This window comes from Lonchura striata, chromosome 2 (genome assembly GCF_046129695.1).
Source record: "Lonchura striata isolate bLonStr1 chromosome 2, bLonStr1.mat, whole genome shotgun sequence".
Classification (NCBI taxonomy): Eukaryota; Metazoa; Chordata; class Aves; order Passeriformes; family Estrildidae; genus Lonchura; species Lonchura striata.
In genome coordinates, this window is record NC_134604.1 from 52,896,646 (window position 1) to 54,050,078 (window position 1,153,433).

General features: G+C 35.3%; 1 protein-coding gene and 2 long non-coding RNA genes across 11 annotated transcripts; 2 read left to right on the forward strand and 1 right to left on the reverse strand.

Moving 5' to 3' along the window:
• Positions 1 to 52,636: 52,636 nt before the first annotated feature.
• Positions 52,637 to 60,055, forward strand: LOC110475074 (uncharacterized). Its single transcript, XR_002466206.2, has 3 exons — positions 52,637 to 52,665; positions 53,372 to 53,567; positions 59,939 to 60,055. It is a non-coding gene; the product is annotated as an uncharacterized LOC110475074 (long non-coding RNA).
• A 104,937-nt stretch (positions 60,056 to 164,992) lies between these two features.
• PCDH9 (protocadherin 9) lies at positions 164,993 to 837,813 on the forward strand. 9 transcript variants are annotated; one of them, XM_031504809.2, is made up of 6 exons: positions 164,993 to 165,008; positions 165,177 to 165,613; positions 166,815 to 169,984; positions 458,489 to 458,554; positions 599,892 to 600,093; positions 830,969 to 837,813. In XM_031504809.2, the coding sequence occupies exons 3-6, from the start codon at positions 166,949 to 166,951 to the stop codon at positions 831,340 to 831,342; spliced, it is 3,678 nt and encodes a 1,225-aa protein (XP_031360669.1). In that variant the 5' UTR covers positions 164,993 to 165,008; positions 165,177 to 165,613; positions 166,815 to 166,948; the 3' UTR covers positions 831,343 to 837,813. The 9 variants fall into 9 exon arrangements, with proteins under 9 accessions (XP_031360669.1, XP_031360667.1, XP_077637495.1 ...); XM_031504807.2 differs by lacking the exon at positions 164,993 to 165,008 and having other exon boundaries at positions 165,043 to 165,613; XM_077781369.1 differs by lacking the exon at positions 164,993 to 165,008 and having other exon boundaries at positions 165,043 to 165,613; positions 600,018 to 600,093.
• Positions 356,884 to 357,923, reverse strand: LOC144245904 (uncharacterized). The gene is made up of 2 exons (XR_013339474.1): positions 357,432 to 357,923; positions 356,884 to 357,280 (listed from the first exon to the last, which is right to left on the reverse strand). It is a non-coding gene; the product is annotated as an uncharacterized LOC144245904 (long non-coding RNA).
• Positions 837,814 to 1,153,433: the final 315,620 nt, after the last annotated feature.

The window sequence follows — 1,153,433 nt, forward strand, 5'->3', positions numbered from 1 at the left end:
TAAGAAATAATCCATAATCCATATATGTAATTAATGTATTTATATTCCAGACAGTAACAGCTTTCACTTAAAGCAAATGTAAAGTTTCAAGCACGATGTTATTAAAAGCAGCCTGGCCAAAAGGTAAATGGTACAGCTTGAGTTTGTCTACACCTCCACTCCAGCACGAAACCTTAGGGAGTTATGTGAGATAGCATACCTTATTTCATTTTGAAATGCCAAGGGAAAAAAAAAAATTGTGAAAAGGTGATTTTTCAAGATTAAATATAAAACTTTGATAAAAACAATTTCATAACAACAAGGGTTGTTAATCTAAGTCTGTCTAAGGTGTTAGAAAAACTATTCTATAGGTATTATTCTCACATAATTTCTTTTCACCCATTTTCACACACCTTTGTGCAAGCTCAGTACTCACCAAATGCTATCATTTTGAAGAAATTGAGTTAATTGCTTAGGAAAGAGAGTACTAGGTAAAGACACGACTCTATTCATCAAAATTTAAAAAAAAAAAAGTAAACAAAATGCAGAAGGCTGCCACTTCTGGATCACTTAACATTACTGTTATTACAAGTATAAAGATACAATACTAAAACAAGAAAAAGGCCGTGGTTTTTCCAAGTTAGTTGGTTAACATCAATGAGTGCTAGCAGGGGATTGAGTCTGTAGACATGGTCAACCAGTAATGCAGAGGGCACACAGAACGACATGTCTGGCATGGTGATATCCCCTGGTCAGAAGCTATCAAACAGTAATTATGGCAACCATGACAAGCAGCAGGAGAATAAATCAAACCCTACCAGCAACATGTAGATGGTGATAACCCCTATGGATTCTTGCACAGATGTTTTCTGGCAAGTCATCAGATGAACCCTTCTATAGAAGCCACTAATATTTCCTAGTCTTTCACTCAGCTTGAAACACTCCACTGAACAACAAAAATTTGGTAGAGTTACAAGCTCTACCAAAAGTAAGAGTAGAAATCCTAAAAAAACTGGCAGTACTATCATGCTCACATATGACCCAAATGTTCACAGGCATTCCTACATCCAAACTCTTCCATTTTATAAAATTTTATGCCACGTTTTCCTAACAAAGTAACTATATATATATAAATCCCCATTGAAAACCAGAAATTTAGCTTCATTTCTTTTGATTCTGCTGTTTTTGCTCAGTTCTGAACATGCATATGTGGAACAAGTGAAGTAAATTATCCAGAGCAAATAGAGGCTTGCAATTAGAATCAGTTTCTCTTTTTCAGTAAGTCTGTTGATTCCAGAAGCATATATTATCTAATACTCCAAATGAGTAATATGAACCAGGCAGGAGTACATCCTGTCTTCAGACAGCTAGACTTTACATGATATCTGTATTTGATGTCTATATCTGAGCTTATTGTCCAGATTTCAGTTATTGACAATAATGAGAAAAGGTGCAGTTAGAGGCAGTAACACAATTCATTTTAAAATAGGCATATAAAATTACTAATTTGAGCTGATCCCAGGAGAATTCTGTTACTCTTCACAAATGATAAAGAGACCTTGGTTCATCTGCACTAACGACATGGCCTGTATAAAAGGTTTATAAAATAATTTGTGGTAAATCATGCTCTAAATTGGGATTGTTTTATTTTCTCCCATTAGTAAAATAACAAGTTGTCCTTCAATCTACAAAGAGCCACTGCTCTTCTCTCACTTTTAACAAGACGTCTTTCCAAACAAACTTTTCACTGCTTTTATTTTTAATAAAATATTACTCATTCAAAAGGCAACATCTAATTTTAGACATTAACACATTGGAGTGAGTCCAAAGGAGGGTCACAAAGACAATCAGAGGGATGGAACAGCTCTCCTATAAGGAAAGGCTAAGATAATTTGGATTGTTCACCGTGGACAACAGAAGGCTTCAAGGTGACCTAATTGTAGCCTTCCAGCACCTTAAGGGAGCCCACAGAAAAGATGGGGAAGGACGTTTTTATATGGCCAAGTAGTGACAGGACAAGGGGGAATGGCTCCAAATTGGACAGGAGTAGGTTTACATTAGATATTAGGAAAAAAATATTTTCTATGAGGGTGGTGAGGCACTGGCACAGATTGCCCAAAAAATGGAATGCCCCATCCCTGGAGTTGTTCAAGTCCAAGTTTAATGCAGCTCTGAGCAACCTAATATAGTGCAAAGTGTACCTGGCAGAGGCATTAGAATGATCTGTAAGGCCCCTTCCAACCCAAGCCGTTCTATTATGTTCTCAATCTTTCCCATCTTAATTTTTCAGGTCATATATTACTAGCTTGTGTTTTCCTTCTTAAAGGAGTAGTTCTGCTCCATTTTTTTATCACTTCCACAGAATATTTACTTTGTTTCTTCAAGTTCATTCAGTGCGAAAAATAAATTTACAGTTAAGTGCTTTTTCATCCAAATGCAGAAATTTAACATAGCCAGCTGTTTGCTAGCTAATCACCCAGAACAGCTGATCTTAGTTTAGTTAGATATTTTCTAAACTTTTATACTACTTTCTAGTTTCTAAACTATCTACTAGTCTTTGCCACAAAAAACAGTAGTACAAATTCGTCTGAACTGTATGCTAATATCTGCTTTAATGGAGACAGAAATACCTTAGGATTTCATTACTATTATCTCTTCAGTTCCCTCCCTGTACAAAATAGCACTGCTACAGGGAAGGTAAAAGATGCTTTCTATCTTCTCTCTACTGTACTTCTTTCAAGAACAGAGGAAAGACAGATATCTGTCACAAGGCATTATTTGGCTGGTTGAAAATATCAGAGGCTGTTTTCAGTTTGCATTTAGGAGAATCCAAAGTTTTTGGGACTTTAAAAAGTAGAAGTCAGGAAGACGTCAGCATTTCAAGAGTTTTTATTGCAATTTTGTTTCCTGTAAGAAACAAGAAGATTTCAAATAGTACTGCAATGTCCACAAGTAGAGCATTAAATAAACCCAGCAGACTAATTCTTCATTAAAGACTTAACTATGTTTTCTGTAACTATTGGTGGTCAACAGGATACTAAAACAAACATCAGAAATATGAGATATGCCTCATCTCTTTTTTTACAACATTATGAGTAAAATGGCATACAATAAACTGATATAATTTACTTGAACTATGATAATGCCCAACATAAGTGATCATCCTATTACAATTAAAACTAGACACACAATTCATGAAGTATATTTTAAATGTATCAAAATTTTCTAACTGTTAGAACTTTAACCCAAACTAAATAGAAAATTTTCAACAAATCAACTGTTTCTCCTGGAATGCTGTAGTAATCTATGCTTTTCCCAGTGGTAGTCTACTATTTTTGAATTGTATTGAGAAAAGAAACAACCAAAAATATTGCAAGAGACATGTAAGATTGACAAAAGTATCCATAAATTTTAAAGAACAGGAAATATAAACCAGAAAGTCACACTGATAGAATCCCATCTACCTTTTCAAAGTTGGAACATACCATCTTCCAAATCATCAGGGTGAATTACACATTAAAATGCCTATGTCATTGTACTATGCTGTGTAGTCACTCTTGGATAATCTGCTATTCTTTACCATGCCAAACACAACATGACATCAATGATCATCTCTTTCAAAGCAGTTGTAATATTTGTTTTGTGATGTGTTAATTTCTGATCACTACAAGAATCATTGTACCATCTCATTTCAAAACTTGTAAGTATTTGGATAATTGTTTTGCAGTTTTTCTTATTGATACATAATGACACATCACATATACACCGTGAGTAGTGTGGCTTCTGGGGTTAGCAAATTTTTATATACATAAATATTTATACATATAACTTCTTCTCAAGTTACTAGGCAACGGCTATACTAGATTAATCCTGTTCATGAGATAAGTCACTGCACAACATGAAATGCTTGTTGATAAGCATCTTCCTTTCAGTCCTTCCCATTGTAATGAGAGGCTTTGTCCTTAAGAGATAGTTGGAGTTCTTCTGACTGAACTATACTTGTTTCAGTATTGTATAACCAGTATTTGGCAGCAATGTTTCTGATATGGGCTGCAATGATGGCAACAGTGTGCATGTAATTATTACAAACTATTAATGCAATTGTTTAAAACTGCAAAGGTTTAGCAATTTCCACAACAACAGCAACTGTTGTGTCAGCATTGTGACCTCGAAACCAGACCAGCCGCGAGTTGTGTGGCAAAATGAAATAGGGACAGGAACGACTGACATATCCAAAAAAGAACTTTAAGAAATGGAGCCAAAATTACAGAGGAGAAAAGCCGCACATGGTATGGGGGTGATTTCAAAAGACATTGAGGTCAGGCAAATACAACAGTATATAGGGAACAATCTGAGGGCAGGGGACCAATGAACAGGGAGAACCACAAACACAACCATATATGTAAAACACAACCAACCAACCATCAATGAGAGCTCAAAGCATAACCTTATTGTAACAACCTTATCTACATAACAACTCCCATGATCCAATTCTTACCCTAATTTATGCTGGTGTTGCCACTTCTAACATCTGGTTTCACATCGCCTTAAATCTATGCCTTCTGCATAGGCAGTTCAGGCAAGCCCATTGTCCATCCCAACCAGCTCCACTCCCACAAGCAACAAAACAAAAATCCGTACTGTGCACAATTATTCCTTTAATGGCTAGTGTTGGAATCAAACATTCATATAAATTGGGACACCTAGGAAATTGATTCTTCCACAGCAAATGACTGAATTTTCCGTGTTTGTCAAGAAAGAGGGCATGAGTTTGAAAGTTTTGCAGAAGAATATTTTATTCATCTAATTTAGAAATCTGATTAAGGAATACTTATTTTCATTCTATAACATTAAATAATCATTTTATCTTCTCAGAAGATAAGATGCAGGAAATACTTCATTGCATTAGTGAACTTGATCTTTTACAATTTAGAATGCATTCTTTTTGTTGCACACTGGGATGAGTATCAATAACTTCTTTAATTTTTGAGTTGACATAACTTTTAAAATACAGTAGATTAGGGAAAAACTAGAATAAATGCCGCTAAATTCTAAAATATAAAGAAGTTCTCTTTAAATAGTAGGACAGATATATAATAATTACCTAATATAATATTTGGGTTTTTTTCATTAAAGAAACCCCATATTTTTTGTGGCTCATTTAGCAAAACAGTAAAAACCCACATATATGTTTCAAGTGCATTAGTTACAGATAATGATTAATTCTACTGGTCTACATTAGAAGAGTTTTGTAATGACAACATTAAAAGTAGAAGCCAAGTGACATTACATTTCTAGATATTTCAATTATCTGAGTGGATAATTCTTTGAAAGAAGTTTGAACAATGATATAAGCAATATTTTATTCTATGAGGTGCCCTAGTTTAAGGCCTGATAATGTCTTTCATCAATACACACAACTGCACACTAGCAGCTCCAGTGGGACCAGAAGGAATAGATAGCTTTGCTTGTAATGTTATAAGTAATGTTGCACATCAGCTATGTTGTAATTCACAGGGGATGAAAAATGTTGATAATATGCCTCTTAAATCACACTTCTTCTGATAGCCTGAAAAAGTAAAATCCCTATATTTGGAAAAGACCTTTAAGATCATGAAGTTGAACCATCAACCTAGCATATTCACCATGAAACCATGTCCTCAAGTATACACATTTTTTTTAAACACTATCAGGGATAGTGACTTCACTATTCCCCTGGGAAGTCTGGCCCAATGGTTTTAGAACCCTTTCTGTGAAATTTTCCTCATGCATAATCTAAACCTCCCCTGACATAGCTGGGGGCCATTTCCTCTCATCTTGTCACTTCTTACCTGGGAGAAGGGACTAACATCCACCTGATTACAATCTCCTTCCAAGTAGTTTTAGAAAGTAATGTTTCCCTGAGCCTCCTTTTCCCCATGCTAAACAACACCAGCTCCCTCATTCAACTTGTGCTCCAGACCCTTAAGCAGCTATGTTGTCCTTCTCTGGACTTCCTCTAGTTCCCTCAGTAAATTTCTTGCAGTTAGAGACCCAAAATCGAACACAGGACTTGAGATGTGGCCTCATCAGTGTCAAGTTCAGATGGACCATCCCTTCCCTGGTCCTGCTGGTCACTTTATTGCTGATCCAGGACAGGATGCCATTGGCCTTCTTGGCCACCTGGGCACTGTTGGCTCATGTTCAGCCAGCTATCAATCAACACCTCCAAAACAAATAAATTCATGAGGAGGTTGGTGTTATTTCATGTACTATGATGTACATGATGCTTACAAAATGCATTTCTTATCATTGTATCCGCAATGAACTTATAAATGCAGTTTCTGACATTAAAACATTTATTAAGAAAATTTTAAAAATAATAAAAATGTTTTTAAGAAACTCGAACAGTATTCCTAACTGTTATCCCCAACAATATTCCTGTTGCTTGTTTTCTTTATGAAGCTTAGAAAAGGGAAAAGATAAAGAAAAATTAGGACAAAAACTCCATCAAAAATAATAGAAATACAGAAATTGATTAGCAAAAGTTTTTCAAAATAATCTGAAGTCCTTTAAATGAGCATCAGGTCAAACTGGTCTTCTCTGTTGGATCTGAAATGCGGGCAAGTCCTTTGTTTCTTTTTCTAATACTAAAGTAAGAACATTCAACCAAAGGGATATAAGAAGATGCAGAATATAGTGGTTTTATTTTTTTCATTATTTGCTATAGACTTTGTCACTCATTCATTATCACTTACATTTAAATAATCTGTCCTTCACACTTAAATATTTTTTTGTATTTATGTATACTAGGCACAAGTTTATATTTTTGTTGACTGCTTCCTCAGATAGAAGATTGCATAGATTATCTGTTCCAGCTTTAGTTTGCATCCAAATTAATGTCACATCTGTAACAAAATGGTTTGCTCCCCTGTTGTCAAACACTGTAGGGCCAAGGTTAGCAAATTAGTTAGAATTAGCATATAGACCTTCTGGCAGGAAAAGAAAGCTTTCTACTTGGAGCTGGGCACTCAGCTGGATCTGTCAACTCTAAGCTGCCACTGGCCTCATTATCTCATTTGTCTTAGTTAGTCTAAATTGGCAGTTATGTCTTCATGGCAAATGTTTGTTTTTACAAATGAGCAATGAAGCAGTAAGTAGAAGACATAAAATGAGGATGAAGAATGAGTCAAAAGCTTATGGATAAGAATTAAGGTCCAGTCTAACATGGTGACACTGTTGTAGGTGTTTAGTACAGGCCGCCTGATCAGGAAGAGGAAGTTGAGGCTGCCTAAAGACTTCTGGAAGCAGCCTCATGCTCCCAGGCACTGGCTCTAATGGGGAATTTTACCTTAGTACTACTGGAAAGACAAATACAGCTAAGCACACACAGCCAGGAGGTACATCCAGAGCACTGACTATAAGCTTTGATGCAGCCAGTGAAGAAGCCAATGAGGATAGGCATGTGGTACTAACAAAAAAAGACAGACTGGTTTGGGATATGAAGTCTAGGAGCAGCCTTGCCTGCTGGGAGCTCAGGATCATGGATGGAGGAAGTAGGGGAATACATAGCACCACTTCAGGAGAGAAAACTTTGACCTTGTCAAGGACCTACGTGGTGGTATCCCATTAATTAGGACTCTAGAAGGTAAGCATGTCCAAGAGAGTTGGTTAATACTCAAACATCACTTCCTCCAAGCTCAGTATTAGTGCATTCCCATGAGTAAGAAGTCAAGCAAAAGCACAGGAACCTTGCATGGATGAGCAGAGAAATTCTGGCAAAATTATAACAGAACAATAAAGTTTATGGACTATGGAAGAAGGGAATGGACACTTGGAAGAAATACAGGAATATTATCAGAATGTGCAAAAGAAAAAGGAAAAGTCATGCATGACCAATCTGGTAGTCTTCTATGATGGCATGACTAGCTGGGTAGATGAGAGATGTGTTGTCTACCTGTACTTCAGCAAGGCTTTAGACACTGTCACCCATAATATCCTATATTAATACCATAATATCGATAGGCAAACTCAGGAAGTGTAGGTTAGGTGAACAGTGAGGTGGATTGAGAACTGGGTGAATGGAAGAGTTCAGAGTGTCATGATCATTCAGATCATTCAGATCATTCAGCGTGACAGAGAGTCTAGTTGGGGGCATGTAGCAAACAGTGCTTCCCAAGGCCTCAGCCTAGTTCAGTTTATCAGTAACCTGGATCAAGGGACAGGGTATATCCTCAGCATGCTTAGACAGGTAGGAGAGTTGGGCAGAGAGAAACTTAATGAAGTACAACAACATCATGTGCAAGATCCTGCATCTGGGAAAAAATAACCCCCTGGACTAGTGTAAACTGGGGGCCAACCTTCTGGAAAGCAGTTCTGTGGAGAAGGACCTGGAGATCCTAGTGAACAACAAGCAGTTCATGAGCCAGCAGTGTTCCCTTGTGGCCAAGAAGGCCAACAGAATCCTGGGATACGTTAGGAAGAGCATTGCCAGCAGGTCGAGGCTGCCCTTTACTCATCCCTGGTGGCACTGCATCTTTAGTACTGTGTTCAGTTCTATCCTCAGCTCAGGAAGGATAAGGAACTACTGGAGAGGGTCCAACAGAGGGCTCCAAAGATGATTAGAGGACTGGAGCACCTGTCTTGTAAGGAAATGCTGAAAGAGCTTGGCTTGTTTAGCCTGGAGAAGGTATGATTGAGAGGGGACCTTATCAATGCATACAAATGTCTTAAGGGTGAGTGTGTTAAGAGGATGGGGCTGGACTCCTCTCAATGGTTCTTCTCAGTGCCAAGACAAAAGTCAATGGGCACAAACTTGGCCACAGGAAATTACCTCTGAATATGAAGGAAAACTTTTTTACTGTGAGAGCAACAGAGCACTGGAACAGGCTGCCCAGATGTGTTGGGGAATTTCCTTCTCTAAAGATATTCTGAAACAACCTGCACTAGCTATTCTCCAAACAACTCTTCCAGCCCTAGACATTATGGGATTGCAAGGCCCCCCAGACAGCTCACTAAAAGACTTACAGACGCTTCTGTACTCTGGGTAAGGCACACAAGAGAAATACCAACTAAATATTCTCAAGAGGCCAAGATTACTTTATGCTGGCAAACTACAGAAAATCAAGAAACTTTGGCAAACAGTTTAGTAAATGTCCAATCAGCATAAAACACTCCTCAGAGCAATAACTTGGCCCATTCAACTTAGCAAAAATTTAAACCTGTTTGATGGTTTACTTTAAACACATCGAATGTTAAGTTACTCAAAATGTTCCAAGAATAGGGAATTAGAAGACAGAAAAGATTTAGAAAAACACACACACCCCCACACACCCCACACACCCCACTCCTAGGTTCCAGCAGTTTTCAGGAATTCCAAGAAGAGGTAGAGTCAAGACATATTCTTACCTCATGGTCAGCCTTAAATACCTCTGGGCCTTCCTGGGCCCTCCCCCCAGGAGGGACTTCTAATCATTCGGCCACTCAGGAGCAGGTTTAGGCCAGAGTGGAGCTCTGCCTCCGATGTGCCAAGGATTCAGTGAATGGCTCTGCAGGACTGGGAGGCAGGCTGTAGTGGGGGTGTGAGGTAGCTCAGTGATCAAGGCCTGACTTTCCCCCTCCCACACACAGAGGCATCCTAGAATGTTTTGAAACACCAATCCTTCCAGGCTCTGGCAGTGATGATGGTTCTGTTACTTTTCCCTAAATTTTAATTGAAGAATGCTATAGCTTGTGACTGGCTCCTCTGATTTTAATTCTCAGGCAGTTTTAAAAGCTATCCTTCTCTTTTCTGACTCAACAGATGTACTATAAAGTTATGGAAAGAGAGGTTATGAAACTAATATTAAATAAATTTCTCTGCTTTCTCTTTTGATTTTTTGGGTTTTTTAAATAACATCAACATGTCTTACATTGAAATGTTTTAGAAAGCATAACTAGATCATCAAAAAAACATTGCCACAGTCATGATGATGTATGTATACCCCATTTAACAGCACTGACCAGATTAGGCAGCCAGGAAGGTTATACATCTTATTAAATAACATCATATTGCACTCTGGGCCACAAAATGACAATGATAGAATTTTCCAGTTAATCAGCATAGAAAGGCATTGCACAAAAAAGAGCTATAAAAGTTATATAATATGCTTTTATGCTTAGTGATATCTGGCACTGCAATCTAACTTCCAGTCATGTTCTGAAAGTGACATTTCTAAAGCATATTTTAAGTACTAAGAAAAAATTCCCGGCATAAAAGAAGTCATTCCTTCCACCCCCCCCACCCCCCTTTCTAATTTTTTTGCACTACTCTATTCAGAATAATGGGGAAGTTATATACTTTGAAGGGTGTTTGGCCCCATAGTATCTAGACAACTGTGCAAGAACAAGTGAAAATTATCATGCAAAACAGAACTTATTAACCACATTTTTCTGAAATATATAACAATGTTAGAGTATTTTTCCAATGGCACAAAGTTAAGTGCAAAGGAAATAAGTTACTTACCTTCTATAAAATACTTCTATGACTTTATTGTCTTTCACTTAAGAAATGCTCTACTGCCTAAGATCTGAATTGCAGTGAAGATCTGATTGCTGTGAATCAAGTTTAGCTCTGGTTTTCATCCAGTGACTGTATAATATAAAGCAAGAACTGTGCCTGCAGTGCATAGTTACCCTTTCCAAGCAGAGTAGTCTTAAGTATGCTGATGAATGAGACCGTGGCTTTCATTCCCATCACAGAGCTATGAAATTCATCACTGCATAACTGGAAGATCTGTCGGCAAGGAGAATCTTATTCTAGTTCAGCCCTCAGGCCCATTTATAGTATACTTCTTTTGAAACTGAAAAGATCTTCCTGTGAGTGTTTATTATACATTTCTTACATATTGCATCTACAACTTCCTTTGATGAAAAACTCAATCCCATTAAGATTTAGTAGGCATGATACCAGGTCATCTATCTGTTTAGGTCTGTGTGCTTCTATAATGCACATATAGTTTGTCTAGTTTATAAATAAAACTGAGGTTCAGGCTAACAGATCCACAACTGTTTACACAGCCATTTTGGACATGTGCAGAGGGATAAAAATTAATGTATCATCAATTAATAAGTTTGAAGGGAGGAAATATGATCATCTAGAAACCAGAGGAGAAGAAGGACAAAATTATGTTTTACCTTGTCTAGTTGACATATAAAATGTTTTGGATTCTCTGAAAACTGCTTACAAATGAAGTGTCCTGGATAATTTCTTTAATATTTATTTGATGATAATAATTCCTTCATGTTATTGAGATGTAATTTATTTAATGGATTCATTCTATTATTTAGAAACTCTAGTTTACTGTATTACGTAGGGCAGCTTCCTAGAATGATATGCATAGTGTATTACCAGATTATGTAATCCAATATTATGTTTCTTCTAAAATAATTGAATTGTTAATAAGAATTATATGAAATTTAAGACACTTGAACATTTTTGCTACAGAGAAAAGTTAAACTTGTAAACTTGAAGTTCAGACAATGAAACATTTTATCATTTTTTAAAGGATTATTAGTATATAATTAAAGCTTTTTGAATTTAATGTCTCTAATTTAATATGTGTTTATTTAAAAGATATCTGAATGAGTGTGACATTTAAAGAAAAATGTTTAATTAAAATAATAGACTTGACTATGCTACTTTCAAACACCAATGTTTTTAGCAAAACAAACCTTGAGTTGTTCCACAACTCAGGGAAAGGTATCATCTGATGATTTGTTACAGGAAAGACTGATTAAAATTAGGCCAAAATAAGTGTTTGACATTAATTAACCTGTTTTATGAAGTTATTATCTAATAACATGTTCATTATGACTTGCACTGCCCGACTTCTGATCTCTGACCTAATTTTTTAGAAGCAGCACAGTTCTTGCAGGATACAGCTTTAGAGCCATTTTGCAGAAATATAGAAGAATGCACAAGCTTAAGGGCATTTGTAATTAATATTCCCTTAGAAAACCTGTATTTTTCCAACTCCATCTTCATTGACCTAGAACCTTCTCAAGTGGAATCTATTGTTTATTCTAACTACAGGACATTTTAAAAAAAATTAAAAGACTGAAACTGTTAGAAAGACAGGAATGGAATACAACATTCAGAGCCAAAGTTATGTAAAACAAGCAGCTCTGTGATTAAGGAGCATCAGTTGGAAAAGAAGGCAACAGTCTCATAAGAGGGGAAAGCTCATGAAGAAACTAGAAATTGATAAGGTATTTATGGTGCACTGATTTTTTTCAATATACAAGCCTTACAAATATCACAAGCCTTACGAAAATCACAAAAGCATGGAACAAAGAGAGCTCCTGAAATACAACCAAGTAAGCAGAGAATGAAAGAACTACCAGGAAGATAGATCAATAGTGCAGCAGTGCGTGCTCACAGCCTTGAAGGCCAACTGCATCCTGAACTGCATCAAAAGAAACGTGTCTGTCAGGTCAAGGGAGGTGATTCTCAAGAGGACAGAGTAGAGGTGAGGGTATCAAGACAAGAATGATGTGGATCTGTTAGAGAAGGGCTACAAAGGTGATCAGAGGAATGGAGCAGCTCTCCTAAAAAAGAGGTAGAGAGACATGGGGTTGTTCAGCATGGAGAAGAGGTGGTTTATGGTGACATAACTGAAACCTTACAGAACCTGAAGGGACATACATGAAGGATGGAGAGACATCATTTAAAACCCCAGGTAGTGACAGGACAAGAAGAGATAGCCTTAAACTGAGACTTAGTTTAGATTAGGTATCAGGATAAAGATGGCAAAGCACTGTAACATGTGACCCAGAGAAGTTGTGGTTGCCCCATCCCTGAAAGTGTTAAAGGCCAGGTTAGGTAGGGCTCTGAGATACATCACCTAATAAATGGCATCCCTGCTAATGGCAGAGAGTTCACATCTGGGCCAAACAGGGATGAAGCTGGGAAAGGCCTAACCTGCTTGAAGTTGAATCTGGTAAAGGGCAACATGAAGGCTTTCTAAATGTCTATTACTAGCAAGAGGAGGACTAGGAAAAATGTGATAATACTATTCTGTGAAGAACTTAGTGATAAAGCATAAAGAAAAAAATGATGTATTCATTATCTCTGTATCTCAGTCTTTTCTGGTAATATAAGGGTTCAGGATTCTCAGGTCCATGAGTCCTGTGGGAAAGTCTAAAGGTAAAAAGACCCTCAGGGGAAGAGTTTAGGGAACATTTTAAAACAAAATGAACATGCACAAGTCAATAGGATCTGATGGGCTGCACTCATGAGTGCCGAGGGAGCTATTTTATGCCATTGCAAGGTCAGTCTTGATTATCTTTAAAAGGTTATGGGAAATGAAAGAGGATCCTAAGGATGGGAGAAATGCAAATGCCACATCTATCTTCAAGAAAGACAAGAGGGAAGTCTTGCTTAGAGTCTAGAGTACAACAGACCAGTCAGCCTCACACTGTTCCCTGAGAAGGAGATCGAGAAAACAATCCCAGAAACAGATTTCAGGCACATGAAGGTTAAGAAGATGACTGGGAGGAGTCAGCATGGATTCACAAAGTCAAAATAACATAACCAATCAGATTGACTTCTTATGATCAGATGAATGGTTTGATGGATATGAAGAGAGCAGTGGTGCTTATCTCTATTTTATTTGAGCTCTTGACCCTTACTCATAATAGCCTAGAAGACAAGCTGGCAAAGTATGGGCTAGATACACAGAGAGTGAAGTGGATTGAAAACTGTCAGAGGTGCTGGGCCTAAGGGGTTGTAAGTAGAGGTGCAAAGTCCAGCCTGAACGGACTCACTAGTGGTCTACTCAGGCCTCAATGCTGAGTTAATATTGCTTAAGAAATTCCTTAATAATGGGGAAGATGAGACAGAATGTACCCATGGCAATTTTATGGACAATACAAAGTGCGGGGGACTAGCTGATACAGCAGATGGTTTTGCTGTCATTCAGAGGGACCTGGACAAGCTGGTTGAAAAGAATTTTATGAAGTTCAACAAAGGCAAAAAATTCTTTCTCCTGGGAGGTATAGCTCCATCCACCAGTAAATGATGGGGGAGAAAAATATTAAAACCTGCTTCCCAGGAAAGGATCTGAGCATCCTGGAGGACACCAAGCTGATCATGAGTAAATAATGTGCCCTTGTAGGAAAGAAAGCCCCCTCTGAGAGCACTTCCAAAAATAAGCTCTTTGCGATGTGAACATCCATAAAGAAAAATCTGACATTGAAAGAGTGTCATCACTTTATTTCACATAAAGGAAGGAAATAGGAATTCAATAACAAATACTTGCAGTCAGTAGCAGATGCTTTAAACTGATATCAGAAAGCTGGAATGACCTATATCCTACTTTCCAATATTTTAAGTTATTATGTCTCTAGGTCTCTCTTTTCCCACTCTCAGCTCAGAACCTTATTTCCTTGATAGCAATAAAAATTGGAATTTGTACCCTTAGAAAATGTAGGTTTGAATCTTAAAGAAATTCTGTTAATCAGAGCAGAAAAGCTAGCTGAAATGAAGGTTTCTATTGCAAATTTCAAACCCAGGTCCTGCTACTTTTATTGTTCTTCCACTATCATTTAGACAATGCCTACAGTTTTTAATGTTTTAGTGTTTCAGTCATTTCAGAAAATCTCATAATTTTGAGAGATTTTGCTTCTTCAACAAGCTCTGAAATATTTATCTACTTATTTTCAATTTTTTTCTCCATTTATGTATAAAGAATGATGTCACTGAACATAGTGATTGAAAAAATAGTTTGAGGTATAATATTATGTTGGGCTTTGCCAATGGTCACTGGTATGTGAGCAGTTAGTGCCTAAAGGCCCCCCAGAGCTGCATAATTATTAAAGTAGTGTGGAAAAGCTGAGTTTGCTGTGGTCACTCTATTCACACCCTCTGTGTTTTTTTTAGTAAAGTTTTGCATTTCCACACAAAAAAGGTTGTTAAAAATAAAACAGCAATGTGCGTGACTCATGCTTGAGGACAATAACATGTTAGATTCAAACTCCAAAAGTCACCTTCTATATTTGATATTCTATATTCTATATTTGATATTCTTGTTCTTATTTCAGTTTGTGATAGTCTAGAAAGACAGGCTTTAGGTATTAGATCAGGTGGGGTCGGGGAGGGGGATTGGGTTTGGGTTGTTTTTTCTTCTTTATAGTGCTGTGCAGCTCTATTTGTGCTTGAAAGAACCAAAGTTACAGACATGACTCTATCCCTTTTATTATTCATATTATGACCTTATAATGATGCAGGAATTGACTGAACTTCTCTTAGAGAGGAGGCATTAGTTCTCCAATATCTAGCAAATGTTAAGTACTCATATAGAAGGTGTCATTTATGTTGTCTTCATCTTCTGGTGTATTTAATGTCAAGAGGGTACAACACTTCTAGATTAAGAGATCTTCAAGTCTTATACAATGATTTACTTATCATTGCTGATATGGGACTTAAGTCTGAAACCAAAACCACAAGCACAAGAACAACAGAGCAGAAGATTAAAATTTCCACTTTTTAAACATCCCTTCTAGTAGGAGCTTCTCCAGTGCCCATTAATTCTTTATACAAATTCTTGAGCAACTAATTGGGAAATTCTTAAATTCTTTGCTCCTAGCAGTGTCTCTTCTTAACTCTCTTACAAGAGGCCTACAGAATACAAGTTTACAATCTGTCTAAATTACTAGGTTTTCTTTTTAATCCTATAGATGTTCTCATTGGTGACAAATTGCTTTCTAAATCCTGTCAAGCTCCTGGCCTTGATGATAATAATAATCCTCATTACACAAAGTTCCTTTTTCTATGTAGTCAGATACAGTTCAGTTTAAGGAGATGTCACACTCTGTGTGTGTATGTATTTGCATATATTATTATTACTACTTTAATTTGGCAATAAGGTTGCAAACAGAATGGAACCTTTGCTTTAACCTTTCCATAAGAGTGAACTATTGCAGTGCCTTGACAACAGCCTACAAGAAAGATGTAGAGGGACTTTGTATAGGAACATGTAGCTTTAATGGCTTTAAACAGAAAGTGAGTAGGTTTAGGTTATTTACCTAAGAAATTATTTACGATGAGGATCACAAGACACTGAAATAGGTTGCCCAGGGGAGATGTGGATGCTCCACTCCTGAAAGGGCTCAAGGCTAGATGGAACTCTGGTCTAGTGAAAGTTGTCCCTGTACACGGCAGAGGGAATGGAAACTAGGCAACCTTAAAGATCCCTTCCAATCCAAACCATTCTATGATTCTACTTCAAAAAAACCAATGAACGAAAGGTTTGCTTTTACACTCTCTGGACATATCTGTAAAAGATCAGCATAAATAAAATAAAACTACTCATACAGATTCCGTTCAAGGTGCCTCTGAAAGAAAAAAACAACCTAGAAGTCTGGAAGCTGATATTATGTATCTCTGTAACAAGTTCTTCAGGAAAAATGCTCATTTTGCAATGATTTTTTTTCTTTTCAACAGAAAATTTTCTACGAGATGAAACTCAATGAGGTCCCTTCCAACCAAACCAATATATGACTACTTTTCAGTTAACTAAACATATTGAAAGCCTGAGACTCTGTGTTCATACAAACCTTTCTACACAATTCAGTCATTAACATCTACTAATTTGTCTATACCTAATAAACAATATACTAGAGGCTCCTTAATGTTTAAAACCAAGATAGATTATAAAATGAAGTTTTATCTCTTCATGAGCTAAAATATCTCATCATGATCTCATGACAAGAAGTATCTCACTTCTCCTCTGAGTCCAGAGAAATCAATGGAAATTAACACAAAATTAATTATTAATTTTGGTAAGCCATGAAGGAATCATGTATTAAAAAAAAACTACCTGACTAACCTTTCAGTGCTGTAAGTTTTTGTATGACAGATAATTTTGTTGATCAGTTATAAATTGTTTTACAAAGCAACTGTCTGTGAAAGTGCTTGTCATGAATTACAATTTAAGGTAGCAGTAAGCATTCTCAGCCTTATAGTTTCAAATTGAGTGCTTCCTATGTTTTAAATCAGTTTTGAAACAAAGCATACTTAAGAAACAAGGAGTTGCAATATGTGCTCTAACTTCACTGAAATTATTTAAATCTATGCTTTGAAAGTACAAGATTTCTTCAAAATAGCAGTTGAGAAGATATTTCGGATTTCATACTGAATGAATTTTGATGATAACTTAAAAATGTCTATTCAATATCATCACTGAATTTTTAGATTAGAAAACTCAAACTTCTGCTACTTTGAAATTCTAGTATGAAAGGTCAGATACTCAGAGATGTCTATATACATATATCCTTGAATTCCTGAATCACTTCTTATATGAAAAGCCAGGCCTGAATATCTGGTTCAGTGATATTGGAGAAGCTTGCATTATCCATTCTAGTGCTAGGCAACAGTAGTCCTCTGTCTACTGACTCCTTTACTATCACTAAATTGTTTCTGTACTAGTTCTCTCTAAATTGCATCTTTTTGCTCATAAACCTTTATGACTACTGAGCTCTCTGAATATGTTCTCAGACTACATCATCAAGATGGGGTCAGCTTGCTTCTGCTTTACTAAAGAACAAACCAATACAGAAGCTTAATCTAGCTACAAATTATACTGGTACTCTTTTCCTTTTGAGCTTTCTCTACATAGTGAGTTGCTTAAGTTCTCCTTTTCCCAATGGGTTGGGTGCATAAAATCTTAAAGGGATATAACATCTCAAAAGCAAATAATCAGCTGTTTTAGGCCAGGGTAGCCTTCCACACTCATCTTTGATGTTGGAAAATAACATCTTCTTCTACCAACTTTTAACTACATAATTGTAATTTCACATCTATTAAATGTAATAGCTTGTAATATATGCAAAGGGGTTTTTGCCATGACAATGGAATTTTTCATCCATCTGTAGTACCCCCACTATATCTTTTTATGTGCGTTATTTGTGGACAATTATCTCAGAGTCTTACAGTATCACATCTCTAGGTGGGGTGAAATCTGTCTCATTTAGTTCTCCACATTTTGTATACATTTTTTTCCTACAGAAAATACCATATTTCCTATAGAAAGATACTTTTCCACATGGAGATATTAAATGAGCAGCTACGTCTGAGTACCACAGATGTATAATTATATTTAGATATCAAAATTTATACATCTGGGTGGGTTTTAGTTAATGGATACTAGAAAACTACAGATAAACAAAAATAACTGTCTATTTTTGGGTGAAATTAATTGCTTTCTAAACTGCTTTCACTAGTTATTGCTAGATCATCACTGACTGTAATGATGACATAAACACATAAATGTATGTATAATTGTGCGCTGAAACAACTAAATTTAATTAACTGCAATCCACATCTACAATCTACAATTTGGAAGCTGAACTCAATATCCAAGTGCAAGGAAAAGTTCCTTAAGAATGCAATTCAACCCTTTCAATGTTTAGATGTACACAGTAAGCTAGCAGCTCAAATACTTGTCAATAACCCACAGAAAGTTTAGATTCTACATGGATATGAAAAGCAAACCAAGATTCATATTTGCCTCCACAGTCAGTGCTGGCAATTTTTGTTGATGGTGCTTATACTGACAAGAAATCAGAAAAAGTAAAAACTGAAGACTGAAACTGTTGCTGCATTAGTGCTAAAGAAAAATAATATAAATCATAATGTAAAACTGCCCAAACCTAATGTAGTTCACTTAAAATCCTCTTTCATTCTACAAAGTTTATAACATCCTATTTTGATCACAGTTCTTTTCCCAGAATGTTTTATGTTTAGAACATCTTACACAGGCTTTGCCCTAATTACTTAAAATAGTTTTCCCATAGTAATGTGAAGATTTCAATTTTACACCTACTGGATTTAAAAGCCACAACCACAGGCTGTCTATGTGTGATTAGTTCCTCAAACTGAATTTTAAATCAGTTTAAAACAGGTTTAGTAATTTATTTTAACTGGTTGTTTGTTTGGGATTATTTTTAAATTTTGGTTTTTACTTGTTACTCCTCTTAGTGTTTCAAATACCAATTTTAAGTAATTTTTATGTACTGTTTAGTTTGGCCTCTTCCAGAATTTAACTGGCATATATATGCCAAAAACCAATTTGTGCAGTTAGAAACTTTTCTGTAATATTTTACATTAATGTGTTGTAAAATTATTTAAAGCATTATAATTTCCTGTTCTGATCAGAGGAAACTGAGGTACCACTACCTAAAACAGACATTTACAATCACTAAATGAATGGCAGATATAGCATGACAACTCTTGTTTTCAGTCCAAAAATAAAGATTTTTTATTGAGTAACAAAAGTTCTTATCTCATGGGATTGAAATGTCTGCGCCATGTTTCCTTATAAACACTTTCTTCTTCATTGCTTCCTCTAAATCTATTCTTTCCAGTTCTGCTATTAAAATTAATTAATCTTGTCAATTCTCTCTCTCTAGACACTCAAAGTGATGTGGCAATTTCCTGTTCACAACCCTAGAAATGCCTGACACTCCATCTCCTGAACCTGATGTTTCAGGTGCTGTAAATGCTGATCCCTACCTCTCAGCCTAGGCTTATTTTTCTGAAAATTAAAAGAAATAATTACATATAATACCTATTCACCCATTGTCTTTCAGCACTCCATTACTACAAAAGATCCTTCACATCTGCAGATGCTTTCTGTCTCCACCTACTTTAAACTGTATCTCACATGGATATGGATGCCTACAGTGTAGCTATTTTCATGAATTCAAAAACATCACCTTGACTTTTTCCTCTGTCCAAGATGATCTGGTACCATAACCAACCTTCATTTGAGACACAGACACATGGGTCCTCCATGCCACAGGATCTGGCACAATTTGCCCAGGGAATTTGGAGATGACTCATCAGTGGAAATAAATGTTGAAGACCATTTGTTGAGCAACCTGGTCTAGTGGGTGGCATCCCTGCCCATGGAAGAGGGGTTGGAACTAGATGATCTTTAACATCTCTTCCAACAAAAATCATAATTCTATGATTCTACGAGCTACAGGAAACCCATGGCCTCTGCAGCAGGTGCTGGCAGCCAGGCTTCTGGCCTCTACAGACTCCCCAGAAGCAGTGGCCTCTGTAGGAAACTGAACTGAACACAGTCAATCTCCTCTTCCTCTCTTCCACTTCTGTAGATGTCTCACAAACTATGTTTGGTGAATATGCACACTCTTGTGCATGCCTTTCCTCTTTTTCCAAGTAGCCGAGCTCCAGATTTTCCTGCTCAGCCTCAAAATGAAAATATCTCTTCTTCTTACAATCTTTGCTGAGAATTGACTTCTTTTTGACAATTTAGATGTCATAAATACATCCACTAAAGGAATATAAAGCTAGAAGTAAAGGAAGATATAAAACTACGTACATACCCATATCATACATCATATTTAAGATACATTAGCTTTAGAAAAAATTCCATGATCACATACTCTCAATTTTGTCTCTTTTGTCACTATCCTTCAATTTGCATCTGATTATGCCAAATCAAGAACATAAAATCATTGGGGATTTTGGAAGTTAAAGTCTTTACCCTTGAAACTGATCAACTGTATGTGGCACCAAAGAACAAAACCAAGCTCAATTTTAATGATTCTTTGCATTGTAAAAACTGTGCAAACTCTTGAACCACCAGACCAAGAGTCATACACCAACTTAATGATAGACATTCTAGTCATGGCACTAAGAACATCCTCTCTCTACTTTTTCTGTTATGTGTGCCCATTCATTCCAAGTAATACTCATATTCATGCACAAACCCTTCAGCAGCAGCAACAACAGCAGTGTAGGTGATCACAATAGTGACACTTCTAATACTAGTCCCTTCTTTGGTATTTTTTTGTCTCTTTTTTTTTTTTTTTTTCTCTTTTTGTGTCTTGAGGGTTCTCTTGACAGACACTAAAGAGAGACACTACAGAAACACATTTTTACAAAAGGTTGTCTTTTGAGGCATTTCATTGCATTGTTAATTCAGTTAATTTCAACTAAAAATCTTAAAAACATTGCTCTATAGAAACCACAGTTTTGACCTCAAAATACTGAAGTACCGCTGTTAGTTTGTTTTTTTTGGGATTTTTTAATATTTATTTTTTCCATTTAGAATTTCTGTACAGCTTATCAATGGGAGAAAAATGAAATATATATCAATGTTCCATTTCTGATTTCTGGACCTGCTGAAGTCTATGGCAAAATCCTAAATGTCACACATTAAATTAAGATGAAACACATAAAATTAAGGTATTACTATATTTTTCTTTGTTTCAAGGAAATGCGTCAATGTTAGGCATATGGTTTCTTTCATAAGAGAGCCATTTACAGAAATTTTCTAAAGGGAGATGCCACAATCCTTCTCCCACTCCTGATACAACAGATTTTTCATTATTGTCTGTACTCAGCAGTATTTAATTTCACAATTATTTTTAGCTTCACAATTATATTAGCTTTTAATGTGATACTATTTTAAAAATGGATGATAGAAATATTAAAAATTAGGTATATAGTAGAGCTCTTATCATTAATGTGGTTGCTTAAATATAGAAATGTTTCAGTTTGAGATTTCCCCAGAAACATGTCTAGCCTCTGTCTGCCACTTCAATGGATTATGGATCTTTCATAGGTACTCTGCTGTATCTGTTAGCTCCATGGAGTTATCTCATGCATTTGGGATTCTCTCAGGTGGAACCAAAATGCCTACGTCTGGATAAGTGAGTCACAGACAGAATTCTGTGCCAGATAAACTACATTTCTAATTGGAGACCCAAGCTTTCATACAAGAATACAAACACCCTCCCTGACAAAAAAACCCACAGTGGGCTTGAGGGCATTGTCTGAATGCCTCTTGAACTGTCTTGAAGCTATGACCACTTCCCTAGGGAACCTGTTTCATTGGCCAGCCACGAGACTGGACCAGATGGAACATCTTTTTTCTGAAATATAAACCTTCCTGACATAGCTTCATGCCATTCCTGTGAGAAAACTTCCTGCCACTGGTCACCAGAAAGAAGACATGGGTGCTTGATCTTTTGCTTTCTCTTGTGAGAATGTTGTGGATAGGTACAAGGTCTCCCCTCAGCCTGCTCTTTTCCAAACTGAACAGACCAAATTATCTCAGACTGGCTTATCTTCTAGACCCTTTACTATCTTTGTAACCCTCCTTTGGACACTCTCTGATAGCTTTGTATATGTTTATATTGTGCTGTCCAAAACTGCCCCCAGTACTTGAAGTGAGGCCACCCCAGTGCAGAGCAGAGCAGGACAATCCCCTCCCTTGCCCGGCTGGTGATGCACTGCCTGATGCACCCCATGGCATGGTTGGTCTTCCTGGCTGCCAAGGCACTGCTGACTTATGTTCAACATGTTGTCAGCTAGCACCCCCAGCTCCCTTTCCTCAGTGCTGGTCTCCAGTGTCTCATTCCCCAGTCTGTACATATATCCATTTTATTATCATTAATGCAACTTGATTTAGCTACTCACACTCAGCAGCCCTGGGTACTGGCACAGAGCATTTGAGTCATCCTCAGGGCATCAAAGGCAGCCAGGTTTTGGTAGATTCAACATAGAGCTTGCAAAAATCAATACCCTTCTAGTATAGTAGATAGAGGCAAGGTAAGATACCCAAGGACATGTCCATTTGCCCTAGAAAATTATGAATTGACTAATGACTTGATCCCTACATTTACAATACTGTAAATGGCAACCTAAGCATCTATAGTGGGCTTCAGTTGACAAATACAGGTATTGGATCTCATGGAACACATTCATCTGGTTCAGATGGAGATCAGAAGGAACACATAGAAAACCTAGAAAATCTTCATTCATTTGTATCATCATCTATAATCTAAATAGGATGCTCAGCAGTGCTAAAATGACACAATATGCCTATAGCAGTCAACCAAAACTTTCAGCTTTCTACCCATGGGGAATCACTCAAACAGAGAGTAGAATGGTCTAAATAAAGATATCTAATACTACTTTAGATTAACTGTGCTATAGCTACTAGCAACGGACACAGCTGAAGCTAGAGCAGGGCATCTCCTTTCACTTCCTTGCAGATTTGGATCCTCTTAGCTATGAGTCATTTTTTGTGGAACCAAATCCTGCCCCTATACATAAAAACCTCTTTCTTAATGCAAAGGTATCACATAATCCTATAATTACTGGTTTGAAAATCAGCTTGTTCTCTTTAGTCCCAGACTTCAAAATAAATTTATGCTAAGCTGACCTGAGGCGACGTAGGCATCTATAATTTTATTTTTGCCCCCTACTCCATCAGTCAGTATAGATGGATGCCTGATTTAAGAAGACTAAATCTCCACTCATGTAGATATAGTTTTTAAGCATTTGCAATTGATTTTCTACACAATGAACACAAGATCTTTGCCTTACTCAAGAAAATTTTATCATATGTTCCTGGAGATATCTCACCAACTACAGTGAATCACTAAACTGATATGTTGAGTTGAGTTTAATGGCAGTCTGGAATACCTATTCTTCAGTAATGACTACTAAAACAGATAAGATGATTAATGCAAATGTAGATACTGCAACACAAATGTCTAAGTTATCTTACATGCATTCCACTTCGGATTCCTTTCTTTTCCCTTTTGCTCTCCACAGTGAATTATATCACATATTCATTAGCTTCTGACATTGTTCCTGCTCATTTTCTTTTATAAAACCCAAAATTTATTGCTTTTCTTTCAAGTTACTTTTATTAAATTTTTATACTACTTTGCTTCCTAATCACACTCCTAATTTATTTTGTAAATTTCCAAGTTATGCAGTGATATTTTAAAAAGCAATCCCAGAAACTTTCTAATTAAAATATCTTTGCATGGAAGGGTTTAATCTTTTAAAGAGCGGATATTATACTTGCTACTGTCTCTTTGATCAGTTCTAAAATATGTGATGCTCATTCTGAGTTGATCAGTAATTTCTGACTCTTGCAAAGAATTCTTTTATTAATTTTAAAACTTTTGGGATTTGTATTACACCAAACTATTTGTGAGAGGTCTGTAATCTTGATGGAAATTATTTAACTCACAGAACTTGTATAGACTTGATTGCCTTATCTAACACAATTTTGAATTTTGGGAAAGAGAGAAGGCTATTTTAAACAACTCAGTTCCATGAGGGAACAATTTTTCAGTAGTTAGAGGACAGGAAAGAAGGTAAATGTTGTCTCTGTGGAAAGATTGACTCTGGTTTCTGTCTCAAAGACTACATACCTCCTTTATTATGTGGTGAGCTGACCCTGGTTCTATTGTTCCACCTCCTCAATCTGACAGGGGAGAAAAATATGACAAAATGCTCCGTGGGCTGAAATAAGGACAGGGAGATCATTCAGCATTTATGACCACAAGCGAAACAGACTCTGCTTGGGGAAATCAATTTGATTACCAATCAAATCAGAGGAGTGTAATGAGAAATAAAACCACATTTTAAAACATTCTAACCCATCCCTTACTTCTTTCTAATTTTCTGCCTGCCTCCCCCAGCCACTCTGAGGGACAGGAAACAGGTTCCAGTCAGTTCACCACATCTCTGCTGCTGCTTCCTCTTCAGGGAGTGGACTCCTTATGCTCTTCCCCACCATGGGCTTTTGTTCCCCTAGGGGTACACAGGTCTCTCCAGGAGCCTGCTCCAGAGTTGCTATATGGAGTCATGGCTTTCTTCAGACATCCAATGGCTCCAGCATGGTGTCTTTAACACAGGGTGTGGGTGGATCTCTGCTGCCCTGTGGACCTTCCTCCAGGGGCTGCAGAGGTGCAGCTGACTCACCATGGTCTGCACTGCAGGCTGCAGGGGAATCTCTGACTGGTGCTGGAACACCTCCCCTTCCTTCACTGACTGAAGCTGGTGTCTGCAGAGTTGTTTCTCTCACATATTTTCACTCCTCTCCTGTAGTCACTGTTTTGTAACACAGTAGTTCTTCTTCTTTCTTAGCTCTGTTTTCCCAGAGGTTGCTATCACAGCCACTGATGGGCTTGGCTTTGGACAGCAGGTCTGTCTTAGTGTCATCTGGCATGGGTTCTATCAGTCACAGGGAAAGGTTCTGCCATCACCTCACAAAAGCTACCCCTGCGGCCTGATACCAAAACCTTACCACATAAACCCAATATGACTTCGTATGCTAGTTACCTACTAGTTACCTACATAGTTACTGAGTCAGCTGCTCTGCTCGTGCAACCTCTCTGTATGAGCTCCTGTGAAATCTGCTCTCCACTGAGAGGATGTCAACCTGTAATCAGCGTCTCTCAAAGTTCTTGCATTCTGGAAGGTCTGGGGCCAAAGCTACCCCAGAAGAGCAGTTTGCAAAAAAATATAGCTGAAGGCTCTAAAGCAGTTATCACACAACCCTATTTGCCTGCAATTTTGACAAAAACATTGTTTTAAGTCTGCCTTGGATCTACATGAATTTACTCAACTTAATAGAGTTCTCATCTAAATTAACAGACATATGTTGGCCTAAAGAGGGTTAAAAAAGCAAGTTTTTGATCCTTTCATACTAGTTATATATTGTGGTCAATCTCTAGCAGCACTTTGTAACAAAAACTGTTCAAAGTTTTCCTGGGGCAAAGTGATATATAAGAAATTTTCATTCTTAAAAGCCCACTTTCTTTTTCTTTTCTCCCCCCATGCTTGTTAATGGAAGTGAATAAAAATGGGTCTACTTTTCTTTAGAAAATTTTAATAGAATCATAAATTTTATTTCCTTTTGTAAGAAGGTGGTAAATAGACAATATGATTTGTAATTCTCCACGCAATTTTCTACTGTTTGGTTTAGATAAATATTAAAATTAGGTTATTTGCAAATCCTTTACTTACTGATGGTATTAGCAACTGCCTCTATTACTGTATTTATACTCCATTGACCTTTTAGAATCTCAGCCCTAAAACTCTATTGCTGTGTTCTCATCAGATTACATGTCTGGGGCTCTGGGATGATTTATCAGTTAGAAATTATTTGACTGGTATGCCTGATTATAATATATTTCCCTGATGGATCTTCCATAAAACCTATAACAGGCATAGAACGAGGTCACAGGAATGTTATTCAACTTAAAGTTTCCATTCTAAATTTCATAATCTCTGCAATCTGGCTTCATCTACATCATATTCACAGAAAGAGAAAAGCAATGACCCTAACAACAAGAATGCAAATTTAATACTTGCCCCTTATACATGTAGCCTTTTTCAAAATAATAAAGGAAAACTGCCTCAAATTACAAAAGAATCAAGCATAATATATATGCATTGTGAATGCTCATGCAAAGAGAAAATAGGAAGGATGCTTTATATAATAGAACTTAAAAACATGAAGGAATCCTTTATAATCCTTTATAGTCAGATTATAATCCTTTATAATCAGATAGTAGGAAAACTTCAAAAATATTAGAGCAGTTATAACTTTTTCTGCATTCTTCCTCTCTTCTGAGATGGGGGTAGAGAAATAGAATAATCAACAGCACAGTAAAACAATGTCTGTGTTAAGTTAGTAGAAAGAAGTTCTATCTTACAGAAGAAGATACAACCTGTATCAGCATAGCTAACTACGAATTCCATAGAATCATAGACTGTCCTGATCTGGAAAGGCTCCACAAGGATCATCAAGTCAACTCCTGAACCTGCACAGAACAACAGCAAGAATCACACCATGTGCGAGAGAACTTACTTCTTTTTACTCACTTTTAATTTTCTGCAATAGATATATATGTAAGTGAACATATGGTACTATTTCTGAAAAATACATATATGTAACCTCTTTCATGTCTGTATGTATGGCAAGACCTGTGAAACAAATATCCTGTTTCCTTGTAAATTGTTCCACTGTATCCAAAGGGATATATTTGGCCTGTACAGAACCTGCAACAACTGCTAACAAAATTAGAGTTCAGGAAAATCTGGATTCACTCAGTGTTCACTAACAGTCAGTCAGGACTCCTGACATGCAGAAGAGCTGTAAGGGTCACACTGGAACACAGGAACTATGGCATATTCACCTCATCAGCTTTAGAAGGGAGTTTCTCTTTATAGTAATAGCAATATGTCAAAGGTATTTGTGATCTGTTTCAAAGGTTCTCCAAACTGATGAAATGGATGCATGACAGATATAGTAATTAAAAACAATAAATGAAATACATTTGATAAATTTAAGAAAAGTGTTTGTGCCATGTTCCAAATCTAAGATCTGTCATCAAGATCATCCACCAAGGAGATTTCATCACAATAAAATGGAGCTGGCCACATGCATTCAGTAAGCAGAAGTATTACTATGTTAATTTTAATCTTTAGCATGTGTAGCTTTCAATTATCAAGCTATATGTTGCTGTGCATGCCTTCAGCTTAGAACAAAAATACAATTTAAATCTCTGACTGCCTTTTATAAAATTTACAATACCCTCGTGACCTTTTCATCCATAGATGGAGAAATAACACACAGCATATTTGTAGTTATCACTAATTCCCCAAAACTGCCACTTTATAACAAATAAAATATTTTCTATTTCTAAACACAAAGATGGTAAACACTCTTCAAAAATAAAAAATAGAACTGTATTAAGTAGGTATACTATGCATTCTCTGTGTATTTACTGAAATATGGCATTACTTCATATCAAATTCAACTGAATTGCAATCTACCTGAGGTAGTGTGAAGAGACTTTCCCAGTGTATAACGTCACTATGAGTAAGGAAAGAGTGGTGAGATTTATTTCAGAGAACAGTAAGCAGTTTACTTTGGGTCATAAGTAAGTTGGTGTTCTAGTTCCTTTAAAACAAAACTGGATCTGTGATAAAACTAAGGACTTTATTCTAGACTCTGAGCACAACTGGTCAAGTGGAATCACCATAGAAGTTAGAGTGAAGCAATACTGTCTGCAATTTACTCTTACATATTCAGTATTTAAAGGGTTGCTCTCTGAAGCACCTGATATATAATTAGAACCAAGCCCTTAATTAACCCTTCTTTATGCATTTAAGAAAATAACAATTATTACAGACTTGTTTCATTGCAATAAATGGCAAAAATGCCCAGAGAAATGTCATATAATGTATGTTCTCTGAATTAGTGTTCACCCAGTCATTCAAGTGCCACTTACCGTGTCAACAGCACCATTCGTTGCCAACATGTTGGCTTTTTTCCTCTTTGAGTTTTACAGGAACCTTCTAGTAGTGAGCAATTTTTAGGTTGGTAATCTACATAACTGACTGGAATGAAACAAGACAGGAGTAGTGTTAAAGTTGTGACCCTTGAGAGCTCAACATCGCTTCTTTAAAACCCCAAAACCAAGTCTGAATTCCCATTTAGATGCTTCGTTGGATACAGAATTAAACAGGACACTGAATTAAAATCTGCACTGTTCAAAAGTCTAATGTTAATTCACCAAAATAAATGGCAAAATTACAATTCTTTCAAGACCATTTTTGGACCAGATCCAAGGAGCATAATTTTCCCCTCTTACAAAGAAGCAGCTCTTCATGAAGCAGCCAGTTCCTGAGCTCCCATGAAAGCTCTGAACGAGTAAAATGTTACCTGTGTGTGTATATGTATATATATATATGTATATATTGCTGAGTCATGGTCAATTTGTTGTCTACCAGCATACCCACATCCAGATTTTGTATATCTGACCATATTTCAAAATATAATAATGTTTTGGGTTTCTGTCAGACACAGATTTTTCAGAAAAGTCTTATCTGAATGAAATATCTGAAAAGTTCTTAATTTTAATTTCAGATGGAATTTAATAAATTACAGCAACAGGCAGATGCCTCCTCTTTCAGGCTGTGAGCAGTTCCAAAACTCATGAATTTCATATATTTGAATGAGTAATGATATCACCAAGGATGTAACCAGTCTGTCTTGCATGAGACATATCTGAATCTGTTGTTTTGAGTAGTCAAAACAGGGCTATTTAGGCACACCAGTGTGATCTACTGAAAGTAATAATGAGGTAGATGTCTAGTTAGTAAAGGTCAAGTAAGGATATGTCATGAACAAGGACAGAATAATTGGCAACCCCCAATGGTTAAACATCCTGGGGTTTATTTAAGAACCAAGAAGATTAGAGCTTTTACTCCAGTCTTACTCCTTCACTTCCTCACTTAGTCGCTCCCCTTCAGCCATATGTTCAATAGGTCTTGACATGCTTTTCCTGCAAGGGCATCTCTACTGGTCCAGGAATGTTGGGCAGAAATTCATGCTGGTTCTTGCCATGCTCACAGTGAGCAGCCTCATGTATTACCTCTCAAAGTCCCAGGCCATCCCCTGGCATTTATCTGTACACAGTACTTGGATTTCCATGGTCTTTACCCATGTCCAAGACTTTTCCTTCAATCAAGATATTTACCCATTTTGAGAGAATACTTCTTCCTGAATCTCAATAGTCAGTGTACAGAGGCACAATACATGATCATCTTCCTGATTTGCAGTTCTGTCTTATGTCACTTGTCAGCTGGAGGATTCAGGACATGCTGCTTTTGTTCAGTTAAAGTTTTATCAGTATTTTCAGACACCCAGTTATCTGCCATGTTAGCATTCACACTTTAAGCTGTTTTTTCATAAGAAATATGATATATTATTTTCTAAAAACTGTATTTCACTATGCAAGTACTTTTTGAGTATTCATAGTGTTTACAATCACTTTTTTACCTATGCCAGATGATGTAGCTATATACTCATAACAAGATAGTTAATCAAAGTGAAAGCCATTAACTCATTTCAGTATTTAATAACCAAATAAAAATTTACTAAGCAAAGCAGCAATTATAATTTAAAAACAGCATAGAAATTAAAAAAAAAATTAAAACAAGTAAGTTACTTAATTTCAAAGAAATGGTTACATCTGGAATTCAAGACTGAGGTTATAACTTGGTCTGAATTTCTTAACCTTTTCATAAGAGCCCTTCAGGGCACTATTCTAACAATAATCATGAAGGATTCTCTATACTAAAAGGTATAACCCAGATCACGTATTCAGATTCAAGGGTTATAAAGGAATGGTTTGTGATAGAACAAATGTCATCTTAACACCTATATATAAATTTAAGTGCCATCATGCCATATTTACTAGACATTACAAAATGTTGCACAAAAATTGAATTTTACAAGATTCTATGTTACTAGAAATTGTTCCATGGAACTGCTCCATGTTCTGGACAGAAAGCAATATAACTTTGTATTTTAAGATCTTTCTAAGTCTTTTATTTTGACACATTCTAGCACCCTAAATACTGTGAAAGCCAAGACCTCTGAAAACACAAGACATTATATTGCTTATTGGTCTGAGGGTGAAAAATCCTGCCTGCAGAAAACACTGGTACTCCATGAAAGCAATGCTGAAAACAAGGGTTGGAAGGCTGACAGAGGGATGGTTAATTTGCCTGATGAGGCTCAGCACAGGTCAAATAGACTTTTGTGTACTCAGTCATCATAATATCCCTGAGACAGACAGGCATTTCTCTGGCTGGCTTATATTGATCTGGGGACAGCTAATGGAGAATTTGTATTGTTCAGCATAGAACTGGATGTGATTTTTCCATCTCATGATCATGTATTGGAAATGACTAGGATGTTTTTAGTTGCAAGGTTACCTAAAGCATCCAGCCAACACCAGGAAAGTTTAGGGAAACCACTTTGTTTCTATATTCTATACCTTGAATAACCTGAGAATTCAGTATTCTTGTTTCTTTGGTAACAAATATATAGTCAGAGTCATAGTTGTATGATCTAAATATACAGAATTGGCAATGCAGAGGTCTGATAATCTTCAGTGTGTGGATGAAAGCACCTGTTAGATACTAGCAAGGCGTCTTTACAGAAAACAATAAAAGTTGTACTGTTGCAGCATTTTTTTTGCAATTCAAATTTCTCTTTTCAAGAGGTAGTTTACCTGATGCAGATTTCAACTGAAATTAATTAGTACTGTAAACCAAATTGATTTTGAGTTTTTAGGCATGTGCTACAAATATTTCACACTTTCAAATGATGGATATTTTTAGTGAATTATTATAATGAATTGTTGATTATTACTACCACAAGCCAGATAAAATTAGTTTAGAACTGTTCATCATTTATCAGTCAGAATTGCTAGTTCTTATAGCATTACATTTCCATCTACCAATCTTTGACTTATATTAGCCCTTGGATATATATGCTGATGGCATGAATGTGTACAGCCCCTCTGCAGAATTATTTTTTTCTTCTCAGAACACTTTATTAACCTACTGAGAAAGTAAATTCTACACTGAGAGTTGATAATGAGAGAGAAATATTTCAAGACAGATATTTATGTTGGAGTCTTCATTTACTCAGTTATATAAATGCATAATTTATCTCTCATTCTTGCTATCAAGAGATACATTTTACGTTGCAATTTTCAAGATCTAATTGTTGACAAAGTATTTTAAAATCACTTGTTTTCTTCTTCCTCTCTTTCTTCAGATTTGGTGGTTTTGGATTTAAGAATTAGGAGGTGAAAACCACTGGGTGACAGAGTCAGCTTTGCCAAATACCTTCAGCTTTGAGGGGCACCTTCACCATTGAAGACTGGAATAAAACTCAGTTCATAAGTACAAAAGTGAATGGATGAGATCAAAGAAAATAAGAAGCTTACATCTTAGACAAACCAAATTAATAAAGAGATTTAACTGTGTTATATTTTCATACTACTTATTTTTCACTGCTTCCTTATTTCAATATATATTTGCTTGGCCCCTATGGAAGGACAGTTATTTTTATGCTTTCTTCCACTTTCTGATTAATGGATATTGCACGGAGAACAAAAACACCAGGATAAAAACCTAAACAACACACAATGAAAGGTTTTTTTAGGTTAATTTCTGTGCAATAACATATGGATTATAAAAACAATAGCAGCACAAACCATTAAGAGGGCTATCTTGGAAGCAGTGGTCAAAAAGCAGACTCACAAATTTAATATTACATAAAAAAACACAGCAAATTTAGAATTGTATTTTGGTGGAAGAAAAATAAAGAGAGAGAGAAAGAAAAAATATTTCAAAGCTGAATGCAGCAAAGTGAGAATCAGTGATTATTAGTGTTTAAATTAAGGGCATGATTTAAATGCTTAGTTAGATCTGATCTTAAAAACCTAAATTCATCTAAGTTTGAGTTCTTAAGTGACACAAATTGTTTTATATGGGAATTCTGAGAAAGGAGCTGTAACTAAAGAATGGATTGGTTCATGAGTAAATAAGTTTTAACCTCTAAAAGTGAACTAGAATAGTAAATCACAGATTGTTCACTTTCCACATAAAATTATTTCCACACTAGACCTTCATACAAGACATGATATGAGCTCACAATATCACAATTTTTTATGGTGGTTGCCAAACCCAGAGCTCTAAAAGGACCAAATCAGAAAAAATCTATATAAAAGAAACAAATTGGTTTGCAAGAAGCTCTTTAAAATAAAAAAAATAGTAATTATTAATAATTAATACTTTTTTCATTATTTTTCTCTAAATTTCTTATTTTTAATTGTTCGGTGGACAATAAATATGAACAATTTAAGCCTGCAGATTGCTTTACATACCTACTTAAAATTTTCTGTACATGTCTAGTCATCACCATCACATGCTATTATTTCTACTCTTGATATATCTGACTGCAAAAAGAGTAGTAGGGAAGAGCAAACAACAAATAACAAGTACATATGTCCATGTGTGAATGTCTTTCTTCTCATATGATCAGGTATCTACAGAAAAAAATTGTATTCTCTAAGCATCCCTACAAGAAAAATGTGTTTCTGTAAATATTTAATGTGTGAAAAAAAGAAAAAAAAAGAAAAAAAAAGCAGGTTGGAAACAGTTAAGTAAACATCCATCTGGATTTAGAAAAATATTTGTAAACATTATACTAATACATTTCTCCATATTTCTTTACATACATAGCTTTCCTTTTATGCTTTCTAAAATGCATTCAAAAATAAAATGTAGGAACCAGGGAACTTTTAAACTAATTTTGTAATTTTATTTGCCTTATTCTATATATGAAATAGAGTTAATAAGGGAGTTTCAATTATTTTTGTTTTCATTCATTAATATTATGTTTTTAAAACCTGTAGCAAGTACAGTATTACCATTGCATTTTCTGATTGTTATTTTATGTGATATGGAAAGTAATCAGCTATCCAATTTTTGTTGAAAATCGCAAAAAGACTGTCATATAAGATATAAGAAAGCAATTTCCTGAATTCATTGACCTTTCAATTGATATCATAACACAGCATAATCACTAGGCATTTAAATTAGCAATGTAACTCAACGTAGACGGATAACTGTGAAATCTCAAGGGCTTGTTGCCTGAACAAGACCACAGCACTGTAGCTAAAAGGGTAAATGTGCTTCATGCTTAGGGATGACCTTTAAGTCCCACAGCTGCCTATCATACATCTTGTTAATCTGCCCTGTTGTTGGGTTCATCTGCTTATTTTATCCTTCTTTTTTTTGTAGAAGTTTAGTTTTCAGTCAGGTCTGATACTTCTGCCAACAGAAGTGTGCAACAAAGGTCTATATGCTTTATTTTGTCTTAATCTTCACAGACATCTGCCTGAGGAAAATATTTGAACACTGAAAAACAGATTTACTCTTAAAATCTTTGTCTTTTAAATGAAAAATAAAATATAAGGGGAGTTTCATATTGCTTTTCCTTTGACACATATATTTGATTATAGTTTGATTAGAATCATCTGGCATGATTTTATCTTTCTTGATTAAACATCCAGCCTAACTTTTATACTCAGTATAGTCATCAGAGAGGAACTGGCAACTTTTTCTGGATATTCTAGTAGCTAATCAAAGATGAGGTAAAAGAATGTCTGCATAAAGATCTGTCTCTATTTCTGTACTGAGGATAAAGAGTAGCAGCCTCTCTCTCTCTCTGACAGCAGGCAGAAGAACTCAAAGGCAAGCAAGGAGAAGAATTCCAGGACAAGCTTTTAGGAGAGGTCACTGTTGAGATAAGAATTCAAAGTCTACAGAATTTTGTTTATTCACCATGCCTCAATTATAGCCTTTCTGGGGACATGAAAGTGTAGATGCATGGTTTCCTTTGCTTGAACTCACAAAATTAGAAGTTTGCAGTTTGTGAGCCTTTGAAATTATATATACATGTGTACAGAGACTGGACCCACCTAAGTAGGATCACAGTTCAACATAAGTCATGTCCCATTAACATAGGGGAGATTATTTAATGAAAAATAAAATTAAGCCAAAACAAAAGTCAACTAAACAGCTGACTTCCTTAACCTGTGTTTTAGTCCATGAGGTCAAATTCCATAACCACTGACTGGAATAACTCTGGAAGGAGTTGCTTGATGAAAGACTGGAAAATTTTGATTCATTGATGTCTGACAGTGGTGTTTGAAATGTGTTTGGGATTACTTGCCTTAGAGGCCAAGTACCATACCATTGAAAACCCTTGCCACTGACAAGAAAGATGCTAAGGACTGGTTTCAAAAAGCAGTTGAACAAACATTCTTATCTTATAAGTCACCTCTACTGGATGTTCACAGCTATACTATTGCTCCAGTTAAATTTATACCATTATTCTTTCTTTCTGCAGAGTGAATTCTGGTAATCTAAAACCTATTCACTCAGTATTACCTGCTGGTTAGCTGAAGACCCCAACAAGTTTGTGGTGTAATAAAGTAACATCCCTAATCAGCTGACAATATGTGATACTTGGTAGCCTAAACAGCAGTACCAAAATGTTTCTCTTCCTGGAGAAACAGAAGTTAATTGATAAAATTCAAGTTAGTTTTTATTTTAACTGGGGAAAGGACTACAGTTTTCTGTACACAAATCACTCTGTTCTTTTAATCTACTTTTTTTTTCCTCTCTGACATATAAACTTTTCTAAAATAAGCAGTAATTTTCAGGGTTTATAACATTCATTATCCCCTCTGCTTATCTTGTGTAGCAGGCTTGTGCCTTTTAAAAGGACATTTTTCTTCTTGTATTGCTGTTTACTTCTCACACAGTATTTTTACAGAGAAAATGTCACATTGTAAAGTGTCCAGGTAACCTCCATGCAATGTTTTTTTTAACCACAACTTTATTTTACAAAAGGGCTTTTTAACAGCAAACCCAGATCAAAGCACTGCAGGGTTTGGAGACAAAACAACAGTTCCACAGTAAAGAAAAATCAATGATCTTTCAAATAAATCAAGATTAAATCAAATCAAGACAGTTTAACAGAGGATTTTAAAGCCAAACAGTGACTTGGCTTACCTGATAGCCAACCACAGGTACAATAGATCAGATGAATATAAAGCCAGTAGTAAATGCCTATATCCTCTCCAATGTCCTGTTATAAACAAATAAAAAGACATTGAGTTAGTTCCTGACACTGTTATTGGCAAGTATTTGTTCCACAGGATGTCTTTCAGTGGGGCAGAACTAAAATTAGATGCTATTTTATATAAGATGGCAAAAATTGACTTTTATCATCAATCAGCTATATCATTTCAAGTAACTGTGAAGTACTGAAAGTCAATAAACATATTGGAGATATCAATTAATTATTAGAATGTCTAAATTGAAATTCAGTAAGCTGTTTCAAGCAGGCCTTAATTACTTCCTTTTGCACAGAACACATGCTAGATAGATTTTTAGAATAGTATGTGTCATTAAACACTGTATTTATTTATCAGTCCTAGTGGGGTGAGAGGTTTATAGCACATAGTCAGCAGTAGAAGGAAAAATATTTGACTTGAACTTATACATTTGTTCTTATACTGTAAGTGATTTTGGCATTTATAAACTGGTTCTTGCCCTGGGCTTGCTAAATCTCAGCTAAATGCCAAGCTAGTCATCAGCCATCCATTTTCCTTTCATCCAAGTGCTCTGCCCAGTGCAGAACCTGACACATTAGAAATTGTGCTGATATTCTGCATACATGCACAGTCTCAGTTTATTGTTTCAGTTGCCAGTTAAGCCTGGCTAATTTTGCATAAAATAGCACATCTGACTTACCAATTCAGTCATAAAATATAAAGTGATGATCATAGCTGATCATCATTAGTAGGCAGCTAGCTAATAGCAACAAAATATAAAGATCAAAATCTTTGATAGCAGTTCATACTTTATGATCCATCTTGGAGGAGTCTAATATTTTAAATAATCTTATTCAGGATTTATGTCACAAGAAGGAAAAAAAGAGATATGGCCACATTTCACTACTAAATATTAGTCAAATTCACCCAGTAAATTCACCAGACTTCCTAAAAAGTGTCAAACAATAAAAAATATCTGAATATCTTTAGTTACACAAAAATGTAGCACCAAATGTGGGATATACCTCATTTAGCTTTATTAACATAAAGCTGAGACATCAAACTTTGAGCTAGATAGACATCCACTGTATGCTCAGTATCTTCCTATAGCAAGGAAGAGATTTTAGATACTTGATTTTAGCATTTTTAGAATGTGGGTAAGAAGAGTCCCACTCCTCATTGTGAAATGTTAAAAATATAAGTATTTTTATCTGCTACTGATATTAATATATTTAGGAAGAATTTACATCTAACTCACTGGAAGGTAACATCTACAGTCACATCTCAAAGTTTTGCTTTAGAGTCACCTTTGTGTTTCATGGGTCTAGAAAACATGCAAGTTTTTTGTGACATGGACCTTTTCATTTTTCCCAGCTGGATGCTGATTTCTATAAAACAAATTAAGATAATTTTAAATTAATTTCTTTTCATTCATCTCTATGAATGAAAATAAATTAATTGAAATCACTTCATCTTGTTAGTATCTTAACAAAAGTTGAACAGAGACAATTTGATTGTGTATCAGACAGGATGGGTCTTACTTTCATATTTTTGCAGTTAGTTTAATATTTTGAATTTTCACAAATCCATGTATGTTCTTATTGACTCTTACACTGCCTTTACAATGATTTGCTATGTAAGTAGTGGCAACTTCAGGAGGACAAAAATCCTAAACTTCTTGCAGAAAATACAGCATATTTGTCCCAAAACTTTTACTATCTGGTGTTTTTTTTCAGTTCAATTTTCCAATGCAGATCATCTTCAAAACAGCTGCACTAATAGTCAATACTACATGCCAGGTCCTATTTTCTGATCCATAGAACACATTAAATCACTTTTACTTGCTAGTTTGCCAATTAGCTTTTTCCACTGGATGAGTTTTCTTCATCAATTAAAATTATTGGTGATCATCTAAAGTAATTTCCCTAGTTCATTGCCACTATTTCTGTGCCACTATTAAAGCTAGTACATTACGCCTTTACCAGCTGCCTTTTACCTGTCTACTGATCTAAACAGACTGATGCTGATATTTAAATTACAGTGATGGATCTCAGACGTGCTCAGTGAGAAATTGAGGTCTACTCAGAATTTACCTTTTTTGTTTCCTTTATTTGGATACACAGTATCATAGAATGGGTTGGGTTGGAAGGGATCTCAAAGATCATCTAGTTCCAAACCCCTGCCATGGACAGGAACACTTTTCACTAGACCAGGTTTCTCAGAGCCCCAGATAACCTGCTTTTGAACTCTTAGAGGAATGTGAATGGAGTTTCATCCACAACTTTTCTGGGCAACCTGTTCCTTTGCCTCATCACCCTCAGTACAGATTTTTTTTTCATGTGCCTTAACAAAATTGCCAGGAGGATCACCTCCATGATCCCTTTTCAGGGAAACTTGTGGATACAGAGAAAGAACTAGAATACATTCTAGTCTAGATGGGTGGAAAAACAAGTGCATAACAGAGTACATTTGCTCAACACTACAGACAACAATTCTGGCTCAAAACTGAGTAATTTTATCCAAAACTTCTAAGAAGTTAGAGACAGTTTTTCTTTCCTTTCCTGGGCTTCAAACCTGCTTTAAAAAAGAGAAAACTGCCATTGACCAAGGCACCCTTTTCTAATATACCTAGTTTCTAGTCATTTAGAGAAACATTGGGAGGTGGGGGGTGAACATGGTGATTTTTTCAATTGACCATTTCATTTATCCACACCTGAAGTTGCTATTATTGCTTGCAAATTGTATTTGAATGATTTGAAAGTAATTTCTTTGATATAAACCCAAAAATATTCCCAGTACCAGCTTTTCTTTTCATTAGGAAAGCATTAATTTTAGAAGCATTACTAGAAGTTTCTAATGTTAACACTCATCAATAATCTGATTAAATTTAAAACATGTATACAGTAATTTATGAAAAATCTTATAATAAAAATCCTACTTAAATGAAGTATTTTACCTTGTTATGCAAAGATTAAAGTTTCCCTTTCTTCCTTTCTCCCTCTTTTACATTTTATGCTATTCAATGGCATAGGAAACATGCAGCAAAAATCAAGGCATTTCCCACCTTTTCCAATGAGTGCTGCTACTTTGCTCTTTTCCTTCTACAAAATTCCAAAATTTCTAAAGGTAAAACAGCAATATGAAAATATACAAAATAACTTTAACCTGAAAAACACTTTTCCATTATACATATTGTTAAAAGCACAACCAAGACTTTAGAATATAAAAAAAACTCAGTATATCTGAAGCCTTGTAAAATGTCATTTTTCCCTCATTTAAATGAAAAAAAAAATTAAAGCACTGTAGTTCCAAACTTCTATTACAGAAAAGAAATGGAGATGCTAAACTTTCTACATATTTGTAGGTCTAATTGTAGTGACACATCATCACATTCTCAGATCTGGAAATTCATTTAGACAGCTGTTGCAATTAAAGACCCTGTAACATAATGACAAAGATCTCCAGAGAGTTTTCTTTATCAGTGTCAAAGCAGATAGTCTACTTGTGAACATATACATAGATATATATATATGTATATATAGGAAATTAATATATATAAAATAATACATATGTAAGTCAGAAGTCTATAAATATCTGGTTCAGCAAGACAGAGTTCATCCTGAAACTTAATAATATGGTTTAGAAAAGACATTTACTTATGTAATGTAATTATCTAGGACAATGGAAACGTTTTAAAAGAAGTCATGTAGACAGTTTTTAGGAATTTGATCACAGCTTTAGACTGTAGCAGCTAAGCCCATGTGGTGGGTTGACTTTGGCTGGATGCTTGGTGTCCCTTAAGCTACTCCATCACTCCCACTCCTCACCTGGACAAGCATTAAAATACAAGAGTCTAATTGGTCAAGATTAGGGCAGGGAGGGATAACTCAGCAATTACTATCATGAGCAAAACCGACTTAAAGTAGGGAAATTAATTTAATTTATTACTAATCAAAAGTCAGAGTAGGGTAATCAGAAATCAAATCAAATCACACACCGTCTTTCCACCTCTCTCTTATTCATGGGCCCAACTTAACTCAGGATTTCTCTACATCCTTCCCACCACAGAGGCACAGGGGGATGGGGTCTGGGCATTGTGGCCAGTTCATCACATGTCTCTGCCATGTCTCTTCCACGGGAGACAGTTCTTTATTATTTTGTCCAATGTAAGTCATTCTCATGGGCTGCAGTTTTTCGTAAACTGTTCTGGCGTGGGTCCCTTCCATGGGGTGTTGTCCTTCAGGAACAAACTGCTTCAGTGTGGATTCTTGGTAGGGATGAGTCCTTCCAGTGAAACTGCTCCAATATAGGCTCCTCTCTCCACAGGGCACAGATCCTGCCAGCAGCCTGCTCCATGGGGTCCTAGTCTCCATTGGGTGCATCCACCTGCTCCAGTGTGGAGCCCTTCATGAACTGGAGGGGGACAGTCTGCCTCTCCATGGTCTTCACCATGAGCTGGGCAATCTCTGTTCTGGTGCCTGGATCACCTCCTTCCCCTGCTCCTTCACTGACCTTGGTGTCAGGACAGTTTCTCTCACCTACTCTCACTCCTCACCTTTGACTGGAGCTGTGAACAAGATTTTCTTCCCCTTCTTATCTATGTTATCACAGAAGTGCTACTGCTATGGCTGATTGGCTCAGTTTTGGCCAGCAGTTCTATTGGTCATAGAGAAAGCTTCTGGAATATTCTAAAAGAAGTCACACCTGTAAGTCCCATTGCTATCAAACTCAAACCCATATCAAACTCATAATACATCACATTACTTCAGAGCAGAATAATTTTCTTCCATTTTTCTGAACAGAAAAATAAACAGACAGATAAATAAATGCCCTTATTTTTTGTTGCAACTGAGCACCAAAGATATAATATGATGCCACTGGAAGCCTTGAATGTGAGTTCTTAGATTGTTACACAGGCCCTGCACCTCACTAAAAAGGATGCATAAACACTAAGTCACTCAAAAACATAGACCTAAAAAGTTATGTGTCTGATGAGTAGTGAAATACATTCAAAAGCTGAATTATGTCCTTCCTTTCTACTTATATTGAATGAGATCTGAATTTCACAGCAGACAACCTGGTAATAAAATTGTAATAAAACATAAAAATGGTTTTGTCAGATCCCTCTCACATCAACTTCCACGGCTCAGAAAAGAATACATTTTTATTCATGTCAGACAAGGATCTAAAATTTAAAATTCCTTCAGGAGCTTAGGGACTTAAGTGATGATTTTAGACATGAGCAAATGATCACTGTTTCTCTTACAGTTCAGGATATACTCATACCATATTTTTATGCCATGGTTTTTGTCATATCCACATGCCATATTCTTAACATTAATTTAGTAAAGTGGTTTGTGACTTCATTTTCATTTTAGGCTGAATTATTAGTTCTTCATAGAATCATAGAATACTTTTGGTTGGAAGGAAACATTAAATGTCAGCTAGTTCAACTTCCCCTGCAATAGTCTGGGACATCTTCAACTAGATCAAGTTTTTCAAAACCTGCCCAATATGATCTTGAATGTTTCCACATTTTTAGTCATTAATATCTTACATCCTATTTTTCCCTGCAATTCCCTCATCCTTAGGATGAATGTAATGTAAACGATATCAAAGAAAGGAATAATGTCTTTTTTATTGATCAGCTCAATTTTTCAGCACATAAATAGGATTAATCTTTTCCAGGATGATAAAAATTAGCTCAAGATTTTCAATAATTGCAAAGAGGAAATAAAAATGAGAGCTGAAACATTTTCACACCATGACAAACTTTATTGCATATATTTAGGATAGTCTAAGAATACTTCAATTTGTTAGGTTGTCATATCATGTTGCACATTCCCAAAATGTAAGTATCAGCAGCTGCCTGTTTCGTTGCCCTGTAAAAATTCTGTATTTGACTAGTTCATGATGTAGACCATTCAGTCTTCATATATTTTTTAAATGGAAGCTGGTTTAGAGATCATGTCTTAGAATATATTGTGAAGCTACTCTGGGAATGGAGAGTCTGGTCCTAATATCACAGAACAATTTAAAAACTACATATACTTTGATGACTCCCAGTCTAAGGCAAATTTTGACTATCCTTAGCACTTTGCATCCATCTGTCCTAGAGACTTTAAAAAACATAAATATGAGAAATACTTTTGACAAGAAAGAACATCAAGGCACAAAAAAAAGGAAACAAGCACTAATAACTAATGGGCTAAATCCAGATGTCCAAATCCTATCCTAGAGAAGAAACCCCATATGTGTTAAAAAAAAAAAAAAAAAAAAAAAAAAAAAAGCATGTAATATCTCTCAGTACTGAATAAAAAGAAGCAGATATGCTGAACAATTTTAATGCCTGTTTTACAATGAAATTAATCATGTCCTAATCTCCATTGACTATATCAACCAGATTTTATTGACTATGAAGAATGATCTGCATAAAAAGCTCAGATAGACACATCTAAACTCTGTACTTTGTGACACAAATCCCACCTAAACATTTGGAAATTGTGCAAGGCATTAAACACTTTTAGCTTCATTCCTTTTTTCTGAGAAAAATTAATGAAAGTAATTGTAAAACTTCTCTTGTTTTCTTGAAAACTTTATATCCTTGTATCTTCTAGGGGCTTTCTGTTTGAAGGTGATTGGTTGGGGGTTTTGGGTTTTTTAATTTTTTACCAGGAAATTAACAACCTAAGAAAACTTAGAGGAAAAGAGGATAGTATAGCAAGACAGTTTTTGATCTTTCAGTAGTGAGTTGACATATTTTTCACTTAAGCCACTTATAAAATTATTTTATCTTGCCAGATAGCTATAACAACAAATAATTTTATAATTACTGCTACTTGCTCCTCTTTTTACGTGCTTCATTCCTCTTATATATTTCCATATATGCAAATATCAGCCTATAATTTCTCTCTGCACCATGAAACTAATATCCTGTGATGGAATGCTAATTTAATTGAACTTACTTTGAAGCGGATGTTGAGCTGTCATTTCAAACAAAGTTTCAATAAATCTTGTCTAAATACTGTGTAGTTTTTTAAAGAATAGTCTTTGCAAGCTCAGAAACCTCTCCTTTAATACATTTTGATAAGTTTAGACATCACAAGAGAACTCTTTGTTGCAAACTCTTATTCAAATGGAAGTTGTCATGCTTTAGTTCGGTGTTTCCAAGGATATGAGAGTTATAAAGAGTCAATATCCATCTGCTACTGAGATTGATGACTAAATTAAAAGCTTATATTTCAGAACTAATTATTGTACAAGTTATTTGCAATTAGGCCTCTACAAAACACTAATTAAAAAACCACAAAAAAACAAATTCCCACAAATTGGACTCCTATTATGTGTGCTGCCAGATGCATTACTTCTATACTGAAATTCCCATTTCTAACAGTTAGACCCAAAAACTCCCTAGGAAGATTTTGCATCATGCTGCCTCATAATGGTTGAGACCCCCTGTCCTGGTAGAGTTTTCTAGGACCAATTGTCTAGCTTTATCATTAAAGTATATCTGACTGACAGCACCATCTATTCATGAGTCTTGGAAAGGTCAACACAATGCATTTGGAACACATATTTGCAACTGAACTTCTGCTTGAAAGGTGAATTAAAATAATGGAACTGTAAATAAGGGGTTGCAACAGAATATAAATGAGAAAGAAACTCTGAAAGACTTATGACAAGGTTCTTTAGTAGGACAGGAAAATTACTTGTATCTAAGGATATTATAAAAAAATAATTTTAATTTTTCCTGACTAAATCAAGCTTCTAAAACGTGATGTTTATCTTTCCAACTTTTCTGGCATAGCAACCATGAAATGTCTATCCTCTACAACTCCTATAATTACAAAATTTTCGATATTCTCTGTTCTTGCCTAAAATAGAAAAAAAACTGTAAGTATAAGAGACTGTTTCTTTCCCAAAGAATAAGAAAGACATTTTCAAAATACACAGACTTCATAACTGAAAGACTACCATGCTGAAGTTGAAAGTTTCCACAATAAAGAACAATAATTTGCACAGCAATCAAAGGAGAGAACAATCTGAAATACTGGTAGATTGCAGATATATCCAGGATAAAGAGCCAACCTTGATCCTCTAGCAACTGGATGAGGAGAAAATAAAATTAACAAATTTGTGGGGTTGTTTTTGTCTGTGACCAAAGAAACACTGTAGCAATGAGCTGGAAGTAGACTCCCAAGAAAGATGGAGTAAATAGGAGAAAATAAAAAATAAACCCAGAAATGTGCATTAACATCACTATCGTATAGAGGCTAATGTGTTCTAGGCTCCAAAATTGCAGTAATGCAAAAAGACAACTTTCAAACTCACTGGCACAGAATCCTGAGTGTCAAGACAAGGGGAACAGGACTTCCGATACCTCCTATGAAAACAGAATAGCAAGCTGCTTATCCTCAATTCATCTGCAATATGAATTAGCCCTGACACCTTAAATCTGTGATCAAAGGGGGTATGTGAACCAAAGTTAGTAGTGGTATAGTTGAACCAAGTACAAGCAAATCTAAATATATCCCCCAGGAGTTTACTGAAAAAAAAATACAGAATATAAACTAATAGTTTCCAGCTCTAAATATTCTGAAACCCCACAAATCTTTATTACATGTGGAAAAGATTTATCATGTGAACATTAAAATGTTGATGCCTTGAATGGCCATTTTAATTGATCATTATTTAATTTTCACTGATTATTATTGACTGAAAAAACAAATGAATACTTGAGTTCTAGAAACAATACATTACATTATGTTATGTTGCGTTACATTTTCTGTATTTATTTTATCATATTATTTGACACAATTATGTCTTTGGATGTGTGGATCTTTTACATTATCTGCACTAACATATACATACAAAAGATTTTGCTCTTGTCTGTTGAAAACTATTCTTGAAATACCAAATATTTCTATTATTTCAATGCTTCAATCACCAAAGCCTAACAAAGTTGAGTTTAATTACTTTTCTATATTCTTCTTAAATTAATAAGAATATATTAAATTAAATTAAATTCAAGTCTACTCAAACTTGAGGGGAGCACAGTTAATGCTTCAAGTTAGTTAATGCTTCAGGGGAGAACAGATTTGGATTACTCTAAGTCCAGATGGAATCTGAATTTCATATATTCATATACTTCTCATTAGCACACAAAATATTGACATTACCTTACACTAACATAAAGAGATAAACTTTTCTAGAATACAGCTGACTGCAGATCAGAAGGTTTCAGCTGTTTCTAAACTGCACTGAATACACATCTTGCATCCTATGGACCCAGTGCCTTCACTTTTCATACAATTACTCTTTTGTCAGCTCTGTCCTTTCCAAAAATCCAGTTCATTCTAATTGCAGCTTCCACTAAAATGAAAACCACCAGCTGCTCCCTTCCCCCTACTCCCTCTGGTGAGACAGACATAAGGCAGAGGTAAAAACAATATATGCAAACAGCAGAGAAATAAGAAAGCAAACAGTAACAGCATCATTATTAATACCAAAAATCTACAAAACTAGGGTGATTTCCATGCAAAATGCTCACTGACCTACCTGGTACCATGCGACACTGAAGATAATTGACAAAATGGCAGCAGACCCTTTGCGTGCCACCTTTCCCTTCCTGAACATAATCCATGCCCCCTCCTCCCCAGAAGTGAGAATCCCTCATTCCACCCCATGTCAGTTATGCAATCTAGAATTGCATATCTAGAATTGCAATCTAGAATTGCCCGCACCAGGCTCTGACTCCTCACAGCTGCTGTGAAGAAATGAACTCCGTCCCGCTGAGAACCAGGAAACACCCTCACAGTTAAAAACTGTTTGTTGATGTTCAGAGGGAGCCTCCTGTGCTTCATTTTGTGATACAATATAAAAATACTAGATCAGCTAGAAAGTAGAATTTGGACAATGTGTACTTTTGTAGGGAAACAAAGTTGCAGCATATACACATGTAGTTCATTTTACCAAAGGATTTCTGAGTAACCTTGTGAATGACAATGCAGTCCACTGAAAAATTATAGCAGCTCTCCATCTGTTTAATTTAGGTTATGATAAATGGCATACTGTTTGGATTTCTCTGCAACTAGAAGAGATGAGGTTCAAAATCAAGCTGGATATCTGTCTGCTCTTTCAGTAATTTCACAGTAGGGTTATCAGAGACTATTCTGTCTAGACTAATTGAATGAAAGTTCATTGTTATTGGGAAAAGGTATCTGTGAAATAATGTTTAATTTCAACCAAGAAGACAAATTGCTGTGTGTCCTACACTTGACATAATTACAGTAACCCCTCTAGAGAAAGTAGGCAATATATGGGAATAATCAGTTAATTGTGATATGTGATATGTTATCCTGCAAAGCGTAATATAACAGGAACTATATGAAAGTTATTTGAGAACTGTGATGCCATTCCTCACCAGCTGCAGGATTACATAGCAAAATAAAGTCATAGCTCACTGAAAACAAACATTTTTAGTCTTGGGAATGACAGAGTTCTACAGATTACTTTTTTTCATAACATTACATCAATATTTAAAAACCATTATTATATTTTATGAAAGCCTAGAACATACAGTCTACTCACATCTTTAATGAGTTAACATCAATTCAGGTATCAACAATCTGAAAACATGATACCTTCGAAGAAAGTACATTTACGAGAAGTATCGATTCAGCACCTATTGCAATAAGGGTAGATTGAACATCCTAGGCTATTTCTAAACCAGAATTATATGAGGTTTTTTACACTTAGAAGTAAAACCATTTTGAAGGATTTGAAGAAATCTCTTTCCACCTTTATTAAAACCTTTGCTTAGAAGCGTCAATACCTATTTTCATACAATGGTTGGACTTTAACCCATCAACAACCAGTAGTTTGAATAACCTTTATAATCACTATCTAAAATGGATTTTATGTTAGGTATCTCTTCATTGTAAGAAGATAGCTTCCAATGCTTTCACTTTCCATAGTTAGATGAGGATATTTATGGGTATCAAGAAAAAAGAATGCATATTTTTTTAATGTCATTTTCAGATTTTTAAAAACATCTGAAATGCTAATAGGAAGGAATTTTCACAGGAATATACCTCATCTTGAAATTACTGGTTCCAAGCACTAAACAAATATACAAAGAAGTGCAAAGTAATACGGTTCTATTATTTGTCTCCATTCTTCATATTTCTGTGAACTTTATATAAAGAAGATCCTTGATCTTGATTGCAACAGAGCCCAAGAACTGAAGAAAGATTTTCTACAGGAGCTAACAGTTATGACATATAGAATGTGCAATATTTCAGGAAAATTCCAATCTGCTCAATTAGGGCAGGTCATACGGCATTGCTAAAGCTGCTGGAAGGAACAGTAGCACAAAAGATGTTTCACAGTCTCAAAATCAGATTACTTCATTACTTAAACTTGGCCAAGAAATAACAAAAACTTACTGCCAAATGCAGCAGCAATCATGGGCGCACATCTGCATCTTATTCAAATCTCAATTAGATCTGTGTAAATTAAAATAACTTGATCAAGATAATTGCATTTAGAGCAATTTAAAAACAATGTGAAGTTAGAATTAGGCCAATCACTTAAAAATATTAGAATATATTTAGGAGTATATCTTGTATAGAGTTTTTCTACTCCTCTTGACTATTTTCCTAAATCCCAAAGATATTTTTGTGTAATTTTTTATTAAATTCCAAGTCATGCTATAGTCTAGATTAAATTAATTTTTTTTCAAGCTCTGCAGTTCTAAACCAGCTGGGAGACAACATATGTTTGATTGCTCCTTTGAAACAAATTTTAGTATTTCATGGCTCAAAATTATATAAATATTAATTCAACCTATATGAGACATGCTAGAGGTCAGGTAAAGACAAATGCACAAGCTAACAATAAACAATTTACTTAATTTCACCTGAAAACATGTGCTTATATTACACTTATGCTTTAACCATCACTTGAATTATACCCATTCAAAAAACTGCTCTAAATGAGTAAAAAGTGTAGGCAAGTTCACACCATTTCCCAGCTCTACATAGCCAATATAGTCACAGCAGCTTCTAAAACCTGGGAGAAATTATTCAGTGGTCCATATTTCAAATTATCTATGCTTTTTGGTAAAGAGTTATTTTTTATAATTAGATTAGATTATAACAAGATTGACTAGTCTCTCTGGTAACTGGAGACCCCTACTAAAAACTCTGCATACCTTCAGAGAGTGCATCAACCATCCTTGTAGTTATCCACTAATGTTTCTGTGTCCTTTCAAGTGATTAGTCTTTCAACAGGTGCACACAGACTATATTCCAATGCAAAAAAAATGTATTTCTTATCTTTCACTCCTTAACTTAACTCTCTAAATCAGTTAAACAATCAATTAGTTTATTATTGAATTGGAACTACAGTAACAGTTGCAGTACAGTTAACTCTGAATTGTAGTAAAATACCTTACAAAGGCTATGTCTCATCTCTCAGGGTGGGGATTACAAAGACAGGGATTTTTTTTTTGTGCGTAATACTCCATAAATGATTCTGGCCATTGTTTAGTATTTCAGAAATAGAGAAAGAGTTTTTAAAAGCATGCTATTTTCTTTTAAAAATATACGGTTAGTACCTAGCTCTAGGAAGACCAATTCTGTTTTTCTAATATGAATTAAAAAGCAGCCATGTGGCTTCCATTCAAGCTTTACCAATTGATTTTTATCTTTTCTGAGGTTAAATTGCTTGCTATAATTAATGCTACCCCCAGGTAGCTGTAACTTTTACAAATAATATTCAGCATGTGATAATAGGTCTCACTGGCCATGACAGCAGCATGGGGTCACATTAATACAGAATAAATGGTCTTGAAAAAAAATTCAGTATTAAATTTATCTTTTCAGCTCTTTTCTCTTACAAATAACCCCATAGTAGAAATAGGAGAAAAGAAAAACCCTATCAAATCCAGATAAAGTTTGTCATCTCCCAAATGTCTTGAATTGCCAAAGTGCTATTCATACATATTCTTATCTTTATTTGAATGGATCAGGTTTCATCTTTCAAATGCTGTAAATTCATAATAAGGTTTTTGAATGCAGTATTCAAAGTGCTTCCTGGAGTACACCATATTAAAATGGCTGCTTGTACAGCCAAAATATCTCTTCCACTGTCTTCTTGGTTTCAATTCTATCTCAGTATTCTTTAAAATCCATCTCATACCTCATCACATCTCATTTCATCTCATCTCAGGCACAACAATACAAGATTAATAATATTAACTTTTAATTTGTTCTTTTTACTTTATCTGAAAATACAAAGCTGGGTAAAGAATCTTGTTTTCTTCCCAGTTACAATGTAAATTGAAGAGCTAGTGGATGTGTAGACAGAGTTTTTGAGTAGTTGTAGAGGTTTTCCCAAGCCAAAAAGCAGAACACGATACATACCCAGTATATCTAACATCTCTCAAGTACACAGATGATGTCTATGAGTCACTATTGAAAGCTGTCATTTAAACCACTCAAATTTTACTCCAGAGACAGCTAGCTCTCTCAGAACACTGAGAACACAGGAGTAAGAGAGCATGAGTGTAATTTGTACAGTCAATGGACCAATGCCCTGGAGAAAAAACTGACCATATGAACATGCTAATGTTTTAATACTTTGTCATCATGCTTATCACTAACTTGGAATTTAGAACAGTGTTTAAGATACCGATATAAGCAAAGTTAGTGACCAAATTAGAATGAGAAATCTGATAGGTCTCATGAGGTTTCAGTTACTTTGGCTAATTGATGAGAAAATTTGTAACTCTTCTGAAGGCTGAATGGCTGTACAATCATCTCTCCCAGGAACTGAAAAAATTCCCATGTCTCCTCCAAGTGCAAGATGCAGGTAACATCTTTGTTTTCTCTAACAGAAATACACAGAAATTTGAATGTTTTTCTAGATATAAGTGTGAATATAACATAGTATTCATAAATATTTTACTGCTGGAGCATGAAAGAGAAAATCCATAATACTTGAAAAATTCAGATACAAGATATCTATGACAAAACCACCTACACAGCATAATCTACAGACCAAGTTAAGATCTCATATCTCATTTCCAGCCTTCAATACATCTACATAACCTCATTTCCCACATCAGAGTTTTATCTCCATTATGTTCTCAAGGGTGTTGAAAGAACAGCTTCTTAATCTAACCTAGTACTCCTAAATCACTTATTTCAAAATTAGCAGCAGCACTGCTTATTAAATAGTTATGTTCTACTGTGTAAGTAGGATTTTGCACTGTTGATAGTCACTGTACACCCACAAAAAGTGGGACATTTAAGCATAGCAGCCATGTAGGCATCATTTCAACAATGACTCATGCCACTGCTCTGGCGTTCTGACCTCACTGTGCCTCCCTAGATCAAGTTTGGCATTATGACACTGATATCTTAAGCACTAACAGCCCTCTTGAGACCAATTGAGGAAGCTTGAGATGATCTCAGAATATTAAACATCCACATTTTGAATAGCTTCTGATTCATGAGGATGATACTTCCAACAGTCAAGCATTCTCCTCCAAATGGAGCTCTGAGTCTCAGAGGTGGTTAACAAGTGAAAAAGGAGCGTAGAACCCAGAAACCTTGAGACTGCTTTGTGTGACACTTGGCCTAGTTAATGTTAGTGAATATGTTATGGGTCAATAGAGCAGTCACTCAAAAATTCACAATGATCTGGTTTTGTATTCTTCCCATTAGGATAGGACTGCTTTCTTAGCTTATTCTTACAAAAGAAAAAAGAAAAAAAAAAAGAAAAAGGGGACACTTAGTATCTTATTCATTGCACTGGTAGAGACAGACAATGTCAGTTTTTCCAGCTTTGTCCTACACACTGTGAGTCCTTAACCAAAATGAAAGCTGCAGTATAATTGCCCAAGTACTAATAATGAACACATTACAATTAAAATACAGAAGTTAAAGCTGGATAAAACCAAGAAATCTGATTGTGGTTTGGAGAAATAAAAAGCTACGGAATAAAGAGGAGAAGATTGAAAATATTTTGTCTCAGAATTGGATATTCAACTGATTTTCAATGTTATGTTAAATCATAGATAAATTCTTCAGTACTCTGCTGTGAAATATTCTTAGTTCATGGTCTTTAAACATTCCAAGAGGTTATTACAGCCCCTTTTCCATGTTAGCTCTCTAAAACTTTATCTTATCACAGTAATAAACTAAAGCTCAGTTTTAAGTGCTCCTCTGGGAATAAATGCCTGAAAGGATTATTGTGGGTTTTGAAGGCAATGATCTCTTGGCCATCTATTTGAATCCAATTTGTCAAAGTAATAGCAATAAACTGTTACCATCCAATGAATATTTAATGGAATAAATAAAATAAAATGTATATTATTATTTTTGATTAATGTTTTGCATCTGATTCTCCTTGATTCTTGAAGAAATTTATATTTCTATATTGTCATTTACATGCAAATACATTTTAAAGATAGGTCTATTACTTTCTAAATCAGGCTATTTTAGAAGCAATTAAGGCAAAGAGAGTGTGATACACCAAAGGAAAATATGTATGTTATTTTCTTTATACACCTGTGTTTATAAAAAAGTTCTGAATGCTCTACAACTGAGTAGTAAAGGTGTAATGAACTCTTCCCTCTCCTCAAAAATCTATGAAATAGCTGATAGGTTATAGGAAAAAGCCTTGTGACAGAATAAGAGAGAAAAAAAAAGACAATTCCTTAAACTCTTTTCACACCTCTTCATCCAGCTGAAAAATAATCTTAAATTAAACCATTGAATATGCTTAGTATGTAAGCCATAAATAATTGAGGGTCCAGTCTTGAAGAGGCTGTGTTTTGAGGATCAAATATTCCAGGTATTATATCACTGTCCTTTCTAAACCATATGATTCAAAAGCATAGATGAATAACTAGACAAGCAGTTAATCCATCTATTTATGGCTTTGACTGGGACAGTTAGCAGACATCCCCAAAGAAACACAGTAATTATTGACCTGACTCTTCTCAGTATGGAATTTCAATAACACTGACTGAGGTGATGAATAAAATCACCTGTCTATAAGGTTTAAAGCTATACTTCTGGAACATGGCTGGTGTTCAAAAAAATGACTGTGTCACAAAACAAAGCCAGTAAATGTGGTTCTCAGAAATCTGAATAGATCAATGGTTTTGAGATATTTCAGATTAGCTGAATCCCAATATCACTACCTAGCCCCATTTAGTAGTTTATGTAAATAAACAAGAGTTTATTTAAAATAAACAAGGATTTTCTTATACTGGCCACAGTGCTGCTGTACTCAGCCTTATTAACTCTCATGTTTAAATTATAACACACAAAGAATGTTCATAATTAAGCAGCAATTTCATCTTAGCTACTGTCATTGTGTGCAATTTTATCCTGCACAGAAATGTGTGTTAGAGTAAGACAACTTTCATACTGAATCATTATGTTTATTTAGAGAGGCTGTTCTCCATATGATAACAGTTGCTCATTTCAGAGATCAGAAATTAAATATATGTCTGTTTCTACTACCTGGGAAATCACCTACTACAGAAAAAATTCTTGTAAAAAGAAAAATGTTTATTTTGAAAAAAAGGTAACTATAGGACAACAACTAAAAAAAGTATTTTTTATGAAATTCTGTTATTGTCTGGTAGTATATAATATTCCCATATACTAATATATTCTATTTTCTTCAAATGAGGGAAATACTAGCTACACATTTGATACAACCAACTGGGAATTGAGTTTGGTTATTTCCTTTGAGGAAATACCATTAAATACTTCCACTGAAGAGCTTTTCTGTCAAGAATTTCCAGCTAAGAGGTCTTTGAAATAGATTTTTTGTTTTTCTTAATCAAATATACAATCCATATATATTGAAAGCAAATGTTTTGACTTTTTAATGTATAAAACAGAAGGATATTTTCTGTCATTTGATATTTATAGGTAGTTCCTGTAACTACAATAATCATGCCATGGAATTTAAAATTAAAAAAAATAAAACTGAATTCTTCCCTTTTCACTTTTCAGTGATTTTTCAATTTCTTATACAACCAAGAAAAAAAAAAAAAAAGAAATTTCAAAAAGCCCTCAAAACCCAGCAGAGCTTTAGTATCTTTTCTTTAAAAATGTCAAAGAATTATATTTTTTTATTTTAGAGACAGGAATGAAAACTAAGTTGACAGATATTGCCACTATAACATGTCTTCTATAGTCATCTCAAGTGAATGCTTATCATTCACACTTTTATAGTTCTAACATAGCTCAACATATGGTAAGATATTGTGACACACTTGCATGACTCATAAGTCAGGGTTCTGACATGTAAAACAGGAATCAAAGATCACAATTCTCTTCAAGAAACACAGGGTACAAGGTAAGATGTTTTTTAAAATTTATTTCATTTTCCTAGGCAATTTGATTCTAACAAAGTTATTCACAAACTGCCATTTAGTTTACCATTGCACCCTTTTTTATAACAAAAACTCTGACAAGTCTCAGTATTTCTTATTTTTTCTCAGGCAGAAGAAGACACTTCATCACTCATAACCTGCATGCAGCTAACTTTTTATTTCAATGCAGCTGTTTAAGGACAAATATAAAATGATTTTGCTAAGCTTTCGTAAACGTCCTAGGTCTCCTGGTTTCACAAGAAGAAATTATTTAGAGTCATGAGTTTTGTAACTCAAGACTGAATCCTAAATATCTTTAAAGATATATATTTTATACCTCATAATTGCATTCATTTAGCCTTGAAAATGGTGAATTTTTGTTTACAAATCACAAGAAGCTAAGTTTTTCAGCAGAATGCTTTACTTAGTGTATGAGCTTTGGCTGTTGGGACCCAATATGAGTCTCAGCAGAAAGGAAAATATAATCCAGCTATATAAACCAGTTATGGTTTCTCACAACAACATTTTAAGTTATGTAATATTAACTAGTAACCAATGACATTAAAATTTTTAAAATCCTTTCTTTTACAAGACACATAGTTCAAAAATACTGAATGCTGTATCATCATTATTAAGGATCTGACTGATATTTTCTTGTCAAAAAGGACAATAAAAGTGTTTAACTTCCAGGTGGGCAAGTTTTGGACTGCTTAGGAGACTGGTGAGAGAGTCCCTTGGGAAGAAATGCTGAAGAGCAAAGTAGCCTGGGAAGGCTGGACAATTGTCAAGAAGGAAATATTAAAGGGGCAAGAGTAGGCCATCACCTTGTGCCAAAAGATGAGCCAATGGAGAAGACCAACCTGGCTGGAACTCGGGGGAAAAAAAGGTACATTTATGACCTTCAGAAGAAGAGGCAGGCAGCTCAGGATGATTACAATAATATTATGAGGTTATAGAGGGAGAAAATTGAAAGGGCCAAAGCTCAAATAAGAATTAATCTGGCAACATCTATAAAAGACTGTAAAAAAATTTCTACAAATAGATTAGTAGCAAAAGGAGGGCAAAGAAGAATCTCCATCCTTTATTGGGAGTGTGGAAAAAGACAGTGATAAGGGATGAGGAAAAAGTTTTCTTTGACTTGGTCTTTAATAGTAACACTAGTTGCTCTCCAGCTGCCCTGCTTCCTGAGCAGGAAAACAGGAACATGAGGACAACGAAGCTCCCATAATCAAAGGGGAAATGGTCAATGACCAGCTGATGATTTTGCTTAATATCTTGACTTTCTCTTAATGAATGAATTCTACTTTTTCAGGCAATAAGATATATCAAGGTGATCTGAAAAACACCTTGAAAAATATGCAACTATTTACCTGAAAGTTAAAAACAAAGATTACAAATCAGTATTTTAAATGGAACCTTACTGTATTTTTTGTGTGCCTGTGACCAAAAATCCTGAAAGAAAAACAAGTATTGTACAAGGAGTTTTCTAGGTTTTTCAGAGGGTTGTCATGCTTTTTAAAAAATAGTTCAATATTGTTCCAGAAATTGGATCTAGAAATACAGAATCTGTCCGATCTGTACATTTAGCATAGAAATCTGTACATCTGTAGTGGAAGGTATTTGTCAACACAATTAGAAATTCAGGAATGAATCACAGAAAGGGTCAGCAAGCAGCTCACAGTCAATTTGAGCTACCAAATTCCCCCTAGAATTAAAGATTTTCCTACCTAACTCTAAGAACAGATTTATCTTCTTTATATGAACACAACAGAATGTAGTTGTTTAAATAATCCATGGCATTTAGAACAACTATGATGAAACACAAGCTTTTTACCATGCATGTGTTACTATGAATAAGGCAGTGCAGTCCAAACAGAAATTCAGGTGTATTGTAAAAAATTACCAGGCAACTAACCTGCCACCAGAAAAGCTGCAAAGATACATTTACTAGAATACAGCCAACACATATCATTTTTTTGTTTATCAGAACTGTTCTAAATGGCTAAAGTTCATTATTGAACAATTACTTATTGCTATAAAATAGTATAAATAAATAAAATTTAAAATTTATTTTATCACTGTACATTTTTCATTAGAATTTGTATATCATCTTTGTTGGGGAAATTTGCACTGTAGTACTCCAATTTTCTATCTTAATTTCTTCCCAGGTATATTTTGAATAACAAAAGCTTAATTTTTTTCCTTGCCTGTTTTTGTTTGTTTGTTTTTGTTTTTGTTTTGTTTTGTTTTTGGGGGGTTGGTTTTTTTTTGTTTTTTGTTTGTTTGTTTGTTTTTTGTTTTGTTTTGTTTAGATTAAATCCAGAAGCTATACTTCTCTTCAAGTCTGGCTGGAGTCCCTGGCCACTTTACTGACACTTTTCAGAACAAAATATCTGTGCAAAAATTATCTATATCTATGCAATAAAATAAATCTGCTGCATTTCCCAGTGCAGTCAGAGGAAATGGCACTTTTCAAGAAACCATACAGTATGCACAAACATGAGCTCTAATTTTATATGGTCATATGCCAGAACTAGGATAGTAAATCAAATAACCTGGCATCAGCCAGCTCTCAAAAATTGTTTGTCACTGCAGTTAAATGAAAAAATAAATTTCTAGGTATTTTCTTTCTTGAGCCATCTATAAGCACAAGTACCTAGCCTTCTTATTCATTTTTCCATGATTTTTCATTTTTCTTATGGTTTAACAATAATAAAATACATCAAGTTATTATACATTTCCTCTTCAATCTCTAATATCAATATTAAAACAAAATGTCCTCTTTAAACTCTATTTTAGAGTATGGTGAGCTTTTCCAGAATTTTCCTCTGTGCTATCTGCATATTCAGTAGTATTTTTTTTTCATTGTTTTTCATTTATGTTGAAGTCAAATGAGAGACTAGGTATAACCTAATCATTAGTGGTACTGTCCTTGTAAAAATAAAAAAAAGAGACAATTTTCCCATATACTGGCACATATATTTATACAAACATATAATTAGGTTTTTGTACAAAATAATCTGGTTAAGACCCAAATAATTATCCTGTCTCATTCTTGTTACTTATGGATCTCTTTAACAATACTAATTTTATTTCATGCACCACAGTGCCTTTTGTATCACTCAAATTAGTACAGTTCCTACATAGCTTTTATCCATTCTCTCATTGCTATAATAATTTAGGAACAGGTCTTCTAAATCAATGATAGTTTATCCTCTTGGTAAATAAGGCACATTATTACTTGCAATCTCTAATGGTCATAATAATTTCTTGATTTTTTTCCAAAATGTGATGAGTTGGCTTTGTTCTCTGCTATGCAGCTCTCTGAATGTACTCTAGTTTTTAATTTCCCATATCTTTCTATTTTAATATCATTCTTCATAGTACATTCTCCAACAGTTTGAAAATCCTATCCATTTTCCATCACATTCAGTTTTTTAGGTAATTTCCTTTGCTTAGCAAATTCTTCTTGTTTTGTTATCTTGAATTTGTTTTCGGTAGAGTTCTTTTAATGTTTGTTTGTCCTATTTTTAAATTTTCCTTCTATTTCTATTTTATAATAGGGGATTCCAATTACTCCCCCAAATTGCAATAAGAGATCTCATTCATAGATGCATTACAAATGTCTCTCTGCTTTTCTTTTAATAAACTCTATTAAAAGCACCTTTCCATCTATTTTACATGAAGCTAAGTACCTCTCATATCTTTAATAGTTATAGAGTTAGTCTCCTCTGCTTGAATTAACTGAGCAGTATTAAAATCAGGTAATGCTTCAGAAATAGCTGCTTTAGAAATATGACTGCCTCTAAATGTCTTCTTTTCTGCTGCCACCCATTTATTACACATTTCAAGTGAATTTTAAATCTTCAACATTTCCAAATACTTTTGAGTCTAGTGAAATGTTTCAAGACTCCAGTCTTCTTTTCCAGTTCTTATTTTTTCTTGCTTTTGATGCTGTGAATTGCTCTATAATCAATGAAGAAAAAGTGTCTAAGAATAGTAGGGTACTTTGAGACTCACCAGATTTCAAACTGATCAGCACTGTGAAGGATGGGCCATTGCATCTTATAATGTTTATTTGACAATTAGTTCAAGATTACATGCATTTTGAATAAGAGTGAAAAGGGGGAGCTTGGGAAATAGCATCCTGACAGCCTCACTTCTGTGACTGGGAACAAAACCTCCTGGAGTCTATGCTAAGGCACAAGGTTATGATTCGAGACAATCAGCGTGTTTTACCAAGGACAAGCCCTGCCTGACCAACCCAGTGGCCTTTAATCATGGAGTGACCACACCAGTGAACAAGGCTTTGGAGGGACCTATGCAGGTTTTCAGTGGTTTAAGGGGGCTTATAAGCAAGATAGGGACAAATTTTTTCTCATGTCCTGTCACACTAGAATAAGGGGTAACAGTTTTAAACTAAAAGAAGGCAGATTTAGACAAGATGTAAGAAAGAGTTTGTTTTTTGTTTTTTTTTTACAGTAGCTGTTGTCAAACACCAGAACAGATTATCCACAGACATTAGAGTTGTCCCATTCCTGGAAACATTTAAAGTCAATTTGAACAGCACTTTGAAAAACATGTTCTAGTTGAATGTCCATGTTTATTGCAAGAACCTTTTAAAGGCTCCTTCCAGCCCAGCTAGTATAAGACTAAATAGTCTTCCATGGAATCTTAATTTAGGCATGTTGTTAAACAACTACCTCACCAAAATTTTAGGTAATTTGCCCCATGGAGGTAATTCAGTTTATCTAACATAAAGGTATTTGTTGAGTCAAAGGAGGAACTCCTCTGAAGACAAGCAGACAGCCATACAGTCCATCCAGATAAGGCAGCTGCCTTTTTTTTTATATTCAATATATGTTCTGATTTTGGCTGGAGAAGAGTAGTTAATTTTCTTCAGAGTATTTATTATAGGCTTGTGTTTTGGATTTGTGTTGAAAACCGTTGATAATGGACCTTCTTGTTATTGCTGAGCAAGGCTTACACAGAGCCAAGGCCTTTTCTGCTTCTTTCACCACCCCACCAGTGAAGCGGCTGGAGGTACACACAAAGTGTGGAGAAGACATAGACCTCAACTGATCAAAGGAATATTCCAGATGATATGGCATCATGCTCAACAGATAAAGATGGGGAAAGAAGATGAAAGAGAAGAATGCTCAGAGCCCTGCTTTCCTGGAGATGGATGGACACCTGCCTGGCCATTTGAAACAGTGAATTCATTTCTTGCTTTGCTTTGCTTGAGCACATGGCTTGTATTTTACCTATTAAGATTAACCCAGGATTTTTCTCACTTTCAGTCTTCTGATCCTCTCCCTAATCCTGCTAGTAAGTAAGTGTGTGGAGTTGAGCTGCCAGCTGAGGTTAAAGCATGACAATGTGTATGAAATCTTCAAATTATATCTTTTCAAAAAGAAACTCAGAAACTCAGTTAATTAGATCAACTATCTACCTATTTTTACTACAGGAAAATTACAGGAAATTTGCACCTCAACCTTCTTGGAACTCAGTCCATATAATCCTCTTCAATACAAGAGTGGAGAAAAGCACTTTTTGCCTAATAATCTACTATATTATGCATTCATTTATAGAGGTTCTTCTAAGACTTAATAATTTCCATTAAGTCAAAAGTGGGCAACCACAATTGCATAGAGTTTTGTCCTACTTACTTTTTGTTAACATCAGGCCACAGTTCAGTCCTGTGTGTATACACCACAAGACCAACCAGAGGAGACAGCCTGATTAATAGTACATACAGAGGAATCCTAATTATTCAGGACTCATAGTTCCAAATTTGCTTACAGAACCCCTTTTTCTTTTTAAATAGCCATCTAACTAGTTTGATATTAAATTTTAAAATTAGAGAAAAATTGTCCATCTCAGGAAAAAAATCACATCTCAAACATGTTGGCAAACAAAAATAAGTACATAAAACATTTTCAGAATAATAAAAATTAGGTACTTGAGTAGATGTCCAATGAATTCAAGTACTTATTGTTTAAGTAGTTGCTGAAAACAGTTGAACTATGCTTCTCCTCATAATTTAAGTGGCATGTAGGGACACCAGAGTCTATGTCTACCAATGTCAGGTAAATATTCTGTTTCAACTTCTCTTCTTTTCTTGACTTTTCAAATTTCCTACAACAATCTGTTAAATACAGTTTATGATAAAGAATTTTTAAGATATTTTTTGCACAAGATACCTTTTTTATCATTAAATAGCCTCAGTGTTCCTGTGTTTTGAGGTAGTGACTTTTTATAATTTTATAAAACTTACTTTAAATTATGATTTTTCCATTATTCTCATCATGCTTATCATGCTTCAGCACACGTAATGCATATTGTACTCTCCAGTCTTCAGTAATAGGATGTATTTTACAAGTCACAGTATGCTTTGCTGCAAGACTTATTTACTACTACTCCTCTGTATACTGTATGCAGGTCTATAGCACTAAAATTAACATATGTAATATGAAAACCTCTACTGCAGATAAGATCACATTGTCTGTCACTCAAATATTGATTTGAGTGAAATTGGTAAAAGTTAATAAAAATCCCCTTTTGTTGCCAACCAACCAATCAATCAGCCAACCAACTTAAACATTCTCTTAACTTTGGAAGATTTGGAAGGAAGCATCAAATGATTCAGGGGCTAACATTACTGTCTTTCTCACTTTTTGTGACATCTGCTGAATTTGACTATCTGCAAGTCATAACACTTTTTACCACTTTTGCATAATGTTTTTGGAACAATATGAAGCATCATTAGTGTATTTCAGTTCCAAATGTTATTGTCTCATGTTGCTTTATTACCATAATAAACTTGTGAATCATAGTAACTAACACAGTAGGTCTCCCGCAGTGAATTCATTTTCATATCCTCTTTTGTTATCATAAATGTGATACAGAAAATTGTAAAGTCAGCAGTTCTATGCAGCTTATTAATAAAGCACATTACAGGAATGCATTAAAGCCTCAACAGCTGTATTATAATGAAACACTCAACTTATAATTACAATTATGCTAACACTTAATAATAATTTGGCCTCTGTGTCTGTAACCCATTTGCTCAATAGGAGATTGGGTCTTGTCAGAAGTATCCATTCCCTCAGCAGGTGACCTGGTTGCAAACATAACAGAGTTTAAACAGAGCATGAAGTTAGTAATGGCATAAAAAGGGCAGATCTGCAGGTGGGGTTACCATCTGTGAGTTGGAAAACGTGAAATAATGAGCTATATGGGCTTCTTTCTTCGCAGAGATCAGCTATCCAAGGGTGAAAAGAGGAGAAACAAAGATAATGGATGAGAGAGAAAACTAAGTAGACAGATGAAGAAATTACCTGACCTTCCATACACAGCTTTCTACCATTAACAATACATAGGACTACAATGTCAAGAATAAACAAGTATTTATATGTGTCCCAGTAATACTACCACATTTCTTCTGAAATGGAAAATTATTCTGAGAGTACTAGGAAATTATTTTTGAAGTCAAACTTTCTCTTCAAGGACAACAGCAGGGATCTTGGAGATAGGTAAACAATTGTCCATTACAGCTTCTTGGTTTCCAACAGGAAAAAGTATTGATACACTGTAACCTTAATCAGGAAACAGCAGCAGAAGTCAACCCACAAAGATATCCTTACAGTGTAGAGATGGAGCTGAGCGGTCTGGAAATGTTTCCAGTTGGTAAGAGATTATTTACAAGAAAACAGCACTTCTCTATGAAAATGAGTACTTTGCATCCAGGAAATTAAAGGAACAGACACAACCCAAGTTAGTACGCATTGTTATTACCATTCCTACCAAATTCCAGACACAGAGGTGATGCATCATGAGATGAAGTTGCCATTCCTATTGCTGTACAAGCCCATAATCTAGATCCAGGCTGCATCTGCTTTGAGATTCAGAATGGGGAGATAAAGAAGATTCCTACTTCCAGGAGGATTGCCTTTACATGGAATTATCCTTCCCCAGCATTGCAGACAGGCTTACTGTGTTCATATTGTGCAGAAATATATACATTGTGAACTCTTTCAGGCAAGGTGTAGAAATAATGACTACAGATATCTTCCTGTACTTGATTCTACAATGACTCTGACCTCTTCAACGAAGGTCTTTCATACCTTGTGGAAGAGCAACTGAAAGTTACTGGAGCCTTATCAACTCCTGGTCTATTATTAGTTAGACAAAAATGTCCCTTCCATATTCTTCCTCCAAGGTATAATATAGTCAGGTGGATTTATGCCTTCTCAGTATGGGTACATGGCATAGGAAGAGGAGCCTACCTCAAGCGGAATGTATCCTTTGCAGAATCTTCTATTGCAGCTATTGGCAGGACGGAAATGGAAAAATTCAGCTCAGCCTGAAATACTGGTGAATCTCTGACTAACAAAAGGAAAAGCTGACATCTTGCTCTAATTAAAAACAAACAAACAAACAAACAAAAAAACCCAAACAGAAACAATTAAGAAGGTGTTTTCTGCTCCTTCCTTTGAATTTTTCTTGGAAAAATTTAGGACGATGAAACTGGTTTAGAGCAGATCTAGAAGAGCATGAGAAACCAATGTGGGAGGTCAGGAGATTTGAAGTATTTAATTTGAAATAAATAGAAGTTTCTCACTGAAACAGCATTAAGTGTATAACTAAAAGTCAGGATTGTGGTCTGGAGATGCAGAAATAAAACAAATAAAACTAGTCATCTGCTCATATATCTACGTTCAGTTAGAATGAATGGTCCTTTTATCCCTCTTCTTGGGAATGTTTATACAACTAGATTAAACCAATCCATGTACTTCTGTCTAGGAGTACATGAAACTTAATCTCCCTCCAAGCAAAATGTGGAAAGCTTATATAAGAGTTAAAGTCTAGAGTCGAGCTCGCATTCCAACGCTCTAGGAGATGAAAAATGCATAAAAAGTGGCCTTCAGATACTGTAAGGACAGAAATGGAACCAAACAAACACATATTGATTACTATCTCTTTATTTCAAAGAGTTCCTGAATTAAATAATCTGAATATCCTATTTTCAGTCCATGTTGACATAAAAGGAGTGATGTAACACTGCAAGAGTATCAGCTTCTAGTGAATATTCAGAGCTAGAGGGATCTGGGCTCTTTATTTAGTGAAGCAACTTAGGCACCTTTAAAAGATAAATCTATACTCCTACACGATGTTCCCACCTAGAGCTAGAGTTGTGAAGACACAGTTGGTGATCCTTTAGAATTACTCCTAAATGCTGTTCAATTAAACCCACAGTATGCCTTTCTTAGGATATATGAATATCATGATCCAAAAAAGAATGTTGGTGATATGTTTCTTTGATGGAAGTTTTGAGTCTATCAAAAATTGCTGTCAAGTATTTTAATTTTTTAAGGGGTTGATGTAGCATAAGTGTCACACGCCCATGTTTCTTTTAATAGAAAATATTTATATGAAACAATCAGTGTAATGTTAAAGAGTAAAATAAATCAGCATATTTTAGAGAACATGAATGTTTATTGTGCTCTAGTTTGCTCATAGGAGAAGAACCTAGGGAAATAACCTTTTCAACAGTTCTTTGAAAAGAGGTATCAGGACTCACTTCATGAAAAACTTTTACTTCTTAGAAGTTTGAACTTCATTTTATTACCCTAAATGGTCTTCATTTTATTACCTCTGATTCTTAAACCATCAGAGACATTTGTATTAAAAATTAACTAGTAGACTGATTTCAGGTATTCTTTAGCCCTAAAAAAACTCCTGTCTTTGCAAAGACAGTTTTGTCTTTGTCCCACCTGCTTGGGTGAAGCTTGTCATATTTTAATCAATCTTTTAGGTTGAAAAAGACCTCTAAGATCATCAAGTCCAACTGTAAACCTAACTGTGTGAAGTCCATGACTAAAGTGCCATATTCCTAAGTGCCAGTTCCTGAGTGCCATATCTAAAGACCTTTTAAACCACTTCTCTGGGGAGTCTCTTCCAATGCTTGGTAACCCTCTCAGTGAAAAAATGTTTCATAATATTTCATTTCAAACCTTCCTTGCAATAACTTGCAGCCATTCCATCTCATCCTACCACTTATTACCTAGCAGAAGAGGCCAATCCCCACCTGGCTACAACCTCCTTTCAGGTAGTTGTAAGGAGTAATAAAGTCACTCCTGAGCCTCCTTTTCTGCAGGCTAAACAACTAGAGCCCCATCACAGCTTCTCAGAGGGCTTGGGGTGGTCAAAACCACACAAAGTAGTGGAGATGGCAATGTAAGAATGCATAGTAGAGAAGAACAGTTGCCTTCTTTGACCAGCCAGCTATAATGTCCTTAAGGCCCCCAGGTCATAGTTGGGCCCTTTTTTCTGATCAGCTGTTGACAGGGATTCAGCTTCCCAGCAACCCAATCCACCCAGGTCTCTTTCTGCAAGGCTTTTCTCCAGCTTCTTGTCTCCCAGTTTGTACATTTAACCAGAATTACCCCACCCCAGGTGGAGAATCCAGCACTTGCTCTTGTTAAATTTCATACATTTGACAATTGCACAGCTCTCTAGTCTGTCCAGACCTCTCAGTAAAACCCTCAAACTCCTCCTAGTTTTTTGCTATCACCAGCAAACTTACTCAATATGCATATGATTCCTTCACCAGGTCTTTTATGAAAAAAATTAAAGAGGACTGGCCCTAAAATTGGGTTCTGGGGGACCCCACTGGTGATGGGTTGCCAGCCTAACATAACCACATTTACTAGAATGCTTTGAGACCAACCCATCAGTCAAAGGTTCACCCAATGTATGATGGACTTGCCTAACTGGATGTTGGACATTTTGTCCAGAAGGACACTGTGACAGACAATATATGTGACAGACATTGATGCACGTAACATTGAAACATATTATTGACATATATGCTCTAAATTTTCTTCAGCTTGAGTATTTTCACTCATGAATTAGCGAATGATGGGAATAGATTTGGGTAGGATTACATTAAATGGTACTTGCCTGTCATAAAAATGTTTTCCATTGAACATAATAATTTATCTTCAGGTTTGAATTATTAGTCCTGGGCCTGATTTACCAAAGCTGTAAGTGAATTGTATTCTTTTGATTTTCATGTACTGGGGAAACCTACTTGCAAATTTGTACAACACTATATGAGTTGATTTATGGATTTATGAATATTATTAGAATAATTCACTAAGTTGTTAGATTTAGTCTGGCTTTCTTTATATAAAACATTTCTTTGAAGTGTGACAGTGTTCAGTTTTGATTCTTCACTCAGTAGATATAGCATTCAAGAAAATGTTTTCTTATTAGCTAGACTGCTTCACTCAGGGTGTTGTAATTCCTTAGCAGAACTCTCAGCGTTACTACATCATTGTTCATACATTATTATTGATTATACAATTTAGGGTCAGTACAAGGCCCTTATGTTTTAAATCTTAAACATACATTGCCAAGCATTTCACTGTTATGATTCACATTTCTGTAATATGGTCAACTGCTCTCTATTACCTGAGTCCATCAAAACTCAATATTTTTTATCCAGAATTAGTAATGGGTTCTTCTGCCATTGCTTGAAGAAATGAAAAATTTTTAGCCCCAGAGATAGATTGTAGAATATCTGTAATAATATTCTTAAAGGCCTCCTTTGATCATCACTTTATGATAGTTAAATATATTGTAAAAATTAACTAATACAAGTAAAAGAGTTTATGTATTCCACCATGCAGCTTTAATAAGGAAAATTAAAATAGGTTCTAGGGAAAGTATATTAAAAATTCCACTGAATTTTAGGTTAAAACAACTTGTTACTCTATTTTTTTAAGAATTATGTGTCACCAGTGTCCTCATATTGTGTAGAGATTTTAACCAGAGTCATCCAAACATGGTCTGCTTAACTTTTGGAATAATACCTTACTCAGTACTCAAAAAGATATGAATATGTAAGCATATTAAAAAATAGTATTTTAAATTGATGAGTCACAAAATCATTTTTAAAAATGTGTCATTGTCCTTAATTTTTTCCACCTTTTTAAGTTATACTTTCTTGAAGAATATCACTGTTATTCTGATGTGACTAGAGACATCACAGTATTTTCCTCCTAGCAATTGTTGAAGGGGTAGCTCTCATTTGTTTCTTCCTTTCACAGCTTGGAACAAAAGGTGAGTAACCAATAAAAGCTAAGTTAGAAATTAATGTACACATGTAAAATAATATAGCATATTATAGCTACATTGCTTCAATATGTACTACACTATCAGACTGTTTAGTTTCTTGTATTATACAGAAAGTGTCACCATATAAAAGAAAGGATTTGGGAAAAACTGTGAAGCAGTATGTAAATAAATATAATTTCCTTCCATACATCTTACAAATGCAAAGATGTGACTCAGAAATAAATTCCAGTCACAAGGAGACAACCAATGATCTCAGATGAAAGATGAGCTATAAGTGATCAACATTCTTTATAAAATATATTCTAACCAGCAATATTTGATTACAGTTTGAAGGAATTATAGAGTATATGAATTACCTTTACTTCATATATTTCAAAAATAAAATCTTTCCAATAGGAATTTCTATTGTAATTTTAGTGAATTTAAATTGAAGCTTCATTTACAATATGAAAATCATATTTTTACACTATATTTTATAACTGTAATGATTCTTAGCTTTCTCATAATTTCTGAATAGTAAAACACATTATTTTAAGATTATTAGTAGCAATAATATATCAGTATATCAGAATTATTAACTAAAGCATATATATTATACAAGCTTCACTTTCATGAATTCGGTATTAAAATACTGTCTTACAGAGAAGATAGCGCCTTAAAAAAATTATGCTTTGATTGGTTAAGAGTTTTTTATAACATATTTTTAACTTTACATAAATTGTAACTTATTCAAAAGACTTCAACTAAAGATATCAAACCATGCCACATTCCAATAGCATCACATACACATTTTGCAAAATATTCTCTACAATATTATAAGTTAAAGTACAATAAACATATTAACAATATCCCAGAATTTATATTAAAAAATGTTGTGATTTCATAATTATAGGAGTGATCACTATTCAAGATTTTCTGCATAGTGAGTGAAAATAGAAACCCTAAAATTTGATAGACCTTGTAATCACTTAACCAAAAATGCACTGATTTTTCAAGCATCACAGGTTTCTCTTAAAATTCAGTGGAAGCATAGGTAAACTTCTAATAGCATTACATGATATGAATATATTACAATTATTAAATTAACAGCATCTCAAGATTCAAAATTGAGGTTTTCTACTTCAGTGACTGTATGAAACCTAATAAAATATGCATATCTAACTATATAATCCTAAAGGGTAATTTAATGCTACTACAATAAAGTTACTTAATCTCTTTTTTTGAGTTTTGCAAATTTTCAGGAAAGAACTTCAGAAATCTGTCTTTTAAGTAGATTTAGCATTGTAAAAAATGAACAGGTTAATAACAATTCTGTCTGTGATATGCTTTTTAAAGTTGCTTGTTTGGCTCCCAGTAAGCTGTTCTCACAACCTCTTAATCTTTGTATTTTTATTAAAATTGTAACCAGCAGAAACTAAATGCACATAAATTGTTATTTATAGCAATTTCATATTTATTCTTCAACCTAATCAATGAGTACTAAAACTGGAAGTGGCAAAGCAAGTTTGCACTTCTTTATCCTTCAAAAACACAAACAGTAAATCATAACCACACATATTTTTGCTGTTATATATTGTAAAGGTTATGTTTATACTATGAGCTGTGAATTAGATTAATGAGTTTTCTCAGCACCATAAACCTCCTCCACCAAAACAGGAACTAAATTGCAATAAATCACTGTTTATGTTCACATATTTATGGGACAGAAAAGATTTAGAGCTCTTCTACTTGGAAAACTGCCCCCAACACAAGAAGAAAAAAATTACAGCTTCTGTATTGTAAGGTGGATGAACAGGGGCAAAAGCATGAACATTGTTTTCGTTTCACTATAATAATGTCAGCAATTTATTAAAAGCAAGTGCTAAAGCAAAGCCTTTTTGCCAATGCTTCAGCCAAAGTGACAACACGCCATACAAATACATTTTTAAATAACAATATATATTTTCTCCTTTTGTGGCACTGAATATCACAACTATTAAATTACACATATTTCTACATTATTATTGAAATGAATATATTTTGTCAAAAAATATTAATGATGGAATGGTACAAGAAAACTCTATATACTGCATGGATTAAAAATTCTTTCAATGAACTTGAACAGCATTATTTGCTTCTACACATTTACATTGGTGCTTTCAGATTACTGTGGTTGTGATTTCTAAATGTATTCCTCATAGGAAAGTACCATACTTTCTGCATTTTCCATATTTTGTTTAATCAGTCTTTCATTCTACATTTTATTCCATCAACTACCCATAATATTTTCTATTATCTGCACAAGATAAAAATTAAGGAGGTCCTAATAAGTTTGTTAAGAAGGTTTTTTTCTTGATGTTTTTTAACTATCTGGTCTTAAAAAAAAAAAAGGCATTTGTTTTCAAGGAAAAGTTATGCAAGTATACCTACTTTCCAATGTTTATTGTAATATTTTCTATTTATGGAGAAAACTCCTAAAATTATAACACGAATGTTTTGTAGAGCTACTACTTTGTTTTCTTCCAACAGCTTCAAAAAGGGAAGCAGTGTTCTCTTCCCTTCTCAGGCATTAAGTTGTGAGCAACTTAAGTCATCCCTTCAACTTATTGCAGACAAGTCAACAACACAACAAAGAAGAGGGACATTCTTTTCAACTCCATGCATTGTTAAGCTGTGGAACTGATTTTTATAGAATGTAGCAGATGGCAAAATCTTATATGAACCACAAAAGTCATCAAATAAGTTCAAAAAAGAAAGACAGGCATGAATTGCAAGATTTGTTAAAGGAAGTGATATTTTGCGCTTCCTACACCACAGCTTTGTGTTCCAACACTCTTCCTGATAGCATCTATTATCTGCTATCAAGAAAGTATTAAATTGCATGGTGCTTAACGTACTTCTTATAGCTCTTAATCATTGAATGGTTTCTTATTTCACATTCTTATGCAATGTGGTGCCTTCACTCATTCCCAGGAACCTATTTGCTGTCATCTCATCTGAGAAATGGTAAAATAGTGGAAGTTACTGAGTCTTTTCTATAAGTAGAAAAATGAATGCAAGATCTTCCCCAGAAATAATATTACTAATTTTAAATTTAAGTGATTGGTTAATAAAAAGTAATGTCTTGAAGGAAAAGGTTTGAATTTATATGTAGAAGGTAGCACACAAAGGCACATGACACTGCAAAGGTGGATTTAATTTTCAAAACTTTGAGCACCACTGTCTGCATAGAAACATATTATTTCAGGTTTATAGTTTATTGATTCAGGTTTATAGTTTCTTAGGAACCAGACATGACTTCTAACAAAAAAAAAAAAAAATCCCAAACCATACAAATATACATTTTTTAAGAGAAAAGTAAATCTCGTGCCTAATGCAGTACATTTGTATTGCTCTTCTTTCTCTCTTGAACCCCCTCAGCAATTTTATGCATCATACTTTAGTTATTTCAGAATATTGAAAAATGACACTTATGGCCAATGAAGAAAGACCTCCTAATAATGAGTCAATCTGATTTCTGCTGATTGTATATGTCAGGATGCTATGTTCTTCAATTGCTTATTCCTTTTCACTGATTGTAAAAGGAGAATACACTCACTTTGTCAGATACAGTTCTCCTCACTGTGGCAGTCTGCATGTAGCCCTCCTGAGGAACAGTAATTCTTTAATACAAAATGAAGAAGAGTTTTAACATGTGGAGAGCTGAAATTAATGGCATCTACTCTAAAAGCAGAATAGTACGTCATGTAGTCTCAGTCAGTGTGAAATTAGCAACAAAATATAAAACAAATCAAAAAGGAAAAATCTCCAGTTAAATCACCAATCCCAAATGTTCTTGCTCAGACTACTAACTCAGAGTAGTGTCTAGTAAAGATAAATTAATGGATTCAGAAAATGTCAGATATAAGACTCTAGTGAGATTTAATTCCTTAGCTATACTAAAGTAACTTAATTGCAATATGCAGCTATTACATTCATCACCCATATTTGAGGGAAAAAAAGGTTAATGTTTAAACTCTGTACATCTCAAGAAGCAGCAGGAACAGAAGAATTTTCTGTTCAATAATTAATGGCTCTGGATCATTCTAAAGGATTGACACTTTCTATAAGTTTTTAAATCAATCTTTTCCTTGGAGAACATACAATAATAGAATAAATTGAGTTAGAAGGGATGCACAGGGATCATCGAGTCCAGCTCCTGGCCCTGCAAAAAATCACACCATGTGGCCAAGACCATTGTCCAAACACTTCTTGAGATTGGCTTGGTGAGACCAGTGCAGACCAGAACAGGACAATCCCCTCCCTTGCCCGGCTGTGCCCAATGACCTCCAGGACAGGGCTGGCCCTCCTGGCTGCCAGGCACTGCTGACCCATGTTCAACCCACCATGAACTCCCATGTTAAAAAGCCATATACACATCTTGCAGGGAGGGGCAAGCTTATGGAGCCTTGTTTGTAATAGGTAGACAGCCCTTCTTCAGCAGGCACAATCCTTGCATTTTAAATCTGCTTGACATTGACAACAATCTGTCACAGAAATCATGATTTCTATTCTACACTTAGTGTTCCCATGCAGTGAACAATGAACATGTTTCAAAGGCACGTTTTATCAACATAAATGACAAATTCTGGAAACATCTAACTCCTTATGCCTTAATTAAGGTTCTTAGTCATCTGGGTAAGCAATTACTAATCTCTGAAGTTTTTCTCTAAAAGAGTTAATTGCCCAGAATCTCTGAGGTTTTTAGCATATAAAGGCTTGCAAGTGTATCCATCATATTAAAAGCAAAATTTTTGGAATATTTATAGACTAGTCAAATTTCCAAGACATGCTGGATTTTTTTCTCCTGAAGTGAGCAATTGGTTATTGCATTCTCTGTCCACAGAAGAAGCTTTGAGTAGCCTGGGTTTTCCAATTTTTTTCAAGTTCTTAAGTGTATTGCAGAGGACTGCTGACCCGATTTCTAATAGTTTAGTTAAATAAAATATAAAAAATCCAGTGTCACTCTGTACTGGCTAGTTTTGTGAAAAAGTTTTGCTCTTTCTCCATGTAAAATACAAATATCATTTTTATTATATAGCAAAAGAGAAAAGCAGTTTCTTCATGATACAGAAAATCAATAAAAATAAAAACAAAAAATACAAGAGTTCAGATTATTGTCTCAAATTCCACTAAGTTTTAGAACATCTCTCAATGCATTGTTTTACTTTGTTTGCTGTTAGGTACATTTAGTAAATTTACATTAGACTAGCTCCACCATAAGAAAGCCTCATTTCACACAGTGAAGATCACATATATAAGCACTAAAATAAGAGTCATTTAAGTTCCATAGTAACCAGAATAATATTTTTAGAAGCAGACATAGAGATTTGTGTAGCTGATAAAACTTCTGTTGTTACAACATAGGATGATGACACTATTTTTCTTATTTTTCTACCCTTTTAAAAGCATTATGTTCAGAAAGCACTTTTAATTCATTTCTCATGAAGAAATAAGGAATTTTACAATTTTACAAAGAGAAAACTTTCTTCTGTAATGATTTCTAATTTTGCACATATATCCCAATAGCTATCTGGAGAATGTGGTTGTTTTTAGATAATGGAAAAATCATATACAATTCAAATTGTATGTCAGGTGGTCTCACCAGACAACTCAGGTATTACACTAAAGCCTACATGTTAAGTGACCTATTTTATTATGATTTATGGGCAATCATTTGTGACTTTCTGTATCTGAATTGTAATATAGTAAGGTACTCACGGACAAATAGCAGTCAGAGGATATGTGCACATATGAAACAAGAATTTCCATCTAAGTAGCAGTGATCATTCTCTACCTATCTTTTATTAGGCAGAAAAATATAAGAAAACCATGTAAGGTACTTTTCAGAGAAGTGAAATTCTTTATAAAATTATTGATTTGTGATATTTTATTAGATGTATAAAAAGGAAAGTTCCTTTTCTATTTTTCCAATTGTGCTCATAATTATTTATTATGTGGTTATTTAGTGCTGCTAAGTCATGCATTATATTGAATTTAATTATAATACCTGTTTCTGAAATAAGTAAAAATGTAAATAAACAGATAAGAATGTGGAACAATTAGAATCAGTATGGCAAAACCAGGTTCAAGTCATTCATTAGAGGTTTTAATTATATTAAATGTCCTTAGAAGAATGTAGTATTCACACCACAATAATCTTTGTGAATGCTAGAGGAGGGAAATAGTTTACAAAGTATATAGTATTAAAAGGTAATCATGATTGCCACAGTGTTACAGTCATATTTGTCCAAGTGAGGAGTTATGTGACATTGTTACCAACAGGGCTTTTCAGTGTAATCTACTCCTATACCTTCATTTTCTTCTAGGAAAACTTTTGGAAGCAGCAACATTTAGGGCCTATGTAAAATGTCCTATGAGATCTTATTTCAACTGTTATTTTTGCTGTCATACCAGATATAATGACCAGGTGATCACTATTTTGCTATTTGGAATTATCTGAGTCACCTAACAACTTGACAGAAAGATTTTTGACATGACTTCTGCAAGCTAAAGGATTCTTTCTCTCAAAATTTCTTTCCATAGCTAAGGCTTTCTAGCTAAGTCTTTCTGAATTGCCTGTTTTCCCTTAGGTTTCTCTCTTCAGGGTTATTGTGTTATTTTATTTATCCTAGATTTCTTCTGTACAAAGAATGGTCAGACTGTAACAAGCATGATTAATTTACTCTCATTATTAACTTCCTATAGACTTCTTAACTTATAATAACTATCTAGAAGATTAGACTCCTCATCTAGGCTACTTGAGATCTCTCAGAAAGCAAAGGTAAATAAGCATATAAATAAAGAGACTTATCCCCTCTTAAAGTAGAGGCCTAAGTTGGATGAAAGATCACCTACATGACCTTCCCCCCATTAATGAGCTGCAGTGGAACCACAGAGAGACACAGCTTACCATAAACATCCTGGAATTTTCTGTGGAATGCTGTTTGTACACTTCAGCATTCTAGTCCAACAAGATTTTTGTAACTATAAACCTAAACCAAGGATTAACCTGGTCTTGCTCTGGAATTCTTTATGCTTGGATAGAGATACTGCTTTACTTTCATCAGGAAGTAACACACTATTTTTTTTCTGTTGTGCAGACAGGGCTGGATTTTTTTAAATGTGACTCTGTTCAGTACAGCAAAACCACCCAATAACACAGGTATAATCCATGCTTCCCAACCTGACAGCTGACAAATTCTGGAAGCTCAATTCTTGTTAACTAGTAACCTTTCTGTTTCCCTGGAAGATGCAGTGACAGTACAATGAGGATTATAAAATTCTTCACATTATTTAGCACAGATTTTGTTCTCCCACAGAGACCACAAATGCCATGAATAATACAGATGCTAGATTTGGCATTTCAAGTATTTTGCCCCTGGTTTTTGTTAGCTGTGGGACTCACGTTATTTTACATAAGGAGCTCAGGCAACACAGCAACAGACAAAGAGTACGAAAGAATTAATCATACTACCCCTCCAGACTTAAGTTACGAATGGCACTAAAGAGACAGAAAATACCTATGTGAAAGGAGAATCTTAATTGTGACCTAGTTGGTTTTATTAGAGTTAATTAGGTCAGTGGAGCTGGCCTAATTTTTTAATTAATAAATTGATTCCAAAGGAATATGTGAAAATATTGTCAGACTTTAATAATACAGGGAGGGTAATTACATTGCAGATATTACAGAAACAGTTTTTAGCAACTTATTTTTCATTTGAATAACTTGGCTCTTATATAACAGTTTTAAACTATGCTGTACTGTAGCTACAGTGTAGGTGGTACTTCTTAAAAAGTTTAGATAAATATATACTAGAAAGTATGTCTTTTTTTTTTCTCTCCCAGATTCTCTAGTCTGTATTATTTAGGAAAAATTCATAACCATTTTTTCCCATTCCTATTTCCATTTCCTATGCATTTCCAAATAGAAAATACAGATAATTTTAGCAACCTGAAGACATCAAAATTGTGGGTAAATTTCCCATTTTTTTTCTAATAATGGTTCTTACATTTAGCATGGTTATTCTTTATACACATTTTCTCTGCTATTATTAAATTATATGTTTTTTCTTTTTTTTTATTCCCTTAGAGAAGATAAAGAATTCCTAATAGTTAGAGGAAATTTTAATTGGTTTTGAATATTATAAATAAATCAGCAAGTTTCTTCCCTGAAAAAAAATAGACCTGATGAAATGTTTTATATTCCCAAAGAAATTCTAAACTCATTTAAGTTAAACTACCAATGAGATTAAACACATATTTTTTTATATGCCGCACTGTTTGAAAATTAGATATAAAGAAACTAACATATGGAAAGAGCATTTGAAAACATGGATGAGACTGGTCATATTATACCATATTATTGGATTACTCTGAGGAAATTTTGAAAAATGAGAATGACTGAATAATAAGAAATCACCTTTTATTAGCAATAGATATGAAATCAATTTGTTCCTGGCTTCAACTGAGTCATCACTGCTCAGTCTTGTAAGCTCCATTGCAAGTTCTTACACAGCATAGAAAAGATGACAATTTATTATGTGGTCTTCCTTCACAGAAGAAACTGTACAGCTATGATTCTACATTGCTTTATACAGGCTCATAATCTGGGAACACCAAATCCATAGGCTTTTGATCTTGATATCTCAAATCCCCATCACATAGAACTTCAAATTCTGGAATTTTATAAAGTTCAAAATCTATTACTTATAGGTATAAATTTAATGTTTTCTGTTATTGAATGTAAATATAGATTACATTCAATCCAATACTAGTTAGAAATGTCTAATTTCTGTATCTCCTAGATTTGCCCTGAACCCTACCTCTGGAGGGCTATCTTCAGAAAACTATAAGACATTTTGTCTGTGATATTTTTTTCAAGGCAGAGTCCAGAAACCAGGAGTACTAAATTTACAGATAAATTAACTTGTACTCATAATCTTTCTTGGCACACTCAGTCTGCTAACAACTGACATATGTAGTACGTTAGGTATTTTTTTAAATAATTCTTTTTAACAATAATGAACCAAGAACTCTAAGTATATCATAGAGTATGATACACTGCACAAAGCACTGTGTTTCAAGTTAGGAGAGAAAGGCTATATCATAGGCTGGCTGTTATCATACACAGAATGTTAAGGTCACTTCATTACTCTGTTTCTTTGTCCTCTTGTTTATAAACTGGAACTTGTCTATATAAAGGAGACTCATTTATGTATGAATTTGCCACATTATTTCTAAACTGACTGTGATTATAATTGTCAGCCATTAGCATTAATGCAAGTATTAAGTTCCTAGATATTAAAATTTACCTATGAATATATGATTACAAAAAGAAAATAAAAACCAGGTGAACCAAATTAGGTTTACACTTTTTTTACTTTATATAAACATGAGCTGATAATATAGGTTTAATGATATTGATGCTGATCTAAGATTTTTCTGGTATCTTAATAATTTTAATTCTTCCTTAATATTTCCTGAGTTAGGGAAATATTTGTATATTAATTTGGGACCCTAGTGAAGAACGAAGAATAATTTCCAGGATCAGGGCATGCTCTAGTCTGTGCCCATAAATGCCTTTTCAGTTCTTCAGATTATCCTCCTAACAGTCAAAAATGTCATGATATATGCTCTTTTATTTATGTAAACAACAAAGTTCTCATTTTCTTCCCACAAGGTTTATCAGCTCACACTATACAAAAACCCAGGAAATTTTTTGCAATAATCTCAAAAAGAATAACTTTTGCATATTTGTCTGCATATACTGAACTAATCTGGCTACAAATTTGACTATTAGGAAAAAGCTGAACAGTATATACTTATGGTATGTTACAGTGCTGTCATATAGAATACTAACAAGAGAAGAAAGCCAGGGTTATTATGAGGCAATAATGTGAAATTTTTGATAAAGAGAAATCTCACAAATTAGCCAAAGTTGTCCTTCCCAACCATGAATCAAATCTCCAGAAACCTGCAGTAGCTGAGCCAATAAGAAGGCCAGTAAGTTGTAGTACATGTTGGGAAAGGGCATACAGAGCACAAAATCAGCAATCCTTTTTCTAGATAGTTGTGGGGTTAATTGGTATAGGAAAAGTTTAGAAATTATGGGGAAAAAATATTAGTGTTCATAGATGTTAAATGTTGGGTTTTTTTTCTTTTGCTTCCTTTCTTTTATATTCCATGAAGCTTTGGTGAACCAGTAATTAGGATTTTCTTTACAGGTGGAGTTTTTACCAGTCACAATCAACTACTAACATCAATGTGAAGGAGTTCACAAATGTCAAAATCTGTCATGCCAGTGGTTTTAGTATGACTAAGAAATATCATCTCAGTACAGAGATCCAGCCTGCAACTTCTGGAATGGTACAGTGCTATCCTGACAGGAATAAAGTGAAAAAAAATCTTTCTTAAAGGAGAAGGCACTTTAAAGGAGCTCTAAAGTTGTACCTGTAGGAGAACTGAAATGTGCTAATGGTAATTTCCTTTCTAGTACCACCTGAAATAGTACACTTGTCCCTGCCGTGCTGAACAGTAAATGCCAAAATGACACTTTTCAGTCCTTGACAAAAACCTCTGCCTTGAGCCAGTTTGCTGAACAATGGACCTAGGAGATCAGCAGCAATAAGAAGCTTAAAAACAACAGTGAGGAACTGAATTTCTTCTTGTGCTGTTCTTTGACTCTTTTCACATCTCTTTGACAAGATGCACATATTTTAAAAATACACAGATAATTTCAAAGTCATGCAAAGACTCCAACTCACTTCAATACCAAAGAAATCTCTCTCACCAGTAAGAACATGAGTCTCCTGATACAGAACAATGGTATTGTCCTCTAAGAAAATATTTTTACTATTCTCAGTGACAAGACAATTTAAAACACACACAAGTGTACACAAGAGTTCTAATTGCCATATTTGTCAACAAATAATAAAAAATCTTTATCTTAAATATACAGAATCAAGGAAAGAAATAAAACCCCCTGAACAGTATGAATAAAATTCAAATTGAAAATCACTACTGCTTTTTAAAATGAAACTGCCCATCTTCATGTTAGACTTAACTTGCTCTGACATTCTTTTTGCACTTTGCAGAGTAAAAATTATTAAGGATTACTTTATTCTTAGAACAATATATACCACAAATGAAACATCAAAAGAATAGCCCTCTGCAGCAGATCACATTGTAATGATTGCAAATACATTGCTACATTCTAAGATTTTTATATGTATATCTTCATTTTACAGGCAAGGTTGATAATGACTGTGCATATAATATATTTTATTTGGATTTGTAGCAAGCCTTTGATCAAGTTTTACATGACAGGCCTCAGCTTAAAACTACAAGCTTCAGAGATCCAGATTAAGAAACAGAAAAGTAAAAAGAGCTAGCTAGAAAATAGACTAGTGATTGTGTGGTGGGAAAAAAACACCAAAACTTACAGGGGTTTAATGTAGGTCAGTGCTCACATCCTGAAGTGTTAACCTTTGCAGAATGTGTGAGGTAAGTAACAACACCTAACTAGCTGCCTGTAAATGTAAGGGTGACACAGAATGAACAGAGAGGTGGATGGCACAACCCACACTGGAGAGTGGGGGTGGTGGGGTACACCCTCTTCAGGAGGCATGGACATCTGTTCTCAGGAATGATTTGAGTGGCCCAGGCCCACTGCTACACACAGGAGTGACAGCAAATACATTGGGCAGTCTCAGTTTTTGACTGAACACTATCTCTATGAAAAGTTACTATCTCCATATGTGCTTGAAATACTTGCTTTCCTGCTCATGTTCTCACGAGCTGCATCCTTCACAAGATCTTTAGTGGTGCCCCATATGCTCTGCTGTAAGGATAGGTAAGAAGTATACATTAATCACTGAATTCTCTCTGCAAGAATATCTTTCAATGAGCTGGATAAAATATTTTCATTTATGGCACAGAAAAGAAGTGATGCCAAAATCTGCAACCCTTTAAAGTTGTTTATAATTGTTCTATAGCAATAAAACAGTTTAAATTGTACCTGTAGGAGAACTGAAAAAGTTCCAAGTTTTTCACTTTTGTGCATTGTTTCAATATAATTATTAACTTTATAAATCCAAATGTAGAAATGTAAATAAAAGCAGATTGATTTTAAAAAGGTTTAGAATTCATTGGTTTCACTTGTGGGTACCTAGTTCTTAGGAAAAAAAAATAATTCTAGTCTAATACTTATGTGCTAATCAAAAAGCAGCTTTAGATTAAAAATTTGTTCTATATCTCATATGTGCATTATATACTAAATGTTCATAATTTTGTTTTGTCCTACAACACTCCTGAAAACTTTCTTTCCAATAGCAGAATTTGCCTCCATTACTTCCCTGAAATTAACTGTTACAAATAGAACAGAACTGAATATAAAAGAATAGGCTGGAAAAGACCTTTAAGATCGTTAAGTTTAAGATCATCGAGTTTAACCATAAACCAAACACTGTGAAGTCCACCAATAAACCGTGTCCTCAAACACCATTTCTGCACATCTTTTAAATTCCTTCAGGGGTGATGACTCAACCACTTACCCAGGCAGCCCATTCCACTGTTTGACAACCCTTTCAGTGAAGCATATTTTTTCTACTACCCAATCTACAGCTTTCATGATGCAAGTGAAGACCATTTCCTCTTCTCCTGTTGCTTTCTACATGTGAGAACAAACCAACTCCCTCTTTACAACCTCCTTTCACATAGTGTTAGGGACCATTAAGGTCTCCCCTGAGCCTTTTCCTTGCTAAACAACCCCAGCTTCCTCAGCTGCTCTTCATAAGGCCCTTCATAAACTCTGTTATCCTTCCCTGGACATGACCCACGACCTCAATGACTTTCTGCAGTCAGGGGCCCAGAACAGAACACAGGATTCAAAGTGCAGCCTGACCAGTGCTGAGTACAACAGGACGATCACTGGCCTGGTCCTGCTGGCCACACTATTGTTGATACGGGCCAGGACGCCACTTGCCTTCTTGGCTACCTGGGCACAGATTGACTCATGCTCAGCCAGCTGTTAACCAAGAGCCCCAGGTCTTTTTGCACTAGGCAGCTTTCCAGTCACTTCCAAGCTTGTAGTGCTGCATGGTGTTGTTGTGACCAAGGTGCAGGACCTCATAAAATTTGAATTGGTGCATCAGTCCATCCTGTCCACATCCCTCTATAGAGTTTTTGCTAGTCCATCCAGACTTGTGCATTCAGCAGGTCTCTGAACATTTTTTCGTGGATTATGAGACTTCATTCTGCTCCCCATCTCTGTCTTCTAGCTCAGGGGCCTGGTTATCCAGAGAAAAGCTGATTTTAGTATTAAAGACTGAGGCAAAGAAATCATTAAGTACATCAGCCTTCTCCTTATCCTTTGACACGATGTTTCACCATGCATCCAACAAAATATGGAGATTTCCCTTAGCTCTCCTTTTGCTACTAATATATATAAAGATTTTTTATTGTATCTTATAGCAGTAGCCAGGTTAGATTCTATACACTACTCCTTCTACCTCTTTTACCTGGTTGTGTGGTCTGTAACAGAATTCCACCATGATATTTGCCTTGTTGGCCTTCTCTCTGATTCTCACCCATACACACTCAATGCCATTGTCACCATCATTAAGCTCTAGACAGTCAAAATTCTCCCTAACCTACACAGCTGCCCCATCACCTCTCCTTTCTTGCCTGTCCATTCTGATGAGTTTCTAGCCGTCCATTCTAGCACTCCTGTTGTGCAAGTTGTCCCACCATGTTTCATTGATGGCTACTGTATTGTCATATTTCACTGACAATGGCTTCAAGATCTTTCAACGAACCCTGCTAGCTCCTGTGCAAAGATCCTTTTCCCCCTTCAACACAGGTTTATCCTACCTGTTACCAGCAGACCAAATGTCCTGTAAACTGTCTCATAATCAGAAAAACAGGGGCTGCAGGATGGCAAGTCTGTCTCACCATGGTCTTCACTGTAGGCTGTAGGGGAATCTCTTCTCCTGCACCTGGAGCAGCTCCCTTGCCTTCTCACATGTTGGCACCTGCAGATTACTAATCTCAGTTTTTCCCTCATTCCCATTTATGTTCTGCCCTTTTTAAAACATGCTTTGCCTAGGGTACCACCACCTTGGCTGTGAGGCTCTGCTGTGCCTTGCAGTGGATAATTTTGGGAGCTAGCTGAAACCACCTGTGCTCCTCACACAGGCCTCCCTTCAGACCATGAAAATCAGCACCTGGAGACCTTCACTTGATGCTCATTTATTGCTAGTGCAAAACACATTGGCACATCAGCGATGATGAGGGAGTTGAGGAGACTGAGTAGTGGTCAGAATCCAAATTTATTGTCGTCTACATACGCTTATATACTCTTCTAGGCAGGCTATTAAGTTTTTACTACAATGATTGGGTTAATCATCACATAAATAAACTTATATGTTTTGCAACATCTCTTTCTTGCAGAAGTTGATTCAATCTTCCTGTCAGCCAGTCTTAATTCAATCCTCAAAACTTTGTTTATTCTTGCCAAGGCATCCTAATTATCAGATCTCTTATGCTGATCACATCCAAAGTGCATCATAAGCATTGTAATCCAACATAATTGTGAAGCTTTATGTTGATTGTGTGCACATGCACTTTGTACAATAAATGTATGTAAAGTAAACATGAACTTTGCCTGTGAGATACAGTGATGGTTTTAAATGTGTAAAGTTCTCAGATACTTCATGGACCAGAATAAGAGGTAGAAAAGAGTAAATACTACCCTTCTCACTTGAATTTTTCTTGTCAAAATGCATTCAGCTCCTCATACTGAACACCATTAATAGTTCTCCTTTTCAACAGCTGCTTATGATTTTGATTATTCATTAAAGTAGGAATATTTAAACCTTTTATTTTTTAATCCGAACTATTCTGCATGTTTATTCAAATTGTCATAGTTTTCATCCAAATGGCATCATGTCATATTGACATTCATTCACCAATATTTCCTCTGTATATGATGAAAAATTCTATATTAATTGCTTTTCACTCTATCAGTTTTTCATACTGTAAGTTATCAGTCTTTGCCTTTGAAAACTGATCATACTTAACAATTTAGTATACTTTTCTTCTTTGTTATTTTATATGTTCTTTTCAATTAATTATCAGCCAAAACTGCACTGTTCCCTTGCATTTCTCAAATGCCTCTGGGTAAATCTCTCTCTGCCTTACAATACTAGCTCTTTATGCAAGGGATATATTACAGTTTCTCAGACAGAATATCTGCAATTCTACCAAGATTAATTATTTTATATATGTTTTCTTAGAAATTATTTTAGAATATAATAATTTGGCTTTCTTTTAATCATGGAGCAGATGCTTTCACCTCAGAATTTCCACATGATCAATGTCCTCAATGCTCTTAAAATAAAAGGAACAGCAGTAGACAGAATATGAAAATTAGCTCACTTAGACCCAGAGCCTGCGCTTATGTTGTTTTACACAAACCTGAAGCATTTTAATCGTTCATTACATAGCTGATGCTGCCCAGTCTGCTCAAAAAAAAAAACAAACAAACAAACAAACAAACAAAAAAAAACCCCTGCAGAATGCTTAATAGCACAGGCAACAGAATGCTGTTCTATTTGTACAAATACAATAATTGAAGAAAGAAATTTTTCAAAAGAAAAACACTGAGAGAACATTGTAGAGATATTTTATTAAACCTCTCCTACTCAGTAGGATAAACTGTATTTTTTTATCAAACCCAGCAGAAATTATTAAACTTGTTAGGGAAGAAAAATAATTACAGTCACTAGCCACCTGAGCTTTTTTGACAGAAGATCCCTCTGTTAAAACTGCAGGGGTCAGAAAGAATTGAGAAGGATTAAAAACCAAGAAAACAGAAGAAAATGGAGGGAGGAGAAGGAAATAAGCAATTTAACCATCAGAGTAAATGTAATTCTGAGAAAGGACTACAGAGATTTTGGAGTATAATGCATGAAGAAAACAAGTTTAACTAAGCTAGGAAATTTTGTCTTGTAATTTCATTTTTACACTATTCATCAAGTCCATATTTTGCATGGCTTTTTGGAAACATAGACATTACCTAAAGAAAGCATTGCATCCTTTCAATGTGTTCTTCTTCTAGCTATATGAACCTTCAACATCTCACAGCTTTCAATGTCTCATGTAAAAAGAGACAATATTATAATAAAAAAAAAAACAAAGTTATTAATGATACATTATGGCTAATTTTGATTCTGCAAAGAAATCACATGACAAATCTGTCTTGCAGCCTTCATTTGGACTTTCATTGGTTCCCTTCCCCATATTTACAAATATTAATTCAAAGAGACCAACAAGATAATTTTAACATTTATTCAGGGACAGCAAAAAAAAGAGCTCAAGTATAGACACATATAAACAGTAGAATGTTTTTTAATCCCAATCTGTAGAAAGTGAGGGACAACTAAAACTTTAAATCAGAGCACAAGAAGTTTTCAGAAACTTTTCCATGCATCTAAGCCTCTGACAAATGTTACTCTGTCTTGCTGTCAATCTTGAAACCAATCGGGGGGCTTCCTGAATTATGGAAAGCTCTGCATCATCTCCTCTGAATCCCTAGGAAAGTCTTTTTTCCCCTCGCCTTAAGAAGCAGTAATGCGTCTGTTCCCTGCTTTACTGAGATATCAGTTTAGAAGAACTGAATTCTTCCCTCAGGAGCTGCCACTTGGTCTCTTTTTTTTGGCCTCTGTCGCCCTGTCCCTCACTGCAGGTCCTCACCCTGATGGGCAGGTGCCTAAGTGGACTGGGAGCAGGCAGAAAGCACCAGATCCTCCAAATATTTCCATATGATCCAGAGTGCAGGAATGTTACTTTCTGTGGTCTTGCCCCATGTTTTTGGAAGAAACAGTCCATGAATAAATCAGATATGTCCAGTTACAACCACATAATTACATATTTTCATGGATATATTTCTAGAAATAATGCATGACATTGAAGATTTGTGAAAAGCACCAAAGAAACAGTTTTGTCCATTTATTTCAGAAGATGTGGTTAGGCCACTGTGATCAAGGCATTTTGTGCTCACAAACCAGAGTTCATTAGCAGTACATTACATTGAATCTTCCTTTTTTTATACTTTCCCAATTTCCCTTTACAAAAATTATAGAATTTTGAGGCTAATGATGGATGCAGCACAGCACAATCATTATTCACTGAAGTCTGTTTCAGCAAAGAGGTTCCTACATGCAAACCCACAGTAGTGAGTCATGGATGATGGGAAAAATACAGAGGAAAAGCTATTTTGTTTTTCATATTCAGCCTAATTACTGGTATATAATGAGGTGGCAGACTCACTGAGTACCAAGTGTACCTGCAGAGAACAGAGTCCATTTTCAAAATTTGTCTCAGTTTAGTGAAGTTTATGAAGCTGAGAACAAGATGACAGAAGTAATAGCTTTGAGAAGAGAAGCACAAGTTTGGAATTCTTTTTCTTTAAAAAATCATTATGGTAAAAAATATTTGAAAAAAAAATCTGAATATTTTTAAGTACATATTTGATAAATATTAAAAGCCCAAATAAACAAACAAACCAAAATAAAACAAAAAAACTTAATTCTGGCTACATGCTTCCCTTATGAATTTGTTACATTCAGGTTACAGAATACTTGAATTCCCACCAACAGCAGAAAAATCATTGTTATGGGCAAAAAGAATGCATGGTATATGCAAAGCTGAGAATTGATTCTCAGTCTCTTTAACAGTGTAATCAAAGAACTATTACTCCAGTTGCATTGATTCTAACATTTCTAGGTCAAATCAGATGCAGGTAGAATGATGTATACACCAGCTCTATAGAATTTACACTTCTTTTGGCACTATGCTCAGCCTTCTACTTCTCTGCATCCTGTTGTCAATGGCTTCAGTTCTTGGTGGTTTTAGGTATTAAATAGTCAGTATACCAGTGATGAAGGACGTATGGTGGTAGGTATAGTTTCTTCCTCCTCACTCTAGGATTCACTCAGGTTCATTTTTTGTGCTTATATTGTCACATTCCACATCTTCCTTTCACCTGCAGGTGCACCATACATCTGAATTTATTGTATATGCTGTGATTTATACCTAATGAATACTTACTTTTTTTTTTTTTCTTTTGTCTACAACTGTTTTCCCCCTCACCATCTCCCAAGGCTGTGTTCCTTTAAGGACCAGTAGCTGAATGCTGGTGAGTATCTTAAGGATGCTGGGGTCTGCTGTCACCTGGTGCCTGCATTTTCCAGACCTCCGTGATCACTCTGTGTCTCCATTTGCACCTGTTCTAGGTTTGCAGCCTGTCACAGGCGATAGCAATAATGTTCTTACTGGGTTACAATGCTAGACATTTGTGATACAGGAATTTCTGATCCAATTTCACATTGAGCAAAAATGTACTTTCTCACAGAAATAGTGCAGTACTTTGTCTGAAAAAGAAATATTGAACTGTTTTGACAGTGATTAAATAATATATTGACATTTCCAATTTCAACATATTTTTCTTCTAGTTGACTCTGCTAGCCCAATATTTTCAATGGGAAATTTTAAGCTTTTAATAGAGAATTAAAAGAATTTTTGCCAAGGAAATCCCATAGATTGTCAAATAAACCTCCCAAAAGTGACTGCTAGATTGTATTTCCTGATAATATTATTTTTTGTTATTGATTTAGATCCTCAAAGTGTAATATTTTATGCTAAATAATTTACTGAGAGTTTCTAAGTTACCATTGTTATGAATTCTTTTACTTCGTTATACTTAGTACCACATTTATTGTCCATGGTGTGAATTTTAAAATACAAAATTAATTTATAAAACCTCAGCAGCTGAACAACAAATATTGTATGTTTTATTCGATACTTTTGTTTTATATGGTCTTTATGCTAATGTCCTTTTATTGAACATGACTACTCTTCAAGACACAAAAGTAATTTAGTCTAACTATGATGATTCCAACAGAATTAATTAAAGTGGTCACATTCCCTACTGTGGTTAGACAATGATTTTGAGCACCAGAGTGGTACTGTATATTGATACTTGTTGTGTAAACTGAAGTTAATTTTAAAAGTTTCAAGATAAAACAAAATAATCCTTCATATTTTCTAAATCACCTATAATATTATTTCAACAGCTCTACACTATGCTTTCAAAAATGGATGCACTTCCTGAGATTTTTTTTTTATCACTTTGCCATGGTGATAAAGAAAATCTTCAAGATTACAATCCTTGGTTCAGAATATTAGAGAGACTCTGAAATAAGAAAGTCAATGCTTATTAGGCAAAGAGCTGACAGAAAAGAGAGGAAAATCAAGAAAATAAAGATAAGGGAAACAACAGGAGGTTGCTTGTTGAGCCTAGTGACCTTATTTGCTGCTCGTATTATGCTAAAATTGTGCCAATCACAGAAAAAGAGAGAAAAAAATTCCTTTAAAATTCAGTTTTTCAGCACAGTGGTTGGATATTATTTATTGGATTTTGTTTCCTGCATCTATTCTCAACATTTTACTTTTTTCCCTCAGGGTAATACTTTAAAATGCAACTTGTTGTAAGCTAAAATGGAAAAACCTCACCTGATTATACATGGGTAAGTTATTGTTACTGACATGCATGCAAGCTGCTAACTAGTGCTGTGTGACCTTCATCCAGCCTGCATTATTTCCTTGACAAGCAGCACCAAAATTACTGGGTAAGAGTGAAATACAGCCTTGAATTTGTCTCGGAGCTTATTAAATATTTAATAAGTAATAAGGATCCATCAAAAGATGGACTTTCCCTTACCTGTGACAGCTGAAGGCAAGAATTGTTTTACAGCTTGGCCTGAAAAGTGATTCTCTATGAAAATGACACAAGCATAAGAGGCAGGAAAGCAGAAAAACACTGTTGTTAGCATTTAAACATAGAGTAGTCTATGAATAGCTGACTTATTTGCTTTTATTATTATGGGGCCCCAGGAACTAGGAACTATGATTGCAGACACAGTTTTCTGCATTTATCTATGTGTACGAATTGTATAGTACGAGTTGAGTAACATGGAAAGCTTTAATCCAGTTTCAGCTGAAATTTCATCTTTTCTGCTTCTGCTATCAACTCCTTAGATACCATAATTGCTGGGGTGTTTTAGTGCTGTTACTTGAATGTAATTAAGAAGTAAAATGTATCTTATTGCTACTTTTGATGAAACACGCATACCTACATTCAGCATTGCTTGTAAATATCCTTTTCCTAAATAAGAAATGTCTTCCTTATATCTATTCTGAATCTGTCCTCTATTAGTTTAAAAATGCTATCCCATGTCCTTTTGCAGCAGGCCTCATTAAAAATCCATTCCCAAAGAAGTCTGTATTTTGGTGAATAGGCTAAACTTGATTTCTTTCACATAATTTCTTCTATTGTATAAGTCTAGATTATCATTTCTAAGAGCTACTTATCACTTTTGTAGCATTGAAAATTGTTCCTTTAAATATTTTTGGTTGGATGGAAGAAGAAATGAGAGCTCCTAATAAATTACTAACTTCAAAGTGGTCTGAAGTAGAGAAATGAGAGGCTGAAAACTCTCTGTGCTGAAAGATCCATGAAAATGGAGAAGATACCCAGGTGAATTAGTGCTTCACCCCAGGTCTCTGAGCAACAAGCATCAGTGCAGGACAAAAGGAAGAAATCTTATGTTGTATCATCACAGCCCCCACTGCATGTGTTACCTTTTTTCCTTCTTCTCATTAAATTAGATAAGGGCTTCTTTAATAAGCAAGAAATTTTAGAACTCTGGCATTCTCTATATAATTAAGCACGTGGGAGACAGGGTTTCAAACTGTGAAATAAATACAGTGTAATAAAATTTTTTGATGTCATAACTCTTGAGAGATGAAAGAAAACATTTAGCTCTGAAAAGTGCTAAGAATTGATCAAGTACTAGAAAAGGGTCTGAGAGATTCTTGAATTAAAATTAGCCCTTAAAAAAACACCTAGAAATTATTCAAGCAGAATTATATTTTAATCAATAATTCAATGTATAGGAAGTATAGAAATATTCTGACTGAAAATCCTAATGTAATACAAGAAAAAGCATTCAATATCAACTGTATGCAGAGTTCAGAGCTCAGGAATACCAACAGTATATCAATTTTATCCAAATGTATACAGGCTAAGAAAATTTGCATTAAAAAAAAAGTAAAAAATTGAAACAGCCAATTGGATCTTTTTGCAGGCAGCTACAGTAAGCCCTAGGATGATAAAAGAACAGCTGCAGTACCCCTAGTACAGATGAATGTTTCGTCAAAGCACTGGAAAATTTAATATTAGTAAACTATCACAGTAAGGCAACAGTAGAATTTCCTTAGTTAAAATGAAACAAATATGCACAACTATTTTTATAGCTGAAACAGAATCAATAATAAAATGCAACTAATGAAAAGTAAAATGTAAAAATTCCAAACTTCCAATGGTGTGCTTATTGCAATTAAGTTTATATATAAGGAAGATGAAAATTAGGAAAGCTTTTACAAGCTTAGTTAAAAAAAAAAAAGGATGTTGTTGGGCTAAAAATGCACCTAGCGAGACAAAACTAATTACTGATTTTCATATCTGGGACTGTAAATCTTGTATTTTAAATACATATATTCCAGAATCATATGCCTTGCTAAAGGGACATTGGGTCCAAAGGAGTATTAGAGTTATAAAGGCAATCCTAATCATCTGTTTTGTGAGGCTGGTGGAGACAGAAGCTGAGAAAACATAAATATCACAGTATACATCTGATCACATAATTCTCTCCAGCTGCTAGGCACTCTGCCTCAAGACTAAAACAGGAATTCCATACTGCTTCTGGAATCCAGAACCCAGAATAGACCTCTTTTCAGAACTAATCAGAATTAAGAAGACAAAATGCAGAAACAAATAATATCCACTGATATGAGTACTCAACTAAGGAGTTTACTCTCTCTGCCTACTAACTTTTGTTAACTCTCTTGATTAGTTAGCAGGTAAAATAGGCTCTGGTATTTTAAGTTGACCAGAGCGGTTTTTTTTTGTTTGTCTGTTTGTTTTGATTTTGTTTGGGTGTTTTTTCTGAAATGTATTATAGAGACCAAAAAAATCATTAACTGGAAGAAATGGGGAGGTATCAGTAACTTTCAACAAGGGATACAGTGGCCATTTTTTACCATCACAGAAAAAAACCCAAAAAAACCCAACAACAACAACAAAAAAAAAAACCTCAATCTTCCCCTTTGCCTTGGAGAAGGATTGAGAACAGACTGTCAGTTATGCATGCCCCCAAATCTTTATTAAGAGCTCCCAGAGTTCAGTAAATATCCACCACCTACTTATGGCTCCCTTTGGTCTTCAATGGACCCTGAGCCTTTCACAGTGTGTGATATTCACTGGGTTAGCTACACACACAACAAAAGTACATGAGCACCATGTTGTAATTTTAGTGTCTAGCAACTATATAGTGTCTAGTTACTTTATAGATTACTTTCCAGTTAAATAAGGAATGCTTCCTGTCTTTGGCAGAGGTTTTCAGATGTCTCTGTGGTATTTATAATGAAGGCAGAGAGATCCAATGATCTGATGAACTTTTGCACCTTTCAAGTTGAAAAAGTGAATTTAGATGTCTCCAAGCGTAAAAAGGTTTGGGCAGCTCCAGGTATTGATGATTAGAGTGCATACCAGGGATAAGTTCATTTTGTCTTACATGACCTAGATTGTTCTCAGACAGACATTGCCCATAATTGATATCAGTGTGATTGATAACTAGCTTAGCAAGGTCCTAATAGACACAAGGAAATAAGGAATGCCTCAGCAATATTTAGACTTTTATCTTAAAATGTTTAACTGTCAATCTTGACAAGATTATGGAAAAAAAAATTGTGCTCTATCATGGATTATGCCTCATACCGTTTTTCCTTCTGCTAAAATATAATGTTCTGTATAACTGTTAGTCCTGTGTAAAAAAGAAATGAACATTTTCTATGAAGGGTCTTAATTATGTATTTCTTAGAAAAGCAGGGAATTTAGTATGGTGTCTGTTGTTTACTTACCCAGCAGTGAACAGTAAGAAAAATAGAAAATAGTAATGAGTGCAAGATATTTAAGGATGTCTCAGTGGGGTAAAGAGATGTTTTCTCAGTCATTCTATCTCAAAGCCAAAACTGACTCATCAGGCATGAATTATATCTAAGTTAGGGAGACTGAGACCTAGATCATCAGTAAAATCTAGACATAAGACATCTACTGATTTTAACAAGAGTTACATTCTTGGGATTTGGGTTACTCAACATACCCATAATTACATAAAAAATCATGTTCACACATAGATCTTTTGCATAAAAAACCCATGTCCTATACATTGAGTCTGGCCTCAAAATTAACTTCATGCCTTTAAAAACAAAATTAACCATTTATCTTTATACCAGTTTCTGCTGAAGAAACCAAGATATGAGACAGATTGCAACAGAACTATCCATTGCAGCCTTCATTCCATCATAGGACAATTACATACCTGCAAAAAAGGAGGAGAATCTCACTGCAAAAAAAAGGAGACCATGATGAACAGGCATTTTTTTAACTGGTTGCATCTTCATGGTTATCCCCTGATTAAGGTGTCAACAGACAGCTGGCAACGTAAAGCTATATCAACACAATTTTGTCAATATGATTTATGGGAAGAAAAAAATTTATTTTAAGCTCCTATTCCCTATGCCAAATTTAGTAAAAATGTGTCTGAATAGATATTACATTTCATACAAAACATGAATTACATTGCATTAAAAAAGATTTCAGTAAACTGAACATTTTACTTATGTATTTCTGTGAATATAAATGTAAGAAAAGCAGCATTATCCTCTTTGGTGCTATTTTTACCTCCCAAACCGGCATCTTTCTATGCCAAGAATGAAGATGTTGCTTGTTTTTCTCTCCTTGTTTTAACTATGTACCAAGGACAATCTTTGTTAGAGAAGCAGGTGTGGTGTAAAGAATAACTGATGAATTCAGGAGGAAGGATTCATTGTGTACTTCCAATAAAAGGAACTTTCTTATTCAGTCTTTCAGGACCTGATCCAAGTCTCATTGAAGTCAGCTTGATTCTCTGCTCTGATTATTCAATACAGAATCATCAGAGACAAAGTAAACAAGACTTGTCCTAATAAGTTCCATAGGAGCTACAATCCTGCCTAAGGAAATCAATATGACTCCCGTATCTGGTTGTACATCACTGTACCCATTGTGCAATGAGTACTTTCACCCTCCGGATTTAGACACTGAGAGCACTTATTTCATCTAGTCATCAGTGCACCAGTTCTCAAACTCCTTGTGTTCCAAGAAATCCCAAATACAGCTGAACTTCACAGACTGCAGTCTTCTAGCGTCTTCTGTACCCTCTAGAATCTTTGAGATCCTATCAGTTTTGTATCTCACAGAAAATGCAGAATTTCAGCTGAGTCAGAAACATGAGCTCCAGATAGGCACCAGTATTTAATTCCATGAGCTATAGACTACTTAGGATTATTACTTCTCATTCCCCATTTATGCTGTGCTTGGCAACATAACATAAACCAGTGAGTAAATGTGATGAGTTGACTCTGTCCAGCAACCAAGCTCCCACTCTGTCCTTCATTCAACCTCCCTTTTGTGGGATGTGGAAAGGATCAGTAAGACATACACGAGAAAAAATCATGGGTCCAGAAAAATGGCCACTTTATATGTGAAAGGGGAGAAGGGGAAGAGCAAGGGAAGTATTTATGTACTACTGCTACCCGCAGAAGTGTTTTATCTGTTGTTTTAAGAGTATGGCCGTGGATGATCTGTGTTGATATTCAGATTGCACATTTTGTGGAAGAAAATTTTGGTTTTAATAGAAGAAATAAGGATATGTATCTATAAAGAACCAACTGAACAAGAATGACTGTTCATATTTTTTTCCCTCATTTTGAGCATATGTGAACGATCCAGCAACAGTAATTCTTAATTCTTGTATAGGTAATTACTGCTTAAATAAGTTAATCAGCTTTCTTACCTTCTAAAAGGATGCATGAGTAAAAGGCAATTTTTGACACTAACACCTTGACATGAGGAATAATGTAAAGTGACTGATGGAACAACATAAATAGCAATAAGCCACTAAGAAGATTCCCTCTTGAGTTCTTGCAAATATGATTTCAGATCAACCGCAGTTTCATTTCTCCAGCTACACTTTTTAGGCAGTACAAAAACTTCTGAATTAGAATTTCTACATCTTTGACAGCTAGTGATGCTATATGCTGTCTTTTGCTGCTAATTATCCAGCATAATTTTCCTGGAATTTTTGTTGCTACTTAAAACTTCTTATCAAATTACTGTTTCCAGCTACATTTCTGTTATTCTTGGGTATTGCATAGCAGTAAAAAAAACCAAAACCATTCACAACATTTACATACAGTAAATTTTACAGGTGATTATTTGAAAGTCCGTGGCCCTATCACGAAAGAGCTGATTGCTGCTGTGCTTTACCTTGACTGTGTGTGCACTTGACTCTGAGGGTCACCACCAAGCTGCAGCTGGCACAGCTGGCAGCAGCACACCTGCTAAGCAGAGCAGACTAATGAGAATATCTCACACCAGCACACTTTTTTTATGGTGGATAATATAGTTCTTCAGCAGAGGAAAAGTCCTTGTCCCCATCTGCAAAGTCCAAACTCTGCATGGGTCTGCCACAAGGCTGCTCACTGCTTGCCCTGAAATGACAGCTGCAGTTAGAAAACAGCATTACATAGTGGAACTCTGTATTTATTTATTTATTTTTATTTGCCATCCAAATACTCTTTTTCAAACTTTTTTATGTTTTTTAATAGAATTCTAAAATATAGGCAGTGAAATCAAAGCTAAAACTGTATGTCTATTGCTATTGTGCCTTCATATGTATGTACAGAATATTATGAACATGCACCTTAGGTAGCAGGTATACATCTGGTCATCATAAATTATGAAAACAGTCAGTCAATATTTGCTCACCTTCAAGCAAAGAAAGATAGAATGGTTAAAAATTATATGTCTCCAGCAGCTTTTTCCATGTCAGTTGTTGATCAGCTCTCAAGAGCTATACACTGGCAAAGTTATACCATCTAAAGTATCATATTGGAGAAAATGTGCTCTTCTAAAGACTCTGTATATTGTGTATAGATATATTTTACTGGCAAACACTTTATTAAATATGTATTGAATAAAATGTGTACAGATTTTTCATTTTCTAACAAACAACTACTTGTTAGTATTTTAGTCTCTTAAGAAAATATACAATGGATCTGTGTGAATTAGGTTAAAGAGTGCTAGGAGTGTGATTGCATGATTTAAAAAAAATTCAAAACAAAACAAAAAAGCTTTTCCAATTATTTCCAATTATTTTTTTCACATTAGGACAACCTTGGTATTAGTTGTTTGCATAGGTGTTGTGTATGTACCCTATTGTATATAATGTTAGTCCTGCATTTAGACTCTTATTAACTTACAAACACTGCTCATGTTGAATTGAGAATTAACTAGCAGGACAACTCATAATGTTTATGGAAAATAAGACAACTTTACTACTTATGTATTATGAATCATAACTCTAGAAAGAGTAAATATAATGATTGCATAAATAAGGCTACCCAATATTTCCTTTTACATGATTCACCCTAATTAAACAGGCTTTTAGTGTTAATTGCCCAATATTTTACTTTCAGATTGATTAGGACACTGTTTTCATGAAAACTCTGGAATTTTGCCCATATCAGCTTCAGTTCTCTTTGTCTTTCTTTTATACTTTTTCAGCATAAGAAAACTCTGAAGCCATCTTACTAACAGAAATCAAAGGTTCATACATTTGGACTGCTTTTTTCCTCCTAAATGCTCTGTAAAGAGCAGGGGAAAAGTTACAGATTTGGAAGATTCTTATTAACATAAACTAGCTGGCCATTATTAAGTTTAGACATTATTGAATGTCAGTATCTAAAGTGATACTCTGAAATAACTTTGATGCCATTCAACTTCTTAAATTGATAAAAAATATGTAAGTGCTATAAAGCTGCTGACTAGTTATTCAATAAGTTAGGTATTTATTTAAAAGTAATACTTTCCATATATCTTTGTAGTCTAACTGAACTTATTTGAAATTTAAATATATATATATATATTTAAGGCTTTTGCCCCACAAAATAATTTCAGTTCTAGCATTAAAGAGAAAGCTTTAAATTGGATAACTTGTAAATAACTACTCCAAACTTCTTTAGAAAAAAAGAAAAAAATATCTCATGTATCTTGGAGTTCATGGAGCTCTATGTTGCCTCAGGCCTTCTCCCTAACATTTAAGAATAGTTAATAGCTTGGTATAACATTTCAAGATACTTCTTATATTTTGTTGTACTTGTTGAAGAAAATATAGTTCTTGTATCTATAGTATTTCATAAAGGTGTTTTCAGTCATTGGGAAAATATTACGTGGCTGTTACCACACTTTTATTTATTAAATTTTAAGACCTTGGATGCAGATTTCTGAAGCTACTACATTGATAAGTTATTTAAATTACTTCATCATTTCAGTTGAACTACCTGAATAGCTAGTCAGAAAAATAAAATTTAAGTTACGTTACAACCAAAGTTTTTACACATTTTTAATATATCGCACAGAAATATAATTTCCTGCCAAAGCTCTTTGCCAGAAGATGAAGCTTATTCATTTATTGAAACAGCATCAATAGCTGCCTTAAGTGAGGGAATTGGGAGAAACCCTGTGAACCAATGCCTCCTTGCACAAACCCAGAGGAAGACAATAATTTTTTAATTCTTCAGTTCTTCATTCTCCTCTTTCTCATTTCTTGATTACATCTGAGACTCAGGCACATAGAGGGCACAAAGTACCTTTGATCAGGCCCAGCTAGAGAGTATGGGGATAAAACTGTAGGGCTTGCACTGGACATGAATTCCATCAGCATAATATAGTGAAAAACAAAGCAGAGAAAAATACTCGTAACACCGTGATTCCTATATCATCAGAAAAATTAAATTAGGAATGGAAAGTATTTCGAGGAAACCCAAAGACTTCCACTAAATTTAGTATTTGTAGAAATGTTTTCCAAACTAGTAACGAACTGTGATCCTGAAATCTTTAGTAACATTAAGTTTTATTTGTAATTCAAGCTTTCTCACCTCCCTGTAAGACAGTCTAAAAGGTTTTTTTGTACCTGAAAAAGGAACTTTTAAAAGGTGTCCATGCTACAGTTAATTGAAGCTAAAAATAACTATCTTTTGTTTCTTTTGTATACATGGGTTGTTCTTGCTCTGCTCTTTAGAAAAAAAATAAATTTGAAAATTAAAATGAATAATTAACAATGTCTTGTCCCTTATTCCATTATAGAAAAGGTTTTATTTCCCAAAAAAAGAGAACATAAGCTGCTTAAACAAAACAGAATCTAGCTAGACAATTTTGAGTTGTAGGCCACGCACAATTTCAGCCCGAGTTAGTTCTGCTTATATTCTTTCTATAAATGCAACCTAAGAAAACAAAAGATTTTCAAGTCCTCCACCAAGGGCTACAAGGTAATAAAAATAAAACCACAGGTCAGGTGCTTCAAGATACTGCTTTATAGTACCTGATACAAAAATGTACATGAACGTAGGAGCTCAGTGCTTTGAAAGCCAAGGTCAACACAAGGTATACAGCTTTCAGCAGCAGTTTCAGAGAGGCTGAGTTGTAAAATAGTGATTGTCAGAGGGAGAAAATGAAAATCCAGACCTCACTTTGCTTCATCTTGCTGCATTCAGAAGGTGCACATGAAGTGTCTGGGCCCTTTTCAGCTTTAACCATACTTCAGGCTCCTTCCACCCACCTGTGGCCTCTGCAGTAACAAGACTTCTGCTCTGCTTACTCTGCTGATAGCAGAAAACATTCTCCTGGCTATGGGCAAATGGTGTTAAGGAAAAATCTGTGCAGTACAGAAATCAATAGCAGAGCTTTTCATCGACTATAATGAAGCTAGATTTCATGATGCAAACCAAAATTCCTACACTTCAGATTGCTGCAGTTCTTTTCATCAGCATTCAGAAGCTGAAAAGATTTATCCAATGACACATTTAATTTTTAATTACTTATGATGGAAAATGCTTAAATAAAAAGTCCATGTATGGCAAAAAGAAAAAAATGGGAAACTTATTTATGAAATTAAATCTCTGTGTCTACTATTTGTAGACTATCTTACTGGAAAAACAGTGAAATAGTTAGAACTTTTTAAAATGTATTAATACATGTATAATAAATTTCAAATCAGATTGAGGACATGAAGATACAACTCTCTTGTTCTTTCATGCTGTGAGCATCTGGAAGAGACATAAAATAAACAGATGAAATTGCAACCATCACTAAAATTTATCTCTTCCCTTTCTTTATGTCCTGAAGTGATTAATGCTAAGCATCCCACACTACTTCAGTCTTTAGAATAAAAGTCAGAAATTCTCATATTTATTGCTTAATTGATGGTGAGATAAATAAAGTATTCTCTTTATTTAAATGCATTTTAGCTAATTAATCTGATCTCTTTGACAAAGAAACAGTAGAACAGTACTGGTAAACTAGTATTTAGGACTGTTTAGAAACTGATTTCCTTCCTTCCTTCCTTCCTTCCTTCCTTCCTGCCTGCCTCCCTAGCATAGTCCAATATTTTATTAACAATAAAAATTTAAATCTAAACTGAAATACAAATGTTTGAAATGAACAGTCAAAACACTCCAGACCATATAAAATAGTGTTTCAAGTACTTTATTTTTAAAAATGTTGTTATTTCTTGCATTTATTAATGCACATACCAGAAAATACTTTTAAGTATATTAGTTTATATTAACATACTATCTAATCTTAAATCACTGTTTTTATTGTTTTATCATTAGTGATTAGGCACTATGAATTTTTTTTCATAATGCATTTAAACTTATGACCATTCAATTTTAAAATATTTAGGCCAAATTTGTTTGAAAAAAATTAAATAGAATATTGCACGGGGCTTGTCTTGATTCTGGGCCTGGCCCAAGACTTAGGATATTTCCAGCAACAGGATGTCTTATCAGCTGGTTCTATCAGATCAAACTCAGATACTTGGTTTGAATTGGCTACTCCAGACTCTCTTTGTAGTCAACAGAAAAAAATCCCCAAAAAACTTTAGACTGTGATTTATGTGAGCCCACATTCAGGTGATGTGATCTCTGCCTAAGGAGTCAAACTCTAAGTTTCTTTGCCTATAGTTCACTGATATTCCAGATGCAGATGTGCAGACATTAAAGATGAACTCTCCTGGCTCATAGGAATCATAGCTTCAATCCACCTTCCTTTATTCAGGATATCAAAACAATCAATGTAGTACCAAAGCCATAGGCCTTCGTTACCTTATTAGAAAGGGCAATGACCTTCACACTCATGACCCATGTGTGAAGTGGTGAAGCAGTGCAGCACAGCAGGAAATACCTTGCCTTGAATATTGTGAAGCTCTGAAGACAGATTTCTATTTTCTAATAAACTCCCAGATTTTTAGAGCACTGACTACAGACGCAGCACACACTGGAGTACACAACTGTGCAAGTGCTGCAGAAAGTATGTCTTTTATACGCTGCTTCCCTTGGCTTCAAGGTAGACCAGGATAGAAAAGCCCACCTCTTATTTCTCTATGGAATGAATACAAATCCTCAAAAAAGGACACCCTAATTTGTGAACAGCTTGCCTCATGTTTAAGGTAATTTCTAGCTCAGTACTAGGAAGTCAGTGAATGGTAGATAAAAATTATTTCATTTTTTTTTCTTTTTTTTGGTGGAGGGATATAATATATAATACTTAGACCTGATTGAAAATAAGACTGATTTCAATGTGCAAATAACAAACAAGAAAATTTAGGGGGGATAGTAAAATGTCAAATAGTTACACACATTACCAATCCAATAGCTGCAAAGATCTTAAGCACATCTTCTAATCTAGCCAAGTATTTTATTTTAGCTTTCCACATTTATAGTAACAAACACCTTTCACTCAAAGCCTAAGTAATCTTAGACCTTAATAGCTTTTCCCTGCAACATGAATCACACTTTCCTTTACTCATCCCCAGTAATGGAAATGTGAATTTGAATTATTGGAATAAGAAAATTATAGGTACTTTATGTTTGTTGTAGTCTTGTTTTTATGATTTTGAAAGAAGATGTCCATAATTTGTATCCCTGGTAACAGGGACTGCACAGCCATTTGTTAAATCTGACCCAACAAATGGCTTGTTCCTCTGGATTTTAGTTGGAGGGAAGAAAACAACAAAAAAATAATATTAACTCATCATTTGGGAATTTCATTCTTGTTGTTATTGTTAATCAAGTAGCATTAGAGAATTAAATATTACAAAATTATTTCAATAAATAACCACTTCTGGCAGAGCTATCATAAAGGGGAAAAAATCCTTTAAATAATGTCCTTAAATAAATCCTTAAATAATGGATAATAACACCAAAAATTACCAGCCATTGAAGAACACACTTGATTTCATTACATGCCTAATCAACATGTATTCAGATTGTTATCTAAGAGTTGGTTAAACATTTACTTACAATTGCAGCAAACACAGACCTTACAGTGAGAGTAACTGCATAAAACCTGAAAAAATTCTACAAATATCCCAATTCTTTGTGAAAGATGTGGATCATGACTCTGCTCCTTCTGAAGTAAACAGAAATCAAAGTTCTTTAAAGCTTGTAAGAAGTGCCTTGTAACTTTCTAGCATCTTGTCCTCAATTAGCATCAGTTTACAGCTGAAACATTGGTCTGTTAATTTAAATTGATTTGATGTGATGGAGCAGACTGTGTTCTAAATGCTTTTTCCTAAATCACACTCAATTAAATAAAAAGCTTGTGATGTGTTGATGGGATATCAGTGCCCACAAGCTGTAGGGTTTGGCTGTATTATATAAATGTTTCTTTTTTAAAACCAGTCACTCTCTGTACTTCTCAGTGATATATCATTTGAAATCCACTGTTGAAAGCATACGTATCCCCTGAAACACTCCCACTTTAATGACTACATTCCATTAACAACCTTTTTTCCCAAGCATGTTGTGTCTGTGAATCTAGTGTACCTTTTACCCATTACATGCCTTCAGACATCCAATTTCACTGACATTTCACACAAAATAGTGAATTTCACCCTCATACTCTATTTACCAGGTGTTTCTTCAGCGCATAAATAAAATATTCAATTACCTAAGCAACTGTCACATCACTGAATTTTGCTAGTCAGAAGAGAATGCACGAACCTGTGCACAACTTTTTTTGGGGGGGAGGGTTGTTTGTTTGTTTGTTTGTTTTGTCATGTAAATGCCCTCTTCTGATATACAGACATGTCAAGATTTCACTTGCCCTCTGTCAGGTCTGGACTGAATGTGGATTCCATACGTTTCTATATCTAACACTAGCTAATGGCTGATCATAAATTCCAGGCAACTTTCTTGGATAAACTTTTTTAGTGCACAATCAAGATAGATCCTCTTTATGTAATGGAACACCATATGGTGCTTCTGATAACATTGTAAAACCTGTGCATGAGACTCCTTGAGACACAGCCGGCTAGAAAAATTTGACTTGGAAATTTTTGAAAAAATTTTCTGCGCTGCAGTGTAGTCGGATTTCCTCATGGCAACATTCAGGCACAATGAACAGGGAAAGGAAGAACCACTGACTCAGCTGTACAATTTCTCAAATATGCATATACACTTTTACATTTCAGTATTAAAGCACAAACGTACCTAAAATTCAACATCCCAGAGAGCATTTACCATTCCTGTTCCTTTCACAAGAGAGTGAACTCAGGATTTAGGCTGTGTCTTCGAGACTCACAACCCTCTGCCCTGGCTGAACTGTCTATCTGGCTACTGAACGAGAAACTTCCCAGTTTGCTTCAAAAGCTTTCCCCTTTTAAAACTGTCTGTGGTTCTTTCAATCCCCTGTGCTTATGTTGCAAATTTCCCAGCTCTGACATGAACATGCACCCTTTCTGCTTCTGGGCAGAGTTGTTCAAAGTCAATGGCCCTGCTGCTAGCAAGCACATTGATCCACTGGTGTAGAGCCATTAGGTGTTGATGGCCCTTGATTGCTCTGTCAAAGCTTACCAGCTACAGTCTCTCCTCTACATGCCAACTTCCTGCTTTAAAATGAATGCTTTAAGCTGCACTTAATAGCTGCACTGAATGCTTTAAGCTGCACTTACCTTCAAAATGAAGTGTGAAACACAACAGCCTATTCGAAAAACACAAATGGGAATTATACATTGACAACGACATAACCCCAAAACATCACTACTTTTGTCGTGAGTTAAAAGAATGTCAATTACTCTTTTCCAGCAATTTAGACTCAAAAATCTAACGAAGGAAATGAAAAAAGCAGAGTTTGAAAGAATACCACAAGTGTAAGTATGGAACAGAGAAGTCATCTCTGAGAAAATGCATGGGTAATAATTCTCTGACTTCATAGCAAAAAGGCCAAATTCTTACTAGGGCAGACTAAAATGATGAGCTATATGAATCTCAAGTGCTGTCAATCATGTGTCTGAACTATCCTAAAGAGTCAAGTTTTATATGAGACTTTTCAATGAGCTCAGTTTGACTCACTCTTTGGCACAGTGCATGCAATTACTGATGATTTGCACACTAAATCGATGAAAATTCCCATAATAAATTATTGACTTATTTAATCCCATTTCACCCAGACAGGCATATAATTAATCACAGTTTTGCAAAACCATGAACCTGTTAAAATCCAAATATGTATGTAATTAACAATGCTTCTCAGATTAGCTTTAATCTGCTGACTAATAACATGAAGATTGATATTCACACTCAAACAGCCCCTCTATCCATTGAAAGCATAGATGTATATTGAAACAGCAAATGGGTTTAATATTCTAGCCTCTAAATAGATGCCAGATGCTCTGCTGGTGTCACCTGGTAGAGGTCTATTGAAGGAAATGTCAATTTAAACCAGCTGGTCTATGTGACTACATGTGTAGGTGAAAGTGAATTTCTATGATTTGTATACAGAGTTTTTTGTTCCACTTACTTGATCCTTCTTAAATGATAGCAAAATAGAGTTAGCTGCATATGTTGTTTTAGTTTATAAGCAAAATGTATAGCCTGATGTTGCCTTTATATTTGTTAAAAGAGTTGCATTTCCAAACAATACCCAGAAAGAGCAGTTACATGCCTAGGAAAAGAAAGAGCAGTTTTCAACTGAGTTAAAAAGGCAAGGAAAAAGAAGCAAAAAGAAAAAAAAGAAAATGTTGCAGAGAAGAGTCCAGGAAACTCTAGAGGAAATAAAACTTGAGAGCAGAAAATTCGATGCAAAAAGAATTTCAGTAATGAGCAAATGCAGTTACAATGAGCTTCAATCTCAGGTGTTTCCATACACGGAGTTCTTTTCTGTGCTTCCAAAAATAACATAAATATATACAATAGATCAGTCTATCCCAGTCTGAGTTATATATGAGTTTTGGTAAACAGATTTGCAGTTGTTTTCAAGCGGCTTTTATGTCTTATTTTGATATGCAAATAACAGAGGCTCAAATGTTAAATCACCTACCAAATAACAACACAATCTTATTTTATTCTACCTTTCTAAACATTCTTTTCTGGTTTTTTTTTTTTTTTTCTAAAGGCAAAAAAAGCTCTTCCATTCAGATTGGAAACAGGACTCCAAACTAGGCTATGTAAACTAATGTGCGCATTCTGAGATTAAACCATGTAAAATATTGAAACACTTTAAAAAATATATATACAGTTTTTTCAAAAACCAGAAATGTTTTCACAAAGGTATAATTATAAATAGGAAAAAAATATACAACCTAGTGACCTAAACATTGTCAATTTTACTGAGACTTGTCCTTGCTCAGATTCTGAAGGAGCTGAGTCCCCAGTAGAATTTTTCTTCTCCTTGTTTTTAAGATAGTATTTACATATACATGCAGAGATTTATGATAATGCATTTGCAAGTGTTGTGGCCAGCCAGAAACAGTGAAGAAAATATATCTGTTACTTACTTATATAAAGAAATGCTTATAAGTAGAGAATGCCTATGCCAGAGTGTGAGAAACAACCCCGAAATAGGAATTGAGTGTACAGTGAAAAAGCTTTCACTGCATAGTATCAGCTGAAGTTGGGCTGCTGGGACAAACTCATCTAAAATATTCTCAATATCACCCTCAATGAATGGGTCCACCAAGAGAGGCAATAGAAGTTTCCAAGAAGTTACGAAGAACTGACAGCACAGTCACAGGACAATGAGCTTATGATTACATACACATTTCTCATGTATATGCATACATATATATATATGTATGTATGAAGAATATGTCTCTGTGTGTGTATACATATGTGCACATGTGTGCGTGTGTGTGTATACATATACATATACATATACATATACATATACATATACATATACGTATTCTCCTGTGACTCTATATACTTAACAAAGTATATCACAAGAGTGTATGCCAACAAATCATGTTCCCACATTTATTTTGTTCTTTCTTTTCTAAATGAGCACCAGACAACACATTCTGCCCAAAATAACTTCTATTCCAGTAACTAGGCAAGAGAGGTAGACCAGTGATTAATTATGTCACATTTTGCCAGTAATCAGTGCCTATGACATCAAGGTTTCCTTCTTATCTCTCAGTAGTGCACATACCCCAGCTTGCTAATAATTGGTGAATAGTAAGGGCTTTGCTTTATGAGTAAGGCTTTTGCTTTTGAGCAGAGGCACAAACAAAGTCAGAGGCAGTATTATATTGGAAATAATTAGCCATGGTAGAATAATACTTGTATAAACAAATTAAAACAAGCAAGGTCCAGTCACCTCTGACAAAGATCCTAGGACATAATTGAAAGCACTTAGCAAACCAGCTGTTTAGAGAGAAAAGGAAGACTAATATTTTATTCAGTTAAAATCAGCAGATGTACTTCAAGGGGCAGAAAGCAGACCTGGAATTTGACTCAGCCGCACCCTGGTTTCATGACTGTTGTGGTATAGATCTCTGTGGCCACAAACAGACAAACTTACTATTCACAGAGCTGCACTGGGATTATGGTATCTGCTTGAAATTTTTGTGGGTACTTTATAGACTATTCCAATACTGAAACTGCAAAGCAAGTTGAAGGTCTGTGCATTAAAATTTTATGAAAGTGGATCAAAAAGATTATTTTAAAAGTTCTTCTGGGAAATGTTTATTTGTACGTTCAACATTACAATATAAATTACTGTAAGTGAGTTAAAGATATTAAACAAAGAGAATACCAAATGCCCCAAAATAATTCATTTTCCCATGTCATCCTGTTCAAGAGTCATAACTCCTTTTATTTTTTTAAGTGCTTTAGTTCTCAACTAGTGTACTATTGCATAACACAGGCCCACTTTTCTGTCAAAAATAATCACTGACTTCAATGGAGCTTACCAAAATTAGATCATCAGTGTCCAGAGTAGAAACAACCTCAGAGATCATAAGTTTGTTGGAACTTTTTTGTAAAACCAATGTTTTTCTGCAATTGCAATTCTGAAGAACTGCAGACTTCCCCATGAAGGAACTAAAAAGGTAAAATCTGCTGCTGGAGCACAACTCTGACAAGTACATACAAGGGGGCATTTTTTCTGTTACTGAGCTATTATGTCTACCATACTTTGGACAACATAAAGTAGTCCATCATGCCTGTAGCTTTGCTCAGCTTGTGGTTTATAATGTTCTCTGTGGTAGTCATTACACAGCCTGCAGCCACTAACAGTTGCTGAACATGCTTTTGAAGCTCAGTCTAGAAGTCTGGCTTGCTCTCTAACAGACATTGAAAACGAGTCAGCTCATTTATTTAGAAGACATAGATATACCTAGAGTGCTACATATGTAGGTTTTCTTGAGATTTTCTTAGAAACAGCCTATCTATTTCAGAATAAATTATATGCACTTAGCTGGAGGGACATTGTGGATCAAGCTCAGGGAAAAATGAGATGTTGGCAGAGGAGAGGCAGAGAAACTTTTTTTACAAAGAGTTTTATAAAGTTTAACTGGGGGAAAGTACGTAACCCAGCATCATAAAATATTGAAACAAGAGCATGTAATTAGGAAAATGATTTTATGAGATGTAATTAGATCTGTTTGATGTGAAAACTGGATGAGTAATCATTTCCTGTATGCAAATACTTAGTACACATGTATTTCAACTATAAGGTCTAAGGATTGCATACAATGTCTGAAATATATATTAATGACACAAATCTTCTAAATGGCTGTTCAGATATTACTGAGGGAGTAAATTCTATGGAAGGGAGTTGCCATTTTTCACAGCATTTTAGGGAGTGCAGATGTGGTATAATGACTGAGGAGCTGCTATTCATGGGAGTGTTTTTTAAATGCACTGTACTAGAATGCTTTTACATTTTACTGCTTCACTGGACTGAGGTAAAAAATTATATGCACCTTTAAGAGATGGCATTATTTGTAACTGAGTGTATAAACTTAAGGAAATCAGAAACAAAATAAAACAATGATCTATTTCATAGAACCGCAGAATAATGGGTTGGGTTGGAAGGGACCTTAGATTATCTAAATCCAGCTCCCTGCCATGGGTAGGAACACTTTTTACTAGACTGGGTTGCCCAGAGCCCCATCCAACCTGGCCTTGAATGCCTCCACCAGTGGGTCATCCACAATTTGCCTGGGCAACTTGTCCCAGTGCTCCAACATCTTCTGAATAAAGAAGTTCTTGCTAATATCTAATCTAAACCTATTCTCTTTCAGACTGAAGCCATTCCCCCTTGTCCTGTCACTTCACACCTCTGTTAAAACTCTCTCTTCATTGTTCCCATAGGCTCCCTTCAGGAATGCCACATTTCAGTCACCTTGGAGCCTTCTCTTCTCCCGACTGAAGAATCACAATTCTCTTAGCCTTTCCTCATATTAGGGATACTCCATTCCAGCTAATCATTTTATCCCTCTTAGTCATCACCTCTAAACAGCTAATTTTTGTAAGAGCAGTTAGGTCTGCACAGAAATATTTTCTGGTCATTAGGCCAACATCAGTGATGTCCTCTGTTCCAAAATTAAACTCTCTGCTGTGGGAATACCTGCTAATCCCTTATAAAGTTTCTTCTTCTTGGAGTATAGATTGTGTTTTTATTCAAGGCACAGTGACTTTTGCCACTACTAATGTTATATGCCTACTTTAAGACATATATGATAATGTGTGTTTCATAAATATATATATATTTAAAGAGGTATATAATTAAAAAAAGGATCACCAATCACTTTTCCAGATACAGAAAACAAGACAATGGTATTTAATTTTTCCATTTGTTATTAAAAATACTGTGTCTCTTTCTTAAACTTTTCATAAAAATTAGCATATATTTATTGATAGAATTACAACTTTTAAATTAGGAACAGCAAGATATATTCTGGAGAATCCACATTTTTATGGACTACTTTATATGCATCCTCTTGATACAACTGCATGGGATTAAGTTCTCAGACACACATTCTATTTGTACAGAAACATTTGTAAGTATATTGAGAAGGAAATTCTGCATCTCTAAAAGCAAATAAATGAGACAATAAATGACCTACAAGCATCAACTACTGAGTTGGTAATCGAATCTTGAAAGTCTTGAAAGAGAATTATGGGACTGAATATTAAATACTCGACATTAGTTTCTTTTCTCCCAGAGAGAATATGACTTTCCTGTGCAAAACATTCAGATTATACTTTGAGTCCTGTGCTCTCAGCCCTTTAAATTGTTTAAGACTTTAAAATTTAATCAAGGGATTTCTTAATGGAGGCGAATGAAGAGTAACATCACAAATACATTTGACAAAAGGGTAACAAATTTCTACTTAATTATTTACAATGGCCTTATACTGCTACTTAGAGAAACAAAGTAGTCAGGCTCCTGAGCATCAGATCCAGTAGTCTGGAAGGACAAGGACATCAATTCGTCCTCACATCATGCAAACAGTTTTCAAGATTGCATCTTGTTGATCTTGATGAAATTACAAGTCTAGGATCTGATGCAGCATGCCAGTAATTTATGATCACAGGTCACTGCAAGCTGAATGCTTTCAGGGCACATCAAACCTACTTGTCATTTGCATGCAACTCATTTTGTCACCTAAGAGATTTTTTATATCAGGCCACTGGGCAGGCATTTGCAGTTCTGGAAGGCCTGAATTTAAAAAAAAACATGACCTCTTTTCATCCATCACCACAATAAAAAAAATCAATGCAAAATGTAATATTAAAGCAATTAACCTATTATCTTCAGGTCAGGTATTTGTTATTTTGCCATTTACAGAATGACAAACTCTCCCACTTGGCTGCTGATATTTGGACTGGGCCAGCTGTCTGTTCTTTCTAAATGCTCTTTCAGTTGATTACATGACTATGAAGTGCCCTTCTTTCCAACCACTTGGGATTACTCCTATTTAACTCTATAGCTGAGCAATTTTCCCTATATTGCCTATTCAGGGAAAAAGAAAAAGGCAGATTCTGTAGCTGTTATGTAATATTTTTCTCACCTTTCAACATTTTGAACATGTTTCTTTACTTTTTTTTTTTTTTAGAGAAATCTTTCTCACTTCTAATGTACTAGGTGGAAAAAAAGTAAGTTATTTGATGTTATTTCTAATGCTATGCCACTCACAGGAACCACAGGGCTCCTATAAGAATAGTAACAATTTAGAAAAGCAAGGTAGTATTTCTCAAGGTATTTCAGAATTAAAGCCTACATGATAGAAGTATACCAAGCTTCATACAGACTCACTGGAGGAAGTTTCAATATTTGAATCCTTCTGATTATGGGAGATGAGAGTTGGGTAGTGAGGGGTTGCAACATGAATATAATTTATTAGCACTAACTGAGGAGTCTTCACTCTATGTCTGTCCTAGTCATCCTCAATTTCTTTGCAAACAGCTCTAAGAGGGAACTTATCTCACCCAATGACACCTAAGATAAATCAGGAAAAAAAAAAGCCTCCTGAGAGTTCTAATTTCTGTCTAATGACAATGGAGAGAGCTAAGATAATTCATTCAGCTTTAGACACAGAACTTATGGTTCTCTGAAATTATACAGAATGAATCCTGCATTGGGCATATTTTTACTCTAGGTGCAGACTGCCAACTGGGTTAAACTCGTGCTGTGGCATAGTTAGTGCACAGTTTCTGTGTATCACAATGCACTCCACCTAATTACCATGCTGCAGAAGCCTTGCTTCAGGTCTAGAGCATAACAATGGAAATGTTAACTTGATTACATAAAAGCATGCTACACAATTTTAAAAAGTATTATGCCTGTACTGCCTTTAAACTATGCAAAGCAGTTTAAGCCAGACCCAGTCCAAAGGAGTTAACTTGGAATTGTCTCTATTGATGATACCCACAACAGGGTAACTACACACAAGACTAGTGCAGTAGGATTCCCATCTTAGTAGTAAATCCAAAGATTAAACCTGCGGCCGTTTGGGGTCTTGCCCATATGGACAGACTCCTAGACTGCCTGGGAGATTGGTAAGAGGTCTCCAAACCTTGGAGATTAAATTGGTGATTAAAAATGAGGGATGGGCACAGTTTGGTGACCCAAAAATGAAGATTTATTAATATGAAAATAACAAACTGCATGAAGGTGAACAGGGTACAAAGAGGTGCACCAAAAGGGCCAAGGGCCAGGGTGAACACAACTTATGTAAGACAGGATAGAGGGGGAGTTTGAGGGTCCAATAGGAAAGAGGGATTAGGAATATGTAAAATTTTGCAGCACTTTCAAACCAATTCTACAGAGAACAGAGAAATTTCTGGAGGTGGTTAATATACAAGCCCAGGCGATGTTGGGAGTGAACCATTGTCTTCACCATAGCTTGCCACCCTGATTCTCTTCTGAGTTTACATTCTGTTGGAGAACTTTCCCACACAATTTCTATAAACAACATATTGTTTTGCATTCCTTTATGGGGGTGGAGAAACTTGATGTACTAGTGGTTTGTCCAATGTCTTTGGAGAGGTGGCCCATTCACTCTCCAAACCAATCTCACCTTTGGAAAAGTATAAAAGGTGGAGTCGCAGAAATGAACTTTCTTCTTTACCTTGCAAATAGCAGGTGCCTCACGTCGTGCTTTCATGTGTCCTATAGTGACAATAACTGAAGTGAGTTTTCCCATATCCTTATGCTTCAGTCTTGACAACTTTATTTCACCTCAACACAAACCTAAGTGCTTATAAAGAAAATTGATTTGCATCTCTCTTGTGATTTCATTGGGCATATCTCGTGGTCCACAGAGTTTGAAACAGAACAGACCAATCACACACATAAATACATGTTTAGGAATAAACTAAATAAAGTTTCAACTTGACCATATTTGGGCCATATTTAGGCCCATTTATAAATATATATTCATCTTTGTTTTGATTTTTTTTTTTTTTTTTTTTCATTTGGATATTGTGCACAGCTTGAACTTTAAAGGAAGTGACATAGATATATAATTTCCTTCTTTGCTGGTATACCACGTTGTACTTTGGACAGCCTTGTCCCGTGGCCTTATGCTTTACTCATTTTACCTCATCAGCCTTCATGTTTCAGGTACTATAATTGGACAAATATCTCTCCACCTTTTGTTATTCCATGTATTAAGACAAACAGCTCAACCAAACTCCCTGTCATGACATCCTGTCATCAATTCACACAAAACAGAGGGGGAATAAACACCTCTCCTTCTCTACTGCTACCAAAACTGTCATACAGAATTATAAACCAGGTAATATAATTTTCTCCAAAACATTTTCTACATCATTCATGGGAGATGAAGGTGAAAAAAGCATCCAAGTGTGTATTTGTCACTTATAGGAAAAATCTGAATTGGTCAAAAGTGTAACGTTTTTTCCTTGTTCATATATTTTCTGAGAAAAATACCAAGGAAGCTTGGATAAAGAAGTCAGTTCTAACCTCCAGCAAATGCAGGTAGGTATTGCAAGAAAAATAAAACATTTCTCTGTGTTCTGTTTTTCTATAATATAAGCCTATCAAGGTTTGAGCAACAGTACCAATTAAACTAACCATAAAATCTTGACATTTAGTGTTGAGACAGATAATAAGGGAACACAAGTAAAACCTATCAGGGGAATAGGGAAACTGAAGGTGAGTCATCACATCTGGAAAGATCTGTTGATTCTGTATGAGACTCAAAGGATAAATTACATGCAGACTGTAAAAACATAAATTTATAACAGAAACAGCAACTTGGGTGTTGCAGTGCCACACATCTGTTTTATATATTTCTGAATAATTTAGTAATGCATTTTAAAATTAGAATAAGTTGCAAAGGGCCATTAATATTGTATAGAGCATTGCTGAATTACATGGTATCAAAATTACATCTATTATAGAGTGTTTCTTCCAGTAATGGTCACCTATGTTTATACATAGTCACTACTTTTCTTAATTGTAAATATGTTAGTGAGGTTCAGGAGACTGAAATCAACAGATGTTATATAGTATATAGCTCTTCCAGATGGCAAACACTCCTGCTTTAATAGGCTAAATCAGCCTTTTTTCATCATCAATATCTAAACCATCACTATAAAACTGTTGTTTTTTTTCTTGCAACTATTAAGTTGCAAAAAAATATAGTAAATTTTTCAATGCACCTTCAGAAAGATAATGAACACTGAAGATGTAATTGTTTAAATTTCTACTTGATTATGGTACACATTGGATTTTCTCTGAAGTTCCTCAGGAAAAGCTTTGAAAAGTGTGAAAATTATTGCTGTTGAAGATAAATCTTTCTGTATCTGACCAAGTGTCAACATCTTTACCTTTTAAAATGCCAGGCTTCTATGTTCTCATGAGACAAGGCTTTCTGAAACAGTGAGTGGAGAATAAAACTCTTTGTTGTTAGAATGTAGAACGTTTTATACAGTATATTATTTTCTACTAGTGCAATATACAGTATTATTCTATAAGGTTGACATTGCTCAGTCATTCTTGCTATCACTTATACTGAATAAAAATATTTTCTCATATTCTTTCAGTGAATGCTGTCTTCATAATGGAACATATGTACTGAAGACTGTTTCAAGATGCTGACAGACTCTTAAATCAGCTTTTTAAAAGTAATAAAAGTTTTTTTCATCTGACCCCTTTGATTCATCCTTGGCACATCATTGTTGCAAAAAGCTATTTTCTTTCCTGAAGCCTAATTACAGAGATTTAAGTATCTGCATTCCCAAATCAAACCCATATTCATTTTTCCTTCAATATTACTGTCAGTCTCAGCACAGCTGTGAAATATAACATCCCAGCCTGTTGCAGTAATGAAGCAAAGAGCTTTATTTATTTATTTTAGAGTTTAAATAATAGCAAAAATTATATTCAAGAATTGTGTTTCTTGGTTGATATTAAGATACCTTCTATATTTAGTCACCTGGTGACGCCTTGAACTATTTCTTGCTTCTCTAAAGCTCACTGAATCAAGTTGACTTTGCAGGCTTCCAGATAGATACTTAGAATGGATGCACACTGTTTTTTTCTCCCACTCCTGCCTCAAAACACAAGGTCATATCTCCACTCTCTGTCCCTTGATGAGTACTCTCCAGCTGAAATCTGTTATGTAGCCATCTGTTTATTAAGTATCAACATTCTGCAAAATGCATCTGTAAAAGAATCTAATTTTTTAGAAATAACAACTAACACTTTAGAAAAACAATTTCCATTTTCTGCACACCAGATGACAGTGAATTCCCTCTACCTTCTGCCTATTTTGACCTTACTTACTGAGCAAGCATTGATATTTTCCTTTGAACTTTCTTCAGTGAAGAGTGAATGTTCCTCTGTTTCATGTATTTTGTGTGTGCTTCAAAGTCCTTGATGATACAATTATTTTGGTAATGCACACAAGACTTTCTAAAAGATGTTTTCTTGCTCATGTCTGTGAGTGAATGCATACTGAGTATAAATAATTAAATAATCACAGTGCTAACGAAGGTCCAAATTTTGAAAACTGAAATGTCATCTTTAATGCATTGAAAAGGTTCTTCACTGATATAAGAGGGGCAAAAGGAAGAAATGAAACAATTTTTCTTTTTGATATAAATTTTCTGAGATTTAATGATTACAATTATAGGAGCTCCTCCGTCTATTTGTTACTAGTCTGATATTTATATGTGTGTGTATAAATACATTAATGTAGGAAGAACTGATGATTACAGGGGACAAACACAAGACCATGTATTCAGCATTTAAATTCTTGGGCAAGTTCCTTCAAGCATTCCTGCCTGGCGTTCTGAAGGTCTGAGTATGCTGGTTCACTGGTGCTCCTCCACAGACATCTTTGTATGCAAGTAGATAGGCACTGTGCATTTTGACAGTGGCAAAAGGTGGAAGAAGAAAGATGGTGGTCTTTTAAAAGGAAGGATGGAGGGACTCAGGCATGATTCTGGTGCAGACAAGAATTTTAGCAGTAACTTCCTCTAACAGCACAGATGCTACCAAGGTCCCTGGAGCATCTTGCAATTCCAAGCTCAGAGCCTGTTACTAATAACAATGCTGACAGAAAGAGGCAAGGATGGTGAGGTCTTTGTGTGATTGCCAGCAACCGGGTTTATTGACAGACAGGAACTGGATGTGAAGCCAAAAGGCATTCAGAGAGGAAGACAAGTGAGCTGAGGGCACAGGGTTTTTCTATGGAGTGGAGCTGAAGAGCAGGGTCCAATAGATACAGGGGGAAATGGTGCAGAGGCAGGACTAGGGGATAGGGTGAGCCAACAGAGCAACAGAGGTGAAAGAATGCACCAAAATGGGGCCAATGGAAGCAAGGGAGAAGAGAATATTCCAGGGTTAATCATATATGGGGAGATACGGGCTGAATTAGGGTAATCAAACCAATGGGCCAATAGAATATCATCACCTTACATAAATCTGCATGTGTTTGCAAAGATCTGTGGGAGAGGCATCTTTGTCACCCTACCTCAGGGGATTGTGATTAGACTTGAAGCCAGTCTTCATTGGGATTGAAACACTAATTGTAGACTTCTGGTGTTCCACAACTTATAAGACTAGCTATAAAAAACAGATGGAGAAGAGTATTATCACAGTGCACTTGCTATCCATTATACTGTGTATTTCAATTTTTTTAACACATTATTAAGAATCACTGCAGCCTACTACAATTTGAAAATCTCAAATCTTAAGCCAGGGGAGAGGTAGTAACTTGAAAATATATTATTAACCTTATAGCCAGAGCATCTGGTTGATAGAGAAAAATAGGCATCTATTGTAAGACAGGTTTTTAAGATTGGAAGTATTGTTAACTTCAAGTCAGGACCATAAGAATAGCCAACCATGGAAGAATTAAATGCACAAGGTGTTGCACTGTGAGCCATATTTATAGCTAATACAGCAAAGTAATTACCATGGCATGTAAATTACAGAGAATCATAAGTCTTTCTTAAGTGTATCAGCGTGCAGGTAAGTTATCTGAATAGGCTGTTGAGCTATTCTGAGTCATTCTAGCTAAGCCTAGCTGATTGAGAGAAAAGGTGGATGCTGCAGATACTACAATCTTATGTCCCTTATTGTTCAGGATGATTGTCGCTAATCCACAATTCAGTGTCATAATGCCTTTGAATACTTCCTACAGGCAGCATGATGTAGTCATGTAAACATATATATAGTCATATAAACATATATAAAAATATGTATCATATGAATAATACAATTATTTTGCATTAAAGCACCATAATCTTTATACAAATTATTAAAAAGTCAACATTTTGGCAACCCATATCACTTTTCGTTGATTCTAAATTGAAAGTCTCAGAAACAAAATGTGATTTTCACTTAGATTATTCACATAGTCAAGGCATGACATTCTGAAAGGCACCACTTCGTGGTCTATGTTTTATAGAAAAAATTGAAAAAACATGTATGAGAAAACCAGGGAGAAGTGAAAATTGCTTAAAAATCTACATGCACAGATTATTTTCCTGTGCAAAAAATACAGTAAAGCTCCATTGAATACTACACTGATTGGCCTTAATGTTAAGGCAAACTCTTTAATGTTAAGTGCTAAATGGAAAAAGCATCAGTAATGTGTGTACTGTTTTTTATTTAGTACAGGTCCATAGCCTTCAATACAATTCAAAGCTGTATTTGCTGCTTCTAGATTTGAATTAGTCTCTCAATCTTCCTGCAATGGAAAACTACCAGCTGTGACCATCAGTAATTCCTCTCTTTTTTTGTCATAACAAAACATGTAGTGCCATATCCAAAGATAAATTAATCTGGTGGGTTCAGAAATGGGAGTCAGCAAAATTAAAGAAAGAATGAATTACCTAAGAGCAGAACAACAAGGCTGAGAAAAGACTCATGCTGAGAGTGCTGTGGCATGCATAGATGTACAATATAATGAGTATAACAAAAATAATTGCTGTACTTCCAGCCAAAGAGATTCCAAAATGTCTGTTCTCAAAATATAAATGAAAATGGCATCCTAAAATTTCCAAACATTTTTTTTTCTGGCAAGTTTAAGTATCTGTTATTATTAAAATTACCTCAAATTCTAGCATTCTTTTTGTTCCATTAAGTGCAATAGATATAAATGCATTATATTTAAGAAACATTTTTTACACATCTGTCTTTGTCACCACCTCAAATTCAATACAACTTGAGAGATAATGTCTGTATAGACAGAAATTATCAAAAATTATTTCCATGACATAAAGATCTATAATGTCTTATAGTAACTGGAAATCTACTGTATTTTTGAACAGAAGGATCCCTATTGACATTGAAGAAAACAAAAGATCTACAATTTTATAGACTGACAGTTGATATCTCGATGCCATTAAGGGTGTGAAAATAAGATGAAAACCTCATGAGGACTTAAAAAAACAAAAAAGTATTGAAATATAAACCAGAAAATTAATGAAATCCAAGGACTAATAAATCTGTACTACCCTAGGAATAGTAGTATGGTGCCTCAATTAAAAAAACAAACAAACAAAAAAACAACAACAAAAAAAAAAAAAACTGAAAAAACCCAACTAGTTTTGTTCAGTTGTTCACAAGTAGTACACATACTGACTAGCAATGCTCAGCTACTACAGAGACACCATCAGAGGTGCCACTGTGTAGATATTTAAAGAGAAAATTGCACAGGCTCCAACATATCTTAGAAAAATTGAGTAGTTTGCATTGGAAATGATCCTAAGGATCACCTAGCTCCAGCTCCCTGCCATGGAGGGATATTAATCTTCCTTTAAACCAGGTTGCCCAGAGTCCAATCCAACCTGGCCTTGAACACCTCCAAGGATGGGACATCCACGACTTCTCTGGGCAACCTATTCCAATGTCTCACTACCCTCACAGTACCCTCACAGTAAAGAATTTCTTCCTTAACTAAACTAAGTCTACCCTTTTTCAATTTAAAGCCATTTGTCCAATGAGGAGACATGTCCCTCTAATGACAGTGCAGCAGAGGACAAAAATCACGTCCCTGTATCTGCTAGTTGTGCTGCTTTTGATGCATTTTCAACTCAATTTGTCTTTATGTTTGGGATTGCCTCTACTCAGTTTAATGACTTTATACTTGGTCTTGTTTAACTTCATGAAGTTTGCATAGTCCTAGCTTGTCCAGGTCTCTGTAGATATTATCCCTTCCCTCCAGCATGTTAACTGCACCACACTATTCAGTGTCATCATCAGACTTGATGAGGATACACTCAATCCAACTGTCCCTGCCATTGACTCCCGAGGAACCCATCCATCATTGGTCTCCACTTGGACATATATCTGCTGATTGCTACTCTACAATTTCCTAAAATTACACAGACTACCTCTGTCTTCAGTTCCACCTGTCTGAAAAATATGGAAGAGTAAACAAAACCAAATTTGCACATGTTAAAGATTTAGTTTAAAACTGAGAAAGAAGCACTATGCCCATTGTTCAGTAACTGAGAGATGCTAAGAGAAAGAGATGCTTTCAGACACATACCTGTGCGACTCAGCTCATCAGTGGGACAAATCTAGTAAATCTAGTCTGGTTTAATCCAGCAGAAAAAAGTAATTCTATTTATAAAACAGAGCTGTCTTGGATACCGCATTGAGAACTGGAGTCAATATTGCTTTCTTCCTATTCATGTGTCACCTGACCTGGAAGGACTGGGCACACTGAATAATATTTATCCCAGATAGTTTTAGGTACTGAACCAAGCTCTACCCCTGTCATCTCCTCACATAGTCAGTGGAGACCTGAATGACCTATAGCAGTGCCAATCACAATTTAGCCACTTAAGTAAAATGTCTAAATTTAAATGAAATTAATGCAGGCCTGATTAACTGCATAAAAATGGTCTCTTAAGGTGAAACTTGAGGCAAAAAAGTGTAGGAGGAAAGCTATTTAGTCCCACTGGTAAATTTTTGTCCAAGGCATTCAGATGTGCTACAAACCATAAGTGTGATTAATATGGAGCTTTCCCAGGTGAGAAAAGAGGAGGCACTTTAGCCAAAAGCTGAAAAATTACTGTTTTAATATGTGAATTAAGGCTAGATTCTTATAATATTTTGTCATATGTTATATAATTGAAAACCCAGAATTGCTCATCTGACTTCAGTAAACACAGTCCCCAAAGTATTTGGCTGTCTAGATTTTCAGTACAAATGTTGGCAATGTTTAGTTAGTCACATAAGGTTTTTTCCCTAATATACGATATAGGGCAACATCAGCATGGTGATAAATACAGACCTTTCTTGGCTAATACCTTTGCCCTTCATTCCCAAATAATCTGTCAGGCAGTCTGTCTCTAAAGCTTTATGATATTCTGAAATAGATGGTATTATGGAGCTGTGGTAGCCATTCCATGGCTAAGATTGTAATGCCTTCCATTATAAGCTCAATTAGGCCCTTACATCTAATTTTAACTTCAGACTGTTCTATTAGAAATTTCTCTTGTGTGGTATGCTAAAAGAAGATAACTTATTTTTTTTTTTTCCCCCTAGGGTAATTGGACAAGGCATTTGTGAAAATGCTGGAAAATCAGTAGTAATTTGCATTTTACATTATCCTAATGTATTTCAGAACAGCATATTCCCAAAACGGCATGTTGTAGAAAAAGCAAATGTGGTTTATTCTTCTGTCTTCACTGATGACTGAGGAGATTATGATTTTTACCAGACTAGACAGATCTACCAAAGCTAGGGAAGAATCAAAGCTTAAAATGTTCTCAGAACTTGGGCTGCTGTAAGAGCTTTTGTTTATCAGGTACTCAGCAACAGCAGGCTGTGTCTGCATCTACCTGCTGGTAGATAGTTGGAGGTGGAGTTAGGAATAAACAGAAATATAAGATTAAGTATTCTCTTACTAAAAAAAAAGAAGCAAAATCTCTTAAAATTAATTGACACAAATTTTCAGATATGTCTCTCTATTACCTCAGAAAAAGATTTCACTAGAACATTCTGCATGAAATAAGAAATTTGAAAGTCAGGAAACTGTAGCATTTTAAAATAAAATTAATAAAATCTAAAAATTAGAAACTCTAACATTCCTATGCAAAGTACCGACACCTCCATTGTTCCTTTTTCTTACTCTTGGTCAGGAAGCTTTCAGGTATAGCTGAAATGCCATGTATTGTCCTTGAATTCTATGTCATGATCACCTATTTAGTAATAAACCACAATGCTGCATTACTACAAAAAAAAAAAAAAATATATATATATAGGTACCATAAAGTACTGGGAAAAATATTGCAAGTTTAAGCAAAAAGAAATTATAACTTTATGTTGTTCCATTCTTCTTTCCCTAGCCTATGAAATATTCTCTCTCAAGTTCTTAGAACATATGTATATAAAAATTACATTATTATCACAGGTAATTGATAGAATTTCTGATATAAATTTAATTTTATTTTTCACATTTTACTTAAAGAAGGCTGAGAAACATAGAGCAAGTGCCATATTTATAAGCCTGTGAGCTAGGCAACGAAATATAGCCATTAGAAGTTGAAAACTAAAATTTACCTCCAGCTTGCATTCAAATAAAAGATTATAGTGTTATACACACAATTCTTCACATTAATATTTTAGATACCTTACTGAAGGTTTTAGTGTATTGTATTTCATACAATTTTCAGTTATATTCGAATATATAATTATATAGAACATATAATTATGTCTCAGAGTAGAGATTGATTATGAACCCAGGTGTATGTAAGACATGGAAAGAAAATTATTTCCCTTAATTTTAGCCACCTAAAATTTAGTCACCATTTCCAAAGTAATAGTCCCAAACTCTAATTATCCCGTGAAAACAGAGAAAGTAATTCATCCCCTTTGAAGATGCCAAGACAAACTTCAGTTTCCTCAAAACAGGGATTCTCTGTTTCAAGTGTTGTAGGACATGAGACATGAAGATTGGGTTGGCAGACACAACTAAAGAGACCCCTTTGGAGCTGTTGCTGAAAGCATACCACAGGGTATACCAAAATACTTAAAAGGTCACTAGACTTAATGCTGTGGGAATTGAATTCACCACCGCTGTCATGTTTAAAACAAATACACAACTTTCTTAGTGATTTAAATTAGGTAAGAGTATTGCCACCCACACAGAGGTAGAAACTAAAACACGGGAAGTCTAATAGATGGGTTTGTTATTCATGTGACTTTTTCAAAAAATCTGCTACCAGGAGAACAGTTAGTATAGGTCTGACCATCTATATTGCTGAAGACTTATACTGTCACAGAGATTCAAAAAAAGCATAATGAATGACTTTTATGCCAAGACAGCAAGCATAGAGAGTTCTGTTTGTCCTTAACTTGTAAAAATAATTGTTGTTTAGTAAAATAATTAACCATGTTAAAAAAAACCCACAACTTTAAGTCTCATAATCTTTACATGTATGCCTAAACTTAGCAATTTAGAGTTTTCTGAATGAGAGCTTAAAAGTTGAAGGCTAGACATATGAGAAAGAAAACAAGGTAGTTCAAATAAATTAAAGATAAGAAAGTAAAAAATGTTTCCCTCTTTCTAGAGTATTACATTTTCTTGGAAATACATAATGATCCAACTACAGTGATGCTCCTCTTACAATGACAATTTATTCTTAAATGATTTAGCAGTTGCAGTGTATGATGAATAAATTATATATGACGGTTAAGTAAGGAAGCATTAGAGTGTCAATTGCTCTCTTTTTAGCAGAATTAATACCATAGTTGCATTCTAACCCAAACTGGTATATTTCCTGTACCATAAGGAAGGAGCTCTGAAATTAATTTAAGATGTTATTTTTCTCATAAAGATACAAATTTTAAGGTCTAGAGATGCTCATATAATTAAGGATATTTGTAAGTTAGATGTTCTTTGGGTAAATTTTGCCAGCCTACTCTTCCTCTTCATGTGCAAATGATGGCATATCAACATTTGAACATAGTTATAGCTGTCTACACTTAATAGACTACTGGAGGAATCAATATTAACCAGCTGATTTAGTCTACAAGTTTCTTGTAGCATGAAAGAATTTTGTGTAGAGATTTGAAGTCCTATTTAAAATTATTTTTCTAATTCAATAAGTTGTCTGACTCTTGTAGCTTAGCCATTTTAACACCAAGGTAGTGATATTCCTTGTTAATCAGCTGTCAATCTTATTTTCAGTTAAGGGCTTGCCTTACATACAAGTGTGAAAAACACTTAAAAAAAGTTTCTGTGTTCTTTAATAGTTTCCTAAATCAATATGACATATATTACTCATATTTCTTCAAACAATTACTGCATTATTACTGTCTCCTATTAAAGGACTGGCAAAAAGAATGCATCTCAAATCAATTTAGAATGACAGACTCACTTAATAACCGAGATCTGTAGCACACAGATTTTATTTTTTAAGCTTACAGAGAAAAATATCCCTACTTTTCCTTTAAAATCCCCTCCTGCAAAAACATTAAAGTGACACTGAATGTTAAAAATTGAAACTGTGATTTTTAAAAAATAGTGTATATTTGATAGACATTAAAACATTATTGAATCCTTTATGCTGTTTAGCATGAGGAGTTTAATAAGTTTCATTTCAATTTACTCAGGGTTTTGTGCCTGTACATTACATGAAACTGAAGAAATGCAGAGCAGACAACTCTTCATTCAAAGAACAAATAAACCACTAAGACATAAGCCCTGCCTCAAATGAGCTACTCTTTTTCACTTTTCTTACACATTTGAGAGGCATTAAGTAATTTTTCCTGTGAAGGAAAATTCTTTCCCTATACAAAGGTAGTATATTCCTTGTACACTGTCTAAATGACAAGCCACTTCAAGACAAATATTAACTGAGATACTTGTTTATTAGAAATGCTAGGTGTAGGTTATATATGGGTAAAAGGCCATGGTGAAGGTTTTGTCTCTCAGATATCCTCTGACTGCAGGAATCCTGGGCAAAGATAGAGATTCTGCTTTCTTTCTGAAGTACTGTATGGTTGAGAGTTTTGAGTTTTGATCCTTTACCGTAAATCTTCATTTTGCCACGGGAATGTAGAAAGTGTTATGTGGTCTGTGATATACAAGGTCATATAAAATAGATGGTCTGTAGGCCCTGTACAGGACACTTACCTACAGTTCATAGGATTTGAACCAGATTATTTCCAGGCCTTTTCCATCCTATGACACTACTCTTAGACCTCCAGGGGATAGCAGGTTATACAGGTTACACATTTCATCTCAAACACCCAGAAAATACCTTTGCCCACGTTTTCAGTCCTATCACTGCAACTGCACCATGCTTCTGAAGACAATTCTAAATTCAGAGGTTTGAAGCTTTGGTGAAGTACTTGAACTAGAGCTGAATCTGAGGAAAGAATCTGACAGTGATACTGAGCAATGTGAAATTCTACATCTGAAGAAGGATGAGAAGGTAGCTGGATATTAGTGCTGATTAAAGAGCATTTCTACAATCAGATACAGAACAGTGGTGCTCTACATTTCATTGCTGAAGTCTAAACATGCACTTGGTTAAATAAAAAATAACATTCTCGTTTATTTCAGTGATTGTCAGACTAAGCTTCTGACAGGAATCTTGTCATACTGTTTAAACAGAGGGCAAACTTTCACAGCTGCACACACTTCCACTTACAGTTTTGAGAATACATAACGTCTTACAGAAATTACAAAAGAAAGTTGCTTCTAGTTTACTTTCTCTCCATACAGCTGAGTCTCATAAATTTTAATTGAGCCATACAGGGCAGAGAGTGGGTGAAAAGAAAGTGCGATGGGAAGAAAACAAAGGTGACCTGATACATGGTACCTTTCTGTTGAGTCACTTCTCATAAAATACTGACTGGTACCTTAAGGAAATGAGTATGTATTATAGTCACGGGGAGCAGAGGGAAAGAAAGAGGTTTAACTTCTTTTTCTTTCTTTAAAGGTTATTTCTAATTTTTCATTTTATCTCCTTAATGAGATGTCTGTTGTTGCCCCAGACATACTTGCCTATTTCAGCAGGTGACAAATTGAACTGCAATCTTCAACTATTAGAAGGGAATACTAGTTAAAGACTTTTTATAAGAATCATAAAGAAAAAAATATACAAGTGTTCAGAAAATCCAAAATGGTCAGAGTGGACGACCCATTTCTGAGATTTAAAAGTTGATTTTATACAACTGATCTTCAAAATAAAATTGTATATGCTCAAGCAAAAAGTATTACATTATATTAAATATATGAGGATGTTAAGAAATCAGCCTATTTACAGTTTATGGGCTATGTTTCATATTCAGTGTCAGGTTACAAGCATCACTTTGAACCTGGGCCTTACATGTCTTCTTCTGACTTTCAGCACAGCATTGAGCTAAATCCCTCAGATGGTGTTATGAGAAATTCTTGCTTTTATCACAGAACAGACAACAAGAGTCATTAAAATTTGATGACTTAAATGGGATAATGTTCAACAAAGAGATACATGAAATCCAGAATAATTTTCTTTCAAGTTTGTGTGTGAAAGATAACATTACTTGGTAACTGAAAAGGCTTCAGTTACTGAAAAAGTTGGTTGACAATTATAACAGAAAGGTTTGCACAAATTCTTGTCTCCAAAATAGGTGCAGTCTGTGATAAACTTCATAGTCCTTGTCCACTGTTATCCATGAGAGAGGACCTAATGAAAAGCACAGCAGCTTTTCTAACCATTGACTTATCTTTCATCCACAACAGGATGAAAAATCCAGTGATACAAGGCCATGCACCCATCCTGAATGTGAGAATCTCTCCTGGATTATTCAGTTCATATATAGCTCCATTCAAAATACACAGAAATCAGCAATGGACCACTACTGAAACTCATATGGGCATGGTGTAAAGACAGTTGGTTTGGTTCCTTTTTCTCTTTCTTTCCCCACAGAGCAAAGTCAATAATGTGAGGGCTCTTCTGCAGCTCAGCAAAGTGGTCTTCTGACGGCATGAAGGTGAGGTCATGTATTGCATGTCCAGGGGTGTACAGTTAAGGCATGTATGAGGCTTAGATAATACTGAAGGGAGGAAACAAACCTGCTTCACTCTTATCTACCACAGCTTTAAAAAAGGAAAATTTCTGTATATATTTGCAGGTTAGCTGCTTGAAGCATTGAGAACTTCAGCATGAATTACCATTCATGCAATCTGCAGTGGCAGGGAACCTCAGGGTTCCAACCTCACCAGGGGGAGCTTGGAATTGAAACTGATTAACACCAGAGATGCACTCACAGTGGGCAGAGAGGAAACATTCAAGCTAAGAGAAATTTAGGAGCATGTATTCCCCTGTGTATCTGGGGGAAATGTACTTGGAATACATAACAGCTTATTATTCTTTCAATGTGTATCCATTTCATCTGGGTTCGGTCTTACTTAAATACTAAGTGCTTTATTTTCCATGATAACACAAGGCAAAATTCAATCCTTACAGAGAAGGTATCAAAGTTTAGAAGTGAATAGGAATGCAATAAAATAGTGATTATTATCACTCACAATGTTTTATACAAATGAAAAAGAGCTTTCTGGATTTGTTTTTTAACCTTCTAATATTTCACAATGTTGTAACTGTATTATTTTCTCCTTGCTTTGCTAATATATATTTAAGCTTTCTTTCCATCCATTCTTTAAGAATTTAGGTAGAAAATTACCTTCACAATGAAAAAAAATCTCTAGGTTTTTTGTTTTCAGGTTTTGTTTTGTTTTTTTTTTTTTTAATGGTCTATGCATATTAGTGATAAATAGAGATGGTCTCCTTCCTGGCCATGCCCTAAGAAACATAAAATTCCTATTTGTAAGTTGACATCACTGTTATTTCAATGCTTATCACTGAAATTAAATTGTAGTTGGCACTATATGATCGGATCAAAATAAGAGTGATTTGGGGGGTGTAGAAGAACAAATGATTCACAGCGAACAATTTAATAACAATTAGCCTCTTTACCATGTATAAAATGCTCACGAGTAGCTTAATACTTTCTCAACTATATTCATTCCCTATTCATGACTGTTCACCACATATTTTCTCCCAATTACATGGATTTTAAATGCTTAATTTCAACTGTTTATTCAAAAGCAGTATTATTTTTCTTGACAAAATTTTAATTCAATGAATTGATAAATGTAAATGAACTCATGTATATAGTTCACATACCTTAGATTAAAAATTCATAATTTACTCTCTCATATATTTGCTATCTGAGTAGTAAACAGACTTTTAGTAAAAATTTTTCATTAAAATGTCTGCAGGTATTGTAAGTAAAACTAGAAGATATTTAAGAGTTTGGTAGGGTCGTCTTCTAAAATGGGAAACTGAATCAACTGAATTTTAACCTAATTCTGCCCACACATCAAAAAAAACCCTCCTTCATACTAATATTGAAAGAAACAGGTCAGATATTAATTTCTTTCTTGAGCCAGTTTCCTTTGGAAAGTTTTTACTGTGTTGGCATGAGTTCTGATGTCTTTTTATTTTCCTTTTTTTTCTCTAACATGCTCAGATGCACACTGAGCAACCTTACTTGTCAAAAGCTATCTATAGCAGCATAGAGGTCAGTCTCACCCCTTGGCCAGGAGTCTGTGAAACAGTATTTAAAAAGAGGTGTAATGTGGCTTGTATTTTTACTAGTAAATGTGACAGGCCTTTGGCAGAGCTAAAGAGAAAAGAGAAGCTCTCCCACCTGTCTTTTCAAAGTGCTTTCCTGCATTTTGCATATTCTTTCTCCAAAAGCTACTTTCAGCAGGAATGATCCAAACAACATTAAAGCCCTTCCCTACAATATTTTATGATTGTGATGATACTCTCCATAGAAGACTATTGAGATGTTACAGTGTTTACTACAGAATCTACTACTTTTCCATCCTATTATTCTTTTGCAACATGTTGAACCCATTGATCACTCATTTATCTTGCACATGGATTCATTCAAGCATGAACAAGGTTGAATTTATCCAACTGCTACAACTGTGCTTGACCATAAAGGATAAATGGCTAATGCATAGCCCTCCTTTTTTTTAACACTGATGCCTTAGGCATAATTTTTCTTTAACAGCATCTGTAAAGAGAGCTCAAAATTTATTTTCCTCAAATTCCAATTTCAGTGACAGATTCACTGTAAATCTAAGTATGAATATGTGCGACTGATGGACACAAGGTTCGTAAAAGGGCAGGGGGCTGAGGCTTTCATTGGAAGCCATTGTACAGACAGAGACAGCGGCTGCTGCTGCCACGTGATGGGCTGACAAGGGCTCTAACTGTTGCTCAGTTTCCTTTCTCACAACTTTGAAGTGCTGAGACTGGGTTCCCCTTTCCTTTCATGTCTTTTATTTTATCCTTATCACTTCAATATCTTCTCTTGAGAGACTTGAAGGCAGGTTATCACTGCAGTAGAATTCTTAACATCTTTATTTTTTTTTTTTTAATCTCACTCTTACTCTCCAAATTTAGAAATGTCTGGTTTTAGACCAGCAGAAATCATGGTGATAATCATGGTTAGCCAAGAGTCGAGATCCTCAGACAAGTTTATAGGAATGGGTAACATCCAAGGTCAAATCCAAGGGAACTCATCAGCAAGGTCAGCATAGGATCAGCAAGAAGTGTCAGACATAGTCCAGGAATTTCTGGGCATGTCTACAGTGATGGGGCAAGCCAGAAAGTCAAGACTGCAATACCCTGTATTTATCCTAATTTCAATGAAGCTTTTTTTTAATGAGCTTTATTCAAATTGTAATCACCAGCATCTATACTAATCAAGTGAGAAATCCAAACAGTTTGATCTGGCAGAAAACCTATTTTCTTTCTTATCGTAAATTTAGACATACACTGTGGTAGCTACAATGAGAAAGAAAAGAGTGAACTTTCTCAAAACCACTGATTTTTTCATAACATATTCTTATTCAGAAGGCAAATACTGCATGTCTGTTTCCCTGCTAGCAGCATGGTATTGCATTTGTTTTGGATTTGTGTTTTGTTTGATTCACAGCCATATTCTGCAGCCTTTTCCCTAAGTATCTTCAGTATTATCCTTCTGAATACCTATTCTAAAGCAAGGTCTCCCCTTCTGCTATCTCTGTAGTGATAGTTGCTTTTCTTGCTGTCCCCAGAGTCATTCCTTACTGCAGTTATTGTATTTTATAAACAACAGATGTTCCTTGCCCCTTGTCCATCTTAAATGATAGCTGTCAAGATGTGCCATCAGAATAGGCCACCTTGGCAGCAAACAAACATAAAATACCCCATTCCAAACTCTGGATTGTAGGTGCTTTTCAGTGCTAACTGCTCTGGCTAGAGATGTGAACATAATTCCAATTCTTCTGCCTTTCCTCTAGATTTAGAAAAACAACCTTCCCAGAACACTTAAAATTCTGGCAAAATAATTCATTTAATAAATTATGCTCCAATTAAATGCAATCATTCATGTTGCCAGTGGGTAAGATTCATACCCATATCAATGCAAAAGAACAGTAGAAGGCAAAATCTACCCTTTTAGTTTTGAGCTAATTTTCCTTCTTTCATTCATCCTAGAATTGTTTTGACTGTGAACAGAAAAAAAGGAAACAAAAAGTCCTCCAGCATGATAGTAGCTGTTTTTCATCCTTTACCAGAGAAATTCAAGAGAATTTACGTGGTAATTACAGGTCAAGTTTTAAAAAGGTGTGTGAAGATAACACAACTCTTACAACTCTCACTGAGTTGTCCTTAAATTCTGTTGGATGGAAACCAGTGCTGTTTCAATTATTAATTTTTCTCAGGCTTTATTTTTATTCTTTCTTTTCTTAGTGGAAATTTTAAATATAACTGTATATTTTTTCTTTTAAAACCTATGTTCCGGTACATAGTTTACAGACACTAGCAAATTCAGGAGAGATAGCTAAAGGAAAAAACTGTGTTGTCACAGTTTAATTCTGGACATCGCATTTTCATTGTGAAAGGGTTCAGTGGGCTGAAAATCATCAAAAATTACTGCCACTTAAGTCCTTAATTTGCATCTATTTCATCTGAATCACAAATTAGTTCAAAGAGTCCCATGACCTATGTTATGACCTGAGTTAAGTTTGGTAACCTATGTTAAGTTTGGTAAATGATTAAGATGTATGAACCTCTGAAATTTCTTACATGTGATATGGTGGAAAGTTATGCCAGTTTAAGCCTTATACCAAAAAAAAAAGCATAATTTGTAAAGATGGACAATTGTGAATTTCCTTTATAGCAGGCAGGAGAAAGCTGATTTTCATGAATTTGCACACCAAGGAGCCTGAAGACAATACAGTTAGGATTCCAACTTACTACAACTTAGATGTTCTTGCCTCCTGACATAATAAGTGCACCAATTTACAGTTTCTTTAGACATTAGCAGAATGAAAGCAAGTAAAAAGTATTCCAAGTGGGTTTAATGGAAAGGACTCTAATTTACAGGACATTATGAATAATTTTTGTACTTCCCCCATACAAATTAATAATATGAAATGTCTATTAATTCACCTATTTCATCCCCTACAGTACAATAAATCTACTCTGCCCTTACGTAAGTCTACCTTAAATGAGAAAATAATAAGAAGCTATCCTATGAAGCACCTACTTGGCCAATGATTTGAGAAAAATTTCTGACCACACAAATCTATAACAGATAAATTAAACATACAAGTCAAAAGAAATTTCCCAATAAGAAATAAAATATACATGGGTTATAGAACTTCTAATATGTCTATTTTTGCTATACCATTGATAATGGAGATTGCATACAAAATTCAACCATTTCCATCCATTTCCAACTTTATGACAACCTGTAGTCAACAGTGATTTCATTTATAGAATATTACAAAGATCTTTCTGCTTTTACAATAGTACATGCAAGAAATAGTCACTGTGATCAACTCTCCTCTGAAATGCAAACACTTGGAAGAGACAGCACTTTACTAGCTACTCCAGCATTGCTGAATGTAGAACAAGGTTCCAACACCAACTCAGTGTTTTTCTGCTTGTATATGCAATATTCCTACCAGTACTTTCAGTTCACATGTCTTAATGGGAGCTTACATATAACTGATGAATACTCTGCTAATTGAATTTATATTTCCCCAGTCACATAGTCCTGGAATATTATTTCTTACTTTTCATTTAATTCATATTTGGTCACATTAAAACACACATTTCTTTGATTGTTTCAAGTTTAGATGTATCCATATAACTTCCTAGCAACACATTATTCTTTCCATTATTTAATATTTCCCAGTCTTCATCAGTCATGTTTTAATCCATATTGTAATAGTAATGTGAAATAGATGGGTGCAAAAATCTAAGACCATGAAGGCCAGTTTTTTACATGTGTAGATAGCAACAGGACAAGGGAATAGTTTTAAACTAAGAGAGGAGAGATTTAGATTATTTGTTAGGAAGAAATTTTTTACTCAAGAAGGCAATGAGGTATTGGAACAGGTTGCCCAGAGAAGCAAAGGCTACATCGTCCCTGGAAGTATACAAGGCAAGGTTGGATGGGGTTCAGAGCAACCTGGTCTGGTGGAAGGCATTCCAACCATGGCAGAGGGATTGGAAATAGATGATCTTTAAGATCTCTTGCAACCCAAACTATCTATAAATTGGGTGGTCAGGGGTAGATCTCTATTCTCTGAGCCAATCTAATGCCAAGACTGTTTAAATCGATCATCCTGTACAGCACATTGGCTATATTCATGGTCTGTCATGCTCCTCTGACCCCAAGGCATCAGCATCTTTACTGTTTGGAGAAAAATTCAGGTCACGTACCTGAAGAAATGTGAGAACTGTTTTGGACACTTGTTTGAGAAGGGCAATGGCTTAGCAAGCAGCCACAGCCAGTTTGATTGTCTCCTCTGCTTTCCAAACATACTACTAATTATTGAGTGCTGAACTTTATTAATACATTGTAAAAATAAGAAAGAAAAATCTACATTAGTTATGGCACATCATCTATGAAAATGCTTCTGTTTGCTGGGTAAGTAGTCTCACATCTTCTTTGCAAAGAACATCTATGAAAATTATCATTATTTATATTTTTAATTGCACTACACAGCAACTGTATCACAGAATGGTTCAGATTGGAAGGCATCACAATGGATTATCTGATCCAGCCTCCCTGCTCAAGAAGGGTCATCATAGAGCACATAGCACAGAACTGTGCCCACATGGCTCTTGAATATCTCCACTGAGGGAGACTCCACCACTTCTCTGAACAACCTGTTTCAGAGAACAGCCACCCACACAGTGAAAAAAATCTTCTTTGTATTTAGGTGGAATTTCCTGTGCATCAGTTTCTGCCCATCACCTCTTGTCCTATTGCTTGGCAACGCTGGACAGAGCCTGGCTCCATCCTCTGGACATCCTCCCTTCAAATACTGATAGATATTGATGACACTCTCAGCTGTCTCTTGAGGTGGAACAGGCCCAGCTCCCTCAGCTTTTCCTCATAAGACACATGCTCCTGCTCCTCCATCATCTTTGTTGCCCTAAATCAATATGTTATTTCTAATTCCAGCCTGCAGCTACTGTTGATTAGCAAGACGATTTTAAAAACAGTGACAATGTCTTTCAATGCTAAAAATTTACCAGAAGCTTTTCAAACTGTCAGGTTTTCACAGCAAATGAAGTGTACTGCTTAGAGAAAAGTAAATGAAGCCGAACATGATATTGATTCAGTCTACACAACAGATGGCAACATGGATGCAAATAAAGTGCTTGTCTTTTTATTATTATTAGTTAATATTTACATCACTGGAATGCCCAGAGGCCTCAGTCAGGAGCAGAGATCCATTATGCTGGATACTACACAAATAGACACCGGAACATTTTGTTCCAGCCTCATGTTTCCTCCTGCTGCACACTAAAGTCATTGATGACTCATTTGTATTGCCCAGAGTCATTCAAGCATACAGTGGGTTGATTTCCTCCAGCTGCTCTGAAAAGGAAGGAAATGAAGGAAAGGAAGGAAGGGAAGGAAAGGAAGGAAAGGAAGGAAGGAAAGAAGGGCTGGAATACCCTTTCTTGTTCTGGTTTCTCAGGTTAACTTCTTAGTTTCCATGTTTCCTTAATTTCTATACAATACAGAAACTTTTTCTAATCCTGTCTCCTCCCCTTTGATGCATTCTCCTTGCTTATTCTCCACTGCTTCCATGGCATGTGCTTTTACCAACACATTACCCCACTCCTCCAAGCCTGGCAAAACATTAAGAGCAATAAATATAGGAGTTAAAAGTGTATGGTATTCACTGGCCAACAAATACATCTCTAAGTATAAACTAAACTAGTTCATGCAATTTTCAAATTCAAAATGTTCCATGGTTTTCATTCAGAGTGTGATGTACTTTAATGATGATAGTTAATATGTTGCAGCATTTTATATGATCAGTTCTACAACACAAATTATTATTATATATTGTCAATTCTCCACAGAAAAGCCCCATTGGCAACAGGGTTTTGTCTCAGAACAGTTTCTACCAGGTAACAGGTGTGAGGCCTCCCCCTGCCCCATCAATCCTTGCTCGCAGCAGGTGCATAGTTCTGTCTCTCACAATTAAGTCCTAGTGGAGTTTGAAACTAGATTTCAATCAACTGCTTTCTGATCCTGTGGATGGGTCTCGGCTACATTGGCATACAACATTTCTCTCTCCTTTTCTCCTGCTTTCTCACCTTTTAGAAAGAAAAATTGAAAGACTTTTTTTAGAAGTCTACTAAGAGCTTTGATGTTTAGGACTGATACAAGTACCCACTACTTAGCTCCCTTCAGATACAGTAGAAATTCAGCTATCTAAAAACAAGAATAGTTTTTAGGATTCTAAAATTAAGGAACTAGAAAAATCAGGCTTTTGCATGGAAATTTTGTTGCAGAATAAATTACAATCTATTATAGCATTAGCCTGACAAAAAAATTAAATGTAAAAGAAAGCATTAGATTGCAAAATAAAAGCATTCTAAAATTCAATTAGTATTAAAGAAATATTATAATTTTAATGTCTTATAAGAAAATTATGCAAATAGAAATGCAGAAAAAAAGAAGCCATAATAGAAGTATTGCTTAGACTTATATTAAAGATGTCTACTTCTCAAAGAAATGAAATGTTCCTGATGACATTTAAAGGAAGAAAATCCATTATATTTGCAGTCAATCATCACTAGGATTCAGAGTTAATATCATATGCTACTTTTTATACCTATTTAGAAAAGTCACAGATGATGATTTGTGCATACAGTGTCCCATAGCATTAATCTGATGAAATGTTAATTAGTTTTATTGTTGGTAGTATTTTTCTTTAGAAACTCTTGGGGTTAAAATAAATATATCTGTACAGTTTGATGACTGGCAGAACTTAGTCTAAACTTATATAAACTTATATAAACTGAACTTGTTAAAAAGTATATTCACACTTAGATCTTTGGAAGCTGTCTGGTAAAAGTCATTATTGCTAACTGAGGTGATCCCCTGACTCATATTTTTGTAGAGAAGAAAAAAACCTTCATATTAGTAACACCAAAACCAAGCATAATTAATTATGTACAATCCTCATGCAGGTACTCCTATGAAAGACTGGTAATACTGTCTGTGTATGACTGTGATGCGCTATTACAGGAAACAAGAAGCACTGCAACATTCCCCTAGAGAAAACCAGGATATTCTACCTTTTGTCAGGTGTTGTTGCTTATAAAATACTTCTTGTAGGGTTATTTATTCTTGTAGGTGTATTTCCTGTAAATCAAATAAAAATGCTAGGTCAAGCTCTATCTGGAAAACTGGGGGAAATTATCTTGACTGACTAGGTCTGATAAGCAATAAATCCTGTATCTTTGGTAATAACTTTAGAAAGAACAGAAAATACTGAATGTAAAAATTTACCTGGAAGTCAAAATAATGGGAGGGGAAGATTGATCCATAATGGCAAATAATAGACCAATGTTATTTGTGAACATTTCCACCTCAGGATGTTTTGACAACAGATATTCTCTCATTATCATGAAAAGCTTTTCCTATTCAGCCATTATCATCACCCATCCTTCCTTGTATCTCCCATAGCTTATTGGCTAGTATTGATAGCCTGACCTTTTCACAAGAGGACCTCTTATCCTTCCAGAGGATCAAGCAAAATTGTGCTTCTTATTTGTCAAGGTTCCCTATATAGAGGTTTCTGACTTCAAATGAAGCATTCCCAACTTATATGAACATTGTTTTATAGTACTGCCATCTCATTCAGCCTAAAGACCTTTTTATAACATCAAGTGGGAGACCATTAACAGATGCACATGAGCCATACATGCTCCTAAGGAATGAGATAAAAATGTGGTATACCTTCTGGAATAAAATCTTGGATTAAATCCCACCATGTAGCTCTAGAAGTATGTAGTTACATGACTAGATTTTACTGCCCAGCTCTTTTGTTTATCTTCAAATTTGATGCAAACAACTCTGGAATCTATCTCCAAGCCTGGATTTTTGTAATTAAATGGGAATGTGGTGGCCAAAAGGCCTTAGAACATGTGCTGTGGACTGCACATATTATTTATAAATCCCTAAAGCATTTTGGTAGCACAATGATTATCAGAGTGATTGCAGCCAGGAGTCTATTGTCTATTTCAGAGCAGTGAGCTGAACCCAGTTCATCTGGCTTTTTTGGCAGTGGCACATGTCTAATCACAAGTTTTTGCTCCCTACCTCATGCCATCTATGGCAATGCCATAACCCCTCCCTGACAGGCTTGATGACTTTCCTTTGCAGGCAAACCCAGGAATGGTGAGGCTATTGTGTAAGGTCACACATTCACATTCTAGTAGTAAATCATAGGCTTCAAATGCCAATAAAGCTGGAAATAATGAATGCCACTGACAGAAGCTCTCAATATTAAAAAAGTTATTTTTAATGTTTCTTAAACGCAATGTAAGTATGGATTCAGAAAGTCACATAAGCTTATTCTTGTGATGCAGGTAATAGCAGTCTCTGCAGAAAGGAATTCAGACTCTGTTCTTGTTTATGTCAAGGACTCAAAGCAGTATTCCTGATTGACACTGGGGAGAAGGAAGGAAGAATTTCACCTTTAAAAGCTCAGTATTAAAGACAGGACAAAGAGCTTCTTTTCAAATATTCTTGCTTTCAATTTGTGTGTATTGGTCTTTATTGCTACCACTGCTCTGTTTTTATATTGACAAAACCCAACTGGGTACTGATGAGACACTTCTAATTTAGCCTAACATGTTTGAGAGGAAAAGGGTTCGAATTGTATGAAAAATCAAACATAAGGCAGACTTTTGTTGCTAATATGGGTTAGAGGAATTTTCTTAGCTTAGTTTTAATGTCTTGCTTCTGAGAGGCTAGGGATTGTTTCTGTTATGTACTTTATGAACTACATCATTTTCTATGTGTCACATTTATCAAGTAATACTTATTAATAAAGTTAATATTGAGTTTTTGACTAATTCATCTGAAAAATCCTTAGCACCCACGCACGATATAACCTTTTCGTGAATGTGAGTCATTTACTTAAACTAAGGAAAAGTTTATGGCAGTGTAAAACATTAATTAGTTATCAGTCTAAGAAAATACCAGGAACTAATGTTCAAATTCCTTGTATTTTAACAGATGTCAAAAAGATTAAGTCAAACAATTAACCTTCATGTGACAAAAAAATGTCATTGAGGAGAACACATCCTTAGTGTATCTTTTAAACAGAACGAGCATGCAAAAGCAAGCAAAACTCTAGTCAGCAAAAAGAGACAGTTGTTTCTGTACAGAGATATATTTTACACAGGATGTTATTCAGGGTGCTTCTAGCCTTCAGTCTATGCTTCATGTTGCTTGGGCAGTATGTGCTAGTACCACAGCAAATCTGTTCCTCAGCATATAGTCTGAAATACAACAAGTTTTAATTCATCGTCAGAGTGGTCATGGTAATAGTTTATTAACCCATATTAAAATCCAAAATGCAGTGACTCTGCATTACCTTCCTTTTAGGTACTGCCTTGTCCTTGGTTAAATAATGCCCTTGTAAAATTGCAAGGCTAAAATAAACTGTTTTCCTCTTAACTAAACACAGATAACTCTGTGAGATGAAATTACTGAAAAGATGTGATTTGGGGAAATTACAGTTCCTTGCTTAGTATGTACTGTGCATGCCCTACAGCCTTCCCTAACCAGTAGCTCCCAATTTCATTTAAATTGTAATGATTTCCTTTAAGGACAATTACGTTGCCTAAGAGCAATGCATACATAATAATGCTGCTTTGGCATGGTTCAGTATAGAAAGGGAGTAATAACTGTTTATTAATATGATAATTAACTTTTAATGCTTAGCAACCTAATTATATCTGTTAAATAACTTACATTTTTAAGCCAAATTCTAACAGAAGGAATTCTATTAAAAATAATAAAAAGCTATGAATATTATAGTAAAGGGCACAGTTCCAGTTAAAATGGTGGATTTTGACTTCACTTGCATGAAATGGATTTTGGATTTCTGCATATTGTGAACAAAAGAAGTTGTAAGGGTTTCCCTGTTCTGATAGAAGATGACTAACTTAATGTCAGATTTTGGGCCTTATTTCAGACAATGCATAAATGAACTATGAACATCAAAAAAATCAAATAAATAAATAAGGCTATGTGTACTCTTTAGGGTTATTAGAAGGAGATGAGAAAGGGAAAGACTTTTAGCAAGAGTTGCACAAGTTTCACTGACAGTGACCTTAGAAAATTATTTTATTACTTGTTTGGTATAGTAACAAGAGCTACATTGATATTGACCAAACACCTTGACAAAACAACTCTGGTTAGGAGCAATAAAATTTCTGTGCCAGACCTCAAAAGGCGGCCTAATTGGTGATAGTCTGAAAGAGGAAAATCAAGGATGATCAAATACCTAAATGGTGTATCTTAGGACAAAAAATGCTGTTTTCTCTTTTTTTGCCTAAAGAAGAAAAAGCTGAGGAGGAACAAGGCAGTCTTCAAGTCAGAAGTTAAGTAAAATTGAGGAAGAACTGAATTGAGTAAAGTCAGCGAACTGAACAAAGAACAGTCTTTAACTGAACAAAGAAATGTTGAAGTGAAGCTTTAGAATATATTTCTAATGATATACAAAGAAAACCCAGCAAGAGGTAATTTCAAATATTCAAAATTAATTTGGAAAATTTTTCTCTGAAGTATTATCACTGTACTTAAAATATCTGTGCCAATTGATTGTCTCTTCCCTTATTCACTGGATCTGCAACCTGTGCAGAAAAGTCACAGTTTCACAGTTTCAGTTCTGTGCCTGTTAATTTTTATTGTGTTCTTCTCATATCCTGACCAAACAATGCTTAAAAACATTGCAATTGAAATTTCCATTATCACTCTTCTAAAGACTTCAAAAAAAGCAAAAAAAGAAATAACTAATCTCAAGATATCTAGAATCACAGATAAGAATGAATCTAGGTATCCTGAAGACAATGTCCTATCAGGGGATTCTGTACTTTAGGCAAACCTTAATACTTGTTTGAGATGCAAGTGGAAATTTTCCACCTTACTTCTTTCCTACATCATCTTCTTTTGACCCATAGTTCTGAAAACTACTTAGCTTATCTAACACTAAGCCATAGTCCAGATTTTTTTATTATAATAAAGAGTTTTTTGAAATTCTATCAGTCCTTCACTTCTGGGATTTCCTACCCCGAGCCTTTTCTTCTTCTTGTCACTATTAAATTAAATAATAACATAATGTGGAATAATTTTACATGATCCTTCTGATCTCATTTCTTTCATAACTCTGAAGCTGGTTTTATAACCTATCTTCTATCAATCATGTTCATTATCACAATCTATAATTCCATTCTTTAGGATAAAGAATACAACTTGATTATATATTCCTAATAGGTTCTTTTTTATGTGGCATTCCAACACTGAAAGTTTTAATTATCAACTAGCATTTAAATTTGATTTTGTTCCAAAGTTAAGACCAAGTGGCACTTGCAGAATACAATGTCGTACCAGCCAATGTCACCTGGCTGGCAGATAGGTACTTATTGACTCTTTTTCCCTAGGAATTCATTGACATGATAAGGTCAAAATACAAGAGGCATGTTGAAAAACATTAGGGGTGATAGGTAATACAGGGATTGATTCAAAATACCCTGAAGTGATCCAAAAGTTTTATAATAACTCCCTAGACACTAGATGACTTTAGAATATAGATATTATTGACAAATATATCTTAATAATGGTCATTTGAATCACAAAGATAATGGTAGGAGAACTGACTGACACAAAGTGTACTCTCAGATATCATGTTGCCCTTACTCAAGAAAATTTCATTTGTAAGAATTGAAGGAAGCAAAAAAGGAACACTGAAATTTGTGACCTTTCATTACAACTGGAATAAATCACCTCTAAAATAAAAGGGCATAACACTAGCACTCTGCATTCTCCACACTGAGAAACCTCATTTATCTCCTAGAAGAGAAATGGGTTCTTGGCAAACTGAGATGGCTGACAGTGTTCTGACTTGTTTGAGCCAGCTATTTCAGGGTGATTCATTAAGATCTATTAACACAAAATTTAAGATCCCTGACTTTTCACTTTTTATTTCAGAATTAGAAATTCTGCTGCAGTGAGGTCAATTACACCCCATATTATTATCAAGCTGAAAAAGTAAAAAAGACTTTTATTTTTCTTTAACTCAATTATGGATGGTGCAGCAGACTATACTGGGTCCTCGAACTGTACTGTAATCAGAATTAGTAGATTGACAAGTCAGTGGACACACACACACAAACACACACATATATATACATATATACATGAAGTAGTCACAGTTGAAGTGAATCCCAGTATTATTTAACTGTTTACCCCCCTTCAGAAAATTTGTGCTTGTACCTTTTGAGGTGTCAGTGCTGCAAAGATAGAAAGAAAGAGACACAGTTGCTTAGAGGAATGTAAAGCACTTACAAGTGCAATGATGGTTAGGACCTCTACAACACCTATAACCAGCAAGGTCCTCGTCAATGGCAAGCTGAACATGAGTCAGCAGTGCCCTGGATCCAGGAGGGTCAGCCACGTGCTGGGGTGCATCGGGCACAGCATTGCCAGATGGGCAAGGGAGGGGATTGTCCCACTCTCCTCTGCACTGGGGCAGCCCCACCTCGAGTGCTGAGGGCAGTTTTGGGTGCCACAATGTAAGAAACATATAAAGCTATTAGAGAGTATCCAAAGGGGGGAAACAAAGATGGTGAAGGACCTTGAGGGGAAGATGTATGAGGAGCAGCTGAGGTCATTTGGTCTGTTCAGCCTGGAGATGAGGAGACTGAGGGGAGACCTCATTGAATACAACTTCGTCATGAGAGGAAGAGGAGATCTCTTTGTGGTGATCAGTGACAGGACTACATTGAATGGCCTGAAGCCATGTCAGAGGAGGTTTAGGTTTGATATCAGGAAAGATTCTTTACCCAGAGGGTGGTTGGGCATTGGAAGAGGCTTCCCAGGGAAGTGATCACAGCACCAGCCTGACAGAGTTCAAGATGTTTGGACAGTGCTGTCAGGCACATAGTGTGACTTTTTGGATGTCTTGTGCAGAGCTAAAAGTTGGACTCAATGATCTCTGAGAGTCTCTTTCAATTCAGAATATTCTATGATTCTGTGAACATGATGACCTGACCCTACTGACTTCACCTCATGCCAAATACATACAACTTGCCTTAACCGAGTGGCTCACAGATCCTAACTCAAGCATCTTCTCAGACTGTTCTGAAATTACTAAATACAGCCTGAGAAAGGTGATCTACAAAGCCATTTTGTAATGATAAAGGAGCAGCATAAAGCAAGTCAATAGGTAACACTTCATGCATAGTTCTGTATGAAGAAGTCGCTTCTCAGAGAGAAGAAGCCTCTATCAATTTAGAATCACAGGTTAGATCCATTGCTGACAGTTTGGATGCTTAGCTGAGCAGGCTTATATTTTTTAAAGAGTAGATGTCAGTAATGGTCTCTGACTATATATACTACACTAGTAGCTACGTGCACTTGCCCAAGAAGAGGTCTGTGCTGGGTTTGAAACTTACCTGAGAGAAATTCATACACATTTTAGTCTGCTTGAGTGCAAAATTTGGCTTTCATGTGTAGTTGTTTGAGTATATGAAAAGGAATGCAAGACTTGTGGCAAATGAGAACAGGAGAGAAAGATCACTTAATATTCAGGTTCTGAGTGTCCTCTGCTTGGGTGTGGAGGAAATCAGATTCTAGTCCTCACCAGCCTGCTTCTGGTTTTCTAATCACCACACAGCGTGAAATGCATAAACAACTCAAGGCCTAAGGATTTGAAAGCTGATTTCTTCTTATCAGTGACCATTCACTCATCTCAGAGTCCAGCTTTCTAAGTTGCCTCCATTTGGTTCCAGGAATCCCACATCTTTCTGTACCTTGTTTAGGGTGCAATAGCAGGGAACATCCATGGGGATGGATGGGGCTCTTGCCTCACCAGAAAATTGGAGCAGGAGAAAGGCACAGATATAAATACTAAGCAAGGGAAAAGACTGACAATGAGTCTCCCATTTCCTACCTAAATTGCAAAGTGTTTGAACTTGGAAGCTGCTTGGCTGAGTGAAGAGGAAAGGGACACCCTTCCTCTGGCCCTGCATTTCAGTGGAAGTGCCCACAGCTGCAATTCTCCAGAGAAGCTCCATCTCTGTGTGCACTTCAGGAATGCTGTGAGGTGCCAGTCACCAGCCCTGTCACAGTGCAGCAGAGGTGAGTGCTGCTCACTTCACTCCCCAGGGCCACTTCTCCTGCGCACGTGTGCCCATAGATGAAATTTTTCAACTCTAATTTAAGGTGTCAAACTAGAGTAAACAAGTGATGAACTGTGTGATTTGGGGATACATATCCACATATGGTGGCAGCTTTTGTTTCATTTGTTCAGAATGTTTCATTCTACCTGGTGGCCTAATATTCTTCCAAGCAAAAAATAAGAAAATATTTGATTGCATTTTCCAAAGATTGCTGGTCATGTAGTTTTTTGTAACTTGTCTGTAAGGCTCCAGTGGAGTGATATAAATAACAAAAAGGGTTTAAAATAAAAATCATTCAGTGGTTTGTATAATCCTCTCCACATTGTTTTGTATTGTGGAAAATCTTTTCTTGTCTCTTGGCATTTTTTTTCCTAAAAAGTAGTAAAGTGGAGAAATGTTGGGCTCTCATATGTCATCCTGTTTAACAGACTCTCAATCACTTTCATTTAGTGGGTGACACTGGACCTCACAAGTGACCCTAGACCATATTCTCTCTTAGTGTCAAATTATTGTTATTTATTGTATCACTAGAGCCTAGATGCAGCAATTTGTAGACTATGAAAAGCAAGGTAGCTTTGCACTGCTCAAAACAAAATAGTATCCTATTCATTAATTAATACTCAAACACAAAAAAAATATATACAAGTCTTGCTGTAAAAAGAATAAATAAAGTCACTGCTTTATATGCTATTTATTTTTAATAATGTTTTTCTGTCTTGACAGAGTTTTTTTAGCACACATATACAGACATTATTAAAATTGTTCATGACTTAAAAATTAGAAATAAAGACATTGTGAGGGAGAAGTCTATAAGCTGACTTGAAGAAACTGGGCAATTGGTTGTGGGAACAGTATATAAAAGTAAAAGGAAAGATATCTGGAAACAGAGGCAAAAATTACTTAAAGGATTATGTAGCAATATTCTTGCAAGAGATAAAAAAGGAAAATATTTTCTTCCTAAGTATATTTATATATCAATAGGAACTTCAAATAAAGAACAAAAAACAATACAGTGCCAATGTTCTCATCCATTTCAAGATGATGAAGGTTTTTAGAACAAAAAAAAGCAATATATTCCTCAAATTTAGGAAGAAGAAATAGAACAACAACTCATAGCACTGAAAAAGGAAAAAAGCTTTCATAGAGAAAACATTTCCAGTCTTCAAGATGCAAAAAAATGCAAAAATCATGTTATAAAAAGAAGTATTTATAATGTGTCTATATTCAAAATCTTGAGATATTAACAAATAATCTCAGCATCTCATTATTCATTTTCTACCATAATTTTTAATTATTTCTAAAGCTCTTTTCTAAAAAAATCGTGTAATAGGTAACTGTGTATGGAATAATTGTCTTTACACAGCTGAGGTTGACTTTATTATCAATCAATGTCACATTTGAGCCATAAATATTTGTACAAGGTCACAGCAACAATTAGCACTATGCAACACTAAAAAGCTGAGGGCCACTAAACAGTTTTGAGATTTCACAGCACATCTTTTTGGCCCCTTGGAGCTGTTTAAAATTATTTTCTTCTCATGATCCATCCATGAATAGCAGAGAAATAAGTTTTGTATCTGCACTTGAGTTCATCCCACTCACCAGTCTTGCTTTAAAGTCAGTGGAGAAAACCAGAAACTTTTGAACCATTGTTCAAATCTTTTAAAGTGAGCATCTAAAATAGGTCAGAAGTATTGTACTTTGAAAGGTCTTATTTCTAACTCTTGATTAGAAAAGGAGCCTAAAAAGGCTAGAACACATATAGATGTCTCCACTGTAGATTTCTGACATTAAATTAGGTTAATTCTCTTAATATAATTTAAGTATTTACTTTTCGGTATAAAATCCTGGTTACATGTGTCCAGAAGTACAGGTAATGTACCAGTGCTCATTCTGCTTGTTTCATCAAATCTCCCAAGATTCTGACAGAGGAGCACAAAACTTTCAAATATATGTACACTGAATTATCTTCAACATTTTGTGTTGCAGTCAAAAAACTATTATCTTCAAGGTAATATTTTCTGAAGATAATTAATTATTCACATCCTCAGACAATGTTATGATAAGAAAGAACAAGTTATGTCAAATAACTTCAGACACATAAAAATTACAGACATAAGACTGAGCCAGTCACCCTAAGTTCTCTTGATAGTAACTAGAAAGAAATTGGCACCTCCAAAGAGCAATCCATCTGACCTATCCTAGATATCAATCTTAGGATGAGAAGAACCATTCCCTTGAGGTATCTATTTCTCTTCATTGAGTGAAAAGAGACAATAGGGCAGGTTAGAGAGATATTTTTTCTTTTAAAAATGCCAAAACTAGGGAAGATAAATATTACACTAGGAGGAAAAGAGTTAGTCTACATTGTACAGAAAGCCTGCAAGAATACATGAGCCAAGGGGCCAAATTAAGTGGTGTTGAAAATAGAGCAACAGCACAGAATTTGGTGGACTTTTTAACATGTACTAGGCTCAATATATATTCTGTATAATTGGCCACTCAAGAAAACTCAGGAAAACTGTAAACAAAAAGGACAGTCTGATCGAATACATAAATGAAGTATCTGTTCCAAGGCAGCCACATATTTCATACTTAATGTTAAGAATATTTATAGGAGTTCACACTTAAAAAAAAAAAAACAACTTGACAGGCTAAGTTCACATGCACTTTTAGAGTAACAAATTAACCCTCTTGATATTGGTGTCATACCTACAGAAAATATTAAGGTCAACACTTTCCTTCTATGTAGGAGGCTGTCAGCAGAGTCCCAGGCTTAAAGCCAAATGCAGAACTTGACCTACAGTGTGTGTTTGAAAGCTAGTTAGGGCTGGGTGGACAGAAATGGTAGTTTTGGAAGAAACTGACTGAATATAAGGGGAATAACACTTTCCTTCCCAATTAATTTACAAGAACCATCCTGTATCAATGAAATAAATATTTAAAACTTGTAATTGAAATTGTTCTAAAAGAAGGGCATTTCTTGTAAAGTAGGGAACTTCATTTTTTTCCATCCAGAATTTCCAGAGTTCTAACTTACTAAATTTGTAGTGGTACTAAATTTGCATGAAGTGCTTGGGTTATTTTGGCAATACTAGCCTAAAATATAAATATCACATCTTTATAAAAAGCGTAATGAAATAAAAGCATTCTTAAACTGTTTTTTACCATAATAACAAAAATAAACTTTTCATATAGTGATAATTAAATCTATAATAAAGGATAATGTACAGAGGGGAAAAAAAAGGAAGATTCTGCACATTCTTCAAATGAATATTGCATAAGGTCAGGTTGGACAGGACTCTGATCAACCTTATCTATTTGAAGATGTCCAGGCTCATTGCAGGGGGATTGGACTAAATGGTCTTTAAAGGACTACTCCAGCCTAAACTGTTCTGTGATTCTATGATTCTATAAGTTAGCATTTTCATGTGTATTGTTTCCTGTAGAGCAAACATATAGGATACTGAAGTCAGTAGCAACATTACAAAAATTGTTTAATGTTAGGTTTTCAAATGGTTCTGGGTGTACTGGGACTCTGTCTTTTACACAGGTTTTTGCACTACAGGTATTCTCATCCCTCACTCATTCTGGTCATTACACTGACTTATTTTACAGCACAAACAACATCTCCATTGTTTTACTGAAAAGAGATGGGATTTGCTGCAGTCAGGTGTGGGGCACAGGCAGGAAAGAGGACACATGCATTAGTAAGCACTAGGGAAAGGGAGAGCATTAGGGCAAAGACAGACGTTTGATGTGAGTCACATCAATTGAAGTACAAAAGTAGTATCAGGAGTACTTTGTCTAAAACTTCAATATAATTTCATTTTAAAATAAATTTGGCTACATTTAGAACAATTATATAAATGCAGTACTAACAAGCTACAATAAAAAAATAGGGTTTTTTGATTTTACAAATACGTTTTTCTGAAGGAAACATAATACTCTTCAGAATTTTTCAGAAACATCATAGAATCATCTTTTTTTTTTTTAAACTGCATTATAGAGAAAAAACATGTGCAAAATTTCCCCTCCCAGAAAAGAAATCTAAGAATTTTTTTTCAGCTCTGGTGAAGACAGATACGCCTATAACAGGTTACCCATAGTATATGGCCTGATGCACGGACAAAGGACAGAAGAATAAGACTTATCAAGACCTTGAACACAAAGACTAAAGGAAATACAACATTATAGTATGCTTCTGCATTTGGGAGCACCCCAGAGACACAGGAACTGCATACAATATGAAAAAGATGATGCATGACTCGATTTTGTTCCTCTTGAGTTTATCAAAAGTTATATCAATTCTAACTAAATGAGACTAGGAGTAAAATTTTCCATGGTGATAATCTGATTTCATAATGGTTCTTTTTTAAGTTTCCACAAGGGACACAAGAAGGAGAACATCGGGTCAGATAAGCCACAAGGCAATGACTACATTATAGTCATTGTAATGGTGCAGTAAAGAAGATGGAATTATGATCCAAAAGGTAGAAACTGAGAACAGAATTCCCCCAGTCCAGACTGGCTCAGGAGCTGAACAGAGCAAGATGGGGAAACATGAAGGGAAAGAAGGATAAAAGGCATATTTGGAAAACACATCAACAGTAGATAACTTAGAATTTTACTTTCAACATAGAGCAGATAGAGGCAAGTCCCATCAGGAATATTTACCTAAAATCTGCATGTGCATATAGAATGTGCTTCTTTTCTAACATGAGACTCAGTAAAAGATTTCAGCAGCAACACAGTTCCACTTTACATATATAATGGGTTTTGTGAACATTTATTTTACTTTTTACCTACATATTGTATTCAATAAAATGGTCCATGGTCTTTCATAATGAATAAGCACACAAAGGTCACAGACCTGTCTGTGACCTCCACACCTGTCTGAACTGTTCAGCAGTTGGAAATGCAGCTGGACTATGGAAACCAATTCTGTTAAATTCAGCTTCCCAAAAGAAGTAGCTGGGAACGAAATACTTATTTCTAACTGAAAGTAACTACTTACAGTTTCTTTAATTACATCCTTCCTGTACACCACTTAATCCAATAGGCCTCACAAACAACTTCCTATAATCTAGAAGACTAATGATAAAATGAAGTAAATGGTCTGGATTAATGCCTTCCAAAGCCACAGGCTGTTAAGTAGGTGACCAGAACAATTTTCAGACATGTTCTCTAATCATCAAAAGGTCTTTATTACCTAAGAAATGACCTCAAGCATGATTTATTAATGCTTATCATTAACTTAGTGCTACTGCATTCAGTTTTTGGACAGAAAGTTGCTGCCAATCAGCCTTAAAATAAGCTCAAAAATCTTCTAGTTGTATTAATATCAGTTAAACTGCTTATGATATTTGATGGCAGGTTTTGACTGTGAAATTAGAAAAACATTGGATGATGATATAGTAAGTATAAGACACAATTATAATGACAGCATTTGTTACCATAAATGTTAGGGTATACTATGAAACACAGAAATTCAGGGCAAGATCTTAAGAGGGAAAGATTTAAAGCATATCCTTTTCTTAAGTAATGCACTTTCTTAAATGCAACACGTTTCTCATGATCACTGTAGACAAAGCTATACTCTAAAGGAATTTGAATCCATAAGGGCTGATGGTTAAAGTCTTGCTGACATTGGACAAAATCTGAACATGAGGACTGGATGAAAAAAGAATGAGGAGAATAGTATTGTATATGAAGGTTAGAGTAGAAAATTGGGGGCAATTAGTCTGGAACACTGCAGAGAGGCCATTGTTCCTGGCTAGGACATTTGCTGAGGCTGCAAATCACATATTTATTTATTTCTGCTGAACTAGCCTTCTATGTAATAAAGCGCTGCAAGGGCACAGACCAAGAACTGTAACATAATTCATTTGAAATTAAGTCACAGCAACCAGCTTATAGATAAATGGATAAAGAGCTACATATTTTTCTGACATAAATTGGGTGTAACGTCATTGCAGTCAATGGAATTGTATCATTTTACATCAGGAGAGAATTTGTTCTATAACACAAGCAATAGTTTTGGCAGTTATATCCCATTTTCAGTAACACCAAAGCTACAGGAAAATTCCCATTTGCAGCTTCTTCTTGATCCATTTAGTTGTTCTGTCTAATGGCTAGACAGGTCCTCCAAGAATTAAAAAATAAATCCATTTCCCTGCTGGTGATATCTGAAAACATAGGTATGGAATTAAATGCTGACACTCTTTACACCTAAAAGTTTCACTAAGCACTACACCACCATTTTATTATGTACAAATTAGGTACATTGTTTCCTATAGTTCCTTGTTATTTAAATTTCTGAATATTTCAGTAGCATTAAATAGAATATCTGCATAAATATAGATTCTGTGATACTTTCAGTTCTGATGTTTCCTATAAATATAGCTCAATCACTGAAGGAATGAGCTGGGACAATTTGTCCAGATTGAACATTGAAACAGTTTTATTTTTTAATGACATTCCCATTTTAATTTTGTTTTAGGCATTTAGAAATTCTTTTGAAACTTCCAACATCAATAATTCTTTATTTCACAAATTCCAGAATTTCAAAAATTAATCTAAATACTTGGTTCTGCAGAGGCATTGACATCCTTTCTTGCTCATATTTTGCTAGGAATTTGTTTCATTCTTGTTCTTATTTGTTGTTGTTGCTCATCCTGGAATTTCTCAAGTGAAGAAAGAAACTAAACTTCTTTGAGAGGATGGATGGATCTAAGAAGCCTTAGATAAGCCTTACTTTTATTCTGGAATATTTCTATATTTTTAATTGATGTTTCTGGTATCTCATGAAATCCAATAGGAAAGTAGAAATGCCTTTTAGTAAAAGGGAAAGCTTTGCTCCAGAAGGTATTAGTAATTTCCTAAATATTGCTGCATATTTCTTCAGGATCTTTGAACAAGCTACATGGACTTCTGAGAATCTCTTATATTGTTTCTATTTCTACTTTAGTCTGCCTAAACACAGATAAACCAGGTAGAAAGAGAAAATGCTCTTTATAGTACTGCTTGTATCACAGAGAGCTACTTACAGTTGTGACAAGCAACTTTTCATCTTTTTAAAAAGAAAGGTTTGTCCGTACCCTGGTATGTAACATAATTTATAACAACAATTTTAGACTCTATGTTAGAGATCTGCTCTAAACATACTTTGGTGCGGGAAGTGCTGTGACTGTGTTATATCAGGATACATCTGCAAAAGGACTTGCAAACCAAGCACCGACAATGTGGCTTTGCTGTGTTACTCAGAAACCTTTTGCTGGACTGCACCTACATCTATAGGCCACCTTTATTCCCTGTCCAACAATCTCCATAAAAGGAGTTCTCATCTTTCTGTACTTCTTTGTGCTTATACCCTGGTAAGGCTGTTAAATGTCTGGTCTCATCAGGGACTTCCAGTGTGGCCAACTCTCCTATGTGTTTGAACAGCATCACACAAAACACTTTTATCCAGTATCTTAGTAGTCTCCTAGGACAGAGACTGTGAAAACTGAATTCTCACCTCTAACCTTGGCGTCCTTTGAGATGAATACTCTATTACTGTATTGAGAGTGGCTGGGACTTTTCTGTAGACTTTCTTATTGTTCAGTTTTTATTTGTCAGGTTTTGCGTAGCAGCGTGTAAAAGTGGTGTCTCAGGCTCTTACATAAAAGAATTATTGTGTCAGAGAAGTAGGTATGTCTTATTGAGTAAGGGTTTAATACCTTTCTCTACCCTCAGTATTTTCAAAGAGCTTTACTATTTTAAGTGACTCTGACTGGCTTGCAAGTTTCTGGGACACCTCCCTTTACCAATGTATTGAAAAAGGAGGAAATACAATTTGTCTGCAGAAATCTCAGAAATTAGGTATTGCAGTACAGAAATTCTTCTCTGGATTCTTATCAATCTCCCCAGTGACCTGAAAAAACTTTACTACAAAAATATCCAGCACAGCATCTGAATTTCAACACATTACTATAATGTAATTAGAGTTAGGCACATAGAGATGCAGATTTAAAGTATCCATTTCTGATGGCCTCACATCCACGAGGAGAGGTAGATGAAATGTCATAGCGCTGCAGAATGTTTCCTCTTTATCAGTGAGCAATGCACAGTATATGTAAATACTAAAGTATTTTATTTCAAATCCTTCTCAAGTTAATAATGGCTTTCAAAGTAATAGAATAAATTCACCCTCTTGGAATATGAAAAAAAAAAAAAAACAAAACAGTGGAGTTTCACCAGATATGTGCATGATTTGGTAGCAACAAAAACTTATCTGTGTTTCATTCATATCAAAGGATCCAATCTTCTCTAAAGGCAAAGGGATGAGTTCAGATACCAATGAAATGCAATCACCACAGGTGACATGCAGCAGATTTACTCTTCTCTTTTTGTTTGTTTGGTTTTTTCCTTTTAATTTTAAATTTACATAACTGTTCAGCACTGGTAGTGGAAAAGGATCTCAGGTGAGATAAATTGTCTGCACTGATATTTTTCAAAATTTCCTCTACACAGCAAAATGTGTTGTGAAGTTTCAGAGTCAACTACAGTCACAGTTTTAGAAAAGAGGAAAGCTAAATTAGGCCCTTAATACATAAACAAAGTTTTGAGAAAAGTTACTTATTAACCCACTGATCACTAGCCATCACAGCTAGGTTGAGAGCTGCTTGATGAGCAACTTATTTAGGTAAAGATAGGTGACTGTTACTAGCAAAGGAATGTTTGAGGGAAGAAAAGGTGTTCACACAATGAAAGGGCTTATGATGTCAATGAAGGACATGTTTATGGCAGTGGCATTAAGCAGTTAGCTGTGATTCATGGGTTTAAAAGCAAAAGTCACTTAGTTTGCTAATTACAATAACAGCTGCAAAACTGAAGAATTCTGCTACAATTTATGAGGCACAAAGTGCGGAGACAAAACAATAGAACATTTAAAATCTGACCATTAAGGGTTTTCTAATAAAATAGTCCATCAGAGTACCACCGAAAGAACTTTAAAAGCGTTCTCAGTCTTTCCTGCTCAGTCCATGTCTTGCATTATAGTTTCCCATGCTGTTAGTCCTTCCATTGATTGTTTTAGCACAGTGGATGGGTGTTTGGTGTGTGAGAGGCCTTGACTGGATATTGTCCAGTGAAAGTTTGATTCAATGAAATAGCAAGTCCTTTCACAGGAAGTCCAGTGCACAAACCACAGATGTCTCAAATAATTTGCCTGAGTTGTGGGTTCTAAACCCCTCTTTTCTGCACATGACACAACTACAAGAAAGTGGGCTGTGACCTGTGTGACATTTCCAGGTGGTCCATCTCCAGACCTGTTTAGTTCCACACATCTAATTTTTCATTCTATTTTCTGAAATTCACTGTTAGTCTTCTATTTCCTCTACAGATGTGAAACTGTTTTCAGTCTGAACTTATCACACATATTATAGACAAGTAGATAAACAGACAACTCAGTGGAAAATATATTTCTGGTCACACCCCAACAAATACACCAGGGATGATCTGCACACAATTTATGTTTAACAGGATTTTGAAAAATTACCCATGTCTTATGGCAGCAAGATGGTAAGATTTTTTTCTGAGTTAAATATAACAGGGTCATTACTCTGGTTTTTGAGGCACATCCAGAAAGAAATACCTATGAAAGTTACCTCTGTATAAAGAAGCAATGTAAAATATGCAGTGAAGGAACATAAAGACACTTTTACATAAAGCTGATCTGAGTCGATGTCATGGGATAACAAGTTATATTAAAAAGAAGGGAAATGAAAGCCACGGGATGATATCCATCAAAGTAGTGTAGCAAAGGATATAAACCACGCTTTGATAGCTATCAAGCATTGGATGTAACTGAACAGCACTGGTAGTAAATACAATAAAATCCTGTTGTGCTGGTCTACCATTGTATGTTGGGCAGCCTCATGCTAAGTGGTCCTATGCATGCTGAGCTGTCTTTAGGAGAATGCAGTTACCCCCCTAGAGCCACCTAATTTCCTTTATGAAGAAGATTTCCACATCGGTCAAAGTGTGTAGGAAGGGCCACTGTTCAGCTTCCTTTTCTGTCCTCTGTCCACTTCATTTTTGCCCACTTGCCAGCATATTCACATGAATAAAATCTACTTTAAATATGCAATGGTTAGAGGAGATGTACTGGAGAACTTGCCACTAAATAATATCATTTAGCTAATTAAGTTATACTGGTAATAAAGCTAATGATAGAAACAATAGTTTTGGCAACAAGCATCGAGTTCTGTGAAGAAGAATGTGATTGCTGCTTGGATCCCATTCACCTTTAAAACTGCCATTTTGACGTTCATAAAGTAAGCACGGCTTTGTGGAAAAAGAGTGCTTTCGGAGATGCATAGATCAGTAATGACTACAGAATTGGGATAAAACAGGCTGTTTAAGAGTCTTTGTGTGTGTCATCCAAACTTCATTCTCCAGAGGGCTCAGAAACTCACAGCCAGCATCTTCTGGAAATATGTCACCTTCAGTTGCTATTGATCAGTAGCTACCTACTGTTGTGCTGGAGATTCAGCTTACCAGCAACAAAGTACTGCAAGCACTAAGGGTGCTGCACAACAGTGCACAGAGCTTTTTGATGAACAAAGTAAAGAAAGAGATATCTTTGAATAAGGTCAGAAATTACTCAGTGATAACATGTTTTCGTGTTATCTGTGAAAGCATCACCACAGCTCAGTTGACAGAGGTGAGAGACTACTCCAAAACACTGAGAAACAATCACACAAGCTATCTTGTTTTTAGTACTGAAGAAAAGAGCTTCATTCTCTTAGCTTTTTCTCTTCATTTTTATCCAACTGAATTGGCACAGTTTTACTTCAGTTTTACGTAACACCACCATGTGAAAAGTGATTTATTTTTAGTGTATCACAAAACTAGTGCCTAAAAATGGTTCTTCTAAACTACAAAAACCCACAAGAGTTTATAATAATTTCAATTTAAAAATGCCTGAGATAAATACACATGCAAAAAAGAAGTAAAGTTATGATGAATGGAATGCACACAAGTCACCAAGGTACACACAGGCTCATCAATTCAGTTTACAGTCCAATCACCTATGGACCTTCTGCCTAACTTCCTTTCTGGAAACCTGTGGACCATTGGGACTTTGTGTTAAGTTCCCCCTTGAAATCAAGGTCCAAAACTTTGCAACAAGAAACTTTCATTTTTTGTCACACTCGTTGGAGGGAAAAACCTGTGCTAATTGCACCTACCTATTCTCTGCAGCCCCTGAAATCATGGCACAGGTCTGTTCAGCCCCCTGGCAGGCAGTAGAAAAGTCCTTTTGAGCTTGTTATGCTCAAGTGGAAGAAATGCTACATGCTTTGAGTAATCATTGGACTTGTTTCCTTGAAAAATCGTTTACAAACCTACACACTTCCACACAAACAGTGGCAAAGAGGGGGACATGGACGAGAATCAAAAATGAAGTCAGGAGAGAAGACAGCTATACTAGATAAACACAATAAGAAGATGCAAAGATATTTTGTCTCAAGCCATTTGTGGACACTTCAGAAGGATGCATCACCAGGGAACTGAGTCTCTTTTGTCTAAGTTTCTGCAGCTATTTCCCATGTGGGTTCCTCCAGCATTTACAAAAAAATCTACATTCAATTTAGAATAATAGCACAGTTATCTTATTGGTTATACTTAACTTTGGCAGGGGCAAAGTTACTGAAAAGCAGTATTTTTTGTTCCTATATCAGCCTCATTTTTGTGATTGAAAACTGACTGACTGGATGGCTCCCTTTTGGTTTTATGAGGGTATTTGCCCTTTTATTCACATTTCTAACTTTCCAAAGGCAGTTGGGAATGGTTGGATAAAATTTACATCAATATCAGGCTATCAGTATATAATTAGTAATGTTGTTTGCATTGCAGAGAACACACAACTATGGAAAAACAGGAGATGGGAGCTAAAGAAAGTCTAAGGCCCAGTCTTAAACACATGCTGTATATTTACTGTAATAGAGGAAAGAAACACCAAGTTATTTAGAAAACCTGGAGAGGTCTCCAGCCTGCTATTTATTACAGGAGGCAATGTTCAGCAGGCTTAATAAATAGATGTGCCCTTCAGACTGCTCTCAGTTTGTCCTATCATGTCTTTTTCCATCTTCTGCCTTATAACATTTTCTATGCCTTGTAAACTGATAGGAATTCATTCCTCAATGGCCATACACAGAGGTTAATAAGTTCCCAGCAGCAGCTGACTTGACACTAGAGGAGAAATACTCTATGCTATATCCAGTTCAGAAATGTTACCTTCATATCCCCTTCCCTGTTTTGGGAAACTGTTAGTCTTATTCCACTTCAGTTCATCTAGATATAGACTGGCAGTGTGCTAAGTCTTTTCCTCTTGTCCCGTGTCCAAGAGGCTGTTCATTGTGAAAATTGCAAGTCAGTGTGATGTGACGCTGAGTCAGCCAGAGACATGAGGTAGGTGTGCCAACATTGTTCCCTACATCAAATGAAAAAACAGGGCTTTTAGTGTTAAAAATCATAATTCATTAGGTCACAGGGTAGGACAAGGTAACCATTACAATATAGAAAAGGAATATTTCTGGGGAACACAGCTTAAACCATTTGAGAACAAATCTCTCCCCTTTCCACTGTGTCTGTCCTTCCTTCTGACCTTGTTCTCCATCCTGCAGTTTTCACAGTGGATTGCAGCAGGCTGCTCTGTCTCTGAAAGTTTCCTTTCTGTCACCTCTGTGTCTGTGCTCTCTGCTTTCTCGCCGATTTGCACGCCAGCTGCAGGCTCCCTGCCTGCTCCACCCTGCACTTGCCAAAGGTTGTCCAGCAAAGCCTCTAAACTCACTCTCAGAGATAACACCATCCATGCCTCCCTTCAGAGGGTGCAAAATCCAGGACAAAATAAAGCAGCAGCTTTTGACCTTGCTGTCCAGCACAGCCTTTTAGAAAAACACACTGCTCATGGAAACTGTGAATAAACAAGTAACTCAGGCTGTTTAACATGTCACTGTGACACGGTGGTGAGCGGTAGGAAAGGCTAAAAGAATTTAAGGGATTATTGGGGGACAAGCAACTAATCCTATGTGTATTTCTCTCACATTTCTCACATCGTAAAATGTCATTCACTTGTGCAGCCATGAAGCAGAGGACTTGCTTGTTTAAGAAGAGCAGATCAGTAAGGTACTGAGGATTTCTATTCCTCAGGATTCCTTCTAAGGTGATAAAAGATCATAGTTATCTATACTGGCACAAACAGCAAGGTGTCTCTGCCTTGTAATATTAGAGCCGAAATATGACACTTTCTGCGCCTTAAATTCAATTTTTTTTTAATCCTTGGAAGACATGTACAAATTCCACTATAAAATAAATGGAGTTTTGCACCAAGTGTTGAGAATGTTAGAGGTTAAAAATATTCTCTACCTCCTGCCTCATCTATGCCCTGCCATCTCTATATATTTTCATACATATGCAAGTTTATGTTGTAAAATGTTCATAGCAAGAGTTTTCTATAAAAAAGGTAATGCGTTATACCTGATAAAATGCTAAAATAAAATAGAATTTTAAAAAAGTTGTGGAATATACCTTGGACGCTGTGTGATGCTGCACAAGGAAATGTACCATACAGGAAACTATGAAACCTGTAACCTAAAGCATGGCACCAATCAATCCATGAGAAAAACTAATATGCATGATGCCTGGCTTTCATGTACTCAGTGAGCACATTCATATGATAAGGCTTTTTATCATTTGAATGTGCTGTACCAGAAGGGAAAGTATAAAAAGTGCACTCACCAATTTGGGATGAGGTCTGTAGCAGTCTGCTGCAAAGGAACCAACCATAAATGGGGGAAAAGGATATGTCTAAATAGGCAAGTCTTTCTAGAAAAAAAAGAAATTAAAACAAAACACCTGTAAAAATGCAGACAATTGATATATATTTTTTCCCTACAGTTTTTTTTTCAACTATAATCCTTAAAAGATTTTGAGATGGTAATTAATGTAAAAGTTGAAAAGTCCTCAATTTACATATTTTTATTTTCCTGCTCCTTCCTATTTAAATTCAATAAAATGAGCAATGTAGATGGATTTTTTTCCATTGTTTCCATTCTTCTTCAGTTGTTCAGTTTCTTAAAATTCTGAAGTCATGAAAACATTCTAGTCAGATCTCTTCCAACATTCATTTTTTAAAGTAAAATATTTCTTCTTTTACCATTCTAAAGCTTTCATAGGCCCAAAGTTGTAAAAATAAACCCTAACAGAACTATCACTCAGTGCATTGAACCAAATGGCACAAAAAGGGTAGGAGTAGAAAGGACAAGTAAGGAAAAGCTAAAAAAAAAAAGACACAAAACCCACCTATTCCCAAATTAGTAACTTTTTAAAATGCATGTGTACATGCATTTTTTCCTTGAGTCTTTTCTTCTGCTTTGATCTTTTCAGTGCTGAAAAAAATGCAATTCACCATGTATTTGTGCTTTTGGCTTTGCACAAATGTTTCTCTGCTTTTCAATAAATTCTACTCACAACACGTTAATATCTGTGACAAAGACCATATCCCTGGGGTGGTACAGGATGCATTGCTAAGCAACATTTTTTTTTAGTTTGCTTTGGTTTTGTCCTTTTGTTCTCTCTTGGAGTTCTTTTAGACATTTGCTGTCTTACTGTCCGAATGCAGAGAGAAGTTCCACCAGGGTCCCTCTCTGCTAGTAACATGCTATGTAAAGAATTCAGATTTCAGAGAGCCCATGCAGAAGATCATGACATTTCTTAACTGACTTTGAATCTGATGTTCAGAAACAGAATCCCACTGGCATATGGGAATATAAACCTGGGGTATTTCCACTTTAGGTTTCCATTATTCCCTGAGTGGATGGGTCTGCTGAAGCCTCACCTTCAGAGCAGAAAATTAACATTTCCACTTTTTTCCCCCATATTTTTCACTTTGTGTTTTAATTTGTAAAAGAAATCTGAATATGTAGACTAGATGGGAATCACAGAGCATTCCAGCAAGGTTCTTAACTAGGAGATCAACAGTGAGTGCTTGAAGACATGCTGGAGTCTGCTGCTGCCTTTGACCTACTATTGAGACAGGTTCAGCTTGTCTGAGCCTCACATAACTAAAAATATGCAGAAAAAACCCATAAAAGACAGCTCCTTTTATTGATGGAAACCAAGCATAAGCCTGAAAGTCTAAATGCAAACTCCATATTTAAAATGTTTTTTAAATTATTAATGGACATACATGTTCTAAAATCGGCAATATGAAGAGCAGGAATGCAAGCATTCTCACACTTACAGATAGATCTGTGGTTGTGCAAAGTCTTCCCAATAGAGCAAACTTTGCCAAAAGCTAAAAACACAATATCAAACTTGGGCCTTTTCCTTAGAGGAAAAAAAAAAAAAAAAAAAAAAAAAAATTGGATTTTTTTTTTCTTTTTTAAACGGCTAAAAGCTGCTTCTAAACCTGTCATATGAGAATATGAAGCTTTTCATGCCCTCAAACCACAAGGTGCTTTCCTGCCTCTGTATTATTGGGGCCTTCATTTCTATTAATGCTGGTGTTAGGGGTGACATGGCAGTGGTTTCAAATAGGTTTGCAGCTGACCAGAAGCAGTCAGAAATGGTAAGTTTCCAGACGTTTATGACAAAATTAATCTCTACAGACAGGGAAATCTTATATTGGTATGAGGCTGGCAGCTCCAAGGCAACCTTGACATAAATTTTCAGCAAACATATTCCTGCCATTGCAAGCTGTGCTATCCTATCAATTCAGTGTGATTATCTAGTCCAATACTGGGAATCCACATTTAATAGATGGTTCCAGCAGCAATCCTCTGACACCTTCAGCTAAAGCTTGTTCTCACTATCTTCTTTACCCTCATCTATATTGTTGTCTATAAGAGAGCTTCCCAGTTCCATGAATTGGTATGTAAAGGCAAGTATTTGCTTCATAAACTCCTGCTATTTCTCAGTTGCTTGTCAGTGCAGAGGAGGATTTTCAATATGGCATTTAATTAACTATTACTGAAAAAGTAAAAACTAAGTGTAGCAGGTAAAAATGTGATTTTTCAGGGTTGTTCCTTCCTACAGTTTTTTAAATTGCACCATGTCTCTCCCAAAAATGAATTCATGAATGACTATAGTATTTTAAGCAGTGAACTGTACTTTGGAAATGGAAATTCCTGGCTTCCCTCCAGAAAAATAAACACTATGAACAGAAACAACACCTCAACATTTCATATAATAGGACAGTAGTGCAGATGATTAAAGGACACTTAGCATGCTTATAGTTCATGGACATCCCTGCCCACTTAAACTAAAATATTCATTTGTAATGAGCAACAAAATTAATTTTGTGCAAAAGTTGCATTTTGGAAAGTAGTAACAGCAAGAATTTCACTTTGAGGTTTCGCACTTAGAGAAATTGTATTTTTGTGATCTATTCCACTGAGCACAGGATCCATTTTTTCAAGCACTGAAGCTATTTGGTAGGGACAGCTTGAGATAATCGGGCAGTGCCTATAACACTGAACTGGAACACCCGCCAAGGGCAATAGAGGTCAAGGCATTAGGCTGCTGACAACTTGACAATTGTGCAACTTCACTGTGATAGTAGCCAATAACAGCATGTATAAAATGTAAATATTCCTATCAACCCAGAAATTAAGTGTAAAAGTATTGTTGTATAACAACTAATCAAAAATCCTAGTTAAGTTTTAACAAACTTTCACAGATGCTGCTTTCTTTCTCCTTTGGTTTCCTAACTCATATCCTTTTTTTTTGCCATTACCTTTGTTTCTACCATCAGTCTTGGCCTTTGTCAGGGTACTTGTCAGAATACTCAGACATCTTTCACTGCCTGGTACATCTTAAATGTGTTTCATTTCTACAGATAAATGGCATAAAGCATTCCTTTGCTACCAAAAAAATAAAGTAGCATCTACTGCAAGAGATCACATTTTCCCATTTGAAGCTCCTTTGGACTGCTTGCATTTCCCCAGCTATCTCAAGATAGGAAGCCCAGCTGTTTGCTTTTTTCACTTCTTTCATTAGAGTTCACACTTTACCTCCAGATACCCTGCTAGAGCAACTGTCTTCCTACACCAAAGCCCTCTGGAGATGTATAAACATTAGTGAGCATGTTAGAAGCACTTATGTGCAGAAACTTACCCTCTGCTGCGTATGTGGTGTCTCGAGCTCTGTGCAGGACTGTTCTGTCTGAAAATAAAAAAGAGTGGATGAAATAAGAAGGTTCTGTGCAACTGCAGCAACACATCTTTTCCTCCTTCTAAATGCATTTACCAAGCAAACATCCAGATCCACTGGAACTGTGGGAGATGAGGCACCTATACCTGCAAGGCTATGGGCTCTGTCTCAGGAAGAACATGCAGAACATCCCCTCTACCTGCGTCTGCCATCACCTCTGCGGTCTCTTTCTTACCTGAGAAAGCAAGGTCTTCTTATTACATGAATAGGTTGAAAAAGAATTTTAAATTATTTTACCAATACTACTGTTACTTGATCACAATGAAATTATGGTCCTTTTGTCCTTTTCACAAACCTTCATGAGAGAGTCACTAGAATGGGAAAAGCATCATCTGACTGGTATCTTCTTTCCTTTGGATTAATTCCTGGAAATGTTTCCAACTTTCCTTGTCAGAATAATGCACTGGATGCAGTAACATTTTTTATTAACTCAGTCACCATTCTAATACTAACAGTACTCCCATAATATGCACCCAAAAGAATATATTTGTTGGATGTTATTTTTATTATTATGTTAATTATTGTTGGATGTAAGTGATGTCGACCTTCAAAATGGAATGCTTACTCCAAAAATAATGACATTATAAAAGGAAAATTTCCTTTTTTTGCCATTATTGTCCTACCAAAGACTTTATCTAAGTGGTTAACTTGACAGCTTTAAGAAAACTTTGTTGTGATTAATTAAAGTATTGTGTCTTCCTTGATTTTATTTCATACCACAATTTTTAATTCATTTAATTAAGAGTATAGCCTCATTAAGCAATGACACGTTTTTAAATGTAGTTCATTTATAAAACAGATTTTTACTTACATTTTAATGTACATCTTGCATTCAAGTTCTGTACAAATTGCACTCTTGTGTGACCCATGACTGAAATTAGACACAGTCTTAGATTTTTAAATTCTTGCAACATAATAAGAAACTCTGACAAACAGAAGTGGGATAGATCCTTTCTTGGAAAAGCGGGGTTAGCAGAGAGCTGCAGAATGTGAAGATGTTTAGGGTCTAGACAGAAAAAAAACCTACAACTTCAGTTAAGAAAAACAATAACAATTATCCAAACACTTTTTTATTTATATATAGGTATTTTATCTGGTTGGTTAATTAATTTGTAGCTTGCTTGTTTTTAATAAAAAGGTCTGATAAATATTTTAACCTATAAAATGGCAGAACTGAATTATTAAAAAAAGGGAGAGAGACCTGTATAACTCATCACCTTTCAGTGAAATGGATTTTTGTTAATTGTTGCCTCTCACTGCATCTAAGGTGGGAGGTGGAAATCTGATAATGTCAAATTGTGAATATAAGATGACATTCTCAATGTGCCTCTCTTTTACATCCTTTCACAGATATTGTTTCCTACCATATGGTCCAAACAATTATTTGATTACTTAAGAGTTATTATTTTCTGGGTCTAGTTTGGTTTTAAAAATACTTTCTATAAATTTCTTAGTGCAATTTGAATTACATTATAAGAAGCACAAATAACTAAAGGTGTCTGGTAAAAACTACATGATATATAGGCTATTTCCTTTTTTCTATTATGGAAATTTCACATAATGTTTTGTCACCCTAACAGAACCAAAAACCGGGTTTCACACTAATTATGGATGCTAGCCTCATTTCTTTACATGTCTGTGATTAAATGAACAACCTTAAGGCATCCAAGTATTCTGTTGTGACAGAATGCTAGGATGCCTGATATCCCAAAAGCAGGGATACGCATTCAGCAATACTTTGAAAAGTAAATAAAATAGAAGATTACCATGGCAACTGTCCAGCCGCCCGCTCCGTCTCGCCCGGCTGCTCCGAGCCTCGGCCGGGAGAGGCGGGCCGCGGCCGCCGTGCAGTGCCCGCGAGCGGCCTCTAGATGCCGCTGTTTACTGCGGTTCAGCCGCGCGGCCGCTGCGGAGCGGGCGCGGGCAGAGGGAACGCGCCCCGCAGGAATTGCGGGAGCCTGGGCGCGCTGCCGACGTCAGCAGCCGAGGCTGCAGCAGTTTCAGCGAAAACAAGCAGGGCTTCTATATTGATCTGTAAAAATCACGACCCCCTCCTTCCCAAAAAAACCCAAACTTGCACTTTCCTTTTCCAATAGGATTGCTCTCTGAAACACACTTAAAATAGTTTTCATTGCACCCTAAGCCATAAAACGTTCCACAGAAACACCTTCCTAATTATGTAAACTCCTTCTTACATACACGCATAATTATTCTGGGTGTCTGTTTAAAAAATGACACTGTATAAATATTAATCCTTTTTTCCCCCAACTATTCTTTGTTCCATGATCTACATTCATTGTAGCACAGTAAATTTGAGATCATTAGATCAGTTACTGCTATTTAGATGTAAATGTCTTCAAGAAAGATTAATTACTCTCTAATTCTGATTTTTTTTTAATCGGGATAATGAAGACATTCTCTGACACTTATATGATAATTAAAAAAACACTCATAAATCAACATAACACCCACAAACACACACACACACACATACACACACACACACAAACCCCAAAAACAAAACAAAACAAAAAAAAGAACACAAACCAAAGAGAAACTCCCCTTGTGCCTCTATATAACACAGTTCACAGCAGATAAAATTATTTTGGAAATTGTATGGGTGATTTATTTTTATGGTATTTAAACTAGTAAATGAGGTTAGGTGAATCTCCAGGAAGCCATTTACTAGTTGAACTGTTCATGTTGAAGTTGCGTATCCCTCAGAGGAGCACCTTGGTTCCCTCTAGAACATGAGAAAAGTGCAGAATTACAGAGTACTGTCTTTCAGAAATGAGAGACCACTCTTTCCTTTAAACTAGTCAGAGAAGTAAAAACTCTGATAGCATGGTGATCTGTCCACAAGCACATGGAGAGCATGTACTCATACATATAACTTCTCCATTTGGACCTCCTGGCAGATTCTCTCAAAGAACAAGAGAGCCCTGTTTAGACAAATGAAAGCAACTGTTATTAGGAATGCTCTTGAATTACCTGCTATAGACCTCTTAGAAATGGAAAATGAGCCACCAAGAGTACTTGAATCACAGGCTAGAGATTCATTATAGTTCTCTGAGGAAGCAGGAGAGCTGAGAGGCTTTTTTTTCTTTGTCCTGTGTAACTCAAGCATCCACCACCCTTTTGTGCACCACCTGCAACTCATTGATTACTTGGGGAGGGTCAGGCTAACACTGTGAAGGATTTTCTTGAATGACAGTTTCATGTAAGGGATATACACAGCTTATGGAACAAAGAATGCAAGCCAAGACTCACGCTCTAGTCTTGTCTGCTATGCCTGGGAATCAGCACAAACACACACACACACACACACACACACACGGACACACACACACACATGCAACCTGCCACAGAGGTTGATAATCATATTATCAAAGTGAACAGCATCATCAGAAGACACAGCTCAGAAGTTTTTCCAGAATTTAGGAGTTGTGATTTTGAATTTATAAAGACAAAAACCAAGTAAGCATGTTCTAGGCTAGAGGAATACTAAAACCATTTAAACATAAATTTCAGGGTTGTGTTTAAAAATAGGGCAAAACAAAATACTTTACACAAAGCTTGATGTTGTAAGCATGCACTATTTTATTCACTGAGAAAAGGAACATAATCTTATTTGTAGATTCTGAAATGACTTCAGGTGTGCATTGCTTAGCTAGGGTGAAAATAAGAGATTTTTGAACAGCCACAAAATCACAAATGTAGCTTCTCAGAGCGACTTAAATTTAAGCAAACTGTGGACAAACTTCCCTCACTTAGATAATATTCAAGGTAAGACTTTTAGGATTGCATTGTGAGGTAGATGCCTAGGTACTGTCCATAACTTACTAGGGACAACTAAGATATTTTTAGACCTGTTTTTGGGACTTTGGCATTTTTTAACTATATAGTTTCTTAGACATTCTCCAGTATTATGCAAGATCTACTGCACATCAGAACAAGTAGTATCAGTGTTAATAGTAACAAAATTTGTGACTGCACACTTTAAATTGGAGCTCTCTTAGGCTAAGTGGGAGCACTGACATAATAATTTATAATGCTAACTGAAAGAATGCAATTAAATAAAGAATTATGAAAATGAGCCTCCTGTCTCTATTTAGTGGGGAGGATCTGTATTTTTGATATTACCTCCTCTTAATACTCTTAAAACATGCAGGTCCCAATCTGAAATGAAAGGAGTTTCTTATGCATTAAAGGCCATGTTCAGGCACAGCATAATTTTTGTTCATCACCAATTTTTTCATTTCCACTTTTGGGAAAACTGAAACAAACAAACTTCTGCAAGAGAACCAGTTATGTTCAACTTTTAAAGGCTGATTCGAAGCCTACATTTACTAATAAATGAAAAAAAATAACAAGACAGAAAGATTACTCATTAGTCATTTGTCACTGCCAAAGAATCCAAGCTTTGGCAAAAGCATTTACCTTACAGTATTTACATTAAGTGTTTCAAAGCAACAGATGGGTCTGGCTGACACATCTGTTGTTCCATTGGGAAAGTGTAGGGCACTGAGCTACTACAGACCAAAGTGGAGTGACAAAAATACTTTTGTCAATGGAATGGAGATTTTGACTTACATCCAAGATGAAATACTTAATGGGGACAAAAACTGAAAGTTCACAATTCTGCTGGTTGTCTTGTAGTAGGGTATGTGTCTGTACAGAGAAAGTTTGTTGCTATACCATCTTTATAATGTGTGCATCTTTTGGGCTAGCAGACAAGCTCTTTGTTCACTTAAATTCAGCTACATTAATAAGAATCTCATAGTTTTTCGATTTGTATTTTTTATTATTTCTGTCAGTAATGAAAAGCATATTATTATGCTGAATACAACTGGCTGTCTCACTGTGTATCCTGGAGTCCTCTGGCACTCATGCTGTTAGAACAAATACTAATATTTCAGTAAGACTCCCTACATTTTTCAGTCAAGAATCAGCTGTGAACCAAGCAGCAGCTGAAGTACATCTTCTTGAAATGACTAGTGTTCAGTGTATCAAGTTTACTGAATTGCACAGGAGTTTTGTGGAATTGACAGCACTGAGGCAGTGGGGGAGAAAAAGGCTTTATAATTATTACACCTCACTGGTATGGTAATAGCATATGGAAGGTGGATCTGTTTTTACAATGACTGACATAGTTTGTTATGCCTTAAAGTAAAAGACTTCACAACTACAGAAATGAGATAAATGTATCATTTTTGTATTACACCTTCATGTGCTTTTCCTCTGTCATCAGGTGCATTTTATCTGAGTTTTCAGTTCAAGAAAATCTGTAGGTTTCTTTTTCTATTGTTCAGATTTACTGTCTTCAGTGACAAATAGTTATATAGATATATTCTATAGAGAAGAAGAATGTCTAAAGAGGACTGTGAATAAACTCGACTTCCTTCTTTTTCAAAATATTCTATCTTGGAAACAAGTATCCTCTCCTCATCATAGGCCTGAGGTTTGCAAGCACGGATATACATGAATCAGACAGAAGGCCTTCAGTCTATCTAAGCTTTAAAAAGATAAAGGGGAAAGACTGAGATATGAAAGGGAATCTAAGAACTGATCCCTGTAAATCCATCTGAAAATAACAACTTTCTGGCCTATGTCAAAACAAACTTTGTCAGGGAAAAAAAACTGTAGCACTTCCAAGCTATTCCTAATACTGCATTTTTCAGAATTTAAGGTGTCTTCCCTTGGAGGGGGGATTTTCCTTGCTCACACAACCTGAGTCTGCCCAAGTCCATTGCAGGAAAAAGGGTGATGGGTGTCTTGTTAGGCTTTGCTGTAGACCACTGAGGAATCCTCCTGCCTCTGCTAGGACTAAAAGCAATCTAATCTACCTGTCTAGACAAGGCTTTGCACTGGTCTGATCCCTTCCTTTGGTGCTGCTTGTGACATCCAGAAATTTGACAAGGAAAGCAATTATTGATCAGTCTGAAGTGTGTTTTGCAGTGATAATTGTCTAAGCATGACTGAGTGATGCCCCTGTAGATAGGTGCTTACTTATTTCCTGATGCATGTCATCCTCAGAGCAACAGAAACACTGATAAGAGAGAGGACAAAATGACTAACTTTGATGGAGTTTGTGTTGAAACATCTGCTGCTTGTCAACATAGGAGGTAGAAGCAGTGATTTATTAGTAATAAAGAAGGAAAACCCATGAAACTCCAATTTATTCTTCCTCTAAAGTATTTTCTACGAATGCCCAGTTAGTTTCCATAAAGGGAAAATGCTGCCCCATTACCTGTATATTTTTACTTTGCTTACATTATTACTTACATGATAAGTAATAAGTATTTACTTTAAGACATTGAGTAACTTCTGGCAATTAAGAAACCTGGACAACAAAGTCACTAAATAGAACAGTGAAAATCTATGGAGAAGTCATATTTTGGTCATTTAGATTTTTTCTCCTTCCTAGAACCTAATATTTTTTAGGATATTGAACGAAATGTAAATGAGAGCAAAGATATTTCTGACATTTCCTATTCTGTGAATACATACCAAATACAGACCTGTAATTTTCCCCCTTTGTTTTTGTGAGAGTAATTTTGTTTGGATTAATCCTTTCTTTCAGGCTCAGCTCTGCATGAGCACTCTGCAGAACTCTGGCTTCCATACAAAGAGGAGCTCAGAGAGGAACTGGCCTCCAGAAAGCCAAAATTACATCAAAGTACTTCCCCAGAACACGGTGGCATGTACAGAGTTGGGGTACTGCTGCCAATAGGAGGAGGGCACACACCTTTTCTTTTACACATTTTAAGCCCAGAAGAACAAAAGGTCTTTGAAAATCACATCCATACAACTGAGGCACAGAAAAGGGATGCAGTCCAGGAATCTGCTCTTCTCTTCAGTGCATATGCATGGCAAATAGATGGGCATCATCTCTTTAATGAAAGGGTGTAGCTCTTGCAATATTTATACCACCAGGATGCTAAACATACAACTCCCAAAAGATAAAACCTCAAAACCATAGATGCCTTGGTTTAACTGGGACATTAAGAAATGAAGAAGTGTTAGAAATAAGAAAAAGCAGTCATGACAGCATGATGCTTTTAAAAAGAAATTAGTCATCTGTCTGCCTGCCTTTGTAATTTAAAGAATAAAGCTATGTCTACGTCAAACAAGTATTTTTTTTTCCCCCAGAGGACATAGGGTTTAATCAAGATTTACTACCTTAGTAACCTTTTGTAAATGGTGAGGCATGACTGACAGAAGAGTAGGACTCAAAAAAGAAGATATTTAGGTTCAAATTCAGGTGTAAAGATGTCAATCTTACTAATGCAAGTTAGTGTGAGTATATATATTGATTTAAATTGTGCATTTTCTATAGTCTGTGCAAGCAGGGAGCAGGTCATAAGTTGAAAGTAGAAAAACAAAGTAAATGTCTGTTTTGGTAAATCACAACAATGCCTGAAGGAGGTCTCATTCCACGTTTTGGGTCTCATTCTGATCCTGCCAACATTGCATCAGCATTATTCTGTCTATTAAAACTACATTAGTGTTCTGTTGGAAATGAAAATGCTTCAGTAAAACTTTCTTCAGACATTTTTTTGTCTGAAAACCTTTAGACTTATTTTCCTTTCTACTCTTTTTAAACAATAAAGCATCAACAAAACATCAGGTTATTTGCAGGTTCTGGAATATTTTTGCTTTTCACAAAAGCAAATGGGTTGGAATCTACTTCTCTGTTCTCATTCATCAGGTACTTCCATCGTAAAAAATGGTATGTGTATAGCAAAGATTGTTTTTTTTTTTTTTGCTTTTTGTGCCACATAAAATTACATCTAAGTGGTCCAATTATTGCGTTTTAAACAATTTTAAATCTATTTTAGTTATATGTAAATTAATTTTTAGTATCATAATAAACAGACACTAAAGCCCTGTGAGGGAGGAAAAAGCCCCACACACTTGCAAGCAAACAATTCAATCCTGCATATTAATCTGTCCCTTTAAATAAACAGCAATAATTAAGAGGAGTTGGGCACCTTGTTGTATTGTACAGAGACAGGGCTTGAACACTGGCACTGTAAAATGCCATCTTTCAGCTTCTGCACTTCTGGACCCTTCAGAGCCATGAACTGACATTTGCAATCTTTGTCAGTCAAAAAAAAATGGCAAATTCACTTAAATTTAGTTCTGCCATTCAAATGGAATGAAGGTCATCACCTACCCCTTTTTGATTTGATTATCCAGGGACTGAGTTTATTTTCCTGAAGAAAGACACATTAAAAGGTCCCAATTCTGCAACTCTTGCCCCATCTCAGCAGCTCAATTGTCCTAAATTATTAATCATTAACTGACTTAGCTACTGCTGTTTATCTAAGAGTACAGATTATTATATAGTTCTGAGCTGCTCACTTAAGTGTTTTTCCTTTCCTAGAGCTCTCACAACCATTCTGAAAAACAATTAAATACACTTTGAAATAGCAAAAATGAGTATATTAAAGAAATAGAATTTATAATTCAATTACCTGGCTTATTCAAATGCTGTAGTTACATATGGCTTACATTACCCAAAACACTTTTATTGATGTCATTCATGTAAATAAAGGCTACAGGTCCAATCCCTCTACCCAAGAAGACTAGGTCACTCTGAAGCAAGCTCCTGAATTACAAACCATTAGGTGTACAAAGGCTGGACCAAAGCATCATGTTTGCATGGAGAAACATGCTTGTTGAAAAGAAGAAAACATAGGTTCCTCAATCCTCTCTGTATGCTGCTCCTGACTCTCTGGCGTTCCTCTCTCATCTTCAACATTTGGGGGTTAGGAGTGCAGCAGATTATAGGCATCAATTTTTGGCCCAGTGCTTCTTGTAAGAAGTGGGTTTCCTGAGGTTACTATGAGACTGAATTTGGCAGAAGCCAAAATCAAGAATACAGCAATGCCAGTGACAGAGCAGAGAGAAAGTCTGCCCTGTGGAGGTGGACTCCTTCATGGATTAAAAACTATCTGTAACAGGGAGAGTATTTAATTCTTTTCCTGCCGCACTGAACTCCTAATCACTTCTCCTTCCAGGGACAGCCACATCAGAAACACCCTGAGAGACCTCAGCAGAGCTGGCAGTACCGCCTTGAATACTTCCTGTTGCAGATGGGACCTAGGATGGGTTTCCTAACAACTTTGGCAATATACCAAAACAAGACCTCTGGGGATAATATTAAGGATTTCTCAATAGTTAGCACATAACCTGCTATCTGAATACACAGGCAGGTTTTTATAATGCATTTTTTCCCTATGCTGCACTGAAGGGGACATCCTATAGGTGTACGATAGTTCAGGGTTCCAGTGTTGCAGTGCTCTGCCATGAAATAAGAAAGCTCATTCATTAGCATATGAATCAGCTCTCCACAGAAAGTGGTAGAACTGCAGGAGAGGAAAAGCCATTTTGCTTTAATAATAACAGCCTGTAAGAGGCAATCCCAGGTACAAAATGATCAAGTGACCAGAGCCAGTTCAGTGAAGAATGATAGCATTTTATGCTCAACACTTCAAGATTAAAGTCTTTAGTTAGCTAAGCATAATGTGAATCAGTTTCATGTATAATGCATTGTGTGAGCCTGTAGCCACTGTGATACAATGTAAGCAATTCCATTTAGTGCAATTTGACTATAGCTAGTACAGAATAATTGGAGTCAGTTTCTAGCATGCTAGAATTTGAGTCAAATATGATATGGAAAAGAATTTGATACATAATAATATGGAATCAAAGATAACAAGCAATGATGTGGATGAATTGTTAGTAAGTTATAATATAATACAGAAGTCATTTTAATAAGGTGTGATGTGATTATGAATCCAGTGTTCTTATACATAGACAAAAGTCTTATCCATAATGGTAAAGAAAGGCAACTGTTAGGAAACAGCACAAATAACAGCACCACAGCTGCATTTGAGGGTAACCTGACATTGAATACTGCAGTTTTCTCAAATATAAGAGTGATGGAATAAACATCTACCAGAGAATAAACATGTCTACTAAAGTGAGCACAGAACACGTTCAGAGCAGTTCTTCACGTTGGAGGGGTGGTGTAAATGCTGCACTGGGTGATTCTAACTCCTGCTCAGGAATTCAGCCCTTTTTATTATTTTTCTACCATTATTAGAAGCAGTTGTGATAGTTCTAACCCCTTTAGTACTCTGGGCCTTAATTTTACAATCTGATGTGCTAATACAACAGTTTAAAGACGTGCCTCTTCCATGAGATTAATAATGTATGATTAGTTAAAGTACTACAGCATTTTCAAGTAAGCACATAAACATTAACATGACAGATCTACACATAAACATTTCTAAAATTACTTCTGAAAACAAAAAAAAATTATATTATTGTGACCTGTGATTCCATTGTCCAACAGACAATAGTTCATTGAATTTTTTTTTTATCTTCCTAACTTTTCACTAGTCTAACCCTGTGTACATGAGAAGAGCTCATTTATGAGCATGTGCTAATCAGTTCTGACTACAAGTTTAAGTCATCCCTGAGCAAACAGAAAACTATTCAGCTTAGCAATAAAGTTAAATAATTATTACCAGGCTATGCGATGTGACTACAATGTGACATTGAAATGACTATGGTGTGATTAGAATAAGAATGTTATATGCCTGTGATGTTACTAGAATGAGGCTATAAAACGTCTGTGATGCCATACTGCTGTGATATGACTAGTGTCAGGAAAAATGTGTGTATTATTCATGCATACATAAACATGCCGTATTTCAGAAGCAGACTGCATTACACAGAATGCTAGCAGTTTGAATTATCACCTTTATTAATGGCTATTCTGCTTTGTATTTTAAAAGACAAAAGAACTGCACACTTAATTCATTCACAGAATTCTTTTTCTAAGTGGTTTGGCAGTAAGGTTGCTCCTTCATGTCACTTGCTTCACTTTCAATGCCAGGGCTCTAGCCATCCTTCTTGTATTACATAATGAACATTTTTCTTAAACTATTATTAGATCCAGTTCCGTTTTCTAATGTTACTTGATGTCATCAAAACCAGGATCAATTTTTTTTTTCTGTGTAACAAGAGTATTTTGGACACAACTACAAAGCACAGCAAAACTGAAAATGTTTAATCTTTACGCATCATGGGATCACAGGATGTGCAATGCTCACATACAGTGGCTGCATCCATATGACTTCCAAGGATATGTACATTTATCAGTATGTAGCACACAATTCCAAGCCATGCAAATTTCTGACCTCTGAGTGGTACAAGCAGCTCCCACCATTTTTTAATAGTGCATCCTATGTGCAGACACATATGGGAGTCTAAGAGCCTGCATGTGAAAATGTAAAATCCTCAAGGTAGAACTTCAATCTTTAGCTCACCAGTGCTGTCCACTGAAAATGTGCAAATGAAATAGTACCACATACAGAAAAAAGTCAAATGCTGATGTTATCTTTGTTTTTTTCCTATGCATATATATTTGAAAGACTTAACCAGAAGCAACAGCCAGCATGGCCACGTACCTGAGCATACTAAATTGGATAGGTTCTAGCATACAGCTTGTAGATTCAAGCTGAGAAAAGCTAGCAATAAAAGCACAGTCAATAAAGGTTCATTCATACTTCTGAAAACGTTGAAAAAGGCACTACATATAATGCACTATAGATAATGCACTATAATCATCTTCTTGTCACACTTTTGAGGTCACTCATATCATAATACATTGTCATTTTATTACAGTGTCTTCCAGGCATGTGATGCTTCTTTGTGGCTAGCTGGATAATTTACCTGTGTCATTTATGGAGAAGGCGAAACGATCACTTTTATTATTTATCAAACCACAGAGAGAAGGAATCTTTTCCATTTCAATGTTTAAGCAGACAAAACCCAAACCAGCAGAGTAGCTCTCTCCCTCCCTTGGCGAGTGTTTCGGCTGACCCTTCGGGAAAGGGAAGGAGAAAGGTGTGCAGGCGTAAATGGGAGCCGAGACAGGGCTGGAGTCAGAGCAGCCTGAATTATAGATGAAAGGGCATGTATTAAATATAAGGCCGAAGCGGGCGAAGGCGGGCCGGGGCTGGCGATTGCCTCCGAACCTGCGTGCGCCGGGGGCGGCCCCGCGGCCACCGCTGCGCTCCGCGCCGGGCCCGACTCGCACCGCGGGCGGCCGCGCTGCCCCGCGCAAGCGACACCGAGCACGCACTGAGACATCCCCGCCCCCCAACCTCAAACCACACCACCAACCCAAACGCACACCGAGCCCTTCTTTCCAAATTACCCCACAGCCCCGCGCAAGCCCGACGCTGCTTTCCGCGCCCTCCGCACCCCCGACCGCGGAGGAGCGCTCGCCCGCCCTCCGCCCGCGCGTGTCCGCCGCGCTCCGCCCCGGAGCGCCCCGCTCCCGCCGCGTGCCCCCGGCCGCTCCGCGCGGCGCGCAGCCCCCGCCCGCCCGGCCGGCCGCGGAGCGACGTGCCCGGCGGCCAATGCCGCGGCCGCGCTCCGCCAGCCGCCGCCCCCGCCGGCGCGGGCCAATGCGGTGCGGCGGGAGGGGTGGCCTCGCAACGCTCCCACCTCCCTCTGGGCTTATTGAGAGTTATATCAAGAATTTCTGTTCAGAGAGAGAGAGGGAGAGGGAAAGAGCGTATGTGAGGGAGAGAGGCTGGGAGGGAGGGAGGGAAGGAGGGAGGGAGGGAGGAAGGAGGGAAAGCGCCGCCGCTTCCTCCCGTCACCAAAGCAATAACCTATTAGGATTTCTTTTTTTTATTATTTTTTTTTTTTATTTTATTTTTTTGGGTAACTGTCACCCCAGAGCTAAAGAGGGAGAAGCACCGCCAGACCAACTCTTGCCATTTCCAGTCAGAAGTTGCAGACTTGATGTAGCTGCCTCTGCTCTGCCGAGAGAGGGACGGGAATGGTGTGCAGTGCAGAGTGGAAAATACCCCCGCTCTAAGAAGTGCACCGGATTTTTCTCTTGCTGTTTGTTTGGGTTGTTGCGTGCACGTTAGGCACCCAAAGGATCGCCGTTTCACAGGAATGAAACGTGGAGAGGATGACTAACGACAGAACTGCGAATTTGTTCCCTGGAGTTGCTAATTTGCCACCCCGAAGCAACACATATCTCGAGGAGGAAGCGTTTGGCTGCTGCTGATTTCTCCAAAACTGGTGGTTTACCAGATGCATTGTGCTGTATCTGCTGGAACAGATCATTGCTTAGCTGCAGCAGATCGTCAAAGGTAGACAACTAACGTAAGTGCAAACTTACCCTTAAGCTGGGATGCATTTCCTTTAAAGAAAAAAAAAAAAAAAAGCCAACGCACAGTATATTTATCTAGGGAAAGAATCAGTGTTTGGGATTCTGTTGATGTTGGTGGGAAAGGCTCACCTACTCGCTGTCTCTGCATCCCTACCTGCATTACTCTGCTGGAAGTAATCACAGGCATCAGTTACCGTGCAGCTTAATGCAGATAAGATTAGTGCTTAGGGCTGCCTAGTTCTGTCAAACTGTAGGTGTTGGCAGCCTTGCACCCCGATAATGTGCAGTTAGCAGTGCATGCAAACAGAAGTCTGTCAGTCGCTTTCCTTTTTTTTTTTTCTTCCACCTGCATTATTAGTCTGCAGTATTTATATGTGACAGCTGCTAATATCATCCTGAAGGGAGACCAGTGTTAATGGGGAAAGGTTTCACCTTTTTTCCTCTTCATATAATCACAAAATATATATTCTATCTGTAAACATACTTCCTGCTTCTAAGTTACATTTGGAATTTCTAGCCTCCTGATTTAGACTGTGTTAAAAAAAAAATAAAGTTTTAGGTTATTAAACAGAAGGAGAAGTATCCAACATCTGGAGAAGAAACACTGAGCTGAGACTGTAAGAAACTGTAAGTCCTGTTATTGTCTCATCAGTTAACAGGGATGTGAAGTAGCCAGTGACGACTGCTGCAGCAGCAGCATGTCCGGGTGGTTATTTCCCAGTACGATAGCTACAGAGGGGTATGCAAGGTACAGCGAGCAGAAAAAAATCTGGTTAGCAAGAGCTAAAAAATACATATGGAAGCAAGCAGCAAATTACGTTTGGCAGCTGGCATAGCAGTTAGAATCTAAGTAGTCCGGGAAGGTTTTTTACTTGCACCAAATGACTGGGTGGAGGAGGGTAGAGGGGGAATGCACTTTATGGATTACATGGTGTACCAAGAAATTATTCAGAAAGTACGTGTCGAAACAGTAGCTACCCTTAATCCTGCAAGTAGTTATTTTCATTTGTGCTCTGAGCAAATGCAGCCGGTGGGATATTGGTGCATTTGTCCGGAGGGCTTGCCTGTAAAAGGGAGCAGTAGGAAAATGTACTGCTGCAAGTGTGCATTGCAAAAACAAGTAGTAGTTGGAGATTGTGGATTTATCATGCCTAAAAAAACAATAATGCTGTTTCTGTGTGGTTGTGTTGACAGTGATGTCTCCAAATAAGAAATGAGATGTAATGCATCCTGCAGTCCATGCATGCCTCCTCTTGCAAATCGCGCATCATTCCTCTCTGGAAACCTTTAAGTCCTAAAATCTGTGAAAAGAGAATAAAAACATTATCATGGACCTGAGGGATTTTTACCTGTTGGCCGCTTTGATTGCCTGTTTAAGGCTGGATTCTGCTATAGCTCAAGAACTTATTTACACTATTAGAGAGGAACTGCCTGAAAACGTGCCCATAGGGAACATACCAAAGGACCTGAACATTTCTCATATCAATGCTGCCACAGGGACCAGTGCCAGCCTTGTCTACAGACTGGTGTCTAAAGCAGGGGATGCACCTCTGGTCAAAGTGTCCAGTAACACAGGGGAAATCTTTACAACATCTAACAGAATAGACAGAGAAAAACTATGTGCTGGAGCTTCCTATGCAGAAGAAAACGAATGTTTCTTTGAACTTGAAGTAGTGATTCTCCCCAATGACTTTTTTAGGCTGATCAAAATAAAAATCATTGTCAAGGACACTAATGACAATGCACCTATGTTTCCATCCCCTGTCATCAATATTTCCATCCCAGAAAACACTCTGATCAACAGTCGCTTTCCAATCCCATCAGCAACAGATCCTGACACAGGTTTCAATGGCGTGCAGCACTATGAGTTGTTAAATGGGCAGAGTGTCTTTGGACTGGATATTGTAGAAACTCCAGAAGGGGAGAAATGGCCTCAATTGATTGTGCAGCAGAACTTGGACAGAGAGCAAAAGGACACCTACGTGATGAAAATCAAAGTAGAGGATGGAGGTACCCCCCAGAAATCCAGCACAGCTATCCTGCAAGTCACAGTAAGTGATGTCAATGATAACAGGCCAGTCTTTAAAGACAGTCAAGTAGAGGTCCATATACCAGAGAATGCCCCTGTAGGCACCTCTGTAATTCAGCTTCATGCTACAGATGCTGATATAGGAAGCAATGCAGAAATCAGATATATTTTTGGTGCCCAAGTCGCCCCTGCAACCAAAAGATTTTTTGCTTTAAACAACACCACAGGGCTGATTACAGTTCAGAGGTCCTTAGATCGAGAAGAGACCGCTATTCACAAAGTGACAGTGCTGGCTAGTGATGGTAGCTCTACACCAGCTCGGGCAACTGTCACCATCAATGTCACTGATGTAAATGATAACCCTCCTAACATAGACCTCAGGTACATAATAAGTCCCATCAATGGCACAGTGTACTTATCTGAGAAAGATCCCATCAATACAAAGATTGCCCTAATTACGGTTTCAGATAAGGACACTGATGTGAATGGCAAAGTGATCTGTTTCATTGAGAGAGAGGTCCCCTTCCACCTGAAAGCAGTTTACGACAACCAGTATTTGTTAGAGACCTCTTCCTTGTTGGACTATGAGGGCACCAAAGAATTTAGCTTTAAAATTGTGGCTTCTGATTCTGGCAAGCCCAGTTTGAACCAGACTGCCCTGGTAAGAGTTAAGCTGGAGGATGAAAATGACAACCCTCCGATTTTCAGCCAGCCTGTAATTGAGCTGTCAGTTTCTGAAAACAACCGGCGTGGTCTATACTTAACAACTATTAGTGCCACAGATGAAGACAGTGGGAAAAATGCAGACATTGTTTATCAGCTTGGTCCTAATGCCTCCTTTTTCGATCTGGATCGAAAGACAGGAGTGTTGACAGCCTCCAGAGTTTTTGACAGAGAAGAGCAAGAACGTTTCATTTTCACTGTTACGGCCCGAGATAATGGCACCCCTCCTTTGCAGAGTCAAGCGGCTGTAATTGTTACTGTGTTGGATGAAAATGACAACAGTCCCAAATTTACTCATAATCATTTCCAGTTTTTCGTATCAGAGAACTTACCAAAGTATAGCACAGTGGGGGTGATCACAGTGACTGATGCAGATGCCGGGGAAAATAAAGCAGTGACCCTTTCCATCCTGAATGACAATGAAAACTTTGTGCTGGATCCATACTCTGGAGTTATAAAGTCCAACGTTTCTTTTGATAGAGAACAGCAGAGCTCTTACACCTTTGATGTTAAGGCAGTGGATGGAGGGCAACCTCCTCGGTCTTCTACAGCAAAAGTAACAATAAACGTGATGGATGTTAATGATAACAGTCCTGTTGTCATCTACCCACCTTCTAATACTTCTTTTAAGTTAGTGCCACTCTCAGCAATTCCAGGATCGGTGGTAGCTGAAGTCTTTGCTGTGGATATAGACACTGGCATGAATGCTGAGCTGAAGTACACGATTGTAAGCGGCAATAACAAGGGTTTGTTTCGGATTGATCCAGTGACAGGTAATATCACTCTGGAAGAAAAACCAACTCCTAATGACGTGGGGCTGCATCGCTTAGTTGTCAACATAAGTGATTTGGGTTATCCCAAATCCCTGCATACTCTTGTTCTTGTATTTTTATATGTAAATGATACTGCTGGAAATGCCTCTTATATTTATGACTTGATACGCAGGACTATGGAAACACCTTTGGATCGGAACATAGGGGACAGTAGTCAACCCTACCAAAATGAGGACTATCTCACAATCATGATTGCTATTGTGGCTGGTGCCATGGTTGTCATAGTGGTGATATTTGTCACGGTTCTTGTTCGCTGTCGACATGCGTCCAGATTCAAAGCTGCCCAGAGGAGCAAGCAAGGTGCTGAGTGGATGTCTCCCAATCAGGAAAACAAGCAAAACAAGAAAAAGAAAAGGAAAAAAAGGAAATCTCCAAAGAGCTCCCTTTTGAACTTTGTGACCATTGAGGAGTCCAAACCTGATGATGCAGTTCATGAACCTATCAACGGGACAATAAGCCTTCCAGCAGAGCTGGAGGAGCAAAGTATAGGAAGATTTGATTGGGGCACAGCACCACCATCAACCTTTAAGCCTAACAGTCCTGATCTTGCCAAGCATTACAAATCTGCCTCTCCGCAGTCTGCTTTTCATCTCAAACCTGACACTCCAGTTTCAGTGAAAAAGCACCATGTGATTCAGGAACTCCCGTTGGACAACACCTTTGTTGGTGGTTGTGACACCCTTTCCAAACGCTCTTCCACTAGTTCAGATCACTTCAGTGCCTCAGAGTGCAGTTCCCAAGGAGGCTTCAAGACAAAGGGCCCCTTACACACCAGACAGGTAAACGAGCACTTTTACTGGTCTATAAGTACTGCATACAAGTGCCCGATCAACCAGTATTAAAAGTGCCACTGTGTTGTGGGTTGTTTTTGGTCTTTTTTTTTTTTTTAATTATAATTTAATTTAGTTAACTTTATGGGGGGAAAAAAAAAAACCTAAATCAAATGCCAAAACCAAAAACAAACAAACAAAAACCTTGACCTCTTTATCATTTACCTGGGGCTTAACCATGTGTTTGCAAAATGCCTCTGATAGTTTGGGTTTTGAAGAATTTTGATTTTTAGAGGACCGTTATGCCTCCGTGCCTGTGCACATACATGTGCATAAGCAAAACTGATAAAAAACCTTTTTTTTTCTCCCCAGTATTTAACTGTCCAATTGTAAAACTTATTGAAGAACTGTTCCTGTATGTGCTCAATTTCAGTCAGAAATTTGACTGTTTCAAGGTTGAATGGATATATACATTGTTTCAAATTTCAAAGCGAGTTGGCTTGAATTTCTTTTTCTGTTCAAGCTGATTTGGAACCTTGCTAAGTTAGTGTTGCTAAAAGGGTTAATGTTTTTTTCCCTAACAAAGACAGCCAAATTTCCAAACTACTTGACTAGTGAAGCACGTGGTTTATTGGTAGGATATAACTAAGCCATATGTAAGTCTTCCTCTTGTTTGAGTTCAACCTGATTTTGTTGCAATAGATGGAAGTTGGTATCACATAGACAGTTTGCTGCATATTTTAAAAAATGGCCAAAGCATACTTTTGAAAGGAATGCGTTCTCTGAATACATCTGAATTATGCAGGAAAAAGAAAAAAAGTCAGTCCATTGTAAATATTTTCTCATCTTAGTAATGCATAAGCGATCTGACATATCTCATTTTAAACTGTGAAACACACCATATGAAGAGGGATTAGGAAGCTGAGAGACTCATATTTCAACCAAATCCAGCATTAGGTGTTTGTTTTCGGTTTGTTTTTTTTTTTTTTTTTTTTTTTTCCTTTCCTTAGGTCTAATAGCTGCTTGCTAATAAAGACTTAAACGCGGTGCTGTCTTAATTTATTTTCCGGGCGCCCGTCTTGCGGGCTCCGCGGGAGCGCGCGCGCGCGCGGCCCGTAGGTGGCGCCAAGGCACCGCGCGGCGCGCGCTGGCCGCGCGCCAGCGCTGCGGAGGCGGCGGGGCCGTGAGGGAGCGCCCGGCGCGCCCGCGCCCCTTGCGAGCGGCGGGGCTGGTCCGCGCTCCTCCGGGACACGGATCCCGGAGAGCCAGGCGAGAGTTAGGCTTGCCTCTGCGAAACGATTTTGGCGGCAGGCAAGTTTAGGACAAAGTCATCCCCTTGCTGTGGCGTTAGCCTTATCTGAGGTGAATGTGCCGTTCCCGGGAGTGTGTCCTGACTTTGCATGTCTGTAAGGTGTCACACTGACAAAGTGCTAAGAATAGAACAAGCACTTTGGAGGCAGTTCTGCTAAAGTGGCTGCTCAGACAAAACTCCTTCTTATGAGAGACACTGAAAACCCCGCAGAAGAATCTCACAAACACCTGATCTCTCTAAGGGACTTTAAAGAAGGGTCTACTCCCTAAGCCATCTCACAGCACCGTGCACACATTGTCAACATAACTTAAAAATAAAAAAAAAACTATCAAAACCCCCCAATAAATTATAGAAGAGTTCTGCAAAGTCTGTGCTTACTAGTCTGAAGTTTTCTCCTCAGTTTTAATTGCAAAACATTATCCTTCCAAACCACACATTCCTTTTCTGGTCTGAGATTATTTTAATTTAGGTGTAAATTATCTTAACAAACTCTATCAGAAAACTCAGACTTAACTCCCTATAGTATCTGGATGTGGAAAGATTATTCTATCCTCTGCAACATCTGGAGGCAGTTGCGACACCCAGAATTTTTTACCTGACAGAATGTGTAAGCTCTGCATGGCAAAATTGAACATGAGGGGAAAAAAACTCTCACACCCATACAAAAACAGCTTAGCAGTATTTCCAGAGTTACTGCTATTTATTACATTAAATACCTCGGTCTCCATTTAATAATATCTGCAATTATAACTATATATGGATCTGATTCAAATTTCACTGAGTTCTTAGTGTATCCTTTTTGAAGTCAGTAGATACTCGTGATTGGGATTGCTCCCTGAAAAAAACTGTATTATTATATGCAAATGAAAATACAATTATTTCTTAGGAAGACAGTTACCTAATCTGACTTTGTATATTTTTATTCTGTGGGGAATGATATAGTGTCTTTTTGGTTTTTTTCCTCACAATGATGAGTGTTACAGGATGTAGTCTTCTTAGACTTCCTTGTTAATTTTGGCTGGAGTACTATAACCATCAATGGTAGTAATCATTAGCAATCTTCCTGTTCTTCTGTCTGTAATTCATAAAATTACCATGCATTTTAGCTTATATTCATTTGCACAGGAGTGAAATACACCATCATAGGTATTTTTAAAAAAATTGCGATAGAGTATGGTCTTTAAGCAAAGTATTCAGATTTAAAGATCTTACTGAACAGTAGTGTGTGCTAATACCACAGCATCTGAAAATTTTTTCTACAAATTCCTTTAGGAAGAGATACTTAATACTGTGCCATTATACTGTTTTATTCATGTTTAACATAGCTAATTTCTCTGCATCTAATGTTGAGTTAGGTTACTTATGTATATTCACTAACTTGCTGGGTCTTGAAAAGAACATGGGAATCGTTGTGGATGATGTTAAAATAGGGAAAAATGAAAATAGGATAAATATATGTCTAAGAAATACTAGCATCCTTCATCTTTACTTACAATTTCTTTTAGTTCAAGGTAAACATACACACACAGTGTGTCTTGCAGATACATTTATATTAGCAAAGAGCTGAGACCTAAGTCAGCACTTGGACTTCATTCAAGCAAAATCTCAGTGCTTTTGATGGGCATGTGGCCCTAGAAATCTGTTAGAACTGGATTTTAAATCAAAAAGCATTTAGAATTTTAAATGTATTTTTTCATTAAAAAAATGGGGGTTTTGGGGGAGTTTTGGGGTGGGTTTTTTGGTGTTTTGTTTTTGTTTTTTGGTTTTTTTTTTTTGTTTTCGTGGGCAATTTCTGTGCAATCATCAATAAATTTAGTGGAAATTCTGTAGTTAAGTTTTTACATGTGACTTTGAATTGTACAGACTGATGTTTCATAAGTACCCAGGATGAAAACCAAAGCCTCCTTCAAGTGCCTATCTTGCAGTAAACCTGGTGGATGCTCTGAAAAGAGCATTTTTGAATACTTGAACTTGGGATTGTTCTAAATGCTAATTCACATAATTAGGAGTATGGAAAGGATGTTGCACACCACCAGCTTATATAGATAACTAAGCTTCCAAAATCAGTGTTATGACTCATAAAGAATACTGAAATCTATGCAGGCTTCTCAATCAGTGTTCTTTTCAGTATTTGATTGAACTTTAAAATGCGCTTCAAATTAGTAAGTCATTACACCAAACAGCTACATAGAAATACAGCAGAAGACGACATGTTGTATTTTTCTATGTGAAAGACCTCTTTTGAAAAGCAAATAAGCAGACAAAAACTCCTACTCAATGTCATTAGATTAACAATAGATTAAATAATAAAATAAATTAAGCGAAATTTACTGTGGTTATCCCAATTTTAAATCATAACAACTTCATTTAATCAGACTTAAAGCACAGCAGTAACAAATAACACAGGTTTAAAATATGTATCAGTATAGGTTGTGGGCAAAACCTTTAGTCTTCATTCCTAATCAAAATGCATTTAGGCATGTGCTTAACTTTCATTTAATGTAGTAAAACTGAAGCAGATCCTTCCAAGTGACTTGAAATGTTGTCTTCAAGAAAAAGTCGTAAGCACACTATAAGCACTTTTCTGAATCAAAATGATAATTTAAAAATTTTGGAAATGTGCATGGTTCTAGAAGATTCAGAAAAGTTGAATATAAGTTAACACCGTCCTTGTATTTCTGTGCTCTAGTGGCAGAAATTAAGGATTTGGGGCTCGAATGACACATTAACTACATTCCATACTAAAGTATATTTTTAATCTTATACTCAAAAACATAAGCTCTGTAGAGATTGCTTTATTCCTTTTTTATCCAATGGACTTCTTGCCTGATCAAGGAACTAGTAGCCAGGCTCCTGCTGATCAATGCATATCGATTAAGCTTTATGTGGCAAATCTAATTGATGTTATCTTACTCTGGAGTGTTTAAATTTGTAAGTTTGGAGTTTATGTAAGAGAAAAGAAAAGCTGAAAACATTAATGACTCTTAATTTGATACGCTGAGAGTGACAATTTCAAGGTGCATAAGTTGATGGAAATCTGCATTGGAACAGCAGAACAGAGCTTACGTCACCTGAAAATATTAAAATTCTGTAACCATAGCATTCCACAGTTCTGTGTGCAGTATTATTTTTAGTGGCCTTGTTTCATCACTTAGTATAAATAAAAAATACATAAATTCTTTTGTATGTTTAGTTTGGTTTATGTGTTAACATGAATATTAGTCTTGGGTGAGGACTAATCATCTGGAAATCTGTCTGCATGTAAAATTCAATTGTTTTCTAGTTCTGTATGTTTGTATATTTATACTAAAATATTAGAAATGGTTATAATGTACAGTGTATTTTTTCTAATCTTGTATAACTGAAAAATAGGTTAACAGATTTCACTGAACTGTCTAAAGAAATTCATCTTTGAGCTGAGACCAAGCATGGAAATTTTAGCTGGAAAGAAGAATTTTTCAGAAAGTTATGAGCATGTGAAAACTGTGAGTTATAATGGATATCTGAACATAACCCTAAGCTAGAATACCATTGTCAATAGTGATGGTAGACATGATAAACTAGAGTAGGGAACTTTTTGTGTATACAGGTCAGACAGTAAAAGCTTAGTAATCTTCATTTCTCTTTAAATGTTTCCTGTGCATGAGATTTTTATCAGAATCACTGGAGTCTCATCTGTCCCAAATATCCAAAGCCAAAGTTTCACATATGTTAAGAAATTTGTGCCACACACATGAGTGAGAACTGGATCCTGAGTTTAACGCTATTGCAATTTTGTATATAGGAACATGGGAGAATCTTTTTAGTTTCCATTTCAGAATTTCACTTCCAAAGAATCTTTTCTTCTAGCACGGCAAAACCATATCAGCCACACGTTATTGACAGCAATTTTATTGTAGCTAGAGGCTTATAGTAAGCTGTTTATTGCTGTTCCCTAACGCAGTTGACAGCAATTGGGGAATTAATTTTCTTGCCCCTGATGTGCTTTCTTGGGTATAAACAACAGATGTTAAAGATATGAAAACTGTGACCCATTTACATTCAGCAACTCTTTACATGAACAGTCTACCTGTCTGAAGTGCAGGTTTCAAGACCTGACTAATTTTTCTCCATCAATTCTAGGATTCTTATTTTTGCAATAGTATTCTTACTCTACCATTTAATTGCATTGAACATATAGGATTTAACTGACAAAATGGACACATAGTGTTCTGAAAGACCTAACAGGAATTACAGATGCTACCTAATATTCTGGTACCATTTCTTTCACAGAACATCACGGTGGTCTATACTCATAAGTTTCCTCAGCTGCTATCCAAGTACAGCCATGTTGCATACATTCTGTAATGTCCATGTCTTTGGTGATGGAAAAGAACATACATAGAATCATGTATTATTTTTTCCTTCTTTTATTTCTTTGGCTTTCCATCCTGTGGCACAATGTATGTAACATTATTTATCCCCATACAGTGATGTGGGCACTTAATCAGTTCATTTTTGGTTTACAAGAGATAGCATTCCTTTGAGTGGAAAGATTTACCAGACTGTAGATAAGAGATGAATGGATGATATCATATTTTACTGAAGTGTGGGGAGTGTGGGGAGGAGAACATCTTTTGTTAATTTCTATCTTTTAGAAAGACATTTGCTATATAAGGGGCTTTAACATCTTACCTAACTGAAATTTTAAGTGCTAGTCTAGACACAAAATGCATGTGTACTGTTCCCTTACAATTAAAACACCATACAAAAAAATTCCTCCTAAAGGAGTTGCAATAATTTTCTTGCAATGGATTATTTTCTAGAGAGCTATAAACTCTTTCTTGAAGCAGAAATAGCTATTTCTTGCAGAAGACACATTAAATTGATGTTGCTACTTTTTCCACTGGTTGTGAAATTATGAAAATTTGAAATTTGAAAAAAATTGTTTTGAACAGCAGTACTGTTGTAGCCATACAAACCCATGTATATATTATTCCTGAAACCACTGGGTTTCAGAAAAACATAAAGGCTGCTACAATTTTGGTACAAAATTCATGTTAATCTTTCTAAAAATATCTGGACATTCAAATCTTGGAATGATTTGGCCTTCATTCCCCATTTGATTTTTGGGTTTTGTGAATACTCTGAATTATATATGATAATACAGAGAAAGGTAGTTAAAAATTAGATTTGTAATCATCCTGAGGTGTTTAAATTGTACCAATCTCAAGAGGTACTCATTTTTTCCTTCTTTTTTCTTTTGCAGCAAGTGAGGTGGAGGGTGTTTGTCCTGCACAAATATTAGAATTTTTACTTGAAAGTTAGTTTGGAAAATGTGCGCTTCCAATTACAAGAGGACAGTATAAACAGCCTTTTTCTAGGGTGACAGTTCGTAATTTGAAGATTAATCCAAGCTGGGATAAATCTGCTGGTTTATTCCATCTGCAGCTCTTTTTAATGTTGACTTCTTTATAAAAATAATAGGATGATATCAGGTAATATTTACGAAATCTAAAATATATGTAAAATTAATCAGAAGTGAATTAAAAATCTTTTTATTTTGAGCTGAATCTGATAAAATGGGAAAGATCAGCAGCTGGATTTTTCTTTTTTCCTTTGCTTTCCACCCCAGGATTGCAGAAAGGAAGAGTTTTAAAATAACCACCTCTTCCTAGTCAGAAAATGAAATCAGATATTCTCACTAGCTGATAGCTGAAAGAGAATCACTACTGATATTGATTTATAAAACACTTTGTAGCCTGAAACTGATATTCGTTCATTTGCCCTCATTCCTTCCAGAGAAATTGTCAGATGCTTCATTTGTAGTTCTGAAGGATGTTCTTATCACCTCCTAGGCTTTCATGTGTTACTAGTAAGAAAAATCTCTTACTGGTTTTCTTTATCATTAAAAAGTGTTAAATATCTGCCTGTACAATATTTTTCATCAAATGAACTAATTTAGCCTATGTCTTGTAAGGTCACAGAGCCTTTAAAACACTTAAAAAATCAAGAGGAAGACCATGCTTAAGTTATGAATGTATTTTGCTATTCTTCCAGCCCCTTGCTGATTGGTAGCCAGCAGTAGTGTGTCTTAAATGGCTAAGCCTAATAGATGTAAATATCTGTCTCCTTCATAACACATAAGGTTAAGGAAACAATTGTCTTTCTGATGTAAAGGTTCTGTAGGATACATATGTTTCTACAGAGAACACCTCCTTCCTATGTTGACAGGATGCACAGCCTGAAAGAGAATGATATTCAACTCCTGTTTTTAGTAGCTTTCCATTCAGTGAGATAGGTTTTGGGAATATGGTTGTTATTCCAGTCCCTCTTCTTGGAGCATGTGATGAATATATCATGATTGCTTCAGATGCCCAGCTTCTGATGGTGGATCTAACCTTATTTCTGTAAGTGATGTTCACAGAAAGTATAATTGGTGCAGTTTTCACCAGTACACTTAGCTGGTAGTGCCTCCACACACAGTGCGTTTTGCTTCTGTTGAGACTATGGTGGGATTCATCTTATCTGACTTCTAATTCTGTAACAAATTTAATCTGCTTCAGTGGGTTTGTGATTTACCCCATCCTGAAGAAAATGTGGTGCCTCAAGCTGAGTGGCAAAGCTGAGCAGCGCAGCTTGGTGAGATGCATCCCATGTCCGATGAAGAGTATAATTTGGTGTGATCCATATTCTTTACTTCCTGGTGAAGAGCATTATCTAGTCCATTTTTCTCACTGGGGTCAAGAGAAGGGTTTTAAGGTTATGTATTTCTTTAAGTGAAGGTATTATTTGAACAGTGCAGGTCAGCTCAAAAATGTATGGGCACAATTGCCACTAAGAAAGTCTTCTTTAGATAATGACTCAAATTCAAAGGCTTCCAAATTAGCAGAAAGAGACTTACTGACTTTCTATTAAATCCTTATCTGGCCATCAGCTATCTATTTTAGTAAGACAGTGCCGTAAAACATCAGTTATTTTGTTTTGGTGCTGTTCTGAGTATTTCTGGTTTTCCTCAACACTGCATGTTCCTTGGTACCTTGTTCTGTGAACCTTAGTACAGGCCATTCACATTACAGTGTAAAAATGTTTCTTTTACCTCTCTGGTAAAAGGTATGTGTCTATAGCAGTATGAATTTTCAGTCAGTTGTCAGACTGTCTCACTTTCACCATTGCAAAAATACAGGTCAAAATATCAGTGACATGCTAGGTTGCCGCTAAGAGAATTTGAAATTGCCTTCAGTTTGTGACAACAGTACTCTGATGGTGTTGAAGTCTGCAGCATCCAGAGCAGCAGGAGGTAGGCTGCTTACCACTTGCATACCCTATTCATCTCCCATATTTTTAACTACTGCCAGATAAATAAGAAACAAACCAAACCAACAAAACCCCCAACTAAAGAAAAACAACCAACCGACCAAATATCCTCTCTCTCCCCACAAATTGAATCTGCATCTGCTAAGGACAGTAAATGTTGCCTGTTGAAATTTAATCTCTCTACTGTACAGGAGATGGACTTTCCTATTTGAGATTTCATCAGTTTCATTGCAGAAATCTGTTACATCTGTCAAACATTTCAGTTTGAAATGAACATATGATTTTTTGCCTTTGTATGCTACAAGAGCACCAGATTGTCAATCAACAGAAGTACCAAAGATCATCACAATATAGGTGATCTGCTGCTGTGACTGGCATTTTATTTTTATTTTGATACATATTTTTTCTTTCTCAAACTTAAAAATGGCAATACTTTTCTATAGTGGTGTAACAGATGAGAAATATGGATATGAAGGGAGGTCACTCCAGTCCTGTTAGTCTTAGCTCCTAATGCCCATTCTATTGAGATCACTGCTACAGTCCAGGTGGGCAATGGAGCAGTAGGTGACTGTATGAATTTTATGAATGCCCATCCTGTGTGAATGAGACAAAAAGATGAATGAGACTTAAGTATATTTAATTTTGTTATTCTTCATTTTTGCCGTAGTTTTAATGCATTGCAGCAAACCTCAAGCAGCCCAAAGTATTTAACCAGTAGGGCAGGACCACTTCTGGGTGGGCTGTGAAGTCTTTCAAACTGCCTCTAGGCAAAGTGGGCTCCCAAACCTTCAGCAAGTAATTTGAATCTTGTTAAATTATTGGGGTTTTGATCTGCTTCCCTCGGTACAAATCAGAACTTTTGTTTCTTAATGTGATTTTTCAAATTTTGGACTAAGAAATGGGCAAAAGCATAGATGCTTTTTGAGGGGTTTGAGAAACTGATGCACTTCCATGGTTGTGTGATGTGTCTATTGATAGCATCCCCACTGAACATCCCTGGATTTTCTGAGTATCACTCAGCTTTGCTGAATCTAGGCTTTGGCCCTCTTCTGGGCTTTAGCAGTTGATTAAGAAATATTCTAATCCATCACAGAGTACCAAGAAACTAATGGCTTATGAAGTATTTTAGTCTTCAAGCTTCCACTATAAATTATATGAAAAATAGTGTCATTTGGCTGATGCTTGAATACATCTCTTTCTTTTATGAGACACTGTCTCTGTCCTTTCATGTTTGTCTTTTTATTCTCTTCTTTTATTCTCTGAGAACACTTATTTTTGTAAAACGTATTTATGCACATATTAGAAATCTGAATTTCCCCCTCAAATACATAGTATCACAGTGCAGAAGTGGCACATTTTATGTACAATCTGTTCTAGTACATTCAACTCATAACCACACATTGCTTGTGTGATTTTAGACTTTTAAAAGACTTTTAATGAACCATGCTCTTTAAGATTCAAGGATTTGAAACATTTGGAAGTATATCTGTATGGCAGCATAGTATGGGAAGCCATTCTATATGTGTTGTAGTTAAAACAAGTAGACAAAATAATTATTTCATATATGTTTTTATTTGCTCACTTTTTAAAATTTTCTTTTTATAAAGCTATTCATACTTTTATATATGGCATAATACATTCTCAATTTGTTTGTAATAGGTGTGCTATCTCACAGACTTATGATAGAAAGTTCTGAAAGAAAACAAGAACAAAAAAATGTTAATCATAAGGCAGAAGAGCAGAGATTGCCACTCAGTAACTGGATAGTGCTTCTTGAGTTCAGCAATTTGAAAGGGAGATTGGGAGGAGAGATGAAAACATTCATATATCTTTACATTTCAAAATGATTTAAAGATGACTGAACTTGTAGGAAAACTTATTCTTTAATAAGAAAGCTGGCAGTGCTGCTGTGATACACAGATTGTCAGTGATCCTTGAGTCTACTTCTTCAAAGCAGTGTGCTGAGCACTTTTCAGCAGAGCAGTTCCATTCAGTGACTGCTGAAGCTTTATGGTGCAGATCACCTCCAGACAAAGTACTTCTCGTTGTCAACTATGATATTTATGTGTCAAAAGTATGTCACAGAAGTAATTCTCAATTTTAGAACTTTCATTCTTTGGATCAGTGGTGACCACATTAAAAAACGCTCTGCATTCACTGTCTCACATTTGGTATTATTTAACATTTTCATGTCCTAGTGCTAAATAGCAGCCTTAGTTGTATTCAGTATTGTGGAAATTCATTTCAGCAACCCTCTAGCTACTGAAAAGTGTTATATCTTACATCCTGCTGTCCTCAGTAAAGATAGTTGGGGGTCAGGATAGCACTGTGTGCTCCTGCTTGCTACTGCTCATGGCTTTTGGCATCTGATAGGGATGCTGTGATAGCACCTTCAATTAAAAGCCATAGGCAACAAGCATAACAAAGAGAATCCTTAAGACTGCTTAATATTATGCCATTACTTTGACTTGAATAAAACCAGCATGAGAATAAATTGCCTATGTTAGCTTAATTGTGATCTTCACCTAAGCACTACCCATGAGACCTTAGACCCAGAAAACGCTAGTGGGAGTATCACGGGCTTTTTCTGAGATTGCTTAAATTTATCATATTTCTGTTAGAAAACACTGACGTGATTTTATTCCAGCTTTAAAGCCTTAAACTTTTCCTGCCTGTTTTGGGTTTTCATTACTTTTATGTCTATACAGTCACACAGATAATCAAAAACAAAAAAAGCCTGCATATCTCTGCATGTAACACTTCTCTGCAACTATATAGCACCTCATTAGTTTTTTTCAGTATCAGAGATAAGTTAGCATTCTGTCATGAAATCTGAACTGCCACTATATCTCGCTGAAGCTTATAAGCCATGCCATAGTAACTTTCAAAAAGCGCATTAACTCTTGCAACAGAAGATTCAGTCTTGTAAACATGAAGAAATCATATGTCTCTACCTATCTGTGAAGACAATTTGTTTGACATTTTCTTCTGTAAATTTTGCTGCTCTTAGAAATATTTTGAAATAGAAAGGGAGAAATTTCAGTTTTGTCTCTTTTTGCACAATGCAATTGACTGAGGTAGACCTAACCTCATTTACATTTGGACTGTGGTGGCTGTACAGTCATTACTTTTTGAACATGTTGTGCCTTTTTCTCATTTTTTTAAGTTTCTATCTTCACTGAAAAATAAGCGTTTTATATCAAGATTGATGTTGTGAGCTATCTGCCTAAATGTAAATCCTTGTGAAGACAAGAGAGAGGTATTTTGTACCTTACTGTAGCTGGTCAAGGTCAGCCTGGAACAATTCCCTTGATCTCTACTGTCTATGTATGGATGAATATACAATACCTTATCATTAGCAGGATTTTTTTTACCTATTTCAGCATGAAATCGTGCTGCACATGTCTTGCAGTGAGGTGCCTTTAAGGATATGATTTACATGTGTTCTTACTCTAGGTCCTTTATCACTTCTCAAGTGATGCCAAGTGAGTCTGTCCTACTGTCTGGAAAAACCATACAATTTGGTCCTGTGGTTTAATTAAAGTCCTTGGACTTTCATATACAATACTGATGATATTAACAGAGGTACCCCTACGTGTTCCTGCCAGGCTTGCATCACCATCTGGTGTAATTCCAATGCATTTTCATACATCATCAATGTCAGTGTTACTGTTCTGCAAACTGTGCTAGATTGCCAATGATTGCAGCTGCATACAATGGCTGTAACTCGGTCACCCCCTTAGGCAGAGTAATATGAATCACCAAAATCAAAAATTAATTCAGCACAGGCCTTTACTTTGTGATGGTAATGGTATAGATGTGCCTGTATTCTATTTTTACTAAAGTAAACCACAGTATTTTATAGGAAGCCTGATCAGAGCAAAACATTCCATCCATGGTCTATTCCATGTTGGCAATAAATTTTCCTAGTAGACTAGGAACAAATTTCAGCTTCTTTGCAAGTGAGGGAAGCAGTCCTGGGCATGAGTTGCCTTCTTGGAGTCATTTTGTTCTGTAGCTTAAGTCTGCCTGCTCCTAATAATGCTCTTCTCAGTGTATGTGTTCCAGCTTTTGAAAGTTTCTCCTGAAACTATCCATAGGTTTGGGGTTTATAGTTCTTAAAAATGTTCCTTTGTATTGTCTCATCTCTTTATTTTTGAGCTGATCTCAATGAATTTGTTTGATATTTTCTACTTCTGTACTTTCTAGGTAATTTGCCTGCCTCATATACTGCACAGGTGTTCCACTTATCCTCTCATTTTCAATATACTTTTATTAGCATTATTTTCCCCCATCAACCTACCTACAAGGCCACATATTTGATACAGTCAGTAGTGAGAGACATTTTCCATTCACATGTGATACCTGCTGGCTGCTGCTTCCAATTATGCCATATGCTGGAAAGCTGAGCTGTTGAAGTATTGGAGTGAATGTTATAATCAAACTAGTTAAGAAGTAGCAGTGTGTCTCATAAAGGGTTCTGGACAATGTCTGATTTCTGCCATAAGCAAAATACTGACAAGTCCTGCTTTGTTTTGCTGCTTTTTCAGGTGGCAGAGAGCTAGACATACATTCATTATATTGTAAAATCATAACCTTCGAGATCTTGCTGAATTTGCCCTACAGCTATTTATCACATGATTGCAGGGAATGAAAATAACATTCTTCCTTCTACTAGGAATATGTTGCTAACCTTGGGGCAAGATAGTGCATAATTTTATGTGTGCCTAGTCTTGCTGTTATATATAGACTGTTTTGAGATGAATCAGTGTTATCATTTCCCAGAATTTAGCACTAGTGCTTTAGCAGAGCCAAGAAGATTTCATATACTTAGGCTCTTGGCTACAATAGTGACCAGAGATCTCAAGTCTGAGTCACATTTCTATTAATGCCATTTTATAGTCATGGACAAAGGCCAAAAAGATGCTAATATCATTTGCTTCTAAGTTATTTTATTTTTTTTAGGTTAAGGCTGCATGTAACTCTACTTGCTCCAAGTAAAGTCTATCTGAACCCAATTCTTATTTCATATTCATTAATTTTGTACTTGTGAATTCACAACTGTTTCCCTGATGATTTTGCTTGTTATCAAGAGTTGAATCTGTCTCCTCCTGTTTGTGTGATAATCCTTCTTTCTTCCTCCCACAAATGGGCTGAAGGAGATGCAAAGATCTCTATCACATTTTTCTGTCCTGTGGCACCCATCCTTCTCTTGCAGCTTCTTGAGTGATAGCTGGGTTTAAACAAGAAGCAGTAATTCACTTTAAATATCAAGAATTATAGAAGCTGAAGTTCAGCCCCTTCTAATAGTTGCCAGTTTAACCTCTGAGCTGCCAAGCTGCAGCTTTTATAAATATAGCTCTACTATAGCTGTGTAACAAATATGCAGCTCTGAATTCCTGAGTTGCTCTGTTTGCAGGGTGGTATGCCAGGAGTAGTTTTAAGCACATTGAAATAATCTCTGATACTACATAGACATTGTCTGTCACAGCCCACTTTTGAGCTACTTATGCATATAGACAACATTTTTTGGTATTGTCTAAAGATAAACCTTTCTGGAAGAAAATTTCCAAGCAAATTGAGTTTCAGGTTTTAGTGTCTGTGATACTTTAACATCTTAAGAACAGCAGGACAACATGAAATTAACAAAAAAAGACTGAGGCAAATACTGATGAAAACAGTTGAATGTGCAAATCAGACCACATCCACTGTTTTTAAAAAATACATGCTTTTGAGTGTTATGATAGTCTATGCCCTTAACGGGAACTTGTACAGTTATAAAATAGATGCTATTTTTTAATCACAGGGAAAAAATTAATCACATTTCTAGTCCACAGGTCTGTGATGTTTTAAGTAGTTTAACACAATAATAAAATGCCTTGTACTTAATCCAAACCCACTGGAGCTTCAGATTATGCTGTTCCAACTTGCTGTGTGAAGTTTCTTCAAGGAATTCCTAGTTGATTAAAGCATGATAAAAACTAACATCAGGAAGTGAGAAGTTTTTTTTTATTGTCTTCTGTAATGAGTTAGCTTCTCCAAAATATAGGTATAAAAACAGCAGTCCACTTTTTCAGACTCAGCTGAGGCAAACATAACAATTTTAAATCATGTAGAACATACTCAGGCAAAGTACCCATTTATTTTATTGAGAATTTTGCCTGATTAAGAACTGTTTCCCCCTTGTCTCTGAGTTTCTTGGACAAACTGTGTTGACTCTGATCCAGTAATGTAGAGCAAGCTTCTTAATCTGGCACATTAAATAAAAGCTCAGCTGGGAGAGGAATGCAGTATTTTGTCTTTGCATTTCAATTGAGTCAGAACTTCTTTTAAGCTCAGGCTGTGAGAATCATCTTCAAGCAATATAACATCATACACAAACTCAGGTGATAGATGGTTGGAATGAACACAAGTGTATGATGGGGCACATCTTTCCTGTTAATAAAAATAAAAATAAGTAAGTGCAGCATTCAGACTCCCTTATTCAGTTCTGTCAAGCAATATTTGTTTTGACTTTAGCACTTCTACTGTTTGGAGTCATGGACCTTTCTTTTTACACAGACAGGGTATTATCCTAATCTGCATGCTGGGAAAAAGTCCAGTTGAGAGTAGCTGAAATTCTAAAGGAAGTTTCACTTTTGACCACATCCCAATTTTGAAATAAGATTGCTAATGTAGGGAGGCTTGCCACTTCTAGAATTATGGAGAGGGTCTTGAATCTTTCTCAAAACTTTTTTCCTCACATTTTTATTTCTTTTCTCTGTGAAAATTTCTCATGTTTCTGTCAGTGTAATAATGAAAAGAGTTGCACTTTTTATTTCTCAAAAAAATGATTATTTTTTTCCACTTGTACTGAGACTTCAAGCTCTGCCAAAAATCTGAATAGAAATCACCAATTGTTCTGTAATTCTTTTAGCAATTACCACACACCGTTGTTCAAAATGCTGTAAATACATAAAACTTCAGCAAGAAAAATCTAGCACAAGTAAGAAAAATCTAAACAAGTAACTGATGCAAGTACTAACATATACATATTTTTCATTTGGAAACATATGAATTATGAAACATAAATACATTGTCAGTAAACCCATGAGCTATCATTTTATCACATGTTGAATGAGGGGAGGCTGCCTGTACACTGAATGCTTGTAAGCTAATTTATCTCACAGGAGTACCCACAATACTCAGTTTAATATACAGAAGTACTTGCTAAGAAGCTTACCAAAATAATATGGTGGGTTTAGACTAAAATCATACCAGAAGGTCCATCCTTCAGTTCTCTGAATCATAAGAAGAGACAGATTGTTTCAAACAGAAGATGAGAAATAATGTAATCTAACCAATCTGCACTTTGGCAGAGTCAGCATAGGATGGCTGAGGTTTTTCTGCTTATTCTGAGCTTATGTATTTATTTGACAGAATACAGAAGAACTGATCATTTTAATTAAATATATGTTTTCCCAAAAAGAAAAATTCTTGGTAAATTCAAACAGGTCTTTATTGGTGGTTAGATACATAATGCTCCTCAGGGTCAGCCAACAGGGTGAACTAGTTGATGGCATCAGCCCACACGTGGAAACTGCAATATTTAAGGCACCATTGGAAAAAAGTAGGTACTTGCTTCCTTCACAGCTTTCCCTAAAGCCTTCCGTCCATGACGCTTCTTCAACTTCAAAGTCCATGAAGTTTTTTCTTCCAGGCCTTGGGAACTGTCACTTTTTAGAAATCTATTGATTAAATTTTGTGCCCCCTTTCTTTTTTTTGCTGATTTTACAAGTTTCGCTTTTCTGCTTTTTTAAGGCACTTTGGCTTTCCTTCCTACTTTCTTCCTATCTAACCCAGTGTAGCAAAAGTATTCTTACTTTTCTCTCTTACCCTGACTGCAGGCCTACTTTTTTTTCACCTTTGCATTATTTCCCAGGAGAATGAACAAATACTCCCATGCAGTAACCATTACCTGTTAGGAAGTAAATCATACATTTGTTGCATCTTACTGGTTCATGCTTTTTTATCATCAGTAAGTATTAAATATGTAGACTTAATTAGTATATTTGGGTTTGGAATTTTAAAATAGAAAAATTTCCTGTTCCCTAAGCCAATGCATTTAATTCTGTATCAATGACAGGTCTTTCAAACAGAGCAGGCAAAAATAATTACATGACATATATTGTCGCATATCTCCTGAAAAAAAAATTTAAAAATTATTTATAGTGGTACCATAGTAGTATATATATAGTAATGGTACATAGAAGTGTATGTATATATATAATTGTTTATATAATTTTAAGTGGTTTAGAATACAGAAATATCAATATTACTCTTTCAGTAAAGGGTAAACTGAGATATAGTGAAATAAAATCTTATAGGTGACACTTATTTTCAAGGCAAATGGTAGAACATGGATTAAAAACTGTACATCCTATGCAGAAGTGCTTATATAGAAGAATAAAATTGAATTAGATATAAAGTGTTAATGTCTTCATGGAGGAAAAGAGCAGTTTTAGAAATCTAGGATGCCAGTACCACATCAGCAGCTATTTGCATAGTATTGTCAGGGACAACCTTCTGTAGACAATTCAGTGAATCAGAGCTGTTTGATTAATCAAATCAAGTCTGTTGAAGCAATGCAGAGAGGTTATGTCTGCTGGCAATCTGATTTGAAATCAAATGTTTATGGATTAATGAACACAAATCAATTGCTTCTAAGACCCTTTTCAAGCAAAATCTTAGGTCTTTAGAAATGTAGCTAAGTAGGGAATGATTATCCTGGTCTGACAGCACAAGTGAGAATTTATCCCCTCAAAATACACTCTTTACAATTAAATAAAATCCAAGCAATTAAAAGCAGCCAAAACAAAGCAAATAACAAAATTTGCAAGTCATGTTTGCTATTTTATTAACATATGGTAATGTAAGCAGTCTGTAATCATAGTTACATTGAATTATAATTGAACAATAAACTTAACAGAACTATTTAATATCAGCTGAGGATCTGTCCCACAATCTGTGTTTTAAAAATCAGTCCAGGCCTCATGTCCAGATGACCCTTTCACTTTAATGTATAGGAAAAAAAAAAGAAAGAGTATTCTTTCTTAGCAGTACTTGTTCATTATATTATCTTTAAAAAATGTGAACAATGTGCATATTATAAAAGTAAGTATGTAATCCATTTGAGCATAAAAGAAAGTTCTTCTGCTTTTATAGGAATTGACTCAGAAATAATTCATGTACAATTTTCTATTCCCTTGCTTTCTCTCTTCTCCTAGAAGGCTCTGCTTTGGTTAGATACTAAATTAGTTATATCTAAATGCCATCTTTGTTTCTGCCCCCACTGAGCTTAACAGTTAATTTTCCTAGCTAGAATAAAGAAATCCTTGCTTTCATATTTTATCCCATCCCCATGGTGCAGTAGAGCAATAAGAAGCATCTAGTTTTTACAGAGTTAAGTGAATAGAAGCACTTTTCTGAAGAAAATTGGCTGGCTTTCACACACCACAGAAAAAAAAAATCATCAATTAAAAATGGAAACAGCTGGAAATTAACATCTTCCTCTTGTTGAAGGTGAATATTAAACTGCTTCCAATTATACTTTCCCTTTCTTTGTTTGAAGATGATCATTATTATTTTACAATTACACTTTTACATCCTAAGGTAATACTGCTTACCTGCTTGGTTTGTTTTTGAAAAACCTGACTATATAACATTTTATTTAAAACTAGCTGTACTGGCTTTGTGCACAGCATAACTGAATCCTAACTTCATTGAGGGTAAAATTTTTATCAGAATAGTTTAGGGTTAGCGAAACTTTTGCATTAAAATCTCTGTAAATTTTGCATTTTATATGAAGTGCTTTTGAAAAGCCTCACTTTTGCCTCATAAACTCATAAAGGTCACAGAACTAAATTATAAGCATATTGTCTTGTATTTCACTTGAAATGTAATTTAATCTGGAGGTTAGAATATTTTAAATGGAAACATTAGTGATGACAGTCATTAATCTGAAAAAAACCCCAACCCAACACAAAAACAAAACCAGCAAGACTTCAGCCACTATCTTAAAACTCTAAGAGGTAGATGCTGTTTTGTGCAAGGAGAAACTCCATGAACTGGCCTCTGATGAAGTTTCATACTCTGTCACCATCTTAAAGTCATGACTCTTTTAGTGTATAATAATATCTTTTAGCTGCTTACTTTAGTGCTAATTGTTTAATTAAATTTTGGTCAATTAGTTCCATTAATTTAGGTTGATTGGCTGGTGTAGATTTTCTAGTTATTTTGGTTGCATTAGTTTAGTTGGGCCTAAATAATTCAAACAAGGAAACTATGAGGCCAGTCATGTTATCTTGTGACTATGCATGTGCATGTATAGATATGAGAACAGGTATATACATGTGCTTGTGCATACAGGATTACATGTACCTATTGAAATCCTGAGGATTCTGCTTCAGAGAGAAGACATGATGGTGGCCAAAGTTACATTATTCAGGTTGTCTAATGAACATGCACTGATACCTATTTAATAGCTAAAGAGTCATCAGAAGGAAATTCAAAATAATTTTCAACAGTTTTTATGAAGCCAAACATAATTTCTCTTGTGAATAACCCAAAAGTACTTCACACTGTCCAGTTGAGAAGTACTTTTAACCAAGTCTTCATACAGTACTGGATAATCTCTGTTTATGAAAACAGCTGAAGATCTAATTTCATGACATTTGAAGATTTATTTTACAGAATAAAAACAGAAGCCAAATGTTACAATGAACCATCTGAAAATCCAGTGCAATTGCAGTCCAACTCAATGTGAAGCTTCTCCCATAGAGACCTATGGCATATATACATCAAAGGTGAATATATTCTGTACAAATGCCTTTAAACAAAAGCATGATATAAGGCAGACGAGATGAACACTTGTAACCTTTGTAACTCCCAGGTTCCTCCTTAGCAAGCAGTTCCCTGGCTGAATCCCAGTTGTTTACAGTCTAAATGAGACTAAAACACATAGGGACATCACTTAAGCATCAGCAATATGGTTGGAGAGAGTTTTTAACTGTAAGAGATCATGAACCACCACTACATGGGTATTTCTGATTCCATTTGTGTTAGATGAATTTTACTATTTGTTTCTGGATGTGAAAGTCCTCAGCATTGCAACTATGTCAATCTTTGGCCCTGTGGGATCTGGACAGATATTTGCAAGATTTCATCGGGGAAACACCATGCTGATACTAAGAGTGAGCTGTCAGGTGCAATTTCCATGTATAGATGTGTAGAACTGTTGCATTGTGCTAGCAGATAAACTTGTCACCAGTTTGGCTTGTACTTTTGGTTGTGGCATGGTTGGGTTCTGCCTGTGCTGTGGGAAGGTCTGTCCTGAGCATCTCTGCAGGCAAAGTCCACGTGTCAGTGTCCTTTGGGCTAATGTAGGCAGAAGTGCAGACTGGTGTGATGAGTTTTGCAGTCCATAGTATCTGCTACTACTAGTATGACCTTTGAAGATAAGCAAGGGTCAGAATTAGACACCTAAATCTTCTGTTTCACTTAATTTACTTATCACTCTGTCAGATATTGAATGTGTATATTTGCTCAGCATACATTAAGATTTCTTAAACTAAATTTGTTGAGACTTCTAAGTGCTTTACCATAAGAGTATCCTGCTCTTTTCAACAGTGTTGCAAGGAGACAAAGCTAGTATCACTGTAGATGACTTCTGATGGTATTATTAGTGTTGAAATTCAACAGAAAAGTTTCAACTATTTTTAAAACTAGCAGTGCAAAGCTATTTTACTTTTTCTTTTGGTGTGTTGTTTAGGTTAGGCTTCAGTGGTCTTCTCAAGCTTAAATGTGGTCCCTTCTGCAGAAAACTTCTCACACCTTATGCTCTGTGTATATCAAAATAATCAAAACTAGCTCGGTGGTCTGCAGGCAGGATACACTGTGGATGAGTAAGAGTGATTTATGCAACAGTATGCTGAGATACATAAGTGATGGGTGGCAAGCATTTAGATCATGTAATCACAGTCCTGGTTACTGTTACTATAGAAAGGATATGATCTTGCTGAATTTCTGAAGGATGAAATAGTACTGTCAGCACAATGCTTCCAAAAGACAAGTCAGGTCTGAGAAATGCTACAACACTAAATATCTCCATTACCTAAGAAGAGCTTTATTTTAAATTTTCCTCTAACTTGTCATTGATTGTGAAGCTTTGGCTGTTTGGTTTTGTTTTGTTTTTATTTATTTGCTTATTTATTTCCTCTTTTTTTTTCAGAATTATAATATCTAAATATTTATTCATATTTTTTCTTAATTAAAAATTTTAGTTGTATATGTCACTAAAGACCTTAGTGCAACTAATGAGCAAACAAGATTTTGTTTAAAGGCTTCACTAGATAATCAATCACAAATCCTGACTGGGAGCTTGTAGCTATTACTTTTTCATGTCAGTAGAATTAAACCAAGGTTTACAGCTTTAAATTAATCAAGCTGCTGAAAGGCTGGGGGTTTTTAATTTTTTTGTTTTCCTAAAAAGTAAATAAATTTGACTTCTGTCGATATAGGAAAAAATGTTATGGGGATATATATTATCAGAGACAGAAATCCTGCAGCTCTGTGTATGTGCATATGAGAGAGAGAAGATCCAGGCAGATAGATTACTTTGCAGTATAAAAATGTTGAATTTAAAAGAAAAACGCTGGTGTTTACGGAGAATCTTGTATTTAAGGAGAGCAGCCCTGGAAAGGAATGCTCCCAGTAATCTCTCTTTAACTGTCTCAAGTGGAAGAAAGCCAAGTTGTTCAGTTGCACAATGGGCTGCAATCATGTGGGAGAGTTCCTGGTTGAGAGTTGAAAACTGAAAACCTGACATGCATAAGTGAATGAAACTACCCTATGTGATGTGTTGATTTAAGATTTTTCTCTCCCTCCTTAAAAATACAGCCTTTGTCTGGGTGCTGAAGAGGCAACATTGTGAGACACAAAATTAGTTTAAAATTGACATTTTGGAAATCAGTGATAATTTGTCCTGATGTTGTGGCCACTGGTTGTGTTTGCGACAAGCAGGCTTGATCCAAGAGGGCACTGTGAGAGCCAGATTTAATAGACGACCATTGTAATTTTCTGCCTTGCAGACAGCAGAGACTTTCTAATGTTCTTTCACCACAACAACCAGGGATTACTAAATAACAAGTCCACAGGATTGGGGGAGGATTGAAAGGATTAATGGAGTGTGACAAAATTGCACCTGAGGGGGAAAATCTGTAGCAGTTTTTGTATCCTGGTGTGGTACATCAGGCAAATTGGCAATTGCTACTGATCTTTACACATGCATGTCTTCAAATAAAGTGGGTGAAAGTCAAGCAGATGCAACTCTGAGGCTAAGGCTGTCATAAACATTCATGTCATCAACTGTATAAATCACTTAATACTATCATTTTAAGTATTTTGATGATCAACTATATTAAGCATCAGTGGATTGTAGGCACTGTACTAAATCATTTTTTTACTCCACTATAACCTCTTATCCTGCTAAACTAAATCCTAAAAAAGATTAAAAATGTAGGGTTAGTCCAACCCTTCTCTTCAAAGATAATTACAGAATACAGTTTCTGTTTAGGAATATTGTTTTCAGCTCTAGAACTTAAAAATATATATATATAAATTGTTTTGCAGTGTGCATTCATGAGCTGATCTGATGTTAACTAACTCTAACACTATCCCTCTGATAAATACTATTTCCAAACAACAATAGCACTCCTAGCCCTGAGTTCTTATGGGTTATTAATGTTTTTTAATAAATGTTTAGCATTATGAAACACAAGCAGTTTGAAACATAGCAGCTTGTTAACAGATACTTGATTTCTTTTCACACTGATTTAAACCAAAAGTCCCTCCCCTGGCAGCCGTAGATTTTGCATTAAATAGAAACAAGGAGAAGCAAGAAGAGAATTATTCATCTTTATTTCTAAAACTCTATTTTATTTGAAAAGAAACTTAATATACAACAAACATTTTTATTACCTCTCTAAGAAAAATATAAACTTGGGGGCATTTTTTTGGCTTCATGGAAATTTTAGCTTGATGTTGTGTTCATTGTAGCTGACTTAACCTTTTAAATCATGGTACTTTTCTTTTCCTCCCTGTTTGGTATAAACAGTCATTAGGGAAAAGAGCAACTGTTGCAAATGGTTAAACTTTATGTGGGTCTACACAAGAAAATGTAAATTAAAGCAGAGAAATCACATACACACAGTTGAAATCTGAGGTCATCTCTCACTGATTGTGAATTGTTTAAGGAAATGTTTCTTCAGCAGCATTGACTGAAGGTCATGTTGTTATTTAGACTTTTGACTAGTGGAACAGCAAACGATTCATTAATTCCATTAGCCATCCTTTCTGCATGCTGGGAAAAGCTAATGTAATTGTCAACTATTTCTACTGTATACTTAAGCTGTCAAGGATCCTGGAAGGCTTCAGTTATTCTCTTTGAAGATATCAAAGGAAGGGGTGGGCTATTTTGTGTATTTAAAACAGAAATAGAGAAAAAGTATGCCACATAATGTAAGCTAAAAGATTTCTTTTTAACCTAAAGTGACACTCAAATGCAGTAATGCTGGGCAGGTTTCTGACTGGTAAAGTTTCTGGGTTTTGGAGTGGTTTTTATTGTTGTTGTTTTGGGGTTTTTGTTTTGCTTTGTTTTTTTTACTTGTTATTTTAAGAAAAAGTCTTAAAGTGCAGGCTGTCAGCACACCATTAAACCTGTCTTGTCTCCAGGAGCCATGCCAGGGATTTCTTGTTTCCATTCCCTTCAGGTTCCCGAGGCAGTTCAATCTCACCTGTGTGCTGTTGTGTGCGGTGGACAGGCGAGTGTAGCATGACTGAAGTCAGGCTTGCTGTGCTCTTCTTGCATGGATATTAGGCAAAATTGTGATGCATATTTTTTTATAGCTTGTCACCATGAAGTTTCTGGTGGCTTAGTGGACAGCAAAAGTGAAAAACATCATGTGGATCTGCAAAATTATTGGTATTTCTTCCTGCTGTTAACAGGGATGACAGCTGAAAGCCTAGTCTACTACATTTAGCAGGAAAAAAGCAAAGAGGGGCTCCTGGGTGAGTAGTCCAAAGTGGTTTGCATCTGAACTGCAATGTCTGGCCTCCAAGTGATCACTGCTACAGGTAGTGTTTTGCAGACAGAGTACTTTTTTTCTCCATAGAAAAGGCAGCTATATTGGAAAGGCAGTGAAGCTCATTGGTGCAAGACACTTAATTTTAACTTTGGTTAAAAGAGAAAGTAGGTAAGCAAATCCATGTAGCATGGATTTTTGCAAATCCATGTAGGATGGGTTTTTGTCCACCCTGAAAAGGAAAAACGTGCTCTCTTCTGCAAATCTTAATGTCCCAGTCATCCTTTGTGGTGGTTAAAAATCCACCAATGGTCATTACAAATTTCAGCATATTCCTTTTATTCAGCAATAATGAATGCAAAGCTGTCTTGTCCTTTGCAAATACTTTGAGCTGTTCAGATAACACATTGCCGAGTCATTGGACACAAATCACATACTGCGCTCTGTTTGAAAGGAAAGTGCAACTTTTAATTCATTATTGGCTAACTAATTTTCTGGTATGCTTTTCACACAGTTTTGAGTGACAGTCGCACACCTTCAGTACATAATTTCTTTAATTGCAGTGCTGAAAACTTGACTTTCTCTTTAAAGTTTTATTTTTTCATCCTGATTGTAAAATAATTAGTAGTTTACTGCTTACTCTTTTGTCCTGATAAGGAAACATATTTTGCATACTTCTCCAGACATAACATTGTCACTGTGTGATGATTTTTCTCTCAAACATGAAAAACTGTAGAAAAGGAGATCCATCTGTTGGGAAAGTTTTGCTCTGTGTGTGATATAATGTAATGAGTAATCATAAATGTAAAACAGTTGATGTGACGATTTCCTATATAATGATTATGCAGTAGTTAGTAGCCACAGTATACTGTATTACTCCTGTTATGTATTTTGGAGGTGGATGCTATGGATTCATAGTATGGTTTAACTTGTATAAGTAGTATCAGTCCATCTGAGGGATATTCTTTCCCCAGGCTGAGAATTACAAATTTACAGTGTTGATTTTTTGAATCTTATGAGCCACTACAGAGTGGAAAATATTTAAGCATAGCAGTGTATGTGCTTCTGTATGTTACTGAGTGTTAAAATAAGCAATCAGTTGATTGTTAAATAAACTAATATATATATATATATATATATATATATACAATGCATTATATTTATGCAAAGAATAGTTGCAAAAATCAGGTGAAATATTTCACTTTTATTGTAGTAATAGGCACCATTGCTATGTTATCTATGCATAGTTTAGGAGAGAAGAGGATGCTGTCAATGATTCTGTAATATTTTCTTCATTGTAGTGGCTATGGAATTGAATAAGAATTCACTGGTATGTATAGTAATGAATCTTTAAAACTATAATTTCTAATCAGTATTGGACAGTGCAAATGAACAGGTGTCCTTTAAAAATGGACTTTTGTACACTTTGAGTAAAGAATTACCTAAAAAAGTATAAAGTAGTTGTACATTCAAAATGTATTAAATTCCATTTTTCCTTTGCTATATTTTGTAAAATGTTTTCATTGTAAGCAGTATGCCTCTCACACATGTCAAATCAAAGCTCTTTATTTTAGAAATATATACCTAATGTAATTGGAAGCTTACTGCACTCTCATGCAATGTATATATTGTGACTTCAAAAAGTCTGTACTGAACTTTGCTCAAATTACTAGTATGTGGATTTCTTTAAATTTATTTTTAATTAATGATATGAAGGATAAGATCCTTTCTAAATGTACTTTAAAATTCACAATAAAGTTTCAGAAGTTCTTTTGTACAATGTTGAGGCTTTGTGTTGAATTTCCTTGTTCAAATCCTTTTAAACAGGTATCTTGACTAAGTTCCGCATTCCTCAAATATGTGTAAATTTGTGTTGAACATCATCACGATTTAAATCAGGTGTGCCCTGTTACAAAGTACTGTAATTCCATTTACTTGAGAGTAAATTAGGCTACTCCACTGAGCACAGTGTCTCCTGGCACTTCTTCAATTTCTACTAGAGATTCAGTGTGGGTTCAACAGTGTGATGGAGTTCAAGAGCAAGATAAAATATATCTCAATTTGTATATCAGCCCAATCCAGGAGACAATACAGAATAAATTGGATTAAATAGTGAGGAAAACATAGAAAAACATGTGTATTTTAGAATATCCAAAAATCTGTTTTATAGCTCCTAATGAAAACAAAAGGAAATATGGCAATGCTGGAGAAAGATGCAGTAGTCTAGTACGCAGTCAAATCTATTGCAAGCTTTCAGTTTTATTCTGAAATTCCATGTCTTTTGTTTTTATTGTTATTATTGGATGATTCAGTAATAATTGAGGTAAAAATATTGGTAGCATCCATGGGGAATTTGCCTGAGTAAAGAGGTAATTAGGCCCTGTGAAGCTTGGAATAACAATTATTTTTTAATGTCTGAACTTCATCTGGAAAAAAGAGTGACAATTGTTTTGCTTGGATATAGAAGTTTCTACTTACCTATATGTTTAGCATTGACTAAAAAAGGTTAAGCAAGAGGATGGTATAATTTTGATTTTGAGTACAAAACAGTCTTATTCCCCATGAAATGGACTACTGCTTAACTGTTTACTTAATCAAAAGAGGATTTGGCTTCTAATTTTATAGATGAAATTTTAAAAAGCATTTAACATCATGACTGTGAAAATTGCTAGTGAAACAGTTTTAGGTCACTTTTTTACATGTTTGACAACTCCATACGGTATACCTGTATTATCAGGAGATAGTAATTTTTCAAGATGCTTTCACTGGCACTGCACATCCGCATATCTGAAGACATATATAGCTTGATAGTTTCCATTCAGAAATCCCAATATAGCTCTTTAACAATGGTTAACTGGAGTTTTGCACATTAAAAATGTAATTCTGATGTCAAGTAAATCTGATTTGAGAATGAGCTAGAAATGTCTTTCAAAATCCCCTATTTAACTTGTCTGTTTAAATAGGTAAAACTTCTAAAAATTATTTCCCACTGCAAAGCTTCAACTAAGGTCCAAGGCAAAATTAGACCTAATTATCTTAATGGCAGATAATACTCAGCTGAATACTTTACTTACAAAATGCGTTAACTTTAATGGCGCTTTTCGTACAGAAAATCAGATTTTTCTTTTTGAGTTACTCCTTCTTTAAAGACCGAAGAACAGTTTTGAATTGTCTTTGAAAAGAACCTGAAATTCAGGCTCTAAAGAGAGCCCTCAGATCTCTGCAGAGAGATTGTTTCACCGTACTCAACTATTTTTTAACCGTCTGTAATAACATTTATCTCATTAAAGATCTGCTATGGGGCTAACTCAACACTCAATTATGGTGAAGCTGATACTCCAAATGAAAACCATTTTAACTTTTAATTCTTGAAATGGGAATGGATGTTCAAGTATTCGCGTCTGAGGAAACACTGATGACCAAAAGGAGGTAGGATCCTGCACTTTTCTTGCAAATATAGTCAGAGACCCAAAATAGCACACCAACATTACTCACAAGAGAATAATCAAAGCACTCACTGTCATCAGGATTGCAAGTCGGCACACTGCCTGTTGACAGGTTTGATGATAGTCATCACCTGCTTGGCTTGCTGTACTTGGGACACATAATTGTCTCTTGATGTACGGTTTTGTGTCTTTTCGCTAAGGTTCACATCATTGCCTTTTCCATTATGAATCTTTTTATTGCAGTACTACTGCCAAAGTTATTAGACTAATCTGCAACCTGATTGGGTAACTCAGGCCCATATTATCTAGCAGCTTAATCTGAGAGGAGCCTGTTAGTCTCAGTATTGTACAGTGCATTTTTAAGTGCTCCTTGGTGTGCCGGGGGTTGTATGATCCATGCTGGATGGAAGGATTCCCCATGTGCAGAATCTGACTTTACCTGAAGTTGAGGGTTCCTATGTTCATTTTTAAATAATTCCATGTTAGTGACAGAAAAATGATCCCTGGTATCTATAAGCAGAAGTCCCATCCTAAGTTTCATTTAATAAAGCCTTATAATGCTGCAATAACTTGGTAAAATGGTGGTAAAAGTAAAGAGGTTGTTGAATTAGGATATGGTCATTTCACTAAGTGGGACAGACTTCCTGTACGGGGATTTTTAAGGGCCATGCATGAGACTGATAAGCACCAGTTTCCAGGCTATTTGGTCCTACTGAATATGATACATCAATATACCTTTTATATTTAGCTTAGTAAGAGAGAGATTATGGCCAAAATAAACTAAAATCTCATAATTGATAACCATCATCAAAGGAAAAAAAACCCTCAGTTTATTATGGACTTAGAAGGACAATTTATTTAGATATAAACATAGATAAATTCAAAACCAACGCCCTACAGAAAGAGCTCTAAATCTTATTTTGATCTTCTGAATGTTACTTTTTTTTTTTTTTCAGGTTTTTGTATATCAAGTCATACCATCAATCCATGAAGTTAGATATTAAAAGGCATTTAACAGACTGACTCAGTTATTTCTATATGCATGAATTAATTTCAACTTTATTTTCTTAATAGAAGAAATTATTTTGCTGATGAAGTCTCAGGAAGTGCTCTAGCATCTTTGCAGCTTTCTTGAAGACAGAAAAAAATTCTGAACAGCCAGCATTTAAATATCTGATAAGAACCTCCTTCATAAGAAAAGGAGTAAAATGATTTTGTCTGTGAAAAAAGCCTTCCCTTATATTTTTGATGTGGAGCAGATTTGCTGTAGGAACTTGTTCGATTTCATTTTTGCATATTCACTCCCCATTTAATACAAAATGTTTTCTTGTTTGCAACATGAAGCAGGATCCTGTCACTGCACTGCAAAGAGAAAACACATAGTGGGCTTGGCATTCCCTGACAATATGCTTTCATTAAAACTTTAAAATGTAAATGTATGAAGAAATGCATGTCATATCCCATCACACAGCTTCACAGCTCTTGCGTTCATTGCCACTACTGTGAGGCAGAGTTGCTCTTCTTTTTTTAGCTTGTTTGCCTTGTAAATGTAACTATATACAGCAAGTTATATTTGGGAGTGAATGTTTTGCTAACCTCAGCTAATCAATAGGAGTCTTAGCTCCAGCTCCATTAGACCATTAGCAGTTTAAATTAGTAACCAGTGGTTATCAGATCTTTAACCTTGCAATTTTTCTCCCCTGCAAGGTTCTTTCTCAAAGTTCTTTGTAACACTATTTTCAGGTCACTACTCAATGTCTTATCAAAAGTAGTGGGTGGATTAGAATTCAGATAGAAGGGAAATGTTAAACGGAAATTGCTCAAGTATTGCTTTGACTATGGCCAGAAAGATGTTAATTAAAAGCAGTGGAAAACATAATCCTTTTCTGAATCCAAATGGCTATGACAGTTCCTACAGTTGGGAGGTACAGGTCATGCTTTAGCCAGCTACAAAGCTATTTAGATGGATCAGAAAATAGAGGGTAGAAAGATTATACCAGTGAATCCAATTCCAGAAATGTCACATCATCTATCCTTTTGCCTTTAGTTTTTTATTTTAATGCTAAATACTTGAAACATAATCTATCATTTGGAACATATGTTAATTGCAAAATAATGTAAGAGCCCATTTTGCTGTCAGAAATATTAGTTTTTCAGTCTGACAGTACACAGCAATATGCCTGACAATAGCATTATGGGTTGTTGTGGACCGCAATGGGTGGTTTGGAAAATATTTTCCTTCTCCAGCTTCTTCAAAGTGGCTTTTCCAAGGGCTTATTCAGAGATCACAGAAACAAACTTCATTTCATGCCAGAAGGCCATCCATTCCTTGGTTAGAGGGGGTAACCGCACAGCCCACTTGCAGAACCAAGGCAAATTTTCCTTTGCAGACAGGAATGTTACTGCTCTACCCTATATGGGAGAGAGAGGTGGAAGGATCTGCAGTCGTGTGTGCTTCAATGACAGAACTTTGAGACATCATTTTACGACAAGTACACTTGGTATTTATCTCTAGGTGTACTTTTAAGTCAATTTTTTCTGCCATTGATGTGCTTCTTTTTATAGAAGTCTCTGGCAGGACGCTCATGTCTCTGTGGTGACATACCTGCATACCACAGGGGTATAGTATAAAGCTTCAACAGTGTTAAGTCTCCGTGTTTCTTTGTGTTTTTATGCTTTATTTTCAAAAGTATTTCAACATGGCTTTTTTGTGGGTTTTAGTTATGGGTTTGTTTGGGGATTTTTTGTGTTGTCTTATGCTGGCCCAGTCTCTCCAGACTTGCAAAATTATTGATATTTTTTAAAATTTTCTAATTAGTATTTTTTCTTAAATAATTTCTTTTGCTGATGTAGTTCTTTATCAGGATGACAGAGTATTACCTTGGAGGCAAATGTTGACATCACATAGAGTTATACCTTTAAAAACTAAAGCAGTGTATTACTGTCCTGATCCTAATGCCTTTATAGGTACCACTGTAAACATCTTTGCTATAGACCATTAAAATAAACTAGATAGTCTTTCTTTGTAAGTGTGATGAGAATGTCAAACTACAGTGAAAATAAGAGGGAAATCAGCATTATTTAAGAAAAAAACTAATCCACTGTCATCTCCAAAAATAGCTGGTAGCCAAAAGCAAATATTTCACTTAAGTAAAGGCTTTATGCCTTCCTTAAGCAGGACTATTATAATAATTTTAAGAAAAAAAGAGATAAAATAAAGATCTATAATTATCAATAAAGATATGAACTTCACTAAGAAAAATAATTTCAGAAACAAACTCTTCTAAGCATTTTCTCTAAAGAACTAGTGACACAAAAATTCTGTGTAAGAAAAATCATTCCAGAAAAATAAATGCTGTCTTTCAGTATTGTCAGTTGCCTGCAATTATGTTAGATTAAATTCATTTGACTGAATGATCTAATCACCTAGACACCCATTATAGTTAGTGGAGAGAAACAAACAATTTGGGGGCATTGATTGATCTCATTTCATCCTGAAGTAAGTGGTCAAAATCAGTCCTATGAATTTAACTCTAAATGTTAGTAGCTCATGTGTAAACATGAGCCCTGTAGAGATTTAAAGCTAGGTGATGTCCATTTTTTCAGACATCATATTTATTTGAGTGTTCTGTCTAAGTATTTCCAGCCCCTCTGACAAGGCTGTGAATTCAATATGTAGAATAAAAGTCATTACTTGCAGTGCTCTTCATTTAGAAATGTGCAAGGAATAGAATAAATGGAGTGGAATGTTCTCAGTGATAGAAGGCTGAAGCCTGGATAGTCATTGTCATTGTAGTACCTTAACAAAAAAACATAATTGATTATCCTAGCATTTTAGATATTCTTTAATAGTAATGTAAAGTAATATATGTGCCTTTATACCATTTGATTACTTAATGACGATTGATTTATATGTTGGTCATTATCTCCTTTGAAGCAGATGAAGGAGTTAGAACATTTCTAAGAGCAAGAGCTCTATTTCGACCTATCTTTTAGTTTTAAAAAAAAAGAGCATTAAAATTAAATTTCATGCTGGAAAGTGGCTCTTTTACCTTTGCTGCATGCAAACATTGTCTTACAGCCACCTGTGTCTGTCTCATGTCTAACTTACTCTAAAAATTGGTGTTTTTCTAATGGCTAGCCCAGAAAACTCAAACCTGAATGACAGGCATGAATTCTTCTTTTCTTATGCATCATCACCAATTAGACATGAGTCAGACTAAATTGCTCAGTCAGGTTTATGTGTTTTTCTGGTTCTCTGAGGGATTTGCACTTCTCTAATGGTTTCGTCACAGATTTAATTTGTTTATTTTCCTGGATGGGAGGGGATTTACTTTATTATTAAACCCTAGATCTTGTGATATTATTGAAATATGTTTTTACATTTCCTTCCAAACTGCACCTTAATGGAACATTACTCCAAAGGGTATGGATTTTTACCTGTGAACCTCAGTGGCAGCACCATCCTGTCCAAGCTCCACCTCCATAACACCTTGAGGCACTTAACACCATAGGTCTAGGGCTGGGTGTCAAGGATGCTGGGGACTGGGATACCTCAGTTGCTCTGATGCTCTCAGTTTTATGTTTGAATCCACTGCTGCCATTCATTTTGTCTCCAGGGTAAAGAACATTTTAGCTTTCAATGACAGCAACAGTGACCATAACAATTAAAAAAAAAAAAAAAAAAAGAAACGGTGAAGGGGAAAACAATTTCAACTATAAATTCTAAAAGAAAGATCAACAAGCCTATGTAATTTCAAAGGTCTATAGATTTTCAATAAATGCCCTAGATAATATTTATTTCACAGCAGGATATGATCAACAGCCTGGAATTTATAGAAGACTCTGAGCTCTCAATCCATTCTATTTTTTTCCAGCTGTTCTGCCTTTGGAAGCAGTGGAGCAGTCTGGAAAAGACTGCAGCAGATGAATCTAGAGATTTCTTTAGAAACAGCAACGAGCAAAATATGTCAGCATTTCTCTACTGACAATTTGCAATAGGTGATCTTTCTCAAAAGTCTGTTGCACAGTACTAAAAAGGCATACAAAAGCTTAGCGTGCCCATGGGGCTTGGGAGCCAGATAATTTCTCTCAGTGAGTTCACATCCATAAGTTAAGGACTATATTCTGGATGGTAGCTTTGTTGGTATAATAAAGTCTCATAAAAGAGAAATATATAAAACTAGATCCATTACCATGGAAATAGTGAAAGGTCATTTCCATGGAAACCACGGGAAGCTCTCATGCTATGATTTTGAGGAAGCCTCTCTTTGAAGATGTAATGCATTTATACAATGAGCCTTGTTTTAAATTAAATTAAATCTATGTATATAAAGTGATAGACATTTTGAAAATTCTAACTTGGTGCAGACATTTGTTGGAAAAGGAATGAATATCAAATCCAGATATGTGCTCATTTTGGCTATGGGGAAGCTGTTTGGTATCTTTTTTTGTGCCTAGTGCCGTAAATAGCCGAGATTTCTTACTGAGAACAGTAACCTTTTAGGATTCAGGACTATCATTTCTCTTTTCTATGGTTTCCCTTCCTGACTAAGCTGGATGCCAGAACTTCAGCCTCAGGAGAATGCTTTCTAGTAGATATGCATGCATTTGTAATTTGAGAGGTCATTCAGGCATGATGATGAGAAAATTTCAAGAATCTAACTTTATGACAAAATTCTCTAAAATCAGTACAAAGAGTGGGGTTCTGTAAAAATGTCTGTGAAATCATGTGCAAGCTAATTAATCCTAATTTTTGTTCCTTAGCATCTATCACCACAATTGTTTCTGTCTTCTTTAGACAGTCCCATATGTTCTTTTTAGAGACTTTTAAAAAATATTTAATAAGAACTACGTAGACAATTAGCCTATAAATGTTGCAAAAAATCTTACCTGAATAAATAATTCTCCAGTATTTTTTCACAGTGGAGTAATGTACTGTTTCTATAATGCAAGAATGGAAAGGTAAATGGATAAAAGAACACTAAGGTATTTAAAGGTGCTTTTCATGATACTCGAATATACACACCCTACCATCATTGCATATTTCCAAGCAAATATAAAGTTGACTTGCAAAATCTTTGAAAGTTTCCTAAACTAGCTTAAAAAAGTAGATCAACTTCAGGATCCTTGTGCACTGGAGGGTAAGAATCCCTACTTAAAGTAATTTACATAAAATTATAATGGATGTTGGAGCCAGACTACTTTCCTTTTCTCTTATCTCATTAGAACCACTGAAGCAAAAGTCAGGGCATCTACTTTTACATACCTGGTTTAGATTTGAAACAGCAGTAAGCTTTCAGACATCCAACTCCCCAGGGCTGCCTATGAAGTCAATGGGCAGAGTTAGTGATATCTAAGGTTAGGCAGACTCTGCAGTACAGGTCTTGCCCACAGAAATATTTAGGAGTCTATGCCCCATTAAGTCATTGGAATGCAGTCACTTAAATGTCTTTCTTAGCCTGACTAAGCAAGCACTTGATTACAGAGGAAGCCCAGTGCTGCAGCCACCTGAATCACCCTTTATTTTAGGTTATAGCAGTAGCTGTAGGGCTGTGGTTGCACTTTTCTAGATAAGGTTCTGGGTACTGTCCATACATTCTTTTCTGTTAGGATTTCAAAATGCTAACCAAACATTAAAACTTTCACTTTTCTATATTTGAGTGAGTTAAGGATCAAAATATGTTTAAACCAGCATTTCTAAGTTTCCACTAATTCAAAGGATTATCAGTAGTCACATTGAATGAGCTTGGGCCTGGCTTCAGTCTCAGAGTCTGGGAGTCTAGGACAAGGAGTTCGTGCTAAAAATAGTATCTGCTTGCATCTGCATTAACTGAAAATCAATTCAAGTTGTTTATCAGAAGTTTTTTTCAAGTGGGAAGGAAGAAGTGATATACTGATTTGATGCAGAGGTCACTGTGTGGGTTTTCCTAATTTGACATCCTGACTTTCAGGGTGCAGGTAAACTGAAAGAAATAAATGAAAACATTATGAGTGTTCTGCATTATTTGTCTTTTCAAGGGGACAGCCTTGGTTGGAGTCATCATGCACTTCATCACGAAGTCTAGTACATCTATGCACTTCAGACTTTGAAACTGGAGATTTTTTAATTGTCAAATACTCTAAATGCATGGAAGATTTAAGGTGGTTTTTTTCCATCATTGCATGCACATGTGTAATTCTTTCCACCTGGAAAAGCAAATACTTGAACTCATTCAATATTTAATTTATTTTTGTTTAGTTCAGTGATGCTCTCTACAATATCTCATTTTTTTGGCCAGTCCCACATGGGCCTGATGAAGAAGTACAGATGCTTAGCTATGACTACCATGATGGGTCTGCTGAGTGAAATTTGTATAAGGATTTTTAAAAGAGTTCTACTTATATCCCATCTTTATTAATTTGTCCTAGTTTCATACTAGTTTGATACAGAATGTATCAAATGCTTTCATTTTTTTCCAGTTATTTCAGGTGTCAGTACTGTCCTATGGCATTTATCAGAAAATGCTCTGCTAACAGATTTTCAGGAAATCAAATAGAAATATTTAAAAATATTGATTATGGCAAATAAAAATAGGTCTAACTTGTGTGTGTCCTATCTCTCCTTAAGTTTTGCTTCTCCAGTCTTCCCCACTGGGAAGTTAGGAAAGTTCTGAACTACACTCAACAGAAAGTAAACCTATACTTATTTATTTATTTCTTTTATTTAATCATCTACAGTTGCCCAGAAACAGTAGTCACCTAGCAAGTACTTGTTACATTTGGCCAGATCCAGAGAAAAGACAGGGAAATACTCAGAGAAGTTTCAATGGCTTTGGAAGAAACTAATTTCATTTGTATACAGCTAGAAATATCAGAGAGTTGATTCATGTCATGATTTATATGAATAAATCCTATGGCAAATACTGCAGTTCAAGAATCCCATTGCAGAGGTGATGGAAATGAAAAAAAAAAAAGCCTTGAAGTCAATTGGAGTGGAGGAGATAGGAAGAGACACAATAATGAGACAAATAATGATTTGCATATGGTTTTCTTTGTGCCTTCTATAACCTAGTTTTTAAATATGTATATGACTTCCTTATTTTGTCTAAATTATTTTTATTTCTAAACCAAAATTTTGCTACTTTTAACCTTTCTGCTCCCTCCATCTCTTTTTTTTCCTAGCGTGGTTTTTAGAAGTCTATATTTAGTACTGTGAGCCAGCAATGGTCAATTGTCCCAAGCAACCCCTGACTTCTACCATTTGTAAAGGCAGTACTTTAAACAGCATTTTTCCATGTCTTTCAGACATTAAAATAAGGAATGAAGCAGGACCAGACACATTTGGTCTGACCTTATAGGCCTGATCCAGATATATTTGCAGATTTTCTCAGTGACACTGATACCCTGATACACTTTTCACTTTTAGTATTTAGAAGTATTAAATCTACTCCTTTGTTTATTAAATTTTAAAGGATATCATTAATAAATGCATAAAAGTGGGTCTGCATTTCTAAATGAATAATTCTCTTCAAAGGCAGTAGACTATCATTACAACTGATAGTGTTTAATTGACATTTTTAAGATTAAAAGAAGAAAATATAGTTTTGAATTATTAAAATGGGTCAAATGATAATTTGATGGTTTGAGCTCAAGAACAAGAATCATAACAGTATTTCTTTGTATATTTTTTGCTCTTGATTATTTCAAAGTGGGAAATTGGAAAATATAAGTTTGATTTCTTTAGAGGATATTTATCTGCTAAAAAGGGCAAGCAAAAGGTTATCCTGCAATGACATTTTTGAGTATTATAAGAAAAGAGGGATGATAAGGATTGTAGAAAGAGATGCGAGGAGTGAAGAAGCTTTCTTATAAAAAAAAGGCAGCAAAAGTGAAATTATCTATCATTTCAGATTTTCAGGAGAATATATGCTAAAATGTCAAAAGAAAAAAAAATCAGTTTAATTATTATTTGTCAATAGAAGAGACACACATTATTTTACTATCTGATTTAGTGTTTTGATTACAGACAATGTTTATATCAACAATAACTTCAAAAGTGTACTGTCACAGCCAGCTCCCATGTGCCTTGCTCTCTGCATTTGCAGAACATTTTACAGCACTGACGCCAACTCTACAGACAGTGCCTTTTAGCAAATTAAAGAAAGTTGTATATGTGTTTCAAGATCAAATCCCCAGTTGAGAAGTAACTCAGGAAACCAGAGACAGAATTTTGACTATGTTAGATGGTAAACAAAACTGTAGGAAGATGCAGCCAGTAGAGATTTTCAAACAAAAAGCTGTCCTCAGTCTGTATTGTATCAAACAAATGTCAAGAGTGCTATAAATCAATTGGAGATCAGAGAAAATTGTCCTTGAAACACAAAAGTTTCTAAAAATTTTTGGAGTGGAAAGCAAAATTAGAACCAAAAGAAAAAAAGTGATAGTCATTCCAAGAGAGACAAAATCTAGTCTCACTCGAATATAATGTGTCAATTTTTCAATGGTAATAATAAATATACATGGGGTACATCACTCTGTTAACAGCTGTGGTAATTTAAATGCTATTCTAAAAAAGCCAAAGATCCTCAATCAATTCCCTCCAACTCAAAATGTGGCACTGCTGTCCTTAGGGGTGTGCTGGGTACAGGAGAAGGGCAGAAGCAGGAGCAATCAACAGAAAAGAGGCATCCGTTCATCCTGGGCTGGTGAAAAGCCCACGGCAGTGACACAGATTCCAGCTGCCTCATAAGTGCTGGGCAGGGGGCTGAGGTCAAGAAGAGGGGATCAAGAACTTGTTTCTCATCACCTCTTATATCCTCCAAAGGCTCAGGCAGGGATTAAAGCCAAGTGGATTGCTTATAAGTTACTGACACTGGAGAAACCAACATTTATCTTTACCTGACCTCCTGTACTGCCCAAAGGCCTGACTCAAGCATAAACATGTATAGAAGGTAAAAATCTACCAGCAGTTCAGAGTTGCCCTTTAGTGGACAATTAGAGCAGTACAGTTCTTGCTTGTTTGTGATATTAACCACAAACTGTCAGTGCTAAAGGAAGTGATACTAAGTATAAGATGATAATATAATCAATAATAATGCAAGATTTAATGCTCACTTTTTTCATCAGTGAAAAATCTGCTGAGTTAATAAACTGTACTAGGGTAAATTTTGCTTTTTTTGTCCTTTAACATTCATATGATGCACAATGAATTGTTACAGGATTCTGAGGCTAAAATCCTGCCAAAGATGCTTTCAGTTCTTTTATGAGTTACTGGCCTTGTTGTGCATGAACTACATAGCAAAGGATTACTATATGCAATGTTTTGTATAGTTTAATTCCTTCTTTCATATTTAATAAATAGAATAAAAACCACTAAGAAGTTTGTTTTGTGGGGTATTCCCTAATCTTGGTATTTTTATTTATTTTCACTTTGAGGATTTATTTTTGTTTTTTTTTTATTTTTAGTGGTTTTATTCTTTACATTCTTGTAAGAAAACATTTATTTGCAGGGTTTTACAGTTATGGCATAACTGACAAAGTGACTAAGCACATAGGAAACTAGTAATCCCTATTTTACTTTTTTCTTATATGCCCTTATGTATAATAACATTGTATAGAACATGCTTTTAAAATCTATGTGTAGGTGTGTGAATGCATATAATTTAAGTGAGATAATGTGTTTGGTGTGCCTTACATTTTATCTGTTCAGAATTTGCCTACTTTTTTTCAGGAAAGTGTTACTTTATTTTGTTTGATCTGCTCCCATAAAATTCTAGCTCATATCAATGATTTTGCAGTTTTTGTTGTGTAGGCATTGTCTCCGTCTTCTAAATACTGAAGACTTTAAACCCCTTTTTTGTTGTTTTTATTTGGAAGATGAAGCAACAGCTATCACATTCCTGTTGATAATAATAGAGATATAATAGTGATTTTGTGTATGATTGCTGTGGGAGCTGGCATAGTGGTGTAACACATCTATCTCGATCATCCAAATAGCATTCAGATTCTTCCCAGAGTGTGTTGGATCCATGTCCAATTCCAATTACACAATGCAATCAGATAGTTATTACTAACTGTACTGGAATCACCAGCTTTTTGGAATGCTGAGCTGATAAGCATGCAAAGAGCTAAAATATCATTGTAAATAAGCATTAGAATTACTATGTTTGGGATATTTTACGTCTTTCTTAATATTTATTTTAATTTCCATCACCCCAAGTTGCACACTAGATATTTTAGAGAGTTAAGATTGTTGGTAATTTTGATCAGAAAAAAATTACTGTGAAAAGCCTGTAAATTCATGTAACTCTTCTTAATGACTTTGCTGTCAGTTCCAGTAGAAAGTCAAAGATGGCTTTTCTAATTGCCAGCTCTGTGAATACAGTATCTGAAAAATCCATGTTTCTGACTTTTACATTTATCTTACTAATAAAAATTCTGCAGTTCAGATTTAGATAAATCATTTTGCTGATGGTGCATAAGTTAAAACAGAAATTCAACTGACTTTTAACTGAGGACTGATTCTGTGATGGTAAAAACTTGGTATTTATTGTTAAAGGAGACTTGCCTGACTCTTAGAATAGCTGGGCAGATAAGTCCTTATGAGGGGGAAGGACAAGAATTGGTCCAGCAATGACTTTGCTGAGTTTATTTTTAAATATATGTAAAATACCTGACCTTAAGCCTGCTGAAAAGAAGATCTGCTCTAATTTCAGCAGGCTTTGAATGTTGGGCTGATTAAAGATTACAAAGCACTTACTTCTCAGTTCTTGTAAGTACATTTATGAGAATTTCTAAGGTTCTGCATGTACAATATGTACCATTATAATACCCTGCTGAGACAAGACACTTTGAATCTGTCCTCTATCATACTTATTCTGACTCTGCAGATGTGAGGTCTAGTTACAAGACCTGGTCTTGCCTTTTTCAACTTAAGAAACATATTCATTGTATTTTCATCTTAATATATTTCAATGACAGTATTTTGTAAGAAAATACATTTTGAAATCTAAATTGCCTAAAAAATGCACAAGTTCTTTTTGTGCCCTTAACCTAAGAATCTGTGAATTGAGTGTACAAGGAAGGTATGAAAGGCAAAAAGTCCTTATAAATAAACCTTTATGCTTCAAAAATAGTTTGATGGAATCAAACACTTCTTTGAAACAAAGCTCAAATATGCATTTGATTCAATGGTTTTTAATGATGGAGTCCATGGGTGTCTTGAGACATCCCATTTCCTGTTTCTTGGCAGTTTATACCAACTGATACTGTGTAAGTCAAATCCATCAGAGGACACCTTTCTGCAAATTTCTATGCTCTGCTCTTGCAGAGCTCCCTAAGGGCTCTGGAGACACAGGAGGAGAGATGTTTATTACGAGCTTCATTTATTGAAGAAAACAGCTCTCACATTTAGGGGGAGGATCGCAGAGACACGGTGAAACTCAGAGAAATCCCTCAGCTCTAGATTTTAAATCTCTCAAGCTTGCTTGTTCTTTTATTTGTCTGTCATTGTGCACAGAACAGCATGAGCACTGTTTGCCTCCGGAGCCACAGCTGCCGGCGGGGGATAAGTGAGAGGCCCATTGCAGCAGAGGGGAGGGAAGGATGTTTACACTGACCCAGCCTGCCTGAAGTTTATGCAGGAGGAAGTGCAATTAGGGAGGTACAAAAATGTTGAAAGGGTGGATTTCTTGTCTGACAGGGAACTTTCTTAACCTCTGTCTCTGTCTTTCTGCTTTGCAGAGTCAGATTTTCCACCTCTCTCTAGGTCCACTGGATTTTCTTTAGCTGAAGCTGAGCTGATCAGCTGGCTGGCCCTGGGGAATTTGGTGAAGTGTTAAAAGGCCAGGTCTGTGGCCCAGTGGGCAGCTGATGAAATTTCTGCTCAGCATAGGCAGTGGGGGCTCATTGCTTCTTGGTTGCAGTCCTACTCTACTTCAGCAGTGTCACCTTAGAGGTGTTTGTTAGTAGTCAAACTATTCTGAAAATGCCAAAAAAAAAAAAGAGTTCTTCTGTAGCTCCACTTCCTTCAATACTGATGGCCAATACAGATTTTGAAGCATTTGTCAGCATGCAGGCTTTGGATCATGTGCTTCAGTTTCTTGGGAGTAGCACACCTTTGAATGGACATCCCAGGAAGCTGGGTGGCACAAACTGTGTCAGTCTTCAGAAAGGTATAATTCATCTTTACTTAGTCACTCAGCAACTTCAGTGGACTCTTATCATCCCTCCTGGACACACAGCAGCATAACTACACAGCAATCACTTTACTCCTCAGCTGTACCCTGATTACTGCCCTGTGTGTGCAAAGAAGAGGGAAAGCCCTGCATGTAATCTCACGGATGCTTCATCTGCAGCTTGGCCTTTTGTTTGTTTGGATTACCAAACATTATGTGTAGAATAGATCGGTACTTTTTTCTCTCATATGCTAATTTATGTAAGTATGTGAAGATCTACACAGAGATCAGCTCATGGACAAGAACCATGTTCAGGGTGGGGATCATCTCAACCGAGTCTTGTTTTCTGCAACTGAAATATTACACATGAGCTCTGTATGTAGTTGTAAAGAAACAGTGTCACAAGTCATTTGTCATTTTTAACAGTACCAGATGACCTACAGTTCCTTATTTTGCTCCACCAACTATGCATATTAATGTTGTGGCTGACTACTATTCCTTGCAGGATCAGATTAGTTGAATTTGATATATTTGATCAGAGAAGGAACTGGTTCACTATAACACATGTATGTCATAGAGTGTCTCTCAGGGAATGTTAATTGCTTTTACACAAAAAAATTTAAAGGTTGGGTTCTTCTTTTTTAAAAAGCTCTATTATCTAGAGCAGCTGTGTTATCTGGAAATGTTTTTCTTTATAGCATGCATGATGTTTAAAACTATGCTACTAAAACCAGTGTTTTTATAAACAAGCACAACCTTTTCCTCAAAAAAAAATCACTTTTTTGTCTCTCTGTGTTTATTTTTTTTTCAAGAATATTTGTCTCTTTCATACCTATGTCTTTTATTTGCCTATGGTTTTTCTCTGCCAGTCTAATCTGTCTAACCTATTTTAGGCTTTTACAGCAGGCTTACCACTTCAGTATCTAGGCATTAAATGCTTCGATGCATTTCTGAAGGCTTTCATTTTACTTAAATGCCTTTGAACACACTTCGAAAATGTTATTAATTAGAATCAGCAGCTCAGCACAACTTCAGGTACTAATTAGGTATTGCCCTTCCATAAATTCTTTGTAACTTTCCTACGATCAGAACATTTGAGCTAACTCAATAATTTCGAGGTGGAGAAAATCATTGTATGTGTTTTTGTCAATCTTTGCTGCATACATATTTGATATGACATGGTTAGATTTGCTTATTTGTAGAATGCAACCATAAATCTTAATAGATAAAGTTATTTTGGCAATTATGATCATTAAATTCAAAGGCAATTTAATGAAGAAAGTGAACTTTAAAAGCAGTTGTCCAAATGACAGTTTAATTCTAACATTTTGTTTTCTTTCATGTTTGGTATGGTTTAAAGGGTTTTATTTGTTTGTTGCTTTTTATGTCTATTACTTTATAGCAATAACTTGCCTAGAGTATTTTAAAAAAACATTTCCTTCTTCAAAACAGTGTGACTGTACTTACACAAGTCCTGTAATTTTCAATCTGAAAACTCAATAATAGGATGGCAAATAAAATGCCCAATCTTTTATGTGAGTATGACAAATTGTTTAATGCATCTAGCATTATATCAGCATTTCTAGTAGAAAGCCCAGTGAGCACGAATTTAAATATCTTATAAAGTGTCTTGATGTTTATTGAAAGCTGGGAACTCTCGGAATTCTGGGGACACATCCTGCCTCCAGAGGTTCAGTGTCTGGGTTGGTGCTAGCCATCTACCAGATGTAATCACACTTTGCTGGCCTTTTCACACAATAAAGAATGGATTGTGTTTTCTCCTGGTAGTGCTTCAGATATATATAAAAAAAAATAATCATATATGACTTACATGCATAAATTCTTTCCTTGGCCTTTTTTTTTTTTTTTTTTTTAAATGTGATTGAAGTACTTGCAGGACACTTCAAGAGACCATGTGCAGTTAAGAAAATAAATGGATCTAATGATATAAACTCAGTGGGAAAAAATATAATACATGCTAAATGTGAGCTGGTTTAAGTCTGAGTCCCTACTAATGGGTTTAAAGAATAACTCCTCTGTCTTTTGTGCTGTAAGTTTTGAACTGCATTTTTTAACTTTGAAATTGTTATGATGAGAATGAAAATTGGTTGTTAGATACAGTAAATATGTGGTTATTTATGAGATGAGGCTAAGAGAGATTTGTTTAACTCAAACAATAATCTTTTATTTGTAACACATTAATCTTTACACCAGAATTCTATTTCTACATTGCACATTTATTTTCTAGTATGAGTGCTCAATATTGTTTCCTCCAAATAATTTTATGAAAAACATGAGCCTCCTTGCTATATTTGGAAAACAGTCAATTTCTTATGATCCATTTTTATGACCTGTTCTTTTAAATAGTCTCTATACTTCATGTACCTCTTAAAGTCAGACAAATGCAAATATATTCTGTGATTAAAATTTGCAGTTAGTATAGTTTAGCCTCTTGACACTAGTTTAAAATAACAAGTTTTTCAAATTATTTTACTTTCTATTACTTAAGCATCTGAAAAGAGAAGTCCATATACATGAATCAACATTACAGTAAGGGATATCCCCAGTGTTTAAACTGAAGCAAAAGAATTCTTCCTAACCATAGCACTTAACAGTCTTGAAAATTGTAGGATGTTCTTCCCACTATGTTTACTACAAAGAAATCAAGGAAGACATTTAAACCTTGCTTAGATTTTGGCTAGAAATTCAGCACCAGCATTTGTCAGGAGTGGACATGCAGTGTTTGCAGAGGCTATATCAAATGACATCAATTGTAAAACCATATGTAAAATTGCATCTACATAATACCTGGAATTAATTTATGGATCTCTAAGGAAAGTGGCAGTGCACTTGATGAACACAACTCCAGAGCAACATGCCAGTTCTGAAGATGACTGAAAGGTTCATCTCAGCAGGCTGATTTCTGTACCTAGAAATAAAAGTATCATAGGCTGGTAGCACAGTGATTTATGAAATATAATGGGAATCGAATCTCAGATCTCAGAAATCTCCACATAACCTCTGCACGTCTACAGCTATCCCTGAAGTCATGATGCTGAATCCTAAAGAGCTGGGAAAGAAAGATGCTTTTGTCAGAAGTAGAGCCTTTGCTATTCTTCAGGAAGGACGCTTTTGTTCAGCTTAGTGCAGTGAGTTACAGCTCAGCAGAACTTTTTGTACTTTGTTTTTGGCTGACATTGGACTGCAGCTGTGATACAGATACCTTTTCAATGGAACAAAATGAAAGGTTGAGACAGGGCAAATATTTTTATGAGGTCCTCGGGGGAAGTTGGATCCCTAGAGAAAAGGAGTGATGATCAAAAATTCACATAGTAATCTGACATTCACTGTTCACCTGAAAGCTAAACTTTAAACTAAAGGACACACAGGTCACAGTTAGTACATGCAGTGTCATGACCACAGCATCTCTCTTTTTTCCTCATTACTTCCAGTAGAGCATCCCATGCACACAGCAATCTGTAGATCTCTAGAGAGTCAGATTGCTGTGAAATAGCCACTCTTCTCTTAAATGATATTGGAATGAGTTCTTCTGCCAGTAGACCACCAACTCTGCACTGTCATTCATACACAGAGCCTTATATGAAGGAATGATCTGAGCTGGGTATGTACCAGACACAGTAGAACACACTCTGCATGCTTCCAGTCATGTCATTTGCCCCTGGAGCATCTTTTACTTCTTCTGATGCTCAAAATTTACACTAATGCCCAAAGGTGAGAAATTTGTGTCAATGTGTACACTTAATGTATTTTTTTATCTATATATACATTTCTGATAAAATTAAACTTTGTAGCTACACTGTAAGGATGAATGGAAATTAGACTATATGAAAAGAAAATACTACATAAACTGTCATCTTAAAAATACCTGACACACTTTCAGAAGAATACAGTTGTATGTATATTTTAAACATGTGAAAACTCTTTACTGAAAAGTGGTGTTGGCTGATGGCAGGAATGCAATACAGTTTGGGACTAATGAGTTCTCTAGGGGTGAAAATTATCTATGTAATTGGGAAGAAAGTTTTCTTTCTTAAACCTGATTGCTTTATTTATTCAGTTTAGTAGAGCGAGTCTTTATTATTTGAATTGCATGTAAGTTGTTTGCTCTGCCCTTTTTTATTCCACATAGATTTATCTGGCATTTGTTTAGGATTTTTTACACCAGAAAATATTTTTTTCTAAAGGAAAAAAAAAAAAAAACCGAAAAAAAGAAAGAAGGGTAATTAATCTGCTTCACCATAGTTGAACAGTTCTTGAGTTGAACTGTTCAGATTGAAAAAATAAACCTTCCTTCATTTAAGAAAACCATTTCAATTTTTAAAATGTATACTGTGAAAAATAGTTTTACAGCTCAGTCCAAATCCATCTAAGCTTTGCAAGGTTGCTTTCCCTCAAGGGTGGATGAAATTCCCTATATTTAATGGCAAATAAGTTAAAAATATATATGTGTTCAATGCTTCATGTTTTGTCCAGAGCATGTGAATGGCACCAGTCTTTTCTCTTGATCTTTTCAAGGATGCATCAGTGAGAAGGATGACAGGTCTAAGCATGTCATCCAGAACACAAATTATTAGCCTCTCCATTCTGACTGCTTTGCTCCTGGGCATTACTGTCCTTGTAAACAGATGTTTGGAAAATTTGAGATTAACTGAAAATTATTTTCTTTCTTCTCTGTGTAATAAATACCAAAGATTCTGGATAACAGGATGTTTTCTCTGGTGTAATAAGGTTCTTGATTACTTATGAAAAAGGGAACTTTCATGCTCTTTGGTTTTAGGTGTTTTTTTCCCTTCTTTCTTTAAAAATAGTTTAAAATACAGGTTTTGGGTTTTGATGACAGGAAAAACATATTAGGTTTTCAAACGATTCTCACTAGAACTCTGCAACTTTCTGATGTCAATCAGTTTAAAAATTTCTAGCCTGTTCTCTGTTTATCTTGTACAACTTATAAAAGAAAACAGCTCATAGCATCATTCTTACTGTCATGCCTGCATCTACCACACTATACATATAACTCATTAGCATGAAGAATTTAGTGGCTTGAGCTCTTGGATGAAAAGCAGTAGCTGTTCAACTCCTGCTGTCGCTCTCAGACATTCTCCAGAAAATGTAGTACCTCTTAGTTGGCATCACCCTGAAAATGTATCTTGGATGGATTTTTATTTTCAAAGTGATAGTTTCCTGTACAGTCTGCTCTATCCTGGATCCAGTTCAGTATGGAGGAAGGTAATTTATCATTCTTTAGACTGATTTCATAAGATGACATAGGTTGGCTCTGGTGAATTAAAAAATGCTGCAACATGACCTGCCAATTTTGCGATGTCTGCCAATACTAGCACCTGGAAGTGGTGTCCTTGCAGTGATCTTATGCCTAGTAAATTAGAGTTTCTAGAACTCTCCAAAGGACGCTCATCTTCCAGTCCTCTCCCCAGAAGCCTAACCCTCCAAAGTCAGTACAGAAACAATGGCTGGTTCCAAAACAGTGGACCCAGTGGTGACATGCCGTTGCAGCGTGATTGATGACAGGTTGCAACTACTGTTCTGGACTGTCACTGTAAGGTACTCCCTTCCTAAGAGGGAAAGATTGACTTTTAAAATGCTCAGGTTCTCTCTGTCCCTATGCAGCCCAGAAAGGAGGGAACATGATTGCAACAAAGATGACTTTTTAAAATCTGAAAAGATAAGAGCATAGGGGCCGTTCTGTGACTAATAGTGGCTATGAAAGAGCTAAAAGATCCTTCTCCACACATTTTTTTTCTTCTAACAGGAATTAGAAATGGTTACTTGCAGTGCTTTTCCTTATACGGCAGCAAAACCACCACGTGTTTTGCTTCCCAAAAATTTTGGCATGTATCAAATGTGAAGCTGGCTCAGGAACAGCTTGTAAAAGGGAGAAAAGTAAGACTTAGCTCCAATAAGTGCCTTAACTCTCTTTTACATTCATTTGGCATGAAGATGATGGTATTTCAACTTGACATTGACATGAACATTTCAATAGCTGGACACTAAGCTCGCTGGTAAAGCCATTGTCTGACTAGGAAACAAGGCTCTCATACACAGCAGCCTCTTTATAGCAATTACAGTAAAAATTAACCTTTCAAAAGTTAAGTTTCCGTTTGAGGGCCCAGAACAAGGAGTGAAAACAAGGATTAATTTCCCAGCAACAATCTAAGTTCTTGTTTTTTCAAAAGAAAATCAAACACAGACAGGATTTTATGAACAGTATTTAGATGCATGTGAAAATATATCTTTTCATTTTCCTATTTAGGGTCTGCTTCCAGATACAAACACAAATTATGAGTCTTATATGTGGAAACAAACTCTGCCTGAACTTTGGAAAATTCAAACCAAAATAAAGAAATAACCCATACAAAAAATAATGGTATTTAGAAAATGACAAGCTCAGTTTTTTAGGAATAGATTTTGACAAGATCTGGCTGCCTCATTATGCTTAGTATTTTTGGCACACCATTTGAATATAGTACTCTTTCTGAGCACACTGCACAAGAACATAGCTTTGATATGCTTTAGAATGCCTGTTCCATGGTTCTCTGTGTATTTCTTAGTTTTTCATTAGCTGCCATTGTATGTTTTTTCAAAATGTACATGCAACTCTTTTCATCTGTCTCTCCTTCTTCCGGTTCTTTGTTTCCTTTCCTTTGGTTATAAGCATTTTATATCAGATTTCTGAATCTGTTTTACTATATTAGAGCAGCGCCAAAAAGTGATATCATCTGGAAGTTAAGCAGAGACATTATGTATGTATTGAAATTATTCCCAAGTCATATATCCAATATAATTTATGCGGGAGGAATAAAATGGGGGGAATAAAATTTCTGTCATGGCTTGTAACTAATGTGCAAAAGACTTGCTTTGTCAGACAGTCAGTGATATGCACAGTAAGAAACCATCATATTTAGGTTAGCAGTTTACAGTCCTTTCAGTGTTTTTTTGTTTCGGTTTTAGTGTTTTTGTTTTTTTTATCATTTGAAGGTTTGTTATCAGTTTGCTGTACATTCATCCAGTTATTTCTGATTCAGTAGTCTTATCTCTGGATGTATGATCTTAAACCATTTATTAATCTGAAGATTAATCTGTTTTAAAGAGAATTTTTATCTCCTGATTAACATCAAGAAAACCCAATTTCTTGCTGCTTTAGGTGAATGGAAATTCTTTTGGTATGTATGTGATGGCAAACTAGGATTTCTGCCAGTTCCCTTGACTGTATTAGAGAAATTCTAGACAGCTAGAAAATAGTAGTGGCTTAATGCATGTTTAGTATTGTAAGTCTCTTATTGATGGTACATTAATAGCTGTCATCAAAAGTATTGTATAAAAATGTTGGTGTCAGCAGTGCTATGCCTAATGGCAGTCTCCTTGTGAACAGGTTAGAAAGAGAGGTGAAAAAGGATAGATTATTGGTTTAGATCCTTGTCCTTTATTTAAAGGAAAAGAGGGGTGAAACTGTCACTTTAAATAATAGTTTTCTACTTCAGGAGATGGTTTGTTGGTTATTCTCGCTTCTTGTAATGCCAAAGTTGATTTTTGTGTACTGGAGACAATAAATGTAATGCAGAAGCCTGATACATATTCATAATTTTGCTCTAAGGCTAAAGTGCTTTCCTTGTAAATTCATCTAGCTACAGATATTGTAAGCACCAAAAGCAATTACTTCACCCCATCAGATTGCTATAAAAGAGAATACCATTAAAATCCTTGTTCTGTATTTATTGTTCTAACAGTGAACATGAAGAACATTCTGCTGAGACACCAGTGCAAGAACCAAAATTAGCATGCTTTTATGCAATTATATTTGACAAAGCTGGACACCTTTTTTTTTTTTTTAATGTGTAATGTAGTAAATTTATGTACCTATCGAAAACAATTCATAAATCTCTCCAGTGCTAAATTATAGTAAAGTGGGAAGACTAGGCAAATTTAGAAAAAGAACAGCATGCTTTCCATATTCAAAGAAAGACATGGAAATCAGAAAAGAATGCCAATTTTTCCAGTTGTTGTTTCTATTCTCTGTTTTTTTCACTGTGTAACACCTAGAAATAATTCATTGGTTGGATTCTACACAGAGTTCAAAAAGATTTGTCCTGCCCCCAGTATTTACATATAAAATAGAATTCAATTCTGTATAAAACCAAAGGGATGCTGGAAAACAGGGAAAAAAAAAAAAAAAAAAAAGGAAAAAGAAAAAAAAAAAGAAAAAGAAAAAGAAAACCCTATAGAAATCAGGGGTTGTTTTATGGTAGAGGACACTTATAAGTGAAAATTGGAGAATAAAAATTTAAAAAAAAAGAAAGAGGGCAACTAGAAGACATTTCACGAAGCTTCATACAATAGAGATATTTGTTTGAAAGTGAATAGCATACAGAAGCTGGGCTCACAGGCTTATAAGAGACAGAGGTAAAACTTTCAATATGAAAGAAAAATGATGGAATGGTGGAAGGCCGGTAGTGTATTTTCTTGAACATTAAAAAAAAAAACAACTTATGGCAAAGTAAATAACACAGAGGAGACAAGCTTTAAAAGTAGTATAAGGCAAGGAATGTGATTAAAACATCAGACCAAATCAATTATCATTTCCATAAGTAGGACTTTACATTTATAGGACTGCTGGAGTGGCACAGGACAGTTGTTGGGGCAAGGGGGCAATTGTGAATATGTGAGATGGGGAAAGCCATGTGATGACTTTTTCATTGTACTTTGGGATATGCATTGTACTTTGATAGATGCTGGTGTGGAACTTTTCCAATTAATGGAGCTCCCACACTAATTATACCACAGTGATCATTGATTCATTTTGCAGTCAATGGACAGAGGCACCTCCAAAGCACTATCTATCCTAAATCAGGACAGCAAAGTCATGAGATTAAGGGTTTTTACCTCAACCAGTAAGATAAACATTTTGCCATAACATTATGCAGTAGTTGGATGGTGAATACCAATAGTTAGATAGTGAATGTAGAGTTTACTGCAGCACTGCCAAAAGACTCCACACTATGTTAAAATCTTCTTATGCAGGTGCTGTAAAATGAAGCCCTTTACACAGTCTTGTATCTTTCTGAGCATGCATCATGCATCTCACTTGGAGACATCTGAAGCGGGAGCCTTGAGGACCAGAAGCTTTATGAGGTGAACCACAAAGAGCTTTTGAAATGTTTTTAAGTGGACTGAATTGTGTCCCAAGATGTTCACAGACCTTGTTTCTTCTCCATTTAATGGTATAAATTTCAGGAACTGTTTTTCTGTTTGTTAATGTAGGTAACGTGAACTGCTGCAAAACAAATTGCATTAAATACTTTTGTATATCATATCAGATGAAAAATCAAATTAAAATTACTTATTTGCCATGAAAAAAAAAATATCATGAGGAAGAAAATTATTTTTAAATGAATGTTTTTTATGAGTGCTGTCAGTTTAGAACTGATGTATACAGATTTATTATCTAAAGTTGTCTTTTTCTAAAAAGAAATTGCTCTAAGCAGTCTGAGAGTGTCTATGAATAAGTACTTGCAGCTGAAGAAGAGTTTAATACACATGGAAAGAATGTATCTCTAAGTATCTCCAAGGACAAATCCCTATTTTTACACATTTTATTTTTTCCTGCCTCAAGTAAAAAAGATTTGCTCGGGCAAATTAGAATTTTCATATTTAATTGTTTTGGTGCTTTTAAAATTAAACTCAGGACAAGGTAATTTCCTATGAAGCATTGGACTTAGGTCCAGCTTACTGCTTTTTAAGAAAGAGATTGTATCACCTGGATCTGTCCTGTCATCTGGGGAGGCATCAGAAGTGTGGTTGGAAGCTGTTGTTGCCCTTATCACTGAACTACCTCAGCATGATAGTTTGAATTGATTAAACATTGCTGTCTTCTGTGAATTAGGATATTATTGCCCTTTCCTCTGAGCTGGCAAATATGCCAGAGTAAGTGACTTGGCAGAGAGGACCTAAGAATTCTGTACAAGTAGTAGAAAACAGACACATGCCTCCTTAAGCCTATTTAGTTGCTTACCAAATAAGCTCATTAAACACCCACCCCCCATCTCCCCCTTCTCCACTTTATTTGTGTTCAGGTGTCTCAGTAACGTTCCTAGAGAAAAGCTTTGAACTCTGCTGAAGTTGTGGTTATATGTCACATAATTCCTAGAACCCAGAAGCAAAGATATAATCTTACAAAATTGGGTAATTTTGGAGGATACCTGCTATTTGATACTATATCTATGAAAAAGAAAGCCAAGCCTAACTACCAAGGAAAAGGACAAGCATGAAGTACAGGGCCACCACACTGGAAACCCTTGCAGTTAATCCAGCAGGAAGCAGACATTGTCATCTTTTTGTCATGGTTCTTTTTGATAGTTAAATTTCTCAGCTGCTTTGTATGTCAGTTTTCGAAAGAATATTTCAATTCTGGTCTGGTCTCTCTCTTCCCATCAAAGCTTCTCGCCCAACACATTCCCATCTCAACATTCTCTCTGCCTACACACGCATTACAAGGTCTCCTTCAGTGGTAGGATGCATTGCCAATGATCTGTTCCCTCATCTGTCTGTCTACGCAAGGGCTTTTGTTGCTGCAAACACTTTTTGGTTTTTTAAGCAAATTCCTGTGTCAAGGTGGGACTAAGAAGTAGATTTAATTCTGGATGTCCATATACAGTAGAAGATAATCTGAATCTTGGCTGCTGTTCTTTAGCAGTACTGGACATTCTTTAGTATTCCAGATATATTTGGACATTGACCTCTGTTGCTTTAGTTAATCTGTACTAATGAAAATTACTGTAAAAGCTTCGCAGCAAAAACTATCACTAGTAGATTTAAGAGAGGGGAGCTTTCAGTTCAGTTCAGTGTTGCTAATAAAATCAGTAATACAAGAAATTAAAAGAAATTAGGTCTTCTCCATGAAGAGGCTTTAGTGCAACTAGCATAGTTACAGTAAGGTACTGCAGCCATTGTCAAAAGTTGTTTAAAATAAGATTAGATCATATCATTGTACCATTTTCAGTTGGCAAGTTGTAACTTTGTTTTATGAATGCTGTTTAATATACAAATTTCATTGGAACTTGAAGGAGACAGTAATACTTGTGATGATTTAAGATTAGAAGTATTTGGATAAACGTGGATGCTAGTTATAATGAATCTGAATTGTCACCTGAGATTACATAATCTGATTTATCATTTCACTGAAGAATTGCAGGTAACAGTTTACAATATATTTTCATATGTGGTCTTGTCATTGTTTCCTTTAGTAAATAATCCCTCTCTGCATAGCAGAAAAAAAAAAGTTTTATTTTTTCTTAAGGACATGTAAGGTTTATGGAAAATAGTTATTTTCTATGTAGAAGAACTGCTATTGTTTGCTCATTCCCTTTGATCAAGTATGGACAGTTATGATCTTCATGTACTTATTTATATTTAATGCATTTTGTTTCTCCTTCATGTTCTAGAGTTGCTAGAGTAACTGCATTTGTGAAATCTTGCAGTTAATTTAATATCCATTTGCCAAAGTTAATAAAAGCACTCAAAAAAATTGCTTCTTTGTCAACCTATTCTAATGATGATGGTGACTAGACAGGTCATGTCTCAGCTTCCAGAATCAGAGGGAGACATGAAAGGATTCTGGTAGGAAAGTATAATTACTGTGTAAGTGTTTTTGCAGAAGTGTTTTTGCATAAGTATTTTCACATAGATTTCCCAAACAATTCTTCAAAACTTTACTGTTAAAATTTAATGGCTTGTTTAACGAATATTTTCTGTTCCAGCAGTCATGAGCTAGGTAGCTATTTTCTCTGCTCAAAGTGGCAGTCTGCTTGACACAGGAGATCCTTTTTTCTCGATGCACGATCACAGAGAGCACCGCAGGCAAATGAAGGCATTGTCACTTTCCATCCCCCTGCTACGCATTGTGGTGCAAAGGCAAAGTTGCACCTTATTTTCCTCCCTCACTCAGGCCTGTAGCCTTTTTGTCAAGGGCAGGGAAGTACATCCAAATTTATTTTCTGATGCAGACTCCTGCTGTCTGAAATCTAGGTCTAAGCCTTGTGACCTTCCTCCACGTGCCTTCTCTCTGCTCCTCAGCAGCAGCCCTGCTCGGTGCCGCGCTGCGAGGCTGCGTGGGGGCTGCTGAGAGGCACATGGCACTGGGCTGGAGCTGCTGTTAGAAACCTTTCTTACGCAAGAGCTCCAGAGTCAGTGCACTGCCTATTTAAAAATAACATATTCCTCCAGGAATGCTGAGTTATTCAGCAGTGATCCAGCAGTGTCTCCTAGGAGAGGGAAATAGCTGCCTGAGGTCAGAGCAGAGGTCCCGCTCCTGGCAGTGGACAGCAGTGAGTGTCCAAGGCACGGCGTGAAGGCAGGGACATCACAGAGGTGACCTTCCGAGGTGGGAGGTTATTTCTTTCTTCCTGCTCCATTCACAGCAGTAAGTTAGCAGCTAGTACAGGTAGGAATCAGCTCTCCTTCATGTGGTAGCAGGGGCAGAGGGAGTTAACGCAAAGTAATGAGAAGCAGAACATGAAGCAGGAGAAATATAGCTTAAGTATCAGAGAAACTACTTAGCAGTAAGCTGTATTACAGAATCAGGCAGATTCCCAAGGAGAGATGATGGATTTGTGCTGCTTGTGGCATTTAAAAGTGAGCTGCGCAGAGCACATTAAATACATTAAAAGGGATCTTGCTGTCTCTATCAGAATGGCAGATCAGATTAATATCTCTAGATAAAAATGTGTTGCTGTCAGGACAAATATTTAAATAATTTCCAGAATAGCTCAAATAAACACAACAGAAACTAAATCCCTTTTCTTTAAAATTGTAAGAAAAAAATTTAATATGCTTTTCTTGTTTGTCTTGCAGAAATTACCTTCCTTCTGTGAACCACAGTTGCATATTTTAACTTTTTCCACTTGTTTAGTGTTATATGCTTCGTTTAATAATCTGTATTTAAGTAGATGCTGAAATGCACACTTTTCATATATATAAATATGCATATATATTTTTAGATAACTAGGTGACTGAAAACATGTTGCATCATTTAATTTAACAAAACAAAATTCCTGTGTGCTTATTCTAGGCAATACTAAGTGGCATGTACGTGGGAGTAACATACTGTTCAGTTTAAGTAAGAATTTAATAACCTGGGCTTTCATTTTAACCACTTGAATAGACCTGCCTTCTGTCTTTTAATGAATACTTTGTCCAGAATATCATACACACTCTACTGAATTAAATTCTCCATAGTCTGGAGCACTTACTTTCAAAAATATTTAATATGCAGCTGCCTGCTAACATACATTTCAAATCTCCATGTGAAGCTTCATGACATCATACAATTTTGCCATTTAGGACTGTTTAAAGCTTCAGGCACTTAGGTAACTTAATTTTTATATGAGGGAAGAAATAGATTTAGGTATTCAGAAGAAGATGAAGTCAGAGAGTGCTGTGCCAGGTGTTTCGGCTGTAGAAAAGCTTAAAGCATGGAAGGAGCAATGTAGCAGCAAAGCAGACCTGCTGAATAATTCATCACTGTCTTACACACTTCTGCTGCTGTACCATTATTTAGGAAAGAATATTATATTGTTATTGATTACAGCTGTTGCTGACACGTTTCATTTGCTGGGAGATGTGTGTGCATGCTTTGTATTTCCGACACTTTCACCATCACCAGAGAAACTTATGTATGAGCTCGATTAAAATTTAAGAGGCTGGATGTTATACACACGTGTACACACATACTCAGCATTTATCCCTAACACTCCTGGTTTGGGCAGGGTGAGCTTGCTTCATGTGTCAGAGGAGCAGCTTTCCCACAGATAGAGATTTTGAAGCGATGAGAAGCATTTCTTAAGGGAGTACAAGTAACTTTGCCTTTACCAAAATACCACTGGGAGATCGACTCCTTCGTTACACCAACCCACCGCCGCACGCAGCCACGGGAGCACATCCCAAAGGACCTTGGCGCATCCTCTGCCATGAGAGGAGGCTCTGGTGTGCTGTGATCACGGACAGACCCATTTACACAAGCCAAACCCCAAGGGTGCCCTTTCCTTAGGCTGCTGCAGTTGCTGGTACAAATGAACTTTTTGCCTGAAGTTGGCTAAAGGCCAGAGGAACTTGATGGCTGTTGCAGCTGGTTGTACATCTTATTTGAACAAGGAAATGCAATCCTGTTCCTCACATACCTGAAAACCAATACATGTGTATATATTCGTGTGTATGTACAAGATTGAGAGAGATAAGAGAGAATTTAGTATCAGTTTGAACTATAGATTGAAATGTATATAGATATATGCCATTATTTGTGCTTTAAGATTTACACTGGAGCCTTGTGAGACATTTTTAGACTTCTGATGATTTTTAGACCTCTGAAACAGTGAAGAATATTTTCCTCTGTTAAGGAGAGGGAAAGTCAAGAAATAAACCAGATTTTCTTTTCTGATTTATTTGGTTGGTTGGTTAAGCAGCACCTGGTATAGATGAAAAAGATATTGTGACAAAATCTATATTGTCTGGAAAGAGCATTGGGAAGATTCCAAGTGGTTGTGTTGAGCTTTGTCTTAAATGTTGAGCTTGTAGGGGATTCTGCAACAAATTCTGAACAGCACAGAAGGCTGACAGAAAATAAACTGAATCCTGGAGAAAATGCTTTCCTTACCTATCCTTGCATGTCCAAATCCATTAAAAAATAAAAAAGAAGTATAAACAAAATCCAAGGAACCCTGAATGCTTTAGCAAAAGAATAATCAGATTTCCTTCCCTTGATTGAAAATCTACTTGGTGGAAATAAAGTTCACTTTATACCAGACTTAGTCCCCAGTAAGATACTGATCTGTTGAAGTCAATGGGTGCTATTCCAATGATTTCAGAGTAAGGGCTCACTCCCAATGGCCAGTTTTCTCAGGTGGCAAACAGTGATTAGATTCATAAATATCTGCTTCTGCTCAGATTTTGGAAGAGCCAGTTCACACTTAGAAGGTCCAGAAGCTTAGCAGATTACATGATCCCCCAGTATATCAGTTGTATATACAAAGCATATCCCTGTTGGAGATACACAAGCTGATTTGGCAAAGCTTGAATGCCTTTAACTCTTTAAATACTAGATGAGGATTGCTTGATAGACTATTCCATAATATGACTAGAAAGTGTTACTTACAGGTTTGTTCTTGTTCTCTCTCTTTCTTGCTTTCTTGGCCTAGAAGAGAATTTTTTTTTTTTTTTTTACTCCTTACAATGTATATGACAAAACTGATTTTTAAATAGATTTCTTGTCACCTTTGCAGGGATTCTGTATGGATATTGGATCAATATCTGAATAGAAATTTGTGAATACATCTTTAAAAATCATTCTTCAAAATTTCGGCCTTTACTATGGCAAAAATGGGTGACTGCTGCAGATTTAAAAATAGGTTCTTAAAGGCTTTGATGCTTTTGCATCAAAGACATCTCTTACTTCTACTATTTAGTTATTGTGATTTACCTAATGGAAATCCATACATAGATTTAGTCATTGTTTAGATTCTTGGCAGCTAGTAAAACGAAAAGCAATAAATCTCTGAAACTTATCAAGAATGTTAAAAGCTACAGCTTATCATTATTTATTGTCTAGAGATTTTGGTATATCTGATTAATTTTCAAGATATGTTCCAAGAAAAAAAAAAAACACCAAAGAATGCAATGTATCTTTTACAGAATGCTCAGCAAAACTCGCAATAATATGGTAGTGATTAGTGCAGAGCAATGCTTGCAGCAGTCATATAGTGCCAGTGATTATACTTCAGATCCACTATAAAAGCAAGCTGTTCCTGATGTGCTCCTCAAATGTAGGACAAAATGTTCTCCATTAGTCTGTTGCCACTTAACATCTTTCTCTACGTCATGTCTTGATTTTTTTCTCATGCCATCTGCAGAAAAAACATGTCTCTCAACCTTCTAGATCCTGAGATGGCAATATTCAGAGCTGTAAGAGGAATTAGGCTGTGTAAGGAGTGAATCTTGTCATGGTGGCTTGCAGAGGCTTTTAAAAATATACAAAGAAGAAAGCTGACAGGTTTTTTTGATTTTTATCTTCAGTAAAAATAATTCACGTATAAAATCATATATAAAATTCACATTTAAAATTTAAATATAAATAAGTCTGTGGTTTTAATATATTTTTTCTGCCAAAATCTATGAACATTTACCTTTATTCTCAACCTTTGTTATTAAGATTCAGAGCAATGTGAGAGTAGAATGCATTGTAGACCAGCTGAATGAACCTTTTCTTTCTCTAGAAATGAAAATATTTCATAAATATTTACACATAAATATGTAGTCATTGTCAAACATGCTCATGTGTATGTATATACACCTTGTATTACATGAAGAGGGCTCCCACTACATAGAGAGCATTGTGGACTATTGTGACAATCTGCTTGTGTCCCCTTGCCAGTGTGGCCCCTGAAGAAGAATGATGATGATATGAGCCTGGATCCAGGTGTTCTACTGGACTGACTGTGGTGCTGTGCATTTCACAATCCCTGGCTGGCTCTTGTGGCTGCCTGGTACATTTTCAGCTGCTTTTATAAGAGGTGAAGAAAGAGCAGGATTGTGTTTCTTCTGTGGGGCAGCACTGGGACCTCTCAGGACTTGTTGGTGATGAACATGGAGTGGCAAAAGTGCAGAAAAAAAAAATTAAGTAATACACCTAAATTCACTGAGCTTTGCAGATAGAGGAGCACTTGTGACCTAGTGACACAGTGAATGGTGGCTATTTTTAGTACATACATTGCTTCCTGACATGATAATGCTGTCTGTGCTCTAAAAACTAATGCCAAGAAGCTCATGGAATTATTCCACCTGTGAGAAAAAAGGCTGGTTTGGAAAAAAATTAGAAGTTTTAGTGGGGCTCAAAACTGCCCTCTGTGATACACTGACAAACTTGAGGCTTCTCAGTAAATTGTAAATGTTGTGATTGTAAGGAAGCACCTATGGACAAAGAGGCATGGAAGCTAGAAAATGGAATATCTTTACCTTCTGTTGACAGAGGGCAAAAAATAATGGAGGATGCAACTAAGGATCTCATGACAGGCTGAGACATCATATGATGGGATATGTTGAAGCCTGTGAAAACTGGTGGAGCTCTGGTCTGAAGGCATGTCTCACCAGTGTCCATGTGTCATGTGGCAGATATCTGAGACTTCTAACACATAGAGTGTTCTCCTCGTTTGGTTCTTTTTCTCCATTTCAAGCATGCTTCCTTTCCCACTCCCATGAGGCTTCAGTTTTGATTTTCTTTTTACAATGAACTTCTTCTTTTGCTTAACAGTGAATTTGATTAACAGGTGCTCAAATACTCTCCAACTTCCACTCCAGGTATGGAGTTTTTGATGTTGGCTTTGGTTTGTTTAGTTGCTTAGTTTTGGTTTTGGGGTTGTTTGTTTTTGTTTTTGTTTTATTTGGTTTTATTTTGTTTGGGTTTTTTTTGTTTGGTTTGGTTTTGTATGTTTGGTTTGTTTTGGTTTGTTTTTTTTTTGTTGTTGTTGTTGCATCTTTCACACTGGATTTTTAATCTGTGAGTTTTTATCACTGCTGCTTTTTGCAACTCTCACTAGCATCACCATTTTCTTTTTTCCTATTCTATTTTGCTTTTCATGCTATATTTCATTCAGTAGTGGAAGGGAGATTGGCAGGTATTTTGTGTCAAAAATTGAACGGTTGGAAACAAAGGGTTTTACAGAAGCAGAAAGAATTATTTATTGTGGGGAAAAAAAATCTCAGTGATCTTTTAAAATTAATTGAAATACCTTCAGTACTGGAAACACAAATATCAAAACGTTGTTGAAGAGCTTAGCCTAAAGCAGACTGATGCCAATACAGGGATCACAAGTGACTTATAGTCAATTGGCATTAAAGCTGATTGAAATCTGTGACACTTCTGTGAAAAAGATGCCCCTCTCTCTGGGATTAACTAGCCTTAGTTTATATTTACAGTGTGAATACAGCTGCTGTTGCCATAGGATATGATTGCTTTTCATATTCTGCGATGTACTCTGTCATGTACTGTGCTATATTATGTAGCATGGTTTTAAAGATTTTTCTGTTTTCCATCTTCTAGTTAAGAACTGAGACACACACTCGTTCTATGGCTTGCTCGGGGTAAGATGTGGATGTCTGTTTCAGAGAAAGGACTTGAATTTCAAGCTTGTGAGTCAGTGCCTTAGCACTCAAACAGTTGCTACTCTCTGACACCTGTCTAGTAATCAAAGACCAAAAAAGTGAAGGGTAAAATGTCTATAGTATACCAAAGTTTATACTGAATAAGAAAGAGAGGGAAAGAATTAACCTATAAAAGGCTATCCTCTAAAATATTCTTATACTATTGAAACTGGGCCACTTGGGCACCCAGGGATTCAAGATTCATGGATTTAGGACAGCAAACATGAAGGTGCTTGGTTGTATATCCCTGTAGCTGAACAACTCACCAGGGATACAGGAGTCTTAGAGATCTGCTCATTTCACTATTCATGCATTTTATATTAGAAAGTTGTCAGGTAAAGGAAAAGAAAGGAAGAATAATGGAAATGAAATCACCCCCTCCTCTCCCTGAAATAGGCTCAATTTAAATTTTAGGCATAAATATAAAGTTTATTTTGTGTTATTCTCATGGAAAGTAGATATCTAAAACTGCTTGAATGAGGTATTGCAGGCATGCTCAGAAAAAATGCCTGGAACATGGTGTGCTATGAACCCATAAAATAGATAAACTTGATCAATTTCTGCATTTTTAATTCTTTCTGCAAATATTTTCTTTTGCATTTGTTTTAAAGAATACTATTTGTTCTTGCTGAGCATAAAAGAAGTACAGTTATATACTGTAAATGACAACTGTCTAAAATTTACCATGTCCCCCTGAAAAGGATGAATAATGTGTGTAAAGAAAATATGTGCTCTGCAATAATATTATCTCTTTAATTAACATCATATCAATATGAGAACACTTCAGCATGTGTCTTCATGGATATGATTCCCACAGAACTGTAGAGAAGAAATGTTATAGCTTTGAATTCCTCTGTCTTATGATAAAATATTTCTGGAATAAAACTGAATTGGTTGAAAGCCTCTTCGCTTTCTTTCCACCGTCTTCTATATCCATGTATACCTGTAAGGTGGTTTTTTTCCTATTTTATTGTGGTTACTCCTTTAACAATTTTCAGCAAATATTCCTTTGGCAGTATTCTTGACAAGTTTTATTGCTACACTTCAACATCCTCCTCCACTTAGGGGTAGAATAATGTCAGTCATCTTGCTCTAAAAAATAAATAAGGTAAATGTCATTTCTTTTCTTATTTTTCCTTTGGCAACATGCTTTTGTCTGTTTTCACTGTGGAAAAACATCTTTTTTTTTTTTTTTTTTTGAGGGTGGCCCTTTTTGGGAAGATTTTATAAAGAATACAGCATCATGGATTTTAAGATTTGGACAAGGAACAGCATCATCTTGATGGACACAGTGAAGTTTTAAGCAGTGACTTGAGTAGATATGCTGCCCATTTACATGACTCTGTAATTTTAAAAGTTGCAAAATATTTTTTAATGTCTGTTTCAAGACTAGTAAATAGGATCATTGAATCATAGTATTGCTTATATTGGAAAAGGGCTTAAAAACTAGAAAGTCCAACCATTAACCTAACACCCCCAAATCCACCACCAAATCACATTTTTAATCACCACATCCACATCTCTTTTAAGTATCTCCAGGGTTGATGATTCCACCATTTCCCTGGGCAGCCTGTTTCAATGCTTGGCAACCCTTACAGTGAAGAAATGTTTCCCTATACCAAATCTAAACCTTCAGTGGACCACCTTGAGTCTGTTTCTTCTTGTCCTATCACTTATTTATTGTTATCTAGGACAAGAGACCAACACTCACCTCACTACAACCTCCTTTAAGGTAGTTGTAGAGAGACACAAAATAAAAATAAATAAAAGAGCAAAAGTCTGTTATTTAGATCAGAGAACAAGCAGTATGTCATAGTTCACATTCATGCAGCTAGGTGGTCCTAAAGGCAAGATGCCCAGTGTCTTGCACTTTGGGGACTGTCTCCATTCTTAGATAACCCCTGAGCTACACCACAGTATTTTCTAAGACAGCAGTAGCTGCCTTAAAACTGTCAAGGACTGTGCCTCTAAACATCCTGACAGTGCCCTACTCCTACTCCTGTTTAGTTTACAAAGCTGGATGAACCCTTGATTTTTATAGTTCAGTGACACTGTAAGAAGGAACACTGAATACTGAGAAATAAACTATATATATTATTACAGTTTTCTGCCCACTACACTGAACCTCAGCAGTATCCTACTTCCATAGTGGTTTGTATTTGGGGATTATAAACCCAGAGAATGATAAATCCCAGGAGATGATGAAGCCCTGGGATTAAGCATGGATTTCTAGAACTCAGAGTTTGTAGATGCAAACTCAACTGGGGAGAAAGCCCAAAAAGGACCCATGATTAGCAGGGCAAAACAAACATGGCTGATTCTAGGATACCACATGTTTTTGAAAAGTCTTTATGAAAAAAATGGTCATATCTGAAGAATTATAACTAATATTCTTAGTATGCACTGCCTGATAATTCTGTATGTATGGTATTAAAAAGCAGAACATTTTTCCTTAAGCTTCATGTGTGCATGCAACTTGCTCGCTTTAACTTTGCAGAAGACTTCAATGAGTGAAAATCAGTGAAGAGGAATTAGATACCTATCCATCTTCTGTATTTTTTTGTTTTGTTTTGGGAGGGGGAAATATTCAGTTTAAGACATTGAGATGCTTTCTCTAATTTAACTGTATTCTTTTACAGAGTTCTATTTCTTTTCAGAGATATCCCAATTTTCTTAGTTTTTAATTGCCTGTTATAAAAGAGACCAACAATATATCTTGCTGAATATGCCTATGTACTATGTCTGCTCTGAAAATATTAATGGCTAGTAAAATCCTTGTTAAAAAGTGGAGGGATTCTTTTTTGTACATAAGTGCACATGCATGTTGGTCTAGAAACACACTATGTGTCTTCCTACTTCCTTCTCTCCTTCCTTCCTGCCTTACTTCTTTTGTTCCTTTACATATAACTGCTTGCAGATTACTGTTGTCTTTTACCACCCAGGAGGGATATAAATCATTTGAGGCTGAAGTTATTTTCAGGAAATGGTCATGTCTTTTCATATTGAAAAATGATTGATTTAATCAGAGATATGAAAGCTTCTTTTACCTGTCCATGGAGTCTAAGAATTTCACTGCTCTTATGTTGTCACTGTAAAATAGAAGCAGAAATACGTATGCTTCTGCAGAAGGCATTTCTTCAGTTTTGCTTTCTTATTGCTGAAGCAGCTTGAATGGCACAGCATAGGTTCAAATACTGAGAATACACAGCTGTGAGAAGTGTACTGTTAATTTTATCATCTCAGAGGGAACCAGGCCTGAAATAAGTTATTCCAATTTGGTACTGTTGCAGAGAATTCATCTGGGGCTGGCCTCAGCGTCTGCTTGGAGCACTCAGACGTCATCTTTGAAGCTGGCTGAGGGACTATACTGTCATCCCAAAGGAAGCAGAGTGGATTTGTTTCATTTGTGTATTTGTGCTCACTATTCTGAGTGTGATAGAGTTAAATGAGGCAGGCTCAGGAGTTTTACAAGCTCTTTGACATGGTGTGGCTCTTAAGTTTACTAAAATAATATTTACATAAGCATGATTGGTTTGATCCAGAAAAGATTTTACATTCTATTCTCATTGAAAGCACAGAGAATCTAGCTGCTTTTGTAGAGGTGACATGATACTCTGGCTGTAAAGTAAATTACCTAACTCAATCCCAATATGTAATTCCTAGAAATACGTCATTATTGATACACACACACCCCTTTCTTCTTTTCTGACAAAACTCTTCTGAAGTGAGATACTTTTCCAAACTAACATAAAGTTCCTCAGAAAAATATTTATAGAATCTTCCAAATGAAGTCAAAACAGGAGCCTGTGCAACCAAGTAGTGCTTTCCTCCTCCCCACAACTGGAAATCATTCATTGTCTTATTTGCTCTGTCCCCACGGTGTTTCTGGACTAGAAACTCCTAAGGTGAAAAAGAAAGTTATTTTTATTGTTGCAGTTGTTGTCTTAAGGGGAAAACAACAACAACAACAACAACAAAACAAACAAACAATGCATCCCCACACCCCACCACACTCTGCCTCCTGCACTGATTCCAGATTTGAGCAGACTGGCATTATGCTAGATCTTCCTAATAATTTAATTTGAGGGACATAAAATGGGTTAATAAAAGTTTTGTCCATATTACATGGAAACCAGTAATAAGGACACTTAAGCAACTGCTATGTGAACAGGAACAGGTTTATTCATGCAGTAAGATACAAATCTTACAGTGCTGGTATTTTTTTAAATTAAAAAAAAAGTTTGCCTCTCTAATAAAAACAAAATTGAATTAATCCTCCTGGCTCTTTTCTGAGACAGTAGTGGTGACAAGTCATAACTGCTACTGAACATCTATCTAAAAGCCAGTGACTGTCAGTGCTTTAGTACTCAGTCATCACCATATTTCAAGGTTCATATAGAAGCAAAGGCTACATGCTGCTTTCCATGAGTCAATGGGAACTTTGCATTGATTTTGAAGGAAGAAAGATGAAGACCCAAGTGCAAGAGCTTGGATTTTACATTCTGGTTATCAATGATAAATATTGACTTCTTTCATGGCAAGTACTAAAGATTATTTTCTCCATTTTACAAGTGACAAAAATCAAAGCTGAGAGGTTAAACACCTTGTGTTCAGCCACAGGTAAAGAACATGAAGAACTAAGAGGCTCAGGGAGATCTTGACAATCAACTCTGAACTGAATCTTGCAGAATTTGGCAGTTCTAGGAGGCAGCAGATGAGACAGGAGGCTTAGACTGACTGGACGGCCAGGAAAATGCAGAGAGATGCTTAGGGCATTAAGTTAAGCATGGACTAAAAAAAAACCCTAAGAAAAACTTCCAGGCATAGATATGCAGTATGTGCTGCTCCTGATGGAGGCATGGGGGTGTCACTTTGAAGTCAGGACTTTAGGGGTGTGGGACCCCAGGCTGGGGACCCTGATCTTCGTGCTCACTGCTTGATGAGGTTTGACAAGGTCTCACACTGCTTCACTGGCACTGTGGGAAGTAAAATTGCAATGTGCAGATACAGAAGTGCCAAGTCTGGTATACTTTATTTGGAGAGGCTGAGATTGATTTAGCCAGGTTTCTCTAGATTACAAAGTAAGAGAAGGAGCTGAATGTGCAGGCTAGAAGCTCTTTTAACCTTAGAACATGAAACCTTCTGCACTGATCAGCTTTTCCAAAAAGCCTTTCAATGGAAAAAAAAATTCTTTAGTATTAAATGATTTAACTGGCATGATGCACAGCACAAGGAATAGAATTTTGTTAGCTTTTTGCTGAGAAGAGTTTTGCTGTCTGGAATTTCTGCAGAGGGGAAAAGAGGAAGAGAATAATAGCTATAGGGGATGCATGTTGCACAAGCTGGATTGCTATATTATGTTTCAGTTTTCTCATTTTCTTTCATAAGAATTTTAATTTACAGTAAAAATTATCTATCACATTAAGACAGGTGGTAAGGATTATTACTAAAGAAATAAAAAGAACATAGAGTATTTTCCTAGTATTCACCATTACATGTGTAGTAGCTTCCCTGTTACCTAGGAGGGAAGCAATGTATGTTAGGTATATAAATTAGAAGGAGATGGGAAATGCCTATAATTGGTCCCTAACTGTCTGTGGAAAGAGATGTTGCAAACAAGAAAAATATTATTGTTAGGCAATGGTTTTGCATCTTAATTAATAGAGAAAAGGTGAAAAAAACCCAAAGAAACTGCAATTATTTTGAAAAAAATCTGAATGTATAGTATTCAGCCACAAAAAGTGTAATATGTATTTCATTTATATATGTATCCATGCATAACTACTTATAAATTCTCAGTATCACTGACTATTACTGGGCTGCTGAGGACTTATGTAAAATAGGTAGACTTGCATTTAAATGCTGATCTCAACTTTCCACAAGGGACCAGTAAAAATTCTTTCAGTACAAAAGACTGGGATCAGCAAAACATGAAATGATTATAGCTGCAGACTTTTTAGACCTGCCGTGTATTAAGCTTTTGAAAGGGACATTTGTTTAAGGATAAGATACCTTTATCTTGCCTTGAATGTTTAATTTTATTCTATGGCAGAGCCTCTGTATTCTCACAGCAAGGACAGGGAACAAGGACTGAGGCACAGACCTATCCACCCTCTCCAAACTGATGCATAAGAAGTCCTGATGCAATCTGACTCTTAAAGGATGTCCACATAGGCAACCTGGAAATCTTTGACTCTCTTCCATCATTCTTTACATAATCATTTATCAGAACACACCTGTGAGGATTTACCTGGGTGAGTGCCCTAGGGGATATACCAACTTTTTCCTCTTTCACTTCCTTACCACAAGCAAAGTTAAGCTCACAACTCCACTGCTATAGGGTATGACTTTTTCAGCCTGTCAGGTTCTTGTTGAATTCTACCATATATTTGGTCATACAGTGATGTTGCCATCTCCCTATGGAAGCAGAGTGAAGGGCTAGAATGAAGTGACCTGCATTTTTTTTTTTTTTAATGGAAAAAATAAGGTTCCCATGTGTATAGTAGATTTTTCATTTTTACCACAATCTGGAGTTTCGCTGATATATTACAAAGGAACGTAGAAGGATACCATACCAGTGTAATCCTGTGGAAATCTGAATGAAAAATTGTAGATTATTTGACCTTTACCTGCAAATTGATTTATCAGTCAGATGCACTCGAGTCATTAGGATTATTTCAGACCTGGGTAATCCCTAAAGTCTGCAACCTGTAGAAGACAGGAACAATGCTGCAAAGAGATGGCTCGTAAGGTGATTTGCAAAACATTGGTGAAAAACATTCAGAAAAGCTGTAGTATGATAGTAAATATTGTTTATAAAAAACTTTTTTCCCCCAGCATATATTTTTTTGAGTTAAAGAAATGCTTTGTTCTGACTTATTGCTGCACCAGCTTTTTCTTGCTTTCACCTGACAAAAGATAATTCCTCATTGTTTTCCCACTTCTTCATGATTCTTGAAGAGGTAGCACATTCCAAGGCATTTCTTTTATACATCCATTCTTCACCTTTTCATGCCCCTTTTTGCCTTAGGTATTAATTTGTTTTAAATGGGGATTTTCTCTAGGTAGTTTACCAAATTTACCCATTCACTACTTAAAAAAAAATATGTAAAAACCATAGTAATCACCATGACTTCATGAGCAAGCTGATTCTTGCTCCATTCTTCTGAAATATGAGTGAATGGATGTCTTCTGAAGTAAGAACTATGAATAATAACAACAGATACACTGAAAGGATGCTATAAAAAGTGGTTGCATATGTGTGTGGTAAGCACAGACCTCAAAGAAAGGATCAGTTATTTCATAACAGCCATTACAAGGCCTGTGATTTGTTCATATACTAAACAAAACTAAGAATTCAACATATTGAGAGGATCAGAGCTGAACTTCAGTGCAGTTGTCTTTTTAATAGATGCACATACTAAAAATAGGAATATAGAAGTTGATTGTTTAAGCTCCTCAGAAATGCATGAGTCTATAATTTGGCATCTGGGATATAGAAACTGTTGTCACCCGAATATTTGCTTATAATCCAATGATAGATGACATAAGAAATGTCTGTTCCTAGAAATGAAGGGTGGTCAAGGAAACAAGCTTTCAAATCCTTATTCTGTTCCTTTTTTTTTACACTAACTATGATTCTACTGAACTATTCATGTGCCTGATGGATAGCAAACAGGAACATTGTGACAGAAAGTGCTCTGCTTGGTAATCCAAGTGCTTAGAGGTAGATCACATCTCCTGAACGGCTGAATTTTAACTCTGTGTAGGTGGAATGTAGCCAAACAATGTCCACATAGTTTATGCTCTAGTGTATAATTAGCCAAGTACTTAAGCTTTCCTTTTTGTTTTTGATCTTTTACATGTCATAGCTAATGTTCTGTACATAAAAATGAGACAAAGTGCTCTCTCCAATTCTTTCAGAGTATTTCCATTTATAGAGATGTCAGAGAGCTTTGTTTTTTATAATTCTAGGGAACATGAATGTCTGAGCTTTGAACTGATTAACATCTTGTGCATGCAAATATAACACAAAAGAATCTATTTACAGCTTGACTTCACAGCAGATTGCTACCATATTAGCAAACACCTTTAAGTTGTTTGAAAAAGTGATGATTTGTTATTTCCTTTAGGCTGTGTATCTCTCACTTATATATGACTGCTTTTCTCTCTCTTTTAATGCTATCCCCACCATCACCACCACCAAAAACAACCAAAAAAACAAAAAAAAACAAACAAACAAAAAAAAAAAAAAACAAACACAACAAAACAAACCTTTAATAGTAGCTCCCTGGGCTAATGGATAATATTCACTAAATAATTTAAGGTGTGTCACGGAAACTTCCTCGTTCAGCCTATCTGAGGTTATCTTCAAGGCTTTACAGATGGCTGCAAGACAACCCATAGAATCTTAATGCAAATTAGAACTTCACTGTGACTGTGACTGAGTATGAAGAAAATGTGCAACTAAATACATCAGAATAAATTAGTAAAGAAATCTGATTTAAACAGTTTAAAAAGCAAATTTCTGTTTAGCTGTCTCTGCTATACACATACATTATCAATTTAATATTGAATCAATTCAATTTCTGCTGTAGAGGTAAAAATTGATGTGCATTCATTAGCTGCAGACACCAATAAAAGGAAAGCTGAATGATCATTCAGACTATTTTACAACCTCATGCCTAGGAGTGGTTATTTTGGGTCAAGGTTATTGTGAAGGAGAGGGCAAGTAAGGACAAACAAGAAAGCTTGCTCATTTGCTCCTCCGTTGTGCCTGTTCTAAATTTGGCTGTTTTCAGGGAATTCAATCCTAGCATGTTTAAAAGCAATGCTGAATGAACAAAAGCTTGTCTGGAAAAAGGAGACCAGATTCTTAGCTGATGTGAGTTATCATGGCTGCACTTATATCAATAAAGCTATGGGCTGCTATTACAATATTCTAGAAAGCACACACATATTCATATTCAATCTATGTATATCTTTATTGTAAGATATTAATGAAGAGGAAGGCAGAAACAGATAAATGTTTGCATTTTTAATGGGAATGGAGATAAACCTACTTAAAGGTAACACAGATATATTTTTGTAGTTAAACATCAACTAAGAAACATGAAAAAAAAAGACTGATAAATGTTAATAAAGTTGTAACTTAGTAGAAAATCCATAGTAGAATGATTATACAAAATAAAGATTAATTTTAGGATTCCACTCATAATTTTTAGGACCTTATTCTTGGAGATGGGTTCTGTTGCATTAGATATTATCCAAGTACTGTTAAGTCCACACCTGAAGTGCTGTATCAAGTTCTGAGCTCCCCAGTAGAAGAGAGGTATGGACATAGAGTCCAGTGAAGGGCCACTAAGATGCTTAGGGGATTTGAGCACCTCTCCAGTGATGCAAAGGCAGAGAGATCTGGAACTGTTCAGAAAAAAGAGAAAAGAAGGCTCGTGAGGACCATATCAATGTGTATGAATACCTGAAGGGTTTGAGCAAAGAAGAGCAATGCACTCTTTCTAGTGGCGCCCAGTGACAGAGCAAGAGGAAATGGGCACAAACTGAAACATAGGAGGCTCCTCCTGAACACAGGGAAACATTTTTTTCACTGTGGGGGAGAGCAAGCACAGGGACAGGTTGTCCAGGGAGATTGGAAATCTCCATCCTTGCAGATATTCAAAATCCATCAGCATTGTGTCCAAAGTAACCAGTTCTATGTGTCCCTACTTGAGCCCAGCTATGGGGGTTTGGTTTAAATGTACTCTAGAAATCTCTTCCATCCTCAACCAGTCTGCAATTCTGTGAAATTGGGCTGCTAACTAGTGAATTTTTGAATGTTTGAAGCATGTTTATCATGCCAAACTTTTGCAACAGTGAAATAAGGACTATTTTAGGCATCCATTTTAATTTATCTATTAGAAGACTAAAAACTCAAGGAAAATAAATTACTGTCTTATGCTAATGTGAGAATTAGTCTTATACTTTATGTGTGCAAATAGAGTGTAAAGAATGTAGCTGAGCTAACATGCTAATTCCTCTTAACTGCAAAAGAAACAAAACTGATGAAAATGAGACTTTACAGAATGAAAAACTTTACATGACTGTGAGGAGCCAGTGTTTCTAAGAAGGATGCGGAATAAACAAACCTAAAATTGAAGCTAGCACTTGGATGTGAACCTTATCATTCCTCTTTCATAAGTGGTCTATTTTCAGTAGAATATGATATTGAGACCATTCTGTGCTAATAAGATATAAAAATATTGCGTACACACACACACACACATACACACTGCTGTTACACATGCAGTACAACAAAGCATGAAGAGTAGGATGGAAAGAGCAATCAGAGGGAGAAAAGCTTCTGTGAGAGGCTGACATCACGGCTTTTTCAGGTAGCTCTTGAACAGACTGAATATGGAAGTGAAGAGCAGGTGTTCATCTGAAATAAGGTCACCAACGAATAGAATACCAGACACAGTTTGCTAAAATTAGGTCTGACTCATTTTGGAACAGTATGAAACATTTTTTTTAAAGAAGACCAGTTCTCAAAAGAATTTTTTTTCTCTAAAGAGCTGGTTGGTCAGTCTGCTTTTAGAACATCATATGAAGTGCTGAGTTGCTGAGAAGTGTTGTTACTAAGCCATTCAAGCTTTCATTGTAGAATCTTTGCTCTTCTTGTCTTCATGAGAGTAGTGAAGCTTAGCTAGTACAGTAAAATGATGCTCAAGTATTTTGTCTTTTCAGTTATATTCTGTTCTGCCACTCTTCAATCTATTGTATGCCTGCTTAGAATTATAAATGTATCAAAATATAGTTTGTGGTTTATCATTGTCAAAATATAATGGAACTATGATTAGTACAATAAATGCTGAAAGCATTGAAACCCAGAAAATAATACCAAATCTTTATGAAAATTCCAAATTAAGACTTCCTAGTTGTTTACAAACTGCAACCCTGTGTTTATTGTCATGCACAAGCACAATGCCAAACAACTTCTAACAAGAACAGACCTTAGTGATCAGAGCTATAACAAAGAAGGATATATTAAGCAGCCTTATAAAAGATAATTTCTTCTCTGTTCTTGTCTGAAAAATATGGCTATTAATCAGTCAGACATTGTGTGTTACCTAAACATTGAATTAAGTCAATCAACAGAGAAAAGACAGTAGAGTGTTGGAGATAAAAGAGCTTGGACACTTTGTGATGCAGAGAAAATTTATTAGGAGTGTTTTGGGGTTCCAATTAAACAGTTTCCTTTGTGGTCCTTCTTCTGAATTCTTATCAGTCATGTCTGCTGTTGTCCTTTGCCAGCCTCTCATTCTTAATGTTTGCTTTCAATAACATCCCTGAAGATGCTTGGTTTATTGAAGCCTGGTTAAACTCAAATAGTTGTTTCTCATGTTGACCTGGCTATTTCTTTTTTAAAGTTCTTGAACTCACAGTTTTAATTTTTGAGATTTCTCTATGACAACAACTGACTATTGTTTTTTAGCAGAGTAAAATCTAATGGAGCATTACAGAACAAAGGAGATAGCCTTTTTCTTATGCTCCTATTTGATTTGGAAATATTAGATTATATGTTAAACAGCTGTTTAAAAGTCTTGAAGATATGACTGTTATCACCTTTATTGACATTATGCCTAGGTATTCGTATTTTATTGCTTGTTTCAAAATGGAAAAAGATCTCCTTTTTATGAACGGGAACATTGAAGATTAAGAAAACCAATGTCTCTGCATTATTCTGCAAATTCTAATTAAAATAAATTTTAAAAAAGCAAATTACTAACTTTTCTAGTATATTGTAATATTTTTCATTGAGACCATTTTTACTTTTCAATTTTACATTGAGTTACATTTCACCCTCAATTTTGATGGCTTTTAAAGCATGTAAATTAGCTGCTAATGCACTTATGCTATAGCCAGGAATATTCTGAGTTCTGTTGCTGCATGTTCAGTTACTGATAAATTATAGAGGGAATCATCCCAAGTATGATGTCTTTTATGTCTGATGAGAAAATGCAGCTGCATGGTTCACACTCAGATAAGATTAATATATCTATACTGTTCTGGGGAATTTTCTTGCTGGCATGTTGAAAAAATCTGTTGAGTTTATGTTAAAGTAAATAAAGTTGGTGATGAGATTACTGATGATGCCCATTTTCAGGATTAATTTGTCATACAAATATTAGAGATTGTTCCTATTAAGGATGACAGTACATTTTCAGCTGTTTAAATATCTAAAATATTCTGTCTAAATTCTTAACCTACTACTACATGAACTGATAATTAGTAAAATTCTTTATAAATTCCATTATCTATGTGAACCAATAAGTAGCAAACCAACAATTCTTAACTTTTCTTTTAAAATAAAAATATGGGAAAAATGGGATGATATAACATTTGACTATTTGAATTTGCCTTTAAGAAGGTTTACTCTGGAGATGAACCTGGATTTGTCAAAAATCTTTTGTCTTTCAAGGAATTAATGTACAGCCTAAAAATATATTACTTTGAACCAAGGGTAAAATCCTAGCACATTGCAACAAATTATAAAGCTGCTTTGGCTTCAGAGGTTATCACTAATTTATTATGGTTGCCTACAGAAAGAAGTCCTGAGAAACATGAATGTAAATGCTCCTAATTAGTTTACATTGTGAGGACAACTTAATCTGAAATAATCTTGTTATTCATATTATTTTCTTCATATACATATTTTGTACTTTGCCAATTCCATTAAGTGTCTTTGTTTTTAGCAGTTGATCTTGAAGGCTTCAGATATTTTCTGAAAAATCTCAAGGAGTTTTATTACCAATATGCTATGAAATTTCAAGCATGATTTAGCATTTTCAATTTTTCTATTTATCTTTTGCCTCAGTTGGTCATGTCCTCAGCCTCTATTCTCTGACAAGCCTATGGACTTTGGTTTCTATCTGGAGATATGGTTTGTTTAGTTAGCAAAAGCACTCAACTGTATGCCAGAAGCTGTGGTTATTATTTAGAACTAACAATGTTGAAAATGCAGTGCTTGTTTTTCAGCACTTATTTTGGTTCTGTTTGAAGGCTCTGGGCCAAAGTAATGAACAATATGAAAAGCTATAATTCTAGTGATTCTGGTATAGTCAATACTCTTAACTCTGAGGTTAGATTGGCCCACTGCCTATGCATTTCAACTTTCAGAGGATCTGATACCAGAGCAATGGGCACAAAATGCATTTACCTGTCAGTCTTTTTCAATTGCTCAACAGTCAGTAGAGTATATTCTCTATAGGTGTAATTATAGTTCTCAAGGGATAGTCAAGACACAGAGCTTTCATTTCAGACAATGCTTGTTGCCTCAGGGGGGAACAATAAACATGTAGATATTCTTACACAGCCACTGGCACTCACAATAGCTGTTCCTCGATGTATAGGATTGTAATGCTGATGAATTGTATGGTTTGTTGTACATTTTTTTGTATAGAGTTGCCAGCAGTCTCAAACTGCAAACGAGTCCAAAGGCTGAATTAATGTATAAATTTCATCTAAGCTAGTATCAATAGCCCAATGAAATGGTAAAGAGAGTTGCATAGTAAGATTAAAAATATGCATAGGTTGCAAAATTAATTTCAAAGTTATCCTTATCTGCCTGGTAGATAAACACTTTTAGAACGGTGGGTCTAAACTGAAGGTGAGAGATGGAGTTTGCTGAGATTTCCATTATCCTGCATCAGAACTTGACCACACACTGGGAAAAGTAAAGGCACCGGAATGGTCCTCTGGTGCTGTCCTACATTCTCCTTGAGGATCAGCCAACTTTACGTACAATTGACTAGGAGCAAGTGCTGGGACATCTTACACAAAGGATTGTAGGCTCTGCTCTCACCAGATACAGCCGAGTGCAGAAACAAAAGACAGCTGTTAAAGGAATCACTGTGCTATAGGAGGCTCGTATGCAGGCAAGGTGGGCCTGGATGCTCAGTCTTGGGTGCCAGTCCATCCACTCACTGGCTACTGCAGATAAGACCTGGGTAGCAGAATGAGCTGCCCTCTCCCTCCCCCTCTGCATGAGACAGTATGACCTGGCTACAGGAATCAGTGATGGAAATGGAAATGGTCTGTCATTCCTTGTCATAAACAACGGCTGTTTGGAAGAAATTGAAAAAGGTTCTAAAGTGGAGGCAAAAGTGCATTCCTATTATAAATGTCATTTATTTAAATACCAGGATCACTGAAAGGGTATTTTATTCATTTTCTTGCTTTTGAAAAATTGAAGGAATATGTCAGAGAGTTTCACCTCAATGATCACAGTACAGAAAGCAAGGAAACAAGAGGTCAACTGGCAGTTGTCGGTTTTCCCATTACATTATACATCAGAAAATTAAGCTCTCTGTGATTTACCATTTGTGCTGTTTAATGATTTCATCCAGTTTTTAAAAACTCACTTTAAAAAAATAGTACTGAAACTCACAAATACTTAATTCTGTCAGAATGTAAGTAAATTAGCATAATTAATAATTAAATTGTTCTGCCTCCTTGTTCTGAAGATACTTTGAATATAGTTGCTAAGCTATTTTTTTTTCAGGCACTATAATGGTTATCAGTACAATAGATTATTTATCCAGTGCCTTTTGTTTAAGATCTTGTTATTTTAATAGAGGTAAGAAACTGATGGGCTGATTATTTTTGTTGTCTTAGCTGAAGATTACTAAATGGATGACTTCTTTTAGAGCTGTGTTTGAATAGGCTTAGACACATTTCACAGGAGTCTGTACCTTTTCCATTCACAGAATTCTCACAGAAATAGTGACCCTAGTAACTTCAACAACTTAGAAATACTTGAATGACTTCTTTTTCAGATGTTACTCTGATCAGCCAAGCTTCTATGTGACTAGAGAAAAGGAAGAGGGAAAGGTCTCTTGCATCTTTTCTTTGAAGCCATATATCTTCCTCTTCATGTGACTTTATGTGTATATCTTTGTGCTCAGGGCAGAAATAGTTTCAGGAAGAATGAATGCAAGCTGGCAAAGAAAAGAGAGATGGTCTGGAGGTCCCACGTGGCCTACATTTATAAAAATTATGACAAAAATGAGGGCAGATGTGAAAAAAGGTTCAGGTATTTTATGGACATATATATTTGCTTCACTCACTCCTCCTGTAGATAACTATGAATGAAAAGGCAGAGGATTAGGTTCTGAATATTCTGAATTGCAGTATTGCAATTTTTCCACTGTAAACTTTCATGTGTGAGTAGTCCACTGTTCTTCCACTCAGCAAGAGAGGAAAGGGAAGGAAAAGAAGTTATAGGTTTGCTGTGAATAAAATCCTGCTGCATTAAACATCCTTCGAAAGACGAGTTTTGGAACAGGAGATGTGCACCACAGCTGAAAGACAAGGGACATCAAATTAGGGGCTACAAAAGGAAGTATAAATACCTTTCATCAAAATTCATTTGCTTTGTCTAAACTCAGAAGCTAAAAGTAACCCAATCCTGCTTATCAGAAACTTAGTGGATTTTAAGTGAATTATTCTAAAGTTGAAACATATTTTTAACCATCGAGAACAGGTTTTTAGATAATAAGAGCATGATATGTTTTCTTCTCAAGATCTCTTCTGCACATCAGGGTAAGTCACAGGAGGATACATATGCTATGAGACAGAAACTAGGATTATTACACTAATTGTTTATAAACTGGTCAGAGTAATCAGAAGAACATCTTATGTTTTTAAATGAAGAAGAATGCCAATTAGATTTTTTAAAATTATTTCAGAGTCAAATAATTAAATAATGAAATCATTGAATAAATTTTGTGTTTCTCCCAGTTTTACCAATAGCCAGCAATCAGATAATTGCCTCTAATCAAAACAATAAGGGAATGATTTTAAGGATGCTATGATTGATTTTAGCTGTGATTGATAATATGCCTGCAAGGTTTGGAGTCTTATTGATCACACAGAGTTTGAAGTTTCTCAGAATTGCTTTGAAAAGTACTTATGAACTCCCATGGGACTAAAATACATAGAATTTGAATTATGCATCCTTTATTTCTGAATACCAATTTAGAATATCTGGTAAGAAAAAATAAAAAAAATAATTTAAATTCAACAGAATTTTAAAATTTTGGTAAATTCAGTTTTGATAATAAAGGTCTGCAGTATTTTAATTAATTTTGAAAATTAAATTAACATTTGAAATTATATTGTGAACACATAATTTAAATAACACCAGAACCCAGAGTAGTTGGCTAGTTCTTTGGCTTTAGAAGGAAGTTTGGGTTTGTTGCATTCATTTTCAGCTCTCCTTCATGGGTTACTGAATGTTTCTGTGCTGTAAAGCTGTCTTTTCCCTCACCTCTCCAAAATGCGCTCTTGGGCCAGTTTCAGGGAGCATGCATAACTAACTTCAGTACAAATAAAATAAACTGCTGGAATCTTTCTTCCCCCAGGTCAATAGCTGTGCAACTGCATGCCTCCTCCTTTTATTCATCTGATTATAGATATTGCTTTACCCAGGAAAACCTGGTTTATATGCTTATCTTCTCAATATATTTTTGCTTTGTCTTCCTGACTCTTAAGCTATATATATATTTCTTCTTCAGTAACCATCTTCCAGAGAGAACTAGAACTAAATCTCTGTAAGGACTGCACCTTTCAAAATGACCCACTGCAGACAGACTCAGCAACTTTAATTTGTGTTTACTTTCCCTCAGCAAAACAGAGATCACAATTCAGTAATCTGTTGGCAAGAAAAAGAAATAGTGACAGCATTAAGCACTCCGGACTTCTCAGAGAGTATTCAGAGTATAAAAATAAGTTCATGTTTATTTTGCCTTTTGGTTTTAGAACAGTTTAAGTCCACTTGAGTGATATTTTCAAATTTTCTCCTGCAACTAGGGATCTGCATGGATATTTTATTTACAAGCCACATGGCCTTCTTCCTCAAAATGCTCATACATTCTTCTAAGCTCCAAAAAACACATAAAAGGCTACAAGATATCTGATAAATCCTGATAGCAAATACTAAATGTGCACCTTCCCTTGGACTGACTATTCCTTCTCTTTATTGGGGATGGAGGAAGAAAGAGGAAGGCATAATTGCAATTCTTTACGCAGTCATTTTATTCTTACTTCTGCTCCAAAAAAGGTGAGACTAAGGACAGTTTATCCTATTGCTAAACAGGAAACTTTACTTAGCTCAATCAGTCTCATATAGAAAACTGAATTTCCCCTTTGAAGATATTGTTTATTCTCATTGTATGGGTTGTTTTTACACTTAAGTGACTTCAGAACTGAGCCTGAAATGAAGTAAGGGTGACTGAGGATACTGTTTTAGAGGCCTACAATATTCTTATTTTAAATGGAAGAAAATTCTAGAAGAAACCTTTTACTTTCTTACTGCAAGTGGAACTGAAGCTAAGAGGAAGCAGTAATTCTACCTCTGCCATTGCAGAAAGGGAGCCAGGGACATGGGGGGCAGCACTAGGGGAAAGTAAAATTTGAAATCTGTTTAAACAGCAGAGACTATGAAAGCCAGCTTGCATAACAGGGTAGAACTATACAGACATTTCAAGGTGTGCAGCCCTCTAGTGTTTTGAGATCAAATACTGTGAACAGTGGGATCCAACAGCTTTTCTCCAGCTAAGGGAGCTTTCTGCTGTGCCAAACAACTTTTGCATTTTCATTCCCAGCTGAAGTGTAGCAATGAAGAGACCTGATTCAAGTAAATTACTCACGCATCATCTGCTTGCCTGTATGTCACTTATACGGAACAAGTTACAAGTTCCAGCAGCTTTTATAATCAATAGAGCAGCTCACCAAAGACATACTCTGCACAGACAGATTTTCTCATTTATTCTGTCAGTTCCATACTTGCAAGATATGGTATATCACATAAGATCTCCTTATATTATTGTGCTTTGCAATAACTTTGAATTTCACTGAATTTCATTGAAATAAATAGAGCCATACTTTTTTACTTTCAAAAACTGAATTTTCCCCTTTGATCCAATTTGGTTCATTTTATTTTACCAGTCATTTAATGTACCAACTTTCTGAGCAAAATGCTTCCATAGAGGTGCTTACTTACCTGTTTGGAAACTTAACTCAAAATTACCATTCATCCCCTCAAAAGAACCTCAAAAACAAGCCCAAATGTGGCAGGAGTACATCACACACAGACCCTGGCCCTGCTGGCCAATTTGTGTCTGCTGACAGTCTTTCATGTCTCTACTTTTGTGTCTTACACCATGGCTGTAATGTAAGACACAAAAGTGGGCTGGTTTTGGCTGGGGAAGGGTAGTTAGTTATCTTCAGAGTAGTTGGTATGGGACTGTGTTTTGGATTTTTGCTGAAAACAGCATCAATAATATGGGCTTTTTTTAGCTATAGTTGAATATTTCTTATGCAGAGCCAAGGCCTTTTCTGCCTCTCCCCCTGCCTCACCAGTGAGGAAGCTGGGAATGCACAAGTTGGGAGGGGAGACAACTGGGACAGCTGACCCCAACAGACCAAAGGAATACTGCATACCATATGGCATCCTGCTCAGCACATAGAGCTGGGGGAAGAATACAGAAGGAGGGGACATTCACAGTGATGGTCTTTGTCTTCCTAAGTCACCACTCCATATGATGGTGCTCTGCTGTCTCTTCCTACCCATGGGAAATAGTAAACAAATTTCTTGTTTTGCTTTACCTGTTAAGCTGTCTTTATTTCAAGCCATGCATTTCCTCACTTTTACCCTTAATGATGCTCTCCCCATCTCACTGAGAGGGTGTGACCCCGTGGCTGTGTGGGGCTGAGCTTCCTGATGGGGTTAAAGCACCACAGATGGGTGCACCATGGCCCAGGTGGGGGCAGTGAGAAGGGTGGGACCCCTTGGCCAAGGAGGGGCCCCAGCCCAGGGCTGTGATCACGTATGGCCATGAGCCCCAGCTGAACAGTTACCTCACCCACAGCAGGTCTGTGAGGTGAAGCCTTGCCCTGGGGACTGGGATACTGCCCACAGAGACTTGCTGGGATGTGTGCCCTCAGGTGAGTGATTTTCTTTCTACTGGATGTCCCTCAGTGATCCTATGGCCCTTTAGGTGGAGCAGCCTGGTCTGCTGGTTCCCCTGGGGCTCCGTGTCAGTCTCTGAGTGTGTGCTTTGGGCCTTTGTCCTTGTCCACGTAGCAACAATATGCCCAGCAGGCACAGGGAACTCATAACCTGTTGAGCATCATGGTCACCTGTGGTTTGTGTCAGTTTTGGCCACTGGTTTTGGCTTTCATCAGAGTTCGATTCTGTTAACTGAGTGGAGCTGTTTTCGCTGTGGCTCCCTTGCGATTCAGCACTTTAGCAACACAAGGTGAAAACAGTAACAGTTTAGGAGACTGACATGGCACATTTTCTTTATTGCCTTGGAGTGGGAAGGACATGTTCTCAGGGCAGAGGCTGTTGCCCTGACTGCAGTACTTACACTGTTGTATATAGTTATGGTATTATGTGCTTTAAAAAATCCTAAAATGGGAAAAAAAAAAAAACCAAACAAAAACAAACTAAACAAAAAAACCCCAAAAACCACAAAACAAAAACCCAAGCAATAAAAGGATGCTTCTAGGTTGCAAAGTAAGGAAATATGATTTAATGCAAATTTACAATGAAAAATAAGTGTAATTACCTAAATACATACTCAAAGATAATAGTTTCCTGTGTTAACAATTTTTCTTTTGAAGCTTTGGCTTTGTAGAATAACTTTGAGTGCCTAATTTTGAAGGGATTATTTTTTCAGCTTAAAGTAGCAAAGTGGTACATCCACAGCCAGTGTGTTAGTCTCATATGCCACAGTATCAAGATATTTAAGAAGGTATATATAAAAAAGAGTGTTTAAACCAATGCATTAATACTAATTTGTTTTCTAAGATTTATTTATAAATGTGGTTGCAAACCATTTTATGTATTATATTACTGTGAGTGAAAAAGAGGAACAGAAGATGCCAGGAAGAACAAAATAAGTCAGCTTCAATCTTTCCCCAAGCTGAGCAAGCAAATAAGAACTTTCTCAAGTTCCCAAGTAAATCTCAGCGTGTTGACTCTGCGTGTGGAGTGTTTTATCTGTGATGTTGGTAGCCTAATGGCAAACATCATAAAAGCTATATGAAAAAAATAAAATCATTCACAGAGCATATGCAGTCACCCAGAGCAACAGAGGGGATTGTTCTAGGACAAGTGACAAAGTTTCTCCTGGTATATACTGATTTGTAACTTCCCTTGGGAAATAAATATGTCAATGCATTTGCTGCCTTATGTGTAGTAGCATACCCTTCCAGCCAAAGAAACAAATAAGTGCTTCCCTCCTCCTTCCCTCTCCACATAATAAGAAAAACTGAAGTCATACTTTTTGTCTCCAAGCAATCCCTCAAATAAGAAGCAGTGTCCTGTAATTTGATTCAGTTAAGCACTAACCTCCATTCCATTATTCAGGAATGTCAAATCTAAGCTTATGGGAGAAGGATTTTGAGTGAGAGTGTTTTTAGTGGGCACAGTTTGTCTTGATTTCACATGCAAAGGGAGAAGAAACGAGGCACAGTGAATGTGAAGTCGGTGTATAGCCTGCACATGTGGGTTTGCACCTCTTGAGGTGAGCAGGGTCCATACAACAGGGTGCAGTCACAAACCAGCAGAGGATGCATTTGATGACTTCTTACTGCAGAGAGTATTCCTTAAGTGTCCAGCAAATCAGCTTTCTATTCCAACATGGTCTTCTGTAGTGGAGACTACAAAATAGCTGCACTGACTTGCCCTCTGCTTGGTCCAGGCCATCTATCTCTTTCACTTTAGTATTCCAGGCATAGAAGAACTTAAGCAAAGATGCTTTGTGACTTTCTAGGTACTGCAACATTGAGATTCCATCTGTTTTTCTCCTGTAAAAGAATGCATATTAGTGCTACCCCAATGAATATAGCTAAGTGTGAGTTCAGTCTGGTTCTTCAGGCGTACTTTATTGGAAGAGCCCAGCTGTGCTGGAGTACAGTGTATTGTTTCCATATTTCTCTGTTTAAGGAAAACTTTGGTGGAACTCAGTGTGTGTGGGTTGAGTAAAACATGGTATTTTTTATTTTAATTTGGGGGGGGCGGTTGCAGTCATTAATAGTATTTAAAAAAAATGTATGTATTAAAATATTGGTCTCAAAATTTGTATTCTCTAGAAAATGTTCTGAAGGATCAAGCTGAGTTTCAAAAGTTTTTTATTTTACAAAACAATACTGCATTGATCAGCAAAGTGTAAGTAGCATCCATTTGCTTGTATGCTTAGTTTAAAAAATTAACTGGAAGAGGAGAGAACTGTTTAGTGCCAATCAATAATCCCTATGTTTCTTTTTACTGTTGTTTTTTGAGGGTTGATTTTTGTTTGTTTTGTTGGGATATTTTTGGGTTTGTGATTTAGTTCTGAACCTTTTTAGAAATTTAGTTCAGTTATTTTGTGAAAGCAAAGACAAGGAAAAATAATTGTAGAGTATCTGTTATATTCAAGAGATAGATTTTTCCTTTCCAGTTATTACTTGTTACTTGACAGTGCCTTAGTTCACAGTGTCGCATTTTGAAAGCTCTGCAGTCATTTTAGACCTTTGAAATCTCTTCATGAATACTTAATTCTGCATTTGTAGGAGAAGAGTCTGTGCTGGAGAGATCTGTAGTATCGTTCAATCTGTGGCCTCTAGTTCTCTGTGCAGATTGTGCAAGGCAGCAAAATAAATTAGTATTACTTTGAAACAACGTTTGTCCACTGGAATGCCACCCCTTCAGATCCTTGCACAGAGCACATGGAATAGCACCAGATGCAGACAGTGATGCATGTTCCACTGTGGTTCTCCAAATTATTGTCATGAAGCTCTCTTGCCTGCCTTGATGTTTTGTGAGAAAACAGAGAACAGCGGTGGTTCCAAAATGTATGTGTGTGATAAATGTAATTTATTTTCATTTCTTTGTTCCTCTGTAAAGGAAGTGACTGGGTAAAAGTGAGGTAGATTTATTTGCTTCTGTAGGGAAGATACCAGAGTAGAGGATAGAGAACATGCAGTAGCTAAGCCTGAAGAGACTGACATACTGAAAAGTGCATGGAGCAGATATGATGCAGAAATAAAAACTTCTGAGGGATGCAGAGTGTACTGTGCAGAGTGTGCTGAAACCTAGATCAAGTCATGTGGTCTGAAACCAAGCCTAGGGAGAAGAAATTGCTTTCAAATATATGACTTAGGATACAGCAAATGGGACATTCTTTACAATCCTGTTTTATTTCTGTTTTACTGAACTGGTTCTGAGATTTCTCTGTTAAAAATATTTACTCTAGTGTTAGTTCAAATACAGACTTGATTTAATGAATAATTCACAGAATTCACAGAATCATTAGGTTGGAAGAGACTTTAAAGATCATAGAGTCCAACCCATGCCCTAACACCTCAACTAAACAATGGCACTCACTGAGTGTTGCATCCAATCTTTTTTTAAACAAATCCAGGGATGGTGACTCCACAACCTCCCCAGGCAGACCATTCCAGAATTTTATCACTCTTTTTGTGAAATACTTTTTCCTAATATCCAGCCTATATTTCCCTTGGTCCAGCCTTGAAACTGTGTCCCCTTGTTCTGTCAGTTGCTGCTTGGAGAAAGAGACCAACACCCACCTGACTAGAACCACCTTTCAGGAAGTTGTAGAGAGTGATAAGGTCATCTCTGAGTCTCCTTTTCTCCCAGCTAAACAACCTCAGCTCCCTCAGTCATTCCTCATAGGGCTTGTGTTCCAAGAACCTGTTGAAGGGTTTTAGGTACTTTTATCCTATAAAAGCAAGTGCCATTTCAATATAAGTAAATGTAGTACTTCAAAGGTTTGGATGCCTTTGGCTCTTCTCACAAAAGATTGAATTTTCCAGAAGAGAAATGTTTTTGCTTTTTTTTTTTTTTTTTCAAAACTACCTCCATGAATTACTTGCTGTATGAATTCTATAATCATTTTGCTATTACAATCAGGCAGATGCAAATCAAGAATGGCATAGCATCTACCCTAGATTTTTTCCCCTTTTTTTTTTAAATTTTTTAGACATTTTAGACATTTTTTCTAAAAAGGAAAAAAAAAAAAAACAAACCTCCAGAATACAACCACAAATAACAAAAACCCCCCAATCCCCATAGTTAGCATGCAACGTGCTGTTATTTATGCATCTTAGATGCAGTGTCTTCAAGACCATAATATGCTTATGGAAAATGTGAAAATAAACACTAAGGGGGAAAAAAAAAAGTATTTATTTTTCTTGTTTTTAATAACTTCCAACCAAATTAACTTCTTTGAGCTACTCATGTATGGCATCCTTAATGTACTGAATGCCATGCTGTTCAGACAAACCAGAACCCGTAATAAAAACAATTCAATTAGACAAGACACTTAACCACTTTACCCTTAAGTGTAAATTGATATGTGAACTGAACTCAGTGGAATTTTCCCACTGAGCTCAGTAATGCTGGAATAGATAAAATGTCACTGGTTTGTGTACATCTTAAAAGTGAGGGGTTTGGCACACGCCGCAGCAATTCTGGCAAACATTCCCTCTCACTCTCTTTCTTGCTTTTGAATTTCCTGAGGGTCCTAATTAATACAGTTAGTAAGAAAAGCAGTCACAGTCTATTGGCACCCCAATGGACTTCCATCAGAAAGGAGGCCAACTTCTTTCCTCTTTTTGATCTTCAGTTTATTGGCCACAATATCTGATTTGGATCTGAAACCTTTATTTTTTTTTCAAGATTTCTGTAATTATGCATTCCTTGCCAGACAATGGAATTTTTTATATTTCATATTAAGTTAGTGTCTCTACAATGATGCCCCATTTTTGGGGAAAAGTTAGGGGCTTTTGTGCTTACAAACACTCTCTTGGGCCACAACCAAACAAATGCCTTCTTAGCTTCAGAACATCTGAAACACACAAAACCTGGTATATTTACAAAAGATACTGGCTATACATACTTATGAAATAGAAGTATTCAGAGTTTGAGTATAACCTTGGAGTTGCCTCTATTAGAATGGCTTGTTTAAAAACCTCTCAGTTTAAAAAAAAACACCAAAAAAACTAGTTCTTATTTTGACATTTGCTTGCATAGTTTTAAAAGCTTTTTAGAGGAGGTAATCTTGATGAATCTCATTTTACAGATTGGAAAAGAAGGATGTAGCTCTCCTAGCTTCACTGAACAAACCAGTAGTAAATTTACAATTAGAAATTCAGGCCTCCAGGCTTCCTGTCAGGGCTGTCTGTTTTAGGTCCCATTTACAGGCAATAATATAAAATAAAATGAAAATTGCCTATTTTGGATAGACCATTATTAGTGCTGTGTATTTACAGAGGATTTCATCCTTTATACACAGGCGTCACAGTTCTTAATAGATGCATAATGTAACACTAGCAGCACCAAGTGCGAAGTGGCTAGAAATTAATGGGGTATATGGTAAAGACACTTGTGTAGCAGACTTTGGTTCTTGTTCCTGCTTCTTTACCATGGAAAAAGCTGAGAGAGCTGGGCCTGTTCAGTCTTGAAAAGAGAAAACAGAGACAGGACCTTATCAATGTATATCAGTATCTGAATGGAGGGTGTCAAGAGGATGGAGCCAAGATCTTCTCAGTGGTACCAACCCATAGGACAAGAGGCAAAGGGGAGAAACTGATGCACAGGGAAAAACACCTGAATATGAGGAAGGACTTCTTCACTGCATGTGTGATCATGCACTAGAACAGATTGTCCAGAGAGGTTTGGAAGTCTCTGTTGCTGGAGACTAGAACTGTCTGGATGCAATCCTGCATCATGCTCTAGGATGACCCTGCTTGAGCAGGGAGATTGGACCAGATGACTCTCAGTAATCTTTTCCCTTCTGTACTTCTGAAACAGATGGAAAAAATCCTGGCATGGAAGAAGGTGGAGGACTGTCAGTAATTAATAAGAATAAAGACTCATTACCAAAAATTCTGGAGGAGTATGTGACCACATCTGGGAGCATGAGAAGTCCAAAGCTTAAATGGTCACAGGGAGAGGGAAGTTAATTTACACTGCAGCATTATTTGAGTAAAGCAGGGAGGAGGTCAGAATACAGCAGTGACATGGACAGTAGATCAAATGAAACTGAGCAACAAAAAGCTAAATGGAACAACTAATATTTTCCTAGTAAGGCTGTGTGACATTCCTGAATAATTTTAATGTAAACCAGAGTAATATGCGTGCCATGGTCAAAGTTTTCAATGTAAATGTTCACTAAATCAATGACAAACCTACATTCAGTTACAGTATTTTTTTCTGTACAGAGCGAGAAGAGCATACATCAAAGCGTTCCCACTCCAAAACCAGGTGGTGAGGAAGTTGCTACTAGAAATTGGGACAAGAAAGCAAATTTTAATACTGTAGTTAGTCTGGGGTCTGAATGTGGTTTGAATAAGTAAAATTTAAAAGTATAGGGTGTAACACCATGCAACCAATTGCTGGCAGCTCCCTGGCTGCTTCTCTCCACAGAAAGATCAAGCACTCAGCAGTGGCAGGCAAAGACGATGTAAAAGGGAGGCTTAAATGTGTACCAGTCTAGGTTCTGTTTAACCTCCAGGACCTTTGTGAAGACAAGAAGCAGAGAACGTAAGGAGTCAACAAAGAGAATGGTAAAGGAAGGATAACTGAGTCAAAAGTGGATAAAGTAGAAAATGACAAGGAAATGAATGAGGAAGTGGAGGGAAGATGGCACAAGGGAGAAAAGGAACCCTACGGTGCTTTGGGAGAAGTGTAGAAGAAGTTTCCTTTTAGAATTTTTCACTATGCAGTATCTAAAGCTCACAATAAACACTTCATTATTTTACTATGTACTACTGTTTCTTGTAGTACATATGAGAATATGTTCACATTTGAACATCTGGGCTTGAGCCTGCCCTGTTGCAGTGTCACAGGTAGGGGGTGAAGGTGGGTACCCCCAACATCTCATGTCTTCCTTGAACACGGTGATCTGCCTGGGCTAGAGGCTCAGCATGGATGAGACAGCCATGGGTGAGGACTGGGAACCACACTGGTTCTGAGGCTCAGGGTGGGGTCTGTGCCAGAGTGACTGGAGCGATTCAGGGCTCTTGTGGCAGGTGGGTACCAGGTCACTTCTCAGAGGTACCACTCAAACGTGGAAATGTAGAAGAAATGGCTGCTAGGAGAGTGGTTGAGAGAAGCCATTCATACCCCTACTCTGTTGTTTCTCCCAGCTCAGGACCTGTCACATACTTAATAATCTTCATTATTTTTCTGCTTTCCACTGGATGAACTTTTTTCTTAATTCTTTTTGAGACAAGACAAGAACATAGACTATTTAAGGTCACTATATTTAATGACTTTATTTTCATTATTGTTCTGTCTTTTAATACTCCAAATTCTTCAGGCCTTAATAACATTGCTGGGCTTTTTGACTACTGTTGTACATGGAACAAATGGTTTTATTGAACCGTCCAAAATACTTTCTACATCTTTTTCTCTGAATAGGTGCACTTAATTTAGAACCCATTTGTACAGAGGAGGAAATTCACATTATTTCATCCAGTGTATGTTGCCACTTGACTACACTGCATTTTATCTGTTGAGTTTCTTAAATTCATAACTTTATTCAGCTTTTCTGAAGTTCTCTCTGGTCTTCTCTAATCTTGAGTAACCCACGTCACTTTGAATGTGAGGTTTAAAGGTTCCATTAATACTCTAAATGGTTTTAATTTTTTTGTTTTGTTTTGGGATTGGCAAGGCAGTATCAGAGGTACATTGAGAATACCTTTGTTCAGCAGACCTGCAGTAATTGCTTCTGTCTCTTGTAGTTTGAAGAAAGTGAAATAAAGTAAAAATACCCATTCATAACAAGAAAATGTAAAGTCAAGTAGGCACAAAGTTTTTAATATTTAATTTTCCACATTATAAAGCAGACTCTTCTTCTCTGCCTTCCCATAAATGCAGAAATGGATAGGATTAATTAAACATTAAGCCATTATTCTTCCAAAAAGAAAAGTCCTTGCTGGCCATGCTTGATATAATATATTCCCAAGGTGATCTTTCCCTCATCAGAAGTTTTTCCATCATTGGTTTAAAAATATTAATAATAAAAGAATAAATATTTTGTTATCATATTTCTCTTATTTTTTTTTTTTAACTGGATAAAGGGATGCTATTTTGTAAATCTTCCATAATTAAATAATTGACTGCAGGACTTATTCCATAATGGAAATGTTGTGTGACATTCAGTGCAGGCTGTGATTTATCAGACAGATTCTGCAATAGGAAAAAGATATGTAGGTCCTTAGGCTCTAAGGAAGAAGCATATTTACTTTCTAGACTGTTTGCCTTCTAGAAGAGGAGAAAGAGCAGGGAATGAAACCAACAGAACAGGGCCACTAGCATTTTTATCTAATGATATGCAGTGTCAAGAAGGTGCTATTTGTATCTGTGAGATATTGCTGTGGGCTGACAGAATAAGAAAACAAGAAACATATGAAGTAAACTGAAGGAAGCAAAAAGATTCTATACAGGAATAAAATAAACTAGGTTTTGTTGGTTTTGTTTTTTTTTTTTTTTTCATAAAAGCCATACATGCTTAAATTGCGTAAGGATTGGATTTTGTAATCTTGAGCATATGAACACATCTATTGTATTGGTGGTATCCTGTCTTCCTTTATTTTTATTCCTAGCTTTGTTACTTTGCAGACTGTGCTAGGTGGATAGTTCTGGTCTACATTTTAACCATGATAGTAGTGAATTAAAATGATAGCTACTGACATATTTAAGCAAAAGAATGTGAAAATGTATGTTGTCTTTGTAAACCTACAAAATTAGGTGATAGATGGGGTGAGGTGGTAAGAGAAGATAGATCTGTGCAATACATTTCCTGATGTCGTATTGGTAAATAACGGATTTTTGGGAAACTCTCCAGATGCAGGGAGGTGAGAATTTTAAGAAACAGTCTGAGCATTTACGTACTCCCTTTATTGCTCCATGGAAGCTTAGATGAATTCTGCTGATACTTTAACTCAGACTTTATCTACTCCCTTTTGAGCAGTAACTCTGCAATTTGTAGCGCTGTATTTTAGTCTCCCAATGGTGTATTTACTATCTTAGATCATAAGTTAACAGCAGATTGAGTCCCAGAGGAGAAAGGGCAAACCAATCATTACTCAGATGTATAAACCCTTCTTTCAGGCAACGTCCACCAGTGTCTATCTAAAATGAAACCAAAAGAAAAGTGGACAAATGCTACAAACTTGGTGTGAAAATGTCAACAGGAGAGGAAGTGAAAATGAGACAGCGGCCCCATCACTGCTTTGACTACAGGAATTCAATCTAAGGTAGAGCCTTTCTGGCTCCCAACTGCCATAACTTTGATTAACCTTGCAGTGTTTCAGCATAGGGTCATGCTATCCTGTTGACACTTTTCCTTTGAGATGTCAGTCACATTTCAATAACTTTCCAGTGTGGGCTTGTAAGTCCTGTCTCTTCATTGACTTAGAATGAGGCAGGTTGCTTATGAATACAGCGTGAAGTGTCAGTCAGATATTCTTGCATTGTGTTATCTTTGATTGACTTGTCTGGCATGGTGAAAAATTCATGGTATCTAACTGTGCCTGTTTTGACAGTCACGGATGTCCTTATTTATTTATTTATTTATTTTAAGTTTTCATTTTTTAATTTCCAAAACTGTCTCACCTTTCTCAGAAAATGAGATTTGGTGTTTGCTTTTTCTTTACACTATTAACAAGCACAGGACAGTCCTATCCTGCAGATGTAGTACCTTAGCATTACTGTGTGGAGTTTAGGTACTCACAGCATGAAAAACATAAGCTGCACTAATGGAAGAAAATACGTTTAATGATAGCAGAGAAAGCACCCTTTTAGGAAAGGGTGTAAAAGAAATTCTGATTGGTTTAGCTTTTAGTTTGTCTGGCTTGTGTAATTCCTAAGGGTTAGGCCCAAAGTCATTTAGAAAGGGACAGAAAGAAGAAAGGAAAAGCAATTCTGGTTTTTAATGTTTATTATTACCAACACAGACTGTATCTGGCTTTGTGGAAGTAGAAAGCTATGTCCCAGGACAGTGATTATTCCAAGGCTGTGTTATTCAATAAACTGATTTATAACATATGATTCCAGTTATAATCCAAGAGTTTCTCCATTTATTTTCAACAAAATAAATATTTCCCTGCTGTAGCCACTTGAGGTTTATAATCTTGTTTTCAGGAGTGCCCTGGCTCACATAAACAGACTTACTCCCCTTCCAGTGCTAACAGAAAATGCAGGGCCAGTGGTGAAGGAGGGGAAAATTCTTTTATATAAAATAGTTCATATCTGTTTCATAGTGTTTCATAAATCTGGTTCCCAGGCATTGGAGGAAAATGAATAAGAAGCATTTTTTTCAAGCTGCTACTATAGCTGTTTTTGCTTGGCTGAAGGAAAGAAGTATATAAAAACAGCTAGTGATGGAAACTGGATGTAAAACAATAGCAAACAAAAAACTCTTTAACAAGCATAATCTGTTGTCAGTGAATGGCAAAGACATAATTAAATTCACAACAGTGCTTATTTTTCTAATGTAAGTTGTGGAGGAGGCAGTGATGCTGAGATGTGGAGAAGGAAGCAGCAGATGTATCTGGAGCACTGCTGTGCCAAACTCTTGCATGCATGTCTGAGTCTGAACCTTGGCTAGATCCAGACCTATCCATGCAGTGCAAAGGGAGAGTTCTGTGTCTGGGGTCGAACCCATAATTTACTGCCATGAGGAGATAGCTATTTAAGCAAGATAACAGAGGAGATGAGGCAGTCATGGATCATCATGTACGGTTTCAATAGCACAAATTAAAAATACCCCATGATAGCTCATAGCCTGGTGCTATGGCACTTTGCTTAGCAATAGGAGTTGGAATACTCTTGAAAAACAATTGAACTGTATTTTTTTACATTACATCAGTCCTTGAACTACTGGGTAATTGGGACTAATTGTTCTTTTTTCAGCCAGGTTTTATTTTTTAAGAGGTATTTGTATAGATCTCAATCTTCTACAAGTGCTGAGAGATTCTGTAAGAACATGCCCTCAGAAAAAGGAGACAAAAGATCATTTAGTTTATTGATCCTCGTGGAACTAAATCTCCTCTCAGGGTATAACTGTTGAGCTCTGTTGAAACTGAGACTCCTCCCCATGACTTCAGAAGTGGGAACTTGAGTGTGTGAAAATCTTCAGTGTGTGAAGTGTAGTGGGTTGATCTTGGCCAGATGCCCACCCAGCAGCTCTTCCACTCCTCTTCCTTAGCATGGCAGACAGAAAATAAGATGAAAAATGTAATGGGTTAAGGTAAAAATGGGGAGATAAATTATCACTTACTATCACTGTAAAAACATGCTTGACTGGGAAAAATATGATTTATTAATTTATATGAATAAATTATATTATTATTTATTTATATTAGCATATATTTGCATTTTGAAAAATGAAGAAAAACTATAGCAATCAATTTCCCCTCACCAATTTTCCCTTCCCTAAGAGATGGAGGAGGGTGGAGAATGGGGGCACGGGTTAGTAGGCAACAGGTTCTATTTTCTGTTGCTCCTTCCTCTTTAGATTATCCCCTTCTGCAGTGTGGGGACTTCCATGGGCTAGAGTCCTTCAGGATAAACTTCCTCTGTCATGGGGTTCTCCACAATGTCTATGAGTCAGGACCTGGAGCTCATTCTCTTCACCTAGTGTCTGTAGGGGTGTTTCTCACACTTTTTTCCCCCCATTCACTTCTTACTGACTGTGCCCTTTCTGAAACCTCTTTCCCCTGGGATGCCACTCCTTGGCTGTGGGGCTCAGCCATGCCCTGCAGTGGGTTGGCTGGAGCTGTCTGCCAGGACTACCCCTCACAGACACTGCCCCGCAGCCCTCCTGAATCAAAGCCCTGCCACGTACACGTAGGACACCAAGATAGGCATCTGGGAATGGTAGATGGTGTGCGAGTCAACATGGAAGGAAGCTGGAATGAAGGCAGAGAGTAAATTTATTTCCATTTCCCTTGTCACTATATTCTCTAATATTTATCACCCAAAGTTTGTGAATCTTAATTAATATTTGCAGAAGCTTTGAGTACTTTGGCAAAACCTGATTTTGTTTGAATGTGTCCAAAAATTAGTGCTTTGATAGGAAGTTCCACCTTCTAATACACATTGCAAGCAGATGTTATATTTTATTATGTGTCTTAATGGTACCAAGAGATTAGCCACATCAGAAAAGGAGAACTGAGCTATGAAAATGTTACAGATACATATGAATGTTAGGTCATCGGACAGCTTGGAATCAGATAACGCATTCATAAATATCCAGATGCCCTTGCTAGTTAAGTATTTTTATTATTATTTAATTTCCAGGAGTAACTACATGGGTTTCTTAATACACTGATACCTCTTCAAAAGTTTTGGAAAATAACATTACTATGTTTTCCTTGCAAATAATTTCTTTTGATTTTTGTTTCTTTTTATATAACACATTGCATCAGTGCAAAGAATGCTTACATATGTGTACATGTGTTTATTTGTGCAGTATAATATGTGTAATATAATGAAAGAATTCTTTCAGCAGCAGCATTACAGCCACTGCAGTGCTAAGGAGCTCAAGAAGTGTTCTTTCTAAAACACACTGAATCTCCATGTGCTGTGAACTTAATTATTCATTCACCTGTCTTGAAACGTAGCAGAGAAATAAGAAAAAAAATTATTTCCCAGTAGAAAATGGGACAGCTATGAGGAAAAAGACAGAAAGCTGACATGCCTTTGTCTAACTGCTGAGTTCTGTGTATTATCACAATAAATGGCTGTGGAAAGTCTTTTTAGGTATCTTTCTGAAAGTGTTCAGGAGCAATATTCTAAAGTCATAGTCTAATTTGTGCTTTAATATCTATTGCCTATTGAAATTTATCTCCTGACCTGAGTGTCTGTATTTTTATACAGTTACTGAAGAAATTTAAGGTACATAAGCAGGTAGGATCACTCTGGAATCCTTTGAAGGTGCATAACTTCATTGCTAAGGAAAGTTTCTTGTAGTAGCAAATTATTGTACTTCAAAAAGTTGAAATTGCCAGATACTTGTGATATAGGTGTAAATAAGTTAAGTTAGGCTGGAGTGGAAAAGACCACATTTAGCTAGCATGGTCAAGTATGTAGTGAATGCTAAGTAGAGAAAAAATGAAGGAATGGGCTAGATTTTTATAATAACTTCTGAGTGGAAACACAAATTTGCATTTTCACTCATCAGCCAGATTTTTTTACCTAACTCTTCAGAATCGTGCAATTTCACAGGGATCTTTAGCTTTTTTCAGGATGAATGAAGATGTTAGAAAGCATCTGTGTCTGTACCCAGTAGTTTTTTTCCCTCTTTACAGCTCTCTGTGTGCTGCTAGTGTTAAAGCCCTTCTTGTTGGGAGATCATTCCAGACCTGTATAATTAGACTGTCTTTCCAGCTATTTTGCCAGCACAGCTCGACTGAGGCTTGCAGGGTAGTGCTGTAGCTACAGGACTGCACAAGCAATGGCAATGTGGTATGCCTTTCTGGGACAATGAAAACAAATTCATCCAAATCACATTGCAAGTGAGTTAATATAATGATTGTTTTGTTTTTTTTTTTTAATTTTTGGTGTACTGAATCTACCTGATTATATGTGAGTGTTCTTTGACTGGAGGCTATCATCTGAGGTGATGAGTCTGGATCATTAGCCTACTTTTGCAAATACTTCTTATTGCCTCCCTCTTTTAAATGCAGCAATGATAGATAAGTGAAATTTTAGTATTAGGTTAAGCTTTTATTAGTTTTTATCCCACTTTACTTCACTCTAAGTCATATAACTTATGCATGAATATATCCCTTTGTGAGTGGGAAACAATTTTCTTTTCCATCAAGAAAGATGAGTTCAGCCCAGTTCACAATCTGCATCCTAGCCTGTTAGATGAAGCAGCAGCAGCTGCTTCAACTTTGTGTGTGGAGCCAGATTTGTTAGACGTGATCCAAGAGTGCTTACTATGGAAACTGATCTAGCAAGCCTTTTTCATGGATTTAGATGGACTAGAGGACGTACTCAATCCTGAGAAGGCAAGGAAATTGATTTTGTGCCTGCATCACGTGTATGACTGAGTTAGAGAAGCTTCACAGTCACTGAACAATGTCTGAGCCTCAACAGCAGAATTTGTGAGTACTCTTAGGTGGTGTTAATTGCAATGTGATTAGACATGATCCTCAGCTGCGCTATGTCTAAGGTCATTTGAGAGAGTAATTAAGCCAATTTAGATAAGCAAAAAATACTAATTTTAAATAGAAAAAATAGGGTTTTTTAGGTTAGGTGTTAAGAAAACTTTTTGAGAGGCAAAGTCGATTAAGCAGAACTGTTTTGTAATACTGTTATCATTGCAGATCTGGAGAACATACACTAGTATGTAGACATACTAATTCTTTACTTATGGGTAGAGGTGACTTGCAGTAGGAGGACTGTAAGGCCCAGGAAAGATTTTACCTGCTCTTAGCAATATAGTAGAAGTTACATTGTAAGCCTATGTTACGACCCACCCCTAAAGAAGAGGGTAACCTGGGTTCTTGTTGATAGATCCCTTTGGATCAGGGTAGAATGAAAAAACACTGAATGATTTGTGTTCATAAATATATGTATATAGAGTTTATTTTAGGACAATTTGGTTGAGATGGTTTTGGTTATTTTTACCTATAGTAACATAGCAATGAAAAAGCATGAAAGTAACACTTAAGAAAATTTGTAAGGAAAAGAAAGAAAAGAAGAAAGGACAAGATTAGATTGGATATCACCACCTGTGGATCTCGTGGCTAGACTTGATTGTTGCAAGATTGGTGTCTAGTGGTCAAAGTGGTGGTTGTAGACTGGATTCACTGGGGGTGAGGTGGAGTGTGGGAGGAAAGTCCCCAAAACACAAAGTCCGTTGGATTTATATTACACATAGTCTAGGGGAAAATGTCCCAGAACCTCCCCTTGGGCCAGGAGTACTACACTGGCTGATGTAATACTGGATTATGGGACATTTCAGGAGTTTTTGACACCTAAAAAGTTGCAGCTGCAATGTTGTCAGCAGAGTTAAGTCAGTTGTGGCCCATCTTAGTCTGTCAGCAGGGTTGGACACCTAATCTTCAGGTTATGTGTGAATGTCCAGGTACTTCCCCAAAGGAGAGTTATCACAGCTGAGTCACTTGAGTAAGGACAAAGAAAAAATGCTTTGCCTTGAAGATTTTGCCTCTCTTCTTATTTGGTTCAGCACTAACCTGAGGTATGGCTGTGCTTGTCCTCTGCACATTGGAGGTTACTTTGCATGTCAGCAGCAGCTGGTCCCTGATTGTTTGAGCCAACAGCATTCCCATCTCTCCCACTTGTGGATATATTCTTCTTCCAAGCCTTATTAACTTCTCCTTAGACCTGGGATAATTGGACAGTAGCACCACATTTAACTTATCTCTAAATTCCTATTGCAGTCTGAATTTCAGTTAGTAGGCATATTTGGGGAGGGGTGGGCTTTCGTGGTTGCAAGTGAGCAGCTGCATCTTTGCACTGTTTACTGCAGTGGGCAGAAGTCCTCTAACCATCTTATCAATTTTTAAGCCATTAACCATTTCAGTCTCTGCCTGCTGTGGAAGAGGGAACCTCATTGTGATTTCAATAACCCTGTCTTTCGTTTGTATGCAGTATTAAGTCCACAGCTTTTGTTTACAATCGTCCAGATTTTTTTTCTAAACTGTGTGATAATGCATGTATTTCCATCCCATGTATACATCCTTTGTTGTGGCTTCTATTTGTTATTTAGATGTTTTCCATCAAATTCTGTGCTAGTATGGTTTTGCTAAAATGGTTGTTGCTGAAAAAAACTTCAAGAACAAGATATGTATTTTGTTTGACTTCATTTAATCTTGAGGGGAAATAAAATTATTTGCCTTTGATGTTTAAAAATGTTCAGTATTTTAAGCAGCAGCTATCATTCCTGCCTCTGTATGCTTATGTGTCTCTGGAGAGAAACTGTGAAGTCCCAGGGATGATTCTAACTGCAGCTTCAGTGCCATAGTCACTCCTGGTTTGATTCTTACCATGCATTCACCCTGGGGCAAATATATTTTTAATTTCAATAGTATTTGAATTTTATTAATTTTGCTTCATTGTATATTTTCACTTTGATTTAATTTGGGCTTTCTTTTCCTACAGAAAAATTGTGTTGAAACTAGAAAATAAATTAGAAGAATCACTGACACACTAGGAGACACACAGCTCAATAACTCATTAAGGTTTAGAGATGCTTATTACATATATTCTCAATTTTCATTCACAACATGCAACATGCCAATTCCATCTCTCTTTTGACTGTGCATGGTCGGTAAAAGAAATTAGATTTTTTTCCTTGCACAGGATGTATTGTCTATTGAGATCCATGAAAACAAACACAATAAAATTTCCAGTGAAATGTTATTGTATAGAATAAATGGTTGCTTTAAAAGTCTGACTATTTCAACTGCATTAATTGTACAAGGTAGAGAATGTAATATTTTTTTGATGAAAAAAATAGGAACTTGGTTGAATTATTCATGTTGTAAAAATGGCCTTTATGACAGTTATTTTTCATAACTCATTTTTACTGCAAGTTTAGCACATACCAAAACTACCACTGAAGTGAGAAATTAGGATAGTTACTATTTTACTTATTTTTGTGCTTTCTTTAAAGATAGAGCTTCTTTACTATTAATATGCTACACATTGTAGGGAATACGATACTTTTCTTCAATTTATCAGTCTGTAAGATTTTATCCTTCTTAGCACTAAAAGGATAGTTTTCTAATTAAAAGACTTTTAATTATTCTTTCTCTCCAGTGTGTGGAAAACCTAGGAGCCTACATAAATGGTACAGTCATAATACACCATGAGGAAACAAAATTAACAGTATTAAGCCTGAGATACTTTTTCTGGTTTTGGTCTGCAGAGGGGGAGGATCAGAAACTCAAAACTGTCTCATTATCCTGTCTTTGTTCTGCCTTTTTGGACCACATGGAAATAATTTGATAAAGACTGTTAAGTATCTTGGGTGGAAAGAGGGAGTAAGAACTGAGGGACAGGATTTTTCTCTTTGTGGACTCAGGCTGCCTGATGCCTGCAAATTAACCTGGATCTTGGTCCATGCTTCTCACAGTCTGAATCCAAAGCTTATATTTAGCAGCTAGGACCCTACTACCCTCCTTGGAAGAATGACTTTAGATCCATATTCCTTCATTATTTTAAGAATCTCATTTATGTGATCAAAAAGGGTACTTCGTGTGCAGCTTGACATTCCTATATTACAGTTGCAATGTTTTTGTCCCAGAATACACACAATTAACAATTTCTTGATATATGCCAGGTTATATTGCTCTTTTCTGACCAAATAAACTGATACAAATATGCTTGTACTACACTTGAATGCTGACTCTCGAAAATTGTGGTGACATCCAGAAAATTACTCATTAGGAAGAGGTATTTAGAATAAATGAGCTGTAGATTGAAGAAGCAAATGTGCTATAAATCTCATATTTAAATATGCTTGATTTAATTTACAGTTCTGATTCCGGTCTATCTTCATCTGAGTATTGCTTTCTTCTTCAGGACTTGGAACAAAATATAGAGCAGCCCAATAGGATATTTTGAATATGTGGTTACCTTTGACAGGCTTTCGGGCTTTAAAGGAGAGTAAGAAAAGATGTTTGCCCTAATAAAGGGATTTTTTTGAATCAGAAGAAAAACACTGATTTCTAATGAAAAACTGCTAAACATAAAAAATAATAGCCATATGGCAATTATGCCAAAAGATCGAATTTATTACCAAATAAAACTGTTGGCTTGTGCATTTCACAGTTTCCCCCATTCCCAACCAGTGTGTTTTTAGAGGCTTTCTGTAGGGTTAGTTGCCCAGACTTCTGCAAAAACAACAGTTTGTCGTTATTGCAGGAGGTGTTAGGAAATCAAATCCAACTGGAGCGCCAAATGAAATTACAGACTTGTTTTGTCCCAGCTGCATGACACATGCCAAGAGCTGATTTTTCAGTGCAGACATTTAAAGAAATGAACACAGAATTCTATTTGTTCTTCTACTGAATGAATTATCCTTATTGTGTTTTTCATACTTCCACATGCTTTTTAGTATTTCAGCAAAGTCCCTTTTTCCCTTCTCCTCAGTGGAAATGGTTTTAAATGTCCTGTTTAATTTTAATAAGTGGTCTTAAAATTAAAAAAGTAACAACCTATATAAAACTTGAGTTTGATAACTAAATAATGTTTTTCAGACAGATTAAACTGTCTTTAACTGATTTATCAATAATAGCTTATGACTTACAAAAGCTTCATATGTGATTTATCATTGTTAATGTTTTATCAAATGACATGTTTTCTAAAAAAATAATATGGAATTTCAGACTGATTCAGAAATTATGGTATTACAGAAAATTCTTGAGAAATTTCTTACATAGTCTCACCTCATAGAGCCTGCTAGTGAATACTCACATCCCAACATGGTTTTGAATTTTTAAAAAATGTGTTTAATATCTGTACATCTCTGCTATCAATTTCCTTTATTATGTACAGTTTTAATTAGGTCACATTATGGAAAGTATTTTCTTTCTTCCTTCTCCCACCTACTGCAGCTGTTCATCTATGAAAGTGGATGTTTGCATTATTACCTAAGATTGGTGCTCTCAAATTGTGGGGCTGCAGTTAGCATGCATTTTTAGATAGCATGCATGTAGCTTGCATACAAATTGTAACATGACTTTTTTTTTTTTTTTTTTTTATAAACACCTGCTAAATGAACTTTCTCAGTGTGTTCAGCAGTCCTTACTGCATTCAAATTGTATTGCCATAAAGAGGGTGAGAGGATGAATTTGAAGACGTGAGATCCCCTCACTTCTACTTAGGCATGCAGTGTGACTCTCACAACTAAGCTGGCCGTGATCCTTTAGACATGAAGGGGAATTCTTCAGCAAGAACAATGGTGTTTTTATTTGGCAGTAGGAAAAGATGTGAGGGAACACAATTAAGCTCCATACGCTTGTTCTGAATGGCTTGATTCGGCTGTGTTGGTTCACTGATATTTCACTCCTGTTCCTGTGATTGGCATGGGGAGGAATAATGGAGAATGAGTCCATAGACACTCTCTTCACAAGGACAACTTCCTTATCTACAACCTGTCAAATTCGCTAAAAGCTAATGTCAGGGAATTAAATCCTTTCTGAGTGTACTTGTGCAATTTGTTCATCAGCTTGCTTCTGTGAGCAGGACACATCCTTGAGTGTCTTCTGTCTCCCAGGCCTCCCCTAATTTGCCATCTTTGGCATTTAATGTCAAGGAAATAGTATAATGTGAATTTGTGAAAAATATTTTCAGCAAATTCATGCTGATATGGAATTTCCCTGAGAGGCAACATTAATAATGGGTTGGCACAACACATTTGCTGGAGTGGGTTTGATGCCTTGATTGAGTTTCCGTGGTGTGTTTGTTGTTGCTTTGGGGAACGTGTGGATATTGGGTTCAACAGACCATAGAATTTTGAATTAACCTCTCTTTTTCTCTTCATGAATATAATGGCTTCACAATCTGTTCTTGCTTTGGCCTTTTATTTAAGGGAAGATGTGAAGGTTTGATTTAAAACAGAAAACTCTGCTATTTTGAGAGCATTGTGAGGAAAAATAAATATGCATAAAGAAACATTGGTTTCTAAGAATCTTACACTACTTTCCCCAAAGACTTTCCTGCACTGATTCTCCATAAAATATTCATTTTAGCCCTACAGTAGAAAAGATGAAAACCATTAGCACTGAGTTCAGAATATGGCAGCTCCAGTTTTACCCTTTGTTTAGGAGAAGCCTATGATGATTTTCAAGAGTCCTGGTAAGTGCTGGCAGTTGTCTCATTTTGGGTAATGTCTCTTTTTCTGATAGTTGTAATTGAATAATATAGTTTTATAAGATGAAGACTAAAAAATAGTAGACTTTTTCTTCTCTTTTTAATTCTCTGTTGCAGTGCTCAGAGTATCTTCTGCTTGCCTTTTCAGTCAAGGAATTTGCTCTGATGGTCTCAAAACACTAGCAGTCTGATCCTTTCATTATTTCCAAAGCTTAAGAAGTTCCTTTAGTGTATGAGTGTGTTTGAGAGAGCTACACATTTGGATGGGAGAGAGCAAAGCTGCTAATAGAAGATAATAGTGAGAAGCTATATCTGTATTGCAGGATGAAAAATGTGCTCAAGTTAACTCAAGGGAGAGTTGGTATAACAGCTGCTAATGTGGTGATCTGTAAACTGAGATACAGAGTGAGTATGAAATGGGTGTTGTTTAATTATTGCATCATTGCTGAAGTACATAACTTTAACACATTATTTTTACTCCTTAAATTGATATATTACCAAGAAAGTAAAGTTTAAATTTATTCTTCAATATTTCACTGTATTAAATCACGTTTTGCTTATCAAGACACGTGTTTTTCTTATCAAAATACATTAGTTATTTTAAATTTCTATCTGGATTCTTTAGCTCAGTCTATCTAAAGTATTTAGATATAAGCACTTTTTGAATTCAAAAATTTAAAAAATCCATCTGATATCTTTGTTTTTATTTTAAAGAAAAGCTGGTATGAACAGTATTCCAAGTTTATTAATTAATAAACTCTATTTTAATAGTGAGCCACTGACATGTTGTGAATATTCTTTCTACCTAAGTGCTGGGCATGATTGCAAAGCTCTTTGATGCTTTAGTGATTTGTTTCCAGAAATCCTTGTTGAAATTTGTGTGCATTTTAGAAAGTGAGTTAAATTTGGGAAAATTAAATTAACCTTTGGGACAGCCTGTCTGTATTCCAGACTGGCAGTAAATGATTTGGGTGAAATTTATTTGCTCTAGGAATTAGCTGAAATGATGGTGACTAGAATTTTAACTGTTCAGAAAATGGTGTTGTAAGAGTTGTAGCATGCTTTTCCTTTTCCACTGACAGGTCCAAAAGTGGCAGTTTCTGTACCTTGTTTATAAAACACTACAGCAAGCATAAAATGGCTTTGCATTGGTTATTGTATACGCTAGGATTTTTACCCAAATTTTCTTGTTCTCACTATTTAAACTTCATTTTTTGTAACATCGAGTAAAGCAAGAAACAGATAAATTGGTCTTTGCAGGAAGACAAGCTTAAAGTGCCATAAGCATAGGATGAAACTGGAGGAATAGGGGGCACTGTTTTACTATCAAATGGCTTAATATCCCTACTCTTTTTGGTCTTGCCTTTGCACCTACCTAAAAATGCAGGCATTAGAGTAGTGGTTGCTGCTGCCTATAATCTGTCCCCACCAAGCCTCTCCTGTAGAAAAGCAAGTTGAGTTAACCTTCAGGCAGCGCAGTCAGACCCTCACTCAACACTCACTGCAGCTGGCTCAGCGATAGAGGCAAAAGGCGAAAGGCTCTTTTTGCAGGGTTTTACTCCAGCAAAGTGTACCACCTGTGGCTGGAGGCAACCCAGCGAGGTAAAAAAGAGCCCAACCACATGGAGGAGACAGGTTAAGCAGAGAAGGGGTGGGAGCGGAGCTAAGGGCTGGGCAGAGGGGTTTGGTCTCCAGGGGAAGGGGGGAGGCCACCAGGGATACCAATCCAGTCAAGGGACAGGGAAAGGAGAAACCAAGGGAAGTTGCACAGGGGCAGTGGTGACACATAAGTCCAAATGGGAGTCTGTTTCCCCACCCCCCACCCCCAGGAGGACTGACTCTATGGTTAGTATTTACTGCTGTTGACAGGGCCGAGGACTTGACTGAGGTGGGAGAGTTCATGGGATGCTACACCTACCAGCTCCACAGACAAGAGACTGAATTGGTCTTGCACAGACATAACTCTCTGAGTGATCACCACCTGTTACTCAAAGCAGGGCACAGAGAAGTGAGAATCCCAAGAATCCTTTAAAAAGCTGAGAAACATTTTTTTTTTTTTTTAAATACTGTCTGTTCCACTGTTTTTACCTGTAATGGTGACAAAGGAAAATCTTAACAAAAGTTGTCATGATGTTGCCAAGCTCACACAAAAAAAATGCTGCCTTTTTGCATGCAAATAGAAGGCACTTAACTTGTGACCATATGGAGCAAAAGTAATTACTGAGGATGAAAGACAAATCATGACAATTAACATGCTTGGGTTTTCTCAAAGAGACAACCTATGGCTCAGAATCCTGCAGTTCAGGTTTCATGGTGAGTGTTTTTGGGAAGGCATCAGAGTAGTGATTTGAAAGATTTATTCATTTATTGCGGTGACAAATGCAATGAAAATGTGTTCAGAGGCTTGCTTTATAGTCAATTGCTTCTTGTAACCGATCCATTTATCAGGTGTTTGACTAGGAGGAACTCAGTTTAACATTGTATTGATGTTGATCAGAGCAGGACAAAATATGTTGAATTTCATAGGCTTGGCTATATAGCAGAGCTGAATATCAGTGTATCTTAAATATCAGGTATTTTCTTTGATAGGATTTGCTACCTGTTGGATATGATCTTTCTGTCAGTCTTATAGCATGGTAATTTATAATGATAAATAAAAGGAAATAGTAGATATATAGAAATAAGGGAAAGTGATTGCTCTGAATTTTCTTGTATGAGTTTGGTCTAGGACACAGTAAGAGCTATTCACTGTTGTGTGGCAGAATATTAAAAATTAAGTGATTTAGAACATATTGTCACATTTTCTCTGATCTAGACATTAAAAGACCAGTTCATTTGCATAGGCTAACACAACTACACAGTCGCATTATTTCTTCAGTTGTTTTGTTCTCAGGAATAAAAGCTTTGCAGGGAAGTTTCAACTTTTACCATCATTAAGCAAATGCTCTTAACAAAAGGCCCAGTGAAAGAGTTTGCGACTGGCCACACAGAATTAATTTGCAGTGTGCAACCCTCATGGTCTATAGTCAGTGCTTTGATGCAACTCTGAGAATTAGGGATGTCATTAAATCCTCTGCTACCGCAGGTTCTTCAATCCTGAGTGAAAGAAATCCTTAACGTGTCATGAAACTTTCTTTTACATGGGTTAAAAATGAAATATTTTGCCCCATTCAGGAAATGCCCCTGTGTTTTTCCATTCCTGATGGCACAATGCTTCCTCATTATGGCTCAGTGTATTGGGTAGGAATATCTGGGGACAGAGAGAATTCTGGAATCCAGTCTATGTTCCTACCTACGTCACAAGTCTCCACACCATATTCATCAGATTTATAGTTAAATATTTTTCTGAATATCTAATTTTGGAATAATGAATAGTCAAGCTGTGTTTTAGATATGGCTATGCTATTATATAGTATCCCTTTCCTTGCAACAATTTTTCTTTAATGTAAGGTTTGCATGGTACTCTCCTCTGAATGTTTCAAATATGTAAAATAAGAAGATAGAAAATTACAGGAAAGAAATCAACTTTTTTCAAGCCTTCCTTATCAAGGAGGACTAATAGAATTGTAATAAAAATTATGGGGTATATCAATAAAATACTGTTGTCTGCTTGTGAAATGGTTGAGATAGTCTTAAAATAGATACTATGCACTTGAATTAAGAATGTGTTGATAACTGATAATAAAAAATACCAAACTCAATTGAAAAAGTAAAAAAGAACAAATTTCATTGCTTGCAGTTAGTGTTCTGAAATGGTATGCCATACCACACATTTATATGCCTGCACAAATATATATCCATTAGTTATTCCGTTATTGTAATACTGGATTAACAATGAGAACATGAAGCCAGAAAGGATAGGTTGCACACACACAAAAGGTTATTTTGTAGTTGATCTCATTGACATAACTGTTGACCTAGAGCTGCCAGCAAAGCTAAGGCATGTTTTGTGATTGACTCGCCTGAGAATAGCAGCAGCTTGTCCAAGAGTTGTGTTTTCATTTTCTTTTTGTATATCAGAGAAAGCAGCCTTAATTAAGATTTGTGTGATGACTGTAGCTGAATTTTTCTTCATTTAGTCAAAGCCTTTAAATTTCTTAATAGTGCTGTTTATAGTATGCTAATTTGAGTTAATTGTACTGCACTAGATGAGACACTGATTTAGAAATGCTTGTAATAGTCCAATTTTGAGTAGAAAGACACCCTTTCTTGTTTTATTCTTGTAGGCAAGTATTATCTGCTCTGACCTGCAATTCCTGTAATAAATCATTTGTAACACTGGCACAGGTGTCCTTTTGAGTTTAAGCATGTTTTCTATTCATGTTGTCTGCTATAATTTTTTTCCGATGTATGGCTCATTATCACATCATTCTGTGTGCAAGTATTTTTATAACATCAGTTTTTGCAGACATTTCTACTTTCATAGCTGAATTTCCTATACTCATTGTTGAGTTTTGTATTCAAACTGTATGCATGAGCTTTAAAATATCATATTTTAATCACTCTTGCAATTTTTCAGTAGAATTTGAATCTGTCTGAACCTGATTTATAGTCCAATCTGAAAACAAATAGTCTGATCAAGTATTGGTTGAGAAAGTAGCAAAGAATTCTAGAGTTCTATAATTTCAGATATAGATAGCTACCTCTGGCGTTACAGAGGTAAGAGCTTGACTCTGCAGAAATTATTTATAGTAGTTCTTAAAAGTACAGCTAGTATTTCTGATAGACTGTGTGTAAAAGAATACAGGGATTTCTCTTTTAAAGTTCTCTTCTGGTCTGTTTGAACTGAAAAAAAAAAAGGGTGGGGGAGGGGGGGAATAATATGTTTGAGGATCCAGTTCCTTCCAAAGCAGGATTAAGATACCTAGGTCGTTCCTGATAGATGTTTTTTCCTTAAAGAAACCCAACTGTGGGAATGCCAAGGCTTTCTTAACAATCTGTTTTAGTGTTGCAGTAATCTTTCTAACTGTTAGAAATCTTTTCAGCATCTTGGCACAACTGAATTTCACTTGTTCTTTATCAAAGATAAGACATTCCTATTTAGATCTACCTTTTACACATTAAAAGATTGTGATCTTTATCTCCTCTTTTATGTTATGTTATCTCCTCATATGTTATTAAGTCTCAAATCTTTCCTTCTTGGTGAGACTCATGATGGTTTTCCTTTTGACTTTTTCCTATTCATTTCTATCTCTTTGAGCTGCCCCAAACAGGATAGAAACAATCCATCTCAAGTTTTCCCAAAAACTGAAGTGAAGAAAAGTTTTCTTTTGTACTGTGCTGGTATTTTTCAGTTTTACATATCCAAGGTGTGTTTCTTGCAACAGAACTACACTTTTGATTTATTTCCAGATTGGATTGAGATTGGATCTCTAGATCCTTCTCTGCTAAAACTTTACCTACATGATTGTGATATCTAGATTTGCTCAAGCCCTTCAGAAATTTGCATTCTGGCTGACCTTTCAACACTGGCTTATGTGTAGTCTTTAAGTGCAATAAGCACTCTCTTCACAGCTTTTTTCCTTAAAACTTCAAACAAGCCTGTTAGAGGGGAAAAAATGTAAAAGATAACTTTAGGCAACAGCATAATTATTATTACACTTTGTGTACAGTTGCCTAATCAGTTTTGAACCCACACAATATTATTAGCACTTAGACAAATTTTCCTTTTTTATATGCAGAATTTTCTATGAGGCAAAGGGTATGAACATAAATTACCTGGCTTGCAACTCACCTGTCCACAGGGTCCATTCCTATATTGTGGAGACATTGAATTCTGACTAGATTTGTTCTTAAATGGCTGACTAATTCTTAACTAATTCATTTTTGACCATTCTTGTCCTTTTCATATTGAGAGCTACTTAAAAATCATGTGGTTTATTTGTTTCAGAGCTTTTCTAGGACTTAGTAGGTGACAGAAAAAAAATGTTATTTCTGAGTTTCTACTTTTTTGAAAGATGAATATTATGTTTTCACTTCTTCTATTTTATTGATACATCATGTATGCTTCCCAGATTGCTTTCCTGATAATAACATGGTTCTGAGATGTCTTAACCAATTCTCTAAGTACCCTAGAAGGAAGTTCATTGGGCACATCTGTTCTGAAAACTAATTTACTTAAGTACTCTATAACCTTTTCTGCCTGTAATTTTAAATTGAAATAATTATTTTGTTTTTTATATTTATTATGCTAGCCACCTTCTCATTGTTGACCTTTCTAATTAAAATTAATGCAAAGAAGACATTAAATGCTTTGGCCTTCACATCTGTTAGTAACTTCTTTCCTCTGTTGCATAACAGAACAACACATTATTTTGTCCTCCTCTTAGTCACTTTGAATAGATTCAGTTTGATTAGTGCAGGATGCAGATATTTTAATTATGTTTTGTCCTCCCAGTAGGCCAATTTAAATTTCCACAGAAGGGATTTTTTTTTCATTAACCTTCTTATTCATGTTCATGCCAAAAGTTGAATTGCTGGTATTCCTGAAAACTCTTATACCAATAATACACATTATTTAAGCTGAAGGAAAAAAAAAGAAAAAGAAAGGGAAAAGCATTCAAGCCTAAACCAGGGTAAGTCAAACTGAGGAGACTTGACAGTTTTGTTTGCGGAGTGACACATTCAGCCCCTTATTATTCACACACAATGGAAGTGAACACTTCAGCAATTGGAAATCATTTTGGCATGATCAGTCAGTCAGAGGATTTGATGGTGTGAATGTTCGTCATTCTCTAGTCTACTAAAAGGGGACCTTTTATATTATGGAATAGCTTTATTACATTTAGAAATTTTCAGTCTTGCCTGTTCTACCATGAGAGATGAAAGCATCATGAAGCATGATATTAACATGGATATTTTAAAATTAATCTAACAAGAAAACCTTTAACATCACAATCTTAGCTCTTTCAGAATTGGACTTACTCTCTTTGACTTGCTTAAATTCCTTTTTTTTTTTTTTAATATAATCCCTTTAGGTCTACCCCTGGTGCAATTTAAAAAAATAAATGCTTAGCAGATATTCTCCCTGGAACAGAACACATGGGAATGGCTGAAGATGGTTCAAAGCACTTAAGAGCAGTCAGGGAATTTTCACTGAGTCTTTAAAATTTTCTCATGCATCTGAAGTGGAATAAGGCTTTACCATTTTATGTGCAATTTATAGGGTACCTGTAAGCCAAATATTGGGAATGTTGACAACAAAGAGAATATAGTTCTGGATATACTTCTGTCTTCAGGTGGGACAAAAGTGTTGAATGTGATGCTGTCTACTACTACTCATATTTACTATTAGTCACAGGAAGGAGAACCTATCTGGCTGCAGGAGACTGAGATTTGTAGTGCTGAAAATGTATTAATCCTGCATTAAGGAACTTAAAGGAAGACTCCAGAGCTGGAGAAGAGATTTGGCTTTGCTGTGTGTGTATGGCAAGGAAACAAGGTGAAAGAATATAGTTAAGTTGAATCTTTCAACTTACAATATACATTCTTCAGGATGAATTTATCAATACTTTTGTTGGATAGATAAATTAAAGGACATAGATCATCAGATACTCTTGTAAAATATTCTGCTATATGTTTTGAAACCAGACAACTTAGAAGAAAAATTTATTCATTGTGATACAGATTGTCAGTGATGCCAAGACTGTTAGTGCGCCATAAGCACTGACAGACATTTTGCTAAACCTGTGATAAATAAGTATTATGGCAAAGATATCTGAATTATTTGTGAGATTTCAATAGATTAAAATATAGATACAGTATTTTCTAAGGAATAGAAGATGTAAGATTTTAGGGCCACTAAAGGTGTAGTCTAAGATGTGAAAAATACCTTCAAGTTAGCAATATCTAAATAGCATAAGGTTATTGCCAGCAGGCAGAGCTTTTTTTATTTGTTTTTAAAATTTTGTTGTTTGAATCCTATGGGCTGCTTGTTGCTTGGTTGGGTATGTCAGGTGGTAACTTGCTGTAGGCAGCACAGCAAGTGAAAACACTGAAATGTTGTTACAGCCTTGAGCACCTAAAATCCATGCTATTTGTTAGCATCATCAGACAGGTAATTCTGAGCGTAGATAATAGTAACTTATCACATCCCCACATAACACAAGGATGAAATCAGTCTCCCCAAGCTAAACCTGAAAAAGTTGACAACATATGCTAGAATATGTAAGCTGTAGCTTTCATCATTCTAATAATTAAATACTGTTCAGGCTAGCATACAATTACAGACAAAGCAAAAAACGAACAAACAAACAAAACCAAAACCAAAAACACCAAGCAACTAATAACTATTTCATTCTATGACTTTGTATTTTGGAGGACATACTGAATTAAGCATTCCATTGTTGTCATATTTACAAAATTGTTTTACAGTCTTCCAGACAATGTATATTTTTCCACTAAATCTTAGAAGTGAGTGGAGGTAAAAGTCCTATTAGCTTTCTGATAACTGAAAATAACCTACCTAAATTAGGTCACAGATTTCATTGTTTATTTGGGGCAGTGTAGCAGGAGAAGGCTTTTTCCATGTCCTCCATTCTTCTTAAATCTTGCATATGTCTTTATTAGGCTGTGTGTCATTACCAATGAAACTCTGTTGCATTTATCTGATGATTAAATTGCGGGTTGGTGCAAATAGGTATAATTATCTAATGCTGAAACCTGGTGCAGAGAGCATGCTTTGGAGTCAGCCTAGTTCTTGCAGTAGAACTTGAGCAAAAACTACTTGGCCTTCAAAATAAAACCGAAGATGTTCAAGGGATAAGTATCCAGGATGTGCCACAGTACATGTGTAAACATTGTTTTCTGACTCAAACACATTCATTTCAATAACAAATTTTGATAAAATTACATTTTCCTGTCTTATTCTACCTATCAACCTTAAGCTCTAGATGTTATTATTAATAAGAATTTTGTTTGCACTCGTATATCAAGTAACCTCTGGTTTCAAATTTTCACTTTTAAAAAGGAAATTGTTGAAGACTAAAAAACCTGTGAAGAACTACAACAAAAAACTCATTATTATTTTTTTTTTTTGCAATAATTTGTTCTTGATAATGCAATATTGAGGACAGTTGTTATAGCCAGATTTTTACAAAGAAAATTAAATAAACCAAATCAGTTCTTTGTTTCTTTTTTGGCCATGTTTAGAGAGAGGCAGCTTAGTGGTTTAGCTTGAGCCTGGAAATTAGGAGGAGCCCATCTAGGCTGCAGTATTGGGACCACAACATTTGCTCGGTGTTTTTGAGAAGGACTGAAATTATTGCAGTCCTTCTCCACCTACACTCACAGGATGTTCATCTAACATCCATTCCTACTGGAAAGCAGTTACTTTCCAATAGATTTTTTTTAATGTAACAGATTGATTTCTTTGCTTTTGAGTCTTTTGCATTTCTTTTGTTTCAGTTTGATATTGTAACTTTCCAACATAATTCCGAGAAAGAAATAAAATAAACCAAACTGTATGAACAATTACTGTTATAGTAGATATTGGACATGATATGTCTGGAATTATCAGTGCATAAATCATCATCTTAAGAAGATTTTCTTGTCATGAGCTAGAATTCAGTGGAGAAGACCTCAGCCCTTTGAAGTGTTAAGATTGGCTGATCACATTAAAAAATCCTTCATTTTATTGATTTGATTTTTCTTGGAGAAAATGGTGATAAAAATGGATCCTAGAATAAATTTAATTTGTAGGTTTTTCTCTGTACTGCATAAAAGCATCCATTTTTAACTGTTAAAAAGTTGATGGCCTTATTTTACTTCTTTACTGAAAGAGAGCACTCTTCTGTAAAGTTGCAGTTAGGTCTCTGGCATAACTGTATTTTTAGAGTGGTAAAAAGACAGCTAGATGAATCCTAAATGAGAGAACATTTCTTTCTTTGTGTATTGATACAGAGGACTCATTAAATCTCATATTGGGCTTGCAGGCACTGCAGAAGGACAGATATTTCAGAGATCTCCAACCTCTCAGGAACTTTGGAGGTTAATGAGCCATCCCATAGTTATTATTTTGTGTTTTACCAAGGGTTTGCTCTGGGCTTTTATTTGATTTTCAGATTGCAGTGTAATCTCCTATGTGTGAGCCCTGGACAGCATCAACTTTGTTTTTTCCAGTACTGATATGCTATACCAAAATCTTTTAATGCTCTTTGAGACTTTTATGATTCTCCAAGTATCCTAACATCATTAAACATTTCAGACAAGAATCAGCAGGGCTTTGTAGAGTTCTTAAGAGATCCAAGAACGCTTTGGCCAGGGTAAAGTCTGTCACACTAACTTCTGTTGGGTGTATTGGGACCCCCAAGTATTCTAGCTTCTACTCATAGAATAAATAATGCTTCACCTCCTTTAGAGCCTCGAGGCTAACTTAGGTCCCATTCTTGTCTCGGAAGTGTCCTGTTTTTGAGGTGTTTTGATGTCAGAATGAAGGGCAACCAGTTAGTATGTGGAGTATATTTGTATATAAATCCACTTCCTTCACCTTATCAGCCTAGAGAGGGCAATGGGAAAGCACTGCCTCAAAACTAGAGAAGCAAATTAAAAACAAGAAGAAAGGGAAGAAAAAGGCTCAAAAAGTGTATTATGATATTGCTGGAGGATCAGAATTGAATAATTTTTATGTCAGTTGGGATTTTTCATTGTAGCTATTCTGATGTTTGTTTCTCCAAGACAGTGTTGTTAAAAAAAAAAACAAACAAAACAAAAAACAACAAAACCAAGATGTTTCTTTGTCTACCAAATCTTCTAAAGCCATCATGATATTGTGCTAACTTAAGCTTCCATTGTTCTGACTAAAGTTCCGTTAAGGAAGCATATAAGAAGATATTTAAATATCTGGTAAATATGAAACCACTTCCTCTAAAGCAAACAAAAAGCACCACTACAGTCATTGGTGTTGCATATTTCATGTAGTTTATTTTATCCAGAATTTTTGTTTAGACCTGTAAAGTGTAGCAGTAACATCACCCTTAGAAATTATGATTTATCTTGTGCATGTTATGTGTTTGAAATAGTAGGCCCATGTCTGGAGAAAAGGAATCCCATTCTTTAGACATAACACTTAGAAGTCAGTAGTAAATTTTTCAGCTCCTTCTTTGAGTTTTTGATCAGAAACTTGGGGTCAATTGTGTTCAGGTAGAAGCATCCTTTTGGAGAATGATAAACAAAACTCAAAACTACTCCTCTTCACATATTCTCTCTCATACTCTGCACATGTCTATCCTTTATTTAGAGACTCATAATCAAAATTCTTGTCTTAGTATTTTTGATTACTTCAATAAGCCCAGAAAAACAAAACAACCATGCTTTTTCTGAAAATAGATCTATGTTTTGAGGTAAAATGCATACTGGATCTTATTATCTTTGGAACCTAAGTAAGAGTTTGAAGAGTCAGTTGAGTAAGAAGTCAGTTGAGTGAATGTTTCTCTTGCGTGGGGGAGAGGATTAAGGGAGCAAGGAACGAAAAAGACATTTGTTTTATAGCAATCAGGCCTTCTTGTGCTGACATGCAGTGTTTTTCCACTCCAGTTGACATGGTTAGACATCATCTGACACCCTGGGGGATGTAAATCAGAGACTGGGAATTTTAGACTTTTTGCTCTCCAGAGACATGTACCTAGTATTTTAATGATTATTTATCTTTCAAAAATGTACATTTACTCATATATATGCAGGTTTAAATATATGTAAATATATATCCTCACTCAAATCTTCAGAAGACAAAAAACTTTGGTATGTATGTCTTGTTAACATTTTGCTATATATCTTCCAGAGGTGTACTAGGAACAGCCTGCTTGTACAGCTGTTCTCCTCCAGCTGAACAGGTTCATAGGGAATGAAGAGCTTAGAGCAATTTGTAGGCAATGAAGCAAAAAGAAAAATCCACAAAGAAGCAGCTGATGTTAGCAGCTTTTAAAGAGAATATAAAGAAAGGGGAAGAATAAGGACACAAATGTAGAACAGAGGGAGAGAACAGGATTTTGGATGGAATCTGAATTACTGTTTTTCAAAACCAAGGAGAAGCTATGGTGCTTACTTTTATAAGCCACACTTTATCCTTTCATTCTTTTAGCTGCCTCCTGAACAATATCTGTGCTTACCATACGCAGACGCTAAGCCAGTGCCTTACCTTCCCTGCACAAATGGCTCAGAGCTCAAGGCTGGCAGCCAAAATTTTGTGTTAGAGCTTTGTCACTGACACACACCTAGAACTCAGTCAGGAAGGTGTTTAGGGCATGTTAAATTTGAAGCACATGTTTAAATCCCACTACTTGCCGTAACACCATTCTGGAATGAAATCTGCATATTAAACTCTGCAAACCAATCTTGCAGTGCCTGTTCCCTTATTTGTATGCCAGGAATAATAATGCTTAATTCCTATGTGTGTTTAGTTGCTTAATTCAGGGTGTTTATACACCACTCTAACATGAAAGAATTGTGGTTCATTACTGTATTTCATTAGCATTCATAGGAATTGTTTTGTATGTAGTTCAGAGATATGCATCTAAATTTTCTTGGCATTACACAATTGAAAATTTTAAAGGAAAGACTGTCTGTGTTAATTGTCATTAAATCAATATCAGTGTTCATCTCCTTAGCAGAAATCACATGGAGTTTACTTTCAAGTGGTCCTTTAGAGACTTTTTATTTATTTGCTCTTATACAAAGAAAGTGTGAGATATTCACAGTCAAAATCATAAAGCAATATGCAGTTTATTTCCAGCAGTACCTGTGAACTAAGAAAAGCAGTGAAGTGAAAAAAACCTATGAACATTGTATAAGAGCAGCTGTGAGAATATTAGATATTTTTATTTAGACATTTTCATATGGATATTATTTAGAAATAAAATAAATACTTCATGATATATGGATAATCAGATAAATCCTTAAAGAAAAAAAAAATGTATAAGAATGACTAAAACCACTTTAAAGGGTTATGTTTGCTGTATTTTTTAAAACGCATTAGTGATTTAAAATTCCCCATAAGAGTACATCTGATATTCCTGAGATATGTAATTGATGGGATGCAGTGTCATGGCTCAGAGGGACCCATTATTACATTTCATTTGCTCATTTATTGCCTGAGGGTGAGAACAGGCAATAGAACAACGTGTCAAACTTACTTTTAACCTTTGGTCTTAGAAGAAGCTAAATTAAAGGTTTAAGTGTATTTTAAGTTATCATCCTTAGACTTGTCTTTCTCCTTCTCTGTTTGGAACTGGCAAACATGTATGTTTATCCAGTTTTCAGTGTCAGCCTCTTATGTTGTGTTCCACATAGACCTGTTGTTTTCACCACAGGTCCCTTCATACTTTTTCTTCTACTTTGTGTGACAAGCTATAGGTTGTGTCAGTTAACTTCAGTGATTCCTGCTTATGGGAAAAAATTTGAAAAAAAAATAGAAATAATTTCACTTTTGAGTGATACGAAAAAAGGACGAAACTGACATATTGTTTTGAAATGTACACAGGTCATAGATGAGACAAAAGATTGTGGCACACATGCTTAGAAAGAGAAATAGAGTGTTTTGAAATACTGGAGGAGAAAATGGCAGAATATGCTTTTACTGCAGAAATATTAGGAGTGTATGTCAGTAATTGCAATGCTGCTGAAGCTTGTTCCTTACTGAGCTTCAGACATAAACTGTTTGTGTAGGTCAGACAGAGGACAAACCAGGCCGAATCACACCTCTGCTCTAGAGAAGATATGTGGCTGTGGGCCAAGAGATCAGTGAAATTAATTTTACTATAAATTTGGAATGAAATCGTAACTCTGTATTTACTCCCACTTTCCTGCCTCTATTCCGTGCCCTCAATCATCAAGTAATGTAAAAGGTAATGATGGATGCTGATAGGCTAGGGACCATGGTGATGATAGCCTTTATTTCTTCCCAGAGAAATTTGTGTTTCACAAAAAAGAAGATGTTAGTATCTCTTAAAAATAAAGAGAAAAAAAAAAGTAATGTAGAATAAAATAATGTACAAAACACTTTTTTTTTAGCAGATTTAATGAAGCAGCTCCAAACATCCATTGTTGTAAGCCAAGGAGACCTCCTCTCTGTTGGGTAAAAAATATATGTATAAGATTCTCTTATGACTTTGTCATTAGAAATCACTGAAGGTGCTCATAGCACTAAACCTATGATAATACACATTATACTGCTAAGGCTTAATTCAAGTCCATATTCTCGAGTTCAGATTAATTATTTTATTTTCCTTGTCTGACAGTTGTTTTGGGATGGTGAAGGATGGAAAGTGCTGAACTCTCTCCTCACAGATGCTGATGTCATTAAGTGTCCTAGCATTTGCCCCATATATATAATGTATGCCTGTCGTTAGATTTGAATAAAGCCAGCTCAGCAACAAAGACAATTATTTTGAGAGAAGTTTTATGTTACAGCTCTTTATTTCACTACTGAGGGTTTTTTTTTTTTTTTTTTTGTGTTTAGTAACTCTGTCTTGGGAATACACCTCATTTCTTGGCTGCAATGACCTTTGTGTTTATAACGTTTCATCAGTTTCCAAGCAGTCAGTTGGAGGCGAATGCTGTAGTATTAATATATTTATCATCCATTCATGTGACAGGAGCATAATTTCCCTAACCCCTGGTCCCTTTCCCTTTTAAGCTTTTCTGTAATACATTTTGTTGAAATCTAGAAGTATTAGATTCATTGCTTTTCAGACAGGTAAGAGGCTTTATGATTTTAGGCTTCTGTTTTAAGTGTGTCCGTTTGAACTTTTTATCGTTGTACATGATTTTCCCTGTGCTAGAAGTTTGAACACATTGGTTATATCATTGTGTCAGTGTTTCATCCTTATTACTAAAATAATAATACAGTATTCTCTCTTTCTTAAATGCTTTTCAACCATAAATCAGAGTACTTTGTAGATGAATTCAGTAGTTAGCTACAGTTTACATGTTGGGAAATTGACGTAAAGGAATTGCCTTGAATTAAACTTACAAAGCTACCATAGAACTGGACATTGAGGCCACATTCTGCTTCCAAAAGAGTGAGGTTATCATACTCCTATGCAGACAAAGAAACAATTCTTAAATGTGTGAGAAAGTTTTCAATCTCATTACTTTACCTTTGTTCATTTTTCCTCAGTTGGATACAGTTTCCTAGCTTATTTCTAAGGAAATTAACTGTGAATTAAAAAAAAATGTTGATAGTTTTCTCCAAATATTATCACACTCAATTTAAATTAAATTAATTTAAATTAAAGCTTTATGTTCAAAATATCTATACTTGAAAATAGCTGGGTTTAACTTTATTTTTGTTTTGGGCCTAGCTTTTTGTTACTTTAACAAAGAAAAGGGTCTTTGCTGTGCAGAGCTGTCTGATAATGTTCCTCATTTATTGTCTAGATAGCGTTTTACAGAACAAAGAAAAAAATATTAATATCAGCTGCAAAACTTATACACCTCCTTTTGTTGTGACAGTTCTTCTGAAATATTTTAAATAACTAATCCTTAAAAAAAAAAACCACTTCATTAGAAAAAAAGCCAGTCAATTTACTAGTGACATTTAAATGGATTAGTGCCATGTCTTCTGTGAGATGTTTCCTGATAGTCAAGGTTTAACAAGAAAATACATACCAAAACACAGTCCCTGTTTACAACTGGATCAGTTTTTGGTAATAATTTACTGAACCTACATTCAGTTCACTGGAAGCTTATTTACATGGTCATGTTTAGGAGAATTAATCTGTAAAAATGAATCTGAAGTAGATTATTTAAACCTAATTAAGTCCTTATATAGATGTTCATTCAAAAAACTTGCCTTGATTTGGTTTAACTTAACTCCCTTCCAAATGAATTATGACTCCCAGGGATTTAATGTAGTTTAAATAATCAACTTTAAGAACTAAATACAGAATAATTTTGCTGCATTCTTTTGTGTATGCAATGTGTCTGGGAGAAATCTGAGCCTTTCTCAGATGTCAGCATAGGTGAGACTGAATTTAAGAAGTAGTCTGAAGTCTTGCACAAGGTATTAAATCTCTTTGAATTTGGAAGTGATCTTTTAGGAGAGAGCAGGATGCAGACATATAAACTCTTTAACAGGCAGGAATTTAGGGTTGCAGGGATGTAATATCTTGGTACCTGTTTCCATGATCTGTGGGAGTCTAGTCTAGTCTTTAAGGCTAACTTTTGTTGAGGTGCTTGTGACCCCATCCCCTGGGAAGGAATACATTGGATAGGATCATCCTCTGTGGGCAGGAGGTTGCAACTTGGCTATATAATTATAATTATATAGTAGTTATAATTATTTGTCATTTATTTATAACATGATAATTTCCTTATTCTGAAATTTCTATTTGGATACATTTTAGTAATAATCCTGAATGGCCAATAAAGTATTCATAAGGTTCTTTGACTGTGTGGTTTTTCTTAAGAAATGGCATTTCTTTCAAAATATTAGAGTATCATCACATAGGTTTGTGAGTGATAGATGACTTTAAGCAGACATAGGACCAGACAGATTCCTAAAGGAAAATAAGTCCCATTTCTGCCATAGCTGTGCTGTGCTTGAATGAACATGGAATCTTGGAGGAACATAGAGGCATGGTTGAAATGAAGAGATCTCTCCCATGAGTGAGCTTCTTAGTATTTAAAAATGAAGTCTCTTATGGGCAGGAGAGACTTGTGTTGCAAATGATGACTGTCATTAGAGTATTCAAAGTAACTTCCTCCTGTCCTAGTTTTTCTCTGCCAGTTTTACACAATGTTGCATGATTCTAATACTTCACATTCAGTTGTAGGGGATTGAATTTACTCACATGACACTTAGGAAACTGCATTATTTGAGGATGAAATATTTGAGAGGTAGATGATATCCCTTTTTTAAAGCAACATAAAGAATGATGCTTGGATATGATCTTAGCTTGATAAATTTCCCAGTATATCAAGGATGTTAACGGAACCACTTAAAGGTAAAAATGCTGTAAGGCCAGGGGAGGGGGAAGCTTCTGAAAGTTAAGAGAAAGACTGATGGTTCTCTGTATAGAGTAAGTACACAATAATTCCAGATATAGGTGATTTCATTTTCAAAACATCGGAAACATTATTGTCTTCTTGACTGATTCTTACATGGTGCAGTCTTAAAACTGGATTTGTTTCTCTCTGCTTGCTTAGGAGAAAACATCAGTGGAGAGAAAGCTATAGCTATAAGAAGAAGCATCACAGAAATGTTCATTTCAGCAATACTAACTTTATACATTGATTGTGCTATTGGATTTTGAAAGAAGAGAAAGGAAAAAGAAACTGTGAAACAGTAACAAAAGAAAAACAACAGAAAAGTTTTGAGAACTGAGAACTACCTAGTAATATCCTTCTCATTTCACCTTTATTTGAAACACAGCAGAGAACCATAATGAAATCTATAACTGGTGCACAAATGTACTTTGCACATACGGATCAACTCTGGAGTAACTGAAAAAAAATATAATGGGGAAAAACAGTTAAACTGTGCAAGCACAGAACTGCAAACATATATTTGATACTTGCAGGAAAAAATTCTCTCTGCTGAGGGTCCCTGGCAGGATAAACCAGCAAAATCTGCCTTTCAGTACTTTCTCCCTCTCCCCTGGGTTCAAGTCCCTATCCTCTGTTCTGTCTCACTTCTGGGAACTGTTGCTGCTTGCCAGGTCCACAGATAACAAATGGTACTAAAAAGTAGTAAGTACTTTTCTTCTGGCTTAGAAAGCTAAATATGCTGTGGGGTCAGATAAACTATGGTACCTGCAGGTCAGAAGGAGTGTAAACTGAGCCCAGAGTGAAAGAGGAAGGGGAAAAGGGTGGATTAAAATGCTTTTGTATATACTTGAAAATTCAATTTTAAAATGTTCAACAAATACAAAAATGTTTGTTGTCTGTATAGTTACATATTTGTATAATTCTTACCCACTCATCAGTACATCTGAAGTGACATATCTGTTTACTTCCCATTCATAACTTTGGAGCTGAAAATGCTTTTTTTTTTTTTTTATGGTGTTTTGTGTTTTTTATTTTTTAGTTCAGCATCTACAAGAAATATTTCTTGGGTAAATATCTTCTGAAACCTCTGAATTATTAAAGTGTAAATTAGATGATTTAAGAGCAGAACATTGTTTATAGAAGTGCACTTGTCATTGCTGGAGAGGTAAAAGAAATAATCCTGCTATGTCAGTAGTCCCTTGGGAAGACCTTACTTTCCTGATATCATCCATGTTTCTTGTAGTTCAGAACACTTGTTAAGTGGAAAGGGGGGAAGAGAAGTGCATGACATTTATATTTGTTGTAACATAAACCATTCCTTATCTCTCCCCTCAGTCCCCCTCTGCCTCCCTTCTGTCTCCATTTACAACTTCACTATACCTCCCGCCTATTGGGACCAAAACCTTACTGTAATCTTTCTTCTTTTTGCTGCCTTCTGCATATCTAAGGCAATCTTTTCTTTTTTATTTTTTTCCTTCAATAGTCTCAAATCCCACCCCCAAAAACAAACTCACATATCTTTTAATGTGTTTGCTTCCTGCTATTTCTTTTTTTTTTTTTTTAGACTAAATTTTTTCCTATCTCATCTCTGCCTCACAATTCCCAAATCAGCCAGCTCATGGATCTGAAATTGCTGGTGACACTGCCAATTATATCTGCTAGTTCTTGTCATTGGGTTGTAGAACTGAACACCTTACTTCTTTTCTTTTCCTGAAAGAAAATCAGAGAGAGATCTAACTATGCCAGAATGCACTGTTCTTTCAATCTGAACTGGCTTTCAGTAAGCCTGGAAAGCAACTCTCTACCATCATCAATTTCTCAACAGTTTAGCAGTCATTTTACTCACACTTGTTAACATATTTCCTAGTTTTCATCTTAGACATTTGGTGGTGCAGGTTTCTGTTTTTCAAATTTCCAAATGAGCCTGAGGAATTTTGTGGGGATTTTTTAGGGAAGCATTTATATCTTGGAAGAGCAGTCCAACTTGCACTTTATCCTATTTAGATTTACAGAGCAAACATCCCTGTGCTGAAATCCCATGGGTAGCTGGTCTGGATTGGTGCTCTGCAAAGGCACTGAATACAGAAGCAGCAGTAAGTTTAGCTGCAAGTAATTGTGACCACAGCCAGTTTCATTCAAAACATGTTTAGAATATAAAGTGGTGTGTCTTTCTTTAGGAGCATTTGTCCAGGAAGTGGCAAACTTGGGAAGATCTGAATGATGCAAAGTTCCTTTATAGGTTTCACCCTGAGTTTTGTTGCTTCCCTCAGAAGAATTGAAACAACAGTATTTTCGTATTTTGTAGAATGGTTTGAGGTCGTCTCTTAAAGAGAAAAGTTTCAAAAAAATGTGCAGATTTTGAAAGAAGCTTTGAAGAGTCCATAATTTTGCATTAATATTTCTGTGTTAATAATTTTGAGGTTCAAATTAATGCTGTTATAAATGGCAGCACTTAGACATGCTTTCTATGTTCCTAACTGTGCAGTCAGCAAGCAAATGTGGTAGTTAGATATCTTATAGCAATTCTATGTGGGAGAACAACTAAAAGTATGAAGTTAATGCAGCAAAATTAAGGACAATTAAGCCCCTATATGGAAACTTATTGAAAAGTGGAGTACTTAAGGGAGGATTAAACTATACAAAAAAAAAAAAAAAAAAAAAGGCATTTTAATTCAGAGAGAGCATCTACATATAGCTTAATGTGTTTAATTTCTGTCCATTAACTTATACTTTTAGTTGATTCTTTTTAACTATCCCAAATGCAGGTAGCCCCAAGTGATACTACGCTTTCTTAAAAGTATGTCTTTGGAAGGTTTCTATTTAAAAATTTATATCCTTCTATCTCATTCCATGCAGGTAACCCAAGAAAAATCCTTGTTAAAAAATGAACAAAAAGGCAAATAGTAATATGCTTTCTGTTGTCAACTGATTATGGCAGCAAACATGACCATGAGAAAATTTACCATTTTAAATAAATATGTAAGTTAAAAGAAAATTCATATTTTACAAGTAGATATTAAAGGCTTGAGGGGAATTTAAGTGTTCATGAATGATGGACACAGTGGAAAATCATGGAGAACAGAAAATAAATACCAAGATAATAATGAAAGACATTACATACCTGGCCACTGAAACTGAGTGTTCAAACCTGACAATTTGTGGTTGAAATGAAAAATACAGATGTTTGTGTGTTTGGCACAGCTGATTGTAAAGAAATGCATTAAGCTGTGCTATGCCAAAGCTGGGATTTATCCTGTTACTTCATGCTTGTTCCCTAAGCAGTCTTTATTTCTGTGTCATCTTTTCAGGCTTTACTGACTTTGTAGGGATTCGGCTTGGCTGCTTGGTTGCCATTTTATTGTCCCTTAACCAGAATCACCATCTCTATGTAAAGAAATACATACAACTGCCAGGTGAACTGTCCACATTATAATCAATAGAAGTTTCTTATTGATCATGAAAATGGGAACTCAGCAGCCTTCTCACCATTACTGAGGTTGTGTCATGGGCATGAACATTGCTGCATCAGTCCACTGGAATCAACACTCTTTTTTGTGTTATGCTGTGTCATGCACTAAAGTAAAAGTCCAAATAGCCATAATGAAGGCAGAATACAGTATGAAACAAAGATATCAACATCTTGCATAAAAAGAAGGAGAACATTTTCTAATTCCAAGAGTTACTGCTTTTGGGAAGGACAAAAGATCTGCTGGTGATTGCTGGTTTGAGGTTACAAGGACCTTGGTCATGTCACTTTAATACATTAGAATGCTATTGATTTTTTTTTTAATAATAACCTGTACAATTAAGATTAAAAAATTCCAATCCACTGTTGTTACTAGAGAGATTTCTTATCATGTGGTAATGATACAGTTGATGCTATGTAGGTGTATTTATATAATCTGGTCATTATTTTTTTAATATTTAATAATTAGTGATAGTAGACAATGGGGAGTAACAGCTGCAGCATTTCAGTTTGGAGATACATTAGATCTTCACTGCAGATCTTTACAGAGGTGTCCTGTTACAAGGCCAGAGGCACAACAGTCTTCATAGAAAGATGCCAAAAACTTGCATTTGCTTTATCATGAATTACAGTGGACTGCCAGTCCTCAGGCTAGTACTTTTTCTTGTTTACTTGTGCATTCTGCTGTTCAAGTGTGTAGACCTGCATTCTCCATTTAGAGAAATCAATGCTTTTGTCCACCCTCCTTTTTTTTTCCTCTGCCAACCATTTTTCTTGTCAGCTTGCTTTCCCTATTGCTGGGTGAGCAGCTTATGAGAAATAAACCACTGAGGCACATCAAACCTTATAAGAAGGCCAGGGCAGTAATTCAGTGGCTGAGTTTTCCAATCCATTCTCTTTCAAGTGGGTTGTTTAAAAACAAACAACAGAAACAAAGCCTCACAATGTCTCTTGTTGGTATTTAACCAAACTATAGAAAGACCTTTTGCCTTAATAATACCAGTGACATGCATTTTGTTTATCTTTCTAATTATTTATTTATAGTTGACATGAAAATGCTTCCCACTAGACATCACTAACTGCACAAAACCAGTTGTGTATTGCTTTAGTGAGACTTCTGTTATTATTGTATGATTAAAATAGTATATTAATTATGCATCCTGCTATAAAACTGAATACAGCTGAGGAAATAAATATGTATTAATAATACATTAGTTATTAATCTGTGTATTTGTCATTTCAATGAGATGTAAACTACTGCATCTTCAGTTCACGAAGACCACCACTTACCTGTTTTATAAGTCCACTTACATCTCAATACTGTGGAAGGATAAGTTTTTGTTAGAAGTCACCATGTGTTACAAAGTAGTAGTCCCAAGCCGAAAATATTATATTAAAAAGCTACAAATTTTACCTGACTGTAAGATACAGTGGTAGCATAATCAAGCAGATTTACCACTAGGCTGGGCCATGTACAGTAAACTTTCAGTCATTAAAAGTGGTAAATACCTTTCTGAAGCAACAAGATTGATTCTTTAATTTTTTTTTCCTGTGATTCCTTGTGCTACTAGAAAGGGAACTTTTATACTAAAGGGAAACCAGCTACAGCTGATGGACTTGATGAAAAGTCTTGCAAAACAGTAGGCCTTGTAAAGTACATAATTTGATTGGGTTAATTTAACAGATTATTGTAAGGTGAGTGGATATATCAGATATTACACCTACTAGGTAGTATCCAAGGGGTACCTAAATATTTGTACATCAAACTGTCTTTTAGTTAAAGGACAGAACCAGGAGATGAGGAAGTAAAACAGGAGCCAATTAGCTGCAGCAAACTTTTACTAAATAAAACCATTTGCTTTCTTTTTGGCTCAAGATAGAATAAAAATTAGATTATTTAATGTAAGAGCTGCTTGGCAAGATTTGCACTAGGAAATTAAATGTGCCTGGGATTACTGATGCCAAAGAAGCTAACTGTCATAGAGTGACCTATATCTACATTATTAAAATTTGCTAGTTTACAAAGAAGGTTGGTGCAGGAAAAAACCTCTAGAGAATATTTTTAAGTTTGTTTAAAATATTGTTTGGGATAGGCGTAGTCTTAGTTGTCCAGGAATAAAACTAATCCATGGAGTGTTTGTGAAAGTTAACAGGGGTTGACTTTCAGTCTCTTGGTATATTTGCTAGCAGTGATTATTTTCTTGGTAGTGGTCGTGCTAGTGCTGTTTAGTGAATGACCACTAGATGAGGTGGTCCAAAGACATATTTTTGTGGTAGATTTTAGTTTTATCATTACTTGACATGATTTAGAATGGAATGATTACTTGCATATGAAGGGGAAACTACACTGCTGTTGAAGTTAAAAACACAAAATCCTTAAACTGACAGCAATGTCATGGTTATATTTTCACATTGTCTTAATATTGAACAATGACAAGTGTAAACTTTCATCATGGGTGTCCATTCTTAAAAGATGTTTGATTATCTTGATTTAAGGGTTGTGTCAGCTAAAACAAGTTAAAATAATTATTGCTAATATTAATGATAGCAACATGACAACAGCAACAATATAATGAATAATATGTAGCTCTCTTGTTGGATTTGCACCAAGAGATCTAGAAGTACATGAATAAGAACGTGAATATTATTTTATGTTCTGTGAAAGTCAGAGTCAAGTGGAGTGTCACGACTGGAATCACCTTTTAGGTCACAGGCGGCATCAGGAGTAGAATGCGGATATTTTGAATCCCACAGTATAACTCTGTTTAATGTAATAGCATCTACACTTTTGCACATAGGTTAAAATTTTTCCCACATAAATTCTGAAGAAGGTTCTGAATCATGTATTGTGGATAAGTCATCTTCAAGAGTCATGATTTAGAACAATATGGGAATGTTTACTGAACTAAAATATCTTTCTCTTTTCCTGTCTCTCCTCTTTGTATTTTAATATCTTCTTAGTTTTCTCTGTCAAAACACAGAAAAGATCACCCATTCATGAAAGCTGTCTGCCAAAAATCAGATTCACCTATCTATAAAGACTTTTTGATACATTTTCTATATACTTCTAAAAAACCCCAAACTTCCAGTGGCAGAAAATAGCGGTCTCTTTTTATGCAATATTTTTAGTGCATCATTATCCTTATTCTTGGCAAGATGAGTTTTTCCATAGTGTCTAACCTGCATTTCTCTTTTTTCTAAGTCCATAGTGTCCTCTGCACTTTCCTTTTTTTGATGTACTGAAAAATTCTTCATGATGTTGTGTGCAGAAAATCTTGACCATAGAGTATACCAAAGAGTGAATCTATTCATTCTATTATATGCAAACTTTCCTAACACTTTCATGAGAATACTCAGGAAAAATTTTACTATTTTTTACTATTTTTCCTTGAAAATGTGTCTATCTATCTTCCTTTCTAAAACCACTCTGTTCCTGATAGTGTGAACTCCTCTAAGTAAGAGAGCTGAACACACATGAATATTGGTGAATATTAGCTTGTAAACAAGAAAAAAGCTGAAAAAAACATCCTCTAATTGATATTGTAATCATTCAGCTGCTAGACTGTTGAATTTCCTTAATTTTAAAACAATGTTGCACAATTCTATATTCACTGTTTTCTTTATTTTGTAAAAACTCTGGAGTGATTTATGTGAGAGGAAATAAAATTATCTCACTGGCTTCTGAATGCTTTGGCTGCTTTAGGGAACTTTGGTATAGGGAGTTATTTTGCATTACCTGTTTGGATATTTTCCTCTTCTTTATCATCTTTCTTTTTTTTGTAAGTAGCATGTCCTGCTGTTTACTAAACTTATATAGCAACAGTGCATTCGTTCAGTTACTTTGCAGGGATGCTTTGGCAGTTCTGTATTTTCCTAAATGCATGCAAATTCTTCAGTTTAAAGCACTAGGCCTTCTTAAGTTCTGCATATACACTAATGGTGGCGTAGCCAATAGAGCACAAAATAGCAATGTCAGAAGTGTTATCACTTTATTCCCACACTGCTACATAGATGCTTCCCATGTTTAAATTAACCTTTTTTCTTTTTCGCTTACTTTGGTAATGTTTATTTTTGTAACTAAACTCCTTCCATTTTTTTTTATAAGGTTTTGGTTATCTGCATTCATTCATCAAGGTTGGTGAGCCATAGAGAAAAAAAAACCCTGACACTCCTCGTGGGTTTCTTGGCTGAGGAGAGGAAGTTGGAGTCACTTCCCTGGGGCTTTGTAGAATTCATTTAGTTCTAAGTATAGGGAAATTTCCTTAAATTACATTGTTTCTCTGGCTATCACCAAGAGATGCCCTCTATCTGTACAGGCATTTTAAGGTATGGGGAGATGAGCGGTGGAAAACAACGTGTCTCAAGCAAACTTGAAACCTGTCTCTAATTCCACATAGTGTTCCTGTTCTATCTCAAGATTGCACAACTTTGATCAATTCTTTCAAAATTCTCTTTTGGGAAGTTCTGTGGCATCTCTCATTTGCTCAGATGACAGCTGAAAGGAAGTCTGCAAAATAATCTGTAGAGTCTGGAAAGACTAAGTAAATATTCTTTGTGATACTAGAGAAAGGTTAATGGGGATTTGACAGGCTTCCTACCATATGCATTGGTCTGAATTGTCTGATACTTTTTTGTAATATAGAGTAGCAACATAATCTTCAGGAGTTAAATGTTGGGTGGTGGACATATGTGGGACATGAACTTCAAGAATATAGTTTGGAATGGAGAATATGAAGATTTGGAATAGTTCTTGCCTTCCCTCCCTATTGTTGCAGCCAAGAAAGCATTAGCTTTCTTTATATATAATGTCCATAGCTTCTAGATTTTAAGCAGCTGATATAAATATTTTTGGCTGAGCATCATCATTGCATGTACACATACACACACACACAGAGGTGCAGACACACATGCACACACCTGCTTTCTCTGACAAGTAAACGTAGAAGACATGTCCAGTTGATGAAATTATAAAAACGCTATAAAAGTGAAGTACTGCCTTGGGATTTCTTCATCCTAATGCTTTTAACAACATGCTAAGGCACTGCACCTCCGGCCCCAGATACAAATGGAGTCTGTAGGGAAAAGGAAAGGGGTAAAAAAAAGTGACAATATAATGCTGAAGTGGACTCAGTGTTACTGAGCAGCACTAGCAGCTGAGAAAGGAAACAACAGTGCAAAACTCCTCTTTGATTTTCTGTTCTTGTTCACTGCCTTTTGTGTTTGATGGAACCCCTTTTATGAGTGAGATAGACGCCGATAAAGGAAGTGGTGATACATGAAGTAGCACTATGACAATGCATAAAGTGGTCATTGTCCTCACTTACCCTCACTGCACTTTCACACCATTAATGGTGTAACTAATAAGACTTAGACTTAGGATCTCACCTTTGGGCTTCCTGTGGTAGTGCTATAATTGAAAAGTGGCAGCCTCTGCTAAAGCACTGCAAAATATATCAGGTTGTTCTCATCGCTCTAAACAGACAAATCTTATTATTTCCCATATGAGGAACTTTAAGTGACTTGTTTCGGCACAAACAAGAACTCAGAAATTATGACTGGGAACTCATACTTTTCCATACTCAGTTTGTTTGAAATACCATTATAACATTAACAAACATGGAAAATAACCGCATATTTGGCACTGAGGCAAATTACCAGACTGTATTAACTAATTTTAGAATTCTTTACATAAGCACCTATCTGTATGAAAGTTGTAATTATCATCCTGCTAATACTGAGATTTCTTTTTCTGGTTTCTTCTCTTCATTCCCTTTGGCCTTGTTTTTATCCCACCTCAAAGTACTTTTATCCCCCTATCCAGGACCTACTCTGAAGTATTTTGCTTTCAACAAGAGACTGTCATTTTGTAGCAGATGCCAGTTCCAGTCAGTGGGACTGTAAACAGAAAGTACCCAGGATAACTGATTCATCCTCCACAGAGACCACACATAGTACCTAGGAAATGTCTGCACTTCCAAAGAGTGGATGCTGTCCCCAGCGTAGGTTTCAGTACAAAGTGCTAGAACAGGTGTCAGGAGAATTCATTTTGGCTTGAACTTTATGAACAAACTAAGGTACAATGAGGAATGCAGTCTCCATTGACGTTGCTGCTTGCGTTCTCGCTATTTAAGGAACAGAAGTTTCAGTGCAAAAAGTGTGATCATTTCCCCCAATACCTGATTTAATAGTAGTAATTTCTACTTACACAGTCTCTTTCTATTGAGAAGCTCACAGTCTACAAACATGAATTAATTAAGGTTTATACTCCCTCTGTGCTGCATAGGTAGACTCAGGAATAAAGTGGTTTAACATTATACTAGTGTGCCAGTTGGGAAATCTAGTTTTCTTACTTTGCACATGCCCTGGGGCAGATTCAATGAATGCCTTAAATGCAAGGACTCAAAAAGACCATAAGGCATGTGATTGATAGTACCTCTAGGCTTACAGCTGGGGATAAGGGCTCCTGCTTGGGAGAGCTGGAGTGCATATGGCAGTGAAGCAAAAGGCTGATTCCATGTGAAAACATGCATGACAGAGCCTGCTAAGGTACAAAGTTTTTCCAGTGGGCCTTGAAGATACTATTACAGTGACCTGTATAGTTTTGACTTGTTGCCTTTTCTCAAGTCAAACCAAGAAAATTGAAGCTACTTCTTCTTCCTTTTAATGATACCCCTAAGATCAAGGTAGTGGCTCTGTGCAGGTATGGATTGCTAGTCGGGCTGAAAGGGTAAGAGCACTTCCATTTGGCATCACTTGCTATGGCATATACTCCTGAGGTACCTGACAGCCATAAATACTCTGGCCAGTAAGACTTGTTCTTTGTATAACCCCTGGTATTGGACACAGAATAGTCAGTTGATTTTATGAATCAGGTGTCTCCTGGTTTTGTTACTATTAAAAGTTTTCTAATAAATTCTTCTAATTTTTTTATTCTTTGAAGCCCTATTTTTTAATGTGCATTAAGGCTTGATTTTGTTTTCCAGAGTAGTACCTTTGCATTGTATAAATCATTACCTCAGTGCCAGGACACTCTTACTAGGAAAGTGACAAGAGAGTAAATGGACATTTAAAATGCAGAAACTCTTTCTTTTTAGAGTAATGTCTAGAATAAAACAAAGTCCTCACTGTTAAATCATAGGGCTGGGCCAATGCAAATTGGGACTGCAAATTGGAACTACTGCTTTATTTTTAAATAGCTGGATACCTGCTGTAGCATCCATAACACTTGTTACTTCTCTAAACCTACATATTTTATTCCAGTGGAAAAAAAAGAATGAAATTTAATCTACCTAAAAAAAAAAAAAGCCTGATATTAAGTATGCATCCTACTCCCATACTGTCCATGCACATTCGTGTACAAACAAATAACTCAATGTCTTCTAAAGACTTCTGGGAGGGAGAGTGGGGGACATGAACTGCTTGAGATACAGCTGCTGAAGGCATTGCAATGGCATAAGCTTGGAATAGGTATAATATCCCAGTAAGGAGGGTCTTTATGCCCTGGCAGAGATTTCTCTTCTCCTTATGGAAAGTGTTTGAATACTTCTTCAGTATTTCAGGTTGTTTACTAATCCCAAGGGGTAGGCTGTGGTGATTCTGCCACCCAAGGCAGTATAAGCCCCTCAGGTCACCCTAGGTTAACTAGGGAAACATGAGGTGTTGACTCCTCCTTCCTTTTTCAGCTTAGTCAGTAACCCTGTACAAATGTCTTCCCTCTAGAGTGTAAGGGGGCAGTGTAAGGCCTTTTTTTTATTTTTTTTAATTTGTTTAATAATAAAAACTGGCTATGTTTTTCTCCATTAAAAGTCATCAGGTATTTGTTTCCTGTTATTAGGACAGATCCACTACTAGCATTTCAGAGCTGGAAGAAGCCACCAATTCCTGAGCCATAAAAATGGATTCCAATCATAACTTGTCTCAGAGTCCCACTACTCAGTACAGGTCAGATTATGTCTAAATTCTGTTTGCATTTCAGGGTCAAGCTAGAACTTCATGACAGATTTATGGAGGGAAAAAAATTGAGGTATTCTACCATCAGAGTCAGACTGTCCAACCAACATTACAATAAAAATGATTGGACTTGACAGCTTTTTTGTAAGAGTTCTGCTACTACCATGTGTCACCTTGTCCTTAAATGGCAACCACTGGCCAAATCAGGGCATGTCAGGTTATAATATTTAACTATAAATTTTGGCATAGGGTGAGTCCTCCAAGGGAAGTAGAACTCAAAAGAGAAAGAACTACCTTTGAAGTTCTCTATCTGTACATGAACTCAATAAACAGTACAACAGGAACCTTTGCAGAACTTTTTGAAAACTCTAGTTGGGCTTTTACTAAAACAGTTTCTTCACAGTTCCAGATCATCTTCGGTGTAGGTGCTGGTGTGTGCCCAAAGAAGGGCAGCAGAGTTGGTAAAAGAATTAGAGCACAAGTCTTATGAGGAGTTCCTGATGAAAGCTGGGGTTTAGTTTGGAAAAAAGGAGGCTTAGGGAGGCCTTTATTGCTCTCTACAACTACCTGAAAGGAGGTTGTAGCCATGTGGGTGTCAATCTTCTCTCTCAGTTAATAAGTGGTAGGACAAGAGTACATGGTCTCAGGTTTCACGATGAGAGTTTTAGCTCAGCTATTAGGAAAAATTTCTTCACTGAAGTGATGGTCAGACATTGAAACAAACTGCCCAGGCAAGCAGAAGAACCTTCATCCCTGAAAATTTTAAAAACATTGGGTTAGGTTTAGTGGTCAGCGTGGCAGGGCTAAGTTAATAGTTGGACTCTAGGCTCTTGGAGGTCTTTTCTAACCTTGACAATTGTTTTTTATTTAGTTCAACTTCACTTCCATAGACTGCTGGTAGCTGAAATACAGAAAAGGAATGTCTTTGATTTTCTCAGGTTGCTTCTGAGTTCAAGTTGCTACAGTCTGGACATCTCTGCTCAGTTTAGCTTCCTGTTTTGGTAGGTGACAGTAGTTAGGAGTAGAAACTTGCATGTGTCAGAAAGTAAAATTAGTATTGTAACTGTGTCATGCTCAGATGGACTGAAGCAGTACAAAATGAAAGGGAGAAATCAGAAAATGAGGTTACAATGTCAAATTCCCCAACTGATTTTGAATTAGAACAGAAAGGTGCTTTGCTCTCTAATCAGGATTCAGTTTTACCACCCAGGTCCCCATTCCAAAGGAAAACACATTAATTATCTTGAAATATGGAAAACTCAAGAAAAAACTCAGATTGTAAGAAAAAATAAAAAGGGCTGAAAGATTAATAATAGAATGCCAATGTATACATGTAATCCAAACTTGAACCTGAGGGCAGTCCTTTCTAGGAGTTAAATGACATCTGTGTGTAATTTAATAAATGACTGTTGTAACATAAGTGGAGAAGCTCTCAAACACATTGTTTTTGTGTTGATTGCTCAGTTCAATTACTGTAAACAAATAATGTACTTTTATAATAGTCACTGAAATAATTCTAGCCTAGAAGGGTTGGAAAAAGGTTGGAAATATCAAAGCTGTATTTATTCATAATTCAATGATTTGTTGCTAGACTCACCTAAAAATAAAAGGTCATGTTTTATGAGTATATCTCTATCAAGGTTACCAATTTCAAATGCTTAATGACAACTTTTAGCTGACTGTTGGAATATACTTTTTTTTTTTCACTAGCAGAAATATTCACAAGTTACCGTAAACACAGAAATACTTAGCAACAGGTAGAGACTAAATACATTATTTGGTATACTTTTATTTCTATATAAAGCCATTCCTATCTGAATAAGATCTTGAGTAAACTGATCTAGTTGAAAGTTCCCTGCCCACGACAATGAAGCTGGAACTAGATGGTCCCTTCCAACCCAAAACATTCTATAATTCCTAAAAAGAGCTGGATTTACATAGAAAAGATAGATGAACTAAAGTGTGTTTTAAATAACCAAGTGGTATCTTAGTTATTGGCTATAATAAGCCAAATTTTTTGTCGAAAGTCCAATTTTGAGATATAACACAGCACTCCAAAATAATTTTTCTTATTCTGCTTTTTCCAAATACTACAACTGGCTTCTTCTATTAAAACAATTTTATCTGCTCAGTAGAGCTTCATGTTTCACACCCTTTCACCTCCTAAACTTCTCATGTAATTTAGCTACTTTATATTTCCAGCTTTTTCAGCAGCAGCCTTTCTTCCTTCCCACGAGCTAGCCCTACCCAGAGCAATGCCTTAAGGCTGAGAGGACAGGATGCAGCTGCCTCTAAAAGCCTGTCAATGATGCTTCTTTTTAAGTCACTAAGAACTGCTAGCACAGCTGCACAGTGATGTGGATTTACACTTTATATATTTTTTTTTTCCTATATGAGGAATTACTCAAAAGAATAATGAGTTAGCTACTGATGCATGAAGGCAAATGAAGACACTGCCTTATGCTTAATGGCATCCTAAGAACAGCCCTGCATTTTAGAGCCAGTTTTTCTGGGGAGACACTTCCCAGGTTTGATGCTGTGGTTATTCTTTACAGGAAATTTGAGGAGATTCTCATCTTCAGACGTGATGGAGTAGGAGCAAATTGGAGGTAGCATTAAATCTGCAGCTAGTATCTTACATCCTTTGAGCATATAGTTGTTTCAGTCTTGAAAGCTGACACAGTACCCGCATACTGCAGCAAAACAGTTAATTTTGGGCTGTAACTTATGAATTATTATACATTTTAACATCAGTGGAGTTTGTTTATTTTTATACAAAGCAATATCTGGTGGCCTTAGTGACCAGTGTGCCCCCACTTTCCCTGCATTCCTCTTTTCTCTGCAGGCTCCATTAGTTTCTAGTTTTAACCAGTCTGAAAAAAGCAAAAGGCAAGGGAGCAAGCCTGGCAAGGCTAAGCTGAGGTTTCTTTGCCTTCTTGTTTCCCTTTTCCCTTTCTCTGTTTATTTAAGTTGTAGCTGTCATCCACATGGCAGCTGTGCCTGTTTGAAGGCGGGCAGTGAGAGCAGAGAAAATCCAAGCAATAACACAGCAAAAGTGGGTGCTTCTGGATGCTTGTGGCTGTGGTTAAAAGTGCCAAGTTCAAAATATATCTTAACATTGTAAATTAAAAGAAGCCATTGTGGCCTTTCTGAAATTTCCAGCTAGGCTGGTTACAAAATAATCAAACATTTATTTGATGCCTTGAAGAGGTTCTGTCTAAATGACTGTCAAAAAGTGTGGGTGTGTAGTTTGATAGTGGCTGACCTGATGACTCAGATGCTCTCTAACACCAGATATATGGGAAGAGGCTTAGGTTTCCCTGCCCACATCCCTTCAAATTGAAGACAGATCCTCAAAACTGAGTTCTCATCTTGAAAAAGAAAAATCATGTGCATTTGAGGGAGTTTTGCAAGGAGCTGAATGCAAAGGATTGCGTTAAATCTTCCTACTCCACATTATTACTATAAGAATCTCTTTGGATTTTAATGCATTTCACAGAATTACAGAATGGGTAAGGCTGGAAGGGATGACAATGTGTCGTCTGTTTCAGTCTCCCTGCTCAAGCAGGGTCTTCCTAGACCATTTATATTTTATAGTTTTCTATTTGCATCATGTTAATTTTTTGTGATTTCTGTTCTTATGCAGGTTGTGGCAGATAATATTGCTACCTTTGAATGCGATAAAAATTTCATTAAATTAATCAATTTGATTAAATCTTCAATTGCAGAGTTCAAAACCTTTGTCTTGTAAATAGCTGGAGAAATCACTTTCAGAATTATTAAAAGTTATTTGAAAATGTAATTCTAGCAATTAAAAACAAATTAACTGCCAGTTACCATGACTATGTGCATTAAAATGTGAGTATAAGGTGTGAAACCAGCAGCTTCATGTGGTGTCCATAAAAGGGACACATCAAATAAAATCAACACTAAAAATGTTGAGAGAATACTTGTAAAATTAACTGAAGGTTGTACTATAGAATTAATTTTATACATTTTAAAATGTGTTCTGACTATATTTTAATGAAAACAGTTGCTTTGATGCCTTTAATAAATCTGCATTAATTGGTAAAAAAATGTGAAATGTCACATACTTCAACATGATACAACACCTTTCAAATACCTGGCAGAATCTCAGAGTAGCTACCAATACGTTACTTCACTACTGGAAAATGATTGCTGTATTTCCAAATGTCTTCATAGTTGATTCATGTCATACTCAAGTGAATTTCAGAATATTCTTCTGAGCTTTTGCAAATTGAGTTCCTTAGGCTTTGGTGCCTATTAGACATAGCTTAAATATCCCACAAATGCATTGAGCATTTTAGTCTATAAGTATTTAATCACTTAAATTATAGATTATGTGGGTATGTTCAGCACTTAGATGGGAATGAAATCTGGAAACTCTTGGTACATACCAGTATGTCAAAGTTCTCATGTGCCAAAATATATGTTTGTAAAACCTCCAACACTGCTGCATCAGTATGTACGTACATCATACGGATGTTCATATACTGAAGCTTCGAGTTTGCTAAAAGCCCTGCCTTTTGTATCTTCAAATAAAATGTTCTTCCTTCTGGGATCCTTTCTTGACAGTTTTCTTGGGGTAAAGAAAACCTCTCACCTGGACAAAGAGCTTATCACTTAAAAATCATGCCCAGGACACAGTATACATGCTTGTATGAAGGAGAAATACCAAGGATAGAAACATTTCCTATTCCTGAATTTTGCTTAAGAATTAAAGAAATTGTATGACTACTACTCCTTTTGGAGCACTTGACTGAAGAATGGGAAGCAGTGTGCTGGAAGGCTCTACAGCCTGAGGTTAGTTGTGAGGCACTATCCACGGGGTGGGATATGCATCCACTCATCTTCCATTGATTACTTTCTGCAACTCTGTTCAGCTGCTGGCTTTTACAAGGCTATTCTCTGGCATGTAAAAGTATGAGAAGAAGCTGAGAACCTAACAAGATCTACACAGTCCTGCAACTGGGTTCCAGATAGATATGTCACCACTGAGTATTTTATCCTGAAATAATTAGCACTATTATTAGAAGAGTGCCTGCAGACTATGATGTGCAGCAGTGAAGTTAGACCACTACAAGAGAAAGTATGTCTTAAGCCTCCTGTGAAAAAGGCAGCTTTTGCTGGCATGTGATAAAATAAGCAGTGTCCCTTTTCATGGAACATCGTTGCATGTCATTTTGGCAATGTTATATCACATAGGGAAACCGCTGAGAAAGCACTGAAGGAGATTTATTGGGGCAGCTGCCTTATACGACTATCCAGGAATAAGGAAATGGTTAAACTTTTCAAGTTTGATTCCCAGAAGAAGAAAGCACTAGGAAAAAGGCTTAAGTTTAATCTATAACAATATTAATTTTGGATTGATTTTTTTAAAATAAATTAGGTTCTCAGTAGGGTGAAAGTTTTTCTGCTTTCAAGGAGTTGGCATGTACTTTTGTTTGGAAGAGATTGGAAATGTGATTTTGCAGAGGAAATGTAATCTCATCTTAAATGTTTACAGGATGCTAATTTTATGCTTCTACATTGGCAGAAAAACAGAATAGCATTAATTAATTTGAATTATTTCCTAAGAGAAACATGTTCTCCCCCTTTGGCTAGGACTACATTAGCAAAAAAACTATGCAGGCCCATTCTTTGGCCCACAGATAATGCCACACAGTTTGCATCCCTATGGCTACATTTCCCTCCATTCTTTAACTGTCCTCCAAAAGAGGATTGCCTGCCTTTGTACCACAAGGTGGAAATTACAGCAGGGTCCTCCTATTTCACATGCAATACATAAGCACTACTTGGGAGATGCTATGTGGCACAACTAAACAAATGAGTATTGATAATTGTGTGCTGTTGTTTGACCCATGTGTTTTATATTCTAACTCTAGAGACAGCCTGTGGCAGATGTCATACGACCACCACCAGGGTTAATACTAAAGGAATAGATAAGTACTTGTTCTGTACACAGAACTTTATTCACTGGTTGCCTACATAAATGTTAGAGAAAATGATACCATTGTTTTAACAAAAAGGACTCTCCAAGGATTGAGAGGTTATGCAGATATTATGTCAAATGCCTTTTCCTGCAAGTCTAAACTAGGCATACTAAATCCCGCATCAGATTAGGATGATGAACTGGCTGTTGTCCTGAATCTCTACCAGTGGTTGCTTTCTATAGTGTCATGATGTTAGGGTGCTTCCTTTCTGGCAGTTATGGCATTTGTGGGGAAAAAATTGCAAGTGTCTCTTTTGCTAACTAAACAGTATCTGGTTTTGGGGTTTTTTGTGCTCTGTGGGATGGCATTACAAAATGGAATTCCAAGTGATTTTTTTTAATTTTTTTTTTTTAATCTCAGAAATTCTATTACAAGAGATTCCTTCAGGTATTTTGATACTAAGACTTTCTCTATATCTAGAAATTGATCTATAGTTGTGGATGCAGATTAATTTTTAAATAGCAAAAAAGAAATTCAGAAATATATGTATGCATTTTTCTTTGATGATTTAAAAATGCCCAAAGGAATATTTCCTATTCATATAAAATACTTAAGAAGATAAAATAAATTCTTTACAAGAAAAAGACTCATAGACATTTGCATTCATAAGTATTCAATACAACTGTTTCTGATCCATAAATTGACTTCACTTAATGCTAATATCTTAGATCTTCTTCCTGACCCCTCCACATACTCCACGACTTCGTATAGAATTGCCTCAGGATACACAGTGGTAGGAATTAACTATGTTATTTTCTGTAAAATTATCAGGTTTTTGGGATATGACTAATATGAGTAAGTTACACTTGTTGGTTAATCATCATGATTTATGTTTTCCAGTTTTAGAGAAAGACTGCTTGAAAGCTCAGTGGCAGATTCAATGGAAAAAATGGGTCCTTGGGATCCTGAACTCCAAAATCTTACCCCAACTCAGCATTAAAAATGAACTTTAATTTTTGTGTTAGTTAAGCATCTGAGATATTTTGTTGGAGTTTTTCTTTTGTGAGTATAAAAAGTTAGAAGTTTCTTATGGCGTTTTGTGTTTATAATGTAAAATTTCTAAGCCATTCGAAGTTATAAGCATACTTCAAATAAAGCTTGTTTTATCTGAGTGAAGAAGAGTAATTCCTTCTCTCCAGACTTCCTAGAATACAAACATTATTACTGAAGTTTAATGTTGTGTGTGGATTGTGACTGCGAGTTTCCTCTGCATTTTTTTTTTTTCTTTGTTCCTTGGTATGTTTATTTATAGGGATGTTATGAGATTGTGATTGAAGTTGGAAAAGACCATTCCTTTGGGCTTCTTGGGCTTGAAAAGTGACTGACCCCAATCAGCAGGGCTTGGTGTTAGTGCTGCTGGAATCACTTCATCAGTGAGTGGCAAGTAGTTTCCTGTCAAGTTTAGTTAGGATTGGGGCTTTCTCTTTCTCTTTTTTTTTTTTTTTTTTTTTTTAATTTTTTTTTTTTTTATTTCCAGCATTGACAACCTCTTCTTTATGTACAGTGCAAGTCCTGTGCTATCTTAAATATATAGAGAAGAAACCCTGTGTTTGAAATAGAAAGACTATTAGAGTCTGGTCACCTTTATCTTCTACCTCTGGAGTTTTAAACTAAGTTTGATTCTGTCTTTGCTCAGTATGTTGAGCAGGAGATATGTGAAGCTGCACAGGTAGAGAGTACAGGTTGTGATGATGCTGTGATTGGATGAAGGAATAAAGACTATACCTTTGAAGAAGGATATTTTCTTCATTCTCCAGTGAGTGAGCTGAAAGGAAACAAAAATATCTGTCTTTCAATTTTCCACACTGGGCAATTAATAAATGTGAGGTTGGGTTGTGGTATGCTCTTTATTTGTTGAATAAATTTATAAGGAAAAATAGTTCAGTTGAGGGGATTGGATCCATGTTTGAAAAGACATTATTGCCCCTTTTTGTGAGTGACTTCTGATTTCCTTTCAGCATTGCATCTTTTAAAAATTTCATTTTTATTTGCAAGGTTTTTCTCAGTATGAGGGTCTGGCATTGACCCTTTATATTTGGCAGATCCAGGTAAGAAGATATGGTTCTCTTTTTTTCTGGATGTTTCTGGCTATTGTTTCTCTTACTGTTGCAGCAGCGAACAAGTATCATTCCTGTCATTTCCCCCCTCTAACTTCTGCTTTAGGATGAGAAAAAAGAAAAGAGCAAAGGAAATTACTAAAGGGAGACTGACATTTTTCACACTTGCTTTTGGCCGGAGAATTTATTGAAGTGCTGTTCTTGACAGGGTGGTTTCAACTGCAATTCAAGCCTGGCCTCAGATCTGAGTCAAAGGCAGGATCTGACTACGACAGAGGGGGTTTACCTAAAACCTTCTCATAGTCCCAACTACATCATCTACAATCACAGCTTCCTGTTCTTGTAGATTGTTGTCAGACTTCGTTGTTAGACTAAAGTGCTCCAAGACGAAATGGGCTATGTCATAGAAGTGCCAAGTGTTATTAATAATTAATAAAATATTTCATTAAATACCATTGTGCTGGTAGCGATCATCTGCAACTTCAAGGAGCAAACTCTGAGAAGGCTGGTATGTAAATAAGGAATTTGTAGCTTCTTTTTTCAAGATTTTGGCCCATTGTCACAAGGAATAGCTCTCCTTTATGAAAAAGCCAAAATGCTCCAGTATGTCAGAGGATGGCTTTTGTTTCCTGTGCATCTCAAAGCAACTGCTTTCCTCTCCCTTTGTTTGCCACCTTTTGACATGCTTAAAGCGAGGAATGATTGAATATCTGATTAACTTCACGTAAGAAGCATTTTTGCCCAGTTTTCTGACGAGATGCTGAACCAGTCCAAATCCTTTGAGTCTTATGTAGGAGGTAATCCCACGATCCAATGTCAGAATAATCCCCACAAGACAGCTTAAATATTTGTAGTTCTTTCTTAAATCAAGAAATCCCTTGGGGTTTATACCAATCCCAATTTAAAAAATGACTTGACCTGAAAACCCTGGAGGAATGTTTGAATGAGGTTGTCTTGCCTCTGGCTTCCTGGCCAACTTATTCTAATAAGATGTGAATAAGATATACAAGGTCCTAATTTATAATGTGATATGAAAATTATACATTCGGTGAAAGGCTAGGGGGAAAAATAAGGGATGGCAATGGTGATAGAGACAGCATTTATTGTGATTACTAGAAGGGGGCCTTAGTGGGCTGGGATTATTGTACTTTAAGTGAAATTGATTTTGTTCATGATTTGATTTTAATCTAGTTTAGATGAATCAAATTCTACAAGGAGCAGATATTTAATTTAGTATATTAGGATGAAAAGGACATCAGTACAGAGCAGTTTAATGCATATGATGCGATAAAAGCAGTAACTGATTATGAGGGGTTTTTTATAGTAATTCCTTGTTATTTCATTACTTCTTGGATATTTTTTTTCCTCTACATATAATATTTTTATTAAAAACATCTAAGATTCTAGTCTCCTTAATGATATTGAGGCTGATTGCCTAAGCAAAGACAATAATAATGCTAAAAATTGGAGGAGGACAGAGAGGAAGACAGAATTCCATTTTACCACACAGATTTTTGCTAGATAGCTACTATTGGAACAAATAGAAGATCCTCACTTGGTTCTGGGACACATGCTACAGGTGAGCTCATTTGCAGCACAAGCCCTGCCTGTCTCATTACAGACTGCAGTTGTAAACAGAATCTGTAGAAACCAATCTCCTACAATTTTCCAGTCTTTTGTTTCCTAATGTAGGGGAGCTGGAAGGCTTTGCAATTTGGAAGAAGTTGGTTGCTGTTAAGAGAGGCCTCCTACACTTTAGCAGTCAGGAGTGGATGGATCTTTTTTCTTCAGTTAATACTAGAGCTGGGAAAGCCATTCATACTGAGTGTAAGGTTCAGCCAATATATATAGGTACAAATAGATTTCTTTTTCTCATACAATAATTTTTGTGAAAATATTCCTATTTTACTCTCTGTTCCCTGACATCCAATTACTGGGGGTCTCTTGTTGGAAGAAAGAAATACTGTTGTTTCGCTGTCTTCCTCACACATTTTTAGCACTGTTTTTTGGGTTGTTATAGATAAATCTCAGTAGTAGTAGTTTCTTCATTGAGGAATGTTTTCTGTTTGGTTGTTTAATGAACAAACCTTTTATAGGCTTAAGGAAAAGATTTGCTGTGATGAAAAGGACTTTCTACTACCATCTAAATTCATAAAGATTGGCATGGGTCATAGTGATCTGCATGGGAAAATAATAAAAAGGAATAATGAAGGAGAATTCTTACATCACAGATGCAGGGCAGGAGTTGGCAGAAAAGCATTTTAATACATCAGTCTGGGAATGCTTGATTATATGTCACCTTGCTGTGCTTGCTTGTATTAAAACAAATTATGAGTGTTCTTGCCCTCTTTGTATAAAATATAATTAAGATTTTTCATCTGCTGAAGTGCTTTTCAGCAAAAGGAAGAAAAAATGAGGAGGGAGAAGAGAAAAACAAAAAGGCAACATCTGTGGGCCCGACAGCCTGTGTCCAGAGCACGGGACCTTGAATTTCAATGCTTAAATCTAATCATGTGTCTCAGGCAAAACTACTTCCCCCTTCTACTCCCCCTTCCATGTAACAAGTTGTTCCAATTTAAAACCAATTTAGCTAAACTGGGACACTGGTGGATAATTGTCAAATGCCTCCTATTTGGAAGCAGAATTCACTCTAGAGAAATCTCTGGAGACGGGTTTACACTGACGTAAATGAAATTAAGATTTTAAAAGAGTGCACACTATCTGTAGAGAATGCACTGGATTTCCCCTGTATTTTAGTGTTTTAAACTAGCACCTATCACCTGTTTTCCCAGTCCAAGAACTGTGGTCATGGTGGTTCCACATGTTCCACATCCAAGGCTGAGAGCCAGCGTAGGAACCATTTGAATGACACATTGAGAATGTAGTCTGTCATGACAGAGATGCTATTGACCTTTCTGGTTTGAAGTGTTGGCTCATTTTTGGAGTATCCAGTAAATAAGTGCTGGATGAATCAGCAAAAAGTAGATGTTTTATGTGTTAGTATGTTTTACTGACAGCCTGACAACAAAGACATATATTTTCTCTTTCTGTGCTTAACTACTTACCGGTTGTAGGCAGCAAGGTCAATTTTAGCCTGCTGGTTTAAAATAAAATGGTTTTATTACATCTATATTGTTTTCTGTCATTAACTAATTGGAATTGGCATATAAGACTATTATTTTGGATCACATGAAGGTCACTTGAGGTTTGAGTGAAGCTGTGTTTGACATGGCAAGGGAAAGAGCACTGAATTTGATCCATGTCTTATCAATAATCTTGGATTTCTTCCACCTGCAACAACTATAGTTTCACTGTGTCTCTTGCTTTTTCCTTGAAATGCTGGCAGTAATGAGAATTTTGTTGTCATTGCTGACTATAAGTCCTGCACTGAGATTGCATCAGCTCATTTAGCAAAAGCTTTTCAGAGACCCACTGGCAGAATTGCTTTCCTTATTTTGGTCATTCCATTTTGCGGATTTAACCCAAAACCCAGTCTTCAGTAAAAGAGGTTTCTCTATATTTTTAAAAAATTACCAGAACACGTTATGCTAGGGTATCAAATTTTCTCTATATGCAAGTATTTTTAAATTTACTGAATGCTTTAAAACATTTTGTTTCACTCGGCAAAGCTAAAATCATGTCTTGAGAAGGAGAAGAGTAGAATGTAAACATGCAAATCTGGACATTGCATTGATGAAATAAACTAATATGGTGTAATTAAAAGCTTTTGTATGTTGGTATTTTTATAGTATTGTGTTTCCTTGCTCTTACCAGGCTTTAAACTGCCTGAAACTGTGAAAGGCTATATTCAGTGTCACAGATGTGTGCAGGAGAATGCAAGCGGGTTGACATGTATTTGTCAGTGTCAGCTGAGAAAAGAGATGGCATGGATTGTTCAGTGGAACAATGAAGGAGGTGGTGTCTCTGGGACAATAGCACTAGCTGGCAGAGCAGATGGACTGCTAGCTTGGGAGGTCTAACTAATCCTCTGTCAGAACAAAGAACAAGAGTTTATGTTTTACTTGGCTAAAATCCATGAAAGTAAAACAGAAATTGGGATGTATCAGAAATCTTTAGTTAGGGCTACTGAGTTCAATAATTTTGCCTGTAAAGGCTGTTTGAAATGTTTTAGTATGAGTGAATGTATCAGCACACAGATTCATTACTGTTAACCAAATATAGAACTTTTCAACTTGTGAGAAAACTCTCCTAGGTATAGTGAAAATATATTTCTAAAATATAGAACATTTACTAGGAGATTGTCTTCAGTTCTTTATAACTTTGCCAAAATTAACTTATCTGATGTTTTCCCTTGCCAATATTTGCCTAGCTTTAAGTTTTTTAAAATGGCTAGAGGCAAAATATATTATTAAATAAAATTTCTAAAACTCATGTCTATATGCTACACCAAATTTAGCCCCTCTGTGCTTTGAAAAAAATGTACCTGGAATTGGTAAGAATATATCTTTTGCTAATTCTTTGGGAAAACCTCTCATATTTAGTCCAGTTATTCACATTTAAAAATACCTCTTTGCCCTGGCTCAGTAGCAACATTTGCATTTGGCAGCTGAGGTCTGTGATTTGTGCCTGAATTGAGATTGCTTCATCTCTCAGAAATCACTGGTGTGACCTGACTGCACATGAACCATCCCTAAATAGAAACATCCATGGATATGAGGGTGAGCAGTTCTTCCAGGATGGTACTTGCAGAGGGCTCTTGGTCTCCAGAGATTGTCTTCTGTGTTTTCAGTAGTTGTCCAGTTGATGTCCAAAAAGAACTGAGGATTGCAGTCTGGCTTGGTTGCAGTGAGGTGAAGAGTAAGTGTGGAGTAGAAAACAGGGAATCTATGTGGAAGAGATACCTTGGTCAGCAGGAGGAAGAGAGCAGGAGCCACCTGAGAATCAATGTGACTCATGGATGGTGCCAACTGCAGCTGCAGCTAGGCAGGAATGTTAAAACTGGAGGTAAGAGAAAAGGTACCAAATTATATTGGCATTCTAAACAGGGCTTAAGTTGAAGCAGTAGCAGAGACTGGATAGGAATGGTCACTGATGAAAATGTTAATGAGAAGCTCAGCACTGGGCCACAAGTATGAACTAGAAATTCTGAGATAGAAAATATTCCTGAGGGCTAATTGGAATGGTGGAAGCTTCCTTTTGTAGGATTGCTCTGATACTAAAAGTGAGAAAGCCAGGTCAGCTGCCTCTGCCAGATATGCTGTCATCCTCTTCATTGCCTGGAAAGGGAATTAAGGAAAGAGTACTTTTTTATGCCTGAAGTCATCCTGGAGAGACATGACTTAAATGAAGCTCTCATTTCAGCAAAGACTTGTGTTTCTCATTGTGTTTCTCATCTCGCTCCCTGTGTGACAGCCTGTGATGCAGTAATTCTGACATGCAGAATACCTTTGCACTTGCCCCAGCAGCTGAGGCCAAGGGGTATCTGTTCAGACTCTATGGGAGACTGTGAAGTGCCAACTGCTGGGAGAAGTGACACCCTGAAGCTCTGAAATTTATTTTGCACCTCTCTTTCAGTTTCAACAGACGCACATCAGCCTTCTTTTGTGAAACATGCCTGGCAATGCTGCCACATACTGCACAGTGATGACGTGTGGATAAATCTGTTAATATTTAGAAATAAGTAAGAAGCTAAGCGGGAGAATCAGGAGCCCCTGAGGAAGTTAATATCTTTGTATCAAGAACAGCATGTTGGAAATGGTGTGTGGTATATTCACTGAATAGTGAGGATAAAGTAAGCACAGACAAGCTGCTGTTTAACAAGCAGTGCACTCACTGAGAAGAAATTGCAGATGTCATTTGCAATGTTTATGTACAGAGAGGGAAAGACAAAACAGAACATTTGTTATTCTGACATTCCCTAATTTCTGGTTACCTGATTTTGTGGTGTTAACTGCTGTAAAATTTCAGCAGTGAAGCTTTCACTTAAGTTCATGCTAGGCTTGCTACTCATCTTCCTTACTCCAGAAGGCTTTCTGAAAAAAAAAAGCACTTAAAAAAATCCACCCCAAGAAACCCAGCCTACTCACCATAAAACCCATGCTTGCTGGGAAGGAGTTAAATAACAGGCCCTTTTTCTGTCTACTTTGCTAATCTGGACACTGTGTTAGATTTACAATTGCCTATGAGGTTATCTACCCTGTTAAAGCTCAGAAGAATTTTCAGTGACGCTCATTTGTAGTTATACCTGCTGGGGAAAGAAAGAGCTTGTGCAATTACAACTTCTCTTATAGCCATTGCTTATCTGAGTCTGCCTCCGAGTCAGGAAGCCTTTTCTGGCTTGAGCAGTGCAGTGAAGAATGACTCCGCTGCCAACAGAATGGAAACTCAAAACGAGATTGAGTTTAAATCCACAGCTGGGACTTGAGCACTTGGCACCAAGGATCATAAGGTCATTGCAGTAAGACAGGGAATGTGCATGCATAGTGTGTAAGAAACACTTCAGCTTGCCAGTTCTCACTGCAGATTTTTGCTCTGTGGTTTATATGTGCTGTACAATAATTCCCCTTTTTTTTGCAACATGCAAGAAAGCCCCAAATCTGTATGAATTTTTTTTTTCATTTTTATGGTCAGACAGAAATAAATATTTATTAGAGTTGTCACTTCCAGCACAGTGGAAAATAGATTTTCACATTCCTTTTGACAATCAAAAGATACAAAATGTCCTATGAAATATGCTTTTATTGTTCAGGATAACAAAACTCACATAACTGAAGGCAACTTCTTTTTAAACATGGTTCAAGAGTTGTATATGTGTTTTAATGCATGTGGATTCCAGATTGCATGACCACTGCATTTGGAAATAATATTAAATTCAGGGAAAAAATACAGATTGTTGGTAAAGGTAAAGCTGCATTAGTAGACAGTTACAGTCTTACAGATTTTCTTTTCACTGTTTATTTCAGGTTAGATGTATTACCTTGAATTATTCTTGATAAATGACCAGAAGAGAAATTGGTTCTTTTTAAAGAGACAGTATGACCTCTGAAACTGGAAGTGCATATTAATCTTACAGCCAATAATCCTGCCTGAAAAATACATAAAATGCATTTTAATAGAATCAGACGTAATAATTTCTTGCAGTGAAGGAAAGGTGAAAGCTTCACTTGGAAAGCAGAAACTAGTCTTGCTTCAAGGACTTAGGGTAAAATGTGATGGTATACAGGGAAACAGGCATGGGAACATATTTGGGAATCTGAAGATTAATTTGGTAGGAATGGAATTGTTTGGTAAGAATGTACTAATAAGGAAAAACATTTAATTGAAATTTATAATCTCTTTGTGACTTCTGTAATTGCTAATGCACTGATCTCCCAGCCACTGCGCATGTTTTGTCTGTCGTCTGATAGGTATGACAAACTTGTCAGAGATTAGATGTACGTACTTTATGCAGTATATAAACTATACTTTTAGACATCTGAATCCTCGCAAGAGAGAGCTGATGAACCCCCTAAGCTTTGAAAAACAGAGCTTGCGTGGGATAATTGAAATGCCAGACATAAAGCCATATTAAACTGAGCTTCATCAGTTAAGCCTCTCACAGAGCTGCATGTGCTGTATAAAAACCAGCAAAGCAACCAACTGGTATACTAACTTTCAGCTGGCAAGATCAATTTCTTTTTTTATGGAAAATGGGGAATAACTAGGATCTAAAAATGCAAATAATGAACACCAAGGATAGACTAAATGTGTGAAGGAAATTGTAAGAGTTCCAAAAGGTAGAGCTGAAAGCTTTATAGTTTGATTTAAATAGACTAACACTGGAGACTATTAAAAGAAAAAAAAAAAAAAGAAAAAAAAAAGGCAGATTTGGGAGTCTTATAATTTGAAAAAAACATTCAGTTTTCTGAAATGATAAGATGGATGGGAAAAAACCCAACCCTTTTGCACTTCGCTGAATCAAAAATGGAAAACAGGAAAAGGTTTCAAGAGTGCTGGCACATATTGTTCTGAATTTAAATGGGCTCCCTGCAGTTGCTCAGTGAAGCTGGCATTCTTGACAGGCCAGCAAGTTCAGTTTAGTGATCAATTACTTTGGGTTTTAGGATCTGTGGCTCTGATAGGAATTGGGATGTTTCAGACAGGCCCCACTGCAGAATGAGAGGCGAGTACTGTGAGAACTGGGCCTCTCAGCACTTCCAGGCTCCTGGACAGAACACCCATGGCATGACTAGCTGCCCTTATGGGAGTTCTTAAAACACACTTTTTGAATCATCGGCAGTTCATCTATACAGCAAACATAAACCCAAGTATTTGCTGGGGTCAATGAATACACAGTCAGAGGAACTCCTCAGGGAAGATGAGTAGAACTTACAGTAATGAGGAAAATGTCACTTTTCAGTGACTTTCCTGTCATTTTTTTTCTGTTTTGTAGTGGTATCTTTGCTTGACAAAGCCTCACACCTATTCCAAAGCTATTAAAACTTTCATTTATACTGAAACAATTTTGACTGCCAAATGCAGCATTTATTCAGTAAAATAAACTTTTCTGGCTGTGATATGTTGTGGCATCTTCATATTTATTTAAATCCTTTTTCTCTCTCTTTGTTTTTTCTTGGCAGGACAGTTTTTCTGGCTGCAATTTTCCAAAGTGGTGATTAAAGACTCCCAACTTTGTTACTGATTTACTGCTGATAATTCATACTTCCCTTCTCTCCAGTGAAATTATTTGTCAATTTCTTATCACATGATGTGATCATATCTGTTTAGCAGTTTACTATCCTGCTTCCACTTGGATCTCTGTTGCACCGTTTGCTGACAAGCAGGAAGCCTGTAAAAGAAATAACTTCATTTAACCTTCACTTTACATAATGTTCTTATAAAACAGACTTTGTTATTTTGAGGCTTGTTCTGCCAAATGACTAACACATAACATCTTCATTAAATATCAAGGTTAGAAATACAGACCTGTGTTTATTTGCACTAATTTATCTTGGCAAAATGAAGATCAGGCTCTTAAAATTTGATAGGACAATAGCCATTAAGCTCCCACCTCTTAACCTCTCACTCTGATTTCCACCTTTATGTATTAACCACAATGCTTTCTTTCATTCTGATTTGTTTTTATTGTACTCTCTCATGTGGCTTCTATGTGCAAAACACACAGTTTTACAATAATCCACATTTTGTTTTTTCCATTTCAGGAGCAAGGGGGTTTGAAGAGAAGTACCATGAAGCATTCTCTTCATGCTTTCTCTAGCAACAGGTTACAAATTATCTTAGACTGCTATTGTAGGCAGAAGTGTACTATAATGACAAAAGAGTATTGACAGATTAAGGAATCCATTAACTGTTTGTGTCTGTCATCTTTCCCATTTGTCAGGCACAAGTTTCAGTATACATTCTGCCAAACAAACCACAGATCACAGACACTAAAAACAGTTACAGAAGTTTCACTCATACAGAATACCTTTGTCTCTAAAACGATTTTGGAATTATGCTGCTGACATTTCAGCTATTGAAAGTAGCCTTTCTTTGCTCTAATTAGACAGCTGAGACTGTCAGATTTTTCTGTGGAGTGAAATTTTTATGAGATTTATAGTGGCCTCTTCTTTAAGAGGTATTAGCTATGAAAGGACACATCTGAGTAGGAAAACTTGTCACTATGCAAATGGTCACGTTGTGCTTGAGAGTGTGAGAAGAGCTGTTAAAGACACACTGGCACAGGATGGGTGGTTTCACAGAATCCTTTTCAAAAATTAATTGTATGTATACTGGGCTTGTCCTATGAGAACAGCAGTCGGGGCTGTCTTTGGTGGCTCTGTAGAAACCTTCATGGCCATTGGCAGGTCATGCTTCATAGACCAATTTGGTCATTGACTGGAAAAGGCTTTTTTTAGTGCTTTTCTCAGTTTTATGGGAAAAGGCTCTTCACGGCCCCTTTCTTTTTTGGAGCAGTGCATCTGTACATCACTCAGTAGGATTTGCTCACTCTCAGGTCCTGAGTGTTATGACTGTATGAAGGGAGGAAAATGTTACATTGCTGGATTTCATTTAAATATCTTATCTTCTCTTTGCTTCACTTTGAGTTAGGTGTTTACAGCTCTTGAGAGAACAAAACCTTGAGAAGTTTTCAGTAAAAGTAGACAGAAGGGTGGTATACTAGCAGTTGTTATTTTGTTGGTGAGGAAACAAATGTAGATGTGATGCATATGAAAATCAGAGTTCAGGGTATATAGAGTATGTAGTATAGTAAGACCTACCACACAAGATTATCTCTGCTTGTTAGTGATACTGGATTTTTAAGATCAGATGATTTGATATTTGGAACTAGACAGTTTGCCAAAGTCATTGCTTTAATATCTTCCAGTAGATACACTCCTTGTTCAAATCAATAATGTACCCATCCTCAGCTTTCATTAAGCATGCGCCAAATGTCACCACCTCCTAAAAGTGTGCTGAAAGATTCCAATATGTAGCTGCCTTCTGCTTACACTCCAGTAAGCTTGTGATAAGTTCACTTTAAACCAGATTTTCTTCCTGTTCCTTGCTTCCTTACCCTCTTTTCTTTGCTCATAAGGGTTTAATTTTCACTCGCTTGCCAAAAGTATAATTATGCTTGCTGCATATAAATACCCAGTGGAGATCAGAAGAGAAGACAGAGAAAGTAATTTTTAGAATTCTAAAAAAAAATAAAATGTAAACAGAAACTATTGGAAGTGTGTGGGCTAGATCACTAATTCCAACAAGGCAGGCTTCATTCAAGGGGAAAATATGGTTAAATTAGACACACTTAGGTAATGACTTCTTGCATATCCCTAATGAGCACTTCAGATTACTGGCTATTAGAATTCTAGTATACCCAATCGAAATTTGGATGGGATGCTACTTACACAACTCTCAGGAAAAAGAATTGCATTCACTTTTTAGTATACAGGCAGTTCATTTGACTGTATAATGCTGTGTGTCATAAATGCTGTCAGTTTAAATAGGATTTAACTATCTGTATACACAGAAAATACAGTCTGGATTACGTGGAGAGTCTTTGTTCTTTATGTTAATTTGTGATTCGCTGAATTCCTGTGAGGCAACTTTAGCAGATTGAAATTGCAGCAGCCCCAGTGACTTTCAGCAAGCTCTGCTTGTTGATCTGTGCTTGGAAAATAAAAGAACAATTCTGGACTTAGTACATACTAATTTTAAATCTTTCAGGGCATTCATTTATCACTTTCTATAAGTTTTGATGGACAATATGGACTGTGGGTTGGACAATGCAACCACAGATTCACAATTTAGATTATATAGAGTTATATTTTGACATAGGCTGTGTTTCTATTAGTGTGACTTAAAAAAAAATGCCTTCAGATCACCATGGTGAAATTCATATGGTCTGATCAGAAATCCTTTTGAGTCAATGAAAATAAACCCCATAGAACTCCTGTTAATGCAAATGGACCTTATATTAGACTGAAAGCCATCTCCTTCAAAGTTCTTCTAAGTGCTGCAGGTTCTTATTTTTATAGGCTGCATTTTCTCTAATTCTCCCACTAAGGGTGTCTAGAACTGACCTCTTTTTCTTTATTTTGCCCTAATGCCTTTCTCCTTCTTGGCTTTTATTCTGGATCTCACTGTTAACTTCTGTACACTTCTACAGAGTTAAATCCCCATCTTTTATCTTCAATCAAATAACTCTTCAAAACTCATCCCTTTTATGGAGCCTTTAGGGAGAGCCCATTGATTTCAAGAAATCTGAAAAACAAAGAATATACTAGCCAAATACATAATATAGTGGATTAACTTCACTGGAAAACTGTGGTTTCCCAGCACACTCAGGAATATTCTGATTTCCCATGTGGTTTTTCCTTATGCCACTTTTTTTGCATTCTCCAATATTTTTTTTTTTTGTTCATTGGCATTAAAGAGCTTCTGCATTTAGTTTATTATCACTAACATTTTTTACATTTTTACAGGTTTCTCACCTTATTTCCCTATAATGTGTGATTCATACATGGGGTTAATATATCTCTGAGTATAGAAACTCATTATCCCTTGAAAATACTCTACTGCTAATGTAGTGCTATATTTTGCTTTTATCAGATAGTAATGTTATAAAAACACATATATAAATTTATTTGAATATATGGCCAAAGTCAGAATTCTAACATTGTAAATCAGAATAAATTGTCCTGTGATATTTTCTGATTTTTTTGGTAATGAATCTCTTCCACTACTTGCTATGGACAATAGGAACCCACTGATAGGTGGATAGGAATTAATTTTGAACCTCTCTCCATATTCAAATACTAATAAACTAGTTGAAAGTAAAATATTCTTCTGTATATTTTACTTTCTGTATGCATTAAAATTTATGACAGCCTTTCCCTTCTGTGTCAGCTTATGAGTGACATTTGAACAACAATTTTTGTTCACATGTGGCATATCTAGACTGTCTCTGGATTTCTCTTTAAAAATTAGAAAAACCTCTTCCCCACCCCCTCCTCAAGCCCACAAACCCAGAACAATTCCATGATGATACTATTTTCAAAGCCTTTCTGTCACCACTAGAAGGATATACACAAGTCATTATTTTGTTATATAGAATAGACATTGTATCTTATTTGCAGGAATTTTGCATACATATAAAGGTTATTTTGTTATAAACAAAGACTACCAGCATCTTTTTAATAGTGAAGTGTTTCAAATATCATTTGTCTATTATCACCAGGATACTATCATAAAATAAGTTTATTTAGTTTTTAACAAATACAGTTAGATACTAGATCTTGGTTTATGCAACTGTACCATCACAAGAAGCAAAAAAAAAAAAAATCTATGAATTTGCATTATGATTATTTTGTGCATATAATGCTTAAATTTTTTTTATTACTCATACTTTGCAACCAAGGTTAAAAGTAATCAATACAGAAAAAAAATTACATCTAGAAATATTTGAAATTGCAGGCTCAGATTTTCCTTAGATAAGAGCTCAGAATTAAATACAAAGGGGTTATTATGGATCTGCTTACTAATAACTATGATTATCCTAAATGAAAAGAGTAATTGAAATTGAAAACAGAATGTTTTCTCAGGACCCATGGGCAATGAGAATATAAGAGGATAGTTGTTTTAATAAGGCTTACCAAACATCTATTCCAGCAATTTCTTTTTTTTGTCAAATTTATGAAACCAAACATTTATCTATGACAAAAATATAATGATAAGAAAAAGTAGGGCTGCTTGGCATAAGATAATATTACATGTAAAACACTTGCAAGATGTTCTCTTCAAGATCAGAAAGTTGTTGGCTTTCATTGGGTATGTTTCAACTGGAGGTCTTTTTTTTTATTTTGTCTTGAGAGGTGTTTCTCTTTACAGTTGACATCTAACTTTCACATCAAACCTTCACATGTATAAATAAGATCAAAAGTTTTGAAAGACTTTAAATTCCTCAGTCAGCATTTCTTTTATGAGCTCAGTCATAATTCTATTTTACATAGCATGGTATGTGTTTTTCACCTGTTTCCTTTTAGTTATTTTTCATAACCATGGAAGAATTAAGGTTGTTGCTACCTTAGAAATGGAGCAGAAGCAGAAAGTGGGGTAAATGAATGATCTGTATTAAAAGTCCTGGATGTAAATGTTTAGCTTTCATTGATCAAAAAGGAATAGACAGAATGATTTGGGTTGTCATATTCTGATGCTTTTCAGTTCTCAAATTCTTTTTTTTTTTTTTTTTTTAAGATAACAGTAATTTTTCATGCATAAACCTGCATTTTGGATCTATACAAAATCAAACCTAGAGGCAGGATGATAATCAGCAGGCATGCTTTGGGGAAGCAAAGGAATTGGGCTGTAAGGGATCAATGGGAAATATTCAAAGGAAAGGGGAGTCTTTGAGTCTTTGTGTCAGTTCCTGCACAATTACACAAAGCTGCTTCACAGAACCCCTTGTTTAATTTTGTTTTACTTTTTTTATAGAAAAAGACAACATCAGAAAAAGAAAAATCATTAAAATCTTAAAAATATGGGATGCTTTTTGAACACCATATTCTCTTCTGTAATTGAAGGTTAGATTCTTTGTTGCTTTGGTACACTATGATTCCATCAGGTTTGTGGCTGCATCAACAACAGTGGGTTTGCAGGGATTTATGACAAATAAAACTGGTTTTCAAACTGAATTCCCTAATTTTATTTTCACATTTTCTTTAGCTGTTCAGAAACTGTTTTAAGTACAATTGCATATTTCTTCCCCTGACATTTGTCTGACCTTAAATAGTTAAAGCTGACACCCAAGTAGGGCTTTTTTAGTGCCGAAAGAATTTGTGATATGCATTTAGATGTTGTCTGTTTCCATTTTACTAACTTGTTTTGTAGTTCATCTAACTTCTCTGAATTGAGCTGAAAGACTTGTATTTGGAGCTGTAGCTATCAGTGGAAGTAAATGAGTTGCCTCTAGTTACAACACAATTTTTTTTGCCCCTTAAGCAGCAATAGTCAGGAAGCCTAGAACAGGATAAAAAAAATCAAAATAATTGGATGTAAGAAAGCTGAAGGTACAGAAGAGATGTCTTTTTTTTTTTTTTTTTTTACTGGTAACTGTAGAATTTGAATAATTTAACCTTTAAAATGTTGTTTATTCTCTTATGATCAAGAGGAAAAAATGTCACTCCTTTCTTTTCCTGGTGCCACTTACAGGGTATGATTACAGATGTATGGTGTAGGTGCTTGTGTACACGGAGCCTTCATCTCAGTGAGGAGCTTTACTCTGGGAAACAAACCAACCAGAACACTTGGGAAAAAAAAAAAAAAACATCACACTTGGATTTACCTAGCATTACTGTGGGCATTTAGAAGCTGAAGAGATTGACTTGCAAAACTAGATGTGATAAATCTGTCATAATATATAAGATGAGCTTTTCTGGTTTATTGCCCATATCTTGACCAGTTTCTTGTCTTTTTAAATAGATATTGGTGGTCACCCCATCTTTTGTACTCTGGAATTGGCTGCTGCCTGCATGCTGTTTGGGACAGTGGCTTCCTGTGGGCTGGCAGCTGGAGTTGTCCTCTCAGGGGAGGCAGGGCAGGACTCCTGTTGGCCCAGCCAGGAGCAGGGCAGCTGGAAGGTGGCAGGAGCAGCCTGAGTGCTGGGCATCAGGCCTTCCCTGGAGGCTGGATGAGGCCAGGCGGGGCATCAGCCCAAGGCCTGGACTAGTGGCAGGAGAGCTGGGCACAGGCAGGGCTCTTGATGCAAATGGTGGTTACGAGTTTGTGGCATCTCCTCTTCACACCATGAAGTGTTTCTCTGTGTTCCCTTTCCTGAGTGCACAGTGGCACACACCACTGAAATTGCAGTTGTGTGTGACTAAACCAAGAGACATTGGGATGATCAGTTCCAGCTGCCATGAAATGATCTGGTACCTTTTTGCCACCTCCAGAAGTTGGAAAATTGCTGTTGTCTTGCTTTTCCTTGAGGAGATGCAGTTCAGGTTTTCATGGTGACACTGCGTTATAGTAGTGCTGTGTGCTGCCTGGTACCAGTCTTTGTGGAGCCTTATTCATAGTGTCATGCCCATATGTGATTTGTCAGCAGTGCTTCACCACTTGTGGGAAGATGGTGGTGTGCTGTCATTAATATTCCTATTCTGGGAAAGCCAACAGAAAGCCTTTGTGGAAAAGTACAAGTAAATCAAGGAACTTTGTAGTAGAACTTTTTGTGCTTTGAAATGTGACCGAAAGACTAAAAAAAAAAAAATATATATATACTTCACAGCATGTTACCCTTGTGCCTCCAAGAAGAAAATGCTGTGTTTTCTGGAACAGATTGCTTTGGCAGGTCTAGAATATATGTTCTGTTCTCTGCCACACCACTGCATGTAGTCCACTGGAAATACTTTGTTTGCCATGTGAATCATGGCCCGTAGCATGCCTTAGGGCATGGCACTTTTGGGGCTCAAGTGATAGCTGAGTTACTGTATATGCACAGTATAGTTGCTTAAACTTTGTTAGACATAAAACACCACATTTACACATTAGACAAGCACACAGTGGTCCATGTGGAGCTACTTTCACTTGAGGCAAAGTGTCCTTGTAGAATTTTGAACTGTGAAGTGAATTTTATCATTATAAATTGTACAAATAAGCAGAAAGGAAAGCTAATTTGTATTTTTTTTCCTGTTTCAGGGCAATCAAGGGGAATTTTTTTGAAGGGTAGGAGGGCTAAAGACAAACTACCCTTTTGTAAGGATGTAAACCAGTTTCCAAAGGAATATAAAATACAATAAAGAATGCAGAGAGTGAGCCTCTCAGATGAATTGAGATATGTGATGAGTACATTTATTTTGTGCTTTATTATGTGCAACTTTTTGTTTAGTTGGGTGGTAAGGAAATAATTGTGCTGAGTGTGTGGTCTATAAGAAAAAGTGCTATGCTTTTCTTTTTTCCTGGGGAGACACTAGGATATACCAGTTGTATATTTGAATATATTTCAAGATCAGTCTTTCAGGCTGTATCATATACGACTTGAAACACTGGCATACGCAGAAGGATAGTGTGAAATTTATCACTTTACTGTACAGGTTTTGGGGCATATGTGCTGTTCCCTTGAGTTTTTAAAAACTTTTTCATATCTTATGATCTAGTTATTTTAATTGAAAATTGGGGAGATTTTTTCATCCCTGAGGAGACTTCCAAAAAATCCTCACCAAAATGTAGTAAACAATTTGAATTATTTGGATTTGATGATTCAGTTGGTAGTATTCCCAGTGTGCAGTGGTAGATCTGAGAAGATTGATTCATGAACACCAGCAGTAATTCAGAGAACAAAATGTGGTCCTTTGAGCTTTTAAGGCTCTATAACTTGCAGAGGATTAAAACTAGTCTCTCTGTGGAAAGTATTGGAATTACATCTGAGAATTAAGCCACCACATCCCAGTCACCATACTACAATAGTAAGCTGCAAGTAAAATGCCTGCTGGAGCAACCAAGGAGTACTTATTTTTTGCTGTGACTACAAAAGCTTTGGCAATTGCCTTTTCAAACCTAGAATGTCTGAGTTTCATGGAGAGCTTGGGATTGCCTAACGAGGGGTGGTCTCTACAGCTGCCTGAACCTGAATAGACAGGACAATCTAAAAATCAGCCTCTCTAGCATGTAGTTCACTGTGTGTTAAGCCCCCATTTTAATTTACAGTCCATAATATAGTTTCTCTGGCAGTGATTCATAAATCTCCATTTCACCCGTACGACTGCTGCATTATAATGGTGTTTTCCCTGGTGCTGCCTCTATCTCCACGATGCCTGCCTTTTAGGACATGCAGCATTCAGCAGTAGGAATGTCACCTGATGCCAGTCCTTGCAGATGCCTAGCATTATTGATACCTCACATTGCCATGCAGGGCCATGGTCATTAAAATTTTATCATGTAAACCCTGTTGTCTTCACCAAAGAGGAATTGAGAACCATAGCAGAGGACGAACATGCATTTTATCAGAGTCTTCTGAAAGGAAAAAGTCAGCAGGCTCAGAGCAGGGAGAAACCAGGATTGCATTCCCTTTAATTTAAATATAATAAAATGTCAAAACCCATGAAATTGACATTTATCTACTGTAGTTCATTTTAACTTTTTCCCCAGAGTGGCTCAGTGTCCCATGGTTGCACAACAGTTCAAACCATTTGCACATGATGTAATTTTCATATGTTTTTCCTGCAGGGCAGATATTCATCAAAACATGCAACAGACAGCTAAAGCAAAAGGCAGCAAGCAATAGGTTATCACATTGATATTTTAGGGGCCAGACTGCCAGATTAGTAGGTTTTGAGACTGGGACATTTGTGCTTTCTAGCACCAATACAGAAACTGGCAGGCATATAACTAAGCAGAGAATCTTGAAGGTAAGACAATTAAAAGGTTTCCATTAAAAAAAAAAAAAAAAAGAAAAGAAAAAAAAGGAAAAAAAAAGCCATTTATTGGCCGAAATATTTTGATTTGTTATTAGCAAAATATCATGAGAAATAAGTTTCTCCTTGTTGTGGTTTTACTTTTCTTTTTCTTATTATTGTGCTTGTGTACATGTGGTTTCCTTTTCAGTTAGAAATAAAAATAAATTAGAGAAAGACGATAATAGGAATTAATTAATTTTTTGAAATATATCGGAAATATTTATAAAATGCCTATTCTGGTTTAACTAGGAAATATATGAGAAAAGTGAATTTGAGGTGTTTTCTGAAGTGGTAACTTCTTTTAGTTTTTCCTACTGTCTTAAGCTAGCTGGTATGCAGAAATTACACTTCCCTCCTACTGAAGACAGAGTCTTTCTGAGTTTCTCTGCACCTTTTGTATTATGATCTAGTTTCCCCAGAAGAGATACTAATATAACAATTTGAATTCACAGCCTGTTGCAAACTTTAGATTCTCTATTTTGTCCCTAAAGAGAGTTAAGATCTATAACCAAAAGTTTCTAGCCCATGTAATTTTTCCTTAAATGAATAAGGATAAAGACAAAACCAGATCTCCTACAGGTAAAAAAGTGCTTCTGTTCTCATGTTACATGCATAATGTGAATATTTTAGTGGTAGGTGGACTTCAATGAGTAATTAATTCAGTAAAGGCAAACCCAATTTTCCTAGAAGACTAATATCTAGCTGTTCTTGTTTTACAAGTAAAAAGGGGGCCTTTTTTCCTGTAAAGCATTAGTACTAGTGCCAAACACTTCAAAGATACTTAAAAGAAGCAGGTGTTTCCATTACTTAATAAAATAAAGGGGCAAAAAAAGAAAAAAAAATTCTAATTGAGAAGTAATGTTCATTCCTAGTAGGTATTGTAGCTCTTAGCAGCAGTGGGTATTGTATGAATGTTACTTCTGGATTTTTTTCTTTTTTTTTAAAGGATCTTCAGCTTTAGATTAGGAGGCTAACTAGCAAGTTCTTACCTTTGTAAGTGTACATTTTATCACCATGATTTAATTTCACTTAGAAGCTAAAAATTTCAGCAGTTGGCTTATCGTTTCATTCTTTTATAAATGAGGGCACTTTTGCTTATCTCTGTGTCAGGCTAGCTTTGATTACATAAAATGTTGGCTTGCCTCAAGATTTTTAGTAACTTAAGCAACAATTTACTTCAGGGAAGATCTAGTTCAATAATGACAAAATGTTGTGAAATGACACACAAACAAAAATATGTTGGTGTTAAAAAATTTAACCGTCCTCTATGAACAAGTTTATATTCTGAGCTACAAGCATTTATTTCTTTCCTAATCTTTTTTATAAGTGTGATTCTACATGTGCCGAAGATACACTTTTACAATTCTCTTGAAACTCTCAGAAGAGGATGTGAGTGGTAGAAAGAATTGTGATGCAGCCATCTGTGAAAGGAGGAACTGATTTGTCCAGTGTGAGAATCCACACAGCTTCATCTTTGTCCACTCTTATATTCTATAGGCCCTCTGAGAAAGGCAGATGGCAGGGTTGAGAAGCTTTGGAGTAACTGGTATGCTTCTTTGAGGGCCTGATTCTGCCATTGTTTCAGCCCACTGATCGTATTCGTGTGGATTCAAGTGCATTAGAAATAAATAAACAAGGGATTTTGCATGAAAGATTTCTGTTTACTTTTTGTCTTTCACTTTATGATCTGGCTTTTTATATGGATAGTAATCATCTCAGTAAGTATTGTCAGTTACTTAGTGAAAAATATCAGGTTGCTCTTATCTATTAAAAATATTTTCTCTCCTTTCTGAATATGAAAAAACTAGAATTTCTACCAAATCTCTATATTTATTTTTTATATGACATAGAATTATTTATATTTTCTACTTCCACCTACTTTCTATAGAAATCAGCTAGATAATTATACTTTAGAATATTATTAGTACTTGTGGACTGGGTTGTGATCAAGTGTTTTAAATATAAAATTTGAAAATATTTTGGAACTGTCCAAGTTACTTTCAAAATATTAGAATATTATTTTACTTGCTTGTGCTTGAATGTTTAATATACTTGTAGCTTAATTCTGCTTCCTTAAAAAAATAAAAAGAAAAAAATATGCCCTATTTTTTGAATGCAAATAACCTTTTGAAACTTGTAACTTGATGAAATCTGTCTGGACTTGTTTGCATAGATCTAGCAAAAGAGAACTCTGTGATCTCAGTTTTCTTTCTTTGCTTAATACCAGGTTGTAGGTCAAAGCCTTCAAGAAGTTCTTCAAAGAAAGTACCAGAATTCCCATTCTGAGTAGTAGCTAAATAACTTGGGTTTAAATTGTGTCCTTTTCAAAACAATAAAAAAAAAAAAACAATTGCACTGAAATATTGGAATTAAATCAACACAAGACATTGATATAAAAAGCCAGTATGATTCAGATGAAAGGCATAATTTTGATTCCATGTCATACAAGTTGCATTGAAGTGTAAGCAAATGAAAACACAGCTCCCCCTATGTTGAAGAAAATTTGGCAGCTTTCACTAAGGACATTTATACCAGCTGTAATCTTTATATTATTATTTCTTGAATTCCTTCAGCTGTGAGAAATATGATGAATAAGAGCTGTCTCATAATGTATATTGATCACCCAAGTATTAATCTGCTCAAGCAACATTTACCACTCACTTAGCACTTTTCATTTCTTTAAATATGAAAGCACTTTTAAAAGGCTGATTTAGTCTGTATTTTTCCATTTTATTTATGGAGAAAACAAATCAGGGCACAGCTAAGTGACTCTCCCCAGTCATGACCTCAGAAGGGTGAGTGAAGTGGCTTGAATCCTCATGTTCCTTAGGCTGAAAGGGGAGACAAAGTTGGCCAATTTCTTCAACTATGGCTGTGCCTGCTATTCCTGTAAAAGCATCTTTTGTGTAAATGCTTCTCTCTATATTTATTCTCCAAAAACAGCAACTTCTTCCATGTTCTATCTCAGTTTTTTCACCTCTACCCACCTTCATGCCTTTTCTAGGCTTGAAAAAAACACACACAGAGATATCCATGTAGATTTTGAGGGCTCAATATGATCATCTCTTGTTCCTCCTCTTGATCATGGTGTACGGTCAATCTTAGGAAAAATGCTTGTAGGGAAGTCTAGTTCAGCACTTCAGTTTTAACAGATGTAGTACTTCATTTTTATCTCTTTCTGACAGTACTCCAGCAGGAGTTTTCCAAGGGTCTGGGACAATGTTTTGTGTGAGATAAGATAATACAGTGCACACATGCTGATTCCTAAAAGTGTGCTCTCTAGCATACCACGTTGATAGCACAGCAAGTAAACAACAATAACTACCTCTCTGGCACACACATCTGCAGCTATCGCCGAGGGACACTGTCATCCAAAACCTTTTCTTCCATGCAGTGCTGCACAGCTGGGTATGGGCACTGTGATTTATGGTTCACTAACTGCAGCTTCAGCTAGCCTTCTCTGAAGCAGATTTTGCTTTTAAAATGGCCAGTCTCTGCTTTATTCTTTATTTGAAAAAAGAAATCAACGGAGTTTTCCACTAGATTTGTAAAGTTCCAAAACCTTTTGTTTCAGTGACAAATACTTCATCCATAGAAACCTTTTACATGTCAGGATGGAACCATCTCCAGGCTGGTTTAAAGGCAGAAGACAGAAATGGGCCACTCCAGGCTTCCTCTAAATAGTTTAGATGAGAACAATGAGCTAACAGTTCCACACAGGTTTCAGAGGCAGCTGAATTTACTGGATTGCTGAGTCACTGAAAAGCTGTAGCATGAATGAAACAATAATTTCTTTCAATTAGAAACCCACAGAGCCAGGAATATACTTCAACTATCACGGAGGTAAAGTGGAAGTTTGGCTCCATTTTGGTGATGTATTCCTCCGCTGCAGCAGGGCAAGCAGCAGACAATGGAACTGTGCATCTGATTAGAGACACTAAACTTTCCCATTCCTTTTACTTTCTTCCTTTTGATATTTCCTAACTGTCTTTTGTAAATTCATTTTACTGTTGGCTGACTGTCACTTGTCACCATAGCAACAACCTCTGGTAGCAGCAGGTCTGGGTTGCCCGATGTGAGCATCTTCACATTTGAGCCTTGCCAAGGCTAGCTTTTAATCCAGGGTTATATATTGGCTCAACACAGTAGCATTGTTTTCTCCCACTTTAGCTGTCTGCCTTACTCTTCCTGAGTTGGTTCCTTCTCTTTTCTAATTTATCTTTTGGGAGATCTGGTGTTAATTTTCATTCTTTAATCTTTTTTGTTATTTTGGAGGACTCGTTAGCTTAAGTATCTTTTAACAAAATAACATACAACACAGTTGCATTAAAGAACCTCTTTTTAATTAATAATTAAAAATAATTTAATTAATTCATAATTAAAAAGAAGGATTTGAGATAATCTTCTTCTTAGGACAAATATTTACAGATTATTAGAAAAAAAATTACTTGCAAGCTCTTTAGATGCTTTGCATGGGATAACATTGGTGAGGTTTTTTTCCAGGGTAACATGGAGAGAAATATGTTTAATGGTAGTATTTTTGGAGATGAGCAGCTAGTATGGAATAGGTGTGAATGATGCAGCACTTAATGGCAACATAACAGTCTATGAAAATTTTTTAAACTCCTATGCTCTGACCATAAAACAGCACCTAATAGCTGTTGAAATCTTGCTGTAAAGTTAATGTAGCAAAGTGGTTAAGAGTACTTGGTTGGGAAATGAGAGCTGAAAGAGAAAACTGCAGTGCAGTGATTGGTTTGATTTGCTGAATAAATTGCTATGTTCAGATTCAATTTGTATCAATAAGGAAAGCACTGTACACCTGCAGAGCCTGTCACACTTGGTATCCAAAATTCTGACACAGCTAGTCTTAAACAATCTTTTTATTGTTGTCAATAATGGAAGCCAAAAAAAAACTCAAAACACCCCACCAAAAACACCCAACCTCTAAACTTGGAGTATTTGCATTTTTATTCCATATATGTGAAAAAGTGAGCAGTGGTTCTTTGGGGTATTTCCTTAAGGAAACATAATACTTTTAATAAATGTATGGAATATTGCACTATTCTCAATGGATTATTTTAAAAGTAGCCAAGGGGTACTGTTCATTCAGTAGAAGGGTTTCTCTTTATTAAACCTGACTGAAAGCTAGAAGCATAATACGCTGTCTCCTTACAGTGGAAATTACACTTAGGTAATTTGCAACTATGATATAAAATGAACAAATGTGTAGGTTTTTACATTTGCACCCTGGCCCTTGATATTTATCCTTGTCTGTAATCCCTGTAGCATTTCAAGAGGGAAAACAGCTGGTTTCTGAAGAGAGAGATTTTCATTTGGTTTTGGGGTTTTCTTTGTTTTGTTTCTTTCTTGGGGGGGGGGTGGAGGGATCCAAACCTCTTTGGATTTGTTTTGCAATGACCAAATAATTCAAAATCTGAACGCTGAATATTTGGTGGGTACTTTGTTTTGGGTTGTTTGTTTGTTGTTGTTTGTTTTTGAGTTAGGAAAATCCCTGCAGATTTTTTTTTTTTTTTCCTCAAACTACTGTGATGGGGTTTTTCAGGAGAAACAGAACTGAACTATTATAAATGATTGATATAGAATATTATTTTTGTAGAAATGGGAAGGATTAATCTTAAGAGAAGGTATAATGGCTCCAAGGTGTAGAAGCTGTTGTAGACCCCACCCAGTAGATTTTAAGGGAATTTCTCAGGTATTTATAAAAAGGCAGACTTGACTAAGAAGCTTATCAGTTTAAAATTTTCTCTGAGGGAATTCCATGTATTTTTAGGAGAATAAAAAGAATGTAAATTAATAATATTTTTGAGAGAGTAAGTAGTGTGATTTGGTGCTGAGTACCTTTTGTCTCTTCAAGCTGCTATGCTCATACCTGATTTTAGTCAGAATCCTGCAGATTCTTTCTGATGGTAAACATGCATCTTTTTGGACAGCCCAGCACTAAGTACAGACTTAGAAATATTGCTTCTTAATTACAATTCTCATTTGTGAATTGGGGTCAAGCTACTTTTTGAAAAAAATGCCTGCATGTCAAATTTTAATGTATGTTTCGCACTTACAACCCAAAAGACTTACTGTCAGCTCTATGAACTCTTTTTCATTTTTCCTTAATATTAGTTTAACACACTAATGTTTAATCAAAGTATTTGATATTTAAATATTAAACACTGCTATTTTCCTCTGGACACCTAAACCAATATTAAAACAGAGTAAACATGAGCAACTTATTTAATTATTGTTAATGGTCTAGGCAAATTCCAAGCCTGAAAAATCAGCAGTTCATACACATTTAACAGAAATGTGATTGTATTTATTTTTTGTATTTTTTACCATGTGAACTTAAAATATTCTGCGCTGCTGTAGCCTTCTTCAATAGATAGTTTCTTTATACTGGAGCAATGTTTATTGTTGGGATGAAAACTATGCCGAGTTTTTAATTACTCACTCAAAGAAGTTCCTAGTATAGACAGGGTTAAAAGTCTGTGGTCAGACATATTTTCAATTTGGAATATATATTCTGGGATAAATTTTTCAAGACATGTATTCTTGCCCTACAACTAATGTGAGACCTTCATATTATAAATTAGTCCTCAAAAATATCCAAAATATTACAGAAAAATATTTTTTTAAAATTTGTGTGTATATATATATATACACACATATATATATATGTATATATATGTATATATAATATATACATATATATGTATATATATGTATATATATATGCATATATATGTGTATATATATATATATATATGTGTAAATACATCTGTATGTATTTTATATACATATATATAAGTTCATATGTTGTGACATGGATTTACTGGATTTTTTCGTTTTGGGGGGAAAAATACCCCAAACAAACAAACAAGGAAATTAATAATAATAATAAGCAGTGAGGGGAAAAAAAAAAAACAAAACACAAGCTTGGTTTTCAATGGTGGATCAAATGCAGAAGGCGGTAAACAAAAAAAAAAGGTGGTAGTTAGGGGAAGACCTTGACAGTGGAACTGACTGGTCTGTTAAACAGGGTTAAATGAATTTATTTTTTTATTTGACCTTGATCTCTAAGTTTGCTCACAGACCTAGTTAAATTGATGGCTAAGTTGGCTCACCATACTTCCTTCAGGCTGCACAGAAGGAGCCATTAAATACTTTTTGATGTAGTCACTGCTGGAAACAGTAGAAACTGTGCTACAAAGTGCTTGGCTGCATGGCAGAACTTGTACCTACCCATCTGAAAAGATAAAACCCCTTTCTAAAATGTAAATTTAGAGGCCAGTAGATTTATTGGCTGCAGCTGTGAAGGTAAGTGGTTAAAAGCAGGAGTAGTAGTCATGGCCATTCAGCTGTGAAAATGACAAAAAATCCACCAACAATGTATAAAAAATACAAAAAAAATTATCATGATTTTGCTGTGTTCTAGGGTTGGGATTTTATTGCAGTTAGTGTTTTATTTCTGACCATGAAAGCTGTATCTTGTGTCTAATTTTTAGACAAAATCAAGTGTCCTGACATTTACTGTAAATAAACAAGAATATGTGAAGGAAATTTTCTATGATTACTTTGTTTCTCCTAACAGAAACAGCAAGTAAGATCTTCACCAATGGCAAGATGTTCAAGATAAAATATGTACAATGGCATTAATTGCTACAGTATGTGCAAAACTAGGTAGACTGTTGTACTTGTGCCATACTTCAAAGACATTATTTTTTCTTACATAACATTTAATGTATCATTTTGTTATAAATTCCATGCATATTCATTCAGCACTTGCCATACACAGAAAGGTTTGCCTGAGTTCCTGTCCAATTTCTGTTACCTTATATAAATATTTAAAGCACTTTAGCCTGAAGAGATTTGGTCTTGTGGTGCCTGTATGTGCTGCCAGAATTTGTTATTTTATATATTTGTGTTCTTGACAGATGAACTGTTTCCTCTCTTCTTCTCCTTTTAGGGAGCTTTGCTCCTTTCATCTATGTTGTTAATGAAGGTAAGGAATCTCTGCCCACACGCTTTGTTGATTCTCAGGCTTTTCAGTGGAGGAATGAGTCCTGACTTTAGATTTATTTTTGGTTTTAGAACAAACAGGTAAGAAGCATTGAGTTACTGGACAAAAGACATCAGATTATGATGATGCAAATGATAGTTCAGAAGAGGTTTTTAAAAAGCAATGCCAATAAATATGATCACAAGCCATACCTACTCAGCTATTTCGCTATCTTTTGGCACAGCATTGTGTGTGTTTGCTACCCTAAGCCATTAAGCAATTTGTTTGCAATGAAGATGGTTGAGCCAAATGCCTGAGACAGAATTACTATGCTAGTCATGCCAATATTTATTGGTGTACAGAGAGCTTCCTGAGGCTGTGGCTTGTTGATACATATGTAAAGACCTACAAGTCAAGAAGAAATTGAGTGGATGTTCAAGCATCTTCCTGTTTTTCTGGATTGTGAGGAAAAGGATAAATACTGAATAACAGCTAAACAAGTCTAGAAGTAAGAGACGAGAGGCTTTTTCAGCCATGTGACAAACATTTGCTTCATTCATGCATCATAAATCTGCAGCATGTTGTCGGTTTTTCCTTAGTCTTTCCGGTACAGAGCCCTCGAGCGTACACACACTACTTGTTCTAGAAATATATTGAAATAACTGTGATTCAGTTTGAGGTAAATAGAAAAGGGAGGGACTTCTAATTTGGAGTGGCTAGATAAGTACTGTTCATGAGTTTACATTTATTTGCTCTTTTCAAAGATCTTTTCCCCCCCAAGGTCCTACAGTTTATGTGCTGCTTTTCATTGAAAACCAAATAAAGGCAATTACATTGCAGGGAGTTTATGAAGAGCAACTTTTGAGGCCTGATTTGCTCCTGTCTTTCTTTAACACAGAGTAACACCAAAAAAAAAGGTAAAATTTACATTGCAAAAGTAAATGTAAAGTGTTAAGAAAAAGCAAACTGGTAATTTATTAAGAGAGATGCCTATTGTAGAGACTGGAATCGTGCTGGAGGGATTATTCCCTAAAATTACATTTCAACACATCTGGCAGGCGAGTTAGTGAGCTTTCTAAAGTGGATGGCTGACGCCTGTGAGAGGGGTGTTATTGTCTCCCTGTATTGGGCTTTTGGGGCAAAGTTTTGATATTGGGGGCAGCTACAGTAGTGGCTTCAGTGAAAAGCTTCTAGAAACTTTCCCTATGTCAAATGGAGCCAAAGCCAGCCAGCTCCAGGATGGACTCACTGTGATTAAAGGCCAGACACATCAGTGATGGTGGCAACACGTCCATGATTACATATTCAAGAAGGGTAAAAAGTTACTGTGTTGTGGTCCAAGGCGCAGGACATGTTGAGGCAGCTGTGCCCCTGCAGCCCGTGGAGAACCCAATGCCAGAGCAGGTGGATGCCCCAAGGAAGTTGTGACCCTGTGCTGGAGCAGGCTCCTGGCTCCTGTTGAGCCATGGAGAGACAGGAGCCCATGTTGGAGCAGGTTTGCTGGCAGGACTTGTGATCTGTCCCATGGGAGTCCCAGACTGACAATCTGTTCCAAAGGACTTTACCTGTGGAAATGACCCATGCTGGAGTGGGTGCTGAAGAGCTGCATCCTGTGGGAGCTGTTCCCACAGGAGAATTTCAGTGATGGATACCATGCTGGGGCAGGGGAAAAGTGTGAGGTGCTCTCCCCCTGAGGGAGAAGCACTGACCTCAGCCCCCATTCCTTGTCCCCTGTGCTGCAGAGGGGAGGATATAGAGATTATGATATAAAGTCCATAAAGGAGGGAGGTGTGGAAGGAAGATGTCACTAAGATTTGGGTTTACTTCTCATTATCCAGCTCTCATTTGACTGGTAATGAATTTGGTTAATTTTCCCACCTCTAATCTGTTCTGTCTGTGACAGTGTTTGCTGTGCGATCTCTCACTGTCCTTATCTTGACCCATAAGCTTTTCCTTATACTTTCTTTCACCTGTCCTGATGCAGACAGGAGTGATAGAGCAGCTTTTGTGGCACCTGGTGTCCAGAGAGTGTCAACCCATCACACACTTACATTTTTTTGAGCTTTCCTCTAAATTCTGCCCACCTAGACCAGTAACATTACTCCTGTGCAAAATTCCAGTTGCAGGTTTTTTTGTCACAGACATTTTGCGTTGTCACTTGGTAATTCTCATTGACTTCCCAAAGAACTCATTTGCAATCCAGAGTTCTTTAATTGTAATAACAATTACAATTATTTGATTGGTTATTATTTTGTTTCAATCAGGTCACATATTGCATGTCACATGAAATTGAAAAGGTTTCATAGACACCTGTTCCAAATTGTGGCTTTTTGAATGAAGTTTATAAAGAAAATATTTTTAACCAAGACTTTTTTGGTTTTATTTTTTTGTGATTTTTATTCTTTGTGGGGTTTTTTTGTGTTTCTTCTTTTTTATCTCTTCTTTTTTTTTTTTTTTTTTTTGAGTCATTCTCAATTCCCATTAAATATGTAGGATTTAAATATAAATTGGAAAAAGATTAGTTTATTTTTTATGAATATTAGGGAATCTCAAATGATGGCAACCAGATTTCTTTTTTGTTATATCATTTTTTAGGTTTTTCTTTTATTTAACTCCATATATTTGATTGCTGGATAGAATTTTTTGTTATGATAAGTGATGAAGACAGTGAGTACCACTGCAGCTGGTGCCCAGTTCACATTCTAATCCATAAGTAGCAAGTGGTGGCTTCTGTTCATTTATGTAAAATTGCCACTGTATTTCAAACTTTGTGTTCTAGTAAGATATGCCTCTTTAGAGAATGTTTTGAATAAGATTTACAAAATCTTGTGTTTTAAAAATAAAAGGAGAAGCTTTTAAAGTTTTTTAAGGCAACTCTTTTCAAAGTGAAAGCAAACCATACATCAAGAAAGCACAGTATGATAGACCTTAAGAAAAACACGGACTATTTCTCTATTTTTTAATAGATAATTTGAAAATGTCATATAAAGGCTATGCTGTTCTTTTCATATTATCTAGAAATATCTCAGCAATGCCTAGATAACAGGAAGAAAATATTCATGGATTGTTACATTATAGTCATAGTTCCTCTCATTTCCCAAAATGCACAGCAGCTACTATGTCATTTTAAGATTTAGAAGTCACTGCATTTATGTTTTAATGATCAATGGCAGCTCTTGATCTGAGTCATTAATGAGATTTTGACTGCATCTGCATTTAAACCTTGTGTATTCTGAAAGAGAGAAAGTATGCTTGGAAAATGAGATTTCTGTCATGGTAATAATAAGGTTTACATGCTCAAGCTGAGAGGATTCACTCTCATGAATCCTTTCCTCTACCCTGTGGAAGGTTACATAGTTCCAATGGAGCCCTTTGTTCTACAATCACATAGGAAATGGCCCCTACTTGAAGGGACCATTCTTCTTCTTATGTGTTGAGAGTAAAGTAGTAGGAAAAAGTGAAAGTAAAAAGTGAAATTTGAATTCCTCAAAGTGAAATGTGATTTTGTACCTTGATCATTTATTAAAATGCTTTTACTTTATTTGAGGGCAGCAGAGCACCTTGAGAATGACAGATAGAGTGTGTATGGTGTCACTTGGGGGATGTTTAATATATTGTCATAGATATTTGGGTATGGTTAAACTACTTTTAAAAATAACAAATAATGACCTTCCCAAACAAGGGAATTGTAATAATAGTGATTAAAATAATTCCTTATAATTGTTTTTTGATTAGAATTTTTTAAAGTTTGTGAGTATCACTGGGTATTTTCATCAGCAATTACTTACTTACAGGTTAGGAGAGAGAAGTATAGATATTTTTCATGCTAAAGAGTGAAATTCTTAACAGAGTTTGCCTTTTTGCATGCTGCTTACTCTGATGTATGCATTTCATTAGTCTTCCTATACTTTCACTCAGAAACTCATTCTGTCTGCTTCAGATTCATATGAAGTTCTAGTTAATTTCTTTTTGGCAATAGGCTAAATTTAAATTCCCAATACAACAGAAAAACAAATTTTCCAAATTACAAGTTGTTGAATATATAAAAAAAATCACAGAATGAACAATGATTGTTTTATTGTAAAAATGTTTCAATATTGTGTTTAGACCTGTTGAAAAAGGAGTTGTTATAGGTGCCCACTGATTCCTTTACAAAACCACATTTTCATGAGATTGAGAGATATAGTCTAAATAGGCCAACAGCTGTTGCAAAGCCAAAATATTGCCTATCAGAACATGTGAGAAGTAGCTTGGAAAAGCTATAGATAATTTGCAGAATGTTGGGACCTGCCGAGCACTTCAAATACTTCACTTGAATGAAAACTAAATCTGTAAATTACCCAAGACATTAGAAGTCATTGGTAGAGAAATATCACACAGCAAAGTAAGAAATCAACTGAATGCTGATTTTCTTTTGGACAACATACACCTGCTACTGATTTCAGTTGAGGCCAAGAGTCACAATCCTAACCACTGTTTTAGAAAAGATTGTTAAAAGTGTATGAAGTTCTGAATAAAGGTTGTCCTGTTGGCTGTTCATTAGTTGGAGTTAACTGTATGGAAATTTGGTTGGCATGAACAATTTAGTAGGAGATACTACTTCTAATTTGTCCACAGTAATTAAGGACAGTGTGAGATAATGTTAAGGTTGACAAGATCAATATAATCTTTATATTTTCTCCATCAAAAGTTGACCACTATTGATTAAAATTATTTCTCAGCCCTGTTTGTCCTATACAAATCTTCAGTTTGGCCAAATTCCAGCTCTAAAGTCTTCAGCCACAAGTCTCATTTACCACAGAGAGCTTATCCTTTTGCTTTTGACTTACTATGTGGCAATTGCAGCCTGTGTTAGCTCTTGGGAATTGCAGAACTTAATAACTAATCAGAATTATATAATTTTATGCATATAGCTACAATTCCAACAGATTAATTCACTTGGAATGCTTATGACTACATGATTCTGAGTCTCAGTTCTTTTAGAGCTTGAGTGGAGGACAGAATATCTATACCCCAAAATATAACTTCCTTCCAAATGTTGAAAAAAAATCAGACTGTAACATGTTTAGGACTCTCTATTCCTTCATCCCATGCCAGAACTTTGCTGAATCAGAATAATTTAGGAGTGAAAGATCCTTTAAGATCATTGAGTCCAACCCAGCACTGCTAAGTCCATCACTAAGCCATGTCTGTAAGTGCCTCAGCTGCAGGTCTTAAATACTTCCAGGAATGGTGACTCAACAACTTCCCTGGGCAGCCCATTTAAATGCTTGACAACCTTTTCTCTGAGATTTTTTCCTGGTATCCTATCTAAACCTCCCCCAGCACAATTTGAAGCCACTTCCTCTTTTTTTTACCTGGAAGAATAGAACAGCCCCCACCTGGCTACAGCATCATCTCAGGTACTTGTAGAGAGTATAAGTTCACCCCTGAACTTCCTTTTTAACAGTGTAAACAACCTTGGTACCCTCAGCTGCTCCTTGCAAGACGTGGGCTTCAGACTCTTCATCAGATTCATTGCCCTTCTCTGGACACCATTCAGCACCTCAATGTCCTTGTAGTGAGAGGCCCAAAACTGAACACAAGATTTGAGGCCTCACCAGTGCTGAATATTGGAGGACAATCACTGACCTGGTCTTGCTGATCACACTGTTGCTGATACAGACCAGGATGCCATTGGCCCTCTTGACCACCTGGGCACAGTTGGATCATGTTCACCTCACTGTAAACCAGCACCCCAGGTCCTTTTTTGTTGGGCAGCTTTCCAGCCATCCATCCCCAAAACAGTAGGGAATGAGATTATTGTGACCCAAGTACAGAACTCATCATTTACCATATTTAACCTCATGCATTCACCTAAGCCCATTGAGCCAACCTTTGTAGATCCCTCTTCTGAGCCTTCCTACCCTCCAATAGGCAACACTCTCACCCAACTGACTAAAACGTGACAATAGTGTCCACTTTCATCCATCTCTGGATAAATAATTGTTTGCTTTGTACTTTGAGATCTTTTGGAAGAAATGAATGAGCTGGAAAAAAAAATGCTCTTATGTCTGAACACTGACAGTTTGGGAGATGAGAAGGGAAATGAAGAAGAATAGTTCAAAAGAGAACTCTGGTAACCATTAATAGAAAGTCCACTGAATTTCATGAACTAAGGAAAAGAGAGATGATCCAGAATATCAATCTCCGCAGTGGTTTATAAAAGACTTATTGGCTTGGAGATTGCTTTGCATTTTCATAATTCCTCTTACTAGCAATTTTAGTCTCATGGGAAACAGAAACCCAAGATATTTTATGTAGCAATTGTCCACTGCACAGCATGAGATGACCACTCTGTAATGCCCCTTATTATCTTAGAACTTCCCCTTATAAACCTAGAACTTCCAAAACTGACCTTCCTGGATAAATGTATAAGGACTTAAAATTTAAAACTATTAAAAAAAATAGAAAGCTGTACATGCATAAACTACTGGCTAAGAACAAAATCAACAATTTGAGACCTCGTCCTACAAACATCTCACTTAAGTAATTATTTACTTATATTTAAGTAGTGAATATCATGGGATTAATTATATGTATGAGGGTTGCACATCTGGACCCTTGTTCTCTTTGGAATCCTGAATAGAAGCTGATTTTGATACATGAGTAGTTTTGTGGTAGCCATTACAAATCTGATATTACCTATGCTTTAATACTGGAAAATTTTAATGTGGACAAAGGGAATAGTAACAGCTAAGATTCTATGTAGTAATACCCAGAGATAAATTTATGCTAAGACAATAGAAGCAGGGAATCTGTTATTATCTTTGCTAATGCTGGGACCCTGTGGTTTATTTAACATTTCTTTTTTGAAAGCATATGCATAAACCATATAATATACTTATGGTAAGTGTAATTTACATTTATAACGATGCTTAGGTATCAGTTATGTTTTGACCTAATATAAAGTATGTTTAAGCTTTTCTGATTGCTTAACTATTTTCATGGAAATGTGGCTTATGTCCTCATGAAAACTACAGAATAAAAAAAGCTGTACTTTGCCATTGGTGTCTTCCAACCGCACCATTCCTGATTGAAATGTCTGAGAAAAAAGGAGCTTTTCAGCCTTAGGGAAACCAATTCAAAACCATTAAGCATAGCTCAATCTCTGCACTGAACGGAAAAAAAAATCACTTTTGGATTGAGGATAAAGTGTTGTGTATGCCAAATCCCAAATAAGGTGTAGAGAAAGCTACATGCAAGCCTGTGAGCTCTGCATAGGACTGAATATGTTTTTCTGTGTTAAATAGATAAAGTTGTAATAGACTGGAGAGGATAAAACTCAGTAGGCCTTTGTTTTAAGAAGGTCTCTTAGTCTCACCTTTACTCCTGAAACCTAACTTGGAATTGGGTAAGTGAAATTCCAGGTTTAGAAAGTTCACTTTTTAGAAGTGCTGAATGAAGTCTTATAACATTCTGCACATTAATCTTTGTCTTTTAAAATAGGCACTAGTGCTCTTTTCTGTTTATAAGACATTTACCATAATGGAAGCAGATGGAATGGTATTCACTGGTACTTGTTCCAAAGCTCATTATCAAGTATACAGTGGCAGAAAACAAAACCAAGTGCCCTACAGTGACACAAAACAAAACAAAGTGCCCCTTTAAATAAAATGCTGAAATCTATCACTTCCATATTTCATTCCATGCACATTTCTATCTAATCTAATCGGCTTAAATTTTCAAGATATGAATGTTTAATGGTAAAAGACGTGTATTTGTCTATACCAGACACAATTCATAACAAAAGAACATAGACGTAATATGAGATATAGGGAAAAAAAGGTACAATATGTTGTTTAGCTTCACTATGCAAAACAGGAAGATGCATGCATTGTGTAACTTGAATGAGGTAATATGGGAAACCAAATTTTGCATAACCATAATGAGACATTTTATCTTTTTTTTTTTTTTAATAGATGGGTGACATTTATTTTTCTTTGCTAAGAAGGGGAAAGCATATTTGTTAGAATAGTTTTCAGTAAATGTATCAGTTGTTCATGTGAAAATGTTTCTTGACTTCAGGGCATGCTTTTTAACTGGTGACAATTTTTAGAACAGAGGACTTCAAAAGGCAGGCTGGCAGACTTGAAAAGACAGCATAAACATCTAGGTGAAAATTTCTTGTAACTTTTTCTTGCAAAATAATGATAATTTAGGTAAATTATCATGCTCCCTGATCAGGTGGTCTTCTGCTTCTTTTCAAAATATTAATTTTCAAGAAGGAAGATAACTTAAATCTAAGTGAGTTTTAGTAAAATAAAATTGGCAAAATATGGCTGAAAATACAGTATTTGTGTATCATTTGGGTATTTTTTTTTCATTTAGGTAGTAATACAACACACTATTTTGCTAGTAGGTGCCTTTCAAATTAAAGGTACTTCCTTGTGTCATGGTGAAGGAATTGTAATCAATAAGAATGAAGTATTAAAAATTTAAAAGACAAAGAACAGTAAACATACTAATTATTTGTAGTTTGTGTTTGTAAATACTCAAACATTGGAAAAATATTCTTTTATTCCTGTGAGACTAGCAGTATTCATGCATTTTGTTATTCCACATAATATAGGATCCGTTTCTTCTAGGCTTTTAAAATTAAGTTCCTTACTGTTGCTAGCCAGCTCCTCCTCTTTTGCTATTGAATGTTGTACTACAATAGCATATTTATGCCTGAGTGTCCACAGTATGTATCCTGTGGATTGAACTGAGCCTAAAACCAGTCTTGCAGACTAACTGTAAACCCTCAGGCATATCTAAACCATATGTTGAGTGCAATGTGGATGTCCCAAAGACAACACAAATATGTAATCTGCATGCTGTTTTGTAGCATTTTGTGTGATATACCAGCTCAATTTGTGAGACGTAGAACATTACCTGTTTTTTTCTCCTTTAATATTTTTATCCTAAAATATAAAAAAGAGAAAATAATTATAGGACTATGTTTTGTTAGTAAGCCATGCATATGAAAGTTCAGGAAAATAGTCAGTACCAAAGTGGTGTACTAATATATACAGTGACAATTCATAGAATCACACAACAGCCCAGTTTGGAAGAGACCTTCAAAGGTCTAGCCTTTTGTGGGAAGGAGAATTTTGATTACATTATCTGGCAATCTGCCACATTGAATCTTGTAAACTTTCTGTGATGGAAGTTGTTGTGGAAGAGAAGGATTGAAAACATACCACGTTTCTCTGTGGTAGCTCATCGTTTCTTAGCTCAGCTGGGGCTGCCTTTCTTCTTTTGGGTGTTATCCCTTGGTATCTTCACAATCTCTTTGTGGTGTCCAGTTTTTAGGCATTGTCTGAATTCAGCTTCTCTTCAAGGCACATGCAGCCCCCCAGCTAACCCTATGAGCACAGCTGCTCTCTGTGCCCCCACCCCCAATATCTTCACTTAATTTGTAGTTACCACCAAAACCTCACAGAATTTAGCAGGTATTTTGCTGGGTCCATACATGGGTATTTAAAGGTTTTCTTCCTGCCTCCCTCCCTCCCCTTCAACTTTGAGAACATAATGAAATTTATAACAGTGGGAGGAAGACCTGTTTGAGAATGCTGTTCAAAATTGGCAATCCTGCTTCTACCAAGTATCTCTCACACTCTGGTTTTGATTCAGTTTTCACTTAACAGATCTGATCTGAGGACAAGTTATACTTATGCTTATCATTTTTTACCTGCACTAAAAGCCTTTATATAGAAAAAAGCTAGGTAAAGAAAAAGCTAATGAGTTAGAAAAGAAATAGTATACGAACAAATATGAGAACCAGAATACTTTATCTCTCTGAGCAGCCAGGCAGGCAGAAAGGAGGAAGAAGTGGTAAACTGTGGAGAATAGGAAGTTTAAAAACAAAAATGCCTCTCTTTTAGAGACATTGCATATGTTTTCCAGCTGCAGGATGTGAAGTAAGATGTCAATAGCATAGCTGGAGGTTAATATAGGGCTGGAAGACAATTGGGGCACACAGAATCAATTGTATAGATGTCACAGCAAAAATGTATTTGGTTCTGCATCTAGAAATTTCACAGTAGCTCTAAATACATGCACAACGCTATATAGCTTACAACAATGGTCATGCTAATTGATAATGGATGACAAATCCAGTTGGCTAACTGGAATGGAGTGGAATACAATAGAGCATAAGAAAATTATTCTGCAAAAGGGAAGCCCAAAGTCCTAATACTAAGATTTTATAGGAGGTACTAAGATACTGGCATAGTACTGGGATAATAGTAATTAGAACAGAATAGTTATTAATTATTACACAGCCTCCCCCCAAGACTGCCCAGATGTCTCAAGAGAAGATGCCAACATATGAAGCAAAGAAAATAACAAAATAATCCAACAGCTAGAGATGGGAAAATACACTTAGAGAGAGCTTTTCTCCAAATTCTTTTTTAAATTATTGTCTTTTAAATAATGAAGTATGGCACATAACCTCTCTTTCAAAACCTCTTAACAGTTACTTAGCATAAAATTCCCAAGAATATCAAGAGTTGCAAGTGCCAAGTCCTTCTTTGAGTCTTGGTGAGGTCTTGACATCAGTGGCATCCTGTGGCATTGAATTCCATAATCTAATTATGTGCTGCATTAAAACATATGTTCTTTTATCAGATTTGGAGCTGCTGCTTTTCACTTTCACTTAGTGTCCTTTTGTTCTTGAATTATGAGACACAGGACTACAGGAGCTCCTGATCTATTTTCTCTTTGCCACTTACCATTTTTATACTTTGATCATATCCATCCTTATTCATATTTTTTTTTTTTTTTTTGGTAAGGTTAAAAATTCCAGTCTTTTCCAGTCTTTTCATATGAAGGCTTATCTATATGCCTAATTATCACAATCACTCTTTTCTGAATACCTTCTAATTCTGTAATATCTTTTTGTGATGGTGTGACCAGTACTTCACACTATTCGAGAGAAGGGAAAATTATTGATTCATATAATGACATATTTTCTTTCTTTCTTATTCTTCACCTCATTTCTTATGCATCTGAAAATTTTATGTGCTGTTTTGACTGCAGCTGCTCATCAAGCAGGGCTCTTCATTGAGCTGACTGCAGTGAGACCCAGGTGTTTTTCCTAAGATAGTGCTAGTAATTAAGATCTCTGATAAAACAAACGATCTGTTACAGGTTCAGGTTTCTTTGCTTTGTTTTTTGTTTTGGGTTTTTGTTTGTTTGTTGTTTGTTTTTTCAATAGGCCATATTTTGCATTTAAATAAATTATTTTCATATATTTTAAGATGGCCACCCATCTCCCTGAGTAAATTTTCTCTCAGGCTTCCTGTCTTATTTAGACTTGGTTAACATGATTGCCTTGTTATTTGTAAATTTTGACAAATTGTTGTTCACTTTTTTTAAACATTACTTCATACGTTTTGAAAACTTGGTCCTTGTATGGTGCCTTGAAGCACCCTACTGTTGAGGTTTTGCTATAGTTAAAATTGACAGTATGAATGCTTTTGTTTCTTTAGTCTTTGAGAAAATTTTTGCATCCTATCCCAAAATTACATAGACTCTGCCTAAGTCTGAGATGGAGACTGAGTCTCTTGAGAAGAATATTGTTCTTGCCACATTTATTCAATTACACTAAAAAGGTTAAGGGCCAAGTTGCCTTCACAACTAAAGCTAAGTATTTGAGAGACAACTATCCTGTTTACAACCACAAGTATGGAAATTAAGGACAGAGAATGGAAAAGTAATTAATTCATCATGTTGGGCAGACACATTCAAAATGAAGCTGGGAGCAAGCTTTCAACATAACAGTTCTTAGAATTGTCTTGGTGATAACCCTAAAAACGAGGAATATAATCAGTCCGAAAAGGCAGGAATATATGAGTCTACTTCTTACACCTCAGACTGTGTGAAAATAAGGAAAAAGCAAAGTGGTATGGTCTATACAGCTGTTAATTTTCAAGACTTTCTTTCACAATCTGATATGAACCAAGATATTTTAAGATTTGAAATATCTAAAGTTCTTGTTGGAAAGGGGAAGGGCAAACTTATTTTGAGGCTTTATACGTCCTGACCTCCCCTAGGCCTGCTTATTTCCTGGTATCTCTCTCTCTTTCTCTCAAGTGTTCTCCATCCTCTCCCTGAGAGAGTCTATGTGTGCTTCATCAACCCTGACTGCCTACAGTATGCAACAGACCTCACCACCTTTCTTCACCAAGAAGATTGCTTGCACAGAGAAGGCTCCTCAGACTGCTTGGGACACGTTGCACAGATGCATGCCACTGCCTTGAACTCAGAATGGACACTAAAAGAGATCCTGAACATATTGGTGGGAAATGTGATCAGACACCTGCAACTCAGAACCTCCCTGTTTGGTAAAGGAACTATAAGGAAAGCTAGAACTTCTTGTGATATTCCTGTAGTTTTATCTGACATAAATCCAGGATTTTCCATACTGTACTCCACCCAACCCCAATCCAAACTATTTTGGGTGGAGCAGAGGTTGACAACAGGTGACAACAGGTATTTAATTTGTGAAGAAGCCTGTGAAAATGCTAGTAACTCCTCAATAACTAGTTCTGGTGCCTGATGAGAAGACAGAACATGAAATATAATCTATGGCTATCAATGGACCAATTATACATACATATATATCTCTATATGCACACTTATATATCTCTGTGTATAAGAGTATTTATACTACATATATTATTTTTCTTTTATCAAGCTACTTTGATACAGTAAAATATAGGATTCATAATTATAAGAGAGTAACAGTAAAACATGCCACTGTGACCTTTTTGTTAATTCATAGCAACATAAAAATTACCAGTAAAATATAGCACAATCGAAAATTTAGAGTTTCTCATTTGAAGGAAGAACAGGAAGAAAAGTCAGTGCTCTCACTTAATTTTGGAAGGCTCTAAAATACCACGGGGCTTGTGCAGCATAAGAAAGTGACAGAGATAGACCATAAACTGTACAGTCACACCTATAAGTGAACATAATGTTATATTAATTACACTTTTGCATCAAATCTAAGAATAGAAACTATACTTTGTGTCATTTAGTTAATTTAGAGGAAAAAAATATACCAAAAATATGAGCTCACTGCAACAATTCAAAGCTGAATGCTTTTCACAATAGATTTACAAAATAAGCAGCCACCTAATGAAAATTTATGTCAGTTTTTAGTTTGCCCGCCAAACCTAAGAAAATAACATTAAATGGTTGGCGGTAGAGTTTTGTGGAAACAATGCATATGGAAAGCAGTGACAATAGTGTGCCTGGTGCTGGCTTCATACTGAAAATATCTGTGCTTTGCAATTGCTGTGGAGTAATATATCTCTTGCAATGTGTGTACATTCAAGTCGTATTAAGAGATAAATATATGCCTTTTCAATGGTGCTTTTTTTTCAGGAGAATGTCACAGAATACTTTTCAGCACCTCTAGAAAGCTATAATTCACTAAGCAAAGCCTGTATACCACAGTTTTTTGTGTAGACCCATAAGGATAAAATATATCAATAAATAGGTATTTAAATGCTGTCTGAAATAAACCTGTATCACTATAACATTTCAGGAAAGAATCTGTATTTCTTTCTTTTCAGGATTTTTTTTTGTTCTCTAGAACCTGTATAAGAATTGAACATATTCAGATTTTCCAATTTTCAGACAGGCTTCTTAGTTCTCTACTTTCCTTAAAAAACTGTACATCCTCCTGTGTTCCCCAGTGTAGCGGGATATCAGAACCCATAAGAAACACTGCATTTTTCAAATAGAATGTTTTAATACTTTCCATCCATCCATGCTGTTAGTCCCAAATAATGACTTCTTTCTGGGGAGTGGTATCAATAGTTATTACTTTAATGTACAAGATAGTAAGTGAAATATCACAGTGGGAATAAACTGTTAAGGATGATATTGGCTAAAATACTTGTTTATTTGGAAAGTCCAGTTTCATCCTGAAATCTGTGCCAAGAAAAACATCAAGTTTTGTTCACAGGAGTTTAGATAACTACCGGGAGCAGATTTGGGTGGTGTTTTTCCTTTGCACTAAGCAAACTAATAGAATTATGAGGCACAAAAGGTAACCTTTTTGAATTTGGGGGTTTTCTTCCCTTTTTTTTTTTTTTACCTGAAGTTTACAGCCATAGAAATATATGTGTAAGATACTCAGCTGTCCTATACTTGATCAAGAACTTGATCAAGCGGCAATTTTTTGCTGCCGTTACTGGGAATTTTCCACATATATACAATCACAGAGACATAAATATATGCAATTTTTCTATTTAGTTATTGCAATATCACTTAAGTTAAAAATTGAAACAGAAAAAACCAACAGGAGTTCTGTTTTTTTTTAAATCGAACTCAGACTGCATCCAAATACGACAAAGATACTGTTGAAAATCTGTTTTTATGAATGCTCTCAAATCACTTGGGATTTTGCTTTTGGTTTGTTTTTATTTTATTTGTTTTGTTTTCTTTATGACAGCACTCTGTTTTTCAAAGACATTGACTTTTTCCTGACGCTTTTAATTATACTTTTCTATGTAAGGCAAACCATGATCCTTAAACAATCCAATCAAATCTCTCAGAGCAGACTTATGTATGGTTCCCAGAAGAAAACAGCTGAAAACACTAAAACTAGATGGACAGATACATTAATTATTACATTAACTTTAAAGTTGTTTTCCAATCCAATGTGACTTTGAGAAATGGAGAATCTATCAAATCAAGTATTTAACAGGTAACATACAAGTTATCATGTCATTGATCTGTTAGACAAAAACGTGTTCTTCTACCTGAATCTTAATAAAATAAACTTCTGTCTTCATACTTAGAAAGATTGCACAAAATACTCAGATCTTGCCTATGCACAAGATGCCCATATCATTTCCTTCCATATTACAACCTCTGAACATCAACATGTATGTGAATGCTGTCCATTCATAAACTTGACTGTTGACTTTTGAAAACGTAGCTCTCCGAGTCTCTCCTTTGAATTTTCCCAATTGGTATGGAACCCAAGGATGAATCAGTGGAAATACTTAATATTTTCTTTCCTATCAAAATTAAATACAGTATTGCAAACTTTTGTGTTATATTCTCAAGCTCTTACTGACTATTTATTGTAAAACCATATCAAAAAAGAACACAAATAAAATTTAAAATGTTCTCTAGCGTGAAGATGTCTATGTTATATTTATCTCTGTAGTTTTGTAAAAACATGATTCTACTGAATGAATAGTATTTTTATTTTAAAGGTAAGTCTTTAGTAGGTAACTTAATGGAAGTTAGCTAACTTGTCATTTAAAATAAATGGTAGCTGTGATAGCTTGATTCATTTACTTGTTTTTAGTTCTTCATCTGGTTTTTGTTAAATTTCAGATTTTATTGATTTTGAACAGTGAAATCAGATTGGCCTTTAACTTTTAGGTCCCAATTCATATTCCATTAAGAAAGTATAAGATAGCTCTGTTCATGCAGTAGTAAGTTAGAGCTGCTGGAGACAGGAGGAGAAGAAAATCCCCAAAGAGAAAAGCATTAAAGTTTATACTGTTTTTTTTCCCTTACAATTTAAAAAATATATCAGTTAAATTAGCTTCTTTTTATAGCTTCAAAACTATGTGTATTTTCAAGGTACTGATTTTTTTTTCCCCAGCCTAGTTTTAGGGAAGCAATTAAAGATTTATAGTACAGACAGAAGTGTTGATCATAATTGCATCATAGCTTGCTGTTACACAATACACTTTTTCTCACCAGAAGACCAAAAAAACCCTGAACCACCACCCCCTCTCCCCAAAAGACATAGTACTTATTTTAAAAAAGAGACAACTGGTAAAGAAACTTGTTAATCCTGTGCCTAACTGTAAAAGAATTTTAATGTAGCAGTAGCTAGTTTGCATGCAAACATCTCTGAACTGCCTGGTAAATTTTAGCCCAATGTTTGAAGGTTTTTTTCATAACATTTACTGAGAAAGATGAGATTTCAAGTAGAGTATGTTATGTAAATTCTTCCCAGCTCCCAGGATTTGGTTGATCCAAGTAAGTAGGCCTATCATGGATATCAGTCAGTATGCCTTAATACAGATTCAGTTTGAAATGCTTTTTGTACTGAAAACTATTTGGACATGCTTTGTGTCATTCCATGTCCTGTGCTTTTCCTTAGATGATCAGTTCATAGAAATTGCTGTGGGGGAAGCAGATCTGATTGGGATGGACAAACAATGTTGTACTGAGTAAAACTAGTTCCACTTATTTCAATTGAACTTTAGATATATATGAATTAATAGTAATTGTTATATAGAGAGAGTTTTTAATTTTTGTGAACTACATATAGAAATGCCTGACTTCTTTCAAAGTAATTTTTTGAATGCCTGTGTCAGCTAAAGATTTTCTTTTACACTCAAAATAGATGGTCTTTATATTATGTTGTTTGTGAAATCATCAACATGTATCCTGCTAATGGAACTCCAAGATAAAATTTAATCTTATATTTAAAACTGTATCATAGTCCTTTCCCTACTCTTGGTACATAACTCCTTTTTTTATTATATGTATTAAACTATACATTGTTTTCATCTTGCCTCTCTAAGTTTTATCAAAATTGTATGCATTCATTTTGCAACTGAGACAGAAAAAAATTTTCTTCTTTTTCTGTCTCTCATCACCTTATCTCATTTACCATTCTGTAAATAAATTATTTGATAGTTGATTCATATATTGCTTAAGCCTTTTATTATGGCTTGGTTGAAGGGAGGCTTTCAGAAGCTAAGTTTGAATACCTGGATTGCAGCTCTCATTATGTTGAATTAGGATGCATAATTTATGGCCATATATTAGTTGTGATATATGGAAATAAATAGTTTAACATTGTCCTGATACAAATAGAATTTAGTCATTTCTTAGATGACTGAGTTTGTGTGTGAGAGATGGTAAACTAAACAAAATCAACAATATGCCAGGAAATCCTTCAGATATTTACAGTATAAGCTTTTCTGTGTCCCAGGAGATCAAAAGGAAAGTATGTGGGTGGTGCACTTACCTACTTCTCATCTTGAGGCTTACCAAAGTGGTTGTCAGTGGAAGATCTGTATTGAGCCAATCAGGTATCCAGTAATAAGCAAAATGCCTGATCTTTGTCCCCTTGGTAACAGTTGTGTTTAGCAGAACACAAAATGTGTTGCTCTAAATCATTGCTCTAATTGGCACCTTTGTTGACAGTCTCAAAAGAAAGGTCAAGATGTGGTTAGGCGTGGGACTGATGTACTGTCTTACTCCCAGCTGCAGCCTCCTTGGCTGAATGCAGCAATTTATTGAGCAGGCATTTGCTTTTTAAATTCTGTGGATATTTTAGCAAATTCCATGAGTAGATACTATTTGCATTTAATCCTCTTTAAATTTTTGCTTTTGTGCTTTGCTACAGATAGTGTGATTACTGTGTTAAATCTAGGTGAGAAAAAAGCAAAGTGAGATGCCAAGCTAGTGCAAAAATACCTGTAACCCACTTAATAAATTTGCTTACTGTTTACAGGCACTGCTTTATGCAATGGAATATTAACACCACCTAGGCCAAGTTACTTTGGGTGTTTGAAAAAAGTACATATTAGAACACCTGAATTTAAAAATGTCTATTCCATATATAGTCATATTCTATGAGATGTAGGCACTCAAAGAGGGTGATTCAGAGCCCTAAATTAGTTGACTAAAGTTAGACAGTGTGAATACCTCCTACAGTAACAATATGTTGTAGAGGGACAGAAAACAGGCAAGTGGAGACTTAAAGGGAGGAATGGTGTGATACGGACAATAAATGAAGTAAGTCTGTTGTGAACTCTAGAAACTATTAGAAATCATTAGGAGTTTTTTGACAAAAGGAAGATCAATTTTCTTTAGAGCACATGCTCCAAACCAAGAAGCATCTTCTTAGTTAACTGTAACAATAGTGTGGGTATGACACTTTCAGCTGTGACTACCTGTATACCCATTTGTTGTATCTGCATTGCAATTGTTCCTACAGTTCCCAGTCAATACTGGAGGATTAAACTACAGATATAAATAATTCCTTCTTCAATGAGCTTACAAGAAAAATAGGATTCTTAGGTGAAGAATAGGAAGGCAAAAGGGAGAAGGAAGAATGAAATTACCTGCTCAAAGTCATGAAGGATAATAACTCTTTCTTACTATAACATGGACTACCATCTATAATCCCTTACAATTTCCATGTGTGAAATAATTTATAATGCACAACTTTTAGAAAGTACTTTGTTTTTTAAAAACTTTGCTTTACTAAAAGAGAAGGTATTTATACTCATGAGTAATGGTACCACAGTAAACAGTCTCATTTACATTTATAAGGATTGGGTAGAGTTCTTGAAAACGTAGTCCTTTCACAGTATTTATGAGTTTTATTTTGTTTTATTGTACTCCCTATTTTATTAAAATAATTCATTTAGGCTGTAGCCACCTTTTTAAAGAGAAATCAAAAATTCTGCATTCATCTGTCTATAAATTTATTAGCTCATTAGTCACTGTACAAGTGGATGACAAATCTCAATTTTTCATCCTCAAAATCAAAGGTTACTAAAGGACAACATCCTACGTGTCCCAGACTTTCTTTTTTTTTTTCTTTTTTTTTTTTTTTTTAATTTGTATTTAACATCTACTTAGAAGACTTTTTGTCTTCTAATGGGATTGCTACAAAACCTTCGTGTCATGCACAGACATTTATGTGCACACACATACTAATGCTTTGCACCTATTCCTTTACCTATCTACATACCTATCCATTAATTTGTATTGTATAGGATAAAAACATTTGACGTGTACTCCTCTGTCAAGATCTAGGTACCTCTGAGATATTTTCCATTAGAAATTGTCATTACTGGACATAAGTTAAAGTAAGTGCATGATAAACAAATAAGTATCATTGTTTGTGAAGAAATGGGAAGCAAATTCTTCTGTTAAAATTAGTAAAGCTGTTACTTCACTTGCTGTTCTTTTTGATGGACTTGCAGTTTGCTGACTCATTGTAAATTGACTCTGTTCATACAGTTTTGAAAGTTCATATACTTAATTTTGGTAAAGCTAATACATGAGTCACCAGCTGTAGATTCGGGGTTTCCAGTTGTAGCAACTAACAGTACAGATGGTCACATATCAATCTGTTTCTAGTGGCTCTATTTACAAAAGTGCACTATATTGGTCAAGAGCAATATTTCTTAATCGTACGTGGATTTCCTAAAGTGTATGGTATTTTAGATTTGGGGTTAGATTTGACCCGGGCCATCTGTTGAAGATATTATATATATATTACTGTATAGATTATATTGTGGTTGCAATTTAACATCCAATGCCAGTTATTTAAGTCTGATCGTACTGTATGGAAGACTTCAGCTGTACCCCTGTTTTATTAGCAGAGAGTTGCTAATTTCAGCTTGCATTCTTTTATTTGCTAACTTTCAAGAGAAGTATTTAGGAATATTGCCTTCTGCCTGATAATACGGAAATTAATTTCTATGGCCATTTATCCTATTCAACAAGAGCATGTGGGTTTTTGATTAGCTACAGAAGATCTCAGTCTGGCTATAGGTTTCTTTAGATAGGCTCATAAATTTTGTCTCTTAATAGAGAGAAAGTGAAGTGTTGCAGTGTCACATATTAAGCTACGTGAGCTTTATAACTACTAATTATTGAGATATCTACAGTTCTAGAAAAAAATACTAAATGTTAAAGTATTAGGAAAAAAAGATATTTGCTTCTTATTCTACCTATCACTTTACAGTTCTTCCCTTGTCCGTTGTCAGCTTTGTTTCTATACTTTCTTGGGTAATTTTAATAGATTGTTCATATCTATTGGATTAAGAATGTATCCTTGGGTTACAACTATGGCATTTAGACATGACTCTTTATTTGTTTTTGAGTAAAGAGATAAGCCCTTTCATTTGGCCACTAAAAAATTTCTCTTTACTGTGGAGCAGGAGCCAGACATGGAATATATCAGCAGCATGGGACATATCAACTCTGCAAATGTCACAGAGAACATTCTCAACATGATGCAAGTTGTCTTTTGGCAACAGAATGATGTTTATATTTTGGCAACAGAAAAAACTTTCATATACTGCTCTTGTTGGTGTCCTGATAAACCTAGACAGGAAATAGGACACATGGACAGCACACTGGGCAGCACACTGAGTCATGTTCCAAGAGTGTTAAGTTAGATTCAGCTGGAACATTCTGAGCTACTTATGTTGTTCATGATTCTCTGCTCTCTTACAACATCCACACTAAACATATTTATTTTTCTTGCTTATGTACACATTTTTGCTTAAAATTGTTAACATTTTTTGTATGTCTAAATTACAAAGCATCATATACCTCAAAAATGGCTAAAGCAATTGGCTTCACTTCATGCGTCTAAACTCCCCTTAAATCTGAATCTGTCTTCCTTCCCACTACCAAAGGTAATTTGAAAATAAAGAAAAAAACCACTTACCAAACAAAAGTGGTTGTTGTGTTATAATGAAAGAAAAAAAAAAAAAAAGTGGTTAGCTTGTGACCAGAATAATTAAAAGCTGGTTGTGGTTTAACCCCAGTAGGCAGCTCAGCCCTTGATCACACAGTCACTTGGTCACTCCCACACAGCAGCATAGGGGAAGTGAATCAAAAGGGTTAAAGTGAGAAAACTCGTGGATTGTGATAAATTCAGTTTCATTTACAAATTTACAAAATTAAGCATTTAAAAATATTTTTAAAAACCAAACATTTACAACATTAAAAAAAAATTACAAAACAAGGAATTAATTTACCATGTCCTGTGAGTGGGCAGGTGTTCAGCCATCTCCAGGCAAGCAGGGCTCCATCATGTGTCACATGGGACTTGGAAAAAAAAAATGCCATCACTCTGATCCTTTTACCCCCTGTTTTGTATGCTGAGGATGACATCGTGTTGTATGGAAGATCCTTTCAGTCAGTTTGGGGTCAACTGTCCCAGCCGTGTCACCTCCCAAATTTTTCTGTATCCCCAGCCTCATTGATGGGGTGAGGTGGCATGAGAAACAGAGGTCTTGAGGCTGTGCAAACACTGCTTAGAACATGTGGATGTTATCAACAGTCTTTCGGTCACAAACCCAGAACATAGCACCCTACAGTCTACTGTGAAGACTATTAACTCTATCCCAGCCATAACAAATTACAAAATTAAATACAAAATTAAATTCAGGATATTAATTATCTCATTTATTTCTTGAACCCAATGTATTCTTCATATAAATACATAGCATAATAGTTTCAAAACTAGTTTCTGTTCTTGTATCCAGTGATGTACGCTTCAGGAGAGATCACTGTCTAAGTTATTATCCTCACAGAATGAAAGAAAAAATATTTTTCTTTAATATTTTTTCCTTCACATTTTGAATAAAAAAAATTAAATTAAATATGTAGTTTCTGTTACAACTGTAACTGCTTGTCTGATGCTCTAATGTATTTCCTTGGGTCACTTAAAGAAAGATAGGATTAGATATAGCATAGCTCAGCTTTGTCTTTTTGTAATTTTTTACTGGTAGTAAGTTCATCTCACTGCTTGTGTTTCCATGCAACCATTTGATTATGTGAAGTCACATTTCACTTTTTGATAAATAAAGTCCTTCTAATTTCCTCTCACATCAGTTGTAGGACTCATAAGTGAGGTGCAAGTGTCATGTAGTTAGACCAAGAATATAACATATTTAGAACTTATCATCATAATTATGTGTTTTGTTTCATTATTCAGAACTTATCAGCCCAATTGTGTGTTTTGTTTTGTCATTCACATTCCTTTATAGTGTTTACTTACTGAGAATTTTCTTCCTGGCTTTCTGGAAGAGTGCCAGACTGCAAGGAAGTTTCTCTTCCTCTTCCTTTTTACCTTCTTATTCAAATGCTCTTGTGTTTTCAGCAAGAGGATGCCAGCTGCATGAATTCAAAGAGCAGAGAGTGCAGGAGAAGACAATTTTGGAACAACTCACTTCTTTCTGTAGCTTTGCACATTGCTTATTGGAACTTGTTGTTCCTGTGCTGGCTAACACTAGAACACGTGGCAGTGTGAGATGGACAGTTATTGAACACCAACATTTTAGGACTCTGGAAAAAAGGCACGCCATGCATTTTTCTTTTGTTTGACAATGTGCGGACAGGCAGTTTTCTGGCCACTTTAACAGCCATTTGCAATCACTTTGTTTAGTGTCTGTGGAAATACATAGTGCAGCTCAACTATGCTGTGAAAGCCTTTCAGTGTTAGTGTTGAGCTGTCCTGCCTTATGTAAGCCAAATGTTTTCGAAATGGAGCTGCTTGATGAAATCTTGTCTCTGGAGAGATGTGCCAGGACAGGGCCATATTGGTTTTGACTTAAGAACTTGTAACCACTTTTCCTACCCAGATTAAATATTACTAATGACAGCAGTTCTACAGGGAAACACAAGAGAACATTCTGTAGATAACTGTACAGGGGGGAGAGAATATATCTTTTCCATGCCTGTTGTTTTCAAAGTCTAGTCTTAGAAAAGTAAAGGACAGGAGAAAATAAATTATTAACACTGCTCATGAAATTTTAAATGTACAAACATATCTTGAAATATAGTAGCAGGAGGGTGATAAACCCACACCCGTTCCACTTTTTTTCAGTAGTGGACGTTTGTGCAACAGCACTCAAGCACAGCTTCTTACTGCAGGTGCTTTTACCATTTTGGGAGTTCACTGCCCTTGTTTTGTTAGCCTCAGCAGTTTGAAAGTGTTGGCTCACCCGCAGTGCTTGCAAATATATCACTGTCCATGCTGCCTTTGCTTTTCGTATTTACTGGTATCTTATGCTTCAGGGTTTCCGATGCCCTTGAGATGCTGTGATCATTTTTTACATCTGAAAGAGTGCCAATTCATTTATTAAGACAGAGTCTGTGAGGCCCGGCTAAATTTATTCTATCTAGCATTTAATAAAACATTAAATTAAAAATGTGACTTCTGCAGTGACATACTCAGCATTATCCTTCCAAGGTTTATATTTGAGTGTTCCAGGGCCCCACCTCTCCAAGAGGTAACGTGCTATCGATCTAGCTATGAGGTGACAAGGCCACTGATGTTTTTCTGTGGTGGTTATTTAATAATTAATTTTTCATTGCTAGTCTGTTCAATAAATGGATTGCAACATTTAAGACCAGTTTAATAAGTTTACAGGTCCCTTATAAATTCCAACAGTGATAATAGTTAATAGGAGAATAATGAATTTGAGCTCAAAGATCTCAAGATCAATCAAGCAAATTAAATCTGGACTAGGCTGTAGCTGCTGAAGTGGTTTTCTTGTTTGTTTGCATGTTTGATTGTGGATTTTATTTTTTCTATAAAATATACCCTGTGTGGATTACTCTATCTGATGATTTTTTTTAATTTCTTAGTGTTTCACTTGTCATAATAATTTAAATCTTTAATCTGAGGATGTGGAATGCATATGAAGTGGCACATTAAATCAATATTATGTTCCAAACGATGTCTCTGAAGAGGGTGCCATTGTGTAGGGGAATGCAATAATAGGAATAATAAAAAGAAATTGTATCTTCATCTTTCCACATATGTTAGTGCAATGCTTTTTATCAATTAAAGAAAAAATAAAAGAGCATACACCTCTGCTTGTAAAGGCAAAATTTTTCACTGGGGTTTATCACATACTCAAAATATAAAGTAAAAAAAAGTCCAGATGGGGAAGTCTTGCCAGTTACATTGAGGATTTGAGAGCATCAGCCCTACAAAGAAAGAGTGTACTGCTTAGCAGGGGTTTGCTTGGCATTTAAAATAGATGGTTCTTGGTCTCATTAGAGTTCATGGTATTCAGAGTTAACCTAATTAAGAAAGTTAATAAAGGAGGAAGGTACATTTGGTTTATCTTCTTGCATTATTTTACTGAATTTTCACTTTTCTTCAAACTTTTCTGTATAATCACTTGAACTGGGTGATTCTGTCATTTCACAGCCATTTCCACAGCTCTTTATTATTGCACACACTGGAAAGAGGTTCAAAGCACTGTTATTCATTCCTGGCTCTGAAATTATCTTACTGAAAATCCATTCACTTCATTACCCATTTTGAACATTTGTAAAATACAAACCAAGTTGATGACCTCAGTAAAAAGTATGAATTAAAAATGCTGGATAAGAACTTAGTATGTCAGATTCGTGATAGTAGGAAATTGGGGCATTCATTTTTCCAGAGCTTTGGGATCTGACTTAAGATCTTTTCTTACCAGTTCTTTTTTAAAGGAATTCTGATTAGACAGGAGATTATAAAAAAAAATTGATATAACTTTGAAAACAAGTGGAGAGGGAGGGAAAACTCTGCACAGCAACCACATTTCTTGTAATCTAAGTTCTAAAGAATACAACCTTGGGTAAGACTACAAATTTAAACCAACCCAAGGCAACAAATACTGTATGTAACACATCAAGGTGTTTCCTTAGCCTTCCTAATTCTTGACAGAAACCAAGACTACCACCTCTCAAGCTTGCAGACAGTGATGGAGCAAGTAAACATTGCCTGTGCAATATTTAGCTATGGATGCTGCTCCAGTTTTTTTCTGCCCACTTCTAGAGGGAGCATAGGCTGTGTACTCGTATGAAGGTGGAGAAAAGAGAAGGGCTTGGGAAAATCAGTTGTGTTGGCTATTGCAGGTAGAAAGAAAATGAACTTGCAATATTATGTTGTACTACTAAACTCTAGAGAGAGGGTGGGAGGATATTGTAGCAAAATATAAAAGAAAAACTTGATAATGAGGGTATCATGAGATGATAAAAAAAGGAGAAAAGCTGGTAAGCCTCCATTGCTACAAGAATTAATTATTTAGCCTTGATTAGTGAAGACTACATGTGCTTAGAACAGGTACTGCCTATCATTAACTGGTAATAGCCTGTTTCCAGTCTGATTAATAATTACTATCGATGTTGATGTCTATCCTGACAAAAGTAATTATTTCACTACTGTAAGCTGACCAGGTGCTGCAGGCTGGATCTGCTGTGCTGAAACCCATCAGTATCACCTGCTGATATTGCAATATTTGCCATTGTCAAATTTGGATTCACAATAATAGAATCATACCATCATAGATTGGGTTGGAAGGAACATTTAAAGGTCATCCAGGCTAACCTTCTGCAATGATCAGGGACATCTTCAACTAGAACAGGTTGCTCAGAGGTCCACACTGACCTGGAATGTTTCCAGGGATGAGACATCTATCACCTCTCTGGGCAATCTGTCACCATTTATCCTGTGACAGGAGCCATTGGTGACCCATTTCTGCACACCATTTCAGTGCCTGGCACTGACCATTTTTCCCAACGGTGAACAGTCATCACTGAGAGGCAATGGGCACTGACCAGTGAATGCAAATTGCACTTAACTGCGTATGTGTTAGCTCTTATTTTAGGATAAGGAGATGCAGAAAGCTGTTACTGCTTCCTGCCATATATAGGTCCATAAGTAGTTTCTGCAGTGAACTTGTGATTCACAGCAGGTGATGGGCAGTGATAGTTTACTAGTGAAGTTTGTAGTGACTTCAGATAGAAAGCTTGGGCCCGAGGAGGGAGAAGATGGGAAACGTTATAGGCAAATGGGATTATTGTAACTAGAAGAGTTAGAAGAGAATCAGGTAGCAATTTTTTTTTTTTTTTTTGCAAAGACAGAAGATGTAACAAACAGGCTTTTGAAGTAGGAGAGAAGAAAGGAGATAGGAAGAGGGTTTACAGAATGGAAATTTTAGATTGAAATTTTAAGTGGCTCACCCCTTCCTTTTCCTTGTGCACTCTCCTTTAGTCTAACAAATGTCTTGATATTGCTGCGGCTGAAATCCACTTAATATTTGGTCTCTGAATACCCATGCAATTTCAGTGAAGTCATTCCTCAAATATAGTGGGAGATTTAAACTTAGCTCCTATGGGCCTACAGATCAGTCACTAAATCCCAAGGAATGCTATTTTCTAAAGGATGGGAGGAGCATTGGTGGGTGGCTTGACTGAAGATAGTATTAAGAATAGATAATGATAATGAGATTTGTCCTTGATGTACAATAAGTGCACAGAAATAATAGCAACAGCAAGCCTATGAAGTTGGAAATATATAAGGGGAAATCAGAACATTTAGCAACTATTCTCTCTCATAGAGAGAGTAGGAAAATTTATTAAAAGTAGTACCTTACTGATGGCTCCAAATAGGCAAATGGGAGAGTATAGTAATTTGTTTAGTATTTATTTTATGAGGTTAGTAATAACACTGCAAATACTGCAGTGATGCAGAATGATAATGTACAAATGTTTGCATGAATTAGTGTCGCTTTAAAATGCATCCTGATACTACAGAAGCCAAGTAGGCATTTATTACACTGATCCTCACTATTGAGGAGAATTTAAGTTGATGTGTAAAATCCTTTTTTAGCCTAAAATAAATTTTGAAGAAGGAACGACTAGAAATACAAGAAATTGTATTTCCTTACCTGTTAGAAGTGCAATGAAATAACTCTTAAGAAATCAGCAAGGTGTGAGTTTTATTTAAATTGTACACTCAGTTCATTCCTATTCTCTAGGTATGTAACTCATATATAAAATCAGCATTATCTCAATTATGATGTCATCACCTTTAACTCTTCTTCTTTGGGAGGTAGTTATTTCTGTGAATTTGGGAGTGAAAAATCCCATTTCTTGCACTCTGCCCAACAGTTCTTTGGATCTGAGCAGGAAATCTTTGCTGATGTGTACTGAGAATCTTTCTTTAGCCTATCCAAAGTACATTTTGAATTTTCTGTAATGCTTTCAGCCTGATATAATTGCCACCTTCTAGAAACTGGTGTTACTATTTGTTCATTTAGGGTATGGAATCTTATGTCATTCTTTAAATACCTCTTATGGTTGAATATGCTATTTAGAAGCCTAAGCTTGTGTCATGGTTTGACACTGGCACAATGCCAGTGCCCTCATGAAAATGTGATCCCTCCCTTGAATGCTGTGAAGTGGAATCTAGAATAGAGCAAAGCAGGCCCAAGCTTAATAACAGGAAAAAACTTTATTAAACTACTACTACAAAAGAAAAGAGAAAACTAAAGAAGGGAAAAAAAACCCACACAAAGATCAAATTAAAACCTTGCAAAACATTCCTCCCCCCACCACCCAACTCCAACAAACCACAGTGAGACACAATCTGGACCCCAATCAGGTTTCCACCCTCCAGACAATCAATACTCAATCCATCGAGGGAACAGAGTCTCTCCTGTGCCACAGACCCCCCAAGAAACACAGCTCCACATCCTGTGTTTCCATGTCACACATGGCACCGCCCGGAGAAAACGTTTGCCATGGAGACCCTTCTCCTTTCCATGCACAGTGCTCTCACTACCAAATACATGGATGGACAGACTGCTTTTAGGATTTTTCCTTTCAAGGATGCCCTGCAAAGAGGGGAGAAAACCACAGTTCAGGTTTTCATTGTTTGGGACCACAGTCCCCCCCATTTTCCCCTGGGGCCGAGGGCTCAAGAACAGAGATCTTCTCTTCTCTTTCCTTTCCAGGGCAGGGGGGTGCCATCACAAACCCCCTAACCTTTTCTCTGTTCACTCCATTTTGTCTTCTTTCCCAGCTGAAGCAGGTCTCTTGACTCACTGGCATCCTCCCAAAATACAGTCTCTCTTGGAGGAGAAGATCGGTTCAGGTTGTGGCTAACATGGAAAAGTCCAGCCAAAAGCCACTCCTTGTCCCCCTCCCATCTAGGATTCCACCTTCTAACATCCCAGGGTCCAAGGTGTCCCTCTTCCTCTCTTTCAAACCGAGGAGGGGAAGGAAAAATTCACAAGCTTTCATTTCTGAAGGAAGGGTTATAAGTCCGAACTCCCAGGGATGGCTCGATGCCCGGACATCCAGCAACTCCCACGCACTGGGCACCTTGGAGCTCCCCCCCACCGCCGCTGACTGCCGCTGTCTCTTTTCTCTCTCCCTCTCGGGAGAGAAACTCTGTGGGGGGGGGAACGGAGACATCCCAGATTTCTTCCACCCTTCCATCTGCAGGGGCCAGCCCGGTTCCAGTCCCTCCACCACCCTTGGCCTACCTTTCAGGCCATGGGGCTTCCCCTCCCCCACCCAGCTCATGGCTGGGCAGGGGAGGTTTGCACTGCACACTGACCGGAACCAAAGAGAGCGAGTTCCCCTGGGAATTCTGCTCTTAACTCCTCTGTGTTCTCAGAGGCGTGTTCACCTTCAATTGGTCAATATCTAAATTGACCTCTTCCTTCCGGAAAAAATTCTCTTTCCGTGTCAAACCACGACAGCTTGTTAATAAAGTATGGTATGTGAGGTGTCAGTTCATTCTATTTTAGGTTTATGAAAAATACCATTTCAGTTCTACAGTATTGTAACATTTGAAAAATGTTGACTTAAAGGCAATCACTACATATTTCTGCAGAAAATACTTTGAAGACATTTGCTTTTACAAAAATATTAGGTTTTAAGCAGACAACTCTCAACTCCATCTAAATTATTTCTTTTGTTCTAGCGCTACTTTCTGAAGACTCTGGAAGTGTTTAAATGAAGACATAATCAATTTGCTGCATGTGCCTCACTTTAAACTTGGGATCAACACAACATTTTTTTTCAAATAAGTTTCCAAATATGCAGCTGTTTTGTTGTATTCCAAAATGCAGTTGTTAGGTTTTTGCTTACTGGCTGAATTCCTTCATTTTAAGGCCACACCATGGAGGATCAGAGTGGTTGTCCCTCAGGGTCCTTTTTTAACAGTAGACAGCATCAGAGGGAAATTCAGTGAACAATGAAAAGCTCCAAAATTAAAACATTGCATCATTTCCACTGAACCTGTTTTTATCCCATATTTCTGTTGGCTATGTTATGCACCAGAAAGCTTATTTTATTAAAAAAAAAAAGAAAGAAAGAAAAATATATATGCACACTGTCCAGTGTAGTAGTCAATGGTCTTGTTATTCATATAAATATCTAAAGTTCCTTAGACTCTGGCTGGGCTCTTAGCTTCAGTGACATCTTAAGGGAATATGATAAAACATGCTTCCCAACACCAACTTTTTATTTTCCTGGAAATAAACTACTTGTTATTATGAGAAGGTAGTCTCTGTGATCCTCTGGCTCTGATAGATCTGACCAAATAACTTTGTATCAGAGTGGGCATCTTCATATTCCCTGGGACAGAAAAATGTGTTTCTTCCTCTCCATTTATTAATAGTGTTTAGATTCTAATGGATTGGTCTTGAGGAGTTGAATTCTTACCTGCTGAAAGCATCAGCTCGGGCTTGATTCAGTCAGCCATATAGATCATTTATGGACCATGGGCAGCCTCAGGGCAATGCTTCTTCAAAAATAAGTAAGAAAGTATGATCTGAACTCTGTATAAATCCACATCAGACTTATAACAGGTTGGTTGAAGTACAAGTAATTTGGAAAAAAAGATTAGTGTTCCTTTCAGGAATATGCAGATTAATGAAGTAATTAGGAGAGAGGGCCAGATCCTCAGGGCGTTGTAAATCATCATCACTTAGCTGAAGTTACTGAGGCTATGCTGGTTTATAACACCTACAGAATTGATCCAGTAGAAGTCCTTAGTGATGATGTTGGTGTTTTCTCCTGGTAATAGAGCTGCAGGCATCCGGTATGACAGTTGGTTTGAGGGACAAGTTCAGAATATAGATAAAAGACAACATGCATATTTAGAGCATGTGGGGAACTTAAGACTGCAGAAGCCCTTCTGGAGTTTCTGTGTTCAGTTTCTTTTTACTGTTGCAAGCAATGACATCTTATCGTGCCATTCAAATTTTTTCTTAGAAACAAAAAGTGTTTGGTTGAGGCAGGATGGTATTTTAAGCACACACAGCATTACTCTGAAAAACAGATTGAATAGAATTTTTATCACATGCTGCCCTCTGGTTTCTTTTATAATCTTTCATTTGAGAAAGGATGGAAATTGTCCATTAAAAAGGTGGTGATAGGGAGTGTTTTGTGTGTGTTTGTGGGACTGATATAGATGGCCTACACTTCTAGAACATTAAGGAACATGGTAGAAGGGCACAATAAATTGACTTGGTGCTTTATAGGGCAGTATGAAGCTTCACTTAACTTACCACCTGAGATATCTGTTCATCTGGGAACAGTCAGGACACCCCAGTTGTCTGTGCTGTGTCTACTGAGTGAGGAGTTTGATCTACCTAATCTTTAGTGCTGGCAGCAATATGCAAAGCCAGAAGGACAACAGCTTGGCTTACAAGTAACATGCTGAGTCTGCAAAGACCAGATAGATTGAAAGACCATCTTTTGACTTGTAAATTCAGGAAATTTGATAGTGAATCCTGTGGCGTACTGAAAATGCAAGAGTGTTCTGTACTGTTTATGAATGCAATTTACAGAATGGGATTATACTTTCGATGAAAATCAGCTTTTTATGCAGAAGATCTGAATAAACTCTGGAAATTTTTGATTAGTAATGAAGTGTAACCTCAGCTCCACAAAAATTTGAAATTGTGTGTCATTGTTTCTAGCTAGAGATTTTTGCTTGCTTCAGATACCGGAGTGCATATATGACAATGTGGTGTACAGGGGGCAAGATGTGAGAGAAAGAGAAAGAAGGGCTTTTTTGATCTTCCGAAATGCTGTTCTTGATTACTGATAGGGGAGATAGCACGAATAAGCATTTGATGTTCATTCCCTAAACTCAATCTTTTTTATTTGAGTTTATCCAAATTTCCATATCTCCAGGGAAGAATGAAAATGAACATTTTGTTGAGAAATATGTTATAATAGTTCTAGATGTATTTTTTTTCTGACTAGCTTTGAGAGTCTCTGCTGTTTTTCAGATTCAGTTAAGGTACCATAGGTACCAGTTAAGGCAATGTATACAGAAATTGACTGTCATGAAGCACTAATAAAAGTTATCAAACTTGTTGTCTTTCCAAACCTGCATCTTCTTTTTTTCCTTATCAAATACAGCATATTATGAATGAGAGCTGCTCTATTTATTCAATTAAATTATTTTGGAACAATAAAAAAAGATTTCCATTAGTGTTTTGCTGGGAAACTATTTGCTCCTCCTAAGAAAACATTGGCTTTCCTACAATGGTGTAGTTACATTTCAAATCTGGGGCTAATCATATTGACATTAAAGATAACCTGCCCATGGTGAAAAGGTTAAAATCTTAATATTTAACTAGTGAGTTTTGGAGTTGTGGCTTCAGGGTTTTTTGTTTGTTTGGGGTTTTTTATGGGTTTTTTTAGAGGGGAAAGGTATTTTTGGTGGTGTTGTTTTTTTTCTTGATTTGTTTTTAGAAACAGGTCAAAGGAATCCGGTCATTAAGAAGTTCATAGCAATATCTGGTAAATCAAAAGTTTGAGACAGGACACTGTCACTTGCGGAAATAACATAAATTCAGATGATATTTTAAGTATCAGTAGTAGTGCATGTGTTCACTGGCTTGGTGTTCTTGAGGAAGTTGCACAAGAGACAAACTCAGCCAAGTCTGTAGGAAAGTGTCAGTGTGAAGGAGCTTCAGATCAATATGGGCTAATTTTGTATAGTGCTACTTCCATTTTCATATGCATTTGTCACTATTAAAAATTCGTTGGGGGATGCATAGTTTCTTAAGGAGCTCACACATATGAAAATACAATTTGGATAATGAAATCTAAATTTTAGAAACTGTTTGCTAGGTATAGTATTTAATAGAAAATGATACATGTTAAATCAGCAGCAACACCAACACCCAAAAATTATTGCCCGATAAAGGGCACTTTTTAGACACACTATGCAATCAAAGTTATGAATTGAGACAAACTTACTACACTAACAAAAATTAAATTAAATTGGTAAGCTTGACTTTTTATATGTGCATATTGTCACTATTATAGACTATTAGAAACTCCCTTTTCATAGTAGTTGCATCAATGTGAATCTGCTCTGGTCTGCTAGATGACATACAAACTGTCCTCAATTCCCCTGTCTGTGGATGTGGTTCTCTCTGTGCTCGATGCCATGCAAGGCAAGAGCTGAAATGAATCCACTGTACTTCATCTGTGGTACAGAAGTTTTGATGCTGCAGAAACAAACTTTTTTTTTTTTTTTTAACAGCACAATTCAATGTATATATGGAAAATCTAACATGCACTGTCCAATTGCTTTTTGGTTATCTTAATTTAAAAAAGTGAAAGATTGAATTAACCAGTACAAAACTGGTGGTATACATGCCTTAAGGACATTGGAGAAAAAGAGTTGAACAAGTCAAAATCTCAAGAAGAATTAAATTAAGGTAGCCAAAAAACCAAAGCCAGAGCAAAACAATTTACAAGAATGTGATCTTGTAGATATTTGAATTTAATACCATGTTTAGTAGGAGATTTACAGCAAGTTATTTGATGGAGTCACTATAGTAAATGGTGATGTTAAAAGGATGAAGGAAAATAAAAATCTGGAGGAGTCTTTACACAGACTAAATTTCATGAAGTCCTTGCAATATTTCTATTTTATTCTTTGTTCAATTTAGGATAATATGTTTCTTTAAAAAGATAGCGATTAAACAGCTGGGGGAAAAGGCTTGTATTTTGTATTGATCTGGCCTCTGCATTTTTTCTCAGGTGTATATCTGCAAAGAGAGTATTTACCCCTCTTCTGGGAGCAGCTTGACATTGTATAGGAGGAGAGAGGGAAGAGGAAATTTATGACAAATTGTGGGACTTGCCATATAGCAGAAACTTCAAATTTGCTGGGCAGAGAAGGGAACAGAGGTGCAACCAATCATAGGAAGGATGGAGGAAAAGGTTGCTTTTTTTTCCCCCTGTTCTTTTTCTTCCCAAAGGGACATCTTCTGTGATGTTGTTTGTAATAGTCAAGCTACTGTAATCTAGCTGATCTGAGAGAAAGCATGAGGAAGAGACACAGCAGGCCAGACAGAGATTTGTCTGTAGTCTTTTCTTATTTTCTCATTCCTGGTATATTCAGAGTTTTTTTCCATATTATGTATTTGGTTTTCCAAATTATTGTCTAATACAGCTCAGTCTAGAGAAAAAAAAAAAAAAAAGTAGATAAAAAGGAAAATAAAAAAGTAATATTTTGAATTGCCTGTAAAGAGCACCTGAAAGAAAGAGAATTAGCTGGTTTGCTTCCAAACTGTTGCTGAATCAAGTCTTGTCATAGTCATAAAAGAAATAAAAGAAGTCATTAGAGCTGCTATGCAAAATTTTCCACATGGCAAAGCCTCAGGAACTTTTAGCCTGATTACAAGCAGCATGAATAACTGACTCTGATGGTTACCAAGACAGCAGTCACCACGTTTGGTGACCTTTCCTTATCATGGGGTGGGTTTGTTGTAGATGTTAATGGAGAACACCAACTTACTGCCAAGGCCAGTGTTTTGGAACATTTTAGGTTTCCCACAGGGAAACTGAAGGAATCCCCACAGACTACTGAAGGAATTTTATTTCTTTGATAAATGGATTTTCACCTGAGACTTCAGGATGGGTGTTGGTGTATTATCTTGGCATCTATCCTCAAAAATTCAAATTCTGTGTTAGCCAGTTTGGTCCTGTGTACGATGCATGAGTTAATCAGGAGTAACCAGGTATGTCTGACAAGCACAATAACAGGCATGATATCTTGGAAGGTGTTTTCAGCATGTGGCATTTAGATATTTTGACAGTGTACACGCAACTGTTTTGAAGTACCATATGTAATGGACTGTGGGAGCAGTGATAGTATAGACACTTAGTGAGGAAAGATCTGGGATAATGACACATACAGGTGAATAACTGGGTCAAAAAAATGCCTCTGACAAAACCTAACATATCACAAGGTATAGGAAGATGAATATTCTAAGAATAGGACTGTAGAGTCAGAATGCATGTGGATATCTCTCTTTCCATAAATGCTGAATTTAGGGAAATTTTCTCAGAGGACCTGACCTTTTTAAGTCTGAAACATACCTAAAATTCCAAATTCTTATACCTCCCTGTGCAGTACCTCCCGTAACTTCATAAGGGCAGGCAGCTCTCTGGCAGGTATTTGAAGTAACAAGGAAACCTTAGCTGTATACATAACATCTAAACCATTAAATTAGGAATGGATTTTATGTATTTTCTTAGAAATGCACTTACATCTTCATTTAGATATAGACTAGCATTCATATGAATGAAAATGCAGGATGATTTTATAAGATTTGCAGCTAGACAATTCAATGAGTTGGCTAGAGGATGATAATATCTTGTCCAGTTTTTTGTGCAGCATATTAGAATGAGTTTGTGGCTTAAAGCCTTTTCCAGCCATCTACAAACAGCAGTTTTCATTCACTATAATTAGGACTGAGTTTGATATGAGGTCAGCAGCTGATTCACTAAGGATCTTGACCTCCTTTCAGCATCTTATTGCTACACTAAATTCTGTCCTTTTTATCTTTTGTCCCATCAGCTGAGTTTGCATCTTTGTTCTGTGTATGTGAAAAGGCTTTTCCACTACTTTGGTTTTGTTTAGTGAGTGGTACTCCCTTTAATATGTATGTATGTATTCATGTCTATAAATATATCTCTTTACTTAAAAACATCAGATCCTTTTGGCGTAATACTTTCTACATTAACAGACATTTTGTCTCCAGAAGGTAGAAATAATTCATCCCATGGAAAAGCTGAGCTCAGGTCACATAGGTGTGTGTATACATCTGTGTTAAATGGCTTGATACTTAGAAGGGATCCAGAGCCTTTCCTGCAACTTCCGTGTAGCCTCAAGAGTGTAATTGAATTGTGACATACTTGAAATTCATGTTTTACAGAGAATATGTCAAATTGACTTTCTATTTGAATTCCAAATTGGATCGGTCATACCAAATTTATTTTTCTGCAAATTGCATTTTAAAAATATTTTGAAAGATGGAAATGAAATTTATAAAAGGTTGACAGCAACTGGGAAATCTGTCATGACATTATTTCATCATACTTTACCAATCAGCCTACATTTCATACTTTTTTTTCTCTGTATGTCATAGCATTTTTTACCATATGAATATGTACTAAACTTATTCCTCCAGTTTATTTTATTATAGCTTGTGATGTTCAAAGGAAAATTTTATTTTATTTACTATTAATAAAATTTTTGATTGTCTAGGCATTTTTTTGGTGTGTAAAATCAGTCTTACTGAAGTCATTAGCTCCACTTTGTTTGAGGGTAATTGTTGTTCTTTTTTATTTTATATATCTATTATTGTATTAATGAATATAATTTAGATTATTGAACCTGATAATTCTTTGGATGAGTTCACAGCAAGGGCACTTTAGGCCCTTGTAAAACTTTAGTCAATAATCCAATTAATGTCTCAACAGTGTACACTATTAGGCAGTGGTGCAATGCTGATCATACATCAGTCGTTAATCTTGAAGAGGAATAAGATATTACTCTCCTTTTTTATTTGTGCTTTTAAAAAATAATGGGAGAGTAATGGAAAGTAAGAGTGAGTTTCTTCATTATTCTTTCAAATAAATGACTTTTGAATAGGTCCTAGCTCTAAAAAAAAAAAAAAACAACAACAAAGATAAACAATGAAAATAGTGTAATTTAAGAGATTGCTTCAGCTTCTTAAAACATAATTTGTTTAGGGAATTAAATGCCTATTATAATATTCTAAGTGCTATCAATGGAATTAAGTGAGGTTTTTATTTTCAGGAAATGATAAACTGTGTTGTAGACTATGCCACACCCTGCACTTTCTCTCCCCCCTTGTTTTAAGATTAAGAGCCTCAAGTATCATTAACAATCAAGGCAGGCTTTCCTACAGGAACAGTATCATTACAAATAAGTAGCTTAGCACTCTGTGCACGTTAATGCACAGAACAAATCCTAGCACTGATTTGTGAGCTCTAAAACCCATTAGAACACAGTCCCCAAAAGGGGCAAATCACTGAAATGCACTAATTATCGGTCAGGCTCTTCTGAAAGACTTTGGGTCAATGTCAGCCATTTTTAACATTTTCAGTAAGTTTAGACTGAGTTTCCTGTTTGGTTCCCTCAAAGAAACTTGTAGGTAGAGAATTTGTTTCATGCATGTGTATATTGAAACCTTATGGATTTATGTGAGGTTTTGTGCTAAAAGAAAATCCGTATTTAGTGAGTTCCAGAGTATTGCTGGGATAGGAAGGGCTATCACACTGTGCCATTTCTGAAACCTAAATTTAGCCTGCGCTCGGTTCTTGAACCTGGCCCAGGTCGTATCACCACTGTCAGTTGCCTGTCTGTTGCTGGGGAGCTGAAAGGCAGTCAGTGCAAAATAATAAATGAGTGAATGTTTACGCCGATGTCATGCCTGGTGCACTGCAGACTGTCTGGGGTGGGGAACTTCTCAGTGAAAAATGGACAACCTATGAATTTATGGCTCTGTCAGGTCATTCTCATGTCTAAGGGAATGGGTATAGTGGTTATCGACCAGCAGAGAATTTATATCTGGGATTGACTATCGTTTTTCAGTACAATGGATTGTTTCTCACATGTCTCATAAATAATGTTCAGCTTTTCATTCAAACTGATGAGTATACCAAAAAGTTGTATTTTCTGCTTTCTTTCTGCTTGGTGTTCAAATAGTGTTGACATCTTGCCACTTTCTTCTGCTGCTTTTATATCTATGAGGCCTGAGAGAGAAAAGAAGATAAACAGCTATAGAAGTGCCTGCTTGCTTATATTTTTTTAAGCAGTCAGAAGCCATCTGTTAAAGGATGTGTACTGACACTGTCTCTCATCCTGGCTGAGGCAGTGGTGATGGGAATGGTTCCCTACACTTTGGCATCTCAGGTTGAAAATCTCAGGAAGGTGGTAGAAACTAAAGCTTCCACTAAGTAAATGGGATGTTCATTGGCTTCACTGAAACTTAATGTAATTTTACAGTACAGGAGAGGCTGGCAGGGGTTTTAAAGCACATATTCCTTCAAATAAGCTAGCCATTCATGAACAAGCTGACAAAAGCAGAACCTTATGGTTAGGTAAGTTTGTTCTATCTAACTAGAATAAATCCATCATTTACCCTTTTGGTGAGAGGACCACAGTCCCACAGCACACTTTTTTTCAACTGTATTTCTGGAAGCAGGGGAGAATGGGAGAAGACAGGGTACTTCAAATAGTCATAAAAAAATCATTGTAGGCTTTTCCAGCCTACATTCTTCATTTGTGAGCAGGCTGAGCACAGGAATTGATGGAAAACATTTACTACAAAACTTGTGGCGTTCTAAGTTTCACAGGGAAATCAAATGTCAGTGTTAGGGATATGGGGCCTCTTCTGGTGTGACTATCCTCCTGTCCTCTTCAGAGCCAAGGCAGCAATCACTCCTTTTTTCCACTAACTGTTTTGGACCCCAGAGCTGTCTGCCCACTTAGTGCTTGTCTAGCAAGTGTGTACTTTGGCAGGCCACACTGGGGACAATACTGCAGTTTAATTCCCAATTTACCTTGAAGTGAGCCAGCTTTGCCTTTCTAGTAGTGTAGGCATGTGAAGTGTGGTGGCAGCTATTTGCTGAGATAATTACTCAGAATCTCCTGGATTGGGCAGTCCTTAATGGACTGATACAATGGATACACTCTCACATCAAACGTGAGTGGTCAGAACTGTTGTACAGTTTACACCACAGTGGTAATAGGTCTCTGGGGATTTGCACCTGACTCATTGACAGCTAGACATGACTTCTTGTTTTTATGGGGAAGGGATTGGTTTTGGTTTGTTTGGCTTTTGCAGGGTTTGTTTGGTTGGTTGGTTGGTTTTTTGGGGGTGTTGTGTTTATTTTTGTTTTCCCTTCAGCTTCATTCTCCCTCAGAACATTCTTAAAATGTAAACTATACCCTATTTTGTTCCTTTCAGGAAGAAAATTCCTTTCTACTGATTTCTAATGCTTTAGTTGTACTATCATACAAATGGAAGTACTGCATGGGTTTATGTTACAATGCATTCCTTTTCATAATAAGAACAAGTTTGATTTAAAAATGCCTGAAGTGAATAAATAAAGAGATTTTTTTCTTAATCTTTATTTTACTTTATTTTAGTATTCTTCAGCTGTATTTTAACTGCTGTATATAAATTTGGATTTTTTTTCCCCGTGTCTTTGTGAAGGCAGATTGTAGTTGCAGTTGTAGTAGATCACCAATCAACATGAAAATATTTTGCCTGGATTTTGAACTCTTAATATCAGGGTTAAAGGATGTTTGGATTAGCTTTGGTTTGAATTATTTCTTCCTCCTGTTTGAGGGAAATAAAATTAAGGCTGAAACAAGATCTTTTTTGCTTAATAAAGAGAGAACAGTCTATCCGATATGTGTATCTTTATTCTCAAAGTCTCAGAAGTGAATTCATTAGAAGAGAAACTAAAGTGATTCAGTGATAAGGAAGCATGTTTCCACATGGAAGATTTAAGTTCAAATTTACAGCTTTTTCTTCATGCTTTGGAGTAGCTACTTATAAGAAGACATAGCATAATTTCTTAACAATTTTCCCCTTGTCATACACTGAATTGCAGTAATTGAAAATGAGTGCAGAGGCTCTGGTCAAAAATGAAACCTCTTTAGGAGCTCCTGCGCTGAATACCTCCTATCCCATGGCAAAGGACCATGCTAATTGAAACACTGAAGAAGGGTTTCACTGCAGGATGAAACTATTTCTGAATGCAGGTCCACTGTTAGCTGTGTGAGACATTTTTTATGGTTGGATTTGGGTTGTTTTTATTGTATTTTCACTTGAAAAGAGAACTTAACTGTAGCTGAGCAGTAATACTTCACTAGGCTTTGCTTGCTATAGCCTGCTAGGCATAGTTCCCCCGGGAACAGCATACTCCCCTCAGATGCCTCTGAACAGCCAAGGTTTGTTTTTCTTGACCTATGGATTTTATCGCAATCTACAGGGATCCTGGAGCGCAACTGATGCTCTCTCCCTTGATCCATCTGAAAGCATACTATGTTGCTATATAGCTGGTGGGCTTAGACACTATATACACATTAAAGGCTCAAATAGAAATCACTGACCTTGTTTGCTTATTCTAGCATGGTCTTTTTTATCCATTATGAAACTGAGATCAAATGCACAGTGGTGCTGAAAGCAAAAGGCCTGTCATGGACAACCAAGGGAATGTGTGTCCAGTGATGAGGATCAGTAGATGAGCTGCGTATGACTAATGTGATGCAGAGTTAAATATGTCTCAAGCTCCCATAAATGTGAGTGACAAAGAAGCCTTGTTATTTTTTGTGAGCTTTATCCTTTATGAATTGGTATACTTTTCACAGCATAGTATTCCCTTTCTGTATCCCCCATGCCAATGTAGGTTTCGTGTTCAATTCCTTGGATTCTATTTGTGTGTCTGAAATACATCCCATAAGCTCAATAAGAACTTACATCCAGTATTTTGAATAAGCAAGTGCCATTCTTGAATAGTACTTCATATGCAAGAATTACCATGCATGGTACTGGGGTCAAAATTGTGTTGATAGCCTGTAAATTTCTCAAGAGAAGAAAGATTATGGGTTCATGACTTACATAGAAAAATTATTCTTCTTTCTGCTGATATTTGCTTGTGGGTTGTTTTTTTTTTTTCTTCCCCCAAAATAAGGTTGTATATTTAGAGATGGCTCTAAGTATGTGTATTTTTAATTGTATAATAGACATGATGCTGTGACACTCAAAAATTATATGCTGTGATAAAGCACTGAGCCAAGATCTGGTGCTCACTCTCTTAACTTTAAGGATTTTAAATAACCCTTGGTAGCTCACTTATCTCTGTAATTAATTTCACATCTGTGAAGTAAAAGTGATTCTTATTTTTTCTCTTCCTTATATATATCACTGTTAAATAGATGAGAGAAAGATTCTTTAAAAAGAATATTTCTATTAAACAAATTGAGCTTGCTGTATCTTATCTGGGTTTTCAGTTAATCCTCTAATTTAGTCAAATGAGATTATTAAAAGTAAGAAAGTCATTTTTCACTGTTGTAAAACAGTAAGGAGAAATAAAGTCTTTTTAACTATAATAAAAGTAGGAATCATTATTTCAATTTTTTAAAAACAGAGAGCTTTATTCTTGCATAAGTATGAGGACAAATCCTTTCTTATTCCCTTTTCCAAAGTCATATTCACTTTTCCATTTGTATCCCATTGATCAATTTGGGGTTTACACATAAAAACACAATGAGATTAATGTATATTTGCATTATATAGAGCAACATATAAATTTTTAATGCCTTCCATTCAAATGATAGCTTAGACTATTTTTACAGCTCTCCTTACTATGAAACTCATGCCATTTCATCTAGTGAGTGATTCAGTCTCTAAAGTCTGGCAAAGCAAATAAACATCTAACAGCACAGTGAGCAACAATGTTGTACCTTTCGGAACAGCAGCATTACCTTTAAATCACTAATCTGTCTTCTCAGGGCTTGATATAGAATAGTGCATTGTATTCAGTGTTGGTGCATATTGTTCCTAGAATGAATATTCAAGCAGCTTAGAAATGAGTAAGAGAAAAGCATGTTGTCCTAGCATGTTGTCTCAAAACCTAGTTTTGTAGTAAGTTTCTAAATTGGAACAACTAATGATTTCTAAAATGAAGGTTCTGCTCCAGCTGTGTAAAGTGCATACTTTTAAGGTTTGACAGCAGCTGAGATGTTGTTTTTAAAACTGTAGTTTTATACCAGGACACATATTTTTGACCATAAAAATGTATTTTCTTTACTAATTAAAGTAAAAAAAAAAATAAAAAACTGACTTCCAGTGTAGATGCAAGCATACACTTAATTTTCAAAATATATTTTCTTTTGCCTCTGAATGTGAACAAAAGTGGTTTCAGTGACTTTAACTAATGGAAATACCATGAAGTAGGATTTGGATTATTCTATAAATTCTGGATATTATTCTGAGAGCCTAATAAAAATACTATCATTCTAAAATAAACAAAATAGAATGGTTCAATTCAAAGGGATCCACAAGGGCAATCTAATCCAGCTATTGTATTTATCCACCTATTGGATTTATCTTTCTGATATATTTGACTGTTTCTGAGAGAACTTAAATACTTAAATACATAAAATAGGTAAAATCATTATCTAAGAGGTAAATATTAATAAAATTATAGAGATAATGTATCTACAGGTAGAATTTGCAAGAGATTGATTTTTATACTAACTCAAAATTCAGGACATCTACCTGCTGGCAAGGCCAAATTGCAGAATCATTTTTTAGCTAATTGGAAAAAACCAAATCCAACAGCAAACGCTTTTTCTTGCACAAATGACAGAGTTGCTCAGCTAAAAGCACTGAAATATTTTTTGGTACATTCTGGTATAAAGATTTGCTAAAATCAGACAAGATTTTGAAAGCTAAAGTTAGATTTGTTATTTTGAAATTTTGGGTAGTTTTGGTTGAATAATGGCTTATGAAAATTTCTACTGTTTGTTATACAAGATCAATCCTTGGCTTACATTAGAGAAACCTTCGATTTTCATGCAAGTCAGAACCTTCCAAATCATTGTGCCATAAAAAGCAACCTTAATCTTTCCTCTCCTCTCTCACTTTTTCCCCTAAAATGCTGTTATTTTTATCTTTGTTACCACACACATGTTGAGAGTTTATTCTTTCACTTATAGGAATTTCTGTGATTCTGAGTGCCACTGGAAGACAGTAATCTTAGATTGAATATTAGGAAGAAATATTTTTTCTGTGGGGGTGGTGAGGAATCGGAACAGGTTGCCCATAGAAGCTGTGGATGCCCCAGCCCTGAAAGTGTTCAAGGCCAGGCTGGCATGGTCTGGTGTGAGGTGACCCTGCCCACGGCTGTGGGGTTGGAAACACATGATCTTTAAGGTCCTTTTCAACCCCAACCATTCTGTGATTCTATGATGCTACAGTAGAAAACCAGCAACCTTAATTTAAAAGACCAGTAGAGGTGTTTTGGCAGGTTTTCTTCTTAACTTGATAAAGCAGCATTCAGACAATCCTTTCTGCTAGAATTTCTGTATAATGCTGGAACTTTAGCCACTGAAGCTATTAAGAAAGTGGCTGTGACTATACCTATGCAGTGCAAAAAATTTAAAAGCATAATAATGTGAGGGTTTTTTTAAGGTTTGGTGCTATTTATAAAAAAATATTTTCATTTCATTTTTTTCTAACTTTTAAATCTAAGTTTATGGTGGTAGCTGATTCTAGGTTTTGATATTCTGCTTCAGTGAATTCAGTGAATGCTTCAATGCATTTTTATGTAAAAGAAGAATCATTAAAATTTAGAATTTTGAAACCCTACATTTCATGTTATATTTTAATCACTTTTAGTAAAATACAAGTTGTTTTCTTTTTTTATTTTTCTCCTGGAGCAAGTCAAAAAAGAAAAGCTGGCTTTGAAATCAGCTAAGTCCCAAGTCCTAAGTATGATTTTGCTTTTCATGTTGAGTAAGAATAGAAGGAGTATTTAGTAATTTTTTGTTTGTTTGTTTTCTTAAGAAAAACATTTTGGAATAGAATAGGATATTTAGGGAGATGCTTAAAAGCCAAATATCATTGTAAGGCAACAGCTTTTCAGCAGTCTTATTTTCTTGTAGAGCCTTTCAAGGCCACATACTGAGAACAGTGTGGGTAGGCAGTGTCTCACCTGACTAGCATCTTTCTGGAGTAAATAATCTGAGCCATTTTTCTAAGTGATGCTTATGGAATGCTTTGTTGTGCAGGTGGAAAAATAGCATATATTTGTAAGGGAAGCTGGAGGCAATTGTGGTGCATCAGATTTTGGAAAGACAGTTGTGTATGAGTCTGATATCACCTGCATGCCAAGTTAGAGAATCTTTTGACTTTCAATTCCTCTTCCTTATAATAACTTCTATGGATTTGATTACTGAGTCTTTTATCTCTGGCAACTTTTGGGGTAGTATATTGTGTTAAAAACAAGTGGAAAATTTTGAGATATGCCTCCAAGTGCTGGTCTGACAAGTATGAAAGTATTTCAGTTCAGTACGCATGGAATTGTGGCATGGAGGAGAGGTCTTTTGGTGCATACTGAGAGTCTACACAACTATATAGAAGTTCTAGTTCCTAGTCCCTAGTCTAGATGAGAAATACCATTGCTTTATGATTGTATTTTGTACCTTTTTTTTTTTTTTTTTTTTTGGTGTTGTTTCAGTTGGTTTTGAGAATTAATTACAAAATGTTTCACGGAAGTGATTTTTTCAGCATCGGTGATCTCCCACACATGGAAAAGCTTTAAATAGCTATTACACTGGTTTGATGGACAGGAACATGATAGGAAAACTTAGATTAGCTTGGAATTTCCAATTAAATAGTATGACAGTTAACTTTTAAGGCCAGTGACAATAACCCAATAGTGTATTAAAAGGAGTGACTTCAAAGAATATGTGACATCTCATTTCAAATAATTTCTTCAATACCCAAGAATATAATCTTCTCTATGTTTGCATATGTTGAGTAAAATTGAATCCCTAGATAGTTTGTCATTATTCATTCTTGTGGAAATTGTTGAAACTGCTCTTACTATTCAAATTTTCATAAGCCCTTATGCAGTTTAATAGTGCTGTGATTTCATCACAGGTATGCTTTTGTTTATCAATAGTTTATCCTTGTTCTTTGCTTGCTCTATAAATGATGGATTTCAGAAAGGTTTTGAAAAGTGAAAACTTAACATTGTTCTTTGGAGGGTTAATTCCTTCTGTCCCTGTGTCCTCTCTGCCACATACAGCCAGAGATTTATTTTTGAAATACAGCACTTGAAAGTGTTGCTGTGAGGCTTATACCATGCTGCCTGTTCCTCCTCTTTCTTTGAGAAGTCATGATTTGGCCTCAGGTTTGTCTCACACGTGTACCAAATTGTCATTCAGAACAAAAACACAATGATCTACTATTGCTCAGTATTAGCTTACATTTTGGCATCCTTCAAATGGAAAAGACTTTAATTCTTACGTATTAGGTATTTTTCATAGGATTATAGAAATTAGGATTCCTAAAAACTAATTGGATTGTGTAGCAGCAGCCTCAGCTATAACAGGAATTTTCTAGACTGATTGCAAAAAGTGAAATCTTAAATCAAGAATCTTTTGCCTTTCATCTCATTAGACTGTGTGTGTGTGGGGGGGGGCGATTGTGTGTGAAATGTGTTTTTCTTTAGCTTTTCTTTCTTTGATTTCCTTGATTTTTGTATTTAGCCTTCAAAGAGCTTTTATTGTGCATCTTAACTGTTTTTAAGTTTTAAGCCTTTAAGGGTTTTAGACCTTCATCTTAAAGGCTGATATTGCAAAGGAACATGTTAATAGGAGTTGAAAACATTATAGATATTGAAATGCTTAGAACAGGGATGAGATATAATTTTCTTGTCTTCATGGAAATTTACAGTCACTATTACCAATTAAATTAGTCTACATGTGTATATTAATGCATAAAATGTTTTATTAAAAAAAAAATAGTGCTTTCACAATATACAAAGCAGTATGCAAAACTATCAGCTATTAGTCAATATTTTAAGGTTGTCATATATTTAGAATTTTCTAGTGCTGACAAAATGAGATAATTTATGAAGCAATTTGCAGTATGACATAAATATATAGCATTCATCAGATAAAAATGGTTGCTGAGGAATTATACCATATTTAGTAGCATTAACTTTTTTTGCCCTTTACCTAATGGCGTAAAAATGCTTCTGGAATGAAAACAGTTTCTTGAAATATATCCTCCATTAATATTGCTTGTAATTTCTGTTATGTATCACCAATTATATCTTGGCACTTTGCCTATCATGGTGGATATGCTGTTAGAGTTGCAAAACCATTTAATCTAGAAGACCTGGTGGACTGGAACAGTGCATTACATTTACAGCAGAGAGAGAGAGAATTTAGGGAGAAATGCAGTATTCCAGAAACTCTTGCTAATGGAGATTGGATGCCTACCAGAAATGATGCTAAGGATATCTGAGGTATGAGAGCAACAGAGAGACAGAGAGACCTTCTGCTCTGTTGCCATTCAAGCTGTAACCTGCTATGATAGTTGTCAACATTGCCTGTTCTGATTTCTCCCAGTTTCATTCCATTTATTATAAGCACATCAAAGAGATGCCTGCTGGGGGATACAGAGGAGAGTCACTGCAGGAGGCTGGCTAACAGATTTAGTCAAAAGTATCCTTGCCCCCTGCTAGGTGCCATAATTTAATGAGCAGTTCACAACAACAGTATCAAAACAGGTATGCCCCTTGCTTTCAGTGGAGGAAAGAGGTGAGAAGAGTGGGCTTCCAAAATGCATCATAGGTCTTTTTTGGAGGTGGAATCTGGGCCCCTGTCATTTTGTTTTATTATAGTGAGGAGAGCGTAGAATTAATTTAAAAGCTTGACCTGTTATACAAGATGCATGATGTTTGAAAGCAGACAAACCCTGCAAGGTTTTCTTACTGACTCCTCAAAGATTTTTTTTTTTTATCTTTGAAAATAAGAGGTAATAAGGCCTGTATCTAATCAGGGGATAGGTGGATTTTTATTGTTTATGTGGTTTTTTGTGTGCTTTTTTTTTTTTTTTTTAAATTTTAAAGGGAAGATAGATACTATTAAAGCAATAGACAAAGAGCAATATATAAATCTCAAACTGTTTTGTGGAATATAAGGTAAAAAATTGGTGGAATAAACCAATACGAAACCTGTAATGTATTGGAAATGTTTAAATAAAGATAGCAATTCTACGTACAAGATACCTGAGTGGCTTTCTCTTGTTGGTTTGGAGAAGGGATAATTGTACCCTCTACCAGTATAACCTCTTGCAATTCCATTTTGCTAGAGTGGGAAAACATAGCAAAGAATCACAAACCATTCATTAGAATGAAGCAGTTTCTTGTGTGAAAGCAGCTGATCAGATCTGTGTGTGTGTTTGTGGGAGCAGCTAAAAGGACTCTTCTGAGAAGTAGATTGTAGCCTCAGTTTAAGGGATGGGGCATCACGATGCAATTTTCCAAGTATCGTGCAATGGTTGTTCAGAGGTATGTCATCCAAACTCAAGTAAATGACTACTAAAACTATCCAAACTCAACTAAATGACTACTAAAAGAACTGCACAAAATGCACACATGCACAGGAGAATCATCCACTGAAGTACCAAGAAAATAGCATTACCTGGTGAAGCATTATGTAGTTTTGTTATATTTTGCAAATCCAGTTAACTGTTGAAATATAGATACACATTAATCCCTAGCACACATTTCAAAGGCACAGAGTTAATTATTTACCTTCTGAGCCACAGAATCTTCCTTGTGTTTATGTCCTATAGACTTCTTCTAGATCAGTTTGCAAATTAACATTTTTTCAGATTATTCATTAGAGTTTACAAAATCTGTTGTTATATCATTCTAATTTCATTTCATTTTCAAAGAGGAACTGTAGGAAGCCATCACCAGTACACTAATATGGGACAAGCTGTTACTAATATCAAATCAGAATTCATTAAAACCCAATGGTGGAGGTATCAATCCTTTATTAAAGTCAGGTTATGCCAATGCATTTCTGTCAATGCAGAAGGTGAATAGTTCACTCAGGATTTCTAGTGCAGTTGCTCATAATTAGCCTACAGGATGTTGAATGTCAGTTTGTTACATATTTATGCCTCAGGGGTTTGAATATTTTGTTTAACATATCATATAATGGACCTTCTCATTATATCCTACCTTGTTTCCAGTTTTTCCTTTTTCTTCCAGTGAATAAGGGAATCCCTTTTTTACTTACCAGAAAGCCTCTTTTTATACAAGCCAGCATTATTGAAATGAAATTGATCAGTCTCATTTTATCACTCTTTCTGGGTCCTTCAATGACTTTTAAGCTTCAGAGAAAACAGACAGCTGGCTTTGTAGCTTGTAGGAGTGTGGCTATCACTGAAGTCTAGATAACATTAATGTGCTGGGAGTTAATTTGCTTGTCTACGTGCTCTGCATTGTGGGGTGCATCTTTAGGTAAAACAGTTGTGCTGGAAAAGCAGTCTGCCTTCAGAGCTGGGTAGTATGAATAAGAGGAGATAAGAGGATTCACAGCCAGAATAATTTCTAACTGATGCTGTTAAACCTTGATTTAGGATATTTCTTCACAGCTTGGCCCATGCTCACAAAATGAAACTGGTGGACTGTGCTGAGATCATAGGCAATGATTAAACATTTATAGTTAAAGTAGTATGCTATGTTATTGCTGCTGCCCAGAGGCAAAGCATTGTAATGCAGATTCAATATTGCTGCTGCAAGAATTCTAAAACAAAAGGGGACTTAGAGTCTCTTCTTTGGTACTCGCTCCTGGCTGTTCTCAAAACTACACGTATTCCTCTCATTTATTTTAGTATGGGGTCAGGGGGAAAAGTAAATGAATGCTGTTAATAATGCTTCAAATCTGCACTTTCCATCCTTTGTCTGTCCTTTGGGTCTGTCCTTTGCTTCAAGTTTACTCCTATGTATATTAGGTTACTCTGCTTTTGTAAACTGGTTTACGCAATTAAATTCTGCAACTCTAATGAAAGCCTGAACCCCTATGTAGCTCTGTTCGTGGTGATAGCCCAGTGGCAAGAAAGGTAGATTAACTAGAATGTGTGCTATTAGAAGGCCACAAGTTGTTGTAGACTTATGAATTTTAAAAGCATTCCTGTCATATCCTGTGATCAATTTAGGTGTATGTATGACAATCATGTTTAGAATGGGTGTGTGTGTCTTGTTTATTTTTAAGTGATTGTAAGAAATGATTTTTTGACTGCCAGCAGCAGCTAGTATTATCCAAGAGTCCCGTGTTGTGCTTTGTTTGTGTTTATTTGCATACCAGAGACTACTGTTTGCATAATAAGACCACTTCTAGTTTAAGTCCCTTTACGGCTGATTGCACACACATCTCACCATGGTACTTTTATTGTGCTATCCTGAGATCCAGCTCAGCTTTCTCTCTCGCAAAGTGTGGACTTGGTAACATTTGTTGTTTCTGAAGAAAACAGTAGGGTCATGGCCAAATGATTTTGATGCTAAGTGTCATAGTTGTTATGCTTTGAATTCCCTGATGCTGACAGTCTGGTGGAAGAAGAAGTGAGGAAGGGACTTAAGCACATAGATCATCATATCTTCATGATGCACATGGAACAGTTATGATCAGCAAGTACTAGTTTACTGCAATAAATGGCATTGAGAAAAGAAAAATGGTTGACTGCTAAAGTGTCTTAGAGACGTAAATTTGAAGATGAGCTCCCGTGGGACATACAGGAAATACTTAAATCTTTTTTAGTCTGTACTTACTGCTATAACATTGGAATTACACTTCCAAAATAATTTTGTAAGCATGTATACCATGTGCAAAGAGAGAGCTTTTAAGATGAAATTACGTAATCTGAGATATGATTAACTAGTGCCATATTTCAGTGTAACAATTAATATGATGTAAAAAGAAGTACCTGCTGGGGAGGCAACTAGAGCAGGGGTAATTGTGTATTGGTAGGTTTTTAATTCACATGTGGTTGAATATAAGCGTGTCTGAAAGCTGAGCATGACCTTTTCTCTGAAAAGGATTGGAGATTTTGACTGGTTTCTTAGAGAAAACATGGTCCAATTGGTCCCTGTAAGAGATAAATGGCACCATCTCATAACAAGAAGTGCTGATGCTTTCTTAATTGGTGTTTGTATTTTTATAAAATTTAGAGTGGCAACGGTGTTTCACAAGCACATGAATCATGTTAGCACTTGAAAAAGGGAAGAATAACACAGTTATTGGCGAGTTAAATACAATTAAAGGCAACATCTTGTTTTAATGCAGAGTTTTGAAAACAGGGATGACCTTTAAAAGGTATGTTGTCTTCTTGCTAGCTTATGACAGAATCTGTACAAGCCTGATTTGTCACAGCCCAACATCATCAGTTGAGGAGATTTGTAAAACTTCTTGCTGTTGCTTATCTTGTTCTTTTTTATCTTGTTCATTTCTTTCTGCTTTTGTGTTTATCCTATCATTCAACATAAAGATAACTTAAGCTTCACCCACTGTGAGGAAAAGGGAAGAAGTGCAAACTCACATCTGCATGAACATCAGCATGTCAGAAAAACCAGACGTTTGTATGAGAGGGGGTTTAGAGAGTCCTTTCTATGGCCTGCAGAAAAGGAAAAGAAGAGATGGAGCAACCAAACTAGACAGAAAAAGAAATGAGGGCCTTTATGGATAATGTCCTTACAAAGTGCAGATGTGACATAAGGGCTTGGACAGGGGGCTGGGAATAAGGTCTATTGGAGACCTAGGATTTTCTTTAGTTGACTTATGTTTAACCTTAGGGAACTTTTTTTTGTGGCTTGCTTTGCTTGACTATGTCCTAATATAGGGGTGGGTGTTTTTTTTGTTGGTTTTTTTTTGTTTTGTTTTGTTTTGGTTTTTTTGTTTTTGTTTTTTTTTTTTGCTTTGCTTTGTTTTGTTTTGAATGAAGGTAGAGGGAATTGGTTGTTTGAAAAATGCTTTGAAGTTCTTGGATGGGTATAAGTGACCCTCACTGTAGCATCATTTTTATACTTGCGTTCTGCTGAGAAACAGAGAAGAAAAGGTAAAAAGTAATGCCTTTCACACCGTTTGCTGTCTTGCAAAGTGTGTAATTGTTTACCAGGGTGTAATGTAAGTGTAAAAATGCTACTGAACTAGAAGAAAACATCATTTTATGCTTATTTTTCCAGCATAAAGTATAGATCACTACACAACGATCAAGACAGCAGCAACTCAGGCTTTCCTGGTAGATACAGGGTATCCATACTGGACAGAGTATGTGACTATGCTCACAAATGCCCTTGAGAAACACTCTTTTTCCGTGAAGAACACATTTCTGATGGGAGAGCAATCAAAAACAACCTTCCTCTGTCTGTACAGTCTACCCCAGTAATGGCTAGAAATCCATATCTTGAAAGTGGAGTAGGAGAATATGGCATAATTGCTGAGATAATCCTACTTGAATTAGCATCTGTCATTCATCTGATTTATTGCCTCCTCCTGGGTGTGTGCCACACCTGGTGGCAATAAAAGTTAGAAAGACTGCTCTCTTTCGTTGAGCAGTAAACCTGAGCTTTCTACTGCTTGCAGAGCTCAAGAGCCTTTTTCCTATGTGACATGCCTCTGAAAATGTGGCCTGACAGTGCCTTCCTACATTCCCTTCACTGAACCCCACTTGCATAATGATGTAGGAATTAACTATTTGCATTCTCTTATCAGCTAGAATCATTAAATCAAATTGTACTCTAGTAAAGCGTCTAGAAACAAGCCCAGAGAGATGGAATCCTATAGATTTAGCAGAGCCTGGAAAAGAAAAGTTTTCATTAGTCCCACATACTTTTTTTCTTTTGTGAGAGGATTTGTTTTGTTGGGGTTTTGTTTTGCTTTGTAGTTATTGTTTCTTTGATTGATTGATTGTTTGGGGTTTTGTTGTTGTTGGTTTTGGTTTGGTTTGGGATTTTTATTCCTGATTATAACATATTATCTATATGTAGTGATCTTTTTCTATAAATGGTGAAGGAATAACTCCAGATATGTGGGAAATAGCCTATGATGTCAAATTTTAAGTGTCATTAGCATCTATATTAAAAAAAAAAATAAGACAGCCTAACTCCCAAGACACTCCTTTAGTATAAGATCTTGTTAAGGACAAAGTGTGTCTCAGCCTAAAGTCATAGTGTGCTCTTTAGGTAATACAAATTTCAAAACCTTACCCAGGTGTATTTCAACCCAATGACCAATATATACAGCAGATGCCTTTTCTGTAATTGATCTTAGTTTTATTTTATTGACAAAAAGGAGATCTCTGTTGGGAGAAAGCCAAGTGATAGGCACTGTTGATCAAAGCACTCCTATTTACTTGTGTCTTCTCTGTAAAGGACCCTTTGAAATTACTTCTCTCACTAATTCATTTACCCCTTCCCTTAGAAGGCAGCTTTGAGAATGGCAATGATTAATTTGTGAGTGAATATTATTTTGGTCCTGTCTGGGTCACAAATGTGATAGAATCCCAGCCCTGGAGGTCAGATTTCTTTGGCCAATAGTGGTCTCTGGTTGACTGCTTTCTGCTCTGATTCTGTGAACCATATAAGTATTGATCAGAATAAAACTTTCATGTCTGCAATCTCTGACTGTGCTGTAGAATAACTCTTTTCTTAGCCAAATTGTGCTAGGGTATTTCACTGCAATTTTTTTCTTCCTTTTTTTAAAATCTTGGTTTGCATAATATCTGGCTATATAGCATATTACTTGCAAAAATGGGCGGGCTTAGTTTTATTAAGTTCTCTGAAGCAGTATAACAAGGCATTCTTGTTTTCCTCAAGAGTCATTGTATTGGACTTGGCTAAGATTGAGTTTCTTGTTTTCTCCCCTCATCCTGCTGAGAAGCAGAATGATAGAATTTGGGTAGGTACCTGGTGTATAGTCAGGGTCACCCCACCACAGTCATCAGTGCCCAGTTATGCATATCTAGTAAAAAAGTTTTTGAAAATTGTGTTTAAAAAAAAAAAAAAAAAGGTTTGTAAGTGCAGGCAAGTTTTTTTGTATCTTTACAAAGCTACATATGGCAGAATAACCTGTTGTGAATTTTGGCATGGAGAGAAAATAAAGAAAAAAGAAAAATGCTTAAAGGGGTACAATGCAATATTTAAGGAGATGGTTCATGGATCACCTCTCTGAAACAGTGGTAAAACACCAGAGAAAGTTGAAGTCAGATTTTGAGCTGATACGTGACGCTTTCTGCCTTTGTATGAGAAGAATGTGTGACTCCATATTTTCAGTTACCTGTGCCCGGTATTACTGCCTGGGTTGGAACTGTACAGCTTTTAAGTGGCATACAGTGCAATGGCAAGTTTAAATAGGGTTGTGAGGGTTGTTTATGAAAATGGGCTCCTGAAGAAATTGAAAATTTGGGTAGTGAGAAGTCCTCAAATGGGAGATGGTTGTCAGTAGCTACAGGGATGTTTCAGAAATCACCTGTGCCATGTTTGATAATCTCTGCAAGCTCTCTGGCTGGGAAGATCCGACCTTAAAAAAGGGAATGATTTACAATAGGAGGCAGACAAGAGAGGGAAAAATTTTTGTGGCTGTTCAGATGAAGCTTAGTGGCTAATTTACTTTATTTCTACAACAGCTGTAAAGGAACAGTTTGAGAATCTGCTAGAACAGTTAAGATCCATGTGTGTACACATTCAATTTGTATTCTAATGTTGTATGTTTAACTGTGTTAAATTGATACATGAGTGAATTCTCTCCTTTGTTTTGTTTTTCTTTTTAAGAAAGTCTGAGAGATACAACCAAGATTAGTTTTACTTGTTTATTACAGAAGAAAAAAATAAGGAAAATTAAAAGTTTCCTATTTAAAACAAGCAGCATGTCTGCATAAAAGAATAACCAACTTAAAAGAGGAAATGAAGTCAGTTATTCAAAAGTGAGATAATCTATAATAGACAGCAAAATTGCTATTGAAATAGTAAAGCTAAAGCAAACAATGTCCTTAGTCAAGCATCAGCAATCTCTAAATAAATGGTGAATTTCTCTTGGTTCCATATTGAAATATGTAGTTCTTTTCTAAGCAGCGTGCTACAACTCATCACAGCAATCACAGCATCCTGCTTGCTGCAGAGCAGAATTCTGGTTTTTTAAAGCCCTAATTAAAGCAAATAGCAACTTTAGACAGTAGTAAAACAGGAAAGGGTAGTAATCTTTATCAAGAATGACTTTTTAACTTTATATTGATAAAAAATACACTTTCATATAATACCAATGCTGAAAGGTGGGTTTTTTTTTTTTTTTTTTTTGCTAATAGGTGGAAGCGGATTATAAATGAATATCACTGAAACTATTACATGCAGTTATTAACTAGTATGCATTAGTATAACAAAGTATGCATTAATATTAGTATAACTGTATTGTAGATATACTGGATTTTTTTAAAAAAAAATATTTCTTGGCTTTGTAGAGGTGTAATGGTCCGTGCATTTTGCTAACAGAGAATCTTATCCTGAGGCATGTATTTCATCTATAAGAAAGTGAAATAGTCATGTGTTGATGTGACATGCGTATGTATTTTTTTATTTATTGGTTTTCTAATGAGACATAGAAAATATCCCTGTTTTATTCTTTCCTCCTTTAAAAGTGATTGGGAGGAAATCTTCACTCATGTGACTATTAATTTATTTTGTTTTCTTCCAAGTGTGGTAAGCTAGGAGATGCATACTGCGTATCATGCTGTGTTTTCTGTTGTCATTTTGAGATGATCTCCAGACAGTAAGGTCAGACAAAAAGTGTATGCCAAATGGGCCAGACAGGGGGAAGATGGTCAGATGAATTAAAAATAGAAAAAGTAGATAAATATTCCAGACATGTAAAGTGGTGGGCTTTAATCTCTCAACCTTCTTTATTGCTTTTCTTAGCCTCACATACTGAGTTCCTTTTGAACAAGCAGGTATACTGCACAGTATAAGAACTTTTCATTAAGATGTCAGTTAAGATTTATTCCTAAATCTTAAAAATGTCAGAGTATTTATAACTTTATAATCATAGGCATTCAGGATGATTTTTCCGTCAGATTTTGTCTCTAAAATATATCCACAATGGTTTCTTAGTGGAATGACCATCACAAATATTTTTTAATTTTAGCAAAAAAATTATTTCACTTGTACTTTACATCTCTTGCTCAAACTGTTCCTAATTAGTTAATCTGAAAAATATCACTTTTTAAATGGGGACTAGGTGTTACTATCTAAATATTTCAGCTACCTTGTACTAGGAAAAAATATGTTGCATGTAAAGAAACAAGCGAAACAAAAAAAGTATTTTTCTCTGTCTCTGCATATCTAGGAGGCATGTATAGCAAACAGTGTCTAAATTAAATTTAAATTTGAAATGCAGTCACCCACCTACCAAAGCAGGACCAACTATTATTGAATTTTCAAAATTGCAATGTCTACTATCTGTCACCCAAGCCTCCCTGCACAAAGACCATCCCTGGTAACTCTCTCATGCTGTAGATCTGAACATGTTGACAGAATTTCTGACCAAGGAATTAAATTAAACACCTGGATTCTGAAAGTGTACAGGATTCAGCAGCCCATCAGGGAAAATTGCCTAATTATGATATTTTCACATGGTCTGCATAAATGAACCATCTGCAGCAGTGTAAGTTATAATCTACACTAGCTAAGGGTTAAAAATATCTAGACAAGAGGAAGGTTATCCTAGAATGCTTTTTGCAAACAGTCTCCTGTCTCTAATTCTTGATCTGCTCCCTCTATTTCAGTGATCCTTTTTTGCTATGATTTTTTTTAATAGGTAAATAATAATCTCAAGTGCTGGTTAGAAGGAAATCTGTATATTTTTAAGACCAATAGTTCATCAACTGTAAAGTGCTGAATAGTTCAAACACCTGCTTTTGTTGTTTGGTGCTTTTTTTTTTTTTTTTTTTTTTTTTTTTTTTTTTTTTGGTTTTCATTTTCTTGTTGTTGCTATTTTTTATTTAAATATACCTGGCCTTATTTTTCAGAGGATAAATCAAATTCTCTGCTATGGAAGTGCAGAAGGAAACATACATGTTGTTTACAACCCTTATAAATGTTATGCCTGTATCTTGGCAAAGAGAAATTTGCCTTAAAGAGCAGAATAATGTACCTAGTCCATTCCTTACTAAATTATTTTTTGATATTTTTATTCTCCCTTCTGGATCAGAGTTATATTTTACATTAAATGAAACAGATTTGTATTATGGGCTAAATGAAGAGACACCTATCTGGAGTTTCAAATTCTAGGATAGGATGAATGTCAAAATGAATATGTGTCTCTTATGTGCTGCAAGAGACAGTAACAATTCATTTTGAAACGATCACCAAAGTATCTTTAAAGTTCATTTTTATTTGATGTGACAAAAGTAGGAGGCTCCTTTGCTTGCAAGCTCATGTCAGCTTCTGTTTTCTCTTACAGAATGGAAACCTAAGTGGTTAAACATCAGTAGTTGCCACTGTTTAATGGTTTTTTATGAACAATGAGGTCTACAGCACTTAACAGTGGAAAAAACTCTCTTCTGCCTTAAATGTAGGACTCTAAGACTCTATGCTGTAAATCAGACAATCAGTATTCAAACATACTGACTGATATTGTTATATGATAATGAGTTTAACATGAGATTTATGAAGGTACAGGAGTATGACAAATTTCCTAAATTGTTCAGTTTCCTTAGGTGAAAGGAGGATGCAGGCTCTCATCTTTCCATCAAATAATCTAAAAGACATTAATTTTAGATTAAACTGATGCAACATTTGATTGTATCAATTTATTGCTTTGTCACTATAATGCAGACACTCTTAAATATAGTATTTTTTTTTTCTGAAGATAATAGTATTCAGAATTTTTAAACATTTCTTCCTTTTTTAGAGATGAATGTTCCTCTGTGAAATTGAATGTGAAGAAAATGGATGTATGTGTTTTTTTCAGATAATGGAATAGGGTTACTCTCTATTAAAAAAAAAGTCAGGATTGCTAACCTGTTCCTTAGCAAAACTCCATGCTTTGGTTTAGAAGCTGCAAATAGTTACCTCAATTCCTTGCAGATGAAAAAGTTAAAATGTGTGACTGAGCTATTGCTGTCTTAGTTCCAACTGCTTTTGGAGATGAACTCTATGTTCTTATGAATCTTTATCTAAAATATGTTTTTCCCTCTTTAGCTGTTAGCTGCTTTCTGAGGAATTAATCTTTTTTTTTTTTTAGAATGAAAGATTCATTTTATATTAACTACTAAGATCTTTCACACTAATATTTATTGCAGTAAATTCTATGAAAATAATTACTTGCTTTCTGGAAGGGAAAACACTATCTTATGTATAATCTCTGCAAGTTATTTACAGCGAATAAACTGTTATACATTAGAAATTCATGACTCCAAGAGTTTTCCACTTTTTTTTCTGCTGAAGATAATTAGAATTCATGTAACCAGACCTACTGTGAAAACAGTCTAAGGTCTGAGTAACACAAATCTGTTTTTACATTAACAACAATATTATTGCACATATAAAAACTGAGGTCTTTATTTTAATGTTAAAAAGCAGAAAATAACCACCAGGTATTAATGTTGCCAAAGGGCTGTCAGTAGTGTTTTCCAATAAAGCAAATGACTGTCTATAAACCCATACATTCCCTTTGAACATTATATAGTGAATGGGAATTGTTAGAAAGAAAGGATTTACTTCTCACATGGTAAACACAGGTAATGATGTAATAAGACAATGTTTCCTAAATACAGTAACTTTCCTTGCCCTTTTGCATGGTTTTCTGAAATAAAATGCATTATAGCTGCAAAGAGATTGCTCCTGACAGCAATGTCCTTCATATTAGAGCATTGTCAAAACACATGTATATATAAGGACAAAAACCAGCTGAAATGCATCACTTGCTGAACATATTGCTGGGCATGCTCAATCTGGCTCTGCAACTGCATAGCAAAGCTTAAGGCACTCACACAACAGATGTAGTGACTCTGGGCAGTGAATCTATACTTTTGAAATTATTATTTTTTAATAATTGTTAGTGAGGCTTGAAATATGTTCATATTTTGTGTAAGAATGAGAAATTAATCTTCTTAATCACATGAATTCACATTCAACTTTTGTATTTTGACCAACATTGTTGCTCTGTACATGCTAAAGGATGGTGGAAGGAATTTAAAAAATGAAAATAGAGAAATTAGCTTTCCTTGCATTCATTTTCTTATGTGATTTCATAACTTGTCACTGTAGTCATTGAATCACATATTTACTGTTTGAGGAGTTGCATACATTATCAGGCTGATTAGACGACAAAGAGACAGGACTGAGTTTGAGTAGCTGTCATATACCATCCAGGTGTTTACTCTTCCTTACTCAAGTGAGGATGGGACTCTATTTTTTGTCTGTAATGGGAGGGATGTGTTTTAGATCTCTCACTGAACCACTTCTGAATGTCTGTTCTCACTCACTGGGAATCTGTGTTGTATATACATTAATTGTCTTAATCTCACACAACCTGACATTGTCACTTGAGTGTGTTGTCTTTTAACTTCTGCTCCAGGAAAAACATCCTAATATTTTTATAGTCAGGTTTAATAACCAGCAGAGAGATAAAATTCTAAGACTAACCCATCTTGACAGAAACTTTTGAACATTAGTTAGACATATCTGGATTAGGAGGCCAGTTTTCTTTCTAAGAGTGTTATAATAAATAGCAATATATAGAGATGGAGTGGGATTTGGCATTGTATGCTTTTGCAATGCCTCCAATTTAAAAAATGTATAATTTGGAAATACTTTATTTTGCACCTGACAAAGCCTAAGAAATGTGGGTCCTTTTCTCAGGCCTGTAGATGTGTGATCATTAAGTTTTTGGATTTTTAAATGCCCAAAATGATTTTCCAATCTGTGCTTTGATGTTTTTGTGATTTGATTTATGGTCTGTGGTATCAATAACAACTCAGGATTGCTCTGAAGCATAGTTAAGGGACAGACTTTCTGAGGGAGGCACAGAAATAATAGTTTACTCATTACTATACTAGATCTGCGTGCTCTACTTAACATGTAAAGAAACAACCTGTGTTTACCCTTGGATCTGACTGAGTTCTAGCTGGGAACTGTAATAGCAAAAATAGACATTCTGCCTTAAGTGTTGCTGTTCCTATCTATCCAATGCAGATCCTTCTCTATTGCAGACCCCAATTCCCATTTCCCTTTCCACTTCCATCATATCCAGGAAAAATACTTGAGCCACCTGGTGCAGTGTATCTGCAGGAATCAATTTTCATTTCCCACTGGCATGTGAGCATCCACTTGCAAGGTGAGTCAGTGGAAACCGGCTGCTCCTCTGTTGGAAGCAGCGCACAAATTAAGGAGCATTACTGACTGATGTGTTGTGGAGTGTGGGGAGGGAGCTCCTGTCTCATTTGCCAGCAGTGCTACTGCAAAGAGCAAAAAGTGTGCAAATGAGGGATTTGTATCACTGGCTTCCCTGTGAAGTGCATTGTGCTTTGCTCTCTCTGTGAGAATGGTGAGTGTGGTACAGCCACCTGTCAGCAGCCTGCTTCTCCACACAAGAGTAGCTGATGGAGTCACTGTTCATCTGTGCAAACATCTGGGTAATTAAGCTGAAAGTTGAAGACCATGAGAGTTCAGAAGATAGTAGAAGGTTTCAAATATATCTTTAGATAGAGAGATTTGATTATCACATGTATTTCCCACACTTGACTACATAACTCAATAGACATTGATCAAATGACAGGTGTGTATGCCAAGGACTAAGGACTGTTAAACTGGGGTTAGGCTAGAAAGGGAAAAAGGTGATATCTTTAAGACATTTTATTGTAAATGCACATCACCCACACCTTCTGTTCAAATGGGAATTACGCAGCTTTCTACTTTCAGTTCCCAGTTGCAGGGTTTTTCTTTTAGAAGAGTATGATTGCTACAAAATAAAGATTTAGCTAAAATAATCCTATTTCTTCCTACAAATAAAAGTGTTTTCAAATAAAAAGTGTATTCTAATTGCAATAATAACTTGTAGGTGGTGCATATGCTCATTAAATCAGTATTACATGAAGTATTGGTATGGCAAGCATAAGATGAGAATATCAATGTGTGTGATCTGTAATTGCAATATGTTGTTTTTTGCAGAATGTAATTTTCTATATAATACCTACAGATGTTTTAAAAACAAACATATTCTCAGAACACATGCTTTTCTGAAGATTAAAAGTGCATACAGCTGTTTGGTCTTGGGTTTTTTGTTGCATGTTGATTTTTTGTTTTATTTTTCTCTTTTAAATTACGTTTTTATTTTAAGGGATTGTGAGTGTCTTACATTAAGGATTAAATTAGGGTTGGTCTTAATTGAGAGTTGTTTTCCTGTTAAAAAACCCACAAGATTTTTTTCTAAAATTGTGAATTCTGACTTTCTCTGATAATGTGTTGGATTCAGCTGGGAAGCTAGTGAATGTGCACAGATGTGAGATAAGTTTTGTTCTACTCTGAAGTTTTGTTGGGAACTTTCAATAGGAGACTATTTAGGAGAAAGGCTACATGATTATTCATTTATTCCTTTTTTTCTATTACATTGCACTGATACTATTCATGTCACAATTCAGTTTCTACTATTTACATTTTAACCTGTGAATATAGTCATTTTTGCTGCTGAAAAAAGAACTGCGTGGTGTACCAGTAACTCATCTGCTAACATAGTCGGCTGGCTTTGATGAATGGACTCAGTCTAAAGGATTCTCTACTATGATGTGTGATACCTTGAACAAATAGAAATCTGTTTTTCATTGGCACATTGGAAGCAATCATTTATATTGTCACATATGAATGACTTGTTCTGATTGTTATGTTTCCTCTGTCATACTGAGCTGCTCATTTAAAGTGGGCAAGGAGAACTTACTAGATAAAAACTGTTGTTCATCTAAATAATGATATCTCAAAATATTTAAAGCAGATTGATCCCCTGTGACTGTGACATTTTGTTTATTTTTTTTAATAGGAGTGACAGTTCTGTTTTTACTAGCATGCTAAGAATGTTGAAAATGTGAGAATAGTGGCCAGTCTTTTAACATGAAATGTTAAATTTGTATTAAAACTTGGATATCTTGACATGCACAACAGGAAAAAAATCTAGCTGTTTCAAGCTTAAATATCTGATCATTACCCAGAAATGTTTAGTAATTTGCTACACTGGGGATCTTTTATATATCTATATATATAGATAGATAGATAGATATAGATATATATATATATGTGTGTATCTGTAAATATTCAGCCTGACCTAGGAAGTAGATTTGCAATGCAAAAATGTTTCTGTCTGTATTTGTTTTGTCAGTGGAAGAAAAGCTTAATGTATGCACACAGTATTTCTTAAGCAATTAATTAATTTCCTATTTTTTGTGTGGTGTGGAATTTCATAAAAACATACACTCATTTGACTTGCTTCTCATTTTAATACTTGCATAAAAATTTGCTAGGCTTTCTGATGTTCCCTTTTACATATTTAATTTTTCTCAGATTCTGAGAAAGCAAGGGTAAGCCTTTCCTTGTCATTCTTTCTCTGCTTCATCACAGGCATTTATAAGAAAAGTAAAAGAGCACAATGTATCTGTGCTTCTGAATGCAAAATCCATCACTTCACCTTTTCTTCCAGTGAGGAGATATGTAGTTGAAGGGACAGACCAGGACAACCAGTTTCACTAAGAAATGCATAGAAAGCTTGCTTCTTTCTTTTTGTTTGTTATACTTATTTTTAGTTTATATTTTGATTGATTAGTTAGTTGGTTTGGTTTTGTTTATTTGTTTAATTTGAAAATATTTTACTTGTTTTTAATTGTTGTAATTTTATCTGTAATATTTATTCATAATTAGGAAAAAAACAAACCTTTTTAATATTGTCATTTTCCACTTACCAAAATTTTTGAATGGGCCATCACAGGAATTTAGATGCAACAAACTGATATCACCAGGGTATCACAGTAGACTTGGGTTAATAATACTATTCAGGATCATAATGTTTGCAGGAGTTATTAAATGCTTGCTCAAAGATCCTGTAAAGTAAGGTGGTGTATTTCCTCAGCTGTTTCTCTTACAAACATGAACACTATTTTTAGAGATTGTTTTTAGTGTGCTGCATCACAGAACAGCTTTGAATAACCCCTGTGCAGAGAAAGGTTTTGAGTAATACAGTCTTAAAGGGATTTATGTAATGCCACTTCCATTGGTCATGGTTTTCCATACGAGTCTTCAAGGTCCAGATTCAAACTCCAGAGGAGTCAGTAAAATACTTTCTTCTTGATTCAGCAGACTTTTTAATTTGTTTGCTCTGATTTTACTGCTTCTTCTAGGGTTAATTTTGAAAGCCTCTATACTCAGATTTCAAAAATATCTAGAGAGCCCTTAACCTGACAAGAGATTTCTTGCAGTCTAGCAGCTATTGCAGCTTACAGTTAATTAGCACCAGCTTTCAGGTACTCAGTGAGGGGGAAAAAAAATCTTCTGATTCAGGGTAAAGAAAAGAATAAATGGACATAATATATGCTTACTTCAATTCTTTGCTGTACATTACAGCATCAGCCAATTGAAGGACATTTCCCAGCTATAGAGTGTGTTTTTGGTACAATATGACTTTATTTAGAATTGAGTCAATGGTATATAGTCCTCTACTGGGAAAGTGGTTTTTTTTAATGACTTTTCTTACCCTTTAAAAGACAGGGGTTGTGTCTTAATGATTTTGCAACTCTGTGATGGTGCTAAGAGACCTATTATGACAGAAAGAGTAAAACCATTACTAGGAGTGTACCATGTCTTGTCAAAAGATTCATTTTTCAGTAGATTTAATGGATTTCTTGACTGAAATATTGGGAGATTCTGGGTCTATAAAATTACTGATGTAACCTAGTTGTGTTACTAAAGTAACCTGGGTCTCTTAAACAGACTGTGAGGCAAGATAATACGACAAAAATGCTTATAAGAAAGAAAAACTACTGTGTCTTTTCTTCTCTGAAAATAAAAGGTGGGTTTTTTTTTCAAAACTTATATTGCAAAAGTGAGTAGCTTTCACAAAAAACCAAAATATATTCAATACAAAGAGAAGATAAGATGGTCATAGATGGTGATTCAGTCTTCTCCACATTTTGAGAGTTCAAAGTTCCAAATAAAACTGTATGGAGTTACTGGAATTTAAGATTTTTAAATCATTTGCTACTAAATATTTTATAAAATCTAGAATATTATTCCACATTCAGATTGTTTACTACATACATCTAAATTTTATATTTGTTGAATACTCATGCAGGGACAGTAATGGATAATAATTTCTGTGCTTTGGTCTGTTGAACTGAATATCTTCTAGGGGAAATAATACCTGAATACCATACCTACCACTTTCAGTGTGTTATCTTACCATATAATCCTGTTAGAAAGTTAAGTAAGTAGATTTAAAGATGCCCTTATACCATGGTGGCTTTGTGATTTTTTTTAAGAAAACTTCTGTAGAACTCTGGTTTTATCTGTATTAAATTCTGTTGTATTTTTCCACTGGAGTATTGTTTGCCAGTTGGTTGCTACCACAGACTTGATAGAACTATCAATCAAAATCATTGTAAAAGGGAAAATGAAAAGCAGACAAAGCAACGCAGTGGGACTGGCTGTGAACAAAACTTATGGCCTTTTTTGTACTGTGGAAATGACACTCATCAGAATGCCCTCATTTGTTTGGATGCAATTGAGCTTCAAAAGGGCAAGACAGATGTGCTGTTTTCAGGAATCTTAATTTATTTTGTGACACAGTTCATAAACCTGCAGCTAAATGTGAGAACAGAACACATTTTGGGGTCAGCTCAATGTATCTTTACCTTCTCTGGAAACAAAAATATTTCATATTTTTTCGTACTGTTAACCTTCCATACCTGAGTTGCTGTCGCACTACAGCAGAGTGAAGAGCCTTCCCTGAGAGATATGACAGAATGCTGTCTGCTTGGCTGACATAGTTTAGTACATCAAAAACCTGGACAGATGGGGCACCATCTCATGAGAGATGCTGGGCTTCAGAGGAGCTAAGAGTTGAAGGTGGGGCATTGGATCCAGCTGACATATCAGTTTTGCTGCTAGCTTATGTTACAGCAAATGAGGAGATGATGACCAAATAAAAAAAAAAAGCTAGAGAGTATAGTGACATCCATCAAATACAAGTATGCCTGTTGTTTTCTGAATGTCAAATCTTTAAATTGACAGTCTTTAAAGACAGGAAAAGGCTTTGAATAGACCTTTACTTCCATTGTCTCACTCTCTGTGTTGGGTACTGTATGTTCCACCCGTAAATGTCCAATCCACTACAAAAGAACTTTCTCAGTCTTCCAAATGTCTGAGAATCTCTTCCATTTTTGCGTTTTTCTTACTATTCCTATAAAAAGCACAATGTGCTTTCCTGGTTTTGTGGTCTTTATTGAAACACAAGCTGTGCTTCCTACACTTAGTGTATTCTCTCTGTACTATTCACCAGCACAGCTAGTTCTTCTATTTTTGAAACATTTGTATAGAAACAAATCAGCTGCATACAAATGGATCTGTACTGATGTGCCTTCTGCTTGCAAACAGCATAAGGCAGCTGAATTTCTACAAGAGATCAAAGAGTTAGGTTACATGAGTAAAGGTGTGCATTGGAGACAGAACAGCTGCTCCAGTCTTTTGAACTTTCACTTACTACTTCCCCATTCCCAAGCATAGTGCAATGGCAGCAGATTTTCACAGCTGTTAGAGAATGTATTCTCTCCCAAACTGTTCCCAGACCTTTAGTGTAAGAATTCGGGCATGTGCTCGTGCTGTGTAACTGCAAATGTCTGTGGTTAAGGCTTATGCAGGCCAAAGTACCTTGTGTTGAGGACTGAGTTTAGCACTTATGAAGAAACTGAAACTGAGTAGTGTTCCTGTACATGGGAAGCGCTCACTATCCATTTGCTTAGCTAAAAAACAATCACTTCTTCTATTCATTTCCTAGTACAATAGTTCTCAGCTGTCCAACAGAAGTGATATTAAAAAATTCCACTTTGTGTTTTAAGAACTATTCAAATTTCTTGCCCTATTTGCAATATGAGAAAAAAAAAAAAAAAATAGATGGCTGTTTGGTCTTTCCTGAGCAGCTTGCACCTGCAACACAGTCCCTATGCTGATGTGGGGCTGTGCACACAGCTGATTGTGACTGGAAATGAAGATGACTCTTTGTCTCTTCTGTCATGTTGAATTCTAGGACTGGCATTTAAGAAACCCTTTTGAATGAGTAGCTTCAAATTGATCCCGTTTGTTGAAAAGCTTGAGGCCCACTGAATTGAAAAATAGCATTTGGATTGGAAAAAAAATGATATATTTCAAGTCACTGTGCAAGTTTTGTGAGACTGGATTTTGCATTGCAGCAGTCATTTAGAGTGTGCAACTGCTTGTTTCAGCATTCTTTTAATTCAGTGACTTTTATCCCACTAAACTTAAAACAAAAAATTATTTCTGTATATATGTGTGTGTATACATATCTGTGTGTGTGCCTGTATATATTAGTAACTGCTATGCATAAGAATTAAGTATTTGAAATACCTCCTAATATTTGAAAATGTTTAGAAGATAGTCAGCTGTATTTTTCTGAGCATGTTGTAGATGTGAATATCATGTGTTATGTATGGCTTTATACAGATGTATAGGACTTGCAATATGCAGTTAAAATCTCTGGCTATAAACCTAAAGGCTGAATTATCAGATTTTTAAATAATAAATTACTATGGATTAAATTTATTAATGCATTAATATTTTACCTATATGATAATTTCTAATCTTTGCTATTTTTCCCTTTTAGAAGGCTCTATGACTAGAATTTTGTAGGTTTTTTTCTAATAGTAACCTCATGAATGATCAATAAACCTTCTGTTTGCAGCAAAACTTCAAGCTGTGTGCTTCAAGATTAAATGTTGAAGTTTTTTAGTAAGGTTGCAGTATTATTTTGTGCCGTGTTTTAAAAATCATCTGGGCATTATGAGAACAGTTAAGGCTTACTGATTATTTAAAGGCTTTCTGTTGATTTAAAGTGTATAACTTCATGTGTTTCCCATTTCACTATAACATGTTGGTTTTATTTAGAGGTTATCCAAAGGATCTGGCAAATTCCATTCTTCAACATCCAGCACTGATCACAGCCATACATTTATTGACCACCTTCACTGGCTGTATGCTCTCCATTCTCAAAAAAGGCTGCCTGCCTGGAGAGCAGTCTCAGGCCATACTGACAGCTTGAACAATGTTAAGGGAAGTTCTCACAGTCCAAACAGTAGACTGTTTATAGGCTAATGAACAATTTGACCATTCTGATACATGTGTTAGAGGTTAATGCTCTGACCTGCTGCTGTTCAGATTACTAGGACAAACATAGCCATTGGGACCAAGATTAGCAATTTAATTAGAACACCGTGTAAAATTCATATCCTATGTCATTTGTTGAACAGGATCTATGTCACTATACAGCTATTATATCATGGTTAAAAGAAAGGGAAAGTCAAGGACTATTTATATGAACAGTATAATTGTAATGCTAGGTTTTATGGTGTCACATTGTAATCTGCAGATTTCATAATTTTGCACGAGTTGTCTGTTTCACCACGGTAACATGTTCGAAAGTGAAACGCTCTCATGGAAAATAGTGATAATTTGGGGCATGTATTACAGCTTGGCACAATTGAAAAAAACAGACAAAGAAACAAAAAAAAATAAACAGGTACAAAACCCCCAAATCTTCTAGAAACTTTGTTGTTGTGGAACACATTGAGTGCAGGTAGGTTGGGTGGCAGCTGCAGTGGGAACTGCAGGTTGAGCTCTGGTCAGGAACCAGAATTGCCCATCTTTTTATCTTTTGCATAACAAAGGGCACGGGGACATGTGGCACAGCCAGGTGACTGGACATGAAGTGACACAGCAGGAGCCAAGGACTAGGTAGGAAATACAAGCCTTTGACACGCTTGGACTGTGATAAAAACCCAGGGGTTCCTTTGTTCGGAGTCCCTCCTGGGAAGCACAGGCAGCTCAGGCTGTTCGTGTGTTACTCTGCCATGAATAAATGGCTTTATGGAATGAGGCATCTGAGACTCTGCGATGGGAAACCTGGGGTTGAGCCAATGAGGACCCCTGGTCTGGCTGTGTGAGTGGGGTGTGTGGGGAGTCAAGAGAGGCACCCTAGAGCTGCCCTCTGCCAAGGGGCTTCAGTCCAGGTAAAAGTGGCTGGAGTGTGACTGCCAAGGAGTCTCAGGAATGGTCTGACTGAGAAGTTTCCCTTAACACTGTAAACATTTAAGTGAACATCAAGGATATCAATTGTTATGATAACTAATGCTAGCAAGAATAATATTTGGGATAAATTTCCCATATAAAGGTTTAAAGTAGTTCTTCACTATTAAAAATTAGGACGAAAATAGGACAGGGTTCACCTGACCTTAAATGCACATAATTTGTACAGTGGGTTTATTCTGTATGATATTGGTAAGAGCTGGAAACATGATGCTGGGTTTAAATAAAAAAAAATATTTTTTTTTAATTTTCTTAGCAACTTTTAAATTCCAGAATGGATCTTAATTCTGTTTTCCTAGGTGTGCCAGTAAGTTTTATCAGCTACAAACTGGTGTCCATTATTATGTACCAAGGCCATTGAGACCTCCAGCTGCAAATAGATGGTGAAACTTCTGTCAGTCCTGAGGCAGTGCAGTGACACTTGTTCTGGAGTGATGCTTGTACAGAAGGGAGGTACATAGCAGGACCATGGGGGAGAAAATGGAGTAGTTGCATCAAAGTGGTAGTCTACTATGGCTACAGAAGATGTATTCTTACAAAGACTGTAACTGTAGTTGCTTACGCTTTTGCATTTAGAGATGCAATATGCCTGAGAAGACCATTCGAGGCAGTGACTTGCAATCTTGTGCTTAGTTTATGGGAAAACTCATAACTGACATTTGGTGGCTATACATAAATAGAAATATTTGCTCCTAAGAAAAAGTGTCATACTTAAAATTTGATATTTTTCTTTTCAAAATGAAAGAAGCCTTTGGCATGAAATTTATTCAGGGTCACATTTCACCTATAACCTGTTTATTGTTTTTTTTTTTCCCTTTTCAAACCTGTACCTAGTTACAGTTTAATATTTGCAGTCTCTAGATTGTCAACATCATTGTATAATAACCAACTTATTATAGAAAGCAGTAAATGCCATGCTGCCAATCACTTGTCCATCACACTAACAGGTGCACTGCCATTGTCAGTGTCAGGCTGAATACTGGGGATCAGTTAGACAGGTGGAGTAATTTACTCATCTTGTAGTGGCAGAAGGGGACACCTTATCAAGGAAAAAAGAGAAGTGTCTTCCCTTGGTGCATTTGGTATATGGCTATGATTTATAGTCTCTATATGGATTTATAGTCTCTCTGTAGGAACTGATGTGCAGACTGAATTTCACTCTAAGGTGAGGGAGGAACTTCTCTTAGGTATTATGCAAGAGTATTTCTTTTATGTTTTTTCTTTCTCCTTTCTCTTCACCTTATCTATTATCATTCTCACCTCTCCCCCCACACCCCCATCCTCAACCTTTCAGTATTATCAAGTGAACAAACTGCTAGATTCAAAATGCTTAAAAGATCTGTCAGTCTATTGTAGTAAAATAAAAAAATTAAAAAAAAATAGAGACAATCATAAGTGAGAATGAGAAAACATATGCATTATTTTTTTTCCACAGCCATTTTTTAAAACAGTGATTGGAAGAGAGGAATCCAGAGTATGGTTTACCATTTCATTCAAATAATAAATGTAGAAGTTATTACAGCAAGTACCAATGCCAATGCTCACCTGTCCTGATCTCTGTAGCTATGACAGCTTCTGGTTAATACCCAGAAAGTTCCTGAAGACATCAGAGAGAAAATTTGCTTTATTCACCTGTCTTTCTCTGTTACTACCAGTGTGATGGACAAATTCTTAGGTATCACCTGTGATCAGAATAGAACTTTAAGTAGGAGAGCTAAGTTGGGTGTGTTTGTACTTGTAGCTTCTGACTAAAGCCATGTGTGGTCTGGTACAACCAAGTAATTGCCTGAGCCAGTAAATAGAGATATTAGAGCGATCTATGAGTCTTCAAAGTCAGAATGGTAGAGGCAACCTCAGGCCGAACAGTGGAAAGGAAGAATTCCATTACCAATAATGGTAATGATTTGGAAGCCTCACTTTTATAGTAACACAGAGAGCAGTGGCTGATTGGTAGATGAAATACACTGGAAGTTAATTCAAGTTTATTTACAGAAGCATTCCTTGGAATACATATATCCTCAGACTAGGAAATCTGGGGATTGAACAAATTTTAGGTTGCTAAAGTGTCGATTTTCTTTAGGATACTGCTAATAATAGCATTGATCTGTGTGTTGACAGGGGGTTTGTGGTGCATTGACTGCCATTATCAAATGGCTTCCATAATCTCGAGTTCCATCATCTAAATATGTAGTTCAGCAATTCTTGCAAAGAGCTGAGCTTTCCCTTCTTCTCTTCTCTGTCTACCAAAATGTAACGGGAAGTGCTAAGACTTCAGAGGGCCTTGGGCACAGTATCACATTATAGCTAATCTTATGTAATTACAGACTGCTGCCAACAAGGCTCCAAGGATGGCCTTGTACTTATTGTTGCTTATCTTGTACCCCTTAAAAGGAAAAGAAAAAATGTTCTTTTCCACTAATCAGTAAGAACCAACTATCTCCTAGCTGCAGGAGTGCTGTGGAATGAAGAGGACTAGGATTAGCTTTTTCAGTGGCAGAGAACAGTTAGGTAGAGGGTGAAAACCTGAACCTCTGCAGTCCTTCCTTGTCCAGATTTGACCCAACCTCATGGATTGGTACCTGAAACATTCCCTCTGTTTACTTTGCTGCTATTTCCTGCACAACATTACAAGCCCATTGCTATCATGTATTAACTTCTGAGATTCTTTTTGACAGTGCTATTATCTCTGCTTAGCCAATACTATGTTTTCTGGTATTATAAAGCATTATCCCACCTGCACATTCTGTTTACCAAAACAGCATTCAACTCTAAAGCCTGTGATTGACAAAGAAATTTTTTTTTCTTTCTAATGTAATTTATGAAATTTGGAGTCATTAAAAGTTTGAGGGTTCTCATCCAGAGCATTTTCTTTTAGGTTACTATTTTGAAATTCAATTTGCTAAACAAGAAAATCAGAAGAGTATTTTGAGTAGATGGAAAAATAAAACAAAAGCAAACAATGTTGAAACCAGCTCTTTATACTGGACACCTAAAAAACATTCTGTTTTGTTTTAAATCTATTTTGTTTTGAATTGACACTCTTGCACTGTATTAGAAAACTGGGCTCAAATAATCAAGACTGAGTCCTGGAAATGAGCCTAAGGCTTTAGCTACACAAAGCCCCAGGGCTGGATGTGCACATCACCAGCTCTTATTCTGGCTCACCAGCTCATTCAAGACCTTCATATTCCAGGCTTTCCCTGTTTCTGACCCCTTTCTTCCTAGAGAAAAGAAATGTGGCTGCACACCCTGACTACATCCTAATCTGTATGATAATTTGGTAATTCAGGCCCCTAAGGAATGGCTAAATTCATACAGACATGCAATTTCCATCACCATTGAGACTTTTGTTTCTGTATCAAGAAAACTAGAGGCCAGGCCATCCCCTGGCTCCAGGTGGTTTGTATGTCAGGGCTGCCAATATGGAATTGAAGTTCAGTAAAACACAAGGCTTAGAAACAGGAGAAACTTGGTTTTGGCAAATACACTCCCACTTTTGTTTTAGAAAGTATTTTTTGTCGGTGAACTGAAACACTAAAAACACTCTTCAAAAATATAAATCAGGAAATATGTTTATTGCTGTTTATTCTTAATAAAATATTCAACAAGAAAATGACTGCAAATATTTCTATTAGATTAGAAACTTCCACAATATCTGAGACTGAAGATTTAGATTTTGAGTCCCTTACACATTATTTTTCTCTCTCACCTGAAAGGAGATTGGGAAAATTAGTTCAGTTATTAGTTCAGCTTTATTAACTTTCTTTTCTTTTTCAGGGATACTTTTTAAGGTAAATTATGCTATTCACTGAGCATGCTAGTCTTCTCTGCTGCTTGCAGTTCTCTATAAATGAAAACTGTCTCTAACGCAGGGAGCCCAGTTCTTTGCATGACAGCTAAATTTCTTTTTTCTCTCTTAATCTTACAGTTCTGTTTCTCAAAAAACCCACACCATGCCTCCTCTCTTTCAATATCTTTTGACTATTTCTTCTATTTCTGCTATGTTGTATAATCTAAAAAGACCACAGTCTTTCACTGGTTCTGATATTACGCTTTCCCACCCAGTGATACAATTTTGTCTGAACTAGAACCAGTGCTTTCAGATCTTGTGTGTAAAGCTAAGTGTCTGTGCCCACAGTGAGTTGAATAAAAATTGCAGTTAAATATACCACACGTGGATTCAGGAGCTGAGCCATTAAGTGTCAGGTCTGAAAATGTTGGTCTTTGTATTCTATATCAATGAGGGGAAGAAGGAAAGGATAAAAACCAAGGAAAAATAGTGATGACTTTTTTTATTTTTCACTACTTTTTTTTTTTAGATCACAATAAATTTATGATGTTGTCTTCAAAGTGTGTATATGAAAGCACCTTTGTAGAAAATCTGAATTCTTTAACTACATGGTGCTGCTTCAGAAGCAAAGCTGCCCCGTAAAATGCTAGGAAGTTCTTCGTCACTAGATTGCTTTTATGTGTTCATAAAAGCTCTAATAATGACTTCATTTTTTGAACTCTGTACACGTTGAAAAATTTAGGTAGTGCTTACTGCAGTTCAGAGAAACTGTATACATATCACACTGTGACATGTTCAGACACTGTTTTGTGTGCATTTTTTGTTTTATTTTTTTGATAGAACAGTGAATAGAGACACCAGATTTTATATGGGTTTTGGTCTAAAGAGTGAATACCTTTTTCTGTCTGAAAATTTATATTCATAAATCTCATTGTCATGATCTCACTAGGAAAATAAAATGCTGGGTATGTAACTTCCTGATGAAGATATGGAGACCTCTTAAAAACTTGACCTGTTGCTTAAAGTACAGAAAGCAGAAATCTTACTTATGTAGGTAAGATTGTTACAAAATTGAAACCCCAAAGGCCAGCTCCAGAGATGGACCATGTCCTCAGCTCATGTATGTGAAGTTCATCTTTCAACAATTTTTTCAACAACTTACCATTTAAATATTATCACATAAAGGCATAAGTTATTTCTTTATAATGTGAGGTACCATAATGGCAACTGCTTGGAAAATTTTTTATAAATAAAAGTAGATCAGCTCTCTGTTCTTAGAGTATGTTTTAAAAGAGATGTCTCAGTTGCAGCTTTTTTGGAGAATACCTGTATTACTGTCATGTTATATCTCCCACTGGGAGCCACTGTGGAGCAGGGATTACCTCAAATAGGTTTTAACAGATTAAACAAGCCACCAAAAAAAAAAAAAGCTCATCTTTATTTTTCCTTCCTCTCTTTACAAATAACACAGTGGACAGAAAGGGATGAATTATAATTCAGTACATCAACAATAACTATCCTGTATCTCAGGAGGTTTTACTCCAACTTTAATAAGATATGGCTAAGGTATTGTCTCAAAACTTCCAAAGGTAATAGCAAATACATATGTGAGATCACTCTTGTAGGAACATGCAGCTTTTGCTATGTTGTTGCACTGTTACTATATTGTAATTTTAATTTTCAGTTCTCAGTCAATGTTCTCTTTTGCTTTACATCTGCTTTTAGGGACTGAAAGGCATTTAAATTTTGAAGCAGTGTCTACTGACACAAACCACAAGTTTACTAAACAGCAAATTTGGCTTGCGTTTGCACTGAATGAAAGATCTCTTTTTTTTTTTTTTTTTTTTTTTTTTTTTTTTTTTTTAATCTCATTGGGGGAAAAAAAAAGAGTAAAGCTCATTCCTGCACACATGAGCTGTGACTCTGTACATGGTGTGCAATTCTTGCTCTTTGGTCTCTGAGGGCTGTTGAAGTAAATGGATAGTTTTGGTTTTAGCTCATCTTTGAGTTTCAAGACAGAGAAAATGTTGTGCATAGACAGACACTCAGAGCCTACACTTTACGTGGCATAGAGAAATGCAAGCCATGTACAGTCTCACGGTGTGCAGCCACAGGTTACTGCTGAGCTGCTCTCCATAAATGTTGCTCTACGTGGATAAAGCAGAAGAAGCAGAGCATCTTTGAAATTCCACTCGGACAGTAAAAGTAAAATTCTATCTGAAAGCTAGGGCACAATTTATCTTGTTAAACTGTTTCCTCATGCCCTATCTGTATGTAACTGCAGGCATTTTTCCATATCATGTTACCTTCACTGTTGCAGCTGATTCCCCGTTAGAACCAGTAACCAGTTTCACCTTTTTCTCCAACCAAAATCTCTTCTTCAGTAACTCTAGCTATTAAAGGTGAAGTGATGCAGCTTGCTTCATTGATAGATTATTACATATTAGTTATACAATACAAATTCACTCAATTGAAGACATTTTACAGTATTGCTTGATTTTTCTCTCTAAATTGAGCATGAGTAGCTAGATACTTTGTTTCTTCTACAAGCTTTATGAACAAATTGTTAAAAAAAAAATTCTTAAGCCTTCAGAAGACAATTTCATAAAATTGGATTTTTAAAAATTCCTCCTGTTGCCAAAGAAGTAAAATGTTTAAAGTGGATGCTTATGGTCTAGGTATACATTTTTATAATATTTTGTGCAAAGGAAAGCAAATCACTTAATGTTTTCCAGGTCTGAATTACTGTAACAGGTGCAAGAAATATCAATTCCTCTCAACCTTTTTATTTATACAGTCTACATATTTTACATCATCATTCTTTATGTTGTTCATGGTGATATTTTATACTGTAAGAACAAAGGAAAAGGAAAACCAGTCAATTTCCCCCAAAATTTGGCCTAAGCTTCTGCAAAGTTTATTTATAAAAGGCTTCTTCATATTAATTCCAATGAAATTACCTTCTACAGTAGTATAGTTTCATTTCAATGAATGATATTGGGATTAATTCTCATATACAGAAAGCATGATATTGTAAATCATGTAATTCTTGAAAAGCGGTGAGACAGTCAAAAAGGTAATTTTGTGAAAGTGAAAGTGTGGAGTTCCCTATTTCTTCTTTCTCAATGATTTCTGTATTAAATATGTTTAGCTTGCAAGTCTAAAAATCATTTTTTCTAACTGCCAGCTGCTCAATCTGAACTTGAGATCTTAAATCTTTTTCTCATATCTTACCTACAGAGTAGAGTTTATTTACTGAAACTTACCTGTCAGTCCTTTTTCATGATGGATGAAGCAGAATAGGACCTATCTCCTTCCAAATGGCAGCTGGAGTGACATTACAACTCCATTGCAACTATTATGAAAACACTGCTAGATGAGGTGACAGCTGTAACTCTGTAAATAGAAACCATTCTGTGGTTTCAAAATACATAATTTTTGCTTTTTTCATTATGTGTGTGCACACCAAAGCAAGCTAGAACAAATGCAGGTGTAATTATCTTTCTTTAATACGGGAAGAAAATATAGCTGAGGCTTTGGAACTGCGTTATTCAAAGCTACAAAGGCTGTTTTTCATAGTCTAATGTGTATCACTTTAAAACTGATTTGCTTATCTCTATAGGTACTAATAAAAACATTTTACCTTCCTGAATAGTTGCCTTGCAAGATAGTGGGACTGTAAATTGAAGAGTTGTGAAATAACACTTGCTTGTCTGGCAAGCTTTTCTTTAAAATATTTTTATATGCACTCAGGTATCACTTTTCTTTTTCATTCCTTAATAGTTTTCCCAAAAAACAGAAATCATTAGCATCTTGATCTCTTTCACCTCTCTTCCTAAGAGAAATGAAGGCGTCCAGGTCTGAGTGTGATCAGAATTAAGGAACTGTGTAATCTCAATCAGCTCTTACAATGTCCATTATGTCTGTAGGCTCTTTTCCCCTTTCACTTATCTATTTAGTACAGGATAACACGGTGAATATATGATTTAGTAAAACAAAAATATTTAAACCAGAAGTTTCAGTCCACACTTTTAGTAAATGTTTTGCTTGGCAGAAGCTTCATTGCACAATAAATGAGTCTTTTGGAAAGAGCCAACTGCTTCATATAAAACAAGCTCCTGTTCCTTTATTGCTTTAGGGGGAGAACAATGAAAATTCACTGTTACTGGCCACATCAACCTGAATGAAAGCCAAATAGGAAAATTGAAAATGATTGTCAAGTTCATCATATCTAATACAATAGAAGCAAATTAGAGTTATCTGCAGCAGCAGAAGTAGCAGCAGATTGCATTATAAATCATCATATCATTGACAGTCAATTACATTCAAAACTTTTCAAGCATGAGGCAGCAGCAGTGTTTATCTACTAACAAACTTATTCAAGCCACAAAACACAGTGTGGGTGCATGAGGAGAATTTCTTGGGGGTCTGAAGGGTTTGTATTATGACAGAATTTTATCAAAAAATATATTCCATGAAAGGTTAGAAACCATGAAGCCTGGTTTGTTGCAAAATTAATCTTTAAACCTAATCTGCCTTCCTTTTTCCACTGCAGTAAATGCACATTTTATTGTTGACAGGGAGAGCCCTCCAGTAATGTCAACTTCTCTCCAGACTTTTTTGCTTCATTACCACTTTTGCTTTCACAGTATTCCTAGCTCCCTTCTGAGTTCCCAGCATTTTCCCCCTTTCCTTGTTCTTTTATTTGTTTGCTTGCTTTTAATTTGAAGTGCATTTTTAGTTTGTCTTCAGGAATGAAGAGCTTTCTGTGAATTATTCAAAGTAAGCAACCTTGCATGTTAGGAAATGAGTCCCTCACCTAATAGATATTTAATTAATTATAGTAAATAAGTAATAATCAAATAGATTGTATAAAATTGATATAAATTTAGAGAAAAGTTTAGACAATATTCTACTAGTCAGTTTATTTTATGAACTCTCAGAATTGGACTGAGCCTTCAGAATTAAATGCAATTTTTCCTCTACTGAAAGTTACAATCAGTGTACTTTCTGGCTGTTCCCATGGGCAGCAGGGAAAGCACAGAGCAGGAGCAAAACTTCTGGTCCTAAGACGAGGATTTGTGATTTTGCTATAGTGCAGAAGAGTGGGAGGATGTTCCATATGATGATCCATCTACTTTTTTGATACACATAGAAAGCCCTGAAGCCGTAACAGAGTGTAATGCAGGGTTAGTATTGATCTTATATCCACATGCCTGTATTGAGTAGGAGAGATTGTTGAGTTTTAAGGAGAAGGTCCTAAATTTATTTTTTTGTAATCGAAACTGGGTAATCTCTGGAGGTTCTCTAGCACCAGGTCTCATCATATTTTCAGAATGACTTGAGAAAGCTATTGCAATATGGCAATTAATTGCTCTAATATTAAATTTGGAATAAAGTCAAAGTTGAGAACTGTACTGCTGTTTTGCAGAATAAAAAAATATATTTTTAGTAAGAAATAAGAGACTTGAGGCCTAAGGTCTTCCTCCTACAAGAGGTCTCCTTTGTGCTCTGACTGACACTGCCTCCATCCTGTTCCACATCAGTTGACTCCAGATGTACTGCATAGAGGCATGTTTGTGATTCATTCTAAGTTTCAGTCCTAAACCACCAAGCAAATTTTGCTCCTCAACCCTCTGTTTATCTGATATAAGAGAACCATGAGGGTGAGGAGCCTAGCCTGTTACATATTTACTGTATTTTGCAACACCTGGGAACTGATCTTGAGTACCTCTAAAATTAAGTAGCCAGTTGAAGTGCTAAACTTAGCACTTCTTGGATAATTAAAAGGAAAATAGAGATAATCACAGAAAGTGGTTCAGATATTAGGTGAGATAATGATGTCAAGAATCTAGAAGAAAAACTGAGTTAATGCAGATACCATAGGTAGCTGCCTTAAGATAGGTAGGGAAAACCTATTAAGTGTTAGATCAGAATGAATGAACAAAATTGTTACACTGACATAATTTTAAAGAATTATTAAATTAGATGAACAGGTGGAAGAGAAAGACTTGTGTAATGGTGAAGTCAAAAGTATGTGTGCAATTCTACATTTCTGGAACAATTAAAAAGTCTTTTAGCTAATGTTTGTATCAGGGAAGTAAGAAATAAATATATGGATCCTTTGTGGAATTCAGACACACTGGTTATGCTGCTCTTCTTGAACTGTGCAGTTGATCTGTGCTCTGTCTATCCCATGGGTCATAACCTGTCATGTGAGGGAATCACTGGGGCATTAGCTGTATTTTTAAGGGTTCTGAATCTCTTCCACTCTTTGCATGATTGCCACTTTATGAAATTCCATCTACAAAATAGAGGACAATAATGGATTCATTACAGCTGTTTGCTTTTGGTTAGATGTTTCAATGAGTCTGGGCTAAAACCTGTTTCTGTGGTTAGCCAAAGTTTAGCATATTTGCAAAGATTTTCAGTTTTACTGAAGTCTGCATACAAATCTGGCTGTGAATCATATCTTTATTTATCCATCTTCTTTGCCTCTTTTAGCCTTTTATGAAACACTCTTTCATCCACTATTGAGTTAATGAATACTAAATTTAGTATGTAAGTAGTTTTGTAGAGGATTATGTTGCATATCCGTACCATATTAAGAAACTGGTGTTTGGTTGGCTTCTAAAGCTTTTTGACAGCTGGGGCATGACAAAGAAAGCTTTTATGTATACTTGTTCTGAAATTTTTTGGGCATGGATTATCAAGTAGCCATAAATAAGCCTTATTGACCAAGGTTATTTTACATTTGCTTTCACACACTTCACATACTGAGTTGTGTTGTGTTTTTTTTTCAAAGGAATAGGTCAGGGTTAGTAACTCTCTGGATGATATTCTGAGAACAAGTTAAGCAGAAGGACTTGATTTTGTATTTTGTTATCCACCATGAATAAAACACTAGATTTCAAATAATGGTTTTGATTGTTTGAAATTGAAAATTACTACAATTGTTCTATCATACATACAAGAAGCAAACTTGTAATAGGAACATTAGTAAAGATTAAGAATAGGAATTTGGTCTCAATAGCATAAAAATCTATTCAGAAGTTTGTGGAATATTTTCCCCTCCTTTTCAATACATTGTTCAACTTAAGTCATTTTTTTGGAGCAGTTTTCCAGTGATTTGCTTTTTATCTGTGCTCACATAAAATAAATAAATGATCTTTCACTTGTACTACATGATGCTGCTGGTATTGATGAAATTTAGTATGACCTGTCTTCCTTTAAGCAGTGTATGATCCCTTATTTTAGGTCCTGGAATTGGTCTTGAAACCCAAATTTTCTGCTCACTAGCTTTATTTGGTAGGGTTTAATGTTATTAACAGACATGAACGATGCTTTTACAAAGCAGTTTTGACATATTGTTAAATAAGCTTTAGACTGCAGGAATTAATTTCATACTTTCTCTTGTTCTCTTATTGAAGTGTATGCATTGCCCATTAATATTTGGGATTATGTTCAAACACTTGAATGTATCAAACCCTCAAAACCATCCACTTTCTTGTTAATACAATACCAGCCGCATCATAAGACTTCGTATTATAAGCGACTTATAATACTAGGTCCATCTTTATTAAATGCAACATGACTCAATTCCTGTACTTCCAAGAAAAAGTTTAAAAAAGCTCCTTTGTTTCATAAAGTGATGGCATCTTTTTGCATTTATTTTGGATTTCTTGGTGGGCTGGGGTCATGCTGGCATAGGGACAACTGTCTGTCTTATTTTTAACTCCTTCCCAGTGGGAAACATCTTATCTGTAAAAGCTACAGAAATGCATGTGTTCTCAGAATTCTGTTCTGTATAGAGGACATGCATAATTTGTGTAAAACCTTTTGGATTTGCCCCTTCTATTATTTTGTCAGAAGGAAAATGATGGATGGACAAATCATGATACATGTTTTAATTTTTAATATAAGGTGTTTATACAAGGATGCTCAACTCCTGTAAGAAAGGTTATTAATGTAAGAAATTATTTGCTGAGGTGAACCACCTGTGTTAGACAGTAAAATTCATCACTCCAGTCCTGTTTAGTCATGTACAAAATACACTGTAAACATTAAAAATTCAAGGGAATTAATGCCTGTCCAAAATATTTTCAGGCCATCCTAGCAGGAATGCTGAAAATAGTATTGATGATGTCAACACAAAAGTTTCTTTGACATGACCTAAGGTTTAGGTTGTTATATGTAAGGTACAGTTTGTTCATATGTGATTGGGTGTGCTGTGACCCCACAGAACTCGTTTACCCTCCCCCTGTTTGCAAGACAGTATGACCAGGCATGCGGGTAGTTGTGAAGTAGTTAATGATATTAATTTTGGTAAGTGAAAGTGCAACTTATCAGACAAATTATATGCCATCTAACAATGCAAGATTTCTATTGTACTTAGGCTTTATCGTTTCTTTAAAATAAGTTCGCTTTTCATGTTGTCATTGCATTTTAGAATATATCGTAGTCTAGTTTCCAAGTCAGTTTTCTGCAGTCCCATTACATTAGTATTAGTGTTCTGTATGTCTATTCTGTGTAGTTTTAAGGAAAGCAATTGAATTATTTCCTATTTTTTAGTAAGTATTAAAAGGTGTGCTTTCCAGGACTCCTGAAGTCAAATTGCAAATCAGACTGCTTCAGAATGGTGAACCCAAACCAAACAAACAAACAAAACCCGGCCAAAGCAAAACCTAAAAACCCTGAAGAGCTACATACATTAATAGGCATAAGAATAAAGAAAACCTGTAAATAAAGATAACATAAAGTAGTGTAAAGTGGAACCCCCATGATAACTAGAAATCTATAAGAAAGAAGTTATTAAAGGTTAAGTGAATCTTGTATTCCTGTAAAAATTAGAAAATACTATATTTCTGTTATATAATCATAGAATCATTAGCTGTTAAGAGGTTGGAAGGAACCTTAAAGATCATCTTGTCCCAATCTGCCCTGCACCTCCCACTAGACCAGGTTGCTCAAGGCTTTAAATATAAAGAAAAGAGAAAATATAGTATAGTGTAGAGAAAGCTGAAAAACTCAGTGCAGAGTACAATGCAGTCTTCATGCTCCATCATACAGAATTTGACAATACCCAATGGAAGTAGTTTTATGAGTACATAGAGTACATGAGAAACATGGAGACATAGGGCTTATGAGGAGGTGCACGCTGAAGTATGGCAGCCTAAACGACCTTAAAAAGAAAATGAACGAATAAAATTAAAAATTAATGACTGAGAGCTTTCTCGGAATCTTTGACATTTTGAGAACTCATGAAGGAGGGATCTAGGATGAAAATATATTTCTGGGCTTCAGAATAAGAAAAACAGACCCATATCATATCCATTCTGAGCTGAATCCTTGGAAACAGTCTAGAATAAGCATTTAATATGTACAAGAAGTGAATTTACCTCTAGAGTTCTTTTGACAGGGTAGCAGATTCATAGAAATTTGTAGATGTAACACACCTTGGGTTTAGTGCACCCTTTCATCCTGTCCCACATGACATTCCTGTAGACAAACTTGGATTCTGTTCCATTGTTATCCTGTGATGTATGAGAAGCAATGAGTTACTGTTAGTGTTCCCTCAGATTATGAAAATATTTCAACAGTCTTGCATTTGTCAGTACTGGGCAGAGTATTACTTTTAGTGTTTTCATTAATGATGCTGATGGTAGACTAATGTATCCTTGTAAAAACTGCAGATAAAAATCAACGTTTTAAAAATGTGTAAGGCCTTGTTGGGGATTTGCAATCAAAATTTAGGAAGACATCTTCAAAATGACAAGCTGATATTTGTTTAAGATTTGTGGGAACTGTCAGAAAGGAGAATTAAATGCCCCAAGGTGAAAATACCTGGCTAATCAGGTTATAGTCAGCCAGAAATGAAACATGAGTTAACAATATAATCCTGTAAAATATATGAACAGATTTACTGTGTGCAAGATGTGAAAAACAATTATTCAGGTCAATGCTTCTGAGGCAATACCTAGTATGTTGTGTAGTTTTGATCATCATATTTTAAAGAGCCGAAGAAGTCAGAGAAAGCCCAAAAGAGAAGAATAATAATGATGAGGGATTTTGAAGACATGACCAGTAAAAGATATTGATAGAATTTGTTTTATTTAATTTACAAAAAGGAAGACTCAGAGAAAATATGATGTCTTTATTATGCACAAATTTGTTGCAAGCAGGATGATGATACTGCTTTTCTTGTCCACTTAGTGAAATAAAAGAATAAATGGAGTTAATCTATAGTTTAGGTAAAAAAACGTAAAAGCTTATCAGCCAGTAATTCTCTGCAATAAACTACCTGCATGTATTTTATTTTCTGGAGTTTTCTTCAAATTTGCCAAATGTCTGACAAATGAATCAAATATAATTGCTTTCCTTTATTTTCTGTAGCTGAAGTAGGTGTTCTGCGAGATCTAATTTCCCTTTCATTAATATGAATCCATAACACTTATGTTTATTATACCAGGTTTATTTAACATTTTTATGCCTTGGTTCCTTATGCTTCAAATACAATGATACTCTCTTCGGTAGTTGTAGTGAGAGTATATGTACATGAAATATTTAGATTTCTTGGGTCCTGTGACAATGGAAGCCATATACATTTACACTGTAGAGTGACAGACAGCTACTCTATGCAAAGTCATTGTGAAAATGACATTTGTCTTGAATTCTTGTTTTCTATTTCTGGGAGATCGGAAGATACGGTGTCTTCAAAGGGTTGTAAAGGAAGTATCTAACCTCAGTTGTGCCTCTTGGGACCCATTGGACAATTTTTGGAGAAGTGTTATTTGCATATCTCAAATCAACTCTTTGGCAAGTATGGGAAAAGTTCCCAGCTGCCAGTTTTGACAGCCACAGTTCTGGCAGCTGTTAGCCTTGAAAGGGAAGGAGAAAAAAAAAAAAAAAAAAAAGTAATGGCATTGGTATTTTTGTAGCGCTTGGGTGACATTTAATATTACCTGCTGAAAATAATAAAAATAAAAAGGCACAAATGTGAAGGAGAGAAAAGAGTTCCAACTCATAGAGCAGATAATAGTAATTTAGTATTTTAAAGCTATTCAATGACTATTTCATCTCTGAGCAGTTCCAGTTGCAGCTTGTTAAATTGAAAGTAGAAATAAGAAATTATAGGCTGAAGGAATGGGGTTAAAAATAAATTCTCAAGTGGGCCGGCAAACTGCAACTTCTTGGGGAAAAGTGATTTAGAAAATGTCAGTTTTCTGTTGTTATTTTCACAAGAAAAGGTCTGATACTGCTAAGTATTTCTCTAAAGGGAAGGTACTTTAATGTAGAGGTAAAGATATATAATAGTGATTTTATAGAATAAATAGTTTTTTAGGTGTTTGAAAGATTTAGAGGAAAAACTTTATGAAGGGAAGAGATGATGTTTCATACATTTTATTTTAATCTGAAATATTTTTATTGTATTTCCACAAAATAAAACAGATTAATTTCTTCAATGAAGTGTGAGGGGATTTTAGGGAGACATCTTGGTGTGGCTCGGCACTGATTGCTGCCTATTTTAGTAGGAATTGTATTTTCATTCACTAGGAGACTATAGTCTTCTAAATGCAAAGCTGATGTTACAAGAAATTTTACTTGATTAGGAAGCATGTAATTTGACCTGAAGGTCACATTACATTTTCTCTTGTGTTGAAGTACTATGGATAGTATTAATCTGTATTTGTCTTTTGTTTTCTGCTATATGTTATCATGATGTATTGCCGTTCAATAGCAAATAGCCTGTCAACACATTTACTGGACCGTAACCCTCTTGGGATAATCACTGAATTTTCATCAAGACTGCAATGATTAGTGTTCCTGATTATAATAATCAAATAACTAATTAGCTATCATGATTCAGAAAAGACATAAAATGTTTTCAGAATAAGTTAGGATAAAAGTTTTAAGGTACTTCCACTTGTTTTTGGCTTTGTTTTCTGTTTATTTGTTTGTTGTTTTTTTTTTTTCCCAGAAAGCTTAGGGCATGTAGGATGAAATGGAATTTGCCAATTTTTACTGAAAAGGAGCTGAGTGGTTTTTTGCTCTCTCCTGTATTTCTGTTCCTTCCCCGTAATTTTGGGCATGGCTAATTAAAAAAAAAAAAAAAACAACAAAAAACACCCTTGAAATTACTACTGGACTGTATAAGAAAAGAATACATTTTTCTGGGGTTTGTAAGTTTCTTTTCCCTTTTCTTTATATTTTATGCCCTCTTTTTCAGATTTTCAGAAGTGTTAAAGTCTGATTAGATGCCAGTGTATAGGCAGAGATAGGTCTCATCTTCACAGATTGCTTCACAGTGGTGTTGTGTTGTGGCACTGAGATGGTGTTCTTCTCACCTTTATGTCTAATTTCTCTTTTTGTACTTGAACATGATGAAAACTTGTGGTAGTGTTTCCTTCAGATTTCCTGCCTTCAAAAGTGACTGTCTGACTGGAACTGATGGGCTTTGATGGTTTGTTTGTTTGTTTTTATTTATTTGTTTAATGATATGTCAGAGAAAGAAGGCAATGCTGGAGTTTGTTAAAGGATTCATTACAGGCAATTCTAGTTCCTTGTCCTTTTCCACAGCTACTGCTGGATCCAGATACTTGCAATTGCATTGTTTTCCACGCTGTCCTTCATCTGTGCTCATTTTAAATGTCACAGAGAGAGGTGGTGACATTATGCTAATTTGTAATGGATTCTAGTGTTACATTGCCCCATTTCTTTGACCTCAGCAAAGAGCACTTGCTGAGAAGAACAGAGGATGATTACCTCCCCTCTGAGCATGAACTAGCTGCTATGGCTACACGACCTTGGATTTAAAGAATAAACTCTAAAAATTGCTGTGCAGAGGTTGTACAGGTTTCGTGCCTAAAACAAAGAAAGGATTTCAAAGAGAATTTTTTTCTCCTCTGTGGCTGAGTTTATAGATTTTTCCCCCATACAATGTATCTCTTATTCAGAAATTCCCATCTCCAAGCTTGTGAGATCAGTTTTCAGTAAATGTGAAAAGAGCTGTGGTTCACATATATTTAGGATATGCTCTTTAAGAGATATGAAGCTTTTATAGGAGAATTAGATGAAAGACAAAGTATTGGAGTTTATTATGAGTTCATGGCTGGAATTAGACTGTACTTGTATCAAGATAAGGATCTTGCCTGAAAGAATGCTGTGGTTTGATCCTCCTGCAACCTAAATGCAGGAATTACTGAGTTCCTGACTACAAAAAGACTCTCAAAGCAACCCCTGAAACTATATCAATTCTGAACTGGTAGAATATAAAAAAATGGTGACAGGATCAAAGCCATAGTCCAGCCATTACTGCTCTTTTTAAAAGAGAACTGAACAGGGTCATGTGAGAGGACCCTATGAATGGTGGAATTGAAGGAAGATTTCAGTCTCCCTTTGAAAATATACTGGCATTAATATGATTTTGAAGAGCATGAATAAGAAGCTCTATAGTCAAAGGACTGCTGCAGGAACAGGTTTTTGGCCTTTTTAAAGTCAGTTACAATTACACTGGAGCTCCAAATAAGGGGTGAGTAAAGCCTGAGGACATAATTCTGAATTCATTCCTCACCCAAAACTCCCCCTCATGCTCCATGGGAGGATAAGGGGGAGTTTTGTGTTATGCAACACTGTATTAGTCCCTGATTCTGGTTCACAGTGAAAGATAAATGCATTGTGCAATTTACTCATTTCTTCTGAATCAAAGAAAAACAAAAGAGAAAAAATCCAGTAAACAGATTGGAATTCCTTTTAGGAAAAATAAACTGTTTTCCCTAGATGTGTTCTGGTGCTTTGATTTTGAAAGATTAGGTGGCTCACACTTGATGAAAGTCAAAGGCTATTGATTTCTGCCCATGGAATAACTAATATTTTCATATAACAATTTTGATTTTGAATCTTGACACTAATTATTTTTCTCTTGATGATTACCAGATCATTAGTGGCAGTGAAGTGAAATCTCTAAGACTATCAATGATTTGATGAATTTGATTTTTCCATCAGCAGAAGAGCAAAAGTAAAATTGTGCTCTGAACAGATGCAGAGTGAATGTCAATTTAGGTTATTGTAGCATTTTCCCCTCCATTTCCTAGATGGATTTTATTTGTTCTTTAAAGAATAGACCTTGGCTTTGGTATGCCTTTGAACTTCATAGATTTTAAGATTTCCTAGTAGGCTAGATTTTTGTGGATTTAAAATGAAGGAAAGAACACTAATTGTAGTAAAAAACCCTGAAGCTTTTCAGTCATACTGAATGTCTTCCTGTCTTCATATTTATTATCTTTTCACTCCTTGAAGCTTGCAATTATTTGTAGTGCCAAATTGGCAGAAAAGAAAGCTTAAGATGGTATATAAAGATGATTTTAATGTTCATTATATTCTTATCTTGCATAGTGAAGGTTTGGGAATCAACTTACTTCAAAATGTCACCTGCATTCTGGTCACATTCATGGTCCTAAGGTCCAAATAAAGTATGCTCTATGTCTAAAATGAACCCTTTTGTGGGTGTGCACATGTATTTTTGCAGATAATTAACTGTGTTTTTTGTGTGTGTGTGCTTAGAATATCCCTAATTGTAAGACCCTAATACATTATAAAAATCTACAAAAATAAATCATATTTCTGTTAGCTTTTTTCCCATAAATTTCTAAACTTATGCAATGAAAAAAATGGAACTGTGATTTTACATGTCCAATAACACCTGTAAGAGCTGCTGAAATGCATCTGCTTGTGGATTGTGTGGGGTGCTTAAAAAGATATTGCAGTTTTATTTAGCAAGAGATAAATTTGAACTCTGAGCTAAAATACAGCTAGTTTCCATATTTAGATAGGCAATCACTTATTTTAATCAGATCTCAGTATTACAGTGTTGTACTTCACCTGTTTCAGAAATAAATTTCTGTAGAAATAGGCTGCACAACAGGCATGGATTTTTTAGCACTGTGATAAGGCCGTATTTCATATTAAATATGTAAAAGGAGTTAATTTTGTGATGTAAAGGTAATTTTATAAAATTGTATGATACAAATAGTATGTTGACTACACAAAACACTTCAGTTCTTTAATAATCTATTTATCAGCAAATGGAATGAAATCCTTTAGTTATCAATGAATATATGTGATGTATTCTTCCTAACACATTATTTGGACCAAAATGGCATTTGTATTCATCTGGTTATCAAGTTACAAATGCTTACATTTTTTGCATGAATTTATTTTAAGCATAATATCAAGGAAATCACAGTGATGTCTAATGCAGATCTGTAGAGCTGTTATCCTATTGCCATTTGAAACCTTTCATTATATTTTCCCTCTGTGAAGCAAATTTTGGCAAGGAAATAAATGTAGGTGAGGAAGTAGCAAGGTAGATCTCATTACTGTTCAAAGTATGTTTTGATTAGAACTTTTTTAAATGTATACCCTTGGCAACTTGGACAAAACAAGGGTATAAATCTCAAATATAATGTTATGAAACATTGAAACCTGAGAAACAGTCAGAGAATATCTGAAAAATGTGATCCATACAAAAATGTTTCTGCATTCCTTCTGCTTTTTGAATAGTGATTTAAAATTCTAGTTTGAATATTGTATGATGGAAAAATAGACAGTAGTGGAATGTGAATAATCTCTGCAGTTGGGCTTTGAAATACAAGACTGAATTTCCTAAATGTGAGGTTTTGCTTACCATTCCCCAATTGCTTCTTTTTTTCTTCATTTTTTTCCCTTGGCACACTTAATGCTTTGTTGGATTTTAGCTCAACTAGTCTGGCTTGCATATTGCAGATAATTTACTAGGAACCTGCTGGGCTATTTTCAAAAAGTTCTTCAGTTTTTAAATAAATCACCAACAATTCCATTGTAATTGTACATTTAGTGTATTATTTTCAAACCCTTATTTTGAATGGATAACTGAATAGTGATTTATTTTATGCTTCTGCAGTATGTTGACTGTTATGTGTGCAACAAATACACTGTTAAACTTGAGTTCTAATTTATGTATTGTCAAGGAGTACTAGTTTATTTTTTTCTGTTTCACTATTCACTTTTAAACAAGGGATTTAAAATTAGAGATCTGGTTTAAATTAATTTTCCCTGATATTTTTAGGTGTGTTTAATTATGAACATATGCCATGGAGCCAAAGTGTTCTAAGTGTACTCTAACTGGAATAAAACATGCAGTGGAAAAAAAATGTTATCATTATTTGGTATTTTTATGTCTCAATTTAGTTTTAGTGTCACACTTTCAGAATTAAAGGAAGAGAGTTATTCTTAACATGACATATATCCCTGATTCGATCCTTATCCACTGCTGGTGGTTGCTTTCTACTGAGAACACCACCCCTCTTCACAGAGACCTGGAAGTCCTTGTCAGTGAAGACTCAGGCAAAGAAAGCATTCAGTACCTCAGCCTTGCTTGTGCCTGCTGTCACTAAGATCCCTGCACTATTCAGTAACACTACAACATTTTCGTTGTTCGCTCTTTCACTGCCCGCACCATGACAGAAATTCTTGTTGTTCTTATGTCCGTTGCAAATGTCACTTTTAGGTGGATTTTTGCTCCCTTAACACCAGCCCTCTGCACCCTAGAAGTGCTTCTAAATTACTCCTTTTGTGACTTGTTCTGCTTTCATCTCTTGTAAAATGCCTTTTTCTAGATTGGAACAATAGAGTATTGTACAACTATATAGCTGTGTTCAGTTATATATAGTTGTGTGACCAGCAGAGTGAGGGGTGTGATTCTGCCCCTCTGCTGGGGTCCTCAGTACAGGAAAGATATGAACCCGCTGTAAGGAGCCCAGAGGAAGGGCCATCAAGAAGATTAGAAGGATGGAGCAGCTCTCCTGTGAGGAAAGGCTGAGAGAGTTGGGGTTGCTCAGCCTGGAGAAGAGAAAGCTTTAAAGTGGTCTAATTGCAGCCTTCCAATACCTGAAAGGAGCCTACAAGAAAGATAGGAGGGAGTTTTTAAAAGAGTGTGTAGTGACAAGACAGGAAGCAATTTTAAACTGAAAAATGAGAGGTTTAGATTAGGTATTATGAAGAAATTCTTTACTGTGAGGGTGGTGACACATTGGAACTGGTTGCACCAAGAAGCTGGGGATACCCCATTCCTGGAGATTTTTGAAGGAGCTCTTAAGGAGCAATTTGGTCTAGTGGAAAGTGTCCTTGCCCATAGCAGGGGGTTTAGAACTTTAAGAACTTTTGATCTTTAAGGTCCCTTCCACCTCAAGCCATTTTGTGATTCTGTGATACTTAACACTACTAATATATAATATAAAAATAAATTACAGCTTTGTAAATATTGTGCTTCTTGGCATATTGTTATCCTGTGACCTTTCAATGATACAAGTGAGTGCATATTTACTTGTATTTATTTATTTGCTGTTGTGGTCCAGCAGTCTTTCATGGTACACTTTTTATGACTAAGTGCTTACTCAGATTGGTTGGGATATATTTCAGTAGTATTTAATTTGTACCAAACTTGACTGAGTATGCATCAAGCACACTGGATAGGAATCAACATCCCTTTCCTGGTATACACATTTATGGAGAAGATTTCCAGAATTATTTTTGTCACAGGTTGTTGAATAAGCAAAATGGAAATCATAGTTTTCCATCTTAGGGTTTCAACACCATAAAAATATAAAAGTCAGGTAAGTGCTTTGCAGGAATAAAATGGCTAGTGATGGTAGTAATATCATTTTCAGGTGTAAAGCTATATAACTATATGTGTATGGGATGTGTCTAGGTGCATTTTTATCTGAACATAAGCAAATTGTTGCTTGATTACCTTTCTCCTCCCACAGACCCCTCTAATTTGATCTCCATTTAGTTTTGAAGAAATTCCTCACTTGGCGTTCCTAGGAACTTGGAGTATATTCCCTACCTATTCTTTCCAATCCATGTTCTTTATACACTTTCCCCACTAAAGGATGTGAAAGAATATATTTTCTGCAGGGCTTTTAAATTTAGAGCATGGGGTTCTTAATGAGGGAGTAGAAATTGAAGCAAATAAATAAGTAAAACATGGTTTAGTGAGGAATAACTGGTGTAGCTGAGAGAGTGCTAACTCAGTCCTGATGTCTGTTGGTGTTTTAATGCATCCTGCAGCATAAATATAAGACTCTTGCCTCCTTAATTATAGAAAACACATTTTATAATGGTTCTATTGATCTTTCGTGAACAATGTTGATCTTGTAGGAAGGGTAGATGGCGCAGATAAATAACAATATACATTGATATTGCTTTCCAGCAGGGTACAGGCATTGAGTGCTTTTTGAACAAAAATATTCAATTATTTGTGTAATTTATGTAGCATATATTTTCAATATTCTTAAAATCAAGCGAATATCATTCTGAATTTCATGACTGGGATTGTTATCAGCTTCTGTCATTCATAGGAAATTACATCTTAAAATCTCAATAGATAGTGTGTAGCTGCTGTAAAAGCTCGTGAGATGAGGTAATGCTATGTAGGCAGCACAGATTGTCCCTGATTGAATACAGATTGAATATAGTGTTTGGAAGAAATTTTGCCAATCACTGAAAATAGTCATTATGTAATTAAAATGAAAGAAATGCCTTCCTGGATTGAGTGACTTTTTTATAAGGGAACTAATTAGTGATCTTAAAATAACAATGATATTTCAAGCTGGATAAACCTTGCAGAAAAATGGTAGCAGGGATCATAAAGTACAATTAAGTTCAGCTATCCTATCTTTTTTCAGTTACTTATCAACACCTTTTTCACTCATGAGTGCTGAGTTCCGGTACTGAGAAGGAAATCTCTGACCTTGTCTGGAGAAGCTGTTCTCTGTGTTAGGCTATATTTAATTACTGGTTAGATACCACAGCTAATCCTGAGATACAAAATATCGAACTATGTAATTTTTTTCCTGATCTTGAACTGTTGTTGTTTTTTTTTTTTTTAATATAGTCTTTTCTTCTTTAAGTAGAGTTTGGAAACACAAGCTGACTACATAAACTGTGTCAAATGTCTCATTCCAGGAGATGGACAAAATCCTTCTGACATTACTCACAAGGGATAGCTTTGCATAATTCAGTGCAATTGGAAACAGTATTTGATAATAAGAATAAAGGTCAGAAACAAAGGAGGAAAAATTGTATTTTACAAACAAAAAGCATAAGTACACTGTATGCCAAATATCATGTGTCATTGGATGGGGGAATGAATTGTGTGGGATCTTATAAGTTCCAAGTACTATCTAATGGCATTTTAAAATTTCATGTTTTATTGTGACTCTTCACAAATACTATTTGTTACAATTTAGCATATCCTTCAAAGAAATTGCATGCTCTTCAGCAAAATGAGCAGCTATAAGAGGCAAGCAAGCTTTCTTGAACTACTGAGACCTCTGAATTTGTTCTGTCTCTCTCACGAGATAAAAAAGCAGCAGTATTTCAAAATAAAACATTTAGATTTTTACAATACTGCTGCAAAATTGCACTATTCGCTGTCAAGAAAGTAGAATGTAGGTGTCCTATTCAGTGACCTTTGATGCAAAGGTCACCAACTAGACTGGAGTTGGTAAATAATTTTTTAGTATATTTTTCATTATGGAATTTTCTTACCCTAAGTATCCATTATTAAATATTTCCTGTCATAAGAAAAAAATATGAAAAATCCATAAAGACTTATTTAATAAGTACGTGGACTGGGGTTCAAGATAACCATTTTGGGAGAAGTTTGGTCTGAGGCTGGAAAGGACTCATTCAATCATTCTGAATGAGCAAGGATTTCTATAATGTCCTTTCCTTCAGTCTCCAGTCTTCTTGTTAGCTGAGAAGAGAAAATGTTTATAAAATGTGGGGAGGATTTAAGTCCTAACTCTGTTCTCTGTTATGATGTGACACACTTCTGTTGATGTTTGCTGAGTTCTGCTCTGTCAATAATTTGGACCACTCTAAGGTTGAAACTCCAGCTCGCATCTTGGCCTTGTGTCCTGCTTGCAGCCTCATTGTGTCAGTCCATGACCCAAATACATATTATCTCTTCTTATGATTCATATTATTTGTGGGATTTAAAACTGCTCTCATCTGAACAGAGGTCAGTAACTGATATAAATAGGTCATGGTATATTGATAGTCTTTGGATGGGGAACAAAGCCTTGTCTTTCCATGAATATAGAAACAGGAAGGAACAGAATATGTGAGATACTTGCATTTAAATATTCACTTATTTTCTTGGGTAGTCACATTTGTATTAGCTTAAGAACAGTAACATATAGCAGTGTATATGGTAAGCAACAGTAATCTAATTGAACTGTTTGAAAGGCACACAATTTCCTAGAAAACTGTCAGTGAAGACTTCATGTATAGTCAGTGTAGAGTAATGCAGGACTAAGCAGAGCTCCAACAGATATTCATAGTCAGGCGTTGAGTTCCTATGAGCCATTCAGCTTTTCCATGTAAAATTATCGGACTTTCAGACTTACAGACATTTTCAGTGATTTCCATGGCTTGCTCTGTCTGGAGCACTTGATGTTATTTTTTTTGCAGTGAAGCTCGTTATGGATAATCACCTTGAGCTGTGACTAGCTGACTAGTTTCTCAAAATCATTTGGCAGTCAAATTCGGTGCAAATCAGCCTAGCAAAGTTGACAGTATTCTTCTCACAACGGTGCATGAAATCCCTATGTGATAATTTCTCATTTGCAGAAGACTGGAAAAAGACATTATGAGGTATATTTCTAGGGAGTCTTCATGTTTGTGTCACTGACTTTCTCCTTGATCATTTCAAGGGTTCTCTTTTATGTTGCTGTATCCTCATTAATTTTGTTGCGATATTCAGTCTGTTTATCAATCCCATTTTTGTGTGTTATTTTACTGTGCTTTCTATAGGCTATTAATTTATTAATATTAGCTATATAAAATTAGATAAGGAGAAAAAGCTTTAACATTAATGCCATGATCCTGAAAAGATGCTGCAGAAATATTGCTTTTCAGTCAAGCAGTTCAAAGAACTTCTTAAACTTGGCAAGTCGTATTAGTTTCCTGTGTTGGAAATTTCTTCTACAGTCTTCATAATGCTTTTCAATTTTATTAAGTTTTTGGGTTTTGTTTTTCTATTTAGGTCAGTAACCTGATTCCCAGAATGCCTTGACAAAAAAAACCACCGATCATGTCCAGGTCAGATCCATATTACGTCATGAATATTGCGTCACAAGCACAGTGAGGTCAGAATAAATGTCATTGGCAGGATAGGATAGTCTTCATTTACACAAGAATTTTAAACATTTAAAGTTTGCAGTTTATTGACAAGTGCTACATAGGTCTTTCTTAAGTCCTTCCAACATTAGCAGATTTGCCAATAGTATCCAACTCGGTCATCTCATCAAGTATACTGTGATTGCCTTTCTTTGACATTGATATTCCATTTGATTAAAGACTTATCCTTGAATTCTAGGTGCTCCCCAATACAAGCCAGAGCTTGCTTATTTAACACAAGGTGGGAGTGTTTCAACTTAGCTTTTTTCCTTATGAGAGAAACTACTTGTTAAATGGGTTGCTTAATATAAAAAAAAATTGAAAAAGACATTCTTACTTATTATTTCCTCAGACTTAAAATTGGTGTATCAAACCTCTTAATTTTATACTTAGCATGGAAAACATCAGTGTCAAACACCATTGTCCAATTGTAAACAGAACATGTGAACGTGTTTTGGCAGGTGTGGGATTTCAGAAGATACCTAGTTACAAATGAATTTAACATACTTTTTTTTTTTTTTTTTTTTTTTTTTTACTTGCTTTGATTTAATCGAGTAGTTTAGCCTTAGTTAGTCATTTGGCATTTTCAGTGTTTTATACTTATAGGCAGGTCTTACCACAAAATATGTTCTGTTTCCTTTATGCATTTTCCTTGGTCCACAAAAGTTATTCAAGTGCAAAATGCTGGAAACATGCAGAAGGAAAATTCCGGCACAAACATGACAGTCAGATTATATCTTTTTACTCTCCTGACTAACTTGATCTCTTAGAGTTGATCTACCCATAGAAGTCCAAAAATAGTTTAACTCTGGATCTGGGATTCTTTATGAATTCTTAACTGTGCACTGTAAGACTAAACAGATCTTCCTGGTTATCTTAGCAATGACAGCAAAGGACTAGAATGAAAATATACATTTCTTTAGGCTGATATGAGTCAAGAAGCCCCTAGATAGTAGATTAATTTGAGAATTTGGCTTGCATTTTATCCGTGTAGTAATAGGAGTATGAGTGGCACAAAGTGGAGACATGCAATCCTTTTTCTTTTTGTCCCCGTTTTGGAGGAAGAAGCAAAAACCTGCCCCAACACCCCTAGTGGTATAACAGGTTGATTTTACACTGTAGTCCAGCAATATGATTGCATAGGTATACACCTTACAGATCAAGTAGACACCAATTTAGCCATGGCAATGTTGTGTTCGGTGTCAGCTAAAATACTCCCATGCCTCATGCTTTGGCAGATTTGGCACACTGGTCTAACAGCTGCCCTTAGATAGTTCCACTATCATCATTGCCCAAGGTTATATTTGGTGTCTGACTGCAGAAGCACCTGGGACTACCGCGTAGGCAGAACAGTGGGAATATAAATTGTATATATGGATAAAGTATAGATTTGTCTTTCAGTGCTGGGTTTGGTTCATTTGGTTTTTCCCTCTCCCCATCTCTCCCTTTGGAGAGGGGGATTGTTGCTTGTTTTCCTTCCCTCCAGAACAAAGACAGCAGGAATGATGTAGTTGAATGTGTTTGCTCAACCAGTTTTATTTAAAATAATATGATCTGTATTTCTCTGGATTCTTATATCCCTTCAGACCCCTTTTTGTGTCTGAAGGTGCATTTGTCTAAGACAGAAAAGGACAATCTTAAGAAGTTATAGTAAAATATCAGTAATTGATAAGAAGCTAAAAAAGATTTCTTATCGTGTGTGTTTTCTGTTTTATTAGTATGACTATGTTTAATGCTCAGTAGTTTGCAATTTCAATAAAAGTTTAAATCTCTGTTTCTGTGTACTCCCAAACCTCAAGTGCATTCTATGAAATATAGCTTATGAGGCATGCATGCCCATGCACTCACTTTCCCTGAACAATTTCTGAAAATTTCTCTGTCCTTCAGAAGTTAGTTTTTCCTTGCATTTCTTTACCTTTGTATAGCAAGACATTAGTGCAGTTCTTTTATCCCCTTCTTTTATTGCATCAATAAATGTTCTTCTTGGCAAACCCTGTTTGGCAACAGTTTTTATGGCATGCTCAAATAAAAACCAGTATGGAACAGCATACAAACACAGTGTAATATCTTGAAGTGTGAATTAGTAACCTTCAAACTGGGTTTGCTGCCTTTCCACTCATGGAAATATACTCAGAGATCCTGTTTTAATAGATGGCAGTATTTGCCTCTCTTACATACTAGTTTGTACAGTTAATAAAGGATAAAAATTATTTCTAAGGGGATCTGTCCTACCTGTAGTAGAATGCAGGTTTTGTATTAAAGAGCAGTAAAAATTTGTATTTCCTTTCTCATTTTCCTTCTGAAGGCCTTCTATTTAATATACTTTTTGATCTTTTCTTGAGAAATAAAGCTGTTACAGGATATTTGCCTTTTGCTGGTGTGGCATCTAGGCAACAATAATTACAGATTAAACATTTAGCTTTTTTAAATCCTGAGTTTCTCATTACTTTGCTGTTGAGTATGTATCATTAAACACCATTCCTCCAAATAAAGTGTGAACAGTTATTACTGTTATTTTCTTCTAAAATAATTACTTCCATGAACATTTTTATTTTTTAGTTTGTAAAGAAAGAATTTAATTGATCTTCTATTTTGAAAGGAACTCAAACCTTAAAAAAACCCTGAACTTTGTAATAAAACTTTGTTATTTATCTCAAGAAGATAAACATTGACCATTATTAATTATCACTACTCTAAATTAAGAATGCCTTTTGAATTTTATCTCCTTGAATTGCTGTTCAGAAACATGACTTAGAGGTTTTTTCTGTAAAAACATCCCTAGAAGTATTGATAGTGAAGTAAATGACTGTGTCTAAATGGATCGTATGGGGAATACTTTCAGCTAATTTCTCTCAAAGGATGGGACCTTGGTAGCTTCACATGTGGTTTTCCATGAGAGCAGCACAAATTTTACTCAGTGTCAACACAGAAAATGAATCTTTCTGCGAGGAAGGATTTCTTCTGTGGTTGAAGGGGGCTAAATCAAGTCTAATGATTGAAAGAAACAGGAGACACAATTCTGAGGAACTGAAACCAGACCATCATAAAAAGAGACAAAGCACTATGTAAGGTTAAGCACCTAGATAAATGTTTGTTATGAAGGGGCATAATTGCATGAGTCAGACAAAGTGTGGAGTTCATAAAATTAAAATCCAAAATCAAAAGACTTCAGATTCTGGGAGCTCCAGAATTTTTTTTAATGTCAGGAGGTCTGCTCTTTATCTAAGAATGCACTTTTAATTAGGGGTCACATCACTGTAGTAAGTGGTTGAATCACAAGTATTCAAAAATAGAAATTCTTGCAGATTTATGCAAAAATGTTTATTTTCAGAAAGCTTAATTGCATGTGGGAGCAGATGGAAAATTAATGGAGTTCACTTTATGTCTGGGAACAACTGGAATTTGAGTGCAGAGTAGAACTGGCTAGAAAATGAAGGAAAAAAAATACCTTTTCATTCACATTTACTCACAACCTTCAAGTGGGACTATATTTTTTTTCTTTAATGGCTGTTCCTACAGCTTCCACTTCTATGTTTTCTTCATAGAGGACATAATATATTTATTGCTCTCCATTTCTATTTTTTCTTTGTTTTTCCCCCATAGCATTTGCATTTTTTGGTGTTGCAGTAATTATCTCCTGGTTTGGCTTGTGTCTTCTGGAAATGATGCAATATCTGTATTTTCAGACATTTTAAATGCATTGTTGTGGTGCTTCTTCCATAGCCGCTGCCTCATTCTGCTGAATTTAGGAGAGCCCCAGAAATATAATGAATAAATTATTTACTTCTTGGTATCACAACCATTTTTTCCACTGAGTGGGTGAATGAGTGGGTGAAAATCTAACAATTTTACTAGTTAGCTAAATAGTTTAGTTAATTACTCTCAGTGCCAATTTCTTTCAGTTATTCAATTGGTATATGTAAGAATGGTCTTAATATACTGTGTTCAAGAGTTCCTAGCCCACTATGTCGCAGATTAGGACAAACATAATGTGTATATATCACATATTTTTTATTGTTTTACTTTGCTTTCTGCTCTCTGGGAGTTTCTTTTATCTGCTTTCTGCTCCTGAAATCTGTGGTCTAAGTGACTGCTGGCCCAGGGGCTGTAGCTTATCTTTGTATTCTGCAGGTCTTGATGGACTTTCATTTTGCAGTTATACATGGAAAAAGACTCATCTTTTTTTTTTTCTTTTTTCCTGTGCTTTTAGATATTTTCTATGCATGTAAAACCTTATTTTACATTTCACTGATTTCAGCTGACAGCTGAAGTAAAGTAGTTGTTGTTTCTATGCTATTTCTGTAGATCTGAATTGTTAATTTTCATCTGGTAGGTAAAATGCATGCACTTAATTTGTTTTCTGATGTACTTTTATGAAGTAACAACTGAGCATAACTGAGTAACAACCATAAGGTTTTTGACAAAGCTTTTAAAATTATGTTATTTGATAAGTATTTTGAAATAGAAGAATAAATATAGAATAATTTTATATCTGTCCCTTTTAAGCAAACATTTTGAATTCAAAGTGTGAAAAACAGCATTGGGTAAAATACTCAACTTGTCCCCAGTGCTGTGGTATTAATTAAAATGCCACTGGAAGTCAGATTAGGCAGTGTTTCAATGCAAGATCTGTTCCTGTCACTGTGCTCGATGTTTCAGCTGAAGCAGGTTTACCAAGTCATTCAGTGTGCACGTAGGAGTGTCCCTGATAAGACTTCTTCCTTGTAGGGATGAAATCCAAAAATCAATGTCAGATGGAAATCAAAGTTCTCTAAGTTTGAAGGATTGATGGAAAGGGATTTTAATGAGTGCCAATTTCAATCTTTACCTTCATAAATTTGTTAGAAAGGGCAAGCATGGAATTCCTGGTTGTAGACGTCTGCAAGACATGTTTGAAATTAAGGAGCTTAAAAAAATTTGAATTGAAATCAAGAGTAATATTGTGATTGAAATGAAGAAGCTTTTTTTTTCCGTATTTTACCTGGAAATGTAACTCAGATTGAGTAAATTTAATATATGCCTGTACCTTTGTGAAACTGGTTGATAACCCCATTCCAATTACTTCTCAGTAATACACATAAAATTTAATTGATTCCATTCAAGTAGCTATTTCTTCTTATTTAAAATAAATTTTAAAATCCCACCTCTCAGAAACATGCTTCCTAGAGACATCACGAAGTAGAAGACTCAAACAAGGGAAATGCGGAAATGTAGCCTACTTTTTTCTTTTTAATTTAAGCATGACATCACAAAAAATACTCTATAAGTTGAAGTTAATTTTGTTTATGATCAGTTACAGTCATACAGTCTAATTGGTAGTACTTCTGCATCTGTCTCTTTTAATATAAACCCCATTTTTTAAATAGTTTTATGCTGATTTTTTTCCTGTTTAACCTAGTCAAATTTTCCTTTGCAAAAAATTGTGTGCTTGTGCCATACATTTTATATTGCCACTTAAGGAGTTAATTTTAAACTATGATGGCCAAATCATTCAAGTGAAAATAAAGGTAGTTGCTCTTTCTTCATTTAGCAGGATCAAATTAAAACTGAGTAATAAAAAGAAAAGGAGAGAAATTAATTGGAAGCTTATTCATTGAAACAGCTGGGCTCCATAGCTGCTAATTCTAAACCTGAGGTTTGCCTCTTTCAAATGTTTACTCTGAAATGAAAATACAATTAAGAATTAAATAGGGGAAAACAGTTGGAAAAAAGTCTTCAATTTCTGCAAGACTTCTTTGGAGGAGGTTATACAGTCTGCTGAAGTAGGATCTTGGTCCTTTTGATACTTGGGATCTTTTTTTAATAAATATTGCATTGAAAACACATAGCCTGATGATATTCTTCAGAAACCTGTGATAAAGATGTCCCTTCCTTACATGAACTTGAGTAACAGCACGCCTGTGCTTTGTGAAGAACAAAGACTTCATAGGTAGTCAGACTTTGAAAGAACTCTGCATGCCACAGGCATAGTCTTTTCCCAGGTGTGATTTGAGAGAAGAGCCATTTTGTACTCAGCTGCATGAAGCTAAAACTGGCAATGGAGACCCTTCATCCATGGAAATTCCCCAAACTTAACTAGACTAGACAAAGCCCTAAGCCAGCTGGTCTTGCTCTCAAGTTAGCTTCTACTTTAAGCAGTTAGACTAGACGATTACCCCAGTTCTCTTCCAACATAAATTATTTTATAGTCATAAAATGCACTGTATTTTAAAATTTGGCATAGTAGCTGGGCTCAGAATGCATCTTTCTGATGGGATAGCATCCTTCCCACAATAATGGCCATATCTTATTCTGCTTTAGTTCTGATGGCTCAGATGTCTGAAAGCTATTGAAATTAAATACGGCAGCTCCCCACGGGCATTCCAAAACTTTTTGCTGTATAGTCACCTAATCAGAGATTTACTTTCTTATTCTCTTCTACATTTTCATCTTCTTGGGGGGGAAAAAAATGCTCCTGAAGTCCAAATGTCATTTTGATTGAAGTTTAGCTTCAACTAATTACATGTGCTTGCAGTACTCAGTGTATGCCTAGTAAGCCTTTCTCTGGAACTTAAAAGAAACAAAATAACCAAACTCTACAAGAAATTGGTTGTTAATTATTAGAAATTAGTAACTTATTAAAAATAAGTAACAACAGAAATTTTGGAGAAATTAATTATTTTAGAGAAAGGTTTTCCAAACTTGTTATCGCAAATACAGTGCCAGTTACAGGTGTATTAACTTCTATTTCTACAACAATAAGAAGAAACAAATCTGTCTCCCTTTTGCTTTTTATAGCTTGTTTTTCTGTCAGAGTTGGGAGTTGTTAGTAGAGGAGCTGGCTGGAAGAGACAAAATACATGCAGAGAAAGGGCTTTATCGTTATGAAATACTTCTTACTGAACACTGACAGAGCCCGACCCTCCACTTTCTACTGTCCATATGCCACCATCTTTCTATAGCCATAAAAAGAGGCTTTACCAGTCCCATAAATGAGGAACCAAACATGACAGCTGAGCTGATGGTGTTGACATTGGCAGCAGGCTTGATGGACAGAACCAAACCTTGTCGTGGACTCTCTCCTGCTAATTAGCTGTTCGAAGGAACTCTGTGTGCCACAGGCACAGTCTTATTGGAAAAGGACATCTTTGCTGTTCACCCTGACAGCTGTGATGCAGCTGTTCACAGTGTGAATTGAGCAAAGAGGAGGAGGGTGGGAGGTGGAGAAGGAGGAGGAGGATTTAGAACAAGTGGCAGTTCTGGTATCTTGCAGTGCAGCCGTCCAGAGCTATAATAAATAACTGAAATGGAGAAGAGAGAAGATGGGAATTGAAATTTATAAAATTGGAACATAGTTTAAGCATGAAACAAGAGAAAGAGAGAGAGGAAGGGAACAGGACTGCCTTATGAGGGCTTTGTGAGGCACCTGGAGCTGTACATTCTTGAGATTAGTGCAGGCTGAGGGGTTTAAGAGACAAACCATCCTGATTTTCTATAATTCGTGTGCATGTCCAGGGATATTAATGGGGGATGGGCTCCAGAAAGTCCCACAAGTGCAAGTGTGGGGAGTAGCATGGGCCTGAATAACTTATTGATGTACCATAGATTTGTTGGCTTTGGAGGGAGGGAAGTGAAGTCTCTTTCCCGGATGAGGGATGGAGTTGAGAAAAAGTACTTCTGGTTGTTCTGAATGATTATAAGTGAGGGAGTTTGAGAAAGCGCTCCTGCTGTTTTTCAAAGCACATACCCTTGCTGAAGCAGGAGCTCTAACGTGCTAAAATATGCAGTTGAGATTTGAACATATCCTCTATTGGCACTGTGGAAGATGTCTGACTTGGTTAAATGTTAACAATGCACTATAATGATAAAGGTGTGGTGTTGAGGATGTAGAAGACTCAGTTTAAATATAGACATTTTCACTGGTGTACATTTGTTAATTCCCATTAACTTTTACTTCCAGTTGTCTGGTTTTTGACAGACAGAGTGAGAATCAGGTCCTATTTTGGACCTTTTGTAATGGAAAACTATCAGTTCTAAACTTACCAAGCATTTTATAATTAAGTTTTAGAGGGGCAATAGATTGCAAAATTATTTCCAAGGTTAAAGTAGGTTTGCAATTTTTAAAATGTTGATATCATTTAAGAGGTAAAAAACCAGTTCAGAATAAAAAAGTGAAATAAGAATAACAGCAACATTCCCCACCCCAGAATTCAGTCTAAAGACTTTAGTTAACGCTGAACATTGGAAAAAAAGTTATTAGACTATTAATGTATTTTCCTCTGTGTTTTATAGAAACAGAAAGATTAAGAAATATTTTGCTTGCAATATATCTGTCATAGGTTAAGGAAAGGAGTATTAGATTGCTTTCAAAACTTCCTTGTAGAAAGCTTCTGGTATAATTTTACAACTGAGTGGCTTATTTGTGATAGCATTGAGATTTGGGATGTCCCTGCAAATTGATTCTTTTTAAGTTTTTGCTTTTTATTGCTGATTACTTATGGGTTTTATTACATGCAACTTCTCTTTTCTCCACTGACATACAGACAAAGTAGCTAACAGTATGCTGCAGTTGGTAGCCAAAAATGTCCCAAAGCAGATGTTTCTATTGTCATAGCAAAGAAAACACACATATGCTTATATACATCAACAGTGGTTTTTTTTTTGTTGTTATATTTAGTACCAGGCTCTTTTTACCTCTTGTCTTGCACTAAAGAAACAATAAATAATATAAAAAGAAAAAAACAAAACAAAACAAAAATAACAAAAATATTTTCATTATTTATACTTATATATACGTAAAATCCCCAACACTTAGAAAAGATGAACTTATATACTGGAGACTTTCTCAATCAATCCTTCCTCTTCTTTATAGTTGGACTGTTTTTATTTGAGTGTGCATAATGTATCCTGTACTATATTTACAGAGACTTGCAATGCCTTATGGTTTATTATCACTCCTGACTTGTCAGGTAATCCAAATTATTTTACTGAAAACTTTACATATTCTTCATAAATATTTGATGTGCTTACAGAACCTGGGGTCTCAGATTTTATACAAGTCCCATGACAAATGCAAAATCAATTTTTTGTGAAAGTAATTTTGCTCAGTTAAAAAAAAATTAAAAGTGACTGTTTACATTGTTTGTCCACCATCTCTTATCTTTTCATTATGTTGTTTAAATTTTGAAGAATTCAACAAGCCATTTATATTTCTCTTTATATTTTTCCTAGCAACAGTCTTCAAAATTGTATACTATTAGTGCTTTTAAAGTGCATAGTTTTTGACATCTGTTCTGTGTAACTGATTACTGAGCTTAATAGTTGTAATAGTAAATCATATATCAGTTTCTTTTCATAAATTGATTTAAGCATTTGTTGCACAACTTGAGATTTGGAAACTGCTTCTCTGTATTTTTCAACTTTAGTAGTAAGAAAGCTTTAAACATTTGCATTTACTTTTATTCCTGTGTTCTTAATTGTGTAAGTTTTCATTGCACATAAAATTGTACTTTCATACAAAAGATTTTTTGTAACTTTATATTACTAATCTAGTTTACGAAAAGTGGACTAATTTTGCATGCATTTTTGCAATGGCTATATACATATATATATATATATATATACTTTACTTTCAGCAGAAAAAGGGTATATTCTCTATAACCATGTATCAGTGCCTGATACAAGGCAATTTTGTGCAGCTTATTCACAAATGGTTGCAATTGAATTTTTGCATGCTATGCTATATTAATGACATAAAATCCAACATTTTTGTTAATGACTAATTCAGGAGATAATGATATCTTTTATTTTTATTTAAATTATACAGAACCCAGGACAATATTGGTAGATTCTTAATAGAGAATATATCTTCATGTATCTTGTGAAGTTCCAATGAACAAATGTGGGAATTTTAATTTAATTAAGATCTCTGTCATGCTTGTCTTAAGGTTTAGGCAGAATTGTGCCCAGAAGATGAATGCAACCTGCCGGTCATTAAGAGATGACTTAGAAAAGCCCTTAAGGGTTAATATGTTTAATAATCCTGCTGCATGAGATTATGAACTCAGTAACAAAAAGAGGAGAGAGGTTGGGAGTTGTGGGGAATTTTTAACCTTGTTATACTGTATAAAATGACAAATTAGTGAGGTGAAAGGACAATGATGGTTTCTCTCATTCTGTTCTCACCACCAATATCTGTTATTTCTTTACTCTATCATGACTGAAGGACAGCAGAACACTCATCTGGGCAGTGGGTATTAGATATACTTATGAAGAACAAATATATGAGTAAGACATTTGATTTTTTTTTATTTTAGCATTTTTATGGTAGTGAGTTTTGTTTTAATCTAGGAACATTTTATTAGAGATATTATGATAATCCACAAGCCACTGATACCTTCAGCAGTAATAATCTTTCAGATTTCTTCTCTCTGAAATTAAAATGGCATCCCTGAGTGCTGCAGATATAATCTGTTTGATGGCATATTTATGTGTTTATGAGTTTCTACAAGATGAACAGGAAAGAGTTGTACAGAGAAGCACAGCTTTTCACCTAGTATGTCAGATACAGTCAGTAACCATTACAGAATCGTACATATATTCAGTTTTATATTTGTATATAAGTTAGGAGAGGAGTTAAGAGGTGCATTAAATTGTGGGCTTTTTTTCCTAAACAACATTGTAAGGATTAGTAAGCCACAAGGGTTTTTTCTGTGCCTTTTTTTCAGGAAGAGTATTTTCATGTTTAGCTTCTCCTCATTTATTTTCCCCAGACTTTCTTGAATTCTTCCTTGCTCTCAGTCTCTCTTTCGCATTCTTCTGCCCTGTTACACACTTGTTGTGTGCAATACTGCACTCTCCTGTACCTGCTCAATGCCTCTTACATTTTCTCAGGTGTGGTCTCTCTGTTTTATGTGCTCTCTTGTGTGTGCTATCACTCAATGTGTTATTACTTATCCTTGCACACTCACTTTCATGCTCTTGCTCCCTTGCTTTCCCTTGTTTGTATAATTTCTCTTATGCTTACTCCCTTTCTCATTTATGTGCTTGAATTCTCATTCTCTTTCTTTTTCCTGTGCACTGTGTGTCTCTGCCTCTTCTATTCTCTTACTATTCTCAAACTTACTGTATCTTTTTTTTTTTTTTTTTTTTTTTTTTTTTTTGAGGGAAAATATGAGGTTTTTGTTAGCCAGAAAGTGGTCAGGTATTAGTGACCATTACGGTCTGGTTTTTAAAGTTATTAGAAATGCCTCTGCCCATATTAAGGCACAAGTCTCTGACAGTGACACAAGATAGGTTGATCACCAGGCACAATACTGCTTTATGAACATTCTAATTGAATTCATGGGTGAGATTTTTTTTCTTTGAGGTGTTCCCTCCCTCTTCCTTCCACCCTCTCCCTCCCTTCAATCAAGTTGTTGCTTGGAGGCAAAGAGCGTAAGGGTAGAAGGGAAAGAAGCTCATTTAGCAGCCACGGTAGACATAAGCATCATAGCACCAATCAATCAACACACATGCTCTCCCACTGAGATTCCCCTGTGACCTTGAGGAGTGTGATAAATGACTTAGAGGACAGAACAGACAGAGGGTTTGTGATAAACCAAAAAATTGTGTTCTTCTGAGTGATGAAGAAAAATAAAAATGAAGAGTGAGGGTAGATACATATTTGGTTGAACAGGAGTCAATAAATTCTGTAACTACCTTTCACTGTACTGGCAGTGGTTAGAGGAGTTTACTGTCACAGTAATCAAGACTTCTTCAATAAACCTCACTGCAGTGTTTACAGTACTTTTTTGTGCAGTATTGCACTGCTTTATGGCTCTGAGCTCTCAGCTGTGCCTGGAGGTAGTAGCAGTTATTGATAACTAATTCCAGAGGCAACATATCTCGTCAAATTCATATTGAGGGAAAATAATCAGCAGAGTGAATCGCTTAACTTGGACGGACTTCACGCACTCTGAAATCTACAGCACATGAACTCAGTCATGAGAAGATTATTATTAATAATAAATGTTTGCTACATCAACAAGTGCAGCAATTTACAGTCTAGTTGTAGATACAATTTCAGCAGATTTTTAAAAACTATTTTTACATATGTTATATATATATATATATATACTTAATAGAGAAGTTGAAATAAACAATCTTTTTTGTATTTATTATCTATCTATGAACCTAGTACAGTATGGAGAAGAGTGAATTTTCTTGCACACACCAATATATGTCTAGCCTTAGCAGAAAACATTGTTTGGGGAAAGATCTTTTGCCACATTATTCATTCTTAGCATCTCCTTCAGAATGCAGATTGATATTTTCTTTACTGATTTCTTGCAATCCCTTTTTCTCTAGTTCCTTTTACCCTTATCAACATGAATCTCTATATTTGCTCAGTGTTAATCACCTATTTATTGTGATTGCTATTACACATTTCAGCCAGCCAAACCACTGATACTCTTGGTACTGTACTTAGATTCCTCTATTTTCCAGCTCTGTAAAAAAAACAAAAAAACAAAACAAAACAAAAAAACCAAAACAAACAATTAGTCACCTTTCTGATGAAATATAGACTGTCAAATACACATCAGACTTTAGTAATGCTTGTTCTCTATAATTCCATTACATTCAGATGCATACAGTCTATAAACCTGATTTTCTAATCTCATTGCCAGAGTTTAGAAAACTATTTCCCTTCCTATTCCTTTCTTTGTTCTGGGTGGAAGTGATTTATTACAAACTAATTTGAGGACTATATTTTTTCCTAATGACAGACTGCACTTTGCAATGCAGGAAAAGGTATTTTTGGTTCATTAGACTCAATAGCACTGCTAGTAAACCAAAGGCTAAATGAAAGGAAGTGGCATGTGTTTGGGGAAGCAGGCAGTTAAGTGTCATCATCCTTCTAATGATGTTGAAGCTGGTCAGATTGACTAGTAAAATACCCAGATCTCCCTTGTAGCACCTATAATCCGGTATACATCTAATGCTTTAGTGCAACAGAATTGTGAATTAAATAATAGAAAAAAACATTGCCTTTTGAAGAGCTGACATAATTTACAGAAATATAATCCTTTAAAAATGAGTAAGTGACAAGCCTTGTAAGGTCCTGGAAAATGACAGGAGAAAGTAATCTGCTTCTGTTTAAAAATACTGTGTTAAGTATACCAACAAGATAATTCGCTATCAGAAGGCAGCAAATATGTGTCAAGAAATTAATCAGAAATTTTATTGTTTCTGGAGATTTTAATGAGATTAGTAACCCATTCCTGTAGAACAATTAAAATCTTCAGCATCTTGCTGAAGACAATCCTGTTTTGAAAGTGTTAAGTAACCAGATTTAGCTGAACATTTCATTCAGGTAAGGCCAAATTGGTACTATGCAACTTTGCAGCCCACTTATCCCCTCATTTGCCCTAATGAGGGCCTTCAGAATGGGTCTGACAATGGTAAATGACAGAAAAATGGGATTATAGGTTGGTGTGAGGGAAAAGATATAAAAAGAATAGTTTATGTCTTAAGCCATTAAGACTGAGTTGTATTTCTAAGTGCTATGCTCTATTAATATGAGTAACTGTGCTCAAGTGTAGAATACAAAACTGTAACTTTCTATCTGTAGATGTTTTTGTATGCAAGATAAGATATTTTGCCTGACACTACTAGAAGGAAAATAAATAGTTTTCAAGAACTTCAGCTTTTCCAAGGAAGAGTTACAGGGATCTTTTTGTTTGTTTGGGTTTTATTTTTAAACATTGGATCACTGATTATCATGTTGACATGTTGTCCATTTGGAATTCATTTATTTTAGTTGGATCAAGTCTATATCTACCAAAAATAGTTAACCTTAAAATAAACAAAAAAAAACTTTTGAAAAAAAAAACAGCAAAAAACTTTTGAAAGTATCTTCAAGGACAGGGAAACATGAGCATCTGGGTATTTGTATTAGTTTGGGAACACAAGACATGTAGCTTTGTGTCTCAAAGAGATAAGGAAAATAGAACAGAAACTTGAACCCAGGTCATTAAAGCCCTAAGATAACACTTTAATCACTGTACCTATCCATCCTTTGGAAGAAGATTATTAATGCAACTATTTTCATCTTCTGCTTTTTAAAGTCCATTTTCTTATAAAGTAGCAAAACACCTCAGTGGAGAGTTCTGCTGCTCCTGCCTGGATTTAATACAATTTGAAGAGTAGGTTGTGTTATCAATGCCAAAAGCTTTCAGGTTGAATCCACTTTTGGTTTATCCCAAAAAAGAAAGATTAGCAAATTTGATAATAGAATGCAAATCCCTGTATAAATGTTCTCTTTATATGGTGGAAGTAGGGATATTTTTGGCTCATTCAGGTTATTGCTGGAGGTATGAAATACTAGAAGCCAAATGTTGACACACCAATATAGTCAGTTTAATGGAAACACATGGTTTTGTAGGGCGGATGCAAGGTGAATTTAGCTATAAAACTAACAGTAATTCTGGGAAGTGTTAAGTATGTTTTTAATGTAAAAATAAACACAATTTTATTGAGGAGAGAATGAAATAAAAGTTTTGAAAGGAGAGTACAGTAAAACTAGACCTTAACAGTTTGCATAGATAAACTTTGCCACAATAAGATTTAGTTCATTAGAACATTACGGAACATAGTGATGTAATGCTTGGGAGAATGTGGTAGTATCAGGTGTAGTCTAATGTGTGCCACTTATGCTTGTCCATAGATTAATTACTGTGGAGAACTGGTCTATATTGCACACATAAACCCAAAGCAAACAAAAAACATCCTTGTTTTGTCAAATCAGAATCTAATATTGTGGGATTTTTTTGCCCCAGTGGAGAGGTCCAGGGACAATAAATCCTGGTTGATTCTTTATAATCTTTAAATGATTATTAAGCTGGCTTGGTAAGGGTAATTGGGTAAATAAGGAAAATTGAAGAAGAAGAAGAAGCCAATATATTACCTATTCAATGGTGACATTGATTCTAAAGAAAACTTCTTAAAATAGTACTTAAAATAGAAGTTATGTGACCATAGCAGAGTTTAAGAAAAGGGTGTACCAGAGTTATTGCCAGTAAATTCAAATTTAGGTTATTGGTAATTCTTTTAGAAACAAATAATAAACCATTAATTTTTAAACAAAAGAAAACAAAACAAAAAATAAGAACCCCATAAGGTTTGTGACCTGTATGTCCCTGACTCTAGCCTTTAAGGAATAAAAGAAAAAGAAAGCCTCTCATACTGTAATGAAATGAATTTTATTTTGCAGGCACTGGGCCCATGCCATTTCATTTCATTACCACGATACGCTGAGCGGGCTGGAATCAGCAAGAACTACAGGCAATGCAAGCTGATGATAAGCATTTTTCATCATGTCCCTAAACATATTAAATTTTTAGCAATAAATTTTATCAACACCATCTTCATGGCAGGATAACATTTCCCACCTTCTTTCTTTACCCCACTCTCACCTCACCCCATTGACTTTTTCTCTGCAAATACAGCTTGTACTTGACTGTTCTGAAAACAAATTTTTAAGAAATCAATAAATAAAAAAAAATTTACAATTTGGCTAGTCCAGTAATTATCCTTCAGGCTACTGCCTCTATTTACTGAAAATGGGAAAATAAAGTTACAGTGAGAGCAAGGATAACAATAGATGAACCTCATTAGGTTTTGTGACAGTCCTTAGATTTTCTCCTAAGACTGAAATATATCGCAGGGGATAATATATTCATCCCATTCCCAGACATTTTGTCTTTATAGAATACTGATACAGAAAAAGGAGGTATAATTCTAAAAAAAAAAAAGGTGTAGATTTGATATTTCTAATAATGTAGTCAGTAAAATGTCACCAATTTCCAATGGCTGCAATGGCGAAGTGGCCAAAACCCTCAAGTTCCTGAGTATCAGAATCAGGAGAAAACTTAAGCTACTGAACTACCCAGTTGATATCCTAGTAATCAGTGAGAGAGCAAATGGGAACATATAACTGTGAAACAGAGGAAGTGGGTGATGATTTTGGTTTTGTCTAGAAAAAGTCTGTTTCTGAGTACTTCTGTGGGTAATGTGTAGCATCTTAAATGATAGAAAGGTGCATATTTAAGGACACTCAAAGCATAACAAACCTGGGGCTGGTTAGGGGCTAATTAGTTGAAAAAGCAACTCTAGAGTAGCTGAGGGTAATTCTAAATCTATTAATAATGAATTCTGTTCTTACATAGGATTATAATATAGCTCATCCCTGAAAATGTGTTTTTAAGTGAATACATTCTTGAAGTTTTGCCTGATATTTAATACTGACTGGGTGGTCTGTTGGGGAAGAAGACCACACTCACAAATATGTTGACTGGTAAAGCCAGAATGTCTAATATGGGGCTATAAGTCAGGAAAACCTGTCACTAACCTGTAAAGCTTGTTTTGAAGCTCGTAGTGCAAGAATCTAGGGGAAAGAAACAGTGATGATATTTACACAAGCAATCACTGGTCATATTGACATACATAGAGTAGGCAGGGAGAATGCTTCAAGATCCTAAAGAAATTTTTAACAACTACATACAGCTTCTCCTTTTTCTTTTTCTTGTGCTTTATACAGAAATCTATCCTGCTTCTCTCGCTCATATTTCTAGTTCTTAGTCTCACTGTTAAAAAGAAAACCTGTCTGCATGTGAGGGAGTAAGGGCTGGTAGCAGTGGAAATTGGAAAATTAGTAGGCGCACCACCATCTTGTTTAAAAAAACACTCTGGAGTTTGAGAAAAACTAATTGTGACATTAGGCTTGGAAACATGGGTAGGACAGGCTTTATCTGATAGGTAACTGTACACCTTTAATGTAATTCTTGCTTGCACTCAAAAGGAAACAAAAAAAAAGTTAAAGAAAAAAACTAATGGAAAATAATTCTCTGTCAATGCTTACATATAATATTAAGATTTTTATGCAGAAAAATATTATTATTAATTTTTCTTTAGTTTTTGTTATATAATATATTATTTTGCTAGATTACATTGGTACAGCTCATCCTGCACATATTTAAAAGCCTGATGTAGGTGAATTTCCACAGGTTGCTTTGGAAAATCTTAGAAATAGCAGCTGCCATTGCAATTCTTGGAAGTGGGTAAATTATTCTTGAGAGAAAGTAGGGAGCCTAGGTATCTTCTGATATGGTTTTCATCACTGCAGTATCTGAGCATTTCATACAAGTAAGGATAACAATAAAGGTTTTTCTCCTTCATCCTTTCCTGCTGGGAAAAATACAGAAAAGGCTCTATGGGACATCTGGCACAACATATAATAAACGATTAGAGAAGCGTCTAAACTGCCCTGAGTTTATCAGACCCTGGCTTGGTCCCCATGTGGCTGCATCACATTTGTCCCTATGTAGAAAGTTTAGCACATAAAAGGCTACTGTAAACAGGGAAGGAATCATCTATAATCTGTGTTGTATCCATGGCACATTCAACAGGAACTATTTAGCTTAAGCTGCAACACTGAAAACTCAGATTGAAAGTTTTTCCTGTGATAGACGTAAGGCCCTATCATCTGAAAATAGATTACCTGAAGAGACAAAAACTTGTCATCACTGCAGGTTTAAGGGCAGAGTTGATAAATATCAGTTAATAAAACTATTGGCAGAGTTTTTGTCATCTTCTAGAGTATGAAACAAGAGGATGACATTCTGCAATTCATTTTAACCTTTTAATTTTAGATCTCAAAGGAAACACGAACAGTGCTTCTTTCGTTAGATATGCACCTAGAAATTCAGTGCATGACTACTTCTACAAGTGGCAATCTCACAGACTTCTAACTCTCTCCCAGCTTCATTTTTTTTTCCTTCCTGCTGACCTTCCTTTCTTACAATCCACAAATTCAAGAGCAGTAACAATCAGGTTGCACAGAAATTGTACCCCTCTGTGTCCTAGCTCACTAACACATTTAAGCTTCATGGCCAAACCACATCAAAAGAAGAGGCAACAAAATTTAAGACTAGGTCTTTCACAAAAATATTTTGGATTTTCCTTTCACCTATGGCGTATGAATAAATATTAGAACTGTGTCTTTTTTCTACTCCTCCAAGGATCTACAAAGAAAAGTTTCTTCCAGTAAAACAAAATACAAGAAAACTTTGTCAAAAAGTAGGTGGAAGTTTCAGTCAAATAAAAGATGATTAAATTTAGAGTGGAAAGCTGAAGAGAAACAATTCTGTTACCATATCAAGGAATGAATTAGTTAATCTGTTTCAGAGCCAGATAAGGTCTTTATTCCATATGTCCTTTGATTCTACTGAAATTCTTTTCAATTAAGATATGGATGAAGAGTCATGTTGTATTGAGCACTTGACATATATAAAGCCATTCCTAGAAATATAAAATGCAACAATTAAAATTTAATTTTTATTTTATTTTAATCCATCTTTCTATATTTTAATTATAAAGTTCTTAAGAACTGAAAACAATTATTTGGTTCAAGAATATTTAAGAATAAAATCTCCACAAGAAAATAATTTCACATGCTAAGTCACAAAAACCCTACCTTTTTGTTATGTTAACATCATCTTCATTAATTATTCAACCTCTTCCTAAACCCTCTTGTTCTCATTGCTTTCTTTTTGTTTTCTTAATATACCAGGTGTGGTAGTCTGTTATTTTACAGTTTGTTCTTCTGTAGTATGTTTTAATATTCCTTGTTGTAAGTTTGTAGTGGTACATTCTCTGTATCCCATTTGGTTTCCCTGATGGTTCAGTCCTGAGTTGTTCACCACAGTTTTCCCCACCAAAATGTTTGTCAATGCACATGTCAATCCGCCTGTACAGCTCCCTTGTTCCTTGTCTCAGGCCTGTCTGTCAAAGCTAGCACACTCCTTTGGTTCTGGAGAGTTCCCTGTCTCCCATCCCTTCCTGGAAGCAGAATTGGGTGTGAGGTTCGCTCCTCCCCGCGTTGGCTTCTCTTGGGGAGCCCTTACCCTGCCCCGCTCCCCTGATGCCTCCTGTCGGTCCCCGGCTGTGTCCTCCCCGTGTTCCCTCTGCCCTTGGAAAGCAGCCCCTTGGGGCTCAGATGTGTCACTCGCTGTGCCCGCTGCGGGATGAGCTCTCCGCAGACTCAGCCGAGTGTCCTTCCCTCGCTGCCGTGCCTCGGTTTCCCCGTGTCTGTCCGTGCTGCGCTCCCCGCCCGCAGCGCTCCCGGCCCGGCCCGGCTGGGCAGAGCCTCGGGGCGGCCGCTGCGTGTGGCCCCGCGGTGAGCGGGACAGCCGGGGAGCCCGCCCGGCACGGACACGGCCGGGCGCAGATGGTGCAACAACGTTGGGGTTTCTTTGCTGCCGTGAGGCTTTCTCCGCACGTCTTCCATCTCAGAACCCCTGCTCTGATAGTAGTGATGGCCGCACTGTCAGGGACCTCACCTGATCACTCAATCCAATCCCTTTATCCCTGTTAGAAATCCTAGTACTGAGTTCCAAATGGTTCCTGCTCTCAGCACAAAACGGCCTCGGCCTCATGGCAGATGCTTCTTCATCCCAGAACCCCGTTTTCTGTCTTCCCGCCCAGACTCCTGATCCTCCTAAACAGTCCTAAAACAGTTGTCAGTCATCATTAATTTATTTGTAATTGTGTTCCCATTCTTTACCCACTTGCCTTCAATATTCCTCTACCAAAAAAACCTCAACCTCTGGGGATGAAAATTAGGGTATATGGCTGCAAGCCTCTTGTCAGCATGACTAAGAGGTATCTTTCAGTTATTTTCCACTCACCTTTATGGATCCAAGTTGTGGAATTTCTAATAGAGTACTGCAGAATAGTGACAGTGTTGTTAGATGTTGAGAAATGCTGTAGAGACAAAACAAGCATTTTTCTTAGATGTGAAATATGACTTAAAGTGTGGTTATCATTCGTCTGTCATACAACAGTGACTGAAAATCAGTTACCTATTCTTATCCTTTCTAAATAATCACCTTTTTAGAAAGTGCAGTGATAATAAAAATATGTAAATGCAATAATAATAGTTATATGATAATACAAATACATGAGTCTTGACATTACCTGCTGCAATCTCCTGAGTTTTTCATCATCTCTACTGATGCAATTTCAATGATATTGAGAAAAGGCAGATAGTGATTTGCATCCACTGTGCTCCTAATATCTGCAACTTTCCTTATTTGCTATGAGATGCATGTTTTATCTGTCATCAAGTTCTAAACTACAGGCACCTTTTACAGGACTATTATTTCCACTCTGTGTGGGGTTGTTTCTTAGAACTTTGTGTTTCTCTTTACGAAGTCTCAAATTTTCTGTTGGTCCAGTCCTCAGTTTTATCTGGACTGAATTGCCTCAACTTGTGAGGTCAAACACTTACCCAATATTGTTTCTGTTTTCAAATTTGCTGAGGGTTCAGTCTCTGTTGTCATCCTGTGTGCAAATTAGATTACTAAACAACTTAGAGCCACAAATGAGCCACTGGGACAATCTGCTTGTTATCAGCTCTTAGCCAGGTGCCCAACTTTGGTTTTATGCCAATACAACCAACCTTCACCCTACCTGGCAATCCTTTTTTCTAGCCCCTGTATCCACACTTCCCATATGAAGAAAGGGTTTGATTTAATATCTACAGTCTTGTTAAAGTCAAGATAGGTTCCATCCACTGTCTTTTGCAGCCAGACATTTCAACAGAGGTGTCAGGTTGGTCCTATCAGCTGGTCAGGCATGACTTAGCATTGGTAAATCCATGTTGTATATTCCTGATAACTCTTTTATTGTGTTCTCTGTCATGTTGCAGATTCCTGAGCTGAGGGTTATAGCATTATTCTCTGTATCTCTTTTTCTTTAAAGGACCAGTGTAATGATAGCATTTTTACATCCATCAGGGATCTCATCAAATTGCCATGCAAGTTATTAACAGTGGACTAAAGTCACCCCATCCAGCCTTACAGCCCTCTCAGGAAAGCCCTGTCAGGTAGCATGGATTTGGATACCTTTAATATTGTCCATAAGCTTTTGTAAGTTTTTCTCTTGGTGTGAATACTAAATATTTTGTCTGTTAATTATATTGGATATTCTCCTTTGTTTGAATTTTATAGAACTGATTTTTGTTTTATTTTATTTTTTTATATTTAGATAAATTGATTCTAGCAATTAATTTTCACACTAAAAGTGTTTCCTTCAATGACATTGTGGTGGATGTTCTGGATTCAAACAACTGGCTCCACAACACAACTTCACATGCACAGATAATAAAATTTATGTGATTTCTTCATGTGTAGGTTCTCTTCTGTTGCTCTACTTTTCTTTTGTGTTTCTTCCCTGCTCCCCATTATGGTTGTTGTCTGTTGTCACCCTGAATATATCATTAACATTTCAGTCTAGGCTCAGACCACGAGATTCTACAATAGCCTGAACACTTTTAATAGATCAAATGGCCTGGGATATTAATTCATTGTTCTCAAATCACATATTTCCCGAAAACTCAGGAAATTTATACTCTCTATTTTTATTATTTAAACTCTCTATTTTATTCCTTATTATTTTCCGAGTCAGTCAAATGACAAGCAGGGTTGGTTAGTTTGAAGTTGTATGCAGTATACTCTTCCCCTACTTTGTTACAATTAATAACTTGCTTGGACAGATATGCTACAGAATACATCTTTTGCCTCACATAGATGAGGCATTTTAAGATATTTCTCTGATTTTAACATTTTTTAGAAAAATCTGATTAAAGACACTTTCACATCTGAACTTTGAACTCTTTCAATGATGTTACCCAAACACAGTTGATATTTTCTGGTGTGGTGCCTCTTTTCAATGGCTTTGCAAAGCTCATGGTGAGGAATTTTGTAAACTCAAACCTGCTTTTCCTCCCTTTCACATTTCTGTTGAGATACAGATGTCTGCACTTGTAGTTAATAGGAAAAAAATACCATTAGGACTTGTACCACCTAATCTATTGTAGGTGTTTACTTCTCTTTAACTGACAAGATAGGCAGACTTCAGGGCTTCTCCTGCTGCAAATGGCCCACAGTATATGTATGGCCAGATATATGTCACTCTTAAAAATTTAATTAAATGGCGACAGACATGAAAATATTCTTAAATTCCTTTTTTCATTGTTATAGTTCAGTAACCCAGCGTGCACAGATCAAACTCAAGGTGCTAATTTTGGAGTAGCAGTCACTCATTCTACGTGTTTAACTGCTAGCAAAATAAAATTGATTGATTTGCAAGGTAAGGCAGTAAGATTAGACTTGCTTGACATAGGTGCAATAACCAATAAGGTGTCTGAAAAGACAAAACATAATATGAAGAGAAAAAAGCTGAAAAATGGTTTAATTTCACCGGGACAGGAAGAGAATTGTTATACTGGGATCATGGGAAAGGTTAAAACAAAATAGTAGAAGAAATGTGGTGCATAGTAGTATAAGTAAAAAATAATCTTGAAAATCTCAGTTTCATCCTTTCTTGATGACCACTCCTACCCCCTACATCCTTCATAGGAACCCTTGGCAGTCATGGCACAACTTTCTTTCTGACCAACACTTGGATATTTTCAGTGTATTTCAGTTTTGCTGGCATGTTTCCTAAAAGTGAAAACAGTAGCATTTTTATAATAAGACAAAAATAAAAGAGGAAAAAATGTCCTATTCACCCATTTCTCTGTGTGAAGGCTTCACATTTGTGGTTTTAATGCAATTAATCAAAGACCAAATGCATTTGTATTCTCTGAACAGTTCAGGAATACTTCATATTTTCTCAGTGTAGCCGTGTGAAATGGTGCAGGATGCCAATGGTAATAGTTCTGGGAAAGATATCATTCATGCTAGGACAATTCTTATGGGTTTTGTTTTAGATGATGGATTGCACATTCTTAGTCGTTTGCAAACTAAAGGCTTTACATGTGCTGTCTACATTATCAAATTTCTCACTCAGTTTGAAAGCCCACAGCATTTTAATTGAAAGGAATGCTAACCCCTCCAGCCCTATCAGTGTGTCAGGATTGTTAGACTCTGAGAAATAACCTTCCCATTTCAGAAAAATGGACAAATTCCATACAAATGTTTTTACCTCAGCAACCAAAGGGGGCTGAAAAGTGAGTTGGAACATATTCAAGTGCAAAATATCAAACAGTGAACCTTATGCTACAAGATACTCTTTTAAAATTCATTGACTTGGAAGAGATTGAATATCTGACGGTTTAGCAATGTCTATCAGTGGTGTTAGTCTCCCTAGAACTGCCATAGTAAAGACTTTCTCCTTTGAGGCTAGCTTCAGTGTACAACAGAGATTACTAGATCTGTTTCAGTAAGAGAAGGGATCAGAGCAAGGGAATTGGGCATTTGTACAGCAGAAGCTCCCAGATCAGATTGGTGCAGCTCATCAAATGGTGGCATTTAGTTTAGCTCAGGTCTCACACAGTAAAACAAAGCTGAGTAAGAAGTGAATACTTTAGTGCCTTGCCATTTTGAAATGTCTGAAGATAAGCAGTATGTTGTATTTTAAAACAAAATAGATACTCTATTTATGTACTGTCTTTATCAGTGATTGAAAATATTGCCTTTTCCAGTGAAAAGTTACTTATAGAAGAGTGACATATATATAGTTCACACAATGCTTAGGCATAACTGCTGACGTATGGATTTTGTAGGTAATGAATTTAACTTCACAGTGCTGATGTTCTGGCTCCCCTCTTCTAATACCTGCTCTTAGGACCTAAATTTGGTAAGTTATTTGCACATATTCTTTTGAAAAAGTCAAATCCTTATTTAAGTTGAGAGGGAAGATATGTGTAGATTTTTGAAATGTGAAAGAATTCTTTAAATGGTTTATTTTCCAAATACTTTTATTCTTGAGTACAGATTAACATTTCTAGGGTATATTCAAAGTTTGTCATTATTTATCAAGATATAATTTTAATAACTATATGTATATAATAAGGCTGACATGAATTAGGGAGAATGACTAACAATGAGATGGAAATATATCTAGAAAAGAATTAATTTTTGGATCTTCCCCTAAGTAATCTCTAGTATTTTCTAATATAAATTTTAATTAAAGAAAAAAAAATAAAAGAAAGGCCTAAGAAGTTTTGACTGCTGTTTTCAGGTGCAATCTGAAATTTTATAAAATTTATAAAAACTTATTTACTCAGAAAGTTCAGTTCTGTGATTGGTTGCAAATTGATCTTTCTGGAAAGAAAGACTACATTATGTCTCCAAATCCAGACAGTTACTTGAAGTGGTTACTTTATACTATTCAGTAAATAGTCAAATCAAACAGTTTCAATTAAGTATATTTTTCAGGTGTACACTTCCAATAATTGTCAGGGGTAGACGACTGATATTAAAAATCATTACCTTTTACTCCAGAAGGCTCTTTGTTATGTTTTTGTTTCTGTTTTGTGTGTGCGTGTTTTTAATCTTTATTAGTACTAAATGAATTAAATTTATTTCTTTACAGAGGCATATTTGCACTGTACTTTTTGTAATTTCTTTCCTATTAATGTGAAATTAGAAGTCATCTGGGAGATCTGAAAAGCAAGCAGTTGTAGTTTATATGAGCACTTTGTTTTGGCTTTCTTCTTTAAATGCACTATAGGTACCTGTTATAGGCTCTATTGTTGTAGATGTCTGATATACCTTTTCTTTAATGTCTCCAAAGGGAACAGTAAAGTGACAGATACTTTGGCAGATGCTTCTGACCAAATGCTCTGGTTCTCTAGCTGTTTGATCTTTTAAAGGACTTGTTTCCCTAAGTTTTAAAAAGTCAAGATCCTTCTCAGTGTGCCCCTTATGGAATGATAGTCTAGCTTCCAATACCATAAATCATAAGATCATTGTTCCAGATAGCGAAAAAGTATTGGTGTTAGCTGACTGTATAATAAAGCTAGTTCTAATGGGAATTCATGTTCATCTCATGCTTTTCCAGTTCAGGAGAAGAATATGGAATGAGATAACAGCTCCTGTCATATAAAATTCTAGTTTTTTCTTTGATCTATCAGCACCAATTTTGACCACACTACAGCCAAAAAAGCAGCTCATGCTCTTTTGCCTGCCTCCAGCTGTCTGTTCTTGCCACCTCTCTTGTGTCAACACTAGTGATTCTTCTGTTCTTCTGGGAAAAATAATAATCTGGGGAGGCAGGTCTAGGTTTTAGTCAGTTGAAGGAACTGACATAACTGGCGAGCTCCATGAGTTTAGTATTGACATAGGTTTTGCCCAGCAAAAGAGAAGAAAGTGAGGGCTGCAAAGCATGAGATTGTGTAAATGTTGATGCAAATTTACAGAAATAAAAAATTACCATGAAAAGGTTTGATTGGGATTTGTGAACATTTACTAAACTTTGGAGTTTAGCAAATGGCAGCTGCTTAATTCTGTTGGCATAAGCCCTTTTATCCTACTCTGTTATTTGCATTTTAAGTTTTATTGATATCTCAATATTTCTATCAGAACAAGTGAGTTAGATAGCCAAGTTTGTTTTTCTTTATATGTATATCTATGCTGATGCAATTCTTGATTCCTTTGTATGTAGGACTTTGCAAAGGAAAACTAAGACTTTGCTTTAGGTCTCAGTGTGCTGAAGTTCATTTTTTTTTCTGGTGAAGCCAACAGAAGGAAGAATGCAAATTCTTTCTACGACTTTTGATGCCTTAGGGTGGTACAGTTTGTTTTCAGAGAAGCCTGGTTGTCATGGGAGACACAGTGGGAAGTGTAGTGTTTTTAGCTAAGGACATTTGGTAGCATCTTCTGTTGAACTCTGTAACAGTGAAAATATCACTCTATGGACAGAATATGAAATAAATATGTTGCTGCTGTTTGTGTCAAAATCATGGGTGGTTTCTTTTTGTTTTGTGGTTTGTTTATTTTTTTAGTGGATTTTGGGGTTTTGTTGGTTATTTTTTTTATTTGGTTTGGTTTTTTTCTGTTTTTTTTTTTTTTGGGTTTCTCTTATTGGATACTTTAAGAGTAATAATACTGAAGATTTCAAAATATGTGTGGTTTGAATCATTAGGTACTAGTTTTTATTAAAGAGAGAATTAGAAAACAACAAATTAAAAACACTTTCTAAGGCTTCACGGTTGCCTCTATAGAACAGTTCAGCCTTAGCTAATTTCTTTTTATTCATATGATCACTTTTATCTGTTGTTTAAAGCATTACCCTGCATAAATATGAAATAATAAGAACAGTTGTGGATTTCTAAATAGCTGTCAGGCTGATTCTCAAATCATCAGAAGCTGGGAGAAAGCTTCAGGGATGCTTGCTTATCTCTTGCTTTTTCTAGAAACAGCATGAATTGTTTGTTGTAAATCTTGGTTTAGAGTTTGTTTTCTGAAATAAAGGACTGCCTATTCTTTTTTATTATTTTTTCTCTCTAGAAGAATGACCAGTCCTGTACAGAGTATGCACACAGAAAGTTACACAGTGTTGCTGTGCTGGCTTGAAAAAAACACACTAGAAAATTTTGTAAGTGAGAGGTTCTCCCTCTTTAGTACCCCATCTTCACAAAGGAATTTAACATCTCAGGCAATTAAATGCTGAACTTTAGTACAAATTTTCAATTAGTTTGTTTTCAGCTATTGAGATTTTACTCCAATCCTCAATCAAGTGTAGGCCAGGAATTTAGTTTTTTCCTCCTGCTTATCCAGATACAAATAAATAAGTAAAATATGTATATAAAAGAGAGGGAACATAGGATAAACTAATGTGATGACCCATTCAAATAAAAGCTGTGTATAGAATAAAAAGGATTTTTGTTACAGTTGGTGTTTAGAATTTTTTTGGCAAGTAAAAACAATTAGTTGATGGATCCATATAAGAAATTGAAGAACTTTGTAGACTACTCCTGCAGTAAATGGTTATTAGTAAAACATACCAGACAAAAGTTTGGCCATAAAAAAAAATTAATTTATACATTTCCCTTCTCTGTATTTAACTTTTTACAATGGTTTTCACAGATTCCTTTATGCTTCATAAAATTATTTTCTTTTGGCACTAAACTGCCCATTTGTACTTAGAGGGCTTTTAAAATTATTTTATCTTCCTAAATTCAGAATTAATAATATTCTGTGTAATTAAATATTGGAAATGCATCATAACACTAACTGATGTCTACTTTTGCAAAATCAGAGAGAAGTAATTATCATAGTAAAATGGATCCTAAAATCATTGATATGATAATATCTTCTTAGGATAGTATTGAATTTTATGACAATAATTAAAAATCTGGATTTTAGAGTTAAAAACTTCAAATATGTTGCTGTGTTATCAGCAGGTTATGAGAGGATTCTGTATAATCTTGGGGAATATTAGATTAATAGGACACTGAATGTCAATGCAATATAGAACTTGCACAACTGGTGGTTTTTAAAGTTAATATAGACTAATCAAGTGAATTATTTTTGTCAATAGCTGAGGAATAATGAAGAAGCTCATCTTGGCTACTTAAACTGATATGGAGCTATTGAACTGTATCTTCCTTGTCAGTCCTGGTTGCGTATGAGTGTTCAAGGTACAGCTAGGGAAAGGAGGATTTATACGTCGTTTCTCTGTATCTGCATGTCAGCTGCCATAGAACTGAATGATGTAATAAATCTCTAATCTTCACATCCAAAGCAATCCTTAGATGGTGGCAATCTTGAAAGATTCTTTCCTCTTCTCTTAAGCAGTATCTCACAAAAGGAGGAATGACTTCATGATGATCCCCTAGTTAAAGAATAAAAATTGTTGCTTATTTTAGCATAATACTGCAAATTGTTAAACATCATCCACTTCAAATATAAAAGTGTTAAGTGAAATCAAAACAGGAGAAGCAGCTGTAAAATTCTGACTCAGCCGTAGAAGTGAAGAGGTGATTAGTCCAAGCATGTTAAATTCTTTTTATTTGAGGGTCAAAGGAAAGATTCTGTTTAGGCTGACTTAGGCATCTTTTCTTGGTTTCACAAGCCAGGCAAAATTTAAAAATCAGAAGAGGTGGATTTTGTTCCTCAAGATTATGGTTTCAGTAAAATGATTGTGAAGGTATGGATAAGTGGAGGCATCATTGATGATATTTAATACAATCATGTAACATAACTTTCCTTCAGATAAACTGTGAGTATACCTATGAAAGTAAATTTCCATCAATAGCCATAGATACGATTGTGTTTTTTCATAGAAAATCCCAGAAACCACAACAACTAGCCAACATTCTCCTCAAAAAAAGCCAACCAAATAACCAGTCAAATTAAAATCAAATCTACATTTCCATTGTATCTTTGTTTGCAGTAAACTTTAAAAATTTAGATGGAAATATTCCATGAAAGATATTGACTGTAAACATAGAAACTTTTGAAGAACACTGAGTTAAAATACTTCCGTTAATGAGTTAAAACACTGTTTTGGGAAAAAAAAAAAAAAAAAGGAAGAAAGAAAAAAGAGATTAGAGAAAAATCTGTTTTCCATCTCTGAATAATTTAACCTGACAAAACTGACTTTTCTCTGGGCTCATATGTATCTTATCATAGTAATAAGGATACCTGTTGACATTCTGAATATCTTATTAGGCAAACAGTTCCATACAAAATGGAAAGAATCAAATCAGCCAACCATCTGACAATATGGAAAATATCTTTGAACAATGATGATAGAATCCTTGCTGAACCTTGTGACAGCAAAAAGATAGATGCCTATGATGGGCTCCATCTATAGCAAAAGTAGTGACATCAGTATAATACCTAGATCATATATAGTGCTGAGTTACAGACTCTGTTTTTACCTTTGCCAGTTATGTAGCATTTGACTGTGGGTAATTAGGTACCCTTAAATTATGGTAGAACTTTCAGCAAAACCACTTTATTTTAATTTTTGGCTTAGGTTTGAGAGTGGGTTTTTTTGGGATTTTATTTATTTGTTTTTTTTTTTTTTTTTTTTTTGTTTGGTTTGGTTTTTTTTTTTGTTAGTTTGTTTTGTTTTGTTTTGTTTTTGGTTTTGTTTGCTTGTTTTTTTGTTTTCTGCTCTTTTTTTGGCTGATGCATGAGAAAATTTTTTAATTGCTCCAGGAAGGTGTGGGAGGATGGATTGTGAGAGAATAGAGATAGTGCTGAAGGCAATCTCACCCCTGAGGAGTTGCAGCTGTGTTAATTATGAAAAAGTAGGAGCAGCCTTGCCTTAATTGGTCACAGCTATGTCCAATAAGGATGGGTGTTATAAAAGAGTGGGTTAGCTGGTTGAGCAGAAGAGTCAGTGTTGTGAGGAGCTGCACATGAGAGCTCACAGAGCAAAGGTATGTAAGTTTTACAGTATGATAATAAACTGGTGGTGGCAGTCAATTTCCATCCACCGCTGACTGGTGCCAAGCGCTGATACCAGTGATTGGTGGCCTGTACAGGGATGCATCCTGACAGAAAGGTGTCTAGTTTAGGACAACAACCAAGTTCCGATGGGCTTCAGAGACTCTGGCTCAGACCTAAGATATCTACTCTGCATATCTGTTAATCTACACTGTTTTCTTTCCAACAGTTCCTGTTGAAATACTTTTAAAGTGGGGGTTTGTGCCATTCAAAGGGTTCACTCACTGCACTGCTAGACATCTTTTAAAGATTAAACTCATTTGGTGCTGTGTTACCTACAACCCTAACCCAGCCAGCAGTAAATACAGACTATTGAACATATGCTTTCCTGGCTAGCAGTCAAGACTTCTTTAGCAGAGATTCTTTTATGCATACCCTCCCTTTTGAGCTAATGGAATAGTGACAACATGTTTCCTAAGGAAAACCTGTGTATGAGAAAATTGCTTAGACATGCATAATCTTTTTTTCAAGAAGCTGTCAAGGATTTGTATTGATGCTTGATGGTATGTTATTAGCATGGTTACAAAAATAATCTAAAGGTAGTAGAGCAGAGCTGTTTATACTATTTGTGGTAATATTGCTATTACTAATTACATTATATTGTAATACTCACTGATATAAATCAACTGCTGGTAATGAAAGGATTAGTGTGGGATGGTATAACAAGCCAAGATTTTAGACCTTTGAGTTCAGTTTGGCATTATCTTGTGGAAAAATGTTTTTCATCGTGTTTAATGTGAATAAAACATTTTTGCTGTGCAAATTGCTGTAATGACAGCATTATTTTATTAACTTCTGTTTTCAGTTTAGGTCTGGCTTTTGTAGAATCAGAAAAATTTTGAAGTGCTTGTAGATTATCTGTTTTATTTAAAATGGTAAGTCATGTTTATAAAGAAGCGCAAAACGGAAGGAGTAATTTATTTTTACTCTATATGAAGGTAATAGATGACAAATAAGATAGCTTAGGGTATGAGTGAGCCTTCAACTCATTAGTCAAGCAAATCTGTTAATTGTATTATTATACGTATAATGGGTTAAACCTCAGCACAACCCCTTCCTCTCCCTCCAGTACTAACTTCAGTGTAAGAACTGGGATAAAATCTGTGTCATTCAGATAAAGAGAAAACTGAGATTAGACTTTATAAAAACAAGGTATATGAAGAAATGAATGGGAATGTATGTAACAATATAGATTCTTTATTTAAATCTTGACAAACTTTATTTTTACACTTTTTGAGAGGGAAAGATACTAACGGTGGGCTCAGTCAGTGGTATCCTAGGCATTGTAATCAGGGTAGCTTCTGAAGTTTCAAGCATTGCTTTGTTTCTTTGATTTCCTGGTGGTCTTTATTAGGACTACTTTATTACTATCCGTTATAGTGATAAAAATAAACTGATCGTATTAATCCCCTTCTGATTACCTTATTTCAGTTGTCAGAAGTTCATACTTCTTTTGAGTGGCAGCAGTAATTACCTGTATTCTACTTCCTCAGTGAGAGGGCTGCTGCTCCCTTCCTCATAGAAGAGAATTGATGTGTTGCCTGTGCAAATCTTTACCAGAAAATGTCAATGTATGTGTTTATTCCCAGCATGGATTTGAGTTTATGGACTTCATAGGATTGGAGTCAAAGCATTAAATTACAAGAAGAAAACCTAGTATATTGAAATATAGTGCCAATTTCAAAGTTGAATCACATCCACTTTTGAGATTTCAGTAGAATGTGGGTTTTCTTGACTAAGAGTCTTTCCACCATATTAGAGTCCTCTTCTGAGATGTAAAAGGTTCTCATTTGCTTCATAATTGACTGCCTCTGAGAAAAAATGAGGAAGGGGGATTTCTCCTTTTAGAAAGAGATGAAAGATTCTCATATTATTTTTTTTCTTGGGTTTTTTTTGTTTGTTTTTGGTTTTAGTATACTGTCACTTAGTATTTAGAAATGTCTGGAGGGTACAAAAATTGTATTTTTCTTTTTTCCCATCACATATAATTTGCTAACTTAATGCTGAAACTTCTGAACCTATCTGTTCCCTGAATGTTGCTGTGGGTGTTCATTCAACTGACCTTACTGCACTTCTACCTGAAGGAAGTTTCACAGCCATGAGAGATGATACATAGGCCCTTATCATCCACTTTTTTCCAAAATGTATCCACAGAATAGGTGCAGTGCAAAGAGCCAATCACTGTTGGTCAGGTAGTGGTTTGGATCTTCGATTTTTTTGACCTTAGAGTTACCAGTAAGTAGGTTACTTGTGTTTCTTCATTGATAAATCACATCTATGTTGAGCTAAATTTAAACCACCAACTTATTTAATGTAGGGGTAATTCACATAAGCCTAAATAGTGGTGATCTGTTTCTCAGGAACCACACATTATTCTTTGTCTTACATACTTTACCTATCCTTTGCCCTTGAGATAAGGGTGGAAGACTTCACAGATGATAATTTTGGCAACACTGGAGAAGCAAACAGCCACAATAATTTGATATTTGTGGGATGATTATATTATCTTTTATGGCTGAAACCAGTTGTAAACTTTCATCATTAACAGTCCAGATCCACTTGAGCAATAAAGATTTGTACTGTACTAGAAATACCGAGCGGTATTTAGTTATTAATTGGATTATGTTGTCCTTATGCATGGATTGCATCTAGATGTCTGTTCAAAAGAAAAGACTTCTGCAGAAATTATATATTCAGTACCTTACATGTGATAAAGTTTTACGTCTGTCAAGTGGTCTCACATCAGGAGATCAGCATTAATTAGACGTTACATAGACAGTAAGTAGCAGAGATATGAATTGACTGTAAAATATGAAAGGTGAACTTGATCTTATGTTTGCACTGTCTTTGCAGTGTTAATTTCTCCTTACATCTAATTTGAACCATTACTAGTTAACTATCAGACTTAATTTTATAAAGGAACCTGGGATAAAGGCAGGGGATATAGATCTGTGAGGTGGTCAAGAGATGTGGTTCTTATGAGTTAAGTTTTTGATAGTGTAGGTTATTGCAAATACAGAAATGTGTGGGGGAATGCACATACTTTGGGAATTAAAACTGAATTATGAAACCTCTTTTTGCTTTCTTCTGATGAGGTAGAATTCCTGTCATCTCCAAAACATTTGTGTTGCTAGATTTTCTGTGTTCTGTATTCATTGCTAACATCACTATAGGTAGTTTCTAGACTGGGGTTTAAAAGGAGAAAGGCAGTGAAAAATATACTTCAGTTCTTTCTCTGAAAAAATGTTCATTTATCTTTCTAAAAACATACTTAATTTCTCACACAGGAAAATAATTGCACATCTCGTGAACCTTTTAGTTCTAACACTGGCATATTCTTTAATTATTCTTCATTCTTTAAAAAAAAATTACAATTTGCCTTCTAAGGTTTTACTTCATCCTTTAGGAAATTACTGCTCCTGTGTAGGTTTTTTTGTTGGTTTCATTTTTGAAAATATGCAGAATTTCTTATCTTTGTAAATTATATAGCTGTTGCTTTTTCTATTTTTTTCCTCTTCCATGATGAGCAACCATCACCAGTAGATATAATTTATTTTTTCTGTGTATTTTCAAGTACTGTAAATTACAGCATTTAAATATAAAGACGAGCTGTAGGCAAAGGAATACTAAAGTAAATTTAAACCTGGCCAGCTTGCAAAGAACAGAACCCAGTGAATTAGTCTGGTGCTGCTTCTTCAACAGTGTTTACTGTGAAGGTTCTTTATGTGTGTGCAGTAATAAAAGTGCAAATCATTTTATCATCCTTAGAAAATTTCTCTTCTTTTTGTCATCTGCTGGATTTTTTATTTATTATAATTAAAATATCAGAAGTTCATTATGTTTAAATTTCTCATAAATTAAGGCAATGTTACAGAATCTTCACAGATATTACAGCATCCTCACAGGAAGATGTAATTTTTTGTAAGAATCCATACAGAATTTTATCATTCCTGGACTGTATGCTTGTGCAGTACAGTCACTCTCAGGCTCTCTAAATGAACAATTAAAAGCCATGGTGTCTTGACAGTTTTCCCATTTATATACACATTACTGTGCTGTTGAAAAGAAAAAAAAACAACAAAGGAGATTATCCTTGCTAAGACCTATTAATGATCAGCCATAAATGAGTGTCATATTTTTTCTTAGGACAATGTTACACTGTAATCTGTCAAATGACATGGTACTATCTTTTTGTTTTTATGCAGGAGCCTCCTATTCTATTTCAGTGGGAGAAAACAGAGGGGTGGGATATTGATGCTACTGTATTAAAGCAATCATAGCAGTAAATACTTTAGAATACAGCATTTTTTGCTAGATTTTTTTGCAAAAACAAAGTCTGTGAAATGAAGTGGTTTATTGAGGCATACAAGTAAAGATTTGACTTTATTCCTCTTAGGCATATCAGATATTTGTTGCAGGTCATGTGAGCCTCAATAGGAGAAACAGGCATTGAACTATAGTCTCTAAACTCCAGTTTTGCTGGGGTGAGACACAAGACTGTTCAGAATCCCATTATTTGTTTTGGTGAGGTTTGATTATAAAGTTTGTGTATGTGCATTTCAGATGTGTAATTCTGACAGCTTGAGTTCCAAAGGCAATTGTGTAATTTAGACAGCTTAACTTCCTCAGGCACTGTCGCAGCATCTGTCAGAGCTGTTGAAAGAGGCCAAAATTAAGTACTAGGTGTCCAGGTAATCAAGATTCTTCAAAACTGGGGTTTTACTTGTGAAATTGAGCTAATTTTTGAGGATAACAAAGAGGATATCAAAGAAAGCAGGCTTTCTTCCTGAGGCAAGGTTATGATTTCTAGTGTCTGTATGTTTTAATATATGATCCTCGTGGAAAAGGAGAGAAAAAAGCCCAAGAAGTTTGATTAATGGAAGTAGCTTAGAAAGGGCTAAGTATGAGGACTGATCTTAGAGCTCTTAGGCTGGAAAAAACGTCCCATTAATTTTAGTGGGAGTTTTGACTGCACAAGGACTTTCAAGATCAAGTGCTTTCTTGTTCATTAAAGGATAGAAGGTAATTAGAAATAAAGCACAGAAAAGATTTTATATAGTACTGCTTTTGTCAGCTGAAAAAATCCATATTATTGTAGGAGTTTTAGGCTAATCTTCTCTTTCCCTTTCTTGCATAAAATGATGACACAGTAGGTTGTTTTCATTACTCTTAGAGGTTACTCTGCTTCTATCTGTTCATTTTATTGGGAAAAAGCAATTGGCAAGTTTTTTTTTTTTTGTTGTATTCCTTGCTGTTGGATTGCAATCTTATCTTTGATGCTGACTTTGTCATTTCCTTCTTCCATCCAAACTGTTTAGCTCAAGGTATTCCCATAACATTTTTGTTTGTAAATGTGGGATGATAAATGAAATAAAAAGCAAGTGTGCATTTTGGTTGAAAGATTTTGCTGATCTCAGCTCATGAAATAGAGAAACAGAAAGAAAAAGATAAAATTGTACTAAGGTTTACAGAGACAAATCGTGCACGTTTTATAATACCTTAAATTATGTTGACTTTTGAACACCTTTTAGTGATGCCTTAGGTTTTAGCTTTTATATTTTTCAGATTCTGTACTGCTTTAGTGTGTAGTTCTGAGCTTCATAATAGGGGATGGTAAGCTCTCTTCATAGAGTAGGTAGACAAAACAATTCCTTTCCCAGCTTGGGACCAAGGATAAATGGTTCAAATCTCAGGCCCAAGAGCATAAACCATGTGGACTGAAGAGAGAAAAGCATAAAGAATGGGACTTCATAACCTAAAGCTACAATTGGACAATTAACTCCAATTGCAAATGGACCAGAACTTGTAAAAGTGAGACCTTGTGACCAATCATCCATTTTGTGACCGTTTTGGGTTCATCTTGGGTGTAGCCCTGACTGGGCTCTTGCACTGCCCAAGGTGTATCCATTGAGGCCTTCTAATAAATAGCTATTTTATTCTTTAATTCCATCTAGCCTCCGTCAGCCTTCACAAGGCATCATTAGGGAAGCCATATATTTTTAAGGCCTTGTGAACCCAACCCTATATTTTAAATGTATGTCAGTCATGAACCATTGCAGGAGTCGTGAATTTAGATAATCAGCTGATAGGAGTATTTTCTACACTGACCTCAGGGACAAGGGACTCATCTCCAGTTAGAACTTCATTTTTTGTCATACTTAAAAAAAAAAGAGTAAAATAAATCTTATTTTTACAACTATTTTTTCCTCTCCTCTATATCAAAACCTTTTTTTTTTTTATGCAGCCTCAAGCTGTAATTTGTTTGTTTGAAGAGTATGGTCTAAGTTGAATTGTGATTTGAATTGACACTGGAAGACTGAGAGCAGGGGATTGCTTTCTGTACACCTTTCTACAAGGTGTTGGTGCACACAGGGAAGTTGTAAAAAAGGATGGGGGTAGTATGAATCTGTTGCTTCCCTGGTTCTCTCTTCTGTCCCTGTAATATGTAATGATCTTTACCATTCCTGAAAGCATGGGAAAGTGAGAGAGATATATTTCACTTCTGATGTAGCTGTAGCATGCTTTTTTGTAGGAAAAAGGCATTGTGTTTTATGATGCCATGAATTTGTCTTTTCAGTCTGAAAATTGTTATGTGAATGAGATTTTATTCCTGCTCATTTCTATTTTATTTTCATGGTCTCTCTAAGCTTTCAACTACCTAAGGGGGTAGGAGAAACATTCATTATTTGTGATAGAAATTTGTCTTGTAATTGCTTTCCAATTATTTTCAGGAAACTACATATTATTTCTGCAAAGGTGACATTTCTGTAAAGGTGATTTTCTAACAAGTAGGGAGGTATTGGGTAATATGGAGTATATTTTCAAAAAATCATAATTTTGATAAAAGTGGATAAAACTGGTCAATATGCATTCTAAGAGAGAGCTTGGACAACAGGGGCCCCTTCTTTGCCTTTTAACCAGTTTATTTCTATTGTTATTGGGTGAATTTCTCTTCATTTGTACTCATGTAAATGAGGAAAACAGCCTATGTAAAACATCACAGAAGGTACAGGCAGATTTTAGAATGAGGCATTCCCAGTGTCTTTACCGTATTGTTAAACTCTCCCTATTAATCCCCATGGATTTCATAAGTGCTTTTTCATGCAGAGTGTAAGACTAAGTAACATTTCTGCTTGTGTAAGACCAAATAACATCTCTGGTTGTGTAGAGCATTTTAGTTTTTGGTTTTGTGGTTTTTTTGTTTTTTTTTTCCCAGCTAAAATTTTAAATGACAAAAAGGGACTTCCTGAATTTAGTTGGAAATGTGACTTCAGATATGAGAGGAGAATACTTTTGGTAGATAAAATCCTTAAGATGACTTTCTGTTTTCAAGGGGATTTCTTGAAAAAGCTTTTAGAACTGTGATACAATTCTCCAAGAACACAGAACTTTTGTGAGATATTCAAGGTACCTGTTGGGAGTACTTTGGAAGAGACATGTGTTTTCCATTGCAAGTAAAAGTACTATTTGATGTAAAGTGTTCTGAGGATTTTGCTCACTATAGAGTGGTAAAGGAATGGATAAACCATTCTATACAGAATACTAATTTTTTTTCTGAATATGGGGCACAGAGTGCTTGTTTGCAATTTGGGCATATTACTCTACAGAGAAAGGATTTGAAATTGTCCGACTTTCTGAAAACATTACTCTTAATGTAATGTTCTCCCTCTGGGAAGCTTTCTTTTCTCAAATAAAATAGAACAGTGCAAAGGCCTGGTGTTGTGTTGGTTGCTGACTTTGTCTGTCCTTCCAAATGTATGTATTGTTTTGGCCTAGATGGTTCAGAACTATCTCAGTAGTTTTCTAAGGGTTAAATAAGAACATCAGCTTCTCTCAGAATAAGCAGATTTGAAGGTTCTGCAAACTTAGTAACCTACTGAACTTTCCCTCCACTCTTCTCTTACAGTCCTATACACACAGTCTTTATGACTCTAGTCCTTGGAGATGTGATATTTTGGGGTGTGTGAGTATTATACTCGGGAGGGAACCTGAAGTAGTACATAGTGCTATTTATATTCAGCAGTTAGTAACAGAGCATGAACATCCATTAATGCTCCTACATTAAACACAGCTTTAACTGCAGTTTCAAAGATCTGCTGGTTTTGCTTTTTCAAATCTCAAGGCTGATTAATAATATCTTAATAAAAAGCTTAATAGTGCATTAAACTAAAAAAGGAGGAAAGTTTCTTATCATGAGACATTTTGGTAGTTCACTAAACAGAACAATAAAAATGCATCTGAAAATCTGTTGCTGGACTACAACAAAATGTTCAACATTCAGATTTCAGAAACCACGTTGATGTTTGATGTAGCATTTTAAATGTTGCCACCCATATGTTTGGTCATACAAGGCTATGAAGTTTGTGAACCCACATAAAAAGGTATTTATCTGTCTTCAGTAGAAATTTACTCACATTTTGCTTTCTACAGTACCAATATTGGGCCATTTGGGGAGGTGGGTGATCTGAAGATCTCTAGTAAGAATGACACGTCTTTTTTATTTAAATATTATTGCTTTTTAGGCACTGAATTTTGGAGATATGCCGAAGTACTTGTGGGAGATTTGGGTACCTGACAAACCATGGGTGGTAAGATATCAGATCCACTGCAATAAATAAAATAAGCATCTAATTTTAAGATAGGTGTTTTTGGGCCCTGCTGTCACTGAATTCAATGGACTGAACTCCTGCCGGGCTCATAAGAAGTGCAGTACTACAAATGTATGCAAATATGTTTCCATTCTTTTTGATATTGTCACACTGGTGCAAAGTTGAAGTAAAGCCTGAGTGAACTAAAACAGTGTGGTAGCATCTGACAGGGGAAGAAAGATTTTTTTTTTTTTTTTTTCCCCCCCCCCCACTGAAGTTTATAACAAGGCCCTTTCTCTTATCTTTACTCAGACAAGTGAGTGGTTAGATACTGCCTCCCAGAGAAATTAATGGCTCACAGGTGGACCTACTGAACAGTACCCTTCTCCAGGCATCCTCTTGAAAGTCTTGTTTAACACTTCCTTCTGTACTCCAACCCAGTAAGCCAGGGAAAGTAACAATCTCCTTTTGAGCACCATGTGGATTTCTCAGAAAATGAGTCTGGCAGATGCTGTCTCTCCTCCACCATCAGAGTCAGGAAGAGTCAGGAATCAGAAGAACCAGAGTTCAGTGCTTTTATTTCTAAAGCCCTCCATTAAAGAAGAGCCATAGTCTGTTCAGATATGTACTTTTTTTTTTTTTTTTTTTTTTTTTTTTTTTTTTTTTCAGAAATGCAGTCAAATCTGTCAGTTTCCACACTGGATTTTTGTGTGAAGTGAAGGACTGTAGAATCTGTCCAGTATATGTATTTTTTAGGAGAGTCTCTTCAAAACTAATGCCAGAAAACTCCATGTAGAAGCTCAGAATTTTCTAGTGTTTTAAAGGTTGAAAGCAATAAATGCAGTTTAAATTTAGCTGCATCCTATTTATGTTTAATTACATTTTAACTATTTAAATGATACATTTACAGTACGATGTTATTTCCTTTGTAATATACGCCCTGTTCCCCAAAACTACACACTTTTTGTCACTTCCTTTAAGCTGCATCAGAAGAAAATTTCCTGGAAACTGGAGTTTCCTGTATCAGATTACAAATGTAAAACTACATTTTCTAACTACCTATGGGTAGTTACTAGTCCTATATTAGGATATATCCTACTATTAGTCTTAATAGTAGAATATGTTAGCTTCAGTGTAGGCATGTCAGAGTTAAGGGGCTTGCTTTATTACTTTTAATGTAAAATATTCTGAGTAAACTTTGTTCAATCTCTGTTAGTGTAGTATAAAATTGATCTAGATTAAAACCTCCTAGATATGTCTCCTTTCTAATTATAGAGAATGCAGTGGTTATAAATTAATTGATTACCGCAAGAATTTTGAAGGAAATTTTCAGTAAAAGAAAAGGCATTACACACAGCTGAAGCTAAGTAATTTAAAGTGAAAGCAGTAATAAATGGTATTCACAGTTGAGCTAGATGATCATTGTAAGTTCTTTCCAATTGAAATATTTTATTCCATTCTATTTAGTGCCCAACACTAGAAATCTATGTGATTATAGCTGTTTATAAATTCTTTTTACAGCAATAAATAATGGTTGGACCAAACTGAGGCAGACTCAGGCAATGGAACAACATGTAAGACTAAACATGCATATATGTCTTTAGGTCGGCTTTGGTATATCTCCTTTTGTATTGATCCTGAGTGCAGTGTTTTAGCAGAAACTGTCAAGCCTAATATTTTTTTCATTGTATATTTAAAATAAAGAGTTGTACTATACTGATTTAGTTAAATCTAAGGGCAATATGTATATGTAATGCTTCACGATCAAGTCAATTTTTGAGGGAAAGTATGTTATTCTATACATCATACTGTAGAAACTATTATCTTAAAAACTACAGGTATTGGGGAAGTGTATTTCAGGAAGGTAGATGTTAATTATCAGAAAGCAAGTACTAAAGTAATGAAACAGGAAGAAAGTTCTAAGCTTTCAAGCTAATTTCTGGAACATTTTATGTAACTCTCAGCCTTTCTCTAAGAATTATCTCTGCCAGATAATTTTTCTTCAGCTAGGTTCAATACTTCAAGAGGTTTAAAAAATGAGAGAAACATTTATTTCCCATTCTTGTTCTAGGTTTTCAAAAATTGAGAAAATTATTCTCTTTACCAGCAGATACTGGACATGGAAAGCCTTTGGTTTTTTGGTTTTTTTTCTTTGATAGTTGACAACAATAGCCTATCTAATCAGTTTAATTAAGGCTTCCTTTCTATGCCTTTGAATGTTAGGCTTTGAAAAATTCCTCCAAGCTGTTACTTACTTATGTAAAGTACTTTAGGTGTTCTTTTAGATTTTTATCATTTTAATATTGATAGATGCTCAGTCTGAAAAGTATTTAAGTAATGTTGATGATCTCTAGAGTGAATGAGGACTGCACATTTTGCAATGCATTATTGAGTATGAATAAAGTTGTCTTGTATTCTTGTTTTTTTAAAAAAAATGGCTGAATTACCTATGAGTGCTTTGCACATCTAAATAGCAGCCTCTTTCAAAAGGATTCTTGGCAAAACAAATATCCATTAACATTGTATCTAATAGAATAAAAAAAGAGCCTTAAAAGTTTCAGACCTAATGGATTTTCTATTTCTTGAACTTCAATTTAAGTTATTTCAGCCTTTAATATTTGTGGTAGATGGTCCTAAATACTAGATACTGAAGCTTTTAGGTAAGTGTCTCATGCAGGAGTGCAGACAGAACAATTTTGTGGGGGAACTGGGCTGGGGTGGGATGGACGCTGGAAATTAAGCACAGCACTCAGTGATTAATAATCCAAAATATATTAGGTTACCTAATATATTTTGGCTGTGGGAGAGATGAGAACACATGGATAGTACTTTGTCTTTTAATCACCCTATTCTACAACAGAGACACATCCCCCTGCTGCCCCACCAGACACACCAGTTCAAGCTGCTTTTTCTTCAGCCCCATTCAGACCAGCATGCAGGGCTACAGGACATGCACTCCAACTGCAAATCCTGGCTGTCAACTGGATTCTTATGTGTGTGGTTCAGGCTTAGTCTTTTGTGGGATGCTGGATGCTCATGGATGTGCTCATTCATGAGGAGCTATTGTCCAAATGTCAGTAGATTTATAAATAATACTGTTTGTGTAAGCCACTATAAACCAAGCCAGCGAGCCTGTGGCCTCATTGTCATGTGGCTTCAGGCCAATGTCCTTGATATCATCCATATGTAAGGCCAACTAGCAGTTGTCGCGGAGGTTATTATCATTCTGTTCTCCCAGCTCAAATCTGTTACAAAGTGTGAAGTCAGCAACAATTATGTAACAGAGTTCGGCTAGTGCAGCTTTGTCTTGTGTCTCACACTAGGTTAATTTTGTTATTTGCAGATGGGCAGTTGTAGTCATGGTTCCATTTATCTAAGCTGTGCTTTTGGGTAGATTCTTATCTTGTGTCATGGGATCAAAACAATCCCTTCTAGGAATATAATGGTACTTTGGCACTGACAACGTTAACATCTGTTCCTTGGGTGTGGAAATGCTGCTTCCCACACCAACACATTAATGCACAAATCTGGGAGTGTGCTTGTATAGGAGGGAGGAAAAAAAATCAGAAGCAGAAGGAAGGTTTGTGGAGGATATATTATAAGCATTAATCTTGTGACTGAGCTTGACCTAAATTAACAGACTCTTTCTTTGAGAGAGGAAGGAGATGCTAGGAAATGGGCTAAGGTTAGAACAAAGAATCCAAGACTATTCAAATTTCTTACATAATTATGTACTGCATAAATTACTTGATTTCCAAACAGTAGAATGTGGAGGAATACCTTTTTTACTGTCAAAAGAAAAAAAAAAATAAAGAAAATAAAAAGCCCCTCTTAACTCTTTCTCTGCTGCTCAAGCTAGATGATAACTATTTGGGTCAGGATTCTGAGAAATTGAATGTTCTCTACATTTTAAATTCTAGAATCTGTGTATACAGATGTTATTAATCTCATCAGAAGTTTTCACAGATTTTATTTTGTTCTGATCAGAACTCTGTCTATTAACTGGTAAAGGAAGTACCTTAAATTGTGTATAATTCAGGAATGTTGGACAAAAAGTGATCTTTTTTGTAATTAGATTTTAGTATGTCTTTTACAAAGTAAGCTACTTTGCTGTTTAGAACTGTCATTAAAATTGCTTGGGAAACAGTGCTTTCAAATGAATCTAAATAGATGCTGGTCAATGAGGCACTGTTCTTCTGTCTCAAATGTGAAGTGAAACTGAATTTATCAGGTTTATATAAGGATAAATATCTACGTATATATCTTGACTTCGCTTCTTTCCCTAATTGGTAACATGCAATGTACAATTCTTATTTTTGATTCACCCCTTTGGTGTCTGCATCTCCCCTTAGGGATCCAAGCTGTTTTCCTCTCCTGCTGTAATTGAAATCAAACTTGTTGCAGTCTATAATTGATAGTGAATCTAACAATCTAATGCTTTATATGAGACAGATGCACAGCAGAAGCACATGAAGCAGCATATGGAAAAGCAAGTGCCCTACTGTGGTGAAGATAGATCCATTCTTATTTTGTTAAACAATATCCCAATACTTTGATCAACTAGGTGCCTACATTTTAGTAAGTTAAGAGACATGTAGAACATTTGGAGTACATGTGCTGTATTAATAGAAACAGACCACATCTTTCAGTCCTCATGAAGAGCTGTACTTCCAGACTCTCATATACTTGCTTTGACTGCTCTTTTCTCTTGAGATGTTAAAGAAAAATATTCTAGTTTCTGTCTCACTGTTGTTATGACAGGTCTAATGGCTCATAAGGGAATGTAAATCTAGGTGTTCTCTCTCTTGTTTTGGCATCTAATGCAAATCATAATTTTGTATAAGGAAGGCTTTTTTTTTTTCTCTCTGGTTGAGGACATTTGCTAAGAATCTGTCATTGGAAGCAGGATGCTGCTGTCATCAATATGTAGCATATTTTTGTATTTCTTTATCTCTTTTGTCCATGCTTCCATTCTTAGTGAATAAAATAATAAGGTATTTGTAAGTATTATCCTATATCTCCCTTTCTCTCTCTTGCTCTTATATAAGGGAAAAGAGAGCCAGTCATGAATGTTATATTAAGTAAAACCTTAATATTTAAAAATATGTGGGGTTTCCTCTTTTTTTTCTTTTCCTACTCTGTTGGGGATCTGCTCTAGTTTCTACACTTGGGAGGATTATGTAGTTTTAATAGCATTAGTCTATGTATCTTTTTGTGTTACAACATACTGTAGCTAAATATAGAACTAAAAAGGAATTGTAGGTTAGTAATAACTGTTTGCTCATGGATTTCTTGAGATATTTTGAAGCATATTTTCTTAGCAGAAATTATATAATAGTTGCCTTTGTGGATTTCTTCATATCTGGTTTTGAAAGGAGCCTCATATGTTCCTTCCAGTGCTACTGATAACAAGCTGTTATCAGCACATCTGAGTCAAGCAGACTAAAGCTATGAGCTGTTGCACCCATAACTAAAATTGAAGACCTAGCTTAAGTCAAAAATCACACTTATTCTGTGATGCTTCTGACCCTAAAGATGGTGTCCTGTGTAAAGTTTAGCAGGATTTTTCCTGGGATTGCAAAATTCCTTTAGGTATAGCTAAATAAATATTAGCTTTCTGATGAATGCTTATAAAGAGATTTGGAGGAAAGCTAGTTATTCTGTAACTCCTCAGATAATACCTGGGTTCTCAGGGATCTAAGAAAAAATAGAAGAGGAATTAACTTCTTTACTCTGTTCACAATCACAGTGGAGATTATTCTCATTAAATATTTATCCATCATGGAGGAGGAAGAGAGTTGAGTAATCAAACAGTTGGTGTTAATTTAAATGTCAAACCACAATTAAAAAAAAAATTCTTGCAATCAAATTTTATTGTGTTTTCCCAATCTGTGCTCTGAAAATATCCTTCACTCAAGGATTTCCACTCTGAGGGAAGAGAGGAGAGTCCAATATCAATTTGACTCAAATTTCCTTAATTTTTCCATCTTTTTGAAAGTTCCATTAACTTTTTGTGCTCAGTAATCCCTTCATAAGGTTAACTTGAGATGGTTAGTTATTTCTTGCAAATAGATTTTCCTACAGCTTGATCAGTCACTATCCTGAAAGAATTCTGTTTTCCATTGCTGCACTGGAGGTACCTGTTGAAAATTTATCCAGCTTATCAAGCTTTCTCTGAATAGGACTGCAGACTTCCAGCATGCAGAGCATTTTCCACTTGGTGTCATATGCAAACTTGCAGAGGATGCCTTCTGCCTTATGATCCAGTTTATTAATCAAAGTGTCAGCTGCGAAGGCATCATTAGCCCCATTAACCATCCCTATAAACAAAATGCTATTGGAACCATTTGAACCTGGAAGTCCAAGCAATTTTTCCAGGCACCTGGTAGTCCACCCACTCAAAACATATTTTCACCAGTTTATTAGTGTGGATTAAATAAAATATTTTTAAAGAAACATAATGAGGATCAAGAAGTCCCTTTTTCACCAAGGCAATGACCTCACCACAGAAGACAGTCAAGCTGGACAAGCATGATTTGCCTTTGGTAAATGCATGTAGGATCTCCTACTCTGTGTGTCTGGGTGTAGTTTCCAGGAGGTTTTTTTTTTTTTTTTTTTTGAATAGTGAGCCTAGGATTACTGACCTGCTATTTCTCCAATAATCGTCCTCCTGTTTATTCAAAAGTTGGCAAGTATTCCTGTCATCAGAAACCTTCCCTAATGACCCAGACATTTTTAAGACCATGAACAGTGGCTGATGTCCCATACACTTAATTGCTCTGTGCCCCAGTCTTCTAATGGGAATAATTCTTGGGTCTCCCAGACCCTGGCACAGGCTTAGAGGAGCTGGGAAGTTTGACACAGTCAGTACCTCTGAAGTCATCTATTACCTCAGTTTTTCCATGTTCTTTGCCACAAGATTGCCTACAGCTTGAGTGATGGCCCCACATTTCCCTTTGTTTTCCTTTTGCTGATAACATAACTTCCTTTTTATGCATTGTAGTACTCAGTAGTATGACCTCTAAGGCAGTATTGACTTTTGTAGTTCAGCTGAGCACAGTCAGGATTTCCCTGTTATCCATGCTGACCTTATGCTGTGCATCTTAGAGTTCCTGGGCCTCACACTGGACTTTTCCTGTGCTTTGAAAAAGTTTTAGCTGATGATAAGTCAGCTCTCCTGAGCCTCTTTACCCTCCAGGGCAGTACCATTAGACACCACCAAGCAGATCCTTAGCAAGTTTAAATCTACTTTTCTAAAGTCTAGATTTGTAATTCTGTTTTCTTGGTAATAGTTTACACTCTGTGTCTTCTGGTCAGTTTATCAGACACCAGTACACTTCTTTTAAATAAAGCCAATTCTTGAGAGTAACCAGATGTCTCTTCAAATTTTAGTGCTCCACCATTTTGCCCTTTCAGAAGCGGTTGGGAATTTTTTATCTCCTCTGAGAGCCACCCTTGTGATTGTGAGGCTTCCCCAAGTTTTACTAAGGAGGTTTCATTTCCTGTTCTTGATCAATCTGTCTTTAGCAGACACTCATCACTGCACAGCCTGATCTGTCGGCTCTGCCAGTTATTCATGTGCTCCAGTGCAAATCTCCATGAATTCAAACTGTCCATGTCTGTAGCGTGCAACCTCTCCTCCTCACGTGTCCTGTGGAGCCTGTATGGACTCCTTGGGATTGTTTTCAACTCCACATGTGTTTGTGTACAGGAAGCTGAGGTGAGCCTCGGAGCTGTGCTGTATTAACAGAGCATGATCCCTGTGTGTTATGCTTGTGTATGACATGTTTTCACTTTCTACTGTTCTTCCTCTAAGTCTCAGATCACTTGCTCACCATCTATAGATGTTTTAAATGCTTTTCACTAGATTAGCAAGCTTCTCTCCAATCCTTTTTTAGAGACTTTGATTAAATATATCATGACATAGAAATATTTGGCATATATATTTAACATATGCATACAGGATATATATGCACATATTTAGTGTCTATCCATCTTTAAATACTGTATGAAAGTTCATGAAGAGAACAGAAACTATGCATATTGTTCTGCATTTGTGCACAGCAGGAGAAAGAAGAGAATGTAAGAAACTTCCTGAAGTACTGAATAATTATCTTTTTGATTTGGTGTACTGCCTTCAGCTTTTTATCTCCTACATGACTTACTGGCAGTATTATCTTTCAATCTGATTTTTCAAATGGTACAATGTGTTTTTGGTTTTTTGAACATCATTGAATGAGAGACAGAAAACAGTCATACATATGCTTGGCCAATTTGATGGTGATGATTTATTCTTCTTTGTAGAGAAAGTGTTGAAATGTTTTGGAAAGGCTGGCCCTGTATAGGGACTCCAAATACAGTAGTTAAACAGATTCAATGTTCATATTCTTTTCTTCTAGAACCATAATTATATATATATATTAAAAAATCATCATGTAGTATTCTAAACACATTTGACATGTAGTACTAAATTCTGCCATTAAAAAAGACATCTTTGCATATTCCCACAGATTTATTTTCTTCAAAAGCTATTTTTCTTGATGAAAAATATAACTTTTATGTATTTTAATATTTTAAAGAAGATTTATCTATTATATTACTAACATGTCTATCTTTTCTGGTAAGTGAGATGCAACAGAGGTTCTCTAAGTGGGTATTTTTGATAGCATGTTGGTATGAGAAGTCTCTTGGACATTCCTGGGTTTATACAACTCTTTATGCTATACTGTTTTCTTAAACCAATACTTATCATTGTAGGTGGGAGATGAGGAAGTATTAATGAGAGCAGTTCTTCACAAGATTTCTTCACTTGTCCCATGCTTAATAAAATAAAATTACTTTCCATGCTGAAGGAATTTTTTTTCTGTTGCATTTTTCCTTGGAGGAGGAGAGAATTAAAAAGAACATTATGTTCCAGAACTCAAAGATTTTATGACCTAGTGTTAAATGTAAAGGTGAAGTAGGATAAAAATAGTCTACAAATGTGATTCATTATAATAACAATTTTAATCTTTTAGTAGTGGGGAAGGAGTGAGGAAGATTTCCTTTGATTGAAGAGTATGTGTTAGCAGAAATTTTTTTCTGTTAACATTCACCTGTGATGTTGTTTCTTAAATTCTCCTAAATATTGACTGTACTACAGACCATGCAACCTGCTTTATAGTGCATTAAATGTTAGCACACCCTATGATTAGGCAATGGATTGAAGCATTAGCATTTCACTGCCTGAAACCAAAGTTTGAATACCTACATTGTGGATACTTAATTTTGAGTGTCTGAGCCTAGAGCTGCAACACAGCCTTCAAGTGCATAGTGGTTTTGTTTAGTTTGGGGTTTTTTTATGCTGTTTGTTTTGGCTTATTGGTTCTTTGTTTTCATTGGGTTCTTTTTGGTGTGGTTTGGGTGTTTAGTTGCTGTTGGTTTTTTTCCAAATCATATCCAAGAATTTGTTAAAGAAGCTTGGGAAAGCTTCACAGATGCTCAAGTGGTGTAAGGATGCCTATAGTTTTTGCACAACTTTTTTGTTCCATGTGACATCAGATTGTCCTCAGCAAGACCTGTAAAAAAAAGCCCACATGGTTGTCACTGAGGGTAGAATTCTGTATGTTTTCAAATGTGTTATTTGAATAGGAATTGAAATATCCTGAATAAAATTAAATAGGAATTGAAATAGAAAGTGAATAGGACATGAAATATCAGTATAGACTAGCAGGAGTATTTTGTGAGGATAAACAGAGGTGATACAGAAAATGTAATTCAGCACCATCTTTGTCAATTATTAAAGTAGCACAGATAAGGATAATTTTATCCTGATTAAACTCAGCAGACATTTGCCATTGACCTTCATAGTTCTGTGTTTTACCTAGTCTGTGGCTAAATTGGAAGTTGGCCAAGTAGGTGCCAATGATTATTCTCATCAGTACAAATGTAGTCCGTTCTGGGTAAAACCTTTGTTGCTCTTCCTGTCACCATAAGACCTTTTAAAAGTTTTCCTCATTTGTGATTATTCACCTGATTTGAGCAGAGAGGGATAAAACATTTGTAGTGAATTTAGTAGCCTCTGAGGACTGAAAATATGAAAAAGGTTTCTTTTTTTTTTTAATGCTATATGTATCAGATTAATTGTTTCTAGTTTAGGATTAATGAGGCTTCGTGGATAGGGATAAAGTGGATAAGCAGTCACTGATCTTTGTAGGAAAGAAATAGAAAGTATTTTATTCTGAAATGTTTCAACATTGCTGAGTCTTTGAAATCAATTTTCTGGGTTTAATACAGTGTGTTTTGAGCTGTCATATTTCTAATATATTGCAGCACTGTAAACCCTCACATCCTGGACCTTTCTTTAGAGGATTGGGTATATATGCCTGGGTACGCGAATGTGGCAATCAGGAAATAGCACAAAGTGAAATGGCTGTTACTGCATGTTTTTCAGCTTTGCAATGTATTGCAGATCACAGGGATTTATTACAAGAGAGAGTTGTTGATTTAGATTTTTTATTGTTTTTGTTTGTTTTTTCTTTATTTTCTACTTAGACGATCTTTACTGTGCTTTATTTTTCACTACAGCCTTCCATTGTCAAGAGCAATGCATCCACTAATAACTGCCCCTCCCTCACTAAATAATTCCTTAACATATAGCAAAATAAATTATTACTTTTTTTTTCATACTCTCTCCATTTCTCCTCTTCCCAAAATGCAGCTGGGCCTCTACAAACTTCTGTTAGGTTCAGAATCAGAGGCTTTAGCAAGATAAAAGCTTCCAAGTAATTTGTACACATTTCAATTAATAGAAACTTCCCTTACACTCAGTTTTTAATTTGGTGTTTTAGATGAAATTCTATTTGGGAAAATCAATGAGAAGTTAAGCAAAGCCTGGGCAGCTGCAGTGGTTAGAAGTCGACAGCTTTGATTGCATGCCAAACTGACATCTAGGTCTAGTTTTTCTGTTTTACTTATTCCTCGTTCTTCAACCTTTTGCCATATCACATGGCACTATCCTATCAAGCTTTGATACTGGTAGGGGAGAATTTTTGTGCTGAACAGAGCATTGCTTGTTACCTTATACTGAAATTTTACAGTGACAGAAATATCAAACGAAAGAAAATATACAGCAGAAATAGATTTTGAACACAATTTCTGACAGTGTTCCAGCTGCTATGCCTGTTGCTCTGATGCCCTTCACTGCTGATGATTTTAAACCAGGCTATTGATTAAATCATAGCATTGGTTGAAGGTAAAAGGCCAAAGAAGAATTTATACAACACAAAAGGATACATACAGAAATTTATTATTCATACTCACTGCATACAAAATTAATGTGGGTCAGTTCATGTTTTCCACAAAAATTTCTTTACCCTTTTTGTGTTTTGAAACATTCAAAATATTCTTGATGAACTAATATGGCTATTGAACAGAATGATAGCAATAAAATTAGGACAGATAAAATAACATGATAAGAATTTCCTTCACCCATCTTAGAAATGGATTTAAACACATAAATATACATTTAAATGTATATATAGACTTTATATAAGCATATAAAACACAAAAACTGCTTAGGAACACATTGAATATAGGTAGCTTTCAGTGAAGCTGCAGAAGGAGCTACAGACCGAGGTCTGGGTTGAGAGCCCAAGGCAAGAGGCCTTGAATTACCCACCCTTTGTTGAAAGGGCACAGGGGCATGTGGAGACAGGTGACCGGACACTCAGTGACACAGCAGGAACCAAAGAATCCAGAGTTTGTCAAGCTTGATCAGTGAGGGGATAAAAGACCAGCAATTCTTTTGTTCAGGGCCCCTCCTGGGAGGCACCAGCTCAGGCTATTTCTCTGTTACTCCATCATGAGTAAATGGCTTTATGGAATGAGACATCTGAGACTCTGTCATGGGGAAACCTAGGGCCAAACTGGTTGGGGAACCTGGTCTGACTGTGTGAGTGGGGTGTGTGGGAATTAAAGAGAGACCTATTGAGTCCCTGTAGCTGAAAAGGGGCTTTGGTCCCAGAAGGGTCAGTCTGGAGTTGGTGGGCATGTGAAAGAAGCAGTGCCTCCTGAATAGTCAAACTGGAATGTTTCCTTAACAAAACTAAAGACAGTTCTCAGCTATAATGTTATTTACATGTAGCCAAGTGTGTGAGCTATTACATGTTATTGTGTAATAGTATGCAGAGGTCAGTTAGCCAAGTAAGTGAAGTGTCTCAAGAAGTCAACGGACTTAGAACAGGCATTTTCTATGAGCCTTAAAGTGCCCATAGCCATTTTACCATGTAAATCCAGTCCCCAGATGTCCATGGGTACTGAAAACCAGGCACTGTAAATAGTGTGTAATGGAACAGCTTTTAATAGTACTACAGTGACAGAAAACCAAGACTAGAGGGAAAAACAATTGGAGACCATCATGCAGAGAAAAGGTGAGAATGATGGGTGCCTGATTAGGTCATTCTCTGCTTGGGTGAGGTCACTTGTTGCAGCCAGGGGTTAGGAAGTGGGAAAAGCAACCAGCTTTTGATAATGTTGTTCCATTGTGGGTATGGCTAACATTGAAAGCTCTTTTGGGGAACCTTGTGTGTCATGCTTTTATTTTATTCCAGTTGGCTGAATCTGTCCTGCTGAAAGTAGGTCTGAAGGAAGAGTAGGTGTTTGATCTTACTCTGAATAAAGTCAATACAAAATTGGTTTTGACTTTAGAGGCACAAATAATGTCCATAGAGAGAAACCATTTAAGCTCTCACAGAATATTTAGAATATTTCCAATGTAAAATGGAAACTCAGAAACTGAAGGCTTACAGTTTTTAACCTAAACTTAATTTTTGCTGGGCACTTGTTAGGCAAACGAAGATTGCCTTGACATGCTATTATTCACTGTAAAGTTAAAGTCAGGAGGACTAAATTAGATCATCTTTCTGTACTTTAAATACTACCTGAATTCCTGAACATAAGGCCAGAGAAGGATTTTCAAATAGTGGCCTATAAACTACTAGTGACCTACTGTTATGCCAAAATTATGACAAGGCTAACTAAGGAAAGCCCAAGAGGTTAAGTTAATTAGATTACTATTAAAATTATTCATCGTTGTCTGTGATTACATCTGGCCATGTATTTTCCATATTGTTGTTAAAGAAGTTAACTGAAATGAAGTGTTTCTTTGAATTTTAGAGTTGAGGTTTTTTTTGTTGTTTTTGTTTTTGGTTTGTTTGGTTTTTTTTCCTCTTCATTAACATAACAAATCTAAAATTGAGATGGGATTTCTCATTACATTTCTTTCCTCAGTTTCCTTTGGGGTGTTTTTTTCAGCTAGCTGGGGTAATTTCTTTGTTTAAATCATCCTGCTATCTTCTTCCAGTTTTTACTTTCTTATGACAATAGAATTAATGTAAGAAGAAAACTATTTATATTTATCAAAATAAGAAGTATTTTGAATGAGAATTTGTCTTTTGTCTAAAGTTGGAAGTATCTAAAAATAGAAAATGTGGGAGAGCAAATTCCCAGACATAGACTGATGTCTAAAGAGATTATCATCTAAGTTGTAAATGTGAATTCAAGGGCAAAACCCCCAGATTACTTTATAGGTTCAATGTCACAGAGTCTGTAATTCATACACTTTTTCAGTTAAAGTTAGTATTTTTAATAATCTGTCAATGTGGATGCAAAGAGGCACCAACCAAACTGGCTGAACTACACATTCTGCTGTCAAAACTGTGATATCCAAATATGCTTAGACACAAAGGGATCATCCCTGTGAATGATCTTCATGAGAAGATACATCGTCTAGGGGTGGATTTTAGGAATGTCTATCACATGTTGACTGTACAGTGTGAAGCACCAGCCAGTATCTTTGTTGCTTGGAGGTGGACAGATCAAGAGCCAACCTGCTGTAAATGGCTCTGACACAGCTTTTGCAGCACTCTGCTGGGATAGCCCAGGGGCCCGTCCAGAGAGGACTGTGATCATTGTGTGCACCCTTTTACTTTTCATGTGAAGAATTAACATTTTTTAGCATACTGTATTTATTCAGTGAAATTGTACTGGAAAATAATCTGACATTACAGACACTTAGTGGCTTTCCTTGAACCTAGTGTAGTTTCTATATGTCAGGGAACACAAGAGTTGGGATATAGGAAAAGAGAGAGAGTTCAAAGGTGAGGAATCATGACTCAATGGAATATTTTAAATCAATCTGGTGTTCAATGTATATGAATTTTTTTTTTTTCTGGTTTCTGTTCCAATACTGTTTGTACAAAATGATAAAGCAAAAGCAGATTTGAAACATAGCTATATAATCTAGGGCAAAATTTTGAACACATTTAAAAAAGAAAAGGAAAAGATGAGCAAAAGCAAAAACTATATTTTTCTCAGAAATTAAAGGAGAAATTAAGTTTTAACTGGTCTTTTCACAGAGATGTTTAGGTCTACATTGATAATATAATTAAGTCTAAGAAAAGAAGATACATCTGCTGGATCTGTTCCAGTGACCAGCTTTTCCTTCATGCCAAGGTTTCCATTCTGCCTGTCCCACCATGCAGTTGCAAATTCCCTTACAGGAAGCTCAATATATTGCAGAATTTGGGTGTTCAAATTCTTCACAAAGTCTGGGTTGAGAGTTGGTGCATAAATACCCAATGTCCTTTATGGGTCTTTACAGTTATCTAAGGCATATTTAAAAACAAAATTCTCATTTGTCCGATTGCAGCTTTCTTTATAAGGCTACTTAAATATGTGGGAACATGGAAACATAGAAAGCTTTTGATCAAATCAAAACAAAAATATGAGAAACACATATATTTTTGTTTATTATTGTTAAAGAGCATGATATCTCTGCAGTGAGCATACTCCACTCCAGACATTTAGTTCTTATGTAGTCACTGTAATATGTAAAGTGATTTTGAAATAAATTTGGCAACATAACAAATAATAATTATAAAGATTGTTATACACTTCTGTTGTAGTCACTGCATTGAGACCTAGAATTGACTGAAAATTACAAAATGCATGATCCTGCCTCAAATTTTTATGCTATAACTGCAACATTCAGAAGTCCTGAAATCACTAGTTGCAGATTATATGCAAATTCCTTGAGGTAAATGGCAATTTTTCACATCTTGTTTGATGAGACTTCAGGTGCACAGCTGTAATTCTGCAAGTATTTTTTAATACATGATACTTCACGATTCATTCTATGGAACCAGCCCATTCCTTATTCCAGTTATACAGGCTATGCTGCATAATCCACAAAGATTCTGTTGTCTTTGCTTCTGTGAGGAAAATATAAATTAGTTTATTGCAAAACCAAAATACAGCTCAGCACCCCACATGACATGAATTCTGCATTGCAAATATTAATGATGTTAGGTTTACAAATGCTGGCAAAATATATTGGAATATGGACTGCTGCCTGGGCTCTCTGAAACAAGATACTGAACCCCAGAATGCTAGCATGAAATCCATGGAAGCTTTGTCATGATTTAGTGAAATGTCAAATTATGCCTGAAGAAAGATGGACAGCTGTAACTCATAAGCACAGTAGGAACAGATGAAGTGCAAGGTCAAATCTCATTCTGGAGTAGAGCAATAAGATTGATTTTTATTTCATTTTTAACTCCACTAGCAGATTAAAAAATAATGAAATTATGTTTTCAAGCCTATGCATGAGTGTCTATAGAGTGGAAAGGTTTTCTCAGAAGTCTTGTTTTTTTCTTATGATTTGTATGTGTCGATTTTGGGGTTTTTTTGTGGCTAAAACTTCTGGGTGAAAATCTGTAATTTTGAACAAAGAGAAATAATGAGCAATTTTCATGCAAGTTTTCATGTGCAGGATTTAAAGTCATGCATCAATTGTACAAAATGAATTTACAATATATCTATCAACCTGCCCTCTCTTGAAGAACAGAATATGTAAAAAATTATATGAGCTACATGGGTAGCTCGCATTATATTTAACTCTTCAATAAGGTGTAGGTAATGAATTAAGTACACTTAATCAGACACTTCTGGAAGCTTAGATTAAATGAGCTGATCTCTATTTAAGTCCCACAAAAAATAGTACTCTTACTTGTCCTTTTGTTTGTTTTTGGCCACCCCTGCCACATCAAATGAATGAATTCAGAGATGCAATTTTTCCTTCATCCTTAGATTCCATTTTAGGTGTGCTGAATCTGTTTGATTCATTTGCTTGGGGCTTGGCATATAGAATAAAAAATAAGGTTCAAGGACAGCTTTTCAATTTACTTGCTCTTTCCTCTGATCTTGGACCAAAAGCAATTAAAGGAGCTGCTTTGAAATTGGAGGATGTCTGAGCATGGAAGAAGATTTCTTGTGGTTTTGGGTGTTGTACTCTTCTGTGGGGCTAATTTCTCACCCACTGCATTTTGGAAACTAAGATGGACTTCCTCTTTACTGCCTTTGTCTACCTTTTGCACATTAACCTCAGCTGTCAAGTAAGCCCCACCCGGTCACTCACTCACTTTCCCTGTGGTGGGATAGGGAAGGGAATCAGAAGAGTAAAAGTGAGAAAGCTCATGGGCTGAGATAAGCCAGTTTAATAGATAAAGCAAAAGCTGTACATGTAAGCAAAGCAATATAAGGAATTCATTCACCACTGCCTATGGGCAGAGAGATATTCAGCCATCTCCAGGAAGGTGAGGTTCTGTGATGTATGTTGGTCATTTGTGAAGACAGTTGTCCTATAGACCCATTGAATCCATATCTCTTCAATTTAGAGAGGAAGATGTTGTGGGGATCCATGTCAAAGACCTTACACAAGACCAGACAGATGACATCCATAGCTTTTCCCTTGTAGTGTAGTCACTCCATCACAGGAGGTCACTGAGTTTGAGGCAGGACTTGTCCTTGGTGACATCAGCTGCCTGTCCTGAATCACCTTCCTGTTCTCCACGTGCCTTAGCAGCACATCTAGGAGGATATGTTCTGTGATGTTCACAGGCACAAAGGTCAGGCTGACAGGTTGGTTGTTCTCAGGGTTCTCCTTTGCTAATGTTTGTAAACGTGGGTGTAATGTTTTCCCTTTTTCCAGGCACTTGGGATTTAGTCTGATTGCCATGACATTTCTAATATGGAGAGTGGCTTGGCAACTGCATGAGTCAATTCCCTTAGGACTCTGGGATGCATCTCATCATGTCCCATAGATTTTTGTGTTTTCAGGTTCCTCAGGAAGCTGATCTTCTCTTACAGAATCTTTGCTTTTCCCAGTCTCAATCCTGCTTTCCATTCTCTTGAGTCAGGGGTAAGGTCTCCAGGATGGTGGAAAGACAGTTTACCAGGAAGACTGAAGCAAAATGGTTATCAAGTAGCTCAGTGGTCTCCTTGTCCACAGTTTCTAATATGCCAGCTGTGTTCATTGGTGGCATAAGTGCTTCCTTTGACCTTCTTTTTCTGGCTGACATACCTGTAGAGGCCCTTGTTATTTTTTGCATCCCTTGCCAAGTTCAGCGCCAGTTTTACTTTCCTTTCCCTTCCCTACACAACAGGACAACATCCATATAATTTTCCCAGGGTACTTGTCCCTGCTTCCACTGCCTGTGGAAGTGTCTGTGCCACTGAATGGCAATTTGTTGAATGTCTCTTTGTACTTTCGCACTGGTAAATATCATCATGTGTATTCTTTTTTGTTGTTTAGATAAATGTAGCTTATATTCACATGTCTGTAAGAAAAATTCATGTCTTGCACCATGTCTAAATATTTCTTCTGACTGTGATTTTTTTGAGGAATGTTTGGACTAAGTTTCAAAGAAGTAGCTATACTTTTGAAACTGTTGTCATACTGTCACTTCTTACATGACAGAACAAACTTTCTGAAGTTACCTCTGTAGAGTCTTTATATATCCTGGCTTTTCTGACTGTGAATCAAGATCCCATTAACAAGAGTTCTTCTGATCACTCCTGCTACATTTGGCAAAAATAAGGGGATACCTCCTAAATAAGATAAGATCTAAGCTGTAAAGGTCCTCAAAGATTAAAACAATTTCAATTACCCTTCCCACTGGTCCAGATTTAAATGTAGTTTAATCCTTGCAACCACCTCCACTTAACAAGTGAGTCACACATTTTCTATCACATGAAAGCTGTGAATATTCTGAAGTGTAGCCTGAGATTGAAGCCAATGTATAAATCTCATGTAGATGGACAACAATATGACTAATTTTTTCTTCTAATTAGTGCATAATATTTTTGCATAATTTCAGAAAAAAGGAGCTTTGTTTAGTAAAAAATAAAATATTTGGTTTTGAATTCTTTCAGTTTAGAAGTATTTTTTTTTAAATGTAATGACCATGCCTATAATATTATTTGAAAGACTATATGCCATGGTCAGTTGTGCAGCTCTGACACTGCATGATTCAAGTCAGTAAAAGTTAACAATGTCTGACACAGGTTTTTGTGTCAGATTTCCTTAAAGAGATATTGTTGAAACTGTCTAGGATAGACTCAAAAGTTAATATAACAAGGTGAATTACCAGGGATCTACCACTGGAGACTGCATTTACTTAGCAAAAGTGTTTATTTCATGATACACAAATGCATTATTATGTGACCTGATAAATGGTTATAAACTCATCAATATAACTCTATTGAACTACGGTTCAGTATTAATAAATAATTGTAAAATTAAACATACGTCAAGCATTTGATAATTTTGAATTTGTCAGGGGATTGTTTGTTTGTTTTTAATATCTTGCTATCTCAGGTAGGAATGTAGTACTCAGCTAAGGTACATTTATTTTTGTTTTCAAGTTCAGCCTTCCAAAAATACTGCTTGGCAATACAGAGAAAGTAACTTTTGCAGAACCTAGAAGTGGCATGACTCCCGTGCATTAGTGTGCTCAGCACCTTATAAGAAAACCTTGCACAGGCATACTAATTACCAACCAGATCATGTCAATATATTTCTCTGGTTCTCTCACTATAGCTGCAAACTGTATCTCTCTCTCTAAGCACTTATGTTGGCAGATGGCATGCTGGTCCTTTTCCAGTATACTATGCCAGCTCACAGGGCTACCACCCACTCCCTTCCTCTTTCCCCAACCTTGCACCTCCTGTATCTTTTTAATACCCTTGAATCTCCCTAGAGCTCTTGGAAGGTGCTGTATTTAGAGAAAGGACAGTTTCATGTTCCAGGAGATTTTAAAACATGCCAACTAGGGCTTAGCTGGCATGCTAAAGTTTGCAAGAGCATCTGTCTAAAAAATGTTCTGACTCTACTTCTTACTGATCTCTGTTGGAGGCTTTGAGGGGAAGCTTGTGGTTCTTGTTCTACAAACTGAAAAAAAAGAAAAAAAGTCCTTAAAATAAAAATTTGTAAAATAGTTGAAACTTAATAGAAAATATATTTTGCTGGTACCAAGAAAAGACAACTTCAAGGCTACTACTCTGTCTTCTCTTTCCTCTTACCATGATTTATTCTAAGAACTTGTGCCCACAACAGAAAATTTAAAATAGACATTTTTTTCAGGCTATGGAAATAAAGACTGCTTAATATCTGAAGTCAGAGTAACAGTTTTGGCGTCCAAAAGTAAATTAAGTCTGAAAGCTAATGTAATGAACATGATCAAAAAGACCCCAAAACCCACAACAAAGTTCAGCTTTGTGAGAGATTTTCTTATTAATCAGTACTCGTATAACATTATATGAAAATCTATAATACTAAGCAAGATCAGATTCCCCGTAGAAAATGGTTGGCCATGCCTCAAAGGCTATACAAATTACAATGAAAACATGGGCAAATAATGAGTATCAAGAAATTTTGTTAGTTTAAAACCATAAAATAAATGTATATGTACTCCTTATTTTTACACATATTTGCCAGCTATTATAAGACTATGGTGGTATCTCTCTGAAGTGCAATGACATAGTTTTTATTAGGCAGAAAGTAGTTTTGGTGCTTTTGCATATTAACTTACGGTGCACCTAAACTTCATCTACTATTTGCACAAAAAATGTCTCATTACATGAAGGTAGTTAGGTATCTGTCATTGCCAAATGCTGTTCCATTTTTGAAGATGGTGACATTTCAGCACTGAATTATGCCTGGATTTGAATAAGGATTTACAACCGACCTTCTCTATACTACTTTCTTATCATGAAGCACACTGTACCTAGGTAATTGCAGTTTTCTTCATGCCATTTGCAAGGAGTGCCTTTTAGGGTGGAGAACAGGACTCAATTTTGAGGAAAGCTCATACAAATTAAAGCTGCAGTTATGACTGAAATCTGGCAGAGACAGACTATAGAGTACTTTGCTCCAGTAGGTCTGTCCCTGCATGACTGGCTGGCTTCATTATCAGCCAACAAGCAAAGGCATTTTAAAAATTTTAAAAGAAATAAATAAATTTTAAAAAACCAACCCAAAAAAACCAAAATCCCAAGAAATTACATGAAAAGTGAAGATCACTGCTTTCATGAATTCCTGTATTTAAATGATGGTTGCCTGGCCAGGTGGGGTTTTTCATGGGGGAAAGGTTCTGACTAACTCTTTTGCACTTCAGTGAAAACCAGGACCCTGTAAGGTTGTTACATTTCTTGTGCCTATGGAAGCAGAGATCAAAGAAATATTCTTCATCACTTCTATGCTCCATTTGAAAAGTTGATGAGCTGTAGGATATCTTTTTTTGCTTTGGTTGGTCTCCATAGCAGTGGAGGGTATTTGCTTCAAGTGACATAACAATTCCTATAAGCAATGTTTTAAATTCCAGAGCCAGACTTTGAAAGAAGATATCCAAAAATGTAGCGATGCTTTTTTTTTTTTTTTTTTTTTCCTTTTTTTGTTACAGGAGATATCTTTGTTTTCTTTTGTTTTACCACGTGTAGCTGAATAAAGTCACAGACAGAAGACTGATGAGTCAGTAATATGTCTAGTGACTTGGTGTTTCTGTTTCCATATACTGAATCTAAGAGACACTTGCTTGGTTCTGCTTATGTCAAATTATTATGATATGTCTCTCAGTCACTTTCTGACAATTTCCACTGTTGTCATAAAATGTTAGCAATATGGAGAGTTGATAGAGTAATATTTTCAAGAATAATTAGTGACTTTGATTTTTTTACTTGTTGATATTTTTTGCTTTTAAGTCTGTTTCTTTTTTCAGTGACTGTGGTGTAGAAATGTATTTTCACAAGCATGTAGACAACAAAGGTAATACTTCAAGGCAAAAGTCCTATAAACTATAACCAGTTACCCACACATTGCACCTTCTCATCTTGTGGTCACTGATATTTGGGTTTCTAGACACTTTGTAATTGTAGCTGTCTTCTTGAAAAGTTTTATCTTGTCATAGAATCATAGCATCATTTAGGTTGGAATAGACCTTTAAGATCATCAGGTCCAACAGTTAACCCAGCACAGCAAGTCCACCACTAAACCATGTCCTTGAGTGCCACATCTACTTGTCTTTTAAATATCTGCAGGGATGGTGATTTAACCAGTTATCTGTGCAGACTATTCTAATATTTGGCAACATGTTTGGTGAAAAAACGTGTCTTACTATCAAATCTAAACCTCTCCTGGTGCAACTTGAGGCAATTTTATCTTGTCCTCTTACTCGCAACCTGGGAGAAATAACCAACACATCCTACAGTGAAACCTCCTTTAAGGTAGTTCTAATGTAGATAAGGCCTCCCCTGAATGATGCAGGTGAAATTCAGGTCTTCATCCTGACTCCAGATTTTATCTTTTTTAGGCTAGGTGTAGAATCTGGGGGAGATTTATATTATTTTATATATTTATAGAATTTCATATCATTGCAGTTCTAACAGAGTTGTGGTACCCCAGTAATAGATTGTCAGATGTTGCTGAAAAATAAGTTAATGCATTAATTTGGTTTTAGCTTTGTCTCTAACAGTTGCAGAAAAGTGTAGTGAGTGCAATAATACACTCTTACAAGACACGGTTTTACTAGATCCATCACAGGATGTTAAGCAAATTTATTGTTTGACATATCTTTATTAAAATGCAAATTCTGGCATTTTCCCAAGCTGGCAAATCCTTTCCACTCAACAGTGTGAAGCAATAAAACCCACACAGCCATATTCTGAGAGAAAGTAATATTGCTAGGGCAATTTACTAAAAACAGTAAAAAAATTCAAACCGGGGTAAAGAAAACCCATCAGAAGATTCTAAAAGGAAAGAAACAGAATCATAATCTGGCTTTCAGTATTGTCATTCACCTCCCTTTCTTACTCATTAACCAGTAGTTTCTCAGGACTTTTTCTGTTACAGTACTTGCCTTCATATTTTGTAGTTATACCTCATAATGGCTCAAATAGTATCTTAAATGTTTTCAGCAACAGCTTACCAGTATAAGGATTCTAGCTCATCTGTATTTGAATACAATTTACATAAATTGAAAGAAGTTGTACAGTTGCCTTGTGAACTAAATGAAGACAAGAGAGGAATAATTGAGTTAAAAGGAACAGTGTTTGGTTAATGGTGTGGGTACTAAGGTATTCAGCATTCTGTATGTAAGTGTGTAAACAGCAATGTATTGAATTATATTCCCTTTGATCAATTAGTAACTCTGTTAGCAAAACCTCTTTTTTTGTTGTTGTTGAATGCAATTGATTGAATTGGCTTAATAGCAACTAGGAAGTTGCTTAATATGAAAAAAATCATGTGAAAAGTTATACACGTTAGATAATATCTAGTAAGTCTAGGAGAGCTTAGATCTTATTTAGCATAAGTGGAGATAAAGGAATAGTTACTGGTTGGAGGGGTCCCTATTTTATTAAGCAATGAAAAGATCTAGAGGGGAGTACTTAATTCTTCTTAAGCTGTGCAAGGGTACAGGAAAAAGTCATGCAGGTGAAAAGGAAATTAGTCGTCAATGATGGGTTTATATGCTATGATAAGATATAAAGTAGAGCTAATTAATTGTAGGTAACATTAGATTAAACTGGGTGGTATGCACTCCTGCAAATTATACAGAGAAGTTAAAATATTAGTATAATGCTAGCATCAACAAAAGCTAATACGATATTAATGACAGAAGAGAAACATTAGAGATATTTTGTAGGATATGTTCATTGCAGGGCATGCTGGATTGTTTGAAAAAAAGCCCAAAACAGATTATAGAGATGACCTGGCTTTGTTTCTGATTTATTTTTGAACCAGACAATTGAGGTATTTACAGCTGCCAACATGGGAACTGGTGGACTCTTAGCAACCTATTCTGAAGATGGAGAGTGAATGGAAGGACTACTTTCCCTTGTTAACACCAAAAGGATGAAATGAGTAATCTTGGCTGTGTCTGCCTTGGCAAAGAGCCAAACAGGATTCAGAAAGTGTTTGGATGACACATTGTAGAAAAGAAGTAATGTTTTAGCTAAACATGTAATATGCAAGGAGGATTACCCTGTATCTCCAGTGACTGCTTTTATATTTTCAGAGCCAGAGAACATAGAGAAAGAGCTTGATTTAATGATTTAGAACTTCATTTTAGCCACGAAAAATGGAGCTTTGACTTTAGAGGGAGGGCTAAACTTTCAGAAGAAAGAACTTAATGTTGGGGGTGAAATAAATCACTGCAATTTTAATAATTTGAAACTGTCAGGGGAAAAAAATTCTTGCAGACTTCACCCAATAAAGAAGAATACACTAATCATATGCCCATAGGATCCAAAATATTTATTAAACATTTAAAGATTTAAATTATTATATTATTTTAAATTGGGTTTATGGAGGCTATATTTATGCTCATTCCCACCTTCATGAAAATAGAACATGTAGCCTGGGATAAACACGCTGTTGAAATCTTAGAAAAACTGACTAGTTCACCATTAAAGTAGTTTGATAAAATTGTCTGATGGTTTCATAAGGAAATCTCCAGGGCGGTAGTCATCAATGCAATCTACAAATATATATGTTTAAATTATAAAGTAATCTTTTAAAAAGTAAGCAAAACATTTGAAAATCTCACAAATAGAAATGGTACATAGAAATCCTAATACATTTGTGTTGCAGGACAAAGCCAAGTGGCATTACTGGCAGGTTAATCTTCCTTGCAATGTAAAATTAAACTTGGTATGTGAAATGGCTGCTTTTCTAGAAAAGGAACAAAAAATATCTGAAAACCCACTTGTGTAAAATGTAAGGTCTAAGTAATCATCACATTATAGGTGTGCAAAATGAATCAAGTCTACAAAGTTTTTTTTGTTCGAAAGAACTCAGCTACTGCTTGAAGGATGGGTGTAAAAACCAAAGGAAAACAAAGTCAAGACATTTAATCTTTAATCAGCATTACTTATGTCAGATCCTGAGAAATTTTTAAGGTATTCAGAGTAGAAATATAAACTCTCAAGTTATAATTTCAAGTCAATTCATCCTGTCTTATTTTTCTGGAAATTCCATGCTTCTCATTCCAACCTGAACATTTGTAAAAGGCATGCATCTTTTGAAAGCTGAAAGAACAACAGAATTAACCAAGAAAGATGTCCCTTCATTTCTGCTAATTCTTCATAATCCATCAGAAAATATTTCTGTAAAGAAATAGCTTAGAGAGTGCTCTAAAAAGTGACAATTGATAATGACTGCATGCTTGAACTTCTGAAGTTTAGAAATGATGCATATGTATATATACATATGAATATGGTATATATATGTATATATGAATATGTATGCCCAAATGAAATGTTTTTTTTTTTTTTTAGTATTCTTCTTGTGGAGATATTATACTTTTGATAAATCTGTTACAATGGTAACAATCTGTTATAGGGTTAAAAATGTTACAGAGTAATTGTCCTTATATTTGTTGTTTTATGACATGAACAAAAATAATTTCAGTTTTGAGCATTGTAGGTCTTTTTAAACTTCATGTTGTGTATTTCATCCCTTACTCAGTTCCAGTTTTCTCTTTACCACCACCTTAGAGTTCAGCAAAAGTAAAGATTTTGCTCCTTAATATTGAAATTTTAGAGACATAAAAAATATAAGATGTGTATTCCTGAAGAACTTTACCTTTTTCCTGGAATGTAGCTCTTAATTACCTTGGGCACAAGTACTTATCATGTTTCCTTTTAAAAGCCATATATATGCAGGAATTTTATTCTGTGTATACCTATTTTTTCCATTATACAGTGCAGAATGAAATTAATAGGAGATTCCACTATCAGTTTTTCATTTTTCATGTTTGCAAATCAATCTTTTTTTCTTCTTCCTCCTCTGTAGTCACACAAATAGCTACTATCTCTCTGACTCCTTTTTTTCTTTTGATTTTTCTTTCTTAGTTTCATTTTAATTTTATAATTATTTTTAATTCCCATTTCTTTTTTCTTTTTTGTTTGTTCATGGCAGATATTAGTACTTCTGTCATTAATATATCTTCCACATGAACAGAAAAAGTTTTAGTGTTTTCCATTCAGCTTACTGCTTTGCATTTGTTAGGTTATTTGCACGTATTTTTAATGCCTCCCCTTCAGTAGAAAGTTTGTGGATTGTTATCATAGAGTTCATATTAGTCTGAAGAAACTCAAACAAGTTGGTAGGAAGTATAGAACATTTTAGCTGTACAGGAAGGTGATGAGCATTATTATGAAGGTTCATCAAGAATAAAGCCTTAAAAAGAAACTCTCTCCTAATCACTATTTTTGCAGATGATAAAAAGTAAGCCAAAAAGATGAAATTGACAAATGTAGCATATAATGGTCTTTCTTGGAGCAGTACTACAGGGGCCTCATTAGCAAACATTTTAGTACAATCATTTTTACCCCTGTGGCTGTCACTTCAGACTACTCAGAAAAGGTGGCTGTAGGAGCTAATCACATTGATGCCTTTCTCAATTGTATTTTCCTTGTAAAAATGAGGCACAGGAGAGTTAGCAAGTTGTAATTGAAATCAGAATTATCATTGCCATGGATGGCATGCTGTGTCTGTAGGGTATGTTTGTGCCAGTGGAAAATTACCTTTTCCCCCTGGTAAGTTTGGAAGCGTTAGACTTAAATGTAAAGTTGTGTTGAAGTCAGTATTAACAAACATTTTTTTCCACTATTTTCAATACCATTTCCATCTGACTGAGCAGAAGTACAGTTGTTAATTCATATTTAATATTACTGTGGTTGATAAGGGGAGGGGCAGACTTCAAGAAGATGTGCCATTTACATCGCAGTTTAAGGTTTAAATGGGCTCTCTTGCATGTTATTAATTTTCCTTCAATATTCCTCTATTTCTCTTTCAAAAATAATTATAAATACCATTTTTCCGTGTGCAGTTTAATTGCCACCTTGAGGGACACTACAACACCTCCAAGGCTAAAAAAAATTAAGACCAGAGCAAAGTTTTACAGGGGCATTTTAAATTGGGGGGAAATCTCAATTTTATTCAGTTTAGAGAAGTATCCTCTTGTATTGATCCATCATACAGATACCATGAAGCTAGAAAGAATATTCCTGAACTTTCATTCCTTCCACCATTGAGATTTTGTGATAGTGGTGGAGTAATAATAACTTGCTGTAGAAAGTATTAAAAATATTTCTCCTCTTTTCCTCTTGGAAAACAGGAATGTATTAAAAAGCAAAACAGGGAAAGAAAAATAATACTTTGAAAGTTTTGAGCTCCATGTCTTTTAATTTCTGTTCATGTCCTAGAGCTTTCCTAGAGCTTGAAAGACTTTATAGTTTTAAAGAACTGACACAGTCCTAAAAGGAGGGTAAAAGGAAGAATTCCCTCTTAGTCTATGAGTAATTGGTGAAGCCTTATTAAACTTTAAAGTGTTTCTTCCTGAAAGAGCATGGTACCACAGTGGAGAAGAAATGAATCTTTGTGAAAATATAGGTACATTGAACCATACTTTGATTTTAGTACAGACTTTTGATTAGTTGAGAAAATGGATGCCAGATCTCAAATGTCTTTTCACACAACATTTAAGTATGTGTTTAATCCACTTTTACCTGTCTTCTAGTGTCTTCAAATGAGATTTAAAAGTTAAAGATCTTTTACACCATGTTTTATATCTTGAATGAATTGCAGGATTGTTAATTATTGCCATCACTAAATATCTGAAAGTGAGGAGAAGCCACAAAGTTGTTCCTAAGATTTAGAAGCCTGAAAACCTTTCATTAAGTTAAGGAACTGGGATTTTCTGATATAAATGCAAAGAACCCACTACAGCACAGCAGTAATATATCCCTGTTACCAAGCAAAGGCATGCTTAAAAAACGAGAGGAGAAATTCTGTCAGTATGCCATCAGCAAAATGGATATTGACTGCATTTGATTATTGATAAAGCTGACCATTGAAGGGAAAGGGTGAAGCTGTTCTGTGCTGAGCTAATTATAGACCTTTAGACACCACCTACAATGTGGGATTATCCATGATCTCCCCATCTTTGGTCAAGGAAATAAAATAGTGTTATGGAATAAAAATTGGGATAGCACAGAAGGGATTTTGAGTTCTAGTTATAGAAAATGCTATTGAGGCAATAAGCAGGGAGTCTGCAAACAGGTAGCTATAATGGAAACTATTTTTCAGCTTTAACTGAAGCAGATGCTATCACATATGTTTTGTGATACTGACTTCTGAGGAGGTGAGTATAAGAAGTGATTAACCCAAGAGGTTATACTGACTGAGGTGAAATTAAGGTCAACAGAAGTACAATAAATCCTCATGTTTCTTGAATGTCTAAGTGCAGATATTCAGAAGGGTTTTATTTGTGACCAGGAGAACTTTTTTTTTTTTTTTCCCCTTGTGAGGCAACAGTATTGTGGTAATAATTCTCTGAAGTTTTACAAGTGCAGGGGAGCTGAGAGAAGTAATTCTAAAGCTGAAGTCTATAGGGAAAAAAACAGTTTCCATAATAATTTTTGTATCTTAGTCATAAGTGTTTGTCTTCAAAGGGAATACTTTTATAACTATTAAAAACTTTGATTTTTGTAATTTTAAGCAAGATTTAAGTCAGATATAGAAAGGAAAGAATTCTGAGAACAAGACATAACTTAGCACTTCAGGAATTAGAAATGAGGGAGAAAGAATTATTGATGTCTTTTCCCACCAGTATGAGAAAAATATCAAAAAATGATCCAAAAGAGGTAGGAAAGAGCTGGAGTGAAGAAATAAACACAGAAGAGTGTTAAAACTGTTTCACTTTTATTGACAATGATTATAATATCAATGCTGAAAAACTAAATCTTCAGACTAATTTGGTTCATTTATCTGACTAATCAATTGTCTGGTTCCCTCAGTCAGTGCAAAGAAAGCAGCTTTTTTTTTTTTTTTTTTTTTTAATCCTTTAGTTTTCCTCCTCTCATCCTCTGTTTTTGTATTAAGATGGACATGTTGAGAGAGGTATTTGAAGCAGTTCTGGTACAGATAATAAGTTACCTTTTCCACTGTCTCCTTCCCCCAAATTCTCATGTCCATGTGCTATCCTGAAAGCATGAAAAATTAAGAAGGTAAATACTGAAGTTCTAGTAAGAATTGATTAGAAAATATTTTACGGGAAGAAACTACACCAACTACAGATGCAAATTTTGAAAACCAAAATATTTTTCTCTTGAATTTTTTCTTATTTTTGTATTAAATTTTTCTTCACACAATAACAGAAAATGCTGAAATGTCTTCACTATTATATTTCTGTATTGATTGTTTTAAAAGAAAATTTCATATTGTCATAGAAGGTTTTATTTATATCTAGTTGTCTCAGGTTAAAGATGTGGGGCACAAATATCATCGCATTGCATTGAAAGAGGCACAGATTCTTGACACATTCTTGTTCCCAAGTTACATTCACTGTCTCTTTATGTGCTTGGTTTTTGCATGCTTAAATACTTTTGTAAGTAGGACAGACCTCAATGTAGGCTGACATACATGATTTCAATGACTTTTTTCTCACTCTCATAATAATTTCTCATTGGAAGAATGTTCACTGAACAGTTGGGAATATTCTTTATCCAGAAGAGTAAATATTTCCTTCCTTTCTCTCTCTCTTTTTTTTTCTTTTTGTTTTGGTTTGGTTTTTTGTTTTGTTTTAAGGCAAATAATGTTGAGAAATGACATTTGTATCGTACACCCATGAATATCAGGAAGGGCTCCTTAGTTTATAGCAATTTCCAAATTTCTTTCAGAGACTAAGTAATTTTCAAGAGACATTTCCCAAGCTTTGGACAAGCAAACATCTATTATAAACTACAGTGTGCAATGTGTATTGTTAATTATGTTGTCAAAGGGCTGTCTCTCTTAAAAAAAAAAAAAAAGAAGAGAATTCTTAATTGTCAGTATCACATTCAAAGTGAAGGAAAGGAGGGCAGCAGAGGACAAAGAGCCAGACTTCACTCTACAACTCTATATTCTGTTAATGCAGATGTTGTAATTCATCTTTTGAGTCAATTACCCTTCTGGTGGTTTATGGGGAGAGCACAGTCATTAATATTTCCAATAAACCTGATTGTAGCCAGCTGAAATTTCAAACAGATTTCAAGCAGGAAAAGAAATTAGGTCAAGAGAAATAGCCACTACATATTAATGACCCCACTGATAGATAACTTCATCATTAATATCACTACTTCCATAAACTGATCCAATGATGTAGAATTAAATCAGACACTACTTCACTGAATAGGAAGAAAGTACAGAGATTATATCTATTGTTTTCCTTTCTTTCTTTTTATACACTGAAAACTGTGCTGCTGGAGCAAGTGGAGTATAAACTTAAAATTCTTAAACATGGGGAGTTTAGTGTGGTATGCTTTTCTATGTGTTAAGGCATCTCTTCTGTAAAGAATTCATTGCAGGTCTGTCTCATAGAAGTATATGATATCTGAGGTATCCAGAAAGAGAAGAACACCAGGGCTGAGAGGAGCTCTTGCTCTACATGAAAAACCACCAATATATGTACAAAAGAGATAATAATTTAAGGTGTGTAGGTGTATGTGTGCACATACAGTGACTTTAAGATCCCACCATGATTCTTTGTAGAGTTGTGTTTGCACTGTATATCCCCTCATACTGGTTTGTCCCTCCATATCCCCTCTTTGTACCTGTTTGGTTCATCCCAGCTTTCCCATCAGTACCTGTATGTCCATCAAACCCCAACCCATCCCCCTGCCTCCTCCCAGGTGATGTGTCCATCACCTGGTGACCCTTCCCCTTTGTCCAGATCCTTCCCCCAGGGTCACCAGGTAACTGGACCCTGGCTTTGGGACTCCTCCCCGACCTCTCCTCAGGGGTCACTCTGAGGCCTTGCCCCCCGAGAGCCGCTCCCATGTCCTTCCCCATTGCCTGCTCGGGTTTCCCCGCCCCCCTATATCTGGCTGCTCCGGGAAGGGACCTCTCTCTCTTGCTCTGGATGTCCTTCGAGGTCAGATGTGGCCTGACATCTCCCCAGGCCCTCATTAAACTTTGGAACTAATCCTGAGGGAGAGTGCCTCTTTCCTTTGCTTGTGGGACCAGCTCGTCTTTGGACTCACGTGGGAGCTTCTCCAAGCCCCCCGGGATCCAAGGAGAAGTTCCTTCCCTCTGCCCGACTCGCCCCACTGCCCAGCTGGCCGGGCTCCACAGGGGATCTATCCCCGTGGATTCGAGGGTGAGACACTGCAATTCTTCATAAACAGGGAAATCATCTCAGGCCCAGATAAAAAAATTAATCCTAATACCCCCTATATTTGACATATATATGTACACATATGCACAGACAGGTAGTATATACATATAGACCAGAACAATAAGTGCTATTATTTTACTTGTTTTTACTGTTTTTATTACTTTAGTAATACCTTCCTCATGTCTTTCTAAGGCAATGAGTTTAGTATCACTTTGTATAGAAAGGAGACTGAAAATACTAGAAAACACATGAAACATCCTAAAGGGTACATTATCCTGCAAGTCAGGTGTAGAAACCATGTTTCATGTTGCTTCTTGCTTTAGTGTGATGAATGTTTAAAAATCTAGAAAATTTTGTTTGTCTCATGGAAATTTACAATGTAAATGTAATATTGCAACAATATAGACAGCTCTCTATACTAAATTTAAACTAAATGTTTAAATTTAAAAGGGCAGTGTGATTGGAATATAGTGGGAGAAGACTCCAAAACCAGCTAGATTCAAGTTTCAAAATGATTCTTGACCGTATTGACTAGATTTGTTAACAGCACACATTGCTAGTAGTTAGCACTTAATCACTATCAATCATCCCTGACAAGCTTATTTTAAATTAGTTACAAGTGTACAATGCCACTGAAGTGATACCATTTTAGTTCCTACTGATAGCTTTAATCCATCAGTCCAGGAAACAATTTGAAAGGGAAAGCCATAACAGTGTCTGTCACCTTCTTTCCTCCTCATCCTTCCCTGTAAAACACCATTGGTATTCTGTGTTCCTCTGCCTCTTTACCAAAAGAAAATTGGGTGATCTTGGCTTCTCTTGACATTTATTTTTGGAATGAGGGCTTCTTCTGGTTTTGCAAATTCTGCACGGTTATTCTGGTTCCATCAGACACCCTGCCTGCCTTCTCTGTAGGATTATTTTGGTTTTACCAGACATCATTCTTGCCTACTCTGCATCCTTAGTTATTATCTTGCAGAGTTTAATACTTGTGCATTTTTTAATGCACGCTGTTTGTGCCACTGCATTACAACTCCATCTGTGTCTTTGCCAATTAATGCTATTATTTATCTATTAAAGCTGAGCTGCACTGCAAGATGTTATTAATGTTTTTACATTGTGAAAGTATGCTTATATACTGTACCTGGTTATGCTATTTTAGTGTGCTTATGTCTGTTACAAGAAAATAAATTTTCTTGCTTAATAGGCATTTAATTACTGCATGCAACAGGCATCATTTTTGGCTACAGTAAAACCAAATCATGTTTGGAAGCAAGGACATGTTAACATAACTTGAAACTTAGTCCCATACATGCATCAAAAAAAGTTTAAATCTCTAGTCAAGTTCTAATTAGATTCAATTTGTGTTTAAAAGGAATGTCATAATAAGTTACTTGAGTCTCAGTAGAACCTAAGTGGTGTATTTAGCAGATGCAAATTGAACTGCTTCTGCAGAAGAAAATTCAGCTATATGTTCTGAAAAGTTAGACAAGTATGAACTTTATTCAGTTTGAAGCATGAAGTCTAGATGGCGATCACTGAGTTTGAAACAGCTCAAAAAAACATGAGAGTTTACCTTGACCACAGTCATAGGAATCCTGACAATCACAAAACTTTCTGAATCTCTCTGTGAAAACCGTGTTGACACATTTTTTCTATTTTTTTTCTTAATGTCTATTCATCTAAATGAGTAAATTATAATTTTCCACAGGTAATTTATTTGAAAAATTGTAAAAGAAATTTGGAAATATCTTGTCATTGGATGAAAGAGGGAAAATATTGCTAAATGTAAGCACCTTGTGGTATTGAACATGCTAAATCTCCTGTAGTGTTTTTGAAAACCTTCCAAAACTCTGTGCATAAGTTAGCTTTGTGTGCTTAGGAGACAACTTCAAATCACTCAAGGTACCTAAGCAGCAGATCACTTTTGGCTTTTACTGTGTTTGGCTTTATTGGCATGTCGTATCTTTCTATTATTTACAATTTAGCATTGAGCACTGTAAGGCTTCAAAAAACTCACTCAATGAGACTTTTAAAAGGGCTTATGATTATTCCTGTACTCTGAATTAGAGGCACAGGAGAAATACTAACAAGATGTCAGAACAATAAAATAAGACTTTTTAACTTCATAAAATCAGAGAACTTTGGCAAAGGGTTTAGTGCAAAATTTAATCAACACAGAGAACTTCCAAAGCATTAACTTAAACCATTCAACTTCACAAAGTCTAATCCCATTCGATTTTAAAAATTAAAAAATTCAAAAATTTCAGGAAGAGGGAATTAGAAGAAGGAAAAAGAGAGAGAAAAGATATTCAGCTACCAACTCCTGGGTTTCAGCAGTGCTCAGCTGTTAGAAATTCCAAGAGGAGATAGGGCCAATACATGTCTGCCACATGTTTGGCCTTATATACTCTTTGGCCTTCCTGGACCCTTGCTCTTTGTGGGACTTCTGGTCGTTTGGCAACTCTGGGACTTAAGTGGGGCTCCAGGGCTGGGGTGTGAACCATTGACTGAGCTGTGCTAGTGATTGGCATGCCTGATGGGGCTGGGATACAGAATCTAAGATGTGGGGGGTGCAGGACATGGTATCACCTCAACAGAGCAAGGCCTGACCTGCCCCTTTCCCCAGACACATGCACCCCAAATGTCTTGAGACATAAAAATTTCCAATCTCTCATAACCACCCTATGGCTCATGGCATTGCCCAGGACCAAAGTAATGGTACCTTTCCTCACATGGCAACTCTGGGATCCTAACCTCATAGACAGAGGTGAAAGGAGAGAAGAGTCTTCAAACATGCAGGTAAGGTGTGATGCAGACCAGGATCTGGAAGGAGAGTTCACGAACCAGTCTTTTCAGCTGCAGTCAAAGAGTCCAGCAGATTGGTTGGGGATTTTGAGTTTCCTGTCTGTCACATTGACATGCAGACTTCCTTGCACATTTCCCTTTTTCTTCTCTTCCTTCTACCTTTGCTCTCTCTTTTTCTTTCTTTGACTATGGCAGATATGTAGAGTGTTATCTTTTGACTTTTTAAGTAAAAAAGTGTGGTAGTGTGGATAACTTGTCAGGTCTCTCACAGGAACTCAGGTCAAAGTTAGCAGCTAACAGTCTGGTTAGTCCTGAGTTTCCTGGCTTTTAAATTATACAAGCTGAAAATTTGGGAGTCAGCTGCAAATCAATTTAGAAAATAGAAATCTTTTATAAAAACACTTGAGGTTTCTCTGCACATTTTGTGTCTGAAGTGGAGTCCAATCACTTCTTCACATATGAAGAACGCTTGAATTGCCAACCACCTCCTGAATTGTGATACTCTGCTACCCACTGTAAGAATATCCCTGTGACATTATTAGTTGAGCAGAGCCCCATCTAAGATATTCACATTCTTGGAGGTAGTTTTTTACAGCCAACTGAATGACAGAAACTCTTGGAGAATTTTCTTACGGTTCTTTTTTTACTATTTCAGGCTACAAATAGTTGTAAATCTATGAACCTCAGTTTGCCAATATAGAAAAAGAAAGCTTTGAGTCATAATTAAATTCATTTTTACACTGGTGTGGCCATACAGAAGAGCATCAGAGTATTTTGAAAAGTAATGTGTCAGTTGGGGTTTGGAATCATATGGTTTTTTTTCATAATATTCCCAAAGCCAGTTTGGAAGGAAAGGGATACTGCTCACCTTAATTATGCCAAGTTGCATGGGAAACATAAATTTTCTTGACCATCAAACTACATAAGACTTAAGGTCTCATAGCTAAGTAAACTCAAAAATATTTATAATTACTATTCTTATAGCTCATTTATATAATAGAGAAATAGAAATATCCTTGTATTATACAGAAATGTCTCATACTGGAGAACTGGTTTCATTTGAATAGAGATCAAATATTTTATCAGCTTCAGTGAAACCAAGAATTCATTAAATACTATCAGCCCCATGTTGCAAGGGAAATTTAACAGAAAAAGGAATTCTTGCTGTCACCAGATGCTCTGTCCTTTCCTTAGACCAGCACACTGCGATCATGTGTGCTTTGGGCAAATCTCCATGCATTGCAATGTATAAAGTGAAAAATTGAAATATCCAAAAGAAATATTAACAAAATAAGAAACATTGAACCTGATGAATTTTTATAGGTTAAGTGACAAAGATGTTTAGAAAAAGTGTGTTATTATTCTGCAGAAGAAATTTCAGTTTTGGAGAGAATAAAGTCATTTATTCTTACTGTATCAAGAGTCTACCCAAAAAAGGTATTTTGTCTTGCAATCTAAAAACTGGTTTCATGAGGAAAAGGCACAGAGGAGGTGATGTCAATGGTGTTTTGAATATTGGTGGTAGGAGATATATTACTAGTTTTGAGAATGTGTATAATTATTAGTGTTAAATGTGATTTTTTTTTTGTTGCAGGTTGTTGTGGTTTTTTTTAGAAATCTAGGGTTGCATCAGATACAAAGGACAAATAAAATTACTGGAAAATCTTTCCAGTTCAGATTTAAGAGCTCATACTTGAAGAATCATTCTTTGTATTCTCTGTTCTAGTGAAACAATTTGATATCTGCATTGAAATGCATTTTTTGTTAATCTTTGTCTGGAGGCCAGTAGAGCACTGTGAATGATAAGTGTTCTTTGGCTAAAACACTGAGTACACACCACAGCCATTCCTGCTGTGCTGAAGACCAGCTGGGAAAAAGATAGGTAGTCTGAAGTTAAAATAGTCAGAACAGGTCCCCTACTTGATAACAGCTGAGTGCTGTAGTCAAATACAGCTATTGCAGCAGGATTCTATTGATTTATACTGGATAAAACTGGTGCTTTTATCAAACAGTTTTGTGGCTACTCAGCAGTCTGTGTCAAGCCATAGGCAAAGATTTTCAGGAAGTTTCTGGCATCCAGAGAGACAGAGAAAAACTGGTTATTATACCAGGCAAATCGCTCAAATCACTTAACAGCATGCCTTCCTCAGTCAGATGGAAAGCACATTCACATTATTTGGATTATACTGCAAGCTAGCACAGCAGAAAGATTAGGCCTCCCAATTTTCCAGGTAGTGTTTTAAATCTTTTCCCTAGCTGAAGGATATAGCTGACAGTTCACACTCCAAAGTCAAGTTAATCTGTAACATTATCCACCCATTTTCCACTGAGCAGTCCCCAAAGCAGTTTGTAATATGCATATGAACCGAACCATTGTTGTGATCAAATTTTAAATACCCTTGTGAAATGGGAAAGAAGGAAAGATAAAATAAAACCCTGCTGCTTTGGTACTGAAGATTGACAGCAAAAGAAAAAGTATTGCTTCATTGAGTGCGTGGCTCTGGCTACAGTGGCTGCATTAAGTTGCTGGTGGGACTTCCAGTCCCTCCTCTAATGCATGGCTAATAGATCAGCACTGTAGAGTCTGGAGATGAAGCTTTCCTATTTCAGAATATTATGAAGTTGCAGTGGTGTGAAATTAGAGTGATAGTTATCGTAAATTTGTTTCAGACAAGGATACTTGGTTAATAAAGCTCATGAATGCTTTTCCACCTGGTAGGTGTTTCACAGTAGCTCACCGCTGCATCAGCAACAGTGCAAAGTGATAGCAATATATATTACATTTTCTGAATTTGGTGGCTTTTAAAATGATTTCTTGTACTGGTGATCATACATCTGTTTGAAAGCAAGAGGTGAAACTGAGCACAACAAAACAATTATGGCAGAAGGTAGAAAACAACACGTTGTTCAGTCTTCTGCTGGCATGTTGCCCTGTTCTAGAGTGGTTGACACCATAATTAATTATACCCATTTGCTTCATAGTAGTGAAATTCACTCCTGACTTTACTGTGGACTCAGAACTGATCCCATATGAAAAACAGTATAATTCACTTAAATAACCTCGACACCATAAGTATGTCATGAGATTAGTAAAAGCTTCTGTACTTGACAACGCTTTTGTCAAATTTGAGAGCTCTCTGTTGGTATAATCTCAACTATAGCATGAATAAATAAATTTTTAAAAAGGTATCATTTGTGTTATTGCTGGTTATATTTGTGTTTTTTGCTTTTTGCTTTCTTATAATTGCCTCTACTATGGCTTATTCTCACAAAAAGAAAGGCAAAAATAATTTTTCTCTCTTTATCTTACCTGGGATTGGCAAAACTCAAGTATTTAATCCAGGTTTCATAACAGAGCAACAGAGAAGTCTAAAGTGTATTTGACCCATCCACACCCACCCCATTCAAAAATGGTATTTATAGTATTTCTTTGTTATTTCTGTTGTTTGACACAGTGTGTTTTAGGAATATATTTAAACAATCCTGTAATTCAAGCAATGGGAACTGAAATATTATATGACACTTTTAGAACCAGTGCAGCTTATTCACTATTGAGAAGATTTTATAGTAGTATCTTTTCTCCCAATGCTGAATTGGAAGTACAAAGACATCAGCTTTTCAACCTCAAAATACTTTGGTAAACATCACATTAACAATTAAAAAACCCTCATAATTATGGGGAAAATGAAGTAAGCAGTGGTGAAACTTCCACCGACTATTACACAGTCTTGGGCTTGGTAATATAAAATGTAGTCAGCAAAAATGTTCAGTATCAGTTTGCATTAAGTGATAAACTAGAATGATGAATCCCATATGTTGTGACTAATATGAATTGTGTTGATTCCTAACCAAATCCAAATGCAGTTTATAGAGGTAAAATTCCAGAATATTACTGAGTTATTGTGATGATTAGAAATAAGTGTGAAAAAAATAGTGTTACCTAGTTGGTAAAAATCAGTAATGAAACCATTAGATCAGTAATACAGTGACAGATGTCTTCATTGATTTACTTACTTCATTGTGAAAAACTTTTTAAAGTTTTAAAGTTAATATTAATGTATTTTATCTTGAAATAAATGTAATTATAAATTCTGACAAAAACATTGTTTTTATAGCAATTGGTCACAAAGAGTAATTAATTAATATTCAATTAAGTGTTAATATTTGCAGAGCCTAGAATGATTGTAAACTTCTTTTTGACTTTAGATGGAAATATGTTGCAGTGCAAATATGTGTATAATTATATTAATCAGTCCCAAAGTATATTTGAGATTGAAATTTATATTGTTGTATGTTTGACCTACAGGGGTGCAATATGAAATTATCGTGACAGAGAATGATTTTCTAACTTCCTACTCTACAAATATAGTTAGAAGCAACTGGATTATATTATTAAGCCTTTGTTTTCTTTCTTATTTATTACCTAAGTTACAAATTCATAAGGATTTTTTTCTGTCTAATTTCTGTTAGAAATAGAGATAAGAGAGAAACACATAAGTTGTTTTTGAGAGGGATATTTTTGGAGAAACATTTGTCCCTAATTTTTGGGGTTCTTTATTAGACTGTGGATATGATATTTATGATATTTATTTTGATATTATGATATTTATGATATTTATTTTGTTTTAAAATAAGAGAATAATTATTTTTATGCATCTATACAGCTGAAAATGGATGGAGTTGCATGTTGGCAGATAGGAACAACTGCTTATAGTCGACTTTAATTAGTACACTTTGAAAGTGGCAGTAGGCAAGTGAATCCCTGAATTTTTTGATAATATGGATTTCTTGAATTTTCATAGGTAGTTGGGTGGGAAATACTCAAGGTAAGGTAACGTAAGTCAAACATCAAAAGAGTCCTTCTCTCAAGCTTCTATTGACCTGTAATGTATGATTCTGAAATACACAAAAGTAATGTTGAGCATGCTGCATATCGAAGGTGCATAGAACCTTGCCATTGCAGCTGCTGACCTTCTTTCAGACCTTATCATAGAGTCACAGAATCCTTTAAAAAATCTTGTAAGACCATCGAGTCTAAACATTACCCTAGCACTGCCAAGTCCACCATTAAACCATGTCCTGAGTGTCACAGCTACTTGTATTCTCAATACATCCAGGGTAGATGACTCAACCAGTTCCCAGGGCAGCCTATTCCAATGCTTGACAACTCTTTCCATGACAATTTTTTTCCTAATATTTAATCTAAACTTCCCCTGGCACAACTTGAGTCCATTTCCTCTTGTCCTTTATTGTTTCTAGATTGTCAGGAGAAAATCGAAAATTAAGAGAGAGCAAAAGGTACATACACTGCAGAAATGCCCATATTACCAAAAACAATTTGGGAGATCAGCAAGTAAGGGACACCTGCAGCTCTCAGCAGTTCTTCCTGGAAGATTACTACCTGCTGAGAAGAAGAAAAGCTTATATCACTGTAGGAAGACATCACAGAAGTAGGTCAAATGCCCACAGGTGACTGACCAATATAGATATGTTAATACATGGATCTTGCTCATACATTTTCTTTCTGTTGATTAGGGGTTTGTTTTTCTCCTTTATTTTCTCTTCTTTTTAAAGAAGTATCTTAGTTGTGGGCTCCTTGCAACTTGCCAGCCATCTGTCATTTAGCAGAAGTCTTTTGATAGCAGACTACTTCCAGTATGTTGAACCCTGCTTGTTCAATTCAACTACACTATTATGTGACCTTTAGTAGTAAAAACTGCATACAATATTTTCACATGAAAGGATAACCTAAAGAAGTCTTCCTTGAAAATGGTATTTCACGATAGAGCAGTTACCTATATTACCATATTTGACAAACTGTTATTTTTTTTGAAGCTGTAAGGAAATGTAGTTTATTCCCAGTTTGTAAAGATATTTTGAAAAGGTAATTTAATTCATTGTGCTGTTACAAAATATTGATCTTAATAGCTTGCATAGATTTCAGCATTCTAGTTATGATTATTTTAGAGAAAACTGATTAAAAGAATGTAGGAATCTTTCAAAAAAGGAACAATGGAAGCAGTGATGGAGTTTATGAGGACTCAGGTGTTTAACAGCCATGAGCTTTTGATTTCATGTGGAAAAACTGTAAAATAATTTCTGCACAAATACAAATTCAAATCATGTTTTCATAGCCGAAGTATATAGATTACTTTAAGCTTTCACTCTTCTCTGGCTTCAAGCTTTTTGATTCTGTGTTCAGGATGGCAGAAACATGGTTATGAGCCATTATTTAGAGAACTCTAAAGTTTTTTATTTTTTTTGCATCTAAAATCTCATGTTGATTTATCACATAGGAAAACTTGGATCTTGTCTGATCATATTTCAGTATCAGCTGCTTAGGGGATCTTTTGTACAGATATAGCATTTAAATATCTTCATCAGTAAAATGAGATTCTGTTTAACGTTAGGCTATGCCCATTTATTTTGGTAGACAATTTGGCCCACAGGATTTATCAGAGGAGCTTCAGCTTTGCATTTCCTATATCACTTATGCTAGAGAATATACTTTTTGTCCAATTTGAATTGGATTTCTCCAGGAGAAGACAGACTGTTTTTTCAGCTCACCTTTCAAATCTGTTTTGGTATGTCCAGTGGAAAAAAAATAGCTCTCATAACAATACTCCTTAATTCAAACCTGTCTCATTGTATATATCTCCTCCCACACCTCTGAAAACAAATTAACCAAAAAGAAAAAAGGGTAAAACAAAAGGAACTATCTGAAATGGCACTTCAGACATTGTATCATTTTAACACTATGTCATCTATCTTCTCCTGAACTCTTACAGTGCCACTTGCTTACCTGTAACTTAACAGCATGATATTTTCAAGCAAGTCTATAACCTTGTCGTGTTTCCCTTTTCACATCCAAAGAGTGTGGCTGGATGAACAGTAGGTCTCCCCAGTTTACTTTTCAAGTGGGAGACAAGTTTTACTTGGCATTGCTGCCAACAGCTAAAGCAGGCTGAGGGCACTGCTTAACTGGCTGTCACTAATTGAAGGGAGAAGACTAATGGCCACATGTAAAATTTCCTCAGTAATGAGAGCACTGCACTGACACTGCTGTGCTGCTCTGTGAGAGACTTAAATGTTTTACAGGGATGGCAAGGCAGTGCCATTCTCAATCCCCTCCACCCACACAGCCTACATGTCATAATGTAGTGAACAAACTGACTTGGCTGAGGAATTTCAGGCAGTTTCTTTTTCAATTCAGAAATGGAGAGGAAACTGGGCCTAGTGGAAAAACCTCGACCAGCTGCAATTCAGCACCAGGACCACCACTTAACCAACATCTAATAACAACCAAAAATTATCTCCATGCAGACAACAGCAATTGCAGAGTCCTGGTAATGCCAAGTCGACAAGATTACTTACATGACTTTTTAAGATATGATGCTTTCATGACAGAAACATGACTTCACCAATAAATAACTAACACAGCAAATTTACCATGAGAATGAGTAGAGGAAGAAGAACCCACCCCAATGATTTCAGTGTAGAAAGGAAAGACTGGACAGCATCTGCCATCTCTCGCAGGAAAAATGAACAGGTTTCATTTAGGAAGCTGAAACAAATCACTGCACTGTAACAGGGGAGAGAGCGTAGAATTATCTCTTCAGACTTTCTAAAAGGTGGTGTTAAATAGCTCCCATCTGCACTCAGATTTAGTATAAAATATTTTTTTCACAGCTATACAGTATATTATGGCTTAGGAATTCATTTTGTCAACATAAGTATGTTTACTGTTGCTTTCAACCTCTCTAACTAACAGGCTTGGCAGACAGGCAGCTCAGCTATGGAGAAATGTGGCTCAGCAGCTGCATCTCCCTGACTGCTTCATAAAAGGAAAGGAGGAGAAATCATCTGAATCTTTATAGCTGCTCAGGGCAGTCTCACTGATCATTGCCCACCCTTACATGTGTCCTGCTCTAAGGAAAGTAATGAAGATGCTAATAAGGTATCAATGGTACACTATGATGCATAAGTTAGAAAAAGAAGAGGAGGGTTTGTTATTCCAGGTGATTTGGACAGGTTTATACATTTAGATAACTGTCAGGAAGATATTCAGCTAATTCAGAAAATTTACCTTTGTAATTTGTTCTCATTGTGTTCCTTCAGACCTGAAGACATTCAGCTTTTAACAACCAAAACACTACAGTTATAAAGCCCTTGCCAAGATTTTAGCATAGAAATATTTTTGTAGCATTCATTTGTCCATCCCTTGTTACTGAACTCGTGAAGTGCTTCTTCCAGGCTAAGGACAAGCCATAGGTGACATAAATACTTAATTAATATCTGAACATCAGAGGAAGCATAAAATGGTGTTTATGTGCAAAGAATCATCAAAGTCATATAGTTTGTGGAAGAATTTAGCTTTTAGATCACACAAAGGTACTTGCTTGGTATTGCCTCTTCCATTTGGTCCTATTGCAAAACTTGAAACTGTCTCATTTTAGGATTGAGGCAAACATTTGAACATGCTTTAAATGCTGTTCCAAGGGAAAACATTTTTCTTTCTACTTCTCCAATTTAAGAGCTATTAGCTTATACATTTTCTCACAGCAGTATTGAGATATCACCACTGCATTAGTATTTCTCTCTTTCTGACTTTGGTCCTACAAGTCTATAGAAAAAATCTTTAGCTGGTAGATCAGAGGTATATGCTCTATGGCACTATTTGTATATTTTTTTATTTTAATCAGAATTAAGGACTGACAAATTGTACTTTGTGGGACAGAAAATTTAAACCCAAAAATCTTTAAAGTAACCCCCTTTTTGTCACTAAGAGATAAATTAAGCCTGGATTTTCATCCTATATGTATTTATTAATAATTCTCTAGTTAAATTGCCCAAAATGCAATTTAATATTATTGGATACATTGCTCCTTGAGATTGTCTCATTTTCATTTGAGATTAGAAGCAAGCTGCTTGTGGGGTAGGTTTGGGCATCATACAAGAACTGGTGTCTATATGCATGCAGTGTGCAGAGATTGCAGACATTTGTTTGACATTCATTTGCTGTAGCACTTAAAAGTGGTAGGATGCTACTGATAAAAAAAAATTGCATGAGGGATAGTCACTGAATTCATATAGGATGAGGTATTCATAGAATTATGGTAAAGGACACATAGAGCGAGTTGAAGAGGTGGGATACCCCTAGCTGTTCTTTACTGTAAATCTCAACCAAAATCCACATAGATTGTTGGAGCCTCTGAAGGGGCTGGCTGATAGTGGTGACTGTTATCCTAAAAAACAGATGGCAAAGTGAGTGACACCTATAAATGTGCAGGCTGTGTTACTTCACTGACAAGATGCTAAGCCCTTCTGGCACTAAAGTAAAAAGACAGGTGTTTTTGACACAAAAAAAGGAGTATTGAAACTATGCCTCAAGCCATGTGGAGAGTTGAAGCCAATTTTTCAAGTAAAAGTAACTAAAAATCTAAATTGGGGTATACATGTTAAAGCACGACAGCTTCAGACCTTCCCCATCAATAAGTTTTTGACGAGTTCTAGTGTCTGTCTTGTGCCTGTAGAATTGGCCAATAGTCTTTCAAATTAAACTTTAATTTTCAAGGCTTGAATAGAGCTTTGCTCTAGAAATTTTGTTCAGCTCATTTCCAAATGAATGAAATAGCAAGCAGTATTTTTGGACTTCCCTTTAAGTTTGGTAATAAAATTTTTCAATGGCCTTTTGGTCTGTCTTAAATATAGTATGAAGTTAATCAAGTATTCATGTACCATGTATTATAATTGTAATTAACAATGTCAGGTTTAAAGATTCATGTGGCCAACAGGGGAGCCACAATGATGTAAAAAACAATGTAATGAGAATACTTACTTTAAAATCCATTATGACTTCAACAGATGACTTTGTTTGAAAAGATATTGAAGTTAATAGCATTTAATCTACTTTCTTGAATGTAGTGGTATTATTTTTCATTACCAATGAAAATAAAGTTTCAGTAATCAAACAGTACCAGATGGTAAAATCTCCAGTACAATTTTTTCTCAGAAAAATTAGGCTTCTATCATTTTTTCTGCTTCCCAATTTAAGGCACTAATTTTTGTTTATGGATGAAAGGAACCTGTTAAGTAATAAAAATTGCATCAGATATTCACCAAAATAAAATGCAGTGGAACCCACTTAGAAAATAAAGAAAAAAAATGCTTAAGAAATACAATGCAATGTGCCTTCTGTTTGTTTCCATGAAGTGAAAGGATCACCTCCATCAATTAAAAACTTTCTTTTAATTCGTGTGACAAGACTTTTATGGATTGAGTATTCTGCTTCTGGTTTTCAATAAGTCCATTACAGAATACTAAAAGAATAGTGCCAGATTATTTTGTCCTGTTCACCTCTTTTCCTTCATTTAGCCACCATAATCATCTCCTTGGCAAATAGTCTTCTTGCGCATATAGACTTGTTTCAGCTGGCTGAAACATTATCAGAGTACTGGTGAAAACCATGTGTCCAGCACTATGTGTAACTGATTGGAGCACACTTTAGCAATGTATGCTGGGGGAGCTGAACAAAATTGTGATTAGAGAGTGTAGCTATTTCAGTGACAGGTGCAGAACAACACATGCAGTGAATGACCATTTGCCCATTAAAATAAATCATAAGACCACTTTATTTTATTGTTATGTTCTCATCCAGTGTCGATAGGAAAGCGACATTTAACATTAAAAAACCTATTTTTGGGTCCTAAAGAAGCCAGCACCAGAGAAAACATGTCTCCTTTATCTTTTGTTGGGATAGTCACATGGAAGGGAGATATCCTTTCAAAACTTTTTTCTTTCTTCATTTTCCATTTGAGCAACGCTGGACAACATCTTGAATTTAGGTACTGGAGATAGAGACATCACTCATCTCAGTTTGTGCTTGTACTGTTAGGCTGCCTCATTTGCTTTATTTTCATGAGTAAGAATGCTACATTCTTGATTTTACAAGATATTTCTGTAGGAAGAGTAGTGAATATTTATATTGTATCCTGGTGATCAGGGCTTCAGTAAGGACCAGGAGGACGAGGTTTTCTGGTTCTTGAGTAACTATCATAACAACATAATTACTGGGCTAAAACCAGTCACCATAACACCTTATTTTTATGATAGCCATGTTTTAAAAAAATAATTATTTATTCTAGAGATGACTGTAATTTACGGGATTTCACTTAGGACATTCAAGTGAATGCTTATTCAATAAGCAGGCTTATTTTCACAGTCAGATGCTTAGATATGATGAAACGTGCATGATTTTACTGCAATTGTTAATACCAGTAACTCCTGATTATTTTTTTATATTTTTCCTTGCTGTTTATGCACTTTTGTTATGCACAAGACTGTTTCAGTTGTGTTTAAACATCATTTACTACTGAAGCACTTCTCAGAATAGTTCTTTTAGTTTGGACTTGCTTACCTGTTTCTTCATAAACTGCATAATATGTTGATATGTTTGATAGATAACTCTTCTTCTAATCCTCAGATAGTTTATTTATGTTTTAATAGTTTAGCAGCTAATGAGTGTCAGAAGCATAGTATTGCTTATGAAAAAGTAATTTCCATTTAATGTCTTACAATTTTTGCTAACAACATGGAACAAGGGACTTGTTTCTCAGACATCATCTCTTTAATACTGTGATGTGCATATATGTGTCTTTTGGAAAAATGTCAAATTTGAAGTATTCTGTGATGCTAGTTCTTTGTCAGTAGTTGCAGACTTTCATCCATATAATTCATGGTATTTCATGACTATCTAGAGGGAAATTCAGCATTGGAATATGTGAGTTTTTAATTTTACTTGAAAGAGCACTGGACTGTTTCTCCATCTGTCTTCTGTGTCTCACCCAGTTTTATTTGCTACACTCAGCTTTCAGTGAATGTACTTGTTCCCTGTATGTCCAGACTTTTGGTGACATAAAGTCCTTCACTGTGTGAAAAGTCATATTGTCTATAGGACTTTGTTCTAAGACTTCAACAAATTGCATTAAGTTTAAAGTATAAAATTCTCTCTGACCTGTTTCCTTGATGACACCTCTTTTTTCACCAAGGCAGCCATCTCACATCACAGAATACGAAGCTGGCAAACTGAGTCTTCAATTCATATTGTATACAGTAATTTATGCCCCCTCTGTAGTCAGGGTAATGATACAAATTGATATGAGGATGAATTTTAAAAGGTTAGGTGGTGGTTTACATCTGGAACTGTATAAGTTTTTCCAAAGGCTAGCAGCTAAGGACATTTAGGTAGTTTATACTGGGTGACTTAAGATGTGGCATCTAAGATTATATTAAATAAAAACTATGTTTGAATTGAATTCCTTTTCACTGATTTTTGCCGTTCTAGAGACATGGAACCACCCTTTGTAATGTTTCTGTAAGAAGCAGAAATGTTTCATTAAGGGTCGAAATTTTCTAGAAATTATTAATATTATTATTATTTTTAAAAATTAATTCCCAGCTACTTGGAATGAGGTAGTCTATAGAGTAATTCATTGTCCTGTCAGACAACTCAAAGTTTGAGGGTTTCTGACTTGGGCAAAATTTAATTACTCAAAATGAAGTTTGCAAAGGTTACAAAGTCTAATGGATAGTATTTTTCACACGGGAAAATATTTAACGAGATTATAATGAATTCACAATGATTTATATCTTGATTTTCTTTCTTATTTGTGTAATGGCACATTAGAATTAAACTCCACTCTCTTATCACTATTCCTTACCAAGCACATCATCACCTTGCGATTTTCTTTTAAATCTAGGGGTAGATACTGATGAAATATAACGTGACCTCCTAGATTACTGTTATTTGCATTGACAGTCTTCCATTCTAGTATTTTATGATCTCTGTGGTGTATAATTTTACATCTGATTCCTCATGTAGATAAAATATATTCTCTTGAAATATTGTATCTTGAATCTCTTGGTGATAAGACTTAAGCTACCATTTGTACTCTTTAATGAAGTAATGCATTTCTTTTAAAATATTTAATAATTTCATATTCTTTACAGAGTATTACTTATTTACACATGTTTATGCTGAAATCAACCTCAGAAACAAATACTTTAATTACACTTAATTAGATTACTCTGTAGAATAGTATTAACCCATTACATATATTGACTAAAATGTTAACTTCAATTTGTTTAAACAGTGGAATGACACCTGTGTGTCAATATTACCTCTTAAGGAATGTGGATCCTGCTGTGTGCACAGACATTATGTAGGTTTCATCTAGTTCAGTATTTCACCAAATAGAATTGCTAACACATCAATGATATTATTTCATGCTTTTTTCTCATTTATAAAGACAGGAGAGGCCATGTAATAGTCTAACATGGAATTCTCTATTACAGAGGCTGGAGGGTTTCCTCCTATTGACTGCCCCCTTAAATTAAATCTCTCTTTAGAAGAAAATACTTTTCCTTTAAAAATAATTAATTAAAGTGAATCTCTCAGAACATTTAAAAATTTTATTTTAATAAATAAAATTACTGCTTAAATAATGTTAATGGATTTTATTTGGATATGTAGAATTTTGTAATAATTTAATCTTAGTGTATTTGTGTCTGCCAGACTAAAGCATCTCCTATCAGAAAATTCTTAATACAATCAAAGGTTATTGTTTGGGGGTTTTGAGATTCTCAGAACTATAGTTCTTGAACCTTGAAGCTGTCTTCTATTGTTCTCTTAAAAACCTCACTCTAATAATTTTCTTCCTGATTTAGAGACAAGCATCATGTTCTAGTAATGGTCAACCCTACACGTAATAAAAAAACCCCTAATGCACGGTTAAAATTCAATAGGGAAATCTGCAATAACTTTATAAGTATTTTGACTATAACCTAAGTGATGTTGTTTGCTGTCTTTCATGGCTTAAGGCCCACCAGCACCTCAGCCCCATGCAGACACTTGCTCATCCCCACTTGGTAGGATGGTGTCACGATTTGACACTGGCACAATGCCAGTGCTCCTATGAAAATGTAACTTCTTTATTGAATGCTGTGAAGTGGAATTGAGAACAAAGCAAAGTAGGCTTAAGCTTAATAACAGGAAAAAAAAAACTTTATTAAGCTATTATTACAAAAGGGAAAAGAAGAAAGGAAAAAGGAAAAAAAAAAGCACACAAAGATTAAAATGAAAACTTTGCAAAGCATTCTTCTTCCCACTACTTAATTTTAACAAACTACAATGAGACATAATCTGGACTCTAATCAGGTTTCCACCCCCCAAACAATCAATACTCAGCCCTTCAAAGGAGACAGGAGTCTCTCCTGTGCCACAGACCCCCCAAGAAACACAGCTCCACATCCTGTGTTTCCATGTCACACATGGCACTGCCCGGAGAAAAGTTTGCCATGGTGACCCTTTTCTTTTTCATGCACAATGTTCTCACTACTAATGCATGGATGGACAGACTGCTTTTAGGATTTTTCTTTTTAAGGATGTCTTGCTAAGAGGGGAGAAAACAACAGTTCAGTTTTTTCATTGTTTGGGACCACAGCCCCCCCCATTTTCCCTAGGGGCGAGGATCTAAAAACAGAGATCTTTTTTTCTTTTTCCTTTGAGAGCAGGGGGCACCACCACAAACCTCCTAACTTTTTCTCTGTTCACTCTACTTCTGTCTTTTCTCAGTTAAAGCAGGTCTCTTGACTCACTGGCATCCTCCTAAAATACAGTCTCTCTTGAAGGAGAAGATTGGTTCAGTTTGTGGCCAACACGAAAAAGCCTAGCTAAAAGCTACTCCTTGTCCCCCCCCCCATTTAGAATTCTTGTTTTTAACATCTCGGGGTCTAAGGTGTCCCTCTTCTTCTCTTTTAAATTGAGGAGGGGAAAAAGAAATTTACAAAGCTTTCATATCTCAAGGAAGGATTAAAAGTCTGAACTCTCAGGGATGGCTCGATGCCCAGACTCCGGCGCTTCAACACGACTGGGCACCTTGAGGCTCCCTCCGCTCCTCCTTCCCCACGGCGAATTGCTGACAGAGCTGCTGCCGTCTCTTTCTCTCTCCCTCTCGGGAGAGAAACTCTGGGGGGGGGGGCGGGGGGTGGAACGGAGACATCCCAGATTTCTCCACCCTTCCCTCTGCAGGGGCCAGCCTGGTTCCAGTCCCTCCACCCTTGGGTCAGTCAGGCCATGGGGCTTCCCCTCCCCACCCAGCCATGGCCGGGCAGGGGAGAGGCTGCACTGCAGCTGAGCGGAACCAAAGAGAGCGAGTTCTCCTGGGAATTCTGCTTTCAACCCTCTGTGTTCTCAGAGGTGTGTCCACCTTCAATTGGTCAATATCTAAATTGACCTCTTCCTTCCGGAAAAAATTCTCTTTCTGTGTCAAACTACAACAGATGGACAGTTGGAAGAGTGAAAATGAGAAAATTTGTGGGTCAAAATAAAATCTCATGGGTAAAGCCAAGGCCATGTGTTCATGCACAGCCAAACAAGGAATTGGCTCTCTAGCCTGCCTTAAATTTGCAACACCATTTCTTCATAGCCTTGTACTGGCTACTGTGGAGAAAGTGAATTCTACCTCAGCCAAAACCAACACACAGTCTTGTATTTGGAACTCATGTTCAGCTGATTTTCTGTAACAGTCCTCTAATCCTCCTGGATGTTACTATTTCCCCAGCTGTATAAACATGCTCTGCAAGGGTTTCTGTAAGTTCATTAAGCACCATCACTCCCATCCCACATTTTTGTCTTTTTTTTTTTTTTTTTTTTACATCTAATAATGTTAAAATACATAGTTAGTTTGATCCTAGATTCCAAAATGATTCAGAGGTCCTTCTAATTGGTCACTTCATTTGTTTATTCACTTTTCACTAATCCTTATTTCATCTGTGAACTTCATCCCTTCTTTCTTTTTTTTCCCATTCATAATAATCTGAGTTCACAGTGCCAGGATTTGTGACCTGATGAATAGTAGCAGAATGAAATTTGCTCGATAACAAATCTGTGGTTACTTTACATTTTAACAGTTCCTAATTAGCCATTATTTATTTATTTGTTTAATGTCAATAACTACTATTTATTTATGTATTGTTCTACATAAAGAAATCTTGCCAAGAAAGAATATAATCAGTTTAGTACAATTTGTTTTCCATGAATCTGTTATATTGTCTTTGTACTCATGTCTGCCTTAATTTTATGTATCTTTATGTATCTAAATTCCTACAGATGAAATTCCTACAGTACTTTGCTTACAATTAGAATGAAGTTGGCTTCTATAGCTTTTTATATCTTCTCATGATTTTTTTTTTCTGTGTCACCTATTTTATTTGTTTTATGTTTATTCCACTACACTAGTTCACACCATGGTTCTTTTGGTTTTAATGCCTGCTTCAAAATGCTCTTTTCTCTTCTATACCAAGCTACATTTTAAAATGAGCACTGATGCAGTTCTTGGTTATTGTATATTTTGGGATCTAGCAAAACACATACACAACTGTCCCCAGCTCAGTTTTTTTTCCTTATCTGAATCTGATCCATTGAAAGGTATCTACTCTATACATTGTCACATTTGCATATTCATGTGCTCTGCTCATTGCTGAACTAAGTCTTTCACATGGAAGACAAACTAGAATTTTGGACAATAAACATTTCTTATTCATAGTACTGAAAGATCAGAGATCTTCCCAGGAGCATATTATGAATAAAATATTCAGCACAAAGCTCTGCATAAAATTACAGTGCAGCTTCCAGTGCTTTAGGACAGTCTGTTCCTGATTGATCCATACACAACTGTCCCCAACTCAGTTTATATGAAGATATTGAGAAGCACCTATTTCTTTCCTGAATGACCCAAACAGTATCACATTAAAGATGGAAAAAAGGTTGGTGGCCTCAGCATGAATATAGTATTGTCTCTGCAGCCCTCCACTCTTGTGAACAAGAGCACAGGACTCTGCAATGATCTCAGCTATTCATGACCTCTTTTATTATTGTGCTACTTCCAAAAGAGCTTTAAGAAACTGGCATAATTACAGTAAATTGGCATAGTATTCCATGAGGTGATGAAGGCTTTAACCATTTCAGTCAAGTATAATAATTCAGTTAACTTTTTTAGGCATAAAATCTGTGAGTTTGTAATAACAGTGCTCAAAAGTATAATACCATTAAGCATATAGGATGCTAATTTCCTCCATTGATATCTGCAGGTTTTTTGTTTGTGTCTTTTTTTTCAGTTGGTTTGGTTTTGTGTTTGTTTCTGTTTTGTTTTTTGGTGGTTGTCTTTTTTTTTTGTTTTTTAACTGCAGCTTAGTATGCCACTGAGCACAAAAAGCTGCTCCATTTGTTCTGCTTTTGGCTGGTGAAAAATGTTATGTCACACTTTTGGCTGGTTTCAGGGAGTATTATATCAGGTAGAACAGTTAAGTTATATTTGTAAGACTGTGTGTATTCTTAAGGGATAGAAAACAGTTATCATAGCTAATCTGATAAGTGTTCCCTTCAGTAAACTATTTCCCACACATGAAGGACAAAATTTAAGCTCTGAACTAATAAGCCCTTAAGAGATAGAGTCCCTACTAATTACAATTTCCAGTGCTGTTTTTTTTTAATTCCTTTGTAGTCTCAGTAACCATTTTAACACCTTGTCAGGCATTCAGGAACTTCCATCTGTGCAGCCTAGTGCATTTGTGAAATAAACCCATCTGTACAGCTGATTAAAAGTTGGATGTAGGCCATGTTTTGTCTTTAGCCTGAAAGAAACAGTATTGCTGCAGCAGTTGCTGATGTAGGGTCTGAATACCAGAGTGGAATGCACAAGGCTAATGGATCAAAATAGTTTTTAGTGTTTTCATATGTATTTAATAATTGTTTAAAATAAAATCAGAACAAATAAAGTATGACAAGCAAGAACAATTAGAAAGGCTGCAGAGTTCAAATCTGCAGTTAGATGCAGGAAGGAATTCTAGAGTTTCTGTCATTTCAAGTATGTGTTCACACAAGGTGAATCCAGCCAATAGCAACTGCAACTTGATGTTTTCTTCTTTTTCTTCTACAAACACACATATTTATTCTGGGAATGCATGTATGTGTTTTTCATTGCTATGGTACTCAGTGTTCAGTTGTGCATTGTTAGAAAGGTGTAGAGGAACAGATGCAGAGTTCCTTACCTACAAACTAGGTCAGTGGGTTGACTACATCTGACTACTTGATTTACATCTATATTTTGTAGTCAGGAATACCATCTCTTATGTTTCTATTCATAATCTAACAGCCAGTGCTAAAAGTTTTATGGGCACAAAGCTTACCTTCAAAAGTTTTAAGGATCATTTCTTCTTTAGAAAAAACAAAAAGAAACAACACAATCCCACCCAGCCTAGTAGGTTGCTTGAAATTTCACATGAGAAGACATGAACAGGGAGTGAATTATCCTCTCACAAGTCTCATGGGCGCATGGTAAAAAAAAAAAAAAAAAAAAAAAAAGATTTAAGAGACAGAATGGGAATCTTTGTGTTTTTGGTTATTTTGTATTCTCAGGACAATTGTTATCACACATCCTCCTCTAGCACAGAAATGCACATATACTTTTTGCTATCATGAGAGATGGAGTGGAATTCCTTCCACAGTGATGTTACATAAATAAAATAATGAAATATGTTCTGATATATGGATCTGTGAGCTGATATTAATGCAAGAAAATAAATCAGATGGCACAGCACCACAAAAATGTACTAGGTCGCATTTTACTGGTGCAATGCCAAGCACCTATTTCCCCATCACTGCATATATGTGTCTAGGCTGCAGATTATTCCAAGGGTATATAAGACAATGCTTTCTCAAGGATGTATGTCATGTTCATTGGTGTTGTATGGGTATGATCATCAATGATTTCTAAATTGCAGGAGGTATAATACAGCAATAAAATAGGATTCATCACTGCATGTTAATGTCTCCTGTGAGACCCTCCAATCCTGTCACACCAGTAAAGAATTTCATGTGTCATATACGAAAACATGTCTAAACTTCCTTAGCTATGAGTTAGGTCTGTTGCCCTTTGTTTTGATGTAAGTGTAGGACTCCATTCTAGCTATCTGGAAGGACTTCCAGAGTCTGTAAAGTGAGACACTTTTTTCTGAAGTTACACAAATGGAACTTAAAATAGAACATGAACTTTAGTTTTATTTAGCTGAGAAATATGGAGGATTTTAGCTAGCTAAAGATGCCAACAATACTGCATCAAATGCCATAAATCATAAACTAGACCTACACACTGTTTTATACTGATAAAAATAAAAAAATGAAAGGAGGAGTAGGGTTTTTGTGGTTTTTCTCAAGGTAGTTACAGTAATTAAAAGAGAAATGGGACCTTAATTATAATGTAGATGCAGCTGATAATTCTATTTGGTAGCACTATCATATATTCAAAACCAAAACCAAACCAAACAAACCAACCAAAACCCAACCAAATAAAAAAGCAAAACATCAGATCCCAGAGTTACACTAGAAAAGAAGAAAAATCCAGATGTTCTAATGAAAGAATAATATAACAGGGGTTTATTCAAACAAGCAAGATAAATAATTGGTTAAATATTAAAACTGATCTCCTTAGGTCTTTCCTAAGGTGTTTCTTCTTAGGTGGAGAGAGGTGGGGGTTTTTTTTTGTTGTTGTTGAAGTTGAAAAGTGAAAACATGTTTAATCTTGGGATGGGAAATGACAACTATAATTATACACTGCAGAATTGCTGCCCACTGAGTACTGTTTAGTTGAATATGGTTCACTTTCGATGATAATAACAATACGTCATTTGGTGAATTGTGAGTTCCCTCAAGGAATTTATGATACAACCCAGGAGCTGAATAAATCCCGCATGCTGGTGTCTGACTAGAGAAATGCAGCTGCTTCCTATATAGGACAAGTGTCACTAAAATATTTTTAAAACACTGTGTTTGAAATTTCAGTTTCAGATTATCCAGTTAAATTGTCTTGAATGCAACATTTTTTTTCTCCCACCCAAGTCACGGTTTAGTAATGTGCAGGTGAAACGATGACAGACATGGTTTTCCTCTCCTTTTCCAAATACATTTTTGGTCTACACAGTGCTGAGCCATTGGCTTTGGGTGTATTCTCTTTCCATTCTCACAGGTGCAAAGTGCAGTTCATTCAGGTATAATCTAATAATTACCATTATTTGAGGAGATTTTCCTTAAAGTCAAGGTACATGCCTGGTGACTCATATTCTGGTGTCTTTAATAGGCTAACAGCAGAAAGCTTTCTCATTCTGTGTGGATTGAATGACTAAAGGTGCTCCAGGGAAGTACTGTACTGAAGACAACAGAAAGAATTAATTTAAGCAATGTCATATGTAAATCCCTGTTGCCTTTTCACACCAGAATGTTAATTCTAGGGATATGAACCCACTGGAGTTTGTGTCAGTCTCAGACAGGATAATGTAGAGGCATAGCACAACTGAGGGAATAACTTTTAGATTTGAATAATGCTGACTTCAATATAATAGTGACAAATTCACCAGTGGTTTACACTGGTGTAACATAGGATGTCATTTGGGTTATAAATTGAATAATAAAGAGAAGAACTTCTCTCATTATTTTTGCATTAAACATAAACAAGGCATTTTTTTATACAGTCTTGTTTATGCAGTGTAGTATCAAATCAAGCTGAATGTGGTAAAAGGTTTTGGGTGTTGTGTTTGCAATCAAGAAATTTAAGGGACTAAAGTTTAACATTTATGTTTTGCCTCCCCCGATATATTTCCTGACCAGACATCTTTTTCAGCCAAACTGAGCAGCTGATCCAAACTCATTAATGTAACAGTATTTTAGCAAAAGTCATGCTGATAGCTATTGGTTCATTAGTGCCTGAATCCAGAAGGCATATAGAAATAGTTAGAAACAACTGACAATCTTGGCTTTGAATGTGTTGCACTTATAAATATTTTAAATTTTTTTAGAGATTTTTGCCTGTGTTTTGAGTGATCAAGATTATTTGGTATTTGATAAAATTGCTAGGAGATATAAGGTTGCTTTACTTTATTATAGTATGTTTATTTCTCACACCAAGTTGCAAATTAGTTGACACTTACCAACAATGTGTTTTTTGTGATCTTACAAAGTCATGGTGATATGCTAAATTTATCACCCAATTTCATTGACTAAAACTGTCATCTGTAGTTATGAAAATTAAAGTATCACTCCATGGTATAGTTTGAGTAAGATGAAGTGAGAGAGTTTTTTTGGAACTACAAAAAAATCTTAAACAAAAAAGTTGCAAAGTGTACCAGCCCAAAGAGCAAAGCATAGACATGGTCAAACACCAAAAGATTCCTCAAAGAGCTAGGGGAACCAAGAATCTGCCCATCTGTAGGATATGACAGTTTGGAATATTATTGGTCTGGACAGTTTCTTCATCCCCTGATTCATCTACCTCATAGATTCATATTACTTGATGGAGTTTAAAATGAAGAAAAAGGAGGATCCTGAGCTGTAGCAGCAACAGAGAGGAGGTTGGGTAAAACAGAGGAGAACCAAGGCACATCTAAGCATTGTCTCAGACAGTAGTGGATGAAATTCCCTGAGATACCTATTATCTGAGGTAATTGTATCAGGCTTGTAGGGTAGTTCTTAGTCATGAAAATCTCATTACCACCAAATTAATAACTACAGGTTGAATATGCAGGTGGAGCTCGACAGCTTGACAAAGGCTGCAAAAGAGAAATGAATGTGAGTGGTTTGAGACCTCCTGAAAAAATAGGGATGCATTGGAAAAATAGCCATGGGCTATACCACATATATTCAGAGAAGCACCTTGCAACATGTTTAAAACCCACTGAAGTAGACATCTCAAAAACATTCTTGGAAATTTTCTAGATTAGACTTCTATCAGTGATTAATCACACTGATAACTAACTTTCTGAATTTTTTGGGTCATATAACTTGTTTCACATCAAAATTACCAGTAAATTCAATGCTGTGTGTACTCCATGGTGTTTTAAAACAGTTAAAGATTTCAAACTTCTCATTAGTTTATATTAATCTCAAAAAATAAAGATGGTGAGTTAGTGCTGAAATATGTTGTTTTCCAAGCAAATAAAATTAGTAATTGAAAAGAATTCAGCTTTATCTTGAATATTATCATTAGGGATAAAACACATGGAGCTTTTAGAAAATACAGAATTTCTTCTGCCAGTGTCTTCCAGCCCCTAAAGGGGGTTTAAAGAAGAGACACAATTTTTCAGATGGATGCCAAAGTTTCCATTTCTATTTTATTATGGTATTAAATGGTTTCAGTATCAAATGATTTAATTTAAATTAGTGTTTGGAGCAATTCTGAGAAGCAGTTCTTTGAAGCAGATTACCCAGTCTTTAGATTATCTTTTTTTGGTATTTTTTATTATTTATTTTTGTGTTCTCAGAGTATATTTCTCTTGAAAGACATGGTTTGACTGCAGAGACTGTATGTTAAAACAACACCTCATTTAAACTAATCTCAGAGGGTGAGACTGTATTTGAACTACTAATGTACAGAGGAGCTACATGTAGTTTACAGGTCAAAGTATAATGGTGTGAGCATTTTTTGATTGGTACAAATACTAACCACAGTTGTCCACTTGGCTCCAGAATCCCATGCACTTGGGGAAAAAACAATAATGTGTTTTTTAACTATGCCAAAGTACTTCAGGACATTGCTTCCCCAAATATTAATTCTTCTGTGGAAGTTCCATTTTCCTCTTAGTGCTGCCCCCAATTAAAGCTTTAAGCACTTAACCTGTAGTTGTGAAAAAAGCAGTTTATGATGGGTGTAATCTTATTCCCAGAGGTCTAATTATCTCAGTTGGTTCCCAATTAATCCATGAAGTTGTTAGGTCTTCCTTTTAATTAGATCTGTTCTTCTTGAAGAACAGTTTTATTTTTCATATTTCACTTTATTAGTTCCTTCACTGGAACCCTGCAGGGTGGGATATCTTTGAAATATTCTTATTTGTTTGATTGCTGGTTGATGCTTAATGAACATGATGATCTTTACCCTCAGTTTGCATTAAAGTTCAGTTTGCAAATTGGAATACAAAAATTAAATGTAAATATATACTAAGTGAGAGACTGAAGACTTTCTGTGTTCTAAAGCCATTATTATTTTTATATTTTTTTCATGTCAAGACATAATTATCTTTGGTCCAATCTCACAAAATTGAAATTGAGGTAATCCTAAACACATTCTGAAATAGAATTTTACTGAGTTTATATTGGGTTTTTTTTAAATTTATTTATTTGTTTTACTTATTTCATTAATGGGTATGTTTAAGAGGATGCATATATGAGGAAGTTGGACATAGTCTTATTTTCCTTCTCACTTTCACCTGTGAAAAAATCTTTTCATATTACAGGAATTTACAGGCAGGAATAGAAGCTGCATTAAGTAGTCACAAAACCCACCCAGTAGATGGAATATTATCTGAAGACTGTTGGGAATTTAATTTACCCTTCCGCTCCTTTGTCAGCCCTGCATGATAGAAAGCTGTATTGGTATATCTGACAGTGTCCTTTCCTCTGTTGTGTCTCAGTGATATTCCCTTGCTGTATTCCATGAAAAAAACAGTTTACTCATAGGAATGGTGATTCACTTTTAGGAAAAAAAAGTGATCATACATGTTCTTCCTAACTGTGGAATTTAACCAATCAATGAAACTCTATTCAATAGGTGTTATACAGTTTCAATAAGCAAAATGTATCTTCCTGTGATACACAATTATGTTTTAAAATCTGCAACACTTAGCTGTTTATTTCTGCAATAATTTTGCAGGTAGTGAAATGACTGTCAGTTCAGAATTCACCATGCCCTTTAAGGATTACTCCATAATCAGTTACAATTCTTTATGCAGATATAGTAAAGTTCATGGAAGAAAGCAATATTCATTAAGACAGGAATAAAAATAATAACCACTCATCTCCACAAACATGCTTTTTAATGAAATTACACAGGCTATATAAATGAGAATGGATAATAATTGCAGAGAGATGAGGCTGTGATATATTTTCTACAGTAATTGGTGGTGTAGTGGTGTAGTGTGATGGTGATATAGTAATAATTTTGTGGTTCTAGGAGGAAAAATATATAAAAATACTGGCTAAGAACATGCCTAGCTGCTAAGACATCTGTTTCTTCTATCAATAATTAAGAACTATGAAAATAATTTATAATTTCCTCAGATTTCATTGTATCCCTTTAGATCTCAAACTTTGCAGAGGCGCTTTGTCAGATGCCGTTTTTAAAGAGAAGGTGGTGGTGTTTAGGATACTAAAGAGAACAGCAAGGAAGGACCAAGAAACATACATTGTCTTCTTCTGACCTCTAGACATTGATTAAAAAGTGGAAGTCTGAAAGATTGTTTCAGCTCTTCAACTTTTGCGTAGGGCTGTGACCAAGGTTTTTCATCCCTAAGCCATTCAGCTCTCATGGGCAGAAAAAACTGGAATTTGCAATCTAATAACTTAAGTACTTTATTTTTAAGTAAAAACAAAACAAAACCAAAAACCTTATGTTTTTCTTCTTTCTTTTGCAAGTGTGATAAGCAGACAAGAGACATGTGTGACTGTCTTCCACCAACACCTTAGAGTGAAGCAATTGATGCTGAAGTCTTGACATTTAAACCTTATGAATTTTTACAATTTTTCTGGATCTGTCTCTTGTCTGGTCCTGTGCTGAATGTCCTGGAATGTAGGAACTCCTTTTTCCATTCAGCAGAAGCAGTTTGAGTGAAGCACTCTGTGCAGTTTCAAGCCTCTGCACATTGTAAGCTCAGTCTCAATCAGTGAACACCATCTGTATCTTCATTTCTAAAACTGATTCAAACAAAAATGTTCATGGAAATGAAGCCCTAGATACATGCAGGTTTTAACTGATCTGAACTGCAGGTTTTAACTGCAGATTTCTGTCAGTCAAAAACCATTTAGTATGCCTGAACTATTGGTGCCATATTGTTAATTTTATCAGAAGCTGTAGGTTACCTGATTTTCCTGCTAACATGTATTTAGTTGCAAACTCTGCAACTAAAGTAACTCTTTAGTTTCTAAGGGAAATATTTAATAAACACAACAATAAACAAACAAAATGCTTAAGGCCAGATGGAACTGTGTCAGGAAACTGAATGTGGTTGTAACTAGCTTTTAGGAATTAAAGTGAGATATAACATGTCATTGCTGTAATTTGTACTTAAATATTTAAGTTGAAAGGTAGTGAAATGCCCAATGTTTTTTGTGATTGAATGTCACATATTTTGGTAGCTGTTGATTCAACTATATTCGATATCCTAACATCAAGTGTCTTAATATAGCTAATGTGTGCAACATAGGTGTATGAATATTTGTCTAACCTAACATAACTAAGGAACATGAAAGGAGAAGAAAACTGGTGTTTTAATGGAAATAACTGGTACTGGACCTTGTTCATACCTAATCCACAGTGTTTAGACATTACAGCAGGGCCTTCCATCCTTTTCACCTACCCTAATCCTAAACTTTCATCTTCTTGTCATGATCTCAGGTCTAGCAGACTATCAGTTATGGAAAACTGTTTCAGCTAATGCCATTAATGCACAAAGCAGATGGGAACAGGGGATGAAAAAGAACCAGCTGCTACACTTTCTGCCTCTATTAGAATTATCTTTACTGATACCCATGCAACTGGAAGTCTTGGAGAAAGAATAGAATTTGAAAAAACATTGTAGTTTTCTGAGACAAATCATTGGTTTCTTGTCCATATGGACAATGATGTCAAATTTGCCAGTAGCTGGCATGACTCTGCCCCTCAGTTATCAGTGCTCCCTTAAGTAAGTGGAAAGAAAAATTAAGTCCAGCCCCAGAGCAATGATCCATGCAAGTTAAGTGCACTTTAGGGACAATGTGATAAAGCTGAGGTTTTGGCTGTTGACAGGTAGATTAAAAGGAAATGAATAAAATATTAATTTTATGTACCTAAAAGAAACTATAGCAATCCTTTTAAATCCCCAGATATTTTAAAACAAATATTGTTTTGTGGTGTATATTATTTCTATTGAGTGTATGAAAATTTTAAGTTGATTTTTATTAAAATGCGGTTCTTAATTATGAAGTCTAACCTCTGAAATTGCTCAGACAGACCTTTGTTCATTATGCAGTAATTAGAAAGGCACCATTAGCATCTATGCTGTGAACTTTTCAGTGTAGTTCAGGACACATAGTAGTATAGCCAATTAAAAACATTTAAGTGGGTAAAAAAACTATTAAAGCTAATTCATTAGACCTGCATATTTTGGGTCAGTGGTACAGAACATGCACATCAAAGCAGAAAAAGCTTGAGTTGCTAATATGCCCCAAAGCACTGAAGTGAGCAGCATTGCAGATTGTGAATTTGAGAGGTAGGGCAGCCTTAGGGTACTGATTACATTGATGAGGATATGGTGATGACTTAAGCAGCTGTCAGGAGTTAGAGAGACCAAAATCCACAAGGATGTGTGGCTAAGTAACAGATGCCTTTAAAACTCTTTGGTTTGCTACTGTTCAGTAACTCAGAGGAAAAGTTTAATGAGGTGACATCCACAGTATTTTGTACATATATTAGGGTTTTTTCAATTTTCAAAAAGACTGGTTTCTTACAGCAGTGGATGAGCTCAGAGAGATCTGATTTTAAGAGCTACCAACACCTATGTCAGGTCAGAAAGCAGAAGGGAGGAAAAAAAGTGATTTTTTTAAATGCTGAATAATAAATTAATTAAATCAATACAGAATTTTTACAATGCCCAATATAAATTCATCTGAGAGGAGATGCCAGTGATCCTTAAAGATCTTTTTAAGGCCAAAGTCACACTGGACATATGCGGTCAGTTGGTCTAATGCAAGTGCTATTGCAAATATTTCTGACAACCTCACCAAAACCTACAGGCTGAGAACCAACAATAGATAGGTAGGTCAGCAAAACTTGAAGTTGCTAGTCACTAAAATCATAATTAGCTTTCAGAGAAATTAGTTTTCACTCACAAAAATTGCCCATATAAAAGTGAGGTGCTAGATCAAAACTATTCATCCAGGAATGTCTATGGTCAGTGGAGAAAAATAAAAATCTCGAGGGAGTGAATTATACTACCCAGGGGTCTATTTTCTGATATTTGAATTATTTGCTGGAGGATCTTTCTCAATAGTCTATAAAGATGGATGTAATGAGCAATTTAAAATGGATATCTAGCTAGTAGAAGGTTAAAATAACAGACTGCAAAAGATGGGTGAAATAATAATGTACCTGTGACAAATTACCCAGTTGGTATAGCTGGGTAACTGTCTGCCCATATCCTATCCATTTTTCTGTGTTTCTAAATTCCAGTACTTGCAGAGCACTTATTAAGTGCATAGAGTCAATGGTCTTTTTTTTCCCCATGCTGCAGTTCCCACAAATGTTCCACCAATAAAATGGAATTGTCCTACTTGAATGGTATTGTCAGTAGCAGGGCACAAAGTGGTATCGGCCTCAGGAGAGGTGTGGGCAATCACTGACACCTGACCTCAGTTAAGCTTATATAAAGTGCTGAAAGGCCTCATACTGATTATAACAATTCTTCGGGGATCACCATCCTTCCCTCCTGCAGCTCATGTACAGCTCTTTTAATGAGCTGCTCGGTGATCTTGTCCACAGCGAGGCTGGAAGCGAAGACAGTTGAGAACCAATCAGGGATGTGATTAATCACTGTTAACACAAGAGCAGGGCACTGCTGACTGTTGGTATGCACTGTTTGATTTGAATGCATTTATCTGGGGAGGTGGGAGTCTCTCTTTATTCTGGCAAAAGCAACCCCGCTGCTTCCAACAGCTGCTGAAATCAGGCATGTTTCATTGCTATTAATTCAATGCAAGAAATCATTATCCTTGTGCTGAGGTGCTGGACATCTGTTATTTTTTCTTTTCTGAATTCTAAAGTAAAATTAATAAGATTCATATGCTCTCAGTCAATAAAGTTTTACTAAGTAAATGGTTTTGTCCTGGTCAGAGTTCAATGCCTCCATTTTACCTCGGAAAATGATGCGGGAGGTATTCAAACTAGCAAGACTGAAGAGTAAATTAAAAAGTGTGTAGTTCTCCTTTATAACAGATGTAAATATCTCTCCATGATGATACTCAGTGCGATAAAAATCAAGGATCCGAGTATCATTCTTGCATCTCAAAATTACAATGCTTTTTTCCTACTGTTTTTGGCAGAACATTATTAAGATTTTCTTTTGCTTGCCTTGGCTCCCTATTGAAGATGATGGATGGTTACTTCCTTTTGCTGTCAGCTAGCCAGTGAATAGCCAATTGAAAGGAGAGGAATAAAGGACCAAACCCCTTTCGATTTCACAAAGTCTTACAATTTTGACTGGGAAGGCAAGCATTAAATCTATTCCAAATCTATTTACTATAGGTTGCCATCCATCACCCTGGTATATGAGTGCCTTCTAAATGAAATAAATGGCAGTAGAGAGGGTGTAGCTGAACAATAGCACTCTTCTTGTTTGAGATAATTAATAACCCAAAAAGTTATTAATTTCTTGTCACAAAAGGTTTTTATTTTGTTTTGGAATGATTTGCTTTCCCCTCATCCAAATTATTAAAATACAAATTTTCAGTATTAAATAGGTGTGTATAGTGAAACACTTTCTCAGAAAACTGCTCTGTAGAATTTCCTTAGAATTTGTGGAATTTCATAACACAAAAATCCTCAAGATTTATAATTTCTAAATTCTTCTGAAAATCTTCTTCATAGCTGCCTAGTTCCCAGTTGGTATTTTGGATTCCTTATACCTATCAATGTACCTATCACAGAGACAAAATTGTGATGATGTTAGGTGTTAGGTTTTAAAATTTATTTTCTTTTGTTTTATTTAGAAGTTTTAAAATAATTAGTGCAAAGATTATTTAAGACCAAAAGAGGTATTTCTCAAATTGGTTAATTCTTTTTTTTTTCTATTTTGACATGATTTTGTACTGTTTGGAAGGTTATACCTTGTTTCCTAAAGAATTAGAAGCTGTAAGGTGATGGCTTATTATTATTATTATTATTATTATTATTATTATTATTATTATTATTATTATTATTACTGTTGCTGCTGTTCTTCTTCTTCTATTACTTCTTGTTGGTGTTGTTTTCCTTAAAATAGCTGCTGTTAATTTAAGTTATTATATAGGATCTGTACTCTTTACTGTCTGTAGAATATTGGTGAAATGAGTGTTCTGTTCACATTTTCAGGGGAAATGATCAAGCTACGTGAAACAAACAGACAAACAGTTATGTCTTCTGCTTTTGTTAGTTTGTAAGACTGGGAATATTTGGTTATGCAGATATTTATAGTTTTTGTGAGGTATTAGTGATCTGATCAGTACAAAATCCATAAAATGTTGCCTGTTTCAGGTGAATGGTGTCTGACTAGTTTTCTGAAGTCTGATTGAAAGGCAGCTTTTTATTATTTCCCCCCCTGCTTTCTTAAAGAGTGGCAGGAAGTTAACTGTGCAGAAAATTAGTATATCAAAAATGTTCTAGAAATTAAATGGTTTTTTATATTCTTTGAAGAGAAACCCAGGAATTCCAGCTATCCTGAAAACACTTAATAGAAAAGTGATTATAAGCACTTAGCAACATGTCTCTGATGTTTTATGTGTATATGTGATCTGCCTCCAATATTTACTTGCCAGCAACACTTGCTTATTGCTAGCATTTCTCACATATCTCATGCCCATTTTTTGCTTTTTCTAAAGCCATTTAAGGTGTTTTGTGTGCTGTTCTGGTAGTTTAAAAACAGTAAATAATATGAAATGTTAATTAAGTACTTAGTAACCATAATAGAATACCTGCTTGCACTTTGATTGACAGTTCATTATATGAAGTAGAGTCTCAATCAATAAGTTCCCAGCCATTTGTCTGGCATAAGTAAAGACAGACTATTAGGATTCCAATATTTCTTAGAGTACCAGCCAGATGGAGACTGGTAAGTACCTTGTAGACAAAAATGTGACATATAATGGAATGTTGGCCTGTTGGCATGAAAACTTGAATATGCTCCATTTATGCACTGTGTAAATAAACTGATTCATAAAATTAAGATTATAAATATTGTTTATTTCTGGACCATTGAAAGAGTTTTTCATATTACAAGGGCAAACAATCTGTGTCATACCAACCTGTTTTCATAAAGCCTATGTTGTAACGTGCATATTGTAGCTGTGCTTAGAAGAGGCGCTAAATTCAGATGACTAGGTCAGAATTAGATGTCCAGGATACATTTTCATGAATACCAAGTTAAATTTCCTTTGTGAAAGTAGTTCGCTTTACTTTCTAATTCTGTCAGTGTGTGGTCAAGTTCACGATGCTGTGAATCTCCCTGATTCTGATTTTCCTTTATGATTCAGCTGCCTTGATCATAGTCAAGCCACATTAGGGAATACTAAGTGGAACTTGGACTACTGTTGAGTTTTGGCTGAAGTATGGATTTAGTCTTCATGAAATATTGCACTATAACATTTAACATACAGTAAAAATTAAAGTCACACATTTGAGTGTACTTTTCAACTCATTTAATTGTAACAGCTTTTGAAAATGTGGTTTTTGTGGCTTAATTTTCAAAATCATCCTCAAATAAGAGCTATTCATTATATTCTAAAATCAGTGTTTTATGTAATCATCTAAATCTGAATTGTAGAGAATACTGCAAATGTTTGCTGCAAGGTCTTGAAAATTTTGTCTTATTTTTAGATTTCATTTGACAAATGACCAATGCTAATAGAAAAAATTGTTTCTACTTGAGTTTATATATTCTGAGAAATTATTTTAAATGGGTATTAGAGAGGGATTAGTATTTTTTTCTTTTTTTTTTTTTCCTTGTTTGTTAGCAAGGGAGCCTTTTGAAAGTGGTATACTTAGTTATACAAGTATTCATAGCCCTTTTTTTGGGGAATAGGGGGGTGAGGAGGGGCATTTTTTTCCTAATAATTTGTAAAGCTGAAGTTATTTGCATGCTTGCAGGAAGCCCAACTATTTATTATTTTCTGTTACAGGCTCTCAAAGTTACACTGTACGCTAAAGAATTGAAACTTGAGATATTATTAAAACATTCCTTCAGCAACTATTACTCTATTTAGCTTATGATTCTACAAACATTATCTCTTGACATCTCAAAGTTTGTCAATAACTCTTTGCATGCTGGGATGTGCAACATGCTTAAGAACTGCAGCTATTTAATGATGCTTCATTAATTTCAGTGGAATGCTGGGAGGCATATTTTCCAAGTGACATACTTATATCACTGTTCTGGGAATACATCGTGTTTTGCAACAATTACAACATCCACAGGGCAATAAATCAGTTAACTATATTCCTCTAGGCTCAGAAAATTAGCTGAATTGCTGTTTCAGAAACAACTTTTCCCAAGCTCATTTAAAAGGAGGAGGTTTAAGAAAGGCCAAGTGAGGTGCATGTATAGGCACTTTAGAAAGGCATTGTGGGGACTGGGAGTGGGATTCTTTCTGTCACGGTATACAGCTAGAAATAATGACAAAAATGTGCTGTAAATAACCTATTGCTATGGAGTTAACTCAAACAAGAAAATGAAATAGATACTTATGTTCTCTGCATTTTAATCAATATGATGTCTTCATAGTTTTCTTCTAGCTGTGGAGGTAGGCAAAAAAAACCAAAAAAAGAACAAAATCCTGTGGTAAAAAGTTGTTTTAACTCCTGATGTGTCTCTCTCCATTGTAAGTTTGGATCTGTGTGAATGTTCTTATGTCTGTGAAGTACTGTGATGTTCTGAAAATAAAAATAACAAAGTATTGAGTATGAAGGACTATGAATAATTACTCTTTGATTATTGGAACAAGCACACATGTATATTTTTTATGCATATGGGTGTCTGGGAAATATAATTCTCTAGGGGTTCTTTACTATTTTTTCCTAAACTTCAATATCACTCTGGCTACTGTCAAAATTGCATGGCAGAATTGTCAGGTAGTCAAAAAACAAACACAAAACCCCAAAAGATCCAAACCAAAACACTCTACAGAAAATTAACTTCTTTAAATAGGAAGCGTTGTACCCTTACAGCCACGATCTTTAGTCTGAGATATGCAAAAGTGTATTGCAATAGTCTGTGGTGTTGAATTGTCAGACTTTTATTGTGGGACGTGTGAGTGCATAATAAATATACACATCCATCTATATATGTATATGTATAGATGTGAATAGATACATGCACACATATATATAGCTATCCGTATATATCTTGCTGAAGATCATTAAGGCTGATGTCTTCAGAAAGGCATACTTTGAACACACTTGTGCACCCACACATCAACACAGAAAATTTCTCACTTTTTATAGTCATAGGGAGACTTGTGAAGTAATTCAGTATCTCACAGGCCAAAGTTCTTCACATGGAGAAAATGTTTTTGGATCCTGATTCACGATTTATTGCTACACAAGCAAAGAGCTTTGAAACTAAAAAACTGTTATATCTGTAAATCTATGTGGGAATGTCTGCTATAATTAAAACACAGGAAAATACTGGAGCATAAAGAATGGGAAATCATATAAATGAAGTGCATATTTCCAGTCCAGTGGGCTGACTGTGGGGATTGGGAAATGTATCTGCAAAAATATTGACAATTTGATACAATTCTGGAGACTGGATAAACTGCAAAGATTTCTTCCAAAATAAGACACAGAACCAATTTTGGAATAAACATCAGTGTCAATATTCCATTGCTTTGTCAGACTGACAGAAACTGTGAGCATGACATACTCTCTAATGCACCTCTGCTTTTAAGTTTACTGTATTTACAGATATATTTACAGATACAGCAAGAAATGCATTTTACCTGTATTTAGATAATTTAACTCTTGGGGAGAACTGATTAATATATTTAAATGAACCATTTTCGTATGTGAAGCTTCACCTCCCAGACCTGATAACTAATCCCCAGAATTATTCATCCCTTTCCTGGTGTGTCAGAACCGCAGTCAAAGGGATGACTCCTCTTGACATACTCAACTGAACTTTCAATTCACTCACTCAGTAGTGGGTGGGATAAGACCTACATAAACTTGCAAAATACTTGTTTGTGCTTGATTCCCTGCTACCACAGCATGACAGTCTGCTAGATATAATTAGGAAAGTAGACCTGCAGTGTGTATTCAGTCTCATGCATAAAGCACGTACAAACTGCAATGACACCTTTGGTTGAAAAGTAACCTGAGCATCTCCCCCAGCCTGCACCTGTGTAGTACATGCAAACATGTAAACAGTAACAAGGTTCATAAAGCATCAGAGATTTTGATTTATTTTTTCCTATAAATTCTGCCCTTTCTTAATGTGAAATTGAATCATAGTCTTATGTTAGCCTATCTAGAAAACATAATTAAGATTAAATATGTGTATATAAAGGTATGTATACATGCACACACATAAACATACATATATATATATATTATATGTATATATATAAAAGTATCTGTGTGCCAGTGTTTCTATATCAGTTAATTCTGAGAAACATAAAGTATTTTTTTCTTTGGGAAAAAAAGCCTGTATTGGAATCTCTTACTGATAGTTGCACTTCAGTAAATAAGTGTGGCTGCTACACCATACTTAATGTGATCAAAACTTGAGCGCTTGTGAGCTGTCCTTTGTGTCAATCTGTAATAATAACCCAGACTGTGGTACACACAGAAGAGCATTTTCTTTTTCTAATCTAACCTTTGTGGGAAATGCTAGCCATTGTAGGTTTTCTGTACAAAGATTGGGTTGACAGAACATACATTTGATTTCTGTTACTAGATAATTGAAAGGATGAGGCTCAATTCACGACAATCCAGAGCAGGAAGATGTGGACCAGTTGAAAAGAGTTCACTACAGGTGAGCTATGAGAATGATCAGTTGTCTAAAGAAAATATAATCCATGAGGAAAGTTGTAAAGAACAGTGGTTGTTCAAACTAGACAATACCAAACTTGTGTGGGCATAACAAATAAAGACTAAAATCAGCAAGGGAGATTTAGGTTAGACATTAGGAAATACCTTGCAACAGTAAGGATGCCTAAGGACTGGGTTAGAGGTTTGAGGGAGGTTTTGAAAACTTCACTGATAAGAGTTTTTGAAATTAGACTGATATCAGCTGGGATAGAAACAAGTGTATGTCCTTCTGTGAGGGGAAAAAGGGATAGCAAATATGATCTATTGATTTTTGTAATAACCCTTTTGCCCATGATTATATTTTCTTCATCTCCACAGGACTGCTTTCAGTTCCCTGAATTAACTAAAATATATAGGGAGTTCTTTGTTAGAGAAAAGTGGTTTTTGTTTTTTAGTTTGTTTTTCTTTTTTTTTTTTTAATAAATTTTCTGTGAAAATTACTACCCTTAAGAACTGTTTTAGGCAAATGTATAAACTATTGTTTTCTGTTGTAAGGAAATTTGAATTTTTTAAAAATCCCAATGAGCAGGTACTAGTATTGTGCCTTCTGATATCTTCTAAATTCTGAGGTTTTTCTTAGAGGTAGGACAGACATATTTATATCTGGTTTTATGTATTTATCTTTCTTTCCCTGAGCACATGATAGTTATGTATACATGAAGATAAATGTTTGGGGTTTTGAAATTAGTAGCTATGAAAACAATTTGACCATACAATTGAAATTTTATCCAAACCAAGAAAAATAAAACATGAGAATAATGATGTTTAGCAGCAGAATTCGTATTAAATTCCTCATGGACAGAGCTGACTTAATAGTGTGGATAGTTCAGTTGGGCTTGATTTTTATGGTACATCTAAGTTGAGAAACATGAACTAGGAGCAGGATGGCTGCTATTATCTTGTCCATCCTTAGAATGACTCCAAGGCAAAATGCTGCATGAAGAAATATGGTTCATATATAGTAGGATCAGCCTTCAGCTGAATCAGAAAGAATTATTTTAAACAGGGAGGTGAGGAGGGCATTCTTAGGACCTGGCTTGGATATTGGGAGGTTAAATGGCTGGAAATGGAAGCAGGGACTGTAAATATTGGTTTGGCAATGGATTGACAGTTGTATGCAGGTTACAAATTTTGGAACTTATAACTTACTGATGTTTTAATGGGATTTTATGTTATGCAGACATCCTTTTACTGATGTTTGCATTTTTCCCAATCAAATAATATTTTACTTAATATGGCATGTCTGTTTTGATTTGGTTTTAAGGGAGCTATTCTAGGGTTTTAAATCAAGCAGTGAAATTGCTGCTGTGCTGTACACAAGTTTGTAAGTGATTAGTAAATAATATAAATGCCTGTTTCGTTCAGTTGGTTGGTAGAGGTATAAAGCTGTACAGTTGCAGTTACAGGAAAAAACCCCAAGCAATCCAAATGTAGCATGTACCTTTTTTTTTTTTTTCCCCTTTGGAGAGGTAGGTTATGTTGGAAGAGCAAGAAAATAGATGAAGGAGATTTGTCAAGACATGGAGAGAAAACTGTCCCAGGTGGGTGGGTGATGACAGAGAACAAATCCTACAAAAGTAATGAGATTGTGTGAAAGGATGGAGCTGCACCATAGTTGCTGGAAAAATGATAGAGAGTTAGAAAATACAATTTTGACCAACTCATGGAGTTTTTATTTGTTGACTGGTTTTAATTAATTATGTTTCAGCTTAAGTATTTCTTCCTTACAAATAATTAAGTCAAATTCCTCTACTGCTTTTATGGTGTACGAAATTTTAACCTCCAAATTTAATATCTTTGCAGTTTATGTAAGTTAGACTGTATTTCTCCTTCTCTCAGAAAAGATTGGCCTATTAATAGTGTCCTTTTCAACATATGGGATTATATTCTGTCAGTACTTAAACAGGACGTGGTTCTTTTTTTATCCTGAATCCCTCTTGTACTTGTAAACTGATGATGCAGAGTTTATCAGAGTTAATTTCGTTACAGAAATCTTGCCAGATCTTTCTCATTGCCTAATGATTATCTGTGCTGTAGCTTGTATTCTATTAGTTTCCCAGAATTCACTGTTCCTTTAACCTTATTGAGTGATTTATTTTTGCACTCAGCAGGCTCTGACTATTCATTTTTTTTATATCACAGAATTGGATTTTTACATGCATCTTTTTTTTCCAATTTTTGAGGGAAAAGAAAGAAAATCTGAAATTCTTTCAGATTGTTTGCAGGCTTTTTGCAGAAATCTCCACACCCTTTCTGATTCTAACATAGGGAGTATGGAAAATGCCTCTAAACAACTTGGAGTTCATGATTTTTAAATTTCTTTTAAACAAAAATATGAATTTAAGTCTTTTTAAAACAGAGATAGAAGTAAAAATAATTCTTTATTTTCTCCCGAACTCAGGGTATCTTTAAAACATTAAGAAATTATGGCTCTTCAAAAACTATTCATCCTATTTTTGCATCATCCCCACCTTGCCAGTTGCCAGTATTGACAGACCATTAAGTTAAAGGCCTACGGCTATTTCTATCATTCTGCTAAAGGTTTATATAAAATTTGTACACATGGTCATGGAAACTGTCATATAGCTTATACAAGAAAATACTAATACATTAATATTGAGCTTTTAAAGTCATATATAGTAATGTCTGTCCAATGTATGATGGATGAAAATTAATTAATTTAGTAGTACATGGAGAAATAGAAGAGCCTAGAGATTATTATTTTTCTTCTATTTTTTTTTTTTTTTTTGTTCTCTTTTCTTTTTTGAAATGGGATCAAAAACTTCCCTGCAGATGACCAGGAAGTAAGGGAGAGAACAACTTGAAATATTTGAGAGAATAGGAGAAAGGATCTTAAGTTGTTCCATTATTTTTTAACAAAGAAGCGGGTAAGCACAAATAAAATTCCAGTATTGGAAAAATATGAGTACTTCCAATAAAGCATTAATAGTTTTGGCAGGAAAATAAAATCCATAAAAGAAGCATGAAATTGTAAGGGAAGATACACTAATGCTGATTCAATTTGTCAGATAAAAAATTTCTTTATTTTTTTCATCAAATGGGGATGGTGCCCCTAATGTAAGTACCAACTGAAGCAGACATCATGAAAATCCTCATCATGATCCTCCTCATCTGTATTCTATTACAGATATTTAGTGGAATTTAACTTCAGTTATGAATAGCAAAATTCTATCAACTGAGAGTGCCTTGTAAAGGCTTAAGGAATCAGAAGTCGTGCCTTTGATGCCGTATTGGCAAGCGCACCCATGCAAGGTTAGCAGGAGCTTTACTGCACTGCAGTGTTCACCTTTCTATGGACCAATCTTTATGCAAGGTTAGAAGCTCTGTAGTTTCTGATATGTGTAAGACTCCAAAGTGTAAATAGTGTTGATTTTTTTGGAAATGAGTTAGACAGTCTTGACCTAAGCAAAAAATATAGGACACACAAAGGTGTGACTTTTGCAATTTATACAGATACTGTCCTTGTGAATAAAATTCCTGTAATCTCTGTGGAAATTCTCTACTTTTTTCCTGATGATGAGAAATAGTCTTGCTCTGTCAAAATACCTGAACATATTATTCACAGTGGAGATAAGATATGAATTCATGATTACAGGAATCAACAGTTACAATAAATGCACCATTAGTATTTGGCACTTGCAAAGATCCTCCAAAAAATCCTCCAAAACTCTGAATTGAATCATCTGAAGTGAAATGAAAAACTAGGGGTGTTTTAGTGAGGTCCTCTTGCTCCCCTACTTCTCCACATGAAAAATTGGAACCCTGTTCTGTTACACTTAAAAACAGTACAATATCTACTGTGGCCTGCTAGAAAATGTGGGTTTTTTTTTTTGTTTTTTCTTTTCCTTATAAGCTAAAGATATTTACTAAGCTATTTTTGCCTTATACTGCAATCAAAAATTTTAAGTGTAGTTTCTTGTCTGCATTAAAAATACTTGGGATTTTTCCTCACACTCCTGCTGGATGCAAACTATCGGGAATATAGAAGTTAAAGAGCACAGACAAACACAAAATAAAAATAAAAAAAATAGTAATATATGTGAATATCAAAATATTTGGTAATTCAGGCTGCAAAAAAATCTTGAAATAAAATCAGTGTTAACTGTTTTAAGAATCCAGTACACCTAAGCAATTATAATATCTTAGTCCTTTCAGTGGCTGAGAGGAGCAAATTATAATTTTGGTGATGTGAGTGAGGAATTGATTCATATTAATCAACAAAGTATTTTCATTAAGGTGCTCTGTGGTAGGGATTATGTATTTCTGTAAAAAACAGGAGCAGGTGGTTTAACCTTTACATAGAAGCCATTTTCTATTTACCATTGTTCTCAGCATTTCTTTTACTCAGCATTTATTTTATTTTACAACTTTAGGAACGTTCTAGATAAATGCCCATAGAACCATGAGGAAAGATAATAACAGAGATGTTTTATCACTCGAAACTTTGGGTGTTAATCTCCTAACTTTTTTTTGAGGGAACCCATACACTTGGGTTTGTTCATTTCAGCCTCCATCAGAGTAACTATGAGATTCAAGACTTTTCCTTACTAAGGCATGCCTTAAAGCAGCTTGACTGCTTGATGTAGAACGTGGCAAAATAAAAAAATTGTGTCCTAGAAATGCAGGGAGGTTGGTATAAATCTGTCTGCTGTTGACAAATCAGGCTTAGGTGGCTGACTTTTAAAAGGGATTTGTTCTTCTCATATCATCACACTTATTTCTAATTTTCAGGTTACTTTCCTAGTAGACTACATTTCTGAGATGTTCTGTTGTTTCAAAAACATGGAAAATAAAATCTCTACTCCTTATTTCATGTACTTTAAGGTTGTTTTTTAATATCTTTCAATTCAGAGAACATTCAGCTTTATGAAAAAGAGCTATCTACTTCCATTTAATTTTATTTTATTGTCTGGTTGATTTTTTTGTTTGCCTGGATATTTAGCTGAATGTTATCTTGTGGTGTTGGCTCCTTTGTGGAATCTAAAAAGCTCAAAATCATGTTTTGAAATATTACTTATTCAAAGCAATTGTAGAAATACAAATAAACACAAATAATTATCCCAAGCCTAGGGAATACTAGAGTTTTCATCTTTTGTATTGGATGTAAGTGAATTGTGTAAGCCGTTTGTATATAATTTAAATAGATAGTTTTAAACATGGTGATTTCCTTTTCTGAACTAGTGAGCTACCACATCCTGTAAGGATCCAATATGTATGGAAAACAGAAATATATAATTTTAAAAGCTGAGAGAAAATGCATTATTGAGGGCATATAAAAAGATAGAAATTAACTTACTTCAGGAATTAATAAAATACAACTAGGTCCTTGTTTCTAGATATTAGAGAAGGCTTTTCAGAAGAATTTTAGAAGACTTCACTACCTTGGACTAAAAATATTTTAAAGTAGGTGGTTTGACATAGAGTAACAAAGAACCAGTTTGATTTAAAAAATTACAATTATTTAATTTCCCTCAATAAGAGATGCAGAAAAATATTTTCTTCTATTGTGTTCTCCACTTTGCATCTTCGACATAATGGCATTTAAAGCCTCATTATGTTTTTAAAGTGAAAAATGTTGTCTTAAAATGTATGAGCATGACAGAACAACTCTGTATGATTTTCCTTTGAAGTTCTGAAAAAAATTCTTCTCATCACATTGTGTGACAGTTTCTTAAGAAGAAGATGTTGATGGAGTGGAAGCTCAATGATTTTCTGTGTGAGTGGCAAGGGTTTCCTTTGAGTTAAAAAGATTGTGAAAGTACATTGTAATGTTTATATTGATCTATACACTATCTATAGCTGTCTTTATTACATTTTCTTATTTTGACATAATTTATTCATGACTAAATTTCTTGGTGGAGTTTCAGGAAAATGAAAAAGAGGTTTTCTTTTTATTGTAAATCCCCTACAGAACCTGACACAAAACCGTATTTTAATTGTTAAAGGGTTTAGTAGTGTAACAAGAAACTCAGAGAGGTAAAAAAAGCAATTATGACAAATATAGTTTGCAAAAGACCTGCCTTAGCATAACACACAGTGTTTACTTAGGAGCACATTATCAAATTGTATGTTGTTTAAATGAAGTCTTATCACCACTAAATTATTTATACTTTAGTTTGAAAAGTAAATAAATGTTAAGTGACTTATTCTTTTTTCTTTCTTCTGAAAAGACAAATAACTCTAGTTTTCAAATGCTCTGTATCATTTATGAACTAGATTTCAGTCTGACTTGTTTTAAATTATGTTGCCTAAATATATTTTATACACAGCCCAGAGACTCATAAAGGACCAGTTAGTCATTGTTACATTGGAAAAATGCAGTTTTAAATTAAAAAAAAAAAAAAGTCATTTGGGGCAAAACTCTTTTCATTCACCTTTGTGATAGCTCTCTTGAAGATAATATAAAGCTGTACGTCCTGGAGATGTCATGAATCATGATAAGTAAATGTTGATACTCACACTTGACACTATGTTTGGGTGTTTATGAATAAATATCAAACTTGCTCTTCTGCAAAATCATCTACTAGTCCAGTGTGTAAAGGTGTTCTATGGGAACAGCCTTTCCATGAAGTTCTGGCCCTTGCCAGGCCCCGGGGTTTATCTCCATCAGACTCTTTGCTCTGCTGTGTCAGGCACGCCTGGGGCTGAAGTGGTCTCAGGAGCAGGAGCTCACACACTGCCTCAGTGTTCTTGACTTTGTGCAAGCTATGGTGATGCTTGCTGCCTTATTTAACTGCTGTCTTACCTCAGAGGATAATCTGATTTCACAGTGATTTACACTGTCTGTGCAGGAGTGCAAATGATTACTCAAGCTACAATATCACAGTTGTACACACACAGTGTTAACTCTTGAGAAGGCTACATGGATGAGATAGATGCTTCTGATACAAATTGTAGAATTTAATATGTAACCAAATGTCTTTTTGATGTACCCACCTTCTAATTAGGGTTCTCCTAGAGTTACTCTTTTACAACTTTTTTACAGTTACATGTAATAAAAATCTGCAACAAACAGCAAAAAAATATTCACAGTGCAGTATATTTTCCAAAAAGTATACTTTTTCCCTCATTACTTGATTAATATTAATTAAACCTAATTCCTGGGTTGTCAAGCATACAAGGTGAACATTTCTTTTGGGCAATTTGCACTACAGCTTAACACCCTGATGTTCTGTTGATAATTTTCACTGCAATCCCTCTTTGCTTTGGTGGACTGTGAATTTTTCCTTAGTCCTATGAAATGGGGTAATATGTAATAGTCTATTAAATGGGAGACCTTGTTTGCAAGTTTAAAATTTTAAATTCAGTGTTTATGCCCTTTACATTTAAAAACAATCTTGTTTATACTCTGCCACAAAAGAAATGAATGGATGTCACCATTTCACCACTTATGGCACTCTGATCATGTGCATTCCCTCTGGTAGTAACATGATTAAGTAATAAGTCTAACCAGCTCCCTCAGAATGTACCCATTAACCTGAAGACCCCTTCTAAAGGTCCAAAGCAAACAAAAAACCAGAAGTCAAATAAGGTAAACTGAAAAATTCCTTGTTTTGGAGTTTGCACCACTGCCTGCAGCCCAACAATTTTTCAAAAAGGTTAGCATTTAAAATTCTAGTAAAACTTCCAAGCTTGGTGGTGGTGCTTAGTTTGTGGTTTTTTGCTTTGGAGGGCTGTGGAATGAGTTTTGTGAGGTTGTTTAAATCAAAACTTTTTAAAGACAAAAGTGGCATTGTAAAAGGAAACGAAGACAACAAAAGCAAGAAAAAAGAAACCTAACTAATCCCTATACATTACAAAGTTGACCTTGAATTAGTTTCCCTCTGGCAAAGAGGAGATACTATTTTGCTAGAAGTTGTTTGTCTCTGATGAGCCTGGGTAGGAACTACCTCACCCAACTCAGTTGTCTAAGAATTGTCAAGTTATAGTGTGGACATTTAGTTCCTCCTGTAGTTAGTGGAAATACATTGATACCAAGCAATTAATACATTTCAAAAAGAGGTGCCTGAGAGCAGTGGTAATTGTCTGGAAGAAAAGGACTGGATAAAAGGGAGCCTATATGACTATTGTACATAGATGACTAATTTTATATGGGGAAGGCTGAAGTGCTTTCGTGGCAATTAGTCTTAATACATCCCTCGCTGCATATATAATTTTTCATGGTTAAAGTATTTATCAATACTCTGTACTAGAAGTCAGCATCATTTCCCAATTCAGTTATAGGAGTAATTCACAAACATATTTAAGAATACCTAGAGGAAAGGCAGTATTTTTACTTTCTGTCTTAAAGTATCTGTAGGATGTTCACCACCTTAGCTCATGTTCAGCAATTTTGAAGGAAATTTTGTTTTCTCCCCTTTTCCTTATCAGTATGTTTGGCGTGTTATTGTTTTATTATTATTATTATTATTTTCTTGAGGTTTTGGGATTTTGGTGGGTTTTGTTGTTGTTGTTTGTATTATATATGCCTAGTTTTCTGAGAAATCATATCCTTAGACTGGGAATATCTGTTTTCTGATTGATTTGGTCACAAAAGTGTTCAGATCATTCATTTTGTGAAGCATAAATAATGCCTTCAAGAACATTTGCCGCACAAATCTTTGAATACTGCCATGATTAAAAATATTTACCACTGTAGAAAATATTCATAATTTTTGCTAAGGAAAACTTGAAAAAACCACCAGTTTGAAGGTGTAGTAAATCTTGGAACACAAACTCCGTAGGTGATATAATGTTACATACTGTTTGTTAATTAAGAGCCATACAAGGTTGAGTTGCATTTTGTTTGTAGTATTTAGTGTTACAGTTGTCAGAAAGGAACAGCTTTTGGCTACACAGGTCTCTTCTTGATCCCATTATGTACAGTACCAGTGCAGCTATTTGTGAAAACAGTTGACTCAAAGTGCAATGCTTAAATCTTCTGGAGTTAATTTTGTGTTCAATTACCTGTGTTCATACAGCTTTAGGTGTGTTTTAATGCTAAATGTAAACAAATTTTAGAGAATAGATTTAGTTGGCAGATTTGGAATTTAGAACACAATGGAAGTAATTTGCAAGGGGCTGAGTCATACCTTCTTTTAGATTAGCTATAGTGTCATATGAGTGATACACCTACATTTAACTTTGGTGCTGTGGTGGGATTGCCTTGCTTAGGGAGCAAATTCCCCCCCAGCTACTCAGTCACTATTCCTTCTGTGGGAGTAGGTGAGAAAATCATGAGAATGCTGCTAGGCTGAAATAAAGACAGGGTTACTGTTGTGGGGAATATTAATTTTCTTGAAAATTAAAGTATATTCAGGTAGTTAGGAACAAAACCAAGTATTAACCCAACACTTTTCTTCCTCTTTACCCCATGCCCAGCTTCACTTTTGGGTCCTGTACCTTACTTACTGCTACCCCACAAGCAGCACAGGAGATTGGGGAACTGGGGGTTGTGGTCAGTCCTTAATGGCTTCTCTCTGCTGCTGCTTCCTCTTCACATTTCTCCTCTCTTGCAGCCAGGGTCCTTCTCATGGGCTGCAGTTCCTTTAGGATAAACCTGCAGCTTTGTAGGCATTTCTGATGGCTGCAGGGGAATGTCTGTATTGCCTGGAGCATCTCCCCCCACTTCCTTCTCTTCTCACCTTGGTATTCATGCAATTTTCAAACTATTTCACCCTCTCACTACTCTGTTGTCCAGTATTTTGCTCTTTCATGTTTCTCCCAGGCACAGCTCAGCTGTGTCCTGTGGTGGTTCCATTTGGAGGCAGCTGGAACTGGATTTGTCTGAAACGAGATCGATCCCTGCTACCAAAATCTTGCCATTTAGACCCAACTGTCCATAGAAAAAAATAATGCCATGCATAACTAGCCTAAGTATTGAGAAAGTTCTGACTGAATATTTCCATGAAATCTCCTTGGAGTAACAAATGGACACTTCCCAAAAAGATTTGAAGATGAGATTTAAACAAAGACAGTGAGTTTCCCAGAGCATTTGGAGTATGAATTGAGAATTCAGTCCTGTTCAATTATCAGGCAAGCAAATTAGTGGTTAATCAAAAATGCAAATTTAGGAGGGAAAGAAGGCAGTGTATGTGAGGCTTTTTTTCTGGTTTAGATAGTTACCTCTGTGTATGCAAAGAATTAAAGTCTCTGATCCCTGTAAGTAATTTTTCAGTCCATTGCTGGAAAAAATGTTGAAGTAATTGCAGTTTCAGTAATAGTCAATGAGTATTTGTAATTGCAATTTCTGTCATGACTACATAGAACCATATATTAACCAATATATAGAATAATATCCATATTTGCCTGATCTTATTTTATAGAAATTATAGAGACTTGCATTCTCTTTAAAGTCTCTGTAAAGTCTCTGCCACATGGAATATATCCATCCCTGCCCAACCCTTCCCCCACATCCCCCTCAAAAAACGCATTAAAAAAAACCCCAGTACTACTATGACAATATTAAAAAAAAAAAAAAAGGAAAATGGCATAACTTCCATTCATTAACCTGACTGGGCTTTGACAATGGTAGTCCTCTTAGCTATTATCTTTTACAGAAAGAAATTTTCAAATTGAACATTTCATAACATTGTGTTACTTGATTGCATTGTATTATTTTTCCTTTTTTATACTTCACAAAAAAGTGGAAAAAAAAAGATCCTTTATAAAAGAGATTGTTTATGAATCTAATAGTGAAAGAAGAAGTCAATATCTGTTTGTTTGTTATATTTTTGTTTGTAATATTTGTTTCAAAGACAAAAGAAAATACATGTCCTTGGCCTTGACTGTGCCTCTGAAAGGAAGGCTATACTGATCGTGTATATTTAAAGCAAGTGACTTGTACCCAGCTGACATTTATAATGGTATGTCTTGAAAGCACTCACCTTTTCCAAACTGACTTGGTCAAGATTATAATGAAAGTAATAACATGATTAGACCAGGTATTAACTCAACAGTGATATCGTCTTAGAAATGCTTTAACTGTCAGTGGTAGAGGAAACCTTTGTTCAAATTTTAAAAAATCTCCACGTTGCAAGGCCATGTAATTTAAGGCATTGACCAAACATAGTCCTTGTAAAGTATAAATTGCATTTGAATGCAGACTGTTCTCCAAGTTTTGTGGGCTGCTTTTTTCTTTTTAATTCATCCTCTGTGCAAGTTATTTCAGATGGACAACCAGATGAATTGAAAAAAAAATAGAGTGAGACATGGAGAACAATCAAGGTATTTTCCCTTTCCTAGCTAACTTTTTTAAAATCATGCCTGATCTTCAGAAACAAAATGAAAAGTGTTCTCTTCCATTAATACTGAGAAAATATTCCCCTTGATGTACAAGAAGCAACAATAGATTTTAAATAACATTGTGCATAGAATAATTCTCTGTGGGAAACTTTCATTTCTTCTTGAAAGTAGCTAGGATATTATCTCCTGAATAAGTGTTATGGCTAAATAAGTAATCCATACACGTGCACAGTGTTTTAAGAAGGTGTGAGTTAGTCCACTTGCAAAATAGAAAGAGGACACTTGGCGCCCAAATTCATGTCACTTAATATGAGGCACTTAACTGAGACAGGTGAAACACAAATGCAGATGTGCCAAGTTCTAGTGGAGTCTAAAAGAAACCTGAACTGACTTACTGAGATCCCTGCTTGTCATTGCTGACTCTTCAGGAACACTGGGCATTTTTAAAGGCTCCGCTTAGATGCTTTTTATTCCAGTGTCTTTTGGCTTTTGCTAACAGTGACAGGAATAGGATGAGCAATGATTTTTCTTTCCCCCTAATCATATGATATTGTCAATGTAAAAACAAAGCTAACAATAACTGTGTTTGAGTTATCTCAAAGAAGCAAGCCTGAGAGCTGTGTCTCTAAAACCACTTTAGTAAAAGGTTAATGCTTGTTAGTGTGGAGTCAACCGCACTGTGATAAACCTCATAGTTTAAACTAAATGACAGAAAAAGAGCTAGTTGTACACAAGTGAGCATTAAAATAAAATGTGATGCATTGCATTTATAAAAGCAACAGGCTTTAGAAAACTGGATAATGCTTGCATTTGATATACTATAAGCAGAGTTTTATCTGCATTTCTTTTTGCAGTCTCATATGTCTCATTTCTGTTGCTAAAGTGATAGAATAAGCAAGATATCATTGGTCAAAATCAATATGGGACCTGGATAGATGAAGATCAGAAAATGCATACATTGGCTCATGACAGTCTGCCACAGTGTGGTGGGTTTCGAAGGGAAAGAAGAGACAGTCTTTGGTACACTTTCTCCTTTCTGTAGGAATGCATGACTGGTTTGGCAAATGCAGGTTATTTGTCAGATCTGCTCCAGCAGTGATTTAAAGAAAGACAGGAGCTAACCTCAGGAAGAATGAAGCAAATGTTTTCTACATGGGAAAAGGTATTAATGTAAAGTACAGATGAGAAGTCACTTACTTTTTTCCAATTTGCATGCCAGCCTTTTCCAGGCAGTTATTGGGAATCTGAACCCCAGATCAAAATCATCTTTTAGATTGAAGCAAGCCAGCATTAATCTAGCTAATCAGCATGATAACATTTTCTTTAATACTTCACTGACAGTCTAAAAGCACTGTAATTGCTTTTGGAGGATAAACATGAAATAGCGAATGAAAATAAGTAAGACTCTGAGAAATAAGAAAGATCAAAACAGTCTGAAGTTAAAATTAATTCTGGATTTCCACTTAGGACAGCTCCAGTTTCATTCCTCCCTTAATATTTCAGAACTATAATTGGTTAAATGATAAAATTCCAATTCATAAGTAAGAGGGTTTTTTTATCATGACTCCTTTTCTCCCATGAAGAAGATTCTAATTGAAAAAAAAAAAAAAAAAGTTGATTCATGAGCTGGAAAGGGATTAAGAAAAGTGGGTGCTAAGAAACAGATATAAAGATATAACAAAGCTGTTGCTTTGGTAGTTTGGATCAAATCTCACACGTATCTAGCTGTTCATGAGCAGAAGTTAAGTGCCTATTCCAACTCCTGAAATAATCAATAATAACAAATATTGCAGTCAACTTGCTGTAATAACTTTAGGCATTTCAGACCAAGACGACACATAAGAGAACTCTAAAGATTTTAAACACATTGAAAGTAAAATAGAAAAATTGATTATGGTTTTCATTCTTTTTGTGTCTAGTTTACTAGAACTGCTGACAGTAGAAGGCATTTGTATGCCTCATTTGAACATTACATTTACTTGAAATTAAAGTTTTGAATAGTAAGTCTTATATTTGTATTAACACTTGTAGTCTCTGGATATCTTTTATCTTAAAAATTCCAAGAATTTGAAAATTTTCCATGTAATCCCATTTAGCTTTTAGGGAACTCCCACAAACTATTATTGTATTTTTATGGTTCAGCACATTTGAGTGCTTTCACCAGGAATGCTATGTCCAGGAATACACATTCTTACTTTAGGTACTTAATCTCACATTTTTTCTCCTTATTTAAATGAATTTTTTCGAACTGAAAGCATGTGAAGACCTGCTTTCTCTACAGAAGTTAACAGTATGCCAAATATTGTCTGATTTCCCTATTTTTATGTATGATAACCCAGAACTCTAATTCAGGACTTAATGGGATATTTAATTATTTTTTTCTCCAATAAGATGTGTGTAGAACAGTGTAAGAGTTAAGGACAAAGTAGGCCTGGTGGGAGAGTTTGAGGAGTGAGAAGCATTAAAATGTCAGTGTATGACAAGTATTTTGGTGCTACATTCCTTCAAAGATGAGGATTAGCTGTGCTTTCAATTGGTTTTCATTTCCTTGTTGTTGTAGTGGAACTGTAATTGGTTTCTGTGGGCTGAGTACTTCATCCTCTCTTTTACAGCAACGCTGCCTTGCTCATGTAAAGGTGATGTACCTATCAATATAAAAGGAAATGTAAACACACTCCAAAAGCCTTTTTAATAAGTACTTCAATAACAAAAGCCAAATGCTATATCTCGTTCATTTTTTTTTCTCTGCATATATTTATATATTTTATAAATACATCCAAAGTGTTTCTTTGTATACCCCTTCATATCTCACAGTAACAGCAATTGGCAACCAGCCATTGTTTTTGTACAGTAAAACTGTCCATAATCTTAAGTGTTTCTGGATGGTAAGTCATTACTCCTGTGATTAAAATAAGTTAATTTTAATTGGATCACCTCAAATCACTGACTCACTGTAGCACTTTGCTAATTTGGAGATACTTTTTTAAAAAAAAAATAAGTATTGTTATGATATTCTATCCTCTGGAGATGACATCCAAAACACATTTCCCTCTGATTTCAAGACATTCCATTTTCATGGATACACAAGAATATATGTACATACATGTACACATTTATATTTTTACATGTTCGTATTTATAGATTTATATATGAATTAATTTTAATTTAGTCAGTGAAAAAAAGTAGGGAGTACATAATCATTTGTAGAATACTCAAACCTCAAAATGGTATTCTTTCCTTCAAAACAAAGCTTATTTGGTTGACTGGTTAATTTATGCACTCTAAGAGTGCCCCTATTTAGCCAGTATTAGGTTTTTTTTGGAAAGAAAACAAAAAACAAAACACCAAAAACCAAACAAAAAGAAAAAAACCCAAAAACCCCAAAAATCAACCACAACAAAACCCCAAAAAACAAACAAACAAACATAAATAACCCCAAACAAATACACAAAAAAACAAACCACCCAAACAACCCCACTAAAATTTGTTGTGTGTTTATTACAGGATAATTTATGGTAAATCAGAGTAATCAGACATTTGCAAAATCTAAGTGTATCACTCACACCCCCTCCTGCTGAAGCTTATTGTGTGTGTTCAGATGCTTTGTTAAAAGCAGTTAATTTCCTACCCTCATCTTGCAAGATTGTTCCAGAAACAAATTACTGTCAGTGATTCATTTCTTGGTGTTATTTTTCTTCTGTAGTATTTACCTGTTATTTCTACTTACTACATCAAGTTGTATTTCCATAACAATTTCTCTACTCCTTTTGCTTTAGTGGTTTTAAATTCTGATGCCACTGATCTCCAGTTCCAATAAGCTAGAATAAAAAGGAGAACATTTCCTTTGTATTCTGTGGTGCTTTTGTTACTGGAGTCTAAGCTTGCATTGGAAAACACTTAGTCAATTTGCTTCTGTTGAAAAGTATTTTGCAACACCAGAACTAGTAAAGTTTTCACTAAATTTTAATGTTTAGAATTAGTTTACTCCAGATATAATTATCAAATGGAACTTGTTGTGGTACAAAGGTTTAACTTTCCTTATAATAATTTTCTGTTACAATAAAGTAATCTGTAGGTTTTTTAAATTATTTACAAGGATAGTAAAAAAATGTTATTAATGCTTAGTCTGCTCCAAACAGAATATACTAAGCTACACGGAATTTCCTTTTCTTGGACTGTTTCATTATTGTTGACTCAAGTGACCAAAATGTATTTATCTTCCCAAATATAGTTGTTTTCATGTGTTTCCTCATAGGACCTTTCCCTGTCCCACCTTCTGCTTTCATCTCTCTGATTAGGATTTCCAGCAGCTCTCACATCCTAAGAGGTATTAATAAGGACCACCTGCCACTGTGACTCATTTAAAATGTCTCTGCGAGTCTTAGACAAGAGATAATAAATATGTCCAGGCCATGGGGGATCAGAGACAGTATTGGTCAGCGTAATGGACAGTGGTCTCAGCATGAAGGCAACCTCACCTTATGCTCCATTATTCCTCTGTGTAAATGCTCAGCAAATGTCACAATCCCATAAGCAGTTTGTGGCAGGTACCACATGCTGCTGTGGGTCTACATATAACCACTGCAGAGTTAGTTTTTAACCAATACTGTTTGATACCCATCCCAAACATTTTTGAACAGGTTTTTCCTACCGAAACAAATCCAACATTTCTTTCAAAAAACAGATTTTTTTTTTTTTTTGAGGAATATGAATATGATTCTCTTTCCTGTCGTTTTGAATTTTAATTAATTCAGTCATACTTCTAGCTTTAGGAAACCCTAGCTGAAGTTTCTTACTTAAACTACTATTCCTTCTGTCTTTTCTGCACTTTTTTAATGGAAATCTGTATTTTACCATTTCCTTAGTAACATTTTCTCTTTGATGATAGTATGGGACCCTTTAAATATACAGATTTTATTTGATTTAATCTAGCATGCAGGTGAAGATCATACAAACAAGCAGTGGATATAGCTCTGTAAAATCTTTATGTACAGAAGGCATGGCAAAGCCAGTTGTCTTTTCATATAGGCAACACATGTCTGAGAGAGGAATTTTGTACATGGTAAAGAACTTGTCATGTTTGGACTTCTTTCTTTACAAGTTTGATTTTTATGAGTTGAAAAAATCAGACATTCTTCAGAGAGTCAAGGTAATTCAGTTAATCTGATTTTGTTATATTCCCAAAAAGAATAAAACCCCCAGAATTATTGTTTAACAATAATGAATAAAAAAAAACCCTGAAAACCTGTCTCCTAACCAAAATTCCACAATAACTGGAAAACACTACTGAGAAAACTGAATACTGCTGTGAAAGAGGAAAAGTGTTTTCTTTTTAGCTGATTTGTTTGGAGCCTTCTACTTCATGGAACATATTTATTATAAAGTATTGAAAATTTTCTTTCCAAATACTCTTGGCATTAGAAGCAAACTTGAAGAATAAAAATCTGAAATAGAGCAACACAGTATCTTCAACCTGAATTTATAGAATATTGACCACAGAGCAAAGTCACTGCCATTGAAAGGAATAGTTCTTAAGTTCAAAACATTTCCTACTTCTCCATATCTCCAGAGAACTAGGATTCAAAAACCAGCATCAGCTTCATCTCAGTTGCACTGTGGAATAACATGAATCATCATCATTTTTTGGTGCAATTTTTTGTGAACATTACACTCCTATAGAAATTCTGCCAACTTTGCTTAGATTAAACACTGACTTGGCAATAGCTGCAAATTAGTGTGGTGTGATGGAGGGAGTGACAACTTGTCTGGAAGGGCAAAAGATGTATCCTAGCAAGTCTGCTCATATAGTAGATAAAACTCTGTTTCTCCCCAATTTGAGTGCTAGGAATGCTATTAGTCTTAGAAGCATTTTCTCTCCTTTGTAAAGTCTGTCTGACTGAAAGCAGATGCTAGTTTTATTCTACTTTTCTCAAGCAATCCTTTTCTACTTTCTCTTCTTCTTTAACATGCCACTCATCATTTGGAAGTGATCAGAAGCATTTCTTTCTGCCAACCCAACCCAGCAGAACACTTTTAGAACTTTTCTTTGTGTCTCTGGAGAGCTACCAGATAATTTGGGTTTTTCAAGTATATTGATGCAAGGACTGAGTGCAGGTGTTCATTCATTTGGCCCATTTCCTTTCATACTGATATCTGAAAAGGTAATGTTTGCCCTTTGGGAAAATGTCTTTTGTCAACTGGCCATGCAAGACATTTCAGTTTAAATGTTATTTTGCACCCTAGGTGTCTTTGTTTCCAGCCTGTGGTAGGAGGGGCATGTTATCAGAAAGACATTTTATGGTATTTTCCTACTTCATTAAATATTCTTGAGGAAGATACTCTTTGTTTGCAGCTTCAGCTTGTCAGAGAAGTTCAGTGTAAATTACATGTTGGAAGGGTCTCAAGTAGCAGAAAAAGGTGGACAGAAAAGATCCCAAAACTATTTTATATGCAAAGTCAGATGCTTGTGACTGAGATGCAGTTAAAGAGCAATTATATCATTTGCAATCAGAACTTCTTAGAAGGTTTTTGTCACCAATCCATGGCTTTAGAGTAAGCCTTTTTTCCTGAAATGGTATATAAGTTGTCAAATGCTATAATCAACCAGCTCATCCAGGCTTATGGCAAAATTAAAAAGCCCTGGGGATTTTCTTATGGGTAAAACATTCTGTCTCACTTTTGATACATCCCAGAATGTACTGTGACCTCCTAAGTTGTGACAAGACTGCTTCTACTGTGTCATTTTATGGAATTATAATTGACTTCTCAACCCAACCACCAGAAATTTAGTTGGGGGGCAAGTTTCAGTCTACAAGCTTAGTTTCACTGAAGCATATGGAGTCCTGCATAGTCTCACTAGAGCAGGCAGATGCCAGAGTTTTAGCTGTAAGGCAGAGTTTTCTGTATTTAGGAGATTGCATCCTTCCCACTTGAATGTCATGCCCAGAAAATAATTATAGAATTAGTTTGTTATCCTGAGGGTATTTGAAATTTTACCACACGTTTTTTCATACCATCCTTCTGTGTGCATGTATTGTCTTCAATAAATACATACGTACATTCATATACATGTACCTAGCTACATATAGAAATTGCCACATGGGAAGTACTCTTTACTCTTTTCTTTCTTGTCTTCTCATTACTAATAGATGTAACTTTAAAGTATCGTGTTCATAAAAATAATCAAATAAAGTCAAAACCAGTTTAAATATTTGTCTGGTAAAAGAAATACTGATACTTACACTGTAGTTACTTCCTATGAGCATTAATCCCTTTGATTTCCTGTACTTACACTGACTCTCTTGCTGTGCCAAATAAACACCTCTCAAAAAAGACAAGGTGAACACAGATTGAAAAGGGCAAGGCACACAGGCTGAGCAAAGATGGAGTCAAAATACTAAATGCCTGCTCTTGTGACACATCTGGTATGATGAGACTGCATTTACTTTTGGGGTTAACATTAGCATGATCCTCAGGGATGTATTTACAGAAATCTGCCTCTCACTTGTCCTGGCTGGGTATTTGTACTTGGGTGAAGAGTAATTCCTCCCCACAGAGGAGTACAGACAGTAACTGAGACAACTGCTTATAGATAGCAACTTTGTCCCTCTGCCAGCTCTTGATGGTTACTCATCCCTGTGTAATTGTTCCTAGTGTTTCATAAGAGCCTGTTAATCCCTATAGGTTGTGTAAAGTGATTCCCTGTGGAGGATCTAAATGAAGCAATTAAGGTGGGTTTATTATCGCTGTTTAGTAACTGGACCCATATACTCCTGTTGTACTCTGAGATGGAAACAAATGCTGGCTAGGAAGACTGATGGCTATTTCCTCTTCACAAGTGTGCAGAGAATTAAGTGGTATGAAAGCTAAGATGATAATCAGGTGAGTGAGTCAGGGGTTAATTTGCAATTAGAAAGTTTTCCAATTTATTAGCTGCTTCTCTTTTAATTTAATTTCTTTTGAAGGTCAGTTTATCTCTTTATTTTATCTGTTAAAAACAATGGCTTTGATAAAAGGTTTTCCTGAAACCCAGAACAGAGCACAGGGAGCACCTAAGGGAGCACATTAGCATGTAAAAGTGAGATTCATCTCCAAGGTGACTAATTTAATGAAGTCCTGTAGCTTCAACAAAAGTCAGTGATAACTGGGCCTGTGCTGGTTACTGTGGTACTGCCCATGACCTGCTGCCTTGGAGGGACTACTGGCATAAAGCTCTGGACATCTTGGTGCCACTTGCTCCTTTAAACTCTGTCATTACTGTTTTGTGATGTTAACTACCAGCTGTATTGAGTGGATTTTTGAAGGTCAGTTTTTTTATCCAGTAAAAATATATCTGTGATAGAACGCTGTTCTTGTCTTACTATTTTGTCTTTCCCTCTTTTTTGAGGTGATCTCTAAGGTACAAAATGCAAGTGCAGGTAGCAGACCCTTTTCTGCTGGCTTCTTTAAGTTTACTGGACTTTAGCTAACAATTTTAGCAGATAATATTTTTCCTCAGATTGCCACACCTTTCAAACTAGATTGTCTCTCTAGAAAATTTCCAAATGAGACATTAATGACATGTCAGTAAGAGTCAGTAGGAACAAGAATTTACAACATTAACACTTTCTACTCCTTTTGTCAAAATCAGCATGTAAAACTTTTGGGAGGATTATGTCAAATATCTGCACAAAATTCTTAAATGGAATCTTTAGCCTAATGTATCCAGAATGTTTTAGGTCTTTAAACTATTATGAGGGCCTTACAATTTTTGATAGGCTCCAATGCACTTCTGACACAGTTTTTAATCTCAAAATGCTATTGAAAATCTCATTATACCTTTTTCAACTAACTTCAGAGCCACTTGGCTTCTGGGAAACCAAAAACTATTATTCAAAGCATGATCCCAAAATAAGACACATCTGTATTCAGTCATGTTTTCCAGGGTTATTATATCTTCAGGGATTGTTTTGATTTGATAAACTACAAAAAAAAAAAAAAAACAACAACAAAACAAAAACAAACTAAAACAAACAAAAACAAAACAAACAAAAAAACCCACCAAACCCCAAACTCTAAAACAAAAAATATTAAAAATATGAATTGACTTAGCCTTGTAATGTATTGAATAGGACTTTTTTTTTTCTTTTTATTCAGCTTAATGGAAAGAATTTGTCAACGTCCTTATCTGCAGTATGCAAATATAAATCTTTAATAGTTGGGTTGCTGTCAGAGATATTATTCTATATTAACCACCTGAAGTCAAGGGACAGAACTTGTCCTCTAATTGGATTTTTTTTTGCACTCTCAAAGACCTTCAAACTACAGGGGAAATTGCTCATCTGAAACAATTAAAATGGACACAGCTCATTAATGTTTTTAGTCAACTGCTATAGCATCAGTTCTCTAGATTTATCTGGGAAAAAAAACAAGATACTGAATCAGGATTGTCAAAAAGATGTGCAATTTTCTCTTTTACTCTGTTAGAATACACACAGTTGGGTTCTTTTCTTAAATCTCTATCTGAACCCCCCTCAGAATTGCAGCTAGGGACAAAAAATAAAATAAATTAAAAATACTGTAAACAACTCCTGCTCCTGTTGCTCTCTGAAACTGTAGTGTGAAAGGAGGGGAATAGCAAAATATCTGTAGCTGTACTATTTTTGAAAGTGTGGGACCTTGGAAAGCAGCCTGGCTGTAGCTCCCAAAAGACTTGTGTGCACACCAGAGCGGGGGTGTTTGCGCTGGGTATCAGGCTTCACCTACCAGCAGTTTTCACTTTCCTCACTCTTAACTGTGGCAGCAAAGCAGAGCTGGTTTTCTTTTTCTTACAGATTTGCTCCTGACCCTGCTGCAGGTTGAGCAAAAAGTTTGTCATATTTAGGGCAGTAAAAATTAAAATTCATCTGATATACTGAGAATTGTTGAGGTTGCTCTGGTTAGATGCCAGTGTTCAGGCAGGGTGCTGCTGGTCAGTGTTAAGTCATGGAAATGGGAGATCTCTTGTGTTTAGCATCCATGGCATAAGCTGCTTTCAGGCAGTATACAAAAGAGCACAAGAAGTTCAGTAAAGATCAGCTCCACATATAAGAGTTTTCAGTGGCTCTGAGAAAGAGATTCTTACCTTAATTATAAGGTTTTTAAATTCAAAAGGGATTTTGACTGGTCTTGAAGTACCTATCTTCTTATGAGCCAACCATCCAGACAGGAGAGATATGCACTATGGTAGGATGCAAGTCATGGTTGCAATTTTCTTTGTAGACTTTTTATGTTCATTAGTTTTCATTAAAATGGTTTTAATTTTCTTTCTTAAAAAATAAACTTGATTTTTTTTTTCTCTGATAATTCAGTTAAGGGTTCTTATAAAAGTCAAAATCTTCTTCATACTGATGATTTTTGCCTTATTTTCTGCATATTATCATATGAAAACAAGATCAGCACAACCTGCAGCCTTGCATTCATTTGAAGTATTCAATAAAATATGCACGTTCTGCAAACTGCAAGTTTTAGAATGTAATTTTAAGTGCTGTGTAACACTATATGATACAGTTACTTAATACAACTAAAACAATGTGTTCTGTTAAATCTTATAAATAGTATAAAAACAATTCTGTATGTGTTGCTTTTCCAGTTAAAGCAATGAATGACGAACATTTGTAATGGTGTTGTAATAGAGAAACTTTGTATTTTCCGCAGCACATAGTTCTAAAAACTTAATCTAACATAGTCAAACCAGCTGTTTTACTGCACTGAGTCTGAGTTGTCCTAGCCAAACGGTGCTTATCCAGGTTCAGAATGAAGTCAGTTTTCAATTCAATTTTCCCTGTCATATTGAATGACTCCTTACAGCTTCTGTGTGCTGCCTATGGCTTTCATGTGCTGGGCAACCAATTCAGGAACAGATTCTTTCCTCTCTTGAAAGGAAGAATTTCTGAACTAAAAGACCCCAACACAACAAAACAACACAAATGAAAACAAAATGCTTTAGAATGGGAAGGTATAATATTGTAAAAGAAGCGGAAACATAGTGAGAAGTTGTTTTGAAAACCTTCTTTGAATAATAGATCCAGACGTAACAGAGAATCAGTGCAGAATTTTGATTGCAATAAGTTTTATGCATACTGTGTATAAATAAACTTTCCAAAAAGTTGTTACTCTCTTAAAAGGTTGCAGACAGTCTGTTACCCTTACACTGCTTCTTTATTACTTTCCTTTTAAGTTTCCTTACCTGAGTTTGGACATTCAGATGTGAGCCAAATGACCTAATCCATGTGAAGAAATAGGTGCCTACCAACCACAATTCATCTCATTTTGAGGTCACTCAGATCACAGAAGTCATGCTCCTGACATAACTGTAAAAGAAGACAACTGAAATACAACTTCTAGACATTCAAAAAGTCTATGAGATGATTTTTTTTAAATTGAGAATGTAGGTACTTATGTATGAAATTTGTATTTCAAGGATTTGGTAATTATTGAGTGGCCTTTTTTTCCCTTTGTTGGTTACATTGAGTATCCTGAATTTTGAGGGTATTTTAAATTAACATGATGTACAGCTGAAAAAAAACCCCACAAAATCACTGGAAAGCATATTGTTTAATTGAATATATTGTATAAGTTAAATTTAGAATTCCTCAGTGCCACATACCACATCTGCAATTCTCAAGACTGTTGTTGCCATTTTAGGCCAATAATTCTCTACATCATCATGATGGTAGAGTCATAAATATCTCATTCCATGTAGAATAATTGCTTGTTACTGCTTATGCAAAAATATGGTTATACCAGATAAAGGCACACAAAAGTAACACAGGTTAACCATTGCCACCCGTCCAATTAGAGGAGTTGGTGTCACAGCTCAAGCAAGTAAAATAGAGCTTCAGGTCCAGGAAAGGTCAGAAAAAGTACACCTGACAAGCCTGAGTTGAGAGGCTTTGCAGATATAGTGCAAAGCTTACACCTGTTTATCACAGACAATTACTGTATTAGCAGGCTGCACAGTTAGATTCTCTAAAAGGGAATGATTAAATTAAATCATGGTATATAAGTTAAAATAATGACTAATATGTGTTTGACTACAAAAGAAGAGAGATTAACCCTGTTCATTTTATTGTTGTACACAAATAGCTGCTTACTGAATTCCATCACTTGCAGCATAGTTGATTTTTATTTTTATATTCTATATCTGTATATGATTTTTTGCATTACTATTTACAACAACCATAACAGGTTATCTGTAACAAAGTTTCCTAAGCTTTTGGGACTACAAAGCATCAACTGTGGTGCAACTTTCTTACTAAGGAAAATGGGATTGCTTATTTTTGCCTATTAAATAAGATTTCACCCTTGAAATTTGAGAGGCTGTACACAAAAATTGTCTTTTTAAAAACTTTACCACTAATGTTTCTATTTTGTTACTTGTTTCCTTTTTTAAAAATCACAGTGATCATCCTGGATGTAATTCTTTCCTCATACAATTTTGATAATAATATTGATTTCAGTGGAATTATTCTTCATTTGCTCAGTGTGAACAGAGAATCAGATTAATTCAGCAAAATTATTTTCTTGCCATATTAAAGGAGCTTATTACTTTTCCCTGTCAGACATAATCATGATAATTTTAGTAGGGAATAGGTTAAAATAATCTTCATCCAGTTGGGCAAATTGAGTCAGCCTGCTGCTGTGTTATACAGCCCGTCTGTTCTGCCAACTTATTTTTGATGAGCTTCTTAGATATAGCTGTTTTTATGCCAGTGATTTAGGGTAGGCTTGTGTGTAATTATGCTCTTAGTAACATTGCAAGTATAAAGAAAGAAGGGGAAAAAAAAGACATAGGTCTTTTATGGGACCTCGTGTAGGCTTCTGTCTCATTATGTTAACAATCTGCCTAGAGAATGGTGTCAGATTTAGAGAGCAGACGAGATTGATTTACTTTTCAGGCCCTTCTACCCCGCCTAATTATTGCATTACAAATGGCGATTCTTTCACCCCTCTGAAGGAGCACTTTGATTAGTGTCTGCAATGCAGGTGCCAGGGCTTAATACAGTAAGTGCATGTCAACTAGTTTCTTTCATCACATAGTCAAACTGTATAAAAAAAGCCATTGCACAGTAGGAGCTGATACATGGCTTTACCAGCTTAAAATTGATAGCGTTAGAACAGCTACAAAATTTGCCATCTTGTTTTGTTTATTTTTTCTGTTGTTATTCTAATAAACAGGAGAAAAAAGGGTAGATGTGAAATAGAAACAAAATTAGTATGAGTAAGTAGTTTGCCATTGTAGAATTTTATTTAAAATTCAGATCAGATTTATCCCTTCTCCCTGCCCCCAAGACAAGATTGAATGGTTCTTCTCACAAATTAAGTTATAGTTTCAACAATATAGTCTCTCTTCATTGCTCATGTACTTGATGATTTGACATATTGAAAGAGTTTTATTATTAAGATGATGCTCCTTTTCATTGCTTAAAGATTCATTTATAAATAGCATACATTTTGTCAGTTAAGAATGATTACATAAATACAGGCTTGGATCAGTAAACGGGAACACAGGATAATTAGCTCCAATTCCTTAAAAAATTTAGTAATCTTCATCATGCCAAATTCAACTGAACAGTGAACAGTGAACAGGATTCACTTCAGACACACTAGACTTCTCATTGACTTCTTATTGCAAGTTTCTCATTTATTTTGTGTGTTCTCTCATTTGCTAGAAAAAGAGTTAAATCTCTTTTTTTCCACTTTATACAGACTAGAGCAAAAAAAATATTGAAGATAGCCAATGTGACATAGTTTTGTAAATAATTTTGCATAGCCCTATATGAACTATAGATAGTACTATAAAAAAAAGTTGGGGGAGGGTGCAATGGGGAAATTGTAGGAATGCTGCAATTCTGAGTGGCACATAAAGGTGAGGCCCTTGAGATCACTGAAGGGAGTGTGATGTTTCTCAAACACCTGTGTGTTTGAGTTCCTGGCTCAGAGAACACCTGCTTCTTACTCAGCTACCTCATTTCCCTTGGATCCTTATTATGAACTCTGTCAATCCTCATCCCACATTTAACCAGCACTGCATGTTAATAGGTATCATTTACACCTCAAATGACTTTTCCTGGTTCAATCTGATATACGTTCCTTTCAAATTAAGTCTGAATTATGCAGAAATTGATGGGTCTTCTTCTTAGCTATTTGGTATGCTTTTATTTAGTGGTATTTAGTGTAATTATCAGGAAACTATATCAGTAATCATTGTAATATTCAGTACTTATACAACAAATATATCCTATGCTTGTTAATAATGTCTTATAATATTTTCTGGTTTATCTTAGGTTCTTCAAGTTTTAAAAATTTTACTTTCTAATTATGAATCATCACATGGAATGTAGCTGTCAAAACTAATATTGGTATTATATTTAAAAACTTATTTTAATTTTAATAAAATAAATGAAAATATGGCGACAAATGTCAAGTCCAACAGGGCTAAGATCTCACAAAATACATCTGTAAATTGTTGGAAGTCAAGTAATTTATTTTTATATACCCAGGTAAAAATTTTGCCTAATTAAACTGAAACAATACTATTATACCTTCACAGCTGAATTCATTGCAGCCACCTGTGTTAAACACAGTAGTCTTAACATACATGTGTAGGCTTCTTGAGATCAGAAATTAGTGATGAGTAGGAATATAAGAACATAGCAGACATTCAACAGAAGAATGTTCATATTTTAAAATTAAAATAATTGGTCAATTATTATTTTACTACAGTAATATTGGCTCCAAAGTTTTTACTCAACTTTTATGTGAAATCTATTGAAAATATAGTCACATCTTCTCCAGTGTCTAGATCCTATGAAATTGAATTTTAAAAAATTTTAGAGACTGATCATGGTCCAGAGGCTGAGTCAACACTTGGATTCTGTAAAAGTATTGTCCTTTCCACAGCAGATTTCTCTTGGAGAACCACTGGCTTTGTATTTTTCAAAAATGAGACATTGAATGGTGCCTGTTTTGAAGGTTTATTGTAAAATCCTGCAAGGCATGTGTAAGGTACTTCACAGATTTTTGTTTTCTTTTTATGATTTGTTATGTTATATTCCAGCACTTTTCATAACGTCCCTTTTTTTTATTCTGTACAGAAGTTCTGAAATGCAACATAGTATTATAAAATACCTCCTGTAAGTTGCATGCCTCTCATAAAGATACTAGGAAGAAATCCTTTACTGTTAGTGTGGTGGGTACAGGAACAGGTTGCTCAGAGAAGCTGTGGATGCTCAAAATGTTCAAGACCAGGCTGGATGGAGCTCTGAAGCAGCCTAGTAGAAGGTGCCCCTGCCCATAGCAGGAGGGTTGGAACAAGAGGGTCTTAGAGAGAGAGAGAACAAGAGAACTTTAGGGTCTCTTTTGACCCAGCCCATTCTATAATTATATGAATTCAAAACTTCTATAGGCATGAAGGAATTAAATATTATGTAAACATATTAGAGGCTTTTAATGTACTTTGGTATACTGGAATCTTAAGGAGATTACTGTGGTCTGAACACCAAATAAAGGGCTATTTAAATGCTAATGCTATGCAAAGACCAACATTTTTCATCCAGTTAAAAAAAAAGAAAAACAAACAAAAACCAACCAAAACTACAAGAAAAAAAACAAGTATGTACAGTAATATAATTTCGGTGCTACAGAATAAATGCAAGAAATACAGGAATAAATGTGTGTTTACTATTGGACATTGTCTCCTATATTTTCTAGTTAAATAGTTTCTATAAATTCATCCTGTTTGTACTTTTTTCTGTACTGACTCACTAAGTCACGTGCAGTGTGTGATACAATTTTAGCTTTTGGGGATGGTTCTTATGCTCAGACTGTTTGAAGAATGTGTATCATATACTTGAGTGTAATTTAAAAAACAATCATAAAGGGCCAGTGCCACTCTGACATATGCATCTTGCAGCAGAATGAGTTTAAAATTTGGTTTCATAAGGTTTTAATGAAGTAGTAGACAGGAATTTTAATAGACCACACTTTCATGCATATACTGAAAAAACCTTAGAGTAAATGGAAATAGAATTTGACTGCATATTTTAAGCTAAATATTTTGACTGCATATTTTGTAGCTAAATAAATAAGAAAATCTAGTTTAATCTCCAGGACTTGTGAATTTTAATTCAAACCTTTAATTCAGATTAGGCAATTAGGTATCCTTTGCACTTATCTGCTCAGTCTAAAGTATGAGGAGTTTCCAAGCTGCAGCAACACTTTATCATGCTTGCAACGCTAATTACAACATAGCCTTTTTCAATTGCATGAGAACACAAAGATCATCTGTGTCATCATTCCTGCTTGATGCATAATTATGACCCAGTGCTTTAATTTGAATTGTCCAAAGAAAGGTTGAATTAACTTCCTTGCCAGTAAATATAACAGCTGGGATTCTGTTAGTTCCCTGCAGAGATCTCCAGGCAATATTTATCAAAAATTTCAAGTGCAAAATAAACTGTTGTGCTATAGCAGTCAGTCTTCACAGTGCTATGTGTGCAGCTGTAATAAGTGGCAATATACAGTTAAACAGTGTGAATTTGATCTTGTTACACCTTTCCTATCAATACTACTCGCACATTTCACGTTCTGATGCACATTTACTTCCTAAATACAGTTTTTATGGGCATGTGTAGCACATCCTTATGTAGAAACCAGCTATGTTTGGGGTTTTTTTAACAAAAAACTTCTTTTCCAGAAGAAGTTAAAATTGATAACAGAAGCATTGATGCTTTGTTTATAGCTCTTTCTCTGTGTATGACACGTATTTCTGATTTGAGTTTTTAGCCCCTTAAAAAAAACCCTAGTCCAAAGTTATTAATGTGCTTTCATGTTCATAGCTTAAGGACATCTTGAAGGTTAGCTAGGGAGCCTTGCGCTGGCTTTCTGAGGTTAGGGGGTTTGGTACAACACCCTTTTAGCTGTGCAGAGACACTTTGAAGCAATAGCAACAAATGCAACAAATGCCAGAGCAATATTAATGACAGCAGCACAGGGCGGCTGGCGGAGCGAGCGCGGCTCCGTGCGCGCCGCGCTCCGCAGCGCTGAACTGTTTTGTCAACAGCTCCATCTGCAGCCCGTGGGCAGCCGGGAGCCGCGCTGCCAGCAAACACAGCTGTCTGGGAAAATTACATTTGAAAGGCAACACCTTAAAACACCTTTTTGCGGTTGAAATTTTGGCACTGTCAGGTTTTATATGATTTCCGAGAGTATAGCCGTAGGCTCTGTCAACGGGAACTCACTGGGAAAAAAGCAGGGAGGGAGCAAAAGGAGAAACGAGACGTCAGTGCTGCTGAGGGCCTGCAAGTAGGCATAGCAAACTCTCCAGTCGGCTCTATAAATATGTACACAGCAAATTAACCTGAATGTATGATATTATTTTCTTCTCCCTATTTCTTTCTGCCAATATGCTTTTATTTGCAAAGGCCAGTCCTACGCTTTTGGTACCGTGTCCCTTGTGTGATGTGACCATGAAAACAGTGTAACTCACTCTGCCAGCAGTGGGATTTCAGTGGTGTAACGGGTATGTCCAGCACTGGCAAAGTCTGTAGGGCTTCCTTCAGAGTCTAGGGCAAAAATTAGCACTTATACCCAGAGTCTGTAGTCTGGCAACACTAGAGGGCTGTAGAAGTCTTTTCTAGTCACCTACAGGTGACAGGGGTTTTTGGTATGGGTTGGTTTGTTTTTTATTTCCTGGGGGGGTGAAAGTGGTTCTGCTATTGGAGGTACTTGGGCAGGACAGACGGTATGAATGAGCATGCTACAGTTTCAAATGTCTTTCAATTATAAGAATGAAAGGAGTTAATCTATAAGTGAATGTCTTGATATGTCCTGACTTTTAATAATGTAGTAATTGTCATCACTTTGTAGAATTATTCAGCATAACATTTGTCTCTTCCTCACTTTATTTAATTAATAGCAAGTGAATGCAGGTTTGTGTTTTGTTTTTTAAATTTGTTTGTTTGTTTGTTCACTGGGTTGTTTTGTTTTTTTGGGGTGGGGGTGGATTCTTAGGCTCACTTTCATGCATGGAGCTATTTCTAATTCTTCCATCTCTGTATGTAGGGTGTTAAAAGGCTGTATGTTGTCTTTGGAACACCTTCAGATATCTTTTTTGACCTATTGGTGCTCTTGACAAATTAAAATGCCATTCACAATGGACAGGAACATTAGTCAGTAGGCAACAGTCATTCCCTGGCCACAAAACACAGTACACAGAAAGCCTTCCCTTCCCCTTTTCAGTCCTCATGACAGCAATTGCTCCTACATGTCTGTATAGATGGGTGATACTTTGGCATGTTTTAAAGATTAACAAATTTAGATCACTTCAGATAGGTGTGGAAATGAATTCTACACTGAAAGAGCACTCATATATCTTGTCATTATTTCCCTATCTTTCACTCAGAGGTGCTTCAGTGGTGTCTGTAATCTTAACTCATGGGGAGTGACTCAGTCTCTCAAAAAGGCAAGCTTCAAGTCATTTTGGGCTTTATAGGTCAAAAACAGCACTTCAAACTCCACTTGAAAAACAACAGGCAGCCAGAGCAGATTTGGAGAGCAGATGTCAAATGCTCATAAAGGGATACAAAGCATATCAAGCAGAATAGCACCTTCCTATAACAGAATGTTTCTGGGTTGGTTTAGTGTGAGACCCAATGTAGGGTTTATATCAGCAGCCAGAGAGCTACTTGCTGAAGATATATTTGCAAATGCTAAATTATGATAGCATATTATAACACAGAAATATAATTATGCATTAAGAGTTTGTTCTCTTAATTTTCTGTGTTACAAGGTCATGTAAAAGTGCGCTCAGAAGGGAGCAGCACTGCTCAGTACACTTCAGTTTCACCTAAAAAGAAGAGGTCTCTGTTCAGAACTCCACTCACCTGGCATTGTTATTGTCATTGTCTCTTTGAGAAAGCATCAAGAATTGTATTATATAGCCTTGGAGATGCCAAATAAGATGTGACGAATTCAGAAGAAGAAATTGCTCCTACATATTCTTCTGATCTGAAAGTCTTCCACAAGTCCTTGTGTAGTTGTAACTTTTATAAGTAGAGCTATTTTTTTCTGCAAATAATTTCCCTTGGTTTCAAAAACCGTAAATTTAAAAGTAACTATTAATTTTCAAACCTTATATTTTAAGATCCCTTAATAACATGCTATATGATCAATACTAATTAATATATTCAGATTCTGCTCTTAGATCAACCCTTCCTTTTGAATGCAAATATTTTCCTCCTTTTTATCTCTTTATTATTGCCATAGATTTCATTTATTCTGTCTGCTTTATTTATGGAAACTGCAACAGGTTGTTTGATTTACTTAGGGGTCTCAGGATGTACAAACCATGGCCAGTTTTCCACGCATCTAGCTGTACTGAGAACGTAGTATGCCTGTTTTTTTTGGTTTTTTTTTTATTATTTGTGAGGCCATTTTAGGTAATTATGAAACTTAGATGTCTCTCAAGTAGAGACGGGCAGCACTTACCAATGTACATTGACATGATGTGACATTTTAACATAGGTGGTAAAGAATGCTGCATCTCTGGTATGATGATTGTGGCCACCTTGTTAAATTTCTGTGGTCACCTTGTTAATAACGGGGGGGGGGGGGTGTTTTTTTGTTTGGGTTTTTGTGAGTTTTGTGGTTTGTTTTGTTTTTCTGCTACAGATTATAATTACATGAATTTTGTTTCAAACTGGCATAGAATAGCAAAGCTTTTGCTACTGTTCTCAAATGTCAAAATACAGTACTGGTAGAGTTTGTTATCAACTATTGCTGCCAGGTGTTTATTACAAGAGAGGAAAACAATAGGCACTCAATCTGGGTAACAGGGGGAAAGAAATCTTACAAAGCTGGAAACAAATCAAAGTTAGCTCTATCCCAGAAATTATTTGTATTTTCTTCCTGTTAAGAATAGACCGTCAAAGTGAACAAGCAAAGTGGGATGCTTTTTTAAACTGTCCAGAAAAGGACAAGTTAAAAATATATAGCAGATTCCTGCTATCAGTGCAGATAAAAGGAAATTTTGGGACAGCATAGTTCAGGTTTGCAAACCATTGCATATTTTACTTTGATTTAATGGTGCATACAGTACCTGGAATGTTTATAGGGAGTTTGGAAATCCACTAAGCTGATTAAGGAGCATCAGGTCTTATTTAACTATATTTTTGCTTGGCATCAAGCAGGGTTTAATATCATTCTGGATGATCTTGTTGAGCTCTTTGTAACATTACTACATTACTGATGTAATAACTTACTGGCGATAAAAAGTAATGTGATACCAGTTATTTAATTTCTTTATTGATTTTTCTGACCTTGTAGCACTTTCCCCAGCATCAAGTGTGAATGGCATGACCAAACAGCTTCATATTTGAATACAAAAATAAAGTACAAAGTCCTAGAGGACATTTGTGCTATATAAGGGAAATTGTTTCTTGTTTCTTTGCTATTTTGCATGTTGAATAATTAAATCATAATGTTTATTGTATCAGTAACAGTTCAGTTTTCTGGTGCCACATAATTTGGTAAGTGGTTGGGAATAGGGACATAATCAGCTAATTTTGATCAAACTTGGGAAACTTATGTGAATTCCACTGTGAGTGTTGTCAAATCCTGGGAAGTTGGACCATTTTTACAAACACAAAACTACTCCTTCAGGGAAGCAGTCACTCCCACAAAGTGAAACAATTTTACAGGGGGTAAGACTGGATAAACAATGGAATGTGAGCTCACAAAAATGAAAGGTTTTTAAAGATGTGACTATGCAAATATTGAGTAAGACTTAGCAGATTATAGTGTCCCAGCTCTTGGCATTAGTATGCCTGTTTCATGAATATTGTGTCCTATTCTGGTGCCATCAGTTAGGAAAACAAAGAAATGTCAAAAGAGCACAAAGAAATGACTGAAAGGACTGGAACACGTGCTTTGCAATGAAAAGCTGAGCTTAGTCTAAAGAAAGAAAAGTAGACTTAGATATTTGATTAGAAGCTATAAATACCTTTACCGAGAACAAGAATTTGTTAATGCTGCTCTATTAAGTCTGTGTAGGCAGGAAAATGTTGACGTGTAATGGATAAAAGCAGAATATAGACCAAATTAAACTAAAAATAAGGTGGATATTTTAACTAATCCTGGAAACTATTTTCTGATGCAATTGATAGATTTTCTGTCACTGGAAATAAAAGTATGACCTTTATTCATTTTCTTCCTTTAAAGATATAGTCTATGTCAAACAAAAATATTGAATTTGAAGGAGAAATAATTGAAGTGTAGTATCTATAATACACAGGAAGTCACATAACCACAATATTTCCTGTCTTTAGAAGTGCATTAACCTAAAATAGAAAGCATGCACACTTTCCATTTCTTTTCATTTCCTTTCTATATCCTAGCTGTTAAACTACATGCCAATTCGTTGTCTACTCCTGAAAATACTGTGTGTGTAGAGAGCTTCCACTTATGTCAATAAGATTAGGGGATCTTAAGGTCATACCCTTGATATAAAATATAATTTATTTGGATATTGGCTACCTTCCAGCTGATACCATAACAAATTCTACTTACCTGAAAGGATACTGATCTTTTTCTTATTTCCAGTCAGGAATATATAGCATTGCAGGTAACCAAGTGTATTATGGGAGAAGTTTATCTTTCTATAGAGGATTTAGTGCTACCATTCCCCAGAGGCAAAACGCCAGATTGATTTGATGGACCAGTTTACCATAGCAAATTGCATATTCTAGAAGCACTTTTGACCAAGAGTTACTGTCTGTAGTGTACCATCTGTTAAAGGTCTGATATCTCTAAATTTAGATGATCAGTTCAGTCAATTTGGATAGTAAATTATTCATTTAAACACTGTAGTAGACACTTCACCACATGAAAGCCTGCTTTTGCTTCTTCTGAAATTTTAGCTAAATAGGATAGAAAACTGGTGGATAGAAGCAAATTTATTTTTCAGTACTTGGAACAGATACAATTACCTCCATCCACAGAAAACCATGTATCAGTAGAATTGCACTTATATTGCAAATACACTAATTTGACATTCAGCACCATAAGTTGTAAAGAATGAACTCAGGCAGTGCAAACCTTTACATTACTTAGGGTACACAGTTTGTAGGGCATCACAACACACCATGTGTGTCTTTGAAATGTTCTATCCTGAAAATGGGAGAATGCAACACATAATGTGCAACTTTAGGTTTTTAAATTTTCCTTTCCTATTACCTCCTTGTCCTTGTAATCAATAGGGTACTGTGTAACTCCTCTGAGAGCTCCGGCTAGTGACGAGCCTGACTTGCTGGTTAAGCCCTGTAAGTTGACAGCGTGTCTGGGCTAGACTAGTGCTAGGCCAGTAGTTTATGATGGCCTAGTGGGCCAAAAAATAAAAAATTGTAAGTGTCTAATAGCCTTGCTATCAAAACTGAAGTTTTCTTGATTGCAGGATTCAAAACCAGCCACTCCTAAAATCATAACACCAAATTTAAATGACAGCTCTAGACTGAGCTACAAATTAGTAGTGATAGGAAAATGGGTATAGGATTTAAACTGAAAGAGAGTAGGCTTAGATTAGATATTAGAAAGAAATACTTTACTGAGAGGGTACTGAGGCACTGGAACAGGTTATCCAGAAAAGCTGTAGATGCCCCATCCTTGGAGTTCTGATCAACCTGGTTTAGTGGAAAAAGATGTCCCTGCCCATGGCTGGAGGACCAGAAGAAAGTGATGTGTAAGCTTCCTCCTGACCCAAAGCACCATCTGATTCTCACAGGTATTGTGGGTCTGACCGGTAATATTTTTCTATCATTTGGTTTTTAAGTCACCTAAGCACCAGCAGAGAAGAGAATATCAGAAGCAGAGGTTGGGTTTTTTGTTTCTTTTCAGCTTCCTCTTTGACAGCCTGTGAGACAAGATGGACTGTACCCTCTCATGTTCTGTGCTTCTGTCTCAGCATTTCAGGGTTTGCCTTTTTCAGCTCTCTGAAACAGGTTTTGCTGGCACTGTGGACCCATACATGCTGCCTATCAGCAGCTTCAAAGCCTTTGTAAGCCTCATATCTAAGTAATGATGGCATTGCTAAGTAACTTTGAAAGGTAGAAGTGGAACACATGTAGTACATTAGGAAATATCAGTGCTGTTTCAGATATAATTCATGCTGGAGAATTAAGGAGGTAGCTCAGAGCTGACACGTTTTCAGGATCATCCACAGGAGCCTGTGGATGGTCTGTTACTCAGGCGTATGAAGGCAGGAGAGGCAGCACTTTCAGTTAGTGTGATGGAGAGTACCTGTGTGATGGATAGCAGTATTATCACATAATATATAGGATTCACATGCTTGATTCATTGTTCAACAGTCTTGCATAATAATTTGTTAGTTTTTTTAAGCTTTGTTGTTAATGACCATGTTATGTTATGAAATGTATGGTAGAATAATGGGACAATGGTATGGTGTGCTGTCACTGATCTCTATTTCTAGGGATGGATGTTTCTGGGAGAATTTTCAAATCAGGAACATTGGTAGTCTTAAACTAAAAATGTGGCTCTAGTGAGAGATTTCTGTTTGAAGTGATGTGGTGAGCACACTGAAATATCTCTTGCTGACTTGGCTATTTGTGTCTCTGAGAACGCAATTTTTACATAGACATTAAATAAAAATTTAAAGATAATGTACATAAAACTCAATCATAAAAGTAGAATTCTGTAATGTTTAATTATGTCTGCTTTTCTGTTTTCTTTTCTTTGAGATTCATAATGAAAAATATTTGTCCAATAAGAATTTTCCTTATTCAGAATATAAGTGAAAATAACTGTAATGTGAGGCTTGTTGGAGGGAGGGAAATTATTGGCATTTTTGAAAAAGTAACTACAGACTGCATGTACATAATTATGAAACACTAATTACTTAAAGGTCACAGAAAGAGTTTTCAGGTTTTTTTAATATCCCATGGTTTCCTTTTTTATAAAGCGTAGTAATTAAATTCCCTGTCAACCATTTTCATGTGGTGTCATTTTACTGCATTATTCTAAATAGAAATATGATGAATTTATGCTGGTATAGGACTGCTTATTCTGCTATTTGCTATTTTTGCTGATTGACACATGTCTGGAAGACACCTTAAGAAACAATATAATTAGTCTATTTGCATTGCCTGGAATTAGGTGACCTTTGGTTTTGACAGTAATTAGACTATCCCTGCTGTACGCTGTTACTTGCTGTTAGTCACTAACCAGGCAGAAAAGGAGTCCAAGCAGCTCATTTAGTGAGCTACAAAAGCTTTTCAAATGTCATTAAAATGAACAGGAAATTATAATTAATAGTACTGTCTCATTTTATGGATGTGTCCCACAGATAAAACGTGGCTAGAGCAGTTATTTATTTAGCTGAAAACCCCCTTAAAATAAAGAGAGTTTTCTCAAGTGCTAAGCACCTGAAAGCATGTGCATGTTCGGAGTGTTTTCTTCTCAGGATGTATGTATGTAGGTGTACTTCATAACTGGTTCTCCAAGGGTACTGAAAAATGCACATAGCTGTATATTTTCTTTCTATAATCCAAAACCACATTTCTTGTATCCATCTCATATAATGCTTCATTATAATTTCTTTTGCTTGTTCATAAAAGATATTAGAGGCCAATGTGGTAAATTTTTGATTAATATTTTTTACACTATTCACAGCAACTATAAAAATCTCTAAAAACCAAATCCCCAGGTACGTGCATGCTTGATCATACATGGATGATATCCTCCTGCATGAATCCAGCCCTGCAATAAGATAAATCTAGGTTGCCATTACAACAAATTGAAGGTTCATGCTTTCATTTCTAGCAGTTAATTGAGGCACCCAAGTTGATAGACTGGATTAAATAGACTCCTAGATTAGGTCTCGCTTTTGTGCTTCAAGTTGCATGGTAGAATGATTCAAAATTGTAAGGTACCTGTAGTAAATGGCTCACCAGAACTGAATTTTACACAAAATATCAGGACTGTTTTGAAGATTTACCAGTAAGTAATGATTGCATTGTATAACCCAGTTAAGATAATTGATTAATGCATTTTTGTGATCAGCTTGTAGCACTGTAGCTCTAGAAGACAAATGAGGCATATTCACAGGACAGTACTAAAACCCAGAAATTAGCACATACAGCTGACTTTTATGATATGCTCTTATTTTGTTGATTGCAATGGCTGTGGGTTAAAAGTCCTTTCCATTCATGAATGCTGAATGTGGAGCTGAAAGGCTTAGAAATGGAAGACTGGCCAGGAGAAAGAGTTGTTTTTAGAATTGTTTTTGCTCAATATGACCTTGAATCTGGGAGATGCTAAGGATATTCAGTCACATTGTTTTCTTTCTTAGGGTGTGGTGTTTCTGTAGAAGGTATCAGAATCCTGTAAAGACCTAAAAAGAATTCTTCACAGGTCTAGCCCTGTGAAGTAAAGGGAGGAGGCAGATAAGAAGCTTGGAGATTGTAAAACACAGCCTGATGAAGACTTATGTCTGCTCCAGAACTTTTTGCTATGTGAGCCAGGAGTGGTGGAGCGCTTTTTGCCCCTGCTAAGATGCAAGAAGCTTCAGCTGTTGATTGTGGCCATCTTGGCCACATATACTTGGTTCACACACAAAGTGTGTTTTTTCAGAAGATTGTTGGAACCTTTTGGAGGGGGGTTAAAAACATCAGTCCTTAATATTTTTTTGTGAGATTAGTATAAATATGTATTATCTATTGTTATAATGATGTCAGAAGAGCTGTTCCCTTAGCTGAGTGCATTGTATGTATAATATAGCTCTGCATGCAGTTTTATGTCTCTGGTTTCATAAATAAGCATCAGATGTTAGGAACTGAATTTAAATTCAAATTAATGTTAACGTAATGTAGAATTAAATGCATTTGAATTAAGTGATTTTTAATCTAGAGCAGCAGGTATGCTTCTCACTGCTGACACCACTGCTTCAAGTCCTCAGCCAGCAAGTGGTTTGGAAAGGTCAGCAAGTTGAATTTTCTTCTTAGGAAAAAGATTTATTATACCTTATTTAAAACATCCAAGTCCCACATGTTAGAACACTTATCTTTCTGTGGCCAAAGGAAATAAATTAGATTTACTGTTCTGTAATCTATGGATGCCTGCTTCTCTCTGTAGCTATTTGTACCTCTGAATGAAAAGTTGAGGGTAAGTTATCCAGGATGTATAATTTCAACTTAAACATCTGATTGAAAATTTCAAGACTGAAATGCGTTGATCACACTATTCTCTAAACTTTGACAGCTGTGTCTGAGTATCATCAAAGAGCTCAGCTGAAAGAAAAGCTAACTTCAGCTCCTCCCATTGCAGTTCTGTATAGTCAAACCCCCCACCAAGTTCACTGAAAGAAGGCCAGAGACCCGTGTTAGCAAGCCACACTATCTTTCAGTTATTTGGGGTGTTTTTCCTGTCTTTTAATCAAGGAGCCACTTTATTAGAGGTCCATGTACAGGAGTTTCTCAGTCACTTGGTGAAAGGGTTAAAACTTTACAGAGTTACAGCTAAGACTTCTGAAAACTCAGAGGACCTGAATCAGTTTTGACAGTAACAGCAGACAGGTGGTCACAAAAATGCATAAATTAATTTAGAACATTCAGAACTTGCTATTAAAAACAGAAGATTGACAGCTTGCAAACTTTTTTTCCTCAGGATTGAAAAAAAATCCTTTTCTTGACATTCCAGTCTTTTGAAACACTGGTTCAGTGAGATGCCAAACTTATAAATGAAGCATTCAATATAAAATGGTTATTTTCACTTTTTTTTTTTAATCTGTATTATTCAATTTGATTTTTTAAAAATACCAATCACAGAAAAAATCCAGTTATCTATAAAATTACATCATGTGGATGCACGCCAAGAGCACTGTTGGCAGAGAGCTAGACTTTAATAGATTCAACTGTCTGAAAAATCAGACACCTTATAATTGTCTGATGAGACAGAAAGATATGGGCATGTTGATAGGGTGCTTACCCTGACCCATTTTAGGTATGTTTGTATCTAAATACAATCACATCATAAACTTTTTTTTTATTAATTTTTTGACAATGTATATCAGTTACATTGAACTAGGTTTACACAATCAGCTAAAATTGCATCCTTAATTTTAATAACTATTGTTCTCTGAATTTCACATTGTTTGACTGCTAGTGGTGAAATATACGAAATGTTGCCCCTCATTTAAGGTATAAGAATGAAAAGCAGCCCCTCTACAATGTGACTCATCCCTGAAACTTAGTTATGGTAGTTCATTAATTGCTCAAAAATTTCATTGATTTCTATAGTGAAGCAAGAAGTCTGAAATTCTTAAACAATTCTTAAGTGAGGAGTGCTTTGAATGATCGCTGACCAGACTTGAGCCAACAGCCACTGGCTGAGAGAAAAGGAAAGCAAAGCAAACAGATGTTATATTCTATTTTCTTTCCTTATATTACCTGATAATACCTCTTAAGGCTACTTTAGGAATCTTCCCATACAGCCACATCGTTTTACTTCATAAACTGCCAAACATATTGATGATAATGTTTCATTTTGATAGTGGAAGTTATATAATACAGAAGTGAGAGGCTGGAAGTAAGACTTTAGAGTAACTGATTGAATGTCATGTTAATTTCCTTCATGAACAGATTTTTGTGTTTGTCACTTCAAGTTTACTGAATCCCTTATTTTTTTTAACTGCTGGATGAAGATAAATGATGTTGAATAACCTAATTTAAAACAACATTACTATAAGCAAATTCAACTGAAAATGTATTTATAGCTGAGGTTTAAAATAATGCAGGTTGTTAGTCTTTTCTATATATTTTATTTTGGTAGCATTCTATGGATTTGTGGAAATACAAAAAGAAACACACACACACAGACACACACCTTTTTACAGAATCCCAAACTGTAATTTCAGTACATTCCCTGTATAATGAGACATAAATATAGATATTTTATGAATATTCTGTGTAATATAAAATCTTGGTGCAGATTTCTGAAGTGTGGTCTATCCACATTTAAAAAGACTTGTAAATATGCAATTGCTGTGCAGACACAGATATTATGGCTATGAAACTATGAAGTACTTTGTTAAGTATATTTTAGGCCAGATTATTATCAGAAGTGGAAAATGAAAGCTTTATAGATGTAATTTAAAAAAAAAACAACTAATGAAAACATATATTTTAATACTTTGTAATGACTGTCTTTGGTTAAGAAGGCTTTGAAGGACACTTTTGGGGGTTTTTTTGGTGTTGGGAAAGTGCATATCAAACAACATCCCTCAGCTATGGCTGATGTTGAAGTTACAGTTATATTAATGTCATATTTGTTAAACCTGTTATAAGGTAACAGGTTCACACTAGGGGCTGGTTGAGCATGGAAAGTGTTTTCATTTCTTGTGCACAGCATTTACTATTTATTCAAGTTTAAAATTGCTTGGAATAAGCCACATGGAATTGACATTCAGTGTTTTCAAATTCATAAAGGGCAAAAGATTATTGCCCTTTCATCACTTCCAGTTGAGACAATTTATTCTCCTAATCAACATCTTAAAATATAATTTCTTTATAAAGGAGGTGAAAATGTCTCAAATTATAGTCCACAAAAGACTCTGAATGTTAAACCTACTAGAAAATGACATAAAATACCATCCACCTTTTTCCATTTCCTTATAATATAGAATTGTTACAGGAGAAACAGTAATGGAATGTGCTTTTATATAGAAGTCCTAAATGTACAACAAAGATGGCTGTAGAAAATGTTTGCAGACTTGGGATTTTTTCATTCATAAAGAGTGGGGAATTTTTTCTCACTAAAAATGATGATAAAAGTGATAACAAAGTTGTTTTTGATGTAGTAATTTTAAAAAGACAATCAATTTATTTTTAAAATTTATTTCTAAAGTTGCTTGATTCAGTGGGAAATGTAAAGGAAAGGCTATATATTATGTCACAAATTTTCTAGTTCTCTACAAACACCCACAGATGCATTTGTGAGAATATCTTTAGCTCAGAAATCTGTGAAATAAGAAATATAGGGAAAAAAACCAAAAACATTTACTGACCCTTAGCTACAAAGTTATCTAAATGCTTTATTAAATTCCATACTATCTCTGGAACTACTGGGAAATGGGATTAAGCCTATAGTTTGGGTAAGGATTATATTTTAAAATTATTTACTAGCATTATCTCAAAGATGTTGCAACTACCTCACCCCCTTCAAAATAAAACAAGAAGTCAGTATCAAGCATTTTGTTAAAATCAGATTTTACTTTCTATATTTCTTATAATAATAAGGGTGGGATTTACAGCAGCTAAAATGTGTGCATACAAGGTATCCATTCTATTTTATATATAAATATTTTAATTTAGGTAACCCATATTAATTTAGAGAATTTTTAACAAACAATTCCAAAGTGTTCATTACTCTTTTAACCTGCAATACTTTTAAAGACTAAAAGGAAATGGGTCTTGAGTACTTAATCTGCAACCATCTCCCTTTTGTATTTCTCATTCTACCAAGTAAGAAACAGAATAATCAGAAGTTCTTTGAAAGTTATTAAAACAAAGTGTCATCGACAGCCTAAGATGTTAAAATAGAAAGTTGTCACTGACATTTTACCTATGCAAAAAGATATTTCTAATCTCAAGATGTGGAGATAAAAAATGACAGATAAATGGTAAATAGAAGTACAGTATAAAGGTGTCACTTCTCTTCTGCATCTCCAGGTGCTTTCCTTCTCAGCCTTATTCAAATTTATTGCTGATTCTTTTCAAAGCTGTAAAATCCTGGAGTGTAACACAACCTTACATAATGCTTCTCTCAACTTTTATAGTAGAGGTATGATTTACTATTGCAGTAAAGTCTGCTATCAAGTATTTTCAAACTGTCTTTTTCTCTTCTGTTGATGAATAAAATGTAAAATGAGATTCCCATATTAATATATAATTGAAGACAAAGTTAATTATTGCAAACTACTTTGGGAAGCAAAATAGATTTAGATGTATTAGTTTAATACTGACACAAACATGCCTCATGATGTGTAATTCTCATCTTTGATATCCAGGAGTTTCAGAATTTAAGCACACCGTTAAAGAAAACAAAAAACAAAAACCAAAAAAAAAGCCCCAAAAAAACAATAAAACAAAAAGCCAGAAGACTTTGACTCTGTGATTGCAGGGGCATATTTTCTGTGTTTGATTTTTGTATCAAACAATTGGATAATTACTCCTCTTTTCATATTAGAGTTCAAATCTAATCCAAAAGCAATTTTGTCCAAGCTGTTTCTATATATTCCAGTTATGCTTCACTTTTTTAAATCAAGAGTTTCATTCCTAAATTATAGAATTCAGATTTCTTTGCAAAGCAAAAGACATAAGCCATTCTATTCATACAAATGTTTTCATGCACAAAGTAGGTTTTACACCTGTTCACTTTCCCCTTCATTCATTACCCAGTACTTTTGCAATCCTTTTCTCAGCAATGTTGCATGATGATAGACTTAGAAGGATAAAATCAAGAAAGAAAGAAAAAAGGGGAAAAAAAAAAAGAACAGTGCTGTATATTTCCTGCAGATGTGAGTGCTTTGAATGCCACCTCTTAGAAGCTTTAGCATCCATTAAACATGCTACTCCCTGTGGCTTAAAAGCAGGTTTGGTTGATACTAAATTCAGTGAGGTTTTTTTGCACAGGTCTGTGTGGTGGAGTTGCAATTTAGCGTAAAAGAACAGCTTGTAGTCTGAAATGTGTGGCATGCAGAAACTGTGAGATGCACAGTGTGGACATAGAGAAGGGAGTATGTTCTGACTCCCGTGTGCAAGGATTTCTGCATGGAACTAACCGAGGCATGAATGGAGATGGTATGTACCCCGCTGAGTTGGCTTTTGTGCTTTTATTGCAGTGCTCGTAGCAGACTTACACACTGTTTCTCTGCTGTTTCTCTTCTCAGATGAACAGTGGGAGCTGCACTTACTATTTGTAACGAATTCTTTTTCCTGTGTGCTGCCCTGTCAGATTTACTTGAAAGAATTTTTGGAGCAGTGGAAAAAATGTTACAAGAAGGCTGCCATTTATTAGAAGCCTTTTTATTAGGGTTTTTTGAAGGCTCTTTTTTTTTAATGAATGATCTCAAGCTTTTGAAATGTCTTTTCCTTTTGAATTGGAGCTAAATCTGAAAATTCCGATGAAGGGATTTAAAAAAAATAATTTCAGTTTAATCACTTTTATTTAAATTCTATTTTGTACTGTAATCCACAGAATAATATAAATAGAAAATGAACAGGATGACAGTTCATGTCTGCCTGTGACAGCATGGTTTGGGATTTGCTAACCTAGTAGATCTCTTTCAATTCTGTGAATAGTAATTTCAGAAGAAAGCATTAAAGACAGTCATCATCATCAGCTTTTTGCTTCTTTGAAAAAAAAATTCAGCAAAATTACAACACTCTGTGAGCTGTTTCACTGTTCCAGTACAAAATATGTTTAATATACATTTTTTAAAATTACTTGTAGAAGTAGACTGCCATTTTGTAACAAAGGTGTATGCAGAAAAGCACTTTGAGTTTGTGCCAGCTTTTTTTCTTCAGTGTGGATTGCTAGAAGGTGAAATTGTGCTAGTAACCTTGAATTGCTCTTATAAATCAGTAATCCAATAGCAATCTTCTACCTGCATTTTTCTTCCCCTTCCTATGGGGTTTTAATTTAGAGTGAATGAATGAACCACCTAATTTTTTAGTGAACTTCATCATTTGCAGAGAGGAAAGGCAGTGATGGCTTGTGAAGGCTGACCTAGAATAGAGGCTAGCTGGAGTTAAAGAATAAAGTAGGGATTAATTAAAAGTCCTCAATGGATACACCTTGGGCACAATGGATACAAAAGCCCAACCAGGGCTACACCCAAGATGAACCCAAAATGGTCACAAAATACACAACCAGTCACAGGGTTTCTCACTTTTATAAGTTCTGGTCCATTTGCATATTGAAGTTAATTGTCCAATTAACAGCTTTAGATTAGGAAGTCCCATCCTTCTTGTTTTTCTCTCTTCAGTCTGGCATTTTTGATGTAGTAATTTATGTTCTTGGGCCTGAGATTTTGATTGGTTGTCCTTAGTCCCAAGCTGGGAAAGGAGTTGATTTGTCTACCTACTCTGTGAAGAGAGCTTACTGTCCCTTAATATGAAGCTCAGAACTACACACCAAAGCAGTACAGAATATGAAAATTACAAAAGCTAAAACCTGAGGCATCAGCAGGGTGCAGACCAGAGGACTCTGCCCTTATTGCCTTGAAGCCCTGTAGAAACCAGCAGAGGATTTGAATTAAGAAACAGAATAGCAAACAGGAATGTTATACTGAAGCATTCTACTCAGACTTTTCCCAGCTAAGCATTACTTACTAAAAGACAAGAGGCTTATATAAGTACTTAATAACTCTATGTCAGGAACATTGTAATAACAAGCTTTGAGAAAGGAGATTTTAATTACCACTATTTGAGAAATTAGAACCTGTGGCAAAGAAAGGGGAAGAGGCTTATCTGAAGTCAGAAAGGAGAGCAGGGTATTAAATTCATGTTTCACAATTTTTAGTCTCTACAGTAAATGCCTTAACACTGGAGGTGTATATAAATCACTTATCTCACTTAATCAATTGTCCTCCATTGCAGAGGAGTTTGGATTAGTAGCATCTGTTTTTTCTCATTTTCTGGCTGCCTTTGGCAAAAAGCTTAGTCTTCTGAGAACCAAAGTCCTAACTAAAGTCTTTGGGCTTAATTTAAGAGCTTGTGGTTGAAGCTTAATGGTTTATGATATATGGGAGGTCAGAGCAGATGATCTAATAGACGCCTCTCACCTTAAACCATATGAAACTACATGGACTTCTGAAATATGATAAAACTAGAGCCAGTATCACAGATCACAGTGATAAATACTGAACAAAACCTTCTGCTTGGCTGCAGCCTGAGAACAGGATTGACTATGAACAACCCAGTGCTATGAAGAGATTTAGCCTGCCTCTGTATGACAGAGAAGAGCAGCAGTGAAGGAATCTGAAATAGCTGCCCCTCATTTTATAGCTGGCATGTTTTGTGAAAAAAGAGATTTGTTAGAAAGAAAACTTATACTTAAAGGAAGTATGTTAAATGCTTAGTATTTCAAGAATAGGGGTTCACCTAAATGAAAAGCTCGCAGTTTCTTACCAAAGGAACAAAAATTGTTAGGTAGAGAGGAGATTGATTCTTTTTCAGAGTCTTTTGTCTTGGTTCAGCTAACATATTCTCTTGAAAAAAAAAAAACAAAGACAGTGAGTCTGAAGTAAGGGACTGAGTTTATTATGACCACTGAGCTGAGAAAATTCTGAAAAAGACAATATCTGTGGGTTTCTAGAAGGGTCTAAACCCATTTCAGTATTATCCTGAATCCTGTATGTACCAGTGAAAAATGCTGCTTGAGAAAAGGGTTTCATGTCCTTCATTATGGGTATGTTTCAGTCACAGCAGCCTGGCAGTTCAGGCTCAACTGAAAAGCTACTGCAGAATAGATGCTAATTATAAAATGCATTGGAGGTGGAATAGTTTTTGTGTGAAAATAGACCTGCTTTTTGTATACATATTCCAGACAGGAAAAGTCTGCCACTCTCAGATGTGTACCAGCAAAAGATAGATAACTGACAACCCTATCTAGCTCCTGAAATATGTACAGAGGCAACAGCATTGCATTTCACTCCAGCTGTTGTCATCTTTTCCCCCTGCCCTCTCCTTCACTGAGCAGCATGACTGCTCTTGCTATTGCTTGGAAGATTTACTCAGCAAGTAGGTCTTGTGATGTAGGACGCTGCACTGCTGGCTCTGCTGCCCTTGTGCAGTGAGAAGGGCCTAATACCTTATAAAGATCCAAAGACAGGGATGTAGGGAAGAGGAGTTTTTGCATAAGATTTGTTCTTTGTTTGTTTTTTTTTTTTTTTTCTCTTTTGAGCTCAGATTCTTAAGTAATGTCATTACAACATGGAAATTAATGGAGCAGGACCACATTTTATAAAGTGTGAGGAAGAGATTTTGCTGTAATCAAGGTGTAAGATAAGAAGATGGATAGAGATTTCAGTTGTGTAGACATAGATGAGAAATGGCTTTCTTAATCTGTCAGACAGAAAGTCCATAAAATTTAGGCAAAATGTGGATGTAAACACCTAGAAAAAGGATCCTAGAAGCATTCCTTAAAACATCACTGTTTTATTATCACAAATAAAAATAAGAAGGCAATAAAAAAACTGCAAAAGCACATTAATTACCCTATAGGTCAGTTCCTACATACATGCCCAAATTCTAAATGCATAGCATTCCTCAGGTGGAAACTATAACTTTCTAAAGAACCACATAATAAAAAAGTAATGTTGTGCTAGCCAAAATAAAGTTGTTTAAGGCAAAAAATCCAATACACACTTATGTTATCAAAGACAAGTAGATGTCTAGTGTAAATATCAGGTAAATACTACAGGTAGCTACCTAAACAGGGTGTCCAGAGAGAAGCAACAAATCTGGGGAAAGGTCTGAGGGAGCTGGGGTTGTTTAGCCCAGAGAAAAGAAGGCCCAGGGAAGACCTTATTGCTCTATGACTATCTGAAAGGAAGTCGTAGTGAGGTGGGAGTCAGTCTTTTTCCCAAGTAACAAGTGATAGAAGAGGACAAAATGGTCTCAAGAGGACCTTTAGATTAGCTATTAGGCAAAAAAGCCTTTACTGGAATGCTTGGAATGGGCTGCTGTGGAGGCACCATTCCTGGAGATGTTTAATAGATGTGCAGTTGGGGCACTTGAAAACATGGTTTAATGGTGGACTTGGCAGTGTTAAGTTTATGCTTGGACTCTATGATCTTGAAAATCTTTTCCAACCTAAGTCATTCAATGATTTTGTGATTCTGTCTTTCAGGTGATGCCTTAAGTTTTAGCTTTCATATTTTCCAGATTCTGTACTGCATTAGTATATAACTGAATTTCACATGAAGTTCTTTCACTGCAAGTGAAAGCTCCTTTCACTGCAATTTCTCTTCACAGTTCAGTTAGACAAAACAATCCTTTTGCAGCCTGAGAACCAAGGACACCGTTGCAGCTTCAGGCCCAAAAAGAACAAGCAGCAGTGAAAAGAAGAGAGCAAACTGTTGATGGGATTTCATAACCTGAAGCTGTAATTGGACAATTAACCCCAGTATGTAAATGGACCAAAACTTATAGAAGTGTGAAAATGTGTGGCCCATTGTCCATCTTGGGTGGAGCTACAGCCCACCCAAGGTGTACTGCCCAAGGTGTATCCTTTGAAGGCCTTTTTAATAAATATCTACTTTAATAAATACCTACTTTATTCCTTTAAAACTATCTAGCCTCTGTTCTAGGTAGCCTCCCAAGGCATCACAGGAACACAAAACTTACCCAGAACACCCATATTGACTGAGAGACTGCAAATCTCTTAGTCTCAGAAAGAAACTAAAAATATAAAAGCAACTTCATGGAATAAATTCACAACTGGCAAAGCTGGGATTTTGATGAGATTTCAACAACATATGGTTGGCTGACAAAAATTTCTAGCAGAATCACGGAATATTCTGAATTGGAAGGAACCCACAAGGATCATTGAATCTAACTCAAGTGAATGGGCCATAAAGGTTTGAACCCACAAACTTGATGTAATTTGCAGCATGTTCTAACCATCTGAGCAAATTGTGCAGTATGTTGCTCTTCATCTTATTCATGATATGTGCATAACCTGATCTTTAGAAAATTGTTGTCCAGCTTCCTCCTTTCCAGTTTTTGTGTACTTGAGGATCTGTGTTGTTTGCGATTACATGGTGACTCTACAGATCAGTTGAATTTTGAATTTCTGGTTGTACTAGAAATGGATAACTGTAACAGTAACATAAAATTGGCCTGGATGGTACAAAACAGCTCTCCTAATAAACATATGGGTGTGTTACAAATATTCTATTAAAGGAATGGCATTACAATGAAAGGTGGAGAGCTTGGTAGTGCTTGGGCTTGGGATTTTTTTGTTTCTTAGTTTGTTTTTTTGGTTTGTTTTTCTTTTTAGGGTTTTTTCCTTCCTATTCAATTCATCACAATTCCTATTTGTCATTACCCAAAAAAGGAAGAAAAAACTCTACACAAAATTGCACATGAAAATTGAAGGGGACTAAATCACATTTTTGCCTACACATTACAATAAATGTTGACTTCTGTTATTATGTAAGCACACCAGAGTGCAGATAGGGAAAGTTTATGCCAATATATAGAGAAATCTATCCAGCTGAAGAAAATGAATGTCATTGAAGGACACATTAAATCATCTTTTTAGCATTACTACATATAAACCAGAAGATTTAAAGATTTAAATTTAAAAATGTCAAGCTAACATAGGTAACTACAAACCTCCCTAATCAAACACCATCGATATGTTAAGTCATTCTTGCAGAGGTTACACTGCCTGGCACACTGCCTCTTAGTTCCTGGAAGAGTGATTTTCTTGTCAGCTTTTCTGGTGATGAGAAGGGGTGGTTTTATTCTTTTTTTACTCTTTGTATTAACAGGTGTCAGGATACAAAAATCACTTCTCAGCTGTGCATTTGGGATTCACTTTTTATGTCAGTATTATGCCACTTAAGAGTGTCCTCACTGAAAATATTTTTGGCTTTTAAAGGTGTGTGACCTTTATATCCAATCCCACCTTAGGTTTATAAGAATTAAACCTTACTGATAGTGTTCTCTAAACTTAGAGAATACCATCTCTCACATACTAAGAGGGTATTCTCTAAGTTGTGATAAAAATGTCAGAATATTCCTGAAGAATTTTCTGATTTTACATTTACTAACAGCCCTTTGCCATTTCCTGCCAAGACTGCATATTATATTTTATTCTTCTGATTGCTTGCTTCAAGTTAAGGGTTAAATCAATATGAAGATAATAATTTTGAGCTATAAAAGTAGAATCTGACTCATGGAGTTTACATTCTTTATGCACTAAAATGTGTATTTTGTGTAAGCAGGGGTATATAGCAACCACACATTATTTTGTGTAAATGTGTGTATATTGGAAACCACAGGGCAGAAGTGCACCTTGATATTAGGCCTTAGCTGAAATAACGTGTGTTGGTAAGCTGAGTATTTTGAGGTGGTGAGAGGCTTGGGCACATAATCTTTAATCTTCCCTTAGAGAAACACAACGAAAAACTTAATTAAATTTCTTTCTGGATATGAATGGTTAATAACAACCTTGTGTTGATAATAAAAGACAACCCAAATTTTACATAGACTGTATTTTTTTCAGTGCTGCCTATATTATGAATCAAGAGGTGGAGATGGACTCTGACAAGGGACAGATTAAATCATTCGGAATTATCCTGTTTCCTCCTTGTTGGGATGAGATAGGGGGTAGCAGAGAGCAATTGCTCAGCCTCCATGAAGGTCCTCTTGCACATGGATTGACTTAATTGACTTACCTGCTTAATACTCCAGACGGTGTAATGAGTTGATAGAACAGGTGGTATCGCCTAACAGATGGATACTGCATGCTATCTGTCTTTAAAGAACTGAAGTGATGATTTTGATTTGCTTATCTAGTATCTTGCTGTACCTGGGTTTTGAATGAGGTCTTCCTAATTATGGGTAATTTCACAGCTGAGTGACTTTATTTTTCTATTAGTAAGAGTCACACTAGTCCTCTTTAGGCACATGTATCTCTGTTATTGCTAGCAAGTGTCCTTTCTTTCTTCCACCCCAACAGTTAAGGTCTTTCTTTCTACCTGTTGTTTGTTTCAGCATAGTACACATCAGAATAAAACAACCCCAGTTGACTTTTTATGTGTGAGAAGACAAATAGGAGAGTAGGAGCTCTCTCTGTGCATAGGTGAATTCTGACCTTAGATTCAAACAACATATTCTCAATGCTAAATGTTGGCAATTCAATGCCAATTGGTATCTTCACTTCCCCAGTCTAAAGAGGGCATGGAATAGCATATAGACTACATCATTCTGCTGTCTGCTGGAAGATTAAAAGTTTGTGAAAGGTGGATATGTGGTTACGGGTTATCATAAAAGTAAATTGCAGCTACTGGTGAGTAAAAATGTTGTAAACTAATTTCACCAGTTCATTTCAGACCTTTTCATTTAAACTGACAGAAGCAAATTATGGTGCTATAGCTCATTCATCCATGATTTCACGCTCCTGCACCCTGGGAAACAAGAGGCAAACCTCAAAGGGTTTCTCCGTGGTAAAACATTTTTAATTAGTAAATAATTCTGAAGCTGTGCATTCAAAGTAAATCCTTACTAAGCAAGCCATATTGTCACTTCCAATGACAGCACTTCCAGATTTTTCAATGACTGTGTGCATTGGTTCACTTTTCATGGCAGCTTTTTCTCTGAAGAGAAATAGTCAGAGAGAGAGAGAGAGAGAGAGAGATTCAGTCCTGAACACTGTTGTTGTTTCTTGCCAGTTAGACTAGCATACAAATTGAGCCAAGTTTGCCTTTGTGGAAGTATTTCAGTCTGCAATCCATGAGACTTATAAATAGAAACAAAACAGTGAGTGTTGAAAAATATGAGGAAATGTCAAACAAATATGCATTTATTTTTATGGTCAAAAATACTATTTTCTGGTGTTGTCTTTAACAGACAGATTGAAAAACAGAAATATTACTGTCTTTGTAATGTCATTTTGATTTAATTCATAACAAATAGAAACAATCAGAACTCCTAAGCTAAGATCAAGAGAATTTAAATAAAACAAACAGAAAATAAACCATAGATCCAAAATGAAAATGAACCACAGATCCAAAAGATTTCAAAAAAACTTGGCAAAGATGAATGAAAAAAAGTTCTATAGAAAGCCTAGAATTTGTTTTCAGTTACTTTGATGTTCTTTCCACAAGCAGGACTTTCTTAGCAAGGCATCCTCTCTCCTGATCTGTTTGCAAGTTGCCATGGTATATCCACTAAGAACAAATTATATTTAATCATTATTTTGAAGTTTCAGAATCTAGCACCCAAAAGCTATTATTAATGATGCTTACTGGAAACTCAATTCAGCCCCCCTATGTGTAGGAATTGCAATACAAGTATTTAATTACCTAAGCACATATCAATCATCATATCCAGAGAATCTTGATCCTATTCAGTGCACAAAATCTTCAGTCCAAGTTAATGAGCTGAACTCAGTATTTGCCTTCCTCCTTATTCACTATCTGTTGATGTTATTTGTTCCAGTGTTCATATCCTGTTTTGAAGACAGAGCTATTAGTTTTCTCACTGAATTTTCTATGACATTTATCACTGTTTCTGAATGCTCTGCAAATATTAACAGACTCCAATGAAGAAGCTTAAAGATGTTAGTACCCTTTGTGGCTTTGAAGTGGCACATAAGTCACTGTGGTATGCATGATCTTAAATCTCAGACTCTAAATTAACTATTCAGGAAATACAGAGCAGAAACTAAAGGAGAAACTACCTGGCTTCAAAAACACTTTTTTTTTCTTAGAGGAGATCATGCAGACATTGTTTTTAGTCAATGTAAAGTAAGTGTCTTTGACAGAAGGGAATTCATCCTACCTTAAGGATGATGTGTTTAACATGGTATCCTCGGCATATGCCCATTTCTCTCCACTGTCTTGAAAAGTAATCTATTTTTTTCACCCTAATTGGTCATTTGCAGAAAATGCAACAACTTCGTTAGTACCATATACATTCTGTATAGTGAAAGTAGGGATAAAATCTTATAGAGTGGGATTCATCATATAGCTTTTCCACAAACATTATTTAAACCTTTAACCTTTTAGATTCAGAACAACCTATCTAGATTTGGAACAAATGATCCATTCCTGATCACTAGAATACTATTTGCTACAGAAGTTTCCATTTTCCAAGGAGAGTTCTATCCTATTGCCATTGAATCAAGGTATATTTTCTCAGACATTCTCTTTGTGGGTTTCTTCTTGTCTTTTCCATCCATTTCCTAGTCCAAACTGCTCAGGCCAGCTAGAGGCTTTTCTTTCAATTCTTTGTAACATTTGTTTCCTTTTACCACCTTCCTCTTTCCCCACTGGTAAGTGAGAATCAATAGCTATCCTTACTTTGTCCTTGGCTTGTCATACCCACTTGGTCTTACTCACTACCTTTGTGTGGCCTTTCATGTCATTCTTCTTTCCTAACAACAAGGTTTGAACTACTTCCCTGACTTCAGTCCTCCTTTTTCTATCCAGTTTCAGTCCTCTCTCTGTTATGTTCTTTTTAAAGACTTAGCCTCATTTCCACTGCCTTGGTCAGTGCACATGCCTTCCTTTTCAATGATCTAACTTATGTCCCCTTGGGGACCTTAATTTGCCTTTTACATCTGGCCCCAAAATACAAAATAAAGTGTTGCTTTCCCATAAATTACACTATTCTTAAACAATGCAATGCATTAAAAATGATGTTCAGTCTTGCTTTCCTGGATTTTAGTTGTCAAAACAGAAATCAGTAAATAAATGATAAGCAAAAAACCCCAAACAAACCAAACAAAACCAAAAGAAGAAATTGAAGCACCACATTTAAAGACACATTATGCAATCTGGTTGAAAGCATATCTGCCATGCTAACTCATCTTCCCCAAATCACATGTTCAGCAATTGATAGGAATGAAGCTGTTCTATAGTGTTTACTTTCTTCAGACGTTCATAGTCTAAACTACTGCAGAGCAAAATTAACCTCCTTCTTGTCAGTCTCCTGCTGCTCAGAGAGTTTTGAATAGCAGCAGGAAAATATGAAGAAAGGCTCTTGTCAGTTTTAACTCTGCTGTAGCCTGTCAAATCTTTGGGTTACAGCAGTGGCACTTCAGCTGTCTGTCTGCTGATTTAGAAAGCAAGCACCACATTGCCTTCATTCAGTTTACAGTTTTGATACCATTTTTTCAGAATTTTTTAAAGACCTTAGATTCTGCAGAAGCTGATAAGAGCTTGAAAAGAGTGAATGTATTCACTTATAACTCAGAGCAAATTTTCAGGTTGATATTAATTTAGTTTCCTCATGTAAGTGAACTGGAATTTAAGAATTACATTGCATTTTGATATCCTGATATTCCTTTATGATTAATATCTCACAAAATGTAATGAAATTAACCCAAGTACTAGACACCTCACAAGAAAGTGATCCTGCTGAGTGTTCAACTGAATGAACAGATAGGCAAATGGACTCTTTTAACATCTGAGTGAGTCTCAGAGGAATTATGAAGGTAAGTACTGGCATGTAAGAAACTAAAGCCTCAGCCACATTACAAATATTTTTCTTCAAAGATTTTTAAAAGATTTCTTTTTTCTCCCTATACGCAGTTATGGTTTGTGTTAGACATTACTTGGGAGACCACATAGCAATGATGCTTCATGTGAAGAGATAGAATCCTCATCTTGAAACCTGTAGTTTCTTGTTTCTTCAAAACAAAATGACAAATGAAGGAAGATCTTTACCCTGTCAGGCTTCACTAATGTATTGCAGCTCCTGTCATGTTCTCCTTCAGAATCAGAATGCTGTGCTGAGTGTAGGCAACGTTATAAAATGCCAGCTAGCTCCCTAACCTCCACATCTAGCCTTTACTGTAAAGCATTTTAGAAATAAGCTGTTGTGTTGGAATTGCTTTGTCCGAGTCCTTTAAAGACAACAATTGCGAAAAAATCAAGCTGCCCTCTCTCTCCTCGGCCTGGAAAGACCTGGGTATTCTAGCTGTCTCTGCAGCCAGCTCCACTGGAATTTGAAGACTTACTTCAAAGTTTGATTGTTAGTATCTCGAACCCTGTTACACACTGGACAATGCTTAGGGAATTAGTTTCAGACCAGTATTTAGGGTCTAAAGGAACATGTCTGTTTAATCTGGGAAAAGCCATCTCAGCAGTATTATTATGGCACTGAGGGAATTTTCAAATGCTGGTGTCTTTGTTCTTCTTCCTCCTGGCATATATCCTGAATTGCTCCTAGATCAGAGAGATGTGAAAGTCCTTATGATTAAGGGTCTCTTTGTGAGAGTGTGTGAGTGGCCCTCTGCCAGACCACTGCTTTTCATTTCTCTAAAACCTTCACCTGCAGATGACAGACAGTAGAGTGACTGAGTGATATCTGTTAGAAAGAAAGTGAAAGAGAGAAAACTGTCATTGGAGTGTTGGCAGATTCACAAATATGTGGCTATTCTTCCATGATTATCACAAGCCGAGATAGTGGCCATTGAACTGGTATTGATTTGCAAAACTGTGGCCATTTAGACATGGGAAGAGAGAAAAACTTTTAGGCATCTCACGTCATCTGCCTTAGTTAGAAGCCTCCTTGCTGTTTTGCTCTGCTGATGCCTAAACTGCTGCAACTTGCTGATTTCAAGTGTTGGTAAACAATCTGAGAAGAGATTATGCTTTTGATTTAAGCAAATAGGGACTGATTAAAGCTTTTGATATCCTACTGCATCTGTACTCAATCAGGTCTAAAGAAATTGAAGTGATGCTGCTGGATCCATGCAGTTAATGTGGGCTTCCAAATACTGTGAGGCTCTAAGTTAATTAATACATCTTGTACTTGGTGGGATTTACTCAACAGGAAAAAAAAAAAAAAAAAAAAAAAAGCAAAAAAGAAAGACAAAACCAAAAGAAAAAAAAAAAAAAAACACCCCAAACAACAAGGTTTTGGAATAATGCCAGAAACCTACTTCTGGAATTTATAGGGAAATTGTTACTAGGCAGAGGGATTAGGATTTTGCAAAATATTTATTAGAAATGTCTAGGTTTCAGCTCAATCCTGGTTTTTGACAGTCTCTTAAAGAGTGTTATTTGCAGCAGATTTTCAGGGTTCTCTGTGAAATAAAGCTTCCAAACCTCTCGCACTACCTATTATCTATGTTGGTTTGGTTTTTCGTCCCAAGTTGTGTGGTGCTTACTGGTTTATAAGTGAGATTCTTTCCTGATTTCCATTAATAAGACCCAGAACCTTATTATCATTATGGTTTTCTATTTCTAATCTAGATGTTTTAGGGAGTTTGGTCAAAGTCCTTATGCAGAACTGTTATATAGGTTATATAAACTAGTTATTTCATATAGAAGAGTGCCAAAATCATTGAACTTAGGTGCAAATGTGATTCAGTTAAGAATATTGATTAAGAAAACTAAATCCACCAACCTTGAAGATGATATACAAACATATATACCCAAAGAAATTTTTCTTCAGGGCAATCCTGAAAGGAGTTTAGTGTTGTAATATTGTATACAAATTAGGGAGGTGTATTTTCACTTGAAAAGAGATGCAGGCATTCAATTTTCATATAGATTATATTCTTGCATTTGCCTCTGATACAACTGTAATTCTACAGATATGTGTGAGTGTAGCTATAGTGTCCATCAACACATATAATTTAGAGGTGCACTCAGTGCTATGCTGTGTAAGCACTTTTACATTCAGGACTCTCTTAATCATGGAGGATAGGTTTATTAGAGAAAGGGAAAAAATAGTATATTTTTAGAAAATAAAACAGATCTGCTCATTTCTCCAAAACAAGGCAAAAATGCTGAGTATCTAAGTGTCTTAATTGTAATTCCAGAAATTTCTCATGGTATTTCTTATTAATTTTATGTATTTATTTATTTATTTAGTGATTCTGCTGTTCATATTTCTCTTAATTATTTTGTTAAAAAAATTCTCACTATGCTCATTTGGTTCATTTAATTGCACTCAGTTTTGATTGGATCCCAAGCAAAGGTCTTTTAAGAAGAATTCTGCACTAGTTTTTGCTTCTTTTAACCTCTAGAGCTTTCATTGGTTTCGCCAACATGTGTGCTTTTTTGGCACCTGCTTTTGCTGCCCAGATTGCATTAGTACTTCCCTTAGAATCAATCGTGAGCAGCTTGCAACCAGATGCCTGATTAAAAAGTTAGCAGACCTTGAGTACAATTACTTCAGCTCTATGGCATTCACGCATTAAACCCAGTGTTAATTGTTTCCCATTTTTGTAATGATCCTTATAATAGGATAAACCAGAAGTGATCATTTCTTGAAGTTAAAACAGCAGAAAATAAAGACATTTACACTGATTAATCATCTCAATATGAAATTACAAACAATCACAAGTAAACATAGAGAGCCTTTGTACTAGATATCTGAAAATTGTGGATGCTGTTTGAGGTATTTATTTGAGAGCCTGGTACAATGCACATATGTGTTGTATTAAAGTTTGGACAGAAAGCAGGATTGAGTAAAGCAGTTTTTGAATTACTGCTTTGAAGGAATGTCACACCATTATTTATACAAGCACTATTTGGATATTATCATAGATAAATGTCCATAGTACTCATACTTTCCCAGAAATGAATAGTTCTGTGGTTTCACTTGGATTAGTCTTGTATGTTATCATGTCACTTTAGTTAATGATCTTTGTATATTTGAAAAAAAAATAAATTTAAAATATCTTTATAGTAGCAATAAAGGAAAACCAAGTGAGCGAGCTGAGTAGATGCTCACAGACTAATAACATCATCTAAGATTAAAAAAGCTCCTGTAATGATACCAAAATTTACATTTATGTATTTTCACAACCATTTGATAGAAGTGTTTATGCAGCATATCATAGTGTCATAGAACTGTAGAATGGTTTGGGTGGGAAGGGACCTTAGTGATCAACTAGATTTAATCCCCTTTACTAGAGCAGGGACATCTTCCACCCTAGACAAGGTTGTTCAAAGCACCATCCAACACATCCTTAAACAATTTCAGGGATGGGTCACCCACAACTTCTCTGGGAAACCTGTTGCAGTGGCTTATCACCCTCACAGGAAAAAATTCCTTCCTAAGTCTATCCTTTAGAGTTTTGAGCCATTCCCTCTTGCCCTATCACTACATGCCTTTATAAAAGTCTGTCTCCAGCTCTCTTGTAAGCCCAGTTTTGGTATTGGAAGGTGATGCAAAGTCACCCTGAAGCGTTCTCTTTTCCAGGCTGAACAGCCCAACTCTCTCAGCCTGCCTTAATAGGAGACATGTTCCAACCCTTTGATCATCTCTGTGGCTCTCTTCTGGACTGACTCCACAGATCTATGGAGTGTCCACATTGCTGGTGAAGATGTTAAAACAACACCAGCCCCAAAAGGAACCCCTGAGGAATGCCAGTTGTCACTGGTCTCTACTTGGAGATCAAGCTGCTAACTGCAGTTCTTCGAGTGCAACCAAATTCCTTACCCACTGTTGTCCATCTGTCAAATCCATGCCTGTCCAGTTGAGAGACCATGTTATGCAGAACAGGGCCAAATGCTTTGCACAAGTCCAGGTGCTTTTTCGTTATCCACAAACACTGTAATCACATTGTAGAATGCCAAAAAGTGTTGCAGGCATGATTTGTCCTTAGTGAAGCCATGTTGTTTGTGACCAATTGCCTCCTTTTCCATGTGTCTTAGCATAATTTCCAGTAAGATCTGCGCCATGATCTTTCCAGGCAATGAGTTGAGAATGACTGGCCTGTATGTAGTTTACCAGGTCTTTGTTATTTCCCTCTTTTAAAAGTTGAGCTTATGTTTCCCCTTTTCCAGCCAGTGGGAACAAACTTCACTAGACTCCCATGACTTCTGAAGTACAATGGATAGTGGCTCTGCCATTTCACTTGCCAGTTGTCTGAAGACCCACAGATATATCTCATCATGCTCCAAGTATTTGAGTGCCTTCAGATTCTTTAGATGGTCTTGAATCTGATCATCTCCTACTGCAGGCAGTTTTTAATTCTCAGTCCTTCCCTTTGTCTTCTGTGACTTGGATGCTGTGGCTGGAGCACTTGCTGGAGAAGACCAAGACAAAAATGCTGTTTTGTACATCAGCCTTCTCCATATCCCAGGTAACCAAGTCTCCCATTTTCTTCTGCAGAGGGCTCCCATATCAATCCTCTTTCTTTTATCTCTGCTATACATAAAGAAGTTTTTCTTGTCACCTGTGAACCCTGGGAAAATTTAATTCTATCACATATATCCCGTTCTTGCCATCACTTGATAAGGGTTCTCCTATATTTGTTTTCTTAAAGATGCCCTCTTTCGCAGGTAGTTGACTGTTGTATTTTACAAGGAAATGTCGGGGGCCGGTGGTGGGGGAAGAATCAGTACAACTCTGATTTGTTACTGCTTTAAAAATCAAAGCATGACCATGAATATCTTAAAGTGAAATTCATTCTTATAGAACTGCAAGTAAGAGATTAAAGAAAATACAAATACATTATTACCCAGCAAAAGAGGCAAAGATTGATATGCTGCTTTTTCTTCTCTTCTTTTTTTTTTTTTTAAGAAAGAAAGTATATCCCCAGAAACAACTAGAAAGCATAATAATTTAGATCCATCAAGCAGGACACATTGCTAACCACAGTAATCATGTGGAGCTGTTACTGCTACCTATGTTATTTCCCAGTGGTTCTCTTGTTGTCTTTACTTCATCCAGTCTTCAATCAGATTGTAAATTTTGTAAGGAAAGAGCATTCTTTCCTATGTTATTTGAGTATTTCTTCTGAAAGTGCTACTCTTCTGTTCTCTCTTTCATCCTTCCCTTTCTCAGTGTTAAGCCTTTTATAATCAATGAATTGAAATTATAAACATATTTCTTCTACTTCAAATTATAAGTATTTATTCTCTGGATAGCATTTGCCATCTGAGCATCTTCAGTTGCAAATATCTTGTTAGTTTTTGAAAACATCATGTCTAGTTAAAAAAGAAGGACAAAGAACTTTCCCACTTACCAATAAGCACAAATGTTAGGTGTTTTACATCACTGGCAGCTGACAGCAGCTGGCCACCATCAGAAAGTTCTCAGTACCTGGAAGATAGACCCCATGCACCTTATTCTGAGTTTAATTGGAAACTCTCTCTTGATTATAGTGATTTACATTTTATTACGTATCAAATGTGTCACTGAGTCTGTCTTCTAACTCATGTACTTTAAGCACATGATTCACCCTCCATCCCCTGGGTGAGAATGACTACTTACATTCCCTCACATGTTGGCTTCTCTGTCATTTTCAGTTTAGCTTAGAAACTCAGTATCATGAATTCTTTAAGATGCCACTTGTCTGACCTGGCCCCTGATTTTAATTGTTAAGATTCAGGCTAGCATTCCAGATGGTCCCCTCTACCAGGGCTGCACAAACTGGACCTGGTTGGTGTTTTGCCATTTCTAAGGAAAGTGCCAGCTGTTACTCATTTTGCTTGTTACTGAATATCATTCGAGATTATACTAGTGGGCAAAGTCCTAAAGGATATTTGGCAATACTGCTCTGGTGAATATCTGTAGCCAGTGTTATTGAGTAAGCAGTTTCATCTATGCTTGATCGTCATCTTACAGAAAAAAGGACTAAAGGAAAAAAAAAACAAACCAAAAAAACAAACCCTACCCAAGAAATTAGAACACATCTGTCTTTCTTTTTCTTCCATCTGTCAACCCAGGGCATGTACCATATCTTTTTTTTTCTTAGTGAGGGAAACATTTGGCTTCCTCATAACGAAGTTTTCCATGTACAGCTTGATTTTGGATTATTTTTGATACTTTTACTATTCCTCTTAGAACTGCTACTCAAAATACATCATTCCAGAGGGCTTCTAATTTCAATTTTAGAGATTTTAAACAATGCATTTTTCTAAGTAAAAATTATAAATAACCTTGTCTCTACAGAGCAAAGCTCATACCCCTTGTCTTTTTCAAAGTGCACAGAAGGCATTTCTCTAATATATACATATTTTAGGCTTTTGTTTGCATATAATATAAAATGAATTCTTTTACAATTTTGATTCTATTCCTTTCAATAAAACTAGTTACAACTAATATTGCCTAAAACTATTCCCATGGAAGAGGAAAATTTTGTGGTAAGCACTTATGCAAATGTGGTCATACCTGCTTTTTTTCTCTAATTCCAGGAACTCTTGCAGGGAAACGATAACAAAAAGACTGATCTAAATCCCCTAGCTGCCCGTTTCCTCCAATACATGGTTTCAGCTGTTGCCACTCTACCTTGGTGCAGTGCATGTGGTGTTTCAAGGACCAAACTGAATGCATCTATGCCAAGTGAGACTCGGCTGTCCTATAACCTGTATATATGGGAGGTTTGGTCTGACCCAAAGTGATGGATGCTTGACACCTTAGCAGTTTGGCTGGTCTTTCTTTGCATAATGGAGGCATTAACAGAGTAATTACCTGTCAATGAAATCAGCATTCCTTATTGCAGTGCAAGGCCTCCATTACCTACTGAGAAATAACTGCAGGATTTGGCCTTTAATGAAGCATGCCTGTCATTCCATACTGAAATGTAGATCTGGCTTTGACTGCCACATAATTTTTTACTGCTTTTTTTTGGACCTTGTATAATTCAGAAGTTAAGGGCAGGCTTCATATATAGTTCATTAATTACACATAAGAATTTGATCTCCATTTAGAAACTAGAGAGATAAGTTATTAAAGGAATATATATTTAATTAATTCTAGGAAGTTCAGGCACAGGAACTTGCATGCACAGACAAAACACTTAATGTCAAACCAAAATGATTATTTAATATATTTAAAGCTTATTTAAGAAGCTATAATCAGATTTATTTTTTTTATATCCAAGGAATACTTATTAGAACACATTAGAAAAGAAAATCCAACACCACAGGGCAAAAAAGTAGCATATGTATAATGAGTGTCTCTAGTACAAAAGATTATATCTGTGAGTAATGTAATTTAGATTTAAAAGGTTGGTAAAGTCAGAACAATCATAACAATAACAGTTAGATGACAGGGAAAACATGGAATTTTATTAAATTTATTGGTAGCAGAAATGCTTATACAGCAATCCTAATACCACTGACATCAGTGGAAAACTTTCCAGTGACTGTACTAACTTCTAAGTTCATTCTTTCTACTAAGGAAATTCAAAATTGTGTGAAGAAGTATTAAAGTCTCAATTTCAGAGATTTTTCTAAAGCTTGTTTTGCCTGCTCTTTTCACTGCTTTTTTTTATATTACTAACAATTGTAATGTAATGACATCTTCTTCCTCTGGTCACCCTCTTTAAAGAAAATAAACACCCTTCCACTTTCACATTTTTTAAAGAAATAGGTGTGGTTGTCTGCCATTTTTGACTGGTTATCATCCTACTTGCAGTTCCTGTGGAAATATCTCAGACTTCCATATCTGTGATCTGTCAACAATAGAGATCAAACCAGGGAGTTTGGATGCATTCTTTACATGCCTTGTCAACCTGCGAAGACTGAGATAAGGTGGCTTCCACGTCATTGAGCTCTGTGATTTATTCTATCGTTTGATAACACCTTAAATCTCAAAGTGCCACCATGCATTTTCACCCATCTGTCATGGAAAGGATCATATCAGAAATGATCCTGAGCTACTATATGTGATAAATCAATATTAAAACAAGCCATTTCAATTTGCCCATATATATAAGTAATTTATTTAATAATTTGTCTAATGCTAATTTCTTACTCAGAAGTGTGTTCTGTCTGTTTGGTAGATAATTAATAATGTAGAATTTATCATGACATAACAGCAATATTCTTCAACAATTGGTTTAGGTTTGGACACAACCTATACAGACTTATTTTTTTTAATATTGTCTGGAAAATGAAGACACATAGGTCATGTGCATATACCTTTACAATATTTTTGTGGAGCGCAGTTTCAGCCTTTTGTGGCTCTGTGTTTTTCATGCTCTTATTTAAATTAGTATTGTTGCACAAAATAAAATATGAGACAGAAGTTTTGTGCTTGTCAGTTTGCCTAATGAAAAGTTAGAATTTGCAAAGCAGGTACAAATTACCCTTGGAATGTTAGTAAATGTTGGGCTCAAAAGCCAGCAGTTCTTGGTTATTTGTATTAATTATCATGGTCATGCATACTAGGTAGAAAATGCACAAATAAATCCATTAGTTTTAAACACTGGGATCAAAAGTAATGGCAAATTCTGTGAAATGAGAAACTTGCTGGTATGCACATTAGAAAAATATATGCACCAATCACTAAACTCATGTTCAAAGTAGGTGCCCAACTTCCTGCTTTCTCCAGTTTTGTAGACAGAAAATGAATAAGTCACAGGACAAGGTTGTTTAAAGTTCTTTAGCTTTCTGAATGTGACTTAATGGATGTCTTTACAACAGAAGTCAAGTAAAAGTAGGTGACTATTGGCATCAATTGATGTAACTTCAGAGACTTCTGCAAAATTATTCTTTCAGGCCACTGAAAGAAGTTCAGCAGTGTGATTTTATTTTACTAACATTAATCTCAGACAGCATAAAGTAGGTTATTATACAACATCAGAATATAATGTGGACTATCAAACATTTTGTACTTGTTCCAAGGGGAACATGGCATTGCCAGCATTACCTGAAACTATCCAAATGATAGTCAGAGTTCCTGTTTTCCCTATAACTTTTAATGTGTCAAGAGCATGCCATATGTAATTTGTGGAAAATACTGAAAATTGGATGGAGTCTAATAATAATCATGATTCTTGTCAAGTCTCATTTGACTTCTGCTTGAGGCCAGCAGAAAATACATCCTGTTTTCTCTCACAGTAAGATACCATTGAGAGTATCTGCTGTTTTGACAGTACAGCAATACCACTGTCACATAGCTGATTTCCATGCAAGAAGTCATCTTTTTATTGTTTCCTTTTTCATCCTGCTTGTTAATGAGGTTTTAGCTCTCTTTCTGGCTAAGCTTCAGGTACTTTTTTTTTTTTTTTTTTTTAATAGAAAACTCTGTGTGGAAATACCTTCATAGGCTTATTCTTGATTTTGTGTTTTATTTGGGATTATAATTTCATGTAGCAGAGATTTTCCCCAACAATTAACATGGCAAGGGAATGATAGATCCCTTATCAAAGCAACACCCAAAACCCCAAAAACATTCAGACCCAGAAAATACTAGCATGATCTGTGAATTTAGTTTTTCAAGCTTTGACATCATAAGGTAGTGCAAGGCAGATATACATGTGTGTTATATGTGCTGGAAGAGAAGTTTGCAGTCAGTATTTTTAATATGCATTATTCCCTGGAGAATCCTAAGTGAAAAGATGGGGATTTTTCTTAATTTAAATTTTCTGTATCACATGTTTGCATATGCAAAAAGAAAACTTCAAAGCTTTGGTAGTTTAAATTAAAAAACAAGACAAAAAAAACCCAACCAAACAAAAAATCCTAAAATAATTTCAGAAAGCTGTTGGTAGGAAAGCAGTTCTCAAGGACATCCTGTCCTGAATAAGAAAACATATGTTTTTATGGTGGAAATACATTACTGTCTAGTTCTTTTTCTATTAGAGATGCAAATATGTTAACAAAGGTGTTTTAATTAGCTTATAGCATGTGGAATCAATTGGGATAATAATATTAGTTTCAAAATTAAAATATTCTTGAAATTGCATCTCTCCCAGGATGCCCTAGCTTAACTATATTATCCTTGACAATCATCTCCACTCTCAGTTTTTCCAATGTGGATCCATTTATCTAATGTGACAGCTCTAGTGCTCCTTGTGTTACTAGATGTACAGCTGCTTTCTGGAATCATAGCATAAAAACATTCTTGTCCTCAAAGAGCAGCGCTGCTGCCGTTTCTTCTTTCTGTGCTTGTAGGAGAAAACACAACAGCTGACTCAGAATTAATTGTAACCCAGTGAGTTGATAGTGACAGATATCCATTCATGCCACTACTAGTTCTGGAAGCAATGTCCTAATTTGCTATTCTCCAATAATATTTCTTAATTGAGAGCCTCCTTCCTTTCCCTCCTCCTGTCCCCATGCTAATACAAAATATCCTTAGAGTCTTTATGAGAATTCTACATTTTTCTGCATTTTTCAATCCATGCTTTATTGAGGATCCATATAATCTTAATTGAATCTCCTCAAACTCACATGAATAAAAGTGAAGATTTCCATCATGATGTCACTATGAATACCGGTTAGTTTACAGTGTGATCATTTACAGGGCCTTCAGATTTTATTATTTACCTCACTTTCCCCTCACCTTTTTTTCAGTTTAGGACAATGACTATCTTTAAAACCCTTTGGTACAAACTTCCTAGTGGACCTTGTCATTTGTTGTTAAATCTGAGGATTTTGATGTTTTTCTTCCTTTTGCATGCATTATTAAAGCATTCAAATCACAGATTAATTCTAATATTGAGCAGGGGCTGCATCACCCCAGACAAAAGATTGCCACCTCCACACAAGATCCATGGCCTACTTGATTTCCAAGGTTATATGTGATTCTAAAGAATGTTAATGGAACAGAATATTAAAGAGTGTTTTATCACATCTGTCTTTTTGCTAAAGATCACTGTAAAGTTTCCTGCTCCCTGGCACTGCAGAACTGTGCATATCTTCTGTAGTTACTGACAGTGATGGAACCTTAAATACATAGTACTTCTATTGCACAGTAATTGTAGGCTTCAACAGTAAGATGCAGTGTCAGTAATGATTGTTGACATCATACTACATGTATCAGTTTACTCAATATAATTAATAACCCTTAGTTGATGGAACACTTCTGCAACTCATTAAATACTATAAACATCATTTATGTTATCATTATACATGTAAATACAAATACAGTAGGCAATTTTTTCATATATAAAAATAATAAGTTTACTCTTATAAGCAGCCTTCAGATAACGTATAGGCCTGAGACAGAAAATATTCTCAATTGTTCCTTCTCATATTTAAAAATGTGATTTATAGGTTAAAGTAAGTCCCTGAAGCTTTATTATCCTGTTCACATTATGGAAGCTGAATGAGTTCTACAGAATGTAAATCAGGGTAAATATATTATTATAATTTAACTTGTTAAATCTCAGCAACAGCTGTTTCTGCATTTAGTATTTCATATGCATTATTGATCAACACTTGCTTTTACTACTGTAAAACTTCTCAGAGTGTAGAGAAGTTACACTGGTTATTGTAATTGGTACAGTGCTTCTGAAGTGCTTCTTCAATTGAGTGTACTTGTAATGTGCATTATCTGTCATGCTAGGAGTACCTCATCACTAAAATAAAACTAAATAAATAAATTGAAGATTATTGGAGTCTTCAAATTACTAAAGATCACATAAAATACAATTCTAATGCAGCTAAATTGCTTATATGTAAGTCAGTCTACTTTATTTTTGTCAGTAAGATCTATTACTTCAGGGTCTTGCATCTTAAATACTTGAACACAGGTAAAATTTTAAGTATTGACTATCTAAAGTCACATGGCTAAATAGTTATGAACATTGTGCAAGATCTAGATAGGTTAATTTGGGTCATTTGAATTTGAAATCACTGAACTTTATGTCTCTCTAATGTCAAGGGTTATAAGAGAGTTGTCAAAGGGATTAATCTGTGTTACATCTTCTAATACATGCCCTAAGTTTACCTTGTCATCTATACTCAATGATTGAGTACAGGCATTCCAAAAAGGCATGGTGCTGTTACTTTACAATTATATATCTTTTAAGATGGCATGAATGTTCATTAGAGCTGCCTTTCTTCCTACATTAATTTTTAATTTTTAATAGGTATATACAATTTTTTTCCATTTTTAATTAATCCTTTCTCAGGCTTTTTTTCCCACTGAGTTTCTGGTAAAAAATATGTGATAAATATGTCAAGCTAACATGCTTTACTAACATCTAGCCATTTGGGTGAATAATATTTCTGAACATACACTTAGTTTTCTGCTGGCAACACACATGGCTGTTTTCTTTTATGTTGTATTGTACAGAAATTTCCATCCTTTCTCTCCCCTTTCCTTTCCTGCATGCATCTGAGATATGAAATTTCATAATTGTAGGCTTAGAACTGATTTTCTGTGTCTCAGACAATTAATTCAGGTTGAACAATGTAATGCTCTGATTTAGATTACATTAAGTTTAACACTTATCTTTCCTGTTATGTCAAATTTACCTTGCAGTCAAAACAATTTTAGGTAAATAGCAATGCTTATTTAAAAAAGGAACATTTGCCTTTTAGGTGGATATTAGGAAGGCAAAACCTAAAACATATGATAGTCCTGTGTCTAGTGTCTCTAGTTAAAGTTTGTCAGTCTTTTGAATGTCCAATTAAAAACAAAACCAAACCAAACCAAACAGAAAAGAAAAAGACCCAAACCCAAAAGAAAACCCCAAAAAAACAGAGGAAGAATTTATGAAATAAAGACTATTGTTTCATGAAATAAAATGAAGGAACATCACCACATAAATATGGGAAGAATGTGATATTGCCTCAAAAGGTAATGGAAACCACAAGATTTGACTGCAGGTTTTTCTTTATTCACTGTCTCTGAAAAACTAACACAACTCTCCAGCCAGACAGGCTCTTTGTTTTTCCATGTTTAAATGTGCTTGGGACCATCACACTGTCAATTCCTACCTAGTCATGTGTCAGAGTGTAATTAATAGTGTTTTTCACTTTTATGAAAAGGCCAGTTCTGTGCAGCTTTAGTAGCAAGATAGATATAATGGTAATTATATTTATGTTTCCTTTTAATACATTGCAGTGTAATTTACAGATTTCTATGAAATTTTAGTACTGAGAAATTGAGCAGAAGAAATCAAATTATTGTCTGGTATAGCAACAATTTACATTCTGAAATCAATACCAACATTGTTACCTTAAGGGGAAGAAGAAATATATACTGAGGCATTCCAGCTATTTATATGGATAGCATGGTATGAAGAAGTAGCATGAAGAGGCTTGTATCAATTGCTTTTTCTTTTTTTCATTATTAGTTTAGCTTGAAAGCTTGGCCAAAACCCTATCTGTCTCCATTATCTTGGTTCTGTGGCTAAGATATCAAGATGAGCATGGAGAATGGATTATCCTCTGCAAGCAGGATCCTTGAATAAGGACTGCCATGGGGACTGCATGAGGAAGTTTAGTTTAGAAGCAGCTGAGAAAAAAATAACTCTATATCTCTTAGCAAATTACAGGGATCTACTGCACAATTTGTACATAACACAGACTTGAGCCAAGTTTATCACAGAAAAGCAAGAGTGGCTTTTACTAAGAAAGTAGATTGATTTTATATCATATTTACATTTATTTACAAAGTTCAGTGAAACATGAAAGAAGAAGGTGTGTATAAGTGACCCAAGTTATACAAAGCCCCGTTTGAGGTGCTTCTTGTGAGATACACTACAACACTCCTTGATTGATTTTTCCAAACTGGAAGAGAATGTGGATTGTATATTTTAGGGGCCTTTTAACTAAGTCAATCAAAACTGCAAAATATAACAAACATTGTTTATTTATCAAAGTGATACAGCAACCATATATTAATTCAAAGACCTCGCCAGTTCTTTCTGTGGAGCAAATACAAACATAGATATGTTTTGTTGAAACTGTTACTAATTTGTTTTTGTGACTTGGCCTTCATTCACAGGCTTGATCACATAAAAAAAAAAAAATCCGTGTTGTAGTACACAAAATAGGAATCTTTGTTTTGATCCTGGAGGGAACAAACTTTATGAAACAGACATCTTCCACAAAGACGTTTGGAATTAAGCATAGATTTTTCTTGCATCTTTACAACATCTTCTTAAACTTGTGCACAAAACAATGTCTTCTCCATAATCATAATTTAATCATAATTTAATCATCCAACCAGCTTTTTAGCATATTTGTCTACTGTTTACACTTTATTTCAGTATGCTTCTCCTCTGACTTCTTCATTCATGAGTGAAGTTTCAGTAAATTATGTCAGGTGTAGATTCTTCTGTTTATTTTCTGCAATAAAGATAAATTTTTGTTCAAATTTCACTTTTAAGCCTCTATATCAACAATATTTCCATTAGGAAAATATTCCCAGAATGTTTTCTTTGAGGTTGTTTTTCCTTCATAATCTTTCTTTGTCATCTTAACACAAAGAAAAGTTCAGAAAAGTTCAGAAGTTCAGAAAAGACAGGGAAATAGTTTTTCTTGATGCAAAATCTCCATAACAAAAACTAAATATTTCAATGACAATTTAAAAAAATGTCACGCTTGGATATATATTCTGATATACTGACCTACATCCAATTCTGTAAAGTTTGACTTGCTGTGAACTGGATGTTTTAGTGGCTTCTTCCTGTTTGGAAAGTCAAGGAGAGAAATCAAGGCTTTTAATTCACAGCTGTATTGAGTGAAGAAGTTTAAAGTACCTAATTTGTAAACTCAAAATGTAACTCGGCTGGTTAAAATTCAGCAGGTTCTATTTCCAGCTACCCAGTGTAGAAATGTTTTTTTAATTACAGTTTGGTTTATAACAATGGATAGGATCTGTAGCCAAATTTATCCCAGTGAGACATTCAGCAATGGAACAATAGTATAATTATTTCTGGGATTCCTGATTAGCAAAAACAATACAATAGCTGTACAAAACTTGAAGGTTTGGTTTTTGGAGTAAAAAAGAAGCAAAATCTCCTCTTAATGCTGATTTCTGTAACTTGCTGTATGATTCAAGTACATAATTGGAAATAAAATGCATTTTAGAAGCTAGTGCACAATTGGAAGAATGAAACAATTTTGAAACCTAGTGCTTACATTTCCTACATTAAAGTTCTGTTTCCACACAGCTCATAATTCACCTGCCACAGGACATTTCAAACACTTGATATCACATGACATGATTTTTCTTGTACTTCAGGCTTTTAGCACTCAGGTCAACAAAATATCTTACATTATTTGCAGCCCACTTTCTAGCCGTGTATGAGTGTGTCTGGGAAAAGAGGGCAGCAGTGAAAAAGCTTAGTCTCATAAGTAATGCTTTAAGCTCACCAGTATTGTAGTACCTTTTCTAGAAATCTATGCTCAGGTACAATTTCTGCCAATTCTTTTGGTTATGTAAGGACTTCAATATTGTAAATATATGCTCTATGCAACTTTTCCAAAGCCATAGATTTGTATGGGATTAAATTAAAAAGTGTAGAATCTGAATGCATTTTATACAGCTAAGATTGTCAAAAAATAAAGTACTTCAGTACAAATTATGTTTTCAGCTCTAGGAAAATACAAAATGGCATCAAATACTTCCATATTTTCTTTTATTTTCAGTCAGAGTTGACAGAATCACAGAATCACAGAATGGCTGATGTTGGACAGGGCCTTTGGAGGGTGTCTAGTCAACCCCCTGATCAAGCAAGGATATTTACAGCTGCTTATCCAGAGCTGTGTCCAGATGGCTTTTGAATATCCCCAAGGAGGGTGACTGTGCAATATATCTATACCACTTATGCCAGTGCTCAGTCACCTCCCAGTAAAAAAAGTTTCTTGATGTTCAGAACCTCTGATGTTTCAGTTTGTGCACATGATTACCTGCTCTGTCACTGGGCACCATTGAATTCCTCATATTAAGAAGGAATGAGAAAAATAGATTGGGAGAGTATGTGGAAAGAAAAATGAGAAGCTGCAACACAAATATATTTTTAAGTATTTTCAGTATCTCCAAATAAATTATATTAACAAAGAAAAATGCATTATGCTATGTCAAACACAAGTTCTACTTTTTTGTACTTGATCAGTAAGATCAGAATGTCCCCATCCTCTGCCATCCATTCCTCATCTCTACACCAGAGATTGTGTTGCTATTTTTATTGGCATTTTCAAGTACCACAGCTATTACTTATATTCCGTAATTTCACAAATTACAGTTGTTAGAACATACTAGGCACCTATTTGACTTTGTTGTAGCAGGAAAAAAGGAACCAGACCAGTTTCATGTGTCTTTGATTTGATAAAATATGGTTGTTACTATGTTAAAAGTGTTAGCTGGCTGACCACCTGGTCCTATAACAGGAAAAAAACCCCATGTTGCTACTATGCTTGAACTGTCCTATTTTCAGCACAAGAATTTGCTGTCTATTTTCACCATCTGAGATGGTGTTTCTCTTGTGGGTGTAAAGTCATGCTTCACCTAGATGAGCTTCATGAAATCTGCTGCAATAGGTGATTGAAGGAGTATGATTCCTGATTGTTTTCCTGAATTTTAAACTTAGCCCAGGTTCAAAAACTCCACCGAGTCTAATTGTTCTGAATTATATATGGAAGTTGCTTTGACACAGGTAAAATTATATTGCTTTGACTGAATTCTCCTTTCAGTTTTGGGTTTCACAAAACAAAGAATTGATATTTCCTGATTAAAAATAAAGACTTAACTTTTTTCAGGACCTGAAAAAGACCCCTATTCCTCCCCACCAAATGTTTGTTTATGATTGAATATGTCACAGATTTTAGATGTGAATTTTGGCCAAGTGTTGGGACCTGAACCATAACCTTACCGCATGCTGTATATAATCCTACGTATGTTGTAGTGTAATTAAAGTTGTAATTACTTGTTATCGTTAGTCCCAGGGTTGTAACAACTATAAACCTCATTATGCAAAATAACTTGAATCTGTCTTCCGGTAAAAAAAATTCAAACCTGGATTTTGTTGCATGAGCGAGTAGATAAACAAGAGCATAGTCTAAGCATGTTGGATTTTCTTCTGAAAGAAGAGTCCCCATCTCTACTGTCGGGGTGACAAGAAATTCAGTGAACAATCAGTGAGGGGCTCAGTGCTGGATCTGGACCATGCATCCCATCCCTTGACGCATGCTTCGGTGGGGAGAGTCTGTGTACCTTGCCCAAGCCATCTGTGCATGGCATGTTGGTGGGGATTCACTGGCAAACTCCAAGCTGGAACAGCCAGGAATAGGAGGCTCAAGATCTGGGCGAGGTATCTGGCAGGCAGTGGGGCAATGCTGGTATTTGGGGGGAGTCCCGTGAGTGTGGCCTGCCAGTGGGACAAGTGTGTGAGTGCTGCATATGGGCAGTGAGCCCCCAGTGAGACCAGCTGGGGACCTGTGGGATTGTAAGTGGGACTGGGATCTGGGCAGGGGTGCTGGGCAGGCAGAAGGCTTCTGCTGGTGCTAGGGAGAGCTGTGCAGGTGTTTGTGAACCTGGAGAATGTAGGGTGTGTGCTGCACTTGTGACTTTCAGCCTCTGCAGCCCAAGAGGAGAAGGTGATGTGTCCCTGTGTGACTGTGCCTGGTGTGAGTCCTGAATGTAGGGGCTGCTGGGGCCAGAGCCTTATCTGAGGCTGTGTAGCCACAGCTGTGGCCAATATGTGTCCATATGTGCATCTGCATTACACACTCTGTCTTGGTAATACAGCAGCTTTTCTAGCCTAGAGATCCCAGGCTGGGCTCCAGCAGCCAGGCAGGAGGGTTCTGGACCAGGCAGTGGAGGCAGTGGCTACATTTCACATTACTTGACACTTGCAAGCTCTCAGTACATTGAGGACAGCCTTTCTTTTCAATTACTGATATGCCCAAGCTTAAACATTTGTTTTGAGTTTCTTTTTTCAGAAGGCTTGTTCCCCTCATTGTTTTGATAGCACAACTTAATCTAAAGTTTCTTTATGGACTACATGTTGTCCATCCATCATCTCTGGAACTGGGTCACTGTTTACATGACCCTTAGATTTTTTTATAAACCTTTGTAATGATTTGTGGATTCCTTAGTGGGTGGCTGTTGTGAATGAGAATGGAAACTTCGGAAAAAATTTATTAGAGAAGCCCTGCTGTTGAGTCATGAGTGCAGAAAGGCCCCCTTTGCTTTCTAAACTTCCCAGAGAGGAATTTAGCTGTCACAGTCTTAACCCCAGACTTTGTCAATGTTTTAAGTAACTTTGTCCCACAGGATTAATGATGGCAAATCAGATAAATTTTTATAAAGATGAATTCATTTATTATTTAGATGACAAATGATTAAACAAAAGATCTTAATCAGATTTATTTACTACAGAATGTAAAAACTAAAACTACTAGCAGTGTATAGTATAGGTATAGTGCACTATATCAAAGCTATTACATAAAACAAGCAAAAAATAAACTGTTATTAAGTAAAGACTGATGGAACTCACCACATCAGTAGTCATGGACAGATCTCGCTCAGCCTCAAGGAGTATCCTTCAAGGGGTTTCCCCACTTCAAGGGAGAAAACTTCATACCCTCCAAGAAGGAATACATGAGAGGAACCCAACCGTGTGAAAGTGGACTGGACTTCTACAGTGTATAAGGATTGACTGCCAGTCATATGTCTCCAGATCTGCCTAGCAGTTTATCTGCCAAATCTTTGCCTCACTACCATTATCTTAATCTGGAGTTGGTGAGCCAGACTGCTTTTTGCATAATTCAATGCCAAAACCTGCACATGACAGAATCTCTCAGCCCACCACTGATAGCTTGCAAAATAGGGCATTATTTGAGTTGACCGCCTTCCAAAGCAGATCACCCTGCTACAGTGGCTCAGAAAGGCAAGACAACTTTTCTCTCATCATTTAAAGTATGGATTTAAAAATTAATAGTATTATCATTGAAGAAGTTGCCAAAATAAGTGTTAGACCTGTGTCATTTTACTGGCTAACTGGTCCCTATCACTGTCAGTAAAGAGTCAGAGCAGATTTTGGCTAGTATGAGGAATTTTTGTTACCCAAGATCAGTACTTTTACTTTATAACTCATTAAATAGGACAATTTTTCAATTATATATTCTTCCCTTTATTTAGGTGTTTAATTAGTTATAGGGGTTTTATTATTTTGCAGATCCTAAAACTAAATTTGTCATCTCTTCCCCTATTTTAGGGCTTAATTTTCTCAGTAATTCATGTCTTCTTATAGAGTCTTAGGTTTAAAACAAATGAAAGCAATCTCTTTTCCACAGATCATAGTGTGACCTGGGGAGGGGATGGGGGTAGGGAGATGCACCACCACAATTTGCCACTTGATGACTTTGCTAGTGACATAAATTCTTAGTTTGGAAAATTGGATCGCCAATTTTATTTTACTGAAAGTAGTTGAAGAAAGGAAGATTTTAAGTTGTGTAGTTAGCTGCATTTCTATTGTGCTCATATTGAAGGGGAAGAACAGGATAGCAATTAGAAATTGTTCAGGGTGGTAGTTCCAGAACAAAATTTTTTTAAGAAAAAGTAACAAACTGTGAGATGAAGTTTTTCTTAGTGACATATGTAGAGTTAGGTCCTCTGTTGAAGTAAGGAATACATCCATCCAATGACTCAGAGGATCTATTTGGTTTTCTACAGCTGGATTCTAATCCTAAAGGTAGAAAAGGAACTTAAAAGCAAAATACTAATTATAAAATCACAGCCAAAAGCAAATACTATTACATTTATTTCTACACTGAATAGCAGAGTAATATAAAGTTGACTTAATCAACTTTATATCCTCCCAAGGGAGATGAATAAAAAGAAACCTGGTAGATTATATTGATCATCATATAAAATGGTAGCAATTACCATTAACAAATAGTTTTTAGTAAGCAAACATGCAGTTAGTACTATTAACTTGAGGTTTTTCTCATTAAAAGAAAAATGAAAAAGAGGCAGGGGAAAAGAAGGGAAATTTGGGGCCTGATACTGTTTCAGGAGGGATACAGGACACCTAATGTTAACTACTTTAAAAAGTGTTAACTAATGGAAGATACCTGTTGTAGTATTTTTCCTAATGTTTCCTTCTCTTCTGTCTCTGTAGAAATCTTGAATCATTAGCTTAGATATACCCCATAAATTTCAGATTACTAATGTTGATAAGAAATAACCATTAAACTAAACAGTTGCTATGCTTAAGACAAACTTAGTGAATCTCTACTTTATTCTAAATTAATCTAGCAAACCAGACCCCTGAAGCTGAGGATTTTTTTTTTTTTTTTTTTGTGGGAAGATGTGCTTAACTTCATTTAACCACTCTCTTGAGGTACTCTTAAACTAGTTGCTTTTGATCCTTCAAAGTTGCAGTATTTTGATCCGTGAAGACCTGTAATATTCCTTTCATGAATCCAACAGTCATGGTTGCTAAAGAATTTGAAGTGGTGCTATCAGCTCTGAAGCTCTTGGGGAATCACTGTATCCTTCTGTGGCCACAATTCAAAAGTCAAATTATTTCTCCAGATGAGAGAGGTTCAAAATCAATAGCAGTTAACTAATCTAAGTGTATACTGAAGGTTTGTTTTGTTGTTTTTTTTCCTTTTGAAATGGCTATAGGTTTATTTTTTAAGAAGTTCAGTAAAATGTATAATTCTGCCTCTTAGTCCCTGTGTTTTTTATACAAACTCTGTGATGTTTTATTTTTATTTCTCTTACCAAATTGATAATTGTTTATTCTGTCATTGCATTTCGTGATTCTTTGCTGACCATTGTGAATTCACACATGTATTATCAATCCTAATTATCCATTTTAGGTACATGACTACTATATGTTAAATATAGACAGGTATTTATTCATGCTACTATTTCTGAAAGATGACAACCATTTTTATGGGTTTGTTTAGCTTGTTGGATGTCTTCTTTTTTCCAGTTTGAATAATAATACTGTTTTTAACCTCAAAAATATATACTTACTAATTTTTTGGATGTCATTTACTTTTCATAACATAGTTGTAATGGTTTATGCTTCTCAGAGAGAGATTTCTTAAATAGATGATGCTTTAAAAATAATGTGAAATATACCTAATTTTCCACTGATCAATTTCATAGAGGTTTACTTCACAGATGAGCACATATAGACCTTTGAAATTTGGCTCTCCCGTCTGCAATTTCCCATCTAAAAGCAAGCCAGAAAAAAAAAAAAAAAAAAAAAAAAAAAAAAAAAAAAAAAGATAAACCAAACCACAAACAAACAGCAAGCAAACATGAAAGCATGATAACAGCAATTGCTTCATAAGCATTGCCAAGGATCTATTTGTATGTCAAAAGTTTAAAAAAAGAAATTGTCAAGAGAACTGAAAAGAAGAGCACTAATCAGTGTGTCCTGTGCTCTTCTTTGTAGTCCCAGCGCCGTGTTACATTTCACCTCCCTGATGGCTCCCAGGAAAGCTGCAGTGACAGTGGTCTGGGAGACCACGAGCCAGTGGGTGGTGGAACCCTGATCTCACACCCTCTCCCTCTGGTTCAGCCGCAGGACGAATTCTACGACCAGGCTTCACCAGACAAGAGGACTGAAGCTGATGGCAATTCTGACCCCAACTCGGGTGAGTCACCACCTTATCTCTGCTTATCTGAGTTGCTTTGCTAACTTGGTATTTTCTTTTTCATCCCTTTTAGCTTTGCAATGGTAGAGATGTTTTTAGGCACGTGCATGAATATTTGATCATATTAGCTCATAAGGATTGGTTAGAAAAAATGTAGTTTGTGCCTCATGTTGTAATTTGACTGTGGAGAGAAAAGTATATCCAGTAGAATAAATGGCTTTGTACTAATTGCAGAGTAAGTAATAACAGCAGGGGAGAAGGATGTCCTAGAAGGTAGCAAGTTTTTCCTGATGTTTTCAGTGCTGTAGCTATTTAGCTTTAGACTTTGTTTTAGGAAAGTCATCCTAAATATCAATTTAAGTTCAAGGACATGGAGGTTAGTCTTTTAGACTAACAAAGAAGTCAGTAAATCAGTGAAGCACTGAAAAATTGAAAGAACCCAAATTTCTCAACAGCCTTACAATTCCCCCTTCTAACATTAAAAATCACAGGGTTTCTTTGTTAACTTGGACTGGCATGAATTATTGGAACTGTCAGATACAGGTTTTCATACAAATATTAAGGATGAACTATTTGATTTGGGAACCCTTTTGTCCTCCTCTATAATACATTACATTATTGCTGTGTTTTTGTGAGAGCACTAAAAACTCAAGCAAGGTCTTAACTAATAGTGTGACTAGTATTTTGACAATGCAATGTGGAATGTAGAGACTTAGATATACTGAAAACAGGAGGGGGAAGTAGTACTGCTCTTAAGTTTCTTGGGTTTTTGTCTATAATAACAAAGGTTAAAAATCTTATCTGTGCTCTTGGAAGGTAATTGAACCTGAGTTCTCTTGCATCCCAGGAGTATAGAATTAAGAAATAGTTTCTGTCTTTGGCATTTCTCCCTTTTGTATAGATGATTAAGTTGTCACTGGGCCTGTACAAACCAGGAGAGAAGGTGGCCTTGGGATCTGATGAACAATATTAAGGTCCATCTCCTCATTTGGGCAGAGCTGGATCTGAATGATGACATTTACATCATGGCAAATGACAACATGAACTGTGGAATATTGACTTTGGCAATATTTTTCTCATATGTATATAGCAAGACCAAAAGGTTGTGTTGGATAAAACTCTACAAAGAAACAATTTGAAATGTTTTACTGAGAGTTGCATTCTGGTTTCTTTTCCTCTATTTTCAATTTCCTTTTTTTCTTTTTTTTTTCCTCCCCTGGGTATGACACCTACATTTTCTTCTCTTTACCAAAACAGAAATGTTTTTGGAACTGTGATGTTAAACCCTTAATCTGTACAAATACAAAGAATGATAAAAGAATAGCAACTATGTATGGATTGACTCTGGAGCAAGAAATGTATGTCTGCTTAAGCAAGCAAGGAGCTTAAGTGGAATTATCTGGTTAATTCTCTGACCATGTTTGAGACTTGTGAAAGATTTAAAAACATCAGAGAGGAGTTTTTAAGGCAGCATTGCATGTTGGCACTGTCGCATTGGCTTCACAGACTCTGAATTGTACATCTGTTCAAAAGGCAGCATGAAAGTCCTCCAGGAGAGTTAGGAAAAAAGGGCTTAGTAAACTTCATAGCAAGTTATCAAAAGTGCAGTTCTGGAAATTTTGTGTTAAACACATTGTACAAACACAGTATATTAATCATGATCATCTATTCATACCTAATATAGACAATAATAGAAGATTAGTCAGAATGAGTAAGTGTTCTTAAAAGCTATATGAAAAGTTTTAATATGTTTGTGGTTACACCTAATTTAGTCTTAGCGATGCTAAATTTGTGTCAAATTTATGAAAATCTAAGCATCAAGCTATACTAACTATTAGTGAAGTATTGAAGTGTAGGGTTTTTTGGGTTTTTTACCACATATTTAAACAGTATACTCTGTATCTCAACAAATCTCACAAACTGAGAAAGTAATTATATGGTCAGTACTGTGACAGAAATTTTTCTAGAAAAATCCAAGCCAGGATGGGAGTCATGTATCTCATTAGATAGATTTAATTTCTATATTGTATTCAGTATCAAGCTATTGCCTAACCACGGTATCAAAAGTTATTTTGCTACTGTAGGAACAAGTTTTAATGATATGTGAAATAAGGTTTAAAGCAGTTTATGGTTACTGAAGATCCTGTGGGAATTTTCAGAAGAGAAAAAATGCTGTCTGGTATTGGCCAAAGTTACTTTCTGGGTATTTACACGTGTTCATGGTTAAAATATGTAGTATTATTTGAACATTGTATTATTCCTTGACACTCCTAAGCTGCATTTCTAGTTCTATTGCAGTGAAATGTTCCCTAGTTGTATTTAACTGTAGAGGTAGTTTGGTTTCAGTGGCTGTTTAAGGGATTGCTGGTTATGAAAATACTTGGGATATTCTAACTATAAGTAAGGAATAAAGCCCTAGAAGAGAATTATAGCATTATCATGTACATGTACTGCTAGCAGTTTTGGATGATAAGTGTTGTATAACAATATTTTTATTCTAAATGCTTCAATTGAAGAGAAAGAACAGTGTTTTTGGGAATGTTTTCAAATGACCTCTACATCAAAAATAGAGATTTGTTCAACTGTATTTTTATAAAAGTTCATTCTAAGTAAAACTTTGCTTCAGCTCATAGGAATGTGATGTTAATCTTGATAGTAAAGTCCTTGCCTCATGCTGAGAGCAATTTTGGTTAATGACTTTAATGATCAGTGAATTGTGTGGGTTATTACTGTACACTGTGAAGTTATGTGAATAAAAATACAGCCATTGTTTCTCAATATAATGTTGCTATTTTAATTATATTTGAAGAGTGACCAAGGCTCAGGTCTTCAGAACCTGAAAAGGGGGAGGGTGGGGGGGGGGGGAAATGTGGTAAAATTCTTGCTAACTTTTTTCACAAAAGTATGAGAAACCTTACTGCCATATTTACTTGTAGTCATTAGCTTGTACAGAGACACAAGAACTACAATTACATTATTTAATGAAATAAACACACACAGTGAGGGTACATTCATCTAGCTAATCTGAAAACAGAAATCTTTCACACTGGGTGAAACTGAAATGAAGACAGAAGCCAAATATTAGCATTGTCTGCCATACGCTGTCACTGCAGCTATGAGATAAAGGCAAGAAGATAGAAATATGAAGACTTTTATAATGAGATGTAAGTCCAAGTTTAGTTTGCATCACTGAAACCTGTCTTCTTTATTTAGGTCTTTTAATTTGAGGGTTGTATTCATTTTGCTAAGATATTTTTTCCATTTCCCTATTGTTAATTGATCAGTATTATTGGTGGTCGGTTGATGGTCAGAGGAGTTTGATGTTAACTTGTCAATTGCAGCTCCTTATAGTTCACCTTTATCTCATTTGCAGCTTGATTCCTATAAAAAGGATTATATTCCAAAGATCTATCATCTGATACAAGTTCTTTACCTATTAGTATATCAGATAAGAATTTAGAAAACATTCCAGTTTCTTTAGGATGTAAAACAAAGTCAATGTAAAATTGAATTTACTTATACTACTTTAAAACATCTTTCATTACCAAAATTCCTGCTTTCTAATGGTTTTAAATGTGCATATTGGGAAGTGTACTTTTAACACAAGCATCTTTATCATCAGTTGAGTTAAAACTGTACAGTTCTCTGATGTATTTTAATGTGAATTATTTTTTCAGGTACTGCTAAAAAAAACCCTGTGCTTTTGTTCTCCAGTAGTTGGGTGCAGACTTACTTTTCTTTACTATAAGTGTGGTTTTCATCAGCGTGAAAAAACAATCCACCTTATTAGTGAAGAATTCTTCTTTCACTGTGGTTTAGTAAAGGTTATCAGGGATTTAAATTTGGACTGGAATTGTTAACATATCTAAGAGTTGCATGCAGCAGAGCAGTGCAATAGAACTGTACGAAGTAAAAATGTGCCTCCTAGTGTAAGGAAGGGGAAAAATTCATTTTCATGAAAATGCTTGATAAATCACATTTTGATAGCTGCAAGCTGTGGATGTGATTCATTTTTCTTCAAAGAGATAAAGAGGAATAGCATATATTTAGTGGAGTGTTAGAACTGCTCTAGGGAGAAAGTCTACTGCACACTGTGGATGAATCTATGCAATAATTCCAGCGGTTTAAGACCAGACAGAAATATAATATTTATGTCTTCTGATACGTGTTTACAAAGCTAAGTAAATGTTTTCCCAATTTCTACATCTTATTAATAAGTAGTATCAATATATATCAGTGAAGTAATAGTTTCATAAAAACATGAAGCTGTAGCAAAAAATTGTAACACACCCACCAGTTTCAAGATCATGTTTTTATTTAGCAAAATTAAATAGAACATTCTACTAGGACCTATGTTACTTCAAAAGCAATTCCATATTCTTGGAAGTAATGTTATTATGCTGTGTTTCAATAATAATGTTTGTGGATTGCTTTTTTATTTCCAGTACAATAAAAACTGTGTGGTTAAATTTGGCTGATAAATACCAGAGTTCACACTTTTTAATAAACCTAATACTGTGGCAGTTTAGTCAAGTAATGTCAGGGGTGTTAAATGGTACTCTAATTCCAGTAATAAGTAGGAATATCTCTGCGGCAGTGGTTTAATTATGATTAAAGTTCAGAGTAATGGCAAGACTGCCTTGTATTAGACTTGTTCACATGATAGTGTCCCAGGTGGAGAAGCTAAGCCTCTCCTGCAAAGGGCTTTGGTTTTACAGTGTCACTATCATTACACCCAGTGGGTGATGATGGTTTAACCTTGAGGGCATACCCTCTGCTTAATCCTGTCTTTCATTTTACTGCCTCCAAAGTGTCTTCTTTGGCAATATTGGAGTAGTCCATAGCTAAACAGCCTAAGGTGTAGAAAGAAATGCTACTGTATTAATGCCTAGATCTAGATAATTTACTGTCCATAGTCATTCTTGTGTTTTCATAATATGAGACTATGAGAACTAAAATAGGAACATTTGCCTTTGAGTCATATCCTCCATTTCATTAAACACGAGTTCATACCTCACTTGGAATCTAACACTGTCACATTTAGCTACAGGCAAGCAGGAGTAAGAAAAACTGGAGTCAGGTTGGTGAATTAGCCTACAGAAAAGCTATAAAATAGTCTGAAGTTGAATTCAATCTTAGCCCATGCACTTATGACTTTAAAAAGATAAATAAAATCTGAGAGGCATAAGAAGATTGCTATCTCTTTACATCTCTTTGATGCCTCATTGCAGTGAGGATTTAAAAATTGTCTTGGTTTAGAAAAGCCACTGTGCTACATCTGTTCCTATTCTACTCTCCTTTCCTCCACACACCAAAGCTAATTGGAGTGTAAATCAGGAGTCCATAACCATTGAATGAGCAATAGGAGGGAAGCTTGTCTCATTGCTTCTCCAAGAGGAACAGATAACTTTCCAAAACTTCCTAGCTGCTGCTGCCTGATAAGAGCACTTGCAAGTCCTCAGCAGTGAGATGAAAAGGCTACATGGGGCAGGGGGACTATGACAAGGGTTGGAGAATTAAAGGAATGGGAAGCTTGCATGTGAGATGAAAGATGATGCCTTTGGCTGCCATCTCTGATGATACCAAGGACAGTTTAAAACCTCAGATGCTTTCTCCAGGTTAAATCAAGGGACTTAAGGAATTAAAAGCCATTTTTCTCCTGTAAGTATTTTCTACTCACAAGGCTTTTCTTCATCTCACAACAAACTCAGATCTACTGCAGACATTTACAGACTTTTTTAAGTTTCAAAGTAATATTATTATCCAGTCAAACCTCTACCATAGTATAATGCTTAGTGTTTCACTCAACTTTCCTTAAATCAAACTGAGGTTTTAAAATATTCCAGTGATAAAATAGTCCAGTGATTTATTTTCAGTGGTGTTTGATTACATGTTTTATATGGGTTTACATGGCAAGGTTATGGGTAGGGGGCCTGCAGAGGGTGCCTCTTTGAGAAGACACCAGAAGCTTCCCCCCATGTTTGACAGAGCCAGTTCTCAGTGGCTCTAAAACAGATTCATTGCTGCCCAAAGCTGCACAGCAGCTGGGGGAAAGGAGAAAGAAAAGTGTGAGAAAAACAAACCTGCAGATACTAAGGGCCATGATGAAGGAGGTAGAGAGCATGCTTCAGACAGAAAATAGATTCCTCTCAGCTTGTGGAGAAGGTGGTGGCCCCAGCAGCCCATGGAGGACCCCACCCTAGTAGGTGGGGGCCAGGTAGGTATGCTTCCCAGAAGGAAGTTGGAGTCCACAAAGGGCGAATGCAGGAGCAGGAACTGTGGCCCCTAAGGAATGCACTCTGGAGCAGTCTTGTCTTGAAGGTTCACACATTGTGGAAGGGACCCATGTATTGCTGGGAAAGGGCCCCATGCTGGCCAGGGTATGATGAGGACGAAGCAGCAGACACAAAGTTCTACCGACTGACTGCAACTCATTTTCATATCCCTTAACACCACTTAGTGACGGGAGCAGGGTGGGGAAGAGTCAGAGAGGAGGGCTTGGAAAAATGAATTTGAGCCTGGGAAGAAGGAAGGCTTGGGAAGTGGGAAAGGTGCTTTTAGTTTTGTTTTTCTTATTTCTTGCAATTCCACTTGGGTTTTTATTGATGATAAATTAAATGTGTCTTCCCCTGGCTGTCAGTTCTGCCAGTGACGGTAACTAGCCGGCAGCAGTGTGTGGCAGCAGTGCCGATCGTGATCCAGGGAGGCCACCACCAGCAGCAGGAAGATCAGACAAGACAAGCCTGCTGTTTAGCAGGGGAGTCTGTGTTATTTCACCCCCGTCCCCCCACCCCGTGCCGGGGGAGCAGGGGGGCAGGGGCCAGAGTCTGAGGAAAGCCAGAGTGCAGAGCCGAGAGCAGAGCAGAGAACGAGCAGACCCAGGGCCCTGGGGTTTTATCAGGTGTCCCATGGGAGGAGTCTTGCGGTGGCTCCATGCCATGACCTCGGGCAGATGGGATGAGCTGCTGGCACTGCCCGTGTGAGGCCGGGCGGCCACCACGAGAGAGGCACCCCAGGGGACGGCGTCTGCCACCCCGGTGGTGCTGAGCGCTGCTCGTGGGTGCGCAGCTTTGGTAGCTCTGCACGCTGAGAGGAGGTGAAGGGATGAGAGAAGGACACATGTCTGCCAGCCCAAAGAGTCTTTATTTTCCCCAGGAGGGGCAAGAACAAGGTGCTCCCTGAGTGAGTGCCAAAGAAATCAAAGATTGCAACAGCTTAAGTAGGGGGTGGGTGAACAGGTGTGCAAACCTGTCTTGCCTAATGGGCATAAACCAGAGAGGGACAACACCAATTACAGCAACCTATGATAATGTAACAGGGGTAAGCACAACCTCAGGAGACAAATAGAAAAGCTAAACTGGGGTGATTGATACAGAACTTTCTGGAAGAAACTGGGGGTGGATACAGGATTGACAGCCAAAAGGGTATAAACAAACTTAGCTTGATGGAACCAAATAAGGAGAAAACAGGGAGAGGTGGGAAGATTGGCAGATAACTGGGGAGCCAAGTGGTGGGCACTTTTGGGGTAAACAACTTGGATCAAACAACTGTGAGGGGACAAATGGGGGAGCATAAAGGGTAACTAACATTGATAAAACCAACTGACTAAATCAAACCACACCACAAAAGAGTCTTAAAATCAGATTACAGCCTCCTCAGAAATGGAAGGGTCCGCACTAGACAGTGATCTCCCTGTCCTTATCTCAACCCTTGAACTTTTTAATCTCATCTTCTTCCCATCTTGTTGAGAAGTGGGGGTGATAGAGCATCTTGGTGAGCACCTGGCAGCAGCCAAGGTTAGCCCACCAGAATATTAAAGCTCGTGTTGTGTTCTCAGTCTGAAAGCATTTATTTTCAGTTTCTACCTCTTGTCTGTGTTACTGTACCACTGTTTATCAACATGAAGTTGGTGACTTCCAGAAGTACAAGTATATTTTGGGACCCAATGGACTTTTTTGACTAGTACAGCATCCTGCACAATACAAATCAGAAATCCTAGCCAATAACCTAAAAAAAGCATGTGTCTTCTGCTGGTGTCTACAGCATAAATGAAGAATGATTTCTTGATTTAATGATCTTCAGTGCCAGAGGAAATAGTACTACATTGCTTACTGATTTCAACTGAGTCTGGTTTTTATTTGATAAAAGGAGTTTTTGGTGTCCATAGTTCAGATAGTGTGCTCAAGTCTTCTTGAATCTGCACAACCTACTACAAAGGTTAATTTGTAGTAGTATTTTGAATGTTGCAACATTTTCTTCTTAAGCACTTTCTTCCTCTCTGTATGTTAATACTGGTCCAATGCCTGTCCAGTAAAAAAAAAAAAAAAAAAAAAAAAAAAAAAAAAAAAAAAACAAAAAAAAACCATAAGTCTTCTAAATTCTAAATTGCAGAGTTTTAAAATCAGTTTTTCTCTTTAACAGTCATTGCTTTGACCTGAGGTTTTTTTTTTTTGGTTTTTTTTTTTTTTTTTCTGCTTCATAAACATAATGTGTACTTGTAAAAAGTACTGGTAACAGTACTTTTCAGCAATAGAACAGAGACTGATTTTTCTACTATTTAAAGACTTTCCATAGGAATATAAAGTCAAAATCACAATTGAACACCTATATCTTCAATCATCATGAAATATATTTGAAAAATTATTTTAGCATTCTACATGCTCTATCACCTAGCTGTATTTATCACAATTCACCTTTTAAAAGTGTGATAGCGTGATTATGGCAGAAATATTTGTTTGATATTTTTGAGGTTGCTGTTTCTAAATTCAGTGAAAGGTATTGTTGACAACTGTGACTCCTTGTTACCTTGAAATGACAACTTATTTCCCAGTGTTACATATTTTTTACGAATGGAGTTTTAGTAGTGCAACTTCTATTCCCAGTGGCAAGCTGACAAAAAGAAAGGTGATATTTGTTAAAGTGTTGAAGTTAGCATGGCATTTTAATTTCAGCCTTTAAGTGGTTACAAATTTTAAGTAGAATTAGAATTGTTGATGGCTGCAATGAGAGGAATAACTTAATGCAGGAAGAATAACCTCATTGCACCCACACAGACTTGGGCCTAAGAATTAGAAAACAACTTTGCAGTGAGAGAACTGGGAATCCTGATGGATAGCAAATTAGCCATGAGCCAGAAAGACACCCTTGAAGAAAATAAATCAGTCTCCTAACTGCAATAGAAAAGGTGCTGCCAGCAAGCTGTTGGGAAAGATTCTTTCTCTCTACTCAGCACTGGTGTGATACTATTGAAATGCCAAGTCCAGTGCTGGTTTCTCCAGTCTGGAAGGGAAATGGAAATATGGACTGAGTACAGAAAAGGACCACAAAGGTTATGAAGGTATTATAGCATCTGTCACATGGAGAGATGCTGAGAAAATTGTGACTGTTCATCCTGGAGAAGGGAGAGGCTTAGGAAGGATCTAATTAATGTGTGCAAATACCTGGTGTGGTGCAGGAAGGAGAGCAGAGAGAGAGCCAGACTTTTCTCAGTAGTGTACCAAATCAAAGAAGGAACACTGGGCACAAACTGAAATACAGACAAATTTTATTTAAACATAAAGAAGAAAAATTCACCACATTTTCTTGCTATTGGAACAATAGAAATCTGCACCAAGTTTTGCAGAGAGATTGTGGCATCTTCATGGATATTTTGGAAATTGAACAGGCCATTTCTATAGCTGAGTCATGGTAACTCCCTGAGTTGAGCAGGAAGGTGTGAATAAAGCCTCTCCAGACTTCCCTTCCAAGTTAAACTATTCTATGACTCTGAAATCCTATAAATTAATTAAATTTGTCTTGCATAGACTGTGCAATACAGATGTGAAGAAAAAAAAAGAAAGAAAAAAATCTGTATTCTCTGAGGTAAATCAGTATAAACTTGTAAATTTTTTGGTAGGATATCTGGTGTAGTACTATACACAGTACAGAAATCAAACACAAATAGGTACTATCCAGGTTATTGGTTTCTTCTCCAGTTTAGCTCCTGAGGTGAATATCTGAAATGGATCAAGTAAATCTTGTAAAGAAATGCCTTTATCCCACTGTAGGTTATGAATGAAGGCTGTGGAAAGTAATCGAGTAATACCACTGTTAGTTCCAGAAATTAATGATAAACCCAGCTTCATATTATATATTCTGAATTTGGATGCTTACATGCAGAAATCTAAAACTTTATCCTAAGTGTCTAAGCTCCCTTTTTAATTTACTGAGCACAGAAACTTTCATTTTAAGGAGGAAACTAAACCTGGCTTGCTAAATTTCAATCGAGTCCATTCACCGTATTTCTGTTGAGTGTAATAGGAGCTCAAACACCAAATTCACACAAAGACATTTTGGATGAAATTTAGCTCCACAATTTATATGCATAGGACTCAAATAATTTGTTATACATCAGTATTTGGTTGAATACCTACTTCTTGTTAATTCCATTCCCTTCTTTCCTGTTTGACATCCATATCCAAACAGGTTGGGAGCCCCAGGATATTTCTAACCTGGCATTGTTGATGGTTAGACAGGAGAAGCGAGGTTTAGGTTGAGATTCATTCAAAAAGCTGTGAGTGCAGATGCCCTGTGTGTAACCTTGTGATGTATCTGTGACTCATTCAGATGTGAGTTGGAGGTAGATGTGAATTAGTCTGAGATCCAGGTGTACTCAGTGGAGACCTCAATTATCATAATTGAGACTAGAGACCCAGACAGTTGGGTCTGAGGAAGGATGTGTAGTGGATGTGTCTACTTTAATGTGAGAGGTATAGTTTTCCAAACTATATTGACTGGATTGAAATTGTGTATAGAGGAAGCTCAGACACCTAAATTTAGTTGATTGCCACAAATCCAGCTTTTTGTATGAGATGAATCTCAGCATTTCTTGTTGCTAAGGGAATACTCATATCTTTTGGGAGATTTATCAGTTTTTCTTATCTATCTGCACATAACATTTTTCAAAGCATAAAAGCATCTTTAGTTTTCATGCCTCATTTTTAAAATACTAATTAAATAAAAATATCAATTCCATACCTTCCTTTTCTTCTTCATTTTTTTTGTTTGTGGTTTTGGGGTGGTTGTTTTTTGGTTTTTATTGTTTGTTTTTTTTTTTTTAATATAACTGAAATTAAAACATCCTACCTTATAAAAGCACAATTCTAAGGAAGGGTTTCTAAAAATAATTTCTGTTCTCTGATCAGTTTTCCTTCCTTTAAACAATCACTAGATATTGACTGGGAAGTATTATAAGTCTCATGCTATTTTGAAAATTAGCATATCTTGAAGTGCAAAGGATGTATTCTGGCTGTCTCTATAAGCATATCTGTATGGTACATTCATGGAATCCACAAGTTCCTTCCTTAAAGCAAATATCTTAGTAAGCTTCACTTTCTGGGAAGGAAATCTAATCTTTTGGAAGAAAAAGTATGATATCTGAAGAAATAACCTTATGCAAAAGTGTCTTTAGGTTTGATCTAGACTGGTTGAGAAACTAGGTGTTCATTTTATTATGCTTGTCTTATGGATTTATATTTTTCTTTTTCTCAGATTTTATGTTTGTTTGGTTTGGTTTTTTTTCCTAAGGAGAAATCCATGCATAAGAAGAGAGGTTCTCTGAATAAAATTTGAAAATTATATTATATAGGTAATAAATATTCTGTTTTCTTTCAAATGTTTGCCTTTGCAATGAATGTTTTATGGTATCATACATACACTTGCTCTGTCTTCAACAGAAGGAGAAGGGGAAGGAAAGATGAATTAAGAAGATAAGGAAAAAAATAAGGAATTATATTTGCAGTCTAAAACTCATTAAATAAATCTTCTGGAAATAGGAATAAGAGTTGAATAATTTCTTAGTGCAATGCTTTATCCCCTTTCATACTAATCTAGGTAAGTACATGTTACAATAAGTAGGGAGAGGGAAAATAAAAGTAAAATAATTACCTTTTTTCACTGTGGATCACATGTTAAATGTCTTTATTCTGTGGTTGCAAGATGAAGGCCTTTGTGCTACAGAGAATCCATCTGGACATGGTAGCAACATAAGCAACTAAACTTAGGATATATTTGCCCATCGTGAGGAAAGGAAAATAAAAAATCTTTTCCAAAACATTTAAAAACTTTGGAGTTTGTTCCCATATTGAAACAAACAAATAGATAAAGACATAAATAATTCTGTATGCTACATCAGCACAAAACCTACCCCCAAAAAACAAACAAGCAAAAAATCATGAACAAAACAAACGAGCAAAAATCAACCAAAAAAAACCACAAAAAAAGTTTATTAAGTAACATCTGTGCACCTTTGTGAGAAAGCAGAAAAACATTTTCTGGTGTATGCCTATATATATTTTTCATACTTGTATCAGTGTTTGTAGCTACACAATGAAGTATTAGACTGCACAGTAGGAACAGATCTGGATGTGAAGATCTGGAACTGGTGCTGAGAACACAGAGTTTGCTGTGTATACTTCCATAGCAGTTGCTCTGGACTTCAGTGGTTCATGGGCTGAATACCCATTTGTTACTGAATTTGTTTCTTTCCTTTCCAAAGGAATACCATCCTTGTGATCCAAAAGGTCTTCAAAAATATATCAAGTGGAAGTGATTAGGAGATTGATGTCAGAAGTACACTTCTGCAAGTTAATGTTATCTTACTATTTAGTAAGATATATTTCTATCTACATGAAACAACTCACCTCTTATTTTAAACAAATGTGCATTATTGAACTGTCATCTAAGTACTTCATGCTCAAATATTCCCAGCATATTTATGGTGATTTTGCAATTCTTCACTCTGAAAACCACCCAAAAATGTCATTTTCAATACAAAACTTGAAATGACCATTTAGGGGAAGGATTTTTTTGCTTACTTGGTGATATGCTAAAAAAGTGTTTAAGTTCATGGAGAAAGATTGAATAACTTAATTCTTTTACTTTATCTTTAATGTACTGAACTATTCTATTCCATATCTTCATTTGTTAAATAGTTTCATGGGGATAACTATTGAAGACATACTCATATCAAGCAAAAATATCAATTGTAAATGATTCATTCATCTAAAATAGCTGGGGAAAAGCGAAAACCTTCTCAGCTTTATAATAATTGCATATTTTATAATCCAAGAGTTGAATGGTGTGCTGTTTATTATTTTACACATCCTTCATTTTTTCTTATGTAAAATACATATAGGACTGACAAGAGAGTGTGATGGAGTAATTGACCAGTTTTGATGCTTAAATTTTACTGAATATTAAAAAATCATTTTTTGTTAAAGACCAGTAGTCAATTACTGAATTTAAGGGAAAGGTATTTATTAGTAAAAACATGTTAAATTGTTGCTGTTTAAAATGAACTCAAAATATATAAGCACATATTGCAATATTTCTGAAGACTTACACTGTAACAAAGCAAAGATGTACAAAATTGATTTTATTTTCAGTAGAGAAGCCAATACAATTTGAGTGTTTTGGGGTTTTCTTATTTTTTAAATGTATTGGTTTTGCAAAAATGTAACAAAAGAGGTTGGTTTTAATTGGTGGTGTTATTCCAAGGCCCTTGAAACCCTGGCACTTACAGTTGTGAGTGTGAATGTGATCTGGCAAGCACAGCAAGTCATTAACTAATGGATTGTAGCTACACTCTTTCAATAAAAACGTGTAGGTGGTTAGTAATACCATAGTGTTACCAGCAGTTTTAAAGTCATTTGTAGGTTAGTTTGTGAAATTAAAAGTGTAATCAAGAATTTCCCTGCACTGTTGCCTTTTTATCTGATTTAAGTGCAGTTTCCTTGGACCATTCAGAAGCGAAACTAAATTACTTAAAAATAATCATCCATACCACAATGGATTAGTTGTTTGAATTATAGTTTTACAGTTCATATATTTATTTTCATGAGAAATTAAAGGAATTGTATAAGATATTTGCTTTGTGCCATTACTCCAGGTCTTAATATTTATTTATTATTTTTTCATATACTACACCTACTTGTCCTTCATTATTACTTCATTATGAATGGAAACCATATATTTCCAGATATAAATAGGCACTTAGTAATATTAATCCCTCTTGCATGAGCAGCTACACTGTTTGGAGACATATTAATTATACATTTTGCAGAATACTGAAAATATCTAGCATATGTTATAGATTAATATAGGTCACTGTGACAGCTGTAATAGATAAATATATGCATATCTATGCATACAGACATACATAGATATAACACTTTCCACTAGGGTACAGAGATATTCAGACAATCTTGAAGTTAATTATACTGACCTTTGTCTTCTCAGCTTCCCTTCAGCATTTAAAGAGACAGCATGACTGATTTTAAAGATGAACATCATTAAAAATAAGCTGATGCATCAGTGGTTATGTTCTGTTAATACCCTCTGCAGTCTTACCAGACTCTCATAGCCACATTCTCAATAAATTCTAGCTATGCTCACATGTTCTATTTCTGCATATCTGGACTGCTGTGTTAGGTTGACAGCCCAGTTCATCTTTGAGAAGCCTAACTAAAATAGTCTCTTTAGGGACATAAAGATGGGAAAGTGTCTACAGGGAAATTCCTCATATGAAGAATGGCTGCAGTCACTTGGTGTGTTCAGCCTGGAGAAGAGGAGGGGACTGAGGGGAGACATCATTGCAGTTACAACTTTATGAGCAAAAGCAGAGGGGCGGGTACTAATCTTGTCACTCTCTGGTTTGACAGGACTCAAACAAATGGCATAAAGCTGGAACAGACACCTCAGGGAAGTGGTCACAGCACCAAGCCTGTTTGAGTTCAAAAATCATTTGGACAATGCTCTTAGGGACATTGTGTGACTCTTGGAGTTGTCATGTGCAGGGACAGGAGTTGGACTTGAATGGTCCTTGTGGTCTCCTTCCAACTCAGAATATTCTGTTATATGGTTCTATGATTCTATGATTTTTTAACCCAAATTATACACTATGCACACTTCAATCCCTAGCCTATGAGTTATGTCTTCCAATAAAACAAACTACTTTACTGTTAAAACAAAAAAAATAATATTTTCTATCCTAAAAGTCAGACAGCATTTTTGAGCTACTCTGTGTAAATGCCAGAAGATGTCATGCCAAAAGAGGCGAATGAGTCTGGTTAAGCAATAAATAGTGAAGAATATTGGAATCCAAACAATAAATTGCTTTACATGCTTTATTCTCCTTTGGAATAAAGGGTGATTCACAAGAACATGCATGAATAAATTTTAAAAAATCCTTATAAGAGCACAATAAAATTTAAAGAGCTACTTAAGAATAAGCAATTTAATGCTTTGGAAGACATTTTAGTACAAAAGAGCCTTACGGACCACAGTCTTTAATTTTTGGAGGAGCATTTTCTATGACCTTTCTTAAGTGTGTATTTCTCCCTTGCTTGCTTGTTTGACAAAAAGTATATTCTACTATTCTGTCTAATCTAGTTCAACTGTTGTATTTATTTTTTTTATTTATTAACGTGAAAAGAATAAATCCTGGTAGCATTGTATGTTGATGTCTCTCTTGTCCTTAGTTTAGAATTCCATATATTTAGGTTGGTGACAAGATAAAATGCCTTTCTCAGTGGGTCACGTCCAGAAGTGAATGCTGATATTGCCTATTCTGTTTCACAAGTATGGGGAGAGAAATGGAGAGAAATTAAACGAGTGTTATTAGGGCAGCAGAGAAAGGAATGGTTTGGAAGGTGTCAGGTAATCTGCCAGACTGGATAGATTATGCACGACAGCATGGGCATTGTGAATTAAAAAGTTGAGTGCTGTGAAACTGACATTGTTACAGGTAATGCTTCCATGTACATTGAAACATTTTAGAACAGCTCTGTGCTGCTCAAAAGATAGAAAGCGCTTTTATTTATGGCTCAAAAACGTCTATGAATCATTCTGTCAACTGAAAGAACTTGACGAAAGAACGCCTGTCCTCAGAAGACTGTGAAGTTCCAGAACAATCTAGAAAACAACCCCAATTGAGAGAGCGAGTACTTAACCAGGGGAAAAGATGAGTGCCATTTTGCTTGATTCAGCCTCCTTCCTTTTTGGTCTTGTCAAATGTTTGCCTATTACAAGATGCCAGCCTACTCAGTGTGGTATTGTTGTATTCTGCCACAAGATATATCGCATCTCACTAATCTGGCAGTACACTGACAGCCGTCTTCTAATTTTCTATCTGGTTGCCCATTAAAATCTGTATAAGTAGGCTGAGGCTATGAAATTGGACTAACATGTCTAGACTAGCCAATGATGTTAAACTGTTGTGGTGCCAGATGTAATACTTGAGAGCACTTAACACTGATCTCTGAAAAGTATTGAGGAAATATTTGTATCTTGCACATTTCTGCTAGCAACAGAGTTTTGGTGGTTTTTATTTTCTTTTTATATCATATGCAGTCTTACTTCCTCAAATGTGTAGAAGTCCTATACATTCTGATCAGTGCATCTGAAATAAAAAATATGTGTTATGCAAATGTATCTCCTTAACACATCAGTCATAGAATAGTGTAGTTAGTCTAAGAAAAAATATGACAAAATACTGCTTGTTGTCTTTGCTTTTTTTTTTCAAGTAAATTAGCAAATCTTGTACCTTAGCCATATTAAATAATTAGATCATTTCACAGAATCACAAAATCAACCAGGTTGGAAAAGACAGTTGAGGTTACCGAGTCCAACCGATGACTGAGCACCACCTCATCAACTAAATCATGGCACTGAGTGCCATGTCCAGTCTCTTCTTAAACACCTCAAGGGATGGTGACTACACCACCTTACACAGGCCATGCTGGTGCCCAATCACTCTTTCTGTCAATGTCTCTTTTCTTCCTAATGTCCAGCCTAAACCTCCCCTGCAGCTCAAAGCTGTGCTGCATTGTTCTGTCACTGATTACCTCAAAGAAGAGACTGGCCCCCATCTGGCTATAGCCTCTAGCTGCAGAGAGATCTTTCCTGAGCCTGCTCATCTCCAGGTTAAACAATCCCAGTCCCTCAGCCCTCCTCACAGGACTTATTTTCTAGGCATTTCACCAATAATAATTTAATTTAATTTAATTTAATTATTTAAATTATTTTACTAGATGAAAAAATTCAAATCTGTTTTTCAGTGGAACACATAAGTGACTTTAAACAGGTATAGTGCCTACCTCATTAGCACTGGTTTTGTTTTGATGGAGTGTATTCAACAGCTTTGAGCATTTGAATTAACCCGTCACAGTCAAAAAGGGTCGATCAGTGTAGCCAAGTGTATGTCTCTGGATGATACTTCAGCAAAGTCTCAGTTCAAAATAGCTGAGAAATGTCCAGTTAAAAAAAATATAAAAAAAGAAGAAACTTCAGCAAACCAAGATATAGTCAACTCCTCAATAAGTAATTGGAAATAAACTTCATTCTGTAGTTGAGAATCAGCTTTGCTGCCTTGTGAAAGGTTTGTCAGACTGGGCCATTCATCTGTGCATCAAAATGCCAAACTGCAAGCAATTTGAAAATAGCACTTTCAACAAATAGTTGGTTGTACTTCATAATAGATACTGAATAATTCTAAAGGAGAAAAAACCAATTATTTTCATTGTTAGAGGGGTTTTTTGTTTGTCTGTTTGTTTATTCAAGGTTCTTTTTAGGAAAGACATTTGACAAAAGTTGTCCTTAATTATAATTTTAAGCACCTTTGATGATCAGAAAAAAAAAAAAAACAACAAAACAAAAAACAACCACATTAATTAGCGCAGAGGTCTGAACTTCCAGCCTTTGTGCACAGACATACACAAATTCTCCTCCTTAGCCAAAAAAATTTGGTTTAGGAAGCACCAGAATGATTGGCTAATTATGAAGCCCATTGTTATTTCTAGATCTGTTTTATATAATAGTTTATTTGACAAACTGTCCTAATCCAGTAATTTATATTCAACCATTCAAAGTGTAACACGGACCAAGTACCTTATCTCTTACTGTCTCTTGTTTGCTCAATCTTTTCATGTGACTCTTGCAAAACTTTGCCACTTGATGCTCTTTCAACTTTTCCCAAGTAGCACTTAATTTGTAAGGGTAAAGAAGACCCACCAGTTTTATCATCATTAGCATGTTATGTGGTAAACAAATTTGGCATGCAATAATTTCTCTGCATGAAGATTAATTCAATCATTAGACTAACATTTGCTGCTCTACAAATACCCATTTCGACCTACTGAATTTATTAATTAATATCTGTGGGCACTGATTAGCGGTTTTGCTCATTATTACTCTGAACCTGCTAAATAAATCATGGCCTTAAATTGTTTGTGTGATTGTTTCATGAACTTGTTTTAACCTTTCTGGCTCAAGTGTTTCAACTTGATTTTAAAAAGATAAATATTTCATTCTTCACATTTAATCTTGACAATTGGAACAATATATGAAAAATTATCTTAAACTATACAGAAAGAGTCTCTGCCCCGGTACACAGGCTACTGCTATGCAGGGAAACATGAGTGCACTTTTATTTTGCTGAATGCTCATACTTTACAACCTTCTTCACCTAATATTTTTTATTGCTCACCTTTTTATTCCTCATTTTATATATATATTGGATGTGGGTTTCTAGGATTATATAGGTAAGAATTGGGTGCAGGTCCCTAGCACTGGCAGTGGGGACTGCAGTGTGACCTCTGTGAGGAGCAGCTGTGGTGTCCCATGCTGGGCACAGCTGGCTCCATCTCTCTCCAGACCACCCACCTCAGGGCACAGCTGAGCCCTGCCACTAAAGAGGTGGCAATATGCTTAAGGGTAAAAAACACCATCTGCAGTAAAAACACTGCCTGGCACTAAGAAGTGAGGAAAAATAAGAGAAACATTGCTGCAAACTCCCAGGTCAGTGAAGGAGGGAAATGAAATGTTCCAGGAATCAGAGGAGAGACTACTCTGCAGCTCTGAAGAAAGAGTCACCAGAGCAAGAATATTCACAAGTCAGGAATGAGAGGCTGAATTTGGGCCTCAAAAAGGGGGGAGTGAGTGTAAGATGTTGCTTTTGTTTCTTTTTCCTTTGTTTCTCACCACCCAGCTCTGTTTTACTTGACAACAAATTTAATTTTCTCAAAGTATTGCCCATTTTGCCCATAGTAGTAATTTTTAATCAGTCTTCTCATTCAGTCTCAACCCAAAAGTGTTTTTATCTTACTTTCTCTCTTTTTCTGCTGAAGTGAAACAGTAAGAGAGGTCCTGGTCAGGCATTTAGTATCCAGGCAATGCCAACACACCACAAGTGGTAGTTTAAACCAGGTGCTCAGGAAAGTAACCTCAGACTTTAGAGAAAAATATTATTCAATAGATAATCATCTTTACCAGTGAAGTCACCTGTTAAAACATTATGACCAGGTTCTAATAAATCTTATACCTTTTTACTTTCTATATTTCCAGCTTCTGTCTCAGCTTCTGTTTTATCTTCCTGAATCTTCTCTAGATTTATCTTCTCTAGTAGGCCGTGCTTACCTATAAGAGAATTTTGTCAGATACTAACTCTGTGACATTACCATACACTTATATGTGAGGAAATTTGGCAGAAGGTGTCATAACTTTTCTTGATTATACCTAATAAAGTTTTGAGAAACTAATGATGTTTTGAATATATATATATAGTAATATATTTGCATTTAAGAGGATTTTGTCATGTCACTGTGACAACTTTCAAAAGTTTAAGATTTCAAAACAGGATTTATGCTGAAAGAAGTACTGTTCTCCCCCTGTTTGTTCAAGCCTTTGCTTCTGAACAAAATCTTCCTGTGTGGAACAGCAATTTTTCTCCTGAAATAGCTGTACTGTTCTGTGTTTCCCATCCATGAAAGCAGGCTTCCTTAGTTGCAAGAGAATATTATTGTAGTCATAAAGCCAAAGATAATAAGCTGTGTCTCATCTATATTATGGTCAGCAGGGAGAGGTAGAAGTAAGAAACTTGAAACTATTACACATAGATTGTTTTCCTGTTTTCTTCTTTGAAAGAGCCATAGACTGTCTAAGTCAGTTTGCTATTTCAGCTCTTTAGAGGGATTGTAAACGTACCATTCAAATAAAACACTTCCATAATATAAGGTTTTGTTTTCCATACAAGTAAAAGGGGGCCTTGGAAGAAAAAGCACAAAATTCGCCAATCCATTTTGTGCAACAGAAGCTCTTACAGGTGCCAAATGGCCCGTGCTGTGCTATCACTCACCTCGTTTACACTGCTTCCCAGAGTTTTTGAAAACTGCTTTACACAGTGATACAGCACAATAAGAATGCTTTGAAATATTCATATTAATTTCTTAAATAATATTTTTCCCTTTAGTTCTTACAAAACAGCAATAAATAAAGTCCTTCATTACTGTCATAAACCAGTATTAAGAAGCCAAATGTTACCTGAAGCAGTGCCCCTTTTCGAAATGGATCTAGCTTTGTCTTAATCACAGTACTGTAATAATTTCATTTCCTTGCTTTATCATAACAAAAAATGTTGGATTTTCATACTTACAGATTTTTTTTTTTTTTTTGCGAAGTAGAGCAGGAGACATTTTGGGTGCTTTGTATTATGTTCTATTTCCCTCCATTCCTTCTCAACTCGATTACATTACATTCTGAATGGCTTATCCAGGAACTATGTAAATGAATTCTGAGTATTAAATAATGGATAACTAAACCTGAAAAATGCATTTTAGAAAACTCGGGGGTTAGTCTTTCAATTTGCAGTACACAAACCCTTTTTTAACCCAAAATTACCACTATAATTTATTTTCAGGTGAGTGTATTTTTATTGCATGCCTGTATCTGGAAAAACATTCAGATCCCTATTTTTTTCCAAAAATTACTGTTCTGACATACAATTGTGAACAGCTTAAAAGGAAAACCTGTAAACACCTGTCACAGAATACATTGATGTTTCACAAGGCTTTGCTTGCAATCATTTTTTCAAAGTACTGCAAGAGACTCTGCTTATGTTTCCATTATAGAAAACCACATTCTCTGCTAAATAGTGTGTGGATCTTTTGTCCCTGATGCTTTATTATTTCATCCTTTGGATCTATTTTTCACTTGGCTGAGTAGTCAACTATTTAACATGAGTTCAGATAACCTTTGAAAATAGCTTTTCCTGACGTTTGATATGCAAGATCTGTTCTCCAAGTGCAAGCAACAACACTCTTGAGGTTTTTTTGATTTGCTTTATTTTGGTTTTCTTCAATTTTTTTTCTCCTTTATTCCTAGTCTGGCTAAAGGGAATGAGTGTAAACCCACAATTGCTTACATCACTTCCACCTGCCTGTGCAATGGGAAATCCAGACAAAAGAATAAAGCAGTGAAAAAAACTCTAGTAGTGAGCAAGACATAAATAGAACAAATTGGTCAGTTTGTCAGGCTCTGTGGTGTTAAAAGAGAGACTTGACTGATTATAGCACATCCCATGGGTCAGTGACTCAATGGTCATGCAGAGTCTCTTGGGCCTGAGTCGCGCATTGATCAGGTGTGTCCTTTAAGCATTCATGTAGATAATACTGAACTCCAGTTGTTTCCATTACTATCACAGTTTATCTATACTGGAAGATGCTTTCTGTTTCTTAAAAAAAATCTTCAGAGGTGGATTTCCAAATGTCCCAGTTACAGAAAGATTCTGGTCAGTATTTTTAGCTTTATAGATATATTATGAACTCTGAAGATACCTCCTTTGCCATCAAATGAAGCTTTCTTGTTTTTAAATAATTGCTTATGATGTAATGATGTAACTAAAAGTAATATATCAGCTGTCATAAATGCAGATAAAATTCTAATTAGCTAGTACCATCAAGATTTGGAAAACATGTTGCCTGGTTAGCAAGAAAATTCTTATTTTGCAGGGAATGTTTCTGAAGTCTAGGAGAGTTCTGCCATGGCAGGCTAACTTCTGCTGGATGGTTGATTCCAGCTTTTGATTTTCATTGTATTCCTCAAATGGGTTGAATTCTAAACCATAGAGCAAAAATAGTATCTGACTCACAGAAAGCAGTTAAAATGGGATTATAGTTTATTTACACTTGTTACATGACTATAAATATATAATTCCCCAATTAGGACTGTGCTTTACATGAAGTCAAACATTCATTTCAGACAAAACATCATTAAATAAATCAGAATTTACAAGTCACAGATTTGAAAATAATGATTCGCACAACTGTGTTTTTTAAATCATTCAGTTTATTGCTTCACCTATTTGAAATTTAGCTCCAAATGAATTGCACTGTATTTTTAGTTAGTTTAGGCAAGTAAAGCTTTTTCATGTGCTACTCCTTTACAGAATTTTTCAAGATACCTTGTTTTCTTTATTGAGAACAAACACATGCTAACCACTGAAGACAGATGATAGCATCAGTTGAATTGTGGTGCAAGAAAGGAAAAGTACTTCTTTAACTGCTGAAAACTGTTCTACAAAAACATAGCTCATGACACTAAGAAATAACATGCTTCCCTTTGTGGTGAATGCTGATGATCAAAACAAGAGTCCTGAAGATGAAAAAGTTACTATATCTGTGGCTACACATTTTTTGACATTTCTGTATTCATAATATTTTGAGGAAAATACCATATGTTTTATTTGGTTCTGATTTAATTTTGTCCTCCTTCCCCCCTTGTCCCAGCCTTGGGTGCATACATATCTCTGCATTCCTGAGGTTCTCTCCTTTGTGTGTAAAATAAAATAAAAAGTAATAACACTGAAATGCCGATGGGCAAAAATTGATTCATAAATGAGAAGGTGGCATTCATCTTGGAGCTCTTATTGGAAACCTAAATCTCAGTAAATTTTTAGCCTAAGGATACAATGGGCTTAAAGGATTTCTGTCTCTGAAGAAAAATTAGAACGCCTTTGAGGTAAGGTAAATGGAAAAGGTTGTTTGGGCAAACGTGGAGCTCTACCACTATTAAATGTTAAGCACCATCAGGGGGTATCTCAGTCATTAACAAGAGTGGCATGTTGAAGATTGTTTCAAGCAGGAGAAGAGTTATGGATGTCTGTGTAGAGGTGGCACAATGCCACAGGGAAATTATGTCAAGCATAAAGAAGACTTTTTAAAATATATTGTGGGAAAAATCCTACTGAAATAGCATCCTTTCTTTACATACTTTATTTTTTTTTTTTTGCCAAAATAACCCTGAGTTGTCTTTTAAATGAAGCAAATCTGGGGCACTAACTTTGAAGTCCAGTGTACAACCAGTCCCCTCTGATCTTTGGCATATTTTGTCTTCACTTGCAGTGTAGACAGAAGTACCAACTTAATAAAAACACAAGCATGCTCGCTTCAAATCCAAGTAGTTAGCAGTCTTGACTGACTTGGAAGTGTTTTATGGACCTTGTGTGTTAGTTTTGTATATAATTAAAAGGGCTCTCAGGGCTTCTGTAGGCAGCCAGCAAGTTAAACTATCTGGTGTGAGAATAATGTGTTGCTATCTAGGGAAGGAAAGATTTAGGAGCCAAGCTAGGATCCCTGTTTTAAGCCAAGAGAGTTTGAAAAGTGAGCAGACATGAAGTGTTCTATCTCTAGGCAGTAGTTACCAGATTTCTTATTACACTAGCACATCCTCCTGGCTGCTCTGCAAAATGGCCCTGAGATTAGGAACTCTGCAGGAAGCTATCTGTGTTCTCACTGTTGGAAATATGTTGTTAGAAAGACAGCAGCTACATGGAAAATAGGTATTAAGATATTCTTCAGCATCAAAAATATTTTGCTTTCTCAGTATGCCTTAAGGTAGTGTTTAGAGAGAATAGCAGGTAGTGTGGTCTGCGCTGTAATCCTATTTGAAATTAAATAGTGAGAAATAGCATAAGTTCGCCTTCTAATATATTATGTAGAATAAATTGCACTGTGGAACAATGAATTGTACTGTGGGACAAGAAATTGTACTGTGGAAGGACTCTAATATTTTGCTCATATAGTGATCTTTAGTTTAATACAGAAAAACATTTCCATATCTTAATCATTTTCTATATTATGTTATAATGTGATACCCTTGCAGCTTCTTGCATTGGGTTATTGTGGAAAGGTTTGCTAGTGGCGGGGTGGGTTTGCAGGGATGGGTTCTGTGAGAAGATTCCAGAGGCTGCCCCCATGTCAAGCAAAGCCAGTTTCACAGGGCTCCAAGAGAGATCTGCCACTGGCTAAATCTGAGCCAGTCAGTGACATTAGGAGCACCTCTATGAAGATATTGAAGAAAGGGTAAAAAATGCTGTGCAGCAGTACCTGGAGAGAGAAGTGATAATATGTGAGAGAACCACAGATCAGAGAATGAGGAGGGAGAGGATGGACCTCGGGCACAAGAGCACAGATTCCCCTTCAGCCTGCAGAGGTCCATGGTGGAGCAGGTATCCACACTGCAATCCAGCCTGTGCAAGAACAAGTGGAAGCTCTGTAGGAATCTGTAGCCTGTGCAGAGCGTTTGCTGGAGTAAGTTCCAGGCAGGACCTGTGATCCTCACAGGATCACAGGTCCTGCCTGGAACTTACTCCAGCAAGGGATAATTAACCCTTCAGTTAATTCTTGAAGGATTGCACCCCATATTAAGGACTCATGATGGAGCATTTTTTGAAGAACTGCAACTTGAGGGAAGGGTTTATGCTAGAGAAGTTCATGAAGGACAATATTTCATAGGACGGATCCCACACTGGAGCAGGAGAAGAGTGTAAGGAGTCGTTCTCCTGAGTAAGAAGTGGCAGAGACAATGTGTGATGAGCTCACTACAGCCGTCTTTCCCCATCCCCCTGTACTACTGGAGGAGGAGGTAGAGAAAAGAGGGAGTAAAGCTGAGTCTGACTAGTAGAGAGTGGAGGAGGGAAGGTGGTTTTAGATTGCTTCTTACTTGTAATTACCCTACTAGTTTAAATGGCAGTAAATTTAATTAATTTCCATAAACTGAGTCTACTTTGCTTGTGATGGTAATTGGTAAGTAATCTTCCTGTCCTTATCTTGACCCATGAGCTTTCCATTGTACATTTTTTCTCTGTTCTCTTGAGGAGGGGGAGTGATAGAGTAGCTTGGTGGGCACCTGGTGACCAGCCAAGGTCAACCCACCACACTACTAAAATCAAAGGTTGATTATTTATAGGAGAGTTGACAGCAATGTGACCTTTTAGTTTCCTTTGAGCTGCCACTAACAGCAGTGCAGCCTGCAGATTACAAGGTCTTATTTATCCTGCTGTTTCTGTACACTAGGATTTTTTTTTTTTTTTGTTTTGCTTTGTTTTATTTTTTTTTTTTCATATTAAACATCCTTACTTTGGACCCTATAAAAATGTAGCTTTGATGCCCTTTATAGCATTCTGGGGAACGTTTGATCGGTTTAAAATGATCTATGGGACAGAAGATTTCATCAGTCTACCTAACTTTTGTCTCCCCTTCTCCATTATCTTTAACCTAAAGCAGAATAGAAAGTTCTTCCAATCTGTTTTTATTGTCTTTGGTCCACGTGTACAAATGACAGTTAATTTAGCTCAGATTATAGACACAATTTTAGGTACAGTTTCTGAGATTACCATTTACTTTTTAAAGACTTTCATAGGCCTGTATATATATATATACACCAAGATTGTGTGTCATTAGGTTTTTTCTCCAGTGGAAACACCATTGGCAAAATGAGAGATATTAATAGAAACAATATGACACTGATATGGCAGCTGAAGTATGAACTATTGTAAAGCATTGATGTAGCAGTTTCAGGTCTGTCAGACACTAATGTCAACAGGGAAAACATCACGCCTGAAGGAGGTTATGGGTAAAGGAGGTAAAGTGCTGGACTGTGACCCAGATTATCACAAGTTGTCAGTTTTCACAGATGAGGTGCAACTACACATATCTTGATACCTTTTCTGCTTGAATAAACACTTTATTATTGATAGGTGTTATTGAGAGGTTTAGTTCATATAATTTTGTTTGTCAACTATTGCTGTAGAAATGAATGTAAATTCATGTTGAGAAATGTGAATAATTGAATTTTTTAAAAATTCTTAATTTATTCCTATTTCATCTAACATTGTTAAGAAGAAATTCAGCTTAAAGGAATTAACACATTTCTAGAAACTGATAACATAGCAAACATATATAATTATGCATATAGAAAATTAATGTGGTACTTTACTGGATTTGCTAAGATCTTTTTAGTGACAAAGTCGCTCTACAATTCTTAACCATCTTGTTCAGGGTATTTAATGTCTTTAAAAATTAAAACTCATTATACCTATTTCATATTTAATACAAGCCAGAGAGTTCAGGGAATAAAACACTGTGAAAGAAAAAGATCACTTTCAGACTAAGATGTTACTCCACTAATCTTGCAGAAAAATATTCAGGTGATGTGAACTTTTATATGCAGTGAAACATACACTTGGCAAGAGGAATTAAAGATAAAGAAATGCATGTAAAGCCCTGAAGTGTTGGGTTTATTCCTTAACTAGAAGTTTTAGGCTACAGATTTAATGCATACCTTCTGAAAATGTTAAATATCATACATACTAAGGCTACTTAATTCAGATTTAACAGTAGGAGTTTTGGAGGCCTGCCATGTACAAAGTAAAGTGAGAGAAGTAAGCAGTCCCCTGATGTTAAGAGGAGCATCATTCAAAATCATTTATGCCCAGTTTAAAACCATAGATCTGCACGCTGAAATCCTATGGAAGATTTATGTTTCATTCAAAAGTTTACATTAAATCCAGAATAAATTGTCCCAATTGCAGTATTTATGTATCAGAACAAGAGATTTTCACCTTGTCTTTCAGAGTTTGAATAAAAAGGCCTACTAAAACCAATAGAAGCTATTGCCTATTATGGGATTTTGTTAAACTGTGATGATTCAATGTAAAAAAGAGCAGTATCAATTTTTATTAATAATAACATAATATCTGTTTCTTCTGAACACGTGTGATATTGATTGACAAGGAATAGCTGTAGAGCAAACTTTAAATTACAGTATTTATTATGAATGTGACTTGCAATTAATTATTTAAGGGGTACATTTTGTCCTCATTTACAGTATTGAAGTTCTATGGAGTTGGACATGCTCATTAACAGCAAAATGAAACTCTCAATTTAAAAGTTTCATGATTTATGTTTTGAATAAAGATGTTATTCTTATAAATAGAGTTTAAAGCATAGAGTGTCTGTACTGAAATCAGACACTACATCTTTTTGAACAGGTATACTGAGATCTATTTTAGTTACTTGATTTATGAAAAAAAAAAAGATAATTTAGGATCCTATATTTGATGTGAGAGTACATGATTATGCTATTTACATTCCAGTTTTTCCAGGTTTTCATGTAGACACCTATTGGTGTCCCCCAGCTTCATTACTCTCTCTTATCTTGTGTATCATAATTTCCTTTGTGTGCGTAACCATTAGTTAACATAATTGATACCCTGCTGAGGAATTAAGAGGCAGGTGAGGAATGTACCTGATCCCAGGAAGATGGAAGTTTAGAAAATTAGTTTCTGCACTATTTATGGAAAGAACAGTATTCAAGAAGTCATTATACTGAGGAAAAGTAGTCTAAGACCAGGAGTTAGAAATGGTCAGAACAAAGAATGGTGGGTCAGTAAATTTAATTGTTCATTTGTGATTCAAATTACATTTTCTTGTTGAGGCTGCAATTCACAATTAAAAATCCAGTTCTAATATTTGATGTAAATAGCTTCTGTGGACCTGAATTTGTAGCTGAGGCATTAATAATCCTGGAGAAAGGAAATAAGAGATGCTTGGTTTTACATAATAAGCTATGAAATGGGGCATCACCCGAGAGTGTAGGAAATTGCATGCAGGATTGCTTTGAGGAAGGAACACACCTACAATTGTTATTGCAGGTGAATAGTGAAAGATTCCCTTGAAATATGGGGGATGCTGGAGTCTTGTCCTACCACAGAAAACTGTCTGTGCCTTCTGACCACTGAACACATTATAGACATAATGATACAGTGTATAAAGAAAAACTGTAGTAAAGAAGTACCAACCTGTCCTATTCCTGCTTGTGGGATATTTTCCTGGGTTACCATTTTTCACTATGTGTGGAAATCTGGAAAGCAAAGTAGAGAAGACAAACAATGGAAGGAACTGGACATGTATAGTAGAGAACAAATGCTTTCAAGGTAATAAATGGGGACAACCCATGCAATCTTCCCTGAGTACAGAAAAGATGCAGCAATTGTGGAAAAAAAAAAATTATAGTGCACTTTCATGGAACATACATGGGACAAACCACTGACAGCAGTCCCATAGTTTAATGGTAAAGTCTAGTTATTAGTCTTGTCTAAAAACAACCTGTGGGCAGATTTTGTGCACTAGAGAGAGTCATAAAAAAATAAAGATTTCAAGTATGCACACTGAAGAGGAACGATTTTGAATCAAGAATAAGAACCAAGAACACAATAGGCAGAAAATTGCAAGGCACTCTTCAGCTTTCAAGATATGGTCATGTAGCTCTTACTTGGAGGCACCCAGCTGGTTATGAGCATAGCAGGCATGAGTGGACCAGAATTAGTGTCCTATGTATATAGCATCCTGGACTGCCTGGGGAATGACTGTTCTTGCTAGCCTTCCATCTGCAGGGAGGCAATGATTTTTTAGGTAGTCACACATTAAATAGTTTGGTAAACAGAACTGAAACATTTTTTTGGCTGTTTCAACTATATCAGTTCTAAACACACCAGACTCCTCCGTGGGCTTCACTACAGTGAAGAGAAGCAGTGAGGATGAAAGAAACAGTAGACGTTCACTATTTCCTTTGTAAATATCTCTTTTAGGGTAAAAGTAAGCTTTGCAATGTAGAACCTGCAAGAAGGTCAGAAATAGAACTCAAAATCATCCAACACCCTGCTTTTGCTATTTACAGCTGGGGAGAAAAGAGGGTTTAGTCATCAATCTGCAGTCTAATTAAGGAATTATATAAAAATGGTATGTAGAAATTCTTAATGTTTTCATTGTTATTCTTGATTTTGCATAGTTTCCCTTGGGAAAGGTCAGAATTATTATGCCGTCTCATTATAGTTGTGTAATTTTGTTTATTTTTGGGTTGTTTTTCTGTTTCATTTTGGGGGAGTTTGTTTGGGAGCTTTGTTTGTTTGTTTGTTTCACTTTTTTTTTTTTTTTTTTTTTTTGTTTGATTTGTTTGGTTGATTTTTTTGTTCCCCTTCTCTGGTTTAGATTCATGCTCACTCTTCCAATTTCACTTAAACTTAATCCCTAAACCTCGTTAATTTAATTTGCAGTCATATAATCTTTTGATTATTGACTCTGAATCAGATATCTTAGTGGGAATCAGCAAAGTTTGCTGAATTTCATAAATCCAAGTTTATAAAGAGGTAAAACTTTTGCTCTGTAAACATTTTTATTTTTTTCAAACCAGTAAGTCATCCACTACTATACAACTCAAGCGGAACACCCAATCTTAGTAAAATATGAAAGCAATCTCCAGTTGCTAGAACAGGTTGCTTCTATTTCGGTTGCTATGGAGCTGTACAAGCAATCAAAGTGCAGACATGAGCTATGACACGCTGCACCTGATGTGTTTCATTGATAGGTGCTGGGGGACCCAAGCCAGTGCAGCATCTGTGCAGTAATGTCATATTCCCACACAGCCAAACCCTAACCTTCAAGCAACAATTAAACTTAACCTTAAAAAAGTAGTTGGCATTGAATTTTCATACTACGGGCAATATACTTTTATGCTTGTAAAGTAAATTTAATAGGAGTTCAGTAAAACCAATCCCAGCAGTGCTTGCAGTGTTTTCTCTTTAGTGAGATTTAGTTGCCAAAGATCAAATCTTGCAGAAGAACATACGTAATAATGCACTTTCATGGTATTCCTATGATTAGATGCAATTTCACCAAGTTATTTCTGTACTTCAGCATGTCTTTATGTAACAGCAGGTTTCCACTGAAGTTTTCTCTTTTTCTCAGAAAATTAATGATTGTTTTGCACTTTGTGGGTACTTAGATATATTTTCTTTTCTTGTGATTAATCTATTATATTTTATAATTTCCTTTGGCTTTTTTATTAGACATTTAAATCAAAATATTGTTAGTAGGGTTTTTTTAATCATGTAGCTAATACATACAATATAAGATGGCATTATTTGTTTTTTTTATAGATATGTTCTCAAAATTAAACATAGGTATGGGTAAAGAGGAAATGCAGTATGAGCACAGGGAGGATATGCATCATCTGAAATACAAAAATTAGCACATAAAGAGTGAGTTCATAATGTGTCATGATGAATACATTATGACATTATTAGTCAACAACTAAATAATTTAGTTATTCCTGAACATGTACACTATATTTTTTACTTCTAAAACATATTTAATTTTTGGCATCTTAATAGCTTAATAACAAAAAAAAAAACTTCAGTATATGTTATTCATAAACCATGTGTCATTCATTTTAACAACTAGTGGATGATTGGAAAATGCTCTGACCAATAATTTTACAATGGCAATTGTTCAGTAAATAAGATCTTTCTCAATTGTTTTTGGTAATGATTTAGAAACAAAATTGAAACATTTAAGATGGAAAAAAAAAACCTTAAGAAAGAAAACTAATTAAGAAGAAAAAGGAGATATTTTGTAATAATAAAATGTTTATCCCTAAACATTTTCCTTGTAAAGCACAGCTATTTTTATTTTCATTTTATGTTGCAACTCTTTCTGACAACCTTTCTACATTTTCCTTGCATTTTTTATTTCAGTAGTTTCTTTTCACCAAGTATTTAATGGCATGCAGGATAGTAAAATTGAAAAGGAGTTAGTCTGTGGCAAAATAATTGATGTCCCTTTAGGTTTGCCCCATGAGAATCCTCACATAATAACCCAAATCCCCTTGATTTAGGTCTTAGAGTTTAACCCGTCAATATGTAATTATGGTTCCAAAAGAAAACAGATTATTTCACAGTTTTAGTATGGTTTCAACCATGCAGAATGGAGTGGAAATATCCAAGTCTAGTAAAAGTAGTTTTTTATTTAACGACCTCAGGGGACTGGAACTATACTTGTGTGTATCAGCTCAGCTATCTCAAAGAGGAATCCTTTTCTGTGCCCCTAGTTAATGAAAAAGGACTAGAACTTTGATTACTACTACTAATTTTTAAAAAGCAATGGCACATTTTTTGCATACTTATTGTTTATTGTTCTTTATCAATTGTTGGAAATATCTTCCCAGGAAGACTGGGTAAATAACTCTCTAGAGATAACATTTTTTGTCACACCAATGCATTTTCTGTTACGGATTATAATTGATTTTTTAAAACAGTTTTATGATGGCTTAACATTAGTATGGATTAGCAATGCAATTTCCCTCTAAAAAGAAAAGGGGATCAGTCAAGGTAATACCTCTTCTATTAATATATTTTTAGCAACTCAGCAAACAATGTGGAAAATGTTCATGCTTTCTCAGTTCCTGTTTCTCTGTCAGCTGTTCCTCCTCACCTCCAGTTTGGCAAGTGGAGCTCTTTAATCCCAGAAAAGAGGGACTGTTTAAATGTGTTATTTAAATAGGGACATTATTAAGAGCTTCTGTTTACTGTACTTTAGATTACCTGAGCTTGTGACCCTCCTATTAAATCAGACTTCTGTGAAAAAGGAGAACCACAACATTGAAAGGCAATTAAATATGCACTTTTTCCTAAAAAATGTGGATGCAGTCACATGGTGGCTCAATGCCGACTGCATTCGCTCCTCCAGTCTCTGCCAACTAAACCACAGTTTTAAATCCTGAAGGAATTAATGGGCTTCTGATAGGTGGAAAATTCCTGCTATTATCTGTTAGCTTGAATACCAATGACAAGCATCAGTCATGTACTTCAAAAAATCAAGAATGTATGTCATTAAAATTAAAATTTTGTCATTGCCATTGCTGAGACTGACTCATGAGAAGTTGTCTTCAGGCATCTTGACAGGAAACAGTTTCAGCTCAAAAATGGCTGCTTAGGAGAATAAGCTCAAGGAGCATCTGTCAGAGCACAAAGACTGTCAGGGGGATTGTGCCAGGCATATCCAACCCTATTATGACTAACTTTCATTAAAACCAAGAGACCATCATCTTCTAGATCCATAAATTCACATTAATATCTTCTCAAGTGTTTCTGGTTTTCATTTCCACATTCTTTTTTACCTGAAAGTTTTGTGGTTTTTACTTACCCTGCAAAGTTCTGTGATACTGAAATTGGTAGAGGACAATTTCAGACCTGCTGCCACATATTAAACAGTAACAATGTATAATCAACTAAAGCATTCATTAAATAACAATGATAATGAGCGTCTCCGCTACTTTTTATTGGAACAAATCATCATGAAGGCCAAAAAAATTATATGGTGAATACTGACTACAAAATAATTGTGTATATTTTTGAACTAAAATTGTTTTATGTAAATAAAAGCATTAGAATCAGGACCAAAGGTTTTTTAGTAGCTTTCTACTAATTAAGAGAATTATGCAAGCAATTCAGTTTAATATTGCCGTGTTCTTTGCTTGAATGGAAAAGCTTTCTATTTATTGGTATTCTGTACACTTGTTTTTTTCTGTATACTTCCTTTCTGACACTTACTTTTTAAAAATTTCATACTGTGTTTAAGTAGTTACATTTTTCCCTGAGCATACAACTCAATAGTTTTCATTTATACAAGCATAATTATATGTGCACTGAAGCCAGAATAATTTCAAGAGTCAAGGAAACAGGAAGGAAAATATTCTTTTTAAAATACAAGTCTCATAATATGTTGGTAAATGTGATTTTTTAAAAGCAAACGCTTAAGTTTAATAGACAAAGTATAGCAAACACTGCATTGTGTTTTGTTGCCTTGGTAATAGGTTTATTCCTGCAGCATATCAAAACGTAGTTTGGTTACTTGGAAGCTATGAAACTTGCTAGGAAGTGCATGACAGTAAATATCCAGTTATAAATTATAAATTCACTTTAATAAAATCTACTCTCTTTCTCAAATTCTTTATAAATATTGCATTTCTGTTTACCTCTTGTACATTTTATCTAAGTTTGCTACCTCCACTTTATTGTGTTTTAGAAAGAGATGATATATACTAATATTCCTCTTTCTTTTATTAGGAAGAAAAAGCTATGTTAGGGGTATTTGGCAAAAAACAGCATTTGGAATTAAGGTTTATTCCCTCAACTGTCATCAGCATTATTGTTTGGTTCTTATTATGGTCTTTAAGCAAACTATGTCTGAACAATGGCTTCAATACAATGGTAATACTAATAAATTTTGTAACCTGATATTACATTGAATAGAACCATATTTCATGGAAATTAATATTATTTTTGGGAGTAGATACAAAGGAAATTTTCAGAATCTGTGAAAAAAAATGTTACCTAAACAGGGTTTTCATCTGCAATTTTCATTCTTTTCAAACAGGGAATAAGTATCACTATTCAAATAACCATTTGATCACAATGTGGATATTTACTCTAAAAGTTTTAGGACTTTTTAATGAAATAAACTCCTAAGAAATTAATATTTCAATGGAATTCTAGATGTAAATATGTTTTCAGGAAATACATTTGAAAGCTTATGTTATATTTCATTAAATTAGTTTAAAATTAAATTGTTTAAAATTCTTAATTTTTGACAAGAAAGGCTATCAGACTTCTTTTGTATGACCACTGCTCTGTAAACCATTTACTGCTTGTGCTTCCATCCTCTGAGTGCTTGTCTTCTCAGTATTTTAGTATTGGTTTGCTTGTCATTTGCATCACCATTAACCCTTCAAAAATTATCCCTTTCTGGAGTTTGTATCATACTTTTTCTTTTCATATCATTCCTCCTGCTGTCTTCTCTCTAAATTATGGCACAAATGCATTTTAATTAAACCCCTAGATTGTAAGTGTTCTATAATTCTCAGACTACTTGAATAGTAGTTTAGATCTTTGTGTTTCTGAGATGTGGCAAAAGATGCAGAAGATGTACACATAATTGGTAAAATAAATCCTAATGACCTCTGATTCGATCCATCTTTTACTTTTTCTGCGGTTCCTGTCTTGGGGCACTAAATGCCTACTTTGTTTAAGAAATCTGGTAATGTGCATTGCAGTTAATTAACTTGGGAACAATTACTCACAGGGACTTAAAAGGGACCATTACTACTCCTGTCCTCTTGCTGGGGGGCACACAAAGGAAATGTTAGTGACAGGATGCTTAGTGGTGGTGAGAAGTTTCAGTCTGTGCTCAGAAGTGGTCCTTGTCAAAATTCAGAAGGTGCAGAACAGGCACAGACATACAGCTAGTAAGGAAATGTTCCTGAGTGTTTATATACTGGAAATATTTTATGAGAGCTGCTTTGGTGAAGGTGATTTTCTAGTAATACAAAAAGTATTATAAAGTTAATAATAATTCCAAGTGCTTCAGTGAACATTAATATTTGGGGTTTCTGCAATTAAACCCCGTTTATATTTGGAGTTTCTGCAATTAAATAAGCTGTAAACAGCTTATGTACCTGTTCTGTTTACCTGGAATTATCTTTTCTGTAATATGTCTAGAAGTTTGAAGCAGCGAGTTTGGTGCCTCTCAGAGTATTAAAATCTAGATAGTCTGTTTCAACAAAATGTAAGTTTATTTTGCTTTCAGTTTTATAATTTACATGGGAACTTTTCCATTAGATACTAAGACTTGCTTTTCTACCACCTTTAAGTGTTTCTGTAACATTGTCTTATTGACAGATTTCTCTGTAATCCCTAACACAAAATTAAAATCGACCTGTAAACTGAAACAAGTGTTAGTGCTTAATTCACCCCTTACTAACCACATTTTTTTCTCCCTATCCTTTATTAGAATACAAATATGCCTTCTTAAATACTTCAGGGAAATTCTAAGATTCTTCAGTGTTAAACTGCAAAGATGGGTTATTTTGTAACTGGGTGTCTCCACAGGTAGCCCCTGTGCTAGTATTGAACTCTGCAGTGGAGAGCAGGACCTGTTGATTTGCAGCACTGCAATAAGCTTCTGCTTCTATAATAGCTGCAATATATAGCGTTCATAAATTGCAACATTATCTTCTCTGCTGCCAGACCATAACTTCTGTTAAGTACAGCCTGAATTCTTTGGGAAATCTTCTCCCCACATGAATACTGTAGCCCATGATCAAAGTGCCATGTAATTTTCACTGAGAACTTTTCTTTTGTCTCTCATTTGACAAGCAGCTTTAAACTGACCCTCCCTCCCTCCCTCCCTCCCTGATTAACCTCTCTATCTGTAAAAACCGAAGGAAGAAAGTGAGAACGATGCAAGGAATTACAAAAAGGGTTTGGTGAGTGGATAATATATTCTATTTTTTTAATAGAAAAGTATACAAAATTACGATCACTTACATTTTAGAGAATATTAGTTCTTAGGTCAATTGTTGGTTCAAACGATGGCAAAATTTCTGAAAAATGCAAGGCAGAGCACCACTGGAGAACAGCATTTTTTTTTTTTTTTTTTTTTTTTACCCTTTATCAGATAATTAACTTAGGAAATAGCACATGCAACCAGAGAATAAAAGCTTGAGTAAAACCAGATTTTTTATATAAACCCTGAGACTTTTCATTATACAATAGTATATCTGTTTACTTCCATGCCTTAAAGTGATGGAGCAAATTATGAGAAAATGACTGTTTAATGAAATCCAGATGGAAGATTTTTGTCTTATTGGAATTTTCTCCCATTCCCTCTCCTATGTTACCAGTTCTAGCAATTTCAATATACCAAAGATGTTGAGAATACTATGAGGAGTTTAACTCAGTAAACCACCTAAAATGACCTATTTTTTTCCAGAGGAAAGGATCCTTCAATATTTTAGGTTTTGTTTTCAGAAAAAAAGTTGAGCCTTTAAATCGCACATAAAAGATTTTTGAAAGTTTTCTACTGATTCCAAATACACATTTTCCTAATATAAAATCCCAACAGATATTTATGTTTTGGTGTGGTTTTTATTTTCTTCTCAGCAACTGTTTTTCTGATACAGATAGATGTGTAATGATATGCTGAACAGAGTAAGGGCTTTCACTGAGTTGACCATAATTTGTATCCATTTATCCCTCAGCCTCCACTTTTGAATTAAGAACTTTTCCTTGGAAATGTAATCCTTTGTTTCCTTTTCCCTCCTCTACTCAGCACTGCTCAGTACCCTTTTAAATTAAATTATGCAGGGAATCAGTAAATACCTCTTGTAAATATTCCTGAGGATTTTGATATTAGTGGTGAAAAAGGGAAGTATTGATACCTTAGTTAGGGGATAGTAGTGCCAGCCTAATAATTAAACTGCATGTCATTGTGGAAATAGTTACAAGGGGTAGTCATCACATCAGCTTCAACACAGGAAAAGTGTATAAAAAGGAAACCTCAGGTGCTGGCTGTCTTACCATTAGACTTAAGTAGGGATTTAAAGAGAAACTGGCCATACTTGTTGATAGTTGCAAGTACTTTCATATTCTCAAATACAGGACAATCGCTTTTTTAAGTATATAGCGCTTTTTTTTTTTTTTTTTTTGTTATGGTGTCAGAATTAAGACTGTACTTTAGTAAAGGATGACAATAAAGACAAATTATGTGCAGTTTGGTGAGGCCTTTCTTGCTTTTTCTTCTAAGGAATTACGCTTTATGTTACTGGGTCTGGTTGCCGTGCATAGAACAAATAATGAAAGGAAATTCCATCCTCTATTAGCATTATTTTTTTTGCTGTATTTCAAAAATCCATTAATATTCCAAATCCTTTGTTCTGTGTTCCTTCTAGTACAACCTGGAAAAATCAGTGGAGAAATTAAAACATTAAGAAAATAAAAAGCCTTAGGAAGTTTTGCTAACTCAAGATTCACCTCTTCTTGTCATCAGTCCCTAACTTTCTATTTTGGCAAAGCATTCCAGTCAAGCTAGTACAGATTATATTCCTTCTACCATATGAAAAATTTGTGCTCCTTAGGAAAACCTTTCTAGAGTGCCTGGAACAAAGTATCACATGGTTTTGGAATATATCTCATTGCAACATCTTATAGCCTTCAAGGAGTAAGAGGATATGATGTGGTAATGATGGTCATGATGTGGGCCCATTTGTTGTGAAAGCAAACAAAGATTAATGAAGGAAACAGTTTATCAAGTTTATGCAGAGAACTATGGCAGCTCCAGAGGGCAATGGCTTATTAGAACCTCTGTTCCTCTGCTTTTGGTTCAACTGGTTTGAAAAAAAATATTTCAGATATGTCCATGTGAGGGGCTGAGAGTGACAGAATGTTGTACTGTAGTCTGAACAATTGCATAATTCTGCATGACTGTAGACAGCTTCACGTTCTAAAATGACCATTTAAATTATGTATTAGCTTAGCTAGCTTAAACAATGCAAATTAATGTAAAGCCAATTATTTACCCTATTGATAGATCCATTGCAGGAGTGTATTGACTCTTTTTTCTCAATCTCTTGGATCTATTAGAATTGTCCTTTGTGTGAACTGCTATGGGAGCAACTTCTTTGTCTTGAAGACTCCCTGCTTTTTTCTTCAATCAAATTGAACTATTTTGTGTTCTAATTTATTCCTATTTGATGGTGTATTGTACTGAATAAATGTATGCGGGACTTTTGAGGTGTTTAAGAATTAAACACTTCATGCATACTTAAAGATAGACAGACAAACATAAAATGTTTTTGGGATCTTAGCAGAAATTTGCATTTACTTCAGGAGAATCTAGATTTCTATTACCACAGGGATGCTGAGAATGTGCAGCACAATAAGGCTACCAAATAGTTGTTTCCCTAGTACTTTTTATTTCCAATGCTCTTATTTTTATGTTGCCTTTATATTAGCTACTTGGAAATAATTTTAACACTAATATTTAAGAGCTTTAATATATTTAAATAATAGTTCACTAATTCTACTGTCTGCCTGCTTATTTACAGAAAAAAATCTTGGCTGATCTATTTATATGTTTGGTTAAAAAACTTGTATTAAGCTGAACAAAATACCCCAAAGGGGTATTTATTTACAATAATTATTTGTCATAAAATGTGTAGATGCATAAGGGAGTGTTTCACAAGATGTTGTTTTAGGGTGTGGAGTTTTGTTTTGTTTGGGTTTTTTTCCCCCCAGTTTTGGTGATGAAATGTTTTTACAATATAAATTCTCTCCTGACCTGCATGCAAAGTTAGAATGTTTTAATAACATAAATTGGCAGTAAAATAGCTGTTCTCATGCTGTTTTGACTCACATTTGAGCTGAACAAAATTACAAAAAGCAATTAATTAAAAAAAATAAAATTAAATCACCAGATTTTTAAAATTAGTTTCATTAGGATTTCTTCCTTATTCAACAAAAATTTCATTGCAAAGACCCTTTGACTGAAACAGTGTCAGACATGGAAGGGTGACAGTCTTTCCCACTTTGCTCCTTGCAAGGATGTGTATGATAACACTATACAATGCGAGGTTTGTATATTTAAGTTAATGCTCTGGGAATGTGGCCTTAAACTGATGGGTCAGAGTAATTTTTTGAATGACTATATGTTCATCCAGAATTTGAACATAGCAGCACTTTTGTTGCAGGAATAATTTCACTAGTGATGTTTTCTTCATCCACATAAAAAAATACATTGTCTATTTATTTCAGGCTAAGGCACTCAAGGGGTTAACTAAACCTAGTTTCTATGGTGAGGAAAATAATTGATATCGATTAGCAGTTGGTGCAACATTGCTGGAAGGGCTATTAAAGCCCTAAAGTACAGTACAAAATGATACTGAAAGCATCATGTACTCCCTAGACTGTCCTACACTAGCCATTCCTGTGTTTGAGGTGTCCTCCTGACTTTGCTTATGATTCTCAAGAGCTTTGTTATACTCAGTAATTTCAAATTCTAAAGAACATTTAATTAGTTAAATGGAGGCTTGGGTGAAGGGGAATTACCCAGATGTAAAGGTGGCTGTCTTTCTCCTCAAACAAAACTTGAGAGCAATTTCATTAAGAAAGAAACAATTTAAATGTTCAATCTTACAGCTATATCTTTTATGCAGCTTCACTGTATGCAATAACAAAATGACAGCAAAGGACTAAAAAGTGCATGTTTCTTTCCCTGTACGGGTATTTTATATTCTCTGTCCATGTGCCCTCACAGAGAGCCAAGAATACACTGGACTTTGCATAAATGGTATTGCAGATGATCTACCCATATTTGTCACTTATATTTTAAGAGTATTGCTCATCAAGAAATTATTTAAAAATTAAGCAAATATAGAATAGCTCAAGGAAAACCTGTGTTAAAATTAGAACAGAAGTTGCATATCATGAGCTTAAATTTCTTCTCACTTTGATGGATGCTAATCCATTTTTTCTGTATATCAAATTGAAAATACTCATGATGACATTTTCTGACTTTTTCAAGAACAAAAAAAAAGTTTTTCAGTAAAAACCTTAAGTGCAGTTAAGGGCTTTAGGGCATTATTTAGACAGGAGGTAATGTCCAAGTAGTGTGTTTCAACTGCCTTTAGCCTGGTCTGACTCAAGAGACCCTTCTGGGCTGCCAGGTGGTTGTGACAGGTCAAGAATCAATGAAGGAAGAAACTGGGAGTAGTCTGAGGGTGACATTGCATGGTCCATGCAGAGGTCCCAAAGGAAGATTCCAGTCCCTGTGGCTTCTACACCTGGATTACCTTTGTTTAGAATATTTGCAATTGCTGAAAAATAAACTGCATTTTCATTGAAAGGTTTAATGATTTGATTTGGGTTTTATTTTAATTCAAGTGTTCTGGTAGGAATCTATTTTAATTCCCTGGCAATACATTTGTTCAATCCTCAATAAATTGTTTCCAGGACTTAACAGAAGCAACTACTAGAATGGACTTTTCTAGCAGAAGTTGGGCAAGCAAAGAGATACTGTGGCAAAGCTCCACATTTTTCTTCTGCTATTTCTCTCTAACTTCAGTACATTGCCACCCAGTCTGCATTGAGTGGTTTGGATTAGCAAAATAAGGTCCAACACATAATTTTTTACAAGTAAATAAAAAAATCTAATAATAGAATGTACATCCATGCTATTTATGTTCATATATGTACATTGTTCCCTTTAGTAAAAATAGTGTATTTTTCTTATTAGGATGAACCTGCATATCTTTTATTTATTAGTAGTGCTAATATGAAAACTCCTAAATACTAATTTTGTTTGAAGGTAATAAAGGAGCTTTATAATAACAGTATCTTTGCTTAACCTAAATGAACTGTCATTCAGATTAAAACTTGTACATTTATTATTTAGGAGATACAGGATAGAACACTAACTTTTCTAGACAAAGGAATGTTACCTCATAACAGAGTGCCTCACAGAATAATTAAGTAATTGAATTCCTTCTTGCAAGATATTTCAGGAGTCACTTGACTATGTATTTTAACACACTTTCAAATGTCCAAGATTAACTAGTTCACCTGGCCCAAAATTTTAATGAGATAAAATTTGAAAGAGTCAATCTTCAATGAAAAGCTCTATCATCTTGAATTAACTTCTTCCAAGTTAGCCTTCCATTAATGAGAGGCAATGAAACATTAGCTGTCCATCATAGAAGTCGACAGCATAGAAATCCAAGTATATTGGTGGCTTTGGGGGGGGCTACACTTGAGTTTTAAGTTACTGTATAAAAGTAATAGTGATTTATTCCACAACTATGCTGTTGTTTCTGATTCAATCAGTGAAGCAATGCTTATTCTGTCTTTTGAAGCTATTACTACTGCTTGCTTAATATTTCTTTTTTGCAAATATACTTTTTATGGTGACACACTGCAATATTTTCATTATCACAATGGTATTGTCCTTCAGTTTTAGGATACAACATGACAAAACACATGCTATGATTGCTGGGTCGTTACAGTGCATTGGGACTAATGCATGACTAATGCACATAGGGATCTTTTGTAAATGTGGTGTGAGAGACTGAAATGTAATGGTTAATGGCTTAACCAAATGGCCATTTGCAAAAACAGGGGATGCTTTGCTGATGATGTGCAAGGTAATAGCCCAGCTGCAGAGGGCATGAGCACCAGAGGATGACCAGGAAAATCCAACCTTTGTTTAGCATGATCTGGGTTTTGAGCCAGGTGAGGAAAGGGACTATTAAGCACCTCATCCTGTGAGGGGGGATAGTGCTTTTTATTATACAGTTTCCTCCCTTTGAGACATTGCTTGGTTGTAAAACTCCCCTTGGGGAAGGTATTGGGACATTCACTCACAGGCCTCAGGGCTTTCCTGAGCCCTTCTGATGGGGCATAGCTGGCTTTATATGAGAGGTTCACCTCAGAGGCAGCTGTCATGTCTTAGAAGGTGTCATGAATCACCAAAGACCCCTGAAGTGCCTCACAGTATTTTATCAGACACTATAAAAACTCTGGGGAAGTATCTGGATATTCCCATCTGAGTCTCAGTGTGCATTAACCCACTGAACTTAGTGTTTCACAGGATTCCCCCACTCGTGACAGATCAGGATTGCAACCACCACTTCAACTGATGGACAGCAAAATTGCAACTATCAACTCTTTCACTGAATTCAAAGGTGGTGGTATTTTTCCTCTCCATTATTTACTTTATACTTTCTTACTCTTCTTCTTTCTATACTTATTTATACTTTCTTTCTCTTTCTTTCTTTTTCTTCTATTATTATGTAAATTATATTTTTACTCCTTTATATTTCTACAGAAATTACCCATACCTCTTTTCCATTGCAAACAAATTGTTCTAGAATAAGCCCTACATTTATTCAAATATTTATGAACACGAATTATCCAGGGTCATTTCATTCTAATCTCCCCAAGGGATCTAGTAACAAGAATCTGAGTTACCCTCTCCTTCAGGAACAGGTCATAACATACTGGTTTACTGCTATTTTCTCCACCCCCTCTCTTCAACTCTACCTAATATTCATTTATTGCAACTTACTTTTCCAGATATTCCTGGATTTTTTTCTATTTTAAAAATCAACCCAAATATTATACTTTACGTATGATCTAAACTTACATTCACTGTGAAATAAATTACGGAAAAATGTTAAAAGAACTTAGAAGTAACTTGAACAATGGAGTTTCACACTTCACATTATATGGTGACAAATTTCACTGAGTACTGAGGTAAAGAACTTCAAAAACATCTGCTAAACATAGACACAGGTAATGATAAACTAATCAAATGCTTTTGTGGATGACTGTCATCCAGCTTTACCTAAGAACAGACAAGCTGTCAAATCAAGGTAGTCATTGTTAGTATTCAGTCAAGAAAGACTCAAGAAAATAGTTCATTTGAATCTCTTTCATATAAATAATATCTTTTCTGCCAATTATTTGATCTGAATAACACATAAATAGAAATACATCAATCCTGGATTCACCTCTTTCACTGCCATGCAAATTTTCCTGTTAAATTTTTCAAGAAAACTGCAGTCTCCCTTCCCAATATTCAGCAATTTACATAGAAACCCTTACAGTTACTGTTGCTGAAAGGAGAATAAGCCACATTAATGTATTTATAAAACTTGTGCGCTTTTTCCTTAGTGAATGGTGATTTTCAGGTCTGTAGTTCTTGTAGTCTGTTTGAACTAATATGAAGAACAGTTGTTTTCTTTGCACTACAGTAGGGAATTGAACAGTCTACAAATATATGCAAATAAATATCCCTGTTCTGGGCAAGATTTCAGGCTGTTATGCTGCCTGAACTTACCTGATATCAAGGGCACACATAGTCTCTTTACAAAAGGATGTAAGGCACTGTTATGTCAGTGTGTATGTCCTATGGGGAATGTCTTTGACTGTTTAAATGCGAGACTGTTAGGCACACAAGATAAAAGTAGGGGGAAAACTCTAAAAACAAGCTACAGCACCTTATTGATTTGCATTCAATAGAGAAATTTATTACATTTTCCTTTGGAGTTTTTATTTACATTTTTTCTTCTTTTAATGGGAAATGCACAAATACAGATTCTTAAAAATAGTAAAAAACCCATATTGAAATTGAATCCCAATAAAATATATTTATTATAGGTGGTCAGATAATTTTGTAAGACTTAATAAAATCAGGAGCCATTTCTTACTTCATGGCCACCCAGCACCTGATTTTACTAGAACCATAATATAATGCCACAATACTTAAAATAGTAAACCAATGCAAAAAACCTCACTGCAGATATTGTTCCCTTGTAGTCAATAAGTTTGTGTTGGAAGAGCGATATATATGCCTGTTCAAACTCTCTTTTTATACAAGTTCAAACTCTACTTTTGCTCAGGAGTAAGCTGGGTTATTGTGTGTTCTTTAGCTTGGCTGCTCAAATGCCTAAGTCCACAACTTTAATGGTGATCTTCTTTATACACATGAAATCTCTCTATGGTAAATTCTTTTTTTTCTTTGTAACTTAGGACTTCTGAAAGATGTGAAATTATTTAATCAAATAGATAGAAGGAAAGATAGGGGGAAAATCTGATAAGCATGAAATCCAACGTACGATGTAATTTTCCACCGATTTAGTGTCTACCTTCCAAAGATATAGTTGGGTAGAGGCTGGGGTTGAAAATAATTAGTTTTTGTTTTCTGTTGTTTGCAGGGTGAATTGGGACACAGTCTGAACAAATTATATTTCTTGTAAAACTGTATTAAAGCAATATCTAGAAGAAAATATTGGGAAAGCAAAATACTTTGCTATTGCTACCCAGGTCTCAGGAATTTACAGTTGAAAATATTAATGATTTTTACATTATTCTTAACTCCAGGAGATTAATTCCTTCATCCTTCATCTCAGTCTTGACTGAGAGATGAAACAGCAAACTGTGACTTCTTAAATCATATATTAATGCAATTTTATAGCTTTCTTTTGAGACAAACTTTCATTTCAGTTTTGTTATTTTTCTCCCCAAGATCTGCAAGCCAGATTTAATCATTATAGGAAATCTGTGGAAAAAATGTGTAAACCATTATCAGTTCTCTTTTTTTTTTTTTTTTTTTTTCCTTTTAATGGAGAAACTGGTCTTGTGTAGTCTTGGCTAGTGTCACAACAGAGTGAAATAATTAAGAACACAGTGGTATTACTAGGACAGAGAAGAGGAAATTTATATCCTTTGAGTTATGTAAACAACACAATATTTTTTAAAAAAAAGAAAAGCATATTCCTCTCTGTTAATTTTCATAATTTCAGAAGCATACACAGAATCGTTTTCATCCTTGTCCTTGTTCTTCTATCTAAAAAGCAGTTTTCATTTTAAAGAAATGAGACTTAAATTAAAGACAGCCTCAAAATATTGCTGACCTGCCTCCTGCTGCTGACCAAGAAAGGTATATGTGAGGCACCACATGTGGTAGAGAAAATTCTGCATTATGGCTGGATTGGAGGAGCGGCAGTGACAGGGACAGTATCAGAACACAGTATTACTGTTGCTATTTTATTGCTTTGTGTTTGTCTCTTGATGTTTGTCTAGTGCTGAAAGAAGATAGGGACAATTGAAGTGACGTGACCTATCACCTCATATGTGCTGTGACAGTTCTCTCTGTGTGCTATGGACCCAATCACTCCCTGGGTAGTATAACATAATTTCAATTGATTTTGCTAGGAGTTGAATTGAGGCAAGTAAGGGCAAAATTTTGTCTTTTGGCAGCCTTGGTTCTGTGCTTGAACATTGCAAAGGCAAATAAGGGTCTGTGTGATTCCATTCCTTCTGAGTAAACTACTGTTTGAAAAAGATTAAAAAACCAGAAGCTGCTGCAATGTCATTATCAGTTTGAAGCCCCAGCTTGTGTCACTGTAAAAAGAAGGGGAACATAAGCCAAGTTTTTGAAAATGTCAAGAATTATCTCTGCTTTGTCAGATTTGAGAGTGGCATCATGGGGCTTAATTAGACATCGCGTAATAGAAAATGCAGGGGTGTTAGTCAGTAGTGAGTGTCTTTCACAGAGATATAAACATTCATGCTGCTACATTATTCGACATCTTTCCAGTGAGCTTGTGAATGACCTAAAATATAAAGGAAGATTATTCTGCTATGAAATGTCAGGCTCGTGCTCAGGTATAATTTCTTCCCTATTTGTTTCAAACAGGTTTCTCCAAATATACTTAAAAATCAACTACAATGATTAGGATTTTAAAATATTAAGCCACAAATTTTATAACTAGTTTTTTTGTTATTGGAAAACTTAAAAATACACTATAATTGCAACATTTTTTTTCCTTTGTTAGGCTTTAAATTTGTAGGCAGTTGAAAGTATTGCATTCACAGAATTCAGCTGTTTTTTCCTAAAAGGGTATGTGCATGAACTTCAAAAAAGTCCCAATACAATTAAATATGATTTTTTTTTCAGTCCCATGAGTTTTGGATATATTTTTGAAGAAACTTAGCTTCAGATAAATGTCATCTCTGAAAATTAGATGAAATACTAAATTTTAGGAAGTCAGTAAGTCCAAGATAAGCACTGGTTCAAGTTTTTTGGAAATAATTTCTGATTTTTTTTTCCTTTTCCAAATTATTAGAGCTTTAGTTCATACCAGATGCCTGAAATTTAAATAATTCCAAAGGAGACATGCATACCTAAACAATGCCCCAGGAAAGCTGAGACCCTTGTGCCTGACCAGACTGTCAGTGTCCCATAATGGGGACTCCACTGGACAATCTGCTGGATCAGAAGGTTGTTTAGGGACATGCCCCAACAGCATATCAGAGCTGAATCCTTTATTACAGGTTAAAAAGAGGGACTCTTGTCCTGGATCTCCCAATTTTTGTCAAGTATGTTATCCACTGTTGGACAACACTGTCCTTGAAATGCTAACACTAATCAGTTTAGGGAGCAACACACTTTTATTAACAAACCTACTGATAACAAAAAAATTTGACAAATTAAGGTTCAAAGATTGCTGGTGGTAGTAACTGACTGCAAAAACTAATTTGAAGCAATATATAGCAATAAGCTCAAATCACCAGCAAAAACTAGCTTGTGATCATAATTTAGTGCATGTAAAGTCCTTACCAGTAGTCATTCCCATGGGGTAGAAGGTTCAGCCCATTGACTGATCCCAGAAGTTATGATGGAGTCTTTGCTAACTTCTCTCCATCTCTAACTCACTTTTATACTATTTCTTTACATTTCAGTAGAACTTGAGTAATTCTGGCCGTACATGCTTTTGTTACCGATTAGTGTAAAATTCTCTTTTTTGCTCTTAAAGGTCTAGTCAATGAAATTTGGAGCACTTGCTCAGTGAGGGGTGGTCATACCTTGGGGATGGGTAACTTTGGGATGGAGCTGTATGTTAATATTACAATGAGATTCTAATGAACCAAGTTCATCCAAGGGGGGCAATTTCACCACAGTCACAGGTTCAATGGGGAGACATCTTCTCCTCTCACCTTCGGTTAACAGCTGCCAAGAGATTTATCCACTACGTGTTGCTCTCAACTTCCCAGCCCTGCAAGGACTACTACAGACCGTGGTGTCTTTGCTCCTCTCTCCATGTCATCCCTCTTAGCATGCTTAAAATGTAGGCTATGTTGTTTGGGGAGCTACCATGGAACAGATTCCGTGCATGCCAGCTGCATTCCGTCTAGGAAGTAGCAACTGCATTTCACCCTATTACTTTTGTACTGGTATAGCTTCTGTTAGAATCGGACTCTAACTTACCATTTTCCCAATCTTATTGCTAGTTGTCTTCCTACAGTAGTATTCTTAAGATTGATTAGAGAATTAGTAAATCTTTTCCCTTGGGCTTGTGTATTTGCAAACTACATCACTTCCCTTGATGTATGGATATATAAATAGTAGAAATATAGAAATTTATAATGATGGACAGAATTTCAACTCTATAGAGATATGCATGACAGTGTCTGTTGTCATCTACTTCTGGGTTAGTAAACACAAAATTAGTACTTCCAAGAACCTGGAAAACTACAGTTTAAAACTGGTTTTATTATTTTAGACCTATCCAACAGAGAATGCAGTCATGCATTAATTATAAAAATATTTTTACTAAGGTAACATCCTATCACATTTTGCCATCAAAACAGCAAGAACTGTAGCTGAATCCATTCAAAATAGTTGAACATAAATTTCATTTGGTTTTATTCCTTGTTTTGAAATTACAGAGGTATACTTTAGCCTAGTTAGAGTTTTGCTATGGTAAAAATGGAAAAAGCACCATCATTCCAACATGCACAAGTTTTTCTTTTGCTGGCTCATTAGAGGGAATATCTTCTCAGTGATTCTGTCTCTAATTGTTTACACCTTTTACACATCTAGTGCATGTGGAGAAATCCCTATCTTTTATCTTAAGGATAAAATATGCTTTTAAAAATAAAAAATGTCATCTTAGTGTTTTCTTTTACTAGGGTTGAAAAAAACAATAGCAAAAAAAAAAACAATTAAAAATGCATATAAAATAAAAGAAACCCAAAACAACAAAAAAACAAAAACAAACAAAAAACCCCAAAAAACCCCAAAAGAAAACCACCAGCCAAACAAACCTGAACATCTTTAACAATGAACTTCATAACAACTGCCTTTTTTTTCACCAATTTTCCAAATAATGTGCTACATTGTAACCTGTCACATTAAATTATATCCATCATGTAGCACTATAGCACCTGATTTGACATAGAGGGATGTGAAGGCAAGTGTTATACATGAAGAGAGGAAAAGGGTTTTATAAATGCGGAGGATACATTTATGAGCTTGTATATCCTTACTTATCTCATAATTAACATGTAGAAGCCACATTTTTCTCACATTAAGTGTTTGACTTAAACCTCCTGTACCAAAAAGATTCTGAGTGCAGAGGAAAGCTGTGTCCTTAGCTTACCCTCCCACTCTAAAACACATTGTTGTGTCTGTTATGTAATATCAGTCATCCAAAACTTCTATGTTAACATTTGAGTGATGTAAAGGTATTTTAATTCTGTAGAGAAAAAAAAACTTTTTCCCCCTACTTTTTATCATCTAGGCTTCTTGTGTGTGTGTGTATTTAAAACCTGGGTTATTTTTCAGCCACAAACAAAGCTTGTGAGTCTTAGAACTACTTTTAATTTATTTGCAGTCTCCATTATTTGTTATAATGCTATATTATTTGTAGTAGTAAATTAGCAGAATAATTTGTGTCCAAAGGATTCAAAACTCCAAAAGTCAGCTAGCCTCATTGCTTCAAAACAGTGTTAAATTCAGCGTTAGATCTGGTAGTATGACCTTGTATTTTTATTTCATGTGTAAGCATTGTATTACCATAGTTGGAAAATGTAATGCAGATCATGTAACAATATCCAAACTTTTCACTTTATAATGGGTCCTTTCTCATTTTTCTAATATAGGAGCTTTTATTTTTGTTTTGTGTAAATCAGAAAAATGGTAGGTTTAAGCAAATAATGTATTAATAATATGGACAATAAAAATTATTTTAAAAATTGCACATGAAAGTAATGTGTTGTGTTGTCAAAAAGTAACAGTTTGGTTTATATGCAATGACTAAAACAGGTAATTTTTGTGTTAATGTCAACTTTGGATCAAATTGATATTGACTCTGATTTTGTTCCTGGGATTCTGTTGATTAGGATCCCTTGAGAACTATTCCCAATCATTGGTAAGGCTGAAGGAAAGTGCCTCAGAAAGCCAGCCAAAGGCTTTTATTTTAGCAGTGCAGGACATAGAGTCCCTGCCTTACTTAAAATGCAGCTTACATGGCCAGATAGTGTCAGCATCTATTTTAGTATTTAATCCTACTGATCCGTAGGAAATATTGTTCATCTTTTCATCTGTGTTTTCTGCATTACAGAACTATGGATTGGAAGAGCTCTCAGGAGATTATGTAATTCAGCCTCTCCACTGAAGCCAAGGAGCAGGACTCTTGAATAGTTACCACCTTAGGTTACCCATGGTTTTCCATAACTGACTCTTGAAAATCTTCCAAAGATGGAGATTTTGCAACTTCCCTGTGTGATCTGATTCAGTGCTGTACAAAAGCTTTTCCTAATGCTGAGTTGATGTTAAAAGTCACAGCTTGTAGCAGTTGCTCCTTGTTTTACAATTTGTCATTGCCAAGAGTTTCACAGTTATGATTAGAGATGTTCAAGGAGTTTTAGGCTTATTCTCCTCTTAACCTGCTTTTCAACAGACTGAAAAAACGCAGTGCTGTCTATTTCTGCATCAGGCAGGTATTTCACTATCTTGCTTGTCTTGCACTGAATACAGTATCCCAGCATTTCCCTTGAACTGAGACACAAAATTGAACACTTATTCCAAGTGCAGCCTTACTGGGATTGAGTTGAAAATAATAATTTACCTCTACCAGCTGACCACAGCTTTTCTGATGAAGTCCTGTGTGGGATTTGTTTGCCACAGTTTTATCCTACTTGACCTGTTGTTCACTGTATCACCCAAATAATTTTCAGGCTGGCTGGTACTGAGCCAACTGCTTCCCAGTCTGTATCAGCACATTGGTTTATTCTGTCCCAGGTAAATACTTCTGCACTTTGCTGAACTTCATGAGATTTCTCTTAGCCAAATCCTCAGTCTTGCAGTCAGTCATATCAGCAAGCTCTTTTAATATCCTCTGAAGCCCATCCAGTTTCATCTATCAATTCTATATTTGTGTGCTCTAGGATACATATAAAAAACCCGAGGACAAATATAAACACAAAGTAAGGGTTTCAGAGTGTGAGTAATTCCTCTGCTTTCTCATCAATAGGCAATATCTTTTCACTTGCTTTGGTCTCACAGATTCCTCCTGTGAGCTACCATCTCAAATTTTATGCTTTGATCCTCATCTGGTACTCATGAATAAAACAGGTCCAGGCAATACTAGTTTCATATGTGAACCACTAGAAAAGTTTCATTCTTCATGGATAATGCAAACCCCAAAACTGACTGAAGTATATACATATATTTGTTCGTGTGTATTTATTTTTAAAATTTTCTTTCTTTTTCATTTTCTTTGCACAAGTGCTATGGACTTTCCCTGTTGAAAATCCAAAGGCAAAACATTTTCATTAAATAGTTTTGACTAGCCAAGAATTCCAAAGTGTAGAGAGAGCAGACACAGTCTGGAAATGCTATCAGATTTATTTAATTTTTAATCATAGTATGAGAATTGAACCTATAAAAATACTGCAGAAAAATACTGCTGCTTCAGAAGAAGAAAATAAGTATACATAGTTTTTCGTGAATAGAGGAAAGATTGCTGAAATCCTTTCTGATTTGTATTTGTGGTACATATAGCAAAGACAGTCATTATCAAACTCTAAAATAGACAGTGTATTTTCCTAGTATAACAAGAAGAGTCAAAATATTACAAATTACTAGTAAAAAATATATTAAAGAATCCTTAAAAATGTTGTGTTCTTAAAGTCACTTTCTATTTATACCACTTATGACACAGTATCCCTGAAAAATACACATATGAGCCTTATAATTGTAAGAGTAAATTGAGTTTATTCATTATTAAATAAACAAATGTGTATTTTTGATGTGTCACAGATTATGCAGTTATGTAGATACATTTTCTCTCAGGGAACCAGTTCCTTGTTCCTTTATTATCACTATCTCTATTTCACATAATCTGAAATATTTCCCATCTATAACAGTAAGTCCATCCTTTTGTGAGACTTTTTTGTTGTTTTTGGTGTTTCTTTATTAACCTCAAATAAATTCACGAGTAAAAAAAGAATGACAGGACTAAGCAGACTTTTCTTCTCAATGAAACCAAATTTTTACTTATATTGTACTATTTTTATCCTTCTAGAAATTTGGCTTGGTAAAGTTCTGTTAGCAAGACAGATACAAAATTTTCATGCCAGGTTTGATTAAAATTGTTGTGAGTTAATGAATTGTCATATAACATTTTGAAAAATTTTGATTGACATATTATGCATAATTTTCACTTACTGCCTGATAACTTTAGTGATCCAGAGGAATGTGTCAGTCTTTCTACAATTTGATGTACAATTGATTTTCCCATTTCCTCATACTATTCCCTTAGGAAAAGCATTATGTAAAATGAGAAAATAGAAAGAGGAATGTTTTTTTTTTTTCTTTTTCCCCTCAAAAATCGGTCATATAAATTGTTTATACCACTTCATAAATAAAAAATCCTTGACATGTGAAATTGACTCTTTCTATGGCTTATACTCAGGAATGCATATTCAAGGCAAGCCACCAATACAACACACTGGGAACTGAGTGTTGAATAAATAGCTAAATGCACCACCCAACAACCACTAACTTTTCTCCTATCTGTTTGCTAAAACAGATAGGAGACCATTTCCTGTATCATCTTCTTATGGAATTTTCCTTGGACATTTCATTTTTGCTAATGAGAATTGTAATGGCCATTTCTGAATTGTTCTCCTTCTAAATGTTTTTATCATATGGTGAGAAAATAAAAAAGTAACTATTATTGTTTTGAGAAAAAATGGAGAATTAACATATATTTGAAAGACATTTATTACCTGTCAAATACTTTGACAATATGGGATTATAACTGAGGGAATGTTCTGATAACTCAACAAAAGTCCATTGGGTTCACTTTTTAATGTTGCTGATGTTCTTATAACAAAGCAATTGCTATTTCTCATATGGGTTGTTAAAATAAGTAATTATGCATAATGAAATATTATCATAGTTCAAATATTCAATAACAAATGATGCAAAGTAAAAAATAATGTGGTTTTTTTTTTTTTTGAGAAAACTGTATCAATGAGTCTGATTTAGGGTTTTGTATTTGGTCTTTTCACCTTTATTTAAAATATCTTTATTAATAGTGTGAAAATATGGAGAGTGATGAGGTAGGTATATTTGCAGATTATTTATTTAACTTCAAAGAGATGTTCATTCAAGACAAGAGAAATTGGTGGGAGTGTATAAGGTAACCCAGGTAGCTGAAACAAATGGTAAATAAAACAAAATACAATACATTAAAATTGTAGGGCAAGATAGCCTAGAATTGATATCAATAATATAATTTCTGTTCTTTTAAGTAATATATATCAACTTTAAAAATCCACAACTGTATTTGTGTAATTTCTAGTGGTACAGAACTTAAGGAGCATTTAAGATTAGCATATCAATATATTAAGAGAAAAAAGTAAGCTTTTAATATGCATAAGAAAAGGGATAACAAAGAATAGAAAAGATGTAATCATTCTTTAAACACCTCTTCTTGAATGCTATGCAATACTGTCTGTCCTGTATCTTAAAGGATATTACAGAATAAAAAGAGGTTCAACTATGTCTCATTCAATAATAAAATTTGTAAAAAATTTTTGAAAGAAACAAAAACTGCAAAAGAAAAGAGGAATGAGGAACATTCTAATAGTAATTATTCTTATTTATGTTATGTATCACTTATTTTTACATACCAAACTCTACATGACTCTGGACAAAAGGAAAACTAAGACAGTAAATTGAAATTAAATGTTTTGGAATCCAGAAATACTTTTAAGATTACAGTTGCTTTGTTTATGTACATGTAAATGGTTTATGCAGCTCAAAAAAGCAGGACATGATTTAGGTCAAATATTAAGGAGGTTTTTAAAAAAGAAATAGTGGCATTGGCAACATACTTAATTTTTCTTAATAAATTATAAGCCATTTTTTAAAATGAGAATTTCAATCTAAAGGTTAAAGTATGCTTTCTTTTAGATTGAATAACCCTAGATCTGCCTCTTGTTGGTTTCTTATATCATCCTCTGTCAGAGACAGGATATTGAACTAAATAACTCTTGGACACATTCCAAAGTATTGGTTCTCTCTTTTGCTCAGTGCACCATGTGTTTATAGTAAAGCTCTATTAATACCAACCTAAATGCAGATTCCCTGTAGTGATGCACAGTCCTCATTTCCAAAATTGAGAAGGGAAGGAGATGGGAATGAATCCAAGGACATTACTGATGAAGTGAAATAGGTGATAGAAGAAATTATGTGGGTGGTAGATATATACTATTTATAGGTATAAGCCTGGGCAGGAGAACAGTATAGGAGGTTCAATTTTGATTTGCCTTGATCTGGTCTTCAGTTTAAATACTTAATAACAAAAGTACCGCTCTCTGAATTTTGAGTCGTATTTGCTTCCTTCTATGTGGAAAAGAGAAGGTACTATGTCTAAGACTCAGATTGTGAAAACTTTAGGGAAAAAAGCTAATTCCTGGCCCAAAATTAATTTAATTGTACATGTCACAAGTATTTTCCATTTCATGAAAAGTACTTGCTTGAACTCTTCTTATTTTAAGTAGTTTTGCCAAAGTCAGTTCCCAAAGTCGCACTGTTCAGCAGGTAGAATTTATCATCCTTAAATTGTTCTTTTATCTGATACATCAGATAGACTTATGTGCATTTCATATATTTTCAGAACATACTGTATTGGCAGCTTTATAGTTCAGACTGTTAAAGGCCTTTGTTGTTCAGGGTCTGGCACAAACTCAGATTCTCAAATACATTCATGCACATTTCTAATCAACCACTCTAATTGCATTGCTAATAGCTGCCATTGAATTCGCTGTCCTATGAATTTTAATTTTCATACTTATTCTGCTGTAAGCTTTCTGGTCACTATCAAGGTAAACAATTAGGAGATTATCTGACTGTTACCCAGCCATCAGCATGTGCTGAAGAGACACTGTCTTCATAACAAGAGAATAGTTTCATCCTTCATGCACAGTTAAGAAATTGCAGCTGACTTGACTGCATTTGGGGCTCAGTGGATAAAGAGCCCATTAAGTCGTTAAATTTCTTTCTGGGTAAAAGTTTTTTTTTTTTTTTTTTTTTTAATAACATGATTACAAGGACCAATGGCCAAGAATATCTGTCCTATTGTGGCTATCCCAATACTGAAACAAATCTCTGCCAGAAGTTGCTGGATAGAGACTTCCAATTTCATAAGAGGCCTAAGACCAAGATATGAATTTCCACATTTTTTTTTCCTAGGACATTTTGTTCTTTAAACCATCCCCTAATATTTAATTGCAAAGAAATTTTTCTTTTCATAGGCAAAATATTTGGGTTCTCCAAAGTGCTAAGATAAGCATCTTTGGTAGAAAATTGCTAGGCCTGAAAGTAATAAAAATGTTACTGAGTGTAACATATATAATTTGTTTCATTATACAACATTATAATTTACATTATACATCACTATAATTTATTTCATTAAAAAAAAAACCTAGTTGCCTGAGCTTAGTACTAGCATCTCCTCCCTGTTTTTCATGTCCCTTAGCTTCATCCTTCAGAAAATTCTGTGTGTAACTGGTAGGAATCCATGTAACTGCATAAATTTCTATTTTCCTTCAAGATTCCAAACTCCATATTATGCACCAGGTTACATAGTAGTTTGCCAGCATATATGGCTAATTTGTACACCAGATTTGTGTATAAATCAGCTAATTTGTTCTCCAAATTATTCTAAAGCAAATTCTGTGAATTTCATCGTCTGATTTAATCCCTAGCTGTCTTCATTTTATTCTGAGCCACAATGAGCTAATGAATTTAGTTATCTTCTCTAGGACTTGACATGTCTTAAAAGCACTCAAATCACAGGAAACTTGATGTCATGACTTCATTAGTTTTTACCTTATGAAAGTTGATGTTTTCTGGTGCATTGAGAAAGGGACCCTCCCCTTCCCCCCCACCTCCCCTTAATGTATGTTTTTGTGAAGTTCTGATTATTTTTTTCACGACTTTTAAGGACAGGGTAATTTTCTTCTCATTATGGTATGGAAGACAGAGAAGAAGATGAAAGAGAATCTACTGTTCCACTATCTTGTATCACAAGCCTTTTTTTTCTCAGTTCGTTCATTCTTACAGATGCTCTTTTTTATTATTATTTGTTTGATTAAATACCCTTCTAATTGAAACAGGAGAGAAAAACACATTGCACTGAGATTTAGTCATCCATGTGATTTAGTTTCCTAACTTTGCTAGGGAAAGTTTAGGAAATAGTCATCTTTTTGTTTTTAAAGGGAAAAAAAAGATAGGCCTTTAATGCAAAATGCAAAGATTTAATAAAAACAGATGAAAAAGAAAATGTTTTCTCTTTGGAAAGCACTTGAAGTTCTTAGTTAGATCTCTATTATGGAAAAATTTAGGGGAAGTATAGATTAAAAAAAGTTTCTTAATTTTTGACATACTCAGTACTTCCATGTTTAAATTAATATTTTCTGTTAAAAGACAGTAAGCAGAACACAAAAACTTGAAATACCCTGACATGGCCAGTACTATACATGACACCTCTTGAGAACTATGATTTCTGACTTTGAGAGAATTTTATCAATGCAAGTAATGTAATAGGCAGAACTGAAATACTATCACCACATTATAAGTTTACACATCCCACCAGTTCCAGGACAACCTCTAATTCTAATGCTGACTTTGGTAAATAAAGTTGAAACATCATGCTCTTATGTAGAACCCCCTCTGGTTTTGTCCAGAATCTTATTGATGACACTGTGGAAGCTACCTTCTAAGAGAAAGTTATATAGCTGAGCCTTTAACTTAATAAATGGTGCACAATAATCTAGGTTGCCAGACATCTATAACCAAAGATTCATTAAGTCAAGCTAATTAAATAAAAACAGTAAGCCAAATAATAAAGATGGGAGTCATGACCTGTAATAACCTCAAGTCCTTTGTATGACACAGAATTAATCTTTAATCATGCCTAATAGCTGCCTGCATATTTAATGCTTGCTACTGTTACTATCCTGCCCAAAGGGAATCTTCAGTTTCTTTCCTCCTTTCTTTAGTTCTTTTGGGAATATGTGTTAATTACTCTTATAGAGAAACAATAGTGCAGATTTTCTGAGCTTATCCATTTTTGTCTCTTTTTTTTTTTTTTTCCTTCATAACTCTCAGAAGTGTAAGTGCACATCAAATTTTAGTTGTGTCCTCTGTGGGATCACATTTAGGAATAACCTCAAGAGTTCCAACAGCATAAGTTGCTTTAAATTTGGGAGAATAAAAGTGACAGTTTGATACATATTTCAGGTCAAATTTAATTTCTTGCTGAAATGTCTAAGTTGGCAAAACTGGCACAGCATATCAAATGTGCTTTGATACTCTAACAGATTTTTTTTAATAATCTTAGGGGAAATTAAGAATTTTGTCACTAATCTTGTTTTCTCCTGCTCTGAGCAGGAGGAGCTTAACCATCATTTTTTATGTTCATTTTTCCATTTATTCAGTTTTTTGATTCTGCTTAGTTCTAGAAGGAGAAAGGTGTTTCTCTTAGAGTTGTAGATCCCTGTAAGGGAGAATATGCCGTGTCACATTTTCATAGGCTTTCACACTGTCAGTGAAATTTCTATTCTAAGCTCACAGAACTCTTCACTGCTGCAGAGAAAGATATGTATCATGAACATGGTTTAACTAGACTTCTGCCTTTCCAGGGTAACATACATTTAAAGAAACTGTGATAAAGTTGTCCTTTACTGCAATCAGTGCCACCTTTTGAAGGGCTGCTATTTTCAAGAAAAAAAAATTCTAGGGAGCTAGCAGAAGAGGTTAGCTACTTTCAGTTACCAGAAAAAGAATCCCAAACAAACCAAACTTCTGAATTACCATTGCCAAGCACCTGTGGCCATTAACCTTCTGCTATATCCTCTTGCTTATGTAATTTGTCATTCAGATATTTATCTTCAGCCCAGTCTCTCCAGGAACCTTTGTCTATCTGTCCGAAATCAGCTAAGCATACTTTTATGTGTGGTGATGTTTTTTTCTTCCAAGCAAGAAGGTACTTCAACAATAAATAAATTCCATTATCATCTAATTCTGTAAATCATTGAAGTGCTTAGTGTTCCGTGTCTTGTGGACTTCACATATCAGATATCCAGCCAATGTAAATTAGCATAATTTCACTCATAACTAAAGTCACTTTGATTTACACCAGCTTTAGAATTGACTTAGCCTCAGTATCGAGACCTGCAGGTGGTTCCTGAAGAGACTTACATTTATTACTTCTAAAGCAAAAGAGTTCAGTACTCTTTGATCAAGTTCTTTTAGATGCTGCATGTGTGAATAGCTAAAGTTTATATCTAATTTACTTATTTGAAGACAATTGATGTTACACAGGATTTCTGATTTAGCAGAGTGATACAAAATATGCTGAAAATACAACATGAATGTAATTTATGCTTAGCAAAATATAGCAATTGCAATATATAATTCAATCATAATGCCAATGTGGTTCTCATTATCAGTCTCCATAATACACTCAATGAAGTGAGGTTTATATCTTGTGTAAACTCATTTTTCATTTTTTTCTCTATTTTCAAATTGTCATGTATCTTCAGATATAGGAAGGTGAAGATATTACACCAGTTGAACCTTTGAATTCAGCAGCTTCCTAGTTTTTATATTTAGTTAATTTCCCAAGTCATTATATTAACAGTCATAGGTTATTTAAATCCAGAAAGAAAAGTCTATTTTCTTATTTTAAAGGACAGAAACATGAGGCTATGTCTCAGCCCATTACAGGAAGACTGCAAAAGCACAACACCAGCAGAGTTAAACACAGATATGCATGATGAAGCTAAAACAAATTAAAATACCTGCATATCATGTTGTATATGAAAAAAAAAAATATGCTCAAAGCATCCCCTTTCATTGTTTTAGAGTACTTACTGCTTTATGTGAGTGACTTTTAGGCCCCCATTTTTTCAGGCAGTGGGAATAAATTGCCAATTGTATGAGCAAGCACCTGATGTGTATGAGGAAAGTCAAAACATCCCAGTCATCCACCAGAAATCCAGGGATTGAGCTGTTAATTTGGGTGAATATATAGATATTTTCATACCTCTGGTCTGAAAGATAGTCTTAAAAAAGACAAGAATCTTTAAGTAGTAATGGTGAGTTATGGTGTCAACATGTATGGGATGTGGTGCAAGTCCTTAGCATGATCCTGTCATCCAGACACTAGTCACCCGCACAGGTGGAAAAGTAATTTCCATGGCTGAATTTGTCAAATTCAGTTTCAAGCCAGTTGATGCTATTTTTCAGACTGGAAGACTGATGCTTATTGCTATCTGACCTCTCACTCTGGATGTCCAAGTACTCACAAATAGTGGCCGTCACACACTCAGTATTTGCATAGATAAGTGCTGACCTTGTTCCTGTTTTTTCTTGCTATTTACTGAAGTGTGCCTGACTGGCTGAGTTTTTATAATTTCAACCAGTGCCAACTCTGTAAAGTTTAAAATATTTTATCAGCTCATAGCACTGAGAGCAATTATTTGTGTAATTTCATAAATACTTGTTGAGGTACCAAACTCCAGCTCCCTGGACATGGAGCAGTTGGAGCTCTGCACGGGGACCTTCAGGGCAGAGTCTGGCAGCATTCATCCTACTCTGGAGTTGATGGAGCAGAGTTTGATGGCCACAGATGATTGACATGGGGTCCTGGACAGGGTATAAGGAGGTCCTTGGGTGTCTGGGCACAGTGAATCCTGTGAATACCCTCAGGGCCCTCACAAAACTTTTTCTAAGCCACTGCTTGCTTTCCTAGGCACCTAATTTTTTAAGTACAATGTTAATTGTATATTAGCTTTTACTTGTTCTATTAAAATACAGCTTCTTCAATACAGCCTTTGATATCAATGATCCAGATCATTCTGTAAAATTATTGTGTCCTTAGTGTTTATTACTCCATTAATCTTTGTATCATCTGTAAAACTCACTAATAAAAAAGCTACTTACTCAGTGAGTTGTGGTAAGTTACAAACCCTCTCAGCAGGACCATGATAGGTGCTGAGTCAATAGGCCAGCATTAGCAGAAAGAACAGGGAGAAAAGGAAACCTTTCTCCTTCCTTTTGTGTCTCCAGTAAGATATTGTGCTGTGTTCACAGGGAGTGGAGTTGTTTGGACACAGATTCCTCTGTCAGCTTTTGGAGCATTCAAGGACATTGTGTTAAATGGAGACTGAAAGCAAGGTGCTCAGTACTTGTAGTGCCGGGTGATGCCAATGCATGGCTGTGTTTTGAGGCAGTGGAGTGCTCAAAACCAGTGAGCTTGTGGGAGTGATAAAGAGATGATGATGATGATGATGATGATGATGAAACAGTGTCAAGGACCTCACTCTGTAAGTTTACTGTTCTGGATGACTCTCCTTGCAAGGTCAAATTGTGTCATGTTTTAACCATTCTGTATAATTATGTAGGAGAAGCTATATTTTAAATCATTAGCTAGAAAGTTTTATTATTTTCTGTTATTTTATGAAATCCTCTGCCACATGCCTAGCACCTGCTCACTGCAAGTTGCTCTTGTTTCCAGCACTTTTCAAAACCTATAGGGGTTTTGAAGGATGATAGGATTTCCTTTTTCAGTTTTTTAAGCCATTAAAGCTGCTTTAAACTACTGGCCTTATTTGATAAGAAGTCCTGCTGTCACATGTTTTTGGCTTTTCTAAATCAAATAGAACACACAGAGATGAACTGTACTGGGGGACTGAAAGAACAAACAGTTCTTGTGAACTGAAATGTCTGCTATGAAAATATGAGCATCTTTAAGAAAATAAAGTGCTAGCAGTAGTGGAGCATTAAAATGGATGTGAATTTATAAAACTGCCTCTGTCTTTTTCTATTTTGTCTCTTTGAAGGTAGATAGGAATGTAAGCACATAAAAGGGGCTAAATTAATGAAAACCATTTGGAGTAGAATATCTGCATATCTACTCGCGTGTCATTGGGACGGAAAGCTTTATTTAAGTACACCTTTGTCTCTTACCTAGACAAGTAGGATAAATCTAATGAGTGTGAAGCACACATTGCTTGTGTCTGTATAAACCCTATCAGTGCCTTTTGTCAGGCAGAAAAATTATGATAAAAAGGAAAGAAGATTAGCCTTTGACAGTGACAATTCTCTATAAAAGACTTAAAAGTCATTGATGGTGTTTAATGTGTAACATACTGGATAACATTTACCTTTGTGATGAAACTTCATAAGGAAACAAAAGCATTGGCTTAGTGGGTTTTAGCTGTAGTTGGACATTATGTGCTACAGAAATCCCAGCAGAGCCTGCTGTTCGAAGAGTTCATTGTTATTCAGTTTGTTAACATGACAATGATCAAAGATATGCAGGCAAAACCACTCATTTATCCTAATTAAAATAACCGTTTCAATCTATTATAGGTTTTATCCTTATAGTGTGTATATGTAGCACAAGAGTAATTGGTAGCCTTAAAGTGTTACAGCAAATGGCATAGTGCATTCTGTCTCCAGGGGCACTGTAATTTCATGCAGAAGGACCAGCATTTTAAGAGCAGTCCAGTTTTTACTTCCCCTTATAATAAAATTGGTGGTCATTTACTGAGGAGTGGGCTTCTGGCAGCCATCTGGGTAGGTTGATACTTTATTTTGTATTACAGTTGAAAACAATGACAATAACAATAACAAAAGGCACTAAACAGACTGATGTATACCTACTTTAGGTTTCTTTCATTCCAGAAAAGCATGCAAAGGCTGTCTTTATGTGATGATCCTATTGATTTATTCAAATCAAAACCAGCTCTGTGGTAGCTGAAGAAGTTAGTTTGTAGGTGGACTTACTGAATGTCTTCTTTGCTTTGGACTTTACTGCTAAGACCAGCCTTCAGAAGTCCCAGATCCTGGAGGCAATAGAGAAAGTCTAGAGAAAGACAGACTTTCTTATGATTGAGGAGGATTGAGTTAGAGATCACTTAGGTAAACTTAGCACCCACATATCCATGAGATGCACCCATGAGTGCTGAGGGAGATGGCTGATGTTATTGCTAAACCACTCTCAATCATCTTTGAAAGGAAGGTCAGTGGTGTCCTGGGATGCATTAGGAAGAGTCTGGCCAGCACATCAGGGGAGGTGATCCTGTCCCCTGTTCAGCCCTAGTGAGGCTACATCTGGAGTATCTTGTTGAGTTCTGGGCACCCCAGTTCAAGAAAGACAAGGAACTACTAGAGCAAGTCCAGAGGAGGGCTAAGAAGAGTTAAGAGACTGGGGCATCTCTCTAATGAGGTAAGAACAAGACAGATAGGAACATTTAGGCTAGAAAAGACTTAGATATATTGATGATGATCTCATGAATTCATACAAATATTTTAAAGGGATAGGGCTAGACTCTTCTCAGTTCTTCCCAGCAAGAGGAAAAGGGCCAATGAGCACAAACTTAAACACAGGAAACTCCATTCAAATATAAGGAAAATCTTCTTTAATGTGAGGGTGACAGAGCACTGGAACAGCCTGCCCTGTGACATTGTGGAGTCTCCTCCTGTGGAGATATTCACAACCCTCTTGGACACAATCCTCTACAACCTGATGTATGTTAACCTGTTTTAGCAGGAAGATTGGACTAGTTATCCAATCCAACTAGGATCTCCAGATGCCCTTTCCAAGCCTAGCCATTCTGAGATTCTCTGATTTTGCATGTTGATTCTTGGTACATTTTATTTGTTGTATGTCATGTCCTGCAAATTAATTATATTTAATTTAAATTAACTTATTTTTTAGAATTGCAAAATAATTGTCTTCTTTACAGTGAGAGAGGTGCTGGCACTGAACTATCTTGCTTAGCAGTTTGAACATCATCAAAATATTCAACCAATTGATTCAAAATAAAAAACTGATGAATGTGCGTATTCTTTTCCATTTTGTATCATCTCTTACACTACTCACATCTCAGAAGCAACCTCAAAAACTGTAATTAGATTTGAAATATGTTGAATCTGCCTTCTTTATGAACCTAAATTAAGTTTCATGATTAAAGTTTTGCACTAGTAAATGTTCTGCTGTTAAATCTTTTTTGGGGAAGACTACTGTTTTATCTTCTCTATCCAAATGAAAGTTATTGCATGGTGAAGTGGATGAGATATGATGATAATCCTTTTACTGGAAAGTAGCAACTGAAACTACCACCACCATTGTGTAAGTTTTCTACTACATAGCTTTCACTACACAGGAGCGAGACCAAGTGCCCTCAGAGAGTCGATGTGGCTCTTTCCAACTTGGAGTGAAAACAGCACTAGTATAGCGTTTATGATCAGACAGTAGTGCTGGGCCACACCTGAGCCTGCATCTCACCTAGGTGGGTGCATGCATTACCTAGGAAGTGCAGTTGGGCATCAGGCTCAGCTGGGAATTCATACTTTTAGCTGCCATCTCCAGTGCATGAAACAAAGCAGCAATACTCATACACTTGGGCTATGGACATAGCTGTGTAGCAGCAATTACAAGCCAAGGTAGCTACAAGCAGATTTCTGACTGCTGCTGCCTGTTACTTGGGAAGTTGAGTCAATATCAAGGCACTACATCTATACTCTGGAATTAAAATGTTCAGTTGGTGAATTAGGGTGCAGACTTGAGACAAATATTAAGCCACACCCTATTTCCCGTCCTTGGCTGCATCTGGGAACCAGACATGAATAATAGTCATAACTGTGGTAACTGTTGTGATAGCTGTCTAAAATAAGTGTGTCACAGTGACTGAATTGGAAGTATGAATTGCTTTATTGATCTTTGTTAATGCACTTTTTTTTCCCTCTATTTTTTTTTCTTCTTTTAAACAAAGAGTTGATTCTTTCTCCTTTCATCAGGAAGAAAATGCTGGCTGATATTTTAATGTTCTGCTGAGATTATGTATCTTTCCTCAAAATAAATTGTCTAAATACCTGCCTAATACTAAATATAAACTACATTTACATATATATAAAAACAAGGTCAAAGCAGTTGCTTGCTGTATTTGTAATAATGAGATTTGTAGGGGAAAAAAAAGTGGGTCTAACAATATTGACAGTGTAAATTTCCCTTTACTTCTGAAATCTCAATTATGTTTTATTTATTCCTTTCCCTACTGTCTCAAACCCCACATAATTTTCTAATCACCTTAAGTGAATACTTACTTTTCTTAAGAGCAAAGTATAAATAATAATTGTATTACATATATGAAGTGCCACTGAGAACTGACTATACAGCAGAGATAAGCTGAGTTCCTTATTTTAGCTAATATTATGAAACAAGAAAGATCTTCTTTGTGATAGTCTTGTTCCTCAAACATTATTTCTCTGCCCATATTCCTGCATAGAACATAGCTCCAAAATAAAATTTACATTCAATTTCCTCCTGCAGTGGCTTACCTCTCTCTTGTAGTTTTGTCACAACAGGTGGTGGGAAAAAAAACCCCAAGCAAATAAACATCAAAAGACAAGAAAATCCTGAAATCTGAAAATAAGCCAGAATAAAAATATAGGAATGTTATTTATTTTTACAGTGTACTGTGATATACATAAACAGTAAGAATGAATGATGGGACTAGGAGAAATATATTAAGTAAAGACAGGAACACTTTAAAAGCACTTCTTCTTTCTCTGAGAAGCAAATCAGCCTTACTTTTCCCTGACTTTTTCATTTTTTCAGTTCTTCTCACCTTCCTTCGCCACACAAGCTTTCCACTCCATCAGTTAGGCCAGAAGCTGAATCAGTTGTTGATTGAGATAAACATTAAGTGAGTGATTAAAATTTAGCAGTGAGCAGGAGCCCACTGGTTGGCCATTGAGAGATTAGTAGATAGAAATAGAAAATAAATCTCTTAAAATAATAATGAGAGAGAAAGTGTTTATAAGTCATTAAATTATAATTGGCAGATGCTTATGGTTTTATGGCTCCTGATGGCAGCTTGGAACATATAGTAAAAAAGGTAACCGCAACACAGGGACGAAATGATGATGTCTGGCTCCAGATCAGAAGGCTGAAGGATAGTGTTATTAAAACTATACTATATTACATTAATATCCTATTTAAAGAGACACTATCCTATTCTACATACATACTTCTTACTTACCTATCAACTCACTTCTAACTAACAAACTCATGACTGCCTGCTGAGAATCTGAGACACAGCTGGATCCAATTGGTCATTGAACCCAAACAACCTTCACCAGAATCCAATCAAGCAATCACTTCCAATCTCCATACCAAATTCCACATGGGGAAAACAAAGGAGCAGAGATAAAGATTGTTTTCTCTTCTTCTCTCTGTGTTTCTCCTGAGAGACAGAATTATGTCTCTCTGTCCAGAGAATGTGAATGCCACAGGAGCATATTATGCCACAGCACCTCAGAACTGTCTAGCCTGAGGTCTTGCTTTAGCAGTTTCTCTACGTTATTTTGCACTATAACTCTTAAGATGTAACATTAGCTACATAGGTGTCAAAGAGAAAGGAGTAATGTAGATACAGAAAATTATCAGCTGTGTTTTCCTTATATCACTGACTTGCCACTACTCAATCATCATGCTATCTCCCTTAAGCATATGAAAATCTTAGGCTCATATTTTTATGTTCTAACTTACAAGAGTGTGGGTCAATCAAAAAAAAAATTCTCAAAGAGTACAGTGTTCATATTCTGTACATTTTATTCTGGACTGGTTTTATCTTCACATTTTAGATTGAATATCTGTTATTGGTTACAGTGTATTGGGAATATGTCTGTGATAATAAGTGAAATGGCCCCATGGAAGCAGATGCATAGAGTGAAATAGGTGCTTTTGAGGACTCTGTGTCCTCACTGAGCATGTTTTAGGGTGTGTATTTGTGCTCTTGAGAGTAGCTCTGGTTTGATCATATGGACTGAGTACCCATTACTGGTGTCTTAATTTAATCCAAGAAAAACTCTCTATGCTCTAGTGATTCTCTGTGCTGTGAGCCAAAGAGCACTAAATGGGAAATTCAAGAGATTCCCTTCAAAAATGTATTGCATATCACCAGAAAAATGCTAGTGTAGATGTTCCTTACTTAAAATACCTAATTAAGACTACATGAATAAATACTTCATAGTTAAATCTTGACTAATATTGAAAAATCTACTTAATAAATAGACCTCTTAAAACCAGTAATGAGACTGCTTCACAGTGAAGTGCTTCACAGTATGAGTAAGAACATTAAAATCTATCTCAAAATAGTAAATATTAAACAGTGCTCAGGATCCATAATTGATGGATTTATTTGCAGACCAGAATTAAGATACTATTTAAGAGCTTTTTTATATGAATAAAAAAAGAAAAGCTGTTTCAATGTGTTTTTTATGGCTTTTATTAATAGATTCGTACTGGTTGTCTGGATTACAATTGTTTACTTACAGTTAATGCAAACTTTAGCAAAAAACAGGCATCCCAAAGTTAAACATTCATGGAAAAGGCTGGTTACTGACAGTTGTTAATATAGTCATGATTAAAGAGCACTTTGAAGGCATGTTCTCCAAAGTAGAATGCTTAGGACATTTAAGCTTAAAGGAAATGGCCAGTGGCAAATAAAAGATTTGTCTTGTAACAGTATTTTTAAATCACTAGTCAATGCCAAGCAAGGTTGACAAGAATAATAATATATAATCCTTTTTAAAAAGTAACCCCAAAACTCAAGTGTTTAATTATTGATCCAAGTAATATTTTCCTTTCAAACTCATCCGAGGGCTAAGAGCCATTAGTTAAAGCATCTGACAGAAACTCTTCCTAAAGGATTAATGAAATGAACTCTTCAGCAGTTTGTGCAAAAGGAATTTTACACCAGTAGATTAAAGAAAACAGACATGTAAAGCATACTGAGTCACTTAGGAAGAATAATAATTACACTAAGGTTTCTTCCATTCCTCCTTTCCCTGTACACTGCTTTGGAGTGATAAGTGGTGCATCAGTCTAATCCAAATTGTAATTACTGTTGATAACAATATAAACAAAATAATTTTCAGGCTAAGTTTGCTACCTTTATTCAAACTTTGTTTCTTCACCACCCAACATATCTGTGTATTTTATATATACACATACATATATGTATATTATGTAAAAACTAATTAATTAATATTGATTAATAAGTTACTGCTCACTCTAATTAAAAATATCACAATTATGGACCTGTTTGGTATTGTCTTTCTCTTCTTCTGACTGTTAAGGTGTTCATGAATTATTTGTAAAGAAATATTTCACTCTGTGTGTGTGGAATGTGTAAAGTATTAAAGTTCTGTTATTGCTATTTCTGTTAGAAACTTTTTCCCCCATTCTGTTTAGTCAGCATGCAATTTACAAAAAATAGATATCCTAAATTCTTTTTAAAAATCAATTCCTGTGCCCATCAGTATATCTTGAAGCCTAACACCTTTAAAAATTGAGTCCAGAGAGACTTTGGCAAGCCACTACTGGAAGAGAGGACTTAAACCCAGATCCTAGCTTTATGCCCCACCCTTTAGGTCATTTCTTTATCCTTCCAGTCTTTCTGTGGTCACAATTCTTATAAATGTCAGTGGGAGCAAAATTACTAGTGTTAGAGTTACGAGCCAAGAGTGAGGAAAAGCTGACTTAGATAAATTTTACCTTGCACTCTTGCGAGCCAATTTTCAATAATCCACTTTATGGCCCTCTACACCTGGTTGAATTGTGGGATAAAAAAGTGCAACTGACATAATTCAGCACATTGCATCTAAAGGTAGACTCTTATTTGGAGAGAGGTGAAGTAGAAAGTCAAAATTAAATTGGTTTGGTTTATTTCAAGCCTCAGGAGCTCTAATGACACATGTCATTTCACCTAAACAGGTATTTTTAGTGTTTCATATAGAATCAAAAAGTGTGCATTGGAGCTCCTATCTATTGTAGAATTAAATCGACATTTTCACTTGGGTATACTCCAGGAGTGAAATTATGGCCCCATTCAATCTGATGGAACTTTTTGCAATTGACTTCAAGAGGGACTAGGACTTCACCCCAGGAGTGTACTTTCAGGCTAGCTAACATCTTTTTTTAATGTACCCCCTACACAGCCTATTAAATATTCTTGTCATTACAGAATACAGAAGAGCCCATTTTCCAATTTGTCTCGCTCTGACGAGCACTGCTTCATAGAGCTCCTCTCAACCCCTGTTGTTTCCTACTTACTAGTTAGAGCATGAAAAAGCCAGTGGGTCAGAGGTTGCTTTCTCAGTCATCACGTATACCTTCTAGCAGCTAACGGAGCATGAAGGCTTCCTAACGGGCAACCTGAATTTAGTTACAGGCTTTTGACATACCTGGTCCATCTTTTATTTGGAGGTTTTTATTATAGGCATGGTTTAGTAAAAAACCCCCATGATTTGAAACAGCTGGCCTATGGAAGTCATAGGGAGAGAAGGCACCATGAGAAAGGACAGGAAAACAAGGTTCTGACCATCTCTTATGCAACCACAACAGAAAGAAAAATATCCTGTGTTTTAATTACTATATATATTTGACACTCCTTACAAAAAAAAAAAAAAAAAAAAAAAACCCCAACCAAAAAACAAACAAAAAAACCCCAAAAAACCAAAAAAAACCCTTTAAATTTGTAGTGCATTTCAATAACCCTGAAAACAGGTTTCTTTTGTATATGCATAGAGGCACTCCAGAGTCTGTGTGTGCTGCTGCCATCTCTGCAACAGTGCTCTGGTTGCTGCTGTTCCACAACACTGCTTACAGCTAACTGGAGGACAGAACTGAAAGAAAAACACATAAAACTGGTTGTTTTCACCCAACAGTGTTTACTAAGAGATAAAGGAGGGCTGGACATCATCACAAATTTGAGATGATAAAATATGACAACTGAAAAAACACTTAAGCTGACTGCAAGTGTTTTGTGTGAAGGATCTAATCTGCTAAAAGCTCAAAGAGATTTTCTTTGGATTTAATGGTAAAACTTAAGAAGCCTGCTGTGATGTAGTTAGTTTAGTGAACATTTATCTTCTACCTAGATATTTGTATTAAAGAAATGCGTTCATTTCTTTGCATAAATAGAATGAAAATCAAAATCTTAATTATAAATTCAGGGATGCCCAAAGTCTGAAGTAACTATCTGTTTACTTAATTCTAACCAAGAAAATATACAATCCTCTGTTCATGTAATATTCTGATCATACAAAATACATCAAGAACCATAAAAATTTTAAAAACCCAAAAAACTAACAGAAGAGAAAATTATTTGCTTGATTTTCATGCAGACATTCAGATATAGAATCCAATGTGATCAAATACCAGGAATTCGATTAAGTTCTATAGGTTACATTATACATACACTACTCCACAAAATCACTCTCAATTTTACTCTGTTTTACTGCTTGTGCAGATAAAAAGCTCTGCACTTATCTTCAAAGCATTTTGCAAACAAAGCATTCTCCTAACTGTATTAAAGTATGCAATCATTTTTTGAGCCTGAAGTGATTCTTGCTTAATTTGGGAAGGTTTAGGGACTTTTTTATGTATAATTGGGATGGCTAATATGAAGCATTAGTATGGGCCTGATCCAACAAGAGCATTAAAAAATCTCTATGCCCTACATATCTAATGCACTCGACAGTTTTTAAGCTTACTCAACATACTGTATTGTTGCTATGGATACTCTGCATTACATTGTCTCACACATGGCCTCTATATATATATATATATGTAGAAAGACCACTATATCCTTACATCATAGGATTTCATATAGTTTATCTTTTCGGATGCTCTACTTCACTGATTGAAAGCTTTTTAATGTATATGTATAGTATTCAAGAGGAAAATAAAAGCCTTTGCTTTCCTTCATCTGTATTCAAAAACCATCAGAAACTTCAAATGTTATTGCCAATTCACTGGGTGAGTGTACATATAAATATATATAGTAAAAATATATTTCTTTTTAAGAACTTGACCAAAGGGAAAAAAAAAAAAAAGACTGTAGAAGAAAAATGTTTATGTGCCTCTTTTACATCCATGTTGAAAGACTGGTTCATTCAATAAAATATTATGTTAAGAATGTGTTATCTTATTCTTGTTCCCTTTTGTTTCCAAAAAGAGTTTCCAGAAGAGTGGGATACTGTACTGGGTGTGTGATTGGGTGTGTTTGATTGTGATTTTTAAAGCTATTTTATTTCTAGACTCCTATCTAGTAGACTCATGGTCACAATTAATTTTATAACATAAATAAGCCATGTTTATGTTTTGCCTCTAAAAATCAAAATTAGAAGAAAAGCTTTTAAGATGTCTGGGAACAAAGTCCTAATAAGGTTCACTCTAAGCACTTTTCAGGAACATAATTTTAGCAACTTCAATCCCTTTTGTTTTCATTATTTATCACATTTTAGATAAATGCAAAGGGTGAGATAAAGATAACATCACAGTGATTCTCCATCCAAAGGGTAGCAGTTGGATACTTGCATTGAAATACTTTATTGGCAATGATAACAGGTCAGGCTTTGGCTGTATTGGTCTGTTTAGTGTTTATGTAGTTAATTAACTGTTTTTATCATAATTTACAAAACAAAAGGCTAATCCAGTTGCTGTTGAAGTGAAAGAAAACTGGCTGTGTGGAATATATGGATGGGTGATTATCTCACAGTGCTGAAAGCCAGATGGGACCAGAATGGCACAGGACAATATTTGTAAGCAATGCAAAGCTATCCTTTTGCACTAAGAGCTAAAGCAGGGATTTTCCTCTCCAGTAGGCGGTCATCCATCACCTTTTATAGAGATTCTTTTTGTATGTATCCACATTTTCAAGATTTAATGTAAGTGTACAGAATTGGGTAGGAAACAGAATCTAATTAGACTGTTCTTTGGATATGCAAATTCTAGTCATAGATTTAAAAGAACTCTGAATCATTTCCAACTTGGACTTACCTTTCAGTGCTACAGCAACATATTTGCCATGAGAGCTTAGGAAGGTCTTAACTGCATGACCTTCTGTAGTAGTTATCATTGGTTTAAATAAAATAAAATTGTTTTCAGTACAATTTGTAAAGCTAGTTTTATGCATTCTTTGGTTTACCACTACATTAACTGTGAACTTTCCAGTATGGCTAACTCCCTGGTAGAAATATTAGTTAATGGAATAAAAACAGTGAAGGAATCAGTTTAAAAATAAGCAGTCTTACAGGGATTTGGATATCATCCTACTTAAAAACAACATGATTGTATATTCCTGAGAGATTTCTATTGGTGGCTAAAACTGCAGGCAATCAATTTCTCATTCTCAAAGTATTTCTCATACACCTTAAGTGCTCAAAAGTGAAGGGCAAGTATTTTCCATCCATCCCTATCTCTTTTCATAGCTAAATTACCTCCGTTGTGCCTTAAAACCTCTGCAATCATTACAATGAAGAAATGGCAAGTAATGAGGCACATGAACCATGAAGAGTAGGATACTCAGCCTTTCTAGGGAGAATTTATATTCCCAGTTTGAGAAATTAGAATATGCTTGGAGGCCTAGAAATACTTTTAGTAGGTTGTAGAACAGTAAGTGCAACAGAATAATTGAATATTCTTATAAAGACTGTAGCCACTTTGTGCTTAATCAAAATGGTTCATCTACCTTTTTTCCTGTATTTCATTGCCATCTATGTCTCTAATATGAAAATTCAATTAATGAAAAGGAAACAGGGTGACTAGATTTTTGGTTGTGCCAAATGAGGTGTTTTTTCCCATCTTTATTATGTGAAAAGAGACGTCACTCATCATTGTCTTGTTTTTCCAGGGCAAAAATGACTGTGCTATCAAAACTATAGAGATTTAAAGATGAAAAGATAAGAATCATTATTATTTTAAAAGTAAATTTTTGTAGTATCTTTGTTATAAATTGAAATATAAAGATATCATTGTTTTAAAGATAGGGTGATAGCCTCATATATATGGCATTCAAAATATGCTTATAATTTTTATTCTTTTAATGATGATTCTGGACAATATTTAGCACTGCATATAGACTAACTTGTGTGGGTTAAACATAACCAATTCTAACATTATGATTACATGTTCAAATCTGCGGCCAAAAATCTAGCACAGTTTCTCCTTTAGAAACCAGGATTCAAAAGAGAAATCATGTAACAAATATTTGTCATGTGTATATGAATATATAAAGGAAGAGTGACCAATGTTTGCTGTTGTAACATTGAAAGTAGTTTCAATTGTACAAATATGTTGCATATGTTGACCTAATCCACACAAAATATCATGTGTTACTGAATATGTCATTAAAACATCTTTTAGGATCTGAGTGTTAGCATTTATTTGTCATAAACCTGATATTTACTCCCCTAAGATTAAGTCTAATCAACCCCATGCCAAGATTAGATACCTTTATACCTCTGAGTGACTATGCCAGTGTCTCTGGCCATGTATGTTACAGGGTGAAGGGAGGATTTTGCCCCCAGCTTTACTTCATACTGGGCATCTGCTATTTCCAACCACTGTTTCCTGTAACACAGATGTAGCAAAGTCTGAAAGCACCTCTGAAATACTTTGGAGTTGCTGTGCAGCCTAGGCTCTTCTGTGCTTGGCTGTGGGTCATCCTTGGTCAGCGCAACTACAGAAACATGCTAACATGCTCAGAATTTTAAGGAACATGGGCTATGGACATTCCTGAACATGCCCTTGACCATTTCTGATATACATAGTGGGAAATCTAGCCCTAGAAGTTGGCATGTATGCTAATCAAACGACTGGCAGGCACCATATGTCTTAGTTCCCCTTCCACAATGCTGTATAATGAAGGAAGGGAAGGTAAGCAATACTTAAATTTGCAACAAAAATCACAGATGGGTCCTTTGTACTGCTTTCACCTAAAATTGTGGGTAAAACACTTTCTGGCTTATTTGCTTTGTCTAAAAAGTGTTTTAGTTCAGGCTGAGCATCTGCAGTAGACAAGGACAACAGTGAGAGGAAGCAAAAGTGATAACCAAGGACATTCTGTCTATTATTATATTATACTGAACTGTCAGGAAAAATTAAATCAAAAGGTTGTCTGATCTCAGAGGAGAATCACGCAGAACTTCAACTAACATATATGCTATTCTGCCTTATTTTTTACTTTAATCAAATATTTTTTTTCTGTGCTCTCAATTTTTACTGTTATTCAGTACTGACAAATGGGCAGACATGACAGATACAATTTCAAATGCTGAAAGGCAGGCTAAAATTTTTTTCAGAATGTTTTTAGGCATCACATTTTATTCAACATTGGTTTAACTGCCTCATGAAGCTCAACAAGGGCAAATACAAGGTACTATATGTGACCCAGGGCAATCCCAAGCATAAATAAAGGCTGGGCAGAGAAGGGATTGAGAGCACTCCTGAGAAGAAAGACCTGGGGATGTTGGAGAATGAGAAGCTTGACACTACCTGTCAGTATGAGCTTGCATAGGAAGCCAACCATATTAAATCAAAAGAAGTGTAGCCAGCATGTAGAGGGAAGTGATTCTGCCTCTCTAATCTCTGTCTCACTCTTGTGAGACCACACGTGAAGTGTTACACCCAGTTCTGGGTCTCTCAGCATAAGAAAGACCTTGATTTCTTGGAGTGAGTCCAGAAGATGGCCAAAAAGATGATCAGAGGGCTAAAACACTTTTCCTGTGAGTACAGGTTGAGAGAGTTGGGGTAGCTTAGCCTGGTGAATGGAACACTCCAGGAAGACCTTATTGCAGCCTTCCAGCAGGTGCCTATAGGAAAGCTGGAGAGAGATTTTTGATGAGGGCATATGGTGATAGGACAAGGGATAATGTATTTTAATGGAAAAATATTAGACTTAGATCAGTTATGAGAAAGAAATTCTTTACTGTGAAGGTGGATAGACACTGAAACAGGTTGTGCAGCAAAGCTGTGGATTCTCCATTCCTGGAAGTGTTCAAGATTGGATTGGAAGGGACATTGAGCAGCCTGCTTTAGTGGAGGGTGTCCTTACCCATGGCAGGGGGGACTGGAAGTAGAAGACCTTTAAAGTCCACTCCAACCCCAACAATTCCATGGTTCTGTGATGATTCTATGCTGTAACAACTAAACTATTGTCACAACACAACTATTAGTTGAGGGCATGTTCTAGTAAAAAATGCTAGTGTGAGTTTTAAATGCTGCATTAATCCAGTAAAAAAAAAAAAAAAAAAAAATGTACCTTGGTTAGTGCTTGGCGTTCAATATACCTAATAGACATGAATAAGTGCTATCAATCATTGCTGTAGAACTTTAGAAAGTCAAAATTTGATAAAGAGTAAATACTAGAAAGTGATATACAGTGAAGTTTTTTTAGGTTGAGTAGTGTCAGCAAAGGTGCCCTCTTCAAAGTCAAGAAATTTTGAATGGTGGTTTCAGTATGGAAGAGATAGCATTTAAAATGCACATTGGCTGCTTTCTGAGTTTTATGCTACCCTTCTGTGTCTTAAATAGCATTGCAATATCTTCCAAGTGGTACCAACCTCATTTTGTATTCTCAGTTATGTTGCAGTATTATTATGTACTTTGCTGATGTCTGATTGCAAGCAACCATTGCTAATCGGCTTACTTGAGCTTCCATATATAACTTTTAAAGAGCTTACGAAGGTAACCCATTGAGATTAAGAAGGCATGAGGCCTGTTGTTTTCAGGTGCCTGACAGGGAGATGGAAATGAACCCACCTTCCCATACAGTGCAGCAAAAGTAGAGCAGCTTTCTATCAGTAATTCTGATTTATCTTTAGTGTGTCAGATTCAGCACTTTATCATCAAACTCACTGTCTTATCACTGCATAGCATTGTAACAGGGATAACCCAAAAACTGAGTTGCAAGAGGTTCAGAGGTTTAATATTTGGTTTAATATGTAGCATTATGTTTTTGCCTGTAATGATTTAAGGTTGCCCTTTACACAGTTTAAATAAGACTATTGGTGTAATAATAAGTATTTAGGAAAAAAACTGTGACATTAAAATGACAATCAGCGTTTCCTTTAGAAACACAGTGTGGAAATACTGAAGAGAAAGCAAAAACCTTTTCTGAAAATCAGTTTCCACAATGATTATACAAATGGTGCAAATGAAAGTGATTCTATTTCAAATATTTCAGTAAACATGTTTGATACTTTTTCCCCAGCATAAACTCTTTTGGATTACAGAGTAAGAAAACAACACTGAGATGATACCATTTTACTACATGAAATATGCAACATCCTTTTTTGGAGTTATTATTGAGAAAAGACTGAAATTATTTATAAATTTAACAAAAAGGTAATGTAAAAAAATGCTTAAATGACATTTAGTACAGTTTAGAGCACATACGCTTTTCTAAATTTCTTAGTGTCTTTATCTTATTCCAAATTGTGCATTTTCTTGTCACATGGGATAGTAGTTAAGAAGCTAGTATATTTACTGTATTCATTTTAATTTCTTCGGGGGCAACATATTTTCTCAGAGAAATGATTTATATATGCAAATGTAAAAATATGTTTAGTAATTAATGTAACATTGCTGGGCTTTGATTGTCTGTGTAATTGTGTAGATGTCCATCTATAATATAATTAAGAAGAAATACTCATTCTCAAAAATTCTAAATTGGAATATTTGGGCTTAAAGAAGGGCTGTTTTGTACAGCATTAAAATTTTTCTGCTCAATTTAGAAATATAAGCAATCCCCTCCCTACACACACACAGTTGTTTGATGACACTAATATATTGCCACATTAACTTCCTGTATTGTTTTTGTGTTTCTGGCTTGTATACATGTAGTCAGGCCAACTGGAATGCCAGCCATGTCTGCACAAAGCTCAGAGAAAACTCAGTTACCTTCTTTTTTGATGTCCTTTTTCTGTCTAACCAACTAACAGCAGAGTAAAACATAATTTTTCCTCCTACCCATGAGGCATATGAATGCATCAGAGTAGGTTACTCCCATCTTTGCTGTCATCTCAAGTTTGAGGTGCAGACAGTGACATTCAGGTGTTCTGAAATGTTGACTGAAATTTTGGTTTGAAAGGCCAAATGAACTGAATTTGAGCTATGTTGAGAAAGTAGATGTTAAAAAGAGGTAAGAGGAATGAGTAATATCCTTTCTAGCACACACATATGTGGTATAATGTCCACTGAATGTGTCCATCTGTTTATTCACCTTGTAGTACTGATTGGTGCAAAATTTCCAAGTTTAACATCTTTGCTGCAACATCTATAATAGTATCGCATCATCCATTATGTGTCAACATGTGACACGTGTCAACAAGTGACGTGTCTTTTGCCATGTCAAAAGGAAAGAAAATTGTTTTTGCTTTACATAAGGAAGTACTTTATACTAACAAAGCTAAACTTTCTAAAGAGAACTTAAGGAAACATAGATAGCACAATTGAAATTTTAATTTCTGTGTATCTCCAGCTCATCTGTGCATGTTGATTAAGCCTAAGGAGACAACAAAACATGGCTGCATGAAAGTAATGTTTGATGTCCGATTGTTTCTAAGATATCATGAAAGGAAGATTATTTTTTCTCTATGGATTTTTTTGTTGTTATGTGAATAATTGCCTTCTTCTTTATCTGATCAAATCCAATTACCTCAGCTCTCCCAATGCCCAAGTGCTTTTGGCTCTTTGTTTTTAAACATTTCTCTGTATGAAAACATTTTAACTCTTCAGCAAATGTCTCCTGTCTCCTCTACATTTAAAAAATCTTGAAGTTCTGCTGCTGAATTAAAATATTTAATACAATCCTTTTGAGTCTAAACATGCTTTATTTCTGGTAGCTGAAGAAACTGTAGGTAAGAGATTTCAGTTCCCCTTTTTCTGTCTCATTGTATTATCCCCTAAAGTAACTAGGCTTGTAGCCTCCACTGAGAAGTTTTACCAATAAAGACAAGAGACACACAGACATCGAAATTTAATTTCCAAGAATCACTGCAAATTTTTTAATGTTGTATTTTTAAAGAACTGACTGGAAAGTTTTTTGATTTTGAACATTTTTTTTCTTTTTTTTTCCCCTGTCTTGAAAAGAACTCATCAGCTGAACAGCTGTATCGTGCTGATGGTGTCTTGAACTGTGGGCAAGACCCCAGAAAAGCCCTGTATCTGTACAAGATGAAGGTAACTAATGTGGGAGCATCTAGGAAGTTTTCCATTCTGGCTAGTTATGTCAGGACCACGACTTGAAAAAAGTCCACCAAAATGGTTCAGCTGTTTAGAGCAGCTAGGCTGCAGAAAAATGTGTTACTTTTCGAAGCTAAATTGTAAGTGACCTTGAAACTTGGCAGAGGAGTGGCATTTGTGTCATGAATGTTTCTTTTGCCATCCTGTGACAATCCAAGCAAATTTAGCCAAGTTGAAAAAGCACATATGTTCAGTAGATACTTACCAGAAGTTCACTACTGTTACCTCTAAAAAAAAGTCACTGAGCATGTTTTCATCTCTTACAGTTCCTATTGCTGTCCAGATGATGAGATGCTCTGCTTAAATCTATTGCTGTCCAGATGATGAGATGCTCTCCTTAAATACATCAAAAAATGCTTCATTCGGGTCAGAGCTGCAAGGGTGAAACTAATCACACCTGCTGTGATCTGCTTTGAGCAAAGACTGGCTAGGAACTCAAACGGGAGCAAGGGAATTTATCTTTCATCTGCTTTGTCCCTGTCCCGGTCCCTTCTCTCCCTCCACAATACAGCTGAGAAAGTCAGCAAGCTCAGGTACATAGCATTTAAGCAGCCAGAGTGCTTCATTTGTAATAGGAGTTTGGGGAAGTTTTCCCTGGATATGGAGCAATCGAGAGAGAAGCTGGGGAGAGGGAGCAAGTGAACTGAATTAAATTGAATGAGGAATTATGGGACTCAGAAGTACATAGTTGCAGAGTAGGTGGAAAGAAAGGAAGATATAAAAAAAGAGAAGATTACTTTAAATAATATGTAATAATGATATCTGACATAAGAAGCTGCAGCCCCATGACATTTTTCTCCAGAAACTGGTTGCCTTAGTTGCAATGCTTCCTCTAAATCTCTCCTGCTTTTGCTGTATAGTTGAACTATATAGCTAGAATTTTCCCTTTCCCTTAAACAGGGTTTTGGTTTCTTAGAAGAAATGATGCATTTTAATCCCTTTCAGTCATCAGTATCTGAGGAGTTATTAACTTAGTTTACTTTCTCTCTGCCTTTCAAAATCTGACATGGATTTGTCCCACGTCTCCCAGAGGCTTCCGTGTGCAATTAGCCATTGGATTCACTGAGTAATTACTTCATTTTTCATGTAAAATGTGCTTGATTTATTGTGTACTTGGGAGTGGAAGGCAGAGACAGGTCAACAACAGTTAGAGGAGATTAGCAGTGAGATTCTCTGCTCCGGTGGTAGCAGTCAGTCCTTGGGGAAGCTGGCTGCATGGAAGCAGTGCCACTCAAGTCTTGGCAGTGGTGCACCATTTGACTTTGCCACTCCTCGGTGGAATTAATGTGAGTGACTGCCAGGCAGATTTTCATCCCTACCTAGCTACAGATGCCAGCAGATTGTGGAAATGGAGGAGGTGTTTAAAGAATGTGCTTGTAAAAAAAAGCAGATGCCTTTTTCTCAATGGGAGATGTGATCCGTCTTAGAAACTATCTGCCAGGCAGAGTAATTTCAGTATACTGGCGGAAAAATGTAGACTGCCGTATCTTTTCAGACAGGTGTTATTTGTACTCACTGTCCTGGGTTAATGGCTTTTTAAATAGTGGTTTCAAAATAGTTATGCTGTAAAAATTATATGGAATAATGTGACTCTTTTTTTCATGCAAAACAAAAAGCATGGAGGGGCTTCTTTATGAAGAAACATTAGCTGCTGAAGATATATATATATATATATATATATATATATATATATATATATGGTAGATTCTGATAAATAATATAATGAAAATAACTATGTAAAGAACACTCAAAAAATTCCAGTTGTTATGGAACTCACCATATTTACTGTATTTTTATATAAAATGTATAAGTATTGGCAATGGTTATTCTTTTTTTTTTTTGTCGTTATTTGTTTTATTTTTAAATCTTTCTATGAAGAAGAGAAATATAAGGAAAATTGAATGACACTTTTGAAGATGAAGTTATTTAACCACAGACACAATTTACCAACAAGCAATTACACATTCCTTGGGAAATGTTATTGGAATTAATTTTATAAAAAGATAATTAAGAATTTTATGCACAGAAATATGAAAAAAGAGATTGGTGAATGCCTACTACTTTTGTACAGAAGATGAAATAAGTGACTAAAATAGTACTGTTAAACCTTAAAATTATTGTATGTTGGATGATGCTTCTCTGCTAAGCTTGTGCTGTCAAGTCTGTTTCTCAGTATTCCTTTTATAAGAAACTAGTCATAAATATTAGGTTATGGTGGTAAATACTTATGAGCTTTTCAAAGATAATAAAGATAGTTTGTAATAGTAATTTTTTGTTTGTTTGTTTGTCCTACTTCACTTTTAAATTTTTTTTTCTACCAACTTAATAATTTTAATCAACGTCACAATATAAAAAGATCATTGCACTGAGAAGGCTTTTTGCAATCCCATGATATTCACGATACACAAAAAGTTTGGTGTTTACATATAAGCTAAATATTTCACAGAAAGCTCCATTTAAGCATTGAGAAATGAGAAATATACTGATTGTAAAGATGCAGTAAGATGATACGATTTTAAAATAGGGAGCAGTTCAACACAGTGTCTTCCAGTCTTTAACTGGCTTATACTCCAGCAAGGAAGGACAACTTCCTGACCTAAGGATCATCCCCACCTCCTCTCCTTGAGAAGTAACCAGAAATTACAGCATTTGTATAAGAGGATGACCAACTAAATCTCTCACCAACATCTACTTACAGTACTCTGGGAGTAATTACAAATTGTACAGGATTCCTAGAATTACACAACTAAACTTCAAGTAATCACATATTTTCTGAATGTCAGCCAGTTCTGTGAAAGTGGTTTGTCAGGAAGGCTTTATTGAGGATTGGTGTGTGTCTGTGCTGGCATGGAGACTTGAAAAAGTCCTGTCTTTGACTGAATAAATTTAATGCATATCTAAAGTCAAATAAGTGTATCTGGCATTTTCAGTGCATATTTTTTCCTTGGTTTTGGTTGCTTTTCTCTAATAATATTTTACAGTATTTTTTCATTCAAGGATTTTTTATAATTGTCTGTGTTTCTAATTTTTTTCCCAACAAATGACAAAGTTAAAGTTCCTTTTTAATTTCTTCTTCCCTTTATTCTAACTTCAAACTTTAAAAAGAAAAGGAAAAAAAATAGACCCCTAAAACCAGATTCCATAAATTTCTGTGACATAAAACATGAAATATATAAGATTGCTAAGTACTGTCAGTGAAAGTCTATGAGTATAATTTCTGGTATGCTGATGGTTTGACTGCCTGATTTATGTGCAGCAAATCCAGACAAGTGATTAAAGTGCAAATGTACCCTTTTCTTCTAATCTTATAACTTTCCACATTTTCCTGTGCAATAGAACAGAAAGACAAAAACATAATTATAATGGTAGTAGTGAAAAAGCAAAAAAAGTTTTAAAACTCCGAATTGTGAATCATGTGTAGAGAAACTTGCATGGTTATTGTCATTGTAAGATTCGAAGAAAGTCCATCAGGGAAAACAAAATTCCTTAAAACAATTTTAAAAGTCAGCACTTTTCAATATTTGTGACTGTGTGGTATCAAAGTTACTAGTACCATGACTTTCCCATCTGATTATAGTAGGCATAATCCATGGTGCCATGCAAGCAATGTAATTCCCTTTTTAAAATGCCACTTTTTCCTCATATTTTTGCTTTCATTCACAAAATGTAAGGTATTGCTTTACTGATATGGAGAGAAGAGAGAAGGGAATAAAAAAATCTAAAACTTCAAATAATAGTGAATATTGTTGGCCTAATATTTTTGTCAATTTCAAACCAACTTTTCTGGAGGTAGTCTCTCTTCAAATCAATTCTTAACCTTAGCCAGTATGTCTTAAAATTGATGCCAACTTTTTGGCTGATATTCTGATTTTGCCCAGTTTTGTCTGATACAGAAATCATTTAAATGCCTACATTCTCTTTTGTATAAAAATACTGAATAACATAGCAGCTGATATAATTACTAACAGCAAATGATATATCAGAGACAGTACTGGGTATTTGTAACTAATAAACAGGTTTTGTATTAGGTCAGTTTCAGACTGTATGTTTTTAATGTTCCCTATTCAGTAATTGATAACATAAATTTTGCTTTAGCTACTCAGTCTTTTCTTGTAACATTTTTCAGAAATAAGAAGTAAATCAAAAGAATCCCATGTAAAAAAAATTCTCTTATTTATAAGGGAATTAAGAAACAAAGAAAAACAAAATCCAAACACACACCTTTCTCTCATTTCTTTAGAGGTTAGTTGTCTTTCATTTTTACCATTTCTTCACTTATGTTTTTTTTTTTATTTCCCCTTTACTTCACTGGAGATAAATGCAGTTTTGGGGAAAAGTGAGATGCAGAGTATATCTATTTTCTCTCCTTTGTGAACTTTGGCTGATGCATAACTGCTTATCCAGTATTAGGTGCACTCTGGAGAGGTACCAGAGAACACCCAATTATATTGATTGCAAAGTTGTAGTCATGTCAGAGGCCTGACCTTAATCACACTCTATTCCTTTATGATAAAACTAGTCAGGCTATATTATTGCTACAGTACCTGAAATTTGAATAGCAAGCCAAATATCTTCTAATTCATCTTTTTCCATCATCAATATAATGTCTGTTTCAGGATAACTGAAGAGATGAATCTAAGATTTTTTTTCTTCCCTTTGTATTTTCTCAGACTGCTTTCTCTGTAGCTGATGCTTGTTTCACTTATTTCTATGCGTGAAATTTGTGTTTCCACTTTTCTCAAGCTATTTGCAATTATCTTGAGATCGAAAGGATTCTATGACCTTTATTTTACACAAAATTTCAGGGGCTAAACTTTTGACAAGGAAGAGAGATCAAGATCCATTCAGCGTCATAGGAGTTTAAATATTTTTTTTTTCATTTTTCAGTACAGGTTCCTAAGTGTTAGAGTCTAATGATTTTAGACTTGGATTTTATTCAGTACATCTTGCTGCAAACACTTTGCTTAATGTGGGATGTTATTAAAATACTTATAGGACCCAAGAGTGAAAATATTGCTATTGCCTGATGATTAGTGCATCTACCCATGAGATAAATATGCAACTTTCTGTTTCTCTTTCCATTAATTTTTAATTGTTTATACAGAGTAAATTGACAGCACCTCCCAGAAATGTTTTTAGCATATCCTTTTGAAAAAAAAGAACTAGCAAAGAGTCACATCTGTTCAGGCAAACAAGAAGCTAAACCTGGGTTCTGTATTTTCTTTCAAGAATGAGCAGTTTCTAACCCCTTTCTTCCTTTTGTCAGTTTTGAAAATGCTGTGATTTATGACTTAATTTAATCTGTTTTTCTTAAAGGTTTCCCATATAAGCACTTAATATAACATGTTTTTAAGATTTCATATCAAAGAATATCAACTATTGCATGTGTCAGTAACACAGGCATACATTGACATACATTGCCTGATTTAGTTTTGTTTCTTTATTTTGTTTTCTACATATTCTAAATTTTATAATCCTGTGTAAAATACGAGCATATCTACAATTACTAGTGTAACAACTGTTTCAAGGTAAGAAATTTGCCAGCTATTTTCTGGGTTGATTACTCATTTTCAGCATTTATTTAGAAGATTAATTTGTGTAATACTTTGTGTATAGCTTGCTTTTGACTTACTAAATATAGCTTTTTTGTAGTTTTTCTCTAACTGGTGTCAAATTGAGTAGACACTAATGCCCTAGCATGTCACTAGACTGTTTTCGTCTGAGAAACAGAGGTAAGAGAGTCACTGAGAGCCCTTAGAGATTTTCAGCTGAAATGACTTAACATCTGAAAATACTACTAAACTCTCCCTACTTTCTATCCACTCTGCTCAATCATAAGAACTATTAACCTTTGATTAACCTTTCTGTTAAATATATATTTTCAAATTCCTTATTAAGCTCCCATGAGAACAGAAGGCTAAATTTCAGCCAGTGTTCACAAAGTGTTTAATTTTCAGGCAAATAATTTAATTTTCAACAATCAGACCATAAATGTTAGAAAAATACCTAAGTTCATGGGCCATAAACATTATTGATAGCTGTGTGTAAAAATATAACTAATTAAGCCTGTGAATATTAAGTGCATTCATTAAAATATGATTCCGCATTAGCTGAATGGTCTTACTTTACAAAGGAAAGAAAATGTAGGCTCTGAGCAAGCTTCTCAGCAGTGTAGGCAAATTGAACTTTGCCTCCTCTGAGTAAAGTGACATATAATTTATTTGGTCTTTACTGCAAGTGACATTGCAATTACATTTTGAAGGTGATGTTCTAGTCTGTCAGGATAAAATGTATTTCAACCAGTGCATTTAACCAGTAATTTACATTCCTACATAAATTCCTCATTTAGTATTTTATTACCAAGTCCTTCCTTCTTTATGCTTACCACTTACTTCATCCTCCCTTTTTTTGACAATTTTCTTTTAGTTTTAATCTAGGACTATTCTGATATACTTTGAAAGGCTTTGGTTATTTTATTTGCCTCTTCTTTCTCTCCTCTTATTTTTCTTGTTGACTTCTCTCTCTAGCTATTCCATAAAAATTCCTAATATTATGCCTTATGCTTCATCTCCTCAAATTAATCTGTTCTGACATGTTCTTCTAATCTCTTCTTAGCTCACTTGTTTGCTCATGTTTTTTTTTTTTTGTCCTTTCCTTTAGCAGTGTCCCTGTTTTTTTTTTTTTTTTTTTTTTTTTTTTTTTTTTTTTTTTATCCTTGTGTGTCTCATCTGTGACTTCTCTGGAGACTTGTGGCTGATCTGCCCTTCAGAGCTGACCATTTGTAGGCAGAGATGATGAATGGGACAGAGGGCTGGCTAGGAAGTGCCAATTAGAGAAGCACAGCACTTGCTGTTCTTGTGGAAACTACAGTGGGACGGCAAGGTAGTTAGAGTAGTGAGTGAATGAATGTCTTGAGCTTTCAGTCGTGGCATATGAGAGAAACAGACTACATTTCTGAAAATTCACTGTAATGCTGGGACCAATCTTGTAAATCGTATATTCTTGACATGCTTGAATAACCAATCACCCAGAGTAAATAAGCACCAACAAATAATGAAAATCAAAATACAAATTATAATCTGTGTGTGAGAAAAGGACATACGTGGTTCTAAAGGAAATTAATAACTATTGTACAACACTGGTGCTTATTAAAGTTTCAATCTCTATCATAGACAATTCTCTTTTTTCATTTTCCATTCCTTTTCATTTATTTGAATATAAAACAGTGGCGATAAAATAATGTGAACATAAGGTTTTTAAAAACAAGAACTTACTTTTGTCTGTCTCCTTATTTATGACTCATATTTCTTTTTTATATAATTAAATAGTGATGGATAAATAAATTGCTTTCATTAACATTTGACGGTAAAACTTAAACTACCGGTAATAAGCTTTCACATGATGAGCTATATGAAAATACCTCATGAAAATTTGTAATGGTCTTTCCAGCATGTGGTGTTTTCCAAGAAAACACTCAAAGACTATGTAATACAGAGAGGTTTTTTTTCCTCCTTGTTTAGCATTTACGTACTGAAACCAGACACATACAGAAAACTGTACATGAAACGAGATGTGCAGGAGATTCTGACACATACAAAATCAAGGTATCAAGATACCAGACACAGTCTCTTGTCTTTTCTTTGGTGATAACTGCAAGCAAGTCTTATCTATTTTTTTTTCCATTATTTATTTATTTATTTATAAAAGTAGGTGAGTTTGGTAGAGAAACTCTCAAGGTGGTGTATCTTTGGTCTGGAAGAACTGGGAATATTTCTGATATTTCTGTACAACTCTATGCCTAACTGATAACTCCTGACAGGAAGTGATCACAGACATAAAGTTGGTATATCCCAGGAATACTGATAGGATGAACACATAGTATTAGAGCTGAGCAGTCCATTACCCAGTTTGGGTGAGCAAAATTGTCAAAATTGTCAAAATTGAATGTCTTGAGATTTTAGTGTGTTTCTAGTAGTCATGGACATTCTAGTGGGTTATTTAGCTTGCAACACCTATCACACTCAGATTGTGACTAATTTCACTAAGATTTTATCTCTTTAGCTTGACTTTAATAATAACAGCAGTTTGAAATAAAATATATGTATCTTACAAATGTATGTATCCTTTAAAAAATCATTGTAGATAACTTTTAGATAATTATATGGAAATTATCAGATGTTGGTCATAGATGATTTTTCTAGATAGGAAAAATGCAGGACTTTTGAAGGTTCCTGTATTATGTATAATGATTAGCCCATTGTCAATACTAAGTGGGTTAAATCAGTTCATGTATTTTCCACTATCTCAGAAGTGCTTCCTCTTATCTATTTCACAAGGCTGAGGAGAGTATTTTCAGATAACAGTTGAACTCCACTATAGATATAATATTTCATCTAACCACCATCATCTGGTTGACCTGTGATAGCTGTATTGTAATACAATTGTAGTATGTTGTAATTTTCACAGGGGTTTTATTGTTTGGTTTGTTTGTTTTGTTTTGTTTTTTTTTTTTTTTCCATTGAATAGAAAGCCTTTTATTGGAAGCTTCTTTAGATATACTACTTTAAACCCCTCTACTATCTAGCATCAAAATAACCAGTAATTTTTAAATGAATTTGCCAAACCCTATTACATTCTTAATCCTATTTACTCTGATTCATTCTTTTTTAATTAATCTCAGTAAATTTAGAACCTTAGGAGATTTAAATCTGCAAAATTATTTTGTGATTTTATCTTTACCCAAAACAAATAAGAGATGAAAAACCCAATTTGGTGCATGTATGTTTCATTCCTGCATTCATACATGAATAATAAACTGTGAGTAGAAAAATGAGGCAAATTCACACAAGAAGGAAATTACCCATCAAATTAATGTTTTCTGAAAGTTTTCTTAGGGAGTATCTTTTGCATGTCTGATCTCTATGATAGTCACTGAGGTGTCTTTGAATTCTTGCTTCATTCTTACTGTTTAGGTTGGAATTAAGGGAAGAGGAAGGGGAAAAGGAGGTTAGCTAGGAAATTAGAAAAGAAATGTGTAAGAAATTGATTTCTGTTAGTTCTGCCATCTGTCCAAAAGTGGTGATGTTCTTCTCCTAAGACACATTTACTTAGACTATTCTAAAAATACTGTGGAATTTACAATATGTAACTACTGTTACATGCTTGTACACATGTGCACCTAATACATAACCCAATCAATATGGTTCACTGTATCAGTGCTACACTTAGAAAGTGTACTGTTAGAAAGGGAGAGGTGCAGAGTTGCAGAGACTGTGTAGGGACAAACAAGGTGATATTTCCTGAGCTGCATCAAAGACCTCCAATAACTCTCCTTCATATTGTTCACTATCGTATTTGCCTTGTCAGTTGTTAAAAACTGAGCTCGGTATGAAAATGGGTGTCAGATGTCACGTGTCTCACAGATATACTTCTGTTCCAGTTCCAAAATGGAATTGTAGTTTCTAGAAATGACAGGAAACTTCTCTTTATAGCCTGGTGCAGAAGCAGCAAACCTCATCACGGTCCATTTACTTTCCAATTGTTCAGGAAAATAAAAGCTGAAAAATGTGAAGAAAATGCTAAAGAAGCAATTTTTTACTCTGCTAATAATGTTCTACAACACACAAAGCCAAATACAGCATTTTGTCTCTGTGAGTGTAACTCAAATTTAGACTTGTAAAGGGTGTGAGTGAGAAAGATTTAAACATAGGTCTTGGTTTAATTTAGAACTGATTGCTCATTAATCTTTGGAATAGTTATCCAAACTGTCTTCCAACTGCAGGGGAGGCAATTGGCTGCTATCATCAAACCCTGCTGTGCAGTATTCAGTTCTTCTCTGGCACAATATTTAGCCTTTTGTTCAATGTTTACATACAAAAAATTATAGAGAAAATATTGCTTAATGAGCTAGTATAGTTCGATCAAAGGAGTTAGGCATTCAGTGTCTGCAAGTCAGTAGCCTGTGTGAACCCACTCGAGTTGTTAGATGTAAAGCATAATTATTTCACACTTTTGATTTGGTGAGGCAGAAACCTCTGACGCCATGGAAACTGAAGGACTGCTTGAGCTGCTAATTCAAAACCATGAATAAGATGTACAAAGTCAAGATTTAATTGTGAATTATTACTTTGTTCCTCTCTGAACCACAATTTGATTTTTCTCTTCAGTGGGACAAAGGAGCAACTCTTTGTACCTATGGACTGAAAGATTTTGTGGGATGGTTAGGTCCTTTTTAGCTTTTGGCACTTCCTGATAAGGAGCTCTGATGTCTCCTTTACAACTAACCAGGCAATGAAGTGGCAAGAGTGATTTCCAATCAGAACACATATGGTATGTTTTCTTGAGCAGGAGTGAACTTTTCCTTTCCTTATAGCTTATTTAAAAAGACAGGCTATTTGGTGACCCGTATAATTCTTCCTGTGTTGACTGAGGTTCTTCTTTAGTTTGATTGACAAAAACCGAATCTTTTTGAATGTCACAGAAGTGTTAAATGATGTAATGTTGATCACATTAGAAACCAGGCCATGAACTGTCCATCTGAGATCAGACTTGCTAATTGAGTGGTTCCACTGGTGACCTTGCTCAATATCACTTATTGTAGAATAAAATTATAATGGAAGATCCCTTTACTTTCTGACTCAGCAGAGAAACAAAATACAGCAGAAAAATAATAGCATATTGTGTTGAATAACAACTATTTTTAGATTGTATCTGCAGATGAAAGAACAGCTCTGCACATGTGTGAAAATGTCAATATAAAACTTTGTGAACTATCAGTTAGGATGGTATTTATTTCTGATAAATATATGCATTTACATGTTAGTATTACGATTAGAAAACAGCATACTATGAAAACATAAATAAAGAATACATATTAATTTCAGGACTGCTGGCCTCCAAGTAATGCCAAGGAGCCCAAGGACAAGGACTTTTCATGTTATGTAGTTTTTTTATATCCTGGTTCTGGCAGCAAAGGACAAATTGAGTAATAGGAAACTCATGCCAGTCAAAAACATTTTATTTAGTGTAATCCCTTGTCAGGACAATGTAGAAGCATATATCTTATTTTAATGGGACTGCAACTGATCTGTCAAATAAAAAAGAGTATGTTGTGTAGCTTAAACGTGTTAGTATTTCTGTCTTAAAAAGACATCCAAATGCAAACCATTGCTGCTGTCTAAAGCCATCTCACCAAAATATCTGACAGTGTCCAGAGAAATTAAAAGAGGTGGTCTACCATGCAATCAAGTCAGAATTAAAAGCATTTTATCTGTTTTGAGTTCTATTATTGAAGTAAAAATAATTAAAGGAAGGGACATTCTATAAGGATATAAAACAGAATAGTCATAACATATACTTTCAATATATGTATGGAATTTTAATTACTATTACATTGTCATAGATCTGTGAATTCTGTAAAGAGATATTATATTAGTTGTCTATCTGTCCTATTTGCAATATAAGACATAGTGTTTTCAGAAATAAATAACACATTTGGGTTTCACTGATGAAATATTTAATCAATTTTTTATGCCAATTCTGCAAATTCAAAGTTTTCCTTTTGAAAATAGTCAATGGTCATTTCCTGTTGGTGATAATGTTAGTAAAATTGTGTGTCTGTATGAAGCATACATTCTGCATCACATTCATGCAAGTATTTTTATATAATTATGTATATTTATGTTCATAGTATGTAGTATAATATTTACTATATATTATAGTATGTACTGTATAGCAGATATACTATTATATATATAGTCTCATATGGGATGAAATACATCTGTTTTCCATGGAAAAGTTGAAATTTCTGTGATGTTTGTTTTAGTGATAGCCAAGAGCTTCTGTCTGAAAACTCATTCCCATCAAAACGGGAATATTCTATAGGAAATACATAACATGTTTAATCTGGTGATAGGGTTTCATGTTGCAGTTTCATCCCTCAGATTTCTGGCTCTGAAGGAAGGTGTTGAGTTTAGGAGTGAGGGGGAAATCTTGCTGCTTGGGCCTGTTTGTTCAGACCAAGAGGCTCAAAAACTGGCTGTTTTTATAGATGTTAGAAATAAACAAGCTCTTATCTCATCTGTCTCACTCCAAAGAGTCTCCTATTATTTTCAGGCTTAATATGCTCCTACCATATTTACCTTCCTATAATTTAATTCTGATAATCTGAGTAGCAAGCCCTAGGTCAGAAAATAAAATACTGAGATCTTTGTGTTATGTTCTGAAACCTGCCATCAGACCAGTTAGATTATTTTCTGTTCCACTCTGTACTATTCCCAAAACATTACTATTTTGTAGTTTTATCCATGGCTGTCAGAGAAAATGCATGAAGCCATATTTATGGATGTTATAAAACATATGAAAATATGCTAAACCCTCATTTTAAAGTACTGTAACACCCCAGAGTTGTAATAGGAATAGTGGGATAACCTTTAGAGCTCACATATTTGAGTGCATCTCCTGTACTGTGAACACTGGAAAGTCACACCCAGTGGATTATTTCAGTCTGCAGGTAAGTCAGCATGATCAGTATTAAATATAAGGATCCTTGTGCAATGACTCATTTTAAATTAAGCATTAATTATTTTTAATTCTTTTTCATGGTTTCAACATTCCTAAACTAGTAGTATGGAGTTCTTTTATTTCTTCTTTTTTTGTTTTGTTTTGTTAGGGTTTTTTTTGTTGGTGTTTTGGGGGTTTGTTTGTTTGTTTGTTTTTGTCCTTAATCTCCTTACTGATCAGCTATTAATAGGGGCTTCCCAAACAGGTCAAAAACAATCTGTCAAAATTCTTTTTGAATATGAAATTAGAACAATTGACATGGAAAAGGTGGTGGGTTGAAGGCTTTAATGTGGTAATTTAAGTGTTTAAAGCCTCCTTATGCTTAGGGAGACACAAAGTAATGACTTTAATCTATTAAAAAGTTAGCCATGTTTCTTTTTTTTTTTTTTAATAATGGATTATTGCTTATCAGAAGTGATTTTTGAGTCCTGTGCTTTTTCCTATCTCATGTCCCAAACACCCGTTCTGTAGTTTTTCTCATTAATCTTTCTCACTGTCAAACAGCACAATTTGACAAAATAATTTCGTATTTCAGTTTATAATCAGAGCTTCAACTCATTGCTTGGCTTTTGACTGCATCTTCATGTGACTGACTGAGCCAGTGATCCCTGCTCTTCTTATGTGTTGCTGCTTAGATGGAATATTTCATTGTTAATCCCACTTGATAGGATAACTTTCAGTGTTAACAAAGACAGCGTTGAATGGAGATCAGTGTCAAGCATCATTTCAGAGTAATGATTACAGGGAAGACAGCTCTGCTACTCCTTTCTGTGGGTAGCAGATCTCTACAGTACTCAGCATTTCACTGTTTCTACAAACAAACAACATATAATATATGGAAGTGATTTTAATCTTAACTACAAATTTAATTCTAACTTGTATTAATACCCAAATATTGGCAAATAGAAATAAGTGAAAATGTAAATAACAATCAAGATCTTCTTCAGGTATCACAAAAGACCTGGCACAGCAGTAATGCTATCATGTTATCTTAATAGAAGGGTTAAGCCAAGGAACATTTCATAAAACATAAAATCAACAATAGTAATGTAGACTAATCTCAATTTGAATGTAGAATAATCTAAAGTAGAAATGGCAAATGAAATATGGCCTCTGGTATTAACTAAATAGCACAGAGAGTGTTTCTGTTTTCTCATTAATATCTTAAGCAATATAATTTGGAACAGCAGCTGAACCTACCACTTTGGGAATTATCAATAGTTTTAATCATTGCAGATAAATAAGTCCCTCAGCTTTGCCTCAGGGTCCATTATTTTCCTAAGCAGTACAAAGCTGTTGATGTAAATGCCTCTGTCTCAGGTCTTCCTACTTAATTGTAACCACTACATGCCATATGTATTCTACTGTCTCCAGCTAGGTGTTATTAATACAGAAGCTCTGCATTTATTATCCACTGAATTTCACTTCTTTGGGGAAATATAAATTAAATTGAATTATTATATACTTCCTTAGGTTAGTAATAAATGAGAAAGAGGAATGTAATCTTTTTTTTGATACACTAATTCCTTGTAAAACAGGGGGATTCAAATCACATTAAGATGACATATACAGAGTTCTCATAATATTAAAAATATTTTTTCTTAACCTTAGCAAGGATTGGTTAATTTCTTTAAAAGCCAACCTATTTTGCCATATATTACATTCATTTTAGCAACAATAGCCCCATAGAATAGAGGAATAACAAATTATAATTTACATACTCCACTAGATAAGCCTGATTAACCAAGAAACCTTAAAAAACCCAAAACTTTCCTGCCACCACAACAAAACCCCTAAATAAGAAATAAACAACAACCCAAAACAAACAAATTAAAAAACTCAAAAAAATCCCACAACCAACTAACAAACCAACAAAACCCACAGACAAACAAACAATGCCCAACACCCCAAAAAGGAGCATAAAATATCTATTTCTTTAAGCACATTATTTTGGGTTTGGATTAGTGCTGTTGTATTGACACAGAAAATATTTTCACAACAGAGTAGTTGTCTTGTGAGATTAGATGTTTGTCTTTTCATTATTGGAAAGGGATAGACTGTATCTTTTCCTAGATCTTGCATTCTAAAGTCTGTACTTCACTTTAAGAAGGACTCAAACGTAATTTTTTTTTTTTTAGTGTGAAGTGCTGAAATTTTTATTGCCAGCATGTCTTATGAGCCAATCAATTTGCACAGAACTTTGGAAGACTTGCCTAGAGTAGGAATCTGCTCTATACTGTGAATTCTAAGGAGTATGTACTCATACTAATCTAAAGGATGACTCTTCCACAATTCATAGGATTATGACATGTAGAAGCAATCCTTCAGCTATAGGGCTGGCTAGACCATCAGTAAACTTGTAATGTGTTTGTTTTTGAAATGCTTATGAAGGCCTTTCCACTAAAACCTTTACTCAAAATTAATTGAGTTTGCTGCAAATATATAGTGGTATATGTGCTCTGCAATAATGGAAACATTTCAATCAATACATATATATCTCTGTGTGTGTGTGTGCATATATGTGTGTGTATATATATATATATATATATATATATATATATTTATATGTGTGTGTGTGTCTGTGTGTGTGTATGTAATGTATTTGAATATATTTCACATTCATTCCATGTACATATGCCTACAAAGTCAAGTGCTTTTTATGTGATGATAGATAGATAGATAGATAGATAGATAGATAGATAGATAGATAGATTAAAAATTCTTCTTCTTCTTCTTTTGGGTTAACCCTGATAGCCAGGAATGGGAACCTCATGAGGTTCAGAAAGACCACATGCACATTCCTCCAGCTGATTGGGGCAGCCCCCAGTATGAACAGAGGCAGTGGGATGACGAGATTAAGAACAGCCCTGACAACAAGGACTTGGGGGTGCTGGTGTATGTAAAGTTAGATATGAGCTGGAAATATGCAGTTTTGGCCCAGAAACCAAATAGATCCTGGACTGAATAGGAAGAAACAAAAATTACTCAAGCAAATGGTAAAATAAACCTATTTCAACTACTGCATCTTAACATTTACTTTGATAGCTCAAGATGAACAATGCTTTATGAAGTGGGGACAAGACCCCAGGGATTGTTCAGTGTGGAAGATGAATTCTTAATAAATAATGGTTTCCTGCTTGAACATTTTTTTCTTGTTTCCCATCACTTCCTAAGTGATAGAATGCTGAAAGTCAAACAATTTTTCTACTAAGTCATACTGTCTGCTTATATCTGAACTGTTCATTTTGCAGTGTAGTATCTCAAACTCTTTTATAAAGTTAATAGCAATATCTGCCTGAGGCAACATGCTCAGAAGCCTTCTACACAGACTTCAGAAGAGGGATTACCACCAAGGAGCATTTCAGCAGTTCAAATTGTAGATTTCACATATGCTGGCAGCAAGGCTTTGCTGAGTGTTCTAAACATAGGAGCAAGGTGCTCTGCAGTTGACTTCACCAGGTCAGGGTGAGGTCTGCTTAAATCAGGTTTGCTATATAAGTCTCAGGTCTTTTCAGGAGATTTTGTCCCTTCTTGCCTGTGAACCACTCCTGCAGTTTTTTTCTCTTCACATTTTGAGCTAATTGTATTGCTTCAGTCAAAGGCAATAATTTGTATTAACACAGAAAAAAAATCTTTTTTCAATATAGCATCCACAACATGGTATTTCTCATTGCAGTCAAATGCTGTAGCTCTTCCTCCATAGCGGGTGGTACATAGTTCAGCCAACGTGATCCCAGCTCACAGCCGTGTTTCCAAAAGCATACTTTGGTCAGAATGGATCTGTTTGCATTTTTGGCCTCTGTGCAGATGCATTTCAGCCAGCAGTGTAGATGCATCCAAAGCATTTATAACAGTCTGTAAGAGCAACACTGAAAAAAATTATCATGATCCACCCCATATTAATATAGAAACTTTTCTAATTTGAGTAAAAATCAAACCCAGGTTTTGTTTACAAATTAGTGCAGATGCAATTAACTAAAGTAGATATTGTTGTCATGCAATGCTTCTTAAAGTTGTCATATTTGTGTTATACTCTTTTAGTTCTACAGATAAAAACTATATTTGGGTTTTTCCTTCCTACAGGTTTTTGTGCCTTAGCTTTTGGTTTTGCTTTTGTTTTGGGCTTTTAGTTTGGTTTGGAGGGGTGTTTTTTTGTTTTTGTTTGTTTTGTGGCTTTGTTGTTTGTTTGTTTTGTTTGTTAGCTTGTTTTTTAACTGGGAGATAATTATTTTGTTAATGAGGGAGTAGATTAGATGCTTGCAAAAAAAATTGAATTTTGAATGTTAATGTCATGTCAGGCTGTGTGAGTGCAAAAGTACAGAAGCGCAGTGGGGCATCAGATCCAGGGGTTGACAGCTAAAAAATATGGTTTTTATTAGTAGAGATTTAATGCCATACTAATCTTTCTAATTTTTGTTTTCATATATTAGTCTTGAAAGACAGAACAATGGGCTCATATTTTGCTAGTGGGCTTTTTTTCAAACTACAGAAATGTCTAAATTGTAAAGTAATGCATTGAAACATCTTGATGGAATTAAAACTATGTAATTCCATTATTAGAGGGCTCTTGGTTTGCTTAAGGATATATAGCAACAAAAGCCAAATAGGCAGTTATAATCTATTATGTAGTGAATACAGCTAGTAGAGAAATTATCCTCTACCACCAGCTTCTTAAAATTAAATCTACATTTTATTAAAGTAAGTCCATGTAATATTATATACTTTTATTTCATTATGGAGCTTGGAGATAAACTTTTTCTTTGAACTTTGTGGGAGGGGAGGTAAAAAACCTGACTTCCACAATTTCAAGGACAAAGCAAAGCACAGTCTTTTCATTTTCAGGATCTTTTTAAGTGAAAGAGGGTCATATCATTTGTATGCTGACATCCTTCCTATTGTTTTCATTAAAGAAAGTAGAGTGAGAGTCTGAGAAATCTTGAGCAGTGCCTGCTAAGAAATTTTTAAAAGATGACCCCAACCTGTGGAAGATGATTTATGAAATCATGGTTTTCATTATCAGAGTTAGTGCTGACTCTGTTGTTTTTGATTGATATGCCTGGAGCTTATAGGCTTCATTTTTTTCTCTTAAGCAAAGAGCAAGGGCACTGGAATTTTACTGGAGAACAAAGTTATGTAAAAGACATCCAGGTACCAAAACAGGTATCACTAAAGATGAAAGGGTGGCAGAGAAAAATCAGACATGCTTTTTAAGTTCCTATGTAACATATATAAAGCTTAAGATTTTAACAAAACTTTAGGGACAACAATATTGGAAAAAAAGAGAGTTATTTACTTTTTATACACAATCACTGATGTAAGATATTCCAGGTAATTTGATTCCCTTCTTCATATCTGTCACTAAAATTGAAAAGATAATAAAAAGTTCCCTTAAAATTTCCTCCCCTGCAAAAGAAATTCCAAATGCAAAAACTGCAAGAAAAACCTCTGCTATTGAGGTTACAAAAAGATATGCTTGCTCTTGAAAACACTTAAGATGTCTAAACTGAGCTGACAGCAAAATATATGCTATATTAAGATGTAGTTTACATTTCATAAATAGTTCACCCATCCTGTTGTCAATGTCCAGGTAAATGTCAGTGTAATTTGTTTCTCATTATTAAAAGTCCAAATTGTCAGAATAATATTTCTCTTTCCAAAACAAAGCAAAATAAAATGTCCTAAATTTTTTGTCTTGTGTCAAACTCAAACTAGAGAGGGAGACAGTTACTTTGTTTGGAGAACTAAGGAATAAATTATTAATGTGTTTTTATGAAACAAAATTTTTGGCTGAGAGTGAAGCATATTGATGGAAATCAAGGTAAGAACATGTTCTACAGTAATATTTTCTTTAGTTGTTATTACAATCTTGTTTGCTGAGGGTTCTTGCTACTTCTAGCCATGTATTTTTTTTTTTTCTCTTGTGATACTTAGTTTTACAAGTAATGATAAGTTATGGCATCCATTGCTAAACATCATGCAGCTGAGGTAAAGGACTGTTCATTGGAGTTTCCATTCTCATCTATCTCTAGTTAAAAAAATCCATTTACAGTAGAAGCTGCTGGAAATTACTGGAAAGCACAGTGGAAGCTAGATGTAGAATGAAACTACTACTACCACAGCCAGAACATGTTCTCACAAATCAGTTTACCTGCACTTTCTGTTAGCTAAGAACAAATGGCTGGTTACAGATAGGTTGTCTGTAAAACCTCATCTGCTGGACCTTATGGCTGAGCCTTAAGGAAGCCTTATTGTACCAGTAAGACTTAAAGTACACATGGCCACCTAAAAATTAGAGGCGACAAGGGAGATGTGGAGACATGAAGAATAGAAAAGGTGTTTTTTTGTTTTGGTTTTTTTTTTTTTTTGTGAGAGGTTTACTTACACCATTTACTTCATATATATGAATATTATGTATATAACAGTTTTCAGACACCAAAGCATTAATAATTCTGTTATTAAATTGTGTTGTGTAATATTAGCTTAATGGTGTAAGTCAAAACCTAATAAGCCACAATCTGAGCTACAGATTTTGAGGAAAACACTTAAGACATTAGCTGCACTCTGCACTGCACACAATGCATAGTGTCACTTGCATTATTAATAAAGTTCAATAAAAATACAAGAATCCTGGTGTATTTTTAGTACATGCAAAACTTTTCTACTTTTGAGAGATTTATGTTTTGTGTGGTATGAGCAAATTGCTGCTCTGAAATGCTACTGATAGTAATTAGAGTATTGCAGAAATTTCTTTGTGGAGCTGTCTCTTTTTAGCATGGGATCTAAATAGTGCCCATAATTGCAGTGCTAAGCGTAGTACTAAACAGTCATTATGGAGAGGTGTGTAAGTGAGGAATTGGTGAACTTTGAGAAGGTGAAAATATGATCTTGACACTTCAATTAAGCATCAGGAATTTTCTTAAATCATTAAAATACTGAAATGCACCATTCTTTAACACCTATTTGGGTTTTATTGGTTCATTTCTTAAAAATTATATGTATTTTTTTTTTTCAATTGTGTTTGCATGCATGAATTTTCTTTTGACAGACCAAGTACACAATTCAATAAGGTTTTTTAATCTTTTCACTGTGACTTTTATTGAAGCAAGCTATATTAGCTGTATTCAATATTGGAGAGTACAAATTTCAACTTTATTTTAATATGCAGTCTTTTAAATAAGTAAGAGTTTTGGAGACCATAAAAGGTAGCTTGATTGATATTTAGCTTCTAATACAAAACTGTCTCTGGGCTGGAAGATCACAGAATCAGAGAATGCTTGGGTTGTCTGGAGATCATTTAGACCAACTTCCCTCCAAGAATCGTGTCCAGCCAGGATTTGAGTATCTACTGAGAAAAGGATTCCACAGGCTGTGTCAGTGCTCTGTCTCCCTCCCAGTTTAGAAGCTTTTCCTCATATTTGGGTGGAATTTGTCGTGATAAAGTTTGTGCTTGTTCCTTTTTCTGCCACTGGGCACCACTGAGAGGTGTCTGTCCCTGCTACGTTTCTTTTAAAGTGGTTGAGTAAGCAATATTACTAATTTTTAAACAAAATATATCAAACCACATTCCTTCTAACTTGAGTCACAATCCACACATTTGTGATCTAGTAGCAGTTTATATGAAAGAATTTAGACAGACCCACATGTAAGATATCTTTTTTTTGCCACAGAACAATCTGTTTAGGTAGAAGATATTTTATTAGCAAGGTTTAGGAAATCTGTATGCTTCATTAATCCCCATCTATTGCTCTTTTGCAAGAAACTGACTCTTGCTTGTATTCTCATTAGGCATGTTCAGTCCACTACATTTCAAGAAAGGGAAAGCCTTTTTCTTCCCACTCAAATCACATCTCTGGACAGTCCTAGTAGAAAACTGTGAATTCAGATATATGTCAGGTATTTTTTTTAAGGACTCTTTTGAATTCATACACTATTTATTTTAATGCTAAAAGAATTATAAGCAGGCAGTTCCTTATTCAGACAGTCAGGATGACTTTGCACTAAGGACAAGGAATTACCATTTAATAAAAAATTTTGTTTGGTACTTTTAGTCCTTAAGAAAAAAAAAAACAACATAATGCTGGTTTCAATAGCTTAACTGATTTCAGTGATGTTCTTTTTCTTAGGATAAAGCAGTGACATTTTTGTACAAATAAAGGAGAGTCCACTTCTTTGCCATTACTTTTATATTTGTTATTTCAGAAAATTACATTATATATCAGCCTCTGTGTTTCATACACCCTGGGATTGATTGATCTGTATTAGGGTAGATTTCCTAGATACAGATGTCAGCCATGGAAGAAGACATACTCACTTTTCATATTTCTATGAAATAAAAGGAATTATGCACCATAACTCTTCAAATCTACTAGATAAATACTTAAAACATCTCTGTACTCTGATATTCCACATTGATTGTAGAGGAGACTTCACACTTTTAAAGAGTTCTAAATTTAAGTGAGATGATTCTCTCTTTAAGTTGGAAATTATCACTTTAAACTAATTACAGCTTTGTAGCACATCTGAGAAAGCAGAGAATCCATATGTTCATGAAATTAATTTTCAATTTTCAGATTTGTAAAATAGCAGCAACATGTATTAATTTTCCCTTATAGAAGAAGTATTTCTCAATTTATTCTTAGCATGAATGGAATAGATAAAAGATATTAAATACAACCATTCTATTGATAAAAACCTCAAAGTAAAATGATCCCCTCTTTTATTTCCTACTTTTTGTAAAGGGCTTTTCAAAACCTTTAATATTTAGTTTATGTTTGTTGTAGAAATAATAAAGATATGCTTATTATGTAAAACATTAATAATTGTTTCTAATAGGTACCACCTTTCTTCTCCACTGTGTCTGAACATTCTGGGGCTTCTAAAGGATTGAAAATGGAAGATGATTCAGTGAATTGAAACAAGTGTGTCCTTTCAGAATGGTTATTTATGAAATTTAGAAACTCTGAATCATTTTATCTTTTCTGAAATCCTTTTATAACATTTTTCTCCCCTCTTCTTTCATGGTAAAGTTCAATCCTGTGCTGAATATCTCTGAATCAACTGGAGGCAAATTATAAGTAGTGGCATGGTAGAACAGTTTTGGTTTTTTTTTTTTTTTTTTTTTTTTTTTTTTTTGTTTGTTTGTTTGTTTGTTTTGTTTGGTTGGTTTTTTTTGTTTGGTTTTTTTTGTTGTTTTTTTCAAAATACCTATCTTTAGATAGTTTAGGCTTATAACGAGAATAAGAGAATTATTTTTTTTTGGTGTGTGAAATGGACATATGATAGCTAGATGTTTGTGTTATTATCATTTCACACTGGAGCTGACAACTCTGTTGGGATTTCAGGTACATGTACAATTTAAGAAAATGTGCTAATGATTTAGGGACAAAGCCTAAGGCATTACTCAGGGACAGTTCATGATGCCAAGGGATAAATAATTCAATCACATTACTGGTACTTGTATCATCTTCAAATAGTTTCCCTTTATTTTAAGTAGGAATTTTGATCCTTGAGGAGCAACAAGCAATTTCTTTGTTCCTGTTATGCATATAAATTTACTGGGGGGATGGAGGTGGGGAGGGGGAAGGAAGGGGAAGTATCTCTAATGACAGGTAAGTATTGCATTCTCTGCTTTGACAGCATTGACTAAAATTTCTTTCCCAGAATTCATTCCTGGAATATTATAGCTTTTGTATGTACTTCTAGTAAACATAATTAAACAATAATTAAATATTTCTAGCTGTGCTGTTCATCAAAAAGAAGCAGAGATAAAACATGTTTTCTGCAATTAGTAATTTGAGTTGATCCTTTCATAATTTGGTTCTGACACCTGCTCAGACAGAAACCAAATTTAATCTAGAAGTAATTTTCCTGCACAGTACTTTGTACTGGGAGAAAAAGCATGAGGCCAAGACTGTCTTTCATGCAGATGAGAAGCCTTGGGAGAGACATACATCATACAAAGAAGATAAGCATAGGTGCCATAGATTTAAACAAAAGAGCCTGTCTGAAATTTTAAAATCTTGGAAAAGCAGAAGCTGTGTTCACAATGTGGATCAAAGACAAAGCAGAATATTAATTTAATAGGAGCTGGAAATTTCTGTAAGGGTGGAGATGAAATCTACAAGAAAAGTCTTGCTGACTGTGTTGTGTCTTTGGGTTGAGCTTCTACATGCAAATCAAATGCGATGTAATCATACTGAGACCATCATTAAAAAATAAAATCAAATTCCATTATAAAGGAAAAGGTGACCCAAAACTCCTAGACTACATTTCAGTACTTTACATACCTCATGACCAAAATCATAAGTTTCATAAAAAAGGTTAGAATTTGTGCTTGAAAAAATGATATTTGCTGGTGTGTACTTGACTTTTTTTTTTTTTTTTTTTTTTTTTTAAGTGAAAGCTAGAGTTTTAAAGGGGCCAGAAATAACTAACAGCACCAACTGTCCATTATAGGCAGTGGTTCTTATTCCAATACCAGCCTTATCCTTAAATACTTGCCTGTGTTTTGCCTATTTTTCCAAAAAATATGTTTCCAATTTTTAATATTTTCATAATGGTAATTATTTTATACTTCACCTCAACCATTACACATTATTTATATTAAGGCAAGGAGGAACCCTGCAAAATATGTCAAGAAGTGTCTTTGTCACCAAGTCATCTTACACAAAGAGAAGGAAACACTATTCTAATGAATTTTAAAAGGGAAAACCCTTCTGCACGTGGAATTGGGTATTTGAGATGGTTGTAATTTTTAGAAAAATACAAGAATATGTAAGCATATATACCTTCTTTTAGTGTCACATATATTTTTTAAACATTTTTTTGTTCTATAAACTTGTATTTGCTTACTATTATTTTGACTAAATGATGGTAGTAGCTAAAGAAGGGAAAATATTAAACATTGTCATATATTTCTCAGTCCGTTTTGACAGCAGTCATGGAAGAACAGCCATGAGCTAAATGTTTTCCCAAATCTTCTGCCTCTCCTCTGTTCTGCTGCCTGGGTAGCATGAGCCTGTGTGGAACTTAGAGCTTACGAAGACCCTTGATGACTTTGCCTGTATTGGTTCCTGCAGTATCTGGCTCACTCTTTGCTTTGTGAATATATATGATTTTGGGACAGTCCTGAAATGTAATGTATATCTGAGTAGAATTTATTGATATGGCATTTAAAATGACCAAATTCCATGCTATATTCCCAGTGTTAGAGCAAGAACAGTGAGAATAAAACAAGAAAATTCTAAATAAAATAATGTTTTTTTTCAATTGAGACAATTTTGTAAAGGAGCCAATTTTCAAGTCTGTGAGCCATTTTCAATTAATTTGTCTGTCCAAAAAAATAATTTCCCTTTGTGAGGAAGAATCCTTTGCTTCTATGTTCTGGATTGGTGAATTTTACCACTTTTGGTATTTGGAAGAAATCTTGTCTAGGGGGGACTATAGTATTTTATCTTTATTTGCTGAAACAGTTTTGGTTTCAGAGTAGGTAAACCCTCAAGTGAATCTGTAAATTGGAAGCTAAGTCTCGAGGTGTTACATCCATTTAAAGATTTAACTGGGCTTTTGTCATTACTGTAATTGCTTACCTTAATTTCAAAGGCTGCTACCTGCAGAAATGCTCACCAATGTAAAAAAGTTCAGATTGTTCAAACTTAACTCTTCCGCCACTTACTGTTATTTGGTCTGAACAGCTACATGTTGAAGAGTTCAGTCTGGATGCTCAGCATACTAAAATTAATCCAGGTTAGAAAATAGTTTACCTACCTATAATAATTAAAGCCATGCTGCAAAGCAGGGAAAAGCATATCTGTGTACAGAACTTCCAGATAAATTATTTTTGACTGTCCCACCCTGATAAAGAGACTTCCTGAATTTTTAAAACAAAACAAAAAAAATCTTCTGTGACTTAAGTACTTTTTGCCTTGAGGAATTTCAGTCAGTTTGAACCTGAAATGCAGTCCATGGATGAATATTTAATTTCACTTTCCTTATAAGTGAAGTTGAATCACTTCTACAAGTCTGTGGGTGACAGTTTCAAATTTCATCTCGGGCAGGCAACCATCAGAGAATAACATTACAGCAGAATAAAAAGTTGATGTCTCAGTAATGATATTTTAATATTACAGAGCAGTAGTAAAGAGATCTGCACTCCCTTGTGAATGCTTCTGTTGACTTAGTAATCAATATCATCATAACAAGCAGCATATGTAAAATCATACCAAGAGCTAGTGCCTGAGGATAAAGGAGAAATGAATTCTTCACATATTCCTAGGTTTGCAGTTTATGACTTGTTCACTATAAATGATTCAGAGCAGTACTATTTCCACTTGCAAGCCAGATACAAGCACTAAACACTTGTGATCCACTCTTGGGACTTTCATATTTGTGGTCAGAATTACTCACATTTATCTCAGTCCCAAGGAAGTTTCCTTGGGCTATCTCCTTGCCTCTTCTAGGACTAGGTCAAACAGAACATGGTTGACCAATTTCTGCAATTAGCGTGCTGGAACCTCCTAGGCAAGCAATTGTCATCACTTCCACCTTAGGCAGAACCTTCATTAAGTGTTTCTGCATCCATGACTGAGAAAAAAGGTTGGTGCAAAGAAAAGGGTCCTGTCACTCTGGTAAAAAAAAACAAAAAAAGAAAAAAAAAAGAAATTACAATAAATTACGTGGAGTTGAAACAGCAAGAATATAATAATATCATAGAATCATAGAGTGGTTTGGTTTGGAAGGGACTTTAAATGCAATGACAGATGAGCCCAGGGACATCATCATTATCAGGTTGCATAAATCCCCTTTAACCTGCCCTTGAATGTTTCCAGGATGGGACATCTGCCACCATTCTGGGAAGCCTCTGCCAGTGTTTCACCACCCTCACTGTAAAATTTTTTTTCCTTACTTCCAGTCTGAATCTATCTTCTTTTAGTTTAAACACATCATCCCTTGTCCAACTGCAACAGTCACCACAAAAAGTCTGTCCCCAACTCTCTTTCTCATAAATCCCTTTCTAATACTGAACAACTGCAGTGAAGTCTTCCCAGAGCTTTCTTTTCCCCAGGCTGAACTATCCCAGCTCTCTCAGCCTATCTTCATAGATGATACTCCAGCTGTCTGGTCATCTTCATGGCCCTCATCTAGACCTGATCCAACAAGTACAAATCTTTCTTGTGCTGAGGACACCTGAGCTGGATGCAGCTCTCCAGATGAGGTCTCGCCAGAGCAGAGCAGAGCAGGACAGAGCAGAGCAGAGCAGCAGAATCCCCTTGTTGCCCTGCTGCCCACGCTATTTTGGATTCAGCCCAGGATACAATATATTTTCTTGACTGCAGTGAACATTGCTGGGTCATGTCCCACTTTTCATCCACTGACATCCCCAAGTCTTTCTCTGCAGAGCTCCTCTCAAACCATTCAATGCTGAGCTAGTATTTCTGATTGGAATTGCCCCTACCAAAGTATCACACCTTGCACTTGGCCTTGTTGAACCTCATGAAGTTCCAATGGGCCTGCTTCTCAAGCTTGTCCAAGTCCTTCTGGATGAAATCCGATCCCTCGGGCATGTCAACTGCACCACACAGCTTGGTGTCATTCTGCAAACTTGCTGAGGGTGCAATCAATCTTGCTGTCTATGTCATTGATGAAGACATTAAACTCTACTTGTGCCAGTACAGACCCCTGAGGGACACCACAAGTCACAGTAATTTTAACACTGTGCTTGGTTTTGCAATGTTTCATTGTGAAATAATAGAAATAAGAGACATAACTGAGTCCTGATGGTGCAATATCACCACATAAATCTGACACTGACAAGTAGTTTTGGTAAAATAATTATATAGTCTTTTAGTTATTCAGTTGCAATGTTGCAGTGTGCTTTGAAGAGTCACAAAATGCATTAATAATTAGTGTTTGCATTTAAGAAAATAGCAATAAGCTGTGAGTTGTTAAAAATAGTATTTCTGTCTAAAACAATGAAAACTAAATAAATTATGATTTTAAAATTGATTTAAAAGTGCACCTTTGAATAGTTTCAGGTTTTTACTTCCTGCCTGCTTAGCTTCATTTGGTTTCATAAATGGTATCTTGTCTGTATACAGTTGTTTGCATCTGTGTGGGGGGAATAAGCTTGTGTGCTTATTCTTTAATATTTTTCAGGGGATAGTTTGATCACTTTTCTAATGAAGGGAAGTAAAATGTGCTAGTTTTTTCAACTGGTTTTATTAGGTTGATTCCTGTAGCTTACTGAGATCAGTGGATATCCTTTTATATTTCAAAACTAAATATTAAATGCTTTGCTGGGTATGGTCCTAATCACTTAGCAGAGTCTCAGTAGTCATAAACACAGAACATTGAAATCAGTATTGGGTATCAATGAGAAAAAACAACCAAAACCCAAGCATCCCTCCCTCATCCCCTAATAATTGCTCTTGAGATCTTAAAACATTTTTAATATAATATTCAGTTTTAACATAAATCTGTAAAATAATCATTTTGAGAAGATTTCTAATGTGTGAAGTAAAAGAAAGTTTGTTGGCTTGTCCACAGGTTAGATGGTTTCCTAATTAATATACCAAATGTACATGACTGTCAATACAATAGATCTTGCGTGCTTCACACGAAGGGAAAATGTGTGTAACCCAAAAGGGAAATGAAGCAGAAATGAAATGCTAGTGTTAATTTTAATACATTTTAACAAACTTAGGAGATGGCAGTCTTCAGTCTATAACACTCTTCTTAGATTTCGAAAGAAGCTTTAACAAAACATTAGTTTAAACTCTAGCATAAAGCTGAATACATAAGTAAATCTAGAGAAGATTTAAAATATTATCATTGATGTGATTTATAATTCATTTTCTTTTTATATTTCTTACCAAATCCCATTGGTCAGTTTTGTACTTCAAAAAGTCAATTTTCCTCATAATAGATTAATTGAGATCCTTCTCTGTCTTAACTCTTTGAAGAGTAAGTGCCAAAAGGATGAAGGAAAACAGAGGCTTCTTGATGTGTTAATACTTAATCAATTACCAAAGGGTAAATAGTATTTGCACTGAATTGAATTTATTACAATATTGGTAATATATCTATGAAACACATATCTTAAGGACACTGGTAAAATTTAAGTTCAGAATTAATTAATAAAGAAGATAATTATTTAGGCTTTTGATCTTTGGTATGTTTCTGCACACGTTCTGCTACTGAGATGTAACAAGAAGAGCTATAAACAATATTCCTTACCTTCAGAAACCTTTTTGCTCTCTGGAAATTTATATTAATATTGTCATTTACTGTGACTGTGCTGTTCCACCTGGAAATTCATAATCAAGTCTCCTATGCCTGCAGGTGAAAAAGTGTATGCTATTAGGTCTTTTTAATTTCTGGCTTTTGTTTTATTATATCACTTTATTTCTTTTTCTCTCCTAGTCAAATAAATATCTGTTACTTTTCCACATGCTGTGTAAATATTTTCAACAGCATAGAAGTCTGTTGCCATTTCCTCCTTATAAGTTTTATTGGATTGCTGGGAAATGGTTGTTTGAGCTTCTGTCATGAAGTATTTGAGAATCAAATCCAGATTGTTTGTCAGATAAAAATCTAACATTTCAAAGGCTGTGAGTTTGTAGGTGACAGTTGAAGTACTGTATGTGATTTTTTTTTTTTTAATTTACTGTTTGTGATAGTCTGTCTTCTTAAGAGCCTTTATTGAGAGGATGCTTTTGTGCTCCACTAATGTAATACATTTATGTTGGCTTAGAAATTGAAATTTCTGAGTATTTTTCAAAACCAAATTTGTAGTTCAAATATTCAGGTATTGATCATTAACTCATCCCTTAAAACTATTAATGTAATTCTTGCTGATTTCATTTGAAGAATATTGATCACAATTCTTGTTCTGATTCATACTTTTGCACAAAAAAGGTCAGACCAGTATGAAATAGGCAAATATTTTAAATAAATTAAGAAAAAATAAAATAAAGAAAAAAAGCAGAAAGAATAATCTTTTGTAATGGGAATATTACCAGAAATGCAATTTTATTCCTATCTATTCTCTTTAGTGCAATTTTATTTTCCCACACAGTAAATGGGATGGCTACATATTAGGTATTTGCATTATGCCAACATATATATGTCTGTCTATCTCAGCTGTAACTATTTTGTTCTTCTACCAAATCCCTGTGTATATGGACAGTTACCTTGAATATTTTCTCTACTCTAGAAGGTGGAGCTATCTAGTAAGATTTTGGAAAAAAGACTTTGATCTAAAAGTAAGTTTACTCTGTGTTCCTCATAGTGCAGAAGTCCATACCATATGACTGCTAGTACTCAGGATATGTCTTGAAACATGCTAAATTACATTTTTATTATTCTCCAAGCAAATAAAAAAAAAGTGCATTTCTTCATTAAATCTGGAAGCAAGAAAACTCAGGGCCACCACATTATGCTAAATAGCATTCTTAAGTTTGCATAAAAATTGTTGAAAACAAATAATTATATAAAAGCTTAGGTAAAGATTCTGGAGGCTTAATCTTCTGAAGAAGAATATCTGCCCATGCTTTGTATTAATTTAAGAATTTTATCTATAGTCTGATATCAGTAACAATATAAAACACAAGTAAAATAAATATTCAGTAGATTTACATTTTTCATATGGAATGTCACTTATTTCTCATCAGAATGAGAAAGCTCTATATCTGCCTTGCAAAGATATAGATTTTGACTGTAAAATATCTATAAACAAACTCATAACAGCTTCAAATCCAGTTTTGGTTTAATCAAAGACAGTTCAAAGTAGCTGGTCTGGTTTGTAGTTGCCTTGGGGATTTGCATTTCTCCAAGTGCCCAGACCTACTAAGACCCCCAAAACAAGCATTGCTGTGTCTGTAGTAAGTGAATTTTTGCTTTATGGCTGGTCAGTTATATTAGGAACAGCAAGGGAAATGAAACTCTGTCCTGCACCATGGGAGGCAGACAGCTCGTTTCCATAATCTCTTGACCTCCCAATCTGATCTTGTGTTTTCAGCCTTTTCAGAGCAATTTATATTTTCAAGGCATTTGCATAGATGCTCTCCTGCAGAGCTGCTATCCCTGGTTTCTGATCTGGATGTGTTTTGCTAGTTTGAGCACTAAACATTTTGAAATGTCTGAATTCTGATGAGCAGCTGGCGACACTATGATAGAAAATATATTTTTAAAGCTATTAAGTACTTACTGCATATATATTCTATATTTCAGTTATCATTTGACAGCAGAGTAATTGCAAAATGAACATTTAGATTGGATTGAGGACACCATAAGCTGCAACAGCTTTGGGTGTGAAGAAAGACTTGGTTGTACATGCTTTGCAGTATGTCAAAATAAATAAAAAAAGTTTGCCATGCTGGCAGAATGCAAAAGGTACCATTTCTAGTTTATTGATAAATCTTCATGACAGAGCTTTTACATCATTTTCTATACAAGAGGTTAATTTCTGAATCTTGGGTGAGTGAAATTGCCTTTTGGAGTGAGTTAGAATATGTACAATTCATTTACTATGGAGTAGGCTGGATAATATTTGTATCCCTATATTGCTAAATTCAGTTTCTAAGATTGGTTAAATAATTTACTTAAGCACACGCCTCAATATTTTGCTGGATTAGCAACACACATGTTTATCAGTTATAATTTATTATATTATATAATAGGATTTTCACAAATGTTTACAAATAATATTTGCTCCATTTATAGCCATTCTGGATACGTGTTCATTATATAGTCAGTTTCATTTTCAGAAACCTTGGTCAGGAAATGTTGCTGGGACTGTGCCAAAAAAAAAAAAAAAATTGTGAACAATCCTTTGGGTTTCCCAGAAAAAAAAATTCAAAAATCTCTATGAACAGTCAGTCCCAACCTTGTTTTTTTCTTGAATATTAGGTTTTGCACAAAAATAATTTTAAATTGAAGTATATTGAAATTACTGTAACCAAAACATAGATCTATAGTTTAAGTATTTCTTATCTTCTTGTTTTGCCAGATTTAGTGTCAGACATAAACTCAAAATCTATTGTTTCTTCTAATTTTGGGGTCTGACTAATTAAGCTTATTCTAATAACATGGGCTATTTGCCTCATTAATGTAATTTCATTGTTATACTCTGTTATTATATTCAGTACTAGGCTGTTTTTCAGCAACAATTGCTATACAGTCATGCTAATTTGTACGGTTTCACTGCCCTAATATTCCACTGAGATACTACTTTAATTAAAACATGACCTTATTATTCATAACTAAATGTGAAGCATAACCTTTTATCCTCAAGGAGTGTCATCAAAGGTTGCATCTTAGTTCTGAATCAGATCAATGGCTGTCATGCAGGATGAAGCTCTTATCGTCTGTGAATGGCACCTGATGGTAATTTATAACAGTACCTGCCAACTAATCGATCTTTAGAGGCACACTGCAGTCATTCTCAACCTGCTTTAGATGCTTTCATTTAGCACTGCCCAGCCATCACTCCCCAATGATAGTCAGGAGGAAAATTCATAAAATCAAAGTGAATTACCGTGTTTATATGTGTCTTAGCATGAAAGGCAGTAAGCAAATCTCTGAAGGCTGAAATAAGTTTGTATATACTGTACCATCAGTTTATTTTGTTATTGTACCTGGAGGGGAAAGACTTTTGTTTTAAAAGGTGAGCAGTTCTGCTTCAGAGTTAGGGGACTGTGAAGCAAAGCTGAATAGTTGTACCTATCTTGGAGAAAGAGTGAATGGAACAGCCTGAAATAAAAATAGATAGCCTCCAGTCAGCATAAAAATTAATTACCATGACATTTGAATATACTGTAAGAAAAATAGCTAACAAAATATCCAAATGCAGTGGGTTCTGGACTATAAGGATGTTAAGTAAGCATTTTTTTTTTTTCTATAATAAAGATACTTTTGCAAGAGTTAAAGGCTCTTGATTGTAACCCCCCTACATCCTTATACAAAATGTCCTTATATCCTGACCTGCATTCAGTTCTTCAGTCCTGTTCTGCACTTAACCTTGGCATTAGATAGACACTATTGGGGTGGAAGGGATAAGGGTGATGAAGAGGAAGGGCTCCAGGAAAATGCAGAAGTCATTGTAAGAGAGTTACTGGATTTAGATAACCATTGTGATTTTGTTCTTATTTAGTTTGGATACCCTCAGAAGGAGCTATTCTGGTTTTCTTTTCTGTCGCAACCAATCTAAAACCAAAAAATACTTTTCTTGAGTTAACAGAGTTTTAAAAAAGGTCATTTAATGAAATAATTTTGTTTGCTTGTTTTGTTCATTATTTAGTACCAATTGATTACTCTCATAACATTTAATAGGACTAGGTCTAATCAAAAGGTCAACTGACAATTACTGTTACTCTCTGGTACTGTTTAACTCAGATGGCAGAACACATGCAGCTATGGAGCCAAGTATTTCAGTAACCTTTATTCATCTCTGAAGGTATTCTAATGTTTTTTTCCATTACTCACAATTTCTGTGAGGACTATCTAGAATAAGGCAGCATATTGCTTTTTCTGTAGCATAATGAAATAATATTATGGAAACTTCAGACCTATAAATAAAGGTAATGAAGTTTTACTATTAAATAAATCTTAGTATAATTATAAGACTTAGCAAATTGCATGCTGTAGAATACCTAAGGTGTCTTTAAATTGACTGAAACTACAAAAAGAAACACACAAAATATAAAAAATAAATAAACTAGTTAAAAAAACTTTTTTATTACAAATTAAAATAGTTTTTTTCTTAAAATCCATTAATTTTGCAGTCAGGATTCAGAAATCACAATAAAAGAAGCATTTCATTACAAATCAATAAAAAAGTAATAAATAAAGCCTATCCATTTCAGAAAAAGGAAAGCAATCCAGTTCGAATCAGTAAGTTCTATCATATGCATTGTACCAGCTATGCAAGAAACTATTTTCAAAATCTATCAGACTATCTTTTCCCCTTCTGGATCTATTTTTTTCCAAGTTCAATCATTGCCATTTAATTTCTTACATAGCCTCCTCCTGTTACAAAGCATGCAATTGTATTAGTATAGAATCACTCCCTAAGGAAAAAAAAGGCAAGTGGAAACAAAACCAAAGCCCTACATAGATAAACATTGATAAAAAAATAAATTATGGCTTTAGTATTTTCATTTGACATCTTAGTGATGCTTTGTTGAATTCCTTTTGCAAAACTTAAAAACAAAAGGTTAATTGTCCTCTGAGAATGATCTGTGGATTAGTGTTACCCACCACAACATTAAACTTTTGTTCTTGCTTTTCCTTAGTTTAATTTTAATCTCCAAAACATAGCTCACCCAGAATGTTTCATTTTTTTTATTGAATCTGTTTCATACTAGTCTTCCAGTTAAGAAAGAAGCCATTTTTAGTTTCTTCAAGGCAGAAGATTTTCTAAATCTTAACAGTATGTCATTTTGACACTGTACTTCAGATCAGAAAAGAAAAATAATAATGAATCATGTTCATGTCCTAAAAACTGACTTTTAAACTTCTGTGCCAAGTTCCATTGATTTTTTTTTACTGCATTATGAAATTTATCTACATTTTAAGTGAAATATATGCATATATTTCTTTACTTAGTGGCCTTGAATGTTTGAGCTTTAATTTTGAAAGTGAAGGTACCATATTTTAGCATTAACCTTCAGTTCTGTACTTGACTCAAGTTCTTGAGAGTGCTACAGTAAAATAGTCAAGTGGATTAATAAATATCTACTAAAGTGAGCTTAGTTTTCAGTCCATCAGGATTTACAGCTCCTGTTCAGCAGAGGTGCTACCAAGCCAGTCTATCTGTACCAGCACAGGGGGTTCTGCCACTGCATATGCACATATGTGACTGTTGGTTTTCAGTTCCCAGCCACTTGTAGAATGAATGGGCATTCCCATTCTTCCAGCCTGTAGAAATCCTTCTCAATGATGGTTATGTCCTCCAACATACTGATTACTCCCCTCAGTTTGGTGTCATCCAGAAACTTGCTGAGAATACATATCATACTTGTTTGGGCTCAGTCTTGTTTACCTTTTACAGATATAATTAGGTCATAAGCTTATAGATTGGGTCAGGTTGGAGGGGACGTTAAAGATCATTTAGTTTCAGTCTTGCCTGCCATGGGATGTAGTCACATTCCACTGGATTAGGTTGCTCAAAGCCCCATCCAACATGGCCTTGAACATTTCCGGGGATGGGACATCCACAACTTCTCTGGACAACCTGTTCCAGTGCCTCATCACTCTTACAGTGAAGAATTTTTCCTAATATCTAGTCTAAACCTACCTTCTTTTGGTTCAAAGCCATTCCCCCTTGTCGTATTGCTATGCACCCTTGTCAAATGTCCCTCTCCTGCTTTTTTTGTAGTTCCCCTTTAGATGCTGAAAGGCTACTGTAAAGTCTCAAAAAGGCAATATCTAAAGTGGGGTGTGTTGTGTTTTTAGGATTCCTTGGTTTTTTGAGGTAACTGCAACAAGCATAGAACATTTAAGAAGAAACATTAATTTTATTACATTTTTTTCTTCAATAATTTTTAGAACTCATAACGACATTTAGACTTCAAACCGTGCCTTTCAAGCTGAAATCACACATTACAATGCAGTTTGTAATTTCTGCTGCAGAAATGAGCCATTCTTTTCCCAGACTAATGTTGGCCTATTAAAGACACTTGCTAGTGCCTTGTCTAAGCTTTTTGCTGATTTGTTTGAACATGAATTTGTTCATGTTGTTCATGTTGTTTATTTGCTGATTTGTTTAGAACACAAACCTATGAACACAAAAAATATTTTTTCTGAGTTACCAGAGAACTCAGGTGCAGGTAATACCCTGTTTTGATAGAATGTGACTTTGTTACATTTTTTCTCACTAGATCCTGTCTAAATCCAGTATATAGGTTATTTTAACATTTTATTCATGCAAATCTTCCCATCAGGTCTCAGTAATACTAACTAGGTCATAAAAGAGCAATTCAATTCCAATTTATCTGTTTTATTATCCAGTCTTCTACCATTCATATATAGGCAACTAAAGTATTTATGTTCAAGCTTCTTGGTGCCTTGATTAATTTTATTCTTGATATCTTGATTTTGTGCTGAAAGAGTGTTCATTTGTTTCTCCTTTACCCCCTCCTTGGTAGCTGCTCATTTATGTACTTTAACTGGCTGAGTCAGCTGATTCATCACAAATTTTGTGAATTCAGATAAATAAATAACACATATACTAAAATGGACCATCACCAATAAATTCTTGTGCAGTGACTAGAGAGACATAAATAATCCTGTATTTATGTTGTGATTAATATTTATTTTAGAAATGTAAGTCAGGCATCTGATCTAAGCTGCTCCATAGGCTTTCTCTATAGTCCATGGAGAAAGGTATCTCCAGTCTCTAAATTTAAAAGCAGTCTTGAAATGAGTAATCATCTGCAATGCCTCTGCTGACGGAAGAAACAACCTAGATAAAGCTTTCCCAAATGGAATGCCATCTCTCATGTTCAGGGATAGAATTCTGTTAATGATTAGCTGAGTCATCTGGAAATTGTTATTTCTTTTCATTCACTACACATTCCAGCACATTGCTTCCATTCCTAATGGAAGATAATTTAATTTTACCCAATAGGAGAAAAAATCATCCTACTAGCTATCTGTTGATGCAGAATACTCTTTCTATTCTCAGTAATGACTCCTTCAAAAATGTTTTTATTCTCTTTTTCCAGCTCACTAAGTTCTTTATGTTTGTGAGCAATGGTTAACCTGCTAACTAGCCAAATAGCTGTTTTCACCTATTTTCTCTTCTTTTCAATGAAATAAGAATAATTTTCTTTAAAAGGACCTTTTCCACATGTGGAATTTTACCTGGACCTCTAAGCATGTGTTTGTCTTGCATTGGTCATTCTCATCTCTAACCTAACCTCTCGAATATTTCCATTATCTCCTAAACTCTAGAACTAAGTTGTCACTCTCTTCTTCTGGTTTCCACTCCTTGTTCAGTATCAAATGTATAATTATTAAATCAGTTTATCAAATTCTCCTCCATTGTACTTCTATTTCTTAATAGAAGATAGTCATTAACCTAATCTCTGCAAATCACCTTTTTTTTTTTTTTTTTTTTTTTTGCCCCGGTTTGTGCAAAGAAAGGTACTTATGACTTCAGAAAAGGACTAAAATGTGGCACCAAAACCTCTTCTAGGGCATATCCTCCAGGGTTATTCTGATTTTACATTTATATCACAAAACTTTTTTTTTCTCTATTGCTTTGTAACATTTATTTTAGGATGTAGAAGACAGGGAGATGGGAACGTGTACTGTGATTAAATTAAAGCTTATAATTTGATTAATACAAGTGGTTATTACAGCTGAATTCATAGTCAGAAAACATATCTGGGACTCCATTTCAGTGCCTGGACTGGCTGACTTCATTGTATCTATGCTAAAAATCTGGGGGGAAATTTTGTCAGTTTTTAAATGTCCTAGAACAAGACATTTAAAATAGATTCTATTGTTTTGTACCCTATCTTAGTCAGCTGACAGCATACTGAGAAGAAAGCACACTAAGTCAGCACCCACTGCAAGCCTTTATAACACTTTTATTTCAATTAAGCATCTGGAGTCTCTTGGAATACAGAATTTATGAAGGAGCAAAATTTAATACACTGGTTTGCAAACACTGAAATCCAGTCTTTATGTCCCTTCAATGTCTCAGTTTCTCCATCCATAAACCAAGAATAATTATCTCTCAATTTAAAACTTACTGAATTATGTTGATAAAAGAATGCCATAGGACAACCAAGTATTATTAACTTCACTATTATTGTTATAATTATAGACTGGAATGTGCATAGTGACTCATGATACAAAAGCAATTGCTTTACTTATGGTCCTGTGACTGAAAGTACAATATGGTATTAAAGGCAAATGTACAATTATAGATTGCCAGCACACCTGGGGGAAAAAAAAAGGAAAAAAAGAATTACTCACCAGACCCTAGAAAAATCTTTTCTTTTTGGACAATATATGACTCAAAGTCTTCTGTTCTCCTGATAGCTCAGTGCTAAGTCTTGTCTCCAGGGTAAATCAAGATCTGCATTTAAAGAAAGATATTAATAACTAGAGCTAGGTTTTATTTTCCAAGGATAGTAAGTGTTATAAGATACTTAGTATAAGAGATAATGTGAAATGAATAGTTGAATTATATTAAAAATATTCTGAAGACTTCATCTTTTGTCATTTATCACATCTTATAGAGAAAATTATAGGTTATATTTTAGGGAGTCTAATAAATCCATTACTCAGGAGTTATTGGTGGGGTTCTGTTAAAGTCATTGAAGTTTAACTTTAGTAGGAGTTCTCAAACAGTAATTGGCAGTATATGTTCATTCAGACCTGTCATAATGAAAAGAGATAAGACTTACATAAGAGAGAAATGGGTAAAAAGACCAAACAAAAAACAACTAAACAAACAAACAAAACAACACACCAAAAAGACAACCCCCAAGAACTAAATAAAATAATCATACAGCAGAAATCTTTATTGGTGGAAGCAAACAGCTGTGTAATTTAGTTTTGGAATAAATTTTTAATATGAAATGAGGGTAACACTGTTCTGAAGATTATGTAAAATCTAGGTCAAGGAGACTTTTAGGTGTTATACAAACAAAACTTTGGTTCCATAACTTTTAATGTGAGGCACAAGAAACAGTAATACAGGGCTATAGGATTCTGAGCAGTGTCAGATGCTTGAATATATACCCCTTATTAACTTGATTAGTGGGAAATCCTCCAGAACTTTGACGTCTTTCTGGATGTTAATAGGATGCACTAATTTTTAATGGGACACACTGGGAGATGCCCATTGTAGGAGATCACATTTGAGACCACCTCAGGAACATGAAGAGCCATGGGATCTGATCAGATGTATCTAGGAGTCATGAGAGAAGTGGCAGATGAAGTGGCCAAGACACTATCCATCATATCATGGAGTTGCGGCAGTCTGATGAAGTTCTTATTGACTAGAAAAGGGGAAAAAAACTCCCATTTTTAAAAAGGGAAAAAAACAAACCCTGAAGGCCCAGGGAACTACAAGCTGATCAGTCTCTTCTCAGTGCTTAGCAAGATCATGGAGTAGCTCTTCCTAGAAACTATGTTAAAACACACAGAAAACAAGGTTAGTGACAACCAACATGGCTTTACTAAGATCAAGTCAAGCCTGACAAACCTGGTGGCCTCCTATGATGAAGTTACAACCATGGTGGGTAAGGGAAGAGAAAATGCCATCTCTCTATCTTTGGTATATACAAAGCATTTGACACTGCCTTGTATGACAACCTTGCCTCTTAAGTGGAGAGACATGGTATTGACAGAGTAATCGTTCAGTGGACAAGGATTTGGCTGGGTGATTGCACTCAAAGAGTTGCAGTCAACAGCTCAGTGTCCAAATGGGTCCCAGTGAAAAGTGTCATTTCTTAGGGGACAATACTGGAACCAGAACTGTTTAACATTTTTATTGGTGATGTGGACAGTAGGATTAAAGTACATCTTTGGCAATTTTGACAATGACACCAAGTAATGTGGTGCTGTTGAAATGCTGGAGGGAAGGGATGCCATCCAAAGGCTTGAGAGGTGAGCATGTTCACACCTCATGAAGGTCAATTAGTCCAAGTGTAGAGGGCACATTCTGCAGATGGAGAATGGATTGAAAGCAGCCCTGCAGAGAAAGACCTGGGGGTGTTGGTGGATGATATGCCCAACATGACCTGGCAAAGTGCACTTGCAGCTTAGGAAGCTGATCTGGGCTGCATCAAAAGGCACAGCAGGTCAAGGGAAGTGATTCTCCTCTCCTCTCCTCTTGTGTGACTCTAACTGGAGTACTGTGTCTAGCTTTGGAAGCTCCAGTAGAAGAAGAACATGGAGCAGGTCGAGAGGAGGCCATGAAGATGATCAGAGGGCTGAAGAGCTGGAGTTGTTCAGTCTGGACACAAGAAAGCTTTGAGGATACCTTATAGCAACTTTTCAGTATCTTAAAAGGGAGACAGCAAGGGGGCTGGAGAGAGAAGTTTTGCAAGGGCATGTAGTGATAGGGCAAGGGGGAATGGCTTTGAACTAAAAGAGGTTAGAGTTAGATTTGGTATTATGAAGAAATTATGAAGCTGGTGAGGCACTGGAACAAGTTACACAGAGAAGCTGTGGATGATCCCTGGAAGTGGTCAAGACCACATTGGATGGAAGGTGACCCCACCTATGGCACAGGGGAATTGAAATATAATGATCTTTAAGGTCCATTCCAAATCAAGCCATTCTGTGATTCTGTGAAATACTAGTTTCTGTCTTTATATCTAATCTCTTTAGCTAATGGTGCTGAACATTGTGCTATAATTGGGCCTTGTCACAAGTTAACAAAATAAAGAACCAAAGTCCTCTTTGCTTTTCACTAAATCTTGTGTAATACTTCATTGCTGACAGTTCTGAAATTCTACCTTTTTACTGTTCTGGATCTGTAAGGTTTTTTTTTGTTTGTTTTGTTGGTTATTTTTTAACAGTACTTTGAAATCATAATTTTTAAAGGTGGCATAAAAGATGTAATTTCTACTTTCAGGCTGTGTACCTCTTCTCTGTTCCAGCAAAAAGTACTGTTAGGCATTTAATTCTCAAGAAGACGCAGTCAGCATATTTCCTCCTAATTTTGCTTACAAATAGTATTTCCATCTGTGTGGACTAGGAAATGGAGAACTGGGAATGATCCAAAATCAAATTGTTTATATTCTGTCAACTTACAGTGTCTTGATTTTTCATTGTTTAAACTATATAAATATTTTCAAAGCTTTTCTGTTTAAGATTGATATCTCAAGACAGTGTCCAGCAGTGCAATTATACTGAGATGATTATACTTCATGCTGGTTTTAATCTCTTTTAGGAAATAAAAAAAAAAAAAAAAAATAGCTGACTCAGCTTCTCACTAAATTTCCCTGGCTCTAGCTGGGCTGGCTTAGAAGTCAGCAAGGGTCCATTTTAATGGCCCCGGTGTTTTCACCATCCCACAGTGGTTGCTGTGTATCAGGTGAAGGACTAAGGAGATTATGATCTTTGCCTGTGAGTTTCCTCTTTCAGCTGCAGAGGTGGATAGGAAGCAGGTAACTCCCTACCTTTCAGTACAACTTCTACTTGTTTCTGCTGTGGAACTTGGCCAAGAGGTATAAAATGGTGCAAATCTTACTGTATTTGAGTAATACAAATTCAAATCCTATGAGCAGTACTAGAAAAACTTGGGAAATATCAGGAAAAAAAATTAATATTGAAAACAGGGAATTATATCTAGGGAATACATTATGGGAAAAATATTTTTTACTTAGAGTAACAAAATTTCTCGGGATCTTGCTTAATTGGTGGGGTTTTTTTCCACAGAAGTTGAAACTGAGATATATATAAACTAAGGCAGATACTAATAGAGTTTAGTAGATAAATCTGTTTTCATCTGTGTTTGCCTTATCTGCTGTTCAGTGTTTCTCAACACATATTAACTGCAGCCATGATGAGTTCCTGGGCTTGCATAAGATGTCATTTCAGTACATAGAGAAACCAGCCTTGTCTTCAGCCTGGCCTTGTTGAGGTCTGACAGACTTGGCTCTGCTGGAAGGTAACTGCAGATAGCAATCAATGGCTTTGGTTTTATTAGTTCTCTATTATTTTACCACTACTAAAATTGCAACAAAAATTAATTGAAGAATACTATAATTTTAATGGTTAAAATAATAGCTGAATGTAGTGTAATAATTATTCATTCTCACATGAGTGCACGGAACTCTTTAATGCATTTGAAACTTTTGTGGTTTTAAAGTTACAATCTTTCTCTTCTCTAATGAATAGGTAAATAAAAAGTACCATGCCCCAGCAACCTCTGACATGTAAGATTCATTAATAAAATGACACTAGTAAAAGATCTTTGTCATATTTTCACTTTATATCATTGTACTCTCAACAGTTGTTTCTGCAGCACTTCCATTGTGAGACAAAATAATGCACTTTTGTCAAAGCACAATGCTTCTTTGTGCTGAAAAAAGGTGTATTGCTTTCCTCATTAAACTAAATTAGGTTGTCAACCATGACTATATATCTAATTGTTTCATTTGCTGACTTTTTCTAAGGAGACATAGTGAATCCAAATTATATATATAAGTCTGAGTGAAGTGCTTCTTTCCAGGTTTTCAGTATTTGATATGTACTGATGTATGTCCAGGTAAAGACAGTATTTTATTTCTTGACTTTTCTTTCCTAGCTTTATTGTTGTCGCTGTTAGAGAAAACACTTGAGGTCCAACCTTTTGTTTACATAAATCAACAAAACTCAGCTTACTCTAAGGCACTAGCTTTAATTCATTAGGCATTTTTTCCATAAATACTACTGGTTGAGATATGTTTCTTAAACAATTTAAAGAACACTTGAATATTTTCCCAAAAGAGTGAAAGTAGCCTAACATTTTACATTGAAAGACCAAACATTTCTTTTTCTTTTGTCTTTTTTTAAATTTAATTATTATTTAGCTAAAAATGCTCAACAACCAGCAGTAGCAATACAAAGTTAAGAAGGGTTTGTAGGAAAGTGACAAAAAAAATTAAAAATAGAAGGAAAATGCTAAGTGGAGCAAAATAGTCTGGAATACAAATACTGAACAGCTTGGGAACAAATAGGAAATAGAGATGTACCATTTCAGTAATGATAAGCTACTCTGGGGCAAGAGTTCATGTGCTGAGATCTGTCCCAGTGTGGACTGCTGTCAAGACTGATGTTTTTGTTTCCTAGTATACAACTGAGACAGTAAGAATTGATTTTTCAAGAAAGAATATGGGGGTTTTTTTTAGAAAACTCAAATTCAGCAAAAAGTTCAGAAACATGTCAGTTCCAGTGAAGATTGTCCCAAGAAATATTTCCCACATCCATCGATCTTTTTCAGGAAAGAGAGAGGAAAACACCTACTCTGCAATATTTGGTAACTGGCATTCACTGGCACGTACAGTTCGTGCCCCTGCTTTGCCTCATTAGTGCAAGGAACTAGAACACAGTCCTCTTGAGGGATGCATATGGCTCCAGTCCCTGCCAGCCTCTTCTCTCCCATTGTTTCTTGTTCCAGAATGGAAGTAGATCTCTCCCTACTGTTGCAGAACTTTGTTTCTTCAATTGCAGAATAAGAAAGTTTGTGAAAACTTAAAAAGTAAATATTGATGAGAAAATAATTTCCCAGGCATCACTCTTTGTGGTCAAGTCTAGTTTACTGCCATGGTAAGTCCCTATCTCAGCTGAGAGCTCGCTACCAGTAAATGACTGATTAGCCACAGGTTCTTTAGAGAAGATTAGAATTTTGGATACAATAGGAAAAATATTTATTTCTCTCTGTTACTGCTTTCTGCAATTTTGTGATGTTCCACTAAATGCAAATTGCTCCTCATTACCTTATTTTGGTGGCTTGTTTTCAAATGTTCATCCACATGTTTATTTATAAAGACATTGCTATATATGATAGCAATTACAGTGTCAGTAAGAATAATAATTCGGCAAAGCAAAGCCAATATTCATTGAAGAGACATGTAGAAAAGGCTAAATAATACCAGAAAAGTGTATTCACGCTACAGCGAAAAAATACTTACCTTGGTACTCTGCTTATGATGAAGTCTCTAAAACATTAGTAATTACATGCTCACAATGAGAAAATTTTATAGTTGGAGGAAAGAAGTAATAAATACCTATTATTATACTGATGCATATTATTAATGAACATAATAAAATATGTGAATTAATATACAAAGCAAAATAGTGTATGAGAAAACTCAATGTTAATAGTCTTTTGGAGGAGGAAGCCCCATTGCTTGAGGTATTTAAAAAAGGAGAAAATGCAGTATTTTCAAGAACTAGACTGTGCTGCAGGGTTTTATGCCAGACCAGATGCTACATTGTACTTGCAAAATCTGACAGAAGTGCATACTGAATTTAGCAGATGAAGATGACAGTGTGAGTCAGCTGCTGAGTGCTAGTATCACATAGGTAAGCTGATCTTTTGAGAATATCATCAATGAGTCCCAAAGGAACTGCTATCCAGGAGACCTTTTCTATTTTATTTAATCAGTGCTAATGAACAGACAGTGAAGAAAGGCAAGCTTTCCCAGTGACTACCCATTTCTATTCTGAAATGCCCTTAAGGTGATTCTTTTAGTTCAATGACTGTACAGAGATGGCAGATTAATTTAAATGCATTTCTTTAAAATTATCTAAGTGCTTTATGTATCTAGTGTAATTTGGAACTTGGAGGTTACTTGGGGCCCTTATAAATCTTGGTTGTTTGACAAAGGGAGAAAGGGACAGTACCTGTGGAGGTAGAGGTACTATTTTGCTGTTGCTATGTAGAAATAACACAAGAAAGAAAATACTCCATTGGGTTGTGTGGTTTTACAACACACATTTTCTCTCCTTTCATTTGATATTATATTTTATGTTATTTCCTAGGTAAAACTGGTATAGAAGATTAATTTTTCATTGGTTCTCAGGGAGTATAATGAATAGTATTAGATGGGGCTGGAATACTCAAATATATGCTTACTTTGTAATAAAGTCAATTTGTATTAAATTATTAGTTTTCAAAACAGTTTTGTTTCAGCTTGAACTGATGTTTTCAGAGTCAAGGCAATTTAAATTTAGCAACTTGACTGCACTTCTTAATTCAAGTGCATGATTAAAAAGATTGAAAAAGTTGTTACAATAGCTTAACTCTAGCTCAATAATTTGAGAGCCAAGAGAAATGGAGACTTGAAATCATTCCTTTCAACACAGGCTACTAAAATAATCTGAGGATTAAATCTAGTATTTTGGAGGTACATGAAAAAAAATTAGAACTGATATTTTTGCTGCCCATCTAATTCTTCAGTAAGACAACTGGGCTTCCAGGTTCTTCCAGGAAAATAGAAATAAACTCTTTTCCTCCACAGGAAAACTGTGGGCAGTTTTGTTTTGTTTGGTCGTTTGGTTTCTTTTCTGGGGGGAAAGGGTTAGCTGTTTTTTGTTCAGTTCTTTAGGAGAGAAAGTGAAAAGTAGAATTAACAATCCCAATATTTCTCTTACCACCACACTTTTCTAGACTGTCCTGATTACATTCAGATGGTATTTTTGTGAAGGAATTTGAGAAGAGGTATATTTGAAATTGCTGTGTTGTAGTATCATTAAATGCCTACAGATGCCTAGATGTAAAACATACACACACACACACACACACACACACACACACACACACACACACACAAATGTTTTTGATGTAATACTAAAACCAGGGAAAGTCTATCAGATTCCATTTTGAAGGTTGTATTTCTTGATAATATTTCTGATCTGATAGGCAGTGTTCAGAATCACAGAATCATTAAGGCTGGAAAAGACCTCCGAGGTCACTGAGTCCAATCTTTGACTGATTGCCTTTTTGCCAACTAGACCAATGCACTCAGTGCCACATCCAGTCATTTCTTGAACACCTCCAGGGACAGTGACTTTGTCACCTTTCTGGACAATCCAGTCCAATGCTTAACAACCCTTTCAGCAAAGAAATTCTTCCTGATGTGCAACCTGAACCTTCTGTGGCATTCCTTGAGGTTATGTCCTCTTGTCCTGTTGCTGATTTTCTGGTTAGAAAATGCTGAACCCCACCTGCTACAATTTCCTTTCAGGTGATTGTAGACAGCTGTAAGGTCTCCCCTGAGGCTCCTTTTCTCCGGGTTAAACAACTCCATCTTCCTCATTCACTTCTCACAGAACTTATTCTTCAGACCCTTCACCAGCTTTGTTGCCCTTCTTTGGACATGCTCCAGCACATCAATATTTTGTGGACATAGTACAACCTCACCAGTGCTGAGTACAGAAGGTCTGTGATACACAGGGAATATTTTGTCTTTAATAGATTTCACACTCGCTGAATATTGATAAAATAAACTGGGACACAAGAGAAAGAGCATAACTTGAAGTTGCAGATTCTTCTTACAGAATGTCATTTCCCATGGAACCATGGACCTGCTCAAGAGCAGACTATAGCTTTAAGATTGATGCTAGTCCATTCTCTTCACTTTCATTTGTTGTAAAGCCTACATATATTAATTTTTTTATTATGATTTTTTTTATAATATAAAAAATTAAACTGTTGTTTTTCCAAAATTTCTGCTTGATGATTTTAACCAAAATAATGGCAAGATTTACTGATAAATGAGGTGTGAGTGACTTCGTAGTGAATTGATACACATGAAGTAAGATGTCCTTACTAGTTTTCAGGATTCTGGCTCTTGCATCAAGATCAAAGTAAACATAATTGAAATTATGCTAACAATGCTATAAAATACAGAAAACTGAGAGATGCAGAGCCCAGTCTCTTCAGGTTGTAGCAGAAAAAATCTTGAAAAATGAGTGCTTTCACAGCTACCTAAAAATCAAATAGAGGAATCTGTGGAATATTTTGACAGACTGTTTATCAGAAATTCACTATGTCTGGGAGAAATTCAGGAAGTCTGTTTACATTCCTGTTAACTTTAATACAGTCAAGATTTGCAATGTATAAACATCTGTGTGATGACAAAAGCTCTGCAGTTTAATAGTGACTCAATTTCTTTTAATCTACAGTTACGTATTTTCAACACAGAATTAATTTGGAGAATTAATTTGGAGTTTTCTGTAATACCTGATTTTGTGGACTTCTAGCCTTCTGCTTTGGAATCCAGAAGTATTAATGAATACTTGTGACATCATCATGAGACATTGTTAATGTTTTTTTCAGCAGGTGTCACCCATGTCAGCAAAATAATTGAGTATATATATATTTTTTTTTTAATGTAAATTGCAAGAAAGCCTATGAAATCTACCCAAAGAAACATGGAAACTTACTGGAAACAGAGTCATATTTCTAGTCCCTCTCCAAAGAGAAATATGTCTCTTAGGCTGTTTCAACATTGAGACACAATGCAATATTGAATGCCATTTTATGGGTTATGCTACATGCTTCAGTCAAGTCCTGAGTTTTTTTCTAGGAGGAATCCTGAGCTATTTGCTCCTGTTTCTTGATAAGTAGACCTGTGTCTCTAGGTTAAAAGAAAGTGTGGTCTTCTCCTTCGTGTTCCCTAAGAGGAAGGACTGGGAAATCAAGTGTTTACCAGTGTTGAAGAATATGTCATCTAGAATGTAACATCTATGTATGTTTCTTCACTTCTGTGATTAATATTTTCTTCATAAAATGTAAGCCAAGAAACATCAAACTTGCTTTATGTAGAAATGGGCTGAAGTGTTCCATGGTATCTTTCACTTTGATGTTGTCACTAATTTAAGGTTAAATGCATTTGTGTGCCATTTCAAGACAGAAATCTCTCTACACATCTACCAGAAGACAGAAAATCCTTTGGGAAATAAGTTAGGGTTGGAGCAAAATTAATGAGTCAGAGGTTGTGGTCTTTCAAGTCTCTGGACACTAAATCATTCTTGAGATGTACATCAGTACATCAGAGGACAGAATTTCACCCTCAGCCACAAATCTGAATAAATATAGATGATGTGAGAGTGTACAGTTACTTTCTTCCCCAGTTATAGCTGGGTTTGTTGAAATTAAAACCAGGAAGAATAAAAAATCTATTCCTAAGTATTTAGGGGTTATGTAAGCACTTCTTACTTAAAAAGAACCCCCCCTCCCCGTAAAAAAAAACAAACAAACAAACAAAAACAACAACAAGCTTCCACATTTGGTTTCAGGTTTGACCTACAACAGTGGTTTAAGTAAACACCCAATATGTTGCTGGATCATAGAACTTATGTCTTTTTAAAAAAAAATGTCTTATGTCTTTTTTAAAAAAAATTTTCTGTGCCATTCTTCTGTGATTAACTTCTGTTGTAATATAAGAAGAGGTAATGCTTCTTTTTATTTAAAAAATACGGAAATATGTTTTTTTGTAAAAAAGAAAAGGCAGCAAAATCTTGCGAACAAAAGAAGTCTTCCAATTAGAAATTCACTTAGTTTCACTAAAATATGTTACTTTAAAAATATTTACAGTGCGCATTTCCCTAAAATACTTTCCCTTATGATTCAATTCTGTGTCTTCTGTTGTCTGTGGCTTCGATATTTCTTGGTTCTAACAAGGTAGTATGAACACATTTTTGTCTTTTTCTTTGCTCCTTTGCAGCTCTTACAGGAGTCCTAGCATAATGATAGCGTAAATTGATGCCTGGCTTTACCCATCTGATTTAAGGCAGCTACCTGAGGCATTGAAGTTAATTTTGATGTTTTTAAAAGCTCTAAAATAAGAGTCACAATTAGTGGGTTTTTCTCCATGAAGAAATAGGCATTTCCAAAGGATGACTCATTTATCTGTGAGTCTATCTTTGCACAGAGGTCTATATAAACCTACTGTGTTCTCGGTAATTACCTGAAGTTAAGCTGACTAAACTGAGCCTTCACCATTATGCAAAGTGACCACGGATGGGCAGATTTTGAGATTTAGTTTGAAAAGGGAAATATCAATGTGAGTTCCTCTGCAGTGCCTAGGCAGCGTGCAGCAATCCTGAGGCTATGGCTGTGCATGAGGCCATGCCTATGCATGGCTAAGCACTGAATGCTTGCTCATTCCCTGCTTGGCACTGCTGCTCAGACTGCCAGGATGTGTCACAGTTCTCATGGATGTTTTCTATTGAAGGACAGGCTGAGCCACAAGGAAGTTAACTAAGACAACTCCATTTTAAGATGAGAGAAAAAGGAAGCATCAAAGAATTAAGTTCAGTCCAATGAATAGTGGAGTATTGCTAAGCCAATTAAAAGGCCAACTTCTGCACCAAAATTGTTTAATTTGGATGTGTGCATTCAATTATTTTACTGCTACTGTGCTTTGTAAAATGCCTAAGAAAAATCTTGTGAAAATGGATGAGTGTAAAAAGAATTTAGGAAGACTTGTTCAGTGGCTTTGGAAACTGTACTGAGATTTTAAGGGGAAGGGAAGGGAAGGGAAGGGAAGGGAAGGGAAGGGAAGGGAAGGGAAGGGAAGGGAAGGGAAGGGAAGGGAAGGGAAGGGAAGGGAAGGGAAGGGAAGGGAAGGGAAGGGAAGGGAAGGGAAGGGAAGGGAAGGGAAGGGAAGGGAAGGGAAGGGAAGGGAAGGGAAGGGAAGGGAAGGGAAGGGAAGGGAATTGTTACTTCATCTGTTTTTAGTCATAATGACACTTCTAGGAGGGAGTTTTTTGGACTGACTTGATCTTTAGATAGAGTAGCCAAGGCCTGTCTGTCTTTTAAGGAAAATTGTTGATTATTAATTTTGTTTAAAATATTCAAGAAGGAAGTATTCAGCTCAATTATTAACAAAAGTCTGGTTTTAGGTAATACCATCAATGTCTGAAAGACATTAATTAAAATATCATGCTTTATTTCTAATTCTGAATTTAAAATATGTGTCTCTTAAGTTTACCAATGTTAATACATATCTTAAGTATACATGTGCATTACAGCACAATACTGAAACATGGAAAGATGCTGTTGGAAATATTAGTAGCTTAAAGTTAGGTCCATAAAGGGAGAATCAGGTTTACTCAAAGAATTCTTATTCCCCAAGAATGTAAATATTTTTTAGATATTTGGTGCATCCCCTATGCACCAGAAAGAAGATTTTAAATAGTGTGATTCATAAGGACTTAAATATATAAAGGTTTTTATTTATTTTGTACTTGATTTCCACTTGGCATTTTCTACTGAGTAGCTCAAGTGCATGAATTTACTTGGGGAAAGAGGAGAGAGGAACAAAAATCCCAGACTCTTATGCAGATTGGGATATGCCCTACCTTTGCAAGAGTATTCTTTTTCTTGTTGGATTCATCAGTGAACATGTTCTGAAAATTGGGATTCAAGGTCAACCTCTTCCCACAAAATATAGAATAACACATTTCTGTACAGTTTCTGTAACATTCCACTGATTAAAACAAATATTAGCATATGAGAAACTTTTGCCTAGATCTTTTTAGTGTTTTATGAAACTTTAATGTGTGTTTCCTAAAAGATTGCATCAAGTACAGGGCTATAGGTATATTCTTATTAAAGACTTTCTCAATGCCTTTTATTTTTTTCTCTGCTGTGTTTGTATGATCAATTGAAATAGTTTTTGAATGAAAAAATAAAAAGAAATATGAGTCAGGATCTTATTTCATAAACTGAAAAGGCTGAAGATCCACAATGATGGGATACACAGTTTACAATAATTTTCTCTTTTTTCTCCTGAAAATTCATAGATAGAAATAGTTAGAAATGCAGAAAAACTGGAAAGATGACAAAACATAAAAATATTATTCCACTCCCAGCTCCTGGGACTGGATTTCTGAAGTCAATTATTTTTGTATAGAGCACATAAACACTCCTGGAGACTGTGACAAAAATGTTAAACATTCTGAACAGACCATCAAATTCTGTCAAGCCATTTATCCTGCCTGTGATGACAGCCATTTGAAACCAAAATTTCATCTTACTCTACTGGACCATGACTACTTTCTTCTGTCCCTTTTGGGCCTTTCTTTATTCCTTCGGGTATAGTCACACAGCAGTGTCATTTATAGCAGGACTCAGCTGTGTTTTATAGTGTCTTTCCTCGGCAATCCACAAAAAAAGTTGTAACATTCTTTGTGGAAATAGTTTTATTTGTTGTTTGTGCTGGATGTGGTAGATACCTCTAAATCTGATGAAGAAGAAGCTGAGCAAAAGGCCACAAATACCATATGGTATCCTGATATGCTTTCATATTTTTCTGTGGTGGTGAATTAATGTGGTGCAATGGCCAGGCTTCTGAATGCCTTGTGGGACCCCACTTGGCAATGCCAGGAATTATATTTGTAACTGAATGTTCTGATTGGTTTGGCATCAGCAGTAGCATTGGGGTACCCTACACAGTTCTGTTCCATTGCTGGCATTTTCAGGACAGGCTTTGAGCACAGGCTTTCATGATTTCAAAGTGTAAGGGAGAGCTGAATCAACGGGAGTTACTGCCTGGCCTCCTATTTCTGCAGTAGTTTGGGCAGTTACAGTGTCCAGAAGAGAGGTGTTGATGTAAGGTGTGTGCTTTCAGGATTGGACAAACAAAGGCATTTCTAAGTCCTGTCTTCAGCACCAAAGTAAGGAGTCTAGTATCTCTTCCCTGAAATATACTTCGGATATAGTTTTTATTCTTATATAGCTGATAGAATTATTCTCAGCTGAAGATCTACATTATTTAGTTTGGATCACTGCATGCTTTCATAGTAGATATTCACCTAAGCATCACACTATAGCTCATGGAAAAATGTGGACCCTGGCATTAATTACTCACTATTAAATGATTTTAGTAATAATTACACTAACTGTAAGTGTAATTGAGTGAAAGTGACAGCTGTACCTGTCTAGCTACTGTATAATTTTGGGTTGAACTTGATCACTAAAGCAGATCCTAATGCAAGAACAGTGCATTTACAGGTTGCTCCTGCATGCCTTGAGGGCTACCAGTCAAGCAAACAGACTATTGAGGTTTGTAACACTAGCAATAGAACAAGTTTTAAATGGGATGGAAATGATGGCATGAGAATAGGGAGCTTCCAGGAGGGGTATGTTTTTCTTGGAGTGCAGACAGAAAAATAGGGTTGAAGCAGTAGGGGATGCTGGCTTTCCATTCTAAGGCTACACTTCAGTTAACAAATTCACTATGAGAATTTCTCATTCTGATCTCAGCTTAACTACCAACAATGAACTTGTCTTTTTCTTGAGCTTGTTTTGCTAACTCTACCCAATGCCATATCTTCCAATCACTACTTCAGAATGGTAATCTATATTGGAAAACTGTAGATGAATCTTCTGAGATAGAATCACTTCAGGTAGGTAAAGCCTTTCAAGTATTCCTACCAGTTAGAAATAAAAATTGCATTATAACTGGGTCCTATATTTAATTCTTATTACCATGTAGCAATTCACCTTTCCCTATCTCTTTCTCCAACTGAACTTTTGTTCAGTTCTTTTTTATAAGCTCATAAATAACATAGATTTTATTGCCCATTATTGTATCTAGTACTTGGCTTTTGATTTGGGGAGGTTTTTTTTTTGTTTGCTTGCTTTTTTTTCTCTATTTGGTGTGGAGTTTTTTAATATATGTATCGCCTATACAAATATTTTAAAAATAAACTTTAAAATTTTTTTATAAGGCCAACAGTATGTAGTTCACTAAGTCTAAAAAAATATAGAATTTAAGCACAGTAAGAAAGTCAACACAAAACAATAAAGTAATATGCATTGAAAAGCTCTAAAAAATATCTAATTTATTGGCAAGATTATTTTTACACTGACTTTTCTGAAAAATCTAACATACATGTTATTGTAGCCAAGAGGCTTTCAGTAAAATTAAAAAGTGAATTCAAAAGATGTGCATTTCTACCTTGTTTATTTCTTTTCAATATTTTCCGTGGATTTGTGCAAAGTTTTTATATCTGAAGATAGCACTGTTTGGCACTCAATGTGAGTTTAAATTGAAATGGATCAGGAAGATATTTACTAGTTGCTTCAATACTAAATGTCAGAATATCTGGAAGACTTTTATGCTAGATAGCATTGTGATGAAAAATAGGGCCTGATCTTGCACAGAAATTGCTGGATAGTGAAACAGTAAATTCATTTAAATTGTTTAGACACCCATCTATGTATGTATGTACCAATTCTATTAATGTGAATTATGTCTTTTATAGTTTCACTGAGCTTACTCTTGACTTTTATACTGAGAAGAGCAGCTGTCAGAACTACAACAATGTATGAACAAAGATACCCTAAATGTTTCTTAGGTTTTTTTTGTAAATACAGAGCTTTTGATCGTGTCACAGTTAATCACTATGAACACTTATGGAGGTCTCACCAAAAAGTCATGTATTTTGTCTTCAAGTCACATAGAATATCATGAATTGTTTTATTTGTCTTTTCATCCATTCCTCCCTGCTCTTATGTACTTGCTGACAGCTGTACTTAGTGGCATGACTCACAACCTTCCCTGGAGCAGAGCTCTTTGAGCATGTGCATTATTGTGTTGCTCAGCTGGATGGAATCTATTGCCCTAGGTTAGCCCATCATGTAGGCAGCCACTTAAAGGAGACTGATTCACTTTTACACAGAATGTGTAGCAAAACCCTAAATTTACACTGGCATCATTGTCTGTACAACTCAGAGAAAATTCTGCAGTTAAAAATGGTCTGAAGATCAGAATGCTCTCCTGCTTCTGCATACTAATTATTATCTCCAGGGACTGCAGAAAAATGCTTTGGTTTCACATCCTCTTACTGTATTGATCTAAATAAAATGTTGGGGCTTTGACAGTAGATCTTACAAGTTAATCTAGTGAAATACAGACTGTTCAGATATTGCTGGAAGTTTGGAGATTTCTTTTGGCAATTGTTATCCTGGACCACGTACTATTTACAGAAGAGAGTATATTCAAGATGAATTCTTCACTAAGTTGATCTAAGAAGTGCAGTCCTAGTTCAAATAAACCCTGTCACTGTTAGGAGGAGGATGCATTATCTGATCATATGCTGCACTAATGGAGTTGTGCTTCTGGCAAGTCACAGTTTACTCAGTGTAAATGGTCTTCAATTAATATTCCAGAGTGGAGAGAAGTTTTGCCATATTTTTATACTGATGCACTTTTATTTTGTTCAACTGACTTTTCAATTCAAATAAGATAATATTTACTCATTTGTCTAATACCCCCTCTTTGTCATGAGGGTAACCAAACTGCTGAAATCCAGAGTATGTTTTCTATTGCAATTCATAAACAAAGAAATAACAGTCTATCTAAAATGATTAACTATATCTAAAATGAATAATCCTATTTTTATGCTTACACCAGAGGCAGTAAAGCAGGCTAGCAAGCAATGGTTCCCTCTTTCTGTGGTATTGAAGCTTAATTATCTTGTTGCTTCTTAGTAATGCCACAAATAACATTTTAAACAAGTCATTATTAAGTCTGTTTCCATTTATATGTGGTAATCTGCAGGAAGAGTTAGTAAGGTTTCAAGAACAAGTTAAAAGCTGATTACTTGTCTTCAACATCAGTTTTTTGTGAAGTCTTGTTAAGGAGATGTCAGAGATGATGTATCCATTCTGTAATGCCTGCTCATTGCTGGAATTGGGGAAAAAAATATTCTCCTTCATTTAAGTACTTTTTAAAAGGTGTTCTTCACTTGAGAATGCTGGATATTCTGCAATTCCTGTGTCTTCCTCTTCGTCATAAAGAAACACAACACAATAGTCCTTGAGAAGCCAAACATCACAAACCAGTTGGAAATTTGTTAGAAAATGAATACTTTAAGAATTGTACTAAATGAAGAAAAATAGAAAATATCTAAGAAGTAGAGTATTTCTGTGGAATACTCTATTGACTTCCAACAAAATGGTATTTAATAATGGATAAATGCCATAAAAGTGTATTTTCCGCTTTCTGTGACTCTGGCAGATGAGCATAAATTAATTTATGCCATAAGCATGAAAGCTTCTGAACCCTTCACTGAATTTCACCAAGGGCAAATAAATGCTGTAAAAGTATTTTTATGCCTCTGTGGCTGTGCAACTAAACAGAACCCTTTCACAATACTAGCCAATGCAAATCAAAATTGTCAATATTCTGTAAGTAGAAGGAAATGATATTATTGGTCTCTGTGTTTGAGTGAATCCATGTGTGAGTCAGTGTTGCAAAGGCATTTGATTTTCTGACTCAAGCTTGTGTTTCTTTCAGTAAATCAATGACTTCACACACGCAATAATCAGAAATTTTTAAATAATCAATTTCTTTTCATACGCATGGCTATTCACTTTGAGTTTATAGCTTTTTTATCAACAGAAGAATTAAGTTTATGAATGCTTTATTTTCCTTAACAGTCAGTTGCTTCCTCTTGATTCTGCAGTGCCTGTTCATTCAAAACACCCATTCTCAGTAAATTAAGGGCTACAGGGCCCTCTGTCCTTGCTAACGTGTTTTGGTTTTCTTTCCAGTGAGTAGGACTGGTTGCACAATGTAAAGCCTCTGAATTTTGACTAAGAAATCTTGAATTCTCTTCATAAATCTGCCACTGACTGTTATAGGACTTAGAGCAATTAATTTGATCTCTGTTCCCATCAATCTTGGCATTTTTTCTCTGTTTTGTGTATGAAGGTAATTTTAGCCAATGGCTTGTCTCCTCACAAGTCTGCAAATTTTTTTTTAGAAATGGGGTCTCAGTTAAGAACTCTGGACGATACTGTCATACAAAGAAATTATAAACCAAATCTACAGGAGGCTTGATAAATGACAAGCATTTATTTTGTGTGTGTGTGTGTGTGTGTGTTAAATAAATTAGACTTGTAGTCCACTTGGACAAATCGTCATCATAACAAATGACTTTAGCTTGTTAATTCCTTGTCTTTAATTTCCACTCAATCTTTTTTTCTTTTTTTTTAATTTGTTTTTCTGCTTAAGAAATGCAGGGGTTTTATCCACTCATTTCCATCCACAGTTACACAAAGATTGAGGCAAAGTTGCTTAATGCTGCACACTTAACTATCCTTCCAGCAGCACATATCCTTTAAGTCCTGTGTTTACTGACAACACAGCAAGCAAATGCTGTGAAGGTTAAGCGCAGTGGTTAAACAAAAAGTAATCCTCCTACATGTTCTTCCAAGGGCATTGCCAGCAGATTATTAGGACAGGAGGATGGGAGTCTGACATTATGTGTTCTCTGGTTCAGTCAAACTGAAAAAGACACAAAAAATATTCTTTTCCTCTCTTCTCAAGTATGCCCATGGTTTTTATTGGAATTTTGCATATGGTAATTATTTGTCTCTAACAAACAATTCTGAAAATTTCTTATCTCTATGGAAACTAACTATTGACTGAATTCTGTCTTAAGGCATAATAAGTATATTTACTTCTGATGTTAATCACGGGGAAAAATATTATTCTTTTATATAAACTCATGATCACAAAAGACAGATCATAGGATTAATTAGCGAGATGATCCATGCATCTTTCATTCACCAAGTTCTTTAGCAGAATAAGACATTCTTCCATAGTAATATCATGGTGTGAAAGTTTAATTGCAGAGTCTCTTAAAGTAATAAAATAGGAGAGAGTATATTTGAGGAAAATTAAAAACTTGTGTTTATAGTTTGGCTTTAACTAGTTAAAATATGTAGATCAAAATTACTTTTGTAAAAAATAAGGACTCTATGCAAAAGACAAGAAGATTTATTAAGAAAGAAATGTATGTTTTTATCCATTTCATTACTACCATTTGTGGTGAATATTTATAGCAAGATACCTCCTGCCTTGAGGATACTTTTAAAGTGCCCATGTTAAAATGACTTATTAGCATAGTTAGTCCTTATTAGTATACTTCTGCTAAGGACTGCGCTGCAAAACAATAGGACCTTCAGCTAAAGTTATTCATAATAGCCAACAATCAGAGACACAATACTTTGTCTGTTTCTAGGAAATTAGTAAACAGGCTATTGTTAACCAAGGAAGAGGAAATTATTTCAGCAACGAGGGAAATTATACCACTGCCACTGAATCCCAAAGAAATTAATTCAGATGCATTAGTAAAATCATGCATTTTTAAGTCAGCTGTAGCAATATATGAAAACGTACTAACAAAGAGAAATGTAAAAGGGGATTTAATACCTTAACAGTTATTTTATTTCTAAATATGACTTTTTTCTTATGATTATTTACAAAGGATTCCATTGATTCCTTTTGAATCTCTTTTTCTAACACTAATTGCTTACTCTTTAATCACCACCCAAATCAGTCCAGTGCTTATATATGAAATTAAAGTTAAATCAACACTTTCAGAAAAGCATAACATTCAAATATTTGCATTAATTTAAAATTAATATTAAACCTTTTCTTTTTTCAAAGAAAAAGGTCTTGGTATTAACCTTGTGATGTGTAAGTGGTAATTCAGATACTGTGTAGTGGTAAGAAAGCATGTTAACATTCACAGGTGTTAGAATGAATTTATCTCTAATATTTCTGAATCTCATTTTGGTGTAGATGTCCACCTTTCTTTAAGCAAAACCTATGCAAGTGAACTGTGAGAAAGCTGAATATAGAAAACAAAATCATCATAATATATTTTAAAAAAATTGTCTTGCCCTTGATTCAAGCAACTAGAAGAGTGTTATTCAATACACCTTTTCTCACTGGCAGTTCTATTATATTTAACAGGGTTTTCATCTAGGTGACACCTTTTTCTGTAATACTATTTTTGTATCATCACCATATCATCTCATGCAAGAGTGGGTAATGGAAATTAATACTGTAGTGATACCAGTGACACTAATTGGGCTTGCTTACTTCACTATTAGTGAGGAAAGAGGGTTGTCTAAAATGTGTTTGGAAGGCTTGCAGGAGAAACAAATACAATGCATCATGAATGCATTTGTCTAAGTTACTAATAATTTCTTTTCTTGCTTTGCAGAATGTTATTAAAATACCTTAGTATATGGTGCATAAAATTGCAATTTTTTGTGGAATTTATGAGAAATAAGAAAAACAAAAGATTAATGAGAAAGGCAAAAAGTGGGGGCATTAGAAGATGAGTGTGTGATCACCACATGAGGAAATAAAAATTCAACATCATCTTGAGTGGCATACATTTAAAAGTAAATTTCTTCATTGTAATTGCTGTCTTGAAAATGCTGGCAAATTTGCAGAAGATTTACCAATTTGCAGAATATTTGTCTTTTCCATTTATCATAGTCAAGAATAAAATAATCTTCCCTGGATACAGCTAAAGGGATGACCTAATAAGATACTAGATAGAAAATTTTACTTGCTACTGATTTTATTGTTAGCTAAACCATTTCTGCAGACAATTCAGCTGAATTACAGTTTGTTCAAAGTAAACATGTCTTCAGCCACTGATACCCATATGGTAATTTAAGTGGATTTCTGAGACTTGAAATGATACTTAAGATAATATATTTCTTTTAAATATTTATGTGCCTATATTATATTAAAATTTACTCTTAAAATACTAAAATATGGATATTTTATTTTATTATCTTTTTTATTTTCATTTATATTTAGTCTTAAATTACTAAAAGGATCTTTTATTTGTTCACAGCCTTTTCAGAAAAAAAGCTATTATGTATTTGCTACAAGACAGGTGTTGGAAATACTTGTATTTGTAATGGCATATAATATTATTTTTTCATAAGGTGTGAGTGAAATAGCTCCAGGCTTTTTTACCCAGAGGTTTTTTTTCTCAAAGTACAGTAGCTATTTCATTGCTCACTGAGATTATAGCAATGTTAATGTGGAGTGAGTTATCCCCCACCTCCTAACCTTGAAATTTGTGTTGGGATTTCTAATTTGGCGCTTTTCATCAAATATTTGGAAGAAAGGCTGAGACTGGATGAATCCCAGTGGCTCTGCAGAGCCAAATTATGTCTATTTCCAAGTTACAATTTTTTTTGTTGTTGTTGTTAGTTTCTGAGTCCCCTGATTTTGTTTTGTTCTAATGACTTTGTGATTTTTCTAGCCTTTTCCTCTAGTAACTGAGCATTGGGAAAGCTAGTATTTTGTTTTGTTCTGAGTTTATGCTTGAACTAAAGAGGATGAGAGATTGTTCATGTGTCCACTCCATTGCACAGCCTCTAGGAAACTTGCATAAAAGTAAAGTTACTGGAACTTGGAGTAAATCAAAAATCAGAAAACCAAATTAACCGCCTGTGACTGCTAAGCCTTAGGGAACCAGGTCACAAAGAGGCAGAGACACTATAATTGAAGCATTTGTGTTACATAGTATAAACATAGACCAATGGGTCTGTAAAAATGGTTGTCCATTCAAAATACCCCCTCTACTGCCACAGTGAGGAGGTTAGATGTAGAGTTTCCTTTTGCCATGACTGCATATATATATATTTATATATATATATATAAATATATATATAGCATGATTGGAGTTGATCAAATTGAGCACAAAAGATGATTTATAGCTCATTGTTCCTGCATTTTGAAGTCTTTATGTGTGAAAGAGAAGCTGCCACTTTCTAAATGTTAAGCATGCAGAAAAGGGCTAAGTGCACTGGTACTCCAGCATTTTGGGAAGCAGTAGCTGGAAACATCTGCTCTGTTTCTCTTGGAATGAGAATGCCACGAGCCAGTTTAGCACTGCCAGTGCTGAGGCTGTCACACTGTATAGAGCTAAAAGACCATGTTGTGGCAGGAAGGATGATAGACGCAAAAAACATCACATCTGCATTATCTTTTGAACTTACTGATTTCCTGTCAATGAACTAACACCTCATGGATTTGGAACTGCTTTTAAAATGAGTTCATATACTTATCAAAGTTGACAAAATGACAGGGGAAAGAAAAATAATTCCCTGCTGCTCCCTTGATTTGCTTTCCTATCCTTTGCATTAAGATTTCATAGGTTCAGCTTGGAAATAGGGCTTTCTTTGAGACTTAAATCAACAGGCAGTTGAAGAATGAAAACTATTGCTTTCAGTAAAATATTTTATTTCTTTTAACAAAATAATTAACTACCACTTTACTTTTAGTACCAGATAGATTTAACATTATTTATGCTCAATTATTCTGCAGAAAATATGCTCCTAACCTGCTGACCTATCAAGCAGTTTGTATTGGATGATTGGCTATTACTTGCTGCAAATATGCTTGAGTGTTACATGAATATTGCAAGCTCTTCATATCATTGTTCATTGTGCTCAGCATTTACAGAATGAGTTTTTTTCTTTTCAGGAGTGAATGATTAGGTCGGAAAATAAAACATTTTGAAGTCTGATTAAAGTACTGAGCCTAAGAATGACCTTCTAAAGATTGTAAAACTTTATTTAGTGTGGATATTTTTACCCTGCAAAGTGAAAGGTGAATGCACTGTATCATTTTCTTTTTGCAACATTTAGGTAAGTAGTGGATCGGGCTCTTCTTACCACACCAAAAGTTTTCTCCACTCTTGAAATTAGTTTTGAGTGAAATTCATATAATCTGTTTTGGACAACTGTCTCAAAATTAAAGAATTGTCCTCTGAAAATACCACTCTGGATAAAGAGTGAGTCTGAGGCAGTAGTTTATAGTAGATACACAGCTTCAGGTGAATAAAATAAAGGGAGATTAATATCACTCTTGGTTTTCTTATACAATAAGTCACAGCAACTGCAGTTTGAACAAAAAAAATAAACCAAAATCAAACTTGCCTCTTCTTTATGATATGTTGATAGTTCAAAAGCATCAAATTTGACATTCTCAGGTGATGAGTGGTAAATCAAGCTGGAGTTACTCAGTTACATCTTGAGTTTTCCTTTCTCTTTCCTTCCCTTTGCTTCCCTCCTATCTTGGAAAAAAAGGTTGCTATGCTTTTCATGCCTGCTTAATAATTTCCCTATCAAGAAAATTCCAACACAAAACCTACCAAACAAAAAACATTGGTCAGAAGCTGCCTCTGCAGTGAACTCAACTGTGTCCACCTATCAGAGTTGCCTATCAGATAAGGTGCCTTATCAGGTGCAGGTCCATTTCTGAATTTCAGTGGGCTTCAAATGTGAAACAGATACGAAAATATGCTGTTAAAGTAAAGTAGCCTCTCTCCAGAGCTGCCTCTGGGTCTATACAACAGCAGAATTTGTGGCAACTATAAGTTTTCTTGGCAAAACCTATCAGTACCTGGGCATTAACTACACATCTTTGATCTTCCTAAGTAGATTTACCGTGCTCTTCTTTGCACAAATTTGGTCTCTATTTGCCTAAATTTCCCACCTTTTGAAATGCTTCACTACAAAAACAGATATTGCCAGGCTTAAATTATTTAAAAGTCTAAAGCTATCTGGGTCCTTGATGACAGAAGTCAGGTTTTTATTAGCTGAATATCTGGTTCAAAAAAAGCATTTCTATTTTACTTGGGTGTCTTAGCTGCATGAAAGGAAAATTCTTTGTGTGACTTCAGGTACTTTCTCTAGTGACCTAAGTAAAAAAAAACTGACATGAAGGCTGGAGTTTTTTCAGAAGCAGTTACAACATTTTCATTGATTCAGTACTTTTCCAATAATAAAAATGCCATTAATTTAATTTTTTTGAGGATTAAAGGCCAATTCTTCACAAACTGCTTGGCAATTTATGCTTCTGTTTCACTAAAGCTATGTCCTCATTGATACTTGTGAGGTGTTGGTTTCAGGAAAGACTCAAGTGATAAACCAAGCAGAAGTACTTTTGCATGGTACCTGTCTGCTGGACATAGGAATGTTTGTTCCTACAAGCTTATATTTAGAACATAAAGAGCCAGCTTTCTGGTCTGAAAAAGAGAAATTATATGCAGTTAACATGCAGAAGAAAAATATAATGATATATATACACATTATATACACTATATTACTAAGAGCAAAAGAGTCAAAATCAAAGCACTCTGGAGAAGCAGTTCTTGAAAGAAAGGGAAAGAAAGAGAGAGAAGGAAAGAGACATTAAATAAGGTGTACTTGGCTTGTGCAATTTTTTTCATAGCAGTTGACATGGTGCTTTGGTTTAAATTCATAACCAAAACAATACTCAAATAATACTTGATAAGACACCTAAGTTTAATACTTGGTAAGACACTTGAGTGCTAGCAACAAGGCCGTGTCTGATTCTCACAGTGATACACAATTGTGTGACATACTACTTGTTGTGCGATGGATTGGGAGCTGACACAATCCTGCAGACATTCTTAACCAACCAGACATGCTCCATACCATATAATATCATGATTAGCAACAAAAGTTAAAAGAGAAGGTGTAAGAACATTAGGCGGGTTTGGGTTTTTTTTTTTTTTGAGAACTTACTGCAACATGGTGAATGGTTGTCTTTGCATCACTTCATTTGCTCTGTTTTCATCTCTCTTCTTCACTTTCCTTCAGGTTTTTGAGTGCCTTTTCTTTTGTATATTTGTCTGTTTTTCTCTTTTATTTTTTTTTTAATGTAAACACCCAAGCTTTCATACTTTTATTTTTCTCTTGGTTTTTTTTGTTCCCACTGACTGAGCATCTGTGTGGCACTTAGTTGCCCACTAGAATTTACTAACAACATAAGGCAGTGGTAAAGGTAAGAAACAAAATCATACTGATTTCTGATGCTCTTTATGTTAAGGTATATGGATTTTTCATTTGTAGCATATTAATTAAAATGTGAATGAGAAAAATTCAAAAGGCACTGAATTACACTGGTTGTTAGCAGGTACTTCAAGATTACAATTTCAGGGAAGAAAAGTCTTAGCATAGCTTTGTACTCAGAGTTATACAGACCTATATTAATCTTAAAACTGTAACTGTTCCATTGTGTAAAGGATTGAATTATGAAACTCCTTTTACAAACCTTACTATTTTGTGGTTCTTCTGAATACTTAATAGCATCACAAAGCAGTTACTTTTGAAATTACTGAGCTCCCTGGCTATCCATATAGTTGTTAGAAAAGCACATCATATTCCTATTCAATGCCTAGTGTTCCTTTTTATGTGTAAACTAAACTCAGGAGGTTTCACAGAGAGGAACAGATGCTCATGCAGCTTATCCCTAATATACAGACACATATTTCTTTCTGAACTGCATTAAAGAGGTTGTCTTCATGGTTTAATTTTCTCATATTAGGCTCCTGTCCTCTGACAGGAAGCTGGATAAATGACAGAAGGTGAAAAGAGTCCTCTATGATAGACTAAACAAGTGTCACCTTCAGTGACAGCCTGCAAGACAAGATTTTTGAATATTTTTTCTGTAAACAGTGTTACCTTACTGTACTTCTAGATGAAATCTATTGGCTTATTTGTAATGGACAACTACTTTAAAACAAAATTACACAGGAACTTCTAATACGTTGCTGGTCCCACAAAGAGCTCTTGTTATTTCTCTATCTGATACTTCCTTCAAATAATTGCCTTATTTTTCATAGTCCCGTTTCCAGACATTGATTTCCCTTGGGATGCATATTCCACTGGTTCCTTAAGCCTTGATCAAGTCTCTTTAAGAGACTTCTTTGAAGTGTCCTTATCTGAACTAGATATGAATTTGTCGGCATTGCTGAGGGCCAGCATATATAATACATATTTTTTCTTTTTATTTAAGATTTTTAAACTGTCTGCCCAACTCTTTTGCCCCTTTCTCCAGGGGTAGACTTGACTAGGATTTTATCTTGCACTTCTGCTTCTGCCAGATGTAGTAAAAAGTGAAAATCTTCATGGCTTTCTCTGTCTTCAGAAGTAAGACAGTACTTAACCAGAGCAAGATATATTCACAGGATATTGAACCTTACTGACTGGAAAAAAAACTGCAGATCCTCTGCTCCTCTGTTACATTTTAAATGTCTTGATATCCAAGTGGAGACCTCTTAATCTTTCTCGGTAATATCTTCCAGTGCTTTCCCATTATCATGGTAAAAATAAAAATCTCCATGCCTGTAGGAAGATTTATCATTTTTCAATTTGTGTCCATTGACTCCAGGCCAGTCGCCATGTAACTCCAAGAAGACTGGATCCATCTCCTCTGTACCCTTCCACAAGGTGTGTGACATCTTCTCTAAGGCTTCTCTTAAGCCTGGAAAGACCTCATAGCCTCTTACAGGCTCTTGCACACCATGTGTTGTGTTCCATTCCCTCATCTCACCAGCCTGAGGACCTTTGCTGGGCCCTCTCAGTGTACCAATATCATTTGCGGCTGGGGAGCCCAAAACTGGACACAGCACCTGAGATGTAGTCTCAGAACTACAAAGAAAGATTGCTTTCCTGGACCTGGTGAGTACACTTCTGCTAATGCATCCAGGTAGTCAATTTTTGTCTGTGCTTCAAGGGTGCACATGATTCATGTCCAGTTTTTTCATCAGTATGTTGAAACATTTTTCTGTCAAGCTGCCTTCTCTCCATCCAGGATCCAGCCTATAGAATTGCATGGGATTATTTGCTCCCAGATGCAGGATTTTACACATTGCTGAACTTCGTGATGTTGCTGTCAGCCTGTTCCTCACACCTGTCCAGGTTCCTCCAAATAACAGTCCTGCCCTGAAGCATATCATCTGTTCCTCCCAATTTTGTATCATCTGCAAATATGTTCAAAGTGTCCTCTTGCTCATCCTCCAAGTTTTTAAGAGTCATTGGACAATATTTTCCCCAGTAGTATTAAAAGTTGATTTTTTGACTGCCAATCACTGCTCTTTAAGACCAACGATACAGCCCTATTTTTCTCCCACTTAATTGTGCACTTACCCAGTTCACAGCTCATGAATTTGAGTAAGAGTACAGTGTGACACTGCTAGAGATGCCTTTCTAAAGTCAAAGTATGTGACATGCACCATTCTTCTCCCATGCATAAGCCAGTTCTCCCATTGTAGAAGACAGGTTGGTCAGGCACAACTTACCTCTAAAGGGGCCAGTGGTACATCTGAGGCTGCTCTCTTGAAGGCTAAATTGTGAGAAGGAATGTTCTGAAAAAAGAGCACAGAGGTGAAAGAGGCCTTTAGTCCCTAACATTTCTGTGTGAGTATAGAAGGATCATTTGTCAAAATCTCAGCCCATGATACTTATGAGATGGTCATGATAGATGCTTTTATTTATTAAAATTAATTAATTAATTAATTCTGTTCCCACTCACAGATTTTCAGTAGTGATTAGCCAACCCAATGAAAGATTAGTGCTCCTACTCTAAACCACATGATGCAGTTTCTGTCTCCCCCCATTTGCAGTTACTCATCTTGTAAGACTCCTCTCACCTAGCTTTACCCTGTTACCTAGAATACCTCTTTAGTTATTGGGAAGAAATGGGCTTTTCTAGGATATGAGTCAACTAATTTATTACTAACAGCTACCTGGTAATAAAAGGAGACAATATTCTAAAAATAATTGTTCTTTTTACTGTATATAAAAAACTCTGTTTTAGTTGTAGCTTTAGTCAGATAAATCTCACATGGAAATATTTCTTTCAAATTTCCCCAGGATATTTTTATTACAATTCAGTTATTATTAGCTGGATAGGAGGAAATTATAAACCTGAATTTACCTAACATCTAAAATATTCCTATTTAAAGGTCCTTGAAGATTTTTGCATAACTTATGGTACATTATATCTCACACTAATAAATACATGACTGAGTTTCCTGCTGGTGCTATTAGTTGTATTCTATTTGCAATATCTGAACAATCTGTTTCCTTTTGCTGCTGCTAGAATGAGTTGTTTAGGCATTTTGGAAACATGACAGTTTTTAAGGGATTCAGTCTTGCCTGAGTCAAAAATAATGGAGTTTTGCTATTGCCTTCAATACATGCAGGATGAGGTCTTCAGTCTTTTCACTCTAATGTGCTTCTAATTATGTTACACTTTTGTCCTTCTTCTGTGCTTTCCCTTGCAACATTAAACTTAATTTGTTAATTACCCAGCATTTGCAAATTACGAGGCAAATCTGGAACTCATTTTCTTTGCTGCTTGCTCTTTGTCCTCCCTCTTAAACAAATGAAGGGATAAGCATATGACTATTTTTTGCTAAGCTTTATGTCCTTTTAGTAAAGTCTAGTACACAGTGGTTCCCCATTACAGTCTTACCAGTTTACCTTATACAAATTACTTTACTTTAGGTTTGCCCTGATTCAGAAAAACATCTAGGGTTTCAACTATATGCAGTTGTGTTAGGAATAATAATGAATTTAATGAGACTGCTCATGATGAAAGTTTGTCTGTAATTACTGTTTGGGAGTTGGGGTTGATTTCAGAATAATTTATTACAAGTATAAAGGCATTTATAAAATTCTGTAAATACTGGAATAGCCGTTTACCGAATTAAAAAATGGCACATCCAAAATAAGTAAGTTTTGAACAATGAAACTGATTCAAATGCAGAATCCCATCCTTGTGTTTCTTGAAACACTGCTAAGCATCATATTTCTGCTGGGGTAATCATTTATGTCAATCTGAGATTATCTACAAAGAATATTTTCTGAAAGATTATTCAAAGATTTATATTGAAAAAGCCAACTAAACAAACCTTTTCATAAGAAATCAAAGTATCTTCAAAGGTTTTCTCCACATCAGCTCTATTCATAAAGCTCTTGATACCGTCAAGAAGAATGTCAATTGTAATGCAGATATCTGTCCAACAGGAAGTGTGCTGAGATCACAGGATCAATTTTCATAAGCGACTGAAGAGCCATCAGTCAGCAGTGATGCTTTGTTTGGATGTTTTAAGTACTGAATCACATACAAACTAATGATCTGTCAGAAGTTGAAAAGTCATAGTCTCCTTTAGTAGTACTAGTCTTTAGTACTCTGAAGTACCCTTTAGTACTCTGAAGTGTTCTATCTCATTTTTCTTATTTTTTTTTTCTCATTATTTTTTCATAGTATTTATTTTTAACTGTTTTCCAAGCTTTTCCCTATAGCCTTATTTTTCACAATATTTTTTCCAAGTTAATGTTTTATCAGGCACATTTGGGTCCTAAAATTTGACTGTATCTCTTGGGCATTGAACTAATAACACTGACAGTAAATAACAACTTCACCTCTGAGCAAAATTAGACCTGCAAAATGAAGGTAGCCATGCTTGGTTCCCCAATAATCATCAGAATGATTCTTTAACTGTTATAGCTTCTTGATGCACCACCTGGAGTATCAGGTCCCATATGATATTTGGAAGATTTCCAGGCTTGGAGTCTCTTGTCTCTGTAGCAGGAGTTTCCTGATGCTCCAAGAATCCTTACTGCAAGTGCAGAGCTGAAGAGCATTTAAGACCAGGATTTGGGGCTCCTGCCTCCAAGAACAGAGAGCAGCAACAATCTGGCAACCCTGCAGCCATAGATCTGGGACTCGAAGAATCCATCTGCAGGGCTTTCCACATGCCAGCATCTGCCTGCAGCTCTGCAGTTCACACCTCTGCCCACCACCTGGTATTTCCTATTCACAGTGTGCATTCACAGATAATTTATACTCCACGAACTAGAATAATGTTTAATAGTATTTTTTGGAGGCTGACTTCTAACTGTGTTATGGCATGCTCCATGATTAATTGCACAACTTTTAGTAGTCTTAAACATTTTATAATATCAAACATGAAAAATTATAGATTTGCAATATTTTGATGTCTTTCTTCTGTCCTTTCATAACATCTACAATCATTACTAGAATGAAAAGTCGCATTATCATTCCCTTTTGTAATTTCCTGTCATTGACTACATGCCTTAGTGCAAGGGTCATAGTTTTAAAGACAGATGTCTGATTTTGGCCAAGTACAGCTATAGTTGTCCATGTAATAAAAATACTAGCAATCAGAGCCTATAGGGTGAAAATTCAAATTTGATCCAAAACTGCAAATAATTCATCCTAGAGACTCACCAAAAAATGCATTTTTCCCTTCATTCAGCCTTATTTCATGTCTTTCTCACTTGCAAAATAAACTCTGTGCTATATATGAGTTCTTGTTTTTTCTCTTTCCACCCCTTCTTTCACTCCTAAGTCCATCTAGAGCTTCTAGCACTACTTACTGTAAATATACCACCATCCTTTCAATTAAGATGTTATGTGGTAAATGTAAACATATATACTAATTTTCATCTGCCCTTTTTAAAATTTAATTAATATTCTAAACATGCATTAACCAATTCTAAACATGCATCAACCAGCTCTTGGGTTTGCCACTAAAATAAGGATTAAGTATGAATTTGGCACTCTTATCATACACTGACTACTGCTATACCAGGGGAACCAGATGGAATAAAAAATATCATACTGAGCTTTTCCAAAGAATTTTCTTTAAAGAAAAAGCTGGGTAATTGGTAAGGAAATAATAATAATAACAATGGAAATGTTTACGGCATGGATTGGGAAATGCATTTGTCCTTGCTGCTGGAATTACCTATCGTCACATTTAAACCTACTGTTTTCAAAGGTGTATGATATTTTCTGACATGAAATTTCTGAGACCTGCAGCAGTTTAGTTGCTCCCATTAGCATACGGAAAAATGACTAAAAGTCTCAGTGTTATACAGCAGGTTCATGTTAAGTGTTGTTCATCATATTTCATTCTTTTTGTAAAAATCCTCTAATTTACAACATTCTTACCAGAATACAAATAAGCCTAAAGACCAACCAACCAAAAAAAAGAAACCTTACCAAAACCGAAAACCACCACCCCAGAACATCTCCAATAGCCTAAGCTATTAGAAGAGGTCATGGAAATGTCTTTCCTTTTGGAAGCCTTTCGATCATTAAATCTATCTTCTTTGTATGCCTCTGAGCTATAGTATGGAAAAGTCAGTCCTACTAAGATATAATTAGAAGTGTTGGATAATTCCAATGCTGTTTTATAACTGATGAAATCTGTTTCAGCTTTGTGTACCACCAAATTACCATGGATACCATTCTGGCCAAAAGAGTAATTCTGATCAAAATGAATTATTATTAATCTTCCCAGTCAAGGGTGGATGGAGGTTTGAACATCTTGTTAAATTTTCTGGTACAGACTGAAAGGTTCAGTAAGGGTAAATATTAATTCCTAGACTGTTAGAGAGCAAGAGTACATAGTTATGAGACAACTACAGCCTGCTGTCCAAATTCAGGTACTAGCAGATTGCAATGTAAGCATCCAGGATTTGGACATAAATAAATGTAGTTTTCTGGATGGTAAGGAGCTACAAGAAAAACTGACATGAGAAAATTAACTGTCTGTCTCAAGGACAGTCAAACAATGGTTTAACACCTAATGCTGGAAGGAAAAGGTAGTAGGAATGTTGTACACAGGTTAGTGTTTAGACAGGTAAATAGTTATTCTTGCCAAAATATATTCAACTTAGAAAAAATGCTTCTCTTTTTCATAGAGAGACAATACCCACAGTTTGTAACAAACATTGAAATCTACATATTTTACAGAGATTAGAGAGGATGTGATAGAATCTGAATTCAAGCTTCTGGTATTTGAACAAGCAGCATTTGTTTTTTACAGCAAGACTATGAAAGCAAAAGAGAGGCCACCATTCTCCAAGAGATTCCTGTCTCTTGAAACATGTGCATTTGTGTTTTTGATGAGCATTTGGTGTTTCTGGACTTGAGAAATTTTCCATGTCACAAACTTATGTTTATAGCAGACAATACTCACATAATCATAGAATGTTTTGGTCTTGAAGGGGTCAATAAAGGAGATCTAGTCCAATCCACTGCACTGAGCAGGGACATCTTTAGCTAGACCATAAATCTGAACGTTTTCCAGAGCTGGAACATCCAACCCCTCGGTGGGCAACCTCTGTTAGTGCTTCAACACTCTCATTGTAAAAAAAAACTTCCTTATATCTAATATAAGTTGTCTACTGCCATGAAAAACATGATGTTTGTACATCAAAACTGTAGAATTCCAACTTTCTTGTGATTCATATTCAAAAGAGAGGTTTTAGAAGCAGAAAATGTCACAAACTTAGAGTGAGGAAAGAATGACTGAGGAATCTATACTGAAAATAACTGTTATTGCACTAATTTTGTTCTACTTTAGGTAGAATAAAAAGGTATTTTTACTTTTTAATCAGTAGATGTGTTATTTTATTTGTTTCTAGTTTAGTGGAAGAACAAAAAATTATGCAGTTCCCGATGAACTCACTAACAAATACATAGATAATTGGCAATTATTTCTCTCAGTCAAACTGTTCTTCCGGGCTATTTGTGTATGCAGTGGGTTCAGGTACCTTCAGACAATGATTTAACTCCATCTTAAAATGGTGTTATTAGCCTAAATTTCAAAGTGGCCTTTTATTTCTTTTAACTATAAAGGCAGCATGGACTGCATGTTCAATTTGATTTTTGAAGACTAACCTATGTGTATGAATCTTCCACTTGAGGATCTTCCTAAATGACTGAGTGATTTGGTAGTTAACCACTTGTTCTCTTTTCCCCATTTACTGCCCCGGTGACTTTTCAAAAAACAGGCCACACTGGTATAAGTTTTCTCTGTAGAACAGATTGGAAGATTAATAACAGGCTGGGGTAGAAAGCAGTTGAGAATGACAGGGAATGGATCATTTTTAGTATAGTAACATACTAAGGTAGTGGTGACTGAAGAGTTGGTTTTAGGTTTACTTTCTATTTTTATTTTGTGTGTGTGTGACTGGATTAATACTCACAGTCAAAGCATAGTTATTTTCCTAGATTTCATATAAATAAAAAATGAAGGAAACATTCTGCCTACTCTAGTGATTTAGAACTGGAATGTTAGAAGCCAAAAACATGGAAGGACTCCGTACCTCATCATTGTACTTTATAATATCAGACTTTCAGTTTCCCAGTGGGAAATAAAACAGGACTTCTTTCTTACTGTCTTCACCCTTGGTGGCCAATTAAAAGCATTTTTGGTTCCAGCTGAAGGCTTGGCAGGTCTACTGTTTTGGCCACAATGTGATGAGGAGTATAATGAAAGTTAAAGTTAAATTACAGTTCAACACCTGTGGCTGGCTTGGCTCTATATTCACATTTGACACCAAGCCAAGGCAAAGCCAGAGTGAGAATCTTCTAATGTTGTTTCTTGGCAGTAAAAGTCACCTTAAATATCAGTTAATAAATTTATCTTTTCTCATTTATATAGTTAACTCCAATGCTTTGACTTCCATGTTGCTCAAAGGGATAAACTAGGACCTTGGCATGATTCCATTACTGCAGGTTTGGCTGAAGGAGTTATTCAAATGTAAAATAAATTTACTTTCTGAATAGAAAAGATGAAGCACAGCAGTTATTGAACTCTATAATGTGGCACATTGTTTTCTCAAAATCTGATTGGAACTTCTGTTTGAATGAGTATTTTGGCTTTATCCCTACCAGTAACTGAGCCTCATAGAACCACTTGCTCACTTTTCTCCAGTGGGGTGGAAGGGACATTTGGAAGAGTAAAAGTAAGAAAATTTGTGAGTTGAGATGAACACTCTTAAATAATAAAGCAAAAGCCTCTTCCACAAGCAAAACAAAGCAAGTAATTAATTCACCACTTCCCATGGGCAGGCAGGTGTTCAGCCCTCTCCAGGAAAGCTGGGCTCCATCATCCACAACGGTTACTTGGAAAGAGGGAGGACATCAATGCCTCTGCTTCCTTTTTCTTTCCCAGTGTTATATGCTGAGCATGATGCCATCTAACCTAGAATGTCCCTTTGGTCAGCTGAGGTCAGCTGTCCTGGCTGTTACCCCTCCCAAATCCTTGTGCACCCCTGCCCTCCTCACTGATGGAGTGAAAATGCCTTGCCTCAGTGTAAGCACTGCTCATTGATAGCACACCCCTTCTGTTATCAACCGTGTTTTCAGCACAAATTCAAGACATAGCCCCATACCATCTAGTGTGAAGAATAACTCTGTCCAAGTCAAATATTTTTCTATTCTGTGAAGTCTTCTGAGATTTTTTACATTTTGTGGTCTGCATTTAATAAAACTAAGACTTCTGAAAATCTTCAAGAGAATAGCAAGACCTATTTGCCACATAACAGCCCTTTTTCTGAGGACTATTTTACTTTCAGAGAATGGGTAATAAATTGTTTTTCAGAATTGACATGAATGTGGCAAAGAAAGCATTTGGAACTGGCTCTTTGGAGTAAGAAAAACAAATCCATTTATTGACTCTTTTGGGTTGTTTCTCTCAGTTTCATTGTGGTTGTCCCTCTTTGAACTTTTAATTAAATAGGCACTTGAACAGAATATTTGTTCTTAATCAGAAGTGAGTACTCTAAATTCTCTCTTTTATGTAAATCAGTATGCCAAAAAATGGAGTAGGGACACAAAGAGAAAAAAGGAATAGTATCTATTTTACAGGCAGTATCCATGCATGAGCTACCTATCTAGACTCTGATTACAGGCTAGAGAAGAGAAAGGAACTTCTAGGCATAATTCATCTTATTCTAAAGCAGATATCTAATAGATCAAATAAATTCCATGCTAACAGCTCCTATTTCTCTCCATTGATTCTGAAGGAAACTAAACTGATTACTTTGTTGCTGACATTGTGGTTTTGCTTCAAGTAGATGAGATTAATTGTACCCATGTTGTCACTATGGTCTAGTATTTTGACCATTTATCTGAAAACAGGTGAGGAGACTCAGCCCTGCTAGAAATATGGCAATGGGACCACAAAGTATTTCTGGTTATTCACAGAGAAGTTAGATTAGTGATAGAAAATGGCTGGGGTAGGCAAGTGTACTGTATTTGAGCGAGGTGTGGTACTGAAAGCAGGTGTTCAGCAAATATGTTTAGGACAAGAGAGTGCCTTTAATATTTTTATCAGAGTAATAAATGTAGTTCTTGAAAATGTTTCTAAATTTAAAATTATTCCATATATTTACTTGCTATCTTAACTATTACTCTGAGTTTCTTAATGACTTTGTGTGTATACAAGCTGTATTAAAATAATTTGTTCGTTCTATACCTCTATTGTTTTCAATGTTAATGATGATTAGTTGCAGGAGTTGCATGTGAGCATTAATATATTTATACTATAGTGTTCTTTGATTATATAAATATAAACCACTGGTATTAGTGAAGTACATGCATAAAAGCATTTATGAATGCGTAGCTACAACCACCAAATACATAGGAAATTCTTATGTATTCTTATGTAGGCATACATGTACATTTTCATAGCTGGTATCTCTTCTTAAAAATGAAACTTATACTACTAACCAAGAAAATGTTTCTCATATCACAGTAGAAAGACTAGGTCAGATGTTTATTTTTCACGATTAGATAATTTTAGTCTCCATCTTAACTCTTTTCTAACTGCATTGCAATAAATATATATTGGGAAAATTGCTTATTTTATTTCTGTTTGGTTTCTTTGCATCACTTGTTTTGGTTATCTGTTGGATGGGTTGGCAGGAAATTCTGTAGTAGTGTTTTTAATCCATTGATTTCTAGGTTGCTGCTAAAAAATATTACATAGTGTCTGTTGCATTTCTTACTTCAAGGCATTTTTCTTAGAAAAATAAATGTTAAGCAGAAAAATTGACAAACCCAATCTTAACTGGAAGAAACAAGAGCACTCTAAATTTAGATAAATAGAAAATCTGGGACTCTATACTGTAAGTCATTCCTTTAAATGTGCTGAGGTATAGTTCTGCTTTCATTCATATGCAAATATTATGTATTTGAAAGGGAGGGATTCAAAGATGGTTTATAATCTATAAAGATTTATCTGTCCTATTATAGCTACAGTCGAGAGGGTGGACTGCTATAGAGAAGGCCTGTTAACAGAACTGACAAAAAAAAGAAATAAATTTAGAGCTGAAACTTTAGATAATGGGTCACTGCCACAGTTTTCAAGACTGTAGTTCAATCTTCAACACTGTACTGCTATTACAGCTTCTGATAAAGAAATACTGCTGTGAAATTTTGCCTCTAGAAAAACTAAGTGCAATTCTTGCTGTTCAGAAGTTGAGAGCTGAGACCAGATTGTGCTTTAGAAAATCATAGCTGTCATTTTTTCTACTCTTGTTCCTAAAGGAAAGTAAACTATGTCAGTTGTGAATATCTGACTCATTGCCTCTTTCTGCAGTATCTCATCCGTGCTAGCCATTCCAGGGTGACAGCTGAGTAAATGCCCTGACTGTATCTCCATCTACATGTTCCCAACTTTTTCTTGAGAAAAAATTATAGCCCACAGAGATACCTGTTATAAATGCCTTTGGGTTAATTTTACCCTTTTGTGACCAGCCTTTTAATACAGGTACTAGCAGATAGTAGACAAGTCTGAAGATTCAAAAGGGCTTCAAATCATAACATTAATGTAGTCACAGGTAAAGGGACACCTGTGCTGAGCTTATGTATAGCTAAATAATTTTTTTGTACATGCTAAATGCAATCAGTATTCTACAGATAATTTTTATGTGGACACATGCCTTCCCCTGTGAAATTTGTGTTAATTAAGGAATGCACCTTATGGAGCACCATAAACTTGCTGATTGTTTAATCAATATTGGTACTGCCTAGTCAAAATGAAACTAAGTTATAAGCCTATCTGAGTTCAAGGAGAGTTTGGAGAATGCTCTCAGAGACATGCTGTGACTCTTGGGTCACTGGTCCCACACAGGGCCAGGATTTGGACTTGATGATCCTGATGGGTCCCTTCCATCTCAGCATATTCTCTCATTCTGTGATACTATGAAAACTATTAGTTAAATTGCAGTGCTGATAACACTTATATACAGTTTTGTTAAAATATTGTTAATACTCAGTAACATAACTGAGCATAGATGCATACAAAGTTTCTCATATCCGTCTGCTTTTGCTGATCTTATGGTGATCTTCCCAGTGCTCTGCTGGATCCCAAGATAAATGAACCATTTGCATTACAGAACAAGATAATACATCCCACCAATCCAGTTACAAGAACTCTCTCTTTGGTAATTTTCCCTTAACTTTCTTAAAGCATAGAAATGGGTTTCTGTGAGAACATTTGGCAGCTTCTTTTCAGAAATCTTTTTTCATGTTAACTTTATGTTAATTCAATTTGGAATATTTCTCTTATCCAAGTTACTAAATGGCAGCTATAAAGCCCCATTTCTACCCTTTGTCAGTGATTGCAACAGCTCCAATACATTCCTTAATTTTGGTACCATGTTAGTATGGTGGTCAGTTATCAGAGAACAACTAGCTGGAAATACAGGGAAAGGTCTGAGGAAATTATCAGACCTTGATGCTACAGTCATACGTATCAACAGAGGTATCCCAGGAACTCAAGTGATTATTGTGGCTGCACTGTGAAGAGAGAATGCTATGGCTGCCCTTTGACTGTTAAATGAAACATAATCATCTTTCATATGAGGTGCAAATTTCCAATAGAAATCCTCTCTGTGAGCTCATGTAAAAAAATATAAGCCTGTATACCTATGAAGTTACCTAAACAGTGAGACTTTTATGTCACTGGCCTGCCTCTTGCCTTAATGATTTCATTTAAACTAATACATATGAAAGGTACTTGACATTGTATGATCTGAGCACTTGTGAAAAAGAAAGAAGCTAAAATCATGAAATTTGTTAATAAGTCTTAAAGTATTATCAATGTTTTAACACAATATTCACTTTTGTATGGTATTAGGGAGAGGGGATTGGCTGATATGATAAGAAACCAATTAATATGATACAGAAGCAAATGTATGATAAGACCTTTATTCAGAATATTGCTGGCTTTGGTAAAACCTTCCACACAGTCATTCAATATATTCTTCATTGCAATTGTGACAGGTTTTTTTAATGTTGACAGTAGGAGAACATAGGGATAGGATTTGTTTGTTGCTATTTGTACAGCTTGCAGCATTATCAACAATGAAGTAGCAACTTGTAAAACATCAGATGACCTCTTTTTTTGAAAAAAATCTCTATTACCAGCCCTCAGCTAAAATTCATTAGTAACTCGCACCTTTTAATTTCATCTGAATATTCCGATTAAATGTTATGCCTTCCATTTGAAATATTACAGTTATCATCCCACTAAAATATAGATATTTTATAATTTAACTTGGAGTGAAAGAACTTCTCTTATGAACCTCAGGATAATCTTGGGTTTGAGAGATGTGGAACTCAATTTTAAATAATATGCATATTTATAGACACTGAGTAAGCTTCAGTAAACACTTGAGCTTTGAACACATATTTTAAATACAACTCCTAAAAAATTTTATGTATTCTACAAGTCCTTGCATGCATGTTCAGCACTCTAGCTTTTCTGTAAATAAGAAAAAATTATTGAGTATGTTTCATTTTTATTGATGCTGTTGTCCTATGCAGTACAGTGTTTCAATGATTGCTAAGTGCATCATTACTGTTCCTACTAGAGTTTAAAAGTGGTGAGATTTAAATGATTACATTGTTGGATTTCCCTTTATTTTTTAGTCTCTATCATGGGCTGTTGCTTAACATTTTATTATATGTGATGGTTAATTTCCCCTTACTATAGATATTGGTTTACTTGTAATTGTTAGTTCATAATAGAGTCCTGAGTCTTTAAACCATGCAATAAATCTTACATTGAAGCAATGATGAAACTATTTTGACAGGCATTTTTAATTTTGGATTGTGATTTGCCTGGGATCTCCAGAAGTTAGCTGTGCTGTGTAACTGTAAAACTATAATATGTAAGACACTACATATTTGCATTTCTGATTATTTTCTTCCATTAAGGCAAGTCTGTTAATGGCTGCAATAAAAAAGTGGATTTTAAAAAAGCTATAGTTAAAGACGAAGTAAGCAGTGTAGAGCAGGTGAATAAGGAAGCTTAATTTTTTCTACCTCATAAATGGATAGGCAAGACATTAAGAAGAAATGAACAGTGGAAAAGCTAATGAAAGAAAGTGAAAATTACTCTTTCCATACATACAAAGTGCATTTTCTTTAATTTCTTTCTGATCATAAGTTTGGCACCCTGTGCTGGAAAAGAGTAAGGCCAGCAGATGTTACCTTCTAAGGCATGTTCAAATATGTTCTCAGCTTGAATTCAGAAGACACAGCTGACTTCATTTTAAAATTGGGTTAGAAGATGAATGCAAGATTTAAGATCTGGGTGACAGCAGTTAAAGAAAGCTAATCATATTTTTAGTTAACTGTGTTTTGAATTTGTTGCCAAAAGGAAGTTGTTAAACACTCATTTGCTTTATCAAAGTGGAGAATTAAAGCCTTCACCAATGTGCTTATTTTTCTAATTCTCTCCCAATAAATGAGATTAATTTATCCTTTCTGCAATATATATTGAACTCAGTAGCTTTGAGATTAAAGCATTGCTATGTGTATTTTAATTCTATTTTCATTACATGACCTTAAATATTTTCTTTTAAATTATTCTTTTGCATTTTGTATTTTCAGTAAACTATGTTGTATTCTAAACATCACCAAGCTTGTAATTGTTTGAGGCAAAAATAATAAAAGCTAATTTGTTGGCATTCCCTGAAACACCAAAAAATCCAGCTGAGACTTAATGAATGTCTCTATTCCTTCCTTAAGAGGCATTTTCTCATTTAATTCCTTCTCCTGCAAAGGGTGTTCCATTGAAGCATAAATTCAGGGATCTAAAGGTTATGAATAAAGCTCTTTGATATCCTATTTATTCATCTGGGGTCACAAAAGCTCAGCCTGAGATACCAATCCCTTTCTAAGACAAAAATAGAAAATACAGTAAACAGAATGAATTATTTTCTCTATGTAAATAGCAAACATATTAAGTAAAATTATTCTCTACTTCTAAAAATTTGATAGATACTATGAGTATGGCCTCTCAAATAATCAAAACACCTAACTATTGTCACATTAAATCTGTGAAATATGAAAAGCTTATCTAAATGAAATTCTTCCTTGGATCTTCCAAAAAGCTGTTCATTTCTGAAGTTGTTGCTATGGATATTCTTAAAAAAAAAGTTTCCTTGATAAATGCTTACATTATTTAGCTCACAGGCTGCTTAATACTATTATCCAACAATATAATTGCTAATTCTTATTGCTATAAAGATATTTCACCCTGATTGTCTCAAAGTTATTTACTTATTTCAGTTATTGTGATTCATAGTGCTCTAAATTTCTAAGCATGAAGTGGATTGGGAAAAAAAACAAAGTAATAGCTGGGACTGATAAAATTGTAAGAGAAATATGTAAGAGAAAATATTAATGTCTGGGTGACTTTAAATCCTTTAAACCACTGACACTATAATTATCACTGTGATTTTTGTGCTTCCTAGGAAACACGTAAATTTTGTATTACATTTAAAAATTGCTATTTTTAACTGTGGTTTATGTTCTTCTGTCATGTGTTCATGGTGACAGTCAAGGTCACCATGAAGGTTACAGTCAAGACCATTCTGGATATAAATGAGGAATTTGGTGTTTCTAAGGGAACAAGCTTGAAGGGTCATCATTCTTAAAAATAAGGACCAAGGGCAGGAGTGCTGAAATCAGTTGTGGAGTGGGGATGTTTCACACAATTCTTGATCCCATGTTGCTACTGCCAGCAGAACCCACGATAAATTTTTGAGGGATGAACCCAAAGAATACAAATAGAAATAAAACCACTTAAAGGTATACATACACTGAGAGACAACACGAAGTACTTTAAATTTGGTGCCCACATCTAAGAGAGGTGTGAATGCTGCTGATGTAGTCAGTGACCGCTTAGTCATAGTAGCTATGTATCTAAGGCTTGGTTTGGCTGCTCACATAAAGGTGCATGACACTGTGCATTGTAAAATCCGCTTAGGTCAAGCAAGCCAGATAGCTCTGCCAGCTTTCATGGTAACTTTGATAAATTCCACTAAAAGACAAAGTTTAAAAATTGCACTTTTTTTAGTTTATTCATTGCTTAATACTCTCTTGCTTAGCAGTAATCAATTTCCACACTGACATAAAGCCCTTGGCTTTTACTCCCTAATTTATTCTCTTAGGAGCCATATACGTACCCTGCAAAGCTAAAAGTTCATTTCCTCTTTCTTTAATTGCACATTAATTTCATGTAACTTTTACAAGAGCATCATTGAAAAGCAAGATAATTTGACCTATTCTTTTATAATTGAAGAACTACAAAAGCAGGGAAAAAAAAGTTGCTGAAATTCTCCTTATATTAATGAATTAGGCTTTTAATTGATTATACATTTAACTTTTAACTTAAAACTATGATAATTATAGGTTATCTTTTCAATTTAGTTGGTAATCTGTACTTCTTCTTTAATAAATGTATTAATTAAAATAAATAGGCTTTATCTTTATTTCTGTATGACAGCTATCAACCTAAGTTGAAAACTTATGCAATGCAATATCAGAGAGCACTCATAATTATAACATTCCATGTATAGTTTAGAGCCTTCAGAAAGAGAGCTAGCAGGCATAATTGCTAAGAGTAAAATATTAAAATGTAGTTCTTTCAGATTTATTAATCTGTAAAAGTTTAACTGAAAACTTATTTCTGCTTGTTACAGTTTGTCTGTGGCTCCAGGGTTATTCTTTGTCTCCTCACCTCTCATCACCTCACAAAAATGATAACCTCAATTTGAATTCAGCTTCTTTTAAAATATGAAAGTAGATGGAAAGTTTATAAAATACAGCCTTAATACTCCTGCTGACAATCATTGTTGTACTGATTTTGAAAGGAAATACCCAATAAAATCTTCTGCTTAATTTTATTTTACCTGTTAGTAGCTTTTGATATTGTGTATGTGCACTAGACCTGGCTGGGATGGAGTTAATTTTTTTTTTGTAGCAGCTTATATGATGCTGTGTTAAAAGTTTCTGACCAAAACAGTAATGATAAGACACTAACAATCTATATTTTGATAAATATTCTTTTCAAGGGCATCTCTGCTTTTCACTCTGCTCCCTATTCCCCACCTCCCCCCAGTAAACAGATTGGTCAGTGCTCAATAAGTTGTGAGTTGAAAAATCTGTGCAGATCACCTGAACTAACCAAAGAGATTCTCCATACCATGCAACATCATGCTCAGCAATAAAAATGAGAAATGAAGTTTTAGGAGGTTAGCCATCTTTTTCCTCAGGCCTGGCTGAACATTTATCTACCCTTGGGAAATAGTGAGTGAGTGTTGTTGCATATCTTTCTTTCTTTTCTTTTCTTTTCTTTTCTTTTCTTTTCTTTTCTTTTCTTTTCTTTTCTTTTCTTTTCTTTTCTTTTCTTTTCTTTTCTTTTCTTTTCTTTTCTTTTCTTTTCTTTTCTTTTCTTTTCTTTTCTTTTCTTTTCTTTCTTTTCTCTTCTCTCTTCTTCTATTTATTAAATAATTCCTTCTATATTCCTCTTTTGCTTAATAATGTATTTATTTTTAAGAATCTTGATATAAAGGAGTTTATTTTTCTTTTCTTTTTTCCTTTCCTTTTCTTCTACCCAGTGAAGGCTGGATGGGGGAAGTGAGTGAGCAGGTGTATGTATGGTGCTTAATTGCCCACTAGGGTTAGCCCACAACAGGACACTTTTATTTCTTCTTTTCCCAAGAAAAAATAACTCATGGCTATATGTTCGCATGTACTTGGATCACCATGATTAAAAACAGAAGAAATACAGTATGTATTAATTTCTTTATAATTTTTTCAGTAAAAATTAAAAAACATCTATCCAACTGACCTTGTGATCAGTTTTCTAAAGAATATTTGAGAAACTTCCTTGATTAAATTACAGGAAACAGATTATAAACTACACAGAATTGTGCATATTTGTTCTAATTGTGGTAAGCACTTTGGAAACCAAACATGTAGGAAGTGTGTGAGGGTGAAGGACTTCTAAGTAGAATCAAGAGGAATAGTAGCTAAGAAAGATGTGAAGTAGGTTTCTTTACGAGCTTCCTCACGAGATCACACATCTAGCCAAGACTTCATAAGATTCTACTTTGTTATTGGTTGCTCCCGTATCTAATTCATAATTCCTCTTCTTCTGAGCATGTTTATGCTTTTTTTCTACCCAAACTGTTTGTTTGCAGCAGTGCCCTACCATTTTCCCATCACTGCAACAAAATAATTGTTGCAATTAATGGAAACACCTTTTTGAGATTTGAACCTTATATATGTTTAACCACAACATGTCATTTTGACTCTTAAGTCCATGTGAAAGCTGATGGACTACAGACCCTGTTGTCTGGTGTCCTTGTATACTGTAATCTCTTTGGTATACATCTGTCCAAATTGCTGAGAACTGTGAATAACATTTTCAATACTGCTTTTCCTCAGTGTTAGATAGAGCTGTGCACATGATGGAGTAATTTTCAGGCAACACAGCCCAAGTAAGAATTGATAGAAGCCATTTTGAGCCCATTATATTGAATGAAAAAAACATGCTTTAGAATATCAACTGTATGCAATAGTGTTTTTTCTTCTGGAAGATGTACCTGAAACAGCAAAACAGAAAAAAACAACCAGCTAACCAAAGCAAACCAACAAACAAACAAAAAAACCCAAAAAACCCAAACCAACCAAAAAAGGAAAAAAAAAACCAAAACCAAAATACCCACATTCTAAATTAATCATTAACTAGAATCACCAATCCAAGTTAATTTTTTTCAACTCACATTCATGTAAGGTAAGCCCCCATCAAGAAATGGAAACATGAACACTTATTAACATTACTTTTTAACAGCATTTTTAATTTCATAATTATTCATTTTAAGTCACAAATTTACCATATCCAGGATACATTATTTATTTTCAGCATCTAGGTTCCATGTGCTTTATTTACCTTAATTTGTATTAAATTTAAATTATATTTAGGGAAAGAAATGTCAAAAAATGTTTTCTTTGACACCAGTTAATATTTTACACCTTTAAAAAATACCTGGACCATATAAAGGCACAAATGTAGTTTAATCACACACATACCCACCTCCCCCACCCCAGTGGAATGGGAAGGAGAATCAAAGTAAAACTTTTATGTTGAGATAAGAACAGTTTATTAACTGAAAATAAAGTCAAATACAATAATAATGGTAACAAAATCAAACAAAGAAGTGATGAACAGTGAAATTGCTCACAACCTGCTGAATGATGCCGGTGCTGCCCATTCCAAACAGACTGGCTGTCCTTCTGGGCAGCTCCTCCCAGTTCATATAGTGGACATGATGTTCTGTGGTGTGGAATATCCCTTTGGTCAGTTCAGGTTACTTGTCCCAGCTGTGTTTCTTCACAGTTTCTTTTGCATTCCTCCTCACTGGCAGAGCATGAGACAAGAAAAAAGTCCTTGACTTAGTATAAACGCCACTCAACAAAAACCAAAACATCAGTGTGTTATCAACACCATTCTCATTCTGAATCCAAAACACAGCACTGTAGTGAGAAGAAATTGAATCTATCTTAATTGCAACCAGGACACAAACTCTGAAACCTGATTCAAGATTAAAGAGTATGATACTTGTTTGCAAGTATACACAAAGAGCGTAACAAATCAAGTTTTCTTTCAGTTAACAGTTTTTCGGGCAATGATACTGAAGCATAAATTTTATTTTCCCGATCTTTCTAATAAACAATTATTTTCCTGGTCTTTCTACATGGCCTTGTTGCTGAGAAGTGATCAGAATATATTATTTGAAAGGATAAAAAATTAGTTCTTGATACATTTTGATAGTGCACCATGAGAGAAGTGGTGAAGAAAATATTGCTTTGAAGGCAATGTAACCCCACATGTTTAGTAGAAATAAAGTAAACCTCATCTATCATCTTTATAAAAAGTCCCAAGATATGGTCTTCAATGATCCTAGCTAGCTCCATGGCACTGTGCTGTTAGTTATTAGCTGCTGGTACCAGGCATTAATAGGCTCTGGCGTCGGTAAATAAGCTTTGCTCTCATACTAACACAGCACAGTTACAGTCCAGGCAGTTGTGTTACCTTTGTGGTTGTGGATAATGGCTTGGCATGTGGATGCTTTCATTTGATCCCTATTCCATGTCATTTCTTATCAGTATAACCAAGAAAGCACATTTGAAATTACAGTTTCTGCAAAAGAATGCACAACACTTAAATGTAGGTTAGACCTGTTTCATAGCCTATTCAACACAAAAAATTTAGTTGTTACTAGGAGCATAAATTCATAGCATTACACAGTCTGTTTTTTATTTATTTAATCCTATCATTTTAATCTGTACGCCCATGGGGCATGATGTTCATTAAATTTAATGAAATATTGATCTTGTTAATGTCAAAGGAATTTTGTGATTGTCTTTTTTAAAATAAGAAATTCATATACGTTAATCAGGACTTCAGTAGATTTAGATTTCCCTTTTGTTTCATTCAAAAAATTGTTGCTGAAGTAATGGCTCAACTATAAATTTTTATGGTTTCCTTTGTCATGGTTGTTAACAGTTTATACTTCTATAGTCATTCTTTGCCACTTCTCAGAAGCATATAAAAAAAAAAAAAAGAACTTTTTCCAAAGATAGGAACTTCATATGCTCCAAAACAGTTACTTTAAAACAATGGAATTGGTGGTTATTATCTAGTTGATGTTGATAAATAGTTCAATTCTTGTGCATAACAAGCTGGTAAGAGTAAGAGTAAAATTGGACTCTCAGCAATATTTAAATGAGATACTAAAATAATTTAGTATAGCACAAATAAGTTAATTCTTGAGATGTTAAAAGCATAAGCAGCTGGACATGGAAATTAATAGTACCTCTCCCATATCTGGTATTTTTTTAGACCTGCTTTACAAACAAATTATGAAACCTAGGGGTAAGTGAACTGTATCTATGATATTATTTGTGTGATAATAATAATAAAAAACATTGGACTGGGCAGCTCCTTGGCCTCTTGCAGAACCATGTCACATCATTGCAAGTAATGATTTATCTAGCCTTTGCAATATCATCTACTAGTAATAGTACCTTAACCAAATGCCCTTAAGGAGTTTATTTCTGCAACAAATTGATCTTAACGTTAATACCCTTTTCTTATTTACTTCCCCCACTTTTCTGTTCTTTGCTTTTGGCAATGCACCCATCCTTATCATTTTGTAGACTAAATAAATCCCTTCTTTCTTTTATATAGTATTGCCCTGGAGGTACTTGAAGAGACTGATCATGTTCCTAGTGTTTTCTCTTTGATAGATGGCACTAGATCATTTAGTGTTCCTTCATATGGTTTATTTTCTGGTTGTTGTGTTTCATTTTGTTATTGATCCTTGTAGACCTGTAGTTTGTTCTGTCCAACTTATTATCTGTGAGAAATAGCTGGAGTCAGTGAAGACATGCAGCTTCCCTGCCCAAACTGGAGCAGTAAAAGTGCTTCTGTTAATGCTGAATGTGGTCACTATCCTGTGGGTGCTGGTACCATAAGAGATGGCTTCTTGGGTGCCAAGCACAGTCCTTATTGGTGGGACAGGCACAAAACCAAATAGAACTTGAGGCTCCATTTCGACTTGGACAATTGTTTTGCAACCTTTGCCATGGTCTATACTGAGACATGAAATGAAAGCTATCCCACAGAAGGTATGGATGTGTTGAGGAACAGCAAGGGGAAGGACTAGTTAAGTTGTTCATACTACAGAATGACAGACAGATTTTGTTTGTAGTTTCAGATTATTATCAGACACTTGCACTCTGTAAGATTTTATCTTTTTAATTATTTTCTGATACTGTTCCATTACAGCTAACTATGCATCCAACTGCACACACACACTTATGGTAAGTTAGGGTAATAATTTCTATCTGGACTATGTATAAATTTATGTCTGACCCTGTTTTAACATTCCTTTAGTGATGAGGCTTTTACTACTCCTAAGAGTGAATGGGCCAGGAGAACCAGGACTGATTACACTTCCTACCCCCCTCATCTGATAGCTTTATAGGTACCTTGAGGATGAGAGGGGTGAGTTTACACCTTCTCTCTGTGTGCATGTATGTGGTTATAGACATATTCATGTGTCATTAAAACATAGACAGTGGTGGAATTACTTCAAGTTGTCTTAGAAATCTCAGCTGCAGAGCAATATATTAGACTGTTTCTCTATGTACCTTTTTGTTTGTTTGTTTGTTTGTTTTTCTAAGTGTGTGCAGCTGAGGTGTAGATTATGGTGATGTTGAGTACAGGCATGAATATTTACACCTAAACAGAAAATGTCCAGAATTTCAAGGAGATGGAGGTATTTCATGATAGCATTACAAATAGAGCAGGTAGCAGAAATCTTGTTTCAGCTGCCACACTTTGTAGTGCTGCTTTCACCTTGGATTCATTTCTAGCAGTTGGCTGCACCTGCACTCACCCCAAGGGGTTGATCCCATGCCAAGCAGTGCAGAATGGCTCACGTGCAGGACATCACTCACGGCTACCAGACCAGGTTTACCATGCTACATAGCACACAGTTCTGGCTCTCTGTAATGCCTATGTCACCCTAAGACAAAGGAATCATTTTTTATGTACTTTCTCAGTTTGGAGTGTTGGAAATACAGTGTACTGCAGTCCTCAGCATAAAAATTTTAAGGCATGAAAGGAAATGTAAGGTTGGCCTCTGCTTAAGAGGGTCCTGAAGGCAGGCAGGAGTATTTGCAGGCAGACTACCTGTTGAAAGTGTGTTAGAGGACTGTGCAGGGCAAAGAAAGAAAATCTGATATAGTCATGTATTTAGAAATGATCCCTGGACAAAGCTCTGCTTAGAACCCTACCCAGGTTTTCTTTCGGAAACAATGGGTTTAGAGAGAGATTTGTTCAGCAATGAAAATTAGGGAAGGAGGATATGAGGAGTAACTCGGCAACAAAGCTATTTAGTTTACATAAAGGTGTTGAGTATGGTTTAAGGCATTATTCTTCACTCCTTATCTCATAAAATTGTATTCCATAGTTTTCTCATTTGTAGATTGGTTGCAAAGCATAGTTTCACATGTATCAAATTGTTTTACCATGCAGATAAGGCAACAATGTATTTTGTCCTGGCTATCTCTGAGTAGATATATTTAATGATCTGACAGCCTTGCTCAAATGAAGAATCCATTACTTTAACAGCAGACACAAAATTCCAGAGAAAAATAATATTTTAAACAAAAAGTGATCTATGTGTGGGTGTGCCTCACTCAGCATTTATTACTTTTTATGGCAACTCAAACAATTTAAGAGATACTGCTTACTACTCCAATGTGTCAGCCTGGTTCTTTTGAAGAATGTGCATTCTCTGCAGAAAAAGCAGTCATTAATCCCACCATAGTTCTTGCATTTTTATGTATTTTGCATGCAACTCCTGCATAGATTTAAAATAAGTCTGTGAGGCTGGTATTAGGAAGAATTTTGTTGATAATTTCATCATTGTCCCTTGCAAATTTTTATCTGCTTACTTTTGTTATCTTGATCTTGAATCATTCATTTTCTTTCTACCTGTGATGAAATTAAATACAGTAGAACTTTAATGGGACAGTTTAAATGTTATAATGATGTGTATATATGCTGTATATATAGAAATTAATTTGTTTTTATTACTTGCCAAAAGGAATTTATGCTGAGATTTTGGGGTTCTTGTTGAGATTGAGCATAGGAAAAGATACCTCAAACGTGTTTTCTATTTCATTATAAGAATCATACCAAGGGCAAAGCAAATCTTCTATTAGAATATTTCTGACTGTGTATTTGCACACTTCATACTTATCTCTTCTGCCCAGTGTCTAAAGAAACTCTCTGTAACCAAAGTTGTCAGACATGATTAAAAAAATGAAAATAAAAAAGGTAAAAGATGGCAAGAGTCATTCCTATGGGAACCGATCTTCCAAACTTCTAGTTCATCGGTTATACCTGAGGTAAAGGACAATGTCCTGCATCAGTTTGTCTGTCCAGTATCACTCCAGTGTTGCAGGTCAGAAAAAACTTCCTAGTCTGAAGTAGTATGCAAATTGGACATAGACTTGAGATGATGTAGAGATACATTCCTCAACAGTGAAAGGTGCACTCAATGGTATCAGTTGAAGACTTTCTTAGAAAAGAAAGAATGAATGTGACCTATGATTTACTCTAAAAATATTGAATTTTTTTAGACTAATAAAGTCATTCAGGTTGGAAAAGATCTCCAGAGTTATGGAGTCCAATGTCAGACCAAACATCACCATGCCAACTAGTCCATAGAACTAAGTATGACATCCTGGAGTTTCTTGGATTCTTCCATGGATGGTGATTCTACCACTTCCCTGTGCAGCCCTTTCCAATGCCTTACCAGCCTCTCAAAGAAGAAATTCTTCCTGATGTCCAACTTGAACCTCCTCTGGTAATCTTAAGACTGTATCCTCTTGTCTTTGGATGCCTGAGAGAAGAGACCAACCTCCACCTGGCTACAACCTCCTTTCAGGGAGTTCTAGAGAGCAATAAGGCCTCCCCTGAGTCTCCTCCTTTCCAGACTTAACAGACCCAGCTCCCTCAGCAGCTCCTCATAGGACTCATTCTCTAAACCCTTTTCTAGACAAGCTCCAGCACCTCAAGGTCTTTGGGTTGAGAAGCCCAGAACTGCAAATATTACAATACTCAGGGGGTAACCACTGCTGAGTGCAGAGGAGCAATCACGTCCCTGGTCCTTCTCGCCACATTATTTTTAACACAGCTCAGGATTTCTTTGGTGTTCTTAGCCACCTGGTCACACTGCTGGCTCATAACCAGCCAGTTCTATCTAATATGGTATCTATTTTATCTTCAGTATTTAAATATTTATAATGAATTTGATTATTCATGAAAAATTACTGAAAACTAGGAAAAAATAATAGTTCTGCCAGACTACAGGAAAATATCAGAAAGGTTGGAAAGTATTGTTAATTTCAACACAGCACAGTCAAAAATATTCTATTCTAAGAGAAAAAAAAAAACAAAACAAAACAAAACAAAACCCAAAAACCCAAACTCCTGAATTTTATTTTTCTTCTTCTACACACTTATTTTCCATTTATTTTCTTCTCACTGCGAGCCATCTTTTCTTCTTCTTCAGAGAAAATTCTTGGTCTTGCTTCCTGCTAGCTACATAAGTCAAAAGTAATGACCACTTTAAAATTTTATATATTGGTTTCAAGACTCAACAGATCCAATAAATTAATGAGTATTATGGATCTCCTCTCTTTGACTTACTGCTTAGGGCCATCTTCAGACAAAAAAAAGATTTTGCTTCCTAACTGGAAAAATTCTTTTAGAACTAAAAAGAATAGAAAGATGATAAGTAATTCTGAACTTTTCAAGTAAATGACAAAACTTTTCAATTGACATCAGCAAAGGCCAGGTTCATGCTCCATTCTTTGTGAGGTTTGAACAAAGCAGGAAGATAACAAGCTACAGGAAACAGGCCTGGGCTGTCTTCTTCCTTCTATTTGTTGCCCATACATTCCCACGTCCCAGTTGGGAAACTGCAGCTATAACTGCTATGCTTTCTTATCCACAAGATATCTGTAGTGATAATACTGACTCAGCAGTGCTTTAACACTTATGAATGTCTCTCTCCCACTGACTTAGAATTTTTATAGGTGCTTTATTGTGACTTGGAATTCGAGCAGATGTGCAGAAAGAAAAATACATCATCACTAAACTGTATTCTAAACTGTTTAACTAGGTGGCTTTTTATTTTTTCTTGAAAAATAAAAACAAGAAAAAAGAGATTATGAAGTGTAATCATAGAAAATCTGTCATATCTGTACTGATATATCTGATATATCTATTTTCTCAGCCTGTAAAACTGAAGTCTTATATGTACATATTTCCTTTCAAGGGAATTGTAGAGGTTCTACACCCAAGACATAAGAGAAATAAAACAAGGTGAAAGTCATCTTTGGACTAAGTATGCCATGAACTCTGGAGAGGTACATCTGTCTTTATCATAAGGTTTAAACACAAAAGGAAATTTTAATTAAAGAACTGTAAATATACATAGTACTTTAGTCACAAATAGTAAGTTAAGGTTACCTTCTCCATTCAACCTCCATTCAAAAGGAATTCTTTAAACAGTTTCAAACATTTATGAGATAAAGAGACATACACTACATTTGGATATATAGAATTATGTCTAGTTTTACACGTATCATTGTATCATTGGAACTGAATTGGGACTGAATGATGCCTGGAAAAAAACTATAGATTTGTTATAGCCAGGTTATAAAAGTAGAATGGGAAATCTATTTGTCTATAACATGTTCAATAAAGCTTTAAATTAAAAGTATACTTTGAAGTGCTATAGACTGAAATGCCAAAACAGCATGTTGATTTTTTAAGTACATTCAGCAGAGTGTTAAGTTTATTACATGTTTACAGGTTTTCCATCATTAACAGTGGCATATTCACTGATCTCGCATATTTCAGATGTATATTCTTTGTATATAGTTATCTAGAATAGCCTATCACTATTTTAATCTGTCTGAATATATAGCACTGAATGCCCAAATCTTCATTAGACATACCTGAGAAGCTCCCTTAAGCTGATAAGAGTGAAGTGTGAAAGCGTTTCAGGGCTGGTCAAGCCTAAAAGCTTTTCCTTGAAATTCTTATAGGAAGTTAAGATTAAAATTTTTAATCAATGACACTTCCATAGCGTTTCAAAACGATCGTGTGATGCTAGACTTGACAAGCCTTTTTATGTAATCAGAATCCCTATAGTCAGTATTTGGTAATGAGGGTTAAACAGAATTTTAAGAAGTTTGTTGTCACCCCTCCTCCTGCAAGTGTTAACCAGCTCTAAGTTTAAAAAAATGGCTTTGTGGGAGTTACTTGCTTCTTCTAGCAATAAAAGTGTAAACATGAACATTTAATCCCATGTGTTCTGAAATATATGTCTTTGTGCATATAGTGACTATTGCAGAAGAGGAGCAATTGTATGTTTTGGTTTTTTTTATATCAAATCACTGTGATTGGGAGAAATGATGGAATACAGCTATTTTTACTCTTGTTTTCCACTGAAATACTTCAGTTGTCCTTCACTTACTCCCCCTCATCACACCCACAACATGCATTCATTATATCATGCTTTATTGTTTAGTCATTCATTTAACAAAGGTTTTAAGTCAAGAAGTTTAATTTGTCAGTTGTGTAGGATTCTCTTCCTCCTCCTTTTTTTTTTAAAGTAGGATTTGGTACTTCTTGTGTAGGGATGTGAAGGTAAAAACTGAATTGTTGTTTTATGTATTTCCTTAGGCTCTCCTTTTACATCAAGATTTTAATTTTTTAAAAATAATAAGAGACATAATCCTTTAAAAGGCACTGTGGAGGAATACTTTTACCTCTTTTCCTGTGGGAGTAAACCAAATTGTGGTACATACGAATTAATTTCAGTTTCATTGGTCAGGAAGTATCTAAAGGACTGTACTCTGATTAATATGAAATAAAAAATGTGAAGTAGGTAACAAATAGAAGGATAATAAATCTAAACATAATCTTAAAAGTTAAAATCTTGCATATGTATATACTCTACTTCTTGAGGGATTTTAGTTATGAGGTTTTTTTTATTTAGGGCACAGGGAAAAGAAATAATGTAGAAATATATGGAAATTATGATAAAACATTCTGATCTTGAAAGTTTCAAGCAAAAGTAAAAAGAGCAAATTTATTAGAAAAGTGGATAGAACAAAAACTGTTTAAAATTTCTTACAGCATTTCACAAACTTTGGTCTGGTGCTCTTGCTTTCAATTTATCACCTAAACATATATTTTTTTTCTCATATCCAGCTATTGAGAGAAAAAGATCACAGTAGTTCACTTAGCAGGTTTGTAAGCGTGTTTCTTCTTTCCGCAGGCTATCAACACCCCACTGTATTGTTCAGCATTTCATACATAAATTTTGCTTCCTCTGTTGTTCTGTTACATTTCCTACATGTTCTCACTGATTTGCTCTTTCAAGCTCTCATTTCTCAAGAATTCTCAAGTATCTCGCTCAGAAATATGGGACTGCACCAGACCTTTTCCACTGCTTATGATGAGTAACTGAAGGCTTCCTAATTTATTTGTCTACAACTAAGTAGCGATCAGGGTTCTGTTGCCCTAAATTTTGTGTGTTTCTGTGTTTTTTACTTTTTCTTTCAATACCAGAGTTGTGCAGTGAATGTAGTAAGTGATAAACAGAGTAGAACATTTTTACTATTGCTTATGAAAAACTGTATCCTCTATCATATATTCACATAGGAATAAAGAAATTATTTACACAAAAAAGTCCTGCAATATGGTTCACACATATGTCATCTGGGACTGTGTCCCTGTGGAGGAGACTGGACACTCCACATGGTGTTGACCTGTGGGTTTCTTTAGAGGTCCCATCTGGTACTCCTGTACAAGGAATTAGTAACAGCTCAGGATGTTTTGAACTGATCTGAATGTGTTGCAAACCATCAAAGAGGGGTTTTGCAGCATGAAACAAAGGATGCATAATGAATTTCAGCTTGGGCATACCTGGTCCTCAAGAATGTTAAGGCTGTTTTAGGATTCCAGTGTACGCCTGCTGGAGAAGTGCTGATAAGGGAACAGCAAGAGCACCACTGTGGTGACATTCATGTTAATTTTAGAAAGACATGAACAGATCTGTGTGCTTCCAAATTCATGGTCCTTGCTCAGTGAGTTCCTTGCCCTGCAGCCCCCAAACACACTCTTGAGTTTTTTTGAACCAAAAATATTTTTCTCAGTCTCTCACAGAGCTGTGCTGAGATTGAGTCCTGCTGAGAGCTGGTTAGAATGCTGCAGATGCTTCTGCTGTTGCTATGGCTAGTGCTCCAGTTTGCTCCTTAATCTCATTTATTTAACAGTACAGCTATACTCTGTGTTTATTTCTTCTTATCTCTGTGTTCTTATAGCAATGCTGAACAGTTGCATCACTATTATTATGGCTGATCCAATCTTTGGCATTTAACTGACTTTTTTTCTGACTTCTGTATGAAGATATATCTATAAATACACACACACACATGAATAATCCAGATAAAACTGTTTTCAGTATTTTCAGATATCTTTCAGGGAAATAAAATTTGCCTCATTCTCAGCATTTAGAACTATACCAGAATTTATTTGCACTAGTTACTTGTTTGTTTTTTTTTTTTTTTTCCTTTCTCATAACATTTCCCTCATCAGCTCCAGAAACTTTTGAAGTACTTGCCTAACCCTGGAATATTTGTTTGGACTGCTTTCTGACTTCAGTCATCAGGTTTTATAAACCATAAAGCAGACACTTTATAAACCACAAAGCTAACTACAGTACTGAGTTTATCTTGGCGAAAAGAGCCTTAATGCTCTAACAATTTTCCCTTTATAAGCAATGTCCCTATTGCACTGCGGATGCCAAAAGCATCACATGCTTCTTTTTCTTAATCTCTTTAGTAGGCCCTAAATTTTAGTTGTGATTTATAGCCTCTCAGTAACTAGTTTCTAGTTTCATACTCAGCAGTATCACAGTCCTCAAGTTGCTGACCTGCTCAGCAAGCTGTTTAGGTGAAAATTGTGGCTCCTGGCTGTTCTCCAAGTAAGCCTGGACCTCCATTATTCTGGAATCCCAGTGCTCAGTTATTTTAAACCATAGCAACTTTTCTAAAAAATTTAAATAATAATGACAAAGAAAAAGAAAAAAAAGATTGAGCTATCTTAAGAAAACTAAAAAAAAACCCTAACCTAGTGAGCTGCTAAGTACATTGACCAGTGTTTGGTGTACTGATAATCAAAGCACCCTTGGTATCCGTGTATTTTTTCTTCCAAGTCAAAACTGACTTGAAGAAAAACACATATGAATAACCTTTTTTTTTTTTTTTAAACCAACTTTGCCATTTATGGTTTTGACCTTCCTATTTTTAGTATTAATGCAACTTAAAAATAAAACAATGATTTTCAAACAGTACATTGGAACTCCATTACAGGGAGAACAAACACTAAAGAAACACTTCTCATTACTGCTTTTTGATATCCTTCAACTGTTCAGGCCTAAAGTTGAAATCTAAATCTGCTCAGATGGGCTGAGTTTAGTCTCCTTGAAAGAGATGGTATGTGTAAAAATGCTTGTTATTTGCTGACCATCTACTTTATTGCTTAATTTTTTGAACATCTCTACCCAGCTGGCTTTAGGAAAACCCTTCACCCAGAAGTTTTCTATTTTCCTGATGACTGAAGGACCCTAATTTGTCACCAGATAACACCTCTGTAGCATAGGTAGGTGAACCTATTTGACAGAAATCTCACCCCTTCAGTTTGCTAGAGCCTTAAATCTATCATTGAAAAATGTTGTTTCATCTGTGAAAAAACACTGGTATGGATTTATCATTCAAATGGCATTAAAAATCTCAGCATAGTAACTGAAAGTTCCAAAAATAATACACATTTTAAACTTTATTTTAAAGATTTATTCAAGTAGTTTACTTAATAATTACCAAGCTGTGATTAATATTTACTGGCAGCAGTTGCAGCAACCTCAATGAAACTGATTTTTTTTTTCTACCAAATCTAGAAATCTTAGTGGCCTCTTACAAGGACACATTAAATAGTTTGTGAGTTTTTACCTCCCAGAAGCCACAGTAGCAGGCACTGTCTGCCTCTCGTGACCATTACTCTTTACTTCAGCGCCATCTTTCCCATAGGTGAGCAAACTGGACCAGTAAGGGGAAAGTTCAGCTTCTGGTTTGTTTTTCCCAGTCTCTCCCTCATTTTGTGTCTTCTTTTTTGGGGAGGTTGTCTGTATTTGGCTTTCTTGTTAGTTTTATTTTTTTCCTTAACCATGTCCTTTTAATCAAGTAATTTCTCTCCATTACACAAAGGACAAGTAACTACATTAAAAGACTTTTCATGCCAAAGCAGTGCATTAATTTAGGAGTTTTTTGTGAACTTGACCACAGCAATCAGTGGTCACTAGAGATTATAGGGTTTTTAAACGTCAAAAGCATGAACTCAAGAATTGCATGAATGACCCTTTTGTATGGTACAGTTGTTTGAAGATTTACATGTGGGTCATTGTTTATTTTTCACAGGGAGTAAGGAAACATTGTTTACTGTCCTGAAAAATCATAGTTGCAATAGCTAGCATATAAACTGCCATATATGGTCAGGAGATTCAGATAAGTAAAGTTCTGCTCTGACAGCCAAAAAATGAAAATATCATAAGCTTCTGTTTTATTTCTAAATATCAGCACAAATCTCATTAGAGATTCAACCTAAACTGTCTTCCTGAAATTAGTCAAGTTAAATACTTCATGTAAAAATCAGCTATGACTCTAGGGAGTTTATTACTTTGGAATGAGACACAGTGAAAATACTATGAAATTATTAAGTACGAAATGGTTAAGGCTGTAAGGTGTGGCAAATCCTGAACTATGTTTCTCGAGACTGGGATTGCATGTGGGGCAGCAGCAGACTTTTGCATGGCCGTTTGCATTAGATGAATGCTGCTCGAGGGCATGGCAGTGGAATTGGCTTCCACTGCTTACACAGTTACATAATGCACTTGGAATGGAAAAAAGGTGCTTCTCCATTAGAGAATCCAGAAAGCTGTGTCCCTTACTGAACCCACTGTTTAATATGCAGGAGAGAGCATTGAGAGGGGGAAGGCAGGGAGAGAGTGAGCTGTAACATAGGGCTCTTACACAGCTTCATAGCAGTTTGGGTGTTTGTTTTTTCATTGAGTTTTGTTAGGTTGTTTTTTTTTTGTTGTTTTTTTTTTTTTCTTTCTCTTCCTATCTGTGCCTGAGCATACTAATTGCTTCTTTTGCTCTTCCTTGTTAGTTCTGTTAGTTCTTCAAATGCTGTACTGTGCATAATGCCTTACACTGAGGGGGAAAGTGTGAAGGTCAGATGGTAGTATGGCATCCCTTTAGCGAGAAGGTTTTACTCTCTAGTATTCTTTACACACGGTCTTTTCACTTATAGTAATGCTTTGTATTTAATTTTTTACTTGAATGGATGGTCTGTTTCCTAGGGACATTTTTTTTTTGTTGTTGTTTCTCTTTGTTAGGCAGTCTTTTGTTCATTCTTCACTGTGTTTGTGTAGGTCATGTGAATTATGGCCAGAAGCTTTCCTTGGAAACCTCGGCTTGAATTTATTTGAATGAGGGGCCCAGGTACTGTTCTATGAGAATGCCTTTATGAAAGGCCCATTGTTGAAATTTTGGAACAGGGAAGACTGTATTAGTGCAGCTCTTAAAGTGACTGCAAAAATGATAATATGGCACTATGTACTTGTGCTTCCTTTACTGTTTTTCCGATGGGCTCAGTTGCCAGCCAGGAAAAAAAGAATTTTTTTCAACTGCCAGGTCAATAAAATCAGCCTAGAGTCAGACAGCCTAGCTAATATGTGTTTTCTGGTGATACGTACTTTGGGCTTGTAACCTAATTAAAATCTTTGTTGCTGTTTGAATTTGAAAATAAATCAAGCTCATATGCTTGTATATGAACAGTAAGAGTGGCAAATTCACTTTTCCACAGTAAAAAAATGAGTGTGAGAAATAATCATTAGTAAAATCCAAGTTTATCTTTGTCATTGGTCTGACCTTTAATCCACTTAGAGCTGATGCTCCTGGTGTGTCTTGTAAAAGAATTTTAATTTACAAGACAGTCATAAAACCTGATAACTGTTGGGTATTGAAGAAGATCAATCATTTGCACTTATTATTTTGATCTATTAGCTGTCAATGGTATACAAGTGTCTTGAATAGATATAGGTACGTTTTATAATAGTAGTTATAAAAAATGCTTGTAAATGTTCTGCCTATAAATCACCTGTTGCACCACAGATGCATCAAGGCAGTATGATTTGGATGATACAAAATCATGAATGTTTTGAAAGTGAATGGACATAATGTATTTTAGAAAGCCAATTTGTACTTAGTTTCTTACAATTTATTTTGTTGATATTATATCAATATTGCTAAGCTTGAGCTACATTGTTTTCTCTTACTTTAACATTTGGTATTATCATAATGTATTTTGTAAAATTAAATCAAAAACATGATACTGATTTAAATTTCTAGGAATTAAGAATTTTAGTGTAGGTAAATTTATCATGTTACATTTTTTTTGCAGTGTGTCAGGATTAATAGGAACTCTAGTTTATAACAACATGAATAGTGACGTCTGTGCACTATTCATTAAGAATATTTAAGAAATCAAAAATCCGGCTCAAACAGCAGAATTGCAAGTAATTATAACTTTCAAATATATAAATTAGTGAAATGATTGCTAATGGTTAAAGCAAATTGCAGTGGCACATGCAGTTTCTCAGTTCAAAGTACAACACAAAAATCTGCCTTTGTTTATAAAGACTCAAAATACTGTTTCTTTTTTTTAATCTCAAAGGAAATTTTTGTCATACTTATTATGTAGTAGCTGAACTGATGAGTAACTATTATAACTCTACTTGCCCTGAATTTTCAGTTTACAGTTTTGATCTTGAGATCTCACATTTCTTCTCAGGTAACAGATAATGACTGGGTATTAGAAATAGGCTCACAGGCAGCATCCTTTGGATGGTTTCTAGTTTTACAATATGTTAATTACTTATTTTTATTATCAAGTATCCATTACCACCTTTTTTCCACTCTGCCTGTAACATTTGGATTTAGAATATGGCTTGTTTTTGCAATAGCTGGCCTGTGTAACAAAATACTATGAACAGGTGTGGAATCATAAATGTTTATGCTTTCCTTTATGCAGAAATACTTGCATGTTAAAATTGTGTAAGGGTTATTTACTGATTTTATATCAGCATATTAATAATTAAATGATTTATGAAACATATGCACTTTTCTTAACACTGTAGTTTTTATACCAGTATATAACCCTCCATCCAACCATCTGGCATCAATTAATAATAGGTAAATTACTGTAATTTTAGTACAAAAGAAATAAATATGTCAACTCTGGACTGCATAATATTACTGTATCCACTTACTTTTCACCACAGATTTCATACACAGAGCTATACTAAATGTTACAAGCTTTATTTTTACTGGTATTTTGTTTTCTTAACATAGGTTTAATAACTGTTTTGATTGTGTTATACATATATACATGTATATATATATATAAAATCAATGAAATCTTAGACACACATATGTATGAATTGGCAAAATATTCCTTGTGTATTTATAAAGATATAGGTATGGATATGGAGATACATTCACATATACACCTACACACATATGTGCATAAAGCAATGTATATATTCTGTAACTATAAGAGTAGTCCTCATATCATCCCAGAAACAGGGTTTTTCTGTTCTGAAAAGCCCTTATTTTTAAAAAGCCACCATGACAACTGCAATGAGAAGGATATCTTAAACAAGAAATAGAGTGAGAACTGGGGCAGAGGGAGATGAAAATGATTTCCAGTTATTACAGCTAAAGTCTGGCAATTAGGAAACTGGACATAGATCTTTACTGTTTGAATAAAAAGTTTAACTCCACAATTTTGGTATTTATTTCCTTCACATATTAAAAGAATTTACCAAAATTAATTCAGTTCAATATATTGTTAATGGGAAACAAGTAGATGGAGTTTTCAATTAATTGAATTAGATTATATCTTGAGATGAGAGCTTTTTTTTTTTTTTTTTCTGGAAGCTGGAAGCTCATTCATTTACTCTTCACCAAAAAAAAAAAAAGAAAAGGAAATCTTAAACCAACCAAACCTCACTTTCAGCCAAAAATACCCTGTATTCAAATTTGTAAATATCCCTTTTTCAGGAATGGAAAACATGTCAATCAGTAACAGAGACCAGCTCTGATGTGCAGTACCATGGATGACCCTTTGAGTTCACAATGAGTCAGGAGATGGTTAGCTTTTATGCAGATACACAAACCCAAGGCAATGACTTTATATGCTACAGGAAAATTATGATTTGTTTAAATCAGACCTTTATTTAGCCAGCTGTTGACAGTTGGCATTGGCTGCAGCGAGATGGACCAACTAGATCATCTAGAAGCTCTGCCTCAGGTTACAGAGGAACATGGATAAGGACTGTGTTCCTGACGAATGTATTCAAAGCAAGATTTGGTACCTGTGGAACAAAAAATAATTGAAGTGTTGTGTTTTGAGGGAAAATATACATGGCATCCAAACCAAAAATATCTTGCATTTCTTTCTGATCTACCTTGGGTTTTTTTCCTACATTTTTTTTCTGTAACTTCTTTTTAATATCAGTGAAAGGATCAAGGTCTCATCTGGTGTCAAATGCTTTTAAGTACTCCTAGTATTAACTGTGTATAGAATGGGATTTGCATAGATGGACCCAAACCCTGTCTAGGCAGGAAAGCCTTTCATATAATTCAAGAGTGATGTAACAACAATCTTTACATTCCCCTAGCTTTTAGTAGTTTGGGTTCCATGCTGCTTTTTGACAGGCAACTTCTCTTCAGTGCTATAGTTTTAGCATGTCTTTTGTGATATAGTTCTATTATCATTTTTGCAACTTATTTCAGCCCATCTGTTTTCATAATCTTTCAAGCCCTATTTGAGTTCCAACTTTACTTTGGAAATATGACAATACCTTTTAATATTTTTTCTTCAAGACTGATTTTATTTTAGTATTCAATTTTTTGTAAAACCATCTTGGTTTGGGTGGGTGATGTTAATTGGTTGTTTGTTGTTTTTTTTTTCTAAATAATACAATATAACAGTACATTGCATCCATAGCATGTCCTGAGTACATTAGTGGAATTGTAATTTTTACCTATGCAATAAATATACAAATGTGTTATTATTTTGTCACCATAAATGTTTGTATTGTATCATCTAAACTGAATGGATCTTTTCTAGTGTATAGTCTCATTGATGCAAGAATTTATAATTTTTGTTACAGTTAGTTTAACATTTTAATTTTTTTAATCAATATGATTATGAATTTAGAAATTCTTCCTACTTTTTCTCACACACAACAAAATAATATGAAGGAACTTGATCAGTTAGCATGCAATATCAGGAGAGTAGAAAAAGTCTGTTCAGACATATAGATTTAATTATTTAAATACTTAAATAATGAATATGTATGGTTGTTAAATAATAAATAATTTTAAAATATTCAATAAGCAATATATTAGTGTTAGTTTTTCATTCTAGATACTTTCTTAGTCTTCATCACCACAATATGTAATCACCTAATTTATCACTAATTTATTTCCCACATATGGTTTCATCAGGGTAACTCAAATTAATCTTGGTTATTTAATGTCATTTTGCAGTATTAATTCCTTTCTATTGGGCCATTATATATATATATAAGGATAGTGTTTCTGGGCTGTTGTTTTTCCTGCTTCTTTTTTTTTTTTTTTTTTACTTTTTTTTACTAGCTTCTGAGAGAAAAAGTAGAACTGTGTAATATTTCAAATCTAAAAAAAGTTCTATTTTTATTAGTAATGTTTTATACCCTGTCTGTCTGAATCTACTGATAAAATTTTCTATTTTTCTGTCATTCCTGTTTCTGTTCATCCATGTATCACATTGGCATTATCTTTAGGGCATCTGTAAGCAACTATTTTATAGTAATTCTTCATATTTTTATTTTAGTAGAATCTCTGTTCAAGTGACTACCACAGGCTATCCTTACAGAACTTTTTTTAGCACTCATACATAATACTGGACAGTGAGCTCCTGGCAAAAAACAGAAGCCATGTGAACCTAATGGAATCAGAGACAGCAAAGCATACTTTTGCACTTGTGTATGGTCACATGTGCAACCAGTGTTCATTGCTTTCCTGGAAGCCCCAAGTCAAAATAACTCAGTATGCTAAGGAAAAGAACAAAAGAGAGCTGGTTGAATATAAATATGGCTTGCATCTAGAAAGCCCAAGAGGCTCACTTGTTCCTAGCTAATATAATAAATATGTTTTCTGAATGTCCAGGCTAGCTGTTAGCTTCCCAAACAATTATGCACATACCCAGGACCGGAAGCAAGAGTATTTGTATGCATGCTGCTGTCTTGTTAGCAAGGCTGGACTCTTAAAATGTGTTCCTACTAGTACATGATGAATTATTCTGCAGATTAATTCTGTTTATAGGTTGCTGTAGGCCACTCATGAAGTTATGAGCATGGTCATTCAAATACAGAACACTTATAAATTCTGGTTTTAAAGAATACATATAAATTTCTTGCCATGCAACACTAGCTTGAATCACCCAACCTGAATAATAATGTCCATGCCAGGTGTTGTGGAATAAATTGGGGTTTTTTTTATGAAAGCAGTGGAACCTTATTGTACCTGACTGTTCTTGTGGCCACTGATGTTCTTGAAATATTGCTCCCATAACAAAAGAAATTATGGCAATTTTTGGATCTAGGAGAATTCTTAAAATAAAACATCATTTTAGCTTAAAAAATCACACATGGTGAAAATTGTGGTCTCATTGTGAAAGATGACAAAGTTTTGAACTGCTCATATCTTCATCACTTCATGAAAATATATCTATAAATTCTTGAAGATTTTTGTTTGTAATTTTAATTTTAAATGTTATAAATATATGATCTTCAGTTCTAAAATATTCAGTGCTCTGTTTAGCCCACAGTGATTACTTATGAGTAATAATTTCCTGTCAAGAACAGAAGTCCTGGAAAACCCTTGATTAAAGTAGGATGAAGATCATGGCTATTAAACAGGGTTTTACTTAAAGTAGGAGTACCTTTGCATGTGACTCTGATGCCTCTAAGAGCAGTGAGATGCTGAGGTGTCTTGTGCCTGGGCAGGAGTGGGTGCTGTGAATTTTAAAAGGAACTGCTGCATGGAAGCACAACACTTAAAGAGAAATTTTGAATAATGTTTATCAAAGCCTCTATAATAGGATTGGATTTAGGCTTGGTCTGTAAATGAATTGTGAATTCAATTTTAGTCTAATGGGGATAAAATGGGGGTTTTTTGTCTGACATGAAGTCAGTTGTAATTTCAAATCCAGCTTTAACAAACCTTTCCAGCCCATTATTTCTAGCCACCTTTTGAATAGTTATGCATTTTCTACAGAATAAGGAACACTTACACAGCAAGAATAGAGACAGAAGCAAATAAACAGGCCATCCAGAAAGTACCTATCCTGCTCTCCCAGCAGGATCTCAATAATGGTATTTGAATGCAGTGATTGAAGTAGTGAGATCTCCTAGCAAGGAACTCAATGCACTTAGTGATTCACTTTTTAAAATCCATTTGTAATAAATTATTTCATGGCATTCCTTTAATTATTTATGATACCAAATGGTCATTCAGCATTCTGACTCATGGCTTGATCCACTTACATAAGCATAACTATTCACTGCATGACTTTCAAGGGTGTTAGGCATTTTTACTTTACTCAAGCTTGGTTTAAAATGTCATTCAAACTGCAAACAGGGGCCAAAATTGATTAGCTGTTCTAAAATCTAAGCCATAACTTGCAATTGTGGCATTGAAAACCTTCCCTATGTCATATATGTATCTAAGAGTATACTGTGTTCAGAATAATCTTGTTTTAAATAAGTACATAACTATTTTAATGCACTTCTGAGGGTTTTTTGTTTGTTTTCTAATTTTCCTTAAACATAGGTACTTGATTGAAAATCTGTACCATTATTTAAAATATAAAACAATACATCAATGACAAACTGCATACCGCTAGTCTAACTAGTGGGATTGCATCTCAGATATTTATCTCCTCTTGGGAATTAAGTTATGGAGAGCTACCAGGACAATCTTCTACAGGGTAATAAACCCCCCAGTAAGACGTGGTCTTTTTGGAGGAAATTGTGCATTCAGAATGGAAATGAACCTACTTGCAAAACTCAAATGCATACTGGCATAGACAGCTTTGAGGTGAAGAAATCCTATTTTTCTGTTATGTAGAAAGCTAACTGGCATCATTAGAGTCTTCAAATATGACAATGACAATTGAGATGAGCATCTGGTAGCATTTGATAATGGTCTACCACTGGAAATAAGGTAATAATTTTCCCTGTAATGGTTCACTGCCAACAGTATTCATTTATGAGTGAAACAAGATGACCATTTATTTTCCCACTTGGGCAATGTTGCAGATTTGTGTTCTGTTCCTTTTGGTGAAGATCTGAAAGGGCTATTAAAGATATATTATTGCAAACTAAGTGCATTGCTTTCAAATGCTGTGTGTGACAATTCCTTGTTGTAATTGTGTTTTAATGTCAAGCACTTTGCAGATATATTCACGTAGGAACATATCTGAATGTGAAGAATCCTGTTCTTTCCTCCTTACTACAAACACATGCTTTCTGCATTGAAAGAGTAAAGGCATAAATTTTCTGTTGTAGGCTGGAGGAAATCTGTATATTGTGCTATTTTAACAACGCAAAAATCATCTTAAAGCTGATTCATATGAGCTTAAAACAGCCTTTGTTTCTACCAACTCTGAAATAGAAAATGCTCTAGGGCCTGGATTCACAACCAAGTTTATCCAAGGGAATTTTTCACACTTGCTGAAGTATGCACATTTAGGAAGTATTCTTAATTATGAATCCAATGTTGGAATTTTGTTTTGCTTTCATCAGCTGTGGTGTGTTTCTGAGTGTAGCAGAAATTCTCCGTTGTTTGGGCAAATATCTAATGTTAGTCTAGGTTGAGTTCCTGTGCCTTTAGACTTTTGATATAACTGCTGGAAAATACAGGCACACTTCTACCCTTCAGGAGTAGCTGGGTTAGCACTCAGTCTCCTTATGTTGTCATAAGATTATGACAGCTTTGTTAAAAGCTTTCTCCTCTTGTCTCATTGCTAGTGTGTCGAGAGGAGAAGCTAGATAACTCCAGTTCTCTGTAAAAACATCTGTGCTGAAGCATCAGCCAGCACTGAGACCGTGTGTCAAAAAAGACTAGCAAGTAGTGCCCGTTTGTCAGTGTAGTAGTCTGGATTTGATGATTTGGAAGATCACTTCTGCTGTGCTTTTCTTGTTAAGATGCTGAGCAGACGTCTGGGGACGTTTTATGCTCACTGAGAGTGTAACATACTTTGCTGAACAAAGTTACAGCGTATGCCGCTCCTGATTTTTCAGTTAAAAATATCTTTTTCTTTTTTTAAGCCTTTGTACCTGGGGAGGGTGAAGGGTGAAGGACAGTAAGCTTGTTCATGATAAATGAGTTGCTGCAGTAAAAGGCATTGTATTGCTTACTACGTGTACTTGTCGTTAAGGAGAAATACAGTTGTAACAGCATTTCAGTTTCTGCATTACATGCATTTAAGTGCCTGTCCACTAAGGACGCCTGCTTCCACTGATTCAAGTAAGAAAGTTGGCACATTATTCCCCAGTGCACTAAACTCTATGTTGGCTTCTATTAAATGCTGCCAGACAGGCAGAACAATATTTGAAACAAGACTGTTTGAACTGAAATGTAATTGGACTCATTTAAAGTCTTATTACAATGAAATCTGACTTCCTCCTTGTAATTTGACTTGTAGAAACCTCTCAAAAAACATTACCTTTTGCCACAGGCTGTAAATTTAAATTCTGCACTAGGTAAGCATAATGAGAAAAGAAAGTTCTGACATGGCTGGAGATCATATCAGGTCTGGCTTGATTAATTATTTCCACACGATCAATCAGCACCTTATTTAGATAACTGGAGGCACTCACTAGTTAATTTGTGAGAGTAGAACAAAGGGGGCAAGCATTTATATGGTCAGTCAATACTCCAATTAGTGTTAGAAAGTCAAATAAAGGCTTAAAAACAGCTACTAGAAGAAAAGGGACTGAAATAACATAGCAGCTTCTCTGGCTTTAGATAGACTTTTTCTGATTACACTGCAGTGACTCCACTCACCCTCTCCAAAAGTATTTGCCTAATCTTTCTAATCACCTGCTTCACTAAAATTAACAACATTATATATATATATATATATATATATATATATAAAGTTTCTATATACTTTTAAAGCTAGCTAAAATAAATAAATACCAACAGTGCATTTATATAACAACCCTCAAATTTGCAGATGTATATCTACTCATTCATCTTCTACCTTAACAGGACTTACTTTCACCTGCAGAACAGACACTAGCTCTAGGGATTAAAAACCTGGGAAATGTTGCAAGGCAGAATTCATAGAAAGGATCAATTACTGCTCTATGTACTGCATTCTTTGGGGATTATTTTGCCTGAAATATGCGGTGGCCAAATCTGAACACTGACTCCTGCATTCAGAATAAAATCTCTGGCTACATATCTGTTATGGGATAACCTGGCAGAGGTATATGACAAACATTCTCCAAAATTACATTGCTGTTGTTCCTCATAGCATCTAAGTGCTGGCAAATGCCTATATATGAGAAAAAGAGAAATAATCATTTTAGATAACATTATATTTCTCCACGTTCTGCTCACAAAAGGAAAGAGGCCAAATTCACAATCTGACATTTCAGTTAAACCATTTTTATAAACATAAGACTGATTTCAACAGAATTCTCTGCGTGGGGAAAAAAAAAAGGTTTAGAAAATTAACAACAGTCTTAAAAAAAAAAATTGAAATTTTAAAATATTTAAATATGCATAGTATCAGTTAAACAGATCATTATATCATAAAAGTATACATGAAGTAACTTTATTTTTTTTCTTTTTATATTAAGGAAGACATTTTGGAAGGAGAATTTTGGCTTTGTGTCTGATGAAAGAAAAAGGCAGTCTTTTTGCACACACATTTATTTGGTGAAAATAGCATTACTTTTCTTAGACTTTTTTAAAAGTTAAAGCACTAACATATTCTATTACTTTTATGTTTGATATCTCTTTTTATCCTTAAAATCATAATTTCTCCATAACATCAAGCAGAGGTTAACTTAGATGAGAAGCCATCGTAAAAATCACCAGCATAATTGCAATTGTTAGGTTTTGCAGAAATGTAGTACAAGGATCATATGGAGAAGAAAATGATTGTGTTCTCTCAAAAGCCATCAGTTATTCAACTCAAAGTGAATCTGAGATACCTCATTGTTAGTCTATTGACTTGACTTCCACAGCAATGACTTTTGTTTTTGTGTGTTCCTGATTTTGGCAGCCTTTCAGGGAGAAAAATTGTTTACCTCAAGGTATACAAGTAAACATATAAACAAAAATATTTGTATACTTCTGTACTGTGAGAAATAAATTGGTTTATTGCTTGCTTGGTACTGCTGCCCAATAGAAGTTCTCTCAGTTTCTTGGAAGATTTTTGAATCAGTTTCTAAATAAAATCTTCAGCAAGCAGCATGTAGGTGATCTAAGATAAGATCTAGTTCACAAATTCTTATCATGTATGACCTTATTGGGCATATGTTAAGTAGGTGATAGGTTGGAAATATTTTGATACTTTTAACATAGGTGTAATTATTCTAAATTGTAAGTGCAACAAATGTGGCAAGAAATAATTACTTTGCTCACTTAAGTTAAATCAAATTAAAGTGGTTTATCGATTTTTGAATTCTGTATAATTAATAGGCCAGTTGGGTAAACTATACATTTGACATCAATACCAGCAATACAACAGGTAAAGCATGATACTGTACATGTACAAAGCATGAGTGTACCCCTACACATCTCTAAGTGCCCTCCAATAAGTCCAGGAGGCTGTAACTGCACACACACAACTCTGTGCTTACATGCACATCCAAACTCCTGTCTCCTGGGGTTGCAGGTGTGCTGTCTTTGTGTGTGACCTGCGCCTTTGCTTCTCCCCACAACCCACAGCGGGTGTGAAAGGCCCACTAGGCTCACACAGTGGTTCAAGGTGAGGTCCCCAGCATGTGGCCACCTTGTCATGCCGTGCCTCAGCTGGAGCACCAATGCCTATGCTGTCAAATGAGGCAGAGACTCCATTAGGCCCAGAAGGTCAGGACACTGGTGAGATGACTTGAGGCAGTGTCACACTGGGGTTGGCGTGCTGCTCTGTTACTACTCTCCCCATCTCAAAATGTCACGCCTCTTTATTCTTCCAGTAAAATGATTTGTTTTTCTTAAGTCCCTTGAAATTATCTGATTACTGCTTAATCTAAGTGATGACAATTTCATGCAAAGCTTGTCATTGGTTATTTCCTCTCTAGGAGCCTCTGGTTTAGAGCAACATTTTCTCAGAATAATATATTCTATTTACACACACTGTTAAATCTCACTCTCCTATCCATTGCTATAATTTGTTGTTAGCCTGAGCATGTTAAAAAAAGAGGAATCTTTGCAGGTTCCTCTATGGCAAATCACCTAACAAGGTTTAAGGATAAGAGTTTCCAAAGAAAGCAGAAAAGTCTTAGGGAAGGGAATGTATTAATAACTGGATTGATCTTGCACCCTAATACTGTCTTGGGTCTATTAGCATGGCTATGCCTTGAGAAAGAAGCATATGAAAGAGAATTTAGTTAAGTTTCCTCTGACAAAGTAAACAATTTTTTACAAGATAAAAACATAGTTAAAGGGGTATGGCAAAATAAGACAAGGTGGTTGTGTCTTTTACTGTGTGTCATCTGTATCCTGTCCAACCTGATTCTTTACCAGCAGCTCCTGCAGAAAACATAGAAGTGTAATGTATGCCCTTTACACATGGCTGTATGCCAAGCCATAGGATTTTGTTGCAATTCTCCTTTCCTACACCTCTTACCATATTGAATTTGTCCTTGGAATGGACGACATCATTAGGAGTGAAGACTTAATTATAGCCACTAAGAGGCAATTTCAGAACTGTTGTTTAATTTACTGCAATTTTAAAGTGGAAGGTAGATGGTAGTTTGGAACTTCAGCAGTTTTAAAACACTGACACATAAGACACTTAGTCAAAGGTTTGTATAGCACAAATTCATTCTCAAGGAGAAGTGAAAGCAGTAAGGACTCTCAGACTAATTTTTTTAAAGCACCAGTGCATATGCCAAGGAGTAATCTCACCAAATCTTTTCAATTTAGTGGATTTTTATAGTTTTTCTAACAAGTCATTTTGACTGGCGTTTATCTTGCTGAGCTTTAGACATTTATAGTATGCACATCTACATTGGAGATGGTTAACCTTTAAAAGAAAGATGTCCATTTTAAGGTATAACTCATTCTTCTATTTTGGCTCACTTCTTTACATAAAAATGAATCTTATGTTAGATAAACTTGTTTTTCATTCATTACAAAAGGTGTCTATGGTGATTACCTCAGATGTGGATATTTAGTCTTGTTATAATGAATTCCAATTCAGTTGCCTTGTAAACCATAAAGCATTTGCTTCTATTCAAAATGCATGTGCATGAGGTTTTTGACAGGTTTGGTTTTTATATCTGACAGTATCTAATTTAATCTTAGTACTTTACCGTCTGTAGTTCTGGGCTCTCTTTTCTAGTCCCTACACATGTGAATTTGAAAGTACATATCATCTGTCATACTCTTGAAAATATGGTAAACTCATGATAACTCTGTGACAACTTTACATCCACATTGAAGAGAATTAAATTAGTGTGTTTGTTTTTAAAAATTGTTGTTGTTGTTTTTCACTTGGATCCTGCTGGGCAGTCAGATACCACCAGGGATTTTGATTAAATAATTCAAATATATTCCAAGTTCTCAATTTCCCTTTAAATATGAAAGGTAGGGTGGCATAACACAATGTACTTGTTCCATAAAACAGAGTAAAATTTCCAGACCACAGTTGGGTGAGGATGTGTTTGTCCATTTGAAATTAGTGAATAATCCTTAGCAATTTTAGGAACATTGTCCCTATAAATGGATAATTTCTAATTCTAAAATATTCAACACAGTGTAAGAAAATCAAATCAAATCAAATCCCTGTGGATTGGAAATGAAGAGTTGAATTTTAACTGACACACACAATGTGTATTACCTTCCGTAGGTAAGATTTGCCTGATAAATGTGCTTCAGTTTTTTATCATATTTCACATAATTTTCTCATTCAGTCATTTATTCCTACAAAGAAAAGAAAATACATTTCTACTTAGAAGAAATACACTCTTTTAACAGCTGACCTTGCATTAAATTGTTGGTTTCTGTAAGTGAACATTACTGTTGGTTTGACAGTGGTAGTTTGTTCCTAGTTTCCTCTAGTAGCAATCTTGCACAGAAATGGCCTTCCCAGCCTTCCTTACAGCTTCTATGCTGGCATACCAGATAAGCAAGTATGTAAAATCAGATCATGAGGCCCATGGAAGAAATGTTATAATGAAGATTACAGAATTTTTCTAGTTGGTTTATGGTTTCAGTATGTTTTTATAACAGGACACTGCACTATCTCTGGGTTACAAGCCTAGATTCAGCCAGCAAATGAATAAGGTGGGGAAATATGGACCTCTTTTCATGCTTTACCTCAGATTGAAAGACAAAAACCTATGTTTCATGGATTTACACTGCATTTTATCTTCTCTATAATTTTCTTCACTTGGCATACTGAGATCCTGAACACTACCTGCTGGAATTGTAGAAAGTCTGACATCAGAATTGCGAAGGAAATAGAGTTCTCTAGTAGAGATGGGTATGAATGGGGAGTGAAATGTTGGATCCTTCTTCAGTTAAATTGGTGCCCCTGCCCTCTTAGCATAATGGTTACATATAATAAAGTTTAAATAAAGTTACTGGCTACTTAAAAAGAGGTCTTTTAAATTTTTAGTGGTCTACTCAATATTTGACTGGTGAGAGTGCTCAGAGAACCTTTGCAAATGTTCCTTAATGATGCCTACAAGAAAGTCATATCTATATACATAATATTGTTATGAAAACTAAAATAGCCCTCAACCATACTACTTTCTCCCTTTTACTTGAAAATCATTTTTCAACAACAACAATATTAACTATAGAAAAAGGTTTTGTTTTAAAGGATAAAGGAAGAAAATTAACATTTCCCTTACCAGTGAATGTATTTTTTCTCTTGTGTATAAATGCACACAGCCCTCATAATCTTCAATGCTCTCAATTATTTTTAGTGTTGACTTAATATTAACTGGTGAATATTATCAGTTTCAATGTATTTCAATACATCTTTTATTTTTGAATTTCAGTTCATAACTCTTTATGCATATAATTAAAATAATTTTAATCTCTGCTTTAGCAGAAGCCTATATTTAATGTTCTTCTACAATATGCCCAGTCTCTTCAAACAATAAAAATATGTTTCCATTTGATGTAAAAATGGATGAAGGAAAGAAAAGAAGTTTTAAAGAAATTTAAAAATATGAGATTTTTAAGATAGAATATTAAATTATTTATACTATTGCTTAGCAAGATTACTGAAGCATGCAAACACATAACCCAGTGTTAACTGCATGGCATTCCTCAGACACTTAGACAATATTCTTTTTTCCCGCAAAATATTTCCATTTCTGCAGAATCTATAACATTTTGAAAATATATTTATTTTTCTTCCCCTGCTCCAAAAAGAAGCCATAATTCAAATTTTATTCCTCAAAATAAGACTTAGAATCAGTTAGTTGCAAATGATTGTTTCTTTACAATTATTTTTCATTTTTCTTCTGCTTTACCCTGGGATGTTTTTAGATGAAAGATATGTTTACGAGAAAATTAATTGTCATAACTTCTTTGTTGTCAAGTAATCAATCTTTCACTGATGCTGGAAACCCAAGCATGTAGATGATCAAATTTCTCAAAATTTAGGAGAAATAGTTTTAGTACATGCTAAAATACTTGGATGTAGTATTTTGTTGATGACAAGGTCTTTTTGTCATCTATAAAAAACTTAAAAATTACAACTCAACAGTCAGCTTCTCTTTACAAGAGTAACTTTTAATAGATAGAAAAATTGCAAACTTTCTTTTAAGTGTAAATTACAAGGAAAACTGGGACCCTCCATCAATATCCCTGTGTGTTCATATCTGGCAAAGTGAGATTTCTTTTCTCTTAAACTAATTTGGTAGATGAGAATAAGTTGTTTGCTATTTTCACTACATAACCCTAAAGAGAACATGATAGCTCACATGTGGTCATGATTGCTGTGTTAAGAGTTGACCGGGGATGTAGGAGCAAATTTAATTTTTTTTTCCATTTTTTTATACTCACAATGGTATCTCCTAAAGATAACAACACTAAGAGTTGTAGATAATGGTATCTTTGATCAGTGTGTGAAATATGTTTATGGATTTTCAAATACTCTTATTTTTTGGCAAAGGATTATTTTTTTCACACCTAAGACATCAAGAGATGAGCACATGAGAGTCCAGCTACAAGTGATGCTACACCACTCATGCAGCTCACATGATACATGGTTTGTCTGCATGCATACCAGTAAAATTATTTTACTAAGCAAATGGTATAAGATTATCTCTGCATATTTGGCAGTGATTATGTATAGGTAGGAGAAGATTTTTCACTCCTAAGATAGTCAAGCTCAGGAATAGATTCCCTGGAGGTTTCTGAAGTCTCCATCCCTAGCGGTTCTTCTGCCTGGAAAAAGCCCTGAACAATCTTTGTTAATCTTGAGAGTGATGCTACTTTGAGCACACAGGGGTCCAGAGACCTCCTGAGATTCTCTCAAAATTTAAACTCTTTTACCTTCTCCATCCTTTCAGAGAGCAGCTGCGGTGTGCCCAGGACCTGATTCCTACCATGACTTAAATATCCAGAGTAGTTCTGGTTACTACAGGCAAAAAAAAAAAAAAAAATCTGTTAGAATTAAAATATCTGATCAAAAAGGAATATTTGCCAGCTCAAGCACGTTGTCAGTTGGGGGAACATCCAGGAGTGCCTCTTTAGCTCTGGAAGTCATTGTGTTCATCCTCATGACCTCATTTCACTGCTTTCCAGCTAGCAGCTGCAGTTTTGAGGGGAAAGCCTCAGGTAATATAATCACTTTGATTGAACATGTGCTGTCCCATTTATTTTCGGGAAGTTAAAAGAGGTCAAAACAGAATTTCTGCATGTCCTATAGCACAGTTCCAAGAGCACAACTTGGCCAAGGACTTGTTTCTATTCTTTATTCTGTAAACAAAAAAAAAAAATTACTTGCAAAATTTTTTCTTTTTAATTTTTAATTTTTTTAAATACATGAAACTTTTATTTTTCTAGGAGAGGAATTAAATATTTATATGGAAGTGGATTTAGATTGTTTGGGAGTTTTTTTGTTTTGTTTTGGGGAAAGTGAATGAGAGGAATGGGAATTTCCAGATTTGTCCAAATAATAGCACAAATTATTATTTTTTGTCCTGAAGATAAGGACAAAAGAAGACTTTTTAAATTTTTTTTAAAAATAAATATTCTACTTATAATGTCATTTCACAAGTAATCAAGTTACCTTTCTTTCTTTTTATCGTTGTGTCTTTATTAATTATATAGGGCCTTGTGTCAGTATTTTACAATGTTGAGTGTGTTACTTTTATTAGATTTGTGTTCCTGATTTTTTCATCAACTTGGATGTTTCTGTATAAATAAAAAAAGAGTTTTACATTGGTTGAAACCTTAGTAAGGTTTTTTTATTTTGTGCATAAATTTTCTCATAAATTGAAGTCTATGAGGTTTTCTTTTTTAATAATTTGATAAAATTTGTACATAGTATATATTACTTTGGACATGTCTGACAAGCCTACAGACTGTCCTGTAAACACAGAATTGCTAGTATATTTGCTATGTTTGGTAATATTGCTGTCAATGTGTCACTTTATACCTTAAAGTGATTGCCTCTGAAATGGGGGGGGGGGGGGGGGGGGGCTTTGTTTTTGTTTCTAAAAAAAGCTTAGGATATCTTGAATTCAATAACTGTTGCTATAAAGGCATATTTATAAATTAAAGTTAATTATTTCAATTATATTATCAATATAAAAATATGCTAATATGCTTTTTTCCCCCACTGTGTAATTTAACAAACATTAAAAGGTTTTTGTTTGCATTTTGTATTAGAGGCTTCAAGTATCTTTTCCTAATTGATTTATCTAAAAAGGTATTATTCCATAGGAAATGAAATCTGCTCAATGCTTCTATCTTTTATATTAATGCTTTATACTGTCAATAGTAAACATGTCATTGAAATACCTTCCACATAACTTGACTATCAATACCAAATCTCTAGTGACAATATAGGATGTATTTATCCTGGATAAAATGGCTCCAAGGAATGTTTCCAGCCACTGGAACCAATTTGTCTATGTTGTTAAATTGTTAGATTTGTCCCTCATGTGGTTTTGGCCCAGACCAAATATGACTCTTCCAAACAGCTCCTGGGCACAGTCCAGCAGCCAGAAAAGACCAGAGACCATCCCCAGTAGACAATTCAGACATGCCTGGGTCTAACCTAATTCTTTTAGAGAACAAAAGAGTTAACAGCAGTAGCACAAGATTTACGTGCTGCTGATCTCAGAGCCAGAGAACAGTCCCAGGATGTGCAAGTCAAAACCTTGGAGGCTTGTTCTCTTCTCTTTCCTGTTTCAAAAACATCCCAGTGAAGACATTTTATTCCTCTATATTTGTCTGTGATATGCTTTGCTTATTCTTTTGGAAGTCTTTTAACTGCCATTTCCCTCACCATTGTATGTTCCATCTTGAGTTTTGCGAACCATTTTGTTTTAGAGATGTTAACTACCAAATGTTTCACATGAAAAGGATTTGAACCAGTGATCACTGTGTAAATTTAAATCTTTAATGGAGAGTAGGAAACCAGCACAAGTGAAACTTTGATGCTGCATATGATGGCCATAGAACCATGTGGTAAATCATGGCAGTAAAGCATAATACACAGCATAGGTTTATGTCTTAATATCACACTATAAAGTGGGTAAATGCCAGGGAATGTAACTCATTTTTAATGTGCAAGCTATTTTTTCCTTTGCTGACTTTTTTTATTGAAATGTATTTAGATTAATTGCAGCAGGACATGGATACTTGAGTTTTAGCAAAGTGACGGAAAGACAGAGGTTGCACAGATCTTAAAGCTGGATGCAATTATATTGCTTCTTGGTGTCAGAAATAAGAGAGAAAAGTAGCACAGTACCCTTGCATCTGAACTCTGTGAGCTACCAGATGTTACATGAATCAGAGACAAGTTATTCTTTCACTATAGTATCTGAAAAAACTTTATAAAATATTATGTTGTTAAAGTGTGGAATTACAACAGTTGCAATATTTCATGTTTAAATCCATTTTCATTTAAACACATAGTTTTGCACTCTACTTTCTCCTTCAGGCTTTCCAGCAAAGGGATTTCCATAATCATTACTATAAAGAGGAGTTAAAAATGTAGCCCAGAAACACATTTTGAATGAGAATTTCTATTTCTGTGTAATTCAGCTTTCTTGGGAAGTACATTTTTAATATCTGACCACTTTTGCTTATACAGAGAGAAAGAATGTAATATCATTTACAGTTTTGTTCCCAGGAAGGTCCATTTTAGTCTCCCTCCAGCAGCAATTACTTATAGAACTATTAATATTGCTTTGAAACAACTTCTGAAGCACTTGCAAGTATCTGGAAAAGGAAGGATTTTCATGCAATTTAATTTTCCTGAAAAACTGTAAGATTATTTTGCTACCAATTACTGTATTTTTTGCTATAATTTTGCCATAAATTAGTCATATGTGAAACTTGAGGAATGCAATATTAGATTAATGCAGACTATTTTCCAGACTTTTTCCCCCTAGGTTTTGACAGAAATAGTTTGTTAGAAAGACTTATTAATAGATCCCTGATAATCTCCTAATTCCCTGCATTTGCCTTAGGAGAACTCTCAGTAGTTTTCATGCACTGTTTTTTAAATCTTGTTTTGAAATGTGATTCATTTAGGATTTTCTGTGTCATTTCATTTTATGTCATTGTAGCCCCTACTTCTCAGACCTCTGAAGGATCTACTATTTTTTCACCAAATGATTGGTTTTGTTAGATGCTGTTTAAGTGTGCCTGGTCCATGATAAATATTTGCATATTGATTACATGGTACCTGTTGTCATTTATAAGACGGTAACTTAAAAGTGAACATGTTCACATACATTTCCACATTTAGCCTAAAGCCCTCCAAAAGCCTTGCTGTGGTTACTGTTTATTTAAGATATTTGCAGCCTCAAGTACACTCTGAAAGATTTTTTTTACTTTTCTTTACATATGATATGCGTGCTTTGGTCTTTTGGTTTTTGGTGTTTTTTTTTAAGCTGAATAACATTTAAATACATACTATAGGCAGTGAAGAACACATGTGCTTATGTGCGACATCTTAAAGAACTACTTCCATGAACATTCAAAAGGCATGATTGGAACTAGAGGAGCTCAGAGGTGGTATTAAAATGAGCATTTATACACACATGATTTCTGTCCAAAAATAATGCCTAATCTAAGCCCAGATAAAACAACTGGTTGTGATGAATGAGGACATGGTGGAGAAAGGATCAGCATGCCAAAGCAAACAACAGATGATGGATGCTACTTTCTATGCCTAGGACTTCACTGAAAATGCTCATTTGTGGCAAAGTAATGGAAAATATAAAAATATACCCAGAACAGCCAGTAGCAGCAACTAATTTAGAAAGAAGTTAGGAGGACAATTCAGTGGGGAAATTTTGAAAATATCTGCTACTAAATCCAGAGCTATATTCTCACTGATCTTATATAACACCACATGCTACAATGTATTGTTGCAGGTAGTTGAATATTGTTTGAGCTTGCCAGTAATATGTTGCAGATAGGTTTTTGTTTTGTTTTATTTACATCTTTTTTCTCTGAAAAGTTCTGTAGAAGGTTCCGATGAGTTTCCTACAGGTTTTAATATTACTTTCTAGAGTATTGAGTTTTTAGTTCTTGTGAATAAGCAAGTTTTGAAAAGTAATTTTACAAATATCCAAGACCCTAAGCAGTGGAAAACAGTGCATTCAGATTTTGTAAAAAAATATCTGCTGGACTCAAAGGTATGCATGATTTCTAGCTAAATGTTGATATGTTATAAATGCTTTGTACATCTTGTTACATTCTCCAGCAGGGGAAAATGGAAGTTCCTTTGCATGCTTTTTGAATTGTGTTTTAAGCATGAGGCAAAATATCTCTAGTTTCAAGTGAAATACCAATGCTAGAGCAAATTAACTACTGGGGAACAGCTTCTTCATTAGGTCACATATTTTTAGTGTTCTATGTAAAATGCTATTCATTGCCAGAGGAGATTTTGTGACGAGAAATGGGAAAAAGAGCAAAAGGGTGAAAATAATTAGGAGATGCAGATTAGAAAGCAGTACAGTTGGGAATATATGTGATGATGAATGCATTATGGCATTTTAGGTGGATTAATATCAGTGCTAACTTTAGAATGCAGTGAAATGAGTGAATGTTTGGTACCTCGTTAAGAATATTTAGAAGTGAAAGTATTTGGTGATAGACAAAATGTTTTGGTTCTCTCTCTCTGTTACTCTTGCTGGATATTTCTAATTTAAAATTGGTTTCTTCTCCATTCCATGGTTCAGTTTGTCTCTAACCTTCTCAGTTTGGGTTTTTACTTAATTTACTTTTGTGTTTGAGATCATGGGTGTCAGTAGGCATGATAACAGCCTACTTTCTACCAGAAAGCTTAGCAAATAGTATATTTTGGTCCTTTACTGACCAGAATTTGCCAATCATATGTTGCAGAGACAGATTACCTTGTTTGATATCTAAGAACTTCTTATTTAAACAGCTTGTTAGGTTGAAAGCTAGCAATTACCTGAATTCAAACTAAACTAATTCAGACCACCTTAATCTATGGGATGTTCTTGGTCATATTTCTATTGTATGCAGGAAGAAATTTTAAAAGCCTGAAAAACTTGCTTTTCATCATTAAAATTTTGTTTCCTATGAAAGACAACAAATGGATGTTGATGATTCTTTCACTTTGAGGAAAAGATAATGTGAATAGTAGTAAACTACAACAGAGATAATTTGGAATGCTGACTATAAACTGTGCTTGTTCCAAATGATGCCTTTGAGCAAACTGGAAATATCACAATATTTTCTTTAAACTTTGATGTTTATCTCATATATTTCATTATAATGATTTTTCTATATTTGAAGTTGGGGATATCTATTTTTCATTAAATACTCCAGATTAACTGTTCTGGTTTAGCTGGTTTCCTTACCCTGTTTTCGCTTTAACAAAATTCTTCTGTTAAAAAAGGAAAATGTCTAATCTGAAGCCTTTGCTCATAATTCATCCACAGAATCCTAGCAAATGAATGTGAACCAGATGATCTAGTTCAGTGTTCTTCTCTAATTCAGTAAAGTTCTATTTCTTATTTTCACTTTATTTCAGGTTTAACTTGATTTTCAGTTAAAGCCTGAGGTGGAAAAAAAAATAGCTATAAGATTTAGACTTTGGGTGACATAGCAAGGGAAAAGAAAAAAAAAAAAACTTTTCTGAACCAATCAGTTTTGAAGGGCACCATAAGTCTTTTAGAGATCCTAATGAAAAACTGTAAGGAGCAAATTAATTGCAAAACACATATATAGGAGTTAAGTTCCAAAATAGCAATTCTTGCAAGACAGCACTGGGAAAGTACATTCTCATTTAATCAGGGAATGAGGTGCTGAAGAACTAATATTTTTAGGGAAGGAAAAATTAAGTTTGTGGTTAGCCTATTTCCAGGAAAGCTTCTTAGTGGATTAGAGGTTGTCTACAGATAGGATTGTCTATATAATTAGGCTTAGATTCATCCTATTACTTGATACCTTGTCAGGTGCCTTACTGGAAGTTTATTAACTGCTAGCATGCTGTTTTTAGGGGAAGAAAACATCTCCAGGGAATGATTCAGGTATCAGCTATTCTATAGCCATACTTGCTCTTGCATGTGTCTCTTGACTGAAGTGTTGGTGTTATGAGAACAATCACCATATTCTGAATGGGGGGATGATATAAATTTATTGAGTAACAATATCCATGATTGCAAGTAAGTTAGATTTCAAAGCTATTTTGATATTTAAAAGCATTTCTGGACAGCACAGGGTTTTCTGGGGTGTTTTAATCTGCCTTCCTACAAAACTGTGCAATGTTCCTTGTTCAGCCCTAGTTCTAATTTAGCCTGTCTTTGAAAATAATTTTGGAAAGGAGCTGCCATTTGAAGGTAACAGTTGCTCTGCAGTGATTATCTACTCCCTGGTGTCACTGTTACACACATAAGGGTAGGTGAGATGAATCCCATTGATATCTAAAATTCTGAATCACTTTATTCTGCTATTAGTTAGACCCTCTCATATTAATCTGTATAGAGAAGCTTGTGACCAGAAAGTTCAAGTCTGGAAGTGTAATGCCATATACAATATTCTTCCCAAACATTAATTTTCTGCATTTTTTTTTAGTTTTAATTTGGGGTTGGTAAATATGTTTTCTGACACTCAGCCCAATTTTCTTCCAAATAGTTCAAAAGTGATTTCTAGAAACTGTGCACATAATTTATCTTCTGAATTGATCAGTTCACTCAGCAAAGCCATTCCTTTGTAAAATCTAACTTTTAACCAAGGTTTTTTAATTTCCTTTTTTTTTACTTTTACCATTATAATCAATGCTTCCTGTTCTTTGCATGTTTTTATTAAGTATTTTCTTTGTCTTTGCCTTTTGTTTCTAGTATATGTATTTGTATACAATCTTACTGATTTAATTTAATTTAATTATATTGTAAAAAAAAAGTATTTTTATTTAAAAAATATTATTTTTATCTCTTTTTAATTTCTATGAATCTGTTTTTTTCCCTAAGAAAAATATTTCAGTCTTTGTAGTAAACCTGAGATTATATTAGTGTATATTCATTTTCCTTCTTCACACAGATTCCCAGTGCCACATTGGGAAAATAATTTGTGTCTTGACAATTAGTTCCTTTTTGCTTGCCAAAGAATATATCCATTAGCTTTCTGAAGATGTCATACAAAACTCCATTATGATAAAAATGATAATGACTGGCTAGTCATGTCTTGCTAAAGCTTCATTCCTAAATTTGCTGTTTTGACAGCCACTGGACATTCTTCTTATAATCTCCATGACCCTTTCCAGCTGGAAACTTGTTTTGTTGAGAAATGGGAAGCTGCAAAACTTCAGTGTGTTTTTTCAATGATATAAACAATATGTCAGATTTGTTCTTTCCTGAGAGCCTTTTGGAAACCACAGTGTAGGCAGGGTCTTCAATATGACTACAGAAGTGGAAGAGTAATTTTATTTCTGCCTGGACTAACTGATGAATCAAATCACATGGACTCAGGAAAAAGAAAACACTTAAGAACCTTGCACACAAAAATAGGGGAATCCTCTTCCTAACCATAACTATTTCAGAAATATATTTTTTAAGGAAAAATTTGCACACCTGAATATGCAATAAATTCTGCCTAAGTAGCTGATGTTCTTTTCTATTCTGCATTTTAAGTATTAATATTCCAATAACATTTCAATGCTACACTCTCATTTCTAGAATTCTCTAAATTTAACCACTTAGCATTGGCTCTCTTACATGGAAGAATCCTTATTCAATATAGAGCTTTAATTATATGATCACATTTTTAAGCTTGTGTTTAAGTTTCATTGACAGAGGTTAATGGCTCCTAAAGCTCATGCTTGAAGATGTGCTAAAGGGCTTCTCTAAATGGAAATAATTTTAACACATGCTGAAATGCTTTCCTGACTCTAGGACCAAATTACATCCAGACATGGGTATCTCTAGTGAGATTAATCTAGCATATACAAATATTAATTTTATTTCATTCTTTATATTTTCTTTGTTCTTTTTTCTGATGTTTTCCATTTTATACTCTGATGTTATTTATGCTCTTTTGAAATTAAGACTGTATGAGTTTGCATTTTTTTATTAATCACACTTTGCTGAAATTATGTATCTCAGCATGTTATCTCACTCTCTGAATTCTCATAACTCTGTCACGTAGAGCTGTCTTTCACTTCTGTCTCACACAGTGTAAGCAAGACCTGCTAATGGCAACCATTCTGGAGCTTCATACCTTATTACAAAATAAATGAATCAGATAACTGCTATCTTCATCCCTTAAAGCGTGGTTGGTTACAGAAATAGGTGGAGAAAGAAATGGAGATGATGAAAAAGTTGAAACTTGTGTTGGATGTTTTCAAGAAAAGGAAAGCAGGAAAGAAGGTTTGAGGGTCTAGACATTAATAAATTTTCTTTTCTTCTGGTAAAAACATGAACTAACTTCATTTGTATCTAGGGGAATACTACTTGAACACATGTGCAGCTAAGACTAACAGTAGAGCCATATGCTTTGCACTTATTAAAAATAATCCATAACATTGCCTCCTTCTGTCCAAATGATTAACTCTACTCTCACCAATCCAAGCCATTCACAAAACAGGGCCTCTGTTAACAGTATATTTTTAAAAACCTGGTTGCTAGCCAGTATTTATAAGTTTTTGCCAAAAATTATTTGTATAAGTACTGCACTGTTGGAAAGAAAAACTCTTGGGGTTTTGTTTATTTTTATGCTGTAAGGGAAGCTACTTATCTGTTTAGAAATCACCTTTGAAAATTCAGAGCTTAATACTTCACATGAGACTTTTCACTCATATTCAGTGCCTCTGGCTTACAAGCAAGTGTCATATGGTTGCAATTAAAACGATGTCACAAAAACTTCATTGTAAGTAGGGTAACATATGCTCTTAAGGGGTTTGTTTCAATTTCCAGTGCTTTGAGTCTTGCTGGGGTTGGGAGTCACATCTTTCACAGCTAGTCAGCTGAGATATGTCAGCTGATGGAGTGCCAGTTAAAACATCTTCCGGAAATGTTGACAAGTTTCTGAAGGGAAAAAGCCAACTTCTCCAAAATAAACAGAGATGACTGGAGAATAGGAGAGGCAAGTTTTGCTCCAGAGGTGGTACATCTATCAGTCAAGCAGACTGTGTGGCATTTGAGAAGTATTTCTTGAGGGATAGAGAAAGGTTTCAGTATTTCTACCTTCTGCTGTGGGAACAGCCACAGACTTGCCAAACATGAGCCCAAAATAAGGAAAACAAGTAACTAAAAACCCCCAACCAAACAGCACTGAGAGCACAGCAATGTAAGAAATATAGGATGTTTGGCATTCATGCTTATCATAGAAGGCTAAAGCTGCTCAAAGTCGATCCTGTTACAAGAATGATCTAAAAGAGTGAGAGAGGCTCATCTTGCATACCTGCACTCTTAGAATAGCTGCAAAATTTGTTGGATGTGTTTACAAAGAACTGCCTTGCAGAGCTATTTGTTCATTATGAATTTCTTAGAACAGGGGCAGGCATTTGACTCAAGTTCTCAGTTCATGTTGGCACATGTACAATCAAATTTTCCTAGATTTCAGCATAATCTTTACATCTACCATGCAAAGAGAACAGGGAAATCAATCTGCAAATTGCACATTTGATCGCTATAACAACATATTGCCATTTAGTCTTCCTTCCTTCAATTTTTTTCCCTGACAGAGATTTCCCCCGCATCCACTTTCATTTTAATCCTTTATTTGTTACTTGCATTTCCCTTCCCATACAGTTCATGTCTCGGTGTACACTAGTAATTCAGCTCTGGCTGTCAAAAAAATTAGCTGTTTAAAGTGCTGGACAGAAAGTAGCCATTCTTAATTATTTTCTCATATAGCCCAAGTATATTCTTTCAGTTATGAACATTGGGGGAAAAAATTCTGCTTCAAACAAGATCTTATTTCAGACTGTTTTGTGACTGAACTCATCATTATTTCCATAAAATCCTTGAACATATTTCCTTTGCCATCTGTGTTAAATTTCTTACAAGGAGGGAAGTGCTAAACTTCCAGTTGATGTTCATATAAGCTAATATTTTGTCTTTGCTGCAAAGTCCTTATTTGGTTTCTTGGCCATTCACTAAAGCAGGTTTATGGCAATAGAATCTCCACATTAATAATAGTAATAATTTAAAATAAAAATAAAATTAAAGTCCCTTGCAATTCATAGCAACGGAAAGAAAATATTTTTCTAACATTAGTGATTTCTCTCACTAGTTAACTCTGTTTTTATACAGGGGCAACTCAATTTAGAATGGTAGAGTTTAGCAATGTATCTGCTTTACTGTATATCTTAAAGGTGACAGTATTGAAATGTTGAAAGTATTAACTGTGCAATCAGAGAAGGATATTTAAAAATTCTGGGAGATGTACCATTTTTTTTCCTGAATCTAGCTGACACTTTTACAAATTTATTTTGTCCTTTTAATTGGTGTCACCTAAGTTGTTTGATTGCACTCTGCCTAAACCATATTAATTCTTTATTTTTAGTATATCTTCACAATATCATATCCTGCTCTAGTTGCACTAATTTAATTTTACAAAGAAAACAAACACAAAAAAAATCCAAAAACTCACCTCCTCACCCCTGTTAAGATTAATAGAGAAACAAATATTTAAGAAATATTTAGAATGGGAAAGTTCAAAACCTGACCATATAGATATGATTTTAAAAACAGCATTTATATTCATTAACAAAAGCATTTTTTCCTAAATGGGGTGATTTTTAAGGAAGAGCAGTAACAACATTTGACTTGTGATGGTGTTAGTCAGAAGAGGGGGCCCTCCTCACACTCTGTTAAGTGACTTGCTGTGCTTTGTTGGGGCTTGACCACATCAGACAGGTAGGTCAGGAAGGGATATTAGGGTTCACTGTGTGTGATGTATGAGGCTATGGGCAAGGACCTGATCTGACTCAGGACATGATATTCAGCCTGTGGTAATCTACTTCCTTTTGCAACAAAATCTAACACTGCAGTGCTATATTTGTATATCATTAAATGTAAATGCCAGGAGCAAAAAAAAAAAAAAAAGTATGAGAAAAACCTGTCAAAAGTATATTTTGTGTTTACAATTAAGTCTTGAAGAACTATGTGTATTCCACTTGTGCTTACCTCAAAATAAGGTTTTTTTTTGAAGTCGTCTTGGGCTGTTTTTGTAGTTTCCTGGCAATAGTACCAATAGTCACTGCTGAGAGAGGTCTATGTTTCTAAGCTATGTGTTATGCTGACTGTACTATTAAATATGGCAATGAAAAAAAAAGGCATATTATATTGAATAAATATTTTTTTTTTCTCTTGATAAGGTAGTCTGATTAATCATGTCAGACTGAATAGTTGCTCAGAAGTAGCATTCAATTTAATGCTACCACACAGGACCATCAGCTTAGAAGTGGCTTACAATTACTGCTGTCAGTGTTGTTATTCTTCTTTCTTTTCCCCTTTGTGGATGAAGAAAAAACATTACAGTGATTTTCTAGTGATACATCTGCATTAGTATTTTGATTTGTATCCATTGTTCTGCCCTAAAAAAATATCTGATTTTCTCTTCCTCTGTTGTTTTGCTCTGAAGAGCAGTTTTGGTGTACTGATTCAGTTTTAAGGTAGACTTTTTTCAGAGAAAGCTAAATTCTGGCAGGTAAACACCAAATGCTTTCTTGCCTTCTTTGGCATCTGAACAAAACACTGGCTTCAAGTAGGTACACACATGGTAGGGATCTTCAGTCCAGAGAGCCAGATAAGAAAAAATTCAAAGCAAAATTCCTCCCCCAATCAGAGCGAGACATGGAGAGAGAGAGGTTAGGTTTTTGGGTAAAATGACTTAATAAACCACCCCAAACTTCTTGCTATTATGCCCAGGACATATTATGCAGACAGAATCCTGACAGCTAAGGGACATACTCCATCCACTATGACAAAATAAGCCAAGCTATGAAAGAATAGAAAGTTGCATTTTATGTCAGTGAAAATTTGTCACAAAAGGCACACAGACTGGACTAGACTAGATTTACAAATTTCTTTAAGAAGTATAAATTTTCTGAGGAGATAACAGAACTATAATTATGCATTGTGAGAGGGTGGTGAGGCAGTGGAACAGGTTGCCCAGAAAAGCTGTGTATATCCCATTCCTGAAAGTGTTCAAGGCAAGGCTGGGTAGACTCTGAGCAGCCTGGCCTAGTGAAAGGTGTCCGTGTATGTGGCAAGTGAGTTGAACTAGAAGATCTTTAAGGTCCATTCCAACCTAAACCATTCTGTGATTCTATGAATTCCAATGTTTTGAATCCTGTTTGAGCACCGAGGCACACTTAGTAACACAGCCACTTTGTTTGTATAGATACTATTTTGAAGCTCTAGGTGGATATCTCCTCAGATCTGGAATTGTGAAGTGGTATTCTTAATACCTTAAATGAAAAAGCATGTGTTCTGTTACGGACAAGTCATCTGCATAATTCTCATTCATCTTTTCAATTCAAAGCACTGTATTCCTGTACAGCAAATTTCAATTTATATAGAAGAATGACTAGTTTGAATTATACATGTTTTCTGTTAAAATGCAGAACTTGAAAGAGATGGAGCACTCTAGGAGTGAATTTAAGAGATTAACACACAGCTCTTCACATCACTTGGGAAGCTCTTTGTGAGAGTGCAGGTAGTATGTGCTTAATACATCTTGGTGGTGCTTTTGTGTAGACTGAGAGATGTATTGATTCAGTAGAAACACACAGTGTGGGTATGTTTTTATGTAGATTATCTCATAAAGATAGCCGATATAGGTGCAGAGAAAATCTTGAGAATTTGAGAAAACAGAGTGGTACCCCATTTGAATGAATTACCTTCATCTTGTACTCAAAAACTTCCTCTGATCAGAGATTGTATCAAAGAGTTGGCTTACCTTTTGTTTGTAAAGATAATTCAGCTTTGAAGGAAAAAAGTACTTTATTAGAGCTGGGATAGTTGTTTGATGTGTCTGGATCAAGCTGCCTGAGAGTGCAAATAAAACATATATGTTTGTATGGTAATGATTAGAGACAATGATATCAGGTTTTAAAATTCATATTTATCACTATTACCTTGGATTTTTCCTATGTGATGTTGAGTACTGTTCAAGTACATGACTTCAGGCTGTTCTCAGTGTATTTTCAAATCACCCAGGGTTGCTAGTCTGAAAAATGTATGTTGAATTTTTGAAAGATTGGGTTTGTCCTCATTCCTTTGTGTTAGGTTTGCGAGCTGTCTGTGGAAACCGCTGCTTTAAAAATAGTGTCAGACGCATGTCAAGTACAATGACAACGCACGTTTTGCAATGAGCATTTGCTCAACACAAAGAGATCTGTGAGATCTACTCTGTGGCAGTCGTGGAGGTGATAACCCCTTACAAACAACACATCTTGAGATTAATAAACACTACCTTGGTTTCAGCATCTGGAGTGCGAGTTCCATTTTGCATAGAGTGACCTTGGTGGAAGCACTGAAACAGAGATGTGTGTTTGTGTGCATGTGCGCAGGTGTGTGCGACTGAATTTATGACTTGCTGTTAATAACAGCTACAAGGAAATAACATCCCTCACTATTTCCTGCTTTCTTACTTTATCATTATTAGTTCACAGCTTTATTTATCCAGGAGATATACAAAAGAACATCTTTACCTCTGTTGTTATCAATGTTGTTTCCTTCAAGATAATAAAAGAAAACATCTCTGAAATATGGCCTCATACATTTTTGTTTGAGGGCCAAATTCGATAGCTGCTGATGTCAGATGAAAGATTGATATTGAATTAATTGAGTGTCTAGCCTTTATTAACCTTTATACAACATGAGATAAATACTTCACTGCAGGTAACCTATTGTAATAGACAGCTGGCAAAAGGTGGTGTACTTGTACCTTTTCCTGACTGTGGGATTCTGAGTTTGTATCCTTCCACACTGCATCTTCTGGATACTTCCTTTTGAATGCAATTCATCTTCATCAGTTTTCTAATGAAAGAACAGAACCTACTCATCAGTTTTTCAGCCAGCAACACTTTTCATTGTTGTTCAAGCAAAAAGCTTCTAATGGCAGAACTATTTTGTTTTTTTAAGGAAACATTGTATGTTTACACTATTATACATTATGACTTTGCTATATGAGTGGAAAAATTTTAACTGTCATTTTTTTAATGGACTGACTCAGTACTTTGATTTATTTTACTAGTGACTTTTAAAATGTCCCGAAGAAGGACAGGGGTGTTATCCACACCATGTGTACACTGTTTCTTGGCTTCTGTTTATTTGGTTCTGCAGAACTGGCTGACCTACAGGCAGCACCATTAAGGAAATGCTGTTCACAGCAACATATTTTCTTATACTTTTGAATTTCAGTTCTGTTTTTCTGAAGCAATGAACAGTGTGGGACTGCCTATGAAGAAGCTTTTTACTAAGAGCCAAAGGTGAAGGAGCTTTAGAATTTGCAACCAGAGGATATAAAATTAATATTCTGAAGAGTCAAAATTTATGCTAGTTTTGATCATGTGATGAAGTCACAGACACACACACACACACACAGAGAGAGAGAATATCAATAATAAAACATTTTCAATTAAAGAATGAGCAAAAGAAGCATCATGAGATGAATAGACATTTTCAGCTGCAGGGCCAAATTATTTCTAAGTGAAGCTTTTCTTCAAATAGTTTGTACCCAGTGAGTGCCTTCTGACTCATACCTTAGAGAATGGAAGTATTCTACATGTTAAGTTTAATAAAATAGCTGAGTAGCACACTTTAGAACCTAGTCACATAATAAAGCCACATAGCTCTGCATTTTGAGACCATCTGTTTTGTGAATATAGCAACAAGTCATTCACATCATTTGCCATACAATAATAGTCAGGGAGCTATTTTAGGAGCAATGGTCCTTACATTGCAGACATCTAGCAAGACACTACAAAATACAATTTATTTACTTCAGTGCTTCACAAAGATTAACTTTATCCTTGGGAGGCTAATAACCCTAGGCTCCCTTAATAGTCCATGGAAAGAAATAAGCTCTTTCAGTTGGTTCTGAGCAGACCTCTAGCTTGAAGGATGCAGACCATTTGGAAAGAGTACAGAAGAGATCAAGAAGAGAATTCAAGACAGTGATCTGCTTGTAAAGATTCTGAAAATTTGACTTGTCATGAAGAGGAGGAATGACAGAAGGATATGATCATTTTAAAATACATAACAGAGTGCTGTAAAGTCTGTTGTCCATGTAGACAGTGAAAAAGATAAAGCAATAATATAGTAAGGAAGGCTTATATTTAATAGCAGAAAAATCTTCCAGCAGTATACATATGGAAGCATGCTGAAAGATTTTCTCTCAGTAGATTACAAAGGCTGTCATTCGTGGGTTTATAAATTACTGCCATAAATTTCTCCACCTGGAGAAATCAGTAGAATAGATGATCTATGGACGCTTCTTAAAATCCTGTGGTTTTAAAACAACCTTAAGAATAGTTCTATTTTATGGAATGGGTTAAGGAGATTTTTTTCTTTAAATGAACTTTAAGTTTTGTAACCATTATCCTTGTTTAGTGTGTTAGAATACCTACTGAATGGTTATCAGATGCTTTGTTCCTTCCAATAAGAGATAATCAGCCTATGGATTCTAGAATTTATTCCCTGCCTATGAGCAGCATTTAATACACCATTCACATGACACTATATTGTGTTTTTACAATACACATATGTATTAAGGCATTTAATATTACCTTCAGTATTGTCTTAGCTCTACTTAGAGATTTGATTCTCCAGTGACCTTATTTTTCCTATAATAATTCAGTTTACTAATAAAGTGTTCTGAAATGTGAGTCAAGATTTATACCCATTTTTCGTTCTAGTACTTAAAGCTTTTTCAATCATCTCTTAATTCACTGCCCCTACTGAATGATATCTTTTCAATGCAACAAATTTTTGTCATTGATATACATATGTAATAGAGGAAATATTTGGCTTATTTTTCTTTTCATTTTTACAAATGAAGTAGAAAATAATTGTCATGAACCAAGTTTACTTATTACATATTTGCAATCAAATACTATTTGTCTCTGTGTTCTTACAAACAATTCAGTGGGTTTGATCCTACAGGATATGATAATATATACACTTTAGGTGAAAACAGTAATAAATTTAACAAAAGGTGGGAGACTAAGGTTTCAAATGGGCTGTTTTCATATTTTAAATTTATATAAACAGTAACATCTTTAATCAGTAATTTATTGAAATGAAAGTCCTTTAGTATGGTCCTCAGTTTGAAATTCTCAAGAATTTTTAAGGACTGAGATATTATGTTGTCATTTCCTAGTGTTTCAACTGAATTTAAAATTTTTGAAAGCACTCTAATTGCCATTCATAAGATTAAAGTTTTGGGTTAGCTAGACCTTTAATGGTGACAACATCATGTTGGTGATTAACATTTTTTCAGTGGGTACAAACTCAATGAATTGCTGTGTAACACCACCTTTGGTCCCTTTCTTATAACATTTATTAAACTCTCCCAGGCATTTTAATTAAGTATTTTAGCAAAGTTTATCTGGTTAGAAAAAAGAAAGAAACAAAAGTACTGTAAGCATTGCCAAGTGAGTTGAACTAGAGAAGTATTAAATGCAGAAATATTTAAATGGCTACATAGTTGTGAATCTGATCTTACAATCACATAGTCAATTTTAAAAAAGGATCATAAATTCACTAAAAGCACACAAATCTGAATGTGGCTTATAGGTAATTTAACACCTACAATAACTTCCTACAATAGTAGTTCAAGATCATCCTAATCTTAATTTTGCTTCATTCTACTTTAAATTGTGCTTGGCAAAACTATATAGAAGTTTTAAGTAGCATGATATTTTATTTGTTTACATTTTATTTTTTCTCTTTCTGTAAATTGAGTAGTTAATCCTTCTTTCCTCTCCCCTCTTCCCCAGTAGTACAATAGGTACAGTTTAAGAGGCTGCACATCCCCCAGGTGAAATGAGGTGTTATGTGCTCTTGGAAACACACAGCATTTATACATTGCAGAGCAGCTAAATCAAATTATTAAAAAAAAAAAAAAAAAAAAGGGATAATTATGTGGTAAAGCCATTTGCTAGAAAATCTGCTGTATTTTCTCAATTGTAGTAGAGAAGCCAGCAAATGAGAATAGCAAATTATTTGCATGTAAAACATTATGCAGTTGTATGGCCTCTAGTAGCAGAGAGGTCAAAAATCAGCAGTAGAATGGGCAAGAGAATATAAAATACCATGACACTGAGTAAAGGAAGTGCAAGCCATCTTCACTATCTTTTTCCTTAGTTTTTCTCTTCACTAAGAAAGGCTAGATGACCTGAATTGAGGCTACAGACTGTAAATCAGCAAAATGTTGAAGAATTTTCTATTTTTAAAAATCCTTAGTCTGATTAAAATTTTCCTGCACAAATTATTTCTGGGTGTTTTCTATATGAGGACACAGTGCCAATTCTTTAAGCTTACATGTTCATGCCATTGGAAGTATTTTTATTTTAGATGTTCAGAATTATGGAAATATTGTGACCATAATTTTTTTATTAGAAAAGTAAATAAATTCCTATACTTGTGATCCAAGGAAGAAACTTGGAAATGAAATGTTGTTTTAAGATCTGCAGGAAAGGAGAAGGCATATCTAAGCAATCAAATGTAATCTTTATTTTTCTGTAAACTGCCTTGAATTTTGATCTTTGACTCAGAATTTTAAGTGCTTGAGATTGGCAGTGCTTCATGTGCATAGTCTTCTTGGGAGATATTTTCTTTCAGCTAGTAGATGAACCATGAAATTGCTGAAATCAAATGGAGTTTCAGGATTGCACAGAGAGCACAGGCAGTTTTTCTTTGTTTACAGCAGTGGATAAAACAATGTGCCTGATGAGCTAAGCCAAGGAGAAGCATTTCTGCAGAGATACATTGTGAGTTTTTTCTCTTGGATTGAATCAGTGAACCAAATTCTCTGCTACTATAAATTGTTGCAGATTACAGTTTTGTTAAAGGATTGCTGCTGTCCATTCTGCACATCTTCCATTTAAGTTGCTGTTCTTACTGTGCTATAATTCCAGCCAGGATTCTTGCAGAATCACACATTTACCACTTATGTATCTGATTCCCTTGACAAAGTCAATTTTGCACTAGTAAGGACATCAGAATTGGACTACACAATGTATATACCAAAGGAAGAAAATTTATTTTGTGTGCATTCCTCTTAAAGGAGCAATCAAAGGGGCAAGGGAGTGGTGGTTTGAATTGGTTTGGTATAGAAAGAAGTATCTGATAGAAAAGCTAATTTTTTTTAACTATAAGAAACATATGGACAGTCTCTGAAAAATGAACTGATGTTGAACTTTGACTCTAGTAGGAATAATTGCATCTTGTAAATTATTACCTTCTGAGTCCCATAAACAGTAACAATCCACTGCAGGTGTTATAATGCTAATGATAACTGTGTAAAAAGAGTATTGAAATTGCAATTATTAGAACCTTTTCTTTTTTAAGGTGCTTCATCTGTTGTGGTATTTCAATTTAATTAAATTTTCACAGGTTAGAAGGTATTTTTTAAAGGAACTTTGTTAAATTACTCTGGTACTGCAAGCAGTAATAACTACTGAAGTCATCTCTTTTCTTCCCTCATCGTATCTTGCAGAATGAGTTTCTTGAAGCCTCTAACCATTTAAAGTAGAGGTAATAGGCAGTGTACTTAAGGCACATGATAAGGGGATTTTTCTTGGGGAGAATTTGTAGAAGCAAATAGTTGCCTTTTTTTTGCTTTTTTTTTTTTTTTTTTAACACATCAACTCACTAGAATTCACATGAAAATCAGACAATGTTTTGGTGGGTGTAAAGAGATGTCCTCTGAACAAAAGTAAAATGGGTCTGTTAGAACTGGGATCCTTATACCACCGATTTAGAAGACCCAAAAGGAAGCAGTCTCACAAACTAGAGTGCATTAACTTACACATTCATTAAGATGATAAATAATAATCAAGGACTTGCATGTACACAATTTTTTTTCACATAGATTTTTTTTTGACTTAGCAATAGTACTTACTCTTTGATTTCATGTGCAAGTCTTTTCAGAGATGGCTTCTAACTGCAAGTGCTACAGTATAATGTTGGGTATCTATAAAAAAAAATCAATGTACTGTGGTGAAGAAAAAGAACATGGAGTTTTTGCTGTTGGCTTTCCTTTAAAGACAAAAAACCAAACAGACAAGTGTTTGACAGGTGCTCAGAGATTTGGAACATTCAAAGTGGTCCCAGTAGAACAGAATTTGTAGACCAAGCACAGGTGAGATACAGCACGGTAAATGCAGTCCAATGTTACCCTTGCAGAGTTTATTGCATGTGTGCCATCACATCAAATTTAGTTATAGTACCTCCTCCTTTGACCTGCTACGTGGTATCCTGTTTCCTGCAGAGCATCCTTCCTTGTCATATTTGGGCTGTCAACATGCACCATTCCTCTGCCATGGTGTCGGGCTTGAAACAAGCATGGGGAGAGGGTAATGCAGAGTAGGACTTCAGCATAATTTTTCACATATGGTGCTCCTCAGTGTCACATCCTATAAAACCTCTAACATAGGACTGCTGTTGTAGTGGCATGAAAAGTTTGCTGATCCTAACTTAATTTTCCTCATTCATATGCTTTTGTATTAAGACAACATGGAGAAAAATGGTAAATATTAAAAATCAGTCAAGTTTTATATTCATTTCAAATTATACCTCAGAAACATCTAAGAAGAGGTATTTGGAAGTATAAATGAGACCTTTTTTTGGGAAAAAAAGTCCAAACCAAATACTTTCTAGACAAGGATAAATTATTTTAACTCAGAAATATAGGCTTGTACACTAAAAATCTTCAATGCAGATTCTTTATGCACTTTTCTGTAGTTTTACCTTCCTGGATTTTCATCTGCAGTAACCTTCTAGAAATGGGAAACAGTTACAAAATCAAAAGTTCTATTTTCCAGTGGAAAAGGCCCACATTTTTATGGGAAATTTTCAATTAAGTCTACCAAATCTGCTACAAAATTTATCCTTTGTTTCTGCTAGTTCAGGTAATTGGTTTTTCTTTTCTGTTTCTGCTTGACCTATAGAGAAGCCTGTCACAAATACAGAGGCAGGTAGAATGTATATACCATAGGAACAGGTGACATCAAAGGACATGACTGGATCTGAGCAGCTCTGATACCTCTATTTCATACTGAGCTGAAAGTCAATTTTAAAAGTACTGTGTACAGGAATTATCTATGTTGGCCTCTGTAGTCCCATGAAAAGCACCAGTGTCTTCTTCAATAAAAACATTTCTTCTTTTTCTTTTGCTGTGTGTTGGGGATAAACCTCAACAAATGAACAAATAAACAAAGTAGAACATCATCAGACAAATCAGAACAGATTACATTACTGAGACAGGCAAAAATTGACAAATTTTTAAACACCATCAAATCGTAACCTAAGATAAATATTTTGGTTCACTCTTAAATGTGATAAATGCACTGGTGGGTTCCAATAAGTGGATTTTCTATTTAGCCGGTTGTTTCTCTTCACAATATCCAGCCACCTAGTGACTGCTTTGTGCCAGGTGGCATTTCTCCAAATATGTGGTATTTCCATGTCTCTGTTCACAGCTTTCTGGAGAGAGACAGATAAAAATACATCAGAATATCATTCTACCTGTGGATAAATGAAAATACATATGACACTGTGACTAATTTAATAACAGACTATAAAGGCAGTTAAAGCAGAATTTTATTAATGAGTTTAGGGTAAAGGAAAATGTTATTAGAAAGCTAGAGAAAAGCTAACATGCTAAATGTGTTTGAAAAATTAAAACATGCAGACCAGAAAGAATGGATCTATACCAAATATAAATGCTGTATTGTAGAAGCTTAAAATAATCACTGTTATCCCCTGATTATCAGTATTTATAGCAGTTTATTATGAACTTTACATAGCTATTGCATAAGTCAGGTGCTTGGAATAAAAAGGGAAACTAGATGACTCTCAGATTGACAGAGCTCTCTGGCTTGTTTGGAATCACAGGACCCAGAAGTCTGCTGTAGCGTACATTTAGTGCCTACCAGTTTGGTGCTTCAAAGGTAGGTGTCCCCCACAGAACTGCAAAGAAATCAAGGTTTCCATTTCCTTCTCTGTGCTGAAGACTCCCATTCAGGTACTCGATGTAGGGCATATCTGGCCAGTGTGAAACTTCATCAAAGGGACTTTGTTCTCAGAAAGAAAGAGTCTTAGAAGAAAAAAAAAGCTTGGAGGTGGTCTCCTTACCAACTGGGAAGGAATATTTTTCACTCCCTTCTTTTCGTGGGTCTAAAATAGAAGCCACATGTTGGTGATATGAAAACCTTTCTGGAAAGGAAGATGAAAGATATTAACTGCTTTGTAGACAAGATATCCCAGAAGAGTATATGAAATGAAGGATTAATAAAAAATTGGGGGTTTTTTGTGAGTTTGGCCAAGAATAAAAGGGTGAGAAAAATGATTAAAAATAAAAGGGATTTTTATTGCAAACAGTTTTGCATCTGAGTAATATTTTTAATACTTTATATTTCTTATTTCAAAACTGTGAAATTTGTATCTTCTCACTGATGATTTTAAAGCAGCAAAAGAACAAAATAAGAGAACAAAAAAGCAATGCATTGCTTATATAAATGTAATTGATATCTTGGACTTTTGCATATATTAGAAGACTAGGACTAGAATGTAGCAAAGCATTACCTTGTTTAAGACACAGAAAGGTATTCATTAAGAACACCTTACTCTTGATCCTGATAGCATTTTAGACTCCCTCTTCACTGTCCATGGAAGAAAAATGAAATTAGCTATTGTAAGCATTTCCCAATTACTAAAATATGGTTATCTGATAGTTTTTAGAAAAGTTCATGGGATTGTCAAACCCTGCTGTTTAAAAGCTGTAGAAGTTCGAACATTAGAGGATTTTGAAAAATATGTTTTCCTTTTTATTTCTCTGTCTCCAAGGTTTTTTAGCAGTATTGATCTTCAAGTCAATGCATCATTATGTTGTTCTGTGAAGCCACTCATATCCTATTGCTATGTAAGTGCAGCCACTGGGGAAAAAAACTAGAAGTGTATTTTCAAGGAAATAATACTTGGATTACAAGCAAAACCAAGAAAAGGAAAAGCAACAAAAGGAATTTCACTTGAATCCACAATCAATAATATTTGACCTTATCTGGTGCTTAATTGGTTGGTTCTTCAAGTATTTAGAATGGTGGATTACTTACCCTGGTTAGTGGAGCTGTTTTACAGCAACTATGTACCTTTGTATTGATCAGGGCTATGTGCTTGGTCATGATTACACCGTAATGGATTGTTCAATAGAAAGAATTTACTTGAGTGCTGTTAGCTCTTAATAAGTCACCAATGTACACAGAACAGTGCGATTATTCTGTTCTGTTCCAGAGCTGAAAGATGCTGAAGCAATAATATCAGGAGACAATTTATAAAGCAGTGTTATCAAACTGCAAATATTAAAGTTGAAGTAGAAAGCATTTGTGAGCTGTGAAGAGTTGTCAATACTTTTGACTAGTTTTGCTCTTAACTTTAAATTTATTCAATTATTTTTGCAAGAAAGTATATATGTGTAGAAAGACATGCTTATCCATACACATGTGCCTACACAAGGTTGGATGTGTCCTGAAGGTAGAATTATGATTAAACTATTATATAAACTCATCTTTGTGTTCTAGGTGGTCTTCAGTAAAAAATGACTTTTTTTTCCTTTGTTATTCTAATTCTTATACTAGTTTTAATTTTATCCTTGTTAAAATTTAACATCAATTAAATGTGGATGATGTCCAGCTTCTGAGAGTAGACCCTCATCACTTAAACATACTTTGTTCAAAAGGACTAAGAAATTTATTGCATGTAGTTATTTTCATTTTCTTTACTGCACTAAATTTAAGCATATTTCTTCCATTTCTATAAAATGCAATAATTTTAATTAAAATCTCTTTAGACTTCTTTTAGGTCAGAGTTACATTCAGGCATGGGTTTTTAATTATTGTCATTAACAGGAATACCTCTACTTACTAAACCTCCAGTTTCATGTAGATTTCAGTAACATGACAGCCAAGCATAAAAATCCTAAAAAGAACTCATTATCTAAATAGTGTGTCCCTGTGTAATTATGCAAGTCATTCAGCAAAACATTTCTGTTATCATTAAACAGCCAGTTGGCTCCTGTATGTTGATATGCAACCACAATGACTTCAGCTGAGCAGATATTTAGTGTTGCAGTGCATAAAATAAACACAGAACTGTTGACATGACATATTTAGGACAAAAGAAGAATATATACAGGAGTTAGGAAAAGAAAAACCAGCATGCTGAATATTTTTGGTTTGGAGACACTGTACAATTTGTTCATATAAATCCTTTGCAGAGTTTCTTTTTCAGTTATAAATTCAGAGCATACCCTACAGCATTTTCTCAGGCAGCAGAAACTAATTGAGGGAATTCTCTCTATTATTTATGGACTTTACATTAGCTTAAAATTCCTCATATTTCACAAACAGTTTCTTTAGGATGGAGGAGTATAACCTTGATCTAGATTCTCCAGTTAGATTCCATTAAATTCATGTAACCTTATTGCTTCTCAGCCTATGTCTCAACAGTGTTTTTATCTGAAGAAAATGTTCTTCTTGAGCTGAAAGTGCATGATGCATCTTTTAATAGAATTATTTTTCACTGAAAACATGTCAGGACAGCAATTGCAGCAAAGAATTTCTATAATGCAGTATGGAATGCAAAGCATCTGAGACAAGGACAGAGAAAGCTTTAAAGATAGCTGGTTATTCAAGACTGTTTTGTAGATTGTAGATTCATATCCTAATCAGTGTTCACAGTCTGATTGAGTAGATTTATCTGGAAAACTTCTGTTGTCTTAAGTAAAAAGAAATATTTACAGTAAAGTCTGGTTATATGTTTATATGCATAAATGTTATATGTTATCTGGTTATACGTTTATATGCATAGATATTTATATGCATGCATATATGTTGTATAAATGCATGTAAAAGAAATAAATAAGACATTTATGTGTGGATTTTTCTCCCATCAGAAAGGCTGTGTCTTTAACAGTGAAATCTGGAAATCTGTGTATTTGACCAGTAAAACACCCTTTTTTCTTAATTTCTTAATGTAAATAATAAGGATAGCTTTTTCTTTTTTTTTTTTTGTCCTGCATGTCCTGCAAGTGTGATTTTCTTTACTAGACATAGGCCTTTGGGTTTTAGGACATTTTTCATCTGGATGACCTTTCAAACAATCATTTGTACGCAGACAAGTGTAATGAATCTTCTTCTGTTTTCTCTTTTCAATTCCACTAGGTATTTGTGACAGGGTACTTCATTACGGTTTTTTCTTCTGGAAGTTGCCTGAAACTTTTTTGAATGAAAGGCATTTTTCCCCTCTTTTAAAAAGAAGATAAAAATTAAATCAAGTGTTCTGAAAAGGTCTTGACAGAACAGTGAAGTGCAAGCAGTATTTCCAAGGACTGGATCAAATGTAACACAGACCAGGATATTTTTTGTGGCAGTAACAATTAATGTAGGAAATAAAATTACATGTGTTTTGAAAAGCAGACTGGAATCTCTGGAAAAAAAAAAAACAAAAAAAACACAGTAGTTCTTCCTCTTGCTCCAAGTTTATTTTTATAAACTGAACATGTTTATTGGTTTACTCACATACATACCTTCAGACAACCAAAATTCCATTTCTATTTTTATTAGCAGAAAATCACACAAATTGCAAAATGTCTTTTATGTACTTTTATTTTATTTGCTATAGAGTCTGCATATACCATAAGTATGCCTGGGACTGTGTTAAGGCAACAAGGCCAGCTGTGTACCCTGTACCTCTCTTCAGTCTCAGGAATAGCATGGCTGGATCTGGGAACAACTCCTGCCCCATGCTCTGCTCCCCACACTGTGACTGGGAGAGGCTGTTCCAGGAGAAAACCATTCTAGGCTCTGTCTCACTTGGGCACTGGTGTTTTTCTCATTTAATGACTATGAGATGCTGAAGTAATGGAGAGGTTACCCATAGTGGTTTAGCCTTCTAGGTTCTTTAGCTGGTTTGCCTAAAATAAAAGTGGAAAAAAAAAATCCCAACTCTAAAATAATCACTGTTAGAAACATGTATATGTCTAGGCATGTAATTACACTTCTTTCCAATTGCACCCATTTCTCTCATATAAAAAATTAAACAAGTGATTCACAAAGGCTAATTAATTGAAGTTTCTCCATAACAAAGTGCATATGTCAGTTTTGTAGAAAGCAAGCTACTGCTAGAAACTATTTTTCCACTAATCAATATTGTGAATAAAACAACAAAAAAAACAAGCTATACTTTCATTATAACTAGAATGAAAATTCAAAGGTGAAATATAGCAGAGGAAATTATATGGGAAAAATTCAGCAGGAAAATGTCTGAAAACCAGAATATATTCCAGTGATTATTTTTAAAATTTGATCTGAAATATTCTCACTAGCAAACATTTAATTTGCTAAATTTATTACTGGAGTTTGCAGACAAAAATATCATGACATTAAGCAGGAATAATGTTGGTAAATTATGTTAATTGGAAATTAAAAGCAAGGATTCTGATATTATTTACTCCATTAAATTTAAAATAATGCTAGCTCTTACCAATATAAGTTCAATATCAGCTTTTGACTGGGCATAAGCAACAACTCAGACAAGAATCTCAGAATATTTTTTTTTTCTAAATCAGTTTTTCATGAAAGTTTCAAGGGGGACAAGCAAAGAAGGGAACCAGATGCAGCTTTCTTCAAATAGCAGAGAGTAGGGAAAGTGCCATTCTCATTCTTTGTTCACTATTTAAACCCTGTGATTCTTAAAAAGATTTGTATAATCAGTTACTTTGAAAAGTACAAGAATTTTAAGCCTTTTGATTATAGATTGCCAGGAGTATAGCCTTCCTTTTGTCTACTTTAAATATCTAAATTGACCTTAGAGAATCTAAAGAAGCACCTCACAGATCTTTTTGATTAACATTCATAGTATTTGAAAATGTTGAATTTTTTATCTTCTTTGAACACCACAAGCTCATCTGGATAAAAGAGGAGTTTTGTACATTTAGGAACAGTGGAAATTCTCCAAGGAAATCCTGTGGTTCAATGAAAAATTTCATCCATACAAGAGGTGTATAAACCTGACCCTCATGACTGCAGAGCCAGTAATTCAAATAAAATCATATATAAACTGGCATAGGGTCATAGCACAAGATAGAGTGGTCATTGCTGTGAAGTGATGGATGGGCATATAATAATGTCAAAAACTGATACTGATTCATGAAGGGTCTTCTACTTTCAAAATAAGCAACCTTCACCTTGCCTTCAAAATCTTGCTGGAGGAGGGAACTGTTTCCCTTTCTTGGCCTAGATAGATATTTCAAAAGCTTATTCCCTGATACTTTTTATATTCACCAACCATTTGTGCTAGCTGTTTGTATGATTTATAGCAGAAGAGATTCACATGAGAAATCATTGTCTGGAATAAATAGTACAGAGATGGTATGCACAGCAAAGAAGACAACCTGAGGTGAATGGCAGCCAAGAGGGTGTGAGGGGAGTTAAGTTTTGTATGTTTTACTTATAACTGTTTTACAACCCTTTGTGATGCACAGGTGGTATGATGCACACTGTGAATCTTAAACATTTCTATTTCTATTTTAGCTTTGAGGAGAGAGAATTACTGTGCTCTGTATTAATTGGATAACTTTGGCTCAAGCTTTTAAGTGTGACAAATGGAGATGTGCCAAACTGCCTGAAAGTAATTCTGGTTGTCAGTGAACCACAGTGGCTGCCAGTTTGCAGACAATTTCTAGTCTTCTTGAGTCTGTCACATCTCTTTCACACTACCTATTTACCATCTGAATAGAAAGCCAGCACTGCGAGACATAAATAAATGTATTTGTCTTTAATATGACAGTGTTTCTTTGAGGGACTTGTGCTACACTGAGCTACACATCATGAACCAACCTGAACTTCTGCAATGACACAAATTGCAGACAGGTCTCCTGAAGCAAGCAACAATTAAGGTGCTGCAGGAAGCCAGAGGACATAATTAATAATGAGGCGACTTTGTGGTTACCACGTAATTTTCTTATGTTGGAATGATGTTTGTGTTAGGTTAGCTCATTCTCCCCAGGACACCTGAAAAGATATTTGTGATAGAACAAACAACTACCCCTGCGGATGTGACAGCAGAAGGCTTTGTTGCTTTATGAGTCTGATCCAAAGATGCCTTCTGTTCCTTAGTTTACAGGAAATCCAGGGTAAACCTTTTATTTACAGATAGGGAACACTTGCCAGAACAGAATAAAAAAGCAGCTGATTAATCAGCATGCAGCCTTCATCTTGTAGGGCCTAGCTGCCTGGACCTTTTTAACATTTGGAAGATTAGCCTTGGTGAGAGAAATGTTGTGTGGAAATGCCTTTGATAGCTCTGTGTTTTAGTCTATCACGCTTTGTAAAGTGGATAGCTCAGGGTTTGAAAAAGTCTGCATGTTAGAACAGAGGATGTTCAGGACTGGAGAAAAAAAAATTGCCTCATACTAGTTATGTACTGCTGCCCTTTGAAGCAAAATGAGAGGAAAGCTTGCTCTTCAACTTCACTTGTTAAAATCTGTTTTCTGGACCATTATCAAGTCTAAACATATATCATCTACGAGAAATAAGGCGGACAAAGGATTGTATTCCTAAATAGGCTTGGAATACCTAGGCAACTGCTAAGAAAACAAAAATAAGGAGCAGTGCCCTGCTAGTTCGACCCTTAAATTATGCAGCTGTTCATTACCAGAATTATATATCTCATGCTGCCCTTTGGAAGGAAGGCATGGTGCACAGAGCTGGAACAATTACTGAATTATAGTACAATAAGAAAGGCCTCCTAAAGTGTCACATGCATGTAGAGGAAGATAAGAAAGGCCAGCTTAAATTCTTGGCATTTTAAAGAAGGCAATCAAGAAACCCTTTGAATTCTTTGGTGTTCTTTTGCTGCAGTTCATCTACATTTTTATGCCAGTCTGACAAAGCATCCCATTCATGTGTCAGCACTCTCGTCTCTGGATGCATTAGTGTTTATTAGAGGCTGAATTTGCAGATGCTACCATTTGAAAACAGTAACAGAGCCAGTTGTGTGGCCTTAATATTTATATAATTAATCATGATTTCATGCTTCCCTCCCCAGTGCTTCTGAAATAAAAACGGCTACATTAGCATGGTCAAGCATAACAGGGCTCAATGCAATCCTGTAAGCCTAAATTGTTGTGCCATAACAGGCTTTGAATTTTATTCTGAAATAAAATGTGTTATGTTAATCAGCTTACTGTTAATGAATTATTTGGGTGACACATTTGGCACATTTTTGCACATTTAGCTATATTTTTTTTTATATTGATCACACATAAAATGTGTACTCCAAAGAGAGGGCTACAATGTCTTGAGCATTTTGTATTTGAAAATAATAATGTGCACTTTTTGTCTCCCAAAAATTTATATGTGATTATGTCCTGGAAATCAGCCTAAATAAACTATTTTTATTTTCATTCCTTGCAGTTATATTTTCAGATAGTGTTTCTCTTCATGCATTTGGATTGTACAGAGTATACTATAATCACACCCAGACTTTCGATGAAGCAAAACTCATATAAGTCATATTTCTAGTTGATATATTACTTATCCAGAAATAAAGCCCATTGGTAAAAATAAGAATTACAGGCTTCTAGTATATTTAATGCAAAAGTGTTTTGTGTGACTACATGCTAAATGTTTCAACATGTTGACAAAGGTAAAATCATAAGGAAAAGCAATTTAATAATACATTAGGCTCTCTATTCTATTTCTTTCATTGGGATGAGAAGATTTCCATTATTCCTACATGTTGAAATGAAAAACCAAAAAGAAGTTGGCAGACTGGGAGCTGATTTAAAGATGCATGAGGTTTTTGTTCATCTGTTTGGGTTTTTTATTATTATTCTATTGATTTATCCAGAGTTTTGAAGGTGATTGATTCAGTAAATTATCTGTCAATCAGGATCAAGTTCTAAGCAATATTCTATAAAAACTGACAAAATTATTAAGGACTGTAAAAATTTTAGAGTTTGTCCTTTTGTTGTGTAAATATTATAAAACTCTAGAAAAAGTAAAAGCAAAGCAAACCCTTTTAATTACAAATACAAAAAAAGGAATGACTTGCCTCTTAGATGATCCAGCTAACGGAATTTATATGTCTGGGGCTTTGGACTGATGAGCGAATACAGAGAGAGCTCTGATAGGCTTACTGTGGGGCTATGCCTGAGAAACAGGATCCCCATTATCAGAGCTGAAAGACACTTTTATTGCTTTTGTCTCAGATGCTCTTTAACTGTGTTCACAGAGTAGCTTTACCAGAACTTGTAAGGATTGTGTGTGAGGGTTCTTGTGTCTTTTGTCTTATATTCAGTTTACTTTGTTCTGCTGTAAGCTAGTCACTAAAAGTTTGTATCACTCCTATTTTCGATAATATCTCTACTGTGTAGATGAGGCAGAAGTGACTTCTCCCCTTGCTCCATTCTCAGTGACCCAAGAATGGGAGGCTTGAGAAGGAAAATAATTGACAAAGTCATCAATGCATTTTGCTGTTTCCTTGCACAAGTACCTCAAGTAGTAAAGTACTTACACTGCAAGGGAGGTTGTAACTGTCTTATGCAGTAACAGTTCAGTTTGTCTTTTTCACTTAAGCTTCCAAAAGTAAAGCAGACCTTAATCAGAAACAATATGCCATGTGAAGCATAAAACCATATGGAAATCCATCAGTGAAAGTACGTTCCCTCTTTGCCCAAACCAATCAGTGGTAGAGAAGACTCTGAAGGGAGATGGTGTGTAGGGTTCTGGTCTCAGGTCCTCATGCTTATGGTGCAAATTACCAGGTGGGCACCACTGTGCCTGCATAGCTCCTTTTCCGATGGGTGTTGGGCTGTGAGTGGACATCATGTTTATTATTTGTTCATATTATTTGTGATCGATAGATGGGGTCAGAAGGGGAACTTCAGACAAGAGATTGAGTTTTACAATTGTTCTGTGTAATAGAGAGTTTCCAAGAGGAAGCACAATATGAAAACAGGGTTAATAGAGTTACAAATGGCATAGGCATTCTTTTAAAACTAGAAATTGTATTTAATAGGAACTTGACAATTCAGATTTGAATGATCTTTGCCATTGTAAAAGAAAGTGATTACTAGGACACACTCTTAGATTCCTCACTGAAAATTAATCCATTACAAATATAATCCATAATTAAAGCTTGCCATTGCACTGTTTTAGCAATACGTTTGCTCTCATGGAAGTTTTGTTTTTGGATAGGAGAATTGCCATACTGAAGTAAAGTGATATCTTTCAATTGGTAATGTTCAATATTTTAAGATTAGGAGTTCAGGTTTTGATATTTCAGGATATGGTTTGAATAATATGATTTGAGTTCTTTAGGGTTGCAATTTATTATAACAAGCAAAACACTCTGCAAATCCTTTGAGACAAAGAAAATTTTCCAATTAAAATACAATAGGGCAGTAAGATATATTTTTTCTTTCTTGTACTGATATTACTGTTGTTAGCAATAATGTTTGTTTCAAATTTATATTTTCAAGTAAACAGACCTTACTTCATTGTTTTTTACATGGCTGATGTTGAATAGTACTGGCTTGTTCTTATGTCTCTCTTACAGGGACAGATTCTGGGGGTGACTCCCTCTGACTTTAGTGCTGCTGTAACAGCTGATACAACTGGGGATTAGGTTTATGATGTCTGTGAGCAGTTCTGCCTTGAGAGGAAATAAAAAGAGAAAAAGATTTACATTTGTTTTGTGATTCTTTGTTCCTATGGAAATTGATGACACCTTTTTTTTCTATGAGATGAATTTCAACTTTTCATATCTCTTGAGAATGAATTTCAGGCACCAGGGAGAACAAAAGAGAGCATTCCTAAGTAGGAAGAGTGCTTTCAGCCCAGATACAAAAAACATGACACCCCCCCACTGGTCTGTCTTGCTAGAGGGCTTACTAATCTGTCATCTCTAGCACAGTTTTCTCAGTACTGCCTTTGAGTGATATAAGAAGACTCAAATTTGGGCCTGTGAGCTGAAGATAGCTTTTCCTGAGATCAAACAGAGAAAAGAATGTCTATTTTGGCTTTAAACATTGGATTGTAAATACAGGGCTGCTGTTCTTATTATTGACAAGTACTTCTTTGTACCTCTTTCTTTGCACTCTCCAAATTCCATCATCAGCCATTAGCTCCAAACAATGCATCAGGAGGTATTTTTTCCTTTTTTTTAATTTGCAGCAACTTTGAATGCTTGCCTTTTCTTTATGTCTTCTGCTACTGCTGTTAAAATATTCATATCCTTGATTTTAAATAAATAAGGCCTCTATGTTTCTGTAAATCAATATGATTAAAAAAAAAACTTTCTCCCAGGGAATTCTGGGTGAATGCCAATTTATCCTTACAATAAAAAGATACTTTCCTGCTGGAGATTTGTAGGCTCTGGCTGAAATATAAGGATGATTCTGACAACAATCCTAGGGCAAAATAGGAGTAAATTAGCTGAAGTCAACTGGTACTGGTGTACACAAGATTAAAATCAGCCTTTGCATATATGAGACACACATGTATTTTAGCATAATCCAGCTGTTACTCTAGAAATGTTTTGGAATTAATGCTTCAGTAAATATTTAAATGCTGGTAAACATTTCACTGATACCCATTTTAAAATAGGACACAGATATTCTAAAAGGATGTATCATGTGTCAATGGGCAATAAATAGGATTATTTTGTTGATGCAGCAATTATTTACCTAAATCATGAGAAAAATGGAGCAGCTTGTGATAAAAGAGAAAAAGATATCCAGTCTGAATTCTCTTATTCAGGAGGGAGGGATACCACCTCTCTCAAAAAGATCACTATTACTGTTATGGTTAACAGGATGCTTTACAGGAATCCCATCTTTCAATAGTGCATTGCTTCAGGGAGGTATCAAATGGGTCTCTCTGAAAATAAATTAGTTTGCAAGATTTAGTCTTTGTTCTTCTTGGCTTCTTCGTTTAACAGTCCAGAATAGGGCATCCATTGCCATGGTATTAGAGGGCTATATAATCCACAACCTGCTGTGTTGCCCTGTAAGGTATGGAAATTCTATTATCTTCATTTTATAGATGAGCATAAAGAGACAAAGGAACCAAATGACACTGCTAAGGTCACACACATTGTCTTTGATTTAGGAGATATCTTGAAAGATCTGTCTTCTGTTGCTTCAACTGTAGAGGCTGAGGATGCCATGTATACACCTGAACTCGGCACTTTGGGTAATTTAGTAGCCAGCAGGGAGAAGTAGACACTTTCAGGGCACAATTCATCTCATCATAAAGTAAAACCTAGAGGAGCTCAGATGAATCACATTGTGAAAGGAAAGAACCTGTTCAAAGAGTTTAGTTGATTAGCTGAAAGGTATTCTTCAATTAGAAATGCCAGTATTTCATCAGATTTTTCCTTCTTCTAGTATCTTCCTTAATTAGATGAGATTTTTTGGAAGCATTCATACTGAAAAATCCCACCTTGTTACTAAAAATTCTTATCCTTAATGCTGCAAATTCTCTTTGTAAGGAATTATAAATCCTTTTATCTATCTTGTATTAGAAACAGTACATTGTGACTACAGTTTCTTAATACTTTATTGCTGCACAACCTTCTATTGTACACTAGCTGCCTTGACTGTAGTTAGACATTAAGTAATTAAATACAAGACTATAAACTTCCAAAAAATTGTAAAACAAAATCTGCTGGTTTTATTGTGGAGTTTTTTTGCTAAATTAAGAATCTAAATGTTGGGGTGAAGTTCAGTAGTGTCTTATCATAGACACTGTGTGGTCAAGATTTAGTCTCATGTCAACACTTTCTCTTAATTTACAAAGTAATTTGATGTCTCTATTTGTTTGTCAATGGTTTTCACCTTTTCTTCTGTCTGGGTTTATTCTTCTAAATCAGAAAAGCTGAAATCTAATATTCTCTAACAAGAAAGATTCCTGCCCTTTTTTTTTTCCTCTTTAATTCTTATGATAACTTGGTCTTCACTTAAAGTACCTTCCAGTTTTATGTCAGGAACACATTGCATCAGCCCTTTCCCTATAAGTCTATATTAAGTTCATTATTGAAAATATTATTCAGGATTAGTTCTGACATTCAATTATGTGGGACCTCTCTCCAGCTCCATCTCTTCCCTCATTGAATCAACCTACAGGTTCCATTTGCCTATACTGCTAAACTAAAAGAATTTACTATACGGAACTTTATCATATGCTCCACTGAAATCTAGAGAGATGATATTTACTCAGTTTCCTTTGCTTCTAAAAATGAAGTAATTTACCATGCTAATCTCACATTATCTACCATTCTTAAAAAATTTTGTCAGACTTACCCATTTATCAGTTGTAATGGTGTTATACTTTCCCTTTTAGTTCTGTTTTATTCCTTCAGATCAATTCTTATAGATTTGCGGCAACTTGTGCCTGCTTTTCTACCCTCCAAATTTCAGTATACATTTATGACACCCCAGTCAGGTAGCACTCATTCTGTATATCATTTATTTATAAAATGGCTTGGTGTTGAATGTGGATTTTCCCTCTGATTAATTTTACCCATTTGTCTGCAGTGAATGCCTCTCCAATAAACAGCAGGTACCAGACAAAAATACACAAAGCATGGACAAGGAACATTACGTGATATGCAACAGAGATAGCATGTGTTTAAGCAACTGCTTCTAGTTGGTGCTGTGACTGCTGCAGCTCATGCTGAGGTGGGCATTTGTGCAAACAAGTGTTGCAGTCTTACTTAATCATTCTTGTCAACAAGGAGATCTTACTAACTCCATATTTTATCTGTAACATAGTAGGACTCCAAAGGTTTACTAGGACAAAAACTAAGTAATGAGACACAGAGAATACATTCTTAATGCATAATATTTAGAAGGAAAAAATGTATTTAATGTGACTGTCTTCTAGGAAAGTGATGTGCAAGACAGCACTGGACAGATCACCAAGAGGATTTTGTCATTCCCATGCTCCTTGACACCATGGGTGTAGAAACTGACAGAGCATGAAGTTCCTTTGAAAGTCAGGCTCCTGAGAAGTTGCAAAGTGATTAGCTGAAACTGTGAAATAGATTAATTAACAAAGAAAAAAAAATGCAGTGCTTAATAAAAAGTTCCATATTCAAGGTGTCTGCCAGGTGTTTTTTGCTTTCGGTGCTATTTTTCTCCCCACAGCAGGGAACAAAATTTTCCATTATAATCAGGAATATGGCTAGCACTTAATGCCTGAATGGGGGACCAAAGACAAATTACAATGTAATCAATCTTTTCAAACTTTTGTGAAGGGTTTCTGCTCTCACCTTGCACTCAAAAATGCTATTAGCATTAGTGGAAGCTTCAGTTGTTCGTTTTTCCGTTTTGTTGGCCTGGCCCACTGTCCTACAGCTACAGCTTTAGCCCCTTAATACTTCAAAAATCCATACTGCTATGGTGAGAGATATCTGCAATACTCTGAAAGTGAAATTAATAAATGAAATTCCATTCTAGTTTTTGTGTCACAATACAGGAAAAAAAAAAAAAAGAAAAGTCAAGAAAATTTTTTCTAGCAAAATTTTCCTGAAATGCCTCATCATGTGCTTTGAGAATGATATGAAATCTGTGGTAGAAAAGGGGCTCTGTCCAGATGGAATCCACTCACAAGTGACAGAGCTCAAAAGTATTAATTCTGCAAGTAAAAAAGTCAGGTTTTTGATACAACAATTAGTTTCAAGGAAATAATTAACTGTGTAAGGAAACATTTCCTAATCTGCGCATACACATTAAAAGATCAAAGTGATGAAGTGTTATGGCAAAGCCAAGGGTAAGACATAGCTCCAGATTCAAATGCTAAATATAGCTGCCTAAAATGAAGCTGTGTACATAATAGGTGCTGTAACTTCTTGTTGTTTTTAAAGGAGATTTAGTCAAAACAGTATAATTGCAAGAGCTCTTCAGATTCATTTCTGTACATTAGGTTTGCTAATTTACTGTATTTTATTGACTAGACCAACTGATAAGATTGACAGGATATCTGTTAATCAAAAGGAAGAATTAGAAAATACATATATCTGTGGTTCCCATGCAGGTATATACATTGCAAACATTAAAATTTTATTTCAGTTTTATCCTTGTCTTCTCTGTACCACTACATCACCTTGATCCTTTAAGCAGCAAATATGCAAGACATTTTCTCACAATCAGTTCAGATCACAGGCCCATCAAGGTTGGAAGAAACATTCAAGATCATGTAGTCCAGACATCAAACTGGTACCCCCATAATCCCCCCCTAACCATATCTCCAGGTGTCACATCCAGATGCTTTTTGAACACTTCCAGATGCATATCTCTAGAGCTGAACCCCAGGCTGGAATGAATCCTACCGTAGCATTTTGTCTTTAATAACCTTAGGTTTTATACCTAAATGAATTATAAGAAGATGTCCCATCACTCATTTTAAGTGAAATCTGTTAACTAAATTCAGTGGTATAAATTTATAGGAGGATTTGTCATCCAGGCAGCTGAGAAGATGGTGAGAGGAATTTTTTTTTTTTTTTTTTTTTTTTTTTTTTTTTTTTGAGAAAAGTACAGAAATACAGATGAGGAGTGAGTTGAAATGTCCAAAAAGATGGTAAGTACAACTATATAGGGACAGCTGGGAAAAAGTAGAGTCCTGAGCTGGAGAACTTGTAAAGGAGGAATTAGTACAGTATATAGGAAAGCTAAATGCTAAAGGAATGACTTGCAGATCACAAGGGAATTGCTCTGTTTTCCTTTAGTTCATGCCTTCCTAAATCAGGCTTACCTGTAAAATTCATTTTGTGTTCTGTAGTGACAGAAGACCAAGTTTTACACCCAACAAAAAGAGTAGCAAAACTCCAACCTACTTCAAATGGGAGGAGGTATGTGACCAATGAATGTGTGGAAAAACAACTGCCTGTCTCTGTTGTCCCACCAAATAAATTTGCCTGGAATACATATTTTTGTCTATAAGTAAAGTATTCTAGTATCTCAGGTTTTAAGTATTTGGCAATGCTTTTAAATAACTTGCTGCCTCTGAAGTTGCCATTAAATAACTCACTTGATACAAGGGTAATAATAATCTTAAAATTAGTTGTTATTTCCCTTATGGCTATAGTTTTCTAATAGTTTCTCTTCTAAAACTAAATTGTTGGGACAAAGCCATGCATTATTTGCAGGTGTTTACAGGGAAAGACAGGGTGTCCTAACCAAATGTCAGTGATCCTTTTCAGCGTTGTTGGTCTGAAATCAGCCATTGAACCCAAGCACAGGACAAAGTCATTAACAGAACAGTAATTCTTAGGTGTTTTGACAAGACATTCTTTGAACAGTAATTAACATCTGCACTGCCATTCCTGTTGGGGAGATAAATGGGAATGTTAAGTGAGCTAAATCTAGTGACTGCTTTTCCTATTTTGGTAAATCACCTTTTTTGTTTGTTTCTTTTTTTATAATACAAGAAGAAAAATATATTATTTCCCTCAGGTTGTTCATCTGATTCATAAGTTTTTATTTCTACAAGTTCAGTAAACAGAAGCATGTTCATACTGCTCATTATTTTCAGAAGCTTGAGACGGATAAGTCTATATTATACATCATTAAATATGAGTCCGAGATTATATCATGCATGTATTTTTCTATTACTTTTTTATTAATTTATTGTTACCTTGTGGAAAACAAAACCAGTTTACCTTTACATCTAAAACTGGAACAAAGAAAAGAGATACAGTGTATTGCCAAGTATTCACAACTCTCATGTTAGAGAAATTGTAGGATTCTTATGTGACTGGACAAGAAATATCTGTTTCTAGCCACATTTTATAACAATGAAATTAATTTTATGGAGGCAAGCAAGCCTCCCATTTTGTCTTTTGGTATTATAAAAACCCAGTAGTTTAAGGAAATCAAACCAACTGTTTTTCTTGGCATGTTCCTTCCCAAAATATGCTTTACATATGAACCAAATTTCACATTACTTTTTTACTACTTGAAAAACCAGACTGCTTATAGACATAAAGGAGAATGTAAAGAGCTTGTTGTATGTGTAGATGTTCATGAACTGTGCTCTTAGTAACAACTCTTCTTCAAGCATCTTGCTAATCTGTTTTAACCTATTTAAAAATAAAAAATAAATTATAATATTCTCTTGCTTAAAAATGTTCAGGTGTCTGGAGAGGACATCCAGGATATTCCTTTAAATGTATTAGTTTAGACATACTCTATGTGCATTTTTTTCACTAATTTCAGACAATCCTTTTACTTTGTACTTAGATTTGAATGCAACTTAAAGTGGCCTACTTTAGAGCTATTCTTGCATGAATAAATAAAATATAATAATAATAATAATAGTAAGACATGTTACGTGTTTGGAAGAATTCATTTGCTGAGATATTTAATTTAATAGGAACAAAAAATAAGGTTATCAAAACATAGTTTCCTCCATTAATGTTGAATCATTATTCATGTGAAATATTATTTGACTTTGTCTTCAGATTCACAAAGATAATTTTTTCTGCAGTCTTCCAAGTGAGATTTAGAATCTTGGATGTATAGCTTCTTCTAAATATCTCAATTGGATTTTGTGACTAACCAAAAGTATTTGCTGCATACAGATGTTGCTTCCATATTAATTTTCAGTACACTGAAGGTAATGACTAAATGCAGCACAGGTTAATTCTCAAGCATGGTTTAATAAAATTTAAGTGTTTTGACTCAGGAACATTTGTTTAATGGGAGTTTTAGTGTAAACTATATAAGCTCATTATAAGACTTATGGCTATCTCTTTTGAAAAATGATATAAATGAGCATAGTTTTTAAAGAAAAAGAAGGAATTGTAGCATGGGTGTAGCTCAGACATAATGAAAGAGAGCACTTTCTAGTATTATCTGTGTAATATGCCTGAAGTTCTGACAACTCAACTGGCACTGAGTTGAATTTTACAAAATTAGCTAAATGAGATGCTGTTATACAAATAGAATTAGGAAATGATTCTTTTGTCTCTGGATTAGTTTAATGACATCTCTGACATCTGTGTCCTGTGATATTTAACAAGGATATATTTTTGTGTAGATTAGAAGACAAAATCAACAATATAATCAAGCTTACTATTTAAGCTTGATTTACTATTATTTAAGCACTTTTTCCTGTCACATTCTTCAATTATTCAGAGTCAAGAAGCTTAACTTAGGAGAACCAGTACTCAGATTTAGGTCCAAAGTCCCCTAAGAGAAATGTACTTCAAAATAATTTTCAAAACAGTTCAACTATTTATTTATATAATAACATATACTCATAAGGCATCTGCCACAGATTTGCAAGAAATTTGGCTCAAGCTAAATCTGATTTTGGTGTGATTTGTACTGAAGGAAAATAGAAAAACACAGAAGTCTCAAGAAGCATACTTCAGAAATAGGGATTTATAAAAAGTTGTATTTCAACTTAAATTTAATGTCTGTTGAGATAGTTGTAATTAACCTAATTACAGAATAAATTTATACTTTTATGCAAAGTTAGTTTTAATTAACTTTTTTAATTAACAGTGTGTTTTTAACACCATAACATATATGTTCGTTTTTATATTGCCCTTAAATGAGCTGCTTTCTGGAATATAACAGTTATAGCCTTTTGATATTTTCTGGTATTCCCCCTTGAATTCCTTGGATGTAATTATTTTTTCTGCCAGTTCTTCTCATTTTGACTACTTTTTTTCACATTGAATCCTACCGTTTCTCAAAGAGAATTTGTAGAAATTATTAACCAAAATTTGATTTTATGTTAAACAGTTGGCTGAATCTTCCAAATAGAGACTTAAGTTGTTTTAGACTGACAGCAGGTTCGTGTTTGGGGCATATTAATAGATCAGAAAATGTGACCATGTCAAAAGTGGTGCTGTCTCAGCATGTTGCCTGTAAGTGAATTCAACAAAATATTCTGATCAAATATCATAAATATTTAGGAGGAAGAGAAAAAAGATAGTAAATGATTGTGACCATGGGATGCTTTATGAATATTTTATTATCGCCATCCATCATCACCTTTAGGGAACAAAGATTTTTTAAGGCAGCAAAATGAAGAGCTACATAATGAAAAAGATTAATTCTGAATATAATATTATTCCAAATATTTGAACACTGGTCTCATTAAGTGATACAATCAAATTTAAAAGGTTCATTTGAATCCTCTGAGGAGATTTTATGCATTAGATTGTCCTGCTAAAATTAAATGTATGGCAGGAAAAAAATGCCAATTTTGAGGAAATAAAATTAGGTGAGATAGCATTCTTCAGAGGAGTAGCTTGAGCAGAAGAAAAGATGGATGAATTCCATGCCATACTGAAGATGGTTGCAAATTTATAAAGATATGCTGTCTGCTCTTTGTATGCCATAAAGTCTGTCTAAATAACAATATCCTCTCAGGGAGAGAATCTACTATTCTGGCTGGCCATGTATTGTTGAATTTGGACTATCTCCATTTGCAAATGTTGACTTTTCATCTGTGCCCAAAGAATGAAATCTGTATGAGAGATGTGTAAAGCTTTTAATCTTTATTTATTTGTTAACAAATGGGGTTTTTTTTTGCCAAATACTATTTGCATTTCTTTTCTCCTGCTCTTCCTGCAAGGTGACTGTCTGCATCCACAATGTGACACTTCAGCTAAGAATACAAATTGCAGTCATTTGTGTGTCTTTGTTTGTTTGTTTATTCACTTATTTGTTTGTTTTTAATGACAGAATGTATTAAGTCAGAATAAAATCCCAGATATTTTGTATCTTCTGTATTTTTAAAGGGTATGCTAGAATTGGCTTCATTTGTCAGTGAACATTTATATAAAATGCAGCTTTATGCTAATGGTTGCTGATACATAGATTTTTAAGACCAGAAAGAACCACTAGATTATCTAGTGAATCTACTTTTTATTTCCTTTTTTAATTATAAATTGTAAAGTTTCACCCAGTTAAGTTAAAAAACAAAAATAAGTAGTGGCATAAAGATCCAAACAGTATGCAATCCATGATAAGTAATGGGGCTGCGTTTGTATGACCAGTGAAGAATCATTCGGGTTTGAGCTGTAGCTGAGCACTACTCCAGACCATGGTGCTTTGGAATACCTCCTGTGGCATCTTCCCAGACCCTTCTTGCAAGGACTGTGTCCTTGTGACTTCAGAGTGTTGCAACTTGCCTACAGAATGGTCACAGGCTTCATGCTGGTTAGTGTCTATTGTTCTTAAAGACTAGGCAGCACTAAATAAACTTGACCCCTAGTAATTGAGAAGCTTAGCAGACACAGGAATTATATGTCTACTTCCTGACCATGCACACGAGATACAGAGAGGCTTTTATACATGTATGGCAATACAGAAAAAGTAGTTGGAAATAGGAACAAAAAGTTAGGTCAAGTAAAAATAGCATCCTTATAGCAGAGCCATTACTGATGGCGAAGTACCTTGTAAGTCATAATGGCATTGAATTTCTAGGAAATATACCAGAAAAAAAAATAGAAAATATAACAAACTGACATTCCCTTTCATTATAACTTTTATAGCAGAGAAGGTGTAGGGGAAAGGAACTTGAGATAAGAAATGCAGAATACTTTCTTAACTTCTACTTTGTTCACATTCTTAGCTCTGAAAATATATAAATATGAAGAAACTTCAGTCATCACACAACTGGATAGAAACAAAATTTCAAGTACTTGAATATTGTTGCCTTCAAAATTTAGCTGCCCATGGAATAAAAGTCATGCAGAGTTTTTGTACAGAGTCATGTACATGATATGGAACCCATCTGGATCACTTAAATACTTCACAGACTAGTGTAGAATAGTGTAGAAAATCTTACTGTGCAAGGTTTTCCTGCCTTTTCAGAATATACATTTGTTCCTGCTTTTCTGTATCCTGGGCAGTCCCTCCCACACACCCTTATTTCCCCTGCTTCCCGACCCTCCTGTCATGGTGCTAATTGAGTATTCTGGCAGATTATCTCTACTAAGTAATGCAGATATAAGCTAACCTTACAATTTTATTTATTTCAGCCTTGATGAAAAAGAAGTTTTGGCTAAGACAGGGAACAGATAGTAGCAGGGTTTCTTGATCTGTATCTGAGTACAGAGGATGGAACACCAGGAAAGAAAGAGAGAAGCAGCAGGGTAGAAGGTGATAAGTCTACTAAAACTGGCAGCAGTTATAGGAGGAATTCAGGGGCCTTTGAACAAGGTAATTTAAAGATGTAATGTGAATTGACTGTGCCAGGTAGAATGATCATGGAATAAGTCACTAAAAATATATATATTTAATAGACACTGTTTCTTTTAATTAATGATACCAAGGAAGTACCTCTGACACAGCATGTGTGTGATTTTTTAGTCTTGGATTTTTTTTACTAGACTAGAAATAAAGAACAGTCTTCCCCATTTATTTGTATGATAATTAAGAGCAAAATAAAAGGCAAAAGAATCTTCATAATTATAAATATTTTTCCCATTTTTAAATTTTATATATGAGTAGTTGTAAAATCTCTGTGAAATGGAACAATGTCATTTCAGTTCCATGAATGTTCCATATGTGGGGAAGGCTGTAAAATCATTAGGTCTCAGAAAACGTAATTTAGTAAAGTAGCCCATGAGAGCTCAAAAAACTCCCTTTCTGTATTTGATGATAAGTAGAGCTGAAAACATTTCTGTTGTTTTCTTTTTCATTTTAAGATGCCGTATGAAAAGTTAAATAAATATGTCTGAAACACAACTGTGGCTATGTTCAAATCCACTGTACTTGATGTTAGCACCCTCAGGCAAAGAGTACCTATTCATGTTGCTTGAGACCAAAAAGTACCACTGAGTGGAAATTATCTTGTGACCTCAACTCTTTCAGACATGAAGAATGAATTTTCTGGCTGTAAGCAAGAGAGTTTTAAAGGAGCACGTTGAAAAGCAGCTGGTCATCACACCAGAAGCTAGTTGCTAATTGCAGCAGTAAGTTAATCAATGAAATCGCTGTTTAGCTTCTGGGTATAATAAAAAGAGATAAAAGACCACACAGAAATTCCAGCATTAGGGTATGACCAGCTCTTGAGTGGCATACATTATTTTCCTTCTTACACCTGTTTGCTTTTGAGTAGGAAAGTCATGCATCTGCTTGACAGCTATTAACAGAATAAAATAACAACAAAAAAGCATTTTCGGGTAAGATCTGATATAAATATTTACAAAGACAATTTAAGGGAGTGTTTGTTATGCACTTTTGTGTTTGCTTTCAAAACATTTAACTCCAGAGACAGATGGCTTGTACAGTTTTATCAGCACTTGTGTCATTATATATTCAAGCAGCCAAGACTGATAACCAGCCGCATGGATTATGGATTGTTCAGAGAACAAATACTTTGAAAAAAAACCTCCCATATATCAATAAAGTACTTCAGCATGGAAAAGCTTGATACAGAAATTTCAGTGACACATTTGCAAAGAGAAAAGAAACAAATTAATGCACTTACAGAATTAAAGCAGCAGGAACAGGTTTTTAAGTGGTGTCATTGTATGTGGTAATGAAACAACTTTAGAAAATTGGGTGAAAACTCTTGTTCAGCTGTGGTGGAGGAGAAAGATAATTACCATTAAGTCAACATTATGGCTTTCTCAATACATAGCAGCCAAATCTTCAGTCACACTATCCCCAGAAAATCTCTCTCTTATCATACTGCTCATGATCATTACACTTTATGTTTCTAAAAGCAACCTGAATAATAAAATGTTATGGTTGAGAATATAATAAAACAAAAGAGATACTCAAAAAACTTAGTTGTGAAAACAGTGCCCTTTTTATTTGGTAGGTGGGATCCTTTTGTTTTTTCCTTTTCATCTTTTTCTTGTATCTCACAGTAGAAAATTTGTAGAATCCCCTAAATCATAATATTCACCATTATTAGCAACAATATTTACCAAACAATTATCATTTATCTAAGGGCCTTAACTGGAGATAGCTATGGCAGGCACCACACATGTTATCAGTGAAGCTGCCTTTTTCCTCAATAAGTAAGCATGACCATTCTCTGTAGTAGCCCAAGAGTAAAATATATTATTCTAATGATCTGCATTTCTAAAAAAAAAATCACTTTGTGGATTTATTTTTCTCTTGTGATGGCTCAAACCAAAAGTGATTAAAACTATAATTCTTAGTTATATATTAGATGAAGACTTGCAATGCATTTTGTAAACTTAAGCCTTATTTTAGTAAGGCAAGTAAATATCCCCCATTTTACAGATTGGAAAACATGAGAGAGAGGACTTGAAAATATGAGTACACATTTGAGTAGAAGTCTGAACCTCTTCTCAATTCTGGACATTCTTACATACAGGCATATGTAGAGGTTTGTGAAGACTGTAACATACCTCAGAGCTGTTTGAACAGTTAGACAGCTAAAAGAAGTGTCTTTCAGGTGTTCCCTGAGATTCCCAATCCTCTCCTAAAAGAAGAGTGTCTCACTCTGTCTATAGCTGTCACATGGTGTGACCAACAATTTACTTTCCATGTCTAAGCAGTGGTATTTTGTTAAGCTGAAAAAACCCCAAGGAGCTATTCTTGAATAGGTAATCTTTTCAGCATTGTTACCCCATTCCTGTCTGCTGCTCACAGTAGTAGCAGATATCTGAATATTCCAGTGCTCTCCAGAAAGTCTATCAGCTTAGAGATGGCTAATGCAAAGGATGTTCAAAATTCTTCTAAATTGAACAGTATTAACTGCCTAGCACTGTTACTAAAGAAAGCAAAACACATGAAGTAAATCTTCCAAAGAGTTTGTCATGTAGCTTATAGGGCCACATGCATATTTATTCTTAAGTAAAACCAGCTTATTGCTTATTTAAATTTTAAATGGAAATTATAGTCTTCTCTGTTGAAAATTATTTAACTAAACAAAAAAAACCAAAACAAACAAACAAACACAAAACTTATGCCCTTCAGAACTATCATATTGAAGGCTCTCCTGTTACTTTTATTCCACTGCAGATTAGAAGTACACAATGCATCAATGCATCCACCATCCTTCTTAAAAAGTGTAATTCTGTGGCAAAATGTTTTCTTTATATTTTGAAAGTTTTAATGTCTGCTAAACTTTTTTTTCTTTCTTGTTCAGTAAAATAGTTTACTGGAAGAGTAGGCAGGTGTAAAATAGTTCTGCCATTTCTTACTTTTTTTCACTGAAATGGGAAAAAAACTAATTAAAACTAAACTTTAGTTGACAGCGAAAAACAAAGTTAAAAGTCCGCTTTTACCTGTAGATTAATTTTTGGAAAAGTGAACAATGTACTGTGAGCTATTTCTTTACTCATAATTGTTTCGGTTTGGGATAATTTCTCTAAAAGTACCTGCCAAAGTTTGGTTAGACATTCATAATAGAGGATTCAAAAGAGAGTTTTATAGAAAAAAAAGAAAAAAAGCACCTTTCTTCCAGGTCTCATTTTAGAATTGTAATTCATGGTTCTCATTTAAATCGCTTGTTAGATCCTAGTTTACAGTTGCTTTTTTCTTTTTTCCTAATGGTTTTGGTTTAATCTAAATGGAAAATAGCATTTATTCTATACATTTTTCATGTTCTAATTTTCAGCAATAAGACACTTTCTTATGTGGAGAATTGAGTAGGATCTTTTTTTATAGCTTATTATATTTTATTATAACTTATTATATTCGGTCACATCAACAAAGTACCATATATTCTCTAAGTATTCAAAAAGTTGTTGATCAGAGATAAGAAGATTAGATAATTGCTAATATTACATGTACAAATCTGTCTGAGTTTTTTTTATATCTGTGATTAAAAGCAGTGGGAAATGAATATGAGTTTCCATAAAATTAATTTAGTTAATTTCAGTGTTCAGAAAAAGATGTTAGTAAGAGTAATTTATTGTATATGTATGGAGTACAAGAGAACAAAATATTCTTTGGTATTTTAACAGAGAAATCTTTGTTAGAGTGTCTTCACTTATCATTTTGAGTCTCAATTAGATTATTATTAAGATACTTATTTTTTTTCTGATACACCACTGACATTTTTCTTCTGATTAGTAACTTTGCTATTCATACCTACTTGCTAATGTTCTTTCTCAAAAATCAATCTATAATTTCCTTCCTGTCACTGGGCTGGTTAATCAAGAAAATATGTCTCCTTAACTCTTCAAATGTTTTCAATAGTAGCCTGTTGATTTACTTTGAAGTCAAGAAAAGACATCTCGAAATTCTTGCTCAGAATTACAACACAGCAATGACTCTTGGCAAAGTATATCACAGATACTGATAAACATCTAACAAAAGTACACAAAGTGATTTCTTTGCTTCCAGCTTGAGCAGATGAGCAAATTAAGTAATTTAAAAATGCAGTAAGACTGAGAGGAATTTAGTGTTGCTGAAGGCATGGGTGACCTGTCTGCTTGATGGTGAGAGGCCTGCAGCTGGCCTGCTGTGTCCTCAATAGTGTGTGAAAAATTATGTAGATATTTAATATGCATACTACTTCAGCAATCTTAATTTCTGTCTCCTGTGGTCTTATATTTTTAGTTTACAGAGAATTATGAGAACGGCTCTTTATAAAGTGCCAGATTTACATAAGCTTTTTTTTTCTTGACTTTTATGGTTGTATCTGTGTAGCATCTGAGATGTGTTTAATGGTCAGAAGAGTTACATATTTTATTCTCCTTCCTGATGCAATGTTTTGAACTGCTTCCTGGTTTCATATTAAATCAAGCAAAATTAACTTGTCTCTTACTTGTTGGGACTACGCATTGGACTGTTCATCCACTGGATAGATACCTAGAACTATGCATCAAGATGTGTTTTTAAACAGTAGATATTAGAATAACCCTGTGAACAGAGCATTCCTTTAGGGAATTCTGGTTTTGGATAGTACAGATGTTTCTCAGTTTGCAGTAGGCTGTATATTCACCAAAGTTCTTCAGCAGTAAGATGAGTTGAAAGCAGAACAGATTTCATCCAAATAATAGGCCCTTAAAAGCATTAATTCTTACTCAGAATCTGCAAGGGTAGATCTGAGTAGTAATAGGTTCTCAGACCAATAGCATAGGGATAATTGAACTGCTTCTCCACTTCTGGAAGCAAGGTGGGTAGCATATACAGGGAGTTTATTCCCTACAAAGCAACTACTCTCTAGCAGAATGAAAATGTATGTAGCATTTACCAGCACAGTATTTGGTTGCAGGATCATTGTTAATTTTCTCCTGAGGTCTATGTATTTGTTAAATGACAAATATCACAATCTAATATTATATCTTTTTTTCCCCCTTTCTCCCCTTTTTTCTTTTTCTGTTTTTCTTCTACAGATGGGCCTCTTGGTCCACGAGGATTAGCTGAAGCTACAGAGATGTGTACTCAAGAATGCCTGGTTTTGGGTCACTCAGACAACTGTTGGATGCCTCCTAGCTTGGGCCCATACCAACAGCCAAAGTCTCCTCTCTCCACCTTTGCACCTCAGAAGGAATGGGTTAAGAAGGACAAACTAGTTAATGGACACACATTGACCAGGACCTGGAAAGAAGATAGCAACAGAAACCAGTTCAGTGATCGAAAGCAGTATGGTTCCAGTGAGGGCCATTTCAACACTGGCAACCACATGACTGACATTCCTCTGGCCAACTTGAAGTCTTATAAACAGGCCCCAGGATCTGTGGAGAGTCCAAAGGAGCACCAACTATAAGAAATGGTTACTTTGGACCAATGACTTTAGCTTACTTAGACTTGCTAATACTATATGTGAGTCAGAGCTTTATGTACTGAGTAGACCTCTATAACTATGCTTCACCTAGCAGACATTCGCATATCTTTATGTTAGCACCGTGGAAGGTATGATGTCCTGCAACATGAAAGAGTGTTTCTACTAGTTGTGTGGTTTTGTTAAATAGACATGATTAAAGTCTGCAGAGATCTCTCCAGTTTGAAAATATCCCTTTTTGTTACTTTGTTTTTTGACCCTGGACTGCTGCTATGAAAAACAGAAGATGCATTTGGAGAGTGAGAAAGTGCAAAAGCTCAGTGGATTGCAAAGATTGAAAAGCATATCCAGTTAGAAAATTGTGCTTTTGTTGTCATTGATCTATGCTGGGACCGTTATACTTGAGATCATATTGCAAGCAATTGAAGCTGTAAACATTAAACCTATTGTGCTATTAACAATGTTAGTGGACACTTGTAAGTCAATCAGCGTTCAAATACTTGTAAATAGCAACAATTATTACTCACAATTTTTGTGTACTTATAATGTTCACTTGAAAAGATACTGTAGCATATTTCTGTGTTTCACAGTTGCTTTTTAATTTCTTTCATTTGCTTTCATGTTGTTTTGCTTTTGTTTTCAGTGATGGTGCTTCTGTGTTAGTAGTCTGTCTGACACACAATGTCCCAAGAAACTCAAACCACTTGTATTAAAAGTGAAAAAAGTGATGGGGTAGAAAGAAAAGTTGCTTGTAGAAAAGGAAAAAAACCCTTTTTCTCTATGTAGTAGCAAATGATGCCAGCATTCAGATAGAATTTATTCTTTTTTTTTTTTTAATTTAATATTAAGAAATTAAAATACTTCTGTAAGGGCTTAAAAACTTAGCAATTTTTGTTTAATTTCCATTATGTTCCATAAAACAGGGAAATTGCAAAACAAAATAATATTTAAATGTGTGGTGGTGGGTGAAGGAGAAGGCTATTTGTTTGGGATCCTTGATCAAATTAGCTGTAGTCCGTCATTTAATGAGTGGTAGCTGATGTTGATCCCAGCTGAAATATGTGGAGGAAATTCTACAGGAACAAATTAAAATAATAATGCTTTTCCAGTTGGGCAGGTGTGTGTCTATACCTAAGACAGTTTGTATTGCTGAAACAGCAGCATTTGTGTTGATCTTCATCTGCGTTAACGTTGTAGTAACACGAGTGATTTTAGACCATAGCCACAGAATATTTAATGTGTTGTGCCTTCATGATGTAACAGAGCATTCTCCTGGTAGGCTAGTTGGGGGAACTAAAGGGTTAAATCTCTAATGATTGCTGTTTAGCTGTTTGTTATCATAGTTGGTCAATGCCTGGCAGGTACCAGTATCATGTCACCTCAGTCAAATCAGCAGAGTGACTCCTAATGTTAGTAAGATCTAAGTTGCACGCAAAGCAAATCCAAATCCAAAACATTTTTAGATGGTTTTTGTTAAGGCATGAAAGATGATTTACACAAATAAATAGCATGCAAAAATAAAAAGTCCTTACAGAAAAAAGCAAGTTACTTATGCCACAGTGAAACATCAGTCTTAAAGTAACAAATTCAGCTAATCTGAAGGTTATTTTATTTTTACCAAAAAAAGAGAACATTTTTCTTTCTTTCTTTATTCTTTTGTATATAGCAATTCACTTATTTTTTCTTCCACAGTACAAAAGGCTTAAAAATGGGTTAGGGGTGCATTGCTTATTGCAGTACTTATGTCAGTTTGTGAGGGTTGTTTGATGACTTTGACAGAATAAATATCTAACCAGTTATCCTTGTTACTGCTTTGCCAGTTCAACATTATTTAGTTATTCAGCTTTTGCAATAAATGTTCTGAATTTCTGATTGTGTTGTGTTAGTTCTTGGGCAGATTCCTAAGGGACTTTATTCCTGTTAATTTCTCTTTCCTTCTGTTATTGTTGGTTGATTTGTTTATTTGCTTCATTCTGAATTTCCAGTTATTTTTCTAGCCATACCATGGTCCATTAAGTTCATATCTATATGTGTAAGACTGGAGTATACAGCAAATGATAAACCTGGAGGTCTATATTCTGACATTCCTATGTAAGTAGGAACTTATTCTAAATTAATTATTTGATTTGGGTAAAGTTTCACTTACTCATTACAAGGATGACAGAATCTAGCCCACATTTGTTAGGCCAACATAGGCATATGGAATAAGCATCCTTGTATGAATCTTTGTAAAAGTACAGGGGTAGCATATAGGAAATACAGCACTTATCACACTTTGGTCTTTCTTTTGAGAGTAGAATTAAGTCATACTACGATACAGTAAATTCTTTCCTACAAAGAAAATTTGAGTAGCTGCATAATAATTTTTGTTGCAGCACAGGTAAAAACAAAACAAAACAAAACAAAACAAAATAAAAAAAAAAGAAAATGCTGAACAACCTTGAAAAATATGTCAGTAATAGTACCTATTTTTGAACATGCTGAGTTTTAAAGCAAAGATGTACTGAGTTCTATATTAAAACCAGAAGTACAACAATTATTTGAAAAACCAAATAGCTCCAACCAGTTTAATTACAAATACCTTTTTAACAGAATATATTTGAAAATATTTTGATCATGGACAGAAAATAAAAGATGCGACTATTGCTGCAAAAAAAGAACTATAGTCTGTTCCAACCTTCAATACATTGTCCAGCTATCAACCTGTGCAGGAGAAGCTAAAACACATTCGGTTTCAATTTCTAGCAGGTGAAAATTTTATCTAATTTTCTCAAATTCTGTGTAATTTTAGATTATCAAGGCCTTACCCAGCTTTGAAATGGTTATTAAATTAAAAAGACAGGAGAAATAAAAAAAAAAGCTGAGAAATAAAGAAGAAAAAGAGAGCAAGAGAGACAGAGTCAGCAATGGATGGGAGGGTGGAAAGGAAGGAAGGAAGGAAGGAAGGAAGGAAGGAAGGAAGGAAGGAAGGAAGGAAGGAAGGAAGGAAGGAAGGAAGGAAGGAAGGAAGGAAGGAAATATCTGCAGCACTGAGAACTGCATCTTAATTCCATTTCAGCTAAATTAATGTTTCCCAGATGTTTCCATAGAATTTGAATTTGGCCCTAAACATGTATTTAGTAGGTGCCTGTTCATTCACAACCATTTGGTTGGCTCAATCAGTAGTAGTACTACTATTGTCTAAAACTCAGGAAAAAAGAGGAAAAAAAAAAAAAGAAAGGAAAAACCCTTCAGGAATTCTGTGATATCTCAGATGAGGAGCTTTAAAAAATTTCAAATCCCACTGCACCCAAGCAGATGACAGATGAGTATTGGTGACTATTCAATTTTACTATCTTTGAGGCTAAATATTACTTAAAATTATTAATAACCTGTCATGATACAGATTGCTCTGATTCAGTTCTGGCTTTTTGCTTTCCTTCAGACTGAGTGCCCTTCATTTATTTATTTCTTAAGGCACACACTTAAAAGACTGCTAAAAACATTTGCCAATTATTTCTTTCATAGTCCTCTGTCTTTGCTGTCACTGACCAAATCCCTTAGTCCAAATAGAAAACAGAAAGTATGCACATAGTTACTTAGTCCTACTTTATTCCTATGCTGTGCTAACTCTTACTAAAGACAGAACAGCCAGAACCATTAAAAAAAAAAAAAAAGTTTACACTTGAACTGTGAAACATTTTCTATTGGTTTAAGTAGTAATGTACAGATTGCCTAGAGATGGGCTTGGTACTTTGAAGAATAGAAAGAAAAAATAGCTAACAATTCATGACTTTTTTTGTCAGAGGGAGAAGATGGATTAGTTGTCTTCTTGAGATCCGTTATAGATGATGTAACTTGGAGAAAAAGCATGATGGTGGGATTACTGAGCCCCACAGCATGATGAGGTCATATGAAAGAAAAATGTTGTGCTGTATTTTCTTAAAGAAAAAGTTTAAGAAATTGTCTACTCAATGGCCCTTGTTGGAGTTCACTTGGAACTCCACGGAATACTGCATAAAGGCTGACAAAAAAATAAATGGAATTAGGATTATGCAGTATACATAAATTTTAACAAATAGATAGAAAGAAAATTATATTCACATTCCTTGCCTAATGTGATTATTACCTTAATGAGTTATTACCTTAATTAAGATTCAAGGTCAGAAGGAATCCTAAGGACTTTATCATGGAGTACATTAAAATAAAGGACAAACTTAGGAAACTTTGGATACATAAATGGCATAAAGGCAGGAGATGTATATTTGTGTTAAGGGCAGGAGTGATAAAGACTAATGTAGCTGACATGAGAAAACAAATAAATAGAGAAAAGGAGATTGCACTATTGATCAGAAGTTGAATCTTGGGATGTTTTAAGCAAAGGGAGGCATTAGTTGCTTTAATGAAAGATATAGTGAAAGTCATGGAATGTGGCAGTAGGGGATGTCAGGGGATCCACAGGCCACAGACTCATAACATGCCAAAAGACACAGTGGTATGGTCTAGCAGCCTTAGGCAGTACCTCAAAGTATATTACAAAAGTATGCTACTGGCATGAGAGCACAGCAGTGGAATCATATCCAATTCAGACAGAAGGACAAGTTTTGATTTCCTGTGACCATAAACTATTTACCTGATACAGATTATAAAACTTTTCATGGCATGTATCTTTGCCATAAGCATGAACAAATAAGCAGTGAGAGTTCTCTACAGAACATGTCCTCATGTGAGCCAGCTCAGACTGTAAAAGCAACTCAGTACTCACAGCTCCATCTCTCCTATTTAATACACTTCTGTTGTGGAACTGTGTTCCAAAGTATTGACTTTAATTAACAGACTTGTAATCATTTCTGCTGTGATGAAAAACTTCAAAAAGGGGACTAGCTCTAGAGCACAGAAAGGCATTTTAATATACAGAGAACATGATACAACATAACCCAGAGGTGTGAAACAGCTCAGTATATCATGGACAGTTGAGCTGTAACTCAATTAACATTAGTTTTATTAACTTGCACTGCTCACCACCTTAGTGGACACATCCATCAAATATAATTACCCCCTAATCTAAAACAAACCACCTCTGACTTCTCCTCTTGTTCCAAAAAGCTTATTGGTAGATGCTTACTTGCAAAATTATGAGATACCCTTTTTTCACACATTATTTGAGTTTCAGTTTGAGTTGTCTGAAATATAATACTTTATTTAACACAGCTGTTTATGTGATAAAATGCTTTAATTATATATATATATATATATATATATATATATATATATATATATGGTGATAGTTCATTCTATACTTTGTTTTAAACCAAACCAATTGAGTTGAAAATAAGATCATAACATAGAGGGACTGGTTCTGATCCTCCAGGCCTTATTAAACCTCTTACAAACAAAAATATTAGGACCCATAGAATAATTAGTAATAGAAATTGCAGGTCCTTTAGTATAGACTGGTCAATAGAGCAGTATATAACACTTTAGAAGAGATAAATGTGCCATTTCCAGGTTTTTAAATCACCATGTAGTTTACTTATAAACTAAAATAAATGCCAATAAATTAAGTTGGGTGGGGGTTGGTTTTGGTTTTGTTGTTGTTTTGTTTTGTTTTGTTTTGGTTTGGTTTTTTTTACATTGATGCAGACACATCACTTTGCTGGACAACAATAGCATTTACGTGCTGACATGTGCCCACATCTTGTCAAATAATCTATAGCTCTCTTGAGACACTGAATGCGTTTAATTTCTTTAGAACATGGCAGTAAACCTCCTCTTATAGGAATAGCTCAGAATTTCACAGAACTGGGTCCACAATGAGAAAAATATCACAGACATGCATTTCATATGCTATGTTTTGAAAATTTCTCTAACTGCAGCATCTCACTGTCCGTATTACAGATCTACGTTTATACTGCTGCCTAACTGTGCAATAGCAAAAATGAGGATGTTTTTAGCTATCAGAAAGTATCTGAAATTCTCACTGTATATTATGAAAAGAAAGGACTTAAGGAAATGAATGTCCCTCATTTTCAAAAATAAGTTTGTTTTTTTTTTTTTTCCACAGCCATTCTTAAATCCACCTGTTGTGCCTAGGTATTGCAACACATTCTAATATTGCATGGCATGTAAATAGATACCTTAATTACTCATAATGATATGATTATATACACACAAATATATATATATAAATTATATATATATACATAAATATTATCGGTCACATAATTACTCAGTATTATTTAATGGAATTTTGGGACTATGGATTTTGTTGTTTGATGTACTTTAAACTGTATGAAGCAGCATATTATTAAGACTATCCTCACCAATGCTTTTGATTATTTATTCATTCAATAAAGTGCTTTCTTTTGCTTGTTATAATCCTGTTTGTACAACCATGTGATAATGTTAAAATGGGTAAGTACTGTACGGGAATTATAACTGTTTCTTTTCTTGTCTAAATATATATCTATAACAATATTTATTAGTGAACTGAGTTTTAAGAATGTGTCTTTTTATGTGTTTACTATCTCTTTACACACGATCCTGGTTTAAAGGGAAGCTGAGATAAAATTTCTTCATACAGTTGAGAGTGCCCCAATAGCTTTGAAATTACTTTTTGCCTTTATCCACCATTGATATTAGGATGAGATCTGTACTTTAAATCAGACATAAAATTAATGCATAATACAGTAGTTAAGTTTTGTTGACTGTAGTATCAGAAGTAAGCATACATTCTTAATTTCTCAGGTAAAGACATATTAAGTCTTGGATCAGATAGGGAAAAACTCTACACCCGATAATGTTTATAACAGCTGATTTAACAGAAGATTAGTCAGAAATCTGGTACACTAAACAGCTTTTTTTTTTTTTCATGTTTCATATTGTGGAAAGGATCAACAAAACTGGGAACTGGTGTTGGTAAAATCTTAGATATACCAAATTCAATAGGAAGTTTCTAGATTATTTTTAAAAGCCATTTGCCAGTATTTTACTGGCATTTAAATCTGTTAATGTTCAAAGGAAACTCATTTTCTGCTGTTATTTCACTTCAAAATACCATAGGACCCTTCCCTTCCCTTCCCTTCCCTTCCCTTCCCTTCCCTTCCCTTCCCTTCCCTTCCCTTCCCTTCCCTTCCCTTCCCTTCCCTTCCCTTCCCTTCCCTTCCCTTCCCTTCCCTTCCCTTCCCAGAATTGGAAATGGGATCTGTGTGTGGTTCTGCAGCTATGTACACATTTTTGACATCTTGTCATATGGGTGCTGAATAGACATGAAGGCTGTTGACCTCATTACTCGCACAGTGGAGAGCAGGAGAGAGAGTGTAGCACAAAGACAGGAAAGAAATGGGGTAGGAGAAGTCTACATTAGGGAAGCAGTAAATTGTTGCAACAATGAAGAGAGTAATTTTGAGCCTTCATATCTCTCTAGCACCATAAAAAAAGACCCTCCTAAGTACATAGATTTGTGTACGCATGGCATTTAATATCATTGCCTTGTGGAAAAGGGGCACCATTGAAGAATTGTGGCAAATTTATATAATTCTTTTTTTTATTATTATGTTTAGAATTTGGTCTTTTTCCTGCTATATGAATATAGAGACCACAAACAATGCCATGTAACTGAGCACTGAGTTTGACCATTAAATTCTCAGTATCAAATCCTTATAAAATCTTTGTCTACAGATAATTTGTAAATAATCTGTAGGCTTTAATGATCAAGAAATTATGTGCTACCATCCAGCAAAGAAAAAAGACATACACAAAGAATTACACTCCTCATAAACAATTCAGACTCTCCTAGCCCTCACAAAAGGGCACAGATGGTAAAGATACAGGTGTAATGTCATAAAGCAATTGGTGAATTTCTTTTCAAGTGCAACATTCTACAGAAAGGTCTGGGTTATTAAAATGTCTGAAGTTTAAATTAATTCAATGTGAGATTAAAGAGATCCAGTCACATAAAATCAAAAGCCAATATTACATTATTTGCACAATTCTGTTTTTTTCTATTGCAAGTCATTATTTAATTTTTATGTAACAAGCACTGCATATTTCTTAGTACTGTGTAGGCAATTGTGTAAGAGAGCTTTCTTTAAGTTTATGTATTACTTTGTGGTTTTTAATTCAAGTGTAGAGTTTTCTTTTGGGAAGAGAAATTTGAATTCTGTTTATACAGTATATTTTAATTTGTGGTGGAGGGGGTTATATTTTTTCTTCAGGAGTATTATTTACCACAGAGAATGACATAGTCCTGTGCTTTTACTGCATGATCTTGTACTCTTAGGACACTTAAGCTATCTTCAATAGGAAGCTCTTCTACATTATTGATGAAGATCATGCATAATTACTGTCTAACATGTGGTGTTCAGACCCACAGAGGAAAAAAAATTAAAAGGAGGCAGTCACATAAAGACAATTATTTTACTCACTACAAAAAAAACCCCAAACCACCTGTACTGTGTTACGAAAGCAAAATTTATGAGGGTCTGTTCATTCAGCTAGAACTACCTACTTGCTGAGACAACAACACACCGCTTGCCTCCTTCTTTAGGAACAGCACTGAATGAAACTGAGCTGTTGTGCCTCATGGTGAGTCTAAACCTCATTCTTAAAACAATATGGCTGTGGAGCCTCTAGATGTATGGTTTTGAGGGAAATTAAATACTGAGTAGGCCTCTGGCTCCTTAGATTTAAGTGCATAGTTGAGGAACCCTTTAAAATTATCTCAAGTTTCCTAACAGGTAACCAGCTATTTTTGAAGAGCTCCAGAAAAAATCCTTTTATTCCCAAGTTTAGCCACATTAGATCTCTGTTTTATGGAGAATACTAGCGTAGAACCTGTTCCAAACTTTGCAGCTGACAGCTGCAAAGCCTCTGGATACTCTACCATGTCAAATTACGCATCACTAATATTGAAAACTTGAAAACCTCTAAGCAGAACAACAGTGAAAAACAGAGATTGATGCTCACCTGATTCAAGCACCATATGGCTCAAAAATAAAGCAAACAAATGTGGAAGAATGAGTGAAAAATATATTTATGATTTTTAGATTCTTATTTTCTTTATGAAATATGTAGCTGCAGGGAAGTATATTGCTAATATTACATTTTCTTTGGATGCCCTACTGTGTTTCATTCAATTACCATGCTAAAGGCTAAACTCAATAATTTTACAAGCAATAATTCTACCCAAATATGCATTCAATCAATATATGGTTACTGTACGAAAAGTAGTAAGAAATCGAGTTTTTCTGAGCTTGTAGAATATCAAATGTGTAATTATGATTTATAATAAGCTTGCAGTCACAGACTCTGTGAGTCCTTAGTCCTGAACAATTACGTAATTACTAATTCAACTACATTAGCACTGGGAGTAGATATGGATGATTTCAAAAAAAGATTCTACTGATTTAATGAGGTCTTTGTCTGTACATTTCCAAAATTATACAAATTCTGTTTAACAGCCAGCCACTGAAGCTTTTGGGTATTTGAACCAATAAGTCAACTAACTGCCAACCAAAATAATAATTAAAAATGAAAACAAACAGAAATGAGAATGAAACTTCATTTTTCACAACATGAAGCTACCAAAACCCTATTTCCTGACTAGTTTCCAACAGCCTGTCTAGCTTTACTGGAGAGTAGTTGCTGCTGAATCTACTGAATACCTAAAACTGCCATTTGCAACAGTGTTTTTGTATTTTGAATGTTTGTAGCATTGTGATTATGCTAGGATAAATATGACAATAGACCATGGACACAGAAGGGCTATTCTGAATTCATTGCTCTTCTTTTGCATTCACCACGTCCTTTTTTCTGTTTGTTGATAGACAGTGAATTATCAGATCCTGAGATTGTGGAGCTGGTATTTTGCCAAAAGTAAATAGTTGTCAGGTCTGTCTAGAAAGGAATTTGTAAAATTTTTTAACACTTGCATTTTTTTCCTTGAAGGTATCTTTATACTACAAAGGTCCCTGCATTAAAAGCTGCCTTTGATTTCGGTAGGAGACAGATTAGCTCAAGCAGTAGTTTTCATGTTGGTGGTCATTACACCAAATAAGGATGAAAGGATATGTCAGTCAGAGGCACCACAAAATCCTTAAACTTGTAGGCCCCCGAGTAATCCTGCTGTGCAACCGACAATTACTGTACACAGAGGAGGAAAGGGGAAGAAAGATTTGAACATACAAACATTTAGACTGCCTAAGTTATAGTATAGTTGTTGCAGATCTATCACACAGTACCCAACTGTACATCAGCACTTCCTCTTCCCATCCACCAGTTTTAATGGCTTTTTTTAGTGCTTATAGTGTAGGATCTGCACATGTTCATAAATTTCTCACACATCTCCATCCAACAAGCTGCTCATGAAATTAGGCAGATGTTGGCTTCATCAATAAAAAAAATCATTTCAGTGGATAAAATAAATTAAATTCATATCCTCAAAACAGAACACCTGAGCTTGAACTACAGTGGTCATCTTCATCTCTTCCTAAGAAGTGGAGAATGGTGAGAGCTAAATCATGACATTTACCTTTCAGCCAACAAACCTTCAAAAGATGGGGCTGAGTGCTATGAACCTAGTTAGTGTCCTCAAATTGCTGAGCCCTGTCTAGAACAAGCAGAGCTAATATGGGAGGCAAAAACTGCCTACAACTTTTTTTAGCATTCCAAAGAGGAGTTGAGTTATGCTGTATTAATCTCCAAATGGTAAGCCTACAACAGGTTCTTTTGCTACATGAGCTCCTACTGCAGAGGGCTGAGTGCAGGCTACACTGCCAGATTTGGGAGCACTTCTGACTTCTCCTAGCCCATCCTCAGACATCAACAGAGCTGTGCTGAGAGACCTCTCAGCACCTTCACAGCTTCTTATGGGGATAACTGACCCCTACAGACATCCACAGAGAGCCCTATAATGAAAAACCTAGGATGAACATCAGAGTGCAGACCAGTGTGGCTCCTCTAAGCCAGATCATTCTGCTTCTATGAGGTATGCATATGCCACTAGAGAATGAAAAAATAAAAATTAGTGAAAAGTTCACCTGAGATACTTTCTCACATAGGAAATCTATTTATTTAGGAGCTTAATTTCTGCTGCTTAAATTCTGTGTGAAATAAGCACATTGTCCTTCTTATACGATCTGCCCTCTTTTTCCCATTTTATTTTAGTAGCATTTCAGCCTTCTGTCTGCAAAGAACAGATGTCAATGTTCTTGTGTAGTCTTTCCTTGTTCCTACCTATCTTCGCTCTACTGCAAAATCTCTCAGGATACCCAGGGTAAGTGACAGGTTTTAGAAAATCATAAGTCTTTCAAACCTACAGGACTTCTTTTTCTTCAGATTCAGAGCTCTGAATCTTTTTAACTTTAATGGAAAGACCACTCTTTTTCTCTTTGGACCCTCATGCAAATCAGATTGTCTGTGAATTCAGTTTTGCACAACAAAGTATGTCCCAAAAATGATGTTGACCTGCTTCAACACTTGCTGTGAATTACCTTTGTGGACAGTACCCCCACATTTTGAGGGAGAATTCTACTTTACAAGGGTGTTAAAGGGTATACACTTGTAGGTAATTATGTACAGCAGCTACTTACACAAAATGTGAGGGTTTTAGAAAAGAGATAGAAAATAGGGTAGGGTAGGGTAGGGTAGGGTAGGGTAGGGTAGGGTAGGGTAGGATAGGATAGGATAGGATAGGATAGGATAGGATAGGATAGGATAGGATAGGATAGGATAGGATAGGATAGGATAGGATAGGATAGGATGAGCTTGACTATATGTAGAGAAAGGAAGAAAAGGGAAAGGGAAAATAAATATATAATATTAGATGTTCGTGCTTCCTGTAGCCAAGATCAGGATGGATAATCTCTCTGTGTCTGAAGTATGATGTTATAGTTGGAATGTTGTTCTGGATCATGGAAATTTTGATGTAAAAAAGTGAGGAAGAATAGGGAAGTAATTCCATAGAAGAAGGAATATGTAGTCCAGGTTTTCAGCTGCCAGACCCATGTATAGGTGGCTTGATGTGTCTATGCTGTAAGTGAAGCTTTTCCCCAAACCTCATTAATTCCACTGGAGTTTGAGGAGGCCTCGGTGTCTTAAATACAACAATGCTGCAACACAAAAACAATCAAACAGGATGAAAGACAACTGGATACACTTAGATCATCACTTCTTCAAACTCTGAGAACTGTAACTTGCCTCTCCATCCTTGTCCAGAAGCAGTAACTCCTCATTTCCTCATTCAAACTTTGACCTCTCTGGCTGTAGATTTTCACACAAATTCCTGTCTAACTGATCATATGAACATCATGTTGCTAGACTGAACCCTGAATTTTCATTAAAACCTGTCATCTGTATAAAGTCTTCTTCTAATCCATGCCTCTTTTCTATCAGTCAGCTCCACTTCCCCCCAAGCATATGTTGTCTTTGTTAAGGTTTTTTAACTATGACTATGATTCGGATACCAAGATAGGCTTGCATAGTTGTAGACTGAGAACAGAATGTGGGTCTCCCAAAGACTTTATTTTGGACAGTCTTAACTGGTATTCACAGTCCTGGCAAAAGTGAAGCAATGAATACATAGCCAGTAAGAGCATATTATCAACAAATATAGAAGTGGCTTGTTATTTGTAATATATGTGAGAGGGCTGTATTGAAGATGTTGATGTTTTCTAAATCTCAATGTGTAGCTGCAGATGCCTTCTGACTACAGACATTTATTTTTGTGCATGTGTGCATGGGAATGTGGGGAAGAAGCAGTTATTACAACTTTGATGAGTACTAAGAGTTATATAATCTTTATATAGTTTAGTTAGATGACCTACACCTATTGTGACAACTATTTTGAAAGAAAAATAAGGTAGGGTTGTTTTTGTTAGTGTTTTTTAAAATTCATACAGCTAATAATTTCCATATATGTTTACAAATCTCTGAGCATTTATTTAACAATGAGAAATTCCAAGTCATAAAATAAAAATAAGTAATTAAACCAGCAAATAATCAAATAATATATAGTGAAAAGAACATATATTAATTCCTGTACTGAATAAATTCAGTTTAATATTTTTAAATGCCCATTTTTTAAAGATTTTGTTTGTTATATTGAAGAGTTTTACTCTCAATTCAGAATGCAATTGAGGGTGTATATAAACATATAATTTAAATCCATGAATTCAGCGGTACTGAAAGCCTGATCTACAATCAATTGAAGTTAATTAAGCCTTTTCTATCTTCACTTATATATTAAAACAATTTTGTAAACAAAGTAATTCGTTTGAGTATTTAAAAACAAAATTAGAGACTAGTATTATTAATTAAAGTAAGGCTTTGAAATCAGTTCAAAACATTTAACTCCAACTGCAATTAATGCAGAAACTTAAAACAGAGTTTCTCATCAAATTAGGTGTAAGACAATGCTTATGAGCTGGTTTTCAAAAAAGAATATATTCTGTCATTTACCAATTATTTTTGCTATATTATCCTTCAGATGTGAAGAAATTCTCTCTCATGGTATTGTCTTCAAATCTTGTAACAGATAGAAAAGGAAAAATCAATCAAATAAGAAGAAACAAAGAGAAGGAAGAAAAAAAAAACAAACTATGGGGTCATCCTAAGTGTATTACTGGGATGTGTTTTACTAATTCCTTCATAAGTAGTCCTATGTGTTACTGTAGTCCTAAGGGAAGCTGTTGATATTTAATCATTTTTATTCTTTTGTTTGCTATGGATGCTATACTTTGCTCAGGTTCACAGGATCATAGACATCAGAAGTGCCTCTGAATTGTCAAGATCAGATTTGAGTTCTACTGCCGTAGGGGAACCAGATCCAGCAATATTAGCATACTTTGCCTTCACTCCATAGAAAAAGAGTTGGAAGTTAAGAACTGGCTGGATGGCCAGGCTCAGAGAGTGGTGGTGAATGGTCCTGCATTCATTTTGTGCCTGGTCACTGAGCCTGAGGGCTCAGTGTTGGAATCAGTCCTGTTTATTGTCTTTATATATGATCTGGGTGATGAGGGGATCAAATACACCCTCAGTAAGTACACAGGCAACATTAATTTGTGTGTGACTGTCAATCTGCTGGAAGTTAGGAAGGCTCTGAAGAGGAATCTGGAAAGGCTGAATAAAGGGGCTGAGACCAAAAATATGAGGTTCAACAAGACCAAATACCAGTTCCTACACTTTGGATACAACAACCCCATGCAGCACTACTCTGCTGGGGCAGAGTGGCTGGACAGCTGCCCAGCAGAAAAAGACCTCAGGGTGCTGAACACGAACCACCAGTGTACTCATGTGGCCAAGTATCCTGGCCTGTATCAGAAATAGTGTGGCCAGAAGGATCAGAGTAGTGATTATCTCCCTGCATGCACCACTGGTGAAGCTATACCTTGAATGCTGTGTCCAGTTTAATTCAGGGTTCCTTAATTCAGGAAGGACACTGAGGTTCTGGGGTGTGTCCAGAGCAAGGCAAAGGGGGTGGTGAAGGGTCTGGAGCACAAGTCCTATGAGGAACAGCTAAGGAGAGCGATTTGTTTAATGGGGAGAAAAGGAGGTCCTCAGGGAAGATGTTATTTCTCTCTGGAAGTCCCTGAAAGGTTTTTGCCAGGTGGGGGTCAGTCTCTTCCGCTAGGCAACAGCAACAAGACCAGAGAACAAATCCTCAAGGTGTGCCAGGGGAGGTTTAGCCTGAACATTAGGAGGAATTTCTTCATGGAAAGGGTGATTGAAACATTGAAATATGCTGCCCAGGGAGGTGGTGGAGTCACCATCCCTGGAGGAATTTAAGGAAAGATTTAGTGCCATGATCTAATTGACGTGATGTTCAGTCAAAAGTTGGACTTAATGATATCAGGTCTTTTCCAGACTATTTGATTCTATGATCCTGTAAAAAACAAACACAGAGACCAGCAGAGACAAAAAGGACCTTTTAACTGGAGACTTCTGTCCTTGACAACAGATTGCAAGACCATGCAAGCTTCTTCTAGTAGGTTTAGATTCAACTGACTCCCTTCAGCCTGGACTGTGATGTAACTGGTCCTACCTGGTTGAGAAATTTTTTGTTACTTGAAGGTTTTATTTGTGTGTCCTTGAAGTGTTTTGTTTCTCTGACTTGCTTACATGTTACTTCTTTTAAGTGCAGCACACACCAGCTGCGGCAGGATGCCAGTGTCTTCTGTCCTAGATGTGTGATCAGCCCAGTGCCGCCTTTTTATAATGATCGTGGCTACAGTCCCTGGAACATAACCATGCTCTGAAACTTTTTTATTGAAAATTTTATCCTGCCATCTGATGCACAATATGGTCCACAGATGGTGCAGATGACATTTGTCTAGGAGTCATGTATGTCGTCACTAGCCCATGTCTTCAAACCATTCAGCAAATTGGATAACAGAGATGCTTTATAGACTTTTAATGTGACCTATCAATTAATGTTGAGCTGCTGTTTGACCTCAGAGTAGCCTGCATCCACAGCCTCATGGTGCAGTACAAAAAGTGGTATTTTTTTTTTATAATAAATAAAATAAAACCAGAATTTTTAGAATTCTGTAAAGAATGAGGTGGAAAGCATATTACTGTTTTCTTCTAAAGAATTTTTTTTTAAGTCTGGTTTCCATTGTTCTAAACTGGAGGCATTCCAGTTGCTGACATCTCATGTCTGTTAAGAGTCAATATTTAGCAGTTTATAGTTCACTTGTGTTTCTTATTTATTCCTATAAATGGCTAAATGCCTTATGGAAGGGCCAGGCCTTGATCACAGCAGGCAGCAGGGAGTTAAATGTCTTATGAATCTGAGTGTACAGATAAACAAGTAGTCTGATGCTCACAGGACATCTGCTGATATATAACAAATATTATATGTGACTAACATTATAGAGTTTGTCTCTCACGTTCCTATTTTTCAGGACAATTAAAAATAAAAAGGGAAATTTTAAACCAAACCAAAACAAAAGAACCTCACCACATCTGTGAAATGATCATATTTTTCCTCTTTTCTTTGTCTATGGAGAAAACTTAGAATGTAGGGGGAATTTTCATCTCAACTGTGGCTTTTCTTTTTTGTTCCAAAGAATAACAGAATGGGTTATATTACCCTACTGAGGGAATTATTCCCTTTTTTTTTTTGTTTTAAATTTAAAAACATGTAAGAGAGTAAAAGAGTTCAAATTATTTTGTACTAATGCATTACTGCTATAGAGGGTACATTTTCCCTCCAGATCTACTGTAAATTAGACAGTACCATGCTTTTAAATTTCTCATATGGCAAATTTCTTCTGAGTAGCTGTGTTGTCTTCTTCTGGACTATACATCTCCCTCTTTTGTTTTTTGTTTTTTTTTTTTTTTCTCTGTTTGTAATCTATTTGTAGATAATCAGAACTGATGGCAATTTTGGGCAATGGCACTATTAAATCACATGTTTCTTACATTGTACTTTTCCTTTTGCAATATTTTCTATTTTAATATTCCTTTATTTAAAAAAAAATCTAAATTACAAACTGAACATATGTTTCCAGTGAGCTTCCCAGGTGTTTAGCCTCAGTGACTACAGTTAATTTGAACCCAGAAACATAGATGAATAATTCAACTGAAATTATTCCTTTTGATGTGTTTTGCCTATAAAACACCTTATATTTTATTCAATGAATTTCCTCCTCATTTGTCTGCATTTATTACCTTGCAGTGAAGCTCCTGTTTTTTGTTTCCTTCTCAGAGAATGTAGCTATACAATTCAATGTATTTTATTAAATTGACTTAACGAGTATATGGGGTCAATTAAAGTTTTTAATGTTTTTCATACTTAGTTATTTTGAAAGGTAATATGTTGCTTCCAGTTTTTCCCTCAGATATGACTGTGCTATTGCAGTCTTATCAGTCTGTATACGTCTCTCAGATGTAGACATCAGGTTGTTTACGGTCTTGTCCGGAGTGGTAAATAACGCTAACACTAATAATGCCCAGTGTAAGACTATTTCCAGTCTAACAATGGATCTTTTTTCCTCACTTTTGAGATTTTATCTCCTAAAGAACACATTATCCACATTGTTCCTCTCTGTAATCATGTGTCCTTAAAGCTACATAAAAAGTTCACAGTATGGTGTCTTGAAACCCCAGAGGAAATATAAGTACTGGTGGAGAGGAGGGAGCTTGGATAGAAACATTTAGTCACTTTCTATTCTCTGGAAAACTTAAAGTGAGTTTTCAGAAAAACAGGAGAAACAAGCTACTTCCAAAAAAGTAAGTTAAATGGTTAACTGTTTACTGCAGCAGAAACTACATCAGGCTTTTTCTCCTTCTGTGGCTGCACAAACAACATTACAAACTATCCTATGCATTCTTCTCTCCTTTAAATATTGCTATTATACACCGGTGAATCTGTTACTTATAAGTAATGAATTAAAGTGTTTGTAAACAACATTTCCCCTTCCCTTTCTTTCCTATATATTCTCCAAGGACTAAAATCAGCAGTGAGTGAAAGGACTTCCAAATACAAATATTTCAAATTAATTTAAACTCTTCCTCTGAGTATGCAACAAGTCTGTTTTTCTCCCTAGTGATTTATTATTTTTAAATATCTCTGTATATAGTTGTTTCCTTCTAATTATAAAATACTCTCAGAGGCTGCACCAGAAATTTACAGCACAAATAGAATGTATTAGAGAGGAATTGTACTGTTAACTGTAAAAGATCACAGGCCATCTACATACATTTAACAAATAAATTTCAGATGCTCTGTATGTGTCAAGAAAAAGCCAGAGCTTAATCACTTAATGGCATGTCTGTGTAGACATAAGCAAAGGTCTAGCTGATCCTGCTTTAGGGTATTATGACTGACTCTCTCAGTCAAAATTCTTTAAATGCTATTTTCTAAGCTTTCCTTTCAGAGCAAGGATTAAGTTTTTAAAGCTAAAATACAGCATAGCTGTTCAAAAGTCACAGTCACTGTAATACTAACTCAGCTATGTCATGAATTACTGTTGATTTGCTTCTGTTTAACTTGTCAATGTTACATTAAACAACATAGATGGATTGTGCCTATTTTCAAATAATACAACTTCAAATCTCAAGTTCAATAGTTTATTTTTGCTCCAGAAACCAAGAAAAATTGCATCCTTGGAAAATAAAATTCTTGTTTCATAAGATAGGGAGATATTGAAACCTAATCCTTCACAGATTTGCATCTGTTTTTCTCTAAGCCATCTTCCTATATCCCATGTGATAGACCTACAGAACAAAAGATAGCACATCTGGAACTAAACTTATGATGGTTGACTATGGAATAGACTTGATGTATGAGCCTATTTTACATTAAGTTAAGAGAGATTCCTTGCTTCAGAGAGGGGAGGAGCACCTTCAGTTTAAATAAGCTGAAACTATGTTTACTTATAATTGAATATTTAGTATATTTTCTAGGTCTCAACAGATTTTCTAAGTGTATTGGAGATGGACTTTTTTTTCCCAATCATATTTTTGACATCAAGGTTTTTAGAGAAGGCTGATACTGAATATATTTAAACAAGCTTCAAGGCTTAGGCAATTCAAATGAGGAAAATTTAAAATGTGTTATTGAGCTACTTTGCCAATTCTTTCATTGCAAGAAGATGATAGAAATCCTGACTCATTTGAGTTTCATTTTTAAGGCAGTTTTTAAAAGTATGGTGATAGTTTACTGTCATTGCATAATATTTCTAGGGGTTTGCTGATTTAATTTATGTCTTATTGGGTAAGAGTGCTGTATTTTTATATTTATCAACAATTTGGGTAATCATATTATTCTGGGGTGGTGGTTTTTTCTTCCCCTCTCTTTGCACATTCCATATCTGAAGGTTTCTGTAGGGCTTTTGCAGAAGTAGTTTTGTGAGGCAGGGGCATTACCATAGTAGGCTTTTCCAAGTGGTTGTCTTTTGGTTTAATAGGGTGTTTTGTTTGGTTTCTATAAATACTGGATACATTTTTTTAACATTTTCATTCCTGAAAAGCCTTTTTCTCTGACTTAATCTGCTCTTTTGGATAGAAGCAGAGTCACATGAACAAAAATTGCATAAATAAAAAGTTAAACACAACTTTTTTTAGCTACAATGCAAGTCCATTATTTTTTGTGACTTTTTGAGAGAAAGATCCCAGGAAGTTGCATTACTAGTAGAAATAAGAAGGACGGTTTTATTAGGGCAACTCTTACTTGCATTGACTGCCAAAAGATGCATAATGCCTGTAGATTTTTGTGTAAAAATGTTGTAGTTTGCTGAAATTAACTGTTCCCAGGTCCAAGAATGGCATGAAAATTTTATTCCCTGCAGGCCATGTTACAGTGGTCAGTAAATGTTAAACCCTTACCTCCAATGACTGTTTCAACAAGAATTAAAGGGGTTTTTTGGGCCAGTTTTGATGGCTGGTATATCCCTGAAAATATCCTGTTAAATCAGTCCAGAAAACCCAATCACCCCTGAATGATGAAGATGCATAATGAAGGGTTCCCTTTCATTAGTGTGTTTCACTCTTCTTTCTTTCTTTTCCACTTCATCGAGAATAGAGTTAAAACTAAAGCATGTGTTCAGACTTACATTGCTGAAAGACATGGGCCCTCAGAATGTCTGGTTTAACAATTTGGATGTTTTTCTCTCTCTTCTGTTCATCTTGTGTACACACACAAGCCAACGTGAGACATCCAAGCATGAAATGATCAACAGCTCTGAACTGTAACATTTAATTCACTGGCTTGGGTGCGAGTGAGACCTTGCTTCCAGATGAGCAGTGTGTTCATTTTACATTCTGTTGTATGCCATAAAATGTTGTAACGGTCCTAGAAGCCAAGATATGAGCTGCATAATTTGTTGTTCACGTGGAGTATATAGATACTAGGTTTGATTCTTTTATGAGTGGATTAGAAAAAGGATTGATGCTTGATCAATTCAAACATATACTCCTCTTTTCCAGCAAAAAAAACCCAAACAAAAACACCTGGGAAATAAATATCTGGAATGCTAATTTCTGTTCTGTTCTGCTAAGAACCATACAAATGCTGAGGCTCCAGAAGTGTTAGCAGACTACTCCAATTCTCTGTGCCATCTTCAGTCACAACTCCTATCTAAAAATTACTCTTTTGGGAGAGGAAAAGAAAGTAGAGCTGTTCCATAGTAAAGTCAAGGTGCTCAGATACTTAGGGAGGACTGCTCAGGCCTCAGTCAGATCAACTCCCTGTTTGTCTGCTATGACCATCTTCTACAGAGGGCATTGTGAGAGCAGAAGAGAAAAGTGTGACCTACAATGGAAAGACATTTTTTTCTCCTCCACAGGGATATAAATCCAGCTCCACGCTTTTGTTCCATGTTGCAGAGAAAAAAGCATTCTCATTTCGATAACTGCATTTGCACATTTTTATATAGTATTTATATCTGATAAAGATAAGCATGTCATGTCATTAAATTTTCTTCAATATCTCTAATTTGTCCTTAAAATATGATATAGTTCAGTTGCCTTAGGTTTGGGAATATATTTTTCCCGATGACTAGGGTGGGTTAAAAAGTATTGTTCGAAAACCCTGCTTGTGACCTAAACTGACCCTCACAGTAGGAAATATTTGGGATAGAATAACTGTCTCAGTGGGACACATGGTCTGGGGCACAAACAGCAGTGCTGAATCACACTGAAGTAACTTAACAAAACTGCAAGGACAAGCAGGAAATTGGAACATTTTTTCTCCCTTCTGAGATTCATTGCAAAAATTCTGTAACAGAAACTTATGACCTAGCAGGGTAGAGCAGGGAGTTTACAACAGCTCTTTTTTGAACAGGAAGTACTTTAATTTCATAAGTGGCAGCACTATGGTTTTCATTGTTGAGTATAAAAGCAGTGTCAGCATTTCTACATTGCAGTAACCCTGATCATAACTTTGTTAGGAAAAGAAGCTGTAAGACTGCTTGCAATGGCAATCATGCAGAGAGACTCTGCAGGAAAACTTCTGGACTTACTCCAGTCATTACACATTTGGAAAGAGCTTCACACAAAGGTATTTTGTGCATGAATAGTCCAGAGGAATAGGTTTCTGGACCAACTGGTGTGTAGCTAATTTTAAAAAGTCAGTTTACCATAACAATTATTTTATGGGCTGTAGAGCAGATCTCATTAAAGTAGGAAGAGAATAATAAATTAAATGAGAACCAAACATTAATACGTCTAATACTGCCTCTACTTAATAGGAACATTACAAATGGTAATGAGAACACTGTTCATCTTTGTGGGGGATGATGGTAAATATGGTAAAAATAGACAAGTATTACATTCTCAAGCACAATTTTCTGGTGTAATATCTTCTGTCCTTTTTTTAAGCACACTACATAGCAGCTTTTTTTGTACTCCGACACCCTTACATTACTAATCTGATTATTTTTTCATGTCATTTTATAATCATATTGCTTTCTCCTTCTTAAAAAACCTATGTTTAAGTTAGCTATAGTTTTACCTCTGCTGGAGTTTGGAACATTTCATTCTTCTATTATCCTTTTTCTCATCTACCTTGTATTGTTGGGGGTTTTTTCCCCTTTCTTGTAAGTCTCAAAACACTTGGTCTTATCTACTTGTTTATAACACATACACATGCATGTGTGTTGGTACCCTCCCACACTGCTTAAACCAATTGGATGAAAAGGCAATAAATCCCAAAAACTATATATAGGAAGTTTTTTCTGTGAACCTGAATACACACTTCTCTCCAGTGAGGCTCATAAAGTGGATCCAGTGTCCATATATACTGTAATAATAGAAAAAAATGTAGGGTTCAGTCTAATACAATGTAAATTGCTGTATAAAAGTCTGAGTATCATGTGTATCTGTTTCCATGTAGCAAATTTACATCCTTATTTCCCTATGTAATGTATTTCTATGGATTTTTCTATATTCACAATGCTGATTATTTAAAATACTAAAATTTATCTGTTTTTCCCTTTAGTCTTATTTGCAAAATTTATTCAATTCATTCACTTTCATTTAAAAAATGTTAATTTTATATATCATTGTATATAAAAGCTAAAGATCTTTTTATGGTGCTTTGTCATTCAACTTTTATTCTTCCATCTTCCACAGTATCAGAGAATAAGAATAGTAGTCTGCAGGAGTTTTCCCATTGACTTCAATGAAATCATACTTAAATCAGAGCTGAGTATGTTTGAAAATCTCAATGACTACTGAGCGATTCTGAAAAACAGAATTGCTTTTTAGGCAGTTTTGGGATGCCTAAAATTCAACATTTATTATCCAAAAGGGAGAAAACTCTCCTGGCTCTTTTTTAGTAATGGAAATAATAGCAATTTCTTTCATACTGTTTCTATCGGTCCATCTTGGATCACACTTCAAAGGAGATTGATATCATACTTCTCACTTTGTGGACAGAGAGATGGAGGTATGGTGAGGGGAGTGTCTTGTTCACCTCAGCATTTGTGCAGGGATTCAATGCTCATTGATGGCACAAGGTGATTTAGGAGAGTTGCACTTAAATGAAATAAAAATACGGTTTGGGGAAATATTCACATGAATCATGAAACATACTTAAAACGTGGAAATGGTATCATGAATTTGTGTAAGTGAAGTGGGTTCTGCAATCATAATAGAACCACTCCCAGTGCCATGCCTTGGAGCTCAGGCTCAGTAGCAAAGGCTGCTGCAGGACCTCACAGCAGTGTCTGAGGTGCACACTTCTGACTCTTCACAGACTGGTGATAAAAACAACAAAAGTGCTCTAACAAGTTGTAAAGTTTGTCTAGTTTTCACTTGGGTTCATACGCGTTTCATGCACTTTGCTCATGCTTAAGTAGAAAAGTTCAAAAGCGAAATATATACTAAGTTCAAATGAAACAGCATCATAGTTTTCATAGTTAAGTTGAGAACAGTGCCAGATTACTACTTTGCACTGACTCTAAATGTATGAAATAAAGACTGGACTGGAGTTCCAAGCACCCATATTTCTATTTATCTGTGGCCTGCAGACTTAGTTTTGAAGCTTTCATTAGTATCAGTGTAATGCAGAAAGAAATTCAGTTTGGGGCTTAATTCAACTGCCAAATCATAGACCTTGACCAGAGATAATCAACAAGGTTTCATAGGTTTGCATACATGAGACAAGACTGTCAGGAATCTCACTTCACCCTGTAATAATAGACAGTTACAACTCAAGTGGCAGTGGATAGAAATACATGGATAGCTGAACTGAGCAGATTATTGACCATAATATGACTTTATAATTTCAATATATAGACATATAGATATGTGTAGGAGACACAGATATGTCTATACATAACTTCATTAAAGTTTCTTAATTAAAAGTGGAAGTTTATATTCCATAGTGGGTACTTTGTACAAGTTTACAGAAACTGGATTGACAGACAAGCTCAGGATGTATTCCCTAGTTATTTTTTTGTACTTTAAGGAATAAAATTAAGAATAAATCCACACTTCTAATCTAACCACTTTACCTGAAAAGAATGCAAACTAGAACTCATTATATAACAATAGAGTCAATGAGCTAATACAGCCCAGTTCAGTTAAAGAGATCAGCAACTACTGCCATGCTATTTGCCCTATGCAGTCTGCTTTGACTTCCAACGCATTTCCCAGAGAGTAGAATACTCCTATAAATATTATTTTTCATCCCTATGGTGATATCTCAGGTAACCAAAAGTATTTCAAACAACAGTACTTGTCTTCTGTGTTTAGGGAACTTAATTAAATGCTTAATGTTCTAGCTGTGAGGGAAAATAATTTAATAATAAAGACTGAGTTTCTTGAGAAAAGATGTTAGAAATAGCAGAAAATAAAAGGTAGCATGTAACAACAAGCATAAACTAATCTAAATATTTGTTAGGGAGTGTTAAAAAAAATAATTAAAAACAAATAATGCACAGAGGGTGAAGATATCAACAAGGAAAAATGTGTCTGACCAAACGACAAAGTAAAAACTTCAAGATGCCAATTGCTTCCTGATCAGTAAGCATATTTATGGCTTGTATGCTGCAACATTTTTAAGAAAATAAAGATAAAAATATCCATAAATGAACCCTTGGAAGAAGAAGAATGCTTTGATGTAGAATTATTTTAATCTCTTTGTATTTCAATATCATAGGTACTCAAGTCTGAGTAAACAACTTCGATCCTAAATTTTTTGTTGAGGCAGAGGAATAGACACTTGAACAGAGTCAGTAAAAGAGTGGTATTCAGACATCTGTATTAAGATGAATCTTTCTTTAGACCTGTTTTTCTGCACTAGGTAAGCTGACAACTTTCTTTTTCTAACTTTCATGAGAAAAAGCAGGTCTCAGACAATGCTGTCATTTGGTATCCTTCATCCAGTAGAGCTGTTATTTGTACAGCCCTGTAAAAACTCTCCCTGTTTTATCTATTTCGTATGTAGAGGAGAATCACTGAAAAACTTGACACTGCAAGTTTAAATAGGCATGAGCATCCCTGAGCATTTCAGACACTTTTTTTATCCTCTTAGATGGGGCTGCATCAATAAACAAGTATGTAAGAATCTGAATGAGTGTCAGTCGAATGAACATCAAACTGAGCAAAGTATAAGTAATACCAATATAAAAATGAGGATGTTCATTATGGCTTCTAGTAAAGAAAAGCTGCTGACTGGTGAAGTCATCTTTAGGAAAGTGAGATCTACTTCATATACTTGCAATTCTTCTCTATTATCACCTTTGACTATTGTAAAGAAAGCATTGTAATTACTTAATTAAAACAGACACAATATTTCTCTCCAACAAAACATGTATTTCACATTGTTCAGAAAAGCAGAGACCAGGGAAAGTTGTATTTGTATCTTCATTGGAGCATCTGGACACTACAGTGATAATATTAAGCCTGTTTAGCTGATAGATGGTAGGGAGGAATGCAAATCAGTGCTTTAGTGTCAGCTCACAGGGGTCAAAAAGGGGAGGACTGGATGCTGTTCCCAACTGCCTCACTGGCAAAGGATGTTATATGCAGAGTGTAGTTTGATTAAGCTAAGCAGGCTTTTGAGAATTTGGCTCTTAGATTCATTATCCTTAAAAATGTTCTCTGATACTGACCTAACCTTTAAATACTCTGATAACCTAAAAAAGAAATCAAGTATTATAAAAATTATAACTATCATGGAATTTTGCTTGTTTGGGCTTTTTCATTTGCTTGTGTGATATGATTTTGTTCTGTTTTGCTCTGATTTTTGGTTTTTTGGTTTGTTTTGTTTTAGCTATTTTTGTTGGCTTTAAAAAAAATTGTTTGTTTGTTTATTTGCTTGTTTTACTAGAGAACTGGTGGTCAAAAGAAGAAACTTTAAAAAGGCAATGCTGCATGGTCTAAAACCTAAGTGAAAAGACTGCAATTTTTGATGATGGACAAAGAAATCAATAATAAGGTACTAGCTGTCTTCACATTGTCTTGGGTAGTTGGGCAAGATGTCTGGATAAGAAAATTAATTTGGACTGAAGTTAAAAAAGATACATATAAAATCTATAAGTGAAAGAAAGGAAACAAAAAAATTCAATGCCAACTGTCTTTGTTCTTACAATCACATTTTACAAAATAGTAATATAGTGATATTATTTAATTACTTTTCAAATATACCTCTCATGTACTACTGGAGGCATAATTTATTGAGTTATAAAATAAAAATATGAGCTTAGTTACACAGATAAAGTCAGAATATCAAATTTCCTTATAAAATTATATACTCATACATAGCCATAGCCAATATTGTTGTCATGCTGGATGCACAAAGTATAATTGTCATTCAAAATTTACACACTTTTTTGCTTCAACCGTAACAAAATTTAGTCTGAATAAATGTTAACACGTTCAATGTAAAAAAAAGTCCAAATATTATCATATGTTATTTGTTTAAAATACAAGAAAATCTTATAATCCATACGGTAAAGGATGAACTGGTTACAGATCTCACTGTGGCATGCCTCTTGAGGATTCATTTATTTATTCATTTGTTTAAACTGCAAGAAGCGAGTGAAGCTGAACTTCCTTCCTCTATGTTGATTATGCTTGCTGACCTCTGCTAGGGCCAGAAGTACTGCTGTGAGATGCTGTCACTTCCTTCTCAGTTGTAACTTGGCACTGGGGCTATTGTCCCTTCAGCAGGGATCCCTTCATTCGCTGCAAGATCAGAAGGCATAGCCTGTGCCTGGCATATTTATAAACATATGTGATCCTGAATCTTCAATCTCCAAGGCAATAGAATGAAAAATAACAGAGCCTACACACTACTACATATATACTTTTTTTTCTGTCAATAGACTACTCTTTTAAGTCTCTTGCTTGATTCATTCATAACCCTTTCTTCAAAACCTTGTTCAACCTTGATTTAAATACTGCATTTAGATACTGCAATGTGTGGAATGAAGAAAGTATTTTTGCTACTCCTAAACACTTAGTATGTAATAAAATTGACAATTACTTTAGAAAAGTGATGCTTTGATGCATTGCAGTTTGCCTAGCTTACTTTCAATAATCATTTTGCTTTTGTGGCAAGATAAAAAAATGGTAAATTTCCAAGTATAATTCTGCTGTTGGCCAAGTTCCTTGTAATGTGTCTGCATGCTATTTATAGGTACCTGTTTTAGGTAGTGATTATCAAGATAAAAAGTGTACTTGTTTCTAATCACAGATTTTTTTTTTTTTAATTGCCTTTAAATCTGAAAGCAGAATTCAAAATAAGAATTGAGGCGGTTACACTGTGAAAGGTTTGCATAACTTTGTGAGAATTTTATGTGCTATCAGTGCCATGAATACTCAGTAAAAGTATTATTTCAATTATTCTCAACTAAATAGATTCCTATGTAAAAAAATAAAATTATGCTTCATATAGGTATTTTATAGGCCTCAGCAAGATTAAGACTTTAGAGTACATGCCATATCCATATTGAGGTTATCAGGAAAAAAAAAGGTAGGCACAATGAACGAAGAAAACTCAAGAGAAAGGAAGACCTGATTTGAATGACCCAGACCCAGAGTTATTTATTTGACATTCCAAGATTCTAAAACAGTCTTAAATTTATTTTTTTTTTTTTTTCGCCACTACAGAAACATTAAAATGGTTCATTAGCTAAGTCTGGAGAATTCCCAGAGAGAATATTGACAGTCAAGAGCCTTTTTTTATGTGGAACTGAAAAAGGCACTTATACTTCAAGAAGTTACCATTGCTTTCTTGGGGTCCAGTTATGATTTTCGATTTTGATCAGAGGAGTTTATACTCCAAGAGGACAAATAGCTGCAAGAATCCTCCAAAGGGGAAAAAAACCCAAACAAACAAAGACAAAACAACCTCAGATATTATATGTTATCATAGTTTTAATTCACAGTAGAGAAACATGATGCTGACTTTATATCCAAAAAAATTTCAGTGATTTGTTGGACTCATGTAGCTGACTTGAAGCCTCATCTTATTTCAAATTAATGCATAACCAAACTTCCCCTCATTCATAGAGACAATCCTTGAGTTAGTAGCCAAACATAATACTCAGCTGGATGACTTCATTGGTTTATAGTTGAGTCTCGGCTATTATTTAACTGACAATGCTGAAGACACTTGTGAATTTTTATGTCTAACTTGAACACAGTGGGTTACATCAAAACCACTCTCATGCTTATTGTGCTCCTACTTTAGTAATTAATGCATTCATATTGATACATATAGAACATAATTTATATATATATATATATATACATATGCATATACATAGATATATACATATTTAATTCACATATTCATTTCAATATTCATATATTCCTCACAATTCATAAAATACAATCTTAAAAAAAGCATAAATGGTACAGCAAAAACACAGCCATAATATGTGAAGACAAATATGGCGTGCAGATCATCCTAAAAAATAGGTTTGATACTATTGCATGAGATGCTTAAAGAGCTGCATTTAAATTATATTTTCTTAGTCTTGTTTGAATTTACAGTAACTTTCTTGGAATAAATCTGCTGTCTACTGTAATTCTAGATGCTTAAAATAATGCAAATCAAAACAAAATTGGACTGTTAAAATATTTACCACTTTTTTTTTCATTTGCCACATTTATTTTAGTTTAGTCTAATTCTATCATTGTAGTTTGCTAAGACACAAAATGCATAAGAAAGAAAAACATACACTTTACATTTTTACTTGTCTTTCATACTTCATAATCCAATTTTTAAAAAGTATCAACAAATTAGACAGTTGCAATTAAATTCTGAACTAATGGTTAGTATGAGTACTGTATTCACAATTGTCTTTCAGTTTCTTTTTGTTGCATCTCATTATGTGTTTGCCCCAAGAAATTAAAATATAGGTCTTACTACTCCCATTGTCTATCATAATATAAAATATCTTCTCCTAAATTCTAAATAGCATAGGCATTAATTTAATTAGCAATCACTTTTTTCATGCTGTGGACATCAGTAAACTGTAAAATTGGAGGATTACAGCTTCCATATTTTTTTTCTTTTTCTGTGTCAGACACTGCAAGAAATTGCAATTGCTTGATAGATGTATGTTCATGATAAAGTTATGAAAGTAAGGGACAATACATCACTGTACTTTTATCTTATTAGCACTTTCCTGTTCAAAAGTTTGCTAATGAGTCCAGAAAAAACATTAATAAATATGTATGAGTCTATATGCTTTCAACTTTACAGAAAATCTCATTTCCTGAAGTATTACAGTAACCAGTCAGGTAACCACCTACCCATTTGCACTTTTGCTTTGTAAAAGAAAGTCCTATTAAAAGCTTATACTATACTTTAAATTGTAGAAATGTTTTTCCCTCAAACTTACTGTTTCTAAATCCAAATTGCCAAAGATTGCTCTATGAGCCTCTTCCAGCTATCTGGCTTACTTTTTTTTCTTGTTTTTGTTTCTCCTTTATAAATTGGAACGGATGTGGAAAAAATGCATTCCTATTCAAATGAATCTGCTTCTACATAATAAAACAAATCCTGCAATGTGATCCCTTTCAGGCAAACAGCTCAGGAAAGCAACTGCAAGCTTTTTCTTACTTCACTGCTATGCTTTATTGCTGAAGTAAAACACTTCAGGGAGGTATTAAATATGCATGCTATTCTTTTTTCTAATTTTAGTGTGAGAATTACCTTCAGAACTGTGTTTATACAGTATGCAGAATATAGCAGATCTATGGCAGAGTTAAGAAAACCATGAGGAGGTATCAAAGTTTATGCATCTTACTTCAAATTAAATCTCTGCATCAGCAGGGTATTTTCATCTTATCTTTAATAGAGGCTAGGATATGGGTTGAAAAAATGTGTAAGATGCCTTGTGCTTCATCGTCATTTTTATCCTTCCCTCTCTAAAAATAAAGAGATCCATTAAAACTATTCATGATAAGCTCTAAAATGTTATTTGATATAATTCGTTTTTACAGTTCTGTGAGATATTTTGCTTTTTCTACGAATTTTGAGTTGGAATAATTTTAAGTATAAGCATCAACTAAAAATACTATGTCTTAGAAAACCACCTTTTTGAGTATTTAAGCTTTCATTTTGGAACTGAAACCTTCAGTCTGAAGTAAATTTATATTTTTCTAGGAATTGGTATTGTATGGGGTAATTTACAACAGTAGTCCAAATTCCTTTCCTAATGATATATTGACTACTTATTTTTTTATTTGAATTTAGAAGATAAAAGTAATATAATCTTAAAAAAATTAATCTGAAAATGAGACAATTACTTAATTCAGGTAAGTATATAAGCACCTGCTTAAAAATTATTACTTAATTTGAGTACCATCAAAGTGATTGGGGGTTAAGGACCTCCTTAAAGTTAAATGTATATTCATATACCTGGGAACAATGTCAAAAATTTCATATTTGGAGGAATGGAATATTCACTTGCTAATTTGTTGGCATGGTAGGACTGTGGTGAAATGGGAGCCAGTAAACTCGTTGCAACATAGCTCCCATAACTTGCTAAAAATATTTAACTACATTGTAGGATACTAATGATTAAGCTTTTGTTTCTAGTCATGGACAACTTTGAGAAAATAAATATTTCACTACTCAATTAAATGATTTGAATTATTAGTTATTTTTGTGATAATGCAACAAAAAATACCTCCGATAATCACCAAATGAAACTGAATATCTTATTAGGGCTGAAGGTTCTACTTACATCTCTGTACATGAAAGCTAAGTGATAAAATACCTATGGTAATCTCCCTTGAAGGCCTGATCTAAATTCAATTAAAATAATTAGAAAACTTTCCGCTGACTTCAATTACCATAGAAGCTTTCTTTTTCAGATTTTACTCACACAATATTCCCATGGGACTCACTATGACTTCTACATGGCCAAAACCTAGATAAAAAGGGAGTGACTTGAACAGCAGATTTTATTAGAGCAATTGAATGTATTTTCTACTTTTTCCATTACAATATCCTTTCAAAAGGTGAGATTGCGCATAAATGTTTTTTATCTAAACTGAAAGCAAATACATTTGAAAAAACAATTCTCTTCCTTTATGTCTCTTCATAATTGTTGCCTTCATGGAAGACAACGGCGACCTGGTCGCAAGGAACAGCATGGCAGCCCAGTCTCCCCTGGGCCACTCGGGCTAACAACACACGCTGGACACCAATGTGGTGGACGGTCGAAAAGCCTTTATTATCTTATCTTATGGGTTTAAATAGTCCTGGGGGACTCTGCTACGTCAGGAGGGGTTGGTAGGGTCTCTAGGGTTAGTCAGGAGTGGAAAACTACTGGGTTAGGTGTGGTTACATTCTTTGGGGTAATGGATAACATGTTGCAGGGTGAGAGGGGGATGGGGGTCTTTCTTTCTGTCACATCCCAAAATCTTCCGTTCGCCTGTCCCTATCTACTACATCTCCCCCCTCCTTTTCATAAATAAAATGAGGTAGTCGTAGATATAGGCACTGGAGTGAGGTACAAACTTGTAACTTGGTAAGGAAAAAGGGGTTTGGTAAACCTGAGTAAATCTCGCAAGGTGAGTTTCGAAGGCTTTTGCAACTGACTGTGTTCGCTGTTTTTGGTTTACAGCATTTGTTGCTGGCCCACGAACAGAATGTTCGCCCATTCTAGACGGGCCTGAACAAACGAGACTAGCTTGTTCAGCAGGCATGGTCCTATGGTAACAGCTAAAAGCAGTATTGCCAGTGGACCTACCAGGGCGGAAATTAAAGTGGTGAGCCAAGGTGATTGATTGAACCAGGATTCGAACCAGCTCTGCTGGGTTTCCCTGTCTCTCTTTCTCTGAGCCAGTCTATCTCGGAGTTCTGCCATGGAGTCTTTAACAACTCCCGTATGATCTGCATAAAAGCAGCATTCCTCTTTCAAAGCTGCACACAGTCCTCCTTGTTGCATGAACAAGAGGTCCAGTCCTCGCCTATTCTGTAAAACTACTTCTGAAAGCGAAGAGACTGATTTCTCTAGATAGGAGATGGATTTCTCGATCCTCTGCAGGTCTTCATTGATGGTCATTTGCAGCTGAGAGAGTCCGTGCTGTTGGGTTGCGATGGCTGAGACACCAGTGGCTGTACCAGCTGCTCCCAGGCTGAGCAGCATTGTGATAGTTATACCTGTGATTATTTCTCTTTTGTGCAGTCTGTCAGGTTCTTCGAAAAGGTGGTACACTTCTTAATCTGAGTGGTACAGGACCCTAGGAACAATCAGAACTTGGACACAGAAGTCAATATAGTCATTAAATTTGGCAAGGAACACACAAGGACTCACTCCGGATCGCTGGCAAACCCACATCCCAGATGCGGATGGGACCACCCACTTATTGGTCTTTCTGTTGGGCTTGACAACTTTAGTGCAGAAGTTGCCTTTCTGCTTTGCTAAAGTTGCATTACCAAAACATTTGCCTTGTCCTGTGATTTGACTCAGGGTGATTCCTCTGTGGGGAGTGTCCCATCTGCACTGGTCGGGGGCACTGGCTGTGGAGTAACTGAAGGGGGTGTCTAAAGCAATGCCTTCGTAGAAAGGGGATTTAACATCATAACAAAGCCAACAGGAGTTAGTCAGGTTCGGTTTGGTTTCGTTTAGGGTTAGAAAGGTAGCTTCTAGCATACAAAAAATTGGGTTTGTATCGGACTCGGCTGTGCGGCTTATCTGGAATACATCTGCATGGCCGGTCGGGGTGTCGGTGACTTTTGGGGGCAAGGTTTTGGGGTGGGTTGTGTTTTTCCCTTTGAGCACATTCCTGATAACTTTATTGGGTCCTACTGGTCGAGGTGCTGGTGGTTGGAGTTTGATAATTCGTACATTCACCCACCTTCTCGGTCCTCTGAGGACCACTGTCCACGTTCTACCCGTGGTCCAACTAGGGTGGTCTGGCTGTAGAACGGTCATGTTATAACTTACACATCCCCGATATCTAGGCTGTGCATTGTGATCTCCGCAGCCAAAGGGTGCCCAGGTGAACTGTAAGAATTTGTCAGGCTCCTGTGGTTGCCACCCATCTCCCCATGGTCTGGCATCTGTAACAATGGTTTCGCAGCCCCAATATCCGCAATGTCCCCACCCCGGGTAGTCACAGTACCTTTTCCCTGGGTTGGACGCTGGGCACCAGTAGGCTATGTACATGAGTACGATACGTGGGTTTATGGGCCGTTGTTTTGGTTGTCCTGGAAACAGATCGGCTATGTGGAACACGAAGGATGGGGTGTTTGCTGTGGTGACCTCTTTGAACACCTTGTCACTTGAGAGATGTTGCATCACCCACCTGAATGGCTGATGAGGGTAGTGGCCTGGGTTGGCTTGCCCCCCGGCCACAAGCCCCAACAGCAAAATCACACAAAGACACTGTGCATGTCTGGGTCTCACCGGTGTGGGACTCTTGGGTTTTGTCTGGCAGCTTGTTGGTCCGTCATCTCCCTCTGGAACAGGGGTGTACGCATCGCGGGGACGGTCCACGAGCATGTCCTGCAAGTAGAAACTCACAGTTTTTCATTAGATTCATTCTGAAGGTCAGGTTTGATTGACCTGAGTGGACACCATTTGGTTTTGCCCTCTTTTTTAACTGCCGCGTTCCCTCGTCCCGTAAGCACCAGTCTCCAGCCCCGTTCCCATTCACCTAACTCGTTTTTGATCATGACCTGCGGGCCCTCCTCTAGTGTCTGGGTGGCCCAGTGCTTTCGGATGGGACTGTTTGTCTCATCTCCCCTAGGGAATTGGTTCAGTGCTAGCAATGCGGTTGCCAGCATACGCGTTTGGTCTTTTGAGGGAATGGAATTGGCAAAGCCCTCTGCCTTTGCCAATACTTCTAACTTGGCTTTTAGGGTCTGGTTTGCTCGCTCAACAATGGCCTGTCCGGTGCTGTTATATGGGATTCCCTGTACTAAGGTGATGCCCCACACCGAGGCGAATTCCTGCACTGATTTGGAGATAAAATTGGAAGCATTGTCAGTTTTAATTTGCTTGGGGACACCAAGCCATGCCATAACTGTCAGCCAGTGCTGGATTGTGGCTTTAGAGTTGGATTTGAGGTGCTGTGTTGCTATGATCACTCCGCTGTAAGTGTCTACTGTCACTGCAAGCCATGCTCGGGGCTTCAGCAGTTCTCAGAGAGTGAAGTCTGACTGCCAGATTTCTGAGGCCTTGAGACCTCTCGGGTTGATCCCACCAGTCCATAGGGGTGATTTCTGGCAGTGAGGGCAAGTGGCCACTACGTGTCTCGCGTCTGCTGTCGAGATCCCACATCTCTTTGCCAGTGATTTGGCTCCGATGTGGAGTGACTCATGTAGTTGACGAGCTTCCTGCAATGTCCACACTCCCTTCGCCGCGGCATCTGCTTTGTCATTTCCAGTCTGGAAGAAGCCCTTGACTGGGTTATGGCTGTTGATGTGAATGACAGACACAGTGCCCTGTCGTGAGGAGAGTGCCTCTTCAAGCATCGAGGCCACTGTAGATGTTGACACACCTGGTCTCGACATGGCTAGGCAAAGCTTTGCCACGAATATAGAGTCTGTTACGATGTTGAGGTGTTCATCTTGGAAGAGTCCGCATGCCAAGACCACTGCTGCTGCTTCTAGCTGTTGCACTGACAGCATGGGGTCACAAGTTTTGACACAATGCCATGTTTCTTCTGCCTGCCACACCGCTGCTGCAGTAGAAGTCGTGGAGGAGGCGTCTGTAAAAACGGTCGGTCCTGGCTGTGGTCTGTCTATGACCTTTGATGGCACGTCTATGTCAACAATGGTCAGTAGCTGGGTCCAAGGTGGTCTGGTGGCGTAGGAGACTTCTCCTCCGAAGCCAGTGAGAGCGAGGGCCAGGTGCTCCGATATCGCAGTTGACTCTACAGTCGGTTGCTTGCGGAAGGGGAGATGGATCCTTGCCGGCTCGGTCCCCAGGTGTCTCAGGGCGAGCTTCCTGCCTTTCATGATGAGGTTAGCAACGCATTCGACTCCTGGGGAAAACACTCGAGTTGGTCTTCCGAGGACCACCCATTGGATCGGCTGGGATTTTTCGGAAGGTCCTTGGGCCAGTGCTCCCACTCCTCCTTTCTGCGTGAAGTGGACGTATAAATCTAGCGGTACACTTGGGTTCCACCTGGCAAGCATGCCAGTGGACATCTGATGTTCTATGAAGTTAAGGGATTTCGTTGCTTGTGGTGTCAGGTGTTCTTCCCTCACTACATGTCTGATCATGCCAGCCAGGCTGGCTCCGGCTGGCAGGGAACGTAAGATATCTTTGGTGACAGAGTTGCACTGCTGGCGCAAGCAGTCAGATACCACGGGGCCCTTTGCCTCTGCCGGCAGGGTAGAGGAGTCTATTGCTGCCTGCAGGCGATCTATGAACTGCGTGAAGCTTTCGCTCTCTGCCTGCCTCACGGTGGACCACGGCGATGGCTTGGCTACAACCCGGGAGGCTGCACGAATAGCCTCCCTAGCAGCCCGAGTGGTCGCCCTGACCTCCTCAGCCCGCATCTGCGTGGCTTGTTGCTGAGGCGTGATCATATCATCGTGCTTTCCCATAAGCCTGGATAAAGTCGATCTGTGTAGTGGCTGCCTCGCGCCAGATGCTTGGGCTAATAGCTTTGTACAATTATCCTCCCATTCCTGTCTAAACATAATCATTCCGGCACCATCAAGTATCATGCGACCTATTCGCTCAATATCAAAGGGAAGCAGGTCGTCATTACTAAAAAGACCATCAATTAATGTGGAGACCATGGCCGAATTGATTCCTTTTTCTGCAATGGCTTTGACAATTGACTGTACATCTTTTGGGTTTACCGGGGCATATACCCTCTGCTGGTTCCCTTCCGGGCCGGTGATCCTCACTGGGAAGGCTTGTACGGCGGCCGCTGGGGACCATTCAGCACAGGCTATTTTTATTTCTCCCCAGTCGGTAAACTGGGCTGGTTCGTATTGTGGCTGCTTTTTGGTGCAGCTTAAAGCTTTACTTGGTTTTGTTTTAAATTGCGTTAGCTCTGTTCCCTTCGTCTCAGAGCCCCAGCCGGCTGCCGACAGTTCTTCCGAGCTGCCGGAGCTGCTGCTGGACTCCGAGTCGGAAGTCGAGTGCCAGCGCACTTCCGGGGCTCGGTGCCGTTTTGCGCGGCTCCGACCCCGCTCCTCCCCCCGGGGGTGGCGCCGCTGCCGCCCCCCGGGCTTGCCCTGCCTCCTGCAGGGGACGGTTTCTCCCTTACATGGTAGCGGCGTCAGGCGCGGCTGCCGATCGGCTCCGAGCCCTCTGCCGCTCTCCTCTTCTTTCTCCCGCACACGTGCATTAGCAAAACTCCGCGCCTCTGGGCTCTTCGCGCTGAGACTGCCCGCGCCCCGCCCCTCCCCTTGGCTGCCGGCGCCATTTTCAAAGGGATCCTACCCACGGTGGCGGCGTGGGTAGGATCTCCCCCCGAGCCGCGGCCTCCGCGCCTCTGGCTTCCCCCGCCAGTCTCTGCCAAAAGAACTCTGCGCGCTGCTGCACCTCCGGTACCGGGTCACCGACTGGCGGTGGCGGGGCGGATGGGGAAGCCGCGGATTTTTGGGAGGTTTCCCAGGGGGCCCCGGGCCCTGGCCCAGGGAGGGGGGGGATGCGCCGGGCCCCCCCGGATCCCCGCTCCCGGGCGGATTGTCCTCAGGGGTAGTTTGCGTTGCCGCTCCTACGCCTAGCTTGGGTGTAACCAATAAACACGTACGCGCTGCGCTCCATGTCTCCTGCTCTTCTATTGCTCTGCGCAGGGCTTTCTCTACTTTTCCCCACGCCTTAAGGCATTTGCTGCTGCCTGAGGATTTCGTGTCCTCGGCCAGCGCGGCTGTGCATTTTTCCCATATCTCCGGATGCAAAACATCCACAGGGCGTTCAATTGCCCCAAGCTCAAGCAGCCTTGCTATAGCAAGATAAAAGTCTTTGAGCTTACACTCAATTCCCCATTGCTTATGAACCTCACTTACGACCCTGGCGATGGCGTCCATGACGACCGCGGGTCCTGGGACGTCTCCCTCGCCGAGAACACGGTTTCACCGGTCTGGCCGCTGCTCTTGTCCAGGCGACACCCGCTGCCCGAGCTAATCTTTCCCGGGTTTCGGCACCAGTTATGTTGCCTTATGGAAGACAACGGCGACCTGGTTTCAAGGAACAGCACGGCAGCCCAGTCTCCCCTGGGCCACTCGGGCTAACGACACACGCAGGACACCAATGTGGTGGACGGTCAAAAGCGTTTATTATCTTATCTCATGGGTTTAAATAGTCTTGGGGGACTCTGCTACGTCAGGAGGGGTTGGTAGGGTCTCTAGGGTTAGTCAGGAGTGGAAAACTACTGGGTTAGGTGTGGTTACATTCTTTGGGGTAATGGATAACATGTTGCAGGGTGAGAGGGGGATGGGGGTCTTTCTTTCCGTCACATCCCGAAATCTTCCGTTCGCCTGTCCCTATCTACTACACATAATGTTGTGCACAAACACAGGAAGCCGGAATATGTGAGATACTAAATGTGAAACAGCATAATCAAATATGGAAATACCACATGACTACATTATTTTTAGCATTTATTACCAGAAAAGTAAGATTTATAGTCAAATACTTGTTAGGTGGAAGAGGAAATATTTGCAAAATCCTGGATGAATGCTCTAATTATTTTGTAAATGGTTACCATGATGGAACATTAATTTTAGTTCAATTAATTTTGTCAATTGTATCTGTTCTTTTTGCTTGTTTTCTTCTTCAGGCGTCTTCCGCATAGTATATCTATATTTGAACACTAGAACTTGTTGGAAAAAGCAATTGCTTCAACTAAAAATGTCACTAGTGTTTCACAAATGTGAACATTTTTGCTGAATAATTGAAAACACTTCTATTTGTCTGTAGAAATGGCAGTAAAATAATCTGTTTTTATAACCAGTAATTGTAAAAGTGGAACTCTGATAATTTTGGACTGAAAGTGGTCTACAAATCTTCCCTTTTCCAGGTGATTGAGTTCAATCTGGCCAAATGCTGTGTTAAGTCAAAGCTTTTACCATGTAAGGACTATTCAGTTGTAGACACAGAAATAATCTGTGGTCACAGCCAAAATGAAAATAAAATCCTGACAATAAACAAGATAAAATACACTAATTATCATTGGTTTGCATTACTGATTAGCAGGCTTAAACAAAGAAAAAGGTCATAAAAAGTGAATTTTATTCTCCACACCTTTGAAAAATAGATAAGCAAACAAAGCACAGTCATCAGCATAGTTCATTTAGTACCAATTACATATCCATTATAGAAAAGACATTTACTATGCTAAAATGAATAATGCTTGGGTTTTATGAGATTAAATTCATTAGAAGACTGGTCACAGGTATGTCCCTGAATCACAACATTTTTAAAAGTGAAAAAAAAATCTCTTTTTATGCTATTTAATTAAATATGCTTATAATTTGTAAGTGATATGTCTATATGTTTAGATGCTTGTGTGTATATACATACCTTACATGTGTTTGTGGGATCCAAATGGTAAAAACATTTACTAGGCTTCTATATTTAGCCTGATAGTTGAAAAAAAAGTGTTGGTTTACAAATATGATTCTTTTTGTGTAGGTATGAAAAAGAGATGTAAAAAAAAAATTCCTGATTTCAGCACTTCTCAAATATGTCAATTATTGACATGGTACAGAAAACCAAACACAGTACCTATATGTAAGATTCACACCTACTCTGGAAAAAAATTGTTTATACATATTAATATTTTCATTTAGGAATTAAGCAAATTTAAAATATTATTTTCTTTTCTGAATGGGACTAGAATTTCTAGATGTGTGAGGTGTCCTCTTATAGAAATAAAAGCTGGGAAGTATCTAACCTACTCATATCTTTTGAATTATATGCAGTGGTGACAAAAGAGAGCTATCTAATGAGATCCATTTCATAAACTGATGAGGTTAACAAACATCTCCAAAATCCTTCTACAGATTGCTCATGTGATTTCTAGTGTTTTTATCCTTTTTTTTTTTTATTTTTGATTGCTATGTAATGTATGGCTTACATTTTTTGATACTACTTGAAGTTTATAGATAAGGTACTCCCTCAAATTTTGTAGGTTACAGGCTTTAGGAGACATCATGTCTAATTTATCTGCTTCTGTCCATGAATCACTGCTCTTAAGTGTAAGATGGATTCTTCTCATTTGGTAGGCAAATGTAAATTTTTTTTCAGTAGCTAAAGTAAACTTCTCAATATGTCATCTTGACTGATGTCTCATTGTGAAGTCTTTGTTCATTGATTCAGAACCTATCTCACAAATTGACTTTAAATATATAGTGATAAGATTCAGGTCTGCATTCAGATTTGGCCACTTCTTAACCAGGAGTACATTGACTTGAAAAGAATGAAGCAACTAAAGTATCCAGGGAACTAAGCTGATTTGATTTAAGATAAGCAGAGATTAAAAGAATGTTAGCATTCAAAAATTTGTTAAGAGAGAGAAAAAAAGATGCATGATAATCCCCTGGCTGTCACTCAAAGAGGTACATACAGAGATAGAAACATAAAGATTCACAGGAATATTGTATAAGTAGGAGGAAAACAATATGATAAAATTAAGACTCAAAGTTTATATGAAAATCAGAAATTTCTGAGTCTTCAATCTGATGTATTAGACTGTAATTGATGTCACTAGACTGTAATTGTATTCAGGAAATGCTATATTAGGGTGATTACATAAATCAAATAGGACAAAGCATAAGTACATGATACAATTCTATGTAGATGTGAAAGGCACAAAAAAATAGGTTATTTAAAACCAAAGAACTTTTAATCTCTTAAGTGCATGACACAGATACTAGAGATGGAGAAAGAATGAAGCCAAACCAAAGTATATGCTAAGGCTGAATCACATAAGAAATATGGAGTGCTTAAATTGTCTTGCAGTTACAAAGAAGAGGACAAGATTGCTCATGTCATGGAGTTCAATCAAGAAAAATACCCCATAATTAGAATTCAGTCACAATTTGGTGACACATAGCATTTGAGTTTACCTGCTTTCTAGGACTGCTTTATCCTGATACATTACTTACTCTTCTTAGCCTGGATGCTCACTTGCCAATGACAGTTTAATTCGTCATGCCTGCTTACAAGTGCCTGTTTTGTAGGAAAAGGTACTTCTCTTCACATTGGGACTCAAATATAACTCAGACACATGATCCAAGACCACCAAAAACCCTAAAACCTACATGTATTTGACACTGTCAAATTTGTGTAAACACTATGTCTCATTTGATAGGTGTGATGTAGCTTCAGAATGAAGTAGGAATTTGTAAGCTTGTTTTTTTGACCCTGTCAGATAAGATGACTTTGAACTTTCATCTCCTGGAACACTTCAGTGACAAGCAGTCTGAGGGGTATCCTCAGTAGGAGATCTTATATTTTTTGAAGAAAGGTCACTGGGCTGCTGTGGATGGGCTTGTAATGGAGTTAGGGGAATGCAAACTGACCTTATGCAACAGTTAGGGCTCATACAGAGGGATGGAACTATTTATAGAAAGATTACAATAAAAAATGGTGGGTTCGGGTGCTATTTTCCCCTTCTGTTTTGATCCATTTGTGGGCTTTGGTTATTTTTTTCTATTAGAAAGAAAAATCCATTTTGATTAAGTCTTATCCTCTGAAGGTGATGAGAAAAACTGATTCAGGTAGGTGAACAGGATGTCTATGCCTATCATTTCTTATCAGTTCTTCTTCAGAAATTAGAATATAATTTTCACTACTTCTGTAGGGAATTTAATTACTCCTATTCTTTGAGGCATCTAAATTTTTGCTACAAGAGTGCACCTAAATTAGAAGGTTTATGTTTTACCTACAGTAGTATTTCATTAACTGAAGAAACTGAGGTAAATAAACATGCACGCAATAATAATTTAATAAATTTGTAATCATTGCCTGAGCTGAAAATGCATTAATACATGACACGTATATTGACATGTATCAAAACTTGAAAATCACAAAACCAGCTACATTTCATATCACATTTAATTTGGTCATATTCAGTCAAAAAGAAAATAAATTCATCTCTATGAAAAAGGGAAGATATTTTTTTTTGTCTTTCTTAAATTACCTCACAAATGAAGTGAGTAAAAACTGTAGTACAAAAGGTGTAGTAGACAGATTATGAAAATATAAAATAAAAGCCTCTTAGTTGTCTTCCATATTTTTACTGAATTTATACAAAGGTCTGTTGTTTGAAAATGCATTATTCATTCCTGAAATGAGAGAAAATAAAGGTTTTATCCTATTTTAGATCCTTTTGTTAATTCTGTTAATCTATTAGTAATCTCATTCTGATCCTTTTTAATCAGGAAAGATTATGGTAACATACTGCTTTAGTTATGATACTGGTTGTTTGTCTTCAATAGCTAAGGAATAGAACCAGTACACTGTATATGTTTAAAGGGAATACAAAAGCTACCACACTATGTAAACTATACACTTTACATATGTACCACAGTACATATCTACCACACTATGTAAAATAGCCATATATATATATATATATATATATATATATATATATATATATACACACACACAGAAGTGTTTAGATTTTGGGAATAGGACCAGTCATATTTCTTATGGCTGAGAGATAAGCAAAATCCTTTGGTCCATTTAAAAACTGATCTAGTCAAAGAATTAGTTCATACTATTTAGCACCTGGCCTATGTTATGTCTTTTCATGAAGCTCAGGGGCTGCAAGCCTGGAACCTGTTGGAGTATTTGGTAATGTCCCCAAGTCTTTTGGATGCACAGGATATGCACAGGAAAATCTTGGATTTTCTGTAGCTTCTTGTAGCAATATTGAGAGCTTCCTTATCCGTACTACATTTACTTCCTGTTTTTCAGGAACTTTTTGAGAAGTTCAAGCTAAACAGATAAATAAATAAAACCTTGATATAAGTCTGGTCAATTTAGCTGTGAGAAAAGTTTCTCTGTAGCTTACCGTATGTAGCTGTTTCTGTAGCTTATGGTATGACAATTCTTTCAGCCTTGCTAAACAGTGTCTGCATGGGTTGCTGCTGATTCTGCAAGCCTTACTTTTGTCTAATATCAGGAGTGACCTGTCTCCTAAGTTCATCTGCTCATTGCAATCTGTAGCTTTTGTTTTTCCTGGCAAGGTTTTGGTAGCAGGTGGATGGGCTACAAGGGCAGTTGCTGGTGAGAAGACATTAGAAGCTGTTCCTGTGCTGCAGACACAGCTCCAGCTGGTTCCAAGATGGACCTGCTGCTGGCCAAATATGATGTTATAGAACCTTTGATATAACATATTTAAGAAATGATGAAAAACACTATGTACCAACACCTGGGAGAGAGGAGTGACAATATGTGAGAACAAGGTCGCTGAAGACAGAGGATGAGGAAGTGCTCCTGGTGCTGGAACAGAGATCTCCCTGTCCGTATCTCAACAATTTTTTGGCTTATTTACTCTCTGTCCTGTTGATGGAGTAGGATTGATAGAGCTGCTTGTTGAGCATCTGGCAGCCAGCCAAAGTTAACCCCTTGCACTTTTCTTGTAAAGCACCAGCTGGGGAAAAGTCAGTAACTACTTGCTAGGGTGAAACTCAACCCCCAAGAGTGCATCTTGGTCAAACACATCTATGAATATATTCTATTTAAAACAAAACAATGTCTTACTTCATGGAACCCAATCCCAAACTAGCTTTGCATAAAAAAAAAATGTGTAAGGTATAGAGATTAAATCTTAGCTACATATAAAGGTATAAATGGGTTTGTTGGTTTTGTGTGTATGCATGTTTCCAGTTCTTTATTGGTGCTCTCTGTGCCAACAGGAACAGAAGATGAAGCACAGAGTCAAAGAGTTAGAGAAGCATAGATAAGTATACAGAAGGACAAGAATTAAAAGCAAATATGAAAATTTCTGGTGTGTTTTTTCTACATGGTAAAACCTGGTTGCAACAGTAACTGTTTCAAATACTTCAGGTTCCTGGGAAGTAGCTTCCAAGTGATATTTCTGAAACATGAACTCCCAGAGACCACTCTCACCAGAAGAGACTTTCTCTTGAAGAAAAGATCTATTTTTTGTCAAATTAAGTTTTTTACAGCGTAAAAAAAGTATCAAATGCAGTACTAATCACAAATACTCCAAGTAGAAATTATTAAGGTGGCATAAATGTCACAATTATATGTCCTTTCTGTTTATTCTTTGCTCTTTAAGGTATATAGTAGCCCTAACTCTGTAGTTCACAGAACATCACTTCTCTGAATTACAGCACATTTTGTCCTTGAATTCTTTGTCATATATCTGTCATATTTGACAAAGTATCAGAAGCTTCTCATTAGGATTAATTATTTATAAATATACCTATTATCTTGGAAAACAGATGTGAGGTTCTTGAAGTGAGAATCATGTGAAAGAAATGAAACTGTGTAGCATTATTGGTGAATATTGATTGATTACTTATGAAACGAAAAGTTGATCAATACTTTGGGAAAGGATTGTTTCATTTCAGCTTCCTATACATATGTTTATACCCTATTAATCTATCATTCAGTACCTGGCTGCTACTGCTATATCATTAAAGGCTGTGCAAAATCTGGAAGGTCACGTCAGTGGCAGAGTTTTGACTGCCCCCAAGCTGATGATTATTTTTTAGTTTCTGTTTAATTTTCTCTTGTGTTCAAGAAAGTCATGTATGCCTGCAAATGGTGTGTAATGTTTGTTATTTCAGGAAGAATGCACTCAATTATCTCTAAAAATCATTTAATCAACAGATGTCTCCTCCTCCTCCCTTTGTAGTAATCATTCTCTATATTTGTGAAACTTTTTTTTTTTTCTCCTGAATCCTTGTGTTCCCTTTTTTATTAGCTTTAAAGGATTTATCCTTCAGGGCAAAGCTCTCTCTCAAAATCAAAAATTGTGTAGCTGCTTAAAGCACACCATAAAAGCTTTGGAAACATTCCCTGGTGTACGTTTGAATACATCCACAAGATCTGTCCAGACAGCTTAAAAGAAAAAATAGGAAAAAAAAGAATCACATAATTTTAGTAATTGCTACAGTGTGTTGTAACAACTAATGCTTCAAAATACCCTATGGTACTAAAAGTACTACACTATGTAAAATAAATGAAAATTTTTCAGGGTCCAGAAATCAGGAGATGTACAAAAGAGAAATTACCCTCATAAGGTTAATACCACAATTAACAGGGGGCTATGTTTTCTGGTACATCTTAATGACAATATGAGTCAAATATTTAGAATCATCCTTCAAGCTGGAAATATAAATAAAAAATATTACCTTTGCAAAATGGTAGTTAATATTTGTTTTATTGAAGCATAACTTTTTAAGTGCTGATACTGCAATATTTTAATCTATTGCTATTATAGTACTTGTGAAACTGATATAAGTACTAATGATGAAAAATGGGCGTATATTATTTGCACAGTATGAAACAAAACTAAGAAAATTCTGATTTTGTGCTTCAAAGAAGCATAAACCGTTAACATGACCACTTATGTTATAAGAAACTCCAGAAAATTGTTACCCAACATTGCTTAAAAGGATACAATTCTCCAATTTGAAAGAATTATTTTCATGCTCTTGGCCAAATATAAAGTTAAAATGAGGAACAGTCTGAAAGATAAAACAATGACATCGTTTTCAGAGTCACATTTTTTTAGAGTCTGTTGATTCACAGAAATGCCCTATAGGCTTGTTGACATAAAATTCAGTCTCTTAAAGAAATACAGACTCTATGTTATAAAAATACAATTTTTTGACAGAACATCCTAACAAGTATTTTTCAGCCCCATGAACAATAGTATTGCTTCACCTTTTTTTCTTTTTTAATCTCTAGTGCATCATTTATCCATTTCTATAAATCCATCTAACACCCTTATGCAATCCTATCAATGAGAACTTCAGATAACTTGTTATTTTAATATGTGTAGGCTTTTTTTGTCCTAGACCCTTCATTTTAGTATGTATTATGGGAGCAAATGCTTTTCCATACCTATTTATTTTAGTATTAGTGCTACTTATAACTGTATTATTATTGCCTATGGTGCCTAAAAATATCTACTGCAGCTCAAAACTTTCCATGGCACATATTGAGACAATTGCCAATTCTCTACTGATATGACATTGTAAATACAAGATAGGTGCATATAATGTTTGTTAAAAAGTAGGTACTTCATAGGGGAAAAAATAAAATAATTTTTACACCATTATAAATTACTCTGTGGAGTTAATCTCCCATCATAGTCAATACAGAGAAATAGGTACTCTAAGATTGTGTACCTGATTTATAGGTCTGAACCAAATTAGACATAATGCAACATATATATGGCTATTTTCCTTCATTATGTACAAGAGGATGGCAGAGATACCAGCTCTCACAGAGACTTCTACAGTGTCTCATTATTTAGCATTACATGGCTTAAATACTTTCATATTTTATATCATGTTTCTAGTAAAAAAATGCCTGTATCATAATCTCTATAATAAATTCAGACCTGGACTACACTTTATAATTTTGCTTATACAGGTATTTTGGAGCAAAATATCTGAGCTATTAAAACCAGATATCTTGTTGGTCATAGTAATATTGCAAAGATAAATTGTCCAAATTTGTTAATATATAAAGTTCCTTTTTGACATACCATTCTGTAGACACAGGTTCTGTTCAAATAGCTGTGGTGGCTATGTATTGTTATTGGGGTGACAGGCTGTGGAAAATTTAAGCCTTTCAGGGAAGCTATTACTGAAATCATAAAGGAAATATAATTTGCATGAGCCCCAAGTTCCCCAAACACAGTCCTGTTAAGAGTCAGTTTGAAAGGTAGTCTAGTGATAGTCAACCTTAAATACAAATGTTATACCTTAAGGAATAATGGCTACTCTCAAAGAATGGATGCAATATATTCATAATGTATTGCAATGTCTGTCTGACATGGTAATTTTCAGGACAATAAAATCCCCAAGATTTAAATTATTAACTCTTTGTCTGGTAATAAAAATGTTATCTGAGGCAGAGTTTAAATTAGTCTGTAGTAATAAGACTATTGTACATTTACCTATTGAGACATTGGACAAATGACATGATTATCCACATTTTTTAGTCTTTTTTAATGGATCCTAGAGAGCTATCACACCTAGAAAACTCTACTTATTGAAATGCAGAACAGTTACTTTTTAGATAGTAAAGAGTAGGAACTTTAGGGTTGTTCTTGCCATCATTCATCAGATTTTGACCAGCTAAATAGTCTGTGTACAGTAATCTCATCTATTGTTTTGCACAGTCAACAGAGAAATAATAGAATTGTTGCATAATGTAGATCATCAGCATAGGAAGAAAAGTAGGATCAATAGAGAGGATAAAATCATCTTCTTGTAGTTAGTCTCCTAAGTAGTACTTTTTGTAGTGATCTTAATAGTTTTTTACAATGTAAGAAAGGTTTGGGGCCCTCCTGAACAGCTTTACATTGAAGCTGATTGCAGATCTTGTTCCTCTGGCATTTGTACTGAACGTAAGTTCACAAGCACTCTTGATAAAACATTTCTCTGTCTCTGCTGTCAAGGTTGAAGCACTGGCAAGAAGAAACTGGGAAGAAAAATAAGCAAAGAAAGTATAACTTTAATTTACTGATAAAAACATGGTTATGTAAGGAAGAGGACCTTTCCATCTGGCTGTATTAATTGTTGACTAATTTAACATTTACAAACTGATTCCATAGGATTTCATAAAATTGAAACAGTGACCTAATTATAGATCTAAGAGGTCAACATTCAGGCTATATGTGTGCTATAGGGTGATTAATTCAATCTGCACACACAAAAATGAATGCACATAAAAGTACCAAGGTATACCTGTTAAAAATTCCTCTCAAATTCAGTGAAATACACTTAATTTCTTTGCATTTCTCAATGAATGGAGGTTGAGCCCTAAGAGTGGGTGTTTCAGCCGTGGCCACATCATTAACTTTCAATGATAGTTCTTTAAACCTTGCAAAAATGAGAATTTGATTGTATACCACTCAGAGAGAGGTGACGGACACAGTCTGATGCTGCCCAGGAGAGCTCAACCTCGCTCAGGACCGCCAATTATGATGACAAGATGATTGTCAATTCTGTTCTGACAAAAATCCTAGTAAGTAACTACTGGAATTTTTTTAAACGTCAAGTAATGATGGTACCATTCCACTTGGGCTACAATTCAGGTAAGTAATATTCCAATGCTGTCAGGGGATGAGTGATGATTTCCCATTCCCCTCCTTGGTCAGGAAGCAGAAGTCTCTGGTATGGCAATTCCACATCCACTTTAGCTATGCGAGAGTTCCTGCTACTATCAAAGGACACCTCACTGCCCAACTCATTGCACACAGATCAATGGCCAACAGGACTTTCTGAAATCATGGAATGGTCCAAAAACCAGGGGCAGTGTATGCACCACCACAGATACACACACAAGGAGACATGGACACACACAGTGGTCAAGGACACAGCCACAGCTGTGGCTGCACAGATGTCCACAGACAAGGCGCTACCCCTAGCAGCCCCCACATTCAGGAATCACACAGATAGCTATGTCTCCTCCTCTTCTTGGGCTGGCAGAGGTAGAAGTTCATTAGTGTAGCACACACACCATATTCCCCAGCTTCGCAAACACACACATTTGTGGTTTCCTGGAGCACTAGCACAATCCCTGCCCCAGTGGCTGGGTATTAAAGATGCTGCTGGATCCTGTAGCTGATGCCAAGACCCCACTGCCTCCAATACCATCAAGGGCTAGAGGTGCTCACAGCCCCAGTCTGAGTCCAGCAGCTGGCACAATTCCCCTCGTGCCAGTTCCCCCAGTAGCTGGCACTGAGTCCTTGAAGCACTGGCACATACAGGATAGAGTGAGATTATGCAGAGGTCATTAAGAAAGGATGTAATAAAGCAGGACAGACTTCAGAGATTAGGCACATAGCTCAGCCAGAGACACACTGAAGGGCTCTGTTTTGCATTCAAAACAGCACACTGCGCCTTTTCTAAGTTTTTCTGTTCCTGTTATTTTCAGAGAACATTCTGGGTTTTCAGAGACAGAAAGAAAAAAAAGAAAATGCATAGGGGTTTATAGAAAAGATTCAGAGACACTTTATACTGTAGTGACATGTTTATAGGGACAGAACAAGGTAACGATTTCAAAGTGACAGCAGGTAGCTTTAGATTGGATATAACGACAAAACTTTTTACAATGAGCATAATGATACACTAGAATAGGTTGTCCAGGAAGTTGTGCATGCCCTGTCACTGGCCATATTCAAAGTCAGCTTGGGTGACTTTGAGAAAAATGGTCCCGTGAAAGATGTCCATGCTCATAGCAGAGGGCTAGGACTAGATGATCTCTAAAGGGTCCACCCTTCCAATTTAAAACATTGTGCAATTCTGTGATTCTGTGAGCCTAATATTCCAACTAGAACAGTAACATGTAAAGTACCAGCAAATGCATAATGACTTTAGACCAGCAATTTTAAGCAGATTAGTAAAATTATTTATTTAATTTTATTTGAGGAGACATGAGCTGTGCAAAATTAATTCTGATAGTAAAAGCTAGTCTAAAGTCTACCTCATGAAACCTTTTATTAATATCTATACTATTAGCAATTGTTAAAGCACTAGGAACACAGCTTTGATCATCCTCATTTCCAACATCCACACATTTTCCATACAATTATTAAGTCATTGCATTATAACTTTTCGTAAAATTTAAGTAATCTCTGAAAAGAAATTTTAGCCTTCCTTTTCCAGGCCTCTGACACTTTGATCCTCCTAGCACTGTTGTCTGTTCACTTTATGTGAGGACAGTAACCGTAAAAATGTCTTTTTTCTATTAATTTGCATTCACCTTGGACTTATTTCACAAAGGTACAAACTACTACACTTGTTGAAAATTGATGTAGAATTGAGCCCAACTGGTTTAATTTACATCTATGTGATGGAAGTGAATATACCACACAGAGTGCAAGACAATTGACTTGAACAGCAAATGCTCATCCAGGTTTCATAGAATGCATAATAAAGTAATTTTTTTCTGTTTTCCTGCCTTTCCTAACTATGCACGTAAAGAGGAATGGAAGAAGGAATTTTATGCTGGGTTTTCTCTGTATTATTAAATCAAAGAGAAAACAAAATAGAGCTAATCTCCTGTGTCATTCATATGAGATATCAGTGAAAGTGATGCGGGTCTAATTCTGATTCAAATTATATTCTGCCTTGAAAACTTTTGGTCCCCATCCTGAATCTTTTGTATTCATTTTTGGAACTGAGAGCATTATCCTCAGTTGTGCAATAGAAACAATATGTTCCAGGGTCCTTAGCTAGTAATGTTCCAGAAACAAGACGAACTACAAAGCAATTCTCCCAATACGTTTATCAGAACAATGTGATGCAAGCCCAAGTGCAATAGTGGCAACAAAGCACTGATGATATTTCTAAAGCACGACTTAATTAAGTTGTTGTTCATGCAGTAAACACAGCATCAGATTCCCAGGCCTGTCCTACTGTGTTGAGGGACTTAAAGAGTTACGTAGCAGACATTGGAAACAAGGACATGCTTCAGATATAATGAAGAAATCTTGGGGGGAAAAAGATTCAAGCAAATGAGGAAACAAAGAGAACCCATGACAGATAATTTAGTACAAGATATTGGATCAAAAATAGATTTTTATTTCTTTTCATGTAAATGAAATTTCTAAGGAAAATTACTGAAATAAAAATGAGAGGAATGAATATTCTTTACCAAGAGAAAGACAGAAACAATAATAAACAAATAAGAATGTGAATAAAAGTGAATTAGGCTACATGAAGCCTTTAATTTACACTAAAATAAAATAAAATAAAATAAAATAAATAAACCTTTCAGTGACAAGTGGTGTTCCTCAGGGACTGATCCATATTGGGACCAGTGGTATTTAATATTTTCACTAATTACATAGAGGGATCAAGTGTACCCCCAGCAAATTTGAAGATGACACCCAGCTGGTCCTGTTGACACATCTGAAGGATACGATGCCATCCAGAGGGACCTGGACAAGCTGGAGAACTGGGTGCACAGGGAGGGATCTCATGCAGTTTAATAAGACCAACCACAGGTGCTGCACCTGGGTCAAGGCAACCCCTGGTATCAACACAGATTTGAAATGAACAGATGGAGAGCAGCCCTGCTGAGAAGGAACTGGGACTCCTGCTGGATGAGAGGCTGGACATTCCCCAGCCATGAGCACTCACAGCCCAGAGAGCCAAATGTATCCTGGGCTGCAGCAAAAGCAGTGTGGGCAGCAGGGCCAGGGAGGGGATTCTGCCCCTCTGCTCTGGTGAGACCCCACCTGGAACACTTCATCTGGAGCTGGGGTCCCCAGTGCAGGAAGGACATTGGCCTGTTGGAATGAGCCCAGGGGAGGGACTGCCCCTGAGATTAGCACTGTTATGTCAAAGTCATGGGTTTGATCACTGGTCAGGCTGCTTGCTTAAGAGTTAGACTAGATGATCCTTGTGGGGCCCTTCCAACCCAGAATACTCTGTGATTAGAGGGAAGGAACATATCTTCTACAAGGGAAGGCTGAGAGAATTAGGATTGTTCAGCCTGAAGAAGAGAAGGATTTGGCATGACCTAATTGTGGCCTCCCAGTAGCTGAGGGGATCCTACAAGAAAGATGGCAAGGGACTTTTTACAAGGGCAGGTAGTGATAGGACAAGAAATAATGTTTTTTAAATGAAAGAGAAAAGGTTTAGGTGAGATTTTAGGGAGAGAAGGTAGCAAGACACTGGAACAGGTTGTCCAAAGAAGTACTGGCTGCCTGGGAAAGCTCTAGGCCAGGTTGGATGGGGCTCTGGTCTAGTTGAAGATGTCCCTGACCACTGCAAGACTTTGGACAAGAAAATTGTTAAAGGCCCTTTCCAGCCCGAACTGTTCTATTTGTAATGGAAATACTAAGGATAATTTTATGTACTGCTCTTATAAGGACTAGGAATCATACACTGGAAGAAAAAGTCCATCATATTTGCAAATATTTCTCAGCTTCCAGGCTTACCTGAGTATAAAAACTGTAGCGGGTCTTTCTGCAACACTTTCAGAAGGTACAGGTATAACTTGCTATCTCTCAACAGTGATGTTAAGGACTGACAAATTCTGGCTCATGTGATTTACAAAGAAAATGAAACATAGGTATGCCTGGCCATGCTTTATTTCATAATTAGGGATGCTGTGGATGAATGACCTTCTCCATTCATCTAAAGGAATAAAAATTAGAACAGCTGGTTTTAGAAAGAAAATTTACTATTATTATTATTTACTCTCTAACAGCTTAAAGCATTTGACTGCATGGAAACATATCACTTTATAATTCTGTGGGTTGTGTCCTTCATCTGATCCTTTACCAGTATGGAACTGGTGTGTGATCAATGAATGGCATAAATTTGTCACGTTTCTTCAGTGAAAAAATTAGATTGCAATTTGGAAAAATGCAGGGGAAAAAGTGTATATTTTCAACTTGTACAATTTGGATATTTAAGCCATTAAGATATTAAAATAAATGAAAAAAAAAAAGTTTAAATGTTGAAAGTTTACTTTTAAATTTAAGTGTCTTTTAAGACAAGTTTTATGTTTCTGGGGGTTTTGTATATGTACTAAAAATATATATATTGTGGAAAGTCCTTATCTGGGGAACAGTATCATCCTAAATCTACCATTCTTTGTAATGTCTCTATGAGCTCTGAAATATTACATCATAATGAATAGTATTTCTAAGAACAATATCTTTAATAACCACATTGTTTTACCTGCAACTTAGTGGCTATTTCCATTAATATTTTATACATTTGTCAGTGTTACACTTTCCATGACTAATGTAATCTCCCAACATTGAATTCTTAATCCAGGGATTTATGAGGAACTACACTGGTTTTTCATCTGATATCTAATCTAGTAACTCCAGCTAAAAGGGCAGTGTAGCACTTACACTTCTTTATAGCTACTATCTTCTGTAGGAAGTCTGGAACTACTTCATAGAGAACTCTGCAGGATAATTTCAGTTTTTCCTTTGAGGAATTTCAAAAATATTTTCCTTCCAATAGGAAATTTCTATATTTTTGTAACACTTTCACCAGGGGAGCACTGTGCCACACAACAGGGGGCACTGTAATATGCTTACATATGAGATAAAGTATTGCTTTTATTGAGGTTAATCCTTTGGTGGTTTTGGAACTAAAATTTTTTATTATATTTTTTTATTTAAAATTATTTATAATTTTTTTATTTTTCCTTTTTAAAATAATATTTTTAGCACTAAACATATTAGACTGAAAATCTCATTCATGTTGCTTTTTCCCATTTCTTCCAAATAAATCTTCAAGGCCTCCATTGATCTGAAGTAGACCTTTTAGATACAGAAGGTAGAAATTGCATTTTTCATTTTTCATTTTTGCCATATTTTCATTCAGTAACTAAGTTCATCACCATTTTTCTCCAAATACTTATGAGTGCAAGAAAGGTATATTAATACCTGACTAGGAAAATTCTCGAGAACGTGCTCAAGATCATGCACTGTGCATCAAATTGAACCTACTTTCCTTAGCAAGCTTTTGAAACATAAAATTGATTAAATCACTCTCCATTTCTAGTACATTTGCAAATGAAATAGTGCTCTGGTTAATAACATATTTCCATTTCTAATGAGAGACAGTAGTGCTTGTACTAACTAGACAGTAGTTAGGATGCTTACAACTCTTCTCTCCTTAGTCTTGGCTCAACTAGATTTATTTTGTAAGAATCCCCTAGTGGAAAGGAAATCTCTGGTTCCCATCTTAGCACTATAGGCATGGCCTATCAGACAGGCTACAAGGAGTTGAGGAAAATCTGTCTGACACACAGGAAAGATGGTGTCTGAATGTTATGGCAGGTCACAGGTGCCAAGGAGAGCAAGGCTAGATTGTGTTCAGCTTAGAATTTTAGAAGGGAACTTCTGACTTGTTAACTAAGAAGGATGGAAAGAGAGAAGTGCCTGAAAGGGTAATGGGGTGAAATCAGGCTAGAATAAGGACAGAAGCAATATACAAGGGGATACTCTTTCTATAAGGTGACATAGAGGTCAATCAACAGATGAAATAGGATCCCAGGTTTATTGGTCCTATAAATTCTCTTATAACAGGTAATATTAACCCCATAGGATTATAAACCTTATACAAAAATACAGTTTTTTTTTTTTTAATGATAAGCTTTCATTATTTGATAACTGCATAGAATGATGAAGCAGAATACTGAAGTAGTCTGTGATGTATTGGTTCTTGTGCAGCTTCAGTAACAGTGACATGAAGCTTGATCAAGTCAGACTTTGAAATAAGTGCATATAACTAATATGTAAAACACATTGACAATTTCTCAACTTCCTGGAGGATGAGAATACCCAAAAAGCTCCAAAGTAAGCAGTCTTAGGACATGTACAGTATCTGCTAAGAGCTTTCTTAGGAAAATATAGAAATAAAGATGGATCTGAGAGGAGTTGAAACAGAAGCTGAGACTTGCACATACTTGATAAAAACCCACTTTAGAGTTAAAGTTTACATTTACAGAAAACTTAATACCTTTAAATTTTGATGTATTTGGTTCAACGCATCTTTAAAATATTTAATACAGGATGCTGCAAGAATCATCAGATGAAATCGACAGAATAACCACACAGATGGCAGCAATTACGGGATTTATATTTCTCAGGACAATAACAGTAATGACAGTAAGTTATTGCTTACTGTATGGGGTAACTCTAGGGGTAGGTATAAAGGGAAAACAGGTGGGATGGAAAAAGACTTCCATAACTTCATTATTTAGAAGTTAATTATCCAGATTCTTGCTATATTCTGTGATTCAAGCTACAACCTTAGAACCAATATTTTAATAACAGACTTATCCTACTTCTAAACAGATGAAATGTACTGTGTTGTGTCTTGCCTAGCTTGAATAAAAGATTACAGATTTAATCACAATGCCAATCTAAGAAATAAAAGAGGTACTGGATCTGGCTGGGATAGAGTAAATTTCCTTACTCATGACCTGTATTGTGCTGTGGTTTGGATTTGTGACTAAAATAGTGTTGATAACACTCTAATATTTTTTGCTGTTGCTGAACAACATTTGCACAGCATCAAGGGTTTTTTTTCCCACTCTGTTCCACAAATGAGAAGTCTGCCACTGGGGTGTCGTGAATAAATTATCTCTTTGCTTGCATACTCAGCTTTTTCTTCACCTGTTGAACAGTCTCTCAGTCCACGAGGCTTCTTCCCTTCCACATTTCCCCATCCTGCAGGAGAGGTGGGTGAGAAAGCAGCTGTGTGGGTACCTAACAGCTGGCAGGAATTAACCTATCACAAATGTAGATATAAAAGAGTAGACAATAAAAGATTATGTATTTATTCAATGTGAGGCTTCTTTACTTCTGTGGTTGTTTTGATAAGCATGTGCTTCTTGAACAGTTGATAGAGTTGCAGACATGCTAGATTTAAGTGTGCTTTTTGAGTGAGAACCTGTCTTTAGTGTAAACTGAGTGATGTATTGACTGAACCAGGAGGAGAAAGCAGTGTAAAACTAACAAGGGAGAGAATGGACAGCTGAGATGTTCAGTACAAGGTAGAATGGATAGCTGAAAAATATGTTCAGTACAAGGTAGCAAAAAAGCACAAATATTTTATATTGTAAACTCTCCTACAACAAACAAGGTAGAACATCCCTGTTGTCAATAATCATAAGGGAGACACAAGTGATGTTACCTGAACAAAAGTTTCTGAAAACCTGAGAGAAAAATTAAAACAAATTTTCTCCTACAACATTTTAAAATAGATGTTTTAGGCAGAGTTTTATGCTGAATGAAGGAGTAGTTGCAAATTTCTTAGTGTATTTTGAGATGCTCTTTAGGCATACTGGTTTGTGCCAGTCACATATTATGCCCAGTAAGTCAAGTTGCAGACTAGCACTTTGTCACTGTTTTGCCATGATCAGTTACAAAATGCTTACACATTTTTAATCTTTTCCCACTTAAGCTATACTAATGTTTGAAGTTGTCTTAAAGTAGCATTAACCATAAAATTAAAATTATAAACCTAACTGTGAAAAAATGAAGCTGCATATTGTGCGTACTGCAGAGCTAGGATGACAGTGTTGTGTAGATAGTTGTACATGTGATAGTTGTGCACATTCTACTTAGAATTTACAGCTCCATCTGCTTAGATTAATTTTTGGGTGCTAAATGACTAGCAAGTTTTCACAGGAAAACTTGCTTACTTTTTTTTCAATCTTTGCACATAAAATTTCAATCACAGATACTCTTCTATAAACTTCCTTACAGTAAATTTACCTATATATATATATATATATATACAATGTGTGTGTGTGTGTGTGTGTGTGTGTGTGTGTGGAATGCAACTGGATTACCTTCACTCTACACACCCTCTCTTTGTAACAAAAAGACATGGAAGGCACCCACAGATTTTGTAGCTATCTATTGTACTCTCTGTAGACATTTTTTCCATTATCTGGAGAAGAACATCTTTGATGCAATGGAAAAATTCTAGCCCTGCAGCTGGAACACAGCCGTTTTCAGCACCCTTAGCATTTTCCTTAAATTAGAGTTTAGAGGTTTTGGTGGCTTTTTTCCCATTCCTGTGACCTAAAAATTGCAGTACACTAAAAAACTCCAAGTTCTTTAATTATTATTGAAGAATTAAGACTAAAACATCAATTTTATTCTAAAACTATATTATTACTGAAAAATAGTACTGATTATATATTTTAGATAATAACTAGCTAAACAATTCTGAAATATTCTTTACATATCCAATCGTTTGGCAATTTTATGTCACCTAAAGTACATGGAGGACAATCTGTTTCCTGAATTCTTTTTCAGTATCTCACTGCCTGTTTCAGAGTGTAATGGAATTGTTCATTCTACAGTTTTAAATAGCTCATCTATTTTCCAGATGCCATTTGAAATAGAACCCCTGTAGTCCTGGAAAGCCAGAAGAAAATGTTTTGAACTAGCATGTCGATTCTCAGAGAGTTCTGACAGCAACATGCAAAATAATATAGTGACAAAGTCTTTCTCTTTCACCTGTTTCCTCTTGAGGTGATCAGGAAGAACTCATTAACAGAGCTTCCCCTACCATTTTGTAAATGTTGCTCCAACAGGCTATGATGAGGATTTAATAGGACTTTTGTCTAAAAAGTAGACAAAAAGATGCTTAAAAGATGAATAGTATAAGGTTTCACTTTTTTTCAATATAACTATACTCTATTGCAAGGTTTGTGTGACATATAGAGGTAAAAACTGTATGTACTTTAATAATAAGAGTATGTGGTGTGTCCCTGTACAGTTTATTTATGGGATGGAAATACTTCACTACAATCAGTGTCACTAGTAAACACTTATTTAAAAGCTGTGGGAATTTTAAGCAAATGTGGTTAAAGAACACAACCAAGCTGAACCATGTCAAAATATGGGTCAATCAACTGAATTTAGAACTCAGTTTCTGTTTAAAAGACAGCATGTGTTTCCATTTAAAAGAGAGCATTCAAGGCCAGAATGAGGATACAATTTAGATGTTCCCACGTTTTTCAAAGTGTTGTCTAACATTATAACTACAGGGTCTAGAAACTTAAAAATAATTACTCTTGTCCTGAGGCAAATAACACATTGGATTAAAATTTCATTATTACGGTTAACAGCAGTCTGATTTTTATCTTTGAAGAAAGAGAAATTTAAGAGAGACTCCAGTCATATTTAGACCTAATCCCAAACCATAAACTGTTTTATGTTTCTGGTACTGTTCTTGAAATTCATTCCTTTTAGTAAAAAGCTATTCCATTCATCTCTGGATGAGGATTTTTATATCTGATTTACAGATTGCTGACTTTTAAAATTAGCTTCTCTCAAAAAAAGCAACTTTAAAAATATAATAATCTCAATTTAAAGAGGGTCCTGTGCTTGTTCTTAAAACAGTTGCAACAACTCAAATACATCAGAATTTATCTGCTATATTCATATATGACTAGTACTGAACAAAATACCTGAAATATATAATAAGACCTGTATGTGTTCAAAATACAACTAAATTAGCTTGCTCAAGTGAAACATTGATATAAGTAGTCAATGTACTCAAGAAAGAAAACCAACAAAAACCTGTGCTATAGAAACTGCAAAAAGATATGTTTTTAAGCAGTAGGTTTATTCGTAGTGTAAGTAGAGATAGTGTAGTTTTCTGTTTATTTAAGTCTGGTTACCAGAGTGCTGTGCATTTCTTAAGAGGTTCCTCAGTAAAAAGCAGCAATTTCTCATTCTAACATTGATCTATTACATAAAAAAACCACATTCAGAATAAAAGATTTTAGATTGCTGAGACAGAGACTTCAAGAAGCCATTCAAAATTCTTTGCAAGTACAGCCTCTAATAAGAACTTTACATTCTTAAATAAGATTTGAAACTGCATTCTCTAAGACAAACTTCTGAAAACTAGACTGTAGACAAGCACAAGATACAGTGTTCAAATTAAGATTAACTGCATGGAATCTTATGCCAAACAGAAGGTTAGACTAGATATTTTAGTGATCCTTTCTGATCTGATAATCCATGAATAGATGAATTTTTCAGGTTTTAATTTTATTCCTCATTACAAACTTCCATTCTAAAAAAGCACTGGGAAAAGTGCTTTGGAAAAGAATTGGTAGCAGAAAATAAAAAAATCCCAAACTTTAAAACATTCTTTATTTTTTACTTGATAGTTAAGAATATTCCCATGTTTCTTGCTAATTCATATTAAATTTTTATATATTTTAAAGGAAATTACTTTATTCCTTTTGGTTTTTTTCCTTCACAAAATCATTTTGTATTCCTTCTCAAAATTAGGTTGGCACTTTTTGCAAATGCATTAGAGTCTAAGCTCCTTAATGATGCTGGAATGTGTTATGTGATCTTTGAAAGAGGATAACTAGCAATAAAATACAATTAATATTAGGTAACAATTAGGCTGTCCTTTGACAAATTTGGGCAAATAATGTGGTATTCAGCTTATTTAATAATAGCAGATAGTTACACAATTAGGATTGTGGTCACTCAGATCCCATAATTCGGTTAGCAAATGTCAGTAACATGGGAATTATAGCTGAGCTGGAAAGTTCAAGTATGTTTGTTATAAGCTTCTATGATCCTGATGCAGTTGGTGGGCATTTCAGGTTTGCAGTTTTTGCAAGCTTTGTTATTAGCACTTTCTTTTACCTAAGTTGCCAGCCATATGAGAAGAACAGAACAATCTGCCTGTGCCAATGCAGTATGTAGACTTTGCTATGTACCTACTTAAAGGTAATGGCCATTGATTTCCTTTATGAGAGTCTCCGAATTTTCATAATACATATAAGATAGCATCCCAATTCTGTACTTATTTAAAGCCCCGTGCCAAAACTACAGACTATCCAGAAGAGATTGTTGGTTCAATACCATGACAAAATTGTACTTAGAGAAGGAAAATTTAGCTTATTAGAACCTTATTTGTACAACACCAGGAGTACAAGACAAAGCAGAAATTCTTAACTATAACTATTATCTTTTAACATATTCAGCAAAAATGATAGGACATTATCGAATGTCTACAGAAATAAAAAATCTTAATGCTATCAGGATTACATTTCTCCTACCCTTCCTCTGCACCATCCTCTCCCTTCTTTTTCTCTTTCTTTCTGTATAAAGATGTTGTGCATCAAGGAGAATTTTTACATCTGTCTGAAACTCATGTTATCCCATTAAACAAAAAAAAACCATGTGTAAGTCTTTTGACTGGAACAGTCTCAATGGAAGAAATAGCTATTTAACTGAGTTCAGGTGGGGAAAACCTCAAATAACTAGTTGATATAGTGAGTCAATAATCCTTTTTATAAACACATTTTCCTACATTTTAGACAGCTGACACTGTAAAACTAAATGTATCTGAGTTTCTTAATATAATACATACATCACAGTACAAGTCTCTGCACTTCTAAGAGTGAGTTACAGACCTACTTCTTAGCTTTCTTTCTCTTAGGAAACTAGTTTATTGCAGTCTGGAAGTAAATATGGTTTATTTTAAAGGTTCTTATTATTGAAATTTGCCGTTGATGCAATGAAGATGTGAAAGCTGACAGAGTAATGCTGTGGACAGCTGCAAAGCCAAAGTTTACTTCTCTGTAGCAAAAATAAAAACATACTTTGCCACTTTAAACAGTCCTTTTGTTCTCCAAGTTGCGTATTAAATCATTGAGTCAGTGATGCCATCTGTCATATCACTGAATCTTTTATGACTTGCAATGTAAAAATAGCTTACTAGAGAAATATTTCAAAAATCTAATGCATTTTTGAAAAAACTGCTAAATATTTGTAATTATGTCTTCGGCTGTTCACATTTAAAAAGTTCTTGTACTCCTTCCAATTAACTGAAAATCCATTTCTGAATAATATTTAATTTGTGTCCTGCTACACTCATACAAGTACATGGCAAAGACACAAATTACTAGGCTGTTTGGGTTTGATTTCAAAGACAGAGTAGGTTCCAAGTCACCTTAAAGGTGTTGATCATTACAGATATTTTGCTTTCTAATCTATTGTCATCAAACTAGATTTTTCATTCTATCCTCAGAATTTCCAATTATACTAGTGAAAGAGGTGGGTGCAAGGGAACAAAATCAGAATTCATAACCCTTAGTTTAGCTTTTCTTGAGGCAATGGCACTGTGGATGATGCCTCAGTCACTAGCTTTTGGCAGTGATTCTTGTTGAACTGACTGGCATGGAAGGATATCTGCAAGACAGAAGCGTGCAGTCTTTCTTCCTTCTAATAATGCTTTGTGAAGATTCCCAAATTAGGGGCCACACGTGCTCATTTCAGACAGTCTATGAATGCAAAGGACATCCCAATATGGAGATTAAACTATTAAATTTATTAAATCAAATAAAAATAAAAAGTAGGTAACATGAGGGACATAGATAAATTATGTTGCGGTGCATGTTTTTGATTGTAATTCGGTCCTAGTAGTCAGTTTTATACCCCTCCCCCCCCCATTTTGTATTTTTATAGTATATTTTATTACCAATGCATTGTTCCTTACCCCCTGTGTTTTTGGTTTTGCCCTAGTTGTCCATCTCTCCAATGACCTGCCCTTTTGTTCCCGGTTCCTCCTCCCACTGAGTGTCAATCCCTTCCCATGCCTGCCCCTTTCTTTAGAAACTTCCCTATCAATGTTGTATCCTTCAAAGCCGCATTGGTTTAAGTTGTTCTCCTCCCCTGTAATCTCCTATTGGTTTAAACATTGTATTCCCTGCCTTGTGTTCCACCCCCAGTTTCTCCCAATTGGTTAAAGATTGTATCCGCCCCTGGGACCTCCCTGAATTTATAAGTTGATGTATGGGTTTGTTCAGGGTCGTTTGTCCCTGACCATCTGGGGAGTAAACACCTCTGGAAAATATAGAGAGACCTCTCCGTGTTCCTTGTCCCTGCCCTGGGCACAGTCCTGTCCCCAGCACAGTCCAGCTGTGCCATAGAGCAGCTGTGCCCTACAGCTGCACCCCGGATTCAGCGGATCTCTGGGGGCAGCCCGCTCTGGCTGACAGGGATCTGGGCGGGCTGAAGAAATCCGGCACCGCAGCAAAGTTATGGCAGGAGGCTTGGTGTTACTGGGGGATTTTGTACATAGCAGATGTATATAAGCACCAGAACATGTTTTATGATAAGTAGCTTCATTTCTGGTTACAGAGCACCAATTTCTTTGTCAAAAAACTTTAAAAACCATTGCTATTTGATATCACTCAGAGCTTGATCTCTGCAAACTCATTATAAAACTACTGCCTACATCTATACTTTTAAGAAAATCTTGGTGGAAGTTTAAGCACTGATAATCCACTATACTCAAACAATGTTTGCTTAATTGCTGAGAACAGTTTTGCTTCTGTCAACAAGCACTCATATGGCCAAAGCTCTGATCAGAGGCCATCAGCTACAAGAGACTATTTTTCAGGGGAAGTATGATTGCAACAAACATGACTCTTCCAATAATTAAAATTCCCATATAAATTTAAAATCATAGAATATCCTGAGTTGGCAGGGATGCAGAAGGATTATCCAGTCCAGCTCCTGGCCCTGCACAGCACCATCTCCAAGGGTCACACCATGTGCCTGAGAGCATTGTCCAAACACTTTTTCAACTTTGTCAGGTTTAACACTTCCCTCTTCCCTGGTGAGCCCAACCAGTGCCCAGCCTCCATTTGGATGAAGAACATTTTCCTAATAGCCAGCCTCAAGCTCCCCTGATACGGCATCATGCTGTTCCCTTGGGTGCTATGGCTGGCCATCGGAGAGAAGTGATCAGTATCTGCCACAAATTTAAATCAGAAGTTGTTTTCAGGCAATGAAATAAAGCTAGACAAGTTCCTTTTCATTATCTACGATCTTTGGAAACATATATGTGTTTAAACCTTTCTCTTTCTGGAGTAATTTACTGGGAAAAATATTAATTCTCATTTGAGTGGGTTAACCATTAAGCATTTTACTGTGTACTCCATAGTAATTGTCTCTCATTGCCTCCAATCTCAAGTATGAATCATTAAAAACATAATTAAATATCAACTGAGTAGATTGTCTGGGTTGTCTTTTCCCACATTTTAAGTTAGTGTCATAGCCACTGAACCTTAAAACCAAAGTGGAAATCAGTCCATGTAATCCCATCTGCAATGGAATGTGTGTCTAGGTATGTCTAGCCTTGTAGTCATGTTAAGGACATCTAACCTTCATTAAGAAAGGTTAGATTGTCATCCACTAGTGTCCAGGTCTTCAGATGTATAATGAAAAGATGTAAGCAGCTGACTAAGATGTTTAGAATTTCACTTTACTGTTTTAAAATATGCTTGTAGCTCTGTACCAGTTTTATTGAAATATTAGAAACTTTCTTTTGGTGGACTGGATCACCATTTTGCCAAATTAGGTGCACTAGATTTTACTCTCATTATCTTGATAATGTTGCATTCTGTTTGGAATCAAAATCTAAAAGTGGTCACAGTATTTTTTCTGCAAAATGACCATGAACTGACCCTTAATAACAAATTTTAATGTGCTAACCTTATTCACAATGATCAGTAAAGAACAACATTGTACGAAAAGCAATTAACATAAATTTTAAACAGCAAGCTCTTAAAAAAAAATTTAATCAGGCATGTACTGACTCAAGATCTAATCCTGTTGACACTGAAGACAGGCCATATATTATTTTAATTTCTTCTATCTAGCTTGCTAGTTCTTGTTCTTATAATAGCATCAAACACTGCAGTATCTAAGTGTCACTGAAGAAATAGCAACCACTCTAACAACTGGCCAATAATGTAATATTTTTCTCTCTCTGCTTAAGGCAATAAAAATATATTTTTTATGGTTCTAATCTCATCTCATGCTTCTTATCTTCTGTTTTAGTACCTATTCCATTCTTGAGTGCCATTTCTAGTGATATTTGGAGAATTTTATATATTAATTGAAAGGGTGTTCAATTCAGGTTTATTAAAGTCTGGTAAGACAAAGTTTTGATGCTGTAACACATATTTCTTTAATCTCCCCACTACAAGTCCTACAGATATCAGTTATAAATGCAAGTCATCTTTATGAGGACAGATGTACTCCCTGAGATGTCAAGCTTTAGAGACAGAGATTAATTTTTAAGGTGGCTGATATGAAATAACTGTTTCATGTGTCATCACATAAAGCAATGTTATGGGAGAAGATGGTGGTGATTTTATTTTATTTTTATGAATAAGGAGATGCCCACATTTTTCATATTTTTTACTGTTGTGGTGCTGCTAACACAATTCAGATATTACCAAGATTCCAATGAAATGCCAAAATGTGATGATCTGTGACTATGAAGGTGGGATAGAAGTTCACTACTGAAAAAAATTTTTAATTATCAGTAAAGACTCATCTGTCAGTCTTGTCTGCAAAAGAGTTAAGAAAACACTTCAAATCCACAACTTTAAATATATTCTATTTTAAAATTAGGCTGCTACTGGTGGAAAATAACATCAGAGAAACATACCAAAGAAGCTGCAAATACAAAATGGAAAGATCGAAATAAAGAAAGCTTTCAGGTTAGTTTCATGATAATAAAACAAACAGGCTGCTCAATCACAACAAATACATGTTTTGTATGTACTAATTAAGACCACTGATACCTTGAAGTATCTTGTTTATCCACAGAACAATTTAAATTCTCACAGCTGTTGCCAAAAGTCAGTCTTAGTCCACTGCTTTAATTAATCTATGCTCATTATCAGGATAGCAGTCTTTCCATGAACAAAAAGTCAAAGGAGAAGATGTATCATTAGTAGAATTTTTCAAGCAATTTGCAGGATACTGAGACATTAAATATTTTCTACCCTTAGTGGAGTTCTTTGATATGTAACAATAACAAAGACATCTCTCAATACAATCTTCAAATAAAAACTTGAATGTTTGTAAACCTAGTAGATAACAGAAAATGCCATTCATACTGACTAACTGTATTCTCATTCCTTAATAAATTAAGGGGTGTTGCATAGAACATATGGCTTTATGATGATATAAAGATTCTTCCAAGATTATGAAAAAATACCACCTGTTATAAAAGAAATATGTTATTACAGTGATTTATTAAGAAAAGAAAAAGTGGAGAATGGATTCTGTTGCAGAAAAATGCACAACTGACTTGATCTTTCTCTTTCTTTCCCTGTTCTTTCCCTGTTCTCATTTTATGGATATTGTATAGTTTGTATACAAGATAGATAATATGAAAACGTATGCCGCAATTACTTTTATCGTCTGAAAAATGATCTTTACTGGTATTCTATTTAAAAGTTAAATGCATAACTTAAAATTACATTAGATTTGAATTAAAAGTAAAAAAACAAGCTATAAAAGGAAATTGCTGCAGGAATATTTTATAATGATGAACATATATTATGAGTCCAGCAAATTAATTCTATATGATGTATTTGAAAAACAAACAAATGCACACCCAAATCTGTAAACATGTGGATATTCCAACACATACCCTGCTTCTTCCCAGAAGTAATGAATGATCGTATGTCTCTCCAATAAACAAATAGTTCTGAAAAATATGCTTAGTAATATTTAAAATATCTGTCAGTTAAGAAAGCACAATCAAAGATAAAAGGAGGGCACAAAGAACTGAAAAACTCCAGGATGACAAAATGCATCACATATGTTTTTGCCTTTTTTTTTCCTTTTTTTGGGGTTTCTTTGTTAAAGTGGCAAGCAAGCAGCTCAGTCATTTCCTATCAACAGATAAATGAATACAAGCTTTAATCAAAAATATAGAACAGTATTTACCTGCCAGCCTTATATCTAAAGTATTTCAAATTCTTCTTCTCTGTGATCATGTGATGAGAATTAAAAAATTGACTAGAATATGATTATAATCCAGTCTGTTTAAGGTCTCAAATGGCAGAAAAGCTTAATGTTTCTATCTATAGAATATATTTTTGGGCTGGATTAAGTGATATGTTGAATGTTTTGGTTTTAATTTGCCTTGTGATCTGCAAGGACAAATACTGAAATTTTAACAAAATCAGCCAAGAATAACTTTCAAGAGGAGCTGGCAATTTATGTTGCTGAGTAATACTCTGAAAACAAAGTTAATTGGATATATAACAAGCCATCAATATTTTTAAGAATGGGAACGACTGATATTTATCAATTTGTCCTTTACTAATAATAGCTATATTAGGCCTTATGGTGAAATATGTACTAAACTTCAGCATACAGAGGGGCCAAAGAAATATTCATTTCAAATATTGCTGCTGAAAATATGTCATCTTAGTAAAATGATGTGCACATACTTAGTAAAAAAAAGAAACAAACAAAAATTATTGAGTTATGTAAGGGTTTACATAAAATATAATATTTTTAAAATAATATAATATCTTTCATCATTACATTCTGATGGTGGACACATCAGGTTTTATGTCCAATATGAGGTCATTGGAGTGACCAAATTTTAAATTGCTACCCAAAATTTGGAGTCTCCAGCAATGATCTTGTTTTCAAAGCAACTTTGATTAATAGTAGACAGCCTAAAGAGTAATGCATAATTCAAATGCTCCTGCTGACTTGGTCACTGCTCACATCTTGGATTTAATTTTTGTTGTAGTTAAGGGCATAAATATTGCTGCATCCTGATAAATATAATTTGGCCATTAGTAGTAGAAGGTTGTAGACCTTGTACTGACCTGACTTTGCAGGTCTCAACATTTGTCTGGGCTTGTCCTGTCAGCTGGTTTCAACTCCTCAGTACAGCCAGTGGGCTTCAGAGAGCAATTAATCTCAGACTTAAGCAGACATTTACATTTGACCAGAAGTTCTTTGTTGCATTAATACAGATTTCCCCCATGTACTGTAGATGTGCCCCACTGCTCCCTTTCTGATTTGGCAGCTTGCCTGTGTCAATTGTCCTTGTGACAGTGCAACATAAATGGTGTTGGAAGACAGGGACCATCTACATCATTCCTTGGCATTTCCTGATGAAAACACGGAGAGAAACTGCAGCACAATGAACTTATTCTGAACTCAATTTACTTTAAAAGACAATGTAGTTATGCATAAAGCCAGGTCTTCTTAGCTTTTGGGCTCCTAGGGTTTGTCAGTTCAGGTAAATGTGGATATGATCAGAAGAAACAAGGACAGTTGCCTGAGCATAGAGCTTTCATATATAGTTAAAATAATCTTTGAGATTTGCTGTATTTTTGCTATTTAGCATGCACATTTCCACTCATTTCTGTGCTCTATAATGTTTGTGCTCTGAAGACCATGAAAGAATAATTTGTAATGTTTTATGTATGTAATTTAATTACCTAAAAAGGGAGGAAAAATATATAAAAAGTTAGAAAATTGACAATAACTCAAAAAAGGCATAAAATGTAATAACCAATATAAGGTGGATACAAATTCACAAACATATATATACAAAGTTATAAAGGAATCTTACATGAACAACAATGCTATTGGATAGACTACTAACAGTGCTGCATATGCAAGTGCTTGTGCTTGTTAATTTTGCTTATTTTATAAGGTACAATCCTGAGCTGGCTAAAAAAAAAATATAAAGGACTAGACATTAATAGCAAAGTCAGTTATACAAATGTATCTTATTATTCAAAAAAATAATGAACTTAACTTAAAAAAATTAGGAAATACACCTATAGAATAAACCCATTAAATATTTATAAAGGCATAGTTTTTGTGAATAAGAAGAGCCTCCATACATATAAATCTGTGGGTCATATCCTTTAATTTGTCATAAGTCTGCTGAAGTCAATGGAATAATATTTTTCACTGAATGAAAACATATTTTTAAAGTATTTTTGTTGTCTCGTCATATTAGTTTGTTGTCTCCATTTTATCTGTAATTTTTTAACTTATCTGTAATTATGTAGTTACACTGTATGCAATCTGAATTTTGTTCAATTATTTGCTGTACAATACCTTCATAAGAGATATGCAATGAATTTTGGCAATAATAGTCCCATAAAATCAATGGGTAACAAACTACTAAAATATGTTTGCCACTTTGAAAATTTATGAACAAGAAACAAAATAAAAAAGTTCAGTGGCTACAGAAAGTGTCTTTGTTGTTAAATCTGCTTAGCTTTCTGAGCTGCAACGTGTGTGCTTTACTGGACCCTTAAGTTTTAAATCTGCACTGCTGGTTATTTGAAAAAGTATCATCTACCAGTTCATGGGTTCTAGAATAATGTGGAATGGGCCTGAAAGTGCACAATTGTTTTCAAATTAGGAAGAAAAATACCAAGAAAGATAATGATGCATCATTAAAAACATCCTTTAAAAAAAAGAGAAAAAAGAAAAAACAGAAATAAAAGAAAAAGATATTTTTGTGTTCTGGACATAATTATTAATCTCCAGTCAGAAAAAAAATCTGAGGCTACCATTCAGCATTCAATATATCTTTGTTATTTATCTGGAATCCAAAGAATGAGAAATATAGAATACTGAAAAATGAAAAAAAAATAATACCAAGTATACAATCTCTCTCCTTTTTTTGTTTGGTTGGGTTTTTTTCCATGAAGCATATAATCACTAAACAAGACAGCACATTTTTACTGAACAGCATCTGAAGATATTGCTTGGTAAAGAAAGTAGTCAGCAAAAGATGTTCTCCACTTTATAAGACATGAAGTCTAAAGAATGCAAAGCCTGGAATCATTACAAGAGTAAAGTTAGAAGCATTAGGCTACAAAATGCTCATACATTATTAAATATCTTAGCCGCAGCATCAGAGTACTTCTTAATTCTCCTTTTCACTGAAATAAAAAATTTATTTGTTAATCATTATATGGGACAATAAATCTAATAAAAAAAAAGAATTATAGTCAAACATTTGTGAATACAGAAAGCTTTGAGAAAATAAATACCTTGCTTCTTTGGAGTAATCTCTATGATACGCTACTACTTCAGGGGTCTTTCTTATGTATAGTACATACTTAGGTTCTTAATTTTGGTTTGGGTGCTGGATATGTAAGGAAGAAATGTGAAGGGACAGAAGATGCAGGCATGTGGTAACCTGAATATTTTCATCATGAAAGAAGAATACTGGAGTGAGTCTCAGACAATATAATTTCTTTAATTTGAGACATTACAATATACAAGCTCTCTTCATGATCTACATTCATGTCATGGGTTGTAGTAAATAAATTTTTGGCCACCTGTCGGTTTTGGCACTCATGAGAACAGATAACACTTCAGTTCATGGTGTAAAAGAAGAATTGTGCCAGCTGAGGTGCAGTTTTTCTCCATCATTACTGGGCTAAACACCAAGTATCTTGCTGCTTTATTGACACTACACTTATTCCGCTAGTTTGCATTTTTATTTAGGCAATTTTGTCAATATATTAGTGATGGCTTACTTAACAAAATTTGCTGAACACTGAAACCTTTTCCATTTTGGCAAGATTACTCTGAGTCCACAATTTTGACAGGGTCCTAAGTGCTTTCCTCTCCCTGCCCACCACCTCTCCTGCCCCCTAGTTGGAGGTCCCCCCACCCTGGCGATGGCCCAGGACCCTTTTGTCAGCCCCAACAACACTGCAGCTGGACTGCTCCAGCTCCCCACAGCCCTATCCTGCCTGGTCACAGACCCACTAAGCCAGAACCACCTGTGAGCCCATGGTTTGTTCCCACTCCCAGGAGATTTCTGGCGCTGGGGCTGTCCCTGGTCCTCCCTGTCTGGCTGCTTCTGTTCATCATGGTGACCAGCAGAGCATCCTGGCAATATTCACCTTGAAATTGTCCAGGCTTGTGTATGGGTTATCTTGGGATATTATCCAGCAATGAGCTATAACTGGCAGTTTCATTTAATTTAGGAAAATACTCCTAAAAGAATAATCCTGTGGGTGCACCTATGTTCCAGTAGAATAGTCAACCAAAGTGGGCCAGTTATCAAGATAACTGGTCTTTGAAACCCTTATGGACATAGAAGCTATTCCAAATATACTTAGGACCTGTGTTATTAGATAGGATCTCATTACCTGTATATCACTATCACAGTTTAACCCCAGCCAGCAGCCAAGCCCCATGCAGCTGTTCACTTACTCCCACACCAATAGGATCAGGGAGAGAATAAGAAGGGCAAAAGATAAAACTCTTGTGTGTTGAAAGACTTGAATAGGTGGAAAAGAAGTCACACACAAGCAAATCAAAACAAGGAATTAATTTAATGCTTTCCATGGGCAGGCAGGTGTTCAACTATCTCTAAGAGAGCAGGGCCCCATCACCAGTAATGATGACTCAGGAAGACAAATGACATAACCCCAAATATCTTGCTTCTTGTCCCCTCACACTTTACAGATGAGCATGATGTCACAGTCTGGAATATCCTTTTGGTCAGTTGGAGTTAGCTGTCCTGGCCATGTCTCCTCTCAACTTTCCATGCAGCCCTAGACTCCTCACCAGTGTGAGAGTACTAAAAACAGAAAAGGCCTTGGTTCTGTATAAACACTGCTTAGCCATAACAAAAACATTTCTGTGTTATCAACCCTGTGTTCAACACAAATCCAAAACACAACCCCATACCAGTCACTGCAAAGAGAATTAAGTCTACCCCAAGCAAAGCCAATACAATCGCACACAAACTCCCTTACAGAACTCCTGTAGTCCTAGGTGCTGTAGTGCATCAAAATGAACAAAAATTGTCAAGGAACGATGAGAAAGTCAAAAGGAGTTTTCAATGGCATATATTTCCAGTACTAAACTTCTGTTTCCCACTCTGTCTTTCCTGTGGGTCTTCAAGCTTGCAACCAGCTCCAAGTAAAAGGCATGTAACACAAGGCAATAACTCCAGTAACAGAGTGAAAAACTAGTAATTGTCATTGCCTTGCCGTTTACTGCTCGCTCAATGGTACTGATTGCTGTGTAAACTCCTATGAACACAAATATATTGCTGTTGTTTTGCGAGTTCAAAAGAAACTGAGAGTACTGAGAAGCTGAGAGCACTCCACCTTTTCTGTTCTCTGTGTAAAACATGCAGTGATCCAGGGGATGCTCTGCAGTGTTTTTGCTGCAGAGCACATGCTGAAAGAGTCTCTTTCTGTATTTCAAACATCTCACATAGACAATCAAATAGTCTCATCCGTAACTATGGGATAATGTGAATAAACTCAATAGGCAGCACTTAGTAAAAATACATCCTTGGAAATATATAATGCAATATCCTAAAGTAATTTCATAACTGTGAGTCACATAATAAAATTATAATATTATAACAAACCATTTCAGAGACAAAAAATTTTCATGCATGATTAAATGACAAACTTTGTCTGAGCATACTGAGGATTTTTAAAATTGCACCAGTCTTTTAATTTCAACTTCTTCAGATATAAGATGAGCTTTATGTAGATTTATCTTCACTTTTTAATTTTCTAGATAGTGTTAACATTCTCTCTAAAGCAAGAGATGAAACAGAACTGAAACCACTAATGCATAAAAGACTTTCCTTCTTCAAAGACAAAGAACAATATTCTTTTTAGTGATGTAGCTTTCACCAACATAATACCTCATTATTCATGACATTTTGTCCATTACAGCATGAGATTCCTCAAAAGATAGAAGTAATCATCCAGGAGAAAAGTCTAGCTAATTATCCATTGTCTGAGAAATTGAGCTGGTATAATGGATGAAACATCAGTTGCAGCAATTGCTGGTGTCTACTGACAGAAGAAATACATCCCAGAAATTACTATACCAAAAACCTCAGAAATCTGAGACTTCCTTACCTGCTGTCTCCAAAAGACAGAAAGACTTGTTTGCAGCAGAAAATTTTGTATATACACACATATAAGACAAATTAAATGTCTTAAAGATAATTATGAAATGTTATGTAAACATTACTTTTGTGGAATGTACAAGATATTGACTCATTTCTTGTTGTTTTATAGAGCAATTAGTGATTCTGCAAGAGCTGAGGAGGTACAAATATAAGGAACTTACTGAGAGAAGGAATACATGTTTTTAAAATTTCACTTTAGTGCATTCTTTAAAACATTTACTATTAAAATGTGCTTTGTTTGATTAGTTTTTTAAAATGGACAAAGTAATTTAATTATATATTAGAGTTAGAAAAAGGCCAACATAATAGAAGTGCTTTAACACCTAATCATGACTTCTTAGTGAGGTTTTCCATCCTAGACAGCTAATATTTAACAATTAAAATTAACAATGAACTAGCAGGGAAATTGAGACACTGGATACCAGAAGGTTTGACAATTGTGCTGGGGACTTTTAGGACAGCTGGAAAGAAAACAGGAAAGGCTAGCAAAATAGACTAGAAAGTGAAGGGAAAGATGATCATGTGATCATGTACACAGAAGTTAGAAATGGACAATGGAAATAACATCTTAAGACAGGGGAAAAGGTACCAGAGCCAGGGCATTCATGTGAAAAGATAGAAGATAAGTTTAGACATTTTCAAAAAACTGATTTTGATTAAATTTGAGAAGTAAAACCTGAGGAGAAATGGAGATGTCCTACATTAAATGTTAATAGATTCTACTGTAAGAAAGTTGGGCTTTAGTTCTGCCTTCAGATAAATTACAGTGAGAAGCGTATATAATGCAGAGGCAGGATTTGGCCCTTCTCCTTTGCCATTTTAAGGTGATTGAAAATAAAGAGAGTTCACAATACAAGATGGTTGGACCAGAGGATCATTGAGGTCCCTTCCAATCTGGTATTCCATGATTTTGTGATGAGATAGCTGGAGGATTATAGGCAAAGTCTCTCTTCTCTGTAGTCTTCCTACTCTAATTCATTCTGAGCTGTGCTTCATTTGCCATATCTGGAAAGGTTACAAACTGGCATTCTCAGAGGAGCTGTAAAGGAAAATGAATCCTTAGGTATTAAGCAAAGATATAGAAATAGCTGTAGTTTTCATCACCAGATGGGATGGTGACAAGGAATATTTGAAGTTAGTAATTTTTCTATGTGTACCTGTCTCGTAATATATTGCATTAGAGGTCAAAACCAGCTATCAATTTTAGTAAAAATCCTATTTAAACTTTTGCAACGTTGGCTTATCTGTTTGGAAATATTTTCATCTACACTGGGAAAAAAAAAAAAAAAAAAGGAAAAGCAAACAGAACCCTCCTTAACCCCTCAAATCACCTGCAAAATACATTTCAAGTATTACATTTGAAAGTCCATTTGTTTTTTTGGGTTTTTGTTTGTTTGTTTTAGGAGTGTTCAAAGCAGTTGTTTTTGTGAGCTTCTGTGGGTTTAGAACTCTGCTTAGTTCACAAGTTGAAGAGCACCCTTAGGAGAAATTGCCTCCTCTTGTCTGCTCTAAGACATGCTTTCTGAGTACTGAGTGGCAGCATGAAAATTCAGCATGATGGAGACCAAGTATCAGTGTCTAGAAAAATTAAACTAAGTATTTGAATCTAATCTAAAAGCAAAACATTTTACCATGTGATTTCTTAGATCATTCTGAAGGGAGTATTTTTTGGGAAAAAACATCTAAATCCTATATGATTACCTCATACTCTAGTTCTCTTATGGCAGAAAGTTTTCCAGTAAATATTAGGAGTTTTATTGCACTCTTACTAGTCAGGAAAAATGAAAGACATAACGAAATGAATTGACATCTTTGGGAATTAAGGTAAATTATGCTTAGGAATATTGAAATGATAATACAACAGGTACACTGTACAGTGAACCTCTAAGGAGAGGAAAGAGAAAGAAAAATAAAAACTTGTATGAAGATATAAGGAGGACAAGTTAGGCTAATAAGATTATGCTTCTGGACTATATATCAGCTTGTTTAAACAACCTTGGTATTAATTGGAATTCTTTGGGGCTTGTGGAATGGAGACAAACTTGAAAGATTTTGGATTCAGTAAATTATTGCATTCCAAAAATACTGCATTAACAGCCCTACAGGGGGTAGTTTTTGCCCCATCTAGATTGAATTTTAAGCAATGAATAGGGCAACAGTGATAAATTATTGAGATAATAGAAGACAATAAATCAGATGTTCACAGTTCATAGCCAATTTTGCAACATTTTTAGAAAATGTATACAGAAGTGTATACAGAAGTATACAGAAACAGAATGTACACCAAAAAAAATTGTAAAAATGGACTAAGAAGGCAACAGTAATGAATAGTGTAAACAGCAGATTTGGAAGACGTAAGTTCTATGACCAAAGACAGAGTAAATTGTAATATGAGTTACTTGCTAATATTTTGAAATATTGGATACTTAAAATCTGGCAATAATCTATTCATTTCAAAGGGCTGTGACACAATTCTAAAATGCATTGATGTACATGACTTCTTAAAACATGATGATAATGTCATCCCTAGTTGCTGTATTCCATCTACCATGCACAATAGTACAAGGAGGCATAAATAAATATGAATGAAAGTGATGCCAGACCACTGTTACCTGCAAAAATAAATTCACCTGTTATGTTCCTCACACAAGCCCATAGTGGTATACACATCCCCCACTTGTAATATAAATATAATGGTCCATGCACCTCATCTGATACTGTTAGCTGACTCATAGTATTGTAAAAAAAATAAATTAAAATATAATTCTTACTCCAAAGCTTTAGTATTGTTTTATGATTTTGTTGAAGAATAGTCAGCTAAAAGTAGTCAGAAACATTTTGAATATTTTCTGAGTCATGTTAACTGGTTATAAGTTTCCTGGAACTTAAGATACAGAGAAGTGTAGTGAATTTCATTATTTAAAAACCAGTTCAAGTGCATAAAGAAGATTGGCAACTAGATTAAAACAAAATAGAGTTGTCATTTTGTTAGTCATGCTCATACAGGGATATTTATTGCCTGGAATTTTAGCAGAATCTTTGGAGAATTTACAATACTATTTTTTTTTTCTCTCTCACTGGTGTATCAGTTTTAGTATTAGAGAATCCGAATATTGCAATTTGCCAAGAGTATTTTGATGTGCATTTCTACATGCAAGGAAGTTGATTTAACACTTTTTTTATTTTTGTGTCTTTTTCAATTAAAAAAAACCAAAACTTAGAACAGTAATATATACAAAATGTAATACCTTCTCAAAGTCCAACTGTGACAGTCCCCTATCACAGTAATAATAATAGTAATAATGATGGCAACAACCACAACACTGATGACAACAGGACCAATAACAACAACAGCGACAATAGCAACAGACACGTGAGACACTTTCACTGACGACTGTATGTATGTATGACAGACCACTGGAAAGCATCAAGATTTAGGTTCAGTGTGGTTTTCCTCTGTCTCACATCCCAAGGGAGATTCCTAAAGAAAGGCATGTAAGACAACATTCCAAAGAACCTAGACCTTCAAGGGAGTGAAAACCTAGTTTTCTTGCAAATTCTTCTAATACCTTTGGAGCTTTAGTCTGTTCTTACTCTGGTGAATACAAATTATTGAGGCTTAGAAGAAATGTCAACACTAGACTGAGTCAATCCGATCTCTGATTGGAAATGTATTTGTGCATACAATACCTTTTAAATCTATGAAAAGTAAAGAATTTTTTAAATAACATATAGTCCCTGCTATTGCTGAGTAAAAGGTTAGAAAAAGGGTTGACCATTCATATAGAATTTTTGGTTTTGGTGTCTTGTATGAGAAACATTTGAAGGCATTTGCTTGATGAAAAATTTACTGCCTCATTAAAGAAAAATTAGGTGATCCCATGTACCAGTTATCAAATGGTTTATAGGTTACCTTTTACTGTAAGACAATATAGAAATATATGTTGACGATGCAGTCTGACATGACCTGCTTTAAAAGATTGTTTTCAAGTGCTTTCTTTCTTAGTTCTACTAACCAGAAGAAGGTAGGAAATACAATCAGGTAGGACAAGGCATTTTTCCAACTAACGCAAGTATTACACCTAGATTTCTTATTTTCAAAGAATGTTAATTTCTATCTCTTGTTTTATACAATTAAATATTTACAATTTATTAAATTATGTAAAGCTTTAGGCTTTATTTAATACATTTTATTAACATATGTTAATATGTTAATATGTTAAAAAAATGATATGATATTCAATGATTTTATCATTATAAAACACATTTATTTTCCTTGGATAAACATGAATTTTAAAAAAATCTTTAAAATACAGGAATCAATCCGATGATTCACAATGTATGTTTTTTCTAGATTCAATAAAATGTGAGACAAAAGCATTTCTAAATAATTTCTTTTCATATATTGTGGCAATTAACATTTCAGACACCACCAGAAAAAAAACTTATGACTCGTTAACTATAATGAAATTATCTGTTGGTATTATTCATTAATGTTCTAACCATTTTCCCGTATGAAATATTAAGCAATCTAAAAACCAGCATATGTTTGTGCAAATTATATTCTCCCTTAAGATTTTGTAAGAAGCTCGTCTTAATAAGCAATTATACGGTACTTCTTCAGCTTAAACTTTTAGATTAATCACAGAAAGGTTTTGTGCATAACCTTCTTGCCAAGAACATGCTTTAATGTGACAGGTTTATCCTCAATTAGGTTTTGTTAAAGAGTCTTCTTTGTGGTATTTTTCATGTTTTGATTTAGAACAAAGACAGTGCATTCTCTTTACATATACATTACTATTAAAAGGTATTCTGTTAAGCATACTGCTTTTAGTGAATAATTAATTTGATAAAATTGGGGTTTTTTTTACTGATTGGCTTCTTTTGCAAACATAGCTTGGCTTCTGGTGATCAAGATGACAAGATAACACAATATTATCATGCAAAACCTGTAACTAAAAGGTAAACCCTCTGCTTCACTTTGAAGAAAAGAGTCTTTTGTAGTTTCATCTTATTGTTTGTCAATGTCAATTAACCCTATTTAATATATTTTCTCACAAATAATTTGCATGTTTGAATGGTTCCATGCCTTTAGGGTAAAAAAAAAAAAAAAAAAAAAGTCTAACTACAAATTCCAGTCTTCTGTACTTTTATTTGACATTATCAAAAGTACCACAGAGGCAAAATGTCATGTTATGTTATAATATAAAATGACAAGCTCTGTACAAATACATGAACAGCAAACCTTTTATCTGGTATTAGTGAAATAAGTAGCAAAGATCTAAATGTCTTCATTTACAAAGGATATTGATATTGTAAGTAAAGTGAAATCTTTTAAATGAAGATTTTAAATGACTGTATGTGCATAAAATAATATGGGACAATAAGAACGGGAATGCTCTTAGCAGTAAAATAGAAGATGTCACCATTCAAGACATTGCTTTTTTCTTTGATAATTTTATGTTCTTGTGTATTGACTGAGCATTCCAACTCAACTAGGTACCACAAAGCTCAGGGGATTTCTGGTATGCCTGGGTAGCAGAGAGCATTCCAGTGGCAGGCTGTTCTTTGCCAAATAACAGATCCCATGGTATTGTGAGAATGCATTTACCACTGCAAGTTGGCCACTGGTGAATTCTCAGGATAACACTGATATTTGTGAAATAGCTTTTACAGCTGTCTTCTGAAGACAGATTTGTATTTGATGCAATGTGGAGGATAAAATGAAGCATTATAGTACAGAAAGAAGTGGGATATGACCTGTAATCTCATAGAGGTTGGAGTAAGAATTGAAAAGATTGCAGTAGCATAATAATCACTCAGGAATTAAGATACTCCTCAGGACAAGACAGTACCAGAACTGAGATAAAGGTGATTCTCCTCCAGGTGAGTATACAAAGTAAACATACCCTCTTTGAACACAGATTTATATGAACTTTATATGAACTATGAACTAAATAAAACAAAGAAATAAACATTACAAGGTATTATGTTGTAACATGTTTTAAAATAGATTATATTTTGATGGTGAATGGTGCTGCACCCAGCTGGCAGCTAGTCTCTAGTGGTGTCCCCCAAGGGATCAGTGCTTGGCCAGTCTTGTTTAATGTCTTCATTGATGATCTGGATGAGGGGTTTGAGTCCATGATCAGTAAATTAGCAGATGATACCAAACTGGGAGTGTGTCAATCTGCTGGAGGGTAGGACGGCTCTGCAAAGGGACCTGGGCAGGCTGGATAGATGGATAGAGTCCAATAAGATGAAGTTTAATAAGTCCAGGTGCTGAGTCCTGCACTTTGGCTGCAACAACCCCCTGCAGCACTACAGGCTGGGACAGAGTGGCTGGACAGTGCCCAGGCAGAAAGGGACCTGGGGGTGCTGGTGACAGCCAGCTGAACATGAGCCAGCAGTGTGCCCTGACAGCCAAGAAGACCAGTGGCATCCTGGCCTGTATCAGGAATGGTGGGGCCAGCAGGAGCAGGGAGGTCACCCTTTCCCTGTACTCAGCACAGGTGAGGCCACACCTTGAGTTCTGTGTCCAGTTCTGGGCCCCTCAGTTTGGGAAGGATGTTGAGATGCTTGAGCACATCCAGAAGAGGGCAACAAGGCTGGTGAGGGGCTTGGAACACAAGCCCCATGAGGAATGACTGAGGGAGCTAGGATTTTTTAGCCTGGAGAAAAGGAGACTCAGGGGTGACCTTATCACTCTCTACAACTTCCTGAAAGGTGGCTGTAGTCAGGTGGGGGTTGGTCTCTTTCACCAAGCAGCAACTGAGAGAACCAGAGGACACAGTTGTAAGCTATGCTAGGTAAAGTTTAGGTTAGATGTCAGAAAAAAATTCTTTTCTGAAAGAGGGCACTGGAATTATCTGCCCAGGGAAGTGGTAAAGTCTTTATCCCTGGATGTGTTTAAAAAAGAACTGGATGTAGCCCTCAGCATAATGGTTTACTTGGTGAGGAGGTGTTAGGTTAGGTCATAGGTTGGACTTGATGATTTCAAAGGTCTTTTCCAACATGGTTCATTCTGTGATTCTGTGATTCTGTAACTTTGAAACTGCTAAAATAAGATGATGCTCTTGGCAAAAAAAGCAATTAGTAGGGTATTTGTTGCTTCAGCATCTCTCAGATGTCTAAAATTTACCTCATTGTTTTAGCTGCACTACTAAACAATGCAGAAATATAATTTTTGTCAGAGCAGAAGTTACCTCAGCTATCTCAGGTACTTACATTAAGGTACAATGATAAATAGTTTATAGATGCTTCTTTTTATTTCCCCTACTGATTAGGAAGAGAGCTCAGGCCAAATGATTCATCCTCTATGACACTTCTTTGATGACAGCATAAATCACCGTCATGAGTTCTTGTTTTCCTCTGTCCACTACAGCAAGGAAGTTAGAAAGTTCTCAACTGTGGCTGAGTTTCAAATCTATTAGTGAAATGAGTGAAAAGAGTGATTATATTTTACTTTTCTGTCTATTTTTCTTTCTTCTCACACAATAAAAACTGCAGAACTACTCCTTCTCTTCCAGGAAGGTATCTCGCTTGGTTTCTAGTGCTGGGGATTTACACCAATGTTTTACTTAACAAATTTAGTCAGAAACTGGTAAAGAAGAAATAAATCCATAAAAATAACTTTAGTCTCACTTTTGTTTGTGGTCAAGTTAATTTTTGTCATAGTACGGAGCTAGGTTTTGGATCTGGAATAAAAATCCAGATATGTTTTAGGTATAGCTAAGCAGTGCTTACTCAGAGTGAAAAATCCAGATATGTTTTAGGTATAGCTAAGCAGTGCTTACTCAGAGTGAAGATGTTTTCTATCACAAACCTCCGCCCCAGTAACTAGGCAGGGGTGGAAAACAGATTGTGTGGAGACACAACTGGGCCAGCTCACCCTAGGTGATATTAAATGCCATTCATAGTTGTGACCAGCAATAAAACCTGGAGAAAGGAACAGGAAGGGAGAACATTCAGATTTATGGCATTTGTCTTACCAAGTCACCGGTGCATGTGATGAAGCCCTGCTTTCTTGGAGATGGCTGAACATCTGTCTGCCCGTGGGAAGTAGTGACTGAAATCCTTATATTCCTTTGCTTGCACAGATGGTTTTACTTCATTTATTAAACCATTTTTATCTTGACACATGAGTGTTTTTGTTTTTGCACTTCCAATTCTTTTTGCCATCCCAATACAAAGAACTGAGTGTGCAGCTATGTGGGCCTACCAGGGTTAAGCCACAGCCACTCCTAAATTCTTATGCATGACCTGTTTTTCATTGATTTGTGTGTCAGATATCTTTTTGAAGTCTAGCTTACCTATTGAAAATGTGTTTGCATCTACAAGCTTATTTAGTATTACTTTATTATTATTGCATACACCACAGGGATAAGTGACTTAAGCATTCAATTAAAATATTTTTTTCTCTTTTTACAGAATTAGTATACTAATAAAGGTCTCTTCATAAGAAAAAGAAATAAATGAAATTTGATATAACTCCATCTTTATCCTTTCATCCCTCTTTAGAAAACTATATATTCCTTAAAGGAATTTATTCCAGTCCTTTAGGTGTGCACAGAAGCACTTATACATGCACACACACATACATGCACACACACACCAATGCCAACAGTATAAAATTCAGTTTTGAATCAAGTTGGAATCTTTATTGGAACAGCTGAACTAGTTGCTTACCAAAGAAATTTTGCACAGATAGTTACAGATGGGTGCTGAAGCATCATTTGCATTAACAACATAGGACAGTCACTGAAGAAAAAATGTGCTGGTATGTCAATTGAAATTCTGTACAAATGAATGATCATTGGGATCAGATATGTCCAAAGGTCAACTTGAGTTCTGCAATAATATTCTAAGACTTTGACAAAGCGTGATCAATCTCATGAAAAAGAGTCCATCTGAGCCAATTAGCTTCATTTTATGTGCTGACTTAGTTTTTTTACTTATTGTTTTTTCACTACTGCATGAATATTTGATTGGGGATTTTTTGTTTGGGTTTTTGTTTGTTTATTTGGGTTTTTTGTGGTTTTGTTTTTGTGGGGTTTTTTGTGGTGTTTATTTTTGGGGGTTTTGGGGATTTTTGTGTGTGTGGTTTTTTGTTTTGGTTTAGGTTTTTTTGTTGGCTTGGTTTGGTTTAGTTTGGTTTGTTTGGTTTGTTTGGTTTTTTCACAGTGTCAGGTATTCAACATATTAACTAATAAGATAACTTTATGATTTACATGAGCTTCCTCTATGAAGGTAGTGTGCCAAATCAGCTTTGTATTTTGTGTCAGAAAGACAGTCTGAATAAGAGTTCAAGTGTTTACTACGAGATGGTAGCACTACTTACTAAATTCAGATTTTACACTAAAAGACAAGAGAAAAACTTGGATGACCAGCACTATATATTGAGAACTTCTCCACCTATACACAGTATCAAAAGTAATCCACAGACAGAATAAAGTGCCTGCCAGTCCATTTAAAGTTATAAAAACATAGAAAAGTAAGGAACAATATTAATATTTTTTAGAAATCTATTCCTGGCCTGAGCAGAAACTCAAAATCTCTATGAAAACTCTTTGATAATATTCATTTTGTTGATTGAAGACAAGTTTCCATCTTTTAATTCTGCTAAATTAGTTCAAGAATATTTGCCATATTGAAATCTGGTTTTCTGATTGCCTTCTGAATTTTTAAATCATAAATATTGATAATTAATTTGTTTTCTGACTGTTAATTTACCATTATGTTGCTATCAGAAGAAGACAATAATATGGGCTTTTTCTTCCCTTTTATTTTATATGTTACTGTTCCTCAATAAGCATTTTATCCTTTGCAGATAGATAAAGTCATGTGGGTAGATCTCAGTCTTAAACTGGCATAGTGGCATACTTCAAGTGTTGTGTGAGATTAGGGCTGAAATTATAGACAATAGTTTTCTGCATTGAATGCATGTACACTGAATTTGAATCAATTTGAATTGTTCTCAGGTGATGTTCTTGATTTGGCAGTTAACAAAGGTTACACAGTGTAGTAGTAAAATCTGTGTGTGTGTGTGTTTTGTAGACTTAAACTATAGCATAAGAGAGTTGGGCTCAAGCTTTCTCTGCCGGCTCTGCTGATATACTTCAATTTCTCACCTGTGTATGCCCTGTACATGTGATAACTACTCCTTCTCTAGTGATACATTCTATTTCCCTCACATTTGTTTACTGGACCTCCTAAGAGCACAGAAGCAGGCTATTCCCTAATATTGGAAGCCAAGCAGGGGTGCATAAGGTCAGTTTGGCTGATCAGGAATCTTTTGAAAATAAGGCAAAGGAATAATGTATATCCAGTGGAAGCAGGGTCATGTGACATGAGGTGCTGCTTGCCACTGTAGGGGATGGTCCCGTGCAGGGACAGGAGTGGGACTTGATAATCCTTGTAGGTCCCTTTCAGCTCAGCATACTCTGCATATTCTGTGATTCTGTGAAATTTGTGGTAGATATTAGGAGGAAATGTGTTACTGTGAGTGTGGTGGGGCACTCACTGGAACAGACAAGTTGTGGATGCCCTGTCCCTGAAAGTGTTCAAGGCCAGGTTGTATGGGATATTGAGTGATCTGGTCTAGTAGAAGGTGTCCCTTCCCATGGCAAGGGAATTAGAACTAGATATTCTTGAAGGTCTATTCCAAGCCAAAACCTTCTATGATTATATGATTCTAATAGAGACAAAGTTTACTTGAAAACTGAGACTTGATAGGAAAAGAAGGAATTGAAAAGGAGAATAATTTCAATTGCCATGGTTGGCTAAGATTGAAACTTTGCTTGCTACAGATTTTTGTTGAAAGATAAAGCTCTAGTGTTGAGATTGTTTGGGAGCCCGGGATTAACACTTCCTTTACCATCTACTGCTATCAAGGCATCGGACAGATGGGGTACAAATTACCTGGAATCTTCATTACATGCTCTGCTTCTTGTTTTTATCATCAGGCATTTAGCCATTGAGGTTCTTTTCTTAGTGTAGTTTTTCTTTCCCTACTCAATGATATTTACTTGCAAAATGACATTTACTTATAAAGTGACAGTCTTTTTCACCCTCAAGTGACATTTCTATGGCACACTCTGCAAAGGTTTGGCAAAGATTTGCTGGATCAATTAGAAGAAACAAAGCGAAAACACACAACAGATGTTGATTTTCTTGTAGCTGTGACTATTGTTTTGAAAGACTGACACAGAATTTTCAGGTTTTTCTGTCTTCTTAGCAGCAATGCAAAAAAAAAAAAATTGCCCAACTGCAGCACACACATACTTTCACCTTCATTAAACTGACTCTGAAGACTCCTAATAAGGGAGGCTGTGTGACATCTTTCACAAGCTAAGCTGTTTTGAAAACAGCAAAACCATTACAGGACAGTCATGCATCAATCATGGAATTAGATGAACTAGCTTGCATTGACCTTACAAAAGACTTTTTCTCTAGCATCAGAGAAGCAAAAAGCCATTTCCCCCAGCATTTCCTTTATTTACCTATTGATTCATTTTTATGAGAAATTAGATTTTCGGTAAAATCCTGAGTCTGGAGAATATTTTTATTCTAAAGTATCAGTTTTCCATTCCCTTGGTAATGAAAATTTTCTGAATAAGCAGATACAGGAACTAAGAAATGTGTTGATATGATGATACATCACACAACCTTGAAGAACTGTTTGATGTGTTCTTTTAGATTTGTGCATTTTCCTATGCATTTCAGAAACACAAAAGAATTGATCAGCTTTTGGCAAAACCTCAGTCATTAAAGCCCCAGTTCTTTTGTCTGAGTCTGTAGTTCACTGAATTTGGCACAACTAGCTCATAATCTTTAAGCTCAGTTTTAAAGAAAACAGTCAAAATATATCAACTTTCTGTGCTGATTTAGAAATTTTTGATAAAAGTAAAAATCCATGGCAATAAAGGGTGTCTGGATGTTTATGCTAGAATCATCACTAGAGATTACATTTAATAGTCTAACCATACTCATCTAAAATAATTTTAATAATAGGACTGACAATGGGACATCTGCATAGGATTTGAAATACATGGCACAGGTCATTGTGGGATGCACAAAACCTTCTAGAGCAGCAGCTGTATGCCAAAGGGAATACTCTACAGGATCTCAAATTACTCTAAACTCTTCAAGTCTAAGCTGCTCAATTTTCCTATTGCTTGGAAATTTTTCTTTCTTTTTTTTTTTTTTTCTTTGTGAGAGAAAAATTAATTTCCTAGTGTTCTGCTTCAGATCAAACATGGCATCAGTTTTCACAATTGCATTGAAGTTTTTTTTTCCCCAGTTCTCCCAGTTTCTTCTTTTAATAAAGAGTTTCTAATCAAGTACTTCTATGTATTGAAAAATCACTACTTAGATAAAAACATGCTCCTCAGAAAAGGTAAGACAGATGTTAAAGAGAATGGGTAGACTTAAATTAGTCAAGTCCCAGGCTCACCCCACCTCATGACATTCACTTATTGCCTTAACTTCAGAGGTTAACTGATCCACAGTTTTGAGTCTAGCTCTAATTTAGTTTTGGACTCTCCAGTGTCTCATGTGACATAGAAGTCAGTGTAGCACAAGGTAGTGATCAGCTTAAGGATATCCAGCTAAAGATATCCAAAGAGTAAAAAATTACTATCTAATATCTGCCTTGTCTCTTGAAATTGTTCTTCACTTATATTAGAAAAATCCTTCAGTAAGAACAATTCCTAGTTCACTGTTTACATAGATGAATGAATCTAGCTTCTGCTATGCTTCCCAGAGCACTGATTTCATGTACCCTAAAACAGAGATTCCAAAAAAAACAACAAGCTGGTGTATGTTACTTGTTTTTCTTTCCTAATTGTAATCAGGTATGGCCCTTCTGTCAGATCTAATGACACTTTAATTGAAGAAAATACATCCTCTCAGACATGAGGCCAAGAAGAACTGACTTAAAGTGTGGCCATCGACAAGCAGATGGAATCTGCAGTAAGGCTTAAATGAGAGCACGAGTAATGAGAATGGGTATATCAACTTACTTAGGCACTGTAATTTCTGCAATTATTTCCAGGTATCATAGTGAGCCCATCAGTATCATGTGATTTTGGTCTGAGCTGGGTTTCACACAGATTTGCCTCATTCGTGAACTAGTCTCAATTAAATGACATTTTAAATACTGAATCATAGTGTAAAATAACTTTTAATTTTGTAATTCCTATTGGTTCTTTATAAAATATATGCCTCCTTATGTAACTTTATATAATGTATGCAATATAGCAAATTTTTAGTAATCTGATCCCCAATTCATGTTATAGTTAATCTTCCAGAATTTATTAATTCTGATTATGGATATTGGATTTTTCATTTTCCTTCACATGCTGGGAATAATGGATATCACTAAGTGTGGTTCTTTTCTTCTCATAACCTCAGGAAGGCTCTGAAAGTGTCACTTTTAATGATGGAAAAGTAAATAAAAGGATGAAATTACAACTAAGAACAATGCTCTGAATTATTATCATCCTGTGAGTATGATTGCATCTGGATTTTCTTTTATGTTGGGTATGAATTCATACAATATAAAACAGAAGTGAAAAAACAATTTACATTATGAAAATGTCAGATTTTGAAATTAAGCATGGTAGGCTAGACAATGCTGAATAGATTTTTTGAAATTTGCTGCCCACACACTAACACATACCCACATTCCTATCAGCATCAAAGAACTACAATCTGCATAATTTTTAACTTACATACCATGTAGAAATGTATATTTAAAGTATTTTTTAATATATGATTACACAAACTTCCCATACTCATTTGTATTTTAAATAAAAATATTAACATTTTTATTGTGTTAAGGGCACATAAAAACTATACTTCTTTGATAGATTTCCTCTGAGGATCTCTGTGCATTATTATGACATTATTTTATTTAATTAGGTTCACTTTTAAGAAGTATTCTATAGGTGTTTCATCTTTCACCTCTATTGTATTCCCCCAATGTGTTGTATACATTTGTGTAAATAGTAATGATCTCTGTCTTATCTTTCAGAAAACTAGTTTAACATTAAATTTCATTACCTTTTAAACCTACTTATAGGGATAAAATTATGAAATATTAAAGATTATATTCAATATTATGGGTGGTAGTTACAGTTAATTATGAAATATAGAAATGATACATAATAAAAGTTCATAAATCAGAAAAAAAAAAATATAACATACAGGAAAGAAAATAAGAAGAAAAATATCCAGAAATAGAAACTCTCGCTTTTCCAGTCCTTAGTGTACTTATCATCATAAAACAAAAATAGTGAACAGAGGCTTCAATTACTTGGATAATTAGGTTCCCTGGGTTAGTGTAGAAAAATGGACCATGTATTAAAAGGACATCACAATAAGAATTACAAAGAGTAATGAACATCCTCTGAGGAAAAAAAAAAATATATATCCCTGAGTAATTAACAATGAAAAATTTCCTGGGGGGAGATGAAGAAAAACAATGAAAATAATAAAAATGTTTTGCAATGAAAAATGAAAAAAAGATACAGCCTAATCAAGGTGCAAAGCATAAATTCCTGTTTAAAACAGGAAAAGGAGTGCTAGTTAATTTGTGTTTGGTGGGCAGATGGTAATGGTGTAAGAGCTGCTAATGCAGTGAAACATTTCACTCTAAGTTCTGTACCAAGGTCTGATATGAAGAGAAGCTTATGCAGATTTAGGAACCTGATATGGTGGCATATTTGGTCACATGAACTTTCAGATGTACATATTAGAGAGCTCTAAAGCTGCAATTAATCAGTTCAGTTGTGCTGTGACAATTTAATTCCATTCTTTTTTTTTTTTTTTTAATCTGTTTCATCTCAATTCTCTGAGCAGTGTTTAGGGCTGCTATCAGTGAATTTTAAAGTATTAGCATTAGCTACACTCTGTTAACAGGTGTTTATTTAGTTATGCCTTGGAGTGAAATATTTCTCCTGAGACTACAGTTTGAAGGAACTAATTTGCTAGATAATTTTCTACAAGGGTGTATATATTTTTTTTTTTTTCATTTTATTAATCTAATAGAAACTTGATCTAGGTTCTAATGACCTTGAGTTAAGTAACATTGTGGCAAAGACATCAACTGTGATAACAATACTACACTGATAAGATATTGACAGACAGGGACAACACTTGTCAAAACTTTTCTCATCTGTACTCCAAGTCACGTGATTAAATGCTGGCCTTTTTTTGTTAGACAGAGATTGATTTAGCAGTCGCTATACACCACACTTTAGTTGTTTGTTGTTTTTTTTCCCCCTTAGTTTAATTCTAAGATAGCTCTTTGTTTCTATGAACATTTATGAGATGGTCTTGCTTCACTTTTTTTTTAATCCTTTCAAACTGGCACTTGAGAACCCCTCAGACACTTATGTAATACTTGGGTGCACAGGGTGAATTCACAATAATCAAATGTCTTGAGAGAAGACAAAAGGAAAGGGGAAAAAATAAAAGTCCTCAACCCAAGAAAAAATCACTGCACATTGGAAAGCAGAACCAAAGTAGCTTTTCCATGTGATATACTGAATAACAAATTGCCACTCAAATTTTATTGAAATTCCCTTTGAAGACTTTGTTTCCTTCTTATCATTATATATTTTTGTGTTTATTTCAGTTTGGTTCTGTGTCCCAACACACAACAGCTAAACAAAATGCCCCAGGCTCTGGAAGTATTTGGAAACACAGTTGGAAAAAAAACTTAACACAAGTATTGCACAAGTTAAGCAGAACTAGTTGGAAGGTCTTTTTTGGAAAATCTGGACACTACCACTTCTTACCTTGGCAGGATTTTTGAAAGGAACAGACTCTGAGCGATGTACTTCTGGCTCTCTATTCTGGATGCATAATTTCAGGATGAGATTTTCAATTTCCAATTTAACTACATTTTAGAGCACATGCCCCTGTATAATCATTATAAACTATGTGCTCCAGAAACAAAGTTTCTGGAGCAGGAGTTTTAATATGCTTAAGTTTGTAGTTGCTAGGACTTAGATGAATTTGTAACACTAGAACAGCATTTTAATTCTAACCGTAGATGATTTACACAACCTGAAATGTTATTTCTAAGCCTAAATTCAGGACTGCAATCTATAAATGCTACCTACCCAGACTTCACAAGAGCCTGGTATGCCCTAGGTGAGTAAGATTTCCGCCAAATCCTTCCCTGAGGGCTGAAATTTGAGCTACTGTGCATTCTTAGTGAAGGATTCAACGGTTACTGTGAGGCTCTCATCAACTAGAGATTATTGAATTAAAAAAAGTTTATCCTATATCTACATTTATCTTAAATTTTGCCTATTTTATTGAGTTTTTCCCAATGTGTAACAAAGACAGTAGCCTGATAATGAAGGCTAACCTAACTGCAATTCTAGGTTCTATCCTGCAGTGCTGACTTCACTCAGAATGGCCTGAAATGATGGGAATTTTCTCTGTTTAATGTAGTGACTTTGATTTAGATAATACATCAATAGAAACTGTTTTGATTCAGATCCAACAAAACTTTAGCATAATTTATTTTTATCATATATTATATGAGCTATTGCTATCATAGGTATTGTACTTTGACTATAGTGTTATGTTTTCTCATATATATGCAGACAAATCATACTGCTTATACCCATATATTCTCTTTTCTTCCTAATCTCTTTCTAATGTTTGATATTTGTATCAGTGTTGAATAACACAGAAAAAAAATAAAAAATGTAGCTTGATAGCCCAAAGGACTTGCAATCTGGTGCAAAAGCAGCTATTCAGTTTAAATGCTTTAAGTTATCTAAAACCTCAACACCAAACTGGAAATTAGGCATGAGCCTATAAAAAACCTAAATCATTCTGGATCAGCATCTGAGGACCAGACTTACGACATTGGAAATGACTCATATTACTGGATCACTGCCAGTGTGAAAGAAACAGCTTTGTGTGTCCTATGCAGTACCTCTGCATTGAGGTACTAAAATATGAAGAGGATCTATGACAGTGCCCCCTGATTAGAAATGGTGTTACTCAGACTATGTTAAGAGTCAGTGAGGAATAATTTAACCAATCTGGTTCCATTTTAAGGATGAACCTTTGGTAAGTGTAGAAAATTTAAGACTCCCAAAATAATGTTCCTTTAAAATAGAGTGACTTGATAAAGCACACCACTGCCCAGACACTATTGTGATAGAGTAGCAAAAAGATTTTATTTCTAATAGTTGTGAGCTGAAAAGTATCTTTTATCTGAGAGTGAATAGAAAGTGTATTTATGTCAATTCTCTCCTTATTTAAATTAAAGATATTTCTCAGCCTTACCTACTTTTTAATGCTGGTTTTGATATATGTGTCTTTTTATTTTTGTCAAGTGTGTGATATTGCACCCATACTGGTCAAGCTAAACAATTAATGGGCCTTTTTTTACTGCTATTGCAAAAAGAAATTTCTAAAGGAAGTCCCAAAGGACACGATATCTGACTGAAGTCTAGAAACAGACGTGCTCAGACCATGCAGAATTACCAGAGTATGCTGTGGGTCATCATACAGAACAAATAATTATTAAATTAGTTTTTAAAAACTATTCAGAATTTCTTTTTATTTTTGATGTGAATTTAATACCAAAATTTCTCACTCACGGAGATATTTACAGAAATAAGGCACATTGTATATGCAAAAAAATTATTAAACAAATAAGCTAGCAAAATTATAAACCCTTGATGAACAAGCTATAAAAAGAGATCAGAGTTAAATTGGCAAGTATTAGCTCAACTCCTCATCTGGACAATTTTTATTCAATTTAGTAAAGTTAAAATCCACTGATAAGTCTGTATCACTCATTTCAGATTTTTAAAATGATCAAGATAACATCTCTGAGTGATAATGATATTCTCTAAAATAAATGTAATTCAAGATTTTTAAAGACAGTCCTAATCTTTAGGTCTGACTGTCATATCCTTGGCATCATAAGTGGCATATCTGCATCTGACACCCATTTTCAGATTGCAAGACATGTTTTCATTATTTTTACAAACACATTTAAAATAATTTATAAAAAGAATATTAAATAAAATACCCAAACCAGACGTCTAGCAGGCTAAATACTACCCATTTTTATTCAAAAAACACTGGAGCAAACCAGTGTTCACCTTGCCTGCATTTCCACCAAAAGCAATCATGGTTTTGATGTTACGCATGCAAGTTGCACACTAGTTTCAGGTTCCCACATCTCAACACCTGTGGGTTGAAGGGAAACTCAGGACCTCTTGAAGGATTAGCTGACCAAGGAATACCCAGTGAGCTCCCTAATCACTGTTTATAAGGAACTGCAAAAGGCCACCCTCACACAGAGGATGAAAAGCCACTGGAGTTTACCATGACAGTCTCAAGCAGACGGAGAACAGCACACCATAACACCAACTGAACGAATATGGGTCCACATTAACTGCACTTAACATATATTAGAAATAGGCAAAGCTTATCTTTGATTGCCTCGTTTCTATCTGGTTTTTAGGTCAAGGTCTTCTTCTCAATTTTCCTGTCTTCAATCCACTACTTATCAGGCAAGACCAATTTCATTTTTCCAGTCAGGGGTCTTGTCATGCCTGCCTCAGTATTGATCCTTATTTCTCTGTCATGGTTTTGACATTTGTCAGTCCACCTGATCTTTCTCCCTTTCTTTTTTTTTTTTTTTTTTCTTTTGTGATATTTGAATGCACTTATTTTGGTCTATGTTAACAGTATTAGACTGAATACAAATTACACCAAATTTTTCCAGGGACATCTATTCTTTCTAGACCTTTCTTTGACCTTTTTTTCAAAAATTGACACTTCACAAAGGCAAACCAGAAGCCACAGTGGGTACCAGTCTATCTCCCATAGTCAAAAACAGGTAGAATGCAATTGTAGGAGTTGTAAGAGAGTGTCTACGTGACATTTAGGCATTCCTTCTAAAAAGAAAATAGTTGGATTTCTGGGCAGGAGTGTGGCTCCTGAAAAAGTTTTCTGTTCTAAAGCAGCCAGTAAGATTGAAAGGAGGTAAAACACTGAAATAAATTTTATGTATATGTATATATACGTGTATATAAAATCCAACAATTTTTAAACAGGTTGGGAGACTGTTGCAGATTCACAAATGCAGGCATCTACAGTAGAGGGACCCTTATAAAATGTATATATCCAAGTTTCTATTGTATTCAGCCAATACAGTTAACAAAGCTCAAAAAGCAATATCACCTGAATGCAGACACCAGAGGTGCCATTCAGTTGCTTTAATTTCTCTACCATTACTTCAGAAGCCCTAGGTTTTTTTTGTGTGTCTTTAGTTGCTGTTTCAGAAGGGCACAGCTCTCTTGCACATCCTATGTCAAATATCATAGCCCAATATGGCTGTTTGAGTACCCTAGCATGTCTCAAAAGCCATTCAATGACCATTTTCTGGCATCTGAATCAATCTATATGTATATATATATATATTTCCCATAGTTTAAATATAATTAAATTGACATTGCGTAATTTTAATTTTTAAAAGCACAAGACAGGAAACTGTGCAACTGCCAGTGCTCAATAAAAATTGTATGAAAGATTCACTGTTCTGACCCAGGCTATGGTTAGCTAAGATTAGCTAAATTTAGACAGGGTTTGTCATCTAGATTACTTAGTTGAGTACATAGATTTAAAAAAAATTATTCAACAAATTGAAGTACTTAATAAAGCACAATGGCCCATAGTCAACATGATTGCATACACACCCAGCACATGCCTAAACATTTTGCTGTTTGAAGAATAAGCAGAACCTTGCAAAATAGCTAAATGCTTTAAAGTAAGTTGCCTCCCATCTAAAAGTGAGAATCTGTGTATCGCTGAGAGAGGTGTGGCCCTATTTGTACCAAAACAACCATATATTTAAAAACCAAAAAAGACTTGTCAGAATAAGAGATCTTTGGAAGAAGAAAACTTGAAGCTTGTTTTGTGTTGGTTTAGATTTGGTTTCTTTTTTTAAACTTTTTGAGAATGCTAGACCAGGGGTTCCTGCTGTCATGAAAAGAGAATGCTATTTTTAATAGACACACAACATTTTTCACTAAATGCATTATGAATGATAAAATAAACCAAGTTTTTTAACTTCAAAAAGCATTTTAGATATTCATAGTCCATTGTAGGCTGGTTCTGCATAGGCAGGTACAACCAATTAATGGATGATAAAGTGCCTCTCCCTGGAAAGAATTGTTGACATGTATCATCTTTCTTTCTCATTTAATCCTTCTATTTGAATAGCATTCTAGAGGTAGCTAAGGGTTAAAGCTACATTATGAGTAATAAATTATGTATATGATGAGATTCCGTGCATTCTTTTGTTTCTTGGTTTTATGTCTCTCTCCTTTGCCACAGTTCAAATGTGAGCATAGGGATTGATAAGATTTCTCTTTTTTTCCTCCTCCCTCTCTTTTTTTTTTTTCTTAAACTTCCTACATTTCTAAATAATATAAGTATCCTGGCATGTACCATCTTTGACAAGTCAGAACGATTATTTCTAGAGTACTGTCAGGTTAAATAAGCTTTCCATCTTGTGTTAAATCCTGTGTTGGAGTGCTTAATTCTAACACAACCTTCCACAGTCTGACAGCATGACATTAGAAATCTACTGATACATGGAGGAAGTACATCTGGAAATTGAATGATTCATTGAACTTTTGGGACATGTCTTTCTCTATAAGTTTCAAAATTTATTAACATAATTCATGGTAAATAATGTAAGTTTCATAGCATGAAGAATTTTTCAGGTACATGATAGATATAGACATATATATGTGTCTCTATGTATGTGTATGTATGTAAGCAGAGAGACAGCAAGATTTAACGAGCAAGTATGAACAAGATTCATATGCTTATATTAAAATTAATTTTTCAAATAGGTTCAAAAAAGGATATCACCATAAAGGCGTATCAGTTTATTTTTTTTCTTATTATTATCATTACAATTTCCTTAGTGGCTTTCTGCTTCTGTTGATACTGGAGTTTTATTATATATATATATGCTTACAATTTTTTAGTATGTTTGTCAGCTGTTGAAGGACAGTTTTATTGTGGTATAGATATGGAAATACATATGGCATATCCCTGTACAAAGAAAGAAAATTTGACCACAAACTTATGGAAATTCTTGACAAAAGTAGCAATTCAATTAACTCCACAGTTATGGATAACTGAAGAGATGACTGTGTCACAATGCTTTTTATAATACTTCGCACCATTCTGCAACCTAATTATTTAATTATTTCTCAAGAAAAAAAAGTGAAATATTTGAACCAAGAGGAGAAAAATTACTGAGATTTACAGAACTGATTTAAAGCAAATGAATCAATATGAACAAGTTTTTAAGCCTTAAGAAACTGGCAGATTACATCCTATTAATATCTTACATGAGAAAGAATGAGGAAAATATTTCTAAGATTCAGTAGCAAGAAAGAAATCTGGATAACTTTAGAATTTAAAATAGAACTAAAACACAGTTGCTTAATAATTATGAGTTTTTATCATCATTGGATGTGAAGGACTCTATCTTACTTGAAGTCTTTATCCCAAAAAGACAGCTGTTCACTTAAAATTCTGTGTTTCATTCCAAAGTTGTGAACTTGACAGAGGAACTTTCAGCTGAAATTCCAATGGGTTTGATTGCAAAAGAAATCAGAATAGAATAGATTAAGACAATTATTCCTTCTGGTTCTTGGATTGTCTTTTTTTTTTTTTTTTTTTTTACTCTCTCCTTAGGAAAGGCATTAATATTCTACTTTGCTGTTGCCTCATGATTAAACCTTTGATATGCCAATGCCAGAGGGTGAATCAGGTGAAAACTTAGAAGAGAAGAAAATGAAGATAAAAAAAGGAACAGGAAATTAGGAAATTTTCTTTGTTTTGTGTTTGATGGTAGATTTCTGTGAAACAAGACAATGAACTAAAGTGCATTTGGAAAAAGAATTCAATTTATTTCACCTATCTATCTTGCCACCAAATAGATTAGGATAGTATTTGTTGCTTGGTGCAAAAATTAATGTATACAATAACCTTGAAAGAATAATTTTTTACAGCATTGCCTATGCTCTTGTAATTCTTTTAGTCTTGTACAATTTAAAAATTAAACCTCCTGTCCATCTTTCATACCCACCCACCTATTGTTCATGCCTCAACCTTTATAAATTACTAATTCTTTGATGGACAGTGAGAGATACCCTAGCAAATTTCTAGTTGTATGCAATGAATTCTGCAGGTCTCTGATTTGTAAGTTTAATCAATTCCTCTGTCAGAAAAATGGTTCAATAAATATGATTATATATATGTAGGTATAGGTCCCCTGTCTATGAATACAGGACAGCATTTTTCACACTGGATGAGACTGAAATTCCAAGAGGAAAGTGTGTCTCAAAGAAAAATTAATTTCTTGCATTAAAAACTGCTTTAGAAATGTTGCTGGTAAAATGCAAGGCTAAATCTAGCAGTTATTTGCAATTAAAACATTTCTGTTTGTGAATATCCAAATATTAGAGCAGATAATGACACATGCATCTAAAATATTTAAAATATTTTCTCATATGTCACCCAGTGTGTCCTGATATTCCCATTTTTAGCCCCCTCTATGTTGTTATCATATTTTACATGCTATTAACCTTCTACTCAAGTAGAATATAAAACTTTTAGTTTAACAAAAGTCCTTATGTATTCTTTTTCCCCTGTCATAGAATATTAATTATTGTTATTTAAAGAAATTTGAAAGAAATTCAGCATGGTTGATATTGCAAATTGCAGCATTTATAACATGGAAATTGTGTTAGTAGTTAGATAGGTATTTTTCATTAAAATTACAATCTATTATTTATACTACTAATAAATAGGTCTAATGAGTGTATCATCTCATAAATATTGATGATTTTAACTAATAAACGGTATGAGGATTCTGAAAATTCTGTTTTGAAGTATCTAACTTTATTCTGAACCAGGACACAAAATCTCTAGTTTAGGTTCATAAATACTTAGGTAGAATATCTGGACAGCCAGGTAATTCAAAATGGAATGTAGAAACCCACATTCAGGAAAGCAAATATAGAGGCAGAGATGTATCTTCCTAAGTTGTCGCCAACAGGGCTGCCACTTGGAAGTGACAGTCTCAAACTGTTCTGGTGAAAGGAGGCCAAAAGGCAATTCTTCACCAAAAGGAAATATAATCTGTATTAAATTCTGCTCACTGGCAACATGCCCTAAATTTTGATGATAACAAACACTGATATCATCTTCATTTTGTCCAGTCTTCATATGCAATTTGTAGGTTCTGAATGATACCAGGCTTTGATCTATCCAGGCTCATAAATCTGAGATGTATACAGAGGTGCTGCTTAAACATCAGTAAGCAGGTAATCATCAGTAATAAAAGGAAAGTACTAATGTAGGTTAAATGACACTGAGTTGAAAGGACAGATGCTCAGGAACCAGCACATTTAGCCTGTGATGTCTGCTGAATTCCAGCTCCAAGGACTGTGTTTGCTTATTGTGTCTAATGTAAATTATGTTTTCACCTTTTATGGGTATCAGTAACTTTTTGTTTCTGTGAATTGGCAATTAATTTTGAAGAACACAAACTATTGCCCTTCAATATAAATAATAAAGACAGTAACAGTATATTTTTTAAGTACTGCATATATTAGAAACTAATTGCATGCAGGATATCACTAACCACAGTTAATTGCCATTGAAGAATGTAGATTGCCATTTTGCTGTTTGATTAATGAAAGTTTAAACCCCTTGAATTCTCTTTGTTCTTTGTAACCATGATTTGGTATTTATAATATTTTAAGATATGCTTTTTTTTCATGGTGTTTAAATACTTAAGGGGAAAACCCTTTAGACCTCAATATTTTAATTTGGAGACTGTAGTTTTAATGAGAGTTTTTCAGTTTGACTCTTTAGGCATTCGTTGTTCATTATCTCATCTGTGACCTTCAAACATTCTGAAGGAGATTTTGAGATAATATGATTTCTACTTTTAGCTGTTTGTTTTACATACATCAAGGTCTCCAAATGGCAATAAGGCGGGCAGGAAAAAAATGCCATCAGTAGAGTATTTCTCTTACTGTGTCATCCCACTGACCTGTCCCCTGCCACCTTCCTGTGCTCTGCTCTCTGTAATAGTTTTTTTCTGAAGGACCAGATGTCTAATTTCTCTATGTCTCATACCTTGCATCTGGATATGACATGAGGATCTTGTCAGAGAAAGGGATTAGAAGGATGGACAACGTTAAGTGATGGGCAAAAATGACCTTCCAGTAGTGACTGGCTCACAGAGCTGGATTTTACTAGACATTGATAAGGCTGGGCTGCTGGATGTTCTTCAGGATATTTGAGTACATGGTCACTAATGGCTAGTTCATTAGCCGTAACCCTAACTAGCTTAAGCAAATACTAGAAAGAACAAGAAAATACGTGACTATCCATGATCGTGGATAATTTCCCATAAAAAAGAGCCAGATGAAAAACTTATAAAGCACACAAATCCTTAGCAAGAAAACTGGAGATGGGAAAAAAAAAATTCTAGAAATATAATGATATTACCCCCCTGCCCCTGCCCACCCTATCTTTTTATCTAGTAAGGGTATGAGCATGATTGCATGTACATTTGAACCAGGTCAGTATAGCATCCACTCTTTATCTTTGACCTTGGAGAGATAAGATGCCTATTTAGGACACCTTTGGTAAATTAATTTTCATCAAAGACATAAGGTATTCTGTCTATGTTGAAAAAGAACATTGAAGACATTACGACATTTAGACAGCAAGATCTATATTCCTTCATGTCCTATTATGAGTATCAACTGTCTTACCCATGGGAATATAAAATTCCTTCTTCAGACAGATATCTATGCAGGCAACAAAGATCAGCAGATACCCAGCTGTTCTTATCTTTATAATTAAACAAAAATTAGGGTGATTACATATTTTCAAAGGGAGAAATACAAACATTTCTAGGGGAGAAATACAAATATTTTGATAACAGATTAATTTTTCTGAACTAGTCAAAAGTTAAAATGTATTCCTCAAAAATATACTTTTGAAAATATGCATGCATATATTACCTCCAATATCACAAATATCATTAAGCAAAAATTTAGGTCTGAGTTGGTGTTTCCTACAATGCTTGTATATAATTTTACCTCAGATATAGAGGTAATAAGAGTAATTAAATTCCAGTTTTTTGAAAGGTAAGAGATACAAGGACTGGTAGCACTAACACTTCTAGGTCTAAGTGTTTTGTTCTGAGGCACACAGTTCAGAAAAACAAAGGCCTCATCTTTATTATCTTCAGTAATGAAGGAAGAATCCACTGAACTTATTAACATCTTTAATTATTTATGGCATTGGGATGAGTCAGAAAGGTATCATTTTTTTTTAATAACTTAAATGATTAAAGATTCATTGGATCATTGATCAGCCAGAGACAGTTATGCTGAAAGCCTGAAGATCTATTCTGTTAGATAGTAGGCAGCTCCTGCAAGATGTTTGAGAAATATCTTTATCTTTCAAATTTGAAAAGCTGCCATCTGGAGCTGTATTCCCACTTTTTGCTGAGCAGCACTCTCTTGACTAAGAAGCAGTCATATGTTCTTTTTGGGATAGCTTATTTATGTACTCTTGAGCTTCCCGTCACCAAGTAATTTTCAGTGCAAGTCAATCTTCCAAAAATGGGGATTTGCAGAGGCAAATCTCCACGGAGATTGGGCAGCTTTTCATATCGAATGGTCTCAGTATATCACCTCTGCCTAGCCAGTTAATCCACCATCTTTTCTTTTTCAGAGATTTTGGTTGGTATTTCTTATAAACTGATAAGAAAAATAAACTACATGAAACTGGAGCAGTCTGTTGTGGAAACTGGTGCAATGGAGTTGAGATTTGAGATAGGCTGGACATGCAGTGCAAGCAGTCACTGTTTTCTAGCCATCTATGCATGTGACATTGCTGAAATACACACTTTTAGAAAATACTTTTGTCGTGGTAAAACACTTATTTTCAGGCCAGTAGATAAAATAGTATATGAATAACTAATCTTCAGCTTGACAGATCAAATTAGCATTCTAAGACAATGCACTAAAATATTTTTAATGTTAGCTAGTTTTGGGAGTTTATGGGCGTTTGTGTTTTTCCTTTTATTTTCCTTGAATCACAACGTACTCCTTTTTGTGATGTGTCACTAAGTCTGGAAATAAACAAATCATTGCTGTAGTCCTGGCATTAATAAAATCCTATACGTGTGACAATGTGGGGTAGTAGATATTTTGGAAGCAAAAAGGAATGTTTACTGTGTCTGTGCCAGAAAAAGATGTTTAGCCTACAGCTATTTCGTGGCAGTATTAGTGTCCAAGATCTGAAAGCAATGGAATAGATTTAGCTTGCTTGTAGACTTTTGTAGTTATTTCTGCATGGAAAATATCAGCAGACAGAAAGTCTGAAAAGTCCCTCTATTCAAACAGTCATTGCATTTCAGGAATAGCAAGAAGCATAATTGTTTACTCTGTATAACTGCAGATATACCCCTGTGAACTTGCTTTCCTCCATCGCTCCTCCTTCCTTTTGCTTTTTTTTTCTCTAAGTAACAGTGATGCATGAGAATTCAGTGGAGCATAAGCTCAACTGATATCTATCTCAATTGATTAACTGTCTAAAAGATTTGATTTTTAGAATAGATGCCCAAGAGAGCTCCAATTCATTAGTGGTTGTCCACATGTGATTAGAAACTGTGAGAGGTCTAACCCCCTCTTTTAATTTCCGATTTCATATTCCTCATGGCCATTAGGTGTGTTAATGGTAACTTACCACCTACATTAAGAAACCAACTTAGCAACATCCTATAAATGACTTTAAGTCAGCAGGTGCCAAATTTACAGAGGAAAAAATGACATGATTTCTGCTCTAATTTTACTGCAGGAGGGATATGAAGTAATAAAATGTTGCAATTGTTTAATCCATCATGATCAAGCAGTCATCATTTGATGATAACATGATTGTTATATAATAACTATCCTTTGTTACTTGATTGCCCCTTCTTCACTCAAGGGTATCATTCCTTTTTTATGTTAATAACTACATTCATTTATGCTACTCTGTAAGGAAGTAAAACTTTCCACTTTCTTTACTATAATGATATCATAAGACTGAAGAAGCTGTTTTAGCTGTAGGTTATGCCAGAAACACACACAGATTCTTTATTATTGTGCTGTGTTTACACAGAAATTTTACTTCAGAAATCTATTTGTAAATTGTATGAAAGGAAGCTCTCATTTTAATAGCATGTTACTTCTAAATGTATTTTGATTTCAGCAGGATTGGCAGTAGTTTAAATAAATGCTGACAAAGAATTTAAGACAGAGTTTGGGAATGATTATAGCAAATATTCAGCTGCTATATTAGTTTTAATGAGGGATGTAAGAGTTAAACTTTTCATGTAAAGATATTGTCCAAATGTTTCTTAGTTTCTTTCCCAAAACATATGTGCAAGATGACTGCATATATAAACACAACAAATATAATTTCTTGGAATTGTACCTTCTCACATGCCCAAATTTGCCCCATTCTGAGTGGCCATATGCCTAAACCCTGTCGGTTTCCAGAAAATATCTGGAGAAATGTCTGTGCTCCCTGAAGTGCTCAGTCTGTGAAGCATTCTGACAATGGCATATTTAGCATGCACCTGTTGAATTAGGTTGTCATACAAAATGGAGCTACTCTAGGCTTTGTAACTGCACAACAGTGTAATTGGCAATAATTTCCCAAAATGTCTGAGAAATCAAAGAACATTCTAAGAATGAAAGGGAATCAGGTCTGTTTTAAGCTGTGACAGTGGATATCCCATACAGTTAAAAGACAGAAAGAAATACCAGAATAAGAACTGGAATTGGCTAGCATTTAAGAAAAAATCAAGTAGGATAATATGAAAGACATGTAATGGGGGAATGAGAATGTAGGGGGTTAAGAATGTTACATTAAGAATGTAAGGAGAAGAAAGGAGCAGAAAATGTGAGATGCAAAAAGTAGGGTTTAGGGTGTTGGCTGGCAAGGATAACAGACAAATGTCATCTTTTCAGAAAATGAATGCATTTTCTAATATTTTTAATGTTAAAGACATCCAACCTTACTGGCATCTGGGCCAACACAAAATATATAAATACACAAAATATAAACTTTAGTCCAATTGTTCTTCAGAAAAGCAAAGATTGTACGCTGAGTTATAGGAACACACAGGGATCTGTTGTAGCAGTCAGGTGACTGGATACTCAGAAGCACAGCTGAGCTGAGGGTCCTAGACTCTTGCACACTTGGACAGGGAGAATATAGAATCCCTGGATTGCCTCCATGTAGGGTTCCCTTTCCAGAGGCACCCAGCTCTGGCTGTTATTTTGTTATTTAGCCATTGTAACAGGACTAAATTATATAGAGTATCGAGACGCCTAAGATTTGACTATGGGAAACCTAGGGTGGAGATGGCATGGACTGTGGGAATGGGGTGTGTGGGGAGTTGAAAGAAGCACCTGTTGTTTCATTGGAGAGATGTCCTGTGAAGGGGCTGCAGTTCCACTCAAATTGTGTGGTTCTGGCTGCCAGCGTGTCTCCTGGATGGTCAAATGGGAAAACCTCCTTAACAAGGGGAGCTACGTTTAGATGAATATAAGCATGTATGAAAAAATAATTGGGATGATGATTGCTATCAATTTTTAGTTCTTAGATGAATATAGAATGATCCTGACAAAATGCACGTTTCCTCCTTTTCTAGAAAGCAGCAAGCATTTGGCTTGGTTATGAAGGCATGTTGCTTTCTGCTACCCTGCAGGAATGGTGGAAAGGAGGTTTGTTCCTACAGTATTATACCTGGACTCTGTGCTTACCTGAGAAGTGTCAGCTAAGACATGGTATTAACTGGCACTACTTGAGAAAGACTTAGGTTGTGCCCCTTGGAGAGGAGAAACAAGTTCCTTGGGTGTTGAGCCAGAAGCTCTTTGTATTTTTACTTTACAGTAACATGCGCCTGGGATTCATTCCTTACTTATTAATTTCTCAGGACTCAGAACTCTTTAGGTAAATTGCTTTGTCAGACCTCATTTGGTGATTGGTTTAGAAAATAATAATTAGTTAAATGTGATTTTCATATAAATATTTACATATATGTTTATACACATATTCTTATATAGTGATATCAGATTTGTTTAATTAGTTCAGCTGAACTAACAGATTGTCGTGACTGGTGTAATGGTGTGTAACCAGCAAGTTTCTGTGTTAAAGCTCAGAGCTCAAGTTTAATAGCAAGGGAAATGTAGAATTCTTCATGCTTGTTTTTTGCTTTTTGGAACTGACAATATAAATATAGTTGGTTCAAGAAGATGTAAAATGTGATTCTATTAATATTAACTTACATATTGAGTTTATATAATCCTTACGTTTCCATCTGTCACACATTTTGATGCAGAACAAAAATGTTGCCAGATGTTCTTCAATTATGTAGTTAAATGGAAAAGTGTTGGAACCATCTGTAAAATCCCACCACAAAGAAAATCTAAATGTTTAGTATTTTTATTCTTTTTTACATAAGTCCAAGAAATTGCAACAAGAAATCTAAAGAAGAATACATGCAGCAATAAGATGAAAGAATAAAATGACAAAGTAATTCACCCAGAATTCAGTCATTTGGCCTCAGTCTAGTTGAGACAGGAAAGCGTATAGATGTAAAAGTTTTATATGTACATATGCAGGTATATGTCTAAAAGTTTTCATAAAACTCAAAGAGCATGGATAAGCAAAATTCACAAAAGTTTATTTTTTTAAAAAAAATTCCTGACCTCTTTTTCTGTTTTTTTCTGATCTTCCATGTACAAATTAACACAAGCTGAAGTAAGTAAAGTAAAAAAGGTGAGTAAGTAAAATAATGATTATCCTGCTCTAGCCTTTAGGAAAACTTAAATCTATTGAAACATTTCATCAGTATTTTCCTGCTTGTCTCTTTATTTCATGATGAATTTCCCACAGGGGAAAAGATTCTTATTAACTGACTAATGAATACCTGGGTCATCAATATAAATTATGAAGATTCTGTAGACAACTTTTGGGTTCAATGTGAATAATTTAATTCTTCATTAACTCCTTTGAGTGAATATTCTATTATCCTACCAAGTTTTGATTTTATTAGTAAATTTAATTTAATCCTTATACTTCAAATATAATAACAAATGGCAACAGATAAATAAATCAAAACATGTGTTAATAATTTTCACAAAATTCCAGCCAAATTCTTAGTTTGTATAAACTGATTTTTGACTAACAAAATCAGTGGTGAAATATCTTTTTATACTAGTTGAGGGCTTGGCTCTTTATAACACAGCAAATGTATTTCCTTTGGGACCCTACCTGATACTGTGTTTGTAAATTGCTACAAGCCTGGTGCATTGATAGCCTGATGTGAGCAATTCAGACCAGTGTTTTTTATTTCAGGGCAAAATAGGAAATGTAGTTTAAAATGAGAGAGCTTAGAAAAGCACAACTATAATAAGAACTATACAATGGATGAAAAATTAGGAATGTATAGTAGCTTCAGCTGATGAAAAATACATTGTGCTGATTCGTTCTCCCTTCAAAAAGTGTTGCTTTATTTTAATCAATGGAAAATGCATGAAAACTGATTGATGAAGATAGCTCTCTCCCTTTTTAATGTTCTTTATATATGTACAATAAATTTTCATAGGTTACCATTTACGTATCTATGCGCTGAATATTTTATTAGAATATTTATGATAATGAGAAGTGGAGAAAGCAACTGCCTTAACCTGGTCACAGGATTTGAATAAGCTGAACTTCTTCACAGGAAACAGAAGAGTACTCTGATGCTTGGGACAGCAGTGAGGGAAGTACAGAACATACATATGTGCATTTATCAACACACATGGTGACACCAGAATTAATGTGGTTTTATCTTCTACTGTATCCTACTTCTATAATTTGGCAAAACATTTGTACCCAGCAGAGCAGCTTGCTTGCCTCTCTTCTAGGCTCAGACAGAATTTTGAAATTCGGTGTTCTCCAGGCCTTCAGAAGGACTCTCCTGCCTACCTGGAAGAGTGATTGCTTCACAACAGGCAGCAGAGTGCTTCACAATTCTTTCAGAGTGTTCCAAAAAGAGTTACTTTCTTTTTACGTTCTTACTGGTTTGAGCCCTCACAGCAATTCTCTGAGCAACTACATTTGTTATATTCTGCATAAAAATAAGTTGTATTTCTACAGCTTAATTTGAACCTTTGAAGTCATTAAGAGCAGAATCAGGTCTGGTACACAAGTTTCAGGAGAAGCATTTGCAGAGCATTTTCTTCTGTTTGAAGAAAGTGTTTAGTTACTCTTAGTAACTAAATATAAATACACCATGCTTTTTATTACCATGTCTAAATGTGCTTTCATGACGAGAATAATTAGAATGATTACATGATGTTGGGAAATTGTGTTTTTTTAAGTTAAAGTTATAATTATTAGTCTTCGTTATGAACATTATAATCAAATTTTGTATTTCCTGGTATGTATCTGCTCTACATCCAATTTTTTTCTTAATTGGCAAAACAGTTAAGATTTAAATAGTTTTGTAGCACATCACTCCTTTTTCTCTAGGTTCAAGTGTTATATATTTCCTTTTTATAATTAATTTTTCATTCCTTCTGTCTCTTTAAACTCATAGGAAATGAACATGAGTAAAATGCTTTGTCTGAACGTTGCTGGAGTTAACCTGCTTGGTTTAAAACTTCATACTTAGGTAATATTTGTATCGATGATGAAAGATTTAGAAATTGGTTACATTCTTACAGAAGCAGCTCTATTATGAATAAATATTTAAGCTGGGTGGAACCTCAGTAGAATTCTGAGCCAGCCTAGCAAAGCAGGGTCAGATATTGGGCAGATTAAGTCCCTCAAGATTTTAGGCAGTCAGGTATTGAAACACCCTTCCAGTCTCTCTGGACAAACTACTCCATTGTTTCACTGCTTTGCTTATAAAAATTTTCCATCCAGCAAATCTGATCCTTACATGGTTTAGTTTGTGCCCATTGCACTTCACATTGTGCTTATATCATGTAATGGTGCAGGTGTGCTTGGAACTGATTTCCTTTGAGTAACTTCACACATTTGTCTTTTAGTACTGTCAAGCAAACTATTGAATTAGCAGACCAGAAAGGTAACACCAGTTTCTTGATCAGGCGACAATGCAATAAAGGGCCTACTTATGCTGGCTTTTTCGAAAACAAAGCTAGAGTCAGCTAATAAATGTTATTTCAAATGACATCTCAGTCTGCCTTTATACTAGTTGTTCTTAATAGCTGAATGTATATATTATATTGCCTTTCTCATGTCCCCCATAATTTTCCATGCAAATGACAGACACCTTTTTTTAAAACATTTCATTTTTTTTAAACCAATTTGTTAAGGGTTTTACATTCTTAGTTTGTGTAGTTCTTCTTGTCTACTCCCCTACCTGTTAGGAAATTAATACATAATGTAAAGGAATTTTTACATTTACAGTGGAATAGACAGATGACAAAGCAGACACTACCAAAAAAAAAAAAAAAAAAAAAAAAAAAAATCAGTGACCTGAATGTTGAAATCTTAGTTTTAAGTCCCTCTAGACTTATTATGCCAAGAGCTTAGATTTCACTAAGATTCTTGTGACACCAAGCAATCTGCTTCTCTGCAGAGGTAGTTGTGCAATGTCATTTGATTGTATTTTATCCAGTAGTGTTCTGCTTACATGAGAGTTTTGGGGTTTTTTTCTCTTTTTTTTGGTCTTTTTTCCACAATGCATTTCCACCTTTTCTGTCTTCTTATAAAAGTACTTACAATTTAATGGGTCTTCTAATTGAAGCAAAAGGTGCTTGTTTGCACTTAAAAATAGCTTTCAGCGAATTTGTCATGTACTGGTAATAGATGAGCTGTCTTCCTGTTATTAGCACTGCAGAATAAACCTATGGTTAATACCTTATTGACACAAACTGAAGACATTGGGCGACCTTGAAGCTGCATTGTGTTCAGTGCCCTTTTTATAACCTTAATTACCAGGGAATACAGTGGTTTAAAGAAAAACTAACATTTCACTTTAACATCCACGATAATCTATTATAAAGCCAGCTAAGCCAGCCCCCAAATACAGAGAAACGTTATTACATGCTCAGCTAGCTGTCAAGGGGCCATGAGTCAGTGGCTTACAGTTATCAAAAGTAACAAGGTTGTTCAGAATTTCATCCAACAAAGCCAGCCAGCTTATGAAGGGATTAAGCACTCTTTGATTAGAACAAATGGAACACATCCTGCCCTTTTAATTAGCATTCCCTTTCACTTGGTTTAGTCTGGTAATTTGACACTCTTACTAGCCAATGCAAGAAAAGACTCAGTTGTGGCCTACCCATGAGTATCATAGCAGTAGGATATTAACATACAGTAGTATATTGCAAGCAGTCTTGGAGATTGTGCACAACATCCTATGAAAATCCCAAGGGCATAATGTCAATGGACAGAGTATAATAATATTTAATGCAATGTGTGACAGCAGACTCCGTGAGCCTTTAGGCACAATATATTGCCCTGAGGCCACAGTCTTTCTACCTTCTATCTTAGACAACAAAAAGATTTTATGTCAGCTTTATTGATATTTTAGAGGTTCATATTTTAATTTCTCACTTAAGTCAGTCACAGCAATGTGTGTTTGCAGTGGTGAAGAAATGAGTAAAAAATATATTGAAAATAATGAAGTGCTCATAAGAAGACAGCTTGGTGTGGAAACATTCACCCTTGCCACGTTGAAAAGAAGGAAAACAGTTGTTCCATTGGAACACAAATACTGGCACCTTGATTTTGTACTGCCTTCCCTCACTCTTTCCCTGTTTTCCTCTTCCTGACTTGGTAACTCAGTGTGGATTGGTGTTTGATAAAGACTGAAGAAATTACAACTGAGAAACCTGCTCTCCAGATTTCAGTTGTGCCAAACTCCACATGATACACTGAATAATCACTGGATGAAATGATCATCAATGTTTTTTAAGCTGCCTATATTCTCTGATACCTTTCATTGACATGCATTTGAAATAAACCACAATTTATGTTGATCTTCTTTGTCTCAAATCAACTACTTGAATGTGTACTTGAGAATGTCTTCCTGCTAAGCCATAACCTGTCATTCCCTCCTTTCTTCTGTCTCTCCTTCTGTATGATACAAAGTGCAAAATATCCAAGTTAGTTTAGCATAGTTGTGAGAATCAGCTCATGTTTCAAGAGCAGCTGCTCATCTACTCTCCACCCACCAGACATCACCTCTTCCTCAGATCTGCCCTGTGATCTGCCTGTGTAATCACTCCCTAACACAGTTCAAACACAAATATCTGTGTTAGAAAAGTTCTAACTTTTAAAGGGTTTGAGTTAACCAAAATTGTATTGACTTTATAGCTTATTTGGGAAGTAGGTATAATCTAATTCCATTAAATATTCAAATTTGACTTTTATCTTGTATTTCTCATTCCTAAAAGTACAAAAGCAGCATAGTATTTGATTTGTATGATCTTCTGCTAGACTACAAAACAAAATTTAAAAAACCCAAAAACTATATATTTTTTTAAGGTCCCTTCCAACTCAAGCCATTCTGTGATTCTGGATCAACTGGAATTAGATTTCATGTATTGTCTCCCAAAGCTATCATTATGTCTCCCACCTCACCTTTATTGTCCTGCAGTAGAGCATTGAAGCAGACAATATAGCCCACATTTTTGCAGATATTTAGACCTTCATTTCCAGTTAACACCAAAACTTTGGACTTACTAGAAATACATGAGGGAACTTAGTTATCACTCCTCTCAAATTCTGTAAGTGGGCACTATCTTCTTAGGGCAGAAGAGCAGGATATTTGGTGTCTCTGCAGTATTAGATTTAAGAAAGTCTGCTGGGAATTACATAGAGTAGCCTGGGTTTTGTTCATTGGTCTTTTACTTCAAGTGCTTCACCTCTTATTGGGTTATTTGCCTGCCTACAGGCAGGAAGCAGTATAAATTTCTGTAAAAATCCGTAGTAGCTGAAACTGCAGTCTTCTCTTATCACAACTCTTACCCCTTTCTACAGTCTGTATTTTTGTGTGACCCCTGAAAGAACCATTCAAAGGATATGCTGCAAGTTAACTTCTTAGACCTCAACAATATTCTAAATAATTTTATAAGGCAAATTGTGCATGCTTAAAAAGTCTACATCCTAAGAGACAATTATAGTCCATTTTCAAGGACAGTTTTTAAAAAAAAAAAAGAAAAACAACAAAATTCAATATGTAAACTCTTTCTAAAGATAAAAAAAGACTAAAATTATTTGTCCTTGAGAATGAGTAAACTTCAGAGAGCAGATCAGTGTAGGTTTTTTTTTTTGTTTTTTTTTTTGTAATTTAACAAGAATTTCTGTTTTAATGAAAGGAAAAAAAATTATTTCAGATTGCCTGTCAAAAATGAGATGCTTTATAATGATGTATGAAATGCCACTACAGTGATTTTTCTCCTTTATGTATATTTTTAAAAGATGATGGGCATATTTTGGTTTGGGCATAATTCCAGTCATGCACATCATTGTAGTTTCTTTTAACTTGACTTCTTGTTTCATGTTTTCCAATGTTACATTGGGTTTTTTTTAATGTATCCTGGGATGAAAAAATCATTTGAAAATGACAAACCACCTAGTTTCAAGTAGACATTTTCAAAAAGAAATTTTATTGAAATCTTCTTATGATTCTTCATCATAACATAATGAAATTAAGTGAAATAATTTTTTTATCTTCTTTTTATAGAGGCTTTTAAGACATTTAATATTCTATGAAATAATACTTTCTAGATTGCATTTCTCTAATAGATGAATAACATAATTTTTGAAATTAAAGTAATTGAATAGAAGCTGTAAGATACTAATTTAGTTTCAAGAATATTAGTATAGAAACAATTTGGGTAAGTTGCAGGATGAAATATAAAATTAATAATAGATGACATCATAGGGAAAGTGGAAAAGGGCTAAACAAAAGTATTCAAGAATTTATCCAGAATGTGAGAAGAGGCAAAAAAAAAGGGTATAATTGTTGTTTATGCATTTCCTTAAATAAGTTTTTTCATATGTCAGGACTGAGCACAGAGAAATACTATGAAAAAATGACTGTTCCATTTCTCTTTTATGTCTGTCATAAACACCTACTAAAGAATTAATTACACAAAAACAAGGAAGAGTACACTTGTCATTTGCAAATATAACTAAAAATCCACTTTGATTTCACCTGTAAATATACGCATGTCAGATTGAAAAAAAAAAAGTTGAAGTAACATCTCGCAAACAAATTACCTGGGAAAAATTAAATTGCTGGAATATCTTATTTGTGTCCCACACCCCCCAATATGCATATAAACACAAAGATAATGTGTATGCAAACTCACACACATTTGTGTGTGTTTACAGTGAACCACATACATAAATATACTACAATGAAACATATAAGGAGACTCTCCACTAAAGGTGGAAATATTTGTCTACCTTACCAAGTATCTAGTTGCGCTCAGCTGTTCCTAACTTGTTCATTTGCCTCATAGATGCAAACAATGAAATTCCATGATAAATTAATACAAGTTATATTAACAATTCATAACTGAACTTCAAAATCAAGACAAGAGAAAATATCCATTTTTAATATGTATCAATGTCATTCAGTCTTCCAGATGCTTTTTTGAATTTTAAAGAAAATAATTCTTTTTTTCTAGAATATATTTGGAAATTCAAAGTGTGGTGGTTTTATTAAGATGTGAATCTGTATGTTTCATGTCTTAAAGGAGATCAGACTGTGTTTTCAATTAAATTTAGTGGAGACAAACTTCAGCTGTAAGGTAAACAAATGGGCTAAAAGACTCTGGAGTGTGCATATGAGGAAAATGGAGGCATATAAAAGCACTTTCATTGAAATAATGTCTAATGACTCCTAAATAAAGGAGAAATGAAAGTAGCCAGTTAAAGATTGAACAATATATCTCTACTTAAGCTCAAATGGGAAACACAAATATTTGTTATTACAATTCATAACTTATGATTACAGATTTGATGTATTTATGTATTGATGTAATAATTTATTATACATTGCATGTATAACAAATATTGCTAATTTAATTATGCCTGAACAAATTAATAGGGGAGGGAGGAAGTAAAATTTCTTTCCTGGGAATGTTATAAAAGGTTAGCAGAATAAAAATAAAGCTTTTTAGTTAGATAGAATAGAGGAGGCTCTCATATAAGAAGTTGTTTAAGGCAGTTTATCACAAAAGATGAATCCTTGTACTTGCATTTGAGGGTACTGATATTGATAAAGGACATTAATAAGAAATTAATGTTTACAATGAATGCATCATTACAAAATAATTCTGAAATAAATTTAATAACAATACTACAACAATGAGAATGTTTAAGGGCTTGGTAAGATGTTGAATGTTTCAGCTATGGTTAGCTTTGTATGAATATTTAAGGATGCGTAAATATATTTGGATTTGCATTACAAAATTACTTTTGTTATCTAGTCATCAAACATTTTCTTCCTGAAAGTATAGACACAATTCTTCCTTTAATTTTTTGGGTTTTATGTATTACCTAACTTGCTGGTATTCTGTAGGTTTTAAGATGTGCTACTACAGCTATCAAATTTTAGATTTAAATTTTTAATTGTAATCTGTATGTAATTTGAGTGGCACAATATGCCAAGAGATAAAAAAAAATATATATATATATATAAAGCTCAGAAAAAAACACTATTTTTAAGAACCTAGAAAATTATATCTGACCATAACAGCAGATACACTTTCACCATAAACTTTAGAGATCTAATTTTTGCAAACTTTAGATGCTTCAAGTAAAAGGAGAATTAATTCTACTGTATTTAACATAAATTCAAATTAAATTACAGAATTATTATATTATTCTTCCTGTTACTAATTTTGAGTTATAAATTGTGTAGAAAGAGGTGTAAGTATAATAGACTGGTATATTCCTAAATTTGTCAAATAAGCATACTTTGCAATCAAACTTCCTGCAAGCTCTTTTTGAAAGCTCAAATACATACTGATATATTTGAAACTATTTTACTTAAGTAAAATACTACTGCTAGCTCTAAATGTGACAAGAATCATGACTTCACAGATGCTCCTTAAGGAAATATTCTGTGGTACTGGAAGTCTGACAGCAGAAAGAGAGAACTACAAAGCTCACAAGAGAGCTGGTGTTCTCTCTAATCACAGACATTTGATGTTCTGTCCAGCATAGGCTTCACAGGTCATGTCCATGGTTTCTGAGCTGTGCCACAGCATTGCTCAGGATACTGCCCGCACTGGCAATCTTTGAGTGCCATCAGTGCTTTTAATGTCAGTTTATCAAGCAACTTTGAGACAACTATACACATATAGTATATGTACACACACACACACACACACACACACACACACACACACACACACACACACATATATATATATACACACATATCCTATAGGTTCAGGGGAGTGTAGTGTGTTGGAAAACTCCTTGCACTGACAAGTGGAGGAAGGAAAAGAGAAAGAAGTTGGGAAGCACTTCTGAGTTTCCTAATATGCAATGAGAGGAACAACTTGACATTTACTTTAAGGCCTACAATTTAGTTTAAGGCTCAGTTGATAACAGTACACATGACTCCAAAATGAGCAGTTTGGTATCATATTGAATATACTTTAAATTCTTATTGAATATACATTTTGTCTGCAATTGACTGCAGAGCTGCATTATACAGAGCTGGAAAATTTGGCCTATTAGGCAGATATTTTGGATAAGACTTTTGTTACACATCTGTACTTTTCAACACTTATCTAAAATGTCAACACTTATCTAAATTCTCCATATACCATTGCTTTAAAAATTATTCAGATGCCAATTTCTTTATTGTTTTTCTAAGACAGACTTTTATTTGTGAAAGCAGCTGCAATACTGTATTGATAATTGCAAGTCGCATAGCATATAGGAATAGTGCATGCAAGAATATAATATAAAAAACAAGGTAAAATTACAGCCCTTATGTTTCTTTTTACTAGAATTAGTTACTCAGCAGAATCAGTTCTCTGCTAACTGACTAGCGAAAGCAAAACACATCCTATTCATGTGCTGACATATATCTTTCTGCAGAATTTTGAGCACTAGATTTAAAAAAGGACAGAGGCAAATTTGGTGGTTTATGGCTTTGGAGGGATGAGGTCTATGTCTATCCTAGAAAATTGAGAACATGTTTTTTTTTGTCCTGGGGACAAAGAACATGGAAATTATTTAATCCATACAGCCATAATCCCTGCCTCTGATAAATAGATTAGTTCTGTTGAAAGAGATAGAAGTGATCATTTTAGCAGCAGTGTATTCTTGTGCTTAGTCTTAGGAATGCCTGAGGTTTTAAGAGATGTGACCTGGACCAAATCTATGCTAACTGCTGAATAGTTTGGTCTTGTGCCCAGGACAGCTCTGCATTTTAAGTATAGAGATGACTGATTTCTATTCTATACCTAACATTGTCCAGTGAAAGAAACAGGAAGAGCTTCTATGAGGCCACTGCCTTGAAATCCCTCATCCCAACATCTATCATTCTCTTTGCTATTAAAAATAAAATCTACCAATCAAACATTCCCCCAAGTCAAAAAACTATAAAAAAAAAAAAAACAAAAAAAACCCCAAAGAAACCAATTCTTGTCCAGTGATTGTTTTCCTAAGTAAACATGTCTCTGTCATGATCAGAGGACCAGTATGGGTTATTTTCAATATATATATTTATCCAATAAAACATTATGCTTCTAAAATATTTATACCATAATGTTAACATTTAAGTTTTTGTTTTCTATCTTATAAAAGGCTTAATTGATATTTTGTGACATTGGAATTAGATCAATTGTAACTGTTAATGTTTCAAGGTGTGTTTCATTTTTTTAGGGTTTTTTTGCTGAAGTTCTATGAAAATTCTAATATAAAGCGAGGGTTATATTGATCTGCTGGTAATTGAACACTGGATCAAGTCCACATTGGTTCTCTTACTTTTTCCAGGACAGAAGTGTTGGACAGATGTGAAGCAGGATCATTTGCTGTCAGTGAATATGTACTTTATCAGATCGTAGATAATTATTGCTACCTAAAATAGCTCTCATATTTTTAAGACCTGTTTCACTCTTCACTTGTCAGAAGTCTGATTAATAAACATAGGCACTCCTTTATTCCTGGCAGCTTTACAGCTTAGTGTCAAATGCATGTCTCATTTAGTTTTAGTTGTTTAGCTTCATATGCCTAATTAAACTACTATAATGTAAACACAAAAATTTAGAAAGAGTTGCCACCAAGTTCTTCTAAAATCTGCAGCTGTTTCAATATTTCATCATTTCTGTAATATTTCTGAGATATTTTAATAATAAAGGAGGACATTTCTATTTTTAAAGCAGTAAAAAATAGTTGGTGACACATTTCTTTGTATGTGGTTGCAAATTCCAAATTTGTCATATGCCTCTAAGGTCATTCTTTCATAAATTTAAGAATCTGGAGAAGTGTAATTATATAATGGTACTGACCATTAAATTTTCAATGTTCCTTTTGGTTTGTCAGAAGAAATTTTATTATTTTAAAATGCATTGGGACTAAGTGCTAGAGAACTTTGCAAGTAACCTGTGTACTAAAAAGTTATTAAAACTCTGGGTTGGAGATCGATAACATAAATATTGCTTTTAGGAAAAGAAAAAGAGGTTTTCTCTTCAGGATACAAACAGATATATTGGCTTCTTTGTGCCACTTATATTCACTGTGCCACTGATATTCATTGTGCCATTTGTAACATTTCTTGAGAAATGGACTGGTAAAGGAAGTACTCCAAAGAATGGAAGTAAAACTACTGTTTTACAACATGTAAAATCAGATTAATGGATACATGGATTTAGGGAATCTTTCATATGCATGAGTCATATGTTTTATTTACAGAGTTAAAATGTGGGAAAGAAATCTCAAAGAAGGAAGCATCTAGTTGTTTGAAAATTTTTTCTTATTTACCTCCTATTAGGAATAACTTCCTCATATGCCAAACACATACCTTCATTTACATATTTTGAAACTTTTTCCCAAGAAGATTCCTTTCGTTAAGGCTTCATTTTAAACTGATGAGATCAATTTGGAATGAATAGCACACTGGTGTATTTTCTATATGTGTTGTCAAAGATTTGCATAGATTGGGCTGCACTTGACAGGGCCTGAGAGCAGTCACAAGTTTCACTGCCTCTGCAATGCATTTCTGTGTTCAGATATCTGAAATTCGGAAGTGAATTTCTGTCACTTTTCTCATGTCCTTATGCAAGCTGAACATAGCATTTCCTTTGTATATCTTCTGTACACCCATAAAAGTTTTGAGAAACTCAAATTATTTATACTGAATCAAATCATATATACTTAAAATCATAGAATGTTCTCTAAATCCACATGAAACAGAGGACAATTTTAGTTATGACAGATGCACTATGCAATATTGACACTCCAGTTAAATTCCAAATCCATTCAGAAAATAAAAGCTCTTTCTCAGGTATTTGTGAATGAGAGATAGTTAATTGAAGAATTGCTGGAGCTCTTACATTTCACAGCTTTTAAAAACTGTCACATCTCAAAAGTCTTTTTTAATAATAGATGATGAATTAGAGCTAGCCCTAAAGAAAACATGCACTGAATGTGAAGAGCCAGTTGGCTATGCACATGATATTTTTGCTGCTAGGGAAAAAAAAACAAAAAACAGAACACTAAACCCAAACAAATACTTCAGATAATCCTGAATAAATAAGTGGTTAGAAATATGCAAAAATGTATGGTTCTTTATTTCTTGTACATAAATAGTCAATTGGTGAATCTACCCTCTGGAATTTGTGTTGAAATATCCTATTCTGGAAGCATTCGTGAATATGCCTAGACAATGAAGCTCATAAATGTGAGCAATTATACTTAAAGTAATTACTTATTCGCCTAAGCCATGTTCATGCTTTGAGCGCTGTTAGATAATGTTACTATTCATAATAAAATACTCAATATGACTTACTTCACTACTCTTCCTGCCCTAAGAATTATTTGCTCCAAAGATCAAGCATCAAATTCTAATGACATGGTTAATACTAAATGTGGATGTTAAGGTATTCAGGCTCAAGCAGTATATCAAAAAGGAAAGCAAATCTGGAGTCAGCAGGACCACTATCTGACCATTGTTTTCTTTTAGTTGGAACTATGAGAATTTCAGGTTAAGAACTCCAAAGGACACAGTGTACCATAGCTCAAAATGGAACAGATTGAAAAGTCCTACACAATATTAGTTTTAATTGCATGGTCTAATACCAGCTTTAATCCTGCTGAAAATTCTGAGGCATAGAACATGAAGTATTGCTGTATGCACACTTTTTGATGATGTTGCACTATGCTGTGTGTCTGGAGAGTACTGGGTTGCATCTTCTCAGCATCAAGAGTTTCCATAATCATGTTTTTAAACATTCTTTTGCTCCCACAACATTTTACAGAGGAAAGTCTTAGCTATCTTAGATGCCCTCCAATATTTTTTTCCATCAAACCAGCCCAAAAAGCAAAGTTGTTCATCCTCTTAGGTAAAATACTAGAGTATTTAAATAGTCCACATGCACACATTGGCCTGTGAGCTGTCTCTGCTGCCATTATAGTCTGTGGAGATCTGAAAATTTGTTTACTTGCCACTTATGTGTATTTAGTATGTGATGAGATCTTTAGCAGTCCTTAACAGATGAAATCTCTTTAATAAAGTATTTGTGTGGAGCTAGCAGAAACAACAAAAGACTTGCATAGGAGACCTGTGTAATCCTGTGCTGGCATTTGAAGTCTAATATGACATGAAAAAGCATTTCAAAGGGTCTGTGCACCTATTTTGAAAAAATGAATCAAATCTGTATCAAAGTTGAATTGAGGAAGTCTAAGGAATTAATTCAGCCTTTAAGAGACTTGCAAATTTAGTCAGCTGAACAGCTTTTTGGCCTGCATAGGCTTAGTTTAGGAGCCCCACATATAAGCTCCTGAAGCCAATTATGATATGGTGGGATATCCCAGATATACACACAAAAGTGACAGATGGGATGTAAAGCAGACCTATGCCACCCTGAGTGGCAGTTGGAGTATTTGGAAAATGGCATGAGATTAACACATTTGAGCAAATTGTTCGAGTCACAGTCAATTTATTGACCATAATTTTTAGCAGTTTGCTTAAAGGTAGGCACCTACTGCAAATTGGCTTGCCCTAGAATATGCAAGCCATCTTGTTGGTAGGGTAGTTAGACCACAATGCTTTCACGAGGTCTTTATACATCTGAAACAGAAACTGCAGGTCAGACAAAAAACCACCCAGCATCAAAAATGGTACTCATATTCTGTGTGTAGGCAGCTGAACTAAATCCTGCATAATGTGTGTGAATTATGTGAATCTGAATTCCACCTCCATGTACCTCCAATGATGAGGTATACGGGGAAGACTAGAAGGAGAATGACACAAGTAAATACTGCATTGATGAGGTTTTTTACTAATATATATGTAATTATGTACAGTGAACCTTATGCAACAAGAATAAACTGTGCTTCATGTTTAGCAATATGAGAAAATAAGCATAGAAAGGTAAAATAGTGCTTATTAACCCACCTATTTGAAAACCTACAAAATAGCACTATTTAAGCAACCCCTTTTCTTTTGTTTTTTGCATAATACTTCGCAACAATAGCAAATCATTTTTTCACTTGATTTACTATGCAATGAAATGGTAAAACCCCCGACACTTTTCTGAAATGATACCATTAACAGGGATACCAGGTGTGGTTTACAAGACCATAAATCTTCCATCTGCTACATATACAAGTGTCTCTGCCTTCACATTTCTGCGAAAGATGGTCCCAAACTCACTTCTTAGAACACTAAAATGTGGGTCTGGATACACTGGAAGAAGAAAAATTGCTCTTTACAGAGAAATGTTTTTGAAAGCTAATAACTTGATGTGCCTTCAGGGGGTCACTGCTGGAAATCAGGGAACATGTGAAACAAAGGTATAAAATTCCAGTTCTATATTTATATTAACAGATATTGTAATGCTGACACTTCTAACTCACATCTGAAATATTTTTTTAACTATATTTAAAAATCATTTTTATGCACACCCATAACCACAGAATAATTCAAGTACTTAACTAAGCGGAAATTAAATTTTGTCACCAAAAAGCAATGTCCTGAAGAACTTGTCCCAGTCCTATCACTTAATCCAATGTTTGTTGCCACATGCCTGTCTCCCTTTTTACCTGTTTTCAGTTGTACTTTTACTTGATTCTAAAAATTTTATACACTTCAATTTTCTTATGTATGTGGAATAAAGATTTTTGTATCTTTACCTTGAATACTCCCACCATTTTCCGGTTTTATCTATTTTCTTCTTGAAAGTGCATCTTCAAATTTAATGTTATCTCATCAGATTTGGAAATAATCTAGATTGCAACTGAAGTTTTTTCATTATAATATGATAATGAAAAAAAATCTAGAAATCAGAACTTTAATTTATATTCTGGCTATCTGGTTGGAATTCTTACCATCAGTTCTCCCTACCAAACCATATATTCTTGTTTGGAAATGTTCATAATCTATGTTTCTCAAGATCATTGTTTTCTTATATCTGTTGCCTTCAAGTTTACTAACAGTAGAATAATATCCTAATCCCTTGGTTAGAAATTACAATCAAATAGTTTTGACTTGCAAATGTATTTTTAATTTAAAAAAAAGTACTATAAGAATTTTAATTTGAAAAAAAAAGAGGATGCAATTTTTAAGGTACTGTGCTTAAATAATTCATCAAAAATATAATGGAGGCGATGGGTGACAAAGAAAACAACCATGTCAGTTCATTAGTCTTGATGGTATATCACACAATAAAAGAATGACAAGATATTCAATAATTCTGAAAGAAGATATAATTTTAAACATAAGATCTATACTTTGAAGCTGGTGTGTTTGGGCAGAATTGAACAGCAAAAGGAAGCATAGTTTAGCTTGTTGCTTTATATATATATATATATATATATATATATATATATGTATATATATATAGACATGTGTGTGTGTATCTGACATGTTTCTAAATTAACATCTTTGAGGCTGTCTGAAATCAGTACACTAAAGAAGTATGCAGAGGTAGGTTTTAATTTAATTGACTGTTCAGAGAATTGAGTGAAGCTCAACGTTAAGAGCAAATGGAAGTCAGAGAAAACTGCTTCAGAGGAGAACGTTTCAGCACATTATTCCTATGCTTTCTAGAAAATACTGTGGTCTGTGAAGCATAGTTTGCACTGAATATTTTCACTACTTAAGCTTGCACTAAATAATTTTTGAAGAATTTGGATTTATTCTGAGTCTCAAATTTCCTACATTGGTATGTAGTTCAGAGTGCTGGCGTATTCTCTCTAGCATCTGATGTGCCTCTCAGTCCCAGCCCAGTATTTAAGTTAGATATCTTAGTTTGAAGGATGATTCTTGTAGCATTCCTCCTCACCTCCGCTTTTTTTTCTCTTTCTTTTCCTCAAGCAGAACAACCAACTTTGTTCAAAATCTGCACAGGGTCCAAATACATTCTGGTTTACTTTGTTTTGGCTTGTTCTGCTAGATGTCTATTCAGCTAAAGGGAATTTGTACTTCTGCCCACAAGCTGTTGCTTTTTCCTATGTTAATCCTGTCATTTTGCCTGTAGAACATTATGCCATAATTTGGTGTATAAAGTCTCAGTAACTATTAAAGGCGACTATTCCACAGTAATCAAACTTGAGAATTTAATTAGTTTTTGATAGCTTAAAATCTGAGGAATCTCATCAGTTGAAGACTAGCTACTACAAGACACTCACACAAGGTCTAGTTTGCATATAAATAAAACATGCATGTGTAAACGTCACATGTAATCTTAGCATAAAATGAAATAGATACTCATGAGAAATAAAGCTACAATTTAAAGACAATTTAAAGAAAAATAAATTTATTTTTATTATCAGACTTGTTTATATAAATTAATCTGAAATTCTTGAGCAGAAATTCAAATGGAAAGACAATTCATTCTGTCTCCCTAAAATATTGGAACAAATAACAGTAAACAGACATAGTAAAATGACAGAGTCCATAAGATAATACTGTAAGCTTTATAGTTATCCTGCTTTTCAGAGATTTTTCACAAATTCTCTAGTTTTGAACCTCTGTTTCTTCTGTATCTCCTAAATATTTTACTATAATACATAAATTTTGAAACTGTCCTTTTTTATGTTACCAATGTATGGGACAACCTGTCTGAAAGTTAAATGAATATATGCTTTAGGAGTATTGAGTATCCATAAAAGCATATAATGACTAGAATTATTAGAATGTCGTTTAGTATGCTGGAAAATTAGTGAGATGGTTTCATAGTCCTCTCTTTTAAGTAATTAGGTTCTCTAAACTTTGTACAGAGGCCCATACAGATCTTCATAAGAGTGATGCTTTATTTTCATTTCATTTCTGTGGACAATTCTATTCCCATTTATAAATAGTAAATAAAACTGGCTGTGATTGTAATTGAAAAATAAGTACTTCAATATCTACAATTTCAACACATCAATGATACCCTACAAAAATAACAATTTATTTTTGAACTCCTGTTTAACACAGACCATTGTGACAAGATTTGTCCAATAGTGTATGACTTTTCTTTTGTTATCAAAGGAAAGGTCATGTTTTGCTTTCAATCTCAGAGTAATAATCTTATATCTGAGTTCAGAGACTGCATTTTCAAACCATCATATTTTAGTGTGAACTACTGATGAGCTGATATGTTAAAAATATGAAAAAATCTATCAACAAAAATTGTATCCAAAGGACCTTTAAAAGTAACCCTAAACTGAGTAACTGATTGTAAGCTTATGATATTGGAACTGCTCACACCTATATCCTAAAAGATGTCTGTAGATTTCACATATAGTTCATAACAGCTTAAGTAATGCAGGCTAACCCATTTTTTGCTGTATCACACTTCTCAGGGCTCCCAGATGATCTGTACAATGATATGGATTTATGATCCAAGAAAAGTAGAAATTCCATGAGGGGATCATAATAGAGAGAAACACTGAAAGAAATACCAGTACCACAACAGAAAGTAAGAAAAAATTTCTGATAAGTACTTTCAGTTCAGATATTCATACTTTCAGAACCATTTCTTTTATAGTAAGTGTCTTATTAAACTTCCCAAAATAGTTATAAAATTGATGTTGTTTTCCTGTTAAACTACAAGCTCAACTTAATGGGAGAATAGAGTTAATTTTCACTGCTGGGATTTTACTTACTTGAGGAGATTGTTGCAGTTCACTTCAGTTCACCAACCACTGCAAATTCACTGGCTAAGCGCCAGATCAAGGAACTACAATACTGTTCAAAGTGCTATGAGCTACCATCTGATTTCCAGAGGCATGAAAGGAAATGGAAGGGAAAAGTAAATAAGCAAAAGACGGACAGATTGCTTAAGGTTATAGTATAGTGGCAAAGCCCACTGATATACAGCAAAAAGCAAAACAACAAAGCCACACTATAACTCTCTGGTAGTATTTTTCCTTTTATTCCAGTAGGGGAAAATATTAAAAAAAAAAATTGATCCAAGTATATGATAAAAGCACAATATTGGTAATGGACAGACAAGATGAGGAAGTATCTGAAAGATTGGATTACTTGGTAAAAATATATTCTCTAAATCTGAAAACCCATGCCTATGAATTTCAGAGAACCCTGGAAAAAGTCCTGGAAGTGATGGCTGTAACAACTCACTTGAGGAATGTTTTTGAGTCAGTATTAAAAAAGCTTGTCTTGCTACTGTGGGCATTTTAAGACAGCAAATTATATTTTTCACATCAAGTTCCAGTCTAAAGTTCAAATATTTAGCTTACACTGTTTTTATTGGTACATTTCCAGAAGGAACTGCCTGCAGTTGATTGCAGGTATGATGGGTACAATTGTCTTTCTAATGCTCAGTATCTATTTTTAAGGGGATTATTTTATTTGAGGCTCTTCAGTGTTACATGGCTGGAGTCAGACTAGAATTTCAACCTGCAGGATTGTTTTTCATGCTTAATTGTTAAAAGGAAAATAAAAGTTCTAAATAGATGGTTACATGATTCAGTTCAAACAAGTTTTATTTTATTGATTTTAATACTTGAAAGAAAAGAAGGAAGGGGAAGGGGAAGGGGAAGGGGAAGGGGAAGGAATGAAATGGCTATGTTTCAGGATGAATAAATGCACTATAATCTTGTATTAGGCAGTTCACCACAGCTCATTTCCATTTACTCAGATTATGTAAAAACGAGGATGGTGTACAAGGACTACAGAAGACCTCCTGCCATTGGCCATAAGGACAAAGTGGCTGTGACACTGATATTTGGCAATACTGCTAAATAAAAGAGGATCAGAGAATGGTGTCTCTAAGTAAACATAGCATCCCCAGTGTCATCTCTTTTTACAGCTGGGTCATTCTAGGACAAAAAAAAAACAAATAAAAGCAATAAAAACTAACCACAAACAATCAAAAACATTCAGGAGAGACATTAATGACTTACTGAGTGTAGTTGGTGATCTTTTGTCAGCGCAGAACTTCAGGTATGGGCTCTGTGAAGAGAGGCTGGGACAGTCTTGCATGCTGTAGAGCATGGCTAAGCCTGTGAGCACAGGTGACAGCTTCTCAGTGAAAACATATTTAAGAAAGACAGGAGTGAAAAATGGGAAACAGTCCTAGAGACAGCAAGGTGCCACAAGAAGGTGGTGGGGGAGAGAGGAAGGAACAGGTGATCCAGACAGCAAGGCAGTGATTCCCTTGCAGCCCATGAAGAACCACCAGAAGCAGATATCCCACTCTAGCCCATGAGTGACCCCACTGCAGCAGATGAAAAGGCCTGAAAAAAGCTGTAGTCTGTGGGATAGACCTATGCTGGAGCAGAGCAAACGTGTTAAGAGCAAGAAAAGCATAGAGAACCTGTTAGCCACAGCCCCCTACTCCCCATCCCTTCTGTGCCACTCAGAAGTGGGAGGTAGAGGATTCCTTAATAAAGGAGTGAATCTGAACCTGGGGAAGAATGTGTGTGTGAGCGAGAAAGTGATTTATATTTTTTTGGTTTTGTTTCACCATTCTGCTGTTTCAAATTAATAATAAATGAAATTAATATTCCTTGAGTTGATTCCTGTTAGAGCAACTGGCAAGTCATATCCCTTTCTTTATCTCAACCCGTCAGCTTTTTCAGCTTATTCTCTCCCCTTGTAATGTTGTGGAGCAAAGAAGAGAACAGCTGAGTAAGAGTCAGACAGGTGGCCAAGGTCACTCCACCAAGATGATGAAACAGGGGTCTCTAATCGGTCACCCAGTGTGGGAATTTGCACACTGCCCTTCTCTTGTTTAAAAGTAATGGTATACACAAAGATAGAAGCTCTAAGAAAAAAGTGTCAATCACTTTCTGAATGTCTGAAGGGAAAATTCTTTCAGTGCAACCTCAGATCCAAACTGTAAAATAAAAAAAGCTGCAGTTGTATTCTCTTAATGCACAAACATCTACTTTTGTAGATTCAGAAAATGTTATGCTCATTTAGCCTAACCTCTTGTGTACCATTGGCAATAGTATCTTATTCAGTGACTTCTGCAATTAGTCATTAGCCTAGAAAGCCTGTCTTTGTCTGATTTAGATCTACTACTGGCTATTGTGTTTACAGGCTAGCTTTTATTTTAATTAAAAATCAATATTTCAAATAATATAATAAGTATTATTATATATTATCATATAATAATAAATATTATTAATAAATGTATAATAAATCTAGCTGGTGAGATTTGAAATTTTTTTTAATGGTTCCTTTAATTGTTCCTAAATTTTTAAATTGTTCCTTTAAATCTCATGTGTCACTGTGTCTTTTGTTATTCTTTGGTGATTAGTTCCTCAATGTCATGGAGATAGCTGCCTATATGTTGCTTGCAACCCTGCTCTTTCTTTCAGTCTCTTGGTAATGCAGCAAGGAAAAAAAATAGCAAATTTGTTACCTCATTCCCACCAATCCAGATATCAATGCCTGATTTAACCTACCATTAAAAATGTCAGCCTGTAAAAATACAAGCACTTTTTGCATTACCATGAAACTTGAAATACCAGTCACATTTAGCTGCTCTATCTCATTATTTTACAAGAGTATATAGAGAGGTAAGAGATGGTAACATTTTTTAACAGATCAAATATATACCATAAATTTGTAAAGGCTAAGGAGTTCAAGTTCTCTGCTTTTGACAGAAAATCTGCCAAAGTTACTGAATACACATAATTTCTGATGCTATTAAAATAAGATATACCCAGCTGCAGGCTGTGTAAGTCTTCATTTAATAAAAACAGTACGTCAGTTAGCATACTATTTTAGAATTTCTAATCCCAGCACAGAGTGTATTTCTTGTTTGTGTTAAGGACTTCTAGTGCATAGATCAGAGGAATAAAAGAATAAACAACATAAAACACAATTCCCATGCTATCTTTGTAGTAGAGTTTGAGCAGCCCTGAAAGATATCCTGTGCACATGCATACACCCACAGAGAAGGCTGTGGGTGGTAAATCCATTGACAAGCAGTTAAAAATAAAAGGCAAAGCCCACTTGGTTAATTGCTCATGTTGCTTGCTTTCACAGTTGGCATTTTCTCAAATCAAGATGAAGTATTCTTTTCCAACATAGACTTTTAAGACAACAGAAATGTTGAGCTGTTTACAAACCAAGTAAACCATTTCCTGAAATTTTACAACTAGTATATCTTTAACTTTCACACATAACATAGAAGAGAACCAGAAGGACAATAACAGTAAGTATCAGGTTTAAAATTTTAGGTGGCTGTATAAATATAAACTAAGTGGTTTTTTATCCGTGTCTTAGTACAATGACACCTACACGGAAATCAGGTAAATTGAAGTTGTAATGTGATAAAAGTAGGATGAAAACACTAAATTTTTTCACTGCTTTACAGTGAGCATTATACAGATATTTAACTCAGCTGATTAGAGCATTGTGCTAATAGTGTCAAGGTTATGGGTTTGATCCCTGTAAGAGCCATTCATCTAAGAGCTGGACATAGTGACCCTTGTGGGTCCCTTCCAACTCAGAATATTCTGTAATTCCTTGTGTAGCCAAGAGTAATTTCACACATTCTATGATGAGAGCAGCTCTAGTTCTTATAAGGTCCAACTGGTGAGTGAACCAAAGTGATACTGATCCACAAATTCTTGGAAGGCATTAATAACAATTTAGTTGTACAGAAGATGTAGAAAAAAATTTGAGGATGTGATTCTAATTGACAGATTTTAATTAATTGAGAACTGATTGGGAATATGAATGTGGAACATACCTAGAAAGACTAAATATAAAATGGCTGCATTTATAATCTTCAAAATCAGATAGCAGAAATACAGAACCAAAACAGGAATGTAAATTTCAAGAGAAATAAGAATTTGTATGAAAATATTTTCCAGAAACTGTGAGCCCTGTGAAGAAAAATATGAAGTGTTATGAGTGATAAACCTAGCCAAACTGCATGTTTTCATGATAAACCTGGCTAAACTGCATGATCTTGAGCAAAATAGCAAAACATTCAGAAAATAGAAACTGTTTATCTGAAAAGCTGACAAAAATGTGTTAGTAGTGACTACATCTACTTGATGGAATACTTTATATTTCGGGGTCCCTTCTAAACTTATGATTTATGAAGTACAGTGACCTTTTGCAATGTGTCTGTTTATATTTATAGGAATACCATAGGTAGCTTAAATGATTTTTTGTTCCCCAATTCTTTTTGTCACACAGGCTGTTCTTTTAACTTATCCTCTCACCTCTAGGCATGTTGAGATACAGTTTAATAAATCAAAAATATCTTGAGGACCAAACTGAAACTAGTTTCCATTAGCTGGGTTCTTTTTGTTTCATCTTCCTCTCAGTTTTTACTGATTTACTGCTATAAAATAAACTTGAAAAAATAGAAGTTAAAATTAGTTGGTAGAAACAGATGTTGAAAATTCTTACTGTGGACTGCTTATGAACATTTCCAACCTCCCAGAAGCCGCTTATTTTTAATTATATATTTAAATATTAGGGACATATTTTCCACCTGTTAGTCGATTCAGCATATTGCACCATAATTTCTGGTTTCTAATTAGCTGTATGGCTTTTTTGCTATGTAGATAAAATACAGAATGAAATATCAGCAGTGGCTGTAGCTCTCAGTCTTCAGATAATAATTTTCTTTCCATCTACTTCCTCCTTCTTTTTATTGAATCTTATGATAGAAGTGTCCAGTTACATAAATGTGCAGGACCTGGTGGCAGACAAATAGTGACACCAGCACTCGTGCAGAACTGCAGCTTATAAGAAACTCAAAACCAGCTGCAACAATAAGCAGCAGCTGAAGTCTGGAGTGTCGCTGAGCACACAGAATAGTGTGGAGAGTTGGGCTAGTGAGGTAAGCAAACACATTCATAGGCCTCCAAACAATTCAGAACTGTGAGGACTATATAATAATGAATTGTAAACATTTATTTCCAGGCATGCATTACCTACTTGCCAACGTGTTTAGAATTGAAAAAATAGATTTATTTGTAATTTCTTTTTTTAAAAAGACCCCTGCCCATGATTTTTTACTCATGCTCTCACATTTTTCAACTGTTTCTTGTTAAATGGAAAGAAAAATAATTTTGTCTGTTTTCCCTGAATCTATTATGCTACAAGAAAAGTAACACACTACATTATTATGTAGTGTGTAACAGTAAGACACTAATTATTTTTTCCTTAATGGAAGAATATAGAATATATTTGATGAAATATATTCCTGGACCAGAAGTACTTGTCAGAAACCTGATGGTTTCAAAACCAAGGATATCCCTCTTTTAAATAATGACAAAAACTAGCATTTCATCTGTACTCTGCTTGACTCAAATGGATCTGGAATGGTGAAAGCAGAGTTGAGATAGTACAAGTAGTTGAACTCAATTATGTGCACAGGAAGTTCCCAACACAATTGTTTGGAGGCCTATCAGTATAAGATATTGAAAGTGTTGAATACTGATTCTAGAATTCTATGCATTTCATTTTCTAACAGAAATATTGGGTTGGTATGTTTCTGGTTTTGGTTTGTTTGTTTGATTTTTTATTGTTTTTTAAAGTTTCTAGGAAGATGAAACTGTAGTTGTCTCAGTAGTGTAATCAGCACTACTTTCTGGTGCCATTTTGATATTAATTTCCAAGTTTTGATTTTTTGCTTTTTCTTTAGAGGCCCATTGAAACTTTTATTGAATACATGCACTTCTATTTGAAATCCAGAAGTGTTTTCAATTATTCTGAGCACTTTATATATATCTGTCAACTCATGAGCTCATGATTGCAAAGTATCTTTTGCTACGGTGTTGAAATCAGTAATAGAACTTTCTTGAAATGGTTACTTATTAAAAAAACCCAAAAAAACCTGAAATGCAACTATATACAGAATCAGTAGATTTCTTTTTCCCTTGTATTTTTTCTCTGTCTTTACAATTGTTTGGCCTCAGGTCCTAGTGTAGTTTCACTGCCTACACATTTGATAGCTATAAAATATTTAATGCCAGAGAAGAAACAGAAACAACAAACATTTTCTGTCTTAATTTATGTTCTGGTACTATCACTAACTCTTACAAAAGAACCATCTTATAATCTGTAGAGGAAAAACATCTAAGTTAACCTTTAAATACCTTAAAGAGTTGCTGCCTTCTGTTTCAGTGAAACATACTGAAGGAAACATCCTTACAAACTGTTCTTGAAAGTTGCACAGGATAATATGTCACTTAACAAGCCAAAATAAATATGTACAATAACTGAAAACACTGTATTCTTGAAAATATTATCAAATCCTATGCACAGATGGATTGAGTTTAATTATATCAACCTTTGAGTGTCATAGACATCACTGTTGTCTCAGAGCTGGATAAGCAGCAACAAAAATATCCATCAGGATCTAGTTTGACAGATCTATATCAGTTATGATTGCAACAAGATGTTATTTCATTTATGTCACCCAAACATAAAAAAAAAAAAATCAATATCCTTACTAATGGAAGGATGTCTATATTTAGATATCCAGTGGTGTATTTCAAGTATAGAAACAATAAATATCAATTTGCAAAGGCCTAATTAATGTTTGAGTTTACTTAAAATTATGTTCTGAGTACTTGCTTTTTGGTGCTTATGTGGAAACACACATACCATTGGAATCTCCTTAAAGCATCCCCATTGCTGAGATGTTTCATCTCAACTAAGAGCTTTTCTGCAATAGCATTCCAGTAATAATCAGAATTGCAGCATATTGCCATGTATTTTTCTAATATATATCTATATATCTAATATATATATAAATATATATATCTAAATGCTTTGTAAAGACTGGAGTAAATATGGTGGTTATGAATACAAATGAAATAATACTCCCTTTGTTTTGAAGTTTTCTTTACCAAATAAAAAAAAAACTTTCTGTTTTGTGCTAAAATGTAAAATTTAAAAAAATATATAAATAATATAAGCTAATTACATGTTTATAATGGGAAATATATTTTCAAAACCATAGGTAGTGACTAATAACCTATGCCAGCATCTCAGTGCCACAATGGAACAAAACAATAACCATTGTGAAGAAACGCACTCAATAAAGTAAATATCATTCTACTGAGCTTATGTGACAGTAATGTATAATGTCACAGCACATGTTTTTTTAATTATTCTCAAAATAATATACAACACATACCATCTTGTACATGACAGTACATATTTGTAGGTTCTGCTTATTTATACTTGACTCCTACTTTATTCCAAGTGTCGGTGGGGATTTGCACTTCCTTTCAGCTTCTACAATATCTTTCAGAAATTAGGAAATGTTTAAATGGGTGAAGGTAGACAGGCTGAATTTATTCCACTAGTGCTCAGAAGTGGCTATGTGAGCCAGCTGTGGTGGGGAAGCCAGTTACTTGATGTTGCTCTTTGCATGAGCTAGTATATCCTACTATACAGTATAACTTTGGATCAGAAATGTTTATGTACCATCAATACATTAATTTGTTCACAGTCATTTAGAATCAGGATGAAATATTTGGTTTCTGAGGGAAATATGAGGACAGTTATGTTTTCATCATGTTGGTAAAAATTAAAAATACATTGGTTGATTTATGCTGCTCATTATAACATAAACTGAGCAGAAAGAAAACAAAGTTCCCATTTCTACTTTAATATTTGGAAAATTCCCTAATCTAGAAAACACACTGAAATTGTTTGCAAGTATGACAAAAGTGTGTCTGATTTTGTTGCTGAACAGAAGGGGGGCCTGATTAAGTGTTTCATATTCAGCATGTAAGCTTGAAAAAGGACCTTTCTACACTTCTCAAATATTTTATTTCTAAATGCAGATATTTAGATGTTTTTTTAAAGTTCACAGTTTTAAGACTTTGGTATTTTCATTTTCCTATCCCATTTTAAAAGATCATTGTTGAAGGACTTGACATAATTGTTACCTCTCCCCTGTGTTTTATGGATAAGACTTATATAGCCAGGTGCTTCTTGTAACCACATTTAATCATTCATTTCTAAAAAGGCAATTATAAATTCCCTATCCATGGTAAACATTTAACCTCTCATGTCAGCAGGGCCTATCTTGTTGTTCTAAAGAGATTTTAGCTGTGAAGTGAAGATGGATTGAATTAAGTGTTTCAGGTCCCTGGAAATTATATGAGCATCCTACCAACATCACTCTAATCAGAAAACTATTTCCACTCTTCTGCCTTAAATAGTATCAGTCCAGGATGTTTACAGGGAAGGGAAGAATTGCTTTAACAAATTTCACTACCAACTGTCCCTCAAATAGTACAAAGTGACATTGCTGTTGAATAGAAGGTGCTGACTCTTATCTGTGGTTAATAGCATCTTTTGCTAGCCCCCATTCAGCTGCCTGTTAGCACAAAGCCACGTCTGCACGACTTTTAAAGAGTCTGCATTAATACACCCAGACAATCAATGGTTTCTGCCCCTTCCACAAGGACATTGGTTTGTTACCTCTGCTAGATGCTGTCAACAGAAAACGGCACAGGAGTCACAAAAGGTAAAATGGTGTCAATTTAATCAGAGAATAGACAAAAGGCAAACAATGCTGTCCTGGAAAGGGGTATAGCAAGGAGACTCAGAGGTTGGCGTAAGCCACACTTGGCAGGTCCCTGTGAAACCAGATTGAAATTCAATGATACAAAATCCAGCAATGTGACACACAGGATGAGAGCTGTTGTTTCCATTCAATTAAAATCACTGACTGCTGCTGGCGTAAAATAAATTTGACAAAATACCAAGAGAATCTGTATTGTAGGTCAAACTATTTTCCTTCTAAACTGAAAGAAAATAATAGTGGGAAATGAGTTACTGCAATTGTTGTCTAAATTACACAAAATAATAATAAAAAAAAAGTCATCCTGCAATTTCCTGTTCACTGTGAAGTTAAAAAAACCAAAAAACCAAAAAAAAAAACTCTACTGATTGAGCTGATTCCACTATAAAACTAAGCAATTTAACGTGTGTACATATTTATGAAAATAGGCTGCAGGAATTTAAGATTTTTCTTTTTTGAATTCACACTGTGTTTTGCACATATTTTCTTAAAATCCTGCTTATTTTCAAGGATTTATTAAAAAATAACATGTTTTTCCTTCTTATTTGTTCTTATTTGTTCTTATTTGTTCTTATTCTTTCTTAAAACTTGGTTTTAAAAAGAATCCAGTTAGGCATTCCTTTAATGTGTGTGTGTCATATACTGACAGGATACTGAAAGCTGACTGCATGTCAACTCAAAGTTTGCAGCTTCCCCCTTCCTCTCTGAGGCGAGTCTTGTAAGGAAAGCTTGGTGCTTGGCCAGGGAGGGATCCAAATGGTCTCTGATCTGATCTGCCTGGGTTAGGGGAATAAATCTCACATTAGGAGAATGAATCTCACATGTCCTGTAGCCTAGATGCAGATTTGCAAACATTTAGGCTCAAATTCTCTTTGTCTAATGTTGAGCACCAAGCAAGTGTTCTTTTCTAGCTGTTGTTAATCCAGAGAGTTATTCAGAGTTCTGAAGTTCTGAGTCAACTAGAGATGCCTTATGTCTCTCACCTCTGCATACACAATAAATGTAAAGGTTGGTTTTCTAATATAATTTGTGTGTGTACATGAAAATTATCATGTGATGAATGATAAGGATAATTATTAGCATTCAGAAATCTCCCCAGATTCTTTTATTCTTCTATGTAAGCTATGAAAATGGGAAGATTATTATAAGGAAAAAATCTTTATGTGTTTGAAAATATGCAGTTAAATTAAGAATGTAAAATGCTCAAGATAATATAACTGCTATGATCAGATGAACCAGCTGTTTATCAATTATTGGTAATACATGAATGTTTAATGAGCTTTTTGACTAATTAATCCATTTAGCTTTCTTGTTGTCTTCTGCTGACTATTTGCTGTAGTAAAAAAAAAACAAACTGCAGAGTATTGCAAAAACCTTTACATATATATATATATATATAATTTCTTGGACTACATAATAAGTCTAGAACTTATTTTTGTATTCTGAAGACCTTTCTGGTCATCTGCCTGTCATTTCTGCCGGTAAACTACTTCAAAGTTAATGAAAGTAACTGTAATCAAAATGACTTTTTAAGATGTAAAGTGACGAGGGCAGGTGCCAGCCTGGTAACAGCTCTTCAGGTGTATGGCATTGTACTGTGGGAAACAGCTGGACTGTGATTTATGAATGAGGATTAGTTAAAAAAACATCAGTATTATCCTGCATGGACAATTACTCTGCTGGGAAGCCAGCTAAACTCGAATCCAAAGTAAGGCAGAGTGCTGGCCTTCTGAAATAGTATGGTCAGCTTCCTTGATGAGGGAGCAATTTTTGTTATAAACAGTCACAAGCAAGTAGACAGTGAAATGAGTTGAAGATGCAGCTGCCTAAACCTGATGTGTTGTTCAGAGCAAGTCACTTACCCTTGGCTTTATCTATCCTAACGTTAGATACCTGAAAGATAAGCTTTTACCATAAACTGAATATGTCTCAAATAAAAAAGATGGAAAGAAGCACACACATTCCATAGAACTTTGGATGGGATCACTTGTGCCTTGGAAATACATATTTTTCTCTATTGACAACCATTTTGTTTTTCAGTTTGAGGTGCTTATTTTAAGGAGCTTCAATGTCAGACAACATGAAATGAACACCTAATTTAATGATGTTCATTTCTAGCAGCAGCAAGTTCTATACAAAAGTAGGGCTTTAAAAAGCCAATTTAATGAATGTTAACAATGTAGCATGTCAGATAATATCTTTGAAAATTATGGAGTCATTGTGATGAAAAAACTATTAAAAGTAAAAAAAAAAAGAAAAATTGAAGAAAGCTTTTCTATCTTCCAGTGTACAATCACAAGATCTCATATATGACAGAAATTTTATATTTAGATTTTATCTATTTGAAGTAATATCTTTTCTATGGAGTGTGAATTGAATTGATACTTTTTGGTGGATCTGAACTGTTTTTGTACAGTAACGATCATGAGAAGTTTGTAAATATATGGACCTTTGTATTGATAACTCTGTCAGTAGATTTCTTCAACATTATTGAGAATAAAATTTTTAAAACTCACAGCATTTTTAAAACATATATTTAAATTATAGTTACATATATGGTAGAAGACCTCAACTTCCCCGAAAAACCACAAACGATAAAACAACCAAACCAATAATACAAAAAACCCACTAAAGCTATTACTGTTTAGTTCTAGTTTTTGTTGAGTTTTTGTTGGAACTGTGTGTGTTTTCATGCACATGGCTCTGTGTGTGTGTGTGTGTAAATGTTTTCCAAATGTAGCAACTATGGGCATCATTCTTGTTTTGCCATGAGCCTAGATTCAAGACTTTTTCCAGACAGCCAGCATCTTTTTCACTCTTGAGATAGAAGTTTAGGATAGGTCAAGCCAAGTCAAGGCCCATCTTGAGGAAAGATGTTACACTTGGTTTCAATACAAATGGCAGCAGAATAATGTATATGGAGCTCCAATAGACAGTTAAAGAAATACAGTGATTTTTGTCTAGATTTCCTTATACCATAGGAATACCTTTTATTTACATATGTTGCAATGCAAAGGATGAATTTTGATTTGTTGTATTTTGAGAGTAGAACATCAAGTATCTTAATTAATATATTTTGAACATTAAACACCTAAAGAGAAAGCAGTCTGGTTTTGTTTCTGATCCAAATTTTTCATAGCATTTTTGTGGACCCTTGGATTTTTGACCAGAGAAGTGTATTAAGACAGAAAAACCATAGATATTTCAAACACAATAAATTACATATTTTCCTGTTTACAGATGAAAAGCTGCCTATATTTGATGCAGTAAACTGATGGCTTTCAGTTTGAATGGATTTCCTTCTCAGCTTCACTGACACCTCAGAGAAAAAAAGAATAAAATACAAAAAACAAGTAATGAAGCATCAATCGTTAAAACACAAAGGGACTTGCCGCGCTCCTGCCCCAAATCCCTGGTCTCTCTAGCCCCGGCTAGCTCTTCCTGGGGCGAGAGTGGGCGGTGGAGGCACCCTCCGCTGCTCCCGGATGGGGTTTAGAGGGTGCCTTTGTGGGTCCCTGGGCGGCGCAGGCAAGCCTCGTCGGTGAGGAAAGAAAGGGCGGATCCAGCTGGGGGCTAAGTCCACTTTATTCAGGCCAACGGGCCAAATGTACAGGAACAGCGCCAGCCAACTGGAACCCCGAGAGGGGTCTGACACTGGGCTATATACCTTTGGGGAGGGGTAAACCCCCAGGGAGGGACACCGGTGAACCAATGAGGAGAGGGGAAGGGAGTGGCTCCGGGATGGGGTGATCTGACCTGGTCCAATGGGGTAGGGGTATGGGAGGGGCCCCAGGCCCTTGTCCAATCACTCGGTGCCCTGAGCAGAAGCTTCCAGATGGAGGGGAAGGAACACCGAGTGACAGACAAGGCACCTGGGAGGAGACAGGGGAATGACTTTGCACTTTCCAGGATGATGGACAAATACTGGAAAGGCGGGAAGGGAGGACCAGGCGGGAAAACAGGGAACAAACCAAGTGGTAATAGGGGTGTACAGGGACAAACCAATGGATAATACAGAAATATTAAAACATATAAATCACACAACTCCACAGGGACTGGGACAGTTCAGCCACTTATTACAAACCACTTTTCCATGGCTGTGCAAATTATAAGATTAAGTCTCTACAGAACTAAATAAATACAGTTCAGGGAGTATTTCTGATAGTTGTGTAGCTCAGATACACAGTACTAGTATCCCAGCTTATACCCAAGACTCATTTATAACTATTTTGTAATTAAGTATTAAACTTTATAAATTATATTTTTCTATAACTCTATTTGGTGAAAATATCGTTTAACTAGACTCAGTTGGGAATGACTCTATTTGATCACAGGGATTGTTGAAATAGTGCACAACTGGAACTGAATATTCTGATATCATGGCTGACTGTTTTCAGCCAAAGGCTTCCTGAAGTCCTTTCTGCTTGAACAAAGAAAGATATTTGGTTCTCATCACAATAATACTTTCTTAATCCTCCCCATTCCAATAATTGCCTAGAATTTCTAGAGTTCAAAAATACATTTCTGCTTATTTGAGCACTGTCGTGAGATATGTATTATCTTTTCTTCCTCTACAATGTAAACTGTGCCAGACAACATTATAGACAAAATCATCACTGAAATCTGTAAGTCTATAGATCTACACATCTATATTTTCTACATGGAAAACAGTCAGGTATTTTTCTTCTCAGGAAACCATCCTTTATTCTATTCTTGCTTTACTTTTGCACACCCTTATGAACCCTTGTACAATAGTTGCTTTAGGGAAATTCAGAGTTTGAGACTCTTATAGCAAAAGGGGGGGGAGTATTACACAAAGATTAAGAGTTGTTGCACTTTATGAATGCATCTTGAAACCTCTACAATAGTGAAAATGTAACTGAATGAAATAAAATAGAGTGAAGTTGAGAGCTCTGTGAGGGGTCTTCATCAGTACATGGAAGAAATAGGTCCTGAAACATGGACTTATGGAGGATAATATTATCATTTTCAAGCGTCAAGAGTTGAAAAACCTGAGCACCTCTAATGGAATATGGGATAATCTTTGTCTATGAAGAGGAGCTGAGCTGAACTCTGAGAGACAGATGGAAAAGAGCTACTTAAGACACATTATCATATGTTGACTTTAAAGTCTTTATTCAGTTGCTTTTGCTGGACTGAAATTCTATTTGTTTCAGATTATGATGTGTACAAAGAGAGAAAGAGTTTGAAACCAGTGGAAATATGGTCAAAACAAAAGAAACAATTCTGGTGCAGCCTCACCTCAAGTGCTGTGTGCAGTTCTGGGCATCACAACAAAAGAAAGATATAAAGCAACTAGAAAGTAGTATCTTTATCCGAAGAGCCATGGGGACGGTAAATGGCCCAGAGGGCAAGCTGTACAAGGAGTGGCTGAAGGCACTTGCTTTCCTTAGCCTGGAGAAGAGGAGACTGAGGGGAGGCCTGGTGGTTGTCCACAGCTTCCTCAAGAGGGGAAATGAAAGGGCAGGCACCGATCTCTCTGGTGGCCAGTGACAGGACCTGAGGGAATGCCCTGAAGCTGTGTCAGGGGAGGTTTAGGTTGGATATCAGGAAAAGGTTCTTCACCTAGAGGGTGGTTGGGTGCTGGAACAGACTCCTCAGGGAAGAGGTCACAGCACCAGCCTGGCAGAGTTCAGTAAGCATTTGAACAATGCTCTTGGATACATGGTGTGATTTCTGGGATGTCCTGCGCAGGGCCAGGAGTTGGATTCAATGTTCTTAATGGGTGCCTTCCTACCCAGAATACTCTACAAAATACAATTTAATACTACATACATACAGAGAGAGAATTAATCTTTGGACTCCCTCAGAAACGTTTCTGTCTTTGATACTATCAAACTGTGGGTTCATACTATTCCCTCCTGATCTCCTTGCCATGTCCCTTTCCCTGATTTCCTATGCCTTTGGTGTAGAAATTGAGATTTAGATTATTTTAATGGATTTGTTCTGAACTTTATCCTGAAAGATAACCTAACACCTGCTGAAAGAATTATGTGCTAGTTACCAGAGATGGAAAAAATATTTTCCAGAAATAATGTACTAAATAGTGTAAACACCTTTCTGCAGGGTAGAAATTTTTATTCATGATAAATCCAGTATTGGATAGATGCACAAAGACTATAGACTCTTTAAAAATTGTCTAAAATAATCTTATAGCCTGTAAATTAAATAATTCTTAGCTCTAAGTGGTTTTGTGTGTAAGTTTTCTGTATATTGAATGAAGTGTTGAACAAACTCTAAAAGATCTTTCTTATTTCTTAATACCATGCATGCATGGACAGAATCAGTCAAGCAGGAAAATAAAGAGATAATGAGAAACTAAAAATCTGTTTGCATTCCCAAGGGGCTCTTTGTGTTCAGATAGGATATTTCCACTGTAACTTTAATGGTTAAAAAGAGGATTTCACTTGAAGTCCTGGATGAAGGATTATTGATCCAGAAGAAAGAAAAAATAAGAAAGAAGCAAAATTACCCTCTTACCCAAAAGTTCAAAAAGTTTAAAACTAGATAGTTTTTTTTCTAAAACTCTTCATCTAAACCAAACCAAACCAAACCAAACCAAACCAAACTGTAAACAAAACAAACTGTAAAGAAAACATACAAGAGACTGTATTACTAATAAAAAAACAACAAACAAAAAAAATTAATATGGGATATGCAAGATGGGATATGCAAGAAGTTGTGCATAAGATAGATAAGGTTTTTTTTTTTTAACAGATGGATAAACTAACAGATACTTGAAATTTCCATGTTCATAGTTAAAACAAGAGCTTACTTTTCTGAAGGAGTAAAGAGGTTGGCGACTTTTCAGGATTGTGGGGTAACATTTCTATTTAAGAGCTTAAAAAATTCTTTAAATTTTTTAAAAACCACCTAAAGGAGGTAAGGATTTACTGGATTTTTTAGATTATTTAAGAACACTTAGATATACAGATGATCACTGCAACAATTAATCAGAAGTGTGGAGACTTAGCATCTGACCTTGATTGAATTCAATTATACACTTTAAATGGATGCCTAAATACCACTTGTATTTAATCCAGTATGCTTTATTTATTGTGATGTTTCTACATGCTGAGGTAAAAGCTTCTCTTTAATATCCTGCTTTTATAGAAACCATTTGTTTATTGCTTGATGTAATACCAATAAATGTCATTGAAGACTATGCTGAAGCTTACTGACAATTTCTGAAAAAGAATAGAGAAATGAGGATAACTTTTATCTGTTTGTTCTGATCTAATGTCAGTAATGTGGAGGTGAGAAAACCAAATTCTTATATTAGAACATAATTTTAAGATAAGAACACCTAAAATGGCATCAAACTCCTTCAATTAGATAAGAGATGCACTAAATATTGTAATATGTTCATAGCACAGAGCGACAAGCTGTTATTTTTTCACATGCTACTCTTTCCCGGTTATTTGGCCCAAATCACACCCTTGTCCAGCTTTTAAAACTGTGAACTTCTCAGTTTTCAAAGGCTTTTCTTTTCATCCTTTTTTATTCAACTAGAAAAAAAAGTGTCAGGTGACATATTTCTATTCTATACAGCTGTACAGGAGTTATTTACAGCATGTATTTGTCATAGAGTTTTGCTAATTGAAATATAACGTGCAGATTATGCACATCAAAAGCACCTTTCCAGTGACTAAATTAATCCATGTTATTCAGAGTACAAGCATGATACTAGTGGTTCCTTTAAGAAGTCTGGCTCTCTAGATCAGTTAAACATCAAACATCCCTATTTTGACACAAAATGTTTTCGTAATAAAGTACGTCACTTAGATTTTACATCTTCTGCCTGTTATGGAAACTTTTGTAAAGACTTTTGTGATGCCTCATGGAAAACTTTGAAAATTCCTTATTTTTCCAAGTAGTTCTGCAGATATTATCAAGTATTTGCATTCCTTTCTCAATTTAAGATGCATTATCTAAGACAAAATATTATGTATCTCTGTGAAGAGTATTTACTCATCACAGGTAATAACTAAGGTAAGGTAGTAACTAATTATTTGGTCATGATATATATTCTGAGTCATGATATACACTATTACTTAATTCCTTTTATTATTCCAGGCAAGTAAGAGGGCATTAATGTCAGTATTTTCCATTTTGGTCATTGTAGTTAAGAATGTCTTTGTCAGTCTTAAAATAATGTATCAAACCAGGAGCTCCCCTAGAAGAACAGAACAATTTTTCTTCTTTTTCTTCCCTCCCCCGCACTCCCACCTTGTCCCTCCCCAGGTTATGAAATAAAATAATTTTATCACTCTACTGTATAGGAAACCCAGTAACACACTCTCTATATGTGTGAACTGAACATCAGATATGGCACAGTTCCAGGTTATGCTTGAGCCTTTTACTCTCTAGTATGCACTGTTTTCGTACCTTTCTGTTAATTATATTTTCCTTAGATGGCAACTGGCTGGTGAAAAGAAGGGGTGAAGGCTTGTGGGAGTAAGAGTGGGCTGTTTAAATGTGATTGGAAGGAACTTAAGTCTGCATAAAATTTTGTGTCTATATTGGGTCCATTTACCACCCATGGACTTTTTACATGTAATTGAAAAAGCAAGACTGGAGGGTGCAAGGAAGACTATGAAATTAAATATTGTTAAGATATCAGTTAAGAAAAATTTTAAAATAAAAGGATTTTTTTTTCTTTTTAAGCTGAAGAGGTGAATGTTCCAGGGAATTAAAATTATAAAGGCTGTGTATTTCTTTATCTCTAAGCATCCTTTACTGGATACTCTCAGTGAAGTATAGGTGGCACTTCAGTTTACAGATATTGTATGAATGTTCTTTATTTTCTTGTGTGGATTTGTTCAGAAATAGGAATAGTAGGTTCCATGAAAGATCTTTTGTCAAACCTAGATATAACAATATAAGGTTTTCTAAACATAAATCAATGCACTGTGTTTTGTTTTCTTCTACCCCTCCCCTGAGCCCATTCCTGATCAATGAAACAAAGGAAGGAAAGAGAGAAGGAAGACATTGAGTCGCTTCACAATGAAGGAGAGTTTTACACCTAAAGAACAAATGCACTTGTTTCTAGAACATCATATACTCCTTAAAATTATACTGTTTAAATCCAGGATTTGCTGTTTGAGATTTTTAGTACAGATAGAATTTTCTGAGAATTTACAAGTAAGTTTGTTTCTTAGTATGTGAGTTAAAGTGCTAATTTAAAACTTTAGCACTTTCTTATCAGATTTTGTCACAAAACTTTTAAATATAATAGTTCTTCAGACCTATTACTTAGCAAAATCTCATTAAATGTTGTTACACAGGCATTACTTATAATCTGAACACTCATTTTCAGATTATATTTTTTTTCCTTTTCTAGTATTTATATAAATGAAAATTTAGTTTCAGTCACTTGAAAGACTGACTACTTTTTTTCCTCAAAATGTCACGTAATTTAACTGTTAAACACAATATCACTACTACTTTTGAGGAGATATGTAGGACACATTTTATTTACTTTGAAATTCTTTCTGTTCATGCTCTCTCCTTCTTTCAGATACATTCCCCAAATCTACTTTTTTGTGAAAGGAAAGAGAAATCTAGTTAGTACATCTTTTTTCTTTTTTTTCTGTACTTAAAGAAGGAAAGCAAGTGTTGTATACCCCACAATTTTAATTTAATTCCCACAGATGCTCATTAGCCCAGACCTGGAAGGCTAGAACATTTATCCTGTTGATTTCAAAGGTTACAGAATTTCAAGTTCTTTCTGTTCTTACACAAATAGTTGAAAATGAGAAAACTCTACTCCAGTCAGCAGTTGAAAGATAGCTGATTAGGTTTTACAGAGCAACAAAATTAGCAGTGCCAGTCTGTGAGCTCAATTCAAGTTTCCTTTGACAAAAGCATCGAGGCCAGCTGAGTAGAATAGAAGTGATAAGAACATAGTTGTCATTCATATTATCCAGTTGTTATTCTTACCTGCTATCTGCCACAGATTGCTAGTAGCAGGAATGACAAGAGTGAAGGCACAGTAAAACTAAAACCCTTTAATATTTTGGTACAAAAGTTCACCTGACTAACAGGTCTCTTAATTCAGGTTTTTCTATGTATTGTGATGAAAGACACGAGTGTTTTCTTATGAATTTTAAGAATACACAAAACATTAGGTCTTTTATCTGGAGAAATCAGTGACCATATTCCCTTGCTTAGAATCATACATTTCTTCAATTTGACTGCAATTCTGATTAGGTTTTCCCCCTTTAGCTCTGTGTTTAGAGTTACAGTAGAGTAACTTGCCAGAATCAATAAGGATTCTATGACGTCATTCCCATTTTTGACCACATGTATACTCTTTAAGACTTTGGCATACTGTGAATTAAGTAAATTTGAATAGAAACTACTTGGAAGTCTTGTAGGATGAGATTTTCATTTGTCATTAATTTTTAACATGTCTTTTCAACACTGTTATAATTCATGTTATTGATGATGCTGCTCATTTTCAAGCCAAAAGTATTAATTAAAGTTACATTGCACTTAGTGAAAAGGCTTAATATCATAACATGTAATTTCATTAATAATCTCTTAATTACATCCAAAACAGACTCAGATTAATTAATTTCTTTTCTTATCATTTATCTACAAATTAATCTTATGACTTGAATTACTACATTTATTCCTAAAAGGATTTTGATGAAACATTCCAGTAAGTTAAAAAAGTATGAGTTGTGCATTTCTTTTTGTAATTTGACAAAATCGAAAGCATAATTAATTGATGATTTTGCATGGTTCTTATCGTAGCTTTGGCTTAGTTGTCTGGTTTAGAGTTGCTTTGCATTAGGCTAAAAATAATGTACATTAGCTCTATTTTCAGGCAGTATAGCTAAAATTGATAGCTATATTGAGTAAGGAGCTTTCCTGAGTAAAAGGGTTGGTTGAATTAAAGACAAAGGAATATGCTTCAGCAATGAGAAAGCTGGTTAAAATACTGATATCTGAGTGACACTTTAAATAGACACTATCAAGTGTAGTCTTCATCAATGAACTGGGGAAAATTGTAGTCTCTCTAAATTATAATAATGCATAGCACATGCTCAGATAACATGTTCATTAATATTTTTTCATTTCCAGGATAGCGCCCCTATAAAATAAGGGAAAAGACCTAAACAAACTGTAGAACATGAAAAGGAGCTGGAAATAATGCACAGAATTTTGAAAATCCAAAACTAAGAAACCAAGCCAATATGTTTGAGCATGCTTAGGTATGTTTTCAAGTAAAACTCATCTTTAGCACTATCTTAGCATATTAAGGTTCCAAAAGAGTGAGAATGCAATAGTGCAAGTTTATTTGCATTGTCAGTTTTGCCTTCCTCCTCCTGCTACTATTTGTTCATTGTATATACAAACACAGGAAAACTCTGAGCTTAGAAAATAAGTTTTTTGAAGTCGAGCAGAAACAATACCATCCAAATCATCAGTGATTTTGTCTTGCCACATTTATTAGATTTTCTCAGCAGGTTCTGCATGCTCAGCAATGGCCAGCTCTTCACTTCCATAAAAAACCATCTAAACTCCATAAAGGATCCATTATCTGTAGAATCCTAAAGACAGTCCTTAGATAAAAGAAGCACATAGAGGAAGCACTTTCATCAGGCACCATCTGATAAGAATATTAGAGAAGCATCATCTGTTTCTCTGGCGGGGGTAGTTAGTATCTTTAGCCTAGTCATGTAGAACTGTGATAATTGAGGTGTTTCAGCTTGGTCACAGTTGGTGTCATTCTTCTGCAGTTTGTTAGCCAGTGGGACTAATACAGCTGTATTGCTCTAAAAGTCAAATTGTACCAGAATACACAGAAGTATCACTCAGGAAAAGGTCTTGGTGCTTTGCTCATCTAGACATTTCTACTTGCTTGCTAACAACTATTGCCTTTTTTCTAACCTTTATCTACTTTTGCTTGTGATGATGATTTTTTTTGGGTTTTTTTGGGTTTTTTTTGTTTGTTTGTTTTTTGTTTTTTTTTTTTATCAAGATCTGTTTCTTGAAGTAAAAAGTTTTTGTGGAAAAAGTGAATTATGATAAAACTTTCTAGGTTTTGGGTGAAATTATTAATTATAAAAGGCCACTACAAAGAATAGACCACAGGCTTAGTGGTTCACTTAATCATCTCAGGAGTGAGCTAAATTTTAATGTCTACACTAAGTTATTTAAAGAAAGAATGAAGTTTGGCTCCTCCTAAAGTCAAGCAAGTACTCTCATGCCTCAGTATCTTTGAAGGAATTATTTGCTTAGTGATAAATTTCCGTTTTTTCCTGGTGGAAAATGAAAATAAATTTCAACATTTTGACATTTTATATGTGAAATCAAATTCTTGTTTATCTGATGATGTTTATATTTCTGATGAAATTTAATTATTTGATTCCTGAAACCCCAGCTTACAGAGATCTCCTGCATTCTGATGGCTCAAATACTTAGTTGTTTATTTTTACCTTAAAATAAATCTAATATTTCTGTTTGGTGTTTGAAATCTAGTGCATCTCACAGCATCTTCTGATGTAATTTTTCACAAATACTTCTTTTCTATGAATCCAGATAAAAACTGATATTCACAACATTATCTTTGTAAAATTGAAAAAGAGAAATACAAGAATATCTGACATAAGCAGATGAAATATCAGATTTTGTTGAAACATATTTAAGCATAATTCCTGCCATTCAGCTGACAGCTATGCTTCATCTTCCAGTTCCCCAAATAAAGGCAAATTGTACAAATGGAATGAGCAGCAGACAGAGGTTTTATTTCCTTAAAAAAAACAAATCAACCTTTTGAATGACCAAAAGTATCCCCAGACATCACTCATTGCTACTAATAGGGCTCCCATGGTTTCTGTGTTGTATCTGCCACCTTCTTAAACCATGGATATCTCAGAGGAACTCAAATGGCTCTCCAAGCTTCTGTTTGGGCAACTGGCTCAGGTTCTGTATACATCTTTTTTTTGACCAAGCTTACCAAACAAATATAAGCCTGAAGAAGAATGCTTTTGTACTGCAGGAACTTAGATCATGTGAATTTTTCAGGTGCCCCTAATCAATGCAATTTCATTCTGTAAATGTTGCTGCATTGTAAATTGATTGTAAGTAGATGATGTCTATTACATATTTTGATTATTTAACTTTTTTTAATGAACATTAGTAATACTACTGGCAATTATGCATTCTAGCCACAATGACATATGCTTCAAAACTACCTTTGATATCTACATGCAAACATAGAAAGTTTGCTATTTAAATCAAAATCATTAGTTAATATTTAAAGTTATGTAAATTGCCATGATATCATATTTAAGTAACAGTACCAATTTTCATGGCATCTGAGCACTCAGGAAGGCTGCCAATCTACAAATGAATTCCCAATGTGAAAAAGAAAGTGCAATTTATAGTTGCTGAAAAGTAGAGCATCTGCTGTGTTCTATATTATTTTTCTATATTATTTTTTGCTATTAATTCTCTTTTTACATCAGATACAAAAGCAGGGGTTTTCAAACAATGTTCTTACTAAGCTTTGAGGCAAAATACCTCAATTCAGAAAACTATGCTTATGTTTTTGGGGTTTATTTTACTTTGTCTTTCTCTTGCTTTACAAAGAGGGTTGCACAGAATTTCTTTTGGAACTGTCTTATAAGTCTCCAAATATGAGTTTCCTGTGTTGCCTGGGAAACAGTTTTAGGTAAACCAAAAGCACCACATTTAGTTTGGTATAAAAATATTGTCTTAGAGAACTATACATTTATAAGTTTAAAGTATGTTGGCACCTATTATGCTTGTGCAGCTGATAAGATCCCTACAAACATGGTCATCTTTATATTATGAATCTTTCTGGTGGGCCCTTTGCCAGAAAAACATTAAATAACATTATGGACTCACTGGACAGCTGCCATGGAATTTTCCATGAGGCAATTTGTGAATTGATTATGGATCCTTCATAAGCTACAGAGAAGTTCAAAGGGATCATTAATTACAGTAAAATCAGGATGAAAACTGCAAGTATCTGCTTTTAAAAAAGCATCAAGTTCAAATGATTCATGGACTTACCAGTTAACTTAGCTCCAGACTGAGCATTATGAAAGTCACAGGTGCCGTAAGAATTTCTTTGGAACTCATCTCAGGTGTTTCTCTCAGGACACACTTTACTCACCTGATTGTTAGCATCTCGTGTCTTTTAAAATGCTTTAAAACATACCTTCTCTAAGCCCCCTGAACATCTTTCATCCCGTTTAGACTTCCTTAATACCCTTGGCCATTTTAAATTGCATCAGAGAAGGAGATTTAGGTAACTGAATAGATCTCAAAGTATTAAAAGGACTTTGGAGCCATTAGGCTTCATCTCAGAGTTAATTTCATTTGCAGGCATGCAGGAGTCATTTTAGGTCACCCATGAATTTCACTTCACCTGTAGCTGCATCATAGAGTCACAGAAAGGCTTTGGTTGGAATCCATACTAAAGATCATCTAGGTCCAAGTCCCCTGTCATGGGCAGGGATACCTTCCACTAACTAAACCAGGTTGCTCAGAGCCCCTCCAATCTGACCTTCCATATTTCCAGGATGACACATTCACAACTTCTCCAGGCAATGTGTTCCAATGTCTCCCTTCTTTTCAACAGCTTCTATGGATTTCTTGGATATCACAATGGCCTTGAGACTTCAGTCTTTCAAAGAAAAGATTTTCACGTCTGATTTCAGCAGGGGATTATGGCTGGTGGAATTTGGACAGTTCATCTACCCAGTGGCAATATATGCATGGGTATCATTTCAGATCCATCACAGTCCTCACTCTTCCCTGCTGGGTGCATTATGATGTCTGAAGGCACAGTTGAATCAAATTGTGTGGGTAGAGGAAAGGTTGACTGGACTCTGATTCATCTCCATGCTGGGCTAATGGGGCTGAAAGCTTTCTAAAGTGAATTTGCTCCATGACCACCTTGCTTGGAGCATATGTCAATGGAATCTGAAACATTTTACATATACATATATGTACCTATAAAGAATTGTGATGATGGTGGAATTTATGTAAAAAAAAAATTGAAAAAAGTGTGAAATAATGGATGACCTTCATTGGCGGTAGTGAATGAGTTCATAAAAGCCCTTCGAGCATGTGTTTTTGTGATTGTGTTGACACCCTTGAAACATTTGGGATGACATATAATTCCTATATTAATAGTTATTGGTTTAGTTAATATTTTTAATGTGTGCATCACATAAAATGATTTCTCTCACCTGTTTCAGGATGTATTCATGATGCCACAAAGTAAAAAATTATTTTCAAGAAAATCTCAAAATACTATAAAGGAATTTAAATGTAGTGCTTGTTGTTCAGAAACTTACCTATGACAAAATAGCATATATTTTTTAAAATCACTCATTAGTTTCATTGTGCTCAGTGTTTGCTATCTTTGTAATGCCACCTGTGTGGGACTATGTGTAGTGTCTCTTGATGTGTGAGGGAGGATGTAGAGCAAAGAAATACAAAAACACTTGTAACACTTTACTATTTCAAGAAGTAACAAAATGCCACATTTTCTGATGACCAAACTGGCTGCTGGCTAACATCTTTCTACTCACCAGGCTTCCATGAATCTTTTTTAATGTTCTCACTTATGATTTATTGTGTTCTGGCTGTTCAGTATATTAAAATCATATATAGTAAAGTCCAGAACTAGTTGTCTTACACTATATTAATTATGCCCATAAAATTTTTAATGGGAGAGTCAACCCTGATTAAGTACTTTCTGCACTATTAGCTATAATACATCTGATAGAAAGTTGATTTTAAGTATTATTTATGTGTACACATTTATGAGCTGGAGTTTCCATCTCCATTAAAATTTTGTTAATTTCTATATTGATCAGTAAATTAGCATCATGCACTTTATGGTGAATGTGAAAGACATCCAGAAATTCAGTAAACTCACTTTTATTGTAGTTGACAAAATGTTGTCTTGATATACCCATGCTGTTATAGAATATTTGTCACATAGCTTTGTAAGGAAACAGGTCACAAATAAGTTTGTTTCAGGGTGAGAAAAAAATTCCATTCTACTACCAAGAAGAGACTGCATCTTTCACCAATATTTTATTGTACCAAGTGATGTACAAACAGTAACAATATTGTCAGAAGAGGAAACCAGAAGTAATCTTTGTTTATACAGAATACAATATGAGTGCAATACGAGCGCAATGCCCAAAATTTAGTGCTCTGGACAAAGTAGTAACAGACAGACAATTTTCTATAGGAAGCTGCAGTCTAGATTAGCCCATAGCCCTCTTTTAGGCAAAACCAGACCAAGGTGAGCACTTCTTTTGCTATACAGACCAAAGTATATTATGGGATTACTAATATATATGTCTAAGTATTTAGATATAAAAATAAAATAGAAAATACTATTTTAAATATTGTTATGATTATCCAGGGCTTTCCTTCTAAATAAAATAATATATTTCTGGATTTTTTGAGATCTGATTCACATTTGGAGATATCTACAAATATATTTTAATAGACTAAATAAGGCAATTTCATGCATACATATTTGTTGCCTAAAATTAGGTGAGATCAATTGAAAAAACTGAAAGTAAAACTGGAGGTATGAATAATCAACTGTAGACACTGCATCTGTACATTAAGAATGAATCTAGAATCTATTGCATGGATTATGAGAACTGTCCTTTGCCTTGGTTTGCAGTAATTTGCTTTTCCTTTTGCTTAGATACAGCAAGTTTGACAGAATGTTTCTGTCTTTATAAAGCATAATATGTACTACATCTTTCTATAAAAGGTTTCTATAACAATGATAAAGCTATATTTTCTACTACTAATAATATTTACCAAGGGGGGAAATAATTCCCTTTTCCTTAGACTGTCCAAATGATAGATTTTTGTATAAAACACAACAGGATGAGAGTATAGGTAAATATAAGTGTTTATTAATGAATAATTCCGATATTTTCAATTTTACTGAGGATAAGTCAAAGACATTAATACATTCATTTTCATTGTCTAGTCCTAGTGTTCAAGTAGGCTCAGAAACCTTAGGAAATTAGATAGCTTATCTTTATCTTTAGTGTAGCACTAGACCTTCAGGAAGAACTATCGTCCTTGGGTGTCCCTCCAGTCTTGAACGTGCACAGCTATGAATGCAGATGAACAGGCTGAGTGCGTACGAGGGCACAAAGGCTGCTTACAAAGAGGGACGTGTAAAGAAATTGGTTCCAGAAACATGACAGTCCTTGAGGACTGTGGAGAGACCATAACAGGAATAGTATTGTACTTAACATTATTTGTTTCCTGTGCCTTAGGCAGAATAATTTTGCTGCCGATCTGTTCAGTGAGAGACACAATATTATTCTCTCAAGTCCTTTCACTTGTAATGTAAGATTTAGCAACTTGTTAGAAACTTTTTCCCTACTGAAATTACCACAGATCAATAATACACTACATTAATAATTATATTTTAAATAAAGTTAAAATTAATAAGCTGCATGATTTCACAGCAGAACACTTTAAATTTTTGCTATTCATATTTTGTTTTATTTTCAGCTATCTAGACTTTTTAAACTATGATTTGGAATATTATTTTGGCTTGAGAATCTTGTCAAAAGCTCAGGTTTCAGTGCTTTGCTTCCAGTAGAAGAAATTTATTAATTTGAATCATGAGTTTCTTATGCAATTATTTTTGTTTTTGAATGAGATACAAAGGGGTTTTCCTTTTTATTCTTGATTCCAGGATGTCTCAAAAAACAAGTCATATGACTGCTATTTCCTTTATCTTTTCTAGTAATAGGTATATCATTCCCCAAAAGCCTTCCTCCTGCCCTGAATTCTACTTCTCCTAATTGGCCTCTGCACTTATCCAGTATTCTTTCTCTGCTGAAACTTTGACTCATGGACCTACAAATAAACTTGGAAATTCTCACTGCTGTTCCCATTCCATTTAGATTGTATTCTTGAGCATGATTCACATTATTCCCATTCCATTTAGACCATATTCTTGAGAGATTTCATGCACTTTTCTTGAGAATGGATTTTTGCCTAACAAGTATATTTTAGTTTCAGAAAACATTATTTTTCTGGAGAATTTAATGAAGAACGTTGACTACGACCAACTAGTTTCAATGGTATTTTCCTTATTCCAAAGAAATCTTTTTTACATTTCCATGGCTGAGTTACCAGCTACAGCTGGGCTTACTAGTATGTAACTGGGACAAGTAATCAAGAAGGCTGCATTAGGCAGGCTCAAATCATTAGTTCAATCATTATCAAACTTCTGTGAAGAAATGGCCTATTTCACTTAGCAGTTTTCCATAAAATAGCTTGGCACAGTCCCTAGTAGACTGCCTTTCAGGTACTGTTAGTGGTGCAAACATGCAGATGTGGCTGCCCACTATAAAATGTAAACAGAAGGCCCAAATTTAATCAGGCAACCTGAAAAATTGTCTGGTTTTGTTTTATTAGAACTCAAAGATATGAATCTATAGTTATAATAAATAGCTCATTTAGAACTAGAAGTGGCAGCTGGCATCTGTGAGATATAGTGCTGTTCCTGTCTTTTTTTTCATTGGTGTAGCCACAGAATGTGAGGCCTCCCCTCTTCCTATTCCCTTTTAGCCTTGTCCAATCCACATGCAGGTGAATGTGCTAAAAAGACCTGACAGTATCTGTATTTAAACTTGTGCTAAGATGTAGGAAGATGACTAAAGTGGGCCAGTCCAGTGGATATGTCTGAAATGCCTTCTGAACTGAATCTATACTCAGATTTAGCCCTAGCAGAATTGTGGGACAGTCTAGTACTTTATATGCATTATCCTGTTTATTATAGTCCCTGTTACAGTCCTGTCTGCACTGTGAATACTGAGGTTAGCTAATCAGCAACCACATATTTTGATGGTTCTGGAGTGACCAATCTCAAATTGACTAGTTAGCTATTGACTATGTGTGATCATCCGTGTAAGATTTAATTATCATGTCTCTACACATGAGACAGCATTTTAGTCAGGCTCAGACTGGGATATCAGTGTAAAATTCTAAATAATTCCTGTTCAGCTACAAATACACTTTAAAGGCAATGGGGATATCAATTTCTGGTTTGGACCTTTTCTTAAGTTCATAATTTCTTTTGGCACTGCTGATGTAACAAGTGATTAATTTCTCCCTAGTCTACCTGCATGACATATGGTTCCATTACTTACTTCCCACCCTTTTCTTTGTACTTGGTGGCATCAATCACCTTATATTTAATTGAAAAGTCATTGTGGCATATCTTTTGAAGGAGTTGGTGGAAGTTTATAATAGGTAAGAGAACTTCTGTGATGAGAAATTAGACACCTTGCTCATATTTAGACATTTCAGACAGCTAGTGCTGAGTTCAGCTGATCAAAATAGGCATCTATTGCTATCCAAGATGTTATTAGTATCATTCTTCTTTTCCTTAGACAAAGAAAACAGATTTTCAGATGGTGATATTTAGTGTCTATCAGCTCCATGAAGATGTCTCAGAAATCTTCAGTTACCGTCTATGTATAGAGAAATAAATAGAATCCCTTCATTTAGATAAAGTTAATGTTACTCAGTATAATTTCCAACTGCCCTTTAGTATAGCTTATTTTGTTTTGGTTTTGAATGAATGACTGCTCCAAGACTTGTTTTCATCATTATTATTGCTTGTTTGTGGATACTGTCATTGATGCCTGAATATTTTTTAAGTTATATAAGCAGCAGGAATATATTTTTAAAAAGTGTGTAAATAAGCTGACACTTGTTAAAATATGGAAATGAACCAATATCTTAATTAATAGATAACTAGATAAATATATTAAATATATTTCCAACAAATTGCTTTAGCTTCTAAATAAACTTTAAAGGAACCTATGCTGACTTCAAAGTTTTCTCATAAAAAGGATCATCAAGTGAAGGAACATCAAGGTATACGTGAACTAGATGTTTGTAGCTAACACAAAGTTATCAAATACCAATAGGCTAAATTCTGAACCTTAATACTAAATGAACTTAATTTTTTTGTGCATGTGAATACAGAGAGTGGTCACTTTTCTACCACGTCAGATCAAGGGGAAAAAATCACAAAAGTAAGAGGCACAAAGCTATCATTTTTCCTGGGTTAGTTGCATTCCCTAGTGATTCTACTGAGTGATGGAAGTTTCATGTAAAGATCAATGACACTGAAAACTGGTTTATAACTCAATGTGACAGCTAGTATAGTCTCAGAATTGCTTTGCTGTAATCCACCCTGTCTTTCTCAGTTAGGAAACATTATCCCAATTAGAGTTATGCCAAATATAGGCAAAACAGATGCTTTTTACAAGCTCCAACTAATTTCTAACTGCAAATTTATAAATATAAAGACATTGATTGCCAATTCAAAGTGCATTATATCAATGGTAAGAAGAAAAAAGAGAAAAAAATTGTTATACTGTGATGTGTCCTCATCAAAGCCTAAATCTTTATTGATGTTTCTGGGGAAATAGGATTGCAGTGACAGGGATGGGTAAAGATTAAACTAAAGGGTGGAGAAAATCCTGACAGAATCCATTCAAATAGAATTTCAGTTCCAGTTCTTTTTGGTAGAGGAAGGTACATTAAATAGAACAGTTACAGTAGAAGTAGATTTATAAATTAATACCCCCTGAATAGACTATACCTGTAATTTCCACATAAATTAATCCTAAACAACTTGACAAAATCAAAACTATCAAGTTAGATATGTGGATAAGAAAAAAATAAATCACATTTTTGCTCCTATGAATGATGTCCTTTGGGTAGGAGATGTAGTGCATTAATATATATACTTTCAGAGAGTTTAACTTTCCTGTGAAACAGTAAGAACAATCACACCAGATCTCCAGACCAGTGTCATTGTACTAAATGTATTTAACAGTGGGTGCCTAGGAAGGAGGATATGGAAATCTGTATAAGTTCTTGGAATGTTTTTTTTTTTTTTTCACATGATATCAGTATGGCCACAGAAAAGGTTTAGATATAGGTTGTGCAAGATTCCTGTTCAGAATTTAAAAAGTATATGCTTCCCAGCTAGTTGAAGTAATAAGAGAAAGACTATAAAACTATAAAGTTTTAAGGAGAAAAAAAGAGGAAATGCTGATAAGTCAAAATTATTATAGATACTGACAATTAAGTTTTTATTTCTGTGGCAACAGACCATATGTTTCTTTGGTCTTCTAGTCTATCTGGCAGATAAAGAAAACTTATTTTTATTTTTAATTCAAAAGCTTATTAATTAAACAAACAGCATTGCATTTTTTTATTTTTCATCAACACAGGTTCCCCAGTAGCATGTCATGAACTCACCTTCAAGCTTGGAATGGGATACCCAGGTTCAAATTTTTTCATGTTAGGAAGGATTTTGAGACTGTACCTCCCTATTTCTGAAAGAGTACAAATATTGTATTTAATAAGGATAATTGGAGCCTTCTTTTTATTCTCAGTCATCACTCAAAGTAGCAATGTTTGCTAAATATTGTGCTGACCTGATTTTTTTCTGTGTTTGAACTGCACTAAAGAGTATCTCGAGTTCCAGATGAGTACTTGAGGAAAGCAGGACTATGCAGATTACCAAGGGGGCTAAGTATCAAACAAGTGCATAGCACACAGCCATGCCAAAATGGCAACAGTCCTGGCTCGTTGTGGCAGCAGTGTGCCATACATCTTGAGAAATCTCCCGGGGCAATCTTACATGCCAGAGGTCTCTTCTCAGGATGTTTTGAGGATTATGGACTTGAATTTTAGTACTTAAATCACTTCAGAGTGACACATTTTGTGCCCAAGAACCTCACATCTACAAAGAAAAATTTAGATTCAAATTTTTCTCTGCTTTCATGGTTCTTAACTTCAAGTTTATCTCTTAAAAATTTTAGTTTCAAGTACTTTGGAAGCATAGAATATTCAGACACAACTGAGTAAATATTCTTTTTATATAGATATACATTTATATGAAGATAAATTTTGTTTTTTATTTTCTTCCAATTGTATTCCTGCATAAATGATTTAGACAAGGGATAATTTTAAGAAGAGAGTCAATGAAGGGGTAATAAATTCAATTAATGAAGTCAATTTCTTCTAAGTTTTACATATAATGGGAATAATGTCAGTATTTATAATAATTTTATCCTTTATTATGTTCTGGAAGACTGGCAACAGTAAGAGCCTGAAACTGCTTTAAGAGTCAATGATGGCATTGACTCTACAGGCAGGACAGATCACACTAAATTCAAGAAATTCCATAGGACTCTGACTAAGACAAAAAAACCTGTTTTTTCCTATTTATACAGATTTTTTAAAAGACTAATTAAATTTTTGAAGATTTGTCTGTTTAAGGAAATTAAATTTTATCGCTTATTTTTCTGGTGGATTTTATAGATTTATTTTTATCCAAAATTATATTTTTTTTTATGAGAGATAGCTATTTCACTACATAATCTCAGCAGCTGAGAAAAGCCAAGAGTATAAGTGCAACACAAATAAAATCATTATAATTTTTTTGGAGGCTGGAGTATTAATTTCCACTCCAGAAGAAGATTTTGGCTGCTCATTCAAAGAAGAGGAAACTTCCTTGGAAGTTTTACAGACTTATGGCATTTACATGCAATTAGTGCAGTCAGCCTAGCAATTGTGGCACAATGGCCTTTTCCTTTTAGTCCTGTAAAACAGATATTAAAAAAAAAACAAAACAAAACAAAACAAAACAAAAAAACTAAAGAAGGAATTAACCAAAAGTGTAATATTGTATAAAGCTATCATGTGCTTGAAATTTGAATATGATGTGCATATCTAGCCACCCCATGTCTTTCTATTCCTCTTTCTAACTATCTGACTATAAGTAGATATAGACCTAAAATGTACATGGAATATTACATAACAGAATATATGCAATATATGTAATAGAACTGCACAAGACAGAGCAGAGGAAAGGACTGAAGCAGTTTCTGTACAAAGAAACATGAGATCCTATGGACTTTTAAGATTATAAAAGATTTTGCTGGGATAAAGGTGAAAGAAAAAAAGGAAAGTATAGTATGATATAGTGCCTAACATAGAGAAAATAGAAAAGGAATAGACATTTACAGTGTAAGATTTGGATGACATTGAACAGAACAAGGAGCAAATATTTTTAAATTATAGAAACAACTATCACACAAAACATATTAAAGTGAAAAGCACATTGCTACAATATGTTGTCATGCGTAAAACAAAAAATGCATTCAGAAAAAAGAATGATAAAGTCATAGAAAAGGCAACTAAGGATGATGTTTGAATGTGATCTATACCTTAAAACTAAATTAAAAGGCAGCATATTGTACAGATAAAATATTATTATTTACTTGATCTGCTGTTTTAAATGTCTAAATGTACACCATGAATTTACATGGTGGGTTGATATAATTAGATTTATATTACCTTTATTTAAAAAATAAAAAAGTAATTTTTCAGCTATAATTTTATTTTTCTTAATGCCTATTCACACTTTGTCTATCACTATGGCACTGGTGTTCCAAAACTGATGCCTACCTTCATACTTAGTATTGACCAAGAGATCACCCACTTTGCAGCAGTAGCAGACTCCAGATAAGCTCCTCCCTGGTGAAATCGTAGCAGCCTGAGGAAGAGCTGCAGCAGTGTTTAGGAAGTAGAGGCATAATTGTAGGAGAGGGCAGACCAAGGGGAACACCTGTAGAGAAAGCAGTTGCTGGCAAACAGGACACTTGTTCCTCAAACAAGCCTCATGGAGCCTTTCCACCCCCCTCATTCCCTTATTGACTGTTTCAAAACCCTCCACTTGTGTTTACAAACTCCTCTCTCTGTAATCACCACTTGTCAATGAACACAGTATTGAATTTTTCACCTCTACGATGAAGATGAAGCAAATCTTTGTCCATAAGGTAGGACAATTCAATTTTGCTTTCAAAATGCTGAATGATGGAGAAGACACTTCCTTACATGTGCATACATTTCCTTGCCTTGCCTTGCCTTGCCTTGCCTTTCTTTTAATATTTTTTCTTTTTTTTTCCCCTACGGTGGTTATTTTAGGCATGATCAGCTAGTCTCTTGGCTAAACACTGAGTGACCATACAAGTAATTCTGTCTAAATTGAATTTAAAAGTATTAAATTCTATTTAAACTAAAATGAAGGACTGTTCTCTTTAAATACAATGACACTGATTATTTTGAACTGTTTCATGGGGGTTTTTCAGTTCTGATTTCAATAGAGTGCCCATGTAAAAAGAATAATTTCTCACAGATGGTGAAAACTAACTTTCTGATCTTTTCTTTTGCTTGAGCAAGTGATCATGGGGAAACCTTAGTTTTGGTACTGTCTCATCTTACATTATTTATATATTGCCTAGCATAAGAAATTCCAAGACTCCAGTAGGAATTCTGTGTTTTATTGTAGTACCAAGCAACTGCAATATTTAGAAGTGAAACTGTACAAATTGCTTTTACTGTTTTTTTTTTCCTGAAAAACTTAGGAAGAGATCTTGGTGCTGATATTGCAAACACTATCCATTCATTGTGATTTAGCACAAATTACTTTAGCCCACATGATCTACAGAAATGCTGTAATGTGAAAAGATTATATAAAAAATTACATTATGCTCAGAAAATATATTCATCCACTTTAGCATATATTTTTTTCCCAAAGAAATGTGGTTTCACCTCAATGACCTACTGATATAAATGAGGATTTCAAAATTCTGGAGTGATAAGAAGATCTGTTAAAAGAGCTTGTGAATAACTATTCTCACATCATCAATGAATATTCTCCAACACATGGTAGTGATCTACTTGAAACTCCCTTCTGGGAATTCTGCTTTTCAGAGTGCAGAGAGATGGCACATTTAATTCTTACATAACCAAGTCACAGAGTTCCAGTAGTTGAAGCACTGAAAGCATTTCCATTACAAATTTCTCTTTTCTTTTCAGGAGTGTATAGGTAAGTTAAAAAAAACCCTAAAAACCAAGCAGACTATGATTTTGGCAGAAAGCAAGGTTTTGAATACATCCTAGCCATTACTGACGGGTAAAGTGGAACAAAGATAGTTATTCTATATAATAATCCTATGCTGCTTCTGTGGAAATAATTTCCTTCTTTCCCTTGGGCCAGCTCAGGTCAGCTGTCCTGGCTGTGCTCCCTCACAGTTTCTTGTGCCCCTGGTCACTCGAGAACTGAAAAGCTCATGACTTAGGGTAAGCACTACTAAGCAGCAACCAAAGAATCAGTGTGTTAACAGTGTTATTCTCCTACTAGCTAATGAGAAAAAATGAACTCTATCCCAGCTGAAACCAAGACATTATCCACCCTATATTCCACACCTCAGAACTCCATTTTCAGAATGTAAATTGGGCGCACTTGGCTGGGAAGGGTTGGTAGCTGCTTGGAGATGGGTTGAACATTGGATATTAGCTAGTGAGGAAATTTACTGTGCATCACTTCTTTTTCTTGAGCTTTATTTCTCCTTCTCGCTCCTTTTCAATACAACTATTAATATTATTAGTATTGATTATTGCCTTTATTTTGTTTCAGTTACTAAACTGCTCTTATCTCAACATATAAGGTTTACTTTTTATTTCCAATTCTCCTCATCTCAGAGGGCAAGACATTGATGGTGGCTTTTGGGGGGCTGGTGTTGAGTGAGTAGCTGCGTGGTTCTTAGTTGCCACCATGTCAGCTCCTTTTGGTTGTCCTGGAAATTACATTCAGCCCTACAACTCATAGGGTGTTTCCTGATAAATGGAGCTTGGTGAATATGCTTGTTGGAGAACAAAAAAAACCCATACAAAGTAAGGACGGTTCAAAACCCTGTGACCTTGGTGACCTAATGGGTCTTTTCTATCAGCAGTCTGAAATTAGAATGTTTTTCTTCACTACAGTATAGGGTCAATTATGTGAAGCTGTTATTGATATAAAGTCTTAAAACAAAACCAAAAAGAACAAGCACACATTTTCCATCATTAAAATGTCCTGCCCTTTCTTTAAGGTTAGACTATGCGATTTTTTTGAAATATCACGTAAGGAAAACATTTTCTAAGAGACAAAAACTGTAAGAGAATTTTTAGATGGTTAACCTTCCATCTACCAAAAAAGATCCTGGCTCACAGAGCAAAGTATTATTCTTATCAAGTAATACTTATTTGGACAATGTGAGCTATCTTCTCTTATTTATTTATACTATTCAATAACACTGATTATACAGACTTAAACCAAGGTGGAAACACAATTATTTACTGTTGTCTTTTGGATTACTTTCCCTCACAACACATAAAATTAAACATAATCATTCCAGCTGGAAACACTTTTTAGCTTAATCAAGGACAAACTCACAAAACAATTTTACCTGTTATTTATATGGTTTATGAAAAAAAACCAAAAATAAATAAATAAAAAATAAAAACAATTTAAATATATAATTAGAGTTTATCATAATAAAGTACTTAGATAAGGCTTTTTGTTTTTCTGTTTTTTTGAAAGGAAACCTTTTTTCATGTGCTATGTGGAGAGAATATAAAGAATAGATAACTATTTTTCTCTAATCTAGAGTATATTTCAGGCATTATACAAGTGTTTGGTTGTTTGATTTTTTAAAATCAGTACAGTAAGAAAAATACCTTGTTTGCTTTCCAGATACATTAGTATAATAAATATGTAAAAATAGTATAGCGCTACCTTCCAAAATATTAATAGATTTTTCAAAGTTTCTTTGAAAGATGTATCATTATATTAGCAATTTTGAAAGTAATTTGAACTTATAAATAGATGTCTAATAAGGATTTATTCTTATTTCAATTAGGAAAACAGTCATACTTTTTCCTTTACAACCCCAAAAACACTTAGAGGCTCTTAAGATAAAAAAGGGAGGCACAATATAATTCCCTAATACCATACTGAATTCTTTTCACTTGGATGGCTGAATAGTTCAGAATAGCAGTTACTTTGAAAATAAATGACTGTGCTTAAAGAAGAATTAATTAATTCAGATAAAGTAAATAAACTCTGTGAACTGACTAATGTAGCAGAAATTACTGGATGCTGATACTGCTGTTTTAATTATTAAGTCCACATTAATTAATTTCAAAGCTACCTTTTTTGAAATCCACAGCTTGACCAACATTCAGAGTACAAAACATGCCAAGAGCCAAATTTTGCTTAGTAACACTTTTGCAAAGGCTGGAACTGAGTGTTCACACAACTAAAGGTGATGAACTTTAAAAGCAAGTAACAGTTTCAATAAACACAGGATCCAAATAATTGTGTAGTACTTCCTTTACCACAAACTGAGAAAAAAGATTTGATTGTGTCAACATATTTCTTTCACAGAAGGAGCTGGACTTCTTGTTAATTGCCAATATGGTTCTCGATAGAAAGGGAACTTAAAGTCTCTTCGAGAGTTGCAGTAAAATCACTGATCATGACTACCCATGCAGAGCTCCTAGATGCAGTGAGATTCAGTCATGACCCATTGTGACATTACAACCTCACTGAACTTAAGAATGTGTGAATCGTTGAGAATGAGTTATGCTACATTTAACAGTTAGTGCTGATGATTCTTGTACCTACAGACATAAATAGCACAAAACTTATTTATACTATACTTTTTTCCCTTACACATCACATGTGAAGGACTTTCAGAGAGTGCCATCACTGAAGTACCTATTTCTGCTGAGGAATGCTCAGCAGGGATTTTACTATCTGTACTTTATTCTAAGAAGACAAAAAGTAAGGTAATAATATATTTAAGACTGTGTTTTGTAGTGATTACTTTGATAAAATGGGAAAAAATTTAGAGCTAGCAAATTTATATCTGAAGCATCACACAGCAGACATCAGTAAATCAGTATGGTAACTAAAAGATACATTCCCAGAAGGATTTTGTTCTCTAATCCCTCATCTTTTTTTTTTTTTTTTTGCTTCTTAAAATGAAAACACCTGTAGTAATTTCTCCTGACAAGCTGAAAGGCACTAAACACAGAACAAGTTTAATAAAATACTGCAATTACAATCTTTAGTATAACTTCACCTTGCATCAATACCTCTTATGAACATCTTAATCACTTGCTTTTTCTTGTTTTCACTTGAAGCAAATTTAAATTTTTTGGAGAACTCTACACACAACTTCAAGGATAAGGCACGAATGTCTTTGAGAAAACCATAGACAAAACAGCTGTAGGGAAAGCTCTTATGAACACTTCATGTACTTGAATTAAAATCATTTAAGGACAAAAAAACTTCTACAAAAAACTTTTAAATGCAAGTTTTTATGCCTTAAAGTTGCTTTACCAGGACATCCCATCTGAGACTATCTGCTAGCAAAAAAATCCATGTAGATCAAATCCCTGCTTAATTAAAAAAAAAAAAAAAAAGGAGGTTTTAATTTTAAATATTTTTTAAAACCTTAAAAATCTTTTTTACAAATAATTTTTACTCTTGAGATAGAGGATTGCTTATCATCATAGAAAAAACAGACTTGACTTGAGGAAAAAAAAATTTATTGCCAGTTTAAAAAGTTTTAACTTTTAATTTTCAAAAAGCATATGATTATAAGAAATATTAAAAACACCTCAATCAACCCCCAGACTCCAAAACATTTTCTCCCACCTTCCACTGTTTTCCCCAGACTCAACTTCATTAATTTATTCCCAAATTCTCTACTCCCTCTCAAGCTGTGCAAGGCAGATTGCAGTAACTCAAAACAATTTCTCTCTCATGTGCTCTTCTCCTCACCCTATTTCCACCGGGGTCTTTCCCAAGGCTTCAGTGTGGATATCCGCTTCACCACAGTCTCTTAGCAGGCTTCAGGAGAATAGTTTGACTTGGAAGGGACCATAAAGATCATCAAATCCCCATATCCCTACTGTGGACATCTTTTACTAGCTCAGGTTGCTGAAAGCCCCTCCAGCACTTACCTTGAACACTTCTAGGGACAGGGCTTCCCCAGCTTCTCTGGGCAACCTGTTCCAGCGCCTCACTCCCTTCCCAACATCCTCACTGACCAACTTCTCAAACTGTTCAACATCCCACTGGTTCACATCCCTTCTTTCAAACATATGAGCCAAACCACTCGAATTGTGTCATGCCCAAACCCACTGCAGGTGCACTCAATCCCACTGTCTATGTAACTAATAAAAATATTCAGCAGTAATAGTCCCAGTACAGACCCCTGAAGGTTTGCACCCACTTCTTTCTGATCTTGATTTTAACATAGAGCATTGACCGTGACTCTTTGGATGTGGCCATTCAACTAACTCCTTATCCATCAACTGGCTTGCCTTTCAAACCCACATTTCCCCAATATAGCCACAAGGATGGAGCATGGGGACTTAACAAATGCTTTACAGAAGTCCAGGTGGATGATATAAATTGACCGCCCCTTGTCCACCAATACAGTCACTCCACTGTAAGATTAGTCATGCACAATTTGCTCTTTGTGAAGACAAATTGGCTGTTTCTTGTCAGCTCTCTGGCATCTGTATTATTCACCATATCTTCCAGTACAGTAGAATTTCTGTTCCTTCTTCATGTTCACATGACTGCTTCTCACTTTTTGTTTTTTTTTGCTTTCACATAATTTTATGCAGTGCATTCTGCCTCTTCCCAGCATCCCTGTTGCATCAGCTGTTGGGCCTAGTCTTGTCTTGCAATGGGACAGTTAGAGCAGGCTGGAACCATTAAATAGATATATTAAACATATATTGTACTAAGAATATTAATATCTATAATATATATTATTTTTCTGATTTTCATACTTTAACTCCTTTTTTCCTTTTTTATTTTTTTTTTTTAACATAAGTAACAGAAGGTGTGAGGTTTTTTCCCCTCCTTCCATGCATGCATCTATGGTTTTTCTGTCTTCCAGGAAAAGTTGTTGCTAGAAGAGTTTGCTCCAGTATGCTTTGTAGCTGTAGAAATCTTTCATATTATAACATGTTAAAATAATAAGATTTAGATTTTAAAACACACTGTCTCTTTTGGACAAGATTAAATTCTAGTTGTTCTAGCAAATAATTTATTTTGAGAATTTGTTGGCTATGGAGCAGAAAAAGAAATCAATGTTGTGACTAAAAAATCTTCATTTTAATTCTTTTAATTGAAAGAAAAGCAGGAAAATTGTTTCTGTCATAACTTTTAAAAAAGGAACAAATTATAAAAATACATTTTAAAATGTTCATTTTGATAGTTTTATTGTATTTTTGCAAAATAAACAAACAAAAATTAAGTTATATTTATGCTGGTAGATATTTATTTTGTACATTTAAAATAAATCAGATTTGTATCACTTTATACCAAGCTTTAGACAGAGAAATCTTTTCTATTTTTGTAAGACTAGCTATGTAGTTTAAAAACCATGATTTTAATAAATGTGCCTCATATAAAAAGCTTGGAGATACATGAGTACAGAAAAGAATATGAACCTGATCCTAATAAATGTTTTCTGGAATTCACAGATACCATTTAGACACAGCTATCATCTACAACTCCAACAGTGCAGCCTGTGTTCTGACTTGCAGAGCTCTAGCTTAGAAAAAGGTGACATAGGCAGTTTATTTCCTACTTGATTTTCTTCTGACTACCCTTAAGTACCAGTCCAGTGTAAGTGAGATAATTTAAATTTTTAAAATCATTTACCCTTCCTTTAGGTTTTAATCTATACTTAACTATATGCAGAAATAATTTGTTCTTCTAAGGACTGGATCACAGCAACTTGCAGTTTCCCAGATGGAAATTCTGAACAGCTGAGTTTCTGCTGTTTGCTTCCTGGTACAAGAAAAGGCATTTGTAGATCAAGCAAGCAGCAGATGGAGAACAATTGGAGTATATAATTATTCGGCCTGGACTCCTTTTAAATGGGAAGGCTGAACTCTATCTATTTGGCTGGGAAGACAGAGGAATAGAGTAGCACATGGTAGACAAACCTTCCAAAGATCCTTTAAAATAAATCTAGGCAAATATGTGAATTAACTTCATCAGTTAATCGAGTCTCTTTTTCTGTGAACTCCAAAATCTGGCAAGTCATTCTCAGTTTGCTTTTGAAGGTTGAGATTAATACACAGCCTACCCAAACACTTCTGTATGAATAAACTACATTGATTTCAGTATGTTACCTGAGGACTCCATCTGGTGACTCTCCTTTACTTTGCCAGATTTTGAAAAGCTGCAGCCTTACTGTGATCTAATGCCAAAATATAAAATCCACTGTAGGAAAGTATTAACACGTTGCGATTCTTGCTCTGTGGAAGTGAATAATTGAATTCTGTGACTTTTTGAAAGTGTCCTCATAGGAGCATTACATTTTGTAAGCTGACAGCTAACAATAAAACTATGTGCCAAAATCAGTGCCTAGAGATCCATGAATATTTTAGTTAATTATTCAAGATTAAATGGACATATGAAGGAAAATACAGAGGGCATCAAAACAGGAGTGATAAAGTATCATGAGAAAAAGACTCCAATCATAATAATCCAAAAACCAGTAAAATCTGAAATTAGAAACAGAGGACAGTATAATATTTCAGAAGAAACATGGGAAGAAATAAGATGTCTAAATATCTTATACCTCTGAAAATATCTAAAATGCCTTCTGAAGCTACATAGTCAAATCAAAAATTACTAATATATTTCCCATACAGTAGTCTTCATAGCAGAGAAAGAGTAATTATGGAAAAAAACAAAGGAAATCTTTGTTTATATTTAAAAAAAATGAGAATTAGAATTACATCCACATGTACTAAAACTTACTTTGGTTTAGAAAATTAATTTAATGATAAAAGAAAATTTTAAGATGATTGATATTTTTACTGTGTTAAATTCTAGGAAAAGATCAGACTAAAGCAAGAAAAACTACTAATAACAAAAAATAGTTAAGCAGGAATAAAATCATAGTAGAAATGTTACCTGCTTCCTCTTATTTTTTCGATTTTGCCTTACACATTATTTGCAGTTTCAAAAGTTCAATTATTTTCTATGATATAGTGGCAAACCAAAGGCCTCAGATCCACACATAATATGATGAAGACTTCATCTCGCATTTTCTTTATATATTCAAGTTATTCCAGCACTTAAGCTTTTTTTTTTTTTTTTTTTTTTTTTTTTTCCCCGCTTTGGAAATGCTCTAACTGGAAAATATTTATGAATATGCATGAGGATCCCTTACCCAAATTCAGTTGAGCTAATTCAGGAAAAGCAGATGGTTTCTTCACCTGTGCATCACAAGCTGTCTGACTGTGTGCTTATTCCTTCCACTGACAACGAGATTTCCACAGTACTCTCGTGGCCTCATTTCTAGACCCATGTCAGACAAGATGGGTTCCAAGGCATTTAGCTGCTCCAAACTAAGATGTGACTTTTTAGGGTACGGATGTGCAGCTGTGTGCCCTGACCACTTTTGAAGTCACTCAATTAAGTACCTATGGAATTTAGGAAATTTACTGATAGTTGCCAGAGATTTTTTGATGTCATTTTGGGACTGGCATGACTGATATTTCTCAACTTACATCTCATTCAACTAAGTCCCCTTTCTGGCAGTACAGAATGACTTAGCAAAATTAGATAACATTCTATGAATCAAATACACCTAAAAATTACATTCATTCATTATAATAGGATTTATTTTAACAATATTATTACGATCTTGATCTTTGTGAACATCACCATTTTTACACAGGAAAAATAGATTTCGTAGCCACCATCTCTAAAAAATCTTTCCTGAAAATTGAACTTTTTTCTGGTGTTAGTGTTAAGATACACCAGAAGATAGGCTATAATCATAAATAATTAAACTTTTGCACACTTTTGAACTTTACTGTATTTCATACATTTGATTTTACACAATGAAATGTAATTCTTCAACACAAAGATTAAACAAGACTACATGCAGAAATAGCAAATCTGTACTTCATTACAGAGCAGCAAAATTATGTTTTGATTATTTTGTATGTTGATTCTTTTAAGAGGAATGGGCACTATTTTGCTTCAACAAAGCTGATGTGGGTTCATATGCACACATCATTGCACAAAGGCATGTTGGCACAAACACAACTGCACATACAGACATGGACAGAGTGAAGTACTGAACAAAAAAATAACAGATGTTAATGCTTTGTCCTTTCAAGTCAAAATGCTGACATTTTTTGAATTAGCCTTTACAAAGTGCTTACATCTGGTATGTATTTAATAGTCTTTACTACAATCAGTATGACTAGAATTTGCATCCCATGTGCATTAAGCATAATTACTGATAGGTAAGATTTGGTCTACCAGAATTAAAATCCTATTAATTGGATTTTATATATTAAATACACCATGGAGTAGCTAGAATGTATGCAGTAAAAAATACATAATTTTTAGAATATTTAGCAGACTAAGTCTGAGATGCTCATAAAGAAAAGTTCTTCTCAAACAGTTATCCATCAACATTCTACAACTGAGAGAATTTTTTCCTGATTATTGAATGTATCTGACTTAAATTACAATAAATAAAACACTCTTACCTTTTTTAATATGAATCTTTCATAGTCTACATAAGTGCAGTATCTACTATGGTATGAGTATGAGGACAGAATCCCTTTAGTCTGCCACAAAGAGTACACTTTCTTAGTTTCCACTACTACAATATCATAGCTATCTTAGCACATAAAAATGACTGCATTGTACCCAGCATTGTCCTAACAGCTGTTGTCCCATTTTCACTATTTGTTTTTGTTGTGAGTTTTTTTTTGTTTTTGTTTTTTTTTTTTTTTTGTTGCTGGGTTTTTTTTTTTTTTTGTTTTGTTTTGCTTTGTTTTTTTTTTGGGGGGGTTGAATTTTTGTGTATGTTTTAATTCAGAAAAGTAAAATACTGAATTGAAAGAAACACAATAAATTACTCTTACTGATACAGTCACAATATGTTAATATGAAGTAAGTCATCTGGGGTAATTGTTTGGAGAGGAAACGTTAAGTGTACCTAAAGACCAAGTACTTATTCTCCAGCTGAGGGAGTTCATGGATCTACATCCCATGCTGTGGACATGGAAGAGAAGAGTTAGAGTACTGATCTGTACCATAGCAAATTTGTGTTTATTCTGTGTTTAATACACTGACAGTGCAGTTATTCCATATGCAAACAACCTGAAATTTGGAAAGGAAGAAGATTAGAATGAAAATAAAAACACTGCCATATTTCTTCTTGTTGCTGTTTTAGCTAGAGGAAGTAACATCTTTATGTCTCTTCTCTGTGGATGTTAAAACTAGCAAAAGACAAGCAGCATCAGACGACCTGTCACACTAATTAAAGAGGAACACAGATTTCTGTGTCAGTTGCTGAACTGTACCTTTTATTTATACATAATTTTGGAGCACATGATTTTCTCTTGCAAGAGTCTATAAATACTCATTCTAAAATCCACAGGACAAGGAGAAAGTTTTTTGCTTGAAGGTATCTGTAGATGATTTTACAGATGTACTAGCTATGAAAACAAACAAACAAGCAAAAGATCACTATTACGAAGTATCATTCTTATTCAATGATGGAACAACCCAGACACACATTTTCATGCAGTACAATCCATATATAGGCTTGCTTTGATTCTTTTTCTGCTTGTATTTTTTTGCCTACTGATACGCTTGTTTTATTTACCATATTTGGGTTTTTTTTTCCTTTTTCTGTTCTGCTTATTTCTCTTTTGAGGTCTGCTTTAGTAATTGTGAAAATGCCATGCTTAATCTTCAGTATGAAGAGCATGGATATTGGAATAGAGGATATATGCATATGATAGGAGGCTCAGAAAAACATGCAAATGTTTTGGAGGACAGCAACAGAATGTAAAATAATCTTGACAAATAAGAAACACGTTTGAAATAATAGAATGCAATTCAATAGAGACAATTACAAAATACTCTGGCAGAAATAATGAATTGCACACATACAAATTAAGGAATGACTGTTTAGGTATAAGTTATGCAGGTCGCCAAGTAAGAGGACATCAAGGTCAACATGAGCCAACAAAAAGAATTACAATGGTCATGAGTCAGCAACATCAAAAAGTGGACTTTGTGACAAAGCATTTATTATGGCATACAAGAGGCATACAGATATCCTTTTCGTCAATTCAGCATTCATGAATACACTTGCATGCTCGGTGAAATTTTCCTTCACTAGGCTTTATAATAAGCAGATACCAATTGCTGAACAAAATACTGATTTAAGGTCTTGATTCTATAACCTTCAAGGAAAGATAGAATAAAGGGAAGCTTTAGGAAATATGTGTTAATAGATATCAGGAAAATAAAAAACTATTCAAAGAAAGGGTTTATATACTTTCTGTATCAAAAAAGAAGTAATGGGCTTAAATTGCAAGAAAAAAAAGACTCATTGTCTATAAAACATATTAAAAAACTTTTGAAAGGAAAAGGTAGTGAAGATCTCAAAAGTTTGCCAAAGAAACCTGTCAAACTTCTGTTACTGAAGGTACTTTTAAGCAGATTAAATAAATGTCTGTCAAGAATGGATTATTTTTCCAAACTTTTTCATACTTAACATAGCATGAAGATTCTGAATTTACTTTAAATGCAAACTACTTTACTCTTAATTCTGTACTCTACATGTTTTCTTTTTTTATCTTTGATTTTTCTGAGATGCTTCTTCTAATTTTTATGAAGGTCTGGAAATAATGAAAGAAAACACTGAGAACACATAGTTCCACTTATATTCTTGTTCCCCCATGTTGTATTTTATATTTTTATTTCTCTTATTTTGTTGTAGGTTTTTTTTTTCTTTCCAACACACCATTTGGTTTCCTACATAGGTGAAATCATGCTGCATATTTATACCCACTGCCATATTAGTGCTGATTCCGAAGTTGTTCAATAGTGAATTTCTGTGAACTTTCCTTACTTCTTAACTCAGTATCCTGCTATTTTCATCCTTCTCTGTGTTTCTCTGTAGGGCTCAGAAAAGAGAAATACTGTCTATCACGTAGCTCAAAACTTATCATGGATAACCTATAATTTATTATACATTCACATTCTTCATATATTCTCTTACCTTTCTATCACTACTTTTTATATCAACCCCTTTTATTGTAATTACTGTGTATACTGTGATTTGTATGAACTGACATATGTAATTAAATTTTACTGTGAATTCATGAAGTTCTGGAGCAAATTTATGTTTACTGCAATTGTGTAGAACTGACAAAATAAACAGGAACACAAAAAAAGCCATGCAAATGGTCATCAACTGTGTTACAAAAAAGATTTGTAAATAAACCAAAATTTTTAGACTCTGGTTCTCTTTCTCGTTTTTGTGGGTTTTGGGTTTTTTTCCAAGAAAACTGAAATTGACCAATTTGCTTTTTTCCCCAGAATAAAGAACAGTCTCATAAACAAAGGTTTGTAACAATCAGCAAAAGAAGAATTTCTGCATTTGAACATAGGCTATAAATGCATCTTAAAATATACTCTCCACTCAATGTCTTACTTACATGCTGAACTTAGTGTTAAAAGTGGATTTCTAAATCAACAGGAGAAAGGAAAACACCTGTGATTTGTTGATCATCTGTGCATTCTTTAAAACACATTGGTCTGATGATATGTCTGGGGAAGACTGAAGGTGTGAAGTCTGGATATATGCTTTGCATATTTAGTTACCTGCTGATACATTAATTTCTATAATTTAAGTAGGCTTCTGGGTAATATTATTGGTATTAATTTTAATGGCTAGCCATTGAGAAAACATCTGCTGAAAAAATAGAAAAATATTTGTAATAAAACATAAAACATTTCTATTAATATTTGTGTTTTTATGAAGTTTCTGGAATTTTATAAATTGTACTGCTAAAGGACAATATTACAGTAGACTGTTAGCAACATATCTGCAGGGAAGTGTATATTCATGTATGTGTGTAGATATCCTAATGGAAGTGAAGCAAAAATAATCAGGTAAACAGGTTATGGTTCATTAATAATTGTTAAGTAAAGTAGAAAAAAAAAAAGGAAAAAATAAGAAGCCAGACACTTCCACAAATGAATTCATCCTGGTCTCTAAAATAAAACAGTTCACTAAATTAAAGAGTGCCTGAAGAATTATCTGGATGTGGCCCTTTCCTCAAACAGGGCCACGCAGAGATAGTTGCCTATGACCATGTTCAGGTAACATCTTAAAATCTCTGGGGACAGTGACTCCACAGCTTCTCTAAGTAATTTGTCCCAAGGCTTAGTCACTTTTCTTAATGAAAAAAGTTTCCTGTGTTCAGTAGGAACCTCCTGTGTTTTGGTTTGTGCTCAGTACCTCAGGTCCTGTCATTTCAAGAGATACCTCTTTCAAGAGTCTGTATCTGTCCTCTTTACAGATTTGCTTCAGATATTCATATACATTGATGAGATTGGCCCTGAGCCTTCTCCAGTCTAAACAGCCCAGCTCTCTCAGCCTTTTCTCCTATGGGCTTCATCAACTATGTGGTTCTTTACAAGTAGAAATAGAAATGGAAGCCCAGCAGTTTTGCAGCCCAGAACTGAACACAGTACTCCAGTGGTGGCCTTAGCATTGCTGAGAAGGGAAGGATCATCTCCCTTGATCTGCTCTCAAGAGTCCTCCTTATGCAACCCAGAACACTGGTGGCCTTCTTTGCCATAAGAGCACAGAGGTGGCACAGGTCCAGCCTGCTGACTGTTGTTTGCTCCCTCCAAGTCCATTTTGCAAATCTGCTCCCAGCATGTACTGATGCATTGAGTTATTACCTCCCAGGTGCAGGACTTTGCACTTTCCTTTGCTGAACTGTCTGCCATTCAATTATTTTCTGAACTCAGCTGTGTCATCCACAGAAATTCTGTGCAGGATGAAGGGAAAGAGTGTGGCAATCACATATCCTCTGAACAGACAGTGAGATAGCTTTCCCAGGATTCTCCTGGGAAGCTGTGAGAAGCTGTGAGAAAGCTTAGAGAAAAGAATGAGAAACAATTCTTATCTTCACTTGTTGCACCTGATGTTGGGCACATGTGGAGTGTGTTATGAAGATTGGTTCACCAAAGGGTGATTTCTTAATTGGACACTGGTGATGGTGTTTGGATCTTCTAAGACCGTATCAGACAGTCTGTAAGGCTGAATTGTGCTTCTTAATGAAGTGTGCTTCTTAATAGAATAGTATAGTATAGGATAATATAGTACAATAAAGGACTTTATCAGCCTTCTGCAATCATGGAGTCAATGCTAATTATTACCTGTCTGGGAACCTGCTGCTACAATACAAGAGGGTTTAAGGGTACTCAGACATTTCCAAAATCCTTGGAAAAAATTTCTCAGGGCTTTCTGGAAATATGTGAAACTGTCTCATCCTAAAATGCCTGATGGAGGACCCAAAATGAGAGAATGGGTAGGTCTATCTGGATAGGGAAGCAGCCTGGAAAGAGAAAAAGAAAACCACAGGGTCATGGGAAAATTCAATTTTGAGAGCATGCCAGTAGGTCCCTAGTGAAGACCCCTGCTCAAAGCAACATCAGAAGATGTGACAGTACAGGTCAGGGCTCTTTAAAGCCTTCTCTGGAGAAGTCCCAGGGATGCAGACAATATAGTCTCTCTGGGCATTTTGCTCCTCTCTGGACTGTCCCCATAGGAAAATATGTTGCCCTTTCTCTCCAGTATAAACTTGTCTTGTTTCAGGTGAGGCCCACTGCTTCTCATCCTACCATCATGCAATGCTATAGAGAACCTGGCTCCATTTTCTCAGCATGCAAGTTGTAAGCCTGCTGCAAAGATCTGCTCTGGGCTCTCACTTGGGCACCTTTCCACTGAAAAGCCTCCTCCATTCTATGCAGATTCATTGTATGCCTGCACCATATGCAGGACATGGTCCTTGGTATCTTCTGACCTTGAAGATGTGCTTTAACCTCAGGTGTATCAGATCCTGTGATGAGAAATATTTCCTGTGCACAAGAATCTGGCAAGGGGCAGCCCACCAATGCAGGTGGAAGAGCCCTGGGTGTCCTCAGTGCCAACAGACTGCCATCACTTGGCTCCTCTGAGGGCTGTCAAGGGAAAAGGATAAACCCCTGGTCTCCAGAGGAAAAGTCCTAGAGATGATAGCGATTGAGGTTGGAAGTGACATCTAGATGTCACTATGTTCAAGCAGAATCACCCAGGATGGCAGGTGTACAGCTTAGCCCTGTATATAAAACCAACAGCTGAAAATAACAATTAAAATAATTTTATGTGGTTTCAGCTTTAAAAATTAAATTTTACAATGATAAAGAATTTTCAGTATTCTTATTGAAGTCCAAAGCCTTATCAATGAGATGGTGAGGTGTTCTGGATGCTGAGAGAACAATCCTTGCTAAAATTGCGAGTGATCTTGTTCTTGTTTTGATGAAATTAGGGGAAGACTCCTCTCTAAAGTTTCTTCAATTAAAGTTTCTTGTCAACTTGTGTATGTGTGTAGGCTGAGAAAGCAGATGCTGCCATCCCAGCTGAAGGTCAGATCATTTTTTTAACATCAAAAAGTATTCACAAAACATTGAGGTTTTGTTTCTTTCCAGAAAGAAAAAGGAAACATGAGAATTTATTTATCTCCTTCAGTTGTGAATGTAAATAGTCTCTTTATTCTCTTATCTTAATCTATCTTTCCTTGCCTTTTCTTTTCTTTTTTTTTTTTTTTTTTGTTCATTTGTTTGGTTGGTTTTTGGTTTGGTTTGGTTTGGTTTAGTTGTTTTGGTTTTGTTTGGTTTTGGTTTTTCTTTGCTCAAGTGGAGCAATGAAAAGGCAAACTTAAATGTAGAAGAAAAGGTCATTAGACAGCATTTTAGACACTGAGCTTTAAAATTCAGTTGTCATTTAAATTTATAACATTTTTCCTCTGATTCTGAATTCTTCCCAGCTAAAATTTTATATCTACGAATGTATAAATGTTTTCATAGATGTTTTCTCATCTGCTGCTCAGCATGCTTATAGCAGCTTACCAGCAGTTTATTAGGGCCATCTTCCTATTTTGTCTTAGCCAGTAGGCATATTTGAAGGTTGTTTGAAATGCTTTCCTTCTCTCTTCCCCTTTGTAAGGCAAAGCTAGGTGGACAGGGACTTTTTCTTTCTGCTGGTACTACCTGCTGTTATTTCCCACATGACTAGCTACGACACACATAATATAATGAAGACTTCATCTCACATTTTCTTTACATATTCAAGTATTTAAGCCCTTTTTATGTCACGTTGGAAGGGCTCTAACTGGAAAATAGGATATTTGTGAATATGTATGAGGCTCCCTTACCCAAACTCATTTGAGCTAATTCAGGAAAAGCAGATGGTTTCTTCACCTGTGCATCACAAGCTGTCTGACTGAGTGCTTATTCCTTGCACTGACAACAAGACTTCCACAATACTCTCATGGTCTCATTTCTAGATCCAATGTGGAGGCATTTAGCTGTTAGAAACTAAGATGTGACACTTCACTTCTTCTATTTGTGAGATGTAACACTTTATGGTACAGATGTGCAGCTGTGTGCCCTGACCACTTTTGAAGTCTAGCAATCAAGAACCTATGGAATTTAGGCAATGTACTGATGATTGCCAGAGATTTTTTGATGTCATTTTGGAACTAGATGACTGACATTTTTCAACTTACATCTCACTCAACTAAGTCCACTTTTGGGTTTTTTTTTGGTCTAGCCTGGATTATAAACTCCATGTTAGGAATCTTATAAAGAATGGTTTCATAAATTGAGATGAGGAAAGTAATATATTACTGCCTTACCAATATTAGCAATGACCACACTACGTAGTCATACAGGTTCTTTTAGATCACATTCTTAGCAATCTCTTTCTTCACAGGTATTGTAAATTCAGTCAAGCATCAGTCATCCTATTAGTAACTCCATACAAGATGTAGCATAAAACCAGTCTTTGAGTTTAATACCCAGCCTGAAGCCCAGGCTTCACACAGTTAGTTGTACTGAAACTGATTCTTCTGGCACCCAGGGCATGCCTTAAATATTTATCCTGATTAACTTGTTTGTTAATTCTTTAATGATTTATGATCATAGTTTTTATGCTCATGTAAATTTTATTTTTGAAAAAAAATGCCATCCCAATAATGTCAATAAAAAGTGGATATTTCAACAGTGTAAATTAATGAGTAAAGTAAGTTAAAGGTTTTCAAGAGGATCATGTTCAAGGTCTCATTGCAAAGTGCTAAACTTATTCCAATTCTATTTGTGGGATTAATAGGAGTAAGGATATTGTGCTCAGGTACTGATTAATTTGCCCATAAACTTTTATAAATCAATCAAAACTCAAAAGAGATCAATGATAGTGTAACCAAAAAAGTAGTTCTGAAGCTATTTAAATTCCTGTGTAAAACAACTACAATTTCTTTTCTCATACTTACTCTTTACAGTGCTTTTCCACTCAGTCATGCCAATGTACACAAACACACACCTCTGTGTAAGAGAACATATTCTACCTTTGTCAAAATAAATAGAACATATTAGTTCATCTGAAATCTAACAAGTTCATTAACCTAAGCTGCCATTATGCCCGCAAAATATATTGGACGGCTCATTCATTTTGAAACTACAGTTATACATTTATAAATATTTAAATTATTTACTATGACTACAGAAGTGGTATTAGAATCCTTGCAGCCACCACTTTTATCAAGTCTTTTCAAAGTGGGGATGGACCAGATTAAAATTAATATGCTTTTTTTTTAGTAGAAGACAGAGATATTTTTATTTTTTTGCACATTTTTTTAATATCAATTTTAGATATTGTAGATCAAAGAGCTGGCCCAATTTCTCAGACTATTTATATGTTTCTTTCAGCATTGGCAATGGTCAGGCTTAAGAAGCCAATGACTTTCTATACACTGGTAGATGCTATTAGTAAAAGATAAATACAGAACAGGGTGGGGTTTTTTTTCCCCTACATTCTTTGTATTTCTTAATTACTCTTGCCACATTTTCAATAAACTACATAGAACAGGCATTTAGTGTGACTTAACATGCAAAATGACTAGATTCTGGGTGTTTTTCACAATGCAAAAATCAGCTCAGTTTTTGCAGAGTTTTTGCACTACAGTTTTAGTCTTACTGAACTTCCACTTTTTGCAGGTTAAATCCGTTTAGCAGAAATCCACAGAGAATACAAAAGATACATCTGTGGTGGGGTCCTTATAGAGAGGAAAAAACCCAAAGCGATATGTATTTCTTTCTTATATCTGTGATCCATATAACTACGGCAAGAGACGTATGAGTACTTGCTGAATTAAGAACTGCTACACCCTGCAGTCCTCATGGAAGAGGTGAATCTTCTATGGGTCATACAAAACTAAAACCCTACTTGAGTATTGCTGAAATTCTCTGAAATTCACTGAAATTCTCTAATTCAAATTATGAAATCACAGAATAATTGAGGCTGTAAATGACCTTTAAGATCATCAAGTCCAAAAACCAACCTAGCATTACCACCATGTTCACAATTAAATACTAAAAATGAAGTACATCCAGTATGGAGATAAAATCTGTGACCAGTTTTAATAGAACTAAAATAAAATAATAAAATAAAAATATATTAAGATATTAAAAAATAAAATAAAAATAAATAAAAATAAAAATTAAAAAATTAAAAAATTAAAATAAAAATAAAAAAGAGGATCTGGTCTGTCCTTTCATTAATTAAAATCTCATGGCACACCAAAAGTGTGCAGAAATCTGAACATATAAGTTCAGTCCATTTGTGTCAACAAATCTATCTGATTCATGCTATCTGAAAAATTGATTTTAGATCAATTAATTTAGTTTTGCAGATCTATTAAATAGAAATCAATTAACAGTCAGTAAAAAACTGACTTGAAATTCAAGTCAGCTCTTCTAAGTGTCTCCATCAATTGGTGTCTAGTTAGAATTTGCATTTTAGCATAAATATAGCCACACAATGTGTTAGATGATTAGGTCATACATCGGAGATAAAGGTACAGTTCTCTTCAGAAAATCAGGTTGATTTTTACTTGTGTCACAAACTGATGTAAAACTACACTTTTTGCAGTGAAGCTGCTGGGGTTGTCTTTCTCCATACCCTTACATTTGTGAAGTCCTGTGGGCATACATATCACTAAGTATGCTCAAGGTAATAATGGAATAGTATGTTTATATCCTCCAGTAAATATTGAACTGTCTGCTTTGTATATTACCTACAGTCCAACATATCTTTATTAGTTGGCGCAACAAGAGAGATGTATTTAAATTTTGAATTATGATAAAATTTGTAAGTTAAACTATTTCATATTTTACAAACATTTCAGGCATGTTCACATGCCATTCATCACAAATACTTCCATATCTAGTTGTTAACACTGTGGAGTTTTGTAGGATTTCAGCTTGTGAGCTTGTGATTTTTGTATTTGTAGTGTGCAATTTGGACAACTAAACCTCAGCTAAATTCTTGATGTTGCAATTTTCTGAAAAAGAAAAAAAGATTGTTATTTTTAGAGGTTGTAGATGAAGAAGGACAGAGACTGGTTTTAGTGAGCATAAGCAATACGTCAGCTGTTATTCTGTGAACAATACTTTGCTCTTCGAGCTAAATATTAAATAAACATTTTAAAGTGAGATTATCTCCACCTTCATGAATAAAGTAATAGAGCAGTTTTAGTCCTTTTCTGTTGCTTTTTTGACCTGTCTTTTGTTCAGTTTTACAAGCAACTGATGAGATGCCTGCCTTTGTCAACGCAGAAATAAGATGGTTCTTGACATTGGGGATTTCTCATTGATTAAATTGTCATGGTGTATTCACAGCCTAAATGCTGCCTTCTGGTCACTGTCCTTTTCTTGTGTGGAAAATGACCTTTGCGAATAATTGCATGCCCCAGATGTGTCAAAATGAGGTGGATCCAGGAATCGAAAGTGGAAACACCATAGAAAGTATTTGTCCACTGATTATGTTTAAACCTGGGAGAGGAGAAAAAAATAACCAGAAACCATTGTTTGCCAGTTTATCATTGAAAGATAATTTAAGGTCTATTCAAGAAATTTTATTTGCACTTTATATTTTCTTTAGAATATTTTAATGATTGTCCTGCACTACATGCAAGGATAAATCTAAGTACTTTTTTGACACACCTGTCTGTTTTTAAACTATCTATATGCTTCTATTTGTGAGGCTATCCAAGACTTACAAGAAATTTATAATATTAGGACTACTGTATTTTATGCCAATATGAAAATATTCCTAAGAGTCATTATTATGAGTGGGAATTTCTGAAGTGTAGTGTATTCTGGCTGTACTCCAGCATCCTTCAATTTATTTTATGTCCTGCAGGACTTAAAGGGAGTGCCTGTGAAATTATATACAATTTCTTCCTTTACATTGCTGAATTTTCTGTACTCAGAAGTGAGCAAAACTTTGCAACTAACAATTCTTTCTGAAAATAATTTACCTGATGCAATTAACAACTTTCTTTGCAACTTTGTTGACTTAGCAGAAACTAGACAAAATCAAAGCAGATGGGGAGGTTGGAAGGCTTGTGTGAGTGCTTGTTTTAATGCTTACTCTGATACTGGTCCAATGACTGACACGTGGCTTCCCTGGCTCCCTGAAATCCCACTGTCTGGGTGTGGGCTGCCCAAGTGCCTGGGAGCTCTGGCTAACTTATAGTACAACTGGTAGTATACAGAAATGCCACGGCTCCATGGATAACCTAGGCTGCACGGTTTCCTGGGCAGACTGTTTCTTGGCTGACTGTGTTTTTCTGGATCTCTACCCAGAAAACAAGCATGGTCCCAGTTGCCCAAGTTAGTTGGGCAGATCTAGATTGCTGGCCTACAAATGACAGAAAACATGGATTTTGCCATCTCTGAAGTAAGCTTTTCTTGAAATATTATTTTTTGTTAAAAATTCACCTTTTGGGTTCTTCCTTATGATTCAAAAAACCAAAAATGTGTCGAATTTTAAAATTTTTACAGGGTGAAATCTCAGAATTCAGAATCAAATTACATCACAAGGAATAAAGGAATTTATTACAATTGGCAAAAGCTAGAATCAAACAAGTAATCAAATTAGGTAAAAATTAAAGGCATTTTCATTTAGGAAAGAAAATCACAACTACTCCTATAAATGTGGAGGAAGGTTCACAGTTGTAAACTAACTGTAATTGCAGAAGACAGAAGATGACATATTCATTCCTCTCAATCATGCCAGAACAGTTGCTTTTATGCAGCAGTAAAGCAGAAAAATATCTGAGAACAATTTCTTCATATGCACACAATGCCTCTGCTTTTACATACCACAGATGCACATACAGATGCTAATGTTACAAGAATCAAACATCAGTAAAGTAATTTTTATATTTGTTCATATATCCAAGGCAGGATCAACATTTACTTCTCAGAAGACAGTATAGATCACAGAACAGCTTAAGAAATTACCTCATTCAGAATACAAGATAAAAAGAAACCCTATGTTTTATTTTGGAGTATTATCTGCTTGGAAGATATACAGCTAAACTAAAAATTTGCAAAACATGGTTCTGAATTTATTTGAATATTTATTTGAATAACTTAATAGAAAGAAAGGTATATTCCATTAAGCAACTGAATGAAAAAGGTATGAAAGAATATTTTTATTTTGTTGATCTGACTGTTGTGTATATTTTCAAATAAAAGTGCTTCTCATAAATAAAAGTTTTGGAGTTAAAACACCAAAACAATTAAAAGTTGAGATTTCGCCTCATTGGTTTTTTAGTTCATGGTCCATTGAATAAGGAAGTCTATTCTTTCAATCAAGCAGCAGTGTTAAGGCCCTATATATACTATCATGTTAGGTTTTACTAGGATTCCAATTTTTCTGTTTAGTCTGTAGGGCATATAGAAGAATTTGTGAGGTTTTTATCTATGTGAAAGGGAAGAGTTGCACTGAGGACAAAAGTTTAACACATTCTAGTGAATAGGACCTCTTAGGCCACTTTACCTGCAGAGCATTTTCTGATCCATGCCTAGTTCCCAGAGATGAAAACACCATGTACATTGTTCCCAGGCTTGACTTGTTGCTGCTAAACTTGCCCTTACGACCCTAATAAATACTTTGTGGGGGAGTAAGGGGATAGAATATACGGGAGGAGGGACTGGGATTCAGAACTACCTGTTCTAAGGCTGCCATCAAGTTTAAGGCTTCACACTGCTGAGAGGACAGCAGTCATGACCTTGGTCACTCTGAGAAAAGTAGCACTAATATCACAGAAGTTGTGTATTTCTGGCGGGATCTGACATGGAATTCAGTCAACTATCATCATAAATTGAACAGCAGCAGAGCACTAAGTCCAGGGTACCAGAATGAATAATTTCACAGTGCCTGCACAAAATTAGCCACCCAAGCAACATAACTAACCAGGGATTCACCTAAGGAATAGAACATATAGAGAGTAGATATTCACAGGTATACTTGGACCTGATTGTTATTCAGCACAAAGTTTTTAAGGGTCTAAATTCCCTTTCCTTAAGCAGAATATGCCTAGATCATATACAATTATCTGTTCACTCAAATTAACTGGCAGGACTCAGATACAAAAATAATCCAGAAGAAAACTGTTAAGCCTTGTCAGGGAAAAGGATGAAAAGCAAAAATTGGTGGGGGAGTAATTGGTGCAGGAGGGAAGGGAGAGGAGGGAGAAAGCACAGTTTATTTGAAAACAATAGCCAACCAATTTAGATATTGTGAAGAAACAAAAAAATCCCTTATTTTTTCTTAGTGTTTAGAGGGGTGTTTAGAGGTTATATGTAATGATCAAATTACCTCTAACCTTGGGAAGATCTCTGTAATCACTTCTGCAGCAAATATTGTATTTGTCCAGCTTTTGGAAGCAGATTGCCTACATTCTTAAAGCACAATTAAATAGAATGGAACTTTGACAAACAGAAAAAACATCAGTGAATGTTATTTTCTAGAAGCTGTATGGAATATGGATATAACACATGCTAGTCTTGTTTTCAGTTGGACATTAAAATACTGAAGTCATCTAATATTTTCTTAGTAGCAAATGATATTGCATAACTCAAATTTTACTTTAGCTCTGCACTTATAATATACCTACTCACAAGAAATGGAAAATTATTAAATCCTGTAGTCCAGCCCTCAGAAAATTGAATGGAACTTTCATAAAGTTATTTGTTTGTAGAAGTCGTTTATGGGAGTCTTAAAAGGTTGAAAGTTTTTCTTGCTGATTATGTACATATTCTGTATATAGATTACTTACATGTGAAGTATTGCCTCAATTATATTTGATTGCATTCTTTCAGAAAAATGTGAATTGGAGTTCTGTAACTGAGGAAGACTTAAAAACATTTGTGTTCTCATTTGCACTGCTGCAATTTGGCTGCTGCTTTAGCAGTAATGCTAAAAAAATTATATAGAAGTAATTAATTTCTTCCTCTTCCAGTGTATTTTAATAGAGTCTAAAGGTTCTAATTCATGTTCCTCCCTATCAGTATTTCACTAAATATCACTAAATGTAAATACTGCATTAGCAACAATGTGCTTTAAGTACATCTCCAAGCATAGAAGAGTTAAAGTGTTTGGCTGATATCCAGGTACAGAACTCTACAGGTTCATTAGGTTGCTGTATTTCATAGGGGTTGAGAATAATACTCCTAGTTGTCAAAGCAGACTGTTTCTTAGTCTTCCATTAGTATCCCTACTGATATCTATTTTATCATTACATCATTCGTTAAATGCCACTAGTTTTGTCCATCACTTCTTGTATCCCTGAATCCTTTAATAGATGAAACAAGACATGTACTTTGGAAGTTATCTTTAGGGAATAAGTTCTGCTTCTAGAGTATTTCAAAGCACTGTTTCTGTTTTGATTCTTTTTTGTATACTACCTGAACCAATTATAATCTAATCTCTATCACAATTCAAAGAAATATTGAATATAATATTTTGCTTAAGAAAGAATATGTTTTCCTTTTCAGAAGTGTATAAATCAGCTAGGGGTAGGAAAATAATACATCATGGCTGATTCTTAGAGTCATATCGAACAGATTGCAATATCTCATATCATACTAACATAAGAAAGAAAGTAAAAAAAATCCCCAAAAAGGTGTTTTCCTAATGGAGAAAGGAGTAAGATGGAACACATAGATAAAAACTGTTCTTTATTCTGAGGGTCACATTTAATTCCAAACACTCTTACTGGTATACATAAAAAAAATAAATCAAATTTAGAAAACTCAAAGTGAAACAACAGCAATAATAGCAAATATAATAATCCAAAACCATAAAGATGTGAGTTTAAAACTTGCATTGTTAATGTGATTGAATAAATTTTTAAGCTGTATTTAATTTATGGGATACAGGTTCCCCACTCCTATCTACTGTCAAATGAATTAATAGGTTTCTTCATAAGGAAGTCTCTTCTGACATATGGGTCATCTTTTTTTTGGTGACTATTGCTCCTGAAGGGGGCCTAACCTAGAGTCCTGTGATTTTTTTTTTTTTTCCTACAGATGACGCTGGTCCTTTTGAGCAATGAAAAATCTTCCAAATCACCTTCATAATGCAAAAACTTTGAGAGTTAGAGGGACTGCAATGTGATGGTACAGAAACCTTCAGATGACAAGCTTAGTCACAACAAATGGTATAAATCCCTTCTTTTCATTACCTTTGTGTTTTGCTGGTCATGAGTCTATGCCATTTGACTACTTTCACTACAACTGCGGTATCTGTGAATAAGAAACTAGCTGATACAGTAACCAAAGAAAGGGAAGACTTCTTTCACAACACAGGCAAAGTATCTGAATTGGCAGCTACAATCTTCATCCAAATTTTACTGCTTTAAGGGACTCAATAAAGTGCTTAACTTTTGTGCAACATAATTTTGCATATCTATTAAAAGTTTCTCAGTCATGTATTTTTAATAAAACACACTAATAAACTCAGAAAAATATTAAAAAACCATATGGGTAAAGACAGAAACTGTTCACAAATGAGCAGAATAAATGCTTTCTACAAATAAGAAAAAATAGTACTATCTGAGATACAAAATGGGAATGCCAAGCTATATGAGCAGTTTCCAAGAGAGAGAGGAAATCTGTGGTGTCTTAACTGTGAGCCCTATGGCTTCTAACAGAGTCAGTTAAAACAAAAAAGACAAACATTTTATCACTACCAGGCATTTACACAAAACCTAAATTCAGCTGATTTAAGCTTCTGCTAGATATTCAAGTATGCACATTATGGCTGTAAGTACATATAATGTCCAAGAGACAAGATCTTCAGAATTATTTAGTACAACTCATAAAACAAAAGCAAATGGCATGTCTGGAAGGTATCCTCCTGTAAAATGCAGTGCAGGATGATATTTATTGATCCCTAATTTACTTTAGTTGCCGTAATTACTTCAGTGTTGTATCACCCTATTTCATCTTTAAAGAATGTGCCTTAGCCTCACTCTCGTTTTGCAAAGGTCCCTTTAATCTACTGTGTCCATAAAAATGGATACATAGAGAAGTAATGAAATATTTTTTTTTTTCCAGAAGGAGAAACATAAAGAGACATAAGAAAGCAGATTGAATTTGTTGGCTCCTTACCCCAGAAATCCTACCAAAATAGGCAATTTTGACTCACAGTTGAAACATAATCTGCAGTCACAATACCTGATTGTTAAAGAAGAGCAACTGTTCTTAAGCCTCTTCTGTTTCACATCATTTATCATTTGCTCAATTTATCACATTTTTTACAGATTCTGAATTAAAAAAATATTACATAAATAGAGGTTGATATTCAGGATGTAGACTGTAACATAGCAAAATATCCATAAAAATATAAATAGCTCTTTTCTGTCTGTTGTGACATGCATCAAAATAATGTAATTAATGCTGTCATAAAATGATTAATGGAATCACTGTGATCAAAAGTTAATTCATAAAAATAGAAGATCTATTAATCTTTCATTTTAACTCATCAAGGAATAGATTAAACAATAAAAGAATAATTCTGAAGCATAAAAGTGAAATTCACTGGTAAAACTTATTTTTTCCCTACAGTACTTTTAACATTAATTTTAAAATCAGTCAAAATCTTTCTTTTATTGCACAATTTGTTAAAACTGCAATCTCTGTATTTTGAAAGAAAAGAGAAAATACATTAATGAATAGTGCTGATAATTTAATATTATCAAATGTTGTTCAATTCTTCTCTACCTTTCTGTTTTCCCCTATTTTTCTGGGGATATGTGAGAATTTGGAAGGTATCATTTGGAAACTTTGGATACTACAATTCAACACTACACTGGAGCATAATCTCAGAAAAGTTAAAAAAGATGTATATACAAAAGTGTGTATTTTTAAACATTACCAGAGCTTTGCTATTTATATCCTTGCAGGTTAATTCTTGCAAGATATATGAAATAAGTATTTCTTAATTATGTCGATTTGGACTAATATTACAAGCATATTGCAAGCACTTTGCAGTACTTTAAGAGCCTGTGGGTACCCAAAACTAAAGCGGAACCTCCATGTAACTGATGAAGCATAAAAATACTGAAAATGCTGTACTCTAACCTTGTGGTAAATAGAGGAAGGAAGGGTCATTGGTTTGTAGATAAAATAGATTAAAATTAATATAAATTACATTTGTGATGCTGAAAAGCTTGATCACTGTGATTGTGAGACAAAATTCTGTCCAGAAGCAATGTAATGAACATTAATAAAAGTAGCAGGCATAAGTCCTGATTTTTTTAGTTTTGAAGAAATGCATTTTAAATCTTCTGTTTTGTACTCAAGATCTCAAGATGTAATATAAAAGTAGTCTATTATTAAATAATTATATCTTTCTATTTTTACACTTTTGGATATTTTTTAAAAGCTCACAGGTATGAGAATGAAGCATTCTTAAAAAATTATTTTTGTTTCTTGGATCATTTTTACTAACAGAGATCTACAGGAAAATTGTCACTGCTTTGTACAGTAACTAGAGCTCTTTTCTGTTGCCTCTAGTTTAGATTACATGCTCAAGTATATGTTTTCCTTGGATTAGGCAAGGAAGAGTGTTAGAGGAGGCTTGGGCAGATAAAGCCAAAAGCCTCTAATAATTATTGTTTTTAGAGTGACTGGATATGCTCTGGTAATTTGGTTGGAGGATTTGTTGTCAGTGGGAATGTTTGTAATTGCCTCCACGTAAGTTTAAAATGTATGTTCTTGTTAGTAAATAGGAGGAGCTAGTTTAAAATGTCCAAGTTTTGGCAGGCTGGCATGAAAGAAAAAACTTTATACTGTGGTGTCTTTAAAATAACTTGAGGGCAAGACAGAAACTATTCCAAGTTACATTGACAGAAACTCAGGAGAATGAATTAGGGCAATTTTTACTCTCTCTTATACCAACATAAATCTGGAGTGACTCCACTGAAATAGATAGCTAATCCCTACATAATCAAATATCATTTCTTTTTATTATTTCAGTTAGAAAATAAGTAATAATGACTGCTGTAGGTTATAATTTTGTTGCCTAATGAATTTGCTCAGGGCTTCCCTTTAGAGTAGAATTTATTGATAATGTGAATTATCTATTATCTATTATAATAGATTATCTTCACTTCTAAACTTCTTTCTGTCATTTGGCCACTTTTCATTCAACCCTACAGCTAATTCTTTTGTCTTCTCAAGCAGGGTTTCATTATTATAGGGCAACACTGAGGAACTAGCTGACATATCCCTTTTTCCCAGACTGGGCTACAAGACAGTCTCTATAAAGAAGGCTGTCTCTGCATATGACTTTAGGGTATGATCCAGCCCCATGTTGCTGTGTTGTTTAGGTTATACAATGTTCACTATCCAGTTTTCACGACACATAAGGGACATGACAGCTGCCCCAAGCAGTTTTTAATCTAAAATTAGATATGCTACTGTGAGTAACAAGTAATGATTTTTGTTGTGGTAAAAAAGCTGGTGGGCTTGTAAAAAAAAAAAAAAAAAAAAAAGGAAAAAAGAAGCTATTTCAATAAGTTTACATGAATTTTTACTTTCCAGATCAATTATAGTTGTAGGTATTCTATTAGCTAGTCAAAGGGTTTCCAACTGCTAAAATAATTTGCCTACATTTGCCTAAGCTAGAGATTGCAAATGCTAAATAAAGAGCACAATAGGATGCTAGAACAAGACACCACTGAGATGTACAATTTATCAGAACCATTGTATCATTCTAATTACTGCAGAGGACATGGTATAGCTTTAAGTGTCATAGCTGCATAGCGTTAGGATCATGGCTAACTTAGGAAGTACAGTTCCCTGCAATAAAGGAGATGCAATTAAATCTATGGTCAGCTGGATTTTCTATTTTTTTGCTCCATAAAAAAACCTACTCTCTAGCACATTCCAAACTTTTTACGATGAGATGTTAAGCAGTTTGCTAGACACAGAATGTTAGAGGGAGATGGATAAAAGATCTATATTTTTAGTGCTTCCTTTGACATTGAAACTGGCATATATACCAGTAGTAAATTTTACCTGTCTGGTATTTGTACAATAATTTGGCAATGTAAAGCAGTGATGTGTTTGTGCACAAGGAAATACTTAGTTTGTTCGTCAGTTAGAGATAAGAAAAAACAAACAAACAAAAAAGATAAATATAATAGCTCCAGGTGACCTACATAATACATTAATCTTGATTCTCATGTCAACTTTTGCATATTAGAAGTCTATTCAGTTCATATGCCAACAAACTCTGAACGTGTGAAAGAACTGAGGATCAGCACAGCACAAGGATAAGCTGCCAGTGTGCTTTTTCCTGCAGTTCAATTCTCCGTCCATGGTATCTGTTGTGAAGACTCTGCTATGGAAGGTTACCTCTGTCCTGATGCCAAACTACAAATGTCCAGTTGAACTCCATTTCAAGGCTATTTTGGAAGAGTAGAAAGCAGCAGAATATTCCGCTAACCCAGAACTAGCCCTCTTTACTTAGTTTATCAAAAGTAAGAGTATCTCTGGTAAAACTAAATAGAAAGTATGTGATTTTATAATACCATTTTGATTTTTTATTAATTCAATTATTGGATTTTCAGGAAGTCTTCTTTTCCCATAAATTTTAAAGTCTGGAAGGTAGTAAAAGGAATTTTATAACATTCAAATTAAGATTTTTTCATTTTTAGAATAAATAGATATAATCATGAAAAGGCAGTAACCACCATCTCTCTACGTAATGGGAATACTGTAGGAATTCATGGACCAATGGAGCCAATAGATGAAGTAGATGTTGAAAGCTGAAAGAGAAGCACAAGGAGATATATTTAGATCTTCTCAGGAATCTCTAGGTTTTCTATTTTTCTGATTCACACATGCAGATCTCTCTACTTCCTTGCCCTTGCTTCTCCAATTAGACACTTCATGTGTAACTTGGAGATAAGTCTAATTCAAACTCCCAAAAACTTCATCTTCTGAAATCTCTGTGATCTTCATTCTTTAGGTAGCACATAAATAGCTTAACCAGTATCTCTTCAGTTGTACAGCTACTTACTTATTTATTACTTTCATTTCTGTTGCACTGCTTTTGTAAGACTTGATTTGAAACTACTGTCTAACTAGAACAAACAATTATGCAAATGAAAAATTAGATCCTTCACCACTTCAGAGAACTGCTACACATTTAATTGCTACAAGAAACCACAAAGAATCAGTTAATTCCAGAATAATTCAACATCTGTTAGTGAATTTAAAGAAGATACTGAATTTATTGTAGATCTGTAAATACTCAGCAACTTGGCAGGTGGTATTTTTATGAAGCAGAGAACAAAACAGAAAAAAAATAGATTAACTAATTTTTCTGGGTAAGAGACATTGCTGCAGAATATATACAGAAAATATAACTTTTTAGTCTCAGGAAGGCTTTCTTGTTGCTGTTCATATGTTTCTTAAGATTTTATTGCAACTTTGGAGCTGATTCCATTTGGTGTTACATATGGAATTGTCTGTGCTAAATTTGCTTTTTCAGTGATTCAGGTATCACATTTCTTATATACTGCAGAAAACATCAGGCAGTTTATTTCCATGGGGTATTATAAAGAGTGTTACTGGCACAGCAGAGCCTGAGGAAAGAGCAGGAGATCTCATGGAAGGCTGCTGATCCCTACAAAGTTCAGTTTATGTTGCAAAGAATGACACGTGAAACCTCTGCTCTGAAGTGCTGTCTGAGCTGGCACAATTGTCAGATGACAGGCAGATGCATATTTTGTATAAATAGCTGAGAGGCATAACTGCAAGGCAGGATCACTTAGGATTGCAGATGGTAATTCCTGAAACAAGTAATTTGTGTGGATGTCATTTTATCATTACGATTCCCAGTTTGCTTTCATCTTAGGGATGTAAAAGTTGGAACAATTAATCTTTGAAGCCTGAAATCAAAATTCAAAATGTTCAAATATTAATGATCATATAAATATATTTTTGTAACAGCTGATCTTGGAAGACCTTAAGAATGTGACCTCTTTCATAGAAACATATTGAAGCTAAATTGGTTTTTCCAGTAGGAGGTTCTGGCTAGTTACCATGGGCAAATGCCTTCCATTCCTGTTAATATCTATGTCCATGTTGCACGCAGCTATGTGAATGACTGTGTCCAGGTTGCAGAGAGGGGGCAGAGCTTAGTGCCCTGTGGGCATGGCAAAGTTGCTATTCTATGCTATTATGTAGAAAGGGAATGTGGTTGCAGATACTGCTACTCAGAATAGTAGTTGGCAGAACACAACCCTTTACAAATCTCATGAGGATTCACTGAAGCATCACTGGGGAACCAGAAGAATCAGTAAGATGAAAAAATTGTCAACTTTAATTTATGAAGTGCTGGGTATTTTTGTTCCACTTTCCCTCCTACTCTTGGTGTTGAACACCTACTCTTGGTGTTATGTACAAAAAAGTCATTTGAAGACAAATCTCTTTGCTAATCTCATTGAATCAAACTGAAGATGAATTGTGGTACAGGAGTCTTTAAAATGAAAAACTATTAAAAAAAAAAGAAACAAGAAGTTTAGGTCAAAGTCGAGGTAAGTTATTCTATGTCGGACAATAGTCAGGATTCTTTCATACATACCTCAAACATATGGTCAGGAACACAAGTGTTGATATAATTATATATAACTATTAAAAAGGTGATTTTAGATATTTTTTTCTTATTTGCCAGCCATATAAACAAATATTAGCTATCTTTTGGCTATGCCCTTGTTAGAAGACAAGGGTAATTACATTATATGCACTAAGGATTCTTACAAGATCAAACTATTTAACTGTTCATTCTATTCATTCTCATTCCATTTTCTCCTTATGCATATGAAACAATTTTCCATGGAACTCTGTAGATGCCAAACAAATTCCGAACACAGGTACAGTAATTTCAGTGCAAAAGAGAAATTGTCAACCGATATTACCTTTATTTCTTTCAAAGTGCTCTATGTTTATGAGAAAGTAAGTAAAACAAAAGTCTGTTGTGGAATACTTTGTTTGGGAAAGATCTCTGCTTAGACCTACAACATGACAGAATAAGATATTTTCTAGCTTCTTTATCAAAATTCACTGACAAAAAGAAGGCTTAGAGTGTATAAATGGAAGTTGCCTTTAGAGTTAGGCTCTGATCATAAAAATAGATCATAAAGATCTATTTATTTCTGTGAATAATTAAATTTAATTGAAGATCACCTGAATTTTGAAAATATTATCCTATTATATTTTTCTACATATTTTCCCCTATATTTCCTGTTACAAAAGGTGGCAAAACATTTTTTTATCCTGGTTAAGAATAATTTCCTTAAACTCAGGAAACCTGCTTTCATACTTAAGCCATGTATTTTACAGGATGACAGAAAAAACATTGCAGAATGATTTTTAGTTCCTTGTACTGCATGGCATACATAAATATTTAAAGAGCAAATTACCTGTCCTTTATAAAAAACTTAAAGCATTGTTGAAAATTACTTTCTATAAATTCTACTATTATGTGTAATCTTAAGACTGGTAAAAAACTTTTAGATAATATATTGGAGGCTATAGTTTGACAAAAAGAATTTGTCACTTATCGTACTTTTAGCTGAATACTGAATTAGGATATAACCACAAATAACCCCTGGCAATACAAAGTGCCACTGCAGATTCCTGTTGTATCACAAAGATGTGGCTTATGTTTTGCATAATAACTTGAGGCCTTTTTTTCTTCTGGAAATTAGAAACTGATTATGTCAGTATAGTGGTAGCCCATGTACAGTGTCAAGCTTTCTGGGAGGGACCTTTTGTTTACCTCAGGATAATTTTTTTCCTGTAGCCCTAGATGTAAATAAAAAAAAAGAAACAAAACAAAACAAAACAAAAAAAACATATCTCAGATCTTATATATTTACTGATAATGTTGTACAGCTTTTTCCTCTGCAGATTTGGCAGACTGGGACACTTTGACATGATTCTGAGCAAGAAGAAAACATCAGCTGGGTCTTAGAAAACAACTGGTTGCTAGCATGAGACATTGTTCAAAGTGTCCAATTCTCCTCCTTTTCTCTTTTCTTACCTAAATATGTCTCACAGTCTTCATGTGCTTGACTGTGAGAGGGTAGGACTCTTGTCACATTAGGGGATGGGGAATGATGGTCCTGTGGCTGTATAGGGATTCGCAAGGGGAATTACTGCTATTCTGTATCCTTTTCTTAAGGCTCCTCTTTCTGCAGGCACTTTGCTAGATCTCCCGCAGTGACGAGGCCAAGGCAAACTTCCCATTTCAGGTGAGAGTAATATTACTTTTTCATATGGCAAAATTATGAAATGTATGTAATCTTTCTAGGTGAGACATTCCTTTCTTCTGCTTAATTTATTATTGCTGTGCTTGTGAGTTTGGAAAATTATGGACTGCAAACCTCATGAGCTACTGCATTGACTGAAGATGGATCCCACATACCTATTTCCAATGGGTAGGAAAGAGGTGTATAGACACAACAGCTTCAAAGTAAGTTTCTCAGCACGTGAATGGAATACTTCTGAAACCATAAATATGAAACCTTGTTGTTTCAAGGCAACACAAGCACAAGGCAATAAGTTAAAGACTGCAAAAGAGGATAATGTAACATAAATTTGTATTATGTTCTCCCCCTAAACAAGTACATCCTTTCAACCCCCGATTTTCATTATGTGATTTTATCTTCATTATGATACTACATGATCCAGACTCTTCTGCTAGGGTACTTCCTATCTTCTTTGGTATTTTTGCAGACATCACTTTCTTGAACTAGAAATCCAATCTTATTCTATTTTTACACATCACAACCCCCCACATGGATGTCCTCTGTTTCCAACATTCCTACACCTTGTTCCTCTATTTGAAAGAGCAGATCCCAATATTGCCTATTGTGATCAGTGTAGCAGAGGAGATGTGGGAACCACAACATGGAACAGCAGCATGGAACAATTTCTCATCAGCCCAAAGTGGTGTCTACAACAATGGTAAAGGCTTTTATTCAAGAGGAGTAATAGTGAAGTTCATCTAGAAGCTCTTCTATTCTTTCCCCTCCCCATCTCCACTTAATATATGGCAAAGCAAGATTGGGAAACCTTCTAATTTTTATTTTTGAAAGTTTTCATTAAGGACCTTAACACTTCAAGAGTGTTCATATGGGAAATTCTAAAAACATGCACAGTATGGGAACTGGAAGAATTTTTAAGGCTTCACTGCATTAATATAGCTGGAAATTACTGGAAGTAAATAAATAAACATATACCACATATACATCCAAATCATACTATACACCTGCAGATTGCAGAGATGATCTCTATTCATAGTCTTCAGGTCATATTCAATTTAATATACTTTGTGTAGACTGGATAGTACGTCAACATACGTTTCACTGTTCTAGTCAAACTAGATTTCAAAATAGTACAGGTGATTGTAATTTGGTCAGAATACCTGCTGTTGAGGGAGTTGACAGCTCATCTCAATTTAGTGTCAACAGCAAACTTTGTTCTTACTTCAAATTCTGAATCCAAGTCTTTAATAATGATGCTGAAGATGTTACAACCCAACATTATGAGGTGATGGTAACCGAGATTCTTGTTATTAGATCCCTTGGAGTGGACTAGAGTGAAACAACAGTGAATGATCTGTATTTGTGTGTGTATATATATATATGGTTTATTTTACAACAATTTGGCTGCAAAGAACAAGTGTGTAGCCATTTTCATTATTATCTACAGTAATACACATTTACAAAGGTGTGTAGACATCTTAGTTGTTATGTTGTCTAGTAATATGAAAATATGAATGCACAAATTATAACTTAAGAAAATGTATAAGGGAAAAAAGAAGGAAAGGATAAGAAGGCCTTGTGACAAGACTTGGTTGTTGTAATTTGGATGTCTGTTGGTCCATTCTTGTAGAAGTGGTGGTTGCAGACTGGGTGAGTCCTATTATATAAAGACAGTTCAGTCAGTTATGGCCCACCACAGCCCAGCAGCCGAGATGGCTTCAGGCTTTGTGTGAATGTCTTGGTATTTCCCTCCACTCCTCCACCCACAAAAGAGTTATCACAGCTAAATTCACTTGAGTAAGGACAAAGAGACAGTACCTGCCTTGAAGAATTTGTCTCTATCTTGTTCAACACCCATCTGTAGCCTCTAATTTTTTGAGCCATTGACACTGTGGTCACTCTTCCAGTATCACTTGTAGATGCCCCTGACCTGGGATGGTTGGACAGTAGTATCCCCTTTATCTTATCTCAAGTTCCTCTTGCAGTCCAAATTCCAGTTAGTGGGCCTACTGGGGTGGAGAGGGCTTTGGTGGTTGCACATGAACAGGTATTACTTTGCAGTTTGCTACAGTGAGCAAAACCCAATGATTTTAGCAGTGTTTAAACCATTAACATTTCAGTCTCAAGCAGAAGAGAATCAGGCCTAGAGGTGGAGCCCTGAGAAACCCCACTACTAACAGTTCACTAGTCTCATGTTGCTGGAAATTACACTATGTTTAAAAATTTTAATATAACTTTAGTCAGGAGTTTAGTTTGCCTTTGCCCACTAGAGAAAAAATTAAAGTTTCTTTTCAAAGAGCTGTTTCATGTCCCAAGGCCTAATGAGCTTAGCGTCTCAGTTAGGAGTAGGACAGAAGACAGACAAAAGATAATGACCATTAATCAACATCAACTCCAAACATCAACCTTGGCATGGTCAGAGACTCCTGGTCTGGGAAAAAATAGTGAAGAGAACAGAAAAATGAGAAGCTAATTGCATCTGGCTTGCAGCAGCCATGGGAGGAGGCTCCCCGGCTGTCCCGCTCACCGCGGGGCCACACGCAGCGGCCGCCCCGAGGCTCTGCCCAGCCGGGCCAGGCCAGGAGCGCTGCGGGCGGGGAGCGCAGCACGGACAGACACGGGGAAACCGAGGCACGGCAGCGAGGGAAGGACACTCGGCTGAGTCTGCGGAGAGCTCATCCCGCAGCGGGCACAGCGAGTGACACATCTGAGCCCCAAGGGGCTGCTTTCCAAGGGCAGAGGGAACACGGGGAGGACACAGCCGGGGACCGACAGGAGGCATCAGGGGAGCGGGGCAGGGTAAGGGCTCCCCAAGAGAAGCCAACGCGGGGAGGAGCGAACCTCACACCCAATTCTGCTTCCAGGAAGGGATGGGAGACAGGGAACTCTCCAGAACCAAAGGAGTGTGCTAGCTTTGACAGACAGGCCTGAGACAAGGAGCAAGGGAGCTATACAGGCGGATTGACATGTGCATTGACAGGCATTTTGGTGGGGAAAACTGTGGTGAACACCTCAGGACTGAACCATCAGGGAAACCAAATGGGATACATAGAATAAACCATTACAAACATAACAAGGAATAATAAAGCATATTACAAAAGAACAGACTGTAAAATAACAGACTACCACACCTAATTAGCATTTAAGGGATTGATAACGATTAAGAAACCAAGTACTAAGTACTCCGTGACATGGAACCAATGAACATTGAATCAATTAATTTCTCTGGGTCTTGACTGTATAAGTATGTGAAAAATCTAGCAAAAGCTGTGTGTGATAGAATGATTTTCTCTGGATAGTCTGGGCAATCTGAATTGTTTTGTGTTGCATATCCTGGCTAGAACAACATCCTGTAATGACTTAATTCTCTAACACTAAAAAATGTTGGACAGTTTTTACTTTTCCTGCAGTTTCAGTGACAATGACACCCTATTCACTATAAGTCTGTGCCCAACCTGTGAGCCAGTTGCTCACCCATCACATTACATGGGTATTAGCTTCGTGCTGGACATTTTGTCTAGAAGGATCCTGTGAGAGGTAGTATCAAAGCTTTGCTGAAGTCTGAAAAGGAATAAATATATCCCAAAGGGCAGTCACCTTGAAACAGCAATTTCAACTTGGACACGTTTTGATTCATTGGTGCACTTATATCCTGTACAAACTACTCTTTGTTATTTGAAAATATATTTTTGTTCTTTATAACTCTTCTAAGTATGAAAATTTCACTGTGGCATGGCACGTTAGCAACATAAAATGTTTAAGTAAATGTTAACAACCTGTTTCTGCCAAAAAAAAAGTGGTTCCTACATGCATATGTTATACATGGAAGGTTTCAGAATGAGGGAAAGAAGCCACTGATACTGACAATGCAAAGATAATTCCCATTTTCATAATCAAAACAGGTGAATTTTGAAAAATACAATCTAATTCATCTATTTAGCTCACTTTTCTGAATATAGACATTTACAGCTCTACGTCAGGAAGAGAAGTTGCGATTCAGATATCTATTTTCCTCAGTTTCTGATTTTTTCAGATTTAAGATGATGGTGGATTATAATAAAGAATAATTTGTTTTGTCAATTTGTTTTGGTTTTTTGATTTGCTTTTATTTCCATGTTGTTATCCAGAATACAGGTAACTGAATATTTCAACTACTTCATTTTCATGGTTTAATGTTTTAAATGGTCCATTAATGGCCAACAATTCCAAATCCATACTCTGCCTTGTATGCTACTAAGTTTTCATCACCTCGTCAATGGAATAGTCATCTTTGGAGACTATAAATTGAAAGAAGAGATGCAATGAATTAATAAGAAGTTCTTTGAGACTGAAGATTCTCTTCTTGCCCTCCAGATATGCTCTTCAAGAAAAGGAAGAAAAGGAGCTCAGGAATGAAACAGCTCATTGACTACATGCCGTTTATAACCTCTTGCTTAAAGGCACCTTTTCCCACACCAGAAAATTAGATAATAAAATGACTGTTTCAAAATTTGTTCCTAGAGAGATCTGGAAAAATACAAACCTGGGCAGTGTAGAGCTGTACAATGAATCAGTAGTAAACATAAGAAAGGATAAAATCAATTGATGTCTGGATAAACACAATATACTGGGGAAAATATCCACAATTTTTCTACAGGGAAATCATGCTTTACAATGGTTTAGGAATTCTTTGAGACAGTCACAGAGGTAAGATGATCTGGGTTGATACCATTGAGAGATTAAACAGAATTCCTTTCCAAAAGTCCTTGAAGAAGCTAAGCAACATCTTAGATCTTTAAGACAGATGGGTTCTTGAATGGAAAAAGGAAAAGTAAAGGAGAATGGGAAGAGAAAAGGAAGTGACAGAGAGGAAAAGGAAGGCAAAGGACAGAGGGAAAAAAGGAAAGAAGTTCTATCCAAGGCAAGGCAAGGCAAGGCAAGGCAAGGCAAAGCAAGGCAAGCCGTAATTATTTATTTCTATCTCAGAGTGTTTCAAGAATCTGTGCCAGATGCAATGATCCTGTATGTATCACTACAATAAAGAGGAGAGGTGATAATGTAAACATGGACAAAGCTAAGTGACAAAGCCATGGAATTCCTGTAGTTAAATGCAAAATCATGAAAATAGGAAAAATCTTCATTTCAGACTTAATAGTCTTGGATTCTGAATGATTATAATTATGAGGTCCTGAAACTATTTTAGATAATTCATAAAAATAGCTTATCTGAAGATACAAGAGATCTGGGGGAGGGGGGGGGGGAACCAACAAAACCAAACAAAACCAAATAAAAAAAAGGACAGTTCCAATTCCTGTCCTTCAAAATACAAGAAAACAAACAGAAACCACTAAGCCTTGTCACTCCACAAGCAGTTCTTTGGCTTGCATGTTGAATATTGTGTGCAGTTTTGGTCAATATCTTGAAAAGGCTGAAGAAGAATAGGGAAAAAATTATAAAAGACAGCAAAGATGACCAATGTTCTTGAACATCTTCCATACTGGAAATGATTAAGTAAATAACAAATTACTAAGTAAATCAACCAAAAAAAGGTATTTTTTTAACACAGGTATGCTTGGTATTGCATGGTTCTTTGTTGCAGAATATTGTGTGTGGTGAAGGCTTACAGTGACTTTAAGAAAGGAACCAGATGGATTAGGGAAAGAAAAATTCAAAGACAACTTATCTGGCTCATGAGTTTGCTGAGCTGCAAATTGTTGTAGTCTGAGGAGCTGTCCTTCACATTTTAAAATGTAATTTGTGAGTAATCTTTAGAGACAGGTGAATAACATGGATCTTCAGCCCCCTCCATTCTGTCTGTTCTCAAATTATTATAAAAAAATGTATGGTAGAATTTTATCAATGCTATTACTGTTTTTGTTCTCATATTTCTAACTTCTTTTTTTTCTCTTCCTATACCCTGCAGTCTCTGCTGGAAATCTTTTGGTTTATTTGATTTTTAAAACAAAGTGGTGGAGTTTCAGCTAAAATCTTGAAAAATAGTTGTAATGAAAATGTTAAAATCAGGGAGCACTGAAATGGAAGAGTTTTAATATTAAGAAATATAGAACAAGGAATTCAGTATTGTTAAGATACCTACTTAAGAATTGCAATACAATTTTATATTGAAAAGAAATAAATTGTTTGAAGGTTATTCTTAATTATGAAAACCCAGATGGTATTGTTGAGGTGTTGTTTTACTCATCAAAAACTGTCCAACAAATGACTTACTTTCACTTGGAACACAATAAACTATGCTATCATCAAATCAGTTCTTATTAGCTGCATCAAAATAAGCAGGACTTGTTAACTTCTATGTCCAGGGGGAACATGAATAAATGAATACCTGAAGTTTCTGAAAATAGTATCACTGCACAGATTGAATGAACCAAAAGAGTCCTGCACTTCAAAATTGAACTGTAACAAAAAATGAATGGAAAGACACCCCATAGAGCAGGTTTCCTAACAAGGGTAATAATTATTTAAACATATCAGTTAATGGGAATATTAAGAAAAAAGTAATTAACAACAATGACAACAACAAAAACAATAAAAACAACAACAATAATAATAACAATGTCATTAATAATATACATTTCTTAAGGTACTGCTTATTGGTGGAGGAAAATATAAAATATCTGCTTCTCTTTAAGCAAGAGTTTGACATTTATATATTTATATATAATATTTTTTTTTGTTTTTAATCCTATATATTATACAGATCCTTTAAAATAATATATGAGGATGCCATAAGGCTATTAAAATGGTATCTCACCTGCTATGTAATTTTGTTTTCCCTTTTCCTACAGAACCTTTCCTTAATTTGATTATCTATGGTAATGATAATTACAATCGTCTTTTACAGTTGGTGGCCATTTTTACCTTTAATATCTTTGAAATACTTACATATGTGTGTATTTATATATACTGCTGCTGAATCATGGCAGATCCAGAACTGCATGTATTTAAAAGACATTAAATGATCCTAGTTTATTGATTTGAAGCAAAGTATAAAAGGAGCAAACTAAACCCAGTGAAGTTGATTATATTTTTGAATGGACTTCAATTAAGTTTTGATCAGTTTTTACATTAGGGTTCTAGAGTAGGTTTTAGGTGATTATCTTTAGACAATAGCCCTGAAAAATGCCCATATTAATAGTATAAATTTTTTCAGATTGAATATATATAATATAAATTCTTTATGTAGAATACAAAAAGTTCTTGTGGAAATATTCATTCTACTATAAAAATACACTAAATACCAAATAGCTTGAAAAAAACAAATAGTGTTGTCCTTGGATTATCAGAAACACTGAAGTTCAGAGCTGGGAAACAAAATGAATGATTGAGGTTTATGAAAAACAGCTACGTCTGTCTAAAGACCATCTCAGAAAAGATTGTAGCATATATATTTCCAAAAATAAAATATTTGCTAACAAAGGGTCTGACCCCTGACAACAGTGCAAAATTCAGTGCTGAGAGGCTGAAAAAGCTCTAAATACCTTTGAGGTATATTTGCACAATGCTGGAATGCTTCATTCAAAGGAAGTAGGATAAAAGTTGATTTTACTACTTTCTTAAGGTAAATCAGATTTATTTTTCTCCATATATTTAGTTCTAACTTTAATGATAAAATATCTAGTTTGTATGTCTGAAGAGAGGTTTTTAACAATGTCCTGTCTGTCTTTGGAGTTAGGGGAATTTAGTTCTTCTACTGACTTTCTTTCTACATGTATCTGTGTCATAATTGTTCATATTAGACTCTCAGAGTCACTTTGCATATAAAGCACAGCTCTCCCTGCTTCTTCAGTAATTTCAGCCTACTTAGAAATTGTTGTCTTTGAAAACAGTCTAGAAGTTGTCGAAGTATTGGTGAACTTACTTTTTTCCCCTTGAAAGCTTTTTTTAAGATTATCCTAATTCAGGCACTATTATTTGCATCCTTACAAATACATTTTCTTGGAGAACTTGGTAATATAATTTCTCATTAACCACACAAAATAAATTACAAAATATGAAATATACTTTATTATCTTATACAAAATAAAAACTCTTCCTCTAAGTGGATAGAATCAGAGTATGTTTTTATTATTGCCCAAGACTCTGTTGTCTTCTGGCTGACATATGGGTATCTTCCAGTTCTCTTAATTTTCTATGCTGGTGGGACATAGTCATTGAAGGTGACATGTGGCATGTGTCATAATTATACCTTTGAGATCCAGCAGATGTTCCAATAACTGTCCTTCATATATTTTAAGCTTATTCATTAATTCTTCAGTTCAATTTTGAAGAAGACTTATAAATATGCTTAGGTATATAATGCCCACAGTTATAACAGAATATGGGTGCCTAAATGCTCTCAGAAATTTGGCATTATTCCATAGACTTGATGTACACAGATTTAACTTGAATTTCATCAGGCAATTTCACTACTTTCAAGGTTTATAAAAAAGGAGAAATGATACTTCACTTCGAAAAGGTTATTAATTTATCTGAACAGTACTGAATTCACAGTCAGAAATAACAAAATGTCACAACTGGACTTAGACTTTTAAAATTCCATAAAATCAACAATGAATAGGAATAAAGTGTTTTAACATACCAAGCATTACTCTAGTGCTCAGACTGGACCACATCCAAATTCTGCTATTCTATGTTTTCTCCACAGATGTCTAGGAACATTCATAGGATCACTGAGAAATCCATTACCTCCCCTCAAGAAGTAAATTTTTTTCAGTGAAAAATTGTATTAATTAGTACATGTTTTCCAGGTATAAAAAGTTATTAACCAAAACATTGCCTTTCAATTTTTTTTTTTTTGCTTTAGTTTTTTTTTGCAGCTAAATTAAAAACTGTGAAATCTTTAGGATAATGATAAACTGTAGCAGTAAGAAAGAATAATCTGTGAATAGAAAGCTCAGCTTGTTAATCAGCAAGTGCTGTGTAGTCACATATTTTAAGAAAAATGTAATGTAAAAAGATGGGCACAGCAGTTGAACTGTGAGTGCTACTGAGGCTTGGTGTTAAGAGCAAAGAATGGCATATGTGACACAGGAGAATTTTGGGACCTAGAGGCAAGGTCAAATTGTCTATAATGTCTCTAACCATAAGAAGTTCTCAGCTTGCAGCCTCCAAGCAGTGAAATCTTGTGTCATATTTTTACTAGCTCCCCATATTTCCTACTTTGACTGTAAGATAACCTCTGGTTATTGTGGGATGTTGGTTTTAGATGAGCACTGTCAACAATATGCACTGTCTGTAAGCATCTGCGCCATTTGCCTCAATTCACTATAAATTGTTCTCTTCAGGGTCTTAATTCAAACTCTGCTGTTGATTCTCTCAGATAATAGCTAGACTATTTTACTAGAAAACCAGAAAAGAATGTTGAGCTTAGCAAAGCATAACATATCTAATCAAGTACCAGTTTTACAGGTATAAAAGGAGGTGGCTTTCCTTGTATGATGTGTAATTTTAAATTGTTCTGGATTTCCGTAGTTGTTATATATTCTATTACTATTTTGACTGTTAGTGTATTTTAAATATAATTATTAAAACTAATCATTATGTAAACAAAAAAACCCAAACCACAGAAAACTAGAAACTTCTGTGCAAGTCAAATATGCGAGTATTCTTTAAAACCTGAGAAACTGACCAGTGAGGTCAAATTTGTAACATGACTTAGTACTGTCCCTTCTTGGACTAATATTTATTTTCCAGTTCTTTCTAATAAGTAAGTGTTTCAAAATGTTTTTTCACATAAATAGCTGATAAATTTTTTTGTGGTTTAACACTTGTAGGCAGCTCAGCCCCACACAGCTTCACACTTATACCCCCACAAGTGGGATGGGAAAGAGAATGGAGAGGGTAAAAGTGAGAAAACTTATGGGTTGAGATAAAAAACAACTTAATAGGTAAATCAAAAATTGTGCCTGCAAATAAATTAAAAAAAAAAAATTAAAAATTACTTAATTCACTCCTTCCCACCAACAAGCAGATGCTTAGCAATTTCCAGGAAAACGGGGCTCTATCATATGTGGTTACTCAGGAAGACAAATATCTTAACCCTGAATGTCACCTCTTTCTCCTTCTTTCTCTGAGCTTTCATTTCTCAGGATGCTCTGTGGTACAGACTGACCTTTTGGTCAGACAGGGCAGCTGTCCCTGTTGTTCTTCTGCACCTCCATGTTCTTCTGCACCCCCAGATTCCTTGCTTATGGGGTGGAGTGAGAAAAACAAACAACTTCCTTGATACTGTGTAAGCATTGTTCAACAACAGCTAAAACAGTGGTGTGTTAACAACTGTTTTGGTTGCAGATCAAAAACCTAACAGCATTTGAGCTACTATGCAAATAAAACCCCAGACAAAGCCACACTCCTCTACACTCCTCAGTCCATACAATATGTGCAATGTCCTATTATCTCATTAGCTATTTCTTTACTTCCCATCCATTGATACATACCCTGACATAATTTGCTTAGTCTATGAGCTGTTCCTGTAAAGTGTCTATAAAATACTCATTGAGATCCCTTAGTCCATGATTTTAGTTCTATTCATTATGTTGGTCACTCAGGATGGCAAACACAGGGTGTTGCACAGAGTTACTGTGCACCAAAGCCAGCTCATAATGCGTCAGTGCTGCACTTGCCTGTTTCTTGTGAGTCTCATACTCCACTAGATTGTGTGTTTCCTGTTACAATACTTCCTATAACATGCAACTCAAATAATAGGTTACATGAGTTCAAAGGTACATCTATTGCACATCTAATTATTTTTGTAGTCCTTCCTAAGAACTACACTTCTGCTGCTGTTCTATAAGGAAATTGATACAATTTTTTTTTCGGTTAAAACAAAAACTTAAGATTCCTTTATATACATATATAGAAAAATCTCCAGTTTAGAATGGAGAAATTTTCAGGCAAGGCACTGGAAAAAAAACCCCTGATACTCAGGTAAATAAAGCATTAAATTAACTCAATTTATCAATATCAGCTGAGAATTTGCCCCTCAAAATGATTCAAGTAACCAAACTCAGATAAAAATACTCTATTTAAAAATGAGAACAGAGATTTAAAAAGATGCACTCTAATTCAGATGAAAAAACTAGAATAATCTCAACTACCTGATAAAACACCACCAAAAACTCTAAAGAAGTGCTGAAAACATACTTTTATATATTAAAATGCATGATCTTTTCCCTCTGTGGAGCAGAGGGAAAAAGACTGTGTTCTTTTATTTTATCTATTGTCCCAGACTAAAGCTTTTTAAACAAAAAATATTACAGTAAACTTTTAATTCAGTGCTCCTCACAGGCCACTCAGAAAGAGTTAGACCCCTCAAGTCTAGAGCATCTTCTTAGCTATGAGTCAGAAAGAGAGAAAAAACACACCATGTTAATTTACCTTGAGCATTATTTGCTTTATTGGCATGGCAGGATGAGTAATTGCTGATTGAATTTGACTTTATAGGCATCCAAGTCCTTGGATGTACCTAAGACTTGGGTATAGAGGCTGACAGATGGTCATGAATGATTCTTCCTAATTAGGGAAAACTGGAGGAGTCTATACACAGACTTCATGCCTGGATAGTTGTCCATGGGCCATATGGCAGAATGCTAATGAATATGTACTTTACATTTGCACATATATTCAACAAGTATTCAACAAGAACAAGTATTGATAAGCAATGTAACACCCATCAGTGCAAAAAGGATTAAGTGATTAAAGATTACATTTTTAAGTTTTCCAATGCAGGTTTGTGTAGTTTGGTTACCTGGTGTGCAGCAAGACTATCTTTTCTCTTGTACATCTAGGTAGCTACAATAAATATTGCTCTTGCTACACAGAGCAGTACCTTTCTCTGAAGTTGTTACCATAAAAAAAAGATAAAATCTAAAGTGAGGTGAATAAATTTGACAAATTTATGTAAACTTTTATCAATTTTAGGCAAAATCATAAATTTTTCACTCCACATGAGGAAGTAAGGCTACTATAAATCCATTCTTTGTCCTCTTTGTCAAAGATAGCTGAAAGAATTAAAACATACAGCCACCCAGGCATAACCAGAAAACTACTCAGCAAAATATCTTCTGAGATTACCCTATCTGGAAAGTACATGATCAATTTTATAGCTTGTAGTCTAGGGGTCAGAAAAGAACTTCTCTTACTTACCACCCTTTGCCTTCACAGTGTGAAAGAACCACTGCTGAAGGAAAGAATATATTTTGAATATACCTAAAATAATGTATGCAGAATAAGTGAGGTCACACTTAGGAAAGCTATCTCTGAATTAGTGTTTCCTTTCTTGTCAAAATGTTCAAGAAAACCTCTCAATATTTTCTTCCACTGTACTAACAATCTCCTCATATGGTCTTCATATTGATAGTATACTATTGCCAAATTATATCTTTGCAAATATTACTTAAATAATTGCTGTCTACTTTGTAGCCTTGTACTGTAACTGAGTTCTATACTTTACAAGTTATTCATTTACGATCTTCTGTCTGCTTACCTTTGTACTTGAATTTTTTCTTATCGTAACAGGTCTTTACAACAAATTAGAGAATCATGATTATACATTTATAACAGAAAAAAAAATCTGGTAATACACCAATGTGATTACAAATAATTTAAAAATTAATACTTTTCCTAAGTGTATATTGAATGTCATTGAATGTTTAAATGTTTACTGGATGATTAAATTTAGCAACTTATTTACAGATGTTCTGACTCTTACAAAAATATAATGGTGCAGAAAAATGTTTATTTCAGAGGGGAACCAATAACTTATAAAGGACAAAGTCTGAATAAATTAAACAGATGCAGACATATTGGAAAAATTTTCTTTAGAAAACATTAGGAAAATATAAATATAATATAATATAATATAATATATATATATATATATATATAAACATTAAATAGAACAACAAATACCTGTGAAAGTCAAAGAATATAATCCAAAATATTTTGTTCAGAAATGCAATTGAAAGCATATTTAGCTGTTAAAAAACACTTGTAAGGACAATCCACTCACAGAAGATTTCATTCCTCTCTGATATCAAAGTATAGTAAACAAAACACATAATAAAAGACAAATATGAAATATAATTTGGCGTAAGTGCAGTAATATTTTTTCATAAGGTGCTAGGGCTTTTGCATATGAAGAAATCTCAGTTTTAAATTAGATAAAATAAATTTCTCTGTCAATCTTTTGAAGATTACTTAGGAAGTGAATATCTACTAATTTATTGTGGTTTGGATTCAAGGTGTCTTGCTTTTTACAGGGAATTTCACACTAAAACACTAAATTTAAATGCATATTTCTTTGTTTGTTCTGACTAAATTAATTTAAAATAGTGTACTACCTAAAAACCACCCCCAAACCTATTAAGAAACAAGTATTTTCATTATTCATGTATACTTGGAATCACAAGAAAACCTAAAAAAAGGACTCTCTTGGTAATGGATTGCAGGCTATTTTTATCACATGCTTTCTTGTCATATAAACTCAAAGTATTATATTTTACTTCTTATGTCTAGGTAACTATTCACATAAGTATTACCTATGTAGAAACCCTTTCTAGTTGGATTTGAATGGTTTCTAGGTGCCTTATAATGTCCACGTATTAATGAATGAGCATTGTATTAAAATGCCAACTTGCTCTCCCTGTAAGCTGCTACTATGGAATTTATAATACTGCTGTAGACTCAATTGGGGGATAGAGCTAGAAAACTAATATTCTCACTAGGATTTCTGGACACACTGTATAAAATATTAATGAGTAAAACTGCATCTTTGGAGATCACTAGTATGGCTTAGGTATGTAAAGAAGGAAACTATTCTATGCTGAATAGCTGTGTATAACTTAGCCATAAGTTCTAGGGTCTCATTGCCATTCTGAAGACACAAATTAAGCTGAATGAACGTGTAATGTTCCTTTAACAAATCTGTGCTAACTTGACATGAAGCAACCAAAGCATATTGCTAGCTCTGTTCACAAAGACTTAAAATAAATTTATCATCTTATAATAATTCTGCAGAATGATATTGAGTTCATATGTATAAATATCTACAGGAATTTTCAGCTGCAGTTTAACACTCATATAAGATTTCATCTGTAGTTTGTTTGCCATGATTATTTCAATGTTCAGTACTGGATGGATTTTGTATAAGGATTTAGATAATACCTTTTTTTTTCCTAAGCCCTATTTATTGACCAATATGTTAAAAAATATTTGTTTTTACATTGAAATTTAAGAATTCAGGAGTATATTTTGTATCAGTAGTGTAACTTACTTGTTAGCTTCAGTATTTGCACAATTTTTTTTCTCTTATATTCTAGTAGATTTACATGTTCTCTCTCCTGAAAATGAAGAAAATTCAAATAGAAGTGATACAAGTATCAGTTCAGGGTAGGTTTTAGCTGTGCCCTTATTAGATATTTTGGTAAAATTTCATTTCCATACTCTGTAAAGAAAACAAATTTAGTTTTAAGAATGCCATAGGAGAGGACAATATAACATCTTTATAAAATTGTCCCTATTATAAATCTATGAGATACCAGCATCTTGAATACCTTCTGTTCTCCTGATCTCCCAAATTATATTCTCTCCAAGCAGAAGGAAAAGAAAAAGTGCTCAAATACACCACCAAAGGAATTTAGTACCATTCAGCCTGAAATGCGAACAGCTGGAAATTACTAAGAAAGAAGCTATAGAATTATATATAACATGCAATAAATGAATGGTGAAAGTTTTTCATTATTCCAATTATTCATTATTCCAATTCCAATGCTGTTAAGCATGCTAGTTAAGAGCACTGACAACAGCCCAATGTTCAAGGTAGTATTTTTTGCCTCCCCAGGCCTGGGTTCTGTGTTCCAGTTTTATCATTTTCCTATCAGTCTGCTTCACTGTTGTCAGGTCTCAGCTAAAATTTGAATACTGCATGACAACTTCCCCACAGAAATGGAAAGAGAAAGAAGGGAGATTTATTTTTTTTTCATTACAATTAATTTTTAGATGGATTTCTGATTCTTATAGACTATACCTGTGGAGATATTCTACTTTTCTTCAACAATGACAATTAATTTATGGAAAATAAAGCAAGAATACAGCTAGTAGGCAAAGTGTTATCTAGGAATGGTAGACCAAATCAATATAATGGAACTAATAACTACTTAATCTTTGTAATCCAAACAAGAATATGATGATTTTTCTCTCTTATCTGTAACTTTCTGTAAAGAAAATGGCTAAATAATTAACTAACACACCTCATTTATTATTACATGTCATACTTATGATTGTAATAATACCATGTCAATTGATGTGTGTTTTTCCAGTTGCCAGTTGAAACATTTTCTTCTCTAGCTCTTAAATTACAAAAAAGGCTATTTTTTTCTCATATATATTGTCTTCAAACATTCCTTCAGCCTCCACAAACCCCCCCCAAAATATACAGAGATATGCATGCATACTTATTAATAACTACTGTAACTTAGTAACTGTAAAGACTACTGAACCAAGAACTGTGTTCAATTTCTACTAGAAGTCTTTTTGATCTAGACTAGTAGAAAGGTAGGGATGGGTAAAAAATACTAAAATAATTTGCTCTTATCAGGAGGCACCCTGCAGTGACTCCAAAACAACAAATCTATTGGCCCTTCAGAAATCCTTCCTGTCATCCTGCAATCACAACTTTGGTAAACATAAAATGTGAACAACACCTTGGCTATGAAAATGCTGTTTGTAGAGTGGATTGCTGTACAATAGTTTAAAAAATAAAAAAAAATAAAAAAAGAAGAAAATTTTTATATCCGCCAGCAAAGCTGGCCGAGTGGTTTTATGTTTTTTGATCTGTTCCTGTGAAACAAACCTCTGTTTTTATAATTAGGGCATGCATATTTTTTATTATTAGAGGATGATACTTAAAAGCATCTTCATGATAATTACTGAAACATCAAGTAAGCCTTGCTCAATGCTACGTCACAGACAGCAGCAGGTGATGGGGGATTGGGCTGCTTTTGTCTGTCATGATATTCTGATCCTCCTTATGCTCACACTTCCTGAACATTATGGTGTTACTAGCACACAAGATAGGCAACAGCTCGCTGATTGACAGCACAGGGTTAAGCTGAACAGAAATTTTAAGAAGCCTTAGGGCAGTATGATATTAAATATCAAACCAATATTTGCAGTCAGACTGTAGCACAGCAGAGGAAGGAGAGTGGTAAATTTGCTGAAGAGAAAACAAAACAAGAAAAAAATCACGGAATAGAAGTGGAATTATGAAATTATGTCAGTAGATGTGAAATTTAGACAATCTTTTGTTGTTTCTGTGCTCTGCAAAATAAATCACAGCAGATCACAGAATATTCTGAGTTGGAAGAGATCCACAATAATCAATGAGACCAACTCTTAAGTGAATGGCCCACAGAAGGATCAAGGCCACAATTTTGATGTTATTAACAACATGCTATAACAAAGTGAGCTAATCTCAGGGTAAATAAATGATCATAAAACCAGGTATTTTTTCTTTAAACCCTCAGATGAGGGTTAAAAAATGAATATGATGAAAAGCTTTTCTCTGCTGATAAAATCAGTTTTGTCATTTACTTTAAATGAGAAAAACTGAAACTCAGTAGATTACATGGTGTTCAACCTATGAACACTACTGCTATATGAGCTCAACAAATGTATTTTATTAAAATTTGTGGCAAGTTGCTTAATGTAGTTTCATTATTTTCTTATATTTTATTAATTAAACATTATTGTAGTAGAATTTAATATGTTATTTTAAGTAAAGAAATTATCTTCTGTATCTCATTTAGATCTATTTTAAAAATTAATTTAATTTTTCCAAATGATGCTGGTATATGCACAGTACTACATATCATTATTATTATCCTCCTGAGTATAGATCAAAAGGCAACATATAAGATTAAGATCATTGTAGAGTGCAGTTTACCTAATTGATTGCTGCAAGATTCATTGTATCAGGCATACAGATAGAAAAAAAAAAGCATTCAATTAAGTTGTCCCTATCTCTAAACATATAATTCTGAAGATTAATTTTAAAAACTATTCAAATCTCTACTTAAATCTTATCAAATTCCAGTTAAGTTAATTAAGCAGATGTCTAAAAGTTTTCGTGAATAAGAAGATACTGGTGAGTTGAAATCTATATTAAAAGTATAAAAAATTCCAGATACTTAATAACTGGTTGTCTTCTGGGCACACACAGCAGCTTTACACAGAATGTAATTCTTCTGTTGTAAGCACCATATAATCTCTAATAATTTTTCATTCATAATCTTACTTCCACAAGCCTATGAAAGAACAGCTGAATACTAACTAGGATGTGATGAGATGGTGTAAAAAGCATCACGAAGAAGGCTCAGTTATTGTCTTTACGGTAATAGTAACTTCTTGACTGCAGAAAGAATGAGATGCTACAATAGTTTCCTTGCAGAGAGAAAGGTTATCACCCTACCCATACACTTAAATTTGGAATATCTGTATGTCACGTTTACATGGGAAAACTTCATGCTACAGCTCAGAAAATTATGACTGTAACTAGTATATTCCTAGGAAGAAAGACTAATGCTGTAGAAAAATGGTTTTATTTACCATTAATGTTTTTATTTTTAAATTTACAAAACTGAAGAGTATATTATATTCTTGGTAAATTTTAAATACAACTATTAAATGGTAAAAGTTTCAAATTCTTGTTTCCTGTTCAAAAGTGTTCCTAAGTATTGTCACAGGTAAGTGGAATCATATAATTTCAAATATAATTAGAGAATTGCCAAAAAAAGGCATTATCCTGTAAAAGGAAAACTTGCAAAATATATTCTTATGTCCTTTCTCAACCTGCATATTCTAGCTGAATTTGAGTATTTATCAGGCAGAAGATATAGCATTGAACATTAATGTAAACGAATCCTGGAATTCCACTCCTTTACATACAAACCACATAACATAAGCTCCAAATATTGCTGTATTGTTTGGCAATTTAAAGATGATAGATTCTTTGACAAATATTTAATCACTGCTAGCTGTCACACCTTAAAAGTTAAGGAGTGATACATTAGTGTTTCTTGCTTTTATGACCTCCCTTTTTAATGAAAAAGATACAGATTATATTTAGTACAAAGGAAAATTTCCCAGGCAACAGAATCCAGTTTCCAGGATTTACACACTTAAGGACAATATTTAGTCTTCACATGAAGACAAGCCTCAATTGTGAGGCTTGTATTAAAGCATAAGGGAAAGGTATGATTCTTGCTTATAAATAGCTGAAGGGATAAATTTCTATATAATTATAGGAATATAGAATTTTTGTCTTGAGACTTTAATGGAAGTCACTTTTTACATTAAAATATTCACACATATATGAAGACACAACCCTCCCTATTTGCTACCCACCATGTTCTGGTTTAAATCTTATCTATTAGTTTCCTGTCAGTCTTCCAAGAAGAAGATAAATACTGGAAACAGAGCCCACTTTTACAACACTCTTCCAGCTGGGTTTGAATTTTATTAATCTGCTTCTCCTTTCTTTTTTGTTGCTATTTGAATTTTATTTTTGGTCTATGTGAATTCTTCATCTTGTGGACCATTTCCACATTCACTCCATTATGGTCCTCTCATGATTTAATAGTTCCAAATCTTCAGGTTCAAGGTTTACATTACTTTTCTCATCCAAAATCCTGTACATGAATTTCAAAGGAAAGCAGTAAATAAAAATAGAGAAAATAGAAAGTAAATTTGCTCTATGTGAATAGCAATGAAAAGTGAACTTTCTTTCCTTAAAATGTTCCAGACCTTGTGAGATTGTAAGGAAATTAGAATAGACATATTGATGAACTGATAATTGCATCAATTACAACTGTTTAGCATATTAAAATCTAAAATGAAAAAAAAATTTATATCTTCATGAAAATATCTCTGGAATAAACATATTTTAGTTAAAAGTAGAATCTAGAATAAGAATATTTTCTCCAATCTTAGAAAATATCAAAATTAAGTATTTTTCCAGTACAAAATCACCCCTGTTCCTCTAGTCCAGTTCCAATCAGCACCATTGAATCAGCCTAGTAGGACATTCACTGTGTCTGGAGGATATGTCCTTTTCCTCACCGGCATTCCAGTTCCTGCATATAGCAGTTTCTGCTAATCTCTATCTGACAAGCATGCTCAGCTGATAAGGTAGTTGTTGTTTAAGTACTTAGCATTTTCTGAATTAGGGATCTTAAACCTTGAAGACCTCAGTTAACATGCAGCAGTGGATCTATCTCTGGTCATTCACTGATTACTAAGGGATTTTGTAACGTGTTCTGATTTTCTGCCCCAAATAAATTATTTTAGTGTGAGTTTGGAAACAATTATACAACAAAGTTCATTTATAGCTCTGGTTTCAGTCCAGGAAGATGTGGTGAAGGTCTCACTTATATGAGCAGTCTGTTTGGATAGGTTTCATGCTGTGATGCCATACCACTCATGAGTCACTTTCTTCATACTTCCAATTATCCATTCACCTTCAGAATACCTTATTTTCATGCTTCCCTAGAAACAAGTAAAAGGCAGAGGAATGCAAAGGGATATTAAAAAGTGTGAGCATACATACACTTTTTCTGTAGCTTGACTTCAGTTAATCGGCTAACCAGTAATAGCTTCAGGAAATATATTGTCTTTTCCTTCCTATTAAGTTGCATAACGGTGTGTATTCTCCAGCATGCTGAGTTCCAGCATGGAAGTCAGGCATTTATCAGAATATGTGCAGGACGTATTCAGTTATTTTTTGTGAAAATCATATAAGGAAAGAAAGAAAGGGAATTTTTGAAGCTCCGAGCTTGAGTGGATGGTACTCCTAGGTACCATATCCAGACTTTACAAAAAAACAAAAGTAAATTCCACAAAGAATGGAGTGAGAGACTATGCATAATATTGTACACAGAAAAATATCCTTATGTTTGTGAGATAGGATGCTTTCTGCTGCTAGTTTAATACTTTATATTCATTTGCATTAAATAAACAATTTATTCAAAGAAATAAAGACCTAAAAAATTACCAAACATTTATACTCATTTGAACAGATGTACCTCTATTTCTTAATTTTAATCATATCAAAAAACAAATGAAAAACTTCCAATGAGATCTTAGATAAACAGGTGAACTTGTGTCAAGTACTATGATTTAAATAAGTGGATTTATGTTATCCAAGAAGAGATAGTTTTTTGCAAGGTTTAAACCAGCAAATGTTCCTACAGAAATCCATTAAATGCATCAAAATCTACTGTGATTTCAGAAACAAGACTACAAGCTTTGTTACTTGCCGCATCCTCGCCCCACATCCTTGTCCCAAATACCTCAGCCCCAGCTAGCTCTCCGACGGAGCGAGTAGGGCAGCAGGAAGCACGCCCCACTGGACCCAGATGGGCTTTAGGGAGTGCTTCTGAGGGTTCCGAGGATGCCGCAGATCCTGCCGGCATAACGCAAGTAGAGACTCTCGCTGGGGGGGTAAGCTCTGAAGCCTTATTGTGACCCACAGAGTCCCAACAACAAGCAAATACAGCCAACCAACAAGAGCCCCAGAGAGGTGCCTGCAACAGTTTATATTTGGGGAGGGAGGGGAACTGACTGTCCAATAGGAAGACATTAGGGAGTGGCTCTTGTGGGGACTGACATACAAGGAATCCAATGAGGGAGGAGCAGGGGAGGGACCCCAGGTTCTCATCCAATCACCCGGTGCCCTGGATGGAAGCTTCCAGATATAGGGGAAGGGACAGCGAGTGACGGACAAGGCACCTGGGAGGGGACAGGGGAATGACTAAGCAGTTTTAGGTTGACAGACACATAAGGAAAGGCAGGAAAACTAGGGGCAAACCAAGGGGAGTACCGGGGTACATTGGAACAAACCATTACAGAATGGAAATATAACAAAATATATAAAAACACAACTCCACACTTACTCATCCTGGTTTCAACTGGAATAGAGTTAATTTCCTCTCAGGAGCTAGTACAGTGTTTCATTTTGGTTTCAGAATGAGAATAATGTTAATAATATTCATGTTGATTTTGTTTTTTGCTAAGTTGTTTTTATCCTAAATGAAGGGGTTTTTTGGGGTTTTTTTTGTCTGTGCTCAGGCTCTGCTAGTGATAAGGTACACCTGAGAAAAACCAGAGAGAGCATTGCTGGGATGGGTGACCTGAATGGGAAAAAAGGAAATTCCACCCTAGTATGTTATGCCCAGTATATAAACTGGGAGAGTTTCCCAGAAGGCTGGCTAATCTAAGTTTAGGAATGTGCTCTGGCATCAGTCAACAGGTCAGTGCATCTGTTGGAGTTTTTTTGCATTTTTTTCCTCTTCCCCTTTATTGTTATTATTGTTGTTGTTATTTACTATTATAACATATTAGTTTGTTTTCCATTCTTAAACTGTTTTCATCTCAACCTACAAGTTTTATTTTTAATTCTCCTCCCCATTTTACAGTAGGAAGAGGTTGAAGAGGGGGTGTTGAGTGAGCATCTATGTGATGTTTATTACCAGCTGGGCTTAAACCCTGACATTGCTGAAGAATCAAAAGCCTTTCAAACAGACCATTTATCTGCAGCTGCAGATTTGGTAATATTGTCTCAAACTAGACATAAAATAAACCTTTTTGACTATGAGGGTAGTGAAACACTGGAACAGGTTTCTGTTCCAGAGAGGTGGTAGATGTCCCATCCCTGAAAACATTTCAAAGACATGGCCAGGACTCTAAGCAATCTGATCTATTTGAAAATGTCCCTGCTTATTGAAGGAGTTTTGGATTAGATGGCCTTATAGATCCCTTCCAATCTAGATCATTCTATGATTCTGTGGTTGTATACTCTTTGTGATTTTTGATTATTTGACTTTATTCAACATTTCTTTACTCCTAGCCCCATAAATTTCCTTCTTTTTCCCTCAGAAATAAATCTTGAGAAAAGAAATACTAACATGGTCAGTCTACCTATTTAGGAGAACGGAGTTCTGTGTTCCCTACTACTTTCATGTTTGCAAACATATATCACAATAAACATAGTTCTCTACCCATTGGACACATTCCACTGATGAGTATCTTATTCTACTACATCACTCTACAAGCTTCTTTCATTGTGATATCACTTGTCACTGCAATGAATAAAATAATGTACAAGTTATTTCCTCAGGGGATTGGTGACTAAACCATTTGGATTGACTGGTTAATCCCTGGAGCAGTACATACCTGTGGTGGGTTATGCTGTGTAAAGTGATGGGGTCTGGGTAGATCAGTAGACTGACAAGATGTGGGAAAGCAGAATGAGATATAGATATCAGAGGTTAAATAGAACTAAAAAGGGTGCAGAAAAGACTTCACATTGTCCATTTCAAGGTAAACCACTGAAAGAGTTTAAAGTAGAAAGATTAGGAAATATTAAAACTCTAAAAGAATCTAGAACCATGGAAGCTTCAGGAATCAGTGAAAAACCAGCATTGTTACAAAATGACATTTATTGAACAGATTCCTATAAATCACAGTTCATTACCTGAAGTTGTGGCAACATTAGAAAATGGAAGACGTGTCATTGGTAAGTTCATATGATGGTGTCTAAACCTACATGGTCAGCTTGTTTGGGTTGGGGTTTTTTTGTCAAACAAATTATCTCTGCATAATGTTTCTTGTCTGGTATAAAGTTACAAATAGCTGTATTTTCAACAACTGGTCAGAGAGGCACTTGAGTAATGATAAGATAACCTTACTGATGAGCTCAGAGAACAGCTATTTCAAGTGCCAGGGAATTAATTAACAAAAGCCTGATATGTCTTTGTTTCTGGAACACTCATTTTAGAGTAGTGAATCATGAGAAAAAGTCACCATACTCATTAAACAATATTTTTTTCTGAACATTCTCTTTTATAAATAAAGGTATTTCCAGTTCTATACCAATTAAAACACCTGGAGATGTAGCAGGGGATGCAGTTATCTCTCCACAGCACAATGAAATAAATGTTAAACAATAAGCAATAGAAGCTGCCATACACCTCTCAGCAGAGATCTGGATAAATGCACAAAGAAATGATTACAAGGAGTGTCACTGCCATTTTTCAAGCTGTATTGCACTGAATAATACACAGTGAAAAGAAAAAGAAATTATTCCCCTCTGTGATCCCATAGTCAGTAGATATTTTGTTGATGTAGTACCAGTCAGACAAAAAAGGTGTTTGATCTTACATGAGCACATGCCCAAAGGCCTTTAATCTGTCACAGTCATTAATGCCAATGGCATTCTCTCTGACCCGCTAGAATTCTTTAACTCTTTATAGACAACATTTTGTGACATATCCATCCTTCCAATTAAATCTGATGATCATTTGGTTGAGTGAATATTCTCAGGAGCAAAGAGAAAAAGTGTTCTCCATTGTCTTTTAAATTACAGATCATGATGATGGCCACATGACACTTAATTAGCAAAATACTGAGTGGAATGCATTTTGTAATTTAGCTTCCAAATGACCTTTATGTTAGAGAAGTCAGTGATGTGTGGGCTATTATGGCACTAAATGTATAAGAACTCGAAAGAGACTAAATATTGCATTCTATACTGGTCAAGATTTAGAAAACTAAATACCTGACAGTATAGTTTTGTACTTTTACATTTCTTGAATGTTTTAAAGGGAAGCATTTTCATTTGGCAGTCAGAGAATTATTTTTTCTTGTGGCATGTGTACAAAGCAAGAAAGAAATTCTAAATCATTTTGAGAATTCACTAAAACAAAAAACTAAGGTAGAGATGTTTACCTATCTCTATTAAACAATCTCTGAGGCTTTCAGGAAGATAAGCTCAGGTGTACTCTATCTCCTTGTGGGCTTACGTGTAAATCTTTCTGTAGTGTAAACAGACTAGCCATAGGATGACTTATTTTGACCACTATGCTCAGCAACTCCACATGCTGTGCAGACAAAGCCTCTGAAAGGTTCAGTGTCAGTTATTAAGGAGACAGATGGGATTTGCAGCCAGCCTGCACTCCAGGTAACCTTACAACAGTGGTGCTGAGAGTCAAGAAGTTACTGGGCTTGCATAGTTTTACAGCCATGGAAGTGAACTTACAGGTGCCATCTGGCACCATCCCGAGCCAAACCACACAGAAATTTTAGCCACTTTTCTTCACAAGGCCAGGTATCATCCTGATAGCTCTGGAGATGGCTGTTCTCCATCTTGCAGGTTTCATATCAGAATGTATACTGCAATGGAGATATGCAAAGAAACCACTTCCTTCCACAACTACATAGTAAAAAAGGGATTAGACATACCTAAGGCTTTTTTATTTCTATAGCAAATATATAGAGACAGATACTACAGAAGGAATAAAGGTCCTCTCTATTCAATTGACATTTTCACAGCTATGGATGACCTTTCAGTTTGTATTTTCAGATCACCTTGCCCCACATTGTCTTGTCAAAGTCAGAACTGAAACTGGAAAAACAAGAGCCCCAAAGCTAGATTATAAATCTAGGCAGAACATGTCTGTTTTATTGAAGGTAAATGCTGTAAGCTATCTCCTGTTCTCATGTCTGCCAAGTTCAACAGGATGAGAGCCAGACAGCAGGCACTAATGAGTGGCAGACCTTCACACAGAAGATAATGAAGTGTATCAAGAAAAGTAAGGAAATCACAGAAGTTTTAAATATGAAAAGAAAACAGTTTTTTTTCCAAATGTTAGCATATGAGGTACTGACTTTCCATATTATGCTGTGTGCTCAGGAGACAGCAAAGAGTATGTCTCAGGGAAGCATCACCTGCTAGTCAGTCATTCTCTGGTGCTCCATAGAAATGTTTTCTTCTCTAGTATGTTCTCCTTCCTTCATGATGCTTCTGCACAAGTGTGAGAGTCTCCCACACTATGTAGCAGAAGGCGATGCTCAGTAGAACATACATTTTTGCCTCAGTTTCACTTTTTCCTGTCTATGACCATGGCATACAGCTACCATAATTCCTGAAGCATCTGCCCCCCTGCTAGTCTTAGGCATTTGACACAACTGTCACCCTAACTTCACCTCCAGGCTGCACTATGATCTTAGAAATGCTCGTCAGGCCTTGGCCTTGACAAACATCACACAGGCTAAGCTCCTCTTGCACTTATCAGAAACACTATCTGTTCTTCAGAACTTATGTTGTCCAATGAGCTCCTTTTTTTTAACATACAGGTGTGGAAATGTATTTTTTTTACCTGAAGAACAATCCAAGTGGAACAACATTTTTGTTATTGAAATTTCAAGGAAAGTTAATGACCCAGATTGCATCCAGGATGGAAAATTATTATGCCTTGAACCAATTCCCTTGTAACCTTATAAACAGTGGTCATTAACGAGACTCTTTGAGCTCTCCCAGACTGCAGCAGGCTGTGACTAGCAAAGTCCCTTTTACTGGGGCACCTCTCAGACCCAGTGAAATCCCAAGTTTGCTATACTTGAAGACCACCACTGAAAGCCAGTGATGGAACCTGGGCTATCTCCACTCCTTGAGGCTCAATCCTTCACCCATTGCAAAAAGGCAAAGCAAATTTTGCACAGGTATATATACACCTTGGATCCTTAGATCACTATGTGTGCATGTGAACATGCTACAGAAAATGTATTATGAATGTTGCTGTCTTAGATTTTTTAAGTATGTTAGATTTTTAAGCAAATTAGGTTTAAAAGTGAGTTACTATTGTGCCTATAGTAAATTCTATAGAATCTTTTGTTGAGGCTATTGCCTGAATAAATTATCAGTTTATTAAACTCTAACTAAACTATTTAAGTTTAAATTCTCTTAAAATTCTTTTAAAATTCTTTGAACCTTTAAATTATTTTTAAAACCTTTGGTTTAAACCCTGGTCAAGTCCAGGGCTAAATTTGGAAAGGGGCCCACCATGATCCTTGTGAATCAACAGGAGAGTCAGCCTTACTCCTTTTTATCCTTACCCTTTCTCATTGTTACCCTTTTCCATCTGCCTCCATGCAGATAATTTTGAGTTGATTTTGATCTGAGTTTTCTCTGTGTTCTGTAACAATTTAGTAAGTAGTAGAGGGAAAAATAGTAGTAGACTTGGTAACAACTTTTGTCCACTTTCACTTTTGTATTAAACCTGCTTTTGCCGACACCTTTGCTGGTGATCCTTTGAGTGACCTGAAAGACCCATTTCTGATGAAGGAATACAGACAGCAAGCAATTTGAAAGAAGAAAAAAAAAACCATAAAATCCAATCTCATCACATATCAATGACAAGGAAGTAGAGAAAATGCATTCTGTTGTCCCAGTTATATTGAAATTAGGCTATCAGTTCTGGTGGCAGGAGGTCTACCCAAGACTTCTCTGTTTAAGTGTCTGTCAAGCATAGTACGAAGCACATATATGCACAAATATATTAACCTGCTGGAGCTTCTGAATGTCTTCTCAGCATGATCTGCAAATGCTGCTATGCTCTGTTAATCTAAATCTGTGTAAAGTATAAGAAAAGTAATGTTCCATATACTGCAGTAATAGACATATGATGTGAAACTTGCATTCAACCCATTCTCTGAAATATTTAACTATTATCTTGGGTATTTTCAAAGTCATAGGAAAGATGATGAAGAATAAAAGGGATCTGCAGGGGTTTTATGCATGTTCTTAATTTTGAAATGGAAAGGTGCAGGCTGGCAGCTATCTTTTGCAATATTACCACAAAAGGGTTCTAGATTCTTTAGATTAGTTAGCAAATTTTTCTCTAGTATGAGACTTTTTTACTTAATCAGTATGCAGAAGCAACATAGCACATTGATGGGTCTACCCCAGGAGTGACTTCTAGATGCCATTGCATTATAAATCATTGAAAAAGCACTAAATTCATAATGACTCTTACATTAAACTCACTGAATAGATAATAGTATATTTAATGGCCCATGCCTATCCTTTTTATTTTTTCAGTGACACTTATAGTTGGAGAGTTGTTATTTCCACAGTTTTCTTTATATATAAGTGGATTGTATTGCTTCTCACCTTGTTACATGTTCATGGTTTTGAGTAGCAGCTTTTTGTGGGTTTTCTTTATAAAGGATAAAAGCTCTCCCTCCCCATCATTATTTCTCCTTTGAGTTCTCTGAAAAAAAAAATGCTTTCAAACATTCTCCTCTCCCTCTAAACATAAAGACAACAAAGAACAAAACGAAAATACAGCAACTCCCCCCAGTATTAGCTTTCTCTTCCTTTGGTAAACTCTAGTGGTTTGAACTGCCATTAAAAGAAACTTGGGTTTTCTTTTTCCTACTTTAAGCCTTCCCTATTAAGTGAGAGTTCTGCAGATCACAGAGCTACAAGTCAGTTGCAGTATATACATTGTGGTAAGTAGAATTAACCTCTTGACCTTCAATTCTCCTTTCCTGTGATGCACACAGATATTTCTCTAACCATGTAGAAGTTTTTACAGCCAAACAGAGGATGGCTCTTTGCCACTATTCCTCACTGAAGTTGAGCTAGTAGTCCACAGAATTCAAATTTTTAGGCTATTTAACTGTATTTAGTGAAATTAAAGTTGCACATTTCTACTAAATATCTATCTTTTCAGTGGCAAAAATGCATCCATACTTATGCATCCACCCCATTTTGACTTGGAAAATAAAATGGCAAATTTATATTCAAAACTAGATTTGTTGTACTTGTTTATTAGTTCTCATATAGGTGAATTTGCAAGCATTTACATTAACTTCTTAATGTTTTATCCTTTTTAAAAAAAAATGGAAATGAAGCTCTGGCTGTCAAAAAGAGAAAACTACAATCTGTTTTTATAAGACAGTAACAGAGAAAAAAATTATTTGAATAGTTCTGTTAGGCATGGTTTTGCAAAATCTGAAATTCAGCTGAATGAAGTAAAGCTTGACAATACTTTGAATCTGACAGAATTAAGCCAAATTATTTCAGAAGAAAAATTTTCTATGTTTCCTAGGAATGAATACAACAAGATATTGAATAACAGATGCAGATACAAGCTATTTTGTTATTGATAGTGTTAGGACCATGAATGAACACTTTACACTGTAAATGATGACCTATGTTTTTTGTCACAAATGTTTTAGATTGATTATGCAGCAAAAAGAATAGGGGATCAATTTTTTTTTGTGTAATTATTTTTTTTTTTCTGATGAATTAGAAAGAAAGTAGTAAAACTTGAATAATAGTATCCAGGATAATTTTCTGACCAATTTAGGGAACAATTACTTGTTAATTTCCCATTAAAATATGGAAAAATTATATAAATTGTGCAACCAAACTAACTTATATAGTTCTTCCAAGGAGGTGTCTGTTTATTACCCTTTATTTCAGTGTTTCACTTTTAGCTTGTTTGTAAGAAATAATTTTAATTTTGTTTTAAAAAATAAAATCAATTGTCTTAGAAAAGCATTATGTGAAACACATTGTTTTGTGAAGACAGGCATCTTTTCTATTTACAGTAATGCTTTTTTTACTTGTGAACGTAACTACAAAAAAAAAAAAAAAAAAAACTCAGACTGTGATAGTAGAAGAGAACACAATTTATACCTCTGCAAAACTATGATATATTATTTTGGGTTTCTCACTGTATAATCAGAAACTTTAGGAAAGTGGTATATTTGTACATCTGTTGGGAAGATACACATATTTTCAAGCAACCAAGTTTTCTAGAATAGGTAAATCCTGAATGGTCTTAGAGCTCTTCATTGTATGAAATAATTCTACTATTCTACTCTAAGAGGCCCTAAGTACTGTACAGAAAAAATAAAATATTCCTCTCATACAGTCATTGTAACTAGTGGAATGGCTTCTCCATCTAGTTAACAAGTCTTAACGATTTACTGTGCTGTCATGTTACTTCTATAAGCACATGTTCTTAGCTCTCAAGAAGGAGAAGTAATCTAAATTCAGCCTCTAACGAATTACTTGAACTGGCTTACTGTTGTTCTGTAACAATGTTTCCAAACAATTTCTATTATTCTTTGTAATGTTTTGTGACTTAGTAAGCATGTGCAGTTTAATAGTGAAAAGGCATTTTTAAATTCTTTTCTTTTAGAGTGGTGTCTCCACAAGGACACTAAGGGATAATTTTTACATCATGCTAATATATATGAAATTTATTGATGAAGGAGAAAATACCTATCAAAATATGGATTATATATTTATACAGTTATTAAAAATTTTATACAGTGTAATTACAGAAGAGTAAAGGGACACTTTCCTGAGGTGAAACTATCTGGTTTTAGGCCAGTCATGCAACATTTGAGAGACAGTTCATTGCTTATTAATTTCTGCAATAATTTTTTTTTTTCTGAAAAATGTTTCAGGGTTTTCAATACCCTCACTTTTTCTTTCCCAGGGAAAACATGTGATTGTTTCTTCTGCTAAGACCAGTGAGAACACAGGAGAAAGGAAGCTCACCTGGGAAGATTGTCTCTTAATAAACACAAAGAGCATCTGTGCAGGTATATATATTTAAATGGACTTTAAGGAACATTTGGTGCAATTTGGTGTTGGTAGCACAGCAGATGTGAGATGAATGAGAAATGTGAACAAGAAGAAACAAATATATTATGTAAATATTTATTACATTTCTGAAATAGGTCATCAGTTACTTTTTTTTCACTAAAGGGAGAAAAACCTGTTTGTATCATTAATGCAACATATACATCCCCATTTCTAAGCTGGATGTTCTCTTTTCTGGGCTTTCAGAAAAATCTCATTGGTTTTATTCTGCACTTCTCATTCAGTCATTTTCTTCTCTGGTCAGCCTAGATTTTATTATTCTATCTGGCCTATTAGCTACAGTGTAATAAGAACTGCTTTGAAATTTAAGACAAAGAATCCACCTTTTTTATTCCTTTCATAAAGAAAAGCTGAAGCATCTGAAAGCATGAAGGCATAGGGCCCAGGTCTCACTGCCTGTTTGTAGTCATTTGGAGCCAGATAGATTAGACAAGCTGTTCACATACAATAAATTCAAACTGTCAGACTTGTTGTTGATATACAGAATAATTCTGTGATGTAGAATACTTGGTGCAGACATGACAGATGCAAAGTATGACAACAAGGTCCATGGCACCTCTGAGATGCCTTGAGCTGGAGGTGTTACCTTTCCCTTCCCATAAGTCTGGTTTTGTTTAAGAATCATGGGAATAGAGAAAAATGTCCTGAGACATTATTTACTCAAGAATAATCTCTCTTTTTGCAGCAGTCTTTTTTCACATCAACTTCTGTCTTCATATTCCTAATTGAATTTTATGTAGCATTTAAAATTTCTTATCATATAAACTTTCTATTTTACTTATTCTTTTAGCAGTATATGTTGCATATTTGAGTAATCTGGACCTTAATATTTTGTCAAATATTTCAGCATGTGATGAACCTAGTTTTTTGTTTCTAATTTCTACATATCAGCTTGATTTTAGTTCCTTTTGTCCTCATTCTTCTATAAATCTTATCCATTCAAGAATCCTTTTTGCTGCTCATATATACTCACCATGAACAATTTTATCACTAAATGTTCTAAGCTTTTCTAAGTATTATATGTCAATGTGTACATGTCTGCATTTCCTTCATACCATCAAATTTAGATGTCACTCTGACCTGTGTCAGCACCTAGTTTTATTTAATTTGCTTTTATTTGACCTAAAGACTGTATTAACACCAGAGACTGTAAGATGTTTGCAAGAATAAATTATGGTAATGTTTTATTTGTAAGTTTCATGTTGTTGAAGTAGAATAAAGGCAATATTGAGCAAACAAAATAATATATTCCAATTATGTTACAGAATAAATGCCACAGTTTGCACTGGGTATAGAACATGAGAGTTGAAAAGGTACACTTGCCTTTTCTGTTCAGCATTGGTTTTCATAAGATGAAGCCTTTAACATCTGCAATCTGGCTTCCTGTCAAGCCAAGAAAATTATGAACATGAGAGCAAATAAATACAGACTTTTCTTTCTGAAAATTATTTTGTGATTTTTATTTAAAAATGCTAAATGTGCATCTTGTTTATTCTTGTGTACAAGTTACAATAAATAATAAACTCTTTGCTCTGCTTAGATAGGCAGGTTTCATAAAAGAGCAGTATTTAGCTGACCCATCTTTAGTAGTTAGAGCTGTCCATCTGCTTGCTTTGTTTTTTATAACATGAAAAATTCTATTTGTTTCTTTTAGGTTAAAATCAGAGTTCCACAATAACAAATTCCTAACTCTGAAATTAAAGCTTGTCTAACATGTTTTCAGCAATGCTAGGTGATGAAACTTCAAAATTGCTTTCTCATTTTTAATTTTTGAATAAACTACATACAGGCTAATGAAGCTAGTTCCTCTTCCTGCATGTTCTGTAGTTTTACATTCTGACCAAAATATTAATAATCACTTTTTGTTTATCTTCCTTTACCATTGTTCCACATATCCTCATGAAGAGACATAAAGGCAGTTTTAACAAGATTCATTCATCCTGCTATTCATGTAGATGTTAAATTTCTCTGGGTTCCTTATTTGGTGTGTTAACTTTCAATAACTTTCCTTCCTTGTTTCCCTCTACGTGTCTCATTTTAATTTCACTTCTGGTGTTATGCAATATTTTGACTGAATTAAAAAGAAGAACTGTTAGACAGGGGGTGTACTCTGCTGCATGTTAGGTATAACTTAATGTAAAGTAGTAAATATTAAAGAAAAGCATTCATGAGGCAGAGCATAAAAGCAAACAAAGACATACATGTGCTTCTCTATCTGGATCTAATTCTAAGAAGGAAAACAAGTAGGTCCAAAGCAGAATGTTAAATCTGGAAAAATATTTTCCTCTTTGTGTAGAGGATACACCTTATGTAAATTTGAGTGTATATTGCTTATATAGTCCTTTAATATTTTTTTAATCACTGAAGACAAATTAATCATTATATGATTTTTATGACTGTTTTACTATTCAGTACATATTTATGCACATGAACCTGCATACCTACTTAAAATAAAGGAAGAAATAAGTTTTTGAAGGAAACAACAGGAAAAAAAGAAAATGCATACATTGCTTTTTGATACAAGGGTAATTTCTGCTTGGATAAAATGTAAATTTATTGTGTAAAGCAGCAATGAAAAAAGGGTCTCATATTTTTTGCATTTTACATTTTTAAGGCACAAAAATGAAACAAAAATATACCAAGGAAACACAGCACTTTCATTTTCTGATTACAAAAAAATATCCTAAAACAATTATAAATGCCGATGATACAAAACTGGGAGAGTAGCTGGCACACCAGAAGGCTGTGCCACTGTTCAGCAGGACGTTAATTGACAGCAGAGTCGGGCAGAGAGAAATCTAGTGAGGTTCAGCTGGGGCAAGTGTTGGGTCCTGCACCTGGGGAGGAGTAGCCAGCACAGGCTGGGGCTGACCTGCTGGAGAGCAGCTCTGCTGGGAAGGACCTGGGAGTATTGGTGGATGAAAAGCTGACCATGAGCTGGCAGTGTCACTGTGGCCAGGAGGGCCTGTGGTATCCTGGAATGCATCAGGAAATTGTGGCCAGCAAATCAAGGGAGGTGATAGCACCCCTCTGCTGGGCCTGAATGAGGCCACATCTGTAGTGCTGTGTCCACTTCTGGGCCAGACAGTTCAAATAAGACAAAGAACTACAGGAGAGGGCCTAGCAGAGGCCACAAAGATGATGAGATAATCTCTTATGAGGAGAAACTGTGGGAGCTGGACCTATTTAGTCTGGAGAATACTGAGGGGGTTCTCATTAATGAATGTAAATATATCAAAGGCAGGTACCAAAAGAATGGTGCCTTTTCTGTAATGTCCAGCCACAGGATCAGGAGTAAGAACCCTAAATTGAAACACTGGAAGTTCTTTCTCTACACGAGAAAGAACTTCTCTGCATTGAGGGTGGCATAGCACTAGAACAGACTGCCCAGGGAGGTTGTGGAGTCTCCATCCTGGAGATATGAAAAATCCACTTGGATGTGCTTCTGTGTCACCTGCTCTAGGTAAGGTGTTAGATTGGATAATCTCCAGAGGTTCCTTCCAACCCTAAAAATTCTGTCATTGTATGAATTATAATTTAGTTATTTTTTCCTGCTTTTTTTTATATTCTTACGATGTCCAGGAAAATTATTAAAAATAATTTTATATATATATATTCCATAAGAAAAAAAATGCAACTTTTACCACTCTAACACAATCACAGCCAGATAAAAGTTCTTGTAGCACAACTTTAAATTTCATTTTACTTTTTATATTTTATTTATATCAGACAGATTTACATGCATTTAAAAGCAAATGCAACTTGCACTTGCAAATGAAAGTTGTTGCCAAGTCAAGACCAATGCATCACTACTCTACAATAGTGGTTCACTTTTCAGAATCAGTTCACATGACAGGTCCTAAGGGTAAAAAAGTAACAGACATTAAAAGAAAAAGAAATGCTACGCATTCTGGATGGTATGTTATGATTATTCACAAAATAGATGGTTTAAAGAACATGCTTTATTATTATCTTATTAAACTAACACAAAGGTTATGTGAATATATTCTACATTGTATAATAGCATAATAAAATTGCAACAGGATATAGAGCTGTGATGGAATGAGTACTGCTTCAGTGGTGCATGCCAACTTATGGAATACTAATGCCCGCTGAAGTAAAATTTTTTTGCTTCAATGACTTAGGCTATCAGCATCCTGGAAGCTACCTCAGTGAGCATGCTTTTGTCTTTTTCAGTGTTTAATATAGTATAGATTAAGGAAATATTTACATGTACATGAAGTATTGGATCTAGGAAAACATCCATCTCTTTTTTTTTCTTCATTTTGTTTTCTAAATTTTTATTGCAGACATAATCTTACATTTCAGTTGTGGAATTAAAATGTGAACTATTGAAAGAATTACTTCAAGTGTAATATAGAAAAGAGAGGCTTTCAGGGGCTTTGCCTGTTCCTTTGCTTTGATTTCTTGTGGGTTTGTGGGATTCTTGGGTTTGGGGGTGTGTGTGTGTTTCAACATGTATGCTTAGGTGCTCCTCATTTTGATGCTCTGTTTTGGGTTTTAGAGTGGGTACAGGGACTTTTTACCCATCATTTATAATAAAGCCTTATGGAGTACCTGTAGGAAGATATGATGTAATAACTGGCAAGTTAAATATGATTCAGAAACTGTATGCCTGTGCTAGTGGATCTCTTTTTAGCTCAGGGGTAGATCTGTACTCATTGGATTACACTCTACCTCAACAGTTTTAATCCTCAAGAGAGGAGCTATGGTTTCATGCATCTACTGCAGATTTGGCATTGATTTCATCAGTTTTGTTCGAATGGCTTTAAGTTAAGCATTTGTGCTCCTCGAACATTTAGAAAATTGAGCACCAAGAAATGGCCCATGTGGACAATGTCATTGTTAGTTTTGCAGTGCAAAGTCAGGCATTGTGTAGCCTCCTTTCATTCCTTGTCCAACCATCTGGGTGATGATTTCATTTATCTACATCAAATTGAGCTGTGCAAATAGAGAAAAAGAAATTATCAATCTCAAAAGGAATATTCAATGAGACTTTAATTCCTAGCCATTCCACAAACCTGACAAATTTTTGATGCTAAATGAAAAAATGAAAAGAAGCAAAAAAATTCCAACCAACCAAATAAAATAATCAAAACCCAGCAATTCAAGAAAAAAAGTGAAAAAAAAACCCCAAAAAACAAAAAAACTTCCAGCATTTTTCTCTAGTGGACACCAGAATGGTGTACAATATTCGAGTAGCAATTTCATGTGGTCTAGATTCCTTCCTCTTTAGTCATATGTCTTTCTTTTCAAAATAAATCTGATGCTTATTGTCAAATCATTTTTGACTTGAAATTGCCTTGAAATCTACAATGATTTACAAATTATTTACATTACTGCTTTCCTGAATTTATTTTAAGATTACTAGTATTACCTACATCAATTATTTTAATACATATAAATTTAGCTGCACTAAAGAAACTGAAATTTGTAAACTCTATAGTAGCTTAGCTTGAATGCTGAGGAGGTAGATGCTGTCAAGTTTCAGGTACTTCTTCATACATGTACAAGAAGATATGTAGGCTAGGATTCATTAAATATTGCTCTAGATGCTAGATAATGACATAATCATATAAGCTATTCATTTTGGGCTACTTTTCAGAGTAAAGAAGATGAGCTGTTCCTTCAACTGACCTATGTTAAATATCTAAACTACATTATGTAAAGAATTTTGCTTTCTGGAGGCCTCTGATATCCAGATATTAGAAAATAAGGTTACATTCAGTCATAGACACCTATGAAATGGATTATCAGAAAAAGAATTTGAATGCCTACTTGAGATCATACTCCTTTACAGACAGATGTTTAAAAAAATCACATATTTGGAGCGAGGCCATTATTTTAATTGGTTGGAGGGAAAAAAGGTCAGTTTATTGGGAATTTTCCTTACTCCCTAAATTTCAGGAAGATGTTTATGGAATAATGTATGAATTTTATATATCAAGTTTCTATTTGGTTCATACTCTCTATGTTTTTGTAGCATAAATCGATTCTGGTGAATTGCCTGATATAGACTATGTGACCTGAAAATAGCAATATAAATATTAGAAACATCCCAGATACATGTGCTTGAATTTATGCAAGCATGGTCACACATTTTAGCTACAGCTGACATGCACTTACAGTTTCCTGTATTAATTATGCGTAGTTTATATGTTTAAGATTCTGTCTTCATCATGGCAGACTTAGATATTACAGCTGACATTTAAAGCAAACTCCCAGCTCTTGGTTAGTGCATCTTATTTATAGAACTGCCTCAAATATTTTGCTTCTTTTTACCCAATGTCAAAACACAGTTTTGTTTGTTTGTTTGTTTTCTTTACATCCAATAACATGTTCTATTTAAAAGCCAAGTAGGTTTCATAATATTTCTTACAGGAAAACTTTAGTTGAGTTTAGTTTTTGAGAGATTTTTCACCTGTTTTTTGATCATTTAAAATAAATTATAAATTCACACATAAGCTCTCACTACAAGTAAAAGGCAAGCAGATGTGTTGAATGACACATCTGTTGGCTTGAGAAGAAATTATATGTATGCCAAATTGAATTTGCTCTTTATTTTTCTTAGGAGACTGAATCTCATAACTGAAGCAGGCATAAAATATCAAGGAAAATAATGGTTCTTAAATCATTATTTATATTGTAAATCCATATTTTAATGACAATAGCTTGGATCTTGTTTAAAACCATTTAGCTTAGAGATTAACTGTACATTGAGACACAAGACTGATCTTATAAAAATTATCATTGGAGATATTCAATGACATTAACAGTCAGTGTAAAAATATAGATTTACATCATGTCATCAAGCAAATATATTTTTGTGAGCAATATAGTAATTAAAATCAGTTTATAATTAGATAACTAAATATTTTGCTATTGCAAAATATTTAATCTATTTCTAACCAGGAAATAGTACTAAACATAGTATAATTTCTAAACAGCAGAGATAAAATTTTGCACTGGAAAGAACTGAGTAGGCAGATTATAAGGGAAACCTCCTGACAGGTTCATATCATAAAAGGGATTTGGTTATTGAGGGTGAAGTAAGAATAACATTTATTCAAATGTTCTGAAAAAGATTGTGTTATAGAGATAATACATTTTGAAAATGCAATAATGATATATCTAAATAACAGTCATTAGTGAAAGGAAATGTACAGAAGTTTATAATACAGGAACAAAGAGACACTGAATGAAATTGAAAAGCAACAAATTTGAAGTTGATTAAAGAGAATACATCTTTACATGATACAAAATTAACCTGTAGTTTTCATTGTCACAATACATCCTTGAGACAAGACCTGGATTGAAAAAAGGATTAGACACTAATGTAGATGATGAAAACACTCACAGCCACATTAGAAAAGAATAACAGGAAAAATTATTTTAGCACATAATTTAATCACTAACTGAAAGATCAGATATAACTTTGGCATTGTGCAAGTTATTGCATAATTTTTTTTTAACTTCAGAAAATAATAATTCTTATAAAACAGATGTGTTCTAAACAATTTTTTCATTCTCATTTTTTCTGAGAAGCTTAAAATTTTGGTGTAATATCTTCCTCTTCAACGTTGTCCTTCTAGGATCTGCTTAGGTTTTTTTTATGTATTTTTCTCAGTGAAGACTGCTTACATGTTCCTTGGTTCCCCATTCCTCAGAGCTACTGTTTTCTTTGTTATCTTCCTGACTGTTTTTACTGAACAGAATAAGGTCACATTCATAACTCACCACCACAATTTCTATTTGTAATCTGCAATCTGTGATATCATTTGCATTATTCCACTCCACAAAATTTATTCTAAAGTCACAAGCAATTCAATTAACTGAACAGAGCTGCTCCCTACAGGTTTAATTAAAGTTTAACTCAAACTAATTTAAATAATGGTTTCCTGTTACTAGTTCATTGTTATGGCAGTTAAACAAACAAACAAAAAAATCTCAATTCAATACAAATTCAGTCAATTCACAGGACCTTGCACTGTTGAGTTAATAGAAATCTATTGTTTTTCATTAGTAAATAAATAAATATTTATTGGGGAAACCCATACTATAATTAGAATTTTAATATCTCTTCTTCCCATTTTTAGGGTTAAATGACCTTTCACTTTTGCATTCTTCTCATTTAAGGATTCATTAACTTGGTACTTTGGTGCAGGGAAGCAGCAAGATTTAAATAAGAGAAAAATAGTAAAATGGAATAACTTGTTTTGGTTAGGATAACAAGAAGTCATCTGGTTCAACCCATTGCTGAAAGATTAGTTTGTAACTAGTCTTGTCTGTATGGACATTTACAACGTCTGTTAATGGAGATTTCACAGTCCTTGTAGTCAACCTGCTTCTTAATTTAGTTACCATTTTCCTATTTGCAGTAAGAATTCTCCTTCCTGCACTTTTTGTACACTAATTCTTATCTTTTTGCTTTGCACTTCAAAAGAAGAGTGCATCTTTTCTGTAATCATCTTCTAGGCCACTGAAGATGATTCAGGTCCTTCCTCAACTGTATTGTCCTATCTGAACCAAATAAACTTCTTTGATATCTTCCCCTGTGACTTTTTTCCATGCAAACCAGTGGGATAGTGAAGGATAAACATCTAAGCTGTTTCAGATATTTGTAACTTATTTCAAAAGGCAATGATCATTTTCAAATGAAAAAAAGAAAAAAAAAAAAGAAAAATAAAAAAGTTTTATTTCCTGTTGTACTCATATAAAACATGAAATGGACATATGAAAAAGTTGATCAAATTGGCAAAGTATGCAGAGGAAAATAATATGGAAATGCTAGAAATAGTTTAAATAAGTTATTATATGACTAATTATATTTCAGGTTGCTGAGGATAGACTGTATCTATTAACTGACCTGTACCTCTTAAAGCTACTTCTGATATCTTTATCCCATGCTGATGCCTGCATTATATTTGTAGCTTAATTTAATTTTTAGAAATATTGTTGCTGACATTATGAATCAGTTGACCTTAACATATCATGTTGCTCCTTCTATTGAAAATCATGAGATGAACTTTACAATGACCAAAACACAGAGCTCTGCAATAGAAGAAATAATATTAATTCCTTCCAGTAGTATAGCTGCTCAGAATCACAGCAAAAGTAGAGCAAGCAGATCAAAGGAAATATAAAAGATTAGAGTTGTAAGCACTGTCAAGATGTGTCTCTAAAGAAGAGTTTGAAAGTGACCTTGATTCATTATCAAAGACTAAAGTTCACATTCTGCAAAAACACCAATCTTGGATGTAAAATCAACTAAAGTAAACTAACTGAAATTTAAAATAAAATAATAATTTCAGGAAACAGCTATGAAGAGTGTGGTATATGAAACGTACATGTGTCCTCCTCTTTTTATATTTAGGAAAAAGCAATTAACTGTAGTAAGTCAAAAGCCAAAAGCTTACATTTCATTTAGCAGTAGTGTATTAGTACTAATAGTGTAATTGTAACATTAATAGACCCAAATATAATATTAAAATAACAAAACCTTCTTATTCAATATATAGAAAGCTTCCTACAAGAAAAAATAAAGATAGAAAAGCAAAGAAAAAAAAAAAGATAGTAAAAAAAAGGGAATTGCAAGGCTCTTAACATTCACTTTGAAAAGAAAATTGCTTGGATTATTGTTAAAAAATTTGTGAGCAAAACCATGAAGTTTCAAATCAGGTCTTTGACAACTTCTCATTTTCCATCAATAGTATAATATAAAAACCACAAAAAAAATAATCCTTTTTCCTGTTAAAAGGCCAGATGGAAATTAGTTGTCTGTGGAGAACCATTCATAATGGTAGATTCTGCTGATTTTTTATCCCATAATGTGGTTTCAAATACTTCAAACAAATATATCATGAAAATAGTTCATTAAAACATAGGAGAATATTTTTCAGGAAATTGTAATTTTAATTCTGACATAAAAATTCTACAAGTGACACATACAAAATATTTCAAAAGCTGAGCCTAGGAATTATTAATTCTGCTTCATGTTAAAAATCACACACTTGACAGATGCAGACTTTCTATGGATAACTATAATTTTTCATGTGTCCCAAATGTTAATGGCTCTTTTCCTCTGTTCCACAGGGAACAACTATCCCTTCTTTTCAAGTGTTATGACGCAGTAACATAATTACATTATAAATAGAATAATTATGTTTAATGCATTTAAGGTTAGTTTTCCTGTTTCCTGTCTTACCAGCTCTAAAGTTTGTTCTTCTACGTCTCTACTAGGGGATGTAAAAGCTTTTCCCTAAGAACCTCATTTTTCTTCAGTTAAGAAGATGATCCATCTAGTATCTCTGCGTGTTCAGAGACCTAGATTGTAGCAGACTGAATGACTTTGGCAGTGATCTTCTCTATCCCATAACTGAATTTCTAAAGGCCTCTTGTTTTACACTAAAAATGGTGAAAACGGTGAGGCTCAAGTTCGTTGTCTGTGTTTTTTACAGTTATGATAATTCTTCTCAATCTCCATTAAAAGCTATTTTCCCTCAATGCAGTGTTAGTCAGGTCTTTCAAAACGTAATACATTAAAGACGTGTGGTAAACATTAGTTGTTTCTTCCCTCCATATAATTTTCAACCCTTTTTACCTTATTTCCTTATTTCAAGGCCATTCTGATAGGTCTTGTAAGCCACCATCTAGGATTCTCTTTTCTAGCTACTTGAAACAACTACTGGTTCACCTGGGTCTTTAGCTTTCTATCAACATACTTAATTTTTCATATTTTTTTCCATATTCCAGATACAGAGAACACAGTCCATCACTTATTTATTCAGAACAAGGGAAAACTTTAAAATATTCAGCTCTTACTTGCTCATGAGCTAGATACAGCATGCTCATCCAATATACTGATAGTAAGCCTCTCCATTTGAGTTAGAGGTCAGATGTTGCAACTCCCTTATTCACACTTTAATAGTTAAATTTCACTATAGAGTAAATAGCCTTTTTAACTTTGTTCAAATCTGGATACTTTTTGAATTGGTTGGTTGGGTGGTTGGTTGATTGGGGTTTTTTTAACAGTTTATTGTTCTATTTAAACATTTTTATTTCACTGTTTTCAAGCATATCTTTCCTGAACTGTTTCAAATATTTTAGCTGTTGTATTCAGTTATTACTGTAATACCCATTTTTTTTATTGCAGACTTGTATGTTTAGTTTTGGTCCCAAGACTGTATTTTGTAACCCTGTTCCAGAAAGAAACTGCCAGATTCTCTTCTTTATGCACTTGAGAACCAACTTGAGAACCTGGTTTTATTTCCTAGTACAAAACTCACATTGACAGACACCTGCCTCTTGTCAATATTTGGTACATATATCAAGTTTATTTTGCCCCTCCTGCCTTATTCTCTTGGTAAGCAGATGATCTTGTCTTCTGTTCAGTGTTCACAGTTACCTGTATGTCATCCTTATTTGTCTTATAGCTCTGGTCATTCATTACTTCTATTGATTATGTTTTCATCACTGGCTTCTTATATTAGATACTCCTGTATACTATATCAATAACCACTTCTTTATTGCACTGTGTTGATTTCAATTAGATCTATCATGTCACTACTTTCTCCTTACAGTGCAGATAATATTGTAATGTCTTATCAGTATGTCTTTCAACAAGACTGTAGCTCCTCAAGGAATAGAGATGCACAGAAAGTGGCATAGTACTCAACAATTTTCAGAAGTTTTCTCATTTGATTTAAATCCTTTCCTTCCTTCAGATAATTTAAGTCTAAAATTGATATTCCTTTGTTTATTTTTTTTGATAATAAATATAAGTGATTTATTGTCTTTTAAAAACTTGTGTGCTGGAATTTGTGAGTTCAGTTTTCAAGGAAAAGGGAAGCTGAATTCACTTTTGTTCATTTTTGTTTTCTTTCTGTAGCAAGTATCCTATACACAATTTCTATCTTTCAAGACATTTATAATAGACAATTGATTACCATAGAGATGATAAAAAAGAGTTTCACTTGTATACTCCAGTGTGCAAATGAAATATTTCATCAAAATTATAGCTCAATAAAAATTTATAAGTACCAATAGAAATTTATGACTAAGATCTTTATCTTATAAAGTTTATTTTGTAACATTGTTGAGAACAAAAATCATTTCTTCTGAAATATTTAGAACAAATATTTCTACCTCAGCAGTGTGATATCTGTGCATTCATAATAGATGGAAGAGAAGTCTTTTGTATGCATTATGGGACATTAAGAGGAGGAGGTTTGATGTAGTTATGTCAGAGAATTTCTATCCTGCGGGAATGTAGTGAAGGACCAAGGTAAGGAGCATCTGCTGTTTAACATGTCAAACATACAGGGACCAGTGGAGCTGACAGACACTGAATGAAGTGTTTTTTTTCAATTTATAAGGATTAGAATACTAATTTATGCTTCATTTATAACTCACACAAGACAAAATATAAGCAAACTAACATGCAGTCTTACTGAGTATTCCTGAGGCTGTTAGTGTAAACAGTGAAGCAACTAACATAAAAGTGATTTTTTTTTTTTTTTTTGTGACTTTAGTGTTCTGGGTGAAATCAGTGATGGTGTTGTCCTTAACTGCCATGATTAATGACAAACATCTTACAGGGAAAAAAGTGTATGTTGTAATTTTCTTTCTCAAAATAGTCATAAGAGAATAAATGGTGACTGAAAAGTCAGAAATGTGACCATGAATAGCTAAATGTTAACTGCAGACAGCAGACATCCTGTTGTGATAATGATAATTTTGATTAAAAGTATTATTATGAATTGAAATGCAATAAAAGTATTTCAAAACTTTAAGAAACCCTTTCTTAGCAAATAATTTATTACACTTTATGTCTGCAGGTCTATGGCTATAATTATAATTTTACAAACAAAACTAAGGAAATAGTGAAAGCTTTAAAAGTTAAGAACACAAATGGCAAAGAAATTAAACTGATTATTAAAATATTTTTCATCATTTTAGTAAAAATCATTAGAAAAAATATTCTTTCAGAATATGTCATATCACATTACTCTTAAAATAGTATTTGGTTTCTGTGAACGTAATGATTTTGCCTTATTTCTCTCAGTCCAGTAGATATATAGCAAATGAAACAGGACCTCTCACTTTAAAATTTAACTTGATGTATGTACAAAATTTTAATATACTTGGCGATTACAGTTTATGCTTTATGGTTATTATCAACAAAACGGCTACTATTAACTATTAGATACCAAGCTCAGTTGATATGGCTGTCACTGGCCCTCTGCTTCCTATCAGTCTGTACAAAAGGCTTAACAGATTGGCATGTGGCTCTCATCTTCAAAACTTCTGTAATTTCAGGGAAAATTCTTACTTATTTTTCATTAAATTAATTGAAAATTAAGTCATTACAATTGAATCCCATCAACATCAAAAGGATAGTTCTTACCTGCATACTATTAACTTCTACTTTTTCATTTCATTTTCCTGCAATTACAAAAGCAAGATGGAGAAAGATATCAAAATGGCTTTTTTTCCTATTATCTGAGAAATAATATTAAAATAATCGGAAAGTTTGAGGTGTTTTATATAGACCCCAAGAGCCTTCTATGAAAATGAGAAAAAAAGGAGAAAATGTTTCAGAAAGGAAATAAAGCTAAGGATCTGGAGAGCTCAGGGCCAGTATTCTTTAATATTAGTATAAATGATCAGAGTACATGAATAAAATATACATTAAGTAAGTTTAGCAATGATACTAAACCTGGAGGAGCTATGGACTCTCTTAAGGGCAGAAAGGGCCTTGCAGTGAGATTTGGATAGACTTGAGAGCTGGGTGATTGCCAGCTGTATGAAATTTAGCAAAAGTGCAGGATTCTCCACCTGGGACAGGGTAAAACTGGTTAAACATACAAACTGAGTGATGAGAGCCTGGAGGGAACACCCACAGAAAAATAAACTGGGGATTAGGATTGATAGCAAATTGAACATGAGTCAGCAGTGCCCTGGCAGCCAGGAGGGTCAACCCTGTCCTGGGGGCATCAGGCACAGCATCACCAGTTGGGCAAGGGAGGGGCTTGTCCTGCTCTGCTCTGAGCTGGGGCAGCCCCACCTCAAATGCTGGGGGCAGTTTTGGGCAAGCAAGGATGACTTGGCAATACAATGGCAAGTTCTTAATATTTATTTAGAAACTTTCTCCATGAAATCTTTCTTAAGACACAGCTAAACCTAAATCATGCATTTTGATTAGATACACAAAGAATATAGTATTTTTAATCTTCCTTAGTCTTTTACCTAAACTATTTTACAATACCTCAAGTAGGATATTTAATACCCCTGAGGATAAAAATACCTATCTAACTTTCATGCTTTGACATGGGCAGAACCTCATCCTAACAATGTTCTGTGATGACTACCTCTTTCCAGGCAAGGCAATCCAGGCCTTTAACTTCTGACCACTATGATTCTAAACATTACATTCAAAATATTTCCCTAGACTAAGTGGCCTGGCTCTCATTTCATAAGATTTAGTAAGTTCTACATGCCAGATTTATTTCCCTGGCTTCACAAATACATACTCAAAACAAAGCCAGCAAGCTCTGTTTTTTTATCTTTCAGTTTCATCAAGTCAATGTTTACCTGTAGTCCCATATTTTTCTCTCAGAGCACTGCTTATGCTGCTCATTTTCATTAGGTCCATTTTCTTTACTCTGGAAAGCAAAGGAAACTTCAGTCCCCTATTCAAATTTAACCTCTCTTTTCTGGCATTTTGCCCATGCCTTACTAGTCATTTTTGTTTCATCAGACAGCACTTCCCTTGGGTTTATGATATATTCTAGTCCAAGCTCTGGGCCATAGGCAAGTATAGGGTTAAGTATGTAATAATCATATTCATTAAAATAACAGGAATAATGTAAATAATATTAACTTTGATTTCATAAATAGAAAAAGTTTGCCACAGAATGTGCAAAGATATGCTGTTAAAAAAGTGCAATCTAAATCATATGCTTGAATAAAGCAAATCTTATGCTTTAATGCTTAGATTCTACTGAGACTGTGCTATAGAAATATTGATGAGAGATGAAAATGCGTTTTTTAATAAAACATCAAAACAATGGTGACAGAAGGGATGTGTCATTTTATGAACTTGATGCAATGTGGTTCATAAACTCAAATGTCTTTCATAAAATGCAAAATATTTAACATGATTAATTTTAATTATTTTCCCAGATAAAGATTCTTCCAGAATTATGTGGTATGATATCATAATTCTTCTTGGAGAATAGAACACATATCTTTCTGTGGGGAGACCTAGAATTTTCCCAGTATTGCTCATGGTTCTGTTCCCTTTAGAATTCTTCAGATTGCAGTTTCACCAGTTTTCAGAGGGTTCATATTAACTTTTTCTTCCATGTTCCCCACTCCCCTCTCTGCTTTTCTTTGAGTCAAACCTGTCAACTTTCCATTGATTTTGCTTCTTTAGGCTGACAACCTGTTCTGTCTGCCACAATTAAAACTGTGGGAACTTTTTCCGTGGAATTGAAAGTACCTAGACACATCATAATTTTAAAAGCCCTTAGGGGCTGCATAATAAATATAGCATGATACATCAAATAAGAATAACTGAAAGAAGGTTTTCTCCTGAAATCTGAGAGAGAGAGTGAGAGAGAAAGGGAAGGAGAAAAGGTGCATATGCATGTGTATGCCTGTATGCTGTTTATAAAGTACTGAAGGCAGTATTTAGCCCTGCCCTGACAGCAGCTCTCTTTGTACACCTCAAAACTTCCCTTTAAACTTGTGGCTGCAAGCAGGTGTGGAAAAAAAAATCCAAATAATGTAAATATCTAACACCTGATTTTAGGAGCATTCAGTGATTTTTTTAAATGGTGACATGTAACTCTGCCATCGGTCTTTATGAGTGATCTGAAGTAAATGGCTGTGCTGTTCTACTTCTTTTAATTTTTAAAACAGAACTCGGATATCTCTGTCCTTTACAATGTTTTCTGAGCTCAGTGGAGCAACTGTAATGCTGAAAATTTTTTATTAACTACAAAAGAAGAAAACATTAAATGGAAAGACTTTTAAGGACTGCTAGACCTGAATTATATGGACTTTTTCTTTCATTATTTTAAAAATTACAGGAACAGACAATAATCTGATAAACTTGAATTCTAGCATAGTCACAAAAAAGGAAGTGTGGTATGTTTGTGTTTGTTAATTTCATTACTTGTTATTATGTTTATTTGACAAAGTCTAATTGATTTGGGGTATTAATGATCACAATTTAAAACAAATGTACATAAAGTAAGTGGCTGAAAACAAGTTTATCAGTAAACAAATTGAAATACAAGACTGAAAACTGCATATATGCTAATGAAGCTAAGACTAACTTCTGCATAACTTCATTTTAAAAAATTACATTTCTTGCTGAAATAAAGGATATAAATAGTATCAGAGATGTATTTCTAGACTACTTATAGCAATTTCTTAATCTATGTTCTTTTTATTCTTAAATTTTATTAAATATTAAATATTATTATTATTCATTTCTTGCAGTAAAAATATTTTTAAATATCCCTTGAATAAAGACAAATGCTTAGCCAATAATTTTTGTGTACTGCCCAATGCATTTATTTGTTGCATGTAGACTGTATATTTGAGTACAGTATTTATTCAGCACACATTATTATTTAAAACATGGCATATCTGGAATGCCTGTAAAATACTAATTTCAAGTGTTTTGTAAATTGCCAGCGAAATTTATCCAGTTTGCCAAACCTTGCAAGGACTGTAGCAAGGAAAAACAAAATAAAAAAAATTTCTCTACTGTTACTACTTTCAGAAGCTATGCTGTTACCTCTGACAGAGGGCAAATAGCACCATGCTGTTAAGTGTGACCCATCACTTAACCTTCTTGATGATTCTGGTATATACTGAGAAAACAAAAGGAGCACAGATGAAGGGAAGATTTACCAATGTGCACTGGGCTACATGTGCCCTCCTCTAAAGGTTTAGATGTGCATGGAAAAGAAACAAGGAAACAAAAGAAATAAAAACTTCAGATCTTTTTAACATATTTAGGATAGGAAGTCAGAATGTGATAACGACCCAGGTAATAGCTTTGGGCATGTGGAAAATCACAGAAATCAGTCTCACTGAGGTCATTTGTTCTTCATGCTGATTATTCTAATTAGACAGCAGCAATGCAAAAAAGTACCCCTTGAAGGAACATATTTATAGGACCCCAACATCAAACAGAAGCGCAAGCCAAAGGTCAAATCCCTATGTCTGACACCCAGCCTGCCAGACACGGCAAGGGCAGGGTCAGGGTGCTGTAAGGGCCAGCAGCAACCTGTGATCTGGGGACCACGAGCAGTGCAGACACCCCCAGGGATCCATGAGTCCAGGGCTGGCAGCTTACTCATTAAATCTTCACTGTTAGGCTACTGAGAGGTATAATGTTCTTCCAATGACCTCTTTTAAAATTCTCTCTGTGAAAGCCTCATCCTAAGGCTCATATTTCATCCCGTCAGATGGTGAACCAGGGTTTCCACACTAGCACAAAAGGAACTCTATAGGTCTACTATTGTGTCTACTCCTTCATATAGGCTCTATCCTGTGACATAAATATTGAATTGCATAAGCTCCAGAGGCCACTTCCACCCCCAAACCATTTGTGATTCTATGACTTCTATAAAACTATTTTGTTGACTGGGAAAGAGATAGGTGTGTATCTGTTTTCACATATGAATTCAAAACAAGCCAAACTGAAGGTTCATAAGCTTCATAAATTGGGTACCTATATGTGAGTCAATGTTACCTTTCACTGAAGCCACTGAAGAATAAGACTCATATCATTAAGAGGTTTTCACTACTTAACTTCTACAAATCCTTTCTTCTACTCTTTCAGATGCCCTAGAGTACTCTGCATGGCCTCCCAGTGCCACTTCAGAAAGGTCTGGGTCTTAGTAAGTCTAACATCTGTCAGTCCTCGTACACATCTGGCACAAACTACAGCATCTCAAATAGGCTTAAACATCTATGTTCATATAACAGAATAGCTTCTAGTGGTGTCTGCAAAGCTACTTAGTTGACCAAAGGTTGGTGTCTATTTTAAGATAAGCTGAACAGTTCTCTGGGCCTGGATTTATTTGCTCACAGTTAGATGCTTAGTGCCATTTTTAGATGTCCTAGCATATCTATGAGGAACTGGCAGATATACCCACAGTTAGACAACCAGATCAATCTGCTAGTTCCCACTGTGCACCAAAATTATCACTGTATTTCATTCTTCTGGATCACTGTTTTCCTAAGGAATGTTCCCCATCAGTAGGCTAGAACAGAAAGAAACTGCAACTGCAACTTGTACTAGAAATTATGTGGCTCTTTAAAAGAAAGATATAAAATATGCCAGCAAATTAAAAACTAAATTAGTACAAATAACTAGTAAAATAAACATCCAGTGGATGAGAGTACTTAAAAATGTAGTAAATTCTTCAGCACTTGATGCTTTTACAAGAATAACCATTCTTCCTTCCGAAAGACATATTTGTATCTAATCAGATTTAGCTGGGGTAAAAGATGAAAGTACTGTAAGGAATTCCATGACCTTTGCACTGACAAAACCAGATTAAGTAATCCTAAGTGATTCCTTCTGCCCATAAAAGCTTTCTGTTAAACTACTGGACAGAACGCTAAGCTGTAAAAGTAGATACCTTTAATAGAATTTCTAATCACTGTAGAATTGGATTGTTCTCTTGGGTAAAGAATAGTTTTTCCTCAGGGAAGTCTAGCAATAGGAAATGTTTAATTTCACTATCTATTTTTTCAGAGAATGAGCTCAATCTGGGTCTTACTGTGATTATACTTCTCCTTAAATGGACTGCAGTACTTTCATTTTGAAATTTCTAAAAGCCTGTGTAGCTTGCCTATTCAATAGGTTTAAATTGGCATAACTGTTCACCCAAACTGATATATAATAAATGGTGAAACAAAAACTGGTTTGGGGTGTTTTTTTTATAAAGTTTTCATTTAATAGCTGTAATGTTTACAATTACTTTTAAACATATAAAATTTTCTGCAGCTAAATTTGAGAACATGATTAAGTGACAGAGACTTCTGAGTGACATGAAATGGCCATAGATAAACCGTAATAGGGCAGACTTTTAAGTGATAGAAGAACTATATTAATCCAGAGCCTGATTCATCCATTTTGAATTTTAAGCACTTAAAAAAAGTGTTTAACTCCAACTGCTAGGTGTGCAAGGGTAAAAAGAAAAAAATGAAAGAAAAACATTAATTATCTTCTTCAACAGAAACAGAAGTGTTGTCATTATGTTTTTATGTTCATTTAGAAAGCTGAGAGAAGTACTGTGAGGCTGAAGGAAGCTGCCCTCCTGAAAGTGAAATACCTATTTTATCAATCTAAATATAGCATTTCATTGAGGTGCACTTTCCACCTTTAATACAGCTCTGAAAATTTATCATACAGCCTTAATTTAAGAATGCCAACAGAAACACGAATTATTTTATGTAGTAAACACACTACACTTCACTAAAAGGCAAAAAATCAAAATCTCTTAATATTTTTCAAACACTTCAAGTAAATGAGTAATTTTAGTCACCAACTGAGAAGGTAAACAGCAGTGTTTAATACTCAGATGAATTACTAGACCAGAGATTATCAGACTTGGGCCAAGTATTTTCATTATCACCCAGCATTACACCACAGTCACACATTAAAGCATGCCATGGTGCTAGATTGTTGTACATTTAAACACACTATGTAGCCAAGACTAGCTGTGAATTTGGAATGATGCTGCATGGCAATAATAAGTTTCAGATCTATTGAGCAGTTGTTCTCACAGCATTCCTGTACAGTTGTGAGGCATGGATCACCTTCTGTTATCATGTCGGCAGATTTGATAGTTTCTAATTGGTTTTTTTGTTCTGCTCATAGGATTTGATATCATAACCAGATATCCTTCAGCTACTAAACACAAAAAAATTATTTAAGTGTTTATAACTCTCTGCTGGACTTGCTCAAGTTATTTGTGCCTTTCTGTACCATGTGACTAAACTGGTGTGAAGTACTCCTGATTCCCACAAGACCCTGAAGGGAAACAAGTCCAAGTGCAGTATGATGCACCTGGGTGGGGCAATCCCAGACTGTGAGAAATTGTCACTGAGAGCAAGATCTGAGGAGGAGGACTTGGGGGTCTGGTGGATTAAAAGATGGACATGAGCCAGCAGTGTGCTCTCACAGATCAGAATGCCAAACATATTTTTGACTGCATTAAAAGAAGCATAACCAGGGGGTTGAGGAATGTGATTCTTCCCAACTACTCTGCCCTTATGAGACACCACTTGGTCTACTTTGTCCAGCTCTGGGGTCCTCAGCACATGAAAAACATGGACCTGTTAGAGTCCAGAGGAGGGCCACCAAGATGTGCTGGAGAGTACAGTACTGGAGCACGTCTCCTGTGAATACAGGCTGAAAGATTTGGAGTTGTTCAGCCTCGGAAAAAGAAGGTTTCAGAGAGACTCCATTGTGGCCTCCTAGTACTTAAAGGGGGCTTTACACAAACTTTCTGCAAACACAGTAAGTGATAGAGCAAGAGGGAACAGTTTTAAAACACAAGAGGTTCGATTTCGATTAGGTATTAGGAAGAAATTCTTTACTGTGAGGGAGGCAAGGCACTATAACATGTTGCCCAGAGAAGCTGTGAATAATCCATCCCTGGCATTGTTCAAGACTAGGTTGGATGGAGGGCTGAGTGACCTGGTCTAGTGGATGGCATCTGTGGATTTGTCAGGGGGGGTTGAAACTAGGTGATCTTTAAGGTCCCTTCCTAAGCCACTCTATGATTCTATGATTCAGGCTAATGTCATGCTGAGAAGGAGAATGATCACTACCCTATAGCTACTGATAAAATTCATGTCAGTGAATTTTCAGTACAGTAAGGTGTTTGGAGTCATTGGTGCTAGGCCATGAGGAACCTCAGCTTTTCCAGCAGAGTTACTATTGTCTGAGGCAATCAGCAATCAGCCCTGTACTAGCACAGGGCTGGCTCGTGTAGATGCAGGACTTTAAATTTCCTCATATTGAAGCTCCTGTTGTCTTATTCCACTGACCTCTTTACATCCCTCGGGCAGATGCTGTGCCTTCATTGTGTACTAACTGGTTACATGCAAACACACACACACATAAAATTTAGAGTTACCCACAAATTTAGTTAGTGTGTGGTTTTTCTCCTATTTCTCCAGGTCATTGGAAAAGGTATTAAACATGATAGGACACAAGATAGACCCCTCAGGAGCTCTACTTAAAAATGGCATCTGGGTAGACTGAAAACAGTTAACCTGTTTTATCAAATATCTGAATCATCTTTTGTTCTTGTCTTTTTTAATAGCCTTTGAAAACATCCTAGAGATAACAAGCTTCAGAGAGAAGACACTGTAATTAAACAAAAACTTTTGCATGAGATGAATTTTGGAAACTGAAGTTTTTAATTATTTTCTTTTCTAATATTCTTTGGCAGGAAAAGTGTACAGGATATACATGTTTTTCTCACTGTCTTCAAATATTTTTTTCAGATTGAAAGAATATGAAATAATTCCCAAATCAATCAGAAGTTGTTTGTCTTGTGGATTCATTATCCCTAATTCACTGTTCATATCAAAGCTGGGCTCAGTATTAGAGCTACCTTGAGTTCCTTCATATTTTACATTTATTTGCATTTTCTGACAAATTGATTACATTTATGGTGAATTGCCTTTGTCAAAATGGTGTACATATGCATATTCACTTCTACACTTCCCACACTGACAGCTGAGGTACTAGCTTGTTACAAGTTTTTTGTGACCGTGTTTATGTGAACTGATTTTTTCAGATGTTTTATCTCATACATAATTATTGCCTTTACAGAAAACCATACTGATTTAGCTAAGTTGTCTCATAATTACATAATAAATAAATAATTACCACTCAAATGTTGGAACTTTTGATAGTGAATAGAGAAAGAACATGAATGTCTTAGAAAAATTGGTGACAAAATTCACATATTAAATTATTCACAGAGTCAAGATAGGAGCATCTGCAATGGATTGCAGAAGGACCTCTTATATACAGTGTGATTATAGAGTGTGATTTATCAGCAAAGAAACAAGGGAATAGAGTGTGATTATATAGTGTGATTTATCAGCAAAGAAACAAGGGAAAAAATTCTAGTGAATCAGTATAAATATGTGATGCACCTAGATAGAGAAAACTGCAACAATATTTGGGGTGTTGATTTCAAAAACATGGAATTAAAGGAGTTAAAGAGATGGATGAATAAATTGTTGTTGGAAGGGATAAAGTGGATTCTACTCTAGGAATAATTAAGAATATGACTTTTCAATCAGAAAAGAGATGAGATATATACTTTAAAGCCATAACATGAAAAAAATATGAAAATGAATATTCATAGTTTCTTGTAAAGGAAAAAACAAGACACAAACAGAATATCTTAGGTTCAAAGAATACAGAACAATATTTTGGCTACAACAGAAAACATATATTAAAAAAAGTTAAGCTATGAAAATCATTGATAAAAATATTTAAGGAAACAAAAGCTTATATGGATTCAAAAAATGAGTATAAAACATGGGGTTTTGGGGGCAAAACACTAAACAGCATTATGAACAAATTAATCACCTTTGCCTTTGGAAGTCTTTCAGCTGCTAATCCCTAGAAGCAAAAGCAAGGACATTTATATCTAGTTTCTTACACTTTTTCCACAAGCAACATCTGACTAGTAGTATATAAGGGAGGATTTCATAAGAGAGCATAGTGGATAAAGTGTAACTCTGATATTGAAATTATGGTATTAAAATGACAATAGCAAAAGTAAACAGATTTGAGTTTTCATTTAAAAAAAGGAAATTATGTTTCTATTTTTTTTAAATTTAGAATAATATTCCTCTTAATAGGAAAGTGTTCCATGGATATTTGTTGAAAGTGCACTTCTTTTTACAAGGCCAGTAATCAGACTCAAGTTACACTTTAGCATCTCCACTTTATATTGACCTGACCAAGATTATGTAGACCAGTCAATCAGAAGTAAATTTGCAAAAATATATGCATATGCTCTAGCTCCATCTAGCTTTACTTTCAGGATAACTTGTATCAGAGAAAAACCTCTTATTTTCCAATAGAATGGGAGATGTTTTGTCTGAATTGACCATAGAACACTTTCAGAAGTAAATCTTGGGGTGACTGAATCTTGAGAAGGAAGGTGCCACTTTCCTCTGGTTCCAAAAAAGTTTGGGTCGGGGTCTCTAATCTGTTTACTGGTAGAAGACAAAAATGTAAAATTTACTTTCTGTTTTAGCTAATTTTTAAAATATTTCTGATAGAATTATTTTATTTTCCATTTCTTAAAAGCATGCTGGTAGTAATACAAAGACTTTAGAGCTATTGTGCTGCAACTGAGATAAATGTAACTAAAAGTTTTTTTTCATTCTTTGTTGCATTTTATGGTCTTGAGAACAAAATATCTTTACTTCTGCAATCAATAGATTCAATGGGGATAGTCATGTAGGAGCATGCTAATAGTTATCAAGAATATGTGTTTTATAAAGGAAAAATATTTTGGTAACCCTAAAGGGCCAAGAAGCATAAGGAAACAATATAACCAAGAACACATGTGATTAAAATTTGTCAAAGTCCTCATTGTCCCAAGTAACCCAGCCTGCTCCTGTAAAATGGAGCACTTCCTTGCCATTATGTTGCTACAAAGGAGGTTGTGACAGCATTCAACAATTAGCCATTAAAGAGAAATAGTGCTCTTGTCAGACAAAAATATTTTAATATCAGATCACAGTCTATATTCTTTCTCAATTTCTTAGTTATTTAGGAAGTTTATTAACTTCACAAACCACAATTTATCAACAATCATTTATGAGAATTTACAGACTTCTGTAGAAAACTGCGATTAACATAGTGAAAATCCTTCCACATATGTTTGTGTTTTCTGGATTAATCACCCTTAGCACTGTTAACAGTAATGTATTTCCCAGAAATAAATTTTGATGCATTATTCACATAAGAAATCAAGAAATAGAGGGAAAGAAAAATAATATTTTGTCTGCTGTTTTTGTTGATTAAATAGCCTCTTCAGAGTCTTTGGTTACAAAGATCCAAGTCACCAAGATAGCCTTCTTGTTCATGATTTTTCCTTTTTGATTATGTTTGGAGATTCTGAATTGTCATTTGCTTTTTCTAGAATTTAGTTTTACATGGTGGAAGGCTAAAAGTGACGTTAGTAGAATTCAAAATATTTTGAAGTGTTCTAATAGGTAATACTTGGCAAGGTGTTTTTTTTTATTTTTCAGAATGCTTTGAAAATGAAACAAAACCCACTTAAAATAGAATAAAGCTATTCCTTCATCTAATTTGTTAGTGAGAGTAGTGAACATGTGTTTGCAATTGCATTTTTGGAAAACATAAAGCCCTTAACTTTTTAATGGAAAGATGTATCATTAACTTGAAGATGTTGCCATTCTTCTGGAATTTCAAATAAAATAAAAGTCAGGGCTATCCCACAGGGCTAAATTAGAAATATTTTTATTATCTCTCTGAGATTGAGATGCTTCTATATGTACCTCAGTTTTAAATACCATATATTTCTCTTGCATATAGGTAAAGCCTTACAAAAGGAAGGCCTTGTAAAATCATGGCTCAGGTCTGCTACTTCAGCCAAGCATAAAAAACTATGGGAAAGTGACTGAGTTGAATTAGAGGCAGAAAAACAGGTTATATAACCATCACGTGTTCACATAATGGATCATTTTCTTTCTGTATTTTGTATTCCAAATAAGAACCTCACTATGATCTAGCATAAAAGACAGATTTGCAACTACCTTTTTTTCCTTTTTACTGATGACTTTTAAATTTTTTTTAATTTATCTATATTTTTATAATTATGCCTATACAATCACTTCTTTCATATAAGTGGATTACTGCACTTCTGCCTCCAGAGCACCAGCTGTGCTTCACCGGTAGTTATTGTTGTAAGTCCAGAGCAGAACAACTCAAAAACCATTCCACTGACAAAACTGTGCTTTGCTGAAGCAGTAGGCCACCATCTGCATTTCTATCCTGAATTCATTTTTAAATAATATATCTTATAACTGAACAATTCGCCCCTGTACTTGGGGAGCTTATTCTCTTTTCCTTCATCATTTCCAAACAGCTCATTTTTTTTCCCCTTGCTATTATCTCCAGAAGACTTCAAATTCTACAGAGCTGCAGGTGACTTTTAACAGAAGTGAGGAATAGATACAATGGATAATTTAAAGCAAGATAGACCTCAGCAGAAAGGAAAAGTTGCCTGCAGAGTGAATGTATCCAAATTCTAATTATGTTTTCTCTATTGGAGTTACTGCCCTGCTCTGTTTTGAAAGGCATAGTTATTCTTCTCTACTTAATTTAATTTACTATTTTTGAACTCACTGCCAGTTTCCAGATCACCAAAATTATCATCTTAACATTTGTCATTTTCTTCCTTTATATCATTGCAGAGATGATTTTTTTTTTTTTTTTTTTTTTTTACCTAGTACAATTCTTTGTTTTTTCACTGCCTCTAATAGCTTTGTCAGCATCTTCTCACCACCATGTTTCACATTTACATTTGGTGCCAAGTCCCTTTCTACTGATTATCTCAGCTGGAACACCAGAGAGCCAGGGAGGAGGGGAAGGATTTAGCAGTTATGTCCTGCAAACGAAATCATCTGTTATTCAAAAGCAGTATGTGGTGTTCAGTCCTAAGAACTTCCTATAGAACTGTGCTTTTTCTTCTGCCCTCTGACCTTGAAAATACCAAAGGAAATGAAGAGCAGAAAAGTTGGTATATATGAAAGACTACCACTCAGGTAGAGAGATTAAATGTAACTATGATTTGAGAATGAGGCTTATTTTTGGATCAAGGTTTTTTATTATAAAATATAAACTCTCTTCAACCAGACATGGTCCTTGAGTTGGGTCAAATCTGAAAATTACAACAAAAAAAGTGTGAATATTTCACAAAATGTCATGAGCAATACTTATATGGTAGATTTTTGCCATTATCAACTTTCATCCAATACAAAATATCATTCTCTAAAAATAGACCAAATAGAAATCGTTACATCTAATATAAACAGAAGGGCTGAGAAAGGATTTCTTTTTTTCGTTATTTATCAGTTACGGCTAGAGACCAGCTCTTTAGTTGTGCTAAATAGGTTTCCAAACAAGGACAGTTTAACGTTCAGTATTGGTATAAAGGTGGAAGATAAATACATCAGGAATACACATTAATTACACCAGGAAAACATTAAATGCTCCAGGAAACAGGCCTGATACAATTTTGACAGTCATGGACATGATGGCAGCCTTGTTCTCTTTCATGAATCAGAGTAATCCCTACACATTTTATCTAGGAAGGTCGTATATACCATTAACTGTCTGCCCAGTATCTTCCAGATATTCTGGATGTGCTACAAGCAGCTATGAAATAAACAAACTGTTGAGGTGCTGATGTCATTTTATTACAGTCACAATTTACATGGAACAGTTTTTAGAGGTAACACTTCAGTCGGGGTCCATTGTGAAATCACCTCCAAGACAGGGAACTTAAAATAATAAATTAATATTTTCATTGTTGTTAAAGATTAAAACAATGCACTGTATTTTGAGGGAAAAAATGTGCCAGAAATCCTTCTCCCATGCAAGTCCAGACTGGTGGTTTTGTTATAGTGCAGTAATCATTCTCTGACAATATTGATAAGTTTCTGAATGAGAAAGAAAGGGAAGAAGACGCTTTTGGAAGACAGTGGGGAATAATGTGTGTCTGGGTCATAATGTGCATAAATCATGGCTAGAGAAGAACCTAAGCTGTGGGACTCACATCCTGTTTCCGGATGTTGGTATTTACCAACATACTTATGGATGTTTAAATGCTAAATTTAGAAGTGACTGGCTAAAAAAAAAAAGTGTAGTAGAAGAACTGTGATAACAGTGTGAGGAACATTTATGCTCTAGAGAAGATGTATGCTTGAAATGAATATGCACTTAAATGTTTAAAGTTTTAAATGCAGGGTAGCCACATTGGATAAAGAAACATGTTTCACTGGGTCCTCTGTGGATTTGTACACACAGCCCTATTCTTTTAGATATTGATCTGCATGTTTTACATGAAGCTAACAGGACTGCAGAAAAGTGTGGGGAATCAACCAGCTATGCAGATATGCAAAGGCATCAAAGCATCAGCCGTAAACAGGTTTGCTGTATCATTAACTTTCTATGTACTTTCTTGGGGTAAAAAGATCCACATTGCTCAAACTAATTGCAGTTAGAGGGATGTTTTTTCTCAGTAATATGTGAAGCTGGTACTTTCAAGTGGATGGGGGTATTTTGACTTTCAGAGAGAAATTAATTTCCCTACTCACAGATGTCTAGTTGAATTTGTTATGTCTTAGGAGTCTGAGTCATTTACCGTGTACAGAAACATTAAGGGACTCCTATCTATGTATTGTGGCAGATAGAGAGCAACAAGGATACTTGTGGGTGTCTAAAATGTCTCTGGATATCAATGTTCAGGCACCTGCACCCTGCTCAGGTTCAGAGAGAGACAAAGAACATTTGGATTAAACACCACAGTTTAAAGTTTGCTAGGGAAGCCTATGACAAGCAATAAATTGTCTCTGTATTAGGGTTCAAAATTATGTGAAATACACAACAGAATGTAAAAAAGCTGTGACTTTTTTGCCTCTTCATGGCTATGAAAACTGTACAAATACATATTTTTAGGCCACACAATAACACACATTCTCCAAAAATAAGAAAAAATAACGATTTCACAGACATGGAAAGAAATTAACTCCCTAGCTTCATCTGTATCTCTGACTATACATTCAGCATCAATGAGTTATACAGGAATGCTGTTTTTTTTAAGCAATAACATCTGATTATGCTGGTGGTTAGCTACACACATTTTCCCGTGTCTTCCATGGGACTTGTCCACTTAATGGACTTAATTAGCTTGCCCATTTAATTCATTATTATAATTTTTCATGGAATAGCCTTCTGAGGCACAGGACATAATGATTTTTTTTTAAAGCAAGAGGATTAAGACTGTGAAAAGTTCAGTTAAATCTCTTGAAAGTAAATATTTTCTTCAACAATATAAGGAAAACAACATTTGGGAAAAAGTCTAAGGTATAAAATGCACTACATGTATGACTTTAAAGTGTCAGTAATTGGCATCTGAATGTGAATTAAAATTATGTGATTATAAGGTCAAGGCATTGGTATCTCTATCCTTTTTAATCTTGTGAATCATCATTCTTATTAAGAGCCATTCTATCCTTAGTTTATTTCTTTTTAAAAGAACTGTCTACAAATATTTTCTACAAAGCAAAAAAATTTCTCAAGTATTTAAAGTAGTGTTTTATTTGCATCACTGGACAAGTTGGAATATCTAAGCTATGTCACAAACTGAAAATAAAAGAAAGTTTTGCTCTTATCAAGAAGCTGTACTGTTCTCTCTTAGTGCTCCAGACTGTAGTTGATGAAAAAAAATTAACATGGACAGAGTCTTCACATTACAGAAAATATGTAACTCATTCAAATAATCAAACCTGGGATCAATAATTCCTAATTAAAAATGAAAGGTATAAACTTTGAAGAAAAGGATGAAAATTCAGAAAATCTTCATGGATCATGGCAACACTGTTGCTGAAAATGACACTGAGGAAATTATTTGAATTTTATTTACTCTGTCATAATTTTTAAGCATAATTCATTGTTTCTTCATTCTGACAATGTTTGGGAATCTACTTATGAGAACATTATGACTGAAATTAAAATTATAAGTATGGCATGTCAGAATGCAGTATTTAAAATGAGAAAATACTATTAAAAGTATTTACCTAAATTACTTTGAGAGTAAAGTAAATCCTATGTAAAGGTTTTATTCTTACTATTAGTTCCCAAGGACATTTTCATTAACTAATCTGTAACTTCAATATACACTACAAATGGAAATCAAGCCATAGTTATCTGTGCAAAGGTGTTCTCTCATAGATATTCATAATAGAAAAGCATATCAGAAATTCTGAAGCAGGTCTGTGATTCAGCAGTCAGTAAGTGTAACACTACCTGACAACACTGAGCACTTGAACATTACATTGAAAAATAAAATTCAATTAATGATTTCTGCAAATGGTAATTATTAAACTTAACTAAGATATGATAAGGAACATAAAAAATACATGGTTCAAGTGTATAAAAATGTTCTGAGGTCTTAATTTCATTTAGATTGATGAATCATAATTCCAGTGAGATAATAAAAAAACATGTCATTTACAAAATTTATTAGGTTTTCATGCAAAATGAACATATTTTATCCCCTCTCCAGCAGAAAAGAGGACATCCTGTCATATTTCTAACTGTTCTGTTTATGCATATTCTCTTTTAACTGTTTTTCATTCTTGTTGAATCCACATCTCTTGTGCAAGACATTTTATTCTGTCTATAATGTAGCACAAAGATTTGTTGGAAGAGTTTTTGTTAAAAAAGAAATTTAAGAAGTTTGGGACACCTTACATAGTGTAATACTCCCACTGGGAATCAAACATCTAGAATATGACAACCATAGCTCTTTGGATGGTTACCGTAGTCTCTGTTGCATAATTCAGGTGACAGAACCCAAACTTTTGCTAAACCCTTATGATTCAGCTGGCCCATGATCCTGCATACTTCAGAGTATGCATGACCAATTTCTATCATCTTACACTGCTGTGAACACATCTACATTTAAAAAAAACAGTCCTACGTGACCCCCCTTGCATCTGAAGACCCACTTTTGCAGGCTTTTTAAATCTACGCATACTTTAGTTAATTCTATATCAGGAATTGACTTGTGAAGTTCTCGGGGTGACCAGATTCTCCATCCAGCATCTTAACTAACATTTCTGTAACACATAAGGACAGAAATTTTGTCTCCATTTGGACTAAGCACAGCAGGAACTGCCTAGGGACATCCCCAGAATTCCCTGAAATATTCACCTAGAAAGATCAGGCAAGTGCTTAATTGTAAAGGTGGTAGATACAGTGGGAAGAATCAATTCTGTTATTTGAAGTTGGTGCATCATTTTAAATTTATCCATTACCTCACCTATGCACAGAGTAGCTGTACAGCTGCTTAGGAATACCTGAGGAATTTGTTTAAATGCATCTGGGTTGCACAGAGACACACAGGTACACAGTTGTTGTAATGTTATGACAAACATTAATTTCGTCTTTATAACATAATTATAGATTAGATTTCATAAACATTGGTATAATGTTTTCCATGTAATTTTAGATGTATGAAGAAACTTGCTACAGAGAATGAACAGAAATGTTACACTGCTATCAATACCAAAGCAGAAGCCAGCTCTTAATAAAACTAAAAAAAGATGTTAAGTGAATTAAAAAGATACTATTGGCACTGAATACCTGTCATTCCAACATTCTTAGTTGTTATTCTGACAGAATTTAAGAAATGTGTCTTACCTCTTGACTTCTCTAAATCTAGTATACTTTGAAGCTCTCTGGAAAAGTCATTCATTATTTAGGGTAGATGAATATCTTAAATATTATTTCAACTAGATTCATAATATGGTGATAGCACAAAAATGCTATTATTCTTCTAGAGTTAGAAGAAAAAAAATTATGCAATCATGCATTATGCATTACAAATTTAAACTTTTTGAAAGATCTTTATTTTTTCATTGTGTATCTCTTCTATGGGCTTAATAGAGATTTGAACAAAGGTTTCATTGAGATGTCAAAATATCCTTTGCACACCAGTAAAATGCAAACTATACGGACTGCTTTGCAGTAAATATTTTAAGATTCTATGACAACCAAGTCAATTCTACTGTCATTAATAGGTAGGTGATTAAGAGGAAAACAGAGAAGAGATATCTTTCAGCTTTCTGTTAGTTTTATAGGAAACGAATTCTCAAATCACATAGAAATATGATATTGCTGTTTATATTAGTATGAAATATTTTGAATGTTGCCAGGTTTGTATAATACATATCTGCAAGTTTGACACAACATTCTATTTATCTCTAAAATTTTCATTGCTCTTTAATTGTTTACAAAAAATTATCAAATATATTCATAGGACAAAATGCAACTGATTTTGACATTATGAAAAACAGAGTTGAGGAGTAAGTGTTTGGTCATGAAGTCATTTTCCTGCAACAGCAACCATTACTTTGCATACTTCATACTGAGTCAATAATTGTTTTGCTTTGTTTTTTCCTGCTTGCCTTTAGTATAAGATTTCCCCAAAATCTTACATCTCTAAAGGTCCTAATTTCAGATATGAAATGAGATTTTACATCAGTTTCTCTTTTGGCCATCATGTTTTTCTAGAAAAAAATAGCTTTTCTCCCAGTGTATTTCACAACATGAATGTTTATTAAGGACAATCATACTCATCTCAGTCTTTGTTCTGTTCAAATAGCTTATTATCTTCTCTCATAAAATACTCACTTATTAATCTTCTTCAAGTTTCAGTTTATTTTCATTTTAAACACATGATCAGTCAATGCAACATAGTCTGACTTAGTCTGAGCACTAAATTGTGAAACAACTTGAGTGTTCTCTGCTGTTACTGGAAGTATCTGTAATTTGGTTTTTTTTTTAATAGTTACATCATGTAAAGGGTGGGTCATCATACAATAATCCCTTAATGTGATTGCTATTGTTTACTTTCATGTAATTTCTATTATCCAAGTGTTTAAGATTATAAAGTTCTTTCTGCATGAAATCCCAGATGTTGCCTCACAAATTTTAAAAGCAAATATATTAGTGCTAGAAACCTGATCACATAAAATTTAGGTAAGAAAGAAGAATACAATTTATATTAAAATCCAGGGGTTTAGCATTAGTCTAACTAAAACCTTAATAGTCTAATCAAGAAATTATTAACCTAATTAGAAGGATGATAATGCTTCTACTCCAAGTTATCAACTTATTTAGTTATATCTAATTTTTGGTAATGCCAAGAGACTTTCTAGAATTTACACCTATCTTTGTTGTTATTCTGACCTTTACACTGTCCTTGTGTGTTTCAATGCTTTAGAAAGAAAACGGGAGGTTACAGTGCTTTGTATCCCACGCTCCTTTCTGAGAGTAGTGTATTGTTAACCTTAATAGCTTCTCTCTCCTCATGCAAGGTCTGCCCGAGTCTTTTTCTGCTTATTAACATTGATACTAACTTGCTCTTTCTATACAATTTCAAACTTTCCTGCTATATCTAAACTTACTGTACTTTATATATAGTTGAAGACTTCTGTGCATTCTTTGTTATTAGTAAAACCAGTTTTAGCCAGCTCCAGGGGCTCTGTTCCTTCATTGTCCAGTAATTGTCCAACTCTCTGTACACTTGCTGCCTTTGTTCTTTTCTCACATTCATAGTTTTGGGGTACCTGTGTGTTTCACAGTTCTCCTTTGCACTGGACCATCATTTACAGTCTTAGTCTTAGAAGGCATTAAAGGTATTTGTTTAAACAGAATGTGGGGATTTCTGTTTGTCTGGTTTTGTTTGTTTGTTTTTACTTTAGCACGAAGCAAGTTGCCTTCTAGACAGTGTTTAAGAGTGAGACAATATCTTAGGGAAAAAAAAAACAAAACAAAAAAACCAAAAACCAAAGCAAAAAACCCAACCAACTGATTGGGAAAATCATTGCATCATATATGGTCACAGAAAAATCAGTGGAAATTAATGTTGTGCTGAAGAAAAGATGCTCCCGGCATATTCTATTCTGGGTCTTGGGGATTAAAAAGGTATACATTATGGTACTTATTAGCATCTTCTATGTAGCTCTGCAACAATTTGATATATTTTACTCCTACATTTCTTTTTTTTGTTCTTCTCTATCACTTGAAGCATGAGTTTTTATGGTCTTTGAATACTTTGAACTAAGTATCTATTCTGCATCTTGATTTTATTGCTTGCTCACTACTATTCTGGATTCATACATAGGAAATGAAGTCAGTAAATGGCCATAAAGCAATCCTTCTCAGAACTACCAGATTGCATTAAAGCAAATTAGATTAAAATAGATATTTCATACATTTCTTGTCACTAAAATTCTTTATTAGAATTAGATGAGACTGCTGATTACATGAAACACTTTTACAGAAATCTTAAAAAATATATGGCAGATTCATTACTCAATAATTATCAAAAATTACCTGATTGATTATAAGAGTGACAAAATTTATTGATGTGGCTGGACAGCAGGATAGAGGAAAAAAGCAACCATCACTTATAAATTTTATAAGACACAAAGACGAGCTAGGTGCCAAATTCCTATTGAAAGTAAATGGGAATTGTGAGCAAAAAATTGTTTATACCTCTAAAAATCTCTTTCATAAAGAAGTTTTCCTCTGGTGATCAATCTTCACAAGTGTTTAGTGTAAAGGAACTATTTTTTATCTTAATGAAATATGGATATAATACCTTGCCTTGGTGATTCCTTGCATGTTGACAATATTGAGTAATGTTGCTCAAGACTTCTCATCCATTATTACAAGATCTACTACAAATTCTTGGGAGATACTACAAAACCAGATTGAGGGAACATAATCTTCTCTTTCTCTCCTGTAGTTTTTCATTCCTAAACAAAGTAACAGTAGACACTAGCAGATGAAGATAATTGTACACTAATTTTCTCCAGATACAAATAATCACAATAGTTTAGACACTGCATAATTATGAACATTGAGTAACAAAATTATATTTAATGTATGGAAAAGGATTTTAAAGGTTTGATGTGTTGTTTTACAAACCAGTTTATATTTTTCCAGTGTCTTCAAAGTAATATGTTGAATAAATTTCTCATAACTCTGGAGACTGACTAAGGAAATTTCATATCAAAGTCCTTATATTGCATACAGTAAAAATATGGTAGTAAAAAGAAAAGTGCCTGACAGAAATGTCATTCATTACTGGTACAACTTGCTGGTTCCTAACACACAAAGTAAGTTTCTCAAGAGCATCCTATCCCTTCAAATGTCATTATTTTCTATGTATTGTATTATTGTAGCAAACTCACTGCAGAAAGGGAAACACACTTGTGCAAGATAGTAATGCCTAGGACAATTGCAACCACCCAGCATGGGTCAAATATTGAGCCTATTCCTTGTTTCTCTTTAAAAAGCATGGTAGTAGTTGTATCACCTTTCCATTCATCAGCTTCATGATGATAGCGATCATAAAGGACATGAAAGACATAGGCTTACTTTGTTCTTGAATTCAAGGACCTGAGACTCCATTTCCATGGAGACCAAGAAATTATTAGACTGAAGATTATCCGGGAGAGAGATAGCCTCTCAATTCCTTCTGTCAAAGATGCTCCACTATGCATAAAATAATTAAATATTAACTAGGCATATGTAAGCCTGATTTTATGACTTGGTGGCTAGAGTACTCTTTCAAAATGGAAGAGGTGTATAAACTCTTGCAATTCTAACCAGTTTAGTGTTGTAATTAAATATTGGGGAAGGGAATGGAGGAGGAAACAAAAACAAAACCAGAGGAGAAATATCTCCCTTCTAATTTCAAGGCACCTACAGTATTCAAATATTCCAGGATTAGCCTCCACTGCTGGCTATCAAATACATTAGTTCTGTGCATCCTTTATGATATCTGGCAACTATCTTGTGACATCTTGGGTTTCCCCAGAGTATCTAAAATGACACTAGTCTCCGAAGTTAAGGCAAGTGAACTAAGCTTCTAAACAACTGAGCCTACTGAGCTTCCTGAGTTATTTGTCTCAGCATAAAATATGCTTGGCCAGCTGAAGATATTTCATATTGCCTAGAGGCTTTGTATGATTGCCCTACTGTGAGTGTCAAGCACTAATTAAAATGACCTGGAGTATCTGAGACAGCTCCTTGGCACTGGCAGATATGAAACAGACTGTATGGAAACCTTTGATCCTTGTGTCCAGCTTACATGGCAAGGTATTGGTAGTGAGAGGGCTGCAAAAGTGACTTTTATGAGAAGCTTGCCCTGCCATGTTTGACAGAAACAGTTCCAGCTAGCTCCAAGAGGGATCCAAAGCTGAGATTATCAATGACATCAATATTGGTCCAGTGATAACACAAATAAGAAAGGATTTAAAGCACTGCACAACAGCAAACTGTAAGAGAGGAGTGAGTAAATATGAGGAAAACAGCTCTGCAGACACCAAGGTCTGTTAAGAAGAGGGAGGGAAGAGTAGAGCTTCCCCTGCAGCCCCTGGCAAAGCTCATGACTATGCAAGTTGTTTCCCTGCAGCATGGGCTGCAGGTGTTCCATGGTGGAGCAGATATCCATCTGCAAACCAAGGAGGGCCCCATGATGGCACAGGTGGAAGTGCCCTGAAGGAAGCTGCAGGAGAAGAAAGGAGCACACGTAGGAGATTTTTTTCTGGCATGACTTGGGAACTTCTGGGGCTTGCACTGGTGCAGGATGGCATTCTGGAGCAGGGACCCATGCTGAAGCAGAAGAGTGTGAGGAGTAAGGAACAGAAGAGACAACCTGTGATGAACTATCCACAACTCCCATTCCTTATCACCCTGAACAACTCAAAGGGGAAGAGGTAGAAGAATCCAGACTGAAGCTGAGACTAGAAAACTGAGAGAGGTTGGGAGAATCTGTGTTTTTAGATTTCTTCTTATTTTTCTATTACACTACTCAGTTTTTAATTGACAATAAAATAATCTTGCCCTAGTTGTATCCATTTTGTCTGTGACAATAACTGCAGTGTGATCTCACTGTCCTTATCTGTCCCATGAGTTTTTTTCTGTATTTTCTCCACTGTCCAGTTGAGGGGTAGGGGGGAATTAGTGGGCACCTCATGGCCAGCCAAGGTCACCATATTGCTCTACACTGACAGGTAGATAACAAGATTCATAGACCAGGATATCTCAAATAAATTGCTGTTTGAGACAGCAATTACTAAGACTAAGAACTTCATAGTTACTGCAGAACATATCAGAAACTGCTCAGTTCCTGAAGTAATGAGGAGATAGTCAGCTAAAGTGGAACCAGGTGTTCCCCTGTGCATGGACATGTTAGACACTGCTAGACACTGAGGAGACCACTGAACCCCCCAGCAACTCCTAAATGGAGGTGGCTTTCTTTCACGCTGTGGGGTCATGTAAATAACTAATACTGAGACTAGATAACAAGCTAAAATTTTGTATGGCTTCTGGAAGGCCTTAGGAATGACACTTGTCAGACTATCTTTGGCTCAAATTCTTTTAAAACCCAAGAACTTAATTTTTACGCAGTTAATTTTTAACTTTTTAACTATGGTTAGTCTGCTTTTGTTGTTATTGTTATTTCTTTGTTTTTTGATTTTTTCTTATGTTTTTATGATAGAACCATGGTTTTACATTTAGCAGGAGAAAAAAGTAACTATTTTTTTCAGAAGGATTACACTTATAACTCTAATGTGGTGGTGTAATACAGAGAAATACAAGTGTATTAGGACAGCAGAAGCCTTGAGAAACAGGAACAGAGAATACATTAAAGGAGGAGTAGATGCAAGATATGACAATGCCAGAGGTGCAGACTAGGAGTGGAGATACTATGTCACAAAGTATCAGTTAAATAATCTCTGCATAATAAATATGTAGAGTTGGATGAAACACATTTCCGGGATAATCAAGGGAACAAAGAAATATAAAACTTTTTTCCTCCGAAAACAGTACTAGTTTTATCTTTTCTGTTTGTTTTGTTGTTGTTGTTGTTGTTCTGTAACAACTGAATCTGAAGTAATAATATGTATTTGCATGAATTATATGTATTTGCATGAACTATAAGGATTTCAATAATAGAAAAAATATGTTTTTGGATTTTTCCTGCTTGTTCACAAGATTTTCAGTGTAAGCAGCTGATAGGTTAAACAAAACCAGTGGTGGCTCATGGGCTGTCAACTGGCAGATAAAAGCCAAGAAAACACCATAGGATATCACATATGCCTTTAAAATTTCATACTTGTGAGCAAATAAGTCAAAGCTCTTTTGACTTTAATGCAATCTTGCCTCTAGACAGATAGCTAAGGTATACACTGTTTCTAGATACTTGCCATGATTCATGCTGTATTATCACTGTCAAGAAAAAGAGCCAAAGTAATACCAGTTCTAATAGTGCTAGTGTTTATTTATTTATCCTGTTTTCTTTTATACAAAATAGTTCAAAATACTAAAGCCACTAGTAATATAATTGCCATTTGCATGATTTAGAGAAAGCAAGTCAATTATGGAGATCAATGAGCAATTTGTGATAAATTGATCTCCACTGTATCTCTCAAAATTGAATAACAGTAAATAAATTTTCCAATTGATTAGATCTTTAGATGCAGATGCTTGGCAGTGGTGGAAAGCTGCATACATTAGGAAGGATGTTTGCAGGACTAACATTAATAAATTCATACATATATATATATAAGTTTTGCTTTCTCACCTTTCACATCCTTCTGGCTGTAATCTCCTCCACAAGACAGCACCCAAGTCAATGATCAAAGCCAGGTTACTGGATTCAATGAAAGTGCTGGACCTACCACTTCTTTAATTGTTGCAGCTTTGACTGCAGAGTGTGTTCATTACAACTGTGCATTATGACTATGGCATAAGATTTCAAAATTAATGCAACACACTGCTCTGATATAACTAACTGGACACCCATTCCCCCCATATCTATTCTGTAGAATAGATTCTGTCATTTTACAAATAGAAATTATTAGAAGTAATAATTATAAAAGCTTATAAAAGCTCTTATAAAATCAGGACTTTCATTGTTTCAGGACTGCCTAATTCCCATTATCTATCAAAAAAAAAAAAAAAAAAAGATTAAAAAACCTAAATGCTTTAAGAAACTCTCAGAGTGTCACAATTTCAAAGATTCAAAATAAAGCATACTCAAATATTCATCCTCAAGAATGTTGCATGCATTCATTTTATTTTAAAATTACTAGGCTTTTTCTTTTACAAAAAAACCCTCTCAAACAACAACAAAAAAGCTCCAGTAACACACAAACCCCCCCAAACCACTCTGAAAAGACATTGAAGCCCGGAGAAACTGAAAAACAAAGGCTAAATTGAGTGTTCTGCATGCAAATAATTAAGTCAAACTTTACTACAAATATCTTCCACCTCCTGTGTACATTTTGTAGATTTTGATTTAGGTATGGGTTCAGGTTCTTGTTAAAAAGAAGATTTCTAGAAAATACCCCTGTCATCTCAATATTTTGATATGACATAAAGATTCGAAGTACTCCTATTAATCTTGCCAGGGGAAGAATCTCTCAAGGCTGTATAAAGTACTAGTTTTCTATTCAGCCCAAAGAAACATGCTTATTTTTATTATTTTGTGTGTTATACATGGGGACATAAAGCCCAACAAAACAATAATTCTTAATTTACAACTGGCAGAATGAAACTCTTTAATACAACAAATTTAACGATAATCAAGATGCAGAACTACCAGAATCTATTATATATATATAACATATATATATTGTGTTATTATAATTGCATTTGATTTGAAAATGTCTTTATCATGAAGCTAATCCTGATAATCTTTTTTGAGTGTTTTCATGCAGGAAATTATTTGTCTCTTTCAAAATGAAAATGAAAAACAATTGAAGAATATAAATTAATTTTGAGTGTTAAAAAATACAATGAAATGGAAAACAAAAGTTTATAGAATTGCCATGGTGCACAAATGTATGAAGTATTTCTTGATTTGTGGTATAAGCCTAAGACTGTCCTTCAAAGACATATTGTGCACATTCTTCTGTCCAAAATTTTTCTTCTGGCCTGCTTTTTAAATTTTTTTTTCCAGGAAATGGTTCTAGACTACTTTTTCATTATTATGACAACTGATATTAATATTGATGTATAGATAACATTACAACATAATTTAACTTAAAAAAAGAACACATTCATTTTGCAGTGCTTCCTAATATTCTATTTTGTGGGTATAATAATTTTGGAAATTTCAGGACAGGTACTTCACTAAGGAGTTAATTTTCCTCATCATTAACATTTTTGGTTGCCAGAACTCCACTACTTCAAAGGACTTCTAGTAACAGAAATTAGGGTGAACAGCCCTCATATGGAGAAAGCAAAATTTTATCTTTAAAAAACATAAATCATATTGTTGTGCTGCTTAAACTTCAAGATATTTTACATGCAGGTTATCATGGCTTAACATAAAAGCATCCTCTCTTTTCATGTAAAATCAGCTTAATTATGATGAATAAAATCAACACAGTTAGGGTCTGAAGTCTACTGTGAAACATACTGACTTACACACACCTACTGAAGAGCCCCACTTGCTCTTGGCCTTATTAATATCTGCCACTTCTCTGCCTTATTACTCACTGCAATCTTGCATTGAGTTGCATTCCTGAGAACTGCTCACTGTCAGGTTATTTATGAGCCTACACAAAGTTTAAAGATTATTATGTGCACTTAATTGTACATAAAACCTAATTCTAACAAGAAGGTTTTCAAAAAGAAATTTTTCATTGTCCAAGTGAGACAGACACAGAATTTAATTCTGTCCCAAGAAGATTCTGAGGTTAAAGTATGACATTTTTATGCCTAGAAAAGCTATGAAAGATTATTTTTAGTTCTTTTTATGACTCCCTCTGAGTCTTGTATGGCTTGACTGAAGATAACTAAGGGAGCCTGGATTTTCAAGTGGAAGGGTAAAAAATTAGTCCCAATACTGTTTCTTAATTCTCTAACATAATTATTATGATTCAACATTTGAATTGTGATAATCTGTAGAGTCCCTAACAGGGATTAAACTGAACACATTTTAAGAAAAGACAGTCTTTCTTCCCCCAGAGGCTAAAAAATATTTTGCTTGCATTTAAGATGACCAATATAAATAATTTTTAATTTAGCACTGTGTAAATGGTTTTATCACTCAGATTCATATAGATCCTTTTATGGTATCTAATTGAAAAACTCAGCTTCCAGCTAATGGAAAGATGCATTTGGTTACTTTTCATTTTCTTAGTGGTCTGTCTTCTTTGCTGTGGTGCATTTCATCACATTATGGACAAAAGAGTAGAGAATCAAGCTTAAAATTTCATGTTATTTCCCCAAAATGGTCCTTATGCACTAACTATGTCGTGGTTTGACATTGTGTCCTGCAGCGGATCTGTTGGAGAAGGCTGGAATTGGCTCTGTTCAGTACCAGACAACCCCATACTCCCCTCACAGCAGCCCAACCCTCGTTATTTATACTCAATGCAGGTAACACATTGTTGATTTCTTTCTGCAAATTATTGAAAAACATGAAAACTACCTATATACCACCAGCTTCTTGATGTTTATTCCATTGGTCCAGATAGTCTTCCCCTCACCTAGCAATGCTGTCTGCTTAGTCATCTGTCTCCTTGGTTTTGAACTCTGACTTTTCATCCTACTTCCCTTTCTCTTGAAGGTATCTTCAGTGTCTCTTTGCATTCAGAAAAGAGATAAAAATGATTGTCAACAAGGACAAGGAAGCCATGCACATTATTAAAGAATGAAACATGGTATTAAACTTCCTTGAGCACTGAATTTGGATTATCTGGATTATCTGCATGCTGCTGGTTGCAGCAGCGTGCATATGGGAAAATATATATAAGAAAGGGCAAAGTGCTGTACAGCAGTGTGTTTCTTAAGAGGAAAAAAGTAAAAAGGATGAGAAATTACCCTGCAAACCTCAAGGTCAGTGAGGGAGGGGAGGAGATACTACAGGCACAGAGGCAGATATTCCCCTGCAGCCCATGGAGAACAGACAATCGCTAAAGATAGAAAAGACCTCTAAGACAATCAAGTCTAACCATTAACCCAACACTGTCAGGTCCACCATTAAACCACATGTATAAATGTTTAATCACTTTCACAGATGGATATTCCACCACTTCCCTGTATAGCCTATTTCAATATTTGACCACCTTTTCTGTGAAGAAACTTTTTCGTAATGTCCAATCTAAACTTCCCCTGGTACAACCTGGCTTCTTCAATCTTACAGAATCACAGACTCATTAAGGTTAGAAAAGACCTCTAAGATCACTGAGTCCAAACTTTGACCAAACACTACCTCATCAAATACACTATGGCACTAAGTGCCACTTCCAGGCATTTCTTGAATACCTTGGGGATGGTGATTCCATTGCCTCTCTGGGCAATCCATTCCAATGCTTGACTACACCTAGAGTGAAGAAATACTTCCTGATGATCCATGAACCACTCCAGTACATCTTGAGGATATGATAAGGTCACTCCTGAGCCTCCTTTTCACCAGACTAAACTTCTCCAGTTCCCTCAGCTGATCCTCAGAGGACTTGTGCTCCAGACTCTTCACCAGCTTCATTGTCCTTCTCTGGACAAGCTCCAGCACCTCAATGTTGTTGCTCAGAAATGAACATAGGATTGGAGGTGTGGCCTCACCATGCAGAGTACAGAGGATTTACAATATGAAGGTTCCAACTGTAAAAAATGCCTTTGGACAAGAATCTTCTAATTGAATTGTACTCAGAATTTCCTATTAGATATTTTTCCTGAAATGAAGTACCATAAACATCTTCTGTCTTATTTAAAATGTGGTGCTTAAACATTATGGCAATAATTTTACAGCTATGCACAACAACCAACTATATTTGTCCTTTTTTTTATGCTTTTACCTTTATTTCCTTTTCAGATGTTTCATTTAAAGTCTATTAATTTCCTTTTTATTTCATATGTTACTTGATTTCACTTATTCTTTTTAAAGATTTTTTTTTATCTCTGTCTACACACCTTCTGTCCTCTCATTCTAGCTCAACTTGCAACACTATAGGTTTTGCTTCTGCATTCAATTATTCATCCCTTTCCTTTGCTTTTTTCCCCCCAATTCCCACCAGCATTTCTTACCTTCTCAACACTTTGTACTTATCCTTTGATCCTTTTACTACAAATATCTTGACTGCCTTTCTATTTTTCTACTTTTTTCTTCTTTCTCACCTCTGTTTGCAGTTATATCACCCCTCTTTTCACTTGTTCCATCTTATAGTTCTGTCTTCTAATTTTCTTCTTTTTTTTCTTTTTAATCATTCATTTTGTGTAGTCAAGAATTGATGACATGAAAGGATTAAAGCTGAAGTGCATTGGATTTTGGAGGCTTTTTGCAACAACCTGCTTTTCTGATAATTAATATGAAACTCTTTCCATCAGCTTTCCCGGTTCTATTTCATCTCTGAATTTAGTCTTTCTCTTCTTTTTTCACAACAAAAAGGGAAGGAAGGAGGGGGGAAAAGGAGGTAGCTGGGAGCTTAATACTCTTATTTCAGGATAAGGAACCAGATTATTTACCTGGCAGAATTTAGGAATCCATAATGAAAGTAAACTCTCTCCTCACAATATAAATTTCCTTCTTTTTATAGTTTTATATTTTTCAAGAACAACGGAAAAAAGATACCATATGAACTGCCCTGTTCTTTTGTTCTTTTATTCACTTTTAGCAGGTTCTAACTAATCTTTTTTGTGGATGTAAAATAAACAGGAGTTGCTTAGGGAGCAGTTCTGGAGGGTGAATATTTTTAATTTTCTACATGTATGCCTGCATGCCATTAAGACAATCAATTGAAAAGAAATACATAAGAAGAGCAGAAAGACAGAAAAGGGTAAGACTTATATGAAACTGGTTCCCTAGTACATAGGTTATAAAATACTCTATACACTATTTTACAAAATTTGATTATCTGTAATTTGCTCCAATTCCTCATGCCAACTATAATCAAGTATATATTGTCCAAATTGATTAAAATAATGGGGTTATATAACTTGAAGTGGTTGATGATCTGCGATATGAATTGTGCTTTAGTACTAAGAAAAACTGTAGAAGATACTATAATATGTGTAGAACTGGACAGCCAACATAAAAATACTTAATTTCAAATAGTAATTAGACTTTTTATTGGAACTTATGATTATTTAAAAGTTCCTTTCTGCTTGTCATTGCTTTAACTTCCAGCTGTCTGATTTCTATTTAATATAGTACTTGCCAATAACAGTATCCCAGAACAAGGTAATTTGAAATATCAAAACAGACTGAAGGGAAATCACATCAGGCAGGGTCTAGGAAAGCATCTTGTAGCTGGATATCCAACTGTCCCTGAGAAATAGAGGATATTTTCTCTGTTGCCTTGATGCTTCTGTAGCTCTTTGCTTTCCAAGAATGCAAAAGCTATAAAATATATAACAAACTCTGATTTTCTGGGCCTCACTTTTATGGAAATGCTTAAAAATTGCATATAGAATATTTTTTTTAAAAATCCCAGATGTATAGATAAAGAAAATAATTTAAATAGATACATAGGATCTAACCCTAGAAACTAACCTAAAACTCCCAAAGAACTAGGAGTTGTATTATTTCCTGCCTTTTATTTTGGACACTTCTTTGCCACAGTGCCAAGAAGCAGCAAAAACCTATTAAATAAAATAGTGAACCCTGAATGAACCCTACACTCTCTTTGCCTAAATTAAAATGAATTAAGCTGTAAACTGATGGAAAAGAATTTATTACTTTACTCATTTTCATATTTTTCATAAAGAAGAAACAATGAAATTGCAAGTTACATAATCATTTACAAAAACTACAAGTGACCCAACTCAGCTGATAGCTGAGTAAATGTGGTAGAGCCCCCATATTACTGCTTCATAAAAATCAAAGAAATAGTAACAATAAGTAATATGATATTAAAAAGTAGCAGAGATTAGTTCCCTTAGATTTTCCCTGTGTTCTGGTGCACTTGGTTTTTCATTTTCTTGTGCTTTACTGCAGGGCTATTTGTCCTTGAAAGCATTCTTTCTGAATATAAAGGAAGTTCTTATCTAATCAACACTAGACTTGGAAATTTCCCAAAATCTAGTGTTGCTTGCAGCAGACTTGAAAGCAGATTTCCTTTCTACACTATTTTGACTCTGGTATATTCGTGGTAGAGTTGTAGGAGAAAACTGGTTTACAGACTACACAGGGCACCCAAAATGTGTTAGTCCTTACAAACTCCTCAACTACACCCCAATGACTGGATTCAAGAATACTTTCGTTTGGAATTGTCCTAATTCACAGCACCGTGTATTGTAATTGAGTTTATCACAATTACTTTTTCTGGCTGCACTTCAGTCGTTACTTGCCCAGGTCACTTTATCCCCCAGTACCTGAAGCCAGAACAGCCAACAGTAAAATTGGTGGATAAGCAGTGGAGCTGTTGAATTGGTATTTTCATTGAGGCATCTAGGCCAAAGTCTAATACAAGTGGGTTTTAAAAACCCAGGAAACATTTCTCTGGTTGCAAATTCTGTGCCACTGTGGGATTAACTTTTTAGGCCCTGAACTGCAGTGCTAGCACATCCCATAGGGAAGGTATATGAATCACTGTCAGATTCACGTGGGTCATTCAGAAGCCCATTGCTTCCAGTTTCTGTGCACTAACCAACCTCTTCTCTGACAATACATCAGAAAAAGTATTTCGGAGCATTTAAGGTATTTGTACCAGGTTGAGATTGCACTGTGTCCCCTTGAAGAACCTTGTTCAACCCTTCCTACTCTTTCTGACCCATTTCTCAATGCATCACCTCCAGCTATGCCTGAACACCAGGAACAAATGCATGCATGGTGTAGATCTAATATTTTGGAACAACTGATCATTTTTTACTTTCCTTCCATAAAGCACTCTTCTTTTTAAAAAACAGAACTACTTCTTTTCAGGTACCTGCAATCTGCAATTAGCAAACAGGCATTTCCCTGAAGGTTGCAAGGGGAAAAAAATTCTGAGGAAGCTCCCCAACTGGTATGTATATCGCTACCTACTCTTTTACCCACTCCTCTCTTCTTGAGAGGCAAGCCTCTCCAAGACAGAAGCAGAAAAGACTGATTGTCCAAATATTCAAAACTTGTAACTGCTGAAGTTTAACCCCAGAGAGCAGCTCTGCATAACACAGCTGCTCACTCACTCACTCACTCACTCACTCACTCACTCACTCACTCATTCTCTCACTACACCCATGGTGAGATGAGGAAGACAATCAGAAAAATGGGAAAACTTGTGGTTTGAGATATGAATATTTTGATAATTTAAGTAAAATAAAATAAAAATAACAACAATTTTGATGATAGTAACATTTGTAAGGAAAAGGAAAATAACAAAAATAGAGAGAAATAAAAGCCAAGATAAACAAGTGATGCAAATAGAAAACAATTGCTCACCACAAACAAACTGATGCCCTACTGTTGTAGAACAGCAGCCTCACAACAAATTTTCCCTGGTTTGTATGCTGAGCAGGCAATATTGTTATAGAATATTCCTTAGGCCTTTTTGGTTCAGCTGTCCTGGCTGTGTCCCCTTCCAATTTCATGTGCACCTCCAGCCCTCCTGCTAGCAGGGCACAGTGAGAAGCTGTAACTCCTTGACTTAGGGCAAACACTGCTCAACCACAACTAAAATATCAATGTGTTATCAATATTATTCTCATCCTAAATACAAAAACACAGTGAAATACCAGCTACTGGGAAGAAAATCAACTATACCAGACAAAACCAGGGCAGTAATACAGGTACCATGCATGAGGATGGCTCATAAGCTGTTGTATTCCAGGCAAATTCCCTCCAGATGTTTGCCTTGTAAAGGCAGTCCCCAGGGTGATCTGAGAGATCAGAATCAGGGAAAACAGTGACAGAAGTTGTTTTGGGAATAAGTAACTTATTTTTTAGGTAGAGAAGTTCTTATTTCAGTAAGTGTCTTACAGATTCTTTCTGGAAATTATTCTCAGAAGTTCTTTCTTTTTTCTTATTTTAAAAATGCTTGCTTTCAACTTTTGTGATTGTTTTTGAAATAAAAATTCAGGTTGATCAAATAAATTTATATTTTCTAGAAAAGAAAAAAAAATTGGTATAGTAATTTGATTTCATTCAGAAACTTAGGTGTGAAAAATTCTGTTGAAAATTAATTCAAAAGTTTAAATTATATTCTTACAGCATACTATTCTGAGATGTATTACTAATTTATCCTCAGTTTAGTAACAGATTACCTTTAATATCCTGACATGTCTCCACAGATATTTTGAAATTACTGTTGATTTTAATGCTTTATTTTGAAAATTATCATATGGAAATATCTGCATTGTGTTCAGAAATGAACAGTGTAATTTTTTTGTTACTGTCCACCCACAAACTTTTCTTTAGCTCCTAATATGTAGGAGCAAAAGCAAAATATATTATGTTTCCTAGCATTATACATTTCCTAGGTATTTTGGAGAGAAAAGTAAACATACTGAATTCTAGTCTTACTGACTGTGGGGGGAAAAAACCTATAAAATATTCTTTCCACAGCCAATTTCTCAATAACCCAAGTCAACACCTTTCAAAAATTTAATCTGGAGACACAGCTATGCTCAGAATATTGCTATAGGTCAAAGTGAAAATGCACCTTAAATAGAACCATGAATTTTTGTTAGCCTGCTTTATTGTTTTAGAAGCACTGTATGCCGGACTCTCTCATTAATACATATAGTTCCTTATTCATTAATTATTATACAAAATAATTTTCATAGTGATTAGCCTTTTTTCTGTGTTATGCTTATCCTTTCTCTGGATCCTAAAGCTGGCTCTCTAGCTGGCCTCAAGCAGGATGTGTTTGCTAACAAATTTACCCCACGTTGAGGTCTCCCCTCAAAGTGCTGTAATATTACGTTTTCAAGGTTGGATAAGGGTTTGTTCCGTCCTCTCCAGTGGTAGCATTATCTTGGATTTATTTTAACATTTAATTTTGTATCACTCTCATTACTTCTCATTCATTCCTAGCTGAAGTTTAGAAGCTGTTCAACAGCCTCTTCCAGCCTTATTTGCCACAAAAACCTCTTGGGTTTTGCACAGTGACAATTTAAAATGTGAGAACTTTATCAAATGTGTTCGAAGGGCTGCTCTGACAGACCTTCACTGACTATTTTGAAAATGCACACAAACTTGCAGAACATATTTATTTTGGCAATGGAAATTAATTCTAATACTCAGATATCATCAGACATGCAGTATGCACTTCCAGATGTCAGACTGCATAAAAAAACCATGATTCTAGAAAACCAATATGGAACTCTTTTAACTGTCAGTAATGAGGAATAATATTTCTTTGCCCTTCTAATTTAGGAATTTTTAAAAAAAGAGTTTTGATATAGGAATGACTTTAGGTTCAAGCAATCAAGGTTTTTAGTTTTTCAATTCAAAGTATTATTTGCTCAGCACAAAGAGGGAATGTTGGATGGAAGCCATTTCTTTCTTGTAATGGTCATGATTCAGCAATAAGGCTGATCCTTTTTCCATCACCCATGTTAAATTATCCCATGGTTTCCAAGAGATCTTTCCCAGCTTCTGGGAACTGCTAGGCTTGCTCCATCTTTTTCACACTGATTGTTCTTTACATAGGGTAAGCAATGTGGTAACAGCAGAAAGACTGAAAGCACTTCCTGAGTGTATATGCTCATTTCTTAAAAGAAGACTTCTAGGCTTCTCAGATGCCTGAAAGTTTGATCAAAACTGTAGATTTCAGATTGTCTTAAAATTCAAAGAAAAATGACTGACTGGTTGTCATGGAGGAAATATATAACAAAATTAGTAAGTTGCACAGATATGTGGTTTTCCCCTCATAAAATATGTTATTGTGTTCCAAGTTAAATTAACCACCCTATTCACTCTTAGACAATAATACAATGACTGTAGACTGTCTGAATCTGTTTAAGGTTTGTCTTCAAATCTTTATTGATCAGACTTGAAGATATCTTGCAAATTTGGTAACAAATTATCTTGCTTGTGCTGCTTTCCCAGTACATATTCTGGCTGCTCCAGCTTGGTTGCAAGGTTTCGTTTTGAACAAGAAGTGAGAGTCTCTTTAGTAATTTGCTACACTCCATAACACATTGTTTGGCATCTGCTACCTTCCCACATTATTAAAGCAGGTTGTTGTACATTATCTCAGCTTAAATAAATATGTCACATTACAAAGAAAAATCTGTACTTAGATTGAAACAGTAAAGCTATGTTTGCTATAGAATTACAAAATATAGTCCTAAAGTGTTATGGGAAAAAAGCTTCCACACAGTGGGGCCACTCTGGGGATGAATACAAGTCTTTCCTTACATTAACATCATCACGTGAAAGTAATGAAGGCATTCTTGAGGGACCTCTTTGGAAGTGATTTTTTTTCTCTCAGTACTAGTGTGAGGAACTTGAAAACTACATTATAAAACAGAGACTCAACCCTTTCATATACATTTTTGGTAAAAGTAATCCAGTAAGCAGGAACAGCTGTGACTTTAATCACATGAGAAATAAACCCTTCCATTATACCCTGCTGAATGCAGAGGCTGGATGCAATAACTAAATACCAAAAGGCAAGAGGCAATCAGTGGGATATTTATTTCCTTTTATTATTACATTATATGCTGATTTCTGTTCAAGTAATGTTCATTTGTTAAGAAACATTATTGACTTAGAATCAGATGAGATTCATCAGCAAAATTCAGTGAGTATTTTAAGGCATTTAAAGTTTAATGTCTTATCCTTCAACGGATTTTTGAAACCTATCTTGTCTTTTAACACTTTACACATTAATTTAGTAATTTTCTATACACAAATTTGCATTTTGTCAGTTACAATACATGAGCAGAAAAATCACCTGAGTCTGTAATAAGTTCTGCAGATTTCCTAACCTGCGCAGACTTTTCCTTCTAAAGTTATCCAAAAGAAAGTGATATATTTACCTGTACAAAGCCCAGATAGAGAAATATTTTTAGTTTTACAGATATGCAAGACTTGATACACTTAGTTTATATTTTTACATAAGTAAAAATTATATTTTGAGGGCCATAGTCATAGATGACGAAATTTCTCTGTGCAAAACAGAAAAAAAAATTAAAATATCTTTGAAATAAAACAGCATAATGGAAGCTGAGTTTGTGGGGATGATAGAAAATGAAAAAGGAAATAGTAGTACTAGGAGGAAGCCATATTTTATAACTCACCACAACATTTACCAACTTGTATTGCATTTGTTTTCTCGTACAGACCTCTAAAATGCTTGGCTTCTGTAATTGCACATATGTCAAGCCTTAAAAAATAGGAGAGGAAGGTATAAAGACATAGGCAGAGGCATTCATCCCAACCAGCTTTAGATTGCTGTTTCTGAGTTAGTTATCTTGGGGGTTTGAGACAGATATATTTACTTTATAAATCTGTCTTCAATGCAACAGCAATATTAAAGATAGGTACCTCAGGTTTGAACTTATTCTAAAGTATTTGAAGGTGTCTTAATTAGGTGACCCAAACTGAATACTAAAGCAGTTGTTTCTTTCCATTTGTGGTAACTGAGCCTGTGAAATCTAATTTTGGTAAATGCAAGGAAGGGATTTTCTTATGTAGTCCTTTATGTCTCAGTGCAAATTTCAAAGTCGACATTGTACTGGAGAGTGAGATTAGAATGATAAGAAATCACACAAATGAATAAAATTTATTTGGCTTGAAAATACAAGTAAATGCCATCTCAGAACTTTTACATTAATTAAGCCTGTTCTGTTACTCAACAGAATTTAAATTTTAGGTAAAATTATGGACAAAGTTATTTCTAAAAGTTTCTTCTGCCTGAAAAAATCTATTACATGTTTTTAATGAGTTTTATTCCTTGCAGAATAATTGATGATGCCTATTTCATATATAGGAATTAACAATAAAAGTTTAAAGTGCCTTAACTATCTACATATAGCAATGGCTTAGAAATAATCAGAAGATCCATCAACGAAAAAAGGTTCATGACATCTTCTCAAGATTCATAGACTTTTGCCAAGCTGCTGAAGGTTTTTGATCTATGATGGGTCTGCAAGACAAACTCTGGGCAGCTGTGCCAGAAGAAACAAATCAAAAGAGTTCATGTTGTGAAAACTCTGGAAAGACTGGTTCTGATAAGGGTGGTCTGAGTAATAGGTGTTTCAAGGAACAGAAGCCAATGATGTCTGAAAAACTGAGGCGAGACTATAGTAGAGCACATAAGAGGAACACACATGCTTGGGTGTGAGTCACTGAATATAGTTTTAAACAGCTGAAGTATGCATGCCTGCTACTGAGCAAGAATTTCTTCTGGTGTGCTGAGCAACAAATATTTTTAGGGAATATTTTACATGATTTACCTTAGAATGAAACTAATTGCTCCTTGAACTTAACTGTAAAGCAGGTCTGGAAAGAGTAATTTGTGTATGTATGCCTTTCTTATACCTGTTTAATTTTGACAACATTTTGGTCCAAGCCATTAGTTTCCTTGTTTGCTAAAGCATGAAGAAAGAATTTCTATCAGCATAACAAGACCAAAAAGACATATCTGGAGTAAACTTTGCCATATATGATTTAGCAAGTCTTGTACATCAAAGAACATGAATCCTCAGCCTTCAAAAATATTTATGGAGTATATAAATTTCACTTATCAGCATGGCTGATGTCCAGACAGTTTTCTGATGCTATTTTCAAAAGCTTGGTGTGTACAGACTTCATTGTCCTCTAGATCTTGTTTCTTTCACTAACTTTTACCTCTTCAAGTAACATAAATAGTTGTCCTTTGTCCAATTCCTTGGATACTTGTTCTGCTTGAAGATTTGTATCTCTTTACTTTATATTCATTTTTCCATGTCCTTCTGGATTTGTGCTGACAGATGAATTACTTGCTTCAGTGTTTAATGAAATTGTGAACTTTATCAATCATGGTGTATAGTTCCCTTGTGTTCTTAGAGCTTTAGGTCATTCATGTACAGTAGCTATTTAACTGTCAATTTCCCATTAGTCTTAGCCCATCTCCAGAGAACTTTCAATTTTTACAGAGAGAAGAGAGTTAAATACGAAATATAACACACACACACACACACACACACACACACACACACACACAAATAATGTAAAATATTCTAAACTATTTTAATAAGTTTTCAGTAAGAATGATTACTTTTAGTGATTTTGTTGTTGCTTAAAAAGTGTTTTCTTAAGTATATGAAAATAAGAAAACATTTAGGGTTTCTAGAATAAAATTCAGAAATGGTTGAGAGTGGATTGGGGAAAGGCTTTGGGGTGTTGGTGGATGTGAGACTTCACGAGCCAGCAGTGTGTGTTTGTAGCCTAGAAAGCCAAACATGTCCTGGGCTGCATGAAAAGAAGTGCAGCCAGCAGAGTGAGGGAGGTGAAACCAGTCTATGTCCAACTCAAATATTCAGCTCAAGAAAGACATGGGCCTATTGGAGCACGTAAAGAGGAGAGCAATGAGTATAATTAGAGGGTTGGAACATCTCTTTTATGAAGACAGAGTGAGAGATTTGTGACTATTTAGCCTGGAAAGGAGAAGGACCCAGGGAGACCTTATAGCAGATTTCTAGTACCTAAAGGGGGCCTATACAAAAGCTGGAGAGACTTCTAAGGGATGTCTCAGAGAGTAGGAGACAGCAGCAAAGCAGTACAGCTGGAATGTCCTCTTTCTTGCAAATTTCTTCAGTAAGTTTGAAGCAACATAAGACTTTTCATTAAACACTATAACTCTGAAATAAATTGAGTTAGACACAGAAAAAAAAGAATGATTAGTGCCTTTTTGCTGAACAAAATATTTGAAATGGAAAATATCTCTGTCCTTTCTACTCTCTAGTTACCAAAATTCTGTTGTAGCATCACAGGAGCCTCATGCTAGGAACAGCTGTCTTCCAAAAGATGTGACCGACCCCAGCATTTTAAAGTCAGCATGTCTTTACTAATTCCAAGGGAAATACACAGATTTACAAAAGATAAGATTTTTGAGATGTTAACCATTTCACCCAGGAAATGGTGAAAAATCTAGCAAACTGTAGTACATATGACAACTGCTCAGAATATTATCTTTACTATTAATGTCTATGCAGAAGTTTGGTCAAGCTACTTTTAGTTTTCCAAGGAATTTTCCTACTCAAGCCTCTGTATGAAAAGCACGAAACAAACTGTTAATGGCATATCTATGACAGGATCTTAAGGCTCTTGGCCAGACTCCATAATTCAACTGACAAAACTACTCTTCCTTCTGTGTAGACAGTACTGTGAACTATGAAGGTTCAGATAAGAGTTTGCTGGGTACTGAGAATCAGCCTTTTATTTTTTTCTGATATAAAAATGATGCATCAAGATCAAGAGTATATTTAACACAGAGAAACTGATTCTGTTAGGTAACAAGAAAATAATGAATCTGTTGATACTTTCAAGCTAGTTTCCATGATGGAGGAAAGAAAACAGCTATACAGAGGCTGTTATTCCCCATTCTTGTATATAGAAGTAATGGAATTCTTTAGGTGTAAATAATCGTGCTAAACTCAGGTATCTACAACATAGATATTTAGAGCTTGTCTAGAACCTTTAAGTGGATATCTTCAAGATTAATGAAACAAAATAGGTACCCACAGTGGGCAGTTCATATATCCTAATTTAGAACACTACTCATTCTGAACTCTGCTCCAAAAATGCCTGATTTTTCTCCACTAATTACAAAAAGAAGTAACAGCTAGAAATATGTACTAAGGCTGGGTTATTTTTTTTTAAAGACACAATGTTCCCAATCTTGAGTTAAAAAATTTTCTTCAGGATAAAGAAATCCATAGTTCATAAATGAGGTTCCACTATACTGTCAGTAACTAAGGGGTAAAAAAATTACAAATTACCATTAAAACTCATTGGTTAGAAACAAATTCAATACATTTAATTTTAGATAGCAATTAAAGCACAAGTAACTATAGCTAATTAAAGTATGCACAAAAGGAATCACATACTAAATTTTACAGTAACTCTATCCAGCTTACATTTCAATCTTTTAATCACACACTGAGGCATTTTTCAGAATAATTAAAACATCAGACTTGCTCTTCAGACAGCATAGATTTTATTATGGCAGTCTAGGAAGCTAGATAGAAAAGTCTAGACTAATTATATTAATATTCATAATTTACATTCTTGCTTTGTCTTACTATTTATAATATTTTTTTTTAAATTCCTGGTTCTCCTGTTAGGATAGCCAGTAAGTAGTTTCTACTACTATCTCTCTGTAGTTTATTGAGCAAATGCTTCTCATTTTCTTATGACTGGATTGAAATTTTTACATACATATCATTTCATTGGAGCAAGACAACACCATTCTTTCCCATTTTTGGTATTTGATATAATGTCAGAGGCTTACCATAAAAATAAAAAAATGGCTATCATCAACCTTTTCTCTGAAGTATTTATTCCATGTTTCATCTAAAGACAATCCTGCCACAGAAATGCCCTCCTTGCTACCATTCAGAGGCTGCCCAGTTTTTCTTTTATTTTACAGTTCATGTACAGCAAAACTGCAAAATTCCTGCAGAGAGGAACTGATAGGTTTGCCTCTAAAGAGTAGCATGTATCCAGCAGCATCTCTCTGTCTGTTGGCCATTTTAATGTGTATGTTTAACTGTCTGTGTTTAAGACATCCTTCTGGGTGATTTTCCATAAATATTCCATCCTTTCCTATACCTAGATCAGACTCATCCTAGATAGCATCAGCTGAAAGGACTTAGATACCAGAAGATTTCATCCAAAGTGAGTAATACTCTTAGAAGTTGTCTCTGAACAACTTCCTTTATAAATGTAACAGGATTTCTTCTCTTATGAACTGCTGCTTTATTTAGGTACAGTGTCAGAATCCGTAACATCTGAGTCACCGCAATTATAGTTGGATGATGATTCTTGGCATTGCGTGAAAAATTTTCTAGCTTTGCTTAGAAAATTGAGATCCCAAATATCTGATGTTTTGGAGAAAAGTCAGGTTTCTTTATTTTTTAAAATAGCCCTTGTTGTAGCTGGAATGAAAGAAAATGTTTATTAAGCTCCAGACATATGGCACACATTAGAAAACTACTAGGAGGGCTCTCCAATTGGTAGGTTAATATTCTAGCATGATAGATTAATCAATGTAAACCACATAGCTCAGTTGAAACCGCTGTTCCAAATTGCCAATTTCATCTTCATCCAGCAGAGAAAATGCCAACCTTTCTCTCTGCAGTAAAATCTTCTTGTTATAACAATGAAGCAACTCCAGAGTTACTGTTATTGTGAAACATCTGGTAACTATAAGATGTAGCTCCTGTGAGATAATGACATACCTGTAAAATTAGAAGAACTTACTGAACTTTGTTGTATTTCATGTTTTGTAATACCCCTGAGTGTGGTAGGCTCATAATTCCATAATCACTTTACCTCTGCACAAGAAATGAAACCACAGATGTTACACTTTGCTGTAATGGCCACCGCTTAACATAAATAAATGATCAGAATAACAGTATTGTTCATATATAAAATATGTACACCATAATAAATATCATGGGACTAAAATTTTCTGGGAACACACTAAAATAGGTGCAGAAGGCCTCATTATGGACATCATTAAAAATAGATCAGGAGATAGAAAAGTAATTTTGAAATTTGTTCTTCTTTTCATGTTATTATTTTATTTCTGTAAGAACATATTCTTCTCAAAACAAGAATGTGGCTTGGAACAACTTTGTATCTGCTGGAAGAATCTTTTAGATCTTTTGGGAGACTTTTTTGAACAACTTAGAAAAAAAAAGAAAGCAAGAAAGAATGTGTTTTGATAACAAAGCTAAAAGAATCATGGGTCTCTAAGTAACAGATTCGCCTAAATAAAATGAAAAATAAAAGAGAGAAATAATTTTTTTATATTTTGCTTTTCTTAGATTAATTTTAAAACTTTTCTTCCCATTAATTTTAAAACTAACTAAAAATTGAACTTTTTTTTTTTTTTTTACAAAACCAGCTCATCAGATTTAAAAAAATCCCAAAAGAATTATAATAGCCACTGTTGATCACCATGTGCCTTCTCATCTGATCTAAAGAACTGCTAGAAAAATTATTGAGTCATGGAATATCAGATTTTATAAAGAAATAAACTGGTGTTGCAAACATATATAAATCATTTATTAGGGGAAAAAAACGTATTTTTAGATACTTATCACTTTTTATCAACAATAAGAAAGTTGGAGTAATTTGTTTTTCAAAAAAGAAGCATGACCACAAATGAAGAATACATGAAAATTTTGGATGGGATTGTACAGGAATGACTGGCAATACTACGGTAAAGCAGAGGTATTCTTGGCAGGAAATTTAAAATATTTTAAGGGCAGTTTCTTCAGGGATAGTTCTGCATCATCGCTTGCCACTTCTAATGCATATTTCAGAAAACACAAGATGTATCAAAAGGACTTACACCTTATTCTTACAAAATCCATCACACTGAATCATATGATAATAGAATCAGATATTTTTAAGCAACGTTAACAAAAATAGCACATCCTTATGTTAAAAAAACAGCTAACATGGGTCTCTTGTAAGACCAACTCATGGTCAGTGATGCTTTTCTTTATCCTGAAATCTGCAGAGACATCTCCCCTCTTCTAATGCTATAATTTTGATTTTATAACATTTAACAATAATTTCATACTTACTAACAAAAAGATAACCTATGGTGAATCAGGCCTCTTAGTACAATGATGTTCATTCTCTAATGTACAGACAATCAAACATTAGCAAGAGCGATTTATTTGTATTATTAAATAAAGTGGTTTATTGGCAGCAGTTGTGCACATGCCAGCAAGAAGCCTGGCACTACAATACATGTGAATGGCAAATACACTTTAGGAACAAAATTAACTGTTCCTCTACAGTAGTCCTCACTACAGGGGATATTTCCACCAGCTAAAAAGTTTTGGATATGAAATTTCAATGCGTGATTTGAGCCTTTAGGGAAAAAAAAACTCCAAACAAAAAATCCCAACAATATATTCCCCCCTCTCCACCCCTACCCCTAACCACACAAAAGCCCAAACCAAAGAAAATTAACAAAGCTCCAAAGGAAAGCCAAAACAGCAACAGTCCCCACTCAAACAACTTTCTATGTTAGTTTGGAAGGGACATTTCTAAAACTCATTGCATTTGTAGTTCACAGTAGTGGCACATTCAGCACACAGGAAAAGGACAGGTATTATTTCTACCTTACTTGCCCACCTTCTATACACACCTTGGAAACAAGTGTCTGTTTATACTGATGTGAAGGTAAGGCTACCATTAGCATGAATTTTAGAAAGTCAAAACTTCCCGTGTCTGTAATGCCTGTTACTGTGCAGTACTGAATCCAACAGAAGAAAACTTAATAAAGAACTTTATATTTCTTACAGAAATGCACTTTTTTTTTTTTCTTTTTTTGTTTGTGTGGCACAATGTGAGAATGATGTATATATGGAAGTAATGGAGATTCATCTGATGAGCTTAATGGGCAATATGTTACTTTTTGCAATAGTACTTTTACACCATATGGCACAGTCAAGTGCTGCAGTCTCTTCAGGTGGAGGGTTTTGATAGTCCCATCTATCAGAAGTGCCAGGAACTCTCAAGTATTTGCTGATCAGAGACACTGCTCTACTATTTTTTTATTAGGGTGTTAAAGTGTAAATGAGGCATGACCTTACTCTGCACAAATCTGAGGTAAATGTCTTCAGAAAATGCAAAGGATGAGAATATACATTTCTGGTGGGCAGGCACATGGCTGCATGGTGAGAACACAGCAAAACACAGTCCTCTGCTTTTATTGAGTTGCTAACTCTTGGTAGAACCAATGCTGCCAAAGAGAGCAAGCTCCTGTTCAACTATACAACCACAGAAATTTCCAGCCGTGGAATGTATGAAGAGAGATTCCTAGACATGGAAAGTGAGTGCAAGCAAGTCTGTGGGAGGTGTGAGCAGGTTCATTAACTGCTCTCCTTGGTGGCTGAGGGGCAGGATGAGGTGACAGTCTGAGGAATACATTGGAACCATACCCTGATATCTATGATGCACAGAAGCCAACTCAGTGTGGCCACTGCAGGGTCAGGCGTTGAACCTGGTTTGTACCAGAAGCAAGGCAACACCACAAGGGATAAGGATGACTGGTAAAAGATTGTAGAATGCAGCAGAAAGAGAAATCCCTCCTCATCCTCTAATTAACCTTCTGAGATACCTTTATAAATATGTGCAATTATTCAAATGCAAAATGAGGAACCTGAGAAAACAATCTTAGAGGATGGAGAGACCAACCCTACAATAAGAACAACAAACAATGACAAGTTATTATCACTGGTGATTCCCTCCTATGTGTCAGAATATTTAATATTTCAGAAAATCTAGTTCAATTGCAAAATTCAAGAAGTGATTCCACCAGGATAATCAAACATATACACAGATCAATCTTATTTAAAGATGCCAGAAAAATGAACCTCTCTCTGCCATGAATCTTAAGCATCTAGTAAGATATGATTGTTTTTTCTTGTATGAGTATTCTTGAATATTTAAAGATGGATACAGCAGATTATAGAAGCTGTCTTACTGAAAACCAGTACAACAGATGTCACATGGGATCTCTGTTATAACATGCTCCACTCCTCTCATTCACAATGTCAATGTTCTTTTACTTTTTAGAAGTATCAATATTTTTCTAGGACTGTAATCCTGACTTAACTAAAGAGAATTTTTTCATCTCTGTTATAACATGGACTTAAGACAACTGAAACTGTTCCTTTCTGAAGGCATTTACATTCAGAGCTTCAAAGTACCTACCCTAATCTGGAACATTTGTCTATGACAGTAACACACTCTTAAAACATTCAAAAATAAAAGGGGAGAAAATTCACAAGTGTCAAATTGTTCATAGGGATAGGTTTTTTTTTGGTTTTGGTTTTATATCTGTTCCTTATTAAAACATATCAGCAAAACTACATTATAATAAAGAAGGAATTAATTGCATGGCATGTAGTGGTTAATTTTAATTGAAATAAACAAACACCCTAGCAGCAGAACATATCTACCAATCAGCTACCATGTCATAAAATCCTAATATCATCATGGTATTTATTTTTTTGTGCTTACATGCTCTCATATTCCTAATCCTACTTCAATATTACATAGGGCTAAAATATCCACTGAAGTAATGTTCTGTACTTCTGAAGTACAGAAGTAATGTTAGGTTTCCACATACATCTTCTGTGTCTAAAATGCAAAACACTCAGACAGAATTCTCTGTGACTAATTGTTGCTGTCATGCTGGCATGGTAGCGTGGAGGAAGATTTTAGAAAGGCCTTGGGAATGGTAAACTGAGGAAAAGGATACATTCATGTATGCCTCATTGTGTTAGAAAGGCCTTGGGAATGGTAAACTGAGGTAAAAGATACATTTATGTATGCTCCACTGTTTCGGGAAAGTCCCGCTTCAGCATTCCTCTGTAGACCCCCTTCTCCCCACCCCTGAGCAGTTCCCATTGGACCTGGCCCCTGGGGTGGTTCTGATGTGCCTTAGCTGAACACTGTCTCTATTGTTTAAGACCTTATTTCTTAATTTTGTTGTATAAAACTGTATCTGGGCAATAGCCCGGAGCCTTTGGTCCCTGCTACGGTTCAGGCAATACAATCTCTCTGGACAAGCATACCATTGGTCTCTCTTGGTCTCTTTATCTCGAATCCTAGCGGTGACTGAGGCAGCGCCGCAGCTCGGACCGTGCTAACCCACACGCTGCCTGGTGAGCCCAGGGCAGCGGGACCGCGGAAAACCCCGGCCCCGGAGGGGACAGCTAGCCGGAGGGTCCCGGGGGGCCGGGGAGGGGCGGGGGACAGCGGCGAGAAACCCCCGAGAGCAAAGTGGCAGTTGAAAGAGAAGCAACAACTAATGATTTATATAGAGGTTATTCTTTTGATATTGCAGAGTCCTTCAAACATCACTGTTGGATAAACTGAGCAGCATTCTCATTTCACCCAGACACAGAAATAAAAGATTATTATTATAAAGAAGGTGACTAATAACTATTTACTGTACATCATTCCTAACATATTTCACAGTTTTAACCTTGAGATATGACACTTGATGCACTGTCAGATGCCAGTGAGGAAAAGGATTCCTCACAGCAAGCCTCAGGCTACTTATTGGTAATTGGTTTCATGAACACTTACAAAGAGATGAAATAATTTTTCCTATTTATATTTGAAATTTCTATCTCAGAAACAATATTGATCTACTAGGCAGAATACAGTCATGTCAAGTGTTTAATTTATTTCTGGAAAAATCATCATGATCATATTCTAAACTCGTATTCACAAAACCTTACTTATGGGCAAAGGAGAAGCATACCTTAAGTGTAACTAAAGCCAAAAAATTGTTAATATTACTGAAATCAGAAGAATCTCATAACAATTAGTTCAGATCTAGTCAGAAAAAAAAAAAAAAAAGAAAGTACAGAATTGCAAGTAAAATTATTAGTTACACCTATTATTTTCTACTCCTTTCCCAGTGTTATACTTTCCTTTCCACTGCCTTGCATAGTCGTAAAATTAGTGGTTAACTTGGTGGTTGTGGGTATTGTGAAGTCATCAGCACTTGGAGCTTTTGTCAAAAGAAACGTATATGAGTGTATTAGTGTTTTTTTCTTCTTCACTTCAGTGTCCATTTAGGGTGTTTCAGAGTCTTTGCTAACACATTTTACTTCTTTCTCATTTTTCACTGGTCTACATCTCAACATTACATATGATTTTATTCAATATGGTGCCATGGGCTTTTTTTCTACTTGTTCCACCTAAAGAGAGTTTTGTCCATTTCCAAGCTTGCATTTTTATAACTGACCATGGATTAGTTGTTTATATCTCCACAACCACATGCCAACCTTATTCCTTATCCTTCCACACATCTGTGGGTATAGCTCTCATTGTCCTTTATGCTGCTACCTTCGTTTTTCAAGGCCTCTGCTGTCATATCAGGCCTGTACTTCTCTAAATTGCACCATTATGTTAGAATCATTAATATCTCATTCTTCACAAAATAATTACTTATTACCGCTATGTATCTAAAACTATGGTTGCACCATGCAAAGATTAAAATTACCTTTTAGTTGCTTTTTAAGGACTTGTAATGTTTTTTTTCTTAATATTATAATGACAAAGACATTGATGAGGTATTCTCTGTTAATTTGTCAGTCCTTTGAATGATGCTCTTCAATTTGACTATATCAGTTCTCTAGTATGCTTATTTCTTTTATTACTTTATTAAGTTCTGTATATATTATTTATTTTGAGAGTTTAATATAATTTCCTTTTTCTTATTTTGAGATAAGATATAAAAGTAATATAGAAAAATATTTTAGTCAAAATAAATATCCTCCAAGTTTATGATCAATGGACTCCTTGTTTACAATGAGGTACCTATGTACTCTTATATCTAGTATGGGTACCCTCATCATTGTGCCTTGGACTATGGTCCAATGGACTATGACTAAGATTTACTAATCAATCATGTTAAGGCAGATAATGAAAATATTTCCTCAAAATTCTTTCTTGGCTACAACTTTATCCTTCTCCCAGATTTTCATTTTATTGTATTAGATTATTATATTGAACAAGTAAGCATCGATTTAAACAATATGTGATGTGCTAAAAATTAGGTTAAATTGAAAAGAAGACACATTTATAACCCAAATTTAATTTTTTTGCAAACTAGGAGCAGAAACTATTATGTTCACCTTTTCTTGATAAAGAGGAAGCAGTGCATCAGAAGAACTTGGAATACTGTGGTGTACATATTAACTTTGTCAGTCTAAGGAAATTAATTCACCTTACATGTCACATTCCTTATTCTTCTTCATCTGAAAAAATAGCAATAATTTCCACTAACATAGGAAGCTGAATATGTGGTTAACTGTATAAGCTGTTCTCAAAGAATAAAAAGCCTGACTATGCTACTACTTACACACAAACAGATCTATTTGTTTACTCTCTAAATAATTAATGCACCTGTGTCTGTGCATGGTACACTTGAAAGCACTTTTTACTTCTCTTTAGGAGGCAAAGCATAATTTCAAATGGAGCAGAGTATTTGACATTATCATTCTTTTGTCTTTCTAAAAATGTACTCATTTTTAAAGTTAAGAAACCTCACTCAAAGCTCAAGAGCTAAAAAAAATTATTTTCCAGTTGTTCTTTATATAACTCACATCACCATTTAGATGCTGATTGTTTAGATACATGGATTTTCTTTATCAGAATGTCATGAGATTCAGCTGGTTTTATTACTCTACAGGTGATGATGTTGCAGATTTTGTACTTTAATCTTATCAATAAAACCATGTTGTAAAGATAAAATAACTATTTATATTTTTTCCTATTCAGTTCCAAAATAAGTGTAAAAAACAGCTAATAACATATTTTTAAAATATGTCATATGTCATATAAAAATTTATGAGACTATCATTAAATTAGAGGTTTTAAGAAGCTGTAATAAATCCACATATTTTTACATGTATATTTAATGACCACATTTTATGAAAAAAATGGAATGAATTTGTTTTAACCAATAGAATTTTTTTTTTTTTTTCCTGCATAGCAAATGGAGAAGAATTAACAGTGGTATGATTTGATGCCGATCTCAGGTGGACAGAACTGTTTCTTTAAAGTCTTTCTCATTTTCTCCATTAGCATCATACTAAATCCCAGATTTTCTGATGCAGATACATTGGTATGCCCATTTTAAAGCAAAAATGGATTAATGCATTAAAAGATAGTTCTGTTCGTTTTAAGGCTACTAAGAATCCCAACTGTGGCAGATCAGCAGATGGCACAACACAGACAGATGGTTAGAACATGAAGCAGTAAGTATTCTTTGGTTAAATGTTTGTCTATTTATTCCTATACTTTGATGAAGATAGTATCACGACACTAACTCTAGAAGACTTAAAACATCAAAGGTATGTTTGAATTTCAGTGAGAATATACACATCATCTGAAATGTAAAGTTGCTTTAATAACAAAACTCCAATTTATTAAGTTATTTAGTAGTGGTCTGTTCTTGTCATAAATTTGCTGCACCCTTTTATAGAAATGCTTGCAGCTGTTGAATGTATCATCTATATGCTAACTGTGAATAGGCTCAAAACACATAGCAACTTTACTCAAACTTTACAAAATCAAAATATGTTAATAAGAAAAAAGAACAGATGAAAAATACCAGAAAATAACACTGCTTTTTCTGACATGAGCCTCATGATCTTGCTGGGAAGGCTAAATCAAGCACATGTGAGGCACAGATTGAATTATAAGGAAAGGTAGTTCTGCAACTAGAAAGACTTCAGGACACATCTATTCTGGGACACATTATAGAGAGTAAGTTATCTCCCTAGGAGTTCTAGAAATGAAATGTGCTCTAAAACCTCTGTAATCAAAACTGAAAATGCTAAGCCCTTTTAATCTAAAACTGTGCTATTTTGTTGCCCAAGGTTATCTTGAACTGTTCTTAAATTAATTCTTTTTAACTGGTTAGAGTATTTGATGTCATTTTCTAAATGGCACGATCTAGGAACAAATAATGCTTTTGATTCACTGTTTATCTTCATGATAATGTGCAGACATTCATAAGAAAGACTGTTACTTGTATTCAACAAATGTCTGTTTTCATTTTTATTCCTTGCAGGAATATAAATCCAATATTTAGACAGTTGTACTCCTCTTATGGCTTTTATTTGCTCTGGGGACCAGAAGACGAGGTTGTAATTTCCCTTTGACTATTATCTGCCATTAAGGTCCTTCTGTTTTTCAGTATTTGCAGGTAGAAATGAAATTTGTCGTGTTTGTTTGGTTTTTTGTTTAGTATTTTCCCCCCTTGAAGCTTGGTATTTTGCAAAATATTTATAAAGCTTCCTGTGTTTTGAGCCTGTTCACAAGACCTGTAAAAGTCAACAAAGTACTCAACAGGAAATTAAATCACAGATAATTCCATTAAAATCAGCATTACATTTGAGAGGAAATTCTGAAAAAGTCAGATTGTCTTATGGAAACCATAATCTCACTGAGAAAAACCCCACAAATTTTCTTCAGAAATCTAAAAGTCAAATGTGCAGATCCAGTCACCCTAGACATTTTGTAGTCAAGAGAAGAAGGAACCTCCACAGAACCACCTCTCATTTAAGAAATATTAGTCAATTGGCTATAAAGCTCTCAGGGACTATAAAGTGAAGTTAGACCTGTACATCTAAAATTGAGCCAAATTTTATTTATTCATGGTGTTAAATTATTTTCACAACTATAAGCATTGACTATGAAAGATGAAGTTAGGATTCAGAACACAGAATTTGAGAGCTGGAACCCAAGATAAGGCCCATATTTTATTTCACATGGGACTTCAGCCTGAGTTAAGAGGGAAACATCTTGAAGATGAAGGCATATATTTTAGGGATGACAAGTTGGATGGTTTGTTAAAACCTTGATATTTCAAGTGACTTTTCCTATGTAAATCAGAAAAACACTGATCTGCTATAGAGCTTTTCAAGTTCAACAACTTTATTTTGTTAGCAAAACTTGTGTGTCATCAAGAAGAATCATAGTAAGTCAGATCAGTATTCATGAACACATTTGTGATCTTAGAAAAAGGATATGTAGTTTATAATGGCATGAGAACCCATGCTGCTTTCTACCACATGTTCAAGAGAATGTGCAAAAGCCACTAAAACAGATGCCTGTATCATAGCAAGATATCATATTTCATATGCTTTACAAATGATAATGAGCTTGGGAATGCCCTTGTGAGTAGATTTAAGCATAAATATTCCACTTAATATTTGGGGTTTTTTCCTTAAGGGATGTTCTTTTTCATAAATCACACTCTGTACCATCATGTGTTTGATCAAAAGTAGCTGAGAAACAGATGAACAAAATGTAAAAATTATGTGAGTGTGAAAACTCAAAAGTGCTGCAAGTGTTTCATTAGTGTAAGCTATTGAGATACCTATCTTTTCTTCCTTGGATATTGTGTTTTTAATTAAATGCTAAGGTTTTGCCTTACAGTAGAAAGTTATTTTCTTATTAAGAAACAGGTGCACTATGGACTCACTTGCACAAAGAACAACTCTGTAATGCAGCCCTAAATTGAAGATTCTTAAAAGCAGAAGTATTATTCCTCATAATGTCTGATATCTGCCATAAACAGAGTTCAAGAAACTGCATGCTATCAAGTAATCTTGCACTGAAGTGAGATTTCTGAGTAAAAGAAGTGGAAAAGCAGTTCTGTGAAAACTAGTTTGCTAAAATTCAAAATGCAGCTTTCTTTGCCAATTCCAGTTTTATATTATTACTATTATTATTATTATTATTATTATTATTATTATTATTATTATTATTTGTTTGTTTGTTTGTTTGTTTGTAGGGAGGGAGGGAGGGAGGGAGGGAATTTATACAAATCTGCAAATTTATACAAATCTTCTATTTCAAATCTATTTGAAAACAATCTATTTTAAATAGATACAAATCTTTAGAGAAGACTATCTCTGAATGTCTTCTAACAGACCTGTTAAATTAATGTTTACATGACTGTCATAATTCAAACCTCAATGATATTTTTCAGATTACATGTTTCAATCTTCACATGAGAAAATTGAACCAACAGAAGTTTTTGCCTAGTGTATTACTCCAGGAAGTTGTTGTTTCTTGGGGGTTTTCTTGGGTTTTTTGTTTGTTTGAGTTTGGTTTTGTTTTGTTTGTTTTTTTTTTTTTTTTTCTGGAATATAAATTAATTTCTAGCTCTTGTAATTCAAAAGGAAATATTTTGAGTCAAAGGTAAGTAGAAACTATACTGTTTGAAACAGATAATAACCTTAAGCCAGCCTTGATTAAAAGGGAGTATTTAAACAAAGAATTAGCATCTTTATTTTTTTCATGTTTATTTTAAATCACTGGTATGAAGAATTTGTGTTCCAGTTAAACACAGGAGCCATAGACATAGTGCCAAGATTTTATTTTTTTTTGCAAAAGTGGATTTAATTTAATTTCACACTACAAGATACTTCGACCTTTATGCCTCTTAAAATCAAGGCTAGGAAATAATTTCCTAACACACTTTTGCTAAGAACCACATTCAGTGTATCTGTTTCCATTTGCATTTGTGGCTCCCCGGAACCTCTTTAACTAGCTACCTTCATTGTTACCAGTAGATTTTTCAAATATCTGTAGCAATCCTAAATATCTGCAGCCAATATTTTCTCTCTACAGAGCTGACAGACTCATAGACTGTTCTATCAAATCTCCTTTTTTACCCAACTCTATCTACATGTTCATGTCAAAGAGTCACATATGTAGGGATGGACGAGCAAACGAAGCCCTGTGCTCCTCTGTGAGATCTGCTGATACATGGAACAAGGCTCCTGAATGTCTCTGTCATACAAACCACAATGATCAAAGAACTCTTTGTGACAATATATTTCATGATAGGTATATATTGGGTTTGTGTGGATAGGGTTTGTTTGGTTTTGTTGTTTGGTTTTTGGTTTTTTGCGGGGAGAGGGGGTGGCACACTACAAGAGTGACTTCTGTAAGAAGTTGCTTGGAACATCCACCATGCCAGACAGATCCAATGCCAGCTGGCTCCAAGATGGACCTGCTGCTGGCCAAGCCAAGCCCATCAGCAGCAGTGGCAGCAACAAAAGATTTAAGGCTGAAAAGTTACTGTGCAAGAGCAATTGCAGCTAGAGAGAAGAGTGAGACTATGTGAGAGCAATAATCCTGCAGACACCCAGAACAGTGAAGAAAGGAGGGAAGAGGTGCTCCAGATACAGGAGCAGAGATTCCCCTGCAGCCTATGGTAATGACCATGGTGAAAAAGGCTGTTCCCCTGCCACATACCACTGAGTTATACAGTATCCATGTTGCTTTGGACAGTGTCCTATGAAATCAAATCAAAAAAAGAAATCTTACATGCACACACACAGAAATTACGGTTTATGATTCTAGGGTCACACAAGGGATATGTATATATACTATGTTGTGTGAATTGTGGACAGCTGTTGTGGACAACATTTTTGATAAAGGGACAGCAGTGAGCAGTATGAACCTGCCAATTCACGGAATGTCCAGCAATGTCCAGGAATTAGATCTTTACTCCGCTTTTCTTTTTTAATTTTTTTTTTTTTAAAGAACTCATAAAACCCTAGTAAGAAAACTTTCATTGGTCTCTCAGAATATTCACAAGACACATAAATATTCCTGGAGTTTAGGTTTACTTTCACAAAAGAATATCACAAAATATTGTTCTTTTTTTTTTTTTTAACTGTTCACTTTTGAACAATAAAATATGGCGTCTATATTAAGTTTTTAACACAATTTTTCACTCTGCAAAGAGAAGGATTGTATAACCTGAACCTGAGGTGGCCATCCAGCTGATTATATGGCATCTTCCCTGGTAGGTAGGAAGTGAACAGCTGGAATACCCACGGTCTAAAAGATAAATCCTTGGTAACTTCTTTTTCTGACATAGACAACTTTGATTATTACAGTTATCCTTTTGATCAGTAAGTTCTTCCTCTAAAATGTCTTTCATACTGTACAAAATTATTCTTGTCAGAACAGGAACTTATAGCCATTATCACATGGTTTCAGGAACAGTGACTAGAGATCATATTGTTTTCCATAGGCATATGATATTACTGTTTACTCAGTGGTTTTTCTGATGATTTAAGTTAGAGTAGTCAAAGCTGAATTATCAAATATTTTACCATGTTTTATAAAATCATTATTCTCCTGCAGAATTTCTTCTAAATCTTAAAACCAGACTACTTCTCTAAGTCTGTCATGCCAGCATCATTACTAGACTCTTCCAGGACAATGTATTTTATTTCAAGCATCTTATCTTAAAAACTTCCCTCTCTGCATAAACATATAGTATTATTAATTTAATAAGTTAAATGAAAAAATAACATATTACTGTCTTTAGTCTTTTATTACAATGTATGTTCCATTTAAAGGTCTAGAAAAGAGCCAATACTTGGGTATTATTTTGACTTGAAAAGATGTTATGTACTAAAAACATAAGAGTACAATATATGAATCCAATTGTTTAGCTGTAATATCAATAGTCAGTTTACACTGAAACATTGTCCGGTTTATAAAGAACAGAACAGAAATAAGCCACAATATGTGTGTATTTATCATGCTAAACTCAGTATCTCCAAAGAGACTTGCACATCTAAACAATAACATAGTCACTGAAGACAATAATGTTTAAAGACTGCATTCATTTTGCCTAGCTCTCACCTTGTTTGGCATATTGTACACATGCTATTACAGTGACAGAGGCTGACAGGCAGCTTTTAGGAGTTTACATCTTTCCTCCTTCCTCCATATTACTCCTCACCACTATAACTCTGCTAAGATTTCCACTTTAAATAAAATTATTAATTTAGTCTGGATCATTTACTATAATTTTATTTCCAGAGTTAAGATGATGATGAACTGAATCAGTAAAATTTAAAAATCTCTTTAACCTGGAACATTAAAAATATCTTCTGACATTCAAAACAAAGATAGTAGTTCAGACCCTAAGTAGCAATTCAGTTTTCTGAATAATAAACACACCTGGGATAAGAGGTGACACTCAAGTCTGCCTAAAATTATCCTTTCTGCTTAGCTTTATTTGTTTGTACACTGGACAGGAGTCTGTTATGAGGCAACGGGCACTTAGTAGTCTTTAAGTTTGGATTGTGATTCAGGGTTAGCCAACATTTTTTTGTTCAGTTAGAGAACAAGCAAAGATATACTGACTCTAGCAAAGGATTCAGGGTTAAGATAACTGAGTAAAAGAACAAATACTTAGACAATCATCTCCATGGTAGGAGAACAGATTTAATTTTGACATTTTATCCAGTGTTCCCTAATAGAAAAAAATAGTAGCAAAAATGTAGCTACATTTCAAGGAAATAACTATAAAATTACAGTTTTGTCACCACAATAAAAAGCTCTAAACTGTTAGTTTGATGTTTTGAGATTGGGCTGTCTTAGCTAGTTAGTTAAATGTGTATGTTCATATATCCATGATTGTATGAATCACGTCTGGGACTAATGACCACAAATGGCTTACATGAAAGTAAAAGAAATTTATGGCATGAGTGTCAGCCTCAGTCACACTGTGCTGGGATGTGGATTTCAGAACTGCAGAGTAAAATAATAAGAGCAATCTTCTCACTGGGAGACTGTTAATATCTCAAGTTACATCATTTGAAGTTAAGTAGAATGTGGAGTCCATTTTACTGATCTGTTTCATCATTAATTATTATTTAGTGGAAAGAAGAATTCAGATATGTCAGTAAAATCCCACTTCTATTCTCTAGAATATATTTACGAAGGCCTTGATTTTTTGTATTTCTTTTATGTTTAGGGTCCATTTAAACTGGAGAGTCTAAAAACATATTCATCCTTGATAATTCACACTATAGTAGTTTTTTTTTTTTTTCTTAGCCTGAGGAAACTGCTTTTTCAAACTACTTAGTCTGAAACCTGCTTAAAGCCTAGATATTTGACCTCCAGAGTAAATATTTTGCAGGTAAGTAGGTTTAATGATCAAAAATCAGACAGCAACAATGCTTTTATTATGATTATATGTGATCTCACTGAGAGTAGTTCTGTTCATCAATGACAGTAGTTCAATTATTAGATACTGGAATACCTGTTCTCTGAAAACCAAGAGGCTACAAGTGAGAGCAGTCAGCACAGATTATCTAGAAAACTTTCAGGGAGTCAGCAGAGGAAAAGCTGCATGTTCAGTAATATAACTTCCTGTGTCCTGGATAATATCATCAGAAAAAATAAGTCACAAGGCAGCAGAATAGGTTTAGAGATAAAATATAGATTTTTCTGAAGTTGTATCCTGAACTCAGTTTCTAAGTCTGTCTTAATTGGGATTATGCTTTCAGTGGCTATGTCAAATTTCTTATGTAACTTTTTTTATCTGATGTTTTTCAAACCCAACACTATAACATAAAATGTTTTTCATTCTACAATATATTATTTTCATTCTATAAGTTGATTTCTTTGTAGAAAAGTATTTACATGATATGTAAATTAGAAAAATATTCAATAAATATTTCAACTGAAAACTTAGTGGATTTCATTCTATACTGTTATAAAGTTATTTTCTATCTCCCACTAAACGGGAATAAGAGATGTGAGTGATAAAAATATTTCTTTCTACATTTCCAGAATTTTAACAGTATCATGCTAATGTTGCTATTTACAAGAAGGTAATCCAATTTCCCCAAATATCTGCTTTTACACTTTGGTACAATTTTTTAGCTTTTGCCTCTGTTTACAGTACACTTTCTAAAAGGTGCTTCTGTCACTAGAGAGCAAAAGGTAGACCTAGAGATTAACCTTTCTCCATTCTTTCTGAGCGAGGATGATTCTCCTTTCTTTCATTGTAATAGTTTTCTTGGGTACCAGTCATTACTTATGACCAAAGAATTATGTTCAGATGCCGTATGGTGATATTTTTACATGATGGCTCTGCATGAAAAAATCAAAATCAATGATAACAGCTTGGAGTTTCCTTTATGTGGTGTTACTGGAATTGTCTGCTATTTTCCTGTCTTTGTTTTACTCATTTCTTTTCTTAGAGAAACAAAATATCTTCCTGTGACTTCTTGCTAACAAAATCCATGGAAAGCAAGCTCTATGTACTTATTCACATACACTGTGGGTTATTAAGTCTCACTAAGGGAGAAGAGGGATGCTAGCCATAGTTTAGTCTAAGCAGATGATTAAAAAACCTGCAGGAATATGTATGTTACTGTGAGAAATAAAAAAAAAATTGATCCTGTACTCAACTCTGTGGTTGCATTTGTGTCTTCATTCTAAGTGGTTCCTTGTCTTAGTGAACTGTCTTGTACTAATTCAACTGACCAAAGACAAAGTATCAGAAATAAGTTAGAACAGCAGTACAACACACCGGATCTTAAAGCCACAGAAGTTTAAAATAAATAGTTTTCCCAGAGCTCAACATTTTTTTATAACAATAGTGTGTGTAGATTTACACAGATGGAACCATGAATAAATGGTTTCCATATTATTTTATGAAATAAAAAAAAAACTACTTCTATGAAGTGATATCTCCCATCAAGTATTAATGCATATGAATAAGATCCCACTGAGCCTTCTCTTACCTAGGCTGAGCTATTCCACCTCATCAGCGTCCCATCATATGAAAGGTGCTCCAGACCCTCAACCATCTTCACATGCTGCACTTGCTCTCCACCGTGTCCATATCCCTATTATGGATACAATCCAATCTAATCCCTGTTATACTGTGGAACCTAAAACTGTATCATGTCCCTGCTGTCAGCATTCCTATTGATGCAGCCAATGAGACTGTTTATCTTGGCACTATGGGATGTTGCTGGATCCTGGTCAGCTTGCTATCCAACAGGATCATCGGGTCACCTCTGTACAGCCAATTTCCAGCCAGTTAGGCTCCAGGGTGAACTTGGTATAAGGCTTGGTACAATCCCTTCATGAGGTTCATATCCATCCAGTTCTCTATTTTGTTGAGTTTTGTCTGAATAGGGACATATCCATCTGTTGCATCAACTACTCCTCTCACATTTGTATAATCTCTGAACTTTGCACTCCTGATCCATTTTTGAGCCCTGGGTTGTACCACAGGTGACTGGGCTTCAGCTGGGAATTGTGCCCAGTTTTTTAGTTCACATCACTCCTATTTATATAATCCAATTTATTTATATCACTTAGCCTAACTAACTTACTACCTTATACAGTAATTAACATAAGATTCTTAGTAAATATAACAAACTGTTTGGGTATCCCAGGAAGTTATCTGTTAAGACATAATATGAAAGAATCTGATACTACTAGAGAGTATCTGAGGACTAAAGAGGAATTGTAAGGGAATAAAAAAACTTTAGAATTATAAGTCTTTCTGAATTACAGTAGGAAATTTTAAGAAAAAAGACTGTTTAAAAAGGTATAAAATCATAGTCCCAAATTGCAGTGGTAAAAGAAGAGAGTTATATAATTGATAAATTGTAAATGTCAAGTATAAGGAATATAAGGCCCAAAAACTTATTAGGCACTGTTAGGTTAGCAAAATATTATACTGATTTTTTTTTCTTATATAGTCACACCTCTCTTCCTTTTAAAAACTTTTTTTCCAGGAGTTCCAAGAAAAGTGCTACTGTACTCTGTAAATCATACCTGCATGCTAGATTTGTCACTAGTTATCCTACAAATGCAGAGAGAAATTCTTAACTGAATACCCAGGGTGTGATTTTGTGCATATTTTTTTCTTCTCTCAGCCAGAAAAGCCCCTAAACTGAACTCAAAACTGAAAGAAATTTGAAGATGGTTCATGCATATTTGAGATTGCAAGCCTAAAATATTAGAATAAAAATAAATTTGAAGATATAAACATCAGTAATCCTGAGCAGCAGGGGAATGAGCAAGTTTTTTAGGTGTGCATTTCTAAAGGAATGTAAGCAATATGATAGGATTGATGTAATGACTTCATTTCAGTTTAAATAATACTATTGCTGCCTATGACTTTACTGGTCAATGACAGGGAAAGAGATACTGTGGTGTGATCATACCATGGTTGAAACACAGCTCCAAATTGTAAAGTTTTGAGTATCAGAGAATCACAGAATAATCTGAGTAAGAAGGAACCCATCAATTTTACAATTTTACATGAATTATCAGTGAGCTGAACAGCTCTCCAGACCCCTCTAGCTACATTGACCAAGTGTCCACTGATTACACTGACAGCTTAGAATTTCCAGGTTTTTACTCCACATATGATCCATGCACACAAATACAATACAGTAAATATGTGTCAGCTGAGATTAGGAGTTAAATGGCCAGTGGAAGAATGGCTGAAAAAACTCTGAGACTACTGTGGTGTCATAACAGCTGGGTTGCACAGTTAAAACAAAACAACAACAACAAAAAAACCCCAGAAGTCTTGCTGATTTTGTGAGATCAATCATTTGCTTGATTCCCTTCTACCAAGAGTTGGTTTGTTTGTTTTATTTAAAGAAATGTTTTGGTTTTTTTTTTTTTTTTTTCTGACAGATGCATGGATAGAGTCTGCAAATGCAGCTCTGTCTTCAGCAGTTGAACAGTTTTTTGAGCCACCCAGCATCAGGCTGATGTAAAATGACAGTACTTACACTCAGGTGTCATTGTCTAACATGCCTCTTGACAAAAAAATATGGCTTGACAGACCTTATTTTTCTGTTTCACCTCTCCATGCAGTGTTTTTTCACTTCACAGGAATTGTTAAAGGACTATTCTTTTCAGTTTGACAAAAAGTCCATGAAATAATCCTGTGTGCCCACAGATCCGCATGATTTCTACACATAGACTCATCTGTTGTCCACAGATGCTTGTGTAACTTTCTCTATAAGGCTCTTCCCTATACTCTAGCTTTGAAAAAATATGGGAATTCTTTTTAGTTTTTTGTGTAATATATTTTCTACATGATGGAAAGAAGGGTTCAGAAACAGATGATTAACTGATAATTCTGGCAAATTAAGAATTCAATATATTACTGAAAAACTTCAAATAACTTCACTGTCAATAAATATAAAGCAGAAGTGTTCCAAAATTTTATTTCTATTAAGAGTCAGAAATTATATGTAAGGCTTGAATAGTTCATAAGTATGTTTTGCTTTTATTATTTAATTTCAGATTTATTAATTCAAACTGTATGTACTGTATCAACAGCTGATCAACAGGAACAAATACTGGATACGAGGCCCCTGATATTATACAAAGTAACTCATTCTGCTGCTTTTGGTGGACAAATTTGGAATCTAAAAATGACTAAGGAAGTACTTTTATATACTGGCCATGAAGTGCACAGCAGTAAAACAGCATATTTTTGTACAACGCAGAAGAGAAGGAGACAGTTTAATAGAAGAATGATTCCCTGGGTAGAGCATGAATTTGCTGTTTGGGTGGCCAGTTTTTAAATCTGTAGTCTTTTTATTTAATGCATTGCATAAAATTGTCCTGAAGAATATACTAAACTGGGGAAAAATTAAAAGAAATAAAAAAGGGGAAAAAAATGTTTTGTACTGATATAAAATCAGTAAGAAAATCTACAGTTGAACATATGGAGGTGATGTACAGCCATCAAAGGAGGCATGAGACAGAACTGAAATACTACAAAGTAACCCCATTAATCCCTAAGGTCCTTTATTCTCTGAGCATGCAGAGCATAATAAAAAGAGCAACATAACCTATGTGCACTTCAGATGTTAAAGGCACATGAGACACAGGTTGTGGCCAGTCAGTGAAGAAGGGCAGAAATGGGTTGCATTCATGCAATAGATGACAATAATGTGACAAGAACTAGTGGAGAGGTAGAAAGACCTGAACTGTCAGTGGCAATAACTGCGCAGAGCTGAAATTCCTAAATATGTTGTGACATGTTAACAGCAACATAACAAAGTATACCAGACAAATACACACTACCAGTGACCATCAGAGACTTAATAGTTGAGACAGTAACAGAATGGGTCAGGGATGCTGGTTTTGCTCACAGCAAATGTAGCCAAAGCAGAGATCTGTGACACCTTGAGCCACAACTGTCAGGGAAAACCCTATGGCATCAATTTCATCTTTCCCTGTACAGCTACTTAACAATATAAATGATATAAATTCTAAATATCAAGTACATTATGTGCAGTGATGACAGAATGGCATAAAAAAGATGGAGCCAGATTTGACAGTAGGTCAAGAGACATAAAATAAATATAAATTCTGATTAAAATAGGGGGAAAATTATTATGAACATCATCAAAAACTAGAACAAGTTACCCAGGGAATTTGTCCTATGTCTGTCCTTGGAAGTAATCAAGACTTGATTGGACAAAACCTCAGCCAATTTTGAGCAGGATTTGAAGTAAATATTCTCTGGATATCCCTCCCAAAATAAATTGTTCTATGGTTCTAATGTGAAATATTCCAGATTTCTCTATGATAAGTGCTCTTGTGGCTGTGATAATCAAATCACTTAAAAAACAAATTTTGTAGAAACACATAACATCTCTTGGCAGGAGGGGGAATTATACAAGCTTTGGAGAATGCAAAATTTATTGAAATTTGGGTTAATACACATTTTGGATGATTTCTAGGTATTTTATTTACTTTTAGTGATTAGGTATTCACACCACATGTCCATAACTCCTTATTGCTTAATGGTACATTACCAAGGTGGTGAATTAACCAAATTTCAGAATTTATGGAAGTTAAATAATTTTACAGCACAAATTCAATGTTTTTCTTCTCAGGTCTTGTTCTTCAGGATATACAATGTTCATAAAAGTGAATGTGTTATATATTTGGTTCAGAATTTACAAACAAAATCCTTTTGGCTTTATCAGTGTTGTCTCTTTCTGTCTTTGTCCCTCCATTTTAACTAAAAAAATCAGAAGTTGCCTGTAGAAGATAAAACACTATATATATAAAAAAATTAGGGATGAATTGAAAGTAACTAGAAATATACAAGCAATCAATAGATTTTTTTTTCAAATAAGAGTCCTAAGACTTTCTTCCCTTTTATACTAGTGAAGAGGAATGTAGAAAGCAGAATAGAGTTCCAACAGTGATTATTAAAATAAAAACATTTCACAAAAAGATGCACTTTACTTTGATTACTGTGGGAATAATAATTTTCCTACGTTCTTTTTTGCAACCTTCATACTCATGTTAGATGCCATCCTGACAAGGTTGGACAAATCTTTCAGATACAAAACATACATTGCTTACAATTTATGTTCAGTTTCTCCTTTTGTGATTTTCCATTGCTATTAAAATTGTTTTCCTGTAGATTCAGCTATTTGAATTAGCTTGTTGTTCCAAAGGTTCTTCACCATGCATTTGCTGACATTTTTATGAACGCAGTACATATTTTTCCTTTTAAATTAAGTTTCTTATTTTATCTTTTATGATACATTAAACCTTTCTAGTAATATATATTAAAACATAATTTTTCCTCTATTCTGGTGAGATGCTGACATCAACCACAATTATATGAATATTTCTGCAAACCTAAAAATTAAAGAATTTTTATTTCTATTCAGCTTTAATTTTTATTTTTATTCAGATTTTTATTTTATTCAGATTTAAAATCTGAATCTGTCGTAAAAAATGTGCAGATCATGATTTGTACTTCATGTTCATCAATCCAGAACTGAAGGAGTTGCATATTTTAAGTATATTTATTTGAAAACATATATTGGCTAAAAGGCAACAAACCCTTTTTTTATAACTAATGGTGTCCATCTGGTACAAATGAGCCAAATAATAAAACTAATATGAAAAAATTGTAAGTCTCAGTCCCACCCTCCCCATTAATATGGAAATAAGACCATGCTGTAATTAGGAAATTAATATGTTATTTGGGATGTAGTTGGTTAAAGACTGATGAATGTCTGATGAACCCTAAACTGAAATATTGCACTTGGAATAGTACAGCACAGGTGTTTCTTTCTTTGAAATTTTATTTGCTTGAATAAGAAACAAATAATATTTATGAATTTTAAATTTTATAGAAAAAAAAAAGGTACAGTATCTCCTTCTGTGTATTCATTTATGAGAGATCACCTTAAAGCAGTACAGTTCTTCTTGATTTTTAAAAATGCTATTTATTTTTTTAATATTTACAAGGCCTAAAGGAACACTTCAGAAGGATTTGTTATCATTTAAAATTTTTATTGCAAATGATCACTCTCATTTCTTTTCCTATTACAATATTCTCTTTAACCTCTTAACAAGGATAAAAAGTAGACATCCACAGCAAGATTTAGTGATGGATTAGGCATAAAAAGAACAGAATAAGAACTTTAGCATGCATCTTCACATATGGTCTGAGTTCAGATTAAGAAAAAATTAATTTATACTTAAAAAAATTACCCTTAAAATAATTTTTTAAAAAGATAATTTTTTTTTGTTGTTCATAGAATGCATAAGTAATCCAGATTTTTCTCTACTGTTTTATCAGAATATTGCTTCCAATAGTGTCGTAGTTGAATATGTAGTTAGCTTTATCTACACATGAATGTTCCTCACTTCTGTTACCTTTGCAAGACAAGATAATTTCATTATTATATGAAAAATAAAAATAAAATTGTGTTAAGGTTTCTAAATTAGCTACTAAAATTAGAAATACTTATTACACTCTTCAACTCAATGAATGGATATCAGTCAATTATGTATCAGCAAATGTCTTACCAAATGTCAAGCTCCATGTCGCAATAATTGAGATTCTAGATTTCCTTAATTAAATAATTCTATTTACAGAAACTAACATAATTGTCACAATTATTTGTGGAATAATCTCAGAAAAGGGAAAAAGCCCCCACAACTCCCAAAACTTTGGATCATTTCTGATATCCAAAGAAAGATTTCTATCGTAAAGAAAACATTAGCCACAGGCAGCAAATCAAGTTAATTATATGTAGCATCCCCTGAACTCTCCTGCCTCAGCCCTGGCAACAGCAGTAACTACTCACAATAGGGTCGGTCCTCCTGGGGGGAAAAACAGACTCCCAAACAGACTTCTGTGTCAACTTCCCCTGGTTTCACCTTTCCCTGTCCCCTCACTGGATTGGTATCCCTGGTGGCCATCCCCCTTCCCCTGGAGACCAAACCCCTCTGCCCAGCCCTTAGCTCCGCTCCCAGCCCTTCCTCTGCTTAAGCTGCCTTCTCCGCGTGTTTGGCCTCTTTTCTTTGCTGCGTCCCCTTCAGCCACATGTGAGATACTTCGCTGGAGTAAAACCCTGCAAAAAGAGCCTTTCTTGCCTCTATCGCTGAGCCAGCTGCAGTGAGTGTTGAGTGAGGGTCTGGCTGCGCTGCCTGAAGGTTAACTCAACTTGCTTTTCTACAGGAGAGGCTTATTGGGAGCAGATAATAGGCAGCAGCACCCATTACTCCATCATCCACATCCTTCAATTCCTCAGTTTATAAATTGGTTAACACAATGGGATTCTTGGGAATATGACTTAATGGTTTACAAAACTAAAATGAGCATTATTAAGCTGAATTAACAGTAACAGAAAAGCATTTGAGACTTAATTACAGAAAATTAAGTAACAAAAATAATGATACTGAATTAAATGAATTCATTTTTGCTTAGTGTGTTAGTTCATTCTCCTCTGGCTTTTGATCTTCTCACCAGAAGAGGTGCTGTTTTTGTCTCCTCTTTCATGAGGGGCACAGTCCTTAGTGTTTGATCTTGGCTTTAGTACTGGTGTAATAGGTTTTTCTCTGTTGGATTCTGATGATGATGACTGTGAAGCAAGGAAGGGTGAAAGCAGCAGTGGGACAGCTTGCAGCACATGGTGGGGCTCAGCCCTCTCAGGGCTCACCAGCCCCACCTCACCTCACGCAGCCCCACAGACCAGGGGTGGAACCAGCTGCAGCCATGTAGCAGGAAGGGAAAAGGTAGGTGAGGGGGAAGAGCAGGCACTGGACCAGAAAAGAAGGATGCAGCGGGAAACAGGAGAGATTGAAACCATGTGGATGTGCCATTCTGAGAAGGAGAGCCCATGGTGTGGCCAGTGCCGTCCCAGGCAGGGAAGAGGGGATATGGAAAGAGATGGGGGTGAAAGAGGACACAGGGCGGTGAGAGGATGGTAGCACTCCCGCGTCAGCTCTGGACAGTTTCTGACCTTGTCCTCCTTCAGGGAAAGGGGGGGTGGGGTGGCAGAGAGGCAGAAAGTGATGGAGAAGAACTGCGAGCCATCCTGGCAGTTTTCACTCCTTACTGCACTGTTAGGAACAAAGGGTAAGGAAAGGTACAGGCAGCTTCTCAGAAACTGAAAAACGTGGGGTTCACAGAAGAGGGGACCAGAGATCTAGGGCATCGACATGCTGCATGCAGTCATTCATAACCATTCATAAGTACCCTCCAGGGCTTTACCATCCATAAGCTGCAGCAGATACGTTGAGAAAGTTGACAAGAGTCCATTTAATGGACAGTGATGTTTTGGTTAAGCCTGTGCTTTTGTGTGGAATGATAGTAAAGCACAGAGATCTCAACAGTGGTGCTTTCAGATAAGATATCAAAATAGTCACTTAAAAAGTGTAACTCATTTGATCTATGTACTTTTCAGGTTTAAGAGATTTTCCCCTATAACCCCAAACCCCTATAACTCCATAAATATAGTAAATTATAGGTGATGGTGTAGCCCACCAAGATTACCTCCTAATCATATTTTTTTGAGTCTGGTTTACTGAGGATCCAACTATAAAGATGTCAAGGGAGGAACATGTCATGGAACTTTGGCTTCTACTCCAAAGACTCTTGAACGACTTTGCACTATGGTCTGGGAAAGAGATCTCCTCCCCGTATAGAGTGTTCACTTTTATCTCTTAAGTAGACTGCTTTTCCTCTAATGGTGAAAAAGTTCCCTAAACAGTCTATAAAAAGAGAGAAGTTGTGAATATTACATCCTGCCAATGAAGGATAGTAGATTTCTCCTTCACTGTAAGGAAAAATTAAGACAAAATATGAAAACATCATAAATTTACATACCAAGAGTGAAAACTCGCAGAACCATGGACCAATTGGAGATGGAAGGCACCTCTTGGGCTGGTTTTGGCTGGGGTAAAATTAATTGCCTTCCCAGTGTCTTGTGCATGGCTGTGTTTTGGATTTGTGCTGAACACAGGGTTGATAATATAGAGATGCTTTTGTTATTGCTAAGCAGGGCTTACACAGAGCCAAGGCCTTTTCTGCTTTTCATACTGCCTTGCTGGCAAGGAAATTGGGAGTGCACAGGAGTTTGGGAGGAAACACAGCTAGAACAAGTGACCCAAACTGACCAAAGGGATATTCCAGAACATATGGCATCATACTCAGTATATAAAGATGGGGGAAAAAAAAGGAAGAAGGGGGACTGATATAATTTTTCTTCCAAAGTCATCATTACATGTGATGGGGGCCTGCTTTCCTGGAATTACTTGAACACCTGCCTGCCCATGGGAAGCAGTGAATTAATTCTTTATTTTTCTTCACTTGTGTGCAGTTTCTATTACCTGTCTTTATCTCAACCCACGAGTTTTCTACCTTTTATACTACTAATTCTCTCCCTGATCCTGCTGGTGAGGGAATGAATGAGCAGCTGGGTGGCACTTTGGTGCTAGCTGGGGTGAATCCATGACACCAATCCAAAACCCCTGTTTACTAGAGTTGGTTATTCGTGGTACTTTGCAGTCACATTTCCTGTATCTTGTCAGATGGAAACTCCACAATTTCTCCAGGAAACCTGTTCTAGTATGCAACCACTTGCACACTCAAAAATGCACACTCAAAAAAGTGTTTCCTCGTGTCCATCTGAAAATTCATATGTTTTAATTTGGGCCCATTGCCTCTTGTCCTGTCACTGGACATCACTGAAAAGAGTGTGTCTGACTTCTTTATTATTTTTCCATCAAGTATCAATGCATATGAAAAAGAAGTCACTGACCCTTCTCATCTCTAAGCTCAGTTCTACCTCACTTAGCATCTCCTCCTATGAAAGATGCTTCAGAAACTTAATCATCTCCCTGTGAGTAATCATGACCTTTCCTGGACATGGTCATAATTCAATATGTCCATGTCCTTCTTGTACAGTGGAACCTAAATTAGACCTAGTATTCCCAATAAGGCTTCTTCAGGAAAGGGAAAAGAGCAATGATCATCTCCCTGCTGGCAACAATCCTCTTAATGCAGCCCAGGAGGCTGCTGATCTTTGTGGCAGCAAGGGCATTGTTCATAGATGCTGGTCAACATACAGTCCACAAGGAGTTCCATATCCTTGTATCAGTGTAAAGCTGCTTTTTAACTGATATATTGCTCATCATGAGTTACTGCATGGGATTATTTCTGCCACTATGAAAATCTTCCTCTTCTCTGGTTAATTTTGTGAGATTCCTTTCTACATAGTTCTCCATCTTGATGAGCTCCCTCTGAATTGTATCCCACAAAGCTGGTGAATCAACGACTCCTCCAAGGTTTCTTCCATCTCTAAGCATGGCGATATGACCCTGGCTGAGCGACAGGTGCCCACTAAGGTGCTCAATCATTCCCCCTGCTCAGCAGGACAGGGGAGAAAAATATGACAAAAAGCTCTCGGGTTGAGATAAAAAGATCACACTCTGATTACAGTCATGGGCAGTGTTGACTTGACCTGGGGAAAATAATTTAATTTACTGTCAAACACAGAAACATTAATTAGCTATTAGAAGAAATCTAAAAACACCTTCTCCCTACTCCTATCAGACTCAAAATCAGTCCTGACTTCCTTGCGGTTAGTTAATAAAGCTTTGTCTCTCTTATTCCTTCATTTATTTAGCTGTTTTTTTGTTGGAACAATAATTAAAAATGTGTTCAATATGAAACTACAAACTAAAATCATGCTTTTGTTTCTTTGTTTCTTCACATACATTCTGACAGGCAAGCTTTCGTTCTCTACTGTGTTCTTACTTAACCCTTCAAATTCTACTGTCTTGAACCATTTTCCATAAAGTTAATGTTGTGTAAATATCTTAGTTATCTTTCTGAAGACAATAAACATAAGCAGTGAAGAAAGAAAGAAGCCCAAATCTAACACTGAAGAGAAAATGTCAAGTTATACATACAGGAAAGATGATAGATGATGACTTGATAATGGTCTTTGTAAAATTCTCTCTCTGAAAAAAATATAGATGAGGAACTCAGTCATCTTGCATATAAAATTTGACTATTAATTTGAGAAGAAAAACATTCCTAAACACAGTATAAATTTTGTTAGTGTTTTCAGAAGAAAAAGAAAAATGAATGAATAGTTCAGTCTGATCAGGGAGCACCAAATATCTGAAGCCAAATGACAAACCAATAAAAATTTTTAAAGCAAAAAATTAATTAAGTAATGATTACCTTGGGCTTATTTATTTGTTTTCAGACTTATAGTTCTCTGTACAGACACTGCACCATATGTTGCTGAAGAAGATAAAGAAAAGAGATAACCTGTAGTTTTGAGAATTTATGTCAGTACCTATTAAAAGCTAACAACAAGAAATTATGCCTTTTACTAAATGATCATGTGAGTTGCTGAAGCGTGATACTTCGTTTAAAAGATTCAGTGGGATATGCAGTGTTGAGAAAACCAAAATTTAAATCAGCCTCTTGGACCATCAGTACCTGTTCTGGTGACAAAGCCTTGATTCAGTGAAGCAGTTCACTAGGTTAATATAGTTTTACTTAGACACATCTCCCACTGCCTGTGGAATCAAAATTTTAATGCTCTTTTGAGGAAAAAAAATGGAGGAAAAACACAAAGGGCATGCAATTTAATTTAAACAAAATTTGGATTAATTTGTTCTTCAACTATAAACTCTTTACTTATAAGGTGCTACTCATGCAACATTTATTTGTGAGTGATAATTTATTGTGTCCCCAGTGAACACTCAGTGAAAAGAGAAAGGTTACAGAAGTAGCATTAATGCCTGCCTAAGACTACGTTGATTTACTAAAAAAAAAAAAAAAAAAAAAAAAAAAAAAGAGAGAGAGAAATGCAAGCCACAGGAAGGAAGCTACTAAGCTGTGTAATTTGATTAGGTAAAAAAGAGTATTAAATGTGAAAATCCTAAACTATTTAGCTTTGCTCTTCTGCATATAAATTAGAGATTAGGTGGGAGCAATATGAGCAGTTCCTTTGTAATACATAGGTCTAATTACAATAAATTTAGAAAAGTCTAAGTGTGTAATATGCACAAAGTAGATTAAGAATGCATGGGAATTATAAAATGTCTAGGCTTCTTTAAAGCATCTGATGTGACAGATAAAGTTACTTTTTTTCTTTTATTTTCTTATGGGAAACCTATGAATATGTTTAGAGTTTATCCTTTCTTACTTTTATAGCAAGTCTATGAAGTTTAATTACCAAGACAAGCCAAAAATGTAAAATGAATAAAGGAATAGGAAAAGGGCAAAGACTAAAGTAAAATGCACATAGTAATGTAAATGGAGATGTTTGCCTCAGTAGCCAAACAAAAGTAAAAAAATAAATCTAGTAACACATTTTACTGCTAGTACTGCCTGATGTAAAATTAATTGAGTACTAAACATAATTTCTTCTTATTCCTCTGAGAACTATGTTTTCATCTAAATATATATTATTCAGCTTTATCAAATATTACCACATCACTTTGTGATATGTCATTGTAAAGAAAACTGTGGAGTCTTGTTCCTTTCCACAGCAACATGGGAAGAAGAAGGCAACTTTCATCACTGCAGCCCATTTCTGGGCTTCTGTTTGTACATGGGCTCAGTGGTCCTCCCAGTTTTCCATGTAACCATCACAGTTTGCAACTGAACAGGAATTGATGGCTTCAAAGACAATGACAAGGTCTTTCCTCCAAGTGTGTTAATGTGCAATCTGATTACCTTCTTTCTCTTTATATCTGCACAATATAAATTATTATCCTTGTCAAAGTGAAAATATTCAAGGGTGGTAACAAAATTGCAAAAGTGGAACTGATGCTCAGCATCTGGAAGATATTCAAGACCAAATTTGGAGCAGATCTTGACTTAATCTCTAAGAAAGATCTTTTGAGCTGAATTACTTGCATGAACATGAATTCAAGGGCATAATATCTATATTATATATGTATTATGCAACAACTGTATCTACTATTGTTAAATTTAATAATCAGGGGAACATTTGGGGATGATAAATTTCAGTCTGTAAAACTCTGAAAAAAAATCATGGTCAATATTAGCAGAGGAAGGAAACAGTAGAGAAGACCCATGCAACTTGCCCGGTCATGTTTAGCCCCTGAAAATTCTGATTAAGTATAAACCTATTTTACAAAACTGAATAGTACCATTTAAGAAAATATGTGATGTACAATATATAGGACATGATGTAATAAGGAAAATAATATGGAGCAGATGAATCTGCTTCTTGTGGTCATTTAAAGTGAAATGCAAAACTATAAGAAATGTTTCATGAATCATGAGTTCAGTAAAGGAGGCTACAGTCTCTTTAATGTGCTATAAGGACAATTTACTGATAAAAGAACTACACAATTTCCAAGACCACTGACTTATTCACTGGAACATTGGGTATTTCAGGTTAAAAGGGATCTCGGGAAGTCTCTAGCCCAACCTCTGCTTTAAGCAACGTCAGCTGGGAAATCACACTAGTTACTAGGGCTTCATTTTTCCAGGTCTTGAAGACCTCTGAGCATAGAAACAATATGTATCTCAGGATATGTGCCACGACATAATGTTTCCTGAGAGAGGAAGAAACCATGCAGGGACAATTTGCATGAGGCTAAAGAAAGTTATAAAAAATTTGTGTATCTGAAGACATTGAATGTTAATGTAGCAAAGATTCATCAAGGCCACTGAAGCAGAGGTTTAGAGTAGACACAAAACCAAACTTATTACTTTTTTCTTAGATACAGGAACTAATTTTAGAAATATGGAAGCAAATCCATTGAATCTAGAGAAATGCTAGTAAGAAACAGACCTTTGAAAATGTCTTTTAATCAGAAACAAATATTATTAAGAAATAAATTCAAACTCCTAAAACTTGACATTTAATTTCAAAAGAAAATAATGTCCACTATTACTATAATGTATTTGCGCAAAATTTATAGCTTTTTTATTAAAAACAAAAGTAAGGTAAGGATTATCTTTCAAATGGTCCGCATTTCTGAACTTAGAGATAGAAATAAATAAATAGATGAAGTTACACATATGATAACATGAAAAATGAGCAAATATTCCGGAGAAGTTACACATGAAAATTCATGCAATCATTTTTATCTATTCATAAGAAAAACTTAGAAGGTAAAAAAATGTTGAATATAGGCCAAACATACCTAATAATGATACTGGAAAGTAGTTGATTTTGTAAATCTGTTAAAATAACAGTAATGTCATGTGTCAAATACTGATTAAAGACTAGAGCCAGCCAAGTATGTACATTACTATTTAGGACTTAGGTGGAACTGAAGTTTCTCAGAAAAGTGCAGCTGAAAAAATCCCTCTTCATTACTAGACACGGAGAAAATGGAACTCAGGGACATGGTTCTTACCCACAGACATATCATACAGTTGAATGGCCTAGGACCTTGACTGCATAGAACCAGAAAGGTAGGACCCAGCATTCATAAGACACTGGCACTTCGGTGCAGCAGTACAGCATCCCACACTAAAGTATCTAATACCATTTGAGATGCCATTCACTTGCTACTTCAAAAGCGTGATCACCCTCTGAGGTCCCTTATTAAATATGACGACCCTTTGAAGATATCTCAAAAACTGTGAGCTACATTTCATACAGCAGTACTTGGTAACTATGTATAGACAACTATATGGATCCCTGAGGAATATGGAGACCCATTTGTCTCAACAAAGGCCTGTATCTTTCTTAGAGACAGATTATAAACTCCTCTGACTAATGCCTGGCCTTTTACAGTAAATCCCTGAATGTTGTTGGTTTTAGAAGGAATGATCCAATCTAGGGTGCTTAGCAATCACTATATTTAGGATTCAAAACCAACCCCTGTATTTAGGATTCAAAAAATCTTCAGGATTTTTTTCAGGGCTTTTTTAAATTTTTGTTTTGTTTTGTTTTGTTTTAATCAGGACATCAGGCGTCTCTCAAATGTCAATCATAGTTATTTAATATAACAACCTAAATATTTGATTAAAGAACTGGCTAAGTAAAAGATGCTGTCTACTCATCTTGGTGCAGATGTGCCTCTGTGTGCACCGTGAATGCTTTAAACTTAAAAAGGCTAATTACTAAATAATTAATGATCACAGAATTCACACTGATATAAAGAGATTATTCATATTTCAGGATTCATAGGTGTTTTTTGTTAGTTTGGAGTTTTTTTAAATCAATTGACTATTTAAGGCAGTATGGAAATAATGCTAGAAATAGCAGAAAGAAATGCAGTCGAAAATCAAGAAGAGTTTGAACCTTGGGGCTTCTATCTATATCTTATTTAATGATTTCTGTTTTTACAGAGTATTCAGAGTACTGATTTCTACTAGGTTCAAACCTTAAACTGATTTTGTAGGAGAAAGAATAAACCACTGAGTAAAAAATTATTTTACCTAATTAAGTATTGCTGAATATTAGGTTATTTCTGGCACTCACTTGTTACTGCACATTTCTTAGCACAAATTTCCCAGCTGCTACCTTTATGTTGTTTCTCCACCAGTAAGATAGAGAACAGAGTCTGCTAATCAAGTGTGGTAGAAAGGTTTCCATTAACTGGATTATATAGGCCAAAAATGTAGACCTCATATCTTATAATTAATAAATATAAAGGAATTCTTACCCTTTTTAGAAGTTATCCATGGTAAAAAAAAAAATAAAAAAATCTCAAGGTTTTAAGTGTAAGACATACCATAAAAGAAATTAAAACTGCTGCACAGTTTCTAGAAGAATAGAACCAAATTAATGCAATTTGCATGATCACTGAAAAAAAAAAATAAAGCTATGAGTTAATTACTAGAAAAATAAAGAGAAAATTAAAAGTAGGGGGCATAGTAAGAAAAGGTAAAAAATATAATGGAAAGACACAGAGTAAATAGAACTTATTATACAGAACACAAATTTAAAGGACTTGGAACTTTACATTCTATGAATCTATTCAAGGAATTTGCACTGAGTGCCCAAGTATCATATCTTTATCTTTGGAATGACAAGAAAAGAAATTACCAAAATAAAATTGTACAGTATCTTAAAATTCAGAGATTGAAGTTAATGAAATATTTATTTATTACACCCTGGTGAATAAAAAGGGCACAAATTTTATGATATTTTCACACAAGCAAGTCACAATGTGTTGAGTAATTGACATATGAAAGAATACCTTTATTTAACACTAAAATAAATTTCTTCCAATTTTTTCTGATATATCTTCCTTACAATTTGAGACTGCATTTAATTTGGCAAGTATTTATAAAACACAGGAAATTATAGGAACATATAGACCTAATCTGGAAATTGCTCTTATTTTTGTTTGTGTCTGGTATGAAGATGAGTCCAGTGTCAGCACTTAACAAATCATGTTGATTACTTTCGCGGAAGTGCTGTGAGATTTTTAATGACTGTGGCTGATTAGAGCTTGAAACGACAGATCATGAAAAGAGCAGAGTCTTTAAATGAGGCTGTTAGCATTTTGAGTCAGGGAAAAAAAAAAAACCAGAGAAAAACATTCACATATTTTACTGAATCTTACTTAGCTTAGCTATGAAGTGAATTTATTGGGAGAATAGGAATCTGCTACATGATTCTGGTACATTTTCCTACAATATGTCCTAAGCTATTTTTCACATACATTACCATATATTGTTTTTAAAACTAAAAAAAAAGATTAATTTGTACATCCCATTTTATGATTTGTTCATAGTGCTCAGCTATCACGGGGAAAAAAGACACTGCTCTCATACAATAAATGTGGTTTGTATTTGTTAAATGTCATTATTTTGTGGTTAAGTGTGCATACCACACATGCATACCACACATGTATAGCCAACACTGAATAACATATTACACCAAAAATGGTATTTATGATTACAAAAAAAAAGTAAACAGGGAAGCCAGTAGTAATAATTTTTTCCAAATAGAACCTCAATATGTAGTTAAGTCCCCCATATTTTTCTCTGTATATGCTTAATTCCTAGAAAGGATTGCTAGATACTTTTGAGTAGTGAGTACACACTATAAATTATATTATTGGTCAGGAATCTAGCATACACTGTTTATTTTATCTTGGTTGTCCGTATAACTACTTGTAAAGCAACCACTAGGAATATTTTGAAAGTACTTAAAATGATAAAAAAAAATATTTATGAACTTTTCTGTTAAAATACCTTTTTTTTTTTTTATCAAATAGACTAACCCCCCAAAAATAACAAAAACTTTGAAAACAGGTGTTTCTTAGAGAAATTGTTGTGAAGACTGATCTCTTCTCAGAATGGGTAAATAGGAAAATTGAGATCAATCTTAGGAAACAACCAAAAAATAAACTCCCTTTCTTTTATTCATTTTGGTATTGAGGCACACCATCTACTTGATGTGGCTCTGCTGCCACTGCCAGGCCAACTGTCTCTGTTCTAAGGATGTGCAATACTTTGGTGACTACATTGACAAGGGAATGCAGTTTACAAGGTATGCTCAGACTGTGCCTACCACTCAAGTTTGAATGAATGCTATCAACATTACGATCCAGCAAAATCTAGAGTGATAATCTAAAAAAAAAAATACAGTTTTTAACACAATACTTCTCTTTTGGAAAGGTACTTGACTGAAACCTGGGAAGAAGTACCACACAGGAAAATAAGCTTCAAACACACCATTATTCTGCTGCTTCATATGGCCTGTTTGCTGATCCAGGATTTAGTATGTTGCCTATGTCAATACTTGCCTTATAAGGTGTTTACTAGCATTATATGTACAGATTTCCTTTTGGAACTCCATTTTTATAGCCAAACAACATAACAAACAACATAACAGCACCATTCTCAGAATAACCTTTGTGGGCCACTGCCCATCAATTGTAGAACTATGTTCCATAGCAAATCTAACAATTTTTTTCCAAAAGAAGCTCAATTTTTCTCATTACCAAATTCCATTGTTTGGAGCCTGATTACAAAGTATCATCTTGGGAAAGAGATATTCAACAAATGTCAGAAAGGTTTGTCCATGGTGCATGTTTGAATCTTGTAATTAAAGAAAAATCATATGCCAACTAGATGGTTCTTTTCCTTTCATGGTAAAACATTTATTCTCCTACTTGACTTATGGCTAACATACCAGTAATCGATATGATGATGAAATAGTAATAATTTACATGTACACTAGCAATACTTAAACTTTTATAGCAAAATAGGTAACAGGTGCAGAGTACATATCTGGCATAATAAAGGCTTGCCATCTGTTGGTATAGATTTTGGAATACACTACTGTTTTCACAAAGTGATTTAAAAAAATATATGAAAGAGAAATACTTTTATTAGCTGCAATAGGATTTTTACTTTTTTTTTTCCTTTAAAACTTATCATCAATAACCATTTTACTTGCATAAATAAAACATGCATTTTACATTTAAAGTGATTTTACCTAAATACTCAATAACTCTTATAAAACTGGTTGATCTAGAAGCAGAAACTTAAAATAATCTCTTATGGTCTATTACTACTCCATAAGACTACAAAACAAACTAACCTGAGAAACAATAATACATCAATAAATATTTATACAGGAAAATTCATAACAGCAAAAGTCCTGTGACCTTAGTTCCACGTTGACTCTTTTTGCCTTGACTGCTGAAAATATTGAGAGAAATGGCTTCTGTGAGATCAGTGGATTGACTGTTGTCTACTCAGGATAAGAATGGTAAACATTCAGAAGGATTAGGAACAACAAACAAATAATTATCTCAACTTTAACATAATCAGCTTTCACTAAACATTTATTGCATGTTCAGTGAACATGGACCAGAGTGGGGAACTCTCTTCTGGGAAACATCAATGCACACAGCCCTTAATCTGCCTTCTACACCTACTCTTGCTATCTCATGACCTGTTAGGGGAAGAGAGGCCTGGAGACTTGCTAAGAGTACACCATCACCCTTACAATCTGCCTATCATCTTAGAGACAGAAAAGTTGTGAACTTAGGTTCACACTGTCTTGCCTTCTAGAGGCTTTTTTCTTTTAAATGTGTATAAATTGCCTGATCAGTAAGACAGAAGACCTGCAAACAGGAACTATATTTTTGACAGATTCAGAATATCCTTATGAGAAACATGGACACTGCTTCTGTAAAATGAAATTGAATGAGTTTTCAAGTGGATTGATAATTAAAGATTGGTAGCTTTAATAATTTTCAGCATACTCCTGGATATTTTTCTCATCTGTTGACATTTTCTGGGATCCTTCTAAGCAGTTTGCTGAGTAGCACTTCCAGAAACCTTCTCAACAGGCATATGTACAAGTTATATTACATATGGCTCCAACCATTTTTCAGTTTCAATGGTATCATGGTGGAAGACGCACATGGCTGGATATCTACCATGAACAGATATGGGGAGTTTTAGGAAAGGCAGGACAGGAAGGCAAGGAAGGAGAGTCATCCAGAATGTGAGACTGAAGCAGTAATGAATGGAGGTCTGCTTAGGGATGGGTGAAGAATTAGCTGGCTTGGAATTAGTGTCAATAGGAATTAGTGAGCAGACCAAGCTGGAAAATATTATGATGGATGTCTTCTACAGACCACCTGATGAGGAAGAAGTAGATGAGGCCTTTTGCAGAGAGTTGGAATAAATCCCACATTCACAGTATTGGTTCTCATGAGGGACTTTATGACAGTATCTGCTGGATGGATAGTACAGCAGTGCACAAGTAATTCAGGAAGTTTTGGCAGCACTTCACCACAATTTCCCAAAAGAGGCGATTGAGGACCAGTGAGTACAAGTGCTCTGCTGGACTGATAAACAAGGAAGGGCTGGCCAGAGATCTACATGTTGGATCCATAATTTAATTATCCAGTAAATAATAAACACATAATCTCTATAACTGTTAAGTGTGTGCCTGAACACCCCTCCATTAAAGATTTTTTAAATTACAAAATGTAACATAGAGCTGCACTAATAAAAGTAATATTTTAATATTGTGCACAGTGAATTTAGAACGCTTTGTGATTTTAGATATCAGTTAAATAGATTTCCTCAAAATAAATCTCTTAAAAAAATTAAGTAAAAAAAACAAAACGAAAGTAAAATTTTCCAAACTGCTTCCTCAAAAAAAAACTGAGTGGAAGGTATAAAACTGAATCATATGGGTATGGTACTAACATATTTAATAGTGATTTAAGTGTTGACTCTTACATTTAGCCTTGTTCTTCTTACGGAAATTTAAAACTCAATCTTCTAGTAGGTGTTCTAGTCATGAGGGTGCACCATATTCTAAGACTGACTTGTCAAACATCACTGATACTGTCTTTATTGATCAAATTCATGAAAATAAATAAATTGTTACTAAGTCAAGGCGTGGGCTCCTTACTGTTCCCTACACAGCTAAATAACACAGCAAGCCAGACCATTATATTTTATCAAGTAGCACACGCTGCATACATAAAGTTACAGAACACCTGGCCTTCAGTCTCTCCCAGAATGTATATGATGCCTTAATACCTTACTGAGACACAGTACGTTGGATGAGGTTAGAAGGCACTTTGGAATCTACTTGAGTTCAGCTCCCATGCTCAGAGGAGGGGCAGTTTGAATGGGATGCTAAAAGATGTGACCAGTCAGAAAAGGCTGAAGACTTCACAACTACCTTGGGTAAACTGCTCCAGTGTTTGACTACTGCTGAGGTTAAAAAGATTTTTCTTATGTTTAAATGGAATTTCATGGATTTCATTTGGTATTAATTCCCTCTTTTCCTGTCACTGGGCACCACTGGATACCTCAGAAGAATCTGTCTCCATCTTCTTTATTACCCTCATCCCCTCAGGTGATGAGACACTGGAACAGCATACCCAGAGAGGTTGGGGATGCCCCATCATGGGAAGTTTTCAAGGTCAGGTTGGACAGGGCTTTAAGCAACTTATCTACTGAAAGATGTCCCTGATGTTGGTAAAAGAGTTGGATTAGATGATCTTGAAGTTCTTTTCCAACCCAAACCATTCAGTGGATCTATGATGGGTGTCAGAGGTGTTGGATTAGATGATCTTCAGAGGTCCCTTCCAACACAAGCCATTCAATGATTCTATGATTTATAAACAGTCATTGAATTCTTTGGGTTCAAATTACAGAAACCAGATAAGATCTGTTGTAAATGGAACATCCAAACCCACAATATTCTTTGATAAAAAGAAAGAAAGTAGGAGACAATATCAACATTAGACCTTAGGCCTGAATTGACAGCAAAACAACAAAAGACAGACAACCATTGTAAGAGAAGAATTGAAAACTGATCAATATCACCAGTTAGTCTTGTTCAACTTGACAAAAGTGAAAATATGAATAACAGATTATCCCGATGGACATGCAATAAAGCTGTATTTAAAAGAAAATTCTTAGAGAAAATATTTTCCCCAGTTAAATATTTACTGACACTAACTGATATTTAAAATTAATTTGGCAAATAAAATTAGGAAATAAATATTCTAAAATTAACTATGGAAATCTTGAAACAGCATACAGTCTGGCACATTGTGGAATAATGGTTCACTTAGTATGAAGACCACTCTTTAGGCAGACTTTTAGGATATTTTCCTCTTCCTCAACTATCAGTCTCATCACAGATACCAAATATTTAATATATACATATTATCTATAAAAATGTCTTACAGCCCTTCCACTTAATATGCTTAGAAAAGCAAGCTATGATTAACAATTATAAAAAAATAATCATAGATCTAAAAGATGTCTTTGGGAGACATATATACCTGGAAGCATTTTCTATCATTCTGCTGTAGTAATATAATGTTAACTTTCAATTATTTCATTGCCACATGGTGTGTGATAAGGAAATTTCAAGGAGGGCCAAATGTAAGAAACTGAGCTTTCAAACTATTCATTGAAAATTAGAGTAAAAGTAGACTAAAACTAATAAGGTTTCTATAAAAAATCTTAAGAACTAACCCCCCTATTGAAAATATGAAATAGTCCGAAAAATAATATTTTTGTATGAAGTTATATGTTTTAAAATCGAATTATTTTTAAAAAGCAAGAGATATATCGTGCTGAATTTAAGCTGCCTCCTGAACAGCTCTGTAACAAAAACTTTTCTATTTAAAGTTTCTGCCAGTGAATTCAAAGAGAATGAATGTTTCAAACAAAATCAAAGAGCGGTTGCTATCAAAGTAACTGAGGTCTCAGGGGCACTGCCAAGTCATGAGCACCTCATGCATGGACCTGTGGGTCCATGCAATAGCTTGGTCTCTACCTGTCCCTGTCTCCAGAGAAGTACCTCACGTCCCCAGCTGGGGCTGTCCCTGTGCCCCCCAGCTGCCCAGCTCCTGGGGAGGGTGGTAGGGTGATGCCTGTCTGCCAGGCCCTTCCATGATGGACTCCATGGAGAGTCCCCTGGTGCTCCTAGTACACCAGCTCACAAGGAAACTTCAACCCTTGCACTGTCCTGACACTACTGTGAAATTCTTCAGAGACAACCCTCACTCCAGTCAAGAGTCCCAGACAGTCTTTATTTTCACTTCACTGCCTCCAACAGTCTATTTTATGAGGAGGGTCACTGGTTTTGAAGTAGGCCTGACAATTTAACTCATTTGTTTGAAGATTCTCAGTTCAGCAGGCTCTGCTGGCTTCAAGTACTGCAAACCCCAGGTATGACCAAGACATATCTGCTATATCTAGAAAATTAATAATAAAATTGAGACAGAAAAAAATTTGATACATTTTGTAGGTAAATCTCATAAGAAGCAATCTTACAGAATGAAAAAGTTCAAACACAGTTTTGAAGAGCCTGAGGAACAACTACAGATGTTTTAAAATCCTTTGTTCTTCAATGTGGCCAACAAAGAAATGCCAAGAATTAATAATAGAACAGAATAGGAAATTTTTCAAATTTTTCACATGTCCTAAAAAAAGTTTCTAGGATTCCTGATTTCCCATTGCACAATGAAATTAAGTATCAATGTCTGAATTATATTTTGTGTGCATTTGTGAAAATAAAATTAGGAAGAGCCCTCGGAATTTGGATGATCTTCTGATGAATGTAATCTAAATTATTTTCTCTCATGGAACCAGATATAGTTTATTCTTTTTATCAAGTGATGACAGGATCCACCTTTTATGTGACAGTTAATTGGTCAGAATACTCACTTGAGTGAGAGAGACATAAATCTCATAAAAATGACAGTTACTTCTCACTTTCTCACTCTTTCCCCCTTTTAGTCTCTTTCACATTCATTCTTATTGCAATTGAGATGTACCTAATCCATGGAATTTAGCATAAAGGACTGGTTGATTTTTTCATCAATGATTTTAGGTTCTTTGCTTTTTCAATACTAAACACTTGTAAACTTGTGTACAATAGTAAATAGGAGTCAGCTTCGTATGTGTGTAACAGTGCAGCATTTGATTAATAGTTTGTTTGCCTTGATTCAGGACTGGGGAGGGGGAGGGGAAAGGGTTTGGTTATTTTTTTGTCTGAGGGAGTACTGTGAGGCTGGAGGCAAAGTGAGTATCTATTGTGCAACCTGAAATATTCAGCTGTGTACCAGTAGGAAAGAAGCAGAATGTTATAAGAAAACACATTCAAACAAACCTTGACAAGCCCAAGACTGATGGGAAGAAATAACTTCACCGTGACCATCATACTCTTGACAAATGTGCTGATGATTTGCTGTATCTCTGACCCTGATTCTCAAGGAAAGCTGCTGACTCCTGACAACAGAGGAACACTGGAAGGTGAGCTTAATACTAGAGAAAAATATATAGATATTAGAAAGTTCTCTTGTGTAGCAATTTTTAAAGTATTGATGCATGAGCCATTTCTGTTTAAATTTGGACAATGAGTACGAGCTTTGAGTGCAAATAGTCTGCTAATAGGAGATGAATGATCTGTTACAAATTCACTTTTAAAACTTTGACTAGACTAATAATAATTTTTGTCTTCATAAAAACAGAATGTCCCTTATTAACATAACAAGATTTTGACCATGACACTGAATGGGTGTGAAGTGGAGGTTAATCCTTAACACAGGAATTTTGTCATATTTTATGACAAAGAATCCCAAGGTCTCCAGTCATGCTGAAATCTGATAGTGTTGGGTCATGTGGTAACAGGTTAAAATGGTAACCTTGAGCAACAGAACCATTTACTTTCTTCAAAATATTTCTACTCTTTCTACAACATTACATGAAAAGATAAATAATAGTTGCTCTTTCCCCTCTAATTACTTTCTGCTTAATTAATGTATTTTCACCACAGACAATGTATCTACTAGTTATACTGTGGCTACTAGTTATTTCCTGTTGCATGGCTTGATACTAGTGCCAAAAAAAACTTCACAAGATTTTTCCTGTGGGATTAATATTTTTTAGGCTAGTTGGAGTACAGTGTAGGAGGAAGACAATGTGCTCCAGATCTGATGTTCATAAAGTGAGTGACCTATGGTCAGGCACCAAAGGTAACTCAAGAATTTGCCTACTGAACATAAAATCTCATGCAGACATGGAGCAGCTCATATGAAGCTTCTACTTTCTGATTGTGTTAAGAACACAATACAGAAAGATGCAAGAAATGCAGATTTTGGAATGTTCTGGAGACAGTTTTTTCCTGGTGCTGGAGAGGCTAAGGATGTCACTCTAATGCACCTACTGCTGAAAAAGGAGTGGTGGATGGGAAGGCTGATAGATACTTTGTTATACCTGTGATATAATAAATTTAGGGAGGGAAATGAGGAAAGCAAACAGAAGCATAAAAAGTTATTTCTAGTAAATGCAGGCTTCAGCTTGCTCAGGTAACTGCTAGGACCTTGCAGCATCTTGCCCTGCTGGGTCCCAAAAGACCTGGATGATCTTTCAGGAAAACCTCATTAAAACACTAGAGCACTCTGTCCTAAATGCATAAAATTAAGTAGGCATAACAGGAAGCCACCCTGACTGAATTAAATGCCAAAAGAAAGCATATGGAAGATAAAAGCAGAGAAAAGATACCCAAGAGGAACATACAGAAAATGCCATGTAATGCAGGGATGGAATTCAGAATGACAAAGACCAGCTGAATTTCCAAGTAGTGATGTGAAAGGCAACAAGAAACACTTGTATAAATATATAGCAGGAAAAAAGATAATCAGGCAATACTCAGGCAACCAGCTGGTGAAGAACTTGGAGAAACTCATTAAGGTAATCAATATCTCCTTTAACTAGGTATTTACTGGCAAAGTCTGCCAACAGGTCTCAGACTTGATGACAGAATTCAGCCAGAAATCTTACTGACTACAAAAGGTTCAAGACAGGGACCATTTTCACAAGCAGGATATGCACAGCTCAGTGATGTCAGGTGGGATACATCTGAGGGTGCTATTGTATCCAAACAGACTAAAGCCTAATGCCAACTGCTTCTGGTATATATAATTCTTCAACCCCAGTCATCGACTAAGACCCACACAACTGCTTTCTCAATCTCACCTGGTGGGATAAGGGAGAGAATTAGAAGAGCAAAAAAAAATGAAAATATTTGTGTGCTGAGATAAAGACACTTTAATAAGTAACGCAAAAGCCATGTGCACAAGTAAAGCAAAACAAGGAATTCATTCACTGCATCCCATTGGCAGTCAAGCATTCATCCATTCTCAGGAAAGCAGGACTCCATTGTCTGTAATGGTGACATGGGAAGACAAAATGCCATCATTTCTCCTCCTTCTCGCAGCTGCATATGCTGAATATGATGTCATGTAGTATGAAATTTTGCCTGTTGGGATCAGCTGTCCTAGCTGTGTTCCTTCCCAATTTCTTATGCACCCTCAGTGTCCTTACTGGAGGAGTGGTATAAGAAGCAGAAAAGGCCTTGTCACTGTATAAGCACTGCTCAGCAATAGCTAAACATTCCTTTATTATCAACACTTTTCAGCACAAATGCAAAACATAGCCCCATAATAGCTACTATGGAAAAAGTTTAACTGTCCTAGTTAAAACTAGCACACCATATTAGTGCACAGTTATATGCAGCCTTTGCAAAGTATTTACCAGAGGGTACTGTTTTTTCCTACCTTACGTCAAGAAACTTGAACAGGGGATTCCTGCTGTACCTTTATGGCAGCATCATTTCACCTATCTGGCTAACTCATAAGCATTGCTCTAAAACTGCCTTCTCTCCAGGTTAAATTCAAGCTCATCAGCAAATGGCCATAATTTTTTATAGTTCAAGTTTTTATGGTCTTCTGTTTATGTATTTATTTTCAGTCTCATTTGTCATACTGTGATTATGCATTTTACTTACTTATAGGAGATAACCTCTCACTGAGCTTTTCAGGGATGTGGTTTTCTGACAACTTCAGGACATTTTAATTGAACCTGGCACACACCCTTCCTATGGCATTTTCAGGTTTATCAGGATTAATGGCAAATCATGTTATGCATGCACTGTAATACATACCATGTAATACATTTTACTTACGTAAAATATCCTTCTATCTGCTTATGATTAACAACTATCTAATTACTGCTGTACATTTGAATTTGATTCTTCTCAAGCCTAACACTTCTGACAAAGCTGTTTGATATTATTGCAAGCTGCTCTCATCATTTTGAAGGTGGTGACAACCAGGACAACCTCTAATTTCTGCAAAAAGGCAAAAGTCATGCTGAGCATCAAAAAACAAGTAGGAGATTCCAGGAACTACAGAACTGGAAGCTATGTTCAGATGTAAAGTGATTGGAAACAAGTGACATGGATTTCCCATGACTAAATTCTGCTTGATCAGCCTGCTCTTCTGTGCTGAAACTTCTGTGGATGAGGTGAGAGCAGGGAATATAATTTTCTTTGACTTTAGCAAGGCATTACATAGTATTTTTACAGCCAAATTTATAAGAGATGGTTTAGATAGTTTGTAGATAAGAATTAACACAACTGGTGGGACCACCAGATTTTAAGTGTTAGCATTTCAAAATATGTCACTGCATTTTATTCTTCATGAAGGAGTCCTATATTAACAATCTGGGTGATGTGGCAGAACTGAGTTGTTCCAGGTATTGTATCTGACTGAGATACGAGTTCATTTTTCCTTAGCAGCCCTCACAGTGCTGTGTTTTGCAGTGGTCACTGGAAGGATGTTGATACTACACCAGTGTTTTAGCTACTGCTGAGCAGCACTGTCCCTCTAACATTCTCCCAACCACAATCAAAGGGCTGAGAATGGGGAGGATCCTGGGAGGGGAAATAACCAGGCTATCTGACCCAAATTAACCAAAGGGCTATTCCATACTATGTGATTCCAGCTTAGATATAAAACCTAAGAGACAGGGGGAACTGGGGGGAGAGTGTTTGTCGTCATTAATCTATAGAGTTTGCCTTCTAGAGCAATGGCTATGCATGGCTGAAGCCCTACTTCCTGGGAAGTGTCTGAACATTGTTCACTGATGGGAAGTAGAGATTAATTTTTTCCAATTTTTATGCATGTGCCAAATTTTGCTTGTCTTTTTACTTTAGTGAACTGCCTTATCTTAACCTATTAGCTGATATCCATCTTACTCTCTTCCCCCTATCCCACTGGGAAGGGGAGTGATAGAGTGGCTTGATGAGCACCCAGTGCCCAGCCAAGGTCAACTCACATACCAATTTATGCACAAAAGGCTCCTTTTAGTCTTCTCTCAATTGTCCTCCCCTTTTTCTTTCCTCCTTATTCTTGTTCTTTCCTACCTCGGTCCTTCACTGTACTCCTTAATAAGCTTCACGTAGTCCCATAGCCCCCTCTCAAAATCCATACTATTCATGGTCCTATAATTTCTCTATTTCCCTCTCTTATCTGTTGCACAGCTCGGTTTGTCTCTCCTTAAAGCTGTGCACTTTTTTTTTTCCTAACAGCCCATCAATTAGCAGCTGTAGTGTTTTGGTCTTTGTTATTTTCTTCTTTATCACTTACTTAACAGATTTGTGTCTCTGTGTGCTTTATCTCTTTCCTTGTTACTTTATCTTATAAAAGGTCCTTGACATAATAAGCTTAATGAACCAAAAGCTCTCCAGTCTCACACGCAAGCCACTACCCACTGGGGACCAACATTTTAGAAAAGGTCTGGAGTATGGTAGTGAACAAGAATTTGAGTATGAATCAGCAGTACAACTTTGTGACATATTAGCCAACTAATAAGCAAGAGTGCAGCCTGTAGGTTGAAAGTATAGATTCTTACCCTGTGTGTGCCACCTGTGTGACCCAAGTCTCTGTCATATTGCCTCAGGTTCTGGGCTTACAAGTTCAAGAAAGACACTGAGTCCAAAGTACTCACGGAGAGGGTCAGGGGGCTCAGGCATATGACACACAGGAGGCACAGAGAGAACTGGTGAAACTAAAGAGGGATGTCTTTCAAGACTTCTGTCTTTGAGTACTTAATGGGAGGTCACAAAGGACACAGACTTATTTGTGTTCACAGTGAAAGGACAAGAGGTCAAGGTCAGAAGTTGAAGCAAGGGGAAAATTATTACTAGGTATCAGAACAAAATTCTCCACAGGAAGTATTTAAGCACTGGAACAGGTTATTCAGAGAGTCAGCTGAACAAGACACTCAACAGTGGGATCTAACTTTGAAGTTAGCCATGCTTTGTGAAGGGGAATAAACTAGATGACCTCTAGGGGTCCTATCCAGCCTAAATTATTCTATCATTCTAATTCAAAGGTCAGTATTGGCCTGGAATAAAATGTCTTAGAGAAAGGAGAGGAATATTCAACTTCATTTGTAAGATTTGAAATGTAAATATTGAATCTGGATGAAAAATAGTACTCTTATTTAGTTTAATTATTGCAAGAGTTCTGCAGTATTTATATTAGCCCATTTCAATATGCTTACAAGGAGTGCTCTAGGGATAAGCTACACATTCCTTGCATTTACTTGATCTAAAAGTCTGATTGCAAGTGACTGGATAACAGTAAGACATTCCTCATCCAAGTATATGTGAATTTATAAACTATCCTTAGAAACTCTTAGAAGTGCACAGGCTGTCTGGTGTGTCCTTTACTGAACTCAAATTACAGAAGCATTCTTTCTGAGTTCTAGTTTCAGCAGCCTGGCCCTGAGAGAACAGACAGCTGGCATGACCTAGCTCAAGGAGGTAGAAGCACTTTTCAAGGACTATTAGTGACCTTGGAGTCTTTCTGAAATGCAGTAATGAAGTAAAAACTTCAAATGTAGGACTGATTAGTACCCACAAATTTCAAAATCTGCTTTTGTAGAAATAAAGCCATCAGACAGAAGTCAGACTTTTAATTTATTTTTGTTTCTTGAAACCTGACCTACCAAATGCATTTTGTTTCAAAATATATTACTAAATTTTTTTCCACCTCAATCTGCAACAGAAATTCTCAGTCTATTCTCTTCTGCATGCAAGTTGTGATCACCTCAGATAGAGTGTCTTTAGTTGAGCTGCATCATGAGCTTTGAAGAAGGGAAGCATTGACATAGAAGCTGCTGCAGAATTTCTCCCTTTTAGCAGATATCCAGCAGAGTGAAAATATGGTTGAGATTGGCCCTGGTCAGTCCTCATCCCTAAATGAAAAGAGCTTTGAGCCCTTGCAGAGTAGCTGTTTACTCTATAGAACTTTTAGAGATCCTCTCTTTCTTAGTTCTCTGAAGTTTATAAAATTTAGCTTTTAAAACTAAGTAATTTAAAGGTTTCAAAGATTTTTCAAAAAGTGAAGAAGATTGGGCACATCAACAGGAAGTTTACTTAGGGAAGCAGTCTCACCAGAGTCCTCACAAAACCTTATTTAAAATTCCCTATGAATAAACAGACTTGAAAAGTATATATTTCTTAAACTCCAGGTTTTGGTGTTTAGCTCATGTTTGTCTTCCTCTCTTATGGTTTATTCTATCATTGAATCTCCTACCTCTGCATCAAAGAATGTGTATTTTTAAGGGTAAGGTTTGGAAATGCTGTACAAGTAAATAACCTGTTCTGATATGGAAAATTCCTTACATTATAGAGACTCTCTTTTAAAACATATGTGAATGACTTTAGTCTCAGGCATATACAAAATTACTAAATATAAAGGTTGAACATCTAAGAACATAGACTTTGAGAGAATGCAATAACCAAGAAAAAGTAAAATAACTAAATGAGTCTCCTAGTGGTATATATATACATATATATATGGAGGGAAAAAAGTATATTATCAAAAAAGCTGCAATTCATGTAGTTTAAATGTATGAAGTTGAGCATAGAAACTAGCTTAACATGAAAATAGGTATTTTTGTCAAAAGATATCCAAATAACTCAAAATTACATTGATTTTTAAGCATCTACATAACTTACAACAAAAAGGTTCATTTTAATAGAAAGATGAACCAGGATTAAAGCGAAGTTCAAAGTTTCCTGACCTTTTGGAGTATACTCACTGTTGCTTTTTCACAGCAGATCACTCCACAATGACTTTTGGCATTACACTGTGAGCTGCTAATTTCATCTGCGAAGCCAAATACCTACAACTGCTTTTATACAACTTGAAATAATTCATTAATGTTTCTCAAGTCAATCCAATGTCCATGGATATTATTATTAAAAAAGTTTACTTACATGCAGTAATCTACATACCCATAAATAAAATAATAGCTTATACAGCAAACTAAAGCAGAGTTTCACAGTAAATAAATCATATGCTGTCCTTTAACACCTGATGGGTACTATAAACTAGTATAAATTTTTATTTAATAAATCAGTATAATTATTATACATTTTCAACCCAGTACATTGACAATATATGCTCCAGAAATTTGATGCATATATGCTAGCTGTGGAGTCAACTATGCTTCTTATTCTATAGGATAATTTATTACCTTTTCCAGTTCTCAACTAAATGCTAAAACTGATGTGGTAAATTCAACATGAGACACATTAGTTTCTGAGAAAAATGCAAGTATCCCAAACCCAAATCATATCTGTGTATAATGTACTTTTCTTATGGGAATGGTTAATTAGAATAGGCATTGGTAGGAGCTAAAAATGTTCATAAATTTTTTCTTCCACTGCAGAGATAAATGAAAGTACAAATATATAATCTTGCTTTGGGCAATATAAGCCTATAGAAGGATAGGTAAATTCATGCATCAAGACACACTCCCTGTATAGTCTTCCAGGACAGAAGTTATAACAACTGGAACAAGATATAGCATTCTGGAACTCTGCAATATTTGTGAAAAGTGAACAGAAACAATGATGATGAAATGACAGAAAAACTTACATAGCATAAATTTGTTTAAGCCATTATGAGGTTTAGAATTCCCTTAGGCTATTCTTTAATAGAAAACTACCCAGAATGACACTGTATGTCAATTAAATTTATAGGCCATTAATAGAAAATCAATCTTTATGGTTTTAATAAAAACAGAGACAAGAGACTACCCAAATCTTCTGTGGCAGGTGTTAAATGATCACTGCACTATGAAAAACAATTCTCAGCCATGTCACTGCAGTGCTCCCAAAGTAAATGTCACAATACTTATGCATAATTTTTCCTATATTTTTGAGTATTGGTTTAATCCTGAATATCTGAGATATTGGAAGTCTGATTTAGTCTCAAAAAATTCTATATACATTCTTTTAGTGACTCTGAATATTTCCTCTTAAATAAGTGGATTATATATATTATAAAACATATTATTATATCAGTTTTGTGAGTGTCATATATGACTTTCATTTCCTGAACATTTGGCCCAATTCTTATATATACTGTATTCAAATTAGGTTAGTTGTCTTCATCTCTTACTCGTTCTTTTAACATTAGTTTTGTTGTAAACTTCTACCAAATCAAGCACACTGCTTTAAGAATTATTGTCATGAATATTGGCAATATCTGAAAAACTATTATTTTATAATATCGTAATTTTTTTGAGCAAATAGAGATACTGCAACTGTGCTATGTAAGTTTTTTAGTTACTCTGAATGAAAAAAAGGTTATGTTACTTTTCCTATCACCATAAATATCTTTCACCTCCATGTCTGTGAAAAAACTCAATAAGTGAAAATGCTTTAAAGGCAGGTTTCCTAATCAGATTTTTATAAAGAGATATCATTCATTGCTCGGCTTAACAGGGCAGTTGAATGCCAACTGGTAATTGAAGTCCGTCTGAAGAAAAATAAAATATCAATCACACTTGTCATTAAAAGAGAAGTGAAAAGGTATACAAATGAATGTGGTTTTCTTTTGACCTAAGGATTTTTTTAACAGAAATACTGATTTATGCAACCATTAGGTTTGAATGCATGCAACACAACCTTCTCAGATTGAATTCCATTGATTTTCTATAACAATGTCAAGCATTCAATGCACCACAGAAGCCATGAGACTGAAATAAACAATCCCTTATGAAAGAAAGTGATTCTTCCCTTAAACCCATAGGTGAACATCTTGTTCTCCTTCTGCCTTGCTCTGTTGTAGCTTAAGCTGTAAGATGTTAAAACTTTGTAATTCCCTGTCTTCATTTAAAGTTAGGATAATATGCTTTGTTTTTTTTATGACCTTCTTTATGCTCTTGCCTCTGGGACAAGTTGTTAAAATTGTATGCCTTTCTGTTTATATGAATAGATATAAAGAGCAAAATAAATGCCAGAAAATTCAACTTTGAATATAGTTATATGTGATATTGACAGATTCTGAGTAGCACAGAAATAGCCCTGAAAGATGCTATTTCACATAGAAGATTCATATTTGAAAGGTGTAACAGGCTTGTAACATATACTGCACATGTAAATTATTATTTCTAATGAGATCTGAAGTGTTTCTGATCACACTGTCAGTCATAATCACTTTTCTGATATTGTTAGTTCTGGTTATTTTAGTTTAATATTCATAGCTCAAGTTACTAATTTATAAATTTGAGTTTGATGAGTCTTGTACTCCACAGCAAATTTATCACTTGCTTTGTTATTGATTTGTTAGTTATTTACTCTTCTTTTTCATACATATGATTTAAAGTTGGTAAATAATTTAAATTCCACTATGACATTCATTTCAAGCACCTTCACATGCTGTTTTGAAATTCCTGTCTTGAACATAAAGCCACATTATTGCTTATGAGAAATGACATACAATTTTCAGGTGAGTGTTTTCATCCAAAAAGCTACTACTATCCCCAAACTGTTTCCCTGATGTACAACTTGGTTTATCAGAAATACATAATGCATGATTTTCAGGTGACACTAAATAAAAACTCAACTGTTTTTCAAGTAAGAAATATAACAGACAGAGCATTGGATTCTCACTCTTATTCAATAACAGACAAATAAGTTATTTTTTTTTGTTGTTGTTGTGGTTCCTTGTATCTCAAGGATTTCCAATAATTATTCAGCAGTTTCCTCGACTGCAAGTAGGCCTTCTATTTTAATTGAGCAGATCAATACTGGTACTCCTTTGTAATTATAATAGGTCTATATTTGTTTTGATTTGTCTCTTACAACACTTGTTTCCATTTTTTTAAAGGAGGCCCATGGCAAGTATGTTTTTTGATAAGTAACTGTTTGTTTGACAGTTTGAACCCTGTCATTTTAACATCTTCCTCTGACTTTTACGGTGGTTTAGAGCAGTAAAGGAAGATATTTACTAGACTTTAATTTCTAATACAGCTTAAACCAGCATGTCTACAACCATGACCTTCACTGAATATGGAAATCTGCTTTTCAGAAATTAGTTCTGCTCTCTCAGCATCCTCATAATCAAACTTAAGAAGTGTGGATTAGTTGAGTGGACAGTGAGGTGGATTGAGAACTGGCTGAACAGCAGACCTCAGTGCATTCTAATCAGTGGCACAGGATCCAGTTGGAGGCCTGTCCTTAGTGGTGTCTCCCAAGGATTGATACTGAGCCCAGTATTGTTTAACTTATCCATCAATTCCTTGGATGAAGGGGCAGAGTGTGCCAGCAACTTCACCAATGACACAAAGCTGGGAAGAGCAGCCGATACCCCAGAGGGCTGTGCAGCCCTTCAGAAGGACTTCAGCAGGTTGGAGAGATAGGCAGAGAATTGTCTGAAAGTCAACAAAGGCAGATGCAGCATCCTGTGCCTGGAGAAGAATAACCCACCAGTGCAGGCTGACCTGCTGGAAAGCAGCTCTGCAGAGAAGGATGTGGGGGTTCTGGTAGACAGCAAGCTGTCCATGAGCCAGCAATGTATCCTTGTAGCCAAGACAACCAACAGAATCATGGAATGCATTACAAAGAGCATTACCAGAAGGTCAAGTGAGATAATTCTGCCTCTCTACCCAGCCTTGGTGAGGCCACATCTGGAGCGCTGTTCTGGGCTCCTCAGTACAGGACAGACATGGAGCTTCTGGAGCAGGTCCAGTGGAGGGCAACAAGGGTGATTAGGGGACAGGAGCATCCTCAGCCTATGAGGAAAGCATGAGGAAATGGGCTGTTCAGCCTTCAGGAGAGATGGCTGAGAGGGGCCTCATCAACATCTGTCAGTATGTGAAAGGAGGGTGTGCAGAGGATGGAGCCAGGGTGTGCAGAGGATGGAGCCAGGCTCCTCACTGTGGTGCCAAACAATAGGACAAGAGGCAGTGGGCAGAAACTGATGCACAGGAAGTTCCACCTGAACATGAGGAAGAGCTTTACTGTTCAGGTGACAGAGCATTGAAACTAACTGCTCAGAGAGGTTGTAGACCTGATTGTTGGACCAGATGATCCACTGTGGTCTCTTCCAAGATGACCCCATTCTTTGTTTCTAGGGAAAAAAAAAGCAGGATTAATTCCTGGGAGAAAAAAGCAGGAATGCAATATAGCAGTAGGTATGGTCAAAAGAAATTGATAGACCTTTAGATGCAGTAATTCTTTCTGTGACACTATGCTTTCTTTTAAAAATTTTATGATATCTCATTTTCATAATTATGCAATACCTAACTGGGCAATGAATTACTGACTGCTATGTAGCTTGTCATCTGTAATTGCATACTGCCTTAGGACAGAGAAAGGCACAGAATATATCTCGTTTGTATGCATATTTTACTTCTGTGTGTCTTTTTTCATGTGATATAGGTAAGGAAAAATTGGTTGGCTCTGAAATCTTTTACTTGTGTCATATGTGTATTATGTTTCCTTGTCCTTGATGGGAGAAAGATGTTTTTTGTCAGGACAACAGCTTCTGTTGATACAAACAGAGCACTTTGGGGATAATTTAACAGATGTTAGTTGAAAATTACTAAGAATATTCAGTAGGGGAATAAGGTGATGAAAAGTTATATTTAGTATTTAATTATTAAAATGGAACTCACTTCATCAACTACATGAAAGAGATCTGGATATCTTTATAACCACACTGCAATCTCCTTTCAGGTAGTTGTAAAGAGTGATAAAGTCCCCCCTGAGCCTTCTTTACTCCAGATTAAACAGCCCCAGTTCCCTCAGCTGCTTCTCATGAAACCTGTGCTCCAGACCCTTCAGCAGCATTGTTGCCCTTCTCTGGACAAGCTCTGGCATCTCAATATCTTTTTGTAATAAGGAGCCCAAAACTGAGCACCGGACCTGAGGTGCCATCTCACCAGTGCTGATTACTGCTGTCCTGGGGCTGCTGGCCACACTATTGGTGATACAGACCAGGATGCCATTAGCCTCCTTGACCACCTGGGCAGACACTGAATCATGTTCAGCTAGCTCTTGACTGACACCCACAAGTCCCTTCCTGCCAGGAAGCTTTCCAGAGGTTCTTCATCAAGCCTGTAGCACTGCATGGGATTGCTGCGACCCAATGGCAGAACCCAGCCCTTGGCCTTGTTGACCCTCATACAATTGTCCATAGTCCATTGATTCAGCCTGTCCAGATACGTCCCTTCAGCGCCTTCCTACCCTCCAGCAGATCAACACTCCCACACAACCTGGTGTGAACTGACTAAAGGTATATTGTCCAGATCATTGATAAATGATAATTGATAAAGATCATTGAAAAAGATATTAAAGAGAACTGACCCCAACACTTAGAATAGGGGAACCCCAGTGCTTACCTCCTTCTGTGCATAGCACCTTTTATCACCCTGCCTTTTGGGCCCAGACACTTTGTTACCTGGCAAAGAGTGCACCTGCCCAAGCCATAAGCAGCCATGTACAGACTTGTATGGTTGCCACCAGACTGCTGGCTGAACCTGGCTTCCAGCACTAGACATCTTAGAGCACTATACCTGCTCCTATTACTCATTGCTGTTTTGGTTTATGTTCTCCCTGTTTTGCTGTCACCCTCAGCTTCTGACTTACATTGCCTTACAAAGTAACTCATTTCTGCTGCTCCCTGGCATATAACATCACCTCTTTCACTTTCAGATGTCCTCTTGTTCCTGCCAGATGGATAGGCCGTTGCTTTGGCTTCATGTCCCCAGGTTCAGCCAGTAATGAGTCTTAGCACATATTCCTGATTCACAAACAAATACAGCTGGTCACACAGATAAAAACAGCAGTGGCATAAACATGAACAGCAAACTCACTTCTGTTCCACCTTTCCAGCTGATTTGGTTTAAATCTACTTGTAGAATATGCACAAGCACAATGTGCTTCTTTTCAGTAGCTTGGCCCAAAGCCTGGTCTACTCCACTTCCTTGAATCTGAACACATGGGTATCAGACCCATGGCCTGCCTCTCTGGATAAGGTCACTCACATACCTTACTCTACTTATTGGCTGCTCCAACTTGAACTTCTCTAGTGGCTTGTGAACATAGAGGACAGAGGGACAGAGCTAGAAAAAAGAAAAAGAGTCATAAGAAGAAAGGACAGATTTCAGTTATCAAGCAGAGGATTTAATAGAAATAGAACAATAGGTTGCTTACATGCAATGTGTGACTTTGGGCACCTTTTCCCTCTTCTAACTGCATCCTTTAGGAAGTCCTTTGTTCTTTAGACAATAACTTATTTTATTTTGCATGGTTTTCTGGGGAATTTATTTTGCTGACTCATTTTGGTGAGTTTCCCACCTGGGAAGATGATCTAATTATTTAGTAGTCAAAGAAGTAGCTGAGCCAGTATACTCTTTCACTGACTGTTGCCAGGTTTCCTTCACTTGTCACTGCTTCTCTGATCTTTTCCATGGTTTTGTTCAATGTGATTAATCTTTAGTGAGGTAACTTACTTTGGTAATGAAAGACATTAAATATAGGTCTTATAAAATACTATATCTGGTAAATGCCATACAAATTTTTTGTACCCTCCTTACTATAAAATAGGCAAATAATTAATTGGTATATTTATTTCATTTTTATATTTAGATACAAACTTAAGACTGCAGCTATCAATTCCAAAGCTGCTTTTGCTCCATACTAATCCTGTCAGAGCAATGTAAGTCCAAATAAAGAACATGCCAGCTCTTTTTTCCTACAAAGAAAACCCACTTTGATGGGTTTTCTTTGATGGGTTTTCCAATAGCAGGTGCCCTAATACATACTAGATGCCAATCTGCAAAGCAGGACACTATAATAGATAATACAAGCATGAAAAAATGTCTAACAGAGCCTGAAGACCTTCTGCCTTTGGCACAAATAACAGTTGTTCTTCATCAGTTTGTATTCAGAGTCTGGGAAATATGGGAAGAAAAGCCACAAAGAGCTTTCCAATTTTCTCTGGATTAAGTAAGAAATCAAGTAAAACTTGAACCTAAATAAGCATTTAAATAAAACAGGCATTTCCTATGAGTGGCAGAATTAGCAAAATCTCTTCCAAAAATCTGTGTCATTTTTTTTCCAATTAATTTTCATTCATGATATCACCTGCCTAATTTGTGGGTTTATCCATATACCCAACCTGAGCTATGGACTGTCTATATGTAGACTAGTGTTGTTTCAGTACTCATATGCTGGCTGTCCAGTTCCCCCAACTGTTCAGAGGAGACACTAAAATTTGAATTATTCTTATGATCACTTATACTTATGAAATTTGGTTTTGGTAGCCTAACATTTCTCTCATGTGTAGCATAATTCAGCTGAAAAGTTACAGGGGTAGGTGGATTTAGACAGGCAAAAAAGATAACTCGTAAGTCTTCTTTCTTCAGACCAACAGAAGAATTGAGAAAGAGAACTCATCCTTGTTACTCTGTTTACTTACAAATTTTAAAAATTTTATATGTGAAAGAGAGTAGAGAGCTAATTTTATTTATTTACTGCTATTGAATACTTTGTATGTCAAAAGTAATTGCTCAGGAAGATGGAGATCATAGGGAATCCTACAGACCTTAGTCACAGTGCTGGATTTGGGTGTCTGGCTTCTTAGATAAGTGATTAATAGACATATTTTGTCCAGGAAACTTGTTTTGAGTTATTTTCAGTAAAAGAAAAAAAAAAAAAAAAAAACAAAACAAAACAAACCCAGTGTGTATTATTTGATGAGAAGTATATTTTATTTCTGATGGCAGAAAAGCCACTGTTCTCTCAGTCTTCTCTCTGTGCATTGACACAACAATGTACAGCCTCCTCACTCCCCTTCTGCGAGGAGCCAGTGAGTTTTGTTATGCCTCAACAATGGTGGTCAGAGGCACATCAGAGAGGGGTGGCACATGTACCATGTCTAGGAGACATCCAGATAAAGGAAAGCCTTGTCTCTGGGGATACTTTGCCTGGCCATCAGTTCATGTCTGGCAGTTGCAGGGGTACACCAAAGACACTGTACTCCAGAGTAATTCTGCAACTGATGGCAAAAGGTCTCTGCCAATGGACTGCACTGGGACATCAGACTGGGCCAATGGTCTCCTGTCAGCAAACAGACTTTGGGAGGAGCCAGGGGCATAAAAAAATAACTGCATCATAAGCCTGGGGGCTGTTTGGGTCTTTGCCTTTTTACTCTCTGGGAGCTTTTTGAACTTGCTTTTGGAGTCCTGCCTTTTGGCTCTCCTGCCATGGCTGGCTCTTGCTCACCCTCATGTTTATCCTGCCTCCTTGTATCTGTGACCAGCTCCCTGCCCACTCCAACTCTGCAGACCTTTCTGAGTCACCTGCATCCTACCCTGCCCATCTCCAAGCCTGCCAACCACCGTGATCCTCACCGTGACCCTGTCCAGGCTCCTGGACCAGACTGATGTGATCACAAGGATACATAGTCAGAGTTCACTTTTCTTCTCTTGTCTATGAATCCTGTGTTCCAGAACAAGAATATGAAGAATTTTAAATTCCTGAATTTCCATACTCAAACAATAGGAACACATGCCACTGTCATCACTAAAACTTATTTTCTGGACTCTTTACGAGGAGGAAAAACATAGACATTTACAGAGCAAAATTTTTGACATTTATGTCACGATGTGATGAATAGCACCCAAAAGTAAATACAACTTTTCACTAACTATGAATATTTTAGAGTAGTGGGGATGAATTTCATTACTTCAAGTTCCCATGATACCATGGAATGCAAAATGGTAAGATACTCTTATTTTGTTCGAGCAAAAAGCAGACTTTAATATGGTTCCTACTGTCAAGTCAGTGGAAAATACTGACCATGCTTTACAACTCATGTGTTCTAAGAATGACTGGTGGATCCACTGAAAAGAAGAAATTTGTAGGAGTATCTGATTTGTTGTTCTTAATTGGACTTAATGATGAGCTAGGGGCCCATTTGCAAGTGTCCAAAATTGTATGATTCTCAGTATGCCTAGAAGGGCATCTCTATATAATGATGGAATACTGGGCTGACTATAATTAAATAGGTGAGATATTTTTAATTATGCAGCTAGATGACCAGGGATCTTTGCCAGTACAGCCTTGTATTGACTATTCTACTCTATCCTTCATTCTACTGAGTTAATCTACCTCATCTCATAGCTCTGTGTTTCCATATTCATAAAAATAATTAATACCAACTAGGAGCATCACAAATCCATTGCCAGCAGGCAAATACACTCCTGTAACAGTTTCTTTCCAGAAGAGTTATGAGGACTGATATCCAACAAACAGACAAGGAAGGAATAAGGTGAA

Coding starts and splice junctions, on each gene's coding strand:
- PCDH9 (XM_031504809.2), top strand. CDS start 166,949: ATGGACCTGAGGGATTTTTACCTGTTGGCCGCTTTGATTGCCTGTTTA. Junction 169,985..458,488: donor GCCCCTTACACACCAGACAG/GTAAACGAGCAC, acceptor ATTGCTTTTTAG/GCACTGAATTTTGGAGATAT. Junction 458,555..599,891: donor TACCTGACAAACCATGGGTG/GTAAGATATCAG, acceptor TCTTCTTTGTAG/TCCCAGCGCCGTGTTACATT.